The sequence below is a fragment of the Leptopilina heterotoma genome, unplaced genomic scaffold (genome assembly GCF_015476425.1).
Source record: "Leptopilina heterotoma isolate Lh14 unplaced genomic scaffold, ASM1547642v1 Lhet_187, whole genome shotgun sequence".
Lineage (NCBI taxonomy): Eukaryota > Metazoa > Arthropoda > Insecta > Hymenoptera > Figitidae > Leptopilina > Leptopilina heterotoma.
Genome location: NW_025110906.1, coordinates 225,542 through 1,366,030, shown reverse-complemented (window position 1 = coordinate 1,366,030; position 1,140,489 = coordinate 225,542). Strand labels below are relative to the sequence as shown.

At 23.5% G+C, this 1,140,489-nt stretch overlaps 22 protein-coding genes, 2 long non-coding RNA genes and 5 other non-coding genes across 43 annotated transcripts; 12 read left to right on the top strand and 17 right to left on the bottom strand.

The window, feature by feature from the left end:
- Nucleotides 1-672: 672 nt before the first annotated feature.
- On the bottom strand, nucleotides 673-44,117 carry LOC122500492 (kinesin-like protein costa). Of its 2 annotated transcripts, XR_006301483.1 has the most exons (4): nucleotides 43,988-44,117; nucleotides 36,226-38,847; nucleotides 25,185-25,638; nucleotides 673-816 (listed from the first exon to the last, which is right to left on the bottom strand). XR_006301483.1 is itself a non-coding variant. In XM_043609447.1 (2 exons), the coding sequence occupies exon 2, from the start codon at nucleotides 38,814-38,816 to the stop codon at nucleotides 36,246-36,248; it is 2,571 nt and encodes an 856-aa protein (XP_043465382.1). In that variant the 5' UTR covers nucleotides 38,817-38,847; nucleotides 43,988-44,117; the 3' UTR covers nucleotides 36,103-36,245. The 2 variants fall into 2 exon arrangements, 1 of the variants encoding a protein (XP_043465382.1); XM_043609447.1 differs by lacking the exons at nucleotides 673-816; nucleotides 25,185-25,638 and having other exon boundaries at nucleotides 36,103-38,847.
- Trnae-cuc lies at nucleotides 28,103-28,174 on the bottom strand. Its single transcript has one exon. It is a non-coding gene; the product is annotated as a tRNA-Glu (tRNA).
- On the bottom strand, nucleotides 29,343-29,469 carry Trnal-caa. The gene is made up of 2 exons: nucleotides 29,432-29,469; nucleotides 29,343-29,387 (listed from the first exon to the last, which is right to left on the bottom strand). It is a non-coding gene; the product is annotated as a tRNA-Leu (tRNA).
- Trnav-cac lies at nucleotides 29,705-29,777 on the bottom strand. The gene has a single exon. It is a non-coding gene; the product is annotated as a tRNA-Val (tRNA).
- On the bottom strand, nucleotides 31,095-31,167 carry Trnav-cac. The gene has a single exon. It is a non-coding gene; the product is annotated as a tRNA-Val (tRNA).
- A 1,034-nt stretch (nucleotides 44,118-45,151) lies between the features above and the next one.
- LOC122500473 (lipopolysaccharide-induced tumor necrosis factor-alpha factor-like) lies at nucleotides 45,152-52,999 on the top strand. Of its 2 annotated transcripts, XM_043609412.1 has the most exons (5): nucleotides 45,153-45,668; nucleotides 45,951-46,216; nucleotides 47,594-47,775; nucleotides 48,260-48,524; nucleotides 51,028-52,999. In XM_043609412.1, exons 3-5 carry the CDS (start codon nucleotides 47,604-47,606, stop codon nucleotides 51,128-51,130), a joined length of 540 nt encoding a protein of 179 aa, XP_043465347.1. In that variant the 5' UTR covers nucleotides 45,153-45,668; nucleotides 45,951-46,216; nucleotides 47,594-47,603; the 3' UTR covers nucleotides 51,131-52,999. The 2 variants fall into 2 exon arrangements, with proteins under 2 accessions (XP_043465348.1, XP_043465347.1); XM_043609413.1 differs by lacking the exon at nucleotides 45,951-46,216 and having other exon boundaries at nucleotides 45,152-45,668.
- A 1,361-nt stretch (nucleotides 53,000-54,360) lies between these two features.
- LOC122500471 (acetylcholine receptor subunit alpha-like 2) lies at nucleotides 54,361-67,174 on the bottom strand. Its single transcript, XM_043609411.1, has 8 exons — nucleotides 66,693-67,174; nucleotides 66,145-66,379; nucleotides 65,952-65,996; nucleotides 65,673-65,782; nucleotides 63,780-63,960; nucleotides 62,699-63,395; nucleotides 55,594-55,805; nucleotides 54,361-55,314 (listed from the first exon to the last, which is right to left on the bottom strand). Exons 2-8 carry the CDS (start codon nucleotides 66,325-66,327, stop codon nucleotides 55,099-55,101), a joined length of 1,644 nt encoding a protein of 547 aa, XP_043465346.1. The 5' UTR covers nucleotides 66,328-66,379; nucleotides 66,693-67,174; the 3' UTR covers nucleotides 54,361-55,098.
- Nucleotides 63,890-70,412, top strand: LOC122500472. The gene is made up of 3 exons (XR_006301481.1): nucleotides 63,890-63,975; nucleotides 68,265-68,411; nucleotides 69,986-70,412. It is a non-coding gene; the product is annotated as an uncharacterized LOC122500472 (long non-coding RNA).
- A 1,962-nt stretch (nucleotides 70,413-72,374) lies between these two features.
- Nucleotides 72,375-91,394, bottom strand: LOC122500504. The gene is made up of 15 exons (XM_043609461.1): nucleotides 91,194-91,394; nucleotides 89,318-89,468; nucleotides 89,161-89,253; nucleotides 88,837-89,073; nucleotides 88,069-88,278; nucleotides 87,722-87,831; nucleotides 87,386-87,475; nucleotides 87,212-87,313; nucleotides 75,133-75,283; nucleotides 74,914-75,006; nucleotides 74,543-74,779; nucleotides 73,651-73,836; nucleotides 73,091-73,200; nucleotides 72,879-72,968; nucleotides 72,375-72,764 (listed from the first exon to the last, which is right to left on the bottom strand). The coding sequence occupies exons 1-15, from the start codon at nucleotides 91,197-91,199 to the stop codon at nucleotides 72,660-72,662; spliced, it is 1,971 nt and encodes a 656-aa protein (XP_043465396.1). The 5' UTR covers nucleotides 91,200-91,394; the 3' UTR covers nucleotides 72,375-72,659.
- LOC122500494 (retinol dehydrogenase 13-like) lies at nucleotides 78,743-85,530 on the bottom strand. Its single transcript, XM_043609453.1, has 5 exons — nucleotides 85,488-85,530; nucleotides 79,493-79,643; nucleotides 79,336-79,428; nucleotides 79,010-79,248; nucleotides 78,743-78,884 (listed from the first exon to the last, which is right to left on the bottom strand). The coding sequence occupies exons 1-4, from the start codon at nucleotides 85,491-85,493 to the stop codon at nucleotides 79,025-79,027; spliced, it is 474 nt and encodes a 157-aa protein (XP_043465388.1). The 5' UTR covers nucleotides 85,494-85,530; the 3' UTR covers nucleotides 78,743-78,884; nucleotides 79,010-79,024.
- On the bottom strand, nucleotides 80,047-80,821 carry LOC122500495. The gene is made up of 3 exons (XR_006301485.1): nucleotides 80,800-80,821; nucleotides 80,173-80,265; nucleotides 80,047-80,085 (listed from the first exon to the last, which is right to left on the bottom strand). It is a non-coding gene; the product is annotated as an uncharacterized LOC122500495 (long non-coding RNA).
- Nucleotides 91,395-91,719: 325 nt separating the features above from the next.
- Nucleotides 91,720-96,206, top strand: LOC122500499. Its single transcript, XM_043609457.1, has 3 exons — nucleotides 91,720-91,865; nucleotides 91,991-92,274; nucleotides 95,453-96,206. The coding sequence occupies exons 2-3, from the start codon at nucleotides 91,992-91,994 to the stop codon at nucleotides 95,821-95,823; spliced, it is 654 nt and encodes a 217-aa protein (XP_043465392.1). The 5' UTR covers nucleotides 91,720-91,865; nucleotide 91,991; the 3' UTR covers nucleotides 95,824-96,206.
- A 95-nt stretch (nucleotides 96,207-96,301) lies between these two features.
- LOC122500498 (retinol dehydrogenase 11-like) lies at nucleotides 96,302-100,733 on the bottom strand. The gene is made up of 8 exons (XM_043609456.1): nucleotides 100,432-100,733; nucleotides 99,810-99,960; nucleotides 99,502-99,594; nucleotides 99,162-99,398; nucleotides 98,545-98,730; nucleotides 96,945-97,054; nucleotides 96,751-96,840; nucleotides 96,302-96,666 (listed from the first exon to the last, which is right to left on the bottom strand). The coding sequence occupies exons 1-8, from the start codon at nucleotides 100,435-100,437 to the stop codon at nucleotides 96,562-96,564; spliced, it is 978 nt and encodes a 325-aa protein (XP_043465391.1). The 5' UTR covers nucleotides 100,438-100,733; the 3' UTR covers nucleotides 96,302-96,561.
- Nucleotides 100,734-103,180: 2,447 nt separating this feature from the next.
- LOC122500505 lies at nucleotides 103,181-232,357 on the bottom strand. 3 transcript variants are annotated; one of them, XM_043609464.1, is made up of 14 exons: nucleotides 232,220-232,357; nucleotides 224,490-224,891; nucleotides 168,052-168,119; nucleotides 129,012-129,217; nucleotides 121,940-122,270; nucleotides 119,882-121,789; nucleotides 119,504-119,707; nucleotides 115,844-116,016; nucleotides 111,507-111,755; nucleotides 110,871-111,032; nucleotides 107,960-108,245; nucleotides 107,380-107,617; nucleotides 106,858-107,008; nucleotides 103,181-104,115 (listed from the first exon to the last, which is right to left on the bottom strand). In XM_043609464.1, exons 4-14 carry the CDS (start codon nucleotides 129,168-129,170, stop codon nucleotides 103,855-103,857), a joined length of 4,122 nt encoding a protein of 1,373 aa, XP_043465399.1. In that variant the 5' UTR covers nucleotides 129,171-129,217; nucleotides 168,052-168,119; nucleotides 224,490-224,891; nucleotides 232,220-232,357; the 3' UTR covers nucleotides 103,181-103,854. The 3 variants fall into 3 exon arrangements, with proteins under 3 accessions (XP_043465399.1, XP_043465398.1, XP_043465400.1); XM_043609463.1 differs by lacking the exon at nucleotides 168,052-168,119; XM_043609465.1 differs by lacking the exon at nucleotides 168,052-168,119 and having other exon boundaries at nucleotides 115,844-115,998.
- Nucleotides 138,603-138,673, top strand: Trnag-gcc. Its single transcript has one exon. It is a non-coding gene; the product is annotated as a tRNA-Gly (tRNA).
- Nucleotides 232,358-232,471: 114 nt separating the features above from the next.
- LOC122500506 (UNC93-like protein MFSD11) lies at nucleotides 232,472-244,242 on the top strand. Its single transcript, XM_043609466.1, has 3 exons — nucleotides 232,472-232,603; nucleotides 239,431-240,348; nucleotides 243,466-244,242. Exons 1-3 carry the CDS (start codon nucleotides 232,511-232,513, stop codon nucleotides 243,877-243,879), a joined length of 1,425 nt encoding a protein of 474 aa, XP_043465401.1. The 5' UTR covers nucleotides 232,472-232,510; the 3' UTR covers nucleotides 243,880-244,242.
- Nucleotides 244,243-244,822: 580 nt separating this feature from the next.
- On the bottom strand, nucleotides 244,823-249,055 carry LOC122500500 (selenocysteine insertion sequence-binding protein 2-like). The gene is made up of 5 exons (XM_043609458.1): nucleotides 248,090-249,055; nucleotides 246,731-247,329; nucleotides 245,872-246,092; nucleotides 245,602-245,756; nucleotides 244,823-245,199 (listed from the first exon to the last, which is right to left on the bottom strand). The coding sequence occupies exons 1-5, from the start codon at nucleotides 248,537-248,539 to the stop codon at nucleotides 245,032-245,034; spliced, it is 1,593 nt and encodes a 530-aa protein (XP_043465393.1). The 5' UTR covers nucleotides 248,540-249,055; the 3' UTR covers nucleotides 244,823-245,031.
- An 11,203-nt stretch (nucleotides 249,056-260,258) lies between these two features.
- LOC122500503 lies at nucleotides 260,259-265,973 on the top strand. Its single transcript, XM_043609460.1, has 4 exons — nucleotides 260,259-260,324; nucleotides 261,913-262,677; nucleotides 262,764-262,943; nucleotides 264,752-265,973. Exons 1-4 carry the CDS (start codon nucleotides 260,259-260,261, stop codon nucleotides 265,748-265,750), a joined length of 2,010 nt encoding a protein of 669 aa, XP_043465395.1. The 3' UTR covers nucleotides 265,751-265,973.
- A 45,537-nt stretch (nucleotides 265,974-311,510) lies between these two features.
- On the top strand, nucleotides 311,511-447,745 carry LOC122500493 (serine proteinase stubble-like). 5 transcript variants are annotated; one of them, XR_006301484.1, is made up of 10 exons: nucleotides 311,511-314,296; nucleotides 425,499-425,588; nucleotides 432,218-433,188; nucleotides 433,792-434,060; nucleotides 434,912-435,182; nucleotides 437,287-437,735; nucleotides 443,853-444,150; nucleotides 445,165-445,290; nucleotides 445,816-446,044; nucleotides 446,712-447,745. XR_006301484.1 is itself a non-coding variant. In XM_043609450.1 (9 exons), exons 2-9 carry the CDS (start codon nucleotides 425,507-425,509, stop codon nucleotides 445,972-445,974), a joined length of 2,619 nt encoding a protein of 872 aa, XP_043465385.1. In that variant the 5' UTR covers nucleotides 311,511-314,296; nucleotides 425,499-425,506; the 3' UTR covers nucleotides 445,975-446,111. The 5 variants fall into 5 exon arrangements, 4 of the variants coding, with proteins under 4 accessions (XP_043465385.1, XP_043465383.1, XP_043465387.1 ...); XM_043609450.1 differs by lacking the exon at nucleotides 446,712-447,745 and having other exon boundaries at nucleotides 425,499-425,582; nucleotides 445,816-446,111; XM_043609448.1 differs by lacking the exon at nucleotides 446,712-447,745 and having other exon boundaries at nucleotides 445,816-446,110.
- Nucleotides 447,746-450,406: 2,661 nt separating this feature from the next.
- On the bottom strand, nucleotides 450,407-479,409 carry LOC122500480 (A-agglutinin anchorage subunit-like). Of its 2 annotated transcripts, none has more exons than XM_043609422.1 (9): nucleotides 479,339-479,409; nucleotides 476,110-476,625; nucleotides 472,480-472,784; nucleotides 470,985-472,119; nucleotides 467,127-467,423; nucleotides 463,721-463,923; nucleotides 462,141-462,326; nucleotides 457,936-458,149; nucleotides 450,407-450,579 (listed from the first exon to the last, which is right to left on the bottom strand). In XM_043609422.1, exons 2-9 carry the CDS (start codon nucleotides 476,141-476,143, stop codon nucleotides 450,440-450,442), a joined length of 2,514 nt encoding a protein of 837 aa, XP_043465357.1. In that variant the 5' UTR covers nucleotides 476,144-476,625; nucleotides 479,339-479,409; the 3' UTR covers nucleotides 450,407-450,439. The 2 variants fall into 2 exon arrangements, with proteins under 2 accessions (XP_043465357.1, XP_043465358.1); XM_043609423.1 differs by having other exon boundaries at nucleotides 458,008-458,149.
- Nucleotides 479,410-480,080: 671 nt separating this feature from the next.
- LOC122500479 (ionotropic receptor 93a) lies at nucleotides 480,081-500,767 on the bottom strand. Its single transcript, XM_043609421.1, has 14 exons — nucleotides 500,677-500,767; nucleotides 498,329-498,487; nucleotides 497,563-497,658; nucleotides 494,062-494,211; nucleotides 493,575-493,798; nucleotides 490,835-490,996; nucleotides 490,271-490,438; nucleotides 489,521-489,757; nucleotides 488,853-489,038; nucleotides 488,435-488,680; nucleotides 486,076-486,235; nucleotides 482,515-482,998; nucleotides 481,285-481,445; nucleotides 480,081-480,218 (listed from the first exon to the last, which is right to left on the bottom strand). Exons 1-14 carry the CDS (start codon nucleotides 500,765-500,767, stop codon nucleotides 480,121-480,123), a joined length of 2,622 nt encoding a protein of 873 aa, XP_043465356.1. The 3' UTR covers nucleotides 480,081-480,120.
- A 660-nt stretch (nucleotides 500,768-501,427) lies between these two features.
- Nucleotides 501,428-507,272, top strand: LOC122500497. Its single transcript, XM_043609455.1, has 3 exons — nucleotides 501,428-501,958; nucleotides 503,307-503,477; nucleotides 505,428-507,272. The coding sequence occupies exons 1-3, from the start codon at nucleotides 501,887-501,889 to the stop codon at nucleotides 506,844-506,846; spliced, it is 1,662 nt and encodes a 553-aa protein (XP_043465390.1). The 5' UTR covers nucleotides 501,428-501,886; the 3' UTR covers nucleotides 506,847-507,272.
- A 2,791-nt stretch (nucleotides 507,273-510,063) lies between these two features.
- LOC122500496 (mitochondrial protein import protein ZIM17-like) lies at nucleotides 510,064-511,437 on the bottom strand. Its single transcript, XM_043609454.1, has one exon. It carries the CDS (start codon nucleotides 511,301-511,303, stop codon nucleotides 510,683-510,685), a length of 621 nt encoding a protein of 206 aa, XP_043465389.1. The 5' UTR covers nucleotides 511,304-511,437; the 3' UTR covers nucleotides 510,064-510,682.
- Nucleotides 511,438-511,746: 309 nt separating this feature from the next.
- Nucleotides 511,747-515,514, top strand: LOC122500476 (transmembrane emp24 domain-containing protein 5). Its single transcript, XM_043609417.1, has 4 exons — nucleotides 511,747-512,038; nucleotides 512,587-512,783; nucleotides 512,907-512,973; nucleotides 515,180-515,514. The coding sequence occupies exons 1-4, from the start codon at nucleotides 511,847-511,849 to the stop codon at nucleotides 515,408-515,410; spliced, it is 687 nt and encodes a 228-aa protein (XP_043465352.1). The 5' UTR covers nucleotides 511,747-511,846; the 3' UTR covers nucleotides 515,411-515,514.
- A 429-nt stretch (nucleotides 515,515-515,943) lies between these two features.
- Nucleotides 515,944-548,681, bottom strand: LOC122500475 (putative E3 ubiquitin-protein ligase protein PFF1365c). Of its 3 annotated transcripts, none has more exons than XM_043609416.1 (15): nucleotides 548,559-548,681; nucleotides 543,241-543,475; nucleotides 539,543-539,870; nucleotides 536,589-537,546; nucleotides 535,446-535,798; nucleotides 531,778-532,238; nucleotides 531,090-531,235; nucleotides 520,403-520,945; nucleotides 519,444-519,644; nucleotides 518,426-518,777; nucleotides 518,014-518,127; nucleotides 517,577-517,738; nucleotides 517,148-517,342; nucleotides 516,671-516,987; nucleotides 515,944-516,408 (listed from the first exon to the last, which is right to left on the bottom strand). In XM_043609416.1, exons 3-15 carry the CDS (start codon nucleotides 539,804-539,806, stop codon nucleotides 516,194-516,196), a joined length of 4,281 nt encoding a protein of 1,426 aa, XP_043465351.1. In that variant the 5' UTR covers nucleotides 539,807-539,870; nucleotides 543,241-543,475; nucleotides 548,559-548,681; the 3' UTR covers nucleotides 515,944-516,193. The 3 variants fall into 3 exon arrangements, with proteins under 3 accessions (XP_043465351.1, XP_043465349.1, XP_043465350.1); XM_043609414.1 differs by lacking the exon at nucleotides 548,559-548,681 and adding an exon at nucleotides 543,730-543,947; XM_043609415.1 differs by lacking the exon at nucleotides 548,559-548,681 and having other exon boundaries at nucleotides 543,241-543,947.
- LOC122500478 (acyl-CoA-binding protein homolog) lies at nucleotides 546,518-548,242 on the top strand. The gene is made up of 3 exons (XM_043609420.1): nucleotides 546,518-546,671; nucleotides 547,367-547,481; nucleotides 547,902-548,242. The coding sequence occupies exons 1-3, from the start codon at nucleotides 546,657-546,659 to the stop codon at nucleotides 548,033-548,035; spliced, it is 264 nt and encodes an 87-aa protein (XP_043465355.1). The 5' UTR covers nucleotides 546,518-546,656; the 3' UTR covers nucleotides 548,036-548,242.
- On the top strand, nucleotides 548,549-549,890 carry LOC122500477 (acyl-CoA-binding protein). Its single transcript, XM_043609419.1, has 4 exons — nucleotides 548,549-548,690; nucleotides 548,808-548,900; nucleotides 549,309-549,423; nucleotides 549,564-549,890. Exons 2-4 carry the CDS (start codon nucleotides 548,886-548,888, stop codon nucleotides 549,701-549,703), a joined length of 270 nt encoding a protein of 89 aa, XP_043465354.1. The 5' UTR covers nucleotides 548,549-548,690; nucleotides 548,808-548,885; the 3' UTR covers nucleotides 549,704-549,890.
- Nucleotides 549,891-551,669: 1,779 nt separating this feature from the next.
- Nucleotides 551,670-1,095,575, top strand: LOC122500507 (connectin). 3 transcript variants are annotated; one of them, XM_043609469.1, is made up of 7 exons: nucleotides 551,670-551,998; nucleotides 669,463-669,531; nucleotides 952,722-953,291; nucleotides 953,844-954,337; nucleotides 1,088,435-1,088,617; nucleotides 1,091,133-1,091,257; nucleotides 1,094,708-1,095,575. In XM_043609469.1, the coding sequence occupies exons 3-7, from the start codon at nucleotides 952,729-952,731 to the stop codon at nucleotides 1,094,948-1,094,950; spliced, it is 1,608 nt and encodes a 535-aa protein (XP_043465404.1). In that variant the 5' UTR covers nucleotides 551,670-551,998; nucleotides 669,463-669,531; nucleotides 952,722-952,728; the 3' UTR covers nucleotides 1,094,951-1,095,575. The 3 variants fall into 3 exon arrangements, with proteins under 3 accessions (XP_043465404.1, XP_043465402.1, XP_043465403.1); XM_043609467.1 differs by lacking the exon at nucleotides 551,670-551,998 and adding an exon at nucleotides 552,429-552,698; XM_043609468.1 differs by lacking the exons at nucleotides 551,670-551,998; nucleotides 669,463-669,531 and adding an exon at nucleotides 822,580-823,050.
- A 6,528-nt stretch (nucleotides 1,095,576-1,102,103) lies between these two features.
- Nucleotides 1,102,104-1,128,917, bottom strand: LOC122500491 (acyl-CoA Delta(11) desaturase-like). Of its 2 annotated transcripts, none has more exons than XM_043609446.1 (7): nucleotides 1,128,777-1,128,917; nucleotides 1,109,571-1,109,846; nucleotides 1,108,739-1,108,869; nucleotides 1,106,972-1,107,177; nucleotides 1,106,158-1,106,346; nucleotides 1,102,906-1,102,999; nucleotides 1,102,104-1,102,739 (listed from the first exon to the last, which is right to left on the bottom strand). In XM_043609446.1, the coding sequence occupies exons 2-7, from the start codon at nucleotides 1,109,839-1,109,841 to the stop codon at nucleotides 1,102,554-1,102,556; spliced, it is 1,077 nt and encodes a 358-aa protein (XP_043465381.1). In that variant the 5' UTR covers nucleotides 1,109,842-1,109,846; nucleotides 1,128,777-1,128,917; the 3' UTR covers nucleotides 1,102,104-1,102,553. The 2 variants fall into 2 exon arrangements, with proteins under 2 accessions (XP_043465381.1, XP_043465380.1); XM_043609445.1 differs by lacking the exon at nucleotides 1,128,777-1,128,917 and adding an exon at nucleotides 1,112,948-1,113,092.
- Nucleotides 1,128,918-1,140,489: the final 11,572 nt, after the last annotated feature.

Genomic DNA, 1,140,489 nt, shown 5'->3' with positions numbered 1-1,140,489 from the left:
AACAAAGTTGTTAAATACTTAATTAAAACGGGCACAGTTCGTTTGCAGCGTATACAGTTGTCTTTTAAAACCAAACTTAAATTTCCTTTAAGAAAACATATCCCTATTAATAAAAAATTGTTTTTCTATGATAATTTAAAAAATATATCGATAAAGTTGAATTCTAGTCAATAGCAATAAAGTACAATTATAAATCAATGTACCTGCGATTAGCAACAAATTTTATCTCCTACGATAATAAATTTGCTGAAAATAAACACAAACGAAAAAAAATATTCTCCTGGAACAACTCATTGAACATCGTAACATTTATATTTCTCTAGAATAGTTGAAAGTATTACTAAAACTTCCCAAATATAGTGAAATATATAGATGTTCCAGGCATAGTTTTTATTCCGTGCACAAACACAGAAATATTTGAACCTAAGTACAGATTTCTTTGATAAAATATGTAGGTACTAACGTTTGTTGAATAAGATATTTTTCATTAAAAAATATGTAAAAAGGTGCGGAAAAAATGATACGAAAAAACATAGAGACACTGAACTCTTAAAGGTAGTAGTGTAAATTAATATATTAGCGCTATAATTAAAACTTATGTTTTCGCTTTAAGCCTCATCATAGGCTCTGAGACGCAGGATTTTCTTAGTGTCGCTATAATATATTAAAATATTTATTTTAATAATTTAATAATTTTTTAAGACTTGCCGACGATGATTCTCTCAGTGGAGCAATAACACTGTTACCTTCTTGAAGTATTTTCACCGATTATACGTTAGTACCAGGTACACTGACTCCTTCTTCTTGACCATCAGCCTGCAATTTTAAGACAAAAATGTTAATATTTAAAATTCCCGTTAGTATTCAGAGACTATTTAATAATATATTCAATTTAACATAATATTATTTAATATCCATGATAATATTAAAGAAATATTAGAACTACTACTTAAAAGTCCCGTGTGGAAAAGTGAGGTGGGCCCACGGTGGGTCCCAGGTGGGCTTCCCAGGTTCTAGGTGGGTCCCAGCAGGGATGGCCCAGGTGGGCGATTCCTTGGCTTGTAACGGTGAATCCAGCCACAGCCCACCTAGGAAAAATCCAGCTGGGGCCCATAGATTTAGTTTTCATTCAAATTAATGAATAAATTGTTTATTAATAACAAATAAGTCGAATTATAAATAAATAACGTTATTATTTAACGATTTTTACTTTTTTTAATGAAATTGTGACCAAAAGCAAATTCATAAATAATGTTAGCATATATATGGGAATTAATATATATCCTTTCATTCATAAATTAAAAATTTATAAAAAATTAGAAATTTGTTAATTAAATTATTAAACGGTATATATAATCACTAAATTGCATACTTATACGAATACAATGCAGAAAAAATCGGAATAAACGCAAACCTAAGAAACAAATAAAATTTAACGCACGCGGGGATTGAACCTACGACCTACGGACTACTAGACTAACGCCCTAACCACTATACTACGGAGACTAACTACTGAACACCGACGTTTTATTGTCAGTGACTTGTTGATCTGCTGTAATGATTCAATAAAGCACTTACTGACACGAATACACCGTAACAAATAAATAATTTAATAATAATTATAACAATATTATTAATGTAATAAGAACGATAAATATTCTTAAAATAATATTTATATTATTATGAAAAAAATATATCAATACATTTTTATTAAAAATGTGTTTTTTATTGTTTACAATCATTATAAACATTAATTTGTTGGTCTAAAAAAAAAAATTTTTTTTAGTTTGGACTTAGAAATTTTTACTAATTAATTATGTGGACATTACATAAAAAAAATATTGTGAATACATTTTGTTAAAAACACGTTTTTTCTTAATCTAAGTCATTATAAACATTAATTTTTTGTTGAAAAAAAAATTTTTAGGTTTGGACTTAGAAATTTTTACTTATATAATTATTGATGTGGGTCCTCAAAAACTGGGAAGCCCAGGTAGGGCCCAGCTCACGCCCACTTATAATATTATTTCGCCTGACCGGAACCCACCGTGAGTGGGTCAATAGACAAACTCTAAAATGCTTCCGTAAAATGTTAACATGTTTGTCAATTGTCAATTCATGTACGAAGATGACCATAATTACATCAAAGTTTTATTATTAAATGTTAAAGAAAAACTAAACTATTTAATAATTTTCACTGTAAACGATTTTTGTTATTATATAATAAATTTTACTAATGTTATATTGCAGTCGTTATTGTTTAAATAAATAATTGTTGTTAATTAGTAACTCCTGACACTAGCTTCCAGAAAGATGCAGTTTTTTTCTAATTTTGCAATTAACTAATTCGAACCACATGAAATAAAAATAATTTAAGGTTTTAACAATTCAAAAATTGTTTAAACAAATGATTGTTGTTATTTACTAATTTTTGACACAAAGCACCTAAAAAAATGCAGTTTCTTTTTAATTTTATATTTAACTAATCTGAAAAGTATGAAATAACAGTATTTTATGATTTAAACAGTTCAGAAATTGTTTAAACAAATAATTGTTATTGTTTATTAACTTTTAATACAAACAATCCAGAAACTTGCAGTTTCTTTCTAATTTTACAATTACTACTACTCTGATTAACTAATTGCAAAATAAGAAAAAACTTCATTCTTCTAGATGCTATGTGTCAAGAGTTAGTAAATAACAACAATTATTTGTTTAAACATTTGATAAATTGTTAAAATTAAAATCATAAAACATCCGAATGATTTACTATTTACATTAGTTAATTGCAAAATTAGGAAAAAACTGCAAGTTTCTAAGTTATGTGTATCAAAAGTTAATAAATAACAACAATAATTTGTTTAAACAATTTCTTAATTGTTAAAACCATAAATTATCTTTATTTTATGTTGTTCGTATTACTTAATTGCAAAATTAGGAAAAAAATTGCAAGTTTCTAAGTTATGTGTATCAAAAGTTAATAAATAACAACAATCATTTGTTTAAACAATTTCTGAATTGTTAAAACCATAAATTTTCTTTATTTTATGTCGTTCCTATTAGTTAATTGCAAAATTAGGAAAAAAAATTGCAAGTTTCTAAGTTATGTGTATCAAAAGTTATTAAATAACAACAATTATTTGTTTAAACAATTATTAAAATGTATTAAAAACCGTTATACCTTGATGAGTTAATTATTAAATAAATAAATTCAGCTGGAACAACTTTAAAATTTCAATAAAACTAAATGTCTGTTAGTGTAGTACAATAAAAGTTTATAATTATTGACAATAATAAATTGTTTAAAATAATAATGATTATTATTATTATGAATTAATTGTAGAATGATTTATTGTGAATAGTTATATTTAATTTTCAGACTTTTTCTATTATAATGTTAATATTTTTATGAAAATGGGAAGCCCAGGTGGGGCCCAGCTGGCTCCCAGTTTTTAACTGGGCTAACTTGGGCAGATTTCCACACGGGGTTGAAATAAAATATTCTATAATTCAGAACTGATTAAGGCTGAATCCCTACTGAAACTCAGGTAATTTTCAGATGATTAGAATTATTAAATTTAAAAAAAATAAATTTTTAATCGTTTTTATCCAAAAGTTTCGATTGTCTGATAGCGTACGGGTGGACCTGCTACTACTAAAAAATTCAAATAAAAAGGTGCCGTAAAGCTAGCGACCCGCCATCCGCCAGACGCTTGACAAATTCATAGGCGTCGCAACTGAATAATACGAAATGATAAACTTCATTCTTTCCTTTTCGCAATAATTTCTATCACTATAGAGTTAAATACAAACATAATTTAACATAAAAATCAATTGATTATTATATTAACAATTGAATATTTAAAAGCTCTTAGCTTCGCAAAACTCGAAAATTCGATTGTCTGCTAATTGGCGGATGGAGAATTTTGGCTGGGTGAAACTAGCGACCCGCCGGCCGCCAGCCATCAGAAGAATCCATAGGCGCCGACACACATAGTAGCTCGGTGGCCCAATATGGTTCAATCAACGCAAAAAACAACGTACGCTAGCTAATACAGTTTATAGAAAAAAATTGCAATAGTCACATTTTATTAAAGAGCAATAATCCTCCTTTAATGTGTGACCAAGAAATAAAAATTTGGTCTAAAATTGTTCGAGATATGAATTTTTTTTCGATTTTTTTCTCCAATTTTCGTTTTTCTGATACGGGCGGGTGGGAACGTTGTCTATCATACATTTATTTAAAAAATTTTCAATTGTCACATTTTGAGGAGCAATAATCACCCTTTACTAAAAAAAACGAAAATTAGAAAAAAAAATTCATAACTCGAACAATTTTAGACCAAATGTTTATTTCTTGGAAAAAAAGTTCAAAAAAATTCATAACTCGAACAATTTTAGACCAAATGTTTATTTCTTGGTCGCAAATTAAAGAGGGATTAATGCTTCCTTTCATTGGACCAATAGGAATTATCTAAAACAATTTTTGATAGCCAGCGTCCCCACCCGCCCGTATCAGAAAAACGAAAATTTGGAAAAAAAGTTCAAAAAAATTCATAACTCGAAAATTTTAGACCAACTGTTTATTTCTTGGTCGCAAATTAAAGAGGGATTAATGCTTCTTTTCATTGGACCAATAGGAATTATCTAAAACAATTTTTGATAGCCAGCGTCCCCACCCGCCCATATCAGAAAAACGAAAATTTGGAAAAAAAGTTCAAAAAAATTCATAACTCGAAAAATTTTAGACCAAATGTTTATTTCTTGGTCGGAAATTAAAGAGGGATTAATTCTTCTTTTTTTTGGACCAATTGGAATTTTTAAAACAATTTTTGATAGCCAGCATCCCCACCCGCCCGTATCAGAAAAACGAAAATTTGGAAAAAAAGTTCAATAAATTCATAACTCGAAAAATTTTAAACCAAATGTTTATTTATTGGTCGGAAATTAAAGAGGGATTAATTCTTCTTTTCATTGGACCAATAGGAATTATCTAAAACAATTTTTGATAGCCAGCGTCCCCACCCGCCCGCATCAGAAAAACGAAAATTTGGAAAAAAAGTTCAAAAAAATTCATAACTCGAACAATTTTAGACCAAATGTTTATTTCTTGGTCGGAAATTAAAGAGGGATTAATTCTTCTTTTCATTGGACCAATAGGAATTATCTAAAACAATTTTTGATAGCCAGCGTCCCCACCCGCCCGCATCAGAAAAACGAAAATTTGGAAAAAAAGTTCAAAAAAATTCATAACTCGAACAATTTTAAACCAAATGTTTATTTCTTGGTCGGAAATTAAAGAGGGATTAATTCTTCTTTTCATTGGACCAATAGGAATTATCTAAAACAATTTTTGATAGCCAGCGTCCCCACCCGCCCGCATCAGAAAAACGAAAATTTGGAAAAAAAGTTCAAAAAAATTCATAACTCGAACAATTTTAAACCAAATGTTTATTTCTTGGTCGGAAATTAAAGAGGGATTAATTCTTCTTTTTAATGGACCAATAGGAATTTTTTAAAACAATTTTTGATAGCCAGCGTCCCCACCCGCCCGTATCAGAAAAACGAAAATTTGGAAAAAAAGTTCAAAAAAATTCATAACTCGAAAAATTTTAGACCAAATGTTTATTTCTTGGTCGGAAATTAAAGAGGGATTAATTCTTCTTTTTTTTGGACCAATTGGAGTTTTTAAAACAATTTTTGATAGCCAGCGTCCCCACCCGCCCGTATCAGAAAAACGAAAATTTGGAAAAAAAGTTCAAAAAAATTCATAACTCGAACAATTTTAGACCAAATGTTTATTTCTTGGTCGCAAATTAAAGAGGGATTAATGCTTCCTTTCATTGGACCAATAGGAATTATCTAAAACAATTTTTGATAGCCAGCGTCCCCACCCGCCGGTATCAGAAAAACGAAAATTTGGAAAAAAAGTTCAAAAAAATTCATAACTCGAACAATTTTAGACCAAATGTTTATTTCTTGGTCGCAAATTAAAGAGGGATTAATTCTTCTTTTTTTTGGACCAATAGAAATTATCTAAAACAATTTTTGATAGCCAGCGTCCCCACCCGCCCGTATCAGAAAAACGAAAATTTGGAAAAAAAGTTCAAAAAAATTCATAACTCGAACAATTTTAAACCAAATGTTTATTTCTTGGTCGGAAATTAAAGAGGGATTAATTCTTCTTTTTAATGGACCAATAGGAATTTTTTAAAACAATTTTTGATAGCCAGCGTCCCCACCCGCCCGTATCAGAAAAACGAAAATTTGGAAAAAAAGTTCAAAAAAATTCATAACTCGAACAATTTTAGACCAAATGTTTATTTCTTGGTCGCAAATTAAAGAGGGATTAATTCTTCTTTTTTTTGGACCAATAGGAATTATCTAAAACAATTTTTGATAGCCAGCGTCCCCACCCGCCCGTATCAGAAAAACGAAAATTTGGAAAAAAAGTTCAAAAAAATTCATAACTCGAACAATTTTAAACCAAATGTTTATTTCTTGGTCGGAAATTAAAAAGAGATTAATTCTTCTTTTTAATGGACCAATAGGAATTTTTTAAAACAATTTTTGATAGCCAGCGTCCCCACCCGCCCGTATCAGAAAAACGAAAATTTGGAAAAAAAGTTCAAAAAAAATTCATAACTCGAACAATTTTAAACCAAATGTTTATTTCTTGGTCGGAAATTAAAGAGGGATTAATTCTTCTTTTTTTTGGACCAATTGGAATTTTTAAAACAATTTTTGATAGCCAGCGTCCCCACCCGCCCGTATCAGAAAAACGAAAATTTGGAAAAAAAGTTCAAAAAAATTCATAACTCGAAAAATTTTAGACCAAATGTTTATTTCTTGGTCGGAAATTAAAGAGGGATTAATTCTTCTTTTTTTTGGACCAATTGGAATTTTTAAAACAATTTTTGATAGCCAGCGTCCCCACCCGCCCGTATCAGAAAAACGAAAATTTGGAAAAAAAGTTCAAAAAAATTCATAACTCGAAAAATTTTAGACCAAATGTTTATTTCTTGGTCGCAAATTAAAGAGGGATTAATTCTTCTTTTTTTTTGGACCAGTTGGAATTTTTAAAACAATTTTTGATAGCCAGCGTCCCCACCCGCCCGTATCAGAAAAACGAAAATTTGGAAAAAAAGTTCAAAAAAATTCATAACTCGAAAAATTTTAGACCAAATGTTTATTTCTTGGTCGGAAATTAAAGAGGGATTAATTCTTCTTTTTTTTGGACCAATTGGAATTATCTAAAACAATTTTTGATAGCCAGCGTCCCCACCCGCCCGTATCAGAAAAACGAAAATTTGGAAAAAAAGTTCAAAAAAAATTCATAACTCGAACAATTTTAAAACAAATGTTTATTTCTTGGGCGCAAGTTAAAGAAGGATTAATGCTTCTTTTCATTGGACCAATAGGAATTTTTTAAAACAATTTTTGATAGCCAGCGTCCCCACCCGCCCGTATCAGAAAAACGAAAATTTGGAAAAAAAGTTCAAAAAAATTCATAACTCGAAAAATTTTAGACCAAATGTTTATTTCTTGGTCGGAAATTAAAGAGGGATTAATTCTTCTTTTTTTTGGACCAATTGGAATTTTTAAAACAATTTTTGATAGCCAGCGTCCCCACCCGCCCGTATCAGAAAAACGAAAATTTGGAAAAAAAGTTCAAAAAAATTCATAACTCGAAAAATTTTAGACCAAATGTTTATTTCTTGGTCGGAAATTAAAGAGGGATTAATTCTTCTTTTCATTGGACCAATAGGAATTATCTAAAACAATTTTTGATAGCCAGCGTCCCCACCCGCCCGTATCAGAAAAACGAAATTTTGGAAAAAAAGTTCAAAAAAATTCGTAACTCTAACAATTTTAGACCAAATGTTTATTTCTTGGTCGCAAATTAAAGAGGGATTAATTCTTCTTTTTTTTGGACCAATAGGAATTATTTAAAACAATTTTTGATAGCCAGCGTCCCCACCCGCCCGTATCAGAAAAACGAAAATTTGGAAAAAAAGTTCAACAAAATTCATAACTCGAACAATTTTAAACCAAATGTTTATTTCTTGGTCGGAAATTAAAGAGGGATTAATTCTTCTTTTTTTTGGACCAATTGGAATTTTTAAAACAATTTTTGATAGCCAGCATCCCCACCCGCCCGTATCAGACAAACGAAAATTTGGAAAAAAAGTTCAATAAATTCATAACTCGAAAAATTTTAGACCAAATGTTTATTTCTTGGTCGCAAATTAAAGAGGGATTAATTCTTCTTTTTTTTGGACCAGTTGGAATTTTTAAAACAATTTTTGATAGCCAGCGTCCCCACCCGCCCGTATCAGAAAAACGAAATTTTGGAAAAAAAGTTCAAAAAAATTCATAACTCGAACAATTTTAGACCAAATGTTTATTTCTTGGTCGCAAATTAAAGAGGGATTAATTCTTCTTTTTTTTGGACCAGTTGGAATTTTTAAAACAATTTTTGATAGCCAGCGTCCCCACCCGCCCGTATCAGAAAAACGAAATTTTGGAAAAAAAGTTCAAAAAAATTCATAACTCGAAAAATTTTAAACCAAATGTTTATTTCTTGGTCGGAAATTAAAGAGGGATTAATTCTTCTTTTTTTTGGACCAATAGGAATTATCTAAAACAATTTTTGATAGCCAGCGTCCCCACCCGCCCGTATCAGAAAAACGAAAATTTGGAAAAAAAGTTCAAAAAAATTCATAACTCGAACAATTTTAAACCAAATGTTTATTTCTTGGGCGCAAGTTAAAGAGGGATTAATGCTTCTTTTCATTGGACCAATAGGAATTTTTTAAAACAATTTTTGATAGCCAGCGTCCCCACCCGCCCGTATCAGAAAAACGAAAATTTGGAAAAAAAGTTCAAAAAAATTCATAACTCGAAAAATTTTAGACCAAATGTTTATTTCTTGATCGGAAATTAAAGAGGGATTAATTCTTCTTTTTTTTGGACCAATTGGAATTTTTAAAACAATTTTTGATAGCCAGCGTCCCCACCCGCCCGTATCAGAAAAACGAAAATTTGGAAAAAAAGTTCAAAAAAATTCATAACTCGAAAAATTTTAAACCAAATGTTTATTTCTTGGTCGGAAATTAAAGAGGGATTAATTCTTCTTTTTTTTGGACCAATAGGAATTATCTAAAACAATTTTTGATAGCCAGCGTCCCCACCCGCCCGTATCAGAAAAACGAAAATTTGGAAAAAAAGTTCAAAAAAATTCATAACTCGAACAATTTTAGACCAAATGTTTATTTCTTGGTCGCAAATTAAAGAGGGATTAATGCTTCTTTTCATTGGACCAATAGGAATTTTTTAAAACAATTTTTGATAGTTAGCGTCCCCACCCGCCCGTATCAGAAAAACGAAAATTTGGAAAAAAAGTTCAAAAAAATTCATAACTCGAACAATTTTAGACCAAATGTTTATTTCTTGGTCGCAAATTAAAGAGGGATTAATTCTTCTTTTTTTTGGACCAATAGGAATTATCTAAAACAATTTTTGATAGCCAGCGTCCCCACCCGCCCGTATCAGAAAAACGAAAATTTGGAAAAAAAGTTCAAAAAAATTCATAACTCGAACAATTTTAAACCAAATGTTTATTTCTTGGTCGGAAATTAAAGAGGGATTAATTCTTCTTTTCATTGGACCAATAGGAATTATCTAAAACAATTTTTGATAGCCAGCGTCCCCACCCGCCCGTATCAGAAAAACGAAAATTTGGAAAAAAAGTTCAAAAAAATTCATAACTCGAACAATTTTAAACCAAATGTTTATTTCTTGGTCGGAAATTAAAGAGGGATTAATTCTTCTTTTCATTGGACCAATAGGAATTATCTAAAACAATTTTTGATAGCCAGCGTCCCCACCCGCCCGCATCAGAAAAACGAAAATTTGGAAAAAAAGTTCAAAAAAATTCATAACTCGAACAATTTTAAACCAAATGTTTATTTCTTGGTCGGAAATTAAAGAGGGATTAATTCTTCTTTTTAATGGACCAATAGGAATTTTTTAAAACAATTTTTGATAGCCAGCGTCCCCACCCGCCCGTATCAGAAAAACGAAAATTTGGAAAAAAAGTTCAAAAAAATTCATAACTCGAAAAATTTTAGACCAAATGTTTATTTCTTGGTCGGAAATTAAAGAGGGATTAATTCTTCTTTTTTTTGGACCAATTGGAGTTTTTAAAACAATTTTTGATAGCCAGCGTCCCCACCCGCCCGTATCAGAAAAACGAAAATTTGGAAAAAAAGTTCAAAAAAATTCATAACTCGAACAATTTTAGACCAAATGTTTATTTCTTGGTCGCAAATTAAAGAGGGATTAATGCTTCCTTTCATTGGACCAATAGGAATTATCTAAAACAATTTTTGATAGCCAGCGTCCCCACCCGCCGGTATCAGAAAAACGAAAATTTGGAAAAAAAGTTCAAAAAAATTCATAACTCGAACAATTTTAGACCAAATGTTTATTTCTTGGTCGCAAATTAAAGAGGGATTAATTCTTCTTTTTTTTGGACCAATAGAAATTATCTAAAACAATTTTTGATAGCCAGCGTCCCCACCCGCCCGTATCAGAAAAACGAAAATTTGGAAAAAAAGTTCAAAAAAATTCATAACTCGAACAATTTTAAACCAAATGTTTATTTCTTGGTCGGAAATTAAAGAGGGATTAATTCTTCTTTTTAATGGACCAATAGGAATTTTTTAAAACAATTTTTGATAGCCAGCGTCCCCACCCGCCCGTATCAGAAAAACGAAAATTTGGAAAAAAAGTTCAAAAAAATTCATAACTCGAACAATTTTAGACCAAATGTTTATTTCTTGGTCGCAAATTAAAGAGGGATTAATTCTTCTTTTTTTTGGACCAATAGGAATTATCTAAAACAATTTTTGATAGCCAGCGTCCCCACCCGCCCGTATCAGAAAAACGAAAATTTGGAAAAAAAGTTCAAAAAAATTCATAACTCGAACAATTTTAAACCAAATGTTTATTTCTTGGTCGGAAATTAAAAGAGATTAATTCTTCTTTTTAATGGACCAATAGGAATTTTTTAAAACAATTTTTGATAGCCAGCGTCCCCACCCGCCCGTATCAGAAAAACGAAAATTTGGAAAAAAAGTTCAAAAAAAATTCATAACTCGAACAATTTTAAACCAAATGTTTATTTCTTGGTCGGAAATTAAAGAGGGATTAATTCTTCTTTTTTTTGGACCAATTGGAATTTTTAAAACAATTTTTGATAGCCAGCGTCCCCACCCGCCCGTATCAGAAAAACGAAAATTTGGAAAAAAAGTTCAAAAAAATTCATAACTCGAAAAATTTTAGACCAAATGTTTATTTCTTGGTCGGAAATTAAAGAGGGATTAATTCTTCTTTTTTTTGGACCAATTGGAATTTTTAAAACAATTTTTGATAGCCAGCGTCCCCACCCGCCCGTATCAGAAAAACGAAAATTTGGAAAAAAAGTTCAATAAATTCATAACTCGAAAAATTTTAGACCAAATGTTTATTTCTTGGTCGCAAATTAAAGAGGGATTAATTCTTCTTTTTTTTGGACCAGTTGGAATTTTTAAAACAATTTTTGATAGCCAGCGTCCCCACCCGCCCGTATCAGAAAAACGAAATTTTGGAAAAAAAGTTCAAAAAAATTCATAACTCGAACAATTTTAGACCAAATGTTTATTTCTTGGTCGCAAATTAAAGAGGGATTAATTCTTCTTTTTTTTGGACCAGTTGGAATTTTTAAAACAATTTTTGATAGCCAGCGTCCCCACCCGCCCGTATCAGAAAAACGAAAATTTGGAAAAAAAGTTCAAAAAAATTCATAACTCGAACAATTTTAAACCAAATGTTTATTTCTTGGTCGGAAATTAAAGAGGGATTAATTCTTCTTTTCATTGGACCAATAGGAATTATCTAAAACAATTTTTGATAGCCAGCGTCCCCACCCGCCCGTATCAGAAAAACGAAATTTTGGAAAAAAAGTTCAAAAAAATTCATAACTCGAACAATTTTAAACCAAATGTTTATTTCTTGGTCGGAAATTAAAGAGGGATTAATTCTTCTTTTCATTGGACCAATAGGAATTATCTAAAACAATTTTTGATAGCCAGCGTCCCCACCCGCCCGTATCAGAAAAACGAAATTTTGGAAAAAAAGTTCAAAAAAATTCATAACTCGAAAAATTTTAAACCAAATGTTTATTTCTTGGTCGGAAATTAAAGAGGGATTAATTCTTCTTTTTTTTGGACCAATAGGAATTATCTAAAACAATTTTTGATAGCCAGCGTCCCCACCCGCCCGTATCAGAAAAACGAAAATTTGGAAAAAAAGTTCAAAAAAATTCATAACTCGAACAATTTTAAACCAAATGTTTATTTCTTGGGCGCAAGTTAAAGAGGGATTAATGCTTCTTTTCATTGGACCAATAGGAATTTTTTAAAACAATTTTTGATAGCCAGCGTCCCCACCCGCCCGTATCAGAAAAACGAAAATTTGGAAAAAAAGTTCAAAAAAATTCATAACTCGAAAAATTTTAGACCAAATGTTTATTTCTTGATCGGAAATTAAAGAGGGATTAATTCTTCTTTTTTTTGGACCAATTGGAATTTTTAAAACAATTTTTGATAGCCAGCGTCCCCACCCGCCCGTATCAGAAAAACGAAAATTTGGAAAAAAAGTTCAAAAAAATTCATAACTCGAAAAATTTTAAACCAAATGTTTATTTCTTGGTCGGAAATTAAAGAGGGATTAATTCTTCTTTTTTTTGGACCAATAGGAATTATCTAAAACAATTTTTGATAGCCAGCGTCCCCACCCGCCCGTATCAGAAAAACGAAAATTTGGAAAAAAAGTTCAAAAAAATTCATAACTCGAACAATTTTAGACCAAATGTTTATTTCTTGGTCGCAAATTAAAGAGGGATTAATGCTTCTTTTCATTGGACCAATAGGAATTTTTTAAAACAATTTTTGATAGTTAGCGTCCCCACCCGCCCGTATCAGAAAAACGAAAATTTGGAAAAAAAGTTCAAAAAAATTCATAACTCGAACAATTTTAGACCAAATGTTTATTTCTTGGTCGCAAATTAAAGAGGGATTAATTCTTCTTTTTTTTGGACCAATAGGAATTATCTAAAACAATTTTTGATAGCCAGCGTCCCCACCCGCCCGTATCAGAAAAACGAAAATTTGGAAAAAAAGTTCAAAAAAATTCATAACTCGAACAATTTTAAACCAAATGTTTATTTCTTGGTCGGAAATTAAAGAGGGATTAATTCTTCTTTTCATTGGACCAATAGGAATTATCTAAAACAATTTTTGATAGCCAGCGTCCCCACCCGCCCGTATCAGAAAAACGAAAATTTGGAAAAAAAGTTCAAAAAAATTCATAACTCGAAGAATTTTAAAACAAATGTTTATTTCTTGGGCGCAAGTTAAAGAAGGATTAATGCTTTTTTTCATTGGACCAATAGGAATTTTTTAAAACAATTTTTGATAGCCAGCGTCCCCACCCGCCCGTATCAGAAAAACGAAAATTTGGAAAAAAAGTTCAAAAAAATTCATAACTCGAAAAATTTTAGACCAAATGTTTATTTCTTGGTCGGAAATTAAAGAGGGATTAATTCTTCTTTTTTTTGGACCAATTGGAATTTTTAAAACAATTTTTGATAGCCAGCGTCCCCACCCGCCCGTATCAGAAAAACGAAAATTTGGAAAAAAAGTTCAAAAAAATTCATAACTCGAAAAATTTTAGACCAAATGTTTATTTCTTGGTCGGAAATTAAAGAGGGATTAATTCTTCTTTTTTTTGGACCAATTGGAATTTTTAAAACAATTTTTGATAGCCAGCATCCCCACCCGCCCGTATCAGACAAACGAAAATTTGGAAAAAAAGTTCAATAAATTCATAACTCGAAAAATTTTAGACCAAATGTTTATTTCTTGGTCGCAAATTAAAGAGGGATTAATTCTTCTTTTTTTTGGACCAGTTGGAATTTTTAAAACAATTTTTGATAGCCAGCGTCCCCACCCGCCCGTATCAGAAAAACGAAAATTTGGAAAAAAAGTTCAAAAAAATTCATAACTCGAACAATTTTAAACCAAATGTTTATTTCTTGGTCGGAAATTAAAGAGGGATTAATTCTTCTTTTCATTGGACCAATAGGAATTATCTAAAACAATTTTTGATAGCCAGCGTCCCCACCCGCCCGTATCAGAAAAACGAAATTTTGGAAAAAAAGTTCAAAAAAATTCGTAACTCGAACAATTTTAGACCAAATGTTTATTTCTTGGTCGCAAATTAAAGAGGGATTAATTCTTCTTTTTTTTGGACCAATAGGAATTATTTAAAACAATTTTTGATAGCCAGCGTCCCCACCCGCCCGTATCAGAAAAACGAAAATTTGGAAAAAAAGTTCAACAAAATTCATAACTCGAACAATTTTAAACCAAATGTTTATTTCTTGGTCGGAAATTAAAGAGGGATTAATTCTTCTTTTTTTTGGACCAATTGGAATTTTTAAAACAATTTTTGATAGCCAGCGTCCCCACCCGCCCGTATCAGAAAAACGAAAATTTGGAAAAAAAGTTCAAAAAAAATTCATAACTCGAAGAATTTTAAAACAAATGTTTATTTCTTGGGCGCAAATTAAAGAGGGATTAATGCTTCTTTTCATTGGACCAATAGGAATTTTTTAAAACAATTTTTGATAGCCAGCGTCCCCACCCGCCCGTATCAGAAAAACGAAATTTTGGAAAAAAAGTTCAAAAAAATTCATAACTCGAAAAATTTTAGACCAAATGTTTATTTCTTGGTCGGAAATTAAAGAGAGATTAATTCTTCTTTTTTTTGGACCAATTGGAATTTTTAAAACAATTTTTGATAGCCAGCATCCCCACCCGCCCGTATCAGACAAACGAAAATTTGGAAAAAAAGTTCAATAAATTCATAACTCGAAAAATTTTAGACCAAATGTTTATTTCTTGGTCGCAAATTAAAGAGGGATTAATTCTTCTTTCTTTTGGACCAGTTGGAATTTTTAAAACAATTTTTGATAGCCAGCGTCCCCACCCGCCCGTATCAGAAAAACGAAAATTTGGAAAAAAAGTTCAAAAAAATTCATAACTCGAACAATTTTAAACCAAATGTTTATTTCTTGGTCGGAAATTAAAGAGGGATTAATTCTTCTTTTCATTGGACCAATAGGAATTATCTAAAACAATTTTTGATAGCCAGCGTCCCCACCCGCCCGTATCAGAAAAACGAAAATTTGGAAAAAAAGTTCAAAAAAATTCATAACTCGAACAATTTTAAACCAAATGTTTATTTCTTGGGCGCAAGTTAAAGAGGGATTAATGCTTCTTTTCATTGGACCAATAGGAATTTTTTAAAACAATTTTTGATAGCCAGCGTCCCCACCCGCCCGTATCAGAAAAACGAAAATTTGGAAAAAAAGTTCAAAAAAATTCATAACTCGAAAAATTTTAGACCAAATGTTTATTTCTTGGTCGGAAATTAAAGAGGGATTAATTCTTCTTTTTTTTGGACCAATTGGAATTTTTAAAACAATTTTTGATAGCCAGCGTCCCCACCCGCCCGTATCAGAAAAACGAAAATTTGGAAAAAAAGTTCAAAAAAATTCATAACTCGAAAAATTTTAGACCAAATGTTTATTTCTTGGTCGGAAATTAAAGAGGGATTAATTCTTCTTTTCATTGGACCAATAGGAATTATCTAAAACAATTTTTGATAGCCAGCGTCCCCACCCGCCCGTATCAGAAAAACGAAATTTTGGAAAAAAAGTTCAAAAAAATTCGTAACTCTAACAATTTTAGACCAAATGTTTATTTCTTGGTCGCAAATTAAAGAGGGATTAATTCTTCTTTTTTTTGGACCAATAGGAATTATTTAAAACAATTTTTGATAGCCAGCGTCCCCACCCGCCCGTATCAGAAAAACGAAAATTTGGAAAAAAAGTTCAACAAAATTCATAACTCGAACAATTTTAAACCAAATGTTTATTTCTTGGTCGGAAATTAAAGAGGGATTAATTCTTCTTTTTTTTGGACCAATTGGAATTTTTAAAACAATTTTTGATAGCCAGCATCCCCACCCGCCCGTATCAGACAAACGAAAATTTGGAAAAAAAGTTCAATAAATTCATAACTCGAAAAATTTTAGACCAAATGTTTATTTCTTGGTCGCAAATTAAAGAGGGATTAATTCTTCTTTTTTTGGACCAGTTGGAATTTTTAAAACAATTTTTGATAGCCAGCGTCCCCACCCGCCCGTATCAGAAAAACGAAATTTTGGAAAAAAAGTTCAAAAAAATTCATAACTCGAACAATTTTAGACCAAATGTTTATTTCTTGGTCGCAAATTAAAGAGGGATTAATTCTTCTTTTTTTTGGACCAGTTGGAATTTTTAAAACAATTTTTGATAGCCAGCGTCCCCACCCGCCCGTATCAGAAAAACGAAAATTTGGAAAAAAAGTTCAAAAAAATTCATAACTCGAACAATTTTAAACCAAATGTTTATTTCTTGGTCGGAAATTAAAGAGGGATTAATTCTTCTTTTCATTGGACCAATAGGAATTATCTAAAACAATTTTTGATAGCCAGCGTCCCCACCCGCCCGTATCAGAAAAACGAAATTTTGGAAAAAAAGTTCAAAAAAATTCATAACTCGAACAATTTTAAACCAAATGTTTATTTCTTGGTCGGAAATTAAAGAGGGATTAATTCTTCTTTTCATTGGACCAATAGGAATTATCTAAAACAATTTTTGATAGCCAGCGTCCCCACCCGCCCGTATCAGAAAAACGAAATTTTGGAAAAAAAGTTCAAAAAAATTCATAACTCGAAAAATTTTAAACCAAATGTTTATTTCTTGGTCGGAAATTAAAGAGGGATTAATTCTTCTTTTTTTTGGACCAATAGGAATTATCTAAAACAATTTTTGATAGCCAGCGTCCCCACCCGCCCGTATCAGAAAAACGAAAATTTGGAAAAAAAGTTCAAAAAAATTCATAACTCGAACAATTTTAAACCAAATGTTTATTTCTTGGGCGCAAGTTAAAGAGGGATTAATGCTTCTTTTCATTGGACCAATAGGAATTTTTTAAAACAATTTTTGATAGCCAGCGTCCCCACCCGCCCGTATCAGAAAAACGAAAATTTGGAAAAAAAGTTCAAAAAAATTCATAACTCGAAAAATTTTAGACCAAATGTTTATTTCTTGGTCGGAAATTAAAGAGGGATTAATTCTTCTTTTTTTTGGACCAATTGGAATTTTTAAAACAATTTTTGATAGCCAGCGTCCCCACCCGCCCGTATCAGAAAAACGAAATTTTGGAAAAAAAGTTCAAAAAAATTCATAACTCGAACAATTTTAGACCAAATGTTTATTTCTTGGTCGCAAATTAAAGAGGGATTAATTCTTCTTTTTTTTGGACCAGTTGGAATTTTTAAAACAATTTTTGATAGCCAGCGTCCCCACCCGCCCGTATCAGAAAAACGAAAATTTGGAAAAAAAGTTTAAAAAAATTCATAACTCGAACAATTTTAAACCAAATGTTTATTTCTTGGTCGGAAATTAAAGAGGGATTATTTCTTCTTTTTTTTGGACCAATTGGAATTTTTAAAACAATTTTTGATAGCCAGCATCCCCACCCGCCCGTATCAGACAAACGAAAATTTGGAAAAAAAGTTCAATAAATTCATAACTCGAAAAATTTTAGACCAAATGTTTATTTCTTGGTCGCAAATTAAAGAGGGATTAATTCTTCTTTTTTTTGGACCAGTTGGAATTTTTAAAACAATTTTTGATAGCCAGCGTCCCCACCCGCCCGTATCAGAAAAACGAAAATTTGGAAAAAAAGTTCAAAAAAATTCATAACTCGAACAATTTTAAACCAAATGTTTATTTCTTGGTCGGAAATTAAAGAGGGATTAATTCTTCTTTTTTTTGGACCAATAGGAATTATCTAAAACAATTTTTGATAGCCAGCGTCCCCACCCGCCCGTATCAGAAAAACGAAAATTTGGAAAAAAAGTTCAAAAAAATTCATAACTCGAACAATTTTAGACCAAATGTTTATTTCTTGGTCGCAAATTAAAGAGGGATTAATGCTTCTTTTCATTGGACCAATAGGAATTTTTTAAAACAATTTTTGATAGCCAGCGTCCCCACCCGCCCGTATCAGAAAAACGAAAATTTGGAAAAAAAGTTCAAAAAAATTCATAACTCGAACAATTTTAGACCAAATGTTTATTTCTTGGTCGTAAATTAAAGAGGGATTAATTCTTCTTTTTTTTGGACCAATAGGAATTATCTAAAACAATTTTTGATAGCCAGCGTCCCCACCCGCCCGTATCAGAAAAACGAAAATTTGGAAAAAAAGTTCAAAAAAATTCATAACTCGAACAATTTTAAACCAAATGTTTATTTCTTGGTCGGAAATTAAAGAGGGATTAATTCTTCTTTTTTTTGGACCAATTGGAATTTTTAAAACAATTTTTGATAGCCAGCATCCCCACCCGCCCGTATCAGACAAACGAAAATTTGGAAAAAAAGTTCAATAAATTCATAACTCGAAAAATTTTAGACCAAATGTTTATTTCTTGGTCGCAAATTAAAGAGGGATTAATTCTTCTTTTTTTTGGACCAGTTGGAATTTTTAAAACAATTTTTGATAGCCAGCGTCCCCACCCGCCCGTATCAGAAAAACGAAAATTTGGAAAAAAAGTTCAAAAAAATTCATAACTCGAACAATTTTAAACCAAATGTTTATTTCTTGGTCGGAAATTAAAGAGGGATTAATTCTTCTTTTCATTGGACCAATAGGAATTATCTAAAACAATTTTTGATAGCCAGCGTCCCCACCCGCCCGTATCAGAAAAACGAAAATTTGGAAAAAAAGTTCAAAAAAATTCATAACTCGAACAATTTTAAACCAAATGTTTATTTCTTGGTCGGAAATTAAAGAGGGATTAATTCTTCTTTTCATTGGACCAATAGGAATTATCTAAAACAATTTTTGATAGCCAGCGTCCCCACCCGCCCGTATCAGAAAAACGAAATTTTGGAAAAAAAGTTCAAAAAAATTCATAACTCGAACAATTTTAAACCAAATGTTTATTTCTTGGTCGGAAATTAAAGAGGGATTAATTCTTCTTTTCATTGGACCAATAGGAATTATCTAAAACAATTTTTGATAGCCAGCGTCCCCACCCGCCCGTATCAGAAAAACGAAATTTTGGAAAAAAAGTTCAAAAAAATTCATAACTCGAAAAATTTTAAACCAAATGTTTATTTCTTGGTCGGAAATTAAAGAGGGATTAATTCTTCTTTTTTTTGGACCAATAGGAATTATCTAAAACAATTTTTGATAGCCAGCGTCCCCACCCGCCCGTATCAGAAAAACGAAAATTTGGAAAAAAAGTTCAAAAAAATTCATAACTCGAACAATTTTAAACCAAATGTTTATTTCTTGGGCGCAAGTTAAAGAGGGATTAATGCTTCTTTTCATTGGACCAATAGGAATTTTTTAAAACAATTTTTGATAGCCAGCGTCCCCACCCGCCCGTATCAGAAAAACGAAAATTTGGAAAAAAAGTTCAAAAAAATTCATAACTCGAAAAATTTTAGACCAAATGTTTATTTCTTGGTCGGAAATTAAAGAGGGATTAATTCTTCTTTTTTTTGGACCAATTGGAATTTTTAAAACAATTTTTGATAGCCAGCGTCCCCACCCGCCCGTATCAGAAAAACGAAATTTTGGAAAAAAAGTTCAAAAAAATTCATAACTCGAACAATTTTAGACCAAATGTTTATTTCTTGGTCGCAAATTAAAGAGGGATTAATTCTTCTTTTTTTTGGACCAGTTGGAATTTTTAAAACAATTTTTGATAGCCAGCGTCCCCACCCGCCCGTATCAGAAAAACGAAAATTTGGAAAAAAAGTTTAAAAAAATTCATAACTCGAACAATTTTAAACCAAATGTTTATTTCTTGGTCGGAAATTAAAGAGGGATTATTTCTTCTTTTTTTTGGACCAATTGGAATTTTTAAAACAATTTTTGATAGCCAGCATCCCCACCCGCCCGTATCAGACAAACGAAAATTTGGAAAAAAAGTTCAATAAATTCATAACTCGAAAAATTTTAGACCAAATGTTTATTTCTTGGTCGCAAATTAAAGAGGGATTAATTCTTCTTTTTTTTGGACCAGTTGGAATTTTTAAAACAATTTTTGATAGCCAGCGTCCCCACCCGCCCGTATCAGAAAAACGAAAATTTGGAAAAAAAGTTCAAAAAAATTCATAACTCGAACAATTTTAAACCAAATGTTTATTTCTTGGTCGGAAATTAAAGAGGGATTAATTCTTCTTTTTTTTGGACCAATAGGAATTATCTAAAACAATTTTTGATAGCCAGCGTCCCCACCCGCCCGTATCAGAAAAACGAAAATTTGGAAAAAAAGTTCAAAAAAATTCATAACTCGAACAATTTTAGACCAAATGTTTATTTCTTGGTCGCAAATTAAAGAGGGATTAATGCTTCTTTTCATTGGACCAATAGGAATTTTTTAAAACAATTTTTGATAGCCAGCGTCCCCACCCGCCCGTATCAGAAAAACGAAAATTTGGAAAAAAAGTTCAAAAAAATTCATAACTCGAACAATTTTAGACCAAATGTTTATTTCTTGGTCGTAAATTAAAGAGGGATTAATTCTTCTTTTTTTTGGACCAATAGGAATTATCTAAAACAATTTTTGATAGCCAGCGTCCCCACCCGCCCGTATCAGAAAAACGAAAATTTGGAAAAAAAGTTCAAAAAAATTCATAACTCGAACAATTTTAAACCAAATGTTTATTTCTTGGTCGGAAATTAAAGAGGGATTAATTCTTCTTTTTTTTGGACCAATTGGAATTTTTAAAACAATTTTTGATAGCCAGCATCCCCACCCGCCCGTATCAGACAAACGAAAATTTGGAAAAAAAGTTCAATAAATTCATAACTCGAAAAATTTTAGACCAAATGTTTATTTCTTGGTCGCAAATTAAAGAGGGATTAATTCTTCTTTTTTTTGGACCAGTTGGAATTTTTAAAACAATTTTTGATAGCCAGCGTCCCCACCCGCCCGTATCAGAAAAACGAAAATTTGGAAAAAAAGTTCAAAAAAATTCATAACTCGAACAATTTTAAACCAAATGTTTATTTCTTGGTCGGAAATTAAAGAGGGATTAATTCTTCTTTTCATTGGACCAATAGGAATTATCTAAAACAATTTTTGATAGCCAGCGTCCCCACCCGCCCGTATCAGAAAAACGAAAATTTGGAAAAAAAGTTCAAAAAAATTCATAACTCGAACAATTTTAAACCAAATGTTTATTTCTTGGTCGGAAATTAAAGAGGGATTAATTCTTCTTTTCATTGGACCAATAGGAATTATCTAAAACAATTTTTGATAGCCAGCGTCCCCACCCGCCCGTATCAGAAAAACGAAATTTTGGAAAAAAAGTTCAAAAAAATTCATAACTCGAAAAATTTTAGACCAAATGTTTATTTCTTGGTCGGAAATTAAAGAGGGATTAATTCTTCTTTTTTTTGGACCAATTGGAATTTTTAAAACAATTTTTGATAGCCAGCATCCCCACCCGCCCGTATCAGACAAACGAAAATTTGGAAAAAAAGTTCAATAAATTCATAACTCGAAAAATTTTAGACCAAATGTTTAATTCTTGGTCGGAAATTAAAGAGGGATTAATTCTTCTTTTCATTGGACCAATAGGAATTATCTAAAACAATTTTTGATAGCCAGCGTCCCCACCCGCCCGTATCAGAAAAACGAAAATTTGGAAAAAAAGTTCAAAAAAATTCATAACTCGAACAATTTTAAACCAAATGTTTATTTCTTGGGCGCAAGTTAAAGAGGGATTAATGCTTCTTTTCATTGGACCAATAGGAATTTTTTAAAACAATTTTTGATAGCCAGCGTCCCCACCCGCCCGTATCAGAAAAACGAAAATTTGGAAAAAAAGTTCAAAAAAATTCATAACTCGAAAAATTTTAGACCAAATGTTTATTTCTTGGTCGGAAATTAAAGAGGGATTAATTCTTCTTTTCATTGGACCAATAGGAATTATCTAAAACAATTTTTGATAGCCAGCGTCCCCACCCGCCCGTATCAGAAAAACGAAATTTTGGAAAAAAAGTTCAAAAAAATTCATAACTCGAACAATTTTAAACCAAATGTTTATTTCTTGGTCGGAAATTAAAGAGGGATTAATTCTTCTTTTTATTGGACCAATAGGAATTTTTTAAAACAATTTTTGATAGCCAGCGTCCCCACCCGCCCGTATCAGAAAAACGAAAATTTGGAAAAAAAGTTCAAAAAAATTCATAACTCGAACAATTTTAGACCAAATGTTTATTTCTTGGTCGCAAATTAAAGAGGGATTAATTCTTCTTTTTTTTGGACCAATAGGAATTATCTAAAACAATTTTTGATAGCCAGCGTCCCCACCCGCCCGTATCAGAAAAACGAAAATTTGGAAAAAAAGTTCAAAAAAATTCATAACTCGAACAATTTTAGACCAAATGTTTATTTCTTGGTCGCAAATTAAAGAGGGATTAATTCTTCTTTTTTTTGGACCAATTGGAATTTTTAAAACAATTTTTGATAGCCAGCGTCCCCACCCGCCCGTATCAGAAAAACGAAAATTTGGAAAAAAAGTTCAAAAAAATTCATAACTCGAAAAATTTTAGACCAAATGTTTATTTCTTGGTCGGAAATTAAAGAGGGATTAATTCTTCTTTTTTTTGGACCAATTGGAATTTTTAAAACAATTTTTGATAGCCAGCGTCCCCACCCGCCCGTATCAGAAAAACGAAAATTTGGAAAAAAAGTTCAAAAAAATTCATAACTCGAAGAATTTTAAAACAAATGTTTATTTCTTGGTCGCAAATTAAAGAGGGATTAATGCTTCTTTTCATTGACCAATAGGAATTTTTTGAAAAAATTTTTTATAGCCAGCGTCCCCACCCGCCTGTATCAGAAAAACGAAAATGTGGAAAAAAAGTTCAAAAAAATTCATAACTCGAACAATTTTAGACCAAATGTTTATTTCTTGGTCGCGAATTAAAGAGGGATTAATTCTTCTTTTTATTGGACCAATAGGAATTTTTTAAAACAATTTTTGATAGCCAGCGTGCCCACCCGCCCGTATCAGAAAAACGAAAATTTGGAAAAAAAGTTAAAAAAAATTCATAACTCGAACAATTTTAGACCACATGTTTATTTCTTGGTCGCAAATTAAAGAGGGATTAATTCTTCTTTTTATTGGACCAATAGGAATTTTTTAAAACAATTTTTGATAGCCAGCGTCCCCACCCGCCCGTATCAGAAAAACGAAAATTTGGAAAAAAAGTTCAAAAAAATTCATAACTCGAAAAATTTTAGACTAAATGTTTATTTCTTGGTCGGAAATTAAAGAGGGATTAATTCTTTTTTTTATTGGACCAATAGGAATTTTTTAAAACAATTTTTGATAGCCAGCGTCCCCACCCGCCCGTATCAGAAAAACGAAAATTTGGAAAAAAAGTTCAAAAAAATTCATAACTCGAAAAATTTTAGACCAAATGTTTATTTCTTGGTCGGAAATTAAAGAGGGATTAATTCTTTTTTTTATTGGACCAATAGGAATTTTTTAAAACAATTTTTGATAGCCAGCGTCCCCACCCGCCCGTATCAGAAAAACGAAAATTTGGAAAAAAAGTTCAAAAAAATTCATAACTCGAAAAATTTTAGACCAACTGTTTATTTCTTGGGCGCAAATTAAAGAGGGATTAATGCTTCTTTTCATTGGACCAATAGGAATTTTTTAAAACAATTTTTGATAGCCAGCGTCCCCACCCGCCCGTATCAGAAAAACGAAAATTTGGAAAAAAAGTTCAAAAAAATTCATAACTCGAACAATTTTAGACCAAATGTTTATTTCTTGGTCGCAAATTAAAGAGGGATTAATTCTTCTTTTTTTTGGACCAATAGGAATTTTTAAAACAATTTTTGATAGCCAGCGTCCCCAAAAGCCCGTATCAGAAAAACGAAAATTTGGAAAAAAAGGTAAAAAAAAATTTATAACTTGAATAATTATTAATCAATTTTTTGTTTCTTGGTAGCAAATTAAAGAGGGATTAATTCGATTGTCTACTAATTGGCGGATGGATAATTTTGACTAGGAAATTTGCCAAAATTATTTTACTGAAGGATATTCTTGTAGATTATCATCTAATGAACAATAGGAATCAACAAAATCAATTGTTTATTAACAATTGAATTTTTTAAAGCTCTTAGCTTCGCAAAACTCGAAAATTCGATTGTCTGCTAATTGGCGGATGGAGAATTTTGACTAGGAAATTTGCCAAAATTATTTTACTGAAGGAAATTCTTGTAAATATAAACATCTAATGAACAATAGACAAAATGAAATTTAATTGTTTATTAACAATCGAATTTTCGAGTTTTGCGAAGCTAAGAGCTGTTAAAAACTTTATTTGTTAATAAATAATTGATTTGTATGTTTAATTATGTTTGTAAAATATTTGTATTCAACTCTATAGTGAAAGAAATTATCGCGAAAAGGAAAGAATGAAGAATTTATCATTTCGTATTATTCAGTTGGCTGATAGCGTTCGGGTGAGGGTGCTACTACTAAAAAATTGATTAAAATTCTCTATTCTTTAGAATTGTGTAGGGCTCAGTCGCTATATACTATATATACTATATACTAGAACTCAGGTGATTTTCAGATTATGAGAATTATTAAATTTGGAAGAAATAAATTTTAAATTCGTTTTTACCTAAAATTTCGATTGTCTGATAGCGTACGGGTGGGGGTGCTACTATACTAAAAAGTTAAAATAAAATTTTCTATCCTTCAGGATTGTGTAAGGGTCAATCCTTACTACTAAAAAGTTAAAATAGAAATTTTCATTCTTCAGAATCTTTTTGGCACACCAGGCGTATTTGTCATGGCATGTAGAGAATTTGAAGAACTTTTTGAAAATTATCACGGATAACTAATTTCAGGGAGCTAAATTATCAGAATAGTTTTCTATAAGAATTATATGTTACAAAAAGGCAAAAAATCTTACCATTGACTGTTTTCGCCTATGCCCGAGCTTCATCCTGAAGTACTGTACTTGTATGATGTCCTCCAAATGAAACAAAAACACTCACTCGCGATTTTAAGAATTTCATATACTCACAATACTACGCAAAGTTAAATATTAATCACTTCTTTAAAAGTCTTGAGAAAATTACAATCAATTACAATTTATAAACACCCTACAATCGTTCGCGGTTTTAAAAAAAGTTCGAACACTCCCGAAACTAAAACTTTCCTAAATTTGAAGAAGAATATTTAATTTTTAATAGTTTGCAAATTTTTTAAACACGTCACTTTACTGAAAATATGTACGTTTCTGATGAGAAAATCTTTCTATCATTTACAGTACGATTCACAAATTTCGATTTATTGCTGTTGTGTTTGGGCAGAAGAAGATGCTTCCTGCTTCGTGGGAATCCTTCTCAACTTTTTTTTGAAACCTGAAACAGAAAATGTTTGGATTATTTATAATTAGTTAGAAATATTATACGCACTCACATAACACCGTGAAAAATTCCGAAAAGTTTAATTTGACTCGAATTTGAATTTGAAGTAAAGTTTAAAATGTTTTCCGTTTTTTAAAGTTTGACGCAAAAGTAAACTGAACATTGTATAAAAGATTAAGAACTTTTAAACTTTCATGCAATTTTTTAGTCAAACATTAAGATACAGTGTAGATTTATAGAATTACTTCTAGTGTTTCTTAGCTTCGCAAATGAATATTCCAAAGATTGCCTGCATCCAAGTTAATTTTAACTTTTAAGAAAGTTTTATTTCTGTTTCGGCACGAAAAGTTATCATGAATAGCTTTAGTAATACAATATACAAAATTTATAATATAAATATATTCAAGTCTAGAACTTAGATTTTTTTTATTCTAGTAATAATTGCAAAGCAGAAATCCGCTGAAGTTCCAGACAGTTTAGATTTTACTAATACATAAAAAGTAGTAAAATTAACATTATTCCTTTTTCCCCTCTAATGATTGAATTAGAACATACAAGAAATTGTCCAGTGTATAAAAATACGAAAAGAGTATTATACATTCTACCGCATTATAATTGCAATCTTAATGCGGAAACCGCAGTAGTTAATAACTCGATCTGGTCTCCAAGATCTTGATATAATAACGAAATCACACCGTTTTATCTCTCGCGTCATGTTATATTATACATCTTTCAACAAATGGGATTTTTACTAATATAAATAAATGACGTTAATTTTACTAAATATAACCTTTGTATTATATATATTTACACTCTGTATACTGTAACTTAAAATGTTTAGTTGAAAACTTTTTTTCCACTTATTTATTCTGACAAACTAATTTGCAGACTTGACTGGCAAGGAGGTCAGCTGCGAGTTCAAATGATTCCGATCGCTCATTCTTATGAATGATTTGACTTCGCTTCGTCTGTTACTTCGCTTCTTCGCTTTGACAGACAAATGGTCAAGTGTTCTTCTATATTTTTCAAAGAATTTTTGCGGCAAGAAATGCATAATTTTTCTCAATTTTTCTTAAGATTGCGGTGCAGTAAATGTCCTGGTAAAACAACAACATGTTTTTTTCTAACAATATGAAGTTATACAAAAAGCGGATGTATTCTATACCAGAAACGACATGTTATGTTTCTTAGAAGCATTTTTTGTATATTTATAATAATGATGTTTAAAACGATGTTCAAAAGAAATATATTTATAATATGTTTTCTACGCCGAAAGAAATTGTTTACTTGCCCTTATTTACTTTTAAAAAGATATAATTTTTCTGATGGTATGTATTTATGCCAATAATTGATATACGTATTCAATATATTTAAAATATAATTAATGCTTTCTTGGTTTTACTTTTGCTCGGACATTTTTGCGTGCTCCAATTTTCATCAACATAAAAGTTGATCAGCCATTTGTCTGAGTTTGCGCTCTAATTATCGATACGTGCGCATTTTTCATAAATGCCGAAGAAATTAATACGTTACATATACAAAAACCCCAATTAGGAATATATTATATAGAAATCAATTACAGAAAATTTTCTTGTTATTAATAATCGAACCTTTAAAACGCTCATTTTTTCCTACGTCAGAAAAATTATTTTTGATAAATATTATTATATTATAATTAAGTAATATAAATATTATTAATTATAATTATAATTATATTTAAATATTTATAAATAATTTTAATATTACAATGAAAAAATATTTATTTGTTTTAAATAACCGATTATACTTGTTTAGTATCAAACAAATATTTACTTGAATTAAATAATTTTTAATTAAATCAATTAAATTGTATTTGAATCAATAATTTCAATATTTGAAGAAAATTAATTAATTGACCCCAATAAATATTATTTGATTCAATTAAATATTTAATTGATATAATAGTCAAGTAATCGGTTATTTGAATCAAATAAATTTTTTTCAGTTTATCAAATAAATATTTACTTGAATCAAATAATTATTAAGTCAATTAAAATATATTTGAATTAATAGTTTCAGTAATTGAAGCAAATACCATTTGATTGCTTTATAAAAATTATTTGATTCAAAGTAAATATTTATTTGATTATATACTATCAAATTTTTAATCAAATATGTTTATTTTTTCAGTGTAACAATTATAATTAATAGGCATTATTAATTATAATTATGAAATAATTATATAATATTTACAAATTATAATCAAACAAATATATTATACAAATTATATTATACAATTCTACAAATTTTAATTATTAAATAGTTCAGAAATTTTTTTAAATCATGTTTGGGAATAAATTAAAAGATTTATCACGCATAAATAGCATAAAATTAAACAGTTAATTTTTAAATTTAAATTATTTATTAGCTTATTAGTCGTAAAAATAAAAAAAAAATTATATTAAAAAATAAAAAAAATTTCCGGTACCGGGAATCGAACCCGAGCCTCCTGGGTGAGAGCCAGGTATCCTAACCACTAGACTATACCGGACTATGGGAAATTGGAATCAAAGGTCGGTGACAAACACGTGATTCTTAAGGTGAGTTCACACAAGAGAAAAAGTAAAGAGAAAGGACAGAATTTCTTTTAGAACCGACCAATCAAGTTGGTCATTCATGATTTCTGGAAAACTAACCTAAACTAAGCGTTTACTTTTTCGTGACACGTCAGCATAATTCGACTACATCTGTTTAAAATTCTACCAATTCTATAAAAGAAACTTTGTTTAAAAAAATTATTGTAATGTAATAAATTAATCGTGTGTTATTTAAAATTCCTGTTACTTTCAAGAAAAAAAATTTTATTTCCTTATGTGTAATTGGAAGTTGACGATAATGTTTAAGTTTTGATACTGATTTTTCACATTATAGTTTAACAGGTATATAGTGACTCACAATTTTAGAAAACATTCTACTTTTAATTGTTAAATAAATTATAAAAATTTATCAATCTCTTCAAGTCAAATAAAATTACATTGATTCGTTAATATTTTGACAGAAAGTGCTAATTAATTATTGACATCAGTGTTTGAAGTCAATAGACAGACTGATTTAATTATTATTTTAATTCTTTCTTTATCAATTTTATCAGAAACCACAATATTATTAATATCATAACATTACAAAATAAATGTTCCTAAAGTTTAATTTTTAATTTTAACTGCTCATTTGTAAGAAAACTTATCAATTAAAAAGCAATATTTTTTAAGCCATTTTTCATTAAAGTTAAATTTTTTCGGAAAAAAATATAAACTAATTAAATAGAACAAAAATGTTCGCAGTAGCTTCTAATATTTAATTTACTTTTTAATTTCGTTACTTAAATATTTCTTTTCTTCTTAAAAGGAGGTGTTGTTCGCTGATACGTTGTAAGTCACTATACCCTTCAATAATAAATCAAAATATATTTTTTATGAACAAGAAAAGAATTTGTTTTAAGAATCATTATGAAAATAGAGCGCAGAACTTTAATTTCAATTCTGAATCTCAGCCTATATACGAAAATCTTTATAAGTTTATGAACACATGATAAAATTAATGCACTTGCTTCCAATTGTACTCTGCAATTAAAAATTAATTTTAATTAACTAATTAATTAATTACACGTAAAAGTTAACAATATTTTCCCCCCAAAACAATGTCGAAAAAAATAAAAAATTTGTCAGAAGTGGGATTCGAACCCACGCCCTCATAGAGGACCAGAATGCCCAACACACAATACTCAGTCTTTGACTGAGAAGGCAGAAGCCTTGAGTCTGGCGCCTTAGACCGCTCGGCCATCCTGACATACAGGAATTTTCTTAAAATTCGATTACCATCAACCGATTAATTTAAACGGAGACGCAAGGGGATTTCACTTCAGTAGCGTATCAATGAAATGTACCGATGAAAAAAAAAATTAATATCAAGTTCTTTAAACTACAAAGAGTAGGTCCCTGGGGTAAAAGTAAACTGTCATATTTTCTACAAAACAATAAAACTAATATTTAAAAGAAAATTATGGACCGAAATTGAAAAAAAATGTTTCCGCCCGGGATCGAACCGGGGACCTTGTGCGTGTGAGGCACACGTGATAACCACTACACTACGGAAACCGCTGAGGGCACGAACTTTAAAGAAATACCCCCTTTACGGGAGGTAAAGAAGTATTTGATTTTACCCACTGATATTTTTTAACTAAAATTGTATTTAATTTAAACTTATATTTATTTGAATCTAATAAATTACTTTTCAGCTTTTGAGAAATATTTTTAAAATAATTCAATACTTTTTTATGAGAATGTAATTAGGATTTTTTTCACTGATTTTCTAAACAATTTTTGAAACTTAAAATAATTATCATTATTATGAACAAAATTTAATTAAAAAATTTTTAGAAAAATGTTTTAACATTATCTCTCTCTTAAATTTTTCTAAAAAGGAGAAAAATGCCAGTAATTTCAAATTATTACTAAAAATTTGCAAACATTTAGGAAAATATTGCCATTTTTTTGGAAAAAATTTGTTCTAATTAAATTTTAGAAAAACTTGTTTACAAAAGTAAACAAAAAAAAAATAAATTTAAAAAGTAAAGTTTATTTACATTGAAAAAAAAATTTATTTGATTCAAATAACCGATTAATTGACTATTATTATCAATTAAATATTTAATTGAATCAAATAATATTTATTGGAGTCAATTAAATGATATTTGCTTCAAATACTGAAATTATTGGTTCAAATACCGTTTAATTGACTCCAATAAACATTATTTGATTCAAGTACTAAATATTTAATTGATAATAGTCAATTAATCGGTTATTTGAATCAATTAAATTTTTTTCCAGTGTAGAACAAATTTTTTCCAAAAAAAGGTAATATTTTCCTAAACATTATAAAGTATATGACTTGATCGATTTAATCAGAAATTAATATAGACCTAATGGTAAATAAAATTATTTTATTAATTGATCAAAATAAATTTTTCCTTTCAACAATAATTAACAATTTTTTTTTTAAATTCGATCCATGAATTTAAATGTCATTGAAAAAATTCATTTGACTCAAATATTATTACTATAGTCTATTATCAAAAAAAATATTTACTTGAATTAAATAATTTTTATTTGAATCAATAATTAATCCTACTTGCTTTAAATACAAAAATTATTGGTTCAAATATACAATTTAATTTGAATAAATAAAAATTATTTGTTTCAAGTAAATATTTATTTGACACTATATGCAAGTAATCAATTCAAATCAAATAATATTTTTTAATGGAATTTGACTTCAGGAACGTATCAATAAAAAAAATAAATTTGTCGATACGATTTTTCAATTAAGGCTCTACGTAAAAATTGTATCTCTCTTGACAACCCCTTAAGCAATAAAATAAATCATAGAATTTAGAATAAAAAAGTAAAAAAAAATGTTTCCGCCCGGGATCGAACCGGGGACCTTGTGCGTGTGAGGCACACGTGATAACCACTACACTACGGAAACCGATGACAGAACCGACTTTAAAGAAATACCCTATTTACACGAGATAAAAAAGAATTTGACTTTACCCCTCGATATTTTTCATCTTATTTCAAACTTAGTTTATCTTTGCTATACAGTCAAACATATTTAAATTTAATTCCGTTTCTTTCATAAACCAATAAAGATTTTTGTTCAGTCTGAGAACCAGAAGTTGGAATACTGTAAATTAATCATAATTAGAGCAAACAAAAAATTTTCAATCAATTTCAAAAAAACCAAGAAACATATATGCGAAAAATTAATTTTAAATAAAGAAATTTCTATTAAAAATTATAATTTATAATAAATTTTCTAAAACTTATATAAATATATTTATATATATATATATATATATATATTTATACACGTTTTTCCATGTGTGTGGCCGTGAGAACGTCTATAAGATATAATACTTTCTGGCCACAGGTGTGGTCAGATACACTCGCGATAGTTTACTTTTTTGCAAAGAAAGACAAGAAAGATTTATCGTTCAGTATAAGGTCATTATGTTGTTCATTAATGTCTCGACTCGTTCATCTCTCATTCTCACTTTGCGACACACACATATATATATTATAGAAAATAAATATATAGAGTTTCAGTAATGACATTTGTAAATTGAAAATTGAAAATTAATATATCTTTACACTCATTTTGTTGAAAGTTTATGTACAAACTTTCATTTCTGACAAATTAGTGAAAGAAATATTTAATTTTCAATAATAATTCAATGTTCAAAGATTATTGTTTAAAAAAAATGAAAATAGAAAAATGGCTTTTTGAAAACAATACAAAACTGTTTCCTATTGTGAACATAAATAATATTAAAATATTTATAAAAATAAAATATCAATAATTGTTAAAATAATAATAATAATAATAATAATAAATAATAAATAATAGTAAATAGTGATAATAGTAATAATAATAATATTATTAATAGTAAATAATAATAATAAGAATCTCGTTCATAAAGGCGAAAGGCATGAACTATGTATAATAAATAAAATAATATTAATAAATATCAATGTAATAGTTATAACAAATAATAAAATAACAATGAAAATAATAAATTATAACTTAATAGTTTCCTTTGTAAAATAATCATCAGTTGATGTCATCATATAATACACATTTATTTACAAAAGATTACAATAAATATAGTAAAAAAATCACTGCACAAACTTTAAACTAAAATGCAAGACATCTTATAGTAATAAGATTTCTAGTAGGAAATTATTAAAGTACAATATATTCACACATTAAAGCACAGTTAAAGGAAGGTCTTATTTTAAGATGAGTCCAAAATTCAGCATCGCCTATCAGCTTATCAATAAAATTCATTACCTAACTTTAACAAAATCTGCCATAAAAAAATTAATGTATATTCTAAATCAAAATTTCCTTTTTGTCTTAAAATAAGTCGTTCCTCTTACTGTGAAGAAACATACAGTAAAAACCTCCGAATTGTCTTATACTAAAATTTCAAGCAGTTATTATTAATTTTAAATTGTATTTTTAATAGAAATTGATAAATTTTATTTCGAAACATTAAAAATAAAATTAATTCTGATGGAACACTTCTAATCTGAGTTAGTGGAAATTTCACTGATTTCAATTTGGTGGTGGAGGTTTTTTTTGTAAATCAGTATAATTTTACTGAGAATCAGAATTTTTATGACAATCAGTGGATTTTTACCGATTCATCAAAGATAACTCGTCCACTGAATTTAAAAGCAGTATAAAATTTTTACTGATGCAGATTAAGAGTGAAAAATTCAATTAAATTTTCAATTTCTGGTATTAAAAATAAATTACCTACTTTTAAGTTTGATTGTTACAAAAATAAATTACTTTTAATTTATGATTTTGCGAAAAATAAATTACTTTCAATTTTAATTGTTACAAAAATAAATTACTTTTAATTTATGTTGTTATAAAAATAAATTACTTTTAATTTTTGTTGTTCCAAAAATAAATTACTTTTAATTTTTGTTGTTGCAAAAATAAATTACTTTTAATTTTCATTGTTGAAAAAGTAAATTACTTTTAAGTTTTGTCGATACAAAGATAATATACTTTTAATTTTTGTTATTACCAAAATAAACAGACAATTTAAATGTTTTACTGCCCATTTGAAAAACTAAACTTAATTTTAAAAAATCATTGTAAAACTAAAATATGCAACGTACATATATTTAAATAGTTACAGATAAAAATTTACATAATGCAATTTCAATTTTTCATCAATTAAAAATTAGTCTTTGCATAATAAATTTTATTTAAAAAAATAAATTTGCTATTCTATTAACGTTGCATAATTTAGCTTGTTCATTCAGTTGAAATAATTTTAATTTGAACATTCATATTTTCAGTCGTTAAAAAATAAATTTTCTACAATTTCTCTCGTTAATTGATAAAACCACTATATATATATATAGATTACACATTAATTATGTGTATTTTTTTTAAGTTTATACAAGAAGATTTTTTCTAATTATTCTACTGAAGAAATTTCACTCATATTCAAAAGAAACTGTGCTTCTTATTGTGAATAACAATTGAAAAAAGACAGTTAAATTCATGCCGATTTCAAAATTTATGTAAATAATTTTACTATTAATAGATAATTTGCCAAAGACTTTAAATTTACTTTAATTAATTAATTAATAAGTCAAAAAAAATTTTTTACAGTGTTAATAAAATAGAATTAATAAAAAGAAAATACTTTCTATTTATTTATTTAAAATCTTTTGAAATAGAAAATACTGCCAAACTGTAATTTGAACAGGAAATATATTGTTTAGTTATTTTTAAAAATCATTAGTTAATTTTTAGTAATATGTATTGTAAATATTTTATATAAATCTGTTTCTAATTAATTTTTTAAAGAATGAACTACGATTAAATATTCAACATTTGTCATCAATTGGGAACTTTATCATTGAATAGATTTAAATTCGTTACATAGAAAATACTTTTCCTTTTAAATTTTAAATAGAGCACAAGGCCTGAGAGCTATTATTTATCTATATACGGCTATTAATAAAAATATTTAAACACTTTTATATGGCTAATAAATATTTTTCCGAAAATATGCAATATTGTTTAAAAAACAATATTAAATGTTTATTGTTAACAAATTATGCGAATTTATTCACATCGACAAATCTATTATACCTTTGAGCATAATTAAAATATTTAATTTCATCAATTTTTTAAATTAAACGCTTATTTTGTTCGCAAAAATTTTATCAATTAATTTTCATATTATTTTTGTTTTAATAATTGCGATAAAACTAATGCTCAAAAAATTCTGAACGTTCAAATGACAAAAATAGTTTTTTTTAATATAAATATAACAAAAAATTTACTGCCTTTGCAATGAATCAAAAATGTAATTTAAATTTTAAACCTTATAAATTGTTTTAATACGTAATGCAATATTATGTTAATATTTTTCGATTTTAAAAAATATGTCGTTCATTTAAACTTTCAAAAATTCGGTAACATTTCGGAAAAAATTTCTGAATATTAAAGAATTAAAAACTTGTGTTTACACACCCATAGAAAAAAGTTTTCATTGAATTAAAGAAATCATTTTATTTCACTTGTTTTTTCGATTGAAAATTAATTTTTCTTTGATTCAAGTAAAATTTTTTTGATTAAAAAAATTTCTTTAAAAAAATTTCTTTAATTCAAAGACAATTTATTTGTTTCAAAGAAATACTTTTATTTATTTGATTTAAAAATATTTTTCTTTAAATTAAAGAATTATTTCTTTGTCTCTATTTTAATGACAAAATTTCTTTGATTTAAAGGACATTTCTTAGATTTAAAGAAAATTTGTTTAAATCAAAGAAAAATTAATTTTTAATCGAAGGAACAAGTCAAAGAAAAATTCATTTTCAATGAACGAAAAAGAATCTTGGAAAATGATTTCTTTGAATTAACAAAATCTTTTTTCTGGGTGAATGTCTCTAAAGTTGATCAAATGAACGAAATTTAATTATTTATTTTTCATATGCAAATTATATCATAATAATATTGCGTTACGTATGAAGAAATAATTTATAAAGTTATAAAATGTTTAATTTGCGTTTTTGATTTTTAATACAGTCAGTAATTTTTGCAAATATTTTTGTCGAAAAAAATATTTCGTTCCTTTGAACGATAAAAATTTCCGGAACTTTTGCTTATTATGCAGATTTTTCGTATGAAACTAAAGTTACCAACGTTTTTGTCGCAGCAAAAAGAGAAATTTTGTTTTTTAATATCAAGAAATGAATAATTTTTTATAAAAATAAAAAAGAAAATATTATTTTCTTTCACAAAAGAGAAAAATTATTTATTTTTATATCCTGAAAAGATTTTCAATCCTATCAACGCGAGGAAGACAATAGTTACTGGAAAATTATTGCTTCTTTTAATTCAATTTCGTCGACGTAAACGTTGATAATTTTAATTTAATATTAAAAATACACTGATTCATTATTAATTTGAAAAATTACTTTAGAATTTTTTTGCCATGTTACAATTGTAACATTATGAATGTCAAAAATTTGAAGATCCAGAGTATATTATAAAATAACTGAGTTTAAAAATTGCAACATTTATTCTATCATCAGTGAATGTGCAAAATTATTTTTACCTCAGATAAAAAACAGAAATTTTTTAATTTATATGCAAAAATAAAAAAGAATTTGCATATTTTTAAATTTTTCTAATAATTATAAATTATTTTTATAAATTATAATTAATTTTCATACAAATTTTAATATTTACGCGGTAAAATAAATATTGCAATATTTAAATTCATGGAAACTAATTCTTAACAAATATGTACAACATTAAAGTACAATAAATTGTAAAAACAATTCTGTACTTGAGAAAAATATAAAGAAATCTCGAAAAATGATTTCACTCTTTATCACAGATATCTCCAACCGTAAAATATACTTTTCTTTGAAAAGAAAGTAATGAATTAAAATATTTTCTTTTTCCCCTCTAAATAAAGAAAAAATTTAAAAAGAAAATTACCTATCTAATTAATGTTGAACTCACTTCTTCTTTTTGTCCGAGTCGGTAGTCTTTTGAATAATTAATTTATTCTTCTCTCTTGTTACTTTGGTAGGTGGAGATTTATTATGAGCCTCAGCGTCCTGTAATCGTTTCTTTAATATTCGATTTTCCTTTCTATACCTCGCAATCTCCGAATCATTATCAATTTTCTCATGTTGTCCCGAACTACTTGAATTCTCCGCAAAATGTTTAAGCATTAAATGCGATTGTCGTTGATATTTTTCCTGCCGCAAAACATCTCTTTTCTCAGCTTCAAGTTTCACTTGTTTCAATACATTAAACATTGTTCGATATTCATGCTTTAGACAAACATTTTCCTTCTCCAATTTTTCATTATGAATTTCCAATTGTTGATTATGACTCTCGAGCGATTGAAGATTTTGCTTCAAATCAACGACCTTGCTGAAATAGGTGTGAAAGAGATTTTTCATTTCGCCGTCCGTCAATTTATCCAGTTGCTCCAGGCACATTCCATTATTTCTCTTCTTTAAATCCTCGTCGAAATCTTTCCTACCGCAAATCATTTCATTTTTATGTTCAATCACTGCGTCGATAACATCGATGGTCTCTCTACATTCGAATAAATCACGTTCATCATCAACTGTCGTGAAGGTTTTTTCTTTATGTAATTTCTCATCAATTAGCCGATCACGTGTACAACGAAAATTTTGTATTTCGTGTCGTAAGGCTTTCTTTTCATCTGTATCGTCAATTTTCTCGAGATCCATTGATTTTTCTTTCAGGACCTGATCGAGATAGGATATTCTCTCACTTCTTGATTTTGCCCGTTCGTCCTCGCTTTCCGATTGAATTTCCTTTAATTTTGAAGCTGTTAGATTATATTTCTCTTCTAGATCGCGAATTTTCTTTTGATCCTCGGCAACTTCGTCTTCTAGTTGCTTTTTTAGGCGTTCCTCCTTTTTCAGTTGACGTGTAAGTTCCTCCATTTGCTTCTTTGATAGACTGAGGGAATTTTCGAGTTCGCGTACTTTTCTCGCCGAATCGCCAGCAATTCGCCTTATCATTTCAATGTCCATTAATTTTTTTTCGTAGTGAAATGCCATATTTCGATAGAGTTCAATTTCTTTTTTGTACGTTGATCTCTCGCCGGTTTCATTAGTCGTGAATGCACTCTCGGCGTGAGCTAATTGCGTTCTTGTGTTGTAATATTCCTCTTTTAGTTTTGTCTGCTTATGGTGAAATCTCTGCTTTGCGCACGATTTTGTATCGGAATTTTGTATCATTTCGGCTATAAAGCGCTCTTTTATTTTTATCGTTGATTGCAGTTCTTCGATTCTCTTGTGCGCTCCTTCGAGATCTGATTGGATTTTTAATACCTCCTTTTGTTTAGCTTTGTTGTTTTTTGTTAGGGCTTTGAGTTCTTTTATTGGTCCAGGACTTTCGGAATTTCTCAGAACGTCTAGGAATGAATTTGGTGAATTCTCCGATTGGGACATTATGGCGATTTCGTTATTGTTATTTTGTGGTTCTAATTCGCTGCTTTGGGCAGTTTCGGAAATTTTCGAGAGACTAATACTGTTTGACGAGTCGGTTTGAATATTCTGAGCTTGAGTGAGTTTGAAATTGTCATTGAAGGCGAGTAGACCGTTACACATTTCCGAACCAGGAAGCATTGAATTTCGTCTCATGTTTGGATTTCTTCTGGGCATTGGTTTCATTATTGGACTCGTGTCGTTATTGTTTCTTGATATTTGTGGAATAATTGGTGTTGTTGGCTCTCGAAATTCTTTATTTGAATCAATAAATCCATCGGTTTCGAATATGAATTTAGTCATGCATTCGTCGAGTCTCTCGGCGAAATCGGGATTTTCGGAATTTGTGTCGCTTTGATCTTCGTCGTCGTCGTCTTCCTCTTCCTCTTCATCGTCGTCGACGTCGTCCTCCTCGTCATCTTCCTCGTCGTCTTCGTCGTCCTCCTCGGAAATTTCACTCTCCGTTTCCGAACATGTGTCCGATCTGTCTCGATAGTCCATTCGATTTTCGGATTCGTCGGTTTTCTCATCAGTTTCCGTGACCTCTTCAATTATTTCTAGTGATCTTCTTGCATTGTCGGCGAATCCTTGAAAACTCGCTGTATCATCGCTCGTGATACATTCCTCGTATTCTTGTTTCATGCATAGCCATTGTTCTATTTGATCTTGTTCGGTATGAGGCAAAATATTACTTACGATAAGCTTATTGAAGAGACCTTCCGCATTGGAAACGAGTTTAGACCATTGAGTTGCGGCGAATTCAAGTCTGAAGAGATCGGCACTTGAACTACGATCACAGGAAGTGGCAGACGTCATTGTATCGTGCATTTCATCTCCGATTTGCTCACTATCCTCTTCTACTAGATCAGATCGTTGATGATGGTGATGATGATTGTGATGATTGTGATGATAGTGAGATAATTCCTCCATATACTGAGCATAATAACGTTGATTGTCCATTATTAATTGCTGTTGAGCCCAAGACGAGTATTCCATCATATTAAAGCTTGGGATCTTTTCTCGATTCAATCGCCAAATTGATTCGCCCAGCCGCATCTAAAAACTCCCTTTACAGGTGGTTGATTCACTGAAAATTAAAAAAAAATTTAGTTATTTGTAAATTTAATAAACAGAGTTGCTACAAATATTTAATTTCATTTTTCCCTGATTTCCAGACGAAATTTTGACTTTTTCCCTGATTCTAAAGAATATTCTGATTCACTCTAAAAATTATTAGATACTCAAAAATATTTTTATTACATTTATTTACAAATTTCTTGAATTGTAAATTATTCGAAAACATCAATAACTTTTAATAAATAATGTTGAACAAAAGAAATATTAAATATACATTCATACAAAATTACTCTAATGTAAAAACTAACATGCAAAATCGGAAAAAAATCAATAACTTCTTGTTTAAATAAATATTTAATCATTAATATTTTTCCATAGAAATGAAGATTTTAAAACTTTTTAATTCAAATCTTTTTGAAATTAAACAACTTATAAAAAATTGTTATAAAACATGAAGAAATCGATCACTCCGAGTCAAAGACTCGGAATGATCGATTTTTTCATGTTTTATAATAATTTAGATTATCAAATTTTTCAAAATAAAGAATTTTATTTTATTTTATCAACAAATTTTTAAATAATTAAATTCTTTTGACGAATTTTAATAAAATTTTTAAAAAATAATCACATTTTTCAAGGAATTCTATTAAAATTGTATCAAAAATAATAATTAAAATCCTGCAATGAGTTTTATTATTTATGAAAATAATTTAATTATTGAGAAGATATTTATAAAAAATTGTAAATATAATTGAATTACTGTGAAATTTTAATTATTTATGGAAATAATTAAATGTTTGCTTAGAATTTTATTAAGATTTTTTTTAATAACATTTTTAATAAAATTATTGAATTCTTTTGGAAAATTTGATTAAAATAGTAGATATATTTAAAATCATTGAATTGAGGAAAATTTTTGAAAATAATTTAATTTCGGAGAAGAATTTTATTATTTATAAAGATACTTGAAATTTTGACGAGAAATTTTAATAATTTTTTAACACAATTGAATTTCTGTGAAGAATTTTATTAATTTTAAAAATAATTGAAAACTAAAATTCTTCTTTAAATACATAATTTTTAATAATTTAATGAAATATATATATTAAAAAATGCAACTAATTTCAGAAGAATTCGAATTATTAAAACTTTTTAAAAACTTAATTCTTTAAAATTTCTAATTAAATTCCTTCAAAATTCAGAGTTTTTTTTATGAATTTTAACAAATTCAATTTTGTCCAGTACTTTTACTAAAAAGAATCTAATTACTGCTCTCTGAATCAAAACAAGTGGAAATTCATTTAAAATGCGTCAAAAGTATTTCAACTAAAAAAACAAGTGCCTAACTTTTAAAAACAATTGAGTTATTTTTAACTAGGGTGATGGAACCATTTGTCGAGGAAATAGTGAGGTTCAACATTTACACATTTTTTAATCACAATCAAAACCATCCATGTAAATTAAAAAATATAATTTAAGTAAGAGGAGTATCTAAGCTAGTATACTTGATAAAATTTCGTTAAAAAAATAAATTATATATTAAATAATTAATATTAAAGAAATTGTTTGTAAAATACCATTTGTCGAGGCTCAGATACCAATTGCTCGATTTCTTGACCCAGTTGTCGTTTTTTTTGTCACATAATAGAAATTTAAAAAAAAACTGTATATATAACAAATTTAATTACTCTAAATATAATTTTACAAAATTTCCATGAATTTAATTCTTCAATACAAATTTTTTTATCCAAATTCAAGTATTTAGAAAATTAAATTAATTAATAGATGTTTACAAAAACCTAACCATATATTAACCTACGAAAATGACAGATAATATTTATGCTTACGTTTTTAATTGACAATCGAAAAATGGTGTCAAATAATAAAATAGGGTAACTGCACCAATTGCCGAGGGTGCTCCAATTGTCGAGGATAATAATTTTCTTTTTTAGATAAATAGTATAATATATAATATTTAAGAACAAAAAAAATTTCTAAATAATCTTTGTATTTTCAACTGTATATTTATATATACAAATTTCGTAGCGATTCTACTAAAATAATTATTTAATTAATATTATAATTCACTGCTGTGAAATTTACACGAATCTCCGTTTTCTTAATACTTCAGGTTGATTGGAACAGATTTTTAGAAATGCAAATTAAACGTATTTATAATGACTTTTTGTGTACAAAATTATTATTATAATTTTGTACAAGAACCAAATTAATTTTGTATGCATGTTTTTTTGTTAAAAAAAATATTTAATATTTTTTAAAAGCAAATCATCGGTATTTGGTTCCTTTTTTTTGACAGTTCCATTTTTCGAGGTAATGACTCGAAAATTGGTGTAGTCACTTTTTTCGCTGATGTACCATTTATCGATGGTTAAGTGTTTATTTACTAAACGTCAAACATAAATACCAAACATTTATAGGTACAGAGAAAAAGAAAAAAAATGCTCCAAAAATTTACAACCAACAGAAAATAATCACCAAAAAAAAACAAGGAAGACGGAAAAAAAATTAATAAAAAAATACATTATTTAAAACTAAAAAATTTTGTACTATAGTTTAATTATAATTAACCATTATATTTACAGTTCGTAATAAAAGTTTATTTTATTCGTTTACAAATTTAATGTGACTTAAATTAATTTATTTTTTCAATTAATGTCTGATTAACAAAATTGATTAAATTTAATTAACTTATTTATAAAAGTTTAAAAAACAGTTAAATAATTTTCTGTCCTGTATCATCTACTATAAAAATGTTTTATATCGATATTATAAATTATTTAATTATAGTTAAATAAATATATTTGTTTTCTGGTAATGTTCTATAATATTTTTATCGAAAAAATAAATATCTACTCGATTTTCTAATATCTGTACAGGTTAATTGTTAGGTTATATTGGGTTATATGTTTAAAAATGTCATACCCTCGACAATTGGAACAGACCCTCGAGAAATTAGCACAAGACCATCGACAAATGGTGCTTTTGCTCGATTGACTTTTAAATATATTTTTTGCTTAACAATTTAGTTTATATTAAAAAAATAAAAATGAATATTAAACATTATTAGATCCTTCGTCCAAATATACAAAAATCAAATTTTAAAGTGCATTTACTTCCGAGAAAAAAAATGTCAAAGTCACATGTTGCCTAAAACCCTCGACAATTGGTACAGTTACCCTATGCCAAACCCATTTCTCGAGTCAACAAATCGACAATTGGAGAGCAATCAAAATTCAGTACCAGTTACCGAGTATTAATTTTATTTAAACTAATAAATAGTCATATAAAGTAATTATCAACAGTTAGATACTCTTTGTTTTCTTCAGAATTTAATGGTATTAAAAAAGTTTTTTAAATATTAAAAAATAAACTGTACTTAGAAGTTAAATAACACAAGTCACATTACGAATGAAAATAGCAAATGGTGTCATTCCTCTGATTTCGTGAGTAATGCATATAAAATTATTTTTTTTAAGAAAAACAATTTAACATTACAAAATAAAACATTTTTTTATGAATAACTATATTAATTGGGAATATTGTTATATTATTTTATTTTACGTATTTAATATAATTTACTATTTATAGACATAAATAGTCACCAAGACTCGAAAACTGGTGTCGACTCGACAACTGGTTCCTTCACCCTATATCAAGAAAATAATTTAAATATTTTACAAAATTATTTTTAAAGTAATTTTTTGTAAAAAATTCAATGGGCATAAAATAAAAACCGGTCAAAAAATATTTCTACCCTTTTTGAATTTTCATTTTAATTAAAAATTGGTGCACGGAGAGAAATATCTGGGCTTTTTAGCATGAAGTTCTTCATACTACGATTGCAAGAAACCTATGCGATTTCGGTAAAAGTTTTCTGCAATGTGATTGGTCGGCCCAGGCTCTGGGCGTGGCCTAATAGCCAGTTGCAAGGGTCTAATACCGAAAAAGCATAGGATTCTTGCAATCGCAGTATACTTTCTTGCAGTCATAGTATACTAACATTTCATACTTTTAAAATACAAAGCATTCATGCTATAAACGATTGATTTTTCTCTCCGTGTGGATTTTAAAATCCATGGGTAATTTTGTAGAAAATATGTTTTTGAATCCACAACAAAATTGGCAAATAAAAAAATTGATTTTCATGATTTATGAAGCATTTTTTTAAAAAAATTCTTTGATTTTTAACTGAAAATGCTAAAAAATACTATTATTATTATTTTTTTTATATGAAAATTCGTTAGTTTATTTTTCTAACTAATTTTAGATCACAATTTTTATACTCATATAAAAAAATACAAAAAAATTAGTCTAAAATTATGATATATGAAATTAGTTAGAAAAATAAACAAATGCATTTTCGTATACAAAAATTTGATAACAATGGTATTTTTTAGCACTTTCAGCATGAAAACAAAGATTTTTTTTCCAAAAAATGCTTCAAAAATTCAAAAAGGGTCAAATTATTTTCTGATTGATTTTATTTTTAGACCATTGAATTCCTCATAAAAAATTAATTTAAAAAAATTATTTCGTGGAATATTTAAATTATTTTCTTGATATAGTTAAAAATGTCGATGTACCCTCCCCTTAATTATTAATTATACATGAAAACAAAACAAATCAACATTTTTGCCAAAATTTTGACTGAGTTTAAAAGTCGAAGATTAAATACCACAATTACAATTCCGTGTTTTTTTTACTTCTAAATTTTTTAGTTTCAGGTAAAAAGTTAGCAATAATAATTTTAATAAATACAAATTATCTTTAGTTATCTATTTCGACAGATAATTTACTGTAAATATTACAATATTTGTCAAAAAAGATTGTACATTGTTGTCATGCTGAGTTTGTGTATATTGATTTTTAGGTTATGTTTCAAATGTTTCATCGCTTCGATCGCGGCTTACATATGCAAAATTTTATCAAATTTATACAAAAAATGTGAAACAATAATGAATTGCAACAGTTTTGATTTACTTTTTGATATGTTAAAGTATAATTAAAGTCAAGATTACCAAAAATTAGGAATGTTGTGAAAAATGTTCGACCCTCTTTGTATACAGAATGCAACTTTCTAATATTTTTCGTACGACATGCAAAATCATGTAAATTATATAGTGACTCACCTTTATATTAATAATAAATTCATTTCATTTGCAAATTGCTCAAACATTTCAGAAAATTATCCTTATATTTAACATAATAAAGAGAGAACACAACAAACTTGTACATTGCAAGGTAGCCATTTTGTGAAATTATGATGCACTACTACCAACAGAGGGCAGTGAAAAAAGGGCGGAGAAATTAAAAATTGTAAAATGGGAACTAAAGCTCTTTTTCTTAATTGAAAAACAATATATATAGTTTACTTTCAATAATTTATGGTGTATTGTTACTTTTTGGAACAATGTCAAGCTAGTTGAAGATAATTAACATTTTTATCGGAACGGAAATTATTTGAAAGAGAAGGTTGGTGACACTGTGTCCTGCACATGCGCAATATTCTCAATTTGGGTGCTTTTGTAACGAGCGACGTTTATCTCGCTCTACTGATAATCGATAAATCGAATCTCGATATATCGATGAGATTTCTTTTAATTAATTTAAATATAAATTAATAATTTTAAGTAAAATGTTAATTCTAAATCGTGAGAGATGGCACAGCTTTTTAGATTTCGAATTATAAAACGAATCGTCTTTCAATTTATTAAATAGAATAAATATTGGAAAATATATACACAATAACCTTTTTATCTGCTCCGAGAATTAACTCGTAAAATAAGCTATTATATTTCCCTAAAGTCTTCTTGGTATTTCCACTTAGGAATACTTCATATAAACAAAATCTAAATAAGTATCGAATATCTTTTCCTTTGACAAAGAAGTTTTGAAATACGCATTAATTCGGCAAAATGCGTTTCATTCCTTTATTCATAACTAATGTTAATAATTTGTTAATAATATGTGTAATCATATTCATAAATATTAATTAATGTTTAAACTATTAAGTCTAAATAAACTATAAAACTTATTAGTGTATAAAATACAATAATTGTTATTAATTAATGAAATAGAATAAGACAGTATGTAATATATTTGATTTGTAATGTCTGATAAATGTATGACTTTTAGAAACAATGAGTATGACTGTATGAGTGTAAAATGTACAGTTGATGAGAAGAGAAGTGTATAGAAATGTACAGTGAATTGGTGATGAACGTACGTCACTCAGGACTTGCGCAGTGAACAATATTATGTACTTAGAGCGGAGTCGCAGATCTCCTCTCGTCGTTCTTTAGTATTAAGACTAATCTCGAACCGAAAGGTTGCATTTTGTAAAGTTGACTTTTATAATAAACTAAAAGGGTTTCCTCACGAAGCAAGTAGAACTAATAATTGATTAATATAAATATTAATCATTAATTGGTTCCTCCTATTCGTAAGAGTTTTTCCCTCCGTTTTAACGGAATTACTTCTGTATTTATTTGAAATTTCCCGGTCCCTTTTCAGGGATATTACTAAGAATGAATCCGCGAATCAAATACGAGTGAATTTGCACAGTACCCATAGTACCGCTCGTAACACTTTATTAATAAGCGCGGCTGGCGCGGCTTTGCATTTAATTAGTGATTTGTGTTTATTAATCCCATTAGTTTTAGACATTAAATTATACGACGATGGAATTTTAGAGCTTAATAAGGCCTATTCATTCGCATTTAATAATTTTATTATCATTCGCTTCACAAGTGCGGGTGTGTTTTCAACGAATCAACGATTGTCGCACAAATATTTTGGTACGAGAAAAAGGTAAACACAAAACATATTTTTTCCACTTTTTGCAATTTTTTTTTCTCGAAATTTACATTATTTTGTATAAATCTTATCAAAGAATCTGAAGGATCAAAGTAGCATTTGTCAATTGGCAATCATTTAGTTAGGTTAGGATTCCCGAGGTCAAGATTCTTCCCGCAGTCAAACGTCCATGTTTTTTTTTCGGCTCTGACATGCAGTAGCAGGCAGAAGCATTATAACTTTCACGGATAAAAGTAAATGTAGTTTGTATTTATTCGAGTGCGTCATATTTTATAGAGTTTCCGATGACGATATGAGTGGTTTACTACCAATTTTTGCATCAGTGGATCAGTATTTCTATCAGCTGAAACATTATATGAGACAACAAGAGATATACAGATTTCATCTTAACTTAGTGAAGGAATTTATCTAGTGTGACGATAAACAAATGACTAGAAGATTGTGATTAGAATTTTAATCAACAACTATTTCTTCGTATTGAGAAAATCCTGCAATATTGTTAAAATCTTTCAACCTGAAAGGTTAAGTTCAATAGTTAAAGGGTATGTAAAAATCATAGAGTTTTGTAATATTGCATGCTTTATAAGTTGTTTATTCTTTAATTAATACAGTTCGAATAATTGTTTCTGATAATGTTCTGTTTTTCTTATCTTGCAATATAAAATCAAATAATCAAGTAACTTGAAATTTTTATAACTTTAATCTATTTTACAATTTTATAATTGAAATTGATATCAATAACTAGAATACAATTTCTTGCTTTATGAAAAGTACATTCATTTTTATTGAGGAAATTTTCGGAATAATAAATATATTTGAAATTAAGCTTCTTTTTTACAATTGTTTACAATTGAATGTTGATTAGAAAAAATCTTATGCAAGTGCAATAAAATAATTACGATTCTTTTAATATTGTTGCTTACTTTGCAAATACTGTTTAAATTATTCACGTAAATAGATTTTTTTTTATCTCGGTGTGAATAATTGGTATTTTAAAATTTATTATTTACTCATATGGCAGATGTCAAATAGAGTATTTCAATTTGAAAAAGAACGCAAAAGCGTAATAATAAATTACTATTGCGAATAATAATTGCAATCCCTGACCGAAATGCTGACAAAGAGTGAAAACATTCTGACTTAACTTCCGTTAAAACTTTCTATTCGTTCTATAATACTTTATTATTCATTTTTACTGTTGCGATGAAGCGTTCATAGAAGAATTTATTGTTTTTATAATTTGTTCCATTCTTTTCGTGTTAATATTTTACAAATCTTCGTAATATTGAATCTATGGAATGTTTCATATCAAGTTATGTAATTTTTTTCCACTCTTTTTCTTTTCCTTGTTTATAAAAACTTTTTCTTTCCATTTGTTTTCTCTCTTGACAAATTAATATTTTAATTTATTTAGCATTCTCGTTGAAATTATTTTTTGCTATTTATAGGCATCGATTCTTTGGAAAAGAAATACGAAGATTGCTCCCCCACGATGGAATTTTGAATTTAAAATAGTGTTACTAAAAATAGAAATTAAAATGAAATCGAAGTTCATGAACGCGAGGGGGGATTTTTTTCAGAAACAAATCTTTTTTGAAAATACTATTGAAATTAATTTATTAATTTAATTAATTAAAAAACTATTTAGTGTTAATTGAATTGTTTACTAATTGATTTTATTACTAAATTATTTTCTCTTCGATGAAATTTACTTTTTCATCTTATTATTTATTTTTTCTTCGCAAAAAAAATATTGATTGAAATTTTCCGTTCGTAATTATTTATATTTACTTTCAAGTATTGTGAAATTAAGTTTCTGGAATTTTCAAGATCGTAAAAGTTGAAATAATTAGAGATATTGGATTGAATTTAATTATCTAAATGAATATTGAAATATTTATGAATCGTTATTTTCGCAGGTGAAAAGAAATGGAAAAAATTCAAGAAATGCCTCAACCAGGTCCTACAGCTCCTACAGCACCTTTGCCAACAGCTCCACCTTCTTACGAAGAAGCTGTTGCTCAATCTGGATATGTTGCAAATTTACCCAATAATCCTCCATATCCAGCGGCTGGATCTCAAATGCCCATGCCAACTCCATGTATGTTCATTTCATTTAATTTACTGCTACTATACTATACTAATTATGTAAACTTTCCTTATTTTTTTCAGTTCAATTTTATTCATTCATTCCATTTTTTTAGGGTTTGTTTTTTTTATTTAAGATGCTTATAATGAAATAATTAATTATCTAACTTTTAGCGAAAACAAATTATTATTCAATATGATAATAAATTCGCATTGAAAATAATTAATATTTTTGGTAAACATTTTTTTTTATGTTTAATATTTTGAATCTATTTAATTATCTATTTATTTTTTTATTTTATTTATTATTTAATAACAATTTTTAATAAAATAAAAACTAATTTATCTTTTCAGAGGCCGAATATTAAATTAATTTATTTTTTGTTGCTTGGTTTGGTATTTATTGATATTGGAAATAACTTTTTTCTGTTTAAATTTTCCTTTGTTTTTTTTTTTTTTTGAAAAATTATATGTAACATTTTTGTTTTTATTTGTAGTTGTACCGCAAGGAACATCAGCACCAATAACAGTTCCACCATCTCAAAGTAATGCACCATATTCCCAGCAATTTGGAGCACAGCAAACATTTTCACCACCTCCACCTCAAGAAGTGCGAATAGTTCATCAGCATGTTGCGGTCTCATTAGGACCAAATGCCGTTAAAATGAGATGTCCAACTTGTCATGTTGATATTAAGACAACGACAGTTTCAGATCATCAACCCAGTGCACATATCTGTTGCTTTATTCTCTGTCTTCTTGGGTGAGTTCTCTATGTATTAGTCACACTTTGTATCTAATTTATTGAACGTCACATTATCATTTCAACATTCATATCTTTGCATGCTTTTTTCTACTAGTTAAATGCAAAACTAAAACTTGATTGTATTCCTGATGTTTTGCACGTACATACAAGTATTTTAGTTCTGCTTTTGTTATTTAAAACAGAATTTTATTTTCAAATGTTCTGAAATTTGAAATTTTTTTTCAAATTTTATGAAAAACTGATTGAAATGAAAAATTGCAGGGATCACAGTTCGTCTCCTTTTTTTATTCCCTTAAATTAATATAATTCTCTAAAATACCTAAGATCAAACATTTTCTCCCCTTTTCCGATTGTTTTTAAGAAAAACTTTAAAAAATGATCATTTTTTTGTAAGTTAAAAAAAATTTACTTATGCTAGAAGAAACATTTTTATTCTCCTAAAGTTTTAAACGTTCAAATGAAAGAAATATTTTTGAAAATTATTGTACATAAAGAAAAATAATTAAAATTAAACAGTTACGTAGTTAAAAATCAATTTGTAGAATACTAAATAATTTTTTTTTATAAAAAAAATACAAATTAAAAAAAGTACAAAATATCGTCTTTTATTTGAGCGTTTGAAAAACCTTGGGAAAATACAATTTTTCGTTTTTGCAAACTTTTTTTTTTTTTGAATTTAAAGATCTTTTTATATTATTTCTCAGAGTTTCTTAAATTAGACATTTTTTCATACAAGGCAACAAATATATAGTAACTTTTAATATTTATGAACTAAAACCCAAACTGTTTGGAATTTCTGCCAATTGGACTATTATCAAAATAAATTTTAATAAATTCGAAGTATATTTTTCTAATTTTCAATAAAATTTACTACCGTTATTATAAAATTGACTCTGAATATTAAGATTTTTAATATAGCAAAACTAAATAAATTTAATAAATAAATAAAAAAATTTACTATTTTCAATATTAATTTTTGTATAAAAATTTTTCAAAGTTTGCTCGAACATAGTGAAATTAGCCTTTGAAAAATCTATTTTTAGAATAAATGTTACTATTTCAAATTAGTACATTTTTCTAATTTTTATAAAAAATTGTCTTCGTCAATAGTAAAAGTTATTCTGGAAATAACAATTTTTAACACAGTAAATTTTACTATTTTTAAAGAAAATTTTGTCAAGTTCGAAGTAAATTTAATTCATTTTTTGTTTATTTTTTACTAATATTTATTTAAATCTTACTTCAGATATTATAAAATTTATGTACTTTGAAAATAACGATTTTTAATAGCAAACTTTTCGCACTGTTAATTTTTGAATAAAAATTTTGTACATTTTTTTTCAACGCAGTACGATTTGTTATTAAAAATTAGAATTCCCAAAATAAATTTCACTACATCGGAAGTAAATTTTTCTGATTTTTATAAAGAAATTTTCTTTAGAAATAGTAAAAGTTATTCTGAAAATAAAAATTTATAATAAATTTTACAATCTCCAAAATAAATTGTATACGCTGTAATACAATAATTTTTTTCCTAAATTGCAAATTTTTCTTTTTTTGAACTGAATCTCTTTTTTGAAAATAAAAATCCTCTTTTTTCCCTAATTTTAAATAAAAAAATCACTGTGATCCCTGAAATTGTAATCAAAGGCTGATTGAAAGTTTACTTATTGCAACTTTCAAACTTTGAGAAATATAATTTTAATTCATTTGCTTTGCTTTTCCTGCAAATCATAAATCTTCCTTGTATTTTTCTTTTTTGGGAAAAAATTAATTTTATCCCTTTTGTTGGAAATTCAACTAATGAAAATTATTACTGTCTTTATTTGAGACAATGTTATTTGATTTTATAATACATGAAAGTGTATTAATACGAAAACTAACAGCTTAATCATAATCAAAGATATTTATTGCTAATTTATTCTAAATCGATTCATAATATTTTTTTCAAGTTTGTTTTTGTTATCCTCCGAGGTTAATTATTCTTTGTTTTCGAACCTCCAAGAAAAAGAAGAAACCAGGTCAGATAATTTAAAATTTCATTGCGAATTTTTTCGATTTTTTCTCTCTCCTCATATTGTGTTCTATTTTTTGTTCCAATTGTCCATTTAATTTCTCAGTGTGGTTTTCGTTTAATTTTCTTATTCTCACTTTTAACTGCTGTAAAAAATGCAATATTCTCGAATGTGCAGGAATTTATTTTCTCTTCTCTAGATGCTTTACTTTTTCTTTTTTTTTTAAATTAATTTTACCTATTTCCTTTTTTAATTTGTATTTTTGCTTCCTCATAGGTAAAGTATTTTTATTTTAAATCCTTTTTATATTTTAATTGCTTCTTTGTGTTTAAATTCATTCGCTTGTCTTTTGATGGTTTATTAATTGTTTTTTTGCTTCGTATTCGTTTTGTACTATTTCTTCGTTACTTTGTGTGTGGACACGACGACGGCTTAGATTAAGAATTAATTAGATATGGATTTTATCGATTAATTTCTACTTTCAGATGTTGCCTCTGTTCTTGTCTGCCATACTGCATGAGCGCCTTTCTGAGCGTACATCACTTTTGTCCCAACTGTAAAACCTACATTGGAACATGGAAGGGTTGATTTTCTTAGGAATCTTATTTATGCTGAAATAATAATTATATATCTATAATACTAAATATGGATAGAGAATCTATAAGATGGTCAAACTTTAAATGTATTTGTTATCTATTGACTCACGATCTTTATAGATTTTATATAAAGCTACCGACGAGTAAATAGGCAAAATTATAGAAATTATAAGTAGGAATGTTTATATACATATTATGTAGTTATAGTTTGAATGAGAATATTTGAGATTCGAGAGGTGTCGATCATTTTTGGTTTCGAAGTTGTTTTCTCTCCATATTCATATTTGGTTGTGAAAGGCATTTTAATTTTTATTCGTTTTTTCTACTAGAGTAGAAATTTTTTATAGTTTTTTTATAGTTAACAGTTACCAGTGATTTTTTAAATATTTTTAAAATTAGTTTTTAAATCAACTTCCAATGATATTGACGCCAGTACTTTTTTTATATTTTCTTGTGAATTTCACGAGACTTCGATTTTTCTTCCTATCGAATATTTTATATTTTTATCAAATATTATTTTTAATTAATTAAATTGATTTTATTCTTATTGGATTCTTATTGAAAATAAGTTTTTAATATCAAAACAAAAATCGACACGAGTGCATGTCATTTGTGAGTGAAAATTTGATGAGATTACTGAACAGTACTCTTGACAGTGAGATTTTTAAAATTGCGTGTAAATAAAGAATTCACATTTAGAAATGGATTTGTGTTCCATTTCGTGATACGAATTCTTTATGCGAATCCTTTTGTATTAAAAGAAATTTACTGTTTCATTTAAAGCGAAAATCAATGCATTTTTTAATCAAAACACAAAAAAAAGGAATATTGTGACAATTATAATTTCTTTTTTTGCAATTTTCTTTCCATTTATCTTTTATATAAGGATTCAGTTTTAGAATTATACAATTTTGAAGAAAACCGTTTTTTTAAAAGTATTTACAATTAGAATAAAAATGCTATAATTATAGACCTGCCAAGTAATCGTAGATTGTAACAGAGAAAAAGACAATGATGTATTTAGTCATGCTTGAAAAACTTTTTTCGAATCTCAAAAAAGAAAAGTTGAGTACATTTTCTGAATATCGCATTGTGATGTCTTAGCTGCTTTCAATATAATAATAATATGCATTTTTGAAGAGTAAAAAAAATGTCTCTAGAAGAAGAGATTTGTCAAGTAATAAATATTGTGTAGTCAGATACAAGTACCTTTTTAAAAATTTGGATAAATTAGATTATAAAAGAGAAATATTATTCGATTCGAATGGAGTTTAAAAAGCTATAATTTTAATAAGCAAGAAAATTGATTGAACAATTTCATTATGTCAAATTGCGAGAATTTTCGTACAAGCAGAAACAAGCATTGACAGCAAACAAACTTTTTCTTTATGTTATTTTGTCAAAAATTTATTGACAATTACTACTGCGTATTGAACAAATGTTTGCAAAGAACTTGTTTGCACAAAAAATAAGGTTCATGATGAGCAATATTTTTAAACATGCACAATCAAGTTACCTCATATTTCGTGTTGAGAAACTTAAAGGAATTAATGACTTTCATTTAATATTAATTTTTACATTTTTATTTTTTATATCTTTTTTAAAAGTTTGCCAAGGATGTTCCTAAAGTTCAGAACGTTCAAACGAATGAAATTTATTTCTTTCTTCTTCAAATTAAAATTTTGTGTCAAGTATAAAAAAAAATCTGTTCGTCAAGTTCACAACTTTCATTATCAACGATTTAGAAGAAAAAAAATATTTTTCTAAATTAAATTTATATAATTACAATTTTTATAAAAAGTTTTGTTTTTTAATTATTAATTTACATAAGAAAAAATTTGTGAACAAAAAAATTTACTGCTTTTAACAGGAAAAATATTTCTTTTTCTTTTAATTGTTGATTATAAACGTTGTGAACTTTATCTACTTAAACAAATTTGTTTATTTGAAATTTTAAAGCCTAACAGTTATAACATTTTAAAATAGTAAATTTAAATTTTTGATTGTAACCAGTAATTTACGAAAATATTTTTATGAAAAAATATTTCGTTCCTTTGAACGTTCAAAAACTGTGGATCATTGCCAGGGAAAAAAACTTCTGTTTGATTAAAAATCACCTGCAACAGTTTGGGGCGAAAGATTATGTTAGAAATTAGAAGCATTGAAAAGACATTAAAAAAATATTTTTTTAAATTGATTTTTCCAATTGAAAAATAATTTTTTACTAGAAAATTATTTGAATATTATTTACTCAGTAAGTTTCCTTTTCGTTTTTCTAAGTTTAAAATTTACCGAATTGTCTAGATAATTTTACCATTATAATAATAGTTAAAAAAATAATTTATTAAAAGAGTTATAATTAAAAAATATTATCAATAGGTAGGAGCTTTATTTAAAAAAAATATGAAATCAAAACATGAGAGAAATATTAATTATTAAAATTGAATAAAATAGTTTATAAAAATTAGAACCTTCTTGAGTAAATAATATCCGTTTATTTTTTTTTACGAAAAGAAAATTAAATAGTAAAAATATGACTATATTGTATAAGAAAAATATAACGAATAGAAAATAAAATAAATGAAAAAGTTATAAAATTAAAGAGGAAATTAAAGTAAAAGAGTAATTAAATAATATATGATTACAAAGGAATATTATAATAGATAATAGAGAAAAATAAAAGAGAGAAAAATGAAAGGGAGAAAAATAATCTTCATCACTGAAAAATCAAATTGTAAATTTTCGTTACATTTTTTTTTAAATTTTCATAATTAATTTTAAACGCTGACAGGTGACGAGCAAACAGAAAATATGTAACATATTCCTAGAAGAATAAGTTGTTTATAGAATTGTTTTTACTTTTCTTAAAGAGGAGAAATAATTTTAAACATTTTATTGAAAGAACCATTATATATATTTTTTTTCATAAGAAAATTTACGTTTTATACACAATAATTTAAAATGACCTATATATTTGTTTTTTGGTTTTCTGTCGACTGTGCCTGAAGATATGCGATTACTGTAAAGAAAATCATTCCAAGGTACAGATTATACAGATATATATTATATTGTATAGATATAAAGAAATGTTAGGTTTTTAGCCAGTCAGCCATAAATATGCTTCCCATAGAATTGTTAATGTTAACAATATCTATAAGTGATAAAAATATGTGAAATGCAGTCAAGAGTTGAGAGAACTGTGAGAGAGAATTATCTCCGATATTTTTTTTTTTTTTTTTTATTTTATTTTTGGAGTGCAATCGCCTAAAATGTCATGAATTTTAAGGAAGTGTATAATATATAATTTACCATAATATTATGGTACATTACTTATTTTAATATATCTCTGTATGTATTTCTATCATTATATATATAGATTAATTCATCAGTCTCAAAAGTACCGAATGTTGTGCGGTATCTTTTTGATTAAAACGTTTATTTACTTTGTGATGTAACTTTTATCAACGTCATATTCAATAAACGTATATTTCCATTTTTATTAAAAGGAGAAAGCTTTTTGGAATATTATTTCTGAAAACCTTTCAACTCTTTAAAAACTAGTTTTTTTTCTTCCATTTAGCTAATTAACTGTTGAGTGTTTTTTTTTTATTTTGGAAAAAGAATTTTACTACTTGACTATTATTATTATTACCTCGTTATTGTCACTCAGAGCAGCTTGTAAAAAATTGACTGCCTATTTATTTTCAATATAAATCGCTAAAATTCGATCAGATTTGATATATGTCTCGATTAACGCTGAAAAGTTGATTCTTGTATAATTTGATAGTGGATTCTAGAAAGCGACTTTAGACAAGACTTTTAGAATTTCGGATTTTTTGTTTCATAGAAAGAAAAGAAGAAATTTTGTGATGAATTCGCTAATTTTGACTTTTGGTATGAAAGTTTTCTTTAAAAAAAAAGAAAAAAGATTTAAAAATGAGGAAAAAATGAAATTGAGAATTAACGAGGTAATTGTGCCAGTTTTTCTAACATTTTCCCTGGAAATAGCTGTTGTTGAGCAATAGATGAATATTCCATATCAATAGGTTCAGTGTTGTCGTAAAGAGCTGGTGCTTCGGCGAGAATTGCAACTGTTCCCAAGAGAGAACAAATTGTGAAAATGTAGAGAAATAGTCGATCCATTACCATTGCCACAAATCCCCAATCCTGATCTTCCTGTAAAAATATAAATAAGCAAGAAATTAAAATTTAATTTCAAGTTATTATATTTATTATAATAATATTAATAATTATTAATATTAATATTATATTAATATTAATTTAATGAAAATTAATCATAACAATTCCTTAACATTTTCGAATATTTAAATTCCAATTAATATTAAATACTATTCATTAGTTTTAGCTAAGGAAAAGCAGATTTTTTTTTATGATTGAACTAAAAATAATTAAATATTTAAAATTTGTTAATTTTACTGTTTTATTTGAACTTACAGCATTGAATTCGTCTTGTCTTTGAATATGATGCTGGATAAACATGACATTATGAAGAGCCTTCTCCAATTCAAAGGGATATTTTTTTCGTGGTGTCACGTCGCTCATCGATTCATCTAAACCTGACATCACTGTTGGAAGACCATTGTAACCAGCTAAGGTACCAACTAGAAATCTGTTGTGCACCGTTGTTGTGTGCAATCCATTACAACCTGGCGTAAAAATATTTTTCGTTTAGTTAGAAAAATTATTTTTGGATTTATATTAACTAATCGAAAATTTATCAATGAGGTAAGGGAATCCAAATTTTTTTTACTTATATTTTAAGTATCAATTTTAATTCTAGTAATTGGTTTTCATAAAACAAAATTTGGTTTTTTTATAAAACAAAACAATTTTTTAAGTTTTCAGTAAATTTTTTAATTTTCTAAAAGGATTTTTTGAAAAATTAAATTAAAAGAACGATATTTTAAAAATTCAGGGTTTTGAGAATTAATATTCTTTTATTCAATTTTTTTCATTTAAAAAATTATCCTCAACGAAGAATTGACTTAATTTATTCTTAATAAAAACAAAAATTCTTTAATTTTTTAAAATGAATGTTTAAGAAATAAATTTTTTAGCTTTTAAAGAATACTTAAATTTTAAATTTCAAAAATAATTTTTATTACATTAAATTAAAAAATGTTATTTTAAAAATTGAGGGCTTAATTTTCGAAAAACAATTTTATATTCAATTTTAAAAATTTTAAAAAGTATTCTTGACGAAAGAATTTATTTAATTTATTCTTGACAACAGTAAAAAAATCAATTCTTTGAACTAAATATTTTACACGAAACAATAAATTTTTGAGCTTTTAATGAGAAATTTCATTTTAATTTTGGAAATGTTCTTTTTAATTTAATTTTAATATCTTTTTAAAAATAATTTAATTTTTAAGCTTCTAATAAATAATTTAATTTTGATTGATTTAAAAAATTCTAATATTTAATTATTTTAATTTGTAAAAAATTATCATTAACGAAGAATTTATTTAATTTTTCTTGACAATAGCAAAAAATACAATAATTTTTTGAATTAAATATTTAAGACAAAACAATTTTTAAGTTTTAAAGGAATGAATATCAATTTTCGAAAATGTTTATTTGATTAAATTAAATTAGAATTGAAAATTAATATTTTATTAATTATTTAGAAACTTGAGGGCCTAATTTAGAAAAAATTCTGATATTTAATTATTTAATTTAAAAAATTGTCCTTAAGGAAGAATTTATATAATTTATTTTCGACAAAAATAAAAAAAATTATTCTTCATTATTAAAATTAATTATTTAAAATTAATTTCTAGGAATTTTTCTATTTTTTAAATCTACTTTTTTATTTGTTTATATATTTTTAAAATTATTTTTAATTTTTAATCATTTATTTTTTAACACTAGCTTTGCGTTTTATTTATTTCATTATTTTTTCTCTCTGAAATTCTTTTTCCTTCTTTTTTTTGTCCATAAGAATAAATTTAATTTTCTAAATTTTGCTTATTTCAACTTATTAAATTTCAAATTCTTTTGAATTTCGCGGCAAACTTTGACTAATGTTGGACACTGTTGCGCGCATGCGCAAGATTGTAGTTATTGATTTGACTAGTTTATCGATGGCATCGAGTGATGATTGTGTGCTGTTGAATTTCAAGTTTTAATCCATCATAATCTGATGTAAAAGTAGTTTAACTTGTTTCAAAAGTTAGATAATCGTATGCAGCACATGGTTTTTTAGTAAGCCATGACAATATTTTGTGCGAAAATTGTAAGATGACCACGTAAGCATAAAATTTGTCGCCATTTCATTTTGTTAGGTTAGGTTAATCATTTTACTACTTTTTCTAAATTTTCAGCTATTTTATGAATAATTATCAAAGTACTCGATTATTTCGTTGTTTTTTAATCAATATTTCATTGTTTGGCACATTTTTTGTTATAAGAACAAAAAATTTTTGGTAAAAAATATTTGCGTCGCAATGTCTGCGCTGCCGCGCATGCGCAGTATTAAATTGGCTCCAAAGAAGCAGATAATTGTCGCGCTTTTTAGTCTGGGTGTTTTCGACGTTGACACTCTGAGCGCTCTGAAAGTACGAAACGTGGTTGGTTGGGCTAGGGGAATTCTGAATGTTGATTGGCTGAACTTCAAAATTCATAGTTTTATGCTCTGGTTTCCACACTCTGTATCGCTCGGACCTTTGATACCGAGCGATACAGAGTGTGGAAACCAGAGCATAAAACTATGAATTTTGAAGTTCAGCCAATCAACATTCAGAATTCCCCTAGCCCAACCAACCACGTTTCGTACTTTCAGAGCGCTCAGAGTGTCAACGTCGAAAACACCCTCTGTTTTAGTCATTTCCGATTTTCCTTGTCATAAACAATACATTGCATAATGTTGTTCAATTCTTTAAGTTAATATCGACAATCGTGTTTCAAAAGACCAACAATCATAATTACTACAAAGTTCTTATTTATTTTATGAAAAAAATGTAAGTGGACCAATGTCGTAAATATCTTGGCAAAACTTTACTTGTACCAATATAGGTTAGGTTTGCCAATTCGACAAAATTTTGTTTTATTTTCATGAAATATTTCTCACTGATGTATTTTTAAACTTCTTTTTATAAAAGTTCCTTATTTTTAATGTGAATTCAAAACAAAATTTCTACATTTTACAAAATATTTGGAAATTTCCAAAATGCAGCTTTAAATTTCTGTCATGTTTAAAATTCGCATGATTAATATAAAAGTTGTAATGTAAAAAATTAAAAAAATATAATCGAATAAGCAAGGTTGATACAGATCAGGGAAGAAATTCAATTGTGTTTAAAATTTTTTTGAAATTCTCGTCAAAATTTCAATTATTTTTAAAAATAATAAAATTCTTCTCCAAAAAATTCAATTATTTTCATAAATAATATTTTTTACTGAGATTTAATTATTTTCTTAAATAATAAAACTTATCATAGAATGGCAATTATTTTTAATACAATTTTAATCGAACTCCTCGAAAAATGTAATTATTCTTGGAAATTTTATTAAAATTCGTCGAGAAAATTCAATTATTTATAAATTTGTTGATAAAATTGTTCTTTTCTAAATATTTAATTGAAGACTTTCCAAATAATCGAAATTTCGCAAAATGGATTAGAAAATTCTTAAGGAATTATTATATATAATAATCGTCGTGATTCCAGATTTCCGGATCTCTGTCCACACTTGAAGTTAGTTATAGTTATTCTTTTGTTTTTTATACGTTTTGATAGAAAATAGAAATATACATAAACATATACATATATTATAATAATCGTAAGTTTCCTTTCCGTTAGCAAATTATCTGCATTCATTTGTTTGTTTTGAAAATTTAATTTTGTGGGTTAAGTATTGGCATTTTTTATATATTTTTTAATGTCAAACTTTTTAATGTGGAAAATACTTTACTTATTAAATTGTCTCGACTCTTTGGTAAAAAATCTAAAATTATCAAAAATTCGAAAAAATTCAAAAATCCGATTTTCTTAAAATTCAACATTTTTTCTTCTCTTTTATGGGATTTAGCTTCATTATTTTTGTGCTTTTGGAAAATACTTTACTTATTTAATAGTCTCGACTCTTTGGTAAAAAATCTAAAATTATCAAAAATTCGAAAAAATTCAAAAATCCGATTTTCTTAAAATTCAACATTTTTTCTTTTTTTTTATGGAATTTAGCTTCATTATTTTTGTGCTTTTGGAAAATACTTTACTTATTAAATTGTCTCGACTCTTTGGTAAAAAATCTAAAATTATCGAAAATTATCAAAAATTCAAAAATCCGAATTTCTTAAAATTCAACATTTTTTCTTCTCTTTTATGGGATTTAACTTCATTATTTTTGTGCTTTTAGAAAATACTTTACTTATTTAATAGTCTCGACTCTTTGGTAAAAAATCTAAAATTATCAAAAATTCGAAAAAATTCAAAAATCCGATTTTCTTAAAATTCAACATTTTTTCTTCTCTTTTATGGGATTTAGCTTCATTATTTTTGTGCTTTTGAAAAATACTTTACTTATTTAATAGTCTCGACTCTTTGGTAAAAAATCTAAAATTATCAAAAATTCGAAAAAATTCAAAAATCCGATTTTCTTAAAATTCAACATTTTTTCTTCTCTTTTATGGGATTTAGCTTCATTATTTTTGTGCTTTTGAAAAATACTTTACTTATTAAATTGTCTCGACTCTTTGGTAAAAAATCTAAAATTATCGAAAATTATCAAAAATTCAAAAATCCGAATTTCTTAAAATTCAACATTTTTTCTTCTCTTTTATGGGATTTAGCTTCATTATTTTTGTGCTTTTAGAAAATACTTTACTTATTTAATAGTCTCGAATCTTTGGTAAAAAATCTAAAATTATCAAAAATTCGAAAAAATTCAAAAATCCGATTTTCTTAAAATTCAACATTTTTTCCTCTCTTTTATGGTATTTAGCTTCATTATTTTTGTGCTCTTGGAAAATACTTTACTTATTTAATAGTCTCGACTCTTTGGTAAAAAATCTAAAATTATCAAAAATTCGAAAAAATTCAAAAATCCGATTTTCTTAAAATTCAACATTTTTTCTTTTTTTTTTATGGGATTTAGCTTTATTATTTTTGTGCTTTTGGAAAATACTTTACTTATTAAATTGTCTCGACTCTTTGGAAAAAAATAAAAAATTATTAAAAATTATCAAAAATTTGAAAAATTGAATTTCTTAAAATTCAACATTTTTTTTTTTTTTTTATACCATTTAGCTTTATTATTATTTGAATTTTTATTCAAGAGAAAAAATGGAAAACTGAAAAAATTTAGAAACTTTTAAAAATTCCAGGCTTTTTCCATGATTTCCCTGATTTCCAGAAGCCTTTTAAAAATTCCATACTATTTCCATGATTTCCAGATTCTGTAGGAACCCTGCTTTTGTCTGACTTTCTTCTAAATTATCGAATTCAGTGATTTTTGGGGTGAATTTGGTTAAGTTGTAAAATGATTAATTTCTATTTGAATTCGTTTTTTTTTAATGTAGAAAATCTGATGTTAATTTAATTCTTTTTTCGTTATGCACGGCAAAAAATATTTAGCTGGATGAACTACAGATTTCACTTTAGTAGCGAAATTATTTAGTACTTCAATTAATACTTTCGTTATTCTAGAGAAACTTATCGCTATTTCAAGAAAAACTTTTGTCAGTGTGTAATAATTATTATTTCTTTAAAAAGTATTTAATTTAAAATGGCTTTATAAAATAAGCCATGCAAAAGATGACCCAGATACTAATTGTAATTGTTCTAGCCATAGTTTAAGTCTAGTAATGTAAATTCTATTTAAATTGAGACCATTGAGTGAAATTATTTGAATTTTAGTTAGTTAAATCTCTTTGTTAGGTTATAATAATTATTTCTTTGAAATTTTTTAAATTGTTTAAAATAAGCAGCCCCATACAACATTCCCGCGCGCTTGCGCGCGGATAGTTTGGCTAGTTTTTGCAAAAATTATTAAAAATAATTGATAATTAATATTAAATTCATTTGAAGAATTTTAATAAAATTTTTGAAAATAATTACATTTTTTGAAGAATTTACTTAAAATTATATGTATTACAAAAAATTAAAATCCTGTGAAGAATTTTATTGTTTATGAAAATAATTGAATTCTTGCAACGATTTTTATTAAATTCTTTTTAAATAATTAAAATCCTGTAAAGAATTTTATTATTTATGAAAGTAATTGAATTCTTGCAACGAATTTTATTATCTTTTTTTAAAAAAATAATTGAATTCTCGCAAACATTTTTTGTAAATAATTACATTTTTCGAGGAATTTATTTAAAATTATATTAGAAATAATTTAAATCCTGTATGAAAAATGTTATTTTTCATGAAAATAATTGAATTCTTGCAAAATTTTTTTGAAAATAATTACATTTTTCTAGGAATTTATTTAAAATTGTATTAAAAATAATTGAAATCCTATATGAAAAATGTTTTTCTCCAACACTTGCTCTGAAAGGAGTACTTTTCTTGGCAGAAAAGTGTGGCGAAAGTAGAACTTTTCTCAACTGCTCTGAAGAGCGTGGCGAAAGTAAAATTTGGCGTGGCGAAAGTAATGTAATTGAATTTTTGCAAAAAATGTTTGAAAATAATTACATTTTACAAGGAATTTATTTAAAATTATATTAAAAATAATTTAAATCCTATGAAAAATGTTATTATTTATGAAAATAATTAAATTCTTGCAACAAATTTTAGTACATTTTTTTAAATAATTGAATTCCTGCGACAAATTTTATTACTTGTAAAAATGATTGAATTCATGCGACGAATTTCAATAAATTTTTTTAAATAATTTAATATTTTTTTTAATTTATGGAAATTTAAATTATTATAAAACATGAAGATATCAATCACTCCGTGTCGAACACCCGGAGTGATCGTTATCTTCGTTTCATAATAATATTCATATAAGTTGTTGAATTTCATAAAGGTTTGAATTTGAATTTTTTTGGAAATATTAATTTCTATAGAAAAATAATGAATTAATAATTATTTTAAAAAACTATTGATTTTGAATAATTTTATGATTAATGAAATTCGTAAATAAGTGCAATAGCACATTTTTTTAGAATCTAATTATTTTTAAAGTGAATTAGAATAATTCTTTAGGGTCAGGGAAAAAGACAAAATTTTGTCTGGAAATCACACTGAAAAAAAAATTCGACAGAATGTGATTTTTACTCAGGCAATTTTTGCCCAAGAACAAAAGCAATACACTCAAAGCAATTGTTTTTTTTTAAAAAAAGCAATTTTTGCCTTTTTTAAAGGCAAACATTTTAACAAAGGCAATTTTTACCGTTTTTAAAGGCAAAAATTGCTTTTTTCTAAAGAAATAATTGCTTTGCGTATATTGCTTTTGTTCTTAGGCAAAAGTTGCCTGAGTAAAAAGCACATTCTGTCAAATTAAATATTTTTTTCAGTGCAGGGAAAAACAAAATCAATTTTTTGTGGGAACCTTGATAAGGTAACAGTAATTATGTATTTATAGTTACCTCCAATTCCTGCATGTCGAGCAGAATCCGGTGAGGATATAATAGATGACGATTGAACAGCAGCCGAGACTGCATCCTTAAATTTATCTTTTTTACTTCCAGAACGACGTCCGTAAATTTTGTGCGCTGCGAGGTCGTTGAGAAGATCATCGGGTACTCTCATTAGCAGTAACTTGGGCAATCGACGTATAAAAATTCTCCTCACCCAAGGAGCCATTTTATGAGTACTTGGTTTACGATAGTGTACATTCAAAATAATAATAGTGATGACCACGGAAAATCCCACAAGAATCATAGTGAAGAGAAGATATTTTCCGAGTAAAGGCAGTGCGAGAGATGTGGAGGGAATGATTTCGGAAATCAATAAGAAAAACATTGTTTGCGAAAGAAGAATGTTGATGCAGAGTGCGATTTTTTCTCCCGAATCCGCTGGAAGATAGAAGGCAAGCACCGAAAGGTAAGAGATGCTGACACAGGGAATAATTAGATTCACTGTGTAAAATAGAGTTTTTCTTCGGAGAGTAATGTTGAAAAAGATATCAGGATAGGGCTCAAGACAGCAGGAATAATATTTTTCATGTCGTTCTGCTGGCACATTGAGAATATCCCATTCAACACTTGGATAATATTCGCGCAAGTCAATTCCAACATCCACTTTGTCATCGCCCTCTTGTGAATCTTTGTGCTTCAAGTCTATCTGTTTTTGACAAATTAAATTACTTCAATATTCCTGTTTATGAAGGATAAATTTTTTTCATTTATTTATATTCTTTGTCATAAATCTATGTTTTTTATTCATTATCTCTATTTTTTCGAAGTAAACTAGAAATTTTCTATTTTACTCAAAAGTTATGATAACATTTTTAAAATGGAATTTAATTCTTCTATTTTTGAATTAATAATTTCTATTATTACTGCAATAATTGTATAATAATATTCAAACTATTATTAATATTATTTTATCAATAAATAATTAATAATCCTTCTAGAAATTAATTATTAATAAAGAATTAATAATCAATAAATGGAGGAATTATTACTTAAGTTACATTTTATAATTGCAGTTAAAGGATTTGCTTACTTGAAAGCCGTCATAAGTCCAGGATCCAAATTTCATGAAGCAAATTTGCTGGTCGAAGGGAAAATATCTGACGTCGATTTCACAAGAGGATTTGAAAATAGCTGGCGGCGTCCAAACTACTTTTCCGGTATGATGAAGGACAGCTTTTGTCATTGTCGTAATTCCGTATTCACCATCCGCACTAAAAAAAAATTCGGTATGTAAATTTTCATATATTTTTTAAAATTAGAATTTTACTGAACAATATTTAACAATTTTATTAACAATACTTTCAATGAATTTCAAAAAGTTTATAATCAACGATTCATAAGAAAAAACTTTTTTTTTCCATCAACATTTTTAGATATTTTCTCTTGGAAAATTTTTAATAAAGTTTTTTGATCAACTATTTTAAATGAAAAAATTTGTTAGTAGAAAAATTTTATTGTTTTCTAGGTAAAAGATTTTTTTTTCAATATTGTTGATTATAAACGTTGTAAACTTCACTGATGTTGAAACAGTTATGTACTCGTTATTTTAATATAATCAGAGTTGTCACAGGTAAAAAAAAAAATTAGTGAATTTTGGGAAATCAGGGAAAAATTAGGAATATTAAAAAGATTTTTAATTCTTCTTTTTCTTTTTGTTTGCCTCATAAACACTAAAATCATGACGAATTTTAATAAGAAAAGCTAAATTTTTTCTATTTCTAACAATAATTGAACTTTACATAAAATGAAATTGAATTTATTTAAAATAATTTAATTCTTAAAGAACTATCATAAAATGTTACTTATAAAATATTTAGGGAATAAATTTCCTTAAAAATTCCCAAAAATAATTCAATTTCAAAAGAGTTGATTTTACAATTTTGATAAATTATTGAATTTTAAATTGAAATCTTAGAAAATTTTGAATTTTAAATAATTTTAATTAAAATTTTTCAAATACTTGATTATTTTTTAAATGTTTTCCAAACATTTTTTTAAAAAATTCAATTATTTTGAAAATATTTTACTAAAATTCAAATATTTGAGAAGTTTTAAATTGAATATAATTAAAAAGTCTATTATTTTTCAGAACTTATTTTAACTTTTGAATAAATGGGACATTTTAGTGCCGGTTTGTAGAGTAAATAAATATTTAAACAAAATATTTTTAAAAAAAGATTTTAAGAATTTTTTGTTGTAATTAAAAGAAAGAAAAGTTATAGTTGCATTTTTTATTAAAATTAAAATTTTTGTATTTAAATAATTGAATTCTAGAAGAATTTTCAAAATTAATAAAAATAATTGGTAATTGATTCAGAAAAGAGTTTTTTAAAAATTCTAGAATATTATTAAATATTAAAAGAGTTGTAGAAGAAATTTTTATAATTAATTCAATTTCGAAAGATTTAGATTAAAATGTTTTTAAAATTTGAATTTTGAATATTTTTATTAAAAAATTCAAAAAAGATTTTAGATTTTTAATAAATTTTAATTCAAAGTTTTTTTTTGAAATATAAATTGAATTTTATAATTAACATTTAATTCGAAAATTTTTGAATAATAGAAAATATTTTAAAATTGAACTGAATCTGACTGGTTTACAGTTGTAATTTTAAGCAATAATTAAATTTTAAAAGATTTAGTACTGAAGTTATTTAACATTTTAATTCCTGAGGAAAAATCAATAACAATAAGTATTTAAATAATAATTTTACAAAACTTATTGAAATTTTGAATAATTTAGTTTAGAAAGTCTGAGAAGGTGAAAATTTTGAAAATAATTGAGTTTTAGTAAAAAATTCTAGAAGAAATTCTAGAAAATAATTATAGTCAAAATTCGTTCTGAAAACCAGGTAAAATTCTGGAAAAACAAAATCAAATTTTTGTTGTAACCTTGTAAATACTGTAAATAAGACATACGTACTTATTGTAAAGAACAATATCTGGTAACCATATATGTTCGCTAGGAACGTATAATTCTGTCATCCCCCCATATTCTGAGGGATCCCATTGAAATTTATGGTCCTGCCATTCCTAGAATAATTCAATAAATTTTCTTCATTTTAATTTAATTCAATTTGACAAAATTAACATTTTTTAATGAATTATATTGAAATTAATCTTATTAATTTATTAAAATTTGTCAATATTTGATTCATTAGTGAATGAAATTTTTTAATTTTGCAAATGATTAAAAACTTACGTGTTCTAACCAAACGTTGGTAGTCAATATCTGATCCTTAAGATTCTGAAATTTATATATTATTTTATTTAGTTATTTCTTGATTGGAATATTTGGGAATATTTCTTGCTCTTTGAAATATATTCAGTAATTTACTATTTTTATGAACTTTTTTATTTGTTGTTTTATTTTATTGTAGGTAAAATTTACTCACCAGATCTATAAGTTGGGATAGTCGTAAACCAAGTTTGACGACAATGGTGTCTGTATTATTTAAAACGGGTCTAATTAGTCGATTATAGTTTGACAGTAAATCATCGTACAACCTCTTCGCATCGGGATTTGCTAGGGAGAAACCTATCGCGAGAATTAGGATAAATTGTTTCAACATCTTCATTTTCCTTTGTCTCTCGAATTTTGCGAACTAAATCGCTACTTTCATCAGCATCCTGCGAAAAGTAAATATTTAATAATTCATTCAATTTTGATGATGTTAGTTTACTTGTTAATTCGTCATCAGATTATAAATTCTTTATTTCAACTCAAAAGTCTGTAATTTTTAGTTTAGGTACAAATTCTTCATGAAAAAATCGAATTCAATCTCTTGTAAATAAGAAATAGAATTCGTAATTTTTTATCTTATTTTACGTATAAAGAACTTGTATTTATTACAAGAAAAATTTTGAGATTTATTTTTTTTTGAGAATTTTCTATACTTAATATCTAAAATTTCGGAAAAGAAACGTATTTAAAAGAAATTACCTTTAAAAGAATTCATCGGAATGGATAAGATAAACAATCCTGTGTGGTTCTGTTTTTCCTCGCATGGATCATCAGTCCTGTATTTTCCTCAACGTAGAAAATTTCATTCTGAATGAGCAAGGATTTTCCTTTGACTTTATTATTTTTTGACTTTATTCGAATGTTAGGTTAATGAAACTTGAAAAACATTCGCACATTTCTTTCGCGATTTGAAAGAAACACTTTAAATAATTGATCTTGTTTTTATATCGTTGATTGGTTGATCTCCAGACTACATTTCACTTTCTTTTTATTTGATTTTTCTTTCGAAAACAATTGCAAAAAGTTTATTTTTTGCATCTAGTTGGAATCTGTTCCATTGAGTGCAATAATATACACACAGTTTATCAAAAATTCCTGGGAAAAATCAGTGGAAAAGAAAAGAGATTGCTTGCGGCCGGTGGACCACTACCCATCGGATGAGACTTCATGTGTGGGGTAGTTTTTCGAGATCAATAAGCGAATACGCGTGCGTGAACCTTATTCGTATAAATTTCAAGGGAGGAATCACCTCAAGGCGCGCAGAATCCAATTTTGGATGAATTTGACAAAAAAAAGAGAAAGGAAAAAAATGGGCATTTTTTGTTTTTATTTTATTTCTCTTGGATGAAATTATTCTCTCTTTCTTTTCAACTATTTTAGCTCCTGGCGTTGCTTTGCGAATATTTTTCGAAAATTTTATTTCTTTTTTTATACTAAGGGTTCAAGAATCACGATCTCGTAAAGTTTGAGAGCTTTAGATAAAGAAGTAAATTTTAGATTTCATTTAGATTTAATTTGTTTCAGTTTTATCTTGTATCCAAGTTTATTTAACTTTAATTATTCTGTTTTACTCGTTTAGTTTGGTCTTTTATTTTAATGTCTCTTCTTCTTCCTCTTTTTATTCTGTTTTAATGAAGGAAAAATAAAATTCAATTTTCCTTCTGTCAGTTTTGGTAGATCAAATCTTAAAATGATCTAATGATTCTTTAAATTTAGTCTACTTGTAAATGCGACCTTAATATTGCTATTTATGTAATGTTTCTATTTATTCCTTATTGCTCATTATCGATAAATTGTATTCTGCGGTTGAATTAAAAGAGGTAGAGGTATTTTTGAATTACTTTGTGACTGTTGGATATACTTTACTGAACTTTACCCTTTACTATTTTGTACTGCAATTAAAGCGTTTGAAAATATAAACATTTTTTCAGTTGTGAAATTTAATTATAAATTAAAATCTTTCAATTATAAATAAATAAATGTTTAAAATAAAAAAGCTACTAGAATTATATACAACAAGGACTGTATTATTAAAAATAATCTTTAATATTTAATTTAAAAATCATGTTTTCATTTTTAAATTATAATTAGAAATTAGAATAAATTTGTTATCGTTTTGTTTAATCTTTAATTAAACACCTTTTAATATCTAATTCCTGATATTTAATAGAATATGTATCAATAATAACAAAAATAGGAAAGGAAATAAATAATTGTTACTGTATGTAATTAATTACACAATTAAATTTAAAAATATATTTTTTATTTCAGGATTTCAAGCCCGATGTTAGTTATGAGAATTGAATCAAAATCCTCTTCATAACATCTTCAAAGAAATTACTCACATTCATCTTGATTTATAATGTGTAACGAATGGCATTTGAGACGTAATTGAAGTTTTAGAAAAAATGAGTTCAGGTAAAATTATTTAATAGTAATATTAATTTTTGATATTCTCAGGTTTCGCACTCATCTACTGAAACCTACTATTTACTGCTTTTTTATGTTATGCTACTATTTAGGTACTTTTTTAGATTTCATCCACTAAAAGCGACTATTTCTGTTTTTTTTTAGAACTTCCACTACTTTAAATTTGCTAATACTAGAAATCAAAAACCTATTCTCAAAAATTATAATCAAATTCTTTAAAACGATTCAATTATTTCCAAAGAATTTTCAAAATTCAATTATTTTCAATATCTAGTATTTTCATAAAATTTCGCAAAAGAATTCAATTATTTAAAAAGCAATTGATAAAATTCATCTAAAATTCAATTATTTTCATAAATAATAAAATTTTTACAGGAATTCAATTAATTTAGAATAGCATTTTCAAAAAAATTTTTATACAATTCTTCACCATAATTCAATTACTTTCACTAATAATAACATATTTCATGGAAATTAAATTTTTTTAAAAAATTTTTGATATAATTCTCAGCAAGAATTCGATTATTTTCATAAATAATGAAACTCATTGAAGAATTTCAATTATTTTTATAAACTATTTTAAATTAATTAATCGGAAAATTTAATTATTTTCACAAATAAAGTTTTCCCCAAGAATTCAATTATTTAAACTAAAATTTCCATAATATTTATTATATTTCGAAAGAATTCAATTGTTCACATAAATAACAAAATTATTCCCAAAAATTTAATTACTTTGAGGCATTTTAATAAAATTTTTTGTAAAATTCAATTATGTTAATAAATAAAGTTTTCCGCAAGAATTCAATGATTTAAAATAAAATTTTCATAATATTTATTGCATTTCGAAAAAATTAATTATTTAAAACAATGTTTATAAAATTCTTGTGAAGAATTCAATTATTTTCCAAAATAACAAAATTTTTCACAAAAATTGAATCGAATTTTTTCTTTTTAAACATGTTAATAAATTTCTCAATAATTCAATTATTTTCATAAATAATAAAATTATTTTCAGGAATTCAATTATTTTTGAAAATTTTAATAAAATTCTTCCCAAGAATTAAATCATTTATATAAATAATTCTTGGAAAGAATTCAATTATGTCGATAAATAACAAAATTATTGCCGAAAATTCAATTATTTTGAGGTATTTTAGTACAATTCTTTGCAAAATTCAATTATTTTCTGAAATAACAATATTCATCACAATTCAATTATTTTTAAAAGTAATAAATATCTTCTTGTAAATTCAAATATTTTTAAAAATTCTAATAAAGTCGTTCGCAAGAATTCAATTATTTTCATCATAAATAATAAAATGCTTTTTCAGAATTCAATTATTTTCAATAAAATCTAACATATTACAAGATTATAATTTTTTTTAGAGTAAAAGAAACATTTATTTCATAATGACAATTTTTTAAACGATATTCCAAGTTTTCTTTAAAAATATAGAAAAAAAATTTGCTGATAACTTCAATTTATTTATAATTAATAAGCGTTTTGTTAATAAACATTTTTTGTAGTTTCATTGATTTTTTGATTTTTTTTTAAACAGAGCTCCAATTTTAACAGAAGACCTGGATAAAGAGCAATCAAAAGAAGTGGTGCAATATTGTCGACTACGAAAATGTTAAGTGCAAGTTTAAGACATTTTAAATACTCTTCTATTTTTATTTACTTCTCTAAATTTTTAAAATTTCCTGATTAAATGTTTCTATCATCACCAATACTATCGAAGATTATATTTTATTTTCCTTTTTAATTTCATTTTTCGCCCTTTAGTTTAGGAGCTTCTTTCTTTAAATTTTTTCGTTTAACCCTTTTCAAGTTAAACTTTTATTTTGAATTTTCTAATTTTTTTTTTATTTTATGTGTAGGTTATATGGCAGTCCGGACATCATTTGCACAAACATCTGAAGGAGGAACATAGTTTAATCTGGTACTGGTGATGGATTCATCGCAGATCGTTGTATAGTAACAAAGTGGAACTGAAGTAAACGATGAGTCTATCTATATATTTATATTTTATTTGAATTTTATTATTTTTCTTTCCTTGTATAAAAGAATTTTTGCCGGAATTTAATACGAAGTCAATTTATTATTAATTTAATATAAAAATTGACATTTGAATCTTTCTGATATTTTTTAAACTTATTTTATTATTTTCGATTGTCTTTAATATACAATTTTAATAATTTTTAATATAAAAATTAACAAATTAAATTTTTCGAACATTCTTTAAACTTATTTTGTTATTATTTTCGGTAGTATTGTATTATAAATTGATACATAATATTTATTGATAAACACTGGTAACAAATGAAAAAATTCTAAATACAGGGAAGGAATCCTAACAACATAGTGACAGCATTGACAAAATTTATTATTTTCTAGTATTGTTGATTACTACGAAAATTAATATTTTTGTCAATGTTTTATTTATTTATACATGTGCATGATATTTAAACTTTGTTCAATATTTTGTCATTTTTCTTATTACCTAAATTTGTTTTCTTTTTTAAACTATTTTTGTTGTTGAAATGCTTAAATATAGACATGATAGAATTTATCGAGTTTAAAAATATGAATTTTATAAATTCCTTTAGTTATTGTATATTGAAATTGAATATTTATTTATTAAACGTAAAAGTATAAAATAATTACTGAAATTCTCTTAGTTATTGGATATTAAATTTAATATTTGTTTATTAAAGGTAAAATTGAATGCATGTCGAATTTCAAATTTAAATTTTTTGTCAATTTCACTTAATTAGGGAGTTAATTAGATGTTTCACTTTCAGGAATTTTTTTTCCCTTTTTTTGAGTGATTTTAAGCTCAGGTGACGGATGCGTCCCGGGACGTATGGGTGAGCCTAACGTGCCCCTTTATCCCTAGAGTAGGCTTTTTGCACCTGGGCGGTATGTGAGAGAATCGTGGAGTGCTTGTATGCGTGTTCCTGTGATTTAAAAGTAGGTTAGCATTAAATAGCTACGGGGAAGGTAGGAGAAGCTCTTTTTTTGGTATGAATGGGGTAAATTTTACTTTCGTTTAAAATGCGACTGTAGGTAGGGAATTCGGTAATTTTTTTTCCAAAGTGTGAATGTGTATCTCAACAACTGGAGTTCCAGTGAAACCAGTGCCGGTTTTAGCCAGCGTCAGCCACATCGATGTCTCGTGTGAAAATTTTAGGTTCGAGTCTCCCCCAAGTAGGAAAATATTTTCGCACAGGCATGGTCGCGGCGCACTACCACGGAGCCGGCACTTGGTGGAAAATTTATTTAAATTTAAATCTATATTTATTTTTATGTCACTATGTTGTTTCAAATTTTACATTGATTTATAAACTTGTGATTTGTTTAAATATTAAAATTAATTTAATTTAATTTTAATTGTTTAAATATTGTTTTGTACTTGTTTAAATAGGAAAGCAAAGTAATTAAAAATATAAAAGTCATTATTTTTATATTTTCAATTAATTTTTAAAATTAATCAGGAATTTAATTTAATTTAAATTTAATAAAAAAATTTTTTTAATTACTTAAAAATTAATTTTTAAGTAATTTTTTCTTCAGAAATTACACTGTAAATAGAAAGGTATTAATTTAGTTCCGATTTTGGTATACTATAAATTGTCTTGAGATTCTATCTTAATACTCAAATCAGCTCTAATTTAGCACTTTTCTTTTACAGCAAAAATAAAAATATTAAATAAATAAAAAATTATATAACAATTATTATTTTAAATAATATTTCAAAGGGAAAGTAAAATGAGTGGATTGCAAAAACTTTCATGAAAAAAACGTTACGTCCAGTATTGTATAAAATGTTTAGGAAGTTACGTAAAACTTTATACAAATAGAGAAGAGTTTTAATATTTATTTTTTTAACATTTTTTTTTTCTTGAAAGAAAGAGGATTTTTATTTAACCAAATTAACAAAAGTATTGAAATTTTATTACTTATATGGAAGAAAAGCTTCACTTGGAACAGAGATGAGTTTCTCTAGACTAGAGAAAGTCTTAACTGAAATAACTAAAAATTTCGCTAATATATTGAAATTTGTAGTTTTTGAAATTTGTGTTCCAGGTGAAGAATTTTTTCCGTTGTACTTTTTATTGAAAAACAGAAGTTTTTTTTCGTGAAATAATGAGTTTAGAAGACACTTATAAGTAATTGAGTATTAAAGTCAAAATATTAAAAATATAATTTGAATTTTTTCATATCCATTTTTAAATTAATCTTTCTTCTGGTTTGAGTCCCACTAGATCACAGCATTTATTCCAAAACGTTTGTCTATCTTCATTACTGTATGGACGATTGAAAAAGTTCATGTTCTAAAAAATATGAAAATAAATTAATAATTGTTAAATTAAATTAACGATTACTGAATTCAATTAAAAATTATAAAATTAGATTCAATGGAGAAGTTAGTAATTATATGAAATTACCTTGCAGTCTACGAAATACTTTCCCGACACTCTTGATCCTTCATCGCTAACTGTCAAATGAATAGATGTCTGAGCGCCTTCTTCTGGTGTCTAAAAAATAATTTTTTCTGTTTAATTATCATTCATTATATATTTTTTTTAAATTTAATTAGTGAAGTATAAATTTTTTTTATAAACATGAAAATATATATAATTTTTTTTGTAATTTTTACCTTGAAGAGTAATGTTGCTAAACTAACAATTATAATTCTGGCTGGTTGGAAAACATGTTCGAAAATATTAGTTCTAACCCAACCAGGATAGACACAATTTGATGTGACACCTTTTAAAATAATTGGATAAAAAATTAGATTAAAAAAAGCTGAGTAACTAGGCACTGAAAAAAATTTTTACTTGATTCAAATAAACGATTATTTGTCTAGTATGAAATAAATAGTTATTTGTATCAAATAATTTTTATTTCAGTCAATTAAATAGTATTTAGTATCATCAAATATATATCTATTTGTATCAAATAATTTTTATTTCGCTCCATTAAATGGTATTTGCTATTATCAAATAAATGTAATATTTTTTTATATATCCAACTAAAAGGTATCTGCTTCAAATTCTGAAATTATTGGTTCAAATAAAATTTACTTGATTTAAATAAAAATTATCTGATACAAGCAAAATATTTATTTAATAATAGACAAGTAATAATTGATTATTTGAATAAAATAAAATTTTTTCAGTGTATTTTTTGAAATGTGTTTCAAAACTTATTGCTTACCAGTGCCTTTCAAACGTTTCGCAAATTGATTACTACCTAACACATTATACAACTTACTATCACTATAAAGTGTAAGTAAGTTATGGCCTTTCTCAGAATTCATATTATGAAAGTCCAATCTTCCCAGTAAATGTAATAAGGATGATACGTGAATTATTCGACTAGGTGATGATTTCTTTAATAAGTCTGCGAATTAAAAAATTTCTATTACAATTCACATTACGTAAAAATAAATCTGATCTTGTAGAAAAATTTACTTTTAAATTTTGTTTAATTTTTAGTTAAATTTAAGCAAATAATTTAATTATTAAAAATTAAGCACTAAGTCTATTAAAAAACCTTGCAGGATTTATATTATTTTTGGCTCCAGTTAATTTTTTTGTAACCTTATAGTTGCTCTTCACATTTTAGACAAGAACTTTAAGATATCAAAGTTACACTGAAAAAAATTTATTTAATTTAAATAACCAATTACTTGTCTATTATTATCAAGTAAATATTTACTTGAATCAATGAATTTTCCTTTAAATCAAATTATTTGAACCAATAATTTCAGTATTTAAAGCAAATACTGTCACGGTAAATCGTTAGGTATTAAAATAACACCAAAAAGGATTAAAATAATCCAATTTAGTGTTATTTTAATCCATTTTGGTGTTATTTTAACACCTAACGATTTACCGTGGTATAATTGACACAAATAAAAATTATTTGATTCAAGTAATTATTTAATTGATAAATAGTCGAGTAATCGGTTATTTGAATCAAATAAATTTTTTTTCAGTGAAAAAAATTCCCCTGGGAGCCAAAATTTAATGTAAATCCGACGGCGTTCTTTGAGAAAAAGTTACCTAATTAAAAGCTTAGTATTGTGAAATTAAAATACACCTACCGATTAACAAATTAGTCAACAAAAAATGCCCATAGTGATTCACTTGCAGTCCTAATTCCAAACCATCTTTCGTTTTTTTATTTGAATTAACAGCAATACCCGCATTGTTGATTAGAACATCTAGTCGCTTTTCATTTGCAACAATAGTTTTTACAAATTTCCTTACACTTTCAAATGAACTTAGGTCCAAAAAGTGTGCTTCAACATTTTTATTGCCAGATATTTTTATTATTTCGTCTATGGAAAAATTTTAGAATTGAATATAGTTAAGTGTAAGAGATTAGAAAATATAATTTAATTATATACATTTGCTTTTTTTTGGTAATTAAATTAAAATTAAAAATAAAGTCTAATGTATATTTTTAACATACCTTTAGCTTCATTAGCTTCAATTATATCATTACATGCAATGATGACTTTTGCACCTCTTTTTGCCAGATCTAAAGCTGTGCATTTTCCAATTCCTGCAAAAAAATGAGTAAAATGCAAATCAGATTTATTTCATTTTTTAAAAAATATTTATTAATATAATTGATTAATATTTTTTAGATAATAATGTTATTAACTTTTTTTAAAATAGATGTAGTTACCTCTGCTTGACCCAGTAATAATTATGACTTGACCATCTAGTCTTTTAGAATTTTTACATTTTCCTTTTGTTACAATATTTAATATTTTTATTATTATCACAATTAAAGAAGCATAAAAAATATACGTAAATATTTGGTAATATGTGTTGTACTGAAACATACGATATAGAGCTTAAAATTATTAATTGAACTCTTAATATTTTTTTCAATTACTATTAATTTGCTTCAGATAAATAAAAAAAATTTATTTTAATAATTTACGAATATTTTCCTGTTTATTTTTGTAATTAAAAATACAAATAAAATAAATTTTTAATAAATTTTGAATTTGAATGACTTAAAAATAAAAATAAAAATAGTACCTATTCACATATCAGTTAATTAAAATAGTTTTCGTCCAAACTTTGTTTATACAATCATTAATTGACCATAAAGGGTTCATAAAGTTATCAGTCGATGCGACTTTCAAACTTCTTAATTCGGCATTTATTTTTTTGGAACTACATAACATTTTTAATATCCGGCATTAATTCTTTTTTATTTCTTATGAATTTCTAATTCTTTGATGTAAATAAAAAAAAGAAGTAAACTCAAAAAACTTGTTTGCCTTACATTGAAAAAAAAATTTATTAGATTCAAGTAACCGTAAACTTGTCTATTATCTAATAAATATTTACTTGAAGATAAATAATTTTTATTTGAGTTAATTAAATTGTATTTGAACCAATAATTTCAGTATTTGAAGCAAATACCATTTAATTGACTGAAATAATAGTTTATTTGATACAAATAAATATTTATTCGCATGTGAAATATTTATCTAAACCAAATAAAAGTATTAGGATAACGATACACTGAAAAATAAATTTATTTTATTCAAATAACCGATTATTATCAAATAAATTTTTACTTGACTCAAATAACTTTTTTTTGAGTCAATTAATTAGTATTTAAACCAATAATTTCAGTACTTTAAGCAAATACCATTTAATTGACTCCAATAATTATTATTTGATTCAATTTAATATTTATTTGACAATAGACAAGTAATCGATTATTTGAGTCAAATAAATTTTTGTTCCAGTGTAATGTGTATTGACTTCTAAATTTTCAAAAATTAAAAACTATTAAAAAAAACAATATTCAAAATTACAAAGTGTCTTCTAAAAATAAAATTAGTATTTTTTTAAAACTATTTTTGTTCAAATAGTTTAATAATGAAAAATGTTTTAAAACTATTTTGGTTCTTAAGTAAAGACTCACCTCCATGACGATGATTAAATTTACGAAGGTTGGTATAGTTCTCTAAACGTAATTTTTACTAGATCACTCACTTTTTGAAAAATTAAATTTTTCTCTATAAAATTTTTAAAGAAACGTCAAAAACTGTAGAAGCTATTGAAACATGTTACTATTACGGAAATATATTAAACTATGAAAGAGCAACATAACTCATTTTACTTTCGCTGCGAAAGTTTCTCTATGCATCAGAAAAATATTTGAATCTTCCGCTTCAACTCGACAAATTGTATAAGACGCGATTTCGGATTATGCTGATACATATATACTCTGAGAAGAAAAAAAGTTGAATTTTAACAAGATGGCTTTGTAAATACATCTGGATAAGTAAATTTTCATTATTATCTGTCGAGTTAAACCAACTTTATTATTATATGACTTGTCGATTTAATAAAATAGTGGGTCGTGTATAAATTACGTAAGACTTTAAGGAGCGAGGGGGTCCAGCTATTTCTTACGATCAGCAAAAAAAATGAAACTAATGTATATGTAATAATCTTTTTCATTGGGGGGAGGCGTTAAAATTTTAGAAAAACAAATCCTTACGTAATTTTTACACTGTCCCTAGTTATTAAAATTTCTTTTATTTTCTAAACTGGAAATTTGTTCCTTTATGAATTTATTAATCAGTCTTGTGAATTTAACATTTTTATTTTGTCTAAAAACTTTTTTCAAAAAAATAATAACTTTAGACATCCTTACAAGTTAACAAATTTTACACCCACAGAAAAGATATATTTGACTCAAAGCCAACTAGACATTTCATATGTTTTAAATAGAAGTTATTTTATTTCATATAAAATTTTTACTAGAAACAAATAAATAACCTTGTTGGATCTGGGATAACTACTTTTATTTTACTCAAATAAATTATATTTGTTTTAAATAAAATTTTTTTCTCTGGGTGTAAAAAATACAAAATTAAATTAATATTGTCGTAGAATTAGATACTTTGCAAATGCAATTATTTTGTATGGAAGTTATTAATAATTAATAATTAATTAAAAAATTAATATTAATAGATAATAATCAATTACAATTTACTTTATTTTCTAAAGTAGGAAAAGTTTTGTTTATGTATTTATTAAACATTGTAATCTATTATTTATTTGTTAATAACTAATCAAAGAAAACGACTGCTTTACAATTTTTGTGATTTTTAAATTATAATTATAATCTTAAATTAATAAGATTCTTAACTTAAAATGAAAAAGTAAAACTTAGATATATTAAATATTATAATGTGAAGATTTAAATGAATCTTTCTTCTGGTTTAAGATTCACAAGATCACAGCATTTTTCCCAAAAATTTTTTCCAACTTCTACATCTCTTGTTATAGATGATGAGTAACCTTTCTGCAATAAATAAAATTAAGGAACTTTTTTAATAATTTGAATTAAAAATAAAAAACCTATACCTGACAATCCGCGAAATGTTTTCCTGAGATACTTTTTACTTCGTCATGAATTGACAAATATATTGTGGTTTGAGCACCTTCGACTGCTGTCTGAAACAATCAGTTAATATTTGCAGCAAATACCATTTTATTGATTTAAATAAAAATTATTTGATTCAAGTAAATATTTATTTGATATTAGACAAGTAATTGATTACTTGAATCAAATAAATTTAAATTTTAGTGTGTCACTTATTTCTACAATTTATTCGACTGTGAAACTTATCACAAAAGAAATACCTATATTTATTTGAATTACAATGTTCCAAAAAGTTTTGACTTTCAAAATGACTGAAATTTATTTTTCTTTTGTTCAAATTTAAAATTTATTATAAAATAATTTATAATTTTTTAATTATTTCAATTATATTATTATATTCAATTTAATTGATTCAAATGTAATTGCAATTTAATTTGTGATTGTTTCAAAATTTATACTGTAAATTTTGATTTTCATTGCAGTTAATTATTTTTGAAAATACTTGTGTAACTCCAGGAGAAATTTCTATTATTTTGAAAATTATTTTAAAAGTTTCGAATTTTTAGAATCTGAATTACCTTGAAAAATAATTCCAAAAATTTATTTAAAAAATATCTTATTATTAAAAAAAACTCTCTCATTATTTCTGTGCGCACCATACCAGGGTGTAACGAATTTGAGGTTACTTCTGAAATAAGAAGTTTCATAACATGAAGTCATTTTTATATATTTTACTTCATTATGATAATCATAATATAACAAAGAAAAGTTTCAAGAATGAATACTAATCTTGGAAATTAGTAATTACCACTGCCTACTAATCTTCTTGAAAATTCATTACTCCCTATTATGATGTATAATTTACTGGTACCATATACAAAAAGAATTCTAAAATATCTAACAATAAAATAAAAAGGTGTATTATCAAAATTCATATTATTAAAATCTAAGGATCCAAATATGTGCAATATTGAGGATACGTGGACAATTCGACTAGGCTGACTTTTTTAGTAAACCTGTAAAAGAAAAATGTCTATTATCGATAAAAAATATTTCAAGTTTCGTCGAAATTTAAAAACTTTTATTTGCAAATAATTTTCGTAATTTTCCTTTTAAACATATGAGTAATATTGAAATTTACCAATTAATAAATTTGTCAGTAAAAAGTGTCCATAGTGATTGACTTGTAAACACAAATCGAGACCATCCTCGGTTTTCTCGTCAAGCATTTTGTCCCCACGCCTGCATTATTAACCAAAACATCTAATCTGCTTTCTGTGTCAATTATTTCGCTTGCAAATTTTCTGACACTCTTCAAAGAGGCTAAATCCAAGTGTCGAACCACCACATTTCTATTTTTCGTAATTTCCACTATTTCTTCTATCAATTGGAGATGAAAATTGATATTTTCAGTTAATAATTTGTTATTGGTAACATTTTACTTGATAACAAAATAATTGTTATTACCTTTCGCCTTGTGAGCTTTTACTAGATCCCTACACGCTAAAATAACTTTTGCTCCTCTTCTCGCAAAATCTAAAGCTGTCTCCTTACCAATGCCTTAGAGAATTAGAAATAAGAATGAATTTTTTTTGTAAAAAAAGACTATTAAGATGGAAGGTACCTGTATTAGCGCCGGTGACAATTATGACTTGTTCATCCAATCTCTTATCACTTTTACATACTCCTACGGTTAATTTATTGTATATTTTGAATAGGGTTAACAATACTGCAATGCAACAAATGCATGCCACTATTATCCACAAAATTTCATTCTGAAATAATTTTTTAATTTATTCTTTAAATTTATTACTTTTTTATACCAACGCGTTAGAGTGAACATGTTTTTAAACTTGGTCCGTAAATCCCGTAAAAGTCCGTAAATTTACTTGAAGATATAATTTGGAGAATTTTAGAGAAACAAATGATTGGAGAAATTTAATTATTTTCAAAAATAGTAAAATTCTTCGCAGAAATTCAATTATATGTTCAAAAATTTTAAAAACTTCTCATCAAAATTTCAATTATCTTTAGAAATAATTAAATTTTTCTCCCAATTTTTTTAAATTTTGTCAAAATTAATGAACTTTTGTTTTCAAATAATATTCGTAATTTTTATTTTAGAAATTCGAGTAATATTGTAATTTAGCAATTAATAAATTTGTCAGTAAAAAGTGTCCACCACATTTCTATTTTTCGTAATTTCCACTATTTCTTCTATTAATTGGAGATGAAAATTAATATTTTCAGTTAATAATTTGTTATTGGTAATATTTTACTTGATAACAAAATAATTGTTATTACCTTTCGCCTTGTGAGCTTTTACTAGATCCCTACACGCTAAAATAACTTTTGCTCCTCTTCTCGCAAAATCTAAAGCTGTCTCCTTACCAATGCCTTAGAGAATTAAAAATTCAATTTAATTTGCATTGGAGAAATTTAATAATTTATTTGCAAGGAATAGAAAAAATTGGTTTGTCAGAATTTTTATTTTTACGAATTGCTATTTAATGGAAACTTTAAAATGACAATTTTTTTTAAACAGAATAATGATTTTTAGAAAAAATTAGACAGTTTGGGTTGTCCCTACAAAACTCTTAGTAATTTCATTGAAAGTAAAAAAAACTTTTATTTGAACCAAATAAAAGTTTATTTTAACCAAATATTCTAAAAGAATTACTTTGAATATTCTATCACTAAAAGGACACGTTAGAAAATACAATAGATTTGGCTCTCTCAGCCGATTCTTCAATGGCCCAATTACTTTATTGTTTTTGCCATTTTTCAAAATTTTACAATATCAAAAAAATTTGCTCAGAAAATTCGACTGAGACCAAAAAAGAATATAATATATCCGATGTGATTTTTGAGGAGAATAATTTGATAAAAACCGAGATATTTTTTAATAGCACTTTTTTGTATTGTAGATACCTGTATTAGCGCCGGTGACAATATTATGACTTGTTCATCCAATCTCTTATCACTTTTACATAGGGGAGACTGGGGTAAACCCGAGCACAGGGTAAACCCGCTCACTAGCGATTTAACGCGTTGATCTCAACTTAAGATGGAGATATTGATACTGTGAATAGTACTTAACATTCAACTTATATTAACGAACTTTCGTTTAGTTTCATGAATTCAACATAGAATCAGAGTCAATCAAATGTTTTTAGAGGTATCAGAAAAAAAAACGTTTTTTGGATTTTTAAGTTTTTCGATCATTATTTTTGAGTCTTAATTTATTTGGCAAATTTTTTTTGTTGCTATTGGATGTCCTTCTTCGAAGTACATGTATAGTTTTATCTTATTTCAAAAAGATTTAATTAAATTTATTCTGAAATATGAGGAATACACTCGGGGTAAAGTCGCTCACGTGAAGTCGGGGTAAACCCGCTCACTTAGTTTTTAATTTAAAATTTAGAGTAAAATAATTTCACGTATTATATTTTAACAATAACACTATTTATGACTTGTTAAAACCAAAATTGTAACTACATTTCATTTTCTCTTAATAAAATATAACATTATTTAAATCCATATTTGTAATTCATGAAACCTATATTCATTATTTATTAAACCAATTTGTTGTTTGTAGAATTGTTTATATAAGTCATAAATTATCAATAATAAATCATACTTAAGACGGGAATAAGACGAACTTTAATATTTAAAAAATAAAACTTTTCCGTCTTGAAAAGATAAAGTGAGCGGGTTTACCCTGGAAAATTGTAATTTCAAAATTTAATACATGTGTATTAAAAAGTTTTTCTAAGTAAAACTAAAAAAGGTAAATCAAAAACTCTTTTTTATTTTTTTAGTAGAAATCATAAGCTTTCAAATGATATAAATTAACTTGGATTTAGAGAATAATTTCCTAGATTTTTACCGATCTGAAAAAAAGTGAGCGGGTTTACCCCAGTCTCCCCTACTCCTACGGTTAATTTATTGTATATTTTAAATATGGATAATAATACTGCAATGCAACAAATGCAAGTCACTATTATCCACAATGTTTTATTCTGAAATAATTTTTAATTTGTTCTTTGAATTTATTACGTTTTTTTATATACCAATGAACATGTTTTTACAACACTATGAGCTTTATTATTTGTCGAAAAAAAATCTTAAAGATTGATAAATTACAATGCAGAAATACTACAAAGTTATGTTAATCTTAAATTATGCATATAAATTGAATATTTGAATTCATTTGTTAGTACTTTTTAAAGAATACTAATTTAAAATTTAAATTTGTACGAGATTGATTTTTTAATTAGTATACAAAGAGAAAAATTTCATTTGAATCAAATATCAGACTTCGCACTCGATAATTAATTTCAAAAAAGTAGCTTTTGAACTAAGAAAAGTAGTAAAAAAGTAGCTATCGATAAATTAAACTTGACGACCAAAAAAACTGGTTTTAGCCACTTTACAAAACTGACAAAACTTTCATTCTATATTTTATTTTCCTGACTTTTTCCTAATTTTCATCAAAAATATTTACATCTTTCTTATCCTGTTAAAAAATTGAATTCCTGCATCGAATGTTTTATTATTCATGAAAGAATTTCAATATTTATAAAAATAATTTAACGCTTGCGAAGAATTTTATAAAAATTTTTAAATAATTGATTTCTTACGACTAATTTTACGCAAATTCTAATTTTAATAATTGAATTCCTGAGAAATTTTTATTATTCATGAAAAGAATTGAATTCTTACGAAGATTTTAACAAAATTTTTTTAAATAATTGAATTCTGTTTGGAAATTTTGAAAATAGTAGATATTAAAAATCGCATTGAATTGTGAAAAGTTTTTAAAAATAATTAAATTTAACAAAGAATTTTATTAAAATTTTCTACAATAATTGAATGTCTGTGTGGTATTATGTTAAATTTTTTTGAAAATAATTAAATTCTAAAAAAACATTTTCTTATTTATGAAAATAATTGAATTCTTGCGAAGGATTTTATTAGAATTTTTAAAAATAATTGAATTTCCAAGAACAAATTTATTACTTTTAAAAATAATTGAGTTGTTGTGATGAATATTATTATTTTAGAAAGTAATTGAATTTTGCTAAGAATTGTACTAAATTGCCTCAAAATAATTGAATTTTTGGGAATAATTTTGTTATTTATCGACATAATTGAATTCATTCGAAGAATTATTTATGTAAATAAATCAATTCTTGGGAAGAATTTTATTAAAGTTTTCAAAAATAATTGAATTCGTGGAATTAATTAAATTATTGAGAAGCATTTTTTTAAAATGTTTAAAAAGAATCGAATTTTTGTGAAAAATTTTGTTATTTTTGAAAATAATTGAATTCTTCATAAGAATTTTATAAACATTGTTTTAAATAATTAATTTTTTCGAAGTACAATAAATGTTATGAAAATTTTATTTTATATAATTGAGTTCTTGCGGAAAACTTTATTCATAAAAATAATTGTATTTTACAAAGAAGTTTGTTAAAATGCCTCAAAATAATTGAATTTTTCGATTAATTGATTTAAAATAGTTTATAAAAATAATTGAAATTCGTCGATGAGTTTTATTATTTATGAAAATAATTAAATTCTTGCTGAGAATTTTATCAAAAAAATTTTTTTTTTAAATTAAATTTCCATGAAAAATGTTATTATTAGTGAAAGTAATTGAATTATTGTGAAGACTTGTATAAAAATTTTGTTAAATAATTGATTTTTTCGAAAATTCTATTCTAAATTAATTGAATTCCTGTAGAAATTTTATTATTTATGAAAGTAACTGAATTTTAGATGAATTCTATCAATTGTTTTGTAAGTAATTGAATTCTTTTGCGAAATTTTCTGAAAATACTAGATATTGAAAATAATTGAATCTCGAATATTTTTTGAAAATAATTGAATCGTTTTAAAGAATTTGATTATAATTTTTGAGAATAGATTTTTGATTTCTAGTATTAGCGAATTTAAAGTAGTGGAAATTCTCAAAAAAAAACCAGAAAGAGTAGCTTTTAGTGGCTGAAATCTAAAAAAGTACCTAAATAGTAACATAACGTAAGAAAAGTAGTAAATAGTAGGTTTAAGTAGATGAGTACGAAGCCTGAAATATATTTTATTTGAAAAATACATTTCTTCTAGGGTGATTGTGCGTATTACTACGAGTGCCCCATTTACTACAAATTTCATTAAAAATATTAAAATAAAACTTTATTTGATAGATAATAGTCTATAAAATATCTATAATAAAACTTTAATTTATATTAATTGTTATTTTTAATGAAAAATTCTAAAAAAATGCATTTTATTACGTTTTATTTAACTTTGAAAATTGCTAGTTTAGATGAGAGCACAAAAAGTTGCATTTTTATAAATTTAAAGAAAATTTTATGTTTTTAACATTTTTATTATTTAATTTTAAACGTAGAATTGGACACAGGATTTTTCGCGCTTGCGTTTATTTCTACGCCGTGTCACACAACCTGAAATATAGTTGTTGACAGTTCGTGTTTGTTTATAATGTTTGTAGTAAACGCAATAAAAAGAGCTTTTAGCTAATATATAAAAGTATTTTATAGTTTTTATTATTGTGAAGACTACACAAAAGCACAATGCCAAAGATTAGGATGCAGTATACGAAGGAAAACTAACTAAAGTTTTTGTTGAATAAATAAAAAACATGATTAGAACATGTAACCTCTATTAATTATTCAATTTAATTTTGTTATTTAAATAAAAATAAATATTTGTTTTCATATTATGAATAACGTTTTAGATAATAATAAAATAATTAAATGTATTATTTTGTCCCTTTGAAATAAATTAAAAGCTAAAAATCTAGGTTATTAAAATAATAATAATAATTTCAATTATAGTAATAATACTTAGCATTTGGAACGTTCGTAATAATTCACGCGTATTAATAGATACAGCGTAGTATTGCACGCGTAGTATTTCAAGCAAATTCGTAGTAATTTACACTTATGCACCTTTTTATAAATATTTCTTTTTTTAATACAAATTAAATTATTTTTATGACCCAAAGACTTTTTTTAGTTTTTAGAAAGATTAACTACTCAGTAAAAAAAAAATTCAAAAAAAAAATTAAAGATTAACAGCTTCAAATGATTCTTTAAACGTGGCTGATTTTGAAACACGTAATAATACGCACAATCACCCTATTCTATTTATTTGATTCAAATAACAGATTTTTTTACTATTAAGCAATAAATATTTACTTGAATCAAATAATGATTATTTAAATCAATTAAATGGCAATTGATTCAAATAATTAAGTTATTGTTTCAAATGCCATTGAATTGAGTCCAATAAATATTATTTGATTCAAGTAAATATTTATTTGTTAGTAGACAAATAATCGGTTATTTGAATTAAATAGATATTTTTTTCAGTGGCAATTTTTATTTTTCACAGCAGCCAATAACTTTAATTTAATAAACATTTTTATTACAAAAATATTTCGTTCATTAAAAAGGTTCCGAATTTTTAAAGCATTAACTGCATTAATTACAAAGTTTCAATTTGGAAAACAAATTTTTTTATTTATTTTTAATTATTTCAATATTAATTAATGAATTATTTCAATGAATAAATTTATTCAAACTCACCTTCATAATGATATGGAGAATGGAGCCTTATAAATATATGTAATATTTCTGTTTTAAATATTATTGATAGGGGAGAGTGGGGCAAAGGCGCTAGGTTTACATTTATCGATGTATATTTTTTAAATTAAGCAATTAATTTATGCGGTCTTTGTTTTTCATTATTCTAAAACTAATCAACAAGAAATTTTAATAGTTGTTATTAAGTATATTATAATTATAAATACATTATTTAATGAAATTTAAAAACAATGCATTTATAAGCATTATATATGCCTTAAAAAAATTAACAAGTGATATTTATTAGTATAATATTTACGAAACATAAGGTTAACAACATATTATTAAAAGAATTAAACTATTTAAATAAAAAATAAAAACTTTTAGTGATTTTAACCTTATATTGTGAATTAATACATAGAAAATTCGAATATTCAATTGTTTTTAACCAAATTATGTTCAATATTGCCTTTGCCCCACATAACAAACTTTTTTTTTACTTTAAATTTAAAATATTTAGAAACAAAATTAAACTAAAACACCACGCCAGTTGTGTAGAGAAATATTTAATTTATTTACATGTTACGTTTTTAAAAATTAAATACTTAAACTCATGTTTTAAAAAATAAAAGTTTCCTCAGTAAAATTATCATTTTATTTTTACAAAACAATTTTTTTGTTATATTTCTTAAAATATTTGATATTTTTAGGTTTTTCTTTTTTTAATCAATTCGTCTGATTGCATTGCAACTTAATTTTTAATACCAATTGGAAAAGACAGAAAATAAAGGAGATATTTTAAAAAAACGTCTTTGCCTTGCATAGCGCCTTTGCCCCACTCTCCCCTAAGTGTTATTTAATATTTTTGAAAGCAACTTCGGGTATAAAGCGGATAAGTTAAAACAAAATATCAGTGCTACGAAAATTGATTGAATTGTTTCAAAAATAAATCTACCTAATGTCAATTAAATTCACTGTTCAGATGTAAAGTGTATTTGAAACTTAATACTTAAATTCTCTGCATTTTATATGATGCACAAATTTGCATGTATGAATATTAATTTGGCAACTTGTGACAAAGTTGAATTTTTTTATTTGTTTTTTATTAAAAGAAATATATAATTCAGCAACAATGGAGAATGTATACTCAGAGAAAATTTTATTGAAACAAAATAAAATTTATTTGAAACAAATAAAAAGTCTAGTTTGGCTCTGAGTCAAATACAGTACATTGTCGTAGAATATTTGACACTTCTAATTGCAATTATTTTTCAGTAATTAATCTACACCCAGAGAATAGATAATTATTATATTCGACTCAGAACTAACTAGACTTTTTATTTGTTACAAATAAATTTTATTTGGTTTAAATAAAATTTTATTTGACTGAAATATATGTTTTATTTGACTGACATATATGTTTATTTATGTCGAATAAAATTTTTATTTAAAATAAAGAAAAAGTCCAATTGGTTCTAAGACAAATATACGTTTATTTAATTCAAATAAAATATGTTTGGTTTAAATAAAATTTTTCTCTGTGTGTATGAAACTATTTCAAATTTATTATAATTTTTATTTTTATACACTAAAAAATAATTTTATAATTTATAATCTATTTATTAATAACTATTGATTTATAATTATAATCTTAAGTTGAAAAGATTCTTAACTGAATATATAAAAAAAGTATAATTTATATTTTTTTATTATAATGTAAAGATTTAAAGGAATCTTTCTTCTGGTTTAAGATTCACAAGATCACAGCATTTTTCCCAAAACTTCTTGCCAACTTCTACATCTCTTGTTATAGATGATGAGTGGGCTTCCTGCAATAAATCAAAAAATTAAACAACTTTTTTAGCAAGTAGACATTTTGAAGTAAAATTAAAAATTTATACTTCACAGTCCATGAAATATTTTCCTGAGATATTTTTTACTTCATCATGAATTGATAAATATATTGTTGTTTGAGCTCCTTCCACTGGTGACTGAAATATTTGCTTACTGTTAGCTAGCAGAACATTTGGATGGTTTTTTACATTAATTATTGTTACTGTAATTGTATAATTAATTAATTTATTTTTCCTTATATCTTTTAAGGAAAAACGCAAAATACTTCAATTAAAATTAAAAATTATTACTAAATTCTTAACTTGAATTTTCTTGTGCAAACACTTGTTAAAATGAATTTGATTAAATAATTAACTAATAAAATGTTTCAAAATTTGTTTTACCTTGAAAAATAATTGGGAAATTTTATTTGCAAAATATCTGAATATTAATGGAAGATTTCTCATTATTTCTGTGCGTACTACGCCAGGATGTAAAGAATTAGAAGTTACTCCTGAAATAATAAGAAATTTATTATGATAATAATATATAATAATCAAGCATTTTAACTATTAATCTTAGAAACTGTACAAAAGGGAAAGAATCTTTATCTAGAACACGTACAAATTTCACTATAATATTAGTGAACTTTTTTTATTTGTTTTAGTTAAGATTTTTACTATTTTAGGGAAATATGTAGCTGTTCCAGGAAAAGATTTTTTTAGAGTATTAATTCTATAATATAGATTACCACTGCCTGCTAATCGCCTTGAAAATTCATTACTTCCTATTATGATGTATAATTTACTGGTAGAATAAATGAAAAAAATTTTAATCAATTTACAGTTATGATAAAATGAACTATTTTCACAATTCATATTTTCTAAGTTTAAGCGTACTAGTCTGTACATTATTGACGATAAATGAACAATTCGACTGGGTGCTGACTTTTTCAGTAAGTCTGTAAAAGAAAAATGTTTGTGCAACTCCAGGAGATATTTAAATGATTTTGGAGCACACTCACAGAAATACTTCAAACTTGATAATATTACATTTACTCGTATGAAGTTTTAAAAAATAAACTTTATGAGCAAAAACAATTGTTTATTTATAAGATACAACAATTGCTCAAAATTGTTTACTACATCTTTTAAAGGATTATAGATAAATAAATTTTGTTTTTTGTATTCAACTCAGGAAATAAAACATTTCAAATTTACTGAGTTCAGTGCAAAAAAACAAAAATTGTTTATCTTTAATTGTTTTAATGAACAATTTAACAATTTTGAGCAATTGTTGTACATATGTTTTATAAATATATTGTTGTGGCTCAAAAAGTTGACCAAGTTTTAAGTAATTCGGTGAGGCTGCTTCAAAATCATTAAAGTTTTTCCTGAAGTTACAAGTTTACTAATTGTCGCTTAAAATTTTTCTAAATTTTGTCAAAATTCATAAACTTTTGTTTTCAAATAATATTCGTAATTTTTATTTTAGAAATTCGAGTAATATTGTAATTTACCAATTAATAAATTTGTCAGTAAAAAGTGTCCATAGTGATTAACTTGTAAACACAAATCGAGACCATCCTCGGTTTTCTCATCAACAATACTCCCCACGCCTGCATTATTAACCAAAACATCTAATCTGCTTTCTGTGTCAATTATTTCGCTTGCAAATTTTCTGACACTTTTCAAAGAGGCTAAATCCAAGTGTCGAACCACCACATTTCTATTTTTCGTAATTTCCACTATTTCTTCTATCAATTGGAGATGAAAATTGATATTTTTAGTTAATAATTTGTTATTGGTAATATTTTACTTGATAACAAAATAATTGTTATTACCTTTCGCCTTGTGAGCTTTTACTAGATCCCTACACGCTAAAATAACTTTTGCTCCTCGTCTCGCAAAATCTAAAGCTGTCTCCTTACCAATGCCTTAAAAAATTAGAAATACGAATTAATTTTTTTTGTAAAAAAAGACTATTAAGATGGAAGGTACCTGTATTAGCGCCGGTGACAATTATGACTTGTTCATCCAATCTCTTATCACTTTTACATACTCCTACGGTTAATTTATTGTATATTTTGAATAGGGTTAATAATACTGCAATGCAACAAATGCAAGCCACTATTATCCACAAAATTTCATTCTGAAATAATTTTTTAATCTATTCTTTAAATTTATTACTTTTTTATAACAACGCGTTAGAGTGAACATGTTTTTAAACTAGGTCCGTAAATTCCGTAAAAGTCCGTAAATTTACTTGAAGATATTTCAATTATGTTCAAAAATTTAAAAAACTTCTCATCAAAATTTCAATTATCTTTAGAAATATGTAATTAAATTTTTCTCCCAAATTCAATTATTTTCAAAAATTTAAATAAAATACTTAGCAAAATTTCCATTACTTTCAAAAATTTTCCTTAATTCAATGATTTTTAATATCTACTATTTGGATAAAATTTTCCAAAAGAATTCAATTATTTACAAATTTTTTCGTAATTATTCAATTATTTTTATAAATAATAAAATCTTTACAGTGCGATTCAATTATTTTCGTAAATAATAAATTTTTTTTAGGAATTAGTAATTAATTTTAATACAATTTTAAGTAATCAAATTTTCGAAAAATGTAATTATTTTTAAGTTTTTTTTTAATAAAATTCGTCAAAAGGATTCAATTATTTAAAAATTTATTCATAAAATTCTTTATGAGAATTCAATTTTAAGAAACATGCAATTATTCAATAAATTGTTTTTTTTTGTATTTAAATAATTGAATTCCAGATAATAGACTTTTGCAAATCTAAATTTTTCATTTTTTTACTAACAATTCTGTGGAATTAATTTTTTTAAGAAATTTTAATTCGCGGATATTTTTTTTTTTTTTTTGAAATTTTAAACAAATGAATTTGAAAATTCTCAAAGAACTTTTTTAAATATTATTAAAAATAATGCATTTATAGAAGAATTTTAGTTAGAAACTCGAAAAAAAAATTAATTTTGGAAAAGTTACAAATTATTGTAGAAATTCAATTATTTTCGTAAATAATAAAATTCTTTGCAAAAATTAAATATTGTTCAAAAATAATAAAAATTTTCTTCGGGATTCAATTATTTTTATAAATAATGAAACTCACCGCAGAATTTTAATTATCTTTAATACAATTTTAATCAAATTTCTCAAAAAAATGCAATTATTCTTAAAAATTTTATTAAAATTCGTCGCAAAAATTCAATTATTTAAAAATTTTTTGATAAAATTCTTTATGGGAATTGAATTTTAAGAAACATTCAATTATTCAATAAATTATTTATTTTTGTATTTAAATAATTGAATTCTAGTAGAATTTTCTAATAAAAATTTATTTAAAGGTGAATTTCAGTTCAAATTTTAGATAATAATTGAATATTTAAAGCAATATAGAGTGAATTTTTAGAAATAATTGAATTTTGAAATTAATTTTTTTGAAAAACTTTAATTAAATTCGTTTTATATTAATTTATGTTTTTATTTTCTAATATATATTTATAATTGAAGAATTTATGAATAATTGAAATTTCGTAAAATTGAATATTGTAAACATCAAATGGATTTAAAAATTGTCAAAGGACTTTTTCGAAAATTATTAAAATTAATCGATTTAATTTTCATCTGAATAAAAATTTATTTGTTTAAAAAATATTTATATGTAAAAAACAAAATTATTTGTTAACAAAAATTATTTGATTCAAGTAAATGTTTACTTGATAATAATTGTTATACACAATAAGTAATCGTTTATTTAAGTTAGATAAATTTTTTCCAGTGTGAGAAGATATGAATAAAGTTACCAAATTTTAATTTGAAAAACAATTTTTTAAATTAACTTACCTCCATATCGATAGGGAATATGTAATATTTCTATCTTAACTATTATCAACAACTGTTATTTTGTATTTTCAATTTTTTTAACAAAATAACTTTGTGGCATAACAACCATAATTAATGAAATTATATTATATTTATTAAATTGTTTTTCAACAATTAACATGTTTAATTTCAATTAAATTCACTATTCACTGTTCACATGTAAACTGTATTTTCTCCATTTTATATTTTGCAATAATCCGCGTAAGTGAATAGTAATTGCAAAACTTGTGACAAGGCTACATTTTTTCTATTTTATTGCTTTAAAAGAAATATGTAAATTAAGTAACGTAGAAGGTAGTTCTTCTGATATTAAAAATTGGTAATTTTTATTTTTTCGAATTTGTTACTTAGAAATTAAAATATATAGAGTATAATTATACAGAATAGATGTGTGGATGGCTTTTTCAAATTTTTCAAATTAGATAAATTGTGTGTTTCTCTATCGTTGCCTAACTTACCTACTGCCAGCAGTTTTTGAAAGGATTTGTCGCGCAGCTGTTGTGAGTTGTTGATTGTTGTTGATTTTGTGCATGGAAAAGACATACAAATATTTGTGCTTGTAGTAAATATTTATTGCAATTCTATATACAGTGTTGTTAAGTTAATCTAAGTTTATCGATTTTTATTTGTCATGTAAGTACAAATATCCATCAACATCTATCATAATTAATAGAAATATAAATTTATTGGGTGAATATTGAATATTAAGAGTAAAAATATAAGTGCTACTTGTACTAAAATTGGTTATGTCATTATAGAATGCCAAGAATTTACAAGCGAAAAGAAGGTGTGACACCGAGAATCCCAACGTGGACAGAGGAGTCAATAAGAAAAGCAGCAAAAGCTGTTGAATCAAACACAATGCGATTAAAAGCAGCAGCTAAAGCCTTCGGTATTCCTCCACGTACACTAGGTCGACGTATAAAGAAGGCTGACTTCACAATAAATGGTCTAGGCAAAGGACCAGTTCTCGGATTCGAAAACGAAAAGAAATTAGCGAATCTCGTAGAAACTCTTGAGAAAATTGGATTCCCTTGTTCTCGTAAGGATATTATTAAATTAAAAAAATTAAAATGGCATTTTTGATCCTACTAATTTTGATTTTTTGTTGTTGGAATTTATCGAGATTTTTTAGGGACTAAAAATTATTAATGAAAATGCTATTTTAACAGGGTTGCTACAAGTCAGGAAAGTCAGGGAATTTATGGAAAAGTCAGAGAAATTAGAATTAGTCAGGGAAGTCAGGAAAAAGTCAGGGATTTTTATTAAAAGTACTGGAAAAAATTAAATTTTTAGAATTTATAAGAAAATTCTGAATTTTTGTGTCTTTTTTGTTTACCTCATAAACTATGAAATTGACAAGAATTCCAATACAAACCGTTCAATTTTTTCTATTTCTGACAATAATTTCTTTTTAAATAACTTCATTCTTGAAGAACTATCATAAAATTATTACTTTTAAATTATTTAATGAATAATTTTACTTAAAAATTTCAAAATTAATTGGAGTTCAAAAAAATTGCGTTTACAATCTTCATAAATAGATAAACTTCAAAGGTTTCAATTTGAAATTTTAGAAAATATCAATTTTTAATGAATTTAAATAGAAATTTTAAGAACAACCGATAACAGAAATTTAATTATTTTCAAATGTGATGAACTTCTTCGCATAAATTCAATTATGTTCTAAAATGTTTTAAAATCCTCGTCAAAATTTCAATTACCTTTATAAATAATATAAAATTTTTCTCTGAAATTCAATTATTTTGAAAAATTTTAATAAAATTCTTGGCCAAATTTCAATTTTTTTCAAAAATTTTCCAAATTTCAATTATATTTAATATCTACTCTTTTAATAAAATTTTTCAAAAGAATTCAATTATTTAAAACAAATTAATAAAATTCTGCACAAACATTTAATTATTATCACAAAATAATCAAAATTTCACAAGGTATTCAATTATTTACAATTTTTTTTATAAATTTCTTTGCAATAATTTCATTATTTTCAAAAATAATTAAATTTTTTACAAAGATTCAATTATTTTCAGAAATAATAAAATTTTTACAAAGATTCAATTATTTTTATAAACAATAAAATTCTTTTTAGGAATTCAATTATTTTTATAAATAATAAAACTCATTGCAGAATTTCAATTATTTTTAATACAGTTTTAATCGAATTCCTTGAAAAAATTTAATTATTCTTAAAAATTTGTTGATAAAATTCTTTATGAGAATTGAATTTAAAGCAAAACTCAATTATTCAATAGGTTATTAATTTTTGTATTTAAATAATTGAATTCTCGTTGAATTTTCTATAAAAATTTGTTTAAAAATAAATTTCAGTTAAAATTTTATAGACAATAATTGAATATTAAAAGCATTACTAGTATAAAATTTTTAAAAATAATTGAATTCCAAAAAGGTTTCAAATTAAAATCTTGGAAAATTAAAATTTTAACTAACAATTATGTGAAATTAATTTTTTTAATGGTTTAATTGATTCAATTATTTTTAATTTTTTTAATAAAGTTTCTCCAAAGTATTCAAATATATTCAGAGAATTTTCAATTTTAATAAAATTTTCCTATACGATTCAATTATTTTTAATACACTTCTTCTTAAGAATTCAATTATTTTCCCAGATAATACATTTTTTATGGGAATTCAATTATTTAAAAAAATTTGATTAAATGCTTTATAAATTTAAACAATTCTAATAAAATTAGTCATAGAATACAATTATTTTTATAAAATACAACATTCTTCCTAGGAATACAATTATTGTCAAAAATGTTTGTAAAAATTTTCTAAAAAATTCAATTATTTTCATAAAAAATAAAAATTCTTTGAAGCAATTCAATTATTTAAGAAATTTTAATAAAATTCTTTCCAAGAATTCAATTCTTTTCAAAAATAAACATTTTCACAGGAATTCAATTATATTTAAAAAAAAATTTTTTTAATTCTTTATTAGATTTCAATTATTTTTATTTTTTAAATGAAATTTCTTGATGAAATTTAATTATTTTGAAAACTTTTTAAAAATTCTGAAAAATTCAATTATTTAAAAAAATTTGAATAAAATTCTTTATAAGAAATTAATTATTTTCATAAATAATACCTAATATTTTTCTCCGGAATTCAATTATTTTTACAAATAAAATTCTTCACAGGAATTCAGTTCCTTAAAAAATTTTTTATTAAAATTCGTTGCAAGAATTCAATTATTTTCATAAATGAAGGGCTACATAAAATAAGGGGACGAACGCGAGGCTTGGAAGGGATACTACCAGTCGGGTAGCAGTGACAAGCCTTGAGCCGCTCGCTGCTAACTGACTGATATTATCCCTTTCAACCACGCGTTCGTCCCCTTATTTTATGTAGCCCTTCAAATAACAAAACTTAACGCAGAATTTCAATTATTTTTTATACAATTTTTAATAAAATGATAGAAAATTGCATTTATTTTTACAATCTTTAATTTAAATGCGCCGAAAGAATTCAATTATTATTAAAAATTTTTATAAAATTCGTCATGAAAATTAAATTTTAAGAAATATGTAATTATTGAATAAAATATTTATTTTTGTATTTAAATAATTGAATTCTAGGAGAATTTCTAATAAAAATTTATTTAAAAATTAATTTTAGTTAAAATTTTAAATTATAATTGAATAATAAAAGCATTATAGCGTGAATTTTTAGAAATAATTGAATTTTGAAAAGGGTTAAAATTAAAATCTTTGAAAGTTTGAATTTATAGTTACAATATTCTGATGATAAAATAATGATTTTATCACTTTGTCATCTTTATTATATTTTGTTGAATTTAAGAATCTTAATTCCTATATAGAAAAATAATAATGATTAAATATTTATTTAAAAAAGATATTATTGATGTTCTTCAGGGTCAAGGAAAAAGAGAATATTTTTTCTGGAAATCAGAGAAAAGTCAGGGAAAAACAAAATTAAAATTTTGTGGCAACCCTGTTTAATTTTAATCACCCTATTAATTTTAGTAAAATTATGATTAGTATTATTAATTAAATAATAGTAGGTAATTAAATATTAAATAGATTTACTATTATTTGGTAAATTTAAATTATTATTTATTAAATTATCATTATTATTATTATTATTAAATTAGCAATATTATTATTGAGTAGTGGAAGTTATAAAAAAGCCTACTTCTAATATTTTTATTTCATAAATAGGCAAGGATATACGGAGAATGGCTTATCAGTTGGCAACAAAATTAAATATAAAACACAATTTCGACGATAATTCAAAAATGGCTGGAAAACAGTGGATTCAATCATTTTTAGAAAGAAACAAACATTTAAGCATTAAAAAAAATGAAAGAATATCTCTTGATCGAGTATTAGAAATCAATAATCCGGAAATAAATGAATTTTCTGATTTATTGGCAATAATTTTTGAGGAAAGTGATCTGTACGATAGACGTGATCGTTTATTTACGATGAATGATAGTGAAACACAAAAAAATGATGAAATTGAAGAAATTGTTTGTGAAGTTGATAATCTTATTGAAGAAGGGACATCGAGTTCGAAGGAAGAAACTTAATAAACTATTTTTGTTTGCAATAGTGCAGAAGATTTTTTTTTGCTCTAATTGTATCAGTGAAAAGAGTTAACGGATTGTTGGTGGATCATCTGCTGCTGTTGAAAATAGAAAATTTATTGGCAGATTTTTGAAACGAATGGAATATTCTGATGAACTTCACTGCCTGACGTGAATATCACCAATTAATTAACCAACTAAAAGAAGGTTTTTCTATCAAGTAGCAGCCATTTGTCAAGCAAGGGCGATCGAGTTGCAATACAAATAAAAATAAACTTCGAGAAAAACATTGCACAAAGTCGATTTTCTAGAAGACAATTTTTTTTATCATTGTCAATATGGACGAATGTTTTTTATATCTCGAATAAAGTTAATATTCAATTTTATATTAGGTAATATATTTTTGTAGTTTTTGCCATTAGTTTTTTTTTGCAAAAAATAAGTAAATATTATAAATTGATGTAAAGAAAAAACATCCCAAATAATTTATTTTCTTAGTATACCAAAAAGGATAGCAGGGTCGTCGTATGTCAGGGAATTTTAATCGATAGAGTCCACAAATATTTTTGTTAGGGGAAAAAAAGATTAGTCAGCGAAAAATCAGGGAATTTGGAGAATGAGTTTTGTGGCCATAGATTATGACTTAACATTAATAATAACGATTACATTACAGAATTTGTTAAATTTTTTTGTACTTTAAATTTATTATAAAAAAGATAAAACTGTTATGAAACATAAGTGTTAAATAAATCTTTCTTCTGGTTTAAGATGCACAAAATCACAGCATTTGTCCCAAAATTTCTTGCCTGCTTCTTTATCTTTTGTGATTGATGATGAGTATGCTTCCTGAAAATGTTGAGCAGTGGAAATGATTTAGTACAGGTAGAAATTTTTTATACATAAGATAAAGGAAAATAAATATTTATATACCTGACAATCGGAGTAATATTTTCCTGATACATTTGTTACTTCGTCATTAACTGCTAGATAAATAGTGGTTTGGGCTCCTTCCTCCGGTGACTGTGGTAAATAGGATTAAAGAGTTGTCAATATTTATACTTTAGAAGAGTTTCAATTTATGATAAATAGAGATTTTATTTTGTGCTGTGAAAAATTTAATTTACCTTGAAAAATAGTTGTAACATTTTATTTACAAACTGTCTTATTAGGAAAGGAACCTCTCTCATTATTTCTGTATGTACAATGCCTGGATGTAAACTGTTTGACGTTACACCTGAATTGAGAATAATTCTCATTAATCATATTTCATAATATTAAATAATTAATTAATTATTAATTAATAGACACTGACAAAAATTCATTTCATTCAAATAAATAATTACTTTGTATATAGTATCAAAAAAATATTTATTTGACAGTAGAAAAGTAATCATTTATTTGAATCAAATAAATTGTCAATCAAATGAATTTTCACTGTAATTAAAATCAATTACAATTTCAGGGTGTCCAGCTACCTTGAAAACCTTAAAAACCTTGAAAACACCTTGAATTTTAAGACATATCTTGAAAAATTAAAATTCTTAAAAATGAGATTTATTTTCTTGATGTTCTCCAATATTTCAATTATCTTTATAAATATAAAAATTCTTCGCCGAAATTACAATTATTTTCATAAATAAACAATATTCACCACAAGAATTCAATTACTTTAAAAATAAATTCAATTATTTTCAAAAAATTTTAAAAATTGTGGTGAACAATTCAATTATCTTTAGAAATAAATAACAATAATCTTCGACAAAGTTAAATTATTTTGAGGAATTTTAATAAAATTCATTGCAAAATTCAATTATTTTCGTAAATAATAGTATTCATCACAAGAATTAAAATATTTTCAAAAATTTTAATAAAAATCATGGCAAAATTTCAATTATTTTCAAAAAATTTTCTTACTTTGATGGTTTTCAATATTCTACTATTTCAATAAAATTTTATTAATAACATTTATTCAATTATTTAAAATAGAATTTTCATAATTTTTTTCGCAAAAATCAATTATTTTAAAATTTGCTATTAAATTCTTTGCAGTAATTCAATTATTTTCAAAAGTAATAAAATTCAATTATTTTCAAAAATTTTAATAAAATTCATTGCAAAATTTCAATTATTTTCAAAAATTATTTTAATCAATCAATTATTTTAAAAGTCATTAAATTCTTCGCAGTAATTCAATTATTTTCAAAAATTTTAATAAAATTCATTGCAAAATTTCAATTATTTTCCAAAATTTCTGTTAATTCAATAATTTGTACATCAATTATTTTAATAGAAATTCTCAAAAGAATTCAATTATTTAAAAACAATTTTGATTGATGTTTCTGAAATCGATGTTCTTTATATTTCTAATATTTTATTAATAAATTGTATTTAAAGTTATTTATAAATAACTGTTGTATGTGGAAATTATAAAATTGTTTATAAGTACTCTATAATCTTGAATTAGTAGAAATGATTATTTATTAGTAAAATTTACTAATTCAAAAGCAAAAAGTCAGTCACTAAATAAAATTAGTAATCATTTTTACTAATTCAAATTTAGACAGTAAGTAAAAAATTTACTTGATATTTTAAAAATTAGTATCCTAAAAATGGACCTTGAAAAAAATTATTTTGGACCTTGAAAACCTTGAAAAGTCTTTGAATTTTTTTTTAAAGAATCGCTGGACACCCTGAATTTTGAACAATATTTTGATACTGTCTTACCAGTTCCTTCTAATCGTCTTGCAAATTCGTTACTTCCTATTATGTTATATAATTTACTGACGTTATATATCATAAAACCATTTATTCCTTTTTCAAAATTCATATTATCAAAATCTAAGCGTCCCAGCCAGTGCATCATTGATGACACGTGAACAATTCGACTAGGTGCTGACTTTTTAAGCAAATCTGTGAAAAAAATTTAATTATCTCTTAAATATTCTTTAAATTAAATTTAATTTGTTTAATTAAATTCAATTGTCGCTTAAATATTTCTTTAAATTTAATTTAAATTGATAATAACAACGAGGATAACAATTAGAATGATGATGATAGTAATAATGACAATAATAAACTGAAAAATAAATTTATTTGATTCAAGTAATCGCTTACTTGTTTATTATTAAATAAATATTTACTTGAGTCAAATAATTTTTATTTAAATTAATTAAATTATATTTGCTGCAAATGATGGAATTAATGGTTCAAGTAAAAAATTTAATTGACTTAAGTAAAAATTATTTGTTTCTTGTAAATATTTGTTACTTTGAATCAGATAAATTTTTTTTCAGTTTATTGTGCATAAGTGATAATTGTAATTTACAATTATTGTAATTTACCAATTAATAAATTTGTCAGTAAAAAGTGACCGTAGTGATTGACTTGTAAGGCCCATTCGAGGCCGTCCTCGGTTTTCTTGTCAACAATGCCTCCCAGGCCTGCATTGTTAACTAGGACATCCAATCTATTTTCTGTGGCAATTATTTCACTTGCAAATTGTCTTACACTTTTTAGCGATGATAAATCCAAATGTCGAACCACGACATTTTTATTGTTCGTAATTTCCACAATTTCGTCTGTGAATTGAAAAAAGAAGAAGATAATTATGTTTTTGGTTTAAAAAATATTGGCACTATTATTTATTACTTTTTTTTATTATTTTGTTGAAGGTTACATTACCTTTGGTCTTGTGAGCTTTTACCAGATCTCTGCACGCTAAAATAACTTTAGCTCCTCGTTTTGCAAAATCGAAGGCTGCCGTCTTACCAATTCCTTAAATGATTAAATTATTATTAGTATCACGATTATAATTTATAATTGTAATTCGTAATTATACTTTCTAAATTTGAATTATTTTAACTGTTACCTATTTTTTAGTGGAAAAATAATATCAATGCTTTATGACAAATTAATCAAATTAAATTTCGTAAGAAATGAATTTACAATAGGGAAACCTTTTTAATTTATTATGAAGTAATTGTGTATACCTGTGTTGGAGCCTGTTACGATTATAACTTGTCCATCCAATCGTTTATCAGTTTTACATACTCCTGCCGTTACAGTATTGTATACTTTGAGTATTAACAATAATCCTCCAATGTAATAAATATAAGTCACGAATTTCCACAGTAATTCGTACTGAAAAATACTTTTTCATTAGTGACGAAAAAGAAAAATTGCTAATTTTTTACTCAAACACTTTGTTTATGAAATAGTTTTCTGAAGTATAGACTCATTTGCAAATATAACAGCACTCTCTAAATTTGAATTAGTTTAAATGTTTACTAATTGGAATCAGTGACTGACTTTTTGCTTTCGAATTAGTAAATTTTACTAAATTAAAAAATAAATTTAGTAATTTAAAATTTACTAATTTAATTTAAAAGCAAAAAATCAGTCACTCATTCACGTTAGTAAACATTGTTGCTAATTAAAATTTAAAAAGTAGAATTAGGTGATTGTTAATTTAATTTTTAGTGTTAAATTAACATAGTTTAATTATTATTAATATAATGATTAAAAATTAAATGAAAAAAATCTTGCCAATTTTCGGTTAGTTAAAAAATAAAATCATTATTAAAATAATATTATTTGTGAATAATAACTCACCTCCATTGTTTAATTTTTTTTCTCAACTAATAGAATTATAATTATTAAATTGACACAGAAAATACATTTAGTAAAATAATACTGCTCTTTCTTTTACGAAACACTATACCTAAATGAGTGAAGTTTAATCATTTTGTTTTAACTAATCTAGATTTGATAAGTTGTGCGACTTTGATAAAAAAATTCAGTAATTTGGACATTGCCTTATTTGATCGAGTGTTTTTTTATTGACATGCATATTTATTCTGCATTAAAGTATAGCATGTGCTGTGAAACCATATGATTCGCGAGGAAACAGATTCTTCTCAATGCGCAGACGTTAATTTTTTTGCATACGTACCAACCTTTTCTGTCTCCCTTATTCATGTAGACCTTAAAAAAACAATTCTTAAATTCAAATTTAATTTCCTAATAATAACTATCAATTATTTTTCGAAAAGTACTCAAAACTTTTTTTTTAGTTTTTACTAATGAGCTATACAATTACAGGCTTCGCACTCATCTACTAAAACCTTCTATTTACTACTTTTTTTACGTTATGCTACTATTTGGGAACTTTTTTAGATTCCACCCACTAAAGGCTACTATTTCTGTTTTTTAAGAATTTCCACTAGTTTCAATTCGCTAATACTAGAAATCAAAAATCTATTCTTAAAAATTATAATCAAATTCTTTAAAACGATTCAATTATTTTCAAAAAATATTCGAAATTCAATTATTTTCAATATCTAGTATTTTCATAAAATTTTGCAAAAGAATTCAATTATTTAAAAAACAATTGATAAAATTCATCCAAAATTCAATTATTTTCATAAATAATAAAATTTCCACGGGAAATCAATTAATTTAGAATAGAATTTTAAAAAAAATTCGAAAAAAACAATTATTTAATAAAATTTTTATACAATTCTTCACAATAATTCAATTACTTTCACCAATAATAACATTTTTCATGGAAATTCAATTTAAAAAAAAAAAAATTTTGATAAAATTCTCAGCAAGAATTTAATTATTTTTATAAACTATTTTGAATTAATTAATTGAAAAATTCAATTATTTTCACAACTAAAGTTTTCCACAAAAATTCAATCATTTAAACTAAAATTTCCATAATGTTTATTATATTTCGAAAAAATGAATTATTTGAAACAATGTTTATTAATTTCTTCGGAATAATTCAATTATTCTTTTAGATTTTAATAACATTCTTCCCAAGAATTTAATTATTTACATAAATAATTCTTCGAAAGAATTCAATATTTTACATAAATAACAAAATTATTCCCGAAAATTCAATTATTTTGAGGCATTTTAATAAAATTCTTTGTAAAATACAATTATTTTCATAAATAAAGTTTTCTGCAAGAATTCAATTATTTAAAATAAAATTTTTATAATATTTGTTGTATTTCGAAAAAATTAGTTATTTAAAACAATGTTTACAAAATTCTTATAAAGAATTCAATTATTTTCCAAAATAACAAAATTTTTCACAAAAATTCGATTCTTTTTAAACATTTTAATAAAATTTTTTTCAATAATTCAATTATTTTCAGGAATTTAATTATTTTTGAAAATTTTAATAAAATTCTTCCCTAGAATTCAATTATTTACATAAATAATTCTTCGAAAGAATTCAATTATGTCGATAAATAACAAAATTATTGCCGAAAATTCAATTATTTTGAGGCATTTTAGTACAATTCTTTGCAAAATTCAATTATTTTTAAAAGTAATATATTTCTTCTTGGAAATTCAATTATTTTCAACAATTCTAATAAAATCGTTCGCAAGAAATTCAATTATTTTCATAAATAATAAAATGCTTTTTCAGAATTAAAATATTTTTAAAAAAAATTTAACATAATACCACACAAACATTCAATTATTGGCAAAAATTTTAATAAAATTCTTTGTAAAATTTAATTATTTTTAAAAGCTTTTCGCAATTCAATAATTTTTAGTATCTACTATTTTCATAAAATTTCCAAACAGAATTTTTCAGGAATTCAATTATTTAAATTAGAATTAGTATAAAATTAGTCGAAAGAAATCAATTATTTGAAAATTTTTTATAAAATTCTTCGCAAGAGTTAAATTATTTTTATAAATATTTAAATTCTTTCATGAATAATAAAATATCCGTTGCAGGAATTTTAATTTATTAACGGGATAAGAAAGAAGTAAATATTTTTGATGAAAATTAGAAAAAAGTCAGGAAAATAAAATATAGAATGAAAGTTTCGTCAGTTTTGTAAAGTGGCTAAAACCAGTTTTTTTGGTCGTCAAGTTTAATTTTGGATAGCTACTTAGAGAGTATCAATTAGCGAAATTCTGCAAGAAAATTAGTAAATATTGAAAAGTTGTCAACCCAATGATTTAGTAATCATTTTATTATTAATTAGTGTCTCATTATATTGTATTTTAATTTATTATATATATTTATTTCATACTCTCTAAATTTGAATTAGTAAAATTGTTTACTATTTTGAATATTAGTGACTTTCTTTTTGGTGTTTAATTAATAAATTTTGCAAATAAATTAGTAGAAATTACTATTTATTAGTAAAATTTACTAATTCTGAAGCAAAAAGTCAGTCATTAATTCAAATTGGTAAACATTTTTATTAATTTAAAATTAGAGAGTTTGTTTATATTTATTATAATTCAATCAATATTCATTAGCTATTTACTAAAGAAAAGTAAAATATTCAAAGTGTATTCAAATAAGATACAAATTTCCATCGGGTAATTTTCATTAATAACAATTTTATTATGTACAAAACATTAATTATGGTATTCTCATTAATAACAACATTAATATCGTTAATATCATATTAATGACAATTTTATAAACAATTCATTGAGTATTTTATAATGTATAAATGACACAATGTATTTAAATAATATCCGATAAACTTGTCATGCTGGAAATATTCAAATGTACAAAAGTAAATTAGCATTATTGTAATTGTTTAAAAAAAACATTTTACGAACAAGACAAAGTGATTTTCAACTAAACACGCATATTCTTTTGTTACATTACAAACGAAATTTAAACGAATCGCGAAATAATTTTTAAATTAAAGACAAAACAATGTGAGTTCATAATTTTTTTTTGTTCGACGTTTGAGCATTTTTTTTTAACAAATTATCACCTAACAACATAATGGGACATTTTTCTTTTACTCTACACGACACCAGGGGCAATGAATTCGAGTGTCTCTAAAGAAAATATAATTATAAACACTATAATATACTCCCTCTCTAATATTACATTTGTTTTTAAATATTTTTTTTACAGTAGTAATACATTAATGAATGTGATAAAAATCTCTTTATAAATGAAAAAAAATTTTGTTTTGAGCAGTATTTTTTGACAATGATATGAATGCTTCTTTTTTGAATTTTGCATAAATATTATTAATTTGTTCGCATTAAGCCATTTCGTTGCTTATCTAGATGAATGGAAGCCTCGCACATAGTTTTTGAAGTTGTATGAACTAGGAAGAAGAGATGGTATTCGTCCGTTACTGTTAGAGGAGCTCTTGTCCTCACCAAAGCATGAAGAACTGTTGCTCTTTCTAGATCCAACCATCTTTGGAGAGCAGTTTCTCTTTCTCGTGGTCCGCCTAGTGTTACGTCAGCCGGTCCCCAAAGCGAAAATTCCAGTAGTGATTTTACCTGAAAAAAAAATCAATTTGTTTTCAAAATATTTTTTGCGATATTAATTCAACGGTTGCGTTTTATTTACTCTATTAATTAGTTTCTTTTGACTAATAAAATAGGACCATTTTGTTAATTAAATGAATTATTAAACTTTTTGACTAATTTTTAGTCAATAACTACTCCCTAAATTTGAATTAAGTATAAAAATAACTGATTTTGAAGAACGAAATTAGTTACTGATTCAAATAGTAATATTTGTACTAATCATTTAGTTAGACATTTCTGTAGGGTTGCCACAGGTCAGGGAAATCAGAGAATTCAGGGAAAAGTCAGAGATTTTTATTAAAAGTACTGGAAAAAATTGAATTTTTAGAATTCATAAGAAAATTACGACTTTTGGTGTCTTTTTTGTTGGACTCGTAAACTATGAAATTACCGCACGAATTTTAATTAAAAACCTCCAATTATTATATTTTTGACAGTAATTTCTTTTTAAATAACTTAATTCTTCAAGAACTATTACAAAATTATTTTGGTAAATTATTTAACGAATAATTTTATTTAAATATTTAAAAATTAATTCAAATTTTGAAAGAGTTGCGTTTACAATTTTAATAAATAAATGAACTTCAAAAAGTTTTAATTTCAATTTTTAATGAATTTAATTAAAAAATTTGAAGCACTTAGATTTTTGAAATATTTTAATAATCAAAATTTTTCTTAAATTAGTTTTATTCAATTTTTTAATATATATTTAATTAATTATTAAAAATTATGGATTTATAGAAGAATTATAGTTAAAACACAAAAAAAATTGAATTTTAGAGAAATTACCAATGTTTGAAAAATTCAATTATGTTCACTTTAAAAAAATTAGCGTCTAAATTTTAATTATCTTTAAAAATAATACAATGCTTCTTCAAAATTAAATTATTTGCGAAAAATATTTTTATAAAATTCTACGCAAATATGAAATTATTTTTATAAACAATAAAAATTTCACAGGAATTCAACTATTTACCAATTTTTTTTGTAAATTTCTTCGCAATAATTCAATTACCTTTATAAATAATAAAGATTTTTACAAAGATTCAATTATTTTCATGAGTTAAAGAACTAATAATAGAATTTCAATTATTTTTAATACAGTTTTCCTCGAATTCTTTATGAGAATTCAGTTTTGAAAAACATTCATTTATTTAATAAATTATTATTTATTTTTGTATTTAAATAATTGAATTCTCGTAGAATATTCTCTAGTGAAAATTGGTTTAAAATTGAATTTCAGTTAGAATTTTAAAGAATTTTGAGAAATAATTGAATTTTGAGAAAGTTTAATTAAAATTTTTTTTTGAAATTATTTCAAGTTTTTATTTTCTAAACATTTAATTGAAGAATATTCGAATAATCAAAATTTCGTAAAATTGAATTGTGAACAAATGTATTTGAAAATTTTCCAGGAACTTTTGCAAAAATTATTATAAATAATTGATAATTGTAAATTTATTTCTATCGAAGAATTTTAATAAAATTTTGAAAATTAATTAAATTTTTCGAGGAGTTTACTTAAAATTGCATAAAAAATAATTTTATGACAACAGTAGATTTTGAAAATAATTGAATTTCAACGATAAATTTCATTGTTTATGAATTGTATTTGAATTGTTGCAAAAAATTTTTGAAAATAATTACATTTTTCGAGAATTTCATTTAAAGTTTTATTAAAAATAATTGAAATCCTATGAAAAATTTTATTATTTATGAAAATAATTGCATTCTTACAAAGAATTTTATTATATTTTTTAATTAATTGAATTGATGTGAAATTTGTGTTAATTGTAAAAATATTTGAATTTTATGGAAGTTTAAATTATTATAAAACATGAAGATATTGATCACTCCGAGTCGAAGTAAAAGTTATTTTATATTATGAAAACATTTTATGAAAAAAGTTTCTAAATATTTAAAGATATGAAAAATAATAGGTATAAAAAGATTTTTAAGTTTCAGAATACTAAAATTTTTCCAAAGTTTGCGAAAATTAAAAATTTTTTTCTACAAGCATAATTAAAAAATTTTCTAACTTACAAAAAAAGACAATTTTTACAAGTTTTTCTCAAAAATAAGGGGAAAAGGGGAGGAAAAATTTATGATTTTAGGTGTTTTAGGAAAATAGAAAAAATAGAAGTCTATCCCTGATTTTACTATTTTTAAAGTAAATTTTTCATATTTTTATAAAGAAATTTTCTTCGATAATAGTGAAAACTATTCAGAGAATAAAAATTTGCAATAATAAAATTTACAATCTTTAAAAGAATTTTATAAAGTGCGATGTAAATTTTTCTAAAGAAATTTTCTTTGCAAATAGTGGAAGTTATTCTAAAAATCTTTAATTAAAAATTTTACCAAGTCCGAAGTAAATTTCCTTAGTTTTTACTGTAATTTTTTTCGGAAATAGAAAAAATTATTCTGTAAATAAAAATTTTACTATTAATAATAATTATTATAAATTTTTTAATTCCAAATTCGTTTATTAATTGAGTTAGTTAATTTTTATTAATTTGGTGTCTAGAGAGTAAAGATTTAATTTTGCGATAATTAAATTTGATTAAATATTGATTCTATGCTTTATAAAATTCTGGTAAATGGAAAATATTGTTTTTATAAAAGTTGGAATTAATGAGTTTCAGGGAAATTCGGCTCAATATATGGAATGCTTTTAGTTTCTTAATACAAAAGCTGAATAATTTATTTTACCTGTGACAGAGTTTCTGCCTTCTCCTTCGTGAGCAACTCCCTAACGAGAGGCAGTTTATTAGTGAGATGCAATTCCTGTAGTGCAAGAAGGGCGCATTGGCACAACGAAGCCATTTTCTCTTCACATTCTTCACCGCTATCAACGTTTAATCTGCAAATTGAGAAAATAAAATCACATTTCTACGGTCCAGCGGATGTGGAATTTATTTTACGTGTTATCTGTAAATGATCGCTTCTTCTCACTTTAGAGAAATTCCAAAGGAATTATTTAATTAATCATTGGCATTATTTCCCATTTTTTATATTCCTCTATCTTTTCGTCCCTTTCAAAAATTTGAGAAAAAAAAATTGATTTTTACATTTCGTTATTTACGTTGCTATTTACATGATATGTAAATATTTGCAGCTTTATTTTTTCTTGTATTTCTCAAAATTCACTAATAGGGACAGAAATAAATATCGTAGGATCGCAAATAAGGGGTTTTTTTGTAGTGTACATAGAGAAATAGAAATTTTTCTTACCCTTGAAGCAGATAAATCCTGTAACAAGCGTCCTTATCTTCTCGGCAAAGCACGACATTGCTCAAATTCTTAGGCGATTCTTCGATACCACGAGCCTGGAGATTTTTCAAAGCGTTTACGAATTGCAACAGAACAAAGAAGGAGTCTTTCGTTGTTCCTTCGTCAATTGTGTCTTTTGTCATTGCACCAAAAGTGTGAATAGTGTTCACTTGCAGGCGAGGCAATACTGATATTGTTGCTGATAAAAGTAAAAAGAAAATGTAAATTTTTATTTTAATGTCTACACAGCTTTTGGAGATATCAAATTGAGGGCGAAAAACGTATCAAAATTGTTGCAAAATTGCAATTCTGCAACAATTTTGATACGTTTTTTGTCTTCAATTTGATATCTCCAAAACTGTGTATAAACATGTTACAATTAAAACATGTTAAAACATGTTAAAATTTTATTCCATTGTCTACAAAGTCAAAAAACGTTATAATGTTTCATTATAATTTCCATAAAGAAAAAATGTTATCAATTTTGATATGAATCTCCATATAGTGCATATATAATCTATAATGTGAAAAAGGAGCAAACCTTCGATTGTTTTCCGTCCAGTGTAACCCATCTTTTCAGAAATTTCCTTTGGCACAGCATCTATAAATTCGACTATAGGCGCTAGATAGAAATCCTTTCTCGAAACGTGCATAGTTGGATTGAAAGCTATGCAAATAGTGACATTTTGATCGTTCCACGTTGCGGAATAAAATATCCTTTTCCCAACAGTAATAGACGAGGCGGAGTCTAAAGTAAAATCGCTGAATCGCAGATTTGCATTCTTCAGTCCTCGTAGGCCTAGCGATAGGGGTGATGCTAAATTTAACTGGAATATAATATTAATTGTGTTAAAAAATTTATTAATTTTACTAAAATAAATTATAGAAAATAAATATAATTATTTATTTATTTATTTGCATAAGAAATAATAAAATAAATCCACTGAGAGAAATTAGGATTACTATTCGGTTGATAAAAATGCCGTTGATAATTTTTATTTGTTCAGGGTGTCTACTAATCGGGAAATAGCCGGGAGTTTAATTTAACCGGGAAAACCCGGGAATAAGCCATAAATTTTATGCCAAACCGGGAATTTTTTCACCAAATTAGAAAAAATTTTATTATTTTAATTTGTTTTTAAAAAATCACTTTTTATTTAAATTTTAGTAGATACTTATACTGTTTTCTAAATTTGAATTAGTTAAAAATAATTAATTTGACAGTAAAGAAATCAGTCACTGATTCAAATATAGTATGTAAATAAATTTTTTAAAAAATTCATAGAATTCATAGAAATTTTGTGAAATTCAACTGAAAATAATAAAATTTATTGAAAAGTTTCGTTAAAAACTTTTTAACAAATCGAATTTTCAGAGTATTTTAATTTAATAATTGATAAATAATTGAATTTTATAAAGAGTCACATTCTAATGTATATTCATGTTTCTTTGTGCGAAGATTAATAGTTAAAATTTTTATCACTCAATTTAAAAAAAGATACACACTCAAATTTTTTTAATAAAGTTGAATTTTCGCAAAGTTTTTTTAAAAATTCTGAAAAATAAGATTTTTGAAATTTTTCAATTCTATTAATTCAAGATAATTGAATTTTTATAAACAAATAATTGAAATTTTTTGAAATAATTGAAATTTCTTTACATTCTATTAAAAATAATTAACTTCTATTAAAGAATTTTATTTAAATTTTTCGAAAATAATCAAGGGAAGTTAGTCACCGTAATTATAATTTTATTTTTAAAAATTTCTCCGCAATATATTCAATTATTTTTATAAATAATAAAACTCATTGCAGAATTTCAATTATTTTTAATACAATTTTAATCAAATTCCTTGAAAAATGTAATTATTCTAAAAAATTTTATTAAAATTCGTCGAAAGGATTCAATTATTTCTAGAAACTGAAAAAAAATCTTCTCAAGAATTCAATTATTTCCATAAATAGCAAAATTCTTCAGATTTACTAAATTCTTTTGAATATTAATTTTAAAAAATATTCTTCACAAGAATTCAATTATTTTCATTTTCCATAAAATTCTAAAAAACAATTCAATTATTTTCAAAAGTAATAAAATTCTTCGCAGAAATTCAATTATGTTTAAAAATTTTTTTAAATTCTCCTCAAAATTTCAAAAAAAAAAAAATAATTAAATTGTTCTCTACGAATCAATTATTTTCAAAAAATTTAAAGAAACTGTTCAAAAGAATTTAATTATTCATAAAAACTCTAATAAAAAATTTGGAAGCCATTTGTAGATTTATTTATGTTTGAAATCAAATAAATTTAAATCTGATAAGAAAAAAAAACGTGAAAAATTAGGACAAAGCCGGGAATTTTGTTGAACGAAAATAGTAGACACCCCAAAAATTGTTGCTAATATTTAGTTAGTTACTTTTTCCCCTTTTTTATCCCCTTAAATTGAATTAGTGAATTTTACTAATAAATAGTAATTTCTGCTAATTTATTATTAAAATTTACTAAAGCAAAAATCTGTCACTAATTCAAATTAGTTAATATTTTTACTGATTCAAATTTAGAAAGTAAATAAACGATTACTTGTTTATTATCAAATTAATTTTTTTTGTAGCAAATAATTTTTATCTAAGTCATTTAAATGATAGTTTTGATCAATTATATTTGCTTTAAATATCACCAAAATAACTTCAATTAAATTATTGGTTCAAAATTCAAATAAAATTTATCTTGATTGAAATCAAATAAATTGTATTTTTTTTTTTGCTACAGTAAAAATTATTTGGTTTCAAAAAAATTATTCGATTTAAGTGAAAATTATTTGATTTAAGTTAAATATTTATTTGATAAATGATTTTAGTAATCAGATATTTGAATCAAATTTTTGTTCAGTGTAATGTTTGTAAATGAAGTTTTATGATGTATTTTACATTGCACAGTGACACCTGTTGATGATAACATGTGATATAAAATTTTGCTAACGCAATATCAAACGAAAGAAATTTTTTATCGTATTGCAAGGTTTACGTTGGCAATGTCCAATCACTATAATCATAAGTTACAGCAGTTTTGCGTGTACTTGTGTATTCAAGTCGCCAACAACTTAGTTCACTTTTGTAAACCTCTTTATTTTATCCACGCAACTTTAATAACTCGACATTATTGCAAAACTATCGCTTTTCAAATTTTTTAAATTCCTTTCAATTTTATTTTGAATAAAAATTTATATATATAGTCGAAAGGGCAAATTTTAGTTTAGAAATTTAATTTAACTTAATTTAATTTAATTTGTCAATAAAGTTTGATAAACTAATAATTATTGTCAATAATTTGCCTTAAAATTAATTATCAGAAATTAATTAATAAAGAAAAGTAGAAATAATAGAGAATAAAAAAAGTAGAAATAAGAAAAGAAGAAAAATTTAGAAATAGATTTAGTAGATAATAGTGGAAACTTACGTGTTCCAAAAATTGCGCTAATGCTTCATGATTGGCTACAACGACTGCTCCGTAATTGTCCTCCAAACTTCGGTGAACAATACTTCGACCTCTTCTTTGTCTCAAACGACTAACTCTAGATTCATCATCCTTGTTTTTCCAATCTTGATCATCTTCAGGACCCTGATAATGAAATGGATTAGTAGTAATATTAATAACTCTCAAAATTTAAATTAGTAAAAATGTTTACTAATTTGGATTAGTGACTGATTTTTTGCTTTTGAATTAGTAAATTTTACTAATAAATAGTAATTTCTACTAATTAGTAAAATTTACATACTAATTTATAATAAATATATTCATTACTTATTCATAGTAAATTTTACTAATAAATAGTCATTTCTATTAATTAATTAGTAAAATTTACTAATCCAAAAGCAAAAACTCCAAATTATGCTGAGTAATTTATACACTGAAAAAATTTATTTGAGTCAGGTAATCGTTTATTTGAATCAAATAAATTCTTTTTTTCAGTCTATAATAATACATTTTTAATTATTTTTCATTATTGTTTATAAAATTTATGTATAACAGTGAATGATGATAAAATTTAGGAATTCATTCACATTTATGATGATATAATTAAAGGAATCTTACTTCGTCATTGGTATAGAAGCTGTAGGGAGCGTAGAGTTCACTTTCGGTTTCGCTACCACAATATGGCAGGGAAGTTGACCTGGTGAACGTTGGTTGATGGTACTTGAACTCCACATTTGACTCCAAAGCACTGCTGTCGGATTTTCTTTTAGCAGTTGCATGATTTCCGTTCCCATGGCGTAATTCAAGACTCGAATCACATTCCGGAGAACTTGATAAGCATTCATAAACCTGACTCTCGCTCGAAGCCTGCAAAATATTTCCATTAATTTCAATATTCGCCTAGATATAAAATTCATATTTTCATCAATTTATTTCAACTATATATTCTTGCTGCGCTAAATGTATTTACATATATACTATTTTATGCGAATACGTTGCAGAATAGTTGAGATAATTTATTCTGTCTTTTCTGCTTGTTAATTCGAATCAACATTTTTTGGGGGGCATTTTAGAAATTATTTCATTAAGTTTTAGATTGTAATAATATTCTTATAAGTTATTGAATTTCAAAAGGTTTGACTTTGAATTTGAAATTTTTGAGAATTCGTAAATTGTACTTTACAATTTGGAGAATTTGAGAGAAATTACAAATGATTGCAGAAATTCAATTATTTTCAAATGTAATAAAATTCTTCGCAAAAATTCAATAATTATTTTTTTTAAATTCTCACAAAAATTTCAATTAGGGGCCGTACACATAATACGTCACGCGGCTAGGGGGAGGGAGGGGGTCTGAGAATTGTGACTAAGTGTGACATGGGGGAGGGGGGGGGGTGAACTCATGTGTTACGTCACAATCTTTTAAATTCAAAGATTATAAGAAATTATATGTGACAATGTCACTTTTTCTAAATAAAACAAGTTAAAAATGCTTTAAACTATTTAATATCTATTATGTACCTATTTAACATCTATTGATTTATTATTTATAATATAATATGATAAATAATATATTCTCTTAATTTGAATCAGTTAAAAATCTTGGTTTTAACTGACAATCAGCAGTGACTGACTTTTTGCTTCTGAATCAGTTAAAAAAATAACTGAAAAATTATCCACAAAACACCGAAACTTTTCTAAATATGTATATTAAAGATTTGCTTGCATATACTTCAAAAAATTTACTTGCAAAGTTTAGTTAAAATTGTGTAAAGATTTAAATTTTTTACTACAATAAATGTTTATCGTCAAATTTTCTTAAAAATATAGCTTGAAACATTCCTGAACATTTTAATTACATTTTCGACTATAATTTCGTGAATATTTTCAGGAAAGTTTCGCGTTAAACATTTATTGAAGTGGGATATTTAAATCTTTACACAATTTTCACTAAACTTTGCATTTAAATATTTCGAAGCTTGCGAGTAAATCTTTAATAAATTTTTAGGAAAGTTTCGGTGATATGTAGGTAGTTAAACGTGACTAAATGAATCAATAAAAAAAAATTGTATTGAAACATCAGTTATTTTTAACTAATTGTCAGAAAAAAATATTTTTAACTGATTCAATAATTTTGAGTGTAGGATATAATATATAATGTCAAATGTATAAAATTCACATTAAAATTTACGTGTGTGACGTGACGTTATAGGGGGAGGGGGGGGGGTTCAAGGTTTGTGACGAAGTGTGACATAGGGGGAGGGAGGGGTTAAAAATGGTCAAAAATCGCGTGACGTATTATGTGTACGGCCCCTTATCTTTAGAAATAATTAAATTCTTCTCTGAAATTCATTTATTTACAAAAATTTTCCTCAATTTAATGATTTTCAATATCTACTATTTTCATAAAATTTTCTAAAAGAATTCAATTTATTTAAAAAAAATTTAATGAAATTCTACATAAACTTTTAATTATTTTAAAAAAATAATTAAAATTTTACAGGAATTTCATTATTTACAAATTTTTTTTTATAAATTTCTTAGCAATTATTCAATTATTTTCATAAATAATAAAATTTTTACGGGGATTTAATTATTTTCGTAAATAATAAAATTCTTAGAGACTCAATTATTTTTACAAATAATAAAACTCATTATTTAAGAATTTCAATTATTTTTAAAGTTTTAATACAATTTTAATCGAATTCCTCGGAAAAATTCATAAAAATTTTATTAAAATTCGTCAAAAGAATTCAGTTATTTAAAAATTTATTGACAAAATTCTTATGAGAATTTAATTTTAAGAAACATGCAATTATTCAATAAATTATTGTTTTTGTATGTAAATAATTGAATTCTAGTAGAATTTTCCAATAAACATTGATTTAAAAATGGATCGCAGTTAAAATGTTAGATTATCATTGAATTTGAAAAGCATTAGAGCGTAAATTCAATTCAATTGTTTTCAAGAGTAATAATATTCTTCGCAAAAATAAAATATTGTTCAAAAGTAATAAAATTCTTCTTAGGGATTCAATTATTTTCACAAATAGTAAAACTCTTTGCAGAATTTTAATTAATTTTAATACAATTTTAATCATATTTCTCGAAAAATGTAATTATTCTTAAAAATTTTATCAAAACTCGTCGAAAGAATTCAATTATTTGTAAAATTGTTGATAAAATTCCTAATGGGAATTGAATTTTAAGAAAAATTCAATTACTCAATAAACTATTTATTTGCATTTTATTTATATTTAAATAATTGAATTCTAGTAGAATTTTCTAATAAAAATTGATTTAAAGATGAATTTCAGTTAAAATTTTAGATAATAATTAAATATTAAAAGCAATATAGCGTGAAGTTTTAGAAATACCTAATTGAATTTTGAAATTAATTCTTTTAAAAAACTTAAATTAAATTTGTTCAAAAATTTTAAAGACTTCTCATCAAAATTTCCATTATCTTTAGAAATAATTAAATTTTTCTCCTAAATTCAATTATTTTCAAAAATTTTCCTCAAGATACAATGATTTTTAATATCTACTATTTTAATAAAATTTTCCAAAAGAATTCAATTATTTACAAATTTTTTATAAATTTTTTTGCAATAATTAAATTATTTTGATAAATAATAAACTTTCTACAGTGATTCAATTATTTTCGTAAATAATAAAATTTTTTTTAGGAATTTAATTATTTTCATAAATAATAAATCTCATTGCAGAATTTCAATTAATTTTAATACAATTTTAAGTAATCGAATATTTCTCGAAAAAGGAATTATTCTTAAAAATTTTATTAAAATTCGTCAAAATAATTCAATTATTTAAAAATTTATTGATAACATCCTTTTTATGAGAATTCAATTTTAAGAAACATGTAATTATTCAATAAATTGTTTTTTTTGTATTTACATAATTGAATTCCAGTAGAATTTTCGAATATAAATTGTTTAAAAAATGGATTTCAGTTAAAATTTTGGATTATAATTGAATATTAAAAGTATTAGAGCGTGAATTTTTAGAAATAATTTAATTTGAAACTTTTGATAATCTGATTTTTAATTTTTGTAACTAACAATTCTGTGAAATTAATTTTTTTAAGAAATTTAATTGCGGATTTTTTTTGAAATTGTAAACAAATGAATTTTTAAATTCTCAAAGAAGTTTTTCAAATATTATTAAAAATAATGCATTTACAGAAGAATTTTAGTTAAAAACACGAAAAAAAATTTAATTTTGGAAAAGTTAGAAATTATTGTAGAAATTCAAGTATTTTCAAGAGTATTAATAATCCTTGCAAAAATGAAATATTGTTCAAAAATAATAAAATTTTTCTTAGGGATTTAATTATTTTCTAATAAAAATTGATTTAAAAATGAATTTCAGTTAATATTTTAGATAATAATTGAATATTAAAAGCAATACAACGTGAATTTTTAAAAATAATTGAATTTTTTTAATATTATTTTAAATTTTTTATTTTCTAATATTTATTTAATTGAAGAATTTACGAATAATCGAAATTTCGTAAAATTGAATATTGTAAACAAATGAATTTGAAAATTGTCAAAGAACTTTTTCTAAAATTATTAAAAATAATCGATTTAAAGAAGAATTTTAGTTAAAAATTCTTGTAAATAATAATTGAGTTGTAAGTTATTTTATCACTCGGTCATCTTTAATTATTATAAAACATGAATAAAACGATCACTCCGAGTTATCGATATCTTCATGTTTTATATTTATGAAAAATTTAATGAATTATACATATTTTTTGGATAGTTTTAGATATTTTTTTTTGTTAGTTTTATGTTGTTATTTTTTGTGGTGTTAAATATTTTTTCGGTGGTTTTAGATTTTCTTTTCTCGTAGTTTCGGATACTTTTCTTTGGAACTAATAGAGAAACTTTAGTAATAATATTTAAAAAAAATTGAGAAGAGAAACAAACCGGTGAATTTGAAGCTGGCGAATTGGATTCGAGATTCTCGTAGTCCTGATTTTGATTTTGAACGGCTTTTTTCACGGGAGGCTGAGAATTGGTCTGCTCCCTCATGCTGGCCGTTCGTTGTGGCTTGGATGGTACCAGAGAACTTCGAATTTCACCTGTAACATCCTCCGCTGCTGCAGGCCCGTACGCCATGGTCAAGCGCCAGTGTTAGTACCACAAGACACAAGGCATATCACAGGCTAGCTAGTTATAGTTAAACGACTAAACACTAAAGCTAGTACACAACTATACTCATTATGCTCCGGGAATTTTAGTGAAAAATGAAACCGAATTTTTTTGAATTTACTCTCTATAATCGAAGGGTCACGATTTTAGAATTTATTTTCCGAATATATTTCAGGAATTTATTTCTCGATTATTGCTAATTCGCCGATTACTTTTTTAATATTCCCTTCCGGTTTTTATAATATTGATTTCTTTCGAAAGATTTAATATTCTTGATGAGGAATAAAAAAAAATACCCCGACTTTATATATTTATTTGAAAACAGCAAAAGTTTCGAGAATAAATCGTTTTCATCGTCAGGGATAAAATGTTTCATGAAATAATTAAAGGGACTTGGTTTCGTTTTTGATCTACTCTTTAAATCTGAGGTAGTTCAAATTTTTCGACTGATTTGATTAAATGAAATTAGTGACTGACAAAAGCAGAATTGTCAGCCTACTAAATTATTTATTTGTTTTATAAATAATAATTTTTTAGATACAAGTAAAATTTATTTGAACCAAGCAAAACTAATTTGAATCAAATAAAAATTTGAGTTAAATAAAAGTATATAATTAGAGCCTTTTAAATTATTTATTTGTTGTAAATAAAAATTTTATTCGACACAAATACAACTTTTATTTGAACCAAATAAAATTTATCTGAAACAAATTAATATAATTTATCTGACTCAGACAATAAATCTTTTTTCTAGGAGTATATATAAATAGAAAATAATGATAAATTTTCATAGCTTCAGTGCTTATATCGTTGGCAAAAATAAAATATAATTACTTCTTGAATTGGGTACAAATAATTCAAGATTTAGTTAGTGTTATAAAACGAAAGATTGGCAGACATTGCTATCTAAAATCTATAGACATAAATCCAAAGGAACACGGTGCAAATATGCATTGAATGCATGCGGCGTTAGTTGCATATTCAGCATGAGCTCTTTGTAATTGAACTGCCAATTCTAACACCAGAAAGTTATTTTTTTCATGCCGTTTTATTGAATAAGATTTTAAAAAAATCTTCCTCCGCGAGAAAAAAAAATAGAAAACAAATAAGTCGTCTTAAAAAAATAACAATGTCAACCATATCATGCAAACGAATTTCATTTTTTCTTCTTTCTTTTAACAAAAAAATAGAGTTCATTCTTTGTTAATAAAAGCAAAAAACAAAAAAAAATAAATTTTAATTTTTGGATAGAGTTTATTGTAATTGAAATTTTTAATTTCATTTTAATTTTTCTATTAACTTAAAAAATTTTTAAAGAAACTTTTCTGAAGATTAATTTCAAAAAATGTTTAACGACAACGAGAGTACTTGTTGGACGCATAATTATAAAGTCACGTGACTAAGAAAAACAAGAATTGCTTTCAAATTCAGACGAAGAAAACTTTTATTTCAAAACATAGCACTTTAAGAATATAGATACAAATAATTTTTTTTTTTAATGATATTTACAAATTTTCGCTGGTTATATCACGCTGTCCCTTTATTATTAATCATGTTTTTATTTTTATTCTTATTTTTCTCTTCTAAAAGCTAAATTATCGCCGTTTATTATGAGCTTTGTTCGGAAAACTATCCATCAGCCATTCTCAAACTTTACTGCGAAATCTTGCGATTCTATTGCGAAATCCTCAATATCACATAAACACATATATAAAGAACGATTTTCTACATCATTTTACTAAATTTTGAAATATATAGATATAATGTCTAAATGATTGTATAAAAAAAATATCACAGGATGCACGAAAATCTTAGTTTCAAGATTCGTTAATCATGAACTAAACATTTTGAGACTGAAAGTTTATAACACATAATATAATATGTCAGTGTATAAAATGGCTGCTATATTAACTATATTTATAATATCTAATTCCTATATGCAAAAGATTGTAATTGGTAGTAATCAGCGAGAAAATTATAGAGTAAATAATTATATTTGCAAACAGACATAGCCATAACAAGAAGCTTGAATTTTTGCAGGAAAAGGGTATTTTCTTTTGTTTCCTTTAATTCTAAAATTTTCTTAAGTCTTATTATTTTATTTTTAAGTCAATCTTTCTTCTCATTTTTTACCTCAATTTTTTCCCTTTAAATTCATTTTTTTAGTTTTATTTCGTTTTCCAATATTTTTATTCTCTCTCTAAATTTTAAATTAGTGAAAACGTTTACTTATTTGAATTAGTGGTCTTTTTGCTTTTGAAAGCTTTATTAGTAAATTTTACTAATAAATAATAATTTCTACTAATTCATTAGTAAACATTTACTAATAAATAGTAATTTTTACTAATCAGTCACTAATTCTTAGTAAACATTTTTACTAATTCAAATTTAGAGAGCACGAAGAAAAGTCAATAATATAAAGGTAGAAATCTTTATATTGATTTGACATTTATTTATTTTTGTCTTCAATATTTTTTTCCTCTTATTTTTAATTGTCATCACCTTAAACGTTAATTTTTATCTTAAATAAATCTTAAATAAATAATTTATACTTTAAATAACATTTTTTATGTATAGTTTTTATCATTTAGTTAATATTTTTTTTAAATTTTTTATTTGAAACAAAATTTTTACTAAAAGTTTTATTTTTCGTTTTTTTTAATTGAAATTTTTATTTTTATTTTCATTATAACTTTTATACTAATATTCGAGTAAGTATTTAAATGTCTATAATATCATGATTTTAATTGCAAGTTGTATTTTCATTTTCTTGTTTTATTTCTTAATTAAAGATTTTTATTTTATAAAAAAAGTAAGGAATTGTTTTTTATATAAATGCACCGAGAGAAATTATTAATTGTGGTTGCAATTTTTGGCAGGATAATTTTTAGTTGTGGTAAAATATGCAGCTGCTAATTTATTGGTTGGGGTTAAAATTTTTATTAGTAAACCTAAAGATCTTTTTTAATGTTTGTTTAATAAATTCTTGTTTTGTAGCAGAATAATAATGTTCATTTAATATTTACTGATTGTTAATATTTATTTTTTATATTTTTATTGATTTCATTTGCTTGTTATTTAATTTTTTGTTAACTATTTAATTAGTTACGTTACTAACTAATTGGCTAGAGTAACTAACTAAATAGCAATTTCAACTATTGATAAAAATTAGCAGCGAACTTTTTACCAACTAAATAGTAACGACAAACAATAATTTCCCTAAGTGTGTCTTATTTTTGAGGTGGAAAAAAATATTTCTGTTCCTGCAGAAATTCGAAATTAACTTAAAAATCATTATTGACAATTTCTTAAGTTTCGGTTTTCGATTTCGACCTGGTTTGCAAGCTATAAAAAGCAGGTGCGAGTATCGTGTGAGTATGGCTGTTACATACGTGAAATCTAGTCATTAGTTACACTGGATGGGCCTGAACTTACCCAAATTCGCGTAAATTGAGTCAGACGTCGAAGGTGAATTGGATGTCGATTGCCATGTTTTAGGTGATGGTTTCTCGCCTCTCGGTGGTAATTTTGCGTCAGTTCGAGGGGGAGGTGGTCTCGCTGGCTTATTTGCCGGATCCAGTCTAGACCAATCGTCTAGTGACTGATTCCTTGGCGGGGGTGGAGGTTTACCTGGTCTCACTGAAATTTGGTCAATTTTTATTCATTTTTATGTACCTAGGTTTTAGAGATAATTATAGTTTTGCTATTCAGTCACAGTACGTATGAATAAATAAATCTGTAATATGATAATAATAGTAATAAGTATAGTCAGCTATTTGGATAAATGTTAGAAAATTAATGCTAGAGTGTTACCTGTTCCGTGCAGATTTCCATTAGTCATCGATGAATTCGTCAAAGATAAGCTACTGCGGAAATCGGTAACGTCTTCACTGACCCTGGAATTTCCCTCATTTCCAAGAACCTGAACAGCAGCACCATCAAGCTCCAATGGATGAATGATCTCCAATCGTGGTTTTGGTTGAGGAGTGGATGGAATCTCATCCATTCTCGAACCATATCCACAGGTCATGTCGACATCCTTTCTCGAACCCATACGAAGAAATTTCTTCAACGAAAATCGAGATCGACTCTTTTTCTTCTCCTCTATCCTCTCTGGATTTGCTAAACTGTCCTGAGACAGCGAAATGTTTTTCCTTGGCGCCGGTTCTGGTGCCCGATCCGAAGGATCCGGAGACTCTGACACGGATACTGCTTTTCGGAATTTAGGACTACACGACGAGGCTCTCTCCCTTTTTTCCATTTCCCGAACAACTGGTGAATCTGATTTTGTTGTAGTTGTCGGATTTCGGGCAAATAGGGAACTTGGGGTGTCGTCAATTGGAGATGATGGGGGTTTGGGTGCCATTCGTCTCTTGTTCGATGCTCGAGTCGCTTCGAAAGGGGAATCGGAATTCGAATTGTTGTCATCGTCGTCAGGATCCTCTTCTGGTTGGAGTGGTTTGCAGAGAGCTATGGAGGGTGGTTTGGGTCTCGGTGGGGAAGTTAGATTTTTCAAATTCTTTTTGGGTTTAGGACTCTCCTCGGAGGACGTTTGGACTGGAGATTGGCACGGTTGAACTTCTGGGAGTCTATTGATTTGTTGATTGTTGATTAGTTGGGACTGATTATTGTTGGTCTCACCGTTCGGAAATGATGTCGAATTTGAGTAATTGCAAATTGGACTTTGTTCCTTGACCTCTGTAACCCGTGGGGTGTTATTCGAAACTGCGAAAGTACTGAGTGTTTTTTTACTCGGAGTCGAAAAAGAAGAAGTCGGCGAATTGGAAATTTTCTGAGGCAAAGCAACCGGTTTTTGAGGAACTGCTGGTTTTATTTTCGATTCGCCATGTAGGAACGAAGATCTAGGTTCAGCTATCGACAACATACATTTAGGTTCCGTTGGGAAGGTGCAACTCTTAAGTTTCGTTTCAAGTGGCGGGGGATTTTTCGGCAAAGCCGGAGGTTCCGATATGTCCTCATCAGCTTTTCCGTCTGGTTCGCCGGCAGATTCACGACTCTCTTTGAAGGTGAATTTTTTCGTCACTGCCTCGCCTTCGACTTTGCGCTCTTCCAAAAGTTCCTGCTTCTTTTCAACGGCTGCGGTTACGGAAATTTTATTCACTTCTTTTCCTTTTGGGAGTATCGATCTTTCGTCTATTGTTTCCTTTTTCAGGGGGGATAGAGTTAATTCTATTCCTGAATTGCTTCGGAATTCGGATCCAGAGTTGTAGACACCGTTGAGTCGATTCTCAGTGTTCATGATATCGGTGCGTTTGGTTATTTTCGTTATTGCGTACTCTCCTTTGTTGTTGGTCGAATTTTGCAGTGAGATTCTTGGCTTTTCGTTTTCGGATTTTTTGATAGCTGGGGTTCTTGCGATGGTTATTTTCTTATCTGTTTTCTGTATTGTTGGGGGGGTTTCTAGATTTTCGTTTTGAATTACTGACACTAGGTTTGCGGAGGTTATTAGAGGCATGTCGACGATTTTTTCGAGACTCGGAGATTCGGTGGGACGTTTTTCGAGAATTGGGTTATCGTTTTCGACTAATTTCTTGATACTTTTGACAGTGACTTCAGTCTTTTCGTTTTTTGGGATAATATCGAGAGTTTTCGGTCTTGAGTATTCGTTATTGATCTTCTTGTCGCTGGGCCTTTTTGCTGTCGGTAGAGTGTCATCTCCTCCGAATGGCGTCACTGACACTAAGAGTGTTTTCTTTTTACCTTTGAACAGAAAGAATATTTGATTAAGATCTCTTGACAGTTGGTTTCTTAATTAGTTGTAATTTTTAATTCTGTTTATTTCGTTCCATAATTTAAAAATTAGCTAACAACAAATGCAAAAATAAGAAAATGGAAATGGAAAAAAATTACCATCAGCATCTTTTTGAACTTTTCCGAGCATCAAGGATGCAAATGTCTTGGGAGTGTTGACGGCGGGTGCCGCAGATTCCGTTAGATTTGCAGTGACAGTATTGAAATTGGTATTGGCACGCGTCAAGTTACCGAGGGCTCGTTCCTCCTCGCTATCGGGAATGTTATCTTCAGGACTGGATGAGTCATTACTGTCGAGATCCTGACTATCATCATCGGCATCGGAAAAATCATCACCTCCAAAGCCAATGACTTCGACAAGTGATTCTTGAAATCCAACGTTCCGCTTCTTCAGCCTCACCTGGCAGTGTTCTCTAATCCTGAGAATACCCTGGAATCAAAGGGGTTACCGAACTTAATGTCGTGACGTACTTAGGCAAAGAAATAGCATTAAAAGTAAGTGAGTCGTGCTAGGAAAATAGACACGTTAGTCACTCTCACGATGATAACGGTGAAATTGTTTCAAGAATAGAAGTATAGTTTACTGACGTCTGTCGATCTCTCGAGGTTACGATGACTTTTGGAAAAATATAGATATCTCGGAATTCCTTCTTACAACACCTCTTGGCTTTCATTAAAAATTCTTTCACACAAAAAAAACCTCTGCTTCGATGATAAGAAAAAGTAAACGTATTGGATTTTGTTCCTCCTTCTTTTTTTTGCAATAAAAATTCTTTTTACGAGCGTATAATTTTATTATTATAAGGAAGTTGGGAATTGAATTGTAAATAATATCTTGTTATAAGTATAAAGGATCATACGATATTGAGTTTCTGGATGTTAAACATTGTGTCGTAAACTGTAAAGGATTGTGTCGTAAAGTTCAAGGCAGTATTTAGTAATGAGTTTATCAAAATAAAATTGGTCTAACGGTTCTTGTAACCAACAACAGTAGGGGGAAATCTAATCACTGGTTGATTCATGGAATGAGTTGTTTTTAATTGAAGGAGCGTAAATAATGCTCGAGTTAACAGCAGGTGAGGAAAAAAGATTTAGATATAGTAGCCGTTCAGAATGTTAAAAGTGAAATTGATATAAAAACAAATCTTTAAGATAAAAATCTCATTTCGACTAATTTATTCAAATACTCGGCTTTTTTCTATACTCTGTATAAACTTTTATTCCTCTTCCTTTGTCTAATTAGAGATGGTAAATTATATAATTAGTATTAATTATATTAACTTGACAGGATCTTTGATTTGTTGTTGTCTGATAATTTCTTTCTTTTGCTGAAATCTAATTAGAAATGTTTCGAGGACAGATCATAACAGAATATTGCATATTTAGGGAAATTGGCGTAAAATTATCATGATCTAGGACAAGATGTATCGGATAATGCAGAAAGATAATTGTTTATGAGTAAAACGGGTATTTTTTTGCATTTATGAAGAAACAAATTTTTTTTTGTATAATTACGAAATTGTTGAAGATTTTTTTTTTGGTTATAAAGTTGAACAAAGGAAAAATGTTGAAAAATTTCATAATAGTTCTCGGTGGGATTTAATTTTATTTCGATATATTTTATGCAAATTTATTTCAAACTTGACAGAAAGGAGTACATGTGACTTGGAATTCAAAGACTGATCTACTTTAAGGCAAATGTATTTTATACGTTTCTATTCTATTGAAACACTGTTTGTATAAAGTTATTCTAGAAAGTTTAATTGACAGATAGAAATTAGGAAAATGATTTTAGTAAGATTTTATTTTTAAATTTTTTAAAATTTGTTTTTAATCTAATTAGATATTTAGATTATTTATTGTTATTTGATTTAGATTATTTATAGTGATTTGGTGTTTGTTATTTGACTACTTTCTAGTAATTATATTGATATAACTTGCTTATAATTATTTCCTCTATTTTTCTTGATAAAATATATTAATTTAAATTATAAAAACTGATTATTAAGTAATTGATAATTGTAGATAAAGTTTAGGAGATTCAGGAAAGAAATGGTTAATTAATAATTTAAAAAATCATTCAAAGTTTATAATTTAAAAGTAAAGGATATTTACGAGATTCGAAAAAAATTAATAAGTTTATAAATTCGTTAACATATAACTTTCAATTAAACAAACTTTACGAGATTCAGGGAAAATTGGTATAATTAAAACAATTTGATTTCCCGGATTCAGTGTGAAATAAGATGAAGAAAATATTTCCAAACACCTGCGCTTGCACGACTCTATCTTAGATGTTGTCAGATATTAGATGGTTTATATTCTTTTGTAATAAAGTTTGCGATTAAAAATATGATATAAAATATAATTAAATCCCATATATCTATGAGAGGAAATAAATATTTCTTCTTTTTTGTTTTGTGAAATAGATTCTCTCAATGGTTTGTTTCAGTAGGTGTGGTAAAACTGAACGAATATAATAATTAAACCCTTATCATTTTTTCATCTTCTCACGTTATTTTTTCTTTTTGTTAATAAATTTTTGCTTCTAGATATCTTCAGATGGGAATTAATTTTAAATACTCGCGTTTATTAAAAAAAATATTCCTTTCTTTTACACTCGAGGGGCTTTTGCGAGTAAAAGGAAACGGTGCGCGCGATTTTATTATCCCGCCAAGATCTCGAATCGTGATCGTGACCATTTATATAATAATATATTAATATTGGCATAAATTTTACGAGTTTTGTTGACTATTGTGTTTGTCTATCGCAGGTGTATCGATATACTTGAGGCTGAGGCTCCAAGGGAAATGAGAGAATCGAAAAGATTTGTTAATTTTAAAATTAATTATTAATTCAGTTATTAAAATATGATTTTAGTAAATAAGTTAGTAAAATATTAAATTGATGTTAATTTTATTGTTGGGAGAATTTTTGCTATTGTTAGTTTTGTTTTCCTTGGGGTGCCGATTTTTTCCATTGAATGGTGAAAAATTAATGCATATACACGTATTATGACAAATATTTCTTCCTTTCCTTTTGAAAAAAAAATCTGTAACTTAAAATTGAAATTCTAAATTTATCGCTTTGTTCTAATAACTTAGAAGCACGTCTTAATCTCCTTCTTTAAATTGCGTAGGAGGAAAATTGCGGAATATTATCAGCAAAATGCATGTCTCAGGATGTAAAGATTAAGGAAATATGATTTAAATACTTTATCTCTAGGTATGATTTAGAAATATTTATATGGAAACTGAATATCTACTGGTATGATTTAGAATTTAGAAATATTTATAGAAAATGAAAAAAAAAAATTTCCGTTAAAATTTTCTAAATCAAATTCCAATCGTTAACTGTTCATCATTCGATTTACTGGATTTTATATCAGGGTAATGAAATTTATACGCACAGTGCAGTAAATATAAGAATCATCAGTGATTGCACTATAACTTTATATATTTTATTACATCATTATAGTTTTGATAGTAAGAGCCAAGATCATTACTTTTGAATTATTTTCTTCCGTACTTGCAACAATATTATTCTTTGCTTCTGAAATTTACGCATTTTTTTAGTATTTAATTTTATCGCTATGATTTTTTCATTTCTCGAAAAAAAGAAGAATAACCTTTTTTCTATGAAAACAAGACTCGAAGTGCAGTAATTTGTGGATTACTCAATGAATTGTCTTTAACTCAATCATCCTGTTTTAAAGTGCCTATTTCAAAACGATTATGTCAATTTCAGTTGTAACTTGTAATTGACAGGATGTAATGATTTTGTATCCTCCCAAAAAAAGGAAGGGATTTCCGTTATCGATAAAATTGATGTTTCCGTGGAAGTTTTAGATTTCTAATTGCACGGGAAAAAATAAAATCGATCAATTATTGAGTTTTCATTTATATAATTGATTATAAACTCTCAAACTATGATCCTGATGGTGAAAAAATAGTATAGAGGAGAATCAAAGTGCGCTTCTAAAACTCGCTCGCTACTGAACTTTCTTCTCGCTTCCATAGCAATCTCGCGTCTTCAACTGAACCGATTGCAATGGTGGCATGCAACTCTTTAATCTTCGACTTTGTCAGTAGAGCTCTTCCGCATTTATGAGCACGGATAACCCAGTTTCCCCACCATTGGAAACGTTTTACGGTCGTTAACCTTAACGAGCGTTTGTCTGAGTCTGCGTTGCACATTTATTATAATAAATATATATATTATTTCAATTCACTTCCCTGTTTATACGTATATATTGAAGAGTGAACAGAGAAAAAAGCGTTGTGATTTTTTTTTAATATTGGTTAAGTGATGACTCATGTGTAGGTGTATTTTCAAAAGCGGTGAAATGATTTTTTGAAAAAAAGAATGTAGTAGGTGTAAAAAAAATGTAGACTATGTTTATTTTTTCGCTCATTGCTAGTTGAGCGTGTAATTAATGAATTTATTACGTCTAACTGTAATATTTAAAGATAGAAATTGTTTTTTGATGAAATTGATATCTGATGTTAATTAGGAGAAAACTGTTTATCTATTGCGATTAAATAAAAAATGTACAGTGGAAAAAAATTTATTTGATTCAAGATTATTTGACTATTATCAATTAAATATTTACTTGAATCAAATAATTTTTATTTCAATCAATTAAATACAATTTGCTTCAAAAAATGAAATTATTGGTTCAAATACCATTTAATGGACTTAAATAAAAATTATTTGAATCAAATCAATTTTTTCAAGTCTAGTTTAGAAGTTGAATTTTAATTCGATTTTTCGATTGTTATTATATATTATAAATTGTGTTTATTTAATTAAAATAAATATTGAATAGTAGTAAATAGAAAAATTCAGGGAAAGAAAAAATCGAATTTTTGTGACAACCTTGAAAAAGAATAATTAAGAAAAAAATAACAAGCACAGATAAATGATATAAGAAAATTATAGATAATACAAATTCAAAAATAAAAATCTAAGACAATTTATAATCATTATCTAAAAATGTAGAAATAAGTTAACTAAAATATATTATAATCAAAATGTGAACAAAAATAGAAGAACGCATTTTTTTGAATGTTTTTAATTGTATAAGGATTTTAATACTATGACTCTAATGATCTTTTAACGATCTTCTAATGATCATTTGCCTTAAAATCAATTCATTAATCTTGATGTAATGAAAATTTTAATCTTCAAAGTTTTACTCGCAATATATCAAACGTTTGAAAATTCCAATGTAAACATATATTCACTACCTGTTTCAATAATCATCGTATTTATAAATAACTAATTTTGCAAGCCTCTTGTATAACGTTTAATGTCAATCACTCTCTTTGAAACAGATGATAATCGATGATCAAGCTATAAACTCGTAATAATGTAAACTTCATAATACGCGAGGAATTGTTTATGAAATTAGGTGATGCATGTGAACAATACTTGTTTATTGAGTACAATTTTTAACCAACTGTTCTGAAATTTTATTTAAAGTTGTTTTTGAATTTTATTTAAAGTTTTTTTTTTTAATTTTAGTTAAAGTTTTTTTTTAAATTTTAGTTAAAGTATTTTTTAAAATTTTAGTTAAAATATTTTTTAAAGATTTTTTAAAAATTTTATTAAAGTTTTTTTTTCAAAGTTAGTTATTAAAGTAATTTTTTAATGGCACTTAAAACGATATAGAGTTCATGCTCCAATTTGGGTATAGAAAATTAGTATTTAAACGATCGTAATTCATAATCGTTTAGTTGGACTTTTTTGGAAGATTCGAGAAGGTTTCTTATTTTATTGGTCAAGATAGATAATAATAGTTATTATCTAATTACATTCTCACTTTTAATTTAATTTTTTTTTGTACGTGTCGATTGTAGGAAGGAATTTTTTTCCGTTAGACACTTAAGGGGGTAATGGTTTTCCTTTGAGAGGATTATTATTTTTGAATTAAAACTAAAGAAGGCGCATTAATAAGCGACAGAGATGATTTTTTTGGAATTTTTATGAGGAGAGAATTTTATTTGACACAATTTTTTTTGCAGATTTTTCATTTGACTGAATTTTTGATTAGTCAAATTTCAATTAACATGAATTTTTAGTTAATTATCCTTTAATTTAAAAGAGTTTTTTTAAAAAGTTTTTAAAAGATGTATTTTTATTTAAACCTATTTTAATTTTAACTTTTATTTAAACTGTTATTTAAACCTGTTATTTAAACTGTTATTTAAATTTTTATATACCTAAACTTTTATTTAAACGGATTTTTATTTAAAAAGTATTTTTATTTAAACGTATTTTTTATTAAGTGGAATTTTTATGTAACGGAATATTAAATGAGCCGAATTTTCAAATTCCAGAATTCATATTTCAAATAATATTTAATTTCAAGAATTATCATTGTTAAAGATTCTTATATCGACGATATGTTGATTTTAAAATTCAACTGATTTAAAATTCTGTTAATTAAGAATTCGGCTAAATAAAAATTCTTTTCTTCGTTTACAAGGAAATTATTTTGAATAACAATTAGTTTAAATAATTCTTTTAAATAAAAAGAGGATTAAATAAAAATTCATTGAATTGAAAGTTCAGTCAAGTAAAAATTCCTTTAATTCAAACTTCAGTCAAATAAAAGTTCTTTTAAATAAAAATCCCTTTAATTACAGTTTCTTTTAAATAAAAAGAAATTCAACTGAAAATTCCCTTAATTTAAAGTTCAGTCAAATAAAAATTTTTTTAATTAAAAATTTCTTTAATTGAATGTTTAGTCAACTAAAAATTCGTTTTAATAAAAATTCTTTTAAATAACATTTCTTTTGAATAAAAAGAATGTCAAATAAAAATTCCTTTAGTTCATAGTTCAGTGAAATAAAAATTGGATAACATACTAATTCTGTTAAATAGAAATTCAAGTTAATTAAAATTCGATTAGAAAAAAATTCTGTCAAATGAAAATTCTGCGTCAAAAAAATTATATCGAATAAAATTCTAAAAAAATTTACCTTTATTTCCTTATCAATTTCTAGTCAATTAGAGAGAGAGAACAAAGTGTAGGATCATTAAATAAAAATATTAGAAAGAAATAATTTTCATTCTATAATAAAAAATAAAAAATTAGATTTTTTTTGTCGTTTGGAAAATAGTGTTGAACTCTTGGAAATAAATGAATTTGAAATAAAGGAAATACCTGCACTTTGTGGTTGCTGTTGAAGGCACTGTGAGGGGTTTTAATGAGTGGCTTTGAAGTATCAGATGACTCGAGATGTTCTTCTCGCGGTTTAAAGCAATTTGAACAAAGCTCCTTTTTCCAGGCGTTTTGCACAAAGTGTCTGCATTGCGCCGACATTGTTGTTATCCTGGAGCACAAGAGGACGTTCCCGTTATATCTTCATTCTGTAAAGGAAAGAGAAGGTTCGATATATAATTGGTCGACCTTAGAAGGTAACACGATTTCAAACCGTTCGTGCGCCATTACATTGCACGTAATCCACCAGCTTGTGATAGCAAAAGAGGGTTTGCGTCGTGTCGTTTATTATGGGTCTGTGTGCATACATTTATACTCTCTATAGTCACTAGTCACTTGTCTAATATCCGATTTATTCACTCAACTCATCGCTGATCCACGATTATTCAACGAAATTATACCATTTGTTATCCTCGACCAAGGTCGTCGAGGTTTCTAATTAATCTGTTGTTGGCATTTTTTTTTAGTATGTACGAAAAAAAGATTTGATTTTAATTCATGTTTTTAATTTTGTATTTAGAGGAAATCCTTATTGAGTTTCGGTTATTAAGTTTTTTTTAGAAGCGTAGAATTTAATTGTAATTAGATTTTATTCATTTGACTAGCAAAAAAAATACCAGTTTTTTTTAAGGATTTCCACGCAACCTGGAAATCTGGAAAACCTTGAAATGTCAGGGAATTTTATAAACCTTGAAAAAACCTGGAAAAGTCAGGGAATTTTGATCGAAATTCTGGAAAATTATTGTTTTCTAAAGTTATTGTGCTTATTCTTGAAATCTAATTTTTCTTAAATATTTCAAAATTAATTTAATTTTAAAAGAGTTGCGTTTACAATTTTCATAAATAGATAAACTTCAAAAGGTTGTAATTTGAAATTTTGTAAAATTTCAATTTTGAATGAATTAATTAAATAATAAAAATTTCACAGAAATTCTATTATTTACAAATTCTTAAGGGCATTTGAAACTTGATGACGTCACACATGCTTTGCATAAACTAAAACGTCATCAAGGTTCAAATGCCCTTAATAAATTTCTTCGCAATAATTCAATTATTTTCATAGATAATCAAATTTTTTACAGAGATTCAATTATTTTCATAAATAATAAAAAACTTTATAGGTTAATTATTTTCATAAATAATAAAATTCATTGCAGAATTTCAATTATTTTTAATCCAAATTTTAATGGAATTTCTCGAAAAATGTAATTATTTTTAAAATTTTTAATAAAATTCATCAAAGAAATTCAATTATTTTAAAAAACCGACTATAATTTATTTATTAGAATTTAAAATTATTATTGTCAATACATTTTTAATTAAATTTCTTAAAAGAATTAAATTATTTTCAAAAATTTTAATGAAATTCTTTTTAACAATTCAATTTTTTTTCAAAATAATTTTAATAAAATTCTTCGTAGAAATTTAATTAATTTAAATAATTTATCAAAATTTAATTATTTTTAATATCTACAATTTCAATCAAATTTCACAAAATAATTAAATTATTTTAAAAAGAAATATATTATTAAACTTCGTCTCAAGAATTTAATTATTTTCAAAAGTAATCAAATTCTTCGTAGAAATTCAATTATTGGTCAAAAGTTTAAAAGAATTCACGTCAAAATTTCAATTAAAATTCTTCTTCAAAATTCAATTATTTTCAAAACTTTTAATAAAATTCTTCCCAAATTTTAATTATTTTCAAAAACTTTTCTCCATTCAATCAAATTTTTTATAGAGAATCAATTATTTTTAATACAATTTTAATAAATATTCAAATATTTTTAAAAATTTTGATAAATTTCTTTGCAGGATTTCAATTATTTTTAATACAATTTTAATTAAATTCCTCGAGGAATGCAATAATTCTTAAAAATTTTATTAAAATTGGTCAAAAGAATTCAATTATTTAAAAATTTGGTAATAAAATTCTTTATGAGAATTTCAATTTTGAGAAACATTCAATTATTCAATAAATTATTTATTTTTGTCTTTAAATAATTGAATTCTCGTAGGATTTTCTGATAAAAATTGATTTAAAAATGAATTTCAGTTACAATTTCAAATAATAATTGAATTTTGAAAAGGTTTTAAATTAAATTTTTAGAAAATCCCCTAATAACTTTTTCTAAAATTATTAAAAATAATTTATTTAAAAAAGAACTTTAGTTAAAAACACTAAAAGAAATTGAATCTTGAACAAGTGACAAATAATTGGAGAAATTCAATTATTTTCATATCTAAATATTACAATTTTTACGGGAATTTAATTCTTCGCAGAAATTCAATTATGGTCAAAAGATTAAAAAAATTCTCGTCAAAATTTCAATTGCCTTCATAAATAATAAAACTCTTCTTCAAAATTCAATTATTTTCGAAAATTTTAATAAAATTCTTGACAAAATTTTAATTATTTTCAAAAACTTTTCTTAATTCAATCAAATTTTTTAGAGATTCAATTATTTTTAATAGAATTTTAATCTAATTTCTTGAAAAATGAAATTATTCTTAAAAATTTTCTTAAAATTCGTCAAAAAAATTTTAATTATTTAAAAATCTCTGTTGATAAAATTCTTTATGAGAGTTCAATTCTAAGAAACATTCAATTTATTCAATAAATTATTTATTTTTCTATTAAAATAATTGAATTCTCGTAAAATTTTCTAATAAAAATGGATTTAAATATGCGTTTTAGTTACAATTTTAGATAATAATTGAATATTAAACTCTCTAAATTTGAATTAGTAAAAATGGTTTCTAATTTGAATTAGTGACTGACTTTTTGCTTTTGAATTAGCTAATTTTGTCAATAAATAGTCGTTTCTACTAATTTAATAGTAAAATTTACTAATTCAATAGCATTTTTGAGTCAGTCACTAATTTCAATTAGTAAACATTTTTATTAATTCAAATTTATAGAAAATATATTATAGTGCGAATTTTTAGAATTAATAAAATTTTGGAAAGGTTTCAAATTATAATCTTTGAAAGTTTAAATTTTTCATACTTTTAACTGAAAATTGTGTAGATTTAATTTTAAAAAAAAAGTTTAATGTAACTTTTTTGAAATTATTCGAATTTTTTATTTTCTAATATATATTTGAGTGAAGAATTCCCGAATAATCGATGAAATTTCGTAAAATTGAATTGTAAACAAAAGGATTTGGAAATTTTCAAAGAAATTTTTCAAAAATTATTAAAAATAATTTATTTAAAGAAGAATTTTAGTTAAAAGTGTTAGAAAATAATTGAGAAATGAGAATAATTTTTATGAAGTTACAGTAACAATATTTTTATTATATAAAATAAAATAATGATTTTATCAGTCGGTCATCTTTAATTATTATAAAACATGAAGATATCGATTGCTCCGAGTCGAAGACTCGGAGTGTGATCGATTTCTTCATGTTTTATAACAATTTTTTTGAAAATTGTTTAATTTCGAAAAAGTCTGAATATGAATGTTTTGAAGAATTTCAATTCTTATGGAAAAATAATAATTAAATATTTATTTTAAAAAGAATGTAATACAACATTTTTCTGAGTAATAATTTTTAAACTGAATGAGAATATTTTTTAAGTCAAGGAGAAGTAAGAATTTTGTCTGCAGTTCAAAAGAAAGTCAGGAAAAACAAAATTACATTTTTGTTAATGTCAACAAATGTAGTTTTAAAAACCTGGAAAAATTCTGGTTTTTAACTTGGAAAGCCTGGAAAAGTCAGGAAATTTGAAATGAGAAAAAGTGTGGTAACCCTGAAGAATATCAAATTGAGACAAAAAACGTATGAAAACGTAGTTTCGCAAATCGTGTCACTTTTCATGCGTTTCTTTTTTTTTTTTTTTGACTGAATTTATTAAATTGAGTAAAAAAAACGTATGAAAAGTGACACGAAAAAACGCACAAGTTGTTTTTTATTTTTTGATCCGAAGCAAACAACTGAATTCAAAGACCTCTTGTTTCTAATTAAAAATTTTTTTTTTTGCACTGTTTCAAGAAATTACGAATTTCTCTTTCTGGAAAAATCTAAACTTATTACACAAGCAAAACGATTGTCTCCCTAGTCATCACTATTGTTAAAGTATTTTTTCGCCATGACCACTTCATCAGACAATAGTGGAAAGACATCGCCAGATGGTCACTAATTGCTGGAACGCTTCAGAAATTCGTCCACCATAACGGGTCATCACTGCAAGATTGGAAAACGGTACCTCCAACGGAAGCAAAATTCTACTCAGGTCACTTCAATGCGTAATTTGCCCGCGTTTTTCTCGGTCCTCAAACATGACTGAAATCAAGACGGTGGAACAAGTTGCGTATATTTTGCTCTCTTTCCACATTTGAACTTTATTTTGCAAAAATAAAAAAAAAACACATGCACCGTGAAAATTCGAATGTCTCGCGGTCGACTTTAGTTTCATGAGATAAAATGACAAGTTGACCATGGCAAAAGAGTTAACCTTGGATTTCTCACTGCCACACTCATTTCTCTTTTACTCGATCGCCATCACATTATTTTGTCGTATTGCTCGTGACGTGTTTTGCAATTGATGGTTGCATTCAAGTCGAGAAACAAAGAAATAGTCGAATAAGAGCAAGACCGGAAGCATAGCAATTACTCAGGCTTGCAGTCGCCACTCAATTGATGTGATTACGTTCACGACAATAATGCTCATGTCGTCGACAGGAAAGTGTACTTTGCCTTCAACGCCCATGATACAGCTCCTTTCGTTAAAACATTTTTTACTATAATGAAATATGAAAAACGAATTTTTTATCCATATGCTTTTCATAAGTATTCTTCCTTTTTTTTCTTTTCCAAGAAGTGCGAATCTAAACGGTATTTTTCGCTTCACTCTCTTATAGTCTCTTGAGACACACGTCTTTTCCTTTTATATACACAAGCAACTTATATTTGCAACTATAATAAATGACTTTACAATTTACGTTACAAACATGCAATTTTCATTTAGCATCTCCTTTAGACTCGCACGTCAATGCCTCCAGAAGCTCTCATATAAGAGAAAATACAAAGTTTATAATCCTTCTTGGAGACGAAAAAAATTCCCTGACCTGAAGGTGAAAAATTTTTGTATAAAATCAAAAGTTTATGATGCAACGAGAAAATAGAGAGTTTACATTAAAATAGAATTAATGTCATTAAGTTTAATTTTATTCGATTCTTGTAAATTTCCAATGTCCACAGTCAAGTGTCCTTTACGGAAATTATCTCTAATTAATTTCATCTTAACAACCAGCAATAAATTTAAATGTTTCCCATTCAATTTCAAATTGCTAGTCTAAAAAGAAACACTCTCAGGGAAATTTTTTTTATTTCAATCAATTTATTTGTAATTTTTGAATCAACAACAATCAAATAATTGCAATTTTTAGAAATAATTGAATTTTGGAATGGTTTCAAATTAAAATTTTTTGAAAATCTGAAATTTTCAGACTTTTACTTATAATAATTCTGTAAAATTACAAATTTTTTTGAGAAATTTAAATTTCAATTCTGTTTAAAGAAATTCAATTATTTTGATAAATAACAAAATTTTTTCCAGAAATTCAATTATTTTCAGGAATTTTTATTAAAATTCTTTGCAAAATTCGATTATTTTCATAAATAACAATATTCATCACAAGAATTCAATTATTTTCAGAAGTATTCAAATTTATCGCAGAAATTCAATTATTTTCAAAAAATTTATTAAATTTCTTAGCAAAATTTCAATTATTTTCAAAAATTTTCCGCAATTCACTGATTTTTAATTCTACTATTTAAAATTTATCAAAATATTTCAATTATGTTTGAAAGATTTGGATACAATTCTAATCAAACTATCAATAATTTACATAAATAATAAAAATTTCATAGGTGTTCAATTATTTAAAAGAGAATTTGCTTAAAATTTTTCGAGAAAATCAAATGTGTAAAAAATTTGTATACCTATAATTTTTCACTAGAATTCGATTATTTAAAAAATTGTAATAAAATTTATCGCAAAAATTCAATTATTTTCAAAAACTTTAATAAATTTCTTGACAAAATTTCAATTATTTTCAAATATTTTCCGCAATTAAGTGATTTTCAATTTTACTATTTAAAGTTTATCAAAAGATTTCAATTATTTTTAAAAGATTTGGATAAAATTCTACGCAAACAATCAATAATTTACATAAATAATAAAAATTTCATAGAAATTTAATTATTTAAAAAATTGTAATAAAATTCTTCGCAAGAGATCAATAATTTTCAAAAATAATAATTTTTTTTTTTAGTAATTGAATTATTTTTATCAATAAAACTCATCGCAGTTTTTTTTCGAAAAAATCAATTATGTAAAAACTTTTATATAATTTGCCACTAGAATTCAATTATTTAAAAAATTTTAATAAAATTCTTTGCAAAGGTTCAATTTATTGTTATAAATAATAAAATTCTTCTCAGTAATTCAATTATTTTCAAAAATAATCAAATTTTGTTAAGAATTCAATTATTTTTATCAATAAAACTCATCGCATTTTTTCAATTATTTATAATGCAATTTTAAATAAATTCTTCGAAAAATGCAATTATTCTTAAAAATTTTATTAAAATTGGTCAAAAGAATTTAATTTTTAGAAAAATTCAATAAATTATTTATTTTTGTATTTAAAATTATAGAATTCTCGTACAATTTTCTAATAAAAATTCATTTAAAAATGAATTTCAGTTCAAGTATTAGATAATATTTGAATATTTTTAGAAATAATTGAATTTTGGAAAGGTTTCAAATTCATAACTTTGGAAAATCTAAGTTTTCCAAACTTTTTAGTAATAATACTTAGTAGAAATAATACTTTTAAAAATTTTTGATTTCAATTCTGTTGAAATTAGATTGAATTTTTTAATATTATGTATATATTTTATATTATCTGAAAAATTTTATCGCAATTCTTGGAAAGAATTCAATTATTTTGGTAAATATAAAAATTATTCCCAGTTATTCAATTATTTTCAGGAATTTCAATAAAATTCTTAGTTATTCAATTATTTTCATAAATAATAATATTTATCACAAGAATTCAATTATTTTCAATTTTTTTGTGTATCTTGTCATTTTAGGAGTGAAGGGAAATATTTTTTAGTGTCAGGGAAAAAGTCAAAATTCTGTCTGGAAATCGAAGAAAAGTCATGAAAAAACAAAATAAAATTTTTGTGGTAACCTTGTTTACCTAAAATTGATTAAATAAATTCTTAATTGTTTTAATTGGACAATTACTTTTTGCAGTGAATTTAGTGTAACAGTTTTTCTAAGGATATCAAAATGAGATATCAAATTGAAATATCAAAATGAGATAACAAAATTGATGCAATGCAACAATTTTGATACATTTTTTGTCTCATTTTGATATCCTTAGAAAAAATGTGTTAATTTAGTGCACAAACAGTTTAAAAATTTAAGTCAAGTGATTGAAGGAATCCGCGAGACATTTATCCGGACAATGAATCTGAGTGATGTATATACAATTCATTTGAAGCGAGATTATAGATTGAAGCGAGCAAAATAGATTCGAATCAAAGCAATTCTTTAATTGGATCAATTGTATTTTATCTTGGTTTCAACTCTTATTCATTGATGTCAGAGTCATGAAAGAAGCGCAGCATCCCATCTCTTTCTTAAGGGAGGGGGGAGGTGGTGGTTATATCTTAGTTCAAAGAGAAATGCGCATCATGTGTGCACTGAATGATCAGTCATTAATAATCATTACATTGATGATCCATCTTTATACTAAAAAGTAGAGGGATGCTGCTTGGCAGTAAATTGCCGAGCGAAGAAAACAACTCTTTGTGTATAATTGCATTTTTATCCCGCGTAAATGTCGGCAAAGTAGCGTGATTCATATTCTAAAGTACCTTTTTAGAGAAGTTTAGATCCCGAATTTCGATAAATTGTTACATGCTCTCCTCTTTTTGCAATTGCTACACTTTACTGAATTTAAGTATATGTACCTTAATCTAAAAGTGTATCAAGTTGGGTATACTCTATATGGACCGCAGAGATGAAATGCTTAGGAATTCTGAACTGAATATTATCTCAACGTGACATACTTGTGCGTTGGTGATTTATTACTAAATATCGTAATCTTTATCTCAAAAATGATTCATCACTATATGTCTCAGTAAAATATAAATCATTACCGTGAAATAGTATTGTTGTATTGTTGAGTCATTGGAAAAAATATGTTGCTTCTGTTATGTACCTGTCGCTCTCAAGCTAAACTTCTAACTGAACATTTAAATTATAAGTATCCATTCCAAATTATAAATTCCACTCTAAATTGGATTTTTTCCGTCTATTTATTTCTTTGATTCTTTTTGTTCGGTTTTTTCGTTCCTTTTCGGTATTTTAGAAGATTATTTTTTTAGGGGACGTTTAAAAATTTATCATATGAAATGAACTTAGAAGAATCATGTATATTAATTAGAATAGAATCATGTATTAATTTAATTAAATTTACATTTGTTGTTCATTTCGAAGGTTTGATATATCTAAACATGTTATTTGCTTGTTTCTGATTAACATTCGTTAAAAGGGCAATTGACTACTTTAGGATTGATTGAGATATAATGGAATCGAAGCCACTTTCAATCTTTACCAATTCTTATCGTTTATGTAACTGTGAACAATGTTCCATAATTTTTCTTTTGGTTAACAGAAATAAAATTACATTTAATTAGTAATTTATAATGTCAATGATGTTTAGTGATTGATAATGTTTTTTATATTACAATTTTAAGCAATTAATATCGTGATATCAAATTATTAGTATAAAATTAATTAATTATTAAAATATTAAATTATTACTATAATAACTATAACATTAAATAATTATTAGACTCTTATCTAAATTCACAATTTTTCTGCAGATATCAAATTGAGACAATTTGATATCTGCAGAAAAACTCTTCGAAGTAGTAAAAATATTTACTAATTTGAATTAGTGCCCGACTTTTTGCTTTTGAATTAGTAAATGCTACTAATAAAAGTAATTTCTGCTAATTTATTAGTCAAATTTACTAATTCAAAAGCAAAAACTCGGTCATTAATTCAAATTAGTAATTTGCAATTGTTAATTAGTACATTAATTAATTAATGTATTAATTGTTTGTTTAATTAATTGTTTGCAATTGTTAACAAATAGTTATTGTAATATAATAATTTGTTACTACAATCTTAAATGATTACTATAATCTTAAATAATTATTATAATATTAACAAATTGTTATAATTAGTATAGTACTTATTATAATATTCATTTATAAACAAATAAATTATTCTATAAATTCAGTTATTATTTTCTTATGTAATATTGACACCGGTTATAAATTCGCAAGAGTGTGGATGAGATAGGATACAAGAAAGATTATTAAAGTATATGAGTCGTATTCTGAAATACTTTCATAGTAAATGTGAATAATTGTTTGCTGAATGAATGAAGTCGATCCGAGAATTTCGCTACCACTTGTAACGAGACTGATTCCAACAGCATCGGTGGTTCAGTGGTAGAATGCTCGCCTGCCACGCGGGCGGCCCGGGTTCGATTCCCGGCCGATGCAATTTTTTTTGTTTTTTTAACATCCTGAATAATCATATTGTTTAGTACAATATTAACTATCACTGTTTGTTAATTTTTTTTTTTATTAAGTATAACAATATATGTTATACATAATAAAAAATTCTATGTGTAAATAAAAATTTATTTGACATAAATAAATTTTTCGAGTTGAAATAAAAATTTGTTTGGTACCAAAAAAAATGTGTTTATGCTGAGTAAAGGTTTTACTTGCGCCTAATAAAAATTTATTTGACATAAACAAATTTTGTTGGGCGGAAAGAAAAATTTATTTCGCATAAAAAATTTTTTTTTGGGCGTAAATAAAAATTTATTTGTCATAGAATAAATATAATAAAATTTGTTTATTCGCGACAAAAATACCCGTTACTATAAATTAGAACAGTCTATTTTTGAAATGAATAAATTTAATATTCAAATTAAATTCAAATATTAATTTCGAATTACAGTTTCAGTAATTAAAATAATGAAATAGTTCAGGTTTTATGGGATGTCATTAGCCTTGACATTAGATCGTCATTTAGTACGTGTGGAATATTTTTAGCTCATACAGGTATATGTGTGTATGATTTTTCGTAATAAATGGGATTAATTAACCTTGACAATTCTAGGCAGGGACCGTTATTGTGCTCGAGATTATATTATGAATAGGTCCATTCCAGTCTCTCTCTTTTTCCCCCTGCTCTCTAATCTCGGCATATGTTTAATTTTAGTCTTTTAATTTTTATTCGTTCATTGACCTTGTAACATCGAATTGAAATATTTTTTTTATCTATCTAGACACACATTCTTGCATTTCATTCCCTATTAATTAATAATGCTTATTATATTGAAAATACATTTTGAGAAAAGTTTTATAGCAAAAGTTATGTAAGGAAATGGTTATTACATAAGAAGAGTGTGTTATAGGTCATGTAATTTTGTAATAATGTTTCAATAGAAAGGAGTTTTTTTAAGCTTCATTGAAAAAAAAAATATTTGATATAAATAATCAATTAATTGTCTATTATTATTTGAATCAAATAAAATTTACTTGAAACAATAATAGAAGTTGGTTCTGAATATCAAAAATATATCTTTTTTCTCAGTGTATAAATTATTGAGTTTTATATATATAAATTATTAAATTATATAAACGAGTATGGGAAATATAAATAATAACAAATAACGTAATTGTTAGAAAAATGATTTAGAAATTACGGAGGAATTTAAAAAAATAATTTCTCGTGTGATTTAAAATAATTAGATACTCTACGTATCGGGCATGTCAATAATTTAAAAAACTTACAACGTAGTTGCATACTCATTGGCATGTTACGTTTAACTTTTCATGCCGTATTCTTGACATGAATCGTTATGCAGGGTGAAATAATTTAATAAGCCTGCAAATAATGTGTAGATAATAATTCGATACAATACATAAATTATTTTTATATCCATTATGAATAAAATAATTATAAAAAATAGTATTAATCGAAATTTGAAACTATCACTCGGCAGTATTTTAATAATATAGTTGGTAATAAAGAAAAAGTAATAATAATAATGATAAAAATTAAAATCGAGATAAAAATAGAAATGGAAATAATAATGATTATAATTACAAAAATAATAATAATAATTATTATTATTATTATAGTTTCAAAAAATAATTATAATTGTTATAATTAAAAAAATAATAATATCACTGCTAACAGTTCATACGTTAACTTGTAAACTTTCTAGAAATATTAATGTACACGTGAGATAATTTACTTGGTAAAAAATTGCTCATTTACGGAAAAAGTAATGCAATATATTACTTCAGGAATGGGTGAAAATTATGGAATTTTATCGCGGAAGGAAACGGAAAAATATGTAATTAATTCAAATATTTCTTTATATGTAAAATTACATATATATGAATAAGAGAAAAAAAAGGACGGTAATATTTTAGTCGTAACTTCCCACGAAGGCCTTGAACTGCTCCTCGAGGAATCTACAAGAGCAAAAAGGGCATAAAGACGCAAGAACAGAACAAAATAAAGTGTGTAAAGTCGTAAGATTTACCATTTACCATATGAAAATACAGGTTCTTTACACCAAGTAACAAGTACTCATTTTAAAGCGTTACAATGTGTGGCAGAAATGACTAACCTACATTTTTACCGGTTGAAATTTTTTATGTTTTAAAAAAATAGTATATGGAATGAGAAAAGAAAGGAAGAAATTTAAAAAGAAAAACAGTAGAAGAAATGATTAAAAAGAGGAAAAGAAGAAGAAATGCTAAAAGAAAGAAGAAAGGTAAAGGGGAAAATAGTGGAAGAAATTAAAGAAAAGAAGAAAAAAATAAAAATAGAAATACTAGAAAAAGAAAAAAAAAAAGAAAAACAAAAAAGTATAAAAAGAATATAGAAAAATAGGAGAAGTATTTTTTCTATCTACTTTATACATATCTTCTTTTTCCTTTTTTTGAAATCAAAAATCTATTCTCAAAAATTATAATCAAATTCTTTAAAACGATTCAATTATTTTCAATTTCTAATAATTTCATAAAATTTTGCAAAAGAATTCAATTATTTAAAAAAAATGATAAAATTCAATTATTTTCATAAGTAATAAAATTTACACAGGAATTAAATCAATTTAGAATAGCATTTTCGAAAAACTCAATTATTTAACATAATTTTTATAAAACTCTTCACAATAATTCAATTACTTTCACTAATAATAACATTTTTCATGGAAATTAAATTTTTTAAAAAAATTTTTGATAAAATTCTTAGCAAGAATTCAATTATTTTTATAAATAATAAAACTCACCGCCGAATTTCAATTATTTTTGTTAACTATGTTAAATTAATTAATCGAAAAATACAATTATTTTCACAAATAAAGTTTTCCACAAGAATTCAATTATTTAAACTAAAATTTTCATAATATTTATTATATTTCGAAAACATTATTTATTTAAAACAATGTTTATAAATTTCTTCGGAATAATTCAATTATTTTCAAAAATATTAGAATTTTTCACAGGAAAATAAGAAACGTAAATAATAATTCTTCGAAAGAATTCAATTGTTTACATAAACAACAAAATTATTCCCGAAAATTCAATTACATTGAGGAATTTTAATAAAATTCTTTGTAAAATACAATTATTTTCATAAATAAAGTTTTCCGCAAGAATTTAATTATTTAAAATAAAATTTTCATAATATTTATTGTATTTCGAAAAAATTAATTATTTAAAACAATGTTTATAAAATTGAAAAATTCTTATGAAGAATTCAATTATTTTCCAAAATAACAAAATTTTTCACAAATATTCGATTCTTTTTAAACATTTTAATAAAATTTTCCTCAATAATTCAATTATTTTCATAAATAATAAAATTATTTTCATGAATTCAATTATGTCGATAAATAACAAAATTATTGCCGAAAATTCAATTATTTGCATAAAATTTCCAAACAGAATTCAATTATTTAAAAAAAATTTTGTAAAAATCTTCGTAAGAATTCAATTATTGTCATGAATAATAAAAATTTCTCAGGAATTCAATTATTTAAATTAGAATTTGTATAAAATTAGTGCGAAGCCTGAGAAAATGTAAAATTAAAAATAGGAGAGATTTAAAAAAGAATTAAGATAAAAGAAGAAAAGAAAAATAGTAGAAGAAATGTAAAGCGAGGAAGAAAAACAAAAAAAGTAAAATAGTAGAAGAAATATACTAAAAAAAGAAGAAAAGTAAAAAAGGAAAATAGTAGAAGATATACAATAAAGAAGAAAAGTAAATACTAAAGAATAATAGAAGAGATTTAAAAAAGAAGAAAAGTAGAAAAGAAAAATACATATGTAGTAGGTAAAAGAAATAGAAAAAAGAAGAAAAGTTAAATAGTAGAAGAAATACTAAAATAAAAAAGAAGAAAATTGAAAAAGTAATTTTACTCATAGGTATTTAATTATTGCAGAAAATAAATTTTATTTAAATGTAAATGAACATATTATCAAAATGGGATATCCACCTGATATTCTCCTGCTTCCTGTTGAGACAGGAAGACGGGGCTCGGCTGCGCATTCCAATTTGATGACGCGCGCTCTCTCTCTCTATCTCATAGCTCACTTAAAAGGAAACGCAAGAGAGCACGATTGACATTCTGCAGTAACCTGACTTTTGCTGCTGTCAATAAGACATTGTAACGCGAGAATTAGAAACAATAGTTGCGTTAACTTGATAATAAACGTGTGTTGCTCATTCTTTCTAAGAAAAACGTTTAACTATTTTTGGTCATTAAGACGCAATATTAGGAAAGACTCGGTGCAATTATGCAATAATTCTCTTTAACTCCCACAAATGTTAATTTTCTGCCTTAATTTGTTTCTCATTAAAAGAACAATAACAAAATTAATCAACATTTTCAAATTGTTCAATTATTTCGAAAATTTTTGTTTATGAAAAATTTTTCATCGTTTTGGTTCATTACATTTTTAACGTGAAAATATTTTTCTGACCTGGTGACTAATAATTAGTTATTTTACTAATTATTTGATTATCAGAAATATTACTATTTAAATCAATGACTGATTTTTTACTGTCAATTGAGTTAATTGTATCTAATTTAAATTTATTTTTTTTTATTACTATCTGTAATTTTATTTTAATTTTAATAATTTTATTATTTTTTCCAATTTTTGAAACTATTTTGTATTATTTTATTATTTATATATCATTATTATAGAATATTTTTTATAAAGAACTTTTACTATAAATTTATTTTATCTTCAAGTTGAAATTATTGATTACTTTTGTTTCGAGAAAAAAAATGAAGAACATAAACGATAATGAATATAATAAATTATTCGTTTATAAAATTATTGATTGCTTTTGTGTGGAAAAAGGTATAGAGAGAGAGAGAAAAAAAAATGAAAAGTGAAGAATATCTATATGATAATTAATAATTATTAATGACGATAGTAACAATTAAATGAATTCTCACGTAAATAATTTTCGATTTAATGATTTCAAACGAAGAATGGAAAAAAAATAAATACATGTATAATAACTACACCTCTTGCGGGGAGAAATCGCAAGGCTAATATAGCAGATAATTTACTGTGAACTTGACTGATTGGAATAAAAATCCATACAAGGATCATTAATGACTTGTGCGAGTGGAGAAGAATAACTCAACTTGGTTTCTTTCTCTTCTGCTGGCAGGCTAGTCAATTGCCATTATTAACACTCCTTGAGTTTAATTCAGCAGGGAACCAACTAGCAGATTACTACGAGACTACTTTCCATGCGTTTGATTTTATCATGCAAATTAAGTGAATAATATAAATAAAGAGATCATCGCGGGAAAAGTTTCAATTTTTCAACTCAAGCGGGGCAAATGTTTGTCAATTAAAGAAAAATTCTAATCGTATATTTTTTATCTTTTAAGTAAATTTTTATTTAAATTTAAGTTATAAATTCTATTTAAAAAATTTGTTTTGTTATTAATGTTTCAAAATATTCTAATTACGTTTTTTTGTTTCATTTTCATTTCAGTGCGTAGTGAATAATTTTTGAAAATATTTATAGTGAAAGAAGATTACGTTCAAATCAGGCTTCGCACTCATCTACTAAAACCTACTATTTATTACTTTTTTACGTTATGCTACTATTTGGGTACTTTTTTTAGATTTCAGCCACCAAAAGCTACTATTTCTAGTTTTTTTTTTGAGAGAGAATTTACTTTACAATCGCTGATACAAGAAATAAATAATCTATCCTCAAAAATTATAATTAAATTCTTTAAAACGATACAATTATTTTCAAAAAATATTCGAAATTCAATTATTTTCAATATCTAGTATTTTCATAAAATTTTGCAAAATAATTCAATTATTTGAAAAAAATTGATGAAATTCATCCAAAATTCAATTATTTTCATAAATAATAAAATTTCCACAGGAATTCAATTAATTTAGAATAGAATTTTCAAAAAAATTTCGAAAAAATCAATTAATTAACAAAATTTTTATACAGTTTTTCACAATAATTCAATTACTTTCACTAATATTTTTCATGGAAATTCAATTCTTTAAAAAAATTTTTGATAAAATTCTCAACAAGAATTCAATTATTTTCATAAATAATAAAACTCCTCGAAGAATTTCAATTATTTTTATAAACTATATTAAATTAATTAATCGAAAAATTCAATTATTTTCACAAATAAAGCTTTTCACAAGAATTCAATTATTTAAACTAAAATTTCTATAATATTTATTATATTTCGTAAAAAATTAATTATTTAAAACATTGTTTATAAATTTCTTCGAAATAATTCAATTATTTTCAAAAATATTAGAATTTTTCACAGGAATCCAATTATTTTTAAATATTTTAATAAAATTTTTCTCAATAATTCAATTATTTTCATAAATAATAAAATTATTTTCAGGAATTCAATTATTTTTGAAAATTTTAATAAAATTCTTCTCAAGAATTCAATTATTTACATAAATAATTCTTCGAAAGAATTCAATTATGTCAAAAAATAACAAAATTATTGCCGAAAATTCAATTATTTTGAGGTATTGTAGTACAATTCTTTGCAAAATTCAATTATTTTCTAAAATAACAATATTGATCACAACAATTCAATTATTTTTAAAAGTAATAAATAAATAAATCTTCTCGGATATTCAATTATTTTTAAAAATTCTAATAAAATCGTTAACAAGAATTCAATTATTTTCAAAAAAATTTAACATAATACCACATAGACATTTAATTTCTGTTAAAAATTTTAATAAAATTCTTTGTCAAATTTAATTATTTTTTAAAATTTTTTGCAATTGAATGATTTTTAATTTCTACTATTTTCATAAAATTTCCAAAGAGAATTCAATTATTTGAAAAAAATTTTGTAAAAATCTTCGTAAGAATTCTATTATTTTCATGAATAACAAAAATTTCTCAGGAATTCAATGATTTAAATTAGATTTTGTATAAAATTAGTCGAATGGAATCAAGTATATAAAAATTTTTTAAAATTTTTTGCAAGAGTTAAATTATTTTTATAAATATTTAAATTCTTTTAAGAATAATAAAATATTCGTTGCAGAAATTCAATTTATTAGCAGGACATAAGAAAGAACTAAATATTTTTGATGAAAATTAGGAAAAAGTCAGAAAAATAAAATATAGAATGAAAGTTTCGTCAGTTTTGTAAATTGGCTAAAACAAGTTTTTTTGGTCGTCAAGTTTAATTTTTCGATAGCTACTTTTTTACTACTTTTTTTATTTTGAAAGTTACTTTTTGCGATTTTTTTTAAAATTAATTATCGAGTGCGAAGTCTGTCAGATGAATGTTCCGAATATATAAATTCACAGTTTTCCTAAGGATATCAAATTGAGTCAAGAAGCGAATGAAAAATGTTGCGAAGCAACATTTTGATTCGTTTTTTGTCTCAATTTGAACTCCTTAGAAAAATTATGAAAGCAAATGATAAATTCTACTTTCATGAAAATTTATTTCCTTGAGAAGAAATTCGACCCTTTGGTTATTTAAACTCAGAGAAATGATGACTGTCACGAAGAAGAATCTAAAAATTCCTTCCGCTAGTTTCATCTGCTAAGAAAGTTATGCTGCTACTTTAGCAATTTGATGCAACCTACAACATAAGCATCTCCCTACGCAAAATGCGAAAACATGTGTGTCCACTATTTCTGAGAAGCAAGGGTGTTGTAATTCCTATATCTATGGAGAAATTTGAGACGAAATTTTTTTCTTTTTATAGGAAAAAGGAGCGCAGTATTTTTGTTAACGAAGTAGTTGCAGCATCTCGTTATAAAGTAATTCAAGATGAAGTCCGGTTGGCGGTAAAAGCATATACATATAGTGCATGTATATATGTACGTTAAAAGGCGTCTCCTTGAAACGTTACTGAGGAATTTAATCTCTTCTGTGTCCGAACGAAGGTTAAGTCTCCTTGAACCGGGGTAGTCGACGTCGCAAACCATCTGAACATGCGTGGGATAATGGACACAATCTAAAGAAACATAACTTCGATTTTCAAATAACATTAGTGAAAAATTATCAGCAAAGGATTTAATGTGTCGTCCTTTCAGTCTGTTTTGTCGCCTATTTATTATGAAATTGTTTAGAGTTAACGTCTTTTGTCTGATATTAATTCTGAAATTGTTTAGAGTGGACATCTTTTGTCAGCTATTAATTCTCAAACTGTATGTAGTGTAACATCTTTTGTAGACTATTACTTCTTAAACTGCATGTAGTGAACATCTTTTGTCGCCTATTAATTTTTAAACTGCATATAGTGCAACATATTGTGACATCTATTAATTCTCAAACTGTACAGAGTAAAAAGAAAATCTTGAGTTAAGATTAGTCTTAAATTCAGAATTGTCTGCTTCAATGAAAAATCTTCCAAAATCCATTGCATAAATTCAGAAAAAGGCATAAAAGTTCTTCCTTCCTTTTGGAATTGCATTTAAAAAAGAATTTTTCTTTTGCTCTTTTTTTACGGTTATGGTTTCTGTTTCTTAGAAATAAAACGTGTCTTGTGCATAAAGATGGATTTTTCGCCAGGATCAAGTTACAGAGAACCCCCGTTGAGAGTTAATTGATCTTATTATTCAATTTACGATGTAGACAGTATCTGCCTCAACCCCGCTCGAACTTTTGTTTTGACTATTCATCTTGCAGTTGCAAAAAAAAAAATAGTTTTTTAATTTTACTTTCAATATTACCTGTCGTTATTCAATAATTTTACTTCCTGCCTTCCTTCCTTCACTAAAGAAAAAGTTACTTTGATTCAAATAAATGATTACTTGTCTATTATTAAATAAATATTTATTTGTATTAAATAATTTTTATATTTCAGTCAATTAAATGACCTTTTTTTGTTTTTTTTATAGAGAAGAAGACATTTTTTTTATAGAATCAAAATTTTGGCCAAAGAATTTTGTGTGACTCATTTCTATCAACTTTTACTATATTCAAAGTAAATTTTGTTACGCACGAAGTACATTTTACTAATTTTTACAAAAATTTACTTCAATTGTAGAAAATTTACTCAAAAAATAGTAAAAATTGCCAAAAATGCGCTGAAGTTTCTAACAGTGTAAGTTTTATTTTGAAAATAGTAAAAGTTACGTTAATCGTTTTCTCTGTGTAAGGTAAAATATTGCTAGACATTTTGATTGTAATTGCTAATTACTTATTATTGTATACACTGCTTATATATATATATATATATATATATATATATATATATATTATTTTTTCTTTTTTCAAAAAATAGCCTTTATATTCCTTCATTATTTTCTACTTATTTCGCAACATTTTGCCATCGCAGTAGTGTTCGCAAATCTGCACAGCATTAGCTTGACAACAGTCTTCAGAGGATAAATGATATCTATAAAACTGAATGCCTGAAGGCTCTTTGCATTATTTTCGCACTGTGGATTATTACAGTAAAGTGAACTGTAATTTCATACAAGAAATCTTTCTCCTCGACTTTTTACCGAGAATTATTTAAAAACTGCAGAATAATAAAATTCAATTGACAACTGGAAATTCAATAAATTCCGAACAAAAAAAAAGATGATGTTGATGCGATTTTATCGCATTACAAATGAATTTCTTTTTAAGTTTTATCTTCATTAAAACTGTTTCTCCTTTCTTGAAAACGTTCATTGACGTCATTACTTTCATTAATGTGGAGGAATTTTATTTTAGTGAACTTTAATTTAATTTTATCTCTTGTTGTCTCTTTCTTTTTGTACTTGAACTAAGTCTTCATTTTTGTAAACAAAATTTAATTTCATCTTTTGTTGACCTACAGGAAAAAAATATTTTATTTGAAACTAATTTTATTTTAATAGCGAAAATTTTAATTGTTTCAGTTAAGACTTTCGCTATTGTAAGGAAAAAATATCGCTGTTCCAGGTAAAATATTTTTTCCGTGTATTGTAAGTCTTAATTTTTAAAAACAAAAAATTTTATTTTCTTTTGTTGTCTCTTTCCTTTTGGACACGTTAATTATTGTAAGTCTTAATTTTTTTTTCACTGAGTGATATTGGCAAATATTCGAAAGAGTTTTGGTACTCTTTTACGAGATGCTGTTAAAATGCGAACGCGCAGTTTCATAACTGCAACCACAAATTTGAAACAAGACCTACATCTCCTTTCGAGGCGTTCTACAGACCCTTTCGGTTGCTGGAAAGTGTACATATATAAATATTGAGAACCATAATCATCGTGATCCACAAATCATAGTAATCTAGTAAATTTATGCAAGAATCCACGTGATTTTGTAAGCTTCTCTCGTCGCTCTACTAAATTATTAGTTTCTCTCATTTTGAAGACGCAACACTGCTCTTCCAGTGCTCTCCAAAGCTTCGAACAAGAATTTCATCCAGCACAATCAAATTGAAAATTATTCCTTCGGGATATTTTTTCCACTCAGAAATATTTTTACATTTCAATTTTTTCACTAAATGCAAACTAGCAACAACTACCTTTTTTTTAAAATAAAATTAGCAATTTTAAAAATAATAGAATTTTGAAAATTTTCTAATTTAAATTTTTTTGAAAACACTAAAAAAATTCAATTTTGGATAAATTATAAATAATTGCAGAAATTTAATTATTTTCAAAATAAAAATAAAATTCTTCTTATAAAATTCAACTATGTTCAAAATTTGAAAAAATTTTCTTAAAAATCCCAATTATCTTTATAAATAACAAAATTCTTCTCCAAAGTTCAATTATTTTCATAAATGTCAAAAAAATTCTTGGCCTAATTTCAATTATTTCCAAAAATTTTTCTAATTTCAATTATTTTCAATATCATTTATTTTAATAAAATTTCCCAAAAAGAATTCAATTATTTAAACAAAATTTAATAAAATTGTATACATACAAACATTTAATTATTTTCATGAATAATAAAATTTTTTTAAGGAATTCAATTATTATTTTCATAAAAAATAATTTAAAATTCTAGAAAATAATAACTGAATTAAAATGATGAAAATAATTTTGATGAAGTTACAGTAACAATATTCTTATAATATAATTAATGATTTTATTACTTGGTCATCTTTAATTATTATAAAACATGAAGAAATCGATCACTCCGAGTCTTCGACTCGGAGCAATCAATGTCTTCATGTTTTATAACAAATACTTTTATAAGTTGTTTAATTTAAAAAAGGTTTGAATTTGAAAATTTTGAATGTCTTAATTTCTGTGGAAAATTATGTTTCAAAAATAAGATTAAAAATAGGAATTGTGCAAATATTTTTCTTTTTTTTCTAAAACAAAATAATAATTTTGTTAAAAAAATTGTGATTCATAAACAAAAATAATGCAAAATAAATAAATTTTCTATTTCTTAATCACAGTTGTTTAGCAATTTTCTAATTTTGTTTAGAAGTAAAGAACAAAAATCTGCATAATTTCAATTTGACAAAACATAATATTTAACAAAATTTTCGGTAATCTGTTCGCAGTTTGAAGTTAGTTGTTTGCTTTTTTTTATTCTTAACTTTTTAATAATTTTTCTTTTCAAATATTTTCAATTTTAAAATTAATGTATTGAAAATCACCGAATTGTTTTAAAAAATTTGATAATAATAGAGTTCCTTCAAAGAATTTTATTATTTAAGAAAATAACTGAATTCTCGCAAACAATTTTATTAAAATTTTTAAAATTCCTAATTAAATTCTTTTGAAGAATTTCTTTAATTTTTTTTAAATTAATGGAGTTAGTTTAATAATTTTAATTAGAAATTTTTAAAGCAATTTAATTTTATGAAGAAGAATTTTTATTAAAAGTGAATTGAAAATAATTGAAATCTTGCGAAGAATTTTACTATTTATAAAAATAGTTGAATTGTTTCGAAGAATTTATTATAATTTTAGGACATACATAATTGAAATTTATGGAAATATTTAAAAATATTTTAATTCATTCGAGGAATTCAATTAAAATTGTTTTGAAAATGATTGAATTCCTCCAAAGAATTTTACTATTTATAAAAATAATTGAATTATTGAGAAGAATTTTACTATTTATAAAAATAATTGAAATGTTTCGAAGAATTTATTAAAATTTTAAGAAATAATTAAATTGTTATGAAGAATTTTATAGAAATATTTGCAAATAATGAAATTTTTTCGAGAAATTCAATTAAAGTTGTTTCGAAAATATAATTGAATTTCTTTAAAGAATTTTATTAAAATTAAATATATTCAAAATAATTGAATTCATCACAAGAATTTTATTATTTTTTGAAAATAAATGAATTTTTTCAATTTTTTTTACGAGTATATTTAAAAATGGCATTGGAAGTAATTCAATTTTAATATAGAATTTTTAAAAAATATTTTGAGACTATTTGAATTATTTTTAGAGAATTTTAAATTCTTGTTGAAATTGAATTTTATGGAAATTTTTGAAAATTATTTAATTCTTTCATGTAATTTTATTTAAATTTGATTAAAAATAATTTAATTTCTGCAAAGAATTTTAGTATTTATAAAAATGGTTGAATTGTTTCGAAGAATTTATTAAAATTTTAGGAAATAATTGAAATTTATGGAAAATATTTGAATTCATCCGAGGAATTCAATTAAGATTGTTTTGAAATAAATAGAATTTTTGTAAAGATTTTACTATTTAAAAAAATAATTGAATTGCTTAGGAGGATTTATTAAAATTTCAGAAAATAATTGAATTCCTTCGTGAAATTTTATTAAAATTTTTGAAAATATGAACAGTAATAATTTATTTTGTACTTAATAAGTGAATTTTTTAAATTTTGATTATGAAATTATTTAAAAAATTAAATGTATGCTGATAAATAGGTACAAGTTGTACATAGCTTCATAAAAAATATTTAACTTTAAAATTTAATCTCCTAAAATAAGTAGTTGCTAGTTTCAGCTTCATTTTTTTTCTTCGTTTTTGTAAAAGAAGAAAATTGAAAAAAAAGTAACCGAAATGAAAGTAACGATTTTCAAATGAAAAATATAATTCACAATTTATTAATTGCTTTCAATATATATATGTAACGGAAATTAAAAAACAACAATAATTCATAACTTTGTAAATTATTTTAATTTAACAGTCGGTCATTAGTTTTCACGCTAAGTGATCGAACTTTCTCCAGAGAAGTCTTTCCTGGAATTCGAAGATTTTGGATCTTGAAAACTGGTTTATTTCAATGTATACAAGAATGCATTGATGTAAAAATAAAAATCTCCGGAAATTAAGCCAGCAGTGAAAACGTGTTAGTTATTCAAAAAGAATTTAATTCTTTAATCAAAAACACATTCTTGGCGCAATGAAATCATGGAATTTTTAGTTCATATATGGTCCGTAAATTTTCCTATCGAGATTTGTTTTTAACAATTTTTTCTTCTTTTTCAATTATTTCAGTAAAATTTATTTTCTCAAATGCCCCAAAGATTCTAAAAGTGTAGGAATAAACGAATTTTATTTCTTTATCAAATTTAAATTTTATTGTTATTTCTCTAAAAATTTGGGTTAGTGTAAAAATTCAGTTGATTATTTGAAAAAAATTATGGTTTTTGAGAAATTTTGATTGAATTTTTAAAATAAAGAATTTTGAGAAAGTTACAGTATAGCAATTCTTATAAATTAAATTTCAGAATGTTTGAAATTTAATATTTTTGAACATTCTAATTTTCATGGAAAAGTAATAATAATTAATTAAAATTTGGCTAGAAAATCTAAATTGATTAACGAGTAATTTTATAGGGAAAGGTATTCGGGATTAAATGGGTTAGAAATATTTTTTCTGTATCCAATAATTTTTAGGGTCAATCAGAATATTCTTTAGGGACAGGGAAATAGTTAAAATTCTGTCTGTAAATCAAGGAAAAATCAGAAAATACGAAATTAATTTTTTGTCACAACTCTGCAGTGATAAAATTAATTCAACAGTCAATGAAATTGTAATTTTCGAACTGTTGCCTATATTGTGGAAAAAAGATATTTTTTAAAAAAAGATCACTAAAATACATTTCAATGGGAAACATTTGCGCTTCAGAAGAATTGTTTCTGATAAATTACAAAATACCAGAAATTGCAGAAATTGAGTAGCTCGGAGAGGTCCATTGACATAGTTGTCGCGTTTACACAAATGACTTCCTGTTGCGTATTTAACGAGCTCTCTTGCAATCCCGAATAAAGAAATGTAACGGTGCACACTTTTTCTCAAAAGCCGCTTCAAATAAAGTTTTACAGATTTTTATCCATAAGAAAAAGACGAAAACCGAAAAATTTTACTCCTGATAATTATTACGAGTCATCAAAGAAAAAAAAGGAAAATATTTCTCATCCAGATTTTTGAATCAGGAACTCTTCTAAACTATTATTATTATATAATTGATCAGACAATCAGAAAAAATGTGAGTAGAATAAAAGAGATAAAAATCTCTATACAGATGAATGAATTTGAATTCTCAACACTCTACGTGAGAGTGATGGTCTTCACGCCATAAGATCATGGACCAACAAGAGTGCTCGGTTTATGATTTTACCGGTCCTAAACGAGGTCGACCGGCTCTCAGACTACAACCACACCTCCTTCTTCTTTACAGTATAAACCTCGAGTTTACTTACACGTGTGTAAGCGTCTATATAACAATATTCAAGATGTAACATTTGAATTTAACAAAGGGACCTGGAATCAAGAAATTTTTATATGTACAATATGTATGTATGGATTTTAAAAATGGGTGGTCCACAATGTGGTCGTGGAGAAGACAAAGATTTATCAAAAGGATTGTCACCTTGATTCTTATTAAAACCGGTTTCAACAATAGAAGACTATTGTGCTTTAAATAAACATTTAAATCATGCAGAATATTTAATCTGCTTTTGAAGAAAAATGCGCAAAATCTGGTCGCGAATGGAAATTTGAGACTAGATTTTTGCTCATTTTTCTTCATTAGTATTGAAACTTTCCCATTTGGTGAAAATTTCTACTAATTTTTAGTCTCTTAAACTTTATATTTGGCAAAGACTTTAAACTATATTCTTTTTAACAATAAGCAAAGAAAGAAACTGTTGACGTGATAAAACAGAAATTATTTGAAAAATAACTTTTTTTCAGCTTAATGCTAGATTGGGACAATTTTTTTTTCTGAATTTTTAGCTAAAAGTAAGTTGGTAATAAAATGATAGGTACTAATTGCTAATCAAATAGTTAATTCTCTAAAACTGAATTTGTAAAAAAATTAAGTAGACGCTAAGAATCGAAAATAATTTTTTTTTCCTAAATCGAAATAAATGGAACAATTTCAACTTCATTGGTGAATAAAAGAAGTGAAATTAGTGACATTTTTATTTCTAAAAACTATGTAAAATAATTTTACTAACAATTAGTGCAATATTACTAATAATTTGTAGAATTTTACTATCAGTTAGTAAAACTTTTATTAAAAGCCAATAAGACAAATTTCATTAATTCATTTAGTGAATTAGATAAACATCAATAATTATTAGTGAAATTCTAGTACAAAATTTAAAAAAATTTTACTAACAATTTGTAAAATTTTATTAACAATTAGTCATGTTTTACTAATTTAAACGGAGAAAAATCGTCCATGAAAATTACTAACAATTTAGTAAATTTTATTTTTTTGTATTTTTTTTACTAATAATAAGATATTTTTAAATTTCAATTTTATAATAATCTATGAACTTAAATTTGTAAAAATTGAACAATTAATTTATATTAGTAAGAATATCCACTAATTTTTAGTCAAATATTTTGTTTAGTAGTTTTAATTTCATTAAAAAAATTTTAACAAATCGAATTTTCAAAGTATTTTAATTTAATAATTGATAAATAAATTGAATTTTATAAAGAGTCACATTCTAATGTATTCATGTTTCTTAGTGCAAAGATTGATAATTAAAATTTTTATTAGTTAATTTAAAAAAAGATAGATACTTAAAATTTTTTAATGAAATTGAATTTTCGCATAGTTTTTCTTGAAAATTCTAAAAAATAAGATTTTTGAAATTTTTCAATTCTATTGTATTAAGATAATTGAATTTTCATAAACAAATAATTGAAATTTTTTTTAAATCATTGAAATTTCTTTACATTCTATTAAAAATAATTAAATTCTTTTAAAGAATTTTATTTAAATTTTTCGAAAATGATCAAGTTAGTCACCGTAATTAGAATTTTATTTTTAAAAATTTCTTCGTATATTCAATTATTATTTTTATAAATACATAAATAGTAAAACATATTGCTAAATTTCAATTATTTTTAATATAATTTTAATCAAATTCCTCGAAAAAGGAAATTATTTCTAAAATTTTAAATTAAAATTCGTCGAAAGAATTCAATTATTTCTAGAAACTGTAAAAAAAATTCTTCTCAAGAATTCAATTATTTCCATAAATAGCAAAATTCTTTAGATTTACTAAATTCTTTTAAATATTATTTTGAAAAAAAATTCTTCACAAGAATTCAATTATTTTCATAAATTTCCGTAAAATTCTAAAAAAAACAATTCAATTATGTTAAAAATTTTTTTTAAATTCTCTTTAAAATTTCAATTTTTTTTATAAATAATTAAATTGTTCTCCACAGTTTAATTATTTTCAAAAATTTTAATAAAATTGAATTAATCAAATTTTCAATTATTTTTATAAATAATTAAATTGTTCTCCACAGTTCAATTATTTTCAAAAATTTTAATAGAATTGAATTAATCAGATTTTTAATTATAAATATGTACAGACAAGTTTATTTTAAAAAATTGAAAAAATTCTTTGTTTAATTCAATTATTTTCCAAATTTTTTATTAAAATTATTTTTAAAAAAACATTATTTTCAAAAATTTTAAAGAAACTGGTCAAAAGAATTTAATTATTCATAAAGACTCTAAAAAATTTTGATGCCATTTGTAGATTTATTTATGTTCGAAATTAAATAAATTTAAATTTGATAAGGAAAAATAACCGGGAAAAATTAGGACAAAGCCGGGAATTTTGTTGAACGAAAATAGTAGACACCCTGTAATCCTTATTTAGAGAGAATATTCACACTAATTTTTAGTAAATTTCTATTTTATTTTAGTAAAATATGTTCTTTAATAGTCCTAATTCTTTGTACTAAAGATTTAGTGAAAAAAGACTAGAAGAATGAAAAAAGGTTAAAAAATAATAAAATAAACGATTAAATTAAAGAAATAAAATAAATAATTAAATCAAAAGAATAAAATAAATAATTTCTTTTTACAGTAATGTTAAAGAGATAATGATTCTATCGAGTACTTTATTAAAGAAAAATTTCTTTTTCTCGATATAAATATCGATAATATAAAAAAAGGAATTTGTAAAATAAAAAAAGGAAGTATGCATTTAGTTATAAGTGCATTAAAAGACCGATAAGAAATTATTGAGAACGTTGATAGCTCCGTTTTAACAATGATATAAATCATAATAAATAATATACTATTATAAGAATAATGTCGATCGGATCCGGATCGAATTGAAAGTAGATATATATAAGAATACTTTTATCGAGAGTATTATTTCGTGACACGGTTGACTGGCCGGCCACGAATCATTGAATTATATAATTTTTTTATGACAGATATTTACGATTCTATTCGCATCTTAACGTAATCGTTGGTTGGAAAATATATACAATAGTAATCGACTGGTAGCAATGGCGTATATATTATTCTTTAAATTAGAATCAGTGAAATTCTCTTGTAATACATTTGGAAAATATATAAATTTTCTATTTTGAATTTTATGTTTTTCGAAGGATAACGTGAGAAACTGTTTTTTCCTTTCTTCCTTTCTTGTTTCATTATTTTTCATTTTCTTTTTTTATTTTCGTTTTCTCTACACAGGGAAAAATTTTACTCTCCTTTTACTAACAATTAGTAAAAATGGTTATTTTCAAGTTTTAATTAAAAGAAGTTTTACAAAAAAGAAATTTTATAAATGAATAAAATGAAAGAATTTAAATGGAAGAAAACGTGAATCTTCGAAAAAGAAAAAAACCTTCAAGTAGTATATTTTTTAGTATCGTTTGTCTACAAAAGTAAATAGTCGACAATAAAATAATTTAATTCCCATTATGAAAATTGTAGATAAAAATAATTTAGAACAAGGAAGTCATTATACGAAAAAACCTTGATTTCAAATCGAAAGGAGATAACCTTCACTATGTATCTCGATCGAAAGTAGTCCTAATCCTTGTCAAAGTCTAGAACAAAAATTTTTTTTTTCTGCTTTTTTTTATTTCCGCAATAAAATGTAGCTGTGTGATTCGAGGATTTATTAAATTCTTAAAAGACGTTCGAATATTCAAATCTCAAATATGGAAAAGGGAGAAAGTTCCTCGTAATGTTGCAATGCATTTATCGCACATTCCCGACTATTAGAGTTATGTTATAAACGATAAGGTCTTATAGAGAATATTGTCCGTTACGTGACCTACCATATGAAGGTATAGGTTAAATATATATCGGAAGAAAAACCATCGCCATTCAAGGACGGAAATTTCTTGCACTCCCTACTTTTCTCGCACTTTGAAACTCTTATCCAACATATGATTTTTTTTCTTTCAAGAATAAATTAATTTCATTTCAGTTTAGAATTATATCATTTATACCATTCACTATTGTTTTTTTTAAATGATTAAAAATTCTACCAACTAATAAAAGAAGTATATGTATTGATTTAATAATTTTATTATATTAACTATTATTTAATTAAAAATAAATAATAAAATAAAACTAAAAACTTTTATTTCAGTTCCATGACTGACTTTTAGCTTTTAAATTTTTCTAAATTTTTTTCATTTAAATTTTATTTTATTAATTTTAATTTTACTAACACAGTTTTTCTGAGGATATCAAATTGAGACAAAAAAAGAATCAAAATGTTGCTTCGCAACACTTTTGATTCGTTTTTTGTCATTTGATATCTGCAGAACAACTGTGAATTAATTAGTGTGAATTTTTATTCTTACGATATTTTATTAATTACTCTCTAAATTTGAATTTGTAAAAATGTTTACTAATTTGAATTAGTGACTGAGTTTTTGTTTTCAAATTAGTAAATTTGACTAATAAATAGTAATTTCTACTAATTTATTAGTAAAATTTACTAATTAATTATTAAAAATTATTAATTTAATTATTAATTATTATTATTATTAATTTAATTATTAATTATTATTATTATTATTATTATTATTAATTAATTTACTAATTAATTATTATTTTTTTAAATTATTAAAAATGTTTACTAATTTCAACTACTGACTGACAAAAGCCCAAAGACTTTTGAATTAGTAAATTTTACTAATAAAACAGTTGAAATGACTATTTATTAGTAAAAATTTACTAATTCAATAACAAAAAATAATGATTTTTTGTTAAAAAAAACACTAACATTCACTAACATTTAAAATTAGTAAAAATTTTTAATAATTAATTAGTCAATTTTACTAATAAATAGTAGTTTCTACTAATTTATTAGTAATATTTACTAATTCGAAAGCAAAACCTAAATAATTCCAATCAGTAAACATTTTCACTAATTTAAATTTAGAGAGTGGTAAAATTTTACCAATTCTCAAAAAAAATTAATCTTTAAATCAAAGTAAAAAATTTTTTTTTACTTGAATTTATGTTTTGTTCTTGAATTTCTTTTAATATTTCAAATTCTTTTTCTTACACAGATGGAATACAAACAATCTTTAAAAATCGTTTGAATTTTGAAAAGTTACGAAAACAGTGAAACGTAAAAATTAAAAATGTTTGTAATAAAAAATTTTTGAAGAAAAAATTCTATATACCTGGTATGAATAAATTTTTTATGTTCCCATTCTGAACTGTATACAATCGAATTTTATTGAACTTTCGAAAAATTCTCTCCGTCCACAAAATTTTCCTTTAATTTTTATCTTTAGTGTTCTAACATTAAAAGTAAATAAAAATTATTCAAATTATCGTTCAAAAAAAAAAAAAAAAAATACCTTTATTTTAAAACAATTTATGGATAAATGAAACACTTTTGTAATTAATTCATGAACTGATTTTTATGTGTACACAAAAAATTTAGATTCATTGAAGAAGCTTTTTCTTTATTTCAGTAATAAAAAAAATAGTTTGTTAATTTAGAAAGTGGTCGTGAGAATTTAATTTTATGTCTAAATATTTTTTTAGAGCTTAAAGAAGCAGCATTGACTTAAAATTATAGCCGTTGCGTCTAATACGAAATTTACGGACATTTTAATGTTTAGATTTTTAGAACGTCAATTCAAGTCTTTTAGGAGAAAATAAAAAAATTGAAATTAGTTTTTTTTTCCTCGAGAGTGGTTTAAAGCGGTTTTTATTGTTTTATAAATAGGAAATAAATCGAGAGAGAGAGAGAGAAATTATATTGTTGCAATTAAAACGTTTATCGTTTCAAAGCAGAGCGTGGATATGTCAATGGCATTTTTAGACGCAATCGAGAAAACATAATTCTTAATGATTGCTGACATTAGCATTGACATTGCGATGATGGAAAATTTTTATCTTTCTGGAATTTGTTTGTTGAAATCGGAAAAGAAAATAATTTTAAAAATTCTGATGAAAAACAATTATTATCGAACGTATTTTTAAACAATTTAGTTTAGTTTAGTTGATTAAACAATCAACTATTAGTATAGTTAATTAAGCAATCAACCAATATATTATCATAATTAATTGTTTAAAAAATATTATTCGTTTAGAGCATTTCAATTAGATTTTAATTAAATTATATAGTATTTTAATTTAAATTAATTATCTACATCTTATTATAATTATTATAATCACGTATTATCATAATGATGATTATAACTCGGAAATAATTTTCGCTTCTTCTTTTGGATTCCGGAATTTCTGTGGGTGTAAGAAATTAATGAAATTATCGACTTCTTATTGACAGGTGATTGTTGTTATTTTGTAATAATTCACACGCTTGCAAAGATATTATCAATATTTTACTCGTAATAATTATTAAACGACAATCGCTCATGTTTATTAATCGCAGTTGCATTATATGTACTTTAGAAATTTATAAATGTCATTCCTCTCTTTCCACACAATTATATATTGAAAGTTTATTTTGTATTTTCATAAATAAGTATAGTATATATCTATATAGATAAACAGCGGAGGTTGTTGGGAAAAACTAAAATATTCAATATAAAGGAAAATTATAATTTCTAAAAGTTTCTCAATTGAGACAGGAAAATTTTCATTTCCTGCAATTAAGAATTTTTTTTTAATTAAGCAATTTTTTATGTACATTTTCGTTTTAGATTTCTTTCGCATTTGGTTTTTTGAAATATATTTTTAATTTGGTATTTTTAATTAAATTGTTGATTTTTAGTTAAGTGCATATCTAATAATAATTTATTTGAAGCAAATCAATTTTTTTACAGTGTAAATTCAAAAATTGCTTTACTTTTAAAAAATGTATGTTTACATTTAAAAAAAACGTTAAATGAGGAAAAAAATTAATTAATCAATCATTTTCGTTCTATTAATAATGAAACGAAAAATTGATGAGTTATTTTTGAAATTTCGTGAAGGTCTAAAAATTGCATTCGCGTGATATTCTGTATTGTATACATACGGATGCGTCCGGGCGGATAGGAGCATATAATGTACATGTGTGTTAATATAATGCTTAATCCATTACGTATATACATATATATATAACAGAATATTTGTGTCCATGTATACACGAAGGTTGTTAATGGAAGTGTCTTTCACTTTGAGCGTCAGAATGCGCGAAGCGACGCGACGCGTAGGTGAGATGCTCGCTCTGGACTTTCCCTTCTAACCTTTCGATGATCTTACACCCAGAACAGGAGGAGACTCGTAATTACATATTACCGATAACGATATAATACACAACTTCTCCATAAACACTTTTCCTGAAAATAATGTCAATATAAATTTGTTTTGACATTAGAAATTATTTCCCGCAGTTATCTTTATTTATAGATATTCAGGCTTCGCACTCATCTACTAAAATCTACTATTTACTACTTTTTTACGTTATGCTACTATTTGGGTACTTTTTTTTAGATTTTAGCCACTAACAGCTACTATTTCTGTTTTTTTTTTGAGAATTTTCACTTCTTTAAATTCGCTAATACAGGAAATCAAAAACCTATTCTCAAAAATTATAATCAAATTCTATAAAACGATTCAATTATTTTCAAAAAATATTCGAAATTCAATTATTTTCAATATCTAGTATTTTCATAAAATTTCGCAAAAGAATTCAATTATTTAAAAGACAATTGATAAAATTCATCCAAAATTCAATTATTTTCATAAATAATAAAATTTCTACAGGAATTCAATTAATTTAGAATAGAATTTTCGAAAAAACCAATTATTTAACAAAATTTTTATACAATTCTTCACAATAATTCAATTACTTTCACTAATAATAACATTTTTCATGGAAATTCAATTTTTAAAAAAATTTTTGATAAAATTCTCAGCAAGAATTCAATTATTTCCATAAATAATAAAACTTATCGACGAATTTCAATTATTTTTATAAACTATTTTAAATCAATTAAATCGAAAAATTCAATTATTTTCACAAATAAAGTTTTCCACAAGAATTCAATTATTTAAACTAAAATTTCCATAATATTTATTATATATTTCGAAAAAATTAATTATTTAAAACAATGTTTATAAATTTCTTCGGAATAATTAAATTATTTTCAAAAATATTAAAATTTTTCCCAGGAATCTAATTATTTTCAAATATTTGAATAAAATTTTACGAAGGAATCAATTATTTTAAATACAATTTTAATTAAATTTTTTTTTTGAAATAATTCAATTATTCTTTTAGATTTTAATAAAAATTGTTTCCACAAATTTAATTATTTACATAAATAATTCTTCGAAAAAATTCAATTGTTTACATAAATAACAAAATTATTCACGAAAATTCAATTATTTTGAGGCATTGTAATAAAATTCTTTGTAAAATACAATTATTTTCATAAATAAAGTTTTCCGCAAGAATTTAATTATTTAAAATAAAATTTTCATAATTTTTATTGTATTTCGAAAAAATTAATTATTTAAAACAATGTTCATAAAATTCTTATGAAGAATTCAATTATTTTCCAAAATAACAAAATTTTTCACAAAAATTCGATTCTTTTTTAAACATTTTAATAAAATTTTTCTTAATTCAATTATTTTCGTAAATAATAAAATTATTTTCAGGAATTCAATTATTTTTGAAAATTTTAATAAAATTCTTTCCAAGAATTCAATTATTTACATAAATAATTCTTCGAAAGAATTCAATTATTAAAGATAAATAACAAAATTATTGCCGAAAATTCAATTATTTTGAGACATTTTAGTTCAGTTCTTTGCAAAATTCAGTTATTTTCTAAAATAACAATATTCATCACAACCATTCAATTATTTTTAAAAGTAATAAATTTCTTCTTGGTAATTCAATTATTTTTAAAAATTCTAATAAAATCGTTCGCAAGAATTCAATTATTTTCATAATTAATAAAATGCTTTTTTAGAATTCAATTATTTTTAAAAAAATTTAACATAATACCACATAGACATTCAATTATTGTCAAAAATTTTAATAAAATTCTTTGTAAAATTTAATTATTTTTGAAACTCTTTTCAATTCAATGATTTTTAATATTTACTATAATTTCATAAACTTTCCAAACAGAATTCAATTATTTAAAAAAATGTTTGTACACGGAGAGAGAATATATATTAAATTTTGTGAAAATATTTTCAAATTGGGGAAAAAGTGCGACAAAGCGAAATTTTGATATCAAAAAATACTAAACTTTAAAAAAACTTATATGAAATTTAGTAAAGTTATATTAAAATTTAATTAATATTCTTGATATTTGATATAATTATACTAAATTTCACATAAGTTTTTTTAAAGTTTAGTATTTTTTGATATCAAAATTTCGCTTTGTCGCACTTTTTCCCCAATTTGAAAATATTTTTACAAAATTTAATATATATTCTCTCTCCGTGTAAAACTCATCGTAAGAATTTTATTATTTTCATGAATAATAAAAATTCCTCAGGAATTCAATTATTTAAATTAGAATTTGTATAAAATTAGTCGAAAGAAATCAATTATTTAAAAATTTTTATAAAATTCTTCTTAAGAGATCAATTATTTTTATAAATATTTAAATTCTTTCATGATTAATAAAATATTCGTTGCAGGAGTTCAATTTATTAGCAGAATAAGAAAAAATGAAATATTTTTGATGAAAATTAGGAAAAAGTACTACTTTTTTTAGTTTGTAAGCTACTTTTTGCTACTTTTTTTAAAATTAATTAGCCAGTGCGAAGTCTGTCTATGATATATCTAAATTTAGAAAAATTATTTTTTTCAAAAATTGAACTTTATTTTAATTAATTTTATATTATATTTTAATTATATTTTAATAAAATTAATATAATTAATATAATTTTAATTATGTTGAATTAATTAATCTTGATTTTCAATATAAATTTAATAATAAATCATTCATTAATTTATTAAATATTAAATTTATATTGAAAATTAATTTTCAATATAAATTGTTAGTCAAATAATCGGTAGATTATAGTTAAAAGAAGAAATATTTCAAAAAACTGTTTTCTTCTGCTGAAAAAAGAAATCTGGGTCCTTAAGAAACAAAAAACGGTTGTTTTAATATACTTGGTACTAGTTTTCAAGTAATGTGGTTGATGTAAAAGATAAATTGACGCAAAAAAAAAGAATGTAGGAGAGGCATCTGCTTCCACTCAACGAAAGAGGGCAATGTGGATTAAGGGAGAGAAAACAAGTCGCAAGACTAGGGCAGAAAAAGTAAAAAAATCCAATCAACATAAAAATAAATTCTAAAGAAATCATTCCTTTCGATTTCGACAATTTGTTTGAAATCAGGATTATGACACAAAAATTTGATTTTCTTTTTCCCCAACTTTTCCCCAATGTCCTGACAAAATTTTTACTTTTTCTCTGACCCTAAAGAATATTCTGATTCACTCTAAAAATTATTAGATACTCGAAAAAATTTTCTTACTACAATTATTTGCGAATATCTTTAATTGTAAAATTATTTAAAAACATCATTAGTTTTATTTAAAATAAATATCAAGATTGCCACACAATCTGAAAACCTGGAAAACCCGGAAATGTCAGGGGATTTTATAAACCTTGAAAAAACCTGGAAATGTCAGGGAATTTTGATCGAAATCCTGAAAAATTGTTGTTTTCTAAAGTTATTGTATTCATTCTTGAAATCTAATTTTACTTAAATATTTCAAAATTAATTCAAAAATTGTTTTCGAATCCAATACATTTTTTTAATATTCTTGATCAAATCAATTTTCTTCGACAATCAAAGGAAAATTAATTTTCAGTCGAAGAAGCAAGTCAAAGCAAATGATTTCTTTATTTGAACAAAAAATATTTTCTAAGCTTTTGGTTAATTTTTTTCTGTTATTCTATTTTTCTTATTCGGAATATTATGTAAATTTCTATTTACTCTTTTGCATAACACTTTTTTTGAAAGTCGTATAAAATTCATCCTCAATTTGTCTTTCTCTTTACAGTGTGGTAGTTACTTTTTTCTACTACAAAAAAAGAAAATGAGAAAGACAAATAGATTTGTGTTTTCTCCTATATTAATATATTTGCGGGAGAAAAATATTAATAACTATCTTGTTGGCAATATTGTCAAAGTCGATGCGCTGCCAGAGCATGATATAATAAGAAATATCATTTATGGCAAATTGGCTCTGTATTAGGAGTGATTTTTTTTCCTTGAGAGATTCATATCGTTACAGTGTTCAGTGATTGAAACATTTTAACACGTTGGGCAAACAGTGTATGTGTGGTGCTAATGAGCAGGCTTACAAAGTGAAATTCCTTTCACTAGTCTTTTTTTCTCTCCCCCTCCCCTCTCTCTTTCTCTCTCTTTCACTCTATCTCTTTTTAGAATCGAATTGTCATTTATAAAATGAACGAGATTCGCAGACCATCTTCCGAATGTCTTTAACATTGCACATCCGGTTTTTTCAAGCACTTTTATTTCGCATGGCGCGTGTTCCTTCATGCTCGATGGACTTGCTTCGAGAGCCAAGAATGTCCGAGTCTCTTCTTTAGAAAGCGGTTGGTTCTCTTGGCAACTCAGAATTGACTTAGAAGTACATCAGCCTCTTGTTCTGTTTATTCGTCTTTATATAGAAATCCCTTTTCTTCTTCTTTTTTTCATTTTTTTTTTTTTTTTTTGTTTTTGAACAGAAAAAAAGTTGCTCTTTACTCGTCTTTCACGTGATATCCTTTTAATTATCCCGGTCCATTATAGACGGGTAATAATTATTGTTTACATGAGCGAGCATCTTCCCTTATTCGATTAAAAGATGGAGAAAAAAAACGGGAAATGAGAGAAAAAGAAAGGAAGAAATTCCTTCGAGTTTATTCGATTCATTTATGGTATAGGAATTATGTTTACTGCATTCTTTTTATGCGAGAGAAATCATAAATAAGGAGCAAATTGTTGTATTTATTGAATGAATTATTAATTGAGAGGTCATTTACGGATGAATGAAAGAAGAAGGAAAAAAATAAGAAATCTTATTGTTTGCTTGTCTCATAAAATTACCAGGAATTCTAATACAAAACCTTCAATTCTTTTTTGGATTCAAAAAACATTTTTTTTCCCAGAAAAATTTATTTTGATTCAAAAAGAATTTATTTGTTTCAGAGAAATTTTTCTATTTTAATTAAAGAGGTCTGTTTCTTTTATCCTAAATGAATGATACAATTTTTTGGATTTAAAAAAAATTCTTGGGTTCAATGAAAATTTCTTGGATTAAAAAAAAATTATTTGATTCAAAAACAATTTTTTTTTAAAGAATTTGTTTCAAAGAAGTTTTCAATTTTAAATTAAAGAATTGTTTGATATACTGATAACAAAATTTCTTTGATTAATAAAACAATTTTCTTGGATTCAAAGAAAATTTATTAGATTCAAAAAATGTTATTTGATTAAAAAATATGTATTTGAATTCACAACAATTTATTTGCTTTAAAAAAATTGTCCTTTTCGAATTAAAGATTTTTTTGACTCTATAATATATCAATGATAAATTTTTCTTCGATTCAGGAAAAGTTTATTTGATTCAAAGACAATATATTTGTTTCAAAGAAAGTTTCCTTTTTTTAAATTAAAGAATTATTTCTTTGACCCTATATTAATGATAAAATTTCTTTGTTTTAAAAAAATTCTTGAAAACAATTTTTTTGGAGGAAAATTTATTCGATTTAAAAACAATTTATTTGTTTCAAATAAATTTGACTATTTCAATTAAAAGTCTATTTCTTTTGCCCTAAATGAATGATATAATTTTTTCGATTTAAAAAAAATTCTTGCGTTCAATGAAAATTTCTTGGATTCATAAAAAATTATTTGGTTCAAAAACAATTTACTTGTTTCAAAGAAGTTTTCCATTTTAAATTAAAGAATTGTTTGATATACTAATGATAAAATTTCTTTGATTAATAAAACAAATTTCTTGGGTTCAAAGAAAATTTATTGAATTAAAAAAAATGTATTTGATTCAAAAAAATATATATATATATTTGAATTAAGAACAATTTATTTGCTTTAAAAAAATTGTCCTTTTTGAATTAAAGAATTTTTTGACTCTATAATATATCAATGATAAATTTCTTGGATTTAAAGAAAATTTGTTAAAGATTTATCAAATAAAAGAAAAGTTGGTTAAATCAAAGAAATTTTTTTTTTTATATATATTTTAATAACTAATTTTGAAATAAATTTTCAAAAATTAAGAGTATAAAAAAAAATTAGCGATTATTTTAAAGGAAAAAAAGTTATCGCAGAGAATGTTAGGGATCATTAAGTAAGTTGCTTACAAAGAGGAGTTTTGATTACAGTGAAGAAGAGAGATTTGCAAATTAAACTTGAACGCGAGTTTACTTTGTAGATTAATTTTAACATGCTTGGCAGACATAATAGGTAAATATGCAAATAGATCAATGAATTTTCTATTTTGATTTATAATGGCTCGATCGAGATCGTAAAGCATATCGCGAATCGAGAAACGAGGCAAACAAGAATGGAAAGTCAAAGTTAATGGTCCTTAAGGAAGTTATACAGAAGGAGATGTAGGTTAAATTCCATCTAGAGGATTAAAAAAAAATTGTTTCAATGTGTCCTCGATCATTTTAATTACTGGAAAACTATTCTTATTTCATTGGATATTAATTCTTACTCTTGTATTTTTGCTTGTCTTGCTCTTGTATTTGGCTATTTTTCGGGAGAATTTTTATTTTTCTCATTATTTTATTTTTTCTTATTCTTTTATTTTCTCCATTTTTTCTATTTTTTAAAGTTTTAATTTATAGTTTGAAATTTTAAATACTTTTTTTCTTACTTTAATTTTTATTCAATTATGAAATAAATGGGTAAATTAAATTAATTTTTAAAGTAAATTTTAATTAATTTCTAAAGTCAATTGACACTGAAAATACCTAATTAATTAATAGCAAATTAATGTTTTTTCTTAATAATTAATTAATAATAATTAAATTAATTTTTAAATAAGTAAATTTAATTAATTTCTAAAGTCAATTGACACTAAAAAATACCCAATTAATTAATAGCTTCAATTAAATTAAACTTAGAGAAGTAAAAAAATTATACAGAAGTCGCAGAAAAGATGTAAGTGAAATAAAATTAAAATGGAAAGAATAATAATTCATAAGGACTGGAAGTATAAGAGAGCAGTTATTTAAAAGTGACTAATTATGAAAACATGCTTCTTGAGAACTGGTTTTTGCTCCAGTCATAAATGTATGTACTTTATTATTACACCTGCACACAGAAAACAAATCTTTTTTTTCGTCTTTGCCCCCCTTTAAGACAGAGCAATATAGAAAGTTCGATTTTTCCATATATATTATACAAATTAACCTTTCATTTTGGAATTTTACCTAATTTATTGTATATTATTGTTGTTAGGAAAAACGTATAAGTATAATTGTACATGCACTAATATATTGTATAATGCATAATACGTTGAATTATTTTAATAACGGATAATTACAGCGAAACATTTTCATGTGTATATAGATAATATGGCATTATTTCATTCGTTACTCAAATTCATATTCTTGTCGTTTCCTTTCATAGAAACGTTTATTTCATTCACTTATTAAACTTTCATTTAGTAAAATGACTTTCTTACCGAAAAAGAATGATATTTATCGTATAGAGTCAAACAAGTCGGTTTTGCGAGAGATTATATAATCATACCTGGAACAGAAGAAATAAAATAGGATTAAAATAAATTTCATACGTGTGTTTAAATGTTAAAAATTTTTAAATAATTATTATTTATTAGAATTTATTTATTTTTATTAGAATTCATTGTTGGAATATTGCACATAAAAAATTATTTGACTTAAATAAACTATATTTGATTATTTTCAAAAATTTTAATAAAATTAATGGTAAAAATTTAAATTATTTTCAAAAATTTTTCATGATTTTTATTGTTTTCTATTTAAATAAAATTTTCCAAACGAATTCAATTATTTAAAAAATGTTTGATAAAAGTCTACCCAAACAATCAATTGTTTTTATAAATAATAAAAATTTCCCAGGAATTCAATTATTAAAAATATAATACCTAATTTGCATAAAATTTTTCTAATAAAATCAATTATTTAAAAAATATTTTATATAATTTTTCGTTAGAATTACATTATTTTCCCAAATAATTAAATTTTCCATTCGAATTCAATAATTTTAGAAATTTTAATAAAATTCTTCGCAATAGTTCTATTATTTCCATGAATAATGAAATTCTTCTCAGGGATTCAATTATTTTCACAAATAAAATTCTTTTTAAGAATTTATTATTTTTATAAATATAATAAAACTTGTCGCAGTATTTCAATTATTTTTATAATACAATTTTTAATAAATTCCTTTAAAGATTCAATTTTTCTTAAAAACTTTATTAAAATTCGTCGAAGTAATACAGTTTTTAAAAAAAATCCAATAATTCAATAAATTATTTACTTTTGTATTAAATATTTCATTATAAGGATAATAATTTTGATTCAATACATAATAAAGTTTCATTCAATAAAAATTGCGTTTAATTCAATTATAAAATATGTTTAATTCAGAAATATTTTCTTGGTTGGCTACTTATTTTTGAATTAAAAAGAAATTTTGCTCAGTATAGAAATATTATAGGATGTATTTTAAAAAATAATTCAGTTATTTACATTATTATTTACATAAATAACTCTTCGAAAGAATTCAATTGTTTACATAAATAGCAAAATTATTCCCGAAAATTTAATTATTTTGAGGCATTTTAATAAAATTCGTTGTAAAATACAATTATTTTCATAAATAAAGTTTTCCGCAAGAATTCATTAATTTAAAATAAAATTTTCATAATTATTTATTGTATTTCGAAAAAATTAATTATTTAAAACAATGTTTATAAAATTCTTATAAAGAATTCAATTATTTTCCAAAATAACTAAATTTTTCGCAAAAATTCGATTCTTTTAAACATTTTAATAAAATTTTTCTCAATAATTCAATTATTTTCATAAATAATAAAATTATTTTTAGGAATTCAATTATTTTTTAAAGTTTTAATAAAATTCTTTCCAAGAATTCAATTATTTACATAAATAATTCTTCAAGAGAATTTAATGATGTCGATAAATAACAAAATTATTGCCGAAAATTCAATTATTTTGAGGCATTTTAGTACAATTCTTTGCAAAATTTAATTATTTTCTAAAATAACAATATTTATCACAACAATTCAATTATTTTTAAAAGTATTAAATTTCTTCTTGTAAATTCAATTATTTTTAAAAATTCTAATAAAATCGTTCTCAAAAATTCAATTATTTTCATAAATAATAAAATGCTTTTTCAGAATTCAATTATTTTCAAAAAAATTGAACATAATACCACACAGACATTCAATTATTGTCAAAAATTTTAATAAAATTTTTTGTAAAATTTAACTATTTTTAAAAACTTTTTGCAATTCAGTGATTTTTAATATCTACTATTTTAATAAAATTTTTTAAAAAGAATTCATTTATTTAAAAAAATTTTTATTAAATTGTATGCAAACATTTAATTATCTTCATAAATAATAAAATTTCTTTAAGGAATTCAATTATTATTTTCATAAAAAATAATTTAAAATTCTAGAAAATAATAATTGAATTAAAATGATGAAAATAATTTTGATAAAGTTGCAGTAACAATATTTTTATATAATATAAAATAAAGATTTTATTACTTTTATAAGTTGTTTAATTTAAAAAAGGTTTGAATTTTAAATTTTTGAATGTCTTAATTCCTGTGGAAAATCCTGTTTCAAAAATAAGATTAAAAATAGAAATTGTGCAAATATTTTTCTTCTTTTTCTAAAACAAAATAATAATTTTGTTAAAAAAATTGTGATTCATAAAGAAAAATAATGCAAAATAAATAAATTTTCTATTTCTTAATCACAGTTGTTTAACAATTTTCTAATTTTGTTTAGAAGTAAAGAACAAAAATTTGCATAATTTTATTTTGACAAAACATAATGTTTAACAAAATTTTAGTCTTTTAATGAAAAGAAGTGAAAAAAAAATAAAAATAATTATAACATTTCGCAAGAATTTTGATACATTTATTTGTCTCAATTTGACATTCTTAGAAAAACTAAGTATGTAATTATTTTCTGTCTTCTTATTTATTTTTAGAAAATAATTCACCTTTTACCTATATTTCAAAGAGTACAAAATTTAAATTTGCTAAAAGAAAAATATTTTTGTTCAAAGTAAAAAATTATTTTTAGGTTTGAAAATAAACACTACTTTCTTTTTCTCTGCGATGAGATGAATTTACACACAAAAAAGAAGAGTGGGAGGAGTATTTAGAATAGAAATTTTCTCGATTGAAGATGCCATCGAGGGGTGGGGGAGGAGAAAAACGAGTTGATAACATTCCGTAGTGATCACAGCCCATCTATAGAAGTAGAACTGCATTAATTTTGCAATTGTGACTCGTTAGGTTGTCCCAGAACAAGACAAGGTGTCCCAGGTCAAGGAGAAAAAAGGAAACCAGGTCCAGTAAAACTTGCAAAGAGTAAATCTCACGAGAATATCCCTATGCGATCAAAAGAAAACGACTATCCCTAGTAGAAATTTGTCATAGTATCTTTAAGGGCACTGGACAGTTCCACTGGAAAATTTCGAGGCACTTTACAGTTAAACTGGCTAAAAACTATAAAGTGATGTCACGCTAATTTCTTCAAGTTATTGTCCAGTCAAATTTTACAGTTTCTGATCATCAGTCCTGTAGAAAAACTATACAAAATAATTCACTTGGAAATGTCAAAACTTTCTTTATATTGACGTTACGTATTAAACACGTACAAATTTGAAAATATAACGTTAAATTTTTTTGTCAACAAATTAAATAAATTAAAATTTTACGAAACTATATTTTTACTGTTGGTGTATCTATTGTTCCGTATAATAAATGATTTATAATAAATTATCTGTAAAATTATTTTTAAATAACTACATAATTAAAAAAAAATATAAAAATTACTGATTCTTGAACACATGTCATTTTTTTACATTAAACAACATTCACTTTTTCCTTTAATTAAGCACAACACTGAAATAAATATTATTATTTTATCACACTACAAACTTATAAGTAAACCCTAATATGAAGAATTAATTCAGTTCAAACGAAAAATATCTAGCGGTTTCGGGGAGCGAACTCGGGTCACACTGGGACGAAATACCTAAACGCACGCTTTACGCATCACGGCCGTTCTAGTCGATGGACGATTCCGGAAAAATAAGAACCATATTCTACCGGCAGGTAAAGCAGTTCCCTTTTTCATCTTTTCTAGCTCAACTGGCGAATTACTGGACAGCTACTGCATAACACTCTAAAGTTGAACTTATTGATTATTACTGTATAGAAGTTCTGTCTGTCCAGTTATTCTCATGGTACTGTCTAGGCGTTCCGTGAAATTATGTTTCAAAGTTTGTCGTGGCGTTAGCGCTACCGTCAGTCCAGCAACTGAACAGTGTTGTGTAGACATTTTCCATAAATACATCAGAGTATACACTGAAAGAAATAATTCGCGGGTGTAACTAGAATTATGTCTATTTTTTCCGTAAGGAATTAGTAATAAATTGTTACTGTCTACTGTCATTAATTATAGACAGTTCTGTTATTCAGATCGGAGAGCTATACATATGTCAACGTCAATTCATCAATGTAAAACATAACCTCACTTTATTGGACCAATTCTAACTTTTTGTATGTAACAGGTTTGTTAAATTAATATTTATACATATAATAAGAGTATATAATCTTGAAAAGAAATTGTCTTCTGAATTTAAAAAATTAGTTATTTTAATTAACTCAATTAATTGAAGCGAATTTTAAAAAAATTTTTTTTTTCTAAAGGAATTGTCATTAAAAATAAATTTTGATTGAAAAGAAATTTTTATTATTAAATCAAAATTTTAATATTAAATAATTTAAAAAATTTGTTATTTAGTTGTCAACAGTAAAATAAAAGAACAAAATTAAAATTATAAAAACTATAAACTGTAAAACCAAAAGATTTATTTTATAGAAAATATTTCGAAAATGTCAATACACAACTGTTTAGTTACTGAAACTGGCGGTAGCGCTAACGCCACGACAAACTTTGGAACATCATTTCTCGGAACGCCTCGACAGTGCCATGAAAATAACTGTACAGGACTTCTATGCAGTAATAATCAAGTTCAACTTTATATTTTCTTTAACAGTGTTATGCAGTAGCTGTCTAGTAATTCGCCAGTTAAGCTAGATTAAACTTCCATGACTAAAACTGTACAGTAACTTGAATAAATCTAGTCATGCCACGACAAATTTCTACTAGGGATATCCATCAGGGGAGAGTTTACTCTGGGCCTAGAAACCCTGATTTCCGCGAGGGAACCCCGGGAAGTCAGGAAACTATTACTTTGTGAATACTCTTTATATATAGTATATATATATAAAGTATGGAATGAGTAACAATTTCTTTTTACATTGCGAACACGTGGAAAATCGGGGACATTCTGCCTTCCAAGACTAATTAGAAATCAGCCGTGTTCCGTAAAGGCGAAATCCTAATTCTCGTGCAACAAAAAAATCAGAGTGTTACTCCACACCACAAGACTACTATTACGAGTTTACTTATAGACATTTCTGTAAATGCTCTTACACAAGAAATTGTTTCACTTGAGAGACGTGTTATTGCGGTCTCTATTATACGAATTTATATTCTTCGCTTCATTTATTATATTTTAACATTTCTTTTTTACATTTGTTTTTTTTTCATATTTGATATTTGGTATGCGAGTAATTTATTTTTTATTTACTACTATACAAATTATTCTTTTACTGTTCGAAGGTTTTTCTTTTATATACCTATATTTCTTTCTTTCTTATTTTTCAATTATTCGAGTCTCATAAAGAAATGTTAGAAAAATTACTTTTCTTTGGAAATTGTTATAAATATATTTATTGTGGAAACGTTTACCATAATACCTTATAAATACACTGATAAGACAGTATTATTTCAATTTCCAAATATATAAATTTAATATAAATGGTTAACCAATTACAAATAATTGCTAAAATTCAATTATTTAAAAAAAAAATAAAATTCTTCTTATAAAATTCAACTATGTTCCAAATTTGAAAAAAATTCTCGTAAAAATCCTAATTATCTTTATAAATAAAAAAATTCTTCTCCAAAGTTCAATTATTTTTATAAATGTCAAAAAAAATTCTTGTCCTAATTTCAATTATTTTCAAAAATTTTTTCTAATTTCAATGATTTTCAATATTTACTATTTTAATAAAATTTCCCAAAAAGAATTCAATTATTATTTTTATAAAGATTAATTTAAAATTCTTAAAAATAATAATTGAATTAAAATGATGAAAATAATTTTGATGAAGTTACAGAAACAATATTCTTATAATAAGAAATAATTATTTTATCTCTTGGTCATCTTTAATTATTAGAAAACATGAAGAAATCGATCAGTACGAGTCTTTGACTCGGAGCAATCGATATCTTCATGTTTTATAACAATACTTTTATAAATTGTTTAATTTAAAAAAGGTTTGAATTTGAATTTTTTAATGTCTTAATTCCTGTGGAAAATCCTGTTCCAAAAATAAGATTAAAAATAGGAATTGTGCAAATATTTTTCTTCTTTTTCTAAAACAAAATAATAATTTTGTTAAAAAAATTGTGATTCATAAACAATAATAATGCAAAATAAATAAATTTTCTATTTCTTAATCACAGTTGTTTAACAATTTTCTAATTTTGTTTAGAAGTGAAGAATAAAAATCTGCATAATTTCAATTTGACAAAACATAATATTTAACAAAATTTTAGTCTTTTAATGACAAGAAGTGAAAAAAATTCTAATGATTTCTATTTGTCATTACAATTTTAAATTAATTATAAAATAAAAATAATTATAACATAATGATAATATAATGTGCAATCTATCTAAAGATAACAAAAAACAAAAGTATAAACAAAAGACAACTTCAGAGATTGAGGGACAGAAAAAGTGAATGAATGAAAAATGCAAATTAATTTCTATTAGAAAATTGTAAGAGAATTCAATAATTTTTTAAATACAAAAAAAAATATTAATTGAATTATTGAATGTTTCTTACAATTGAATTAATTAGACAAATTTTAATAAAATTTTTAAAAATAATTGCATTTTTCGAGGAATTTATTTAAAATTGTATTAGAAATTAATTGAAATTTTGTGATGAGTTTTATTATATTTGTAAAAATAATTGAATTCTAAGAAAAATTACATTAAAATTTTTTAAATAAATACTTTTTTTGAAAAATTTTCTGCAAAATTCTATCAAAAATAATTGAAAATAATTGAATTTCTGCGATGAATTTGAACACTTTTGAAAATAATTAAATTCTTGTGATAAATAATTTCATTTATGAAAAAAAAATTGAATTTTGCAGAAGAATTTTATTAAAATTTCTGAAAATAATTGAATTCTTGTGATAAATAATGTTATTTATGATTAAATTTTGTCGAAATTAAAATTTTCTAAAATTTCAGATGAAACATTTTAAAATTAATTTATTTATGAAAACTGTAGGTATTTAATTATTTTCATCATTTTAACTCAATTATTATTTTCTAGAATTTTAAATTATTTTTTATGAAAACAATAATTGAATTCCTTAAAGAAATTTTATTATTTATGAAAATTCAATTAATTTTGAAATATTTAAGTAAAATTATTTATTGAATAATTTATAAGTAATAATTTTATGATATTGCCTCAAGAATTAAATTATTTAAAATGTATTTAAAATAAAATTATATAAAAACCTTTCTTAATAATTGATTTTTTTCGAAAAATTATATTTAAAATTCTATTTTAAATAATTAAATTTCTGTGTAATTTTTATTATTTATAAAAATAATTGATTGTTTGTGTAGAATTTTATCAAAATTTTTTTGAATTATTTAATTCTTTTTGTAAATTTTATGAAAATAGTAAATATTTTGTCAAGTATTTTATTAATTTTTTTTTTAAATAAATGAATTTCAGCGAAGAATTTTATCACTTTTGAAAATAATTGAATTCTTGTGATGAATATTGTTATTTATGAAAATAATTGAATTTTGCAAAGAGAATAAAATTCCTGAAAATAATTGAATTTCCAGAAAAAATTTTCATATTTATCAAGATAATTGAATTTTTTCCAAGAATTTACGTTTAAGCTTTTGAAATAATATAAAATATATTGTACATATAAAAAAAATTCAACTAATTTCAACAGAATTGAAATTAAAATGTTTTAAAAATTTTAGTTCTGGGACAGAGTTATTATTTGTAACATTTGTAACATTTTTATTTGTAACTCCATAAAATCAATCTTTTTTTAGATTTTGTAACCAAAAAAAAAAAAAAAATTTTTTAAACTTGTAAACGTAACTTTCATAAAATTCAATTATTTATCAATTATTAAATTACTTTAAAAATTCGATTTGTTAAAAAGTTTCTAATGAAATTCTTTAAGGGCATTTGAACCATTATGACGTCACAATTTGTGCAAAGCATGTGTTCTAAAATTATGATGTCATAATGGTTCAAATGCCCTTAACAAATTTAATTATTTTCAGTTGAATTTCACAAAATTTCTATTAATTCAATAATTTTTTTTTAATTAATTTACTAACTATATTTAAATCAGTGACTGATTTTTTACTATCAAATTAATTATATTTAACTAATTCAAATTTAGAGAACAGTATAAATATCTATAAAAATTGAAATAAAAAGCGATTTTTTAAAAACAAATTAAAATAATAAAACTTTTTTTAATTTAGTGATGAATTCCCGGTTTGGAATAAAATTCCCGCGACTATTTTCCGGTTGGTAGACACCCTGAATTTTCTTTACTCAAAATAAAATTGATATTGTATGAATTTACAGTATAAATTTCGATTTACTTTCGAATTGTTTCGAAAATATATACGAAAAATCGACTCGCGAAAGTTTTGCTTTTTAAAAAAGAATGCAGACGAGAAAGCGTTGACGAGTGTTGATTTTCGAATACCAATATGAACTTTCCACATTGTCGATTTGTTAGCAATGGGTGAAAAAAAAAGAAAAAACCCACGTGACTGAGGAAAAGACGACACTACACTTGATCAATGTATGTCAAATTGTTTAAGAAAGTATCATTTTTATGTGTCATCAACCTAAATTTTTTATTTCAGTTTTGCTCTTTCTTTTCTGCTGTCAAATAACTCAGTATTTTTTTAAACTATAAATTGACCAATTTCAGTTAAGATTATAATTCCCCCCCCCCTTAATTAATCACTTTTTTGTTTCTTTAATTGTCACTTCATCAAGAAATTTACTTCAACCAAAATTTCTTTAATCATTTTACAATTTTCAGAAAAAATCCAATTTTAAATCGAAGCAAACTTTCTCCATTGAAATAGATCTAAAACATTTTGTTTCTTTTCCCCCCATCGAAACAGAGAAAAAAAATGGAATGTTTCACAAAACATCTGCAGGTCTTTCTCGAGACAATAAATTTATAAACGTTCAATCGACCTCCACCTGAGAAGTCGATAACTTTCTGCTCGTGAACTTTCAAGATAGTTATGCACAATATCGTAAAGAGCATTACAACGAGAAAGGCGTCTGATTGTCGATAATTTACATTTTATTCATGAAAGAAAAGAAAATCGTGGATCTGGATCGGAAACCGTGCGGATTTTAATAAACAAGAGAGCCATGAAGTGCATTACAAATTATTGTGATTGTATAAAATGTTTTAAAAAAATAAAAGAGAGAGAGAGAGATTTCGTCATGTGATCTCGAAGGGAGAAAAATATTGAATTACGTTTAACACGACCGTGACAACTGTAATATCTGGTAACGCGTTTTACTTGCACATTGTACGTATGATTTTGCCAGAAAACCTGTTTAGAGAATTAATTATGAACTGCCTATTACATTCTTATATGGAAGTGATACATATTTTAGTGCACGTGGATCATGCTCCGACCATGACAAGTTGCTTTGCGTTATTTTCGAGCTGGAAATTTGTATTTTTTCACCTAGGTCAGTATTCAGGTGATTAGATTAGATACGAAATCAAACTACTTTCAATATATTCAACTAAAAAAAGGAACTTTGAGAATTTTGCTTTTTATCTCTCTCATTTGAAAATTTTGTGTTTGCATTTCTTTTTTCCAACTTTCTGTGAATGATAAACTGAAATGTGTTAATGAAAATTTTTCTCGTTTACTTCTTCAACTCTCTACATCTGAATCATTTAAAGTTTACAATTATTACTTATAAATTATTCAATGAATTGAAATAAATTATTTAAAAATTTCAAAAATAATTGAATTTTATGAAAGTTACGTTTAAAAGTTTTATAAATAAATATAAACCCTGAAAATTCAATAAAATAATTGAAAAAGCGAATTAAAAAACGTAATTCAATTCAAAACTTTAGTTTCACACTTTTTTTAAGGATAACAAATTGAGACAAGAAAGGTATCAAAATTGTTGCATTGATGCAACAATTTTGATACCTTTTTTGTCTCAATTTGTTATCCTTAAAAAAACTGCGACAATTTTCAACAAGAATATATTTTCGTTTTAAAACGTTTTCCATTTTTGCAAAAAAATTGGTAATAATTTATAAAAAAAATGAAAAATAGTTTACGTGGTATTTAAAAAAAAAAAATTTGCTTTTTAATGTTCAATGTAAAAAAGTGCACATTCATGTGGGAAAAGAATGCGATGAGAACAGTGTAAATTAAATATCACGCACTTGATTAAAAGTAAAAAGGAAAAAATGACGAAATATTCAAAGAGTTAATTATTTGTAAAAATAAAATTTTATGCTATTCTTGCAGGAATAAAAAAAAAAGAACGTAAACTGGACTCTTGAACGCTTATTGAATTTTGGCGTGTGCATGAACACGAGCTGCCAAAGAGGTCAATGCCTCTTTCTTTCTCGTTTTACTTATTTGCACACAAACGCACCATCGGCCATACAAATCCTTCCCCTTCTTCTTCTTTTTTTTGTATATGGTGCAATGAAAAAAAATTCTAAAAAGTCGCAAATCATTGCTACTACTACTATACTGGTTGCAAATTTTTTCCATCATTTCAATTAAATTGGTAGACAAATATTTTTAATTTGACAGGAATGTTTCGCTTTTTTGCAAACATTAAGAAAATTTTTTTGAATTTAGCGTAAAATGACTAAAACAATATATTTCTCAATACATATCTTTAAGTCGAAGCCTTGAAAACGACACGCGGATTTATATATATTCACGCACAAGAATAATCATTGAATCTCGCAGCATTTTAAGCTCAACCAACATAAATATGGTTTAAAGTCTGTGGTTTTATGTATGCGGAAACTTCGTATAATACCTTAAAGTTCCGCTATATAATATGTAACTAAGAATCTCTTATATTGCCAATCTCCTCAAAAAAAAAAAAAGAAAAAAAGAAACCGCAATTTGAACTCTTTTGAATAAAAATGCAAAATAGATAACAGTCAGGAGATCATTAGTCTTTGATTAGAGGCAAAATCGTCTGGTCCATTTGTGACCATTGATATATCGAGTAGATGAGGAAGAGATGAGCACATCGACTATTTCCAGGTGAATTCCAAACGTTCCGTTCAGGATCATTGATCAGTTCTCGCTTTTTATTTCTTTTAACTATGAGAGTCGAAAGAAGAGAGTTTATGGAATCTGAGAATATTCCAGCGTGGAAAAATGATTGCAGGAATAAATTATTTCGAAAAATGTTAAATTAGTTGAAGTTATAATGGGATTGGTATAGTTAACCTTCGGGGATTTTTTTACGTTGACAATTTTAAGCCTCTGTTTACATAATAGTATCAAATTGCAAAGAAATGATACCAAAAATGTGGATCAAAAATTGATGAAAATTTTTGGCATAATTTGATCCACTTTAGTAAGTGGAGGCACAAAGAGGCTAACTTCTTACACCCTCTTTTAAATAAAATTAACAATTTTAAAAATAATAGAACGTAAAAATTTTTAATTCAAATTTATTTTCATAAAAATAATGGGAATTCAGGGAAAAGTCAGGGATTTTTATTAAAAGTATTTAAAAAAAATTAAATTTTTAGAATTCATAAGAAAATTCTGAATTTTTGTCTCTTTTTTGTTTGAATCATAAAGTAAATTACCACGAATTCTAATATAAAACCTTCAATTTTTTTAATTTCTGACAAAAAATTTTTTTTTAATAACTTAAATCTTGAACAACTATTATAAAATAAATAAATTATTTCAGGAATAATTTTACTTAAATATTTCAAAATTAATTCAATTTTAAAAGAGTTGAATTTATAATTTTCATAAATAAGTGAATTTCAAACGGATTCAATTTAAAATTTTATAAAATTTCATTTTTAAATGAATTTAATTTGTCATTTTAAGGAACTTAAATTTTTGAAAAATTTTAATAATTCAAAATCTTCTAAAATTAGTTAAATTTCTCAATATATATTTAATTAATTATAAAAAATAATGGCTTAATTGAAGAATTTTAGTTTAAAAACACTAAAAAAATTGAATTTTGAAGAAGTTAGAAATGATTGCAGAAATTAAATTACTTTCAAAAGTTATAAAATTCTTATGACAAAATTCAATTATGTTTAAAATTGAAAAAAAAATCTCGTAAAAATTCCATTTGTCTTTATAAATAATAAAATTCTGCTTCAAAATACAATTATTTTCAAAAATTTTAATAAAATTCTTGTGGAAATTTCAATTATTTTCAAAAATTTTCCTCATTTCAATGATTTTCAATATTTACTATTTTAATAAAAATACCCGAAATAATTCGATTATTTAAAAACGATTTTAATAAAACTGTACGCAAACATTTAATTTTTTTCATAAATAATAATAAAATTTAACAGGAATTCAAACATTTACAAATTTTTAATAAGTTTTTCTCAATAATCTAATTATTTTCATAAATAATTGAATTCATCGGAGAATTTCAATTATGTTTAATACAATTTTAATCAAATTCCTTGAAAAATGTAACTATTCTTAAAAATTTTATTAAAATTTATTAAAACAATTCAATTATTTAAAAATTTTGGTAATAAAATTCTTTATAAGAATTAAATTTTAAGAAACATTAAAGTATTCAATAAATAATTTACTTTTGTATTTAAATAATTGAATTCTCGTAGAATTTTCTAATAAAAATTGATTTAAAAATGAATTTTAGTTTAAATTTTAGATAATAGAATATGAAAATAATTCAAAAATTTTCAGTTTCATTTTTAATTAAATTTTCTAATTGACAAATATAATTTATAAAGATCTTTTTCCTTTATTTTTAAAAAACTTTGAATTTTATTAAAACAATTGAAATTAAGAAAATCCCTATGAAAATTGACAATTTTCTACAAAAATATTAAGAAACGGGAATATCTAATGTTTTTCTTATACTAAAAGAAAAAAATGAGTTTGTAAACAATATTGTTATTGAGATATAAAAATTATGCATAATTATCGATTTCCTAATATTTTTTATAAATAAAAAGGAGAATTTAAAAATTTTTAATTTAAATTTTTGTTGAAAACACTAGAAACATTCAATTTTAAAGAAATTACAAATAATTGCAGAAATTCAATTATTTAAAAAAAAAATTCAATAATGTTCAAAATTTAAAAAAAAATATCGTCAAAATCCCAATTAACTCAAACTCACTATCTTTAGAAATAATTAAATTCTTCTGAGAAATTCAATTATTTTCAAAAATTTTAATAAAATTCTTGTCAAAATTTCAATTATTTTCAAAAAATTTTCTCATTTCCATGATTTTCAGTATCTACTGTTTAAATAAAATTTTCCAAAAAGAATTCAATTACTTAAAAAATTTTCTAATAAAATTGTACCTACACAAACATTTAATTATCTTCATAAGCAATAAAAATTTCACATGCATTCAATTATTTACAACATTTTTTTACAAATTGCTTCGCAATAATTCAATTATTTTCATAAACACATATCAACATTTTTTTATGGAATTCAATTATTTTTATAAGAACTAATTAAAAATTCCCGAAAATAATAATTGAATTGAAATGATGAAAATAATTTTGAAGAATTTACAGTAACAACATTATTATAATATAAAATAATGATTAAAGAAATTCGTAAATAAATGTAACAGAACATTTTTTTAAATAAAAATTTTTCCTTTATTTTCTAAAAGTTTAAAATAATTTTTTAACAATTAACAATTTTATTTAATATTTTTTTGTAAATAAAAAGGAGGAAAAGAAAAAAACAAAAGCATACACAAAAACTAACTTCAAACTGCGAACAGAATGAATGAAAGAATACGGAGATTAATATAGTTAATTAATTGACTGGATTTCTGGTTTTCGAAAAATTTAGTCATTTCATTTTAGATCTTACTTAATACTGTAAATAATTTATAGTCCTGGTAGTTAATTATATAGTTCCATAATAGTCTTGCGAATCTATAATTAAGATATGATTTTTTGTTGTAAAATTTTTGCGTAAACTGAGCTCCGATTTTAAATGTCAAGACACCCACAGGACTTGCTATTATATGTATATTCCCCCCTTGACGTCATCTTGAAGAGCGAACTAACTGTTTGCCGAGAAACTGCATTCTCGAAGAATAAATATTAATACAACGCTATTTGCAGTTAGGTCCGCCAATGAGAGGATAGTTCTAAGTTCTAACATATAGGCGATGAAGTACCGTTGGCGAGTGGCTCAAACTATGAATTTCCATAGCCTACCATGCGCGAGTTCGACATCGATCAAAATCTCTTTTTCTTCTTCTTTTTTCTCTTTCAATTCTGTTTCTTTTAATGAACTTTTCAAACAGCGGAAAATTAGAACAGAAAAGGGTTTTAGCATCCTATGTGCTAATTAACTAGATACAAAAAGTCAATATATGAAGCTTTTCTTCAATTTTTTTTTTAAATTTAAATCTTGTAATAAGTTATAAAAGAAAAAAGAATGCAAAAAAAGAAAGAAGAAGAAAAAATAGAAACATAATTAAAAATGCAATTTTGCCATTAAATTAAAATTGACAATAAAAAGACAGTTGGAAAAAATCGAATTTATACTTTGATATTATTTACTGCGACGACAAGGAAGTGAATATCTGGTGAATCTTGAATAGGAGTCTAATCGTTCCCTCGTTGATCGATGCACTTGAATGCACTTTCCAACCTACACATATCTCGAGTTTGATATAAAATCCAATCGGAAGTAGGCGTTTCCATAAGTACGAGTTTATAGCAGGGGTGCGAATCATCGTCAGTATATAATAAAAGTGAGAAAGAAATCACGTGGGAAAGTGATGGGGAGAAAGCAGCCTTTTTTCCCATCATTATAACTTTTATTATTATATAGAGTCTCTATCATATTATGAGAGTAATATATGAAGTTGATCTTTGACGACGATAATGAAGAAAATTCTCTAATCTTTTATACACACACTCATATATTTATATGAGAATTGAAATAGGCTCTACATGCGAACAGTGGAAAGTGAACAATTATGCCTCGACGACATTTGTCATTGCATTGCTACTGTCACTGCCAATGTCACGAATGTAAATGTGACTTCTATTCATAGCTCACTGCATGAATCTTACGCATGGATGCTGTCGGAAGTGTAAATGTAGTCGAACGAGTGTGAGAGAGAGAGAGAGAAATAGCGACTATTAGTGTCTCGAAAGAAGTAAACGAAAAAATCTGTAAACAAAAGTATGATACAGAACACAATTTTTCTAAGGATAGCAAATTGAGACAAAAAATGAATCAAAAGTGTTGCGAGGCAACACTTTTGATTCGCTTTTTGTCTCAATTTATAAATAATAGTTATTATTAATAGTTATTCTATGAAAAAATAGAAAACACTTTTTGAAAAACAAGGAAAACCTTAAAAATATAGGAAAAAACCTTAAAAAGTAGAGAGAAATAAAAAAACTTTTAAAAAGTAAAAAAAAACCTTTAAAATATTCTTAAAACGCCTTAGAAAATAAAATGAAACCTTTAAAAATTAGAAAAAGCGTAAGAAAATAAATAAAACCTTTAAAACCTTCAGAAAATACAAAAAATTTTTTTTTAAAAATGGAAAAAACCTTTAAAAAAGGAAAAAATCTTAAAAGAAAGAAAAATCTTTAATAAATAGAAAAGCACAAATAAAAAAAAACCTTAAAAAATAACAAAAATCTGTATAATAAAGAAAGCTTCAAAAAAATAAGAAAATCCTAAAAATATAGGAAAAAACCTTAAAATGAAGAGAAAAATAAAAAAAACTTTAAAAATGTAAAAAAAACCTTTAAAATATTTTTAAAACGCCTTAGAAAATAAAATAAAATCTTTAAGAATTTGAAAAGCGTTAGAAAATGAAAAAGAACCTTTAAAACCTTCAGAAAATACAAAAAATATTAAAAAAGTAAAAATAGAAAAAAAACCTTTAAAAAAGGAAAAAATAAGAAAAATCTTTAATAAATAGAAATGTACAAAAAAATAAAAAAAACTTTAAAAAATTGAAAAAACCTGAAAAAAATAGAAAAGGCTTAAAAAAATAAAAAGAAACTTTGAAAAAATAAGAAAAATCTTTTGAAAAATAGGAAACCCTTAAAAATAAATAAAGCTTTTAATAAATAGAAAAAGCTTAAAAAATTAAAAACCATATAAAAAATAAGAAAAACCTATACAATTAAAAAAGCTTAAAAAAATAAGAAAAACCTTAAAAAAAAGAAAAAACCTTTAAAAAATTTTAAAAACCATAAAAAAAGAAGAAATCTTTAAAAAATTAAAAAATGACTTAAAAATAAAAAAACCTTAAATGAATAGAAAAGATTAACAAATAGTGAAAGCTTAAAGAAATTGAAAAATTAAAAAAAAAATTGAAAAATTAAAAAAGCTTTTAAAAAATAGAAAAGGTTTAAAAATTTAAAAAAAAATATTTTTAAAAATATAAAACACCTTTAAAAAATTTTAAATAAAGAAAAAAACAAGAAAAACCTTAAAAATAACACAAACTTTAAAAAAAAAATTTTTAATTCTTTCAAGATAGAAAAGCTTAAAATAAATAAAATAAACCTTAAAAATAGAAAAAGATTAACAAAAATTGAAAACCTCAAAAGAAAAAAAGAACCTTTATAATAAAACACCTTTAAAAAATAGAAAAAACCATTAAGGGGTTACGCCACCCTGAACGCATGAAAATCGGATGGTTTTTTAGGAATTTTTTTGATAAAACTGTTTCAGGTAGGACTTCTTTACATTTATTGATGCTTTAGTACATATATTGAGCTTTATAAATATTTAAAAAAAAAATTTTTTTAATTAAAAATGGCGGAGATATAACTATTGGCGTGGATCAATTTTTCCGGAGCACTCCTTGATGGTGTACATGATTGGCAGTTCAATTTTTGTCAGAAACAAGTAAAATAATATTTTTCTTAAAAAGTGATAAATTTTGAACAGAGTGACGAAGCCATTTAAAAAAAAAAAATTTTTTACGCAAATGGAAGCACTTCAAAAATTGACATTTTTTTTTGGCTAAAATTACCGTATAAAAAATTGGATAAAAAATTTTCAAATTATTCAATCAAAAAAATCCCACGTCACTCTGTGGAAAATCTATTTAGGAAGATGTATATTAATTTTCAAGTCAATCGATTGAATAGTTTTTGAGTTATCGTGTACACCGTCTCGAAAATTGTGGTTTCGAGAAAAACGCAAAAGAAGAAAAAAATGAACTTTAGTGTATTATAACTTGAAAATTTTTCAATTTACTATTTAATCAGCAATTCCTGGGCCATAATTTTTTTTATTTAAGAATGGAAGGGATACAATGAAAAGGACCCTTCCTAAATCATGAAAGGGCCCCCTAGACCATTCGAAAATAGAAAGTCGCTGCTTCCAGCAGCTCTCGGCGCGTCCCCACCACGCTGACTTCTAATGACCATAACTTTTGTAATTAGTGAGACATTGTCTTCGGCGACATCTCAAAATATTCGTTAGAATATAAACTTTGAAATTAAGCAAAAAAAAAAAATAAATTTTTTTGAAAATTTCAGGGTGGCGTAACCCCTTAATAAGGAAGAAATCTTTAAGAAATTAAATAATATTTTAAAAATAAAAAACCTTTAATGAATAAAAATGCTTAACAAATAAAGAAAGCTTTAAAAAATTGAAAAAACCTTATAAAATAGAAAAGGCTTAAAAATTAAAAAAAAATTTGAAAAAATAGTAAACATCTTTTTTAAAAAACAAGAAAAATCTTAAAAATTAAAAAAAGCCTTTCAAAATTAGAAAAAGCTCAAAAATAAAAAATCCTTTAAAAGAATAGAAAACATTAAAAAAATTAAAAAAAAGACTAAAAAATACACCGAAAAAAATTTGTTTTCAATTTTAGACGATTCCTCTTCTTTTGCCGCATTTTTTCCTATTATATGTGGGTACTAAGTTTTTCTTTTCTAATTGAGATGATTTTCCTCTTTTATATTTTCTATTAAACGTCTTTTTAATAGAAAAAGTCACTTTTTAAACAGTTGGAAGCTGCGTTCGGAAAAACAGAAAACAACTTAAAAATCTTCTTTCTAGTATAAATTTGTTTCAATTTGAGAGAAATAATTTTTAATCAAAGAAGAAAAATTAAAATTCATCTGTTAGTTAGAAAACTTCCAAATATAAAAAAAAAATTCCTCTTTTTTTCTAGATGAATTGAAAATAAAATGTAAAAATAATTGTTAAGCGGAATTTTCTTCTCACTTTGAGATTTTATTTTTTTCGATGTAGAACAAACCCTAAAAAAATAAAATTTTTTTAAATTATTTAATTATACAATCACTTAAATTATCAATTATTTTACTTCAATTTTTATCATCATGCGAAAATAGTTAATAATTAAAAAAAACAAAAAAAAATTGAGTACAAAAAGTCCATCACCTAAAATGAATATTTTTACAAATAACAAATGATAAATTAGCAAGAAAGATTTGTGGGAGTTTGAAAAAAAGAAGAGAAAAACATGAGTCAGAGATCTAAAACATCTTGTTTCCATTTTCAAATGTAGTCCCATCAACTGGAATCACAAATCTCTGCAAAATACTAAGTAGCTCGCTCAACGAAGTGTGTAGCCGAGAGTCGCAGTCATTCAACACTGTAGGTGTATAAAAGTAACTCCAAAAATACATGAAGCGAAAAACCATCATCGAGTAATTCTTCACAAAGTAAACACTACTTTATATTTAGGAAAACACCATTTTTCACTGTCAGAAATATAAATTCGGAACAGGAAGTTGGTTCGATGCACTTTTTCGATAAAAATAACTACTCCCACCTATAATAATGCATATATACGACACTCAACCCTCCAACAGTCGGAAGTGAATTTTTTTCTAACCCCTTCTCAATTTTTTAAAAGGGCGAATGAATATTAGATCTTTAACTTTCGAGTATAGTTCAAAAATAGAGAAAAAAAGGTTTCTATTTTTCTTCCATGCAGAGGAAGCTTTGTAGTTTTCTTTTGTTACGGAACGAACATCTAATAATTTATAAGTTAGATTATATAAAAAAAATAACTTAATTTCCAAACTTTCGAGCGGTAAAAAGAATGGAATTGTGGAACTTGTTTTATTTAAAGAGTTAAAACTCACCTTAATTTATTGATTTAGTAAAAGATGAAAGAAAAGTAAAACAAAGGGATTTTAGGAAGATTTTTAATTTATTATGAATAGATGTAGTTATTTACTGTGTAATTTTTAGTTACTTACAATATCAATAATCTGCATAATACGTAGTTTCGAATTTAACCAAACTAGCAAAATGATTTTATTATTTAGTGAATAAATAATTATATAAAACAGACATTAATACTCTGAAGTGAAAATTTTGAAAACAATAAGTTTGACGAGTTGTACAATTATTACGCGGATTAAAAATTATAATGTTGTAGAGGTTTAGTTAAGTAATTCGTTCTTTTATTCAATGAAAATTTAGTTTTTTTAAATGTTTGAACCTTCACCTTCACTGACAACTAACCGAGGAATTTAATCGTTTATTCGGAATCGCGGTTTCAACTAATTTTTGTTTGCGAGACTCGGAACTTTGAACCTCAAGGCGCGATATCAGTTAGAGCTAAAGCTCAAAAAAAAAAAAAATTGAAAGTAATTAGAACAAGTCTAAGAGAGAACTGCTCATTGAGATTTTTGACAACACCCTCGCAACCAGGGAATATTCTCCCACTTTCGAGAAAATTTGCAAATAGGTTTGGTAGGGGTAATTTTGGTAGGGGTAAGGATTGAGTAGGGGTGATGCCCAAGGAAAAGAGGAGAATTTGCAATTTTGGAAAAACCCAAAATGTGTGACGTCACTGCCAATGGCCAGTGAGTTTGTTTTGATAGGATCTAGCCAAATCTTAATGTCGATTGCCCTAATAATGTTTTACAACTTGCGTTGTTCGAGACCCTTTTTAGAAGATTTTGGGACTTCACTCTTTTTATTGCAGTGAGCCTTATTCCATAAGTGCTTACAGAATGTTTATTTAACGAGAAAAAGAAGGTCTTGGCAATTGTCGACGATTTGTAGATTCCTTATGGTTATTTATTTATTTTTGCTTGCTCTCTCTTAATTCCGAGGGATAATAATAAAATAATATATAGAAATTTCAAGGAAATGTTATTGCATTTTATTCCTTCAAGCAAAAGAGTACCCAGGTTAAGAGGATAGTTGTTTCTATTAAAATATCAATGATAGTGTAATAAATATTAATAAATAATACGAATTCATAATCGTTAAAATAGGTATTAGTTTTGGTGAAGGCCCAAAGTAATAAATAAAATTACTAAATTTTATGTTTAGAAGAATAGTGTAAAACGTTAAAAGGTTTAGTCAATAACTAACAATAAAAAACGGCAGCAGAAAGTACAGAACATATACATGCACACAATTAAACATTCAAATTAATTATCAAATTATGTTTCATTCTGCATCCCCCTTCCTGAGACTTATCAAAAGAAAAACGTGTGAGTCTTGACATTTCGGGACGTCACACCTCCCTCTTAGAGAAATGTCGTTCTAAAAACAAAACGATACTTTCGGGTATCGAGTAGGATTGGATAGCATACGAGGTACATAAAAGAAGAGTCCTGGATGATGGCAAGTGTTTACAAGTTTTTAATTTGAGTATGCATAACCATGTCCTATTAATACGATTATTCTGATCTATGTATCTTATGAGTATCAAATTACATTTTGAATTAATGGGAACAGAAAATATAATATTAAAAGTGATGTTAGTACATTAATTGTGCAAAAGTTAATTCGTTAAAACAAAAGCAAGAACAAGAAGCTATTAGATACGTTATTGGTGTTTTTAATTAGTATTAGAGACAACACACACGTTGCAAAATATACAAGTATACACAACACAAAATTATTTCATTAGTACTGCAGACATACATACAACACAATTATGCTTAATATTTAATAGTAACCTATAGAGGGTGGTTGCAGAATGTGTAATGTGTTTGCATTGTCAACTTCCGATAGATTTGCGAAAATGTATCTTTATCGTTGATTATACTCGCGTAACCCAACTGAGACATCATTCGCGCGCGTATAGTTGAGATCTTAATGACGAAATATTTATTTAAAATTTCACAAAATATAGTGAAAATTTAAATTTATTAAAAATTATTTAAATAAAATTTTTTTTTATTTATTTATATATTTTTTTTGTTTATAAGTAAAAATTACAACTAAAAGAACTATATTATCGTCTTATTTAATAAAGTTTAATAAAAAAAAAAAAAAAAAAAAATTAAATTGTAATTAAATTGTAATAATTGTAATTGTAATTAAATTGTAAATTTGTTATCTATTTATAGTATTGATTATTATTATTCTTATATTTATATGTATTTATTTATTTATTTTATTATTGTTTAATAAAATTTGTTTTATTTAAATTTTTTTTTTTTTTTTTTTTTTTTTTTTTTTTTTTTTTTTAATGATAAAAGAATTACCTCCCTCTTAAGAGTAAAATTCATGATGAAGTTTAATCTTAAGAGGCAATAGATTTGCTAATGCATCCTCTGTAAATGGTTAGGATGGTTAATTTAAATTCTCGTACAATATCTGTGAACAGAAACTTGATAAGGGGTTAAGAGTGTTCTTTAATCTGATTCTTCAGAAGTGTTTGGATAATAGTGTTTTATTTTATCCATGTGTTTCAGTGTTCTTTTCCCTGAGGAAGGATTTTTCAAAATGACGTTATTCCGATCTAAAACTTCAATTACTTCCAGTGGTCCGTCGTAATAACGTTCGAATTTGTGCGTTCGCGGTTCACGCAGGTACAGGATTAAATCACCTGGCTGAAATACCTTTTCATTAAGACGTCGATCATAATAGTGTTTGGAGCGAGTTTTCGCATCGGTTAAATTTTTACTTGCAATCGATCGCAAACTATCGAGTCGTGTGACTAATTCGCATAGGTAAGTTCCGTATGTCTCGAGTACTTCGTTAGATGGGAAAGCTGTAGGCAAACGCGCTTCTTTACCAAATATCAGATGATACGGGGTAAATTTAGTGCCTTCGTGAACTGTAGTATTATATGAGAGCATGGCGAAAGGAAGAAATGAGTCCCAATCGTCATATTCGTTCAAATAATGTTTCAAGTAGTCTGCCAGGACTTGATGGCTTCGTTCGAGACTACCATTTGTTTGCGGATGGTAACCAGATGTTGTTAACTGTTTGATTTTGAATAATTTTGTTAATTTCCGAATTAATTTATTAACAAAACTGGTTCCTCGATCGGATAATATTGCTCGAGGGCAACCGAATATCGCGATAAATTCTCGGGCGAATGCTTCAGCTATTGTCGTAGCGCGAATATCTGGTACGGGCACGGCGAGACAATATTTTGTCAAATTGCATTGCATGGTTAGTATATGGCGATTTCCGTTAACCGTAACAGGAAGTGGACCTACTGTGTCTAAACAAACCTTATCGAAGGCGTCTGCTGGCGTATCTGTTAACACCATAGGTTGTTTGGTCTTAATGCGAACAAGTTTATTAAACTGACAACTTTCGCACGTTTTTAGAATTTCCTGAATTTCTCTTACCATATCGGGCCAATAAAATCTTTCGCGGACGCGACGATAAGTTTTCCTATAACCTTTGTGACCCCCAGCAAGACTTTCATGAAATTCTTTAACAATTTCTTTTCTTTTCTCGGGTGGTGGTATTTCTACTCTTCCAAGACAAAGGGTTATTTTTATATCACTTTCACGAAATATTCTATGCAGAATATTTTGAAGTGAGTACTTCGGGAGTTTCTCGAGAGGCTTTTCGTAAGCAGAAATTTTTACTGTTTTGGTGTTTGACCGCGTCATCGCTTCTTTTAGTTCCCTCAAAACTACGTACAAATCATCTTCACTGATTTGGTCGAAGAAACGATCACGGCAAAATAAACTAAAAATTTTTATTTTTCCGTACTGTGAAACGATTACAGATCCTTTGTAAGGTTTTTGCTCACGAAGATGAATTTCGTTAATGTATCCTAGATCCGATAAAAGCCGTCCGGTGGATGTAGATAAATCGCAATCTACAGAGACTAAGTGGGCAATATTATCTCGACCTATCAATAATGAATCATTTGTTATAGAAATTTCTATGCCTTTAGATTTTAACAAAGTTTCAGTCGCAGGAACATTGTCTTTTGTTGCAATAATTGGATCAGGTGGAATTGATTCGTACAAACCAAGCGTTTTTGGATCATTTTCCTTTTGCGGGTGTGGCTGTGGTGTTATTTCCTTTTGCGGTACAATATTATCTGTACTTTGTCGCGAGATAGGGGTAGACAGAGATGTGCTAGGCAAATTCGAAAAGTCAGGAGTTTCAGGAACTACCGAATTGGTTGAAGAGTTTCGAATAGGCGTTTCCATTATTGTTGGCATAATGGTTTGTTCACACTCAATTTCAGAATATTCCGACTCAGAATCTGATGGGTTTGGTTCAGGAGGAAGAAACTTGATAGACGGTGTATTCTCGGCTTGATGATCGGGTGCGAGAATTGTTTTTTCGATAACTGTCGATTGATTTTCATCTTCCGAAGTGGAAACATAATCAGAATTTGATCGAAAAGAATTTGATTCATCGTTATTATCATTCCCTTTTTCCGACGAAGGTGATAATTCTAACATTGGAGTAGGATCGACATTAACGGTTATGTCGATAGGAGTTGATTCGTTAAATAAATTTTTTAACGATAATGGTTGTAAATTCAACTGCGCGGGCGGAACGTAATCGTCGTCAATTTCGTACCGCTGATTTGTTTGGTTTTTTTGAAGTGTGTTTTGAGATTTCGAACTCGAGTCGGACTCAGAAGTCGAAGTGTCTCTGCGAAAACGTTGCCTCGCAGATTCCTTGTAAAATGGTCTTGGTCTCCACAAGTTTTTAGCGCGCACTCGTGAAGCTATACCTAAATCTTCTGATTCAGGACTAGACTCATCATTTTCGGGCAAATTTTCAGTTAAAATTTTTCTAGGTCTACCGCGTTTCTTTTTTTCCTTTTCGACCGTTAGTGGTAAAATTCGAATCTCGTGAACGGCGCATGCGGTTTCATCGGGTGGATTTCGCGACAAGGCGTCTGCATTTTTATTGGTCTTGCCCGTTTTGTAAACAATTTCATATTCATAATCACGGAGCTTTAAACGCCAACGCATTAAACGAGAAGAAGGATCTTTGACCGAGTGTAGCCATACTAAAGCTTGATGGTCAGTGACTACTAGAAAATTTTTGCCATACAAATAGTGCTTAAAATGCTTGACAAATTCAACAACGGCCAGGCATTCTCTTTCGGTAGTCGAATAATTTTTCTCGGCTTTAGTCAATAATCGCGACGCATATGCGACCGGTAGATCGTTACCGACTTTTCCCTGACTCAAAACCGCGCCTATTGCAAAATCGGAAGCATCAGTTGTCAAAACAAAAGGTTGCTCGAAATCAGGAAACTGTAGAATTGGGGAATGCGTCAAAACATCTTTCATATCCGCGAAGCTAGTTTGTTGTTCTTCACCCCATACGAATGCTTTTCCTTGTTTTAATAAATCGGAAAGCGGTTTTGTCCTTCGTGCAAAATCAGCAATGAATTTTCTGTAGTAACCGACAAGTCCGAGGAATTCTCTTATGTTCCTCTGATTTTTCGGCCTAGGAAAATTCTCTACTGCTTCAATTTTTGCAGGATCGGGAGAAACGCCATTTTCCGAAATAATGTGACCTAAGTACTTTACTTTGGTCGAAAGGAAAGCGCATTTTTCTGGTTGTAACCGGAGACCGGATGCTGATAAGCGGTTAAAAAGGCGTCTTGCTTTACCCGTGTGATCTTCTATGCTCGATGCAAAAATCACGATGTCATCGAGGTAAACGAATAATTCGGTTCCTTGAAGTCCGGTTAGCACACGATTCATTAACCGTTGAAAAGTCGCGGGTGCTCCTTTCAATCCGAAAGGCATGCGCAAATATTCGTAGTGTCCATTATCTGTGGAAAATGCTGTTTTCGCGGTATCACTTGGATTCATCGGAATCTGGTGGAATCCGCTCGCTAAATCAAACACAGAGAAATATTTGGATTTTCCCAAATTATCTAGAATTTCCGTGATACTCGGCAAGGGAAACGCATCGCCAATCGTTTTACTATTTAACGCGCGAAAATCAATTACCATTCGCCATTTACGTTCGCCATGGGCGTCCGGTTTCTTTGGAACAATCCAAAGAGGCGAATTGTACGGAGAACTTGATTCTTTTATAACACCAAGTTTGAGCAATTTCGTAATTTGTTTCCTCACTTCTTCCTTATGAACTGGCGGATAACGATACTGTTTGGTGGATAAGGGAACGTCATCAGTTGTTGGAATAAAATGTTGATCCAGTGACGTACATGGAAATTTATCTCCCGGAAGATAGAAAAGATAAGGAAATTCTTTAATGAGCTCTAATACGCTATCACGTTCTTCGAGAGGAAGTTGTTTTACTCCTACTAATTCGCATATTCTGCGAATTCTTTGTCGTTTAGAGAGACGGGGCCGCAAGCTATAACTATCTTCTACAATTTTCTCGAAAATTTCGTCTGAATCGGATTCAGATTCTTTATCGTAGACATCGTAGGGTATTATTTCTTGAGGGGCTACTTGGAGAGCGACATCTTCATCGCTGACATTATAGGCTAATATATGACAGTGACCATTTTCGGTGGTCACTGCAGCATTGCCAATAATAATGCCTGCTCCGGCGTCGACTAATGGTAGATATCCCTCTTTACAATCGCTATTCGTAATTTCGATAGGAATGACTTGACGCGTGCGGGCTTTGAGAAAAAGAACCGGTGTTTTTATTGGTTGTAGAAAGTTTAAATTTTGATTTTCGTCTGAAAAATTTTGTGGATTGAGAAATGGTATCGGGCTAATAGGTCGACTAACAGTAACAATCGATTTATGATGATAAGAGATTGTTACTTCTTCTTGATAGAAATAGTCACCTCCCAAAATACCATCATCTGGAACTTTAAGTTCGTCCGGCATTACATAAAATTTCACGGGAGTATCGAACACGTTTAAAATCGCAGAACCGTAAGATGCGATAGTACCTTCGGTGATTCCTGTTATTGTTATTCTTTCAAGGTTATTAACCTGAGCTTCGGAATCTAAACAACCCTTTTTAATTAAATTTACGGCGCAACCTGTGTCTACGAGAAAAATACCTTTTTTTGTTTTTAACTGTCTAACCTCAACTTGGACAACCGGACATCGGGAATAACAGTCTTCGCATCTGACTGCATAACGGCCACCGCAACCCGGGCATGCATCGCTGGGGCGCTCGCCGGCAGGTTCTGGCGACGAGCGCTTCGCGAGTTTAAATGCTCGGATTGAGTTTCGCTCGGACCCGCTGCCTGATTGTTTGAATTAGAATTTTTAGGGTTAAAAAGTGCAGGAGATTTTGCGCGTCTAGGGTTGGAAGGGTTTCTACACCTGAATGTTTCGTGTCCTACGTCGTTGCAAAAGGAGCAAAAAGGGGCCCGATTAGGGTCGGAATTCATACGATCTTGCCACGTAACAGTTTTCTGTCTATCAAAATTTTCACGTGTAGGCGATTTTGACGCAGGGTGGAAGACATGATCGCGTTCAAGAATATGCACAGGGTGTTCTTGTGCTTTATTTTCATTATAAGAATAACGCTGATAACCAGGAGAAGGTGATCGTCGGTGTGGGTTATACATTTCTGTACGATTTTCGTTACGATAACGATCGTGTTGTGAAGGATATTGCGCGACAGGTCTTTGTTGATATTCTCGTTGAACATCTCTGTCAAGATAATTGTTTGAATAGCGCTCTTCCCCGTAAGAAGGAGAAAAATCACGGCGAGAGTATCTAACAGCTGTTTCGCGCGTTCGTAAGCGATAACGAGCACGACGTTCCTCTTCACGAGCTAAATCGATTGCTTCTTCAAGGGACGCAGGTTTTTGTGGAGAAACTCGAACTTCGATGTCTGGGGGCAAACCGTCTAGAAAACAACCTACAGGGTCGATTGCCTTGAGAAGAGAATCTAAATTTGCTTCCTCTGCCGTTCCGGCAAGAGCAGCCTTAGCACCGCGCACTATGTTCTGTACACGCGTTCCATATTGTGTGACATTTTCTTCGGGTAACATTGCCACGCGCGCTAGTTCTTGATGGTAAGATTTAAAATTTCGACCGTTCGTAAACCGTTTTTTCAAATGTTTAATTAAACTTTTTATATCAACGAAATCTTGTCCATCTACGGCTTCTTTCGCGGGTCCTTTTAATTTGGCAATCACGTTTTGAAGAAATAGCTCTTTACTACATTCCGGTAATAAAAGTTTCTGTGCATTTTCAACATCAAAAACGAAAGATCTCAATGTTGGTCTATAACCGTCAAATTCTGGTACACACGCAAGAGCATTATTAAGGTAATGGAAAATAGTATTCGAGTCGGGGGCACTCATTTTTGTTTAAATTGTTTACTTAGAAAAAATGTTTAACTAATGCAATTAAATAAAAATAAGTGAATTCGAAACCCGTTTACGAGCACACAGAATATTGAAAAAGGTATTTATTATTTATTTGAATAATTTACGAACTTTTCGGCAGAAATACAAGTAACACAATTTAATTCGCGAATACTAACAAGGAGAAAATCACAAAAACACATAGACAATAAAATCACAACAATATATGGAAAATCACAAATAATATAAACAGATAAATGTCAATTAATAATTTCATGCAAATACATATAAATGGAAAAGTATTATTTATGGAAATTTGGAAAGTAACAAATGACAGAAAAGTTTAGAAAGTGTAGGGAATCAGTAAGAAATAGAGATTGAAATTGGTTTAAAAGGAAGGAAATGTAATAGATTAAATCAACAAATTAAGTTATTAAAACGTATCCCACCACTGTCACCAAAATTTCTTATGTTACGGAACGAACATCTAATAATTTATAAGTTAGATTATATAAAAAAAATAACTTAATTTCCAAACTTTCGAGCGGTAAAAAGAATGGAATTGTGGAACTTGTTTTATTTAAAGAGTTAAAACTCACCTTAATTTATTGATTTAGTAAAAGATGAAAGAAAAGTAAAACAAAGGGATTTTAGGAAGATTTTTAATTTATTATGAATAGATGTAGTTATTTACTGTGTAATTTTTAGTTACTTACAATATCAATAATCTGCATAATACGTAGTTTCGAATTTAACCAAACTAGCAAAATGATTTTATTATTTAGTGAATAAATAATTATATAAAACAGACATTAATACTCTGAAGTGAAAATTTTGAAAACAATAAGTTTGACGAGTTGTACAATTATTACGCGGATTAAAAATTATAATGTTGTAGAGGTTTAGTTAAGTAATTCGTTCTTTTATTCAATGAAAATTTAGTTTTTTTAAATGTTTGAACCTTCACCTTCACTGACAACTAACCGAGGAATTTAATCGTTTATTCGGAATCGCGGTTTCAACTAATTTTTGTTTGCGAGACTCGGAACTTTGAACCTCAAGGCGCGATATCAGTTAGAGCTAAAGCTCAAAAAAAAAAAAAATTGAAAGTAATTAGAACAAGTCTAAGAGAGAACTGCTCATTGAGATTTTTGACAACACCCTCGCAACCAGGGAATATTCTCCCACTTTCGAGAAAATTTGCAAATAGGTTTGGTAGGGGTAATTTTGGTAGGGGTAAGGATTGAGTAGGGGTGATGCCCAAGGAAAAGAGGAGAATTTGCAATTTTGGAAAAACCCAAAATGTGTGACGTCACTGCCAATGGCCAGTGAGTTTGTTTTGATAGGATCTAGCCAAATCTTAATGTCGATTGCCCTAATAATGTTTTACAACTTGCGTTGTTCGAGACCCTTTTTAGAAGATTTTGGGACTTCACTCTTTTTATTGCAGTGAGCCTTATTCCATAAGTGCTTACAGAATGTTTATTTAACGAGAAAAAGAAGGTCTTGGCAATTGTCGACGATTTGTAGATTCCTTATGGTTATTTATTTATTTTTGCTTGCTCTCTCTTAATTCCGAGGGATAATAATAAAATAATATATAGAAATTTCAAGGAAATGTTATTGCATTTTATTCCTTCAAGCAAAAGAGTACCCAGGTTAAGAGGATAGTTGTTTCTATTAAAATATCAATGATAGTGTAATAAATATTAATAAATAATACGAATTCATAATCGTTAAAATAGGTATTAGTTTTGGTGAAGGCCCAAAGTAATAAATAAAATTACTAAATTTTATGTTTAGAAGAATAGTGTAAAACGTTAAAAGGTTTAGTCAATAACTAACAATAAAAAACGGCAGCAGAAAGTACAGAACATATACATGCACACAATTAAACATTCAAATTAATTATCAAATTATGTTTCATTCTGCATCCCCCTTCCTGAGACTTATCAAAAGAAAAACGTGTGAGTCTTGACATTTCGGGACGTCACACTTTTATTTTAGTTTTTCTTTTATTGAAAAAGGAAAAGTTTAAAAACTAATTTTGAATCTACTTAATACTTTTGTATTTAATAATTTCGAAATTTGGAATTTTTAATTGAAAAATGTTAAATAAAAATTGAAAATACTAAAAACAGTAAAAGTAGTTAAAATACTTAAAACACTAAAAGTTGTAAAAATATTTAAAATACTAAAAATACCAAAAATACTAAAAGCACTAAAAATAGTAAAAATACCAAAAATGCTAAAAATAGTAAAAAATACTAATTACAGAAAAAAATTAGTAAATCATAACAATAAAGATCCGTTGGTCAATCATTAAGAGGCCAAGGATGAATGAAATCCACTGAACTTAAATCTCTTTTCTTTCAACATAATTTTCATATCGATAAAAGTGAAGAATCGCGAATAAAATGTTTGTACTATATATATAATTTTAATCACTTAGTGTGCGCCTTGGATGCAAAGGCAAACTATTGCGAAAGAAAGTTATTCGATGAATCATTGGACTGAGGTCATTTTTCTCCAGAGTCTAGACTCAATTAAAACTTAAAAAAAGAGAAGAAAAAAACCCTCAAGTGTGGCGCCTCTCGTACATTATTTCTTCCAGGACCACAAGTTTAAGTAATTAAAAAAACTCTGTATCAAACGGAAATAAACAACTCACGAAGAGAAAGAAATTAATTAAAAACACTTTTGCAGGAAATACGAAAAGAATTATAAAATTAAGCTCAATAGCAACCTAAAGGATAGTCAACAAAGGAGAAAAAGAAATAAAATATATAAAAGAAAAATAAATAGAGATTAAACAATGAAAAAATAATAGAATATAAAAAAAAGTGTTTTGAGTAAAAATAAATTCTAGTAAAAAATAAATTCAAGTAAAAATGAATTCAAGTAAAAATGAATTCAAGTAAAAAATGAATTCAAGAAATAAATAAATTTAAATAAAAAATTAATTCATGTAAAAATTAATTCAGGGGAAAAATAAATCCAAGAAATAAATAAATTCAAGTAAGAATTTAATATTTTTAAACTTATTCTTACTTGAATTTATTTTTACTTGAATTTTTTTTTAATTCTTGAATTCAAGTAAATTCTTCAATACAAATAAAAATAAATTCAAGTAAAAAACTAATTAAAGTAAAAATAAATTCAAGTAAAAAAAATACATGCAAAAGTAAATTCAAGCATAAATAAATTCAAGTAAGAATGAATTCAAATAAAAAAAATATATTATGGAAAAAATCAAGTGAAAGTGAAAATAAAATTACAGAAATTCGGTTTAAAAATAGTATTTATCGATCTAGGGAGAAAAAAGCGTGAGTGCCTATTTGTTAAATTGCGATATCAGTTTCAGGTCAATAATCGGATCTTGCAACTGATATTTCATTCCAGTCTTGTCATTTGTCAGGAAAAAAAATTCTGAGTCACTCTTTAGATACTCGTCATTCAGAAACTTCATTAAATTTCATAAACATTCATTTAATCGCATATCAAATTTATCCCCAAGGAATTTAATTATTGATTTTTGCATTTTTCTCAAAAATAATCAAATAAATAAATAAATTCTCGTAGAATTTTCAAATAAAAATTGATTTAAAAATGAATTTCAGTTAAAATTTTAGATTTGAATATTTATTATGTAAATTATTCAAATATTTAAATATTAAAAACATTATAGCATGAATTTTAAGAAATAATTGAATTTAGAAAAGGTTTCAAATTAAATTCTTTAAAAATCTTCATTTTTCATACTTATAACTCAAACAATTCTGTATATAGAATTAATTATTTTGAAAAAGTTTAATTGAATTTTTTTCTCAAATTATTTGAACAAATGGATTTGAAAATTCTCAAAGCTTTTTCTATTTTTATCGCGGCTTTTTTAATTTTTAAAAAGTGTTTTCTATTTTTTCAAATTTTTTTTTTAATTTTAAGGCTCATTTATTTTATAAGGTTTTTTCAATTTTTTTAAGCTTTATCTATTTGTTAAGCTTTTCTATTCATTAAAAGTTTTTTTATTTTTAAGGCATTCTTTAAATTTTTAAAGATTTCTTCCTTTTTAATGGTTTTTTAAAATTTTTTTAAAGTTTTTTCTATTTTTTTAAAGATTTTTGAAGTTTTTTAACATTTTTTAAAATATTTTTTTTGTGCTTTTCTATTTATTAAAGATTTTTCTTATTTTTAGAATTTTTTAAAGATTTTTTTCTTTTTTAATGGTTCTTTTCTATTTTTTAAAAGATTTTTCTATTTTGATAGTTTTAATTTTTTTAAAAAATTTTAACGCTTTTTCTAATTAAAAAAAGTTTTTTTTAGGCGTTTTAAAATATTTTAAAGGTTTTTTCTATTTCTTAAAGTTTATTTTTATTTTTTTCTAGTTTTTAAAGTTTTTTTTCTATATTTTTAAGGTTTTCTTATTTAAAATTTTTTTTATCTATATACACAGTTTTTCTAAGGATATCAAATTCAGACAAAAAACGTATCAAAAGTGATGCGAAGCAGCACCTTAAATCGTTTTTTCTCTCAATTTGATATCTTTGGAAAAACTGTCACTTTGTTTATGTTTTTTTAATTTTGTAAATATTTTTCCTATTATAAACTTTGTTTTATTTTTTTACAATAATTTTTTTTATTTCGAAAAAACTTTTTTACTTTTTTTAGGCATTTGTATTTTTTAAAATCTCTCTATTTCATATACACATAATGTCATCGACAAAATAATATTCAAAATTCTTTCAATATGACACTAAATCTTGAGATTACCTACTTTTTTTTGCACATAAAAAAAACCCAAATTTATTTGTTTTCGCTGGAGATAAATGGGTTTTGTTTTTATAATTTTTAAACAGTCATGGTGGAATTAATTTTCACTCGGTCACTTTTAAAGTCTCGAGTCATACGCGCAGAGTTTCGCCTAATTGCACATTAGAAACCGGAATAATGCTATTACAACACCTTGCAGACGTAACTTGTATAAATATAAAGGAACAAACGCGCGAATCGGAGCGGAAAAAAAATTCTAATCTATAACTATAACCGGTCCAGATTAAAAGATGCTGATAATAATTCTATCGTTTGCAAATGACATTATAATAAATATATATTGAATGTAGGTACAATTCGAAAAGTGTTTCGTAATATATTTCTTATCTTTTCCGCGACATGTGTTCATGTATTTGCTGTACCGGAAGTTTTCATCAATCTTCCGCGAAGTGATAAACGTTAATTATTGTTACAATCGTTTTAATTAAAATTGCAATACAAAACAATAAACTTTAGTTAAATATTGAATTTTTGAATAAAATTTAAAACTATAATTTTAATTTTTAAGCTGATTAAATATTGAATTCTCTTTAAATAATATTTAATATTTAATTAATGTTTGGTTTTTTACATTAATTTTTACTATAAGTTTATTATGATTACTTTTAAGTGTATTTGACGCAAATAATTATTTACTCATAATTGAGTAGATTTTCGAAACGTTAGTTCAATTTGGACCTTTTTGCAGTTTTAATTTTTTATTTACATAATATTTATTTTAATATTGATGGAGAAAATTTAGAAACTGAATTTAGAATTTTGATACTTAATTGGGAACAATTTACAATAGTTATGGTTTCAATTACATACTTACAATTAGTAGTTTCAATTAATTTTATTTCCAATTAACACTTTAGTAATTAATAGTGATTTTAATTAATTGTTTGTACTTGATTTCTTACTTCTTACTTATTTCTTACTTGAGTTTAGAAAAATTTTAATAGTGCGCTGTAAGCAAATTAATAGTTTAATTTCTCAAATTACTAATCAATTTAGCAATAATTAAATTAATAATTTTTAACAAGTTTAATATTTCTCTCTCAATACACTACTTTAATGTTCTCCTGGCAATATTTTCAACTTCCTCGTGACATTAATTGTAAAATTTAATGCAATGCAAATTGTCTGTCAACCACGTGACATTTTTTCCAGATTTATTGCCATAATATTGTAACTGGGAAGTAGTTCTGTTGTCTCGAAAGAAAAAAAAAGGAATTTAATTTTTTTCAACTTGTTCTTTTTGTTTTAATGTTGGGCTTGTTTTGACCCTGAAAGAGTCGCGCAAACATGAAAAGTAACACATTGGGTGGTACACTGAGCTGAACTGGTACCACTCCCATTGCCTTCCTCGTTCATTCTTCGAAGCGGATGTTGAGTTGTACAGCAACCCATTCATTTTTACAATATACAATATATACCTACGAACCGTTTGCAATTGACATGACAGAGTTCTGCACATGAGTGCGTTATATACATTTGGTACAACCTTTATACGATTTTATATTAGACATATATCAAAAGTAGAAATTGTATATTCACGATATATATATATTGCGGACAAAACTTCTCGAGGGGAATCGTTCATGCGTGTCTGTAACGAAAACCAAGGTAGTTACCTTCATAATGAAAACTCTTGCATCACTGACTTCAGTTTCGGTTTCAATTTTAAATAAATAATCAAAAGGAATAGCTTGACATTAAGTTGTATGTTATTATATAAAGTTTGGGATGCTTCTCGTGGAGCTGAGATGCTGGAGATTATCATTAGTATAGAAGTGAGAGAATTTGACCAATTAATAGGGAATTAAATATTTATCGATAGTGTGTATCCATAAGTTTCAAATTTTATACGGAGACAAATTTCTTTTTCAAATTAGTTTCATTATCGTAAAGTGAAAAGCTATATTTACAAAATACAACTTTTACTTCGTTAAATAAAACTTTGTTAAAGTAAAACTTCGTTAACCATGGGAAAATTTATTATCTGCAAAATGTTACGATGGCAATATTCTTTTACGATTCTATACTCCATTTATGCTCATTAGAAATTTAATTTTACAATGTTTAGCAATGTCAAGGGAAATATATTATTTTTTATTGGTAATTTATTTCCGCTAATTTCACATGAATTCAATTATTAAAAACTCATCGAAGAATTTCAATTATTTTTAATATAATTTTAATCAAATTCCTTGAAAAATGTACTTCAAAATTTTGTTAAAATTCGTCAAAGGAATTCAATTTATTTCAAAGGAGTATGTAATCGAAATTTCGTAAAATTGAATTATAATAAAGAAATGAATTTGAAAATTTTCAAGTTATAATTCCTAACCGAAATGATTTTTTTCTAATTTCACTGAAAATTTTATTGAAAATTTAAAAATAAAATCAAATGTTTTGAATTTTGTATAATTAAAATATATTTTATTTTTTCTATTCTTTACAGTCAGGTCTTTTTTTATTTTAGCTCATGAGTTGGCAAATCACGTGCACGAATGAGCAATCACGAGTAGAATCCAATGAACCTAGTGTGATAAATGAAAAATTACTTCCCAAATGGCAAACACAGTCATAGATTCTTAAGTACACTTCCGGTATATAGAAGCACTTTAAGAGTTTGGATTTCGATTCTCTCTTTGAAATGAACGTTTCACTTCTTAATTGGTAGATCGTTCAGATTGAATTCAATATCATACGGAGAAGATGTTTTAGCTTTACGAAATTAATATATGAATGAAAAATGACTTTTAGCTTTCTTTCCTAATTAAGTTGTTCTCGTGATTAACTCATGTAATAAATCATTTTTTACTTTCTTGGAATTCCTTTATCTTTTGCTATTATATACATTTTTTTAAACTCAGCTCTATTCTCCACTATATTTATAGTAGAGTACAGTATACAGACTTCGCACTGAATAATTAATTTTAAAAAAGTATCAAAAGCTTTCAAACTAAAAAAAATGATATCGAAAAATTAAACTTGACGACTTTTTTCAAAACTGACGAAACTTTCATTCTATATTTTATTTTCCGGACATTTTCCTAATTTTCATTCAAAAATATTTACTTCTTTCTTATCCTGAAAATAAATTGAATTCCTGCAACGAATATTTTATTATTCATGACAGAATTTAAATATTTATAAAAATAATTTAACTTTTGCGAAGAATTTTATAAAATTTTTTAAATAATTGATTTCTTTCGACTAATTTTATACAAATTCTAATTTCAATAATTGAATTCCTGAGAAATTTTTATTATTCATAAAAATTGAATTCTTACGAAGATTTTTACAAAATTTGTTTAAATAATTGAATTCTGTTTGGAAAGTTTATAAAAATAGTAAATATTAAAAATCAATGAATTGAGAAAAGTTCTTAAAAAAATAATTAAATTTTACAAAGATTTTTTAAAAAATTTTTGACAATAATTGAATGTCTGTGTGGTATTATTTTAAATTTTTTTGAAAATAATTGAATTCTGAAAAAGCATTTTATTATTTATGAAAATAATTGAATTCTTGCGAACGATTTTATTACAATTTTTAAAAATAATTGAATTTCCAAGTTAAGAAATTTATTACTTTTAAAAATAATTGAATTGTTGTTATGAATATTGTAATTTTAAAAAATAATTGAATTTTGCAAAGAACTTATTGTACTAAAATGCCTCAAAATAATTGAATTTTCGGCAATAATTTTATTATTTATGTAAACAATTGAATTCTATCGAATAATTATTTATGTAAATAATTAAATTCTTAGGAAGAATTTTATTAAAACCTAAAAGAATAATTGAATTATTTAAAAAAAAATTTAATTAAAATTGTATTTAAAATAATTGATTCCTTCGAAAAATTCTAATATTTTTGAAAATAATTGAATTATTCCAAAGAAATTTATAAACATTGTTTTAAGTAATTAATTTTCTCGAAATATTATAAATATTATGGAAATTTTAGTTTAAATAACTGAATTCTTGTGAAAAACTTTATTTGTGAAAATAATTGAATTTTTCGATTAATTAATTTATAAATAAATTAAAAATAATTGAAATTCTTCGATGAGTTTTATTATTTATGAAAATAATTAAATTCTTGCTGAGAATTTTATCAAAAAAATTTTTTTTTTAAATTAAATTTCCATGAAAAATGTTATTATTAGTGAAAGTAATTGAATTATTGTGAAGAAATGTATAAAAATTTTGTTAAATAATTGATTTTTTCGCAATTTTTTTGAAAATGCTATTCTAAATTAATTGAATTCCTGTGGAAATTTTATTATTTATGAAAATAATTGAATTTTGGATGAATTTTATCAATTGTTTTTTAAATAATAGAATTCTCTAGCGAAATTTTATGAAAACACTAGATATTGAAAATAATTGAATTTAGAATATTTTTTAAAAATAATTGAATCGTTTTAAAGAATTTGATTATAATTTTTGAGAATAGATTTTTGATTCATAATATTAGCGAATGTAAAGTAGTGGAAATTCTAAAAATAAACAGAAATAGTAGCTTTTAGTGGGTGAAATCTAAAAAAAAGTATCCAAATTGTAGCATAACGTAAAAAAAGTAGCAAATAGCAGGTTTTAGTAGATGAGTGCGGAGCCTGAGTATAGTATAGTTTACAGTACAGTATAGTACAGTTTACTGTACAGCATAGCATAGTTTATATTACAGTTCCTCTAAAGAGAATGTAAATTAAAATATACAAATTTTTTTCCAAACAGAGATAAAATTATAACGTGAATATTAATTTGAACCGAGTATCATGACTCGAATATCGAGATACAAAACTGAAGACATTAAAGGTTAAAAAAAGACACATTTTTCTCCTTTACTCGCATATACAGTGAATAGTTAATTTTATGGGATAACTAATTTTTATGCTCGTTTGTCGATGTAATTTTCCAAGTTTGCAAGGGAAAAAAAAGCGCCCGCATACCGTAACTCTTTGTGTATAAATATCGGCTATCGAAGAAACAAGTTTCACCTCCTTGCTATGCTTTTTATTTCTGCATGAGAGTGAAACTGAGTCTGCCAACGAAGTCAGTTAACTTTACCGATAACGCTCTTCTGTAACCTACATTCCACAGTTTTTACCTCATTTTTATAGCTTGTCAAGTTTGTGTAATGAAATTTTTGTCTTTTTTTTCACATGTATATGGGTCGTTTCCGTTAATTATGGATCATTTAATATTCGTGCACGCGAGTCGCGAGAGACGCGCGACAACTTTGTTGTGAGGTCTTTAACCCCTCATCGTGTCTGGACATTCTTTTTGTCAGTGGGAAAACCATTTTTATTACCATTTATCATTTGGAAGCATTTTGAAATTATTGCCATACTGACACAATTTTTCTAAGGTTATCAAATTGAGACGAAAAGAGTGTCAAAAATTTTTTTTTTCTTGTCGGTTTGGTTAAAAATATTAATTAAGTAGAATATAGTAATTTTGTGGTCAATTATTGCCGTTTGAAAAATATGTCCTCAACTTCGGTTAAATTTGAAAATAACATTTTTTTAACAAATAAAAAACTAGAAAACGTAGAGAAAACGAATACAAACAATTAATTAAAATCACTATCAATTAAACTAAATTCATACCTAATTGAAAATAAAATTGATAGAAACGAATTCATTGTAAATTAATTGCAACTACAATTTATTGAAACTAAACTTAATTGAAACGAAAATTAAATGAAACTACAATTAATCAAAACTATAACGATGGTAAATTGTTTTCTCAATTATATCTAAATTCTAGATTCAGTTTCTAAATTCTCTCGCAGAAATATCAATTACAAAAGAGAAGGAAAAAAAAAGTAAATGAAAAATGTTTCCATTTGATGCTTTGAAAATCTACTTAATTGCGAGTGAAAAAACGCGAACTATCTATTTACCCTCCTAATTGGGGGTTAATTGAAAAAAATACGCATTCTTTAAATTTCCATTTTGCTTCATTTTAAAAATAAAGAGGGAAAAACATAATAATAATAGAAATAATAAACACGGGATAATGCAGCTTCCAACTAATTATTCGTTCCATAGTTTATTGTCTCATTGAATTGGCTTTTTTCTTGCAGGTGGTTCCGCTTGCGGGCATTTAATTTGAAAGCAATCGCGAGCTGATCGTCAGTAGTTTGAACTTCCTCGAAGAAAGTCCTTTTCAGTAGATCGCACGCGAGGTATCGCTTAGCTTTATACATATATATGCTATTTCGTCCGTTATATCATGGGTTTAAAACTGTAAATTTGCAGAGAGAGAGAGAGAGAGAAAGAGACAAATGTATACATACAACACACGAACAGTGTGCATGGCAATTAATTTACTACACTATTCGCGCACTTATTTACAAAAAAATCGGAGTAAAGTGGACTTTTGCAATTGCTTTCACGTTCCCATAATAGATGAGAGGATCACGCGTTTGGTGTTTTTTTCTTTCTATTCCCTTTAATTCCATTTATAAGACATATATATATTGCCTTTTCTATAGGGGGTCCTGTAGACTCCTATGTCCTATCTTGCCCCCTTCCCCCTCTTCTTCAATTTTTTTATTTATCGTCAAGATTGAACTGAAAAAAAGTATTCTTAAATTTAAATGAAAATTCCTCTAATGTAGGCCTCGGATTAAATAAAAATGAGAGTATATTTAATCAAAATATAATTTATCTCAGTTTCCATTTTAGATAATCCTCAATTTTATCCCAATTTCATATTTAGCTAATTTTCAATTTTATCCGAATTTTGAATTTAGCTAAATTTCAATTTTATTCAAATTTCAACTTTAATCAAATTTATAATTTAGCTAAATCTCAATTTTATACCAATTTTAAATTTAGCTAAATCTCAATTTTATACCAATTCTAAATTCAGCTAAATCTCAATTTTATTGCAATTTTAAAATTTATCAAAATTTCAAATTTAGCTAAATTTCATATAATAATAATAGAGAAGAGATTTTTTTTATTCTTGTGGCCTATTGGCCAAAAAATCTCTTCGCTAAATTATAAAAATGGCTTAAAATAAAGGAGTAATTAAACGTCATACATTGTTATATAATAATTGTAGTAAAATCAATAAAATTCTCAGGGTGTACGATTTTTATATTCTCAAATGTATAGCAAAAGATTTCGATTATGATAATCTTCTTGTAGATTTTAGAAAGTATCCATTGAAAAATGATTTTTTCTACCTTCTCATATCACATACTAACGAGAGGGTATTATTTTTTTTATTATAATATCGTGTAATAAATTATGTTTTATTGGCCTCACCTCTATTTTCCCTCATGAGAAAATATTTAGAAGCATTCGATTGTTTTCTAATCGGTGCGCGCGGGGTTTGACAAAAGTGAGAAAGTTACGTTATTAAAGAGGCTGTTTAATAGCCCCTCGATACCTGTTATAAAGCTTTGGAACGCTATTTTATAATGATCGCTTCTATAACAAATTGAATGGTTTCTGCTGTATCATCTTCTACCTGAATAGAAATTTTTCAATGCTGCGTTCCTTTGGATTCGTTGACCTTCACAGAATTATAGAAGCATGAAAGTGGTTTGCATAAAAACGAAATTTAGAATAGTTTTACTTTAGATATTTGCAACAATAAAAAAAAAGAAAAAAAAACAATGACCTTTTTAGAATAGTATTCTCGCAAGAGGAGCAGAACAATAAATGAATTTTTCTTCGCTTCGTTAGAAACACGGAAATCTTTCTTTCCAAGCGTGTTCTTTTTTTCTTTTCAATAAATGCGAGTAGCCTTTTTATTATAATAATTGAAATATTAATTAATATTAGCTATGTTTTTTTTAAGAATTTCCACTACTTTAAATTCGCTAATACTAGAAATCAAAAATCTATTTTCAAAAAATATTCAAAATTCAATTATTTTCAATATCCAGTATTTTCATAAAATTTTGCAAAAGAATTCAATTATATTAAAAAACAATTGATAAAATTCATACAAAATTCAATTATTTTCATAAATAATAAAATTTCCACGGGAATTCAATTAATTTAGAATAGAATTTTCAAAAAAGTTTCAAAAAAATTAATTATTTAACAAAATTTTTATACAATTCTTCACAACAATTCAATTACTTTCACTAAAAAGAACATTTTTCATTGAAATTCAATTTTTTAAAAAAATTTTTGATAAAATTCTCAGCAAGAATTCAATTATTTTCATAAATAATAAAACTCATCGAAGAATTTCTATTAGTTTTATAAACTATTTTCAATTGATTAATCGAAAAATTCAATTATTTTCACAAATAAAGTTTTCTACAAGAATTCAATTATTTAAACTAAAATTTCTACAAGATTTATTGTATTTCGAAAAAATTAATTATTTAAAACAATGTTTATAAATTTCTTCGGAATAATTTAATTATTTTCAAAAATATTAGAATTTTTCACAGGAATTCAATAATTTTCAAATATTTTAATAAAATTTTTCGAAGGAATCAATTATTTTAAATATAATTTTAATTAAATTTTGTTTTAAATAATTAAATTATTCTATTAGATTTTAATAAAATTCTTCCGAAGAATTTAATTATTTACATAAATAATTCTTCAAAAAAATTCAATTGTATACATAAATAACAAAATTATTCCCGAAAATTCAATTATTTTGAGGCATTTTAATAAAATTCTTTGTAAAATACAATTATTTTCATAAATAAAGTTTTCCGCAAGAATTCAATTATTTAAAATAAAATTTTCACAATATTTATTGTATTTCGAAAAAATTCATTATTTAAAACAATGCTTATAAAATTCTTATGAAGAATTCAATTATTTTCCAAAATAACAAAATTTTTCACAAAAATTCGATTCCTGTTAAACATTTTAATAAAATTTTTCTCAATAATTTAATTATTTTCATAAATAATAAAATTATTATCAGGAATTCAATTATTTTTGAAAATTTTAATAAAATTCTTCCTAAGAATTCAATTATGTCGATAAATAACAAAATGATTCCCAAAAATTTAATTATTTTGAGGCATTTTAGTACAATTCTTTGCAAAATTCAATTATCTCCTAAAATAACAATATTCATTACAACAATTCAATTATTTTCAAAAAAATTTAACATAATACCACACAGACATTCAATTATTGTCAAAAATTTTAATAAAATTCTTTGTAAAATTTAATTATTTTTAAGAACTTTTCTCAATTCATTGATTTTTAATATTTAATATTTTTATAAACTTTCCAAACAGAATTCAATTATTTAAAGAAATTTTGTAAAAATCTTCGCAAGAATTCAATTTTTATGAATAATAAAAATTTCTCAGGAATTCAATTATTGAAATTAGAATTTGTATAAAATTAGTCGAAAGAAATCAATTATTTAAAAAATTTTATAAAATTCTTCGCAAAAGTTAAATTATTTTTATAAATATTTAAATTCTGTCATGAATAATAAAATATTCGTTGCAGGAATTCAATTTATTGGCAGGATAAGAAAGAAGTAAATATTTTTGATGAAAATTAGGAAAAAGTCAATAAAATATAGAATGGAAGTTTCGTCAGTTTTGTTAATTGGCTAAAACGAGTTTTTTTGGTCGTCAAGTTTAATTTTTTGAATTAGTGACTGACTTTTGAATCTTTTGCATTTGAATTAGTAAATTTTACTTATAAATAAAAAATAAAAGTCAAAATTTACTAATTCAAAAGCAAAAAGTGAGACACTAATTTAAATTAGCAGACGCAATAATTAAAATTTGGAGGGTATCATGTAGGAGATTCGATTTTTCTGGAAATTACAAACTCTTTATTCATTTACAAGAGACTTATGATTTCTAGGATTCTTTTTAACCTTGAAAACTTTTCGTAATGCGTCATTATTTTTAAATGGAAATGAGAAAAAGAGTCTTTAAAAATTGAAGAACAAGTGATTCCTTTATATGCTTAAAAATTTATGCGACATTACGTTCAATTCATCAAAGGGGAGGTGTTGTTCTTTGCTATCATATTTCGTGAACTATAGTATCTATTTACATAGCTTTGGAATGTAACTTGAGCTATTACATCCTGCATGCCTGATATATGTAAAAAAAGCAAATATTATTCGCGCTTTTTCGCCAAAAAAGGCAAAAAATGGCAAATTTTTTACCGATGAGGATTCAGAAGAGAGTAAAAAATAAGAATAGAAAAAAGAGAATTTACCTTAGTAAATTCTCTTTTTTCTATTCTTATTTTTTGCTTTCCTTGCTTTTCCCTTCTGTTTATTTTATTGTTCTTCTAATTAAAATTAAAAAAAAAACTATTATTAATTGTTATTAATTAATAATATTAAATAATGAAGATAGTAATGAAAATTATAATAATAATGAAAAGAAAAATAACAAAATTGAAATTAAGAAAATAAATACAATTATTATTGTAAATAGTAAGGAAAGTAAAATTCCATATAACAATTTAAAGATATTGAGTTTTAAGTGACTTTAAAAGTGAGTAAATTGATCAAGAAATATGAGAAATATGAGAAAGTGACAAAAGTTATTAACTATCGCATTTTTGAGGAAAAGAATTTACTTTCTAAATAGATTTATGTGTACAGAAATTTTGTGGAATTCTCATTATAAATATTGTAAAGATGAAGTTTCTTGACCTAAAATCAAAGCATGTTTACTTTCTTATCATATTTAGCACACAACACTCAACATGTTATCTTCTGTGTTGTCTGTCATGAATTTGTAATTTGTAGTTACAGTATTATTTCTTGTAAAAAAATAATGGCAAATTCTGTTATGTAATTATAAATAATGGTTGTGTCATTTTATAAATCGCATAGGTAATGCAAGTTACATCTGAAATTATGATTTGTGAACACATGATTTGTAATATTTGAAATTATATTCAATTTATTATCGCGTGTATAGTCTTAAATTATATTTATTGTCATTAGATGTACTTTGGGGAAAAATGTTCTATTTCAATATATTCTTGATTCAATTTTTCAATATTTTTGCTTCGATAAACTAATATTAACTAATTCTTTAGTTGATTTTGATTTATTAACTAATTTTTTATTTAAAATAATATCAACTATTATATTTCATTCAAATAAAAATTTTTCTCTGGATATATTAAAATATAAGAAAAAGTCTAGATTTAGAAAAAAATGTAGTAAAATACAATTTTGTTTTTGACTTTTTGAAAAAAAACTGTTGAATAGTTTCGATATTGATGATTGATAATAAATCAATCGAGTCATTAGAATTCTTTGAAAGATGCTCGGAAGGCGATAATGAACTCATTAGAGATCTTCGTTAAGCTAATTAAGAAGGCGATAAGTCGATTTATTATACTTTTATAATCTCGAGTCTATTTATCGTTTTACATATATAGAGCACATAAAAGCATTCTACTTAAGTAACGGAAAATATTGTTTAATTAATAGAAAATAATAGAAAAATTAAATACAAATTCATTATAAATTAATAATACAAAATTATAATATAAAATCATAATATAAAATTTTTCCATTAAAATAAAATATAATTGAAAATTATCAACAAATTTCAAAAACAATTCTTTGTGTTCTGGTTTTGAACCAGTTTGAGCAAAAAAAGTTAAAATAAATAATAAATAATAATAGAAATAAAAAGAGAAAAAAAGAAATAAAAAAATGTTTTATTTAAAAATAAAATAAAAGGTCGTTAACTTCTCTTAATTGAAGAAATAAAAAGAGTTGAAATAGGTAAAAATAAATAATAATAAAAATAAACAAATGAAATAAAAATAAATAAAATAGAACACCGAATATGGAAAAAATAGAAATGTAAATTTTTGCCTCTTTTTTCAGTTAGGAAAGTAATTTTTTATTTCAAAATTTTTGATCGATGAAATATGAGGATATTTCGATCAATGTTTATCGCATCTCCTATTATCTCATCGTATATTAGGATTATTATTTTTTTTCCTTCCTTTTAAATCCACTGACCTCCTTTCTTCTTTCCGTTAATAATCCCATATGTATTGACGGGAGTATTATCGAAGAAATATATGATTGCTCGATGCCAATTGTATATGCCAAAGCAAAGAAATAAAATAAAAAAAAAATGTTCAAATGCCGCTCTCTGAAAACCTTTGAAGCATAAATCACTTGGAAATAAGTAATCGTGCTCGTACACAGCTGACAATGAGAGGCTATGTGTATATATGTCGCCACTCGCAGGAACAATGGTTACACTTGTAACGTTACTTTATATGGAAAAATATTATTAGAGAAAAAAAATCTAGATTTCGAAAAAAAATACAGAAGCAGGGGCGTTTCTAAGAGTGATTGTTGCTTGAAGCAATCATTACCTTTCAGTCAATGTCACCTTCAATTGATTATATGGTATTAGAAATAAGTTTCTTCAATTCCTTTTTTTTCTTTGATATTTTTTAACTCGAATAATTATACTTTTATTTTATTTATTTTTTAATTTGAATAATTTTTAAATAAAATAATATTTATAAAATAATATAATATTTATAAAATAATTTTGAACTTGAATAATTTTTTACTTGAGCAATTTTTAACTTGAGTGATTTTTCAATCGAGTAATTTCTAACTTGACTAATTTTTAATTTGAGTAATTTTTTAACTTGGGTAATTTTTAATTTTAGTAAATTTTAACTTGAGTGATTATTCAATCGAGTAATTTTTAACATGACTAATTTTTACTTTGAGTAATTTTTAACTTGGATAATTTTAAATTTGAGTTAATTTTTGACTGGAATAATTTTGAGTTAGAATAATTTTCAAATGGGCTAATTTTCATTTTGAGTAATTTTTAAATTAAGTAATTTCAGGATTGCCACAAAAATTTAATTTTGTTTTGTCCTGACTTTTCCCTGATTTCCAGAACAAATTTTGACTTTTTCCCTCACTCTGAAGATTATTCTGATTCACTCCAAAAATTATTAGATTTCAAAATTTCAAAAATTTTAATGTGAACCCTTTTCAAAATTCAAATTATTTCTAAAAATTCACGCTATAATGCTTTTAATATTCTATAATTTAAAATTTTAAGTGAAATTTATTTTTAAACAATTTTTACTAGTAAATTATTCGAGAATTCAATTATTTAAATAGAAAAATAAATAATTTATTAAATAATTGAATATTTCTTAAAATTGAATTTTTATGAAGAGTTTTATCAAAATTTTTTTAAAATAATTGAATTCTTTCGTCGAATTTAAAAAAAATTTTAAGAATAAATGTTATTTTCTATCATTTTATTTTAATTTGTACAAAAAATAATTGAAATTCTGCGATAAGTTTTGTTATTTACGAAAATAATTAAATTCTTGTAACGAATTTTATTAATAATTTTTTTAAAGAATTGAATTCCTGTGAAAAATTTTATTTGTGAAAATGATTGAATTCCGGAGAAAAATATTATTATTTATGAAACTAATTAATTTCTTGTGAAGAATTTTATTCAAACTTTTTTAAATAATTAAATTCTCAAGAAAAATTTTATTATTTATAAAAAAATTGATTTCTTGTGAAGAATTTTATTCAAATTCTTTTTAATAATTGAATTCCCATAAAAAATGTATTATTTGTGAAAATAATTGAATTCTTAAGAAGAATTTTATTGAAAATAACTAAATTATATAGGAAAATTTTATTAAAATTGCAATTTCATTAACTAAATATTGTAAAGAATTTTGTCAACATTTTTTTAAATAGAAGAATTTTTAAAACAAGTTTATTTAAATTTTTCGAAATAATTGAATTTCTCAGAACTATTTTTTTTTAATTTTCTTTATATATATATTTGAATTCCTTCGAGAAACTTCATTCAAAAATTAAAAATAATTGAATTGGTGCGAAGAAATTTATAAAAAATTAATAAGTAATTGAATTCCTGTGAAATTTAAAATTTTTCGTAATATTTTGTTCAAATAATTGAATTCTTTTGGAAAATTTTATTAAAATAGTACCTAGATATTATAAATAATTGAAATGAGGAAAATTTTTGAAAATAATTTAATTTCGGAGAAGAATTTTATTATTTATAAAGATAATTGAAATTTTAATGAGAATTTTTTTAAATTTTTGAACCTAATTGAATTTATGCGAAGAAGTTTATCACTTTTGAAAATAATTGAATTTCTATAATCAGTTGTTCTTAAAATTTCTATTAAAATTTATTAAAAATTGAAGTTAAAATTAAGTTTAAAATTAAAATTAAAATTAACCTTTGAAGTTCATCTTTTTATAAAGATTGTAAACGCGACTCTTTTGAAATCCAATTAATTTTGAAATTTTTAAGTAAAATTATTCATTAAATAATTTATAAGTAATAATTTTTTATGATAGTTATTCAAGAATTAAGTTATTTAAAAAGAAATTATTATTAGAAATAGAAAAAATTGAAGGGTTTGTATTTGAATTCTTTGCAATTATGAGGCAAACAAAAAAGACTCAAAAGTTCAGAATTTTTTTATAAATTCAAAAAATTTAATTTTTTTTAGTACTTTTAATGAAAATCCCTGATTTCCCTGACTTTTCCCTGAATTCCCTGACCTGTGGTCAACCCTGAATTTTTAACATGAATAATTTTGAAATACAAAATTGAAAACTACTCAAGTTAAAAATTCCTGAAGTTAACATCTACTCAAGTTAAAAATTACTTAAGTTAAAAAATATTCAAACTGAAAATTAGTCAAGTTAAAAAATACTCGATTAAAAAATTACTGTAATTAAAAATTACCCAAGTTAAAGAATTAATCAAATTAAAAATACTCCAGTTAACTATAATAATTGTTAACTTGAACAAAAATGATAATAAAATGATAAAAAATGAAAATCATAATAGTTATAAATATTAAATAATAATAATAGAAAAATGCTAATAGAGTGAAATGAATTATTATGTTAATTAACATTAAACAGTAGATTCAGTTTCATGCTAATTTATTGTATCAACTCTATTCCCCAAGATGAAAGCAAGAATGAACAAACAAAAATTACTAATTTATTCTGACCCAAAAAATGTTTCAATTAAAGTTTGCATCTCGCTAAAAAATAGACATCTGCGGCATTGTGGAGTAAAAACTTTCACGAAATACACAATAGTAGAAAATGAATTCTAATTGACCTCAAATGCAATAATTTTCTCCGCAGACTCTATACGCTACTTTTAGTTCATTTCTGTATGTATACGTACATAAATACATAAAAGAAATGTGTTCGACAATCGTCTCTAGAATAACCGCACGTGTGTTTATAATATACTTTCTTCAAGGAAGACGAGAGAATTTTTCACATGCGAATTAGCAGTTATCAAAAGAATGAAATTACCACCTGTGTGCATTTTTTCAAATATATATCATATATTATAAAGGAGTCACGATATTGTGTATCAATTTTTTTCAAGGCTAAAGAGAGAACAGATCATGAACGTGTAATGCACATATGTACAGTATTATCCACTCTCGTGAATTTATACGCAGCAACCAACATTTTTCGCATCAAGAAGCCTATCACGTAATTATGAAATTAACGACAGTAGTTGACTGTCAGTTATTATTTCGAAATTGCATTCGCAAGGTCATCGCATTTCCAACCATTAACTGCTATTTGGAAAGGGAAAAAATTTATCGATTCGTTGATTGTTCTCTGATCGTTTGTCAATTTTGTTATTCTTCTTGTAATTTTATGGAATCAAAATTAGTTTGATTATTATTGTACTGTATAAGTATTGCTAATAATTGTATAATAATAAATGATAAATTGCAAATGATAAATTGTAGTATAACAAATGATAAATTGTACAATAACAATTCAAATTGAACCATAACAAATCAAATGGTACTGTTACAAATCAAATGTAACAATTATGCTACAAAATATCAAATTATGCTATAACATATCAAATTGGGTTAAAAATAATTGAAATTCTGCGATGAATTTTATTTAAATTGTATAACAATATATTAATAATATACAGGATTGCCACGCTTTTGCTCTTTTCAAATTCCCTGATTTTTCCAGGATTTCCAGGTTAAAAAACGAAATTTTTCCAGTTAAAACGAAAATTATTCGAAAACATAAATAACTTCATTTTTAAATAAATTTTTAATTCTTATTTTCTTTATACAAATTAAGATATTCAAAAATTTGAAATTTAACAACATATAAGAATATTCATTATAAAACATGAAGATATCGATCACTCCAAGTCTTCGACTCGGAGCAATCGATATCTTCATGTTTTATAATAATTAAAACTTGCCACTTTGTTACTGTAACTTCTTCAAAAATTATTTTCATCATTATGATTATTCATTTCTAGAATTTTCAACTAAAATTCTTCTTTAAGTCAATTTTTTAAAAATAATTTTTGAAAAAGTTCTTTGTGAATGTTCAAATTCTTTTGTTTACAATTTAATTTTACGAAATTTCGATTATTCTGACATTCTTTAATTAAATATATTGAAAATTAAAAACTTGAAATAATTAAAGAAAAATTCCATTAAACTTATTGAGAAAAATTAATTTTATAGAATTTTTAATTAAAAGTATGAAAAGTTAAAATTTTCAAAGATTTTAGTTTGAAATTCATTTTTAAATTAATATTTATTAGAAAATTCCACGAGAATTCAATTATTTTACTGTAAAAATAAATATTTTATTAAAGAATTAAATGTTTCTTAAAATTGAATTTTCATAAAGAATTTTAACAACAAATTTTTAAATAATTGAATTTTCTTGACAAATTTTAATAAAATTTTTAAGAATAATTGCATTTTTCGAGAAATTTGATGAAAATTGTATTGACAAGAATTTTATTAAAAGTTATGAAAATAATTGAAATTCGGAGAAGAATTTTATTATTTATAAAGATAATTGAAATTTTGACGAGAATTTTTGTAAATTTTAAGTGAAATTCATTTTTTAATCAATTTTTATTAGTAAATTATTCGAGAATTCAATTATTTAAATACAAACATAAATAATTTATTAAATTATTGAATATTTCTTAAAATTGAATTTTTATGAAGAATATTATCAAAAATGTTTAAAAATAATTGAATTCTTTCGGCGAATTTAAAAAAAAAATATTTTATGAATAAATTCAATTTTCTATCATTTTATTTAAAATTGTACAGAAAATAATTGAAATTCTGCGATAAGTTTTATTATTTATGAAAATAATTAAATTCTTGCAACGAATTTTATTAAAAAAAATTTTAAAGAATTGAATTCCTGTGAAGAATTTTATTTGTGAAAATAATTTAAATTCCGGAGAAATGTATTTTTACTGTAACTTTTTCAAAATTATTTTCATCAGTTCAATTCAATGATTATTTTCTAGAATTTTTAACTAAAATTCTTCTTTAAATCAATTATTTACATTAATTTTTTTAAAAAATTCTGAGAATTTTCAAATGTATTTGTTTACAATTCAATTTTAAGAAATTTCATCAATTATTCGGAAATTGTTTAATTAATATGACTTTGAAAATAAAAACTTCGAATAATTTCAATTAACCCTCGGAGAATACATGGGGTCATTTTGACCCCACGATTTTTTGCGAAAAGCTTTTTATCTATTGTTTAATATTTTTTATAAGGATTTTAAAGTACACAAACAATTATTGAAATTAAATACAAAAATATATAATTTATATTGAATAATTGAATGTTTCTCAATATTAAATTCTCATAAAGAATTTTATCAACAAATTTTTAAATTACTAAATTTTTTGACGAATTTAAATTAAAATTTTTAAAATTAATTAATAATTACATTTTTCGAGGTATTTGATTAAAATTGTATCAAAAATAATTGAAATTCTGCAATGAGTTTGATTATTTATGAAAATAATGGAATTATTGCGAAGAAATTTATAAAAAAAATTGTAAATAATAGAATTCCTGTGAAATTTTTATTATTTTTTGAAAATAATTAAAAGTTTGTGTAGAATTTTATTAAATGGGTTGTGTTGATGAAAAATTGTCTCCTAACGATATAAATATATTAATTCCTCCTCATACACGCGGTGAAAGTAATTATAATTGCAATAAATGAAAGGTCACTGAGTAGATCATAGATTAATTCATTAATTCATATTTTCTTGATGATGGAAACTAGAACAATGTTTCATTGTTGAGAATATAATGGAGGGATTACATTCGAGAGTAAAAAGTTGTACCAGTATTCATTCAGGTGAAGAGCTCATCAGGTAGCTCACAACACAGCTTTATGCGAATGTGCGAGCAAAATAATATGCATTAGAATTGCCAGAGGCGTGAAAATTGAGATTAGCGAGGAAACCACCTGTTGCATTCCTTTGGAGGCAAACAGTTATTGATCCTGCGCAACAGATTTCTTATTCTTTTTAAATTTATATTCTGAGTCATTTTTTTTTTTTTTTTTGAAGAAATAGTTTATTATTTATTGAAATAAAAATAAACAAACCAGAATTGTTTTTTTAGTCACTATTTGCAACTATTACGAACACTTTATGACACTTTGACCCTATTTCTCATTTTTAAATTCAGTCCGTGGCCTGATATGGTATATTAATGAAATAATAGTATAATAATTATAATGATAATAAAAATAATAATAATAATAAAATAATGAGTATGTTTCGTGTTTTAATAAACTTCTGTTCCACCTTTAAAAGTTCAAAGAAGGATTTTAATAAATGTGACATCCGGAAGTAGAATTAATTAATTTTATTCAGTATATTTAGAAAACGTTCTCATGGCATGTCTTTACATTTTAAAATGAACTCTTTGGGAGAGAAAATAGCGACATTATCTTCCGCTTCCTATATATTCAGAAAGAGGAAATGAAATGTCTTCATAATTCAAAAATGCGAAAAAAAATGTATTAAGAATTTCTATATAGTGTACAGTGTTGACAAAAAATTATCTACTTTCTTGAAGTCTCGATTTCGAAATTAGTTTTTTAAATTTTGACGCAGCATTTGAAATAACGTACATTTTTTTCTTATACTATATTAAAGATAAGATTTAGTTTCTTTTTAAATTGCTTTACGTGACTTTTTATGAAAAAATACACATTTTTACACATTGGATAAGGGCCGTAAAATGTCCTTCGAAATTATTTTCGCATATTTCTATACATCACTTTTTATTGAAAGAAATTATAAAATTCTGAAGTGTGATAAATAAAATTTTTTACCTTTACTTTTAATTTGTATTAAACATTTTTTTTTATTATCATTAACTTTTAAGTTGTGTTTAGTATTTTTTCAGCAATTTTATTAAATCCTCAAAGTTGGCATCGACACTAAGCGTCAAAAAGCGTTTTTTTGTTCTTGCAAAACTGAAAAAAGTCAAATCATCTTTTCGAAGATTTTAGGTTTAAAAAAATGCCCTGAAAAATTATTTAGCTCTGTAGGTGAATTGTAAAAATTAGTTTTATTTTCATCTCTAAAAACTGCGAATAATAGTTTTAGAAACTTTTCTTATTTACAAATTTAATTTACTTCTTTTTATTCATTCTTTTTTAATTTCCATTTTTCCATTACCTTCTTTTTATAAATTTTAAACCCTTTTCTCTTACAGTTTTAATTTGATGGCTATAAGTTTGCAAGTTAAAAAAATTATAATCGAATCTATAACATAATGTAAATATCAAACTGAAACTTGTATAGAAAATGATGATTGGAAGTTATAATAGCAGTTTGCGTGAATAAATTATATTGAATTACTGCGCCAATGAATTTTTATTTGACTTTTAACATAGTAGTGCAAAATTCATTAGAAACACGAATCATTTCTTACGAATAACTGGTTTTTCTCAATGATTCACACAACTTATTACAGAAATATGTGTTGGTTTATATATCTCTCATATTTACCCGAGGATTCTTGTCATTGTTCAATTTATCAGAAAATTATTTGTCAAACTGTACAAATAGAAATTTATATATATTATTTTGAAAGTATTATTCATAGTGTGTGTAATAAAGATATTCCCAAATATAAATACATTGACATATTTATTAAGGTAGCTGTATATATGTATACCTGTCACGTATAAAAATTTATACTATATATACCTTGAATACCTAAAAAAAATATTTATAATTGTATACGTATAAGTATAGAATAATATACATATATTTATCGTATACAAGTGGGTCTTAATATCGATATAATAAATTTTATTCAAAATAGGAATAATTCGAGAATATAATGTATGTAAATTATCACTTTCACATAATAATAACCCTTGCCTTGATAATTTAATATTAAAGGAGAAGAAAAATTAGAAATTTGCGCGATTAATAATGTGAATAATATCGTGAAAAAATATCTAAATCATTATTAGCTTCGTGGCTTACACTCATCTTTATCAAAACTTTCTCCTTGTCGCATATACACCATTATTAGGACAATTAGCTCGTACACACTATAATTTCTAGAGCGTTCTCTTAATTTCATTAAAAGTTTCATCGAGGTGATTTTTTTCTATATATAAAATAAATTGAAACTATTTTCTTAATTTAGAAAAAAATATTGTATCTTATTGTAGGAAAAAAGTATCTTGAATTTCTTTTCATGATATAATGTTTACAAATAAATGTAGAAAACTTAATTTCGTTGTTTCAGTTTCAGTTTTTTTTACCTTTTTTTTTTACTTTTTTTTTAATTGAAATTTTTACTTCCAGCAGTTGTATTACATAAAAGACCAAAATTATTTGCTTTTCCTATCTGAATTAAAATTATAATCATTTCTAAGACCACAATTATAAAATAATATAACTAAGTAAACAAATGATATTGTTTAAAAGATGATATTGTTCTTCTGAATTTGCATTGTAATTCACTTCCCGTTATTCTTCGATGCTTTTGCTTTTTTATAGTCATTTCGAGAAAATTTCTTTCAGGGAAAATAAAATAGGTGATATTGGGAAATTAATTTTTCGTTAAATTATTAAAAAAGAAATTTTTCAATAGTACTTTATTTGAATTTATTGATTAAATTGATTAAATTTATTAAATTTATTAAATTTATTATATTTTATTATTTAATTAATAATTATTAGTCAAATAATTATTTAATTATTAAATTAACTACTAGGTAGTTAAAATTCTTTAATAGTTTCTACTGTTATTTTTTGATGAAAGTACAAAAGTGTGGTTACAGTAATTTTTAGCTTACGAAAGTTGATAGAGAAATAAAGCGCAATAATCATATTTATATATTGTTAGCAATTATGAAAATTTTTAAAGAATTTTAATTTTGTTATTAAAAAAAATTCTTTTTTTGTTAGTGTAATTTTCACAAAGAATGTGTTTATAGCTCTCAATAAACTTGTGGGAACGAATCAACCTTTAGGTATTATTGTACATTTCCTGTGATCATTGAAGCGCGCTCCTCCAATCAAAGTTCCAGCTTTTATCAAAACTATTGTCGCAATAGAATTTTTGGGTCAATTTTTTGTGCAAATACTTTCAATTCGACGTGTAGAAACAATAGAGAAAATTAATAGCAACTGGTAATATTGTTATTAACTAAATAAATATGTAAATTAATATAGCGAGTAACTAAAGAGCTTATAGTGAATTTTAATTCAAGCTGCTTCTTTTCTTTCGATTATTTTTATTAATTTTACATAATTATATTTTATATCTATTTTGAATTTAGAAAGAAAAGTTAAACAATTTGTTTTCTTTTTTTAATTTTAATATTAATGCAAAATAACGAAAATATAAAAATATTAAATTAAAAAATAAAAATATTAAAAATGCTACAAATTATTGGAAAATTGGGAAAAATATTTTATTTTAGTATTTAATGTTAAAAAATATTTTTGGCTTTGAACTGTATACGAAAAAAAGATTATTTTCTCATTTTGTCCCTGGAATAGAAAAAAAAAATGAAGAACATATCTGTCTTCAGTCAAGTTTGTCACTCCTCAAAAAAAAAAAAAAAAACGAAGAGAGGAACATTTTTTATTTTAAAAATTTGCAATTACGTTACGGTTGTTAAATTTTCTTGAACAAGGGCTGGGCACGATAATAATAAAAAACACGTGGGATGGGCTCGAAAAGACACACAATACGAGTGCAGATTGCAAAGTTCGATTATAGACTTGCAGTGAATCGAAATCGTATCACAGCTTCATTGAGTGCATAAAATTGAACGACCTGATCGATATCTGAAGGGTTTACTTTTCTGTCTATATAGGTACACACACACACATATATATGCAATCTAGTCAAGTAATCTTGATATTACCTTTAATCGATCTTAAATCAGCGAATCCTCAACATCGCATGATTCGATCTTTAAAATGATATATACACAACAAAATAAACTTGTTCTTGTTATTTTTATCAGATGATAATAATCGCATTCATTTTGTAAATACTTCCTTCCGACTCACTGATAACGCGCACCGAACAAAAGTTAATTTCCGATATCATTATAGGGTAATAGTCATCAAATTAACAAAATGGGGAAAATTAATGAAATTCTTTCGTTCAAAGTCATTTTCTTACGAAATATTTTAATAAAAATGGTAATAATTTAAAAATTTATTCATGTTTCTGATAATATTTGTATCAATACATTCTTTTGAATTTAGTAAAATTTTTTAGAGTAGTTAAAAAGTAATTTTCGGTTTTGTCGAAATATTGTAAATAAAAAAATAAATAATTGCCTGATAAGAAATAAATAAACAATAGATAAGAAGAAACAATAAATAAGTTGACAGTAAATAAATTAACAATAAAGTAATTAACTATAAAGTAATTAACAATAAATGAATAAAGTAAATTAATTAATAATAAATAAATAAATAAATCAATAAGTTAACAGTAAATAAATTAACTGTAATCCTATTAACCATAAATAAATGAAAAGTAAATAAACCAACAATATAAAAGTTAAAATTAAATAAGTAAACAGTACAAAATAAATGAAAAGTAAATAAATTAATTATAAATAATAAACTAACAATAAGTAATACAAGTGAAAAATAAATAATAAACAAACACTGTATAAATTAGCACTTACTAAATTAACAGTAAATGAATAAACTATAAATAATAAATTAACAATAAATATATGAATAGTAAATTAATTAACAGTAAATAAATTAGTAGTAAACAAATTGATAATAAATAAATGAGCAGTAAATAAATTAACAAAATAAAAGTTAATACTAAATAAATAAGTAGTACTGAATAAGTAAACAGTACTAAGTAAATAAAACAATAAATAAATTAATTATAAACAATAAACTAACAATGCCCGTGTATGTAACGAAATAAATAAATAAATAATAAATAAATAAATAATAAATTAATTAATAGTAAGTAAACTAACAATATAAAAGTAAAAATTAAATTAATAAACAGTTCTGAATAAGTAGACTATAAATAAATTAACAGTAATGAAATTAGTAGTAAGTAACTAAATGACAAATTAATGAACAGTAAATAAACTAACAATATAAAAGATAAAAGTAAATAAATAAAAAGTACTAAATAAATGAAAAGTAAAAAATTAACTATTAAATATTAATAATAAACCAACAAAAAATAAGTGAATAATAAATTAACAGATGAACAGTAAATAAACTAACAATACAAAATTTGAAATTAAATAAATTTACAGTAATAAATAAATAAACAACAAATAAATAGTAAATAAATTAACACCAAATAAACTAAGAACATATAAATTTAAATTAAATAAATGAATAGTAAATAAATAAACAATAAATAACTGAATAATAAATAAATTACAAGTAAACAAATTAACAGTAAATAAATTAATTAATGAAAAATTAATTTTGTGAACATTTGTTGTGAACAGTAAATTTTTTGTGAACAATAAATTACAAGTAAACAAATTAACAGTAATAGAATTAATTAATGAAAAATTTTGTTAACATTTTGCATTGTTTACAATTTGAGGAAATTGTCAAAGTTGGTATTGATAATTTTGTATTTATTACAAAAAGTAAAAGGAAAGAGAATTATTATTTTGAACTAAATTATTATTACAATTTATTTACGTTGCTCGATTTTTTAATTAATAATTAATTAATAAATTAATTTAAAATTTTGTTATTACAATTATAAACGTACCTATTTAATGATCTGTTGAAAAGATTAATTTATTGATGTTATAATCCTAAACACTGCCACAAAATAAAATGCACAAAATTTTCTATACGCAAAAGGCAAAAATAATATAACAATAATAATTTGAAAGAAACTGAATACTGATTTTAAAGTTTGGGTGAAAAAATTCCGAATCGTTTATACATAAATGAATTGGGAAACTGAACGGTAAATTTTATAAATCACGATACAGCATTGAGGCCGGTGCTGAGCCGACTGACTGACTTGAGTTGTATAGTACTCAGCACATTCAACATAAAACCACTTCCACACAGCCTCTCTCCAGCTCCAGCAGTTCCATTCTAAGCATATTCCACCACTCCATATAATCTCCTCCGTTGACCAGGTGGTATATACACATTCGGCCTAAAAAACATTTTCAAGTATCAACTTTTGCCGCAGAGGCCGCTTCAAACTGGGACTAATTTGGGAAAATAAATAATCAAGAAATAAACAATTTTTTTTATTTTTATTTTTTCAATTGACTTTAACAATTTTCTTGAATGAAAACTTTTTGTGTAAATAGAAAATTGTTTTTGATAAAAAAAAATTATTTCAGTGGAAATCTTTCATAGAAACGAATTTTTTGTATAAACTTTTTTTATTTATACAATACAATAGATTAAAAAATAAGTGAAAATTAATTGTTGAAATAAATAATAATTAACTAATTAATTAACTAATTGATATTTAATTATTACCTAAATATTAATTAATACATTCCTTTAAATTTATTTGTTTATTTATTTATTTTAATATTTATTTATTGTAAATAAACATTAAAAAATACACTAAAATAGAAATTTATTTGTTTCAAATAACTTAAATATTCAACAAAATTATTTTTAAAGTAGTTTTTTGTGAGGAATTCAATGGTCATAAAATAAAATCGGTCAGAAAATATTTTGAGCTTTTCTTAATTTTTAGTTTTCTTCAAAATTAGTGGATTTTGAAATCCATACGTAATTTTGTAGAAAATGTTTTTGAATCCACAATAAAATTTCCAAATAAAAAAATTGATTTTCATAACCTTTATAGCATATTTTGAAAAAAACTCTGTTTTTAGGCTAAAAATGCTAAAAAATTCAATTATTCTTCATTTTTTTAAAATAAAAATTAATTTGTTTATTTTTCTAACTAATTTCAGATCATAATTTTTATATATAAAAAATACAAAAAATTAGGATAAAATTGTGATCTGAAATTAGTGAGAAAAATAAACAAATGAATTTTCTTAAAAAATAATGAGAAATAATTGTATTTTTTAGCATTTTCAGCCTAAAAACAGAGATTTTTTTCAAAAAATGCTATAATAATTATGAAAATCAATTTTTTTTATTTGAAAATACTTTTGTGGATTCAAAAACATATTTTCTACAAAATTACGTATGGAACTTTAAAATCCACTAATTTTTAAGAAAAATAAAAATTCAAAAAGGGTCAAAATATTTTCTGAACGATTTTATTTTATGATCATTGAATTCTTCACAAAAAAATACTTTAAGGGCATTTGAACCTTGATGACGTTTCAGTTTGTGCAAAGCATGTGTGACGTCATCAAGTTTCAAATGCCCTTAAAAATAATTTTGCTGAATATTTAAATTATTTCTTTAATATAGTTAAAAATATAGGTGTACCCTCCCCTTAATTATTGATTTAAATAAAAATGATTTAATTGAAGTAAATATTTATTTTATAATAGACAAATAATCACGATTAGTTGAATCAAATAAATTTTTTTCCAGTGTAATAATTAATAACCGAAATGAAAATGATTTTATTTAGTAAAAAAAAATTGTTTAACTATTTTTTTTACTTTATATTAATTGTTAGATAATTAAAAAATATAATTATAATTTGTTCAATTATTTTTATGTTTAATTCTCTTATTTTATTTAGTACTGAAAAGTTTATATAAATTTTATTTTTATTAAAAATTTCATCAATAGAAACGTTTTTTTGTAATAAAATCTATTTTCCTTGGAAAAAATTAATTTTCGATAAAAAATCTTTCTTGATAACAAACTTAATTTATAAATAATTATATTTCTAAGTATATTAGAATAAAATAAATTATTGAAAAAATACAATTGACTCAACGAGAAGAAAATGATTTTTATTTTATAAAAGAGAAAATTCTTTAAGGTTTTTTTGATTTTATTTTTGTTTATTATTTCTTACTTATTATTATTTATTTTTTATTACTTATTATTTGTTATTTATTATTTATTAAATAATTTATTGTTTAAATTTTTTATTATTCGGTCAAGAATTGCTTTAATTATTTGTTCAAATTATTTGAACATAATTAGGTTTATAATAATTATTTACTTATTCAGTAGAACGTCTCGGCTTTAATTGAAAGGAAAATATCAGTTCATATTTTTTATTCTGATTATTCATTAATAATTAGCAGTTTATAATGCAAAATTGCTATCGCATAACAAATGAAGAATAAAAAAATGAATCCACACGCCATTCATATTTCAAAGATAAATTATTATTCGCTCGTAATTCAGATATTGACTTAAAATTAGTTGTCGATTTTCATAACTCGTTAATTGTACATCATCTTTGTAAATAATGAAATTTCCGTCTATATTTAGTATAAAACGGGAATTAATTTTTTTTTTAATTCAGATAAATATTTACTTGAAAACTCAAATATTTTAAGAGGATATGAATCGAGCGCCTGTTCACTAGCAATCATACATACTCGAAAGATAGGATTTTAAACTGATTAAAAATCTATAAAAAGAAAATTTAAAGAGAGAGAAATTTTTTTTAAATATAGTAATTGTAATAATTGCTAAAAGTAGAAAAACTAAAATTAATTAAAAACTAATTTTAGTTTTTATTTATTCCTAATTTTTTATTTACAAGTAGTATGCGAAAGAAAATTTTATTTGAAGCAGCGAGAAGTTTCTCTAGAATAGCGAAAGTTTCAACTGAAATAACTAAAAATTTCGCTAATATAATGAAAATTGTAGTTATACCAGATAAAATCTTTCCTACTATTCACTATATTTACAGTATAATAATTTAGAATTACTGTAAATAAATATATTACTTAATAAAAAAATACTAAATACTAATTATAAAAAATGGAACTGGTTTAAAAAAAAAATATTTTATAACTGATTAAAAATATTCATAATATAAATAATAATTATTAATTAATCATTTCTCTATTGAAAAATATTGGCAGTTAAAAGAATAAGTTGTCAATTTTCGCCACTCGAAGCTTTTGTATAATAAAAGCTCGAAGAATGAAAATGTTAATTGAAAAGTCAAACAATTAATAACGGTAATAAGTCAACTATTTTATGTCCAGCTGATAAGTCACGTTTAATTTGGCAGGAATGCTTCTCACAATTATTCTTATGCAACAATATGCACTTAGGAACAATTAATTAAAAAGAGAATTTTACAAACAGAATACGCCACAATTCCCTTTTATTTGTAATATAAAATTTTTTCTCACAAGATAATGCAAAAATTTGCTGAGATGCAAAAAATTCTTTTTTTTTGCAAGGGGAAAGAGAAATATTTATTTTTTATAATTGCTGCTCAAATTAATAATTATTATAGTTGACTGTAATTAAAAATAATAAAGATAATAAAAATAATAAAAATAATAAAAATAATAAAATCTCATAATAATAATAAAAATAATAAAAGAAAATAATAATAATAAAAATAACAAAAAAATAATAAAAATAACAGAAATAATAAAAATAAAAAAAATAAAAAACAATAGTAATTGATAATTAATTATTATTAATATTATTATTTATTATTTTTTCTCTTTCCTTGAGCAAAAACGAACGAAACTAGTCGAAAATATTGCAATAGATTGTTTGAGTTCATTGGCTTTTGCGGGTTATCGCAGAGGTACAACAGAAAATCATCAGTTATAATCACCTAATGCCACTGAAACTGATTAGTCATACAGAATTATTAATTTTATATAATCGTGAAAGAAATTTTTGACTTAACCATAATAGACCGAAAATATCTCTCGAGGAATTTATATTATATTCATTTATTCATTTTAAAATTACACAAAAAAAAAAAAATTTATTCGATTCAAATAACCGTCTACTTGTTTATTATCAAATAAATATTTCATTGAATAAATAATTTTTATCGAATCAAATAATTTTTATTTGAACCAATAGTTTCAGTATTTAAAGCAAATTATTTGCTTTATTTATTTAATTGACCTAAAAGTATAAAAATTATTTGTTACAATTATGTTACAATTAAATATTTATTTGATAATAGTCAAGAAATCGTTTATTTGAGTTAGTAAATTTTACTAATAGATAGTCATTTTTCTACTAATTTATTATTAGTAAAATTTGCTAATTCAACTATTCAAATAAATATACAACGAAAAAAATTATTTCCTCTCTAAAGAGAGCAAATAATTTTTTTTTTATTGTATATTTATTTTTATACTATCTTTAGAAATTTATATTACTATTTTTTTCTTGTATATAAATAATATATATTATAATTAATAATCTCTATTAATAATAATCGTTGTAATCTGGTAGTCTGTTCGCAATTTGAAGTTAGTTATTAAGTGTTTTTTTGTTTCCTAACTTTTTTAAAGATTTTTTCTTTCTAAATATTTTTAATTAAAAATTAATGTATTGAAAATTATTGAATTCTTGCAAAGAATCTTATCAAAAAAATTGAAGAGAAAAATTATTGAATTCCTTTGAAGAATTTTTTTATTTATAAAAATAATTGAATTCTCTCGATGAATTTTACTATTTATAAAAATAATTGAATTATTGCGAAGAAATTTACTATTTATAAAAAGAATTGAAATCTTTCGCAAAATTTATTACAATTTTAGGAAATAATTGAATTGTTTTGAAGAATATAATAGAAATATTTGAAAATAATTAAATTCTTTCGAGAAATTCCATTGAAGTTTTTTCGAAAATAATTGAATTCATCAGAAGAATTTTATTACTTTTTTGAAAATAATTGGATTCCTTCAATTTTTTTACGAATATAATTAAAAACTGCATTCAAAGTAATTTAATTCTCATATAGAATTTTTTAAAAATATTTTGAGAGTAATTGAATTATTTTTAGAGAATTTTAAATTCTTGTTAAAATTGAATATAATGGAAATTTTTGAAAATAATTTATTAAAGAAATTATTAAAAAATTTAAATTTTAGGAAATAACTGAATTTTATGGAGATATTTGAAAATTGAATTCTTCCGAGGAATTCAATTAAAATTGTTTTAAAAATAGTTGATTTCCTGCAAAGAATTTTATTATTTATAAAAATAATTAAATTCTTCCGAAGAATTTTACTATTTAAAAATAATTGAAGTGTTTCGAAGGATTTATTAAAGATTTTAGAAAATAATGAACTTTATTCGAAATGTATTAAAAAAACTTTTTTTTAATTTTATTCTTCTGAGAAATTCAATTAAAATTGTTTTGAAAATAATTGAATTCTTTAAAAGAGTTTAATTATTGAAGTTGTTTCGAAAATAATTGAATTTTTGTAAAGAATTCTATTAAAATTAAGTATATTCAAAATAATTGAATTCATCAGAAGAATTTTATTATTTTTTGAAAATAATTAAATTCTTTCAATTTTTTTTTACGAATATATTTAAAAACTGCATTGAAAGTAATTTAATTTTCATATAGAATTTTTGAAAAATATTTTGAGAATAATTGAATTATTTTCAGAGAATTCTAAATTTTTGTTGAAATTGAATATAATGGAAGTTTTTAAAAATAATTTTTTAAAGAATTTATTAAAAATTAAAATTTTAGGAAATAACTGAATTTTATGGAAGTATTTAAAAATTGAATTCTTCCTAAGAATTCAATTAAAATTGTTTTGAAAATAATTGAATTCCTGCAAAGAATTTAACTATTTATAAAAATAATTCAATTCTTGCGAAGAATTTTACTTTTAAAAAGTAATTGAAGTGTTAGAAGGATTTATTAAAGATTTTAGAAAATAATGGAAGTTATTCGAAATATATTAAAAATTGTATTCTTCTGAGGAATTCAATTAAAATTGTTTTGAAAATAATTGAATTCCTGCAAAGAATTTAACTATTTATAAAAATAATTGAATTTCTTTGAAAAATTTTATAACGAATTAACAAGAAAAATTCAATTCTTTCGCGAAATTTTATTGAAAATAATTAAATTTTTACAAAGATATTAATATTTAAAAAAATAATTGAATTGTTTAGAAGGATTTATTAAAATTTTAGAAAATATTTGAATTCTTTTGTGAAATTTTATTTAAATGTTGTTAAAAATAATTGAATTTTTGCAAAAAATTTTACTAGGTATTTAATAAAAATAAATAAATAATGGAATTCTTCCGAGGAATTCAATTAAAATTGTTTTGGAAATTGTTGATTTCCTGCAAAGAATTTAACTATTTATAAAAATAATTGAATTTCTTTTAAAAATTTTATAACGAATTAACAAGAAAAATTCAATTCTTTCGCGAAATTTTATTGAAAATAATTGAATTTTTGCAATGATATTACTATTTAAAAAAATAATTGAATTGTTTAGAAGGATTTATTAAAATTTTAGAAAATATTTGAATTCTTTTGTAAAATTTTATGTAAATGTTGTTAAAAATAATTGAATTTTTGCAAAAAATTTTACTATATTTAATAAAAATAATGGAATTCTTTCGAGGAATTTAATTAAAATTGTTTTGAAAATAATTGAATTCCTGCAAAGTGTTTAACTATTTATAAAAATAATTGAATTCCTTTGAAAAATTTTATAACGAATTAACAAAAAAAATTAAATTCTTTCGCGAAATTTTATTTAAATGTTGTTAAAAATAATTGAATTTTTGCAAAAAATTTTACTATTTAATAAAAATAATTACGAGAAGGAGGAGAAAGAAAATTGAATAAATATAAAATAAAAAGAAAATAGATAAATACACTGAAAAAAAATTTATTTGATTCAAATAACCGATTAATTGACTATTATCAATTAAATATTTACTTGAATCAAATAATATTTAGTCAATTAAATTGAGTCAATTAAAGTCAATTAAATGGTATTTGAACCAATAATTTCAGTATTTGAAGCAAATATGAAGTGAACCATTTAATTGACTCCAATAAATATTATTTGATTCAATTAAATATTTAATTAATAATAATCAATTAATCGGTTATTTAAATCAAATAAACTTTTTTTTCAGTGTATGAAAATAAAGTAAATCTAAAAATAAATAATTATGAGAATGTAAATTTAATGAAATACCCCATACTAATTATAAAAACAAGACTAGTGTTGAATTGCCATATACACTGTATCGCCTTTTACTATATACAATATTATACTATAATTTATTATCGAAATAGAAAATGGAGAGATACACAAGAATACTGTGACTTATGATTGCTTAGTGGGCTCAAAGCCAATAGTATAATATACAAACTTGAAGAGAAAAAAAGAAGAAAAAAAAATATATTGTTTTATATGCTCCTCTTCTCTGCGATAATTAATCTTCACGATAAACTCACAACATCACACACATTCCATTCAAAGTTTAACTCAAGATTGTCGGGATGAGGTTTTTATACAGTAGTTCCTCGCACACGATTCTATGCTACGGCGCACGTCTTTAAAATAATTTCACACACTTGAAGTTAACATACCTGTCAAATGTAAATTTTCATCCGTCTAAAACATACGTCAGTGGCTGCAGCAATGTCTTGTATATCGCACACTCCTCTCGTCAACCATTATTATCATTTCTTGTACGAAACATCAACAATAAATTTATAATAATACAATAACACAAGAAGGAGAGAAAAAAAAGGAGACGACAGAGAAAAAGAAGAAGAAGAAAAGAGAAAATATACAAATTTTTAATTATTTCTGTGACATATGGTGTTTTTCAAAGAGAAACTTTAAAAAGAGAAAAAAAAAGAAGGAAACAATTAACAATGATTCTTGACAGGGAATTTGTTAATGTGTTAATATTGAGTTGGGGGTTTATGTTCACGTTTTCTGCGTTTCTTACAACAAGTAATATACAGGTGAGTATATTTATAGTTCATGTTTTTGATTCTGTAGTATACGTTATGTTATAAAGAGAAGATGCGCTAAAACTCTTGCCAAGAAATCAAGTGTCTGTGAATTATTTTATAATTCCAATTTCAAATCACGAGGGAGCCTTCCGTGTTTACAAGAAAAAAAAAATTGTTATTGACTTTTATTTTGATTGAGATTTGAGAATTGAGAGAGTTTGAAATTTGATTTTAGTTTCAGTTATTTTTTTATATTTTTTTTTATTTTATTGTAGGTTTAAACAATTAAAATTCAATCTTTTATGAATTTATTAATTTTTTTGAGGGTAGAAAAATTATTTTCTATTTTATTATTATTTTTCTATTTTCTACTTTATTATAGATAAACAATTTTTTTACCTATTTTTTTTTTCAAGATAGAAAAATTATTTTCAAACATTTATTTATTTTTTTAAGGGTAGACAAATTATTTTTTATTTATTTTATTCTAAGATTAGATGAAGAAAATTCTAATATAAACAATTTTTTATACATTTATTTTTTTAACGTAGAAAATCTATTTTTTAAATATTTATTTTTTTTTGGGGGTAGAAAAATTATTTTTTATTTATTCATTTACATAAATAAAATTGTATGGTAAACAATTTTTTATATACCTATTTATATTTTTTAAGCTAGGGAAACTATTTTTTAAATATTTATATTTCTTTTTTTTTAGGGTGAAAATTTGAGGGGAAAATTATTTTTTATTTTTTTGTTGAGTGTAAACAATTAATTTTGACGCTTTTTTTCTAATTTATTATCTTTGCATTAATTGAGTTGAAAGTGGGTGAAGAAATTTCATAATGTGTCACTTTAATGAGCTTAATTTTTGAATTTAATTGAACTGAATTAGTTTATTTTTTTCGCACACATAATGGAAAAATAGATTTCGCAGTCTGTGCATTAAGATCTCTATCTATTCTGTTATGTTTCTTTCTTGTGGAATGATAATAAGTTGCGATTCTTGTTTTATAAATTGTTCTTCTCTCATTTTACTTCCTTTGTTAGAAAATTATTGTCATTTGTTTTTCTCATTTTTGTAATTTTATTGTTTGTCTCATTTTATTTAATTTTCTTTCTTGTTTTGTGTATTTTAAACATTTTCTTTGTAATTATCCTTAAGAATTATTTTCTTACAAAAAAAGGCATATTTGTTTTTTAAGTATAAATATACATTTATTTTCTTTGATACTTCATCTATTTTATTTCTTTGTTAAGAATTTATTCTCATTTTTAGAGTTTGAAATTTAAGTTTCCAAATAGTCATAGTTATTTATTTGAAAATTTCAACAAACATTCTTTGTTACTTATTTTTGGATTCTGGTTTATAAATTTTTGTAGTTATTTATTAAAAAATGTTCAAAAAGTTAAAACTTTTTAAAAACTAACAAAAACTCTTTTTTTGTTAATTGTATATTTTTGGTTTTAGTTTTACAAATTTTTCTAAGATATTTATTTATAAATGAAAAATTAGTTCTTATTTTTGTTTTGTTGGTAAATTTGTTTACGTTTTAGTTTTTCAAATTTTCAAAATTATTTATTTATTAAATTAAAAGAATGTTTTTTATTTATTTTTTGTTTTGGTCATTCAAATTTTTTAAGTTATTTATTTAGAAATTAAAAATAATTCTTACTTCTTTTTTGTTACTAAATTATTTTTCATTTTATTTTTTTGAATTTTCAAAATGATTTATTTAGCAATTCAAAAAAATGGATTTTTATTTATTTTTTGTTTTGGTCTTACAAATTAATCTAAGTAATAATTTATTTAAAAATAAAAAATTAATACTTATTTTTTCTTTGTTACTAAATTATTTTTCGTTTTATTTTAATTTTTTGAATTTTCTAAGTTATTTATTTAAAAATTCAAAAAATGGATTTTATTTATTTTTAATTTTGGTTTTAGAAATTTTTGAAGTTATTTATTCAGAAATTAGGAAAATATTCTAAATTTTTCTTTGTTGCTAAATTATTTTTCGTTTTGGTTTTTAAAATTTTCATAGTCGTTTATTTAAAAATTAAAAAAAGCTTTTTTTTATTTATATTTGGTTTTATACATTTTTGTAATCATTTATTTGTAAATTAAAAAAAAATTGTTTGTAAGTTTAATATTTTTGGTTTTAGCTTTTCAAAATTTATTTAAATTTATTAAAATTAAAATTTGAAAAATATTTTATGTTTATCTTTTTTACTATTTTGTAATTATTAATAATTACTAAGAAAATAAAAACCTAACTGAAAATAATTATTGTTTAATTAAAAAAAATTATAAAATTTCCATTTTTTTATTATTACAGAAATAAAATAAAATCAATTATATTATATAGACTGAGTTTCAAATAAAATTCTAGTATTTTGATAATTAAAATAATATTTTATCAACGGTGGACGTCGAATTTGTAATTTGTAATTTGTATTTTCCATTTCATGATAAATTTTATTTTTTTTCTTGCGAATATTATTTTCGACTTATGTTTATTTAAATTGCCAATTATCTCAATTGAATAATAGAAATGGAATTAAGTGTTATTACATAATTATATTTCCCTCACAATATTCCATTATTTATTGATATAATAAAATTTTTCCACCAGCGAAGCTTTTATTAGAAAAAAATTGATTAATTGCAAAATTGTAAAATTCTATAAAATTGTAAAATTCTAAATTTTAAAAATTGTAAAATTGTAAAATTGTAAAATTAAAAAATTGTAAAAAAAAGTTTCTAAATCTAAATCAATAATTCGTTGACTTACATTACTTATCAATTGCAAAAATAAAAATTACATTTGATAACGACATAAATTTTATTCAGAACTCAAAAGTCATGTTTTCATTGACGAAAAATGATAAAAATAGCAATTCTTATCGTTCCCTTGCAGACATTTTATACACGGTTTACTGTCAATAAATTATCAACTCACTCGTGAGATAAATTGTAACGTTTTCTTTTTTTTTCTCTCTCTCTTTTCATTGAAAAATATTCTCATGCTTAATAACGGTCAATGAAAATCTATTACTAGCAGTGACATACAGACATTTTACTTGTGCGTAGAAAATTTAATTCTATTGTTTCTTATATATAGTATACCAATGATAAAATCCCTCGAACAAATATAATTTGCAAACAAAGTTTATATTTTTGCATTATTCTCATAAATTTGTTCTCAATTTAAGTAAACAAAACGATTCTTAACGATACAGAATATGCAATATTAGTAAAGTGTCAGAGGAAGTAGAGAGAAAAGGCGAAGAAAAAAATGAAGAAGTGACTTATATTACTACGGACGAACGATTTATATTATTCTTATACTAATAAATTTATTTAATCACACGATTGTTGGCTTTTAGCCAATTTTCCAATTTATCCAACAAAGTTTATAAAGTACCGTGAAATTGTATTCGAGTCGCGCATATACACACGTTATGCGTTTATTAAACATTTATTTCTGTCTCTTCCGGAAAGGAAATTGATTTCCAATAATGTGAAGAAAAATCTGTATTTCAAAAGGAAATATTCTTTCAAAATTTAGATTTTTTTATATTTTGCCTCCTATTTTATTTATTTTTTTATAAATTTTTCAAATATTTTTGAAATGCAAGGCTCGAACCAGTGAAAGTAATTAAAAATACGGACTTTACGGACTAAAAATGAAAAATTCCGCACAAATTACTGACAAAAATATAACTAGTCCGAGTCAAATAAAAGAACATTTTAATTAAAACTATAAATTAAATTTTTCATAACTATAAAACATGAAGATATCGATAACTCCGAGTCTTCTACTCGGAATGATCGATTTCTTCATGTTTTATAATATTTAAAGATGACCGAATGATAAAATCATTTACAATTAAATTATTATTTACAAGAATTTTTAACTAAAATTCTTTTTTAAATAGAATATTTTTAATAATAGATATTCGAAAAAGTTCTTTGACAATTTTCAAATCCATTTGTTTACAATATTCAATTTTACGAAATTTCAGTTATTCGTAAATTCTTCAATTAAATAAATATTAGAAAATAAAAACTTCAAACAATATTAAAGAAATTCAATTATTAAACTTTTCCAAAAAATCTAATTTCAAAATTCAATTATTTTTAAGAATTGAATGCTTCTTAAAAATTCAATTCCTATAAAGAATCGTTACGAACAAATTTGCAAATAATTGAATTCTATAAATGAATTTTAATAAAATGTTTAAGAATGATTACATTTTTCGAGAAATTCGATTAAAATTGTATTAAAAATCATTGAAATTCTGCAATGAGTTTTATTATTTGTGAAAATAATTGAATTCCTAAGAAGAATTTTATTACTTTTGAATAATATTTAATTTTTGCGAAGAATATTATTACTCTTGAAAATAATTGAATTTTTGCAATAATTTGTAACTTATACAAAATTTAATTTTTTACAATTTTTTACAATTCAATTCCATAACATTTCAATTATTCGTAAATTCTGTAATTAAAAATATTATAGAAAATATAAGTTTAAATAATTTTTAAAAAAATCCACAATTAAAGTTTCTTAAAAATTTAATTCCACAGAATTATTAGTTAAAAATATGAAAAATTGAAATTTTCAAAGATTGAATCTGAACCCTTTTCAAAATTAAATTATTTCTAAAAATTCTTGCTATAATGCTTTTAATATTAAATTATTATGTAAAATTTTAACTAAATTATTATTAAATACTAAAATAGATAATTTATATTGAATAATTGAATGTTTCTCAATATTAAATTTTCATAAACAATTTTATCAAGAAATAAAATTTTTAAAAATAATTACATTTTTCGAGGTATTTGATTAAAATTGTACTAAAAATAATTGAAATTCTGCGACGAGTTTGATTATTTATGAAAATAATGGAATTATTGCGAAAAAATTTAAAAAAAATTTGTAAATAATAGAATTCCTGTGAAATTATTTTATTATTTATTTTTTTTTTTAATAATTGAATACTTTTGGAAAATTTTATTAAAATAGTAGATATTAAATATCATTGAATTTAGAAAAATATTTGAAAATAATTGAAATTATGCCAAGAATTTTATTAAAATTTTTGAAAATAATTGAATTTCAAAGAAGAATTTTACTATTTATAAAAAGTATTGAAATTTCGACGAGAATTTCTTTAAATTTTTTAATATAATTGAATTTCTGCGAAGAATAATTTAATTTAATTCTAATTATTGGTTAAAAATATGAAAAATTCAAATTTTCAAAGATTTTAATCTGAAACCTTTTCAAAATTCAAAAAATATCTTAAAATTTACGCTCTTATGCTTTTAAAATCCAATTGTAATATAAAATTTTAACAGAAATCTTTTTTTAAATTAATGTTTATAAGAAAATTCTATTAGAATTTAATTATTTAAATACAAAAAATAACAATTTATTGAATAATTGCATGTTTCTTAAAATTCAATTCTTATAAAGAATGTTATCTATAAATTTTTAAATAACTGTTATTATTATTAAAAATTTATTAAAATTTATCAAAAAAAATTTAATTATTTTAATAATCTTTAAGGGGATTTGAACCTTGATGACGTCACAGTTTGTGCAAAGCATTAGTTTTAAATCTGTGACGTCATCATGGTTCAAATGCCCTTAATACAATTTATTTATTAGAATTAAAGTATTATTTTGAATATATTTTTAATGAAATTTCTTTAAAGAATAAAATTATTTTCAAAAATTTTAATGAAATTCTTTGCGTAACAATTCAATTTTTTTCAAAATAATTTTAATAAAATTCTTCCCAGAAATTCAATTATGTTAAAAAAATTACTAAAATTCTTGTCAAAATTTTAATTATCTTTATGAATAATAATATTTTTTTTTGAAATTCAATTATTTTCAAAACTTTTAATAAAATTCTTGGCAGAATTTCAATTACTTTTAATACAATTTTCATCATATTTTTCGAAAAATGCAATTATTCTTAAACATTTTATTAAAATTGGTCAAGAGAATTCAATTATTTAAAAATTTGTTGATAAAACTCTTTATGAAAATTCAATTTTAAGAAATATTCAATTGCTTAATAAAATATTTATTTTCATAGTTAAATAATTGAATTCTCGTAGAAGTTTCTAATAAATATTGATTTAAAAATGAATTTCAATTTAAAATCTTTGAAAATTTGAACTTTTCATACTTTTAATTAAGAATTCTATAGAATTAATTTTTCTCAATATGTTTAATGGAATTTTTTTTAATTATTTCAAGTTTTTAATTTCCAATATATTTAATTGAAGATTATCAGAATAATCGAAATTTAGGAAAATTAAATTGTAAACAAAAGAATTTGAAAATTCACAAAGCACTTTTCTAAAAATTATTTTTAAAAAATTGAAGAATTTTAGTTAAAAATTCTAGAAATAAATAATCGTAATGATGAAAATAATTTTTGAAGAAGTTACATTAACAAAGTATCATGTTTTATAATAATATTCTTAGTTATTAAATTTCAAATTTTTGAATATCTTAATTTTTATAAAAAAAATAATGAATAAATATTTATTTAAAAATGAAGTTATTGATGTTTTAGAATAATTTTCGTTGTAAAAACCTGTAAAAATTCCATTTCTTAACCTGGAAAAGTCAGGGAATTTGAAAAGAGCAAAAGCGTGGCAACCTAGCAATATTATTATAATAAAATTTAATTTTAAAAAGAAATGAATAAATTTCTAATAGAAATTAATAAAATAATTTTAATAAAATACTAATAATTAGAAAGTAATAATAATAATAAATAATAATTGTTTTGTTTTTTAGAAAACAGTTCTCGACAGCGTATCGAATGAGGATCCAAATTTCACTGGGGATGGCTACATTAGTTTGGCCATTGTTTACGCAGTTCTCAGTGTATGCACATTTTTTGCGCCGTCCTACGCTCAGGAAATAAGTCCACGCTTATCAATATTCACAGGATCATTGTGTTATGCATTTTTTGTCGCCACATTTCTTTGGCCACAAACATTTTTACTTTATTTCGCCTCGGCAATACAGGGACTTGGCTCATCGTTAATGTGGGTCGGTCATGGACGTTATATTACGGAGAATAGTAATTCAGAGACAATTGCTCGTAATTCGGGTATATTCTGGGCAATCTATCAACTCTCACTTGTCATTGGTAATCTCTCGGTTTACTGTTTATTTAACACCAAGACATATGATAAACAAACGAGAAGATTGATGTTCATTATTCTCACGGTGCTGGCAATTATTGGTACACTGATATTGGCAACATTGAGAAAGCCACATACAAGAACATTGAGGGAGATTTGCGAGAAGAATTTAAAGGAGAAAAATGAAACAATTAGAATTAAACGACAGACATTAATTGTTGCCTGGGAGAGGATGAGACGATTTTTGTGTCTTATTGCCACAAGGCAAATGATAATGTTGATAGTGATATTTATGTATAGTGGTCTTGTACTTGCTTTTTATTCGGGTGTTTATACAGCGAGTTTTGGTTTCACAGTGAAAATGGGTGAATTGAGAAAGAAATATGCCAGTCTTGTGGGAATATGTTTGGGAATTGGAGAAGTGACAGCGGGAATTATTTGTGGACCATTAGCATCGACAATTAAAATTCGTTCACGTTGGTTGATCCTGGTTATTGGATCTATTGTTCACGCATTTTCTTATGTGACCATTTTTTTGAATCTTCCAAACACATCGCCATTCACGGTGAATATTTTTCATTTTCCTATTTAAAATACTATGCAGATAATTTGTGAATTTTATTTGCACTTAGTTTTATTGTTTCAGGGTTGCCACAAAAATTTAATTTTGTTTTTCCCTTACTTTTCCCTGATTTCTAGACTAAATTTTAACTTTTTCCTTGTACCGAAAAAACATTCTGATTCACTCTAAAAATTATTAGATAAAAAAATTTTTACTACTTATTTACAAATTTCTTTAAATTATTCGAAAACATCGATAACTTCTCTTTAACATAAATATTTAATCATTATTCTTTTTCCATATAGAAATTAAGATTTTTAAAAATTTCACATTCAAACCTTTTTCAAATTTAACAAGTTATAATAATTAAAAATGACAGAGTGATAAAATCATTATCAATTCAATTATTATTTTCAAGAATTTTTAACTAAAATTCTTCTTTAAATCGACTATTTTTAATAATTTTCGAAAAAGTTCTTTGACAATTTTCAAATTCATTTCTTTACAATATTGAATTTTACGAAATTTAAATTATTCGTAAATTCTTCAATTAAATAAATATTAGAAAATAAAAACTTAAAAACATTTTCAAAATATTCAATTAAACTTTTAAAAAAAAATTAATTTCAAAATTGGATTATTTTTAAAAATTCACGCTATATTGCTTTTAATTTTCAATTATTATCTTAAATTTTAAATGAAATTCATTTTTAAATCAATTTTTATTAGAAAATTCTACAAGAATTCAATTATTTAAATACAAAAATAAATAATTTAAGGAATAATTGAATGTTTCTTAAACATTATTTTTTATAAAGAATCGAAATGTTTTAATACATTTGAATATTGCTACGAAAAATTTTATTAAAATTTAAAAAAAATTAAATTCTTTCAAGAAATTTAATTAAATATGAATTAAAAATAATAACATTTTTAAGAATAACTGCATTTTTCGAGGAATAAATTTAAAATAAAAATAATTGAATTTTTTCAACGAATTTTATTTAAAATTTTTTAAAATAATTGAATTTCTGAGAATTCTTTTGGGAAATTTTTTATAAAAATAGTAGATATTGAAAATAATTGAATTTCGAAATAATTGAATCGTTTGAAAGAATTTTATTAAACTTTGTTGAATTGTGTCTAACAATTTTATTAAAATTTTTGATAATTTTTGTATTTAAATACTCAATATTATTATTTATTTATTATTAATAATAATTATTACTCATTAATTACTCAATATTATTCAGTAATTGAATGTTTACTTTTAGAATTGAATTCTTATAAAGAATTTTATCAAAAAATTTTTAATAATTGGATTCTTTTGACGAATTTTAATAAAAATTTTTAAGAATAATTACATTTTTCAAGAAATTTTGATTGAAATTGTATTAAAAATAATTGAAATTCTGCGATGAGTTTTATTATTTATGAAAATAATTGAATTCCTGTGAAAGTTTTATTATTTATGAAATTAATTAAATACTTTCGTATTTTTTTTAAAACAATTATTCTTTTAGAAAATTTTATTAAAATAGTAGATATTAGAAATCGTTGAATTGAGGAAATTTTTTGAAAATAATTGGAATTTGGACAAGAATTTTATTAAAATTTTTGAAAATAATTGAATTTTGGAGATGATTTTTATTATTTATATTTTATAAAGATAATTGATATTTTGAAGTATTTCTTGATTAAAATCATTGCAATCGATTGAAATTTTAATTAATTTTAGGTTTAATTAATTTTCATTTCCTTTAAACCAAAAATTCAATTTTTGAACTGACTTTTAGTTTAATCTATTCAAAAAATATCTTCTTTAAATATCAATTCTATTTAAATTACAATTAATTCAAGTTATAATTTATCCAGATTTTAATCTACTCAACACGTAATTTATGCAAATTTCAATTTTATTCAAATTACAAATTATCCGAATTTCAATCTGTTTAAAATATAGGTATTACCTAATAGGTTATTTATTAAAGTCTTCATTTAATTAAAACTTTATTCGATTCGAATTTTGGTTGATCAAAATTAATTATAATTCTATTCAAATTTTTTTTGAGGTAATTCTTGATTTTTATTGGTTAAAATAATTTTATCATTAGAAAATTTAGCAATTTTAAAAAATTATAGAATTTAAAAATTTTCTAGTTTAAATTTTTGTTGAAAACACTTAAAAAAAATTCAATTTTGGAGAAATTACAAAAAATTGCAGAAATTCAATTATTTTCAAAAAAAAAATAAAATAAAATTCTTCTTTTAAAATTCAACTATGTTCAAAATTTGAAAAAAATTCTTTTAAAAATCCCAATTATCTTTATAAATAACAAAATTCTTCTCCAAAGTTCAATTATTTTCAAAAATGTTTTTAATTTCAATGATTTTCAATATCTAATATTTTAATAAAATTTCCCAAAAAGAATTCAATTATTTAAAAAAATTTTTAATAAAATTATTGTATTCAAACATTTAATTATTTTCCTAAATAATAAAAATTTTACAGGAATTTGATTATTTTCTTAAATAATAAAATTCTTTTAAGAAATTCAATTATTATTTTCATAAAAAATTATTTAAAATTCTAGAAAATAATAATTGAATTAAAATGATAAAAATAATTTTGATGAAGTTACAGTAACAATATTCTTATAATATAAAGTAATAATTTTATCTCTCGGTCATCTTTAATTATTAGAAAACATGGAAAAAAAATATTTCATAACAAATACTTCCATAAGTTGTTAAATTTAAAAAAGGTTTGAATTTGAAATTTTTTAATGTTTTAATTCCTGTGGAAAATCCTGTTCCAAAAATAAGATTAGAAATAGAAATTGTGCAAATATTTTTCTTCTTTTTCTAAAAGAAAATAATAATTTTGTTAAAATTTTGAATTAATTATAAAATAAAAATAATTATAACATATAGTAATATAATATTCAATCTATCTAAAGATAACAAAAAACAAAAGTATATAAACAAAAGACAACTTCAGAGTGTGAGGGACTGAAAAAGTGAATAAATGAAAGAACATTTAAATTATTATAGTTAATAATTTATTTTTTTTTATTATTATATTTTTACATTTTAAACGATGACTAATTACTGTTTTAGGATACTGAAGACATTGGTTTTATATCGCCTTCAATGTCGTTAGCCATGATTGGTGCCGTTGGTCTTGGCTTTGGTGATGCCTTTTTAAATACACAGATTATTGCTCTTCTTGGCACAATTTATGTAAATGATACCGAATTTGTATTTTCGATGTATCTCTTCTTTCAATCGGTAGCAGTGACATTGAGCTTTTTTTACAGTAATTACTTTGGACTTTATTTACATTTAGGTATATTGATTGTGATGGGAATACTTGGTACTATTGCATTTGTGTTAGTTGATTTAAAACATAATACAGACAACAGTAAACATACAAACAATATCAACAACAACAACAATAATAATGTTTTGCCAGTTAATCATGAAAATATAACTGCCGAAAATCCAGTCGAATTGGAAAGTGCAAAACGATAGTGCAATAGTTTTTTTTTTCTTTTTGTTTTTTAATGTCAGATATTATTATAATATTTAACAGTCGTACGTTTAGAGAATATATGTCAGAATTTTTTTTTTTTTTATTTATTATGTGTAAATAGAAACTAAGCTAAGAGGTATGTTTGTTATTTTTAAATATTGCTTATACGCCTACTTTGAAATGTTAAATATATTTTTGCAGTACCTGAAATTCAGAGATTGATGGGTCGAATTCTAGTGGAATATTTTATCTTTATAATTAAAATTTTTATTTTTTAATTATCTTTTTTTATTTTTTTCCCTTTTTGAAAGCATGAAGTCTAAATGTTATTATGCCAAGAGAAAAATTTTATTCGAACCAAATAGAATTTATTTGAGTCAAATAAAAACATGTTTGCCTCAGAGCCTACTAAATTATTTGCCATTGACTTTAATAAAAATTTTATTCGGCGTAAATAAAATTTAAAGCGAATAAAATTTGAACTAAATATAATTTATTTGAAACAAATAGAAACTGTAGTAGGCTCTAAGTCAAAAATATATTTTTTCTCTATTTGAACTTATAAATTTTGTATTTTTTGTTGAAGTTTCTATTTTCAGTTTTTTTTATTTACTTTTTATTTATATTTTTATTTTAGTTTCCTTTTATATAGTGAAATTTGAAAAAGCGAAAAAGTGAAATTTCAATCTATTTTTATTTGCAGTTTTTTACTTACATTTAACTTGTATTTTTTAATACTTTTGTTTCTATAGAATTCGGTTCATCTTTGAATGAAACTTTTACAGAAATGTATGTATATCACTATATTTATACAAATTTATTTGAATTAAATGTTTCACAGTATGTTGTTAAAATGTGTTTTCTATACGTTATTTTCTATGCACATAAATATTTTATGTTTTTAAAGAGATGCGAAAGGGTAAAAATTAAAACAAAGTTGAATGATATAAAAATTTTTTAATGTAAAAAATTACATTTTTTAAAAAATATATAATTAAAAATTGGACGGCTTTGCTGATTGTAGTACTAAAATAGTATTCTACTAGTAATATATATTTATTATTATTTTTTATTTATTTTATTATATTTTTTTATTTTTATTTTTTTTATTATCTTAGGAAAAGACGAGTTTTAATTTAAAAGCTGTGTACTTAAGTTGTTGGTGCTATAATTTTCAACAGGTTTTTTATCCTCTCAGAAAGTAGAAGATCATCATCCATTAATTTTTTCACGTCTATCAATTTATTCAATTCGCCAATTAATGTTCGAAATTCATTTATCGCCTCCACCAAACTGTTTAATACCACTTCGAGTTTTTCCTTTATTGAAAAATAAAAAGTCAAATTAATAATTAATTACTTTCTTTTAAGAAGAACAAATTTCTTTTTAATTTTGTATTTTATATTTTTTATTACTTTTTTAATTATTAATGAATTATTAGTAAAGTAATAGTTAATAGATAGTAAAAGTATTGTTAATAGCAATAATTAAAAAAATTATTATTATTTAAATTCTGTATTTTTTTCAATTATTATTATTTTATTAATATTCTTTTTTTTTAATTTTACCTGAAACAGCAACAAATTTCACTATATTAGTGATATTTTTATAGTTGTTTTAGTTAAGACTTTCGTTATTCTGGAGAAACACTTATCACTGTTTTAGGTAAAAAATTTTTTTCATTTTTTATTATTATTATTATATATTTTTATTTTATTTACCTCGATGCTGCTAAAATTGGAAACGCCAATACAACTGACCATTCCTCTTCTATGCGTTAAATATCCTAATTTTCTTCTGGAAAGACCGAAACAAATTGGAATGTTTTGTTTTCGACAAGATGCAATTAATTTATTAACAATATCGTCTAAACCCCCTGGAATTAAAAATAGTTATTAACATTAATTTTCTGTTTAATGGAAAAAATTTTTTTTTTTAAACTAATGCGATAATTTTAGAGATTTACAATTTATCTAATTATTTTAATCTACCTTCAACTTCCACCTTTTCAAGATCAGGTACAATAATTACAAATTTTATTTTCTTCAAGGTAATGTGCTTCTCGACTTCATTGAATCCGGTGTAAAATCTTCGTTTATATTTTCCTTTGACATTACTTCTTTCGTATAATTTTTTCTGCAGTCTAAACAATTCTGATATGAAAATTTCCAATTTTTTATTGAATTCTGGCGAAATTGTGTTCGTACAGTATCTGAAAATATAAATAAAATTAAAATATTTTCAATTAATAATATACAGTTGCCAAGTGCGGACAATTTTTTTCCAACAAAAATATTCGAATCATAAATTCTTTTTAGAGAGATTAAAATAATTACAGGTGCGTCAGGATTCTCGTAAGTTAAAAAATGAAATAAGTAAAAAATTAATAAAATTGAGATGAAAGCGATTGAAAAAAAAGTAAAGATAGAAAAAAATTGAAAATTAATAAAATTGTGACAAAAATAAAGAAAATAAGAAATTAATAAAATCGTTGCCAAAATTAAAATAAATAAAAAACTAGTAAAATTGTAGCAAAAAATAAAATTAATAAAATTTTAGCCAAAATTAATAAAATTTTAGCCAAAATTAATAAAATTTTAGCCAAAATTAAAATGAATAAAAAACTAATAAAACAAATAAAAAGTTAATAAAATTCTAAAAAAAAATAAAAAAATAATTAATAAAATTGTAGATAAAAAAATAAATATAAAGTTAAAATTGTGACAAAAAAAGTAATTAATAAAATTGTTGCAAAAATAAAATGAATTCAAAAAGAAAATTTGAGAAAAAAGGAAAAAAGTAAAAAATTCATTTTTGTTAAATAAGTGATGAAAAATAACACTTACTCACTCTCTAAATTTTTTCGAATATCGAATATTATTTGTATTTGCATCCCTATAAGTGAAAAATGCAGGATTTTGAAAATTCTCCTCCTTTTTCAAAATAAGAACACTATTAACATTTTCTACAATAATATTTTGTGTATTAATTTCATCGATTTGTATATTTGCAATTTCATTCTTCAAATCATCATTTATCACATGCGTTTCATTGTTTGTATTAATTAATAAATTCTCTAATCTTTGGGAAATGTCTTTTCGATTCTCCACTATCTTGTCAACTAGATTATCACTTTTTGGATTTCTATATTCATTGCCAATGAGATTTAGTCCCGTTAGTGTTCTACCACAGTCGAGATCTAAATTTGGATCGGGAATAATTTTCAAATTTTCAATATTTAATAATTGTTCATGAACAATTTTAATTATTGGCTCATGATTTTTTCCACGTAATTCTTTTCTCTTCTCACGTTCATTGATTATTATTTGCTTCAATTTCGTGGGTTTTTTTGCTTTCGATAAATAAATTTTATTGCCCTTTGTTTCAACAATACGATCACAGCATTTTATTTTCTTCTCTGCCAGGGAATTCTTCAGGCTTCTTTGGTTCTGGAAAAATTAATTGCCAATTAATTAATTTTGCTTATTAAAAAAAAAATTTGAAAATAAAGTTAGGAAACAATTTTCTAATTTTTGAAATTAAAAGAAAAAATAAAATTGAAAAAGTAGAAATATTGAGAAATGTTTAATATTGTAATACTGATAGAAAGTTCAGTGGATTTCATAATAAATGAATATTACAACAGAGTTTGATAAAAATGAAATTTGCAGTCTTTGAGAAAAAAAATATTCTATTTGTGTTCAAAGTGACATAATCTCTATTGTGATTATTCGCGACACATATTTGATATTAAATTATAAAGTGGCAATTAATTTCTGAATGCAAATCGCTGTAATTAAAAATTAAAAAGCAATAAAAAAGGAAACAAGAAACAATTTAAAAAAACAAGAAAAGAATAATTCTATTGTAATTTTTATTTGCCTTTTGATAAACAATTATTTTGTAATAAAAACGTTTTTATTGCAAAATGATTAAAAACTGGTTTTACGAAAAGAAAATATTTAATAAAAAATGTAAATAAAAAAATATTATTATTGATAAAATATATTAATATTATCAATATAATTACTAAATATTAGTAAAATAGTTTTAATTCACATTCTTCTGAACTTGATAATAAAAAAAAATAATAATAATAAGGTAATAATTAGGTTTTGAAAAAGCATTTAATTTTCGACGAAAATTATAACTCAAGGTAATTTGAAATTAAACAATTATTTTTTAAATTATGAATAAAAAAATAGTCACCTCCAAAATTTGTTGAATATTAATCCGAAATAATTGACTTCTTTCTGATCTTTTAAGAAATTTTCTCGATTTTAATTTATCTTCAGTTATTTCTTCCTTTATGATGATAACATCATCAGCGACAATTGCATCAGGAACCTTTCTAAAATTATTTTTTCTCTTCGACGTCGACATAATTTTTCCCAATTCTGGAAAATCACAATAATTCAAATTTGTCTCAATTTTTTGTTGATGATAACAATGACGACGACAATTGTCATCAAATTCATTATCAGATGAATTCTCCTCAATTATTCCTTTAGACGATGAATGATAATGTTTGTTAACTGGCGTCTGAGAATCATATTTACGTTGTTGTCGATGATTTTTCGACTGTATTTCTGGCCAGACTTTATCTTTTTCTTTTTTTCCCTCTAATCTTGTTGAATTACGCCAACAGTGACTCTTCATTTCAAAGAAAAAAAAAAATTTTTTTTTTTTTTATTTTATTCACACACTATTATTTTTGTACGTGTTTACGTACACACGAACAAAATCTATTGACACATGTGTTGAAGTGAATTTAATATATATAAATTTTGCGAGTTGAAAAAAAATTATAGGCGCGAACACACTCGCGTGAAGTTAGCGTAGCCATTGAAGTAATATTATATACAAGTTGTGTGTATACTTGATATCCTTGATTTATAAAAAACTGATAAATCTCCTATGATATTAAATATAGACTCTTTATCTTTCATATATAAAGAGAGAAGACTATATTCTCGCGGTGATTTAATCCATCTTTTATACTTCTGGTTTTATTAGTTGGAGTAGGTTCAGTATTTATCTGCTCTATAAAATATATGAACTTTATCTATCACTGAATTTATGTTTAAATTTGTCTCGCACTTTTTTCATGATATCTTGGAGAGAGAGAGGCGATATAACAAATGCAACTAAACAGATGAGTTGAGTCATCTAATTATTGACGGTCTTTACCGGCAGATGTCACTTGAGTGGAAAAAATTTATTGTACCTATACAATATTGTTAAATAAATAAATAATTTTGTTCTGTAATTTTACATTTTTAAAACAATAAAATGAAAAAAAAAAATTTTTAATTTAAATAAATTTTTAAAATTAAAAAAAATAAATAAAAATATTAAATAAAAAAGAAAATAAATAAAATAATGAAATAAAAACAATAATTTTAATTAATTTTAATGAATTCGGGTAATTTAATAATTAATTAATTCGACGAAAATTCATTTTAGTCGAATTAAATCAATTATTTGGAATTTAGGACCAAAAATAATTTTTCACACATCAGAAGGAAATAAAAGATTTTTAAATAGGAACTTGTTGCATTTTTTACCTGAGTTTTTTGAAGTAATAAAGAATTTTTCTTTACGAAGATTTAATTATTAAAGTATATTATTTTAGGGTTTCATTTAGTAAATTCGAAAATAAGGATAAATTTTTCTACTTTGTCGTTTGGTTGAAGTGAAGAAATTTTTTAAAGTAGTTTTGTTATCCAAGGAACGTTACTGTGAAGCTTATCTTCAGCGGTAAGTGAAGATAGTTCGAAAGGAATTCACAAGATGTCTCTGTGGGTTCTAATTTTGAAAATTTTTTCAAATTTATTTCAAAAAATTTTTTTTATATTTTTTAAAACTATTATTTATTTTGGAAATGTAGAAGTTATTTTTTTAAACAGTAAAATTTCTTGTGCGCGGCTAACTTCTTACTGCCTTTTTTAAATAAAATTATCAATTTTAAAAATAATAGAATTTCCAAAATTTTCTAATTTGAATTTTTGTTGAAAACACTAAAAAAATTCAATTTTGGAAAAGTTGCAAATAATTGCAGAAATTCAATTATTTAAAAAAAAAAAAAAAATTCTTCTTATAAAATTCAACTAACTATGTTCAAAATTTGAAAAAAATTCTCGTAAAAATACGAATTATCTTTATAAATACCAAAATTCTTCACCAAAGTTCAATTATTTTCATAAATGTCAAAAAAATTGTTGTCCTAATTTCAATTATTTTCAAAAATTTTTCTAATTTTCATGATTTTCAATATCTTCTATTTTAATAAAATTTACCAAAAAGAATTCAATTATTCTTAAAAAGATTTTAATAAAATTATATGCAAACATTTAATTATTTTCATAAATAATTAAAATTTCACAGGATTTTAATTATTTTCATAAATAATAAAATTTTTTTAACGAATTCAATTATTATTTTCATAAAAAATAATTTAAAATTCTGCAAAATAATAATTGAATTAAAATAATGAAAATAATTTTGATGAAGTTACAGTAACAATATTCTTATAATTATAAAATAATGATTTTATCTGTCGGTCATTTTTAATTATTATAAAACATGAAGAAATCGATCACTCCCAGTCTTCGACTTGGAGCAATCGATATCTTCATGATTTATAACAATACTTTTATAAGTTTTTTAATTTAAAAAAGGTTTGAATTTAAAATTTTTGAATGTCTTAATTCCTGTGGAAAATCCTGTTCCAAAAATAAGATTAAAAATAGGAATTGTGCAAATATTTTTCTTCTTTTTCTAAAACAAAATAATAATTTTCTTTAAAAAAATTGTATTTCATAAACAAAAATAATGCAAAATAAATAAATTTTCTATTTTATAATCACAGTTGTTTAATAATTTTTTATTTTTTTTAAAAGTAAAGAACAAAAATCTGCATAATTTCAATTTGACAAAACATAATATTTAACAAAATTTAAGTCTTTTAATGAAAATAAGTGAAAAACATTATGATGATTTCTATTTGTCATTACAATTTTAAATTAATTATGAAATAAAAATAATTATAACATTAATTAATTAATTAATAATAATAAAATACAAGTTCCAGTAATCTATTCGCAGTTTGAAGTTAGATGTTGTTTGCTTTTTGTTTCTTAACTTTTTTATAATTTTTCTTTTCAAATTTTTTCAATTTTAAAATTAATGTACATATTGAAAATCATGGAATTATTGCAAAGAATTTTATCAAAAAATTTGATAATAGAATTCCTTCAAAAAATTTTATTTTATTTATTTAGGAAAATAACTGAATTCTCGCAAAGAATTTTATTAAAATTTTTAAAAATCCTAATTAAATTCTTTTGAAGAATTTCTTTGAATTTTTTTTAAAGTAATGTGAGTTTCTTTAATAATTTTAATTGCAAATTTTGAAAGCAATTATTGAATTTTATGAAGAAGAATTTTATTAAAAGTGAATTGAAAATAATTAAATTCCTGCGAAGAATTTTACTGTTTATAAAAATAGTTGAATTGTTTCGAAGAATTTATTAACATTTTAGGACATAATTGCAATTTATGGAAATATTTAAAAATATTTGAATTTATCCGAGTGCACTAGTTTTTTGAAATTTTTATTCAGAAAGTTGTTGAGATTTTTATATTTTTTAATTTCTGCGATTTTTTGTCAATTTTTATTATTTCAAAAATGGAAATTTTAATAAAAGTAGGGATTTAAAAAACGTAAAAAACCGAAAAAAGTATAAGAAGGAGAATAATAAAAAAATAAATTTTACCACCTTCGAAGCAAACTTTAGTAAAGATTTAAATATAAAATTTAGTTAATAAATAAATAAAAAATACAATACTTATAAATTCAGTCAGGTTAGTTTATTTTGACACATAAAAGTAAAGTAAAAGTTAAAATATAATTGTTTGTTAATAATAAATAAAAATTAATTTTTTTCTTTCGCCTCTTCCAAAAACAATATATATATCAGACAATTAACATAATATTATTGATAATAAAAGTACATGAAATTCATATAAATATATAAATTGAATGTCTGAATGAATAAATTTATTTGAATATATATGAAGTAAAAGTCTTATAGTAATAATTATTCCATATGCAAATGAAGTACAGAATACTACTGTAATTACAGTCTTGTTACAATTTCTACAAATGAGAAGTCTTGTTTGACCATAAATTTATTGAATTATCGTCTACAGTGGCAGAAGTAACCCAATTACAAGGAGGACTTTTCTCTAAATTACATCAAGATTAATAGAAATTTATATTCTGTTCACTTTTGTTTTATTTTTTTTTCATAATATGTTTATAAATTGTTTTATTAGTAATTTATTCTTTTAATTTCGAGAATTATTTTTTTTCGACATTTATTTTGACGTTTCTTTTAATTGCAAGTTTATTACTTTCTTTTTTATTTAAATCAACTCTTCCTCTTCTTTTCCGTATTCTTCTTCTTCTTCTTCTTCTTCTTCTTCTTCTTCTTCTTCTTCTTCTTCTTCTTCTTCTTCTTCTTCTTCTTCTTCTTCTTCTTCTTCTTCTTCTTCTTCTTCTTCTTCTTCTTCTTCTTCTTCTTCTTCTTGTTTTTTTCTTTGTTTTTTTCCTCCCTTTTGTTTTTCTTCTTCGTCTTTTTTTCTCCTTTTTTCTCAGATTTTTTTTGTATTTCTTCTTCGCCTTCTTTTTGATTTTCTTCTTCGTCTTTTTTCTCCTTCTTGTCTTTTTTTCTCCATTTTGTTTTTCTTCTTCGTCTTTTTTTCTCATTTTTGTTTTTCTTCTACGTCTTTTTTTCTCCTTTTTGTTTTTCTTCTTCGTCTTTTTTTCTCATTTTTGTTTTTCTTCTACGTCTTTTTTTCTCCTTTTTGTTTTTCTTCTTCGTCTTTTTTTCTCATTTTTGTTTTTCTTCTACGTCTTTTTTCTCTTTTTTGTTTTCCTTCTTCTTCGCCTTCTTTGTCTTCTTTTTGTTTCCCTTTTTGTCTTTTTTCTCCTTTTTATTTTTCTTCTTCATTTTCTTTTCTTTTTTTTCGACTTTTTATTCTCCTTTTTGTTTTTCTTCTTCGACTTCTTTTTCTCCTTTTTGTTTTTTTTTCTTCTTTTTGTTTTTTTCTTCATCTTCTTCTTCCTCTTCTTTGTCTTTGTTTTCTTCTTTTTCCCCATACAATACTCTGCCTTCAAAGTATTGCTACTTTCTACATTATATATTATCTGCATTGTGTACCTGTCATTAGTAGTTTAATTTTATTTTATTATAAAATAAATCATACATTTTGAGAAAAGTTTTATTGTCTAATACCAACGATTTCTATTAGGCATTTTTGTGGAACACGTTGTGCACTTTTTTATGGGCAATAAAACCTGATGAAGCGGAAACCTCGCTGTCATATAATTTTTTAACGATAAATCTTTTTATTTGTTGACAAACACACAATTTTTCCTTTTCCTTTTTTTGCTATTAATTCATTATAAATAGTTGCATAGTGGGGAGAAAATGAAAAAATTGAAAACGTATTTTTTTTGCACCCAGAAAAAAATTTTTATTAAAAGTTTTAATTTAAAAAAAATTAGTTAAAGCCAATTTCTTTAAATCAACAAAAACTTAATAAATAAAAATAATAATTTTTTCCTTCTTTAAAATTTTTAATTTTTTTAAAATAAAATATAAAATTAAAAGGAAAAAAGTTCCAAAGATTTAAAAATAAAAAATTTGTTTTTCAAGGAAAATAACCAAATGTTTCTAACATAAAATGTTTCAAATACATTTTTTTTGTATATTTTGCACTTTTTTTTTCTTCTTTTTGAAATTTATACAGGCGATTTTTGCATGCGCCAAAAATTTTCATCGTTTCAAAGATTCATAAAGTGGGGGCAACGCGCGCGCAAAACTCTTATGGTGAAAATCAATATTTTCTCCCATATAAAGGGAACCGATTTTCCGTGGTAACTTCACTGTAATTTCTGGACTAAAGCGCGTATATTTTCCGAGAAAACACTCCATTTGAATTTTGCCGGTAACCAAAATCTTATTGGCAAAAAAAAAAAAATTACCAATTTTCGTTGTTATAACTCTAAAGTTATAACTTTTATCATCTTATAAAAGGTACAAAAAAAAGTGATAAGTATAAAATGCTCACTTTTAAATGTCAGTCAAAAATTATTTTTCTTTTTTATTTTGTGTACAAATTTACCAAATAGAGAAAAACGGTGCATTTTCCTCATTTGAATTAGGTTCCTAAGTCATGATTATAGGAAAAATAGTTATAAATAGTAAAATAAAAATAGTTATAAATAATTCTCTATTGTAAGTGCTGTATATGAAAGATTTGAAATTTAAAAAGAAAAGAAGATTTCTTTTGCGAGAGTGAAACGTGAATTATTTTGGGGTTACCGGTAAATTCGCGGGAAGCGCGTGGCGGTTTTTATGAAACGCTACAAGTTTAAAATAAGGGAAAAATGTGAATAAGGTAAATTGTTTAAATTTATTTTTAGGGAAATTCAGTATTTTTTTTTTTTTTTTGAAATTAAGAGTAAAGATTATTTTAATTTTTAGGGAAAAAATTGTTTTTTAATTATAAAATTTCTGAAAGAATCTTTTATATGAGCACATGCTATGGGGACTGATTGGGATGCGCGAGAACTAATAGCCTTTTAACCACGCTTTTCCCTCGTGATATCTTGCACAATATCAATTATTGAACTTGTTTTACAAGAGAGAAAATTTGTAAAATAAAAATTGAAGCAGCAGACTATTTTATTTATTTTATTTTATTGTATTTCTATTTATTTTATTCACAACCAGAGGAAAATTTTAATTAAACCAAATATAATTTATTTCTATTAAATAAAAGTATTGTCTCTGGGCGAACAAGGTTACTTATTTGTTTTAAATAAAAATTTTATTGGACATAAAATAAAATTTTTATTTGAACCCAAATAAAATTTTCTAGTAGTATTCTGGTGAAAATGAATATTTTCCTCAAATTCTAAAATTAATTTACTGAAAATCATTAAATTCTTGCGAAGAATTTTATTAAAAAATTTGAAAATAATTTAATTCCTTCGAAAAATTTCTAACTAAATTCTTTCGTGTAATTTTATTAAAGTTGTACTGAAAATAATTGAATTCTAGTGAAAAATTTTATTAAAATTTATGATGAAAATTGAATTGTTTTGGAAAATTTCTTTTAATAATTTTTTTGAAAATAATGCAACTTTTTAAATAATAATTTCAATTAAAAAGTTTAAAAGTAATTAAATTTTATGGAGAATCTCTTTCAAGTTTGTAAAATATTTGTGTTTATCAATAATTGTAATGGAAAATTTGATTATTAAATGATATGAAAATTTTTGGAAAATAATTTAATTCCATCGAAAAATTTCTTTAATTATTTTTAATATAATCTATTTTGTTAATAAGTGTAATTAATAATTTTATTATTATAAATTTGATTAAAATTATTGCTAAAAAAATTAATTCTTTTTTTAGCAATTTTATTAGAATTTTCGTAAATAATAAAATTCCCCTAACGAATTTTTTTAATTCTTTTGAAAATAATGTTAATTTTTAAGTTTTTAATCTTAATTGAAAACTTGGAAAATAATAGAATTTAACAAACAAATTTATTATTTATGAAAATAATTGAATTATTTTAAAAAATGTTATTACAATTTTTAAATATAATTGAATTCTTTCGTGGAATTTTATTAAAGTTGTACTGAAAATAATTGAATTCTATGGAAGAATTTTATTAAAATTTATGAAAAAAATTAAATTGTTTTGAAAAATTTCTTTTAATACTTTTTTGAAAATAATGCAACTTTTTAAATAATAATTTTAATTAACAAATTTGAAAGTAATTAAATTTTATGGCGAATCTCTTTCAAGTTTGTAAAATATTTGTGTTTGTTAATAATTGTAATGGAAAATTTGATTATTAAATTATATGAAAATTTTTGGAAAATATTTCAATTCTTTCCAGCATTTTGTTAAAATTTTTGAAAATATTTTAATTTTTTGTAGAAATTGTATAAAAATTGAATGAAAAATAATTGAATTCTTGCGTAGAATTTTATTAAAATTTTTTTAAATAATGGAATTTGAATTTGAATTTCTATTTCTTTTGAAGAATTTTATTATTTATAAAAAACAATTCATTTCTTACGAGGAATTTTATTCAATTTTTAAAAAATTTTGAAATAAATTGTATTCTGATGAATACTTTTATAGAAAAATTCGAATAACTGATTGATTTTTTTCGACAAACTTTAATTAAAATTGTGTTGAAAATAATTGAAAATTGCTTCGAAGAATTTTATTAAAACTTTCAAATAACAAAATTTTGAATGATTATAATTAATGCAGTTTGATAGGTTGAAATAAATTTTCCGAAAGTTTGTTGTTCCGTTTATTAATAAATAAATAAATAAATAATATAAAAATTATATTATAAAATTTATATTTATATTATAAAAATTATATATTTTGTAAACACCGCAATGGGAAAAGAGGATAAAAAGCTTTAGATTCACGCTCATTAAAAACAATAACAAAATTTGTAAAAACCTTATAAAACCAATTTTATATTTTTTTTCCAAAAAAGAGGTTAAAAAATAACAAGAAAATCTTGACGGCATATATATTTATACTGGTTAGAAATGAAAATTAAAACTTTTATTTTCCACACGAAAATATAATGTGTGGCATGGTTTAGGCCTCCTGGGGAACCCGCCATGTAAAATAACGGGAACGCGTGCCGCCACAGTACCCCCTGGGTGACGTGGAAAGCTGTGAAATTTTTAGTTAATTACTCCTTTTTTCATTGCATACACTTGACACTTTTACTTCTAATCTTTGTTTTCTTCTTTTTACGCTTTTTTCCCAAAAAAAAGAGTAAAGAAAGAAAAAAAAAGATGAGTAGAGAAAAAAATCAAAAAAGTCATCGAGTATGTATAGTGTAAATTCTTTTTTTTAACGATTAATTGACGTATCTCTTTGAATATATTTTATTTAAATTGCATACACGTACACTTTCTCCCTGGAGGAGTGAAATTGAACACTTCCTATGTAAATTTTAAGTTTAAACATGAAAGACGTGTGCAAATGAAACGCGCAAGAGCCACGTTTTTTATGGCATTTAAAGGTTTTTACAATTTATAATTAGGGAGAGGAAAATATTTTGACGAGATTTAAAAAAAATATTTGAGAAAAATGCAATACTTTTTGGTATTCGAATAAATTTATTTAATTTAAATAGAAATTTCATTTACGCCAAAAAATATTTTTTAACGAGTAAACTTTTCAATTAAAACAAATAAATTTGTAAGTGGGCTCTGCCAAAATCATTTTAACAGCATGTGATTGTTACAGAATTCAATGTTAATTTTTTCGACTACTTTTCTCTTAAAATATTAAATAAATTAAGCTAGTTTTTTGTGAATAACTCTAAAATATCATAAAGAAGGGCAGTGATGTGCAAAAGTTTTAATATTTTTAAAATTATTTATTAAAAAATAACTTTAAAATTATCAGTTCTCAAAATCACTTTTAATCAATTTCTCGTCTTTTCCGATTTCAAAGTATTTTTTTATAATTTATTTTAGAATTATTAAAACTTTTGCACATCACTGCTCTTCTTTATTATATTTTAGAGTTATTCACAAAAAACTAGCTTAATTTATTTAATATTTTAAGAGAAAAGTGGTCGAAAAAATTAACATTGATTTCTGTAACAGTCACATGCTGTTAACAATTATATCATTTTATTTGTCTCAAGTAAATTTTATTTGAATCAAAAAAATTGTATTTGATCATAAATTGATCATAAATTTTCAAAAAATATAATCAAATTCTTTAAAACGATTCAATTATTTTCAAAAAATATTCGAAATTAAATTATTTTCAATATCTAGTATTTTCATAATATTTCGCAAAACAATTCAATTATTTAGAAAACAATTGATAAAATTCAAACAAAATTCAATTATTTTCATAAATATTCAAATTTCCACAGGAATTCAATTAATTTAGAATAGCATTTTCAAAAAAATTTCGAGAAAATCAATTATTTAACAAAATTTTTATACAATTCTTCACAACAATTCAATTACTTTCACTAAAAAGAACATTTTTCATTGAAATTCAATTTTTTAAAAAAATGTTTGATAAAATTCTCAGCAAGAATTCAATTATTTTCATAAATAATAAAACTCATCGAAGAATTTCAATTAGTTTCATAAACTATTTTCAATTGATTAATCGAAAAATTCAGTTATTTTCACAAATAACGTTTTCCACAAGAATTCAATTATTTAAACTAAAATTTCCATAATATTTATTATATTTCGAAAAAATTAATTATTTAAAATAATTTTTGTAAGAATTCAATTATTCTCATGAATAATAAAAATTTCTCAGGAATTCAATTATTTAAATATTTTTATAAAATTTTCGCAAGAGAGTTAAATTATTAATAAATTAATTTAAGAACCGTTTTTTAATAATATTGATGATAGTATTTAGATAATAGTATTTATTTATTTATTTAGATAATAGTATTTATTTATTTAACCGTAAAAGGCCTCTAAATACTATTATCAGAGTTAAATTATTTTTATATATTTAAATTCTTTCATGAATAATAAAATATTCGTTGCAGAAATTCAATTTATTAGCAGGATAAGAAAGAAGGAAATATTTTTGATGAAAATTAGGAAAAAGTCAGGAAAATAAAATATAGAATGAAAGTTTCGTCAGTTTTGTAAAGTGGCTAAAACGAGTTTTTTTGGTCGTCAAGTTTAATTTTTCGATAGCTACTTTTTTACTCCTTTTTTTTAGTTTGAAAGCTACTTTTTGCTACTTTTTTAAAATTAATTATCGAGTGCGAAGTCAGTATATTTGATTCAAATAAATTTTTCTTGTTTCAATTGAAATTTTATTTGATTAAAATCAATCATAAATTAAAATAAATCACACAAATAAATTTTGTCTGCTTCAAATAAAATTTAATTTTAGTTACATGAAATAAATTTTATTTAATTATTTAAATAAAATATCTGTCCTATTGTGTATTTTTATGTATCTTAATTAATTAACTATGAGAATGTATTTTAATTTCACTCTCTAAATTTAATTTGCATTAAAAATTGAGCCTTTCAGAATAAAAAAAATTTCATTCGCAGTTTTCACTGAAAATTACAAAAAAAAATTAAAACTACTAAGAAATAATAATATTAACAAACTTAGTAATATTATACTAAAAATTAGTAAATATTTTTACTAATGGAATAGCCTTGACTCTAATTTAGATTTAGAGAGTAGAATTTATTAAAAGAATATTATTGCGAAAATATAATTTTGATTTATACTGTGTTTTATTTTTCCAGAAAAAATATACAACTGCAAATTTGTAGAATTGTTTATAAATAGTTTTCTGAACGTATAATCTATTATTTTAAAGAGTACAGCAAAAGAGGGAATAAGTATATTGGAAAAAAGCCAAGTAATCATATGAGTGGAGAAAAAGAAGATGTGCTACAATAGTAATGAGGAAAAGAAAGCATACGAATTTCACCTCATAGCCGTAATCTTGACAGTCAATTGCTAGAAAAACAAACTAAACAAAAAGCGTCAAGTGCAGGAAAACGTAGATAATTAATTTTCCAAAGAAGGAATTTTAATTAATTTGATTTAAATTTTAATTTCTTTGAATTAACGCGCAAAAGTGGTAATTTCTTTTCTTTTTTTTTTGCTCTTCTCAAACAACATTGCAATTAAAACTTGGGGAATTTATTTATTTCGATTTATTTATTTAATATTCTATTAACTTATTTATTTATTTATTTATTCAATATTTTATTAACTAATTTATTTATTCAATATTTTATTATTTAATTAATTTATTTATCATATAACAAACTAATATTTGATTAATAAAAAAATAATATTTTATTCAGTAATCAAGATTGAAATCTTTTCCTTTTTGTATAAATAGAACGGAAATTATTTTCGACACTTTTTTTATTTAGACACTTTTCAAAAACATTTTGTTTTAAGAAAAAAAAGAAGGAAATATTTGACACAAATTTACAGTTCCCACAGTCATTCTAAAATGGTCAATTACAGAATGTTACGGGAGTTATTTTCTCGCTTGTTCAATTTTTTCTTTTTTTTTGTTTCCTTAATATTTGTACAAACATTAGGTTTACTGGAAGAAAAAACTGATGTGAATGTTAAAACGTGACTGTCCTTTTTGCACGCAATCATTTGCCAGTAGACTAAATTACTTTCCCCTAAATCTTGAGCACATTAACGACCCGTCCCTCATTACTAAAATTTCGCCGAGTCGATGATTACCCGTTTGCCATAATACAAGAATGCTGGCTTATTTTATGCAAAGATGGGTGCAGAAATCCACTTGCAATCCAATTTCAGGTAAAAAGGTGTTGTTTAACTTATCCCGCCCCTTTTTTCTTCTCATCGGCCTGCTTCCCAAAAAGAGAAACTTGTTAATGATTATTATTATTTGTGATAAGGAGGTCGGTTCAACTTGAGTTAAATGTTTATCCCCACGTCGAAAAATTCCATGGAAGTAACCCCTGGAAATTTCCTTGAAATTTCCTTGATTTCCGAACAAAATTTTCAATTTTTTCCTGACTATGATTTCTGATTCACTCCAAAAATTATTAGATACTCAAAAAAACTGTTTTATTACATTTAATTAGGAATTTTTTTAATTGTAAAATTATTCCAAAACACCAATAAATTCTTTTATAAATAAATATTTAATTATTATCATTATTCCAGAGGAATTAAAATTTTCAAAAAATTTAAAATTCAAACCTTTATGAAATTCAACAAAATATAAGAATATTATTATAAAACATGAAGATATTAATCACTCCGAGTCGAAGACTCGGAGTTATTGATAACTTCATGTTTTCTAATAATTTAAATTTCTATAAAATTAAAAAAAAAAAAATTAAACTATATTTACAAAATTTTTATTGAAAACCTTCTCAAAAATTCAATTATTTTTACAAGTAATAACATTTTTTACATGAATTCAATTATTTTCATAAATAATAAAATTTCTCATAGGATTTCAATTTTTAATATTTTAATTTTTAATACAATTTTAAATAAATTCCTCAAAAAATTTAATTATTTTCAAAATTTTTTTGCAAGAATTCAATTAGATTTCACAAAAAATGATGAAATTGAAATATTTTCAAAATATACCCTTTTTTTGAAATTTCTTAAATTAATTGAATTATTTTAAAAAATGTAATAAAATGCGTTGCAAAAATTCAATTACTTTCATAAATGATACAATTCTTTATAGGATTTCAATTATTTAAAAAAAAAATTAATAAAAATTAGTTGCTAGAATTGAACTATTTTCATAAATAATAAAATTCTTTACATGATTTAAATTATTTTTAATACAATTTTAGATAAATTTCTCAAAAAATTTAATTATTTTCAAAAATTTTTTGCAAGAATTCAATTAAATTTCACAAATAATGAAATTCTTCGCTAAAATTAAAATATTTTCAAAATCTATCCTTTTTTAAAAATTTCTTAAATTAATTCAATTATTTAAAAAAAATGTAATAAAATGCATTGCAAGAATTTAATTATTTATATAAATAATACAATTCTTTACAGGATTTCAATTATATTTCGTCTTCTCGTCCTCTAGGTCAAAAGATGTAGTAACGTTAGTTGCTCGGTCCATTCCACAGATTTTTAAACTTTCGCGGTTTTTTGTTCCTTACTTACAATTCAGGTGGCGTGTCGACTCCTGCTTACTTCCTGTTCCGTTTTACCTCATTACGTTTTTCTGTGCGGTCCACGCCACATTGTGAATTGTAAAGAATCAAAGAAAATCAAGTGAAAATGAATTCATCCGACGAAAGTAACTCGAGTTATTCGAGTGTTGATAAACGGAGAAAAAAGAAAAAATCAAAGCGTGAAAATAAAGTGTTGTGAAAAGAGATAGATAAGTTAAAAAGAAAATTGAAAAAGAGGCGTCGATCACGTTCTCGTGATTCATCTTATGGAGAAGAAGATAGGAAAAGGCGTCGAAAGGATCATCGTTATTTCTCAAGATCGAGTGTAACCTCTGATAGAGACAACGGTGAGCTAGCTCGTAGAAGTTCGCCACGTTGTAGTCAGAATTCTCAGAATTCTCAAAGTCGCTCGAGAAGCAGAGAAGGCAGCCATCTTGAAAATAAAAGCTTTTCAGAGAAGGACAGAGAGAGCGTTGAGTATCGTCCTAGAGAAATGCCGCGCTCTAGTCAGGTCTCTAAAAGTGATAAAGGAACCAATAATGAATTGAAAGATTCGATTCTCGCATTATTAGGAGAAGACCCTGCCAAAAATACTTGTGTAGGACCTCAGATCCATCGAGCAATAGCGGACCGATGGACAGACATTTTGCAGAACGGATTACCTAAAGACAAAAAAGAGGAAATTTTGAAAAAATATTCACCAGCAGAAAATTGCTCTATGCTTCAGGCTCCTAAACTAGGACCACATGTCCAATCTACGATGAGCACTATTTCAATTAAAAGAGATGCGTATCAAATGTTAGCTCAGAATCAACTTGGCAAGGGTATTTCGGTGTTAGGTACAGTGTTGACAGAAATGGTTAACCTGAAAGATGAAAAAGAAGACCAAGGACAAATTGCTCTGTTCAGTGATGCTGCTCGTATTCTCACAGATCTTTACCATACAATGTCGACGTCGAGAAAATATTTTATTATGTCAGGTTTTAATTCTGCTGAAAAAGCAATAGCGAATGAAAGTAAAATCGACGAATTTTTATTTGGTAAAGATTTCTCCGAGAAAGTAAAGGCTTTTCAGTCGGTTGAAAGGTCAACCAAGAAGTATCCATCGCAGTCATCAACAACAAGCCGTCCAAAAACTGTCACCGGTCATTTAAACTACCAGGGCCCCTCCAGGAGGACTCCGTTCAACAGGAATCAACGGGGGGGCATGGACAGGGGCAAATCGAATTATCGCCAATACAACAACCGGCCGATGCGACGTTAAGCGTAAGTACACCAGGTCGTTTAAAACTTTTTTATAATGATTGGAAGTGCATCACCTCTGACAAATTTATCCTGCAAACAGTGCAAGGATATAAAATTCCTTTTTTCAAAGAGGTCGAGCAAGTTAATCCACCAATCTTGCCAAAGTTTTCAACTGAAGAATTTCAGGATATTTCTCATGCAGTAAATATTTTACTAGAGAAAAAGGCAGTAGTGTTGTGTAAACCCTGTAAAAATCAATTTTTGTCGTCCTATTTTTTAGTTCCGAAACCAAATAATGAAAAAAGGTTTATTCTCAATTTAAAGAAGTTAAATGTTTTCATTGATCCGCCACATTTTAAGTTGGAGGATAGAAAAATAGTAGAGTCATTAATGTTTAAAAATTGTTTTATGGCTAGCATAGACTTAAAAGATGCTTATTTTCTTGTCCCGGTAGATAGAGATTTTAGAAAATATTTAAGATTTGAATTTGATGAAAAATTGTACGAGTTTACATGCATACCATTTGGCTTGTGCGTAGCACCATACCTTTTTACAAAGTTAACTAAACCTGTCGTGCATTATTTAAGAGAAGAAGGTATAGTTTTGGTCATTTATTTAGACGATATATTGATAATTAGCAATTCTTATGATGAATGTATTGATGACATACAAAAAACTAGAAAGTTTTTAGAATCTCTTGGTTTTATATTAAATTTAGAAAAGTGCTCATTAAAACCATCAAAAAGATGCAAGTTTTTGGGTTTTAATTTTAATTCAGAAGAACAACAGGTTGAATTAACACAAAAGAAAAGGGAAAAAATTATTAAAGAATTAGTAGAATTAAAGGCAAATAGTAAACCAAAAATTAGAAATGTAGCAAAATGTTTAGGTTTGTTAATTTCAGCTTGCCCTGCAATAAAATACGGAGTTTTATATACAAAAATATTAGAAAGGAATAAATACTTATCCTTGGAAAATTCGAAGGGTAATTTTGATAAATGTATGGTACTATCGGAAGAGGCAATGCAAGATGTAGAATGGTGGATTAGACAAGTTAAAATTGCAACAAACCCTATTAGAAAAAATAGATTTGCTCTAGAAATTTTTTCAGATGCCTCGTTATCAGGATGGGGAATTTCATGCAACGGCAAAAAATCTCATGGTTGGTGGGATAATAATGAGAAAAATGAACACATAAATTTATTAGAATTAAAAGCTTCTTTTTATGGTCTAAAATGTTTTGCGAAAAACTTAAATTCGGTGGAAATATTATTAAGAATCGACAACACCACAGCCATTGCTTATGTGAATAAAATGGGTAGTGTAAAATATCCTAAATTGAGTAAATTATGTAGAGAAATATGGCAGTGGTGTGAAAGACGAAATATATGGATCAAGGCTTCATATATTCCGTCTAGCGAGAATAAAGAAGCTGATTGTGAATCGAGAAAAATTTCTGAAGACACCGAATGGGAATTAAATGATAAAGTTTTTCGAGAAATTATTCAAGTTTTTGGAAAATTTGATATAGATTTATTCGCATCAAATATTAACTTTAAATGTAAAAAATTTATCTCGTGGTTCCCAGATCCAGAAGCAATAGGTGTTGATGCATTCACTTATTGCTGGGAAGATTGGTATTTTTATGCTTTTCCGCCCTTCGCGCTCATTCCGAAAGTATTACGAAAAATTATAGAAGATAAAGCTGAAGGTGTTCTGATTGTTCCGAATTGGCCAACCCAACCATGGTTTCCCCTATTTTATCGTTTAACGATTTCAGAACCAATTTATTTTAACAATATTAACAATTTATTAATTTCTCCCTTCAGGAAGGAATATCCCATGAACCTTTCCCTGGTGGTAGGGAGGTTATACGGAGGGCGTTTGCTGCAAAAGGAATCCCGAAGGATGCCCAAGAAATAACTTTGGCTTCTCTAGCTGACGCAACGCTTAAACAGTACGAAAAGCCGATAAGGAATTGGTGGGAATTTTGCAGAGATCACCAGCTTCATATTTTCGATGCGACGGAATCAAAGATAATCGAGTTTTTAACAAGCAATTTTCAAGAAGATGCTTCCTATGGAACCTTAAACAACTATAGAGCGGCAATTTCGTTGATTGTGAAGGCAGATATCACGAATAATCTAGAGATAAAACGATTTTTTAGAGGAGTTTCAAATTTAAAACCGCAGAAACCCAGATACGACTACATTTGGGATCCGTCTCCGGTACTGAAATTTATTTCTTCGCTAGGCTCAAACGATAAGCTAGACCAAAAACAATTAACAAAAAAGTTAGTGACCTTATTAGCTCTAGTCACTGCACAAAGGGTGCAAACTTTAAGCAAAATCGATATAAATAATATAATTGAAACAGAGAAATATATTCAAATCACAGTACCGGAAAGAATTAAGACATCGGGGATAAATAAAATGCAACCATTGTTAAACATTCCCTTTTTCGAGAAAGATGCCTTACTTTGTGTAGGTCAAACATTGAAAGATTATTTAAAACTGACGGAGACTATCAGGCCAAGAGGGGAAAAAAGGATGTTTATAAGTTTCAAGAAGCCTCATAGAGCAGCGTGCAGCCAGACCATCAGCAGATGGATAAAAGAGACGTTGGAGGAAGCGGGTATTGATACACAAGTATTCACATCGCATAGTACCCGTCATGCCTCTACATCCGCAGCGTTAAGGAGTGGAGTCAATGTAGAGGAGATCAGAAAGGCCGCTGGATGGACACCGTCCTCAGAAGTATTTGCACGTTTCTATAATTGTCCACTAAAGGACCCTACTCAGTTTGCAACAAGTATTTTAAATACTTAAGTTTATTTAGTTTGTTAACAGACTCAAAAGTGTTCTAAAATAAAAATAAAGTTTTGTTCTTTCGAAGGTAAAAAATTCTTTTTTAACTCGCAACAGATCCTCTGAAAGTCTACATCTTTTGACCTAGAGGACGAGAAGACGAAATATAATTGTAAAATCAAACGAACTTACCTAAGTGAAGTTCGATTTCAATTATATGAGTCTTCTCGTCCGAATAGGTCAAACCCACCCTCAAAAATAAATAAAATAACCCAACCCTTTATAAAAATTATCTGTCGCGAGTTCAAGACTCTAAAAGTAATGAGGTAAAACGGAACAGGAAGTAAGCAGGAGTCGACACGCCACCTGAATTGTAAGTAAGGAACAAAAAACCGCGAAACTTTAAAAATCTGTGGAATGGACCGAGCAACTAACGTTACTACATCTTTTGACCTATTCGGACGAGAAGACTCATATAATTGAAATCGAACTTCACTTAGGTAAGTTCGTTTGATTTTACAATTATTTTTAATAAAATTTTAAGTAAATTCTTCGAAAAATGTAATTATTTTCAAAAATATTCAAAATTCAATTATTTTGGAAAATTCATGCTATAATGCTTTTAATATTCAATTATTATGTAAAATTTTAACTAAAATTCATTTTTAAATCAATTTTTATTTGAAAATTCGACGAGAATTCAATTATTTAAATACAAAAAATAAATAATTCATTGAATAAATGAATGTTTTTCCAAAATTAAAGCCCCATAAAGAATTTTATCAATAAATTTTTAAATAATTCAATTTTTTCGACGAATTTTAATAAAATATTGAAGAATAATTACAATTTTCGACGAATTCAATTTAAATTGTATTAAAAATAATTAAAATTCTATAATATAATTACCTAATTTTATAATATAATATATAATATTTGATTATTCATGAAAATAATTGAACCTCGGTGAAAAAATTTATTATTTTTGAAAATATTTGAAATTTTGCCAAGAATTTTATTAACCCGTTGACTGTCGATGACGCATATATATGCGCAAAACAAAACTGGCCAAAAGTGTTTCATGACGCATATATGCGCAACTTAAAAAAAGTGATTAAAAACTTCTTAAATGTTCCTGAAACTTGTTACTCGGGGGTTTTCGAGGTCGCTGATTACGAATATGACATTCGTTTTCCAAAATTCAAAATGGCGGATCCAATATGGCGGACAACAAAATAAAAAATTGATCAGATTGGCTTGAAACTGAATACTCGGGGGTTATTAGGGTCGCTGATCACGAATTTGTCATTATTTTTCTAAGGTATTTATCGAAATTCGATTTCACCAAAAATTATCATACTGATGTCATGTTAAGCAGTTTCAAACAAATTCAATAAATTTAAAAAAATTTCCGCCAAATTGAACCAGATATTTTGAATTTTGAAAAACTGATTTTAGATTCGTAATCAGCAACCCTGAAAATCCCTAAGTATTCAGTTTCAAGCCAATATGATCAATTTTTTATTTCGCTGTCCGCCATATTGGATCCGCTATTTTGAATTTTGGAAAACTAACGTTAGATTCGTAATCAGCGACCCTTAAAACCCCCGAGAGTAACAAGTTTCAAGCAAATTCGACGAATTTTGAAAAAATTTTCGCCATCTTGGATCCGCCATTTTGAATTTCTAAAAACTGATGTCAGATTCGTAATCAGCGACCCCAGAAACCTTAGGGTACCAAGTTTCATAAAAATCCATTAAAATTTTTTTCAACACACTTTTGGCCCAAACAGTGGAAATCTCGTTGACAGCCAAGGGGTTAAAATTTTTGAAAATAATTGAATTTTGGAGAAGAATTTTATTATTTTTTAAAGATAATTGAAATTTTGACGTGGAATTTAAAAAAATTTTTAAACATAATTGAATTTCTGCGAAGAATTTTATTACTTTTGAAAGTTGAAAACTTTAGGCCACTAAATATTGAAATTAATTATTCAATGAAACAAAAATTTGTTTGAATCAAATAAAAATAAAATAATTTTATTGTGTAGAATAACTTTTATTTATGTCAAACATTAAAATGTTTAAGTGGAATAAATAAATGAGTTGCTTCAAATATGATATTTTTCTTGTTTCAATAAATTATTTTTTTGATTTAAATATTTTTCATTTGTTTTTATAAAATATATTAGAATTAAATAATCCATTATTTTTATCAAATAATTTAGCTTACTTAAATTCATAGAATAAATTAATTGTCCCAAGTAATTTTTGGTTTGAATAAAAAATTTAAATATTTAAGTGAAATAAATAAATGGCAGTTTCGAATAAGTTATAGTTATAGTTAAGAAAATAATTAATTAATAGATAATAGACAAGTAATGGGTTAGTTAAGAAAAGATAAAGAAAAAATTGTTTTTTAGTGTAATAAGTAAAAACTGCGGTATATGTAAATTTAACCATACCGTAAAACGAAATTGAATCAATTTTCTCATACTTTCACTTATTGTCTTTCTCTCTTTCTTTCTTTCTTTTTTTCTTTTTTCCTCGCTATTTTGTTCGAATATGGAAATAAAATTTTATATCTACGCTCTCTGAGATTGAAAAATAATTTCGTGGAGTGAAAATTTATTATTAGTTTAAATTTATATTTTCTGGTATAGTTCAATCATATTCGCTATAGCAACTATGGAGGTCTGTGAATTCTTCTTTGCTGAATATTCAATCTCGAAAACCTGTAATTCCGTAGGAAAATGAGACATTGTAATGACAAGTTACGAGAGATGTTGCACTCTGCACCGTATCCTTTTTCAACCCATTAATGCGAAATACCCAAGTGGGAATTATTTATTTCAAATATTTTCTTCTCCTTTTTGTAATAATTGTGGGTTTATCGAAGCAAAATATTTTTAATATTAGAAAAATTTCTATTTTTTGTCAAATTTTCATCTATTGTTTCAAAATAGTCAAAAATTTAAAAAATTTCCAGTGTGTAAAATTAGTCAAAAGTTCAAAAAATTAGTGTAAAATCGACAGATTTTACACTTATTTTTTTAATTTTTGACTAATTTTACACACTAGAAATTTTGCACTAATAATCATTCTTTAGAATTTTTTATAAATTGTAGGATTAGTTTCAAAATAAATTTTACTAAATTCAAAGTATATTTTACTATAACTTTCAACAAAATGTACTACGGATATTATAAAATTTACTCTGGAAACAACGATTTTTAATTTACTAAAATTAGCTATTAAAAATTATTTTTAAAGAGATTTTAGGTATTACTTTAAAAATAAATTTATCTACTTTTTATAAAAAAAATTGCCTTTGAAAATAGTAAAAGTAATTCTGGAAATAAAATTTTACTATCTTTGAAGAAACTTTTTACAACTTTTTTTTTTTTTTTTTACCTTTTTCCAAGGTAATTTTACTAATTTTTTTCTGAAATTTTTATTAAAGAAATGTACAAGAATTAAAAATTTAAACACAAACATTGCAATTGAATTTTCATAAAGAATTTTATTAACAAATTTTTAAACAATTGAATTCTTTCGACGAATTTTAATCGAATTTTAATAGAATTCCTAGAAAAGTGTAATTATTCTTAAAAATTTGATTAAAATTCGTCGAAAGAGTTCAATTATTTAAGAGTCTGTTAATAAAATTCATTATGAGAATTCAAGTTTGAGAAACATTCAATTATTCAATAAATAAATAATTGTAGTTGAAATTCTACGACGAGTTTTGTTATTTATGAAAATAATTCAATCTCTGTAAAAAATTCTATTATTATTTATAAAAAATAATGGAATTATTGCGAAGAAATTTATAAAAAATTTATAAATAATTTACTTCCTGTGAAATATATATTTTTAACGAAAATTAATGAAATGTTTGCGTACAATTTTATTAAAATTGTTTTAAAATAATTGAGTTCTTTTGGGTAATTTTATTAAAGTTGTATACTGAAAATAATTGAATTCTATCGAAGAATTTTTTTAAAATTTATGAAGAAAATTGAATTGTTTTGAAAAATTTCTTTTAATAATTTTTTTGAAAATAATACAACTTTTTAAATACCTAATAATTTTAATTAAAAAGTTTGAAAGTAATTAAGTTTCACGGATAACCAATTTCAAGTTTGTAAAATATTTGTGTTTGTTAATAATTGTAATGGAAAATTTGATTATTAAATGATATGAAAATTTTTGGAAAATAATTTAATTCCTTCGAAAAATTTCTTTAATTTTTTTAATATCATATATTTTGTTAATAAGTGTAATTAATAATTTTATTATTATAAATTTGATTAAAATTATTGCTAAAAAAACAAATTCTTTTTTAACAATTTTATTAGAATTTTCGTAAATAATAAAATTCCCCTAACGAATTTTTTTTAATTCTTTTGAAAATAATGTTGTTTTTGAATTTATTAATCTTAATTGAAAACTTGGAAAATAATAGAATTTAACGAACCAATTTATTATTTATGAAAATAATTGAATTATTTTAAAAAATGTTATTATAATTTTTAAATATAATTAAATTCTTTCGTGTAATTTTTTTAAAGTTGTACTAAAAATAATTGAATTCTAGTGAAGAATTTTATAAAAATTTATAATGAAAATTGAATTGTTTCGAAAAATTTCTTTTAATACTTTTTTGAAAATAATGCAACTTTTTAAATAATAATTTTAATTAAAAAATTTGAAAGTAAGTAAATTTTATGGCGAATCTCTTTCAAGTTTGTAAAATATTTGTGTTTGTTAATAATTGTAATGGAAAATTTAATTATTAACTTATATGAAAATTTTTGGAAAATAATTCAATTCTTTCCAGCATTTTGTTAATATTTTTGAAAATATTTTAATTTTTTGTAGAAATTGTATAAAAATTGAATTGAAAATAATTGAATTCTTGCGTAGAATTTTATTAGAATTTTTTTAAATAATGAAACATTTCGTGAAATTTTATTAAAATTAAATTTTTGTAAATTTTGAACATAATTGAATTTTGTGATAAGAATTTTAGTACTTTTGAAAGTAATTGAATTTCTGCAATCATTTGTTACTTCTTCAAAATTCAAAATTTTTAGTGTTTTTTTAACTAAAATTCTTCTATAAATCCATTATTTTTAATAATTAATTAAATATAGGTATTTAAACAAAAAAGACACAAAAATTCAGAATTTTCTTATGAATTGTAAAAATTAAATTTTTTCCAGTACTTTTATGAAAAATTCCTGACTTTTCCCTGAATTTCTTAAGTCAGAATATGTGATTATTATAATTATAATAATATTAAAACTGTATATATTCCAATTCATATTTTATTTTTATAAAAAAAAATTTGAATTAAAAATTTTTACATTCTATTATTTTTAAAATTAGGTACTAATTTTATTTAAAAAAGGTATAGTAAAAAGTTAGCCACGCACTGTTGCTAGTATTTATTTAAAAATGAAGTATTTGATGTTTTTCAATAATTTTCCAATTTAAGAAATTCGTAAATAAAATGTAATTGAAAATTTTCATGAGTATTTAATAATTTTGAGAGTGGCTCAGAGTATTCTTTAGGATAAGGGTAAAAGTCAGGAAAAAATGGGGAGGGGGGTGAGCAATAATTATATCCTAAGAAAGTGAAAAAAAAATTTTTTTTCCCCCTCAGGCCTATCGTCTGATTGGATATACATATATTTATAGTTTATACATATAATATTACATGACTGTAAATTCACGGATGGTGAATTTGGAGTCTCTTCGAATGGCGAATGTAGGTGAATTAAGGCTGTGCAGATCCTCCTCGACCGACATAGATCGTGATCGTTCCTTCGTCTCTCGGAATTGGGCTGGAAATGTGAGAGAGTGAGAGAGAAAAATAAAAAAGAAGAGGGTCCCATTAAGAACCACTGTGGCACCTGACTTGCGGTTGCAATTGAAGTACATTGTCGCTTTGGGCTGGTCCAAAGCGTTCAAGAAGAACAAAAAAAAAATAAATAAAAGAAAAAAATGTCGGAGAAATGTGGATTCGATCTCGCATAATTTATGAAGTCAAGTGAAAAAGAAATTTGGTCCAAGAACAAGAAATCTAGGTCTCAAGGAAATGTGTATACAATTTCATAATTTAGCGAATGAAGAACAAATAACACTGCGGAATATATTCTTTATTTGTGTGGAGGAAATTTTTTCAATTTTTCGAAAATTTTTTTTACTGTATGTAATATTATTATTTTTTAGTTAAATAAAATAAAATTTATTTCAACCGAATTGAATTTATTTGAATCAAATAAAATTTTTTGTTACCGAAAATAGAATTTATTTGAACCAAATAAAATTTTTTTGAACCGAATAGAATCTATTTGAACCAAAAAAAAAAAATTGTTGCAACCAAATAGAATTTATTTGAAACAAATAAACAATAAATTTTTTTTTTATCTGTAAATTAAAATATAAAAATATTTTTAAAAAAAATTTTCCAGTTAGGTAATAATTATTTTTTTATGCGCGAAAATTGAAAGAAAAAAAAAATACATAAACATTAATCTCGACAAAATAGTTGAGAAAAATTGATAACATTGTTGTTTCCTTTGGTCACGGATGAAGTGAGCTCATAATCAAATTAGGCTAACGCTTTCGTCACGCGAGGGTGAAGCGAGTTTATGCTTCAAAGTAGCCGCCCCTTATTAATGAACTTAATCTATACAGATGCTCAGCGTGTAATTTTCGCAGTATCATTTTAATCGCTAATAACTTATTTCCAACAATTACAAAACACTCATCCTTATTATTTTTATACTTTTTATTAAAGAGAGGAAGAGAAATTATGAAAATAATTATTATTCTTTTGTAATAAAAAGGACTAAATTTTGTTTTTATTTTCCTCGTCTATACAGATCTGCATCAAGAGCAAACAATTTTTTTTTTGGAGGAAGAAATTTAATTAAAATGTGATAATAATAAATAATGTAAATTTTAATATTTTTATGCAAATTTTTGATCGTGGGTCAATTATTTTTTTTTTTTTGCGCACTCATCGATAAATGGAGTTAGCGGTTGAAAAGGAATCTCGCGCAGGTGGTCGTATAAATTCGCGGCTAATGGGACGAAAGATAAATAAGCAAGAGGAGGAAATTATCCATCGGTCCAGAAAGAGAGGCAGCAAATGGAAATTGTGTTTTATCAAATTTGTCCCTGAATATTAAATAATAACAGGAAATGTAATTTTGTTGCAGAGAATTTGTGGGATAATAAAAAAAACGAGGATAATTGTCTGAATGGAAAAATTGAGTTATTTGTAATTTTCAACTGATAACATAATTTTTTCCATCTTCCAATAAATTTTTTTGTCCTAATGTGATCATTTTTTTTACAAGAAAATTATTTTTTCTTCTAGTGAATTTAGAACTATTGTCATTTTGTTTTTGCAAGAAAATAACTTTTTCACTAAAAAAAAAAATGTTTTCTTGAAAAAAATTGTATTTGTTTACAAATATGCTACTGTTTTTAAATTTGAATTAGTAAAAAATAAAAGAGATTTTTTAAAAGAGATTTAAAATTTTTATAACTAGTATACTAGTTTTTAACAATTAAATTTTTTCTTCAAATTAGTAAATTTTACCAATAAATTAATAGAAATTACAATTTATAAATTTATAAATTATAGAAATTATTATTTATTAGTAAAATTTACTAATTCAAAAGCTAAAAATCAGTTTTTTTCCTCAGTAACTACACGTTTTGGAAAAAGCTCTTTTTCTAAATAAAAAACTCTTCTTTAATTAAAAAAGCACAAAATTTCTAAAAATCCTAAATATCCTAAATCCTAAATATCAAGACTAGCATTATTTTTCAAGAGAAAAATTTTTTCTGAATAAGACATAAATTCTAAAAAATTTCTGAGTATTCTCACGTTTCGGAAAAAGCCCTTAAAAGGACTTACAAAATAATTTCTTTTAAAATAAAAAAACTTTTTTTCAACAAAAAAAAGCATAATCAACTGCAAAAATTGTATATGAAAAACTTCGCTTTTTCGAGTAACAAACTTTTTCTGAATAAGATATGAATTGTACAAAGTTTCTGAGTGCCCTCATGTTTCGGAAAAAAGACATTATTTAATAAAAAAAAGCTCTTCTTCAATAATAAAAGCCCGAATTTTGTAATCGACTCCAAAAATCATATAAAAAGAATGTCAAGACCAGATTTGTTTTACAAAAAACAATTTTTTTTTAATCAGAGAGTAACTCTTAAAAGTTTCTCAGTAATTACTCGTTTCGGAAAAAAGCTCTTTATAAAGAAAGCTTCATAAAAAAATCCCACAATTAACCCCTTAACAGTCCATGGCCCATATATGGCCACGAAAAGTCGTGCCACCTTTGCGTCTGTGGCCATATATGGCCATCTCAAAAAAAAAATACTAAACATGATTTGATTTTAGTAGCGAAGTACATACTACTGTTTTTGGGGTCGCTGAATCCGAATCTGAAGTCAGATTTAAAAAATTCAAAATGGCGGACCCAAAATGTTGACTTCGAAAAATAAAAAAATTTCAAATTCGCTTTAAACTCGTTACTTGGGGGGTTTTCGGGGTCTCTGATTACAAATATGATGTCAGATTTTTAAAATTCAAAATGGCGGATCCAATATGGCGGATAATTTCAAGATTGATGCGATTCGATTAAAATTCGTTTCTCGGGGGTTTTTGGGGTCGCTGAATTTGAATTTGATGTTCGTTTTACAAAATTCAAAATGTTGGATCCAATATGGCGGATAATTTCAAAATTTATGCGTTTTGATCGAAATTCCGTTCCCGGGGTTTTTTGGGGTCGCTGAATTCGAATTTGATGTTCGTTTTTCTAAATGCTAAATTTTGGATTCAATATGTCGATCAAATTTTTTGAATGTTGACAAATTTGTCTAAAATGTTTACTCAGGGGTTTTTGAGGTAACTTCATATTTTTTTCGCATCAATCTTGAAATCATCCGCCATATTGGATCCGCCATTTTGAATTTTGAAAATCTGACATCATATTTGTAATTAGAGACCCCGAAAACCCCCGAGTAACGAGTTTTAAGGGAATCTGAAAAAAAATTTTTTTTTGAAGTCGACATTTTGGGTCCGCCATTTTGAATTTTTTAAATCTGACTTCAGATTTGGATTCAGCGACCTCGAAAACCCCCGAGAAATGAATTTCCCTTAAAACGCTTTAATTTTAAAATTATCCACCATATTTGGTCGCCATATTGGATCCGCCATTTTGAATTTTCAAAAATTAACCTCAAATTCGAATTCAGCGACCCCAAAAACCTTATATATGATTAAATCATATTTTTTTGTAAACTTTTTTTTCGGACCGTTTTTGGACCACAAGCGATTTTCAACTAGACTGCGAAGGGGTTAATAATAGACACAAAAATCCTAGAAAAAAATATCAAGGCCATATTTTTTTTTTAAGAAACAAATATTTGTTGAATCAGACATAAATTCTAAAAAGTTTGTAAGTATTTTCGCGTTTCGGAAAAAAATCCCTTTTCAATAAAAAAAAGCTTTTTTTCACAAAACAAAAAAAAATGTATAAAAAAATGTAAGACCAGCTTCGTTTTTCAAGAAACAAATTTTTTCCGATTTAAAAGGGAAGCCTAAAAAATTTCTCATCCACACTTTGAAAAAAGCCTTTATTTAATAAAAAAAAGCTCTTTCTAATAAAAAGAAATCCTAAAATTAATAATGGACTCCAAAAATCACGGAAACATTTTTCAAGAACTTTATTGTTTGTAGAGAACCACATTTTTTTAAATCAGAGATGAATTATAAAAAGTTTCTAAGAATTTCCACGTTTCGGAAAAAAACCCTTTTTTATTAGAAAAAACTTTTTTTTCACCAGAAAAAAAGCTTGAATTTAATAATCGACTATAAAAATTGTATAAAAATATGTAAGACCAAATTTTTCTTTCAAAAAACAAATTTTTTCTGAATTAAAAGGGATGTCTAAAAATTTCTTGGCCACGTTTTGAAAAAAGCTCTTCTTTAATAAAAAAAGCCTAAAATTAATAATGGACGTTTTGAGAAAAGTTCTTCTTTAATAGAAAAGCTCTTTTTTAAATAAAAAAAGCTCTTCTTTAATAAAAAAGTCTAAAATTAATAATGGACGTTTTGAGAAAAGTTCTTCTTTAATAGAAAAGCTCTTTTTTAAATAAAAAAGCTCTTCTTTAATAAAAAAGCCTAAAATTAATAATGAACGTTTTGAGAAAAGTTCTTCTTTAATAGAAAAGCTCTTTTTTAAATAAAAAAGCTCTTCTTTAATAAGAAAGCTCTTTTTTGGTAAAAAAAAGCCTAAAATTAATAATGGACTTTTTGAAAAAGTTCTTCTAATAAAAAAGCTCTTCTTTAATAAAAAAAGCCTAAAATTAATAATGGACTCCATAAATCTCGGAAAAATTTTTCAAGATCATCGTTTCTCAAGAAACAAATTTTTTTTTAATCAGAGATGAATTATAAAAAGTTTCTAATAATTTCCCTGTTTTGGAAAAAAAACCCTTTTTAATAAAAAAAAAACTTTTTTACCAAAAAAAACCCGAATTTAATAATCGACTATAAAAATTGTATAAAAAAATGTGAAGCCAGCTTCGCTTTCAAAGAAACAAATTTTTTTTTAATCAGAGATGATTTTTCAAAAGTTTCTGAGTATTCCCACGTTTTAGAAAAAACCCTTATTTAATAAAAAAAAGCTCTTTTTTAAAAAATGGTCCGAATTTAATAACCGACTTCAAAAATTATATTAAAAAATGCCAAAACCAGTCTCGTTGTTCAAAAAGCAATTTTTTTCTGAATAATAATTAATAAATATATTAATAAATTATTTATTCATAAACGTATTTGTCTTGCATAAAAAGTATTTTTCTACTTAAAAGTAAATGTAGCGAGAACGAGACTACTGCCCTATTTATAATAAATAATAGTGATAATTAGAAAAATTCCTTTTGATAGTAATAATTGATAAACATTAATAAGATATTAAGAAATTAAAAAATTAAGAAATATTCATAAATATCAAGAAAATTTCTAATATTATTAAATATGGTTACAAAAATTATTGATTAATAAAATACGAATAATTATTAATGTACAATTAATAGCAATGAATACAACTATAACAATAATTAATATCTTCAGAAATTTACTCTGTAATGCAGTAATTAATAATACTATAAATCATTAATAAAAAGTAACAGATTTTACACTATATGACTTTGTAAAAATTGTAAAAGTGACAATTGTGAATGGTCTTCGTAACCCGAGGCAATAAATGCAATAAATGTGATTAGTCTCGTGCCCAATTCTCATCTACTTGATGCAATTAGTAATAATTTTACTCTTCTTTCAATTTTCTTGTTTCTTTACTTCTTCTTTTTTCTCTTTCTTTCTTTCTTTTTTTTCTCTCTTTTTCTTTTTTATTTGTTCTGTTTTTCTTTTTCATTTTCATCAAATGTAAAAGTAAATTATCTATAAGCGTGTATTTAGATATTTTTAAATAGGGATTTTTTTTTTGGCTTTACTATATAGATCTGCCGGTTTGATCAAAGATGATTCCTTTGCAGGAAAGTGCAACGATGCGAATTACAATTCGTTATGAATCATAAGAGTTACAACAAAACTTTCCCGAAAGAGAAATACTATACCTTATGATTCACTGGCTTACTTTGTATACCTACCTGTTCTGCAATTTGTTGGATAATTAATGTAATTTTGTTATTTTTTTCTTTTCTTCTCAAAATAAAAGATCATTGAAAGATTACTTATTTCTGTTGATAATTAGTACTGAAGGCCGAAAAAAATTTAATACTTGAAAAAAGGAAATAATTAGTAATGAAAATTTAATTATGGGAGAAATATGGAAATTAATTTTTCTGTAGACTATATACTTATATGAATTTTGTAACTATTAATTTTATTTTTCAAAATAGAAACAGCTATTAGAAATATTAATATTAGAAGAGGAGTTTAGCTTTTGAAATAATTTCTAAATTCATTTTTGCTTCAATTATAGAATTAATTTCTAAATTCATTTTCAAATTCATTTTTGAATACGTTTTTCAATTACTTTTCGAATTTATTTTCGCACTAATTGTTGAAATTATTTTTGAATTAAATTTAGAATTAATTGTTGAATTAAATTTGTAATTAATTGTTGAATTAATTGTTAAATTAATTTTTTAATTAAATGTAGAATTAATTGCTTAGTTAAATTTTCGATTAATTGTTGAACTAATTTTTGCATTAACTGTTGAATTTAATATTTGAATTAATTTTTGAATTAATTTTTGAATTAATTTTTGAATAAATTGTTGAATTAATTTTCGAATTAATTTTTGAATACATTTATTTGCATAACTTTTCGAATTCATTATCGACTTGCTTTAAAAATTAATTTTTCAAATAGTTTTCAGTCATAAAAATGAAATTCGAAATTGAATTTAGTTGTGGATCCATTTCACACAATAATTTTCAATAAATCCGACGAGCATAGTTTCGCTCTAAATACGAAGTGTCTGTCTTGCCATGGCAACAAGAAAGTGCTATTTCGTTGCAGAACCATACTGTTTTCAATACAATTTAATAAAATATTACACAGATATTCTCTCTCCCTTGGTGATTCACCTCATTGTGTTACGTGTGATTTACAATCTATTCTCTCCAATATCGAATACGGAAAATGTTTATTTCTTTAACTCATAAATATTCCCCAGTGCACTTGGGAAAAAATAAAAAAAAAAAATTCAAAAACCGATTCTTTTCCTCCAAACGCAGAAAACACTAAATTCCTTTTTATCTCTTACAATTTCATTCAATTTATTATTTATACAGGCATTAAAAATTTTTCCCATTAATTTATTGCTTACTTTCCGGAGTACTTTTCTCAATGAGTTATAATGAATAAATAAAAAGATGGAAAAGTAAATTGAACTGCAAATAAATAAATGAGAAAATTAATTAATAAATTATAAGTAAAGAAATTAAAGAAATTTTTTTATAAAATTCTTTGACAGAATTCAATTATTTCAAAAATTTTTCGAAAATCTTTAGCAAGAATTCAGTTATTTTCAAAAATAATGAAATTCAAATATTTTCAATATCTATTAATTAATTTATTTTTTTAGATATACAAAATATATTTTAATAAAATTTCTCGACAGAATTGAATTATTTATAAAAAATTTAATAAAATTTAAAGCGAAAATTCAACCTAATATGAATATTAAAATTTTCACAGTAATTCAATTGTATGAAATAAATTAAAGGATTTTTTTTCAAAGAAATCAATTATTTAAATATTTTAATTTCAATATAATTCTTAAAAAAAAAATTAATTATTTTCTAAAAATTTTTTTATAGAAATTAAATTATTTTCATAAATAATAAAATTCATCGCAAGAATTAAATTCTTTTTTATACAATTTTAATAAAATTTCTCGAAAGAATTCAATTATTTTCATAAATAATAAAATTTCCACAAAATTTTTCAAACTAATTTACTTATTTTCAAAAATTATAATAAAGTTCGAAGCGGTAATTAAAATAATATCATGAATATAATCAAATTTACAAATTAATTCAATTGTATGAAATACAATTTTCAAGAAATTTTTACGAAAGAAATCAATTATTCAAATATTTTAATAAAATTCTTTGTAAAAAATTAATTATATTCTAAAATTTTGACAAAGTTTGTTTATAATAGTTAAATTATTATTTTCATAAATAATAAAATTCGTCGAAAAAATTCAATTATTTTTAATAAAATTTTAATTGAGTTCTTCGAAATATTTGAATTATTCTTTTAAATTTTTATAAAATGAAAAAAAGAATTCAATTATTTAAAAACATTTAATAAAATTCGTTACAAGAATTATATTATTTTCATAAATAATAAAATTTGTTGCAGGAATTCAATTATTAAAAAAAAAAAATAAAATTCTTTACAGAATTTGAATTATTTTGCATACCTACAGTTTGAAATGAATTTCTCGAAAAATGTAATTATTTTCTAAAGTTTTATTAATATTCTTCGAAAGAAAAGAATTATTTTCAAAAATTTTGATAAAATTCTTTTTTATTATTCAATTTTAAAATACAATCAGTTATTCTATCAATTATTTATTTTTGTATTTAAATAATTGAATTCTTGTAGAATTTTTGAATAAGAATTGATTTAAAAATAAATTTACAGTTAAAATTTTAGATTATAATAATTGAATATTGAATGCGTTATAATATGAATTTTTATAGAAATTGTTATAAATTTGAAAATGGTATTACATTAAAATTGTTTTAAATTAAAAAAAAATATTTCTTTAAATTTTCAAATTGATGGAAAATTTTGTCAAATTTAATTGAAATAAGTTTTATGTTTTAAAAAAATTTATTTTCTTACTTTTAAAAATTATTTTGAAATATAATCAAATTTTTGAAGAATTCTAAAATTTTTAACTAAAAGTTCGGAAAATAATTGAAGTTTAGAAGAATTTAGAATTAAAGTTATTACCAGGAAAAAAAAACATTTTTGATAGAAATCAGTGAAAATGTCAGAGAAATACAGAATGAAATTTTTATGAATTTTGTGAATCATGTAAAATAAATTTTTTAGTCGACAAATTTAATTTTTCGATAGTAGCTACTTTTTTCAGTCTTAATGCTATTTTTTGATACTTTTTTTCAGTCTTAAAGCTACTTTTTTAAAACAAATTATTGAGTCCGAAGCCTGAAATAATTGAATTAACAAATAAAAATACAAAAAATAAAGAAATAATAAAATAAATATAAGTAAATTGATAAATAATTAAATAAGAAAATAAACTAATTAACAAATGATTAGACGAATAATTAAGTCAATAAATAAAAATGTAAATAAATTAGTAAATAAATAAAAAAATAATTATCTAAGCAAAATAAAATTTATTTTTATTTTTTTTATTTTAAATAAAAAATTTTCCGACACTTGTGACGTAAAGTATTGTCTCTTTCTCTCTCTCGTATTGTAGTTAAATTTTGTCCCTATTTCCATGACTCGATTTTCTCCCCAATTTTTCCGGAAAGAGAACGCGCTCAGTGTCGCCTTCCGCGCACGCTTGACTAATTAACTTTTTCTTTTTTACGCAATTAGTTATATATGTAACGTAAACACGATTCTTGGCCGTCGAATGAGAACGAACACATGTAGGAATTGTACCTAATTATCCGGTTAATTGTAAGTGCCCTCTTCCTTAATGACCCACTTGTGTCACGCATTACCTGCAATTTGTCCTCAACCAAGTCACTGCAATCAATCTATTTTCAATCCTTTTGTTTTAGATTTTTCTATAGCTATACTTTCATATTCTTTTCTTATTCAAAAAAATCAATGGCTGACAAATTTTTTTAATGAAAGTGTTGATTTTAGAAATTTTCTTTTATCATTGCTTTTCTTCTCAAAAAAATTGAGAAAATAGTAAATTTCTTTTTATTTAATTTACGTTCGAAATCTTCTTCATTCTCCCAGTTTTCGTCTTGTTTAAAAAAAGTAAATAAAAAATTTATTTATTAAAATTTTTTTATCTATTTAATAATATAGAATATTAATACTTTTTCGTTTTTCCTTGTTCAATTTTAATTATTACATTTTTACCAGAGCAAAAAGAGAAAATGATGTAATGAATTTTTTTTCAATTTATTTTTGAAGTCGAAAAAGAATACGAGAAACAATTTTAAAAAATTGAACAAAACGGTGTAATTTGAGGCTCATCTGATTATTATTATTATTTTTTTTTTAACAGTAAAGGAAAGAGTTTATTTTCTGTTTGCTCTCTCTTTTGCAAAGCCGGCAACCAAATGTGGGTCTGGCTCATAGGTAGCACCAGGAAGTGCAAACGGTAACACCATATCTTTGCGCTTGTGTTTACAAGAGCCTTCACGCTCGTTACGTTTATGTGCAAGAGAGCAAAAGGCACCACGTGCACCCTTCAATTTTTTTTTACTTTTCTTTAACAAGAAAGAAGTTGGAAGTGAAAAAACAACAAATCTATAATTTCAGTCTTCTTTTTTTCTTTTTTACAAATATTGAAAAATTGGAAATAAAAATACTTTGAAAACCAATACAAAATGATAAGAAAGTCAAGAAGACCCTGTAGAATTTTACTATTTAGTAAAATTGAATTTTTTTGCAGTTAAAATCAAGAATTTCTACATGAATTCTTGTAAAAATGGAGAAAATTTACGTAATTATTTGTTTATAAATATTAATTAATTATGTATTATTAACATGTTATTAATTAGTTTTCTTTTTTTTAACTAGCAACAATTCGCGCACTCACTTTTCTAATAAAATTAGCAATTTTAAAAATAATAGAACGTTTAAATTTTTTATTCAATTTTTTTTTATAAAAATAAAATATGAATCGGAATATATACCTACAGTTTTAATATTATTATGATTATAATAATCATATATTCTGACATAGGAAGTTCAGGGAAAAGTCAGGAATTTTTCATAAAAGTACTAAAAAAAAAATTAAATTTTTACAATTCATAAGAAAATTCTGAATTTTTGTGTCTTTTTTGTTTAAATATATTTAATTAATTATTAAAAATAATGGATTTATAGAAGAATTTTAGTTAAAAAAACACTAAAAAAATTGAATTTTGAAGAAGTTACAAATGATTGCAGAAATTCAATTACTTTCAAAAGTACTAAAATTCTTATCACAAAATTCAATTATGTTCAAAATGTACAAAATTCAATTTTAATAAAATTTCACGAAATGTTCCATTATTTTAAAAAATTCTAATAAAATTCTACGCAAGAATTCAAGAAATTCAAGAAGAATTCAAGAATTTTTAATTCAATTTTTATAAAATTTCTACAAAAAATTAAAATATTTTCAAAAATTTTAACAAAATGCTGTAAAGAATTGAATTATTTTCCAAAAAATGTCATATAATTTAATAATCAAATTTTCCATTACAATTATTAACAAACACAAATATCTTACAAACTTGAAAAAAATTCTCCATAAAATTTAATTACTTTCAAACTTTTTAATTAAAATTATTATTTAAAAAGTTGCATTATTTTCAAAAAATTATTAAAAGAAATTTTTCAAAATAATTCAATTTTCTTCATAAATTTTAATAAAATTCTTCGATAGAATTTAATTATTTTCAGTACAACTTTAATAAAATTACACGAAAGAATTCAATTATATTTAAAAATTGCAATAACATTTTTTAAAATAATTCAATTATTTTCATAAATAATAAATTTGTTTGTTAAATTCTATTATTTTCCAAGTTTTCAATTAAGATTAAAAAATTAAAAAACAACATTATTTTCAAAAGAATTACAAAAATTTGTTAGGGGAATTTTATTATTTACGAAAATTCTAATAAAATTGTTAAAAAAGAATTTAGTATTTTAGCAATAATTTTAATCAAGTTTATAATAATAAAATTATTAATTACACTTATTAACAAAATAGATGATATTAAAAAAATTAAAGAAATTTTTCGAAGGAATTAAATTATTTTCCAAAAATTTTCATATCATTTAATAATCAAATTTTCCATTACAATTATTAACAAACACAAATATTTTACAAACTTGAAAGAGATTCTCCATAAAATTAATTACTTTCAAACTTTTTAATTAAAATTATTATTTAAAAAGTATTGGTTTCAAAAAAATATTAAAAGAAATTTTGCAAAACAATTCAATTTTCTTCATAAATTTTAATAAAATTCTTCGATAGAATTCAATTATTTTCAGTACAACTTTAATAAAATTACCCAAAAGAATTTAATTATTTGAAAACAATTCTATTAAAATTGTACGCAAACATTTAATTATTTTCATGAATAATAAAAATTTCACAGGAATTCAAATACTTACAATTTTTTTTATAAGTTTCTTCTCAATAATTCAATTATTTTCAGAAATAATAAAACTCATTGCAGAACTTCAATTATTTTTAATTCAATTTTAATCGAATTCTTTGAAAAATGTAACTATTCTAACAAATTTTATTGAAATTCGTCAAAAGAATTTAATTATTTAAAAATTTATTGATAAAATTTTTTGTAAAAATTAAATTTCAAGAAACGTATAATTATTCAAAAAATAATTCATTTTTGTATTTAAATAATTGAATTCTCATAGAATTTTCTAATAAAAATTAATTTGAAAATGAATTTTAGTTTAAACTTTAGATAGAATATGAAAATTATTTAGAATTTAAAGTAATTTTTAAAAAGTTACAGTAACAATATTCTTATAATATAAAATAATTATTTTAACACTCGGTCCTCTTTCATTATTATAAAACATAAAGAAATCGATCACTCCGAGTCTTCGACTCGGAGTAATCGTTATCTTTATGTTTTATAATAATATTTTTAAAGTTGATTAATTTCAAAAAAGGTTTGAATTTGAATGTTTTGAAGAATTTTAATTCTTACGGGAAAATAATAATAATTAAATATTTAAAATATTTAAAAAAGAAATTATTGTTTTCGATTAATTTTACAATTATTATAAAGATATTCGTAAATAAATTGAACAGAACTTTTTTTTCAATAAAATTTTTTCCTTTATTTTCTAAAAATTCAAAAATTTTCAGTTTCATTTTCAATTAATATTTCTAATTGACAAATATAATTTATAAACATTTTTTTCCGTCATTTTCAAAAAAAAACTTTGAATTTTATTAAAACAATTGAAATTAAGAAATAGAATTGATACAAATTATTTCCTTATGAAAATTGAGAATTTTCTACAAAAATATTAAGAAACGGCAATATCTAATGTTTTTCTTCCCAAAAGAAAAGAATGAGTTTTTAAACAATATTGTTATTGAGAAATAAAAATTGTGCATAAAATGGGTATATTTCCTACTTCTTAACAAAAATTTGTTAACAATTAACAATTTTCTAGTATTTTTTATAAATAGAAAGGAGAATAATTTGCATTATAATTTAGACCAGTCAAACGAAATTTGTTATAAAAAAAGCATATAATAAACAAGCAAAATGGGTATTTATCTGTTAATCATAATTTTTTTTTAAATTTTCTAATTTATAACATTATTTTATTATAAATCATGAAAAAGTACCTGCATATTTTCGATTTGTCAAAGAATATTTTTTTTTAAAGAAAAAAAAAACAAAAACATTCACAAAAACTTTTGAATTTTGAATTTCGCGCCAAAAGTTCACTAAATTGCCGCCTAGATGGCATGAAAGTTCTCTCACAAGCGGAATGAATTCTATATACAACTTTTCCGACTGAGAATTGGAAAAGTCCACAGAAAGAACTATTTGAAATAATTTGTAGAAAATAAATTTTTCATTCATTGCAACATGTATATATGTTTTTGTTGATATACTTTTTATTATAACGCGCGAGTCAGTAAAAGTGACAAGAGAAAATAATGTGTGTGTTAAGTTTTTATTTTTTTTCTCTCCTTTTTTTCATACACACTTATTACGCTCAATTGACTGTTTTAATGTGATATTGCACCACACACATGTAACGGATTGCGGTTTCCGCGCGACTCAACACTGCGGAACCGGCGCTCTTGCTAAACCACTTTTCTGATAGAATTGATTTTACAAGGTAATTTTCAACATGGCTTTTGTAATTGGCGCTAATAATGTTTTAGAAGGATTACTTTTGAAATTATCATTGAGTGATGTTTTGAACCAGTTTCTTTGACTGTAACGTCGACTTGGAAGTTATAAGAGTAGAATAATTTTTAACGTCTCGAAGGCATTTATAATAGAATCAGAGAAAAAGGTGTATAAAATGTATGTTAGAATGGTGTTTTTATTGGCATTAAATTTCAAACTTGAAGATATTTTTCCATCTCAAAAGTTAATAAGAGAAAACAAGACAAAATTAAATTGGATTTTTATAAAAATAACACAACTTATCCAATTACACTTTTTTTTGCTCCTTTATCCCTCAAAAACTTTCTCTATATATAAATTTCTTCTGTTAATGATTTTTATTTAATGATTTAAAATAAAAGAAGAAGATTTAAAAACATTTCTAGGTGGAGAAAAAAATTTTTAGGATAGTTAGAATTTAGAAATGAAATTAAATTTAGTAAAAAATTTAGAATATTTTAATATTGCTGTTTGTAGGCGATTGAAATCTAGTTTGTAAATATTTTAACAGGATTGAAAGGTGATTTTTTTTTAAAGATTATTATTATATATTAATTTTGCTGGAAATATTAATGAAACGAAAATTTATACAAAATTGATATATTTTACTGGGTGAGGCAATATAAATTCCGATGAATAAATTTGACGGTTAATTTAGTGTATTTTTAATTAAACGTGGATAAAGTAACAGAACCGTTGGATTAAACAAGCAACTGTATAAAATTATATTTTATTTCTAATTTTTTATAAATATTTAATATTCCTGCAAAAAACGGTTGTAAATATAAAATCCAGGTTTCAGAACAATTTTATGTCGCAAAAAATTTTTTTCCAATTCAAAGTAAAAAAAAGTTGAAAACGTCGTTTATTTTATTCAAAATTGTTACTAAAATTTAATTTTCTATTTCCCTGACATTTTCCTGGTATCTAGGAAAATTTTAATTTTTTCTCTTATTCTAATAATAAATCAATTTTCAATTTTGATGAAATTTTACGAATAGTGATAATAAGCAAAAGAAGTTAATGAAAAGTAATAAAATATATAAATAATAATTTTCTATAACTACTTGATATTTTTAATATTTTTCTTCAAAAAGCAGAATTAAATTAAAAAATTGAAAAATTGTAATTAAAAATTTTTAATAAAATTTATTCCAATAATGAAAAGTTAATTACTTCTAAAAATTACAACAGCAGCAATTCTTCTAAAATCCAATTATTTTTAGAATTTTTAACTAAATTTATTTAAAAGTTTATTCATTTTTTGAAAAAAGTATTTAATTTTAATATTATTATATATAAAATGTTATCAATTGAAATTTGCAAAAATTTTTATTTGAAGTTCACTTAAACTTCGTCTAAAATTTAATTGTTTTCAATTAAAATTGTTATAAAAACGACAAGACAGATGCAAAAAAACAAAAAAAGCATCTAAAGACTCTTGTTAAAAAACTGTAGCGCCGGATCAGATGTGATTAATTAAACAATAAATTATTTTTTTCTAATTATATTGGTGGTAACTCTAAATAAATTTTTAATTAAAAGTTAAATTTGAATCTAGAATACTTAAATTATAATAATTTGTTCGTAAATTGTACGATATAATTTGGATAATTTTAGAGAAATTACAAATGAGTGCAAAATTTCAATTATGTTCAAATTTTTTTAAAAATTCTCATCAAAATTTCAATTATCTTTAGAAATAATTAAATTCTTCTCCGAAATTCAATTATTTTCAAAAATTTTCCTCAAATTCTTATAAAAATTTCAATTATCTTTAGAAATCATTAAATTCTTCTCCGAAATTCAATTATTTCCAAAAATGTTCCTCAATTCAATGATTTTTAATATCAACTATTTTCATAAAATTTTCCAAAAGAATTCTATTATTTTAAAAAAAATTTAATAAAATTCTGCACAAACTTTTAATTATTTTCAAAAATTAATAAAAATTTCACAGGAACTTCATTATTTACAAATTTTTCTAAAAATTTCTTCTCAATGATTCAATTATTTTCAAAAATAATTAAATTTTTACGGGGATTCAATTATTTTTACAAATAATAAAACTCATTGCAGAATTTCAATTATTTTTAATACAATTTTAATCAAATTCCTCGAAAAAATTCTTAAATTTTATGAATAATTGAAATTTTGTAAAATTGAATAATTGTCAACAACTGAATTTGAAAATTCTTAAAGTACTTTTTCAAAAATTATTAAAAATAATCGCGATTTAAAGAAGAATTTTAGTTCAATATTATTGAAAATAATAATTAAATTGATAATGATTTTATCACTCGGTGATAAAATTATTATAAATTATTATTTATTTATTTTTTTTAATTAATTATTTATTTTTATTTATTTATTAATTATTTAATTATTATAAAACATGAAGAAATGTGTTATAGTTATGAAAAATTGAATTTATAGTTTTAATTTTAAATAAAATGTGCTCTTATTTGAATCGGACGGGTTATTTTTTTATCAGTATTTTGTACGTAATTAGTCCGTAATTTTTTATTTTTCGTTCGTTTAAAATTCGATTTTAAACTACATAAAAATTATAATTTCGAATTATGACATTAAATTTTCAATTAAAATTCCCTGTAAATTGAAATTATACTAGAATAAATTTTTCATTTTCCCATTGGCGAATGTCCCACGAGACAGGAATTTGGATATTTGCGAAAGAAAGAGAGAGATATCAGGAATATCCTCGGGATATTCTTTTGTTATGTGGGTTCAAAAACTTCCGCTTTCATTCAAATTCTATGTTATTTTTGTCAGATTTTTTTTTTATTTTTTTATTTTTTTTTGCTTTCAAGTTAAGTGAGCACGATTTGTGGAGCATCGTTAATCGTCGGTGCCGAAGGGAGATGTGAGCTCGAGATTTTTTTCTCTATCATCACAACCAAGAGCACTTAAAGTCTTGTAATTTTGAAATTATCTTGTACACGCGATATACGCGAGGAATAAAAAATCGTTCAGCGAAAGTTTTATGAAAATAATGCGCACGTATGTAAAGTTTCATTTTTTTCTAGAATAAAATTTTCGTTCACACGTTTTGTCAACGGAAGAAACAATTTTAGTTGATATTTTTGTTAATTCCTTTTTTTCTTTGTTCAAAATTATTTTTTGTAATTAAATAATTAGTGAGCTTTTCAAATACTTTTGCTTTTTGACTGTTTGTCCGAATTTCGATATTTTTTATTTATTGTGTATAATGTACATTTTTCCAAGATTCTTTTAAAATAATATCGTTCGTATATTTTCGACGAAACAAAAAATTACAAGTGACCGTGACAAAGTAATTGTCTTATTTTTTTCGCTTGCTTTCAAGAGATACTCGTCGAATTAAGAAAAGGACAACGACACTTTTGAAAAAAAAATTATTTTCATACGATTACAAAATTGTCTTCTGAATATATAACTCTCGATTTTTTTTTCTGTCGCCATTTAGTTACGCTTTTGCGTGTACGTATATTTTGCAACATCCATCCGAATTGAACATTATACTTGGGTTTCGCGCGACTCTCAATTTATATGGACGATAGTTTTATATTCTCTTGGAGGAAAAAAAATACACGCACATAAAATAAACATAATGAAATAGAGGAATTCGCCGGCTATATAATATGTATACGCGGGGGAGAGATTTGAACAGCTCGAAACGATTTGCACGATATTACCGCGGCCAGTCATCGGATTTCCAGAACGGAACGGAAGTTTCTTATTTCCTACTTTTTAATTGGATTCAACGGTGATAAATTCTAAGGACTCCTAATTGATCCCACGCCTTCAAGTGTTTATATATATATATATATATTTATGTATTTGAAGAATTAAAATTCACTCAACCAGACGGCGAGGAAGTCTAGTTTGTCTAATTAGTCGTCCGATGACATTTTTATCGTGATTTTCGAAATTTTTAGCATTTATGGAGTAGAAACTGGAACATTTCTTTCATTCGGTTGTAATTTTTCTTTTATGATCTCAACTTTCATACGGAATTATGTATGAACAATAATAATTATAGGTACACTCAAAGGAAAATTTTTTTGTGAATCAAATATTATTTTTATTTCATTTAAGGAAAGAGGAAGTCTCTAAAATTGAAAATTTCTTCTTGGTTTTTAGTTAAGTAAAAGTATATCTGTCTCAGGACCTATTAAATTACGTATTTCTATCGAGTTAAAATTTTTATTCTACGCAAATAAAATTTTTATTTGAACCAAAGTAGATTATATTTTAAATTTACATACAAAATGATACTGACTACAATAATTTTTTTTCGAAAATTTACTTTTTTCTTCTCCCACTTTTTGTCTCCGTTCTTCCTATTCTCTACTATTAAACTAATATTTGGGTACTTTTTTAGATTTCAGCCACTAAAAGCGACTATTTCACTTTTTTTGGAGTATTTTCACTACTTTAAATTCGCTAATACTAGAAATCAAAAAACTATTCTCAAAAATTATAATCGAACTCTTTTAAACGATCCAATTATTTTCAAAAAATATTCAAAATTCAATTATTTTCATAAAATTTTGCAAAAGAATTCAATTATTTAAAAAAAATTGATAAAATTCATTCAAAATTCAATTATTTTCATGAATAATAAAATTTCCACAGGAATATTCAATAAATTTAAAATAGCATTTTTTAAAAAATTTCGAAAAAATCAATTATTTAACAAAATTTTGATACAATTCCTCACAATAATTCAATAATAATAAAATATGCTTTCATTAATAATAAAATTTTTATGGAAATTCAATTATTTAAAAAAATTTTTAATAAAATTCTGAGCAAGAATACAATTATTTTCAATTCTCATACATAATAAAATCATTGAAGAATTACAATTATTTTTAAAATACTATTTTAAATTAATTAATCGAAAAATTCAATTATTTTCACAAATCAAATTTTCCACAAGAATTCAATTATATTTATAAAAAAATTTCGAAAAAATTAATTATTTAAAACAATGCTTATAATAAAATTCTTATGAAGAATTCAATAATTTTCAAAAATAACAATATTTTTCACAGAAATTCAATAATTTTTAAACATTTAATAACATCTTTCTCATTAATTCAATTACTTTCATAAATAATAAAATTCTTCTCAAGAATTCAATTATTTTTGAAAATTTTAATAAATTTCTTAACAACTATTCAATTATTTTAATAAATAATAAAATTCATCGCAGGATTTCAATTATTTTTAATACAATTTTACATAAATTGCTTTAAAAATGTAATTATTTTTACAAATTTGATTTCAGCTCCTTGAAAAATGAATTATTTGAAAAAATGTTTTTTTTACTTCTTTGGAAAAATTCAGTTATTTACAAAAGTATTAGAATTTTTCACAGGAATTCAATTATTTTCAAATATTTTAATAAAATTGTTGGAAAGAAATCAATTATGTCGATAAATAACAAAATTATTATAGAAAATTCAATTGTTTTGAGTCATTTTAATAAAATTCTTTGCAAAATTCAATTATTTAAATAAATAACAATATTCATCACAAGAATTCAATTATTTTTAAAAGTAATAAATTTCTTTTCCGAAATTCATTTATTTAAAAAAATTCTAATAAAATCTTTCGCAAGAATTCAATTATTTTCATAAATAACAAAATTTTTCACAAAAATTCAATTATTTTTAAACATTTTAATGAAATTTTTAGCAATAATTCAATCATTTTCATAAATAATAAAATTCTACTCAGGTATCCAATTATTTTTGAAAATTTTAATAAAATTCTTAGCAACTATTAAATTATTTTAATAAATAATAAAATTCATCGCGGGATTTCAATTATTTTTAATACAATTTTACATAAATTGATGGAAAAATGTTATTATTCTTAAAAATTAATTTCAGTTGCTCGAAAAAATCAATTATTTAAAAAAATGTTTTTTTAAAATTATTTGTAAGAATTCAATTATTTACAAAAATATTAGAATTTTTCATCGGAATTCAATTATTTTCAATTATTTTAATAAAATTGCTCGAAAGAAATCAATTATTGTAAATAGAATTTTAATAAAATTTTTTTTTAAATAATTCAATTGTTCTTTTAGATTTTAATAAAATTCTTTCCAATAATTCAATTATTTACAAAAATAATTCTTCGAAAGAATCTAATTAAAATGTCGATAAATAACAAAATTTGAAAATTCAATTATTTTGATGCATATTAATAAAATTTTTTCAAAATTCAATTATTTTCAATTTTCATAAATAACAATATCCACCACAAAAATTCAATTATTTTTAAAAGTAATAAATTTCCTCTTGCAAATTCAATTATTTTTAAAAAATTCTAGTAAAATATAATTTGAAAAAATTGATTCAACGGAAGGTTAATTATTTTTAAAAACTTTTCTCAATTTAATGATTTTCAATATCTATAGTTTTTTTATAAAATTTTCAAACAGAATTCAATTATTTCAAAAAATTGTTGTAAAAATCTGCGTAAGAATTCAATTATTTTCACGAATAATAAAAATTTCTCAGGAATTCAATTATTTAAATCAGAATTTGCATAAAATTAGTCAAAAGAATTCAATTATTTAAAAGTTTTTATAAAATTCTTCACAGGAATTAAATTATTTTTATAAATATTTAAATTCTTTTCTGAAAAAGAAAATTCGTTGCAGGAATTCAATTTATTAGCAGTCTAAGAAAGAAGTCAATATTTTTGATGAAAATTAGGAAAAAGTCATGAAAATAAAATATAGAATGGAATTTTTGTCTGTTTTGTAAAGTGTCTAAAACTAGTTTTTTTTGGTTGTCAATTTTAATTTTTCGATAGCTACTTTTTTACTACTTTTTTATTTTGAAAGCTACTGTTTGCTACTTTTTAAAAATTAATTATCGAGTGCGAAATCTGTTGTCTCTGAAATTTCTCCCTTCAAATGTCATCACAATATAAATTTTATTACCTTATTTCAAAAAAGGCTGAAAGTTCTGTTTATTACTAATGATGTCAACTTTTGTTTTCCAATAAACTCATATAAATTCAAACTAAAGGAAAATTCAAAAAAAAAAATAAATTTATTCGATCTAAAGTTTTTATTCAAATTTTGTATATAAATTGAAAGTCAATTTGAAAATCATTGATTACTTAATAATCTTATACATTAATGATTGAGAACTGAATGATTATTTCTTCTTATAAAATTAGCAGAAGTGGCAGTGAAAATTACTAATTGGCGGAGAATATTTATTTTAAATAAAATATTTCACTTAGTTTCATAAGTTCAGAAACATATTTAGCTTGCGGGGAAAAAAAATTGTTTACCATCATCTAGAGTACACTCTTGAGTTAAAAATTTGAAAAAGCAGTAAAAAAATGTAAACCGTTATACAAGTTGAAACTTGAAAGTAAGTAAAATTGAGAAATAAAGTGCAAAAACACTTTTATCGTCACATTCTCAGAAAATATACACACTAAAGAGTAAAGTATCCATGCGCAATTAAATATGGCATTTACCAAGAATCTTTCGCATGCGAAAAGGGTAAATCTGAATGGCCAGCCAGCTAACGGATTTGGCTAAAATTCAAAAATTAATAACTATAACACTTTATGTGACTCAATATTATACGATTTCCTCGCACAAAACTGTGTCACAGAAACAGAAAATCAGTATGAAGAACACATTTTAAAGATTTTTTTCCCTCGATCAATTTATTGGTGTATTTCAAAATCAAATGTAGGGTTATTATATTTTTATTATACATTATTTTTCTTTCTTTGTATAAATAAAGACGAAATTTTATTTAAAAAGGAGAAAATAAAAGATATGGGATTTTTTTTTATGGGGAGGTAATTTTATGACACTCTGGGAGTATATACATTATGTATCGTTTCTTTTAGTGAAAATGATAATTGTCTGTAATCAGGATGCGTCTAGAGATAATATACATTTTATTGAGGAAATAACCAGAAAACGGAAGAAGAAGGACGCGATGATGGTTGTTGGGTGGTCGTGTTGAGGCCAGTTCTTATGGACAAGTGGGTCACTTGCACCTCGCAAAGAAGGTGTGACGTCTGTAGATGCTGGTTTTATCTTTCATTAATTATCATGTCTTCATATGTACTGACAGCGATAATCGAGATTAGATCAATAATACAAATTATCAATCTGAGGTTTATATTAAAATTTTAATTAAATTGATATTAACAGACAAGCAGATTTTTTTTTTGGTAACTTGCATTTGTGTTGGAAATTAAAGTTGCAATTTAGAACAACTGGAAAAAAGAATATTTGACTCGGAAACTACAAACTAAATTATTTACTTTAAAAAAAAAAAAATTATTTTTCATTCATTTGTACAAAAGATGAATTCATTCAATTCAGTTTATAAATTCATTAAATTAAAATTAAATTATTTAAACAAAATTTTAATAAAAATTTCACAGGAGTTCAATTATTTACCAATTTTGCATAAATTTCTTCGAACCTATTCAATTATTTTTAATTTTTTAATTAAATTTCTCGAAAGAATTCGAATATATTCAGAGAATTGAAAAAAAATAGTTCTGAGATATTCTATTATTACGAAAAATTTAAATAAACTTCTTTTAAAAATTCTGTAATTTAAAAAAGTTTTGACAAAATTCTTTACAAGATTTAGTTAATAAAATTGCAATTTTAATAAAATTCTTCTCTGCAATTCAATTATACATTTTTTTATGGGAATTCAATTATTTAAAAAAAAAATTGAATAAAATTCTTCGCTAGAAATCAATTATTTTCATAAATAATAAAATGTTTCTTGAGAATTCAATTATTTTTAAAAAGTTTGATAAAATGCTTTATAAATTTGAAAAATTATAACAAAATTGATCGTAGAATACAATTATTGTCAAAAATCTTTATAAAAATCTTTGAAACAATTCAATTATATTAGTAAAAAATAAAATCCTTCGAAGCAATTCAATTATTTAAGAAATTTTTATAAAATTATTTTAAAAATTCTATTATTTAAAAAAGTTTTGACAAAATTCTTTGCAGGATTTAGTTACTAAAATTGCAATTTTAATCCAATTCTCCTATACAATTCAATTATTTTCAATACAATTCTTCTTAAATATTCAATTATTTTCACAAATAATACATTTTTTATGGGCATTGAATTAATTAAAAAAATTTGAATAAAATTCTTCGCAAGAAAATCAATTATTTTCATAAATAATAAATTTTTTCTCGAGAATTCAATTATTCAACAAAATTTTGATAAAATGCTTTATAAATTTGAAAAATTATAATAAACTGAGTCATAGAATGCAATTATTGTCAAAAATGTTTGTAAAAATGTTTGAAACAATTCAATTATTTTCGTAAAAAATAAAATCCTTCGAAGCAATTCAATTATTTAAGAAATTTTTATAAAATTATTTTAAAAATTCTATTATTTAAAAAAGTTTTGACAAAATTCTTTGCAGGATTTAGTTACTAAAATTGCAATTTTAATCCAATTCTCCTATACAATTCAATTATTTTCAATACAATTCTTCTTAAATATTCAATTATTTTCACAAATAATACATTTTTTATGGGCATTGAATTAATTAAAAAAATTTGAATAAAATTCTTCGCAAGAAAATCAATTATTTTCATAAATAATAAATTTTTTCTCGAGAATTCAATTATTCAACAAAATTTTGATAAAATGCTTTATAAATTTGAAAAATTATAATAAACTGAGTCATAGAATGCAATTATTGTCAAAAATGTTTGTAAAAATGTTTGAAACAATTCAATTATTTTCGTAAAAAATAAAATTCTTCGAAGCAATTCAATTATTTAAGAAATTTTTATAAAATACTTCCCAAGAATTTAGTTCTTTTCAAAAATAAACATTTTCATAGGAATTCAATTATTTAAAAAGAAATTTAACAAAATTCTTCGTCAGATTTCAATTATTTTTCAATTTTTTAATGAAATTTCTCGATGGAATTTATGTTTTTTAAAAAGTTTTAAAAAATTCTCAGATTATTTTCATAAATTCACTGGAATTCAATTCTTTAAAAAGTTTTTTTTAATAAAATTCGTCGCAAGAATTCAATTATTTTCATAAATAACAAAACTTATTGCAGAATTTAAATGATTTTTTATACAATTTTAAATAAAATGATAGAAAATTTCATTTATTGTTAAATTTTTTTTTTAAATTCGCCGAAAGAATTCAATTATTTTAAAAATTTTTCATAAAATTCTTCATAAAAATAGAATTTTAAGAAATATTCAATTATTCAATAAATTATTTTGTACTTTTGTATTAAAATAATTGAATTCTCGAAAAATTTTTTAATAAAAATTGATTAAAAACTGAATTTCGCTTAAAATTTTAAATTATAATTGAATATTTAAAGTATTATTGTGTGAATTTTTAGAAATAATTGAGTTTTGAAAAGGGTTCAAATTAAAATCTTTGAAAATTTGAATTTATAGTTACAATATTCTTATGATATAAAATAATGTTTGTATCACTCTGTCATCTTTCTGAATGTTTAGATAATTTATATTTATTTATTTATTTCTTGAGCAACTTAAATTTTTATTACTTATTAAGTACATAATTAATTATTACTGCTTATTATTTTCAAAAATTTTAATAAAATTCTTCGTAAGAGTTCAATTATTTTCATAAATAATAACATTCTTTGGAAGAATTCAATTACTTTTATAAACAGTAAAATTTTTTGCAGAAATTCAATTAGTATCAATGCATTTTAATAAAATTGAATGAATCAAATTTTCAATTATAATTATGAACAGACAAGATTATTTTAAAAAATTGAAAAAAATTCTTCGTTTAATTTAATTATTTTCCAAATTTTTAATTAAAATTATTAAAAAAAACATTATTTTCAATAAAAAATTTAAAGAAACTCGTCAAGAGAATTTAATTATTCATAAAAACTCTAATACAAATTTTGAAGTTATTTGTAGATTTAGTTTTAGTTAAAAATTTATTTAGAGCTACCAAAAACATAATTTGAAAAAAATAATTTATTGTTTAATTAATTGCGTCTGATCCGAAGCTTTAATTTTTTATTTCTAATCAGTTGTTACTAAAGTTAAAAAATTAGTTACAAAATTAATTAGGATAATTCTATAATTTTCTATCATTTATTTTAGAAAAAGAATTTTTAACTTTTCAAACAAAAGTCTCTAGATGCCTTTTTGTCTTTTGCATTTGTTTTGTAATTTTTATTACAGTTTGTAATAGTTTTTTTTTGCGCATAAAATTTCTTTCACACTGTATGGCTGCATATGTCAAAGTTCAAGCTACTTTCACTGAGGTTTGAACTTTTCATATTTTTAATTATAAAATGTCTAAAGCTTCTTAAAACTCTATGTCAGTGCTTGATGCACTAGAAGAAAATAATTATGAAATTTTCTGCATAATAAAAGTATTTCTCTAATTTAATTAATTAATTTAAGTTAACATTTTTCTCAACTTTTTTTATTTTTTCTAAATTGTAAAATACTTCTATAATATTGAGATTTTAATCAAAATATTTTATTAAATTATTTTCAAAAAAATTTAAATAATTTTATATTTTAAAATTAACTTTGGCAAAATTTTCCCCTTCTGGGTAGTGAAGTAAAGTTGCCCTAAGTGTTTCTTCTTTTTTTTCGGTATAAACTTGTAGGTCTCGATTTAGTTGTTTATTAAGATCTTCTGGTTTGAATAGCAGGCGATCGCAATTCTTGGAGCAATTTAGAGGAAATATATGACGATGCCTTTGAAATAAAGTGCAAATTTAGGAGTAACTTCGCGTGTGTATTTCTCCATGAATCCTTTTTTTAATCGCGTAGCGATATTACATCGTGCAAAAACATCCACATGAAAACACGATCAGTTTTAGAACCATTTCTGCAGAGATTATTTATTGTTTTGAATTGACCCACAATTTTTAACGTGTATTAAAAATATTAAAAATTATTTAATTTTTTCGATTTTTCGCAATCACTACTTTAAATTTGCTAATACTAGAAATAAAAAATCTATTCCCAAAAATTATAATCAAATTCTTTAAAACGAATTGATTGATAAAATTAAATTATTTTCATAAATAATATAAAATTTTCACAGAAATTCAATTAATTTAGAATAGCATTTGCAAAAAAATTTCGAAAAAATCAATTATTTAGCAAAATTTTTATACAATTCTTCACAATCATTCAAATACTTTCACTAATTATAACATTTTTCATGGAAATTGAATTCTTTAAAAAAATTTTTGATAAAATTAAAAAATTCTCAGCAAGAATTCAATTATTTTCATAAATAATAAAACTCATCGAAGAATTTCAATTATTTTTAACTTATTTCTAAATTAATTAATCGAAAAATTCAATTATTTTCACAAATAAAGTTTTCCACAAGAATTTAATTATTTAAACTAAAATTTCCATAATATTTATTATATTTCGAAAAAATTAGTTATTTAAAACAATGTTTATAAATTTTTTCGGAATAATTCAATTATTTTCAAAAATATTAGAATTTTTCACAGGAATTCAATTATTTTCAAATATTTTAATAAAATTGATCGAAAGAATCAATTATTTTAAATACAATTTTAATTAAATTTTTTTGAAATAATTCAATTATTCTTTCAAATTTTAATAAAATTCTTCTCAAGAATTTAATTATTTACGTAAATAATTCTTCGAAAGAATTCAATTGTATACATAAATAACAAAATTATTCCCGAAAATTCAATTATTTTGAGGCATTTTAATAAAATTCTTTGTGAAATACAATTATTTTCATAAATAAAGTTTTCCGCAAGAATTCAATTATTTAAAATAAAATTTTCACAATATTTATTGTATTTCGAAAAAATTAATTATTTAAATCAATGTTTGCAAAATTCTTATAAAGAATTCAATTATTTTCCAAAATAACAAAATTTTTCTCAATAATTCAATTATTTTCATAAATAATAAAATTATTTTCAGGAATTCAATTATTTTTGAAAATTTTAATAAAATTCTTCCCAAGAATTCAATTATTTACATAAATAATTCTTCGAAAGAATTCAATTATGTCGATAAATAACAAAATTATTGCCGAAAATTCAATTATTTTGAGGCATTTTAGTACAATTTCTTACAAAATTCAATTATTTTCTAAAATAACAATATTCATCAGAAAAATTCAATTATTTTTAAAAGTAATAAATTTCTTTTTGTAAATTCAATTATTTTTAAAAATTGTAATAAAATCGTTCGCAAGAATTCAATTATTTTCATAAATAATAAAATGCTTTTTCAGAATTCAATTATTTTCAAAAAGAATTTAACATAATACCACACAGACATTTAATTATTGGCAAAAATTTTAATAAAATTCTTTATAAAATTTAATTATTTTTAAAAACTTTTCGCAATTCAATGATTTTTAATATCTACTATTTTCATAAAATTTCCAAACGGATATCAATTATTGAAAAAAAAATTTTTGTAAAAATCTTCGTAAGAATTCAATGATTTTCATAAATAATAAAAATTTCTTAGGAATTAAATTATTTAAATTAGAATTTGTATAAAATTAGTTGAAAGAAATATAATTATTTAAAAATTTTTATAAAATTCTTCGCAAGAGTTAAATTATTTTTATAAATATTTAAATTCTTTTATAAATAATAAAATATTCGTTGCAGGAATTCAATTTATTAGCTGGATAAAAAAGAAGTAAATATTTTTGAATGAAAATTAGGAAAAAGTCAGGAAAATAAAATATAGAATGAAAGTTTCGTCAGTTTTGAAAAAAGTGGCTAAAACGAGTTTTTGTGTCGTCAATTTTAATTTTTCGATAGTTACATTTTTACTACTTTTTTTAGTTTGAAAGTTACTTTTTGCTTCCTTTATTAAATTAATTATCGTATGCGAAGTATGTTCTTAGGAAAACATTGTATAAATATTAAATACACAAAATTTAATTTAATTAAAATTATTTAATAATACCAGCGAAGATACGAATTTTAATTTAAATATTTAATAGTATATTTAATAGTAAATGAAATTAGAGTAAATTAATGTAAATGCAAACCCTAAGGAAATTAGTGCTTGAAAGATAAAAGGGAAAAAAAATAAAAACGCAAAGTAATAGAAATGAAATAATGAAATAAATAAATTATTGTATTAAATAAAGTGGTAATATAGGAAGTAGACTTTGATTAACAGTTGGTAATTATTGCTTTTGTAGCAATCATTTGATATCGAGGTTAATTCTAATTGTAAACCTGGAGATTTGTTGACTTGGGAAAACTCTCAATATTTTTGAGGTGGATCTTTAGCTTAAAGTAGCTCAGCACGTCTAACCTTTCGCTCAAAAGTTCGTGATCTTCATTTCAAACGACATAATAGGCACCTAATCCACCCGAATGATTTTTCAAAAAATATAAATAGAAAAAAAATTCCTATTAGAGATACATAAATCAAATTCCAGTAGAAAGTATAATTGCAGCGAATCATGCACAATTGTCATGACTGCTACTCTTCTTCTACTTCTTTCGAGTTGGAAAATTTTTCTTTTATAACATTTATTCACTTTCTATCAAATGAATGATGAAATATCTGCAAATATGTATTGTTTTCAATCAATGGTAAATTTTTCATGGGTAAAACTTCTACTAATGATAAAAAATTAAAAATTAATTAATTAAACATTGTTTAAACAATTAATTGTTGTTATTCTTTTCTTAAACTGTACTTAAGACTAGAATTCTTGTGATAAATTTTGTTATTTATGAAAATAATTGAATTTTTCAAAGAATTTTATTAAAATGCCTCAAAATAACTACAATTTCGGGAATAATTTTGTTATTTATCTTTAACAATTGAATTCTTTTGGAGAATTATTTATGTAAATAATTGAATTCTTGTGAAGAATTATTTATTTAAATAATTGAATTCTAGCGAAGAATTTTATTAAAATCTTAAAGAATAATTTAATTATTTCAAAAAAATTTAATTAAAATTGTATTTAAAATAATTGATTTTTTTACTTACTATTACTATTATTTACTAAATTTCTAGTTTATTTATTGTATTTTTATTTTTTCATGTTTTATTTACTTTTGGTTTTTATTTATTTTCAGTATTTATTTTTAGTATTTATTTATTCGTGTTTTATTTACTTTTATTTTTTATTTATTCATATTTTATTATTTATTTACTTTTAGTTTTTATTTATTGCTATTTTATTTATTTTCAGTTGTTATTTATTCAAATTGTATTTATATTCAGTTTCTATTGAGTCATATTTTTTTATTTGTAATTTAGTACTTCAACGAGTGTTACAAATCACGAAAAATAGTTTATTGTATTTCCTTCTTCTCTTGGAGTTTTTAAAGATTAATTCAAAAAGAGAATTTTATTAAATATATTGTTGTGTAAAGAAAAGAATACTTTTTAAATTATTTTCCAGTTAATGAATAATAGGGGAATTATATTTTCTTTTTCTCTACGATTTTTATAGAATAACAAAATTAAATAATTTTTATTGAACTCTTTTGAATAAAAAAATATTTTTGCACTTCTTTTCTTTCGATAAAAAAAATGTCGAAATTGTATTTTCTTTTTCTCTTTGAGTTCTTATTAATAAAATTAATCTAATTTAATATATTTGCGAAATTGTGTAATTTTAATAATTTATTGCGAATATATTTTTTAGAAGATAAAAAATGAGGGAATTTTATTTTTCTCTTTTAGTTTTTAATTATGAGTAAAATAAAAAGCTAAAAATGTAAGTTCAAATTGACAAAATTTTTCCAATATAAATATTTTCCAAAAATACTGACTGAAAAAAATCATAAACGAAAATTTCAAAATTTGAAGCTTTATAGACATTATTTTTTAATTCGTAACGTAATTTTATTTTTCAGAATTTTTTTGATAAATTTTTTTTTATTTTAAATTTGAAAGAAATGAATAAATATTTATTTTGAACGTTGAAAACTTTGGAGAGGATAAAATTAAAAAAATGAGAAAATAAATTTTCAAAATTACACTAATTTGTGTAAAGAGAAATAGTTTTTTTTCCGAATATTTCTTTTTTTTCGAGATTGAGAAAAAAAAATGAGGGAATAAAATGATTTTAAATCTCAAGGGCGTTACTCGTAATTTCCGTTAGATAGTATCGAGAATGAATTCCCTTTCGTTGGTTCGTGAAGTGATCGTAGGATCCCGTGTACCTGTATTCTAATGACTTACTTCTCGCGATGAGGTAACGAGGTCAGCACGCGCCTTCAACAGGTGTTTATTTCGAATACAGTGGAAATCGGTGAGAAAAAAAGAATTCTCGCCCGACTGAATGTCTCATTCTCTCGACTTTTGTTTGTCTAAAATTTTCCTTCCTTCTTTTCCTGTTTTTCTTCTTTTTCTCTTTTTTCCTCTTTTTCCTCTTTCTCTTTTTTTCTTCTCTTCCTTCTTTCTCTTTTTGCCACGTTTATTATTTTCTTCCCAACTTATTACCTTTCCTTTTTGCTTATGATTATTCTCTCCTTTCTCTTAATATTTCTCTTCATTTCTCTTAATTTTCTTCCTTTCCTCTTTATCCATTTAGTTCTTTTTTCCTCCAATCTCTTTTTTATTTATAAAATATTTGTATTTTTAAAAATATTTTTTTATAATTTTTTATAATTTTATAAATAATTGATAAATAAAATAATAGATATCACTATTTTTTCAAAAACGTTTCTAAACTTTCTGCAAAAATTTGGTTTTTATTTTCCTTATTCCACTTGTTTTGTTTTCTACTATTTTCTCTCCATTACCTTTTAGTTTTTCATTCCTTCTCGCTAGGATTATTTCTTCTATTTCTGTTCTTTTTTCACTTTTCTCATTTCACTTACTTTTGCTCGTTACTAAAAAACGAAATAAAAAAATGAATACGAAAATCTGGACTAAATTAATAAAAGGAATTTTTTTTTGTTAATTTGGTTCTAATTTTCCCATTGTTCTTATTTTTTTATTGAGAATACTGAATTTCTATTTGATTTGATAAAATTAACTATACAGAAATATAAATTCACTATTCTCAATAAAAAACGAGAAAAATGCGAAAATTAACTAAATTAATAAAAAGAAGAAATTTTTTTGTCATTTATTTCCCTCTGAAAAAAAATACAAAAAAGGGGAAAAATTATATTTTCTATTTGACTTGATAAAATGGAATTAAATAGTGTATATGAATAATGAGTGTAAAAGAGGTGGTTTTTCGAATAGAGGAGAGACAGACGACTGAAGAAATAATAGTGACGGCGATGTGCGGTGAACCACGCGAATTGAATTTCCTTTCTTGGGCATGGTAACTGGTGCATTGCCCCGCGAAAATTGCACCTGTCGACATTCAAAAGCAGGCTAACCAAGTGGTGGACGCGACGAGACGAGCATTGGGGAAGTCGAGCTTGACTTTCGACTTTCTTCGCACAACCAAATCGATTTATCCCCAGAGATTGTTTTTTTATTTCTAATATTTATTTGTTTGCGTATATATATATCGACCGAGAAACCTGAAATTTATATGCATTTATATGTATATCATAACGGTCTGCTATGCGAAATTCCTCTAAACAATATCATTAATCAACAATTGAGTTGTATCATTAATTACGATAATTCAATTACGTAAAATCTTCATATCGAGGAACAAAATAATGAATACTTATTGTAAACAATACAGCTGACAGTAATTATTATTAATAAAATTGCAAAGAAGATGTTTAATCACTTACAAACTTTGCAGTCGATAATTAATTTTAAAAAAGTAGCAAAAAGTAACTTTGAAACTAAAAAAAATGTGATAAAAAAAAGCTATCGAAAAATGAAACTTGACGACCAAAAAAACTCGTTTTAGCCACTTTACAAAAACTGACGAAACTTTCATTCTGTATTTTATTTTCCTGACTTTTTCCCAATTTTCATCAAAAAATATTTACTTCTTTTTTTATCCTGCTAATAAATTGAATTTCTGCAATGAATATTTTATTATTCATAAAAAAATTTAAATATCTATAAAAATAATTTAACTCTTGCAAAAAATTTTAAAAAATTTTTATATACTTGATTCCATTCGACTAATTTTATACAAAATCTAATTTAAATAATTGAATTCCTGAGAAATTTTTATTATTCATGAAAATAATTGAATTCTTACGAAGATTTTTACAAAAATCATTTTAAATAATTGAATTCTGTTTGGAAATTTATGAAAATAGTAGATATTAAAAATCATTGAATTGCGAAAACTTTTTAACAATAATTAAATTTTGCAAAGAATTTTATTAAAATTTTTGCCAATAATTGAATTTCTAAGAAGAAATTAATTACTTTTAAAAATAATTGAATTCTTGTGATAAATATTGTTATTTATGAAAATAATTGAATTTTGCAAAAAATTTTATTAAAATGCCTCAAAATAATTGAATTTTCGGGAGTAATTTTGTTATTTATCGACATAATTGAATTTATTCGAAGAATTATTTATATAAATAATTGAATTTTTGGGAAAAATTTTATTAAAATCTAAAATAATAATTGAATTATTAAAAAAAAATGTTATTAAAATTGTATTTAAAATAATTGACTTCTTTCGAACAATTTTATTAAAATATTTGAAAATAATTGAATTTCTGTGAAAAATTCTAATATTTTTGTAAATAATTGAATTCTTCCAAAGAATTAAAAAAAAACGTTTTTTTAAATAATTGATTTTTTAAAGAAAATTAAATTAAATTTTTAAGAATTATTACATTTTTTGATCATTTCTTGTAAAATTGTAATAAAAATAATTGAAATCCTACGATGAATTTTATTATTAAGAAAATAATTGAATAGTGGCTAAGAATTTTATTAAAATTTTCAAAAATAATTGAATTCCTAAGAAGAATTTTATTATTTATGAAAATTGTTCAATAATTGCGGAAAATTTTATTAAAATGTTTCAAAAGAATTGAATTTCTGTGAATAATTTTGTTAATATTGAAAATAATTGAATTCTTCAAAAGATTTTTATAAACATTGTTTTAAATAATTAATTTCTTGGATATATAATAAATATTAGGTATAAAAACTATATTTTAAATAATTTATAATTATTTTTATAATAAAATAGAATTATTTTAAATTTTTAAATATTTTTAAATAGAAAAATTTGTATAATTTAAAAAAATATATCCATTTCAAGTCGAGTTAAAAGATTTTTAATCCTCTAATTCCTGCAAAAGAAAAAAGAGTAAAAAATTTCTACGAAAAAAAAACATATCTATTAAAAGATTACGCGAATTAAAAGAAAAAGTCCATAAACCATAAAAAGCATCAATTGATGTCGATATAATTAACGATAAAATATCTAAATAATCATGTTAATCGACAAAATGCTGTCTCGCATTAAATTTCTTTTTAAGGCCTGTTAAATATTCTTGGAAGTATTTTTTTTAATTACGGAAATAGACAAATTAATGAAAAAAAAGAGAAAAAAAAAAAGAATTAACTAGGTATTATAAAAGGTGAAAATTGTGCGCGTGATTCAAGTTTGTTTATTTATTTCTTTTTGTTTTTCTTTTCTTTCTTTTTTATTTTTATAAAAAAAGCGGATGTGTAGAGTAGTCGCGCAAATGAACTGCGCGATTCGACAGCACTTATGTCAATTAATTAGAAACATCTCTCGATGTACATACTATATATACATAAATGAACTGAGCGCAGACTAATTGCACATGCGTGAGGCAAAATACACGATGTTTGTACCAGATTACCTGAAGAGGGTAATACGTGTTCTCCAAGAGAGGTTCTTGGCATTATAGTCGCGTTCTATTCAGACTGGAAACTCATAAACGCCTGCGATGAAACTGAGATTTTTACAGCATTAGAAAACGGGTTATTGGATCGCACACATATGTACATTGTTCTTTAGATTTTAATTGTTTTCATCATCATCATCATCGTCTTGTAATCTCTCTCCGACTTCCGATTTATGAATGATTTCCGCGATGAAATATGAAAGTGTTTTTCATTCAAGTTCAATTACCTTTTCACAATTTACGATTTTTTTTAAAGTAAAAAAAAATGCTTTTAAGTTTTTTGGCTCTTGTCAAAAAAGAAAAGAAAATTCTAACTGCAGAGTTGCCACGCTTTTCCTCATTTCAAATTCCCTGACTTTTCCAGGTTTTCCAAGTTAAAAAACGAAATTTTTCAAGGTTTTTAAAATTACATTTATATTTTACAAAATTAAATAATTCCAATAAATTTTTACAAATACATGGAATTTTCATATAATAATTCCGCATTGTTATATTTATCTTTTTTAAATAAATATTTAGTCATTATAATTTTTCCATAAGAATTAAGATTTTCAAAAATTTTAAATTCAAACCTTTTTGAAATTAAATAAGTTATAAAAAAATTGTTATAAAACATGAAGAAATCGATCACTCCGAGTCTTCGACTTGGAGCAATCGATATCTTCATGTTTTATATAAATTAAAGATGACTAAGAGATAAAATCATTATTTTATATTATAAGAATATTGTTACTGTAACTTATTCAAAATTACATTTATTACTTCATTTCAATTATTGTTTTCCAGAATTTGTAACTAAAATTCTTCTTTAATTAATTATTTTTAATAGGCATTTTTTGAAAAATTTCTTTGAAAATTTTCAAATTCTTTTTGTTTACAATTCAATTTTACGAAATTTCATCGATTATTCGTAACTTCTTCAATCAAATATATATTAGAAAATAAAAACTTCAAATAACTTAAAAAAATTCAATTAAACTTTTTCAAAAAAATTAAATCTACACAATTTTTAGTTAAAAGTATGAAAAATTCAAACAATGAAAGATTATAATTTGAAACCTTTTTTCAAAATTCAATTATTTTAAAAAATTTACGCTAAAATACTTTCTTTCTACATTTAAATTAGTAAAAATGTTTACTAATTGGAATTAGAGACTGACTTTTTGCTTTTGAATTAGTAAATTTTACTATTAAATTAGTAGAAACAACTATTTATTAGTAAAATTTGCTAATTCAAAAGCAAAAAGTTAGTCACTATAATTCAAATTAGAAAACATTTTTACTAATTCAAATTTAGAGAATAGTTTAATATTCAATTATTATCTAAAATTTTAAGCGAAATTCATATTTAAATCAATTTTTATTAGAAAATTTTACGAGAATTCAATTATTTAAATAAAAAAATAAATCAATTTTTGAAGAATTAAATGTTTTTTAAAATTGAACTTTCCTAAAGAATTTTATCAACAAATTTTTAAATAGATAATTACAATTCTTTTGACGAATTTTAAAAAATAATTAAAAATAATTTCATTTTTTGAGAAATTAGATTAAAATTGTATTAAAATTAAAAATAATTAAATCTCTGTAAAAAATTTCATTGAATTGAGAAAAGTTTTTGAAAATAATTGAAATTTTACGAAGAATTTTATTAAAATTTTTTTAAATAATTGAATTTTGGAGAAAAATTTTATTATTTATAAAGATAATTGAAATTTTGACGATAATTTTTGTAAATTTTTAAACATAATTGACAATAATACTTAAATTCTAATAAATAAATTATAGGAAGGCTTTTTAAAATAATTGAATTTCTTTGATGAATTTTAATAAAATTTTTAAGAATAATTACATTTTTCGAGAAATTCCATTAAAATTTGTATTAAAAATAATTGAAATTCTGCGATGAATTTTATTATTTATGAAAATAATTGAAAACCTATAAAGTTTTTTATTATTTATGAAAATAATTGAATCTCTGTAAAAAATCTGACGATTTATGAAAATAATTGAATTATTGCGAAGAAATAATTTGTAAATAATAGAATTCCTGTGAAATTGTTATTATTTAAATAATTCATTCAAAATTGAAATTTTACAAAATTTCAAATTACAACCTTTTAAAGTTTATCTATTTATGAAAATTTTAAACGCAACTCTTTTAAAATTGAATTAATTTTGAAATGTTTAAGAGAAACTAGATTTCAAGAATAAGCACAATAATAACTTTAGAGAAGAATAATTTTCCAGGATTCCGATCAAAATTCCCTGACTTTTCCATGTTTTTTCAAGGTTTATAAAATTCCCTGACATTTACAGGTTCTCCAGTAACTACAAATCTAAAGAAGAAAAAGATTTAAATCATGGAAAAAGATTTGTTTACGACAATTGAGAGAATCAGAAAGATTTAATTTCGAAAGAGAAAATCCGTAAGATCGAATAAAAAATTGTGTCTTAATTACAGGGGAAATTATATTAAACATATTTATATATTAAGTCTTTTAAGTGTAGAAAGAACGGCCACGTATAACAAACTATGTTAAATTTAACCTATAATTTAGTTACGGTATGGAGCGAGCGTTATTTCTTTGCTCTGGGCGTTAATTAGAAATTGATATCAATCAATGTGAATTTTGATTATCATTCGACTAGACGTGCCTCTCTCTCTCTCTCTCTCTCTCTCTCTCTCTCTCCTACCATGGCTTCTTAATCTATCAAAGTGCCCCCGGCCAAAGCAGATGTGATGTGTGTAATTGCAACCCACATGTTTGCAATAATCAATTATTTATTTGTAGCGCTCTCGATTCTCCATAAATAAACGATGCATTGATTTAAACAAGATGATGGAAAGGAACAAGTAAGGCATGCAAAAAAGAATCGTATATTCTTTTCATTCCCCTCAACAATATATACCATCTGTTCTTAAGAGTTATAAGATATATAAAAACTCCATAAATCATAATTTGTAATTTGAAAACAGTTTTCATTGCCAACAAAATCAAAGTACTATTTGAATACTGCAAATTAAAAGTTAGCACTAATAAAACGAACCAAAAGAAAAAGTAAATATATTTAGTGTTATAAATTTATTCTAACTTTAAAAGTTAATTTTGAAATATGTGTGGTTTGTGTCCTAAAACTTTTCTTTTGAGAGCAATTTATGCTGCGGGAGATGAAGGAATACACAATTTTTTTTTTTTTTTTTTGAAGAATCAATGTCGATTTTGCACGCCGGCGGTAGACACAATGTAAATACGAGAAGTACGTGTCATACACAAGAGGAGAAATATCCATGAACCACGAAGAACCGTTTTGTTGGCAGTGGGACGCTACTCTCACCAGTTTTTGAAGCCCTCGCTCTATTTCACGGATGTAACGAGAACGATATTTTACGCCTCGCTTTGAAAATTCCTAATGAACTTCTTATATCAGGCCAAACTAATCTTCTTCCCAAGGTAAACAATTAATTAGAATTCAAAAACTCAATCGCAGAAAGCACTTTAAAAGACATCTTTCTTCACAATTTTTGTCCTTTTATTTTGCTAATGCCTCTATTACTATCATCAATGATTGAATACTTTCGGTTTTTAAATTACAAAAATTATTTTTCTCAGTGATTTTTGTTTGGTACCACTAATTAGATTCTGATTTGAATTAGAATAAATTTAGATACATTTAAATGTTACCATAATGGTTCTTTATTTTTATCATATTAGTGCTAAAAATGTTATAGTATTAGTGCCATAATGGTACCATGTTGGTACCATAATATAACCATATTAGTGATACAATGGTACCACGTTGGTTCTATAATGGAACCGTATTAATGCTGTAATTGTGCCTTGTTGGTACCATAAGAGAACCATATTAGTGCTATAATGGTACCATGTTTGTTCTATAATGGACACATATTAGTGATATAAAGGTACCATAATCATACGGTATTTGGGATATACTGTTACCATGATGCTGCTATAATGTTACCATCATGATACTATAATGGTGCCATAATTTTGCTAAATATAAATGGTACTAGCATTACCGAAAATGGAACTTTTTGTTAGGCACCATACTCAAAACTAAAAAGCAATACCATAAGAGTTATATTTGAGTTGGTATTGCTAAATGAGTAAATACAGATGCTAACAAAAGGATAAAGTGGAAGTACCACTAAAATAATGATACAGAAATTTTAATGTTACCCATTGTGGTATAATTAGTCAATAGAATTTTCAACTGATGCAAAAAGCAAACTTATTTTTCGAACCAAGTTTGAAAACAAAAGCAATTGGTACCAGAAAAATAAATAAATAATACAGCAGTACACGCAGGACCATTGGTATAGAAATGGTACCATTGATAAAAATTATTTTTAGTGTCAAATTTACAAGTGAAAGCAATTAGTAATTCTGTTACCAACAAGCAATAAGCTATATAAATGATACCAATCATACTGGTACCAAATGATCAAATTATTTTTGGTCGTAAATTCAAAACCAAAAATACAATAGAAACTTGGTTTATCGTCTAAATGGTACCAATATTATACTGAAGAAATTTTCATGATGCTAATTCTGCTACCAATAAGAAATAAGCTATATAAGTGATACCAATCATACTGGTAGCAAAGATAAAATTATTTATGATCGTAAATTCAAAACCAAAAATACAATAATCCAAAAAATTTGGATGAGAAGTGGTACCACTTTTAATGGTATCAATTGTGGTATCATTAGTCAATAGAATATAAAACTGGTGCTAAGCACTTCATTATACAAATGGTACCAATTCTCTACCACCTCTTTACGAAAGGTTCACGAAATTTACAGTACCAAGAACCACTTTTTGATGCTTAATAAAACGATACCACAAATTGATACCAATTAGTGGTATCGTTTTATAATTACTGACTGGTTCTTAAATAATTGATAACTATGGTACAAATTATGGTATCGTATGTGAATTTCTATAAATCTGTAACATAATAATGTCACCAGCAACAAAATTTTATTCCGGTTCCATTTATTTTTCAGCAATGAATCATGAAACCATAAGTGTACTTGCAGGTGGTACCAATGATCCAAGATTAAGTGATAGTAATTCTATTTAGTATAACAGTTTCAATATTTGAAGCAAATTGTTCCACATAAATAATATCGTAATTGGTGCCATTTTGTTCTGAAAATTGTAAACACAGGTGCTACCAATACGATTATAAGTGGTACCACTATTTGTTCTGAGGTACCATAATTGGTACCAATAAGAAAGTTATTGTTCGATACCGGATCAAAGAAAATGAAATACAATAATAACTGAGCGCTAAAGATATCAACTATCGAAATGCCATTTGGTGCCATAATTGTTGGACAATTTGTACCATACATTGGTACAAATTGTCCAACAATTATGGCACCAAATGGCATTTCAATAGTATCGTAGTGAACTAAATACGAATCAAATAGGGACGTATATATTATTTCAAATTTAATCCGTTTATTTTTTCTTTTCCTCTTTCCTACTTTCTGTCTTTTCTACTTTGTTTACTTCTTTCTGTCTTTTCTATTTTCTCTTCTTCTTTGTTTCATCCTTTTCTTTTTTTCTCCCTCTCTTTTTCTTCCTTTCTCTCCAACTTTCTTTTCTTCGTTCCTTTTTCTTCCTTTCCTTTCTTTGCCTGCCTCTTTTCATCTAACACCTCTTAATTAAAATTATTATTTTCCTTAAAGCTAAATCTTCAAAAAAGAAAAAAAATTGACCGCTCTTAAAAAAATGTTGACACGAAAAACATCCTGAATCTGGCAGGTGTAGAAAGAAGCAAACAACTTGTTCAGTTAAACGGAAGTTTGATCCCTATCACTTAACTGATCCGTTTTTCAAGCTTCGAAATAGATCTCCTAGCGAGGTGCTCGCTGAAAATAAATGTGTGCAACGAGACACTAAGCTCCGGTGAAACGAGTCTCTTGATGCGGATTAGCCAAGATATCGTTCTCCAGAGGATCGAACTTGATTCCCTGATTCCGAGGGATCAAGGATGGGTCCCTGGCGAGAGCGTAACTACGGAATCAAGTGACAGGACTAGAAAGAAAGAGAAACACACACATCAAGAGAGATAAGGAAAGAGAAAGAAAAAAAAAAGAAAACGAAAGAAAGAAATCCACAAGCAGCAGCAGAAGGCCGTCGGCCCCGCCAGCTCGCCAATGTTCTCCGACCCACTTCGTCGTCGAGACCGTACTGGTGTACTGGAACTACTTGGACAGGCTATCTCCCTTCTTTCTCTCTCATTTCTCTCTTCTCTCAGACTGAAGTGTACACTCCACTACTAAGAGGCCCCCTCTTCTTACCTCTATCAGATATAGGAAGCACATCGTACTCCGACGTGTGTCTTGTCCGCTCGAATGCAGCGTGGCGCGGTTTTACTCGAGGGTCCTCCGCAGTTCAAAATCCTCACCTCGTCGCACAGGACGTTCCACCCGAAACTTTTCTCGCCCACTCACATTCACCCTGAAACTTTTCGCCAATTAAAGCTCACTCCACCACTGCTCCCTTCAATCTTTAATTACTTTTGCTAATCGCCAAGAGGTCTTTGCATAGTAAGGCGACTACCATTCGGGTGACTACCGTTCTGGTGATTTACATCCAGTGAATTCTGGTGATTTACGTCAGGTGAATGCTGATGATTTCCAACCGGTGAATTCTGGTGATTTCCATCCGGGTGACTTGCATTTAGGTGATTTTCATCCAGGTGACGACCGTTCAGGTGATTACGGAAAGTTGCGACAAGTTAAGCACCAACGACGTGACTACCATCAAAGTTGGATCAAAGTTGTTACCATTGTTATCGTCAAAGTACCATCAAAGTTGATACCATCAAAGTTGGTACCATCAAAGTTGCTATCGTCAAAATCGGTACCATCAAAGTTGCTATCGTCAAAGTTGATACCATTAAAGGTGCTATCATCAAAGTTGATACCATCAAAGTTGCTATCATCAAAGTTGGTACCATCAATGTAATCTTCTCTCAAGTAAATTTCTATCAAGGAAATTTCCATCAAAGGGATTTTTATCAAAAAATTTGCTATCAAGGGAACTTTCATCAAAAAAGGACTCCGATTAAAGAGGGTAATTTTTTAACAAGGAAATTTCTATTAAAATTTCTATCAAGAGAGGACTCCGATTAAAGGGGATAATTTTCTATCAAGAAAATTTTTATCGAATTTCTATCAAGGAAGAGAGTTTACCTTGATATTAATATCAAGGGACCTGCTATCAAGAGAGGACTTCCGTCAAAGAGGGAAATTTCTAGCAAGGAAACTCCAGTCTAAAGAGGACTCCCATCAAATCATCACTTCAGCAGTGGGATAACTTTCAGGAGGACACTTCCGGCAACGAGAGGAGAACTTCTCATGTCACTGAGGGGATTTCTCATATTAAGAAGTCATCTCACGTCCTTGATTCGACTTCCAGTGTTCGGGCAAATTCTCCCATCAAGGGACCAACTCCTCCTCTAAGAGAATCTCTTTTACAAAATTGTCTCATAGGAGAAATATTTTTTCTAAAACAATAATTTTTTTTTCTAAATTTCTATAGATTCCGTAGATTTTTGTAGAAAAAGATACCATTTTTTCTTGTGTAGGAAAGGATCAAAAGTTGTCTTTTGAAAGTGATCAACTTCTTTTCGAAAGGAATCAACTTTTCTGCTAAAGGGATCAATTTCTTTTCGAAAGATATCGACTTCTTTTCGAAAGCTATTAATTTATCTACAAAAGGACTCAAGTTTTTCTGCGAAAGGTCTCAAGTTCCTCTTTCCCTTCGAAAGGAACCAACTTTTTTCCTAAAGGCTCAAATTTATTTCTAGAAAAGGAAATATTTTTTCTCTATCAAGAAATCAATTGCTTGCAATAATAGAAGTAGCGAATTTTTCAGAAAAAAATTGAAATAAGAAAAATTAAATTAAAAAATCTTTTGACAAATTCATCGAAGGATTTCGTGGGCAGGGAGGAAAACTTTTTACCAAGGAGGAGAATTCAAGAAAATTTGTTTTTACTTTATCGATTAGAAATCAAGTTCTAGTAGAAATAAAACAAATACAGATGATTTTGCAGTACCATAATTTTTCAGTAGCAGAATTCGTAATTCAAAAAAACTAATCAAAACGTTACCATAATTTAAAAAAAGTAATTCAAACCGTGCTCGTAATTAAAGAATACCTGATTCAGAAACGTGATCGTAGTTCCAAAAAAGTAATTCAAAAATCTAATTTAAAAAACGTGCTCGTATTAAAAAAAAACAAATTCAAAACGAATGGAAAACAATTCATTAAATTAACCCCAAGTGCTCGTTTTCCTAAAAAAAAAAAATAATTCTTAATTATTCAAATTTGAATTACACTCCCAACTTGTAATCTGATAAGAACATTGAGATACGAGAACTTAAGCTGGAAATTGAGATATAAAGAGACACTCGAGTCAAGAAACCACCTGTTGTGCGTGCATCAGTTCAAAATACACTGGATCATGAGTCGCCTGATTGATATCAATACCCAAACATCTTAACAGGCCACATCCTCTTTTCTCACTCTCTTTCTTTTTTTTTCTTTTCGTGTGGGCAAAAATGAAGCAACACTGGAGAGAAATTAATCTGAGAATTTGAAAAAAATAATTTTTTCTCACATAGATTCTCGAAAAAGTGCAAATTATCTTCTTTTACTTGTAATAATTAACGGACGAGTGTGATTTTCAATGTTTGGAAAAATTTACCTAAAGTGTGAACCATGCCGAGAATTAGTGTCGTCATTTGATTTGAATTTAGAACGAAAGTAGAAGTGCGAGAAGAAAAATTTTCTGGTTTTCTTTTCTAGTATTTAGTGGATTTGTTATTTTTGGATGTCATTCTTTTTTAGTGTGACTAGATTGTAAATTTTTTTCGAGTGAATTGATATTGAAGAGGAAATAAATATTATAGTGGACGATTGGAATATGACGGAAGACTGATTGAAATCTGGAAATTATCATTTTCGAACTGGTAAGTGTTTGTTTGGGAAATTTTTGATAATTTTTTTTTTTCTTGGTAGCAATTGTTAGTAATTTAGCAATTTTTGAAATTTATTTAAGAAATTTATTGAAAGAGAAAAACTATTTAATTATTTTGTTCTATTCATCTAATGGGAATTGGTAACCGATAATTTTTTGTAAATTGAAAATGTTTAATTCAATCTGGAGATTTAGAGGACCAAAGGTAATCAATGACGTAAAGCTATTCTTTTTTTTTTGTTCGAAAATTATACCCCTTACGGAAGATAATGACGATATATCATTGAGCAAGAAATCGAATAGTTAGCTATGGATAAAATTTTTTTTCCTCCGATTCGCAGAGATTAGCGCTATAAAATTTACGGTTAGACGCTGAGGATATATAATGTTTTCGATCCACCTGTCCAATTTTCATGGAAACATATTAGATCGGCTAGCGAAAGTATATTCTTTCGTAATATGAAAATCTATTAGAGTGAAAGTTTTTTTTTATTTTATTATACACTTCCGCTATATTGTGATCCAATTTAGGTATATCTCCACTTTAGAAAACAATGACCTCAAGGAATAATTCAATTTGTCTGCATAGTGCTACTCTTGTGTTTGTTAACAAATTTTTTATTTTTTCATATTTCAAAAAAAGGAATATTTTTGTACTTCAAAATTTCTCGAAAATGAATGAATGAAAAAAGAATATTTTTTATTAATTTTTTTAAATACCAAAATATTTTCAAGTAGCACCAATAATTCTTAATTACAATTAATTGACTATTTGTCAATTACTTGGAAATTTTTTAATTTTTTAAAAATAAATGAAAAAATTGTACTCAAACAAATGTTCTGTTACATTTATTTACGAATTTATTTAATTGTAAAATTATTCAAAAGTATCAATAACTTCTTTTTCAAAGAAATATTTAATTATTATTATTCTTCGATAGGAATTAAGATTTTCAAAAATTTCAAATTCAAACTTTTTGAAATTAAACAACTTTAAAAATATTGTTATAAAACATGAAGACTCGGAGTGATCGATTTCTTCATGTTTTCTAATAATTGAAGATGACCGAGAGATAAAATCATTATTTTATATTATAAAAATATTGTTAAACTGTAACTTCTTCAAAATTATTTTCTTATTCAATTATAATCTAAAATTTTAACTAAAATTAATTTTTAAATCAATTTTTATTAGAAAATTCTACGAGAATTTAATTATTTAAATACAAAAATAAATAATTTTTGAATTCTTTTGACGAGTTTTAATAAAATTTTTAAGAACAGTTACATTTTTCAAAGAATTCGATTAAAATTGTATTCAAAAATAATTTAAATTTATTTTGCAATGAGTTTCTGCGAAATTTTTATTGTTTATGAAAGAATTTAAATATTTATAAGAATAATTTAATTCTTCCGAAGAATTTTAAAGAAATTTTTAAATAATTGAATTCTGTTTAGAAATTTAAAAAAAATAGTAAATATTGAAAATCATTGAACTGCGAAAAGTTTTTTAAAATAATTAAATTTTACAAAGAATTCTATTAAAATTTTTTACAATAATTAAATATCTGTGTGATATTTTCTTAAATTTTATTAAAAATAATTGAATTTCTAAAAATAATTTTATTATTTATGAAAATAATAGAATTTTTGCGAAAGATTTTATTAGAATTTTTAAAAAGAATTGAATTTCCAAGAAGAAATTTATTTTTTTCAAAAGTAATTGAATTCTTGTGCTAAATATTGTTGTTATTTATGAAAATAATTGAATTTTTCAAAGAATTTTATTAAAATGCCTCAAAATAACTGAAATTTCGGCAATAATTTTGTTATTTATCTTTAATAATTGAATTCTTTTGAAAAATTATTTATGTAAAGAATTGAATTCTTGGGAAGGATTTTATTAAAATTTTCAAAAATAATTGAATTATTTCAAAAAAATTCAATTAAAATTGTTTTTAAAACATTTGATTTCTTTCGAACAATTTTATTAGAATATTTGAAAATAATTGAATTTTTGTGAAATTTTTATTTTTTATGAAAATAATTAAATGTTTGCGTACAATTTTTTTTAAATTTTTTTCAAATAATTGATTTTTTTTGTTTTATTAAAATAGTAGAGATATTGAAAATTATTGAAATGCGGAAAATTTTTTTTTTTAAAATTGAAATTTACACAAGAATTTTATTAAAATTTTTGAAAATAATTAAATTTTGAAGAAGAATTTTTTTATTTAGGTATAAAGATAATTGGAATTTTGACGAGATTTTTTTTTAATTTTAAACATAATTGAATTTTGTGATAAGAATTTTATTACTTTTAAAAGTAATTAAATTTCTGCAATTATTTCTAACTTTTTCAAAATTCAATTTTTTTAGTGTTTTTAAACTAAAATTCTTCAATAAATCTGTTATTTTTAATAATTAATTAAATATAATAAATTTAACTAATTTTAGAAGATTTGGAATTATTAAAATTTTTCAAAAATTTTAAGTTCTTTCAAATTTCTGATTAAATTCATTTAAAATTGAAATTTTATAAAATTTCCAATTAAGCCCATTTGAAGTTTACTTATTTATGAAAATTATAAACGCAACTCTTTTAAAATTTAATAATTTATACGTCATTTTATAATAGTTGTTCAAGATTTAAGTTATTTAAAAAGAAATTATTTTCAGAAATTAAAAAAATTGAATGTTTTGTATTATAATTTATGGTAATTTCATAGTTTATGAGGAAAACAAAAAAGACACAAAAATTCAGAATTTTCTTCTAAATTCTAAAAATTTAATTTTTTTCAGTACTTTTAATCAAAAACCCTAAATTTTTGCCCGAATTCCCTGTGTCAGAATAGATGATATTATAGTTATAATAATATTAAAAGTGTATTTCAATTCTTATTTTATTTTTATGAAAATAAATTTTAATTACAAATTTTTACGTTCTATTATTTTTAAATCATTACTAATTTTATTTTTAAAAAAGTGAGTAAAAAGGTAGCCGCTCACGTAAGCGCGCGAATTTTTGCTAGTATTAATTATTAAGCAAATGAAAAATTAAAATAAATAAAAAATTCCAATTAAAAAACATTTAATAAAGTAAAATATCAATTTTCGTGTTCGTAAAAGCGGTAAGAATTAATTTAACGAATCAGGATTGCTAATTAGTAAACAGTGTTGATTTTAGCGAAGGATCGTAAAACTTTTTTTTTCCAAACGTGTGTATAGATGTACGCAATAGAAATTGTAAATAGAAGGCTATAAAACTCCTTATAGAAGTTGAAATTGTAGGTTTTTTCCTTCTTCTCTTTCTTTCTTTCTTTTTCTTTTTTTTTTAAACTTCCCTATCTATTCTAAACACGCATGATGCGTTACACGTTACAGAGAGCTAGAATCACGCAGAGAGGTGTAGAAGTGGGTGACTAGGAGGAGACAAAAGAAACATAACCCACTTTACTCTCCTAATGGAGAATAGACTGACGGGAGCTCGCAGACCGCAATATTATAGAGATTAAGATGCTAATAACTTGAAGCAAGCTAAGCACCGTTTAGCAGCAAATATTTAAACCATTTAAGTAAAATAATTGCTTACCTCATTCCCCCATATCAATATAATTATCCACTTCAAGAACTTGTTCAATACATTCTCTTCTTCAGAATTTTATACATTTATATTTATATATAAAAGAAAACTTAACATTCTTTCTATATAATAGATGAAAAGAATTTATCGAATAACGTGGAAAAGTTTTGCGGGAAGAAAAATATCATTATTTATCAGGTATAGACCATATTTAAAAAGGTTGTAAGGAGGGAGGGGTTGCAGCAATTTGAAAAGTGAATAGAAAAAATGACACAGAATTTATTTTAACTGTATTTTCGAATATTTTGTAATTTTGTTTATTTTCTATAATTAGTTTATTGATATTTTTTATTTTTATTAGAATTTTAGTTATATACTGAAATTGAATTGGAACGAAAAAAATATTTAAAGAAATTTTAAGAAAAATTTAAAAGTAGTAGTTTTTTGTCCTGAAAATCCCTGAAAATTGCGTGACAAGTGAATAGTGAGAAGAGAGATTGAAGTGTAATTATCAAGTGCTTTTGAGAATGGGAGGTGGGGGAAATATTAATAAACTTTTGCAGCTTTCTTCGAAATTTGTTGCATCTATAGTTATAATCCACTGTCCTCAAAACGTGAGGCAACTTCCTATAATTTACACACTTTCACTGACAGTTTTATATTAATCGTATTCATAATCAAATAATAATACCTACTACATTGCAATATAATTTTTTTAATATAGAAATAAAGAGAAATATTACAAATAATAATCGTAATTATAATATGAAATATAGTCATTTCCGACAAATTTTTTTTCTGTTTTTGAAAAGGAAAGTCTTTTTTTGAATCAAAAATTAAAAAGTAGTTATTATGTAACAATGTAATAAATATTCTATAAATTTGATTTTAATAAATACTAGCAACAATTTCTTACTACCTTTTTTTAATAAAATTAGCAATTTTAAAAATAATAGAATTTAAAAATTTTCTAATTAAAATTTTTGTTGAAAACTAAAAAAAATTCAATTTTGGAGAAATTACAAATAATTGCAGAGATTCAATTATTTTCAATGAAAAAAAAAAATAAAATTCTTCTTATAAAATTCAACTATGTTCAAAATTTGAAAAAAATTCTCGTAAAAATCTCAATTATCTTTATGAATAACAAAATTCTTCTCCAAAGTTCAATTATTTTTATAAATGTCAAAAAAAATTCTTGTCCTAATTTCAATTATTTTCAAAAAATTTTCTAATTTCAATCAATTTCAAAATCTACTATTTTAATAAAATTTCTCAAAAAGAATTCCATTATTTTTAAAAAATGTTAATAAAATTGAATGCAAACATTTAATTATTTTCATAAATAATAAACATTTCACAGGAATTCAATTATTTTCATAAATTAGTAAAATTTTGTTAAGGAATTCAATTATTATTTTCATAAAAAATAATTTGAAATTCTAGAAAATAATAATTGAATTAAAATGATTAAAATAATTTTGATGAAGTTACAGTAACAATATTCTTATAATATAAAATCATAAATAAATTTTTTATTTCTTCATCACAATTGTTTAACAATTTTCTAATTTTGTTTAGAAGTAAAGAACAAAAATCTGCATAATTTCAATTTGACAAAGCATAATATTTAACAAAATTTTAGTCTTTTAATGAAATGAAGTGAAAAAAAATTCTGATGATTTCTATTTGTCATTACAATTTTGAAATAATTATAAAATAAAAATAATTATAACATTAATTAATTATTAATAATAAAGGACATGTTCCGGTAATCTGTTCGCACTTTGAAGTTAGTTGTTGTTTCCTTTTTTGTTTCTTAACTTTTTTATAATTTTTCTTTTCAAATATTTTCAATTTTAAAATTAATGTATTGAAAATCATCGAATTTCTGCAAAGAATTTTATCAAAAAATTTGATGATAATAGAATTCCTTCAAAAAATTTTATTATTTAGGAAAATAACTGAATCCTCGCGAAGAATTTTATTAAAATTTTGAAAAATCCCAATTAAATTCTTTTGAAGAATTTCTTTGAATTTTTTTTTAATTTATGGAGTTTCTTTAATATTTTTAATTGAAAATTTTGAAAGTAATTGAATATTATGTAGAAGAATTTTATTAAAAGTGAATTGAAAATAATTGAATTCTTGCGAAGAATTTAACTATTTATAAAAATAGTTGAATTGTTTCGAAGATTTTTATTAAAATTTTAGGAAATAATTGAAATTTATGAAAATATTTAAAAACATTTGAATTCATTCGAAAAATTTAATTAAAATTGTTTTGAAGATAATTTAATTCCTTCAAAGTATTTTACTATTCATAAAAATAATTGAATTGTTCTGGAAGAATTTATTAAAATTTTAGAAAATAAATGAATTTTATGTTAATATTTAAAAATTTAAATTCTTTCGAGGAATTCTATTAAAATTATTTTGAAAAAAATTGAATTTCTGCAAAGGATTTTACTATTTATACAAATAATTAAATTATTGCGAAGAATTTTACTATTTATAAAAATAATTAAAATGTTTCGAAGAATTTATTAAAATTTTAAGAAATAATTAAATTGTTTTGAAAAATTTTATAGAAATATTTGAAAATAATGAAATTTTTTCGAGAAATTCAATTAAAGTTGTTTCGAAAATAATGGAATTTCTTTAAAGAGTTTTATTAAAATTAATTATAATTCAAAATAATTGAATTCATCACAAGAATTTTATTATTTTTTGAAAATTATTGAATTCTTTCAATTTTTTTGACGAATATATTTCAAAATTGCATTGAAAGTAATTTGACTTTGATATAGAATTTTTAAAAAATATTTTGAGAATAATTAAAAAATTATTATTAGAGAATTTTAAATTCTTGTTGAAATTGTATTTTATGGAAATTTTTGAAAATAATTAAATTCTTTCATGTAATTTTATTTAAATTTTATTAAAAATAATTTAATTCCTGCACATAATTTTTGTATTTATAAAAATAGTTGAATTGTTTTGAAGAATTATTAAAATTTTAGAACATAACTGAAATTTATGGAAATATTTAAAAATATTTGAATACATCCGAGAAATTCAATTAAAATTGTTTTGAAAATCATTGAATTTTGTAAAGATTTTACTATTTAAAAAAATAATTGAATTGTTTAGAAGGATTTATTAAAATTTTAGAAAATAATTGAATTCTTTCGTGAAAAAAAAAAAAAATTTGATAATATGAACAGTAATAATAATTAATTTTATACTTAAAAAGTGAATTTTTAAAATTTTGATTATTAAATTAAAAATTAATTTATTGAATTATTTATTTATTATTCTTATTTTATTTATTTATTTATTTCAAATCAATATAATTTATGTTATTTGAATAAAATATACTTTTTTAGATCCAAATAAAAATTAGCTGAACAAAAGTAAATATTTTTCAAAAACAATTTGAATTAATTGAATGAAATAAATTTTTTTCCCAGTACATAATATTCTCCTCGAATATTGTTCTATTTGGCTGATTCTCACTGATCTACCTTCGTATTATTATTTATTATTAATATAAATTTATAAGTTAGAGATTATATTAATCCTGACGCTAAAACTCTGATCCGAGCATATATGAGTCACTCTATTCGATATGAAAATGAAATGAACTGTGAACGGCTAATTTCCGGGAAATATTAAATTAGCCAATCCAAAGGGGAAATTAATCAAGTATCGCGTACATATATCGTTAACTTGGAAAGATCAATGGACAGGGTTACATTTGATATCACCATGAGAGAGGACCCATCGCAAAACTTTCTAGGTTTCGCCTCCTTTTTAATAAAAACAAATTTAATTCGCTAGGTAACTCCATCCTCTAAAGAGAAAGTTTTGAAATACATCCCTGCCTCTGAAATGATGAAATTATAACTCTGCATAGGTAGTATAACCTACACGCACACACTCATACTCGATGAATTGATTAAATCTGAATTTCGATCTATAGATAGATCCATTGTTTTCTAATAAGATGTTTTCTCTGTAACCTACGCAATTATTCACGATGAGAGCAATAGCAAAATAAATATTTTCCGTCAGATAAAGATCGTTTTAGAAGAAAATTGATCTCTCGTGCGTTATTATTATTCATCAAGGGGGATATCATTTTTATCACGCTTATTGTAGAAAGTTTAATTTTGACTTGTAATTTTTATTTTTATTTTTCATTTTCTTTTTCTTTTATTTACTCATTTTTAATATTTTTTTTACTTTTATTCTACTCATTTTTTATGCTAAATTTGGTGATAATTTATTATCAATTATTTTTGTTATTGGTTGTAAATTGTTATTTAAACAATTTTTTAAATTTGTAATAACTTTTCATCGCAATTTTCATTTTAATTTTTAAATTTTATTTATTTTTAAAATGCACGATTTTGTGTCAATTATAATTAATTTTTTCTCTCTCTTAGGGCTAGAACTAGGTCCGTAAATTTGCTTGAAGTCCGTAAAAGTCGGTTTTAAAAAAAAAGTTCCATAAAGTCCGTAATTTGATTGAGAAAAGACAAAAAGTTCGTAAATTGTATACGATATAATTTGGAGAATTTTTAGAGAAATTACAAATCATTGCAAAAATTGAATTATTTTCAAAAGTAATAAAATTCTGGGCGAAAAATTATTTATTTTCATATAAAATAATAAAAATTTTACAGGAATTCAATTATTTACTAATTTTTTTTATAAATTTCTTCGCAATCATTCAATTATTTTCATAAATAATAAAATTTTTACAGAGATTCAATTATATTTTTGTAAATAATAAAATTCTTTTTAGGAATTCAATTATTTTTATGATGAATAATAAAACTCATTGCAAAATAAATTTCAATTATTTTTTAATACAATTTTAATTAAATTCCTCAAAAAAAATAATTATTCTTAAAAAATTTATTAAAATTCGTCAAAAGAATTCAATTAATGATTTATTTTTGTATTTAAATAATTGAATTCTAGTAGAATTTTCTAATATAAATTGATTTAAAAATGTATTTCAGATAAATTCAGTTAAATTTTAGATTAAAATTGAATATTAAAAGCAAAGCGTAAATTTCTGAAAATAATTGAATTTTGTAAGGGTTTCAAATTAAAATCTTTGAAAATATGAATTTTGAAAAGGTTTCAAATTAAAATCTTTGAAAATTTGAATTTTTCATATTTTTAACTAACAATTCTGTGGAATTAATTTTTTTTTTAATTATTTGAATAGTTTTTATTTTCTAATATATATTTAATTGAAGAATTTACGAGTAATTGAAATTTTGTAAAATTGAATTGCAAACAAATGAATTTGAAAATTCTCAAAGAACTTTTTCGAAAATTATTAAAAATAATGCATCTACAGCAGAATTTTAGTTAAAAACACAAAAAAGAATTTAATTCTAGGAAAAGTTAAGTAAAAATTAATTATTTATAGAATTTAAATTATTTTTAAAAGTAACGATATTCTTTGCAAAAATTAAATATTGTTCAAAAATAATAAAATTCTTCTTAGGGATTCAATTATTTTCACAAATAATAAAAGTGTAAATTTCATCGCAGAATTTCAATTATTTTACAATTTCAATCAAATTTCTCGAAAAATGACGTAATTATTCTTAAAAATTTTATTAAAATTCGTCGAAAAATTGTTGATAAACTTCTTTGTGAAAATTGAATTTTATATAAAGAAACATTCAATTATTAGATAAATTATTTATTTTTTTATTTAAATAATTGAATTCTCGTAGAATTTTCCAGGAAAAATTGATTTAAAAATAAATTTCAGTTAAAATTTTACATAATAATTGAATATTAAAAGCATTATAACATAAATTTTAAAAAATAATTAAATTTTAAATATTTTCGAAAATAATTATATTTTTTGAAGAATTTACTTAAAACTCCTATTATTAAAAATAATAATTGAAATCCTGTGAAGAATTTTATCATTTAGGAAAATATTTGAATTCTTGTAAAGAATTTTTATCACAATTTTTTAAAAGTAAAATTGAAGTCCTGTGAAGAATTTGATTATTTATGAAAATAGTTCAATTCTTGCAACGAATTTTTATTAATTTTTTTTTTAAATAATTGAAATCCTTTAAAGAATTTATTGTATTATTGATGAGAATAATTGAATATTGTAAACAAATGCATTTGAAAATTGTCAAAGAACTTTTTCGAAAATTATTAAAAATAATCGATTTAAAGAAGAATTTTTTTTTATCAGCAATTGGTCCGAAAATGGTTTATAAATTTATTTACTTATTTTTTTATGCTCGATTTTTTATCATTAATCATTTTCTTCTCTATTTTTAGAAAAGATTTTTTTTAAGTTGGTATTTTTTAAATTTAAAAAATTTGCAATTATTATTTAATAATTTTTAATTTTTTTATTTTCTTTTATTTATTTTTTCACGCTGAATTTTTTTTGTCAATTATTAATCATTTTTTTTCATTTTTTTATGTTGGTATTTTTTAAATTTGAGAAATTCTTTTTTGTTTGTATATTTTTAATTGTTTTAATTTCTTTAATTTTATCAAATTTGGAAAATTTGTAATTATCCTTGTTTTTTATTTATATAAAAAAATCGCCAGTAATTGCGATAGAAAAAAAAAATTGCTCTCGTTTATGTCAATGCACGACAAGATGCAATTCTGATTTTTAAATTGAAAAATCACGAATCAAAGTGATTAGTTTCTCGTAATTAATCGATTCTTTGTCAATTACCATTATATGCGCGATATATCGCAACCCGTCGCAAATCTAATTACGTGATTGAAGAGACAAGCCTCTCCTTTATATACAAAGATGTGTGTATATTTATTCTAATCATGATTTTCTCTGATAAGAGAAAGTCAGTCATAATTATCGATCGCACAATGACTTGACGCTTCTTTTAATCTATTCATAATTTTCTTGCACATTCGACCTCTCGCTTTCTTTTGATTTTATTGATTAAAATATATCAGATCGTCAATTTCTTAATTTATCATTATTGATTTATTAGCAGAAATGAATACTTTGAACTATTTATTTTTGGATTTATTGATTTTATTAGTTTGGTATTTTAATCTTTTTTTTTATTAATAATTCTGCATTGTGTTGATTTTATCAATAAGGAATTTTTATTTTTCTTTAATTTTTGTCTTTTAATTATTAAATTTCTAAAATTAATTTCTTAATTTCAGTGAAATTGTTTAATTAAATAATTGCTTTTAGCATTTCTCTATCAATTCACTTCTTTATTTAACAATATTTGCAAATAATTCAAATTAAGTAACAAATAATTAATTTAAATTCAATAATAAATAATTCACATAATTTTTTTTAATGCTTTTAAAAACTATCTCAATACTCTTTATAAATCTTTTTTTTCTTTTTTATCAATTTTCTCGATTATCAAACAGATTAGCCATTCTTTTCTTTTTCATCCGTTTAAAAGACCGTTTCTTAAAGGTTTTTATGTAGGAAATTTCGTAACAATTGTATAGTGTCAGGAGATAAAAAAAGGATGAATTGAAATTTACAGTCAATTTAGTGCCGTTGTATGCTTCACATTAAGAGGACTTTTTAATGGTTTTTAGCGAAAATCTCACAGAATCTATTACTCGGTTCCGCATTTCGATCCGATCACGTTTTTTCTTCAACAAAAAAAGAAAAAAAAAAGGAATGGAAGCAAGAAAAAACAGAAGGAAGACAAAAATGTTTAAAACCGTTAAGTAGATCAGTTCTCGATTTGTTCACACGCCTCCAAACCCGAATAAATCTGATAAGTGTAAACTGCAATCTTCAAATGCTAATTCTTATCCTTTAAGTTTCTTACGAGTTTGTTAGAAAAGTTCATTATCTTCATTAATGATTCTCTTTAGGTTGTTTTTAAAAAAAATTAATTATACGACACTTTAATTTACATAATTTTATGTAATTATTATATAATTGTATGTAATTTTATATTTTATTATTGTACATACATAAATCTTTATTTATTTATTTACTTATATAAATATATGTATATAGTATCTGTGTATATAAAACTTTAAAAATATTTAGTATAATAGTGGTTTTATTAATTAGGTAATGTGCGCTAAAAATATGAAATTATCATTCGTGCCTCTATGAACTCGAATATTATTAACTATTTATAAATGAGGACAAAATTCATAAACCGGTCTTTTAACTTGCGTGAAATTTCTACCTAGAGCTATATTTCCAGTGGTTATCACTTTGACCGATTGAATGCTTTGAAATAGGGAGTTAAGTGATTTCTGATATGCTTATTAAGCAACATAATAACGATCCTATTTAAAGGACTTGCTGCGGCAATTTTGTATAATTTATTACATGGTCAAATTCATTACTTTTTTTAATTAACAAATTTTCTTTTATACTACAGTGTGAAATAGATTTTTTTTTCCATTCTATGACAATAACTGTAATAATATAATAATAAATAATATAAATAATAATAATAAATAATTAACTATAATAATCTTCGTATTTCATTCTTACATTCTGTCTGTCTACACTTTGAAGTTAGTTTTTGTGTATGCTTTTGTTTTTTTTTCCTTTAAAAAATATTGTTTGACAGATCGAAAAAATGCAGCTATTTTTTCATGATTTATAATAAAACAATATTTGAAATTAGAAAATAAAAAAAAAATTATAATTAACAAATAAAAAATATACCTACCCATTTTGTTTGTTATATGCTTCTTTCTATAACAAATTTTGTTTGACTGATCTAAATTATTATGAAAACTATTCTCCTTTTTATTTATAAAAAATAGAAAATTGTTAATTGTTAAAAAATTATAATTAAGAAATAGGAAATATTTTGTGCCAAATTATATTTCTCAATAACAATATTGTTCAGAAATTCATTCTTTTTCTTTTGGCAAAGAAACATCACTTATTCTATTCTATTTATCAATTACAAATTTTAATTGAAAATGAAATTGAAACTTTTTAAATTTTTAGAAAATAAAGGAAACAATTTTACTCAAAAAAATTTTCTGTTATTTACGAATTTCTTTAATTGTAAAATTATTCGAAAACATCAATAAATTTTTTTTAAATAAATAATTAAATATTATTTTTCCGTAGGAATTAAAATTTTTCAAAACATTCAAATGCAAATCTTTTTAAATTCAATAAATTATAAGAATGTTTTATAAAAAATTAAAAATGACCGAGTGATAAGATCATTGTTTTATATTATAAGAATATTATTACAGTAACTTTTTCAAAATTATATTTATCATTTCAAATCAATTATTGTTTTCTACAATTTTTAATTATTTTTTATAAAAATAATTGAAAAAATTTTATTATTTATAAAAATAATTGAATTATTGCGAGGGAATTTATAAAAAATTTGTAAATAATTGAATTCCTGAGAAATTTTTATTATTTATGAAAATAATTAAATGTTTGCATACTATTTTTGGGAATTTTAAATTAATTTGAAAATAATTGAACTTTGGAGAAGAATTTTGTTATTTATAAAGATAATTGGGATTTTGACGAGAATTTTTTTTAAATTTGAAAGATAATTGAATTTTATGAGAAGAATTTTATCATTCTTGAAAATAATTGAATTTCTGCAATTATTTGTAAATTTTCCAAAATTTGATTTTGTTTAGTGTTTTCAATAAAAATTTGAATTACAAATTTTTAAATTTCATAGGAATAAAATTAAATGACAATTTCTATTCGTTTCATTTTGTTTATGAGAGAATTTTCATGCCATCTAGGCGTCAATTTGGTGAACTTTAGGCGAGAAATTTAAAGTTTTAAATTTCGTTGTCATTTTAAGTTTCAAGTCTGCGGATCTTGATTTATAAATAAATAAATAAATGAGGTACAAATAATAAACACTCGTAAAATAGAAATTCAAAAATTTAAAGAAAGCTTGGAATATTGTTAAGAAGTTGTCATTGAGAAAGAGAAATTATGCAAAGTTTTTTCCTTTTTTTTCAAAAAAGAAAAATTGTAGTTGACAAATGGAAATCATGCAAATTTTTTTCATTTTTTTTTTCTTTAAAAAACTTATTTGTTTCACAAATCGAAATTATGAAGGTTTATTTAATTTTCTTCTAAAAAGAAAGTATGAGTTTCTTTAAAAAAAAAAAAAAGAAAAAATTTTGCAGAATTCATATTTCTAATTACAATTTTTCAACAAAATTCTGTTTCTTTTCGGAAAAAGTGGAATAATTTGCACCATTCATATTTCTCAATTACAATTTGCAACTAAATTCGAAAATTATTTTTTAATAAAAAAAAAATTTCACGAATTATATTATTTTTACCAAATTTTAAGTTTCTTTTGAAAAAAAGGAGAAAAAAAAATTTCCTGATTTCTATTTGCTAATCACGATTTTTAATGAAATTATAATTTTTTGTAGAAATAATTAAAAGAAAATACACGATTTCTATATTTTCATCAGAAATTCTGAACGAAATCTTAAGTATTTTTTTAAAAGAGTTAAACAATTTATAAAATTTCTATTTTTTAATCACGATTTTTAACAAAATTCTATTTTCTTTAAATAACTGAAAGAATTGGCATAATTTGTATTTTATAATCAGAATTTTTGTAAAAAATTTTCTTCTTTTGGAAAAATATTTAAAATATTTCTCGTGATTATACATGCACCCGTTTTTATTAAGTTTTTGTACAAATAGTCACTTTGAATATATGCAAACTGAATGCGCAACTTTCTGTTTTTAAATTTATCTTAAAGAAATACTTGAAAAGAAATTAAATTTAATTTTGTTTTAAAAAAGATTAGAAAAGTTAATAGACATTACTGTTAAATATTTATTGACAGCATAAGTAGAAACTTCACGCGAGCTTTAGTGCACATTATTTAAGGCAGTATTAATTAATGTAAATGAATAATTATTAAATTAATATTAATTATATATTATTAAAATTAATATATTAATAATAAAAAGTTTCCTTTTTTGAATTTCGCGCCAATAAATTTCATGAAATCGCCGCCTAGATGTCATGAAAGTTCTCTCACAAGCGGAATAAAGCGAAGGGGAACATGAATTATGGTAGTGCTGGAAAAATGTTTTGTTTCAGTTGTGAAAAGAATAATTCTATAAATTACAATAATAAATAAATTATAATTATAATAAAAGGAAAATAGAAAATAGAAAATATAAAATAGAATGTAATAAAATAATTATAAATATAAATAAAATACAATAAATGGATAAATAAATATACCTACTATCAAACAACAATAGTAATAAAAATGATAATAATAATAATAATAATATTAATTGTAATAATTGTAATAATATTAATTGTAATATTAAAAATAACAAAAACAAAAAAAATTGTACCATCAGTATAATTCTTTTCACAAATTTTATGAAAAATAATAAACTCGAGATATAAATGAATCAATTAATTAATTGATAAGCCATACTGGTTTAGTTATTGTGTCACATGAAACAAATTCTGACAACTAAATTTGTAAAACATGCTTTTTGACATCTCGTTAATTGCCTCGTAAATCACTCTGAAGGAATGGGATGGAAATTTTACGATTAAACTATAAAATAAAGAAGTTAATAGTCTTGCTAATTAAAATCATTGATGATGACTACTATAATATGAATGAAAAATTTTCTAGTTATCTGTTTGAATAATTTGTTTTGAATCTGTAATTATTAAATAAAATGAAGATTGTCCTCTCTTCAATTAGATGAAAAATTAAATTTGATGAAAATTGATAAGAAATCTTTTCTTTATTTTTATTTTATTTTTTTTTTTTTTTAATGAGAGAAATGAGCTTGAGATTGATTGTCACGATGAAAGGAGTATTTAATATAATATAAACAAGATGTAGAGATTTATAGTGTGCTCTATAAAAGAAGACAAAATAAATTATTCACTATAAAGTGAATAATTAACAGGAACGTCTTTAAAAACACTTTGCGAGTGACTCGAATGTCTTTGCCAAGTGAAAAGGGAGATGTGATGTTGTGTATACCTACATGCGGGCTAGACGCTTGTATTTTCTCCTGCTCTCTAGAGACTCTAGGTGAATCGAGAATCGATGAATTACTTTTAATGACCACGCGATCACGTCTGTATATCAAGAGTGATTGACTTCTATCGAAAGTTCCCTTGGAATTATAAATTAATTCACTTTTTAGAAATTTTCCTTTCCTCCTTTTTTTCTTGTTGCTGTTGAATTTGTTTTATTTAGCTGCGTGAATTTTTGTTTAATTTCTTGAAATTAGTTAATTGATGCGAATATTTTTGTACAATTTCCATTAAGTTAAAATTAGTTAATTAATTGAATACAATTCACTTTTGATCAATTAACTTCAAGTCATTTCGAATTGTGATTCTATAGATATCAAATTGAGACAAAAAACGAATCAAAAGTGTTGCTTCGCAACATTTTTGATTCGTTTTTTGTCTCAATTTGATATCTGCAGAAAAAGTAAATAAATTTCTATTCAATAAGTTGTTAATTTTAAAATTAGTTTCTCGAGTGAATTATTTAAGAAAAATAATAATTTTTTTGGTGTAAAACAAGTAAGTTGCTTTGATATTGTTGAAAGAGACGTGATGTGCGTAAGTGGGTCACTTTTACCCCCGTAGTGAACGATTGCGATCGTGATCAAGTTCAACGCCACATGACAATTCTGATGCTGCTGTGAAAAATTTCATTAAAAAAAAAAGAAAATTAACACTGTCTTATCTTATCTTTTTGTACACATCAATCCCACTTGATCAAAATACGAGATACAGGGATTTTAATTTCTCTAAATGCTCTAAATAAAAATGCAATTAAAATAAATAATTTCATGGAAAATTGTTAATTAGATAAGAAAATAAAAACAATAATAATACAAAATAATAAGAAATATTAAAAAATAATGAATAATAATAAAAAGTTGTAAAAAATATTAATAAACAATAATAAAGAAGAATAAGAAAATTTAACAATAATAAAAAATAATTAACAATAATGAACAAAAATAAAAGAAAATAAAAAGAGTAAAAATAATAAACAATAACAAAAAGTAATGAATGTAATAAACAAAAATGAACCAAAACAAAAAAATAAAAAGTGTAAAAAATAATAAGGGAGCGTTCACAAATGACGTCACGCAATTTTTGGAGATTTTCGACCCCCCCCCCCCTCCCCCTGTCACGAAATAATAAACAATAAGAAAAAATAATAAATGAAATAAACAATAATACACAAGAATAAAAAAGAATAAGTAGATAAAACAATAATAGAAAAAAATAAACAAGAATAAAATATATATATATATATATATATATATATATATATATATATAGATTAAAAATCGTTGTATTCCGGTTTTATTATTTAGAAAAATACTTTATTAAAATAATTATTAAAATTTTTAAAAATTTTAATTAAATGTGAAAGTATTTCTTTTAATTTTTTTAAATGATGGAGTTTTTTTAATAATTTTAATTGAAAATTTTAAAAGCTATTGAATTTTATAAAAAACGATTTTATTTAAATTGTATTAAAAATAATGGAATTCCTGAGAAGAATTTTATTATTTATAAAAATAATTTAATTTTTGCAAAGAATTTTACTATTTATAAAAATAATTGAATTGTTTTGAAGAATTTTATAAACTATTTAAAAAAAAATTATTATATTCTTTCCAGAAATTCAATTAAAGTTGTTTCGAAAATAATTGAATTTCTCGAAAGAATTTTATTATTTTTTGGAAATAATTAACTTTCTGTAAAGAATTTTATTATTTTTTTAAAAATAATTGAATTTCTGTAGAGAATTTTATTATTTTTCGAAACTAATTGAATTTCTCGAAAGAATTTTATTATTTTTTGGAAATAATTGAATTTCTGTAAAGAATTTTATTATTTTTTTAAAAGTAATTGAATTTTTGTAAAGCATTTTATTATTTTTTGAAAATAATTGAATTTCTGTAAAGAATTCTATTATTTTTTAAAAATAATTGAATTCCTGTAAAGAATTTTATTATTTTTTAAAAATTAAATTAAATTTTATAAAAAATTTTGAGTACCTATAATGTAATTCTTTCGTGTCATTTTATTTAAATTGGATTAAAAATAATTTAATTCCCTCACAGAATTTAAGTATTTATAAAAAAAGTTGAATTTATTTTCAAAAATTTTTTTAAATTTTAGGAAATAATTGAATTTTATGTAAATATTTAAAAATATTTGAATTTGTCCGAGGAATTCAATTAAAATTGTTTTGAAAATAATTGAATTCCTGCAAAAAGTTTGACTATTTATAAAAATAATTTAATTGTTTTGAAGGATTTATTAAAATTTGATAAAATAATTGAATTCTTTTGTGCAATTTTAATAAAATTTTGTTAAAAATAATTGAATTTTTACGAAAAAATTTTACTATTCATAAAAATAATTGAATTCTTCCGAAGAATATTATTTATATAAAAATAATTTAATTCTTGCGAAGAATTATATTAAAATTTTTGAAAATATAAACACTAATAATTAATTTTGTATTTAATAAGTGAATGTTTAAAATTTTGATTCTGTAATTATTTAAAAATTTATATTTGAAAATAAAGAATTTTGTAATTTGCATAACAATAAGAAATTGAATATCACGTATCGGCGCGCGTAACTTTTGCTAGTAATATTAATAATAAGCAACTATAAATAAGAATGAATAACATTAAAAAGAATAATTAATAATAAAAAATACAAAAAATAAACAATAATAAACAAGAAAATAAAAATATAAAAATAGTAAATAAATAATATTAAAAAAAGCAATAATGAGCAATAGCATACAAGAATAAAAGAGAATAAAAAAACATAAAATAATAGTCATAATGAACAATAATAAATAAATATAAAAAAATTTTTAAAAATACTATTAAATAATAATAAAAAATACAAATAATAAGTTTCCCCTAAATTTTCAAGTTAATTCTGCAATGTAACAGCAATTAATTTCTAAGCGGCGATCAGTGTGTAATCGATAGGAATAAACATTAACCCCCCCGGAAGAGAATGATTTCTTTGATATACAATCGATAAAGATATATCTCACGATAAGTATAATAAAGAGACGCTCAAGGCGTAACTTACTGTATTAATGCCCATCGTATTTATGCAAAATAGCTAAAACAAGTCTACAAAACGATTTATCAATGGTTTCGCTACCGGCAAAATTGTTTCCAGTTTTTCGAGTCACCTGATAGTTTCTTTATAGGAGTCTGACAAATGTATGGAAATTATTGATTATTAAATAATGAGTAATATATTAAAAAATTTAATCGTCGTCTCATGAATACCTGTTAGAAATTCAATTTATTGATATTTTTTATAAAATTCGTGTATTTTCGAACTCTTTATGTTGTATTGTTTTCATTGAATTTGAATTTCGCGACAATATTTTTTGTAACTATCCAACAGATGGCGGGGAAATTTTTTCTCATAATCAAGAAGAGAATGGACTGAATTTTTGTACCAGTGAGTAAATTAATTAATTAAATAAACAAAATTTATATAATTAAATAATTATAATAACTACAATAATAAAAAACCTGATTTTTACTACTTATAAAGTAAAACCTGCGTGAAATCATTGAACATTTTTAAAAGTAATTTTTACTATTTCCGTGGTTAATTTTACTATATTTGAAATAATAAATTTTTTCCTTATTTTTCCATCGATAGAAGTAAAATTTATTTTGTAAATAACAAAAATAAGCAAATTAATATGAACGAATTAAAAATTTAATTTGTTTCTTCAAAAATGAAATAATGAAATTGAAGTGACCTTTCCTCTGATTGTTTGTCGAACTTTCCTAGTAAAAATCATAGTAATAAATAACTATATCACTTCGAATAATTTTCACTGATTTATTGCTTTCAAGATTTCAATTTGTGAAATAGCTTTGAATGTCAATATTAGAAACATCTGAATATTTTTAAATTCCTTTTTTACTTTTACCATTTCGAAGATTAAAAAATAAACTAAAATTTTCACCTCATTTTCAATCGGACAATTAATTTCAACTACTTGAAATCGTGAGACTAAATTTACTGAAAATCAGTCAGATTTTACTGACGCTCAGAGTTTAATTTCAGTAATTCACTAATTCAATTTTTGAAAAAAATTCCTTGCTTTTAATTTATTTATTTTATACATTTAATACATTTAAAGTTTTTATGGCCAAAAAATTTTAATTTCAAAGAATAAATATTAAAAAAAGAAGATTTTAAGGAGTAAAAGAAATTATCAACTCTTCGAAGGTCGTATAAATTCCTTATTTTTTTTATTACACACCAGTATGCAGACTTTTATTGAAAGTAAATTAAAAGCAATTTTGGACCATCAAAATTATGCTAATTACCTAACGGAATATTATTTTCTAATTACTGTATAATTTAGACTTAAAACTGTAATTCGTTGTAGATTATATTTTTTCTTTCAAATGACGTACTAAAGTTATTTATTGAACGTCTTAAAAGGGAATATATAATATTCACGACACTTTTTTTACAACTTTAAGTAAATTTAATTGAGTTTATCAATTTCATTTAGTCAAGCATTTTTTATAATTTTATTTTTCTTTATTTATTTTATTTTTTATACATTTTATTTATTTAACTTCTTTAAATTTCTCATATCTCTTGCAATCTATTTTTCCCAATCAACTTTGTTTAAAAATTCTATCTTTACTTATATTTTATCTATTTTGTTTATTTTTTAAAAATTTTTAATAAATTTTTCCGATTCAAGTTTATTTCTAATTTTATTTTTATTTATATATTTAGAAATAATTTATTTTGTTTATATTTTATTTATTTAGATTTTTTTTAATTTTTCAATCAATTCCTTCAAGTCAAGTTTTTGATAATTTTATTTCAATTTATAATAATAATAAAATAATTGTCTAATTAGCAATTTTACAAATAATAGAATTTATAAATTTGTAATTCAAATTTTTGTTCAAAATACTAAAAAAATCGAATTTTGGAAAAATTACAAATAATTGCAATAATTCAATTATTTTCAAAACTGGTAAAATTCTTCTCATAAAATTCAATTATCTTTCAAATTTAAAAAAAATTCTCGTCAAAATCCCAATTATCTTTATAAATAACAAAATTCTTCTCCAAAGTTCAATTATTTTCAAATCAATTTAAAATTCCCAAAAATAGTACGTAAAACATTTAATTATTTCCATAAATTAAAAACATTTCTCAGGAATTCAATTATTTACAAATTTTTTATAAATTCCTTCGCAATAATTCAATTATTTTTATAAATAATAAAACTTTTTCAATTATTTTCATAAAAAATAATTAAAAATTGTAGAAAATAATAATTGATTTGAAAAAATAATTTTGAAAAAGTTACTGTAATAATATTCTTATAATAAAAAAAATGGTATTATCACTCGGTCATCTTTAATTTATTATAAAACATGAAGAAATCGATCACTCCGAGTCTTCGACTCGGAGCAATCGCTATCTTCATGTTTTATAAAAATATTCTTACAAATTATTGAATTTAAAAAGATTTGAATTTGAAATTTTTGAAATTCTTAATTTCTATGAAAAAATAATATTGATTAAATATTTATTTAAAAAAAATTTATCGATTTTTTCGAATAATTTTACAATTAATGAAATTCGTAAATAACAGAACATTTTTTTGAGTAAAATTGTTTCCTTTATTTTCTAAAAATTTAAAAAGTTTCAATTTCATTTTCAATTAAAATTTGTAACTGACAAATAGAATAGAATAAGTGATGTTTCTTTGCCAAAAGAAAAGAATGAGTTTCTGAACAATATTGTTATTGAGAAATATAATTTATTTATAAAATGGATATATTTCCTATTTCTTAATTATATAACTTTTTAACAATTAACAATTTTCTCATGTTTTTTATAAATATAAAGGAGACAAGTTTGCATAATTTAGATTAGTTAAACGAAATTTTTTTATAGAAAAAGGGGTAGGGGGTCACTTTTTCTAATAAAATATATTCTAATCCTTTTTGTCTAAAAAATTGAATTTCTAATGAAATCTGTTTTCTAAAAAAAATTTTCTAACAAGTTTTGATTTCTAAAAAAAGTTTTTCTAAAAAGTTACGATTTCTAATGTTTATTTTCCTAAAATTTGTAAAATTCCATAATTTTGATAAAAGTTAGGAAATTTAAAAAAAATTAAGACTATTTTGCATATTTTCTGTCTTCAATCACAATTCTTTTTACATAATTATAAGTTTCTTTTTGAAAAAAAAGAAAAATTCTTATAAAATTACTATTTTTATCACAATTTGTTAACAAAATTCTGTTCTTCTTTGAAAAAAAAAAATAATAATTTACATAATTTTTATACCAAAATTTCAAAAATTAATATATTCATAAAATATTTTTTTTTAGAAAATTTTAAATATCTTTAGGAAATAAATCCCTATAATTTATATTTGTTAATTATACGATTTTTTACTAGATTATCTTTAAATTTTTGTTAAAAAATCTGCATAATTTCTATTTTTTATTATAAATTTTTGAACGAAATCTCAAGTATTTTTATTTCAAGAATGAAAAAATTTTCGTAAATTTTATATTTTAATCATATACCTATTAATCGTCATTACAGAAATTGAATATTGTTAGAAAAAGAAAATTTTAAAAATTACCTTCATTAGAAAAAGAAATTTTTAGAAAATTACCCTTATTAGAAGAAAGCAAAATTAGAGAATCACTTTTATTAGAAAAAAGATTTTTAGAAATTCACCTTTATTAGAAAAAAAATTTTTAGAAAATAAGTTCTAGAAAAACTGTATCCCAGCCAGAAAAAGGCATATAGTAAACAAAATTGATTTGTTAATAGTAATTTTTTTATATTTTCTAATTTCAAATATTCTTTTATTATTAGAAATCATGAAAAAATACCTGCATTTTTTCGATCTGTCAAACAATATTTTTTAAAGAAAAAAAAACAAAAGCATACACAAAAACTAACTTCAAAGTGTGAACAGACAGAATGAAATACGAATAAGATTATTATAGTTAATAATTAGGTCTTCAAATTTTTACGTAATTTAATTTAAAAAAAAATTTTTTTTGTACCTTTTATCGAAAAGAATGTCAAGAAAAAAGAAAAGTAGTTAATTTCCTTGTTTTCTATTATTACAATAGTGAGATTAAGAGAGTAAAATACGCCTCGGGAAAGAACTTAACGTCTCAATTTGAGCAAGTGACACAAGTAACCGGAAATCGTAATTTCATTTAATAGCAAAAGCAAGATAATAGCTCATGACCTGCGGGAGTGGTACCAATCTGTTGAAGTCGTAACGTCATGCGACACGCTTGAAATGTACATGTACACTATATATATATATATATAGTTTATCGTGAGGGCAACCCCTTTCTATCTGTCATAGTCAGCGCCATAAATTTCAAGCCAAGTGACTAGAAACTGAGATGTAGGCTGCTCTAAATGGTCGAGTTGGAAAAGATTTCTAACTGGGCAAAACTGCCGGTGCGCTTAAGAATCTAATCATGACCAATCACTCATTCAAATATATCCTCTCATTTCATTTCAAGCGACTACGGATCTTGAATATAGGTAGTTGTTGTATATATATAAATGTTTTTCCCAACTTTTCCAATAAATGTGTCCCTTCTTCTCGTTTCTTGTCACTATGACATTCACCTGTCGACCTTCTTACATTGAGGATCTCTCGATGCACACGAGAGATGGATCGCTCTCAATCTTTAAAGCGGGAAGAGTGAGATCAGAAGTTTCTAACTTTTTTTTTTTGCATCAACTTCTAGAAACTTTTTCCACTTTTTCTCCTTCTCCTTCTTCTTCTCTTTCTTCTTCTTCCTCTCTTTTTTGTTTCCTTTCTTCTTAGCACTCCATTCGGGAGTTTTTCTTTTCTATTATATTCGGTAGTTCTTTTTCTTTTTCAATGTCTGATTACAATTTAATAATTATAATAAGTAGTAGGGGAACATAGTCTAGGTCGGCCACCTTTTTGACTTTTGTTTATAACTTTTTTTTAAAAATGAATTTGGACAATTGAAGTATATGGTTGGAAAGTCCTGTTTAATAGGAACATTTTTTCTGTACAAAGTAAATTGACAGGTTTAAAAATGAAAAAGTTATAAAGATTTAAAAAAAAAAAAATTTGTAGTCCAGGTTGGCCATTACAGTCAAGGTCGGCCATGTTTAAAATTCAAAGGGCATTAATCGTTAAAAAATAAAATAACATGTTTGGAGTTACGGAAAATTGATTCTTTATTGTTTACAGTTTGTAACTTAATGAAATAACAAAATAATAACAATAAACAATATAAAAAAATAAATATAAATAAAAAAAAGTTTTGCACTAAAATATTAATAAAATTAAATAAAAATATTAATAAGATGATCAATTATATTATGAGTTATACAGAATTGCAGTTTTTGCAAATGAAGTAGCTCGTCCTCAACTTTGCGCATTTTAAACACATAGTGGCCGACCTTGACAGTAAGTAACATTACCGAATTGTTGTAACCATAAAGAAATACGTTTCGGGATTCGATTTTTTACTTTGTTTTCCTTTCAACCATGAGTCCCACAAATTTTCTGCATACTTGCCTTGACGATTCAATTTGTTTTTTATCTTTTATTAATGGTTTTTCACATTATGCACAAAACTTTTTTTGAGCTTTTTTTGTACCGACGTCACAGAAAACACAATTTTCGATTTTCCGAAAATGTAATTGAACAAAAAGTTAGGTTTCACTAAGACAAGCTTCGACAAAAATGCGCGTAGGTGGCGCTAGTGAACTTGACAAAAAAACGCGAGTGGCCTACCTAGACAGTAGGCCAACCTTGACTACATTCCCCTATTAAATACAAATAGCGTAAATAAAATGATAAAATAATTATTGAATTAGGAATATTAACGAAAAACTTAAAATTCAAAATGGAGATGCTACTCCCCACCTGCGAACGCCAAGGTCACCGTCAGATGGCAGTTTGGTCCCTTCTTGGAATTTTTCCCGTCACCTGGTGGTGACCTTGGCGTTCTCAAGTGGAGAAATTAAACCACCATTTTATTTTACTCTCAAAAACTTTTTTATCATTAATAAAATGCAAAAAAAAATGTTTTTGTGAGTACTCGATATGAAATCCGGACGGAACTTTTACAGGTTTGCCAAAAAAAAAATTTAATTTTGTTTCTCCCTGATTTCCAGACAAGATTTTGACTTTTTTCCCTGATACTAAAGAATATTCTGATTTACTCCAAAAATTATTAGATACTCAAAAAAAATTTCTATTACATTTATTTTCAAATTTCTTCTAAAGTAAAATTATTCGAAACCATTAATAACTTATTTTTTAAATAAATATTTAATCATTATTAGTTTCCTATAGGAATTAGGATTTTCAAATTCAAAGCTTGTGAAATTCCATAACTTATGAGAATATTATTAAAAAAACATGAACTCCGAGTCATCGATTTCTTCATATTTTATAATAAATAAATTGAAGATGAAAGAGTGATAAAATCATTATTTTATATCATAAGAATATTGTAACTATAAATTCAAATTTTCAAAGATTTTAATTCGAACACTTTTCAAAATCAAATTATTTCTAAAAATTTACCCAATAAACACCTATACTTTCAATATTCAATTATAATTTAAAATTTCAAGTGAAATTAATTTTTTAATCAATTTTCATTTTGAAAATTTGTCGAGAATTCAATTATTTAAATAGAAAAATAAATAATTTATTAAATAATTGAATATTTCTTAAAATTAAATTTTTATGAAGAATTTTATCAAAATTTTTTAAAATAATTGAATTTCTGTGAAAAATTTTATTTATAAATATTATTGAATTCCGGAGAATAATATTATTATTTATAATAATAATAAATTTCTTGTGAAGAATTTTATTCAAAATTTTTCAAGCAATTGATTTTTTTAGAATTTTTCAAAACTTTTTGAAAATAATTAAATTTCTGTGATATTTTTATTAAAATTTTGTTTAAATAATTGAATTCTTGGGAAGAATTTTATTAAAATATCTTAAATAATTGAATTGCTTTGAAGAATTTGATTTTTTACGAAGATAATTGAATTATTTCGAAGATTTTTATAAACATTTTTGCCAATAATTATATTCCTAGGAAGAATGTTATATTTTACGAAAATAATTGTATTCTATGATCAATTTATTTATTATAATTTTTTTAAATAATTGAATTCTCGAGAAAATTTTTATTATTTATGAAAATAATAGATAGAATTTTATTCAAATTTTTTTAAATAATTGAATTCCCATACAAAAATTTATTATTTGTTTAAATAATTGAATTGTTTTGGAAAATTTTATCAAAGTAGTAGATATTAAAAGTAATTGAAATTTTGCCAAGAATTTTATTAAATTTTTTGAAGATAATTGAATTTCGGAGAAGATTTTCTATTATTTATAAAGATAATAAATTGAAATTCAAATATTTGTATTACTTCGGAAATAATAAGAAATTATTATAATTAATGGACTTTAATGTAAAGTTAATTAATTGATTAATTACCTTTATGACCAACGTATAAATAAACATTTATAGGATTTTATAATTATTTTTTAAAAAAGTTTGTGACTGTTTAAATTTTAAAATAAAAAGGTTAAATTCCGCTTGTGAGAGAACTCCCATGCCATCTGGGCGACAATTTCAAGAATTTGTTGGCGCGAAATTCAAAAGAGGAAAAAGTTGATTAGTAATATTAGTAATATTGATTAGTAATAATTATTACATAGTTAATATATAATTAAACTAGAAGAAAAATCTACAAATTTTCATTATTTATAAGCCTTTTTTTTAATCTACTTAAAAAATATAAAATACTCAACAATATATTCCAAAAAAAAATTTTTTCCATTTGGTAATTTTTCTTTTCTTTTAGAATTTTATTCAGCCACAGAAAAAAGGTGGTAGAAATTTTGTTGCAGGTATTTTTAAACAATAAAAAACAGTGGCGCCCTCGTCTACAAAAAAAAATTTGTTGCAGGGAATTTTTACCCAAAAATCAGATAAGTTTTATTCCTTGTAACTATTTTATTTCGTCTTAGTATTACTTTCAGTAATTCATAATTTTTTGAATAAAAAAACATTCGCAAGAATAGCTGTGAAAATTCCCTTCTTTGCGATTATGTAAATCGAGGTAAAAAAATAGTTATTTATCATCTAGGTATAAATCAGTGTAAATTGAAAAAGATATCGTGGGAAACGATTCTTTCCCTTCCGAAATTGATAAATCAAGGCGAGAAAGAATGGAAGATTATGGGAAAGATTCAGTAGGGAAATGGAAGCAGAAAAGAAAACTTATATATTGACGGATGTTTCTTATCAAAGGAATTATTTTGTTTTATTTGAATCGAAAATTTTCTCCTAGAATACCAAAAAGAGAATCATATTTCTTTGTTAAAGAAATTAAACATTTCTTCTTATACTAAGTAGAAAAAATGAAAAGAAATAAAATTAAAAAATATAAAAATTAAAATACAGGGGAGAGTTCTATCTAGAGATTCCTGCACCGACATTTACCGACACTTGTTAGCCGAGACTCGAACCATATGGTGTGGGACAAGTTTTACTCTGAAGTGTCGGTAAATGTCGGTGCAGAAATCTACAGAGACAAAAAATGAATTAAAAGTGTTGCTTAGCAACACTTTTAATTCGTTTTTTGTCTCAATTTATTATCCTTATTAAATTGATTCAAAAAAAAGTGTATTTATAAAAAAAAATCAATTTTTCGACGCCAAGTTATGGAAAAGTAAAATTTTCCATAAAAATGACAAATTGAATGAAGTGAAATAGTGTGAAATGATCGGTTTGATGATCTTATCAATGAATGTTGCGCGAAAACCTGCTGAGCGTGAAAGGCACGATATTCTTCCCTGTGGCTTTCGTCGTGTTTAAAAGGTCTTATCTCACTGGTAGCTCGGTGCCCTTGACACGATTGCGAATGATCTTCGTGCAGTCGGTGTGACCTCTCGAGGTCACATCATCACAGGAACTTGAGAGCTAATCGCTTAAGACATCATCACCGCAAAGAGGAATCCATTCTTGTAAAATGCGGTGCTTTTTCTCTAGTAAAAAAGAAAAAAAATACATTTTTTCTTTAATAAAAATAAAAATTTTTTTTTTTTTCGTGTGCCCATTCAATTGTGGAATGTTAGTATAGTAACGAACACCGTTGTTACCATAAAAAGCCGTGTACATCGATACGAGGGTTTTATCTTCGAATAACTGACCAGATAGTGATGGTGAAGAAGACTGAGAAGAGGAAAAAGAAAAAATATAAGAAAAAAAATAAAAATAGAAAGCGAAAAGAAAAAAAGAAGACGTGAAGAAGAGAAAATGGAAAAAAAGGAAAGAAAAAAGAAAGGGAAAAAGAAAAATGAAAAAAAGACGAAAGAGAAGAAAAAAATGAAAAAAGGGAAAAAGAAAAGAAAAAAAGAAGGCGAAGGAGAGGAAAAAAGAGTAAAATGAAAAAAAACGAAGAGAAGAAAAAAGGGACAAAAAAAGAAGGAGAAGAAAATAAGGGAGAAAGAAGTCGAAGCAAAAGAAAAAAAAGGAGAAAAGAGAAAAAAACGAAAAAAGTATGTACTTGCAATCAAAAAAACCTTCCAGGAATAAATTCACGTGATTCACACACGCAACAAACTTGCAAATATTTTTTATTCTCACTCTTATTTTTTTCCCAATCTCCTTAATAATATAACGGGAATAAAAAAAAGAACGAAAACTTTTGGACAACTAAATTTAATTAGCTTCCTCCAGAGTTTCGAAATCAAAATGATTTCCTCTGTTAGGGAGTCTTTCGAAATATCGCAGCAAACAAAAAATTCTTAACAAGGAGAAGAGAAAAAAAATTACATCAGTAAATAAAAATCTAACAACGGAAAAATAAAAAATTACATCAGTAAATAAAAGTAAAAAATTGAAATATAAAGTAAAACAATACGAATCAAAAATAATAATAGCTTCAGAAATAATAGTAAAGAGTACAATGAAAAAAAGGAGAAAAAAAATTATATGAGAATAATTACAAGAGAAAAAATAGATATATAAAAGTAGAAAAAATGGGACATTGTCCAATTACTACGAAAACACGGCTAAAATTAACAAATAAAATATAAATACAGGAAATTAAATATTATAGTTTAATATGAAAACAAAGCATATACAAAAATGCAATTGAAATTAAAAAATTTAAAGAAATATTAAAAGAAATAAAATATAAATACAGGAAATTAAATAATATAAATATAAAAATAATAAATTAATATAAAAATAAAATTAAGAAAGAAAATATAATACAGAAAAGTTAAAAATTTATTAATGGTTAAGTTTTAAAAAAAGTAAAAATATAAATTAAAAAAAGGAAAAAATTTATTTATCCATATAAACAGAATACAAAAATTGCCCTTATGTACAAATTACCCAACTTATAAACTAATTATTGATAAACTAAGATTAATTAGAAAAGTTAGGTTGTATTTCTATTCGGATCAAATAATAGAGCACGTAATTCGGTCGTTAAGTTAGACACAGAACGAGGGGAAAAAATCATTATTATCGAAAATTGAATTCGACACCTTAAAGATTTTGTTTTTTTGCTGAATCTCAATTAGTGAAAAAGTCATTAATTATTAATTTACATTAATTAAAATACTCACTAATTTTAAATTAGTAAAAATTATATTATAATAATCGACATAATCTGTCCTCATGTGAAATTAGTGTTATTTTATTCCAATTTTTTGTTTTATAAATTATAATTCAAATTGTTATGTCAAAAGTTTGATAGTTAATTTGTAAATAATAAAATAAGTGAAGTAAAAAAATTTAACCCCAATTTCAAAAGTTCAATAAAACGGTTACAGTTGCAATTTTTTTAAATATTTAATTATTCCATGAATTATTTATAAAAATAAAATTTAAAAAGACTTGTAGTTCAAATTTTCATAAAAAATCTTTCCAATGGTTTCACATTTTGAAAGTTTTTTGAAATTTAAAGCAAATAAAGAACAATAAGTATTCAAATATTTATTTTATAAAAATGCTTGAAATTTGAAAGATTTAATTTTTGAATTCTAGAAAAATTAGGTTTTTGAAAAATAGTAATTAAATTTTTTTTGTAGATATACTTGAGTTCCCGAAAATAATTTTAAATAATTGAAACAAATTGGAAATTTTGTAAAATTTTATACTTTTTAAAGAATTATTTCATATTCATATCTTCATATATTCATTCATTCATATCTTTAAAATTTTTCTAAAAAAAATAATTTTACTTTTGAAAACCTAAATTATTTTATGAATTTATAAAAATAATTATATTTAAATAATTCAATTCTCGTCATTGAATTCTGATAGGAATTGATTTAAAAAAAATTTCATTTAAATTCAGTTAAATTTTTACTGAATCAAACTCATTATGTATTGAATCAAAATTATTATTGTTTAATTCAAAAATAATAAGTTCAAGAATTTGTTATATAAATTGCTTCCACCAAAATAACTTTAGAGGTCAGTAGAACTGGAAACTGAGTCCAAATATTTATAGGTTGTACTATCTTCAGACTAGACTAAAACTAGATTAGAATTTCCTGCAAACTAGATTGGGACTAGATTGTAACTAGACTGGAACTTAATTGTAACTTCCTGCAAATAAACTAGAACTTGGCGTTGATAATATTATCAGGGAAAATTCCCTTGTAGATTTTAACCACAACCTATTGTTTACAAAGGTACATTGCTTTTGATAATATAATTAATTGATAAAAATTATTAATTTTAAACATAAAGGAGTTAATAGGTCACGAGGACATGACAGTATATTTAATTATTGTTATTGCATGTCACGAGTCTGACAATTATTTTTTTGTCAAACAAGTGTCATTGTCATTTCAACCCTGAAATTTCCAAACAATTTTTCGTTTTTAATTTTGCACACATTGCAATATCCGTTTGCTTTTACGTCAAAAGATATCTTAAAGCATCTTTTATTTTTTTTCGCTTCTTTTATATATAACAATAAATAATAAGAGCCGGGACAGTTTAATTTCTATTGTGAAAAGGGTTGAAGGTGAAAAGAAATGTTTCTCAAGAATCGTATTCGAGTATATAGTGTTATTAGACAAGGTCTCTGGTTCACATACACGCAAAAATTTATTTATATGTATAAATATGAAATCTTTGACCTTGTACAAGGTGTGATCGCCTCGTCTGCCGAGAGTGGTGCCATTATGTTGTGTCGTGAATCATTAGGAAGGCAGTGAATCATTTCTGTTCAGCAGAAAAGGATTGTCGTCTTTCAAATAGACTTTCACTGTCAGTGTTTGTGCATATGCTTCTCAACTTGTATTTATATTGAAACAGAATGTGGGCGTAAGTTATAACCCAGTGTTACGTATGTTGGGGATTTTCATGTCTAGAATACATCTGCAGAATTGTTATATAGATGTAAATTTTTGAAATAGAAAAATTATAGTATGGCATTTTTGATTCTACTAACTTTGATTTTTCAATGTTGGAAGTCTAGTTCCAATCTAGTTCCAAACTAGTCCCAATCTAGTCTGCAGGAAATTCTAATCTAGTTTTAGTCTAGTCTGAAGGAAGTTCTACCTATAAATATTTGGACCCTGTTTCCAGTATCGATATGGGATTTTTGATTCTACTAGCTTTGATTTTTCAATGTTGGAATTCTCTGAAAAAATTTGACAGAAAAATTAGAGACAAAATGTCAATTGGTGTCAAGGGACACCAATTGACATTTTGTCTCTAATTTTTCTGTTAAATTTTTTCAGACAATTTCTAGCAACTAAAGATTATGAATTAAAGCAGAATGAGTGATTAGAAAAATCAATTGACTAAAAAAACTGTTTTCCTATTAAAAGAGAAGTTAAGGAGGAGAGAAAGCAGAAGCAACACTAGAAGAATTTCGAAAAATGCAAATGTTCCCCTTCTGTATAGTATTTATCAGTATACGATTGCATATATAAATAATCTGTGGGAGGAAGATAATTTTTCTTGTGTTGCTGAATGAAAACAGGTGCATGAGAAATTTCACTTGCATTGTCATTCGACTCGCTATCAGAATGTTGGCTTTCGATGGTTGCGAGCAGGTTTACCCACGTCTCATGCAAATTGGAATTCAAAGTCTTCTCGCGACTTCGAACCTAGTTAAGAATGGTGCTCAAGTGAAGCACGTACTCAGCAAAATGAGACTGCTTTATGTAGTGTACACAACGCATATGATCAACAAATATAAACATGTGAATCTCACACGATTTATTCAAAAAACGAGAGTGAGGTCGTCGAAAACGAGACGACACAATATGAACAGATAAACTGCTCGCTCTTATTCTCCGCATTATCATATAATCATTGCGATTGTAGTCGACAATAAATTAAATAAGAAGCACAGACTTCGCACTTAATAATTAGTTTTGAAAAAGTAGGAAATAGTAGCTTTCAAACTAAAAAAAAGTAGTAATAAAGTAGCTATCGAAAAAAATAAACTTGACGACCAAAAAAAAATCGTTTTAAAAACTTCATAAAACTGAACAAAATTTCATTCTATATTTTGACTGACTTTTTCCTAATTTTCATCAAAAATATTTACTTCTTTCTTATCCTGCTAATAAATTGAATTCCTGCAACGAATTTTATTATTCACGATAAAGAATTTAAATATTTATTAAAATAATTTAATTCTTGCGAAGAATATTCTGAAAAATTTTAAATAAATCATTTCTTACGACTAATTTTAGGCAAATTCTAATTTAAAAAATTGAATTCATGAGAAATTTTTATTATTCATGAAAAGAATTGAATTTTTACGAAGATTTTTTTTTAAAACTTGTTAAGTAACTGAATTTTGCTTGAAAATAGTAGATATTAGAAATCATTGAATTCTATTAAACATTTTTGACAATAATTGAATGTCTGTGGGGCATTTTATTAATTTTTTTTTTGAAAATAATTGAATTCCTAAAAAGCATTTTACTAATTATGAAAATAATCGAATTCTTGCGAACGGTTTTATTAGAATTTTTTAAAATAATTGAATTTCTGAGACGAATTTTATTATTTATGAAAATAATTGAATTTTGCAAAGAATTTTATGAAAATACTTTAAAATAATTGAATTTTCGAGAATAATTTTGTTATTTATTGACTTGATTGAATTCTTTTGAAGAATTATTTATGTAAATAATTGAATTATTTAAAAGAATTTTATTAAAATTTAAAAGAATAATTGAATTATTTCAAAAAAATTTAATTGAAATTTTATTTTAAATAATTTATTTATTTCGAACAATTTTAGAAAAATATTTGAAAATAATTGAATTTTCGAGAAATTGAAATCAATTTTTTAAGAATAATTACATTTTTTTGCAATTCCTGTAAAATTGTATTCAAAATAATTGACATTTTATTTATTTTTTCGAAATTTTTTTGTATATAGGGGAACATAGTCTAGGTCGGCCACCTTTTTGACTTTTGTTTATAACTTTTTTTTAAAAATGAATTTGGACAATTGAAGTATATGGTTGGAAAGTCCTGTTTAATAGGAACATTTTTTCTGTACAAAGTAAATTGACAGGTTTAAAAATGAAAAAGTTATAAAGATTTAAAAAAAAAAAAATTTGTAGTCCAGGTTGGCCATTACAGTCAAGGTCGGCCATGTTTAAAATTCAAAGGGCATTAATCGTTAAAAAATAAAATAACATGTTTGGAGTTACGGAAAATTGATTCTTTATTGTTTACAGTTTGTAACTTAATGAAATAACAAAATAATAACAATAAACAATATAAAAAAATAAATATAAATAAAAAAAAGTTTTGCACTAAAATATTAATAAAATTAAATAAAAATATTAATAAGATGATCAATTATATTATGAGTTATACAGAATTGCAGTTTTTGCAAATGAAGTAGCTCGTCCTCAACTTTGCGCATTTTAAACACATAGTGGCCGACCTTGACAGTAAGTAACATTACCGAATTGTTGTAACCATAAAGAAATACGTTTCGGGATTCGATTTTTTACTTTGTTTTCCTTTCAACCATGAGTCCCACAAATTTTCTGCATACTTGCCTTGACGATTCAATTTGTTTTTTATCTTTTATTAATGGTTTTTCACATTATGCACAAAACTTTTTTTGAGCTTTTTTTGTACCGACGTCACAGAAAACACAATTTTCGATTTTCCGAAAATGTAATTGAACAAAAAGTTAGGTTTCACTAAGACAAGCTTCGACAAAAATGCGCGTAGGTGGCGCTAGTGAACTTGACAAAAAAACGCGAGTGGCCTACCTAGACAGTAGGCCAACCTTGACTACATTCCCCTACTATTCTAAATTAATTGAATTTCTGTGGAAATTTTATTACTTATGAAAGTAATTGAATGTTGGATGAATTTTATCAATTTTTTTGTAAATAATTGAATTTTTTTGCGAAATTTGATTTAAATACTAGATATGAAAAATAATTGAATTTCGAATATTTTTTGAAAATAATTGTATCGGTTTAAAGAATTTGATTATAATTTTTTAGAATATTTTTTTGATTTCTAATATAAGCGAATTTAATTTTAAAGTAGTGTAAATTCCCAAAAAAAAATGAAATAGTAGCTTTTAGTGGCTAAAATCTAAAAAAGTACCCAAATAATAGCTTTTAGTGTCTAAAATCTAAAAAAAGGTATCCAAATAGTAGCATAACGTAAAAAAAGTAATGAATAGTAGGTTTTAGTAAAGGAGTGCAAAACCTGAAAGCATTTAGTTTTTTTGGGTCAAACTAAATAAATTTAAACAAAAAACTTTTTGTGATATAATACAAAAAGTTTCATTTCCTGTTTTATTATTGAAGGAAACAACATTGAAATCGAAAAAGAAAAATGAAGTCATATCTTAATCCTCTAAATTCAATAAATAAAATAATTTCTCCATAGGGAAAAATTACCTTTTCGATTTTCATCCACGATAAAATGTTATATACGCAATATATCATCTCACGAGTTACAAAAACCAAGCATTCGATATAAAAAATAATTTTCTCACTTTCTTTAAAATATAATTTACTGTAGAAAATAATTGTTTTTGTAATTTATAGCAAATGTGTTTTCAATAGGATCTCTATCTCAAATCCTTTGCAACTGTATGAGTTTATAAATATAGTATCTGTATTAGTATATAAATAAAACGTCTGCATTAGTATCGGTACAGAAATGTAGTAACTGTATTGGTATCGCGGTATATAAATATACTATCCGTATTAGCAATGGTAAATAAATATACTATTTGTATTAGTATCGGTAAATAAATATACTATCTGTATAAGTACAAGTACAGCATATGTGTAGTATCTGTATTAGTATAAGTATACTATCTGTATTAGCACAAGTGTAGTGTGCATAAAGTCAGAATTACACGAACTTATCGATTATATCATTAGATAATTAACGCCGAGACGTCCTAGGTAATTAAGGTAATTACTTTAAGTATTGCTAATGAGTGAACTTCCTATCCGTGAAACGCGGATCTAAACAGATCAGAGCTAACTCGGACTATAATTTTTATATGACATCTATCATTCTAATTACCGTTTATGATAGCCATTACTTGGCTGTAAGCAATGATGCCTATTAATGATGACCAACTGATGTCTGTTATGCTTACTAAGGAGGAGAAGGAGAGAAAAGGAGATGACGATGATTGTAACGCACTTTTTGATGGTGCAGATAGAGAGAGAAGATATTTTTCACTGTCATGTTCAAATACCTGCCGAGTTATATTAATACTTTCGCAAAGTTCTTCTGAGAATTAAAACACATTTTCAGATAAACTTGATCTTTTTCTACATTTGTTTCTTTAGAATCTCTTTAGTATGTTTTTTTAAAAATTTTTTTTTGTATAAGGTTTTATTCATCAATGAGATTATTTATTCCGAACGATAAATATTTTGAGCCAACAATATTTATTTGGATCGGGGGCATAAATAATCATTTTTATATAACAATGCAAATCGTGAATGATGAGAACTAATATGCTTTGAGAATATATTTTTCATATTTTTATACAGCATGTTTATCTCAACAGTTTTCGATAATCTTTTTAAAGAGCTTTGTAGTTTCACGATTCTGCTTTTATTTATTCCTCTGCTTCTTTACCTTGCTTTTCATTTCTTTTTTCGAACGACTCGAATCGCGCCCAAAAAAGAAAGAAAGAAAGAAAAAATACAAGAGAGAAAGAGAACACACTGCATAAATCGGGGATTGCTCCCTCCGTTGCTATCATTATAACATTCCATGAATAAAGAGTCAACGATCTGAAGAATCTCCGGATGCACAAGATGAATCATGGGTTCAGAATCATTTTTTTTTCTCTCTTTCTCTTTCTCTCTTATAACTCTGGAACTGATATTAGTTATAAATTATGGTAGTTGTATGCTGTAGTATTTGTAATCGCTGATAATTATAATTAATGATTGATAGAAATTTCTGAAAATAGCGACATTACTGGTTATTTCATTCAGTGAAATATTTTATTCATTTAAATCCAATGGCTTTATTCAATAGTAGTAAAATTAGTATTTCAGTTGTAATTCTTATTATTTTTAGTTAGTGATGGTAATAATCAAACTACGACAATTTGTAGTATTAATAAGTAGTAGTTGTTAGTTGAAATAATTTTGAAAAAATGTTGTCAACGGATGTGGTACCAGTTCGTAATGACATAAGATAACTGTTGTTTCAATGGTGGTTATTCTGCTAACGATAGTTTTATTCAATGACAGATGGTATCAATATATTAAAGATTAAATTTATAGTTAATTCATTTAGTTCTGATATCAATTAACACTTGTTTTTATTAATTGTAATACCAATTGTCAATTGCTTTAATTGTGGTACCGATTAATAGTCGTTTTACCTAATTGTCGAACCAAATAATTATTGCCCCAATTAATTGTGGTATCAAATGATAATGGCTCTAATTAATTGTGGTACCAAATAGAAATTGCTTGAATTAATTATGGTACCAAGTAATGATTGATCCAATAAATTTTTGTACCAATAATTGCTTCAAATAATTTGAAAACCAATTAATATTGATACAATTAATTATTTTTTTTTAATTTGAAAGCTACTTTTTGCTACTTTTTTAAAATTAATTTTTGAGTGCGAAGTCTGTCACAATTAATTACAGCTACCATTAATTGTGATATCAATTATTAGCAGATTTAATTATTTGTAGTTTAAATTATGAATTGTACCAATTGACATTAATTTCAATTAAGGCCAGGACCAATTGTTAACATCTTCAATTAATTTTAGTTTCAACTATGGATGGTACCATTTAATGTTAGTTTCAAATAAATTTTATTTTCAATTACATCTGGTATTGATAGTAACTATAATTAATCATAGTCTTTTGTTTTAACCATCGATGAATGGTACCCATTAAAATTTACTTCGCAGTTAATAATAGTGGAAAACATTACAATTTTCTTTTTATCACCATTTCCATCACAAATGAGGAAGTATTGAATGTTTTTTCAATCATATTTTCACCAGCAGATTACAAACTCTTTTCAATCTTAAATTTTCATACAAATACAATCTCTTGTTATTCTCTATTTATAATTGGTCTCTTCTACTTGAAAGAAGAAAAAAAAATGGAAGTTATCTTGCAATCTAAAAAGTGTCTCGTGTATCACCAAGTAGAAATGAAGCAATTTACGTCACTCAACAACAGAACGAATTTAACACATGTTTCCATAGTGTACAAAATTCAACACAATATAATAGAAACAGTGAGAGACAATTGTCTTTGGGGATTCTTTTTTTTTTTCGAAAAATTCTCACGTGATTTCTAAGCAAAAGAATTATAAGAGAGTTGTTAAGAATTCACACGGACAAAGTCATCATTTGCGACGATGTTGTGACAACATTTTCTCGAGTGGAAAACAGCCTTGAGGGATTTAAGTTCATCTAAACGGAACTAACGAGTGCGTTGCTCCTTTTTTTTCGTGTATTTATGTGCGTGAATTTTACTAGTGACACGCTACTATATACATAGAGTCTCATATGGTATTCTCAATGGTAAATTATGTCGTGTGTCTCTATTTCATACTTTCTCCAAATTAATGACAAATTTCATATTTATATGTATAAATGTATAGTATACTATCAAGGTAAATTAAAATTAGATAGGGTTGCCTGTGGTGATGCTTTCCTTGCCGCGTGTCCTCTTACTTTCAAAACTGTTGCACGAACAAACGTCAGACGTCCTCAAGCTGAAAATTACCTCAGCCTTCCGGCTCTCCGAAATGTCTCTTTTCTTCAAGTCAATTATCTTCTTATGATTTGTGTGCATTATAAACTCAAGAAAAAGTTGTTAAATGTAAAAAATACTCCTATAAATGTTTCAACTAATTAACAACAAAAGCAAACAATTTTAATTTACGAGGCACAAATTATTTTTAATAATATTCTCCTTTTGCTTTCGTAAATTTACTTAAATTTACAATTTATTCTTAATTTATTTTCACATTCAAGTTTTCAACTTAAAATTTTGCATTCTGTAACTGTGAACGTATACCACTGAATTAAACCTGAATCTTTTGTGGCATAAACTTCATTAAAAGAACAGTTATATATCTTTCCACCCACAAAAAAGAAACTGAAATATAAAAAAGAAATTTCCTTAAAATCGAAAAAGAAAAAAAAATTTTTTGTTGTTTACACTACATCTACCGTAAAATTTAATTATTTAATTAATAAATAGTTGATTAAATACATCTAATTAGGAATTTTTACGATTTTTCGAAAATCGAGCACATATACATCGTTTACGATCTGTCGTTAAAATTTATCGGAAATGTGCCGTTCCTTGTGATAAAAGCAAGTATTATATGGTTCTTTAAGGCAAAGTACTTGCTTAAGAAGAAAAGACAGCTTCTTTAGTGAAATGACTATATGGCAGAAAATCGTAATACGCGTAAAAGGAAAATAATAAAGTCTAAAAACCTCCATGCACTCAACGATCCTATCTGGGCTCGTTAAAATGTGAAGCGTTTCGTAGATAACATGATCCCCGATTAGGTTGATGTAAAAGGCACTCTTAAATCTTCTAGAACGTTCTAGTTGTCTGAAATCCGCAACAGAAATAATAATAATTTCTGCCCGATGAAAGACCCCTAACACAATATGTACATTTGGGTCATGTACAATTAATACAACTCAAGTTCTTGTTTTTCAGTTTTTTTTTCAATTTTTTTTTCTTTTTTTTTTTTTTTGTTGTTGAGAAGAAAAAAAAACTGCACTATTTAACCCCACGAAACCATATAGTTTCTTTACTTGTTTTTAAACTTTCTAGTTGGTACTTTCTATGTCTCTTCGTGCAGAAACGTTTCATGCATTTGTGCACGTCTTGAATTTCCTGGATCCAAGCTTTCCTATATATAGAATATGAAGAATAATATTTTCATTTAGATTACGAAAAAAAAATTAAGTGATGTACATTTATTAATAGAGTTAAATAGAAATTGGAGCATGAGTTCATAGATGATAGAAATAACAATTCAAGAATGAGGAAAAAAATTGTCTTGCTTTTTAAATTAAAATTTTTATTTGGGTGGTAAGCAATTGATACCATATGTGATAACAGCTAATATCAGTTGGCACCGTCGATAATTATAACTGCAATTAAAGTTGCTAACAATTGGTACCATGCGTTGGTTCTTCTATCCGACCTCTCAATTGTCACCATTTGTAATTGAAACTATAGTCAATTAAAGTTGATATCAATTGGTACATACCATAGTTGAAAGAAGCTACTACTAAATGGTACCATGCATAAATCGAATAACAATTAATTAAGGCTGGTATCAATTGGTACCACTTGTTAAAACTACAATTTAATGAATATATTTATTTACCATCAATTGGTACCAGCCAGAATTGAAACTATAATATAATCGAAGCCATTAGCAATTAGTAAAATTAGGGATTTAAACGAAAATTTAACTACTTTCAATTGGTACCACCCTAAATTGAAATCACAATTACTTGAAGTTAATGATATTAATTGTTACCATTTGTAATCGATAGTACAATTAATTAAAACTGCTTACAAATGGTACCACAATTTATAGTAGATGCTATCAACTGGTACATTCCATTAGTAAAACTATAATTAGTTAAAGCTGTTAACAATTGTCAGCAATCTTAATTAAAACTAATATCAAAATCATCCATATTAAAAACTAAAATTCATTGAAGCTGCTAACAAATTGGCACCAACATTAATTGTAATCAATATCAATTGGTACCATTCATAATTGAAACTAAAATTCATTGAAGCTGCTAACAGTTGTAACCAACCTGAATTGTAAGTGTAACTAATATCGATTGGTACCATTCATAACTGAAACTACGAATAACTAATTCTGCTAATAATTGGGATCACAATTAACAGAAGCTGTTATCAACCAGTACAATAAAAAATTGTCATTACAATTATGTCAACACAATTATGATATTATAATTTGCTAACAATTGTTAGCAGCCTTGCTTAAAATTAATATCATTGATACCATAATTGAAACTACAATTAATTAAAGTTGCTAATATTTGGGATCACAATTACTTGAAGCTGCTAACAATTGGTACCATCCGTAATTGCAACTACAATTAATTAAAATGGCTAATAATTGGTACCACCAAGCACTAAAACTGCAATTAATTGAAGTTACGAGTTATCAACTGGTACCACATCCGTCGGCAACTTTTTTTCAAAATTGTTTCAAATTACAACTACTACTAATTGATACCACAAATTGTCGTAGTTTGATTATTACCATCACCAACTAAACATACTAAAAATACTAAAAATGATAACCATTGATACCAACTAATATCAAAGCTGGAATCAATTAGGAACCTAAGCAGTAATATAATTTATCATGATTAGGATGCCAATTGTCAGTACTAATAAGGATTTAAACCGCAATTATTTGAAACTACTATCAGTCAGTACCACCCTAAATTAAAATTATACAATTAGTTGAAGTTAATATTAATGGTTGCCATTTATGATTCTTATTATAATTAATTAAAACTGCTAACAAGTGACACTGCAATTGATAGAAGCTGCTATCAACTGGTATCATTTTTAGTTAAATTTGCAATTAATTAAAGTTGGTAACAATTGGTACTTACAAGTATTTAAAAAACTTTTAAACGAAATTTAATTGAAACTATAATTTGCAATAAACACTATTTTTATTTATAAATTTATTTATTTTCATTTTCTACAGCTCATTGAAGTTAATGTCAATAGATACCAACCACTATTGAAATTAATTTAAGCTACTATCAGTACCACCCATAATTCGAAGTGAATAATTAATTAACAGTTTCTGTAAAATTAATGCTAATTTCTGCCACCGATGTTCAAAATTTTTGCCATTGACAATAGCGTCAGGTAAAGCAAAACATCAATCTTTTAATTAGTTATTATAATTAAAACCTTTTTCAATGATTTTATTGTCAAAACGAAAATTTTTTTCACTGCTTTGACAGTTATGCCTGTAAGCAAAATACTCAACTAATGATTATGAAGTTGAATTAAAATTTACAAGGCACGATTCTCGAAATAGAAACTTTCAGGTACGGAATCTATTTTTAATTATTCAGCTTGCAATCTCAATTAAGCAAGTATTGCAAAGTTGTTTTAATCTCGAAACATTCCGTTACGAGGACGCCTTTCAGTATTAAATGTGTTTCTTCTTTTTTTGCAATTTTATTTTTCGCTTCTCTCTCTCTCTCTAAATATTGAAAAATTATTCATAAACGGCAATGCTTCTTGAATCGTATACATACGAAAGTATATTTGTAATGTGGGTGAAAAATAAAGCAAAAAAAAACAAGAAGAGATGGATAATATAGAGGAGTGAAAATTGGGTGGCAATAGTTGCACGTGTTGTAGTACATTAATAATTTACTCTCGTCGCATCGTAATAGTCGTTGGTTAACTGTAAATGCTGTGCAGCTTCTTATTTCATATATATATTCTATGCCACACTATATAGGATGAGAGATCTTTCCTCCTCCACGTGTCACGCACGGTAGTTACATCTGTTTAACTCTCAGGCAATAGATGTTACATTGACTTTCAATGGAAATTAGTAAGAGTTAAAATTATTATGTACAATATATGCGGTGACATTTATTAACGATTATTGCATCACATGACTTACTTTGTATCGAACGAATTCTATCGAAATATTATTGGAATATTTGTGATAATATAGATCCTAATCGAAGTTTTCTGAGAATATCAAATTGAAACAAAAAAAGTATGAAAATTGTTGCATAATTTTCATACTTTTTTTGTTTCAATTTGATATTCTCAGAAAAAATTTGATTATTAGAGTTTGTTTTTTTATTGTTAATAATTAAATTAATTAATTAAAATTATGAATTGAAAATATAAATGAATCTTAAGTGTTAAATATTACAAAAATTTACCTGCACAAAAATTTTTAATTATTTTATGTAGAAAAATTTTATAATTGGGAATTAAAATTAAAAAGCAAGTTTATAAATTGATGATAAACTTAGTAAGAGGTAATTTTCATACTTAGTAATTTGGAATTAAGTAAAAATTAGCTAATTATCAGTTGTGGTGAATATTATGCGAATTGATTAAATTTGCATATATTTATGAATTAATTACTTCTTTTTATTAATTAACACTTGGGGAGGGAAAACTTGTTTAAATAAATTAACACGTGTTTAATTTAATTAATAATTATTCGCGCATAATTTCGTTAGAATTAATTGAAACGAAAAACTTTCTAACTCTCAATTTTCAACTGGTTTTCTCACCGGAATATTAAATTCTAACCATTTGTTATCACTACAGGTATAGAAAAAGGGAAATATTAAAAACAGTATTTTAAAAATCAAAACTCAAAATCTAAAAATTAAAAATTAAAAATCAAAAATCAAAAATCAAAAATCAAAAATCAAAAATCAAAAATCAAAAATCAAAAAAGAAAAAAGCAAAAAAAAAAAAGAAAAAGAGAAAAGAGAAAAGAAAAAAAGAAAAAGAATCAATTTGCAAAATACTTTTAATTGAACCAGATATGCCCCTCGAAAAAAAGAAAAAATTCGCATTTCGTGACTTCTTCGGGATGAACAACCTGGCCGGAAGGGAAATAACCAACTTTTTTCACTTTCATGTCGAAGACCCTCTACTCATACTTTCGATGATTGTAGAACGGCAACGACCGCTGGAAATTCTGGTTCTGTAATTAAGCTGCATAAACGCGGGGGGCTTTAGGGCACGATACATCACTTGTCCTACGTGTATATATATATATATGATTATGGTGCTGGTAGCGCAAAAGCCCAACCCTTATCATGAATTAAATTAATATTCTCCACTTCGTTGCACTTGTGAAAGTACTCTCTGTCTCTCTCTCTCTCTCTCCTACTCACTCCTTAACAAACTAAAAAAAAAAAAATTAAAAATAAAACACTAACTATTTTTACAATACCCTCTTTCATTTCTTTTTTTTCCAATGGGAGACTTATTCTCTTAATTAAAAACTTTGAATCAATTAAAATGATAATGTCCCGAAAATTTCTACCTAATTGATAAGATACTGAGAATAGGTACTATTAATAATAAAACGGACGTTTTTGATTTCTCTTTTCTTTGAATTTAATTTCACGTAGATTTAATTTATAGTTCTATATGTTATATGACATAATAGAATTTTAATTTTATTGGTTTATTTTTTTAAAAAATTTCAATTTTAATTAACTTCTTGAAATAATCATTAACTGAATTGTTCGACTCACTTTTTTATCACTGGCATAATTTTAATTATTTTTAAACAAATAAATAAATAACAAAATTTTGTGTCTGATTCGATGAATTATTATTTTTTTGATTAATTTTAATTTAATTTAATTTTAATTTAATTTAATTTAATTTAATTAATTAAACAATTTTATTGAATTTTTTATTTGTTAAAAATATATTAACCATCAGACGTGAATGAATAATTTTGTATATAAAAGTTTCGAACTTTTCAAATTAAAAATTTTTATTGTAAAGTTTCTATCAAATTGAATATTAATTTAAGAAAATTTTCATTCAACAGAATTTCTATGTAACCCATGTTTTATTGAAAATAATTGCTATATTTAAATGAAAATTTCATTAAGAAGAATAAACAATAAATAGGATTTACTTGAACCACATTTTTATTTTTTTTTTTTTAATAGAATTTTCATTTATTTTTCCAAATATTTATTTTTTTAAAAATTTGTCATTTTAAAGAATTCTTAAAATTTCGAATATTCGTTTGATTAAACTTGCAAAAGGTTTGAATAAAAAGTGGATTACATACATAGAAATTATGCCGAATGAAAATTTCCTTAAATTTTAAAATGATATAAATAAAACGAATAAATTAAAAATAAAATAAATTTAAAAAAAAATTCAGTCAGTGAAAACCGTAAAAAGTATAAACGTAAATAATAAATATCGGATTAAAAGTAAGTTAGAATTAATTTTAAATTTTAAACTTTTAATTAGTTATAATTTTTTTTAAATTGATGGAAAAATTAAAATCTGTTCAAAAAATTTAAAGTGAATTAAAAAATCAAGGAAATTAATTTGGAAAAAAATAAAATTGTAATTAATGATATACTAAAAAATGAAAGAATTGAAATTAGTAAAAGGGAATTGAAATTAAGTTAAAAAATGAAATTAATTCTAAAAATTTAAAAAAAACTAATTAAGAACAATTAAAATGTATAAAAAAAATTGAAATGGAGTAAGAAAATATAGAATTATTTGAGAAAAATTGAAATTAATTAAAAAAATTGAGAAAATTTATTTTAAAAAATTGAAAAATTGTATAAATTAAATTTCATAAAATGGAATCGAAATTAAGTCTAAAACATTCAAGTAAATTTGAAAATCAAGAAAATTGGTTAAAAACCAGTAAAATTCATACAAAAAATTGAAATTAAATAAGAAAATCTAGAATCATTTGGGAAAAATTGAAATTAATTTTAAAAATCTAGAAAATTAATTCAATAAAAATTAAAGAATTGAAATTAATGAAAAAAACTTGAAATTGAGTCAAAAAATTGAAATTCATTCGAAAAATCAAAAAAATTATTTTAAAATAATTCAAATTCATATAAAAATTAAAATTAAATAAAAAAATCTAGAATTATTTGAAAAAAATTAAAATTAATTTTCAAAGTCTAGAAAATTAATTGAATAAAAATTGAAAAATTGAAAAAATTGAATTTAATGGAAAGAAATTGAAATTAAGTCAAAAAATTGAAATTAATTCGAAAAATCAAGAAAATTATTCTAAAATAATTCAAATTCATATAAAAATTAAAATTAAGTAAGAAAATCTAGAATTATTTGAGAAAAATTAAAATTAATTTTAAAAGTCTAGAAAATTAATTGAATAAAAATTGAAAAATTGAAAAAATTGAATTTAATGGAAAGAAATTGAAATTAAGTCAAAAAATTGAAATTAATTCGAAAAATCAAGAAAATTATTCTAAAATAATTCAAATTCATATAAAAATTAAAATTAAGTAAGAAAATCTAGAATTATTTGAGAAAAATTAAAATTAATTTTAAAAGTCTAGAAAATTAATTGAATAAAAATTGAAAAATTGAAAAATTGAAAAAATTGAATTTAATGGAAAGGAATTGAAATTAAGTCAAAAAATTGAAATTAAGTAAGAAAATCTAGAATTATTTGAGAAAAATTAAAATTAATTAAAAAAATTTAGAAAATTAATTTTAAAAAATTGAAAAATTGCATAAATTTAATTTCATAAAATGGAACTAAAATTAAGTCAAAAACATTGAAGTCAATTTGAAAATCAAGAAAATTGATTCAAAAAAATTTAACTTTATACAGAAAATTGGAATTAAGTAAGAAAATCTAGAATTATTTGGGTAAAATGGAAATTAATTTAAAAAATCTAGAAAATTAATTAAATAAAAATTAAACAAATTAAATTTAATAAAAAGCAATTGAAATTAAGTCAAAAAATTGAAATTAATTCGATACTATAATAAAAAGAGTTAATTAAAAAAAAATTAAAATTCATTTAAAAAATTGATAATATTAAATTTAATTGAAAGGAATTGAAAGTAAGTCAAAGAAATGAAATTATTTCCAAAAATTTTTTAAAAATTAATTAAAAACAATTAAAGTTTATACAAAAAATTTATATTAAAGAAAAGAAAATCTAGTAAATTATTTCAGAAGAATTGAAATGAAATTAATTTAAAAAATCTAGAAAGTTAATTGAAAAAAATTTAAATTGAATTTAAACAAAAAGTTGAAAAAATTAAAAGAGTACAGAATTTTTTAACGTAGTTTTAAAAGTTTCCAGCGTGTTTTGTGATGTTTTAAAAGTTATTAAAAAAAACTGATAAATTAATAAAAATATTCATCGTTAATTAATATATAAGGCGATGAATGAATTAATTTATTTATTAATCCATTAAATGAAAAAAAATTGTTCCAATTTCAAAACAGTCCTGTCGCATAGAATTTGAAAATCAACACTTTCGTAATTAATTCAAAGCTAATTTATAAAATAATTTTCTCGACATATTTGTATTTTGCATGTTTTCTCTTTTTGATTGGGAGAGAAAATCTCGACTAATTTAATACGATTCTTATAATGTACAAGTATATTCATATAAATATATATACAAGTGTATAGAAAAATGGCTATAATATCAATTTTAATATATTCAAGTGAATTAAACTGCATTTTCCGTAACATGATCACATATATTCGTCGACCTGTTGGCACACCTATTCTATATACTCTCCAACTCTTCGCATTTGATATTTCGCTCCTCGTCTGCTTGGCATAATTTACATCGGAGCTTAATCACATAATGAGTATAACCGCGTACGGTACAGGAGTGTTGTAATAGTAAATATATGTACGAACATGTAAAAGTAGAGTCGGCCAATGGAGAATACAGCATAACCTGGAGTATATCTCCGAAAGGTGGAGACTTGAACTGTAACTAATTATTTCTCAAGATTGACTATACAAATGAACATTAACATTTACCTTTTAGAAATCAAAAAAAGAAAAAAAGAAAAAATGACAAATTTTCCTTTTTGCCTTTTACAAGGTGCAAAGGAATATGTATTTCAAGCGTGAGAAACTGTAATTGAGAGACTTTAAAACGATAATGAGTCGTTAAATCATAATAAAGTGTTGCTGTAAAATTATCCCGGAAAATGACTCTCCAGCGATGACTCTTTAGTGATGATTAGAAAGTCTATTATTATAAATTCATATGCTGATGAATATATTAAAATTCCTCCCTAAAACTCAGTTCCCTGATTTTCTAATAATTGGATTTTAATCAAATCTTTGTTAAATTAAATCGGTTATGAAAATTGTTTTCATCAATTTTTATTTAACAGAATTTTTGTTCTGTAAAAATTGAAATAAAAAAAAAAATTAAATGACCATTAAAATGATTTTAAAAATTTGAAAAATTAATTATTATTATTATTATTATTATTATTATTATTATTATTATTATTATTATTATTATTATTATTATTATTATTATTATTATTATTATTATTATTATTATTATTAATTATTATTAATTATTATTATTAATTATTAATTATCATTATTATTTTTTTAAATCATTGTTTTTTCAAGGAATTGAAATTAAATTTTTAAGAATAATTACATTTTTTGAGCAATTCCTGTAAAAATGTATTAATAATAATTAAAAATTGAAATTTTGCGATGAATTTTATTATTGATGAAAATAATTAAATACTTGCTAAGAATTTTATTAAAATTTTCAAAAATAATTGAAATCCTGCTATGAATTTAGTTATTGTTTATTTTATTTTCGAAGGATATCAAATTGAGACAAAAAACGAATCAAAATGTTGCTTCGCAACACTTTTGATTTGTTTTTTGTCTCAATTTGATATCCTCACAGTTTTCCTAAGGATATCAAATTGAGACGAAAAACGAATCAAAATGTTGCTTCGCATCAATTTTGCTACGTTTTTTGTCTCAATTTGATAACCTTAGAAAAACTGTGTATAGTCAAAACCGATAATGAGGTTCGAATAATAATTGAAATAATCAATTATTCTCAAAAAATATTCGAAATTCAATTATTTTCATAAATAATAAAATTTCCACAAATATTCCATTAATTTAGAATAGCATTTTCAAAAAAATTTCGAAAAAATTAATTATTTAACAAAATTTTTATACAATTTTATTATTCACAATAATTCAAATACTTTCACTAATAATAACATTTTTCATAAAAATTCAATTTTTAAAAAAAGCCTTTGATAAAATTCAAAGCAAGAATTCAATTATTTTCGTAAATAATACAATTCATCGAAGAATTTCAATTATTTTTAAATACTATTTTAAATTAATTAATCGAAAAATTCAATTATGTTCACAAATAATGTTATCCACAAGAATTCAATTATTTAAAATAAAATTTTCATTATTTATTATAAAAAATTCTTTGCAACTTTTCAATTATTTTTATAAATAATAAAATTCATCGCAGGGTTTCAATTGTTTTTAATACAATTTTACAGGCATTGATAAAAAAATGAAATTATTCTTAAAAATTTAATTCCAATTCCTCGACAAAATCAACTATTCAAAACAATGTTTTTTTTAAATTCTTTCGAAGAATTCAATTATTTAGAAAAATATTAATATTTTTTACAGGAATTCAATTATTTTCAAATATTTTTATAAAACTGTTTGAAAGAAATCAATTATTTTAAATACAATTTCAATTAAATTTTTTCTAATTTATTCAATTATTCTTTTAGATTTTAATAAAATTCTTTCGAAGAATTCAATTCTGTCAGACATTTTAATAAAATTCTTTGCAAAATTCAATTATTTTCATTAGTAATAAAATTCTTCTTAGAAATTCAATTATTTAAAAAAATTCTAATAAAATCGTTTGCAGGAATTCAATTATTTTTATAAATAATAAAATTCATCACAGGAAGTGCTAAAAAAATTTAATTATTCTTAAAAATTTAAAACAATGTTTTTCTTAAATTCTTTCGAATTATTCAATTATTTACAATTTTAATTAAATTTTTTTGAAGTAATTCAATTATTCTTTAAGATTTTAAGAAAATTCTTTTGAAGAATTCAATTATTTACATAAATAATTCTTCGAAAGAATTCAATGATGTCAATAAATAACAAAATTATTCTCGAAAAATCAATTATTTTGTGGCATTTAAACAATATTCTTCGCAAAATTCAATTGTTTTCATAAATAATAAAATTCTTTTTAGGAATTCAATTATTTAAAGAAAAATTCTAATAAAATCGTTCGCAAGAATTTAATTATTTTCATAAATAATAAAATGCTTTTTAGGAATTCAATTATTTTCAAAACCATTTAATAAAATGCCCCACAGACATTCAATTATTGTTAAAAATTTTAATAGAATTCTTTGTAAAATTTAGTTAGTTTTTTGAAAACTTTTCTCAATTCAAAGATTTTTAATATCTACTATTTTCATAAAATTTACAAGCAGAATTCAGTTACTTAACAAATTTTTTTCAAAAATCTTCGTAAAAATTCAATTCTTTTCATGAATAGTAAAAATTTCTCAGGAATTCAATTATTAAAATTAGAATTTGCTTAAAATTAGTCGTAAGAAATGAATTATTTAAAAATTTTTTATAAAATTCTTCGCAAGAATTAAATTATTTTTATAAATATTTAAATTCTTTCATGAATAATATAATTCGTTGCAGGAATACAATTTATTAGCAGGAAAAAAAAGTGAATATTTTTTATGAAAATTAGGAAAAAGTCAGAAAAATAAAATATAGAATGAAATTTTTGTCAGTTTTGTGAAGTTTCTAAAACGAGTTTTTTTGGTCGTCAAGTTTAATTTTTTGATAGCTACTTTTTTAAAATTAATTATTGAGTGCGAAGTCTGAAGATGCTACCAATTTATATTAGCTTTAATTTCAGTTGGTACCAATTGTCAGTAACTTCAATTAATTGTAGTTTCAATTATGGATTAATTGTTGTCAGGATCAGTTAATTTTAGCTCCAATTGTGGATGCTACCATTAATAACAGATTCAATTAATTGTGATATTAATCATTAGAAGGTTTAATAAGTTGTTGTATCAATTATGGTACCAATTCATATAAATTTTATTAAATTAGTAAATTAGTTAGTAGCTCCAATTAATTGTGATCCCAATTGTTAGCAGCTTTAATTAATTACTTTAATTAATTGCAGTTTCAAAAGGGCACTTTTACCTAATTGTAGTTTCAATTTAGTATGGTGCAAATTGACAGTAAGTTAAAGCAATTGTAGTGTTAATCCATAGTGGTACTGATTGATAATAGAGTGTAGTTTTTTAGTTGTACCTTTGTACCAATTGAAAATAGATTGTATTTTTTTAGTTTTTATTTGTCCCAATTGTTTTATCGGAATGGATAGTGTTACCAATTGGCTAATTGGTACGCATATTGTTTCCAATTGGTAGCAATTAACAGTAGTCTTAATAGCACCTAAATTATTCTATCAGAATAGTGCCAAAGGGCAACAGTTGATATTAACATCAATATTAACTGGTATCAAGTCATTTTTGCCTAAATTATTTCTACTTCTATTTGTAGATGTTACCAATTGATATTAGGTGCAATTAAAGCTAATACCTCATTGATAATACCTTAAATATCCAAATGAAAATTTTTCCTGAAACTCGATAAAAATTAATTTCGTTAATTGACTAATAATTAACGAGGATTGAATAATAATTAAAATAATCGCTGATTTTCTCCCATGTGCATTGAATTTTGTATTTCATGAGAAGTGTAATTTATTGGGAGGAAGAAAAAAAAGAGTTGAAGTAATGGCTGCAGGAAATTATTGACCATTTGTGGTTTCACACTATTTGATATAACGATCTCTGATTAGAGTTCTTCTGAATATTCCAATGAAATAAAGATTGAAGTAACGAACACTTAGTATATAGGAACTGATTCAAAGAGGCAGGACGTTGATTGCATGCCACGTGCATTTAAATACTATGATCACTAATCGATCAAGTGACTCGTGATAATAAAATACGGTTTTACTTTTCACTTTCTTAAGTCGTTTCCACATAAAATATTTATATATTTTATTATATTATATTATATATATCTTAATCTAAATTGAATTTAATTGAAAATTTTTATTAACAATGAAAATTGAATCTGCTTTAAGAGAAAATTTATTTCCTAAATTTGAATTATGGTGACAAATTTTATGCTAATTTAAATTTGAAAATGGGAAAATTAGTGAAGAAGATGTTATTCATTAAATTGTCTAATTAACAAATCAACAAATATTTCTGACTTGCAGAAGAGTTAATTTAAGTAAATAAATTTTTTCATATTTCTTTACCTCCCATCTGATATTTCTTCAAATTTTTCGAAAATATTTCTTCCATGAAAGATGATTTCGAATTTTTTTTTCCCATCACACTTTGAACTCTAATTGTGATTAATTTGAATTTTTTTTCCAAGAGTCAAATTTTTATTTCTCGAAAAAGAAGCGAGAAATGAAAAGGGAAATGCTTAAAGAATGAAGCGGTAATGCAGAGTCACGAAAGTGGATAAAATAGGGCAGTAGGCTTTTGGGAAATAATATGTACAGTTATGACAGTGATTTCAGTGAAAAGAGAAGGAAACTGAAAATTGTCATTTTTGTTTCTTTTTTTTTTCTTTTTTAAAGTAGGTCAAATGAAAATGACATGATTTAAGTGACAGATTTTGTGTTTGATAGAGTTTTTAGTTTACACGCTCTTAATTCATCGCATCATTTAATGAAACCGCAACTGTTTCACAATAGAGGAAATGAACTTTTTTCTTTGTTCACCTGATGGCTATATTAAGATTATAAATTACCTGCCCGGAAAGTTTATGTTGTCGAATAATAATAATAATAATAATTAACTGTACAGTATATTAGAATTTCCTCACTTCTCCCGTTTTAATTTGTCGGTAAAAAATAAATTTTATTAGATGGTGACACAAAAAAATTTTCACAAACCTGCGACCATTAATTTTAAAACTGCTACCAAGTTTAAAAATATGTACTAGACTTAGATTAGAGCAGCTTCAATTAATTTTATTTTTACTATGGATGGTACCACTTAATAACAGCTTCTATTAATTGTGATACCAATTATTAACACCTTTAATTATTTGTAATTTTAATTATGAGTGGTACCAATTGATTTTAGTTTCAATTAAGGCTGAGACCAATTGTTAGCAGCTTCAATTTATATGAGTTTCAACTATGGATGGTACCAATTAATAGCAGCATTAATTAATTTTAGTTTCAACTATGGATGGTACCACTTAATAGCAGTTTCTATTAATTGTGATACCAATTATTAACACCTTTAATTATTTGTAGTTTTAATTATGAGTGGTACCAATTTATAATAGTTTCAATTAAGGCCCAGATCAAATGTTAGCAGGTTCAATTACACTGGGTTACAAAAAAATGGTCGTATCGTGTTTATTCAAAGTTTTCTGTGTTTATTAAAAGTTTAGGTGTCACTGAATAAGAATATACCAGAAAAACATTTTTTCATTCGGTCATTCCCTTAAAAAACGAGTTTAAAGTGTCAAAAAACCGTATTTTTAGCACTTTTTGAGGCAGCGTAACAAGAAAACGCAACATGATAAAAATCTCTACAAGAGCTTAAATAAAAGCTTAAACCTTCAATTTTAAGGCTCAGAACTGAAAAGTACTTAAATAATCAATGAAAACCTCCTTAATCAAGCAGTCGCTACCTGAAATTGTCAAAAAAGCTAGAACAGGAAGCAATTGGTAAAAATCGATTTCCCTAACCGGATTCGGTTGCAACTTGTTACTTAAGGTTTTCTGAGGTTTCTAATGACGAACTGGAACTTAGATTTAAAAATTTAAAAATAGCGGAATGAAAATAATTAATTCACTCAATTTTTCAAAATTTGCGTTGATAATTTTAAAAAATTGAGTCCGCCATTTTGAAATTTTTAAATCTAAGTTCCAATTCGTCATTAGAAACCTCAAAAATCTGAAGTAACAATTTGCAACCGAATCCGGTTAGGGAAATCGATTTTTACCAAGTGCTACCTAACCCAGCTTTTTTAATAATTTCAGATAGCGACTGCAGGTTTTCAGTGCTTATTTAAGTACTTTTCAGTTCTGAGCCTTAAAGTTGAAGGTTTAAGCTTTTATTTAAGCTTTTGTAGAGATTTTTATCATGTTGCGTTTTCTTGTTACGCTGCCTCAAAAAGTGCTAAAAATACGGTTTTTTGAGACTTTAAACTCGTTTTTTAAGGGAATGACCGAATGAAAAAAAGTTTTTCTGGTATATTCTTATTCAGTGACACCTAAACTTTCAATAAACACAGTAAATTTTAAATAAACACGACATGACCATTTTTTTGTAACCCAGTGTTATTTTTACTTTCAACAATGGATGGTACCAATTAATAGCAACTTTAATTAATTTTAGTTTTAACTATGGATGGTACCAATTAATAGCAGCTTCAATTAATTTTAGTTTTAACTATGGATGGTACCAATTAATAGTAGCTTCTATTAATTGTGATACCAATTATTAACACCTTTAATTATTTGTAGTTTTAATTATGAATGCTAGCAACTGATATTAGTTTCAATTAAGGTTGGTACTAATTCTTAGCAGCTTCAATGAATTTTAGTTTCTATTATGAATGGTACCAAATAATAGCAGCTTCTATTAAGTAATTCCGCTCCAACTGAACAAAATTTTTTGAAAATATTTGTTGAAAATCTTGTTTTAGGACCGAATGGAAGTCTTGCGACTTCCATTCGGTCCTAAAACAAGATTTTCTTCTTAGTCTACTGCGGTGGTCATATGTACGATAAAAGAGAGAAGTTGCTTTCGATAAGCGCAAAGAGATAAGATAGATGGATAGATAGATAGATAGATAGAAAGAGAGAGAGATGATGAATGGCAAAATTGATACAGATTAGTAGCGGAGAGGATGCGGCGTGGCGGTGATTCTGATAAGATGAAAAGTACGCTATATTCCTGAAAATCGAGGAAAATATAGGTCGAGGTTAAGATGTCGTGGTTGTTGAATCATGGTAAGACCGACTTTAGTTCCCACGTACTCACCTTTCCGGGACGTCAGCTTAAAGCCGCCATTAATGTGCCATACCCGTAACAAGGTGTGTACGTGTACGCTGCAACATTCCTATTCCTGTCGATAGATCAATCATCGCATCCCAGATCGACCTTCCCTGGCGAATAGAAGCTACTTACTTCAAAGTATCTCTTTGCGCACTTTATGTGGTTTATACAAGTACATAGAGTATGCAGGTATTCGGGCACATACGCACATGCGTTTCTCTCTCTCTCTCTCTCTCTCTCTCTCTTCTTCTCTATATACACATGCATGCAGTAAAACAGTATTACGGTACTTTTTCTTCTGTACATCGCATAAAAGGTATTTATTTTCTTATATATATTTTTACGCCAATCTTCGAAAGTCTGGTGTGTTTTGTATTTATTAGGGTGTCCTGGAAATGAAACAAGATCGGCATTTTGATTTTTTGAATGACTTTTCAGTGAAGTTTTGTGAATAGTTTTGGCAATGCTAACGCTATTGGTAGGTGACAATAATGGTACTAGTTGGTTTTTTTGTTCTGGTACCAAGACTTCGAAGTAACATTCATTCAGAATCTGGTAGCAGAAATTGTTTTGTTCATGGTACCAAACATTGGTACCTGGTAAACTACAAATAAAAGTTTTTCTTTTCAAAGTTGTCAAAGTCTTTAAGATCTTTGGTACCATTTGTACTTCTCTCTTAATTATCAGATCATGGTATTTTTGATAAACATCTGATGTCATAATTTATGTTTTGCTACCAATGCGATATTCTTAGTCTGAATAATGGTACCACTACCTCTTTTAGCTTTGGTACCAAGTGCTTAAAGAAACATTAGGTCAGAATCTGGTACCAGAACTTATTTTATTCTTGGTACATTCATAGCAATTTTAATGTGGAATCTGATAGACCAGAGATTCTTTTTCCTTTGGTACCAGACAACAGCTTTGGCATCAAGTCTTAGTAGTTTATTAGATTTAGAATTTGTTACCAAAACTAATTCTTCTCTTAGTACCAGATATAATTTTCTATTGGTGATTATTAACTGGTACCACTGAGTTAAGCAAAACATGTCATATTAATGATAATGGTACCACCTTAATGATAATTAATGATAATGGTAAAAAAATGGTACCACCTGCTTTTACAACTTTGATATCACTTATATTACTACTTGTACCACTGAATTAGCAAAGAAAAATTGTAACTTTGGTACCAAAATTGTACTAATTGTACTTTGGTACCAAAACTTATTTTATTTATGGTACCCAACAAAATTTTTCTATTGGTACCAAAATTATTTTCTGCTTGTACCAAGTATAATTAAATAAGAGAAATTTTATTGAACCCAAAAATATGTTTCATAGACAATGATAAAAAAATTCTAAAAAAGAAGTTTGGTACCAAGTCTTTGCAATAACTTTGATTTTAGAATCTGGTACCAAAATTTATTTTATTGCTGGTACCAACCACAATTTTGCTATTCATACTATGAATATACTATTTTGACAAAATAAATTCTACTGGTGACTACCAGCGAAAATTTTTTTTTGACATTTTTTTGCCTCTTTTCATAAAAGAAGTCCTATAAAATCTAATTGTTTTTTTTAATTGTCAAAAAAAGAAAAGTTAAAAAAATAAAAAATCTTACTTTAAAGGAATTTTAAAATCTAGACCGTGGATTTTAATAAGTTTTTCATTGAAATTAAAAAAATTTGAACTTTTGTAAAAATTGTGTCAACATACACGTAATTTCTGTTAGTTTTTCGAGTTTCTTAGCTTTAGCAACCGCTCACTAATTAACGGAATGCAAATTTTCGAAAAGCAAAGTTTACCAAGGATGTGGAATTTCGCGATGAATTTTTTTTTCTCTTCTGTTTGTCATATACAATTATAATAAATTGAAAATGTTAATGTTTCTTTTTGGGGGCCTTTAAATGTGTTTATGGTACCGTTTATCTTTACGACGTATTTCTGTCAAATTTTTTGGTAAAGTTTACGACTCTTTTTTTTATTTTCAAGGACTTTCAGTAATTGTAGTTCAAAAGCGAAACAAATTAAACGTAAGATAAGTATAATGTGAATAAAATTTCCAACAAGCGATTTTTTTATTATTATTATGACATATTTTTTTTCGTTGGCGAATTAAAAAAGAATTGTAATTTCTCGAAAATTTTAATTTTCGATTTTTTTTCTATTTTTTTTCTATTTTTTTTTTATTAATTTTAATTAATTTACTGACAATTTAATTCTTGATTATCGATATTTATATTATTATTATTTTAATAAAAAATTAAATTGTCTGTTAATTAATTAATATTAATCAAATTTTTGCTATTACGATTTTTCTGATTTTCTTTGCCCTTCTTTTTTTGTTTGATTAATTCTTTCCGGTAGTTAAAATATTCATAATTTTGTTCTTGAATTTTTTTTTTTTTTTTTTTTTTTTTGAGGAAAAAAAGAAGATAATTTCCTCTCTTTCTTGGGAAGAATAGGCGTGGACCTATAATATATAATGATTCGAAACTAGTCTTTATAGTTGAATGAAACCGCTTTTCACCAAGTGAATTACCGCTAATCTGTGCTCGCACTCTGTTAGTTCTTTCAAGTGCATGTCGAGATGAAATCCAAACTGTATTATGTATATAAACATCTTTTCCATCTTACATGTGAAATTCATTAAAGTTATCTGAAAAATTTGCCAATTCAAAAGAATAATAATACAACTGACAAGACATGAGTGTATGGAAGGGAAATTGTTTCCTTTCTCGAATAAAAAAATAATTTCTTTCCTTTGAAGATAAATTCTTTTTTTAAAACAGGATTTTGTTTATAAAAAAGAATTTATTTCAGAAAGAATTTCTTTTCCTTCAACAGAATTTTTTTATTTTAAAGAAAAATTCCTTTTCTTTGAGAAGAAATTCTTTTTCATTGAAAAGAATTTTTCTTCTTCAAAAAAATTTCTTTTTCCATGAAAAGAATTTATTTTTCTTCAAAACAATTTCTTTTAAAAAAGAATTTCTTTTTTTCCCCAGAATTTCTTCTTATAAAAAAGAATTTTCCTTCCTTTTCTTCAAAAGAATTTCTTTTTTAAAACCGATTTTTTTTTTTTGGGAAAAATATAATTTCTTTTCAAAACAAATTCACTTTTCCATTCATGAAAACATTGTTAGAAACGATTTTTCACTATGGGCAATACGAATTTATACGTGTAGACCAAAGTGGGTCATTTGCCCAAGGCACTGACAAAGAAGAATTTTTATTTTCAAGAAGAGAAAATTGATTAAAATTTATTTTCGGTTCAGTTTATAATATGAATATATTTTTGATTTATTCTGGTGGACATTTGAATATACTTGAATGGAAACCAGTCTCAGAGAATTATTCAATTGTAATATTGTACCCAATCATACAAATTATTATCCTACAATAAATAAATAATTTTTTTCGCTACTTCGAATTACAATATCATCAAAATCGAATACATTTCAAAGGACAATATAATAAAAGTAGTAAAATAAATTGTGTAAATTATTATTTATATATAAATTATTATTAAAATCATATTGTCCGTAATATTTATTTCCGAGCCTACACTAAATTTTTTTTTTAAATAAAAATTTTATTTGACACAAATGAAATTTTTATTTGAATTAAATAAAATTTATTTGGAACAAATAAGAAGCTTAGTTGATTCTGAGAGAAATATAAGTTTTAAGTTTGTAATAATAATAAAAATAATAATAGCAAAAATAATAATAAAAAAAAATAAAAATATACTAATAAAAATAATAATAATAAAATAATAATAATAATAATCTATATTAATATTATATTAATAATCGTTGAATTCCGGTAATCTGTTCGCAGTTTGAAGTAGAAAAATTTCAAATTTTTAATTTAATGTATTCAAAACAGGAAATAAATAAATACTTATGAATAAATTTATCAATATTTTTTAAAATAATTCAATTCTTTCGAGAACTTTTTTAAAAATTGTATTGTAAATAATTTTATTCCTGCTAAGAATTTTATTATTTATTACAGTTTTCGAAAATTATTAAATTCTTTTGAACAATTTCTTTAAAAATTTTAAAATAATCGTGTTTGTTAATAATTGTAATTAAAAATTTTATTGTTAAATTTTATTAAAACTTTTTGAAAATAATTAAATTCTTCTCAGCATTTCATTAAAAATTTTGAAAATAATTTAATTCTTTGGAGAAAATTATATAAAAATTGTACTAAAAATAATTGAATTCTTACGTGAAATTTTATTAAAACATTAAAAGTTTTAATAATAATAATAATTGAATTCTTTCGAGAAAACTTTATTAAAATACTTAAAAATAATTGAAGTGCTACGAAGAATTTAATTATTTATAAAAAAATAACTGAATTTCAGCGAAAATTTTAGAATAATATAGAAAAATATAATAAAATTCTTGTGAAGAATTTTACTAAAAGTTTTAATAATAATAATAATAATAATAATAATAATAATAATAATAATAATAATAATAATAATAATTGAATTCCTTCAAAAAACTTTATTAAAATTCTTAAAAATAATTAAATCTTTTCTAGAAATTTTATTAAAATTATTTTGAAAATAAATGAATTCTCCTAAAAAATTTTATCAAAATCTTTGAATTATTAACTCAATTTTTTGGACAAATTTTATTAAAAATTGCTTTGAAAAAATTGAATTGCTGCAAAGAATTTTATTATTTATTAATTTTGAAAATTGTCTTTAAAGATTGTAAAGTAATCGTGTTTATTAATAATTGTAATTAAAAATTGTATTGTTAAATTTTATTAAAACTTTTTGAAAATAATTAAATTCTTCCCAGAATTTCATTAAAATTTTTGAAAATAATTGAATTCTTTGGAGAAATTGTATAAAAATTGTATTAAAAATAATTGAATTCTTATGTGGAATTTTATTTAAAGTTTTAATAATAATAATAATAATAATAATAATTGAATTCTTTCCAGAAAACTTTATTATAATTCATAAAAATAATTGAATCTTTTCGAGAAATTTTATTAAAATAATTTTGCAAATAATTGAATTCTTCTAAAAAATTTTATCCAAATTTTTGAATCAATAACTAAATTTTTTGGACAAATTTTATTAAAAATTGATTTGAAAAAAATTGAATTGCTGCGAAGAATGTTATTATTTATAAAAAAATAATTGAATTTCTGGGAAGAATTTAGAGTGTAGAAAAAAATAATTGAATTCTTGCGAAGAATTTTATTAAAATTCGCAAAAATAATAATGAATTATTGATTAATTAATAAGTGAATTTTTGAAAATTTGAAATTACCCAAAAATTAAAGTTGATGTTTGAAAATAAAAAATTTTTTAATTTAATAAAATACCGCGTTAATATTATTAATAATATACAAATAATAATCATACTCATAATAATAAAAATAATAATTCTTCATTTTCCATAAGATTAACATTAATTCCCAATTATTGTCTCATGTAGAGAAATATAGTATTAGAGAAGAAAATTTATAGTATTGCTCAATAATAAAAAAAAGAGGAAAGTTAAAACAAAAATTAAAAAAACAAAAACAGAAATGAAGAAATAGAAAAAAAATTGAATGTTAATTTGCAAGTTTATCTAAAGCAATGTGCAATGGTATGCCATGTTCCTTCAAAAGAGAGTGTAAACGAAGTAGATGTTGAACGGTGCACATTGAGTGAACAGCTATAGAAAATCGACCAAGATTCTCGCATTTGAATGTAAGAAATGTGATTGTCAGATAGGGTGCCGAAGTCATGTTACTTGAATGATGATTCTATCGATATATCGCTATTTTCAAAAATAATAAACTTTTTTTTCTTTCCAGATATATAAATAAAATATATGTCATGACAAAACTAATATACAATCGAAGAAATAGTTCAATTGCAAATTTATTCCAATTAAAATATATTTCACTTTTTATTATTTGCTGTAAATATTTTTGCGTTATTAATAATACGGCAATAGTTGTACTATTTGGGTCAGTTTAGAAAAAAATATTTTTCATTAAAACTCTAACTTTTTATTATAAATGAAAATTATTAAATTGAAATTGCTGTTAATAAATAGTAATTTTTTAATTAATCTATTCTATATAAATCTATTTATTATTATCATTATTATTTATTATTATTTTTCACTTCAAATTATTCTGGTCAACAACAAAAATACATCTTTTAATATATTATTTATTATTATTAATTATTTTTTTAATTTTTGTTATTACTTATTTTTTTTATTAATTTTTATTAATTTTTATTAATTTTTTAAAATTGATTTATTATCTATTTTTTTATTCATTTCTATTAATTTTTAACATTTATTTATTATTTTAATTTTGCTTTTTTTAATGGGACGAACAGCGAAATTGCCCGCACGAGATCCCTCTTCTTGTTTATGTGGCTTCGCGAACTAATGGAATCAAAATCAATTTGTCAAAGTTTTGTTTTGTTTTTCTTCATTATTATTTACTTTCCTTGTGCGTGACGATGAGTTTCGTTTGAAAAACTAAACGATTTGTCAGAAATTTGTTGTTTTTTTCCACCCAAGTGTCTTATGAGTGGCGAGTCGGCAAAAAAATAATGTTTCATCGGCTTCTTGGAGCTCATGGAATAAATAATGCATTCTGTCCCTTCTTATGTTTGTGTTGTTGAACGATAAAAATTTGTGAATTCGTACAAGTTGTGCATCTTGAGAAGCCTGCAAGTTATACGGGCCTTCTAAAAATGGTTAAAGACTATTAAAAGAAAAAAAACTAGTGGAAAATAAAATTATACAATAAATTTCAGAGATATTTACAAAAAAATGAAAATTTAGAGAAGAAAATAATTAAAATTAAAAAAATTTTAAAACTGCTGGAGAATTTTAGATTGTTTTTTATAAACAATTTTCGGGCATTGTGGTATTTTTTAAAAAAATGGAAAATAATGAGAATGACATAGCACTGAATATAAGGGAATTTATTACTATCAATTTTTTTTTATTTTTAATTCTTCCTCTTTTTTGATTTTTAAAAAAATTATTAAATTTCATCAATTTTTTTTTCTATTTTTAATTTTTTAATTCTTTTTTTTTTGAGTCAATATAATTTTAATTAATTTTCCTCTATTTGTAGTTTTTTCCTTCTTTTGAAGCAATTTAATTATTATCAATTTTTTTCTACACTTTTTATTTATAATTTTTATCCAATCTTTTCCAATCGTAATTTTTTTTTTTTTTTTTTTGAAAGCAATATTGTTTTGAATCAATTCTTTACTTTTTGAATATTACGAATATTAAGATAAATAAAAAATATATTTTATAATGCGAAAACTATTTTTATTCAAGAAGAAGAAAATTAAAAGTAAAAAATAGTTGATAAAAATTGCAGTCGTTCAAAAATTACAAATAGAAGAATAATTAATATAAATTATATTAATTCAAAAAAAACAATAATTAAAAATAAAAAAAATTTATTAAAATTATATTGATTCAAGGAAGAAAGATTTAAAAATAAAAAATACTTAGGTAATTAAAATTATATTCGTTAAAAAAAATTAAAAACAGAAAGAAAAGATAAAAATTACATTCTCTCAAAAAAATTTACAATTTGAAAAAGAGGTTGATAGAAAATATACTGGTTCAAAAAAGAATTACAAATAGAAAAAAATTAATAAAAATTATATTTTTTTAAAATAGAAAATACTTAATAAAAATTATATTCGTTTAAAGAAGAAAGAATTAAAAATATGGAAAAATTGATAAAAATTACCCTGAAAGAAGAAAGAATTAAAAATATAGAAAAATTGATAAAAATGACATTGTTTCAAAAAAATTTACAAATATTAAAAAATAATGGTTGATAAAAATTATATTAGTTCAAAAAAGAATTACAATTATAGAAGAAGAAATACAGTGAAATTATATTGATTCAAGAAAGAAAAAATTAAAAATAGAAAATCGTTGATAAAAATTATATTCGTTCAAAAAAGAAAGAATCAAAAACAGAAAAAAAATTGATGAAATTTACTTTCTTTAAAAAAAAGTTACAAATTGAAATAAGGGTTGATAAAAATTATATATTGTTTCGAAAAAGAAAAAATTTCTGAATAAAAATAAAAGTATGTAAATTTTTAAAGTTTGCGAAAATTTAAATTTCTGTTTAATGATTATTTTTAAAGAAGCCATAGTAGTGGGACAGCAATTAGAGAAAATAATTCTCTACCTAATTGCGTCACGACGTGTATCATGTACTTTTCTGCAAAATATTCACCATTTTCCGCATTCCTCAACTTCTTCTTCTTCTTCTTCTGCTCTTCATTTTACTCTTCTTTTTTTTCGAGGATAATCTTCATTTCTTGTTTACAAAGTACTTTGCAGGTGAGGAATAACCTTCTCTCGCAATGTAAAACTAAACATTTATTTTTCTTCAAATAAAAGGAAAAATAGAATATTTCGACAATTTCGTATGCAAAACGTGTGGGAATAAATTCCAAGAATACTAAATAAATAATTTAAATTATGTAACAAGAATAATAGAATAATTGAAGAACTTGAAGAATAATAAAAAATAATCAAAAAAAATCAAAATAATATAAAAATAATAATAAAATAATCAAAATAATGTAAAAATAGTAATAAAATAATTTAACAATAATAAACTAAGTACAAATACTGTTCAAACACCATTTTTCACAGTAAATCATTTTTCCAGATTCACTAAAATTTTTCTCCTACCGACTGTATTTTTATTTTCTCTCTTTTTCTAAACCTGAAACCATATATGTATGTTCAGACATGTTTCAAACCAAAGATCGAAAGATTAATGTAAATTATTTATTGATGTTGTTTTAAGAAGAAGAAAGATTATTAGAACAGTTATTTTGAGAAGGAATCGATGAATGTTAGGATTTGCTTCTTTGAAGGTAGATACCTTCAATATAGATATACATATATATATACAATATTATTTCTTCGATGGAAGTCAGTGGTTTATTATCCAGAACGAGTTTCGCCGTTTCCGTACTCTTCTTCGTGCGTCGATGAAACTGAAAATACTGATTGTGAAAGTTAAAGTAACAAAGACTCGCAAAAATGATTAGAAAGAAGGTATTGCAAAAAAAAGTCTGTGGATTCTTTTTTTTTTGCAATATCTTAATTTTGTCATTACGGATTTTTTTTTGTAATATCTCCTTTCTGTTAGTTTAAGTTAATTTCAAAATGAATACACAAAAGGGCATTAAAAGCAGTTTGTTCATTGTTTTTGTTTAGAAATTTTTCTGTCAGAAAAAAATCAAGAATTGAATAAACGCTGTTGATAAATTATTAATTAATTGTTCTCAGATATTATTATTTTTCTTTGTTATTATTTTTTTTTCTTTATTTATTTATTTATTTTTCTTTATTATTTTATATTATTATTTATATTATTTTATTATTATTTTTATTTCAATTTTTGGTTCTAGTTTCAATTATTTGTGACTTTGATTAATTTCAAAATCAATTGTTTTCAATCAATTGTTTTGTATTTTGAAATAGTGAAAATATTGAAAAGATCTATTGTTTGTAGATTCAATTTTTTATATTTTCGATTATATTTCAATTATATTTATAGTTTCAATTATTTGTAATTTAAAATATTTGTTATTTCAACTATGTTAGTAATTTTAATTGTTTGTAATTTGAATTTTTTTGTAATTTCAAAAGAATATAATTTCAATTTTCTCTAAGTAAAATTGTAAGTAGTTTCAATTATTTGTAATTTCAATTGTATTTAATTAAAAATATTTGACATATTAATTGCTTGTAGTTTCAATTGCTTTAAATTTAATTTATATGCAATTTCAACTCTTGTAGTTCAAATTGTTTTCAATTTAAATTGCTTTCAATATTTACTGTTACAAGTTTGAATTATTTGTAATTTCAATTTTCTGTAGTTTCAATTGATTTTGATTTAAATTGCTTTTAATTTTTACTGTTACAAGCTTAAATTGTTTGTAATTTCAATTTTCTGTAGTTTCAATTATTTATAATTTTAATTATTTGCATTATCAATTCAATGTAGTTTTAATTGTTTAATAATTCAATTATTTATAGATTTAATTTTATTTCAATCATAAATATTTATAATTTCAACTGTCAGTAGATTTAATTACTTTTGTAGTTTTAATAATTTGTAAATTAAATTATCTGTAGTTTCTAATATTTTTAATTTAAATTATTTTTAATGTTAATTGTCTATATTGTTAATCGTTTCTATTTTTAATTGTTCGTAATTTTACTTGATTGTAGTTACGCATTTTGATTATTGATTTTTATGCATTTTTTTTGTGAATAATTATTAAACAATAAAAAATAATTATTTTGTATTGTTTAAACAATAAAAAATAATTATTTTGTATTGTTTAAACAATACAAAATAATTATTTTTTATTGTTTAATAATTATTCACAAAAAAATGCACCAGTAGCAAAAGTGTCAAATCAAGACACTCGGTTTTGAATAACTAATGAAGAACGAACAGCACAAATCCCTTTTCGCCGCACGTGGAACGAAGAAAAATCGACTAAAAAAAAAAGAGAAAAGAAAAGACGAAAGAGACCTTTGAGTATTACCGTTAATCGACGTTTAATCATTGAATCATAACGTGCGCCTTTGATTTTGACACATTTATTTTTCCCAGTGACCTTGAATAACTGAATGCAGAGCGACGATATTGAATCAAAGAAGAACGAATGAGTGCAATTGGTGATAGTGGTTGGAGATGGCAATGGTCGACTATGAGAGTTGGGCCTTTCAGTGCCAACCCGGCTCTCGTGCTGTCTAAACCTTTTGTGTTATATACTCTTTTCCAACTCGAATTGAAATTTTTTTTTTTCTATTCAACACAATCTCTCCTACAACTTTTAGTGACCGAAAAGGAAAAGTTTCAAAAATCGGTATTAAAATAAAAAATGGATTTTGTTTTTTGGGAAAAATTAATTTAAAAGTGAAATAAGTTTTGTGTTTTTGGTTATTGTGGGGGCAAAGAAATGATGAAAATGCAAAATTTTGATCTGGAAGGAAATTTGTCGATTATAGTTGAAAGAAGATATTTTTCTTTCTGGAGAATTCTGGAGGAATTGTGAATGAAGAAGTGATTCTGAGACCTGATCCTAGATCAAGGAAGCAGGTATAGATTATAGAATAATAATTTTTTTATAATTACTATTATTTTTTACTATTTACTACCTTTTGTTCTTTACTATTTTTGACTATTTATTCTTTCTTGTTTTTCGCTTTTTTTTTTACTATTTATTGTTTTTTATTATTTACAATTTTTTTTTTACTATTTGTTGTTTTTTATTCTTTACTATTTTTTACCATTTATTATTTACTATTTTTTATTATTTGTTGTTGATTATTTACTATTTTTTACTATTTGTTGTTTTCTATTATTTACTATTTTTCATTATTTTTTATTTTTTTATTTAGTCTATTAAATGTCTTCAAACTCTTCACTAAATTCTTCTTAGCTTCAACAATAATTCTTAACAGAGAAGACTTTAGTTGAAAAAATTTGCTTATAAAATCTTAATTTATTAAAAATTTATAGTTAAATAATTTTCAATTGCAAAATCAGTTGTTAATTTTTTTCTAATTTAAAATAAATGTAAAAATTAGTTTCTGATTAGGAATAATATAAAAATTTAAATAAAAGCAAATAGAATAAGTAAAAAATATTAAGAAATAAAATACGATAAATAATCTAATAAAAATTAAAAAATAATACGAAGAAATGAATAAAAAAAAGTAAAAATAAAAAAAATAAAAAAAAAAAAAGTAAAAAAATAGCTCTAACGAATACAATGAATAATTTGAAGAAACAAAGAAGAGAATAAATAATATAAGGAAATAATGAATGTAAAAAATAATACAGGAAAATAAGTAAAAATAACCTAATAATAATAATATTAATAACAATAAATATTTATTAAAATTTATTAAAATATTTACTAAAATATTGTAAAAAATAAACGACGATACATAATTTGAAAAAAAGAAAAAATATAGAAAATATATACAAAAAAAAATATAATAGATAAAAAAAATGAAGAAAAACGCAGAAAAATTGAAAATAAAGTAAAAGGAGAAATTTAAAAAAATAATTGATGTACGAAAAAAATGTAATAAATGACAAAATGTGAAATCGAACTGTAGCTTATTTGACATTTGAAATAAAAGACAATTTCACATTGGGACAGTATCAAGTCATCAATGTAACTAGACTAGAAGGAACATGACGAGCAAGTTTTTGTTTATGGTGCTCCACATCGATGATGAGAAACTACCCAACCATTTTGTACCTCGTTTCAATCTTACAATGCACGATCATGACTGGTACAAGATTTAATTAATTAACTAATTGATTACTCGCCACAATAAGTACATTGACAAGAAAGACACACGTCATTTTTTTTTCTTTTCATTTCGTATCATTGCTGTCAATACATACAAGTCATCATCATCAATATTCAGTATGTGCGGACATTATATTTTATGAAACTACAATAGGTCAATTATTTTTGCAGTTAATTTCTTTTTCTATTTATTTATTATAATTTCTCTCTTTTTTCATTCACTTTCCCCCTCTCTTTCTTTTTCTCTCTCTCTCTCTCCTTCTCTCTCTTTTTCTTTCTCTATTGTTAATTGACGACATGAATAATTGATAAATACATAAAGATAATTATAGGAAACAAGTCAATCAATTATAGAGAATAAAAATGTATATTGTTTCAAATACATATAAATTCAATTATCTGTAGTTTCAATTATTTTTTGTCACTATTTACCATTTCATTGTCCGTACTTTCAATTTTTAATGTTTCAAGTTTCAACTATTTGTAATTAAAACTTATTGCGAATATAAATTTTTTTCCAGTTTTAATTGCTAATAGTTCCAATTTTTTTCTAGTTTCAATTATTTAAAATGTTATTATCAATTTTTTTTTTTTTTTAGTTTTTTCGTTTCTAATAACTGTAATTTAAATTTTTTTGTAGTCTTAATTGTTTATAATTTTAATTATCTGTAGTTTTAAATGTTTCTCATTTCAATTTATATCCTTAGTTTCAACTTTTTTGTAGTTTCAATTGTTTCTCATACCAATTTATATCAGTAGTTTTAACTTTTTGTAGTTTAAATTATTTTTACTTTCAATTTTAAGTAGTTTTAAATCTATTTAGTTTCAATTTTTTGCGACATTAATTTTTTCTAATTTCAATTGTTTAAATTCAATTGTTTGGAAGCTATAACTAAGTGTGACTTCAACTGTTTTTTGTATTAATATTTGTAGTTTCAAATGCATCTAATTTCAATTAACTGTAGTTGCAATCTCTTAGTAGTTTTAATTTTTTATTGTTATTTCAGAAATTTATATATTTAATTATCTGTATTTTCAACTATTTTTAGTGTCAATTTTGTTTGCAATTTAATCGTCACACTTTCAATTATAAAAGTTTCTATTATTTCAATTATTTTAATTTGAAATTTTTAATTAACTGCTAATTAATTGCAATTTTGATTTTTTTGCAGTTTCAATTCTTTGAAATTTCAATTCAATATAGTTTTAGGTATTTTTAATTGCAGTCGTTTTGTAATTTTAATTTTCTGTAGTTTTCAATTATTAGTAGTTTTAAATATTTGTTATTTCAATTGTTTTCAATATCAAGTTTTGTGATCTCAATTATTTTCCATGTTAATTTTTGTATTTTCAATTGTTTGTAATTTCATTTATATTGAATTTTATCTCTTTGTAGATTTAATTGTTTAAAATTTCCATTATCTGCAATTTTAACCAATTGTAGTTGTAATTGTTGTTTTTAATTTCTATAATCCGTAGTTTCAAATCTGTGCAATTGTAACTTTTTGTGGTTTCAATTATTGTTCTAAAATTTAAATTAGTTTTAATTAGTTTAATTAGTTTTAATTTTTAATGGTTTCCATTTTCAATTGTTCGTATTTTCGATTGTCTATAGTTTAAATAAATATTTATTTTAAACTTTTTGAAATTTTAATTGTGTAAGTATATTATTAATTTTTTGGAGTTTTAATTGTTTAAAATGTTAATTTAATGTAGTTTTAATCGATTCCAATTTCAATTGTTTTTAATTTTAATTCTTTGTAGTTTCAATTATTTTTATTTTCAATAGTTTCTGTTTTCTATTTTCAATTTTTAATAACTTTCAATTTTGTTTATTTATTTTTTTAGTTTAAATTGTTTCTATTTTTCACTTGTTTGTAACTTCAATTTAATGGTTCTTTTAATTGTTTGTAGTTTCATTTTTTGTTTATTTGACCATTATTATTGGTCGTAGTTAAAATTTTTTGTAGTTGAAACCAATTGTAATTACAATTAATCGAATATAACTACAATTATTGATAAGACGAATAATTCACAAGAATTTAATTAAAAATTCGAATCATAATTGATTTAATTATTTCGAATTACAGTTTTCAATTTTTTTTCGATTTTCAAGTGCAGTCTCAAATTTATGGTTTTTAAATAAATCGTTTTTCTTGAAAATTAAACATTCAATTATTATTTCACAGTTTTTCTGCAAATATCAAATTGAGACAAAAAACGAATCAAAAGTGTTGCGAAGCAATATTTTTATTCATTTTTTGTCTCAATTTGATATTTGCAAAAAAATTGTGATTAAAAAAAATTCTACCAACAGTTGTTGATAGAATTAATTATAAATTGAATTAATTAATTAATGAAGAATTAACGTACAAATTCAATTCTTTTTTTTGAAAAACAAAAAATTGAATAAATTATTTGGAGTGAAAATCTCTTCGTCTTCTTTTCGCTACAGAAAAAATTAGTCCATACCGTTTGTTTCTTATAAAGTTATCCGCACACGATTCACACGCTACATTAATACACCGATTCCGTATGATATTTTTAAATATCGGTAAACCATACCGGAGTATATATTGGTACCGGTATAATATAAACGTGAATCGAAACTACGACATGGCCTCTCGTCTAAAGTGTCGATCGAGGTTTCCACCGGTTATTTATTACCGTTGTCACACTTCCGTAATACTTCTTGTTCTTCTTCTTCTTTCTTCTCCTCCTTCATCGTCGATGGATCGTCCGCCCGCTCGAGATATCCTCACCACCTCTCCATTCATGTTCATGACCAGCACAATCTATACGCACTATTATTTCTTCAACTTTCTGTTTTTTTTCCTCTCTTCTTTTTTTCTTTTATTCCACTTTTTTCCGGAAATAAACGGAATGGCAAAATTCACACAATTCCGCAAGTGTAAATACTTGTTTTTTCAACAAATCAACATCATTTCAAGCGATAGGACAATTAATTGATGGAAACATTAACTGATTGTTCATTTCTTCTATAGTATTTCTTCTCTTTAAAATTCTTTACTTTCGACAAATTTACGATGGAAACGTTTAATTTGTTTTAATTTCGCAATTTTGTTAATTATAGTTCCAATTTTTTTGTAATTTAAAATTTAAATCTTTTGTAATTTAAATTTTTTGTAGTTTCAATTTTTGGTTATTTCAATTCTATTCAGTTTCAATTGTTTGTTGTTTCAATTATTTATAATTTCAATTGTTTGCAGTTTCAATTGTTTATAATTTTAATAATTTATGGTTTCAGGTATTTATATTTTTAATTGTCTGTAATTTCAATTGTTTATAATTTCAATTATCTGTTTTTTATATTTTAGCATAAAAAAAATTGTTCTTAAAATTTAAAATCACTAAAGAGAAAAATGGATCTACTTTGTAAACAATGATAATATCAAAATGATGATGAGACAAGTTGTGACAGAAATTATACACGTTGGCGAGACCGGTTTTGATGAACCCTGTGAGATTAGAATAATAATTAAAATTCTTCTCGCTACTGGGATTATTTCACTCTTTAATCATTTCTTTTGCGACGATTAAATGCAAAATAATCGATTATACATTCTATAAATAACTGACAAGTTTCTTACATCTCAATATATGTTCTTAAAATAATCTTATTTTTATTTGCACTTTAGTAAAAGAAAAATTAATTTGCATAATATTCCGGTTGAATAATAGTTGTAACCCAATTTTATTCTATATTAACCTTTCGTTATTGGAAAAATTGAAAAATTAAAAATAAGAATAAAAGAAACTTGAATAAATATGTTTGCTGGTACTATAAGTTGGATAAAATATATCTAGTAGCAACAGAAAACATTTTTGGTACCAGATCAAAAAATATAATTTACAACTAAGATTGGTACCACAGATATTAATACAGATGATACTGAAGTTATTATAACAATTGGTACCACTTCCTTACTGGTACCAGATCTAAAATTAAATCTACTAAAGTTTGTAATACGACTGGAACTATTAATATTTAGTACAAAAAATATGTTTTCTTAATTGGTACCATTTATTTATTGGTACCAAATTTAAAATTAAAGCTTCCAATAAGATTAGGTTCGAAAGGTATTACTACAGATGGTACCAAAGATTTTTACATAACTGGTACCACTTATTTATTGGTGACAGATGTCAAATTAAATCGACCAAATTTTTAATATGACTGGTACCACTTAAATTCTGATACTAGATTTGAAATTGAATCTATCAAAGTTCTTAACATGACTGGTACCACTTAATTTCTGGTACCAGAATTAAAATTTAAACTACTATTATTACTATTATTACTATTTACTGGTACCAGATTCAAATTCAAATCTAGAAGTAAGATTTGGTACCAAAAATATTATTACAGATGGTACCAAAGATATTTACATAACTAGTACCACATATTTACTGGTACCAGATGTAAAATTAAATCTACTAAAGTTTTTAATACAACTGGTACCATTAATATTTAGTACCAAAAATATTTACTCAATTGATACCACTTTTTTATTGGTACCAAATTTAAAATTAAATCTTCCAGTAAGAGTAGGTTAAAAGGTATTAATACAGATGGTACCAAAGATTTTTACAGAACTGGTACCACTTATTTATTGGTGACAGATGTCAAATTAAATCGTTCAAAGTTTTTAACATGACTGGTACCATTTAATTGCTGGTACTAGACTTAAAATTAAATCTATCAGAGTTCCTAACATGACTGGTACCACTTAATTTCTGGTACCAGAATTAAAATTTAAACTACTATTATTACTATTATTACTATTTACTGGTACCAGATTCAAATTCAAATCTACAAGTAAGATTTGGTACCAAAAATATTAATACAGATGGTACCAAAGATATTTACATAACTAGTACCACTTATTTACTGGTACCAGATGTAAAATTAAATATACTAAAGTTTTTAATACAACTAGTACCATTAATATTTAGTACCAAAAATATTTACTCAATTGGTACCACTTATTTATTGGTCCCAAATTTAAAATTAAATCTTCCAGTAAGATTAGATTCAAAAGGTATTAATACAGATGGAACCAAAGATTTTTACATAACTGGTACCACTTATTTATTGGTGACAGATGTCAAATTAAATCTACAGATGTTTTTAACACGATTAGTACCATTTAATTACTGGTACCAGATTTAAAATTAATTCTACCAACCTTTTTTAACACGACTGGTACCATTAATATTTAGTACCAAAAATATTCACTTAATTGGTACCATTTATTTATTGGTACCAAATTTAAAATTAAATCTAGATTAGGTTAAAAGGTATTAATACAGATGGTACCAAAGATTTTTACAGAACTGGTACCACTTATTTATTGGTGACAGATGTCAAATTAAATCGTTCAAAGTTTTTAACACGACTGGTACCATTTAATTGCTGGTACTAGACTTAAAATTAAATCTATCAGAGTTCTTAACATGACTGGTACCACTTAATTTCTGGTACCAGATTTAAAATTTAATCTACTATTATTAGATGGTACCAAAGATATTAATACAGATGGTACCAAAAATATTTACATAATTGGTACCACTTATTTATTGGTACCAGATGTAAAATTAAATCTACCGATGTTTTTAACACGATTGGTATTTAATTACGATTACCATTTAATTACTGGTACCACATTTAAAATAAATTCTACCAACGTTTTTAATACTACTGGTACCATTTAATTATTGGTACCATATTTAAAATTAATATTACCAAAGTTCTTGCTTAACATAACTGGTAACACTTAATCACTGGTGCCAGATTTTAAATTAAATATAACAGTAACATTTGGTATCAAAGATATTAATTCAGATAATACCAAAGTTTTTCACTTAAATGGTACCAGTTATTGAAAGTACCAGTTTTAAATCCGTTATCTTCTACAGTTTCTTAATAAATAACATATTAATAAAAACAATAATAATATAATCTAATTAAACATGAATATAGATAGATAAAAATTATTTTATTTTTATTATTTCATAGCATTTTTTTTCTTAATTGCAAAAAAATATTCTACCAACGTAAATATTGTGTCTTTATCGTGTTTTGTAGAGAAAAAAAACTACTCTTTTACATCTTTAAGATTGCAGTTCTTGTGTGTGTTAAACATAATATTTAGAGTAATCTTATGAGAGGCATCTAATAAAGTTATAGTTGATAGTACTTTTAAGCGTGAACGATGAGAAAAAGTTTATAACTTTAATTTCCCCTGTGGAAAAAAAAGAAATTCCAAAATACTATTACATTTTAGTGGTAGTTTGTAAACCAGTTCGGTCAATTTTAATAAAATACTGGTAGTTATCACATGATTTTATAAATGAATGCCTTGTAATAACAGACTTTACGCTAAAATGTATGTACTTGTCGGCCAAGTCTATGATTAAATATACATAGTTGCATATATATATAAAGAGAGAGAGAGAGAGAGAGGGTTCGAAATATTCACTGTCTATTCTTACCGGAAGCACATATGCTGTGTGAAACTTGACAACTAAAGAAAAAGTTTACAATTTATTATTTGAAGAAAAAGGCTGTTAATTGGTGTAATTAAAAGAGACGGACACTCTTTCTACTTTTTTTTAAAGTTGTTAATAATTTTAATTAATTTTAGTTTGTTGAAAATAGAGCTGATAAATAATTAAACGAAATACTGACCAGTCTAAAATAATCAACAAGTGTTTTTTTCTTTTATAATTAAATTTTGGAAATTATTCAGAGAATTGAATATTTTGAAAAAAAAACCATTGAAGTTTAAAAAAAAATTAAATAATTGAAAATAATTAAATATTTTTGAAAAATTAAATATTTGCAAAGAGTGAAATAATTGAAAACAAGAGACAATGGAATATTTTAAAGAAAATTGAATAATTGAAAACAATTGAATGTTTTGAAAAAATTTAATAGTGAACAATTAAAAATTTGGACACAAAAGCAATTAAATATTTTTAAAAAATGGAATATTTGGAAACAAGAAACAATTGAATATTTAGAAAAAAATTGACTGGAACTTTTTTTTTCTTAAATTCTATTAAAAGAACAACTTTAAATTGTTTTAAAAAAATTTTAAATTGCCTTAAAATAAACACGATTCTCTCATAGCCAAAAGGTTAATACTCCAAAGAATGTAGACATCCGGATGGACAAAAAATTTCAGTCAAAGAAAACAAGACTTCCTCCTGGAGATGTCCGTCACGTTCTTGGATTTCTTTGGAAATCGTGATCAAAAGTCACGCGAGTTTATATATTAGTTTAAAAAAAGCAGGACAAAATAAATAAATTCCGTGAGAATACAATAACGTTATACAACGATTGTCATGTAACAATCACGAAACATGAGAGTTTCATTCCTCAATTTATAAACTCTCACTCAATTTTCCAATTTTTACTTTCAATAAACATCCAACCAATTTTAAGAAGACAACATTCTTCCATTAATTTTTTTCTTCTTTTTTCCCCTTAAATCCAATGATGAAAAAATAAAATTCTGTTTATAATTTAAATTGACTATTTCTTCAATTGTTTATGCTTTATAGTTACAATTATTTATAATTTCAATAGTTTGTAATTTTTATTTTCTGTAATTTCAATTATTCAAAATGTCAATTGTCAGTAACTTCAATTATTTATAATTACAATTGTTTGTAATTTCAATTATTTATAATTTCAATTGTCTGTAGTTTTTATTCTCGGTAATTTCAATTATTTACAATTTCAATTGTCTGTAATTTCAATTATTTGTAATTTCAATTGTCTGTAATTTCAATTGTCTGTAGTTTCAATTGTCTGTAGTTTCAATTCTCTGTAATTTCAATTATTTGCAATTTCAATTGTCAGTAATTTCAATTATTTATAATTACAATTGTTTGTAAATTGATTGTCTGTTTTTTGAATTATTTGTAATTTCAGTTATTTGTAATTTTAAATATTAGTAGTTTCAATGGTTTATAATTTCAATTGTTTGTAGTTTTAATTATTTATAATTATTTGCAGTTTCAAATGTTAAAATTTTCAGTGTTTTAATTGTTTTAATTTTTATTATCTGTAGTTTAAACTGTTAGTAGTTTGAATTATTTATAATTTCAATTATCTGTATTTTCAATTGTTTGAAATTTCAATTGTTTATAATTTGAAATATTTATAAGTTGGATATTTGTGATATAATTTTTTTTAGTTTCAATTGGTTGCAATTTCAATTCTATGTAGTTTCAATCGTTTATAGGTTTATTATTAAAGGAGAAGAAGTTTATAGTTTTAGTTGTTTGTAGTTTCAATTATTTAAAATTTGAATTATTTACCATATCAATTATAAATTGTCGAATTAAATAGTTGAATGTGTAGAGAATCTGGTGATAAAAATAATAAGATTTGTTTTCAATTGAACATTTTTTGAACTTTCATTTTTCGGTAGCTGGGTAATTTTTCCTTTTAAAGAAAAGTTATTTTTTTCTACTCAAATGCTTTCATCTTGATAAAATAAAAGGGAAAAATAGAATGAAGAAGAAGAAGAAGAAGAAGAAGGAATCGTGTTTAGTGTTGCAATGATAGTTTAGAATCAATGAGCTAGATCAAAAATTTTGTGATCAGTGATCTAATCCTTTCAAGCGCGGATCTTGATTCGATCTAGGTTAATTGAATACAAGTTGTCCAATATAAAATCTGATCGCTTCCAGAGATAGTTTTAGTAGTCTTCATTTTCTCCAATGTCTGATTGACAGTTTTTGCCGAAGCAAAGTTATTAACTTCCGGGATTAGGTACTTCTTTTTATATGTATATTACACGAAGTTGAAGTCCACAACGTTTATCAACAAAAAAAATTTATTTAATACATTCAAGTATTATTTTTAATTTAAAATTTAATTGTAAAATAATTATTATCAAAATATAAATATCAATCTTTTTTTCTAAATATTTTTGTGTCAATATTGTTGCGTATTTTTAATTAATTTACTAAGTAAACAATTTTTTTTCGTTGATCAACGTTGTGGACTTCAACTTGATTATATTACTTTAAATAAGATTACAAAATTATTAAATAACGTCGAAACTTGTTTATCGAAAACAAGTCAATCAAATTAATAATCATTTTATTTAAGAAAATTGTGGACTGCAAAATTATTCGAGAAATTTTCCGTGCGGAACATTTAATTCAGATTTGTCACATTTATTGTGGTATCAAACATTGACACCAGTAATATTTTTAGTTGTAGTCAAAATAATCGTAGCACTTATTTTTACAACTCTTCTACTATGTCAATTTTGGTACCAAACTATTTAATCGGTAATTCTTTTTACTCTTAGTTAACATAATGGTACTACTATGTTTTAATTTATGATTCTAAATTTTTATTCTGGTACCAAGCAACGGTGCCAGAAATATTTGAATTATTAGTCAAAATAATTGCACCACTTGTGTTTCAAACTTCGGTATCATAACATTTATACAACCAACTAGTGGTACCAGTAATATTTTTTAATATAAATTTAATTAATTATTAAAAATAATGTATTTATAGCAGAATTAAATTCAATTAAAATTTTTGAAAATAATTGAAATTTAAAAATAAAAAATTTAAAAATAATTAAATAACAAATAATAATAAATAAATAATAAATAATAAATAATTAAATTTTTAAATTTTTAAATAAATTTATTGAAATTTAAAAAAATAATTGAATTTTAGAGAAAAATCTTCGCAGAAATTCAATTATGTTAAAAAATTTCATACAATTCTCGTCAAAATTTCAATTATCTTTATAAATAATTATTATTATTAATTATAATTAATTTTTAATTTTTTTAATTAAAAACACTAAAAAAATTGAATTTTGAAGAAATTACAAATAAATGCAAAAATTCAATTATTTTCAAAAATTTTAATAAAATTTTTGGCAAAATTTCAATTACTGTCAAAATTTTTTTCTCAATTTAATGATTTTCAATATCTACTATTTCAATAAAATTTTCCAAAACAATTCAAGTATTTAAAAAAAATTTTTAATGAAATTCTATGCAATAATTCAATTATTTTCAAAAGTAATAGAATTCTTCGCAGCAATTCAATTATGTTCAAAATTTTTGTAAAATTCTTGTCAAAATTTCAATTATCTTTATAAATAATAAAATGTTTCTCTAAAATTCAATTATTTTTTAAAATGTTAATAAAGATCTTGTCAAAATTTCAATTATTTTCAAAAATTCTCCTCAATTTAATGATTTTCAATTTCTACCTACTATTTTAATAATATTTTCTAAAAGAGTTCAATTATTAAAAAAAAATTTTGATAAAATTCTACGCAAAGAATTATTTTTCTAAATAATAAAAATTCCCCTGGAATTCAATTATTATTTACAATTTTTTAAATAAATTTCTTCGCAATAATTCAATTATTTTCATAAATAATAAAATTTTTTATTACTTTTAATCGTATTCCTCGGAAAATGTTATTATTCTCAAAAATTGTATTGAAGTTCATCAAAAGAATTCAATTATTTAAAAATTTGCTGATAAAATTCTTTATGAGAATTCAATTTTAAGAATCTTGAACTATTCAATAAATTATTTATTTTTGTATTTATATATTTGAATTCTCATTAAAAATTTTCTAATAAAAATTGATTTAAAGATGAATATTAGTTATACAACAATTTTCTCAATAATATAAAATAATGATTTCATCACTCGGTCATCTTTGATTATTACAAAACATGAAGAAATCGATCACTCCGAGTGGAAGACTCGGAGCAATCGCTATCTTCATGTTTTATTCTTATAAGTTGTTATTTTATTCTTATAGGTTGTTGAATTTTAAAAAAGTTTGAATTTTAAATTTCATTTATTTATTTATTTATTTATTTATTTATTTATTTAACAAGTATATGGAACAATAAATAAAACTATTCATGCTTTCGAATAATTTTACATTTGAAGAAATTTCTTTAATAAATGTAATAGAAAATTTTTATTATGTATCTTATCATTTTTAGACTGAATCAGAATATTCTTCATTACTCGCAGGAAAAAAAAATTTTGTCTGTAAATCAGGGAAAAGTCAGGGAAAAAGAAAATTAAATTTTTGTATCAAACCTGAAATATAGATGATATTTGTGATTAAATAATTTTAATGTGTCTTTTAGATATTAAAAACGTTTCATATATCAAGTCCATGAATTTTAAATAAATAACTTTAATTAACAAATTTTCCATATCGAAGAATTGTTACATAAACATAAATAATCTCCTTGTTGCATAAATTTTCTATTTTAATTTAAGACATTTTTGATATCATATAGAGAAGTAAAAGAGCAGTAAATAAAAGTACTAGAGCATTGCAATTAGTGCATTAAAAGACAAATAATGTGCAATCGGATTTTAAAACATAAATGTACACTTTAAAAGTGTTTACTGTTTTAGTAAGTTTCCTTTGCAAATTAATTACTCAGAATCGGTATTTACTAAAGGAGAGAGAGAGAGAGAGAGAGAAAATAATACTTGGAATATTGTTTTTCTTGACGATATATATGTGGTATATCGTATCATTGCAGAAATGTCGCCTTTAATGACATTTATGGGAGGCGTAACGAAAGTAATTTATCGTTCTTATACGGTACATTTTCCATGCTTCGGTTTACATCAGGAATGCACAGGACAGGTGTGATTATTAAAAGAAAAAAAATTTTTTTTTCCTTCATAATTATTGATACTTTATCGCCACATGCATTATAAATTTAAGTAGATTCCTTTATACGTCAGAAATGAATTTTCATTCGTTGAAATTGCTACCGGTTAAATAATTTACTGACATCTAGTCTCGCTTATATGGTGCCTATCTCTATATACTTGAGTGGAGAACAATTTCTCGGTGAAATAGTTTCAATGAAAATTTCTCTAAATCAAAGGAATTGATTTCATTCCTTTTCAGGTGAATGTAGTTTCAATCATTTGCCATTATAATCAGTGTTATACACACGATAATAATGAGAGATTAAAGAAATCATTGCAATTTGTAGTATGTAGTTTGCAATGAAATTTTAGAAACGAAGACTCATTTTCAACAAAGTTGATTTTCGAGTAATTATCTTTTTGTTTTGAATAATAAAACTTATTATCGTAATTTGATTAAAAAGAACGAAAATTTCGTACGACAAAATTTGGAGAATTTTAGAGAAATTACAAATGATTCCAGAAATTCAATTATTTTCAAAGGTAATAAACTTCTTCGCAAAAATTAAATTATGTTCAAAATTTTTTTTAAATTCTCGTCAAAATTTCAATTATCTAATTATAAATAATAAAATTCATTTCAGAAATTCAATTATTTCTTTTAAATAATAAAATTTTTACAAGGATTCAATTATTTGTCTAAATAATAAAATGCTTTTTAGGAATTTAATTATTTTCATAAATAGTAAAACTCATCGCAGAATGCGATGCAAATGCATTTAAAAATGCATTTCAGTTAAAAACATATATGAATTTAAAAATTCTCAAAATTTTTTTTTTTAAATTATTAAAAATAATGAATTTATAAAAAAATTTTAATCAACACTAAAAAAATTAATTTAATTTTAGAGAAGTTACAAATTATTGCAGAAATTCAATTATTTTCAAGAGTAATAAAATCCTTCGCAGAAATTTAATTATGTTCAAAAATAATAAAATTCTTCTTAGGAATTCAATTATTTTCATAAACAAACTCAATGCAGAATTTTAATTATTTTTAATACAATATTTTAATTAAATTTCTCGGAATATGTAATTATTCTTAAAAATTTTATTAAAAATCGTCGAAAGAATTCAATTATTAAAAAATATGTGGAGTGTGTTTTTTTCAAGGGGAAAATGAACAAATTCAAAAATGAAATTTAATTGTGAATTTCCAAGTAATCCTAGTTTCTGTATTATTTTTTTTTCTTAACTACCAAGAATTCGCGAATGGCTAACTTCTTGCTTATTTTATTCAATAAAATTAGCAATTTTTAAAAAATTATGGAATTTAAAAATTTTTAATTCGAATTTTTTTTCATAAAAATAAAATATGAATTAGAATATATAGTTCATTTAATACTATTATAACTATAATAATCATATATTCTGAGACAGGGAATTCAGGGAAAAGTTAAGGATTTTTATTAAAAGTACTGAAAAAAATTTAATTTTTAGAATTCGTGAGAAAATTCTGAATTTTGATGTATTTTTTGTTTGCTTCATAAATTATGCATTTTATAAATGAATTTTAGTTAAAAACATCTAAAAAAATTTAATTTTTGAGAAGCTACAAATAATTGTCAAAATTTCAATTATTTTCAACAATTTTTCTCAATTCAATGATTTTTAATATTTACATTTTAATACAATTTAAAATTCTTCTTTTAAAATTCAATTATTCTCAAAAATGTTAATGAAATTCTTGGCAAAATTTCAATTATTTTCAAAAATTTTCCTCAATTTAATGATTTTCAATATCTACTATTTTAATAAAATTTTCCAAAAGAATTCAATTATTTAAACAAAAATTTTGATAAAATTCAATGCCTACATTTAATTATTATCAAAAAATGATAAAAATTCAACAGAAATTTAATTAACAAATGTTTTATAAATTTCTTTGCATTAATTCAATTATTTTCATAAACAATAAAATTTTTTACAGGCACTCCATTATTTTCATAAATAATAAAATCCATCGCAGAATTTCAATTTATTTATTTTAATATACAATTTCTAATCGAATTTCTTATAAAATCTTTGAAAATTCAAATTTTTCATATTTTTAATTAAAAATTCGGGGGAATTAATTTTTTGAGAAAGTTTAATCGCGATTTTTTTTTCAAATTATGTAAAGTTTTTTATTTTATAATGTATATATAATAGAAGATTTCAAGATTAATTGAAATTTTGTAAAATTGAATCGTAAACAAATAAATTTGAAAATTTTCAAAGAACTTTTTCAAAAATTTTTAAAAACAATGCATTTATAGAAAAATTTTAGTTAAAAAAAAATTTAATTTTGAAAAGTTACAAATTATTGCAGAAATTCAATTATTTTCAAGAGAATAATATTGTATATAAAAAAAATTATATAAGAATAATATTCTTTGGAAATATTAAATATTGTTCAAAAATATTAAAATTCTTCTTGAGAATTCAATTATTTTCACAAATAATAAAATTCATCATAGAATTTCAATTATTTTTAATACAATTTTAATAGAATTCCTCGAAAAATGAAATTATTATTAAAAATTTTATTAAAATTCTGATAGATTGGATTTCTTTTCGCACTCAATCGAAAGATTCTCTGCTGAACTGCGTACTTTGCTCTATAATAGTAATTATACATTTGATTGAGTTCTCTTTTTCGTATAAAAACTTATTATTATTTTTTCTCTTATTATCTGTTTTGTATATTATAAATTATAAATTTTAAAATGAGTACATTGTACTAAAGGGCGTTTTTCTTTGTAGCCCGTTTACATGACAAATAAATAAATAAAATTCGTCAAAAGAATTCAATTATTAAAAAATTTATTCATAAAATTCTTTATGAGAATTCAAGTTTAAAAAAACATGCAATTATTCAATAAATTGTTTTTTTTTAAATTTAAATAATTGAATTCTAGTAGAATTTTCTAATAAAAATGGTTTTAAAAATAGATTTGAGTTAAAATTTTATATTATAATTGAATATTTATGTTTATATAAATTATTATTTTTTTTTTAATGAGTTATAAGCAAAAAAAGCTTAGGCGTGTCAACCTGAAAGCTTTTCACCTAGAATTCATGAAGAAATTTTATAGAATCAATATCTAGTGAAATTCTATAGAACTTTTTTAGCTGGGTATTTCGTTTTTTCTTGATAAAATTTTTCAAAATCACTATTAAAAATTTTCGTAGTAAAAGAAAAGAGAAAATTTTTGAATATTTTGGTATTTTTTGAATTTCTCACAAAGAAGAAGAAGAGGAAGAAGGAAAAAAAGAAGAAGAGGACGTCGAGGATGATGATGATGAAAAATTCAAGGAAGAAAACTGTACAAGTTCGATTATATGATTCGTGGAGAAATATCGGGAAGATTTTCAAGGAAGAAGAACCAGTGGTATATAACTAAATAATATTCTCGTGCGGCAATGCGAATTGACTTTGGATTTAAAAGGAACGAGAAGAGAGCAATATATATATAGAAATCAAAATATACGATTGACTCTAGATACATATATACGTATATATACATACGCGTATGTATATTGGTATAAGAAAACGTTTTGTTGGTCGACTTTATATTGAAGCCGTGTACATACGGCGAATACAGGTATTACGATCGTCCTAATGGGTTACGATCAGGCAATCGATGAGGGATCTAGTAGCCCCTTCGATCGTAATAGCCACCTCAACATTACGATCTATTCGATGCTTCTCGCACCACTGCTATCTTTACTGTGTCAATTAGCATTGCACTATAATCATTCTCAGCGCAACGGTAAAGAATTACGCTCCCTATGATCATGATCCTTACGAATTCAAATAAAATCCTTTTTTTTCTTCTTTTTCTTCTTCTTCTTCTTTCCGCACAAAAAATTCAGCTTCTTCATCATCCTCTTCTTCTTATAGTTTCTTTCTTTTTGTCGTTTAGCTCTTTAGCGAGATCGACAACTAGTTTCCGTTTTCAATTCGCGGTATTTGTTTTTCGAAAAAGGTAAAAAAGAGGAATAAACCTTGTATAGAAAAAAAGTAAACAGTATTTTTGTAATTAGCAATTATTATCGAAACTATAATCAATTGAAGATGCCAGTGATTACAATTGCTGGTAATTGAAACTAAGAGTAGATTTTTCAAGAATGGTAAATTGCTACAAATTATTATTGATAAATGTACAATTGTCTGGTACTAGCGATTGATGTTCTTGTAATTAGTAAAATAGTCTCGAAATTATAATTAGGTATTTTAATTGTACTAATTAGAAAAAGTTCTATTTAATAATTTCTCTAATTGGTACCAGAAGAGTTGAACTTCTAGTAATTCATATATTCCAATTCATATTTTAAATTTATGAATAAAAATTTGATTCAAAAATTTTTAAATTCTATTATTTTTAAAATTGCTTATTTTATTTAAAAAGGAAAGAAAAAAGTTAGCCGTGCACGAATTGTTGCTAGTTTTGCTAATTTAGGACTCGAATTTACAGTTCTAGTATTTAATTGTAATTTCTCTATTTAGTACAAATGGCATCAGTTTTAGTAATTAATTTTATTAATCGCAACCATAAGTACCAGAGACCAATATCTTTACTAAGAATCTAACTGGTACCAACTGAAAAATAATATCTGGGGTTTTCAAATAAAAAAAAAATTGGTACAAAACGTATAAAGCAACTGGTACCATAGTCGTAAAATTTAATTCTCATAAAGAATTTTATCAACAAATTCTTAAATACTTGTATTAAAAATAATTAAAATTCTGCGATGAGTTTTATTATTTATAAAAATAATTAAATTCCTTACAAAAACTTTTATTATTTATAAAAATAATTGAATCCATGTAAAAAATTTTATTATTTATGAAAATAATTGAATTCTTGTGAAGAAATTAATAAAAAAATTTCTAAATATGTAATTAAATTCCTGTCAAATTTTTATTATTTATAAAAATAATTGTTTGCGTAGAATTTATCAAAAATTTTTTTTTAAATAATTGAATTCTTTTGAAAAATTTTATTAGAATAGTAAATATTAAAAATCATTGAATTGAGAAAAAAATTTTTGAAAATAATTGAAATTTTGGCAAGAAATTTATTAAAATTTTTATAAATAATTGAATTTCAGAGAAGAATTTTATTATTTATAACAATAATTTAAATTTTGACTACAATTTTTAAAAAATTTTGAAAATAATTGAATTTTTAATTATTTGAATTTCTTTGAAAAATTTTATTGGAATAGTAGATATTGAAAATCATTGAGTTGAGGAGAATTTTTTAAAATAAATGAAATTATGCCAAGAATTTTATGACAATCTTTTAAAATAATTGAACTTCAGAGAAGAATTTCATTATTTTTAAAAATAATTGAAATTTTGACGAGAATTTTATAAAAATTTTGAACATAATTGAATTTCTGCGAAGAATTTTATTACTTTTGAAAATAATTGAATGATTGCATAGATTTTTATTAAAATTTTGTTTAAATATTTGAATTCTTTTGGAAAATTTTATTGAAATAGTAGATATTGAAAATCATTAAATTGAGGATAATTTTTGAAAATAATGGAATTTTAGAGAAGAATTTTATTATTTATAAAGATAATTTAAATTTTGCAAAGAATTTTATTAAAATTTTTTTAAATAATTGAATTTTAGAGAAGAATTTTATTATTTATAAAGATAATTGAAATTTTGACGAGAATTTTATAAAAATTTTAAACATAATTGAATTTCTGCGAAGAATTTTATTGCTTTTGAAAATAATTGAATGATTGCATAGAATTTCATTAAAATTTTTTTGAAATATTTGAATTTTTTTCTGGTAAATTTTGTTGAAATAGTAGATATTGAAAATTATTAATTTGAGAAAAAATTTTTGAAAATAATTGAAATTTTGACAAGAATTTTATTAAAATTTTTAAAAATAATTGAATTTCAGAGAAGAATTTTATTATTTATAAAGATAATTAATTGAAATTTTAACGAGAATTTTTAAATAATTTTGAAAATAATTGGTTTTTTGCGAAGAATTTTGTTACTTTTGAAAATAATTGAATGTATGTATAGAATTTTATTTAATTTTTTTTAAATATATTAATATATTAATATTTTCAATTTAATTTTTAATTAAACTTTGTAATTTACAAATAGAATTTATAAACATTTTTTCCTCTATTTTTGAAAATGTTTGAATTTTATTAAATTAATTGTAATTAGGAAATTTGTTATGATACAAATTATTATTTCTTATGAAAATTGAGAATTTTCTTCAAAAATATGAAAAAACGGGAATATGTAATGTTTTTTTTCCCAAAAGAAAAGAATGAATTTGTGAACAATATTGTTATTGAGAAATAAAAATTTTGCAAAAATTGGTTATATTTACTATTTCTTAATCATAATTTTTTAACAATTAACAATTTTCTATTTTGTAAAAATTAAAAGGAAAAAAATTTGCATAATTTAGATCAATCAAAGGAAATTTGTTAGAGAAAAAAACATATAATAAACAAAGTGGATATATCTTTTATTTGCTAATTATTGTTAACCATAATTTTTTTTAAATTTTCTATTTTTCTAATTTCAAATATTATTTTATTATAATAAAATAATTCCTTGTCCATTTGCAACCAGTTTTCTCTGACCTTCTTTTTTCAACTTCCCTTTACTCTAATCTAACTATTTTCTATTTACCCCTTTTCTTCTTCGTACACCATAATTTTTACTCTTCAAATTCTACTTTTTTTTCACCTCCATCACGCATTTCTCCTTTCTCTGCGAACATCCCCTTTTTCTCATCTTTTTCCTATGGGAAAATATGGGTCACTTTTTACTCAACATATACGAGATATATGTGGGAGATGTTGCACACGTCGACCTATGGAGTAACACGAGACACGTCCCAGTTATTCTTTACTAGGAAGAAAGAAAGAGAAAGAAGAGTCACTTGTTTGCGCTTATTCTATCTTGATTCACTTATTTTAGCTCTCCTCTATAGATGCAAGTTTGTTCTTTACTGTATTTAGAGAAACACATGTACAATCTCACAAAACAAAAGGCAAAAATAAATAAAATAAATAAAAACTAAATTAAGACATTTAGCGAATAAATAACACAAAAGTCGTATTGTAAAATATACTTTAATCGTAAATTTTGTATATATATAGTGTGGTCTTGCGGAAAAGATATAATGGAATATCAGAAAACCTTTTATGGCAATGACAGAAAACGAGGAGAAAAATCGTAAAGGAGAACAGAAACAGAATATAATATGAAAAGATATAAATAAGAAATGGCGGAAAAAAGGGAGACAAAATAGCTTATTAATGATCGTTGCATGTACATGTGCGTTTAACGATCGAAACAAGGACATAAATTTTCACTAAGAGATCATATTTCCAATTTTTATACATGTATCTATAGTTACCTATAGTAGAAATTTTTTTCCAGTTTCAATTTCTCGTGTGTATATATATAAATTCAATTGAGAAGTTCAAGACTATGATCGATTTCCACTACTTGTGATTTACAACCACATTTTCAATAAAAAAAAAATTTTCCATTTCTCTCGAACATAATACATTTAAATTTGAATCTGTATTTATTATTTACGACCAAAACCAGAAGTTCAAATAAATGGAAAACAAAATTTTTTTCAAAAAAGAAAAAAGTCTGTATTTTTTATTAATTTGGTACCAAATAATTGGTACCACAATTGTATCGTATGTTACTATATTTTTAGTAGGCATTATATTTTTGTACAGGGTTGCCACAGGTCAGGGAAGTCAGGGAGTTCAGGGAAAAGTCAGGGAAAGTAAAATTGATCAAGGAAGTGTCAGGGATTTTTAGTAAAAGTACTGGAAAAAATTAAATTTTAAAAATTCATGAAAAACTCTGAATTTTAATGTTTTTTTTTTGTTCGCCTCCGTAAACTATGAAATTACCACGAATTTTAATACAAAACCTTGAATTTTTTCTATTTCAGACAATAATTTCTTTTTAAATAATTCTTAATTTTACAAGAACTATCATAAAATTATGACTTATAAATTATTTAATGAATCATTTTTACAATTTTCATAAATACTAGATTGATAAAAAGAATTTTAGTTAAAAATACTTAAAAAAATACTAAAAAAATTGAATTTTGGAAAAGTTACAAATAATTCCAGAAATTCAATTATTTTCGAAAGTAATAAACTTTTTCGCAGAAATTCAATTATATTCAAAAATTTAAAAAAATTCTGCTCATTTCAATGATATCTTTAAAAATAATAAAATTCTTCTCCAAAATTCAATTATGTTCAAAAATTTTTTAAAAATTCTCGTCAAAATTTCAACTATCTTTATAAATAATACAATTCTTCTTCAAAATTCAATTCTTTTTAAAATTATTATTGTTATTATTATTATTATTATTTATTTATTATTATTATTTTTAAATTATTTTTGAAACTTTAATAAAATTCTTGACAAAATTTCACAGGAATTCAATAATTTACAAGAATTTTAATAAATTTCTTTGAAATAAATCAATTATTTTCATAAATAATGAATTTTTTACAGGAATTCAATTATTTAATATAAAAAATTTCAAAAAATTTTTCGAAAAATATAAATTATTTAAAAAAAATTTAACAAAGCTCTTTTCAAGAATTCAATTATTTTTAAAAATAGTCAAATTCTTCACCGAAATTCAATTATCTTTATAAACTTGAATAAAATTCGTTGAAAGAATTAAATTACTTTCAAAAGTAAAAAAATTCTTTGCAAAAATTCAGTTATGTTCAAAAATTTAAAAAAAATTCTTGTCAAAATTTCAATTATCTTTATAAATAATAAAATTCTTTAATATCCAATTATTAAAAAATTTTTTTTTAAAAATTCTTTTCAAGAATTCAATTATTATTATAAATAATAAAATTCTTCTTCAAAATTCAATTATTTTTAAAAACTTGAATATAATTCTTCTTAAAATTTCAGAGGAATTCAATAATTTATAAAAATTTTAATAAATTTCTTTGAAATAATTCAATTATTTTCATAAATAATAAAATTTTCACATGAGTTGAATTATTTAATATAAAAAATTTCATACAATTTTTCGAAAAATATCAATTATTAAAATCAATTAATTAAGAAGATTTTTATAAAATTCGTCGCATGAATTCAATTATTTAAGAAAAAATAAACAAAGTTCTTTTCAAAAATTCAATTATATTTATAAATAATAAAATTCTTCACCGAAATTCAATTATTTTAGAAAAATTTTAATAACATTTTTGGGAAAATTTTTAATTATTTTCATAAATAATAAAACTCATTGCAGATTTTTAATTAATTTTTGATACAATATTTTAATCAAATTCCTCGATAAATGTAATTATTCTTAAAAATTTCATTAAAATTAGTCAAAATAATTGAATTATTTAAAAATTTGTTGATAAAATTCTTTATGAGAGTTGAATTTTAACAAACATTCAATTATTTAATAAATTTTTTTTTTTCAATTTAAATAATTAAATTCTTCTAAAATTTTCTAATAAAATTTGATTAAAAAATGAATTACCGAATAATCGATTTATTATTTTTGAAAATAATTGAATTATTGCAACGAATTTTATTACAATTTTTTCAAATAATTGAATTTTTTTGTGAAAATTTACTACTTTTTAAAAATAATTGAATTCTTGCGAAGGATTTTTGTAAATATTAAATTTTTTTTTGAAAAATTTCATGGTAACTTAAATTATAACAAAACGAGTCTTCGACTCGGAGTGATCGCCTTCTTTATGTTTTGTAATAATATTCTTATAAATTGTTGAATTTCAAAAAGGTTTGAATTTGAAGGTATTGAAGAATTTTAATTTCTACGGAAAAATAATAATGATTAAATATTAATTTAAAAAAGAAATTATTGATGTTTTTGAATAATTTTACAATTAATAAAATTTGTAAATAAATGTAAATGAACATTTTTTTGAGTTTCTAATAATTTTTTAGAGTGAATTATAATATTTTTTAGGGTCAGGGAAAAAGTGAGAATTTTGTCTGGAAATCAGGGAAAAGTCAGAGAAAAATAAAATTAAATATTTGTGGCAACCCTGTTATAAAAAATAATGGTACCAGCTGAGTTTAAAACTTTGGTACCAGATAATCTGTGGTTCCAAACATTGATTACCGGTAATGTTGTAAAATAATAAAATATATATTTAAAATTTTCGTACTATATTTAATGTGTAATAAATTAAATTGTGTGTTACTACTTACTAGTATTAATTTAATTCTCAGTCAGAAAATATAAACAACTTTAAAAAAAAATAGTGAAATAAATCAATATATATCCGAAAGGAAAAATAATGAGTTAAAAAAACAAACAACGGAATTCCTAACTGTATTGCCGATTCACTGTCTACATATTATGCACACTTTCGGTACCGATTGTGACAGTAAAGGCTCGCGAACATTAAAATTCATGGTTACGGTCGAGTTTCATAACGACTGACTTGAGACCGGCTTCCTTGCGACTTCCTAAACATGCTGCGCGCGTGACATGCTTCTCGATCAAAGGCAACTCATGATTATCACGCCATGTATAATCTTCAAGTTTGATCGGTTTCATATGAAAAAAAGGCTAAACAGTTTCACGATTTCTTCTTCTTCTTCTCCTTCTCCCACTTCTTTTTCTTCTTCTTTTCAACGTTCCTCGTGTTTATCCATCGGTTTAATTTCAAATTATTCAAATTCGCAGAAATGGAGAACTAATGAATGTGGGTTAGTTTCAAATTTCAATTTTTGGGAATTTTGGTTCTATTAAAAACATATCATCTACTAGGGGAGTGTGTCTAGGTATGTCAACAAAAAAAAAATGTGTCCACTTGTGAGACACTTATTAAAAATTGCTAAAATTTAAAAAGTTTGACATAAAACGTTATGTTTAGTAGAAATAATTAAATTCCATTATTTCTTAAAATTTGCTAAATTTATTTTAAAAAGTAAGGAAGAAGTTAGCCATGCACGAATTGTTGATAGTTAATAAAAAAAAATAACACAGAAACTCGGATTACTTGAAAATTCACAATTAAATTTCATTTTTGAACCTGTTCATTCCCCCCTCGAAAGAAACACACTCCTCTTCTTGTTAAAATTGAAAAATGCTAATCAAGAAGAGCCGAAAAGAAGAAAAAACGAAACCAAAAAAAGAAGAAGAAGAAGAATAACGAAACACAAAAAAGAAAGCAGAGGAACTAATGAAGAGAATGTGGTCTAAAAAAACAAAGAAGAAAGGATGATGATGGGTCTTGGATGACAATTTTTCGTCGTTGGACCCGATTATTCGCGAGAAACGAGGTCCAGCTGATTTCTTAATGACATTGGGATTCAGTGTACCGTGAATCAATGGGAATTGGCCTACAACGAATCGCGTCCATCTTCCTTTGACATTCCGCGTCGCCAAAGTCACTCGATCAACGACCACCGCAGGAGCAGTCATCTGGGTCTTCACTATATATATATATACTTGTAAAATAAACTGACCCATTAACCCCTTAGTCCAATAGTTTTAAACCAAGATTTCTATACGTCAACCTTCAATGAATTCGCATTTTTAGAATAATGTCAACAGTTTCCATTCACGGATTATTACTATACTATTATCATCATCATCATCATCATTATTGTTATTATAATTAAAGGCCTTATTCGTTTCCATTACAAATAGTGCGCACAAACGGAAGAAAAAATTATAATAACAAACTTGGAGAAAAATTGGATTATATTTTATGGCCCATTAATTAATGAAGGCGTTTATTTAAAAAGTGTTTAATGTTTATAATTATACCTTGTTGTTTTTTCTTTTTTCTTACTTTCGAAATCCTTAATGTAAAGTAGCTTTATTTCTTTTTTCTTTGTAGTTTTAAATTTTAAATAAACGTGCCAACGTTTATTTAAAATTTAAAACTACAAAGAAAAAATTTGCAATGAGAATGAAGAGATGATTTTTCAATTAAAAACAATTTCTGATTTATAGTGTAAGGGAAAGTTTTTTTAGTGAGGGAAATATTATTATTGGGGTAGAACAATATTCGCTACTGAAATGTCAAGTAGATATGGAGTTATGGATACACATGTGGGGAAATGGTTTACACTCGAGGGACAAAAACAAATCTTGTATTATTTTACCATTTCCAAATGAAATGTAATTTCAATTATATAAATTCACATTGTAGCGACAGGGTGTCTACTGGTCCTTGAAGTCCTGGAAATGTCCTGGAATTTGAAAAAATGTCCTTAAATGTCCTGGATTTTGAACTTTTGTCCTTGAATTTTTCAAATTTTGCTTTTCAATATTCAATAAGCAAAAAATTTTACTCAAATTTAAAAAAATAATTTTTTTGATCTATCAAAAAATAATTTCAATTTGTCATTTGATTAAAGAAACTGGTATCTACAATATTGATTTTAAACTCTTTTTATAATAAAATAAATATTTTTGTTCAAGTAGGTTAATTTAAATTTAAATTATGTTAATCGTAATATGAAATAATATTACACAGGGTTGCCAAAAATTTCAATTTTGTTTTTCCCTGACTTTACCCCAATTTCCAGACAAAATTTTCACTTCTTCCCTGACTCAGAAGAACATTAATATAACTTCTTTTTTAAATAAATATTTAATCATTATTATTTTTCTATAGAAATTAAGATTCTCAAATACAATAACTTATGAGAATATTTATAATAAAACATGAAGAAATCGATCACTCCGAGTCTTCGACTCGGAGTATTCGATTTCCTCATGTTTTATAATAAATTTAAGATGTCAAAGTAATAAAATCATTATTTTATTTCATAAGAATATTGTAACTAAAAATTCAAATTTTCAAAGAATTTAATTTTAACCCTTTTCAAAATTCAATTATTTCTAAAAATTCACGCTATATGTTTTTAATATTCAATTATAATTTAAAACTTTAAGTGAAATTCATTTTTTAATCAATTTTTATTAGAAAATTTCCCGAGAATTCAATTATTTAAATACAAAAATAAATAATTTATTAAATAATTGCATGTTTTTTAAAATTGAATTTTTATGAAGAATTTTATCAAAATTTTTAATAACAATTGAATTCTTTTGGCGAATTTAAAAAAAATTGTAAGAATAAATGCAATTTTCTATCATTTTATTATTTATTTAAAATTTTATAAAAATAATTGAAATTCTGCGATAAGTTTTGTTACTTATGAAAATAATTGAATTCTTGCAACAAATTTTATTAAAATTTTTTTTTAAAGAATTGAATTCCAGTGAATAATTTTATTTGTAAAAATAATTGAATTCCAGAGAAAAATATTATTATTTATGAAACTAATTAATTTCTTGTGAAGAATTTTATTCAAATTTTTTTAAATATAATTGAATTTTTCAGAATTTTTAAAAACTTTTTAAAAATAATTAAATTCCATCTAGAATTTTTAATAAAAAATTAAAAATAATTGAAATCTGACAAAGAATTAAAAAAAAATTTTTTTTAAATAATTGAATTCCTGTCAAAATGTTTATTTTTGAAAGAATTTTATTAAATTTTTTTAAATAATTGAATTGCTTAGAAGAATTTGATTATTTACGAAAATAATTGAATTGTTTAGAAGAGTTTTACAAACATTTTTGACAATAATTGTATTTCTAGAAAAAATGTTGTATTTTAAGAAAGTAATTGTATTCTATGACCGATTTTATTATAATTTTTCAAGTTTATAAAGCATTTTATTAAAATTTTTTAAAATAATTGAATTCTCAAGAAAAAAAATTGCTTTCTAGCGAATAATTTTATTCAAATTCTTTTAAATAATTCAATTCCTATAAAAAAATGTATTATTTGTGAAAATAATTGAATTCTTAAGAAGAATTTATTATTTATAAAAATAATTGAAATTTTGACGAGACTTTTAAAAATTTTTTATCATAATTGAATTTATGCGAAGTTATTTAAAAGTTATTTAAAAAAAAAATTATTGTAAGAAATAGAAAAAATTGATGGGTTTGTATTAGAATTCTTGTCAATTTCATAGTTTATAAGGCAAACAAAAAAGATATCAAAATTCAGAATTTTCTTATAAATTCTAAAAATTTAATGTTTTCCAGTACTTTTAGTAAAAATCTCTGACTTTTCCCTGAATTCCTTGACTTCCGTGACTTCCCTGTGGCAACCCTGTTACACATATAAATGTCTCAAAGTAGACAATTAAAACTTGATTAAATGAAATTTATATTAATAGAAGCAAATAATAAATATTGAATATTATTGTCATTATAATTATATTAACAATAAAACGTTTTCTTTAATTTTTTAACATCATATAACTAATAAGTATTAATTTCGCTTTATTTAAAAATAAAATGTTCAACATTAAATTTTTACAAATACATATATTTATCACTATTATGGAGTAATTGTATAGTATGTCGGTTGAAGAGCATTGTCAGATTTTGAAAACATACATTTTGACAACGCCTATTCTCTCCAACACAATGTGAGAGTTTAGGTCATGAGTTCAAGCGCATTACATCGGAAATCTTGTACAACGATGTCCCTGTTTGTTTGAGAAAATGTACATGACTGCCACTTAAAAAGCACTTGTTGCACGAACGTGCCAGCTTCCACAGAGTCAGTAAATGCGCGGCGCGACTCTCTCGAAATACCAACATTGCGACAAGTGTTGTGCAAACATCAATTTTTTCCATCCTTCCTTCAATCCCCTCACACACTCATTCACACTGCAAATATACTTTATAATGTATTCCAAATACTTTGTGTTTTAAATGCCGCGAGAAATTTTTGGAATACTCAATATTTTTACCTGTTTTTTTCTTTTGTGAGAGAGAAAAAAATAAAGATTTTTGTTTCTTTAAACAGAGGTAAAAATATTCCAGAATATTAAATAACGATATTAAATGTAGGGGAATGTGTCCAGTTGTGAGACAGTCGATTTTTTTTGTATTCAAATAATTGAATTCTCGTAGAATTTTCTAATAAAAATTAAATTAAAATAAAACTCCACTTAAAATTTTAGATAATTGATTTTTGATTATAAAAACATGTAATCGATATTTGGTACCAATGCTTGGTGCCACTTTAAATATGATTCTGAAGATATAGTAAGAAATACCATCTTTTTGTCTGAGAATAAGAATAATACTGGTACCACTGGTTGCAGTACTTGTACCACTGATTCCGCAGTACTTGTACCACATAAATAAGAAAATTAAGATTTTATGCTATTGTAAAACAATTTATTTTTATAGCTTATTTAACATTTATTTTTTAAATTTTCTTCACTGAGAATTGAAGTAATATTGTCCACGACGAAAAATTCCATGGAATTTCCGTGGAGATTCTATAGAAATTCTGCAAGTTTTTTATTTTAATATTATCTTAACATTTAAACATTTCTTTAACAAAAAAAAGCTCCAATTTGATTTTAAAAAAAGCCCAAATTTAATATTCGACTCTAAAAATCGTGAAAATAAATTTACGTCGTTTTTCAAGATACAAATTTTTTTTAAATCGGAAATAAATTCAAAAAAATTCTGAGTACCTTTGTCTTTCGGAAGAAGCTCTTTTTTAATTAAATAAAGCTCCGATTTGATAAAAAAAAAGGAGAAATTTAATATTCGACTCCAAAAATTATAAAAACAAATTAGAAGACCAGCGTCGTTTTTCATAATACAAATTTTTTCTGTTTTGAAAATAAATTCTAAAAAAAAGTTCTAATTATCCCCGTGTTTCGAAATAAGCTCTTATTTTATAAAAAAAAAAGTAGAATTTGATGAAAAAAAGACCAAATTTGATAATCGCCCCCAAAAATTGTTAAAAAAAAAAAAAATTGTCAAGACCAGCGTCGTTTTTCGTGATACAAATTTTTTTCTGACTTGGAAATAAATTCTAAAAAAGTTTTAAGAACATCCGTGTTTTGAAAGAAGCTCTTTGTTTATAAAAAAGCTCCAATTTGAGAAAAAAAAAATTTGATATTCGATTCTAAAAATTGTCAAGGCCAGCGTCGTTTTTTTTGTGATACACAGTAAAAAGTAAATCTTAATTTAAGAGCTGCCTTAAATTCAACACTGTCTGCTATAATGTTAAAGGATACGAAAAACGTGCGTAAATTCAACATTGACTGTCTTAAAAATGTTGCATCTTAATTTAAGGCAGCTTTCGTGCCTTAAAATAAGATTTTCTTTTTACTGTGTACAAGTTTTTTCTGATTCTGAAATAAATTCAAAAAAAAAGTTCTGAGTTTTTCTGTGTTTCGGAAAAAGCTCTAATTTGATAAAAAAAGACCAAATTTTTGAAAATCGCCTCCAAAAATTGTTTAAAAAATTACCAAGACCAGAGTTGTTTTTCAAGATATTTTCTGATTTGGAAATAAATTCTAAAAAAGTTCTGATTATACCCTTGTTTCGGAATAAGCTCTTATTTAATAAAAAAAAATCTTGAATTTGACGAAAAAAAAACTAAATTTGATATTCGACTCCAAAAGCTGTAAAAATTAATTAGAAGACTAGCGAAGTTTTTTAAGGTACAAATTTTTTATGAATCGGAAATAAATTGTAAAATTGTTCTGAGCACCAATGTTTGGAACCATAAATAATTTGGTATTATAATCTCAAGGGGAACCATTATTTTGAGTAAGAATATAAATATCTCTCGTACCGTTGTTTGGTACCACAATAAAAAATAAATATAGTTTCAAGGTTGAAAAAATAGTGATACCATTATTTTTAGGTAAAAAAACTAAAAAATTTTCAAATATGTATAACAAACTATTTTTGGTACCAATAATTAATAACACTTTAAAATATTGTACTAAAGATTTAGTAAAAAGTGGTACCATTTTTAGATTGAGAATACAATTACTACAAGAATCAGTAGTTGCTACTTCATTAAATATGGTACCAAAGTTGTAACTATGAATAGTATTAATATTTTAACTAAGAATAGAAACATTACTGGTATCAATGTTTGGAAGCAATAAATAATTTGGTACCAAAATTATAAACTCAAGTCTACTATTTAATATAAAAATATAAATATTTCTGATACCACAGTAGCGAAGTTTTAAAAATTAGTCCTTTATTTCGACTAAGAATATTTTGGTTAAAAAGTTTAGGGAAGTATTTTATGCATCAAAAAGATAATAATCTTTTTGATGCATAAAATAGTTTCCCAAACTTTTTAACCAAAATATTCTTTAGTTTTAAACAAAAATTTTATTCGGTGTAAATAAAACATTTATTATTTGAAATAAAAAAAAAGTCAAGTTGGCTCTGAGTCAATTATTTCTTTTCTCTGGGCGTACAATATAGACTTACGAGAAAATAATGTTTCTTTATTATATTCAAATTGTGTGTAAATTATCTCTATAAATATCCTTCTACTGTTCGCGAATGCCACCTGTATAAATATGGTCATCCAACCCACGCGCTCAAATTTCATATGCATAATACTGCGTCTTCTTAGCCCTTTACCACCATTAAGAGATATCCCGCTGTGAAATATTAGGCGATAACGTATAGTAAAATTAATTCTCTGATACCATCAGTTCTCAGAAATAAAACACGAGGGTGAATTAGCAGAAATGGTTACAATGAATCAGTGCATGTTAAGGAGTTGAGCAAAAATAAAAAAAAGGAACCAACCAACATTTCTTTTGCGTGGTATTATTTTTTGTCGGCATAATTTTTTATCCTTATGTACCACACAAACAGCAGTCACTCACTATTTTCCATTTAAATTATTCAATTATTTTGTTTTAATTTTTCTTTTAATTTATTTATAATTTTCATAACTAGTTTTTTAGTTTCAGGATAATTTAGTAATTAAAAAAAATTATAGAAAAAATAATAATGGTATTTTTTACGACTTTGGTGAAAATAATGGTACCACTAATTTTTTTAACTTTACTGCTATATTAATTATTGTACCACACCATTTTCTGGTACCTAACAGTGGTCCAGAAATATTTATAGTTTTACTGAAAATAATAGTTTCTTTTGAGTTTATAACTTTGGTACCACATCATTAATTATGGAACCTAGCAGTGGTAACAGTAATGTTTATATTTATATTCTTAGTGAATTTAGTGGTACCACTTGAGTTTAAAACTTTGGTATCAAACTTATTGTGGTACCAAACAGTGGTACCAGGAATTTTTATATTTTTACTGAAAATAATGGTACCACTTGAGTTTATAACTTTGGTACCACATCATTAATTATGGAACCTAGCAGTGGTAACAGTAATTTTTATATTTATATTCTTAGTGAATTTAGTGGTGCCACTTGAGTTTAAAACTTTGGTATCAAACTTATTGTGGTACCAAACAGTGGTACCAGGAATTTTTATATTTTTACTGAAAATAATGGTACCACTTGAGTTTATAACTTTGGTACCACATCATTAATTATGGAACCTAGCAGTGGTAACAGTAATTTTTATATTTATATTCTTTGTGAATTTAGTAGTACCACTTGAGTTTTAAACTTTGGTATCACACTTATTGTGGTACCAAACAGTGCTACCAGGAATTTTTATATTTATACTGAAAATAATGGTACCACTTGAATTTGTAATTTCGGCACCAAAGTATTTCTGGTTCCAAATATTGGTACCAGTAATATTTGTATTCATTCTTTAAATAAAAAATTCTATTTATATTTTACTTTGGTATTGTATTTATTGCGGTACCAAGCGCTGGTACCAGTATAATTTGTATTCTTAGTGAAAAAATGGTACCATTTGAGTCTATATCTTTGGTACTGTTTGTGATGTGCTGCAAACTTTTGGTGCCACAAAAAATAAAAAAAAATTTGGATTGATGATTGGTACCAGTATTATTTGTATTCTTAGACAGAGTAATGGTACCATTTGGATCTATATCTTTGGTACCAAAGATATAGATCCAAATGGTACCAATATTTAAAGTTATACCAACGAGTTAAACCAGTATACATACCAGTCAAAAAAATGGTACCATTTTTTACTATACGTTCGTTACTGTATTTAAAGTGGTACCAACGATTTGTTCCATATTTACATCACCATCAATCATTGGTACCAATATTGTTTCAATTCCTAACAAAAAATGACGTACCATTTGCTTCTTTTTCTTCGGTCCTATTTTTATTGCTTATCTTTGGTACGGTACTGAATATTGTTCTTCAGATGGTACCACAATGGTACCAGTTGCTTTTAATTTCTCAGTAAAATTAGTGGTACCATTTAATTTCACAAGTTTGGTACCATCCACATTTATATTATCAGTAACACTTTCGTACTAAACTAAACCACTTTGATATTATAAACACAAATATTTTATTGCTTTTACTGTTTTCTAATTTTATCATTTCAAAAAAATATTCTCTCCTTATACATTCGCCATATACTTCCTTGAGAAGAAAATTATGTTAATTTTCATGAATATTGAATTTTATATACAGATCATTTAAAATCATACTTTTTTTCAACTCAATCTATTCAAAAATGCTTTTAGCACATTTCTACATAAAATTCATTTTTCCACCATAATTATATATTAATTAAGCGTCTATTTAAATTTGTTAGAAAATTTCTTATCTATATTAAGGATTCGAGTATATTAAGATACGATTTTTGATCCTAATTTTCTCTGGAATAATTTTATTATTTATTGAAAGAATTTTAAATATGAATATTTTTTTAATTATAACGCTTATTAGAAAACCATCTAAAAGCCATACTTGATAGCTTGAAAGTTACCGTAAATACAGGCATGTCAATTTTAAATGATTCTTATCTGAAATCCAAGCGGGTTTACATGTTACCATGTATAAATTTCAAAGTTTATCGATATCGGCATTTTTCGAACCACTGAACTTTATATCATGGATTCATTCACGCGATTCGGTTTCAATTTTCAAATATTGATACTGACATGTCGTGTCAGTTGCGTTACTTTCAAGTCAAATTATACCAAGGCAAAAACATGATGTCTTTCAAAAATTGACACATGTTTCAAATTTTTACATTATCGGTTTTCTTTTTTTTTTTAAGGAAAACTGTTTTCTTTAATTAGAAACTAATTAAATTTTTTAGTTGCATATTTTTTCTTATTATTATTTCTAAACCAGTAAAATGTAATAAATAAACTGGATTTTATTTATTTTCATATCTTGTTCTGTGCAAAATTAAAAAATTTATTTTTAGAAATTTTACATCACTTTTTTTCTAATAAGTTCAAATTTTTAATCCACACTTATTTATTTTTTCAGAGAATAAATTTTGTGGAAATATTTTCGAAGGAATAAAATTTATATTATTTTTCATAATTTTTTGTTAATAAGTGAATTTTTTTAATTTAAATCATAACATTTTTGTTAAAAAAAATTCTTTCCTAATTGATTTAAATTTCATAATTTCGAATATAATTTAATTTAATTCATACAAAGAATTTTATTAAAAAGTTTTAAAAATTATTAAATTCTTTCAAAGGCACTTAATAAAAATTTTACTGAAATTAATTGAATTCTTCTAAAGACTTTTATCAATATTTTTTAATATACTTGAATTTTTTTGAAAAATTTCATAAAAATTTTTCAGGGCATTTGAAACATTATGACGTTACAGTTTGTGTAAAGCATGTGTTCTGAAATTATTTTGTATTGTAATGTCATAATGGTTAAAATGCCCTTAAATACAATAAATTCTGCAAAAAGATTTTTATTTTAAATTGCTTCTGAAAATAATAGAATTCCTTTGAAGAAATTTATAACATAAAAATAATAATTGAATTCTTTCGAGCAATTTTATTAAAATTTGAAAATAATTGAATTTTTTCTCGAGCAATTTTTTTAAAATTTTATTGAAAATAATTGAATTTCTACAAATTCTTGCAAAAAAAATTTGATAACTTATGAAAGTAATTGAATGTTTTCTATGAATTTTACTAAAATTTTCTAAACTAATTAATGTTTTTGAGAAATTTTACTAAAATTGTAATAAAAATAATTGACTTCATTATTCATAAAAAAAAAATAAATTTTTTTTTTAAAATACAATAAAATTTATAAAATAAAAATTTAATTGTTACAAGAAATATTTTAATTCTCTCGAGAAATTTAATTAAAATTGTTCTGAAAATAAATGAATTCTTATGAAGGATTGTATTAAATTTTTTTTAAATATTTAAATTCTTTTGGAAAATTTTATTAAAATAGTAGAAATTTTTCGAGAAATTTTATTAAAGTTGTAGTAAAAATAATTAAATTCTTATGAATTATTTTATTATTTGCAAAATAATTGAATTCCATTGAAGAATTTTATTATTTAATGAAAAAAATTGAATTCTTGTCAAGAATTTAATTAAATTTTTTGAAAATAATTGAATTTTTTTAAAACTAAATTTGAATTCTTTCGGGGAATTTAATTAAAATTGTATTTAAAATAAATTAATTCTTCAAAAAGAGTTATATAAAAATTTTTTTTAAAGAATTGAATTCTTTCGACATATTTTGTAAGAAAATTGTAAAAATAATTGAATTGTTTCCAGAAATTTTATTAAGATTGTAAGTATAGAAAATAATTGAATTCTTGCAAAAAATTTGATAGCTTATGAAAGTAATATTGAATGTTTTCTATGAATGTTACTAAAATTTTCTAAAGTAATTAATATTTTTCGAGACATTTTACTAAAATTGTAATAAAAATAATTGACTTCATTCGTTGCACTTCATTATTCATAAAAATAAGAAAATAAAAATGTTTTTTTTTTAAATACAATAAAATTTGTAAAATAAAAATTTAATTGTTACAAGAAAAATTTTAATTCTCTCGAGGAATTTAATTAAAATTGTTCTGAAAATTATTGAACTTTTAAAAGAAATTTCATGAAAATTTTAGAAACTAATTTAATTTTTTCGAGAAATTTTATTAAAGTTGTATTAAAAATAATTTAATTCCTATGAATAATTTTATTATTTATGAAATAATTGAATTCCTTTGAAGAATTTTATTATTTAATGAAAAAAACTGAATTCTTGACAAGAATTTTATTAAATTTTTTGAAAATAATTAAATTTTTTTAGAAGTTAATTTAAATTCTTCCGAGGAATTTAATTAAAATTGTATTTAAAATAAATGAATTCTTTAAAAAGGATTGGGTAAAATTGTTTTTTAAATAATTGAATTCTTTCGACATATTTTGTAAGAAAGTTTGTAAAAAATAAAAATAATTGAATTTTTTCAAGAAATTTTATTAAAATTGTAAATATATAGAAAATAATTGAATTCGTGTGAAGAATTTTATTGTGTGCAAAAATAATTTAACTCTTGCGAACTATTTCCTTATTTATGAAAATAATTAAATTTTTGCGAAGAACTTTATTAAAATTTTGGAAAATATGTAAATTTTTTTCAAAGAAATTTTATTATTACATTAGAAAACAATAACAATATTTGAAACTAAAAAATTTTGAAATTTGCATAATAATAATAATAATAAATAAAATACTTTTCTTTAATGACTGTAACTACAACAAGAAAATTTTTTATCAAACTAAAAAAAAGTAGGTAAGTAACATTGATAATTTTTGTAATTGCCATCAATTGACGATTTAATTAACAATTTTTTGTTCGTGCAATAAATTTCTCTAAGTGCTTTTTAAAGTATATAATTATATACACTATACACTAAATAACACAAGAAATTACGAATTCTTCTTTTTTTTCTATCATCCCATTTATTTTTGTAATTATATATTAATCACGAGCTATTAGTTAGAATGAATAGAACAATAATCAAGAGAATATATAGAGATGTTAACTTTTGACTAAGCAATTTTTTTTTTTATTTTGTCTAGTCTTTCATGTCACGTTCATTAACGCTACCGTCTGTACGTGATACGATCATTAACCACAAGCGAATATCTTGAGTTTGCAATTAAGCGCACTTCAGATTTGGATAATGACGAGACTTACCTCTTAACGTTGACCCACATCAGTTGACCAAAGCCGCATTCGGTGACCAAACCTCAATTTTCTTCATCTTCTTGTATTTTTTTCTCTCTCTCTATCTCATTTCTTTTCTTTCGCGCATTTAATTATATATATACCTACATTTTGTGCATTTGTATTATTCTTATCTTGATTTTGTTTTACATTAAAATTATAAATCTAAATTTTTTTTCTTTATAATATAATGTATTTAATTTTTCACATGGATCAATTAAGATTAATTATATTAGAATTTCACTTGTATTATTTTGAGAAAGTTATTATAAAGACCTTTCGTGAGAATTTGTCTGGGAGTGTAAATTTATTTTATTTTTATTTCATTTTTTTTTTCAATTTGTGACAAATAGAGAAGGGGACATTTTTTCAATAATGTTCATTGTTCATTGCGGAATAAATAGGCTAATGTCGTGTATTGTTTAAATTCTAAAATTAAATTATAATTTTCATGGAGCTTTTCACTTTATTTGAAAGAAAAGAGAAATTGTTTTTGTTATAATTAAATGCGTCTATTTCAATTGGCAATTAGATTTCTTTTTAATTACTATCTTTTGTATATTGTTCTTTGAAAAATATTGCTCAACAATTCTCATAGAAAAGGAGGATGTTAGAAAAAATGTGAAAATGATTGAAACAAAGTTTATTCGAAATTTTATATTTATAAGACAAATTAGAATTAATACTTTCCTTTATTTATAAATATTTTAGTTGATGCAGATTTTTTGTTAGTAAATATTTATTTTAAATATTTATTTTATTTGGAAAAAAGTGTGTTTACAAATATTTCAATCGAGAATGAATTTTATTAAAAAATATTTTAATTTGAAAACAGTTCATTTATAAATATTTTAGTTGATGAACAATTTTATTGATAAATATTTTAGTTGAAAGAAAATTTAATTAGTTAATATTTTAGAAGTGAAACAATTTTATTAGCAAATATTTGAGTTAAAAAATATTCTGTTAGTAAACATTTTAATCAAAAAATAATTTATTTATAAATCTTTTAGTCGAGAAACAATTTTATAAATAATTTTCTTTTTCTTTTTTTGAAAAAAACAATTTTAGTAAATTTTCTTTTTTTTCAATGCATGACTGACATCTAATTATAGATTTCGAAAAAAAAATATCAAAAAGAAAAAAAAATCGATAAAAATCAAATTTTTCCTCGTGGGGAAAGGGTGAAGATTGAAAATTTCCCCTTTGAAATGAAGGTCAGAGTTATAAATCATTGGGTCAATGATACCACGGAAGAAGTGAAGCGACGAGGACGAGAAATGAAAGGGATTCCGTTGAATTGGAATTTCACTTGTCCACGTGTGTGTTATGTGTATACATACCTTATCGAACACAATCGACGAAAAGGACCATACGAGAAATTGTGTCGTCGTTTGACTGCAAATTATCTTGAAATTTCCAAATAAATTGTATATATGTGGATAACGAATCGTTGACCCGATATGCAAAACATGAATTCATTAAGAGATAAAAAAAATATTTAAAAAAAGACAAGAGAAAAAAAATTGCAACTTGTCAAAATAAAATTTTATTTTCTCTCGTCATATTACTTCTTTTCCTGAGGTTTTTTTCGGAAATGTGAATAAAATAAATAATAAAAGGAGATAACAAATAAATATTAAAAAATAAATATCAAAAAAAAAATAAAAATGAATTATAAAAATAAATAATAAAAAATAAACTATAAAAAAAATAATAAAATACAAATAATAGAAAATAAATAATGGAAACTAAATTATAAAAAAAAATAATAAAATAAAAATAATAGAAAATAAATAATAAAAGAATATTAAAAATAAATAAAAATAAAAATACATTATAAAAAAGTAATAAAAAAATAATAAATAATAAAATGTACGAAATATTTATACGAATATTTTGTATTCGGTTCAAATTTGCTTTCATGTATTTAAAACGAGATTGCGCATGCATTCGTCTTTAAGATATATATAAAAAAAATGCATTTCTGAATCCTCCCCGATTATCAGAAGAGTGGTCTCATATATTTTCAATCCGCTCTTTTATATCGAACTTGAATCAGGCCGAACTTGATTTATTATTGAGACCCGTGAAAATTATCGTTACAATTTATACAGAGAGAGAGTTATGGTACCATTTTTTTTCATTCCTCTTTAACTTCACTCTTTTGAATATGGTAATTGAAATTTTTAACTCTTATTGATAGTAATAATTTTTATATTTTACATAAATATATTCGTATTACGAAATATTACCTTCTTCGTATTGCGAAAGTGTTACTTTTAAAGTGAAAAAATAATAAACAATAATATTGATTATTCTACTCATTAATTTTATTTCGAATTATTGTCCATTTCTTTGAAAGGTAATTGAAATTTTTAACACTTTTATTAATAGCAATTATTATTAATAGCATCTATTAATAAATATAGCGTATAAAATTTGCTTATAAACAAAGAATCTCCAAATAAATATTTTTTCAATAAATAAATTACTATTTTTTAAATCTAATATGTTAATTTACAATAAAATTGATTTTGCGTATAAATTGTCAAGTGATGAAAAATGTAAAATTAGAAACAAAAAGAATTAAAGAAATTGAAAGCAGTGGGGAAAATTAATAATAAATTTTTCAGAAAGATAAAAAATGAATATTTCATTTAATTATCATTATAATCATATGTGATGAGAATAGTAAAATTATCTTTATATGTGAAAATGGAAATTTCTCGAAATGAAGAAATGACAAAGTTGAGATAACACTTATGGCATGACCGAGGACATAAATACTGAATTATAATGTACGACTACATTAGTGGGTAATTTGTTTCTCTGAAGCTTAAGCACATCTTAAATTGAAGACTCTTCGCGGTCTCGCTTCAGGCTCAAATGGACAACCGTCTTTTAATGCACAATAATCATATAGTTCTCGTTGATGTAAACACTTGTAAACATTATCCTCCGCAACAGTGAAATACAACAGAAAAAAAAACACATTGTAACTGGTCACTTGCAAATCAGAATCATAACTTGTAATTTACTAACTCCTAAATAATAAAGTTATTTTCTTCTTTCAATATCTTTGAATTTTTCGATTTAAAAAATTAAAGATTTAAATTAAAGATTTAAATTAAAGATTTAATTTTTTATTTTTTTAATTTGAAACTAAAAATTAAACACTATTTGGAATATTTAAATGTACAGATTTAAATTATTTTTGATGACAAATAATGGTACCAGTCATTTTTTATTTATATTCTAATTTCTAAGTGAAATTATAGTGGTAACACTTTAGTTTAAAACATTGGTATCAGATTTATTGTGGTACCAAACAGTGGTAAAATATTTATATTTTTACTGAAAGTAATGGTAGCACTTGAATTTATAACTTTGGTACCACACTTTGGTACTACTTTGCGAAACCAAGCAGTGGTACCAGTATTATTTAGTATTCTTTGTTAAAATAAAAAGTACCACTTATGATTACAATATTGATATTATAATAATTATTTTGGTACCGCTGGTACCAGTATTATTTGTATTCACAGCTTTAAAAAATATGTACCATTTTTGTCACTATCAATAGTACCATATTTAAAACGGTACCAATTTTCTCAAACAGTATAATTTGTATCCTTAGTCAGCAAATTGGTACCATTTGTTACATATTTGGTACCATTTGTTATATATTTGGTACCATTTTTAATTTAATATCAATGATTGGTTGATATTATTTAAGAGAAAAAATGCGAAATTTTTTTAACCTTCGCGCTACCGGATAGCCACCCATGGTGGCCAAGCAATAAATAATTTTGTAAATCTGCTCGATTTTTGCATCAATCGAATCGCGATTTTAAGTCACTGAACAAAATTTTATCTACTTTCGAAAAATAAAAAAAATAAAATTTTTTTTACATTTCTTCTTGTTTATTTATAACAATTAAAAAACTATGTTCAACACTACTGAAAAACGTTCGATTGCAAAAAAATAAAAATGAAATCAATTTATTAATCTTATATGATCACAAATAAAGAGTAAAAATTGAATTATTATTTAAACAATTTTTAAACAAATTATTGTTGCTATTTAACAACTTTTTACAGAATACACCTAGAAAGTTGCAGTTTTTTCCTAATTTTGCAATTTACTAAACCTTATATGATTATAAATAAAAAAATCAAAATTGAATTGTTATTTAAACCATTTTTAAACAAATTAATAATTCGTTTATAAATTGTAATATGTAATAATATAAGGTTTAGTAAATTGCAAAATTAGGAAAAAACTGCAACTTTCTAGGTGTATTCTGTAAAAAGTTGGTAAATAACAACAATAATTTGTTTAAATAATTTTTTACTAATATTTATGATTCATTTCAATAAATATTTTCTTTAATTTATTGATTTAATACTAAGTAACGTTAAAAAAAGAAAAGTTTTCAAAAATTTTCTAATCTCTTTGTTTATTTGAAAATTATATGTTTTTGCAATAACAAATTTTTTAAACTTTAAACTTTATTAAAATACAGCAATTGTATTAACACATAGTTATTTACAAAAAGTTTGATGAATTTTAATCGTTTTTGGAATATAAAAGTAAAAAAGCGTTTGGCCACCCCGGGTGGCCATCCGGTAGCCCGCGTATACAAAAATCTTTGGTAGCGCGAAGGTTAATTGGAAAATATATAGACATAAATAGTACCATTATTCTGTCCAAGAATAATTTTTTAATTTTTATTTATTTATTGATTTTTAATTTATGTCTGTATATTTTCCAATTAAATAAATTTCACCCATTTTTTTCATTTTTTGCAATTCAGAAATTTATTTAAAATTAAAAAATGCTAATATCGTGTCAAAAGATGGAAAATCAGGTTAATATAAATTATAAAATAAACCTAAAAAGAAGAAACAAAACGAAAGAAGAAACAGGATAAAAGTGATTGCAACTATAAATATGTATATCGGCCAAGTGCAATCTCCTTTTGTCTTGGGGCGATTAAATTTCGGGCGAGAGAATTTATTTCGTTTCTTTCTTTCTTTTTTTTTTTTTTTTTTTGCTTCTTGACCGAGAATAAGAGACGAATAAAGGGAGGTTATAAAAAAGGGGAAGGAGAGGAGAATCGAAAGAGAAAATTTATTCAGAAGTAATCATGACGATAACATTCAAGTTTATGAACATTATCTTGTCATGATCATTTATTCAATGATGTACTCATAATGTTTTCTCGTGAATAGAACATTTGCCAGAGGGTATTTTATACGTAGTATAAGTATATATTTACTCAAAGCACGTTCTTTACCTCATTTGAAGAAATAATCATGCAAATATTTTCAATTTATACCCGAAATAAATGACAGAAATTTTTCATTTTATTTCATTATTTTTAAGACAACTTCTCGTGGACAATTTAAACGATAGGGGGGAATTGTTTTTTATTTTATTTGCAATTTAGTCATTTATTGATAAATGACATTTTATTATTTTATCTTTATTCTTATTTTATTAATTTTTTTATTTCTATTTTATTTTTATTACGTCTTCATTTTCTTCTATTTAATAATTTTATTTTATTTATTTTATTATTTATATTATTAATTTATTGTTATAACTAATTCTCCATTTATTTAATTTTAATTTTTTTTAAATAGTTGTAGAATTTATCACTCGGTAAAAGATAATATAAAATGTCAAGAAAATTATCAATCCTCCAAGTCAAAGACTTGGAGGATTGATAATTTTCTTGACATTTTATTTTTCTTTGGTTTTATTTTGTTTTTTTATTTTTACTTTATTAGGTTTCATATTTATTTATGTCAAAAATGTGCAGAATCGTGAGACAAGAATCAATTTCGTAGCTTCGTTAAAAAACATTTTATTTTTTTAATAATTTGTTTTTTTGCTAAGACATTTTTTGAGTTTTAAGTAGAAAAAGTGCAGTTCTGTCAGACAGTGTTTCGTTTTTAGTAGAAAATGTTATTTTTATGAAGAATTCTTGGATTTTAAGTAAAAAACATACTATTTTGTCAGACAAAGATTTTCCTAGGAAGTAATTTTGGGTTTGAAGTAGAAAAAGTGTAGTTTTGTCAGACAATATTTTTTTACTAAATAAAGTTTTTTCTATGAAGAATTTTTGTATTTTAAGTAGAAATAGTACAGTTTTGTCAGACAATAATTTATTTTGACTAAATAAAGTATTTCACAGGAAGTATTTTTGGATTGTAAGTGGAAAAAGTGTAGTTTTGCCGGACAATATTTTTTTTTACTAAAGAAAGTTCTTTTTAAGAAGTATTTTTGGATTTTAAGTAGAAACAGTGCAGTTTTGTCAGACAGTATTTTTTTCTAGTTAAAATTTTTTCTATGAACTATTTATTAATTTTAAGTAGAAAATGTGTAGTTTTGCCGGCCAATATTTTTTTTTACTAAAGAAAGTTTTTTCTATGAAGTATTTTTGAATTTTAAGTAGAAAAAGTGCAGTTCTGTCAGACAATATATTTTTAACTATATAAAGTTGTTTCTAAGAAGTATTTTTGTATTTTAAGTAGAAAGAGTGCAATTTTGTCAGACAATTTTAATTTTGTAACAGTGAAAAATTTTATTTTTTAATAGTTTTTATTTTTTAAGTAGAAATAGTATATTTTTGTCAGACAATGAATTTTATTTTAGAAAAAGATTTTCTAAGAAAGTATTTTTGCATTTTAAGTAGAAAAAGTTCAGTTTTGTCAGACAATATTTTTTAAGTGGAAATAGTGATATTTTGTCAGACAATATTTTATTTTTAATATGAAAAATTATTTTTATAAAGTATTTTTGGATTTTAAGTAGAAAAAATAGTTTGGTCATGCAATATTTAATTTTCAGTATAGGTCAACTTTTTCTTTATAAAAAGTTTTTTAGCTTTAAGTAGAAAAAGTTCAGTTCTGTTAGATAGTATTTTATTTTTAGTATAAAATATTATTTTTATGAAGAATTCTTGGATTTTAAATTTTAAGTAGAAAACATACTATTTTGTCAGACAAAGATTTTTCTAATAAGTATTTTTGGGTTTTGTGTTTTAAGTAGAAAAAGTGTAGTTTTGTCTAACAAAATTTTTTTTTTACGAAAGAATGTTTTTTCTATGCAGTATTTTTGTATTTTAAGTAGAATCAGTGCAGTTATGTCAGACATTTTTATTTTGTAATAGGAAGAATTTGATTTTTAATTATTTTTTATTTTTTAAGTAGAAATAGTGAATTTTCGTCAGACAGTGTATTTTTTACTAGATAAAGTTTTTCGTAGGAAGTATTTTTGTGATTTAAGTAGAAAAAGTAAAAGACAATATTTTATTACTAAAGAAAGTTTTTTCTATGAAGTATTTTTGGATTTTAAGTAGAAGCAGTACAGTTTGGTCAGACAATATTTTATTTTTACTAGGTAAAGTTTTCTGTAAGGAATATTTTTCTATTTAAAGTAGAAAGAGTACAGTTTTTTATTTTTGTACAGACAATTTTTATTTTGCAACAGGAGAAATGTTTTCTTTTGCATTAGTTTTTATTTTTTATTTAAGTAGAAAACTATTAGTTTAGTCTTTAAGAAGAAAAAATTTTTTTCTTGGTCAATTTTTAATTTTAAATAAGTAAAAATCTTCCCTCAAGACAATGATTAAATTCTAAGTTGTAAAAATTATTTTTTCTCATAAAATTAAATTGCGAAAAAAAAATATTTTCTTTTTAATAAAAAAATTATTTTAAAAAGATTTACTAACTCATTTTTTTTTTATTTTAGAAATTACTAACTCTAAAGATAAGCAGATTTTAAGTAGAAAAAGTCCACTATAGTCAGACAAAATTCTAAAATAATTCAAATTTTGCACTACTTCAAACTCTTCCGTAATTTCTACAACAGAATTTTAAAAAATACAAAATTTTCTCGTTGAATTTTTTGCCCTCCTAAACAGAGTGTCTACTAAAGTAAAAAAAAAACTAAAAAGGAAATTTATGCATATAGAAAGTATATATAAATCTTAAACTCATTTTTGCACATAATTGAGAGAGACACGAAGATGTAATCAATACATATTCGCATATTAAATTTAACATTTTAACAAAGCAGAGAAAGAGGGATATTTTGTGAATTTATGATCAAAAGATTAGTTTGTCCGCGGAATTAAAAAGATCCTTATAACATTTATATAGAATTTTAATCTTTTGGAATTCTATTAATATACCATGAAAAACACGTTTATCTAATAATCTTAGAAAGTTAAAAGCATGCGCAACTACAATTTTGATAACTAATAATGCATAAAACGTAAAACTTATTGCATATGAACGATTTGTATAATCAATGTTTTATATCGTTTTTGTAAGTTCTCTGCGACTTACTTAATATAGTCACGATGAGAGTTGACTTAGACTGTGTGTAGGTATATATATATATATTTAAAGTTCGATAAACTTAACGGCTCCATGTTATAATATTGAAAGATTATAAGCAGCTAATTTGTATATATGTATTTAATTTTAATATTCAATAACAGAAACGTTATTTGTGATTGATTGCCTCTTGCGCATAATCTGTCAGATGGCTTCACACTTTGTAGAATGCTGATATCCGCTACTAAAGTGAAAATTGACGTTAAAAATGAAATATTGTCAATTGAGTGCGAAAGCATTTTTTTCAAAATCTGACAAGACGTCAGTTTCATTATAAAGTGTCAATGGAATTTGATGTATGGAATTTAATTGCCATAATCATTTTATTTTATCATTTTATCATCTCTTATTTTCTCATTTTTAGAATTTACAATCTATTACTTTTATATTTTTCATTTTTAGTTTTATTATTTTATTTTTTATGCGAATCTGTATAAGCGTCGTAAATTTTCAGGTTACATAAAATTATCATAATGTTATTTTACTTTGAATAATTTTCTTTTTCTAAATACTAGAAAAAATTTGCGCGCTAAAGCGCGCGGCTAACTTCCTACTACCTTTTTTAAATAAAATTAACAATCTTAAAAATAATAGAATTTAAAAATTTTCTAATTTAAATTTTTGTTCAAAACACAAAAAAAATTAAATTTTGGAGAAATTATAAATAATTGCAGAATTCAATTATTTAAAAAAAAAATAAAATTCTTTTTATAAAATTTAACTATGCTCGAAATTTGAAAAAAAATTCCTGTAATATTCCCAATTATCTTTATAAATAACAAAATTCTTCTCCAAAATTCAATTAATTTCATAAATTTCAAAAAAATTCTTGTCCTAATTTCAATTATTTTCAAACATTTTTCTAATTTCAATGATTCTCAATATCTAGTATTTTAATAAAATTTCCCAAAAAGAATTTAATTGTGTAAAAAAAATTTTAATAAAATTTAATGTAAATATTTAATTATTTTCATAAATAATAAAATTTCTTTAAGGAAATCAATTATTATTTTCATAAGAAATAATTTAAAATTCTAGAAAATAATAATTGAATTAAAATGATGAAAATAATTTTGATGAAGTTACAGTAACAATATTCTTATAATATAAAATAATGATTTTATCTCTCGGTCATCTTTAATTATTATAGAAATTAAATTTGAAATTTTTAAATGTCTTAATTCCTGTGGAAAATACAGTTCCAAACATGAAGATGAAAAATAGGAATTGTGCAAATATTTTTCTTCTTTTTCTAAAACAAAATAATAAATTTGTTAAAAAAATTGTGTTTCATAAACAAAAATAATGCAAAATAAATAAATCTTCTATTTCTTAATCACAGTTCCAAATGTTTTTACAAAATATTAAATATTTTTTTAAAAGGAATTTAACATTAATATTAATTTTTAAAAAAATGTCAAATATTCTTTTTTTATAAGAGTTGATCCTTAATAATAATGAGCAATTGAAGTGACACCTTCAGTTTCGTTTAGTTTGTAAACGAATGTTATTTAATTTGTTTTTCGAATATAAATTAGAATCTAATTAATTAATTCAATTAACTAATAAAAAATTTGTCTCCTTTACAGGGATCAGGATGCGGTGGATCGGTTACGTGGCCACAATTCTCTGGTGGTTGGGCATCGCCAGGTCCCTCAGCTCACTTAATCGAGGTCACAGTCAGTAGTTATTTACAATTTTTATTCAAACTTCGTCCTCATAATCACATTTTTTTTCCTTAAATCATTGAAAATCTTTTATAATTATTTACACTTTTTGTTTTTAGAAAGAGTGACATTATTTACATTTTTATATTATTGCTTATAAAATTTTTTTCTAAATTTAAAAAAAAAAAACTTTTTTTGTGTTGACATAAACATTTTTTGCTTCTAAGGAGAAAAAGTGGAGTTTTCTCTGACGGTATTTTATTTTTAATAGGAAATGTCATTTTTATAAAGAATTTATGGATTTTAAGTAGAGATAGTGAAGTTTCGTCAGACAGTATTTTTTTAATAGTAAAATTTTTTTCTATAAAGTATTTTTGGATTTTAAGTAGAAATAGTGAAGTTTTGTCAGACAAAATTTTATTTTTATTAGGAAAAGTTATTTTTATGAAGAATTTTTCTATTTTAAGTAGAAAACATACTATTTTGTCAGAAAAGACTTAATTTGAAGTATTTAAAATTTTTCTCTCAGTATATTTTATTTTTAAGTAGAAAATGTACAGTGTAGTCAGACAAGATTCAATTTTAGGTGGGGAATATTTTTTATTGAAACTTTACTAACCATTTTAAAGTATTTCTTTATAAAATGTTTTTCGACTGTGAGTAGAAATAGTACAGTTTTGTCAGACAGTATTATATTTTTACTAGGTAAAATTTTTGCTCGGACGCATTTTTGGGTTTTAAGTAGAAATAGTGAAGTTTCGTCAAACAGTATTTTATAAATTTGATAATATTTTTTCTATATGTAATATTAGTGTGTTTTAAGTAGAAATAGTGCAGCTTTGTCAGACAGTACTTTAATTTATTAGAAAAAGTTATTTTTATAAAGAATTTTGTATTTTAAGTAGAAAATACACTTCTTTATCAGACAAGGCTGAATTTGAGGTCCTTAAAATTTTTCTCTCAATATATTTAATTTTTCAGTAGAAAAAGTGCAGTTTAGTCAGCCAAGATGCAATTTTAAATAGACAAAATTTTCTTTTAATAGGCAACATTTAATATTTAGTATAAAGTTTTTCTGTATAAATCGTTTTTGAGTATTAGGTAGAAATAGTACAGTTTTGTCAGACGATAATTTATTTTTACTAAATAAAGTGTTTCCTATGTAGTATTTTTGGGTTTTAAGTAGAAAAAGTGTAGTTTTGACAGACAATATTTTTTTACTAAAGAATGTTTTTTCTAGTAAGTATTTTTGAATTTTAAGTAGAAACAGTGCAGTTTTGTCAGACAGTATTTTTTTTCTAGTTAAAATTTTTTCTGTGAACTATTTATTGATTATAAGTAGAAACAGTAAAGTTTTGTCAGACAGTACATTTTTTTCTAGTTAAAATTTTTTCTATCAACTATGTCTTGATTTTAAGTAGAAAAAGTGAGGTTTTTTCAGACAATATTTTATTTTTGTTAGACAGCATTTTATTTTTAATAGTTTAATTTTTTTCTATAAAGTTTTTTTTTTATTTTAAGTAGTAATAGTAAAGTTGTGTCAGATACTATTTCTTTCCTAATTAAAAATTTTTCTACGAACTATTTGTTGATTTTAAGTAGAAAAAGTGAGGTTTTTTCGTAAATATATTTTAACTTTTACTAGATAAAGTTTTTCTAAGAAGTATTTTAAGTTTTTAAGTAGAAACAGTGCAGTTTTGTCAGACATTTTTTTTTTTAGTAGATAATGTTTTTCTTAGAAAGTATTTTTGGGTTTTAAGTAGAAAAAGTGTAGTTTTGACAGCCAATATTTTTTTACTAAAGAAAGTTTTTTCTAGAAAGTATTTTTGAATTTTAAGTAGAAACAGCGCAGTTTTGTTAGACAGCATTGTATTTTTAATAGTTTAATTGCTTTCTATAAAGTATTTTTGGATTTTAAGTAGAAATACTGAAGTTTTGTCAGACAATATTTTTTTTACTAAAGAAAGTTTTTTTTCCTTCGAGGTATTTTTGTATTAAGTAGAAATAGTGAAGTTTTGTCAGACAATATTTAATTTTTACTAGGTAAAGTTTTCTGTATGAAATATTTTTGTATTTTAAATAGAAAGAGTGCAATTTTGTCAGACAATTTTTTATTTTACAACAGGTGAAATTTTATTTTAAATAAGTTTTTATTTTTTAAGTAGAAAACTCGCAGTTTTGTCAGACAACGCTTCAATAGTTTCCTTTTTTAAAATTTTCTATTAAAACGATATTTAACTTTTAAGTAGAAAAAATATTTTTGTTAGTCAATTTTTAATGTTAAAATAAAATAAAAATCTTTCTTCAAGACGATAATTAAATTAAACGCTGTAAGAAAGTACCTACCTAAATTTTCTCAAATAATTAAAAATTAAAATTAAAAATTCTTCAAAAGCAAAGAAAAATTCAGAAAAATCTCTCGAAAGAAAAAATAACGAAAAATTCCGAGATTCAGAGAGGAAAAAATTCAAAGAAACATTCAATCGAAAAACAAAGATTATAAATAATAATGCAGTGTAAAATTATAAAAATTTTCCTAATTATTAAAAGATTTTCCAGTTCGTTTAATCTTTGCGTATACATTTATAGGTATATATATACGTATTCTAAAGCTGCGAGTGCATTCGCGTATATAATTGATTGCGCAATTTGATTCGCAGTCATATTTTATAATTGAAACCGATCAACATTGTACCTATCTTTTGTGTAATTACAAGTTGTTCCGCAATTTCCTCCTCTTTATTATATCCACAATACATTATGTTTTCTATAAAAATTCAATTTAGAGAAAAAGATGAATGTGATTTTCTTTCTATTTTCAAGTGAAGTTTTAATTAACCCATATTACTCTGTTAATGACCGAATCGACAATGCATCTCTACCTTGACCGATAATTAGAATTTCTTTTTTCTGCCTCGAACCAAGGTATGCTTGCACACTGCAAAAGTGGTACACTTTCACCAAACCTCGAGGGAATCTTCTTTAATGCATCTCCGTATCTGCAGAAATTCTCCAAAGATTCCAAATTCCTTATTGCAACTATATACGGACTGATGCTATGTCGCATGTCATTTTTTTTTATTTCGAGAAGAAATTCCTCAAACTTGGCAATTATATTCCATTTCTCTCTCTTTCTTTCTTTTTTCCTTCTCTTTCATTCTCTGTCTATATTTTAGTACTACTTTTTTTAGTACTTTTAGTATTTTTAAATTAATTTTTAGAATATTTAGTACTTTTAGTAGTTTTTAATTAATTTTTAGTATATTTAGTACTATTTTAACACTTTTAGTACTATTTTAATACTTTTAGTACTATTCTAGTACTTTTAGTACTATTTTAATACTTTTAATACTTTTTCTTTATTCTTTCTTTTTTTCTTCATAGTTTTCCTAAGGATATCAAATTGAGACAAAATTGATAATTTTTTTAATAACAAAATTAATAATTGAGACAAAAACGCATCAAAATGTTGCTTCGCAACACTTTTGCTGCTTTTTTGTCTCAATTTTTGATACCCTTAGAAAAAATTGTGTTCTTTCTATATAAAAAAAAAATGTGGAAGTGATGTGATATCTTGACTGGTTTCACGATCATTAGAAAACTCTCTAAATCACCTTTGTGAATTATGAAGAGAATACGTGGCAAAATGATACCCGATTTCCTTCTACGAAAACGTATTAAAATATGAAATTCACAATGAACCTTTCTAGTCATTATATGCTGCGCTAATCACGTTTTCCAGTATACATTTCTTGATAAATGCTCGCAAACAATAAACACAGTTCCGTCAGTGAATAATTGAAAGTTGCATGAAATGACGTTTATTGGCCTTTTTATTTTTAACTTTTACATATATATATGTACATAGGATTGTCATAAAAATTCAAATTTCTTTTACTCTGATTTTGAATTTTTTCCCTGATCTGTAATTCAAAAAAAAATTCAAGAGAAGTTCAATTTTCTTCACAGATATCTTGACAGTATTAGATTAATATTAAAGTGGATTAAATTGATAACAAAAATTTGGATAAATTTTTCATTTGATTCACATTTTTAGTATCAATTCATTGAAATTTAATACTTTTAAGTTACCAGTGTTAAAAAAAATAGAACTGAAATATTAAAAAAAAAACTACAAACAGTTTTTTCCTAATTTCAAATGGAATTTATCGAAACTAATTTTAAGACAAAATTTTAAATAGAAATCTTCAAGCTTCTTGACATTAAACTAATTTAAATTAAACGTTAACTTAACTTTTTACTATTAAACTTTAATTTTAAAACAAAATATCAAATTGAAATTAACTAATCTAATTAAAATTATTTTTAATTTTAATGAGTTGTATATTTATAAAAGTTCAATTAGCTTTAAAAAATTCCATTTGTTTATAAAGATTAAATTCTCTTTAAAAAATTCAATTATTTATTGATAAAAATTAAATTATCTTTAGAAAAACTGACATATTTAAACAACTTTTTAAGAATTTGAAAATAAAATTACTAACAGTAGCGAATTTTCCTAGATTATTTTCGAATATTTTTAAATCTCAATAAAAAATAAAATTATTTTTCGTAAAAATTCATTTATTCTTTAAAATACCTATAAAACTGAGATATTTTAAAAACTTAATTTTTTACAGTTCTGAAGGGAAACTTTTCGAAAATTCAATTTTAAAAATAAATCTTTAAATTTAAATCATTTTCAAATTAACAATTTAATGAAAATTTTAATACTAATTCTCTTGATATTATTATTAAATTATTTTCGATCCAATTTTGACAATTTAATATTTTTCCCAAAGATCTAAATTTTTCAAATAAAAAGAAAATTTTGTTTCTTTTTGAACAGTTTTAAAAATTACCTTAAAAAAAAAATTTGTATTTTTGAACATTTACTTAATTTCTTTAATTTGCAAAATAATTTTTGTTTTAAAAAATTAAAATATTTGTACTCACTAGTTAATTAATTAAAATTCCTTGAAAATAATATTTAAAATATTGTTTAAAATATTTAATAAAATTTTGTTAAAAAAATCAAGTAGGTATCTTTAAAAAAATTCAATTAAGATTGCTCAAAAATCTATTTTTGCTTAAAAATAAATATAATAATTATAAAAATTAAAAAATGTTTTAAAATATAAATAATAGTTGAAATAAATTTGTTTTTCAATGTTTGAATTTGAATGTTCTCACAAAAATTGAAATTCTTCAAGATTTTTATTTAAAAACATTTAAAATTCAATTATTTCTGAAAATTCACACCTATTACTTTTTACTAAAATCTTTTCTGCATTAGTGATTAAAAATTAATACCATTGAAAAAGTTATTTTAGAATTCAATTATTTAACATAAATTTAATTATTCACAGAAATAAAAAATTGAAGATATTGTGTCTTAAAGTTCATTGTGATTATAAAGATTATGAAGTATAAAAAATGATTTTAATTCAATTATTATTTTCTAGAATTATAAATAATTTTTTATGAAAATAATTGAATTCCTTAAAAAATTTTTATTATTTATAAAAATAATTGAATTCCTGTGAAATTTTAATTATTTATGAAAATAATTAAATGTTTGCATACAGTTTTAATAAATTTTTTTTTAATTTTATTATATTTCAGACAATCTTTAATTTTTACTAGATAAAGTATTTTTGGGGTTTAAGTAGAAAATGTGTAGTTTTGCCAGCCAATATATTTTTTTACTAAAGAAAGTTTTTTCTAGGAAGTATTTTTGGATTTTAAGTAGAAAAAGTGAGTTTTTTTTCGGACAATATTTTATTTAAAAAAGAAAGTTTTTTCTAGAAAGTATTTTTGTATTTTAAGTAGAAACAGTGCAGTTTTGTCAGACACTATTTTTTTCCTAGTTAAAATTTTTATATGAACTATTTGTCGATTTTAAGTAGAAAAAGTGAGGTTTATTCAGACAATATTTTATTTACTAAAGAAAGTTTTTTCTAGAAAGTATTTTTGGATTTTAAGTAGAAACAGTGTAGTTTAGTTAGACAGTATTTTATTTTTAATAGTTAAAATCTTTATATGAACTATTTGTCGATTTTAAGTAGAAAAAGTGAGGTTTATTCAGACAATATTTTATTTACTAAAGAAAGTTTTTTCTAGAAAGTATTTTTGGATTTTAAGTAGAAACAGTGTAGTTTAGTTAGACAGTATTTTATTTTTAATAGTTAAATTTTTTTCTATAAATATTTTTGGATTTTAACTTAGAAATAGTGAAGTTTCATCAGACAATATTGTTTTCTACCATAGAAAGTTTTTTCTATGAAGTATTTTTGGATTTTAAGTGGAAACAGTGCAATTTTGTCAGACAATATTTTATTTTTACTAAGTAAAATTTTCTGTATGAAATATTTTCTCAACGGATTTTGATTCCTTATAGTTTTAATTGTATGTTGAGATTTTTTCGAATTTTTAAAAGGCGCAGAACATTAAAAAAAATAAATTGTTTACAAAAAATCTATTAAATAATAAATAAAAAATGAACTTTTTAAAAATTTTCTAATTCTAAACTTTTATAAAAAAAAAATTTTTTTCATCTGAAATACACTTTGATTTATGGCAAATTGTAATTATTTACCTGTCACACTTTATACTGATGTTTAAAAATATTTTGTTTCCAGGTTATAAAATCAGCCCGAAACCATGTCGAGTGGCAAACATGTTGGGCACAGAGGGCACATGTATGTTCGTGTGGGAGTGCATCAAGTCAGAGGGCACACACGTTGGAGTGTGTGTTGACACATTTATGTTCGGTAGTTGTTGCGTTCATAATGCAACGAGTAATAGCATAAGTTCTCACAATCCATCCACCTCATCCAACACATTGAGGCCGACCTTGGCCGAGGCCCTGTCGAGTGAATCGACAAGGCTAACGTTGACGTCTCTCTCCGTAACGTCACATCCATCATCATCATCATCATCATCTTTATCATCCAGCACAACACTGCGACCCCAGAGTCAATTTCAAGGCTCGCAGAAGCAAGCTGTTAGTACCACTAGTCAGTTATTAGGTTCAAAGAATCAAGGCGTAAGCTCGACAAGTCATTACCATCCTCCTCATCATCATCATCAACAACAACAACAACATCATCATCAAACCTTGGGAACATCCAAACCAAGTGTCAATTCAACAAGACCTTATAAACCACTACAAGTGAATTCAAGTCGACCTCTACAAAAGAGGCCGCACGCAAAACCCTCTTCTGGTCAGGAAGACAGACATCATCAGACGTCCATTAATCCCGGCCAAGTGGCGGGATTCTGGGAGAAAAATTCAAGACCACAAGTAGTTGGTGGTCATCATCATCAGATGATGAAGACAAGGCCCGAGTCTGCGGAACATCGACCAGGCCATGGTCAACAATCGTCGAATGACCATCATCAAGTGCTGCAGGATAAAATCGACAATAAACACAGCACTTTATTGATAAGACTACCAAACAAGAATCAGGGTTCGATCAAGGGCCAAGAGCTCAGGCCACTTAGTCAGAGACCTTCGGAATCGCGGCCCGACGACAGTAAAAATGAGGAGAGTGATCTCGTTGTCCAGGAGACGATCCACAGGCCGAGCATCAATTCCCTAGATGATAAAGTAAGCCGTTGATATAATAAATTAGCTATTTTCTGAAATACATTTTCAGTTCCTCGAGAAAAAAAAATGTTCTGAATATTTTTGGGTAATTATAAAGTCACTCTTTATTAACTATATCTTGAAGCAGAAAAAAACGATTTTTGTACATAGTTTCCAAAATAATTGGTATCAGTATTTAACTAAAATTTTTCCTTATAAGTATTGGGCTTTAAATTTAAGTTATGTTAATACTTTTTTGGTACCATCTGCAGAATTTTGACTGGTACCAAAAGAAGAATGGCCTCTGGTACCGAAGAATCCAAATTAAAATTGTTATAAAGCTACCAACAATGTAAAGACAGGTGTGGTACCAAAGTTACAAAGATACCAAAGTGCTTTTTGTCACTTTTTTTTGCAGAGAATAAAATTTTACTGGTCCTCTATTGGTACCAAGACTAAAATTCAGTGTAGCATTCAGTAAAATTTTTGGCATAGATAAAAGTTACCTCCAAAGCCTTGGTACCAGACATAAAATTAATTAAGAGGTCTTTTAATAAACCCAAAAATATTTATATGATAAAAAGAATAGGCCGATATGATTTTAAAAAACAATTCTCTTTTCAGGATAATGTGAATAGTTCGCACCTTAGTTTAAATTTTATCCACACTGAACCGCCGCAATGGGCGACAAAACCGGTAACCTCCAATCATAAGCCTTCGATAGATTATTCAAAGCCATATTTTACACTAAAAACATCAACACATCGACCGCAATTAATGAATGGAGGAATGGATGATAGACCCATGTTTCATTTGAAACCTGACAGTCATAATAAACCCAGTAAATCGTCAACGACATCAAAGCCCACGTATTATAGCAGTCAATCAACCAGGTATGTCACCCAGAAATTTAATTTTTATTTACTTCAATAAAAGAAAAATTATTATTTAAGAAAAAAAAAGTATTTGGAAAAATAAAGTAAAAGATACCAAAAAAAGATCTTAGAGAGAAAAATATACGAAATCAATTTCAATTTTCAAAAATTGCAGTTTTTGTTAAATAAAATACTAAAGCTTTAACAATTCACTAGAAAGTTTGTAATTTATAAAATTTTACTTGTTTGAGAAGTTTATTAGGAAGACATTTTCCAATGTAAGTACTATTATTAAAATGTTTCTTTCGTAATTTCATCTAAGAATGTTGGCAATTTTCTTTCAATATTTCGTAAATTATTATTGATACTTTCTAACGTTTTATTCATAATAATAAATATTTTATTCTGTGAAATAATAATCCATCTAAATCCATCCAAATGCGCAAATTTTTCATTCAAATAACCGAATACTTTATCAAATAAATATTTACTTGAATCAAATGATTTTTACGTAATTCAAATAAATTGTATTTGTAATAATAATTTTAGTATATTTGAATCAAATATCGTTTAATTGACTTAAATAAAAATTATTTGACACAAATAAAAATTATTCGATACAAATAAAAATAATTTGATACAAATAAAAAATTATTCGATTGGGTACCATTAATATTTGTGTTTTCTGTAAAAAAAAATGCTGCCAATTTTTTTTTTGACTATATCTTTGATACAATATTTCTAAAGTGGTACCAATCATTGATACCAATTAATATTTGTCATTGTTAGTAAAAAATTTTGTCGAACCACTTTTTGTATATTCTCATAGAATTGAAAAAAGCAACACTTAAAACGTCTTTTCATTGTAGCGCAGCCGGATCTGTACCACAAACACCACACTGGCAAGTGACGACGGAACCAGCGTTCGTCACAAAAAATCAGAAACCATCGTCAATTAAGCCCATTACAACATTATTTGAAACAACACGACCTGGTGGTTCTTATTTTTGGTCCGAAAGCAGTTGGACGCCACCGAGACCATCAATGAAGCCACACTGGACGGATCATCCGAATCTAATGCAAAATGGTCCCGAGAGTTTTCCCCAGAAACCAAGTTTTAAACCAACGGAAATACAAGAAGTAAGTCGAGCAATTAATTACGAATCTTTTCGCCGAATATTATTATTCTTTTTATTAATTTTACTATTATTACTACTTTTGTGTAGTAGAGTGACTTTTCACTGATTTCCCTGACCTGTGGTATCGCATTGGTACCAAGAATTAAATTATGACTTGTACCAGATAACACTAAAGAATTCCACGAAGATTTGATACGAAAAAAGAAATACAAATGAGGTACCAATGCTATAAACGAAAGTGTAACTCACTATTTGGCTAAGAATATTATTTCTACTTTCCTTTTAGTGGTACCAATTGGAAAATTAAATCTGGTACCAGTAGAAAAGAGTACCAATGTCAACTTTATGTCCGGTACCAAAGAATTAGTTTTGGTACCAAGTTCTAAATACAAATTTTTGAAAATACTTGCTACCAAAACTATTTTGACAATAATAATAATAGCTCCGCTACCAAGATTTTGCAATATTTTTGGTTTATAATTTGTCGCCAGAATTGCTGTCAAAAGTAAAATACAGAAGAATGCAGTGACAAAAAAGAGTAGAAAAGAAAATTGCAAATAACAATAAAGTGAAATCGACAATTTAAAAAAAGAAGCTGAATAGAAAAGAGAAAAGTAAAATAAGAAAATTTCTAAATAAAAATTGAAAAAAGCAACACAAGAAAAATGTGAAAGTAAAATTAAAGAAATAAAGAAGAAACCAGAAGATAATACCTAACGGATGTTGAGACCTTCTCATTAAGATCTCTGCGAGAAAAAGCCTAAAAGAATAATTTCTCACAGTCTCGTTGAAAAGATAAAATAATGAAGCACACTTTTCCTTATTGAACCTATTCTTTACGAGCAGAATGATATAGAAAGTTATGGAATTACTTGAAATATTCGCGAAAAGTCCAATAGAGGAGTGCAAAAAGAAAGAAGAAAAAAACTCATAATATCCTCGAGAGGTTGAAGACATTAATGCCTTTTGCTGATTCGATGTGTTTTTCTCATCGACATTTGCACATAGAGAGAAAGGCATGTAATATCTCTTGCATTTCATAAGAAACAACAAAGATCCGTTTTTTTATCTCATTCTTCTTCGACTATTTGCTATTTGTCATTATAAATATGATTTGTAGAAAGTTAATTTGACAGTATTAGTGTATTCCTGGAATATATTGCTTTTGTTGAGAGACGTTAATGAAACTATAGAAAAAAAAACGAACGACCTTGAGAAAAAGGCAAACGAACCAAAGTGCATTTTCACGCGGAAGTTTAGAGATTTTCTCGATGCACGTCCCTCAACCTGTAAATGGACAGAACGAGAAAAAGAAGTCATCGCGACGACTTCAGTTATTCACTGATTAAAATTGGAAAGTATTGCTATATCAAGTTTTTCCGGGAGGCGAATAGTACTGTGAGAAGAAAAAAAATTCAGGTCATCTAATGGAGGAACTAAGGAACGTGTACTGTGAGAATATAAAAAAAAATCATATTACTACTGGGAGAACAAATATATGTTAGTGCAGGTGGTACCAAACAGATGATATTATTCAAACTTTACCAAATCAAAAAGACGATATTTATGTTACTTCTCTGGTACCAACTGGAAAATTTCGTTTAGCACCAAAAAAAATGATCCCTACTGCAATAGATTCCAAATTAAAATTTCTAGGAAGGTACCAAGAAATAAATTATGTCCGGTACCAGAAAACTATCAAAAATACTACAAAGATTTGATACCAATATAGAATTACAAGTGGTACCAATGCTATAGACAAAAGTGTAACCATTATTTAGCTAAGAATATAAATTGTACTTTCCTTTTAGTGGTACCAATTGGAAAATTAAATCTGGTGTAGGAAAAAGCTCTGGTACCAGAGTTGAAATTATAGCTACCACTAAGATTTGGTAAAATAATACCTTTCTATAAATTTTAATTTGGAATCCTTGGTACCAGACACTTTTCCTTTGCTACCAGTATTCTACAGATGGTACCAAAGAAGAATGTAAATAATTCTCATTAAAAATGAGAAAACCTTGAATTTTTTAATTTTTTAATTTTTAGAGGTAAAATAATGTGTAAATACTATTGAATAATGAGCACGTGTCTCCTCTTTGCAGAATGATTATCATAAGCCCTTTGGTGCAGCACATTTTATAACAACATCCTATAATGAAACACCGACGAAACCGCGACCAACGAAAAAAACAACCACGACTACCACCACGACCACAACAACGACGACAACCACAACTCAAAGGCCATCTTCAACGACGACATTGTCAACATCGACCACATCGGAAAGTCTTCCTGAAAAACCTCAGAGAACCGGATCTGTTTTGACAATACCGGCAGCAGCCGAGAGTCGAAATATGCCATGCGGTGTGCCGCCACTTTTTCCCCGACCGGAAACGCGAATCGTCGGCGGTAAGGACGCTGCTTTTGGAAGATGGCCCTGGCAAGTCTCAGTTAGGAGGACCTCATTTTTTGGATTCTCCAGTACACATCGCTGTGGAGGCGCTATTCTCAATGAAAATTGGATTGCCACTGCTGGACATTGTGTCGATGAGTGAGTCAATTCTTAATTCTAATATTCGTAACATAATTAATTGATTAATTTGATTCATTTTTATTTTATTTTCATTATTTTCATTTATTAATCGAATCGTGAATTACGAAAAAAATTTTCGACATCTCTTTCTGAAAACAGTAAAAGTAATTTTCAAATAACAATTGATAGAGAAAATGACTCTTATGGTTTTTAGAGTTGAGTCCTTTTTGTAATATACCATTTAATTTAATTTATTGATTAGTGAAATTAACTTAATTAACTAAAATAATTTGAATGTTCTTTCATTCATTCACTTTTTCTGTCCCACACACTCTGAAGTTGTCTTTTGTTTATACTTTTACTTTTTGTTATCCTTAGATAGATTTTATATTATATTATTATGTTATAATTATTTTTATTTTACAATTAATTCAAAATTGGAATGACAAATAGAAATCATCAGAATTTTTTTCACTTCTTTTCATTGAAAGACTAAAATTTTGTTAAATATTATGTTTTGTCAAATTGAAATTATGCAGATTTTTGTTCTTTATTTCTAAACAAAATTAGAAAATTGTTAAACAACTGTGATTGAGAAATAGAAAATTTATTTATTTTGCATTATTTTTGTTTATGAATCACAATTTTTTAAACAAAATTATTATTTTGTTTTAGAAAAAGAAGAAAAATATTTGCACAATTTCTATTTTTAATCTTATTTTTGGAACAGGATTCTCAATAGGAATTAAGACATTCAAAAATTTCAAATTCAAACCTTTTTGATATTAAACAAATTATAAAAAATTGTTATAAAATATAAAGATATCGATTGCTCCGAGTCGAAGACTCGGAGTGATCGATTTCCTCATGTTTTCTAATAATTAAAAATGACCGAGAGATAAAATCATTATTTTATATTATAAGAATATTGTTACTGTAACTTCATCAAAATTATAATATTTTCATCATTTTAGTTCAATTATTATTTTCTAGAATTTTAAATTATTTTTTATGAAAATAAAAAATTAATTAATTAATTAATTAATTAATTATTAATTTCGAAATTCTATTAATTTTTTCTATTTAATTCAGAGAAAAGTCAGGGATTTTTATTAAAGGTACTGAAAAAAATTGAATTTTTATAATTAAATTATAAAAGAATTTTAGTTAAAAACACACTAAAAAAATTGATAACAGAAAATTGATAACAGAAATTCAATTATTATTATCAAAAACAATAAAATTCTTCGCAGAAATTTAATTGTGTTCAGAAATTTTTTAAAATTCTCTCCAAAATTTCAATTATTTTTATAAATAAATAATAAAATTCTTCTCCGAAATTTAATTATTGTCGCAAAAGTAATAAAATTCTTCGTTGAAATTCAATTATGTTTTTATTTTTAATAATTTAAAAAAATTCTATTCAAAATTTCAATTATATTTATAAATAATAAAATTCTTCTGTGAAATTCAATTATTTTCAAAAATTTTAATATAATTCTTCGTAAAATTTCAATTATTTTCAACAATTTTAATAAAATTCTTCGCAAAATTTCAATTATTTTAAAAAAATTTCCCCACTAAAATGATTTTCAATATTCTACTATTATAATAAAATTTTCGAAAAGAATTTAATTATTAAATAAAAATTTAGATAAAATTCTACACTAAAATTCAATTATTTTTCAAAAAAAAAATAAAAATTCCACAAGAATTCAATTATTTGCATAAATTTTTTCGAAAAAATCAAACGTTTTAGAATTTGTCAATAAATTTTTCACATTAATTCAATTATTATTTTAGAAAATAATTAAATATTCGTGTAGAATAAAAGAACAATTTTTGAAAATAATTGAAGTCCTACAATGAATTTTATTAAAAGTTCTAAAAATAATTGAATTCTTGTTATGAATATTGTTATAAAAATATTCAATTATTTTTAAAACTTCTAATAATATTCATTACAGGATTTCAATTAATTTCAAAAATTTTTCTTTCATTCTACATGAATATTTAATTATTTTCTAAAATAATGAAAATTTCACATGAATTCAATTATTAAGAATAAAATTTGCATAATTTTTTTGAAAAAAGTCATTTGTTTGAAACTTTTTTCATAAAAGTTTTCAAAATAATTAAATTATTTAAAAAATAATTTTATAAAATTCTACGCAAACATTTAATTATTTTCATAAAGAATAAAATTTTTTTTGTAAATTGAATTATTTTTATAAATAATGAAACTCATCACAGAATTTCAATTATTTTTTATACAATTTTAATCAAATTCCTTAAAAAATGTTTTTAAAAAAAGAAATTCAAAATTATTCTTAAAAATTGTCTTAAAATCCGTCACAAGAATTCAATTACTGTTTAAACATTTGTTTAAAATTAAATTTAAATTTCAATTTCAATTAAATTTTAAGAAACATTCAATTATTCAATAAATTATTTATTTTTGTATTTAAATAATTTTGTATTTAAAATTATAGATAATAATTGAATATTAAAAGCATTAGGTATATTATGAATTTTTAGAAATAATTGAATTTTGAAAAAGGTTTTAAATTAAAATCTTTGAAAATTTGAATCTTTCATACTTTTTAATCAAAAAAATAAAGATATTTTTATATTCTTATTTAAAAAATTTTTTTAAATTTTAAAAAACTTAATTCTTATGGAAAAAGGAAAAATAATAATCATTAAATACTTATTTTATATAAAACTGTTGATGTTTTGGAATAATTTTGCAATTAAAGAATTAATATTATTAATAATAATTAATTAATATTTTATATTAATTAATTAATATTAATAATTAATTATTATTATTTAAAATTGATTAATAATGAAAATTGTTGATCTGAAGTTACAAATTTAGTTCAAGTTAAATAATTCAATTAACTTAATTTAATTAACTTAATAATTAAATATTGATTAAATATTAATTAAATATTGCTACAAAAGATTAAAAATATTCCCTCTTGATAACAAATTTTAAAATCATTTCCTTCACTGGAATTTTAATTACGAGAATAATTTCAATAATCGTAGGAAGTTTAGAATTTAAAAAATAACTGATGGAAATTGACAATAATTTTTTTTCTCAATTAGATTTGTCTAATTATATAATTGTAGGAAAATTTACGATCTATTATAATTGCATTTTGGAATTTTGTTTTAAATAATTACAGGAGAAAAAAATACTGTTAAATTTAAATGATAATAACATCAATCATCTATTATTATTATTATTATATAATATAATTATTATTTATTAAAATTAACATTTCCCTCTTTAAACTGACACTAAAATTAGTGTTTAAAATTTATTTTCCTCTTTACTCGAAACTCTTAATTAAATATATAGTGATCAGTGTTGAGATAATTAATAAATAGTTGTAAATAATATCCACTGTAATTTCTCGTGCATCGTTATTAAACCTGAAGAGGCCATATTTCTGTATAGTCAATCAAATGATCCTGAGAAGCGATGGATTGAAAAAGGGGGAAAAAAGGGAAGAAAAGGAGATATAAGAGGATAAAGGAGGATAAAAGAAGATAAAAGGAGATAAAATGAGATAAAAGGAGAGAAAAGTGAGCAAAAAGGAGAAAAAAGAAAAAATAATGTAAAAAAAGGAAATTAAAAAAAAAATTCTAGATTGCTACTTTCTGGTGTACTATATAGATATATTTTCCTCCTTTTATATTTATTTTCCACCTCCTCCTTTTTTTTCCTTCTTTTATTTCTATACATACAGTCTTCCTTGAGAGTGGATTTATTTAATGACATTTTTAATATCTTCGTTATTTCTCATCGTTTACTTGTTTCTGTCCTATTTTTTTTTTTCCCGCCGTCATTTTTTCTCAATTTTCTTTTCGCAGAGTATTTACTTCCTTCATTACATTATCGTCCGTTAATGCTTCTTAAAAGACGCATCCTTCATTTTCTGCTTCTCTCAACTGTAACTTTTTCTCGCCAAGGTGGACTTGAAGATCTTCCTAATAATTCCATTATCCTTGTATTTTTCACTCGTAATGACATTTTTTTTCTGCTAGTTTGCTTAATCTCTTTGCGATCTTTTAGGGGGGAAAATTATTGTTTTTTTTCAAATACATGTCAATGGAGTTAGTTTAAAATGTTTACAGTTATTCAAATCTGTTTTTTTTTCTTTTTTTCATGGTAGGATAATTATTTTATCAAATTAAATTTTTTTTAAGTCTTTTCACACTTTTTTGAATATTTGTGGAATATTTATAATAATAAAAATAATAAAAACAAAAATTATTGAAGTAAATTAGTATTTAATTTATATATAATAATATTATAATAAATATTAAATAAAAAATTTTTAATTAATCATAAAATTAAAAAAAATTAACTATCATAATCTTAATAATCAGTACTTTTTTCTTCCTTGTACAGTTTTTTATTTCTCTTATCTTGTAATTTATTTTTTGTTCGATAGCTTTTTTCCTGACTCTTTTTTTCTTCTTTCTCAATTTTTTTCTTCATAATATTTTTTATTCTTCTTCAACATCTTTATTTTCTGGTACCAATGTCTTTATATGTTTCCAGTCTCTTCTCTTTTTATCTTCATTTTTCTCACTTTGTGCAAAATAAATAATTAAATTTTTTACCAAACCCATTTTTTTAGTAAAAAAATTTGCATAATTTCTATTTTATAATCACAATTTTTATACAAAATTTTATTTTTTTTAAATATTTAAACAATTTCACGTGATTCCGTAAATGCACCCATTTTTATTAAGTTTTTCTAGAAATAGATACTTTGAAAATATTTAATAAAGAATATTGAGCATTTTTCTGTTTTTTAATTTATTTTAAGAAAATACTTCATAAGAAATTTTATTTTATTTTATTTTAGCAAATGTTACGAGCGCTAGCGCGCAGAACGTGATATTCAATTTATTATTGTTATGCAAATACCAAAATTTTTTATTTTCAAATATAAATTTTTTAAATAATTTCATAACCAAAATTTAAAAAATTCACTTATTAAGTACAAAATTAATTATTACTGTTCATATTTTCAAAAATTTTAATAAAATTTCACGAAAGAATTCAATTACTTATACTAAAATTGTAATAAATTCTTCTAAATAATTCAATTATTTTTTAAATATAGTAAAATTCTTTGCAGGAATTAAATAATTTTTATTCCTATTGAAATAAAATTACACGAGAGAATTTAATTATATTTTCAAAAATTTCCATAAAATTCAATTTCAACAAGAATTTAAAATTCTCTAAAAATAATTCAATTACTCTCAAAATATTTTTAAAAAATTTTATATAAAAATTAATGTTAGTAAACATTATTGTTAATTATCTATTGACATGAAAATTAGAAAAAAGTTTCTATTAATTTAAGAAATCAATTTAATTCTTAGACTCGTTTTCTTGTATTCAAAATTATTTTTTTTTTCAAAACAAAAAAACGGTTTTTGTTTCATAGGAAATTTCTATAATTCAAACAAATTTCCTTTAAAACCAAAAAAATTTCTCTTTAAATCAAAGAAGTTTTATTATTATTGATATAGGGTCAAAAAAATAATTAATTTTAATTTAAACAGGAAAATTTCTTTGCAATAAATAAATTGTTTTTGAGTAAAAGGAATTTATTTGATAATATATTTAATATTAATATTAATATTAATATTAATATTAATATTAATATTAATTTGATAATATATTTAATTTCTTTGCAATAAATAAATTGTTTTTGAGTAAAAGAAATTTATTTGAATTAAAGAAATTTCCTTAGAATACAAAAAATGTTCTCTCTAAATCAAAGAAGTTTTATCACTGATATAGGATCGAAGAAATAATTCTTTAATTAAAAAAAAATTGGTTTGAAAAGAAATAACATGTTTTGGAATCAAAGAAAGTTTTGAGTCAAACTTTTTTGAGGCAAGGAAATTTTTTTTTTACGGTCAAAGAAAATTTCTTTCAATCAAAGAAAAATTAATTTTTAACGGAAAAAACGTAAAAGCAAACATTTTTTTCTAATTGCAGTTAACTAATAATAAATTAATTTAATAGCAAATTAATTATTAAAATTAATAATAAACTTAAATATTTATAAAACATTGTTTAAAATTTTTTTTCAGTTTGCTGATATCTCAAATTCGAATTCGAGTGGGAGAATATGATTTTTCATCAGTCCAGGAGCGACTTCCTTATGTTGAACGAAGTATAAGTAAAAAAGTCGTTCATCCGAAATATAATTTCTTCACATTTGAATATGATCTTGCATTGGTGAGACTCGAGACTCCATTAACGTTTGTCGCACATATTTCTCCAATTTGTTTACCTGCTGCCGATGAATTACTTATTGGAGAAAATGCCACTGTCACTGGATGGGGAAGACTCAGTGAAGGTGGAACTTTGCCCTCAGTGTTACAAGAGGTAAATCATATTTAGGAGACAATTTTAAATGCTAATTGTTATTTTCCACATTTAATGTTATTTTATACACAAAGACGGAAATTTGTTGCTTTTTCACTTAATAGCTGAATATTGCATGGAATTAGTAATTTATAATGAGAATTTAATTAATTGTTCAATTTTTAATTTAATTGAATGTTTAATTTTAAATTTAATTAATTGCAAAATTTATTATAATATCAATTAATTAATTATAGCAAATAATAAATTGATTAGTTTAATTAATTGTTAAATTTTCAATTTAATTGACTGTTGAATTTTGAATTTAGTTGACTGTTGAATTTAATTAATCGCTACATTATTAATTTTATCAAAAATGGTAAATTAATTAGTTTAATTAATTGTTAAATTTTAAATTCAATTGACTGTTGAATTTTGAATTTAGTTGACTGTTGAATTTAATTAATCGCTACATTATTAATTTTATCAAATGGTAAAATAATTAGTTTAATTAATTGTTAAATTTTGAATTTAATTAATCGATAAATTATTAATTTTATCAAATAGTAAATTGATTAATTTAACTAACTGCTAAATTTTGAATTTAATTGACTGTTGAATTTTGAATTTTAATTAAATGCAAAGTCATTAATTTTATCAAATGGTAAATTGATTGTTTCAATTAATTGTTAAATTTCTAATTTAAATAATAATTCCTAGATTTTGAATTTAATTATTTGGTGAATTTTAAAATTAATACTTAATGAATTGTCGAGTTTCGAATTAAATTAATATTGTCAAATGTTTAATATAATTTTTTGTTGATAAACTAAATTTTAATTGATTGTTAAACTACTAATTGAATTGATTGTTAAATTACAAATTTTTCTTATTCACGGAATAAAGAATTCGTGAAATAATTTAATTAGTTACCTATAGAATTAAATACTTTCATTAGCTATGGAATTAACTATAATTAAAATTAAAATCAATTAACTGTAATTAAATGTTTTCATTTATTTTTTCATTTTTCAGGTGTCCGTTCCAATTGTGAGTAACGACAGATGTAAATCAATGTTCCTTAAAGCGGGAAGACACGAATTCATACCGGAAATTTTTCTCTGTGCCGGATACGAATCAGGAGGTCAAGATTCGTGTCAAGTAAGTTATAAAATTACATTTTTTTCAAAGAAAAGAAATTTAAAAACGATAAAAGTTTATTTAATTTTTGACATAATTCTATTATTAAATGTTAATTTTTTTTAATTCTTTCATAGTTAAGTATTTGTAAATTTCGAAAAAATTTCACCTCTGAATATTTGAAGAACATTATAGAAATTGAAAGAAAATATTTTTTTATAAATCAGAAAAATATTTTTCTGCAATTTCTATTTAGAAATTTTTAAATTTCTCCCTGTTAAATATTCATGTTGAAAAATATTAAAGTAAATTTATGATCACACAATTCTGTTAATTTTTTTCCCGAAAGCAATAATTTTTTTAATAAGTATTATTAATTATTGTACTCTTTCCACTGCAATAATAGAAAAATAGTTTGCTCGGGGAATTATATTAAAGTTCTTAACTTTCTTAATTCTTAATTTTTTTTTTTAATTTTGAAAGAAATTTTATTAGAAATTAAAATTTTTTCTAAAATTTTAATAGAAATTAATTACAATTTTTCAGGGTGATTCTGGAGGTCCTCTGCAAGTTCGCGGAAAAGATGGTCGCTACTTCCTCGCTGGCATTATTTCCTGGGGAATTGGATGCGCAGAAGCCAATTTACCTGGTGTTTGTACAAGAATCTCGAAATTCGTTCCTTGGATCATTGCCAATGTTGGCTGATCACTTTCGTGGAGATCTTCAAATCATCATTTTTCTTTTTGTTCTGAAGTCTTTCACTTCTCAACATCATGTAAATAATATTTTCCTTAGTAATTAATTTTTCAAATTTTCACTATTAATTTCCTTTGATTAAAAATAAAATTAATTTCAATTTTTTATGGAAAACAATTTTTTTAATTTGCAATAGAATAATTAATTTTTTAACCAAGATAATAAATTAATTTTTTATCCTGAGGTAGATTAATTAATGTTTCAACCGAGACAAATTAATTAATTTTTCTATCGAATTTATGTTATTTAATTTTTATTACGAATTAATATTAAATTAATTAATTTTTGAGAGAAATTAATTTTTATTTTGATTAATTAAATAATTAATTTTTTGTTTGTGACAAATTAATTAATTTATCAACCGAATTAAATTAATTAATAATTAATTCTTAATCCGAAAGAAATTAATTTTTCAACCGAGAAAAATTATTTTTCGTTCGTGTGATAAATTAATTAATATTTCATTCAAGAGAAAGTAATTAATTTTTATCCAACAATTTTAATGAATAATAAAAAAAATTATTGAATAAATTTGTTGGATTTAAAAAGAATTTTTCATTTTTGAAAAAGAAAATTCTCGTTTGTAATTATTTTTTCGAGAAATTTAATTAAAAACGATTGAAATTTTACAAGGAATGATAATTGATAGTTTATCGAACTTGATTGAGAAGATTTTTTTTTTGCAGGAACCAATGACACGACTGATGAAAAAATATATTGTCGATTATTTTTCATTATCCATAAACGATATTAGAATAATACCGATATTTTTTTTTTTTTTGATTCGCTTTAGTTTTGAGATCAATATCGCATTGCTCAATAATAATATTGATGCGAAAAATGATCGAATATTTGAATGAACGTTTGAGATCATTAACGAGACGTCTTTTTTTCGCATGACGCTGATAAATCATTGTAATATAGTAGCTTTACTTTTTTTTTAAAAATAATTATAAAAACACTTCAAGTGTTTCGATCATTTATGAATAAAATTGTGCACCAAGACTGTGTACTATTTTCGTGACTGCGCATTTTTGCAAATTTTCATATTTCTTTTTTTGTCATATTAAATTATTAACTTTATTATTATATTATTATTAATAATAATAATAAAAATAATAACTAAATTTGAATTTATGAACATTTTTACTAATTCAAATTTAAGGAGAATAATAATGAAAGTAAATGAATAATTAAAAAAATTAAAACCAAATAAATGAAAATTGTCAGTGGCAAAAGCTACCGTGAGGTTAATTTATTATTTGTTATTATTATTTATTATTTTCAATTTATTATTACGAAAATGAAGAAAAAAAATCAATAAAGAAAAATTGGCGTAAATCGTTTGGAAAAAATATATCAAAAATAATTTTGACCGTTATAAAAGGCGACAAGAAAAGAAGAAAATTTGCAATAAAAGTCACGAAACTAATTGATCTGTGCCAAGACGTATTTAATTCGAGGCGCAGAAAATGTATTTATATATAAATACGCATATACGATAAATAAATAATATATTCGCATAGCGTTTACTATTTATAGGTGAAATGAAATAAGAAAGTCCCCTCTTGTGACTTACATATTAAAAAAAAATCTCCTTCAAATGTACAGAATTAGAATTTTAAATTTCTGATTACATCTTTCATGGGAAAGAAAAGACAAATTTTTTATTCTTACATTCGAAGAAAACTTGCATTTTTTTACAACAAATCTCTCTATATTTCTTGTCATATTTATTTATTTATTATTTGTTTTCTCTTCATTTCTTTTCTTGCTTTTTTGTTTTGTTATTTAATTTTTATCATTTTGCATTAAAATACTTTTTATTTTGTGATATTTTTAAATATTTTTAGTTATTTAAATTTTTTCTTTACTTTTTACGATTTTCTTCTGTTTTTTTTATATTTTTTTCTTCCTTTCTTCATTAATTTCTTTCGGCAAGTTCTAAACTATGTAATTAATTTTAATCAATTGCAATTAATTAGAATTAATTATAATTAATTGGAATTAATTGCAATTAATTAGAATCAATTATAATTAATTGGAATTAATTGCAATTAATTATAATCAATTGAAAGTATTAAAAATTAATTATTATTACACAATTACAAAATTACATAATAATAAATGGTTATTAATTATAATTAATTGAAATTAAATGTTTTAATTATTTTAGCAGGGAATTTAAAATTCTTGATACTGTTCAGTAAAGTTTCCTTATCTTTTTGTAAATGCTAAACTCTTGCCCTGAGACATGTTGTGGATAATTTTTTCAATTTCTCACATCTCATCGAATCTCCGAAGCCAGAATTGTTTCGTAATTTTTTTTTGCGATTTTATGATTAATCTTTTTTGACGCTATTTTTTTTTTATTTACACGAATTTTGTACAGAGCACGATTTAATGTATGTGTGCAGTTAAAATATAGAAACTCTTAATTTTATATGAATATACTTATAAATATTATAAATATTATAAATATAATTATAAAGATAATTATAAATACCTATATATATTACTGTTTATAGATAATAGCCCTATTATTTATAACTATTGTGAAATAAATATACAAATTTATTACTTTTCATTTTCTTTTATCGACTTTTTTGACAAAAAAAATATTTTTCTACGAGGTAAGAAAAATATGTAAAAATTTAATTATTTTTATGATAATTTTTCCTATTACTAAAGGATTTTTTTTAAATTACCCTTTTGTAATTGTAAATTTTTTCAACGAAGATGTATTTTGTCAAATTTGAATCCTTTCAGATTTAACAGAATTTTTTTAAAGTAAATAATTTTTAAATAAAATAAAAAACTTTTTCTATAAAATCTTACAACTTGGTATAAACATTTCTTCTCTATCTTAAATATTATTAAATTCTTTTAAAAAGAATTTTTAATCATTAGTTCATAAAAGTTTTTAAAGTAGCAGAAAATGGACACTTTTAAATTTTAATTTCAAATATATTATTCTATAAAAATTATACTAAAAAGATCATTTTTAAAAATATTTTTATGAAATATAATTTCTGATTAAATTTGAAAATTATAATTTTCAAGTATATTTGAAATGTTCGTTTAATTATTTATTTGTTTATTTAATAAAGTATAAAAAATAAATATGCTTTTTCTAAAAAATTACATTTTTGAGGGTAATTTGTTTATATCAAAAAATAAAACAGTAAATAATAAATAAATTATTATTTACTGTTTTATTTAAAGAAACTTGTTCGTTTGTTTGTTTGTTTTTTTAGTATAATTTGTTTATATTTATTTATTATTTATTGTTTTATTTAAAGAAACTTGTTCGTTTGTTTGTTTCTTTTTTTGTTGTTGTAAATGTTCCTTTTATGAAATTTCTTTTTTGTAAACAAACTCGTAAACTACATTTTCATTATCAGAAAAAGAAAAACAATCAATTATTGATAGTTTTACTAAAAATATATTTTTAATTATATTTGAAACGTTCGTTGTTTATATGTAATAAAGTATAAATGATAAATATACTTTTTCTATATAAAATTACATTTTTTAGTTTACCTAATTTGTTTATATTTATTTATTATTTATTATTTTGTTTAAACAAACTTCTTCGTTCATTTGTTTTTTTATTGCAAATATCCTTTTGTTAAAATTTCTTTTTATATAAAAAAAAGTCGTAAAGTAGATTTAACATTCGAAACGTTCGTTTAATTATTTATTTATTTATTTATTTAGTGACCTATTTTAAGGATAAATATACTTCTTCTATAAAATTACATTTTTCAGAGTAATTTATATTTATCGTTTTGTTTAAACAAGCTTGTTCGTTTTTTTTTAATTGTAAATATCCTTTTTGTGATATTTCTCTTTATACAAAAAAACTTCTAAATAAGATTTTCAATATTAAAAAATGAAATAAAATAAGAAAAAAAAATTAAATAATTATACTAAGAATATAATTTTTGATTGTATTTTAAAAATAATTTTTATTTATATTCGAAATGTTCATCTAATTATCAATTTGTTTGTTTGGTGAAGTACAAGAGATAGAAATATTCTTTTTCTATGAAGTGGCATTTTTTCCAAAACACTTTTCTTTTAAAATTGTTTTTTGATGTACATAACAACAATTTTAAATGAAAAGTGTTTTGAAAAATTATTTTCAAAATGTTTCGTCTAAAAAAACTTGTTTGTTTTCTTTTGTTGTAAATACCCTTTTTTAAAATTTCCTTTTGATTTTTTAATACAAATTTCTAAACTAAATTTTTAAAATAAAAAAAATAAATTGAAACAAAAAGAAAAGAAAACAGAAAACAATCATATTAGAATAATAATATCAATCAATCAATCAAAGACATAAAATAAATATTTGCAGAAAAATTTTTTCTTTCCATAATTTTTGAATAAAATATATTGACATCAGTTTAAACTATAATATCCTTGAGTTGAGAGGATCATCAATGCGACCAGCAATTAGTGTAGCTGTAGTTTCAGTATCGATGATAAAGTAAAGAAACGGATGTTCAGCAACAAAGGATACAGGACCAGCCCTTTCCAGGAGGCCATTTCCTATGACAAGTCGAAAGTATCAATTATTATAGATCCGTTATTATGAAATACTGCAAAAAACAAAAAAAAAAAAAAAAAAAAAAAAAAAAATGAAGAAGAAGAATAAGAAAAAATGCACAAAAAAAGAAAACATTAATGATTGCATTGGAAGCTCACTTTAGCAAACAGTAAATACATTTTAAAGTATACTCTTATGCTATCATTAGCGTAGTTACTGTGGAAGAATAACATGATTACTGTTATTACATGATTTCTTATTACTGATATACTTGTATCTAAATCTACATTAAGTGTGCAATTGAACTTGGGACGGAGAGAAGAGAGAGAGAGAGAGAAGGAATAAGGCTATACGACTTTACAGTTTTTCGTCTTGAGAAAACTTGTCTGATTATTGATTTAGTTTAAAACGAACTATTTCAGCTTGTTAGAGTTGTTAATAAGTATAACTGTTTCGAAATCATTGTCTAAAGAGCTTTCTCTGCTTTCTAGAGATTTTCAGTTTTTTTTCTTCTTCCTGTTTTCGACCTATGAATGCAAATGATAAATAGAGTGTATTAAATTTCGAAGTTTTCATAAGAATTTCAAAGTTATTAATTATTTCGTAAATTATTAATCATTTTTATTATTTCAATATTTCAATATTTTATATTTCAATACTTCAATATTTTATATTTAAATTTTTCAATAATATTGTTAATTAATTAATTATAAAGTCTGTTATATATTTCTGCACATTTTCATTTTCGATTTTTTAAAATTATTTTCTTATTTTTATTACTAAATTATTGAATCAATATTGATAAATTTCAACACGGAGAAAAATAGTTAGCTATTTCAGCTAATTTTTAGCTACCTTAGCTAACCTTAATTGCTATTATATGGATAGCAATTATTGTTAGCTAATGCAGCTAATAATTAGCTAAAATAGCTAAAAATTTTTGCTAAAACAGCTAATTATTAGCTGTAATAGCTAAAAATTCGCTATCCATATAATAGCAAACTCATTTTTCTCCGTGAAATTATTGAATTAAATTTATAAGAAAAAAATAATAAATAAACAAATTACTAAATGGGTAATAATGAAATAATTAATTAATTGAATAATAGACACTAAATATATTAGGTAAAAAATAAAATAAATAATTTTTATTTAGTTATATTCGTTTAATTAATAATCGCAATTATTATATAATATTATTAGTAATTATCAAATGACTATATTAACCGGTTATTAACCAAATACTTTTATCAAAATTAATAATTTTAACACTTTCATTAAAAATAGTTATTTATTATTTTAATACTTTTATTAAAAATATTTATTTAAAAAAATATTTTCATTAACAATAATTATTAAAAATATACTATAATTATGAAAAAGATTTATTTAATGAATATTTTTGTTAAGAACAATTATTTCGAAAATTAAAATTCAAAAATTAAATTGCAGTATAATTTTAAAATGTCTTGATTTTCTTAAAATTTTCGTTCATTTGAAACGAATAGAGTATTGGATAAATATTAAAGTCTATATAAATCGTTTTCTTTTTGTATTAGAAAATTTTGATGAAATTGAGTAGAGAGGATTTTATGGGAATATAATAAAGGACTTCTTCCCAATGGGAAATGCCAGTGTAGTGCCGATGTTCACCACTGGCTTAGTACTCAGACGATTGTTCGGCGTAGTCTAGCCGAGCCTCGACAATTAGTGCTGGCGCAGTACAGAATTTTTGTTTCGCCAAAGCTTGGACAAGCCACGGCGGCAAGTACTGGCTGAGTATAGAAAAATTGTTCACAACGCTCTTTGCCAACATTGCTTTTTTGACATAAACTTGAACAAAATTATAAAAAAAGTTTATGAATGTTTATAAATATAAATTTATTCAAAAAATTAATATTTTACTTTTTGGTTGTTTATTTTTTATTCTTATTAAATTTAATAATAACAATTTAACACAATTGTCTAATTTTGTAAATAATAAATTATTTAAACAAATTAAAATTATAAACAAAATTTAAACTTTAATCTCAATAATAATTTGGTTCCTATTAAAATACTATTATACTTCTTACTATGAATAAAAAATTATTAAAAAATTACCACGTAATTTAAGAATTACGTAAAATGTTAAATGCTATAAGTAAAGTAATTTAATTTAATTATTAAAAATTTAGTTTAATTTATTTTATTTCAATTTATTATTTCTAACGTATCCCTATTTTTTTCTCATCTTTGACTCAATAATTGTATGTTTGAATGATACTGAGATGTTAATACTTTACTGTACACATGTGTCGTTAGCATAGTGGTTAGAGCGTTAGTCTGTTAGTCCGTAGGTCGTAGGTTCGATTCCCCTCGTCAGCAATTTTGTTTATTTTCATAGGTTTGCGATATTTCTAGATTCCAATCGTTAGGTACTAAAATATGAAAATCTAATGCACACTTACTGTAATTGTTTATTATTTAATTTTTAAATGTTATAAACAATTTTTTTCTACTTCATTTACTATATCCATTGTTAGTCTCCATCTTTAATACAATTTCTTTAAGAAGAGATATATTTTATGAATAATAACTATTTATTAATATTATTTACCATTTTGTTGTTAAATTATTTATAATTATTAATTTACTACTAATTAATAACAATACGGCATTTATTGCGGCAATATTCTCAGCCAGCACTGGTCCAGTGCTGCGCCAGCGCTGTCTGGCAGCACTGACAGACAGTACTTCGGCAGCGCCAGACGGCGTTATCATCCCAGTGCCATGCCAGTGCTGGCTCTCAGCCTTGCCGCCAGTGCTGCCAGTGCTGGCGCAGTACTACGCCAGTTGTAAATTTCCCATTGGGTTAGTTGCTCTACGTTTTTGCGATCACCGTATAATATCACTTAAATTTTTATCATTTTTTTGTTGCCTGTTTTTTTTTTATTATTATTTGAAGAGTTCATTAAACTTGATCCTTTGAGCTTTCAATATTCACACGCAAACACACACGTACAGAAAAATTTTATTAAAACGATGAGATAAGCATTATTTACATCCATAAAATAGTTATAACACAGATACAGTGGAAATTGCTTCGTTTAATTCAATAAAAATAGGGAATAAAGTCAGATTAAATGGAGCATATTATTACAGTAATAACCATTGCTTTTATTTTCCGAATAGAATTATTATTATTATCATTAAAAATAATTATTAAAAATAAATACACCTACTTTGATTAAATAATAAATATTTATGACAGAGTTTACTAAATTACTTTTTTGTGCCAAATAAAATTTTTTGAACAAAATAAATTTTTTTTTGAACTAAATACAATTTTTTTGTACCAGAAAAAATTTATTTGAACCAATCAAAATATTTATGAACCAAATAAAATTCTTTTGAAACTAAAAAATGTTTATTAAAAAACGGCTGTTAATAGAAATAGTTATTGGAAGAATACTTCTAATAAGAATAATTATTGAATGAAGACTACTATTAACAATAATTGTTAAATAAATATGTATTTTTATTTGAAGATAATAACAAAAAAAATGAAATGAGAAAAACTAAAACAAATTGATACTAAATTTATAAGTTTTAATAAAAGACTTTAATAGAAAAAAGTAAAAAATCTTTTATTTTCTTCGATGATCTAATTTCATTGAATGCCAATTAAAATTAAAAAGAATAAAAATAGAAAAAGAACAAAAAAATTTGGTACCAAAGATGTTTACATAACTGGTACCACTTATTTATTGGTACCAGATGTAAAATTAAATCTAGCAAAGTTTTTAACTCGACTGGTACCAGATTTTAAATTAAATCTACCAGAGTACTTAACGTTAGTGGTACCACTTAATCTCTGCTACGTGATTAATAAATCTATTATTTGGTACCAAAGATAAATGTCCTTGGTACCAAATATTTATTTGACTGGTATCACTTAATTGCTGGTTCCAGATATAAAATGAAATCTACCAGTAATTTTTTTGGTACCAAATATATTAATACAGATGGTACCAAAAATAGTTACTTAACTGGTACCACGTAATTGCTGGTACCAGAGTTAAAATTAAATCTACCATAGTTTTTAACATGATTGTTACCAATTAATAACTGGTACCAAATTTAAAATTAAATTTACCAAAGTTCTTAACATGACTGGTACCACTTAATTGCTGGTACCAGATTTTTAATTTAATCTACTAGTAAAATTTGATACCAATGATGTAACTACATATGGTACCAAAGTTTGTAACATAAATAGTACCACTTATTTATTGGTACCAGATTTAAAATTAAATCTAGCAAAGTTTTTAACACGACTGGTACCGTTTAATAACTGGTACCAGATATAAAATTAAATCTACCAGTAATTTTTTGGTTCCAAATATATTAATACAGATGGTACCAAAGATATTTACACAACTGGTACCACCTAATTGCTGGTACCAGAGTTAAAATTAAATCTACTATAGTTTTTAACATGACTGGTACCAAATTTAAAATTAAATTTACCAAAGTTCTTAACATGACTGGTACCACTCAACTGCTGGTACCAGATATATAATGAAACCTACCAGTAATATTTGGTACCAATTATATTAATACAGGTGGTACCAAAGATATTTACATGACTGGTACCATGTAATTGCTGGTACCAGAGTTAAAATTAAATCTACCATAGTTTTTAACATGACTGGTACCAATTAATAACTGATACCAAATTGAAAATTAAATTTACCAAAGTTCTTAACATGACTGGTATCACTTAATTGCTGGTACCAGATTTTTAATTAAATCTACTAGTAAATTTTGGTACCAAAGACGTAACTACATATGGTACCAAAGTTTCACAAAAACTATTAAAAACTCTTTCGGTAATATTGTAAACATTTTTTTTATATTTTAAAAATATTGTTTTATATTTCTTCAATATTTTTTTCATATTTTCAAATTTTTACTGAACTAAATTTCGAAACATTTTCACAAATCTCCAACTCGAGTATATTACTGAAAGTCTATAGAAAAATAATGTAACTATATACAATTAGTAAGATATGCTCTAGAGAGGAAAATTACATTTTCTTCTTTCTTTTTTCTTTTTTTTTTAGTTATTGAAACAATGCGCAAAGAAGTTGTTGAAATGAAGGCAGATGGATTTGAAAAGAAGACACATACAGAGAAAAAGAGACAGAGAGACAAAAGTATTTAGAAACAATAAAAAAAGATGGAATTGATAGTTTCAGCTTAATGAGTGAAAAATTCCTATTTTACTTTGAAAACGGTCTTTAGCGCAAGGTCTCCATCTCTTTATTTCTTCAGTTGACTCATACAGGATATCAGCTATTAAATTCAACAAAGTTTATCACAATACTGAGAAATTTCCCCGATTGTAAATAATACCTTCGACTACTTTGTCGTCAATTATACCATTTCGAATTTACGTGAAGGAAATCTAAATATCTAAATTGTATAATTAAACTTTAATTAATTATTGGACATTTTTTTTCGAAATTTTTGTTAATTATTTACTGCTTCTTTTTTATTATTTTTTTATTTTTTGAATATATTATAACTCTTAATGAATCTTAATCACATTGCATTTATTATTTATTTTATTTCTATTCATTCTATTTCTATATTTAATTCGTTTATTTTTAGTACCTTTATTTTTATTTTATTTTTATTTATTTTTCTTTCATTTATTTTCATTTATTTTCTTTTAATTTCCTTTTATTACTTTTTTTTAATTAACCCTTTTTTATTTATTCTATTTTTATTTATTTTCCTTTAATTTATTTTATTTTTAGTTATTTTATTTATTTTCCTATTTTTTATTCTCTTTTTTTCCATTTATCTTATTTTTATTTGTTCTATTGTTATTTTACTTTCTGTTTAGTTGACTATTTGTAAGTATCAATTTTAAATTCTGGTGAGACTAAAAAATTGTTTTATAAATGTTTCAAAACAATAAAGAAATAATTTTTATTTTTGTTGTCAATTTTTAATATTTATTTTTAAAAAATATATTAAAAAATAAAATTAAAAAAAATTAATAAAAAATAAAATTTTCTTTTCTTTTATTTTTTTTTAATCTTAATTTCTATTGTAATTTAACGAAGAAAATAAAATTAATTAAATTAAAGAAAGTCGGAGTTTATTGAGAAGGAAATCTTTTAGGAGAAAAAAAACAGTAATTTTTCTAGGCCGTGTCTTTTAACGGAGCAAATCAATGTTTCTAGAGTAGTGGGTCTTGGATTCATTATCCGGAAAAAGTCAAAGAAGAAGAGACTTTTACATATATTTGACAGTAAATTTAAAAAGTGATGCTCCTTAACACTTTGAAATATTTTCTATAATAACAATAAGTACGATGGGGGGAAAAAAATGAGAGACGGTACGTGAGCTTTATTTTGGTGACCCAACTCAACAATAGCAACGTGGTCAGTAGTTAAAGTCAGTAATGGTCAGCCGTGCATTCAGACCACGTGCCTAAACTGATTCATTTTTAACTTTATTTTCAAAAAATCAAGAAAATTATTAAAATCTTTCATAAAATTATTTTTATAATAATTAATAATTTTTTGAGAGAAAAAAAATTTCTGACCTTTTCAATGGTCAGAAAATAAAATCTTTCAGAAAATATTCCGACTCTCTTTGGATTTTTATTTTTCTTAAAAATTAACAGATCTTAAAACCCATTTGAAATTTTGTAGAAACTATGCTTTTGTATCTACAAAAAAATTGACGAATGAAAAAATTATTTTTTATTTTTGAATATCATTCTTTTTTTTAAAACATTGTTTTTAGGTTGAAAATGCTGAAAAATACCATTGTTATACAATATTTTTATATGGAAATTCACTTGTTTATTTTTCTAAATAATTTCAAATCATAATTTTACTTATATTTTTTTATTTTTAAAAATTATGATTTGAAATTAATTAGAAAAATAAACAAGTGCATTCCCATATAAAAAAAATTGAATAATTTTTGGTATTTTTTAGCATTTTCTCTGGGTGAAAAAAAGTTTTTTGCTTTTAATAGAGAAATTATTTATTTTTAAATTATTTGATTGAAATAAAAATTATTTGATTCAAGTAAATATTTATTTGGTAATTGACAAATAATCAGTTATTTGAATCAAATAAATTTTTTTAAATGAATATTATTATATACAAAATTCAATTTATTTATATTTTATTTTTATTGATTAATAATTAATCAACAAATAGTGAAAATTTTGAGAGGAAAGGATATTAAAAAAAAGAATAAGAGAATTATTATTATTATTATTTTATAGAGATTATTTATATTATGGACAGTGCGAAAGTGTGCGTAGAAAGCATAGAAAAAAGAACCTGGATAGAGAAATCGATAAGAGTCCCGACGTGGTGGAACAATTAGAGGAAATTCTTGTTGTGACGACTCACTAGAGCTGGTTCTATCGGGCTCCATATAATTTCTTATATTAACTCCAATACTTTGTTGCACGTCACGAGCATAAACCCCAATGTCCGGTGTCATTGGCGATAAATCTGCTGCCCTTGGCTCAAAAACATCCCTTATTCCTAACTAAAAAATAATGTTAAATAAAAATCACAGTTTTTCTAAGAATATCAATTTGAGACAAAAAACGTATCGTTTTTTTGTCTCAATTTGATATTCTTAGAAAAACTGTGATTTGGAAAAAAATAATAATTAAACAAATATTATTTCCTCACAATTCGAAAATTTTTCTGCACTTTTTTTTAATTAAAGAAAAAATATCTTTTTCTTTGAAAAAAATTTAATAGCAGAGTAAAGGAAAAAAACATAAAATCGGAATTTTAATTTTTTTTTTTGAATTTTCAATTGGTACTGGTACTGAAAGTTTAGTAAAAAACAATAATAATATTAAAAATTATTATTCAAAATAATAAAGATTATTATTCAAAATAATGAAAATTATTATTCAAAATAATAAAAAAAAATTCTTGTTGGTCATTTTTTGTATCCTACGAATAAGGACCAAGTTATAAGATAATTTTACGAAACCACTGCAAACTGTTTAATAAATTTTTGTATTTTTTTATATTTTTTCTTAACCCCTTAACAGTCCATGGCCCATATATGGCCACGAAAAGTCGTGCCACCTTTGCGTCTGTGGCCATATATGGCCATCTCAAAAAAAAAATACTAAACATGATTTGATTTTAGTAGCGAAGTACATACTACTGTTTTTGGGGTCGCTGAATCCGAATCTGAAGTCAGATTTAAAAAATTCAAAATGGCGGACCCAAAATGTTGACTTCGAAAAATAAAAAAATTTCAAATTCGCTTTAAACTCGTTACTTGGGGGGTTTTCGGGGTCTCTGATTACAAATATGATGTCAGATTTTTAAAATTCAAAATGGCGGATCCAATATGGCGGATAATTTCAAGATTGATGCGATTCGATTAAAATTCGTTTCTCGGGGGTTTTTGGGGTCGCTGAATTTGAATTTGATGTTCGTTTTACAAAATTCAAAATGTTGGATCCAATATGGCGGATAATTTCAAAATTTATGCGTTTTGATCGAAATTCCGTTCCCGGGGTTTTTTGGGGTCGCTGAATTCGAATTTGATGTTCGTTTTTCTAAATGCTAAATTTTGGATTCAATATGTCGATCAAATTTTTTGAATGTTGACAAATTTGTCTAAAATGTTTACTCAGGGGTTTTTGAGGTAACTTCATATTTTTTTCGCATCAATCTTGAAATCATCCGCCATATTGGATCCGCCATTTTGAATTTTGAAAATCTGACATCATATTTGTAATTAGAGACCCCGAAAACCCCCGAGTAACGAGTTTTAAGGGAATCTGAAAAAAAATTTTTTTTTGAAGTCGACATTTTGGGTCCGCCATTTTGAATTTTTTAAATCTGACTTCAGATTTGGATTCAGCGACCTCGAAAACCCCCGAGAAATGAATTTCCCTTAAAACGCTTTAATTTTAAAATTATCCACCATATTTGGTCGCCATATTGGATCCGCCATTTTGAATTTTCAAAAATTAACCTCAAATTCGAATTCAGCGACCCCAAAAACCTTATATATGATTAAATCATATTTTTTTGTAAACTTTTTTTTCGGACCGTTTTTGGACCACAAGCGATTTTCAACTAGACTGCGAAGGGGTTAATTTATATGACAATAAATAATTTTATTTTAAAAATATTTTGTGTGAAGCAACTCGAAAATAAAAATTCCAATAAAAACTAATATTACAGCTACTACTAACTAGTTCTAAAAACTGGAATCAAAAATAATTATTTGGATAGGTTTATTTTTTAAGTAAATTAAATTAAATAATTAACCGAATTCGTTAATATTAGAATTAGAATATTCTTTATCTAAATGAAAAAAAGAATTTCTCTAACACTATTATTTAAAATTATAACACTTTTCATAATATGGAGATAAAATACTGTTTTGTAATACTCCTGAGAAGTGATATTTAATTATATAATAATTTTTCAATTTAAAAGTATGACGTCGAAAAGTGCATATAGTTTGTAATAATTATTCGAAAAATGTATTGAATAATATTTCATTACAAAGGTATTAATAGAGAAAAAAAATATTAACGAGTGTTAAATAATTTACTACAACTGTAAATGAAAAAAAAAATAATAATCGAATTAATTTCTTGTTTTTAAATGGTTGTTAAAATATTCATTATAAGTTAGATAATTTTTTTGGTTTGGTTATTCTTCACTATAAAAAAATAGTAACAGGTAATTAAATTTTAACTAATTTGAAAGAACGAGAAAAAAATGTTGTTATTTTGAACTTTAAATAAATAATTAATTATTCAATAGTTGTTAATCAACTATTCAATAATTATTAATCAGTTATCTATTAAATAATTATTGATTAATTATTAAATAATTATTAGTCGATTATTAAATAATTATTACACTAAAATAAAAAAATTTACTTGATTCAAATAACCGATTACTTGTCAAATTATAAATATTTACTTGAATCGAATAATTTTTTATTGAAATCAAATAAATTTTATTTGAGCCAATAATTTTAGTATTTGAAACAAATGATGTTTACTTGACTCTCAAAATATGAATAAGTAAAAATGTTTACTAATTTGAATCAGTGACTGACTTTTTGCTTTTGAATTAGTAAATTTTATTAATAAATAAGTAGAAATTATTCATTTATTAGTAAAGTTTAAAAAATAAAAAAAAGTAAAAGTGACTGACTTTTTGCTTTTGAATCAGTAAATTTTACTAATAAATTAGTAGAAATTATTATTTATTAGTAAAATTTACTAATTCAGAAGCAAAAAGTCAGTCAATAGTTCAAATTAGGAAACTTTTTTTTACTTATTCAAGTTTAGAGAGGACTTAAACCAAAATTCTTTGATTCAAGTAAATATTTATTTAAGTAATAATTATTAAATAATAATTAAATAATATTGAATAAATACAAAATTTTATTACTAATAAAAATTGTAATAATGTATTCTTAATGTGAACGTTTATATTCTCTAAATTTGAATTGGTAAAAATGTTTCTTAATTGGAATTAATGGCTGACTTTTTGCTTTTGAATTAATAAATTTCACTAATAAATAGTAATCTTTACTAATTTATTAGTAAAAATTTACTAGTGACTAACTTTTTGCTTTTGAATTAGTAAATTTTACTAATGAATCGTAATTTCTACTGATTGTAAAATTTTGCTAACAAATTAGCAATTAATTACTAATCAATAGTAATTTCTACTAATTTATTAGTAAAATTTACTAGTGGCTGACTTTTTGCTTCTGAATTAGTAAATTTTACTAATAAATAGTAATTTTTACTAATAAATAGTAATTTTTACTAATAAATAGTAATTTTTACTAATTTAATAGTAAAATTTCCCTAATAAATTAGCAATTAATTACTAATAAATAGTAATATTTACTAGTTTATTAGTAAAATTTACTAGTGACTAAGTTTTTGCTTCTGAATTAGTAAATTTTACTAATAAATAGTAATTTCTAATAATTTAATAGTAAAATTTACTAATAGTATATTTTATTATTTTTTTTATGTATTTGTAGTAAATTAGTAGAAATTACTATTTATTACTAAAATTTACAAAATTCAAATGCAAAAAGTCAGTCACTAGTAAATTTTACTAATAAATTAGTAGATAAATAGTAAATAGTAATTTCTATTTATCAGTCAAATTTACTAATTCAAAAGCAAAAAAATTCATCACTTATTCAGATTAGTACAAATTTTTACCAATTCAAATATAGAGAGTATTAATAAAAAATTGATTGCAAATTTTATAAATATTGCATTAATTTTAATTTATTTATTTATTTAAATTCACGTGAGTGATAATGTTGCAAATATTTTTTTTTAATAAAACAAATAAATTGCAGATATATTTGTATATATATACTTAAAGATAGCCAGTATCTTTAATGCAAATATAGATTTGTCTCATAAAAAAAATTTGCATTTTAATTGAAGAATAATTTAATTATCCTGCAAAGTGTGTAATTTAAAGAAAAATATTTAAAAACTTACCCTCTGCAAATACGAAGTAAGAGTAACGAATCCTTTCAACATAAAAGAGGGAATAGTTGCTCTTATCCAAGTTGGCTGCAAATGTTTTCGTAACAGTCGTAAACTTTTCGATCCCAAGTCTATTGCCAGTCGTAAAGTATCGGGTCTCTCCGTTGGAAGAAATAGTATAACATTGTATCGTGGATTCTAGAAGCAAAAAAAAAAAAAGAATTCTAAAAATTTTAAATTTCCATTTTGACAATTTTTTCCAAATTTAAAGAAAATTAATTTTTTTATTTTTATTTACTAAAAGAACGATTTTATTTATATTTTCTCATTTATTGTATATTATTTATATTTGTTATTATATTTCCTTATTTATTATTTTGTTAATTTAATAAAATATGTACAATTAATTATTTTTTATGTCTTTAATTTATTTAAGTATTCATAAATTAGAAAATATATCACAAGGCATAATCGAAAAATATTTTTTCTTTACGTAAAAGAAATTTTACTTAAAAAAGCTACAATTTTAATTTTTATTAAATTTTAATTTGCGAAAAATTTTTATTTTAATATTTGTATTTATTTATTTATATTATAATATTTATATTTGTAATTATTAATTATTTAAAGAACAAAAAAAAGAATAGATTTTTGTTTTGGTCTTTTATAGCAAAAAATTTTGTTTAGAAGGACATTTGAGAAGAATTGATGCTTCTCAGAAGCGACCCTTGACAACATTATAATTTTGTCTCGAAATAATGCGTCTCGCTCGTTGAACTCTCTTCGTATAAATTTTCACGCTTGGTGAACTTCGTCTTTTTGCGGAAAATTATCATTTTTGTTTGTTTCATGTTATCCAATTCGCGTAACTGATTACTGTATTTCCTTCCGGTTATAATTATTTCATCAAGATCAATATTTTTCTCTTTTAAAATTGCTCTCATTACAATCCCCATTTATAAAGGTGACAAACAAAAAATAACAATTTTTTGTTTCCTTAACACGAAATTGTTTCATTATTCTCTCCAATAGAAAATTTTGTAAAAATATTTTGTATTTAAATAAAATCATTTGAAAATTTATTTATTATAATTATATTAATTCTAAAATAATTAATACATATATATATATATATATATATATATATATATATATATAAAAATTAATAATTATATTAATAATTATTATTTTTTTCAATTAGAATTTTATTTACAAAATATTGTTCTTTATAATAAAAATCAAATTTTAACTAAATAAATGTTTAGTTATAATACTAATTAATAAATGAACTAATTACTATTTTTTTTACCAATTATATTAATAAATAAATTTTTTTTTTCTGATTGTTTCAACTTTTTTCAGAAAAATTTGCGATTTACTGATTGAAAAGCAAAATAGGAGATTTATTTGCAAAAAAAAAGAATAATTTCACTGAGAGGAGAGTGAAAAAATAAAGATAATTTTTGCGCAAAAGTATCGGGAGACATTGGAGTGATCATAAAGTGGTATATTAAAGCTTGGAGTATTGAGAAACGTTCTTTGTGAAATGAGTGTGGTTTTATGAGGTGATAAAAATACGTTTAGAAACTGACATCCAGAGGAAATTCCACTGCGACAGCTTTTAACGAAGGGAAATATGCGAAGGGAAGAACTGCAGTGTAAGTTGCAGCTGTCACTGTAGCAACATCACAGCCATTAACTAGAAATGCAACTTGCTTCGAATCCCGCACAGTTGCCTCCTCAACTTCTTGCGGTGGTCGCCAAATATTCAAATGCTGCATCCAAAGACCGTCGTCTTAAATCAAACACAAAAAAATTAATATTATTTATTGTCTCTCTCTCTCTCTCTCTCTCTTTAACTTTTGTTAATTAATTTCTTTATTTTCTAAATTATTTCTTATCTCTTTTTCTATAATTTTTTTTTACTTTTTTTAAATATTTCTTTTTTTTTAATTAACATTTTTATTTTTTAATAGTTTATTTTTTATAATAATTCTTTTTCTATTTTATTAACTAACTTCTTTATTTTAGAAATTATTTATTGTCTCTCTTTTCTTAACTTTGTTTTTTTTTTTTAATTAACTTTAATTAACTTCTTTATTTTGATAACTACCAACAATTCGCGCGCTAAAGCGCACCGGTAACATTTTAGGATAAAATTATCAATTTAAAAAAAAATAAAATTTAAAAATTTGTAATTCAAATTTTTGTTGAAATCTCTAAAAAAATCCAATTTTAGAAAAATTACAAATAATTGCAGAAATTCAATTATTTTTAAGAGTGATAAAATTTTTCTCATAAAATTCAATTATCTTTCAAATTTAAAAAAAAATCTCGTCAAAATAACAATTATCTTTAAATAAATAACAAAATTCTTCCCCAAAGTTTAATATTATTTTCAAATCAATTTCAAATTCCCAAAAATAGTACTCGGTAACATTTAATTATTTTCATAAATAATAAAAATTTTCCAAGAATTCAATTATTTACAAATTTTTCTATAAATTCCTTCGCAATAATTCAATTATTTTTATAAATAATAAAATTTTTTCAATTATTTTCATAAAAAATAATTAAAAATTCTAGAAAATAATAATTGATTTGGAAAAATAATTTAGAAAAATAAGTTAGGTACTGTAATAATATTCTTATAATATAAAAAAATGATTTTATCACTCGGTCATCTTTAATTATTATAAAACATGAAGATATCGATTACTTCGAGTCTTCGACTCGGAGCAATCGCTGTCTTCATGTTTTATAAAAATATTCTTATAAATTAGTGAATTTAAAAAGATTTAAATTTGAAATTTTTGAAATTCTTAATTCCTATGGAAAAATAATATTCATTAAATATTTATTTAAAAAAAAAGTTATTGATGTTTTCGAATAATTTTACAATTGAGGCCTTGGATCCAATAACTCGCCCGACGCTCGAAGGCACGCGCTAATACCAGTCGGGTAGCAGTGAGTGGCCCAGAGGCGCTCACTGCTCACTGACTGGCAGTTGCGCGTTCCTCCGAGCGTCGGGCGAGTTATTGGATCCAAGGCCTCAATTAAAGAAATTCGTAAATAAGAGAATATTTTTTTGAGTAAATTTTTTTCCTTTATTTTCTAAAAATTTTAAAAGTTTCAATTTCATTTTCAATTAAAATTTATAATTGACAAATAGAATAGAATAAGTGATGTTTATTTTCCAAAAATTTAAAAAGTTCCAATTTAATTTTCAATTAAAATTTATAATTGACAAATAGAATATAGAATAAGTGATGTTTCTTTTCCAAAAGAAAAGAATGAGTTTCTGAACAATATTGTTAGGGAGAAATATAAATTATGCATAAAATGGGTATATTTCCTATTTTTTAATTTTAATTTTTTAACAATTAACAATTTTCTATTTTTTATAAATAAACAAGAGAAAAATTTGCATAATTTAGATAAGTCAAACGAAATTTGTTACCAAAAAAGCACAATGATTAAAAAATTATTATACAAATTTAAAATATTTTCAGAATATTTTGAAACTGTGAGAGATTGAAAAATTAATTAATACAAATATAAATATTTATAACATGAAATATACATTTTCACATCTTTTTATTATCATTTTTTTATCTGGTGAAAAACAACAAATTATTAATTTTATTACAATAAACAAAATTAAAAAAATATTAAATAATTCTCAATATTTCTACAGTATTCTGAAACTGAGTGATTATAATTCTCATTAAAACAATGCTGAATGTATGGAAAATTTTATTTTTAAACCAAATTGCTTCCAACATTTGCATTCATTATAAATGAACTAAATTCTGATTGAATTAATGAGAAGAATATTAAATGAAATTATTGATAATTGAAAATAATAAAATAATAAAATAATAAAAAAGGAATAACAAAAAGAATATATAATATTTTTATTATTTATTATTATTTACTTTTTATTTTAATTATTTATTTTTATTTTATTATTATTTATTATTTATTAACAGAAATTGATAATTTTGTCGATTTTAGTAGAAAAAAAATTACTAATTGTGTGGTTTTGTCTTAACGGAATTTAACAGTCCTGTTTTTCTCTCCTTTTTTTTACTCATTATTTCGTGGCACTTTCGATCAGGATATTGGAAGTTTCGTAAGATTTAAAAACTTACTGTTAACCAGCCTTTCAGAAAATTTTAATATGAATCTAGCTAAAGAATGTGTACTGGAATAATTCTATCGGCAAATGTCACTAAAAATAATTTTAGCAAAAAATATTTTTCCTTGGAATTCTATTTCTTAAGTGGCATTTTTTTATTGTTCATCTAGAAAAAATCGGCGAATAATTTATTTTAACTTATTATACTACTTTTAGTTTCAATTATTTTCTATGTAAACTAAATAATAATAATAGAGAGGAAAAAGAAAACTCTCTCAATGAGACTAATTTCTATATTGAAATTTTCTTCTAAATTATAATAATCTCTAAAATTCTTTCTTACGTAAGAAATCTCTTCGCGTAAAAAATCATTAGCTGCTGATTTTTTTGCAGTTTCATAATAAAAAATTTTTGACTCTCTATTATGTATGTTTATTCTATTTTATTCTTTTTTTATTCTTCTTATTTTATACTCTTTAATTCTTTTTGAATTCTTCTTATTTTACTCTTTATTCTTTTCATATTTTATTTCTTTTATTTTATTCTTTTCACTTTTTTATTTGTTACTTTCCTCTGGGCAAAAAACCATGTTTGTTCCAAAAAAATGTTCTTAAAACATTTTTAGAACGGATTATGTCCGACAAATAATGTTCTAGAATATTATTTGAAAATCCAAATTCTTAAAATGTATTGGAACATTATTTGGTGGACATAAAACATTCTAAAAACGTTTTTTGAACGTTTTTGGAAAGTATATGGTTCTTTGCCCAGAAGTTTTTTACTTATAAAAATAAAAACTTACTAAAAATTAAAAATATAATTAATTTACCAAATTAGAAAAATTTTTACTACTTTACCAGGATAAGTTGAAAAATAATGTTCAACACTTCTTCGTTTACGAACATTATTGGACGATGGACTTTCAATTGTTGGTACAGCTTCAGTTTGAGTTGTGGAATCATCAATAATTGTCGATGGAACATCCGTTGTTGGAGCATTAGTGCTGATGCTAGTCGGAGCATCTGTCTGAGTGATGGTAGTTGGAAAATCTTTCACTGTAGTCCCACTGGTTGGAATAATATTGGTACTACTATTACTACTACTACTAACTGTTGTAGATGCCCTTAGTCCTGGAGTCACTGGCAACAGACGGGCTGAAAATTATTTTATAACATTTAATACTTCTTTCATTTTGATAAAATTTCAACTCTCCAAATATCAAAAAAAATTTTAAATTAAAATTATAGTAAAAATTTTGGTTTTAATTAAAAAAACATTTTTAACCAGAATTAACCCTGTATAAGTAAATAATGAACTACGCAATTTTCTTGAAAGTATCAAATTGATACTAAAGTGGATCAAATTTATTGCCAAAAATTTGGATCAATTTTTTATTTGATCCAGAGTTTTGGTATCAATTCATTGCAATTTGGTACTTTTAAGTTAACAGTGATAAGAAAATAATAAAATTTGACTAATCCTCTGGAAATTCCATGGTTCTTTCTCCACGGAGTTTCCGTTAAAACTCCATGGAAAAAAACGCCAAATTTGATATTCAACTCAAAAAATTGTTATAAAAGAATTTCAAGGCGTCGATTTTCAAGATACAAATTTTTCTGAATCGAAAATAAATTCTAAAAAAGATCTCAGTACCTAGGTGTTTCAGAAGAAGCTCTTCTTTAATAAAAAAAAGCTCCAATTTGAAAGAAAAAAACACTAAATTTTATATTCAACTCCGAAAATTGTTAAAAAAAATTTGTCAAGACCAGCGTCGTTATTCAAGATACAAAATTTTTTCTGGACCGACAGGAAGAAAAATCCAAAAAAGTTATATGTACCTCAGTGTTTAGAAAACGCTCTTTAATAAAAAAGCTCCGATTTGATATTCAACTCCAAAAATTGTTTTAAAAAATTGTCATGACCATTATAGTTTATCAAGATACAAATTTTTTTGATCCGAAGTAAATTCCAAAAAAGTAAGTACCTAGTTGTTTCGGAAAAAGTTCTTCTTTATTAATAACAAAGATCCAATTTGATGAAAAAAATCAATTTTAATAATCGACTCCAAAAATTGTTACAAAAAATTGTTAAGACCAGCGTCTTTTTTTAAGATACAAAATTTTTTCTGGACCGTAATTCCAAAAAAGTAATGTATACTTCCGTGTTTGCAAAAAGCTCTTCTTTAATAAAAAAGCTCCAATTGGTAGAAAAAATCTCAAACTTGAAATTCAACTCCAAAAATTTTTTTAAAAAATTGTCAAGACCAGCGTCGTTTTTCCGAATACAAATTTATTCTAAATCGGAAATAAATTTTTAAAAACTTCTGAGTACCTACGTAATTTGGAAAAAGCTCTTTTTTAATAAAAAAAGCTGTAGTTTGTTAAAAAAAAAGCTCAAATTTGAAATTCAACTCCAAAAATTGTTTAAAAAATTGTCAAGTCCAGCGTCGTTTTTCAAGATACAAATTTTTTCTGAATCGGAAATAAATTCTAAAAAAGTTCTGAATACCTACGTAATTCGGAAAAGCTCTTTTTTAATCAAAAAAAGCTCCGACTTGATATTCAACACCAAAAATTGTTTAAATAAATTTTCAAAACCAGAGTTGTTTTTCAAGATACAAATTTTTTTCTGAATCGGAAATAAATTCTAAAAAAGTTCTGAGTACCTACATAATTCAGAAAAAGCTCTTGATTAATAAAAAAAGGCTCCAATTTGTTGAAAAAACCCCAAATTTGAAATTCAACACCAAAAATTGTTTTAAAAAATTGTCAATTTCAGCGTCGTTTTTTCAAGATACAAATTCTTTCTGAATAAAAAAATTTTTTTTTAAAGATTTGACTACCTACGTGTTTCGGAAATAGCTTTTTTTTAATAAAAAATCTCCAATTTCTTGAAAAAAGCCCAAATTTGAAATTCAACTCCAAAATTGTTTTAAAAAATTGTCAAGGCCAGCGTCGTTTTTCAAGATACAAATGCTAAAAAAGTTCTTAGTACCTACGTAATTCGGAAAAAGCTCTTTTTTAATAAAAAAAAGCTGCAGTGTGTTAAAAAAAAGCTCAAATTTGAAGTTCAACTCCAAAAATTGTTTAAAAAATTGTCAATTCCAGCATCGTTTTTTCAAGATACAAATTCTTTCTGAATAAAAAAAAATTTTTTTAAAGATTTGACTACCTACGTATATCGGAAAAAGCTCTTCTTTAATAAAAAAAGCTCCGATTTGATATTCAGCTCCAAAAATTGTTTTAAAAAAAATTTTAAGACCAGAGTTGTTTTTCAAGATACAAATTTTTTCTGAATCGAAAATAAATTCTAAAAATGTTCTGAGTACCTACGTAATTCGGAAAAAGCTCTTGTTTAATAAAAAAAAGCTGCAGTTTGTTTGAAAAAGCTCAAATTTGAAATTCAACTCCAAAAATTATTTTAAAAATTGTCAATTCCAGCGTCGTTTTTCAAGATACAAATTCTATCTGAATAAAAAAAAATTTTTTTAAAGATTTCACTACCTACGTATTTCGGAAAAAGCTTTTTTTTAAAAAAAAAGCTCCAATTTTATGAAAAAAGCCCAAATTTGAAATTCAACTCCAAAATTGTTTTAAAAAATTGGCAAGGCCAGCGTTGTTTTTCAAGATACAAATTCTAAAATTGTTCTAAGTACCTACGATATTCGGAAAAAGCTCTTTTTTAATAAAAAAAAGCTCAAATTTGAAATTCAACTCCAAAAATTATTTTAAAAATTGTCAATTCCAGCGTCGTTTTTCAAGATACAAATTCTTTCTGAATAAAAAAAAAAATTTTTAAAGATTTCACTACCTACGAATTTCGGAAATAGCTTTTTTTAATAAAAAAGCTCCAATTTTATGAAAAAAGCCCAAATTTGAAATTCAACTCCAAAATTGTTTTAAAAAATTGTCAAGGCCAGCGTTGTTTTTTCAAGATACAAATTCTAAAAATGTTCTGAGTACCTACGTAATTCAGAAAAAGCTCTTTTTTAATAAAAAAAAGCTGCAGTTTGTTTTAAAAAAGCTCAAATTTGAAATTCAACTCTAAAAATTGTTTAAAAATTTGTCAATTCCAGCGTCGTTTTTCAAGATACAAATTTTTTCTGAATAAAAAAAAGTGTTTAAAAGATTTGAGTACCTAGGTATTTCGGGAAAAGCTCTTCTTTAATAAAAAAGCTCCGATTTAATATTTAACTCCAAAAATTGTTTTAAAAAAATTTCAAGACCAGAGTTGTTTTTCAAGATACAAATTTTTTCTGAATCGAAAATAAATTCTAAAAATATTCTGAGTATCTACGTAAATCGGAAAAAGCTCTTTTTTAATAAAAAAAAGCTCCAATTTGATGAAAAAAGCACAAATTTTAAATTCAACTTGAAAAATTGTTTTAAAAAAATTCTAAGAAATTTCTTTAGAAATTGCATGGAGAAGTTCTATGGAATTTTCAGGGGGTACTTCCATAAAATTTTTTGACATTGGTAAATTTAATTAATAATTAGTACCTAATTATTAATTAATTCCACTATTTGATTATATAGTAGAAGTACCTAATATTTGAATCAGAGACTGACTTTTTAATTAAATTTAAAAAAAAACTAATTGTATAGTAACCCAATGAGTTATTTTTAATTTAATTAAAAAGTCAAATTTAATTAAACCAAATGTTACAATTTTATTCTGAATGAAAATAATAATTGTTATTTTTATTATTATCATACTTGTTGTACTCATCCTCGGCTTCCGCATCGTGGACGTAATCGAGTCGAGGATGCGCGACGAAGTTTGAAATTTGTCCGAAGTGGTTGATCTAAGTGTCGATAAACTCGGCCTCGAATTCAATGTCACTGTCATTGGACCGAATGATGCTGATCTCGTCGGTACCAAGCGTGAGGCGAACGTTGTGCTCTCCATTCTCGTCGAGGTCAATGATTCCGTGGGTGTTTCAAGTTCGTTACTCGATCCCAAATTACTCGCGGAATTTGCCACCGAGAACGGTGCCATTGAATCAGCAAAATTTGTCATCGAACTCATTGTACTCGATGATACCGAACTCGAAATTCTCCCCGACGAATCACTGTCACTTGTGGGTGTGTCGAAAACTGATGACGATGAGGACAATGACGACGAGGATAATGATGACGTTGATGATGATGAGGAAGAACTTGGAGAAAAAGAAGAGGAAGAAGGAGATGGAGAAAAAGATGAGGAAGAAGAAGATGGAGAAAAAGATGATGACGAAGAAGGAGAAAAAGATGATGATGAAGAAGGAGAAGAAGATGATGATGAAGAAGATGGAGAAGAAGAAGAAGATGGAGAAGTAGAAGAAGAAGATGATGATGAAGATGGCGAAGAAGAAGATGAAGACGAAGAAGTGGAAGAAGCAGAAACAGTAGAGCTTGTCGATTGTCTAATAGCGGAATTATTAGGCGTTACGGAAATAATATCAACAGAAGTATCAATGGTTGTTGTTGGGGGATTTATTGTAGTTGCTGCGGATGTTCCGCCCGTCATTTGAGGATTCGCTCCATCGGGAGGAAGCGTCGTTGCGGCTGCAGGAGTTCCCGTTGTTGACATTCCATCCATTCCTGATGTACCATTTGCTCCCTGATTAGCAGCTCCATCAGCAACCATAGTCCCCATTGTATTATTCACCGTTGTATTCATCATATCACCAGCCATGGTTGTATTATCATTAATATTAACAGTCGTCGCATCAGTCGCATTCATCTGTGAATTATCTATCGTGAAATCAAAACCGTAAAATCTCAAAATGTCCTCAAATTCAGGACGCAAGCGCGTGTTGTCCTTGTTCAAATTCAGTCCCCCAAGAAAGCCGTCCGCATTCAGGTAGCTCTTAAAAATCAATTTAATTATTTACTTCTCTCCAATTTTTAGTACAACTAAAAATTAGCATTTTCTAATTTAAATTCAAAATTTTTTAATTATAAATTTCAAAAAATTGAGGATTAAGAGAAAGAGTGTACAGAAAATAATGCAAGAATTTTTGTCAAGATTATTATCTTGACAAAAATTGCTGTGCAATTTTTGTCAAAATAATAATCTTGACAAAAATTCTTGCACCATTTTCTGTGTGCTAAAAAAATAACTATAAAAATTAGCATTTTCGAATTAAAATTCAAAATTTTCTAATTATAAATTTTCTTAAAATTGATAATAAAGAGAAAATGTGGAAAGAAAATGGTTGCGATTTACCCGGAGTCTACGATGAATGTCTCTGAGTCCAATTCGAGTGATTTGCCGATCGTGCGGCAATTGAAGACAATCGGCAATTTGTTTACTGCCACGTCCAGCTGAACCCTCGTAAAGGGCAATTAGTACAAAGCCCAGGCCCGTGGGAGAAAATGCAACATTTCCTGGCACATGATACTGTTGAAGTATATTAATTCCTAAACTATTGATGACATCCGTCATTACGTCCACCGGACGTCGTGGAACTTGACGCATCCAATGTTCATTGTTGGCATTTTGATAGTGACCGTTCACCAGGAGAAAGGAAACTTGAAAATTATTTATTCAATTGGAAAAATATATTGAAATTGAAATATATATTGAAAATTTGAAATACAAGGTGTCTACTATTTTCGTTCAACAAAATTCCCAGCTTTGTACTAATTTTTTTTCAGAAAATTTATTTTTGTTTTTGATAACATAAATAAATCTACAAATGGCTTGCAAATTTTTTTTTTTATTAGAGTTTTTATAAATAATTAAATTCTTTTGACAAGTTTCTTTAAATTTTTTGAAGATTTTTTTTAAAACAATTTTAATTGAAAATTTGGAAAATAATTGAATTGAACAAAGAATTTTTTCAATTTAAGCAATCTTGTCTGTTCATAAGAATAATTCAAAAATTTGATTAATTCAATTTTAATAAAATTTATTGATACTAATTGAATTTCTGCAAAGAATTTTACTATTTATAAAAATAATTGAATCCTTCCAAAGAATGTTATTACATATTTATAAAAATAATTGAATGTTTGCGTAGAATTTTATTAAAATTTTTGCAAATAATTGAATTGTGAAGAACAATTTAAGTATTTATAAAGATAATTAAAATTTTGAGGAGAATTTAAAAAAAATTGTAAACATAATTGATTTTCTACGAAGAAATTTATTACTTTTGAAAATAATGGAATTACTTTTTTAGAATTTTATGGAAATTTATGAAAATAATTGAATTCGTGTGAAGAATTTTTTTTTAAAAATAATATTTAAAAGAATTTAGTAAATCTGAAGAATTTTGCTATTTATAGAAATAATTGAAAATTATAAAAATAATTGAGAAGCATTTTTCTCAGTTTCTAGAAATAATTGAATTCTTTCGACAAATTTTAATAAAATTTTTAAGAATAATTACATTTTTCGAGGAGTTTAATTAAAATTACATTAAAAATAATTGAAATTATGCAATGAATTTTACTATTTATGAAAATAATTAAATGTTTGCGTAAAATTTTATTAAAAATTTTGCAAATAATTGAAATGTGGAGAACAATTTAAGTATTTATAAAGATAATTAAAATTTTGAGAATTTAAAAAAATTTTAAACATAATTGAATTTCTGCGAAGAAGAAGAATTTTATTACTTTTGAAGATAACTGAATTCTTGTTAAGAATTTTTTTGAAAAATAATATTCAAAAGAATTTAGTAAATGTGAAGAATTTTGCTATTTATGGAAATAATTGAATTCTTGAGAAGAAATTTTTAAGAATAATTACATTTTTCGAGGAATTTGATTAAAATTGTATTAATAATAATTGAAATTATGGAATAAGTTTTACTGTTTATAAAAATAATTCAATGTTTGCGTAGAATTTTATTAAAATTTTTGCAAATAATTGAATTGTGGAGAACAATTTAAGTGTATTTATAAAAATAATTAAAATTTTGAGGAGAATTTAAAAAAAGTTTCAAACATAATTGAATTTCTGCGAAGAATTTTAATACTTTTGAAAATAATTGAATTGCTTTTTAGAATTTTATGGAAATTTATAAAAATAATTGAATTCTTGTGAAGAATTTTTTTAAAAAATAATATTCAAAAGAATTCAGTAAATATGAAGAATTTTGCTATTTATGGAAATAATTGAATTCTTGAGAAGATTTTTTTTCAGTTTCTAGTTTCTAGAAATAATTGAATTCTTTCGACGAATTTTAATAAAATTTTTAAGAATAATTACACTTTTCGAGGAGTTTAATTAAAATTACATTAAAAATAATTGAAATTCTGCAATGAGTTTTACTATTTATGAAAATAATTGATATTGCGAAGAAATTTTTAAGAATAATATTATAATAATTACGGTGACTAACTTTCCTTGATTATTTTCTAAAAATTTAAATAAAATTCTTTAAAAGTAAATTAAAAATTTCAATTATTTATTTATAAAATTTCAATCATCTTGAAACAACAGAATTGAAAAATTTCAAAAATCTTATTTTTCAGAATTTTCAAAAAAAAAACTTTGCGAAAATTCAATTTTATTAAAAAATTTTAAGTGTGTATCTTTCTTTAAATTAAGTAATAAAAATTTTAATTATTAATCTTCGCACAAAGAAACATGAATACATTAGAATGTGACTCTTTATATAAAATTCAATTATTTATCAATTATTAATTTAAAATACTTTGAAAAGTCGATTTGTTAAAAAATTTTTAATGAAATTCTTTAAAAAATTTAATTATTTTCAGTTGAATTTCTCAAAATTTCTATTAATTTGATAATTTTTTTTTAGTTTATTTAATTTTTTACTATCAAATTAATTATTGTTAATTAATTCAAATTTAGAGAACAGTATAAATATCTATAAAAATTAAAATAAAAAGCGATTTTTCAAAATCAAATTAAAATAATAAAACTTTTTTTAATTTGGTGAGAAAAAATTCCCGGTTTGACATAAAATTCCTGGCTTTCTTCCCGGTCAAATTAAATTTAAGGCTATTCCCCAGTTTTCCCGGGTTTCCCGGTTAGTAGACACCCTGTGAGAAAAATATTTTTTAGTGAAAATTTCCACTAAATTTTTAATTATTTTTACTATAAATTACCACAAATTTAAGGATTTATTTATTATTTAGCATACAAACGAGACAATATTCATTGTTAATTAATTAAGTTTGAATAAATAAATAAAACAATAATTAAGTTAATAATCTTTAATTATAATTTGAGTGAATAATGTTAATTAAATAATAATATAGAACAAATTCTTTCTGGAAATTTTTTTTGAGAATTTTTTTTTATGACATCGACAGGTATTTTTAACAAACAATTTTGACGTGATTATAAATAATTATAGTTGCTAACTAAAAATTATTATATAGATATTAATTATGTTTTTTAATGCTCTAAAATTGCTGCTCTTTTCTAGCCGAATGTTACGTAATTTTAAAACAAACTCGAAGAATAATATTCAAAATATGTATTTTTTTTATTTCAAATGAAAAGTATGTATGATAACTATAATAATACACATCTAGAATTAATACCGTTTATAAAAAATTATTATATGCTAAAACTACGAGACTCTATAATTAAATTTCAGTTAATTGTGCGAATAGAATTAGAAATTCAGAAAGAAATGAGAAATAAAATAAAATTTGTCAGTATTATTAAATATTACGATAAATAAATAATAAAATAGTAAATAAATAAATAAATAAATAATAAAATAGTAAACGAATAAATAATAGGTTCAATAAGTAAATAATAACAATAATACATTAATTAAAAATTTTTAATTAATTAACAAAAAACTAATAAAATTAAAATATCAAAAAACCAAATAAATTTTAAAATACCAAAAAAATTTTTACATACGATTCATGAAAATAATCCAACTGGTTTTTTCCATTGTCCTCCCCGTTCACTGATGAAATAATTTTCTCAAATTATCTCCAGAGAGTGTTTTTTTAGAGAGAGAGAGAGAGAGACACAAAGAATCCAAAAGAGAGATTACGTAAAAAAACCCGCGAAATTTGCACTGTTAAATATCACTTAAAATTTTGTCACATAATTTTATATTGAAGCAAACACACGAAAAAACAACAATACTTTTTTATGGAATAAAATTTAAGGAGAAAAAAAAATGACTTACTGAATGAATAAAATAAATAAATAAATAGTGAATGATTAGAAGATTAGAAAATATAGTCTTTGCCGGACGCGTTCTTCAGCGGAACTGCCGCGGTTCTTGCCGCGGGGCCCGCCACGACTCTCAGGGTTTTTTAACACGCAAGGTCGTCAGGTAGATAACCCCGTACCATCATTTCACACGATAGTTTCCTCCCTCAACTCCACGAAATCCACAAATCATTCATTGACTTCTTCCTCATTCTGCGGAAAAAAAAAACTAGTGGAAAATTCTTTTCCACCACATGAAAATATAATTTCACAAACACTTCCACTTTTTTTAAAAATATAATTTATTTATAGATTTAATTAAAAAAAAAATATAATAGTAAAACTAATAACAATACTTTAATGACAATAATTAATAATGCAATAATAAATAATTAATAAATTATAATAATAATAATAAGTAACCTAATAATAATTATTGTCTTTTATATTTATTAATGTTATTGTTACAATAATAAATATAAAAGACAACAATTATAAATAGTACCAAATAATAATTATTTATTTTCATTTACTTACGTAAACTAAATAAATATAATTTATCTAAAATAAATAAATAGATAATATAAATAAATTATAATTATTTTTTCAATTTCATTGTACTTTTAATAAATAATAATTTATTCGTATTTTATTATTATAATCAAGGGTTTGAAAGAATCTGCTTTGAACCCGTGTATGAATTAAATAAATAAAATAATTTATATTGTTTCTTATTTTTTTGATGACAAATGAATAAAAAAATTGAAAAAAATGTTTACAGAAATTTTTGAAAATAAATAGAAAATAGTGTTTTAGATTTTAAATCTAAAACACTATTTTCTATTTATTTTCAAAAATTAACTGAAAAAAAATATTTATTCGATATAAATGAATATTAATTTGATAATATTCAATTAACAAAATAATTTAATAAAATATTTAAAAAAGAAATTATAATGAAAAACTTGAGAAAAATAAAATATTAAAAAAAGAAATATTGGAAAAAAGCGAAAAAAATTTAGGAAAAATAATATTGTTTTAAAATTAAAAAATCTGTGTGAATTAAAAATTTATTCTACAGAAATAAATATTAATTTATTAATTTTCAATCCATTATCTGAATGAAATAAATTTTTTTCCACTGGAAGAAGGAAGGGAAAATTTTCAATTTCCCCAAAAATAAAAATTTGCAAATAGAAATTTTTTTTGAAATAGTGATTTAAAATTGAAATCTTTATCAATTTACTGAAAAACATAAGTAATATAAATTAATTCAATTCAATATAAATAAACATTAAGGGGATTTGAACCTTGATGACGTCACAGTTTGTGCAAAGCATTAGTTTTAAATCTGTGACGTCATCATGGTTCAAATGCCCTTAATTGATAATTAATAATTAATTAATAATAATTAATAATAAATAATAATAAATAATAATTAATAATTAATTTAATTAATTAATTAATTAATTAATTAATTAATTTAATTAATTAATAATTAATAATTGTCATATATAATTATTTGAACCAAATAAATTCTTGTTCCACCGTAAAAAATTATAAGAAAATTTTCAATTTCCCAAAAAAAGAAAAGAGAAAAATAATAAAACACTTTTATTTATAAACATATATTGAAAGTTTTCCAATAATAAAAAAAAAAATTTTTTCTCATTTGAAAATGAACGGAAACGAATATCATTAATCATGTCCATATTCATTTTCATAAAATTCACGCGTATATATGTTTATTAAATGAGTTATAATTGCGCTCTGTTTCATTGTCCTAGACTCTTTTCTTCTTTATTATATATGATTATATATATACATCGTTAGTGCGCGATCACCGATCAAGATCGACGAGAAAATTTTACAATAGAAGCTTCAAGTTCACACAGAATTATTCCTATAGATCACACACACGTTATGTAAGATTAAATAGCGTGCAAGAAAGAGAGAATAAAAAGCAAGAAAAAAAATTTTCAAAGCCGTTAAATAGAAAAAGATGCAAATGTATTTTGTGACAGCAGCTTCCATATGGGTATAAATAATATAACCGGTATCACAATTTTTATCTTTAAGATTCGTTAATATATTTTTTTTTCGCCTGTCAGATTGAAATCAGTCGAAAAATTTATATCCCTTTATTATACACACCAGACTCGAGAAACTTTGATTGCAAATTTTATTCCTTTTGTTTTGCATTTTTTTTTTTTTTTTGTTACAAAAGATCAAAAAAAGATTCGAAAAATTACGAAAAATCTGTTTTGAAAAGAAGAATTTTTTTCGAACAATTTTTTAATGTTAAAAATTCTAATTACTGTTATAATTTGTAAATAATAAATTAATAATTTAATTGTTGAGGAATCAATTAGCATTTCATGAACTCAAGGAATTATAAAAATAATTATAATAAATTTATTATATTCCTACAGTTTCATTGCAAGTATCAAATTAATTCCAAATTGGATGAAATTGATCAAATAATTAATAATTATTTGGTAATTAACAATTACTTGGTAATTAACAATTATTCAGTATTATGAATTAATAATTATTTAACAATTAACAATTTATCAGTTTATACCGATAAATAATGGAATCATTATTAATTCATTATTGAATTAATAATTATTTAGTAGGTAGTTATTTATTAGTAATTAATAAATATTCAGTAATTAAAAATTATTCGGTAATTACTGGAGTTATTAAATTCATTTTTTGATAACAAGAAAAATAAAGAAAAATTCTTCCTATTATCGATGAAAAAATTTATTAAATATTCATAAAGGGATAAAAATATTCAACCAATTACTACTTATTCAGTAATTATAACAATTATTCAGTAGTTTATAATCAATAAAAAAATTATTTTATTCGGTAATTAGGCAATAAAAAAAAAATTACGTAATTAAATTTGTTATCTAACCTTTTTACATTTTTGAGGAAATTTTCTCTATTCACACATTAATTGACTTTAGCTTGCACTCAAGTTGGAAAGATTGCGACTGAAGAATTGAAATCTGATCTAGTTATGATTTTCATTCATTAGGAAAGTGAAATAGCGTAAAATAACAAGCGATTGGAGAAGGGGAATCATTACCGATTATGTAATTTCATGACTTTTACCCACGGTGCAATGGAACAATGAAACCTTTAAGGATAATTGCTTCGCACCACCGATTCATTCAATTTCTTTTATTTTAAATCGAATAGAAAACGCAAAACAAAATAATTTGCATTTTAAATTTTTTTCAACAATGTTTTTTTTTTTTTGTAAAATCGTGTGAAAATGTTATTTATGTATTGAAATTCAATTATTATGATAAATGTTATTTATTTATTCAAATTCAATTATATTATGAAACAAGTAAATAAATATAGTAATCTAATAATAAATAAATAATTTTTAATCACAAAATAAATATTTATTAAGCAAATAGTTAATTTATTAATTTGAAATCTCACGTTGAACAAACATTCATTAAAACGTTCATTTAAAATTTTAATACTTATTTAATGTAATAATAATAATTATTTAATTAATTTAACATTTATATGAAACAAATAGTTAATTTTTATTAAATTGTTTTCTTAATTAATTAATTAATTAATTTTTAACGTTAAATAGTAGTTATCTTATTAATTTAATATTAAGGAAATTATTATTACTCCAATAAATTGTTAATTGTAATAATTAGTTACAAAGCATTAAGTAACGAAAGGACGAATCAGTTTACGTTCATGTGCCTCTTCTTTTTTATGCCAACCAAATTCACAGCTAATTAATATTGCTGCCATTATAAATCCTAAAAGAAATTCAATTAAAAATATAATTATTGAAAATTTGCATCTATTTAATACTTCATTATTAATTAATTTATTTATTCAATAAACAAACGGGGATAAAACCGTACAGAGATTTATTTATTAACATTACTAATAACAATAAAAATAGTAATAATAATAATAATAATAATAATAATAATAATAATAATAATAATAATAATAATCATAAAATGTTTTTAGGATTTATCATTTATTATATTAATTAATTTATTTTAATTTTTTATAATTTATTTATCATATAAATTAATAAAAATTATTAGGATGATAATTTACAAAGTAGAGGCAAAGTAGAAAAAGTAATTGTAAATGTAGAAAAAATTTTTTTTTCTAAAATTATATAGTTAATTTTGCGTAATACAATTCTTTTACAACAGTGACTTGAAATTAAAAAATCAGTTTCAGGGATTTTTTTTAAAGAATGTAGGTAAACAGTATGTGCAGTGCGTTAAATGAACAAGGTGTAATTATATCGAAATAATTCACTGACATTTGAAATAATACACTTCTTAGAATATTAAAGAAAAAAGAAACTAATTATTGCACTTTAAGACAAAAGATTTATGGACAAGATTGAAATATTTACTGTTCATTTCCTTTCAGTCAGTTTTATCGTAAAAAAAATATGTATAATATCAACTGAAATATGATTTTTCTTCAAATTGCATAATTTCCAAATATTTTGAATATAAATTTAAGACTAAATTTTTGAACTAAAAATCTAAATTCGGTAAATTCTAAGAGAGATTTAAAAATTTATTTAATACCGATTTCACTCAATTAATTATTCATCTTATTTAATTATTTAATTGTTTAATTATTTAATTATTTAATTATTTATCTTATTTATTTCCTTAATTAATTTAATTTTCATTAAATTTACTATTAATTTCAAATTGAAATTATTAAGTTCATTTTATTTACCTAATTTTTAGTTTATTTTCAATTTAATTTATTTAATCTTTAATTTAATTTTAAGAATTAATTAGATTAATTATTATTTATTATTCGAGTAATTAATTTTCTTACCAATGGCAAGGACGAAAAATATTCCCTGCATATCGCCCATATTAACTTTATGATTATCAGCTTCTTGATTATTTGCACCGCTCTCCCAGCACTCATCTTTTAATGGCATCCTTTCGAGAATCCATTTGTCGATTAATCCCGTTTCATGCATTCGTTTCAATCTGAAAGCAATAAAAAATTATATTTAAAAAAAAGTGATAAATAAATATATAAATTATAAAGTAAAGAAGGTAAAAAAAAACATTAGGTAAAAAAAAATATGATTGATAACTACCCTGGAACCCCGATTTAGTGGACAATCGGAACTTTAGTGTAAAATTAGCAATTTAACATTTATAAAAAAAAATTGAAGGTTAAAAAAGTAAATCTAAAAATAAACTAAAAATACAAAAAAAACTAGAAACAAAAGATGGAAAAAATTATGAAGCATAATAATAAAATCTTAATATTTTTTTTTGTTCATTTTACACTAGAATTCCGATTTATTGGAATTTTTTAGGAATATCCACTAAATCGAGATTCCAGTGTACTTTTTAATATTTTTTACATTTCTTACTTTATATATTTTCATATAAAACATATTTAAAAGTGCTAAATTGCTTATTTAATTAAACTACACTGGAATCCCGATTTTGTGTATATTCCTAAAAAAATTTCAATAAATCGGAATTGTAGTGTAAAATGAACCATTTAATAAAAGAAATTAAAAGTTACCATTTAATAAAAGAAATTAAAAGTTAAAAAACTAAATCGAAAAATAAAATAAAAATTCGAAAAAAAACTCAAAAAACAAAGGATGAAAGAAATTACGAAGCATGAAAATAATTAAATTCTAATTTAAAAAAAAATTCCGTAGACATTACGAAAAAAAATTTCTATTCACTCGGAATTATAGTGTAAAATAAGCAATTTAACACTTTTAAATATATTTTATATAAAAATATAAATACATAGAGTAAAAAATGTTTTTAAAAAATATTATTGAAGCTACACTCGAATCCCGATTTAGTGGATATTCCTTAAAAATTCCAATAAATTGGAATTCTAGTGTAAAATGAACAAGTTAATAATTTTTAAAAAAAGAACATTAAAAAAGTAAAAATGAAAACTCGAAAAAAACTCAAAAAAGAATAGAGCAATAAATTACAAATCAGAAAAATAATTATATAACTGAAAAAATTTACAAAAAAAAAAAGAAAATTTTCAACAAAAAAAAAATTCAATCCTTACTCTCTGTTAATCATTGTCAAATAAGGACTGTCCTTGCTAATCATCATGGCAATTGGTTCACTGATAAAATCCTCACTACTAAGGGAAAAATGACAACGTCCCGTTTCAGTGAGATCTTTTCTCATGAGATATTTCAATGATGATTTCCAATCAATTAAAACATGAGTTCCATCTTGAACACGACTGACAATATTCATATCACTCGTTGAAATGTGTCGCTCAGCTTTTGAAAGTAGTTCCAGATATTTTGATTCCTCAGTATTTTCAAGGTAATCCTCGAGAAAGCTACCATTCGGAAAGCCCCAGGTGAATTCTGCGTTTCTCTCGAGAAGATCGTCAATTGTCGTAACAGTGTTGTCCATTCTTGGAAATGTGAGAAATGCCACTAAACTTCCGGAATAAGTGGCCACAAGAACCATTACACCCAACCACCAAGTTCCAACAATTAGACGAGAGCTGTCCTCTTGTGGCAAATGCATTCCACCTGTTTTTTGTTTTCTTTTCATTTTTAATTCATCTTCAATAAAATTTCAATTACATTCCTCAAAAAATTTTAAATTATTTTCAAAAATTTCAATAAAAATCTTAACAATAATTCAAATAATTGTATAATAAAATAAAAAAAAATGTTAATTTAATTTAAAATTTAAAATTTATTTTTTAAAGTAAAAAATAAAAATTTAGAAATTTAATTATTATTTTTAGTAATCTCTGTAAAATTCTAGCCAAATTCAATTATAATGTTTAAAAATTTTATTAAAATTCGTTTAAAAAATTCAATTATTTAAAAAAATGTTGATATAATTTTTTTTAAGGAAAGTTAATATTTTAATTAATAATAAAAACAACTACTACTTATAACTACTCGAAAATTCGATTATTTTCTAAATTTTTTTACTAAAATTATTTACTAAATCATTTATTTTTCATTATTTTTGCGAATTTAATTATTAAAAAGATTATTTTCAATTGAATATCTTATTCAGAAATTTTAAAAAATTACTAAAGATATTATTATTCAAAATTGAAGTCTTCAAAAATTTCAAATTAAAATCTTTTGCAATTTTATTATTTAAGAAAGTTTCTACAACAATTACTCTCTCAGTATTCAATTATTTCTAAAATCTTTAATAAATTTCATTAACTTCTGTAAGAATTGAATTATTCAAAAATTTAAAAAAATTCACTTAAAATGCAATTTAAAATTAAATTATTTTCAATTTAATTTGACAAAATTTCTATTACTTAAAACTTTTTCAATTTATTGTATATTATCAAATATGCAACTAATTTCATTAGATATTCAATTAAATTGAAATATTTTGAAAATTATTTTTATTTAAATTTCAACAAAATTATCTGATGCTAATAAAACTAAAAAACAGAAACTAAAAATTAAACAGAATAACTGAAAAAACACTAGGAACAAAAATTAAAAACAACTAAAAATTAAAAATTAAAAACTACAATAAAAAAACTAAAACTTAACAACTAAAATAAAATAAGTAAAAAGCTCTAAAAAGTAAAAACAAAAAATAACTAAAAGAATAGAAAATAATAACTACACAAAAAAAATTCACACTTTTTCTAAGGATATCGAATTGAGAATAAAAATGAATCAAAAATGTTGCGAAGCAACGTTTTGATTCGTTTTTAGTCTCAATTTGATATCCTTAGAAAATCTGTGTAACCAAAAAGCAAAAACTAAAAAAAAAACTAAAAAAATATATTAATAAAAAATTAAAAATAAAAAATACATAGAAAGCAAATATTAGAAAAATAAATTGAAATATTTCGAAATAAGAAAAAATTTTTTCTTATTTTGACGAAATTCAATTAATCAATAAATTTATTAATTCCTCCCTCACCCCACCCCTTCTATTATACTTTAAATTTTCCTATTTATTTCTTAATCGACTAATTTTTTTATACAAAAAATATTCTAGGGTCAGTTGGGGTAAATAGAAACAAGGGGTAAATCGGAACAGTAGTTATTTCAGTTAAATAAAAAATTTTTAAAATAAATACGGCCTTACATCTTGAAGCTTATATTACCCCCAACAAGTTCTAAGTATTTTCCTATTTTCCGTTTGTCAATTAGCAGCAGTATATATACAAAAATATTTCCTATTGCACAAAAAATTGAAAATCAAAGAAGACACCCTTTCACTTTCTTGACTCGCTTTTGGAAAAAAATTAACTAAAAATTCATATTAAAATTTATATTTATTTCTTATTAATACTACAACAAAAATCAGCTTTGATTTTTTAATTTTGCAAACTTTAATTAAAAATATGAGACTGTTTCTATTTACCCCTAAAAACTGGAAATTCGGGGTAAATAGGAACAGCAGAAATTTCAATAATATTTCTTATAATGGAAAGAGAGAAAATTGTTTCTTTCAAACTACAACACTATTTTCAGCATTATATATGAGAATAAGAGAGAAAAGAAGAAAAAAATAAAGAAAAAAACCTTTATTTGTGAAATGTGTTTCATCTTTTGGCTTTAAAACTCGACTTTTTTAAAAAAAAGCGCAATTTTCTTCTTTTTTTGACGGCCATTTTTATTTTGAAAAACTGACATCGGATTCGTAATCAGCGACCTCAAAAACCCTCAAGTAGTCATTTTCATTAGCTAAGCCTTATTTAATTTTCGATTTTGTAATTTTGTTGTAAATCTTGCCATAAACATTCTTTTTTATTATTGTTTGAATTAAAAAATTGTGAATTCTTTATTGTACTATAAATTTTTTTCACAAAGTAGAATAAATTTGTGGGTGTTGGGTGTTTAGAAATCAAAAATATTTTTATTTTTGTCAAAGTTGTGAAGGTTTAAAGTCAAAAGTGGTTTTGATCGAAAACGCTGGGCGTTAAAGGGTTAAACTTACGTAATGCATTATTATTTATTAGTCTGAATTATTTTATGACTAACATCATTTTTATGTAATTCTTTGTATCTTTTAACATTTCCATACTTGAAATTGATTTTTTCTTAAATTTTGTAAGAAATAATCAACTGTTCCTATTTACCCCTAAATTTTAGCAAAGTTGAAAAATTTAGGGGTAAATACAAACAGTTGATTATTACGATTTAATGATTCCCATATTTTTTACTACTCCATAAAATTGTTCCACGGAAGTGAAATAATAACTCAACACACAAAAAAAACCAAAAGTATTCGGATTTAAAAGAAAAACTTATGTTATTGGTAAAACTTAGCAAATCTGTTCCTATTTACCTCAACTGACCCTATATAAAATTCTAAATAAAAAATATTTTTAATCAAATTTTTTTTTTTAAACAATATCAATGTACCATTGATAATTGTATATGATTATACAATGCTAATGGAAGAAATGTTGCTTAAAGTGAATGTAAAAATAGATGATAATTTACTTAGGTACATCCTTCTTTGACATGCCTCAGGTATTAACTATAATATTTAGTGTACAGAATATGAAGAGAGACAAGGCTGATGAGTTGCGTTGAATATATATATTATTTATTATCATTATATTATTAAACGTTACGCTTCCAAGAACGAGATGATAACACACCTTGTTGAAGAAGAGCTCCATAGACGTACCACACACATTGATATGGAGTGTTAAGACCAACAACCTTTTGTGCGCTAATCGCCGGTTTTGGACTCAATTTATTCATCAGGTATAAAATTAGTCCCATTATTATTATTGTTGAACTCAAAACGGCCCAGGTCTTTAATGAAAAAGAAATTGAATAATTAATATAAATGTAAAATAGATAATAAAAGAAAACAAAAATTGTGATGAAAATAATAAATCAGTAGTAACAGACATTTAAAGTCAGACAAAGGGATTTTCTACTTGTTTTCATAACCAGCGGCAAACGCTAATAATATTTGGACAAGTTTTCTATATTAATTCTGTAATTTTTTCCAATTAGTTGTGTCAGTAGTAACAGTCATTTAGAGTCAGACAAGATTTAACGTAAATTTTTCTTAGTATAGTAAAGGTAATTTTGGGTCAGACAAAAAAAAATACGTAAATTTTTTTCTCTCTGTATAATAAAAGTCATTTAGAATCAGACAAAAATTTTTTACGTATATGTTTTTTTTTAGTAGTAAAGGTAATTTAGAGTCAGACAAAAAATTATTGATATTTTTTCTCAGTAGTAAAAGTCATCTAGAATCCAAAAAAAATAAACGTGATTTTTTCTCAGTAGTAAAAGCTATTGGTTTGAAAAAAACATTTAAAGTCAGACACATGTCTTTCTCCTTTTTTTATAATCATCAGCAAACGATAATAATATTCGGACAACTTTTCTACTAATTCGATAGTTTTTTTTTTCAATTAGAAGTAGTAAAAAGTCAATTAGAATCAGACAATTTTTATAACGTATTTCTTTTAAGTAGTCAAGGAAATTTAGAGTCAGACAAAAAACTGTAAATGACAGAGAATTGACAAAAAATGTAAATTATATTTCTCAGTAGCAAAAGTCATTTAGATCCAGACAAAAAATGTGCATAATTTTTTCTCAGTAGTAAAAGACATTTAGAGTCAGTCAATATTTTTTACGTAAATTGTTTCTCAGTAGTAAAGGTAATTCAAAGTCAAACCAAAAATTGAACTTATTTGTTTTCAGTAGTAAAACTAATTTAGAATCAGACATAAAATGTACGTAATTTTTTCTCAGTAGTAAAAGTCATTTAAAGTCGGACAAAAAATTTTTTAAGCAAATTATTTCTCAATAGTAAAAGCCATTAGTTGAAAAAACATTTAAAGCCAGACAAAGATCTTTTTACTTTTTTTTATGATCAACAGCAAACGATACTAATATTCGGACAACTTTTCTACCAATTCTATAATTTTTTTTTCAATTAGTAGTAGTAAAAGTCATTTAGAGTCAAAAAATTTTTTTTTACGTATTTTTAAGTAGTTAAGGAAATTTAGAGTCAGACAAAAAATTGTTTATATTTTTCTCAGTAGTAAAAGTCATTTAGAGACAGACAAAGATATGTACGTAATTTTTTCTCAGTAGTAAAAGACATTTAAAGTCTGACAATATTTTTTACGTAAATTGTTTCTCAGTAGTAAAGGTAATTAAGAGTCAGACCAAAAATTGGACTTATTTTCTTCAGTAGTAAAAATAATTTAGAATCAGACATAAAATGTACGTAATTTTTTCTCAGTGATAAAAGTCATTTAGAGTCAGACATGACTTTTCGTAGATTTGCAAAAAAAAACTACTTCAATTTACGATATAGTAAAGAAATTTTAACAGAAAGTTACTACTAAAAAGTGAATTTACTTCCACTAATAGTTCATTTCTAATTTTAAAATTAATGTATTAATTTGTCTGACTAATACTGTCGTTTACTACTTATATACGAATAAGAGACAAGTTGATAAATTTGTGCCTGACTTTAAATGACTTTTACTACTGATAATAAATTTCAAAAATTATGAGTCTGACTAACATTTATCTATACTACTAATAGAAATTTGACAGACAATCTTATTGTTAGTTAACGATTGTTTATTATTAATACTGATAACACATTCAAGAAAATAATTTGAAAAACTTTTGTCTGACTTTAAATGGCTTTTGCTACTGATCCGAAGGTGAAGAAAAATTCCTGAAGACTGGAATTATATTAATTAATATTTAATTGGTGTAAAAAATTTACTTAACAATTAATTAACTAATAATATTATTATTATTATTATAATTATTTATTATTAACATTATTTAATAAATAAATTACTATTAATTATTATTATTAACATTAATAATTTATCTATTAAATAATTTCGATAAAAAAAATTGTCGACTAATTTTTAATGAATATAGATATAATTTCTAATAAAAAATCAACTAAATTTTATGAAATGGAAATTTGTGCATGTATTTAAATTTAAAAAAACTGAAATATACTTCTCCTGTAAATGGAGCAATGAACAACAATGCTCGAGACAGTATTTTTGGCTTTGGTGCCAACAATGTATAAGTTTGTACTGAAATTGGTATTGTATAATTAATAATTTTCTTCTTATTTTCATAGACAGTGTATATGCAAGCAGCAAAGAATACTTTATTGTTTCTCGTCATTTCCAAAACACTTTCCGGTAATTTCTGACCCACTGACATTCCACTTCCCTCGTAACTTAAATTATCTGACAACTGTAATATATTTTAAAAAGAAAACAAGAAAAGAAAAAAATTTAGAAAATTAGAAAATTCATAATTAGTTTGTATGCATTTAAAAAAAAAATTTCAGGTTTTTTTAATTTTTAGATTTTTTAATTAATTGATTTCTTATATAGTATATTGTTTCAATTTAAGAAAAAGTTACCCTTTTTGAAACCAATGAGCGTGGTGCATTGTCGACTGCTTTTGAGACACCCGTATTATTTGTCGCCAATATCACTTGATATGAAAAATTTAATTTTTTACTCAATTCATCGATAATGTCGAAAGTTAAACCCTCATAATTTGGTACACCATTTTTTGAATATTGAACAATCTGCCACGGTGGATTCTAAAATAATTTTCAAATTTATTTTTTTAAATTTACCTACTTATTGAATTTATTTATTTTTTTTTTTTTAATTTATTTTTTATCATTATATATGGTCTTTGAAATAACCAAATTTTAAGATTTTTATCAATGAATTACGCAAGGTAGTTATATTAACAAAAAAAAATTGAACATAGTGATACATATCATACAGAATTATTTCTGAAAGTATGAATTTTTTTTTTTAAAAAGCTTCAACAACTTTTATTTAAAAATATAATAACAGTATGACCCAATTATTTTTAAATAAAAATCCAACATACAATGAAGAAAATTTGAATAGCAAATAATTATGTAATATATATAAAAATACGAATGTGCTAATTGGCAGGAATATTAAATAATTCAAAAAAAAAAAAAAAAAAAATTCAAGGTATACAAAATGCGGTGAAATAAATTTGAATAGAAAAATTGTATGCAATACGTATATAAAATAAACTCACATGATAGGTGATGATTGGCAGGGTTTTACCTCGAAAGCCATAATCAATATGTGGGAATACAGAATCTGATAAATTAGATCCCGGACCTGGAGACCACGACCCGGAGGGAATTAATTGTCCCCTTCCTGCCAGAGTGGAATCAAACGAATTTCCCCAAGTTATCGCGGATCCAATACTCCAAGTCAAGCATTTACCGCAATTACCATCGGATGTCGATCTCTCTGCATTCAGGGCTTTCTGTCGCAAGCAATCAAAAAAAAATATTAAATTACTGACAATTGTAAACAAGAAAAAAAAGAAAGATAATTTTATTTACAGTCGAAACTCAATAATTAGAGGTTTCCCACTTATATCCAGGTTCGACTGTATCAAATTTAAATTAATATTTAATTCCAATCAATTTCTATTAAAATTATAATTTATTTAATTATTTTTTCATATTAATTCTAACAACTTTTTATTTCTATTTCTATTTTCCTAATTTATGTCCATTATTTAAAATTTTTTAATAGTATAAATAAAGATACAAAAAAGAAATAAAAAAAATATTTATTTTTAATTTTTATTGCAATATTTTAACTTTTTATTTCTATTTCTATTTTCCTAATTTATGTCCATTATTTAAAATTTTTTAATAGTATAAATAATGATACAAAAAAGAAATAAAAAAAATATTTATTTTTAATTTTTATTGCAATATTTTACAAATTTAATTATTGTATTTATATTGATTAGATATTAATTACCAACATTTATGTTTTCAATAATTTCCTGTACTCTTTCTTCCTTCGTTAATCTGAGAACTTCAAATTCCTCGTCAGTTACTCTTGAGAATAAATCTAATTCACTTTTATAGGAGATTTCCAGCGCAAACGATAAGGCTTTTGTCAATTCTTTCAGGTGACAAAATAAACCTGACTGAAATATTATAAGTTAATTTTTTTCTGAATTTTTAAATAAACAAAAAGTTAAAATTCAAAACAGTCAAAATAATTTTAAAAAATATTTTAAAAGAAATAATTTAATTAAACATGTCAATTAAAATTTAATTAAAAATTAATAAATTATTAAAAAAGTAATATGAATAATGTACAAATATAATATCTATGAATACAATATTTATGAATAAGAAATTTATGAATAAAAAATGTATGAATAAAAAATGTATGAATAAAAAATTTATAAATACAATATTAATGATTATAATTCATAATACAAATATAGTATTTACAAACAAAAATATATTTTAACAAACAAAAATAATAATATATAAATCTAGAATAATAAAATATTGAAATTATCGAAGTAAATTACTTCACAAGAAGGATCAAACTTCGTATGATTATAAATAAAGGCGACATTTTCGCCCTCAATTAATCTTTGCGCTAAAGCTGTTATATTTGTTTTACGTCTCGATACATCGCTCAATATGAAGAGCCACTGATTACCAGGATGAACCATTTTCATTGACCTTGCCTGTGAAGAAAATATTATTTTTATCTATTTTCATATAACACACATAACTTTCAAAAGTACAAAAAACAATATGGAAAAATTATCCTATAATTATTTTTATTTGGAAAAGTAATGAAAAAATTATCGTAAAATTATTTTCATTAGGAGAAAAAAAGTAAAAAAATTACCATAAATATAGAATTTCACTAGAATCATTATCTATGAATTCTAGTAAATATTATACAGAATTTCACTAGAATGATTCTATAGAATTTCTACATGAATTTTATTAAATTTTAGTTAATTAAATTTAAAAAAATTTAAATTCGTGAAATAACATTTTTCAAAACTTTATATTATTGTGTAATTAAATTTAACATTTGATTGCTATGACAAATTTTAATGAATTTTAGTGAAATTATTTAAAAATACAGACAAAAATGAAAAATTACGGACCAATTACCGACAAAAATATAACCAGTCTAAATCAAATTAGAGAACATTTTACTTAAAAATATAAATTAAATTTTTTCATAACTTCATATTTTATATTAATTAAAGATGACCGAGTAATAAAATCATTATTTTATATTATAAAAATATTGAACTTCTTCAAAATTATTTTCATCATTTCAATTCAATTATTATTTTTAGGAATTTTTCACTAAAATTTTTCAATCAAAATTTTGATTTTTCAATTTTTCAATTTCTTCAATGAATTAATTTTTGAAAAAATTCTTCAACAATTTTTAAAGTCCATTCATTATCATTTACGATATTCAATATTACAAATTTCAATTATTTGTAAATTCTTCAATTAAATATATATATTAGAAAATAAAAACTTCAAATAATATAACAAAAATTAAATTACACTTTTTCAAAAACATTAATTTCAAAATTCAATTATTTTCTAAAATTCATTCTATAATGCTTTTAATATTCAATTATTATCTAAAATTTTAACTGAAATTCATTTTTAAATCAATTTCTATTAGAAAATTCTAATAGAATTCAATTATTTAAATACAAAAATTAATAATTTATTAAAAAATTGAATGTTTCTTAAAATTGAATTCTCGTAAAGAATTTCATCAACATATATTTAAATAATTAAATTCTTTCGATGATTTTTAAAAAAATTTAAAAGAATAATTACATTTTCCGAGAAATTTGATTAAAATTGTATTAAAATTGAAAATTAAAAATAATTAAAATTCTGCATTGAGTTTTATTATTTATGAAAATAATTGAATTCCTAAGAATTTTATTTTTTTGTTAACATAATTAAATTTCTGCGAAGGATTTTATTACTCTTGAAAACAATTGAATTTCTGCAATAATTTGTAACTTCTCCAAAATTCAATTTTTTTTGTGTTAGCTAAAATTTTTCTATAAATCCATTATTTTTAATAATTTTTGAAAAAGTTTCTTGAGAATTTTCAAATTCATTTGTTTTTAACTGAAATTCATTTTCAAATCAATTTTTATTAAAAAATTTTACTAGAATTCAATTATAAAAATACAAAAAAATAATTTATTGAATATTTGACTTAAAATTCAATTCTCATAAAGAAATTTTATGAACAAATTTTTAAGTAATTGAATTCGTTTGACGAATTTTAATAAAATTGTTATTGTTTAATACCTAATAATTACATTTATCGAGGAATTCGATTAAAATTTTATTAAAAATAATTGAAATTCTGCGATGAGTTTTACTATTTATGAAAATAATTGAATTCCTAAAAAGAATTTTATTATTTAGAAAAATAATGGAATCCCTGTAAAAATTTTATTATTTAGAAATATAATTGAATTATATTGCGAAGAAATTTGTAACTAATTGAATGTCTGTGAAATTTTTATTATTTTATGAAAATAGTTAAATATTTGCGTAGAATTTAATAAATTTTTTCTTTCAATAATTGAATTCTTTTAGAAAATTTTCTTGAAAATAATAGATATTGAAAATCAATGAATTAGGGAGAATTTTTGAAAATAATTGAAATTTTGACAAGAATTTTTATTATAATTTGTGAAAATAATTGAATTTCGGGTAAGAATTATATTATTTTTAAAAATAATTGAAATTTTGACAAGAATTTAAAAGAATTTTTGAACAGAATTGAATTTTTGCGAAGAATTTTATTACTTTTGAAAATAATTGAATTTCTAAAATCATTTGTAATTTCTCTAAAATTCTCCAAATTATATCGTACAATTTACGAACTCTTTTCGTCCTTTTTTAATCAAATTACGGATTACGAAATTCTATAGAAACTATATTTCTATTTAAATTCTATAGAAGTTTTCTAGCTCGGTATAATTATTAGTACTAGGAAAAATAATAATACGAAACTAATAATAAATTGTAACTAAAATAATAATCAAAGAAATAATAAATTGTAACTAAAAAAATAATCAAAGAAAACATTGTAAAAGAATGTTAATAAAAAAAGTATCATATAATTATTTTTATTAGGAAAAGTAATGAGAAAGAATTATCATATAAAAATAATTGTTTCTAGTAGGAAAAATAATGAAAAAATTACTACAATATTATTTTTATTACTATGTGGATAAAAAATGATCTCACCACTTCAATTAATGGTATCACCATATCAACTTTAACAATAGCCATAAAACAATATCCCAATTTTTCAAATTCAAAATCACTTAATGTTTCAGTAATTTGTTTCCTCAGGGCAATCTCATCTTTATCATATTTTATTGCAAATAAAGATCTCGATGCTTGCTTTATTTTCTTGTTGGGCAATTGTATCGACAAAGATTTTAATACTTTACTGATTGTGTCCCTTTCTTAAAAACAAATATCAATCATTTTATAATAATAATAATATAATTAATAATTTAATTTTTAATATCTCATTGATTTTTTTAAAATTCAAAAGATGAAAATTTGAAATTGATTAATTTTCTATTTATTTTCATTAATCGATGAATTTCTTACTGTTTTTAGTAATTAATCAATTTTGCAATTATTTAACTATAATACTTAACTTAATATTTATACATTTTTGTTCGAATAAGTTTGAAAAATCTTTTTTTTTCCTCATACTTACGAAAAGAAGTGTCATAAAGAATGTTAATTTTGTTCCACGATAGGGCACCGGAAACTCTTAAGTCCAAGAATAATTGAGGTAACTCCTGTCCAGGATTTATGAGAGGTATGCTAATACCTTCCTGATCTGGCAATCGTGGACAATCGGAACCTGTTGAAGGAATTTTTTAAACATAGCTGAGAATTGAAAATACATGTTCTCGATTCTTAGAAAAACTATTAAATTATAAAATTTATAAATATTTCATATTTAAAGATAAATAAATTGAATTTAAAATTTTTTTTAATCAAAAAATTTTCACAATTTTTCGAAGAGTGTAACTTTTTTCAGAAATTCATTGTATGCTTTTTTCTATAACAAATTTCGTTTTTTTTGAGGAATTCGATTAAAATTGCATTAAAAATAATTGAAATTATGCAATGAGTTTTATTATTTATGAAAATAAATAAGTATAATAATAAATAATTATAATAATAATATAATAATAATAATAATAATAATAAATAATAATAATTAATAAGGATAAGTTTTTTTCGAATTTTTTTTTCGTTTTTTTTTTTATGCAAATTTTTCTCTTGTTTATTTATAAAAAATAGAAAATTGTTAATTGTTAAAAAGTTACACAGTAAAACGTGAAGTGTTAAAATAACACCAGAATGGATTAAAATAATCTGCAACAGTTTAATCCCTCTAGGATTAAATTAACACCAGAAAGGATTAAAATAATCTATTTTGCTGTTATTTTTAACTATGAATGAAATTTTACTTTAAATAAAACACCAAAGTCAACGATTTGTCAAAAATCAACGAATTAAGCTTCTCCAGGGAGAATAGTAAATTAGTAAGTTAGTTACTAACTTAGTTACTAACTTACTAACAAACTTAGTAACATATTTACTAAATTCAATTGTGTTCAAATATTTTAAAAAAATCTCATCTAAATTTCAATTCTCTTTATAAATAATAAAATTCTTCTCTGATATTCAATTATTTTACAAAATTTTAATCAAATTCTTTTCAAAATTTCAATTATTTTCAAAAGCTTTCTAAAACTCAATGATTTTCAATATCTACTACTTCAATAGAATTTTACAAAAAATTTCCATTATTAAAAAAAAATTTGAATAAAATTCTACGCAAACATTCAATTATTTTTATAAATAATAAAATTTTTTACAGGAATTCAATTATTTACAAAATTTTTTTATAAATTTCTTCGCAATAATTAAATTATTTTCATAAATAAAAACTTTTTTACAGGGATTCAATTATTTTTTTATAAATAATAAAATTCTTCTTAGGCATTCAATTATTTTCATAAATAATAAAACTCATTGCATAATTTCAATTATTTTTAATGCAATTTTAATCGAATTCCTCAAAAAATGTAATTATTGTTAAAAATTTTATTAAAATTCGTCGTCCAAAGAATTTAATGATTTAAAAACTTTGTTGCTAACATTTTTATTAAAATTTAATTTCAAAAAACATGAAATTAATAAATTATTTATTTTTGTATTTAAATAATTGAATTCTCGTAGAACTTACTAATAAAAATGGTTTTAAAATTGAATTTCAGTTTAAATTTTAGATTATAATTAAATATTAAAAGCATTATAACGTAGATTTTTTAGAAATAATTAAATTTTGAAAAAGTTTTAAATTAAAATTATTGAAATTCTTAATTTTTAATATTTTTGACCAACAATTCTGTAGAATATTAATTCTTTTTAAAAGTTTAATAGGATTTTTATTGAAATTATTTCAAGTTTTTATTTTCAAATATATATTTAATTGCAGAATTGCCGAATAATTGAAATTTTGTAAAATTGAATTGTAAACGAATGAATTTGAAAATTCTCAAAGAAATTTTTTAAAAATTATTAAAAATAATGGATTTATTGAAGAATTTTAGTTAAAAACACTAGAAAAAAATTTAATTTTAGAGAAGTTACAAATTATTGCAGAAATTCAATTATTTTCAAAAGTAATAAAATTCTTCTTAAGAATTCAATTATTTTTACTAATAATAAAACTCATCGCAGCGTTTCAATTATTTTTCATACAATTATAATAGAATTTTCTTGCAAAAAGTAAGTATGTTCAATGCAAGTTGTAATAAAATTCGACAAAAGAATTCAATTATTTAAAAATTTGTTATTAAAATTCTTTATGAGAATTGAATTTTGAGAAACATTCAATTATTCAATAAATTATTTACGTTTGCATTTGAATAATTAAATTCTTGTAGAATTTTCTAAAAAAATTGATTTTCATTTCATAAAAATGAATTTCAGTTAGAATTTTAGATTATAATTGAATATTAAAAGCAAGATAGCGTGAATTTTTAGAAATAATTGAATTTTGAAATTAATTTTTTTGAAAAAGTTTAATTGAATTTTCTTTTATATTATTTGAAGTTTTTATTTTCTAATATGCATTTAATTAAAGAATTTAGGAATAATTGAAATTTCGTGAAATTGAATATTGTAAACAAATGGATTTGAAAATTGCCAAAGAACTTTTTCGAAAATTATTAAAAATAATCGCGATTTAAAGAAGAATTTTAGTTCAATATTATTGAAAATAATAATTGAATTGAAATAATGAAAATAATTTTGAAGAAGAATAATATTCTTATAATATAAAATAATGATTTTATTACTTGGTCATGTTTTATAATAATTAAAGATTATTTTCTACATAATTTTTAATTATTTTTTATGAAAATAAATAAATAATTGAAAAAATTTTATTATTTTTAAAAATAATTGAATTATTTTGCGAAGGAATTTACAAAGAAAATTTGTAAACTATTATTTCCCTCTGAGTTTAAAATTTCAATTTTTTGTAAAAGTAAATTTACTTTATTTATTACTTAATCGAAACGAAACAGTTTATCCAGTGGAATGGCTAATTTTGAATTTTCCCAAGATTAAGATCATATTTCAGCTAAGAGTATTTAGTTTTCTCTAGAGGGAAATAAAGATATACTAGCAAACACTATTTGCGTTTTCTGCCAACGTATTTGAGGAAACAAGGGAAACTCGAGAATCACCTCAGTATTTCGCAAATACTTTAGGGACACAAGAAACGTGACACTTATACAACATTGCTCATTAATTTTAATGTCAAATGAAGTCCAGCAAAATTTATATTTGCAATGCCTTGTGCGCATTTTACGCCCTCACCATTTCTATATAACCAATCGCGAAGACAATAATATTATATCTTTTATACACCTGCTTGGAAAAATAATTATAAGACAAAGAAAAAAATTAATAATAAAAAAAAATTATATTTCTCTGTATTATTTATTTCTTGTCTCTCTCTTCTTTGAATTATTTATTTTGTGTGTTGACTTTTAAAAATATTTTTAAAAAATAAAATAAATTAAATTAAAAAAAAAATAAAAAAATATTTTTTAAATAAAATTAATTTACTTAAATTTAAATTAATGAATTAAATTTTTCAAAATTAATATTAAAAATAATATTTCACCTGTAATGGCAATATGTACAAGTCCATCTTTTTTTGCTTGCTTAAATAATACCCACGTCCATTGACAAGAGGCGATTGACAATAATATCGTGAAATCTAAAAAACAAGAAATATAAGAATTTACTAAATTTAAAAAAAATTGGCAATATTATCAAGAAAAATAATTTTGTTGACATATCTTATTTACTAAACAAAAAAATTCGTAGTAAACCTCAAAAAAAAAAAACCAACAAATTTTTATTATTAAAATAGAAAATAATTTTAAAAAAAGAAAATTTTTTGCAAAAAAAAAACAGTAAATTGTTATTATTAAAAATATAAATAATCCAAAAATAAAAAGAAAATTTAAAAAAAACAGCAAATTGTTATTATTAAAAAGGAAAAGAATTCCAAAATAAAACTTATTTTAAAAAAACAGAAAATTGTTATTATATTAAAATAGGAAATAATTCAAAAATAAAGCAAAATTTTTTCAGAAAAACAACAAAATTGTTTATTACAAGAAAGAAAAATAATTCAGAAATAAAATAATGTAAAAATTTAAATAATTTAATTTAATTTGACAATTGTTTCGAGAAAAATTCTGGGAAAATTTAAATAATTTTATTTAATTTTATTTAAAATATAAAATGATTCAAAAATAAATCCACATCAGAATAAAATAATAATTATTAAAATAAAATACTTTCATATAGGTAGTAAATTAAATTAACATAAAAATAAATAAAAAAAAAGAAATTACTCCTTTCAATAATTAATAGATTACCTCGTCCAAGAGTAAATCTTGATAATGAATAAACTTTTACATCAATTCCACCAACTTTCATCCATTTATTTATAACACCATTTATTGTATCGGCAATTTTTGTCGAAACGTTTTGATGATGACCGTCATCTTTTAGAAAACTTTTTTCTATAACAACAGCTTAAAATAAAAGAAAAAATTAATGAGGACTGAAAAAAAATATTTTAAACAAATGGAAAATTCTATTTAAGAAATTAAAAAGCAAAATTTTTAAGAGCAACTGTTTAATAATTAAAAAGCGAGTTCAAAAATTAAAATATTGCAGGCAAAAAATTATAAAATCGTTTTCAAAAATTATAGAATCAGTTCAAAAAATTCCAAATGACGTTCTGGAACTAATTCACATATTACAAAAAAAAAGAAAAATGATTTTTGTATTTTAAAAATTGATAAATGTCCTACAATTAAAAAGCTTGTTTAAACATTCAAAAATCGGTGAGAAAAATTATAAAATCGTATTCAGAAATTCAAAATGACTTTGGTAATTAAAAATATTGAAAATAAATTAAAACTATGAAAAAATGGGGAAACATTCTTGGAAAATTCAAAATTTTTTAAAAAATTTATATTCTGGAATTACTAACTACGCATATTACAAAAAAAAAATTAATTTTGGAACCTTTGAAAATTATAATCTACTATATTATTTTATAGATTTTTTTTTGTTAAAATTTTTTAAAATCCTAATTAAATTCTTTTGAAGAATTTCTTTTAATTTTGTCAAATTTTTAGGTTTTTTTTTTAATAATTTTAATTGAAAATTTTGAAAGCATTTGAATTTTATAAAGAAGAATTTTATTAAAATTATTTTGAAAATAATTGAATTTCTGAGAAGAATTATATTATTCGTAAAAATAATTTAATTCTTGCGAAGAATTTTACTATATTTTTTAAAAATAATTTAATTGTTCCAAAGAATTTATTAAAATTTTAGGAAATAAATGAATGTTATGTAAATATTTGAAAATAATTAAATTCTTTCAAGAAATTCAATTAAAAGTTGTTTCAAAAATAATTGAATTTCTGTAAAGAATTTTATTAAAACTAAGTATATTCAAAATAATTGAATTCATTAGAAGAATTTTATTATTTTTTGAAAATATAATTGATTTCTTTCAATGTTTTTGACAAATACATTTAAAAATTGGCATTGAAAGTAATTTAATTTTCATATGGAATTTTTAAAAATATTTTAAGAATAATTAGATTATTTTTAGAGAATTTTAAATTCTTGTTGAAATAATAATTGTATTTCATGGAAATTTTTGAAAAGATTTAAATTCTTTCGTGTAATTTTATTTAAATTGCATTAAAAATAATTTAATTCCTAAAAGAATATTAGTATTTATAAAAATGTAGTTGAATTGTTTCGAAGAATTTATTAATTTTAGGAAATAATTGAATTTTATGGAAATATTTAAAAATATTTGAATTCCTGCAAAAAATTTTACTATTTATGAAAATAATTGAATTATTGCAAAGAATTTTACTATAATTATAAAAATAATTGAATTGTTTCGAAGGATTTATTAAGATTTTAGAAAATAATTGAATTTATTCGAAATATATTGAAAATTTTTTTAAAATTGATTTCTTCCAAGTAATTTAATCAAAATTGTTTTGAAGATAATTGAATAATTGAATAATAATTAAAAATAATTGAATTTCCAAGGATTTATTAAATTTTTAGAAAATAATTTATTAATTATTTCGTGAAATTTTATATCGAATGAAGAGAAAAATTAAATTTTTTCGAGAAATTTTATTGAAAATCAATGTATTTTTGCAAAGATTTTACTATTTTAAAGAATAATTGAAATGTTTCGAAGGATTTATTAAAATTTTAGAAAATAATTGAATTTTTACAAAAAATTTTACTATTTTTTAAAAGTAATTGAATTCTTATGAAGAATATTGTATTAAAATTTTTGTAAATATAAACAATAATAATTAATTTGGTATAGGTGCTTAATTAAGTCAATTTTTTAAATTATATATAATATCTATAATAATAATTAAAAAATCAAGTTTAAAAATTAAAAAATCAGGAGCTAAAATTATAAAATTGTTTTCAAAAATTCCATAATGACTTTAAAAAATATAAATTGGTATAATTATTCATTAATTAAAAATCGAGTTTTAATTAATTAATTTAGCTTTAAAATTCTATTTAGGCTATAAAAATAGATTTTATTTCAAATCTAATATGTAGTATCTATAATAATTATTAAAATAAATTCATAACAATAAATATTAAACTATAATATTTTTTTAAGATAATAAATTTAATATAATATTTAAAAACTAACCCATTGTTGCATTTGAAGTTATAAGCGATGGATAATCATTGTAACTATAAACAATTTTAACAACAAACAATAAAAATAATAGAGTTATCATTTTCAGTGAGTTATGCGAACGAAAGAATTTGATTTACTGCGAAAAAAATTCTATCATACAATACTAAATGAAAACCTTGACATCAATTAATGATTTCATTATATTTTACGATAAAAGTAATTTTTTTTCTCTTACTTGAATCTAAATCTATTTCAAATAAACTAGCAATCCAGTAAAATACCTGGAATTGAAAAGGTCATTAAATAAATTTATTATAAGCGGATCGAAACTCCATCACATTTCTCACATCTCTTGAAATTAAAAATAAATTATTTCTTCTTTTATTTTGCAAATAATAAAAAAAAATTAACCTATTTATTTGAGATCATAAATTCTAAATCACTTTTTTAAAGAAAATCGATTTTTTTAAATATAATTATATATTATACTAAAACAAAGATATTTAAACAGTATTTATTTAAAATACAATAATTGAAAAAAAATGTTTACATTTCATTTAACTTTAATTTTAAATTACCTAGTCTCTTATTACCAATTCTTTATTTCGAATTTTGTACCATTTTTTCAAAATTTGAATTAATCGCTATTTCCATTTACGTAGTACTTGAATTTAAATTTCCCTCCAAAAAAAAATTGCAACACTTACGACGCCACTCGGGAGTTTTCGGCAAATCATCGTGAATGTTCGCTCGGTAAAGATTGTGTGCAGACAGAGGTTAATAGTCGTGGTTGTGAGGTTGGAATCCGCAGAAATATGTGGTATATATACGCCTATATAGTTTATTTTTTTTTAAACTAAAAATCCACGTAATTAATAGACGCGTCAGTGGCAACAATCTGATTTTCTTTCAATTTGATTATTCCGGTGATTCATAGAAAAGTTGTCATGCTAATGGAAATTGCAATGGGTTGAAATTTTGTCAATAGTTTATATTGCTTTTGTTGAAAACTGTCAACAGATATTCACACATTATATTGTATATATGAGAGGCGAACGAACGAAAAAGAAAAGAAAATGTGTTAGAAGAAGAAAGAAAAATAGTGACAGAATAAGGTATAGAGTGAAAGTAAAAAAATAGTCAATTTTTTATCAAAAGTGACAATTGAATTTCAACTTTGATCGCACGTTTGCATTTTTTTTTTCTATAAATTTTAAAAATGATTGTTGAAGAACCTGTGCAACAAGGGATGTTGCTTTTTCCACCTCAAGGAATGTTAGGCCAGCTCAAGGTTAGTTAGTGATATCTTTGAATAGGTGTATGCATAACATTATGGGATTTTATGCTATACACAAAAGCAGTGCTTACCTTTTATCTATTAAATATTTAGAAATAATTTTACGATTAGCTCGACTTTTGTTTTTTTTTGTTCTGAATTGCAAATTTAGATTATTTGCAAGAGTGTTTATTTTTGTTTACAATCTTATGTATTTTTTCTATTCTATTCTATTTTTCCTACTTCAGGGTGGCCACATGTCAGTAAAGTCAGGGAAATGTCAGGAAAAACAACTTTTGTCAGAGAAATTTAGAAAATTGAGATTTCTTTCGACTTATTTTCAAAAATTGCAACTTTCTCGATTTTTCTTACAAATATTGCAACAAAATACATTTTTTAGTATTAAATGTAACTCATTTCGACTTTTATAGTACGAAAAATAACTATAAAAAAATTTTTCATAAATTATTTTTGAATCATTTTTCTATTTAAATTTTCGAAATGTACAATTAAAAAGATTTTCAATAATTGAATAATAAAAAATATTTTATTAAAATTCATCAAAAAATTAGTTTTTTTTTAAGTAAAAACTCTTTTAAGAAATTCACTTCTTTTCGAAAAATTATTAAAATATTTTGAAAAACAACTTAATTCTTAGAATTTTTTTATCATAATTTTTTAAGATTTAATTATCTTCGAATGAAGCAAATAAAAATTAATTTTTTTGGACTTATTAAAAACTTATTAAATTATTATATTTTTAAAAACAACTTAATTCTTAGAATTTTGTTATCATAATTTTTTAAGATTTAATTATCTTCGAATAAAGCAAATAAAAATTAATTTTTTTGGACATATTAAAATTTTGGAGAAATCATGGTCAGATTTATAATTAAAATTCTTCAAAAATTTGATTATTTTTATTTTTTGAAAATATTATACCCTAATAAATTTAAGAAAAAAACATGGACAGTTACAATTATTATAAGAAATTGAATTTTCGTATTTAAATAATTTAATTCACGAACAACTTTTGGAAAATTATTTAAAATAAATTATATAATTGATTTAGAGATGAAGTTTAATTGAAAATTATAGAAAAAAATTAAATTTAGGAAGGGTTATAATTGTAATTTTTAGAAATTATTAAATTTTATAAATTTTACTCATTTTCCGTAAACTTTCATATTTTCCTGTGAAAAGAATTTTGTCAGGGAAAATAATTTTAATGTCAGTAAATTGTCAGGGAAATTGATAAACTGAAACTTGTGACCACCCTGTACTTGTTATAATTTCTAATGCTAATATTATAACTATTAACTAATATTATAATTATAATAATAATATTTCTATATTTTTGCAGAAAAGTTGGCATAAAAAGTTTTGTCAATTATTCAGAGCTAGTAATTATGGAATTGATAGATTGGAGATATACGATAATCAGGATGAGGCTTTGACACAACTTACCCAACGGATTATAACACTCGAAGCATGTGTTAAAATTGCACCTATTAATCAGCCGAATGTGTTCACTGTAAGTCTGATACACTGACAATTTATTTATTTTGTAAATATCCAGGCTTCGCACTCATCTACTGAAAATCTACTATTTTTCTACTTTTTTTTACCATTTGCTACAATTTGGATACTTTTTTTACATTTAAGACAATATCTACTATTTTAGTGAAATTTCACAAGAGAATTCAATTACTTAAACAAAATGTTTGTAAAATTCTTCGCAAAAATTCCATTTTTTTCATAAATAAGAAAATTCTTATCAAAAATTCAATTATTTTCATGACTAAGAAAATTTTGACAGAAATTCAATTATTTGAGATAATATTTAAAATTTTTTGAAGAAAATGAATTATTTAAAAGAATTTTTATAAAATTCTCCGAAAAAAATCAACTATTTTTAATAATTTTGATAAAATTTGTTTCTAAGAATTCATCCATTTATAATACAATTGTAATTATTTTCCCGAAAAAGAAATTCATTATTTTAAAACATTTTAATAAAAAATTCTGCAAAAAATTCATTATTTAAAAAAATGTAATAACATTTTTTGCATAAATTCAATTATTTTTACAAATAATAAAATTTTTTCTATGAATTCAATTATTTAAAAAAATGTTAATAAAATTCGTTGCAAGAATTCAATTATTGTTATATGTATGTAGTAAAATTCTTCGCAGAAATTCTATTATGTTCAAAAATTTTAAGAAATTCTAGTAAAAATTTCAATTTTCTTTAAAAATAATAAAACTTTTCTCTAAAATTCAATTATTGTTAAAAATTTTCCAAAAGAATTCAATTTTTCAATAAAATTCTACGCAAACATTTAATTAATTTCATAAATACTAAAATTTTTTACAGAAATTATTTTGATAAATAATAAAATTCATTTTAGGAATTCAATTATTTTCAGGAATAATAATACTCATCGCAGAATTTCAATTATTTTTAATACAATTTTAATCGAATTCCTTGAAAAATGTAATTATTCTTAAAAATTTTATAAAAAATCGTCGAAATAATTCAATTATTTAAAACTTTGTGGTTTGATAAAATTCCTTTAAAGAATTCAATTTTGAGAAACATTCAATTATTGAATAAATTATTTAGTTTTTTATTTAAATAATTGAATTCTCATAGAATTTTTGAGATGAATTGATTTAAAAATGAATTTCAGTTAAACTTTTAGATAAAATTGAATATTAAAACTATTATATCGTAAATTTGTAGAAATAATTGTATTTTTAAAAGGTTAAAACCGTTTAAAAATTAAAATCTTTGAAAATTTGAATTTTTCATACTTTTAATTAACAATTCTGTAGGATTAATTTTTTAAAAAAGTTTAATTGAATTTTTTTCGAAATTATTTCAAGTTTTTATTTTCTAATATGTATTTATACGGATTGAATTATAAATGGATTTGAAAATTCTCAAAGAACTTTTTCATAAATTATTGAAAATAATTTGTTTAAAGAAGAATTTTAGTTAAAAATTCTGGAAAATAATAATTGAATTGAATTGATGAAAATAATTTTGAAGAAGTTACAGTAAAAATATGTATTCTTATAATATAAAATAATGATTTTATCACTCTGTCATCTTTAATTATTATAAGTTATTGAATTTTAGTTTTTAATTTGAAATTTTTGACAATCTTAATTCCTATTGGAAAATAATAATGAAAAAAGTGAATATTTTTTATAAAAAATCAAAAACAAGGGAATTACCTACTTATTCAAATTATGAATTGACTAAATAACGAATTTTTTTAGTCGTAAAATTTTCGATAGCTACATTTTACTCCTTTTTTCAGTCTGAAAGCTACTTTTTTAAAATTAATTCTTGAGTGCGAAGCCTGAAATATTTCTTAATTACAAAGTATATTTGAATGTGGAAGAATATTTTCTATTAGACAAGGATTTTTTATATAAATTTACATTTTATATAATTGAATTTTCAAATATACAGGTTGTCACAAAATCGGGTATCCATCATTTTGGTTGCTTCTCGGAAACCGAAATGACCAGTTGGATGAGCGCCTTTCAATCCGTGGCATTTAAAGACACAGCCTCGAGTCAAACAATAGAGGAGGACAATGATTTATATTGCACAAGTGGCGAGGGAATTTTCTCCGTGAAACTTGTCGAGACCGAGGCCTCCAAACTCTGCGGTCTTGAGCCGAAGAATTACACTCTAATTGTCGCCGCGGCAGAAATCAAATTACTAAACGGCGAAACACCCCTCTTCACCTGGCCCTACAGATTCATAAGAAAATACGGCTACCGTGATGGAACATTCACCTTCGAGGCCGGTAGAAAATGTGAATCAGGCGCCGGTTCATTTCGTCTCGAGCACAAAAATCAACAAGAAATATTCCGCTGTATCGAGTCGAAAATGAAGTACATGAAAAAATTGCTCAGCGGTGAAACTAGTCCAAGTATAGAGTGCAACGATGCACAATTTCACGCCGCCCTATCAATGGAGGCAAGATCACGCTCACCATTGCCACCATCGCCAAACAGTTCCAGTCATCTAATCGACATCGATTTCTCCACCTCATCACAAAAACTCCTCAACTCCTCCTCCTCCATCGAATCCACCCAACTATTCAAACCCCCGCCGCCAATTCCAAAACAAAAACCAATGAAACCCCCCCGCAAAGCAATATTCACCACCGTCCTCGACAAAAAGCACCTCGAACTCGAATTCCCCGAGACATCGACACGAGGAAAATATCGCCGCCTACATCCAATTGGAAACCACGATCACGACAGTTCCAGTAATTCAAGTTCACAAAACGACAAGCACTCCTACGATCTCGTCGAAGTGAGAAATGACGCCTGGCGAACACACGGCATCGACAGGGTACCACACATGGAGAGATTGAACGCATCGTCGAGTGATTCGAATAAAGATGACGATTCACCGTACGAAACTGTCACGCCACTGCCACTCAGTTCACAGGGTTCAGTGAGAAGTAAGTTAAACAGTAATGATGCAACCACTGCCAATTCACCAATTTCACCAATCATTCACAATACATTTCCAATCAAGTCCGATGACTCTGATTATGATAAACTTCAATATTTCGGCACTATTCATAAGTCCGATCCAAATCCCGCTTATAGAACTCCAAATATTACAATACCAAGATCACTGCCACTTGTTCAAACAATATCAGACGCAAATGATCACAGTCAAAATAATTATGATTTAGTTGAGAATTATACGCAAATGGTCAATGAAATGAGCGCTGTGAGACTCGCTGATGATAGTCATTTAGGTTACGGTGTAATTAGAAAAAAAACCGCTAACAACACAGACCCTGAATATAAGCTTTATAACGATACTGAATACGCAATTGTCTCAAAACCCAAGAGAGTTTAAAATAATGTTTTTCTTTTTTGAAAAACTGATTTTTTAGTCGACAATTTCTTTTAATTGTGCGATATTTCAACTTTAAAGTTCCCCTTTTTTGATCAACAAAATGAAAGAATATTTAATGGAAAAAAATTAATTTTCTATTAAGAAAAGATTGTATCTTGAAAATTGTTTACTCGTTTTCGCTAATAATTTGAAAAATATGGCTATTTGTTTATACAAGAGGCTAAAAAAAGAAAAAGAACAACTTAAAAAATTCAAAATAATCAAATAATTGCCTTCTGCAGGGCTCGAACTACGACCGCAAATTCTGTAAAAGTCCATAACTTTGCTTGAAGTCCGTAAAAGTCCGTTTTTTTAAAAAAAAGGTCCGTAAAGTCCGTAAATTGTACGATATAATTTAGATAATTTTAGAGAAATTACAAATGATTGCAGAAATACAATTATTTTCAAAAGTAATTAAATTCTTCGCAAAAATTCAATTATTTTTATAAATAGTAAAATCCTTTGAAGAAATTCAATTCTTTTTAAAGCAATTTTAAATAGAATTTCTCGAAAGAATTTAAATTTTCAAATATTAACATAAAATTCATTTATTTCCTAAAATTTTAATAAATTCTTCGGAACAATTCAATTATTTTTAAAAATAGTAAAATTCTTCGAAAGAATTAAATTATTTTTACAAATAATAAAATTCTTCTCAGAAATTCAATTATTTTCAATATATATCTAATTTTAATAATAATTCTTCTTTATAAAATTCAATTGCTTTCAAAATTTTCAATCAAAATTATTAAGAAGACCCTATTAATTTGAAAAAATTAAAATAAATTTTTCAAAAGAATTTAATTAGGATTTAAAAAATTTTTAACAAAATTCTTTGCGAAGGAATTCTTGGCAAAATTTCAATTATTTTCAAAAATTTTCCTCAATTTAATGATTTTTAATAGGTATCTACTATTCTAGTAAAATTTTCCAAAAGAATTCAATTATTTAAAAAAAAATTTAATAAAATTCTATACAAACCTTTCATTATTATAAATAATACAATTTTTACAGGGATTCAATTATTTTGGTAAATAATAAAATTCTTATTAGGAATTCAATTATTTTGATAAATAATAAAACTCATTGCAAAATTTCAATTATTTTTAATACAATTTTAATTGAATTCCTGGAAAAAATGTAATTATTCTTAAAAATTTTATTAAAATTAGTCAAAAGAATTCAATTATTTAAAAATTTTGTTGATATAGTTCTTTATAAGAATTCAATTTTAAGAAACATTATTTTGTTTCAACAATAAAAATTATTCAATAAATTGTTTTTTTGTATTTAAATAATAATTGAATTCTAGTAGAATTTTGTCATAAAAATTTTGAGATCGTAAAAAATTGCTTCAGTAAAACAATTCGTACAAATAATTCGAAATTCCAAATGAAATATTCAATCAACGATTGAATAAAAATATATTTTCTACTCAAAAAGCAATAAAATTCTTCCATTTAAAAATTCTTCTGTCTAAAATAGTAGATCAGAAATTTTTGTTTACAAATTTTCCATTTTTTCATGTGGAAATTTCTAAAAATGTGCTTAGACAAATTCTTTTTCTTCTAAATCGTTGAATATAAACATTGTGAACTTCGCCAACGTAGAAAATTTCTATTAGATGTTCGCAAAAATAATTGAAAATTCAAATTAAAAAAAATCGAATTCAATCAACGATTCAAGAAAAATATTTTCTATACTCAAATAGTAATAAAATTCTTTCATTTATAATTATATTTATATTTCTGCTTAAAATAGTTGATCAGAATAAATTTTCTAAGCGAAAATATCGATAAAAATTTGCTTAGAAAAATATTTTCTCTTCTAAATCGTTGATTATTTAAGTGGTGAACTTCACTGCAGTAAATAAAAAAATATTGACTAAATAAGTAAAAATCTTGTCGCACAATTAAATAGAAATTGCACTCTCTTATTTTTAAATACATTAACAAAAATGATATGATAATTGATCAACATGACCAAGTATGATTCGATTTGATTTCCTCGCGAGAGCGAGAGAATTAAAGTCGAATTTTCGGATATATTAGCTTTATCTTTTTTTTATATTCTTTAAATTTATCAAGACTATAATTTTTAAGATTTTTTTTTTACTTACGAAGAGTTAAGCTCAGGAAATGAAGTTTTGAAGAATCATTTTTCGTTGTGTTTTCAATACAAACGTGAATAATGACTGATCAAAAATCAATTCTAGTGCCTTATTAATACGTGCTGTAATTTTAAAAGAACTCGAAGTTTTGTGCAAAATAATTTATGCAAAATAGAAAATTCAGAAGGAATTCAAAACTAAATGAAATTTTCAAAATTGTTTTTTTCAAAGAAGTAGAAAAAAGTAAATATTTATGTGAATTATTTTTATTTCGTTAATATTTCAAGTTCTATTTGTAACAAAACTTCAGCTCTCTCAATTACTTTAAGTGATGATATAAACCAAATTTTATGAAATTCTATTTGATTCTGTGACTTTAAAAAAGTCACTTTGCGTACTTAGTAAAATTCTTACGAATATTATTAAATATTATTGTTGTTAATTGTTATAGAATTTCGCAACTTATATATTATATTAAGAAAGAGGGAAAAAAAAGAAATGCGTTGTAGATATGAAGTTGACGAAAACTATTCCATTTAAAAAAAGAAAATAATAATATGCCACACAAGTTGAAATACCAGTTACTATTTTAAGTATAAAAAATTGTTGCATCACATTCTACAAGTTTAAATGTATTTTATTAAGATAAAAATACTGGAATAGGTTTCAGGAATGACCAAAGAATGATTTCTAGGAATATCGCGTCTTTGTAGTAAAAGCAACAAATTTTATGACCGCCGATAAATTGTGGTCACCCTATAAGAAATTATTTTCAATTAATATAAATTCCATGCAATGCTGAATAATCAAAAATTAGATTTTTTAAATAAAATTTTTAAAAATTTCTTTAACCAAATTTAGATTAAAAATTAAAAATTAGATTAAAATCTTTTGAAGTTTAAGTTTCCAAAGTGATTTAAAATTCTTTTATATAAAAATTTGTTATTCTATAAAAACGTTTAAAAATTTTATCCATTTTTTTTGTTTGTTGCTGTTTATACTACATGGAAAATTGTCGAAAGGAATAAAGCCAAACAATATTAAAAAAAACTTCAAAACAATTGTCAATTAGTGACGTTTAACTTTGTTTATAAAAAAATATTTGCGAAAGTTAAACACAACTACGATAGAATATAAGAAAAAAAAATACAACGCTCAAGATTTTTATTGCATTTCTAGAATTCTGTCATTTGCCAATGATGTCGCCATATATTTGATTTAATGAAAACTAGTTAACATTGTCGGAATTCAATATTATAGATTTAGAAATTATTTATTTGATATATGAATTACTGATCGTAATAATTATCATTTTAATATTTCAATCTTTATTTCAGTTTTTTAATTAAAATAACCAGTGATTTTGTTTTAATCATATGGGCAAAGTAAATCAAAAATGAAAAACAGTGAATTATAAAAATAGTTATTTAAGTTTTCCGCTCTATGTATTAATTTAATAATTTAATTTTAATTTACATCAAATAATTTCAAAATTAAAAACAAATTGAAAGTGAAGTTTTTTCTGTTAATTGGTTTCGGTTTGAAATTCATCGCGTAGACAATAAAAAAAAATATTTTCCAAATATTTTACTTACGTATCTATATACAAGAAAATTTACACTGCGATTATTTTGTATGTTATTTAAACAATTTTATAATAAATTTTTATACTATTCTCAAAAAAATTTTATTTTAAATCTTCTTTTTTGTCAGAGTCTTTTTTTTGTTCAGTTGACTCTGATTCCTGTTGTTTTCTATTATTTTCCGACACTAATTGTTCGTTTTCCAATAAGGATTCATCTGATTTTTGTTGTTTTTGAAATTCCTTGAGAATCTCCTTGGTGACAAATTCCATATAACCGTCAGAATCGTGTGGTATTCTTCGAACAGTTTCACCCTTTTTCCTGAGAATATATTCGATGTTTGTTTTTTCATCTCTATCGGCGAACCATCCCAAATTGTCAGCAATTAAATGATTGTTACTACAACCATCACAACGTACAATAACAACACCTTTTTCGTAGCCCAACTTTGAAATTATTTTATTATTTCTCGTCGAACACTTTTTACACGTGAATATCAATTTCATTTTTGTTACGTTTGTTGTGCCCAGAGGATGTTTCTTAACCTCTTTATCTTCTGGAATTGATTGTTGTTTAAGTTCTGAAGAGCAAAATCTTTGTTGTTGACAAAATCTCACACCACCAGTGAATGAAGTTGCATCAAAATTTTTGGAGTTTATTTGATCTTGAATTAACTTTAAAGTCAAGTTTTGTCTCGATAAAATTGCTCTTCGGATCAGGAACATATTAAACTAGTTAACAATCAGTAATTTTTAGAAGAAAATATATTTTTATGCGAGTAAATCGTCTAAATGATTGGCAATATCAATGTTTTTCTGGAGCACGTTGACTACGAACATAACCTTTCGATGACAACATAACCTATAAAACAAACTAATAATTCGAATCGATACAATTTTTATTGTCTATATAAAATTAATTGTTAAGTTCCCTAATAGTATTTAAGTATCAAAATTACTTTTTTCCAATTCTAATATTGATTTGTAAAATTGTTTTTTTTAATTTAAATGATTGAAATCTAAATTATTTGAAATAACCGCGCTTTTTGTACCAATGGGAGATTTAGTGGCGCATGCGCAGTTGCTTTTAATGACGCTCGTCGGCTTCTCCACCAATTGAAAGATAGCTTTAGATGAATGTGAATAAATAAAAAGGAAATGCAGATGAAACTGTACAAAAATTAATATTTCGAAAGGTTTGAAAGCCATTGAAACGGGAAGTGCTTATGGAAATGGTTAAGAGTTCGTGATGGTAAAATAATTCGTGCAATGCTTCTAATCGCACGTATTTTTGTTTTCACTGGGTTAATTGTTACCCTGGCGAAAACTGAGACAAGTAGACCATGGTATGAATCCTTGCCGGCTGTAGCTATGGACTACAAGGTCCATATTGACCCTGGAAAGGAGGATTGTTATTTTCAATTTGTGAATCCTGGAGCCACTTTCTACGTCAGCTTCCAGGTAATTATTTATTAATATTTTATAATTCTTTCATTTTTTTCCTTTGACACAATGAGACTATTTTTAGTAAAAAGCAAAGCAAATGGTAGTATTATATTTATTTTTTGGGAAGAAATTATTTAATTTACTCCGAAAGTTAACTGTTTGCCAGCTGTGTTGTTCCATATGGGTACAAATCGAAATTTCTCATCACAATTTATAAATGAGTATACAATTCTTTTTAACTGAAAATTAATATTTTATTATCATTCTTTAAATTATCAATTTTGTTTAGATTCATTTCTCTTTTGTCTACAAGATAAAATTGTTTGTCGAATTTTCTCTTGGGAAAAAAACTTGGGGAATTTTTTGAAAATTCTGAATGTAACACGAAGAATATAAAATCAATATTTAGTAACGATAAATAATTAAATATAAAACTTCTCAGTGTTGTTTATCATTTATTACTTTGACAAATATTAATCATTTATTCTGAAATTAATTTTAAAGTCTAGAAAATAAATTAAAGGAATTGTAAAATTATTAATCCGTTTAAATGTTTCTAATAGGTTCTTCGGGGAGGTGATGGAAAAGCCGGTTTCGCTGTCAGAAATCCATCAGGGGAAATAGTTCATCCTTATCAATGGAAAGCGAACGCTGATTATCAGGATCAATCGACAAATGGTGGTTACTACAGTGTTTGTATCGATAACCAGTTTTCAAGATTTGCTGGAAAATTAGTAAATTTATACATCACTGTTATCAGGTAATTTTAATCCTTCTTGAAATCCATTAAAAAATTTATAGTGTTTTCTTAATTTTCTATTTTAATTAAATATTAACTTGAATTCTAAAAATAGAATCTAATAATACAATTTTAAAATTACAGATACGATCAATGGGAAAAGTTCACGAAAGAGTTGGAAGAAATGAATCTCTCAGTGGAGAATTTCACGGTAATTTTCTCATTACACACAAGATAACTTTTTTTCAAAATAAAACAAAATTTTAAAAACTAGAAATCAATGCTTTAAAAAAAAGAATAGATTCTTTTATTTTTATTTCTATTTTTTAAAATTGTATTAATTTTAAAAAATAGAAATTCATTTATTTTTAAACGAAATTCAAATACATTGTAAAAGTAATATTCGCACTCAAGAATTAATTTAAAAAAAAGTAGCTTTCAGGCTAAAAAAAGTAGCTACCGAAAAATCAAATTTGACGACTAAAAAATTCGTTATTTAGTCAATTCATAATTTGAATCAGTAATTCCCTTGTTTTTTATTTTCATAAAAAATATTTACTTTTTTCATTATTATTTTCCCATAGGAATTAAGATTGTCAAAAATTTTTAATTGAAAACTTTTGAAATTCAATAACTTATAAAAATATTATTATAAAACATGAAAATATCTATTACTCCGAGTCGAAGACTCGGAGTGATCGAAGAAGAAAAAAATGGTGAAGAAGAAGACCGAGTGATAAAATCATTTTATATTATAAGAATATTGTTATTCTAAATTCTTCAAAACTATTTTCTTCAATTCAATTATTATTTTTCAGAATTTTTAACTAAAATTCTTCTTTAAACAAATTATTTTCAATAATTTTTGAAAAAGTTCTTTCAGAATTTTAAAATCCATTTATAATTTAATCCGAATAAATACATATTAGAAAATAAAAACTTGATGTAATTTAAAAAAAAAATCAATTAAACTTTTTTAAAAAATTAATTCTACAGAATTGTTAATTTAAAGCATGAAAAATTCAGATTTTCAAAGATTTTACTTTTTAAACGGTTTTAACCTTTTAAAAATTCAATTATTTCTAAAAATTTACGATATAATGCTTTTAATATTCAATTTTATCTAAAAGTTTAACTGAAATTCAATTTTAAATCAATTCATCTCAAAAAATTCTACAAGAATTCAATTATTTAAATAGAAAACTAAATAATTTTTTGAATAACTGAATGTTTCTCAAAATTGAATTCTCATAAGGAATTTTATCAAAACTTTATCAAAAATTATTTTAAGAATAATAACATTTTTTCGAGGAATTAGATTAAAATTGTATTAAAAATAATTGAAGTTCTGCAATGAGTTTTATTATTCATGAAAATAATTGAATTCCTAAAAAGAATTTTATTATTTATGACAATAATTGCTGCCAAAAAATTTTATTATTTATGAAAACAATTAATTGTTTGCGTAAAATTTTATTAGAATTTTTTTTAAATAATTGAATTCTTTTGAAAATTTTTATTAAAGTAGTAGATATTAAAAATCATTGAATTGAGGAAAATTTTTGAAAATAATTGAAATTTTGCCAAGAATTTTATTAAAATATTTGAATTTCGGAGAAGAATTTCATTATTTATAAAGATAATTGAAATTTTGACGAGAATTTAAAAAAAAATTTGAAAATAATTGACTTTTTGCGAATTATTCTATTATATATAACAATAATTCAATTCTTTCGACGAATTTTAATAAAATTTTTAAGAATAATTATATTTTTCAAGGAATTCGATTAAAATTGTATAAAAAATAATTGAAATTCAGCGATGAGCTTTATTATTCCTGAAAATAATTTAATTCTTGCGATGAAATTTATTAAAAATTTTTTTTAAAGAATTGAATTCCTGTGAAGAATATTATTTGTGAAAATAATTGAAGTCCGGAGAAAAATATTATTCATGAAAATAATTAATTTCTTGTGAAGAATTTTATTTAAATTTTTTTAAATAATAATTGAATTTCTCATAATTTTTTAAAACTTTTTCAAAAAAATTAAATTCTATCGCCCGACGCTCGGAGGAACGCGCAACTGCCAGTCAGTGAGCAGTGAGCGCCTCTGGGCCACTCACTACCACCCGACTGGTATTAGCGCGTGCCTTCGAGCGTCGGGCGAGTTATTGGATCCAAGGCCTCAATTGAAATCTGACGAAGAATTTTATTAATTTTATCAAATTTATCAAATTTTTTTAAAATAAGTAATAGAAGTTTTAAAAAAATTTTATTTAAATTTTTGGAAATAATTGAATTTCTCAGAACTATTTTTTTCAATTCTCTGAATATATTTGAATTTTTTTGGTGGCAACCTTGTCTTTTCTAATTTAATTTTTCTTTTTACTAATAATTATTAATTTATTAATTTCAGTCGGCGATAACGCACGTGGAGAAAAATATCAATGAAATGCTACAAATTCAATACCAGAGTCGAGGACGCGAGGCACGAGATTTAAATTTATTGTTAGACAATAATTCGTACGTTCAAAATTGGTCAATTGCACAATTGATTGTAATAATTGCCACAACAGTGTTGCAGGTTTATTTCGTGAGAAAGCTCTTCGAGGTAAAACCATCTGGTTATTCGAAAGTGAGAATTTAATATTATAAATAAGAATTATTTTAACTGAAAAAGAATTCTCGTTTAACATATTTTTTGTATGATCTTTATTCTCTAAACATGTGATAAGTTTTCTATATTCAAAAGAAAAACGCGAAAAAAGAAAATATCAATTTGAAAAACTAATTTTGAAACTTAATTTTCAAACGTATATTTAGTACTTAAAAATGATGAAACAAATATGAAACAAGACTTTTTGAACAAAGATGAATTTTTCTTCTTTTTGTAAATGTTAATTAACTTATCAAGAAATTATTTGACTGTTACAATAGAATTTGTATATTTCATTCCATTTTTTTAAAGGCTGATTACCATATAAACACATCACAATTTTTCTTTCTTGTGAATTCTATTTTTGCGTGAATGGAAGTATGAAATTTCCCTTTCATACATTGAGTATATTTATATATTAAAAAAAAGAGACGTTTATATATGTATAAATATTTGCGAAACAGCTTGAATATATTTATAAATACAATGTATTTATATAAAGTAAATAAAAAAATGACATTTACTTTTGTTACAAAAATTGTCTTTTTACACTGCTTTTTATACAATAAAGTTTTATAGAATTTTTCAATTCTATAATTTATGTTTAATTACAATATATAATTATTATTACCTACAATACAATATTTTATACCAACATGACACCAAGTGTCTAATTGATAATTATATATAAAAAAAGCTGTACAATGGAATAATTTACAAAAATTAACAATTAATTACAATAATTTGTTTTAATTAGTATACCCTGCTTGGAATTTAGTGTATGGCCATGGATTGTTTTGCTCGTCGCTGCAAAACACTTCCATTCAAAGCCAAAAGTCGATGCCTTTGTTTTAGATTTCTAGCGCGCACATGTTCACTGGCCACTTCTTTTGTATAATTTCCAGGAAACCAGCCTTGTTCGCCGTCTAATAATTTTTCCCCATGGTACCAGCCATCTGCCATTTTTCTCGAGACGTTAATCACATCTCCTGGAAAAACATTTTTTTTTTTAATGTAAACTAGTCAATTTACATTGAAAATTAACTTTCTAATTTAGATCATAAACATACAAAGAAGAATGTTAAGAAGGTTTACTTGGCGACAATTTCTCTCAAAAGTAAAGATAAAAAGATTCTTAAGAACAAAAATTTATTGCACTTTTTTAATTTATTTTTGTACTTAAAAATCTTTTTTTTTTACTTTTGAGTAAAAGAAAAAAGAAAAAAAATTAAGAAATAGATTTTTTCTCACCGGGTTGCATTGCCAGTTCGTCGGGTTGTCCTGGGGAATAAGAATAAAGTGCCATGACTTGAGGACAATCCCACGACTCGTATAAAGTTTCACCAACAAGATTTGATTTTGGAGGTGACACAGCGTCCAACCATCTCTCTTTCTCCGTATCACTTTCACAAGTGATGACATATTCCATTTGTCGCTCCAAATGATTCTCGAGAAGCGTTAAAACCATTGCGTGTCGTCCCGAAAATGGTGAATTCTCCGGAACCGACTCCAGAGCAACAAGACTTCGTTTACACAAATCTATCACTGCATACGTGTCTTCATGATTACTGAAATAATTGTTTCCTTTAATTTCTCTCCTCTAGTTTTTTAATTTTTACTTTTAAAAATTATTTTTAACTTTAATCATTAAATTCATCGAATCCCTGGCTAAGTTAGTCTCGGTTTTCAGTTTTTAATTTTCATAATAAGTTCAATATAAATACACACCTGGCTTTGAGTTTTGTGACTAGAAGATAATCTGTGAGCAAAAGAAGAAAAAGAGGAGTCTTTTGGAATTTTTTTCCAAAAGTCAGTTTATATTCCGTGTCTGATTTCATAGACAATTGTGTTACTGTTCCACTGCGAATGAGTTTTCGTTCCCTTAAATCGATGGGCGGCACTTTTGGAGAGTATTCTAATTTTCTGAAAAACGGAAAAAGTGTTTTAATTAACTCGATTTTTATATTTTTCTGGTTATTATTCATAAAAATAATTAAATTACATATTTCGAAAATTTTTTTGAGAAATTTTTGAAAATAATTAAATTCTTTCAAAAAATTTAATTGAAATTGTACTGTATTCAAATAGAATACTTTTAGAGAATTGTAGCAATGATTGAATGTATTTATATAGAAATAAATCGATTTATTTATTTACCTTGCTAAAGTTTCCATTTCAATTAATTGACTCGCGGCTCTTGCTCCTTCGTTGCATTCGGCAACAACAAAACTTAGATGTGATAAAACTCTTTCCCAGGAAGCTCTTTCTTGATGATTCATTGGTATCTTCGATAAAACAGCATCAGCCAATAAAGGTAATCTAAAATTTGTATATTTTTTTTATACATTCTCATTTTTCATACGATAATTTATTACAAATTTATAAATTAAGGAACCGAATATTATAATATTCCTTAATAAAAGAACATTTTTCCCACACTTTTTGAAATAAAAAGATATTTTTTGTTTTTAAATTTGATATAATAATTATTCAAAAAAAATAAAAATGTTCTTAATTTAATGAAGTATCTTTCTTACGCATTTTTAATTTTTTGGTTAAATAGTTGAATTTTAATAATACAAAACTAAAATTACCTTGTTACTCGCTGCATTGGAAGCATCAAAAACGAATGTAATGAGAGACTTTGACAAGATGGTCGCATTTCAATTCGTGAAACGACTTCTAAAAATTTTAACCCTTTCCTAGCTCTGAAAGAATTTCCATACAAATTATTTAAACTGAAATTAATTCAATATTTCAAAAATAATTTTTATTATTGAATATTAATAAGAATGAGAATTCTTGTTAACGAATATAAATAAGAATAAGAATTATTGTTAACGAATATTAACAAGAATAAGAATTCTTATTAACGAATATTAATAAGAATGAGAATAAGAATTTTCATTAAAAAATTTAAAATTTTATTTAAAAAATTGTTTTAATCTTCACAAAAATTGTTTTGAAAATAAAGTGTTTTCTAGATAAGTATTTCTTTTTATTTACCGCAATTCCTTTAATGTACTGTCTATGCTAACTTGGCTTGAACAATAAGTGACGTATATGGCAAGACTTCTTTCTGCATGTTTAAGTAAAACATCTGGCAAGCCTAGTAGCATTGGATCTTCTTTCCACACATTTTCCATTTCCGCAAGAAATCTCTCTGATGACATTAGAACACACGAAACTCCACCAAAGAGTTTATCTCGTTCCACTTGAGTAAGTGTCTCATTAACTAGTTCATTATTAGTGACAAATTCGTTATTCAGAACTCTCAAGGAATTCAAGTACGAGGCTTCTGATGTTACTATTTCGAATTTTGCCTCCTGCATTTTTTTCTCCTCCACGGTTAAACTCTCTGTAAATTAAAAGTTGAATTTTAGAAACTATCTTTTAACATGAATTTAATATTCTTTTAATACTTTCTTTTATAATTATACATCGTTATTTAATATACATCTTGTAATTTAATAAATTCATTAAATAATAACAATAAAATTTTTTAAAATATAAAATTTATTATTTAACAAAATTTCCAATCAATTGAAAATTTAATTAAATCTTAATAAATTATTAAGATAGCAATGTGAATTTAACTATCTTCAAAAAATTTTAATTAAAATTTCTCGCAAGATTAATATTGTTTAATTGAATAATTTTTGTTAACAAAATTATTTAAATACTAATTTATTTTTCCACAGGAATTAGAATATCTTAAATAATTTCAATTTAAAAAGCTTTTGAAATTTAGTTATTTTTAAAAATAACAAATGTAGTTCTTCTGAAATTAAATTAATTTTTAGAATTTTTAAATAAAATTATTCAGAAATTTAATAAATTTTAGGAAAATAATAACTTAATAATTTTTTAGAATAACTATTCAAATATAATTACAGTGCTACAACTACAATCAAAATTTCGAAATACTTTAATTTAATTAAAAACATTTTGAAATTGAATTATTTAAAAAAAAAACTATAGCGCTTCTAATAATCAATTATTATCTATGAAAAAAATAACTCACGTAGAAGACCACTGTGAATAACTTGAGGAGTTTGACACCATAATGTTCGATGTCCAGGTTTAGCAAGTTCCATAGCAGCCGAGGATGGTGTGATATCTTCAACTTCTTCATAACCATCAGAATCGGATTCAAAGGCAACTCTCGCGGCGGCCGCGGCATAAAATTGATACAATGGTTCTTCCATCAAAACGCTGTAGTGATCTGAAAAATTCGATTAAACAGATTAGATTAGATTAAATTAGTTCTCAAAAATTTTTATCCATTTCGTACAAAATGGATAAAACAATAATAAATGATTGCTTTAATGATTAATTAAAATAATTACTCATTATCTTTTAAATTTTTTATTACAAAAGTCATTTTTACGTTTAGAGGAGAAAATAAAAGTTATTATCATAAGAGAATGAATGAATGACTAGTGAAAAAAAATTATCAACTATCCAAGATGATGAGAAGAAAAAAAAACTAGTTCTACCATAACGAGGTCAAAAAATGTGAGCTAAAAACTATTCGCAATTTATATGAATTAAAACCCAGAAGCGAACAATAAGCCTCAGTTTCTCACCGAAAGACAGAAAACAATAATCGTCAGATCTTCAGCGCTGATTGACAAACAGAAGGAAGCCTAATTAACAATGTGAAAGCACTGACAGTTAACTTTCTACTTTGACAACAATTTAATTCTCAAACTAACTGAAATTTATTACCACGCCTCATTTGTCAATTTAATCAAATGTCAATTACATTTACCGACTCGAGTCCAGAAAAAATTTCTAAACTATTATTACAATTGTCATTTAAACAGTTCTTGATTGTTTTCGAATTACATTAACAATTTGAAATTCAAACAGAAAAAGAAATTTTCAATTATTAAAAGTTTCTTTTTATAGTTCTTGATTGTTTCAAGAAATCTTGCTATGAAATAAAACTGAGGAAAATAAAGAAAACGAAATCATTACCAGCGCTATTAACTTCAGATTGCAAGGAACTGCTGTCATCTCTCCAAATATCAGTGTCCGTGTACCAATTACTGTTACTATAAATTCCCTCCTTGATACTACTGTTGCTCTGATTGTCCTTCACGTTTCCATTTTCCTGATTATTCTCGAGATAGAATGTCGAGAGGCCGGAGATACTTTTTCTAAAGTGCTTCTTAAAACTGAAATATTTACTGTTGTCGTTATTCGTGACTGAATGATTATTAACACTCTTGTAAGTTGAATCGTCCCCGGAGGTTCGTCGACGCATTCGTCCCAAACTTCCCTTGGTGATGGTCCACGTTCGTCGGAGTATTTTCATCCTCCTTCCCAAGGACTGCGTGAGACTTGCTTCTCTAGGCGGTGGTGGCGTTGGCCTCGTTGGTGGTTCCAAATTTTCATTGAAAATCGTTCTCGAAATTTGCGTACTATCACAATTTTCCTCCTCAGCCTCTGAATCTGTACTAAAGTCATCGATCTGATAGGAGTAGAGTGTCTCATAGTTGCTGTCATCTGACGTTGTTTCTGAAAAGAAAGAAAATAGATTAGTTTATGAAAATTATTATTGTTTGCAATTAAAATTAGAATAGAAGAAAAACAAACTATTAAAAATTGATAAAAATTTTGAAAAACGTATTAAATTTTACTTTAATATTATTACATGTTATAATAGTTATTTTATTTATTAATTATTGTGATATTTATTAATTATAATATTAGTACAATTACTAGCAAATTTTACCCGCGCGAAAAGCGATTTTTTGATTTATTGTTATTTTGCAAATTTCAAACTTTTTTCTATTTTTTGATTTCAGTATCAAATTTTTAAAAAATTCATTTTTTAACTATTATTATTTATTATTTTCAAAAATATTATTAAATTATTTAAAACAATGCAATCACTTTCATAAATAATGGAATTCTTCGCAGGAATTTAATTATTTTTAATACAATTTAAATGGAATTTCTCAAAAGAATTCTATTGTTTAAAAAAAATTTATGATCTTAAATAAAAATCTTCGAAACTATTCAATTTTTTTTTACAAAATTTTAATACAATTCTTTATAAGAATTTAATTATTTTCAATAGAATTTTAACTGAATTTCTCGAAAGAATTGTAATTTTCTTCAAAACAATTAAATTATTATCAAATATTTTAATAAAACTCTTGCCAGGAATTCAATTATTTTCATGAATAATTAAATTCCTTTGAAAGAATTGAGATTTTTAAAAGAATTTTAAAAACAATTTTTAGAAGAATTTAATTATTTTCAGTGCAGGTTGAATTAAATTACTCGAAAGTGTCTAAATTTTCATCCAAACAATTGAATTTGTATTTTTGCAATTATATTATTTTCCTTATTGTTTTTAATCTTATTTTCTTATTTTTACAATTAATAAAGTACTTTGCAAGCATTCAATTATTTTGTATAGAATTTTAATAAAATTTCTCAAAAGAATTAATTGTTTTCAATAATTTTGTTAAAATTTGTTTTATTTTAAAATAATTATTTTGAATTTATTTTTAATTAAATTTCTTGAAATTTTAATTAAATTGTTTGAAAAAATTGGATTATTTTCAAAAATATTCATAAAGTTTTTTATTAGAATTAAATTATTTTAAATTAAATTTCTTGAAAGAATTAAATTAATTTAAAAAATTTCAGTGAAATTAATCGAAAAAAGCCAATCATTTTCAGAAATTTTTCTTAAAATTCGTGACAAAAATTGAATTACTTTCATAAATAATAATATTATTTGATTCAATTCAATTAATTTCAGTACAAAATTACTTCAATTCTTCGAAAGAATTTAATTTTTTTTAAAAAGTTTTTAATTAAATTCTTTGCAAGAATTCAATTATTTTTGTAAGTAAAAAAATTCTTCACACAAATTAAATTATTTTCAAAAATTCATCGCAAAAATTGAATTATTTTCTTAAATAATAAAATTCTTTGGAGGAATTAAATTATTTTCTTAATTATTTTCAAAAATATTCATAAAGTTTTTTTATTCGAATTAAATTATTTTTGATTAAATTTCTTGAAAGAATTAAATTAATTAAAAAAATTTTAGTAAAATTCATCGAAAAAAACCCAATCATTTTCAGAAATTTGGTTAAAATTCGTGACAAAAATTGAATTACTTTCATAAATAATAAAATTATTTGGTTTTAAATTAAATTAAATTATTTTTAAAAGTTTTTAATAAAATTCTTTGCAAGAATACAATTATTTTCTTAATTATTTTCAATTTATTTTTAATTAAATTTCTAGAGAAAATTTTATGAAAATTCTTTGAAAAAAATCAATTATTTTCAAACACTTTAATAAAATTCGTCGCCAAAATTCAATTTTTTCATTAGTTATAAAATTCTTTGAAGGAATTCAGTTACTTTTAATATAAAATTTAATAAAATTTCTTGATAGAATTCAATTACCTATTTAAAAAAATTTTAATAAAATTGTATGAAAAAATTCAATTGTTCTCAAAAATTTTGATAAAAATCTTTATAAGAATTCAATTAATTTCAGTACAATTTTAATTGAATTTCTCGAAAGAATTGAATTATTTTCAAAAGTTTTAAATTAAATTCTTCGAAACAATTCCAATATTTTTAAAAATTTAAATAAAATTCTTTACGAGAATTCAATTTTCAAGAGGAATTCAATCATTTTCAATACAATTTGAATCAAAATTCTTGATAGAAATAAATTATTATTTTCAAAAAATTCGATAAAATTATGCAGAAGAATTTAATTAATTCCAATACAATTCTAATTAAATTCTTTGAAAGAATATAATTATTTTTAAAAGTTTTCAATAAAATTCTTCTAAATAATTTAATTCTTCTCGAAAATTTCAATAAAATTCTATGCAAGAATCAAATTACTTTAGATTATAATATTATACTATTCAACATTATAATATTAAAATAGTAAAAATTTCACTAAAATACAAATTCGAAAGTTGAAAAAGAATTTTAATAAATCGCTCATATATTTCTTTCGAGAAAAAAACAACAAAATGAAGTTAATTTCTATGATTTTATTTTGCACTCGTTTGTGATTTCGTTTCATTGCCAGGTGATACGTGCGCTTGAGAGAAAATTCATTAAGTCAGATTTATATACAATCGTGTAGTCATCAAGATCAGGGTTGATAAATCTAGACCAAGGATTATTAAACGAAATAAGTGTATAGATGTCTGTAATAATTAATTATATGGTTTATACGCATTTTTTTTTCTTCTTTCGTTTTTTGCGATTTGTAATGTTTAAAACTTGGAGAAAAATATGAGAATAATAATCAACACGCGAGATGCAATGCCGGATGTCAAGAGTCAAAGAAACTTCAGTAATTATTCATTGTTACCCAGGGAAAAATATTTCTAGTTATACGCACTGTTTTCAAGTGCCAAGAGCTTCAGTGACTTCCATTTCTGGATATAATAACTGTTCTTTTTTTGTTGTAGGACTTTCCAACAATTTTTTTTCCTTCTCTCTCTTTTATTTCTCCTTCTCACAATTTCATCTTTTTAATTTTCAATCACTTTCTGAATTTTCAAATTATAACTTTTGTGTTATTATTTTTATTATTATTATTATTATTATTAATATTATTATTATTCTTGTTATTTATTAGAATATTAATCTAATTTCTAATTTGAACTATTATTAAATCGAAAATTTGTTTTAATTGATAAAATTAAATTGAAACGAAATCGCCAATCTACTTTCATTTTTAGTAACGAAAAATTTCTTTTTTTTGTTAAAATTAGATTCTAATTTTTACTCTAAAATCTGTCTCTCGTTGAACCTTCTGAAACAAAACAGGACGCCTCCTGGGTGTCGGTGTTTTCGTCCAGGTCGACCAGTCGCAATTGAACGAGTCCAAGGGCCTGAATCGGTGACCTTTGCGTAATTTGATGACATGTCGATTCCTCTGTGGGTCCAAATAAAAGGATTGTGCCTCCTCCAAGGCTGACGGATACTTGAAATCATTCACAAGGTCAGCATGATCTCATACGAAATCGGTGTATTTCCATTCTCGGTCAAAAAAAAAAAAAATCTTGTCGAATCGAATCTTTTCGTAACAAACTCTACTAAAAAAAAAATAAATTACAGGTCTTCTATTTATAATTCTCTATTTCTTATTTTTCGTTTACACCTTTTTATGATAATATTCTATAAATATTCTATAAATTATTATCATAAATTCAAGTTTTAAACAGAAAAAAACTTTCAAATTAATTCTGAATGATTTCTGAATAAATGGCAAGGAGTGAATTTATTTATCTTGATTTTTTTTCTATTTGAACTATTTTGATTAGAATTTTTTTCTCTTTATTTTATTATCACGAAAAATATTCTGAATGAAATTTGAATAAATGGCAAAGAGTGAATTTATTTATTTTGATTGTTTTTCTATTTGAACTATTTTGATTAGAATTTTTTCCTCTTTTTACTTTATTATCACAAATAATATTAGAAGATCTGTTAGAAATAAAAACGACATTAAAAAAAATAATTAAAAAACGAAATATTTTATTATTTACTAATTTTTGTTGTTTTTATTTTATTATAATTGTAATTTTTATTTTTAATTTTTAAATAGTTATGAAACAAAATATTTTAATAATTACTAATTTTTTTGTTTTTATTTTATTATAATTATTATTTTTAATTTTAATTTTTAAATTTTATTACTTCAAGAATTATATTTAAGAAGTAAATTTCTGAGAAAAACAATCATAATTATTAGTGTATCGAATTGGAATAATTAAACCATAATTAGAAAATTATACCAAACATGAAACTTCATTTTTATACTAAACACAACTTTCCGATAAGAATTAGAAAGTTTTTTTTATTGTTGACTGATCAGGTATATATTTGAAAAGAATTCTAATAAAATTTACAAATTTATTTTTACCTACCGAATAAATAAAAAATGAAAATAAAATTCTTTTTTTTAAATAAAATTTAATTTTCCATTTTTAAAAAATTTTATTTGGAATTATTATTTTCTATTTATAAAGAAAAATTATTTCTACTCTTTTTATAACGGAGAATGTATAAAAATTACTATTTTTGAATAAAATGCGAAAATGCAAAAAAAACTAACTGTAAGAAAATTTGTATACATTTAATTTTTATTTGCAAATAAGAGAATGTAAAACACTTTTTTATTAAATCCTCGTTTACTTATTACATAACTTGGTGAGATTTATGGTACTTCTAATTAGCTTAGTAAATTGCTTTGAGATATTCGAACCGTATCTCAAGGAAACAAATTAAAATTCACTATCATTTCACTTTTTCTACTTATCAAAAACAATGTTTTGATTTTTACTTTTTTTTAATTATTACTTTATATTTTGATACTAGTTCAATAAAATTTAAAAAATTAGTTTAAAAGTCGTGCATAAAATAAATTTTTACTGAAATTTATCCACAAAATAATATTGCTCCAAAAGTTCTCAAATTTCAAATGAACGAAATTTATTATTTTCCTAAAGTTTTGAACGTTCAAATGAACGAAATATTTTTCTATTTAAGTATTTTTGAAAATTATTGTACAAAAAAGAAAAACAATTAAAATTAAACAGTCACGTAGTTAAAAATCAATTTTTAGTTTGGAAAATAATTTTTTTTTTTTCATAAAAAAAAATACAAAATTAAAAGAAGTAAAAAAAATATCGTCGTTCAATTGAACGTTTGAAACTTTGATTTTATATTTATTTGTTTTCTTTTCAAATTAAAATTTAAGTCAATAATTTTGAGTTACACATCAGCAAAAAAAAATAATAATGAAGTTTCTAAATGTTAAATTTTAGTTTTAAATTTATATTTATTTAATTTAAATTTAATTTTAATAAAATTAAATCAATAAATTTATGGAACATCTTTTCATGAAAAATATTTCTTTCATTTTCATTTGAACGTTAAAAAATTGTGGACTAATTAATTTTAATTAATTACTTAAATAATAATAATATAATTAATTAATAAAATGCCCAATTCCTAAACTGAAATCATACAAATTTATTTATATTATTAAGTATTTTATTTAATTCTATTTAATTTTATATTTATAATTTTATATTATTTTACATAATGGTAAATTAAAGAAAGAGAATTTAATCCAATTTGTTTCGAATTCGACAAGATTTTTAATTTCCATTTTTGGAAACGACCTCGAACTGGGATCAGTTCTTTTTTGTTTTACGAACCTTGGGTGTTGGGTCGACGCGAAGGTGTCTTTGGGCCCTGTTTCATTTCTTCGTCATGGTTTCTTCGTCTAATAATCCTGGATTATGCACCTCAGGACAATGTCCCTGTTTATCGAGTGTTGCAAATAATAATAAACTTTTTAAAGCTTCAAAAGTCGCGTCTCAATAACATCTCTTGAATAACAAATTTTCCACACTTTTTCTTTCTTTCTTTTTATTTTTTTTTCTTTTGTACGCTTAAAATGTATTATAAATGAAACGAAAACAAGTTGTGAACACCGTCGCGGCTCGGCCGTGACTGAAAACTCGTAATATGTATGCGCTTTCACCTTGCGCGAACTAAACGCGAAGGCACTCAAACGATTCTATAGAGTTTATATTCCGATACATAATTCCTATAACCGGTATTTTCGATCATATATGATCGACTCAATTTAATGCCAATGTGACAAACCAAAATTCATTTTAATAAAAATTTATTTATCACAAGATACTGTTGCAACCGGTTTTTATAATTTTCAGTGGAATGCAATTTGCACACTTTTCTTGCTTGAGGGACTCGCGAGTTTCATATCTGAGAGAGAGAGAGAGTTTTTTTTTTTAATAATTATTCATACACAAGATCCGTCGAATTTTAATTTTAATTCAAGGCTCGAGATTTTAACCATAGATTTATATATACTCTTGAAAAAAGAATTTCGCAAAGGGATTTTTTGTCAATTTAATAAAAAATTATTTTAACTTTTGGAAATTGAAAACAAATTATTTTAAGTCAAAAGAAAATCAAAAACATACACTTTATTAATTGAAAATATTTTAGTCAAAAGAAAATAAAAAATAGACGCTTTTCTATTAAAAAATTAGTAGAAATTAATTAAATTTTCAAAGAAAAAGTTGAGAGAGAAAGAAGAAATAATATTTGGAAAATTTTGAAGAAGAATTAATAATGATCGACAGAAGAGCGAAAGGAAAATGTTGGTAATTTAAAAATATAATGATCTGTAATTTAAAAAGATCGTGAAGTGAAATAGCTCATAACGTGACTAATGAAGACTTCCTCTATTAATTATTTCCTTGGAAGGTGTTATTTTTCCATTTGGTCGATAATAAATAATAATTTGCAAGGAACGCGTGCGAGCATCTGATTAAAAAACACAGCAGGGGAAAATGACCTAAGACAACAACATTAGAGCAACACGAACTTTTCAATCAGTGTCGTAACTGTACATTAGTTTGTAACAAAAGAACTTCTATTGTTTCCTCAAAGTAAAACTATATACATAGCCGAAATAATTGCATTTTATTTACGAAAAAAAAAAGAATTTTTTTTTACATAACAAAACATACAAAACATTTCCATGTCAATTTCTCCTACACCTCGAACACATCGGAAATTAAATAAATAAATTTCTTTATTTAAAAATAAAAGAAATAAATAAATAATTTAGAAATAAATTTTAAATAACAAAAGTGAAGTAGATTACTACTTCACTTTTGTTATTTAAAATTTATTTCTACATTATTTATTTACTTCTTTACTTTTATTGATTTATAGATACTTACAATTAATTTCAATAAGTAATTAATTCATTATTTGAAATTAAATAGTCAAATAGAAGAAGTAAAATAAAAAACAATTAAAATAAAAAAAAATTAAAAATTAAAAAAAAAAAAAATAGAAGGAAATTTGAAATTTAATTTTATGCAATTTGTTGAGTATCGAATTTTTTTTCAATCGTAATAATTCATGGACAAAAATGTCGAATGTCTATTAATGAATGATTTATATTGTGCAAAGCGTAGAAAATTAGAGAAATACAGTTTTTAAAGGAAAAATATAATTCGCAAATATTTCACAAACATGAGAAGTTATAGTTGTAGATATGCATCGAAAGAGACAGACCGTTTTTTATGACAAGTATAATTATTGCAAAGACAAGTTGCGATACAAGGAAATATCGAGAGGCATTTGCCAATAATAGATCATTTTATGGTTTAATAAAAGATCTAAAAACAAATTTTTTTAAATTATACATCTCTGTTATTATTATTGTCACTCCTATTATTATATTTTTATTTTATTTTCAAATATCAACTTTAATTTTTGAATAAATTCAGATTTGAAATTTTAAAAAAGTTTATTTATTAACTACATGATCAATTACTATTATTATTATTGATTATTTTCATAAATTTTAATAAATTTTTCGTAACAAATCAATTATTCTCAAAAAATTTTAATAATATTCTTAAAAATAATTCAATTATTCTTATGAATAATAAAATTCTTTGCAGGAATTCAAATATTTCCAATTACAATTTTAATAAAATTTATCGACAGAATTCAATTATTTTCAATAATTGTAATAAAATTCTGGAAAGCACTAAATTTTTTTCAAGAAATTTTTTCAAAAATTTAATAATGAAATGTTTAATTATTATTTTAAAAAGTTGAAAAAAATTCTTCGCAAAATTCAATTACATACTTTTCAAAATTATCAATTAAAATTACTACTTTTTAAAAAAACACCATTATATTAAAAAATATCAAAGAAATTCTTCAAATAATTCAATTCATTTCAAAAATTCCAAAGAAATTCTTCAAATAATTAAATTATTTTCAAAAACTTTAATAAAATTCTTTGGAAGAATTCAATTTTTTTTAGAAATTTTCATGAAATTCTTCGTAAAAATTCAATTATTTTTAATGTAATTTTAATTAAATTCTACAAAAAACATAAGTATTTTCAAAAATTTTAATAAAATTCTTCATAAAATTCAATTATTTTCAAAAAATTTGATAAAATTCATTATAAGAATTCAATTATTTTTATAAATAATAAAATTCTTCTCATAGAAATTAAATAAATTTTTCATACAATTTTAATAAAATTTCACGAAAATGCAAGATTCAATTATTTTTAAAAATTGTCATCAAATTTTTAGAAAAATTTCAATTATTCTCAAGTTTTGATAAAATGTTCGATAAGATTTCAAATATTTTCATAAATAATTTCCATGAATTTAATTATTTTCAGTACAATTTTAATAAAATTTCTCTAAAACTTTCAATTATTTTTAATAAATATAATAAAATTCTATAAAAATTCAATTATTTTAAAACAAAGTTTAATTCAATAATCAAATATTTAATTATTAATTATTAATAAACACGATTATTTAAAAAATTTGAAATAAATTCTTCATAAAATTCAATTACTTTCATTTCTTTTAATTAAAATTATTTAAGAAAAACTCCATTTAAAAAAATCCAAAGAAATTATTCTAAAGAATTGAATTAGGATTTTCAAAAATTTTCACAAAATCCTTCAAAGGAATTCAATTAGTTTGAAACTTTATTTATAAATACTTAGCAAGAATTTAATGATTTTCAACACATTAATAAAATTCAAAAACATTTAAAAAGAAAAATAATTATTAAAAAATAAATATTATATAATAGCCAGAAATAGTTTTGTTTAAATAAATAAATAGTTCTTACTAATTATCAAATATATTTCTCATTTTGATAAATTAATTTGTGCTAAAATCTAAATTTGATAAAAAGACGAAACGCTAATTTAATTTCTGGCACAAGATACTTTGCATGCTTCATTAATTTGATAATTCTGGTATTTTTTCTCCATAAACGTAAGACGACGATTTCATTTTTATATGGAGCAAACGAATATTTTTTCCAGTTTATAATTAATAATAATTACGGCAAACGGTATTAAGAAAAATATTTTTAAGATCATTTTTTAATAAAATAAAATTATAATCTGTTTTATTTATGAAAATAATAAAATTATTCTCATTTTTAGAATGAATTCGAAGTATTAAGGAACTCGACATTTCTAGACGCGAATAATGAAATGACTATATTAATATGGAAATTATACAATATTCATGAATCTAACTGGCAGACGACTTCCTACACTTTTTAGTCGTTCAACTCTCATCGTGAAGAAGCGTGTTTAGCGACATGTATGAAATTGCGAATAATCGAAAGTCAAGGACTATTTCTCATATCTCTCTCTCTCTCTTTCTTCTCACTCGTTCATTTATAATCAGAAGTGAAACTTGGGCAGAACGTGAACGTTTTATCGATCATTCAGAGTAAAAATTGGCAAAATTTTCTATAAAGATCCAAGAGAGACGATTTCAAATTGAATTATTCATTTTTTTTCCAGAATTATCAAAGGAGAAAATTTGCGACATTTTCGAATGTTAAACTTTGAAGAGAAGGAAAAATGTAAATTTGTCTTTTTTTCCAAATATAGAAGAAATTTATTTAGAAATAGAAAAGTTACTTTAAATTCAGAAAGTGATTTCAAAGACGTCAATGTGGCCTTTCTCATTGTATTATATAAGTCACTTGGGTATTTGTAATAAAATGTTGTTTGCAAACTTTCTCATTAGTTTCATACTTACCAAAGAGGACCACACGATCGCATATTGTCTGACTTGTTGATCTACCGGAACTTTTTCGCGTTACTTTTGTCCGTTGTCCTCGAATTTTCCGCGACCAACGTTGTCCCAATTTCTTTTTACTCGGAGTCCCGTGAGCCTCTCGTATGCTAAAAAGAAATAACAGACGAAAAATTTAAAATTTTAAATACTAAACATATGTAAAATTTTCCTTCTTCCATTATTTTAAATAGAATATTAATTTAAACATCGTGTATATTAAATTTTCACTTTAAATATATATCTCAGATTGAAATAATGAAGAAGAGCCTATTAATTTCGAATGTTTGCCAAGTACTATTGTTTTCGTTGAAACAATAAAGATGGACCGTCACGCCATTAAGTCTCTGGTCGGATAATGAAGTAACTGATGCTATCATTGCCTTCATATTAAAACGAAATCACAGCTTTCTAAACTTTTCTAAAACGAATAATTTTTCCAGTGTGGAATAAATAAAATAAATTTTCCCCCCGTTTTTTTTTTGTTAATTATTCGGAATTTTTTTCAGAAAAGAAAAAAAATCTCAAACAACTTTTCCTTTTTGTTGAGAAAATGAATTATTATTATTGTTGCATAAATGAAGAATGTGAAATAGAGACTATATTTGAGCCTTGGATAATATACTGTGAAAAGAATTCAAATGCCACTCACCACGTGACGTTTCTCTTTGGCACGAGCAGAGAGGGTTTCGCGTCTTCGAGATCCTCCCACTCGGATTCCTTGCCATTCAACGATGACCCCGGTTGAGATCCTGTACTGGAACCTGCGTAAAGGCTATTGACACGTTCCTGACATGGAAGATCAACGTCATCATACACTCCTTGTTCATTCTCTTCTTTTATCTCATCGTCGTCGTCGTCTTCGTCTACACTCGAGTAATCATTGTTCACAGCGTAATTTTCATAATTCGAACTTCTTTCCGAATCGTCCTTTTTTTCGAATTCGTTACTCTCAATTTCCACTTTCGTTTTCATTATTAAATAGTCATTTATCTCCAGTGTACTCGTCGATGAGAAATGCTGCTCCATTTGACATGACCGCGGCATAACGTCGTCATAAACATTGTCGAATTTTTCATTCTTGGAAAATCCCACATCATCATAGTCATCGTTCTGTGAAAAGAAATTTTATTTTCAATTTTCTTTTGTTCATCATCAATGATTCAAAAAAAAGTCGAACTTTCGTTTCTTTTTATGATTTTAAAAAATTTTAAATACACTGGTATTTATAAAATTAAAAACAATTTTTCTTTCATTCGAAAATCAGGGTTGCCACGCTTTTGCTCATTTCAAATTCCCTGACTTTTACAGGTTTTCCAGGATAAAAAAACGGAATTTTTCCAGGTTTTTAAAACTACATTTATATTTTACAAAATTTTTTATTCAAACCTTTTTGAAATTAAACAACTTATAAAAAAAATTGTTATAAAACATAAAGAATTCTTTGTTTTATAATTATAAAAATAACTTTCATCACTTCAATTCAATTATTGTATTCCAGAATTTTTAACTAAAATTCTTCTTTATTATTATTAATAATTTTTGAAAAATTTCTTTCAAAATTTTCAAACTTTCAAATTTTCTTTCAATATTTTACGAAATTTCATCGATTATTTGGAAATTCTTCAATCAAATATATATTAGAAAATAAAAATTTCAAATAACTTAAAAAAAATTCAATTGAACTTTTACAAAAAAATTAAATGTACACAATTTTAAAAGTATGAAAAATTCAAACATTCAAAGATTATAATTTGAAACCTTTTCAAAACTTAATTATTATCTAAAGTTTTAACTGAAATTTATATGATCCCCAAGTTTTGAACGTTCAAATGAACGAAATATTTTTTATTGAAGATATTTTAATAAATTACTTATCACAAACAAATTTCAAAACTGAAATATTTAAGTTTAGAAACTCAGTAATTAATTTTTTGAATAGTAACGCAAAATAATTGCAATAAAAATTTAATTTGGAGAAGAAATAAATAAATTTCGTTCATTTGAACGTTCAGAACTTTAGGTTCTTAAATTTATATTTGAATCAATTATTATTAGAAAATTCTACGACAATTCAATTATTTAAATACAAAAAAAATAATTTATTGAAAAATTGAATGTTTTTTAAAATTGAACTTTCATTTAAAGAATTTTATCAACAAATTTTTAAATAGGTAATTAAAATTCTTTTGAAGAATTTCAATAAAATTTTTAAGAATAATTTCATTTTTCGAGAAATTAGATTAAAATTGTATTAAAAATAATTGAATCTCTGTAAAAAATTTGATTGAATTGAGAAAAGTTTTTGAAAATAATTGAAATTTTACCAAGAATTTTATTAAAATTTTTGAAAGTAATTGAAATATTGTCAAGATTACTATTAAAATTTTTTGAAAATAATTGAATTTTGTAGAAAAATTTTAATATTTATAAAAATAATTGAAATTTTGACACTATTTTTTAAACTTTTGATCATAATTGAATTTCTGCGAAGAATTTTATTACTTTTGAAAATAATTGAATTGATTCTCTGTAAAAATAAATTGAATATTTTTGAAAATAATGGAATTATTACAAAGAAATTTATAAAAAAAATTTGTAAATAATTGCATTGCTTAGAATTAAAAAAAAAATTTTTTTAAATAATTCATTTCTTGTGGAAAATTTTATTAATATAGTAGATATTGAAAATCATTGAATGGAGGAGAATTTTTGAAAAAAAAAATTGAATTTGTTAAAAAGAATTTCATTAAAATTTTTGAAAATAATTGAATTTTGGAGAAAAATTTTAGTATTTATAAAGATAACTGAAATTTTGACAATAATTTTTTAAAACTTTTGACCATAATTGAATTTCTGAAAAAATTTGTATTACTTTTGAAAATAATTGAATTCTTGTGATGAATTTTTTAATAATATTTCTTTTTAAATACCTAATTGAATTCTTTTCTGAAATTTTATTGAAATAGTAGATATTGAAAATAATTGAATTTTGATAAATTATAAAAATTAATGAAATTTCTACAAAGAATTTTATTAAAATTATTTTGAAAAAAATTGAAGTGTTAAAAAAAATTTCATTAATATTTTTGAAAATAATTTAATTCTTTCAAGAAATTTAATAAAAAATGAATTGACAATAATAATTAAATTCTAATAATTAAATTATAGGAAGGCTTCTTAAAATAATTGAGTTTCTTTGATGAATTTTAATAAAATTTTTAAGAATAATGACATTTCTCGAGAAATTCCATTAAAATTGTATTAAAAATAATTGAAATTCTGCGATGAGTTTTATTATTCATGAAAATAATTGTAAATCTATAAAGTTTTTTATTATTTATGAAAATAATTGAATTATTGCGAAGAAAAATTGTAAAGGCAACTCTTTTAAACATGAATTAAGAAATTTGAATTAAGAAAATTGAAGTAAAGAAAAATTAGATTTCAAGAATAAGCACAATAACTTTAGAAAACAATCATTTTTTTAGGATTCCAATCAAAATTCTCTGACATTTCCAGGTTTTCCAGGTTTCCAGGTTGCGCGGCAACCCTGGAAAACTATTTAATCTTTTTAAAATATAAAACGCATTCGAAAAAGCCTAACTTTCCCCCCATTTCTTTTTATAATTTAAAAAACTTTAAATACAATATTTATAACTTTGAAAACAATTTTTCTTTAATTTCAAAACTATTTAAATATTGAAAAATATTGAAAAATATAATAATTAGATTTTTAAAAGCAAAGGTTATATAATTTTCAGTTATTGATTAGAATTTTGTAAAAAGAAATTTTTAATTTCCATCACGTAATGTGTGTGTGTATAAAAAACAATAAATGTGTTACAACGTTTCAGGAATTTTATCAGCCAATCGATACAATATGTAATTAGTGATGAAACTGTAAATTTTGCTGATTGTCATTTTTTAATTACAATTATTGCACGCAAATTAAAATTTATTATTCAACTTTTAAAAATAATACGTGTATTTATGTAAAAAAAAAATTGAAATTTTTAACCGACTGTAAAAAGTGAGATGTTTATTTAAGGCATAACTGACAAGATAATCTTTAAAATTTTTACTCAAATAAAAGTTACGAAAAAGATGAATATTTACAAATATTCTTTTATATTTCATTATTTCGTAATTGAGATATTGTTTCGAGAGAAATAATACAAATTACACATTTTTTTTCTTTAATTATTTTACGTTACTGAATTCAATTCACCACATTAAAATGACATTGAAATTAATTTTTTAATAAAAAATGTTTTTAATTGATTGGTTAAATAATAATTTAAAAAATTTTTAAACTACCTCAAAAGATGTTCCAATGTCATCAAATTCTTCATAAGTATTTTCATCTTTACTGTGATCACTTGACGATGAATTTTCATGATTTTCCGAATTTTTCCTTCGTTCACTCCAAAGAAAACTCGAATTTGCCTTTAAGCCATTATAAGGAGAAAATTCGGACACCGGCTCGTAAATCTTCTCATCGACCTCATTCTCATCGTTCTTCGTTTGGCAATTTTCCAAATTTTCGACTTTCACCGATTGATTTTCACTCACTGAATCATAAGATGGATCGTTGTCGGTTGTAAATGGTAATTTTTTAATTTCCACATAGCCCCTTCCGTCAGTTTCACTCAGTAAGAAGCTAGGACGACCTGAAGCAAAATTCCATGATAATTAATTCACCAGTTATTATTTCACACAACGAATATAAATTAAACGTTTTTAATTTGTAAAATAAACTAATTTTTTACCTTCATTTTGAGAATGATTAAAAATTTTAAGTTTAGTTATTAATTAAAATGCTAATTAGATAAAATTATTATTAATTAAAACTGTAATTAGTTATAAAAACGAAAATATTATGGTAAATTTGAATAAATTTTTTAATAATAGGAATTTAGAGGCAAAATTCTACAAGGATGTGAAAAATAACTAAATTTTCTCTCATGTTTTCTGACAAAACAATTGAATCGTAAAATTGTATTACGCTACGTGATCCTGGTACAGTTTGCGGTTACTTTAACCATAACTATTATCGTTGCTTTAGCTATAAAAACTATTTTTTTATGAAGTGGCAAATCCGGGAACAGAGTAGCGTAATATTTTTGTACCATAAATTACAAAAGTTTCAAGTGTTAATTATCAATTAAATTAAGATATAGAAAAATTCTAAATTACCCGAAAAAATAATTCTTTTACGACAATTTTATCAATTTCATTAATATAAATTATTAATTAATTCTCGTAGTAATTAAACATTATTGCAAATAATTATAACTTTCTAATTGAATAATTCTAATTTCTCTATTAAATTTTAATCAAAATTATTTCCTCTATTAAATTTTAACCAAAATTATTTCAGTTATTAACCATCAAAATTTTATCAACATTATCATTAAGAATAAATAGAAATAATTAGAATGTTTTAGAAACAAAACTCACCGTTAATTTTATCCATTTTTTCGTAATTATGCAACTGATCCATCTTGAATATTCTTAGATCGACAAATTTTTGTTCATGCGTAATTACATTTTGTTTCGTACACGAATTACTGTCGGAATTCACTAATAATTTTGGATTTGTTGCCGAAGCGACGTGGACAAAATTTGTTGGCGACGATATTGTCACGTACTTTAATTCAGTTCTCGAGAGACTTCTACATTTTGCCGAATCATCTAAATCAAATTTACTATCAATCTGATTATTTTTCAATGATCCAAGCGATAGACTTAATCGATTTTTTCTCAATTTCTTGTAACGTTTCACGTGATTCGATATAGGAACATAGTGAAGGACATTCTTGGTAAAATATTTATACTTCTTCTTCGATTTTTCATCATTAATAAATTGTTTTTCATTATCGTTTTTCCTTATTTCGATATTTTCGATAATATTATTGTTAATATTACACATACTATTGTCATTAAGTTGTATACTACTGGAATTATTCGTGTTATTATTGCTACCGTAACCGCTAGTATCAGATTGATTGCTGAGATTGTAACTATTAATACTAATGGAAGAAATGTCCAGATCTAGATTTTGTTCGTCCTCAGATTTTTCTATACTTAAATTATTGACAGAAGTAGTAAATACGTCGTCATACAATTCACTATCAATAATGAGTGATGGATTAAAATTATCATCTTTTTCTTTAGTTTCTTCACACGTTCTCGTCACGTTTTCGTTTAATTTCGAGTCCCTTGGCAATGTGTTACTCTTCATATGACAAGAATCGTGTTTTGTAATTATTGGTACTTTGGAATCTTTCAACAATTTTTTGTTACTTCTCCTATTGAGGGAAACTGACTTCTTCATAACTTCCCTCTGATTTTCTGCCTTTGAGTTTTGATTCAATCGTGAACGAATTTTCCATTGGATATTCGAAGCTGTTCGTGTCTGCAATTTAAAAGAAATTATATTCGTATTTTTAATATTAAATTAATTTAAAAATTAATAAATAAATAAAATATAGAAAAAAATATTAAAATATTAATAAATAATAACTAATAAATGAATAAAGTATTAAGAAATAATACAAATGTTTAAAATAATTTACTTTAATTTGAACTAAATATTTAGTTCCATCGGAATTTTTTATTTAAACATATTTTTCTGTTTGTAAATATTTATAAGTTAGTGACACGCAAAAGTTGAAAGATCTTTTTATCGTTCGTTTAAAAATTATGAGAGGAACGTGACATTATTTCTTCTTTGTAAGGAAACAAAAAGAAACTTTTAAAGGGAAACAATAAATTGTAAATATTTCTTTCAAAATTTAATCAAGAAAAACTTTATTTTTCCGATGGATAATTTTCTAAATGCCTAACATAAGGAATTAAAACTTGACTCGCAAACCGGCTAAAAATGGAAACTAATCAATTTGCATAAAAATTTCTAAATCCAATAAATAAAACCTTCGACTAAAAATAGAATAAAAAATGCAAATAAATTAATTTAAAAAAACCTTTAAAAAATCTCTAAAAATTTCTAAACAAATATCTAATAATTCATAAACAAATTACATTTTTTTTTTGTTTTTCAATGCATAAAAATTTTTTTTTTCGGGAAAAATTGAAGAAAGAAGAAATTTCTGCGAAAGAATCGGTGGGGAGAAAATTTTTTTCATTATTGAAACTCGCCAGAAAAGAATCTGGACCAAGCGGTACAATGAACTTTACTTAAGCCGAATGAGAATGTGGCTTGCGCTTTTGTGAATAAAATTATTTCCCCATTGTTTAAAATGAAGACAGTAGAGAAAAGGTGGTGAGGGGGGAAATTTTTTATTTTTATTTAATAAAAGCATCTTGAAGGAAATTCGCGATCAAGATCGAGGTACCGTTAAAGCTTAGAAGTCATACTTATTGTTAGAAGCGGAATGGTGAATGTTTACTCTTGTAACGGGGCTCTTGATATATCTACATCGCAGATGTTGTGTTGAAGGTTGACACAATCGCGAACATAAAAGATATTTCAAGAATATAAAAAAGGAAAAAAGAATTATAAAATTATGAAAAAAATCAAAACATTCTTTTGTCATACAATTATTTTTAAATCCATTCGGAAAAATCTCAAATAAAAAATTGGATAAAACAAAATTAATAGGTAATTAAAAAAAGTAAATTCTTTAGTTTGACATTAATTTATATGATCCGATAGTAATTCAAAAAAATGATTGCGAAAAATGAAATTTAAGCAAAAAAAAAAAAATTTAAATCATGATGTGTTAAAAATTTTTTTCACTAACGACTTCCAAAGTGTAAAAACAATTTAAAACTTATCTCCTAAAACTAATTGTTTAAACGTGTATAATTAAATTTATATGCGGTAAGAAAGTTAAAAAAAAATTAACGTAATACACCCCGATGTGAAAATTACATCATTATCAGAAATTGTATTCTTGTCTTGAGATTAAAAGCCTGTAATTCAATTGTTCTCGAGCGTAGCAAAACAAGTATCCTAAGTAGCCTTTCAACATTTATCACCAACTTTTTTTTTCTGCTAAATTTACAATATAAACGATGAAGAGAGAATTAAAAATAGAAAAACTAAATCGTATCATTAACAATTTTCCGATTATCTTGAAAAAAAAATTTTCTTTTATCTAACTGATAAAGAGAAAATCGTTTTCTTTGAACCTTTGATTTGTACCTAGAATTGTAAAAAATCCCCAGAAGAATTTATGATTTTGATTAAAAAATAAAATCCCTTATATTCCAATATTTTGAAAATTAATTCTTTTTTTTATTTTGAATTTAAAAATTTTTCTGATAAAAAGTGAAAAAAATAGAAATTTTTTTTATAGAATTAGAATTATAATTCTCGTATGGAAAAAAAATGCTGCAATCAAGTATATATTGGAGATGAAAGTATAAAATCTCTTGGGATTGCTCACCTTGAAACTGGGCTTTCTAGAAGACATTTTTCTTGAAATGATTTTTTCTTTATTATCAATTTTCGCTGAATTATCAACGACGTGATCATTATCGATTGGAAGTAATTTCAGTGGTAGAGTAACTCTCTTCAGGGCCAAACTGTCTAGTGTGGCGTAAACAATTTTATCGGAATTCAAACACGATGATTGTCGATCACCGTGTAGGAAACTCCGATTTGCCGTTGGCGAGGGAGTCATCCCAGTTTCTTCCGGTTTCACGTGCATTTGTCAGTGTTCACCAACACCCGGGGAATCCTTAATTTTTTTCCTTCATCCTCTCTCCCATCTCCTGCAACAGATTTTTTTTCTCTCTTTTAATTCATAAAACCGGTTAGAGTGCGTGTGATTCATCAGAGAACTTTGTGAAAATGTTATCTCTTAAGAGAGTATAGAGGCTGTGAATAAGGAAGGCTTATATTGATTGGATAAAAAGTAGAGTAACAAAATCATTCTATTGACTTTCGTAAATTTTATTTTATATTCTCAAAAAAGAAACTAGAATTTTTTAATAATTTAATTTAACAAAAAGAATTCGATTTTATGAATTTCATCATTTTTTCAAGAAAAAAAATTACTAAATTCAGAAAAGAAAAATTAAAATTAGTAGCATCAATTTTTTATTTTAGAAAATATTTTTTCTTTATCACAGAAATACTTACAAATTAAAGAAATTTAAAAAATGTCGTTCGACACTTTAAGAATGATGAAATTTTCCAAATCGAAAGAATAATTCAATAAAAGCAATTGAAAAGACTTTTCAATAAAAGAAATTCCGAACGCAGGATTTTAATTGTATAAAATTATTTCCAATTGTGAATACAATAATTAAATATTTGCAATCTTTCCTTTTATAGGTTTCATGAAAAAATTTTATGACTGTATTTTTTTTATTTATTTGTACAATTAATGCAACAATCTAATTAAAGAAAAAGATGTGAATTCTCACAAATTATAAATAGGAGAAAAATTCTTATAATAAATCTTCCGTGAGACAGAAAAGAATTTAAACAACTTCTTCATTAGTGAAAAATCTCATAAAAACCAACAAATCTATATTGTATTTTCTCTTTCTAAATTATTATTATCATTGAAATTATTTTACGTAAGCTTTTTAATTCTCGTATTATTGACTTGAGAATTATTTCCCACTATTTACAGTAAAAATTTTTATTCGTTAATTTCTTTAAATAAAATTTTATTTGAAAAAAAGAGAATAAACTTCTTTATTTATATTAATAGTTAATAATCTCAAATTCATTTCTTTAATTTTTATTTATTATTTTTCACAACTTAAAAATCGAATTGAGATTAAAATCTATAAATAAATCAAAAGAAGTCAGAAAGACTTTGTAAAGTGTAGAAACAGGTCGATTTTTTCGAGATTAGATAAAAAGTAGCAAATTTATGAAAATTTTGAAAAAATGTCCAAATAAAGTAAAATAAAAATTTCATGTCCATTTTAATGAAGAGAAATTTTCTGCACAAGGATTTAAATAAAAATATAAATGTGCTCACATATTATTTACTTCACGTGAATATATATATGCTTATAAATAATTCAGAATTAAAAAACAAATTTTTGAATAGAAAAATCTGTTTATTTTACCAGTTTAGAATTTTGTAAAGAATTAAATTAAAATTTTGAATACAAAAACAAAATTTTTTAATAGAAAAGTCTACTCGATCAGTTTTTAAATTTCAGGGACATAAAATATTCCAAAATTCATATGAGACTATAGGAGAATTTCCTTATTCCGGAAACCGGATATAAAGTTGATATTAAAGGCATTCTTGAAAAGATAAGAAGAATGTCCCATTACCGTTATCACATTTAACAATAAAATTCGCATTTCTTACAAACTCATCGACCGTATGTGCCGCACATGCTGCAGCTGTTTTTTGTAAAAATATTTTTGTAACTGTACTTTCAATTTTAATATAGAAATTTACATTTTGACGATTCACTGTCTTTTACAACTTGTTCCATTAATTAATACTTTAATTAATAATTAAATTAATTAATTTATATTAATAAATACATAAATAAATTAATTTAGATTAATAAATTAATTTGAATCAATTGAAATACTATAATTAAAAATGAATTAATAATAATTTAATTATCATTTTCAATTAAATTTCTTCCCGATCGAAATGTACAAGAATATAAACATTTAGAGCGAATAAAAGTAATTAATTAATTAATAAATACTAATTACGATATAGAGATAAGTTTAATTGTTTAAATCACCATTGGAAATAAAGATCGATACGTATCGAAAGATACAAAAATGATGAAATTCTATACTGATCAGATCAGATAAAAATAATTTTTTTCGATAGAAAGGTAGAAAAAATAAATTTATATATGGAATGCAAATGTTTTTAATGCCAATACTGGTTCGCTAAATGATTACAAAACATTTGACTTTCGTGAGGTAATATCGTTAATATATAGTTAATTAATTCATCGATTGAGAATAAATGGAGATAAACTAAATATATGTATAAGAAATTCCAGAAATATCTTATCTCTATAAAAAAAACTATAGACATATTATTAACAGTTTTCAAGAACACTGTGAAAAACATTTCTATATTTATTCAACAATTAACCGTGTTTTCTTTATGTAAAAATAAATTCTTCAACTTTCGCAAATGTCTTCATTATAATAATTATTGAAATAAGACCGAAAATTATGTTTAACTTGGCCTAGATATTTTTGTTTGTATTTCAATACAATAGAAAATTATTTTTTAATTCTAACGGCTGATTGAAAGTCACAAAATATGTGAAATTCAAATTTAAAAAAATGTCACAGAGTTAATATTGAAATTAATTAATAATTAAAATTAACAAATTATCATTTTTGATAATGAACTAAAAGAAAATATTCTAGTTTCAGTCAATTAATATTAAGATTGAAGACAAATTAGAAATCATTTTCGGAAAAAAAACACGACGAATTATATATAATTATATGAAAATGATGAATCGCGAAAGTTATGGTCATATTTCAATGCACATTTTTCTATGGGAATTATTGCATAATACAATTTAGCAATTAAAACGGCATCCACTGTTTATGGATTGTAATGGAATAAAGTTTATTTTTACACACATAGAAGTGCGTCTAAAACCGAGAAATAAGATTGTAAAATGCATGAAAAGAAATCTCACGCTCTCCTTTTATTCCAGTAACGTTATACTTGTGAAGTATATGTATTTTCCAGTATACTTTCTTTTTGCAATATAAGGAGAAAAATTACTTTTACAACCTTATAAACGTATGCAGGAACTTTGTCTCAAGTAAAAACAAACAAAAAAAAATTGAACATTGATCTTGACGTAAATTCTGCACAACAATTCTAATTTATCTTTCACATTTTTTCTCCCCATGAAAAAAATAGTACAAAAAGTACTATTCAAATTATTAATATTGTTTACACTTATAATTTCAGGAAATCACATTGAAATACTAACACATTAAGTAAAATATTCGACAATTAGATTCAAATATTTTAAACGATTGATTAAATAAAACACAATTGAATAAATAGGAATAAATTATGTTAATTTAAGTGTAAAGAATTCCCATCAATTTTCAGAGGAGGTTTATATAAATACAAATAAATGAATGAAAAAAAACAAAACTTACAAATTCCTTCTGCTTAATAGCTTCTTCTCCAAAAAAACGTCAACCAATTTTGTCCGAGTGTAAAAATTTGTAAAGCAAATTGCAAATTTTATCAACTTTCCCGCAAGAAATTGAAATTCAATTCAGTCAATTTGTACGTGATGGTTCATTTTAAAAAATGACAATTTCCTTGCATCATCACACTGAGCATCTCACAGTGTCCCGTTAGAAAAATCGAAATTCACGAATTTTCTTTCTGAAAAAACCAAAATTATGTTACAATCGATGAATTTCGAAAACAATAAGCATTGTACTGTCAACTGTTTTCTAATTTCAAAAAATAGAGTCCGTTAAAAATTGTTTATTTTTTCACTCAAAACATTAACAATTTCCAAGAAAAACTACTTTCAAAATCGATTTCCTTTAAAATTGTTATCGAACATTGACCGGATAGAAAAGATTGAATGACCGGATTTTATCAGATGATTGTATAAAGATGACTATAATAACCTTTTCTTTCATGCATACTGAGAAAGAAGTATTACTTGTGTATAATAAAAAAAAATGTTTCAACAAGTAAATGTCACAGAGTAAACAAATGTTTTCCTATTGTTTTTGTCACAAACAAACACACGCGCGCGCTCGGAGACACAACTGCAATGATTCGCGAATTCCACCGATATGTAGTGTGTATAAACGTTGAAGGCAAAACCAATGGAGCGATGAGGGAATAATATAACGACGAAATGAACCGAAACCATACGAATTTACCCGCTTATTCACTTCGTACTGTTTCGGTTGCCGGCGTCGACAAATCGTACACATTCGGTTATTTCCGATATTAATCGTTTTCAGGAGCGTAACTAGCGCGGGAAATTTAAAAATAAATTGAGTAGAAACTTTTTCTTTTTAGAGTTATTTTTACGAATAATTAAATGTAAAATTTATTTCAACTAATTTGACATAAAAACGTAATGTAAGTATACAAAAATTGAATAATAATTATATTTTCTTTTTGTTAAAATCGGTTTTGAATTAAAGAAAAATTAATAAAAAAAATTAATTAAAAAATTAATAAAAATAATTGAAAAACAATAATATAGGTAATTAACAATTTTCTAATAATTATAATAATATTAATAATGATAAAAATAAAAATACAAATAATAATAATAATAATAATAATAATAATAATAATAATAATAATAATAATAATAATAATAATAATAATAATAATAATATCTAATAATAATAATATAAATAATAATTACAAAATAATATAATTGATAATTTTGTAATAATTATAATTATATAATATTAATAATGATAAAAAAATAGTAGTAATAATAAATAAATAAAAAAAATGCTTTGGAAAAAAAATTTCTAATACAAAATTTAAATGAAAATAGTTGAAAGTATTTGATTTTTTTTTTTTTTTTTTTTTTGAACATACAAAAGGTCCTCAAATGTGAGACATTGATATTGAGCCGTGAAAAGGGGGAAAACGGTGTTTTTATAGAAAGGTAGAAACTTGAAATAAGGAATTCCCGCATTCCTGGGCAGGTGAGTCGTGAGTCAAATGATGTGGCACGATGGCCTCATTTATTTTGCACCCTGGACCGGATAAACTACTGCAAATTAAGGGAACTTTCGCGATGAAACCAACAACGTTTCGAGATAATTAATATTAAAAATCCTTCTCGGAAAACAATAAATTACTTTTGCAAGATATTTTATAATGATCCAATACAAATTTCTCTTAAATAAAAAAAAAATGAGAGAGAAAGTTTATTATATATTTTTTAAATCTATATTTTTTGTATAAAATATAGAAATAAATAAATATTAGTGGTATTATTAATTATATATTAATTAATAATCGTAATTATTATTAATTACATTAATTAATATTCATAATTATTATTAATTACATTAATTAATATTCGTAAGTATTATGAATAATGTATAATATTAAATAGGCAAATAATAATTAAATTATCATAATTATATAATTGAATAAGAACTTAATTATTTATTTATTAACTTATTCATTTAAATTTTGACAGACAAAAAATATTCTTAAATTATTATTATTAAATTATAATAAATTATTAAAACCAAATACTAAAATAATAATCAGGTTATTATTATTATTATTGTTATTATTAAATAATCAAATAATTAATAATGAGAAATAGGTATTTTAAATTTTTTCAACTCATATTATTTATAAAATTTAATCTTTATGATTAATGCAAAAAAAAAAATAACAAAAAGTGAGAAAAATAATAATTTTAGTTTTTATGTAATAAACGAAATTTAATGGTGCTGGAGAAATTGATTAAATTGTGACAAAGAGGAAAATATAACGTAGGTACAAAAACGTTTTTCGAGATTACAATTATGAACAATAAAATTCTGCGATTAAGATTTCTTTCTCGCGCTAAATCGAAGAAGAAAAACTATAAAGGAACAATAAAAATTATCTTTCTTTGTTGCAGTGTTTAAACTTTCATGAATTTAAAAATTAAATTTTAATTCTTAATATCATTATTATAAATTATTAATTTAAAAAATTGTATAGTATTTTATTAATTGTTCATCATAGAATAATGAATAATAAAATAAGAGTAATTTTGAACCAAAATAGTAAAATTTTTTAATTAAATAAAATTATTGATTATAAACCATATAAATTAATACAGCTATTGTTTAATATAGAAAAAGGAAGAAATTTATTTTCATTTCATTCATTTTTTTTTTATTTGTATAAGAAATGCTCAATGTCAGCGAGGCATTAATTTAAACATATTATCACAATTTAAAGAATGTAAATGACAAAAAGAAATTTTTATATTGTCAAAGAGAAATGAACGTGATTAAAATTTTTGCAATATTTCCTTTGCGTTCATAATGGATAGCCTTCAGTCTTTTTTTATTGTATATTGTATAGAAAATAAACATGAAATAATAAAGTTAATTTTTCTTTATATAAATTTTTAAAAAAATTATTCATCTTGAATACAAAATAAGTCTCATAATTATATACTTGACATTCTTTTCAAATTCTGAACATTCACTGCGAATATGTATTTTTCAAAAAAAATTGCAATTAATTATAATTTTTTATTTTTTCTTTTGTTTTTTGAAAGAGAAAATATTGTGGAAGAACGGAAAAAAATGTTAGAATTTAAAAATATGTTTCTTTTTTCTCCTGTCAATATTTTAAAACTAATGAAAATTGCTTTTTAAATTAACCGGTTTTTCAAGTTTCTTTTTGTCGGCCTCATGTACTTCATTAGATCATTTCCATATGACTTTAAATCCCCACTGTTAGAAGTTTGGACTCTTGTGATTAAAATTTATACAAAGAGAGGGACGTAAAATAACACCAGAGTGAACTTTTCGTTATCATCGAACGAACGCACTTCTCTACAATGTCTCTCGATCAGGTGATTTTCTGTAACTTTTTAATTATTAATCATAATTTTTTGTTTAAAAATTTAATAGATAATATAATTAACACAATCAATAATAATAATAATAATAATAATAATAATAATAATAATAATAATAATAATAATAATAATAATAATAAATAATTTTAATAGATTTCTAAAAGACAATAAATACTGAATAAATCTCTGAATTTTCGAAAATTAACTTTTTTGTAATTCCAAAAAAAGAATTATAATAAAGCTGTTTCTATTTTCAAATCATTTTCAGTTTTTAATTTTTAATTAATTTTTTATACTTTTAATCAGATTGAATTAAAATCATAAATGCTTTTATAAAATTTGTTGTAATACTGTTTCTGTGAACAAGAGTTTTGTTATTATATTTTCGTTTTTACGATAGATTTCCAATAATAAGAATAAATAAATTTATTATAAAAAAAAGGTGATAATATTAGTATAAGGGTCAGATTACAGTTCACGAGAGTTGCAAATTCATGTTTAAATTATGCAAAATATTGTTGGTTTCCACATAGTATTAAATGAAAGGAAGTTACGTAAAAAAATGTTCTTTACACTCAATCAAGAGATCTAAAAATATTTAATATTATCAACAATCAGATAATAAACATTAAATATTTATCTACTGTTAAAGCAAAATTTTTTTATCGATAAAATTGCTTTTCTTTCAGGATTTTGAAGCAGCTGCTGAGGCTATAAAACATATTTCTCAAAGACCAAGTGACGAAGAACTTTTGGAACTTTATGCCCTTTTTAAACAGGCAACAGTCGGCGATGTCAATACAAGTAAGTTTTATTAAATTTTTATTAAAGTTTTATTAAATTAAATTCAAAATATTAAAATTTTAAACTAATCGAAAAATATTAAAAAATTATAGGAAAAGAATTTTTTATTAAATTAAATTCAAAATATTTTAATTTTCAATTAATCGAAAAATATTAAAAACTATAGGAAAAGAATTTTTTAAATTAAATTCAAAATATTTTAATTTTCAATTAATCGAAAAATATAGAAAATTATAAGAAAAGAATTGTTTTATTTTATACAGTTTGAAACTACTCTGCGATTGAAAGAAAATAAATTTTTTTTCTTAAGGAAACAAGAATTAGAAATTGCTTCTACTCTAAAAGTTCAGAATTACTATTCAAATTATTATTTCTGCGATTATTTTATTTTTTTTTTATCAAATTGTTTTATTTTCTCAGCCCGACCAGGAATGTTGGATTTAAAAGGCAAAGCAAAATGGGATTTTTGGAATAAAAAAAAGGGTACGTCAAAAGAAACAGCAAAACAACAATACGTTGCCTATGTTGATAAACTTATTGAAAAATACAAGTAAACAATTAGAAATTATACGCTTGTTAAATTAATTAAAAAACATAAAAATATACCTACTATTAAAAACAATTTTATAAAGTATTTTCTAATTGTTAAAAGCGACTATACTGAAAAAATTGTATTACAATTCGACTGTCATCGTTATCCAGAAATTTATTGTAATATTTATATGATTAATAATTAGAAAATATAAAAATATTTATAATTATATTATTTTTCATTAACTGTTTGCTACCAAAAGTGTCGTGAGGGATTATGTTTTTTTTAACGAAAAAACCACTTCGTTTTCTAAATTGAAAATTAAGTTTGTCATTAAAAAATTAAATCTAGAGGATAATTTAATTATTTCTAAAGTATATCAATAAAAAAGTGATATGTATTTGAAAATAATACTTTCAATTAAAAACAAATGAAACAAATTAAGTAAATCAATTTTGAAAATTCAGCAAATTCAGAAATTTTGAAAAATTCTATAGATTTTACAATATATAGATAAAACTAACCTAAAAATGTGATCAACTGACCTGCAATTTATACGCCCCTGGAATACACGTAGCTGCAGTCGGTAGTTTACGTTTATCATTAGACTAACGAACATTGTAGTCGATTACTCCTTATTATTCTTCCAATAAACACCGCTCTGTCAAAAATCGAAGGTAATTAATTATTTTAATATCAAAGTTCATTCGAACGTATCTATTTTAGTGAGACAACTGTATCAAAATTGTACATTGTTTTCATGTATTTATGTCGTTTTTCCTTTTTTCCTACAGCACAAACTTTTACGAGAGGAGTACAAAGATCGTTTTACTAATTAGTAATCAACCTCAAATAAATAAAAACAAGAAAAAATGTCCCTGGACGAGGTGAGTAAATAAACGTGGAAAATTTTTTATCATTGTTCGGCCATTTTTATTTAATTGTTGAGGAGCATAAATTATTATTGGCTTCTTCCTGTTCCGGTGTAATAAGCCAATGGAAAACGATTACTTCCGGTTAATCAAGAGGGGGGGAATATTTAAATTTTTATACTGAATAGTTTATTGATAATAAAAATTTGTGATTATAAAAGCGACAAAGTTCATTTATAAATAAATTGATAAGAACATAAAGTTAAAAATTAAATACTATGATGAAATACTTTACTTTATAATTTTACCGATTTTAACTTTACTTTATAATTATATTAGTTTAGTAATTATTTTTTTAAATTATAAAAAATGAAAATATTTAATTTTTGGAATTTTTTAATTGAATATTTTTCTTTTTTTCAGCAATTCAATAAAGCCGCAGATGATGTGAAAGAATTGGCTTCAACACCTGCAGACTCTGATCTTTTGGAGATTTATGCCTTATTTAAACAAGCAACTGTTGGTGATTGTAATACAGGTAAAAAATAAAAAAAAATAATAAAAAAAATTTAATTTTTAAGAAAACAAATTTTAAATTAAAAATTTTATTTATGTAATTAAATTAATTTGATTTTTTAAATTATTAAAATTCTGAATTTTGTGTATTTTTTTTTTTAGAAAGACCAGGTATGTTTGATTTTAAAGGAAAAGCAAAATGGGACGCCTGGAATGGAAAAAAGGGTTTAAGCCAAGAGGACGCTAAGAAGCAATATATAGAAAAAGCTGATGCACTACTTCAATCGCTGGGCAAGAAATAAATATGAAAATGAATTGAAATTTGCACAGAGTGTTTTGAAAATTTGATACAATATTTTTATCAAATTTAGGGTGATCTTTACAAATTTTCGCACAATTGTTTACCAGTTTTTTTTTATAATTTTTTTAAAAATGCATATAATTATCTTTATACGTTTTAAATAAATTTTAAAATGACTTTGTTCTGAATTTAAAGGATTTTTTTTTAATAATAACCCAAATAACAAATATTTTGTTTTATTATTTAAGAATAACTTTTTTAAAAATTAATTAAGGTATAGGTAAAATAAAATTAATTAATTAAAATTTTAAATAAAATTAAATATGTTAACAGTAAATTGAATTCTTCATTTGTAAAATTATAAAAGTCTTAAATCGACAAAGATATTTCTAACATTAAATTAAATTTACAATTAATTTTATTAAATTTATTAATTTTATTTATTTTTTTTTTATTAAATTTTTCTTTTTTTACATTATTTTTAATTTTATATATTTTGTATTTTTAAAATTTTTTGATAAATTAATATTTAGAATAGTTTTTGTTTGCACTTGAAATTTTTTTCATATAGTAAATTTCAAATTTCGCGCCGCAGATGTGGCGCCCTCATGTAGAAAACTTTCTTATCAACCGAAGAGGACGCCATATTGATGTGTCAGTTTGCTTTTGGCGCTGAAAGAACGTGAATCTCTCTTTAAAAGTTGTTAGTAAAATTCTTATTTGTGTTTGTTTTTTGACATAAATTATTACAAGTAAAAGTAATATTATAAATCAGTGTTTAGGAACAAGTGTACAAAAAGTGTTTCAAGTTTTACAGTCAATAAAAAAGGTTAGGATAAAATTAGTTAGCGATCGATTAAAAAATCAATTTTCATTGCTGATTATCAGAATTTATTCTTTTGACAATGAGAGAATTTTACATTTGGAACATATTATTCCTTCGGTAAAAAGTTTTATTATCTAGAAACTATATATCTATATATGTATTTTTTACTCTAAAATTGTTGATTTTACATATATTTTTTTTGTGCCATAATATTGCGCTACAATATTTTAATTCGTAACAATAGAGCTAGCAATGATATTAATATTCCTTGCAATATTGTTATATTATTTGACAAGTTGATAAGTTTATTTCAAATATCGTATGTCGGTAAATTGTTTTTCAATTTCGCGCCGCGTATGTGGCGCCCTCATGAAGGAATCTTCCGTATCAACCGGAGAGGACGCCATATTGATGTGTCTCGCGTCTGTTCAGTTTGCGTTTGGCGCTAAAGAAGTTAATCCCTCTCTGAAAATTCAATCGTAGTATAATTTGGGTTCATTTTAATGTATTTTGATTACCGTTTTTATATAAATGATAGTAAGTAAAAGTAATTTTGGAAATCAGTGTTTCGGAAAAAGTGTGCATAAAGTGTTTCAAGTGTTTTGATTTTCACGTGTCAGTGTTGAAAAAAGCTAAGGATAAAAGCTTTCTCAGGATCGGCGATCGACTTTTTAGTCAATAATCAATTTGCAGTTCGACAGAATTCATTGTTTCATCAAAAAGGCAAGTTTCCTAATTATCATTATTTTGGTAAGAATATACATTGCTTAAGTATATCTATATATTATTTTGTTTCTCTAAAGTTGATAATTTTATACATTCATTGTACGAATATTGCGATATTGCCAAAGTATTAGTCTGATAATTTACAAATTTGCGTAATTATACCAAAAAAACATCAATATATTCCTCATGCCACAGCGTTGCCCTAAGATATCTAAAATTGCAACAATATTTGTTAACAAAAGATTGACACTGCAATATTGTTGTAATATTAAAATTAAGCGGCAAATTTTTGGGGAAATATCTTAATTATCCTGTGTCGGTAAATTGCAACAACTTTCTTTAAAGTCCTGAAGGCGGCGCCATGTTCATTCGTCTTCTGCTGCAAGCTTCACACGTTTCGCTACTTTCGGAATTTATCTTTTGGCGGCTAAATTATCAGTTTTTTTTCAATATCATCGCAAAGTGTATATAGCGTGGACTATGTTTAAGTAATATTCACTTATTTTTATACTTTTCGGTGCATTTTTCGTGTTTATTATTGTGAAAATAAGTCGAGAATAAGTACATCAAATCGCAAGTCCGCCGCAGTCGTTGTTTTTGAGGTTATGTTTACAAAGTGATAGTTTTTTTCGTGAATTCTGTGAGTTTTATTCACATTACAAAACAAATTTCGGTGTTGAATTGTTGTTAAAATAATCATGGAGAATGTTGAGGTTATGTTTCTACATCATTACCATTTTTTTGGTGAGTTTCTGTATTCATTTTTAACATTTACTCATTGTTGTTTTTAATTCTCAACGACAATGGGCGAAATTTTTGTTAATTTTTGACAATTCTTGGGTCAGGTATTTATTTTTTTTTTTATTATACTAACGTAATTAGTAAAATATGATTACAATTTTGGATAAATATTAGGTTAATGTGTATTTTGTTTTTCTATAAGAAATGTATTTTGTCAGGAAAATATTTGGTTGGTTCGCGAATTCAAAAATATTAACAATTATCGGCTATACAGTATTTTCACATGCCGATAATTTTTCAAAGGTAAAATCATTTTCCTTGTTCTGAATCTTCTGAATGCTTGTACCATCTGGTGAGAATTTCCTGTATTATACGCGTTATTCGCAAACTTGAAATCCCCTCTCTTTAACCTTCGTTAGTCTGTAAAGCGCGGGTTTACTGTTCAAGTTGCATTTTGGATGCGATCCAATGCACATCGTTTTCGGTTTCCGGGTATAAAAACAACGATTTGTGAATTAAATTGTTCTTGCAATAATTAAAAAAAAAAGAAAACAGGAAAATTAATTTTTTTCAAGTTTCTTAAAAAGTGTTTGTGATTTGTGTTTATAATCAGCGCGTTTGTATCAATCGGTAAGGTCTACATTTTTCGTTGGGAAAAAAATAACACTTTGCTCCAGAATCACGTGCGTTTCTAAAAAAGCCGGTGAGTGTTAAATTCGTTAAAATCTATGAAATTGTTAATGTTGTGAAGTTACTTTTATTTATAACAATGTTCTCGTCAGTTTTGTGAGTTTTAAAAAGAGGATTAATTAGGATATAATCAGTATTCAACGATTAATTAATTAATTTTTTTCTTTGAAAAAGAAAATTGAGAAAATCAAGATATAATGGAATTACCGGTGTACTTGAGTATTTCTCAAAAAAAAAGAAAATTATTATTAAATATTTACGTGCAATTTTAAATTTTGTATACTTTTTATTTTATTTATGTTATTTACATTTATTTTACTATATTTTTAATAGTCAATTTTTTCTGTATAAAGATTTTGATAATGTTTAATTAATTAGAATTAAAAATTTATTTAGTATTTGTTACCTATATTTTTCAATTTTTTTAATTTCAATTTAAAATATTTCTCAACTTTTTTGTAGATAAATTGAATATTTAATGTTTTTGGTATTAATTAAAATTTTTTAATAATTGTTAGTTTTTTATTTATATTTTCAAATTTTTTTTTATTTCAATTTAAAATTTCTTTTTGTATAGAGAAATTGTAATAATAAATGGTTCTTTTTTTGGTATTGTTATTAGAAATTAAATTAGAATAAAATTTGTAACATTTTTTTTATTATATTTATTTTTTCAAATTAAAAACTGAAGAGACCGTAAAAGAACATCACAACGAATTTTTCAAAAATCGAAAAAAATTTACTAACGAACTGTTTGTATTTAAAAATAACGTGCGTGGGACATTTATTTTGTTTTCTTGCAATAATTATATATGAAAAATAAATTAATATTTTGAAATCCTGTTTTTCAACTTAAAAAAAAAAAATGTTCGAGGAATGTTGACCTTGCCGACATAAAAAGTTAGTTTTATACAAAGCCTCTTATATATGTTGCATAGAACTTCAAGGTTCAAAATTTCTATACCTGCCTGAGAATGAAATTCCTCTAAAGGTCGACTTCATACAAATTCGCGTAATCTGAACGGCGGATACGGGGAAAAAATATAAAAATTATTTTCTCTATAATTTCCTAAAAAAAAATTTTTTCAATTTATTTCTGTAAAGAACGGAATATTTCAATATTTTTACCCCAAAAAATGATTCTAATTTTTTTTATTCAAATGTTTAGTAATCACTTTACATTGAAAAAAAATTATTTGATTAAAAAATAACCGATTAATTGACTATTATCAATTAAATATTTTCTTGAATCAAATAATTTGTATTTGAGTCAATCAAATTGTATTTGCTTCAAATACTGAAATTAATTGGTTCAAATACCATTTAATTGATTTAAATGAAAATTATTTGATTCAAGTAAATATTTAATTGATAATAATCAAATAATCGGTTATTTGAATAAAATGAATTTTTTTTTAATTTCAAAGAAAATTCAGCTGTAAAAGTAATATTTGTGAACATCTGCGATTTTCTAATTTATCATAAAGAAGTGAAACGAAAAAAAATAACAGTAATAATTATATAAATGACAATTATAGGTAATAAACTATAACAACAATAACAGGAATAAAAGTATTAACAATAGTAGTGCAAATAATAATTATCAAAAAGAAAAATAACATTAATAAGAATTAAATAAAAATAATAAAAAAGATAATCATAAAGATGAGTAATAAATAATAAAGACAGAAATAGCTTAAAATATAATAATATATTATAACAATTTACCAGATGTATAAATAATTATATATTATTTCAGACAAATGAAATAATAGTCTATAAGATATATTCCTATTATTTCCGTTCAGCTTTCATTCGGATATATATAATTAACATTAAATATTCACTGAGAATTGAATAGAAGTTTATACCATGGTTTTAAATGCAATAAATAATAATTAGTGAGATTATTGTAAAGAAGGTCGTGAACCCAGAGGTTTTACAATGTTTACATTTTGAAAAGCGCATTAAAAATATATGAGAAAAAATTATAAATTTATGTGAATTAATTTTATTTTTTTTTAATTTGACATAAAAAATAATTTGATAGCTGATGATAAAAATTTTATTCAATATCAAAAAATTCGATATATTTTATTTCGCAGATATTGCATTAAAGTAATTACAAAATCGTATTACAAATAAACAATATAAACAATTGACAATTGCTATTTTAATTAGGAATGCAATTTAATTTAATGTAATTATAGTAATTCATTTATTATTCTATACTTTTGTGAACAATAATTTACGTGATTAATTAAAATTGTTGTTTTATTAACTTTTGAAGCAAATTAAATAAAAATTATATAGGACACTGTTATTGTGCTATATATAGTCAATATTTAATTTCAATATTCATTAAAATTAACAATTGAACTAAACAAATTTTATTATTGGCATTTAAAGTGGATTTATTGTAAATATTTATTGAATAATTTCCATTGTAAATTCAATGATGAATTGTATTTATCGGAATGATTATATAAAATATAAGAATTAGTTAAAAATTACTTTATTAACTGATAATCAGTGACTGATATTTTTCTTCTGGAATCAGTAAAGAACAACTGATTGTCATTTGAAAAACTGACTGATTGTCAGTAAAATATAACTGCCTTTTTTCCAAATTATTTATTATTAACTGATTGAAATTTATAGAGAGACAACATTAAAAATAATAATTCATACAACCCCTTTATTATTTATTTTTATTATTTATTTTTATTATTATTATTATTATTATTATTATTATTATTTTAATATTTTATTATTTATTTTTTATTATTATTATATTAATAAATTTTTTAAATTTGCGCAGATATATTAAATATTCTATTATAATCAACATTATAATTTGAACAATGAAATCTTTTAAAGCTCGATATAAAGCGCATGAGCTTTATATATTATATGTAAGCTCGTATATTATTTAGACGTATGATCTCAACGAAATATAACTTTGATTGCTGAATCAAAATTTACCAAAAATTAACATAGCTGCAATGCAATATATGTAAATTCAGTTGTCATTTTGAATGTAGTGCGGTCATGTAGCTGTCAGCGATGCAACGTCCTGCACTTTGATTTTGATTGCGCTTTGAATCGTAAAATAATATTTTAGAGTTTACTGCATCCAATATGTAAACTTGTATTTTGTAAATTTCAAATCAAAACTAGAAAGATAGGTAATAAAAAAATAATTTTTTTTTTTGCTTTTTAGAATTATAATTGCTTTTTTTATTATTATAATAAAATTTTTCATTTATTTTCTATTTTTATGATAAATTTATCCTATTAGGTCAATCTTTTTTTTAATTATTATTTTATTAATTCTTTTAATTAATTTAATTAATTAGTATAAAGAAATTTAATAAATTAACTTTAAAAAAATAATTAATATAGGTAAATATTATAATCGCATTGTGCCTTATTAAATTTTTACTAACATTTCTACAATATTGATGCTGTTCTCTGGAAAAAAATTTATTTAATTCAAATAATGAATTAGTTGATTATTTGTCTCAAATACTGAATTTATTATTGGTTCAAATATAAAATTTAATTGATTTAAATAAAAATTATTTGATTCAAGTTTCACATTCAGTTTCACAGTTAAAATACTTAGAAATTTATTTCTCACAAATAAATTTTATTTAGTCAAAATAAAAATTGAATTTCTTAAAATAAATTTATTATTTATAAAAACAATTGAATTTCTGTAAAATTTTTATTATTTATGAAAATAGTTCAATGTTTGGATACGATTTTATTAAATTTTTTTTTAAATAATTGAATTTTTTATGGGAAATTTTATTAAAATAGTAGATATTGAAAATCATTGAAATTATAGAAATTTTTTTGAAAATAATTGAAATTAGGACAAGAATTTTTTTGACATTTATGAAAATAATTGAACTTTGGAGAAGAATTTTGTTATTTATAAAGATAATTGGGATTTTTACGAGGATTTTTTCAAATTTTGAACATAGTTTAATTTTATAAGAATTTTATTTTTTTTTTTTTTTAAATAATTGAATTTCTGCAATTATTTTTAATTTCTCCGAAATTGAATTTTTTAGTGTTTTCAACAAAATAGTTGAAAATAGTAGTGTTCGCGCAAAATTAAATTTTTCTCTTCGTGTCTAATTTATGATGAATATTAATATTATTTATAAATATTTAATTATCGTTTTATTAATGAAAGGAAGAATAATACTAATTTCAAGAAAATAATTTAAATTTAAAGCATAAAAACTCTTTCTCTCTTTTCAATAAATAAAAATAATACTGAGAATCCGCTGAATGACGTTCTATATGGCAATCTTGAAGAGAAATTTTTTTTTATCAGATTATACGGTGTATATGCACGTAAAATCGTAATAACCAACATCATTTTAAAACTATGCATATATGATCCTTTATTATGACCTCATTCCTATGTAAAGCTGATTAAATTCTTCTCCACAGGATTGTGTGTATATATAGCGAAAGAAAAATTATAATGAATGTGAGATTCGCGAGAAAATATTTCATTAACAAATTGGCAGAGTTAAAATGCGTATGGAGTGTTGGGATAATTCTTGGCCAATATACTTGCGTACATATCCCGTGCAGAAATCGCCACTTTTGTTCCCGATTACCGCCCTGGCCCCGGTCGGGATTTCATGATCTGGCCCCGACTTCGTGGCCCCGACCAGGACCAGACCGGGTTTGCCCAAGGATCTACAAACAGCGCACAATGGGATTTTTTTTACAATTTACTGTTCAAAACTGTCTACAGCCTACAATTCTTAACCGGTTTCAGTATTCTTTATTTTAAATTAAAGGCGAATAAATTCTTAAGACATCCCTTAAGGTCAATTTTTTAGTTCTTAATTGTTTATAATTTTTATTTTCAATCAAAGTTAACAAATTAATACAATTTTTCAAAAAAGGAGGCTTATTTTCTTATTCCGTTGCTGCATATGATCTGAATCAGTTCAAATTAATACAATATGACCACCATATAATTAATAAAACAGAAAGTAATTTATATCAATTGTTATAAACAATATTAATTAACAAATAGTTAACTTTGATTTCTTTCCACTAAAAAATGTTTTTTTTACCTTTTCTTTTTAATTTAAGTTCATTTAAAGAATATTTGCCCTTTTTGATTATAAAATAACTTATTTAAATTGTTATAAACAATATTAATTAACAAATAGTTAACATTGATTCCTATTCCACTAAAAATTTTTTTTTCACATTTTCTTTTTAATTTAAGTCTATTTAAAGAATATTTGTCCTTTTTGATTAAAAAATAACTTATTTAAATTGTTATAAACAATATATTAAATAACAAATAGTTATGTAACTTATGCTCCTGTCCACCAAAAAAATTTTTTTTCACGTCTACTTTTTAATTTAAGTTCATTTTAAAAATATGTGTCCTTTTTGTTTAAAAAATAACTTATTTAAATGGTTACAAATAATATTAATTAACAAATAGTTAATTTTTGTTCCTTTCCACCAAAAATTTTTTTTTCACGTTTACTTTTTTATTTAGATAATGTTAAAAGACCACGGATATATAATATTAAATATTTAAATAAGTTATATTATAAGCAAAAAAGACATATATTCTTTAAAAGAACCTAAGTAAAAAAGAAAATTTGCAACAAAAATTTTCTGTTGGACAGGATCATAAGTTAACTATTTGTTAATTAATGTTGTTTATGACAATTGAAATATATTACTTTATGGGTTTTTAATTGTCTGCTGGTAATATTGGATTAATTTGAACTGATTTAGAGCATGTGCAGTAACGGAATAAGAAAATAAACGTCCGTTTTTAAAAAATTGTGTTAATTTGTTAACTTTGATTGAAATTTGAAAATAAAAATTATAAACAATTAAAAACTCAAAAATTGTCCTCGAGGGATGTCTTAAGAATTTATTCTCCTTTAATTTAAAACAATAGGACAAACGCACCAATTGTCGAAGGTGAACCATTTGTCGATGTTATCATGGTGATAACCAAAAATATTGCCTAAAATGTTAAATTTTTTTGTGGTTATAATATTAACATATTATTTTTGACATTTATAACTCTTAAAAACTCTTAATTGTTTTTCACACTTAAATTGAAATTCCATGTTTAAGGCAAAAAAATAAATTATTATTAATTAATAATTTTTAGTATTATTGTGAATTATTAATAATGAAAAAATTTTTATTATTTTAAAAAATAGTTAAATTATAAATAATATAGAATAAATAATTAAATTAACAATTTTTACCATATTATTATGATAAACATATTAATTTATATATATATATATATATATATATATATATATATATATATATATATATATAACATACATTTTTAATAATTTTTCTATAAATAAATATGATACAGTCAATTTATTATGATAACACTGTATATAACGGTCCCATGATTCAAAAGGAAGTTTAAGCGAGGTCGCTTCCAAGCTTGCGTGGCTATGCGGTATGTGTATTCGACTTGCGTCCTCGAGGTCTAGGGTTCGGTCCCCCGTGCGTGCGATATTTTTCCGTCTTAGTTTTAAGTGTTTTGTGTATAATTCTTAATAATGTTACATAAAGTATAGGTTTAAATAATTATTAACAATAATAATAATTATAAATAATTATTAATTTAAATAAGATAGTCTGTCTAAATTAATGAAAGAAAATAAGAAAAATATTTTTTTTAAAAACTTAGTCCAATAAAAGCAATTCTAATAACTATTTACATTTTTAATGACACTCATAAAAGTTTATTTACTACAAAAATATTAATAATAATCATTAATATTGAAGTAAATACTCCCCATTCTTTAATAATCAAATAACAAGCTTTAATATAATAAAATGCAGTCAGTATTGGAATTCTACCTGGGTAGCGAAAAGATCGGGGGAAATCCCATGGCCCCGACCGGGTCCCGACAGGGCGGCCAGATCGGGCAAAGTGCCATGGCCCCGGTCGGTTTTAGTGTTTCAACCAGGCCGGGGCCAGGTCGGGTTGCCAGATCGGGGCCCGGTTTGTCCCGATCTGGCCCCGACCTGGCCCCGGTCAAAATTTCTGCACGGGTATATTTGTATATATCTATATATATATTTATTTGTACATATATATATGTATATATTCGTTTATATGCTCGGATATAGAGTAAAAGGGAGAATTTCTGTTATAACGAACATCGAAGGTGCGCAAAACGTTGCCATTGCTGACGGTAAACGCGATTTATTCCGAAATTGCAACAATACCATTCTCGTTAAGCCATAGTACATCCGATACAATTATAATGGAACGCGTTTGCATTTCCCAAATGCAAGCTTTGAAAGGATCCACGATAGCGGTTTGTGCGCTCATATAGCTCCGCAGCGTTAATAGGTATCATTGATTAATATTCGCCAGCTCACTTTAACTCCGTGATTGAAAATTGACCAAAGCAAACTTATTAAGAGCTAAAAATCAGCACCCCAAATTAATATTTGTTTTCTCTGCTTGTTTGTTTGTTTTTTTTTGTAAATAATTATTTACGAAGAAAAACAGAAAACATCGATATGTAAATTTTTGAAACAAATAACGAATTTTTATATTGGTTTCAAACAAGAAGTTTTTATATAAATTAACCTAATTACAATATTTGTCAGGAGTATTTCTTTTCTTTAAAGTGACCCACAAGTTTTGAACGTTCAAATGAATATTTTTTTAAGAAATATTTCCATAAATTATAGATTGCAATAAAAATTAAAAACTTAATTTTTTGCATTTAGAAACTTTATAATTAATTTTTTTGACAGTCAAGCAAAATTAATTATAATATTAATTTAATTTCAGGAAAAAGTAAATAAATTTCGTTCATATAAACATTTAGAACTCTAGGATCAGTCTTTAAATTAAAACCGTATTTATATAGTTGGAAATTTTATTTTGAAGTTGCACTGAAAAACAAATTTATTTGATTCAAATATTTACTTTAATCAAATATTTTTTCTAAGGATATCAAATTGAGACAAAAAATGAATCAAAATGTTGCTTCGCAATACTCTTGATTCGTTTTTCGTCTTAATTTGATATCCTTAGAAAAATTGTGTTAAAGTAAATACCATTTAATTGACTAAAAAATTATTTGATTCAAGTAAATATGTAATTAAAAATAGTCAATTAATTGGTTATTTGAAACAAATCAATTTTTTGTCTCAGTTTCATATCTTTAGAAAAATGTGAAATTAAACATAAAAATATAAATTGAATTTAATTTTGAAAAAAGTTTTTGATAGCTCTTTTAATTTAAATATGATGATAAAATATTAAATTGAAAGTTCAGAACTTTTAGATCTGAAATTAACAAAAAATTAATAATAATATATTATTTTGTTAAGTGGAATTCTGTTCAATTTTATTGTTATTATAAAGTTTTAATTAATTTCTTACGTTTGCATATTGCATACACATTTTATTTTTATACAGAATTTTTTATTTTTCGTTGTAATATAAAGAACATATATTTGAAATTTAATTAAAAGTTGTAAATGTTTGTTTTAATTAGTATTTCGTTCGTTTGTTTAGTAAATATTATTATTTTGAGTTATTTTTTATTTATGTATGATGAAAATAATTTCTGAAAATTACATTATTTTTGCAAATAAAATTTTTTTGTGTATTCAGTCTTTAGAAGAAAAGAATTTATTCTTATACGTTTGTGCAATAACAATATAATGTTTTGTGAAAACTGTGTGGCTTTTATAAAATTATTCGCTGATTCCTGATTGACTAATAAAAATTTATTTATAATTTATTTATAATTTTTTATTACATCTAGATCATATTATCATTGAGAATAACTTTGGCAAAAAATTCTTCTATGAATAATTTAAAATTATATTTGTTTTATTGGCTTTTATATTTGCAGATTGAAGGCTGTAGTTCAGAGTTTGAATAAATAAAAGAATATAATTTAGTAAATTAATGAGATAAAATGAAAAAATTCTTTTTTTTCAAACGGAAGCGGAAGTTATTTAATTTCTGTAGTATTTTAAAATCCCATTATGTGCCAAATTATTTATAATTATTTATCTTTTTTAAAATATCGGACGTTGAAATTGAAAGATTTTTTTATATTTTATTCATAAATATGTTAATATAAACATATAGATTATTTTTATATTGAAAAACACCTATTTTTCATTGCAGTAAAATTAATTTAAATCTTTGTATTTTAAAATAACTGTATTGCATATTGTGTAGTTATTTTTGAATTATTGATTTTACAAGAAATAGAAATGCACATTTGCATATATCAACACGATAAGAAAACTGCGGTACCAGTCGCAAAAATTGTGTTGTGCCATACCAAATATATTCATATCTTTAATTTATAAATTAGAGTAAATTAATATATTCATCTTTAGGTGCCTGTCAAATTGTATAATTAGGTTAATTTAAATAATAAATTCAAATAAAATATTTTTTTCACTCACGTCAACTATTAATAATAACAATAATAATAATTTTAATGATATAATAATCAAAATATTCTTTTATATATTTAGAAATATACTAAAGTAAATAATTTCAGTATAGTAGTGCTTAATAACGTTTCCCTTATTAATTTTCGGTTTGAATTTGTGCAATATTATATATTGGTTCAAAATTATTGGGTTTAATGCAATTATTATAGTGTTTGAATTGTACAGTTCTGTGTTGCTTTTATCAAATCAAAAATTAATTATAATCTGCTTTTAAATAAAATATTGTATGTTAATTTTGCGTTGGCTGTAGCAAATAAATATATAAATAAATAATAGCGAGCGTTGAAAATTAAAAACTTTTACCGTTTTATGCGAATTATTATATACGATGAGGAGGGGTGAAAGGGATGCTTTAAAAGTTCGTCACACAGGATGCAAATTGACTGCGGGATGCGAGGATTTCTGACGATTCAATTATGCGTATTCGCGCAATCCACTCTGTACTCTCTCCCCCTCTCTATTTAATCTATATATATCTCTCTCACAACATATTCCATATTGTCATTTTAAAATAAAAATATTTTAAGGTAATATTCATTTATTGGCCAAATATTTGCTGACGAGTGTAAACAAAACAGTAGCGATGGGATAAATAATAAATTTATAAAAAAAGAAATAAATGATCGTTTGCTAACAATTTTTTTCATGCAAATTTATGAAATTTAAAGTACTTATATTTTTTCTTCTATTTTCGAAGTTGTGAAATAATGTATTAGGGGGGAAAATTAATAACCATAACCCTCTTAATAATGGATTCTATGCTTTTAAGAATGCTTGCTATTTTAATTTGAGAAAAAATTGGAATATTTTTCCAGTCGAGACTTGGATATTAATAATTAAAGTCCTTATCTACTTGAAATAATAAAAGATTGATAAAAATTATAGAAAATAATTTATTAAGACGAAAAAATATCAAATTCCCGGAGTGAAATTTTGATACATACAGTTATACTGTATTATAATATATAATAGGGGTATTAAATTCCTTATAAATATTATTATACAGTATATAGGGTATATCAGTTTCTTCGATAACATTGACGCGCTCGATTATATTGTTCAGGAGAGTAAGCGTCAAACTTTCAAGGAGAGAATGAAACATTTCTCTTACACTTCATAACACGTATATTCGTTCTACATTTTCTTCCGTTCGCTATCAAATGTTCTTCTCATTTTCACATCTCCTTTAATTTGAAAATTATATATATCATATCATTAAATTCTACAATTAATGATACATAACTGAAAATTTTAATAATTTTATAAACGGCCGAGCATTTTCATCCAAAAACCGTTCAAAATCGACTAATTCAATGCATTTGTCAAAAAACATGCTTGGACGTTTATAATGATATCTCACGAACCGATTAAGATTTTTGAACTCTTTTGGTCTTAAATTAAAGATGAGACTTGAATGATCACACTTATATAAGTTTCAAATTTTTTCTACAATTTTTAAAAAATGTGCAGGGGTTGAAAAAATTTCCAAAAAAATTTTATTTTTTAAATTGTTTTGTCAAATTTGTCGATCGCTGCAATCTTTGTATAAATTATTAAAATTTTCAGTTATGTATCATATTAATCGTAGAATTTAATGATCTTTCGAATGGTATATTTGTTAATTTTCTGACATTTGTATTTACAAAAAAATCGAGGTTTAAAGACTGGTACGTTTTTGAGCCGTGCGCGTGCAGCCGTACCGATAATTCCCGACGGTAGTGTATGTATGTGTGAATTCGATCGAATATAGTTAAATATTCACTATATAGTGGAACCTCGATTATCTGAACTAATTTAGACAGAAACTGGTTCTGATAGTAATTAGAATTTTTTAATAATTAATATAATATTTTTTTCGGATAATCGAAAATTCGGATAAAGGAGACTGCAAATATTTTCTTCTATAATTGCATTCTATTCTTCTATAAAATCAAATGATTTTTCGAAAGTTGTTTTACGCTATTAAACGGAATTTATGTTTCTTTGGGTAATTACAATCCCAACAAAAACATCTTTGATGCAATATACCATATAGAAGAGGATGAAGCTGAAACTAGCATCCATTTACTTTTGGAAGTTAAATTTTAAAATCAAATATTTTTTGCTTAAAACCAACATCGAAATTTGGAAAAATTATTGGGTGCTGATAACTTGGTACATGGTTCAGCATCATAAAAAATATTTATCGTTAGAATTTATTTTTCAGGGTTGCCACAAATATTTAATTTTATTTCTCCCTGACTTTTCCCTGATTTCCAGAAAAAAATTTCACTTTTTCCCTGACCCTAAAGAATATTTTGATTCACTCTAAAAATTATTAGATACTCAAAAAAAATGTTCTATTACATTTATTTACAATCTTCTTTAATTGTAAAATTATTTAAAAACATATCAATAACTTCTTTCTTAAATAAACATTTAATCATTATTATTTTTCTGTAGGAATTAAAATATTCAAATTTAAACCTTTTCGAAATTCAACAACTTATAAGAATAAAAATGACTCGGGGTGATCGTCTTCTTCATGTTTTGTAATAATTTAAATTGCCATACAAATTTTTAAAATAAGTTAATTATTTACAAAAATCCTAAAAAAAAATCCTTCGCAAGAATTCAATTATTTTTACAAGAAGTACAATTTCACAAAAAAATTAAATTATTTTAAAAAATGTAATAAAATTAGTTGCAATAATTCAATTATTTTTATAAATAATAATAAATTGATTATTCGTTTATTCATTTTTAAATCAAGATTTATTAGAAAATTCTAAAAAAATTCAATTATTTAAATTAAAAAATAAATAATTTATTGAATAATTGAATGTTTATTAAAATAGAATTTTCATAAAGAATTTTATCAATAAAATTTTAAATAATTGAATTCGTTTGACAAATTTTAATAAAATTTTTAAGAATAATTACATTTATCGAGGAATTTGATTAAAATATTGTATAAAAAATAATTCATAAAAATAATAATTAAATAAATAATTCAAATTTTCATAAAATAATTGAATTTCGGTGAAGAATTTTATTATTTATAAAAATAATTGAATTCTTAAAAAGAACTATGTTACATTTTTTTAAATAATTAAATTCTTGCGACGAATTTTATAAAAATATTTTTAAATAATTGATAATTTTCGAAAAATTTTATGAAATTTCGTATTTTAACTAATTGAATTCCTGTGAAAATTTTATTACTTATGAAAATAATGGAATTATTTTGAATTGATTTATTAAAAATTGAATAATTGAATTCCTACGAAATTTTGACAAGAATTTTATTAAAATTCTTAAATATAATTGAATTTCGATGAAGAATTTTATTATTTATAAAGATAATTGAAATTTTGACAATATTTCTTTTTTAATTTTTGAACATAATTGAATTTCTGCGAAGAATTTTATTATTTTGAAAATAATGTAATTCTTCCAACGAATTTTATTCAAGTTTATATAAATAATTGACTTCTTACAACGAATTTTATTCAAGTTTATAAGAGCAATTGAATTTCGGTAAAGAATTTTATTATTTATAAAAATAATTGAATTCATGAAAATATTTTATAAAAATCTTTTTATATAAATGATATTTTTTGAAAAATTTTATGAAATTTTGTATTTTAAATAATTGAATTCCTGTGAAAATTTTATTACTTATGAAAAATAATTGAATTATTACAAAGAAATTTATTAAATATTGAATAATTGAATTCCTGTGGAATTTTGACAAGAATTTTATTAAAATTTTTAAAAATAATTGAATTTCGATGAAGAATTTTATTATTTATAAAGATAATTGAAATTTTGACGAGAATTTTTTTTTAATTTTTGAACAATTAAAATTTTGCGAAGAATTTTTGTAACTTTTGAAAAAAATTGAATTTCTGTAATCATTTGTAACTTTTCCAAAATCCAAATTTTTTTAGTATTTTTAACTGAAATTCTTCTATCAATCTAGTATTTATGAAAATTGTAAAAATTATTTATAAAATAATTTGTAAGTCATAATTTTATGATGATAGATTTTGAAAAATTAAGTTATTTAAAAAGAAATTATTGTTTGTCAGAAATTGAAAAAATTGAAGATTTTGTATTAAAATTCGAGGTAATTTCATAATTTACGAGGCAAAAAGGAAAAAAATTTAGAGTTTTCTCATGAATTTTAAAAATTCAATTTTTTCCAGTACTTTTAGTAAAAATCCCTGACTTTTCCCTGACTTCCGTGACCTGTGGCAACCCTGTTTTTCCAAAGTTAAATGGTTGCTGATATAACTGGGTACAACTAGTTTCAGCTTCATTACAATAAGAGGGAAATATGTATTAAAATAAGAGGAAACCTCTAGAGTTAAGATTACTTTTTTTGGGGTTAACATAGGGTTCGGATAATCGAGGTTATTTATTCGGAATGTATAAATATATCGCGAGAACCTCTGAAAAGGCCAAACATAATATAATAACGTGTGAAAGAGAGGGCACACGCTCGAAGGGATTGTATCTTTTCATGGAATGCATTTTTCAAAAACCTCGGAACATTTTTCTAACGAGTCAGAGAAGTGGTGTTGTGTGTATACATCAAGAGAGCAGAGAGAGAGAGAGATGGTATGTGAAAACGAGAGAGAAAATAGGGAAGAGCGATGAATAAAGTGAATCTGAACTGAATGGGCATTCTTATAAATGCTGGCATGCTTTTGCTTCGATTTCAGGGTTGTTATCGATGCTTGCTCCCAGCAGCGGGTATGCACTGAATAAGGGTGACATGTAGAAAATCGCACCAGAAATTGACATTGAGTGACACGTGCTGCACATAATATCTGCGTATGTGCACACAATTTGTATATACCAGCATATTATATTTCAGTTAAATAATAGCATATATAGCTTACAATTGTTATTGTAACCTCCGTCGGTATAGTATTCTATTTGTACGGAAGGGATAATATAATGGTATATTGAGTATTATATTAATTTATTTCACTTAGCCTTTGATATTAATCAATTAGATATTAATTAATTTATTAATATGATGAATTAATTATTAAATGATTAATTACTTATTTAATTGGATTAATTATTTAATTCATACTTTTAGGTTGGCCTTTCTTCATTATTTTTGTAAATGACGGAACTTTAGAGATCATTTTTAACTACTATATATCACATTTTTTCTAAGGATTGACATTGATATTCTTAGAGAAATTGTTATAGTAATACATAAGAGCAGGGACAGTTACCAAACGTTTGTGTTGAGTTCGTGTTGTGTTCAGAACACAACACAATTCGAATATTAAAATTGTGTTGTGTTCAGAATACAACACAAATCAAAAAATTGAAATGTGTTTGTGTTCGAAAAAACACATTTGCTCAAACACATGTGGCGAGTTCAATTTACTATTGAAATCTGTTTGTGTTCAGAACACAACACATTTCAATTTCTTGAATTGTGTTGTGTTCTGAACACAACACAAACACACACTTGATATTTGTGTTCATTTGTGTTGGAAAGAGTCCCTGCATAAGAGATTTTTTTGTGTTATCCTATAAAATTTTAATCATTCAAAAGAACGAAATTTCCTTTCCCATTAAATATTTTTTCAAAAAATATTATTCAAATTATCATTATGAAGATCCCTGGAGTCAGTGTCGAAAAGCATTGATTTTTTATGGGATTTTCCAACTGCGCTAACTTTAGGGACATTTTAATTAAATGAAAAATAAATTCAATATTTACTGTGTGAAGAATTTATTTTTTAAACAAACAAGACAATATTTTAAACGAAAATTCAGAATTGAAAGTTTATATAATGCAATCCATTGGTACAATATTTTCTAAAATTTTCTGACATTCACTGTTAACTTACAAGTATCAAATTGTAACGAATTGATACCAGAAGTGTGGATCAAATCAGTAATTGATCCAAATTTTTTAATTCAATCCATTTCAATATCAATTTGATATTTTCAAGAAAACTGTGTTGTTGCTAATAATGTAATAATAATAATAATAATAATAATAATAATAATAATAATAATAATAATAATAATAATAATAATAATAAAAAAAAATTATAATTGTAGATATTGTGTTACTCTGGTTTCAAGTCAATTTAGCTATTAAAAGTACATCCAGAGAAAAATTTAAAATTATTATTTTAAATAAGACATTTTATTCAATTATTTATTGAAATAATATTCAGTAAGGTAAAATGCCTTTTATCGTGTATTATAGGAAAGTACTTAAATTAAAATCAATATGTTTAGTAAATTTTGGTAAAATTTAAAAATTATGTCACTATAGTCTATAGATAACAATACATAAATATTTATTTAAATAAATTTTTTTTAAAAATTTATAATATATAATATGTATTCTTGCTTTTCTGTGTTGAGGATTTATTCAACTGCCGAGGGGTTTCTGGAAATTGGAATGTGTCAGTAACAAAATTCAATAGTTTGTAAATTTTTGTCCGCGTGTAGAATATGTAGCACTTATACATACATACATATTTTTATATATATATAAAATTTGATAAAAGCCAGAAAAATAGTTTTATTATGCATACATAAAAAATAAATGTAATATTCTTTAATATTGATCTTTTCGACATAAAGATTTTTGAAATTGACACATGTCAATAATAAATAAATCGCGCACATAAAAATAGTAACAAATCATCACTTTATTTTTATTCGAATCAAAATAGTAAAATATTAATTGAAATTTATTAAATTATATATTTTTTCGTTTTTATTATATTATTATTATTATTATTTTGTTATTTATTACACTGAAAAAATTTTATCTGATTCAAATAACCGATTACTTGAATATTATAAATTAAATATTTACTTGAATCAAATAATTTTTTTAAGTCAATTAAACAGCAGTTGCTTCCAATACTAAAATTATTGGTTCAGATGATATGCAAATTTTGAATAACATTCAAGTAAAGGAAATATTTTTTATTAAAAATATTTTCATAAATAAAAATAAACAAAAATTTTTTTTAAAAAATAGAAAAATTAAAATTGACGTTTAGACTCTTTGTTTATTTATTACTATACAGATATAACGTAAGAATATTTTTTTCAAATAGTGACGCAAAATTATTGACTATAAAAATTTAATTTAAAGAAGAAATGAATAAATTTCGTTTGCATTTAAATAGTTGGAACTTTAGGATCATATTATTTCGTATGTTATTCTCCATTGAAATTTATTCTCTTAAAAAGAGAAAATAAAAATAAAAAGGAAGGAGAAGAGGATAATAATATTTATGTGAAATGAATCACAGAATTTAGCGAGCGCAATGATTAAATTTTGATTACACGCATCATTTTTATCTGCGGGAAATTTTTCCTTTGCCCTTTTTTGAAATGAACCTTAAAAGTAGCATCTCGATGTCATTTTCAATTGTTCGTCTGCGTTTGTGCGAACTATATAGGATTTGTATGGGAGAAAATAAAAGCGAACGGATCCAATTGATCTTTTCAGGGCTCTTTCTCTCTCACTCACTCTTTTTTTACTCCCCTCGAAATAGCATCCAAAAGATGGCTATTCTATTCCATTGAAAAGTAGAATCCATTCATAAAAAATTGGTACACACACGTTGAAATCAAATTAAACTCTTGTTATATTCATTATACGTTCATTAAATTTCATCAAAAAATATCTCTCCTTAGAACTTTTTTTTTTATAGAAAAAAATTTGTTTACGTAATTTACAATATTTGATATTTCACCGCACAATTTATTGTTTTCCTGGGTTAACAAAATTAAATTAATATTTAATTAAATTTCATTTCAAATTTTATCCTGTCAACTGAATTTAAATGTAATTAGTAAAATTAATTAATTAATACAATAATACGAATAGAATAATAAATAATAATGTAATTAAAATAACGAAACAAGGAAGAAACAATTGTAATTTGTAATTTTGTTACAATGTATTTTTTTCGTTATTATAATATTATGTTGATTATCATTATTATTTACATTATTTGGAAGGATGCATAATTCTAAATTCAGTTTATGATAATAATTCATAATATTGGTTTGAGGATAATCGGAAATGTTCCATTTACAAGATGAGAATAATGCATCGTAAAATAGAATCATTGCGATATTGCGTAGAGATTTAATCCAGACAGAACATTTGATTGGTGACAAGTAAATAATTATTAATGCTCATTGAAGGGAACGTCAATGAATTGTTATTTGTAAAGGTGGTTTGCATCGTTATCGTAACATTTCTGCAATTAATGTTTCACAATTACAGAACGAAATTTGTGAAAATAGAGATCTATATAGAAATTTTTTATAATATGTTTCACCCAATTTTACATTTTTCGTCGATAGTTATTTTTTTCGAGTTCCAAAAACAACGATAAATTCGTTTCCTAATATTTATTTTATTTTTAGTTTACTTTTAGTTTCTTTCATTTTTATTTGATTTTTTAGGGTTGCTATATACAAAAATTTAATTTTGTATTTCCCTGACTTTTCCCTGATTTTCAGACAAAATTTTGTTTTTTTCCCTGACTCTAAAGAATATTCTGATTCACTCTAAAAATTATTAGATACTCAAAAAAATATTCTATTACATTTATTTACGAATTTCTCCAATTGTAAAATTATTCGAAACCAACAATAACTTCTTTTTTAAATAAATATTTTATAATAATAAAATAATAAAAAAATAAAATAATTTTCTGTTCAATTATTATTTTTTAGAATGTTTAACTAAAATTTTTCTTTAAATCAATTATCAATTATTTTTAATAATTTTTAAAAAAGTTTTTTCATAACTTTCAAATCCATTTGTTTACAATTCAATTTTAGACAAAATTACGTTTATTCGAAAATTTTTCAGTTAATTACATATTAAAAAATAAAAGCATGAAATAATTTTTAAAAAAATTCAGTTAAACTTTTGAAAAAAATTAATTCTGCAGAATTGTTAGTTAAAAGTATGAAAAATTCAGATTTTCAAAGATTTTAATGTAAAACCTTTTCAAAATTAAATTATTTCTAATAATTTACGTTGTAAAGCTTTTAATTTTCAATTGTTATCTAAAATTTTAACTGAAATTAATTTTTTAATCAATATTTATATTAGAAAATTCTACGAGAATTCAATTATTTATCTATTTTTTTTATTTTACAATCAATGAATTAGGAAAATAAATAATTTATTGAATAATTGAATGTTTCTCAAAATTGAATTTTTATAAAGAATTTTATTAATAAATTTTTAAATCATTTAATTCTTTCGATGAATTTTAATAAAATTTTTTAGAATAACTACATTTTTTCGAGGAATTCGATTAAAATTTAAAATTGAATTAAAAATAATTGAAATTTTGTGATGAGTTTTATCATTTATGAAAATAATTTGAATTCATAAAAAGAATTTTTATTATTTACGAAAATAATTGAATCTCTGTAAAATATTGTATAGTTTATGAAAATAATGGAATTATTACGAAAAAATTTCTAACAAGTTTGAAAAAAATTGAATTCTTTGTAAATAATTGAATTCCTGTGATACTTTTATTATTTATAAAAATAATTGAATGTTTTCTTAGAATTTTATCCAAATTTGTTTTAAATAATTGAATTTTTTTGGAAAATTTTATTAAAATAATAGATATTGAAAATCATTGAATTGAGGAAAATTTTTGAAAATAATTGAAATTTTGCCATAAAATTTATTAAATTTTTTGAAAATAATAATTTCGGAGAAGAATTTTTATTATTTATAAAGATAATTTAAATTTTGACGAGAATTTTTTTTAAACTTTTGAACATAATTGAATTTTTACAATCATTTGTAACTTCTCCAATATGCAAATTTTTTAGTTGTTTTATTTTCATTTTATTTTTATTTCATTTTTATTTTGTTTTATTTATTTATTTTTATTATATTAATTTAATTTTTACTTATTTTACTTCTTAAAATCTGATAAAGCTTTACTTGAAACAAACAAAACTTTGGTTGATTTATCCCAGTTATGTTTAACTGAACAATATATTTTTAATTAATTGAAATTTAATTAAAATACTATTGAAAAGTGTTTAAAATAATCAAATTTTAGTTTGATTTTTTCAAATGAAAAATTTTTTTAAACAACCAAAAATTTATTTAAATCAATAAAATATTTATTGATTTTATTAAGTTTGTTTAGAATAACATGAAAATTTGGTCTAAATAATTTTCTCCTGAGTACAGAGGTTATTGACTATTTAATTTATTTATTTCAACTAAATTTTATTTGTTTCAACTAAATTTTATTTGTTTCAAATATATTTGATTAAATTTAAATAAAAATGTTGTTTTGCGCTTAAAAAAACATTTTATTTGGGTCAACAAAATTTTTATTTGGTTCAAATAAATTATAGTAGGCTCTGCGAAAAGTATTATGTTTTTTAATTAAAATAAATTTTATTTATTGAAAAAATTTTATTCTATTTAAAATTTAAATTTCAAATAAATTTTATTAAATACTTAAATAATAACATTTCTCTGGATAAAATATAAATTAATTAAATTCAAGAATTAATTAAAATAAAAAAATACTAAATTTGAGATATTCAAGAAAAACTGAATTCTGCCCCTTAGATTTTTTTTTTGATTGCAAACAAATTGTATAGAGAAAATTGATAGCAACTTGTGTACGAAAAATATTCTCTTGTCATATAGAAAGAAATTTTTTTTTTCGTTGTAAGCAGAAATATTATTTAGTCGATTTCGCACGTCTCAGGCATGAATTCGATTTATCAAACTATGTATTGAAAGTATTCGCATATACAGTTCTGTTACTACATCTTAAAAAGCACAGATTTAGAAATAGTTGATGGAATCGATCATAAATGTAAAATCGGGTCATGTTAAATTTTCTCCACTATACGTAGAATATAAGATATGAATTTTTTTCTTTCCAATATATAAACTGAAAGTCCTCTCCGTAAAATTTTCATCATTTTGTCTATAAATCATTTTTGTATTTTTTTTTTTTTTTTTTTTTGAAATTTTGACATTCTCGTTTTTAATAAATTTTTCTGTTTTTCTATAAAAAAAATATAGAAAATATTGTTAAAAATGAAATTGATATAAAAAATGAAATACAAGTTATTTGTATTTTTAATATACACAGTTTTTTTAAAGTATGAAATTGATATTTTTTAAAATTAACAGTGTATACGGGAATCGGTTAATTAAATACAAAATAATGAAAAAATGTTGTTTTTTTATTATGCTTGAAAACAATACTATTGTGAATATATTTATAAAAAATTGTCTTGTTAGACACACACACATACATATCTGTATATTATATTGTATCAGATTTTAATTTCGCGCTCCATGCATTTCAATTGTTTGGGAAATATAAATTTATTATTATTCTATGGCTTTCATCACCAATAGCTATTATGTAATTTAATACTTTTTATAGTTTTTTTTTAATTTCAATGAATTGCAAAGAAGAATAATTATTTTTTTTAATTGATATACCGTGGTTATATGAGGTTTCGAAAGCCAACGAATACATTTTGTCCTTTTTTTCGGGAAATTAACCAATTATTTTTTTATTAGGTATTAATTTCTATTTATTTTATACTATTATTCATATTTTCTTAAAGTATTAAAATACTTTTTAAAAAAAAAAAATAATTTTTAGAGTATAACTAACAAGAGTCGATACAAAAACTGTTTGTTTCTACTAAATTCGAAAAAAGTATCTATAGTCGAGATTTTTATTTTGTCTTGAATTTTCGCAATTTTCGAAAAGTAAAAATAACTTTGCTGTTGAAATTTGTTTGTTGAAAAAAATAATTACAATTGTTTGATTAAAGAAAAACAATCAAATCAAATAGAATAAATATTGAGATGTATAAATTGACGTTTTACCAATTCAATAAAAAACGTATAAAGATACGGAAAAAAAAATTTGTTGGTGCAACCGAATCTTTTTTCGAGTGGAAACACAAGAGGGTTTTTTTTCCCATTCTTTTATTGGAAACGAGAAATAGAAAAAAAAGTGTATAGTGTAGAGTGAATTGCCGAATGGTGTAAGATTTTTTTTTTACCACCTTTTTTTTGGGCGTGTTTCACACGACGGGTGATCGCATTTGTATCAATCAGCTGGTGATGTGAAAAATGAATTGACGCCTGTACACGCAAAGGTTAAGCGGTGATTCATAGGAAAAAGTAGAGTGCAGGGCAATGTTAAAAGAAAAAAGAAAAGGGACGACAAAAGCGAGAAGGAGAAATGTGAACGAGCCGGAAAAAGGTGGAGGCGAATCTCGACTTCGATCTATATTAATTAGACCAGTATATACATATATATATATATATAGCATGGAAACGCTCTTGTGTAATTCCCTCTTTATCTCTTATTAACCAAATTGCGCGCAAAGGGAACGCAAAGCAAAGAAGATTGATTTCATATTATAGATATGTGACGTATCACAAAACCTAATTGCATGCTCTCCTCTCAACCCCTTATCGTATATGTGTATATACGTATATAGTGTATGTGATATATATCTCATTCGGGTGCAAAAAGTTCTTTGATGCGTGAAATGAGAAATATAAATAGCTAAAAAAAACCGCAAAATTTACGAGCCTCATTAAATTTATGCAATTTAAATCGTGTGCTATATTATAAAAATTTGCTTTTTATCGAAAGAAGAGAGAAATTGAAAGCGATTTTATGTGATAAATTGATTTTTTTCACTCTTATTTTTTAATCAAGAGATATTGGTCAAAAACACACGTTTTATGTAATTTAATTATAAAGTCATTTTAATTCTGTAAAAAGAAATGTGTCAAATTTAATATACAGAACTGCGGGGAAAAATTATCTTAAAGTTTTTTTTTCCTTTTTTAAATTAAACTTTTATTGCAATAAATTTGCGTCACTAGGGAAAAAAAATAATTGTAAAGTTATTGTGAATGAAAATTTTAAGTATTTAATTTTTATTGTTATTAGTAATCTATGAAAATATTAAAAATATATTTCGATTGTTTGAATTTCGCGCTTTTATAGTTCTGTAAATTTCCGTCTAGATAGCATAAAACTCTCTCATAAACGAGATTGGAGTGAATGCAGTAAAAGTGACTCTACCATATATTTAATTTTAATTTTATGCTAAGTCATATTGACGATATTTCTTTTACTTATAAAATAAATAAATTATTAAATTATCAAAAATAAAAAAAATATTGATAAAAAATAATTTTTTACCAAATGAGATTTTTTTATTTTGAAAATAACAAGCATAGGATAAAATAATAGTCTTGTACCAATACTGGCGCTAAAAATTAGTCCAATATATCGTCACCCTATTTGTGAATTTTCTTTAGTTGGAGGCATAGTCTAATTTTCTTTTCTAAAAATAAGTACACTTGAATTTAATTGCAAAGCAGGTATTTAATTTTGTTTAACAAAAAAATTTATTATGTATTTCAAATATTTTATTTTCAGAAAAAAAAGATTAAATTTAATCCAAACCTTATTTTACCGGCTGTATTTTCTGTATTCTATTTTTAAGTATACAGTTTAAAGAATTGATGGAAAACAAGATTCCATACATAGAGTTGTTAATTAATTAAAAATTTAATTAAAATCTGTCTTCATTGTTCAGGGAATTTAAAGAAGTTTGTATTTAAAAACCGTTAAATTATCGGGTAAAGAAAAGTTAGTGTATTTTTAGTATATAAGAGATTTTTTTTTAAATTGCAAAATTTATTCAACATCATTTTATAAGAAAATAATATAAATTTGATTTGGATTAAAATTAAGACAAACTCTATTTCTGTCAAATAAAAATTTTATTTGCCCCTAAAAATTCTATTTGTACTAAATTAAAATTTCATTTGCTCCAAAAGAAATTATTTCTGCCAAATGCAAATTTTGGTTAAAAAATTTGCTATTTAAAAAAAGAAATTTAAAACAGATTTAAAAAAGCTATTTGTGCCTAATTGATATTTTATTTACCCGAAAAGGCATTATTTATGCCTAATACAAATTTTATTTATTTACCTCAAAAAGAATTATTTGTGACAAATAAAAATTTTATTTAGATCTAAAAATTATTTTTGACAAATAAAAATTTTATTTGACCCCAAAAATTCTATTTGTGGCACATAAAATTTGTATTTGTCACAAATAATTTTGTTTTTCTAAAATAAAGTTTTTATTTGGCTCAAATAAATTTTTTTTGGAAACTTAAATTTTTACTTATTGGCACAAATAATTTATTTTGGGGCGATTGGAATTTTTGTTTGGCACAAATAATTTTTTTTGTGTAAATAAAATTTTTCTTTGACATAAATAATTCTTTTTGACGTAAATAAAATATTTTTTTGGCACAAATAATTTAATTTTTGTGCAATTGGATTTTTTGTTTGGCACAAATAATTTTTTGGGTGTAAATAAAATTTTTCTTTGACTTAAATAATTTTTTTTGAGGCAAATGAAATATTTTTTTGGACACAAATAGAATATTTGGGGTAAATAAAATTTTTATTAGGCACAAATAATTTTTTTTAATTCTACTTTGACATAAATAATTCTTTATGAGGTAATTAACATTTTTATTAGGCACAAATAATTGTTTATGAGGTATATAAAATTTTTATTAGACACAAATAATAAATTCTTTTTGAGGTAAATAAAAGTCTATACTTGTTCCAAAAAAAATTATTTGCGCCAAATGAAACTAATTCAATAAAATTTCATTTGCCCCAAAAAATTTCTATTTACGCCAAATAAAAATTTTATTTCAGCCTAAAGAAATGCTATGTGTGACAAATTTAAATTTTATTTACTGATAAAAAATTTTAATTTGTACGAAATAAAATTTTATTACTGACAACAAATTTTAATTTGTACGAAATAAAATTTTATTCGCGTCAAAAAATTATATTTGAGCCAAATAAAAATTTTTATTCAAAACGTCAATAGTCCCTGAAACAGATATGTTTATTTTTAACCAAAATAAAAATTTCTTCTTTATAATGTAAAATTATTTACAAATTATTTTCAATGAAATTTTTTTCAAAATAATTTTCATAAAATTCTTCGTAGAAATTTAATTAATTTTAAAAATTTGTCAAAATTCAATTATTTTCAATCTCTATTTCAATAAAATTTCACAAAAAAATTCAATTATTTAAAAAGAAATTTTAATAAAATTCGTCTCAAAAATTCAATTATTTTCAAAAGTATAATTCTTCGAAAAAATCCAATTATGTTCAAAAATTTACAAAAATTCTCATCAAAATTTCAATTATTTTTATAAAAAATAAAATTCCTCTCTGAAATTCAATTATTTTCAAAAATTATAATAAAATTCTTGGCAGAGTTTCAATTATTTTTAATACAATTTTCATCAAATTTCACGAAAAAATTCTTAAAAATTTTATTAAAATTTGTTAATATATTTAATTGAGGAATGTCAGAATAATCGAAATTTTATAAAATTAAATTGTAAACAAAAGAATTTAAAAATTCTCAAACAACTTTTTCAAAAATTATTTAAAAAAATAAATAACAAATAAATAAATAACAAAATTCTTCTCCAAAGTTCAATTATTTTATTATTTTTATAAATGTCAAAAAAATTCCTGTCCTAACGTCAATTATTATTTTCAAAAAATTTTCTAATTTCAATGATTTTCAATATCTACCTACTATTTTAATTAATAAAATTTCCCAAAAAGAATTCAATTATTTAAAAAAAATTTTAATAAAATTGTATGCAAACTTTTAATTATTTTCATAAATAATAAATTTTTTTTAAGGAATTCAATTATTATTTTCATAAAAAATAATTTAAAATTCTAGAAAATAATAATTGAATTAAAATGATGAAAATAATTTTTGAAGAAGTTACAGTAACACAGTAGCAAGTTTTATTATAGTATTTTTATAATTTATTGACTTTCAAAGTTTTGAAAATTTAAATTTCTTTATGAAAAATAATAATGATGAAATATTTATTTAAAAATAAAGTCATTAATAATTTCGAATAATTTTCGTATTTAAGAACTTGGAAAAAATCCATTTTTTAACCTGGAAAACCTGGAAAAGTCAGGGAATTTGAAAAGAGCAAAAGTGTGGCAACCCTGGTAAATAAATTTTACTCGATTGAAGTAAAAAATTCTCCTCGCGATGGCATAATATCATAATCTAGATATTATAAAGTAAAATTAAAAATTTATTCAAATGATTACAAAAGAAAGAGAGAAAAAAGCAAAAATGTAAAATTACGTCAAAAAATATTTTTCCCAGAGAGAAAATGTAACGCAAGAGTAAAATGAGGCAAATTGCCCTTGTGTTTTTGTTTTCTCAACTGTAAATTACTTGAAAAGCTTACTAATAAGATTTTTAAGTAAATATGAATGTAAAATAATTTGAAACACAGTATCGCGTGGATGTTAACGGTAATGGTCGCAACGAGCGAGACAAATGCATGAATTCTAATGGAAGCATTCACACAGCTTCCGTATAATCATTGTGCGAACGGTCTCATTAGAAGCGGCAGTATGTATATATTTAAGTTCACTTAGAGCTGGGTATTATTCGAATCGCGCGCATTAAGGGCGTTGTAATTTCCAAGGCAACAGTATCAAAATTATTTTAATATCACACATCCAGATTTATATATTGGTACGATCATGTTTTCTTCTCTTTTGGTATCATTTATTTTATAAATCCTCCTCTCCCTCGTCACAATTATTATCATCATCATTTCACCGTGCGTGATTTGCGCGAATATAAAAATTTCTATACAGCAATGCCACACAGCTTTTACACAGACAATTTGCTAGAAGGAAAATTCTTCTTCAATTTCATCAGATAGCCAAACTCACACTTTTCAAAAGGATTTCAAAGTTTCCTGAAGCGATTAAAGTTTGTCGGGCAAAATTTTCATGTAAGGTGTTCACCGCACCACTTGCGGATATCGTGCGGATATATTCACGTTTTCTTTTTTATTTTTCCTTTTAATGTGAAAAGTATTTTTTGCAAAGAATTTTTTCCTTTTCTTTTATTTTTGGAATTGTTGAAAATTTAATTGAATTTTTTTAATATAGAGAAAACTTGTGGAGATTTTTTTTTCTTTGCTGAAAACTGACTGGGAAAATTCGGGACTTTGAAGTTGTTTGAGAAACTATGTTGTAGATTGTATAGAAACAAACACGAAGAGGGTTCAACAGTCTCTTGTCTTATACCATAGTTTGTTGACAACTTGAGAATACCGGTACTCATCAAGTTTGGTTTAATCATGACTTAGTATAACTTTCTGATTATGAAACGATATTATATTTCGAAAATTGAATTATTAATTTTTTATTGTACTCGGCTTTCTTTGAAGGTATTAGAAAGAGATTTTTGTTATTAAAAACCTTTTTTTTTTCTTTTACTCGTGGTAAATTTTAATTTTTTGCTTCTTTCTATAGAAAAGAAATGAAGGAATATTTTTTCTCGAAAAATAAATTAGTGTAGGACTTCATTAAATTTAAATCTTGATTTAATAGAAGAAGATTTTTTTAAATTCAAATTTTTTTCAATGAAAAAAAAATCAAAGACCTCATTTTTGATGATAATATAAAAATTTAGTTTAGATAGAAATTTTTGGAAAATAATTTTGAAATTTTAAGTACAGTTCATTTTATTTAATCTATTAGTACTATTTCCAAATTTTTAATAGCAAATTTTACAATTTTCTCAGTTAATTAATTAGAAACTTTAATATTTAATTTTTTTTTATTCATGGCGAAAAATTATTGTAATAAAATTTTGATTTGGAGAAATTTTAATATGTATAGTAAACTTGACTATTTTTAGAGGAAAGTTTACAAAGTTCGAAGTAAATCTTTACAAATTTTTACTGAAATTTAATTCGGATATAATAAAATTCATGGAATTTTAAAACAAGAATAATTTAATAAAATTATAATTAATAGAAATTATTCTTTGTTTTTATCTTTTATTTCTTTGATATAATATTCTAATATAAAGTATTTTTTTGTGTTTCAGGTGAGTTCAGCAAAACATATTTCCTGTCGAATTTATTTCGTAAGTAAATTGCCAAAAACATTATATATTATAAGTAAAATATAATTATCAAAGGAATAATTTAAAAATTCTGATTTGTTTATTTAAAAAAAATATCAGTTCCGCAGTATTTTCATGAAACTGATAATTAACTAAATTTAAAGAAAATAACGGAAAATAATATTAAATTAATTCATGGAATTAATTTTACAATTAAATTTTTCAATCTAAAATTATATTTCAAAAGATTTCAACAAATTTTTCATTAGATTTAATCAATTTTCTTAAATTTTATTCTTTTATTTATACAAAAAATTGTATATAAATGTTTATAAAATAAATTTATTTATTGTGGGCTGCGATTTAAATAAATAAAAAAAAGTAACTAAAAAAATATAAAATAATAACAGTAAATTAGAAAATTGTTAATAACAATTTATAAATAACAAAATTTTCCATAAGATGAAATGATTGCAGAAATTAAATTATTTTCAAAAGTAATAAAATTCTTCCTAGAAATTCAATTATTTTCAAAGATTTAAAAAAATTTCTCTTCAGCATTTCAATTATCTTTATAAATATCAAAATTCTTCGACAAACTTCAATTTTATTCAGGAATTTTAATAAAATTCATTATAAAATTCAATTATTTTCATAAATAACAATATTCATCACGAGAATTCAATTATTTTCAAAGTTAATAAAAGTCTTCGTAGAAATTCAATTATTTTCGAAAAATCATAAAAAATTGTCGTCAACATTTCAATTATCTTTATAAATGAATAGCAAAATTTTACGACAAAATTCAATTATTTTTAAAAATTTTAATAAAATTTATTGCAACAATTATTTTCAAAAATTTTTCTTAATTCAATAATTTGTATATCTATTATTTTAATAAAATTCCCCAAAGGAATTCAGTTATTTAAAAGCAGTTTTGATAGAATTTCAATTAATTTTTAATACAATTTTAATCGAATTCCTCGAAAAATGTAATTATTCTTAAAAAGTTATTAAAATTCGTCAAAAGAATTCAATTTTTTAAAAATTTGTTGATAAAATTATGTTTAAGATTTCAATTTTAAGAAATATTCAATTATTCAATTAATTATCTGATGTTATTTAAATAATTGAATTCTTGTATAATTTTCTAATAAAAAATTGATTTAAAAATTAATTTCAGTAAAAGTTTCAGATAATAATTGAATTTTGGAGAAATTACTAATAATTGCAATTTTTAAAAATAATTGAATTTTGTAAAAGTTTCAAATTAAAATCTTTGGAAATTTGAATTTTTCATACATTTAATTAAAAATTCTATGGAATTAATTTTTTTCAAAAAGCTTAGTCGAAATTTTAAAAAACTATTTCAAATTTTTATTTTCAAACGTATATTTAATTGAAGAATTTCCGATCAATTGAAATTTCGTAAAATTGAATTGTAAACAAATGAATTTAAAAATTGTCAACAGAACTTTATTAAAAATTTATAAAAATAATTGATTTAAAAAAGAATTTTATTTAAAAATTGTAGAAAATAATAATTGAATGGAAATGATGAAAATAATTTTGAAGGAGTTACATTAACAATATTCTTATATTATAATATAAAGTAATGATTTTATCACTCGGTCATGTTTAATTATTATAAAATATGAAGAAATCGAATTTAAAATTTTTGAAAATCATAATTTTACAATTAAGGGAATTCGTAAATAAATGTAATAGAACATTTTTTTGAGTTTCTAATAATTTGTAGAGTGAATCAGAATCAGGGAAAAACAAAATTAAATTTTTGTAGTAACCCTGATTAATTATTGGAAACTTCACCCTAATGTCGAAAAATATTATTTTCTCTAAACAAAAATTCCTTTTCTATAAAAGTAAAATAAAAATTCTTTTACAGGGTGGCCACATGTCAGTAAAGTCAGGGAAACGTCAGGGAAAAAAATATTTTGTTAGTAAAGTCAGGGAAATGTCAGGAAAATTTTTTTTGTTAGGGCAATTAAAGAAATTAAGACGGTCATGCAATACATTTTTTGCTCTAAACAAAAAAATTTTTGTCAGGGAAATTCATTGTTATGTCAGTAAAATGTCAGGGAAATGTCAGGGAAATTGATAAAGTCAATCTTGCGGCCACCCTGTTTTAATAAAATATATATAAATTTCCTTTTGGGTATTAATGGTTTGTTGAATTACTACTCACCTAGTTACCGAAAGTTTATATCTGTGATGTGTATTTAAAATTTTTTTATATGGAAAACTTGTGGGGTAAAAAAAAGTGGAGAAAAAAAATATATATCTATATATATTTGCTTACTTGAAAAAAGTGTCGGCAGCCTTTGAATTTCTACTAAAGTTTTTGGGTTCTTTACTTTGCGGAACTCGTGGACTAGAAAAAAACTCGAGGTATCTTTAAGCTGACCTTTAGTACCTGGGACATAATCTTCTCTCCGCTTTCATGAAACCAAAAAGATTCCTCTTTTTTCTTCTTCTTCTTTGTTATATATACATTTTTTTGGGGGGAAAACAAATTCTACCGTTAAATATAGGAAAAAAATATCGACAACAAGATAAAATTCTAGGTTACTTTTCTATGCATGTAAATTAATATTTTTAAATATAATTTATATTTATTTTAAATATTTATTTAAATTAAAATAATCACAGTCTTTTAAGGACAAAAAACGATTCGTTAATTTTTTTATTTACCATTTTCTAATTATTTTTATTGACTATTTTATTCATAGGTTTTTTTTTAACTTTATTAATTTTATTAATTTTGTTTAAATTGACAATTATTTGTTTTGTTGGAATAATTCAGTGTGTGCAGTTTTTTTCTCTCTCTTTTTTTTCGTAGAAATTGAAAAGAATTCTTGCGGGGGAATAAGTGTATTTTTGAGAGTCTTTGGAATACCTTAATCAACTTAAGATCCAAGTGACTTAATTTATTGACCCCTTTTCATCCCTTTGTTGAAGGGAGGCGAAAAGGTATATATTCGAAAACTTGCGCGTCTTTTGTTGGGAGCCATCGCCATTCGGCATAATTAATGTATGTAAGGGTTCACAGTTCACATACTCTCTAAATCAAACTGAAGGGGCTAAATAATCTAATTTCTTGCTCCTCGTGTATATATTTGTTACTCTTCTTTTCAGTTTAATGCTCTGATTTCATTACATTTATAATATGTATTAATTTTAAAAATGCTGAATGCATTTTATATATTGAATTTTTAAAAATTCGTTTCTATCATTTCTGCCATTTATTACATTTATTATTAACGTTTAATCACAGTATTAGATGTTATCAAAAATTTTTGCCCTCCGCTTTTTACATTAAAAGATTAATTAATAATACACATTGCATTAATATTTCCTTTTATTGAAGAAATATATAATTTTATATATTTTTATTATATTACTTTATATTATTTATTTTATTATTTCATGCTTAAAGGTTATAATATTAATATTATTATAATAATACTATAATAATAGTACAACATAACAGTCATAATAAATTTATTATTATGACTATTGTATTATTTATTACATATTATAATAATGATAATAATTTATTATTACTATTACTGTTTTTATTTCTTACGTTATTATTTTTCTCACTATTATAATTATTAATTTAAGGCATCATAGTTGGTCCCCTTTTCCCCTTTTGTCCCTTTATTTCAATTTTATCAACTTTTTCCCCTTTTTTTGCTGATTTGGCGCCTTTTTCACCTTTTTCTAATCAAAAATAAGGAAAAATAATTAATTATCATTCAAATAATTAAAATATTATTATTAATAGTTTTTTCTAGAAAAACAAAAATTCTAATAAAAAACCTTCAATTATTTCAATTTCTGACAATAATTTCTTTTTAGATAACCTAATTATTGAAGAACTATCATAAAATTATAACTTAAAAATGATTTAATTAATAATTTTATATATACATTTCAAAATTAATTGAATTTTAAAATCAGTTTCGTTTAAAATTTTCATAAATAGATGAACTTGAAAAGATTTTAATTTTAAATTTAATAAAATTTCAATTTTGAATGAATTTTATTAGAAATTCTAAAAAACTTAAATTTTTGCAAAAATTTCAAAACTTAAATTATTCTGAAATTAGTTAACATTTGTAATAGATATATTTAATAAATTATTAAAAATGAAGAAATTAACGAAAAATTTTAGTTAAAAACACTAAAAAAAAAATTTGAATTTTAGAGAAGTTTCAAATAATTGCAAAAATTCAATTATATTAAAAAATTTAAAGAAATTCTGGTCAAAAATTTCAATTTTCTTTATAAATAATAAAATTCTTGACAAAATTTCAATTATTTGCAAAAATTTTCCTAAATTCAATGATATTCAATATCTATTTTAATAAAATTTTCCAAAAGAATTCAATTATTTAAAAAATTTTTTATTAAAACTCTACGCAAACGTTTAATTATTTTCATAAATAATAAAATAATTTCACAGGAATTCTCTTATTTACAATTTTTTTATAGATTTCTTCGCAATAATTTCATTATTTTCATAAATAATCAAATTCATCGTAGAATTTTAATTATTTTTAGTACAATTTTAATCAAATACCTCGAAAATTGTAATATTATTTTTAAAAATTTTATTTAAATTTAAATTCGTCGAAAGAATTTAATTATTTAAAAATTTGTTGATAAAATTTTTTATGACAATTCAATATTGAGAAACATTCAATTATTCAATATTAATTATTTATTTTTGTATTTAAATAATTGAATTCTCGTAGAATTTTCTAATAGAAATTGATTTAAAAGTGAATTTTAGTTCAAATTTTACATAATAATTGAAGTATTTCCGAATAATCGATGAAATTTCGTAAAATTTAATTGTAAACAAATACATTTGAAAATTCTTAGAATTTAAAAAAAAATTTTTTTGTCACAGAACCTATAGTTAATTATTTATTTGTTATTAAAAATTATTTATTATTTATTTGTTAAATAAAAATTTTTTTCATAACAAACTATTTGTTTTTTTTAATCAAATAAAATTAATTTTAAACGAATGAATAATTTAGTACGCTCTGAGTTAAATATAAGATGAATTTCAAATTTTTTTCTAGAGGTAAAATAAATAATATTTCGTATTATATGTATCAATAACGTATATAAGTAATTTGTTAACATTTTTAATTGAATCTTGATGAGCATGAAATTCCCTATTATAGAAATGATTAAGAACATTATTCATCACTAAACCAGGAACTACACGTAAATTTGGTGAAATTTGTTCTGGTCCAGGATTTGTTGTATACACGTTAGACTGGCATTTGTGTCAGGTAAACTGTGTGTTCAGATTTCAAATAGAGTTTTTCTAAAACTTAAGCATTGTTAAATTTTAAACCTAAATCCTCTCCTGTGAGTAAAATTTTCCTAGCTGTGTGTTGTGTACATGTATACAGCACACACACATTTTTACCTGGACTAACTTGAGAGCGCACCTGCTTTTCTGCAAATTTTGTTTTCTGAGTGAAATGCGTGACCCCCTTTTTTTTTCTCTCTCTCTTAGTGTACTGAAAATGAAAACAGGTAGTTGGTTGTTGTCCAGGTGAAGCTAAAAGGAGATAGAAATCTTTCATTTGAACTTGGGAAAATTGGGGAAAAAATCCCATTGAACAATTTTTTATGTATTTTTTTCCACTTATTTTTACCGTTATTTAATTTTACGATCGTTAACTTTGAGAATTTGTTTTTCTCTAAGGTTTCTTTTATTTACTTTTTTTTGAGGTTTTTTATTTATTTAGAGAATTTTTTTTTTTGTTTTTTATTTATTACTCGTATTTTTGATGCATCGTTGTTGATTGTTATATTTTAAATTAATTTTTTATAAGCAAAAATTAGATTGTTTTTTTTAATCTTCATCATTTTTAATAAGATTGATTACAATGTTTATTGGCATTTTTTAAAATTTCTGTTTTTTTATTATTATTATTACTATTATTATTATTTATAATTTTATATTTATTTTTATTTCTTATGCTACAATTTTTTTTATACCTTTCACAACCTAAAATCTCTAATTAAAAAAAATGAAATATATTTAATATAAATAAAAAATTTTAAAATTGATTATATTATTTTAAAATAACATACTACTGTCTAGTCAAGATTCCGTTAATTATTTATAAAAAAAATTACGAAATAATTAAAATTTCTATAAATTTAATTTAATTTACATATTTTACAAACATTTAGCAGTCGTTCTTTGGTTCATTATTATTATTTTTTATTATTCATTTAAGTTTAAAATAAAGGTTTAATTAATTATTTATAAAAAGAAGAGAATTAATTAAAATTGCTGTAAATCTTTTTCTTTTATTTATTTTGCTTTTGTAATTTTAAACAAAGACATAAATTTAATTCTTATTTCTATATATTATAGAGAAATTCTGTAAATCGAAATTAATCAGATTTCAACTACTTTTTATCAATGAATGACTTTTTACTTGTGATTAAATAAAATTATTATGCGAATCACCAATTCGTAAGACAAATTAGTTCATTTAATAATTGCTCATAAGAAATTAAAATTGTACAGGATACTTAAATATTAATTTTATATTAATATTAAATAATTTTTATAAAGTTTTGACCTTATAAATGAATGAAAATTTCCTTCCATTTAATTTCTCTTTAAACATTTAATAAATTGAAAAGGAGAATAATGTAAATTTGATAATTATATTTAGTTAATTATTAAAGTTTCCATTAAGGTATGTAGAATAAATTTAATAAAATACAGTCACCTTTGGATAACTAAAATTTCCATAAATTCAATTTCTTGATAAATTATTTTTAATTTTGTGTCCCTTGGAAAAATTTTCAAACTTAAAACTCTTGATAAATAAACGTCAATAGTTTAAATTCTTTTAATGCCCCTTGAAAAATAATTTTAAATTTGAATTAACCCGTTGCCTGTTTGCGACCCAACGTTGGGTCGTGAAAAAAGATGGCCCAGACTGTTTGCGACCCAACGTTGGGTCGTGAAAGTTTTAGCAAAAAATAGAAATTTGTTATTTAAATTATAAAATAAATTTTTTTATATCATTATTCACATACTATAGGTATCAATGATACTAGAAAAAGTAATAAATAAATAATTGTTTATTATTTTTAAGTAATATAACAATTTAAAAGATTTTGATGGACATTTTGGGGCACTAAAATGAATATTTTTCCAAACAGTGAAGGGGTTAATAAAATTGATAGGAAAAAATTCTGTGAGAAGTGGCAACATTGCATATTTTTAAATTCAACGTTCTTTCATGCGGAGTTTAAAAATTAATAAATAAAAATTTTACATAAATTGATTTTAATATAATATATAATATATAATATAATATATATAATAATATAATATAAATCATTATTTTATAATATAAGACTTTATAAAAAAACAATTTTTTATTATTTTTTATAAAAATAATTGAATTATTGTGAAGAAATTTATAAAACATTAGTAAGTAATTGAATTTTGCAGAAGAATTTTGATATTTACAAAGATATTTGAAATTCTGAGGAGAATTAAAAAAAAATTTTTGAAAATAATTGAATTTTTGCGAAGAATTTTATTATTTATGAAGATAATTAAAATTTTGACGAGAAATTTAAAACAAAATTGAAAATAATTGAATTTCTAGGATGAATTTTATTATTTATAAAGATAATTGAAATTTTGAACAGATTTTTTTAAAAATGTTTAAAAGTAATTGAATTCTTGCAGAAGAATTTTGATATTTACAAAGATAATTGAAATTGTGAGGAGAATTTAAAAAAAATTTTTGAAAATAATTGAATTTTTGCGAAGAATTTTATTATTTATGAAGATAATTAAAATTTTGACGAGAAATTTAAAACAAAATTGAAAATAATTGAATTTCTAGGATGAATTTTATTATTTATAAAGATAATTGAGATTTTGAACAGATTTTTTTAAAAATGTTTAAAAGTAATTATTGAATTCTTGCAGAAGAATTTTGATATTTACAAAGATAATTGAAATTGTGAGGGAAATTAAAAAAAATTTTTGAAAATAATTGAACTTCTGCCAAAAATTTTCTTACTTTTGAAGATAATTGAATTTTGCAATGAATTTTATCAGAACTTTTAAAAATAATTAAATGTCCATTATGAATTTTATTATTTAAAAAATGTTGACAAGAAATGTAAAAAAAAATTTTGAATTGTAATTGAATTTCTGCGAAGAATTTTATTACTTTTGAAAATAAATGAATTTCAGAGAAGAATTTTTATTACTTTATAACGATAAATGAAATTTTGACAAGAATTTTATTACAATTTTTAGAAATAATTAAATTTCAGAGAAGAATTTTATTATTTATAAAAGTAATTAACATTTTAAAGAGAATTTTGAAAAAAATGTGAAAAATACCTAATTAAAATTTTGCTATGAATTTTATTAAATATTATTAAATATTATTCCGGATTGTTTGATATTGTAGAATGTGATGTCGAGATATGTGATTTTTTTTTACAATTTTGACAATTTCGTGTTTCTTTTTTGTCGTTTTTTCTAAAATTTCATGCGACTTTTCGTGACTTTTGTTGTGAATTTATGCGACTAACGCGACTTTTTTTTTGAGTCTCAAATACGATCCGAGCCCTGAATGTTCCCTAAGTTCAGATTTAGAGAAAATAATAAAATGTTAATTACTGATTAAAATTATAGTTAAAAATATTTGTCAATTCAAATTTCCAGGGAAAATTAGGTGAAATGTTTGAGAATTTGAAATTTGTGCTTCAGTAATTCTAGACATTACTGCATACTAGAACTTGAGGATTCTTCTGTCATCATCATCATCATTATCATCATCATTTTGAAAAGCCGCACGTAATGTAATAAAATTTTCCTCGCCCAAAGACCAAACTATTATACATAGTAGATATATGGACACACACAGTGGTGGTGTCTGTGACAAAATTTTCTTGTAAACGTCTCGTGTTCTTGAGTCGTAAAATTTGCCTGCGGCAGGTGAACTTCTCATTTTACATATATACCCCTTTCAGTTGGTTAGAGTGGCAGGTCTATTATTTGAGGGAAAGGAGTAATGCCCTGTCAAAGTATGCAAGATGAGTGTTTCCTTGCTACTGCTGAGATGCTAGAGTGAGGACCAGGGAGACTTTCAAAATTCTTCTCCTTTTCTTAAGATTTTATTATTATAATAGTATTATTGGCGCAGTGAGAGGGACAAATTTAGCAAAAAAAAAAAAATTTTCATCTTATTCTAACACCTTAAAATTTGAGGACAAAAAACTTGCCCTTAAATTTTTTTTTTCTCCCCATAAATAATCTTTCAAGTCGGAGATTATCGACGTATTGGCTTACCGCGTGTGCGGCGCGTTGGAAAAAAGAAACACTTTTTTTTATGACATTTTTATAACATGGTATTTGCATGCAAAATTAAAAGAATTTACAGTTCTCTGTTTGCTTCTCATTTTTTTATGATCTTTTAAGTAAAGCGATAAATTACAAATGACGATTTATTTTTATGAGATTTCTCTTGTCTGTTGTTTTCTTAATTAAATTTTTTTTCATAATCTTCAAAAACGTTTTTATTATTGCGTATTGTTAAAAATTGAGAAAATTAATTTTTAATGTGGGTGTATTTTTGAAGAGATGATGATGAAAAATTGTGAATTTTTATTTGAAAAAGAAACAATGATGAATTTTTTTTTTTTGGAGGGGGCAAATTTTTCTTACTTTTAAGGATATTTAACTTGGTTCTCTCTCTCTCTTTTTCTCGATTCCCTTTAATGTGCTTCCTGCTTTTATATAAGGGCCTAAAGCGTCCGTTTAACCGATATTCTGGGGTTTATTTCTTCTTTGCTTTGCTCCTGTTCTGCTCTTTTTTTTCCTCTTTTTTTTCGAAGGAAAAGAAAAGGGCTTTATCGCTTTCGACTGAAGAATAGGTATACGGTATAATCCGTAGCCACCAATCTTTTCTACACTTTCCACCATTATTGGATACAATGAGCGTACCGTTAATTAAGACTCTCTTTGTTTAATCGATTTCTTTCTTATAATTCAACTCTTAATTATACTGAAATTCACATTCATAAAATTTAAGGCAAGATAAATTTTTTGTTTTACTGAGAGAGTTCTTTTTTTTATTTTTTTCATTATATTTTAAATTATTATTCTTGGAGAAAAAGTTCGTTTCACTTAATCAAACTGTGCTAAATTAACATTTTATTTTATTTAATATCAGGGTTGCCACAAAAAATTAATATTATTTTTCCTTGACTTTTCCCCTGATTTTCAGACTTTTTCCTGAATGATTTTGACTTTTTCCCTGACCCTAAAGAATATTTTGATTTACTCTAAAAATTATTAAAAAACATTCTATTACATTTACTTACGAATTTCTTGAATTTGTAAAATTATTTGCAAACATCAATAACTAAATTTTTAAATAAGTATTTAATTATTATTTTTCCATAGGAATTAAAATTCTTCAAAACATTTTTAAAATTCCACAACTTATAAGAATATTATTATATTATAAAACATGAAGATATCAATCACTCAGAGTCAAAGACTCGGAGTAATTGATATCTTCATGTTTTATAAAAATTTTAATTTCCATAACATTTTTCAAAAAAAAAAAAAAATTAAATTATTTACAAAAATTATAATAAAATTCGTTGCAAGAATACAATTATTTTCATAAATTATAAAATTCTTCGCAGGATTTTAATTATTTTTAATACAATTTTAAATAAATTTCACGAAAAATAAAATTATCTTCAAAAATTTAATTATTTAAATAAAATATAATAAAATTCGTCGCAGGAATTCAATTATTTTTACAAGTAATAAATTTTTCACATGAATTCAATTATTTAACCAAAAATTGATAAAATTCGTTGTAAAAATTCCATTAATTTCATAAATTATAAAATTTTTCTAAGGATTTCAATTATTTATAATACAATTTAAAGTAATTTCCTAGAAAACTGCAATTATTTTCTTAAATTTTTTGCAAGAATTTTATTCCATTTCACGAATATAATGACATTCTTACTGCCATTCTTCGTTGAAATTCAAATATTTTCAAAATCTACTATTTTAATAAAAGTTCTCAAAAGAATTCAATTATTTAAAAAAAATGTAATAAAATTCGTTGCAGAAATTATTTTCATAAATAATCAGATTCTTTACATTATTCCAATTATTTAGAAAAAAAATTTGAAAAAACTCATTGCAAGAATTCAATTACTTTTATAAATTAATAAAATTCTTAACAGGAGTTCAATTATTTTTAATACAATTTTGAGTAAATTCTTCGAAAAATGTAATTATTTTCAAAAATTTTATTAAAATTGCTTTTAATATTCAATTATTATCTAAAATTTTAACTGATAATCATTTTTAAATCAATTATTATTGGAAAAATTCTACGAGAATTCAATTATTTAAATACAAAAATAAAATAATCTATTGAATAAATGAATGTTTCTCGAAATAGAATTATCATAAAAAATTTTATCAACAAAATTGAATTTTTTCGAGGAATTATAATAAAATTTTCAAGAATAATGAAATTTTTCGATGAATTCAATTAAAATTATATTAAAAATAATTGAAATTCTTTGAATGTTATTATTTATGAAAATAACTATATCATGTGAAATTTTTATTATTTATGAAAATAATTTATTGTTTGCTTAGAATTTTATCAAAATTTTTTTTTAAATAATTAAATTCTTTTGAAAAATGTTATTGAAATAGCAGATATTGAATATCATTGACAATTTTTTGAAAATAATTAAAATTTTGCAAAGAATTTTATTAAAATTTTCAAAAATAATTGAAATTCAGAGAAGAATTTTATTATTTTTAAGGGTAATTAAATTTTAACGAGAATTTTTTTTAACTATTACTTTTGAAAATAATTGAATTTCTGCAATTATTTGTAACTTCTTAAAAATTCAATTTTTTCCAGTAATTTAATCAAAATCCCTGACTTTTCCCTAATTTTCCTGACCAATTTTACTTTCCCTGACTTTTCCCCGACCTGTGGCAACAAAAATCATAAACAATTTCCATTCAATTTTTTTTTGTTGAAAAAAGTTAAATATTTATAACAATTTTTAAAAATTCTCTGAAAAAGTTAATTATTTTTGAGGATTTTAATAAAATTTTGTTTATAGGATTATTTATATATTATTTTTAATACAATTGTAATTAAATTCCTTGAAAAAATTGTAATAAAATTCTTTGCAAGAATTTAATTATTTTCATAAATAGTAAAATTCATCATAGACATTCAATTATTTAAAAATATATTTTAATAATATTCAATTATTTTCATCAATAATAAAATTTTTCACAAGACTTCAATTTTATTATTTTTAATACAATTTGAAGTAAATTCCTCGAAAAATGTATTTATTCTTAAAAAATTTATTAAAATTCTTCGAAAGAATTCAATTATTTTTGTATTAAAATAATTGAATATTAGAAGCGTTATAGTACATGTTTTTAGAAATATTTAAATTTTGATAGAATTTAAAATTGAATTCTTTAAAAATTTTAATTGTTATAAAACTAATATTGAAATATTTATCTTAAAAAATTATTAAATTTTTAAATTAAATATTTTTTTAATAAAAATTATTTAATTTTTGAACAGTTTAGGAATTTAGAAAGTTAATTTAGAAATTATGAAAAATTGTAACTAAAATTTTTTGTAAATAGTTAAATAATTTAAAAAGATTAAATTAAAGTACCTCGTAGGAAATATATTAGTTTTGGTTCCTAGTCAATTTTTTTCTAAGTTTTGAAATTTAAGTTTTTATTAAGTCTGAAGAAAACTAAAACAAACTTATAGGAAAATCGACTGGGACCCAAAACTATAATTATATTTCCTGTGGGGTCCTTGCCAATTGATTGGATATTTTGAAAAATTTTATTGAAATAAATATTGTATTTTAAAGAATTTTTTGGGAAATCAGGGAAAAGTGATCAAAATTTTTGAGAATAAAAAATTCAGCAGCTGAAAAAAAAATTATTATTCAGAAAACGTAAAAATTTTGGTGGTTCTCCTTGAGGAAAAAATCTGGAAATTGAATGACAAATTTGTGTAAAGTAAATTATGCTGATTGGGACCACCTTATGTGTCTTGAAGAACTCTCATGATATAATGAGATTTTGATTTGAGGGTCGCCATATCGCCAGATGGGCATGCTCTTTTTAACATCTGTGTTGGCGCAACAATGGTTTTGTTCTGTTGAGTAGTGAGAATACGAAAGGACTTACAATGAGTACTTGACTTTTTGACGTTTTTAACGCACACTTACTTGTCGTGCATATCATTCGGATTATGAGGTCCGGTTCTCGAGGAACTTGAGGCCCTGTCGCACATATGGATCCCATTTCAGACGAGTGAATGTTTAATTAGAGTACCATTGAATTCTTCTCTCCTTCTCTCTTTCTCTCTAAGTTTCTTTCTCTCTCTCTCTCTCTTTTCCTCTCTCTCTCTCTTTTTTTTCTCTTCCTGTCTCTCTCTTTCATGTAGTGCGACTTAAACATTAATTCAATTCAAAGCTAATTAAGAGGACTGAACTTTCTCCCCCTTCTCTCCCTCTACTCTTAATTTAATTCAAATTGAATTAGTATAGCTCGAAACTAAAGCCGTTTTTAAAGCTCCTTCTTTTACTTTGATGGATTAACTGCGATTTATTCCTTTGGGATTTGAAGAAATTATGGTTTCACTGATCGTATGATCGCTATCTTCATTTCCATGACGATTGAATTAATTGATTTTCCTTTAAAGTGCGGAAATGTAGGATTTGAACAATGGAGGAGAATTTTTGTCAAATGTAAAAAGGTTAAGGAATTTTCTTTTAATTTCTAATATGTATGGTATAAATGTTCATTTAGCATAAATTTAATTGTCCCATTTTGTCACAATTCAATTTTATTAATTTCATTAATGAATAAATAATTTATTTATTTATTCTTATTTAACCTAAATATTTATTTGAGATTGTTTAATGTTTATTTAACCTAAATTTTATTTATATTTATTTCAGTTAATGTTAATTTAACTTAACTTTTATTCGACTTATTGAGTATTTAACCTAATTTCTATTTAACCTTACTTCCTTTTGACATAATAATTTATTTTGAGCTAAAATGAATATTTAACTTAACTTCCATTTGACATAATATTTACTTAAGATAACATTTATTTAACTTATCTTTTAAATATTTGACATTATATGTATTTAATTTAATGATTATTTAACCTAAAGTTTATTTATTTAGTAAATTTATTTTACCTAATTATTATTTGGTAAATTTATTTGACCTGATTCTCATTCAAATTTCTTGTCATTTGACCTTGTTTTTATTTAACTTAATATTTATTTGGCTAAATGCTTATTTAACCTAATAATTGTTGAACCAAGTGGTTATTTGACCTTTTGTTTATTTGACTAATTGCTTATTTAACCTATTTTTTCTTTAACCGAATTCATATATAGGCAAAGCAGATGAACTTTAAAAGATTTTGATTTAAAATTTTGTAAAATTTCAATTTTAAATAATTTTTTTTAATCAATAATTTTAATTTTCCAGTAAGTAGGTAATTTTAATTTTTGAATTGATGATGTTATTTGAACTTTCGATCAGTATTTGTAATTTTTTAATTGGTTATTTAAATTTTCAATCAGCAATTGAAATTTTTCGAACAGTAATTTTTATTTTGATAACTAATTTTAATTTTAATGATTAATTTTTATTATGAATCAGTATTTATAAATTTCCAGTCAGTAGGTAATTTTTATTTTAAAAAAAATTTTAAAAACAAAAATTTTTCTGAAATTAATTAGATTTTTTAATATAGATTTAACTAGTTTTATTAAAAATAATGGATTTATAGAAGAATTTTAGTTAAAAACACTAAAACTAAAACAGAAATTCAATTATTTTCAAAAATTTTAATAAAATTCTTGGCACAATTTTAATTATTTTCAAAAACTTTTCTCTATTCAATGATTTTTAATATCTACTATTTTAATAAAAATTCCTAAAAGAATTGAATTAGTTAAAAAAATTTTTAATAAAATTCTACGCAAACATTTTTAATTATTTTTATAAATAATAAAAATTTCACAGCAATTCAATTATTTACAAATTTTTTATTTTCTTCGCAGTAATTCAATTATTTTGAATAAATAATCAAATTCTTTATAGGTTTCCCATTATTTTTATAAATCATAAAACTCAATGCTTAATTCCAATTATTTTTAATACAATTTTAATGGAATTCCTCAAAAAAAAGTTATTATTATTTTTAAAAATTTTATTAAAATTTATCAAAGAAATTTAATTATTTTAATAACCATTGCTACAATTTATTTAAGTATTATTTTCAATACATTTTTAATTAGATTTCTTTAAAGAATTAAATTATTTTCAAAAAATTTTAATTGAATTCTTTGCGTAACAATTCAATTTTTATAAAAATAATTTTAATAAAAATCTTTGCCCAGAAATCCAATTATGTTTAAAAATTTACAAAAATTCTTGTCAAAATTTCAATTATCTTTATAAATAATAACATTTTTCTCCGAAATATTATTATTTAAAAACTTTTAATAAAATTCTTGTCAGAAATTCAAATATTTTTAATACAATTTTCATCCAATTTCTCGAAGAATGCAATTATTCTTAAAAATTCTATTAAAATTTGTCAAGAGAATTCAATTATTTAAAAATTTGTTGATAAAATTCTTTATGAAAATTCAATTTGAAGAAACATGCAATTGTTTAATAAAATATTTATTTTTATAGTTAAATAATTGAACTCTCGTAGAATTTTCTAATAAATATTGATTTAAAAATGAATTTCAAATTAAAATCTTTGAAAATTTGAACTTTTCATACTTTTAATGAAGAATTCTATAGAAATAATTTTTTTTAATAAGTTTAATGGAATTTTTTTTAATTATTTGAAGTCTTTAATTTCTAATATATATTTAATTGAAGAATGTCAAAAAATCGAAATTTCATAAAATTAAATTGTAAACGAAAAAAAAATGAAAATTTAGAAAGAACTGTTTTAAAAATTATTTTAAAAATTTGAATTGAAGAAGAATTTTAGGTGAAAATTTTAGAAATGAATAATCGTAATGATGAAAATAATTTTTGAAGAAGTTACAGTAACAAAGTAGCAAGTTTTAATTATTACAAAACGATATCTTCTTGTTTTATAATAATATTCTTATATGTTATTGAATTTCAAATTTTTTAATATCTTAATTTCTATAATGAATAGTTTTTGACAAATATCATATACTATATATGATAATTCAACGAAATGGAAATTAGAAGTTAAATTATTAAGTCTATAAGGGAAATTAGACCGCAATTATTAGAGATCCAGTCAAATCTAAATTGTGAAAAATGACAATTGTAAAATAATTTCAACTTAGAATAAATTAATGTTACATTTAATTTGGATATATATTTTTGCAGAAAATTCATATAAGCGCATGTTTCAAAATTTTCACTCTCTCCGGAACTAAAATTTACGAATTTAACGAAACCTAACCGATAAAAAGCAATTTCGCTTATTTGAAAGTTCAGAATATTTGGAAACTTTACAAGTTTCATATTACTTTTTCAGATGTACGTCAATTTTACAGAATCTAAAGTTTGGAATATCGCGAAACACAAAACGAATTTACAAAATGAGAACATGAGGTTTCGTTTTATATATATATATATATGTATAGTTGAAAATTGATTGTCGTTTTGCAAATTGACTTTTACAAAGATATTAAGTTTTCGCCTTTCTTTCACACCTATTCGTGTATTTTTATTTTAATTTATTAATTCTGTTGAAGAATGTAAATTCTTTCTGTAGTAAATTGATTTATTTAATTCTATAATATTCACTGAACAAATTACTGATTTTCAATCGAAATTAATAATTAACTGAAAAATGAGATACATTTGAATAATTAGTTTCAAAAAGTGTAGTGTGTCAGATATTTTTAACATCGGACAATTAGTAATGCGTTACTGGTAATTAATCATTTTTAACTAATTTCCATCGAAATTTCGCACTAATTGAATCAGTGAGAATAGAATCACTGAAAAGCAGTAAAATTTCACTTCTATTCAGTTTTAGAGAACATAGAGTGAATAATAAACAATATTATAGAATCCGATGCGAAATAATTCATCTAATTATAATATTAACTATAATTCGAACCAATTGCTCAACTAGTGGTTGTAATTCAGATATGAAGAGAAGGGAGTGTGGGAGAGTAATGTCATTATATGCTAAACCATGAAATTTTTGTTGATGACAATCGAGGTTAACATATATATATATATGCTAGTAGTTAATCGACCTTATATCGTACATTATATATAAATTTATGCATTATATGTGTACATATTATGTAAATGAATTTGGACAATTGAAAGCAACATATCCATATCTAATGAATCATATATTTGTCTATATATATATTCTCTAATCTGTACTATGTGCAATTAAGGACAGAGCATTATGTTTCCAACTGCTAACAATTCACAACTCGTGATTTGGAAACTTGTCAGTTGTCTGGGATTGGAACGTGAACGGATCGTTAAAATGACTCGGCACGCTCCTCCAATGTACATATACATATATAAATGTATATACATTTAGTAACTTGGGGTGGCGGCATTAAAATAAGCCGAATCGGATTCTCTCAGGGATTTTGGGATTATCATTCGAGTATTCTCCCTTGGTGATAAAAGGGTTATCAATCGCGACTATATATATACAGGATTGCCACAGATCAGGGAAGTTAGGAAATTCAGGAGAAAGTCGAGGAAAGTAGAATTGGTCCGGACAATCAGAGAAAAGTCAGGGACTTTTATTAAAAGTAATGGAAAAAATTAAATTTTTAGAATTCATAAGAAGATTCTGCATTTTTGTGTCTTTTTTGTTTGCCTCATAAACTATGAAATAAACTACGAATTTTCTAATATAAAACCTTCAAAGTTTTCTATTTTTGACGCAACAATTTCTTTTTAAATAACTTGATTCTTGAAGAACTACCATAAAATTATTATTATTATTATTGTACAATGAAAAAAAAATTTATTTGATTCAAATAACCGATTAATTGACTATTATCAATTAAATATTCACTTGAATCAAATAATATTTATTAGATAGTCAATTAAATGGTATTTGAGAAACAATAATTTCAGTATTTAAAGAAAATACCACTTAATTGACTCGAATAAATATTATTTGATTCAATTAAATATTTAATTGATAATAGTCAATTAATCGATTTTATTTGAATCAAATAAATTTTTTTTCCAGTGTAATTTATAAATATTTCAAAATTAATTGAATTTTAAAAGAATTGCGTTTACAATTTTCATAAATACATGAACTTTAAAAGTTTTTAATTTGAAATTTTATATAAAATTTCAATTTTTAATGATCTTAATTAGAAATTTTAAAGAACTTAGATTTTAAAAAAATTTTAATAATTCAAATTCTTCTGAAATTAGTTAAATTTTTTAATGTGTATGTAATTAATTATTAAAAATAATGGATTTATAGAACAATTTTAGTTAAAAATACTAAAAAAAATTGAATTTTGGAGAAGATACAAATGATTGCAGAAATTAAATTATTTTCAAAAGAAATAAAATTCTTTAGAGAAATTCAATTATGTGCAAAAATTTAAAAAAGTTCTTGTCAAAATTTCAATTATCTTTATAAATAATAAAATTCTTGTCAAATTTCAATTGTTTTCAAAAATTTTCCAAAAGAAGAATTCAATTATTTATACAAAGATTTTAATAAAATTCTTGCCAAATTTCAATTATTTTCAAAAATTTTCCTCATTTCAATGATTCTCAATACTATTTTCTTAAAAATTTTATTAAAATTCGTCAAAAGAATTTAATTATTTAAAAATATTTTTTGATAAAATTCTTTATGAGAATTCCATTTTAAGAAATATTCAATTATTCAATAAACTTTCAATTTTAAGAAATATTTAATTATTCAATAAATTTTTTTTTGTATTTAAATAATTGAATTCTAGTAGAAATTTTTAATAAAAATTTATTTAAAAATGAATTTCAGTTATAATTTTATATTATAATTGAATATTAAAAGCATTAGAGCGTGAATTTTTAGAAAAAATTGAATTTTAAAAAGGTTTCAAATTAAAATCTTTGAAAATCTGAATTCTTTATATTTTTTATTGGAGGAGTTACAAATTTTTTACAGTCTAAATAATAAAAATTTCACAGGAATCCAATTGCATACAAATTTTATATTTTCTTCGCAATAATTTAATTATTTTTATAAACAATAAAATTTTTTATGGGAATTCAATTATTTTCCTAAATAATAAAATTCTTCATATGAATTAAATTATTTTTACAAATAATAAAACTTATCCCAGAATTTGAATTATTTTTCAAAAAAATTCAATTATTTAAAAATTTGTTAGTTTAATTCTTTTATATGAATTCAATTTTAGGAAACATTCAATTATTCGTTAAATTATTTATTTTTGTACTTAAATAATTGAATTCTTGTAGAATATTTTAATAAGAATTGATTTCAAAATGAATTTCAGTTAAAATTTTAAATAATAATTGAATATGAAAAGAATTTTGATAAATAATTAAATTTTGAAAAGGTTTCAAATTAAAATCTTTGAAAATTTGAATTTTTCATATTTTTAACTAACAATTGTGTAGAGTTATTTTTATTTTAAAAAAGATTAATTGTTAACAAATAGATTTGACATTTCTCAAAGAACTTTTTCAAAAATTATTAAAAATAATCGAGTTAGAGAAGAATTTTAGTTAAAAATTGTAGAATAATTAGAATATTAGAAATAATTAGAATAATTAGTTGTTGAATTTCAAAAAGGTTTGAATTTGAAATTTTTTTGAAAATGTTAATTCTTATGGAAAAATAATAATGATTAAATATTTATTTAAAAAAGAAATTTCTGATGCTTTCGAATAATTTTACTTTTGAAGAAATTTGAAAATAAATGTAATAGAATATTTTTTTGAGTATCTAATAATTTTTAGAGTAAATCAGAATATTCTTAAGGATCAGGGAAAAAGACAAAATTTTGTCTGGAAATCAGTGAAAAGGAAGGGAAAAAAAATTAAAATTTTGTAGCAACCCTGATATATATATAAGACGCGACTAACTTCGATTCTACCCTCGTTGAGGTGTTCGCGCAAGTTTTCGATTTTGATTCCATATATATATCCCTGAGGTATAATAAACGTGAGATCTATGTTTTCTTGAATTTCTCCAAGCACAATCTTCTTTTTCTCTCTCTTTTACTTTTTGCTCTCTTTTTAAATATTTTTTACACACTTTCATATATATATATATATATATTCCTAAGTGTGCATATGCGGAATGTGCACGCGGGTTTAAAGTAGAAATGCGAATGTATGACTTCACATTTCAAATAGTTTGATAAAAAAAAGAAGAAAAAAAATGCACATTTTATATGTATTCGTTTCTTGTGACACGATAACTTTCCATTTTACTCTAGAAATTTGCGTTTAATATTGTCGCTTTTATATTATATATATGTGAGAATATAAGAATATTTTCCATATTTATTGTATACTTTTTTCGACAAATGCACAAGTTTTTCTTTTCTTTAAAGTTTTGTATATAATTTTTTTCTCTTCTTTGTTCGCAACTGCGCTCTTTTTTTACTGTATTGTATCATGAATCGTATTATTGTATTTTACGTGTGAGTTGTTTTTACATCAATAAAATAGAATGAATATTTTTATTACGAAGTGTCGGATATATATTCATAAATAAACGAAAAAAAAGTACAATTTGGTTGTCGAACGTTCAATATATTTTTATCTGTTTTTTTGTGAGTTTATTATACATTGGTAATATATACAATTTGTTTATATTTGTTATACATGTGAAATTTGTTTATAAAAAATATGTTTTATGTGCGTATATATGAATGGTGTTTATATAAATTAATTTTCTCTTTTCTTTTTTACAGGTGAGTATACGCATTCCATTGTGTAGTACATTTATTCTGTTTCGTAAATTCTCCCACGGCAGTAAATAAATACTGGTGAGTAACGATACTTGTTGAAAATGCATTAAAACTAATTTGTTTTGAGGAGTTTTTCTTTAAAGTGTTTACCAGGAAGACTGATAAAGTGTATAAAAGATGTATAATTTGAAAGTTGGCAAAGAACAATTTGGAAATAATTAAAATTGTTTTACTGATGCAATTTTTAATTTTTAATTGAAATTGAAATTTTCTTGGTTTTTAATTTCTCTTTTTGATTTTTATTTAAGTCGCAGGCTTCGCACTCATCTACTAAAACCTATAACATTTACTACTTTTTTACGTTATGCTACTATTTGGGTACTTTTTTAGATTTCAACCACTAATTCGCTAGTTCTAGAAATCAAATAACTATTCTCAAAAATTATAATCAAATTCTTTAAAACAATTCAATTATTTTCAAAAAATATTCAAATTTCAATTATTTTCAATATCTAGTACTTTCATAAAATTTCTCAAAAGAATACAATTATTTAAAAAAAAGTCATAAAATTTATCCAAAATTAAATTATTTTTATAAATAATAAAGTGTCCACAGGAATTCAATTACACACAATAATTCAATTACTTTCACAATAATAATAACATTTTTCATAAAAATTGAATTTTTTAAAAAAATCTTTGATAAAATGCTAAGCAAGAATTCAATTATTTCCATAAGTAATATCGTAAAATCGAAGAATTTCTATTGCTTTTAATACTATTATTTTAAAACAATTAATCGAAAAATTCAACTATTGTCACAAATAAAGTTTTCCACAAGAAATCATTAATTTAAAATAAAATTTTCATAATATTTATTATATTTCGAAAAAATTAATTATTAAAAAAAATGTTTATAAAATTCTTATAAAGAATTCAATTATTTTCAAAAATAACAAAATTTTTCACAAAAATTCAATTATCCTTTTAGATTTTAATAAAATTTATTCCCAAGAATTCAATTATTTACAAAAGTAATTCTTCAAATGAATTCAATTATGTCGATAAATAGCAAAATAATTCTCGAAAATTCTATTATTTTGAACTTTGATGAAGTTCACAACGTTTATAATCAACGATTTAGAAGAAACAATATTTTCTATTCAAATTTTCACATATTTTTGCACAAAAGCACTTTTGTAAATATTTTTATCAATAATTTGAAATAGAAAAATTTGTAAACAAACAATTTTAGTGCTTTCGACTAGAAAAATATTTTTATTCCTAGCAATCGTGGATAATAAACGTTGTGAACTTCACCGACGATATTTTGAGGCATTATTTAATAAAATTCTTTGAAAAATTCAATTATTTTTATAAATAACAATATTTATTACAAGAATTCAATTAATTTTAAAATTAATATATTTCTTATTGAAAATTCAATTATTTAAAAAAATTCTAAAAAAAATCGTTCTCAAGAATTCTATTATTTTCATAAAGTAATAAAATGCTTTTTAGAAATTCAATTATTTTCAAAAAATTTTTAATAAAACACCATACACATACATTAAATTATTGTCGAAAATTGTAATAGAATTCTTTGTAAAATTTAATTATTTTTAAAAACTTTGCGCAATTTAATGATTTTCAATATATTTTCATAAAATATCCAAACAGAATTCAATTATTTAAAAATATTTTTGTAAAAATCTTCGAAGAATTCAATTCTTTTCATGAATAATAAAAATTTCTCTGGAATTAAATTATTTAAATTAGAATTTACATAAAATTAGTTGAGAGAAATCAATTATTTAAAAATTTTTATAAAATTCTTTGCAGGAATTAAATTATTTTTATAAATATATTTAAATTCTTTCATGAATAATAAAATTCGTTGCAGGAATGTAATTTATTAGCAGGCTAAGAAAGAAGTAAATATTTTTGATGAAAATTAGGAAAAAGTCAGGAAAATAAAATATAGAATGAAAGTTTTGTCAGTTTTGTAAAGTGGCTAAAACGTGTTTTTTTGGTCGTCAAGTTTAATTTTTCGATAGCTACATTTTTACTACTCTTTTTTTTTAGTTTGAAAGCTATTTTTTGCTACTTTTTTAAAATTAATTATCGAGTGCGAAGTCTGAATTAGTTATTATTCCAATTGTACGGAATTCCAAAAAGTAGTAATTTTCGACGTTCTGATTTAATAATAATTTTTTTGGGTTCTATCAACATAAATACACTTTCTTTAAAAGAGTCAATTAGGTCATTTAATTATTTAATAAATTCGCATTTGATGTTACCGCAGCACTCGTAGTCACTTAATAATTTTCCAACTCGAGTTGGACCTTAAACGCACCGTGGAAGGGTGCATAATCATATTTACTATTGGGGCACCAAGAGTACTTGGCTGAAAAGCTTTTATATGTGTACTTTACTATAAGTGTTGTACTATACATGTTTTATTATATCTTTCAACACGTATTTACAATATACGTATATATATATAGAACATAATAATTAGTGGACTTTTTAATGAATGTTAATTATGTTGTATGTGTTTTGGATTTACATTTATTGCGCTCCGGAAAAAAAATTTAATAGATGAAGCATTTAATAATTTAATTTTCTCAATGTTATTTTTGAATTGAAGCAAATAAAATTAAAATCCTTTTTATAATTTCAACTACTTTTTTCATAAAAATATTACTACAATAACAAAATAATAATTATTTTTTTCTATCCGGATGTGAAAAATAATAATTTTTTTTTGTATTCGAAACTGGAAAACAATAATAATAGAAACTTAAAATTAAAAACAATAAAAATATAATGATACATATTGTACAGATAATAAAGACAGCAGATAATAAGATAACAATAATAATAATAATAATAATAATAAAACATATGTAAATGCAACACTTTACAACATAAATTTTGCTAAATTATAAATACAGAATGGTAAATTTGTTTTTTATCAGCATATTGACAATATACAAAGGAAGAATATTTTATGTGAATATTTTGTGAATGTGTGTGTATGACGGTTTCATTTTGAAATATACATGGTTCGGAACGGTAATCCCGTAGTGCAAGCCAGCAATTCTGTAAAGTGGTCGAAAAGCACCCGAAGTGTACGCTTGAGTTACCAAATTTATTGATCGACCAAGAGCAATCGGCCACATGAGCGAAAATACAAGTAGTAACCACAACTTTCGACTTCATATTATCTGCATTAAGTATTCCCCACGTGAGTTCTTGAGATACCTCATCTATAATCTCCTTCCACTGTATTGCACCCGATTGCACAAACTCTCTGCCGCCTAACCCTTAAATATGAAAATTTATCATGTGAAAATTTATCGTCTCAAATCATATGGAAAAGTGAGTCTTCTTTGTTTTTTTTTATTTAATTGAGAGGGCATTATAACACTCCACATTTGAATTATTAGTTGGTGATTAAAATTGAAAAGGGATTTTTGAACCTAATAACTTTGATTTTTCGATGTTGGAATTTAAACTTATTGATACTCTTTTTTTGGTTGATTAGAATATACACGCTTGCTATACAGGTCAGGGAATTTTATTCAAAGTACTGGAAAAAATTAAATTTTAACAAATTTTTTTTTGTTTGAATTGAATTGAATTTCTTTGCAGAATTTTTAAAAATTCTTGACAAAATTTCAATTATCTTTAAAAATTATAAAATTCTCCGAAATTCAATTATTTTCAAAAATTTTCCTCATTATAGTCATTTTCAATAACTACTATTTTAATAAAGTTTTATGAAAGATTTTAATTATTTAAAAAAAATGTTCATACAATTCTACATGCGTGTGGAAGTTTATGAACATTTTTTTGCTCGCGAACATTTAAATTATTTTTATAAATAACAAGATTTTTTACAGGGATTCAATTATTTTCATAAATAAAAATTAAACTCATCGCAGAGTTTAAATTATTTTTAATAAAATAATTTTAATTAAATTCCTTGAAAAATGTAATTATTCTTAAAATTTTTATTCAAATTCGACGAAAGAATTTAATTATTTAAAAATTTGTTGATAAAATTCTTTGTGAGAATTCAATTCTGAGAAACACTAAATTCAATTTTTGAGAAGTTACAAATGATTGCAAAAATTCAATTATCTTTATAAAAATAATAAAATTCTTTAGAGAAATTCAATTATTTTCAAAACTTTTAATACAATTCTTGGCAAAATTTCAATTATTTTCAAAAATTTTCCTCAATTAAATGATTTTCAATATATACTATTACAATAGAATTTTCCAAAAGAATTCAATTATTTAAAAAAAATTTTGATAACATTCTACGCAAATATTTAATTATTTTCATAAAAAAATAATCATTTCACAGGAATTCAATTATTATTTACAAATTTTTTGTATATTTCTTCCTATTAATTCAGTTATTTTCATAAATAATAAAGTTTGTACAGGAATTCAATTATTTTTGAAAATAATGAAATTCTTTTTTAGGAATTCAATTATTTTCATGAATGAAAATGAAAAAAAACTCATTTGCAGACTTTCATCTATTTTTAAAACAAATTTAATCGAATTCCTCGAAAAATGTTATTATTCTTAAAAATGTTATTAAAATTCGTCAAAAGAATTCAATTATTTCAAAATTTGTTGATAAAATTCTTTATGAGAATTCAATTTTGAGAAACACTAAATTCAATTTTGGAGAAGTTACAAATGATTGCAAAAATTCAATTTATCTTTAAAAATAATTTAAATTCTTTAGAGAAATTCAATTAATTTCAAAAATTTTATTTTATTTCTTGGAAAAATTTCAATGACTTTCAAACATTTTCCTCAATTTAATTTTTAATCATTTTCAATATCTACTATTTTAATAAAGTTTTCCAAAAAAGTTAAATATTTTAAAAAATTGTAATAAAATCCCACGCAAACATTTAATTATTTTCAAAAATAATAATAATTTTGCTAGAATTCAATTATATACAAATTTTTTTTTAAATTTCTTTGAAATAACTTAATTATTTTCATAAATAATAACATTTTTACAGGGATGCAACTACTTCCATAAATAATAAAAATTTCACATGAATTCAATTATTTACAAAGTTTTTATAAATTTCTTTCCAATAATTTAGTTATTTTCATAAATAATAATACTCATCTCAGAATTTAAATTATTTTTATTACAAGTTTTATCGAATTCCTCGAAAAATATAATCATTCTAAAAATTTGTATTAAAGTTCGTCGAAAAAATTCAATTATTTAAAAATTTGTGTTGATAAAATTTTTTATGAGAATTTAATTTTAAAAAACATTCAATTATTCAATAATTTATTTATTTTTGTTTTTAAATAATTGGATTCCCATAGAATTTTCTGAGAAGAATTGATTTTACAAATTAATTTCAGCTAAACTAAAGCATCATAGCGTGAATTTTTAGAAATAATTGAATTTTGAAAAGATTTTGAATTAAAATCTTTGAAAATCTGAATTTTCCAAACTTCTAACTCAAATTTCCGCAGAATTAAATTTTTTGAAAAAGTTTAATTGAATGTTTTTTTGAAGTTTTTATTTTCTAATATATATTTAATTGAAGAATTTCCGAATAATCGAAATTTTGTAAAATTGAATACTGTAAACAAGTGGATTGGAAAATTTTCAAAGAACTTTTTCAAAAATTATTAAAAATAATTGATTTAAAGAAGAATTGTAGTTTAAAATTCAAGAAAATAATAATTGAATTGAAATGATGAAAATAATTTTGAAGAATTTAGAGTAATTTATTTTTATTTTATTTATTTTTAATTTATTTTCTTTTTTTTAGTAATTTATTTTTTTATAATATAAAATAATTATTTTATCACCCGGTTGTCTTTAATTATTACAATTATTACATGAAGAAATCGATCACTCTGAGTCGAAGACTCGGAGAGCTCGATTTCTTCTTGTTTTATAATAAATAATCTTCTTACAAGTTGAATTCAAAAATCTTTTAATTTGAAATTTTTGAAAATTTAGAGTAGCAAAAGCAAAGATTTATTATTGCCTTCTTAATTCTATTTTTTATATCATCTGTTGTAGATCAGAAGTAAAAGATTTTTTATATCATGTAAATTTTCTTCTCGTCAAAAACTAGAATTCTAAATTTTTTGTATAAGATGATTTTAAGTTCGGATGGTTTTCTACCTAGAAACATTTTCTTCTCCTCCTCTGTTTATAAAATGATTGTAAAATCAATAGTATTATTCGTTGAAAGGCAACAGCTTTCAGTATTTTTAAGACCTCCAATGTGTTTGACAATTTACACTGAAGAATATCCTCAAATATCCCCTGTTTCGTTCATCTGTTTTGGTGCGGGTCTTTCAATCTTGTTCTCGCATCTTTTGTCCTCTGCTTTTTGCTCCACCACGTTTTCCGCTTTCTCTCTATCTATATGTGTCAGCAATGTCAGCATACAAATCATCTCTTAACAATCGTACATTGCTGTAAAGGAGATGATGCGTCACATGGGGTAAAAAACGAGACTCTTGATTTTTTCTTCTTGCTATACACATATATATATATTGAATACCCGGCAGGAATCGGAAAACATTTTTGATTTTACCATTTTTTCTTATCCACTAAAAGGGTTTTTAAAGACTTTTGCAATTCTTTGTTCCAATAGAAATTTTTGAAGCTTTAAATAATTTTTTTGGTTTACGAATTTGGATAAATTGTTAATTTAATTCTTCTTGTTAATTGTTAATATAATAATATGATTACTGTTATTTGTGGTATCGTGGTATTTAAACGTCGTCGTAGAATTAATTTCTTAAGAACAGAAAACAATATTTCGTTTATTGAATTAAAAATAAAAGTCGGTCAAAAGTTTAGAAGTACAACGTAGAAATAATAATTTCTTTTTTTTTTTTGCTGTAAAGAAAAGATTTTCATATCTTGGCTGGCCAGTTTGTAGCTTTTAAGATAACCCGTTCGTGCTGATTATGTAAACTAAAGAAGGGATAGGAACTCGCGCATAAGTCGTGGTTTTCAGCAAGCTAGTGTTTAAGTTTTGCGCCGCGAAATTAGGTAGATATACAGTAAAAGGCGCGCACGCTCTCTTCTCTCTCTCACACACAGTTTATACCTGTTTAACATTGTATGCATATTTCAAAGTTTACTGAAATAGGGAGGGGGCAAGGGGGCTTGTCTAAAACTTTGTCTCGTGATACAAATTGGGGTCGTCAACTTTGAGTGAGAATTGTAATCAAATTAACTCCTGATTCTGTTTCATCTAATTAGAGCAATCCTGATCGACAGTTTCAATATACGAGGACTGATCCTAGTTGTATTTTAGTCTATGGAATACATCAAAGCTCGCTAGACACTCTAATCATTCGGAGTCTCCCTGACATTGGGAGTCTAATGTCACATTCGTATAATGCGACATGATCGCATCGACGATGCCAGATGCATATATATATATATATATATATATATATACATTTTCCATTAATGTATGTAGTGTTTCGAGTAAACAAAGTTTTCGTCAAAGAGAACCGTGTTTCCAATATCCGAAACAGAATGATTATCCATAATGTTTCAATTATCAGAAATTAATAATGAAAGAGAGATGATCCGTAATGGTTTTGAAAACGAAAAATTTTTAAAAGATTTTACTACGTTGTTAACTTAAAAGCATTTGATATATGTCAAAGGATCAAATCATAATTTTGGCTACAATTTTTTTTATCAATTTGATACTTTCAGGGAGTTTTATAAATCTTGAAAAAACCTGGAAAACAGGAAAAGTCAGGGAATTTTTATCGAAATCCTGGAAAATTGTTGTTTTCTAAAGTTATTGTGTTTATTCTTAAAATCTAATTTCACTTAAATATTTCAAAATTACTGCAATTTTAAAAGAATTGCGTTTACAATTTTCAAACGTAGATGAACTTTAAGTTAATTTTAGTTTAAAACACTAAGACAAAATTGAATTTTGAAGCAATTACAAATGATTGCAAAAATTCAATTATTTTCATAAATTTTAATAAAATGCTTCTCCAAAATTAAATTATTTTCAAAAATTTTCCGAAAGTAAATAATTCAGTTATTTAAAAAAAAAATAATTAAATTCTACGCAAACATTTAATTATTTACATTTTAATAAAATTCTTCTCGGAAATTCAATTGAGCTCTCGCGGGCAATAACTCGATCTGCGCTCAGACGCACTCTCTAATACCAGTCGGGTGGCGGGAGCTCAATTATTTTCAAAAATTTTCCTCAATTAAATGATTTTCAATATTTACTATTTTAATCAAATTTTCCGAAAGTAAATAATTCAGTTATTTAAACAAAAATCAATAAAATTCTACACAAACATTTAATTATTAAATTAAATTAAACATTCAATTAAATGATTTTCAATAATTACTATTTTAATCAAATTATCCGAAAGTATAAATAATTCAGTTATTTAAACAAAAATTAATAAAATTCTACGCAAACATTTAATTACTTTCATAAATAATAAAAATTTCACAGTAATTCAATTATTTACAAATTCTCTATAAATTTCTTCGCAAATATTTTAATTATTTTTAATAAATAAAAAAAAGTTAATATTCTTAAAAATTTTATTAAAATTTATCAAAGAAATTTAATTATTTTAATAACATTTGCTACAATTTATTTATTAGAATTTAAGTATTATATTTTTCAATACATTTTTAATTAAATTTCTTTGAAGAATAAAATTATTTTCAAAAATTTTAATGAAATTCTTTGCGTAACAATTCAATTTTTTTCAAAATAATTTTAATAAAATTCTTCGCAGATATCCAATTATGTTTAAAAATTTACAAAAATTCTGGTCAAAATTTCAATTATTTTTATAAATAATAACATTTTTCTTCGAAATTGAATTATTTTCAAAACTTTTAATAAAATTCTTTGCAGAATTTCAATTATTTTTAATACAATAAATTTTCATCAAATTTCTCGAAAAATAAAATTATTCTTAAAAATTTTATTAAAATTTGTCAAGAGAATTCAATTATTCAAAAATTTGTTGATAAAATTCTTTATGAAAATTCAATTTTAAGAAATATTCAATTGTTTAATAAAATATTTATTTTTATAGTTAAATAATTGAATTCTCGTTGAATTTTCTAATAAATATTCATTTAAAAATGAATTTTAAATTAAAATCTTTGAAAATTTGAACATTTCATACTTTTAATTAAGAATTCTATAGAATTATTAATTTTTCTCAATAAGTTTAATGAAATTGTTTTTAATTATTTGAAGTTTTAAATTTCTAATATATTTAATTCAAGAATGTCAGAATAATCGAAATTTCGTAAAATTAAATTGTAAACTAAAGAATTTAAAAATTCTCAAAGAACTTTTTCAAAAATTATTTTAAAAAAATTGATTTAAAGAAGAATTTTAGTTGAAAATTCTAGAAATGAATAATCGTAATGATGAAAATAATTTTTGAAGAAGTTACAGTAACAAAGTAGCAATTTTTAATTATTATAAAACATAATAATTAATAATAACATAATAATATTCTTATATGTTATTGAATTTCAAATTTTTGAATATCTTAATTTTTATAAAAAAATAGTACCTAATTAAATTTTTATTTAAAAATGAAGTTATTGATGTTTTCGAATAATTTTCGTTTTAAAAACCTGGAAAAATTCCATTTTTTAACCTGGAAAACCTGGAAAAGTTAGGGAATTTGAAAAGAGCAATAGCATGGCAACCTTGTAAAAAATAATTTTTTAATTATAAAAGACAATAATTTGTAATAAAATTCGAAGAGAGAAGTAATAAAAATGTCCTCGTTCATTTGAACGTTCGAGTAGACTTTAAGGACATAAAAAAAGTTTATTATTTTTTTTGTGAATTAAATTTTTTTTTAATCTTCAACTTGCGTAGGCAGAAGGTTAATGATAGTTAATTTAAAAAAAATAAATAAATCCGGGAATGTCGATAACTTCTCTTAATTTGATGAATTTAGTTGAACGTCCGTGAATTTGTGAACCATAATTCGCCAGACCCTCTATTTTAATTTTTAACCAGACTTTAATTAAATAAATATTCTTCGCATTTCAGAATTTAGGGCATTTGATATATTTTAGAGCACTGCAAAAAGAAGTATCTTTCTTCATCACTGCTAAAACGTATAAAGCATCTTAAATATCAGTAAGATGCTTTAGAAAACATCTTATTTTAAGATATCAAAAAAGACACCTATTTTTGCAGTGAGATTATAAAATTTAGAGTTTAAACATAGCTCTATTATTCGTCTAGTCGTCTTGAGAAATTATTTATTTTTCTGAAAAATTAGATATATAATTAATTCATTTGGATAATTTCTTAAGCTGTAAATGCAGTTTCGTTTTTAAGGATCAATATTTATTGTATCTTTCACACTGCTATGTTAATATTCCTATATAAAAGTTTAATATTGAATAATAAATTAAATTAAATTTGGATCCGAAGTAATATGTGGCATCGTCTTATTATTTTTAATTTTTGTTTCTAAAAATATTGAGGACTTGAGAATTATATTAATAACTGTTTGAAGGAAATCTATGTTTATTAATATTTAGAAATGTAAATTATATTTAATAGTACAAGATGAATCTCTTTGTGCTAATTGACACATTAAATATTCACCTTCAATGATCTCTGACTTTAATTATTTATTAAGTCTAAATTGCAGTGTGCTAAAATAGAAAATTGTGTATTAAATATTCATCTCATCTTTACCATCTTATAAACTTTAATATTTTGAGGGATTAATAGGTATCTATGTGATAAATTTAAATTCCAATATTTTGAAAATTTACTATTCTAAATAAACCTATTAAAGTTTTGTACGTTCCTAATTTTTGACACTTTTTCTAAAAACAGGATTTGGACTAATTTAGAAGTAAAAAATATTGTTAAAAGTGGCATAAAATGTTCGAGTCTTCTCGAACATTACCGTAACTTCTTAAAAATAATGTTCATCATTTCAATTCAATTATTATTTTCCAGAATTTTCAACTAAAATTCTTTTTTAAATCAGTTATTTTTAATAATTTTCGAGAAAGTTCTTTGAGAATTTTCAAATCCATTTGTTTAGTAAATAGTTTTAGGAAATTTCGATTATTCGGAAATTTTTCAATAAAATAGAAATTAACAAAAACGTCAAATAATTTCAAATTAAATTCAATTAAATTTTTTCAAAAAAATTATTTCTGCAGAAATTTTAATTAAAAGTATGAAAAATTAAGATTTTCAAAGATTTTAATTTGAAACCTTTTCATAGTTTTGAGGCAAACAAAAAAGACACAAAAATTTAGAATTTTGCTTTTAAATGCTATAAAAATTTAATATTTTTCCAGTACTTTTCCAGTAAAAAAATATCATCAGAAGTCGCATAATGAGTCCGAAGCCTGCGCTAAAAAAAATAGCAGTGATTCTTAATTATTGAGGAGAGATTTTCCTTTTTACGGTTACTTCAAATTTAACACGCTTCTACAGCAGCTATAATCAAGTTTTCTCCCCTTATTGTAAATTAGATTTCGTAATGGATTAGAATTTGTGGTCACGTCTGTTTCCACGTTAAACGGACTGTCACACATTGTATTCAACATTTTATGTTTCTCGTCAACATAAAAAGATAGAGCGAGAAAGAGGGTGTGAGAGCGAGAGAAATGTTTGTAGAAATTTCTCCACTATCCCTCTCCCCATAAAACATAGTAACGCTCTTCATTGTAAAGCAAACACGTGTAATTTACAACGGCAGGTTCAATGGGAAGGTTAAACTGCTCTACGATTGTGTGTTACGTTCTAATTCAAAACTTGAGAGCTAACTGCGCTGAGATTCGCATTCACATTGTGATATATCTGCATCCACTGTGTTTGTATGTATATACAAACATTTATGTGTTCCATGGACAAGATACGACATTCTGCCTTACATTTTAGATTTTACAGGCCCTCTGTTGTATAATCTGCAAGGAATTCCGACCATTCGCATTAAATTAAAATTCTACCGTTTCAAATAAGTGTTGTTGTGAGGCACACGCACGAATAGAGAATATGCGTTAGAGTTAGAAAAATAAATTTCTCGTCGGTTGTAAAATGTGGTTGGAAATTGTGTTTTCTACATTGCAATTAAATTGGTGAATTTTGCTGTTTGTTTGTATTGCCATTTGTTTGTATTGCAATTTTGTTTATATGCAATTTGTTTATATTGCACTTTTTTCATTACGATGAAGTTGTTTTAATTTTCATTGTGATGGATTCAGTAAACAGGAAGTTTGCTTTATATTAATCAACTTTTTACATTTCTCGAATTTTTTTTTAGTTTTCCTCTTTTTTATAACGAAATTGTAGAACGGAAATCGCTACTCGACTTTTTTTTATCTGCATCATCAATAAGAAATTTTTATTTTTGTCAACATTTTCATATATTTTTCCTAATTCTTTTTTCATTGGATTGTTCAAGTATTCTTTTTGGCTCAACTATAATATAAACAGGGTTCCATAGGTCAGGGAAGTCAAGGATTTTTATTAAAAGTACTGGAAAAAATTAAATTTTCAAAATTCATAAGAAAATTCTGAATTTTTCTGTTTTTTTTTGCATCATAAACTATGAAATTACACCACGAAATACTCAAGTTTTTCTATTTTATTATTTTCATAAATAATAAAAATATCACAGGAATTCAATTATTAAAAAATTTTCAATTATTTAGAAATTTTTTGATAAAATTCTTTATGAGAATTTAATTTTAAGAAACATTCAATTATTCAATAAGTTATTTATTTTTGTATTTAAATAATTGAATTTTTGTAGAATTTTATTATAAAAATTGATTTAAAAATAGAATTTCAGTTAAAATTTTAAAATAATAATTGAAATACTCAATTATTAAGACAAATTTTGATAAAATTCTACGAAAGCATTTAATTATTTTCATAAATAATAAAAATATCACAGGAATTCAATTATTAAAAAATTTTCAATTATTTAGAAATTTTTTGATAAAATTCTTTATGAGAATTTAATTTTAAGAAACATTCAATTATTTAATAAGTTATTTATTTTTTTATTTAAATAATTGAATTTTTGTAGAATTTTCTAATGAAAATAATTGATTTAAAAATATAATTTCAGTTAAAATTTTAAAATAATAATTGAATATTAGAAGCATTTTAGAATGAATTGTTATTTTTTGCAAGGATTCAATTATTTTTATAAAAAGTAAAATTATTTTTTTAAGGAATTCAATTATTTTCATAAATGATAAAGCTCATCGCAGAATTTTAATTATTTTTATTACAATTTTTATCGAATTCCTCGCAAAATGTAATTATTCTTATACTTTTTATTAAAATTCGTCAAAATAATTCAATAAATTCAATTATTTAAAAATTTTTGTAGTTAAAATTCTTTTTAAGAATTCAAATTTAAGAAACATTCAATTAGGTATTCAATAAATTATTTATTTTTGTATTTAAATAATTGAATTTTTGTAGAATTTTCTAATAAAAATTGATTTAAAAATGTATTTCAGTTAAATTTTTTAATAATAATTGGATATTAGAAGCATTTTAGAATGAATTATTATTTTTTGCAAGGATTCAATTATTTTCAGAAATGATAAAATTCTTTTTTAGGAATTCATTTATATTTATAAATAATAAAATTCATCTCAGAATTGAATTCTCATGGAATTTTCCAATAAAAAATTAATTTAAAATGGAATTTCAGTTAATATTTTTCATAATAATTGAATATTAAAAGCATTATAGCAAGAATTCTTTAGAAACAATTAAATTTTGAAAAGTTTTCAAATTAAAATATTTTAAAATCTGAATTTTTCATACTTTTAACTAACAATTCTGTGGAATTAATTTTTTTGAAAAAGTTAATTTGAATTTTTTAAAAAAATTATTTGTTATTTTTATTTTCTAAAATATATGTAATTGAAGAATTTCCGAATAATCGAAATTTTATAAAATTGAATTGTAAACAAATGGATTTGAAAATTATTATTAAAATTAATTGATTTAAAGAAAAATTTTTGTTAAAAATTCTAAAAAATAATAATTGAATTGAATTGATGAAAATAATTTTGAAGAACATTCGATAACAAATTCTCTTGGTCCCAGCACATAAAGAAATTAAAAACGGATTGTAAACTTAGACTCAATATTATTAAATGTCTAGGATCAACCAAATGGGGATCCAGAAAAGTATGCCTACTTAACACATACGCTGCATTAATTCTAGCAAAATTTGATTATGGTTCCATCTTATATGACTCCGCTAAAGAAAAGATTCTAAAAATGCTAGAACCAATCCAGAACTCAGCACTGAGAATTAGTATTGGTGCATTTAAAACCAGTCCTATATCAAGTATACTTGCTGAATCAGGATTTACTCCATTAAAATACAGAAGAATGCTGCTATGTTTAAATTACAAATACTCCAGTACAATAGATTGAAACATTTCTGACAATGAAATAGAAATGTACGAAAATGTACCACACCTACCCAAACCTCTCAAACTCCGAATTTCAATCTACTCAAATAATATGAATTCTACTCTCATTACTTGTAATCCTCGAACGTATTATCCTATAGCTCCTTGGGAAGAATCTCCAATCTCCATTGACAACGGTATGTTAGAAAAAGTAAATAATTCATCGTCTCCCGATTACACTATTCAAGTATTTATGGATCATATTCAACCATTCGTCGACTACTGCCATATTTACACTGATGGATCTATCATAGAGGATCAAGCTGCATGTGCGATCTCAACCAATAATGACATTATCTTCTCCTGTCGTCTTCCAAACCAATTTAATATATATTCCTGTGAAGCCTACGCAATTCTAAAATCACTATCTCTGATTAAAACATCATCGTCAACTTACTTCAAAAAATTTGTCATCTTCTCCGACTCATTGTCTTGTTTAATATCAATGCAAAATAAATACACTACTACACCCCTTATCCAAAATATACAGCGTCTTGTTAAGGATCTAAGTAGTAATAATGTCATTATAAAATTCTGCTGCACTCCTGCCCATAAAGGTATAAAAGGAAATTAAATTGCTGATCATTACGCAAAAGAAGCTACTAAATTTCCTGACATAGAAAATCTTTCGATTTCCCTGACCGAAATAAAAAAATGGAACTCTAATTTAATAAAAAACAAATGGAATGAAGAATGGAAATCGATACATTCTAAACTTCATGAAATTCGAGACAGTATTTTTGAAAACATACCGACCAACCCCGCATCCAGATCAGAAGAATGCCACATAATCAGACTCAGAATCGGTCACACCAACTTCAGTCACATTCATCTAATCACCAAATCTACTCCAACCAAATGCCCCAAATGCGACGATGTAATGACAGTCAAACATCTTTTTGATTGCCAGGAATATCAAGTGGAAAGAGAAACAGTGTCCATCACAAACAACTACAAACAATCCCTTAATACTTCTAAAGGTTTAAACCAAGTGCTCAAATTTCTCAAAAACATAAATTTAACCAACAACATTTAAGAATTGTAACATCTACATTGTTTTCTTTATTACTATTTTTCTAATCCAAGATTGTTTTATTTATCATTATCTTTCTAATGTAATAACACAGAGGTCGCTTATGACCCTGGCTGTTCTATAGCGACTTTAAATTAATGAAAAAAAAAAAAAAAAGAATATCTTTAGGGTCAGGGAAAAAAATAGAATTTTGTCTGGAAATCAGGGAAAAGTCAGGGAACAACAGAATTAAATTTTTGTATCCCTGATAAACAAACATAACGGATTTTACCTCTTTTTCGAACAATGAAGGGTTTCAGAAAAATTTATTATTTTTGTCAATAACTTCCATACAGTGTGTCATGACAGTTGTCAGAAGTTCTGAAGTTATTTAAGTACGAAACTATTCTTCTTTTTTTGTATCATTATAATGTTAATGTTATTGTTATTATTAGAGGAGAAAGACTTCAATATGCTTTAGAAGAAATATTGTCGATTCATTGGCTATTGAAACCTAAAGCATTTATACTTTATACATGAATATCGTGAATAAAGTGATTCAAAAACATGGTACTAAATTTGTGGTATATAAAATGTGCCAAAAGCACAATGAGTAGCAATTCAGAACAGATTTAGGGTAGATACTATATAGTTGTTATTTGTTTCAATATCTGAAAACTGTTTTAAATTGATAATCCTCTATGGTCCTAAAGTTCTGTACGTTCAAATGAACGATATTTATGTATTTTTTCTTTAAATTAGATTTTTATTACAATAATTTTGCGTCAATATAAAAAAAAATTAATTATAAAGTTTCTACATTTAAAATTAATATTTTATAATTTTTATTCGAATAAGTAATTTTTGAAAATACGATTATTGAAAAATATTTCGCTCATTTGAACGTTCAAAACTTGTGGATCATAATTAATCCTCTTAAGTAATTGGTAGAAAAACAAGCTTTGCATAAGCAAATCATCTTCCTTTTGATGAAGATTTGCAATAATTAATTAATTTTACAAAAATGTTCGTCTTCCTTTTGATGAAGATTTGCATTAATTAATTAATTTTACAAAAATGTTCATCTTCTTTTTGATGAAGATTTGAATTAGTCTTCATTAAAAGGCAGCTGAACATTTATTTACAATCATCAAAAGATATCGCGGGAATAAAAAATTAGTTTTCTAAAACTAAGCCCCTAAGGGTGTTGTTTAAGTATTTTCTTCTATTATTATCCACATGTTGTTTTTCATGAAATGTTTTCGTTCTATCAAAACTGACATATGTGTAAATGTGTACGATGGTAATTCTCTTGAGTTGATAGGAAATCGTATTCTCAAAATAACAGTACATAAAGAGAAGGGAGGAGTCTTGATTTTGACTGGTCACGCGCATTGTCCGAAATCCAAAGTCACATGTCAGTTGTACCGTCTGTTACCATACTTCATAGTTTACTCGTCGCATGCAAGTTTAATCTTGTGGAAGTAACGCAAATGCAGTACCAAACGGACACTAGCGGTGCTGAATAATGCATTTGTATGTCCGCGGATATTCACCGGGCCGAATCCCTCGCGAGGATGCGACCACCTATTCGACCGTATTAGTTCTCCAGAGTAGCCTCACATGCACAAACACTCGCACACATTTATGGAAATTATTCTGCGTGCTTTACATACACACACACACGTGTATGCGTCATATTTGTATATGTGTACAAATACCATCGTCGACATTTTGAATCAGTGACATTTCACTGTGAAAATAAATTGAATTTCAATATATGTTTTTCTCCTGAAGTTTTAAACTCCACTTTTTTTTATTTAGTATTAAAAAATTTAATTTTTTCACATTCTCATCACAATGGATAAAAAAAATTTATTTTTTTTTTGCAGGAATAAACTTGAGTTCAAAATGATTCCAAAAGGGGATTAGTTTGAAATTAAAATGAGTATCAAAGGATTCTGTTTTTGATAATAAACAGTTTTTCTAAGGATGTCAAATTGAGACAAAAAACGGATTATATATGTTGCGAACACATGTTGATATCCTTAGAACAGGATTGTTACAAGTCAGAAAATTCAGGGATAAGTCAGGGATTTTTATTAAAAGTACTGAAAAAAATTAAATTTTTAGAATTTATAAAAAAAATTCTAAAATTTTGTGTTTTTTTTTGTTTGTCTCATAAACTATCAAATTACCACGACTTCTAATACAAAACCTTCAAATTTTTGGATTTCTGACAATAATTTCTTTTTAAATAACTTCATTCTTAAAGAACTATCATAAAATTATTACCTAGAAATTATTTAATGAATAATTTTACTAAAATATTTCAAAATTAATTCAATTTTAAAAGAGTTGCGTTTACAATTTTCATAAATAGATGAACTTCCAAAGGTTTTAATTTAAAATTTTATAAAATTTCAATTTTGAATGAATTTATAATTAGAAATTTTAAAGAACTTAAATTTTTGAAAAATTTTAATAATTTAAAATTGTCTAAAATTAGTTAAATTTGTCAATAATATATTTAATTAATTATTAAAAATAATGGAATTATAGAAGAATTTTAGTTAAAAACTCTACAACGAATTGAATTTTGAAGAAGTTAGAACAAATGATTGCAGAAATTCAATTATTTTCAAAAGTAATAAAGTACTTCGCAAAAATTGAATTTTGTTTAAAAATTAAAAAAAAATTCTCATCCAAATTTCAATTATCTTTATGAAGAATAACATTTTTCTCCAAAAATCAATTATTTAAAAAAACGTTTTTTTAATAAAATTCTTGGCAAAATTTCAATTACTTTCAAAAAATTTCCTCAATTTATTAATTATGATTTTCAATATCTACTATATTAATAAAATTTCTCAAAAGAATTTAAATATTTAAAATTTTTTTCTATAAAATTCTACACAAACATTTAATTATTTTCATAAATAATAAAAATTTGTCTTATTTTCATTATATTAATCCATTTTTTTACAAAGATTCAATTATTTTCATAAATAATAAAACTTAACGTAGAATTTAAATTATTTTTAATACAATTTTTATTGAATTCCTCGCAAAATGTAATTATTATTAAATTTTTTATTAAAATTCGTCGAAATAATTGAATTATTTAAAAATTAATTGATAAAATTTTCTTTTTAATTTCAATTTTAAGAACTATTCAAATTATTTAGTAAATTATTTATTTTTGTAATTAAATAATTGAATTTTCGTTGAATTTTCTAATAAAAATTGTTTTAAAAATAAATTTTAGTTAAAATCTTTGATAATCTAAATTTTTTATACATTTAACTAACAATTCTGTAGAATTCATTTTTTTTTGAAAAAGTTAATATGAATTATTTTAAAAAATTATTTGTTGTTTTTATTTTCCGTAAAATATACGTAATTGAAGAATTTACGAATAATCGAAACTTTATAAAATTGAATTATAAGCAAATAATGGATTTGAAAATTGTCAAAGAACTGTTTTCAAAATTACTTGGCTATTTGCCACTTAACTTTTCTCAGTACTCTTGTATGAAAGGGATCGTTTGATGCCCGTGTATATAACTAAATAAATTAAATAAATAAAATTATAAAAAGTAATTGATTTAAAGAGAAATTTTAGATAAAAATTCTAAAAAATAATAATTGAATTGAATTGATGAAAATAATTTTGAAGAAGTTACAGTAACAATATGTTTTTAATATAAAATAATGATTTTATCACTCGGTTATCTTTAATTATTATAAAACATGCTCGATATCTTCATGTTCTATAATAATAATATATTCTTAAAAGTTGTTGAATTTTGAAAAGGTTTAAATTTGATATTTTTGAAAATCTTAATTCCTATGGAAAAATAGTAATTATTATGAAATATTTATTTTAAATAAAACTAGCGATGTTTTTGAATAAAGGGATTCATAAATGAATATAATAGAAGAAAATTTTTGTCTCGAAATCAGGGAAATGTCAGGGAAAAATAAAATAAAATTTTTTTGGCAACCCTGTTTTTTCACATTCTCATCACATTTTGCAGAAAAAAACTTGAGTTCAAAATGATCCGAAAGGGGGTTTATTTTGAACTCAAAATGAGCATCAAAGACTACTCTTTTTGATAATATACAGTTTTTCTAAGGATAGCAAATTGAGACAAAAACGAATGTTGCGAAGTAACGTTTTTGTTACGTTTTTGGTCTCAATTTGATACCCTTAGAAAAATTGTGCAGCAAAAATAAGTCCAAGTTTGTTTTATGATGAGAAGCTATTATAATTTTAGAAAGATTCAAAGTGGATTGAATCGAAATTAAATTGTTGTTTAAAATATAAGATTGTGCGGGAATTAATCAGTAGAGTAATGTTTTATGTGTGGCATTCAGTAAATAGTTTATTGTTTCGGTATAAAAAGGGTCGTACACTCGACTATTGCAGTTAATTTTTTTTTTACCCTGATACTTTCTCGATGGCGGGATAAAAATTTTATTTATAGTCAAATTGTCTCTCTTTGATGGAAATAGAAAAAACGGATAAATAATAAATAGTTGATGGTATAAAGAAAATAGAAGAAAAAAAGAACAGGATGCTATGGTAAATTAATGCGTTTTGTAGTTTCATTTCTCTTAACGTAACGACAGTTCAATTTCGATAGTTATGATCCTGATGGTATCATATCCGCACTTCGATGCTCTCGTGTCTTGCATACAATTCGGTTATCTCGTATTTACGACCACTACGCGCATTTACGAGCCTCTTAGTCTTTCAACATTGCCGCCATTTTATTTTTATTTATTGAAAGTAACTTCCTTTTAGTCACTTGCCTCCTCTCATTGTTTATTATAAAAATGAGCAGAGGCTTTAACCGGATATTGATTGTCGAAAGGGGTGTTAGTGAGTATGTGTGTGTATGTGGGAGTGATGTAGATTTTTTATCTCTCAAGTATGCATTTTAGTTTTTCAAGTTTTCTTTATATGGAAAATAGGAAAATATATTCTTGAGTTTGCTTTTAAAAAGCTACTTTTCGAAAGTATTACTTTGTTTTTTATAACTCGGTGTCTTTAGGCGTTTATGCTAACGATGAAAGTAAAGTGTATGAGGAAAATGATTGGTTAATAGTGCGATACATATTGCAGACGAAAATGTTTAGAAAATTTTATTTTAAGTATTATTAATATTTATAACTAGCCAAACAATAAAAACGCGCAAATTGTTTCTTCTTTCATATACTTGATAATAATATTTTCAATTTTTTTATTATTATAAATAATAATTAACTATATTAATCTTAATATTCTTTCATATTAATTCTGTCCGCAGTTTGAAGTTAGTTTTTATACACAAAAACTAACTTCAAACTGTGGACAGAATGAATGAAAGAATATCAAGATTAATAAAGTTAATTATTATTTATAATAATAAAATTCCGTTTTTTCTTCTTTAAAAAATATTGTTAATTAGAAATTAGAAAATTAAAAAAAAAATGATGATTAACAAATGAAAAATATACCCATTTTGTTTATTATATGCTTCTTTCTATAACAAATTTTTATTTCTCAATAACAATTTGTTTACAAACTCATTCTTTTATTTTGGGGAAAAAAACATTACATATTCCTGTTTCTTAATATTTTTGAAGAAAATTTTCAATTTTCATAAGGAAATAATTTACATCATTTTTATTTCTTAATTCCAATTGTTTTAATAAAATTCAAAGTTTTTTAAAAGTAAAGGAAAAAAATGTTTATAAATTCTATTTGCCAATATATTACAAATTTTAATTGAAAATGAAAATTTTTGAATTTTTAAAAAATAAAGAAAAAACTTTTACTTAAAAAAATGTTCTGTTACATTTATTTACAAATTTCTTTAATTGCAAAATTCTTATAAAACATCAATAACTTCTTTTTTAAATAAATTGTTTTTTTTAAAATGAAGATGTTCGAAAGATAAAATGTTATGTGAATTGCTGTAACTTCTTCAAAATTATTTTCATCATTTCAGTTCAATCATTATTTTCTGGAATTATTTTTAAAAATTTTCGAAAAAGTTCTTTAAGAATTTTCAAATTTCTTCAATTAAAATAATTAAATATATATATTAGAAAATAAAAACTTTAAATAATTTCAAAAAAACATTCAATATTAAACTTAAAAAAAAAAATTAATTCTACAGAATTGTTGGTTAAAAATATGAAAAAGTCAGATTTTCAAGGATTTTAATTTTATTTTAATTTAAAATTTTAATTTTTTTTTAAATGATATTTAAATGAATTCAATTATTTAAATACAAAAATAAATAATTTATTTAATACCTTATTGAATGTTTCTTAAAATTGAATTTTCACAAAGAATTTTATCTACAAAAATGTTTAAATAATTGAAATAATTGAATTATTTTGACGAATTTTAATAAAAAGTTTTAGTATAATTACATTTTGCGAGAAATTTGATAAAAATTGTAATAAAAAATATTTGAAATCGTTAAATTTCACTATTTATTAAAAATAATTGAAATTCTGCGATGAGTTTTATTATTTATGAAAATAATTGAATTGTTAAAAAAATAATTTTACTTTTTATAAAAATAATTGAAATCTTGTAAAAAAATTTAATTCAATTCCCATAAATAATTTTATCAACTATTTTTTAAATAATAAATTCTCTCGAAGAATTTTAATAAAATTGTTACTATATAGTTACATTTTTCGAGGAATTCGATTGAGATAATATTAAAAATAATTTAAATTCTGGTATGATTTTAATTATTTATGAAAATAACTTGAACACTTAAAAACAATTTTATTATTTATGAAAGCAATTGAATTCTTTTGCGACAAATTTTATTAAAATTTCTTTTTAAATAATTGAATTCTTTTGGGAATATCTATTGATAATGATTGAATTTCGCCATATTTTTGAAATCAATTATATTTCAATAAAGAATTTTATTAAAATTAAAATTTTTGCAAATATTTAAATTCTTTAAGAAATTTAATTAAAATTGTATTGTTTTGGGTGATTTTAATAGTACACGGAGAAACTTTTAATACCACTAATTCTTAAAACTGGTGAGACATTTTAGTATGTTAGGTTAGATTCAAGGGAAAAACGACATAGGTTATAGAAATTGCTATTGAGACTATCAAAAACACTCATTCAGTATATATTTTACAGTTCTTCATAAGGAAACTAACGAAAATTAGTATGTTGTTTTAGAAAGAAAATAATAATTTTTGCAAAGTTGGGAAAGCCATGAATTAAAAAGAAACACAACAAATTAATTGTCTATAGATACTCATAGAGACGATAGTGATACTTGGATCTGATGGTAGATGGCATTAGTGTATGTCACTGTAACTGTAGGTAAATATATTTAACACGACGTAAGAACGTAACCTATATTAATAACGCACACACGCACACGCAAGTAAAGACACGACGATTGGTCACGGAAACCGAAAGATCGCACGATTCGTTAGAAGTACACAGCTGAATCGTCCTTATATATTAAACGAGTGGAAAAATATGTGCCTTCGAGAGAGAGCATTTTTTAAAATAACTTACTAATCAAATTATGTAAATAAGTAAAAGTCGTGAAAAAAATTATGTTATATTGAGGAACAGTTCTTGAATTTAATTTGGCATGAGGAGACATTCACGTTTATTAATAAAAGGTTTTTTTCTTTCATACACGTGTGAATTTCAACTTCGAAAACATTAGGGTTAGTTCGCGACGTCAGGTGATGGACTCGGTGATGCTCGGGCGAAATCGGTTAAGTCCGCCCGCAGTCCTTCCAAAATTGGTATGTTACGTTAGAATGTCTGTTATATATTCTATCTATATGTGGAAAAAAGGTTAGAATTACCGTATTATTTCACAAACAAAAACTAGCATTTTATTCTTTTCTAAAGAAAAATAAGACTATTTCTAATGCAGATAGTAATTTTTGTACACCGAAGGTTGCTTAATATATAACGAACTTATCATATTTTCGTATTAATGTTGAAATTATTAGCACAACGCACGAAAAATCCTCACATTCTAACGTACTTTTAGAATAAAGATAACCAAATATATTTAATATTAGAAGAAAAAGTTTCTCCGTGTAGATATTAAAAATCATTGAAATGAAAAAAATTTTGTTAAATTTTTGAAATTTTGACAAGAATTTTAAAAAAATGTTTGAAAATAATTGAATTTTGAAGAAGAATTTTATGATTTATAATTGAAATTTTGACAAGAAAATTTTAATATTTTTTAACAGAGTTGAATTTTGTGCCAAAACTTTTATTACTTTTGAAAATAATATTGAATTTCTGCAATCATTTTTTGTACTTTTTTCAAAATTCAATTTTTTTTTATTGTTTTTAACTAAAAAATATTAAAGTAAAATTATTCATTGAATGATTTATAAATAATATTTTTATTATAGTTCTTCAAGAATTAAATTATTTGAAAAGAAATTATTGTCAGAAGTAGAAAGAATTGAAGGTTTTGAATAAGAATTTGTGGTATTTTCATAGTTTAGGAGGCAAACAAAAAAGACAGCAAAATTCAAAATTTTCATATGAATTCTAAAAATTTTATTCTTTCTAATACTTTTAATAATAATCTCTGATTTTTCTCTGATTTCCCTGACTAATTCTACTTTTCCTGACTTTTCCCTGAATTCTTGACAACCCTGCTGTCATTATTAATTATTTGATTAGTAGAAATATTATTTTCCGAATCAGCAACTGATTTGAGATCAATTCGTTGCAATTTGATGCTTTTTAGTTAACAGTGATTAAATTACTTTATTATTCAACACAATTTATATTTAAAAAGAACAATATTTAAATAAAACAAAAAGTTTCCAAGTATTTATTCGAAATCTGTTTTTATCATCATAACACATTTTCTTTACAAATTCAATACGATTTTTCATCACTATTTTAACTTTTAAAACAGAAAAATGTAGACGTATGTAAGTACGCATGTATATAGTACATACGCAAAAAAAATGGAGAGGGAGAAAATACATTATAGTTTTAAAAATCTGAATAACGAGGGACATTTTGTTTTTATACCACGTTGCAAAAACGGGTTTTATATATCATCCGACAATATGAAAGGTCCTTTGCCGTAATTTATATTTAAATGTGATTCTTTTCTACACAAAGGGTAAAAGTTTCATCGTGCGTTCAGTTAATGAAGCATATAAAGAGGAACAGAATGTGCAACCTAATAATTTAATAAATTTTCTAATTTACATAAATTTCAATTCACGTATAATTCCAAAATTATGTATTAAACTATCATCATAATAATAATCAGTAAATTGGATTAAAAAATTGATTAAATAATCTCATTTTTAATTATGTATATATGAATAGGTACATTTTTCATTAATCTGCTTTTGACTTGTTCAATAACTTCTCTAATATCCATTTACAAACCCGTCAGTCCACTCGCACCCTTCGTATATTATACACATATATATAAAATTATAAATTGATTCTCAGCATGGAAACTTTGTTATCAAGTAAATTCTCTTATTTTCTTTTCACAAAATCTATTTTTCATTGTTTTTGTTTGTTTCGCGAAAACTTTTATTGTTATAGTTAAAAAATATTTTCAATTCTCTTTCGACTCCTAATTTTTCTTGTGTGACGACAATTTTTTTGTCTCATAATTTATCAAATTTATTTTCATAAAAATAAAATATGAAGTGGAATAGATAGTTTTAATATTATTATAACTATATAATAATCATATATTCTGATATACAGGGAATTCAGGGAAAAGTCAGGGATTTTTATTAAAAGTACTGAAAAAAATTGAATTTTTAGAATTCATAAGAAAATTCTGAATTTTGGTGTCTTTTTTGTTTGTCTCATAAACTATGAAATTACCACAAATTATTATACAAAACCTTCAATTTTTTGAATTTCTAACAATGATTTCTTTTTAAATAACTTAATTTTTGAACAACTATCATAAAATAATGACTTATAAATTATTAAATGAATGATTTCACTAAAATATTTCAAAATTAATTAAATTTTAAAAGTGTTGCGTATCTTTATAAATCATAAAATTCTTCTTCAAAATTCAATTATTTTCAAAAATTTTAATAAAATTCTTGTCAAAATTTCAAAAATTTTAAAAAATTTTCCTCATTTCAAAGATTTTTAATACCTACTATTTTAATAAAATTACCCGAAACAATTCAATTATTTAAAGAAATTTTAACAAAATTCTACGCAAACATTTAATTATTTTCATATTCATATTTCAATTACTTAAAAAATTTTTGATATAATCTGTTTGTTTGTATTTAATAATTATTTTCAATGCATTTTTAATTAAATTTCTTAAAAGAATTTAAATATTTTCAAAAATTTTAATTTTAATAAAATTCTTCGTTGAAATATAATTAATTTCAAAAATTTGTCGCAAGAATTCAATTGGTTTCATAAATAATAAAATTGTTTTTAAGAGTTCAAGTTATTTTCATAAATAATAAAACTCATACTAGAATTTAAATTATTTTTAATATTATTTCAATCGAATTCCTCGAAAAATGTGACTAGTTTAAACAATTTCATTAAAATTCTTCGAAAGAATTTATTATTTAAAAATTAGTTGATAAAATTATTTATGGGAATTCAATTTTAAGAAAAAATTCAATTCTTTACTAATAAATTATTTATTTTTGTATTTAAATAATTGAATTCTCGTAGAATTTAATTATTTTCATAAAAAACAAAAATTTTACAGGAATTTATTTATTTACAAATTTTTTTATAAATTTCTTCGCAATAATTCAATTCCTTTCATAAATAATACAATTTTTTGCGCAGAAATTCAATTATTTTTATGAAATAATAAAACTCATTGCAGAATTTAAATTATTTTTAATACAATTTTTAATCGAATTTCTCGAAAAATGTAATTATTATTTAAAATTTTCTTAAATTCCATCGAAAGAATTCAATTATTAAAAAATTTGTTTACAAAATTCTGAATGAGAAATCAATTTTAAGAAACAGTCAATTATTCAAGAAATTATTTATTATTGTATTTAATTTAATAATTGAATTCTCATAGAATTTTCTAATAGAAATTGATTAAAAAATGAATTTCAGTTAAAATTTTAGATAATAATTGAATATTTTAAGCATTATAGCAGAGATTTTTAGAAATAATTGAATTTTCAAAAGGTTTAAAATTAAAATCCTTGAAAATCTGACTTTTTCATATTTTTAACCAACAATTCTGTAGAATTAATTTTTTTTAAAAGTTTAATTGAATTTTTTTGAAATTATTTGAAGTTTTTATTTTCTAATATATGTTTAATTGAAGAAATTTGAAAATTCTTAAAAAACTTTTTCAAAAATTATTAAAAATAATTAATTTAAAAAAAAATTGAGTTAAGAATTCCAGAAAATAATGATATTGAACTGAAATGATGAAAACAATTTTGAAGAAGTAACAGCAACAATATTCTTATAATATAAAATAAATATTTTATATTTTTCGAACATCTTTAATTATTATAAAAAATGAAGAAATTATGATTACTCCGATTTGAAGACTCGGAATGATCGATTTCTTCACTTAAAAAAAATATATATATATTTAAAAAAGAAGTTATTGATGATGTTTTCGAATAATTTTTCAAATAAAGAAATTCGTAAATAAATATATAATAGAACATTTTTTTTGAGTATCTAATTATTTTAAAAGTGAATCAAAATATTCTTTAGGGTCAGGGAAGAAGTTAAAATTTATTGTCTGTTGTTATAGAATAAAATTTGAATTTGAGGAAGTAATAAATAAATTTTCGTTCATTTGTATACGTTCATAATTTTGGGTACATAAAAAAGACGCAGTTTATTTAAAGACCTTTTCTTTTTGGTTTATTGAATTTTTGAAGTAGATTTTGTGAAAGTCAATTTGCAAGTGTGGGACTTTCATTGATGGGAAATATCAACATTTGAAGAGCGGAAACGCTTCGTCTAACATTCACTAACTGTATGGAACTCTCTTTCTCTCGCACTCTCTCGACATTGAGAATGGATGTGTGAAACTGAAACATATACTCTCGTCGCCCGAAAGGCTAAAGAGCTGTCAATTAAGCACGTGTGAAGGCAACTTATCTACAGCTGACAAATTGAAAGCAACGTATGCAGGGTATTTCATCGACCCTGACAATTTAAGAATGAGGCACACACCCTTTTCTATTTTCAATATATACATGTATCTATATAATGTATAGAAAGACTAGAATTCTATATTCATACCGGACGTATTCATGAATATAGACCGCATGATATTCTCTTCTCTCACTACCTGCGCAAGTAGTACGGCTCCTGCTTAGTCAGACCCTCTAGGCTCGATCGACTTGTTTTATTCATTGGAAAATTAATTCTATTTTTGAAAATTCTATTTACATTTCTGTCGATATTTGTGCAATTATTGGACTTTTTTCTAAGTGATCGGTTTTGCTTTCTTATAGATAAGGAAGATTTGTGTTTAATAATTAATTTTTATTGAATTAATTATTAGAAACTTCAATTAACTATTAATTATTAATTATTAACTATAATTAACTATGTATAATAATTTGAATGTTCATTCATTCTTTCATTCATTCACTTTTATTGTCCCTCACAGTCTGAAGTTTTCTTTTGTTTATACTTTTGTTTTTCGTTATATTTAGATAGATTGAATATTATATTATTACTAGCATATGTTATGCGCGGAACGTGATATTCAATTATTATTATTGTTATGCAAATTACAAAATTTTTTATTTTCAAATATAAATTTTTTAAATAATTTTATAATCAAAATTTTTAAAATTTACTCATTAAGTACAAAATGAATTACTACTGTTCATATTTTCAAATTTTTTTTTTAAATTTCACGAAAGAATTCAATTATTTTCTAAAATTTTAATAAATCCTTCTAAACAATTCAAATTATTTTTTTAAATAGTAAAATATTTACAAAAATTCAATGATTTTCAAAACAATTTTAATTGAATTACTCGGATGAATTCAAATATTTTAAAATATTTTCCATAAATTTCAATTATTTCCTAAAATTTTAATAAATTCTTCGAAACAATTCAACTATTTTTATAATTACAAAAATTCTTTTCAGGAATTCAATTATTTTTAATGAAATTTAAATAAAATTACATGAATGAATTTAATTGTTTCAAAAATTTCCATAAAATGCATTTTCAAGAAAAATTTAAAATTCTCTAAAAATAATTCAATTATTCGCAAAATATTTTTGAAAAACTCTATATAAAAATAAAATTACTTTCAATGCAATTTTTAAATATATTCGTCAAAAAAATTAAAAGAATTCAATTATTTTCAAAAAATAATAAAATTCTTGTGATGAATTCAATTATTTTGAATATACTTAATTTTAATTAAATTCTTTAATGAAATTCTATTATTTACGAAACAACTTTAATTGAATTTCTCGAAAAAATTTTTATTATTTTCAAATATTTCTATAAAATTCTTCATAAAAATTTAATTATTTCTTAAAATTTTAATAAATTCTTCGAAACAGTTTAATTATTTTTATAAATAGTGAAATTCTTCGCAATAATTCAATTATTTTTATAATAGTAAAATCCTTATTGCAGGAATTCAATTATTTTCAAAACAATTTTAATCGAATTCCTCGGATGAATTCAAATATTTTCAAATATTAACATAAAATTCATTTATTTTCTAAAATTTTAATAAATTCTTCGGAACAGTTCAATTATGTATTTTCAATACAATTTTAATAAAATTCTTCGTCATAAAATTCAATTGCTTTCAAAATTTTCAACTAAAATTATTAAAGAAACTCCATTAGTTTAAAAAAAATTCAAAGAAATTCTTCAAAAGAATTAAATTGGGATTTTTAAAAATGTTAATAAAATTCTTTGCGAGAATTTAGTTATTTTCCTAAATAATAAAATTCTTTGAAGTAATTCTATTATCATCAAATTTTTTGATAAAATTCTTTGCAACAATTCTATGATTTTCAATACATTAATTTTAAAATTGAAAATATTTAAAAAAAAAAAATTATAAAAAAGTTAAGAAACAAAAAGCAAACAACAACTAACTTCAAACTATGGACAGATTACCGGAACATGTACTTTAGATAAAATCATTATTTTTTATTATAATAATATTGTTACTGTAACTTCATTAAAATTATTTTCATCATTTTAATTTAATTATTATTTTCTAGAATTTTAAATTATTTTTTATGAAAATAATAATTGAATTCCTTAAAAAAATTTTATTATTTATGAAAATAATTGAATTCCTGCGAAATTTTTATTATTTATGAAAATAATTAAATGTTCGCATACAATTTTATTAAAATTTTTTTTAAATAATTGAATTCTTTTTAGGAAATTTTATTAAAATACTAGATATTGAAAATCATTGAAATTAGAAAATTTTTTGAAAATAATTGAAATTAGGACAATAATTTTTTTGACATTTATGAAAATAATTGAACTTTGGAGAAGAATTTTGTTATTTATAAAGATAATTGGGATTTTTACGAGAATTTTTTTCAAATTTGGAACATAGTTGAATTTTATAAGAAGAATTTTTTTTTAAATAATTGAATTTCTGCAATTATTTGTAATTTCTCAAAAATTCAATTTTTTTAGAGTTTTCAACAAAAATTTTTATTAGAAAATTTTTTTCATTTTACTATTTTAAAAATTTAAAATTATTTTAAATTTAAAATTTAGGGTTATCCAAAATTTATTATTATACGCACTCTTTTTTTGTGCGTTTTATATTTTCTTTATTTTGTAAATTGTAATTTTCTGAGTGCGCACGAAAAAAGTCGGTCCATTTTCATTATATAATAAAGTTTCAGTATTCTTTGTGCGCACATAAGCCTACATTGTTTATGTCCGTTTCATGCAGTAATACTCTTACTGAAAAGGCAAAATGGCTTGAATTGAAAATTTTTAAATTCAAAGCAATTTAAACATGAAAATGTAAAAATTTTTTTTTATGTAAGCTTTATATATTATTGCTCACACCACTTAGGAATTAGCTTAGTATTTTTACTCTTTAGATTTTCTTTGAAAAAATGGAGAATAATATTAAATTTTTATGGAAATAAGAATAATTTCTTTCTCTCATATTTTTTTATTCTAAATAAAAACTTTTATTTTATTTCAAATATTTAATTTATTTTTGGACAAAAATTTTTCTATCATTTTGAGAATATTATTTGTTTTATGATTTTATATTGTATTTTATTTTTATTCTTTTTGAGAAAAATTTTTTTTTTGTTAGCTTTTCGATAATAAAAAAGAATTTCCGTCATGATGATTATTTAAAAAATATTTTATAAAAATGTTTGTTTTGTAAATTTCCACTCTAGTTAACATTTATATTGTAATGTGGATTTTCAATCGAATTAATTATGAATTTTTCTGCGGTTTTATAATTCTGATGTTTTATCACGATATAAAAATCAGAATTTATTAATGAATTTTCAATGTTTTATTTTTTAAAATTTATATATAATTACTGTGAGATTTAATTTTTTCATACATTCTGCATTTTAGATTATATTTATGTATTTTTGTTAATATTCTCATCAAATGAAAATTTATATTATTTTTTATTATTTTCACTTTTGTTGTAAAATATAAAAATTTTTTTTGCATTTTTTTATATTAATTTAAAATGAAATTTACCTTTCTTTGTTTTGAGGGATGAATAATTTATCTATGCTATTGGTGCGATGTATTTTCAAATAACAATGAACTGTCAATATTCTGTATCGAAAATTTAAATATTTTATTAATCTTTATGATAATCACGAGTTAGGAAAAATTCAATTATTTTTACAAATAAAGTTTTCAACAAGAATTCAATTATTTAAAATAAAATTTTCATAATATTTATTGTATTTTGAAAAAATTAATTATTTAAAACAATGTTTATAAAATTCTTATTATGAAGAATTCAATTATTTTCATAAATAACAAAATTTTTCACAGAAATTCAATTCTTTTTAAACATTTTAATAAAAATATTCACAATAATTCAATTATTTTCATAAATAATAATCGCAGGATTTCAATTATTTTTAATACAATTTTATTGGAACGGCTCAAAAAATCTAATTATTTTAAAAAATTTCTTTTCAATTCCTCGAAAAAATCAATTATTTAAAAAAATGTTTTTTTAAAATTCTTTGGAAGAATTCAATTATTTACAAAAATATTAGAATTTTTCACTGGAATTCAATTATTTGCAAATATTTAAATAAAATGGTTCGAAAGAAATAAATTATTTTAAATACAATTTAAATTAAATTTTTTTGAAATAATTCAATTATTCTTTTAGATTTTAATAAAATTCATCCCAAGAATTCAATTATTTACATAAATAATTCTTTAAAAGAATTCAATTATGTCGATAAATAACAAAATTATTCCCGAAATTTTAATTATTTTGAGACATTTTAATAAAATTCTTTGCAATATTAAATTATTTTCATAAATAACAATATTCATCACAAGAATTCAAATATTTTTAAAAATAATAAATGTTTTCTTGAAAATTCAATTATTTTTAAAAATTCTAATAAATTCGTTAGAAAGAATTCAATTATTTTCATAAATAATAAAATACTTTTTAGGAATTCAATTATTTTCCAAAAAAATTGAATAAAATGCCAAACAGACATTCAATTATTGTCAAAAACTTTAATAGAATTCTTTGTAAAATTTATTTAGTTTTAATAACTTTTCGCAATTCAATGATTTTAAATATCTACTATTTTCATAAAATTTGGAAACAGAGTTCAATTTTTTAAACAATTTTTTGAAAAAATCTTCATAAGAAGTTAATTCTTTTCATGAATAATAAAAATTTCTCGGGAATTAAATTATTTAAATTAGAATTTGCATAAAATTAGTCGAAAGAAATCAATTTAAAATTTTTTATAAAATTCTTCGCAAGAGTTAAATTATTTTTATCAATATTTAAATTCTTTCATGAATAATAAAATATTCGTTGCAGGAATTCAATTTATTAGCAGGATAAGAAAGAAGTGAATATTTTTGAATGAAAATTAGGAAAAAGTCAGGAAAATAAAAAATATGGAATGAAATTTTTGTTAGTCTTGTGAAGTTTCTAAAACGAGTTTTTTTTTGTCAATAAGTTTAATTTTTCTATAGCTACTTTTTTTTTTAGTTTGAAAGCTACTTTTTGGTACTTTTTTAAAATTAATTATCGAGTGCGAAGTCTGTAATAGGATAAAAGATGTTTTCAGCTGTAGTTTTATTTTGTTTCCCCTTTCGATTAGTTCTCAAGTTTCCTGCGAACTATTCAGCTAAATAAAGTTACAACAAAACAGAGAATATTCTTGGGAAAGTTATCAGAGAATAGTAAAATAGAGTAAGTGGAAAAATATTTAATTCCTGAGGGACGCACGTCCTCTTTTGCCTCCATTAAGGATCAGAGTCCTGCTTCTGTTGGACTTTCCACTCTCGTGAGTAGCTGTTCTCCTTCTCACATTGTTCGCAAGGAAAACTGGATAAGAGAACGGGAAAATCATCTCCTCTTCTTGGAAACTTGCTCTCTCTCTCTCTCTCTCTCTCTCTCTCTCTCTCTCTCTCTCTCTCTCTCTCTCTCTCTCTCTCTCTCTCTCTCTCTCTCTTTGTCTTATAAGCGGTCCTTTTCAGACAAGTATTCGATGTTATACCCTCGCCTTAACTCGATAACTCGATAACTCGTTCTTATCCACGAGGTGTCGAGTAAATTTAAGAGCTCATTTAAAATTCCAGAGCCACCGCTGAGTTGAAACTTAAAGGTCGTTCCGATAGATCGTTGATGGCTATTAATCATGAAATAAAGATCCCTTTGAATTATTTTCCAAAGGCTATCATCACTAAATTTTTTGTCTCCTCTATTCTTGAAATCTTGTTTGATTCACTTCACTAGACATTTTTTTTTCTTTCTTTTTTTTTGACAAAATGAGATGTGATAAATGGTTCAATTTAATTTTATATGAAATGTATTTTCTTTCCTTTTTATTGTTGAATAATTTTTTTTTTTTCACTTTATGAACTGGAAGAATATACACGAATAATGGAATTGTCTAGTATAATTATTATTTCTTTTTTTGTCGTTGAAAAAAAAAATAAAGCTCTTTTTCTGGAAAATTATTCACTGAATAAACGTTTTTAAATTGGTTCAATAAAAATAGTTTGCTTTTATTAAATCTTTTATGCTGAAAATTTCTGCGAGCATTTTAAAATTGAAATGGAATTTTGTGCTCGATCATTCAAATTATTTCTAGCTGTTTAATATTATTCCAAGTATGCAAACTTCAATTAATGTATTTCGCTTTTTTTTGTTTAATTGATTGATAATATTGCATGTATAAAGTTTAAATAATTGGATGGAAAAATTGTTATGGATCATTTAATTTTCTTTTGATATTTTGATATTTGAAGATATAACAATAAGGGAAATTTGTTAACAAAAAAGTTTTGTTGTTCTTCTTCCAAAACATTTTTTTTTCTGCTTTAAATATATTTTTTACATATAGTTTGTTGATCAATAATTGGTATTCATTTAAAACCATTTTTTTATACTAAATCTTTATTTTTTTATATTTTAATAACGTAAAAAGGCTTTAATTCGAAATTCTTTTGCTCTAATTTAGCTTTTTTACGGTGCTAAAAAGTGGAATTATTATTAAAAAATACTAAAAAAATACTCATTTTTAATATACTTTGAAAATAATGTTCCTTAAGTCTTAAACTTTCAAATGAAGGAAAATTTTTTCCCTTTTGATATTTCTGTACTTTAATGAGAAATAAAAAAAAATTTAACATTTATTATGTAAATAATAAATTTTTTAATGTGTAAATTGACATTTTGTTCCAAAATTCAAACTTCAAAAAAAGTAACGAAAAAATTCGTTTATCTGAACGTTCAGAAGTTTGGAGACATATTTTCTTGAAGTTTTTAAACTTAGAAATTTTTTTTATACAAGATAGCAAATAACAATTTTGGTATATATTTTACGAATTTTCACTGAAATTTAATTAGTAGAGTTCAGGGAATTTGAAAACAAAAGTAATTTAATAGAATTATTTAATAGAAATTAATATTGGTTTTCATTATTAATTTTTTTGATAATAATATTCTAATATAAACTAATTTCTGTTTGTTTCAGGTGAGTTAAACCACATATTACTCCTGTCGAGTTTATTTCGTAAGTAATTATATACCTTTATTGAAATATATTACAAATCTGTATTATAACTAAAATATAATTATCAAAGGAAGAATTTGAAAATTCTGATTAATTTATTCAACGAAGAATGTCAGCTCCACAGTATTTTTATGGAATTGACAATTAATATAAATTAAAAGAAAATATTGGAAAATTTATATTTGTTTTGAAAAATTTCCTTTTAAATATTTATGAGCGCAATATGTAGTCTAATTAATATTGTTAATTTAATTTATATTTCGTTCAAACGAAAATTTTAATTATGTCGAATAAAATTTTCAGCAAAAAAAAAAAAAATAATAATTACTTATGCTCTCAGATGAACATAATTTTACTTGACTCAAATAAGTTATATTTGGTTGAAATAAAATTTTTCTGTGTGTATAATATTGTCCTCTCAGTAATTTATAATTTATCCAGACAATTAATAAATTTTACATAAAAAATTCAGTTTTGTTCAAAAATAATCTGCATTTTTTGTGATAAAATTAGAAAAAAATGTACTGCCAGAATGTTTAATCCAGATTTATTCAAATGAAATATTTATTTCGCTCATTTATTTCAAGTACATAAAATATATTTAAAGGAAATATAGAATCCATTCCAGTCAAGTGAAAATAAATGTTTAAAATAAATTTAATAAAGGAATTTCTTTGAGGCAAATAAATGTCTGTTTGCCTCTGAGATAATTTTCTTCTTTTATTTGATAAAAGTGAATTTTAATTAAAATAAATTTGGACTGCATTCCAAAATTTTATTGTGTTCCTAAAGTTTCGAACGTTCACAGGGACGAAAATATTTATTTCTACTTAAAATTCAAATTTTATTGCAGTAATATTGCGTTAAATATTAAAAAACATTAAATATAAAGATTCTGATTGTTTGTTTTTGTTTTTGCTTCTTATAGAAGTCAATAATTTTTTAAAATATTTATAATCGCAAAAAAAATTAATTTATTTGAACGTTCAAAACTTGTGGATCGTTTGGATTAAAATAAATTTCGACTGCAAAATTTGATTCGATAAAAATAAATTTTAATTGAAAATTTGTATTCGATTAAAATAATAATTTTAACTGCAAAATTTGATGCGATAAAAATAAATTTTGATTGAAAATTTGATGCGATAAAAATAAATTTTGATTGAAAATGTTTATTCGATTAAAATAAATTTTAATTGCAAAATTTGATTCGATAAAAATAAATTTTCATTGCAAATTTTTATTCGATTAAAATAAATTTTGACTGCAAAATTTTATTCGATTAAAATAAATGTTGTTTCCAATAAATTATATTTCATTGAAATTAAACTCTACTCACCTTTGGACAATAATTATAATAATCGTCAAAAGTTAATTAATAATTATTAATTAAAATTAACAATTTAATAAATAATAATTACTTTCTTAAAGTGAATAGAACCAAATTAATTAATTATGCTTTCTATAATTAGAAATTTTTTTCGTATACCATTTAAAAATTCAAAACGAGTCAAGAGGGGAAAATTGATGAAAATACAAAAAATACAGTTAACAGACAGATGAATTTTCAAGTTTCCATTAATTATTCCACCAATATCGCGTGTCTTTATTTTAGTCTCATTGCTTTTCATCAGAAAAAGGATTAAGAACAATTATCGTTATCAGTTTTCCAACCCCTGCAAAACTGTATTTTCCTTTCCCTTCTATACTCATCTATATAGCGGCCATTAAATCCATTATTTTTCAAGCATATTATATTCTATTGAGAATAATTGCGGCAAAACTGCACGAGTACAGAGAACAGTTTTTGAAATATAAACTCCTGTGATTCATAAATACATGGAAATATGAATATTGCCGTGTTAGCAAGTTTTTGTGTAATTGCATTTTCATAAAAAAAAAAAGAAAAAAGAATGCCGAGGTAGCATTTGATTTGTACAGAGAGATGAGAGGATGAAAATACAATGCGGGGGAAAATATATGCATCGATCTCTTTAATGGAAAACAAACTGAATTCGCAAAATTTATTCGTTCCTCCATCAATCTGTGTGCTTCTGCGCTCTATAGTGGTATATTAAAAATTATTTCCAATTTGAATTATCGTTGCGGGAAATATAATTTTCTTTTTTAACTTTTGATGCAAAAATTGAATTTTTTTTGCCCATTTCTTCATAGGAGGATAAAAACTATTCTTTTTGATGCTATCGTTGAATTCATGCATAATTTACTAATGAGAAAAATATATTCACCTTTTTTATCCATGCCCGTGCAGAAATCGCCACTTTTGTTCCCGATTACCGCCCTGGCCCCGGTCGGGTTTTCATGATCTGGCCCCGACTTCGTGGCCCCGACCAGGACCAGGCCGGGTTTGCCCAAGGATCTACAAACAGCGCACAATGGGATTTTTTTTACAATTTACTGTTCAAAACTGTCTACAGCCTACAATTCTTAACCGGTTTCAGTATTCTTTATTTTAAATTAAAGGCAAATAAATTCTTAAGACATCCCTTAAGGTCAATTTTTTAGTTCTTAATTGTTTATAATTTTTATTTTCAATCAAAGTTAACAAATTAATACAATTTTTCAAAAAAGGAGGCTTATTTTCTTATTCCGTTGCTGCATATGATCTGAATCAGTTCAAATTAATACAATATGACCACCACACAATTAATAAAACAGAAAGTAATTTATATCAATTGTTATAAACAGTATTAATTAACAAATAGTTAACTTTGATTTCTTTCCACTAAAAAATGTTTTTTTCACCTTTTCTTTTTAATTTAAGTTCATTTAAAGAATATTTGTCCTTTTTGATTATAAAATAACTTATTTAAATTGTTATAAACAATATTAATTAACAAATAGTTAACATTGATTCCTATTCCACTAAAAATTTTTTTTCACATTTTCTTTTTAATTTAAGTCTATTTAAAGAATATTTGTCCTTTTTGATTAAAAAATAACTTATTTAAATTGTTATAAACAATATATTAAATAATAAATAGTTATGTAACTTACGTTCCTGTCCACCAAAAAAATTTTTTTCACATCTACTTTTTAATTTAAGTTCATTTTAAAAATATGTGTCCTTTTTGTTTAAAAAATAACTTATTTAAATGGTTACAAATAATATTAATTAACAAATAGTTAATTTTTGTTCCTTTCCACCAAAAATTTTTTTTTCACGTTTACTTTTTTATTTGGATAATGTTAAAAGACCACGGATATATAATATTAAATATTTAAATAAGTTATATTATAAGAAAAAAGACATATTAATATTTTTTATTGGAGAGGAATCAAAGTTAACTATTTGTTAATTAATGTTGTTTATGACAATTGAAATATATTACTTTATAGGTTTTTAATTGTCTGCTGGTAATATTGGATTAATTTGAACTGATTTAGAGCATGTGCAGTAACGGAATAAGAAAATAAACGTCCGTTTTTAAAAAATTGTGTTAATTTGTTAACTTTGATTGAAATTTGAAAATAAAAATTATAAACAATTAAAAACTCAAAAATTGGCCTCGAGGGATGTCTTAGGAATTTATTCTCCTTTAATTTAAAACAATAGGACAAACGCACCAATTATTTTTCACACTTAAATTGAAATTCCATGTTTAAGGCAAAAAAATAAATTATTATTAATTAATAATTTTTAGTATTATTGTGAATTATTAATAATAAAAATTTTTTTATTATTTTAAAAAATAGTTAAATTATAAATAATAGAGAATAAATAATTAAATTAATAATTTTTACCATATTATTATGATAAACATATTAATTTATATATATATATATAACATACATTTTTAATAATTTTTCTATAAATAAATATGATACAGTCAATTTATTATGATAATACTGTATATAACGGTCCCATGATTCAAAAGGAAGTTTAAGCGAGGTCGCTTCCAAGCTTGCGTGGCTTTGCGGTATGTGTATTTGACTTGCGTCCTCGAGGTCTAGGGTTCGATCCCCCGTGCGTGCGATATTTTTCCGTCTTAGTTTTAAGTGTTTTGTGTATAATTCTTAATAATGTTACATAAAGTATAGGTTTAAATAATTATTAACAATAATAATAATAAATTAGGCATTAATTTAAATAAGATAGTCTGTCTAAATTAATGAAAGAAAATAAGAAAAATATTTTTTTTAAAAACTTAGTTCAATAAAAGCAATTCTAATAATTATTTACATTTTTAATGACATTCATAAAAGTTTATTTACTACAAAAATAATAATAATTATTAATATTGAAGTAAATACTCCCCATGCTTTAATAATCAAATAACGAGCTTTAATATAATAAAATGCAGTCAGTATTGGATTTCTACCTGGGTAGCGAAAAGATCGGGGGAAATCCCATGGCCCCGACCGGGTCCCGACAGGGCGGACAGATCGGGCAAAGTGCCATGGCCCCGGTCGGTTTTAGTGTTTCAACCAGACCGGGGCCAGGTCGGGTTGCCAGATCGGGGCCCGGTTTGTCCCGATCTGGCCCCGATCTGGCCCCGGTCAAAATTTCTGCACGGGTGGTGCCACCTTTTTTGTTTTTACGTTATCAAAAAAAAAAAAAAAAAATTCTTCTTTCTCCAGAATAATCCCGGGTCTAATTAAGTCTTATCTCGCGGAAAAGTATTGTGTCACTTTTTTTTCCATAGTTCCAGAAATATAAAAAAGAGATTTTTCTGGTATATTTTTTTTTATTATATATTTTGAGAAATTTTTACTATTCCCTTTTTCTGTACTATATTTACATTTGCAGAGAGTTTTCTCTGGTTTCTTGTTTTTTTTTCTTTTATTGGAAAAGTAGAGTAAAAAAGGGACCAGTCTGCCTCTTCAATAGTCGTATTTTCATTTTTATGCTCCTTTCCACTTCTTTTTCTTCGTCTTTTTCTTCTCTTTCTTCTTCTCGCGCGTCTTTAATACGATAATGAATTCTCGCTTTTTAAACTACTTCTTTGCGAAAATTCACGTGAGTAATAATTAAAATTACTTAAAAAGTCATCTGCACTGTACTTTTCTTTTTTGCTTCGCCTTTTTTTTTTTTTTTTTTTTTTTAAGAACGGGGAAAATAACTGGTTGTAATTAAGGAAAAACCGTGGAGAAAGTGTGACCACAAAAAAGTGGATGTAAAGTTTATTCTGATTCTAGGCCAAAATAATATAATCTCGTGAAAATGGAATTATACTGTGTGGAAATGGTAATAGTTTCTAATGTTTTGTGTTAGAAAAAAAAAGGAATTTTCGCTAGAAAGGGAGAAAAGTATTTTGTGTAAATTGAGTTTTAATTAGTGAAATAATTAAGAATTAAAAATATTACTATTGTTTTTGAGAGGCTTTTTTAAATGACTTTAGGTAAACATTTTGAATTAATTTATCAACAAAAATAAATAAATATAATTTTTAAATGTTATTAATTTTTATTATATTTCTTAATTTATTTTTTTCTCTATATTTTTTTAAAACTTTCATTGATTAAAAATAAAAGCTTCTAGTTGACTTTCAAATTAATTCGTCAAAATTTTTAATTTTTGGAATTTTAATTCATCTTACTTCGAATTTTGTTCAAATTCAAATAATATAAATTGTAAATAATAGAAATTATAAAATTAAATTCAAATCTTATTGACTTCAATATAAATAATATAATAGAAATAAAATTGCTTTTTTCAAACGTGACAACAAAAATTTAATTTTGTTTTTCCCTGACTTTCCCTTGAATTTCAAACAAAATTCTTTTCATACCGCGGTGCAAAAAAGAGCACTTTTTGCAAAGCTTCGCTTCGCCTACAGTTTGTTCCAAAAAAAGTGCTCATTCAAAAATTGACAACTGCTCGCACTCGTTACGAAATATACTACCTATACTTTTCCTTCACTCTAAAGAATATTCTGATTCAGTTTAAAAATTATTACTCAGAAAAATATTCTATTACTTTTTTTATATAAATATTTGATGATTATTATTTTTCCATAAGAATTAAGATTTTCAAAATTTTCAATTTAAAATTAATTAAATTAATTAATTAAGCAATCGATATCTTCATGTTTTATAATAATTAATTAATTATTAAAGATGATCGACTGATTAAATAATTATTTTATATTACAAGAATATTGTTACTGTAACTTCATAAAAATTATTTTTATCATTTCAATTCAATTATTTCTAAAAATCCACGCTATAAATACTTTCTCTCTTAATTTGAATTAGTAAAATTGTTTTTAATTGGAATTAGTGATTGAATTTTTCCTTCTGAATTAGTAAATTTTGCTATTAAATTAGTAGAAACGAATATTTATTAGTAAAATCTGACTTTTGTCCGTCACTAATTCAAATTTAGAGAGTTTAATAATTCAATTATTATCTAAAATTTAAACTAAAATTCATATTTAAATAAATTTTCATTAGAAAATTTAAGGAGAATTCAATTATTTAAATACAAAAATAAATAATTTATTGATTAATTGAATGTTTCTTAAAATTGAATTCTCATAAAGAATTTTACTAACAAATTTTTAAATAATTAAAATTCGAATTTTTATAAAATTTTTAAGAATAATTACATTTTTCGAGAAATTCCATTAAAATTGTATTTAAAATAATTGAAATTCTGCGATGAGTTTATTAATTTATGAAAATAATTGAAAACCTATAAAGAATTTTATTATTCATGAAAATAATTAAATCGTTGTAAAAATTATATCATTTATTAAAATAATTGAATTATTGGAAAGAAATTTAGAAAAAATTTGTAAATAATAGGATTGCAGTGAAATTTTTATTATTTAATTAATTCATTCCAAATTGAAATTTTCTGAAATTTCAAATTAAAATTTTTTGAAATTAAATTATTTTTAAAAGTAATAAAATTCTTCTTACAAAGTTCAATGATGTTCAAAAATTTTTTTTAAATTCTCGTCAAAATCACAATTATCGTTATAAATAATAAAAATTCTTCTCCAAAATTTAATTATTTCCAAAAATTAAGATATTTGAAAATTTGAATTTTCTATATTTTTAACTGGCAATTCTGAAAAATTAATTTTTTTGAAAAAGTTTAATTTCATTTTTTTTAAATAATTTGAATTATTATTTTCTAATATATAAATATTTAATTGAAGAATTTCCGAATAATCGAAATTTTGTAAAATTGAATTTTAAACAAATGTATTTGAAAATTCTCAAAGAACTTTTTCAAAATTTATTAAAAATAGTTGATTTAGAGAAGAATTTTAGTTAAAAATTCTAGACAATAATTTTGAAGAAGTTACAGTAATAATATTTTTAACATAAAATAACGATAATACTTTTATAAAAGTTGTTTTATTTAAAAAAGATTAAAAATTTTTAATTTTTGAAAATCTTAATTCCCGTAGGAAAAATAGTAATAATTAAATATTTATTTAAAAAAGAATTTATTGCTGTTTTCGAATAATTTTACAATTAACATTTTTTCCTTTATTTTCTAAAAAATTTAAAAATTTTCAATTTCATTTTCAATTGAAATTTGTAAATGACAAATAGAATTTATAAACTTTTTTTTTCCTTTATGTTTAAAAAACATTAAATTTTATTAAATAAATTGTAATTAAGAAATAGAAATAATGCCAATTATTTCTTTATGAAAATTTGAGAATTTTATACAAAAATATTAAGAAACGGAAATATGTAATTTTTCTTTTCCCAAAAGAAAAGAATTAGTTTGTGAACAATATTTTTTATTGAGAAATAAAAATTATGCATAAAATGGATATATTTCCTATTTCTTAATCATAATTTTTTAAAAATTAGCAATTTTCTAATATTTTTTATAAATAAAATGGTAAAAAATTAAAAATTGTTTAATATTTATTAATTTTATTACGATTTTCAATTTTTGAACGTTTAATACACTGAAAAAAAATTTATTTGATTCAAATAACCGATTAATTGGTTATTTGAATGAAATAAATTTTTTTTCAGTGTAATAAATGAAATATTTCTTATAATTAAGGTCATTTGAAACATTATGACGTCACAGTTTTAGAACACATGCCTTGCACAAACCGTGACGTCATAATGGTTCAAATGTCCTTAAACATAAACGTACAATTTTTTGCTTCTTAGATCCCTTTCTTTGGAACAAGTCGTACATTTATTAAAAAAAAAAAAAATAATTACTAATGTTTCGAATAATCTTCGAATTAAAAATATTCACAAATAATTGTATTAGAAAACATTTTCTCGTGTATCTAATGAAAATTTTACTGATAAAAGTCTGTTAGTCCTGTGAAGAAATTTTATACTTTTTATTCTCGTTAATTATATTATCTTCGCATATAGTGTTAGAAAAAGAATTATTTTAATATAGAAAATACGAAAATAGCAAATATAGCTTTATTTCCAATAAAATTAGAACCTACTTAGGTAACGTAATTATGTTACACTTGCTGCAGTAAATACGATATAAGTTCAATATAATTGCTGACTAGAAAAACGTGATATTTCTCATCATCAATTTTCCGCTCCTCTCGTATTGGCTTCTTCAATAAACTAAAAACCAAAATTACTTCCTCTTGACCGATCCTCAGCTGTGCAAGATGTTTGCTGTAAAATCGTATTTTTGTGCGTAAATAAGAAATAGCAGGTGTGAGAAAAGGAGAAAAAAAAGAGAGAGAGAGATTTTTCTCTACCAGTAAACACTTCTTATTGTTGGATAAAGTGTGATAGCTGAGCAGCACTTTTATCCGGAGGTTTTTGATCGATAGTGATCTAGTCTTCTCTCACCCTCGCCCATTTGCTCTCATCACTTTTCAACACAAACAGACACTCTCACAAACCTCGTTCCTTTAGCATAGCAGTTTTGATCGCCTTCACAAGATAGAAGGAACACACGACGAGAAAAGCGTGAAACCGGAGAGGTTTCTCTCCGACACGCAGTAAGTACTTCTTGGCGATGATTTATAAAGCGACGACAACTCCGACACACAGTGTGTGCATGTCTCTTAATCTTGCCTCGGGCCTCCAGTTCGGATGTTTCATCCCTTTTGGTGATCTGGCACCCGTCGCAAGATAGGGATTATATCCACGAGAGATATATAGCTGCTTTTGATTCACTTGAGAGAAAATCAGTCAACCGTGAATTCGTTCCTTCTTGGTTGCTTCAAGAAGCGCGTGCAATCGTTTCACGCACCAAATAATACTTATATGTATGTATGCCTATACTCAATCAATATGATCGGAGGACAAAAGCCCCTGACGTATTCTTGCATAGCGAAGTCTCTTCCAATATATGTAATATCAAGCTGTTTGTATAGAACATGAAAGAAAAAATGCAACCGAATGTGAATCAGTGAAAAACATATTAATATCTTCTACATATGCGGGTAATTCTTCTAAAGGTGACGTTTTGGATGTTTTGATTAATTTTATAACATCATAGTAAATTTTCTATGATTTTATATATTTTTCATTTATTAAAAAAAATTTATTTTTTTTTTTAAAGTAACGATTTTACGGAGAATTATCCAGATGTATTCAACGTTACCACACGTCAGGGAATTCAGGAAAAAGTCAAGAATTTTTATCAAAAGTACTGGAAAAAATTAAATGTTTACACCCAGAGAAAAATATTATTTAAACCAAATATATTTTATTTGAGTTAAATAAACGTATATTTGTCTCAGAACCAACTAGACTTTTTATTTGTTTTAAATAAAAATTTTATTCGACATAAATAAAACATATATTTGAGCCAAATAAAATTTTATTTAAACCAAATAAAATTTATTTGAAACAAATAAAAAGTCTAGTTGGTTCTGAGACAAATATACCATTTCTCTGGGTGTAGAATTTCAGGCTTCAATTATTTTCACAAATAAAGTTTTTCACAAGAATTCAATTATTTAAAATAAAATTTTCATAATATTTACATATTGTATTTCGAAAAAATAAAACAATTGAAATATTACGAAGAAATTTATAAAAAATTTGTAAATAATTGAATTCCTGTGAAATTTGCATTATTTATAAAAATAATAATTGAATGTTAGCGTAAATTTTTTTTTAAATAATTGAATTATTTTTTTTACGTAGAATTTTATTAAAATTCTTAAAAGTAATTGAATTTTGGAGAAGAATTTTATTATTTAGAAAGGTAATTGAAATTTAGACTAGAATTTTTTTTAATTTTTGAACATAATCATTGAATTTTGAAATCATTGAATTGAGGGAAATTTTTGAAAATAATTGATTTTCTGAGAAGAATTTTATTACTTTTGAAAATAATTGAGGAAATAATTGAGGATAATTTTTGAAAATAATTGAATTTCTGAGAAGAATTTTATTACTTTTGAAAATAATTGAGATTTTATCAAGAAAATAATTAAATGTTTGAGTAAAATTTTATCAGAATTTTTTTAAATAATTAATCTTTTTGAAAATTTTATTAAAATAGTTGATGTTGAAAATTATTAAATAGAGGACATTTTTTTGAAAATAATAGAATTTTGGAGAAGAATTTTGTTATTTATAAAGATAATTGAAATTTTGACAAAATTTTTTGAACATAATTGAATATCTGAGTATAATTTTATTATTTTTGAATATAATTGAATTTCTGAGGAGAATTGAAATTGAAATTTTAAACAGAATTTAAAAAAAAATTTGAACATAATTGAATTTTTGAGAAGAATTTTATTACTTTTGAAAATAATTAAAATTTTTCCAGAATTTTATTAAAATTTTTGAAAATAATTGAATTTTATTTGTATTTCGAAAAAATTAATTATTTAAAACAATGTTTATGAAATTCTTACTATGAAGAATTCAATTAATTTCATAAATAACAAAATTTTTCACAGAAATTCAATTCTTTTTTTTAAACATTTTGATAACATTTTTCGCAATAATTCAATTATTTTCATAAATAAAAAAATTCTTCTCAGGAATTCAATTATTTTTGAAAATTTTAATAAAATTCTTTGCAACTATTCAATTATTTTCATAAATAATAAAATTCATCGCAGGATTTCAAATATTTTTAATACAATTTTATAGGAATTGCTCAAAAAATCTAATTATTTTTAAAAATTTCATTTCAATTTCTCGAAAAAATCAATTATTTAAAAAAATGTATTTTTAAAATTCTTTGGAAGAATTCAATTATTTACAAAAATATTAGAATTTTTCACTGGAATTCAATTATTTGAAAATATTTAAATAAAATTGTTCGAAAGAAATCAATTATTTTAAATAGAATTTAAATTAAATTATTAAATAAATAAATTTAATTTTTTGTCAATAATTCAATTATTCTTTTAGATTTTAATAAAATTTATCCGGAGAATTCAATTATTTACATAAATAATTCTTTGAAAGAATTCAATTGTTTACAGAAATAACAAAATTATTCCCGAAATTTCAATTATTTTGAGTCATTTTAATAGAATTCTTTGCAATATTAAATTACTTTCATATAAATAACAATATTCATCACAAGAATTCAATTATTTTTAAGAGTAATAAATTTCTTCTTCTTGAAAATTCAATTATTTTTTAAAATTCTAATAAAATCGTTGGAAGGAATTTAATTATTTTTAAAAGTAATAAAATTCATGTCAAAGTTTCAATTATTTTCAAAATTTTTCCTCAAATCAATGATTTTCAATATTCTACTATTTTAATAAAATTTGCCAAAAGAATTCAATTATTAAACAAAGATTTTGATGAATTTCTACACGAGGATGAAATTATTTTCCAAAAAATTAAAAATGTCACATGAATTCAATTATTTAAAATAGAATTATGCATAAATTTTTTCGAAAATTTCAAATGTTTTAGAATTTGGTATTAAATTCTTCGCAGTAATTCAATTATTTTCAAAAACTTTAAAATTCCTTTCAGGGATTTAATTATTTTCATAAATAATAAAATCATTCGGAGAAAGTCACTTATTTTCATAAATAACAATATTCATCTCAAGAATTCAATTATTATCAAAAGTTATAAAATTTAATTATTTTTAAATATTTGAATAAGATTTATGGCAACAATTTTAATTATTTTCAAAAATTTTTCTTAATTCAATAATTTGTATATTTATTTATATTATTTTAATAAAATTTCCCAGAAGAATTCAATTATTTAAAAACAATTTTAATAAAATTTTACACAAATATTCAATTATTTTCTAAAGTAATGAAAATTTTACAGGAATTCCAATTATTAAAAAATAGAATTTACATCTTTTTTTAAAACAAAAAGTCAATTCTTTGAAACTTTTTTATAAAATTCTTTGCAATAATTCAATTATTTTCATAAATAATAAAATTAATTGCAGAATTTCAATTATTTTTAATGCAATTTTAATCAAATTCCTCGCAAAATGTAATTATTCTTAAAAATTTTCTTAAATTCCATCGAAATAATTCAGTTATTAAAAAATTTGTTTATTAAATTCTTTATAAGAATTCAATTTTAAGAAACATTCAATTATTCCATAAATTAACTTTTTGTATTTAAATAATTCAATTCTCGTAGAATTTTCTAATAAGAATTGATTTAAAAATAAATTTCAGTTAATACTTTAAATAATAATTGAATTTTGTAGAAGTTTTTAATAATTGCAATTTTAAGAAACAATTGCATTTTGAAAAGGTTTCAAATTTAAATCTTTAAATTTGAATTTTTCATACTTTTAAGTTTAACTGACAATTCTGCAGAATTAATTTTTTAAAAAAGTTTAATTGAATTTTTTTTAAATTATTTGAAGTTTTTATTTTCTAATATATATTTAATTGAAGAATCTAATAATTTTTAGAGTGAATCAGAATATTCTTTAGGGTCAGGGAAAAAGTCGAAACTTTGTCTGAAAATCAGGGAGAAGTCAGGGAAAGTCAAAATTAAATTTTTGTGGCAACTTTGATATTATTATCATAACAAATCTTAAATTATTAGGAGAAGAAATTTGTTCGTGAACATAAACAATCGATTGTATTCTATTTAAATTTTTTTTTTATTCCTTTCCCGTGCTTGCAAATATGACTAATACAATATCCTTTAAACTAACATTTACCCTCTTTAGCACCGGTAAATTTATCAAAATAAGCAAAATTGATTCTCCTTTCAAGAAAGCATATTGTTGAGTAATCTTTTCAGGGTATAAAAAAAGAAAGAAAACAAAAAAGAAAATTTACACAAACTTCCGTGCGCAAACATCCTGAAAAATATTGTGCTATCAATCTAAAGCATATCAATAAAGCATGAATATTTCCCTATAAATATTTTTCATCTTTTCAGGTGAACTTTTATAGTGGAATTTATGAAAATAAAAATTCACACCATAAATTTTCACGCGATATATATATGTATATATATATGTATATATATAATATATACATAAACATAAGGGACAACCTAGTATATGTTGATGAAGCGACCCAACCGAGGAAAGCTGTATCTCCAAATTTAATGCACGCTTTGAGGCGGATACACGTTAGGATGGTGTAAATTCTACTGCTCTCCCTCTCTCTCCAATTATATCTGCAAGTCCAAGTATGTTGTCAATCCTCAATAATGCCTCGGTAATTCCCAGGGTGCCTTAGACACAATGCATTACAAATGGGACTGTAGTTTCGCCCCTCTCTTATTTTATATTATTAGATTGTATATTAGGGTGGTTTGAAAATTTACAGAAATTTTTTTCTTTTTGAGAAATCCTCTTCTCTAAGCCCTTGAATTTGTTCCACATTAATAAAAACTACCCTTATTTTCTTTTCAATCGGTTAATATTTCTAGAGGTTGCTCAATCACAATAAATGGTCGAGTTTTCAATATTTATAAACTCGGGGTTGACACAAAAATTTAATTTTGTTTTCCCTAACTTTTCTATGATTTCTAGAGGGAATCTTGACTTTTTCTGTGACACTAAAAAATATTTTGATTCACTATAAAAATGATTAGATATTCATAAAAAAAATTTTCTATTACATTTATTTACGAATTTCTTTAACCTTCGCGCTCCGGAGCGGTCACCCGGAGTGACCAAACAATAAAAAAAGTTGTAATTTTTTTTAAGTCAATAAATACAATATATTTTGATGTTAAAATTAATTTTTTATTTGTTTAAACAAATTATTGTTGTTATTTACAAACTTTTTTACTGAATGCACCTTGAAAGTTGCAGTTTTTTTCTTATTTTGCAATTTACTAAATTCTATATGATTACAGATTACAATTGATAAACAAATTATTAATTTGTTTAAAAATTGTTTAAATAATAATTCAATTTTTATTCTTTATCTGTAATCATATAGAATTTAAGTAAATTGCAAAATAAGAAAAAAATTGCAACTTTCTCGGTGCATTCAGTAAAAAAATTGGTAAATAACAACAATAATTTGTTTAAAAATTGTTTAAATAATAATTCAATCTTTATCTGCAATATGCATAAAAACATTATTGAAATACAGTAGATAATTCTACAAGAATTCAATTAGTTAGATACAAAAATAATTAATTGAATTCCTAAAAAGAATTTTATTACTTATGAAAACAATTGAAATATTACGAAAAAATTTATAAACATTTGCAAATAATTGAATTTCTATAATAGCAGATATTGAAAACAATAAAATAGATGAAAATTTTTGAAAATAATTGAATTTTGGAGAAGAATTTTATTCTTTATAAAGATACTTGAAATTTTGACGGAAATTTTTGAACATAATTGATGAGTTTTATTATTTATGAAAATAATTTATTTATGGTGAAGAAATTTATGAAGAATGTGTAAATAATTGAATTCCTGTGAAATTTTCAATTATTTATAAAAATAATAATTGAATGTTGGCGTAGAATTTTTTTAAATAATTGAATTTTTTTGGAAAATTTTATTGAAATAGTAGATATTGAAAATCATTATATTCATGAAATTTTTTGAAAATAATTGAAATAATTGAAATTTTACCAAGAATTTTATTACAATTCTTAAAAATAATTGAATTTTGGAGAAGAATTTTATTATTTAGAGAAAGGTAATTGAAATTTTGACTAGAATTTTTATGAAATATTTGAACATAATTGAATATTTGCGAAAAATTGTATTACTTTTGAAAAAAATTAAATTTCTGTAATAATAATTTGTAACTTCTTAAAAAATACAATTTTTTTAAAATTGTTTTTAACTAAAATTCCTCTATAAATTTATTAGTTTTAATAATTAATTAAACAGGTATATATTCAAAAATTTATATCATTTTATTTATCATTACTTATGACAAAAATTAAATGTTTGCGTAGAATTTTATTAAAATTTTTGAAAATAATTGAATTTCGAAAAAGAATTTTATTATTTATAAATATAATTGTAATTTTGAGGAGAATTCAAAAAAATTTTTTTAAATAATTGAATTTCTGAGAAGAATATTTTATTACTTTTGAAAATAATTGAAATTTTGCCAAGAAAATAATTAAATGTTTTAGTACAATTTTATTTGATTTTTTTAAATAATTGGAATCTTTTGGAAAATTTTATTCAAATAGTTTAATATTGAAAATTATTAGAGGACATTTTTTTAAAATAATTGAATTTTTGAGAAGAATTTTATTAATTATATAATTGAAATTTTGGCAAAAATTTTTGAACATAATTGAATATCTGAGAATAATTTTATTATTTTTGAATATAATTGAATTTCTGAGAAGAATTGAAATTGAAATTTTGACGAGAATTCAAAAAAAATTTTGAACATAATTGAATTTCTGGGAAGAATTTTATTACTTCTAAAAATAATTGAAATTTTTCCCAGAATTTTATTAAAATTTTTAAAAGTAATTAAATTTTAAAGAAGTATTTTATTATTTTTAAAAGATAATTGTAATTTTGACGAGAATTTAAAAACAATTTTGAACATAATTGAATTTTTGGGATGAATTTTATTATTTTTGAAAATAATTGAAATTTTTCTCAGAATTTTATTAAAATTTTTGAAAATAATTAAATTTTAAAGAAGTATTTTATTATTTTTAAAAGATAATTGAAATTTTGACGAGAATTTAAAAAATTTTGAACATAATTGAATTTCTGGAAAGAATTTTATTACTTTTAAAAATAATTGAAATTTTTCCCAGAATTTTATTAAAATTTTTAAAAATTATTGAATTTTAAAGAAGTATTTTATTATTTTTAAAAGATAATTGAAATTTTGACAAGAATTTAAAAAAAATTTTGAACATAATTGAATTTTTGGGAAGAATTTTATTATTTTTGAAAATAATTGAAATTTTTCTCAGAATTTTATTAAAATTTTTAAAAATAATTGAATTTTAAAGAAGTATTTTATTATTTTTAAAAGATAATTGAAATTTTGACAAGAATTTAAAAAAAATTTTGAACATAATTGAATTTTTGGGAAGAATTTTATTATTTTTGAAAATAATTGAAATTTTTCTCAGAATTTTATTAAAATTTTTAAAAATAATTGAATTTTAAAGAAGTATTTTATTATTTTTAAAAGATAATTGAAATTTTGACGAGAATTTAAAAAAGTTTTTGATCATAATTGAATTTCTGGGAAAAATTTTATTTCTTTTGAAAATAATTGAATTTCTTCAATCATTTCTATCTTCTCGAAAATTCAATTTTTAAAAAAAAATATTTTTAACTAAAATTCTTCTAAAATCCATTATTTCTAATAAGTAATTGGATATTTATTAAAAAATTTAACTAATTTGAGAAGATTTTGAATTATTAAAATTTTCCAAAAATTCAATTAAAATTTCTAATAGGTAATTAGTTTATAATTTCTAATTTCTAATTCAGTGCTTGAAGCAAATACCATATTTACATGCCTAAATTAAAAATTGTTTTATGCAAATAAATATTTATTTGATAATGAACAAGTAATCGTTTATTTGAGTCAAATAAAATTTTTAAAATTTTTCCTGTCTATAGATAGATTAAAACAAATAAAAATAGGTTGTGAAAAAAATATTGTGAAGCTTTTTAAATGTTTTATGTGTAATTGGTCGATTTAACAGAGGAAGGAAAAAGTGAAATACAATTTATTTTTGTCGATTTCAACAATGTTATCCCAGAATCCCAAATGAATGGTATTAACTATACATGTATATATATATATATGTATATAGAAAGAGGGAGAGCTGATGTACTTAATAAAATTTGTATAGGATTTTAAAGTTTCCCAAGTTTGCAACCAGTGTTAACACCATTCACTTGGGAATCCCGAGAGATAATACTGCTAAAACTGACACAAACGAATAGCCTCTTTTTCACATTTAGTAATTTTCTATTCATTCGCATATATACTCTGATTATATTACATTTACAATTAAATTTCCGTTCTTAATAAATTTTCTTTAACATTATTTTCTACTAGGGCAGTAATAAAATTTATTTTTAACCATTTCTGATTTTATCCACTTTCTAAATTTGAATTAGTAAAAAATTAAAAATGTTTACTAATTTGAATTAGTGACTGACTTTTTCAGCGGTAATTTTTTATTCGCGTAATATATTAGAAATGAAAGCAAAAAATAAAAAAGTTACAATGAAAATAAAAACTAAATTTTCAACAAATTTATTGCTGCAAAAATTATTGGATTATTGACATTAAATTTAAACTTTCAGAAAATTTAATTTACTCTCATTTGAGTCGAACTTTTTAATAAGTTTGTACGTTTTTTTTTTGTTTTCTCTCGCAGTTCTTTATAAACTCATCACAGAAAGCATAAACCGAAAATTTTTTATCTTGAGAGTGTAGATAAAATTTTTTCTTTCTTTCAACTTCTTGGCAAAACTCATTTAAATCTCTTGACTTTTAAAAGGTGAAAATAAACACTCTGAAGAAGATGGAAAAAAATTCAAAAATATTATCAAGTATAAAGTCCGTTAATTTTTGCAATTAATAAATAAAGTTGTATTACAGGATTGCCACAGGTCAGGAAAAATATTAAAGAAATCCAATGTGGAATATTCTTATTTTGAGTAAAAAATATTGAGCGCATATTAGAAGAGGAATTTTCAAATATCTGATTACTTTTTTTTTGACCCACGTCGAAAAATTCCATGGAAGTACCCCCTGGAAATACCGTGGAAATTCTGTAAGTTTTTTACTTTAATATTATTTTAACATTTCTATTATGATTGGAGTCTAATGATAAGCTTTGTTGCAATTTTTTTTGCAAAACTTGAATGAAATACGCATTTTGAAAAAAATTGCAACAAAGCTTATTATTAGATTCTAATCATAATATAAATGTTAAAATATTGTTAAAATAAAAAACATACAGAATTTCTTTGATTTTTCCCTGACCCTAAGAAAATATTCTTATTCACTCTAAAAATGATTAAATACTCAAAAAACTGTTCTATTAGATTTAATTACGAATTTTTTTAATTACAAAATTATTCCAAAACATCAATAAATTCTTTTTTAAAAAAATATTTAATCATTATTATTATTCCATAGGAATTAAGACTTTCAAAAAATTTCAAATTCAAACCTTTATGAAATTCAACAAATTATAAGATTATTATTATAAAATATGAAGATATCGATCACTCCGTGTCGAAGACTCGGAGTCATTGATAACTTCATGTTTTGTAATAATTTAAATTTTCATCAAATTTTCAAAAAAAAAAAAAATTAAACTATTTACAAAAATTTTAATAAAATCCTTCCCAAGAATTCAATTATTTTCATAAATAATAAAATTCTTCACAGGATTTGAATTATTTTTAATACAATTTTAAATAAATCCCTCAAAAAATTTAATTAATTTCAAAAAATTTTTGCAAGAGTTCAATTACATTTCACAAGTAATTAAATTCCACGCTGAAATTAAAATATTTTCAAAATCTACTATTTTAATAAAATTTCTTAAATGAATTCAATTATTTAAAAAATGTAATAAAATGCGTTGCAAGAATTCAATTATTTTCAAAAATAATACAATTCTTTACAGGATATCAATTATTTAAAAAAAAATTTTATAAAAATTCGTTGCAAGAATTGAACTACTTTCATAAATAATAAAATTCTGCACAGGACTTCAATTATTTTTAAAAAATGTAATAAAAATTCATCACAAGAATTCAATTATTTTACTAAATAATCAAATTCTCGACAGGATTTAAATTATTTTTCATTCAATTTGAAGTAAATTCTTCAAAAAATGTAATTATTTTCAAAAATATTAAAAATTCAATTATTTTTTAAAATTTATGCTATAATGCTTTTAATATTTAATTATTATGTAAAATTTTAACTGAAACTCATTTTTAAATCAAGTTTTATTAGAAAATTCTACGAGAATTCAATTATTTAATTATAAAAAAAAATATTTTATTAAACAATTGAATGTTTCTTAAAATTGGATTTTCGTAAAGAATTTTATCAACAACTTTTTTAAATAATTGAATTTTCTTGACAAATTTTAATAAAATTTTTAAGATTAATTTCTATTTTTGAGAAATTGAATGAAAATTGTATTAAAAATAATTGAATTTCTGCCAAGAATTTTATTAAAATTTTTGAAAATAATTGAATTTCTTAGAAGAATGTTATTATTTAGGTATAAAAATAATTTAATTCTTGCGAATAATTTTATAAAAAAACTTTTTAAATAATTCATTTTTTTTGGAAAAATCTTATGAAAATTGTTTTTTAAATAATTGAATTCTTTTGGGAAATTTTTTATTAAAATAGTAGATATTGAAAATAATTGAATTTTGAAAAATTTTTGAAAATTATTGAATCGTTTGAAAAAATTTTATTAAAATTTGTTGAATTGTGTCTAAAAATTTTATTAAAATTTTTTATAATAACTTTTTTATTCAAATACAAAAATAAATAATTAACGGCAAAAATTTATTAGCTGCTTGATAATTTTGTTCCGTATTGAAAACTAATATTTTAAAAATAGACAGATTTAAATATTATGGAAAGTGGCAAATTGGAATTCTTGAATAGATTTTATATACTATATTATGGTATGGGGTGGAAATTCAGTGGATCTTTTTACAGTTTTATACATCATCGAACGATAATAATGTTCGAAAAATGCTGGAGGCCATGTAATAAATCGAATATCCGCATATATACTCATTCTATCGAATAGAACTTAAAAAGCGTTAAGTTACGTGTGTGATATACACACAATCCTGTATGCAATGAACACAGAGAGAGAGAAAGATTTTTGTCCTCAGAAATATATACTGCAAATGGCAGAACGCTTAACTGCATTTCGATAAATAACTTTTATGCCGATTCGCGACACCGGCGACTACTATATGTATATACACACAAGATTTAAGGCCACTGCACACTGAAAAGAGAGAATGATCTTCAAATGGTTTTTCTCTTTGGAAGGCTTAAATTAATAGCGAAAATGAATAAACAGATTAAATTGAAGTCGCTTTCTAAATATTCTCTTTTTTGACGTCAACTTTGCGTTGCGCTTGAGTTTGCTTCTTTCGTTATTTAAGATACAGAAATTACAGTGAATTTATTATTAAATAATAAAATACATTTCTCATCTTGGAGAAGTGATTATACGCGTTTTCAAAGGCGACATGCTTTTTAGTTCATTCTATTATGCAACAAAGCTCAATGTATTAAACAATGACATTTCAACGTACAATTTTAATTCAATTAATTATTATAAATGCAATTTCATTATAGTTTACATTTTCTTAATAAGTTGTTCGTTCATTTAAATGAAAATTAAAGTAAAATTGATTAAATTAATATTATTGTAAAACTATTCTAATAAATAAAATTAAAAATAATTATATTAATCAGGGTTGCCGCGCAACCTGGAAACCTGGAAAACCTGGAAATGTCAGGGAATTTTATAAACCTTAAAAAAGAAATTTTTATCAAAATCCTGGAAAATTGTTCTTTTCTATAAAGTTATTGTGTTTATTCTTGAAATCTAATTTCACTTAAATATTTCAAAATTACTGCAATTTTGAAAGAATTGAGTTTTCAATTTTCAAAGGTTGATGAACTTTAAGTTAATTTTAGTTTAAAACACTAAAACAAATTGAATTTTAAAGCAATTACAAATGATTGCAAAAATTCAATTATTTTCATTAATTTTAATAAAATGCTTCTCCAAAATTAAATTATTTTCAAAAAATTTCAACAATTCAATAATATTCAATATTTACTATTTTAATCAAATTTTCCGAAAATAAGTCAGTTATTTAAACAACAATTAATAAAATTCTACGCAAACATTTAATTATTGAATTTAATAATGAAATTAAATTGTTAATGATTAAATTAAACATTCAATTAAATGATTTTCAATAATTACTATTTTAATCGAATTTTCCGAAAGTAAATATTTCAGTTATTTAAAAAAAAATTAATAAAATTCTACGCAAACATTTAACTATTTTCATAAATAATAAAGATTTCACAGGAATTCAGTTATTTACAAATTATTTATAAATTTCTTCTCAATAATTCAATTATTTTGAAAAAATAAAAAGAAAAGAAAAAAAAGAATTGATTAAAAATAATGGATTTATAGAAGAATTTTAGTTAAACAGACTAAAACAAATTGAATTTTGAAGCAATTACAAAGAATTGCAGAAATTCAATTATTTTCAAAAGTAGTAAAATTCTTCTCAAAAATTCAATTATTTTCAAAAATTTTAATAAAATTCTTGTCAAAATTTAAATTATTTTCCAAAAATTTTCTCAATTCAATGATTTTTAATATCTAGTACTTTAATAAAAATTCTTCAAAAAATTCAATTAGTTAAAAATTTTTTTAAAAAATTGTACGCAAACATTTAATTATTTTCATAAATAATAAAAATTTCACAGGAATTCAATTATTTACAAATTATTTTCATATATTATTCAATTATTTTCATAAAAAATAACATTTCTTACAGGGATTTAATTATTTTCATAAATAATAAAACTCAATATTATGCTGAATTTCAATTATTTTTAATACAATTTAAATGAAATTCCTCGAAAAAGTTATTATTCTTAAAAATGTTATTAAAATTTATCAAAGAAATTTAATTATTTTAATAACCTTTACTACAATTTATTTATTAGAATTTAAGTATTATTTTCAATACATTTTTAATTAAATTTCTTTAAACAATAAAATTATTTTCAAAAATTTTAATGAATTTCTTTGCGTAACAATTCAATTTTTTTCAAAATAATTTTAATAAAATTCTTCGCTGAAATCCAATTATGTTTAAAAATTTACAAAAATTCTCGTTAAAATTTCAATTATCTTTATAAATAATAATAAAATTTTTCACCGAAATTCAATTATTCTCAAAACTTTTAATAAAATTCTTTGAAAAATTTCAATTATTTTCAAAAGTTTTTCACAATTCAATGATTTTCAATATTTACTATTTCCATAAAATATATCAAATAATTTAATTATTGAAAAAAATTTTTGATACAATTCTACGTAAAAATTCGTTGCAATAATTCAATTATTTTCATAAATAACTTTTCATTCGTCACAGGAAATTAATTATTTTCGAGATTTTTTAAGTAATTCTGCTATTCAATTATCTTGATAAACAACAAAGTTTTCCACAGAAAATCAATTATTTTAAGGAATTTTCAAAAAATTCTTTTCAAAAATTGAATTAAATTACCTTTTTTATAAATAGAGATAGCGAAAATCTTCTCAAGAATTAAATTATTGTCAAAAATTTTAATAATATTCTTGGCAAAATTTCAATTATTTAATCGAAATTTAATCAAAATTCTTCGCATTAATTCAATTATTTTAATAAATTATTATTTAAATTCTTCTCAAGAATTCAATTATTTAAAAAAATTTTAATAAAATTCTTCAAAAAGTTTTCAATTATTTTCAAAAATTGTTATAAAATTCTTTAATATGATAAATTTCAGTGAAATTTTAATTAAATTCTTTAAAAAAAATGAATTATTTTCGAAAGTTGTTACTAAAATTCTTTGTAAAAATTAAATTCTAAGAAACATTCAATTATTGAATAAATTATTTATTTTTTAATTATTATAATATATTATTGAATTTCAAATTTTTTAATATCTTAATTTCTAAAAAAAAAATAATGGTTAAATATTTATTTAAAAATTCCGTTTTTCATCCTGGAAAACCTGGAAAAGTCAGGGAATTTGAAAAGAGCAAAAGTGTGGCCAACCTTGTTAATTCACATTTTTTCTAAAAGCTATGAAATTTTAGATTTTTTGATCTTTTTAGATTTTAGATTTTATATTTAGATTTTTTGTCTCAATATGATATTCTTAGAAAAGATGTGAATTATCAATCATATATATTTGAAATGAATAAAAGTAACTTTAGTTATTTTGTGAAGAGAATTAAATTAACAGAATTGTATAGATGTTTAAAACTGAGAATTGATACAGTAAATCCTGGACAAGTGGGCGATCAAAGGAAACACTCTCAAAATTATCACTATAACTTTTTAATTCCAATAAATAATCGCTTTTCAAAGTTAAAGCTGATTTTCTATAAAGCGCTCGCGGTTATTAAACACACATATTAAATGGGATATTAAATTTATATTACTGTTTATTAATACCTTTATAGATTGAAATTTAATTAAACTAATTGTATATACATATGTATACTGCAATTCGCAATTTTATGCATTTTATAGTGATGCAATTAATTCAGTTTGTTTTCGTGTTATTTTTATTTTATTTATTTTATTTTTTTATTCATGGTAAAATTAATAAATATTAAATTTATATTCTGGGTAGTATTATTAATTACTTATTATAGTAATATTTTGGTGTTTGAATACGAGACTAAATAATAATATTATTTAATTTTTAATTTATTTTATTTTTGCTTTTCATACACAGTAGAATTTATTATTCCTTTTGTAATTTTTTGTGTTTTCTTTTTTTTTATTACTGTGGCATTATTCTCTGAGAAAGAAGGAAATTTTCGAAAAAGTCAAAGAGATTAAAGTCGTAGAGCAGAATTTTTTTTTCGGAGTGATCAACTACTTCTTCATGTTTTATAATAATATTCTTATAAGTTATTGAATTTCAAAAGATTTGAATTTGAAATTTTTGAAAATCTTAATTCCTATGGAAAAATAATAATGATTAAATATTTATTTAAAAAGAAGTTATTGATGTTCTGAAATAATTTTTCAATTAGAGAAATTCGTAAATAAATGTAATAGAACATTTTTTTGAGTCAAAATTTTGTCTGGGAAATAATAAAAGTTGTTCGAATAACGAAAATACATTTAAAAAATAAATAATTGAGATAATTTCCAAATTTTAATAAATGTATAATTGCAATAATTATTTTTACATAACGATAACATAAATATTATAAATGTACGCATATACCTAATTTTGATTTTATTCTGTTGATTTTTCTCCTCATGTCGTTTTATTACAATATATATTTTTCCAATAACAAGGTTTTTCTTGGTAAAAATCCTTTCTTTCCATATATATCTATTTTTCCATATATCTTTTCTTCATACTTATTTTTCGGTGTAGCCTCTTAACTCGACGACATTTTTGGGTCGCTGAAAATTTTATCACAGCATACATTATTCAAAACTTTCTCTAGAGCGAACAATGTAAGCAACTGTAGAAATGTGTGGACTCATTTTATACTGCAATAAGCGCGTGCAGAAAAGTTACTTTGAAGGCGCGAGTAGGTAGTGTATATATACAACAAAATATACAATTCCTACTTTTTCCCCTGTAGCGTTTGCAAAAATAAAAAAATTATTAACGATTCGCCAGAAAATTATGTTTGTATTATATAAAATTTTAAATATCGAAAATTGAATTAAAATTTTGTAATATAAAAAATTTATGAAATTATAAAAAAATCATGAAGTGGAGAAAAAGAAATTATTTTCAGATTTGAGGATTTTTTTTTCGTTTTTTAATAGAAGGAAAGAGAAAATGATAGGCAGATGTGAATAGTTTTTAATCAGAGTCAAGTTTGAGGAGAGTGCAAAACATGCAACCCTCGGGGCGTCAAGGAAAACAAGAGGCTTTGCAAGGGTCGTCGACTACGCGCGTTCATATTCCTTTTTTTTTCTCTCTCTCTCTCTCTATTTTTTTTCTTTTTTTGAAAAATAAAAAAAAAGAGGGAAAGAGAAGGCAAGGAAACAATGCAGATAAATAAAGCGTACTTTTTCTCCTGCAAGAGGATTTCTAGAGATATAAATTGAATTTAAATTTTCAACACTGGCGATGAAAAGGAGGAAACAAAATGTACATTTCTTTTAATTATGCACTGTACAGAAAGACAGCTATGCCCCACTGATTTTTAAAGTAGCAATCAACAAGAAAAATATTATTATAGCATAACACTTGACGCAAAAAGGAAAAAGAAAATAATGTAAAGATTCTTTTTCGTAATTTTTTTTAGTTAATTTTTTTTTCTTAATTACTTTTTGTTTACTTCCCTAAAGTTAGCGTCGGCGCTTAGAATTGAAAATTACTTTTTTTACGGGCATTTTTAGAAATGAAAATATCAGTAATTTCAATTCTTTTATTCACCTCATAAGTTCGGAAGTTAAAAATAAGTTTAAAATAAAATTAACGATAAGTTCAATGCACTTTTTTAATTTCAAACTTTTAGCAAAATAATTTTATTCTTTTCATTTTTGTGAAAAAAAATGTTTTTTGATTTTGAGCGTCGGACCTTTTTCTTACTATAAAATTAATTTTGTCAGTAACGAAAAATTCTATTTTAAATATTTTTTTATGTGTACTAAAATACCCAAATTGTTTTCCTTTGCCGTGAAAGTATATTCGATAAATTATTAAATTGTGGAATGGAAATAGGGGGAAAAAATTGTCGAAGAATTATGTGAAATGTTTTATTTTTTTTCTTTTTTAATACGTGAGATAGAAAAAAAAGTTACCATAAAATACAAAAAGTGTGTGTGTGTGTGTGTGTGAGGGTGGTGCGACTATACTTGGAGATTACAATAAGAATTGCATGAGATTTCATAAAAAATGTACATCAGATTACCATGAAATTAACCCCCTCGACCTAACAAGACCCGATATCTTAAGTCGTTCCTGCCCGAAATCATTTGCACCTCACTAATGAGAATATTATACACTTATCACGAAATAATATAAAAATTGGCCGTTAGCAATTTTTTTTCGCCTTAATTACATTTCAAGGTACATAAAAACTTTTCTCCACTTAGGAAATAACTGTTTTTATATACCAGTGACAATAATAATTTTTAAAGAGAAATTTTATTTACGAGAAAGAAAGAAAAAAAAATTGTTCACAGCTCAATCACAAAATTTGATAAATAGGATTTTATTTTAATTTTGATAAATAGGATGAATTTTTATTATTTTTACACTTCAAGTTGATTTTTACTGAAAATTATAATTAAGATATTTTACTAAAATATTTCATTATTTATTATTTCTATCAATTAAAGTAAACTCTTTAAGTAGTATCACGTAAAATATTCGGTCTTTCTTAGCATTTCCAAAAGATTTTTTACTACTTTAAAAATAAATTTTGTATTACATTTTTTTTTGTATTAAATTTCGAAGTAAATTTTAGTAAAAATTAGTTAGAAGTTATTTAAAATTTTTGAATTCAATTTATTATTTATTTATTTTTTTATTTCATTAAATTTATTCAACTTCTATTTATTATTTTTCGTTTTTAAACAAAAATTTTCAAAGTTCAAATAAATGAAATCAAAATATAATTTTAGAAAATTTCAATTATTTCGAAAAATTTCAATTATACTTGATTATAAATATTCAATTATATTTAAAAAATTGTAAAGAGTTGTTTGAGAAAATTCAATTATCTTTAATAAATTTCAATTATTTCATAATTAAAATTCAATTCTGTTTAAAAAATTTCAATAAGTTATTTTATTTAAAAAATTTCAATAAGTTATTCATAAAATTAATTGAATTATGTTTAATAGATTTCAATTATTTGTTTACAAAACATTACATTTCCCAAAATGTCAAGGAGTTGTTTATAAAAATTCAATTCTCATAAAAAAACAAATTTTAAAAACCTAATTTTTTAGAACTTGAGAAAAATTAGTTACCTTAACGAAATACCCTTGATTATTTTCGAAAATTTTAATAAAATTCCTAAAAATTCAATTATTTTTTAAAAGAATTTTAGAAAATGTCAATTATTTCTTTATATTCCAATATTCTAGAAAAATAAGACTGAATTATTGTAAAAACTAAATTTTTTTTAGATCTTTAAATAAAATTCTTCGTTATTTCAATTTTTTATAAAAATTTAATTTTCAACTTTTTCGAGTTGAACTAATTATAGTAAAAATTTTAATTTTAACTATCTCGAAATTATTGTAAAAGTCTTTTGGATCTACTTATAACAAAATTCTTAACAAAAATTCAATTATTTTTAGGAATTTAAAAAAATTTTTTACAAAATTCGATTATTTTTATAAATAACAATATTCATCACAAGAATTCAATTATTTTCAAAAGTAATAAACTTCTTCGAAGAAATTAAATTATTTTTAAAAATTTGAACGAATATCTCGTCAAGAATTCAATTATCTTTATAAATAGCAAAATTTTTCGCCAAAAATTCAATTATTTTCAAGAATTTAAATAAAATTCTTTGCAAAATTTCAATTATTTTCAAAAGTTTTTCACAATTCAATGATTTTCAATATTTAGTATTTTCATAAAATTAATAAAATTCTTTTCCAAAATTCAATTATTTCGATAAATTTCAAAATTCATCATAAATATTCAATTCTTTTGAAAACTAATAAAATACTTTCCGAAAATTAAATTATTTTCAAAAGTTTTTAAAGATTGTTAAGAATTAAATTACTAATTTTTTAAATAGATAGAGAAAATCTTCTCAAGAATTAAATTATTGTCAGAAATTTTAATAATATTCTTGGCAAAATTTCAATTACTTAAACGAAATTTAATCAAAATTTTTCGCATGAATTCAATTATTTTAATAAATTATTATTTAAATTCTTCTCTAGAATTGAATTAGTTAAAAAAATTTATAAAAATTCTTCAAAAAGTTTTCAATTATTTTCAAAAATTGTTATAAAATTCTTTAATATGATAAATTTCAGTGAAATTTTAATTAAATTCCTTAAAAGAAATGAATTATCTTCGAAAGTTGTTACTTCTTTGTAAAAATTAAATTCTAAGAAACATTCAATTATTGAATAAATTATTTATTTTTGCATTTAAATAATTGAAGTCTCGTAGAATTTTCTAATAAAAATTAATTAAAAAATCAATAATTTCAGTTAAAATTTTAGATAATAATTAAATATTAAAAGCATTAGGGGGGGGGGAATATTTAGAAATAATTTAATTTTGAAAAGGTTTCGAATTTAAATCTTTGAAAATAAGAATTTTTCGTACTTTTAACTAACAATTCTGCGTAGAATTCATTTTATTATTTATTTTATTATTAATTCACTAGGTTATCTTTAAAAAAAAAAAATAAAAAAAAGCGATTAAAAAGCGATTACTTCGAGTCGAAGACTCGGAGTGATCGACTTCTTCATGTTTTATAATAATATTCTTATAATTTATTGAATTTCAAAAGATTTGAATTTGAAATTTTTGAAAATCTTAACTCCTATGGTAAAATAACAACGATTAAATATTTATTTAAAAAAGAAATTGTTAATGTTTTGGAAAAATTTTACAATGAAAGAAATTCGTAAATAAATGTATTAGAACATTTTTCTCAACATCTAATCATTTTTAGAGTGAATCAGAATATTCTTTTCTGGTCAGGGAAAAAGTTAAAATTTTTTCTGGAAATCGGAAAAGTCGGGGAAAAACGAAATTAAATTTTTGTTGCAACCCTACTCTAACTTTTGTCCGAATTATTGTCCCTCTGTAATATCTATTTCAAATATATACAGTCTCCAGGGGACAATTTTAAAGTGAAATCATTTTGTCGAAATAACTGAATAATAAATAAGCGAGTGGAAAAACGCCTTTTATATGGATGGCGATTCATTGTGGTGAAAAAGTTTGAATTTTCCTTGCGGGATCAAAAGGATGAGAATCAAGAGAAAAAGAGAGAGAGGGAGAGAGAAGGAGAGAAAGAGAGAGGATAAATTGTGTCACACTTTACCTGAGAACGTGCTGCTGGCAGAGTGCTTTACCATCGTTTCTTTCTTGGTAATCGTGCTCTCCCATTCGATTCGCCGATGACTGTCACTATCGCTTTTCCAAACGGACGCACGACAACCCGAAGATTCTGAGTTTGCCGTTTTCTTTACTGCCTCGATTTAACCTTTCTTCCAGAAGCAAAGCGAGTCTCATGATCCTTGAAGATTATGTCGAAGGGAAAACGAATTTTTCGGAAGAGACGAAATGGCGTCTCTCTCTCTCTCTCTCTCTCTCTCTCTCTCTCTCTCTCTTTTTCCTTTGATATCGTTTTCCTACAAATATGATATTCAATTTATGGAATACGAATATTCTGTTAGCGTTTTCTTTTTATGCAAATTTACATCTTTTGCGTACGCGGATATAAACGCGAGCAAAAAAAAGAAAAAATTGAATTTTTATTAATTTACTCAATTTTTTTTTGTCTCATATTTTTTTCTTGGTGAATTTTTTTCCCATTTTGTTTAAGGGAAAATTGAAAAAAAATCGTATGAACTGATACTTTTTCTTCTACATTTAATGATGAACTGTAAAATTTTTTTTCCATTTTGTTCAAGAAAAGTTGGAAAAAAATGATATAAAACTGATACTTTTTTTGAACAGTGAGAATTTTTTTCCCATTTTTGTTCAAAAGAGAAGATTGAAAAAGAAAATCATATAAACTGATACTTTTTTTATTTAATGAAAAGAAAGAAAGAGAGAAAAAGAAAAAAAAATTGGCGTCTCGTATATAAAAGAAAATGGTATTTTTATTTCGGTTTACATTTGGGTTATTGCAGTGCAGCTCATCTCTTTCTCTTAAAACGGAAAGGGTTTTTCGGTGTGAGATGTATGAAACTAAAGAAAATTAGGATCCCCTTGTCCCTTACGTAAATTTTCTGAAATCCTATTATCATTTGCGTCACGTATCCTTCGATCGCACAAGTGCAGAATAATAACAAAAGAGGAAAATTATATATATATGCGAAAATAAAAGAGGGATTTTGATACCTTAACGTATACTTATTTCTTTTCGAATATGTATACATTACGCAAATATAATTTTTTCTTACCACGAATCTAATACAAAAATTTAAATTCTTTTTTATTTCTGACAATAATATCTTTTTAAATTACTTAATTCTTTGAGAACTATGTATCATAAAATTATTGTTTAGAAACACTAAAAAAAATTAATTGACAAAATTCAATTATTTTCAAAACTAATAAAATTCTTCACTCAAATTCAATTAAATATATAGGTTTAAAACTTTTTTCAAAATTCTCGTCAAAATTTCAATTATTTTTATAAAATATAAATAATAAAATAAATTCTTCTCCGAAATTCAATTATTTTCCAAAATTTTGATAAAATATTCTTTGCAAAATTTCAATTATTTTCAAAAATTTTCCTGAATTCTATGATTTTAAATATCTACTTAATAAAATTTTCCAATAGAATTCAATTCTTTAAAGAAAATTTTTGAGGAAGTTCTACGCAAACCATTATTTTTAGGTATAAATAATAAAAATTTCACAGAAATTCAATTATTTACAAATTTTTATAAATTTCTTCGTAATAATTCAATTATTTTCATATAAAAAATAAATTTTTTTTACAGGGTTTCAATTATTATCATAAACAATAAAATTCTTCTTAGGAATTCAATTAATTTTATGAATAATAAAACTCATCACAGAATTTCAATTATTTTTAATAAAATTTTAATCGAATTTCTCGAAAAATGAAATTATTCTTGAAAATTTTATTTAAATTCGTCAAAAGAATTCAATTATTTAAAAATTTGTTGAAAAAATTTAGTTTTTCTAATTCAGTTTTAAGAAACATTCAATTATTTAATAAATTATTTATTTTTGTATTAAAATAATTGAGCTCCCGCGGGCAATAACTCGATCTGCGCTCGGACGCAAGCGCTAGTACCAGTCGGGGAGCAGTGAGCGCCTCTGCGCGACTCACTGCCACCCGACTGGTATTAGAGAGTGCGTCCGAGCGCAGATCGAGTTATTGCCCGCGGGAGCTCAATTGAATTCTCGTTGAATTTTCTAATAAAAATTAAATTAAAAATAAATTTTAGTTAAAATTTTTGACAATAATTGAATATTAAAAGCATTATATCGTGAATTTTTAAAAATAATTGAATTTTGAAAAGGTTTCAAATTAAAATCTTGGAAAATTTAAATTTTTCATACTCTTAACTAACAATTGTGTAAAATTAATTCTTTTATTTAGTAAATTTCAATGAGTCGTTTATAAAAATTTAATTACGATTAATAAATTTCAATTATTTGCTTATGAGGATTCAATTATCATAAAAAAGTAAAACTGAGAAATTTTGAAAATCTAATTTTTCAGATTTAAAAAAAATTAGTTTCTTTGTCGAAATTTCCTTGATTTTTTACAAAAATTTTAATAAAATTCCCAGAAAATTCAATTATTTTCTATTAAATTTTAAGAAATGTCAATTATTTCTTTATAAAAATTCCAATATTCTTGAAAAATCAAACTAATATTATTTTAAAAACTTAATTTTTTCGATTTTTAATTATAATACTTCGTTACTTATTTCAATTTTTTACAAACATTTTTTTTTTAAATCTTTTCGAAATGAACTAATTATTGAAAATTTTAATTGTAACTCTCACGGAATTATTGTAATTTTTTTTTTATTTAATTTAGACCTTTTAATGATTTTCCAAAATTTTTTGAATATTCAAATGAAACAAATACAGTTTTTTCTTTTTTTAATAAAATTCTTTGAATTCACAATTATCTTTATAAATATCAAAATTCTTCTCCAAAGTTCAATTATTTTCATAAATGTTATAAAAATTCTTGTCCTAATTTCAATTATTTTCAGAAATTTTTCTAATTTCAATGATTTTCAATAATATTATAATAAAAGTTTCCAAAAAGAATTCAATTATTTAAAAAATTTTTTAATAAACTTGTATGCAAACATTGAATTATTATCATAAGTAATAAAAATTTCACTGGAATTCAATTATTTTTACAAATAATAAAATTTTTTCAAGGAATTCAATTAATTTCATAAAAAATAATTTAAAATTCTAGAAAATAATAATTAAATTAAAATGATGAAAATAATTTCGATGAAGTTACAGTAACAATATTTTTATAATATAAAATAATGATTTTATCTCTCAATCATTTTTAATTATTAGAAAACATGAAGAAACCGATCACTCCGAGTCTTCGACTCGGAGCAATCGATATCTTCATGTTTTATAACAATACTTTTATAAGTTGTTTAATTTAAAAAAGGTTTGAATTTAAAATTTTTCAATGTCTTAATTCCTGTGGAAAATCTTGTTCCAAAAATAAGATTAAAAATAGAAATTGTGTAAATATTTTTCTTCTTTTTCTAAAACAAAATAATAATTTTGTTAAAAAAATTGTGATTCATAAAGAAAAATAATGCAAAATAAATAAATTTTCTATTTCTTAATTACAGTTGTTTAACAATTTTTTAATTTTGCTTAGAAGTAAAGAACAAAAATCTGCATAATTTCAATTTGACAAAACATAATATTTAAAAAAATTTTAGTCTTTTAATGAAAAGAAGTGAAAAAAATTCTTATGATTTCTATTTGTCATTACAATTTTGAATTAATTGTAAAATAAAAATAATTATAACTTAATAATATAATATATAATAAATTCTATCTAAAGTTAACAAAATACAAAAGTTAAACAAAAGACAACTTCAGAGTGTGAAGGACAGAAAAAGTGAATGAATGAAGGTATGAAAGAACATTCAAATTATTATAGTTAATTATTATGAGTTATATTGAAATTGAAAATGTTTGAGTAAAATAAGTTAAAAATTACGAAAATTGAAGTTAGAAGAATATAAATTAGTGTAAAAATATGTAAAGGGAGCAAAGTATAAAAATTAAATTATACATCTAAAAAAACCAAATAAATATAAATTAGTTAAATAAAATGAAAAATAAAAAATAAAAATTGTTTCCCATTTTTGTTTGCAGGTAAAATTGGAGTCATTTCTTTCATCAGAAATCTACTTATCCGAAGAGCATCTAGGAAATCAAGCAAAGGTAACTTTATTTTGTATGCCTGTTCAGAGACCGAGTAAAGTTTCCGAGCCAGATTTTTCGCGCCGTAAATCACACTCGTTTCGTTCTACTATTTTATTTTACTTTCTTTTGGCTCTAGCGTGCGAGACATGTATATATGCACTGTTTCGCGAATTCGTCCCAAAAGTGTAGAGCGAGCTGGTTTATATACATATACAGTCGCAAGGGTTTTACTGCCAATGGAATCGCTGTCGCTGATGTTTTCCTCGTGCCATCGAAAATGAAGCAAACTCTTTCTCTCTCTCTCTCTCTCTCTCTCTCTCTCTCTCTCTCTCTCTCCCTCTCTATTCTCTCCTTCCAAGTTCCAACAGAGAGTAGAGTAGTGTAGAGTATAGAGTAGAGCAAAGGCAGAAAACGCAATCAGAAAATAAGGAAACATCTGGCGGTCAGAGGAAATCTAATTTCTAAACGCTCTCATTCTGCCAGCGCTAATTCCTTGCTTTTGTAACTCGATAAAAATCGACTGACGAAAAATCGACTGCGGTACCAAACCCTCTTTTTTGTATAATATATATATATATATATATATATATATATATATATATATATACACTGTACTCTATAATATATATTCTGTACTCGATATAAATACACACAGTAAATACACACATATACAGACGCAGTCCAGATACTTGACAGAATATCTACTTTACTTGGGGAATCGTTATACTGGAAAGCGTCGCGCACTCTTCATTGTTCTCGGGGAAAATCGACAGAGAAGTGTAACTTTCTAGTACAGTAAATGGACTTGAGCAAAAAATAAAGAAAAAAAAAAGAATTGCAGAAAAAAAAGCTGTAGAGAAAAATCCAATAAGAATCAGGATGAGACTTTAAAGATTTTTACTTATTGTCAGCTTTATCGAAAGGAATGGTATAGCTCGTTTACCTGACGAAGTACACCTTTAACGATATCTAAATGGTTATGGTTGAGTAGCTTCCCTGTGAATGAAGAAACCCGGGATTTAAATTGATTTTCAACTTTTATTGATATCCGATAATTCAGTCTTTGTCGTTTAAAAAATTATACACAGTTTCGCATTTCTTCTTATTCTGCTTCTACTTCATTGACCTGTGTTGGTAATTTTGTTTCTTTTTTATGCTTGATAGTAAGATTAGGATGAAATGTGCGCTTGGAATTTTGTAATTAACATTTTTTTTCTACATTCGTAGGATTAAATACTGAAAGATGGTGATTTGTACCAAAACGTAACAAATTGATAATAAAAGTACCAAATTTTGTATCAAATTGGTACCAGTAAGTTTTCATGTGGCACCAAAAGTTTTAAATTAAAACAAAAAATATCAAATTGAAACCAAAAGTATCAAATTTGTACATCAAAATGTATCAAATTTGTACCAAAATGTATAAAATTGGCGCCAAAAGTTTCAAATTGGTACCAAAAATATCAAAGCTATTCCAAATTATCATAAAGTATTAAATTGACACCAAATGTACCAAAATTGATAATAAAAGTACCAAATTTTGTATCAAATTGGTACCAGTAAGTTTCCAAGTGGTACCAAAAGTTTCAATTAAAATCAAATTGAAACCAACAAGTTTTAAATTGAAACCAAAAAATATCAAATTGATACCAAAAGTATCAAATTTGTACATCAAAATGTATCAAATTGGTACCAAAAAGTTTAAATTGGTACAAAAAAATATCAAAGTTGCAATAAATTGGTACCAGTCGATATCAAAGTGGTACCAAAAGTATAAAATTGGTATCTTTAAAAATCTTTTTCTTGATCAAAATAAAAAAAATTCCTTATCACAGTTGTGTTGATAAATTTATTAACTTAATTTAATTTATTAACTTACTCGTAAACACTGGAAAAGTTTTATAAAATTTTAAATAAGAAAAATTTATAATAAGCAAAATAATAAAGAAATAAAATCATAAAATATCTAATTCGAAAAAATGAAAATCCAGTTTCAGGGGAATAATCGTAATCTGTCTATAAAATCAAAATTTTCTATGATTTCCAGCATTAATATTTTACATTTATTAAAATTAGAAAAAAAAAATGGAAAATTGAAAAAAGGGAAAATGAATATTTAAAAAAAGGTTAATTTCTAAAAACGTTTCTTTCTTTTTTTAATTGTATAATATTACTATTTGCACATTTTTCTGTTAAATTCTTGAAATATACAAAATTTTTCGTTTACACAAAATAAAGAGGAAAAGTATCTTCTCTTTATAATCTTTTTTGTAATTAATGTACTGGTTGGAAGAAAAATTCTTTCTCAAACATTCATAATATTACAAACGGCAAATATTGAAACGCATAGCCAATTAACGAGAAACTGACATTTATTTTCAACTGTAGTTTTATAGTCTCTTTTCATTTCCATCTTTTTTCATATTTTTCGAAAATCTGCTCTAAAATCCTTTTCTCTTCTATCGAAACTTTTAACTTTCATTTCGTATTACAGTTAAATCGTGTGTGATTTTAAATCTAATTTCTTTTTTTTCTATTTCTAATGATTATAAAATTTTTTTTAATCATTTATAACTTTTTTTTTGACCATTGAAATAATCTCTTTTTTGCCAGCAAAGAGGGAATATAGTGAATTTCAAAGTAAGTTTGAAATAATTGAATGCTGACAAAATTGAAAAAGTCGATTGGAATCTATAATATAATAAACGGAGGAGATTGCACATTTAGAGGAAAGTTGATAAGATTCATTTTGATATTAAAAGGAAAATTTAATTCATTTGCCGTTGAGTTTAATGCATCTAAGTGAAATTTAAATAAATTGAAGAAAATGAATATACTCTTTATAAAATTGTATATTTAAATTTAATAATTTGTTCGATATAATGTTTTTACATTCTCATCATCTATTCACTTAATAAGAAAGTATGGAATTTTCTTCATTTAAATTCTAATAATCTTTCTTTGGTTAATTATTCACATTTCGTGATTAACCGATTTACATTATTCTGCTCTTAAAATTTGTCCTTTAAGAATTTATTACTGAAATTCAAATTTTTTTATCTATTATTTAGAATTCGACTATTTTTAAATAGAATGAATATACTTTTAAAATTTAATCCATTATGTCGAGTTTAATATTTTAAATATTAATATTTAAAATTAATATTTACTATATTATTATTTAAATTACTATTATTTAGTCTTAAAGCTAATTTTTTAAAATTTTTAATTCTAGTGAATATTCTATAGAATTTCACTAGAACAATTCTATAGAATTTCTATAGATTTTTAATTAGAAAGAATATAAATTTCGTGAAATTTCCGTAAAAGTTAGTTTTTTTTTTGAAAAAAGTTCAGTAAAGTCCATAATTTGATTAAAAAAGGACGAAAAGTTCGTAAATTGTGCGATATAATTTGGAGAATTTTAGAGAAATTATAAATGACTGCAGACATTCAATTATTTTCAAAAGTAATAAAATTCTTCGCAAAACATCAATTATGTTAAAAGATTTTTAATAATTCTCTTCAAAATTTCAATAATCTTTATAAATAATAAAATTCTTGTCAAAATTTCAATTATTTTTAATAATTTTTAATATCCATTATTTTAATAAAATTTTTCAAAAGAATTAAATTCTTTAAAAAAAAATTTTGAGGAAATCCTACGCAAACATTTATTTTTAGGTATATAAATAATAAAAATTTCACAGAAATTCAATTATTTACAAATTTTTATTAATTTCTTCGCATTATAATATTCAATTATTTTTATAAAAAAATAAAACTATTACAGGGATTCAATTATTTTTCTAAATAATAAAATTCTTGTCAGGAATTCAATTATTTTAATAAAAAGTAAAACTCATCGCAGAATTTCAATTGTTTATATTTTTAATAAAATTTTAATCGAATTCCTCGATAAATGTAATTGTTATTAAAAATTTTATTAAAATTCGTCAAACGAATTCAATTATTTAAACATTTGTTGATAAAATTCTTTATGAGTATTCAAGAAACAGTCAAATATTCAATAAATTATTTTTTTTTTGTATTTAAATAATTGAATTCTAGTAGAATTTTCCATTAAAAATTGATTTAAAAATAAATTTCAGTTAAAAACAAATGAATTTGATAATTCTCAAAAAACTTTTTCAAAAATTAAAAAAAATAATGGATTTATAGAAAAATTTCAGTTAACACTAAAAAAAATTTAATTTTGGGGAAGGTACAAATTATTGTAGAAATTCAATTGTTTTCAAATTATGTTAAAAAATTGTAAAATTCTTCTTACTAGGAATTCAATTATTTTCAGAAATAATAAAACTCAATGCAGAATTTTAATTATTTTGAAAACAATTTTAATTGAATTTCTCGGAAAATGTAATTATTTTTAAAAATTTTATTAAATTTTGTTAAAAGAATTCAATTATTTAAAATATATTGATAAAAATCTTTATGAGAATACAAATTTTAAGAAACATTCAAATATTCAATAAATTATTTTTTGAATAATTGAATTCTAGTAGAAATTGTACAATATAATTTGAAGAATTTTAGAGAAATTACGAATGATTGCAGAAATTCAATTATTTTCAAAAGTAATAAAATTCTTTGCAGATATTCAATTATGTTCAAAATATTTTTTTAAATTCTTGTCAAAATTTCAATTATTATTTTTGGAAATAATGAAATTTTTCTCCGAAATTCAATTATTGACAAAATTTTTTATAAATTTCTTTGCAATTATTCAAAATTATTTTCATAAATAATAAAATTTTTACAAGGATTCAATTATTTTCGTGAATAATAAAATTCTTTTTAGGAATTCAATTATTTTCATAAATAATAAAAGAAATCGCAGAATTTCTATTGTTTTTAATACAATTTTAATCGAATTTCTCGGAAAATGTAATTATTCATCTGATTGAAAAAATGAATTTCAGTTAAAATTTTAGATAATAATTGAACATTAAAAGCAATATAGCGTGAATTTTTATAAAGAATTGAATTTTAAAAATTGTCGAAGAACTTTTTCGAAAATTAATTAATTTAAAGAAAAATTTTAGTGGAAAATTCTTAAAAATAATAATTGAATTGAAATGATGAAAATAATTTTGAAGAAATACAATATTCTTATAATATAAAATAATGATTTTATCAATTTTCCATCTTTAATTATTATAAAACATGAAGAAATTTAATTTATTCTTTTAACTAAAATGTTTTTTTTTCTTTTTTTTTGAACGTATTTTTAAATACTTTCACTGGTTCAAGTTACTAATTTAAAAGAGTGATATATTATATTTAAATGATATAAACAATTTTTGCCTAAAATTTGTTATAGAAATCAAATGTAAAATATAATTACACAATAATATAAAGCTGAAAAATATTATTTCACGAATTTAAATTCTTTCTACACTGTAAAAAATTCAGGGAGTTGACGGTCACTGGAGTTGGGAGTGAAATTTTTCCGAGTCAAAAATCAACACCAAAAGGGAGTTAATTATTAAATTAACTCCTTTTTGGAGTTAATTCTTATTTTTACTGTGTAAAATTTAACTCCCTTCGCTTTAACTCCCAAATGGGTGCGACTCTTATAGAATCCCCTAGAGTTAAAATTTAACTCCCGTTTTTTACAGTGTAATTAAAAATCACTAAAATTTTTTAGAAGTCATGTACATAGAAATTCTATAGAATCATTCTAGTGAAATTCTGTAGAATATTCACTAGAATTCATGAAGAATGATTCTAGTAAAATTCTATACAACTTTTTCAGCTGGGTGGACATAAAAGACATGTGTCACTGTAATTTGTAAAATTGTAAGAGGCAATTAACGTCACCAGCATAATTATATAAATAATCGTCACTATAATAAATAAATGGATAATAATTAAGAGTGTTACATTAATTCAAAGAGAAGTGTCAATCGTCATCATTAATGACAATTTCAGTTTGAAATTGTTTACATGAAACGACATTATATGCGGGATGTGTGAATTGTATATATGGTATGCGCGAGAAAAGCAAATAACCTGAGAAGAGAAACGATCCATTGTCAGTATATTCTATATGTATATATATCGGTCGTGAGCTTGACCAATGATTAAATATATAAGTGTACAATATATATATATATATATATATATATATATATTCCCACTTCACATATAGTATTAATTCCGTTTTAAACCATCAGATCAAACTAACAACGGAGCAGAAGTGATTTAAAATACAAAATTATTTTGCAACGATACTCTGCGGCTTTGATCGGCTCACCGCATTTCAGTCGGTATACCGGAATGCTTTATAATAAAGCGGAAGTAATCCATTTAAACCAATACTGTGACTCTCTTTTATATTCATATATATATATATATATATATATATATATATATATATATATATATAAGAGAGAAAGAGAGGACTGCAACATCGTTTATATCTTTCATTCACTATACGCATATTTTCTTCGGCTTTGTCTTTCAAAATCCTCTCATTTCGGTATAGTTGTCTCTCCCTGAGGACGCGATTTTCCTCTTCTCTCTTATTTGTATCCTATTCTCTTATAATTACAAATTAATTTTAATGCCTCTTCATTCTTGTACTTTAATATTTTGCTTTGGATACAAAAAACAGTAGAGATTTTTATGTTAATATTTTATTTAAATTTTACAGAGTAAAAAAAATTTCACTAGGGATTTAAAAAGAAATCGAATTTTCAGAGAATTATTCATATCTTGCATATCATGGAAATTAATTCTTATAAACTAAGTAAATGTTTAAAATTTAATTCCAAGGATTTTTCTTTTTTGAAAAGTTAATATTTAAAAAAGAAAAAAAATGTATTTATTTCATTTGAATATTGAAAAAATTTTGGAAAATCATTAAAAGGTCTAAATTAAATCTAAAAGAAAATTTACAATAATTTCGAGAGAGTTGCAATTAAAATTTTCAATAATTAGTTAATTTCGAAAAGATTTAAAATAAAAATGTTTGTAAAAAATTGAAATAGGTAACGAAGTATTTTAATTAAAAATCGAAAAAATTAAGTTTTTAAAACAATATTAGTTTGATTTTTCAAGAATGTTGGAATTTTTATAAAGAAATAATTGACATTTCTTAAAATTCAATAAAAAATAATTGAATTTTTTGGGAATTTTATTTGAATTTTTGTAAATAATCAAGGGAATTTCGACAAAGTAACTATAATTTTTTTTAATCTAAAAAATTAGATTTTCAAAATTTTTCAGTTTTTTTTATATAATAATTGAATTCTTATAAGCAAATAATTGAAATTTATTAAACGTAATTGAATTTTTATAAACGACTTATTGAAATTTTCTAAATAAAAAAATTAATTCCACACAATTGTTAGTTAAAAGTATGAAAAATTTAAATTTTCCGAGATTTTAATTTGAAACCTTTTCAAAATTCAATTATTTATAAAAAATCACGATAAGATCATGCTTTTAAAATTCAATTATTGTAAAAAGTTTTAACTAAAGTTCATTTTTAAATCAATTTTTATTAGAAAATTCAACAAGAATTCAATTATTTTAATACAAAAATAAATAATTTATTAAATAATTGAATGTTTCTTAAAATTAAATTAAAAAAACATAAAATTTTATCAACAAATTTTTAGGTAATTGCGAATTCTTTTGACGAATTCGGACGAATTTAAATAAAATTTTTAAGAATAATTACATTTATCGAGAAATTCGATTAAAATTGTATTAAAAATAATTGAAATTCTGTGATGAGTTTTATTATTTATAAAAATAATTGAATTCCTAAAAAGAATTTTATTGTTTATAAAAATAATTGAATCCCTGTAAAAAAAATTCATTATTTATATGAAAATAATTGAATTATTATGAAGAGATTTCTAAAAATTTGTAAATAATTGAATTTCTGTGAAATTTTTATTATTTATACCTAAAAATAATTGTTTGCGTAGAATTTCCTAAAAATTTTGCTTTAAAGAATTGAATTCTTTTGGAAAATTTTATTAAGTAGATATTGAAAATCATTTAATTGAGGGAAATTTTTGAAAATAATTGAATTTCGGAGATGAATTTTATTATTTATTGAAGATAATTAAATTTTTGTGGAGAATTTTTAAAAATTTTTGCGAAGAACTTTATTACTTTGAAATTAATTGAGATTTTTTCAAAAATTTGTGATGATAGAGTGGAAATTGTGCCAATTTTTTTTACTTATTTCTAACAAAAATGGAAGTTTTGTTAAAATATTGAGACAGAAAAATGTAAAAGATACTTTATTTCCTTTTTTCAAAAAAAGAAACAATTGAGAATTTCATACAAAAATTGTAATTATGAAATAGAAATGTATGTAATTTATTTCAATTATTTCTAAAAAAAATTATAATTTCGTTAAAAATCATGATTAACAAATAGAAATTATAGAAATTTTTTTCTTTTTTTCCTAAAAGAAACTTAAAATTTGCTAAAAAAAATATGATTTTATCAATATTTTGTTCCTTTTATTTCTCTAAAAGAAGAACTTGGAATATTATTACAAAATTGTAATTGAAAAATAGAAATGGTGCAAAGAAAAAAGAATAAATCTGCCGCATAATTTCGATTTATCAAATAAATAAGTTTTTTTAATATAGAAGAAAAAAATGAAAAAAGTTTGTATGATTTCAAGTTTTCTTCAATTTTCTGAATTTCTGTTTTATGAGTGTTTATAATTTGTATCTCATTTCAAAACTTAGAGCGTCAACGCGAGAGAAATTTAAAATAATAAATATAATCATTTAATACCTACATTTTTTAGATTAACAAACATTTTTTTTTTTTTTTTAATTAATTAAAAAAGAAAAATAATATAAATTCTTTATGTAAATCTTCCGAAAAGCTTTTCAAATGAGTTTGTTGTGAATAGAGATTTATTTTTACCAAAAAATATTTTATAAAGTTAATAAAAAATATTTTCAATGAAAATATTTTATAGAATTTATAGAAATGATTTATTTATTCAAACTCTGAAAGGGTTTATAAAATATAAAATTCTTTTTTTCGTTTTTAAGCACCATAATATAGTATATAAAAATATGAGGTAAAAAGCTGTAATAAATATTATTTTATAAAATGTATAAAATATTTTTTAGCAAAAAATAAATGTTTATGGGCAACAAATCAGTTTGGAAAGATTTTCGTAATATTTTTAGAAATTTTTATGAATAATTCAGGAATATATTTTAAAAATTACTTCCAGAAACTTTCTTTTCATATATGGAAATGGAAATTTATTTGAAACAAATAAATATTTATTCGACTCCAAGATAAATTTTTTATTCTTGAAACAAATAAGTATTCATTATTTGAATCTGAGATAAATTCTTTAGTTTTTCCTTAATCTCAGAACAATGTCATTTAAAAATTAAATCAAAATTAGAAATATATATATTTAAAATGTATAATTAACGAAATTTAGGTACTTATTATGCATCAAGTAAAAAAATACCCAGAGAAAAATGTTTTTAAACCAAATATAGTTAAGTTGAGTTAAATATGAACTTATTAATCTTAGAGCTTTCTGAATTATTTATTTCTTTTAAATACAAATTTTATTCGTCACAAATGGAATATTTATTGGAACTAAATAAAATTTCATTTGAGCAGGATAAAATGTCATTTAAACAAAATAAATTCTATTTGATAAATTTCATTGAAATCAAATAAAATTTGTTTGACACAAATAAAAAGTCTAGTTTGCTCTCAGTTTAATAAATCTTTTTAATTTATAAAAAGAGATTTTAAAATTAATTGAAACAGCCAGAGAAATATTTTATTTAAATTAAACACAATTTACTTGAGTCAAATAAAAGTATATTTTTGCCACAAAGCCTACTAAATTATTTATTTCCATTAAATTTAAATTAAATCTCGTTTCTAGCTTTTGTCAATTTTGTCCAAAAATTTTTGTTTGGTTTAAATATTTTATTTGCGATAAATAAAATTTTTATTTCAACAAAATAGAATTTTGTTGACAAAAGCTAGAAACGATAGATTTTTGAGTTAGAATTTGAACCAAAATTATAGAATTTTTTTTCAAAAAAAATTTTTTTGCTAGAAATTTTTAATCATATAGAGTTAATTGATGCATAATGAAATTATTCCCTTATGAAAATTTGCGAGGAAAATAGGAAAAATTAATTTATAATTTGTATTAATTTTAAATCCAAGTATAACAAACGACGAATGAGCTTTAGAAAATTAAGTACATTCGGGATCGCCTTAGTGGCGTAGTTTATACAATAGGAATCCACCATAGTGACTGATCGTCTCATTTCCAGAGGCTTTGAATATTCTCCTCTCTTTCCGGCAAAGAATTTAGTTATACCTAAGATTGTCTTTTCATGCGCCGAATGAAAAAAATAAAAAAATATTCCCTTTCTTGATAACTTATTATGACTTATGATATGATAATCTTTTGATATGCTATTTTATCAAAGTTCTCTCATCTCTTATACACTCTCGAAAGTTTAAGTGTTGTTTCGATGGAATATCTTTGTTAATTTATTATTTACAAAGATCACAGAGTGAATGTATATAGTGAGAGAGAGAGAGGGGGAGGGGGAGAGAGAGTAAGTGTACTCAATACTTGAAGTACTTCCTTAATAAGAAGATGCTTCTTGCACAAGGAACCATCCACCTTCATCGTCTTCTTCTCCTCCACCTATACACTCACATTCACCAAAACTTTCCTCTCTCAAATTGCTTCGAACAGTCGCGTTCGAACCGTTCGCCAAGTCTCACTGAGGTTATTGGGAATTTTCTCTGAAAGGATAAAATAGCAAGGGAACGAGATCAGATTCAAACCTATATAATAGAGGAGAGAGAAGTAAAACTAGATAGATGGAGGAGAGGCGTTAAAAGCCATTGCGAAGATTACGAATGCTTGATGGTGTATATACACTATATATATATATATATATATATATATATATATATATATATATATATATTGTTTCAAGAGTTTTGCAATAATATTTATCACTCGCGATGCAGAAATATATTTCGTTATTTTACTATATATATGTGTCAAATTTTACTCGTTTTCTTTCAGCGAAAATTGTATTGTAGTTGGTACTGAATGTGGAAATTAATTAAAACTTGAAGAGTTTGTTGTGTTGGTAGCGCTGGTACCACACACCTGAAAAAGTTCTATAGAATTTCACTAGATTCTATAGATTCTATATAAATTCTAGTGAACATTCTACAAAATTTCACTAGAATGATTCTATATAGAATTTCTACATGAATTCTACTAAATTTTAATGATTTTTAATTACAAAGAATTTAAATTCGTGAAATAATATTTTTCAACTTTATATTATTGTATGGTTGCTACAGGGCTCGAACTAGGTCCGTAAATTTGCTTCAAATCCGTAAAAGTCAGTTTTTTTTTTAAAAAAAAGGTCAGTAAAGTCAGTAATTTGATTAAAAAAGGACGAAAAGTTCGAAAATTGTACGATATAATATTAGAATTTTAGAGAAATTACAAATGATTCCAGAAATTAAATTATTTTCAAAAGTAGGGGAGAGTGGGGCAAAATGGGGTACCTTTTTGAAATTGGCTGTTTACAGAGAACCAAACGAATAAATCGATTAAGCTAAACTTCAGAATTCTTCTTTGTACACTTAGCTTTGAGGAAATTATGATAATAGCGGAGAAAAAAATTTTTGAAAGAACTTATATCGTATTTTCTGAGAAAGTGCTAACATCCCATTTTGCCCCACCCGTGGGGCAAAATGGGGTGGCATCAAATAACTATACAAAACATTGAGTATTTTTTCAAAATTCATTAAATTCTTGTTGTATGAGATTATAAATACAAACAAAAAGTAGGATTCTTTATTATTATGAAAAAACAAGTAATATTTATTAGAATTTAACAAAAAAACATGGATATTGCAAAATATCGATATACCGATAATGAAACATCGATAGTATAAATGCCTCGAAGCAATAATATCGATTCTTCTGCTGGAAACCTTTAAATATGCATAATATAATGTTTTTAAATAGTTTTAATGAAACGGCGTAGCTTCCGGCATGCCCCACACTTAGGTACCCCATTCTGCCCCACACTGCATATTAAAACAAAATGCAATGTTTACAAGTTATTGTAAACAATTAAACAATCTATTCTATTGGAAATTACTCTAGAATAAGTACTGAAAAAGATCCCACACTTGCCAAATTAAATGCATTATCCCAAAAAGTTTGGAGAGCACTTTAATTTTGAAAAAAATTCATATTTTTTTTGCTTAAAACTTAAAAGTTGTATAACTTTCAAAAAAAAATTTTCTTTGGAGTGTCTTCATAATTAATAACAGTTTCTTATCAACATGAATGATATATGTCGAGGAAAAAAAAATTAAAAGTACCTATCATGGAAAAACAGAGGTACCCCATTTGACCCGCCTACCCCATTTTGCCCCACTCTCCCCTAATAAAATTCTTCACAAAAATTCAATTATGTTCAAAAATTTTTAAAAATACTCTTCAAAATTTCAATTATCTTTATAAATAATAAAATTCTTATTCGAAATTCAATTATTTTCAAAAATTATAATAAAATTCTTGGCAAAATTTTAATGATTTTCAAAAATTTTCCTCAATTCAATGATTTTCAACATCTATTACACGGAGAGAAGAGTTGCAGTAAATGTGACAGAACGCGTTTAGTAAATCATTTAGTGCACCGGTTAGTGGCGCCAACTGTATGTTTAGTATAATACACTACGACACCTCTCTGTTTACTAGAATATACTGTTTGCTCAGTGTATCTTACTATCTTACTAAACAGTGCAGTAGATGGCACTGTCTGTACCGTCAGTCCAAACCTAACGATTTTGTTTAGTAGATTTAACTGCCATGTCAGTAGAATCTACTACGCCCTTCTCTCCGTGTATTTTAATAAAATTTTCTAAAAGAATTCAAGTATTTAAAAAAAAATTTATTAATATTCTACGCAAACATTTAATTATTTTGATAAAATAATAAAAATTTCACAGAAATTCAATTATTTACAATTTACAAATTTTCTATAAATTTCTTCGGAATACAATTCAATTATTTTTGTATAAATAAATTAAATTTTTTCATAACTAGGTATAAAACATGAAGAAATCGATAACTCCGAGTCTTTGACTCGGAGTGATTGATTTCTTCATGTTTTATAATAATTAAAGATGGAAAATTGATAAAATCATTATTTTAAATTATAAGAATATTGTACTCCTTCAAAATTATTTTCATCATTTCAATTCAGTTATTATTTTTAAGAATTTTCCACTAAAATTTTTCTTTAAATCAATTAATTTTTGAAAAAGATCTTCTACAATTTTCAAAATCCATTTATTTACAATATTCAATTTTACAAATTTCAATTATTCGTAGGGGAATGTAGTCAAGGTTGGTCTACTGTCTAGGTAGGCCACTCGCATTTTTTTGTCAAGTTCACTAGCGCCACCTACGCGCATATTTGTCGAAGCTTGTCTTAGTGAAACCTAACTTTTTGTTCAATTACATTTTCGGAAAATCAAAAATTGTGTTTTCTGTGACGTCGGTACAAAAAAAGCTCAAAAAAAGTTTTGTGCATAATGTGAAAAACCATTAATAAGAGATAAAAAACAAATTGAATCGTCAAGGCAAGTATGCAGAAAATTTGTGGGACTCATGGTTGAAAGGAAAACAAAGTAAAAAATCGAATCCCGAAACGTATTTCTTTATGGTTACAACAATTCGGTAATGTTACTTACTGTCAAGGTCGGCCACTATGTGTTTAAAATGCGCAAAGATGAGGACGAGCTACTTCATTTGCAAAAACTGCAATTCTGTATAACTCATAATATAATTGATCATCTTATTAATATTTTTATTTAATTTTATTAATATTTTAGTGCAAAATTTTTTTTTTATTTATATTTATTTTTTTATATTGTTTATTTTTATTATTTTGTTATTTCATTAAGTTACAAACTGTAAACAATAAAGAATCAATTTTCCGTTACTCCAAACATGTTATTTTATTTTTTAAAGATTAATGCCCTTTGAATTTTAAACATGGCCGACCTTGACTGTAATGGCCAACCTGGACTACAAATTTTTTTTTTTTTAAATTTTTATAACTTTTTCATTTTTAAACCTGTCAATTTACTTTGTACAGAAAAAATGTTCCTATTAAACAGGACTTTCCAACCATATACTTCAATTGTCCAAATTCATTTTTAAAAAAAAGTTATAAACAAAAGTCAAAAAGGTGGCCGACCTAGACTATGTTCCCCTAAATTTTTCAATTAAATATATATTAAAAAATAAAAACTTCAAATAAATAAATTCAATTAAACTTTTTTTAAAAACTAATTTCAAAATTCAATTATTTATAAAAATTTACGCTATATTTTAATGTTCAATTATTATCTAAAATTTTAACTGAAATTCATTTTTTCAATCAGATGAATAATTACATTTTCCGAGAAATTCGATTAAAATTGTATTAAAGACAATAGAAATTCTGCGATTTCTTTTATTATTTATGAAAATAATTGAATTCCTAAAAAGAATTTTATTATTCACGAAAATAATTGAATCCTTGTAAAAATTTTATTATTTATGAAAATAATTTTGAATGATTGCAAAGAAATTTATAAAGAATTTTGTCAATAATTGAATTTCGGAGAAGAATTTCATTATTTTCAAAGATAATAATTGAAATTTTGACGAGAATTTAAAAAAAATTTTTTAACATAATTGAATATCTGCAAAGAATTTTATTACTTTTGAAAATAATTGAATTTCTGCAATCATTCGTAATTTCTCTAAAATTCTTCAAATTATATTGTACAATTTCTACTAGAATTCAATTATTCAAAAAATAATTTATTGAATATTTAAATGTTTCTTAAAATTTGTATTCTCATAAAGATTTTTATCAATATATTTTAAATAATTGAATTCTTTTAACAAAATTTAATAAAATTTTTAAAAATAATTACATTTTCCGAGAAATTCAATTAAAATTGTTTTCAAAATAATTGAAATTCTGCATTGAGTTTTATTATTTCTGAAAATAATTAAATTCCTAGTAAGAAGAATTTTACAATTTTTTAACATAATTTGAAAACAATTGAATTTCTACAATAATTTGTACCTTCCCCAAAATTAAATTTTTTTTAGTGTTAACCGAAATTTTTCTATAAATTCATTATTTTTTTTAATTTTTGAAAAAGTTTTTTGAGAATTATCAAATTCATTTGTTTTTAACTGAAATTTATTTTTAAATCAATTTTTATTGGAAAATTCTACTAGAATTCAATTATTTAAATACAAAAAAAATAATTTATTGAATATTTGACTGTTTCTTGAATTCTCATAAAGAATTTTATTAACAAATTTTTAAATAATTGAATTCGTTTGACGAATTTTAATAAATTTTTTAATAACAATTACATTTATCGAGGAATTCGATTAAAATTTTATTAAAAATATAAACAATTGAAATTCTGCGACGAGTTTTACTTTTTATTAAAATAATAGAATTCCTAATAAGAATTTTATTATTTACGAAAATAATTGAATCCTCGTTGAAATTTTATTATTTATGAAAATAATTGAATGATTGCAAAGAATTATTTTCAAAGATAATAATTGAAATTTTAACAAGAATTTTTAAAAATTTTTGTAGATAATTAAATATATGCAAAGAATGTTATTACTTTTAAAAATAATTGAATTTCTGCAATCATTTGTAATTTCTCTATAATTCTCCAAATTATATTGTACAATTTCTACTAGAATTCAATTATTTAAAAACAAAAAAATAATTTATTGAATATTTGGCTGTTTCTTGAATTCTCCTAAAGAATTTTATCAACAAATTTTTAAATAATTGAATTTGTATGACGAATTTTAATAAAATATTTAATAATAATTACATTTATATAGGAATTCAATTAAAATTGTATTAAAAATAACTAAAATTCTGCATTCAGTTTTATTATTTCTGAAATTAATTGAATTCTTAATGAGAATTTTATTATTCACAAAAATAATTGAATCCGTGTAAAAATTTTATTATTTATGAAAATAATTTAATGATTGCAAAGAAATTTATAAAAAATTTTGTCAATAATTGAATTCCTATGAAATTTTTATTATTTTATGCGAAAATAATTCAAGGTTTGCACAAAAATTTTATTAAATTTTGTTTAAATAATTGAATTTTTTGGAAAATTTTAGTATTAAGAATCATTGAATTGAGAAAAATTTTGAAAATAATTGAATTTCGGAGAAGAATTTCATTATTTCCAAAGATAATAATTGAAATTTGGATGAGAATTTTTAAAAATCTCTAAACATAATTGAATATTTGCAAAGAATTTTATTACTTTTGAAAATAATTGAATTTCTGCAATCATTTGTAATTTCTCTGAAATTCTCCAAATTACATTGTACAATTTCTACTCTTAAAAACAATTGAATTTCTGCAATAATAATTTGTAACTTCCCCAAAATTAAATTTTTTTTATTGTTAACTAAAATATGTCTATAAATCCAATATTTTTAATAATTTTTGAAAAATTTTTTTTGAGAATTTTCAAATTCATTTGTTTTTAACTGAAATTCATTTTTAAATCAATTTTTATTAGAAAATTCTACTAGAATTCAATTATTAAAATGTAAAAAAATAATTTATTGAATATTTTAATGTTTCTTAAAATTCAATTCTCATAAAGAATATTATCAACAAATTTTTAAGTAATTAAATTCTGTGGACGAATTTTAATAAAATTTTTAAGACTAATTACATTTATCGAGGAATTCGATGAAAATTTGATAAAAAATAATTGAAATTTTTTGATGAGTTGTATTATTTATGAAAATAATTAAATCCCAAAAAAGAATTTTATATTTTTTATATTTTTTTGTTTCAAATATAAAAATTTTATTTATTCCAAATATGAAAATTTTATTTGCGGCACAAATAATACTTTATTTGGTAGGGGAATGTAGTCAAGGTTGGCCTACTGTCTAGGTAGGCCACTCGCGTTTTTTTGTCAAGTTCACTAGCGCCACCTACGCGCATTTTTGTCGAAGCTTGTCTTAGTGAAACCTAACTTTTTGTTCAATTACATTTTCAGAAAATCGAAAATTGTGTTTTCTGTGACGTCGGTACAAAAAAAGCTCAAAAAAAGTTTTGTGCATAATGTGAAAAACCATTAATAAAAGATAAAAAACAAATTGAATCGTCAAGGCAAGTATGCAGAAAATTTGTGGGACTCATGGTTGAAAGGAAAACAAAGTAAAAAATCGAATCCCGAAACGTATTTCTTTTTGTTTACAACAATTCGGTAATGTTACTTACTGTCAAGGTCGGCCACTATGTGTTTAAAATGCACAAAGTTGAGGACGAGCTACTTCATTTGCAAAAACTGCAATTCTGTATAACTCATAATATAATTGATCATCTTATTAATATTTTTATTTAATTTTATTAATATTTTAGTGCAAAACTTTTTTTTATTTATATTTATTTTTTTATATTGTTTATTGTTATTATTTTGTTATTTCATTAAGTTACAAACTGTAAACAATAAAGAATCAATTTTCCGTAACTCCAAACATGTTATTTTATTTTTTAACGATTAATGCCCTTTGAATTTTAAACATGGCCGACCTTGACTGTAATGGCCAACCTGGACTACAAATTTTTTTTTTTTTAAATCTTTATAACTTTTTCATTTTTAAACCTGTCAATTTACTTTGTACAGAAAAAATGTTCCTATTAAACAGGACTTTCCAACCATATACTTTAATTGTCCAAATTCATTTTTAAAAAAAAGTTATAAACAAAAGTCAAAAAGGTGGCCGACCTAGACTATGTTCCCCTATAAATAATACTTTTTTTGTCATAAAGATTACCCACTTTTTTGGTGCAAATGCAAGTTTTTAACAAATAATTTTTTTTTAAATTAAAATTTATTTGAATCAAATAAATTTTGTTTAAATTAAAATTTATTCGAAACAAATAAACATTTTTAAAACAGTCTGAGACAGATATAAATTTATTTTGTATTTTTTTGTATTATTTTTTATTTATATTATTAATGTTAGGTACCATATTATTTTTATTATTATTTTGTATTTATATTTTTATTAATTATTTAGAAAATATTTCGTTTTTCATATATATTGAGTAAAAAGGAAAAAAAATTAAAGTCAATAAATTTTTTTTAAGATAATATAATATGTAGTGTACTTTTTAGTTGAAAAAAGGCGAATTATTCTCTTAATTTCGTGCGAAAGTTTTGAGGATCTTTTATCAAGATAAAGTTTCACAAGAAGGGAGGATACGACCACGTGTACAGTGTCATATATATATACATGCAACCTTGAAATTGAAAGGGTAACGGACCTTTTGCTCTCACTTCATTCAGAGATATAAATACTCACATTTTTAGAGCGATGTCAAGTGTAATTCGTGGCAAACATTTTTAAAATCATTCAGAAACTGTTGAAATTTATTTAATTTTTCAAGTTTCTTTCTTCATACTCTATATATAAAGAACTATATGTATTTAATAGACAGAAAGGAAAGTCTTGTAAAAAGGTACATATTCTTTTTGATAAAATATTCAGAGATGCAAATTTTATTTTTAATGGCCCTTCAAATTTTCTGTTTGAGATAAAATCGCCAACTTTTATTTCTTCTTATTCAATTTTCTTTTGGATGTTCATCATATAAGAAGCAGAAAGAATTTTATTTTATTTAATATTTTAATGCAGATCCATTTTGTTAGTTTTATTATTCAACAGTTCTTCGGTCTTTTGATTTTATTATTATTTCATATTAAAGTCTTTTTGGTTAAAATTAAATATTAAAATTAATTCCGAATTTTTTCTTAAATTTACTTTTTTCTTGAAATGAACTTTTTTATTATTAAATTGAATGATTAATTATTATTGCGATACATTGAAGAATATTATAGCGAAATATAATAAAAAGAAATTATTCTCTTATTAAGTTATGAAATTTCATAAAGAAACGGAATTTTTTCTGTTCAACAATATTTTCCAGTATGATAATTATTTATTATTAACTAATAATAATAAAAATAATTTATTATTTAACTTACGAGGCAAATGAAAGAATTGAAATTCTTAAAATATTTTCATTCGAATCAGTAATTTATAAAAATATTTATAATGAAACATTTTTTTTAAAATTATTTTTCATTTGAACGCTCAAAACTTGTTGATCATAACTTTTAATAGAAAAATTTTGAAAGTTAATTTTCCTCTTTAGTTTATTTATTATTATTTTCTTTATATAGTTTTTTATTATTATTGTATCGTTTATCTGGATTCTTTCTTAATTTCGTGTATATTGTTTACTGAGTTAATTTTACAAAGAAGAAATAAACGAGATAAATGAAAAGCTTACTCTGTAAACAGTATCACTTTGTAAGAGGATGCAATTTAGGGTTGTTACTTTAAATTAAGGAATTTCTGGAATTACTTTTATAACTCACGGTTTTATTTTACTTCTACTTCTCCTTAGGTTTTTTTTTCTAAAAGTATTTTCTAAAAAATCCTATAATTGAGATTATTAATTTCTTTTTTATACTGTTTGGTAATAAATAATTTGTAATTAAATAATTAAATTAATAATTAATATATTAATAATTTAATAATAACAGTATATTAATTAATATAATAATATAGATATTATTAATTAACAGGGTATTAATTAACAGTTTCAATTTAAAAATTTTAGAAAATATCAATTTTTAATTAATTTAAAATTTTAAATAGAAATTTTAAGAACAATTGATTAAAAAAATTCAATAAATTATTTTCAAAAGTGATAAACTTCTTTGCATAAATTCAATTATTTTCAAAAATTTTAATCATTTCAATTATTTTTAATATCTACTATTTTAATAAAATTTTCCAAAAGAATTCAATTATTTAAACAAAATTTTAATAGAAATTTCACAGGAATTCAATTACTTATTAATTTTCTATAAACTTAGAAACAATTCAATTATTTTGAATATTTTAATGAAGTTTCTCAAAAGAATTGAAATATATTCAGAGAATTGAGAATTCAATTATTTTAAATATTTTTAAATGTTTGTGAAAATCTTCGAAACAATTCAATTATTTTCGTAAAAAAAAAAAAAAATTCTTTGAAGCAATTTAATTATTTAAGAAATTTTAATAAAATTCTTCGTCAGATTTCCATTATTTTCAATTATTTTTTTAATGAAATTTCTCGATAGAATTCAATTTTTTTCAAAAAGTTGTCAAAAATTCTGAGAAATTAAATTATTTAAAAAGATTGAAATAAAATTCTTCACATGAAATTAATTATTTTCATAAAGAATAATATTTTTCTCCGGAATTCAATTATATTCACAAATATAATTATTCTTCCCAGAAATTCAATTCTTTATTGATATTTTCGAATAAATTTACAATTAAAAAAATTCGTAAAAGTAATAGAATTTTTTTTGAGTATCTAATAATTTTTAGAGTGAATCAGAATATTCGTCAGGGTCAGGGAAACAAAGAAAATTTTGTCTGGAAATCAGGGAAAAGTCAGGGAAAAACAAAATTAAATTTTTTTGGCAACCCTGATTAATTATTAATTAACATAAATAATAAAATAAGTAGGTAAATAAAATATTTAATAAATAATTTAATTAAATTAAATGTATATTTTTTGTAATGTAAATATTTTAGTGCGATAAAAAAGTGAAATAACTTCACTCTAATATTTATCGCGAGTTATCAATTAATTTTATGGACAATAATAAATAACGTGCCTAGTTGTTATGTGGTGGACTTTTTTTTTTTTCTTTTTTTGGTACAAATCCGCAGATAATTTACAACTTGATTGGAATGGTTTTGTTTTTTAGTGGGTGAAAAAAAAAGGAAAAAATAAATGCCAGATGTGGTTTTGTAGAATGTATAACAGATTTAGGAAAACAAGGTAGCATTGTTGGTCGTGTACTTCCGGTACTGTTTTGTACAAAACTATATATATACGTATATAGATCTAGAAACTGGTTGAGGTATGTAAGCACGTGCAACATGTATAACGCAATGCGGACTGACGCGATGCATCCCCAGAATTAATTAGTGCGAGTCGAGAAATAATTCATTAAAACCAGAATCTAGAAGTTTTTTTCTTCTTTTCATACTTTTTCACTTTTAGTGGGAGGAAAATATTTCTCGATTTTTTGTGCTCTTTTCTTTTTTTTTTTACTCTCTATATATATGTGTACAGTGGAAAAAAATTTATTTGATTCAAATAGAAATGAATTACTTGACTATTGTCTAAAGAATATTTATTTGAAACACCAAGAATTTTTTTATTGAACTAAAGAATATTTATTTGAGGAAAAGAATTTTTTGTTTGAAGTAGGAAGAAAAAAATTTGCTTATAGTAAAGAATTTTTATTTGAAATAAAGAATTTTTCATTAAAGTAAAGAATATTTATTTGAATTATTTATATTATTTATTTATTATTTACCAACTAATTTATTTGTTTCAATTTTCAAATAAAAAATTTGCTCGTCATAAATGAAATCTTTTTTTGGAAAAAAATCTGTGATCTGAATCCAATAAGATTTACTTTAATTTTTAAATAAGATTATTGAGAAAATTCTTAAATCAAACAAATGTTCAAAAATTCATACAGAGTCAAAAATAAATGTCTGTATTACAGACATTTATTTTTGAGGTAAAATATTTTAAGAAAATATTGAAATTCATTTCTTGTAAGAAATGGAGCAAGAATATTATAAAATATTTATTATTTTATTATTTATAATTATTTTTCTTCGAGGGAAAAATCTTGAGACTTTTTCAATATTTTATAAACGAAAAATCATAAATTGTAACTTTTTTGAACAAAGTAATAAAAATAATGAACAAACAATTTTTTCAATATTAATCAAATCCAAATATTTATTTAAATATTTATATTTGATTTACGTAAATATTTGGTTTAGTTTAACAACTTTTGCGTTTCAATTTAAATAAATATTTACATAAACTTGATTCAAATTTAATTTAAAAATTTATTGTAGTCGGTAATAATTTACGTAAATATTTCGTTTGGTTTAATAAATTTTTTATTTGAAGTATTTTATTATTTATTTAATTTTTTTTTATATTTTTAGCGAAAATAAACGATTTTTCGTACAGCAATGATAAAAAATAGTATTCACACAATCCACCTCAATACTGTAGAAATATATATTTATTCTTCACTTTTTGTGCTTGTATGTGGCAAGAGCAATTGTCCATTTCGTGGTTTTGCAAAAGAGTATACGTATGAAATAGGTTCGAAATTCGAGTGAGAAATGGGGGCTTTGTCAGATTTATTTCTCGTATACTCATCGTTTCTCGGTAATTTGAGGATTTTATCAGATGGTTCCATTGATCATTAAATGGAATACATATATTCATAAACAGACTGGTATTTTCGTGCCCTTTTCCTCTTTTAGGACATTGCCATCTGTGCCAACTGTAACCTTTTGTCAAAGACATATTCTGTAAAACTGAACGATGAGAGAGAGAGAGAGAGAGAGAGAGAGAGAGAGAGAGAGAGAGAGAGAGAGAAAAGGATAGAAGGTTTACGACCAATTTTGCACTCATTCAGGAAATAGAAAAAAGAGAATTTCTTTTAATGACACGCCGAATAATAATCCATTTTTACATTCTTTTATGTAGGCGACACTTTTTATTTTTTTTTATGGTTAAAGTAAATAAATTTTAAGAACGACAATCTGACATACAAAAAAAATAAAAATAACTTAACTTCTAGAAAAATTCAAAAACTTTTTTATATTTCAAGTCCATTATCTAAAAAATGAAAAGAAAAATTGTTGTGGTATTTTCGCTTTTGAATTTATTTTGTATATAATTAATTAATTAATAATAATAAAGTACATGTTCCGATAATCTGTTCGCAGTTTGAAGTTAGTTGTTGTTTGCTTTTTTGTTTATTAACTTTTTTTTTATAATTTTTCTTTTCAAATATGAATTCTCGCAAAGAATTTTATTAAAATTTTTAAAAATCCTTATTAAATCCTTTTGAAGAACTTCTTTGAATTTTTTTTTTAACTAATGGAGTTTCTTTAATAATTTTAATTGAAAATTTTGAAAGCAATTGAATTTTATGAAGAAGAATTTTATAAAAATTGTATTGAAAATAATTGAATTCTTGCGAAGAATTTATTATAATTTTAGAAAATAAATGAATTTTATAAATTAAGGCAAATGAATTTTATGTTAATAATTGAAAATTTAAATTCTTTCGAGGAATTCTATTAAAATTGTTTTAAAAATAATTGAATTCCTGCAAAGAATTTTACTATTTATAAAATTAATTGAATTCTTGCGAAGAATTTTACTATTTATAGAAGTAATTGAAGTTGTTCGAAGGATTTATTAAAATTTTAGAAAAAAATTGAATTTTTTCTAAATGTGTTAAAATTTTTTTTAAAAATTGAAATCTTTCGAGGAATTCAATTAAGATTGTTTTGAAAATAATTGAAGTTGTTCGACAGATTTATTAAAATTTTAGAAAGAAATTGAATTTTTTCGAAATGCGTTAAAATTTTTTTTAAAAATTTAATTCTTCCGAGGAATTTAATTATGATTGTTTTGAAAATAATTGAATTTTTGTAAAGATTTTACTATGTAAAAGAATAATTGAATTTTGGAAAAGATTTTACTATTTAAAAAAAATAGTTGAATTGTTTCGAAGAATTTATTGAAATTTTAGAAAATAAATAAATTTTATGTTAATATTTGAATTCATCCGAGAAATTCAATTAAAATTGTTTTGAAAATAATTGAATTCCTGCTAAGAATTTTACTATTTATAAAAGTAATTGAATTATTGCGAAGAATTTGACTATTTATAAAAATAATTGAAATGTTTCAAAGAATTTATTAAAATTTTAAGAAATAATTAAATTGTTGTGAAGAATTTTATGAAAATATTTTAAAATAATGGAATTTTTTCGAGAAATTCAATTAAAGTTGTTTAGAAAATATTTGAATTTCTTTAAAGAATTTTATTAAAATTAAGTATATTCAAAATAATTGAATTCATCACAAGAATTTAATTATTTTTTGAAAATAATTGAATTCTTTCAATTTTTTTGACAAATATATTTAAAAATTGCATTAAAAGTAATTTAATTTTTATAGGTACAATTTTTTGAAAAATATTTTGAGAATAATTGAATTATTTTTAGAGAATTTTAAATTCTTGTTGAAATTGAATTTTATGAAAATTTTTTGAAAATAATTCAATTCTTTTCTGTAATTTTATTTAAATTCGATCAAAAATTGTTTAATTCCTGCAAAGAATTTTTGTATTTATAAAAATTTTTGAATTGTTTCGAAGAGTTTATTACAATTTTAGAAAATAAATAAATTTCATGTTAATATTTGAAAATATTTGAATTCATCCGAGGAATTCAATTAAAATTGTTTTGAAAATAATTGAATTTCTGCAAAGAATTTTACTATTTATAAAATTAATTAAATTTCTACAAAGAATTGTATACTATTTATAACAATAATTGAAATTTTTCGAAGGATTTATTAAAATTTTAGAAAAAATTGAATTTTTTCGAAATGTGTTAAAAATTTTTTTTTAAAATTGAATTCATCCGAGGAATTCAATTAAGATTGTTTTGAAATAAATAGAATTTTTGTAAAGATTTTACTATTTTAAAAAATAATTGAATTGTTTAGAAGGAATTATTAAAATTTTAGAAAATAATTGAATTCTTTCGTGAAATTTAAAAAAAAATTTTTGAAAATATGAACAGTAATAATTAATTTTGTACTTAATAAGTGAATTTTTAAAAATTTGATTATGAAATTATTTAAAAAATTTATATTTGAAAATAAAAAATTTTGTAATTTGCATAACAATAATAAATTGAATATCTCGTCCTGCGCGTTATCGCGCGTAACATTTGCTAGTTTTATATAAACCAAAAAAATTTATAGTCCTTAGTGAAAAATCCATCCCGTGTGGAAAAATTTTAGGGCGCTGACCAAGCGCTTAATAGACTGTCTAACGTCTTTCTAGACCCAGGGCAGACGGTCTTGTCGAGCGGCTGTTCAGAATTGAAACGAAACTTCCACGCTATCGTCTAGAATAGACCAGCGTTTCTGGTCTGATCAGCAGTGCTAGTAAATTCTAATCTACGTCTATTCAAAATTTCTCATTATATGTTATGACAACTATTCTTAGAATAATAAAACTTAATTATATTTGAAATAATTTTAATGACTTTTTTTTATATAAAAAGTATTAAAAAATATTTTAACTTTCTGTATTTTTCACTTCAACTTTCTTTAAGCGTAAGGCTTTGTGTCCCTCCCAATCTTTGGCATTGGAGATAGTAGTCTTTTTGTAAAATAAAATTTACTGCAAATCAAAACAGCCGGATGAAACTATCAGTCGTACTCAGCACCAATCTTTAGGCGTCAACCACTAATTAATGAAATTAATAAATAAAAACTTACTAAATTTGCTATTTAGTGAATATTGATTCTCAAATAACAATACTCGATGGTTTTTTAAATCATTAAGTATTACAAAATTTGAAGGAGAGGCATATTTGTAGATGACGCCTAAACATTGATACTGAGTACGACTGCTAGCTTCAGCCGACTAGTCAAAACACATAGAAACACATCAAAATCTATTTTTTTCAGTGCACATTTAAAATTAAATTATACAGAAAACAACAACAACAACATAGCACATTATTATTCACGTAAAACAGAAACCACAACAAATACTATAATTCACAAACAAAATGCATCACACACTGACTGATCTAACGACGCCAAACGACGCGACGCCATTAGGCGCCATGTTACTTAACAGCTGGGCATTCATCGACGCATGCGCATATAACATCCTAGACCAAATCTAGACGGTCTTAATAACACCGTACTAGACGGACATATTTGACTTAGATTTTTTCTAATAAGCCAATCTGTTAAGTCACTGATTCGGGACTTGATGGACCGTCTAGAATTAGACGGACTTGATGATTGCTAATCGGGAAATCATTGGACTCTAGACTGCCACAATATTTTTCCACACGGGATTTACAAGATTCATTTTTTCTAAATAAAATGAAAATTAAAAATAAATTTATTTAAATTGAAATACTAAAAAATAGAATACAGAAAAAATAACAAAAGTATAATTATGCTTCGAGAGTTTTTGATGCTGGGCAATATTTTTTTGGTTTTCCTAATTTTTATTTTTTTTACAAAAAAGTTATTTGGAATTAAGAAAAATTAATTCTCAACATAAAAATAAAAATAAAAAAAATAGTAATAAGGTAAGTAATTACATAATTGAAAATAGAAACATAGGTAAATTTCAAAATTATATTTGGTAAAGGCTTTTTCAACTAACATATCATTCGCCAAAAAGAGAGCTGAATTCATTATTAAATCATTTTTGCCGGAAGCGAATTGTATGTTTACGTCAATCAGACGATTAATTGAAAACTAATTTTAAATCGGGATTTAATAAAAGTCTACAGTTTGCATTAATGATGATTAATTATCAAAGTAGAAAGGTGAATTTAGAAATATATTTCTAATTTAAATTCTCGTTTTTACTCTCAATATTACTTGAAAAAAGAAAAAATATAATATATAGAGATATAAATTTGATTTTATATTAAAGTATTAAATTAATCCCTACAGAAGTGTTCTTCTTTTAAAGGTATTTCCAACAATTATATTTTATTATAAAATATATACTTAACTAATATTAGATTATTAAATATTATTTTTAAATATGAAATATTATTAATTATTAAATATTTATTATCCTTTAGTGCAGGTAATAATAATATATTATTAATTATATTAAAGCGAATCAATTTTTTGTTATAAAAATGAAAAAAAAATGCTGCAGAAGTAAACAATGCATTTCATTTTTATAACATACATGTTGCTTAGTATAACAAGTATTATAAAATAGTAATTTTTTAATAGTATTAAAAAAATTGTTTATTTTGTAAAAATGTACCTATCCATAAACAATAAGCGTTAGTTTACGGAAAATTCCAGTAATTACAAAAGCATTTATAGGGAGTTATTTATAGTGGATCGATTTTTATATACATCTTCTTTTTTTTACGTGGTCGCGCATATAATGACGAATATGTAATTTAATCTAATGAATGTTGGTAAATACTCATTTTCGCAGAGATAATTTCTCATTTTCTATGGGCGTTCGCTTATTCGCTTATTAAATTTCCTGATTCTTACATTATTAATGTTCTAAAACGTATAATTAGGCATTATATTCCACTATATAAAGAAAGAAAATATAATATAAGTTTCATTATGAAATGGCTTTATGTTGTAAATTAGTAATAGATTGGCATAAAGATAAATGTTATATACTTCTATAAAAATGATATATTTTCACCATAAATAACGAAAAATGATCTTTTAAACACAAACACGACATATGTTCTATATTGTGTTATTAAAAAAGAAATTCATTCAATCAAGGGATATTATATTTCTCGCTTCTTTTTTTCTATTTCTGAGATTAAATTTCTATTTTCAGGAAATTAAATTTCAGAAATTTTTCTATTAAATTACGTTTAGTATGTTTGGGGGAAAGAAATAATAATAAATAACAATTTGTTTATTTATAATTTTTAAGGGTAAATTAATTTATTTAAGTCGTTAATATATATTTAAAAACTTTAAGTAAAAATAAACTAATTAAAAATTAAAAAAATTATCTTTTTTAAAATTAAACAAAAATTTTTTATTCCTAAATTTAATTTTGTTAGTGAATAATCAATGCAATATAGAGTGAACTATTATCGTTATTCCGACAACTTCCATCTCTATATTAAACTTCATTATTAATTTTAGCTAAAGTTTCATGAACATTTTCTTAATTAATTTATATAAACCTCGTGTGGATAAAATTTCTATATAAACTGCGGAATTATTTCGATCAAAAACTTTATTTTCACATTTTTAATTATAGCGAAAAAGAAAAGAAAATTCTCCCTTCAAGTATATATAAATACATTACATTTCGTTTTTAGTCACATTCTTTAAAATTCTTTATATTTTTTCCATAAATTCTTTAAAATTTTTGAAGTTTTGCTGTTTTAATCTGAAAACATAAGTTAATAACTATATTAATAATCATTCAATAAATAAAATATTTTACAGAATTTCACTAAAATGATTCTATCGAGTTTCTATATGAATTCTACTAAATTTTAGTGATTTTTAATTAGAAAGTCAAAGAATTTAAATTCGTGAAATAATATTTTTTAACTTTATGTTATTGTTTAATTAAATTTTACATTTGATTTCTGACAAATTTTAGGCAAAAATTGTTTATATCATTTAAATGTATAATACGGACCAATTACTGTCAAAAATATAACCAGTTCGAGTCAAATAAAAGAACATTTTACTTAAAAGTATAAATTAAATTTTTTCATAACTATAAAACATGAAGAAATCGATAACTCCGAGTCTTCGACTCTGAGTGATTGATTTCTTCATGTTTTATAATAATTTCAATTCAATTATTATTTTTAAGAATTTTTCACTAAAATTTTTCTTTAAATCAATTAATTTTTGAAAAAGTTCTTCGACAATTTTCAAAATCCATTTATTTACAATATTCAATTTTACGAATTTCAATTATTCGTAAATTCTTCAATTAAATATATATTAAAAACTAAAACTTTCAAATAATATTAAAAAAAAAATTTAATTACTTTATTATATAACATTTTAACAGAAATTAATTTTTAAATAAATTTTTATTAGAAAATTCTACTAGAATTCAATTATTTAAATACAAAAATAAATAATTTATTGAACAATTGAATGTTTCTTAAAATTCAATTCTTATAAAGAATTTTATCATTATATTTTTAAATAATTGCATTATTTCGACGATTTTTAATAAAATTTTAAAGAATAATTACATTCTCCGAGAAATTCGATTAAAATTGTATTAAAAATAATTGAAATTCTGCATTGAGTTTTATTATTTCTGAAAATAAATGAATTCCTTCCTAAGAAGAATTTTATTATTTACGAAAATAATTGAATCCGTGTAGAAATTTTATTATTTATGAAAATAATTGAATGATTGCAAAGAAATTTATAAAAAATTTTGTCAATAATTGAATTCCTATGAAATTTTTATTATTTTATGAAAATAATTAAAGGTTTGCATACAATTTTATTAAATTTTGTTTAAATAATTGAATTTTTTGGAAAATTTTATTTAAATAGTAGGTATTAAAAATCATTGAATTGAGAAAATTTTTTTAAAATAATTGAAATTTTGACAAGAATTTTATTAAAATTTTTGAAAATAATTGAATTTCAGAGAAGATTTTCATTATTTTCAAAAATAATAATTGAAATTTTGATGAGAATTTTTAAAAATTTTTTAAAATAATTAAATTTCTACGAAGGATATTTTTACTCTTGAAAACAATTGAATTTCTGCAATAATTTGTAACTTCTTCAAAGTAAAATTTTTTTTAGTATTAACTAAAATTTTTTTTATAAATCTATTATTTTTAATAATTTTTGAAAAGTTTTTTGAGAATTTTCAAATTCATTTGTTTTTAACTGAAATTCATTTTTAATTTTAAAATTAAAAATTTAATTGAAATTCTGCAATGAATAGGTACTATTTTATGAAAATGATGAAATTCCTAAGAAGAATTTTATCATTTAGAAAAACAATTGAATTTCTGTAAAAATGTTATTTATATAAAAATAATTGAATTATATTGCGAATAAATTTATAGAAAAATTTGTAAATAATTGAATTTCTGTGAAATTTTTATTTTTGTATGAAAATAATTAAATGTTTGCGTAGAATTTTATTAAATTTTTTTTTTAATACTTGAATTCTTTTGGAAAATTTTATTAAAATAATAAATATTGAAAATCATTGAATTGAGAAAAATTTTTGAAAATAATTGAAAGTTTGCCAAGAATTTTTATTAAAATTTTTGAAAATAATTGAAATTTTGACAGGAATTTTAGTAAAATTTTTGAAAATAATTGAATTTTGGATAAGAATTTTATTCTTTATAAAAATAATGGAAATTTTGAAGAGTATTTTTAAAAATTTTTGAACATAATTGAATTTATGCGAACAATTTTATTAATTTTGAAAATAATTGAATTTCTGCAATCATTTGTAATTTCTCTAAAATTAAATTATTTTTTAGTGTTAACTAAAATTTTTCTATAAATCTATATTATTTTTAATAATTTTTGAAAAAGTATTTTTAATTTTAAAATTAAAAATAATTGAAATTCTGTGATAAGTATAGGTACTATTTTTATGAAAATAATTAAACTCCTAAAAAGAATTTTATTATTTAGAAAAATAATTGAATTTACGGACCAAGCTGTAGTAACCATACAATAATATAATGTTAAAAAAATATTTCACGAAATTTATATTCTTTCTAATTAAAAATCACTAAAATTTAATAGAATTCATGTAGAAATTCTATAGAATATTCACTAGAATTCATAGAGAATGATTATAAGTGAAATTCTATAGAACTTTTTCAGCTGGAGTTGTAGGTCAAAAAAAGGTCAATTTTTACCTTAACTTTGATGAGTTGTATACATAAAATTAAATCAGCTTTAATATATTGCAAAAGGATAAAAAAAACTCTTTAAAGTTAGATATGACATATGGCACACTTGACTCTTTAATAATAAATAAAATTAAATAGAAAAGAGGAACAAAAAAATAGTAATAGTAAAAATTGTTCACATGAATAACATTCGAATCTCTATAGGCACACGAGGCTGAAATGAATCGTAATGGAATATAAAGACATTTTCATTGAATAAACCACAGTAGGGTTCGTTGGGTTTTCCATTTCTTAAATAATAGGGTGTGTGTGTGCATTGGCCTCGATCTTCCAACTTCCGAATGTGTGTGATATGGTTTCTCATTTTCTTTTGTATAAATTTATATGAGAATGGATTTTACCGAAATGAAAAACTGTTGAGCCGCGGTATATGCGGTGAGGGGGTTGAGAAACTATAAATGTGAGGCATTTCTTCAGTGTCTCCTCCAACCCTTCAATTATCCAAGCACCCTCGACGATTACGCTACTTTATACCAGAAACTAAAACCCATAATTCTTCGGTGCTGTTTTCTGGTTCGTTTACCAAAGTGACTCTCTCGGTTCGGGTTGGGTGCGAACGCCTAGCTATGCAAGCGATTATTCTTTGTTTTTCTGTTTTCCTTTTTTTTCCCCTTCTTATTTTGCGCCCTGAAAACCTGATCACTTCTATTCATCTCGTTTAGATTGAATTATGAGCAGTCTTATTCTTCTCTAAATTATATGGTATGACGTCATCTTCTCGTATATTAAATTACAAGCATAGACAAAGTAACTAACCGTAAGGAGAAAGCATGTGATGTTTAGAGATGAAAGCTGTGTGCAAATAGAGGAAGAAAGGCAGAGAGAGAGAGAGAGAAGGAGAGAGAAATTTACCCTTCTGAGGATCTTAGTGACCTCTTGAAAGGGCGATTTGTCGACAGTCAACACGACAAAGACATTAGATGCGACTTGTACTGTATGAACTTCGCGGAGAGTCAGTTTCGCCCTTCTTTTGCTTGTGTGTATATAGCCCATTAAGAAAGAAAAAAAGAAGTGGAGAAAAAAATGTATAGGGGAATCTCTCCTCTCTTCTGCCTCGCGGAATCTTCTCTAAGTGATCTCAAAAGGATGTCACGTTATAGGACAAATTGATTTTTCAGTCACCCTTTGCAGAGATTTCTTCTTTTTTCTCCTTCCACTTTTAGAGCAACGATTACGCGACCCCAAAAAGATCGGCACCCCGTGCGCCTCGTTCGAGAAATGATGCATTTTTCGCCCCGAGCTGACGTAAGTCTCTCCTTCTCTCTCTCTCGCTGTATCTTTCCCTGTATTTTTTTCTCTTTTTTTCTCTTGCTCTCCCTCTCTCTCTCTCTCTCTCTTTCAGCCTCGGGCTGAAATCGAAAAACTCTTCCTAGAGAACAAGCTCTTTGCTTTTATCTAAACAGGATGCTACTGGCGCATGTACATTTCACGTCAAAATTGTCAGGGATCCTAAACTTTTTCTTTAAAACACTCTTTTTCAACTAAAAGAACTCTGCGCCTAATATTTGTATTTGACGCTGTATTTGTTTTTTTGGACGGAAGTTTTTATACTTATTGACTGTTTTTTGGAAAAGGGAGTGAGAGAGGTTTTTCAATTTAAGTTATTTTTTTTGGGCAATTATTCACTGTTTTTTTGGTCGAATTTATTTTTTCGTTCTTTTCTATTTTAGGATTTTTTTTATTTTGTTTTACATTTCTTTGAATCTTATTGTAGGGGAATGTAGTCAAGGTTGGCCTACTGTCTAGGTAGGCCACTCGCGTTTTTTTGTCAAGTTCACTAGCGCCACCTACGCGCATTTTTGTCGAAGCTTGTCTTAGTGAAACCTAACTTTTTGTTCAATTACATTTTCGGAAAATCGAAAATTGTGTTTTCTGTGACGTCGGTACAAAAAAAGCTCAAAAAAAGTTTTGTGCATAATGTGAAAAACCATTAATAAAAGATAAAAAACAAATTGAATCGTCAAGGCAAGTATGCAGAAAATTTGTGGGACTCATGGTTGAAAGAAAAACAAAGTAAAAAATCGAATCCCGAAACGTATTTCTTTATGGTTACAACAATTCGGTAATGTTACTTACTGTCAAGGTCGGCCACTATGTGTTTAAAATGCGCAAAGTTGAGGACGAGCTACTTCATTTGCAAAAACTGCAATTCTGTATAACTCATAATATAATTGATCATCTTATTAATATTTTTATTTAATTTTATTAATATTTTAGTGCAAAACTTTTTTTTATTTATATTTATTTTTTTATATTGTTTATTGTTATTATTTTGTTATTTCATTAAGTTACAAACTGTAAACAATAATGAATCAATTTTCCGTAACTCCAAACATGTTATTTTATTTTTTAACGATTAATGCCCTTTGAATTTTAAACATGGCCGACCTTGACTGTAATAGCCAACCTGGACTACAAATTTTTTTTTTTTTAAATCTTTATAACTTTTTCATTTTTAAACCTGTCAATTTACTTTGTACAGAAAAAATGTTCCTATTAAACAGGACTTTCCAACCATATACTTCAATTGTCCAAATTCATTTTTAAAAAAAAGTTATAAACAAAAGTCAAAAAGGTGGCCGACCTAGACTATGTTCCCCTATATTTTTAATACTTTATTTTATACTTTATCAGACTTTGAACTCGATAATTAATTTTAAAAAAGTAGCAAAAAGTAGCTTTCAAACTAAAAAAAGTATTAAAAAGTAGCTATCGATAAATTAAACTTGACGACCAAAAAAACTCATTTTTGAAACTTCACAAAACTGACAAAAATTCCATTCTATATTTTATTTTCCTGACTTTTTCCTAATTTTCATTAAAAAAATATTTACTTCTTTCTTATCCTGCTAATAAATTGAATTCTTGCCAAGAATTTTATAATTCATGAAAGAATTTAAATATAGTTATAAAAATAATTTAATTCTTGCGAAGAATTTTATAAAAAATTTTTATGTAATTGATTTATTTCGCATATGCAAATTCTATTTAAAATAATTTTATTCCTGAGAAATTTTTATTATTCATGAAAAGAATTGAATTCTTACGAAGATTTTTACAAAAAATTTTTTAAGTAATTAAAAATAAATAATTGAAATCTGTTTAAAAATCTTATGACAATATCAGATATTAAAAATCATTTAATTGCCAAAAGTTTTTAAAAATAATAAAATTTTACAAAGAATTCTATTAACATTTTTGAGAATAATTGAATGTCTGTAAGGAATTTTATTAAATTTTTTTGAAAATAATATTGAATTCTTAAAAAGCATTTTATTATTATTTATAAAAATAATTGAATATTCTTTTGAAAGATTTATTAGAATTTTTTCCCTACAGCACCGAAACTTTACTAAAAATTTATTAAATATTTACTTGCAATATTCGGAATATTTAATTGCAATGTTTATTGAAAGCTGTGTACAGATTTAAATGTCCCGATTAAATAAATGTTTAGCGCGAAGCTTTCCTGAACATTTCAAAAAAATCTTCGCATAATTATAATTATGCGAAGATGTAATTTCATGTTCAGGAAATGTTCTGGAAAGCTTCGCGCTAAACATTTATTTAATCGGGACATTTAAATCTTTACACAATTTTTCCTAAACTTTTCAGTTACATATGACGAATATTGCAAATAAATATTTAATAAATTTTTAGGAAAGTTTCGGTGCTGTGGGGGTTTTAAATAAATGAGTTTCCAAGAAAAAATTTATTACTTTTAAAAACAATGGAATTCTTGTAATGAATATTGTTATTTATGAAAATAATTGGATTTTGCAAAGAATTTTATTGAAATGCCTCAAAACAATTGAATTTTCGGGAATAATTTTGTTATTTATCGACATAATTGAATTCTTTCGAAGAATTTATTTATGTAAATAATTGAATTCTTAGGAGGAATTTTATTAAAATCTAAAAGAATAATTGAATTATTCCAAAAAAAATTTAATTAAAATTGTATTTAAAATAATTGCTTTCCTTCGAATTGCCTTCCTTTAAAAAAAAACCATTTTTTTAAATAATTGATTTTTCGAGTAATTGAAATTAAATTTTTAAGAATAATTACATCTTTTGAGCAAATTCCTGTAAAATTGTATTAAAAATAATTGAAATCCTGCGGTGAATTTTATTATTTATGAAAATAATTGAATAGTTGCAAAGAATTTTATTAAAATTTTCAAAAATAATTGAATTCCTACTGAGAAGAATTTTTTTATTTATGAAAATAATTGAATTATTGCGAAAAATATTATTAAAATGTTTAAAAAGAATGGAATTTCTATGGAAATTTTATTATTTATGAAAATAATTGAATTTTGGTGGAATTGTATCAATTCTTTTTTGAAATAATTGAATTTTTTTTGGAGACAATTTTATAAAAATACTAGATATTGAAAATAATTGAATTTCGAATATTTTTTGAAAATAATTAAATCGTTTTAAAGAATTTGATTATTATTTTTGAGAATAGTTTTTTGATTTCTATTATTAGCGAATTTAAAGTGGAAATTCTAAAAGAAAACAGAAATAGTAGCTTTTAGTGGGTGAAATCTAAAAAAGTAGTGAATGGTAGGTTTTAGTAGATGAGTGCGAAGCCTGCTTTATTTAATACTTTATTTTATACTTTTAATACTTTTAATTTTATACTTTTTAATTAATATTATAGCTTTTAGCTTAGGTATCCTATATTTTTAATTTTATTTCACATTTTTTAGTTTATACTTTTACAGTTTCTTTTTATATTTTATTTTGTTTGTTTGTATGTATGTATATTTCATTTTTTTCTATATTTATATTTTAATATTTTATTTCATCGTTTTATATTCTATTTTATGTTCCTTATATTCTATTTCATATTTTTTGTACTCTATTTTATTTTTTTTATACTCTATTTTATATTTTGTTATATTCTATTTTATATTTTTCATATTCTATTTTATACCTCTCTTACATTTTTATATGTTTTATTTTAGATTTTATCTATTTATTTTCAATTAGTATTTCACTTTTTTATTTTATTTTCCATTTCATGTACACGATGCTTCGTCAATGACGATTCTATTCGATTAGTATACAAGTTTGAATTTTAGACATTTAAAATTTCCCGCTTTTGAAAGTGGCGCCACTGACTGTTCAACGTGCGCATGTGTCAGAACGAGTGACGCCATTTTTCTTCAACTTTCGTAAAGTGATACTTTTCTTCAGTATTGCCATGTGTCGTCAATTGTTTCTTCATATCCGAGTTCAAAATTTCGATTTCCAAAGTAATTCGTTCGACTCGTATTAAAATCACTTATTAAAGAGAATTTAAAGTCAGTTTATTATTAACATACAGTGCTACAAGAAGGAGGTTTATGCTCCCAAGTGATTGTTATTTTTGGGGTAAGATTATTTTACTTTGATGCATTATAAATTTGTTGCGCTATTCTTTCTTCAATATCAATAAAATATTAAATTTTGTTCAGTAATTTCATTTATTATTTATCTTGTTATATTTGTATTTAAATTCATTATTTATTTATAAATTTGCTTGACTTGAAGCGATCGTTAAATTTTAAATTATTCTATTTATATGTTTATTATTAAATTTTTGTATAGAAATATGTAAATAAATGTTTAATACGTTCCTAAAGTTAGTGTTGATGCTAAACATCGAAAATTATATTTTTTCGGGTTTTGTTAGAGATAAAAATGGCACTAATTTCTATTTTCTATTCACCTAGTTATAGTTAAAGCGTCGACACTAACTTCAGCTCCCTAAATTTGAATTTAGATCAGTTAAAATTTGGCTTCTTAAAATAATTAAATAATATTATTTATACAATAATTTTTATAAACTTTTCCTTTTTATAAGAAACAAAATAAAAGTAAAAAAAAATTAACATTTATGGCATTCGCATTAGAAACAAAAAGGAAATAGAAACATATACAATGAAATATAAGTAGAGAAAATTTAGAGAAATAATGCGTGAAATTGACTAAAGACAAAAGGAACATATTTGACGGAAGGGTGAAAAATAACTCGTAGGAATTAGAATCTATTTTTCGTCAACGAATCAGTTGTTTCGCAGAAAGTCCATATGCTTCGCAGCAGCTGCGCGGATATGTGGCCTGGGTATAATAAAAACAATTTCGCCGAACAAAATTCCACTGTATAGTTTGAGTATATATATATACATATATATGAAAATATTTCTCCGGCGAATGCAATGTGTTAGTTTTTGTTAAAATTTTCCCTTGAAAATATTTCATATATACAAAGTCATCATGATAATTATTATTATAATTCAAACAAAAAAATTTTTTTATCATCATTTGTTTGTCTAAAACTGTTAAAACGTACATAAATATACTGTTTGCGGGAGCTGTGACTATATAACCCCTCCCAACACGAATACACACCCACACACGCCTTTTATACTCACTGGGAATTTGGTCGGAGCGAAAAAACGACAAATGGATAATTAAGCCAAGTGATTTACTTAGACCATAAACGAGCGCACCTAACCATGTTATCGTAAAAACTACTCGATATATATATATATACATATATATAACTTTGTTCGTAACTATCGCGCGCATTTTCACAACTCGTCGACGACGTTTTTGTGCTTCCTTTCTTTTTTTTGAAAATTTAGGGCGTCGCGTCTCCGCCTTAATTTCTTGTCACTTTCAAGTTTTAAGTAAAAATCGAAAAATCATTTTAGAATTTTTCCAAAAAATTTGGTTCTTTTTTAGTAAAGAGAGTTGACTTTTGTCTGCCGTTTGCTTCCTGTTTTTTCATCCCATCACGCCTCTTGTTATATAAATTAGAATCCGACGTGGCTTTTCAAAAAAAGTTTTCAAAAAGTTTGAAATATCTTTCTTTTGTCTACATACTGTACGATCCAAATTTTTCCCTCAAGCAATGTCTATTAAAAGCTTGCTATAAGTTTATGACGGGAATTTATGCGTTTAAAGCTTTAGTAAATTAGTTGGAAAATGTATGGAAGTGAAAATTGCTTTGAACTTCTCTGAAACGTTCGATAAATGCAATTTTTTTTCCTTCTTATTTTTCAACTGATTCGCAAATATCAAAGTTTTTGTTAGAATTCTTTTTTATTTTAATTATATTATAAATTATGCGAGGATGTGAGGTTATTAACATTTTCATGTTTAATTTATCTTTGGTTATTTTATAAACATGAAGAGAATTTGAGTCCGTCTTTTTTATTTGAAATAAAAAATTTCGATTTATCCGAGAGAAATATATGAAAAACCGCAGATACTATTTGTACTATATCTCGATTGAAGGGGGAGATTTTGATGAACATGTGATAGGACTTTGAACGAATTGGAAATTGTTTTCAATATTTACAAAACTTTTTTGCATTTTTAAAAAAGAAATTCCTGTATAGTTAGTATTTAATAATTTTTTTAGAAAGAATTTATTGGGTAAAAAAATATGGTATTTATGTAAATTTTTTCTTTCGGTTCTTTTTTTTTTGCGGGGGGGTGGGTGGGTTTCTTTCATGATCGTTTCTCTTTTCATTGTCATGTTGATCCTTCTCTCACAATTCTCTTCTCTTTTGGATTCGTTTCGGGTGCTTTTACGCGACTCACACCGATTACCACTGGGACAACGATTTGTGGTTTTGGTTTGGCGCTCGCCATATCGTTTCTCTGCGCAATGTAAAGGGATTAAAAAATAATTTCCGTATCTCTATTTATTTTACAACTTTCGAGAAAAATTCATAACCCACCCGATCATATATTTAAATCGCCTAAGGATAAAATGCTATCCTTCAATAAATGAAATCCTTTCTGTTTTTTGTTTTCATTCTTGTTATTTTATACTATAGTTGCGCTGGTGGATGCATTGAAAAAGAATTATTCTATTCGGTGAAAAATTGACGGATTTTTTAAAATTGATCTAAATTTAAAGTGCTTAGATTGTTTAGTTCTTTTTAATATATATCATGTCTCTTGGGTGATGTATTATCTGCATTAGTTTCGTCGTTTATCATTCGATATTCGCGTATTTTTAAAGGTGTCAAATATTATTGAACATTGGTGCAAAATTCATAAGGTTTATGATCAATGAAGTAGAAGAAATATTAAAAAAGGACATTTATAATTTATACAATCGAAAAAAAATTATAATTAAAAATAAATTAGAAATTTGCTTTGGAAATAATAAAATTTCTCTGAAAATAGTAGGAATTATAAACATCACCCCAATTAAAAATGTCTTATCTTTTTGAAAAATCAAATAAATAATTATTTAAAAAAAAAATTCAGTTTTCACAGGCCGAATATTTTTGAGTAGTCATTTATTTCATTAATCATCATTTCATCGTTTTCTCTAATAACATATTTGATAAAATGGAATTGTGATAAATGAGAAAATGATACTATTTTTCGTTCGATTTTCGAGCTATTCATCATTTTTCCAATTTTATTCTTCTCCCTTTTTTAAATCTATTGTTTAACTTGATTACTTATTTCATTGTTCTCAACGAGCGTTAAATTTTTAATGTTAGTGGAAAAGTAACATATTTATTAATACATTAGTTTTTTATTTCAATTTTTAATAAACATAATAGTAATATAAATATAACATATATATTTATATCAATATGATAAAGCCCTAATGGGCAAATGGAACTGGAATCGGAGACTCGATGCTCTGGCGAATAAATAATTGGTTAATTTATTAATGAAGTTAATTAATATAACATTGGAGTAGATTTACATGTTTTGATAGATAATATTTATCTAATAAAATTAAAATTAGAAAAGTAGAAAATAATTTGCACATTTTCTGCTTCTTCATAAGCAAAGTACAAGTTTTAAGTAAAAAAAAAATGTTATAAATCAAATTTTGTTTAAGAAATTTTAAATTTATTTTGGAAAAAATATTTACAAAATTTCTATTTGCTAAAAACGATTGTAAAATTATTTGAAAACATCAATAACTTATTTTTAATAATGTATATAAGTAAACATAAGTAAATAAGTAATAATTATAATAATTATAAGTAAACAATTACCGAATTTTTAAATAAAATTTTTCTTAAATCAATTATTTTTAATAATTTTTGAAAAAGTTCTTTGAGAATTTTCAAATCCATTTGTTTACAATTTAGTTTTACGAAATTTCAATTATTCAGAAATTCTTAAATTGAATACGTATTAAAAAATAAACACTTTAAATAATTTCAGAAAAGAATTAAAATTAAACTTTTTCAAAATAATTAATTCTACAGAATTGTTGGTTATAAGTATGAAAAATTAAGATTCTCAAAGTATTTAATTTGAGACCTTTTCAAAATTCAATTATTTCTTAAAATTCATGCTATAATGCTTTTAATATTCAAATATTATTTGAATATTTGAATAATAAATATTAAAATCTAAAATTTTAACTGAAATTCATTTTTAAATCAATTTTTATTAGAAAATTCTTCGAGAATTCAATTATTTAAATGCAAAAATAAATAATTTATTGAATAATTAAATATTTCTTAAAATTGAATTCTCATAGAGAATTTTATCAAAATATTTTTAAATAATTGATTTCTTGTGACGATTTTTAATAAGATTGTTAAGAACAATTATATTTTTCGAGAAATTCGATTAAAATTTTATTAAAAATAATTGAAATTCTGCGATGAATTTTATTTATGAAAATAATTGAATTCCTAAAAAGAATTTTATTATTTATAAAAATAATTTAATCCCTGTAAATAATAAAATTCATATGAAATTGAGGAAAATTTTTAAAAATATTTGAAATTTCGCCAAAAATTTTATTAAAAATTTTTAAAAAATTGAATTTTGCCAAGAATTTGATTAAAAAATTTTAAAATAATTGAATTTTGGAAAAGAATTTGATTACTTTTGAAAATAATTGAATTTACCTATGCAATAATTTGTAACTTTCACAAAATTAAATTTTTTTCGCGTTTTTAACTGAACATCTTCTATAAATCCATTATTTTTAATAATTTTTAAAACAATTCTTTAAGAATTTTCAAATTCATTTGTTTACAATTCAATTTTACAAAATTTCAATTATTCGTAAATTCTTCAATTAAATATACATTAGAAAATAAAAACGTTAAATAATTTTAAAAAAAATATGCAATTAAAGTTTTTCAAGAAAAATTAATTCCACAGAATTGTTAGTTAAAAATATAAAAAGTTCAAATTTTCAAAGAATTTAATCAAAAGCCATTTCAAAATTTAATTATTTCTAAAAATTTACCCTCTAATGCTTTGAAAATTCAATTATAATTTAAAATTTTAACTGAAATCCATTTTTAAATCAATGTTTGTGAGAAAATTCTACTAGAATTCAATTATTTAGATACAAAAATAACAATTTATTGAATAATTGCATGTTTATTAAAATGGAATTCTCATAAAGAATTTTATCTATGTATAAATTTTTAAATAACTAAATTCTTTTGACGAATTTTAATAATATTTTTAAGAATTTTTTCGAGGAATTCGATTAAAATTGTACTAAAAATAATTGAAATTCTGCAATGAGTTTTATTATTTCTGAAAATAATTGAATTCCTAAAAAGAATTTTATTATTTATGAAAATAATTAAATCCTTTTAAAAATATTATTTATGAAAATAATTGAATGATTGCGAAGAAATTTATAAAAAAAATTTGTAAATAATGAAATTCCTGTGAAATTTTTATTATTTTTTGAAAATAATTAAAAGTTTGGTGTAAAATTTTATTACATTTTTTTTTAAATAATTGAATTGTTTTGGTAAATTTTATGAAAATAGTATAGATATAGAAAATCATTGAATTGACGAAAATTTTTGAAAATAATTGAAATTTTGCCAAAATTTTTAAGAAACTGAATTTTGCCAAGAATTTTATTAAAAATTTCAAAAATAATTGAATTTTGGAAAATAATTTGATTACTTTTGAAAATAATTAAATTTATGCAATCATTTATAATTTTTCCAAAATTCAATTTTTTTTAATGTTTTTGAGTAAAATTCATCTATAAATCTACTTTTTTTAATAATTAATCAAATATGTATTATATTAAAAAATTTAACAAATTTTAGAAGAATTTGAATGATTAAAATTGTTAAAAACCAAAGTAATCTTTAAAATTTCTAATGAAATTAATTGAAAACTGGAATTTTATAAAATTTCAATTTTCATCTATTTATGAAAATTGTAAACGCAACTCTTCGAAAATTGAATTAATTTTAAACTAAATAAGTAAAGTTATTATTATACCAGAACTTAGACTTTATTTGTGTATGTTTTTGTTTTTTTCAATATTTCTCATATGAATGCATTTAACCTTTCTTTGCTTATAATAATTTTTACTTTTATTTTCAAAATATAATTTAATATGAAAATGAAAAATGTTTTTAAGTATATGTTTATGTACCATACAAAAAGAAACCACAAGCGCGTTATTTTAACTTTAGTTAGATAATAACCCTTGTCAATACTGTGATTTTTTTTTATGTCGATAAAGTATTTCAATTTTTTTTCCCCTCGCGCCGATATCATCGTTATAGATAAACAGAGATATGGAACAGATTGAAAAAGGTTCTTGGGGAAATAAACCTAGATCGGGAAAAGTTGAGAAGATTGTCATTGTCATTGCTGCTTTTAAAAGTAGTTAATTTAGCTGTCGGAGGCAGTAGAAAATACCATTTTTCTTGTCAGGCATGTAGGTTTTCATCGCGGGAACATATACAAAAAAAAAGCAGAAAAAATAATAATGAAAGAAGGAGTTATTGAACTAAAATAGCGAGAGGCGCGGGGGAGGAGGTGGAGGAGGGCGTGGAGTCGACTGACGGGGCATCGAAAATAACGAAGACGGAAGAGTATCGGTTTGCTATACGGGGGTAGCCAATTTCGTTAGTGTCGGTTGGTTCGCCGGAAAATGGATGTAATTAACGTTTAATTAACTCCACTCGTCGACATCGTGTTCAGATCGCGGCTTATCGATGGATCTGCTAGAAACCCTCTGCAACCTCCAGTCATTTATCGTTATATCTATGCTTCGCTATATTAATTAAAGTACTCGTCCCAACCCTTTATCGCTCATTATAATAACTAAATCTTTACATACCCATCAATCGTGTTCATTATTATTACATAATCCGCTTATTATCTTATATAAATTTATCAATAATATATTATTTATGATTAATGTAACTCTGGAAATATACTACTCTCTAAAATATGTGGTAGTTTTCTATACTAACTTCTACTAATTCTTTTACAAAAGTACACGGAGAAAAATTTGTTCATAATCATTACAATAGTCTATATTACTGTTCGGATATGTGACCACTTTTTGTGATGATTACTATAGCTGTTGTAAGGAGTACAAACATGAAGGTATCCCTTACAACAGCTATAGTAATCGTTCCTACTCAATTCTTAAAACATTACATAGTCTTCGTAATCATTCCAAAAAGTGGTCACATATCCGAGCTGTAATGTAGACTATTGTAATCATTAAAAAAGAATTTTTCTCCGTGTAGGAAAGACATGACTAATTTTAAGAAAACTGTTAATTCTGATTTAGGTATATAAACAAAAATAAGTATATACTAAATGATAGAATAAAAATCCAACCGCAAAAGGAACATGCCAGACTGTTTTACGATTAATAGAATATTCCCCTCAGTGAATGGAGGAATTTAGCATATTTTTTATAGTATAAATATTTTAGGAACAAAAGTAGAAAAACGTAGAGGTTTGATATAGTTTCCTAAAGGATCGCGTGATGTAGATAAAAAATACGACTACGCGGAAAAGGCTTATCACGTCCGACATTAAGGATAGTATACAAAGAAGGAGAGGAAGAAGAATAGTGTACTGCAATAAAAGACGGACATTAAAGTCGGGAGTTAGTGAGGCAAAGAAGACGAACCAGTATATAGAAAAGATCCAAAAGGTTTTCACCAAGAGGTCTTGCATTAGGTTTTAAATTATGCAAAAACATTGATTCGTCGACATGAAACATGCAGCCCACCTCTCTCTCGCTCTTTCTCCTTCCCTCGATGCAAGTGGAACGATGTCTCGTAATATAGACTCGGAGGATGAGGAAGGGCAAGTATCAACGTTGGATTAATTCTGATGAATTGCCGAACGAAATTGTTCGAGATTGCCTCGAACCGGGTGTCCCAAGTATCGTACATCCGAACTTCATCAATGATGCATTTTCACGAGACGATGTCTCCTACGAATTCCTCTGGCGCTCGTATAGAAAAAGGAAAGTTTGACGCACGTCCCTCCCGATTCGACCCCAAAAACAATTTCGCGAGACGATCCTCTCTACTTCAAATGAAATAATAATAGAGATTGTGATCAAACCACCAAAGGAGTCATTTCAGCTAACTAAATTAATTATGAGAGAAGTCGGTTGAACGAGATTAGAGAAAAAAAATAGCTACGATTCTTATATTGCCTTTATTGTTTCGAGGGTGTAGCAGTGCTATGCAATTCTATTAATATTCAACTTGAATCTGCTAATTGAAATTTATCGCTAATTTTGCCAGGGGATATTATTTAATCATTTTATTTAGAATATTTTTACAGTAACTTTTGGACTATGCTGAGGTTTGAAATAATTATACTCCACACTGTAAAAAAAGGGAGTTAAATTTTAACTCCCCCGGGGGGTCTATAAAAGTCGGACCCATTGGGGAGTTAATGCCAGGGGAGTTAAATAAAAAGAGTTAAAATTTCACACCCAAATGCTAACTCCCCATGGAAAAAATAACTCGCGCGGGTGTTGAATGAAGGGAGTTAGAAATTAACTCTCTTTTGGAGTTGATTTTTAACTCGAAAAATTTCACTCCCAACTCCCGAGTCCGTTAACTCCCTAAATTTTTTACAGTGCAAGACAATAATATTGAACTAATTTTAAACATTATCAATTAAAATAATTATAAAAGAAATCATAAAAAATGAACGAAAACTGGAACATCCACTGCATCGGATCTATAAATTTTCGAAAAAATTGTTCCTCATTGTTTTTTTTAATCTTATCAGAATTCGTATTTTATTCATTTCTAAATACATTAATTTTTTCTGTTTCAGGTGAGTTTTGAATTTCTATTGAAGAAGACAAATTCCGTGAGTACAATAATAATTTAGAACAATATAGTTAATGCAGACTTCGCACTCGATAATTAATTTTAAAAAAAGTAGCAAAAAAAAGATTTCAAACTACAAAAAAAGTAGTAAAAAAAGTAGCTATCAAAAAATAAAACTTGACGATCAAAAAAACTCGTTTTAGAAACATCGCAAAACTGACAAAAATTGAATTCCTGCAACGAATTTAATTATTTATGAAAGAATTTAAATATTTTTAAAAATAATTAAAATTCTTGCAAAGAATTTTATAAAAATTTTTAAATAATTGATTTCTTTCGACTAATTTTATGCAAATTCTAATTTAAATACATAATTGAATTTTGCAAAGAATTTTATTGAAATGCCTCAAAATAATTGAATTTTCGGGAATAATTTTGTTATTTATCGACATAATATTGAATTTCTTGGAAAGTATTTAATTAAAATCTAAAAGAATTCCGTGAGTACAATAATAATTTAGAACAATATAGTTAATGCAGACTTCGCACTCGATAATTAATTTTAAAAAAAGTAGCAAAAAAAAGATTTCAAACTACAAAAAAAGTAGTAAAAAAAGTAGCTATCAAAAAATAAAACTTGACGATCAAAAAAACTCGTTTTAGAAACATCGCAAAACTGACAAAAATTGAATTCCTGCAACGAATTTAATTATTTATGAAAGAATTTAAATATTTTTAAAAATAATTAAAATTCTTGCAAAGAATTTTATAAAAATTTTTAAATAATTGATTTCTTTCGACTAATTTTATGCAAATTCTAATTTAAATACATAATTGAATTTTGCAAAGAATTTTATTGAAATGCCTCAAAATAATTGAATTTTCGGGAATAATTTTGTTATTTATCGACATAATATTGAATTTCTTGGAAAGTATTTAATTAAAATCTAAAAGAATAATTGAATTATTTCAAAAAAATTTAATTAAAATTGTATTTAAAATAATTGATTTTTTTCGAACAATTTTATTAAAATATTTGAAAATAATTGAATTCCTGTGAAAAATTCTAATATTTTTGTGGATAATTGAATTTTTCCAAAAAAATTTTTAAAAAAACATTTTTTTAAACAATTGAATTCTTTTGACGAATTTTAATTAAATTTTTAAGAATGATGAAATTTTTTGAGCAATTCCTGTAAAATTGTATTAAAAATAATTGAAATCCTGCGATAAATTTTACTATTCATAAAAATAATTGAATAATTGCAAAGAATTTTATTAAAGTTTTCAAAAATAATTAAATTCCTGAGAAGATTTTTATTATTTATGAAAATAATCATTGTGAAAAATTTTATTAAAATGTTTAAAAAGAATTGAATTTCTGTGAAAAATGTTGTTATTTGTGAAAATAATTGAATTTTTCGCACAATTAATTAAAAATAGTATTAAAAGTAATTAAAATTCTTCGATGAATTTTACTATTTATAAAAATAATTGAATAGTTGCCAAGAATTTGATTAAAATTCTCAAAAATAATTGAATTGTTTAGAAGAATTTTATTATTTATGAAAATAATTGAATTATTGCGAAAAATTTTATTAAAATGTTTAAAAAGAATTGAATTGCAGTGAAAAATTTTGTTATTCTTGAAAATAATTGAATTCTTGTGGAATACTTTATTTGTAAAAATAACTGAATTTTTCGATTATTAATTTAAAATAGTAATAAAAATAATTGAAATTCTTCGATGAGTTTTCTTATTTATGAAAATAATTAAATGCATGCTTAGAATTTGATCAAAATTTTTTTTAAAAATCGAATTTTCATGGAAAATGTTATTTTTAGTGAAAGTAATTGAATTATTGTGAAGAATTATATAAAAATTTTGTTAAATAATTGATTTTTTCGAACTTTTTTGAAAATGCTATTCTAAATTAATCGAATTCTTGTGGAAATTTCATTATTTATGAAAATAACTGTATTTTTGGATTAATTTTATCAATTTTTTTTTAAATAGTTGATTTCTTTTGCGTAATTTTATGAATATACTAGTTATTGAATTTCGAATAGTTTTTTGGAAGTAATTGAATCGTTTTACAAAATTTCATTAAATTTTTTGAAAACAGTTTTTTGATTTCTAGTATTAGCAAATTTAAAGTATAGTGTAAATTATCTAAAAAAAAAAAAACAGAAATATTAGTTTTTGGTGGCTAAAATCTAAAAAAGTGACTAAATAGTAGCATAAAGTAAATAAAGTAGTAAATAGTAGGTTTTAGTAGATGAGTGCAAAGCCTTTTAATAAAACTATACATTTTTGTTTTAGAATTTAAAAAGTAGTAGAAGATTAAAAAAATTAAGCTTGAAAAATTGTTTGCAACTAAAAATTTATTTTGCAACAAAGTTTTTCTAGTGACAGTGTTTACTTTCGTTTCAAAATGTGTTTATCATCTTGTCTCTCTATGTATAAATTTTTTTCTCCTCGCTCTGGTATGATTTTTTTTTTTTAAATTAATTAAAGCCAAGTCCTAATTTTTCACCCGTTTTTTCTTTTTCCTATATAAAAAGTCATTCCGCAAAAAAAAAAAAAAATGAATTGCAACGATACACATTTCCTTGCAAGAAACCTAACAAGTATTTTTTTTTTTTTTTATCAAAGGAGTACTTTTTTATTCGCGGTAATTGTGCTAGTCATTAAAAGAAATTTTCCAACTCCCAGGATTCCACTTTGAAAGAGCGTGTCTTTTGAGCTGTTGAGAGATGCGCATTATAACGACGCAATGCGCGCCCTGAAAATCATGTAAATTCTAAAAGTCTCCATGATAATATCCCCAACGAAAGATTTTCCACCTGGAGAGTTTGTAATTGGGTGATTAACTTTAGTGTAGTTAGGATATGACAGCCCTCGCTGGTGTCGCCTGCGATTTATTGCTTCTCGCTTCACTGCTTTATTTCGCCACTGGACTCTGAGGAAAGTAATAATATTGCAACAGCCAGGTGTTGCGAATTTATAAATAATAATAATAATAGTGCATTACCGCTGGAAAAAGTAAATGATAGAAAAAAATAAAGGACTTTTTTCAGTGACATGATCGTACAAAATACAGATAGTTGTATGCTTGGTTTCATTAGACACCACTTAAACATTTTCACGTCGTAATTAACCCTTTTACGTCTCCGTGAACCATATCTGTTCTTCCGCTGTTCCTAACTGGATTTCACAAAATACCTATATAGAATAAGCTACTTACTAAATTACTGGTGTGTTATTAGGGACGCTATCAACAAGAAATAAGGAAGCAGAGAGAAAGATTACGGGCATCAAAATGAACGATTATTAGTTTAAGGGGTTGAAGTTTCTTTTGTTCTTTATTCTTCTTTCCTGGCTAGTGTAGATTTATTCCTTGGGAAGAGCCATTGTGTTTTATTATTTGCCGAGAAACAATGGAAGGGAACAGAATTTTTTTCAAATTAGAATAAATACTTATCAGCACTAAAAAAATTGTATAGATAAAACAATCCAAGAGAAAGTGAATCAAAAAAAAAAAAAAGAATTTGTAACCAACACAATCGAAAAAATAAAAATTGTTTATTATTTATACACATAGAGTTATTGTTACTCTTTTTTTCAGTTTCATAAAAATTGGTTAAAATTATCCCAAAGTATAACTAAAATATTTTCACAAAGAATATACCGAGAATTATTTTTTTTTTTTATAAAGAAATTTAAGTACCATTTCCAAGACTCTCTTTTACTTTCAAAAACTATTTACATTAATTTGTTATCGTTATTTGAAAGGAACACAATTAAAAAAATTCGGGTCAACTAACTTGACGTTAAACTTCTTTGAGGAAAAATAAAAATTTCTAGTTCATAAAATTATTGTACATAAAAGGTAATATATTTAATGGTATTCCCTCGTTTTCGTGACTGAAAATATTTGAGAATCTTTTCTTGAATGACTTGTAGCATCACTTAAGAAAGACCCGGTAGTCAGCGATCAGAATATTTCTGCCATTCAATTTTGCCATTAAGTTTTGGAGGTATGGGTACACCTTTATACTATATATGTATATAGACACACGTATATAACGCTTCGTCGCGTCGTCTCTTCGGCTAAAGTAAATTACGAGCTCCAGAACGTACGGTGTAATTTTCTCTGAACGATTATACTACAGTGAGAAGGCTTTTCGAATCTTTTGTGAAAAAATAAAAGAATTACGACTTCTCATGATGAATAACAATTAATATTTAGTATTATTTGATAAAATTAGAATGAATTTTTTTAATATTACTTAATTATTTCAAAAGTTTTAATGCAATTATCCTGATAAATAACAAAATTCTTTACAAAAATTCAATTATTTTTTTAGTAATTTTAAAAAAATTCTTTACAAAATTTAATTATTTTCATAAATAACAATATTCATCACAAGAATTCAATTATTTTCAAAAAGTAATAAAATTCTTCGAAGAAATTCAATTATTTTTAAATACTTAAACGAATATCTCGTCAAGAATTCAATTATCTTCATAAATAGCAAGATTTTTCGCCAAAAATTCAATTATTTTCAAAAATTTAAATAAAATTCTCTGCAAAAATTTCAATTATTATTTATTTTCAAAAGTTTTTCACAATTCAATGATTTTCAATATTTACTATTTTCATAAAATTTTTCAAATAATTTAATTATTGAAAAAAATGTTTGATACAATTGTTTAGAAAACATTCAATTATTTTCATAAATGATAAAATTTCATTTAGGAATTCAAAATCAATCCAAATTTAAGAAAAATTCCATAAAATAAAATAAAATATTCCAATAAAATAATAAAATTCGTTGGAATAATTCAATTATTTTCATAAATAACTTTTTATTCGTCAAAGAAAAATTAATTATTTTCAAAAATTTTTAAGTAATTCTGCAAAAGAATTTAATTATCTTGATAAACAACAACGTTTTCCACGTGAAATCAATTATTTTAAGGAATTTTAAAAAAGTTCTATACAAAATTCGATTATTTTCATAAATAACAATATTAATCACAAGAATTCAATTTTTTTCCCAAAAGTAATAAAATTCTTCGATGAAATTCAATTATTTTTAAAAATTTGAACGAATATCTCGTCAAGAATAATTCAAATATCTTTATAAATAGCAAAATTTTTCGCCAAAAATTAAATTATTTTCAAAAATTTAAATAATATTCTTTGCAAAATTTCAATGATTTTTAAAAGTTTTTCCCAATTCAATGATTTTCAATATTTAATATTTTCATAAAATTTATTAAATAATTTAATTATTGATAAAAATAAATTTTCGATACAATTCTACGAAAACATTCAATTATTTTCATAAATGATAAAATTTCATTTAGGAATTCAAAATCAATTTAAACTTAAGAAATTTTCCATTATTCAATAAAATAATAAAATTCGATGCAATAATTCAATTATTTTCATAAATAACTTTTCATTTGTCACAGGAAATTAATTATTTTGAAAATTTTTTTAATAATTCTGCAAAATAATTCAATTATCTTGAAAAACAAAAAAGTTTTCTACATAAAATCAATTATTTTAAGGAATTTTAATAAAATTCTTTTTCAAAATTCAATTATTTCGATAAATATCAAAATTCATCATGAGAATTAAATTCTTTTGAAAACTAATAAAATACTTTCGGAAAATTAAATTATTTTTTAAATTTTTTAAAAATTCCCGTTAAGAATTAAATTACCTATTTTTATAAATAGATAGCGAAAATCTTCTCAAGAATTAAATTATTATCAGAAATTTTAATAATGTTCTTGAATTCAATTATTTAAAAAAAAAATTTAATAAAATTCTTCAAAAAGTTTTCAGTTATTTTCAGCAACTGTTATAAAATTCTTTAATATGATAAATTTCAGTAAAATTTTAATTAAATTCCTTAAAAGAAATGAATTATTTTTAAAAGTTGTCACTAAAAAGTCTTTATAAAAATTAAATTCTAAGAAACATTCAATTATTGAATAAATTATTTATTTTTGTATTTAAATAATTGAATTCTCGTAGATTTTTCTAATAAAAATTAATTTAAAAATGAATAATTTCAGTTAAAATTTTAGATAATAATTAAATAATTAAAGCATTAGGGGGGAATATTTAGAAATAATTAAATTTTGAAATGGTTTCGAATTCAAGTCTTTGAAAATCGGAATTTTTCATACTTTTAAGGAACAATTTTGTGTAGAATTTATTTCATTTTATTATTAATTAACTGGGTTATCTTTAATTATTATGAAAACATGAAGAAATCGATTACTCCGAGTCTCGGAGTGATCGACTTCTTCATGTTTTATAATAATATTCTTATAAGTTATTGAATTTCAAAAGATTTGAATTTGAAATTTTTGAAAATCTTAACTCCTATGGAAAAAAAACAATGATTAAATATTTATTTAAAAAAGAAGTTGTTGATGTTTTCGAATAATTTCACAATTAAAGAAATTCGTAAAGAAATGTATTAGAACATTTTTCTCAGCATCTACTCATTTTTAGAGTGAATCAGAATATTCTTTTCTGATCAGAGAAAAAGTTAAAATTTTGTCTGGAATTCAGGGAAAAATTAAATTAAATTTTTGTGTCAACCAAAAAATTGAAATTTGGTTCTGGCCAAAATATTCAAAATTAAATTTTTTAATCTTAATCCTAAAAAATTTAAACGATTAAACGATTGCTAATTTTGATTGTATTAAATGAGCTTTGGTGTAATTAATTGACATTTCGATTCTGACAGTAATTGAAATGCAAAATTACTTTTTGAATAATTGAATAATGCGATTGAAATATTGTCTCTCTGGTGGCAGCATCAAAATCGTTGTAATTTATTAGTAACCGCGACTACTATGTCTATTTTTAATTCAATACAGAAGCACATGAAATGTTTCCTAAATCGATTTTGCTTTGTATCATTTAAAACAATAAACATTTACATGACATTTGATAATTGTTTTATCATATTTGAAAAATTTAGTTCAAGAAATTATTTTAAAAAATATTTTTTCTTCTTGAATTTTGCAATTTTTTTTTCATTACCCATATTTTTCTATTAAAGTAAATAAAACGCGTTATTAACTATTCTTAATTCTTAATTTACAATATTAATTAATAAAATTAAGAATAGTTAATAAATTCTTTCAGATGAAATAAATTTTTTTTAAACTGAATATAAAGAACAACAGTTGAGAGATAAATGGACAACAGTTTTCCTAATTGTTTGTAGTTTCTCTTTCAAAAGGTTTGAAAAGACACAAGTAAAGCAGAGAACAGGAAACGAAAAGAAGTTTACTAAAAACTTTTAGTTGAGTATTTCTTAGTTTTCAAAGCCGTTTCATCTAAAGGGTGCGAGAGTTTTTCATTTTGTTTTTTAAAAAGACGTTTTTGTCTTAAAGTTACAAACAATGAAAATTTAATATTACATGAATATTATTTTTAAAATTAAATATAAATATTTTGAAAAATAATATTTTTCTAAATTGTAACACAGGGGAATTTCTTTTCTATTTTGTGCTTGTTGGATAATAAAGTATTTTTTAAATTTATCAATGTACATTTTGAAATTTTTAGTAGAAATTGAAAAATTATAGTTTCATTACTAAGTAACTTTTTTTTTTTTTTTTTTTTTTTTGATGGTGTAAAATAAAATTTTATCCTTTTCATGAGAAAATTAATGTAAAATATGACAAGAGTCGTTTAAAAGTAATGAAATTGGTTTGGTTCATGACAAATTGTTGTAAATGTAGTATAAAATAATGCGGTATATTGTATGAATATATATTTTATGCGTGACTTTCTAAAACGTAAAAAAGCGTCGTTTTTTTAAGCGCGTTCAGCAACCTCATAAAATTACTTTTGTATCGAAACACGAAAATTCGAGGTAACTTTTATGAAAACATTTTATCAATTTATGAGGGCAAGCTTTTGATATACATAGCTTTTTTGATTGGATAATATTCAAATTTAAAAATACAACATTTTTGTTGAGTAAGGAAATTTGAAAAAGATTTTCAAAAACACTTTTTGATCATCGAGATCGTCTTGAATATTAAAATAATTTTGAAAAAGAACAAGAACCAAGAAAAGATCAAGAAATTTTTGTCAAAGAAAATATTTTTTTTTTGTTTTTTTGCTAATTATGTTAAATTTAATTTCTTGAAGTGGTAATTGTCAATAGTATTTCAGTTGAGTGGCGCAAATGTAAATTCCTTTAATCTATATAAATTCGCAGCACGATCAAGTAAATTTTCAAATTACAGAAGTTGTTAATTCGAATAGCTTTAGCCGAAAATTCGAATCTCGTTCTGACCATCTATATCGTCCCCTGTATTCGTCATGGCGATTTAATTAAATAAACGTACCATCGGTCTGCAAAGCTTTCACAGCAGAGAGAGCAAAGTTCTAATCGTCAGAATCACTTGCACTTGCTACTTCGGAGAATGACAATAGACAAGCTACTCACCGAGAGTGCGCGACATTATGCAGAATATTCTCGTATTTCTCTCTCACTAACGCTGGATAGGAATGAATTTATAAGATAAAGGAATACGCGCGAAGCTCTTGCACAATGAGAAACCAGGACACGAAATCGAAAATTGTTCTAAGAGACATGGCACATGAATAATATTCGAAAAGTTACATTATACATATATACTATATAGAAGCAGTAAAATCTGCTTTTTCATTTTCAAGACTCGAACCAGTGAAAGTATTTAAAAATACGGACTTTATGGACTAGAAATGAAAAATTACGAACCGATTAGTAATTACTGACAAAAAATTTAACCAATTCGAGTCAAATAAGAGAAGATTTCATTTAAAACTACAAAATTTTTTTCATAACTATAAAACATGAAGATATCGATAACTCCAAGTCTTCGACTCGGAGTTATTGATTTCTTCATGTTTTATAATAATTAAAGATGACCGAGAGATAAAATCATTATTTTATATTATAAGAATATTTGTAACTTCTTTAAAATTATTTTCATCATTTCAAGTCAACTTGTCTCTAGAATTTTTAACTAAAATTCTCTTTTAAATCAACTACTTTCTAATAATTTTCGTAAAAGTTCCTTTAACAATTTCCAAATCCATTTGTTTACAATATTCAATTTTACGAAATTTCAATTATTCGTAAATTCTTCAATTAAATATATATTAGAAAAAAAACTTCAAATAATATTAAAAAAAATTCAATTGTACTTTTACAAAAAAATTAATTTCAAAATTCAATTATTTCTAAAAATTCAAATTATATTGCTATTAATATTCAATAATATTATCTAAAATTTTAACTGAAATTAATTTTTAAATCAATTTTTATTAGAAAATTCTGCTGGAATTCAATTATTTAAATAAAAAAAAAATTTATTGAACAATTGAATGTTTCTTAAAATTCAATTTTCATAAAGAATTTTATCATCATATTTTTAAATAATTGATTTCTTTCTATATTTTTTAGTGAACTTTTTAAGAATAATTACATTTTCCTTGAAATTCGATTAAAATTGTATTAAAAATAATTGAAATTCTGCATTAAGTTTTATTCTTTCTGAAAATAATTAAATCCGTGTTAAAAATTTTATTATTTATGAAAATAATTGAATGATTGCAAAGAAATTTATTAAAAAAATTTTGTCAATAATATTGAATTCCTATGAAATTTTTATTATTTTATAAAAATATAATTAAAGGTTTGCATAAAATTTTTTAAAATTTTGTTTAAATAATTGAATTTTTTGGAAAATTTTATTAAAATAGTAGGTATTAAAAATCATTGAATTGAGAAAATTTTTTTAAAATAATTGAAATTTTACCAAGAATTTTATTAAAATTTTTGAAAATAATTGAATTTCAGAGAAGATTTTCATTATTTTCATAAATAATAATTGAAATTTTGACAACACTTTTTAAAAAATTTTGAACATAATTGAATATTTGCAAAGAATTTTATTACTTTTGAAAATAATTGAATTTCTGCAATCATTTGTAATTTCTCCAAAATTCTTCAAATTATATTGTACAATTTCAACTAGAATTCAATTATTTAAATACAAAAAAATAATTTATTGAATATTTGAATGTTTCTTAAAATTTGTATTCTCATAAGGAATTTTTATCATCATCTTTTTAAATAATTGAATTCTTTCGACAATTTTTAATGCAATTTTTAAGAATAATTTCATTTTCCGAGAAATTCGATTAAAATTGTATTAAAAATAATTTAATTTTTAAGAATAATTTTGTTATTTATGAAAAATAATTGAATTCTTGGGAAGAATTTTATTAAAATTTTTTAAATTATTTTATTATTTTTATTACGTAAGTTCTTCAATTAAATAAATATTAGAAAATAAAAACTTCAAATAATTTTTAAAAAATTCAATAAAACTTTTTGAAAAAAATTAATTTCAAAATTCAATTACTTTTAAAAATTCACTTTATATTGCGTTATTAATTTTTATTAGAAAATTCTACTAGAATTCAACTATATTTAAATAAAAAAAAATAATTTATTGAACGATTGAATGTTTCTTAAAATTCAATTCTCATATAAAGAATCGTTATCAACAAATTTTCAAAAAATTGAATTCTATCAACGAATTTTAATAAAATTTTTAAGAGAATAATTACATTTTTCGAGATATTCGATGAAAATTTTATTAAAAATAGTTGAAATTCTGCAATGAGTTTTATTATTTATGAAAATAATTGAATGATTGCGAAGAAATTTATTAAAATTCGAAATTCGATTAAAATTGTATTAAAAATAATTGGAATTCTGCAATGAGTTTTATTATTTATGAAAATAATTGAATTCCTAAAAAGAATATTATTGTTTACGAAAATAATTGAATCCCCGTAAAAATGTTATTATTTATGGAAATAATTGAATGATTGCGAAAGAAATTTATAAAAAAATTTGTAAATAATAAAATTCCTGTGAAATTTTTATTATTTTTTAAAAATAATTAAAAGTTTGTGTAGAATTTTATTACATTTTTTTTTTAAATGATTGAATTCTTTTGGAAAATTTTATGAAAATAGTATAAATATTGAAAATCGAATTGGGGAAAATTTTTGAAAATAATTGAATTTCGGAGAAGAATTTAATTATTTCTAAAGATAATTGAAATTTTAATGAGAATTTAAAAAAATTTTTGAATCGTATAATTTACGAACTTTTCATCCTTTTTGAATCAAATTACGGACTTTACGGACCTTTTTTCAAATAAACGGACTTTTTTACGGACTTCAAGCAAAGTTACGGACTTTCACGGGATTTACGGACCTAGTTCGAGCCCTTCATTTCACAAAAAAAAGTATTTGTTATTTATACAATCGAAAAAATATTATAATTCAAAATTGAATCTCATATTCATGCTGATGATAAAAATTAATTAAGATGCTTTAATTTAAAAAATAATTTTAGTCCAGAATTCTTTTTCAATATTTCTTTATTAGGTTTAGTGAAATTTTTCCTATTCTACTAATTGGAACACTCAGCTTATATAAAATATTCTATAATGTTAAAATTTTTATGAAAATTCTGCTCTAATTTAGTTTCCTTTGGTCATATACTTTTTAAAAAACATTTATAAGTTTTTCGCTGGATAAAATTTCTCTCGATTGTTATTAAAACTTTAACCTCGTACTTTCAACAGTGTAGATTCTTCTAAAATCACTTTCTGGTATCGTTGACAAGCGGAATTTTCCAAACGACTCTGGAATTCCTATATAGAGTATATAGAATATCGAAGCATGGGGATTTCGCTCAGATTTTCTGCTTGACTTCGTGTCTTCACTGGTTTAATATAAAACTATTCCACCGAACAAATTTTACTCTTTTCAATTTATCCATATCTTCTCTTGTTACTATTTTTTTTATCCATCAGTTTAATTGCACATGATCCCAATTTAGAGTCAGTGTGTGTGTGTGTGTGTGTGTGTGTGTGTGCAAATACCGAATAGACTCTGTTAAAAGTCAAAACATCAGCGTACGATGCAAAAGGGAAATTTTGTTGAAAATTGGTTCTATTTTACAGAGTATTTTTTTCCGCTTAAAAAATAAATTCACTTCATGCAAAATGTAAAATGTAATTTGCAAATTATTTGTCCGTAGAGTGAGAATATATTCAAGCTTTCATTTGTAGACGCTGTATATTTTCCATTTTGAAAGTTTTCATCATTTATCAACTCTGTAATGTTTTTAAAATTAGTGTTTAAAAAAGTAAATTCTACAATTTTGTAAATCAAAATTTTGTTCGTTTTCGAATATATACGTCATGTTAGAATCAAAAGAGGAAATATTGAATAAAAGAAAATTCTGAACGATTTAATTGAAATTGAATATCATTTTTGTTTTGTTTAAGTCAATTTTAGCGTTCCGCATATAAAATGGAAAATGTATTTAATTGTGAAATTTTGAGAAACAGTAATTGATTGGTTGTTTATGTTGTAAAATGCGGACAAACAAAAAAAAATTGATAAATGAATGAAGATAGATGATGGAGAAAATAAAAATTGTACCACATGTGCTTTGAATGTAAATTGCAGTTCTTTAAATGAACGTGTCGAATGAGTCAGCGAACGGCCCCTCCAACGAGATGGATTGCCTATCACGGTGTGCCATCAACGATGAACTTTCGTATCCGTGCAAAAAAGCAGCGTGTTGCCTGGAAAAGGTGTCAGACTCGTAAAAAAAAAGTCCAAACTAGAAAAGGAACAACCATTTCGAGATTGAAAAGAGGCACGTTTGCCATTAACTTGAAATTGACATTCACTGCCTCGTATCAACACTTCGAATGTTTATTTCTATTTTCCTCTTTTTTTTGGTACTACTGCTTCCTATATAAATTAGTTTCACTACACTAAATGTTTTCAATTTATCAGAAATTGCGGCTTTTGGATAACGAAATTCTACTTTGTAACCGCAAAAAAATTTAGATGTAACTGAATCCAAAAAAAAGAAATGAACTAACAAGAATTAAAAATCCGAATAACAAGAAGCCAGAATTTAATTTGCGACAAAACTAATTTTGGAAATTAAAATCTGATTTTTTACCAAATCCTTTTCGTTACCCAAAAATCTAAAAAACAGATTTTATACATATTATTACCTGATTTGATTATTTATTAGAATAAATAAAATTCGAGTGAAAATGTTAATCCTTAAAAATTTAAACACATGATTGACATTTTGCAATTAATTAGCTAAAATATTAATCCAAAATGAATCTGATAAATGCGTCAATCAAATTTTGACATTGAATCTATACTAGTTCATTTAATGGCTGTACAATTTCTGATAAGCTCATAATTTATTGAACATGATGCTTCAAAATACACAACCCTTCAAATAATATCTCTCCTGCAAATTTTGATCGCAACTTTCCACGATATTGTGAATATTTTTATTTAAATTGTGACGAATAATGTTTTTTTTGTTATTAATTAAAAAAGAAAAATCTCTTTTTAGAATGTAAATTTCACTTTCTCGAAATATTAACACTCCTTGATGAGCCACCATTTTGGAAGGGAAGCCATTTTGAAATATAGCCGGGAGTTAAACTGTCGAGTTTACGCACCGATTGACTTAATTCTATTTTCGTCTCCCTTCCTTCTTACCCTTAGCTACTACCTTAATTAGATAAATATTAAATTATTAAAATTCATATAAAGTAATTTCTTTTTCGTCTCTCATTTCTTTTCTCTCTCTCTCTCTCTCTCTCTCTCTCTCTCTCTCTTTCTTATCCAGCAAATAAATTGAATTCCTGCAACAAATTTTGTTATTCATGAAAGAATTTAAATATTTGTAAAAATAATTTAATTCTTGCGAAGAAATTTATAAAAAATTTTAAATATTTGATTTCTTTCGACTAATTTTATGAAAATTCTAATTTAAATAATCGAATTCCTGAGAAATTTGTATTATTCATGAAAAAAATTGAATTTTTTTTTATTAATCATATGAAAAGAATTGAATTCTTACGAAGATTTAAAAAAAAATGTTTAATAATTGAATTCTGTTTAGAAATTTTGTGAAAATAGTATATATATTGAAAATCATTGAATTGCGAAAATTTATTTAAAATAATTAATTTTTACAAATAATTCTTTTAAAATTTTTGAGAATAATTGAATGTCTATGTGTCATTTTATTAAATTCTTGTGAAAATGATTGAATTCTTGCTAACGATTTTATTAGAATTTTTTAAAATAATTGAATTTCCAAAAAAAATGTATTACTTTTAAAAATAATTGAATTCTTGTGATGAATATTGTTATTTATGAAAATAATTAAATTTTGCAAAGAATTTTATTAAAATGCCTCAAAAAGTCAAAAGAAATGAATTTTCAGGAATAAGTTTGTTATTTATCAACATACTTGAATTCTTTCGAAGAATTATTTATGTAAATAATTGAATTTTTGAGAAGAATTTTATAAAAATCTAAAACAATAATTGAATTATTTCAGAAAATTTAATTAAAATTTATTGTATTTAAAATAATTGAAATCCTGCGATGATTTTTATTATTTATGAGAATAATTGAATAGTTGCCAAGAATTTTATTATAATTCCCAAAAATAATTGAATTGCTGAGAAGAATTTTATTATTTATAAAAATAATTGAATTATTCCGAAAAATTTTTCTAAATTGTTTACAAAAAATTGAATTTTTGTGAAAAAAATTTTTGTATTCTGGAAAATAATTGAATTCTTCATAAGAATTTTATAAAAATTGTTTTAAATAATTAATTTTTCGAAATATATTAAATACTAGCAACAATTCGAGCTTACTACCTTTTTTAAAAAAATTAGCAATTTTAAGAATAATAGAATTTAAAAATTTTCTAATTTAAATTTTTGTTGAAAACACTAAAAAAATTCAATTTTAGAGAAATTACAAATAATTGCAGAAATTCAATTATTTTCATATAAACTTGTATGCAAACATTTAATTATTTTTATAAATAATCAAATATTCACAAGTATTCAATTATTTTCATAAATAATAAAATTTTTTGGAAGAATTCAATTATTTTCATAAAAAATAATTTAAAATTCTAGAAAATAATAATTGAATTAAAAAGATGAAAATAATTTTGATGAAGTTACAGAAACAATATTCTTATAATATAAAATAATGATTTTATTATTTGGTCATCTTTAATTATTATAACAAAAGTTTTAAAAGTTGTTTAACAGCATGTGACTGTTACAGAAATCAATGTTAATTTTTTCGACCACTTTTCTCTTAAAATATTAAATAAATTAAGCTAGTTTTTTGTGAATAACTCTAAAATATAATAAAGAAGAGCAGTGATGTGCAAAAGTTTTAATAATTCTAAAATAAATTATAAAAAAATACTTTGAAATCGGAAAAGACGAGAAATTGATTAAAAGTGATTTTGAGAACTGATAATTTTAAAGTTATTTTTTAATAAATAATTTTAAAAATATTAAAACTTTTTTACATCACTGCCCTTCTTTATAATATTTTAAAATTATTCACAAAAAACTAGCTTAATTTATTTAATATTTTAAGAGAAAAGTGGTCGAAAAAATTAACATTGAATTCTGTAACAATCACATGCTGTTAATTTAAAAAAGGTTTAAATTTAAAATTTTTGAATTTCTTCATTCCTGTGGAAAATCCTGTTCCAAAAATAGGATTAAAAATAGGAATATTGTGCAAATATTTTTCTTCTTTTTCTAAAAGAAAATAATAATTTTGTTAAAAAAATGGTGATTCATAGAGAAAAATAATGCAAAATAAATAAATTTTCTATTTCTTAATGACAGTTGTTTAACAATTTTCTAATTTTGTTTAGAAGTAAAGAAGAAAAATCTTCATAATTTCAATTTGACAAAACGTAATATTTAACATAATTTTAGTCTTTTAATGAAAAGAAGCAGGGTGAAAAAAATTCTGATGATTTCTATTTGTCATTACAATTTTGAATTAATTATAAAATAATTATAACAATAATATAATGTACAATCTATCTAAAGATAACAAAAAACAAAAGTATAAACTATAAACAAAAGACAACTTTAGAGTGTGAGAGACAGAAAAAGTGAATTAATGAAAAAACATTCAAATTATTATAGTTAATTATGAAAATTTTATTTTAAAAAATTGAATTCTGGTGGAAAACTTTATTTGTGAAAATAATTGAATTTTTCGATCAATTAATTAAAAATATAGTATTAAAAGTAATTAAAATTCTTCGATGAGTTTTATTAATTATAAAAATAATTGAATGTTTGCTTTGAATTTTATGAAAAGATTTTTTAAAAAATTGATTCTTCATGCAAAATGTTATTATTAGTGAAAGTAAATGAATTTGTAACGAAGCATTTCGTTACATAAATCTTGTGTGGTTCCTATCATTGGGATTATCTGAATTTCATTTGGTCAAGGGATATTTTCTCTGTGGAAATCTCTGTGAAAATGAATTGCGCATGCGAGGTTGCGAAAAGTCCCGAATCTCCGCGGTCCCTCCCGAGTTTTCTTTACAGGTTGTCGCTGTCCATTCGAGTGAGTGAGAGGGTCATATGTGGGCCCTTATCAAAATTAGAAAAGGACGGAAAAATGAAGGAAGAAGCCGGTCAACGTGAAATTCATTCTTCAGTAGCTCGTGGGCCATTTAATTATTAGGTTGAGTTTTACTCGGGGTTTCCACTTTTGGAAACCTCAGGGTTTTTTAGAGTCGTTTTGTATTCAAGTTTTGGGTTTCAATAAATTGTCAATTGTTTAAGTGAATATTTTGTGTTTTATGAGTTTATTTAATTATTGTTTGTGTCGTCGGATTTGTGTTTGTAAGAGTCGCCGTTGGTAAATTGTTGTGTCCAAGTTTCATCGTTTCTGGTTTCGCCGTCGTTTGTATCCGTCGATTTATAAGTCCGAAGCGGAATCTCCTCTCAGGTATTTTAAGGTTTTTTGTGTATCATTAAACGGTCGATACAAGTTAGTTGTATTACTAATAAAAGATCTGTTATAATTTTGGCGCCCAACGTGGGGCAGGCTAAGCGTTGGACTTTGGGACAGAGGCGATGAGGATTTTCTTTGGGCACATCACCATGTGATTTTGAATTTGTGAAATTGGTGATAGTTTGGCCTAAATATTTGGCTGTGGTTGGACGCAGGAATTTTGGGCTCATAGGAAAAATATTGAGGTTTGGCTGTGTGTAATTTTTTCAGTGTTAAATTCAAAATTAAAATTTTTGGGTTAAACATGTGCTTGTTCACGTAATACCGGCATTTTTGAATTGGCGCGAAAGTGAAGGCGTGCGGAGAAATGTCGCGTCTATAATAATTTCAATTTTCGAATTGAATTTTGGGTTTATTTGTTGTGAACATTCTGGAAGAAATTTACAGCCAGTATTATTTTTCTTGGGAAATTCGTGTTTGATCGGTTAAAAGGAAACATTGAAATTTTAAATATTAAAACGGCTTTATTACAATTTTTTGGGAATTGCGTTTTGGGCAATGAGTGTACTCATCACAGGACATGGCCAGTGACGCGGGGAAGTATTGATAGGTCAATACTTTTGCGTCTAGTGGAAACTATAATTTTATTTATTGTTTCTGGCCATATTTAATTTTGATTTTGTGGTTTGTTTTTTGTGAGTGATTTGGAATATTTTAGTGTTGTTTGTCCTTTTTGATAACGTCTTTTAAATTTTCTGTTGGAATAATTTTGGAATTTTAATAAAAGGACGCGGTTGTACAGAGAGACGCGATAATTTTTAGAGCGCGGGAAAAGTTAGCCGCCAGAAAATTTTGGATAGCGTCTGTCACGACCATTTTGAATTTTACGGTTTACAAAAATTTTTTAGTTTTGGTAAAAGATTTTTTGTGGTAAAATTCATTTATAATTTGTGGATTTTAGTGGAAATTTTAGCGGATAAATTTGTTGGGAATTTACGTTTTTCATTTCTTTGGGTGGAAAACAGTTTCTATTTTTGGTTCGCTAAATGTGACATTTTTCATAATTCTCAGTGGTCAATGAACCTTTTCTCCTTCTTGGGAAAATTGATGGATATTTTTCAAAGAGAAATTTGACGCGGCATTTTGGGCCGAAGGGTCAAATTAAGGTTGAAAAGTATTGGTTAATTTTTAAATCGGTTAAAAATTGACAGCTGGAAAATTTTCTTGAATATTATTTTGTGGAAAATTTATTTATGAAAAATATTTGAGTTTTTATTTGTGAGATTTTGATTTTGTTTGAGTGTACAAAATTGTGAAGTTGTTTGTATTTTGTCTATTTTATTTATTTGGACAAAGCGCGTTATTAATATATCCGTAACATAAACATTTTGTTGAATTTTTGGTTTATTTTGGGCTGATTGGTTTTGGGTCTTGGCTTGAAATGTGTGAGGCGGGTGATTCTCAAGGTGTATCGTTGTGTGAGACAATAAAAGGCCTACCTAAGAAAATCCGAGGGTCATTTGATTGCAAAACAAATCAGGAAGGGGTCACAGAATTTAGTTCTTGTGTCGGTAACCTGACAGGGAAGAAAAGTTCCCAAGTTTTGACAGGAAATGATTTGGATTTTATAGGACCTTCACAGCGGTTTCAAAATGACAAATTATTGTCAGTCCCCACTTGCATTAGAGCAGTATCGGCTTGTGAAACTTGTGTGTCTAATTCGGTGTTAACCACCTCGGCAAATTCGTGTGGAATGGCCACAACGAACGTAGTGTGGAGTTCGGCATCAGAAGGTGTTATTTCTCCGATGATTTCATCGGGTAGTCGGAGATTTTACCCAAGTTGATGCCAGAACGCATTATCCGGATTTAGTTGTTTTTTTTGCCCTAAATATAGATAAGAAATTTGATTAATAAATTTCCTAGTAAGTTTGGTTGCCCAACAGTGCGTGAGTCTGTGGTGGAAAGAAAGGCTTTCCTAGTTTGGAGAAATTTCGGGTAAATTATAGGGCCCGCAATTTTCTAAACAAGTGGACGGTTAACCGGCCAATAGTGGGCCAGGTTTAAAACTTTTTTGCATCTAAAGCGGAAATGGTTGGATTAATTCGCAACAGAATATTTTCGTTGAAGGTTCGAGTAAACGCATGGGTAACGAGGCTGGAACTAGTTTCTGACTAGTGCCATTCTAGGCAATGGTGTTTGGGATTTTTGGAAGCGCGCAAAAGAGGGTTGAGACATTCTCTTTTCCCAGTCCAAATTGTAGAGATGTTGGAAATTGTCTTTTTGTATAAATTATTATTGTGTTGTCAATTGTGGTAATTTGTGTTTCTACGAGTGAGGAGTACTCACTCTCTAAGTAGAAAAAAAATAGTGTTTGAGTGAGGAGTACTCACTCCCTATTGAGAGAGATTTGGGTTTTGAGTGAGGAGAACTCACTCTTTAATTTGAGAGGTATTTGTGTGGCGAGTGAGGAGAACTCACTCTCTTTAATTTGAGAGGTATTTTGAGTGGCGAGTGAGGAGAACTCACTTTCCTAATTTGAGGAGTTGTTTGTGTTGTGAGTGAGGAGAACTTACTCTTTAATTCTTGAGTTTTTGTGTTTTGACCCTGGTTTTTAAAAATTATTCTTGTAAGTCTGAGAAAATGGTCCGTTCTCTGCGAAGATAATTTGGACTAATGGTGTTGATTTTGGGATCAACATGTATAGTCCTGGAGAGGGGGAAAGTGCATGAGATGCAGTTGGTACCCCATAAGCAGTTGGTATTGGTGGACAGAGTTTCTTTTTGGTATTGAAATTTTTAGGATATGTGGTCCTTTGAAATTTAAATTTTAATATCATGGGAATCTCACGTACCTTGTGTTTGGCTCTTGTGAGAAATTTTATTTGTTGACGATTCTAAATCAGGAGATATGTGAAGAGTGGCATTTCAATTTCCAGTTCTTTGCTATGTGAAAATGTGATTTTCAATTAGCGGTTCTGAAAGAATTTATAAGGAAAGGAAAATTGATACCTCCCCCCTGAAAGTTTAGCTTATCAAGGAATGTTGTTTTGGTTGAAAGTGGGTGTCCACTATTGGTTGTGTTTGGATAATGGTTTCGAGTAAGGGTTTTTAAAATTTTGGCTTGATTTTTTATGGAGTGTTCCAGTCACCAATGAGGAGAACTCAGCGAGGGTGATAATCAAGTCATATTTATTTGATTTGTGGAGGTAATTTCGAGTTGTGGGAACTCACTCTATTATCATCGTGGATGAGAGGAAATTTGAGTGAAGTTACCAACTCAATAAGTGTGTGATTTCCCCTTGGTCAGTTGTCAAATTGACTTTTGAGTCATATAAGGACACAAGACAGGTGGAATAATTTGTAGAGTCAAATTACAATCTGCCTCCAGTAATCAAGGGTCAGAGAGGAAAAATAATTTTGTTTTGGGAAAATTATTTTGAGTGTTAGAGGTTGTTTGTTATTGTGTAATATTGTTTGTTATTGTGTTGATATGTGTAAATAAGATGTGTTTCAAGATTTAGTTGTCACGTTCATAAGTGGGAAACGCGAAAATAATTATTTATTATTATAATCGAAGTAAACGAGTTAAGTAGACATTCTTTTTTATGTAGGAGACTAAGTGTTTGGGCTCATTCATGAGATGTCGAAGGCATTGGGTATTTGTCTTTATTGGTTTACGAATTGGGTTCGGTAAATAATTGTTGTGTGAAAAAACTTTATGGATCCGATCTCAAACGGTTTATGATTTCTTGCGTTAGGCCATCTTAAATGTCTGGTTTCTTACTTATTTATTGTTTGCTAAATTGGTCTTTGCAACAAAGAATTGGTTGTTGTTGTTGGTTATTTGTGGGTTAGGGAACAAAGTTGGAACATGATTGTGAGTAACCTTTCTGGTTTGGGTCCAGTCATGAACTCCAATGCAAATTTGGTCCTAAGGTTTACAAAAAGGAATCAATGACAAACAGCTGTTGCGACCATTGAGGATTTTTGGTTTTCGATTGTTGTTATTGGATCGGCAACAACATCAGGGATATTGTTGGCCTAGGAGAGGGGATTGTAACGAAGCATTTCGTTACATAAATCTTGTGTGGTTCCTATCATTGGGATTATCTGAATTTCATTTGGTCAAGGGATATTTTCTCTGTGGAAATCTCTGTGAAAATGAATTGCGCATGCGAGGTTGCGAAAAGTCCCGAATCTCCGCGGTCCCTCCCGAGTTTTCTTTACAGGTTGTCGCTGTCCATTCGAGTGAGTGAGAGGGTCATATGTGGGCCCTTATCAAAATTAGAAAAGGACGGAAAAATGAAGGAAGAAGCCGGTCAACGTGAAATTCATTCTTCAGTAGCTCGTGGGCCATTTAATTATTAGGTTGAGTTTTACTCGGGGTTTCCACTTTTGGAAACCTCAGGGTTTTTTAGAGTCGTTTTGTATTCAAGTTTTGGGTTTCAATAAATTGTCAATTGTTTAAGTGAATATTTTGTGTTTTATGAGTTTATTTAATTATTGTTTGTGTCGTCGGATTTGTGTTTGTAAGAGTCGCCGTTGGTAAATTGTTGTGTCCAAGTTTCATCGTTTCTGGTTTCGCCGTCGTTTGTATCCGTCGATTTATAAGTCCGAAGCGGAATCTCCTCTCAGGTATTTTAAGGTTTTTTGTGTATCATTAAACGGTCGATACAAGTTAGTTGTATTACTAATAAAAGATCTGTTATAAATTATTGTAAAAAATTGTATAACAAATTTTGTTAAATAATTGATGTTTTCGAAAGCTTTTTGAAAATACTGTTCTAAATTAATTGAATTCCTGTGGAACTTTAATTATTTATGAAAATAATTGAATTTTGGATTAATTTTATGAATTTTTTTTTTAAATAATTGAATTCTTTTGCAAAATTTTATGAAATTATTAGATATTGAAAATAATTGAATTTCGAATAGATTTTTTTGAAAATAATTGCATCGTTTTAAAGAATTTGATTATATTTTTTGAGAATAGTTTTTTAATTTCTATTATTAGTGAATTTAAAGTAGTGGAAATTCTGAAGAAAAACAGAAACAGTAGCTTTTAGTGGCTGAAATCTAAAAAAAAAAGTAGTAAATAGTAGGTTTTAGTAGATAAGTGCGAAGCTTGTTTTAAACACTACGAAAAAGTATGAAACCTTTTTCTATTATTTTACTGCTATTAAAGAATTTTTCAAGTCATTAAAAAAAGACTGTAACTAGGATATTTTTCCTATTCGTCATAGATCAGACGTTTAACAAAATATTTTCTAGATGAACTATAGGAAAATTCAGTGTCGTTTAGCGTGAGGTGAATTTCATGTGAATCTTCACTAAAACTAGTGTATAAGCTAAGCGAGAAATAGTTAAGATAACAAAGCGCATTCATCCCATAATTTCAGGAATATTGCTGAGTGTTTCACCTGCAGTTACATGCTTGTAGTTGGACAAAGTTCTCAAACTGTAGAAGCATTGTGTTTATAACCTATTACCAGTTTATCACACAAAACTCAGAACGTATATTTAGCGATTTGAAATTTCCAAAAGTGAGATTTGAAACTGCATATAATCATTTTAACTAATGCGCAACGAATGTATCATTTTACTTTTACTGCTTTGATATTTGCGAAGATAAATCCTGTTGGTTTGTGAGTATAAATTGTGATAGTAGTGTATATATAATAGTTTTATCAGGTACGCTCACCTTGCACTATACATATATATGTATATGTTTCAACTGCAATATGCTCTATTTTTCTTTCATTTTCTCGCGGAATGAATGGGATAGAATTCTCTAACAATTATTGTAGGTTTAATTGCTTTTCGCCTAGCTTCCCTTGTAATAACACGATCTCAGAAGTAGTTGTGAAACTCGAAATCCCCGGAGCTAGAATTTCAAGTGTCTATGTAAGTACTTAACTTATTATGCAATTTAATTGTGTATAGATACACTTGTATAATGGTTGTAGACAGGTTTGAATGGGAGTCATGTAAATGAGTCAAGTATGAAAAATTTTGAAAATATTTTTGAAATTGTCACTCTCAAAATTGCAGTAACTTAATATTTGACATTAATTTTTTTATTAACTTGTTTTAAATTATGTGTTTGATTTTTTCTTTTGTTGGGTGATTTGATTGGGTGAATTTAAGAGATGACGATTATTAATGAGGTGGCGAGTAATTAAAATTCAGGTCATCGAAACTTTTATCATTGACATTTTTATGAAAGAAATTCTCTCGAGCTCTTTTTCCCTGATATGTCACTAGTTTGGAAAAGTTTGAAAATTGATGACACAAGGAGATGAATAAGTCAAAGAATGTTTACATCCTTTCACATGAAAGGGAATCGCAAATGATTTCCTTGAAAAAGTTGGATAAATTGTAATCCTGCTGGGTTTTGCTTTCATGTGCTCGAGAAATCTTGAGTGATCGATCAAGTGGTTGTCAATTCACAATGGCTCGAAAAGCGAATTTTTTTCTTCTCAAAAACTTTATCGTTTAAGGTACAACAAGTGTCCTACTTATCTGTAATGAATTTGTTATATTTTTATCAATATGTTATCGATTATTTTTATGTCGAGGGGAAATTCATTATTATTATTATTATTATTATTACTAGCATAAATTCACGAGCTTACGCGCGCGGCTTACTTTTTGCTCACTTTAATAAAATTAGCAATTTTAAAAATAATACAATGTAAAAATTTTTAAATCCAATTTATTTTCATAAAAATAAAATATGAATTGGAATAGGCAGTTTTAATATTATTATAACTATAATAAAAATATATTCTGATACAGGGAATTCAGAGAAAAGTCAGTGATTTTTATTAAAAGTACTGAAAAAAATTAAATTTTTAGAATTCATACAAAAATTCTGAATTTTGGTGTCTTTTTTGTTTGCCTCATAAACTATGAAATTATCACAAATTATAATAAAAAACCTTCAATTTCTTCTATTTCTGACAATAATTTCTTTTTAAATCACTTAATTTATGAACAGCTATAATAAAATAATGACTTATTATTAAATGAATGATTTTACTCAAACATTTCAAAATTAATTCAATTTTAAAAGAGTTGCGTTTACAATTTTCATAAATAGATAAACTGCAAAAGGTTTTAATTTGAAATTTTAGAAAATTTCAATTTTGAATGAATTTATAATTAGAAATTTTAAAAAACTTGATTAATTAATTATTAAAAATAATGGATTTATAAAAAAATTTTAGTTAAAAACACTAAAAAAATTAAATTTTGAAGAAGTTACAAATGATTGCAGAAATTCAATTATTTTCAAAAGTAATCAAATTCTTATCACAAAATTCAATTATGTTAAAAATTAACAAAAAAATCTAGACAAATTATTATCTTTATAAATAAAAAAATTCTTCTTAAAAATCAATTATATTTTCAAATATTTAATAAAAATTCTTGTCAACATTTCAATATTTTAAAAAATTTTCCTCATTTTAATGATTTTCAATATCTACTACTTTAATAAAATTACCCAAAAGAATTCAATTATTTAAAAACAATTTTAATAAAATTCTACAAAACATTTAATTATTTGCATAAAGAATAAAAATTTCACAGGAATTCAATTATTTACAAATTTTTTATAACTTTTCTTCTCAATAATTCAATTATTTTCATAAATAATAAAACTCATCGCAGAATTTCAATTATTTTTAATACAATTTTAATCTAAATTATCGCAAAATGTAATTATTCATAAAAATTTTATTGAAATTCGTCAAAAGAATTTTAATTACCTATTTAAAAATTTGTTTATACAATTCTTTAAATGAGAGTTCAATTTTAAAAAACATCCAATTCTTTAATAAATTATTTACTTTTGTATTTAAATAATTGAACTCTCGTAGAATTTTCTAATAAAAATTGATTTAAAAATGTATTTTAGTTAAAATTTTAGATAATAATTGAATATAAAAATAAATTTGAAGAAGTTACAATAACAATATTCTTTAATATAAAATAATTATTTTATCTTTCGAGCATCTTTAATTATTATAAAACATGAACAAATAGATTGCTTCTCAAAAATTAAATTATTTTCAATAATTTAAAAAAATTCTCTTCAAAATTTCAATTATATTTATAAGTAATAAAATTCTTCTTAAAAATTCAATTACATTCAAAAAATTTGAATTTCTTTTCAAAATTGCAATTATCTTTATAAGTAACAAAATTCTTCTTAGAAAATCAATTATATTTAAAAATTTCTAATTTCTTGTCAAAATTTCAATAATTATCGTTATAAATAATAAAATGCTTCTCCGAAATTCAATATTTTTTAAACATTTTAATAAATTTATAGGATAAATTTCAATTATTTTAAAAAGTAATAAAATTCTCCTCAAAATTTCAATTATTTTTTTATAAGTAATAAAATTCTTGTCAAAATTTCAATTATTTAAAAAAATTTTCGTCATTTCAATAATTTATTAATTTTTAATATCTCTACTTTTTTATTAAAACTATCCAATAGAAATCAATTATTTAAAAAAAAGTTTTAATAAAATTCTACGCAAACATTTAATTATTTTCATAATTATTAAAACTCATCGGAGAGTTTCAATTATTTTTAATAAAATTCTAATCGAATTCCTTGAAAAATGTAACTATTCTTAAAAATTTTATTAAAATTCTTTACGAGAATTCAATTTTATGAAACATTCAATTATTCAATAAATAAATAATCTTTGTGTTTAAATAATTGAATTCTCGTAGAATTTTCTATTAAAAATTGATTTAAAAATGTATTTTAGTTAAAATTTCAGATAATAATTGAATATGAAAATAAATTTGAAGAAGTTACAATAACAATATTCTTATAATATAAAATAATTATTTTATCTTTATTCGAACATCTTTAATTATTATAAAAAATGAAGAAATAGATTGCTCGGAGTCGAAGACTCGGAGTGATCGATTTCTTCATTTTTTTTAAAAACTATTTATTTAAAGAAGAAGTTATTGATGTTTTTGAATAATTTTGCAATTAAAGAAATTTGTAACTAAATGTAACAGAACATTTTTCGTAGTAAAATTTTTTTCCTTATTTTCAAAAATACAAAAATTTTTATTTTCAATTAAAATTTGTAATTGACAAATAAAATTTATAAACATTTTTTTCCTTTACTTTAAAAAAAACTTTGAATTTTATTAAAACAATTATATTTAAGAAATAGAAATGACGTAAATTATTTCCTTAAGAAAATTGAAAATTTTCTACAAACAATATTAAAATACGGGGAATATGTAATGTTTTACCCAAAATAAAAGAATGAGTTTGTGAACAATATTGTTACTGAGAAATAAAAATTATGCATAACATGGGTATTTATTTACTATTTCTTAATTGTAATTTTTTGACAATTTTCTATTTTTTATAAATAAACAAGAGAAAAATTTGCATAGCTGAGATTAGTCAAACGAAATTTGTCATAGAAAAAAAGCATATAATAAACAAAATGGACAAATTTTTCCTTTTGTTAATCATCATTTTTTTTAAATTTTCTAATTTCTAATATTAATTTATTATGAATCATGAAAAAATACCTGCATGTTTTCCATTTGTCAAACAATATTTTTTAAAGAAAAAAACAGAAGCATACACACAAAAAGTAACTTCAATCTCCGGACAGAATGAATGAAAGAATATGAAGATTAATATAGTTAATTATCATTATTATTATTCATTATGTACTTTGATGCATTCGGTGTTAATTATATTAAAGGAATAGAATTAATATAATTTTGTTAATAGTTTAGAACAAAATTTTCTAATTTCTAATTAATTATGTTTTTCTGTTTCAGGTGAGTTTTGAATTTCTATTCAAGAGTATACAGTTTCGTGAGTACAATACCAACAATAGTAGTTTGCTGGTCTATACTATATTTATCAACGCTTCAAATTTCTTAAAAAAGTATTAGTAATTTATAAAATCGAAAAACTTTTCCCCAAGGGAATATAGATACGTATTTTTTTCATCAATAATTTCCAATTTCAATTTAAAATTTACCGATGATAGACATAACAATTTCTTCACCTTCATCAACAATTACACTTTCAGTGTTATATATTTATACTATACTGAAAGGAAAAGATAAAAATAGAAAAGCAAAAATCCCTCCCCTGTCGAAAGTGGATCAGTGTGAAAATCCTTTTTCTTTAAACGTCTTGTCGATTGCAGAATTAATTTCTGATTGGGAAAATGCGATTTACGTGAAGAGTTGAAAATCACGATTGGTTCTCTCCTATTTCAGTGTCGTCAGTGCCATTCAATGAAGTTTATAAGTGGCAAGAATCGACAGGTCGGAACGTCAACGACATTGCGAGCTTTTTTCATTGACGTAGACGCAGACGTGGAGAATCGAATTTCGTCTGAAACTAATTTTGTGCCTTTGTAGACTGGCATTACCGCGCGGGTCGACTACGAGATGCTTTAAAGGGTGGGGAGAGGAGAGGAAGAGACCTAGATTTCCGATACTATTGAAATCCATCGAAGCGAAAAGCAAATTATATGAACCCGCTCGAGCAGTGAAGGTCCTTTGATGTTTTTTGAGACCCCACCTTCGATTTTAAACCCCTAACCCCCCCCCCCTTCTTCTCTCACTCTTCATATATATACTAATCTTACGAGGACCACGTAAGGGAAATTCCCGAATTTTCAAACAGGGGATTATTTAAGTTTCACTGAAATAGCCTGAAATCATGATCTTCTGATGTTTCTTGACTATATTTATATATGTATGTATACTATATATATAGGTCCTGTGAAAATACAAAAGTTTAGTTAGGAACTTTAGAGAGTCTAGGAATTGTAAGCCACTCGACCGAGTAAAATGCTACGCAGGAGTAGTAAGGATTACTCCCAAATGGGACAAACGGTGAATATTCTTGAATTATTTGGTAAAATCTTGAGATTTATTTTCACAATGTTCTAGTGAATGAACAACTCGGGGCCCAATTTACATAAAGTTCCCTCGACTGTGGCAAACAGGAAATTATCCTCCATCCTGTCATCTTTTGTTTATGATTAATTTCTTCACTCATAATTTTAATGCACAGTTTATTTGTGCATAACAAAAATATACATGTTATTCACACAATATTTTCAGGGCTCGAACTCTAGGTCCTTAATAAATCCCGTAAAGGTCCGTAAATTTGCATGAAGTCCGTAAAAGTCAGTTTTTTTCACAAAAAGGTCCGTAAAGTCCGTAATTTGATTAAAAAAGGACGAAAACTTCGTAAATTGTACGATATAATTTGGAGAATTTTAGAGAAATTACAAATGATTGTAGAAATTTAATTATTTTCAAAAGTAATAAAACTCTTCACGCAGAAATTCAATTACATTCAAATAATTTTAATTTCTTGTCAAAATTTCAATTATCTTTAGAAATATTAAAATTCTTTTCCGAAATTCAAAATTATATTCAAAAATTTTTAATAGAATTCTTGTCAAAATTTCAATTATTTTCAAACGTAATAAAATTCTTCTGAGAAATTCAATTATGTTCAATAATACTTAAAAAAAATTGTCCTCAAAATTTCAATTATCTTTATAAAAAATAATAAAATTTGACCCCGAAATTCAATTATTTAAAAAGTTTTTTAATAAAATTCTTGACAAAATTTCAATTATTTTCAATCGTAATAAAATTCTTCTCAAAAATGCAGTTATTTCAACAATTAAAAAAAATTGTTACCAAAATTTCAATTATCTTTATAAATAATGAAATTCGACTCCGAAATTCAATTATTTAAAAAATTTTTTAATAAAATTCTTGGAATAATTTCAATTATTTTCAAAAGTATTAAATTCCTAAGAATTAATTCAATTATTTTCCAAAATTTGAAAAAATTTTCGTCAAAGTTTGAATTGTGGTTATAAATAATAAAATTCTTCTCCGAAATTCAGTTATATTTAAAAATTTTAATAAAATTCTTGGTAAAATTTTAATTATTTTCAAACGCAATAAAATTCTTCTGAGAAATTCAATAATTTCAATAATTAGAAAAAAAAATGGAACCAAAATTTCCATTATCTTTAATGAATAATAAAATTCGACTCTGAAATTAATTTATTTAAAAAATTTTTTAATAAAATTCTTGGCAATATTTCAATTATTTTCAAGCGCAATAAAATTCTTCTGAGAAATTCAATTATTTCAATAATAATTAAAAATAAATGGAACAAAAATTTCAATTAACTTTATGAATAATAAAAATCGACACTGAAATTAAATTATTTAAAAAATTTTTGGCAAAATTTCAATTATTTTCAAACGAAATAAAATTCATCTGAGAAATTCAATTATGTTCAATATTTAAAATAATTGTCACCAAAATTTCAATTATATTTATAAATAATAAATTTCGACTCCGAAATTCAATTATTTAAGAAAATTTTTAATATTTTTGGATTAATTTAAATTATTTTCAAAAGTATTAAATTTTTCTTAAAAAATTCAATTGTTTTCCAAAATTTAAAAATATTCTCGTCACAGTTTGAATTGCTGTTATAAAAAATAAAATTCTTCTCCGAAATTCTATTATTTTCAAAAATTTTAATATAATTCTTAGCAAAATTTCAATTTTGATCAAAAGAATTCAATTATTTTAATATTTCTCGATAAAATTGTTTAATAGAATTGAATTTTAAGTTACATTTAATTACTAAATAAATTATTTATTTTTGCATTTAAATAATTGAAAAAGTTTAATATTATCGAAATTCAATTATTTAAAAAAAATTTGATAAAATCCTTCGAAAACATTAAATTATTTGTATAAATATTTAAATTTTTACAGGAATACAATTATTTAAAATACTACTTTTATAAAATTTTTGAAAAATAATCAATTTTTAACATATTTAATAAATTGTTTATTTTTGTATTTAAATAATTGAATTCTAGAATGTTCTAATGAAAATTGATGTAAAAATGAATTTAAGTTAAAATTTTATATAATAATTGAATATTTAAAGAAATACAGCCTGAATTTTTAGAAATAATTGAAATTTGAAATTAATTTTTTCGAAAAAGTTTAATAGAATTATTTTTAGATTATTTGAAGTTTTTATTTTCTAATATATATTTAATTGGAGAATTTACGAATAATTGAAGTTTCGTAAAATTGAATATTGTAAACAAAACGGAGTTGAAAATTGTTAAAGAACTTTTTCGAAAATTATAAAAAAGTAGTTGATTTAAGAAAGAAATTTAGTTAAAAATTCTAGAAAATAATAGTTGAATTGAAATGATGAAAATAATTTTGAACAAGTTACAATATTCTTATAATATAAAATAATTATTTTATCACTCGCTTATCTTTAATTATTATAAAACATGAAGAAAATTCGATCATCAATATCTTTATGTTTTATAGTTTATGAAAAAATTTAATTTGTAGTTTTAAGTAAAATGGTCTCTTATTTGACTCGGACTATAGTTATTTTTTTTTCAGTGATAATTCGTCCGTAAATGATCCGTAAGTTTTCATTTTTGGTCCGTAAACTTTCCGTAAACTTTCACTGGTTCGAGTCCTGTATTTTAATAGAGGGAAGAAAAAAAGTCGAAGAATTCAAAATATTAATAAAATCCACTATAAATTTTTACAATTCTCATCTAAAAATACAGAAATAATGAATAAATTTTCAAATGTTAAGAATTCTTCTTTCTTTTTCAAAAACAGACAAGGAATTGAGAACATAATCGACACGAATCTTCATAAAGGCGTATATAGGTTATAATGTTCTCATTTTCTTTTTTTCTTTCGAGAAAGATGAGAAAAAGTAGAGAGAAAAAAAAAATGAAACATTTATATTCGTATGAAAATGTTGGCATAAAATTTTCACTGATGTTCCTAGGGGGAGACATTGTAAAATATTATGGATCTTTTATGCATTCACAGAATGCTATTTCGATAGTCTCGTTTCCCCATCTTTCACATCTTTCGATTGCATCCGAGTTGAATTTTCATGGTAAAAGCGCGCGGGTCAAGAAAGGGAAAAATGAGTTTTTGATATAGTCATGTCACTTCTTATATAACCTTGTGCGCCAAACCGTACTTCTCTCTATCATTTTATACTCCCGAAAGAATAAAATAAAAGGAAAAAAAAAATTCCGGATCACACATCATACATTGTGACATTCAAGAAGCATTCTCAGTAAAAATTTTATTCCTCAAACTACCAATTTTTTTTCCTTGCCAAAAGAAAAGATTTTATAACTTTCAAAGAATTTTTTATCTTCGTGATTCATTTTGAAGCAGGATTATTTTGGAATTAATTTTTCATTCTGCTTAAATATTTTTTTACGTTCCTTTTTAATGTTGAAGTGAACGATAATATTTCTATTTTTTTACTATAGCGCAATTGTTATTACTCAACAATAGCGATTGTTAATAACTATCGGTAATAATAGTAACAGTCACAATAGTTGTTAACAAATAAACTATTTTCGAATTCATAAAAGGTCAATCAATAAACATCTAAACAAAAAATTGTTTTTTCCTCTTTGACATTTATATAGAAACAAAAATAACGAAATGTAACGCTATGCTCTTCATGCTGTAAAATGAAAACAATAGAATAATGGATGATTTCTTTTTTGAAATTTCAAAGAAAATAAAAAACGAATTTAAAACATTTTGATTGAACAAAATGTATTTGACATAACGCCAAAACCTGCTTTAAAAGGGATGAACTGAAAATTTCTGAATATTTGAAAATATAAATTATGCATTTAATTCCGACGTTGATAATATAATATAATATTTTTCAAATAAGAATAATGTTCAGGCATTTATCACTCGGTGTATCATTCACAAGAGTAATGTTTCTAAAGATAAGAATAATCCTTCGAATTCTTTTTTTCTTGAAGATTACTCTCTAAATTTGAATCAGTGAGATTTTACTGTTGAAGCAGTTGGAATTTAGCAACTGAAGCACTTTAGTAAAGAGAATTAAATAGAATAAAATGAAATTCAGTCATATTTTACTGAAGAGCTATACATATAGTATTATTTCCTAATTGAAAACTAATAGTAGTTTTAATTATTTAATAATTAATATTTAAAAATATTAATACATTCCTTCATACATTTTCAGCAAATGTTCCTTTATATGCAATTCTTCAGTTTGGTAAAAGTTTTAGAAATTAAACAATTTCAGGGTTGCCACAAATATTTAATTTTGCTTTTCCCTGATTTTTTTTAGCAAAATTTTATAAATTTCTACGCAATAATTCTATTTTTTCATAAATAATCAATTTTTTAACAGAAATTCAATTATTTTCATAAATAATAAAACTAATCGTAGAATTTCAATTATTTTTAATAAATATTAAACGCAAGCATTAAATTCTTTTTATAAATAATAAAAATTTCGTTGGAATTGAATTATTTACAAAAATTTTTTAAAAAATTCTTCGCAATAATTATTCATTATTTTTAATACAATTTTCATCGAATTCCTTGAAAAATGTAATTATTCTTAAAAATTTTATTAAAATTTATTGAAAGTATTCAATTATTTAAAAATTTGTTGATAAAATTTTATATAACTATTTAATTTTGGGAAACTTTCAATTATTTCAATAAATTATATATTTTTTTAGTTAAATATTTCAATTCTCGTAGAATTTTCTAATAAAAATTGATTTAAAAATGAATTTCAATTAAAATAATACCTAATGATTAAATATTTATTTTATACTCAAAATAAGTTCTATTACATTTATTTACAAATTTCTTTAATTGTAAAATTATTCGCAAACATCATTAGTTTTATTTAAAATAAATATTTATTAAAATTCTGGGAAAAAAGCAATTATTTTTAAAAGTTTGATAAAATTCTTTATAAGTATTCAATTTTAAGAAATAATCAATTATTTTTAAATTGAAATCTTTGAAACTTTTAATTTGTTATGTGAAACAGTAAAAATATTTGAATACTTATTTTAAAAAATTATTATTAATTTATTATTTTTCAATATAAAGTTATTGAAGTTTTGAATAATTTTATTTAAAAATTGAAAAAAATGTATAATAGAGTTTTGAAAGAATTACAGTTGTAATTTTTGGAAACACTTACATTTATTTACAAATTTCTTTAATTGCAAATTTATTCAAAAACATCAATAACTTCTTTTTTAAATAAATTCTTTAAAAAAAAAATGAAAAAATCGATCACTCCGAGTCTTCGACTCGGAGCAATCTATTTCTTCATTTTTTTATAATAATTAAAGATGTTCGAAAGATAAAAATAATTATTTTATATTATAAAAATATTGTTGCTGTAACTTCTTCACAATTATTTTGATATTCAATTATTTTCTAAAATTTTAACTAAAATACATTTTTAAATCAATTTTTATTTAAAAATTCTACGAGAGTTCAATTATTTAAATACAAAAGTAAATAATTTATTAAAGAATTAAATGTTTTTTAAAATTGAACTCTCATTTAAAGAATTTTATTACAATTTTTAGAAACAGTTACATTTTTCAAGGAATTCAATTAAAATTTTATTAAAAAATAAAAATAATTGAAATTCTCTGATGAGTTTTATTATTTATGAAAATAATTAAATGTTTCCGTAGAATGTTATTAAATTTTTTTTTAAATAATTGATTTCTTTTGGGTAGTTTTATTAAAATAGGAGAGATATTGAAAATTAATAAATTATTGAAATGAGGAAAATTTTTGAAAGTAATTGAAATTTTGACAAGGATTTTATTACTTATAAAAAGATAATTAAAATTTTTAGGAGAATTTGATTACATTTCAAAATAAATGAATTTCTGAGAAGAATTTTATTAATATTTTTGAAAATAATTGAATTTCGGAGAAAAATTTTATTATTTATAAAGAGAATTGAAATTTTGGTGACAATTTTTTTAAATTATTGAACATAATTGAAATTTTTCCTATAAATTTATTAAGATGTTTAAAAATTATTGAATTTCAGAGAAGAATTTTATTATTTAGAAAGATAATTGAAATTTTGAAGAGAGTTTTTTTGCTTTTAAAAATAATTGAAATTTTCCCAAGAATTTTATTAATATTTTTTGAACGTAATTGAATTTCTCAGAAGAATTTTATAACGTTTGAAAATAATTGAAATTTTGCCAAGAATTTTATTAAAATAATCTAAAAATAATTCTATTAAACTTTTTCGAAAAAATTAATTTCAAATTTCAATTATTTCTAAAAATTCAGGCTGTATTTCTTTTAATATTCAATTATTATATAAAATTTTAACTTAAATTCATTTTTACATCAATTTTCATTAGAACATTCTATAATTCAATTATTTAAATACAAAAATAAACAATTTATTAAATATGTTAAAAATTGATTATTTTTTAAAAATTTTATAAAAGTAGTATTTTAAATAATTGTATTCCTGTAAAAATTTAAATATTTATACAAATAATTTAATGTTTTCGAAGGATTTTATCAAATTTTTTTTAAATAATTAAATTTCGGTAATATTAAACTTTTTCAATTATTTAAATGCAAAAATAAATAATTTATTTAGTAATTAAATGTAACTTAAAATTCAATTCTATTAAACAATTTTATCGAGAAATATTAAAATAATTGAATTCTTTTGATCAAAATTGAAATTTTGCTAAGAATTATATTAAAATTTTTGAAAATAATAGAATTTCGGAGAAGAATTTTATTTTTTATAACAGCAATTCAAACTGTGACGAGAATATTTTTAAATTTTGGAAAACAATCGAATTTTTTAAGAGGAATCTAATACTTTTGAAAATAATTTAAATTAATCCAAAAATATTAAAAATTTTCTTAAATAATTGAATTTCGGAGTCGAAATTTATTATTTATAAAGATAATTGAAATTTTGGTGACAATTATTTTAAATATTGAACATAATTGAATTTCTCAGAAGAATTTTATTTCGTTTGAAAATAATTGAAATTTTGCCAAAAATTTTTTAAATAATTTAATTTCAGTGTCGATTTTTATTATTCATAAAGATAATTGAAATTTTTGTTCCATTTCTTTTTAATTATTATTGAAATAATTGAATTTCTCAGAAGAATTTTATTGAAAAATTTTTTAAATAAATTAATTTCAGAGTCGAATTTTATTATTTATAAAGATAATTGAAATTTTGGCGACAATTTTATTTCAAATTTTGAAAATAATTGAATTTGGAAGAAGAATTTTATTATTTATAAAGATAATTGAAATTTTGGTGCCAATTTTTTTTAATTATTGAACATAATTGAATTTCTCAGAAGAATTTTATTACCTTTGAAAATAATTGAAATTTTGCCAAGAATTTTATTAAAAATTTTTTTATATAATTGAATTTCGAAGTCGAATTTTATTATTTATAAAAATAATTGAAATTTTGGTGACAATTTTATTAAAAATTTTCAAAATAATTGAATTTCGGAGGAGAATTTTATTATTTTTGAAGATAATTGAAATTTTGATGAGAATTTTATTAATATTGAAAATAATTGAAATTTTTCCTAGAAATTTATTAAAATGTTTAAAAATTATTGAATTTTGGAGAAGCAAATTGTTGCTAGTAGATAATTAAAACCGCTGCCAAGTTGTATACTTTTTTTTTTATAATTTTGGTGCTCATTTCATGAACACTTTGCTTCCTCATGGAGATAAAAATAATAGAAATATATGAATAACTTTTTATAAATATATGATAAAAGTGATTGAATTTTGAGTCAATCAATGTATTTTTAAATACTCTACAAGATAGTTACAATAATTTAATAGTTAAATAAAAATTTTCAAATAAAAAGATGAGAAAATGTCATTTTTCACAATTTTTGGTTTTTAAAATACCAATAATTTCGAAATTTATTATTGAATTAGGTTCAAAAATAGGTCAATCGAAGCGTTTTTTAATGCTCTACAAGTTGATAACGAGTTACTTCTACGTTTTTTAACAAAATTTCAAAAAAGTCTTATTTTCCAAAATTTTTGATTTTTAAAAGTTTAATAACTCCGGTTAATATGGACGAAAAATGTTCAATTAGGGCTCAAAAGATGCGTCTAAAAAAACTCTACAAAATTATGGAAAAACATTTACAGGTGTCCTAACATTTTTTTAAAGTTATGGGCAAAAAACGTTTTTTTGCAAAATTAAAAATAAAAAAAAAATTTAGTTAAACTTTATTAATATATCAGAAATTACTCTCACTTTATGTCCGCAGGTGAGATCTACAATTTAAAAAAAAATTCAACCCAAAAGCTCTTTATGATTTCGAGATATTTATGAAAATGTGATGTTTACACACAGACACACACACACACATACGGAATGACATTTTTAAAAATGTCATTTTTGAACTCCTGTGGTCAAATAACATAAAGATATGTCAAAAAATCGAAGTCGAAAAATTTTGGTATTACAAGTAAAATCAATGAATAAAGACCAAATGTATACATTTTTTGTAAATTTATCAAATTTTCTTTAAGATTTTGAATTGATTTTTAGGATATTTTTCTCTAGATGATTGTTTTAATGGTTAAAATTTGTAAAAACTAATTTTTTTTTATATTGTAAGAAAAAATACACTTTCAGTACGATTAAGACGAGCTTTGAGAGGAATTTTAATGAAATCTGATCATGAAGTCACGCGTCTTTGTATCGTGAGATGATCTAATTGTGACGTCAGCAGAAATGAGTGCGTATGTATATTCACGAGATATGACGGGTTGAAAGACCGCAAAGGAACGAGAGGCATTCATTGACACCAACGAGAGTCATATAAATTTTTATTTCCCCTAATGACATTAATATATTCCTTGAGTCTTGGAAATGAAAAGAAAAGAAAAGAAAAAAGTTGCGTGAGTCATTATTTGTGATTCTTATATTTTGAGTGTTTGCATGCACGACAGAGAGGAGAATCTAGACAACTCATATTCTCTTATTCTCTCATTCAGTGGAAAAAGATTTTTGTCGTTTTGTGGGGAGTGATCAATCGCTCATGGCAGAGTGGGCGTCGCGACGCTCGGCCCTTTTCTTACGACCTCTCCTCTATATATATAATACACTATGTGTGCGCGTCCTTTCAAACTACTCAATATAACATAGTCTGCAGAGTTTGCAATTCTCAGACGGATAAAGGATTTAAAATTAATCGATTCGGTTTGGTCTTCACGGAACTCTTAAAACTTTTCAAACTCTTTTCCATGTCACAAACATTCACTTTGTGTATTTTTTTTATCTTTATTTTTTTCCATATGTATATATATATGTATGTACATTATTCCGCTTTACTTTTGTATATTCACTCAAATCTTGTTAATAAAAAAGAACTTTGCCTTTAGTGGGATTATCTCTCTCGTTCTCTCTTTGCGAGATGAGTAAAAGACGACTTTTATTTGATGTTTATAGAATTTTTATATTATGGGGCGATTGACGTCGAATGGAAAAAAGAAATGTTGAAATTAAAAATATACCGTACATTATTGTGTATATTATAGGGGAAAATTGGGTCAATATTTTAAATATCGGTTTATTGTAATATTGGATAAAGACTAGTGGAATTCGTTAAATTAATTAAATTAATTAAATTTCGTTAAATTAATGAAGAGTAATTTTAAAAGACTAAGTATTGTTTTAAGATTTTTTTAAAAATGTTTTTACCTATTTTATCGATATTAATATTTGTAAGAATTAAAAAAAAAAATTTAATTTATACAATCAAAAGTCATTTTACAAAAAGTCAATTTTACCTATTTTATCGATGTTAATATTTGTAAAAACTAAAAAGATATTTTTAATTTATACAATCAAAAAGTCATTTTACAAAGGAGAGTGTACTGCCTCCATTTTAGGAAGGTGTACTATTTTTTTTTCCAAAAAAGTAATTTCAAAAGAAATTCAAAAAAAAGGAGAAAAGAATTTCGAAAAGAAAAAACCTATAATTACAAAAAAAGAATTAATTTTCAAGGTTGCCACAGGTCAGAGGATTCAGGAAAAAGTCTCTAATATAAAAGGTACTGAAAAAAATTCAATTTTCAAACTTCATAAGAAAATTTTGAATTTTAGTGTCTTTTTTTGTTTGCCTCAGCCTCACAAACAACTAAATAACCACGAATTCTAATACAAAACCTTTCATTTTTTCCATTTTTGACAATAATTTCTTTTTGAATAACTTTATTATTTAAGAATTATCATAAAATAATTACTTATATACATTTTTTAATGCATAATTTTACTTAAATATATTTCAAAATTAATTGATTTTTAAAAGAGGTTACGTTTACAATTTATTAATTAAAAATTTTAAAGAACTTATTGGAGAAAAGAAAATTTGAAAAAATTAAATAAAATTCTTTGAAAAATTAAAATTTTTTTCAGTAGTAATAAACTTTTTCATAAAAATTCAATTATATATTCCAAAATTATTTAAAATTCTCGTAAAAATTTCAATTATCTTTATAAATAATAAAATACGACTGCGAAATTCAATTATTCTCAAATTTTTAATATAAAATTCTTGGCAAAATTTCAATTATTTTCAAATGTATTAAAATTCTTCTCAGAAATTCAATTATGTTCAATAATTAAAAAAAATTGTCGCCAAAATTTCAATTATCTTTATAAATAATAAAATTCAATTCCAAAATTCAATTATTAAATAAAATTTTTAATAAAATTCTTGGAAAAATTTCACTTATTTTCAAATGTAATAAAATTCTTTTCATAAATTCAATTATTTTCCAAAATTAAAAAAAAATTCTGGTCTAAGTTTAATTTTGTCGTTATAAATAATAAGATTCTTCTTCGAAATTTAATTATTTTCAAAAATTTAAATAAAATTCTTATCAAAATTTAAATTATTTTCAAAAATTTTACTCCGTTCATAGATTCAAAACAATTTTGATAAAATTAAATGCAAACATTAAATTATTCTTATAAATAACAAAAATTCAAATATTTGAATTCTCGTAGAATTTTTTAATAAAAATTGATTTAAAAATGAATTTAACTTAGAATTTCAGATAATAATTGAATATTAAAAGCATTATAATCTGATTTTTTTTTTAGAAATAATTGAATTTTGAAAATTTTTCAAATTAAAATCTTTAAAAATTCTGAATCTTTCATACTTCTAGTTAACAATTATGTAGAATTTTTTTTGAAGTTATTTGACGTTTTTATTTTCTAATATATATTTAATTCAAGAATTTTCAAATAATCGAAATTTCGTAAATTGAATTTATAAACAAATGGATTCGAAAATAAATTTTTCAAAAGTTATTAAAAATAATTGATTTAAAGAAGATTTTTAGTTAGAAATTGTAGTAAATATTAATTGAATTGAAATGATAAAAATAATTTTGATGAAGTTAGAGTAACAATAATTCTTATAATATTAAAATAATTGATTTTTTCACTGAAACTTTTGAAAATCTTACTTCCAATGGAAAAATAATGAAGATTAAATATTTATTTATAAAAGAAGTTATAAATATTGTCGAATAATTTTACAATTAAATAAATTCGTAAATAAATGTAATAGAAAATTTTTTTGTACTATCTAATCATTTTAGGAGTGAATCAGAATATTCTTTAGGGTCAGGAAAAATGACAAAATTTTATCTGTAAATCAGGGGAAAAAATTAAATTTTTGTGGCAACCCTGATTTAATAATACAAAAATACAAAATAATTGCAAAATCGAAGGAGAATAGTAGCACTTTGAGGAATCACCCAAATCTATTTATCTGCATATAAGAATATACTTTCTCACGTGATGAGAATGTAAAAAATAGAAAGAAAATTGAAACCACTATTTTTCTTGATAATTTGAAACCATCACCGATGTAAGAATTGTAATTGAAGTAGACGAATGAAAGAATTGTGGGGATAATAGTAATAATAATCATCTTAGCAAAAGGGAAAGAATGTTATCGCGGTTAGTGACATTACAGAAACAATTTCAACTTTTTCAATATCAATGCTCCTCTCTTTCTTCTTCTCCTTCTTCTCTGTTCTTCTTTTCCTTCTTCTTCTTCTGCTCTCGCACCCTTGTGCGGCTTTGCAAAATGCCTCTACTTTATTATGCTGAAAAGAATATGATGGGATCTCAACTCGTTTAGACATCACGAAAGATTATACACAATGGACCAGGGAGGATTATGCATCCTTTTTCTCCCGGTGAGTTTTTATATGACAGCTCGTCGCTTCATATTATTCTCCTTGTAACGTTGTTTTTATCTGTTTATCTCGCACAATAGCTCAAATATATTCGCACCTCTTTTTAAGTTTTTTAACAAAAAAAAAAAAAAATTATATGTTTTTATATAATAATGTACAACTAATTTTGATTAATTAACTAAATTTGATTTAAATTCTTCTTCAAATTTCAATTATTTTCCAAAAATTTTCCTCAATTCAATAATTTTCATTATCTACTATTTTCATAAAATTTTCCAAAATAATTAAATTATTTAAAAAAAAATTTAATAAAATTCTACACAAACTTTTAATTATTTTCAAAAAAATAATAAACATTCCACAGAAATTTTTTTATTTACAAATTTTTTCATAAATTCCTTCGCAATCATTCAATTCATTCAATTATTTTGAAGAGTTTTAATAAAATTCTTCGCAAAAATTTAATTATATCGAAAAATTTTAATAATATTCTTACCAAGATTTCAATTATTTTTATAATTATTAACATTTCTCGATAGAATTCAATTGTTTATGAAATTTCTTAAAAGAATTCAATTATATTTTCAAAAAATTTGATAAAATTCTTTGAAATAATTAAAATTATTTTGATAAATAATAATACAATTCTTGACTAGAATTCAATTATTTTGATAAATAATAAAATTCTTGACAGGAATTCAAATATTTTTAAAAATTTTAATAAAATTCTTTAAAAGAATTTAATTACCTATTTTCAATAATTCTAATAAAATTTTTTATTTGGAATTTAATTATTTTAAAGAATTTTAATAAAATTCTTCGCAAATATTTAATTATTTTCGTAAATAATAAAATTCTTTTTAGAAATTCAATTATTTTTATAAGTCATAAAACTCATCATAATTTAATAAAATTCTACGCAAATATTTAATTATTTTCGTAAATAATAAAATTCTTTTTAGAAATTCAATTATTTTTATAAGTCATAAAACTCATCTCGGAATTTCTATTATTTTTTAAACAATTTGAATCGAATTCCACCAAAAAATAGAAAAAAAAAAAAAAATTTTATTACAATTCGTCTAAAGAATAAATTATTTATAAATTTGTTGATAAAATTTTTTATAAGAATTCAATTGTAAGAAACATTCAATTATTTATTTTTATATTTAAATAATTTAATTCTAGTCGAATTTTCTCATAAACATTGATTTAAAAATAGTTTTCAATTAAAACTTTAGTTTACAATTGAATTTTAAAAGAATATGAGCGTAAATTTTTAGAAATAATTGAATTTCGAAAAGGTTTCAGATTAAAATCTTTGAAAATTTGAATTTTTCATATTTTTTTTATGAATTTGAAAATTCTTAAATAAAGAACTTTTTCAAAAATTATTAAAAATAATGGATTTATAGAAGATGTTTAGTTAAAAACACGAAAAACAATTTAATTTTGTAAAAGTTACAAATAATTGCAAAAATTCAATTATTTTCAAGAGTAAAAATATTCTTTGCAAAAATTAAATATTGTTCATAAAATTCTTCTTAGGAATACAATTATTTTCACAAATAATAAAACTCACTGGATAATTTCAATTATTTTTAATACAATTTTAATCGAATTTCTAGAAAAATGTAATTTTATTCTTAAAAATTTAATTAAAATTCTTTGATAGAATTCAATTATTTGATAATTTGTTGATAACGATTCTTTATGGGAATTGAATTTTAAGAAACATTCAATTATTCAATAAATTATTTATTTGCATTTTATTTGTATTTAAATAATTGAATTCTAGTAGAATTTTCCAATAAAAATTGATTTAAAAATTAATTTCAGTTAAAATTTTAGATAATAATTGAATATTAAAAGCAATATAGCGTGAATTTTTAAAAATAATTGAATTTTGAAATTAATTGTTTTGAAAGAGTTTAATTGAATTTTTTTAATATTATTTTTCAATATTTATTTAATTAGAAGAATTTACGAATAATTGAAATTTCGTAAAATTGAATATTGTAAAGAAATGGATTTGAAAATTGTCAAAGAACTTTTTTAAAAATTATTAAAAATAAACGATAATTAAAGAAGAATTTTAGTTAAAAATTCTTGAAAATAATAGTTGAATTGATAATGAGTGTGCACTCTTTCTTTCTTATTAATATTATGAATCATTTAAAGTGATCCGGGATTATCATTTTTTTTTGTGAGATGGAGTTCATTTTAATGAATCAAGATTTATTTTAATCTTATTGAATTATTTAACTAAAAGCTTCTTAAAGCAGAATTATTGAGTAATTTTCTTTGTCACATAATTGCAAGAAGTTGAAATTTTTCCTCCTCTTTTTTATTATTTTAAAATTGTATTAATTGTAAATTTAATTTTTCTTACATACAGAGAAATAATGCAATTATATTAAATATACTGCAGTTGTGTCAATTATATTTGTCTCACAAACTTCTAGTATTTTTGTCTGTTCAAATTAAAATATGAGTTGGTACCAATAAATTTTTTGAGGCCAGAATTATTAGCAACATTCAAATTTCTTTATTTTACAGAAAATGAAAATTATTAAAAAATAAAAATAATAAATAGATGCAAATGAATTTGATAGCAGTCAAAGTAATCCTTTCTTTAAGGTTGAGCTAAATAAATTTTTTTCTTTCTAAAGTAGTATTTGATAAAAATTTAAAAATCTTTTTTTTTTTTTTGAAAAATATGATCTTTTAAAGAATGCATTATCGCTGGAGAACGTTTCTCAAATTATTTTCGTATATCGTGTTGTAGATCAAAGTAAGAGGATTTTTTTTATTGAAGTACAAAGATATCGAAAAATTTGATTTTCCCTTTTGAACTTTAAACTAATTTTCCAAAATAAAAAAAAAAATGACACTTGACTTCTCTTTTTTTTTTTTGGGAAAATTTTTTTTTGGAATCTTTCTTTTCATTCGATTTTTCTAAGAGAAAAAATTCTTTTATTCTCTTTATATCGAAAGATTTCAGTTTGAGTTTGACTTTTAAAATTGACGAAGAGCGTTGAAAGTATCTTTGTATAAAAAAAGGGAAAAAAGAAGAAAAGAACGCGTGCAAAATGAGTGTTTCTCGTGTGAAGGTCAATCTTTAGTAGAAACAACGACTTACAGATGTTTTCGCAAATGCTTGTGCGGTGACTGATTTATAGGAACTTAAAGAAGAAAAAAAAATTCTTCTTTTTTTTTTGCTTTCATTACATTTTTACACGTTTCTATTTTTTGAACGATAAAGCTCGTACGTTTTTAAGGTCTGACATCATCATTTTTATACGCGACGCTTTTGAGACGTTAAATACCACGTGCTCGCGGTTAGATGGATATAGTAGAGTAAGGACATGATTTTATACAGCGGAGACGCGGTCTTCATGAATATTCATCAGCACTATATATATATATACACACATTTACTCCTCAAACCCAAGCGTTTGAGGCGAATGCAAGTCTAATGTGAAATGTCAATCAAGCCTTGTTGCTATATTAAGCTCAATGACTTTTCAACGCGCGAGACATTATGCATTTTTTTTCTTGCGTTTCAAATTTCAATATACTTCTTTTTTCACCCTTTTTCCATGTCATTAGAAATGCCACTCAGGGGAAAAGTTTACTTTACTTGACTAAACTTTTTAATTATTTTAAAATTATGATGATGATAATTTTATTGGCGCACTAGTGATGAATAAATTTGTGTATTTAATTAATTTATTTTTAGTTTTGTGGAAAAATTACATTATTTTGAAATTTGCGAATTAATAAAAAAAATGGTAGATTATGAATATTATAATCAGGGTTGATACAGGTCAGGAAATTCAGGAAAAAGTAGGGAAATAATTATAGAATTGCTCAGGAAAATCAGGGAAAAGTCAGGGATTTTTATTAAAAGTACTAAAACAAAAATTTAAATTTTTAGAATTTGAAAAACATTCTTAATTTTTTTGTATTTTTTGTTTGCCTCATAAACTATGAAATTAGCATGAATTCTAATACAAAACCTTCATTTGTTTCTATTTCTGACAATAATTTCTTTTTAATAACTTAATTTTTGAAGAACTATCATAAAATTAGTGCTTATAAATTACTTTAATGATTAAATCTGCATAAACATTTCTAAATTAATTCAATTTGAAAATTCAATTAATTTTGAAATATTAATTATATTATATTATATAATCATTATTATATAATTATATTATAAGAATAATAAAATTAATTAAATTTTCAAAGAATAATAAAATTCTACTTCGAAATTCCATTATTTTCAAAAAATTTTAATAAAATTCGTTGAAAAATTTCAATTATTTTCAAAAGTATCAAATTCTTTTCAAAAATCCAATTATGATGCAAAATTTAAAAAAATTCTATTCAATTATTTATTTATTATTTTCAATTAATTTCAAATATTAAATAATTCAAAAATAAATAAATTATTTATTATTAAATTATTTAAAACTTTTCAATTGGTCAGGAAAACAGGGGAAAGTCAGGGATTTTTATTAAAAGTACTAAAACAGAAAATTAAATTTTAGTAATTATTATTTTTTAGTTTCAATTATATTTATAAATAATAAAATTCTTCTCAATTCAATTATTTTCAAAAGTATTTATAAAATTCTTAGAAAAATTTCAATTATTTTCAAACGTAATGAAATTCTTCTCAAAAATTTTTTTAAGCTCAATAATTAAAAAAATTCTCGTTAAAATTTTAATTATCTTTATAAATATTAAAATTCGATTTAGAAATTCAATTTTTTTGAAAATTTTTAATATAATTCTTGGCAAAATTTCAATTATTTTCAACCCTAATAAAATTCTTCTCAGAAATTTTATTATGTTCAATAATTAAAAAAATTCCCGTCAAAATTTCAATTATCTTTATAAATAATAAAATTCTTCTTACAAATTCAATTATTTTCAAAATTTTAAATAAAATTGTCGCCAAAATTTCAATTATCTTTATAAATAACAAAATTCTTCTTCCAAATTCAATTATTTTCAAAATTTTAAATAAAATTGTCGCCAAAGTTACAATTATTTTTGTAAATAATAAAATTCTTCTCTAAAATTCAATTACTTTAAAAAATATTAGGTAATAAAATTCTTTAAAAAATTTCAATTATTTTCAAAAGTATTAAATTCTTCTATAAAATTCAATTATTTTTATAAATTTTAAATTTCAGCTTAAATATCAATTACTATCTTTATAAATAATAAAATTCTTGACCGAAATTTAATTATTTTGAAAAATTTGAATAAAATTCTCACCAAAGTTACAATTTTCTTTGTAAAGAATAAAATTCTTCCTTGAAATTCAATTACTTTCAAAAATATTATTGAAATTTTTTGAAAATTTTCTATTATTTTCAAAAGTAATAAAATTCTTCGGAGAAATTCAATTATATTCAAAAATTTTTTTATTTCTCGTCTACATTTTAATTATTTTTATAAATAATAAAATTCTTGTTCGAAATTTAGATATTGTTAAATATTTTAATAAAATTCTTTTCAAAATTTAAATTATTTACAAAAGTAATAAAATTCTTCTTAGAAATTAAATTATGTTCAAAAATTTAAGAAAAGGGTCGTCAAAATTTTAATTTCTTTTGTAAATAATAAAATTCTTCTCTAAACTTCAATTATTTTGAAAATTTTTAAAAAAGTTCTTGGGATAATTTCAATTATTTACAAAAGTAATAAAATTCTTCTTAGAAATCCAATTATGTTCAAAAATTTTTAAAAAATCTTGAAAAAGTTTCAATTATCTTTATAAATAATAAAATTCTTCTCAGAAAATCAATAATTTTCAAAAAAATTTCCCTCAATTAAATGATTTTCTATATCTACTATTTTATTGGAATTTTGAATTTTCCAAAAGAATTCTATTATTTTAGAAGATTTTTGATAAAATTCTACTCAAAAATTTAATTATTTTTATAAATAATAAAAATTACATAGGAATTCAATTATTTACAAATTTTTTAAAAATTTTATTAAATTATTATTCTATTTCATAAATATTAAAACTCAACGGAGAATTACAATTATTTTTCATACAATTTTAATCAAATTCCTCGAAAAATGTAATTATTATTAAAAATTTTATTAAAATTCTTTGAAAAAGTTATTCACTTACCTAATTCAAAATTTGTTGATAAAATTCTTTATGAGAATTCAATTTTGAAGCCATAAAAAAATCTTTAATATTATTTATATAAAATAAAGGATTTAAAATTATTTTTTATTAATAACGGTTTTAATACTAATTTCTAGAATATTATCGGTGCAATTAATTTTCAAAATATACACTCCCATTATGATTATAACATTTCTGAAGATTCTTATTTGAGTTAAAAGTGGTCATAATTTTTATTGAGAATAAACAGTCTGTCTTTTATGGGGCAATGAAAGTTGAAGCATAAAACTAGTCTAGATGCAGGCAATCGTCTGCCATTTATAATACACTAGCTGGTGAAAAATTAATCCAAACGATTAAGTGAAATTGCTTTGGTATTGAATCCATAACAAGCGGCGCCACAACGACGACAATGCAATGAGACGTCCTGTTCAATCAAGCACTCACAATTTCAATTTTCAAGATATTTCCACGTATATGTCATTCAAATTATTCAACGCACTGAAAAAAAATTACTGGATTCAAGTTAACAATTACTTTTGTCTATTGGATCCAAATAAAATAATAAATATTTATTTGAATTGAATAAATATTTATTTATGTCAAATAAATATTTAATATCAAATAATTTTTATTCAAGTCTAATAATAAAGTCCAATAATTTATTCAAAGTTTAATAATAAATAGAAAATAACTTAAAGAAAAATTATTTGATTTAAGTAACCGATTACTTGTATATTATCAAATTATTATCAAATAAATATTTACTTGAATGAAATTTTATTTGAAGGAAAGATTTTTAATTATGTGGCAAAATTAAAAGAAAATCAGAAATAGATAAAAATATGACAAACAGAAGAGAAATAAATGTGACGTTGAAGCTAATGAAGAAAATAATTAATGACCATTAGATGAATTGAGGCAAAAAACTTGATCATCAGCAATCAATCGAAAGAGACAGAAACCCATGAAATTGATAAATTAATCTAACGAAAGATAAACCGAAAGAAACGAAACTACTTTCTTTTGGAAATTTCTTTTCCTGGTCAACAATAATCTAATCCCAGTGGGAAACTTTCAAGGTCATTGAATTGGGGAATTTTACTCTATTTAAATGCAATAACGTATTTGATTAATTTAATAAAAAAATTTAAAAAAAGTTTTGAATGTAAACAAATTTTTTGAATTTGAATTTTTTCTTTGACTCATAAACTATCAAATTACTACAAATTATAAAACAAAACTTTCAATTTTTTCCATTTCTGAAAATAATTTTTTTTAAAATAACTTAAATCTTGAATAACTTTCATAACATAATGACTTATAAATTATTAAAAGTATATACCTAATAATTTTACTAAAATATTTCAAAATTAATTCAATTTTAAAAAAGTTGTGTTTATAATTTTCATAAATAAGTGAATTTCAAACGGTTTTAATTTAAAATTTTATAAAATTTCAATGTTGAATGAATTTAATTAGAAATTTTAATAAACTTAAATTTTTGACAAATTTTAATAATTCAAAATCTTCTGAAATTAGCTAAATTTGTCAATATATATATTTCATTAATTATTAAAAATAATGGATTCATAGTAGAATTTTAGTTAAAAACACTAAAAGAAATTGAATTTTGAAGAAGTTACAAATGATTGCAGAAATTCAATTATTTTTAAAAGTAATAAAATTCTTATCACAAAATTCAATTATGTTCAAAATTCACAAATAAAATCTCGACAAAATCCCAATTATTATCTTTATAAATAAAAAAATTCTCCTTCAAAATTCAATTATTTTCAAAAATTAAATTTTTATATAATTCTTGTCAAAATTTCAATTATTTTCAAAAATTTTCTTCATTTCAATGATTTTCAGTATCTGCTACTTTAATAAAATTACCCAAAAGAATTCAATCAATTAAAAAACAATTTTTCTTATTTAAAAACAATTTTAATAAAATTGTACGAAAACATTTAATTATTTTCATAAATAATAAAAATTTCACAGGAATTCAATTATTTACAATTTTTTTTTTAAATTTCTTGCCAATGATTCAATTATTTTCATAAATAATAAAACTCATCGCAGAATTTGAATTATTTTTAATACAATTTAAATCTAACTTCTTGAAATAAAAATTATTTTAAAAAATTTAATTGAAATTTGTCAAAAGAATTTTAATTACCTATTTAAAAATTTGTTGATATAATTCATTAAATGGGAGTTCTATTTTAAAAAACATTCAATTCTTCAATAAATTATTTACATTTGTATTTAAATAATTGAACTCTCGTAGAATTTTCTAATAAAAATTGATTTAAAAATGTATTTTCGTTAAAATTTTAGATAATAATTGAATATGAAAATAAATTTAAAGAAGTTAGAATAACAATATTCTTATAATATAAAATAATGATTTTATCTTTCGAACATTTTTAATTATTATAAAAAATGAAGAAATAGATTGCTCGTAGTCGAAGACTCGGAGTGATCGATTTCTTCATTTTTTTTTTTTTTAAACTATTTATTTAAAAAAGAAGTTATTGATGTTTTTGAATAATTTTGCAATTAAAGAAATTTGTAAATAAATGTAACAGAACATTTTTCGTAGTAAAATTTTTTTCCTTATTTTCAAAAATACAAAAATTTTTATTTTCAGTTAAAATTTGTAATTGAGAAATAAAATTTATTTAAACATTTTTTTCCTTTTATCTTTATTTTTAAAAAACTTTGAATTTTATTAAAACAATTATTGTAATTAAGAAATAGAAATGATGTATAAATTATTTCCTTATGAAAATTGAAAATTTTCTACAAAAATATTAAGAAACGGGAATAATGTACCTAATAGAATTCTTTGTAAAATTCAATTATTTTGAAAAATTTTCCTCAATTCAATGATTTTCAATATCTATACTATTTTCATAAAATTTTCCAAAAGAATTTAATTATTTAAAAAAAAAATGTTATAAAATTCTACACAAACTTTTAGTTATTTAAAAAAAAAAAATAAAATAAAAATTTCACTGGAATTTCATTATTTACAAATTTTTTTCATAAATTTCTTCGCAATAATTCAACTACTTTTATAAATAACAAAACTTATCGCAGAATTTCAATTATTTTTAATACAATTTTAATCGAATTGCTTGAAAAATGTAACTATTATAAAAATATTAAAATTCGTCAAAAGAATTTAATTATTTAATAATTTGGTAATAAAATTCTTTATAAGAAAATTAAAATTACAATTTTAAGAAACATTCAATTATATAATTTACTTTTATATTTTATATTTTACATTTAATTTATTGAGAAATAAACTTTATTCAAATAAATAAAATGAATAAAAATCTAGATTAAAATGCAAAAAATAAACAATTTATTCAAATTACAAGGCCTTTTTTCCTTGACAAGAATTTTATTTTTTTTTCTCTGCGAAGCAATCAAAAATAAAGTAGATATTATACAAAATATTTTACTATCCACAAAAAAGAGAAATATTGTAAAAATGTAGATAAGTTTTATTAAGGAAACTCCTTAAGAGAAAGGTGTAATAAAGAAAAGAAAACGGAAGGAAAAAAAAGGAAGTTCCACGAAGAGAGAAGGAGAGATTCCTCTCTGATATTACAAACCGTTAGCTGCAACTTGGCCATAGAAAGTTTATAGGGGTATAAAACAGTTTTGGTTTTAGTGTAAATAGAACGAAGAGAAGAAGAAGCAGAAGAAGAAGAAGAAGAAGAAGAAGAAGAAGAAGGTAAAACGGTTGGGTGATGGCAAGCAAGCACGTACTTGTACGGAATACATTACAAGTATCAACTCTGTGACAAGTACGAGGTCCACCTCAAAGTGGAGAGGCCCGTATCTATCCGTTGAATCTTGTGCACGCGCCTAACTTGTGACACCGTCAAATGGATGGTATAAAAGACTTGAAAGGGAGAGAGAGAGAGAGAGAGACTCCTGCTCGAAATGTTATCGAAACAAGGGGTTGTAAAATGGACACTTACACAAACCCCTTGCACTAGCCATACGTACAGTTTCAACCTTAATTAACTGGACATAATGATGTTAATCTTAATGGGGATGTAATACCTGTCATCATCAATTTAATCGGTCAAATCCCTTTTTACTGTTATTCATTCATTCATCCCTCTGCTCTTTTTTTTTAATTGTACCCTCTAAATTTGAATTAATTACTTTTCATTAATCAAATTCGACCTGAATTAGTAAACGTTTTAACTATAATTTTTCCCCAACATTTCCAAATCTAAGTGATTTTCTCAAAATTACAATAAACAATTGTAGGAGAATTCTATTTAATTAAGTCTGACTAAAACTGACTTTTACTACTTACAAGAAAATAATTGGAAGATTTCAATAATAATTCATTGAAAAAGTTTCTTGTCTGACTAAAACTGACTTTTACTACTAAAAATAAAACAGTTACAAAATATTGGAAATAATTCATAAAAAATTTCTAGTCTGACTATAACTTACTTTTACTACTAATAAAAAGCAATAAAAAAATCAGAAATAATCCATTAAAAACTTCCCCAGTCTAAAATTGACTTTTACTACTAATAACAAAATAATTAAAAGATGTAGGTAATAATCAATTAAAAAAATCGCCAGTCTGACTAAAACTGACTTTTACTATACTAAAAATAAAACAATTACAAGGTATTGGAAATAATTCATAAAAAAATTTATATAGTCTAACTAAAACTGACTTTTACCACTAATAATAAAACAATTAGAAGAGATCAGAAATAATCCATTAGAAAAATCGCCAGTCTGACTAAAACTGACTTTTACTATACTAAAAATAAAACAATTACAAGATATTGGAAATAATTCATAAAAAAATTTATATAGTCTGACCAAAACTGACTTTTACCACTGATAATAAAACAATTAGAAGAGATCAGAAATAATCCATTAGAAAATTCTCAAGTCTGACTAAAATTGGCTCTTACTACTAATAACAAAACAGTTTAAATCGATTAGAATTTATTCTGACACTATTTCTATTTTTATTTTTCTTAAAAATATTGATAGATTTCAAAATCCATCCGTAATTTTGTAGAAAATGTGGTTTTGTATCTGCAAAAAAATTCCCGAATAAAAAAATTGATTTTAACAATTTTTGAAGCATTTTTTAAAAAAGAAAACATTGTTAGGTTAAAAATGCTAAAAATTGCAATTTTAAAATTAAGAAAAAATTTTTATTACGAATTTATTAGGAAACATAATTATAAGATAACATTTGAAAATTAAATACAACAAATTAAAATTGATTAAATGTAGTTAAAAATTACAAAGAACAATTAAAACTAGCAACAATTCGAGCGCTAAAGCGCGCGACTGACTTTTTACTTCCTTTTTTCAATAAAATTAGCAATTTTAAAAATAAGAGAATTTAAAAATTTTCTACCTTAATTTTTTGTTGAAAACACTAAAAAAAAAATTCAATTTTGGAGAAATTATAAATAATTGCAGAAATTTAATTACTTTCAAAAGTAATAAAAATTCTTATCAAAAAATTCAATTATGTTCAAAATTAAAAAAATCTCATCATAATCCCAATTATCTATATAAGTAACAAAATTCTTCTCCAAAGTTCAATTATTTTTATAAATGTCAAAAAAATTCTTGTCCTAATTTCAATTATTTTCAAAAATTTTCTAATTTAAATGATTTTCAATATCTATTTTAATAAAATTTCTCAAAAAGAATTCAATTATTTTTAAAAAATTTGTAATAAAATTGTATGTGCAAACATTTAATTATTTTCATAATTAATAACATTTTTTTAAGGAATTCAATTATTATTTTCATAAAAAATAAAAATTTTTTTTAAGGATTTCAATTATTATTTTCATAAAAAATAATTTAAAATTCTAGAAAATAATTGAATTAAAATGATGAAAATAATTTTGATGATGCTGCAGTAACAATATTCTTATAATATAAAATAATGATTTTATCTCTCGGTCATCTTTAATTATTATAAAACATGAAGAAATCGATCACTCCGAGTCTTCGACTCGGAGCAATCGTTATCTTCATGTTTTATAAAAATATTCTTATAAATAATTGAATTTAAAAAGATTTGAATTTGAAATTTTTTAAATTCTTAATTCCTGTGTAAAATCCTGTTCCAAAAATAAGATTAAAAATAGGAATTGTGCAAATCTGCATAATTTCAATTTAACAAAATTTTAAAATTTTAATGAAAAGAAGTGAAAAAAATTGTGATTATTTCTATTTGTCATTACAATTTTGAATTAATTATAAAATAAAATATAATATACAATCTATCTAAAGGTAACAAAAAACAAAAGTATAAACAAAATACAACTTCAGAGTGTGAGGGACAGAAAAAGTGAATAAATGAAAGAATACTTAAATTATTATAGTTAATTAATTAAAATACTAAACAAATTTAAATTAAGTTTCATAATCAACTATAACATAAATTGGAAATAAATTGAACTAATTAACATTATATTAAATTAATTAAAATTAAATTAAACTATATGAAATTATATTAAACAAATTTCATATTAAGTAAACTAATTAAAATTCAATTAAACTTATTAAGATGAAAATGAATTAACTAAAATTAAAGTGAACAAATTAAAATTAAATGAAATTTTATAGATTAAAAATTAAACGAATTAAATCAAATAAAACCAGTAAAAATAAAATTAAACTTAAGAAATCAAAATTAAATGTAACAAATTAAAATCGAATGAATCTTACTAAAATTGCAATTGGCAATTAAAATTCCGTTAATATAATTAAAATTTCAAAACAATTTTAAATTAATTTAAGCAAAAAAAAATTATAATTGAATTTCTCAAATTAAATTATAATTGAATTTCCTAAATTAAATGATAATTGAATTTCTCAAATTAAAATTGTATAAACTCTAAAACAAATAAAAATTAAAAACTAAACTGAGAGTGAATTTTTATGAACAGATGTTTACGTTACAAAAACAGGAGAATAATAAGGATGCAAAATAAGGGAGTTTATTGCTCCTTGTAATCGATATTTGCATAAGACTTGAGCAACATTTTCGTTCGACTCGGAGAAAGAACATCAAACGTGGTTTACTTTATGAGATATACAATATTATGATACACGACAAAATATATGTAAAATATTGTTGTTTACTTTAATCAAGTTTCTGTAAGGTTAACAATTTTGCTAATTCAAACATGCATAATGTACTTTTACTATATATATATATGGATATATCTAATTTAAGGATAAATTATATCTCCGCAATAGTCAAAGGGAATGTGTTATCATTCTCATATTGCCAACATTTATATAATTCCCCCAACTCACAATTAAATTTAATTAATTTGCATCAAATTAGTGAAACCAATGTTTTATATATTAAATAACCATAATATTAGAATAACGATAAAAATAATATTTGAATTTTTTGTTTTAGTTTTAAGTTTATAGTAACATTTGCTATTTGTTTATTTATTTAATTTTCAATTATGAAAGTTAATTTTAAATTTAATTGCAAATTGTAATTTTTAAATTTAATTTTACTTTATTAAAAAAATTTTTTATTTTAATACAAAGATAATTAAATTTTAATTATAAAATTATAACATTGCTTTGATAATTTGGTCATGTTTTATAATTTGTTATTTTCCCTATTATTTGTACCTACAGTAAAAATTTTCTGTTTCAGGTGAGTGAACATTGGTTATATTTTTCCCTCTCGACTCAAAAAAGCAAGTGAGTAAACCATTTATTAAACAAATAATAATATCCTTTTTTATCACCTATAAATTTTGTCATCTTACATAAATAAAGTAAAGAAAAAATCTTAAAAGTGATTTTTAAAATTTTCCCGACCAATTGAAAGAAAACTTAACCTTTTCTCTAAATATATTTAAGAAGTGAAAATAAAAATCTCTGAATAAATTCAACAGCAAAAAAATGTTATTATTACACAAAGAGGAAAAAAATAAGGAATTCATTAATTTCTCGGCATCCATTAGAAGAAAAAATTTTTTTTTATTTTTAATAATTTTATATACACCGTTGCGCAATGGAAATGTAAAGATCGTCTGCTTTAACTGTGAGTTCTCCTCTTTTACAAGTTCATATTGTTCGAGATGGCGTTTCCTCTATTCGTTTTGTGGATGACCTGAATAGATTTTTTTTTTGTTTCTTTTTTTTTTTCGCTAGAGAGACTAACCAATGTGCACAAAAAACCCCTCGCAGCATGCTCTTATGTATTAAGTAGATACTTTTTTGAATTTTGTTTTTTTTATTTTTTTTTTTTGTTGCCCAACTTCTGATTATGGCTTTTCATCTCACGCCAGTAGTATTTTCGCGTATAGATACGAAAAACCTTTTCAGCTTTCAAGTTTTTCAACGAATAATTTGTACTGCATTTCAATCCGTGCATTGTTATTAAATACATGCTTTCCAACATCTTCCTTTATCAGACATAATAATTACTGATGGTATTTGCTTTTTGAATTTGTTCATTGTTTCTGATTTTCATGAAATTTTGTTGGAGAAGTTTTTTCGGTATTTTTTAATTTATAATAATTACAAAAATTTTAATACAATATAAATAAAATATTCATGCTAAAAATATTAATTATAATAATAATTTGAATGGTTCTTTCATTCATTCAATTTTTCTGTCCCTCACACTCTAAAGTTGTCTTTTGTTTATACTTTTGTTTCTTGTTAACTTTAGACAGATTTTATCTGTTTTATTATTATGTTATAATTATTTTTATTTTATAATTAATTCAAAATTGAAATGACAAATAGAAATTATCAGAATTTTTTTCACTTCTTTTTATTAAAAAACTAAAATTTTGTTAAATATTATGTTTTGTCAAATTGAAATTATGCAGATTTTTGTTCTTTACTTCTAAACAAAATTAGAAAATTGTTAAACAACTGTGATTAATAAATAGAAAATTTATTTATTTTGCATTATTTTTCTTCATGAATCACAATTTTTTTAACAAAATTATTATTTTGTTTTAAAAAAAGAAGAAAAATATTTGGACAATTCTTATTTTTAATCTTATTTTTGGAACAGGATTTTCCACAGGAATTAAGACATTCAAAAGATTCAAATTCAAACCTTTTTTAAATTAAACAACTTATAAAAGTATTGTTATAAAACATGAAGATATCGATTGCTCCGAGTCGAAGACTCGGAGTGATCGATTTCTTCATGTTTTATAATAATTAAAGATAACCGAGTGATAAAATCATTATTTTATATTATAAAAATATTGTAACTGTAACTTCATCAAAATTATTTTCATCATTTTAATTCAATTATTATTTTCTATAATTTTAAATTATTTTTTATAAAAATAATAATTGAATTCCTTGAAAAACTTTTTATTATTTATAAAAATATTTAAATTCCTGTGAAATTTTTAATATTTATGAAAATAATTAAATGTTTGCATACAATTTTATAAAAAATTTTTTTAAATAATTGAATTCTTGTTGGGAAATTTTATTAAAATAGTAGATATTGAAAATCATGGAAATTAGAAAAATGCATTTTATTTTTGAAAATAATTGAAATTAGGACAAGAATTTTTTTGACATTTATGAAAATAATTGAACTTTGGAGAAGAATTTTGTTATTTATAAAGATAATTGGTATTTTTACGAAATTTTTTATCAAATTTTGAACAAAGTTGAATTTTATAAGAAGAATTTTATTTTTTTTTCTGAAAATAATTGAATTTCTGTAATTAATTGTAATTTCTCTGAAATTGAATTTTTTTAGTCTTTTTAACAAAAATTTTAATTAGAAAATTTTTAATTCTATTATTTTTAAAATTGTAAATTTTATTTAAAAAAGGTAGCAAGAAGTTAGTCGCGCGCGAATTGTTGCTAGTTAATTTTATAAAATATTATTCATACAATATGTTATTATAATATTCTTATAAATTTATAATTATTTGTTGTTTTTTTATTAATTTTGTTTTAAATTTAATCTGGGGTGCGATTTTGTAATTTGATTTTACCTTTTGATTCGATTTTGACTTTGACGTTGACATAAAAAAAATTTGACTTTGATTTTGACATTGAGTTTGCTGTTAATTGTTTAAAGCAAATTTTTGGTTCTTTTGTTTTGTTTTCTCTTTAAATTGTTTCAGCTTTCAACATTTTAAATTTCTGACATAAAAAATATAAGAACAGAATTAAAAATTGAAAAGTTTTTGCAAATTTAATCTAATTAGTTAAAATTTTTGGCTTCAATGGAAATTATAATTATGTGGAATTAATTTTTAGTTTTTATTTTTATTTTGGATTTTTATTTTAATTGTTTCAATGCTTAGAATTTGTGAAATAAAATAAAAAAAATAGAGTTAAAAATTTGAAAAGTCTTTGACAATTTAAAATTTAATTGTTTTTAAATTGTATTATTTATATAAATTGCAACTATTTCTTGTTATTTTCTTATTTAAAAAAGTTTTTTGATTTGATTGGAATATAGGTATAATTGTAACAAAAGTAATTTTTAGTTTTTGTTTGTTTTATTTCATTGTTATTTCGGATTTTTGGTTTAATTGTGACAATGCTTAAAAATTCTGAAATAAAATAAAACCTATTTATTGTTATTTTTCCATTTGAAAAAAAATATTGTTGAAAAATATAATTGTCTGAAAATAATTTTTAGTTTTTGTTACATTTTTGTTTTTCTTTTTAGCTTCAATTGTTTAAATATCGAAAATTTCTGTTAATAAAATCTAAAAATTGCGCTAGAAATTAAAAATTTTTTAAATAAATTCTTTTAATTTTATTATTTAAAGAAACTGCAATTATTTTTTGTTCTATTTAAAAAAAAAAAATATTCATTTGAATGGAAAATATAATTGGAACTAATTTTTTATTTTTGTTTCATTGTTTCAATACTTAAAATTTCTAAAATAAAATATAAAAATAGAGCTCAAAACGTTTCAAAAATTTTCAGAAACATTCTATTTAGGAGTTTAATTTTAAAAGTCATTTTTTTACACTTTAAAAATAAATGAAAAATTAGAGTTAAAAATAAAATTTTTTTTTCTAAAAAAAAATATTGTTCCTCTTTTTTTTTGTAATGTGAAGCGAAAATGAATTCGCATAGCGTGCACAACTCTTCACACCTTTCCTACCACTTTTTTCTTTCTTTCTCTTTAACACTATAGGAATTTCAAATCGTGAATCTGAATTTAACATGTAAAATTACATTGAGAAGAATGTTTTAGTCGTATAACAAAAAAAGCTTTGTAAGAAAGTTACTTTTTAACGTCGAAACATAACTAATTCATGAGAGAATTATATATACATGTTTCTGCTTGTAGTCTTTTACTTCTTCATTCGCAAGCGGAAAAGAGGTTATTCGCATGGGTTTTGAAAATGCAGGAAAAGAGAGAAAGGGGGGGGGGAGAGGACGAGGAGGTGAAGAGAAAATAGGAGCTTTCTCCAATTGCTTTTACCCGTCAAGCTTTATTTCCATTCTTTTTCGCGCTCACATTCTTCATCGTCTCAACTCATAATTCGCAATTTCCTTTTGAGAATCTTGACTGGGTTTTTTTTTTTTTTCTGTCATCCGTTACATTTGGTTCTATTTGTTTTGACAGCAGTGCTAAATACTAAGGGGAGAGCATTTTTCATTTATTCTTGTTTGTATTTCTATTTTTTATAATTTGTATTTCGCCTTGTCTTTGTCTATTATATTTATTCGAAGGAATATCTAATTTAATTTGTGTTATTAAATTTTCTTTTCAAGTTTTTTTTTTTTTTTTTTTTTAATGGAAAAAAAGAGCGGATATTGTTTGGTTTAAATTGAAATTTTTTTTGTAATTTTACTTTTCAACACACAGTGTTTTTTTACTACTGTTTAATATAAAATTTTAGGAATTTAAACTAATTTTGTCTGACTAAACTCTCCTCTTACTACTGACGGTAATAAGTTTAAAATTATGTCTGACTAAAATCTTCTGTCACTACTGACAGTTAAATGATAAAAAGTTTTAAATTCCGTCTGACTAAAATCTTCTGTTACTACTGACAGTAAAATTATTAAAAGATCAAAATTCTGTCTGACTAAAATCGACTGTTACTACTGACAGTAAACTTTTAAAGGTTTAAAATTCCGTCTGACTAAAATTTGCTTCTACTACTAGGAAAAATTGCTCCCTGTTTATAAAATATAGAAACTAGTGATACTAGTGAATTCTCACTAAACTAAAAAGACAAAACAATAACTAAAAAAATTAAAAACCAAACAAGTGGTAAAAATAATTAGATAACAGAATTTTAAACTCTAGGACAATTTTATAAACTAAGTAGTAGAAAATAATTTCCGTCAGACGGACAATCAATTAAGCGTATAACTTCAAAAAATTTAATAATTCCTTAAGATTAATTATAAATTCTAAATTAGCATCCCTCCTTGCAATTGAAATTAAACTACTGTGATAGTTTGCTTACTGAACATTTAAGCATGCTATCGATTCAACATTATATTCAACAAAGTTTTAGACCTTGATACACACACACACCCACACATGTGTATAAATACATTTCAACAAATGGAGAAACATAATTTATTGTTTTAGAAACTGCATGTGCATTATTATGTCTGTACATATAATGTGCACCATGAAACTATATTACAATTCATATAAACGATAATTGGAAAAAAATAATATTTTTTTTTTGAAAAGTTTACTCTAATTGTAAAGTGGAAACGGTCGTAAGTGCATGCATGTGTGTGTGTGTGTATATTAGTTTAGTGTACAGTGGAGGTCTTTGTAGAGTGTAGTGGTGTGGCTCTTTATTACAGCGGCTTTAATACAACCATGCAAGTCGGGTGCTTGCATTACATTAGAAGTGCGATAACGCACTCGCCATTTAGTGTAATTTAACTTCGACGAACTGGATGAACTTTATTGTATGGAAGTTACACAAACTGACCGTCCAATCGCCAGTTTGCGAATGAACGATCAAAGGTTGAATGATAATATAATGTTTTACACACTTAAAATGTATATTCATATACAAAATTCTTCATAGGTGTGTTGATAATTTATCAATACCTACCTTTATTATACACTGTAAAAAATTTAGGGAGTTAACGGACTCGGGAGTTGGGAGTGAAATTTTTCGAGTTAAAAATCAACTCCAAAAGAGAGTTAATTTCTAACTCCCTTCATTCAACACCCGTGCGAGTTATTTTTTCCATGGGGAGTTAGCATTTGGGTGTGAAATTTTAACTCTCTTTATTTAACTCCCCTGGCATTAACTCTCCAATGGGTGCGACTTTTATAGACTCCCCTGGGGAGTTAAAATTTAACTCGCCCTTTTTTTACAGTGTAGGCAATAACAAAATTTTAGTCGCTTTTTTTTGGCAAAAAATGAAAAATGTGGGCGTTTCCTAAAATTTTTACTATTTTCTTCCTATTCTGCACTATTAAATAAAATACTTCCTCTATGAGGAAGTAAAATTGAATATAATACATTTTTTTTAAATTTAACATGATTTTCGTAAGGATTTTCGGCTTTGAAGTTTGACAAAAATGGCCTATTTCACAGTCTTGGTGTTTTTTTTTTAAAATAAAAATTGTGAAATTTAGCGTGTTCTTAATGAAGATTTTTGGCTTTGATTTTTGACGCAAATGTCGAAATTCACAATTTTGGTTGATTATTTCAGAAAAAGGTACAAAAATTTTGCTCATTTACGAAAAATAATAGCAATTTTTTCCTTTTCTGTGCCACTAAATAAACAGTAAATTAATAAATTCTTTTGGAATTCATCGTGGTCTTCGAGAAATTTTTTGGATTTGAAATTTGACAAAAATGTCTTTTTTCACAATCTTGGTCGCCTTTGGAAAAAGATTAAAATTATTTGATTGCCTAAAATAGATTTCTGTTAATTATTGGTTTTATTATTATTATTGTTCTCAATATAAAAGTGTAAGGATATTATTTTTTCATGAATTACTTTCTATATATTGTATTTGTTTTTACTAGTAGTAAAAGTCATTTTTAGTTAGACTCCATAATTCTTTCATTGATTATTTCGAACATATTGTAATTGTTTTGTTATTAGTAGTAAAAGTCAGTTTCAGTCGGACTGGAGAATATTTTAATTGTTTATTTTTGGTTTCTTGTAATTGTTTTTCCATTAGTAGTAGAAGTACGTTTTAGTCAGACGGGAGATTTCTTGTAATTGCTTTCTTATTAGTAGTAAAAGTCAATTTTAGTCAGAGTAGATAAATTTTTAATTGTTTGTTTCTGAATTCTTAAAATTGTTTTGAGAATAGTAGAAAAAATCAGTTTTAGTCAGACTGGAGAGTTTTTTATAGATTTATTTCTGATTTCTTGTAATTGTTATGTTATTAGTAGTAAAAGTCAATTTTAGTCAATCTTGAGGATTTTCAATTAGATTATTTCTGATATATTGTAATTTGGTTTGTTCTTGGTAGAAAAAGTCAGTTTTGGTCAGACTGGATATTTTTTAAATGTTTATCTCTGATTTCTTGTAATTGTTATGTTATTAGTAGAAAAAGTCAATTATACTCAGACTGGAGAATTGTTTAATAGATTATTTCTAAATTCTTTTAATATGTTATTAGTGGAAAAAATCACTTTTACTCAGACTGGCGAATTTTTTAATTAATTATTTATGATATTTTGTAATTGTTTTGATATTAATCAGTTTTAGTCAGACTGGCATAATTTTTCATGACCTATTTCCTATATCTTGCAATTGTTTTCTTATTAGTAGTAAAAGTCAATTTTAGTCAGACTGGAGAATTTTTTTAAGGATTATTTCTGATATTTTGCAATTGTTTTATTGATAGTAGAAAAAGTCCATTTTAGTCAGACTAGAGAATTTGTTAATTGTTTATTTCTGATTTCTTGTAATTGTTATGTTATCAATAGTAAAAGTCAGTTTTAGTCAGACTGTAGAATTTTTGAATGGGTTATCTCTGTTTTTTGTAATTTTTTTTTCGTTTTTGTCTCAATTTGACATCCTTAGAAAAACTGTGATTTGTCTTGGAATAGAATATTACTTCACCTTTAACATTTAAGAATTTTTTTTTATTATTGTTGATAATATAAAAGTGTAAGGAAGTAAAATATAAAGAGTAATATTGACCGTAATTGAAAAAATTAAATTTGCAAAAATAGACAAAAATTCTTTTAGGAAAAAATTAATATTTTAAAAAAATTCTTTTAAATTGCACTATTTAATATCATTGTTTAGTAATAAAAAATAATTTCCTTTTCCACCTTCCTCCCCCACCCCTAAATATAATGCATAAAATAAAATAAATCTTCACACACACACACACACACACACATGCATACACTTGCAAAATACATTTCCTCGACTCCTAATAACGTGTCGTATCGTTTCCAGCTAATCTTGTATATACTACAACAGTGGTCACAAGAAAAAGACCACAGCACAGATTGTAGAACGAAGTCAATTAATCTTAAGTTGAAAAAGGTTACCCCACATATTGTATTCAGCAAGTATAAAGGACAGAAAATGAATATGTAATTAGAGTATAAAGGTTAGTACGTGCTTTCGAATTTTCGGACCTCTTCTCTATATAATATGTATACATAGCATAACATCCAGAGAAGAATATGCGCTGGTGGTGGTAGGGGGGGGGGGGGGAGTTTAAGGAAGTAAATTGTGGTAACCAAAAGGGAAGAGAGGGCAAGAGGGGTTTAAAAGACACCTGTCGCGCATACTTATGCGGTCGCCGCAGGTTCAACTTCGATTACTCATGCGGTACCCGAAGCAGAGAATAGTAGTGTGTGCAACCATAAACACGCTTCTTCTAGCTCGCGAGGTTGCGCGGAATATCTTTATGAAAAACGTGACGGCACCGGCGCGAACATTTGCAATTCCGTCTAGCAATTAAAAATGTCTGCACGCAATGCAGACATGTTCCGTGCCTCGAGCTCATGACATTTTTTTTTTCTGACCCTCTTTTCGTCATTTGCTTATATATACTTTACAGTGGGATATATATCTGTATAGGTCTTATATCCTCTTTCATCGTTCGTTTTGCGCTCTCTTTTATTTGTTTTCTTTTTCTCTTGTATATGAGTGTGTGTGTTTGTGTGTAATTTCTCTCTCATCCACTCTCTTTTCTTTTTTCTCTCTCCTGTGTTTTTTTTCTCTTTCTATATTTTTTCTTCTTTTCTATTTTTCTCTTTCCTCCTGCGTCTATATTTCTCTTCTGTCTCTTTCTCTATCTTTTCTCTCTTTCTTTCCTCTATTATTCTATTTCTCTGTTTCTCTCGGTTTCTTTTTTATCCTTCTCTATTTTTCTCTTCTCCTTTATTTTTCTCTTTCTCTCTTTTCCTCTCTTTCTCTATATTCTTCTCTGTCTCTCTTCTTCTTTTTTTCTCCTCTATTTTTCGCCCTCTTTCTCTTCTCTATTTTTCTCTTTCCCTCCTTTATATTTCTCTCTTTTTCTTTTTCTCTCCTTCGATATTTGCCTCTTTTGTTCTTTGAATATTTCTTTCCTTTTCTTTTTCCTCTCTTTCTCTATTTTCCTTTTCTTTTTCTCTTTTTCTCCTTCTTTTGCAAGGAGAGAGAGAGAGAGAGAGAGAGAGAGAGAGAGAAAGAGAGAGATATTATTTCTGTTCCCCTCTCCTTCCTTGTTCCCGCCCTCTCTTTCTCTCTCTCTCTCTCTCTGTTTATATAATCCCTCTTTATCTATAGGTACTGCTCACCGCTCCTCTCTACTCTCTCCACTCTACTCTCGTTAAGATATCATCTCCATTTGCCGTTGTCACGCCAGTAAAGCTTCACGAAATGCTTCGAAACGTTTCAACCAACTCGATAGTATTTGATTTGAAAGCTTGCGAAGATTTTGTTCAATGATAAAAACAAAACAGCTTTCGTCACATTTTCTTTTATTAGTAGTGGCTCAGTAAACAGGGCAGTTAACGGTCGTGCTATTGTTTTGGTGAATGTGTCATTTCTACACTATATGTTCGGGGAATAATTGGCAGATTTTTTTTTCAACGACTCCTCTTCAATTGAGTGCTTACATTTTACATTCGATATTGTCAGTTATTATATTATTTTCTATTTATATTGTTATGTATTATTAATTATTATTATTCTTATTTACTATTATTTATTATTTTTTATTTATTCTTATTTAAATTATTATACATTACACTAAAAAAAATTATTTAATTTAATTCATTCAAATTATTTTTAAAATATTTATTTGCTTCAAATAACTTAAAATTATTTGAATGACATTTATTTAAATCAAATAAATCTTAATTGGGTCAATTAAATAATTAATTGACTCTAATAAATGAATTTATTTAATACAAATAATGAGTTATTTGAAACAATTAATTTATTTATTTCACTTAATTAACTGGATATTTGATATAAATAAACATTTTATTTGACACAATGAATTTATTTTATCTCTTCAAGTAAACTAAATTATGTAATTCAAATAATGCATTATTCAATGCAAATATATTATTTAATAGAAACAAATAAAAAAAATATTTAGATCAAATAAATAACTTATTTTGATTATTTTTATAATTATAAAAATTATAAAAAGTTTCATTTATTTAATACAATTTGAGATTTATTTGAATCTAAAACTGCTTTGTTTTGATGCAAATAAATATTGTATTTGGACTAAATAATTAATTATTTGACGCAATTAAAGGGACATTGGTCTCAATTAAAAGAATTAATTATGATCAATAATTGAATAAATTGATAGAAATAAATATTTAGTTACTTCAAAAAAAATGATTTTATTGATGCAAATAAATATTTATTTGAATTAAAAACCATGCATTATTGAATCAAATAATTTTCATAATTGATTGAAAGCAATATTTATTAGATCCAATTATTACATTTATTTGACTATAAAGTATAAAGTAATTAGTATTTGGTACAAATAAATATTTATTTGATGCAATAAAATAAAGTACTCAGATCTAATAAACATTTACTTGGTTCAAATAAATATTTATTTGATAATAGACATTTAAACCATTTAATTGAGTCAATTAATTTTTATTTGATTCAATTAATTTTTTTTCAGTGTGTTTTATTATTTATTATTATTATTTTTTTTTTATTTATTCTTACTTAAATTATTATACATTATCATTTATAATGATTACCTATTATTGCGCAAAAGTAAATATTTTTGATTCAAATAAGTCATGACTTGTGTATTATCACAAAAAGAACAAAAGTCTGAAACCGCGAAATAATGAAAATTCTTTGAGAGGTTTGAAAAAAAATCCCCCATAAAAGTAGAAGATTTCCTCGAAAATAAATTTTAGAAAAATGTTTTAGTTATGGACGAGAAAGAATAGTTAGATAGTGACTGATCAAATATTTAAATATTCGATAGATCTGATTTTAGAAATAATTTAGTAGTATTAGACAGTTTCACTCAGACGAAACTTTTGAAATGATGCAATTTTAATAACGTGGTGGAAAAAATGAATTTTATTTACATGAATTATTTCTGATATTTGGTAATTGTTTTATTATTAGTGGTAAAAGTCAGTTTTAATCAGACTGGGAATTTTTTAATTGAATTATTTCTGTTTTCCTGTAATTGTTCTGCTATTAGTAGTAAAAATCAATTTTAGTCAGACTAAAAAGAGAATTTTTTGATGGATTATTTATGTTACTTTGTAATTGTTTGTTCATTAGTAGTAGAAGTCAATTTCAGTCAGACTGGAATATTTTTTCTTGAATTATTTCCTGTATCTTGTTATTGTTTTAATATTAGTAGTAAAAGTCAGTTTTAGTCAGACTGTAATATTTTTTTAAAATTATTTCCTATATCTTTTAATTATTTTAATATTATAGTAATAAAAGTCAGTTTTAGTCAGACTGGATATTTTTTTGATGGATTATATCTGATATTTTGCAATTGTTTTTTTATTAGTAGTAAAAGTCAATTTTAGTCAGACTGGAGTGTTAACTGTTGTTAATTATTGTCAATCCTTGTGTTAATTTTGGCTATTTCGAGTTAATTTTGTAATAATTTCACTGTCAGTAGTATAAACAGATTTTAGTCAGACAATACAATTAAATTTTTCCGAATGTTTGATATCAGAAGTAGTAAAATTGATTTCCAAAAAAAATTTCCCACATTTTGCATTAATTGATAGTAGATTTTTTGACAGAACAATTTAATTTCTTGATATTTTAATACGAGTAGTAACAACAGTAGTAAAAGTTGGTTATATAGACACGCGAAACTTTCTCGAAAGTTGTAATGTTGATAACAGTATATAGTAAAAGTCTACTGCGGTTAAAACAAAAGTGTCCTAAACTATTGTAATTAGTTTTACTGAATTGACCTTCATTAGCAAAAAAAAAACTACTCTATTTAAAAGTTTTTAACTATTCGCCTGTTAAATTATTTTTTAGCTTCAGAAGAAGAAGTCAATTTAAGTCAGACAAAACATTTTAATTGTATTTAGGCTTACAATTAGGATCTATTAGTTATTAGTGAGTTTTTCATAATTAGCCTCGTTTTTTTTAACTCTTATAAATTTACTACAAGTAGTAAAAGTCGACTATAGTCTGACATTCGAACTGCGTTTTTCACCCCTGAGAAATAGTTTCTGTCTCCTTTTTTCTACCTCTTGGAAATTTTGTTTTAGTCCTACAATTTTTTGATACTAATAGTCCCAAATAATTTTTTACTCCTTGCGGTTGTTTTTACTAGCAAATAATTTGTTTACTCGGAAGCTTTGAATTTTTTTTCGACTTTGGCGAAAATTAGAAAAAATCTTATTTAGAAAAAAAAACAGAAGGGTCTCTTGTTTTTTAAGTAAGAGACCCCTTCTGTTCTTTTTCTAAATTTACCTATAGCAGGTAAATAGACAACCAATAGGTTCCAGTACACAAATGGAAGTTTCGACTTTTAGATTCAGGAATACAAAAGACAAAAAAAGGGATGGAAAGTTGTTTTTCAAAAACAGAGAATGCTCTCCTGGTTAGTTGAAATTCTAAATAAATGAAAGTTTTTCCAGTTCAACCGAGCAAATGAGGTTAAAGGTTATACACAAGGATCTTTTAGTTTTTTCTCCGCTTCGTAAACTCAGTGTGTGTATATATATATAGAGTGGAATTATATAGGTACACGAACAAGTTTCGAGGAGTATTTCTACTGTCTTACTCCGGTGTGGTATCAGAATTCCCTGGCTGTCCGGTCAGTTTCGGATAAGGCTCTCTCGCCAAAGCTTCCACATAGCCATAAGGAAAGTTTTGAGCTTCATCAGAGAGTCAGTGAGAGAGAGAGAGAGAGAGAGAGAGAGAGAGAGAGAGAGAGAGAGAGAGAGAGAGAGAGAGAGAGAAAGTTGCTGTCGGCGCAGTTTGCAAAAGTAAAGTAACGCGCACATGTAGAGTTTGAAGTATATTGACACCTGACGTGTGATCAAGCAGCATGCTTCACCGCAGAGGAAACCAAATCGGTTATCGGATCCTGGCTTTCAAAATTTCCATTTCAAAGTAGCTTTGAAAACTCTCCATACACTGGCATTTATTACTTATTTCTCTTTCTACTATTTTCACTCAATTGCTCGCAGAATATACACGATCATTAATATACACTGAAAAAAAATTAAATTTAATCAAATAAAAATTAATTGACTCAATTAAATGGTTTAATTTAATTGTCTATTATCCAATAAATATTTATTTGAACCAAGTAAATGTTTATTAGCTCTGAGAACTTTAATTTATCGTATCAAATAAATATTTATTTGTACCAAATACGAATTACTTTATAGTCAAATAAATGGAATAATTGGATCTAATAAATATTGCTTTCAATCAATTATGAAAATTATTTGATTCAATAATGCATGGTTTTTAAATTTTAATTCAAATAAATATTTATTTCCATCAATAAAATCATTTTTTTTGAAGTAACTAAATATTTATTTGTATCAAATATTCAATTATTCATCATAATTAATTCTTTTAATTGAGACTAATATCCCTTTAATTGCGTCAAATAATTAATTATTTTGTCCAAATACAAAATTTATTTGCATCAAAACAAAGCAGTTTTAGATTCAAATAAATCTCAATTTGTATTAAATAAATGAAACTTTTTATAATTTTTATAATTATAAAAAAAATAAAAATTCAAATTTTGTACTATCGGTTCTACCTTCTAAGGGACTCAAGCTTGAAAGTATTAGGCACTAAATTTTTACAATTAAATTAAAAATCGAAACCTACAGGAATCGAAATTTCAAGATTTCTTAATATTTTTATAAAATTATTTTAAATTAATATGAATCTTACTAAACTTATTATATTTAATATATTTGACACATATTTATTATTTATATAATAGATTTTTATATTGTTAAAAATAAAATTACCTAAAATTAATTGAGACAAATAATTTATATTTATATCTAACATCCATTTACTTGAGTGAAATAAATAAATTAATAGTTTCAAATAACTCATTTATTAGTGTTACAATAATTGATTTATTTGATCAAATTATTTTTTTATTTTTTCTTATTAAATACTATATTAGCATTAAATAATTTAGTTTACTTGAAGAGATAAAATAAATTCATTGTGTCAAATAATGTTTATTTATATTAAATATCCAATTAGTTGAGTGAAATAAATAAGTTAATTGTTTCAAATTACTCATTATTTGTATTAAATAAATTAATTTATTAGAGTCCATTAATTATTTAATTGACCCCATTAAGATTTATTTGATTTAAATAAATGTGATTCAAATAATTCAAGTTATTTGAAGCAAATAAATATTTATTTGATCCAAATAAAAATTATTTGAATCAAATAAATATTTTTCAAATAGTTTTAATTAATTGAATTAAATAATTTTTTTTCAGTGATAATAAATAGTTATTTTTAACTATTTATCGAGAAAATAATTTAAATATTCCAAAAAATTATTTCTAAGGTAATTTTTGGTGAGGATTTCAATGGTCAGTCGGAAAATTTTTTTTATCCTTTTTGAATTTTTATTTTTTCATAAAAATTGGTAGATTTTGAAATCTATGCGCGTAATTTTGTAGAAAATATATTTTTGTATTTCCCAAAGAAATAACAAATAAAAAAATTAATTTTCGTAATTTTTGAAGCATTTTTTTTTAAATATTTGTTTTTATTCTAAAATTAGTTAGAAAAATAAATTTTCCAAATAAAAAAATTGAATAAAAATGGTATTTTTTAGTATTTTCAATTGAAGAAAAAATGTTTTTTCAAAAAAATACTTTTAAAAGTATATGAATTATGAAAATCAATTCTTATATTTGATAATTTCTTTGTAGATTATAAAACATATTTTCTACAAAATAACACTTGCATTTCAAAATTTATCAATTTTTAAGAAAAATAAAAATTCAAAATGTGTGAAAATATTTTCTAATCGATTTTAACTGTTTTCTTATTAGTAGTAAAAGTCAATTTTAGTCAGACTTGAGAATTTTCTAATAGATTATTTCTGATATCTTGTAATTTGTTTTGTTCTTAGTAGTAAAAGTCAGTTTTAGTCAGACTGGAGAATATTTCAATTGATTATTTCTGATTTCCTGTAATTGTTTCGTTATTAGTAGTAGAAATCAGTTTTAATCAGACTGAAGATTTTCTTGATAGATTATATTCTACATCTTGTACATAATTATTTTATTATTAGTAGTAAAAGTCCATTTTAGTCAGACTGGTGATTTTTTTAAGGGATTATTTTTATATTTTCTAATTGTTTTTTATTAGTAGTAAAAGTTTGTTTTTGTCAGACTGGAATACTTTTTCATGAATTATTTTCTACATCTTGCAATTGTTTTATTATTAGTAGTAAAAGATAATTTTAGTCAGACTTGAGAATTTTCTCATAGATTATTTCTTATATTTCGTAATTGTTGTTCCATTAGTAGTAAAAGTCAATTTTAATCAGACTGGGAAAGTTTTTAAGGGATTATTTTTGATATTTTGTAATTGTTTTTTATTAGTAGTAAAAGTTAGTTTTAGTCAGACTGGAATACTTTTTCATAAATTATTTCCTACAACTTGCAAATTGTTTTATTTATATTATAGTAAAAGTCAATTTTAATCACACTGAGGAATTTTTAATGGATTATTTCTGATGAATGCAAAATTTTGTAATTAATTATTTATTATATTTCGTAATTGGTTTTTCATTAGTAGGAAAAATCAGTTTTAGTCGGACTGAATTGATTTGAATTTTCGTACAATTGTTCATTGTAATTTTGAGAAAATCATTTAGATTTGAAAAAGTTGGAGCAAAATTCCACTAAAAATTGTTAATTCAAGTTGTATTTGTTTTATTATTTTCCTGTAATTTGAAAAATAAGAATAATAATGAAATTGGAATGTACACAATGGAAAATCCTTATAAATAATAAAAACAGATAAAAATTGCAGAAAAATGGAAAATAATTTCTAAATTTTGAATAAATAAATAAATTACTTTTGCTGGTGTTGATTGTTTTGTAATAATTGTAATTTGAAGCAATTTATTTTTATTATAATTGGTGATAATAAAAAATTAATTTCTAATAATTGCGTTATAAAAATTTAATTAAAATTATTAAAGAAGACAATTTTAATCACTCGTTTAATGGATAAATTATAATTATTATATCTACATTTTTACTGTTCTTTTATTATTCATTATTCATAATAGTATCCATTTATTATTCATATATCAGAACGAAAAATATAATAATTGTTGAATATTTCTATCAGAACATAATTAACAACTGACAAGATTTTTAAACACATTCCATCAGCATTATGTCGAAAATAATTAGTTACGTTTTTGTAATAGAGAATAAATTTCTGCAATATTTTATGAATCCTCATTAATTAATTTTACAGTATTAAATACTTTGTATCTAGGCCGTCTCATTACTCAACAAATTAATTAATACGGTCAAACAAAAACAAAAATTACAGAGTATTAAATACTGTTAATAATATACCTAACAATAATAATAAAAATAATTGTAATAATAATAATAATAATAAATAATAATAATAATATTAATACTAATAATAATTATTATTATAAAAATAAAAAGAGTAATAATAATGATGACAAGAATAATAATTAGTACATGAATATATTAATACTTTGGCTTTGATCATTTCATCAAATTACGTTTTAATATAATAAATAATAATCTTGGTATATAATATAATCCATTTTTCATATCTCGTGCTTTTTTGTATGTTTTTTCTTCATCTTATTTTTTTTTCGTTTAAATAAATCCTCTTTTTTCTTGTAGCAAAATCTTGTTTCAAAGACTTTGACGTTGGGATGGAAAATCATATTGAAACTTCAATCTGACTCGACAATGTGGACATGATCTTGTTTATAGTCATTAATTATCTATTAATCTTCAGAGTATCTCCTTTAAGCAAGTCCTCCAACTTCCTTTATAGAATATAATTTACCAACTTCCGGAATGGGTATCTGTTGTAAGTTGCTTGCTTTTCAAAGTTGCTTAATAGTTTAAATCCCCTTTAGCCACTAGCGGATCAACGGTTATTTACAACATTATTTACCTCAATTGCAGTGTTAAAAAAAAGTTACTCTCTCTTCACCGCACAGAGTAAAAATTGTTGTTTATTGAATTTTGCTTCATAATTTCAAAAGTAACACAATTTTCCCAATAATTGCTCACTTTTATTAATTATAAAATTTTTTTTTTTTAAATAAATTTTCTATTTTTTATTTGACAAAATAAATTTTTATCAACTCTAAGGGAATTTATTTCTGTAAAAAAAATTTTTTTTTCATAAAAAAAATCGAACGAAAATTTCTTTTCAGTGAAAGAAATTCCTATAGAAGAGAGGACATTGTTTCTTTCAATTAAAACAAGAATTTTTTTGTTGTTTGAAAGGAATTTTTTGTGCGATTCAAAGAAATAGAAGAAAATTTTTTTAAAAGAAAAACAAGAGGGTAATTATTTAATTTATGGTTTGAACTTTTTTTTTCTTATTAGATAATAAATATAATTGAAATATTTTTTTTTGGGACACAAAAATAGGAGAGAAATGTTCGCCAGTTCATCATTAAAACAAATGAAGAGAAAACTGTTATTTACGAAGGACGCAAAAATTAAAAAATAAAATGTTAGTAACAATTAATGTGATAACAAACAATGTGAGAGGACTGTGAGTGTGTATATATGTTATACCTCTGCATTAATTAAAAGTTTGGCTCGAGCAAAAATTGTATACACACTACATTCGTCATACATACGTGAATCTAACTTTTATGTGGGGGATAATAAAAAATGTCAAATTTCCACCAACTAATATACATAGGATGGAGAAAAAAGAATTACTTGAATACAAGAAATAAATCTTTCCTGTACATGAAAAAGGGGAATATTTTTTTTTTTTTTGCCTTTTTTTACAGAAATATTTATGAATTAGTATTTGTAATTTTGTACCTATAAAATATATTTTTTTTTATTTGTCAAATTATATTCAGTCTTTAATTCCCTTTTTTTACTCTTTTCTCCATTTTTATACCCTTAAATTAATAAAATCCCTTAATTTTATTATATTTTTATTTTTTATCTATTTTTTTTAATAATAATTCTAATATAACTTCTTTTCTTTCTGTTTCAGGTGAGTTAAACACGTTTCATGTCCATTTTATTTCGTAAGTAAATAAATATTAAAAAATATAATTATATAATAAAAGAAAAATATAATTATCCAAGGAATTATTTTAAAACTCTAATTTGTTTATTAAAGGAAAATATAATTTTGATAAATTCTTGCAATTAAGAATATTAATAAATAATAATAGTGAAAATAATACAAACAGTGAAAATGGTATTTTAAAAATAAAAATAATATTACTAACAATAAAAATAATTCACTAATAATTAGGTTGGGGTAGTCCAGTTTTTCTAAAACGCATTTTTCAATTTTTAATTTTTTTAAACTTTTTTTTCTAATAAAGGTGAATTTCTAAAAAAGTTTTTTTCTAATGAAGGTGATTTTCTAATTTTCTTTTTTCTAATAAAGGTCATTTTCAAATAACAATTTCTTTTCTAACAATATTCAATTTTTGTCGAGTTTATAAAAAATAAAATTTATGAAAATTTTTTAATTTTTTAAAAAAAATACTTGAGATTTCATTTAAAAAAAACTAATAAAAATTAAAGTTATTCAAATTTTTTAACAAAATTTGAAAATCGAAATTAACAAATAGAAATTATAAAGATTTTTTTCCTAAAGATATTTAAAATTTTCTAAAAAAAAATGTTTGTAAAAAATAAAATTTATGAAAATTTTTTTATGGTAATGATGCAAAATTATTATTTCTTATTTTCAAGAAGGATCAAAATTTTGTTAAAAAAATTGGGTTTTAAAATAGAAATTTTGCAAAATTTTTTCTTCTTTTTCAAAAAAATTTCATGAAATTAAATATATATTGGAAATCATAACTTTTTAGAAAAACTTTTTTTAGAAAACAGATTTCATTAGAAATCGCTTTTTTTTAGACAGAAAGGATTAGAAAATATTTTTTAGAAAAAGTGACCACCTACCAATAAAATTATTACCAAATAAATAAATTTTACTAAATCTTCCTTAACAATTAAGAATTACTTTTTTACATCTTTTCATTTCAATTCATTCAATATATTTTAAATTCATTAATTACTCAATTTTCAATGAATTCATTATATTTCAATAATTGAAATGTTGCTGGCAAATATTCGTCCACAGTATTTAAATTCAAAAGACTTGGCATTGATTTCTGATTCAATATTTGACGATAAGAATTGGTCCATCACTGAAAATTTTCAGACTTGAAAATTTTTTTCTACCAAGTACAGGGCTCGAACCAGTGAAAGTATTTAAAAATACGAACTTTACGGACCATTTGTTTACAATATTCAATTTTACGAAATTTTAATTATTCGTAAATTCTTCAATTAAATAAATATTAGAAAATAAAAACTTAAAATAATATTCAAAAAATTCAATTAAACTTTTTTCAAAAAAATTAATTTCAAACTTCAATTATTTTTGAAAATTCACGCTATATTGCTTTTAATATTTAATTATTATCTAAAATTTTAACTGAAATTATTTTTAAATCAATTTTTATTAGAAAATTCTACTAGAATTCAATTATTTAAATACAAAAATTAATAATTTAATGAATAATTGCATGCTTCTTAAAATTCAATTCCCATAAAAAATCGTTATCAACAAATTTTGAAATAATTGAAATATATCAACGAATTTTAATAAAATTGTTAAGAATAAATACATTTTTCGAGAAATTCGATTAAAATTGCATTAAAAATAATTGAAATTCTGCAATGAATTTTATTATTTGTGAAAATAATTGAATCCCTAAGAAGAAATTTATTACTTTTGAACAATATTGAATTTTTGCGAAGAATATTATTACTCTTGAAAATAATTGAATTTTTGCAATAATTTGTAACTTTCACAAAATTGGAATTTTTTTCGTGTTTTTAACTAAAATTTTTCTCTAAATCGATTATTTTTAATAATTTTCAAAAAAGTTCTTTGACAATTTTCAAATCCATTTGTTTACAATTCAATTTTACCAAAATTTTAATTATTCGTAAATTCTTCAATTAGAAAATAAAATCTTTAAATAATTTTAAAAAATATCCGCAATTGAAGTTTCTCAAAAAGAAATTATATCCACACAATTGTTAGTTAAAAATATGAAAAATTCAATCTTTCAAAGATTTTAATCTGAAATATTTTCAAAATTCAATTATTTCTAAAAATTTACGCTCTATTGCTTTTAAAATTCAATTATAATCTATAATTCTAACTAAAATCCATTTTTATATCAATGTTTATGAAAAAATTCTACTAGAATTTAATTAAATAAAAAAATAGGTAACAATTTATTAAATAAATGCCTGTTTCTTAAAATTGAATTCTCATAAACAATTTTATCTATAAATGTTTAAATAACTTAATTCTTTTATTCTTTTGATGAATTTTAATAAAATTTTCAAGAATAATTATACATTTTTTTTCGTGGAATTCGATTGGAATTGTATTAAAATTTAAAATTAATTAAAATTCTGCAATAAGTTTTATTATTTATGAAAATAATTCAATTCCTAAAAAGAATTTTAATATTTTAATATCCCTGTGAAATTTTTATTATTTTTGAAAGTAATTAAAAGTTTGTGTAGAATTTTATTAAATTTTTTTTTAAATAATGAAAAAATTTATGAAAATAGTTGATATTGAAAATCATTGAATTGAGGAAAATTTTTGAAAATAATTGAATTTCGGAGAAGAATTTATTTATTTTTCAAGATAATTGAAATTTTTATAAGAATTTAAAAAAATTTCTGAACATAATTGAATTTCTGCGAAGAATTTTATTACTTTTGAAAGTAATTGAATTTTGCAATCATTTGTAATTTCTCTAAAATTATCCACATTATATCATTCAATTTACGAACTTTTCATCCTTTTTGAATCAAATTGCGGATCTTTTTTCAAAAAAACTTACTTACGAACTTTTACGGGATTTACGGACGTAGTTCGAGTCCTGCATGTGCTGAAAATAAAAAAAAATTCTAAAGAAGTAATTTTTTCACTTTCATTAACAGAAAAAAAAGAAATGAATTTGATGTTTCTAGACGATTATTTCGAGAGAGAGAGAGAGAGATATTTTCTCTCATTTATTTGGGTTTTACTATGCAATTGTCGCAAGCCATGTTTATAAATGAGTAAAATGGCCAATTGGGAATTGCTTTATTCTTTTATGCAAGAACACACATATGTATAGAGAGAGAATTGTTTGTGTCAGATTCGAAAAGCGCTAATTCTGACTTGTGAACTCGTATTATAAATTAACTCGAGCACGTTTTGCCGTGGGGTGGACTTATTGAAATTTGGAAGTTCAAATTCAGCACTGGGCATTTAATCGAGAGTTAGAATTAGTTCAGAGTGCAATAAAGTTAATCTCTCCAGAGGGCCAATACTAACCTCTCTGTATGCAAGGCCAGAAAACTTTATATAGATATTTACGATGAATATTTTAAAAAAGCGAAAAAATAAAATATCTACCTTCTACAATTTTACATCGCACTGAAGCGATTACGGAGCATTTTTTTTTTTCTATATAATGTCGAATAAAAATTCGAAAATAGATAGAGGAATAGCGATAAAATATTAGAAATAGAATTAAAAATTAGAAATAGAATTAAAAATAGAAATGGAATTAAAAATAAAAATTTTTTTCTTACTGATATATTTTAAAATTTAAGATTAAGATTTCTTACTAACAATAGAAGAAGCGAATTTAAAAAATTAACATATTTTAAGCACTATGTTTCAATATTGAACTTTTATTCAACGTAACATATTTTTTTTTTATTTCTCGAAAACAAAGCCAAAGTGTTGTAACAATTTTTACAAAAAAAGAATTATGACAAACTCAATAGAAGTAATAATAAAATTTTGGTACAGCAAACGTTAAAGGATAAATGTATAGAACCATCGCGAGAGATGAAAATTGCCTAATGGAATTGTTCAATCGAATTGAAATCGATACATTTTCGGTATCTTTTGTTCACAATCTGCAAAGTAATTGTTTTCAGAAGAATCAGCGAAAAGTGTTGATACACTTGGCAAACAGAAGCGTTTTATATAAATAGAGAGAAAAACTTCCTCGCACTAACTTTCTGTTTTCATGACAATATACTTTGGTTTTATGTGCTGGAGATTACAAATTGTTCTATTGACAAAATCAAATCAATACAATAAAAAGGAGTAAAGAAAGAAAAATTGACCATTATTTTGGTTCAATAAAAATAATTAGAAACATTTGTTAATTAAATGAATGTAAATATAAATAAAAACAAAAATAAGAATATAAATAAAAATATAAATAAAAATAAAAATGAATAGAAATATTACTATTTGGGAAACGTAGTCAGGGTTGGACCGCCTTTTGAACTTCGAATATAACATAAAAAAAATTGTAATTAAACTTACAAAATTATATAAATGTTTATGAATTAATAATTTTGTAGTTAGAACATTAAATAATGTTTATTATACGAAAATAGAAGCACACTGTTCATTTATCATACTTTATCATACTTGCGGTTATATTTACAATATTAATATAATGGAGATGAATTTTAAATGATGACGGATGTAAAGACACTGCAACTACAGCAAGATAATATCCATCTTCTGAAAATTTACTTCAATTATTTATTTATAATAGAACATGAAGAGAACAATATGCGTATAGAGTGGAAATTTTACTAAAAATAATAATAATATTGATAAAATTCATAATATTGAAAATTTGAAAATTTAAAAGTCTGAAAATATGAAAATATGAAAATAGTAAAACATGAAAGTATGAAAGTATGAAAGTATCAAGATTGAAGATTTGGAAAATTTTCGAAAGGTTTAAAAGAATTATAACTTATTCAAGTAAAATAGCCTCAAAACCCGTTGAATCATTAAAGTTTCGTATTCGTGTGCTCGAAGCGTTTAATGTAATATTTATAATAATCTGAAACACCCCAGCAAATCTTTATCGCACAATTATTTATCAGATCCTAACTACTTTACTGCAACTTCCGATTTTCAGCGCTAAATATTTAAAACCACGTTTCATACATTACTTAATCAAGTGGTTCTGTTATTTACTAAGATAAGAAAAATGTTATTAATATTATCTTAATTTTCTTTTTTCTAAAACGAGGTGATAATAAATGCTTTATTAATATTGCTATTTTATATGCAATATGTTATAGCATATATAAAAGTCTTTTTTCTAATTACGTCAATTTAATTTTTTCGTGACATTGGAATATAAAATATTCCACTTAAATATATATATATATATATATATATAAGAATATAATTTCTTCTCGTCAAGTTTTTTATTTAGTTTTTGTAAAATTGAACGGAATTTTTCAAGTTTTGAATTTTTTTGGACAAAAATAGGTAAAATTTTCATTCAAACCAAATAAAGTTTATTAACTATGAAGTTACCACGAATTCTAATTTCTAAGACAAAACGTTCAAGTTTGTCTATTTCTGATAATAATTTTTTTTTAAATAACTTAATTCTTTAAGAACTATATCATAGAATTATTACTAATAAATTATTTAATTAGAAATTTACTACAGAACTTAAATTTTTGAAAAATTTTAATAAATTAAATTCTTTGGAAATTATTTATATTTTTTAATATTTGATTAATTAATAATTAAAATTAATGAATTTATAGAATAATTTTAGTTAAAAGCACTGAAAGAAATTGAACTTTGGAGAAATTAAAAATTCTTGCAGAAATTCAATTATTTTCAAAAGTAATAAAATTCTTCGCAGAAATTCAAATATGTTCACAAATTTTCAATTATTTTTTATTATTATAAATACCTACCTAATAAAATTTTTCTCCGAAATTCAAATTTTTCATAGATTTTAATAAAATTCTTAGCAAAATTTCAATTATTATCAAAAATTTTCCTCAATAAAATGATTTTTAATATTTACTATTTTAATAAAATTTTCCAAAAGAATTCAATTATTTAAAAGAATTTTAATACAAATTCTACGCAAACATTTAATTATTTTCTTAAATAATAAAATTCATTGCAAAAATTCAATTATGTGCAAAAAATTTTAAAAAATGCTTGTCAAATTTTCAATTATCTTTATAAATAATAAAATTCTTCACCGAAATTCAATTTTTTTCAAAGATTTTAATGAAATTCTTGTCAAAATTTCAATTATTTTTATAAATTTTTCTAATTTCAATGATTTTGAATATCTACTATTTTAATACAATTTTCCAAAAAATTCATTTATTTAAAACAAATTTAATAAAATTCAAACAATGAATTATTTTGATAGATAATGAAATTCATAGCAAAAATTCAATTATGTGCAAAAAAATTTTAAAAAATGCTCGTCAAATTTTCAATTATCTTTATAAATAATAAAATTCTTCACCGAAATTCAATTTTTTTCAAAGATTTTAATGAAATTCTTGTCAAAATTTCAATTATTTTCAAAAATTATCCTCAATTCAATGATTTTGAATATCTACTATTTTAATACAATTTTCCAAAAAAATTCATTTATTTAAAACAAATTTAATAAAATTCAAACAATGAATTATTTTGATAGATAATGCAATTCATCGCAAAAATTCAATTATGTCTAAAATTTTTTTAAAATGTTGGTCAAATTCTCATTTATATAAGAATAATTAAATTCTTAAATTCAATTATTTTTAAATATATTAATAAAATTCATGGCGAAATTTAAATTATTTCCAAAAATTATCCTCAATTCAATAATTTCTAATATCTACTATTTTAATAAAATTTTCCAAAGAATTCAATTATTTAAATAAAATTTAATAAAATTATACGCAAACAATGAATTTTTTTTATAAATAACGAAAATTTCACAGCGATTCAATTATTTTCATAAATAACAAAATTCTTTTCAGGAATTCAATTATTTTTATAAATAATAAAATTCATCGTAGAATTTAAATTCTTTTTAATTCAATTTTAATTAAATTTTCCGAAAAATGTAATTTTTGTTAAATATTTAATTTATTTAAATAATTCAATTCTTCTGGAATTTTCTAGTAAAAAATCTTCTAAGGAATAATAATAATGATTAAATATTTATTTAAAAAAAAGTTATTGATGTTTTCAAATAATTAACTATAATTAACTATAATAATTTGAATGGTTTTTCATTCATTCAATTTTTCTGTCCCTCACACTCTGAAGTTGTCTTTTGTTTATACTTTTGTTTTTTGTTATCTTTAGATAGATTGGATATTATATTATTGTTATAATTATTTTATAATTAATTCAAAATTGTAATGGCAAATAAAAATCATCAGAATTTTTTTCACTTCTTTTCATTAAAAGACTAAAATTTTGTTAAATATTATGTTTTGTGAAATTGAAATTAGATTTTCGTTCTTTACTTCTAAACAAAATTAGAAAATTGTTAAACAACAGTGATTAAGAAATAGAAAATTTATTTATTTTGCATTATTTTTCTTTATGAATCACAATTTTTTTAACAAAATTATTATTTTGTTTTAAAAAAAGAAGAAAAATATTTGCACAATTTTTATTTTTCATCTTATTTTTTGGAACAGGATTTTCCACAGGAATTAAGACATTCAAAAATTTAAAATTCAAACCTTTTTTAAATTAAACAATTTATAAAAGTATTGTTAGAAAACATGAAGGTATCGATTGCTCCGAGTCGAAGACTCGGAGTGATCGGTTTCTTCATGTTTTCTAATACCCAGGCGCGAGCTGACAGTGAGTTCAGGCTTTACGAAGCTTGATTGAGACTTGGTCAGTATTGGTTGAAGATTGGTGGGACAGCGAAAGCAAGGCTACTTGAGTCCGGAATAGTAACATCGATGTAAACCTGACGCTCAGTCTTTGTTGAAGACTGGCGTTCAATCTTCAATCAATGCTGCGGAAACCGAAAGCAGGACTGAACAAGACTGCTTCCACTGTTCCCAAATTTACACGCTTCTCACGCGTTCATTCAATATAACGTGAATATATTAATTATTATTATTAATAATAAACAGTATTGTTATTAATATATATGTATTTACATATTTAATGACAATAAGTTATTATTATAATAATTATATTATTTTCATATAAATATTATATGACTAACAATAAATGTCATTTAACATAATAATATTGAAAAATAATTTTAGCAAAAAAAAAAACACAATTTGTGATAATTTGTACATTTTTTAACTTCATTTTTGACAGACTTTTAATATTATTTACAAACAAGTTCACAAGTTTTTATTCACAACACTTATTAATTATACAGATTAAATAGTAATTTTATTATTTTATGTAACCGCTTATAATGAAAAAATCCGCTCGCATGTGGGATCGAACTCACGTCCCCCCCGCCCCAAACGCATTCCGGAAGTCCTAGACGCAACCACTTAATCCGCACGGCCACTGAGTCTCGATGAGACCTCGGGCTAATGTAATATATTAATGCCAGTGCCGTATACTTTGTTACTTATAAGGGCAAAGTGAAAACTATGACTAAAAATTTTACACATACTAATCCTGAATTATTTTAATTATTAAAAATGAATAATAAATAATTCATAATAAAATTGTAATCATTACAAAATTTAACTTTTAAAACATTTTACAATTAAAAATATTTAATGGATAATTTAATAAACATCGATAAATAATTGATATTTTTTATTATTCAGTAACAAAATTATTAACATTTATTATTAGATATATTAATAATATATTATGTAAATAAATATAATTTGGAATAATAATGAATTATAATGTTAAATATTATAATTATTATTAATTATAATAATATTTATTAATTGAATAATAATTATTAAAATTATAATAATTAATAAATAAATAAATAATAATTAATTAAATTAATATTAAAAGTTAACATAATTAATAAAATGATTAAATATGATGCAGTGTCAGGAATATTTATTGCACATTTTAATTATTATTTATTAATTATCTATAATAATTTTGAAAACATTTATAAAAAAAAATTTTCCATTTAACTTTCTTTAAATATGAATGTTACAATTAATAATATATTTATTTATCAATTGATAACTTAATGTTAATTATTATTATTATTATTTGAAACAATTATTATAATTATAATTATTATAATATTATTTAATTAAGTGAACACGGTAATAAATAAAGATAAACTGAATATTGTGTAAAGATTGATTCAAGCTTGAATCAAGATTAGATGTTCGAGCTTCACTCATAAAGACTGACCGAGTCTTGAATCGAGCATGGGACGAGCATTGGGTCCAATGTTGAACCAATATTGAACTAATATTGATTGACAGTGATGTAAAGACTGCTTCTACTGTGAGTTACCCACACTGAGCGTTCAAGACTCAATCAACCTTTAATCTATCGTCAGCATTGGTCTTTCGCGCCTGGGTAATTAAAAATGATTGAGAGATAAAATCATTACTTTATATTATAAGAATATTGTTACTGTAACTTCATCAAAATTATTTTCATCATTTTAATTCAATTATTATTTTCTAGAATTTGAAATTATTTTTTATAAAAATAATAATTGAATTCCTTAAAGAAATTTTATTATTTATGAAAATAATTAAATTCTTGTGAAATTTTTATTATTTATGAAAATAATTAAATGTTTGCGTAGAATTTTATTAAATTTTTTTTTTTAATAATTGAATTCTTTTCGGGAAATTTTATTAAAATACCTAGTAGATATTGAAAATCATTGAAATTAGAAAAATGCATTTTATTTTTGAAAATAATTGAAATTAGGACAAGAATTTTTTTGACATTTATGAAAATAACTGAACTTTAGACAAAATTTTTGTTATTTATAAAGATAATTGAAATTTTTTTCTAATTTTGAACACAATTGAATTTTATAAGAAGAATTTTATTTTTTTTTTTGAAAATAATTGAATTTCTGCAATTATTTGTAATTTCTCAAAAATTGAATTTTTTGAATTAATAACCACATTATAAAATTTAAAAAAAAAAATTGAACAATAGATTAACAATATTGCTCATATAATATCAACATATATCCGACAATATATTGTTCAAAGAAGAAAGGAATGATTAAAATCTAAAACAACTCAATTTGTCGATTCCTGAAATATAACACATATAATGATTTATAAACGAGCTTGTTAATTTGCTCTCGAGCACAATTTTGCGATAAAGGCCTAATTAATTATGCCAAACAGAACCTTGTTATATAATCTATAAGAGATCTTGGGCAATGCGTATAGTCACTGTAACTCGTAATTAAACGTTCAGCTAGAGAATCGGAAAGGCAATTATGTGGGGGTGGGGGCGGGTTTTATACCACTGAACACACTTGTTTGGTACAAGTTCGAGAGTAAGTGCGCGAGAGAACTTTATAAACACATCTATATATATATATATACACAAAAGTTAAAACCAAAACTGCTGTTTCAAAGATGACCGCGCTCACACATTTCTCATATATACAAATATAAATTAGAAGAAAGTCCCCTCGGGCCCTTGTTTAATTTCACAAACCCTTATATCAGCACAACATGTCATGTTCATGTGTATATCACTCAAATTAAGCGCACGTTTTAAACGTGTACGTGTACCTATATATACACATAGTGCACAAGGGGTATTTTACCTCCAACTTTTGATGTACCGCAGATTGCAAGATTGCATAGAAATTACTTTAGAATTTCCGCCCCGAGATTATCGCATGGATGTTGCATATAAAATTGTCCGAGAAAAATTTATATACCAGGGATTGCATAAGTAAGTGACCCCTCTCTGCTCTCTCTCTCTCTCTCGATATTCCGATAATAGATACTCGCGCATATTTTAAAAATCCATATATAAGTGTATTTTCAACTATATCCACGTATATAATGTTGGTGTGTATGCTATATAATATCTCACTTTTCCTATAGTGGGGAAATTTTATTTTCATATTTGTTTTTCTTCCCCATTATACTCAAGTTGCATTTAATTCACTGTATTTTTCAATAATATTTATACTGTACTTGCCTGAAATGTACGAACGCTATTATTGATTAATTCAATAATTAATTTATTAATATACGCATACAAATATTTAAGGTAAATATTTCCTATGTATTAATTGGAATTTATTGAGAAATTCATGTGCTTCAAAAGTAAACAATTATTTGGTTATATAAATAAAACAATGAATGTATAACAAAATTTATTTATGATGCGTTGGGAAGAAGTAAAATCTAAGTTATGTTTGCTGTGTTTTAAGTGACAACTACTGCATAAAGTAAGTTTGCTTTCAGTTCAAACTAATTAGAAATTATAGTGATAAAAAATAAAAGTGAAAAAACTTTTATTTTTATAAAATGTACTGCTACCAGATAAAATTTACTTACTACGAATAAAATAACTTGGTACCCAAGTAATAAAATTTATTTGCAATAAATAAAATTAATTTGTAACTCATCAAATTTACTTGTTCTAAATCAAATATATTTGAAGGAAATAAAATTTACTGGAAATAAGTAAAATTTACTTGCAAAAGAAATAAAAATTACTTGGAAGAAGAAAAATTTACCTGCAAACAACAAGTAAAATTTACTTGTAAAAAATAAAATTTAATGTTACCAAGTAAAATATTTTTATGGATAATAAAATTTACTTGCCATAATTGAATTTTTTTTGTACTAAATTATATATTTTAACCAAATAAATCTTACGTGCAAAAAATAAATTTTACTGGTGCCAAATAAAATATATAGTTTAAGCAAATAAAGACTATTTTTAACATATAACATTTACTTTTACCAAACAAATTTTACTGGTACTCAATAAAAATTTACTTGGTACCAAACAAAATTTACTTGCTTTAAATAAAAATACTGCTACCAGATACAATTTACTAACTACAAATAAAATAGATTGGTACCAAAAAAAATATACTTGAAGTAAATAAAATATATTTAAAGCAAGTAAAATTTACCTGCGCAACAAGTAAAATTTACATGTATAAAATAAAATTTACTGGTACCAAGTAAAATATTTTTATGGCAAATAAAATTTACTTGCCATAATTGAATTTTTCTTGTACCAAAAAATATATTTTAACCAAAAAAATCTTACTTGCAAAAAATAAATTTTTCTGGTGCCCAATAAAATATATATATTTGATGCAAATAAAGTCTACTTTTGACAAATAAAATTTACTTTCACAAAAAAATTGGTACCAAATAAAATATACTTGTAAGTATATATATAAAATATATTTGAAGCAAAAAAAAATTTACTGACAACAAGTAAAATTTACTGACACCAAATAAAATATACAGCAAACAAAATTCACGTACAGCAAATGAAATTTACTTCTACCAAATAAAATTTACTGGTACCCGATAAAATTTACCTACAAATAAAATAGATTGGTATCATATAGAATTTACTTCCAAAACATAAAACTTACTTGCAAGAAGTAAAATTTACCTGCCACAAGTAAAATTTACTTGTTCAAAATAAAATTTACTTACTGTAAAATAACTTTATTTGTACCAACATTTATATTTTAACAAAATAATAAATAAATTTTTCTGGTATCCAATAAAATATATATTTGAATCGAATAAAAATTTACTTTCGTCAAATGAAATTTACTTTTGCCAAACAAAATTTACTGGTACCAAATAAAATTTACTTTTACCAAACAAAATTTATTGGTACCAAGTAAAATCTACTTGCAGCAAATAATATTTACTCGTAAGGAATCAAATTTAAGTGTTTGGAATAAAATATAATCAATTTTCTAGATCTAAAAACAATTTATTTAAATCAAATAAAATTTTCTTCTAACGAATGATATTTGCTTGGAACCCAAAGAATTTATTTGTACCAAAGAAAATAATTTATTTTAAACCAATTAAATTTTCTTGCAATTAATAAAATTTGCTTGTACCAAAAAAAAAGAAATTTGAACCAAATCAAATTTATTTGTACCAGAAAAAGTAAATTTAAAACAAATAAAATTTACTTGTACCAAAAAAAGGAAATTTGCACCAAATCAAATTTATTTGTACCAGAAAAAGTAAATTTAAACCAAATAAAATTTACTTGCAACAAATAAATTTTACTATCGATACAAATAAATATTAATTCAAGTGTGAAAATAATTTTTTCCCCGAAGCAAGATATTTAAATAAATATTCTCCAATTTTTCCGATAAAAAATAAAAAATTTCCTTTTTATAAAAAATAAAATCAAAAACAAACTTGAGCTTCACTTTCACTCTTTTTCTCTCCCTCTGAAAACTTTTTAACTAGAAACAGAACTTTTAAGCCTCTTATTCTTATTTATATATACAATATATTCCAAAGTGATCTTTTTTTCGTGATGATCATCTCGAGTAGATTTTCCTCTTATTTTTTTTTCCTTCTTTCGTCACAGTAACTGAAGTGATGTAACAGGAATTTTTTCAAAACTTGCCCTTTCAACAAACAAAAACAATAATAATAATACAACAAGAGACTTGGAAGCGTAGAGGGGGTAGGGGGGAAGAACTCCTGACAAAAAAGTTAACGGAGAGTTGACGTAAGCCAATAGAGAATGAGAAAATAAGAAAAAGAAATGAAGCCAAGGAAAAGGAGCAAAGAACGTGATTAACTTTTACCCCTTGCAAGAGTGAAGAGATAGGTGGGAGGGGGTAAAAAAAAGAGGAAAAGCGGTTAACTTAAAATACCGTATGAGATTAATTTCGAGAGAAAGACAATATTTGTGATGAAAGACAAATTCGATTAATTACTAAATTGTCACTTGTATTTATAATTTTTGTTTTTTTTTTTCGTTTTTTTAATACTTCTCCGTTTTATGTGAAATATTCCAAAATGAAATTATTTAACTTGCGAATTTTACAAATTAACTTCATTTCTTTTCTATGTGGGAAAGGAAAATTGCTCTCTCCGTGTTTTTTGTTCTTTGCCCGGGAGAATTAGTTACAAGAAACTTTGCAGTTAATATTTATATTATCATTTCTCTCTCTCTCTCTCTCTTTGCCTCTCATCCCTTTTCTTGTTGCACTACACTTTTATGTTAATTACTTAGAGATGCTTTTATATTTTCACCGCGAGATATATTATTTTTTTTCCTAAAGTAGGTACTTTATTTTTTTAGCTCATTTAACTTTTTTTAGTTTCTTATGTATGTGAAAGCGTTGTGTACATATATATTGTTATATTGTATAAGCATATACATATATATATATTTAGAAGTTGACCGTTACAGTGCACGTTTTGATGTTGACGTCTTTCTAAAGCTGGCAATTAGCCGGAAATTCGTCTTGTTTTGTCCCGGGAACAAACACAAGGACGGACATTTAGTTTTGTACAAAGAGAACACAAGGTAAGCTGCTCCTTTAACTACAGTTTACCGAAATTCGCGGAATTACAATTGCAAATGGGAAACAATCTAACCGACTTAGTGGCAACCTGCTAACAAACATTCCTTGGCTAGTGGACGTTCGAGCTTTACTTAAGCAACTTCATGGCACGGGGTCAAGTTTCCACTATTTTCTTTATCCCCCCCCCCTAAAACAAATGGTACTTAATGGGAAAGTAAAATAGTCTGTGAATCAGAAAATTAGCGAAGTAAATGGCAATTATTTTTTTTTGAATATTCAAAAATTTCCTACTTTTTATTTTGTTTTATTGAGTTTTGAATTTCGCGCCATTTTAAGTCGAGGAGTTCCCGTCCAGATGGCGTGAAAGTTCTCTCGTAAATGAAATGAAATAGACGAGGTATAAGTATCAGTGGAATATGATAGTTAATTTTATGTTTAATTTTAATTGTATGAAAAATAGTATTATTATTAATTATAAATATATGTAATTACGAAAATTATACTTGAAATGAATGAAATTTACTTCGACCAAGTAAAATATATTTACAGTAAATAAAATATATTAACAACAAAAATGTTGTTAAGAATAAAATTTATTACTATCAAATAAAATTACTTGAAATGAATCAAATTTACTTCGACCAAATAAAATATATTTACAGCAAATAATAAAATTTCCTTGATAAAAAAAAGTTTACATATGCCAAAAAAATATTTATTTTAAACCAAATAAAATTAATTAACACCGAATAAAATTTACTGGTAATAAATAAAAATTTACTGGTACCAAATAAAATTTGCTTGTACCAAAGAAAAAAAAATTTTAAGAAAATAAAATTTACTAGTATGAAAAAATATTTACTGGTACCAAATAAAGTTTACTTTTATTTTACTGAAAGTAAAATTTACTGCTACTGAGTAAAAAATTTATTTTATTAATATAAAATTTACCTGCAACCAATGAAATTTACTTGTATTAAAAAATATTTACATCAAATAAAATTTCCTTCATACAAAAAAAGTTTACATATGGAAAAAAATATTTATTTTAAACCAAATAAAATTGACTAACACCGAATAAAATTTACTGGTACCAAATAAAATTTATTTGTACCAAATGAAAAAAATTTAAAAAAAAATTATTTGGCAGCAAATAATAGTTACTTGTTAAGAATAAAATTTATTATAATATCAAATAAAATTTACTTGAAATGAATTAAATTTACTTGTACTAAATAAAATATATTCACTGAGAATATAATTTACTGACTGCAAAAAAAAAATTACAGCTACAAAATCATATTCATTTAAAGCCAATAAAATTTATTGGTTCCAAATAAAAATTGTCTGGTTACAAATAAAGATTTACTGGTACCAAATAAAAATTTATTTGGTACCAAAGAAAAAAAATTTAAAGAAAATGAAATGTACTTGTATGAAAAAAAAATTTACTGGTACCAAATAAAATTCACTTTATTTTACTCTATTTACTTTATTTACTTTATTTTACTGAAAGTAAATTTTACTGCTACTAAGTAAAAAATATATTTTGATAATATAAAATTTACCTCCAATCTATGAAATTTATTTTTAATAAAAAATATTTACTGAAACCAGGTAAAATTTGCATTCAACAAATAAAAAAATTTTCAGTCGTTTATAAATAAAAACAAATGTTACCTAATAAGTTAGTAAAATAGTCTGTGAATTAGAAAATTAGCGAAATAAACGTCAAATTTCTGGAATAATATTATAAAATTTCTTTCTTTCTTGCTTGCTACTGCAATTTACTTCAAATGTACTCAAATTCATTAAAAATTTTTAAACAAAAGTAATTTAATAGAATTATTAATTAAAATGCTTCCTCATGAAGTAAATTTTAATGAATTTTAATTTTCTTTTAAATAATAATTCTAATGTTATTTTTATTTTTGTTTCAGGTGAGTTAAACAACATTTTTCATTTCGAGTTTATTTCGTAAGTAAATATATTAAAGGTACTGAAATGTATATAATTATAATTATAATGTAAGTAAAAATTATCAAAGGGATAATTTCAAAATTCTAATTTGTTTTTTAAAGGAAAAATTAATCTAATTTATAATTTCATTAATTTTTTTTTTTAAAGAATTCGGGACTGTTTTTGCTATAGTACAATTATTTTTTACTTAATTTGAAAAATCTCCCTATTGTAGAGTGAATTTCCTTTCTATAAAATTAACATCTCCCTTATTTCATGGAAAAAATCACTGTGATCCTTGCATTAAATTTGAATTTCGCGCCATTATAAGTTAAGGAGTTCCCGTTCAGATGGCGTGAAAGTTCTCTCGCAAACGAAATTGAATGGACAGAGTATAAATATTAGTGGATCGACAAAATGATTTTATGTTCAATATTAATTGTGTGATTTTTACAATTATTTTTAATTTATTTTAACAATTATATTGTTAATAATTGTAAAAGGGATATTGTAATACTGAATAGTAGAATAATTAACAGTAAAAGTAACATTAACAATAAAAATATTAAAAATGAAAATAACATTAAAAATAAAAATATTGGTAGTAAAAATAAAATTAACAATAAAATAAAATAGTAATAGTAAAAATATTAATTGTAAAAATAATATTAATAATAAAAATTATAATAGTAAAAATAATATTAACAGTAAAGGAATTAATAGTGAAAATAATAATTATAATGATAATAAGAATTTTGGTTAACTTAATGCAAAACAAATGTTGCGAAGCAACATTTTGATTCGTTTTCTGTCTCAATTTGATATCCTTAGAAAAACTGTCCAAATGATAATTCAAAATAACAAATAGAAATTCCAGTCCATCAAGTGCTTGACAATTATTTTGTAAAAAAAAGAGAAAATTCTGCAGAAAAACTTTTTTAATCCAAAAAGGCATTTCATCTCGAGACTAATATTGGAAAGAGACTGTAAATTTGTTTCTGTTTGGAAAGGAAAGTTTTGTTACCTATTTGAAGCAACTTTATTCAAATGAACGAGAGTAGAAAAAAAAAACGAGGACAGATGGGAATTGGAATTTTTTTTTCTTTTTTTTCTATTCTTTGGGAATTAATGAAGGTAAAAATGCTCTACAATTTTCTGATATCATCTAAGTTCTGTAAACATAACAGAGAGAGAGAGAGAGAGAGAGAGAGAGAGAGAGAGAGAGAGAGAGAGAGAGAGAGAGAGAGAGAGAGAGAGAGAGAGAAAAGAAAAAAAGATTGCAAACCCCCGTGGTACGTTCCGTTAGAAAGTAGAGGGAGAGGAGTGGTTATAAAACTCCCTATGGTATTAGTGTAATTTTATCGATCAGAAGGAGTCATTGTATAAGTCCTCATAAAGCGATTTAACTTCTTCTGCTTCTTCTTCTTCTTCTTCTTCTTCTTCTTCTTTTACTATTTATTCGCTTGCTCGTGGATTATAGATATACCTATTCATATATATCTCGATTGCAATTTAAGACTTAAGTCATTCATAAGTAATGTACATATTCATCGATCGCATTTGTCTTTGTGCCAAGCGCGTATATTATAGCGGACACTGACCCGCTGCTTTTCAAACTTTTAAACTATTATTATCCGGAGAATTATATTTTAAGATCATTCAATGTTAATATATAAGTTGACATTTTAAAAATAGGAAATAGGACTCTTGTTGGAAAGAACAATGCTTTTCTATTTAAATTGAAACACACGTCGGGGAAATATATATAATTTTTTTAAATTTTACAATATTTTGGAAAGAAATATTTTTAATGTAAAATATACTTTAGAAAATATTTATTTGCAATAAATGAAAATTACTGGTACCAAATGGAATAGATTTGAAGAAAATAAAATTTACTTGTACCAAGTAAAAGTTTTTATACTTGGTACCAGTAAATATTATTGGTACCAACTAAAATATATTTAATGCAAAAAAAATTTACTGGTATTAAATAAAAATTTACTTGGTACCAAATAAAATTTACTGGGTACCAAATAAAATTTACTCGGTACCAAATAAAATTGACTTGTAATAGCAAATATTATTTTTCTTGATGGAAATACAATTTATTAGTGTCAAATACAATTGACTTGAAAGGAATCAAATTTACTTCAACCAAATAAAATATATTTACAGTAAATACAAATTATTAACTAAAAAAAGTTTATTATACCAAAAAATATTTATTTAAATTTAGACCAAATATTATTTACTAGAACCAAACAAAAATGTACATGGAACCAAATACTATTTACTGGTTAGAGACAAAATTTATTAGTAATAAATAAAATTGACTTGAAATTAATCAAATTTACCTCGAACAAATAAAATATATTTACAGTAAATAAAATTTACTAACTACTAAAAAGTTTACATATACCAGAAATATTTATTTAAACCAATAAAAATTTAATTACACCGAATAAAATTTACTGGTGCCAAATAGAAATTTGGGTATCCAAAAATTTACTGGTACCAAATAAAAATTAACGTTCGCACCAAATAAAATTTACTTCGTACCAAAAAAAAATTTACTTGTACGAAATGAAAAAAAAATTAAAGAACATAAAATGTAATCGTACCGAAAAATATTTACTTGCAACAAATAAAATTTACTGGTACCAAATCAAATTTCTTCACCAAATCAAATTTACTTGCTGAAAGTAAAATTTACTGGTATCAAGTAAAATATATTTTGATAATATAAAATTTACCTCCAACGAATGAAATTTAGTTCTATTAAAAAGTATTTACTTAAACCAAGTAAAATTTACATTTAACAAATAAAAAAAAAATTTCAGTTGAAAAGTAATAAAAATTTGTAGGGAAAAATACATTTTTCCTAAATTCTTAATAACGAAATGTTAGTGAACTCAACAATAAAAAATTTGCAAACATTGCGCTTGAAGAATGAAAAATTAAAAAATTTTATTTAACACTTTTGCACTGAGAGAAAATAATTATGAAATTTAATATAATTATTTCGCAATTTAGAAACAATGCACTAGAGAGCGCAAACATAAAAGAATTTTTATTTTTAAAAACCAACTTATTCTATATGGAATTTTGAAAAGTCTTATTACATATTAAAATTGAAAATTAAAATGAAAATTTTACTGAAAGTAAAACAATGTTTTTAAAAATAGTATTTTAAAAATTCTATTAAAATTCTTTCAACATTAAAAATTAATCCTTTTATTTTTACAGCTATTTTCAATCAGTGATGTAAATTTTTATACATATATTAAATACAAATAATACGAGGAAATAATTTTATTTAATTTGACTTTCGAAAATAAATATAATTGTTATTAAATAAGTATTTAATCATTTATTCAATATTTAATATACACGGAGAAACTTTTAATACCACTAATTCTTAAAACTGGTGAGACATTTTAGTATGTTAGGTTAGATTCAAGGGAAAAACGACATAGGTTATAGAAATTGCTATTGAGACTATCAAAAACACTCATTCAGTATATATTTTACAGTTCTTCATAAGGAAACTAACGAAAATTAGTATGTTGTTTTAGAAAGAAAATAATAATATTTGCAAAGTTGGGAAAGCCATGAATTAAAAAGAAACACAACAAATTAATTGTCTATAGATACTCATAGAGACGATAGTGATACTTGGATCTGATGGTAGATGGCATTAGTGAATGTCACTGTAACTGTAGGTAAATATATTTAACACGACGTAAGAACCTAACCTATATTAATAACGCACACACGCACACGCAAGTAAAGACACGACGATTGGTCACGGAAACCGAAAGATCGCACGATTCGTTAGAAGTACACAGCTGAATCGTCCTTATATATTAAACGAGTGGAAAAATATGTACCTTCGAGAGAGAGCATTTTTTTAAATAACTTTCTAATCAAATTATGTAAATAAGTAAAAGTCGTGAAAAAAATTATGTTATATTGAGGAACAGTTCTTGAATTTAATTTGGCATGAGGAGACATTCACGTTTATTAATAAAAGGTTTTTTTCTTTCATACACGTGTGAATTTCAACTTCGAAAACATTAGGGTTAGTTCGCGACGTCAGGTGATGGACTCGGTGATGCTCGGGTGAAATCGGTTAAGTCCGCCCGCAGTCCTTCCAAAATTGGTATGTTACGTTAGAATGTCTCTTATATATTCTATCTATATGTGTAAAAAAGGTTAGAATTACCGTATTATTTCACAAACAAAAAATGGCATCTTATTCTTTTCTAAAGAAAAATAAGACTATTTCTAATGCAGATAGTAATTTTTGTACACCGAAGGTTGCTTAATATATAACGAACTTATCATATTTTCGTATTAATGTTGAAATTATTAGCACAACGCACGAAAAATCCTCACATTCTAACGTACTTTTAGAATAAACATAACCAAATATATTTAATATTATAAGAAAAAGTTTCTCCGTGTATATAATACGATTTTCGTTCGCAAAATAAAAAAAAATATCTAAATTATGTTAATAATATATAGGTATTAAAAAATTCACGATCATTAATTGTTACGCGTGAATGAATATGCATTATACATAAATATTCCATTAAGCATTGATTGAGAACAAATTGAAATAAATTTTTGACTCGATAAATTTTCATAAAATGGGATAAAAAGTACAAAGGTCTTTCCGGCTTTTTGAAACTGTATTTTATTGAAATAAATACAATCAATCTCTGCCACTGGGCTTTTTCAGGTATATATATATGAAATTTCCGCCTCATCAGAATTATAAACTGTTATAAAATATAAAAGGTTCATAAAATTTCGATATAAAATGAGTAAAAAAAAAGGAATCATTTTTTTTCTCCAATCAAAAAATTTAAAGATATTCAATTAATATTATAATTTAAAAAAAATTAATACGGGATTGTTCTTGTATTCTTATAATTGTTTAATAATTGATTAATCTTGGGATTAATTTTTCCAGGCGAAACAATATTTTTTATTTAAAGTGGTAGATATTTTGTACACATCCAAAAAAAAGTAATCTCGGAAATGTATTCTTCTAATCGGAATCATTTTTATATTTGGATGTAACTTTTTCTATAAATTTCTCTGTACATCATCAATTTATAAAACAAAATTTTCTTTAAAATTTAATTAAATATTTTCAAAACTTAATAATTATTCTAATAAATCAATACTATATTTAAAATTATACAGTTATTCATTTTTAATAAAAAAAATCGACTGAAGTGTCGATGAGAATGTTATTGAATGACATCAGGAAGGTTAAAATTAGTTATATTTCAATATTTTCAATATTAATTTTTAATAATTTCAATACTCAATATTTTAAAATAATTGCGTCTTTATATAAAATATATATATGTATGGAAATTTTATATAAAAAAAATTTGTTCCATTTTTAAGAAATATTTTACAAATTTGTGGAGACAGAAAGAGTGAGAGAGAGAGAGGGACAGAAAAATAAAAGAAGGAAAAGAGAGAAAAAGAGAGTGATAGAGAGGAATGCAAAAATCTGAGGTAGACTTTTTGTCGCTTCAATTCTGACATGAATATTTATCAAGTGTGAAGTTTTCGAAGAAAAATATTTTCATCGCAAATATCTTGAGAATAACAACACACATAACATATCTTTCGATACTAATAAAAATATCCATATCGCATTTCTCGGAAGTATAAATATTTATATTGGTAATATGTATACCGGAAATGCCAGATAATTCATTTATTCGAGTAATTACAAATATATTATGTTTTCTATGTCAGAGGTGCATATTCGGAGTATATCTTAATATATATCTAGTAATACATTTGCATTTCAATTAAAATGACTACTCAATAAATTTGACATAAAGTAATAATTAATAATTATATAGTATTATGTAGATAGCGAAGGAGAAGATGTGTATTATTAGAAGATATGTAATATTCTCTTTAGGATATCTACTAAATTTTATTGACTTTAAAATACACTTTTCTCCATATATGCATATTCATAAAGAGTTATTAATTCCAAATTAACATCAACTTCAAGATTCTCTAAATAGTTTATCAATACTTCATTATTGCATTACATTACAAGTATTTGCTTTTAATAATATAAATGTTACGGAACGGCATGGAAATAAGATAAAATTGGAAGCTAGTCACCAAAAATATCTTATGTTACATAACATAATAAGAAAAATAACAATTTAATAAAATCAACATAAAATGTCACCAAAAATAATTAATATTTAGTTAAAAGAAAACAAATTTATTAATAATAAAAATGGTGAATCTCGTTCATCTAATTATTTAATTGTTAAAAAAATTACTATTTCTTCGAGCGGCAAAAGAAATAGTCGTGAGATCTTGTTAGGTTTTAAGGAGTTAAAACTACACCTTATTGTTGTTTTAGGGAATTTTTAAGGAAAGTAAGAATTTTAGTTTAAACACTTATTTATTAATAAACACTTGAGAAATTTGTTTTGTTACAATAGTTGCGAATTTAAATATTTTAAATGTTTGAACGGTATGTTCAAGAGAAATGGTCCTTGGCTCTTAACTTAAACAAAATTATTCCGAGGATTTATACTTGTTAAAAGAAAATGCGTTTTCAGCCAAATTTGGACTGCTAGAATCTTTAGGTCGAACCTCAAGGAAAAAAATTATGTTCAAGAAAAGAACCAATTTCCAAATCCCTGAACAGTGACCGAAAAGAACTAACTTAAAGATGCTGGACGACGCTCCGGGTACCCGCGTCGTTCGTTCCCACTCTCCGAGAAATTTGCGAAAATTTTAGGAAGTGGAAAAATTTTGGAAAAAAGGGGAATTAAGGATTTTTATTTGCTAAGAAATAAATAGAGTAACGCCCAAAAACTCAAAAAAAATCTGGTCGTAGTCCACGTGGACCAGGTATAATTTTTATACCAGGAAGGTGCAATAATTAGCAAACATATGCTTGCAGGGGGGGGGGTCTGCGACCCTAGGACCAGCCGAATTGCATTTTATTGCAGGGCTCAACTCTTGTCCTTTTTAATAATTTTATTGCACTCTTCCTTTAAAATTCTATCTATTGCTAGATGTTATTTTAAGGATTAAGATCCAAAATAAAAAAAATTGGTTTGACACTATTTCCAGTTCGAGGGCTCACTCCTTTATTGTAACTTAGATTTATACTTTTTGGAAAGTTAGTACATTAAGGAAAAAGAGGAATTCCCGCAAATGATCTCAAACAATGAGAGGAAAAACCCGAGGAACCAGATTGTCGCTTGTGCATCCTTTTTGTGTAAAAATTGTAAGGTTATAATGTTGAGAACGATGTGAAATTTGAACTAACAAAAATATAAAATAGTTTAAATTAATTAAATGGTTAATAATTAAGTTAAAATTAAAATACATTCACAACATACATTCATACAAGACAATACAAATACATTTAAAAGCGCATGATTAAATTAAAATTAAAAGTTAAAACGGGACATTCTGCATCCTACTGTTCCTATGATATTAATCAAAAAGAAAATTTGACACCTTGACATCTTGGGGCGTCACATAAATATATCATAAAGATGAATAAAAAATTTTCCTTTCATGTGTATATTTACACTGTAAAAAATTTTTGAGGAAAATTCCACAAAATCTTGGTGACGCAATTTTAACCAAAAAATGTAAATTTTCACTAAGAAAACTTGGGAAATTTTCCCCAGGAAGACAAGAGGAAATTTCCCTTTAAAATCGTGTAGAATTTTCCCTTTAAAACCTTGGGGAATTTTCCCTTTGAAATTTTGGTGAACTTTCCCCAAAAAACTCGAGGAAATTTTCCTTTAAAATCTTGTGGAATTTTTCCTTTAAAACCTTGGGAAACTTTCCTCCAAAAAAAAACTTGAGGAAATTTCTCTTTAATATCTTGTAGAATTTTCCTTTTGCAACCTTGGGAAATTTGGTAAATTCTTAGGAAATTTTCCCTTTAAAATCTTGTGGAATTTTTCTTTCAAAATTTTGAGAAATTTTTCCTTTCAAACATTAAGATATTTTTACTGTAAAATCTTAGAGAATTGCGTCCTTGCAATGTAATGTCACGGGGAATTTTTCCCTTAAAACCAATGTTAATTTTCCCTTTGAAAGTTTGGTGAATTTTATCCGCAATTGGGGATTTTAAGAAATAATTTTCACTATAAATGGAAGAAAAAATTTATGTATAGTTCATAATAAAAGTATAGTTTTAAATATATAATTATTATAATAATTGTAAAATTGAATTAATGTAATTTCTTCTAAGTGCGTCTTCCAGTAAAAACTGTTTTTTAATGTTCTAAATTAGGCAATGTTCATTTCTTCGAAACATTATTAAAATTAAATAACAAATCATTTAACTGTAATATCAAAATTAACTCATTTTGGAATCATTTCACAAAATCTTAGTGAAATTTATTTTTCCTTTTTATTTTGTGTAAAATTTCATGAAATTGAAAAAAGTTTCTTCAACTTTGTGGAAATTTTCATTAATTTTGGGAAAATTTCACAAAACTTTCAAAAAATAAAAGTTTTTACTATTATGAGAAAAATTCCCTAAAATTTTATACAAATGTCCCTATTAGATTGTTGAAATTTTCACTATTTTGTGGAAAATTGCAGAAAATTGTTGTGAAAAATTTTCTTCCCTCCACTTTGTGGAAAATTTCCTAATATTTTATCGCTTTTCCCCAAGTTTGTAGAAAATTTCATTAATTTGTGGAAAATTTCACAAAATCGTGGTTAAAATACTTTTCTTCGTAAAGTGGAATATTCCATAAGAAACATCAGGGAAAATTCCTTATATTTTTTTACAGTGTACATCAACAAAATATCGAATATAACTTCGATTGAAAGAATACCATTACACTTGATCGTGAACAAAATTATAAAAAACGATCTATTTTAGAAATGATTCATTTATTTTGAGTAATAACGATTCTACAATTAATAAGAATGAAGATATTTGTTTTCTCAATAAAACGATTCCCTATTATTAGAAGAACTGAATTCATTAAACAAAATCGTCTTTCTTCATATATTTTTTACACTATCAGTTTATTGACTTCTCATTTTAATACAAATGGTATTCCTTGTAAATAAATTTTAATCGCAGTTTTGACTTGATGCTCGCCTATAGAAATGACGAAAATTGTTGCGTGCTTGTTTTGTGTAATAATTTTAAATTTTATTTGATTCGAAAAAAAATTTATTCAATTAATTCTATTTACGGCAAAGAAAAGTATGTTTATTTAAAGAAAATAAATACGTTCGCAAAATAAAAACACATTTCGCCGGTTGTATGAATTTAAAGTAGCCTCTCTAGATTCAGTTTAATATTTAAAGAGTTTTAAATTTACCAAGTAATTTTTCACAATTTTAAAATACCAGACATTTCTAATATTATATTTTCTGTGTTTTTTAAGACATTTTCTGATTCTTTCTATCTTTCTTTATCTCTCTATGGTATATGTATATATATTTGGCATTTTCAGCTTTAATATATAATTTCCCAGCTTCTCGTCGTGTCATAGAATTTTAAACAAGTTTAACAATTCGGTCTTTTACAGCTGGAAAACACCTTGGATGCATAAAGTTATTGATGCAGATCATAAACTGGGAGTTAATTAAGGAGCGTGTCTCATAAAGATAACACCATAACAACATAGTCTAGTATAATATTGTTATTTGCTAATAACTAAGTTTAATATTATATACATATATGTACATACATATAAATAAATTTATATATATTATATATATATTTATATTACATATATAGAGACATAATAATTTAAAATATATATATGTTTCTAATTTCTATATATATGTATATGAATATTGAATTGGCTCGACAGCATGACGAGAGAAGGCAACTTCCACTTTAGTAGCGTATCTTTTGTCAACAATCTCCTAAGTTTCCGTCATATGGGAATCTTCAAGTCGACTTATAGTTTACGTGAAGCTTTGTACGTACCTCTGACAACTTCTGTCTTAACTTGATGAGAGAAGCACCTCAATTGTCTCACAGTAGGAAATCTGAAATTCACGCTACTACTGCCCCTGGAAAACACTTTTGATGGGTGTATGTATACTTATATATATTTACATCTATCAGGCATAACAAGCTCTCTAAAATCTTGCTCTTGTACTTTGAAACACGATTGTTATTATATTACATGTACATATAAGTCTCAGTCAGAAAATTTTTTACTTACTTCTAAAAAAATAAGACTAGAGGGAGTAGTCACTCCCGAAATCTTATTTGATATAATAGTCACTTGATATGAAACCATTTAACATAAATTTCGTTTGACATAAAATCTATTTGGTATAAAAAACATTTAATTTGAAATTCATTTGACATAAATTTCATTTGACATAAAAGTCATTCAACAAAATTCTCACATTTGACATAAAATTCATTTCCCATATATTACATTTGACATAAAAATATCGGCGCGAATTTTAAAAGTGTAACCAATTAGATATTATCAACAACAACATAGTGATTAGCTGATTTTGAAATTCGCGCCTATATTTTCATGTCAAATTACCTTTATGTTAAATGGAATGTATGTCACCTGAATTTTATGTCAAATGAGAATTATGTTAAACGGCATTTATGAAAAAAAAAAATTTATCTCAAGTGAATTTTATGTTAAATGAGAATTATTTTTAAATGACATTTATGTCAAATGAGAATAATGTTATAGAATATTATATCAAATGGGGATTATGTTAAATGACTTTTATGTCAAATAAAATTGATGTCAAATTAATTTTATGTCAAATGAAATTTATGTCAAATTAATTTTATGTCAAATGAAATTTATGACTAATAAATTTATGTCAAATGAATTTTATATCAAATAAAATTACGTTAAATGAATTTTATGTCAAAAGAAATTTATATTAAATGATTTTTATGCCAAATGGGAATTATGTTATATGAGTTTCTTGTAGCATAAAATTACAAATTAATGCAGAAATTCAATTATTCTTTTCAACAATTTTAATAAAATTTTTGTCAAAATTTCAATTATTTTCAAAAATTTTCCTCAATTCATTGATTTTTTAAAATTTACTATTTTAAAAAAATTGTCCAAAAGAATTCAATTATTTAAAAAAAAAATTTAATAACATTCTACACAAACTTTTAATTATTTTCAAGAAATAATAAAAATTTCACAGAAATTTCATTATTTACAAATTTCTTTTAAAAAAATCTTCCCAATCATTTAATTATTTTTATAAATAATAAAATTTTTACGGCAATTCAATTATTTTCAAAAAAAATAAAATTCTTTTTAGGAATTCCATTATATACATAAATAATAAAATTCAATGGCAGAATTTCAATTATTTTTAATACAATTTTAATCGAATTCCTCGAAAAAATTCTTAAAAATTGTATTGAAATTCGTCAAGAGAATTCAGTTATTTAACAATTTATAGATAAAATTCTTTATGGAAATTAAATTTTAAAAAACATTCAATTATTCAATAAATTATCTATATTTAAATAATTGAATTCTTGTTAGAATTCTTTCATAAAAATTGATTAAAAAATGGATTTCAGTTAAAACTTTAGATTATAATTGAATTTTAAAAGCATTAGAGCGTAAATTTTTTAAAATAATTGAATTTTGAAAAGGTTTCAGATTGAAATCATTGAAAATTTGAATTTTCCATATTTTTAACTAACAATTTTGTGGAATTAATTGTTTTTAAGAAACTTTAATTGCGGATTTTTTTAAAAAATTATTTAAAGTTTTTATTTTCTAATATATATATATATTTAATTTGAGAATTTACGAATAATTGAAATTTTTTAAAATTGAACTGTAAACAAATGAATTTGAAAATTGTTAAAGAACTTTTTCAAAACTATTTAAAATAATGGATTTATAGAAGATGTTTAGTTAAAAACACGAAAAACAATTCAATTTTGTAAAAATTACAAATTATTGCAAAAATTATTTTCAAGATTAATAATATTCTTAGCAAAAATTCAATATTGTTCAAAAGTAATAAAATTCTTCTTAGGGATTCAATTATTTTCACAAACAATAAAACTCATAGCAAAATTTCCAATATTTTTAATACAATTTTAATCGAATTTCTCGAAAAATGTAATTATTCTTAAAAATTTTATTAAAGTTTGTTGATAGAATTCAATTATTTAAAAATTTGTTGATAACGACTCTTTATCGGAATTGAATTTTAAGAAACATTCAATTATTCAATAAATTATTTATTTTTGTATTTAAATAATAGAATTCAATTAGGTACGTTCAAAAATTGTTTTAAATTCTTGTCAAAATTTTAATTATTTTTAGAAATAAAAAAAAAAAAAAATAATAATAATAATAATAATAATAATAATAATAATAATATTCTTCTCTGAAATTCAATTATTTTCAACAATTTTAATAAAATTTTTGTCAACATTTCAATTACTTTGAAAAAATTTCCTCAAGTTCAATGATTTTCAATATTTACTATTTTAAAAAAATTGTCCAAAAGAATTCAATTATTTAAAACAAAATTTAATAAAATTCTACACAAACTTTTAATTATTTTCAAGAAATAACAAAAATTTTACAGAAATTTCATTATTTACAAATTTTTGTATTTAAATAATTGAATTCTAGTAGAATTTTCTAAGAAAAATTGATTTAAAAATTAATTTCAGTTAAAATTTTAGATAATAATTAAATATATTAAAAGCAATAAAGTATGAATTTTTAAAAATAATTGAATTTTGAAATTAATTGTTTTGAAAATGTTTAATTGAATTTTTTTAATATTATTTTTTAATATTTATTTAATTAGAAGAATTTACGAATAATTGAAATTGCGTAAAATTGAATATTGTTAACAAATGAATTTGAAAATTGTCAAAGAACTTTTTCGAAAATTATTAAAAATAATCGATTTAATGAAGAATTTTAGTTAAAAATTCTTGAAAATAATAATTGATTTGATAATGATTTTATCACTCGATCATCTTTAATTATTATAAAACATGAAGAAATCGATCACTTTGAGTCGAAGAAGACTCGGAGTTATTGACTTCTTCATGGTTTATAGTTAGAAAAATTTAATTTATAGTTTTATGTAAAATGTTCTCTTATTTGACTTGGACTGGTTATATTTTTGTCATTAATTCTTCAGTAAATGGTCCGTAATTTTTCATTTTTGGTCCATAAATTCTGTATTTAAAAAATTTTAAATATAACTTTAACTGGTTCAATCCCTGATACTGTATTTGCCTGCATTTACCCAGTTTCTAAACCAAGGTTTACATTTCGATTGGGTCAAGATTTTCTGGCTATAATACTCGACAAATTTCCACCCTGATTAACATAAAGACAGCTTTTTAAAAAAACTTTCTTTTATGCCAGAAATAAAACATAAAATTTCCTTTCGAGAATATTAGGATTAGTGAAGTAATTTGGAGTTTCTTTTTTATTATTATTTTATTTATATAAAATATGAGGAAGAGCTTGCTGCTGCTGCTGCTGCTGAAAGGGAATGTTGGAGGGTGATTACATAGCGTTTGATGGTGGACCTATGGTGGAATTGGTATCGTTTACCCTCCACTTAAATCCCTTGATCCTGCTAATAGAGACGAAAGCATGAATCAAATACCGAGAGGGTTTTACGGTCATGAACAATCTTTCTCAACTGCTGCTGCCGCTGCTATACTCCCGCCACTATTGCCGACGTCGTTTTCAACCAGCCAGAGCGAAAGGAAAAGCAAACTAACATGATTTGGGAACATTGACACGACCACATGTACATTAGTACATGACACATAAAATGAATTATACATACAACTCTAATGCATAGATATATGTATTTGAGGTGTGTATATAGATATATATTTCTATATATTGCTATATATAGATATATATTCCTATGTATAGAAATATATTGATATATATAGGTATATATATAGCGTCTCTCTATATAGAGAGATGGGACATTATGTCATGTCGACATGTAGATTCTAGACATAGTGAATACTCCTGTTTGCGTGATACATTACACACTGTTGAATATCGGACGGATGTCTGTCGCTTATAGAAGCGGCGTCGATGACTATGCCTCCAACTTTTCGACCAACCACATTCACTACTGTACAAACTCATCATCCCCGCAAAATTCCTCTTTCTTTATTTATATAGATATATGTATATGGGTGATTAAAATTAAAATGTCATTTTCATGCCCTGCCCAAAAATTTGGAATACTAGTTCATATATAAAAGTTTTGTAAGTCAATTAATTTTCTTAATCACTCCTTCTATACTTAAATTAATAATTCTTAGTCGCTAGAAATTCTCTGAAAAAATTTGGCAGAAGAATTAGAAGCAAAATGTCAGTGGTGTCCCTTGTCCGCACTTAAGAAATCAGAACTTTACCTAATAATGAAAATTGTTGATTCTCACATTTTTAGTACCGGAAAAATTATGTTGTACCGATAAGAGTCTATATTTTTACATAGTAATTATGCTAATAGAATAATTTTGATCCAGTGCTAGAAAAAAAATCAAAATCGCCTGTCCGTAAGTTTCATGTTTTTAAGTAATTATCGCAAATTTTGAATATCATGCCTGATATTTAAATAACCTAGTGCAGATAATTGCCTTATTAAGCGTTAATAGTATTGGTGATATGTATAGCTTCTTAAAGAAAAAACATTACATCATTCTATCACATCTATAACTTGTACGGTTGGTGGCAGAAAGTAAAGTATCAGTTTGTCGAGCACACCATGTCAGTGGTGTCCATCAAATATTCTAGTCAACCAAAATAGAGTATCGCTAAGTTCAAAATCCAACATCGAAAAATCAAAGTTAGTAGGATCAAAAATGACATTTTAATTTTAATCACCCATATATATATATATATATCCACATAGCTTGGAGTCGACAAATAATTAGTCGAATTATATCCGCGACGAGGAGAGTCAACGCGGGTGGAATGGGGTCTGTAGAACGTACGCGCACGATATTCTCGTCATGTCGGCGCTTTTGTTTGGGGTTTTATTTTCTTCTTTTTTTGCTCTCTTATTTTCTCTCTCTATCTCTCTCTCTCTCTTTCACTGTCTCTTTCTATCTCTCTCTACCGCAACTCGTAAAATTTTCCTAGTTAATCCTTGGTGCGAAATTATTTATTTTCACGTCTACTGAACTCTGCTTGACCGTATAACCTCTTCAAATGAACGCTTCACGGCTGTTAGTAAATATCTGCTACAATTTTTTTTTTGTTTCCGTTTTTTGTGTGTGTGTGTTTTTTTTTAATAACATAAACCATTGAGCGCTACTACTGCTTTATACATCTATTGTACTTGAAATTTTCAAACAATTCGAGCATTTTATATTACCACTCATATTTTCCTGGGGGAAAAAATGTACATTTAATAATGCTCTTCGCATTATAATTTATATTTTTTATTTCGTAAAGTATATACACTAAAAAAAAAATTATTTGATTCAATTAATTCAAATTATTTGAAAAATATTTATTTGATTCAAATAAATTTTATTTGGACCTAATAAATATTTATTTGCTTCAAATAACTTGAATTGAATATTAATTGAATATTAATCTTAATTGGGTCAATTAAATAATTAATTGACTCTAATAAATCAATTTACTTAATAAAAATAATGAGTTATTTTAAGCAATTAACTTATTTATTTCACTCAATTAATTGTATTTCACTCAATTTATTTGATATAAATAAACATTATTTGACACAATTAATTTATTTTAACGCTTCAAGTAAACTAAATTATTGAATGCAAATAATGCATTTTTTAATGCTAATAAAGTATTTAATAAGAACAAATAAAAAAATAATTGGATCAAATTAATCAATTATTGAAACGATAATAAATGAGTTATTTGAAACTATTAATTTATTTATTTCACTCAAGTAAATGGATGTTAGATATAAATACAAATTATTTGTCTTAATTAATTTTAGGGTAATTTTATTTTAAAAATATAAAAATTTTATTATATAAATAATAAATATGTGTTTAATATATTAAATATAATAATTTCAGTAAGATTCATATTAATTTAAAATAATTTTATAAAAACAATAAGAAATCTTGAAATTTTTACACTCTTGCAATTTATATAGACTTATCGAATATAATTTAAATTTAAAAATAAAAATCTGTGAAAGTGAAAGTAGAAATGAAATTATAGGTAATCGTTTTTCTAAAGATTAATTAATTTGAATAAAAAAAAAAAAATTTTTTTTTAATAATACGAAATTGATTACTATAAAGGCAACCGGGAGTTGGAAATAGAAAAAATAGCTTTCAAGTTAAAAATAATAAAAATGAACTCAAAAATTTGTGATTTAAATATTTAACTCCCCCTTTTTATAGTACAGTGAAATATTCTTTATTGATACAGATTAAGAGTGATTTGCTATTTATTTTTTCACCCAATTTAAAAAATCCTGTATTTGGAAATAAAAGAGAGAATTTTTTTTACTCACTGCAAATAAAAAAAATCAACTCTAGTTATTTATACTCTACATATGTATTTGTTTGAGAACTTTTTTAAAAACTATATTTTTATATTTATGTTCAGCTGTTGAAATATAAACGACATTTTAGTAATTGAAATTTGCCTTTTTTTAATAAAAAAAAAAATTTTATATATATACACTGTATAAAATATTAAATCAATCAAGTGATTCTAAATTTATATTGATATCTAGAAAAATTTGTTCCATATTAAAAAAAGTCTTCTCAAATACACGAACCAATATTTATAATTACTAAAGTCAAAAATAAAAAATATTAAATCAGAATACGAAATAAACTAATAAATAATAACTAATAAATAACTAGTAAATAATTTATAATTACTAAATATAAAATAAATTGTTAATATTGTTAATAATTGTTAATGGTTTATAAAATAAATTTTTTCTCTAGAAAAAATTTTCAATTTTGTGTACGCGTAATAAATTACAGGATTGACAAAAATGTTTATTTGACAATTTTTTTATTAATATGTTTTTTTTTATAGCTATGATGTGTGGATTTTTCCAATGCATTTCAATAATAAATTTGGTAATTACTCGAAATGTAATCCCATATTTTCACTTTTAATTCTTTTAATATAATGGGAAATATTTCATATATTTTTTTAATGTTATACCATAAACATGATGGTTCTAAAAAGATAACGAAAAAATTGTATATCATGTCTCTGATATTATATCATTCATATTGAGGACTGGAATATTATTTCCAAAATCCTTTTAATTTACATTAACTGTTTATATTTTTAACTCCAATATTCTACTATGATAAATTTGTTATAGAAGCAAAATATTATAAAAATTTTCAAAAATAGAAATTTCAAAGAAATTACATTATTATATTGGGGAAAATTGATTTATTTCAATAAAACCACTGTTACTTTAAAAAATATGCTTTTTGAAATTTAATGAAAAATCTTTGTGTTTTAAAAAATATAATTTTTCTAATAGTTTTTCTTTACATTTAATTATTTGAACAACTCGTATAGAAATCGACAAGATTTTCAATTAGAATTCTTCAAAAATATGATTATATTTCAAAATAGTTTTTTAAAAGTAATCAAATAAAATTTATTAAACTATAATTTTGATAAAATTTGACAAAATTTTCCATTGTTTCAATTTTTTTAAAATATTGTCGGAAATACAAATATTTTTAAAAAATTTTAACTACATTTTTTCAAGAAACAATTTTTTGGAATTTCTGAATTAAATTATTCAAAACTTCATTACTTTTAGTTAAACAAAAATTTATTCTCATTTATTTCTCTGAAGAAATTAAAATTTCAAATAATGTCAATGAAAAACCTCTTAAAATTTAATTATTTCTAAAAATTGTAATTCTTCAGAATTCCAATTATTTTTTTAGAATTTTTGAATGAAATTATTGAAAAATTTTGAAGAATTATTAAAGAAAAGAAAAAGAATTTTTAACTGAAATTCTTCTTTAATTCAATTATTTTTAATAATTTTCGAAAAAAATCTTTGAGAATTTTCAAATCCATATGTTTACAATTCAATTTTACGAAATTTCAATTATTCAGAAATTCTTCAATTGAATACGTAATAAAAAATAAACACTTCAAATAATTTCAGGAAAAAAAATTCAATTAAACTTTTTCAAAATAATTAATTCTACAGAATTGTTGCGGTTAAAAGTATAAAATTAAGATTTTAAAAGAATTTAATTTGAAACCTTTTCAAAATTCAATTATTTCTTAAAATTCATGCTATAATGCTTTTAATATTCAAATATTATTTGAATAATTTTAATAATATATTTTCAAATTTAAAATTTTAACTGAAATTCATTTTTAAATCAATTTTTATTAGAAATTTAATTATTTAAATGCAAAAATAAATAATTTATTGAACAATTGAATATTTCTTAAAATTGAATTCTCCTAAAGAATTTTAACAAAACATTTTTAAATAATTGATTTCTTTTGACGATTTTTAATAAAATTTTTAAGAACAATTACATTTTTTGAGAAATTCGATTTAAATTGTATGAAAAATAATTGAAATTCTGCAATGAGTTTTATTAATTATGGAAATAATTAAATTCCTGAAAAGAATTTTATTATTTATGATAAAATAATTCAATCCCTGTAAAAAAATTTGATTATTTATTGAAAATAATTAAATTATTGCGAAGAAATTTATAAAAACATTTGTAAATAATAGAATTCATAAGAAATTGAGGAAAATTTTTGAAAATAATTGAAATTTTGCTAAAAATTTTATTAAAAATTTCTAAAAATTGAATTTTGTCAAGAATTTTAGTAAAAATTTTTTAAATAATTGGATTTTGGAAAAGAATTTTATTACTTTTGAAAATAATTAAATTTATGCAATCATTTATAATTTTTCCAAAATTCAATTTTTTTTAGTGTTTTTGAGTAAAATTTGTTTATTAGTCCATTATTTTTAATAATTAATCAAATATATACCTATATATTAAAAAATTTAATAAAGTTCTCATATATTTAACATTTTTTTTCTTATAATAATTTTTACTTTTATTTTCAAAATATAATTTAATATGAAAATATAAAATATACAAAAAGAAACCACACGCGAGTTTTAGCGCGCGTTATTTTAGCTATTTATAATAATTTAAAATACCTTATCAAAAATTAAAAATTTATTCACTGTTTCAAACAATAATTTTTACTCTAATTTCAGAATTGAGTGATTTTTATATTTTCAAAGTGTGTTTTTTTTGTTTCAAATTTTGTGATTTTTGAAACTTATTCACGTTTAGTTCAAGAAAAACCTGTTGCTTTTATATCTTGCGAACACTATAGTATAAACTTTGGTGAAAAAAAAGTGTATTGATCGAAAAAATTTACGATCAACATTTGTGCGTACGCATATCTTTCATTGTAACTCTCTTTTTAAGGAAAAGTTCCCCTTCAAAAAGATTCATGGCGCCTGGAGCAATAAAATTCGGAGACAAACGTCTCAATGCACATGGGTTTAAAAAAAAAAGTTTTTTTTTTTTTTTCTTATAAAAGTTTGCTTCAAGTTAAAGGACATTAGGGCAGGACAATAGATATTTTTTTGATATACGTAAGGAGCAGAGTGGAGGGGGAAAGTCTTGGTCTCAAATTTTACACTGTTGCCGCTCTCTGCCCCCACTATTGTTCAGTCTCAATTTTGACACCATAGCGTTCGGATTTACTACCCTCAGTCCCTGCCTGCCTTCCCTCAGTCTAAATCTCTCATCGTTCCGTTTAAGTCGTATCCGCAGCGTGTGTTTATTTTCCGTTGTATATTCGAATTGGATTTCTTTAAGTGTTTCATCAGTAATTTATCTGCTGTTTCAATTTTATTTGAATTTATTTGAATTTATAAACTGTTTTTTAAATTTATTTAAATTTTAAAAACTGTTTAAATTTTTTTGAAATTTGACATAAAATTTTTGTTTTTAAAAATCGCTATTTGTGGAATTGTGTTTTTTTTTTGAGTTTTTTGTGATTGTGATTACTATTTGGATTATACTTTAGATTTTAACGGAGTACAATTTCACCGCAAGATTGGAACTTTGGACTAGTTGCAGTTTTGTACACTGTATATATATAGATATAGTATTCTAACTTCCTGTTGCGGTTCGTCAACGATCATAAATCAAGGTATTTACTGCATCTATTCCTTGACTCGTTGAGGAAATTTCCTTCTGGACAGAGTTCAATTGTCCTTTGTTGTTAGATCTCTTAACTGCGTTACCTGTCGATTCTCAAAAATTACCTGCCACAATTCCCGTGGTGTGGAAAAATTATTTTCGCAAAGTCATTGCGCGCCTTTGAAAAAGGTAGAAAGTTTCGGATCTCCTGAATATTTTCCAAAAATGATTCATTTTTGGAAAATATTTCTATTGAAAACTATTGTTTACTCTTTTTAAAAAAAAATTTATTTTTCTCTTTATTAATTATTCATATAAAAATGATTCATTTTTGGAAAATATATTGAAAACTATTGTTTACTCTTTTGAAAATAAATTTATTTTTCTCTTTATTAATATTGTCAGGGCTCAGATATTATTGCTTTTTACACTATTGTCCAAAAATGCAACTTTATTTATTGCAACAAAATACCACATTTTTATTTAGTATAAAGTCCAACTTTACTTATTTCGATTTTTAAAAACAGTATGAAATATATATATATATATATATATATATGTTAGGCTCAAAAGCCGAAAACGGCCAATGGCCGAAAAAAACAGCCAAACCTAGTTTTGGCAAGTGCAGTTTTGCCAAAACTGGGTTTGGACGTTTCACTTCGGCCATTGGCCGTTTTAAATTGCCAAAACTAGTTTTGTCAAATCGACATTTGCCAAAACTAGTTTTGGCAATTTAAATTCGGCCATTGGACGTTTCTAATTGCCAAAACTAGTTTTGGCAATTTGACTTTTGCCAAAACTGGTTTTGTCAATTTGACTTTTGCCAAAACTAGTTTTGTCAATTTGACTTTTGCCAAAACTGTTTTTGTCAATTTGACATTTGACAAAACTAGGTGAGGCATTTCAAATTGTGAGAAAGACCGCTTCGTTATACAATAGGAATATATTTATTTAAAAATGTGTCATTGATTAATATTATTTACAATAAAATAAAATTTCTCTAACAAAAATCCATTAATATTTTGCACATAAAAGTTAATTAAAAAAACTTTTTTAACACTTATTTATTTTTACACGCGATGTTGGAGTGACATTTAGAGTTGCACTGGCTATTACAAGTTGAGAGCAAAGACTAATTTACCTTGTTGACGATTTCTTATTTCATACACACAATCATTCAATACAGAAACAATACAGAATACAGAAACAATATGCTAATTCTAAACAAATTTCCTATTAATACGGCGGTCTTTCTTTTTCTTTTCTTTCTTTCTTTCAATTTCTCACAATTTGAAATGCCTCACCTAGTTTTGTTAAATGTCAAATTGACAAAACTAGTTTTGGCAAAAGTAAAATTGACAAAACTAGTTTTGACAAAAGTCAAATTGACAAAACTAGTTTTGGCCGAATTTAAATTGCCAAAACTAGTTTTGGCAAATGTCGATTTGACAAAACTAGTTTTGGCAATTTAAAACGGCCAATGGCCGAAGTGAAACGTCCAAACCCAGTTTTGGCAAAACTGCACTTGCCAAAACTAGGTTTGGCTGTTTTTTTCGGCCATTGGCCGTTTTCGGCTTTTGAGCCTAACATATATATATATAAACAAATACAATTTTAAAAAACTTTTCAAGAATTTTAATTGCAAATGTTGAAAATAATTGAATTCCTAAAAAGTCTGTAGGAATTTGATTGAAAAAGGTCCGTAAAGTCTCTAATTTGATTAAAAAAATATGAAAAGTTATTATTTAAAAAATTAGAGATAAAATTCTTTATGGGAATTGAATTCTAAGAAACATTCAATTATTCAATAAATTATCTATGTTTCTATTTAAATAATTGAATTCTTATAGAATTTTCTCATAAAAATTGATTCAAAAATGGATTTCAGTTAAAATTTTAGATTATAATTGAGTTTTAAAGCATTAGAGCGTAAAGTTTTAGAAATAATTGAATTTTGTAAATGTTTCAAATTAAAATCTTTAAAAATTTTAATTTTTCATATTTTTAACTAACAATTCTGTGGAATTATTTTTTTCAGAAAATTTATTTGCGGATTTTATTTTAAATTATTGAAAGTTTTTATTTTCCAATATATATTTAATTGAAGAATTTACGAATAATTGAAATTTTGTAAAATTGAATTATAAACAAATGAATTTAAAAATTCTCAAAAAACTTTTTCAAAAATTATTAAAAATAATGGATTTATAGAAAATGTTTAGTTAAGAACACGAAAAAAAATTCAATTTTGTAAAAGTTACAAATTATTGCAAAAATTATTTTCAAGAGTAATAATATTCTTAGCAAAAATTCAATATTGTTCAAAAGTAATAAAATTCTTCTTAGGGATTCAATTATTTTCACAAACAATAAAACTCATAGCAAAATTTCCATTATTTTTAATACAATTTTAATCGAATTTCTCGAAAAATGTAATTATTCTTAAAAATTTTATTAAAATTCTTTGATAGAATTCAATTATTTGAAAATTTGTTGATAATGATTCTTTATGGGATTTGTATTTTAAGAAACATTTAATTATTCAATAAATTATTTATTTGCATTTTATTTGTATTTAAATAATTGAATTCTAGTAGAATTTTCTAATAAAAATTGTAACTGTGCTTGAAATCCGTAAAAGTCCGTTTTTTTGAAAAAAGGTCCGTAAAGTTCGTAGTTTGATTCAAAAAGGTTGAGACGTTCGCAAATTGTACTATATAATTTGGATAATTTTAGAAAAATTACAAATGATTGCAGAAATTCAATAATTATTATTTTTAAAAGTAATAAAATTCTTCGCAGAAATTTAATTTTCATAAATTTTATTTTTTTATTTTTATAAATTTTTTAAAATTCTTTTCAAAATTTCAATTATTTTGAAAGATAATTAAATTATTCTTCTCTGAAATTCAATTATTTTCAACAATTTTAATAAAATTTTTGTCAACATTTCAATTACTTTGAAAAAATTTCCTCAAGTTCAATGATTTTCAATATTTACTATTTTAAAAAAAATTGTCCAAAAGAATTCAATTATTTAAAACAAAATTTAATAAAATTCTACACAAACTTTTAATTATTTTCAAGAAATAATAAAAATTTCACAGAAATTTCATTATTTACAAATTTTGTATTTCAATAATTAAATTCTAGTAGAATTTTCTAATAAAAAATTGATTTAAAAATGAATTTCAGTTAAAATTTTAGATAAAAAATTGAATATTAAAAGCAATATAGCGTGAATTTTTAAAAATAATTGAATTTTTGAAATTAATTGTTTTGAATAAGTTTAATTGAATTATTTTAATATATTATTTTTTAATATTTATTTAATTGGAAGAATTTAGGAATAATTGAAAATGCGAAAAATTTAATATTGTTAACAAATGTATTTGAAAATTGTCAAAGAACTTTTTCGAAAATTATTAAAAATAATCGATAATCGATTTAATGAAGAATTTGAATTAAAAATTCTTGAAAATTTTTTCACTCCGTCATCTTTAATTATTATAAAACATGAAGAAATCGATCACTCCGAGTCGAAGACTCGGAGTTATCGACTTCTTCATGTATTGTAGTTAGAAATATTTAATTTATAGTTTTATGTAAAATGTTCTCTTATTTGACTCGGTCTGTTTATATTTTTGTTAGTAATTGGTCCGTAATTTTTCATTTGAATTTTAAGAAACATTCAATTATTCGATAAATTATCTATGTTTCTATTTAAATAATTGAATTCTCATAGAATTCTCTCATAAAAATTGATTTAAAAATGGATTTCAGTTCAAATTAATTTTTTTTGAAAAAGTTTAATTGGATTTTTTTGAAATTCTTTTAATATATTATTTTTTAATATTTATTTAATGGGAAGAATTTACGAGTAATTGAAATTTCGTAAAATTGAATATTGTAAAGAAATGGATTTGAAAATTGTCAAAGAACTTTTTCGAAAATTATTAAAAATAATCGATTTAAAGAAGAATTTTAGTTCAAAATTCTTGTTAATAGTAATTGAATTGTAAATGATTGTTTTACTGGGTCATATTTAATTATATTTATTATAAATCATGAAGTGTTCTCTTTTATTTGACTCGGGTTGGTTATATTTTTGTCAATAATTGGTCCGTAAATGGTCCGTAATTTTTCATTTTTGGTCCGTAAAGTCCGTATTTTTAAATACTTTCACTGGTTCGAGCCCTGCTCTCTGAAAGTTTGTCACACTTTTATTTTAACAATACTATTTAACCAATGAACTTGAATTTTGGATAGAATGTTCCTTGAATGTGTAGTTTTCGTGTCAACCAGGATTTTTAAAATCCATTAATATTTAAAAATGTTGTAAAATAAATAATTTAAGTTGCAAAATTATGGTCAAAAATTTCAAAAGTTCTTTGAAAATAGGAAACTTGACGAATTTCACTTTTCAGGAAACGTTCGAACGGTTATACAAATGAAAAAGTATAAAACATAATTTACATTATGAAACTGGTGATTTAAAATAGAAAAGTAAGAGAGAGAGAGAGCACATAAGGTGCAGTTTGCAAGTACATATTTCTTTTTATGTATAACATCTTGGTAGCAGTAACAGAAACTTATGAAATATGTATAGTTGAGAAAAGGAGTATAAGGAGGTGCATTCAGCTATGTGTACACGTACGAGTACGCAAATGTGAGGCATTTCTAGCAGAAAACTTTGAAAATTTATGCCTGTTTCCCTTGAACTTGGGTCAAGGACCTACTCTGACTCTTTAAGTGCAGCAAAACAGAAGGGATACGATGAGAATTGCGAGAGAGGGAGCAAAAAAAAGACGCATGATTCATGTTTTTCTTTATGCCCTTGATGTATTGGAAATAAAAACACACCCAATTCAAAGCTCTCGCAAGTTACTCGCAAATCGTCACAAATGGATTCACATTTCTCATGTGCAACTCTCTCAAAGAATATGTCAAAAACAAAAAGAATTTATGATAAACGCTCGCATTTATTCTTAATCAAATATTACTTGTTATATAAATATATTGCAAATTTTTCAAATTCTACACATTTTATAGTTTAAAAGAAAATTCATAATCAGGATATTCACAAATTGAAAAAAAAATTATCACAACTCTCAAAATAAAAAAAAATAAATAAAAAAGATGAATGAACACTTGAAATCTGTATCAGTTAAAAATTTCGCTGATTTCAATTCAGTTAACGAGTTTTCTTTAATTCATCTGTAGAATTTCACACTAAAAACCACTAATTCTCAGTGAAATTCTACGTTCAAAAAATTTTTTTAAATGCTCCTTAAAATTTAAATTATCTTTATAAATAATAAAAATCTTCTCCGAAAGTCAACTATTTGAAAAAAAATGTTAATAAAATTCTTGGGAAAATTTCAATTATTTTAAAAAAATTTCCTTAATTCAATGATTTTTAACATCTACTATTTTAATAAAATTTTCAAAAGAATTCAATTCTTTAAAAAAAAATTTTTTTTAATTCTACGCAAACATTTAATTATTTTTATAAATAATAAAAATTTCACAGGAAGTCAATTATTTAAAATAGAGATATTCATACAATTTTTCGAAAATTTCAAATGTTTTAAAATTTGGCATTCAATTCTTCGCAGTAATTCAATTATTTTCAAAAACTTTAAAATTCCTTTCGGGGACTTAATTAGTTTCATAAATAATAAAATCAATCGGAATAAGTCACTTATTTTCATAAATAACAATATTCATCACGAGAATTGAATTATTATCAAAAGTAATAAAATTCAAATATTTTAATAAGATTTATGGCAAAATTCCAATTATTTTCAAAAATTTTTCTTAATTCAGTAATTTGTATATTTATTTATATTATTTTAATAAAATTTCCCAGAAGAATTCAATTATTTAAAAACAATTTTGACAAAATTCTACACGAATATTCAATTATTTTCTAAAGTAATGAAAATTTCACAGGAATTATATAATTATTAAAAATAGAATTCGCATTATTTTTTTTTTTAAAATCAATTATTTGAAACTTTTAAAAAAAATTCTTCGCAATAATTCAATTATTTTCATAAATAACAAAATTCATTGCAGAATTTCAATTATTTTTAATGCAATTTTTATCGAAATTCAACAAAAATGTAATTCTTCTTAAAAATTTTCTTAAATTCCGTCGAAAGAATTCAATTATTAAAAAATTTGTTTATAAAATTCTTTATGAGAATTCAATTTTTAGAATATCATTCAATTATTCCATAAATTATCTTTTTGTATTTAAATTAATAATTCAATTCTCATTTACAATTTTTTTTATAAATTTCTTTCAATAATTCAATTATTTTCATAAATAATAAAATTGTTTACAGGGATTCAATTATTTTCATAAATAATAAAATTGTTTACAAGGATTCAATTATTTTCATTTATAATAAAATTCTTTTTATAAATTCAATTACATTCAAAAATGTTAAAAAACTTTTTGACAAATTTTAATTATATTTAAAAAATTTCCTCAATTCAATGATTCTCAACCCATCTACAATATTTTAATAAAATTTTCCACAGAATTCAATTACATATTTAGAAATAATTGAATTTTGAAAAGGTTTCAAATTAAAATCGTTGGGAATTTGAATTTTTCATACTTTTGACTAACAATTCAGTAGAATAAATTTTTTTTATATTAAAGTTTTTATTTTCTAATATATATTTAATTGAAGAATTTCCGAAAAATCGAAATTTCCTCAAATTGAATTTTAAACCGATGGATTTGGAAATTCTCAAATATCTTTTTCAAAAATTATTAAAAATAATTTATTTGAAGATGAATTTTAGTATAAAATTCTAGAAAATAGTAATTGAATTGAAATGATGAAAATAATTTTGAAGAAGTTAATAATAATTTTGAAGAGTAACAATACTTTTATAATATAAAATAATATTATCACTCGATCATCTTTAATTATTATAAAACATAAAGATATCGATCACTTTGAGTCGAAGACTCGGATTAATCGATATCTTCATGTTTTTTAAAAATATTTTTATAATTTGTTTAATTTAAAAAAGGTTTGAATTTGAAATTTTTGAATGTCTTAATTCCTATGGAAATATATAATAATAATTAAATATTAATTCTTAAATTATTAATAATTATTAATAATTAACTTATTTTTTCGAATAATTTTACAATTAAAGATATTCGTAAATAAATTTAACAGAAAATTATTTTGAGTATCTAATTATTTTGAGAGTGCATCAGAATTTTTAGGGTCAGGGAAGAAGACAAAATTTTGTCTGGAAATTAGGGAGAAACAAAATTAAATTTTTCTGGTAACCCTATATTATTTTTCATTATATATATATATATATATAATTTTATTTAGTTCTTTGAATTTAAATTTCAAAAAATTTATTAAAAAATATATTTTTCTGTTTCAGGTGAGTCTTTTTTTCCCAAACTTGCGAATATGAGAATTCTATAAGTGAGTATCGAGAATAAATTTTTACGTTTAAAGTATAACTAAAATATTCTATATGTATGTGTGTGTGTGTGTGTGTGTGTGAAAAGGTAACGGATATATAAAAGTGGAAAATTATTTATTGCGAATAAAACTGACGAGTTTATCGATGATTTGGTACATGTATGTAAAAATTTGTCCCTCTTTTTTAAGTGCTTGTGGACTTGGCATAATTTTCCGATTACAACGTATCCTCGAGTTCTTTTGGCACAATTTCAAATGGGACTTTAAATTCAATCCCTAACAAGATCAAGCTGATTTATTACCACATGGCTTGCTTCAGTGATTTTCTGTCGTGCAGTATCTATATACACGTTTATATATATATAAAACCCTTCCTCAACCCCATTGCAATCGTGAAAGAATTTTTCTAATCATTTTAAAAGCATGTCCATTTAGTAAATTTCATAAATACATTATAAGCGAAAAACAATTACATTCATTAGTATATTTTTTTAAAATTGTCTCTCGACCGTGGACTCGATATAATTTCTTGCAAATAAAGAAAAAAAGTAATAAAAATACATTATATTGGAAAAAGAAAATTTATTTGATTCAAGTAACCGATTACTTGACTATTATCAATTAAATATTTACTTTAATTAAATAATTTTTAATTCAGTCAATCAAATGGTATTCGAAACAATAATTTCAATATTTAAAGCATATTTGATTCGCTCAAAAAATATTTGATTCAAGTAAAGATCTAAATTCAAAATGAAAATTAATCGAAGCAGAGTAAATATTTTTCAAAGAATTTGAAAGAAATAATTTTTTTTTTACTGTTAAAATAATGTTTCCCTTTTGCAATTTAGAAGCTATTTAGCAAAGGAAGTACAGCAAATATAATAATATTTTCCTTAGTATATATATTAAGGGGAATGAGAACTATGGAATAATTAATTATTATTATCGTGTAGAAAAGAAAAATAATTAATATTGCATGGAGGTGAAATTTTTTTTTTTCGTCAAGGGAAAAATTTAATTGGTGTTATATATTTTTTTTCCTCCCGAAAATAAGAGAGAAGGAAAAATAAAACATGGCCGAAAAGATTATTTTACTTTTGACGTTAAAGTGTCCATGAGGTGCACTTAATTATGGAACAAATTCCAGATGCAAGCATACCTTTCAGTTAAAATTTGCAAAGCTCCTCTCTGCTGGGTTTAATCTAGAGAATATGTACTTTATTCTCCTCTCTAGGAGATTTAAATTCAGCATCTCTGCTCACTCTTGTTACAGAAAATTAAGACTATTATCAAAAAATATTATTGATTTGGAATTTACAATTTTTTTTCGCCCTCTACCAATTTTCTCCAAAAGATAATGTTTCCAGTTTCAGAAAAATTAACAAGTTTGTTTGTATCGATTTTTTTTTGGTTCAAATAAAAAAGATAATAAAATAACAGGGTGTATATTAACCGGGAAATAGACGGGTATAAGCCATGAATTTTATGCCAAACCGGAAATTTTTTCACCAAATTAAAAAAGGTTTTATTATTTTAATTTGTTTTTAAAAAATCGCTTTTTATTTCAATTTTTATAGATATTTATACTGTTCTCTAAATTTAAATTAGTTAAAAATAATTAATTTGATAGTAAAAAATCAGTCACTGATTCTAACATAGTATGTAGAAAATTTTTTAAAAAATTATCGAATTAATAGAAATTTTGTGAAATTTAACTGAAAATAATTCAATTTGTTAAAAAATTTCATTAAAAACTTTTTAATAAATCGAATTTTCAAAGTATTTTAATTTAATAATTGATAAATAATTGAATTTTATAAAGAGTCACATTTTAATGTGTTCATGTATCTTTGTGCGAAGATTATTAATTAAAATTTTTATTAGTTAATTTAAAAAAAAATACACTTAAAATTTTTCAATAAAATTGAATTTTCGCAAAGTTTTTTTTTGAAAATTCTGAAAAATATGGTTTTTGAAATTTTTCAATTCTATTGTTTCATGATAATTGAATTTTTCTAAACAAATAATTGAAAATTTTTGAAATAATTGAATTTTCTTTACATTCTATTAAAAATAATTAAATTCTTTTAAAGAATTTTATTTAAATTTTTTGAAAATAATCAAGGGAAGTTAGTCACCGTAATTATAATATTATTTTAAAAAATTTCTTCTCAATATATTCAATTATTTTCGATAAATAGTAAAACTCATTGCAACATTTCAATTATTTTTAATACAATTTTAATCGGATTCCTCGAAAAATGTAATTATTCTTAAAAATTTTATTAAAATTCGTTGATAGAATTCAATTATTTAAAAATTTGTTAATAAAGATTCTTTATGGGAATTGAATTTTAAAAAACATTCAATTATTCAATAAATTATCTATGTTTGTATTTAAATAATTGAATTCTGGTAGAATTTTCTCATAAAAATTGATTTAAAAATGGATTTCAGTTAAAATTTTAGATTATAATTAAAGTTTAAAAGCATTAGAGCGTAAATTTTTAGAAATAATTGAATTTTGAAAAGGTTTCAGATTAAAATTATTGAAAATTTGAATTTTTCATATTTTTAGCTAACAATTCTATGGAATTAATTGTTTTTGAGAAACTTTAATTGCGGATTTTTTTAAAAATTATTTAAAGTTTTTATTTTCTAATATATATTTAATTGCAGAATTCACGAATAATTGAAATTTTGTAAAATTGAATTGTAAGCAAATAAATTTGAAAATTCTCATAAAACTTTTTAAAAAATTATTAAAAATAATGGATTTATAGAAGATGTTTAGTTAAAAACACGAAAAAAAATTCAATTTTTTAAAAGTTACAAATTATTGTAAAAATTCAATTATTTTCAAGAGTAATAATATTCTTCGCAAAAATTCAATATTGTTTAAAAGTAATAAAATTCTTCTTTGGGATTCAATTATTTTCACAAATAATAAAACTCTTTGCAGAATTTTAATTAATTTTAATACAATTTTATTCGAATTTTTCAAAAAATGTAGTTATTCTTAAAAATTTTATTAAAATGTGTCGAAATAATTCAATTTTTTCTAGAAACTGTAAAAAAATTCTTCTCAAGAATCAATTATTTCCATAAACAGCAAAATTCTTCAGATTTACTAAATTATTTTAAATATTATTTTTAAAAAAATTCTTTACAGGAATTCAATTATTTTCATAAATTTTCATCAAATTCTTCACAAGAATTCAATTATTTTCAAAAGTAATGAAATTCTTTGCAGAAATTCAATTCTGTTTAAAAATTTTTAAAAATTCTCAAAATTTAAATTATCTTTATAAATAAATAAATTGTTTTCCACAAGTCAATTATTTTCAAAAATTTTAATCAAATTCTACGCAAACATTTAATTATTTTCATAAATAATAACATTCTTTGGAAGGATTTAATTACTTTTATAAATAGTAAAATTCTTTGCAGAAATTCAATTAATCAATACAATTTAATAAAATTGAATTATTCAAATTTTTAATTATTATTATAAACAGACAAGATTATTTCAAAAAATTGAAAAAATTCTTTGTTTAATTCAATTATTTTCCAAATTTTTAATTAAAATTATTAAAAAAACATTATTTTCAAAAAATTAAAAAAAATTCGTCAAAAGAATTTAATTATTCATAAAAATTATTTCCTAAAAATCAAGTATTTGGTTAAATAAATAGGTTAATTTATTCCCCCCCCCCCTCAATAAATAGAGGGGGGGAGCTAAATAGCAAAAGGCTGAATGAAAAATAAGAAATTATCCATAGAGAATGAAAAAGAGGGGAAAAATAAAATAAAAAGTGTTAAAAAATTAAAGTTTTGAAACCTAATTTTTGTCCCAGGGCAAGAGAGACTACCGTTCATTAAATTTAAAGTTCCTTGGGGAAAATAAATTGAGCCACTAGACATGCCAATTTGAAGGAAAAGAAGTTGAAAATTATGCTTTCAACAGACGAGTATGTATATAAGGCTTTTTATGAAAATCCATACAAGATTGTCGACTAATTTTCAAAGTAAACTTTTTCCTGCTCATGAAAACTCTATTTATACGTATATACAGTGCAGGTCAGTACAAACATCTTTTAGCATTGTGTTTATAGTTGAGACATTCGTGTCCATAAAACGTCCCTTTTGACGTGTTAAGTATATTTTAACATAATAATCTACATGCGAGAAATTCAACGATATTCTTTGAAAAATAATATTAGGTACACACTTGGAGAGAGAGAGAAAAAATTATTTCATTCAAGTGATCGATTCTATTTGACTGTATATGTGACGCGTTCCTATGAAAAGTTTACCTAAGAAGAAAAAAAAAATTATAGGTTATGTTTGTTTTAGATTTATCTTAATTAGGCGTTAATTTTAAATTACGTAAACTTGAAACCAGTTTTTATTGAATATTTTTAGTGTAATAAAGACTTGAATATCTATAATTTGTAATAGTAATTGTTTCCCTTTCTGTATTTTTACTCAAAAGATTGTAAACATAACCTAAAATTTTTTGCTTTTTAGATACCTTATTCTTCGGAGCGCATCACAAATAAATAATTATTTTATTCAAATGAATTATTTGTTTGAAACAATTATTCTTCTCAATTTGATATCCTCAGAAAAACTGTTAATCTTTAATTTAATTATTATTAATTCACATTTTATGAATACACAATTTCTTTACTTTTATTATTATTAGTATTATATTATTATACTAATTTTATCTACGAAAGTGCAGTCTGCTAAAAGTAATCCAAAAAGTATTAAAATATTCATATGAATATTTCTTGAAGTAACATATTTTTTAAAATTTACAAATTCTATGTATATTTATAGTAATTGGTACAAGGATATTGTAAGATATTAAGTTCTTTGAATTATTAAAATCGTTTTTCATAAAATAATAATACAGATTTATAAATAACAAATCTATAAATTTTACATAAATTTTTTATTTTTTAAGTCCTGGTTTAAATTTATTTTTAATTTAAATTTAATTTTAATTTCTTTGTCTTTTATTTTAGTTCTTTTGAAATTAATTAGAAGTTATTAATATATTTCATTCTATGTATTTTATTATGTATTTATCTTTATTTATTTAATTTACTTCTTTTAATTATTTTATATTAACATACTTTAATTTAAAACCAATTTTTATAAGTTATTTTTTTAATGAATTTATAATTATTTTCGTAAAATTCAAAATTTTCATCCTTTAAATTCTTTTGGAAAATCATACTTTTCATTTGAATTTCTTGTTAATCTAATTGAAATTCATTTATAAATATGTACCTATGGACGTTTTATAAATAAATATTTATAAAAATTAATTAACAAATGAATATCATTTATAAAAATAAAGATAAAGTGTTAGTTTTTTTTACACAAATGTTTATACAATTCTACTTTAAAAAAATGTATTCCAGTTATTTGCAACCATTGTTTAAATAAAATATTCAATACCTTATGCGTGTGTTCCGCTGTTTAACTATCTTCCCGGCTTAATATTATTTGACATTTTCTAAAGAATATTTTTTTATTTTTTACATTTTTGATGTAAGAAAAGATGGTTTCTTTTTTACATTAATAATTTTTTATTATTTTAATATCAACAAGAAGTTTTTACGTAATTCCTAATAAATTAATTACAAAATAATTTAATAATAATAAATAATATTAAAATAATAAAAAATTATTGATGTAAAAAAAATCATCTTTTCTTACATCAAAAATGTAAAAAATAAAAAAATATTCTATAAAAAATGTGAAATAATATTAAGCCGGGAAGATAGTTAAACAGCGGAACACACGCATAAGGTATTGAATATTTTATTTAAACAATTGTTGCAAATAACTGGAATACATTTTTTTAAAAGTAAAATTGTATAAACATTTGTGTAAAAAAACCAACACTTTATCTTTATTTTTATAAATGATATTCATTTGTTAATTAATTTTTATAAATATTTATTTATAAAACGTCAATTTATCCAAAATATTTCATATTGGACTCGTTGGATGCGGATTTTGTAGTGCTTTACAGTAGTAACTTCAGAATTGCGTTAACTTTATTTTGTTGTAAAATATTTCAATGTTTATTAATTTTTACTAATTAATTAATTAATTAATAATTCGAAAACAAAAAAAAACGTCATTTTTTTCGTTTTAGTTATTGAAAGTACACATCTTAAGCTTTCTTTTGGTACAAAAAAAAGAGAAAAAAAGGGTCCTTCTTGAAAAAAAATTCAAAAAAATTTTTAATTTTCAAAAAAAGGGTTAAATTTTGAATTTTTTTAAAAAAAATTTTCATTATTTGAAAGAGCGTGAAAAAACCGACCAAAAACATATAGGTCAAAAATTTGTTTGCTTTATTATATAGAAGCTACGATTTTTTAGAAAACTTACTGTTCATACTTATCCAAAATCTTCAACCCCCTCCCCCCTCTACAATTTGTTATAAAATTTTATAATACTTAGTGGTTGAAGTACTCATACATAGTACTAAATACTGTGAAAATATTAGCCCAATCCAACAACTTGCAATTTTGACATTGGTACACTTGAGAAATTTTGCCCCATATATATAATCATTTTCGAAATTAAATTGGATGTTGACATAATAAATATAATATTAATAAATAATTCAATTTTAATGAAACTGAATTAAATGAATAATTAGCAGCGGTCTAAAATATTGCATTTTCAAATAATTCTGTATTTAATTTTAGAAAATATAATTCAATAATTATTATAGAATTTTTATTTTATCAACTAATAATAAATTTCCATCAAGGAAAGGAAAATTGAAGTTTTTTCATTAATTTATTTTATTCTGTTTAAAAGGAACCGTCCATAAATTACGTAAGTCACTTTTTTGGAAAATTTGACCACCCACTCCCCTTCGTAAGAATTTTTACATACATTAGCGCCATTTTTTCTACGATTCGTAAGATTTAGCAGATCCATCCCTCCCTCCAAAATGTCTTACGTAATTTATGGACAACCCCAAAGAAATAAAATGTATTGAAAATTAAATTTTTATTTTGTTAAAAATTAATGATAGAATATCTAGAATTAATTTCTCTATCGAATTATAGAGAATCTAATTATTATAGACTATTTTGAAAACTCTTAAAAAACCCTTGATGTTTTTGGTTATGAAAATTCGTTTTCCTTCCTTCAAAATACGAAAGAATTTTATTTTCTGAAAGCAAAAATAAAAACATAAAATAGAGAGTAAAACCATTTTCTTTAATAAAGAAAAATTGTCATTCCGGTTGTAATTTCTTGTTTCTGGATCTCCACATCCGCAGAAAATCTCGCCGACTCTCTTAAACCCCATAAAGCAGAGGTACGCGAAATCCGATCCTTAATTAGTGTAGTTTGTTTCCCCCCATGAAATTCAGCCAACTAGCCGAATCGAGCTCTCTCTCTCTCTCTTTCTCTCCCTCTCTTTCTAGTATTCGAATACGAGCGGAAGCGCGCGTTCTTCTTTGCAAAACTTTTCGTTGTGAATGCTAATTAATTTAAAGTTATCACGCGATGTCCGTTTCGGCGCTTCTTTGCCTTCTCTCTTTCTCCACTTTTCAAGCTTCTTTTCTTTTTATTTACGTCCTTTTTTTCGCCTCTTTTTCTTCTTTTGTTTAAATTTTATTTGCAAAATTGCGAATTCTGTCCACGTTTTTCTTTTCGATTATACGCAAGAGTTCGTTGCAATCTTCAATTCGTGAATTCGTTCTGTTTTCCTGTTAAATATAAATGCGGTGAACCCAAACTAATATATACATTGGACACAAATTTAATTCGAGGAGAAATAAAAAATGCATTTCTCATTCACACCTTATTTTTTATATGTCAAACACATGCCGTGAAAAAAGTATATTTTTTTTGCAATTAATCTGAATTCGAGTCGATTTTAAATATAAAAAAAGAATTATAAATTTGGTTTATAGAAAATGATTTGGAAATAAAAAAAATTATATTTGTTCAATTTGTTTAATTATGGTAAATTTTTTATAATATTCTAATTTGCCTTCACCTTGAAATAGAACGTGTTGTCACGTGTAGAAATAAAATATATTTTTTTTATCAAAAATAACGCAAATACAGCGAGGAAAAAATTAAAGTAAACTTCTACAAAATTGTCAATAAAAATTTACTTTTAAAATTGAAAAAAAATTGTTTAGTAATAATTATTATTCTATTTACTATATTGTTACATTATTAAAAATTTGTTACTATTTTATTAGATATTTACTTAATAAAGATAAAATTATAATTTTGTCAATTGTATCAATAAAATTACAACCAGGTACGTAAAATAATTAATTTTACAGACAAACAAATATGTTAACTGTTAATATTTCCACATCGCGTTTTTATAAATTCATAAAATGTGAAAAATTTTTAATTTTATTTGACAGTAGTAAGTTATTTGTAAAAAATTAATTACACAATTATTACTTAAGAATTGGTAGTTACAATCCTTCATGTTAGGAAAAAGGTAACAAAACATGTCTTATAATAAATTACAAAAGAAAGGAAAATCATATTCATTTAATAATGTTTCTAAATTTTTATTACTTTGCAGAAATTTATTTATTAAGTAACTTAATAAATCAAAAATCAACAAATCAAAAAATTTAACTGCCAAGAAAATGTATGAATTTAAAAATCCACTGGAAGCAGTGCAACTCATACCAATCTTTAATTACATAAACTTACTCAGTGATTTTTTATTCGTTGAAAATTACCTGCAAGAGAAGGATCAAACTAAGCAAATACCAATCGTTAATGGACTTTATGAAACCCCGTGAACTTAGCACCTTTATTTAAACAAAATCAATTTTTTTTTAGAGTTCTCTGTAGATGAACCATAGTTCTACAGTTCTATAACGATACTTTCAATAGTTCTGTCAATTAAATAAGAAAAAATTAAAAAAACAAAAATAAGGTGCTAAGTTCACGCAGCACCTTTTTTACAGCTAAAAAGAGTTCTGACATGATAAATAGCTTTTAAATCAATAGTTCTACAGTTCTATAAGAAAGAAATTAATAGTTCTGCAGTTCAGAAAAAAAAATAAAAAATTTTTTTTTTCAATTTTCAAAAAAAAAATTTTTTTTCAATTTTCAAAAAAAAAATTTCTAAATTAAAAATTGCTGAATCAAGCAACTAAAAATGCATTTTTCTATAAAACAACAAAAGAAATACTTTTTTTTTCCAGTTGCCCCTTAACGAAGGGCGGGCGAAGCCCGTCGCACCTACATGCAATTTACTGTTTAATATAGAAAAGATAGTCAAAGTCAACTTTCTAGTTTGTACTAGAAGCTACTTTGAACACAGAATCAATGCCCCTTACAAAAAAATAAGAGTATGAAGCTGGCACTACAACTTCAATGGATTGACTTGACTTTTATGACATAATTTAGTGCTTATTTAGTGCTAATTTATGCTGCAAGAAAAAAATTTTGTGCTGCCTAAAAAGAACTTTTTAAGGTGCCTCTAGAAGAAAGCACAATGGAGGCAGAGGCGAAGCCCGCCGCATGTTAATTCTCCTTTTTTAATACAGAAAGAGAGTCAAATTGACTGCCTAGTTGGTACTAAAAGGTACCAAACCCAGACCAAAGCCCCCTCCAACGTTTAAAAAAAGGCCTTTTTTAATGTGCCTCGAGCAGAGAGAACCACGAAGGCGGGCGAAGCCCGCCGCTTCTTGTTTCCTTCTTTTCTTTTAATACAGAAAGAGAGTCAAATTGACTGCCTAGTTGGTACTAAAAGGTACCAAACCCAGACCAAAGCCCCCTCCAACGTTTTAAAAAAGGCCTTTTTTAATGTGCCTCGAGCAGAGAGAACCACGAAGGCGGGCGAAGCCCGCCGCTTCTTGTTTCCTTCTTTTCTTTTAATACAGAAAGAGAGTCAAATTGACTGCCTAGTTGGTACTAAAAGGTACCAAACCCAGACCAAAGCCCCCTCCAACGTTTTAAAAAAGGCCTTTTTTAATGTGCCTCGAGCAGAGAGAACCACGAAGGCGGGCGAAGCCCGCCGCTTCTTGTTTCCTTCTTTTCTTTTAATACAGAAAGAGAGTCAAATTGACTGCCTAGTTGGTACTAAAAGGTACCAAACCCAGACCAAAGCCCCCTCCAACGTTTTAAAAAAGGCCTTTTTTAATGTGCCTCGAGCAGACAGAACCACGAAGGCGGGCGAAGCCCGCCGCTTCTTGTTTCCTTCTTTTCTTTTAATACAGAAAGAGAGTCAAATTGACTGCCTAGTTGGTACTAAAAGGTACCAAACCCAGACCAAAGCCCCCTCCAACGTTTTAAAAAAGGCCTTTTTTAATGTGCCTCGAGCAGAGAGAACCACGAAGGCGGGCGAAGCCCGCCGCATCTTGTTTCCTTCTTTTCTTTTAATACAGAAAGAGAGTCAAATTGACTGCCTAGTTGGTACTAAGAGGTACCAAACCCAGACCAAAACCCCCTCCAACGTTTTAAAAAAGGCCTTTTTTAAGGTTTCCTCTTGTTTTTAAAAACTCATTTTTCTCTACAGCATTATTTTTTGAAAATTTTTTTGCAGTCACAAGAGGAAAAAAAAAACTTTTTAATAGGTTTGATGTCTGCTAAGAAGTTTGGGGAGTTACAATAATTTTTTTCGAAAATAACAGTATGATTTATTATTGATAAACTATAACTTCTATAATGTTTAATAATTAGAGAGTTCTAGAGTTCTCTACAAAAAAAACAAGAGTTTTGGAAAATTTAATTTCATTAGAATTACTTTTAGAACTCTTCGCAATGATGTCAGAACTCTTTACAGAACTCTCAGAACTCTGAATTTTAAACTTTTGAAATTTCTTGAAAACTTCAAAGTCCTGTAACTTTTTTGATTTTGAATTTAAAACAAAATGTCATTAGAATTACTTTTAGAACTCTTCGCAATGATGCCAGAACTCTAATCAGAACTCTAAGAACTCTGAATTTTAAAATTTTGAAATTTCTTGAAAACTTCAAAATCCTGTAACTTATTTAATTTTGGATTTAAAACAAAATATCATTAGAAATATATATAGAACTCTTTATGACGATGTCAGAACTCTTTACAGAACTCTCAGAACTCTGAATTTTAAAATTTTGAAATTTCTTGAAAACTTCAAAGTCCTGTAACTTTTTTGATTTTGGATTTAAAACAAAATGTCATTAGAATTACTTTTAGAACTCTTCGCAATGATGCTAGAACTCTAATCAGAACTCTAAGAACTCTGAATTTTAAATTTTTGAAATTTCTTGAAAACTTCAAAGTATCCTGTAACTTATTTAATTTTGGATTTAAAACAAAATATCATTAGAAATATATATGGAACTCTTTATGACGATGTCAGAACTCTTTACAGAACTCTCAGAACTCTGAATTTTAAAATTTTGAAATATCTTGAAAACTTCAAAGTCCTGTAACTTTTTTGATTTTGGATTTAAAACAAAATATCATTAGACATATACATAGAACTCTTTACGACGATGTCAGAACTCTTTACGGAACTCTCAGAACTCTGAATTTTAAAATTTTGAAATTTCTTGAAAACTTTATAGTCCTGTAACTTTTTTGATTTTGGATTTAAAACAAAATGTCATTAGAAATACTTATAGAACTCTTTACGACGATGTCAGAACTCTTTACAGAACTCTCAGAACTCTGAATTTTAAAATTTTAATAATTTTAGAAAATTTAAATGTCTCGTAACTTTTTTGATTTTGGGTTTAGAACAAAATGTCATTAGACCAGAACTCTATTCAGAGCTCGCCAAATATTAGTTTCATAACTTTTTTTAATTTGTTAATAACTTTTGAAATTTTGCAGAACTCTTGTTTTTTTTTGATTGGGAACTCTAGAACTCTTTATTCTCTTTCAGAATATTAGGTCAGAATTCTTTTTTGCAAAAATCATAGTGCTATGTAAAGTTAGCACTATGATTTTTCATTGTCGCTTTTTTTATTGTTAATCATCAGAACTATTTAAATAATCGTTAGAGAACTCTAGAACTATTATTAAAATGCCCAGAACTCTTGTAAAATTTTTGATTTTTCAAAAAAGTAGTGCCAACTTTACATGACTTGAATATAGGTTTCATGAATTGCATTTATGGATTTAAATAATGTTATATTTTATTAAGAGAGTGAAACGTAGTTACAATTTTGGTTTGAACAAGTTATAAATATTATTATTGTTAAAATATAATACGTGAAACTATTTTATTCTAAATTTAAAATTAAGTGACCTGCATTACCCCAGATGTATTCCTTACATTTAAGAATAAATTTAATTAAATCTTTTTGAAATCAGACAAAACTGTATATGATTAAAAGGAATATTCTTGATTCAAGATGATTTTTACAAGATTATTTTTCTCTCAAAACTAAATTTTTTTCTTTTAGTGTGAATATAATACTCTCTAGTACACGTCTTTCTGACATTTTTCAGAATTTTTAAATTGTCTAACTTTTTGGATTTTTGGCATTTTTAGTTGCTTAATTCAGAAATTTTTTTTAAGATTAAAAATTTTTTTTTAAAATTGAAAAAAAAAATTTTTTATTTTTTTCTCAAAACTGCAGAACTATTAATTTCTTTATTATAGAACTGTAGAACTATTGATTTAAAAGCTATTTATCATGTCAGAACTCTTTTTAGCTGTAAAAAAGGTGCTGCGTGAACTTAGCACCTTATTTTTGTTTTTTAAATTTTTTCTTATTTAATTGACAGAACTATTGAAAATATCGTTATAGAACTGTAGAACTATGGTTCATCTACAGAGAACTCTAAAGAAAAATTTGAAAAATTTGGACCAAGAACAATTTGATCTGACATTTGTTAATGCAATGTTCGAACACATTATTACATCTCTAGTATTTGATAAATATGGCAACATTTATGGTTTCTTGGCAAAAATGTTTCTCACAGTGGAAAAATTAGAAATTAACGAAGTACTCAATGTGATAATAACAAGTCTTGAAAATGAAAGATTTGATAATGAATACGGAGAATCATCAATTCTTAGTCTTTATGCAGCAGATAGAATATTTAATGACATAATATCACCTTTATTTCCACGGGCAAAAAATGACATTAGTTTATTGTCACTTGATTATATTTATGCACAAGCTGGTCTAATGTTTCTTCGAACTGGTCAAGAGAATAATGTCTATTTTTATTATAAAAGTTATGCCAAAAATCTAAACGATGAGAATTTATTCGAAGAATATTTGGTAACAGGTCAAGTAATTGAGAAATTAATACAAACTGATGAGAGTAATCAACAAATGTTAAAAGCCTTCGCACTTCCAGCACTTACGCACTATATTTTAAGGTCAAAATTTGTATTCAGTTTTGAAAATATTGGAAAATTAATTTCACGACACATCTTTTGGCAGATGGCGTACAAGGATTTATTTCAGTATACTATTAAAATGTTTGATGACATCGAAAATAAATTCAGAAATGATTTTAAATATAACATGCATATTGCAATATCCACTTTTCAAAGTTGCTCTACCTTGGCCGAAAAAACACTGGAAGAATATTGTCCAAATACAAAAGTAACTGGAAGAAATTCTAATCTTACTTTTTATATAAATTATCCAACGTCATTTGCTTGTAAAGTCAATGAGTTGCTACCAGATCCAAGAGAGAATTTCAGGGGACAAATTTACAATATCACTGAATTATTTGAAACATATTTCTTTAAATTAGTAAAAAATTCCCTTTCCAATTATTTATCAAGCAAATTTGACTATGAAACAGTTATTATAAAAATATTAATTCCTAACAATCATTTGGGAAATTATTTTGACACGAAATATTTATTCTATGATCTCTTGGAAGTTTATACACCAAGAAATATCAGTTTTCAATATTATGTTTTGAATTACGAAAAATCGGATATAACAATAAAAGAAGAATTTGATGTCACAGAGAATTGTACAGAAGAAATCGATTTCTATTTTCAGAAATTAAAGAGTTTATCAAAGCCAGTGGTTTTAAAAACAACGGATCAGAATACAACCGTTTTTCTTCAAAATTTAGTGAAATACAAAAAATCACGTTTAGAGGATCAATTGGAAATTTTAGAAGATTGTCAGGGAGAAAATAGGGAAATGAAAAATAATTGGTGGAAAGAATTTGGTTTATGGTTATCGCCATATGAAGAATGTTTCTTAGCAAAAAAGGATAATTACACCCAAAAGTTTTGTGGAATAAATAGTTTTAAATTACTGAACACATATCGAACTAATCAAATATCTTCAATAATAGTAGAAAAAAATACACACGCTCTTCTTACTTCGATAGGAACGAATATAAAATCAGTGTTATTAAGAAACGAAAGTAGCAAAGCAGTTGATGAAATTGTTCCAAAAAAATATGTCCCTTCTGTAATGAATGCGCTAAATGAAACAATATTTGAAGATATTACTCTAAATATAAAGAAACCAGAATTTCACTTGTCTGCAAACGTCGAAACGATCAGGGTACTAGAAAGAATAATTAATAGTCTGAAAGAAAAGACACATTTTAATTTCACGTCCGTTTTGAGTAGTCTTTCGAAAATATTAATTTTAAAATCCAACTACTTCCGAAGAATTGGTACGATTGGTAAAAACAATAGTAGATTAGCTTTCGTCAACACTTTAAATAATCGCACTGACACTGGTTATGGTTATAAATTTATTTTCCTATCCGGTAATAAAATGGAACTTGCACATTTAAGAACTGATTATGAATTTAAAGAAGAGAGATTCTATTTGCTTATTCCAAACTCAGAAAAAGGGGAGAAAAGGTATTTGGCAATTAATAACGTGACATTTGAAAGCGAACCTTATTATAGTATGTATGAAATTAACAATCAACTACGTAAGAGATCGTCAAAAATTGTATTCAGTGGAATATCGATTCAAGAAGATGATCTTGATGAGAATTGCAGTAAGGATGAATATTTTGAGAAGAAGAAAGAAGATAATTGTTGTCGTAGACGGTATCGTTTTGCTCAAAATTCCGCCAATAGAGAAGAAGCGATACAACATATTATGGAAGAAACAAGAAAGCCTAAAGAAGAGATACGTATGGTTTTGGAAAAATATCCATTTTTTGACAGTAAAACGCTATCATTCTTTATTAACGAATGGTTGAATAGTAATTTCTCTAAAGAACCGTCTTGGGGTCAAAGCTATACAATTGAGAATTCTGATCTTCTAAGAACATTATTGTACGATTTATATTTTGAAACACACAATATTACTAATTTTGACGGTGACTTTAGAATCGGTTCATTTTACTCAAAGGAAGAAAGAAGTGAAATTGAAGAGGATGCAAAGATTGAAAGTATAATTGAGAGTTACAATAATCAGAAAGCGAGGTTTGCTCTTACTTTTCATGATTACTATGCGATTAGAAATTATGCAACGAAAGGATTTACAAGAATAACCAGAGATACCAATGAGGCAAAATTAATGAAACTTGCATTATATAAACTGGCGATTAGACAATTTGATGATCCGGGTGAGGCGTTCAATGTGAAATTATTTAGAGTCGAAACGAAACCAATATCATTTCTCAAAACCACATTAGCAAACATTACTCTGCAAAAATTTACGCATGCTTATTCAAGTGCTGCATCTGCTGTGAGATTTGGAGCATATCCTTTTAAAGGGTATATTAACATTATTTATGAAATGACATTCAGTGGACAGTATGCTAGAGTTAAAATAGAGCAATTTTATAGTCAAAAAGAGGAGAATGTGATTCTTTTACCTGGGAGTATGTTTAGTGTTGAAGGATCTTCCACAGTGAAGATTGGAGGTTTAGGAAATGTATTAAAATTAAAGCTTAAGTTCCAAAATACTTTTAATGATAAGTTACTATGTATAAGAAATATTATGAATGAAATTACACTTATCAACTTCTAAGCATTGTCGAATTTTTGTTAAATTTATGTTACTACTTTCCTAACTACAGTTTCATAAATATCAAGTTTCTAAATGTTTCTGTAAAAATATTAAGGATTCGTACCACATTGTAAACTTCAAAACAACGGTTTTAATAACTGATTTTGAAAACAAAACATCTCAAAAATTTTAGAAAGATTCGAGCACTCTAAATATGTTTTTAATGTTATACTTAAGTAAGCACATGAGTGTTGTAAGTGCATAACCAACACTAATATTTGAATAAATTTCTAGTTTAATGAAACATATTTCTTATTAAATTAAGATAATTATTACCTGACATAAAATAGTATTTTTTTGAAATTTTAATGATCATCTGGATATTAAGGCATTTGTAATATTTTAACAAGACTTTTAGTTAACTTAGATACACGTCAAAAAACTCTTTGCCTGGAAAATCCTCTCAACTGAAGAATATTTCTTTTCATTCCATGTACAAGAATGTAGTTATCTCGAAACTGATCCATAATTTCGTTATCATTACTAATACTATTATATTATTATAAATAATTCCAAAAAATGAAACATGTAACTATAATAATAAGAATTAATGTTGATTAAAATATGAGGCTAATAATGTAGTCAATTTATTTGCATTCAAAATTGCCTTAACGTGTCAAGAAATTTTATTACATTAAACTAATTTATGTTAACTTTAACATTGACAATCTATGTGTATCTAATTTAAATAAAGTTTATATATTTGCAATTGTATCAATAAAAATATATTTAAATTAAATTTTGTTTGCTTATAAATTCGAAAATTGTATTTAAACACTTTTAACACGAGTTCACACAAAAGACAAAACCCATAGTTTTTTAATCGTCATATTTAGATGACAATAGTAACTCTTGTAAGGAATAACATTTATTTCAATTTTACCTCTAAAATAAATTGCAATGATGTTTTAATTATTAGTCGCCTGCATTTCACGAACACCAGGTATCTAAAATAATATTCTACTAAAACTATTTCACTATTTTTGTTATTCCTTTTAATTATTATAAAATTTATAATGGAATTATTTCAAATTTAAACCACAAATAAAATTTTTTTCTTGTTATATTTGTAACTTATTTTATTGACATCGTTATTAAAGACAAGAGTAAACAGAACTGTTTTTCGATTTTACTTAATTTTAGTTTATTTATTTATTTAAATTAAAGAGTTAAATTTCCATATGTTTCAAATAAAATGAAAGGAAAGAAATAAAAATTTATTAACAAGTGTATTATTTTGCAGATAATATTTCAATTCTACTTCAAGTACCTGTTTTGTATTATAATATATAGAATTGGACAATTGATAAGGAAAATATCCTAGGATTTTAAGATTACAAAATATAAATTTTATATCAATAAGATTTAACTTTTAAGAATGGATATACTTTCAAATCCACTTGAAGCAGTGCAACTTATACCAATTTTTAATTACATGAACATCATAAGTGATTTTTTATTTATTGACCGTTGCCTTGCTGAAGAAGATCAAAATAAGCAAATACCAATTGTCAATGGACTTTACACTTATTTACAAAATAGTAGAAATAATGAAGACGAAATGATTAAATTAATTCGAAATATATTAAAAGGAAGCGATCTGTATGGAGCAAAAGAGAATGAGTACGTAGATGTTGAATTTGTTAATGCAATGTTAGAGTACATTATTAGTTCCCTAGTATTTGATAAATTCGGCGGTATTTATGGTTTCCTGGCAAAAATTATTCTTAATGCAAAAAATTTACAAATAGAAGAAGTATTAAATGCGATAAAGAAATATCTCGAAGTAGAAAAATTTGAAAATGAAAATGGTGAAGAATCAAGACTTAGTTTTTTAGCAGCGGGTAGAATATACAATGATATAATTTTACCATTGTTTCCTATAACAGAAAGAAATCTCACTTTATTGTCTCTTGATTATATTTATGCACAAGCTGGTTTAATGTTTCTTCAAGCTGGTCGAACGAATACTGCATATTTTAATGATTTTCGAAGTCACAATCTGAATGTAAGTGAAGAAAATTTATTTTATCAATATTTAGTAACTGGACAAGTAATTAGAAGACTGGTTTCACATAACAATAGTAATTCTCAAATGTTGAAAGCATTTGCACTTTCAGCACTTACGTATTATATTTACAATTTCAAATATATGTTTTTCTACGAAAATATAGCAAATGAGATTTCAGAAAAAGAGTTTTGGCAGAAGGCTTATACGAATTTGTTTAAGTATATAAATAATAATCTAATTAATGTTCAACTTGAATTACAAAATGATATACCTTTCAAAATGCATAAGGCACTCTCTAATTTCAAAAATTGTACCATCTTGGCTGAAAATATCATAAAGGAATATTGTCCTCATTTAAACGCTAAGGAGAGACGTTCCAAACTTCATTTATATTTACATTCTCCTAATTCCTGTAGTTGCATAGAGGACCAACAACTACCCGATCCTAAAGAATATTTTAAAAGCCAAATTAAAAATATTTCGGAATTATTTGAAACATATTATTTTCAGTTACTTGAAAACAATTTTTCAAATCAGTTACAAAAAAGTTTTAAAAATGCCAATGTTATTATAAAATTACTGGTTCCATACAAGACGGAAGAATATGACAATTTTTCCCAAAAGGATAAATACGATATTTTGGAATTTTATTTTCCCAATAGCAATAACTACGATTATTATATTTTAAAACAAATAGATTATAATTTAGTACTAACCAGTGAAGCCGATAATCCAAAGTATTCTACAAAAGATATTAAAATATTTTTTGAACTATCACACAGTGCGGTGGAATCGGTAATTTTAAAAACAGCTAATGAAAATATTACCACATTTTTTGAAAATTTAACAAAATTCAAGAAATTTCGTTTCGAAGCACATTTGGCATCTACGGACGATTGTCAAGGTAAAGATAAGCAATTGAGAGATTATTGGTGGAATGAATTTGCTTTATTTATGATAACAAATTCTCAATGTTCAACAGTATCATGTGGAGAAGTGGAGGGAAGAATTGATTTATCATACTTTAAAAATGGAATTTACAAATATCCAAATGATTTATCCGCGAAAGTAATGAAAAATGATACAAAAAATTTCCTCACCTCTTTAGGTACAAGTATAAAATCGGTATTTTTAAGAAATACAAGTAGTGTAATAGTAAATGGAATTTTAGGAAAGAGAACTGAAGTACAAAATGCTGTAAATGGAAGTAAAATATATGAAGATATTGCCTTAAATCACAACGCTCCTGCATTTCAATTGTCATTTGTAACAAAAGATATGGTCGGTTTAATTAATAGAATAATTTCTATTTTGAACAAAAAAATAAATTTAAGCTTTAACGCTATTCAAAGTAGTCTTTCAAAAATATCATTACTGAAATCAAAACTCTACAAAAGAATTGAAACGATTGGTAAAAATAGCAGTCGATTCTTTTTCGTGAACACTTTAAACAATGTCAGTAACACTGGTTATGGTTATAAATTTCTTTTTCTGTCAAATAGTACACTTGCTCTGTTTCGAACTGATTATGAATTTAAAGATGAGAAACTCGTTTTACTATTGGAAAACACAGAAGAAAATGGGAAAGTGTACGCAACTCTTAATAACACAACATTTAAACCTGAACCTTATCATAATATGTATGAAGTCAATAATCAACTCCGTAAGAGATCGTTAAAAGTTGTATTTTATGGAATACCAATTCAAAATGATGATTTGGATGAGAATTGCAATAATAAAGAGTATTTTGAGAATTGGAAAAATGATAAACGTTGTCGTAGACGGCAGCGATATACCCAAAAAAATGAGTTTGAAGATGAAACGATGGAGTATGTTATGTGTAACACAAATCGAACTCGAGAAGAAATACAGAATATGTTAAAAAAATACACTTTTCCAAATAAGGCAACTATAATTCAACATGTTATTGATTGGATAAAAAGAAATGGTACAAGCTATCCTATTTGGAGTGAACAATACCAAATCGACTTTCCGAATGTTTTGAATAGAATAAGATTTGATTTACGTTTTGAAACACGTGTAATATCAAATCATGAAGGTGAATTTAGAATCTGTTCTTTATACTCACCAGAAGAACAAAAGAAAATTCAAGAAAATACAACGATTAGAAGTATAATTGAAAGTTACAATAAACAAGAAGGAATGTACTCTCTCAGTTTTCATGATTACTATGCTATCAGAAACTTCGCAACCAAAGGATACACAAGAATATCCAGCGATACCAACGAAGCAAAATTGATGAAACTTGCTCTATATAAATTAGCAATACGACAGTCTGAAGATCCAGTCGAGACGTTTGAACTAAAATTATTTAGAGTCGAGTCAAAACCAATATCACTTGTTGAAATCATATCTGCTAAAAACTTAATTACTTTTCAAAAATTTACAGAAACTTTTACAAATATTCAATCAGCAATAAGATTTGCTGGATATCCAGAATTGGGTTGTACAAATATTGTTTATGAAATGATATTTAATGGCCCATATATAAGAGCGAAAATTGAAAAATTTTATAAAACGAAAGAAACGAGTGTTATTCTTTTACCAGGAAGTGAGTTTAAAATTGTAGACACTACAATAGTGGGTATTGGAGGATTAGGCAATGTTTCAAAAATAAAATTATTTTTCCAACATTCACACATTTCTAACTTTGATTGGTATAAAAATATCATGAGTAAAATTGTAAAATTAAATTTTTAAATTTGTACATAAATTTTTAAAAAATATAAAGAATATTAATATGAATAATAATAAATTAATTAATGTTTATTTTAACAATAATAATAATAATCATATTACAAATTAATTTAATAACCAAATAATCGATGTGAATTACGCAATAGGTATGAAAATTTAGATTTACTAAATTATTGAAATCGAAAAATACCCATTGGAATGTTCACTGAGAGAAATGGATAGTCAGATTTTTATGTTAAGAAGATGATGTTACACGATAGTATCATTATGCTACTGGCTACCATCACAGATGTTACAAAAATATAGTTATGCTACCCCGTACTATCAAGACGTTACTCCGCATAATCTTGATGGTAATTGCTACTATCTAGATAGCTGTCCGTATTTGTAGCATTAAAGATGGTCACTCTCCCTGTTCTAACATTTTTTTAAACATATTTTAAATTGCGCACTTTATGAGGAAAAAATATTACAATTATAATAATCTATTATCTTGATTGTACGTAGAATATATTATATTGTGAAATAAATTTAATTATTAATAGAATTAATTACGAAACATCAAGTATTTGTTGCATTATAATAAACATTACTATCTATTTAAATAGGGGGATAATAATGAAATTATTATTTCAAGGTTTGAATATTGACTCCATGTGTAAAGCAATGTTAAATATTAAAATAATTTAGGTTAATTTTAAACTTACTTATCAAAAAGCCTATATGTATTTAATAGTGATAAATTTTCGATTTTTTCTTTTGTATCAATCTATTGAGAAATCTTATTTGACCTTGATAAAAAATGTACTTGAACCAATTTAACTCATGTTCCTATAAATGCATTGTGTTGTATTCCTCATGTTTAAATAGCAAAAAAGAATCTAGTAGTAAATTTCCACTTTTTTCTGTAAAATAATTTCACAAAGATGATACTTTAATATTAGTGGTTTGAATTTTGCCAACAATATCAGGTATTCATAAACATATTTTAGTAAATCCTCAAGTAATTATTTTTGTTGTTATATTTTTAAATTGAGATTTTATTGTAATTATTTTAATTCTAGAAAACTAAAAAATTATTTATTAAAATTAACTAGACAGTAAAATTTTTTAAATGATAAAATGAAAAAAATTATTTATTAATAAAGCTTTATTATTTTGCAGATAAAATTTAAATTACACCTTAAGTACATTTTTCATGTTGAAAAGGAAAAAAATTATTGATAAGAAATATTTAAATATTTGAAACCCATAAAAAATAAATTTTACACTAATAAGATTCAACCTTTAAGAATGGAGACATTCGCAAATCCTCTGGAAACAGTACAACTTATACCAATTTTTAGTTACTTAAATCTACTCAGTGATTTCTTATTCGTTGAACAGTACCTGGATGAGGAAGATCAAACTAAACAAATACCAATTGTTAATGCACTTTATCAATACTTGGAAAACAATGAATATAATATGAAAAAGAAAACAAAATTAATTCGATGTTTACTAAAAAAAAGTGATATTTATGGAGAAAAAGAGGGCGAAAATTTTGATTTGACATTTGTTAATGCAATGTTTGACTACATTATTAGTTCCCTAGTATTTGACAAATATGGCGGTATTTATGGCTTTATGGCAAATATTTTTCTCAATGTGGAAAATTTACAAGTTGATGAAGTACTGCAAATGACAATGAGATTTCTTTTAACTGAAGAATTTGAAAATGAATATGGTGAAAAATCAAAACTAAGTTTTTTATCAATTCATAGAATATGTAATAACATAATATCGCCTCTATTTCCTCGGACAAAAAATAATTTAAGTATATTATCAGTTGATTATATGTATGCACAAGCTGGTTTAATATTTCTTCAAGCTGGACGACTGAATAGTGCATATTTGAGTGATTTTGGTTATGATGATGAAAATTTAATTGACGAGAATTTATTCGACGAATATTTAATAACAGGCGTAATAATTGAAAAATTAATTCTAACTGAAGAAAGAAATTCTCAAATATTAAAAGCATTTGCACTTCCAGTTCTTGCACACTATATTTCGACTAAAAAATTTTTATTCACCAATGATAATATGGCAAAAGTAATTTCAGATCCATTTTTTTGGAATACAGCCTACAATGATTTCTTTCGATATACTACGAATACATTTAATAAAATCGAATTTGAATTAAAAAGTGACGATATTTTTCAATTGAATATGGCAATTTTAAATTTTCAAACCTGTACATCATTGGCCGACACTTTCATGGAGAAACATTGTCCTCTTTTGAAAAATAGTCAAAACAATTCTTCACTTCATTTTCATAAAAATTATCCACAATCGTTTGATTGCAAAGATGGAGATTATTTTTTTGATCCTAAGGGGTACTTTAGGAGACAAGTTAACAAAGTTGCTGATTTATTTGAAATAAATATGTTTCAAACAATAAAAAATTCATTTTCTAATTATTTACTAAATGAATTTGAATTTAAAGTTATTAATATAAATTTACTAGTTTCTATTAATGAGGATGAAAAACCTACTGAGTCAAAATATTTATCTTATGATTTTTTGGAAGTTTTTACTCCAAAAGCTAATCGTTTTGACTATTATATTATAAATTACGAGAATTACGATATAACAATAACTAAAGAAAATAATAATGCACAGAATGATGACATTACTTTATATTTTCAAAAATTAAAAAACAATTCAATTCCTATAGTTTTAAAAACAACAAATGAAAATATAGACGTATTTCACAAAAATTTAGTGGCATATAAAAGAAAACGTTTACAAAGTTATTTAAACATTTTAGACAATTGTGGTGGAGAAAATAGAACTGTGAAAAATGATTGGTGGAGAGAATTTGGTATTTCATTGATGGCATATGCACGATGTTTATTATCATCAGCGGACATTAATTACAGTAAGGTTTGTGCAACAGGTAGCATTAGATTCTTATACAAATATCCTAATCAAACATCTTCAAAAATAATACACGAACAAACACAAAATCTTTTTTATATGCTAAAAATAAGTCTCAAGTCCGTATTGTTAAGAAACGAAAGTAGCAAAGCAGTTGATGAAATTGTTACAAAAAAATATATCCCTTCTGTGATGAACGCGCTAAATAAAAAAATATTTGAAGATATTGCTCTAAACATAAGTAAACCGGAATTTAATATGTTTGCAACCAACCTGGAGATCGATGTACTTGAAAAAATAATTAATAGTCTAAAGAAAAAGATGAGTTTAAGTTTTTCTAACGTTATAAGTAGTCTTTCTAGAATATCACTTTTAAAATCCAAATACTACTGAAACATTGATACGATTGATGAAAACAATAGGCAGTTGATATTCGTAAACACTTTGAATAATAGAAGTGATACTGGATATGGTTATAAATTTATTTTCTTATCCTGTAATAAATCGGACATTGCGCAACTAAGAACTGGTTATGAATTTAAAGATAAGAGATTCTTTTCGCTAATTGTAGACTCAAAAAGAAGGGAGAAAATGTATTTGGCCTTTAATAACATAACACTTAAACCCGAACCCGATCATATTATGTACGAAATTAATCATCAACTTCGTAAGAAAGTTTCAAATTTACTATTTGTCGGTATATCTATTCAAAATGATGATTTGGATGAGAATTGTGATGACAAAGAATATTTTGAGGAGTGGATGAAGAAACGTTGCCGTAGACAGCAGCGTTTTGATGAAAGCAGATCTAATAAAGAAAAGGTTATAAAATATATTAAGGGAAAGGCAAATTTGACTGAAAATGAGATACGTGATGTTCTGGAAAAATACACTTTTCTTTATGGAGAAACTATGTCATTGTTTGCTAAAGACTGGTCAAATAATAGTTATTCTAAAGAATATATATGGAATAAAGACTACATCATAGAAAATTCTTATCTCTTAAGTCAACTAATGTACGATTCATATTTCGAAGCACATAGTATTTCTGATTTTGATGGTGAATTTAGAATTGGTACATTATACTCGAAGAAAGAAAGAAGTGAAATTGAAGAAGATGCAAATATTTGCAATATAATTAACATGTTTAATCATCAGAAAGCAAGATTTGCTCTCACTTTTCATGATTACTATGCAATTAGAAATTACGCAACAACAGGATACAGAAGAATAACCAGAGGTACCAAGGAGGCAAAATTGATGAAACTTGCTCTATATAAATTAGCGATAAGACAATTTGATGACCCGGATGAGACATTCGATAGGATGTTATTTAGATACGAAATGAAACCAATTTCTTTTCTTAACAATAAATCTACAAAAATTACTTTGAACAAATTTACGCATACTTATCCGAATTTTCTATCTGCTATAAGATCTGCTGCTTATCGTGTTGAAGGGTATACGAATGTTATTTATGAAATGATGTTCAGTGGACCATATGCAAGAGTTAAAATAGAGCAATTTTATAATGAAAAAGAAGAGAATGTGATACTTCTACCTGGAAGTAGGTTCACCATTGAAGATCGCTCTGTGGTGATGATAGAAGGCTTAGGCAATGTTTTAAAGTTAAGACTTAAATTTCAAAATACTTTTGAAAACAAATTTCTATGGTTGAAAAATATATTGAATGAAATTGCATATATTACATTATAAACTTTGTTGAATTTTTTAAAATTTGTATTATTTACTACTTTTCGAACATCAATTTTTGCAATTATAAATAAATGTGTATTAAGTTGAACACTTGTAATAATCAAAATAATCTTCGTTAATGTAATACAAGGTTTACATAAATAGTCGATTCAATTAAAACAATATTAATATTGTAGTTTTAATATCGTTTGCTCTTGAATTAAAGCTATCAAAAATTCGCTTGGTAAATACTATTATTATCTTGAAACTAATTGGGATATATATTATGTATTTGATGCTCTAATAATAAGCATCATATCAATTTCTATAGAAGATTAATAATGCGTTCAAAGTTTTTGATTTTGAAATTTCCTCCATGTGTCAAGAAATTTTACTACGTTACATTAATTTATGTTAATTTTAACATTATTAACCACATTATCTATGTATATTTGATAGAGATAAAGTCTTAATTTCTTCAATTGTATCAATAAAAAGAATATACATATAACGCAATTTTATTTATGGATAAACAAATAAGGGGCGCATGATTATTCCCCAAATGTCATTTTACCGAACTGCACTTTTGCGAATAGTCTATTTTGCGAAAAGCCAATTTTGCGAAAAGTCATTTTTGCGAATTGTCATTTTTACGAAAAGACATTTTTGTGAAATGTCATTTTTGCGAAAAGAGATTTTTCTAAAATGTCATTTTTGCGAAAAGAGATTTTTCTAAAATGTCATTTTTACGATTAGTCATTTTTGCGAAAAGTCATTTTTGCGAATTGACATTTTTGCGAATTGTCATTTTTGAGAAATGTCATTTTTGCGAATTGTCACTTTTGCGATTTGTCAATTTTTCGAAAACTCATTTTTGCGAATTGTCATTTTTACGAAAAGACATTTTTGTGAAATGTCATTTTTGCGAAAAGCCATTTTTGCGAATAGTCATTTTTACGAATTGCCATTTTTGCGAATCGCCATTTTTACGAATTGTCAAATTTCCGAAAAGTAATTTTTGCGAATTGTCATTTTTGCGAAAAATACAATAGAAACTTGTAGGTATCTATAAATTCACTATGGTCTTTTTCGCAAAAATGACAATTCGCAAAAATGACTTTTTGGAAAATTGACAATTCGTAAAAATGGCGATTCGCAAAAGTGACAATTCGCAAAAATAGCTTTTCGCAAAAATAACAATTCGTATAAATAACAATTCGCAAAAGTAACAATTCGCAAAAGAGACATTTCTTAAAAATGACAATTCGCAAAAATGGCAATTCGTAAAAATGACTTTTCGCAAAAATGTCTTTTCGTAAAAATGACAATTCGCAAAAATGGCGATTCGCAAAAAATGACAATTCGCAAAAATGAGTTTTCGAAAAATTGACAAATCGTAAAAATAGCGATTCGCAAAAATGACTTTTCGGAAAATTGACAATTCGTAAAAATTGCGATTCGGAAAAATGACAATTCGCAAAAATAGATTTTCGTAAAAATGACAATTCGCAAAAGTGACATTTCGCAAAATTGGCTATTCGCAAAAATGACTATTCGCAAAAGTGCAGTTCGGTAAAATGACATTTCGGAAAAATGACATTTGGGGAATAATCATGCGTCCCATCAAAGAATTGTATTTAAACATTTTTAACTCGTGTTCGTATTATTAAAACATCGTCTGTTTTTTGGCTACCTGCTATGCAGCAAGCCATGTAACAAAAAAAATTAATACATCGTCTTGTAATCCTCAGGTATAGTTAAAAAACATTAATTTAATAGTCAATTATGTAACATTCACTTTTTTTCTTTAATATATATTAGGTAGATGATAATTTAATTAATATTCTCTGCTTTTTATGAACATTATCAGGAATCTAAAATCATATTCAAGTAAAATCTTACTTATAATTGTTATTTATATCATTTTATAATATAATGTATAATATTATTATTTTGCACTTATAATAAAGGAATATTTTCTTATTGTTTTCTTGTTAAATTACATTAATATTATTAAATTAGTCATTTAAGAAACAAAAAATATTTGTATTTAATGAAATATTTATTTAAATTAACAAGTGACTAACATTTTTCTTCTGTTTAAAATTTTTAATTTGGAAGAGAAAAAAGAAGTATTTTTAATGACAAAGTTTATATTATTTTGCAGATTTCAATTGCACTTAAAATACTGTTCAGTATAAAAATAAGAAAAAGAAATTGGTTTATTGATTTACTGAAATATTTCATAATCACATATAGACCAAAAATGATTTATGTTGAACTGTTTAGTTTAAATTTTTAAAAATGGATACATTTATAAATCCATTAGATGCAGTAAAACTTATCCCAATTTTTAGTTATTTAAATATGCTTAGTGATTTTTTATTAATTGAAAATTACTTGCATGAGAATGATCAAATTAAACAGATACCAGTTGTTAATGGACTTAATGAATATTTACAAGACAATAAAAACAATAAACCTAACAAAATTAAATTAATTTGACATTTACTAAAGGGAAGTGATTTTTATGGAGCAAAAGAAAATGAATATTTTGATGTGACATTTGTTAATGCAATGTTCGAGTACATTATTAGTTCCCTAGTATTTGACAAATATCGTGGTGTTTATGGCTTCTTGGCAAAAATTTTTCTTAATGCAAAAAATTTACAAATAGACGACATAATGAATGTAATTATAAATTATCTTGAAAATGAAACATATGAAAATGAATATGGAGAAGAATCAAAACTTATCTTTATAGCAGCGGGTAGAATATACAATGATATAATTTTACCATTGTTTCCTATGACAGAAAGAAATCTCACTTTATTGTCTCTTGATTATATATACGCACAAGCTGGTTTAATGTTTCTTCAAGCTGGTCGAATGAATACTGCATATTTCACTGATTTTGAGAGTAATAATCAAAATAAGATAGAAAAGGATTTGTTTGATCAATATTTAGTAACAGGTCAATTAATTGAAAAATTGGTTTTAGCTGACGAGAAAAAATATCAAAAGCTAAAAACTAGAGCTGTGCAAAATTCGAACCGAATCGAGTTCAGTTCGGTTTTGGGGCGCCAAAATGTCGAATGTCGAATATTCGACATTCGACATCGCCTAGTTCGAATGTCGAATTTTCGACATGCCAATTAGGCTGCATCATGCTTTATATTTCGTGGTTTTTTACTGAAAATACTTCGCAGAATTATTATTTCTAAAGTGAACTTTAAAGTATTGTTTGAATAATAAATAATAATGTTCCTTTCATATTTTGATAGTTCATGGTAAGAATATTAGAGCTGTGCAAAATAATTCGAACCGAACTGTTCGAATATTTTCTCGTAGTTCGAGTGTCGAATGATTAACATTTAATCCCTGTACTTAGAGTAATTTAAGATAAAAATATATACACTGGGAAAGAAAAGGAAATAATTTGCAGCGTAATTTAATTGGGGGTTAATAATGACTGGAATATTTTTGAATTTAAAACTATTACCACGTGTCACGAAATTTTACTACATTACACTAATTTATGATTCCTTCAACTTTGGACGATCACAATATCTACATGTATTTATTAGTTATAAAGTTTAAATGTTTTTAATTGTATCAATAAAACAATATCAGGTAATTTTGCTTAAAATATTTAAATTTAATAAAGTATTTGTTTTAAAAACAGTGGGCGAAAATATCACCCAATTTCTGCAAAATTTAGTGAAATACAAAAAATTATGTTTAAATTATTTAGAATCGAAACGAAACCAATATCATTTCTTAATATTAGACCTATTCATATTACTCTGCAAAAATTTACGCTTACTTATACGAGTGCTGCATCTGCTGTGAGATTTGCTGCATATCTTTTTAAAAGGTATGTTAACATTATTTATGAAATGATGTTCAGTGGACCGTATGCAAGAGTTAAAATAGAGCAATTTTATAATCAAAAAGAGTAGAATGTGATACTTTTACCTGGAAGTAAGTTTAGTGTTGAAGAATCTGCCATGGTTAAGATTGGAGGTTTGGGAAATGTTTTAAAATTAAAACTTAAATTTCAAAATACTTTTAATAGCAAGTTGCTGTGGTTTAGTAACATTATGAAAGAAATTTCATATATCAAATTCTGATAATTATTAATACTAATATTAATATTAATAATAAGTCATTTAAGGAATTTTTGGTGCAGAATTGAAAAAACGCAGTTTTAAACTCTTATTGTTACAAAAGTATTCTAGTTATTGTAAAACTTTTGTTTGGATCAGAAATTTTGCCATAATTCTAAGGCATTCATTACTGAACTTGAAAAAATGTGTATTAAGTTGAAAATCTGTAATAACTGAAATAATGGTCTTTATACAACATTGGGTTTAAATAAATAATCGATGACTTAATTGTGAAAATTACTTGAATACTGTTGTTATAATATCGTTTTTTCTTGAATTAAAGCAATTAGTGTTCGTATGGCAAGACTCTTGTGGAAGCTTATACTAAAATTTGTGAATTTTCGTATACTAAAGAGAGTGATATCAAAAAGCGCTTAATTTTTTTCGCTTGAGAAATTAAAGGAGAAAAATCTAAGGGGGTGAAAACAAGGATAAAATTAAAAATGTTTGCTATAGCAATATTAAATTGAGATTTTAGAAAATAGAAATGAATATTTTGTATAATATTCTTATATCATTTCTTATCAAAATAGAAATACACTCTTTCATGATTTAATTAGAATTATTAATTAGAAAACGATTAGTAATATTATCATTTTTCCACCTTGAGGCTGAATAATAAGTGTAATTTTCCAAACACTGTTAATCACAATGTCTATGAATATCTAATAGAGACAGATATAATGTTTTCTATTGAATCAATAAAACTGTATTTAAACAGTTTTAACTTTTGTGTTCGTTATATGTAAAGTGTATTCCTTATACTCACATAAAAATTTTGAAACATGTAACAAATATTATAACTTTTACATTTTTCTATAAAACTAATTAACTAAATAATAATCTAATTATTAGTAATCTGTGATTAAAGGAAAATATCAGGTATTTAAATAAAAATTCTAATATTACATTATTGTATTATTTCATGTTAACTTTGACATTTCAATTTTATTTAACTCGACATTTAAGAACACAGTAAAAATATTTTTCAATTGCACTTGAAATATTGAAATTGAATAAAATGTTTATTTAAATTTACGAGTCAGTTTTTTTGATTTCTTTGAATTAAAGAAATAAGAAACAATCATTTGTTAACACTGGTATATTATTTTGTAGACATTTGATTAAGATATAAATATTAATCTCAGAAGATTCAATTTTTAATAATGGATACTTTTACAAATCCACTAAGAACAGTGCAACTTGTACCAATCTATACATACTTAAACCTACACGGAGAGAAAAATCAATCGTTTATAGCATGAATGCTTTGTATTTTAAAAGTATGAAATGTTAGTATACTATGTCTGCAAGAAAGTATACTGCGATTGCAAGAATCCTATGCTTTTTCGGTATTAGACCCTTGCAACTGGCTATTAGGCCACGCCCAGAGCCTGGGCCGACCAATCACATTGCAGAAAACTTTTACCGAAATCGCATAGGTTTCTTGCAATCGTAGTATGAAGAACTTCATGCTAAAAAGCCCAGATATTTCTCTCCGTGTACTCAGTGATTTTTTATTCATTGAACATTACCTGAATGAGGAAGATCTAACTAAACGAATACCAAATGTTAATGGACTTTATGAATATTTAAAAAACAATCGAAATAATAATGACAAGAAAATGAAATTAAATCGAAATTTTCTAAAAGGGAGTGACCTTTATGGAGCAAAGCAAAACGAATATCCTGATGCGATATTTGTTAACGCAATGTACCACTACATTATTAGTTCTCTAGTATTTGACAAGTATGGCGGAATTTATGGATTTTTGGCAAAAGTGTTTCTTGATACAGGAAATTTTGAAGTGAATGAAGTACTGAATGTGACGATAAGATGCCTTGAAAACGAAACATTTGAAAATGAATATGGAGGAACATCAGTACTTAGTCCTTTAGCAGTTGAGAGAATTTTTATTGACATAATAGCACCCTTATTTCCACAGACAAAAAATAATTTTAGTTTATTGTCACTTGATTATATTTATGCACAAGCTGGTTTAATATTCCTTCAAACTGGACAAATGAATAGGATTAGTTTTATTGACTTTGAAAGAAGTGATGAAAAAACAGTTGATATAAAATTCGACGAATATTTAATAACTGGTCAGGTAATTGAGAAATTAATTCTTATTGACGAAAGAAATTATCAAATGTTAAAAGCATTTGCACTTCCAGCAATAGCGCACTATACTTCATGTTCGAAATTTTTATTCGCCAACGACAATATGGCAAGAATTATTTCACGTCCATTATTTTGGCATTCAGCTTACAAGGATTTATTTCAGTATGCAATTGAGACTTTTAATGAGATCGATGTTAAGTTAAAGAATGACCACACTTTTCAAATGCATATGGCACTTTTGAATTTTCAAACTTGTATCTCATTGGCCGAAACAATTTTGTGGAAACATTGTCCACATTTAGACATTAGTCAAGAATTTAAATTGTCTTTTTATATTAATCGTCCAAAATCGTTAGATTGCATGAATGGAGAGTATTCATTTGACCCAAAGGAGAATTTTAGCAGACAGATTAAAGATATTTCTGAATTATTTGAAAAAAGCATGTATCAAACAGTGATAAATTTACTTTCGAATTATTTATCAAAAGAATTTAAATATGAAACTGTTATAAAATTACTAGTTCCTAAAAATGAAGAAAATTTTTTTATTGATTCTAAATATTTATTTTATGATCTTTTAGAAGTTTTTACTCCAAAAATGTTTAGTTTTGACTACTATATTATAGACTACGACAATTATAATATAACTATAAGAAGTGAAATGGATAATTCAGAGAATTATACAGAAGACATTAGCATATATTTTCAGAATTTAAAACGTCTTCCAATACCTATTGTTTTAAAAACAGAAGAAAATAATTTAACCGTTTTTCTAGAAAATTTAGTAAAATACAAAAAGTCGCGTTTAGAGAGTCATTTACAAATTCTTAACAATTGTAATGGTGACAATAGGGAAATGAAAGTGAATTGGTGGAAAGAATTTAGTTTTTCATTGATGCCCTATGCAAGATGTTTAGTAACTACAACGGACACTAATTAAAGAAAGATTTGTGCAACAGAAAGCATTAGATTATTATACAGACATTCAAATAAGATATCTTCAAATATGATCAACAAAAATACACAATCCTACTTTTCATTTATAGGAACTGGTATCAAATCGATATTATTAAAAAATGAAAGTAGCAAAACAGTTGACGAACTTGTAACAATTAAAAAATATATACCTTCAATTATGACAGCGCTAGATGAAAAAATATTTCAAGATATTGCTCTAAACATAAAAAAACCAGAATTTCAATTGTATGCAACCAACCAAGTTATCAGTGAACTAGAAAAAATAATTAATAGTCTAAAGAAAAAGACGCGTTTTAGTTTTTCTTACGTTATAAGTAGTCTTTCTAGAATATCAATTTTAAAATCGAAATATTACCAATGCATTGGTGAGATGAATGACAACAAAAGACATTTCATTTTCGTGAACACTTTGAATAATCAAAGTGATACTGGCTATGGTTATAAATTTATTTTCGTATCCAGTAATCTATCTAAAATCGCGCTTTCAAGAAGTGGTTATGAATTTAATGACGAGAGGTTCTTTTCCTTAGTTTTAGACTCAGAAACAGGTGAGAAGAAGTAAATAGCTATTGATAATAAATCACTTAAACCAGAACCTAATCATGATATGTATGAAATTAATAATCATCTCCACAGTAGACAGATAAAAGTTGTATTTGCGGGAATATCGATTCAAAATGACGATTTTGATGAGAATTGCAGTGACAAAGAATATTTTGAGAAGCGGAAATATTATAATCGTTGTCGTAGACGGCAACGTTTTTCTGAAAAAAACGCCAATGAAGAAGAAGCGATAGAATATATTAAGAAAAAAGAAATTCTAAGTGATAAAGAGATACGGGAAAGTCTAGAAAAATATACTTTTCCTGATAAATTAACTTTAAGGTCATTTGTTAGCTATTGGGTAGAAAATTATTTCTCTAAAGTACCTACATGGAGTAAAGACTACATAATAGATAATTCTAATCTTTTAAGTCAACTAATGTACGATTCACATTTTGAAACACATAATATTTCAGACTTTGATGGTAAATTTAGAATTAATGCATTTTACACGATGAGTGAAAGAAGTAAAATTGAAGAAGATGTAGCAATTGAAAGTTACAATGAACAAAAAGCAAGATTTTCTCTCACATTTCATGATTACTATGCGATTAGAAATTTTGCAACAACAGGATACACGAGAATAGCCAGTGCACCAATGAGGCAAAATTAATGAAACTTGCTCTATATAAATTAGCGATAAGACAATCTCAAGATCCAGTCGAGACATTTGAATTAAAATTATTTAGAGTCGAGTCAAAACCAATATCAATTGTTAACATAATGTCATCTGAAGAAAATATTACTCTTCATAAATTTACACAAACTTATCCAAAATTAAATTCATCCACAAGGTTTTCAGGATATCCATCAAATGGGTATACAAACATTTTATATGAAATGGTATTCAGTGGACCATATCCAGGAGTTAAATTAGAGCAATTTTATAACAAAAAGGAGGAGACTGTAATTCTTTTACCTGGTACTAAATTTAGTGTTGAAGAAGTTACCATAGTAAAGATTGAAGGTTTAGGCAAAGTCTTAAAATTTAGACTCATGTTTCAAAATACTTCTCATAACAAGTTTGTTTCGTGGAGAAAAATTATGGAAGAAATTTCATGTATCAATTTCTAAGCATTGTACAATTTTCTTTTTTATACTAGTTACTAATTTGTTAATAATATCTGCAATAATTAAAATAATACCTGTTTTTGCAACATTAGGTTTAAGTAAATAGTTGCCAATCCTAAGAATGGTTGTAACATTATCATTTATTTTATTACAAGAGAAAAACTAAAGTGTTGTAACATCGCATGATTATGAAATTTGAGTCAAGGTAAATTTGTCAAGGGCATTGTAAAAATAAGTGTCAACAGATGGTTAAATAAAGGGTTTATAATGTGGTTAATATTTTAATTTAAACATGACTGATCTCAATGTCTACCTGTATTTATTAGAGATAAACTTTGAATTCTTTTAATTCTATCAATAACATGAAATATATAAATTTAGATATTTACTATCGATAAAAATTACTATTTAACTACTTTTAACTTGCATTTGTATAAATGCGGAGCGTTGTAGTCCATAGGTTTAAGTATAAATACTGAACTTGGTAGTAATAATATATTTCTCATTTTCATTCTTTAAAATAAATTGACTAAATGATTATTCAATTATTAGTGGCTTGTGTTTTACGAATAATATCAGGTATAAATAAAAATTTTTTAGTAAAACATAATTTAATTCTTTACACTGCTATTTATTTTGTTTTATAATACAATTTATAAAATATTTTTTTTACCTAATTACAATATAAAAAGGAGAAAAAATATACAATATCAATTATATATTATTTTTCAGACTACAGTTTTAGTTCACATACCTTTTAGTATTAAACAAATAAAAAAGGAAAACGATAATTGGTGCACTGATATATCACAAAATTATTAAACAATTATTTTTAAGAATGGGGACATTTGAAAATCCACTAGCAGCAGTGCAACTTGTACCAATTTTTAGTTACTTAAATTTGCTCAGTGATTTTCTGTTCGTTAAACATTACTTGCATGAGGAAGATCAAACTAAACAAATACCTATTATTAATGGACTTTATAAATATTTAGAAGACAATAAATATGATAAAGAAAAGAAAATTAAATTATTCAGAAGTTTACTGAAAGACAGTGGCCTTTATGGAGAAAAGGAATACGAACATTTTGAGGTAACATTTGTTAATGCAATGCTTGACTATATTATTAGTTCCCTACTATTTGACAAATATGGTGGTATTTATCCCTTTTTGGCAAACATTTTTCTCAAAGCGGAAAATTTACAAGTTGATGAAGTACTCAATATGATAAAAAGATATCTTGCAAATGAAAAATTTGAAAATGAATATGGCGATAAATCGAAACTTAGTGTTCTAGCAGTTGCTAGGATACACAAAAATATAATTGTACCACTGTTTCCTATGACAGAAAGAAATCTCACTTTATTGTCTCTTGATTATATTTATGCCCAAGCTGGTTTAATGTTTCTTCACGCTGGTAGAATAAATAATGCGTATTTTACTGATTTTGGTAGTAATGTTCAAAATAACATTGAAAGTGATTTATTTGATCAATATTTAGTAACAGGTCAATTAATTGAAAAATTGGTTTTAACTGACGAGAAAAATTATCAAATGCTAAAAGCATTTGCACTTCCAGCTCTTACGTATTATATTTTTAATTCAAAATATTTGTTCGCTCACGAAAATATGGAAATTGTATTGTCATTCTCTCATTTCTGGCGAGCTGCTTATAGAAATTTGTTTCAATACACAAACGATGTTTTCAATGACATAAAACTTAAATTAAGAAAGGAATTTTCATTACAAATGCATATGTCACTTTCTAGTTTTGAAAATTGCGACACCTTAGCTGAAAATGTCCTAAAGGAATATTGCCCTCACTTAAGCGCTGAGGAAAGATTTTCTGAACATTATTTATATGTATATCATCCTGAAAAGTATCATTGTAAAATTGACGATAAGCTACCTGATCCTAAAGATAATTTTAGACGTCAAGTTAAAAATATTACGGAATTATTTGAAAAATATTATTATCAATTAGTTCAGAAAGATCTTTCGAATTATTTATTCAGGAATTTCAAAAACGCCAATGTCTTTGTAAAATTACTAGTTCCAAACCATATAGAAGAATATACAAATTTTTCACAAAAAGAGGAATTCGATATTTTGGAATTTTATTACCCTAACAGCCATAATTCGGATTATTATATTTTAAAGCTTGATGATCAAGTTTTAGTACTAACTAATGAAGCCGATGATCCAGAGCTTTCTACAAAGGATATTAAAAAATAATTAGAAGAATCACACTCTGCATTGAAACCTGTTGTTTTAAAAACAGAAAATGAAAATATGACTAGACTTTTGATAAATTTGACAAAATTCAAAAAATATCGTTTCGAAGAACATTTAACATTTTTTGATAATTGTCAAGGTGACAATAAACATTTAAGAGATGATTGGTGGAAAAAATTTGGTTTATCTTTGATACCATATTCTCAATGTTCAACAGCAACATGTGGAACAAAGTATGGACGAAAACGTTTACCAGACAATAAAACTGAAATTTATACATATCCAAGTGATTTATCGACGAAAATAGTAAATGATGATGCAGAAAATTATCTCTCTTCCCTAGGTACAAGTATAAAATCAGTATTTTTAAGAAATGCAAGTTGTGCTACAGTATATGCAATTACAAAAACAAAAAGAATTGATATACAAAATGCTCTAAATAGTAATATAATATTTAAAGAAATTGCCTTGAATCACAACAATCCTGCATTTCAATTGTCATTTGTAACCAAAGATGTTATGGAATTACTTCAAAAAATGATTTTTATATCAAATCAAAAGACCAGTTTCAGTTTTAAAACCGTTCAAAGTCGTCTTTCAAAAATATCACTACTAACATCACACAATTATAGAAGCATTGGTGTGATTGGTGAGAATGGTAATCGATTAGTTTTTGTGAACACTTTAAATAATCTCAGTTGCACTGGTTATGGTTATAAATTTATTTTTCTATCAAGTAATACACTAGATATTGCACAGTTTCGAATTGGCTTTGAATTTAAAGATGAGAAACTCTTAGAACTAATGAATGCCACAGAGAAAGAACAAAAAATGTACATTGCTCTTAATAACGTAACATTTACACCCGAACCAGATCATGTTATGTATGAAATTAATAATCAACTCCATAGGAAATCATTAAAAGTTGTATTTTCTGGAATACCAGTACAAGATGATGATTTTAATGAGAATTGTAATAATGACGAGTATTTTGAGACCTGGAGAAGTCATAATCGTTGTCGTAGACGGCAGCGTTTAACTCAAAAAACTGCCTTTGAAGAAGAAGCATTTATTTATATCAAGAAGAGAACAAATTTAACTGAAGAAGAAATACAGAAAATGTTTAAAAAATACATTTTCCCAAATGACAGATCTCTAATTGTACCTATCGATGATTATATAAAAAGAGAATCCCCCAACGAATTTTATTGGACTAATCAATACAAAATCGAGTTTGCTGATATTTTAAATAAAATAAGATTCGACCTTCGTTTTGAAACTCATGAAATATCAAATTATGAAGGTCAATTTAGGATTCGTACCATTTACACAACAGCAGAACGAAATAGAATTCAAGAAAATACAACAATTAGGAATATAATTGAAAGTTACAATAAACAGAAAGGGATGTATTCTCTCAGTTTTCATGATTACTATGCTATAAGAAATTTTGCAACCAATGGATACACAAGAATAACCAGAAATACCAAGGAGGCAAAATTGATGAAACTTGCTCTATATAAGTTGGCAATAAGACAGTCTGAAGATCCAGTTGAAACATTCGACTTGAAATTATTTAGAGTCGAATCAAAACCAATATCACTTGCTGAAATGATATCCAAAAATTTCACTACTTTGCGAAAATTTACAGAAACTTTTCCTAATATTGAATCAGCAATAAGATTCGCTGGTTATCCAGGAAAGGATTGTATAAATGTTGTTTATGAAATGATATTTCATGGGTCATATATGAGAGCGAAAATAGAAAAATTTTATAAAACAAAAGAGACGAGTGTCATTCTTTTACCAGGAAGTGAGTTTAAAATTGTAAACACTACAATAGTTGGCATTGGAGGATTGGGTAATGTTTTAAAATTAAAATTAGTTTTTCAACATTCATACATTTGGAACTTTGATTGGTATAAAAATATAATGCATGAAATTAAGAAAATCAATTTTTAAAATTATTAATAAATTTTTAAATATTGTAAATATTAGCCGAAAGTTACGAATATGTAAATTTTATTACGAAAGTCTCAGTTGGTTATTAATATTGTTGTTGATTACATAAATAATATTGTTGACATAAATAATCGTTTGAATAAATGTGGATTGATTTTTTAAAAAACAAATAACATCTTTTACTATATTAGAACAATCCAAAAAAAGTTAAACATCTTTAAAAATTGTTGTTGATTATTATCAGTTGGTTTTTAATATTGATATTATTCTTGTTAGTTTTATTAAAATATGTATAAGATGCACTGAAACGTCAAGGGTATAAAATTTGTAATTCTAATTTTATTATAAACGATAATAATTTTATTAATTATTAACGCGATTTTTATGTTTTAACGAATCTGGTAGGATATTCTAAAACATATTTTCAGTATAGTGTATAATATTGTTTTTAAACCTTTATAAATATTGAAGTGTTTTTCTGTTTAAATAAATTTAGCCTGATGAGGTTGGCAAACCTTAGCCAACGAAACGTCACAATTTTGACGATACATTGAATTTTTGAATTCTTCACCTTCCCATGATCATTTATTTTACTACTAACAATTAAACTATGAAAGGATTTAACGCTTATCACTCGATAATAATTTTAATTTATCTTTTAATCCTGTAATCTGTATTTAAAATTTGTTTCGTAATTAAAATGAATTGTTTATTTAAAATAAAACTTTTATTCTTACAATATATTACGTTAAAGCGTTATTGTTATTTAAATAAAACGAAAATTTTTAAAATTATTTAATTATTTTTTTTTTATTATTCTGAATTAAAGCAAGGACATATTTTGAAGAAACTAGCGCATAACATATATCCGTCCGCATGGAAAGACTCTTGTGGGTGCGGCACATAAAATATGTGAATTTGAGGGAATGAGAATTTTCGTACAAAAGAGAATGATTTCATCAGCACTTGATTATTATTTTTTTTTTTTACTTTTTTTTTCTCAAGCGAGGAAAATAAAAGGAGAGAATACCAAAGAGAGTCGAAAAATGGCTCATTCTGCTTTCACCCTAAAAAGAGAGAAAAAAAAGGAATAGAAAAAACTCATATACTCCCACATATTATATATCTTGGTACGTGAGTCTGCGCACATTTAATATAAATTTGCAAGTATGAAATCTCGTTTTACTTTGGATGATTTTCATATTAAATCCCGTCTCGAAATTTGCACAAACTTTTGTATACTTAAGCGTCAACTTATTACGACAATATTGAACTTTTTCTTTTAAAAAATTTATTTTGAATTTCTTCTATTTCTTTTCTGTTTCAATTTCTTTAACTTTAGAAAACGAGAAAAAATATATTAATTTTATAAAAACGATAAAAATGAATGGAAACTAATGAAAATATTTTAATAGATAAGATTATTATTGAGAAGAATTTTGAATGAATAAAGACAAATTTTTTTGAAGTAATTAAAATTTCTTATTTTTTTTCCTTTTTTCAGTATAAATTAAACAATTTTTTTTCCTTAAAAAATGCGAGATAATTTATTAAATGAAATAATAGAGGGTTGTACTCTCTTTTAATATTTGCTGGAAGAAGAAAAAAAATTCTTTTGTTACTTTATTTTATGCCTAATTACCCCCGTGTAATTAGACGAAATACACTGTTTCACTAATCTTGTAAAGGTTTCATAAAATATTTTTTGCTACTTTCTACTTAGTAAGAACTATTTTAAATCTCATAACACAGGTTTTGCTGGTCATAAATTTTAATTTTATTATTTGAAAAAGCATATAAAGGAAGAGAAAAAGAAGACGTAGTATTTACTGCCTATTTTTGTTCTTCATATTTTTATAGTTCTAAAATTAAAACAAAAATATCTTTGGTGGAGATATTTCATAAATTTGATGAAGAATTTTTCTTTTTTTACGCTTCTAGATGTGAATGAATCAAAGTTATTGATATTTTATAAATTTCTGCTATTTTTACTTTACTAATTTTTATTTCTTCTTGTATTGATTCTATTTCTGCCGCTCTTTTTTTACTTTTCAGCTAATATTCACTTCGAGTGTAATATTTTTTTTTGTACATTTTTTTATCTATAAAAATGTTTTCTCTTAAAAGAAGCTTTCAACTTTCAACTAGCTTTTTTATTTCAGTTCTCTTTCTTTTTATTATATTTCCATTTCTTCTATTTTACATTTCGTGTCTTATTTTTAAGAACAAGGTCCATGTTTGAGCACGTGCTGAGACTATTTGAACTTCTCGATCTTCTTCTTCTTTTTTCTTCTTGCAAAAATGCATATATAGAGAGAAATTGAAAAAGTTGCGGAAAAATGTTCTAATCCCTCCCCTGATTGTTTAAATTATTAAATTGTTTCTTTTATGGAAATTTATTAGAAAACTTTTTTCCTTTTTTTTTTGCAAAAACATTTAGAAAAGAAAAAGAGATTTTTTCTCTTTTTAAGAGAGTGAGAGAGATTATTTTTGAGTTCAAAGAAAATTACTTGATATATTTATTTAGAGAGAATCAAATTTCAATTTGCAGAGCTCTTTTATAAATTATATGAAAAAGAGTAAGCGTCAAGTCGTGTAATGTTTCACAAGCAACTTTGCTAATACCGTTTATAAAAGAGCTCGTAAACGGATCTCAAAGATTCTTTTTATCACGAGCCTTTTTGCAGCAGTGATAAAAAGAGTAATATTTTTCAAAAAATGAAATTCACGCCTTTGATGATTTTTTTTTCTTTCACTTCAGAATTAAATTAATCCTGAGTCGAAATATTATTTATTTTTAAAATATTCTATAAAGGAGAAAAAAAAATTTGCAATGCATGTTTTTTTCTACATAAAGAGAAAAATATTTGTTGATATTTGATTCAATATGAAACGTCGTTGTTTTTTAAGTCGATAAAAAAAAATTTGTTTTGGCTAAAGGTTATTTCATAACAAAAATTTTTTGTAGAATAAAATAAAAAAAAAAAAAGTCAAAAGCGGAAATATTTAAAAAGACAGAAAATCGGGTAAAATTATAAATAAATATTCTCATGTCGTCGAGAGTCGTTCTGGGATATAGTTTTGTAACATGCATTCACAGTAAATTTTACATTATAACTGCTATGTTACTGTACATTACCAAGATCTTCCTTCCGGTAGAGTTCCTTGATGACAACATCCTGGAGAGTCCTGGGAGAATTAAATGGGCAAAATTAAATCCAGTAACGTCCGACTTACTTCTCTCTTAAGGCAGAAATGAGAATGAAAACAAGCTCGAGGCCAAGTAAACTCTCGCACCGTAACTCTCTCTCTCTCACTCTCTTTCTCTCTTTCTCTCTTGAAACAATAGCGGTTCACTCATGAGGGATGCAACTTTTGCCCCTCACAGAAAATACGTACTATAAAAATTTATTTCCCTCTTGTTTTTATTTTCTTTTAATTTCCCACAATATAGTCGCGAGTAGAGAATTTTATTATTTCAAACTTGGAATATTTTTTTTTCATATTTTATTTTTCCTCGCAGCAATAAAAATTTTTGCAACACGATAAGAAAATTAAAACAATAAAATATTAACAGAAAAATTTCGTTCTAATTTTTCTTATTCGTTTATTTTTAAAATCTGTCTGTTAATTAAAATTAATATTATTAAAATGAAAACCTAGGACAAAATTGAGTTTAATTATTTAATTTTTAATTCCAAATGAAAAAACTAATAAAATTAATTTTGATTATTTTATTTTTTTAGTTCAAAATGTGAAAACTAATTTAAAAAATTCTTCTTCTTAAATAACTTTAAACGATGCAAACTGTTAGAAAAATAAAAAAAATACTTATGATTATTTAATTCTTAATTAAAAATATAAAAAAAATTCTAGTTCTTCTTTATATAAATAACTTCAAACGATGTCATTTGTCAGAATAAATAAGAAAAATTGACTTTGATTAATTATTCCTTAATTAGAAATGAAAAAAACTAATTAACAAAATTCTTCTTTTATTTTTTTCTTAAACGACTTAAGGCGATAAAAACTGTTAGGACGATAAATAAAAAAATAAAATTATTTAATTTTTAATTAAAAATATAAAAAATCGTCTTCTAAAATAATTTTATATGCCAACTGTTTAGAAAAAAAAAGTTAATTTTTATTTTAAATTCAAAAGTATAAAATGTTCGGGGAAAATTTTTTTTTCCCTTTCTAAAGAATGAATCAACGACCTGAGTAATCAAAAGCGTGACGAACTCGGTGGTTTTTTTTTTCTTTTGTGTAACAAGTCGTCAAGCTTCGAGGCGAATGACGCGTCGCGACGCTTAGAAAAAAAAATTGTCCGTTTTACGATCGAGGTACATATCATTTTACGCTCCTTCTCATGTCGTAAATACCTAACGCCACATACACCATGTAACTTTGTAACCACCTTTTTCCTTTTATTTTCTCATTTCCACCCTTACACTATATAATTTATTTTCTATCGCAGATTGATGAAGCTTCAGAAAATGATCGGTAATAGCTATTCTTGACAAATTACTTCCCTCTTTTTTCAATAAAAAAAAAAAAAAAAAAAAAAAAAAATTCCCAAGAAAGTTGAAAATTTAAAAAATATGTAAAATTTTTATTTTATAACTTTTTTCTTTCTTTCATTATCAATAATGATTTATAATAATAAATAAATAATATTTTATAAATTAAAATATCTCTTTTTAATTTCTTTTTATTAAAAAATCAAAATCGCATCGTTGAATTGAAAGTATATGAGATTTAAAAATTCTAATTCGAGAAAGAGGACATTTAAAATATGAGTGACAAGTGTTTTATGCGGTATTTAAATTTCTTGAAAAAAAAAAATTATTAAATCTCAGCTGAGTGAAGGTTGACGAGAAAAAAATATTAAATTTTAAAATAGAAAGAAGTAAATCTAAATTCAACCATGAAAGTGGAACAATAGAGGAAAAAAATAAAAGCAAAAATTTAAAGAGTAATAGGTACCAACATAAATATATATATATAAAAGAAATTGGAAATTTTTCTTCCATTCGCGCATTCTAGAAAGAATTTCCAACTTATTCGAACCGACAAATTGAGAAAAACTCTTATTAACATTTGAGAAAATACGATACCTGTTTAAAAAAAACATCATTGCAGTAAAACTTCCTTTAAGTCTAAATTTCGAACGGAAAAATGTGCCAAGGATACAGAGTCGATAGTCAATATAAAGTATGTAGTTATTTCAAAAGTTAATTCAGAAAAATAATTTAATTCTAAAATTAAAAATCTCTCAGAAACAAAATACGATTTTTTGATAAGAAATTTTATACAATTCTCAATTTTTTAAAAATAATTTTTGAAAAAGTTCTTTGTAAAATATCAAATTCTTTGGTTTACAATTTAGTTTTACAAAATTTCGATTACTCTGACATTCTTCAATTAAGTATATTAGAGATTAAAAACTTCCAATAATTAAAAAAATTTCCAATCAACTTATTGAAAAAAATTAATTCTATAGAATTTTTAATTAAAACTATGAAAAGTTCAAATTTTCAAAGATTTTAATTTGAAATTCATTTTTTTAAATCAATACTTATTAGAAAAATCTAGATACAAGAATTCAATTATAACTATAAAAATAAATATTTTATTGAAAAATTGAATGTTTTTTATAATTTAATTTTCATAAAGAATTTTATCAACAAATTTTTAAATAATTGAATTCTCTTGACAAATTTTAATAAAATTTTTAAGAATAATTGCATTTTTCTAGAAATTTGATAAAAATTGTATTGAAAATAATTTTAAATTCTGCCAAGAATTTTATTAAAAGTTTTGAAAATAATTGAATTTCGAAGAAAAATTTTATTATTTATAAAGATAATTGAAAATTTAACGAGAATTTTTGTAAATTTTGAAACATAATTGGATTTTTGCGAAGAATTTTATTAAAATTATTTTGAAAAATATTGAATTGTTACGCAAAGAATTGCATTAAAATTTTTGAAAATAATTTTACACTTTAAAGAAATTTAATTAAAAATGTATTGAATATAATACTTAAATAAATTGTAGCAATGGTTATTAAAATAATTAAATTTCTTTGATAAATTTTAATAAAATTTTTAAGAAAAATAACTTTTTTCGAGGAATTTTATTAAAATTGCATTAACAATAATATTGATATTCAGCATTGAGTTTTACTATTTATAAAAATAATTGAATAATATATGAAAATAATTTGTAAATAATTGAATTCCTGTGAAGTTTTCAATATTTATGAAAAAAATTAAATGTTAGCGTAGAATTTTACTAAAATGTTTTTTTTAAAATAATTGAATTCTTTTGGAAAATTTTATTAAAGTAGTATATATTAAAAAACATTGAATTGAGGGAAATTTATGAAAATAATTGTACTTTTGCATAGAATTTTATTAAAATTTTTGAAAATAACTAAATTTCGGAGAAGAATTTTATTAATTTTAAAGATAATTGAAATTTTGAGAAGAATTCTAAAAAATTTTTGAAAATAATTGAATTTCAGCGATGAGTTTTATTATTCATGAAAATAATTGAATTTCTGTGAAATTTTTATTATTTTTATGAAAATAATTAAATGTTTGCGTAGAATTTTATGAAAATATTTTTTTTAAATAATTGAATTTTTTTGGAAAATTTTGTTAAAACAGTAGATATTGCAAATCATTGACTTGAAGGAAATTTATGAAAATAATTGTAATTATGCCTAGAATTTTATTAAATTTTTTGAAAATAATTGAATTTCGGAGAAGAATTTTATTATAAATTTTAAGATAATTGAAATTTTGAAGAGAATTTTTTAAAATTTTCGGATATAATTGTATTTCTGCAATGAGTTTTATTATTCATAAAAATAATTGAATTCCTTTAAAAAAATTTTATTATTTTTATGAAAATAATTAAATGTTTTCGTAGAATTTTATTAAAATGTTTTTTTAAATAATTGAATTTTTTCGGAAAATTTTATTAACATAGTAGATAATGAAAATCATTGACTTGAAGGAAATTTATGAAACTAATTGTAATTTTGCCTAGAATTTTATTAAATTTTTTTTAAATAATTGAAATTCGGAGAAGAATTTTATTAATTTTTTAAAAATAATTTGAAATTTGAAATTTTGAAGAGAATTTAAAAAAATTTTTGAAAATAATTGAATTTCTGCGATGAGTTTTATTATTCATGAAAATAATTGAATTCTTGTGAAATTTTTTATTATTTTTAAGAAAATCGTTAAAAGTTTGGCAAGAATTTTATTAAAACTTTTGAAAATAATTGAATTTTTACAAAATTTTAAATCAAAATCTTTTAAAGTTCATCTACTTATGAAAATTGTAAACGCTATACTTTTAAAATTGAATTAATTATTGATATATTTAAGTGAAATTAGATTTCAAGAATAAACACAATAACTTCCAAAAACAACAATTTTCCAGGATTTCGATCAAAATTTCCTGACTTTTCCAAGTTTTTTTCAAGGTTTATAAAATTCCCTGACATTTTCAGGTTTTCCAGATTGCGTAGCAACCCTGTAATTGTTTTTTACTCTTGTTCTTTTTTATTAATTTTAAAAAAATTTTTTTTATTTTATATTTAATTTTTCTTTAATTTAAAAAATGCAAACGATTCTTTTTATTGTTTTACGAGGAAAAAAATATTTGTTTCGCAAAAAATGCATAAAATTTACTGTAAAAACAATGTTAGAGTAATTTTTGCTATATTAAATAAAGTAGTCGATATCGTTTTTCATTTTTATTCGCGAGTTCAATGGAATACCAAACCACGAAGCTCATTGATCCTTTCCATTTCTGAGAGGGAGAGCGAGAGAGAGAGAGAAAGGGTGAAGGGTTTTCTGTGTGAGCTGAGAGAAAAGTTTGTGCCACACTCTAAGTTTTCTCTTTCCATGGAGCGGTGCGGGTAATCTGTGAAAGTATTTTAAAAGTTTTTGCACTTTGCAGACCTCTCGATCGATTTCTATTACCCCATCTTCATCTTGGTTTTACCGCTCTTAATTAGAATTTTGCATACATTAACATGAAGGAAATTATACAAAAATGCTTTTTAATATTTTATTCATTTCTCGGAAAGTTCATTTCTTATTTTTTTTTCCTTTTCTTTTTCATTCTTTAAATAGTCATTGATATTTTACTTATAAAACTGCATCGAATTATAAAATTTGTCAATTTTTTATTTCAATTATTTTGACTTTTTTTTAGAATGAAAAAAAAAAAGTTTCATGTTTTTAAATTTATCATTCGTTGCTTGTTATTTTTATCGAACAGGTTAATTTCGTCTGACTATATACGGAGTCTTCTACTTGTGAAAGTAAAGTTCGTGTTTAATAAGATTTTATTCGGTAAAACAATTTTTATATTTGTTTTGAACTAAATTTCGTTTAGTTTTGTGAATAAAAATTGAATTTTTGTTTTTAATTTTAATTTGTGCAAAATTAAGTTTTCTAATTATACAACTAATTCTAATTCTACTTTTAACTCTAATTGCACTTATACCTACTTAGTTCAAAAAAAATTTATATTTTTAAATCCTTTATATAAAAAAATAAAAAAAAAACCCAATGATCTAACAGTAAAGTATCAGTAAACTAAAATTTGAAAACAAATTTTTTAAATTTTTATTCAAAAGAATAAAAAGTTATTGTAAAATAATAATACTGACACTCGTTTGCGGTAAGGTTTCAATAAAAGAAATAATATACAACACTATTTTGTTTATTTATTTTTCAACCTATATTTGACAAATTTTTAATTGAAAGCACTGCTACAAAGCCAACACATAATATTTGATAAAAATGAGAACGTAAAAAGTATAAAATTTCAGATGAATTTCAAACAACAAAATATTAAATAAAGTGAACAATAAAGTATCTGTTTATATTGTATATTCAACAATATCCGTTACACTTGTAAATTAATGAAACATTGTTTTACATGAGAATATAATGTATATAATGTTACTGAATTTTTTTTAATTAGCGTTATATTTTTGAAGGGAAAATAATGAAATAAATAAAAAATTTCCCCGTGAGCAAATTGATGTAATTTGTAAACTGGCATTATATACGTTTCCATTTCAAATGTGTATATGTGTATTCGTATAAACAGTATTGCATGCGTAAATAGCAAATATACGTGAGATTATATAGAGGAGAATTATGCCAAGATCTGCAACCCTTTGCCGAGTTGGAGGGCTGTTGTGACTACACAAGTTGCTTGCCTCTATGAAAGTTTGCGAATTTACATACAACACAGATTTTGTGCAAGTGCAGTGTGCATGTGGACCTATATATACAACACACGAAAGTATCACTAACAGTGAATATGAAAACAATTTTTCCATTGTTTACAAATTTTTTCAACATTAAAAATTTTTTGTTATACTTCTAAAGTTAATATTTTGCTATAGTAATCTAAAGCTTCTATATAATTATATTCAAAAGTTATTATTCTATTATTATATTCTAAAGATAGTATCCTATAATTGAATTCTAAAGTTAGTATTCTATAATTATATTCTAAAGTTAATAAAACTAGAATAAAAATCTGTTAACAAAAGCGTAGAATTGCAAATCTATAGAAACCAAATACGAATTTTTATTTTAGTTTGGTAAACAATAATAATAAAATCAATCATTTTTATTTATAGCTAACTTCTTTTACATTTAATTAATTATTATTTATATTGTTTGTAATTGTTTACAACCGCTTTTTTATGATCAATAATTTTTAAACGAGACCTCTAAATAAACAAAATCCGCATTTCATCAAAGATGGTTGAACTTTGAAAAATAAAAGAAATTGTTAAAAATTAATTCCTGTCAATTTTTGCATTTTTTTCATTAGATATATAGTCTCAATGAATGCAAATATTTCTTGTCAATCAATAATTTCTACCAGTAAACTATTATTTACAAAAATATTAGAATAAATGGCATACTATAAAAAACCATAATAACTTTTCACAAGATGATTTTATTAAAATTCTAGATTTTTGTTTAAGTTCCTCATATTGTTATTGTATTCAATTGTTTTCAATAAATAATAAAATTCATCGCAGGATTTAAATTATTTTTAATGCAATTTTACAGGAATTGCTAAAAAAAATGTAGTTATTCTTAAGTTTTTTTCCTCGAAAAAATCATCAATTATTGAAGAAAATGTTTTTTTTAAATTCCTTAGAAGAATTCAATTATTTACAAAAATATTAGAATTTTTCACAGGAATTCAATTATTTTCAACTGTTTTAATAAAATTTTCTGAAAGAAATCAATTATTTGAAATACAATTTTAATTCAATTTTTTTTTAAATAATTCAATTATTCTTTTAGATTATTCCCGAAAATTCAATTATTTTGAGGCATTTTAATTAAATTCTCTGCTAAATTTAATTATTTTTATAAAAAACAATATTTATCACGAGAATTCAATTCTTTTTAAAAGTAATAAGTTTCTTCTCGAAAATTTAATTATTTTGAGGCATTTTAATAAAATTCTTTGCAAAATTCAATTAAATTCATAAATAACAATATACATCACAAGAATTCAATTATTTTTAAAAGTAATAAGTTCCTTCTTGGAAATTCAATTATTTAAAAAAAATTCTAATAAAATCGTTCGCAAAAATTCAATTTTATTATTTTGATAAATAATAAAATGCTTGTGAGGAATTTAATTATTTTTATAAATAATTAAATTCTTCTCAAGAATTCAATTATTTTTGAAAATTTTAATAAAATTTTTAGCATCTATTCAATTATTTTTACAAATAAAAAAATTTATCGCAGGATTTTTTAATTATTATTAATACAATTTTACAGGAATTGCTAAAAAATAGGAAAATTATTCTTAAAAATTTAATTTCAATTCCTCGAAACATTTTTTTAAATTCTTTGGAAGAATTCAATTATTTACAAAAATATTAGAATTATTCACAGGAATTCAATTATTTTTTAACTATGTATTTTAATTTTTTAATAAAATTGTTCAAAATAAATTAATTATTTTAAATATAATTTTAATTCAATTTTTTTGAAATAATTCAATTATTCTTTCAGATTTTTAAAATTGTTCAAAACAATGGAATTATTTTAAATATAATTTTAATTCAATTTTTTTGAAATAATTCAATTATTCTTTCAGATTTTATTAAAATTCTTCAAAAGAATTCAATTATGTCGATAAATATCAAAATTATTCCCGAGAATTCAATTATTTTGAGGAATTTCAATAAAATTCTTTGCAAAATTCAATTATTTTTGAAAGTAATACATTTTTTCTTGGAAATTCAATTATTTTAAAAAAATTTAATAAAATTCCACATAGACATTTAATTTTTCTGAAAAATTTGAATATAGAATTCTTTGTAAAATTTAATTATTTTTAAAAACTTTTCGCAATTTAAAGATTTTCAATATCTACTATATTTTTCATAAAATTTCAAACTGAAGTCAATTATTTAAAACAAATTTTTGTTAAAGTCTTCGTAAAAATTCAATTTTTTCCATGAATAATAAAAATTTCGCAGGAATTTCATTATCTAAATTAAAATTTGCATAAAATTAGTCGAAAGAAATCAATTATATAAAAATTTTTATAAAATTCTTTGCAAGAATTGAATTTTTTTGCTAAATATTTCAATTCTTTCATGAATAATAAAATTCGTTGCAGGAATTCAATTTATTAGCAGGATAATAAAAAAGTAAATATTTTTTATGAAAATTAGGAAAGTAAAATATAGAATGGAATTTTTGCCAGTTTTGTGAAGTGTCTAAAACGATTTTTTTTTGTCGTCAAGTTTAATTTTTTGATAGATACTTTTTTACTACTTTTTTTTTTTAGTTTGAAAGCTACTTTTTAATAATTTTTTGAAACTAGTTACCGAGTGTGAACTCTGCAATAATCTAAATTTTATTCTTGGCTAAGAATAATTTTTAATAAATTTAAACATTCGTACAAACAGTGATATATATATTGAATAATAATTTTCAGGAATTACTGGATATTCAGGAATAACTTTCAGTAATTCCTGAAAATTATTATTCAATTATTTTTAAATTAAAATATTGGTCAATAAAAATTTGCCAACTGAAAAGAATTTTTTTCAAAATCTAATTTTAATTTTACTTTAGTAAAAGTTAATCTAATATTTAATCATCAACATAAGAAAAAACGAGAAATTTATGTTTCGTCAAAAAAATTTTTTTCTATACCTACATTATTAAAAAAAAAAAAGCCATTTAGAATAAAATTTGCTGACAAATAAGCAATAAATTTTAAAACAAAATCTAAAAATAAATAAACAGGTGAAGAGAATAAATGTTTTTTTTTCCTTAAATCATATCACACGCAAGGTTTCGTCGAAATTTTGAGATTACTAATTGCCAGAAGAAATACAGGGTTAATATATATGTACGGCATGTAAATACACATATACATAAGTATACACACATATATAATAAGAAACGGGGGCGAGTATATATTGTGTGTATATATATATGTATACATAAAGAGGAGGCATTTACGTGTATAATAGTCTAATTGCATATGCGCAGACAGTCACGAAAGTATATAGGAAGGGAGACCTAAAGACAATTACGGGCATCGTTTCAAACGCTACACGTTATAGCCAAGCATTAAATAGGTTTATGATTCTCCACGCTTTACCACCCACTTGTCACAAGTATAAATAGCGAAGTGCACTGCTCGAGAATATGGGAAGTGATGTCACTTCACGCGGGTGTAATTTGTACATGCACACACACATACACACAGAGGAGTTTCGCGCTGTCCGGAACTATCAAGCGTTAAGATTCCCCTGTGCCTAATTTCTTGCTCCTAAGCGTTCCTTCCTTTCTTTTCAGCGGAAAAGAGAAAAAAAAGACGCACGTTAAGAAATAGAATAGATAAAACAAAGGTGTGATGAAGAAATAGGTGCAAGAGGGAAGGAAAAAAAGTGTTAAATACGTGAGGAGAAAATAGTGTAAATAGAGTTTTAGTAATAAATTTTATTTTTTTCTTACTTTATTGCTAAATAGGGGCCATGGGGAAAAAGTACGTTTGGTGTGAGATTGTATTAATCTTAAGAGACGTGTTTCCAAGACTGGGTCAGTTTTGATTCCAGTATTGGTCTACATTTTTTTTTTTATTTATTTATTTTTATTTATTCTTTTATTAAAATTGTAATTTCGCGCTATTTTTTAAACTAATTTTCACTTCTATTTTTAATTCCAAAATTTTAATTCTAATTCTAAAGTTCCACTTAGAATATAATATAATTAGTTTTTATAAATTAAAGTAAGAGGGTATTACAATAAACTAATGGAAAATTCTTTTTTCTTTTGTTACAGGTGAGTCAATTTTTGCAACTATAAGAAATTCATTGAAGAATCTCGTGAGTATTGTATTTTTTACTAAAAACTTCTTACTGCCTTTTTTTAAATAAAATTAGCAATTTTAAAAATAATAGAATTTAAAAATTTTCTAATTTAAATTTTTGTTAACAACACTAAAAAAAAATTCAATTTTAGAGAAATTACAAATAATTGCAGAAATTCAATTATTTAAAAAAAAAAAAATTAAATTCTTCTTGTAAAATTCAACTATGTTCAAAATTTGAAAAAAAATTTCTTAAAAATCCCAATTATCTTTATAAATAACAAAATTCTTCTTCAAAATTCAATTATTTTCATAAATATCGAAAAAAATTCTTGTTCTAATTTCAATTATTTTCAAACAATTTTCTAATTTCAATTATTTTCAATATCTACTATTTTAATAAAATTTCCCAAAAAGAACATCTTCATGTTTTATAACAAACTTTTATACGTTGTTTAATTTAAAAAAGGTTTGAATTTGAATGTTTTGAATGTCTTAATTCCTGAGGAAAATCCTATTCCAAAAAAAAAGATTAAAAATCGAAATTATGCAAATATTTTTCTTCTTTTTCTAAAACAAAATAATAATTTTGTTAAAAAAATTGTGATTCCTAAACAAAAATAATGCAAAATAAATAAATTTTCTATTTCTTAATCACAGTTGTTTAGAAATTTTTGAATTTTGCTTAGAGGTAAAGAACAAGTTCTGAGTACCTCCCTGTTTCGGAAAAAGCTCTTCCTTAAAAAAAAGCTTTAATTTGATGAAAAAAAGCCCAAATTTGTTAATCGCCTCCAAAAAATTGTCAAGACCGGCGTTATTTTTCAAATTTTTTTCTGAATCGGAAATTAAATCTAAAAAAAAGTTCTAAGTAGCTCTTTGTTTCGGAAAAAGCTCTAAAAAAAGCTTTTTAGAATTTATTTTTTTGTTGGTTAATTTTATTTTCATTTTTTTTTAGAATTTATTTTCGAATAAATTTTTAAAAAGTTTCGAATACCTCTGTGTTTTGGAAAAAGCTCTTCTTTAATACAAAAAGCTCAAATTTCATGAAAAAGGACCAAATTTGATAATCGCCTCTAAAAATATGTTTAAAAAATTGTCTAGATCAGCGTCGTTTTGCAAGACACAAATTTTTTCTTAATCGGAAATAAATTCTAAAAAAAAGTTCCGAATACCTCTGTTTTTCGAAAAAAAGCTTTTCTTTATTAAAAAAAAAGCTTCAACTTGAAGAAGAAAAGCTCAAATTTGATATTCGAGTCCAAAAATTGTGGAAATAAATGTACAAGATCAGCGTTGTTTTTCAAAATACAAATTTTTTCTGAATCATAATAGAAATGTTTAAATATTTTTAAAATAAAATACTTGTAAAATAAATTTTTTTTCCAAAATATTATAACCATAATTTTCTTTTAATGATCAAGAAGTAAGAAAAAACATTATGATTTTTTCAATTTGAAAGATGTTATAAATAAATGAATACAAAAAAGAATAAATAATTATAATTAATTCTTAAATTAAAGTTAATCAATAATTTTGACCAAGTTTAAAGATTTTTTAATGTACAGATTCAAAAATTTTAGTCGAATAAATGGATTTAGTTTTACAAATTTCAATATTTTTTGACGCCTATTGTTTTCTATGCTTCTTTTACAATTTCAAACAAATTCTCTCATTTCTGTAAATAGAAAAAATTTTTTGACCATTTTAGAGATTTTTTAATGTAAAAGTTTAAAAATTTTAGTCGAAAAAATGGATTTAGTTTTACAAATTTCAATATTTTTTGCCACCAATTTTTTCTATACTTCTTTTGCAATTTCAAACAAATTCTCTCATTTCTGTAAAAAGAAAAAAATTTTTGATCATTTTAGAGATTTTTTTAATCCTAAGAAATCAAAAATTTTAGTCGAATAAATGGATTTAGTTTTACAAAATTTAAATATTTTTTGATGACAATTTTTTGCTACGCTTCTTTTACAATTTCAAACAACATCTCGTGGGGATTTGAAAAAATATTGAAATTTCGAAAAAATAAAATTTCTAGACTGCTCAAAAATAAATTTTTTTTTTGTTGACTATCCTATTTGTTTTTAGGTGAAAAATGATGCAAAAAAAAATGTAAACTTTTTTGATGATTTAAATTTAAGGCGGTCAAAATAAAGCTGCTGCCTCCCCTTAAAATTCAAAGCAAAGAATTAACTGCAATAATGTTACTTTTTCAAAAAGAAGTTAAATTTTTAGATGTAAGTTTACAATTTTGAAGTCACATTTTGTATACTATACAGGATTATTAAGTGGTTTTTTTTTTATTTAATAATTCATTATTAATAATAATTATGATTAACCACTGTCGCCTTTAAATTTTTTTTGCAATAATGGAAAAGAATTTTGCGCATTTTTTTTAAATAATATTTTTTTCACTGAAATTTTTTTATTTAATGACTCTTAAGCGAGGATAAAATTCTCTTTCTGGTTTTTAATTATCAAAGGGAGAAGAAAAAGCCGATATCGAAGGAGTTGAGTATATATATAGTATACGCGATGCTTTTTTTCACTTTCAGAAAATACGGAAATTATTCACTGTTAATATATATATATATATATATATATATATATATATAAAATGTGAGTGTGTTATAGCGTCTGGGAAAGTAGCCCTCTCGTTGCTCATCGTTTTCCTTCTCTCCAAAGTCTAAAAGAAGGAAACTTTCGAGAACTATTATACTCTACTCCATGATCCAAGTAACAAGGTCTCGCCACGCGCAGGCAAAAAAAACGTGGAACCAAGCACCAATCAGAATGCGGACGAAGTGACGACCATATTGAAAGTCTAGCCGCGTATTTTTAAATGTGTTTCAAATCCAGAAAATAAGATTGTTATTGTTATTAATATATTTTTATTTTTAATAATAAATATTATTAATTGTTATTATTAATATTAATACGTATAAAATTATTGATAATAATAATAATAAATATTACAATAAATGGTAATTAATATTAATAAATTATTATGAATGTTATTTTATTTTTAATAATAATTATTATTTTTAATTAGTATTAATATTAATAAATATAAAGTTATTAATAATAATAATAAATATTGCAATAAATAGTAATTTGATTTTCAAGATTCCAAGCAACATTCACTGGATAAATTAGATATAAAGGTATTATTGTGTCTGGTACGTACACGAACGCACATAAGATTGCGAATTTTGAATAGGAAAGTATATGAGAAAAATTCTAAAAGGAAAGCTAAAAAACGTGTAAAAAAATTCGCTAATACTAAATAGCGTGAATTTTTTTTGAAACTGATGTAGTGAAATTATACAGAAAAAATAAAAAAGAAACATGCAATTTATTTATAGGGCATTTAATACATAATGATAAATGAATGTGGAAACTTTAAACCGAATAATTGAAGCTTTCTACTAATAAGAATAGAAAAAATAATAATAATAAATATTATGACATTATTATTAAATTATAATTGTCAATAATGAATTATTAATAATAATAATAATTATTATTTTTATGTTTATTATTATTATTATTATTATTATTATTATTATTATTATAACTAATAATTCGCTTTTTGGAAAATGTTTATTTAGTATCTAATTTATCTACTAATTTACCACTAATGCCTTATTTTGCAAAAGGTCAATTCCCTGTAATGTTCGCAATCCCAATAATAGTTAATAATTAATATTAAAATTGAATGTTGTTATTAACAATTCCTAAAAAAATTCAAAATAAAAAAAGGTTGTCTTAGTTAATCTGGCTCAAAATTTATCTCATCATTTATCCACTGAAAATTGAAAAGAAATTGTCCCTTCAGTTCTTGCAGCATTAGAGATAAATGTAATGTTTTTAAATATATAAATAAATATATGTGAATGTTATGTATCAAGTTAATAATAAGTATTTAATAAAAAATATTAATATTTAATAAAGAATTATTTTACTTTTAATTTATTATTCTTTATGTTCTTTAAATTTGTTTCTGTATTTGATTCAAAATTTAGCGCTTCAATATGGTCGTCGCTTCAGGTAATCGCTATGATTGGTCGGCTTTTTTATGGTGCGCGAACCGAGTTAAAATTGAGCCCGACTTTGGCGAGACCTTGTTACTTGGATCATGCTCTACTCTACTCTATGTGCAGAAGTGGGTACTACACTGATATTTGAAACTTGTTGCTTCAAGTCCAAGTATAACGTTGAGGAGCCCAGAGAATTGCAAACGACGATGACGAGAGGGCTGTCTTGAAACTTGACGTCGAATGTCGGAAATACTGTCCCTTTAATCAAGAGAGCCCCCTTTATATATACAGTCCGATCAATTATTTTCATTAATTTAATTAGCAAGCACACATATACCTATAGATATATATATATATATATATATATATATATATATATATATATATATATATACCGAATATTCATCGTATAGTCTTTAAGAAAAATTTTCACTATCCACTCTCTAATTTTTTTTTTTCTCAAATTAACCAAATTATATAGAATTGAAAATTTTACGAACAAAAAAGGTTTCTACAAAATGATGAAATTTCTCCTACGTGCTTGTTTTTCTAAAGCCGAGAATTTTTTTTAGTATTCTTTCGGTTAGTTAAAATTTTTATTTTTATTTATTTTAAAAAACAAAAACGAAATTATTTCTAACAAAAATATAAATTACTACCTTTTTATTTTCTAATATTTTATTTTCTACGACAAAAATTGTTAGACATATTTTTGTTTTTTTCTATTTCATGAAGCAATTTACAAGGAACGTGAAACAATTTTTTAAAGTAAACGAATTTTTTTTTTGTCCCCACACAATGTTTCAAAGTTTTGAATTATTTATTTCTTCGGCAAAAAACAAGAAACAAAAGAAATTGTCAAATATTTATAAAAAATCTTTTACTTTTCCAAACTTTAGTTTTTAAATAAAAAAAAAAAATTTTTTTTTTTAGAAACTTTTAAAGCACGTGTAAAAAATTTTTTCAATTTCATCTCTGTTTGTCTGTGTGACAATTCTTCGTTTCCTTTATAGATTTATGACAGAGACGCGCGTTGGCAATGAAAAAAAGAAAAAAAAAATTCTCGAAACTGAGTCATTTGGCCAATATCTTTTTTATAGGAGGCAATATGAAAGTTTTTAGTTAAAGAGATGAGGCACTAAAATATTTTATACTCTCTGATATATATGATCGTTTTTCCAACTCTTTCGAATGAAATTTAATATCTCTAAAAATGTTTCACTGATTAATATTATTCGCGAATGAAAATTTCATATTGGAAATTTTAATCAAGATTTATCATTTAAAAACGAAATGGAAAAATTTATATAGAAATAAGGGAAGCTAAATGAAAAATAATAAAGATTAAATTTTTTGCGAGAAAAAAAAGAGTTATTTCTGTATGATAGTGTTTTACATTTAAAAAATGATTTTTTTCAATAGATTTTTATTTTTTTTAAATATAAAAAAGGCTGCGTGAGATTAATGCCAGAAGGACATGAAGTTTTTTTTGTTCGCGTCTTCTCTGATGAAAATTGAAGTCGAAGAATCTTGGGGAGAAAAATAGTTATATATATATATATATACTATATACATAAGGGGCAGGTACAAATGAGAGAAACACAAAAGTAATGCCAACCAACGCTTGGCGCACTGGGCTTAGAGCCAAAAAATGATAAGAAGGAAAAAGAATGGAAATTCCCCGAGTCCCTGAAACTGCGCCCGGAGGCTTTAATTTGCAACAGTGCGGCTTTTATATAAAAATGGTGTATTATTTTTTTTCCAGGAAGATAAGATAATAGAATAAAATTGGTCTTGACTTTAAATGAGAAAAGGTTTCTTTTTCATTTTGTTAAAATTCGAGACCTCTTCGTTATAAGATATTTTCACCTTCTTAGAAATTAAAACGTCGAATTCAAGTCCATTTCTTTTTTTCGTGAAAAATTATTCAATTTTTAATCATTTACTAAAATATTTATTAATAGTAACAATTGAAACAATATAATATAAACATATTGAAATGATTCTAAGACAATTTTGCCCCTGTGCCTTTAACAAATAAAGCAACAACAAAAAACTGTTTATTGTGTTAATTTACTTATGCTAAATTATCGATAAAATATTGACATTAGGTTCACCTTGAAACACAATACCTTCACACGTGTCAAACAAAAAATATTAAAATATGACGAAAATTAAACTTGGAGAGAAGGAAATATTTTTCTTCCGCTGTAATTTTCTTCCCCTACTGTAAGAATAGAATTTTTTTTCTATCTATTAATTCGCAATGCAAATTTATATTCGAAATTTAGTTTCGATATTTAATTTACTTTATTTATATTTTTTTATTTATTTAATTCTTTAAAAGATACTTTAATTTTTTTTAAATTTATCCAGAGCAATATAAATAAACTGTTAAAAACATTTTCAATTGTATCAATATAACAATTTAAATAGATAAACAAAAATTTTATTCAAGTTACTCAAGTTTATATCAATAAGGAGAATGTGTCAAAAATCAAAAAGTTTCGGTCTTATGTGGTATTAAGTATTTAGCTTCCCTCTAATGGAATAATTAATAATTATTATAGTTGCTGTGTACGACAAATAATTACAGCAGGTATTACAATTTGTTCAATAAACTAATAAAAGAATATAAATATTAATAGAATTAGAGAATTTAGAATTTATTTTCTAGAATTTATTTAATGAAATCAAAAATAAATTTTAAGCACTGCAAAATTTACAATCTGTTTTGTGACAGAAATAGTTATTTTCGTAACAAGGGCGCAAAATAGGTGATTGCGACGATGGCGAAATGAAGGGACCGAGGGGACACAATTTCGCGCCCGAGGCGAAGCCGAGGGAGCGAAAGTGTCCCCGAGGTCCCGAAATTTCGCCAAAGTCGTAATCACCTTTGCGCCCATGATGCGAACATAATTTTTTGTCCTAACTGCATGGAAAGTATGGCATTGAGGGCACGCACGATTAAACGCTCATATTAGTTAAAAATTAAGCTCTATATAAACATTATATCGAATGAAGTCTTATAATGATAGAAGTTTTAAAATAGAAATAAAAAAATAATGTATTCTGGAAACATAGTATTTATTTAGAACGTAGTAATTAATAATTAAACAAAACTGAAACAAGAACTTTTAAAATTGACAATTTTGATAAACGAAATGGGAACAAAACCAAATGTCTCATAAGTTTTTTTAGAGAAAATAAAAAAAACTTGCAAATTTTTAAAGGTAAAATAAAACAAGTTCAAAATATTTGCAGTTCTATAGTCAACTTAAAAAGAAAGTCGAAAATGTCGCATTTTAATGAAGAAAATCGAATAATTAACAAGCGGGCGCAAAATACTTTTCCGCCCGCTCGGTGGTAGGGGAAGCGGGCGGAAAATACTTTACCGCCCGCTGATGTCATACAAGCGGGCGCAAAATACTTTTCCGCCCGCTTCCCCCACTCCCGGGCGTAATGTGTTACTTTGCGCCCGCCTTAAGTGCCCGAAATGACATACTTTCCGTGCAGGTAGGACAAAAAATAATTTTCGGTTAATTTACGAAATTTTTTAGTTTGCAACATAAAGATATAAGAAACGCGAGAGGACTGAAAAAGCGTCAGGTCGATAAAAAGAGATAGCTAGAGAACCTAACGTCCCCTCTTTTATCTTTGTTTCTTAACGCATGCGCGATGCTGTCGTTGATGCGCATGCGTCTCTAGAGAAAGAAAGAAGAGAGGACGTTACTCTTTCTATCAACCTGACGCTTCCATTATTTTTGTATAGTATCACTTCTTCCATTTTTATACCTTTGCAACAGAGACTAATAATTTAATAACTATTATTTTGCAGATAATTAAACATCGTCTTCTTTATTGAAAAAGAAATCAAAAGAAAAACCAAAATCTTTTTATTCTTTAAAAACGAGTGAAAATATTTGTCAAAAATTGTCTAAAAAATGGAAACATTTAGGAATCCACTCGAAACGGTGCAACTTGTACCAATTTTTAATTACTTAAACTTGCTTAGTAATTTTTTATACTCAGAACGTTATCTATCTGAAGCAAATCAAACCAAACCTATACCGATTGTTAATGGACTCTATGAATATCTGAAAGCAAATGAAAATAATAATGTGAAGAAAAGTATATTAATTCGAAATTTACTAAAAGGAAGTGATCTGTACGGAGCAAAGGAGAACGAATATTTTGATCTGACATTTGTTAATGCAATGTTCGACCACATTGTTACTTCCCTAGTATTCGAAAAATATGGCAACATTTATGGTTTCTTGGCAACTGTTTTTCTCACAGAAAATAATTTACAAATTGAAAAAATATTACAAACAATATTTATAAATCTTGAAATGGAAAGATTTGAAAATGAATATGGTGAAAAATCGAAACTTAATTTATTAGCATTGGGTAGAATATACAATGATATCATTTTACCAATGTTTCCAATGACAACAAGTAATCTTACTCTATTATCACTTGATTATATTTACGCACAAGCTGGTTCAATGTTCCTTCAAGCTGGATTCACAAATCCTGCCTACTATTCCGATAGAGACATTACTTTCTACATTTTTAATGACGATTTATTCGATGAGTACTTACAAATTGGTCATATTATCGAAAAACTAATTCTAAATGATGAGAAGAATTTACAAATGTTAAAAGCTTTTGCACTACCAGCTCTTACTTATTATATTCTAACATCAAAATATTTATTCGAAAACGAAAATATGGCAACAGTTGTTTCTAATTCCCGCTTTTGGCAAGCAGCATACGCGAATTTGTTTCAACAAACAACTAAAAATTTTAACGAAATTGAAACTAAATTAAAAAACGACTACCGATATCAAATGCACATTGAAATCTCAAGTTTTCAAAGTTGTGTCACATTCGCAGAAACTGTTCTCAAAAATAATTGTCCCAAGGTAGGCAAATTTGAACAAAACACTAGACTTGATTTTTATCTAAATTATCCAAAATCGTTCTATTGTGGAGATCATATACGTCTACCTGATCCAGAAGAAAATTTTATGAGACAAATTAACAAGATCGGTGAATCATTTGAAAATTATTATTCCCAATCAATTGAGGGAGTAATTAATGAATTCCATTGTGCTGATGCTATTGTATCATTACCACTTCCTGACAATAGAGACGATCATAATAATTCTTCCAATAAACATTCATATTATAATCTTCTCGAAGTTTACTGTCCTAGTACTAAAAGTTCTTTATACTATGTTCTAAATCACGAAAATGATAAAATAACCCTAAACCGTATAGACGATGAATCAAGTAGATTTACAGAAGAAACTTGGTCTAATTTTCGTCAATTGACAAATAATTCAATGCCTGAAATTTTGAAAACAAGTGACGAAACAATAACCAATTTTCTGGAAAATTTGATAAAATTCAAAAAAACACAATTAAAGAATCAATTGAAATTATTAGATAATTGTCGAAAGAATGGTAGTGAACTGAATAGTGACTGGTGGAAAGAATTTGGTCTCTCTTTGATGCCATACTCACCATGTTTAACCACGAATTGCAGAGCGGATTGTAGTAAACTTTGCACTTCAGATGTCCGTAAATTATTCTACAAATATTCCAATAGCATATCGTCGAAAATAATCAGCAATAATATATTGATTTTTCTCCGTTCTTTAGAAACAAGTATCAAGTCAGTATTTTTAAGAGACGCGAGTATTGAAGCAGTCAACGATATTGTTACAAAAAAGAAGTACATCTCTTCGCTAAAAGAAGCATTGAATAATGAAAAAATATTTGAGGATATTGCCACAAACATTAAGTATTCTGCATTTCGGTTAACATTTACAGATAATGAAATGATTGGTATACTTGAAGAGGTAATTGGAGAACTAAAACAGAAGACATCTTTTAGTTTTTCTTCCGTATTGAGTAGCCTTTCTAGGATATTTCTATTAAAATCGAATTATTACCGAAGCGTTGGTGCGATTGGTGAAAAGAATAATCGATTACTTTTCGTGAACACTTTGAATAAGAACAGTGACACTGGTTATGGTTATAAATTTGTTTTTCTATCTAGTAATATTTCGGAAATTGCCATATTTCGAACGGGCTATGAATTAAAGGATGAGAGACTGTTTTTACAAATCGGGAATACGGAGAGAGAAGGAAAAAAGTACATAGCTCTTGATAACGTAACTTTTGTATCCGATTCAAATAATTGTATGTATGAAATTAATAATGAGCTTCGTAGGAAAACGATAAATGTTGTTTTCACCGGAATATCGATAAATATTGACGACTGCGATGAGAAATGTAGTGATTATAGTTATTTTTATCAGTTGGAAAATAGTAATAAATGTCAAAGACGACACCGTTTAAGGATCAAATTGAACTATGAATACGAAGCGGCAAAAGGGTTTATTAATAAAACGAATGTCGAGAGTAGAGAACAATGGATACGTTCTGTTTTGGAGGCATACATTTTTCCCGATAAAGCAGCTTTAATATCGTTTATTGACAAATGCCATGACTCTGAACTCACCGATGTACCTAATATGAGTCAAGATTATTTAATATCCGAACCGCAACTCTTGAGTAATTTAAGGTACAACGCATATTTTGAAAAGCACAACATTTCGAAATTCGATGGAAAATTTAGGATCAGTTCATTTTACTCGAAAGTAGAGAGAAGTAGAATTGAAGAGAGTACAACGATTGAAGATATAATTGATAGTTTTAATGAACAGAAGGCGAGATTTTCTCTTTCTTTTCATGATTACTATGCCATAAGAAATTACGCAACCAATGGATACACAAGAATAATCAGTGATACCAACGAGGCAAAATTGATGAAACTTGCTCTTTATAAATTAGCCATAAGACAGTCTGATGATCCAGATGAGACATTTGATTTGAAATTATTTTATGTTGAAACAAAACCAACAACAGTTATTGATTTGTTGTCACCTGAAAACTATATTACTTTGCAAAAATTTACACAAACTTATCCATTATTGGATTCGGCTACAAGATTTTTTGGATATCCGTTAGATGGCTATACGAACATTGTGTATGAAATTTTATTCAATGGACCGTATTTAAGTGCGAAAATAGAGCAATTGTATAAGATAAAAGAGAAGAAGGTGATTCTTTTGCCTGGAAGTGTGTTTCATATTGAGGACAGAACAAAAGTCAACATTGGAGGTTTAGGTAGTGTTTATAGAATAAAATTAAGGTATCAACATAATTCTTATGAGAAGTGCAACTGGTATAAAAGAATAATGGCAAAAATTGTAGACCTCGGCATCTAAAAATTGCAGCACCTAAAATTTTAGCATCTTAACAAAGTTGTAGTAAAATTGCTTATTTGCAACTAAATCTCCATTTATGATCCACTAATAAGATGAAATTTTTTTTAATGTAGTATCCCAAGTAAAAGTCTAAAGAATGTCTGCAAACTTACCGCGGACTTTTGCTTGCAGAAAGTCTGGTGGTTCAAAAAATATAAAACTGTTATTCCATATTTTTTGAATCTTTTAAACCATCAGACTTTTTGTGGACTTTCCGGAGAGACAGGAATCTGCTCAGGGTCCTTGGAAGCATTGCAGACATTCCGTACACCTTTCTATTTAGGATTACTTTTTGTTAGGTGCATAATTAATTTTTTAAGTTTGGATCAAAGATTTTTTGAACCTATTTTGTAGTTTAAACTAAAACAAAATAGATTTTTTGAATTAAATGTAATTATTCAAGCAAATGATATATAAGAATAGGTTGCGAGAGGTTATTATTTACAATTATCAGAAATTAGATTAAAAAACATTGTACTTAATTTTATCGAATAAAAAATATACCAACATTTATGATTGAACAAAATTAGTATGAAATTTACCCACGTATTTAGTTTTGGAATAACTTAAAGGTGAGCACAAATTGTAAAAAAAAACATCTAAAAGTCTACATTCCGAATTTTGAGAAGAAAATTTTGTCGTTGGTAAATTTTTCCCAGTGTGAGTAAAATTCCATTTCCAAAATTTCCATCACAATTTATTGTAATCAAAAAAGTATTTCTTTAAAAAAATAAAAATCCTGTTAACTGATGAAAATTTGAAAATACTTTCCGAAATTCTTCTATATATTTGAAAAGAAATTTTTGTTTAACTTAGACTGGTTATAGTAAAAAGCCGCAGAGACTATTATTTTCTATTCTATTCTTTGCATAGTGGGAGAAAATTCCACAAAGATGTCGAAAACGGATTTAGGTGTATCGAATAGAAAATAATGGTTGGGATTTTTTTTTCACAGCAGATGCACAATTTTCAAAGTGAGGTGGATAAGGAAAGAAGTGTGTGTGTGTGTGTGTGTGTGTGTGTGTGAGTGAAGCTAAAGAAGAGGACATAGTATAGGACAGAGCTTGGATACTCTCATGGTATTCGACGTACTCTGAAAAGTATGTACATGGGGGCGCCTTTCTCGGGGATTATGCCTAGACACGATCCACGATTCTATGTAGATCGCCGTGGAAAAATATATGCAAATCCTCATGGCAAACTGCTTGACATTTGCATAAGCTTATAGATAAGAGACGCACGTTAACGGTACGCGTTTTCCTTTGGATTTCGTTTCTTCATTCGCCATCATGTCATCTATTTGCGAATAGGATGGTCGAAATTTACGCGCGTAGATACAGATATATATATTCTTTTGAACAAAAAGAAATAAAGCAATGGGGTTAAATAAATCGATCTCCATTTTCTATATAAACGAAAAAGACATCTTTGTAGAGCCAGATTTAGGTACTTTCACGTGAAAAATTAGATCGGCAAAAATTCCCGCCCTGATCGTTTCCAAATGTGCCGTATTTGTGATAAGAAGAGACCGTCTCTCTCTCTTTCTCTCTCATTCAGACACTAGATTCAGAAACCCTTTTTCCAATGGATTTGTTTCTTCGCATGAAAAACTGATAAAGGCAACCCTTCGCTTGCCCGTTCGCGCGCTTTTTATCTTCAATCAGAAAAGAGAAATTGCCCCAATGATCGAATCGCCAAACCACCAAGGACACCTTGAAAATTGCTCTTCACTTTTCTATAAGATGAGATTATATTCTTGATTCGGGAAAATTCTCTTTTCAAAAGAAACAACAATAATTTTCTTTTCAGTCGATGGTCCCTGAAGCATCGTCTGTTATTTTTTTTGTTACATTTATTCATAACTATGTCACTAATAATTTATTATTAAATCAAATTTGCCACAAGTCAAGGAAATGTCAGGGAAAAAATCACAGGTTTACAAGGTTGAATTTAATAAAAAAATGATTTTGATTAAAAAATAAAAAATTTAATTTAAAAAAATATTTAAAAAATCAACTTAAAAGAATTTTATAAAATAAAATTTATAATGAACAGGAGCTTTTATACCGGTGAATTTTTATTTAACCGAATTTTTATTCAACAGAATTTTTATTTATTCGATGTTTTATGTTGCAAATTTTCTGGTTTACCGAATTATCATTTAACAAAATTTCCATTTAACTGAATTCATATTTAACAAAATTTCCGTTTAATAGGACTTTTAGTAAATTGAATTTTCATTAACCATCATTTTTATTTCAATACATGTTTCATTTAGCGAAATTCTCATTCCAATGAAATTCTACTCAGCCAAATTTTTAATAACAGAATTTCAATTGCACCAAATTTTGATTTGTTCGAAACTTTATTTTAACGAGTTGTCAGTTAATTAAATTCTTCAAAAAAAAAATTCAATTAAATTTTTTCCAAAACTGAAATTTATTGAATCTAAGAATTTTATCTCAATTTTTGAAAATAATTGAAAACTTTTAAAGAAATTTATTAAAATTTTTAAAAATAATTGAATTCATGAGAAGAATTTAAAAAATAATTTATTAATACATTAAATAATCTTGGCATTCATGCCAAGAATTTTCTTAAATTTTGATTTAAATAATTGAAATTTTGCCAAGAATTTTATTAAAATTTTTGAAAATAATTGACTTCTTGAGAAAAATTTTGCTATCTATTTACAAAAATAATTTAATTCTTGAGGAGAATTTTTTAAAACTTTTGAAAATTATTTAATTTCTGCAAAGTATTTTATTACTTTTCAAAAGAATTTAATTCTTGTGATAAATTTTGATATTTATCAAGATAATTGAATTTTGGAAAAGAATTTTATTTAAATTCCTTAAAATAATTTATTTTATGGGAAGATTTATGTTGTTTACCAAGACAATTGAATTATTTTGCAGAATTACTGAAAAATTTTTGTAAATAATTAAAAAAGTTATTTATAAAAATAATAAATTTGAATTATTGCGACGAATTTTATTATTTTATCAAATAAATGAATGTTTAATTCAATTCTTTCGTTGAGTTTTAATAAAATTTTCTAAATAGTTGCATTTTTTGAAGAATTTATTTAAAATTGTATTTAAAAAAATATTTAAAATTCTGCTATGAAAATAATTAAATGTTTTCGTAGAAATGTATCAAAAAAAAATTTTTTAATAATTAAATTTTGTGATAAATTATTATATGAAAATAGTAAATATTGAAAATCATTGAATTGCGAAAAACTTTTGAAAATAATTGAAATTTTGCAAAGAATTTTATTTAAATTTTTGAAAATAATTGAACTTTTGGTGAAAAATTTTGCTATTTATAAAGATAATTGAATTCTTGACACGAGATATTCGTTAAAATTTTTGAAAATAATTGAATTTCTACGAAGAATTTTATTACTTTTGAAATTAATTGATTTCTTGTTATTTATTGAAAATAATTGAATTATTGAGACGAAACTTATAAAAAAATTTGTAAATATTTGAAAACCTGTGAAATTTTAATTATATAAGGAAATAATTGAATGTTTGCGTAGGTACAATTTTATTAAAATTGTTTTTAAATAATTTTTTAAACTTTAAAAATATTATTATGAAACATAAAGATAACGATTACTCCGAGTCTTCGACTCGGAGTGATCGTTTCCTTCATGTTTTATAATAATTAAAGAGGATAGAGTGTTAAGATGATTATTTTATATTATATAAGAATGTTGTTACTGTAACTTCTTAAAAATTATTTTCATATTCTATTATTATCTCAAATTTGAACTAAAATTTATTTTCAAATCAATTTTTTATTAGAAAATTCTACGAGAATTCAATTATTTAAATACAAAAGTAAATTATTTTTATACATTGGGATTAAGCTTACAAACTAATTTTAATTAACCCCTTAACTGTTTGAGGAAAATACAACATGATTGTCCCAAAATTCCCAGCGGAATCTGATATTGTTTCAAATAGTATAATATATTTAAATTATAACTAATTATTCAATTATTGTAAAAAATATCATTAATGACCCTTATAATGTCTTGTAATATTGATATAAAGAAAAATATCTATCAATTTATTTACAAATTATATCCCTCCGTCACACACCTAGGGAGGGATTCCCTCTACGGTTTCAGTATTTTTTAAATAACTTGTTTTCCTCATTGCAAAATAAAATCAGTTTCTATACCTTTCGACAATTTATTCCTCAACACATTTCTAAAAAAACATTTAGTTTAAACATAATTAATATTTAATTATGAAGCTTCAAAGCCAGAAGAAACTCGAAAAAGTGAGGTTATGTTAAATAAAAAAATCAAGTTTTAAAAACATTTTTTGTTCCACTGTTGGTTGATGACAAAATTATATTATAAATATAATTAAAATTAATTGTTTAATGATTTTTTTTGCTTATTTGTTAATGTTACATTATTTTTACATGTCAAGTGGAATTTCTTCGAAGATGTGCATTCGTGTAATTAATTTTTATTTTTGAGACCGAAAATTAATTTTATTAATTTTATAATTTAGAATAATTTACTACATATTTGTAAGTTTGTGTTAAAACTAAATTTTTGTTGATTCCTTTGTTTATGTTGTAGTGTTGCTTATTTTACAATGTGGTGAGGGATTTCCTCTAAACGTGTGTAAAGTCGTAATTTTTTCCCATGTGTGTGACGGAGGGATATTTATTGTGAGTGATAGTAAACACGACCCACGGGTTAAACAAAATCACTTAAAATTATTTTTCTATTTAAAGTAAGTATAATGTTTTCTCACACTGTGCTCTTCAAGAATTAAGTTATGTAAAAATAAATTATTATCAGAAATTAAAAAATTTGAAGGTTTTGTGTTAGAATTCATGGTAATTTTCTAGTTTATGAATCAAACAAAAAAAACTAGAAATTCAGAATTTTCTTATGAATTCTAAAAATTTAATTTTTTTTTAGTAATTTTAATAAAAATTCCTGACTTTTTCCTGAATTCCCTATATCTGTAATAGTAATAAGACTGAATTGCTAAAACATTTTGCGACTCATATGAAGTAATAAAGATGATGATAAATTGCCAGCACCTTTTTTTTTACTATACGCAAAAATTAGAAAAAAGAAAACAACCCAAAAGGAGAAATATATTACAAATTGCGATGTAAAAAGTTGTGTGTGCGTTTGTATATAAGATTAAGGGTGTCTCATTCATATCTCCTGCAGATGTTTATAGCCCTGCATATTTTTACTGGCAATATGTTGCAGGCGCTCCACAAAAATTGACTTATGCAGAATTTTACGATGCCGGTAGCGTTTCGCTGATTCTGTACACGAGCTTTTTCATCGCTGCTGAAAAGAGAGAGAAATGGAAAGTATCTCTCACTCGCATTTGCAACCTATATATAGATATATTCAAACTGCATTTATACCTCAGACCATCTCTTTACTCAATACATATATAGAGAGAGAGAGAGAGAGAGACTATACCGATATTCCATTGAGGGTTATGGAGATATTTTGGATATAGTGAGGATCGTGTGTGGTTGATTTCGCAATGTATGTATATAACGATATAACTTGAGAGTCTATGGACGCATTACACTGATCGCGTTTACGTTCAGTTTCTGTCGAACAGTGCGGGTGATTTATCTGTCATGTTCACGTATCTTCAGGCCATGTCACTCGTGCTGTCCAGTTCGAATTGCGTAAACGCGGATCAAACGCATCGGTCGCATCAATATGTGCGTGCGTGCACATTTGCGGCAGATTGCTAGGTATATGGTGTCTGTATATACATAATATACGTGTATTTAAACATATGTATATATGTATTCATTATAGTGAGTCAGGCAGTATGATGCGTTTCTGGCACGCGCCCACCTCATCTTCGATCTGGTAATTGTTATAGTTCCATTGACTATATAATTGCATCATTGATTTCATCCGTTTGACCACTGACACTTAATTACCCATGAGGATTATTCGACACTTTCGTTCCTACTCTCCAGTGCTAATGGATTAGGGCTGATTAATAACCATTCACACCTTGTTTTCATCAACATCTATGCGCACAATATGTTCGAAATTGGGTTTTAGATATATAAAGTTCTCTCCACTCAAGGAAATTGTTTAAAGATGTAAAAAAATGTCTGTTTTAAAAATTATCATAGATTTAGTATACATATATACGTGACGCATTCCATGGTTGCCACAGGTCAGAGAAGTTAAGGAATTCAGGAAAAAGTTAGAGATTTTTATTAAAAGTATACTGGAAAGAATTAAATTTTTAGAATTCATAAAGAAAATTCTGAATTTTTGTGTCTTTTAAACTATGAAACTACCACTAATTCTAATACAAAACCTTCAATTTTTTTCAATTTCTGACAAATTTTCTTTTTAAATAACTTATTAAATCTTGAACAACTATCATAAAATAAATAAATTATTTAATGAATAATTTTACTTAAATATATCAAAATTAATTCAATTTTAAAAGAGCGTTGCGTTTACAATCTTCATAAATAAATTAACTTTAAAGGGTTTCAATTAAAAATTTTATAAAATTTCAATGTTAAATGAATTTAATTAAAAATTTTAATAAACTTACAGTTTTGAAACATTATAATAATTCAAAATCTTCTAAAATTAGTTAAATTTGTCAATATATATTTAATTAATTATTAAAAATAATTGATTTATAGAAGAATTTTAGTTAAAAACACTAAAAAAATTGAATTTTAAAGAAGTTACAAATGATTGGAGAAATTCAACTATTTTCAAAATTAATAAACGTTTTATCACAAAATTCAATTATATTCGAAATTTACAAAAAAAATTTCGAAAAATACAAATTATTATCTTTATAAATAAAAAAAATTCTTCTTTAAAATTCAATTATTTTCAAAAATTTAAATAAAATTCTTGTCAAAATTTCAATTATTTCCAAAAATTTCCCCCATTTCAATGATTTTTAATATCTACTATTTTTAAAAAATTACCCAAACGAATTCAATTATTTAAAAACAATTTTAATAAAATTATAAACAAACATTTAATTATTTTCATAAATAATTAAAGTTTCACAGGATTTCAAGTATTTACAAATTTTTTATAAGTTTCTTGTCAATAATTCAATATTAGATATTACTTTCAAAAAAAATAAAACTCTTCGTGGAAATTCAATTTTTTAATACAATTTTAATCGAATTTCTTGAAAAGTGGAACTATTCTAAAAAATTTTATTAAAATTCGTCAAAAGAATTCAATTATTTAAAAATTTGTTAATAAAATTCTTTTTTAAGACTAAAATTATAAGAATAATTATCCAATGAATAATTTACTTTTGTATTTAAATAATTGAATTCTCGTAGAATATTCTAAAAAAAATTTGATTTGAAAATGAATTTTAGTTTAAATTTTAGATAATAATAGAATATGAAAATAATTTTTAAGAAGTTACAGTAACAAAATTCTTATAATATAAAATAATGATTTTAACATTCTATCCTCTTTAATTATTATAAAACATGAAGAAAACGATCACTCCGAGTCGAAGACTCGGAGTAATCGTTATCTTCATGTTTTATAACAATATTTTTAAAGTTTAAAAAATTATTTAATATAATTGTACGCAAACATTTAATTATTTCCTTATATAATTAAAATTTCACAGGATTTTAAATATTTACAAATTTTTTAAAAGTTTTTTCTCAATAATTCAATTATTTTCATAAATAACAAGAAATCAATTATTTTCAAAAGTAATAAAATTCTTCGTAGAAATTCAATTATTTTCAAAAATTTTAACGAATATCTCGTGTCAAGAATTCAATTATCTTTATAAATAGCAAAATTTTTCACCAAAAGTTCAATTATTTTCAAAAATTTAAATAAAATTCTTTGCAAAATTTCAATTATTTTCAAAAGTTTTTCGCAATTCAATGATTTTCAATATTTACTATTTTCATAAAATTTATCACAAAATTTAATTATTCAAAAAAATTTTTTGATACAATTCTACAAAAACATTCAATTATTTTCATAAATAATAAAATTTCTTTTAGGAATTCAATTATTTTCATAGCAGAATTTTAAATATTTTTTTAATACAATTTTAATAAATTCTTCGAAAAATGCAATTACTCTTAAAAAATGTTATTAAAACTCGACGAAAGAATTGAATTAAACATTCATTTATTGAATAAAATAATAAAATTCGTCGCAATAATTCAATTTATTATTTTTATAAATAACTTTTTTAATTATTTACAAAAATTTTTCAGTAATTCTGCAAAATAATTCAATTGTCTTGGTAAACAACATAAAATCTTCCCATAAAATTAATTATTTAAAGGAATTTAAATAAAATTCTTTTCCAAAATTCAATTATTTTGATAAATATCGAAATTTATCGCAAGAATTAAATTCTTTTGAAAAGTAATAAAATACTTTGCAGAAATTAAATAATTTTCAAAAGTTCTGAAAAATTCTCTTCAAGAATTAAGTTATTTTTATAAATAGATAGCAACATTTTTCTCAAGAAGTCAATTATTTTCAAAAATTTGAATAAAATTCTTGGCAAAATTTCAATTATTTAATTAAAAATTTCATTAAATTCTTTGCATGAATGCATTTATTTTCATAAATAAATTATTACCTATTTAATACCTATGGAAAAATAGTAATTATTAAATATTTATTTAAAAATAAGGTTATTGATGTTTTCGAATAATTTTACAATTAGAGTAATTCGTAAATAAATGAAATAGATTTTTTTTTGAGTATCTTATCATTTTTAGAGTGAATCAGAATATTTTTTAGGGGGACAAAAAAAGTCTGAAAATCAGGGGAAAGTTAAGAAAAAAGTGAAGTTTTTGTGTCAATCCTGTATATTCTTTCCCAAGTGGGCTTTGTTTCCATTTCAAATTTGGTCCAAAAATATTTTCTAATTTTTGTCACTAATAAGGAAGACACATCGAAAAATTCAAGAAGTTATTGCTGGGCAAAGTAAAGAAGTTAATTTATTAATTTTTCTCACTAGTAATAATAAGAAATATCCCATATATGGCAAAATTCATCTTGAATATCAATTTAATTCCGTACTCAAAATAACTATCAATATTCGTATTGCAACTGAGATGTCATATATTTCAGAATTCAAATATAAAAATATAAATCAGAAAAAAATTGATTCAAATAACAATCGAATTGCACTACTTGCTTGCTTTTTTAATAGAAAGCGACAGTAATTTATTATATGATTGATTGACTCATACGCACGTGAATATTGTTGCGGAATAATTAGTATTGTTTATGCCCACGTTTCAGTCATGTTATCGGACGCACAGTATATATACACATACACACAATGTATGTGTGTTTAATTACAAAATGTTTTTGACAAATGGCAAACAGTCACTCTGTGTATATTTGTCAATTTTGGATTTGTCCATAGTTATTTCACTGAGACAAAAGACCAAAAATACTGAGCAATCATCTGTGACTGTCAATTGAAAATTAAACGCGCGACGCTTTTGGATTTAACCGGGAAAATTCTCTCACAGCGAGAGAGAGAGAGAGAGGGAGAGTTGATTATTTCCCTGGCGTTGACGCTTCGCTTAAAGCATTGGACCCGGGTGTCAGACCAGGTCGTTAGATGGAAGACCATATCGACAGGAGGGCTTATATAGGAGAGAGAAACCTTTGTCTCGCGACGGGTTCGCGTGCGAGGCAAGCATACTCATACATACATGCTTATCGCTCAATTAAACAGCACGTCCAATTAAATCACACGAGAGACCCACCCAGGGAGAAAGGGAGCGTTGTACGTTGTCCGCAAACTACTATGTATCCAAATGTCTGAATTTCGTATCGTAAAAACTGCCAATCCTGTTTTTATGACTTTTAGAGAGAGAAAAAAAGGAAGAGAAATGGGAAAAAAGAGAGAGAGAGAAAATGCAAGAGAGAAATTCGAGGGCGAAAGAGATAGAGAGAGAGAGAGAGAGAGAGAGAGAGAGAGAGAGAGAGAGAGAGAGAGAGAGAGAGAGAGAGAGAGAGAGGGAGGAAAAAATATAGGAAGAAAGTACCTAGGAATTATCTATCCTCTATTTTCCTCTCTCTATATCTTTTCCCTCTACCGCTTCTAACTTATCGACATGCATATGTATGTTTAATACCCAGATATTGAGGATCGATCCGTGGCATGCCAGCCCCTGCTCTCTCTCTCTCTCTCTCTCACTCTCTCCAGAGCTTTGATCGGCCTTGCGAAGGATGAATATTATTATCTTCTATGCAGCAAAAGAAGAGACTTTTCTCAGACAAAAATAATGGCTCTATAAATATTCAAGATGTTCGTTTCTTAAAAAAACCCTTTTATTTCATTTTTAATTGTCTTTAATTTACTTCGGTCTAGTTAAATTGTTAATTTATTGCTGGATTTTTTTTTGTCTATTTCTTTAGAAAACATATAAAAATTTCTATCATAGTAAAATTTCAAATTCATGCTAATAAATATGTTAATTGTTATTAAAGACACAAAAAAATTTCTCCTTTGGTATTTTAATGAAATTTACACTTTCAAAAGATTGTAAATTTTTCTTTTTATAAAACTCTTCTTTTTATTTTAAATATTTGAATTATTTATTAATAAATTTTTATTATATTAGAAATAACTGTAGAATTAGGAAAATCTTGAGATTCAATATGATGGAGATGATACTCTCCACCTGCGAACGCCAAGGTCACCGCTAGATGGCAGTTCAGTTCCTTCTTGGAATTCCTCCTCTCACCTGGTGGTGACCTTGGCGTTCTCAAGTGGAGAAATTAAACTAGCATTTTAACCTTAAAAATCTGTTTTCAAATTAAAAACATTTTTTTCGAAATAAATAATATGCGACTATTTGCTACTTTTACGAAAATATGAAGCGAATTTGTTTTCCTATAATTAGAAAATTAAACTCATGCGGTGCGTTCACGTAACTTTCACTTTCACTCTCAATTTCACGAAAAACGTAAAATATTTTCACTTTCACCCAAAAATGTTCACTTTAATGCAAACAATATTCGCTTTAATCCACAAAATTTTCACCTCCACTAAAAAAAAATTCTCATTTTCAATCAAAAAATTTTTAAATACACCCGAAACATTTTTACTTTTTTTAATGTCAATTTTAAAAATTTTCACTTTCAATTTCACTTTTTATGAAAAAATTTTCACTTATAATTTCAGTCTAACAAATTTTCTGTTTTTTCTAAAAGATTCTTTATTTCAATTATTTCGGCAACAAATTTTCACTAATAATATTTTGATTTTCCATTTGACAAAAATTATTTTCATTTTCAATCAAAAATTTTTCACCAAAAATACTTTCACTTTCACTTAAAAAAATTTTCAATTTCACCCAAAATACTTTTAACTTCCTATAAAAAAATTTCCACATACAATTTCACAAAAAAATTTTTGATTGAAAGTTATAAATGTTTTTTTTGACGAAATTAAAAATGAAAATTTGAAAAAAATACGTAAAAATCCCAATTATCTTTATAAATAACAAAATTCTTCTCCAAAGTTCAATTATTTTCAAAAATGTCAAAAAAATTCTTGTCCTAATTTCAATTATTTCACCAATTTTTCTAATTTCAATGATTTTCATCTACTATTTTAATAAAATTTCCCAAAAAGAATTCAATTATTTAAATAAATTTTTTATAAAATTGTATGCAAACATTTAATTATTTTCATAAATAATAAAAATTCCACAGAAATTCAATTATTTTCATAAATTATAAATTTTTTTTTAAGAAATCCAATAATTATTTTCATAAAACATAATTTAAAATTCTAGAAAATAAAATTGAATTAAAATGATGAAAATAATTTTAATGAAGTAACAATATTCTTATAATATAAAATAATGATTTTATCTCTCGGTCATCTTTAATTATTAGAAATTTATAAAACATGAAGAAATCGATCACTCCGAGTCTTCGACTCGGAGCAATTGATATCTTCATGTTTTATAACAATACTTTTATAAGTTGTTTAATTTAAAAAAGGTTTGAATTTGAAATTTTTAATTGTTTTCATTCCTGTGGAAAATCCTGTTCCAAAAATAAGATTAAAAATTAATTAATAATAATAAAGTACATGTTCCGGTAATCTGTTCGCAGTTTGAAGTTAGTTGTTTGCTTTTTGTTTCTTAACTTTTTCATAATTTTTCTTTTCAAATATTTTCAATTTTAAAATTAATGTATTGAAAGTCATCGAATTATTGCAAAGAATTTTATCAAAAATTTTGATAGTAATAGAATTCCTTCAAAGAATTTTATTATTTAGGAAAATAACTGAATTCTGGCAAAGAATTTGAATTTTTTTTAAACTAATGGAGTTTCTTTAATAATTTTAATTGAAAATCTTTAAAGCAATAAATTGATGTTTATGAAGAAGAATTTTATCAGAAGTAAATTGAAAATAATTGAATTTTTGGGAAGAATTTTACTATTTATAAAAATAGTTGAATTGTTTCGAAGAATTTATTAAAATTTTAGGACATAATTGAATTTTATGGAAATATTTAAAAATATTTGAATTCATCCGAGGAATTCAATTAAAATTGTTTTGAAAATTCTTTGAATTTTTGTAAAGATTTTACTATTTAGAAAAATAATTGAATTGTTTAGAAGGATTTTTTAAAATTTTAGAAAATAATTGAATTCTTTCGTGAAATTTAAAAAAAAATTTTGAAAATATGAACAGTAATAATTAATTTTGAACTTAATAAGTAAATTTTTTAAATTTTGATTATAAAATTATTTAAAAAATTTATATTTAAAAATAAAAAATTTTGTAATTTGCATAACAATAATAAATTGATTATCACGTTCCGCGTGTAATATTTGCTATAGTAATAATTCTGCTTATTCTGTAAAATAGAAAAAAATAAGCTAAATTCAATTATTTTTTCAAACAATTAAAACAAGATGGAAACTAGGAAAATTTCCATAATAAACAAAAAACTAAAAGACAATTAAAAAATTGTAATTGCAATTAATTAATGATACTCTTCTAATATAATAAAGTTAGCGGAATTTTCCAACTCGACTCTCTCTCTCTCTCTCTCTCGGCGTCGTTCTTTTTGCCGAGAAAAGTAAATTAAATTCGATGTCATAATTAATAGTTGAGTAAATTCACTTTTTTTTGTGTCTCTTAATTGAATGACAAAAGTTTTTGAACTTTTTTTCTATTTTTTTCCTTAAACGTGATTTACTTTTTTTTGCGTCAGGACATTACCTACCTCAGAATGTCTCTATGCTAACAAACGTCAGTATTAGTTTGAACTTGGCAAGGCACGAACTTTATAGGTGAGTTAAAGCAAGGTTCGAGTTTTAAAAAAAACATTAAAAAAGAAAAGGGAAAAAAGAAGAAAAAAAAGGTGGAAAAGAAAGGGAAGGAGCGTGCCTCAAGAATTAATAAGAGAACCAAGAGAAAAGAGGTCGTCGCCAGGAAGTAGAAGAAATGGAAGTAGACGAAGGAATCGACAAATCAAAACGGTTCTAAAGCTACGTTCTTCACACGTATATATATATAGAGATACATATATATATTCTCGAGTTTTTCTCTTTTCTTTTCGGTCAGGTCCTTTCCAACACTCGCCAACTTATTCTTTTTACGAAAAGGAGAACAATTTTATGGTAAAGTGTTTCTTAGCTCTAGAGATGATTTAGAGAATTGAATGTACGATCGGTAGGAAAAAATTTGGACCAACTTTCTCATTCTGAGTTTTTTTTTTTTTTTTTTTTTCTTTTTCTTTTAAATAAACATTTTCCTAAACTTTTTCATTTCCCATTTGTCCATTTTTTTTCTCAACAAGAAAAATTTTCCCTTTATTTTTCATATATTTAATTGATATCCTCTTTTTATGACAGAGATACGCTACTAGAGATAAATATTATTTTTTTTTTGTTTCAAACTAGATCTATTTTTATTTTATTACCAGTTTTATTATTTATTTTCCATTTTTGAATAATGTGTACATAATATTCTATTTTAATAACTGAAATTGGAGAGAAATAAATATATCATAATGATTCTGTATGTAAATTTTTTTCTAAAGAACTTTTTCTCGTACTTTTATATAGTATATAAGATAAAATAGGACAAAATATTGATAAATCTTTATTTATAAATAAAATAATATGCAAATCTTCTTGCTCGAGTTTATTCATCTCGTCAAGAAGTAAATCACGGAAAAAGGATTTTATAAAGAACAAAAAAAAAGGAAGTGTAGGAAAAAAGTTTCTTAAAAGAAGAACGTGAGGAAGATTTTTCTTCAAACGGAATTTAAAAAAGATTTTCTTCGGTCATAAAATTTTCTTTTAAGAAATATATAAGATTTTGTTTAAAACACATGGGAAATTTTATTTTGTATTTGAATTGAAGTGAAAAATTTGTTTCTAAACTAATGAAAAATTCTTTTTCTTTTTGTTACAGGTGAGTGAAATTTGCAGAAATTTTCTGAAACATTTATTATTATAAAGGATCTCGTGAGTATTGTTTTTGATTTCAGGATTATTAATTTGTTTATCTCAACTTTTTATACATTAATTAATAATATATTATTATTATAATTATTATTACACTATAAATATAATTATTAAACTATAAATTTCTTTCTTTCTTTAAATTTTGACGAAAAAAAACCTTAAATAAAAATTATTTAATAATAATAATAAAGAAAATTATTAAGAATTGAAATTATTGAAAAATATATTTTTATATTTTTGTTTTAAATTAAATTAATTAATTACCAAGCTAAAAAAGTTCTACAGAATTTCACTAGAATCATTCTATATGAATTTTAGTGAATATTCTATATAATTTCACTAGAATGATTCTATAGAATTTCTACATGAATTCTACTAAATTTTAGTGATTTTTTATTAAAAAGAATATAAATTTCGTGAATAAAATTCTTCGCAGAAATTCAATTATGTTCAACAATTTTTTTAAATTCTCTTCAAAATTTCAATTATTTTTATAAATAATAAAATTCTTATCCAAAATTAAATTATTTTCTAAAATTTAATAAAATTCTAGGCAAAATTACAATTATTTTCATAAATTTCCCTCCAAACCAATGATTATCACTATCTACTATTTTAATAAAATGTTTCAAAAGAATTTAAGTATTTAAAAAATTTTTTATAAAATTCTATGCAAACATTTAATTATTTTCATAAAATAACAAAAATTTCACAGAAATTCAATTATTTTTCTAAATAATAAAATACGTTTTAGGGATTTAATTATTTTCATAAATAGAACTTATCACAAAATTTCAATTATTTTTAATTTTAAAATAAAAAATTAATTGCAGTTAAAAACAAATGAATTTGAAAATTCTCAAAAGACGATATCGAAAATTAATAAAAATTCTTCTCCGAAATTCAATTATTTTTAAAAATTTTAATACCATTCTTAACAAAATTTCAATTATTTTCGAAAATAAATTTTTTATTGTCCTCAATTTAATGATTTTCAATATCAATTGTTTTCATAAAATAATAAAAATTTCGCAGAAATTCAATTATTTACAAATTTTTTATCAATTTCTACGCAATATAATTCAGTTATTTTTTGTATTTAAATAATTGAATTCAAGTAGAATTTTATAATAAAAATTGATTTAAAAATGAATTTCAGTTAAAAACAAATGAATTTGAAAATTCTCAAAAAACTATTTCAAAAATTATTAAAAATAATGGATTTATAGAAAAATTTTAGTTACAAACTAAAAAAAAAAATTCAACTTTGGCGACGTTACAAATTATTGCAGAAATCCAATTGTTTCCAAGAGTAATAAAATCCTTCGCAGAAATTTAATTACATAAAAAATAGTAAAATTCATTTAAGGAATTCAATTATTTTCATAAATAATAAAACTCAATGCAGAATTTCAATTATTTTTAATAAAATTTTAATTGAATTTCTCGGAAAGTGTAATTATTTTTAAAAATTTTATTAAAATTCATTAAAAGAATTCAATTATTTAAAAATTTATTGATAAAATTCTTTATGAGAATTTGAATTTTAAGAAAAATTCAACTGTTTAAAAAATTATTTATTTTTGTATTTAAATAATTGAATTCTAGTAGAATTTTCTAATAAAAATTGATTTATAAATAAATTTTAGTTAAAATTTTAGACAATAATTGAATATTTAAAGCAATATAGCGTGAATTTTTGGAAATTTAATTGAATTTTCAAATTAATTTTTTGAAAAAAATGTAATTGAATTTTTTTAATATTATTTGAAGTTTTTATTTTCTAAAGTACATTTAATTGAAGAATTTCCAAATAATTGAAATTTGTAAAATTGAATATTGTTAATAAATGGATTTTGAAAATTGTAGTAAGAACTTTTTTGAAAACTAATTTTGTAAAGGTTTTATATTAAAATCTTTGAAAATTTTAATTTTTCATACTTTTAATTAACAATTATGTAGAAGAATTAATTTTTTTGAAAAAATTTATTTCAGTTATATATATTAAAAAATAAAAACTTTAAAAAAATAATTTCAAGCAAAATTGAAATAAATTTTTTCAAAAAAATTATATATATATATATATATATATATTTGCGAATAATTGAAATTTTTGAAAATTGAATTTTGAACAAATGAATTTGAAAAGTTAAAAAGTTAATTTTTCTGCATTAGCAAATTTTTCTTTAAAAATTATAAAGAATTAACTTTATAGAAATTGTAATTTTCTTTGTCGCGATAAATATCCACAATTTTTATTTTTTAAAACCAAAAAAAAAACGAGGGGAAAAAGAATTGAATAAAGACATTTTTGGAACAATTGAATAGTTCATTGTCTGTAGATAACTCGAGTAAAATGACAATGGCCGACAGAAATGATCGTGATATGACCGGAAGAATCGATTCGATTGTTTGTAATTCAAGAAAAGTGGAAGCATTAGTGTTATAAATCGATGGAATCTGCCGAGAATGAGTCGAGACGAACTTTTATATATATATAATATGTATAGGCGCCGTTTCCATTATCCAGTTGTTTCCATCAACTGTAAAAATGTAGGATTTTTCACTTTTGTCAACATTTATATCCTCCTTGTTATATATATGAACACATACACAGTTAATGACAATATCACCGCACTTTTCACAACAATGGATAAAAGTAGAAAGATTTATTTCTCTCATATGGCAAAAAACCTATTGGAAAATTCTTTGTCATTTTTTCATCTCATTTTTCGCATTTTTTTTTTTCTTCTTTTTTATTACTTTTCTTTCTAGAAGGGAATTTTTTTCTTATTTCCTTTTTATTTAAGTATTTATTTAGTTTTATTTTTTTATTTTTTTTATTTTTTTTATTCTTTTATTATTTCTTATCGCGAAAAAAAATTTCTTTACTTAATTTTTGACTTTTTTTTATTTCTTTTTGACATTATTTTGCTTTCTGAAAAGGGATTTTGTTTCATATTTCTTTCAACTTTCGTATGTCTTTTATTTTTTTTTTCTTTTGCATTTATTTTCTGTCCCTAAAAAAAAATCGTTTGCTTCTTTTCTTGTCACTCTTGTCATTCCTCGTATTGATTCTTCTTTTCTTTCTTTAAATTATTTACTCTGGTTCATTTGTTTGCATTTTTATTTTCTCTATTCTCTCTTCTCATTCTATTTTTTATATTTTTTCCAGTGTTGTCATTTTTCTTCTTTGATTTTTGTGTCGAGAACGAACGTCTGGAGAGAAATTGGGAAACAGAAAATGGAAAAAAGTTTTTCGTAGAATTATTAAAAAGCTTTGTATTGAGGTGAGAGAAGCACACCGAATAATTAACAATTTCTTCCATTGTGAATAGATAGGTGTGTGAAATTTTTATTCATTGTTGTTTGAAAACAACTCAATTTCCACCAATAGCCACAATTAATTATAAAGTCTCTACAATTTTTTCAACTTAAAATATACTTTAAAATAAAACTGAAATTTGAATTTTGAAAAATAAAAAACCAGTAATTAATTGTCGGGTATTTTAAATTTTAAACATATTTATAATTGAATAATAAAAAGTTAGTTCGGTAGTCGCAGTCCTTAAAACGCAAGATTAGATCAGGCGGGTCTGGGGTTCGATTCCCATGGGCTTTAAATTTTAATTTATAGTTTCTCACTTGTGAGTGTATTGCGTCTTAGAAGTTAAAATTAATTATAATTCATTGAGTAGTGAATAATTATTAGTAAAATTAATTATTAGTTAGAGTCTAATAATGATTAATAATTAATAATAAAATTAATTATTAATTAAAACTTAGTAATAAGTAATTAAGTAATTTAGTTAAACATATGTGAATTAAAATCAAATCATTTATCCAGTAATTTTTTAAAACATTTTTCGATAAAAAAAAATAAAAAATTGTCTAATAGGCGATTTTGAGGAAGTCAATTTAAAATAATAAGGAATCGATAGCGAGAGTTAATTAATTAGTTTATTAGTTAATGAACTTTAGTCATTGAAGCATCTTTATCGAAAGGGAAGAAAGTGTGAGGAGTAATTATCTTGAGTGCAATTAACTGCTCGTTTCTAGTAAGACAGAGATTTCCTTTCATTGGCTTGCTGACTGTCAAGGTAGAGGCGAATATCAAATTATTATCGTCTGGCGTGTTACACCCGTTTAATTCGCTGTCGCAATTTCAAGAGTTTTTTTCTCACGATAAAAAACATGAATTCATTTTTTTTTTTTTCTTTTTTTGCTTTCTCTACTCTATTTCTGACACTTATTTCATTTTTATTTATTTATTTATTTTTATTTTAGAAAAAGCTCTTTAAAATATGTTGACTAAAATATATAGTTGCGAGGCGCTCTCACGAGAAATCTTTGTGAAGAATAGTACGATGGGGGCTTTAAAACGTGTAGGATGAACGAGTTCAAAAATAATGCGCTATGAAAATGTTTTAAGCCAGATATTGCAAAAAAAAAAGAAAAAAAAATAGAACAGAATAAAAATGAAGATCATATTTCATATTTGCGAGAGGAATTTCGCGTGGTTCGCGAACATCGGTCAATTATTAGAAGTGCACAATAGCTTCCGGCTGGAATTGTCTTTATATATTAAAAAAAATTGTGTGAAAATTTCATGAATATTTAATTTAATTTTTTTTTTGTCAAGAGTAATCGAAAAATATTTGAAATCAAAATAATGAAAACTAGGCTAGTTTTCTTTTAATTTTTCTTTTGTAATCTTCTTTGGAAATTAATTTTACTTTAGTTTTACTTTAGTTTTACTTTAATTTTTATATAATTTTACTTTAATTTTCTACTTTAATTTTATTTTACTTTAATTTTGTCTAAATTTTGTGTCAATTTAATTTTAATTCATTTTTGATTGAATTTAAATTTACTCTTAATTTTATCATAATTTTCTTTCAATTTTATTTCAATTTATTCTAATTGCGCAGACAAAAAAAAATTGATGATCTTAATTTATTAAAATTCGCGTCTGATATGTGGTGATTAAAATTTAAAAATTGGAAAATGAAGAAGATAAAATAGGTTACTTAAATTGTGTAATATAAATTATTTTTGAGGGAAAGAATTGTGCAATGAGAGAATTATATGATAATTAACTAATATATTTCCTCAAAAACGTTTAAAACAAGAAATTTAAATATTTTATAGAAATTTCAACATCGACTGTAATTAAAGTTTTAATCATTTTTTCTCACTCGAGACTAATTGATGCTGATTTTTAGAAATAAAAAAAAATTTCTTTTCCAATATTCCATGTTTAAAATTTAAAGCTCTTTTACTTTAAATTGATTTTATATTAGAAATTTGTGAAAATTACAATAAAAAAATAATGCAGAAGAATTTAAATAAATTAGAATAAAATTCTAATAATATGTAACAAATTCATAATGTTAGCACTTTATTAATTTATAATATGTATGTTACAAATTGTTTACTCCAAAATATATTAATTTACTGCATTATTTGAATTTATTAATTTATTGATAAATGCAAGAATTCAATGCAGAATTTCAATTATTGTTAATACAATTTTAATTGGATTTCTCGGAAAATGTAATTATTTTTAAAAATTTTATTAAAATTCATTTAAAGAATTTAATTATTTAATAATTTATTGATAAATTTCTTTATGAGAATTTGAATTTTAAGAAATATTAAGGAATAATTAAAAAATTGAAATTCTTTTTTATGTAATGATGGAAATTTTATTAAAAAATTGTTCAAAATTCCAAACTGGAGTTTAAAAATGCACTTCCCATTATATTTATAATTATCCATAGAAAATATTAATTATACAAACTACTTCTAATTTTTCAGTCAAAAAATAATTGTAGTAATTAATTATCAACGACTAATTACCATTTATACCTAACAATTAACTATTTAATAAATAATTAAAAATTTGTTATTATAATTAATTTCAATTCTAATATTCATTAGTTCTGAATATTTAAATAAACGAAATTTTTTGTGTATTAAAATATTTTCAACAATTTTAAAGCTCAACAAAGAGCAAAAATGTAATTTTAAGCATTCAAAGATTTTGTATTTTTTTTATTGATACATTACAAAATGTTATAAAAAAATTTGAATTTAAAATAGAAACCAATAAATTCGTTTACAGTTGGACTTTACGGATATTCAAATTTGAATTGATTTTTCAAATTCAATGCTAATTGAGTATCAAATTTCCATTAGGTAATTCAAATAATTAATTTAAAAAATATACATTTCTATAAACCAATAGATTTTCGATCAAAAAAAAAAAATAGTGAATCTATTACGTTATACACATTTAGATGAAATATTAAAGTTCACAGGATGAACATATCATGATTCGGAATAATAACATAAAATTTGATTTAAAAACTGCAAAAAAATTGAGATATACTTAATAAATATAGAAAGTTGATCAGATTTACACTATTATGTTATGATGAATTATTAAAGGAGAAATTAAATATCCTCTTTATATTATTTAATTGAAAAAGCGGAAACAGTTTTTCCAATAATAAAATTTGCACAAGTTTATCAAAATGAAATTCACGTTATAAGATATCATTCGGGAGGTGGTTCTTGTGCGGAGTATAGAAAGTTGCCAGTGGTTTTCGTTCATTTTGGCAAGCGACTTCCAATATTGGATTCGAATTCGAAGCAAGTTTTCTATTTTGTTTTTTTTTCTGTTTCCTTTTTTCTAGGTCAAGCAATAAGTAAAGCAGCCAGTAGACGACAAGAGCTTTCACTCTAAGGGCATAAGTAAAGTGTAGCATTTTTTTTTTTTCTTCATCTTTTTCTTATTTCTTTCGAGTTGCATATATATAGGTGTGTACACAGGGTTTGTCGAAATCAACTTGTCGAGTTTATTCTTTGGTGCAGGTCACGCTGCTGAAAAATATGGACGTGACTGGCCGCGAAAAAATGAAAGCCATTTAGGCGACAGTTTTTCTTTTTTCTTCTCTTCTCTTTGCGTTTTATCGCTTTTTCCTTTTGCCCGCAACGTGCCATGAAGACAGTGTCGACAATTGCTGTCAAGTCGCGCACACACAGTGACGGCATCTAGAGCTTAAAGCGTCTTAGCTTGTTAAACCAATGGAAAGGGAAGGAAGAAGGCAAGTCTAGAACAGTGTTAGAAACGACCTTAATTAAGGTTCCTCGTCGTCTATAACTTGGTTCCTTCGTTTTGCGACTTGAAGCTTATACTGGCCTTACTGGCTTACTTTTGCGTTAAGTGCTATACCACGGCAACGAACCTCTTAACATCTCTCCCCCCCCCTATTCTCCTATTATATACTTTTTACTTCTCACTTTATTGCTTTTTATTAGGTTTACTAAAAAAAAAATAAATAAAAATAAATTTTTATGCACAACAGTTTACATCCTTCTTGTTTCATTTTTGTCGCTGATAAGCTTTATAACTTTTACATTAACGAAGAACATTATGCGCGAAGTACATCTCTTCCTGAGTTTCCTGATATAAGCACTTGTTTCTTCGCAGTGCTTCTTCATTTCTTAGTTTTGAAATTATTCACGAGTAGAGTAATTTTATTCGAATAATAAAATTGCCAGGAAAAGACTTTGTGTACCTACTAAAGAACTAATTTCTATAGAGTGAAAAAAAAATTGTTCTCTTTTTCAGAGGTTTTCTCTTCTTTTCATATAAAAACAAAAATTAGTTGAATTGCAATCACTGTAAAAAAATCAAAATTTTTACTTTTATTGCAACTTGAAAAATCATTTTTGTAAAACTTTATAAAATTTTCTTCTAAATTTTTCTTGAAAACAAACAATTTTTTTTATTGACAACCTAAACTAAAAAAACAAACATCAATTCGTAGTTGGCATGTTTTCCAAATTTCAGCTCGAATGTCAGGTTTCTCAAATGTTTTTTTGAAACGGCACGTTTTATATGACTATTTTCAGGGTTGCTACAGATCAGGGAAAAGTCAGGAATTTTTATTAAAAATACTGTAAAGAATTAAATTTTTATAATACATAAAAAAATCAGATTTTTTTTTTTTTTTGCCTCATAAAGTATGAAATTACCACGAATTTTATAGAAAACCTTCAATTCTTTCTATTTTTTACAATAATTTCTTTTTAAATAACTTAATTCTTCAAGAACTATCATAAACTTATTTACTTATAGAAATTATTTATTATTTAATGAATAATTTTACTTAAACATTTCAACATTAATTGAATTCTATAAGAGTTGAGTTTCCAATTTTCATAAATAGATGAACTTCAAAAGGTTTCAATTTGAACTTTTATAAAATTTCAATTTTCAATTAATTTAGTTAGAAATTTTCAAAAACTTAAAATTTTGAAAAATTTTAATAATTCAAATTCTTTTGAATATATATTTAAATAATTATTAAAAATAACATATTTACTGAAGAATTGTAGTTATAAAAACACTAAAAAAAATTGAATTTTTGCGAAATTACAAATGATACAGAAATTCAATTATTTTCATGAATAATTAAACTCATCGCAGAAATTCAATTATTTTCACAAATTTTTAAAAATTCTCTTTAAAATTTCAATTATTTTTAAAATTAATAAAATTCTTCCCCGAAATTCAATTATTTTCAAAAAATTTAATACAATTCTTGTCAAAATTATAATTATTTTTATAAATTTCCCTCAAGTCAATGATTTTCAATATCTTCTATTTTAATAAAATTTCCCAAAAGAATTCAATTTTTTTAAAAAAACATTTTATTTATTTATTTTTATTTATTTATTTATTTATTTACACGGGAAAATCTCTTTCGTACAAAAGTATACTTATAACCTAAAGGTATTAATTTCATTCAAATTCAAATTTTAAGGTAATTCTACGCAAACATTTAATTATTTTCATAAAAATAATAAAAATTTCTTCGGAATTTAATTATTTTCATGAATAATTAAACTCATTGCAAAAATTCAATTATTTTCAAAAATTTTTTAAAATTCTCTTCGAAATTTCAATTATCTTTAAAATTAATAAAATTCTTCTACGAAATTCAATTATTTCCAAAAAATTTAATACAATTCTAGGCAAAATTACAATTATTTTCATAAATTTTCCTCAAGTCAATTATTTTTAATATCTATTAAATTAATAAAATTTTCCAAAACAATTCAATTATTTAAAAATACATTTTAACGAAATTCTTCTCCAAAATTCAATTTTTTTTCAAAAATTTTAATAGAATTCTATGCAAAATTTTAGTTAAAAATTTAAAAAATAATTATTAAATTGAAATGATGAAAATAATTTTGAAGAAGTTGCAGTAAAAAAATAATTAATTATTATTATTAATATTCAATTAGCAATTAATTGAATATTGAATATTATATATTAAGGATCAATAGAAACATCAAAATTGTATGTCAATTATTATTAATTATTAAAAATAATTAAAATTATTATAATTATTATAATTATTATAATTTTATAATCATTATATTAATTAATTATAATATTCTTACAAATTATTGAATTTCAAAAAGGTTTGAATTTGAAATTTTTGAAAATCTTCATTTCTACGAAAAAGACATTGTATACCAGAGAACTAATTTCTTATAGAGTGAAAAAAATAAAATTGTTCTCAATTTTAGGAGTTTACTCTTCTTTTATTTATTTATTTATTTATTTAGGAATATACAGGCTGATGCCCTTACATTAAAATTATAATCAGAACAATTGTCTAATACATTTAATCAATTAGGTTTATATCATTGTAACGACCTGGCTAACAATAATTTGAGAAGAGAATTCTCCGCAACTGTAACTTAAAGCTAAATTTGGAAGTATTAAAAAAGTCAATATCATAATTCTTTACAACATCATTTCCCTCTTTACACAGCCTGTAAAAAACAGCATTTAGACCATAATTGGTTCTATGAAATTTTAAGTTAAAAAAAGAGCAATTTCTTGTAGACCTAATTGGAACTGCGAATTTAATGCTTGATAAAATCGAAGGACAATCAATCTTCACATTAAGAATATTATATAAAAACAATAAATCAATGTATAAGAATCTGGATTTAATTGTTGGTATATTCAAAATCTCACGCAAATTGGTATAGTCATGACCAAAGTAATCATATGGGAGTCTCAGTCTCCGTGCTGCAAGTCTCAAAAACCTGTTCTGTACCCTTTCAATTCTGACCCAATCCACATTGTAATATGGAGACCATGTCAGAGAAGCAAATTCTACCAATGACCGAACTAGTGAAAAATATAAAAGTTTAATTGTCGAAGCATTTCTGAAATCGGATGCGTTTCTTATGATGAAACCAAGTGTTTTGACAGCTGTGTTTACTGTACAATCAATATGATAAGCAAAAGAAAAAGATTCAAACATAATTACACCCAGATCACGCACCCGACCCACTCTATTAAGTTCAGTTGAATCAATATTATATCGATGTCTCAAAATTATAGATTTCTTCGAGAAAGAGATAACAGAACATTTTTTTTTGATTGAGCAAAAGATTATTTTTCGTACACCATTCTTGTAGACGATTTAAATCAGATTGCACGTCAATAAAGTCAAGATGATTTTTAATAATTTTATAAAATTTCAAATCATCAGCAAATAATAAAAACAGACAATGTTGAAATACATCTCCAATATCATTCATAAAAAGTGTAAATAATAATGGTCCAAACACAGAACCCTGCGGTACACCAGATGTGGCCAAAAAATGTTTTGAAAGAGTTTGAGCAACACGAACTGTAAGAGATCTATTAGATAAATAAGATTTAATTAAGGAAAGTATGTTACCATAGAATCCCATATGAGCTAATTTGGTCACAAGAATAGAATGGTCTACCTTATCAAACGCTTTAGAAAAATCTGTATACACTGCGTCAATTTGCAATCTATTTTCTAAGTTATTAATAATGAAATCAGAAAAAATAGCTAAATTAGTATTAACAGACTTTGCCCTGACAAAACCGTGCTGCTCAGGAATAATAATATTATAAGTTGACGCAGAAATGACTTCAGATAGTAAACTTTCAAATATTTTAGCAAAAACATTTAAAATAGTGATTGGCCGATAATTTTTTACCTCAGAGCTGTCTCCATCCTTAAAAACCAGTACTATTATTCCCTGCTTCCAAAGCGAAGGAAAAACTCCAGATGATAAGGATTTATTAAATAATAAAAATAAAGGTTCAACAAGTGAGCAGCAGCACGATTTTACGAGGGCAGGAGGAACTTTTGCAATAAAAACAAAAATCATTTGGATTGTAATCACTGCACAATATCAAAATTTTTGTTTTTTTATTGCAACTTGAAAAATAATTTTTTGTAAAAGTTTATAAATAAAGATTCAGAAATGGGAATTTTTCAAGTCAAGAAGATAAATTTTTAATAATTCCTTAAATATATGAGAGCAAAGAAGAAGAAAAAAGAGAATGAGAGCTATATCTTTGATAAAGGTGTAAAGAGTCGAGTGGCTTTGTTTGAATTTAAACAAGTAATTTTAAAAGAGTTTTGCAGTGAAACTCACGGTATTTGAAGTTCGTGCTTGGAAGCTGCGCGGCTGGCTCTCATTCTGATAAGATTCTAATTAAGGAGACTTATTGAAGATGGTCTATGACACGAAGATCGCATACCTCGAATTACTTTAAGGCTTTCCCTTTAGGGTAACTATGGCTACATATACTATGTACTTACTTACACTCTTGCTATCGCTCCTTTATTCTATCTTAGTGCACGATGATATCAAATAGTTTCCCAGTGCAAAGTGAATTTACGATATAATTTCTTAAGTGCTTTAAAAGGATGACAAGTAAAGTAGATGACTCAGTAATCCCACGTAATCTAGGTGAAGGCAAATTTAATAAAAACTTGCCCTAAATTGTATATCAACATCGTCGAAACTATGTTTTAATATTTCATATATATTATAATTATTATTATTAGATACGAAAAGTATTCATTATCGTCAAAATTAAAACGATATTAAGCACTGGATTTTAACCGGGAAATTATTTTTATAGATCATTTTAAATATTCTTTATTTCTCGACTCCCTAGAAGATTATTATTTTCCCAGCTGAAAAAGTTCTATAGATTTTCACTAGAATCATTCTATATGAATTCTAGTGAATATTCTACAGAATTTCACTAGAATGATTCTTTAGAATTTCTACATTAATTCTACTAAATTTTAAATTTTAGGGATTTTTAATTAGAAAAAATATAAATTTCGTGAAAAAATTTTTTTAACATTATATTAGTGTATGGTTATTACAGGGCTTGAACTAAATCCGTAAATATCGTAAAGGTCCGTAAAGTCCGTAATTTGATTAAAAAAGGACAAAAAGTTCGTAAATTGTACGATATAATTTGGAAAATTTTAGAGAAATTACAAATGATTGCAGAAATTCTATTATTTTCAAAAGGAATGAAATTCTTCGCAGAATTTCAATTATGTTTAAAAATTTTTTAAATTCTTGTCCAAATTTCAATAATCTTTATAAATAATAAACCTTTTAATAAAATTCTTTGCAAAATTTCAATTATTTTCAAAAATTTAACGATTTTCAATAAATCTATTATTTTAATAAAATTTTCCAAAAGAATTCAATGTTCTAAAAAAATTTTAATAGAATTCTACGCAAATAATTAATTATTTTTATAAAATAATAAAAATTTCACAAAAATTCAATTTTATTTAACAATTTTCTATAAGTTTCTTCGCAATATAATTTAACTATTTTTATAAAAAATAAAATTATTACAGTAATTCAATTATTTTTCTAAATAATACAATTCTTTTTAGGAATTCAATTATTTTCATAAATAATAAAACTCATCGCAGAATTTCAATTATTTTTTTATAAAATTTTAATCGAATTCCTCGATAAATGTAATTATTATTAACAATTTTATTAAAATTCGTCAACGAAATTCAATAATTTAAAAATTTGATGATAAAATTCTTTATGAGAATACAAATTTTAAGAAACATTCAAATATTCAATAAATTATTTTTTTGTATTTAAATAATTAAATTCTAGTAGAATTTTCTAATAAAAATTTATTTAAAAATAAACTTCAGTTAAAAACAAATGAATTTGAAAATTCTCAAAAAACTTTTTCAAAAATTATTAAAAATAGTGGATTTATATAGAAAAATTTTAGTTTACAGTAAAAAAAATTTTTATTTTGGAGAAGTTACAAATTATTGCAGAAATTCAATTGTTTTCAAGAGAAATATAATAATCCTTCGCAGAAATTTAATTATATTAAAAAATAGTAAAATTCTTCTTAGAAATTCAATTATTTTCAGAAATAATAAAACACGATGCAGAATTTCAATTATTTTTAATACAATTTTAATCAAATTTCTTGGAAAATGTAATTATTCTTTAAAAGTTTATTAAAAATCGTCGAGAGAATTCAATTATTTAAAAATATGATGATAAAAATCTTTAAGAAAATTGCATTTTAAGAAAAATTCAATGAATTATTTATTTTTGTATTTAAATAATTAAATTCTAGTAGAATTTTCTAATAAAAATTGATTTGAAAATGAATTTCAGTTAAAATTTTTGATAATAATTGAATATTAAAACCAATATAGCGGGAATTTTTAGAAATAATTGGATTAATTAATTAATTATTAATGAAATTAATTTTTTTGAAAAAGTTTAATTGAATTTGATTATATTTGAAGTTTTTATTTTTTAATATATATTTAATTGAAGAATTTACGAATAATTGAAATTTGTAAAATAGAATGTTGTAAATAAATTGATTTTAACAATTTTCGAAGAACTTTTTCAAAAATTAATTAATTTAAAGAAATTTTATAAATTTTTTAAAAAAATTTAGTGAAAAATTATTAAATTATTAAATTATTTGTCATAGAAATCAAATGTAAAATTTAATTACACAATAATATAAAGTTGAAAAAAATTTTCACGAAATTTATATTCTAATTAAAAATCCTTAAAATTTAGTAGAATTTATGTAGAAATTCTATAGAATCGTTCTAGTGTAATTCTATTTAATATTCATTAGAATTCATATAGAATGATTCTATAGAATAATTCTAATGAAATTCTATAGAACTTTTTCAGCTGGGAATTTTGTTAACTTATTGTTAACCATGAATAAAGTACTTTTTAATCCATTTTGCATCATTTGACTCGAATGTAAAAAAAAATACGACGATCCAAAGATACTTACAGATAAGATTTAAAGATTAAAAAAAGAATTGAAAGGAGAAAAAAAAATTCAGAACAAGATAAAATTTATCATATATTTCTTTCACCATTATGGAAATATTTTACGTGATAAAAATACTCTAAATTTTACTTCTGCTATCCATCTATCTCTATATATACAATATAGCAATACAGAGGATGAATTTTACGATTGTATAAGAAAATGGTGTATTACATTTTACACGGAAATGAAAAAAAAGGAATGATATATATATATATATATATATATATATATATATATATATATATATATATATATATAGGAGAATTCAGCAAATATTTAAATAAAGTAGAGAAAAAAAAAGTTGACATCAATTCTCTTAACTTCTCATCTCGAGAAAATCGACTTTGTATCCGCTATTTCCTTCACATTTCAAGAATGAAAAAGTTCCTTGGATTGCGGATGACATTTAATTCCGTAGCTTCACTTTGAATGCGTACAATGCATTCAGTGTAATGCGACAAATGAAGGGGATGTTTTTATACCTTTTCTTTTTCTTTTTTCCTCCTTAACAAATTCTATTGAATTCTAATTATCACACAATAAGAAATTTTCAATGTTTCATTAATAAAAATTGTTTTTAGCCAAATAATTAGCAAGAAAAGTAGCAGGAAAATATTCTTGGCAATAGTTGCTAAACATCTTCAATAGCAACTGTTTGAAATTTAGTTTCAATTATTTTATTTGCAATTAATTATAAATATATTATTTGCCATCTATTTTCAATTATTTTCATTTAATTTAGTTTTAATTATAATTATTTTAGAATTTTATTTTCGAATTATTTTATTTGCAATTAATTACAAATATATTATTTGCAATCTATTTTCAATTATTTTCATTTAATTTAGTTTTAATTCTTTTCATTTAAATTTAATTTCAATTATTTCCATTTAAATTTAATTTAAATTATTTTCATTTAAATTTAATTTAAATTATTTTCATTTAAATTTAATTTAAATTATTTCCATTTAAATTTAATTTAAATATAATTTGAATAATTTAAGAGTCGAGTAAAAATTTTTGACAAAGACTATACGCGTGTGGTCAGCAGAGGGCAATCAAGGATCAGTTATATCCTTTGATATGCAAAAGAACATGCGGCATAACTTCCTATTGTCGGACTCGCACTGCTTACAAAAATCGATGAGAAAATGAAACAGCAACGTTAACTTTAAACTTGCGCATCACTAAAAATATTATCAAAAAATTGTAATTTATTTACTTCCCAAATGAAAAAAAAAATCTGTAAAATAATTCTGCTATGTGTATGAAATTCTATGAATTTTAAGACCAAAAATAAAGAAGAAATAGGTCGAGCGCTTTTTGAGAAAAATCAAAATAACGAAATAGTTTCGATTTATACGAAATATGTATATATGCAATTAATTTTCCATAGAAATTAAGATTTTCAAAAATTTCAAAATTTAAACCTATATTTGAAATTTTATTAAATATTTTTTAAAAATAATTGAATTGTTTTGGAAAATTTTATTAAAATAGTAGATATTGAAAATTATTGACATGAAGGAAATTTATGAAAATACAATTGTAATTTTCTCTAGAATCGTATTCCATTTTTTGGAAATAATTGAATTTTGGAGAAGAATTTTATTAATTTTAAAGATAATTGAAATTTTGAAGAGAATTGTTTTTAATTTTTGAAAATAATTGAATTTCTGCGATGAGTTTTATTATTCATGAAAATAATTGAATTCATGTGAAATTTTTATTATTATTATTTATTATTATTTTATTTTATTATTTTTATGAAAATAGTTAAATGTTTGCGTAGAATTTTATTAAAATGTTTTTCTGAATAATTGAATTCTTTTGGAAAATTTCATTAAAATAGTAGATATTGAAAATTATTAACTTGAAGAAAATTTAAGAAAATAATTGTAATTTTGCCTAGAATTTAATTAAATTTTTTGAAAATAATCAAAATTTGGAGAAGAATTTTATTAATTTTAAAAATAATTGAAATTTTGAAGAGAATTTCAAAAATTTTTTGAAAATAATTGAATTTTTGCAATAAGTTTAATTATTCATGAAAATAATTGAATTTCTGTGAAATTTTTATTATTTTTATGAACATAATTAAATGTTTGCGTACAATTTTATTAAAATGTTTTTCTAAATAATTTGAATTCTTTTGGAAAATTTTATTAAAATAGTAGATATTCAAAATCATTGATTTGAAGGAAATTTATGAAAATAATTGTAATTTTGCCTAAAATTTTATTAAATTTTCGAAAATAATTGAAATTCGGAGAAGAATTTTATTAATTTTAAAGATAATTGACATTTTGAAGAGAATTTTTTTTTAATTTTTGAAAATAATTGCATTTCTATAATGAGTTTTATTATTCATGAAAATAATTGAATTTATGTGAAATTTTTATTATTTTTATGAAAATAGTTAAATGTTTGCGTAGAATTTTATTGAAAATTTTTTTTTTTAAATAATTGAATTCTTTTGGAAAATTTTATTTATTATAGTAGATATTAAAAATAATTGAATAGAAAAAATTAAACAAAATAATTGTAATTTTGCCTAGAATTTTATTAAAATTTTTTGAAAATAATTGAATTTCGGAGAAGAATTTTATTAATTTTGAATATAATTGAATTTCTAAGAAGAATTGAAATTGAAATTTTAAAGAGAATTTAAAAAAATTTTTGAACATAATTGATTTTCTGAGAAGAATTTTATTACTTTCAAAATTAATTGAAATTTTTCCCAGAATTTTTTTAAAATTTTTGAAAATAATTGAATTTTGAAGAAGTATTTTATTATTTTTAAAAAATAATTGAAATTTTGACGAAAATTTAAAAAAATTTTTGATCAAAATTGAATTTCTGTGAAAAATTTTATTGCTTTTGAAAATAATTGAATTACTGCAATCATTTGTATCTTCTCCAATTTTAATTATTAGGATTTTTCAAAAATCTAAGTTCTTTAAAATTTCTAATTAAATTAACTTAAAATTTCAATTTTTTAGTGTTGTTTTTTATCCTCTTTTGTTTCTTTTTTAATTTTTTGTTCCTTTTTTGCTTCTTTTTACTTCTTTTCACTTCTATTTGCTTTTTTATACAAAAATAAAATTTGATTGTGACCTAAAATTTAATTATCAAATTCAACAATCACTATAGTTGTGAAATTAAAAAAATGTATCATTTTTTCTATTGAAAATGAATGTAGTTTGACGGTATATGAATATGTATACAGGGACAAAAAAGTTGAATCACTAAATCGTTTAAATAAAATTATTTCTCTTGGATTCGTTAAACACTGCTTGTTTGCATTCAAGCAATATTACCGTTCATTCAGCCTGGAGCTAAATAATTTTAAACTTACCAATTTATATCGTAATATTTTATTTACCTCATAGTTAATTAAAGTTTACCGTCACTGATAACGAATATTGTCGAAATAAATGAGAACCGTGAATATTTTCCATGTAAATTTCATGAACAATAAATTAATTACTGTACACATATATAGTTCTCACGCAAAATATATATATATTTTATGTAAAATTATTTTTTATACATAGTTTTTAATTAAATATTAATAAATTAAATAAAATCAATATTTTCTTAAATTAAATATTGTTACTTATTTTTATAAAAAATTATTTACCATTTTATTTCTCTACTTTTATTAATAATTTTTTTCTCACTAATAAATGCAAAAATATAAAATATTCTTGTTGTACTAAAAAGGTTATTAAAAAATTATAAATTTACTTAAATTTTAATTTTTATTAAAATAAACTTAACAGTTTATTTATTTATTATATTTATTAAAAAAGACTTTTCTGTTTATTTTAATAAAAAAAATATTTGAAAAATAATGAATAGAAATATGTGGCAATTTATTTTATTTTAAAGATATGTCGAGTGTGTTTTTTCTTCCCTTTTATTAGTATAGATCCAAGTGAAAAATAATGGTTTCAGCGCAAATAATCGAAGCGTGGTTTTGCAGACCATTTCGCAGCAAAGGTACCGAATATATGGTTTCCCTTTATATGTATATACACACATATAAATATATGTACGTTTGTGTAACTATATTGGAAAAATTCTCCTCCCTTTGAAGTAGTCGATCTTTTCTATCCTTTCATGCATTTTCTCCGACATTTGAAAATATTTGAATACACACATCTATATCCACGAAAGGATCTGCATAGCGTGTGAATGGCATCAAGTATTTTTCGGAAACTCTTATTATATATACATATACGTGCCAGTTAGACTTTTGTTGCTCTCCAGTTATATGTTTGTGTATATATACAATAAAAACCACCCCCCATTTTTTTTATTCATATTTAAATTTTATTGAACCACATCAAAAGTTTATTTTTCCTAAAAATAAATATTATTGCACGAATTTATTTTTGAGGGGGAAATATTTATCTGATTTGATTTATGTTTGACCTGATTTTTCTTTTTCTTATTTGATTTTTGTTCTTTACAACAGTCTAATTAGTGTTTGACCTAATTTTTATAGTCTTCTTCTTTTTTTTTTGACCTAATCTGTATTGGATCTAATTATCATTTTTAATTCTTTACTAGCAACGATTCGCGCGCGGCTCACTTTTCACTCACTTTTTTTTTAATAAAATTAGCAATTGTAAAAATAATAGAACGAAAAACTTTTTATTCAAATTTTTATTTATAAAAATAAAATATGAATTAGAATATATGGTTTTAATATCTTTTTTGTTTGACTCATAAAATATAAAATTACCACGAATTCTAATACAAAATCTTCAATTTTTTCAATTTCTGACAAAAATTTCTTTTTAAATAACTTAAATCTTGAACAATTATCATAAAATAAAAAAATTATTTAAAGACAAATTTTCCTTTTTTTTTTTTAATTAATTCCATTTTAAAAGAGTTGTGTTTACAATTTTCATAAATAAATAAACTTCAAACAGTTTCAATTTGAAATTTTATAAAATTTCAATTTTAAATGAATTTAATTAAAAATTTTAAAAAACCTAGATTTTAAACAAATTTTAATAACTAAAATTCTTCTGAAATTAATTAAATTTTTTAATATATATTTAATTGATTATTAAAAATAATGGATTTATAGAAGAATTTTAGTTAAAAACACTAAAAAAAATTGAATTTTGAAGAAGTTACAAATAATTGCAAAAATTCAATTTACAAAAGTAATAAAATAATATTCTTATCACAAAATTCAATTATGTTCAAAAATTACAAAAAAAATCTCAACAAAATCACAATTATTATCATTTTAAATAAAAAAATTCTTCTTGAAAATTAAATTATTTTCAAAAATCCTCTATATTATATTAAGTTAATGTACGACCGACCGACCGACCGACCGACCGACCGACTCACACCTCTTTCTATTCTGTCTAAGTATCTTTGAAAATACTTCACTCACACATGTCCAAAAAACACATACCCATGAATGTTACACATATACACAAAACACATACATGTCATGTCACGCATGCGCAGTAGTATTCAATGAATGTCACGCATGCGCAGTAGTGTTCTATCAATGTTACGCATGCGCAGTAGTGTTTTATCAATGTTACACATGCGCAGTAGTGTTATATCAATGTCACGCATGCGCAGTAGTGTTATATCAATGTCACGTATGCGCAGTAGTTTTCTATCAATGTCACGTATGCGCAGTAGTTTTCTATCAATGTCACGCATGCGCAGTAGTGTTCTATCAATGTTACGCATGCGTAGTAGTTTTCTATGAATATCAAGCATGCGCAGTAGTGTTCTATCAATGTTACGCATGCGCAGTAGTTTCCTATCAATGTCACGCATGCGCAGTAGTGTTCTATCAATGTAACGCATGCGCAGTAGTGTTCTATGAATATCAGGGATGCGCAGTAGTATTTTATCAATGTAACGCATGCGCAGTAGTGTTCTATGAATATCAGGCATGCGCAGTAGTTTTCTATCAATGTCACGCATGCGCAGTAGTTTTCTATCAATGTCACGCATGCGCAGTAGTGTTCTATCAATGTCAGACATGCGCAGTAGTGTTCTATGAATATCAGGCATGCGCAGTAGTGTTCTATCAATGTCAGGAATGCGCAGTAGTTTTCTATCAATGTCACGCATGCGCAGTAGTGTTCTATCAATGTCAGACATGCGCAGTAGTGTTCTATGAATATCAGGCATGCGCAGTAGTGTTCTATCAATGTCAGGAATGCGCAGCAGTGTTCTATGAATATCAGGCATGCGCATTAGTGTTCTATGAATATCAAGCATGCGCGCAAAACACCCATACATGTATACTCACACATGTACATAAATTATATACACATGTATACTGACTCATGTACAGATATAAACTGCTACATATACACAAATCACATATATAGATTTAATAAACGATTGATAATATAAATTGTTGAATTTTTTAAGGTTCGTTGATGCACGTAGTGTCTGTTGAAATTTTTTTAAATATACGTAAGTACCTCACTCGCTAATGCTGCGCTGTGTGTGTTGTAAGGGAAATTATTTATTTACTTGTGTATTTACTTATTCCCAAGTGCGAAATTAAAAACGGCCTAAAACTGGCCCAGTGACGGCATAGTCAGTGCCTACTCTTGGCAGACAATAGTGGCCCGACTGTCGGAAGGTTAACCGCGGTAGGCCGTCGGCAGCCAATCATCGGCCGATTCTCGGTAAACATTAATGGCCCATTATTGGCTGCCATTACTCCCCAGTGTTGAAAAAATTAAAAAAAAATATATTTTTTATTTAATTAACTAATTAATTCATAATATTTATACAGTTTATTTCCCTGAATTAATCGCAAACTTACAAATATTTGAAAAATTCTTACTGCTCGCGGGGATCGATACCTGAACCTGACGCACCACAGCCTAACACTCTGACCACTCTGCTACTCTGACGTGAAGTCGAGGAAGCAAAAGGGTTCTTATAAGCTACACTACACTGGCCGATACTGTGCCATTATTGGGCCGAGCTACGTCCCAATATTGGCAATTATAATTTACCATCATAGATACAAAATGATAGACATTAATATGGCATTCCTGAGCCAAGGTTCGTCCCAATTCTGGCAATTATAATTTGCCACAAAATGTTTTCCATTAAAGTGCCACTAATGTGCCATTAATAGGCCGATCTTCGTCACATCACTGGCAATTGAATATTGCCATTAAAGATTGATCAACTTTGCCATGAATGTGCCATTATTGAGCCAAGCTACGCCCCAATACTGGTAATCATAATTTGCCTTCAAAGATACAAAATTTTTGCCATTAAAGTGCCACTAATGTGCCTTTAATGGGCCGATCTTTGTCACATCATTGGCAATTGTCTTTTGCCATTAAAGATTGATCAACTTTGCCAATATTGTGCCATTATTGAGCCAAGCTACGCCCGAATTCTGGCAATTACAATTTGTCATCAAAGATACAAAATGTTTGCCATTAAAGTGCCACTAATGTATCATTAATGGGCTGATCTTCGTCACATCACTGGCAATTGAATTTTTCCTTTAAAGATTTATCTACTTTGCCAATAATGTGCCGTTATTGGGCCAAGCTACGCCCCAATTCTGCCAATTATAATTTGCCATCAAAGATACAAAATTTTTGCCATTAAAGTGCCATTAATGGGCCGATGGTCGGCACATCACTGGCAATTGCTTTTTGCCATTAAAGATTGATCAACTTTGCCATGAATGTGCCACTATTGGGCCGAGAGCACAATGATTTTAAATAAAATAATTTATATTTTTATAAATATTAATAATTTTTTACATTTTCTAACCACTATAAGGTTTTAATTTTGTAAATGTTCAAGCTCTAGTTTAGAAAGAAAAATTTATATTATTATATAACAATATTGTCTAGACTTGCAAAAACCCAAAGTCTAGACAAATTTGTCGTAACAATATTGTTACAATATATATTGTAACAATATTGGTGACGGTGACGTGCGTAAGAATAGTGCAGTAAAAATTTCAAAAAAACATTTCTCAAAAAAATTAATAAAATAGCATTTTTATATAGTTTACGAGATAAAAATTCCTGAAAAAAAGTGTTGAAATTATTTGATTGAAGAGCGTTCACAAATGATGTCACGCAATTTTTCGGGATTTTATAACCCCCCCCCTCCCCCTGTCAAGCAAATTTCATGCAATTTCACATGTAAAAATAAATTGTGCCACGTTTAGTAGAGACCCTCCACCCTCCCCCAAAAAACGTGACATCATTTATGAACGCACCCTTGCAAATATCTTGCAAAATATTAAAAATTTTGTAAAACTTTTTGGCACACTTATTTAGGACCCTAAACACTATCAAATTACAAAGTACCCAAGTATCACGGAATATAACCTTAAATTTAAGGGAATATTGCATTTCATATTCGGAATATTCCAGTGGAACGTTCCAGAGATCTTAAACCCCAGTAGCACGTAATATTGGGAACATTCCAGCAATATGCCACGACATTGAAGCAATATTGGTAATGTTAAGGCAATGTTCTGAATGCGCTGTAATATTACGTGCTACTGGGGAAGTAATATTAAAATGTCCGCTGCACAGGAATATTCCAAGATAACATTTAGGGAATGTTCCACGATTATATCGAAGTAATATTCCAGGATGATGTTGAAGGAATGTTCCACCGTAATATTAATGGAATATTCCAGGGTGATGTTGAGGGAATGTTCCTAGATAATATTAAATATGTTGAAAATACCATTGAAAATCGTTTTTACTAAAGAAAGAAGATAAAGAGAAAGAAAGTCAAATTTTTTCAAAGTATGAAATTTTGGAATATTTTCAGGGAATATTCCCTTAATATTCATTCAACATTACCTTGGAATATTCCATTAATATGACGGTGGAACATTGCCTCAACATCATCCTGGAATATTACTTCGAAATTACCGTGGAACATTCCCTCAATGTTATTTTTGGAATATTTCTGTGGGGCGGACATTTTAATATAACTTTAAGATCCCTAGAATATTCCGAATATGAAATGTAATATTTCCTTCATTTTAAGGTTATATTCCGTGCTGCTTGAGTATAAGCAAAACCAAAATTTCGTCGGTTCATAGAGCCATGGAACGCCCCATATAGCATTTTAAGATGATTCACATTGTGAACAAGTTAAAACCTACGATATTGGCTGGTTTTAATAAAAAATTTAGGGGAAAATGGGTCAAAAGTACTAAAAGATGGGAAAATATTATTTTTGAAATATCTTTTTTATTTTTTGTGCAGGGGAGCGTGGGGTAATGTGAGCTTTTAAATTTCACGTACTTAAAAGCCTTAAAATTCGCTGCAATGTCTAGAAAATCTTCTACAACCTTTGTTTATATCATTCCAAAACAAACGATTACATTCTTGACAAATTTTTAGTAAAGACAAGGGAAAATATATTTTTTTAGATTTCGTTGTAAAATGCAAAATATTTCTAAACATCACCATAAGTAGTTAAAATCGTATTATTTAGTTATGCTTTTTCATTATATTATAGGTGAATATGTGTAGATATGTATACTTGTATAAAAATCGAGATAATAATAAAATTTGTTAATATTTTTATTTTTTTATTCAAATTTTGGCCTGTAACAATTCTGTGGAGTAATGGGAGAATTAGTGTCAGCCCAAAGAATCTTCGTTACTATGTTAGGGCTTTCGTTATTTCTTTCAAAATTGTAAAAGATATGAATATTTCCAGGGAATATTCTGGGAATATTCCCTTAATATTCATTCAACATTACCTTGGAATATTCCATTAATATTACGGTGGAATATTGCCTCAACATCATCCTGGAATATTACTTCGAAATTACCGTGGAACATTCCCTCAATGTTATTTTGGAATATTCCTGTGGGGCGGACATTTTAATATTACTTTAAGATCCTGGAACATTCCACTAGAATATTCCGAATATGAAATGTAATATTCCCTTCATTCCGATGGGTTAGTCGAAAAAAAGGACACCTCGAATTTTGGTTGAAAAAGAGGACACCTCGCATTTTAGTTGAAAAAAAGGACACGTCGAAAATATTCATTTTACATCAACTTTCGTTTGGCGATACTAGTAGTGATGCATTACGAGCGAATATCGAGAATCTCGCGAAAAATACAATGAAAACAATTAAATGTTACAGTTTCATCTCTTTCCTTTTATGAAAGGACAAAGTCTCGTTATGCATCACTAGGCGATACTATGTGTAATGTAATTGTTTTTTGTAATAGAAGATTTAAGAACATATTATCTTCATAGTTTTTTGAGCACAAAATATCATAAGTCAATTACTTTACACATATCGTTCACTCCAAGTGGAATGTACGTATGTTTAAAGAACATTTTAGAAGTTACGTATCTTCCACGTTCAGTGAAGAAACCACGTATCCTTCTGTTCCGTGCAAAAACTACGTATCTCTGTCAGTCACTTTAGAAGATCTACATTTTATTATTATTATTTTTATTATTATTATTATTTTGAAGTTAATATTTTGTTATGAAGTAATAATTTTTTCAAAAGTTGATGCAATAAAATATATATTTTTTAAAATAATTTAATTTTTTTTCTTAAAAATATTAGAATATTATTAGAAGTTTTTAAAGCGACTGACAGAGATACGTAGTTTTTGCACGGAACAGAAAGATACGTGGTTTCTTCACTGAACCTGGAAGATACGTAACTTCTAAAATGTTCTTTAAACATACGTACATTCCACTTGGAGAAAACGATATTTTCGTCAAACAAAAATGCATTTAAAATTAACATTTTCAAGGTGTCCTTTTCTTCAACTAAAAAGCGAGGTGTCCTCTTTTTGAACCAAAATTCGAGGTGTCCTTTTTGTCCACTAACCCAGCGATAAAATTATTCCATTTAATTGACTTAAGTAATTTGTATTTGGTTCAAATAATTATTTATTTGATACCATAAATTAAAATATTTGCGTCCAGTAAATATTTACTTAGTTCAAATAAATAAAAATAAATAAGTAAAAACAAATAAGTTTAAATACAACCGAACGAGCGTTAGCGAGTGAGGTATATGTCGCTAGTTCTAATAAAATTCTTGGCAAAATTTCAATTATTTTCAAAAATTTTCCTCATGTCAATGATTTTTAATATCTACTATTTTAATAAAAATTACCTGAATGTATCTAATTATTTAAAACCTTTTTTAATAAAGTTCTACGCAAACATTTAATTATTTTCAAAATTAATAAAAATTCCACAGAAATTCAATTATTTTTCAATTTTTTATAAATTTCTTCGCAATAATTCCATTATTTTTAATACAATTTTAATCGAATTCCTTGAAAAATAAGAATTAAATTTTAAGAAACATTCAATTATTTAATAAATAATTTACTTTTGCATTTAAATAATTGAATTCTTGTAGAATTTTATAGTAATAATTGAATTAAAAATGAATTTCAGTTTAAATTTTAGATAATAGAATATGAAAATAATTTTTAAGAAGTTACAGTAACAATATTCTTATAATATAAAATAATGATTTTAACGCTCGATCCTCTTTAATTATTATAAAACATGAAGGAAACGATCACTCCGAGTCATAAATAACTTTTTTAATTATTTTGAAAAATTTTTCAGAAATTTGTGCAAAATAATTCAACTGTCTTGGTACACAACAAAAATCTTCCCATAAAATCAATTATTTTATGAAATTTAAATAAAAATTCTTTTTCAAGATTCCATTATTTTGATAAATATTAAAATTTATCACAAGAATTAAATTCTTTTGAAAAGTAATAAAATACTTTGCAGAAATTAAATAATTTTTAAAAGTTTTGAAAAATTCTCTTCAAGAATTAAATTATTTTTATAAATAGATAGCAAAATTTTTCTCAACAAGTCAATTATTGTCAAAAATTTTAATAAAATTCTTCGCAAAATTTCAATTATTTAAACTTCAATTATTTTTCTTCCTAAAAGAAAAAATGAATTTGTAAACAATATTATGTTATTGAGAAATAAAAATTATGCATAAAATGGTTATTTATTTCCTATTTCTTACTCATAATTTTTTAACAATTAACAATTTTCTATTTTGCTATTTATTTATAAATAAAAAGGAAAAAAATTGCATAATTTAGATCAGTCAAACGAAATTTGTTATAAAAAAATTGCATTTAACAAACAAAATAGGTATATATTTTATTTGTTAATCATAATTTTTTTTAAATTTTCTAATTTGTAATATTATTTGATTATAAATCATGAAAAATACCTGCATATTTTCGATTTGTCGAATAATATTTTTTAAAGAAAAAAAAAAATCATAGAAACTAACTTCAAACTGCGGATAGAATTAATGAAAGAATACGGAGATTAATATAGTTAATTTCGTACAATTAATGAATAAATAATATTCATTTTGGAAAATTTTACAAAAATTTTCCTTTTTTTCTATAGAAATTAAAAAAATTTCACTAAACAAGGTTTGTGTTGAACTTTTCTGTAGTTTTTAAGGTCACTTAAAAAAGTTTACTACATATATATCTAAGTTTGAAGTCACTTTGAATGAATGAACATAAATATACCTGATAAAATTAAAATGCGAATTAAAAATGAAAGGTGTTGGAGTGGAAAGAGATTTGGGAAGTTTGAGAGAGAGAGAGAGAGAAAATGGAAAATTGTATAAAAGCTCTAGAGTAATTAGAACAGACACTAATCATTAATTATGTTCTTAAAGAGAGAAATTCAAATACATATCAGAAGGAATTGAATAGAATGTACTCGAAAAGCATAAGCTTCATTTATATTGGGTGTACATTCTGTCTGTCAAATGTATATTCACAAATTTATGTGAATTACGCTAAAATAAGCATTAGTCTCTCTGATTTATTCATGCACTTGACAACCGGATTCTACAGATTGTTTAGTAATTCTATCTTGGAGACATTTAACATAGAATTTTCATGGTGAATTTTAATACGCTCTCTTGGTACCGCCCCTAAATTATAATTATAAACTTGTCATATACATTTTCCTGTATATATGTATATAATCCATCTCCATAATACACACATATCCGCGAAACTGCTTTTCAAATTTCATTTTCAAATCCAAATGCATATTTATTCGTATATAAAAGTTAATAACATTTGGCTATGTGCAGGTATATAATACCTGTGTGCAATTGTGTGTGCGCTATAATTTTAACTATAATTTTCACTTCATTTTATTTCCCTTTTTCATTTAATTTTTTTAATTATAATTCTTTTTTTATTTTTGTAATTTATTTTTGTAATTTATTTTATTTTTTCAATTTATGTTTTATGTTATTTTTTATTTTATTTTCTTGTGATAAAACAATTTTATATTTTTTTTACTATATAGGATCTCAATTGATGATTTTTTTTATTGTGCATAAATTTAATTTTAAAAATTGGAAAAAAAAAGAATAAGAATCTTATGGAAAAGAACTTGTTATCCGAGTATTATTTTTTAAATCACGAAGTCGATCATTTAAATCCCGCTCGAGGAAAGGTTTTTCCGGTATAATATTGAAAAATTGCCACAAAAAAGGTAAACGATCTTTGTTCGAAATAAATTGAGTATTAAAGGTAACAATGAATCTTTTCGATTATCGAGCTACATGAACGGAAAATATTTTACCACGCTAAATTACATGTATGTTAATTAAGAAATAACAAAAAGTACAAAATATAAATAGTACGAAATAAAGCTGTAGAAAAATACTACAAAATATAAATATTATGAAATATTAAAGGCAGAAAAATATAGAAAGTACAAAATATAAAAGGTACGAAGTATAAAAACAAACGAAATTAATATTCTCTTCATGAAACAAAACATCCTGCGGAAAAAATAATAAATGTAACCATATTATTCAATCTTTTCCTTTCGAATGGTAAATTTTCAAAGACTTTTGAAAAAATCCTTTCAAATCTTTTACAATTGTTTCAAATCTTTTACAATTGTTTCAAATCCTTTACAATCGTGTCAAATCCTTTACAATCGCTTCAAATCCTTTACAATCCTTTTAAAATCATTTCATGAACCAGTAAAAAAAACAAATGAAATATTTGAATAGTAGGGAAGAGTGGGGCAAAATGGGGTAGGCGGGTCAAATGGGGTACCTCTGTTTTTCCATGATAGGTACTTTTAATTTTTTTATCCTCGACATATATTATTCATGTTGATAAGAAACTGTTATTAATTATGAAGACACTCGAAAGAAATTTTTTTTTTAAAGTTATACAACTTTTAAGTTTTAAGCAAAAAAAAATATGAATTTTTTTCAAAATTAAAGTGCTCACCAAACTTTTTGGGATAATGCATTTAATTTGGCAAGTGTGGTATCTTTTTCAGTACTTATTCTAGAGTAATTTCCAATAGAATAGATTGTTTAATTGTTTACAATAACTTGTAAACATTGCATTTTGTTTTAATATGCAGTGTGGGGCAGAATGGGGTACCTAAGTGTGGGGCATGCCGGAAGCTACGCCGCTTCATTAAAACTATTTAAAAACATTATATTATGCATATTTAAAGGTTTCCTGCAGAAGAATCAATATTATTGCTTCGAGGCATTTATACTATCGATGTTTCATTATCGATATTTTGCAATATCCATGTTCTTTTTGTTAAATTCTAATAAATATTACTTGTTTTTTCATAATAATAAAGAATCCTACTTTTTGTTTGTATTTATAATCTCATACAACAAGAATTTAATGAATTTTGAAAAAATATTCAATGTTTTGTATAGTTATTTGATGCCACCCCATTTTGCCCCACGGGTGGGTCAAAATGGGATTTTAGCACTTTCTCAGAAAATACGATATAAGTTCTTTCAAAAATTTTTTTCTCCGCTACTATCATAATTTCCTCAAACCTAAGTGTACAAAGAAGAATTCTGAAGTTTAGCTAAATCGATTTATTCGTTTGGTTCTCTGTAAACAGCCAATTTCAAAAAGGTACCCCATTTTGCCCCACTCTCCCCTAATTAATATAATAATCTTCTTTATAAAATATACAGAATAACAATGAATCATATAATCAAGAATATTTTATAAAGAAATGTTTTTTCGCATATTATAGAGAACTAATAAATACAGCGAATTAATTTTCTGATATAATAAATGGAAGGAAAATATGTTCCACTACAAAATATATTATAAAATCATAAAATAATTAATGTGTCATGATTATCAATTTGTGTGCTTTAGTTGAAAGAACATAAAAACAAATAGAATTATGATGATAAAGGAAAAATGAGAAGAATTATTGTGCTAATAACGAGATAAAAAAGGAAAAGGAAAATAAAAAAAATTTCTACCTTTTTTCTGTGCTGCGCCATGTTTCGTGACGAATAAATTATTGCACTTATTCATTGCAGCAAAGTCACATTATTCGTCGTTAATGTTTATGTTTTTCTTATGTTAATCAAAAAAAAGGGTACTTTGAATTTTTTTTGCACTTTTCATACATGTATTTATTTCTACACGCGTATATTGCCTGTATTAAGTAAAATATATTCTTTAGATTGACGAATATTTTTCAGTTACCTTAGAATATTTTTGTTTATTTATTTTTCTTTTCTTCACTTTATTATTACTTTTTTTTTACTATTTTTTTTACTTGGAAAATATTTTTATTAATTACTATTTCCCACGTCGAAAACTTTCATGGAACTTCTCCATGGAAAAATTCAATTATTTTCAGAAGTAATAAAATTATGTTCAAAAATTTTTAAAAATGCCACTTCAAAATTTCAATTATCTTTAAAAATAATAAAATTTTTTCCAAAATTCAATTATTTTCAAAAATTTTAATAAAACTCTTGTCAAAATTTCAATTATTTTCAAAAATTTTCCTCAATTCAATGATTTTTAATATCCACTATTTCAATGAAACTTTCCGAAAGAATTCAATTATTTAAAAAAAACTTTTTGATAAAATTGTTCGCAAAAATTTAATTATTTTCAAAAATAAGAAAACTTTTTATCGAGATTCAATTATTTTTATAAATAATAAAACTCATCACAGAATTTCAATTATTTTTTAATACACTTTTAATCGAATTCCTCGTAAAATGTAATTATTCTTAAAAATTTTATAAAAATTCGTCGAAAAAATTCAATTATTTTAAAATTTATTGATAACATTCTTTATGAGGATTCAATTTTGAAAAAAATCCATTTATTTAATAAATTATTTATTCTTATATTTAAATAATTGAATTCTCGTAAAATTTTCTAATAAAAATTGATTTAACAATGAATTTCATTTTAAATTTTACATAATAATTGAATATTAAAAGCATTATAGCATAAATTTTCAAAAATAATTGAATTTTGAATATTTTTAAAAATAATTACATTTTTTGAATAATTTAGTTAAAATTTTATTAAAAATAATTGAAATCCAGTGAAGAATTTTATTATTTATGAAAATAGTTGAACTCTTGCAACGAATTTTTATTAAATTTGTCTTTAAATAATTGAATTCTTGCAAAGCATTTAATTAAAGTTTTTTTTAAATAATTGAATTAATTTAAGAAATTTTATTAAAGAACTAAATTTTGAAAATATATGAATTTCAGTGAAGAATTTCATTATTTGTGAAATGTAATTGAATTCTTGCAAAAAATTTTTGAAAATAATTGAATTTTTTGAAAAAATTTATATAAAATTGTATTAAAAATAATTGAAATCCTATGGAAAATTTTATTATTTATGAAAATAATTGAATTCTTCGAACGAATTTTATTACATTTTTAAGAATAATTGAATTCATGAGAAAAATTTTATTACTTGTAAAAATTATTGAATTCTTGGGAAGGATTGTATTAAAATTTTTGTAAATAGTTTAATTTCTTTTTTTTTTTTTTGAAAAATTTTATGGAAATTTAAATTATTACAAAACATGAAGATATCAATAACTCCGAGTCTTCGACTCGGAGTGATCAATATCTTTATGTTTTATAATAATATTCTTATAATTTGTTGAATTTCATGAAATTTGATGAAATTTGATTTGAATTTGAAATTTTTTGAAAAGCTTAATTCCTATGAAATAATAATAATGGTCAAATATTTATTTAAAAAAGAATTTATTGATGGTTGGGAATAATTTTACAATTAAAAAATTCGTAATTAAAGGTAATAGAACATTTTTTTGAGTATTTAATTATTTTTAGAGTGAATCAGAATATTCTTTAGGGTCAGGGAAAAATTCAACATTTTTTCCGGAAATCGGGGAAAAATCAAGGAAATTCTGTAAGTTTTTTATTTTAATATTATTTAAACATTTGTATTATGATTATAATCTAATAATAAGCTTTGTTGCAATTTTTTTGTAAAATGCGTATTTCATTCAAGGTTCGCAAAAAAATTGCAACATAAGCTTATTATTAGACGCTATATTCATAATAAAAATATAAAAAATAATATTAAATTATAAAACTTGCAGAAATTCCACGGAAATTCCATGGAATTTTTCGACTTACTTTTCCAATGTAAAAAACATAATAAAATAAATATATGTAAAATAATTAAAAAAAACAACAAAAGAAAATTTCCCACGATTTTCAATAGCGTTTAAATTTAATTTTAATAGATTTTTTTTTTGCTTAAATTTTTGATTACGAAACTTCGTTTAGAGATTAAACCGTGTAGAAATGATATTTGAAAATTTGAATGAATTTAAAAAAGTTTTTTTTAATATTATCTCTTGCATGGTGGATATATGTATATATACATATATAGTATAATGCGGTGTCGCATAAAAACTCTTAAAAAGAATTTCATTTAAAAGTTTTTTGCCGGGCATCAAAAGAGACGCAAAGTCACGCTGTCTATATGTACTGTCCACCAACTCTCGAAACTTCACATAGTCGTCCCTCCTCTCCCTTGTTTTCTTCGATAAAAATCTAAAACAATACGAAACTACTTTAAACACAGAGGAAACGATCTACCCGCTGAGATGGTTTGAAAGAAATTTCATCAGAAAGCAACTATTCGAGTAAAGAGAGAAAATTCTCTAATATATATGTATATACGTTCCATTCTGTAAATGTAAGTTTTAGCCTTTAAAAAATTGTTAGACATTTTTTTCTTTGCCTTTTGAAATTAAAATTTTTCTGCAGATTATTTTTTTATGCTTTAAAAAAAAGGATTTTTCTACTATACCTACTCGTTTTTTTTTTTTTTTTTGTTTTATTATTATAGTAATGGAAATTTATTTTGAATTTTTTTAATTTGAAAACTTTCTTTTGTGTCGCGTTGATGTGGTTAATAGAAAAAAAAAATTTATTTCCCAGTGGAAAATTGGCATGGTTAACAATAGGACAATATTGGTTCAAGTTTTTATTTGACAAGCTTTGGAGTTTAAATATTGGATTCATATTTGCCAATAATTATAATTATAAAAAAACTAATTTTCGATAAAGAAAAAAAGGTACTTTATGAGTAAATTAATTCAAATTCATAATTGGCTATAAGTAATTACTATATATATTATTAATATATTTTGAATATATTATTAACAATTTAATTATTTGCCTCACGACTAAAAATATCTCGACGATTCACTAATATTCTCATACTCTCTACAGTTTTATTTATTTCTTTTTTATTTTGTATTTTCCAAGCTAAATAAAAGCAGATATTCTAATTATAAGAATACAATTTCGACGTTTCTAATTACGAACTACAGATCATGCATATTGTATGCCTAGTGAAGAAAATATATTCTTAGATTATTGCATAGGTATTCTAACTGCAGTCGCTTGAATTAAATCTGTTAAAATATAATTAAAATTAATTGACAGTTAAATCTTGGCTGACAACTTGTTTTTAAATTCCTAATAAAGTTAAAGTACAAAAAAAAAATTGAAAGGAATTAAAACAGAACAAAATCCTTTACCTTTTGCGAATTGTTGATTATAAAAGTTGTAAATTTAATCAACGTTGTAATTAACTCTCTAAATTTGAATTAGTGTAGGTACTGAAAAAAAATTATTTGATTTAAATCAACGATTACTTGCCCATAATTACATAAATATTTATTTCAGACTTCGCACTCATCTACTAAAACCTACTATTTACTACTTTTTTAGTTTTTTAGATTTTAGCCACTAAAAGCTACTATTTCTGTTTTTTTTTGAGAATTTACACTACTTTAAATTCGCTAATACTAGAAATAAAAAAACTATTCTCAAAAATTATAATCAAATTCTTTAAAACGATTCAATTACTTTCAAAAAATATTCGAAATTCAATTATTTTTAATATCTATAGTATTTTCGTAAAATTTCGCAAAATAATTCAATTATTTAAAAGAAATTGATAAAATTCATCCAAAATTCAATTATTTTCGTCAATAATAAAATTTCCAGAGGAATTCAATTAATTTAGAATAGCATTTTCGAAAAAATCAATTATTTAACAAAATTTTTATACAATTCTTCACAATAATTCAATTACTTTCACTTATTGTAACATTTTTCATGGAAATTCAATTTATTAAAAAAAAAAATTTTGATAAAATTTTAAGCAAGAATTCAATTATTTTCACTAATAAATAATAATAATACTCATCGACGAATTTCAATTATTTTTAATACTATTTTAAATTAATTAATCGAAGAATTCCATTATTTTCACAAATAAAGTTTTCCACAAGAATTCAATTATTTTTCTAATTATTAAAATTCTTCTCAGAAATTCAATTATTTTTGAAAATTTTAATAAAATCTTTAGCGACTATTCAATTATTTTCATAAATAATAAAATTCATCCCAGGATTTTAATTATTTTTAATACAATTTGACAGGAATTGCTCAAAAAAATGTAATTATTCTTAGAAATTTAATTTCAATTCCTTGAAAAAATCAATTATTTAAAACAATGTTTATAAAATTCTTATATAGAGAATTCAATTATTTACAAAAATCTTAGAATTTTTTAATAGGAATTCAATTATTTTCAAATAGTTTAATAAAATTGTTGGAAAGAAATCAATTATTTTAAATACAATTTTAATAAAATTATTTTGAAATAATTCAATTATTCTTTTAGACTTTAATATAATTCTTCCCAAGAATTTAATTATTAAACATAAACAATTCTTTGAAAAAATTCAATTATGTCGATAAATAATAAAATTATTTCCGAAAATGCAATTACTTTGAGGCATTTTAATAAAATTCTTTGCATATTTCAATTATTTTCATAAATAACAATATTCATCACAAGAATTCAATTATTTTTAAAAGTAATAAATTTTTTTTTGAAATTCAATTATTTTATAAAAATTCTAATAAAATCGTTCACAAAAATTCAATTTGTTTCATAAAATAGTAAAAAGCTTTTTAGGAATTGAATTATTTTCAAAAAAATTAAATAAAATGCCACACAGACATTCAATTATTCTCAAAAATTTTAATAGAATTCTTTGTAAAATTTAATTGTTTTTAAAAACTTTTCACAATTCAATGATTTTTAATATCTACTAGATTCATGAAATTTTCAAATAGAATTCAATTATTTAAAAAATTTGTTGTAAAAGTCTTCGCAAGAGTCTTCTTCTTCTTCTTCAAGTCTTCTTCTCTATCAATTCTTTTCATGAATAATAAAAATTTTTCAGCAATTCAATTATTTAAATTAGAATTTGCATAAAATTAGTCGAAAGAAATGAATTATTCAACAAAATTTTCATTTTGTTCATTTAAATTAAATTATTGGTTAAAATACATATATACTTTTTAACCTTTTTCCTATATTATCTATTTTGCTATTATCAACTCGTTGCAATTGATGCTTCACGGTGAAAAGAACCTATCTCCGAAATAACAGATTCAATTTTAAGAAACACTAAATTAAAAAATTGATAACCTTTCAATGTCCAAGTGTAATAAAATCGTTTAATTATAAAATAATAGTAAAATTGTAGCGCATGAATATAATAAACCTAAAATGAGAAGCATTATTTGAACCACAGTATTCCAAAATCAACCACATTTATAGTCAGAAATATCCATTTCTTTATGAAGGTTTTCGGTATATAGCCCAGTAAAAATGTAGTATTTAGTCTCCCAGGTGACCACAGAAGGTTATAAATTGAAGATCTTTGAGGTTGGTGGGTAAAGGGAAGTATGTAACGACAGACCATGAACCCAGGGTGAAATTCCGACACCATCATGAAACCGCTGGATCTCCTGGATTCCTCTTTTTTACCGTTTTTTTCTATTTTTTATTTTTTTATTTATTTTTTTTTTGCTTTTTTAGAAGCCCTTTCCCTCACACAGCCCCCACTGCCTCACCTCTATTACCCCACAGTTGCCGTAAAGTTTTAATGGCTCACAAATACATAAGACCGGAAGGACACGACAAACAAACGCAAACCACACACGTTCGTTTTGGTCAACATCCAACCTATATAATATGAAAGAAAAAAAAAAGAAAAGAAAAAAGAAAGCGCAGACATAGGTAAACGCTAGGTATCTAAACCGGACAAACAAATGAGTTTGCCTAGGTATTTCAGTGTATCCAGTTTTCTCACTTCTATACACATGCCTCAGATATCTCTTCTCTTCTTAGTGTGTACGTATGTGTCCTTTCCTTTTTGTGTATGTATATACATTTTCCATATATATAGTTATACCTTTTCCGTGTATACAGATATACCTTCGAAGGGGTGTATATACACTCCCGCACTTTTTGCATGAATGTACACGATTTGTATGTGTATCTGTGTTTGGCGATACGCCTTTGTGTGTATATTGTATATATGCAAAATGTGTACTCAGTCAGTTAACACTCACGGCCTGGCCAAGTACATAAGAATGGATATATATTTTCACAAACTGAAGCTTGACTGGAGATAATGTGAGAGTGCTTTATAGAGTGTACCTCTAGATTTTGGGAAACTGCCCATTTTCCCTTGTCTCGGATTGAATTTATTTTGGCAAAATGGTTTCACGTTGAGGTGAAAGATTTATTTTCTACATTTTTCGAATGAATTTTCTTTGATAATATACATATATGCATATATGTATATATACTGCGAAGCAATTTGAATGGATAATATTATGTTTGCAATACAAAAACATCTCGTTTAATTGATAATTAATCAAATGGTATTTTCGTAGTCAAAATATAATTCTTACAAAATAAATGTAAAATAATAAATTAAATAAATAAACAAATAAATAATAATCAAATAAACTTGAACTTGTTATGTTAGACGTCCTACAAATTTTTTTATAAATAATAAACTATGTGATAAAAAAAAGATTCTAGAGGACATATTTGGTGGCTCTCCATAGTTTTGTAAAAATTAATATGTCTATCCGTTTTGGAGCAAATGTTGTGAAGGTTTTTTGTTAAAAAAAAAAACCTTCACAACATTTGCTCCAAAACGGATCGACATATTAATTTTTACAAAAGATTCTAGAGTAAAAACAATTTAAATTAATAATTAGTTAAATTTTAATTTATTTATTATTTAATTCTAGATTATTTTACGAATGCTAGTTAACTTATTTTTTTAAATTATCTGGTCTAGTAGAAGATAATAAAAAAGAAAAAAACTGAATTACCGAACAATTAAATTTGAGCAAATGCCTTTAATTTTATTATAAAAGTAACAAGTTTCTGAATAAAATTAACATTTAAATTATTTTTATTTAATCAATGCCACAAGTCAGGGAAATTAGGGAAGACACAGGAATTTTTATTAAAAAAACTGGAAAAAAAATTAAATGTTTAGAATTTATAAGAAAATTTGGAATTGTTGTGTCTTTTTGTTTAGCCTCATAAACTATGAAATTACCACGAATTCTAAAAAAAACCTTGAATTTTTTTTCTATTTCTGACAATAATTTATTTTAAATAACTTAAATTAATTAATTTAATTTTAATTTCAATTCTGTTAAAATTAGTTTTAATTTTTATAATTCTAACGCAATTCTTTGAAAGAATTCAACTATCTTATAATAAATATTAAAATTCTTTACAGAGATTCAATTACTTTTAAAAATTAAAATTCTTTTCAGAGCTTCAATTATTTTCAAAAATTAAAAAAAAATTCTCGTCAACATTTCAATTATCCTTATAAATAGCAAAATTCTGCGAAAAAATTTAATTATATTTAGGAATTTTTATAAAATTCAATTATTTTCATAAATAGCAATATTCATCACAAGATTCAATTATTTTTAAAATTAATAAAATTCTTTCCAGAGATGCAATTATTTTCAAAAATTAAAAAAAAAAAATTGTCCACATTTCAATTATCTTTATAAATAACAAAATTCTTCGTCAAAATTCAATTACATTCAGGAATTTTTATAAAATTCATTTTAAAAATCAATTATTTTCATAATTATCAATATTCATCACAAGAATTCAATTATTTTCAAAATTAATAAAATTCTTCGCAAAAAATCAATTATTTTTAAAAAATTCTAAAAAAAATTGTCAACATTTCAATTATCTTTATAAATGAATTTAGCAAAATTTTTCGACAAAATTAAATTATTTTCAGGAATTTTAATAAAATTTATTGCAAAATTCAATTGTTTTCAACAATCTTTCATAATTCAATGATTTTCAATATTCTACTATTTTAATCAAATTTCCCAAAAGAATTCAATTATTAAACAATAATTTTGATAACATTCTATAGGAACATTTAATTATTTTCCAAAAGAATAAAAATTTAACATGAATTCAATTATTTAAAATAGAATTTGCATCAATTTTTTTCACAAAAAAAATTAAATTTTTTAAAATTTGGCATTAAATTCTTCGCAGTAATTCAATTATTTTTATAAATAATAACATCATTCGGTGGATGTCAATTATTTCCATAAAAAATAATTGTATTTATCACAATAATTCAATTATTTTTAAAAATAATAAAATTCAAATTATTTTCAAAAATTGTAATAAAATTCATGGCAAAATTTCAATTATTTTCAAACATTTTTCTTAATTCAATAATTTGTATATCTATTATTTTAATAAAATTTCCCAAAGAATTCAATTATTTAAAAACAATTTTGACAAAATTCTATCACAAATGTTCAATTATTTTCTGAAATAATAAAAATTTGCCAGGAATTCAATTATTAAAAATAGAATTTGCATACATTTTTATTAAAAAAATCAATTGTTTGAAAATTTTTTTATCAAATTCTTCTCAATAATTCAATTATTTTCATAAACAATAGAATTCATTGCAGAATTTTAATTATTTTTAATACAATTTTTAATCGATTTTCTCGATAAATGTAATTATTCTTAAAAGTATTAATAATTGGTATGTTTCTAGGATCTTAATTTTTGGCAAATACTGTTTTTTGATAAAAGTATTATTAAAATTCGTCGAAAGAATTCAATTATTTAAGTATTTGTTGATAAAATTCTTAATGAGAATTTAATTTTAACAAACATGCAATTATTAAATAAATTATTTATTTTTGTATTGAAATATAATTGAATTTTTGTAGAATTTTCTAAAAAAAATTGATTTGAAAATTAATTTCAGTTAAAGTTTTTATTTTTAATTTTAGTTTTTTTATTCAATAATTGAATTTTGGAGAAGTTACTAATAATTGCAATTTTTAGAAATAATTGAATTTTGTAAAGGTTTCAAATTGAAATCTTTGAAAATTTTAATATTTCATAATTTTAATTAAAAATTCTATGGAACCAATTTTTTTCTAATGTATATTTATAATTGAAGAATTGAAATTTCAGGTAAAATTGAATTGTAAATTCAAAAAATTTAATTAATTTTAAAAAAAATTGATTTAAAAATTCTTAAAAAAGAACTTTTTCAATAATTATTAAAAATTGATTTGAAGAAGAATTTTATTTAAAAATTGTAGAAAATAATAATTGAATTGAAATGATGAAAATATTTTCGAAGAAGTTACAGTAACAATATTCTTATATTAAGAAATAATTTTTTTATCATTCGGTAATCTTTAATTTATATTAGAAAATATGAAGACATCGAGCACTCCAAGTTCAAAAATCATCGGATATCTTTATGTTTTATAATAATATTCTTATACACTGAAAAAAAAAGAATTCGACAGAATGTACTTTTTATTCAGGCAATTTTTGCCTAAGAACAAAAGCAATACACATAAAGAAATTGTTTCTTTAAAAAAAAGCAATTTTTGCCTTTAAAAAAGCTAAAAATTGCCTTAGTTAAAATTTTTGCCTTTAAAAAAAGCAAAAATTGCTTTCTTTTTAAAGAAACAATTGTTTTACGTGTATTGCTTTTGTTCTTAGGCAAAAGTTGCCTGTGTAAAAAGCACATTCTGTCAAATTTTTTTTTTCAGTGTAAGTTGTTAAATTTCAAAAAGGTTTGAATTAGAAATTTTGAAAATCTCAGTTCCCATGGACCATCAATTCTGACCATTTTAGTTTAGAGTATGATTGTGAGTGAATCACAAAACAACCATTGTTGATGTTAATATTGAATCAAACACATGGCACAGATTTTTTGGTGAATTTTAAGGAAATGAAATTATTTTTGCAAGTGATGATAATTTTTCATTGTCCCGAAAAAGTATGTTCAGGATGTGACATTCCGCAGGATATAGCGAACCGTGAATCTAACTAATTGTACCTTCATTATCAAAAATTGTCTAATGAAAATGAACGTCATTTTGGGTTCATTAAATATCTAACCCTCATACTTTTAAAAAACAAATGAACTAATCAGAAAATTTTCCACGCACGAAATCTGTCCCGCCTTTTTCTTGTTCAAAAAGCAATTTATATTTATATTTCATGTCGCCTTTTGCGAATATGAAATCTCTTTTTCGGTAGAACAAAGCTCTTTGTGTGTGGTCCATGTTATGTGTGTATGTGTACATTAGGAGGGAAGATGCACTATACATATAAGCGTGCTCTCTCTCCCTCTCTCTCTCTTGGTATATATGCAGATATTCTAGAGAGAAGGCAAGTGAAGGTGCGGAAAGTTCATTCAAAAATAGAAGTAGACACGACACACAGGAGGCATTATGCAACTTTCCACTTGGGAGGATAATTTTTCAAAGGGTCACCTTCCTCTTGCAAAGGTACGTTGTGTCGTCGCGGTGTCCCTTTTCGGTTCGCGAACGGTTCTCGTCTTCGTTTTTTTGTCACAGAAAAAGAGTTCGCGTCACCTCCTCATCCCTCCTTCCCATCTTCCTATTTCTTCTTTGCCAACGCTTGTTTATTCTCCTTTTTTTTTCTCCTCGGTTTTTCTTTTTTTCTTTTTTTTTTTTGCGCGCATACTTTTCTTTCTTTCTACTATATTCACTCTCTCTCTTTTTCTCTCCTCTGTGTAAAGCCATTTCTCCGAGCTCGATGAGACAACGTTTTCTCTGCAATAACGCTTTTTCTAGACCAATGAAGCATGCGCCCACCAACGCAGTCAACCTGAGGACTTGTACAGAGAGAAGTTGACTAGACAGGAAGAAGCCTCGACATTGAATTTATCCGACACCGCGACTTTACTCGAGTCTCCCCCTCGTAAAATTTCTTCTCCTTTGCTTTTGTTGTCAATCAAATTATTAATTGACTGGAAACATATTTCTGACGTTTCCTCTCATTCTCGGTCAAAATACTGTATTTCAGGCATATTTAAATGATAATGAATTCAAAATGAAAGAAAATAATTATTATTAATATTAACTATGTGAATCTCCGTATTCTTTCATTCATTCTGTCCGAAGTTTGAAGTTAGTTTCTGTGTATGCTTTTTTTCGATTAAAAAATATTGTTTAAAAAATCGAAAATATGCATATAGGTATTTTTTCATCTGTTTATAATAAAATAGAATTACAAATTAGAAAATTAAAAAAAATTATTATTAACAAATAAAATATATAGCTATTTTGCTTGTTAAATGATTTTTTTTTATAACAAATTTCGTTTGACTGATCTAAATTATACAATTTTTTTTCCTTTTTATTTATAAATAAATAGCAAAATAGAAAATTGTTAATTGTTAAAAAATTATGATTAAGAAATAGGAAATAAATGCCCATTTTATGCATAATTTTTATTTCTCAATAACAATATTGTTAACAATCACATTTTTTTCATTTGGAAAGAAAAACATTAAATATTCCCGTTTCTCAATATTTTTGTAAAAAATTATCAATTTTCATAAGAAAATAATTTGCATCAATTATTCTATATTTCTTAATTTTAATTGTTTTTATAAAATTCAAAGTTTCTTAAAAAATAAAGGGAAAAAAAATGTTCTGTTAAATTTATTAACAAATATCTTTAATTGTAAAATTATTCGAAAACAATAATTTATTTTTTAAATATTTTAAATATTTCATTATTATTATTTTTCCATAGGAATTAAGATTTTCCAAAATTTCAAATTCAAACCTTTTTTAAATTATACAACTTATACAAGTATTTGTTATAAAACATGAAGATATTGATTGCTTCGAGTCGAAGACTCGGAGTGATCGATTTCTTTATGTTTTAAAATAATTAAAGAGGATCGAGTGTTAAAATCATTATTTTATATTATAAAGAATATTGTTAATGTAACTTCTTAAAAATTATTTTCATATTCTATTATTATCTAAAATTTAAACTAAAATTCATTTTCAAATCAATTTTTATTAGAAAATTCTACAAGAATTCATAATTATTTGAATGCAAAAGTAAATTATTTATTGAATAATAAATTAATGTTTCTTAAAATTTAATTCTTATTAAAAATTTTATTAACAAATTTTTAAATAATTGAATTCTTTTAACGAATTTTAATAAAATTTTACAGAATACTTACAGTTTTCATGGAATTCGATTAAAATTGTATTTAAAATAATTGAAATTCTGCAATGAGTTTTATTATTTCTGAAAATAATTGAATTATTGAGAAGAAACATAATAAAAAATTTGTAAATATTTGAATTCCTGTAAAATTTTTATTATTTATGAATTTTTGAAAATAATTGAAATTTTGCCAAGAATTTTATTAAAATTTTTGAAAATAATTAAATTTTGAAGAATTTTTTTATTTAAAATGATAAGAATTTTGATTTTGTTGAGATTTTTCTGTAAATTTTGAACATAATTGAATTTTGTGATAAGTATTTTATTACTTTTGTAAATAATTGAATTTCTGCAATTATTTGTAACTTCTTCAAAATTCAATTTTTTTTTAACTAAAATTCTTCTATAAATCCATTATTTTTAGTAATTAATTAAATACATATTGACAAATTTAACTGATTTTAGAAGATTTTTTGTTTAAAAATTTTTCAAAAATCGAAGTTCATTAAAATTTTTAATTAAATTCACTTAAAATAGAAATTTTATAAAATTTCAAATTGAAACCGTTTGAAGTTTATTTATTTATAAAAATTGTAAACGCAACTCTTTTAAAATTGAATTAATTTTGAAATATTTCAGTAAAATTATTCATTAAATAATTTATTTATTTTATGATAGTTGTTCAAGATTCAGGTTATTTAAAAAGAAATTTTTGTCAGAAATTGAAAAAATTATAGGTTTTTTTTATGAAAATTCGTCGAAAGAATTTAATTATTTAAAAATTCTACACGAACGTTAAAATGATTATTTCTATAAATAACAAGATTTTTTTAAAGGGATTCAATTATTTTCATAAATAATAAAATTCTTTTTAGAAATTAAATTTTAAGAAATATTCAGTTACTTAATTATTAATTTTTGTATTTAAATAATTGAATAATTCTTGTAGAATTTTTTGAATAAAAATTTATTTAAGAATGAATTTTAGTTAAAAATTTAGATAATAATTGAATATTAAAATCATTACAGCATGAATTTTTAGATATAATTTAATTTTGAAAAAGTTTCAAATCGAAATCTTTGAAAATTTGAATTTTTTATATTTTTAACTGACAATTCTGTAGAAATTATTTTTTTTTGAAAAAGTTTAATTGAATTTTTATTTAATTATTTAGCTTTTATCTTCTAAATATTTAATTGAAGAATAATCGAAATTTTGTAAACTTAAAATGCAATCAAATGGATTTGAAAATTCTCAAGGAACTTTTGCAAAAGTTATTAAAAATAATTGATAATTGAATGACTTTTCGAAGATTTTTATTATTTAGGAGAATAATTGAATTCTTGCAACGATTTTTTATTACATTTTTTTTAATTATAATTGAAAACCTATGAAGAATATTATTTATGAAAATAATTGAATTCTCGCAACGTATTTTATTAAATTTTTTTAAATAATTGAAATCCTGTAAAGAATTTCATTATTTATGAACATAATTGAAATCTTGCAACGAATTTTATTACTTTTTTGAAAATAATTGATTTGCTTAAGAATAATTATTTGTGAAATGTGAATTCTTGTAAACGATTTTTGGAAAATAATTACATTTTTTGAAGAATTTATTTAAAATTGTGTAAAAAATAATTGAAATTCTATGAAAAATTTTATTATTTTTGAAAATAATTTAATTTTATTCTTACAAAGAATGTTATTACACTTTTTTTTTAATAATTGAATTCATGTGAAAAATTGTATTACTTGTAAAAATTATTGAATTCTTGCGAAGGATTTTATTAAAATTTCTGTAAATAATTTAATTATGATATATCAATCGCTTAGAATCGAAGACTCGAACTAATCGATGTCTTTATGTTTTATAATAATAAATTCTTATAAGTTGTTGAATTACACAAAAGTTTGAATTTGAAATTTTTTTGAAAATCCTTATTCCTATTTATTGATGTTTTCGAATAATTTTACAATGAAACAAATTCGTGAATAAATGTAACAGAACAGTTTTTTTGAGTATCTGATAATTTTTAGAGCGAATCAAAATAATATTCTTTAGGGTCAGGGAGAAAAATCAAAATTTTGTCTTCCGTTATTATTAAACTATATTATTTATAAAATTAGATTTCGTCAAGATAAATATTAGTATTAAAGAAACATAATTCAACAAATACTCAATTTCATTTTGTAGACGACGAAACAATATTAATAGTGTTACGACTAAAAAAAAATTTTTATCCCACCCATCTAAAAATAACAAAGTAAAAATTATTTTAACAAAGAATTTTTGATTTTTGTGTTTCAGAAGAATCATGCGGGACGTCGTACGGATAGCTATTGTCCTTGAACTCTGTTTGCTAATTTTAGCAATACCAACGAGTGAGGGAGCGACGACAAAATTAAAAAGCAAAAAGAAACTCATGAAAGAGCCAAGGGAGAATAAAGAAGTGAATATTTGTGATTTACAGGATCTCCAAGCGCCATTCTTTTGTTATTGTAATAGTAATGGTTTTAATAATGCAACCGATACGAATTGTTTGATATTCGAAAAATTCGAAGAAGTCAATCCACTGTGGAATCATTTTAAGTCGCAAATGTTTACACAAAAATTATCATTTAAAGTTAGACCGCCTACTGGAAATTTAACATACGTACCAACACAAGTACTGAAGCAACTTAAACATGTTAATATTTTAAATATTGAGTACGCAAAAATTCACAAACTCCCCGCCAATGTTTTCTCTAATTTATCATCAATGACGGAAATTCATCTCATGAGAAATTCCATCACTGGTCTTTCTGAAAATGCTTTTAATAATATGAAGAATTTGATGTTTATCAATTTGGACGAGAATCATATTACTGAAATTACGAGGTGAGTTTTTCTTTCTGATTATTAATTAGTATGTTTTTTGAAAATTTTTGTATCGTAATTATTTTTAGAAAAAATAGAAAGGCCTAATAGTAGGGATAGGATTTATTTCTTTTTTTTTTAAATTTTATTTATATTTTTCAAGATGTATAAATTCTTACGAGGAAATGTATTTTTCACTCGAATAAACCTTCTTTCTTCATTCCCTTCCGTATAACATTCTTTATGCCATAAAGAAGGAGGATGTAAATTAAGGAAGTGGTTTTGTAGTCTTCTTCCTTTTTGCTTCTTTATAGTTTTAAATATTAGAATTATAAATTACTTCATATTATACATGAATATAACGAATAAAAACCAGTGTTTCTACTTTTTTTCTTCGGAATATCTTTTCCTTGCAAGAATTAATGCGATTTCAAATGATAAAATACTTGTACGTACGAAATTCGTCAACTAAAGTCGTCTATTTTTTTCTACTTTATCTAGAAAGAACATTTTTCAAATTAATAAAAAATTTTATTAATTTATTAATTTAGATATTTGTTTTATTTTTTTCAGAACACCATTCGTGAATTTGCCAATGCTGAAGAAATTGATAATAAATAAAAATAACATAACAACAATTTATGCTCAAGCATTCGCCTATTTGAGTTCACTTCAAGAGCTTGAAATTAATGGCAATCAAATTAATGTAATAACTCGCGATATGTTTAATGGCTTGAGAAATTTACAGAAGCTCGATCTGAGTAATAATTTAGTGCATATGATTGGCGAGGAGAGCTTTATGGAAATGTCAGAATTACAGGAGCTTCATCTCGATCAAAATATGATTGTATATATTTCGCAGAAAGCATTGGCTGGAATGAGAAACTTGAAGGTACTAAAACTTAGTGAAAATAAACTCGCATCACTTGATCCAGACTTTCTCAGTCAAGCACCAGGCGTCAACTTTCTTGATCTCAGGGATAATCAACTCAAGACAATGACCTTCGATAATGTCAAACCAATTGTCACCAATCTCTACAATAATGTCAGTTACTTCTATCTAAATGGTGAGTTATTACAAATTCTATTTTTTAATAATAATTATTAACTATAATAATTTGAATGTTCTTTCATTCATTCACTTTTCCTGTCCCTCACACTCTGAAGTTGTCCTTTGTTTTTTCTTATTTTTAAATAGATTGTATATTATTTTATTACTAGCAAATGTTACGCGCGAAACGTGATATTCAATTTATTATTGTTATGCAAATTACAAAATTTTTTATTTTCAAATATGAATTTTTTAAATAATTTTATAATCAAAATTTTTAAAATTTACTCATTAAGTACAAAATTAATTATTACTGTTCATATTTTCAAAATTTTTTTTAAATTTCACGAAAGAATTCAATTATTTTCTAAAATTTTAATAAATCCTTTTAAACAATTCAATTATTTTTTTTAAATAGTCAAATCTTTACAAAAATTCAATGATTTTCAAAACAATTTTAATTGAATTCCTCGAATGATTTCAAATATTTTTAAATATTTCCATTAATTTCAATTATTTCCTAAAATTTTAATAAATTCTTCGAAACAATTCAACTATTTTTATAAATACAAAAATTCTTTGCAGGAATTAAATTATTTTTAATTAAATTGACATAAAATTACATGAAAGAATTTAATTATTTTCAAAAATTTCCATAAAATGCATTTTCAAGAAGAATTTAAAATTCTCTAAAAATAATTCAATTATTCTCAAAATATTAAAAAAAAAATTCCATATAAAAATTAAATTACTTTCAATGCAATTTTTAAATATTTTCGTCAAAAAAAAAAAAAAAATTGAAAGAATTCAATTATTTTCAAAAAATAATAAAATTCTTGTGATAAATTAAATTATTTTGAATATATTTAATTTTAATAAAATTCTTTAAAGAAATTCCATTATTTTCGAAAAAACTAATTGAATTTTTCGAAAAAATTTTATTATTTTCAAATATTTCATTTATTTTTATAAATAGTAAAATCCTTCTAAAGAATTCAATTATTTTTCTAAATAGAGAAATCTTTACAAAAATTCAATGATTTTTAAAACAATTTTATTTGAATTCCTCGAATGAATTCAAATATTTTAAAATATTTCCATAAATTTCAATTATGTCTTAAAATTTTAATAAATTCTTCAAAACATTCCGATTTTTAAAAATTTTAATAAAATTCTTTGCGAGAATTCAGTTATTTTTCTAAACAATAAGATTCTTTGAAGGAATTCTATTACTATCAAAATTTTTTGATAAAATTCTTTGCAATAATTCGATGATTTTCAATACATTAATTTTAAAATTAAAAATATTTGAATAGAAAAATTATAAAAAAGTTAAGAAACAAAAAAGCAAACAACAACTAATTTCAAACTGCGAACAGATTAGCGGAACATGTAGTTTATTATTATTAAAATTAATTAATTAATGTTATAATTATTTTTATTTTCTAATAAATTCAAAATTGTACTGACAAATAAAAATTATCAGAATTTTTTTTTATTATTTATGAAAATAATTAAAGTCCTTGAATACAATTTTATTAGAAATTTTTTTAAAAAATTGACATCTATTAGAAAGTTACATTGAAATAGTAGATATTGAAAATCATTGAATTGAAGAAAATTTTTGGAAATAATTGAATTAGGGTGAAGAATTTTATTATTTATAAAGATAATTGGAACTTTGACAAGAATTAAAAAATTTTTTTGAACATAATTGAATTTCTGTAAAGAATTATAATACTTTGGAAAATAATTGAATTATTGCGAACAAATTTATAAAATATTTGTAAATAATTGAATTTCTGTGAAGAATTTTATTACTTTGGAAAATAATTGAATTATTGCGAACAAATTTATAAAATATTTGTAAATAATTGATTTTCGGTGAAGAATTTTATTACTTTGGAAAAGAATTGAATTATTATGTCTTATTGCTAAGACATTTATGAAAAATTTGTAAATAATTGAATTCTTTCGAAATTTTTATTATTTTTGAAAGTAATTGAATTTTTGAGAGAAGAATGTTATCAAAATTTTTTTTAAATAGTAGAATTTTTTTGGAAAGTTTCATTAAAAATAGTAGATATTGAAAATCATTGAATGAAGAAAATTTTTGAAAATAATTGAATTAAGGAGAAGAATTTTATTATTTATAAAGATAATTGGAACTTTGACAAGAATTTAAAAATTTTTTTGAACATAATTGAATTTTTGCGAAGAATTTTAATAGTACTTTGGAAAATAATGGAATTATTTAAAGATGACCGAGAGATAAAATCTATATTTTATATTATAAGAATATTGTTACTGTAACTTCATTAAAATTATTTTCATCATTTTCCAATTCAATTATTATTTTCTAGAATTTTAAATTATTTTTTATAAAAATAATTAAATTCCTTTGAAAAATTTTATTATTTATAAAAGTAATTAAATTCCTGTAAAATGTTTATTATTTATGAAAATAATTAAATGCTTGTATACAATTTTATTAAATTTTTTTTTAAATAATTGAATTCTTTTTGGGTAATTTTATTAAAATAGTAGACATTGAAAATAATTGAAATTAGAAAAATGCATTTTATTTTTGAAAATAATTGATATTAGGACAAGAATTTTTTTGACATTTAGGAAATAACCCGTGTAGAAATTGCCCTACTAGGGCCATAGTAAGGAATGAAACGCCGCGCCCGATCAGGGCCAGATCGGGGCGACAAGAAAATGTGGATTTCCTGATCAGGGCCACATCGGGCGCGGCGTTTCATTCCCTAATAGGTCGGCCCTATCCGGCCCTGATCAGGGCCCCAGCGAAATTTCTACACGGGAATTGAACTTTGGAGAAGAATTTTGTTATTTATAAAAGTAATTGGGATATTTTCGAAAATTTTATTCAAATTTTGAACAAAGTTTAATTTTATAAGAAGAATTTTATTTTTTTATTTAAATAATTGAATTTCTGCAATTATTTGTAATTTCTCCAAAATTTAATTTTTTTAGTGTTTTTAACAAAAATTCAAATTAGAAAATTTTTAAATTCTATTATTTTTAAAATTGCTAATTTTATTTAACAAATGTATAGTAAGAAGTTAGCCGCGTGCTTTAGCGCGTGAATTATTGCTAGTTAATAATTTAATAATTAATATATTTTAATGGTTAATATTTAAATAAATTTTTTGGACATTAATCATTAATATTTGAATGGAAGCAAAAATTTTTCAATTTTATGGAAGAATTTCGTCAACTTTGCCCCCAAAAAAGTATTGTCAACAAAAATAGTGCTCCTCGCATAATAATGAAAAGTTGAAAATCAATATAATGTGATTTTATGGTAGCTCGTAAAATTTTTTTCCCTTTTTTTTCAACGATTAACGATTCAAAACTAAATCGCCTTACGCTCACGGACATAAAGAAAGTTTTGCTATATTTCATAGTCTAGGGTTTGATTTCACTTTAGTTTGGCTAACTCATTTTGTCGATGAATTCTGTCAGTAGAAAATACCACCAAACATAAATCTCTTCGTTGTAAGTTAATCACGTGGTTTGTAGCCATACAAGTCAACATAGAAAGTTATGCAATTGTTTCCTCTACATATATATATTTGCTTAGCGAGCTTTATTGAAAGCACTACTCTCATTCCTTTTAATTTCACTGTCTTACATTTCCATTTTGATTGCGTAAATTGCCGCTATGACGTTTTCAATTTCCGCTCTTAATGAAACTTCTTGAGAAGTGATTATTTTTTTCCAACTTTTTTTTTCTGTTTTGTTATTTTTTCTGTCAATTATTTATTGTACGTTGCAATTTTTATTTAATTTTTAATTAGGTTCTATTTCTATTTTAAATAAAATCAATCAAGATTATATATTTTTTTTTTTCATAAAAAAGGAAAAATTGCATAATTGAGGCTCCGGATCTTAAAAGGGCACTTTCACCATGTAAAGTCAGTCTATGCGGAAAGTGCCCTTTTAAGATCCGGAGCCTCAATTTTCCTTTTTTTTTAATGAAATAGAAATTCTACAGATAAATAAATAATAATTAATAAATTTAATTCATTTCTAAAAAAAAAATTACGATTTCGTTAAAATTATAAGATTGATACTATCACTCGGTCGTATTAATAATTAAAGAATTGTTGAAAAGAGCGATTTCGTTAAAAGTTGTGATTAAAAAAAAATTACACAAATCTTTTTACAAAAAGAAAGTAAAAATTTTCTAAAGAAGAGAAAATATAATAATAAAAAAAAATAAAAATATAAAATAAAATAAAATTGTTATCATAAAATCGTACTCAATGTAGTTTGAGATTGTATACCAAATTTCAACCCTCTAGGTCAAAATGTCTAAAATATTCCTCAGTGAAAAGAAAAGTAGGGAAGGTCACGTGTCGCTTTCTAAAGAACGAATACTCGACAAATTTTTTTGCATTTTTCAAGAAATTCCTCAACGAAAGAAATAAGATTTCTGAATAAATAAAATGTTAAATATTTTTTTTCTCCTATTGTTAACAAAAACAATATGATTAATATAGAGAAATTTCTCACAAAATTCTCCTATAGAACAATAAATTACAATCATGTACCAGAGAACAAACGTCGTTTTTGCCTGTATGCAAATGAACTTCCATCTCACGCATATATATAGCATACAATATCTATATGTATATGCACACAAACAAAAGTTTGTTCGACGAAACTGATTGCATTGTGTCCCTTCTGCACGAGAACAAGAATGCAAAGGTTTCAAACAGTATTCTATATTCTGTTGTAGTAACAGTATTTTCAAAGAGGATTTGCACCCGATTCAGATCAACGGCTTTCAAAAACTTTAAAAATTTTTGGTGTTCGAAACGAAAACAATTTTTGGTGAGAAATGAAAACAGTTCATTTTGCAATGAATATATATATATGTAGGTATAAATGCATATATATGTTATATAAAGTTGTAGAAAACTATGTATATAGACAAACAGTGATTGTACTTCACGTACATATTCGAATTGGGCGTTCCTCTATCGTTGACATAAATACTATAAACTAGAAACTCGACATTCGCTCTGATTCTCCAATGGCAAACAACAACAGAATGATTGTTTCGTGACGCTTGACCTAGACGTGTACCTCACATCTGTATGGTTTATGAATTTTATTTCAAAAATCAATTTTTACTGACGGTGATTTTAAATTTTTCGAAAATAGAATTTTTTTGCTAAAATCAATTAAAATTTCTGAAAGAAAAGTATATTTTTTTTCCACGTCGAAAAATTCCATGGAAGTACCCCCTGGAAATTCCGTGGAAATTCTGCAAGTTTTATATTTAAATATTATTTTAAAAACTTTTATTATGATTAGCGTCTAATAATAAGCTTTGTTGCAATTTTTTTTTTGCAAAACTTGAATGAAATACTCATTTTGCAAAAAAATTGCAACAAAGCTTATAATTAGATTATAATCATAATACAAATGTTTAAATATTATTAAAATAAAAAACTTACAGAATTTCCTTGATTTTTCCCTGATTTCCGGAAAAAATTTTTGAGTTTTTCCCTAACCCTAAAGAATATTCTGATTCACTCTAAAAATGATTAGACACTCAAAAAAAATGTTCTATTACCTTTAATTACGAATTTTTTAATTGGAAAATTATTCCCAACCTTCAATAAATTCTTTTTTAAATAAATATTTAATAATTATTATTATTCCATAGGAATTAAGATTTTCAAAAAATTTCAAATTCAAATCTTTATAAAATTCAACAAATTATAAGAATATTATAAAATATTTAATAAATTTATATATAATTAAATAAATTATAAAAATTAAAAAAAAATTTTAAAAAATAAAATAAAATATAATAAAAATAAATAAAAAAATAAGTGTTTTGTAATAATTTAAATTTCCATAAAATTTTTCAAAAAAATTAAAATATTTACAAAAATTTTAATACAATACTTTCCAAGAATTATATAAATTTAATTTTTATTTTTTTTAATAAAAATAATTTAATATAATTTATATAATGTTTATTTAATAAATTCATTAAATTCATTTATATATTATTATAAAACATTAAGATATCGATCACTCCGAGTCGAAGACTCGGAGTTATTGATATCTTCATGTTTTGTAATAATTTAAATTTCCATAAAATTTTTCAAAAAAATTAAAATATTTACAAAAATTTTAATACAATACTTTCCAAGAATTCAATTATTTTCACAAGTAATAAAATTTTTCCCATGAATTCAATTATTTCTAAAAATGTAATAAAATTCGTTCTAAGAATTCAATTATTTTCATAAATAATAAAATTTTTCATAGGATTTCAAATATTTTCAATACAATTTTACATAAATTTCTTAAAAAATTCAATTATTTTCAAAAATTTTTTGCAAGAATTCATACATTTTAACAAATAATGAAATTCTTCGCTGAAATTAATATATTTTGAAAATTTAGTACTTTAATAAAATTTCTTAAATTAATTCAATTATTTAAAAAAAATTTAATAAAATGCTTTGCAAGAATTCAATTATTTTCATAAAATAATACAATTCTTTACAGGATTTCAATTATTTAAAAAAAAATTTAATAAAAATTCGTTTCAAGAATTCAACTATTTTCATAAGTAATAAAATTCTTCACAGAATTTCAATTATTTTTAATAAAATTTTAACTAAATTCTTCAAAAAATGTACCTAATTATTTTAAAAAATATTCAAAATTCAATTATTTTTGAAAATATATTCTATAATGCTTTTAATATTCAATTATTATGTAAAGTTTAAAATGAAATTCATTGTTAAATCAATTTTTATTAGAAAATTTTACGAGAATTCAATTATTTAAATACAAAAGTAAATAATTTTTTAATTATTGAATGTTTTTTAAAATTTAATCCTCAGAAAGAATTTTATCAACAAATTTTAAAATAATTGCATTTTATCGACGAATTTTTATAAAATTTTCAAGAATAATTACATTTTTCAAGAAATTCGATTAAAATTGTATTAAAAATAATTGAAATTCTGTGATGAGTTTTATTATTCATGAAAATAATTGAATCTCGGTAAAAATTTTTCTTATTTTTGAAAATAATTGAATTTTTGCGAACAATTTTATCAAAAAGTTTTTTTAAATAATTGAATTCTTTTGGAAAGTTTCATTCAAATAGTAAATATTAGAAATCATTGAATTGAGAAAGCTTTTAGAAAATAATTGAAATTTTGCCAAGAATTTTATTGAAAATTTTGAAAATAATTGAATTTTGGAGAAAAATTTTATTATTTTTAAACATAATTGAAATTTTAAAGTGTCATTTTTAAAAATTTTTGAACATAATTTTATTACTTTTGAAAATAATGGAATTTTTGCAATCATTTGTAACTTCTTATAAATTCAATTTTTTACAGTACTTTAATAAAAATCTCTGACTTATTCCTGATTTCCCTGACCTATGACAACCCTGGAAATGTTAAAGTATTTTTAAAGAATATTTTTTTAATAAATTAAAAATTAAATTCCGGATGTATTTTTTAATTCAAATAATCAGATAAAAAAAATTAAATTTGTTTTAAAAATTTAAGTTTATAGTAAAAAATCTTTTTCTTTTTGAAAAATTTAAATTCATTAGTCAAAATCGATTTTTTTTTAGAAAATATAAATTCATTAGGTACTAGAAATTGATTTCCTTTTCTTAGAAATTAAAATTTATTAGCAAAAATTGAATTTTATAGAATAAAAATGTTCGAAATTGAAATCTGTCAAAAAATTTATAGAAATTGAATTTTATTATTCAAAAATTATTCCAGAAATTAAACTCGCTGAGATAAAAAATATTTAGAATTTAAAAAATTATATTCATAGGAAAACTCTTTCCAAATCGGATTTTTAAAATAAATTTTTATCATAAGACGATTAAAAAAAATTATTTATCTTTTTTTATTTTCTTCTATTTTTATGGGAAGAATATTAAGTTTTAACAGCATTTTGACGCATTTTGTTTCTTTTTTGTTTTTACAAAAAAAAATTATATAATAAATTTTATATAAAAATATCACCTGATCACCGAAATATTACTTTGTCAGCCAGTTTCCTCATCGTAAAATTGTGAATGGGGTAGAGCTAAAATTTTGTTGAGAAAGTTTAGAATTTTGACGAGCAACTACTGTAGTGTGCATAAAATTGTTGATATTTCAAATTAATTGTTACATAAAGGAAAAATTGAAAATTTTTATTACAGAAAATTAGAACACTGGAGGGAAAAAAAAATTTCAATATAAGAGAAATTTTCCTTTATTCTTTTCTTTATTAATTTTTTAATATCTCTATTTAAATTTTAAATTGAAATTCTTCTTTTAGATTTAAGATTTTTTCAGCTCTAAATTTGAGAATATTCTTCATAAATTCTTTATAACAAGACTGGTTTAAATTCCCAGTACAATTTTTACTAAATTTAGATTAAAAACAAGCACCTCTTTTATTGAAGGGATTTTTTATCAAATATTTTTTTATTAATATTTTTAAATTAAATTTTACATTTAAATGAAGCAAGAAAAATAAATTTCTCAACATTAATTGAAAAATTGATTAATAAAATACATAGATAAGTTATTATTTTCTTTTTTGTTTAAAATAGGAATGAAAAAAAAATAAAAAGAAATTTATTGGTAAACTCGGTATCGGAATTAAATCACAGTTGGCTAAATTCACACTTCTTGCATTTAATTCCCTGATGCTTTTGCCATATAGTCATCTTCCCGTTTTGTTTTCCCTTTCTTTCTCATTCAAACGCTATTTGCAGTCAAGCACGTTTCTTCTTTTAAAAACACCTGGCAATTTTTAAATCCGGTCTCTTTTGTTTATTCGTTCATTTCTCCATTGCCTTTATGCAATGGAATTAATTTCCTCCCGGTTTTTTTTTTATTTTTGAATTTTCATTTTACTCCCTTAAGAAAATATTAATTAATACCGTCAACCACTATCCTTATACGGACCAAAAAAGAACCACTTAATAACCTACCTTCTAAATACAAAAACAAAAAAAAATAAAACAAAAAAAAATAAAATAAAAAAATAATAAATCCATAAGCAGTATCAGATATTTAAATATAGAATATAATTTCTTATAATTAGAAAATTTTTAATTCTCATTAAAAATGTTTAAAATTATAACAAAAATTTAAAGGAGGACTTGTCAATTATTATTTCAAATGAAATTTATTCTCGGAAATATGTAATTACAGAAATAATTCACAGGCATAAATATAGAATTGGAGAATAACTGTGGGTATAAATAAAAGGATAAGGGTAAGATTATTATTGGCACAAGAGGATCAAAGTGTGAGGGAAAACTAATGGGTGTAGAAGGGGGTGAGAAAGGGGAAAAGTCTCGAGAAACAGAAAAATCGGTCACTCTTAGAAACGCCAGGATAAATGTGTGTGCAATTTGTGAAGTGAGTGACCATCAAAAGGAGAAAGAGATGGATGGCACTGAGAAGTGGAGCGAGAGAAAAGAAATATATAGTCAGGTAATAAAAGAATGTTTCTCTAATAAAAAACAAACTCTAAAAAGAGAAGGGAAATTAATTAATTGTAAACTGTAAACACAAGAGAAAAGTTTTTAAATCATTAGTACACCAGAAAAAAAACAGTAATCTTGTATTTAGAGGAAAATTCCTCTTCCAATATCCTCTGAATATTTTCTTTTAAAATATAAGAATATATTCTCCCTGAATGTTTAATATTTCTATTCTTTCTTCTTTTCAACTTTTTTTCTTTTTTTTTTTCTTAATTCAATCGCAAAAATTGATAAAGAAATTAATTAAATAGAAAATTGATCTCTAAATTTAATAAAATTAATTTCTTTTACGTAATTTTTCTAATTCACCCTTTTTTTATATCTATTTTTGGGAAATAATTCACTTTTTAGCTATTTTAAAGAAAAAAGGTTAAAATAAAATTATAATTTCCAGAATTCATTGAATATCAGAAAGTTTTGAACTAAACTTTTTTAAGGAACTTTAATTCTTTTAAAGAAATTAATAATTATTATATATTTACTAAAAAAATGATTTAAATTTTAAATAATTTTATTTTAAATTTTAACATTGGCTTTCTGGAAAATTTAAATTTAATTTTTTTTAAGCTGTTTGAATTTTAAAAATATTTTATTAAAAAATTATCAATTTTACAAAGAATCAGGAAAATCAGAGAAATGTCTGGGTACTTTTTTAAAATTTCTAAAACTACAACAAAAAATTCTGATTATTGGAGACCAAAAACATTTTTGACGAACTTAAAAACGGTAGATGATCACTTTTTCTAAAAAATATTTCCTAATCCTTTTTAAGTCTCAAAAAAGCAATTTCTAATAAAATCAGTTTTCTAAAAAAAAATTTTCTAACAAGTTTTGATTTCAAAAAAAAGTTTTTCTAAAAAGTTATGATTTCTAATATTTAATTTCCTGAAATCTGTGAAATTCTACAATTTGGATAAAAGTTAGAAAATTGTTTAAAAAGTTAAGATTTGGAAATAGAAACTATTTTGCATATTTTCAGTTTCTCAATCACAATTCTGTTCACAAAATTATGAATTTCTTTTTGAAAAAGAAGAAAAAATTTTGCAAAATTTCTATTTCCAATAACAATTTTTTAACAAAAATTTTGTTCCTTTTTTATAATAAAAAATAATAATTTGCATCATTTTTATACTAAAATTATCAAAATTAATAGATATATTTAATATTTATAAAACATTTTTTTAGGAAATGTTAAATATCTCTAGAAAAAAAATCCTTATAATTTCTATTTCTTAATTACGACTTTTAACGAGATTATTTTAAAATTTTGTTAAAAAATTTGCATAATTTCTAATTTTTATTACACATTTTTTTAATGAAATCTCAAATATTTTTTTTAAAGAATTACAAAATTGTCATAAATTTTATTTTTTATTTACATATACAACTATTTGATCGTCATTACAAAAATTGAATATTATTAGAAAACAATTTTTTTTTTTGCAAAATTACTTTTATTAGAAAATGACGTTTATTAGAAAAAAGAAAATTAGAAAATCATCTTTATTAGAAAAAAGTTTTTTAAAAATTCATCTTTATTAGAAAAAAAAGTTTTACAAAATTAAAAATTAGAAAATACATTTTAGAAAAACTGTACCCAACCCTTAAAAACCTTAAAACTCCTTGAATTCTTTTCCACCTGAAGAATTTTTGAATCACAAAAAATATTAAGCCGATATGATATACCTTCCTTTAAAATTGGAAAACAATTAAATTTTCAAATAATTTGCTTCAAAATAATTATAATTAACTTAGAAAAGATTTTTCTTAAAAAAATTTGCAATTTTCGGAATAAATTGAATTTTTAAAGGATTTTAAAGTAAAATTTTGGAAAATTTCAATTGTTTCAAAGAAATTATTATAATAATTAATTATTTAAAAAATTACGAAAGTTTCTAATATTTTTTTTTGCAATTCAGAAAATTTTCCAAAAAAATTTTATTAAAACATTATCAAATTACTTGAATTTTGTGAAATTAAATTGAAAAAAATTTAATTTGTCAAAGAATTTAATTAAAAAAAAATATATTTCAAAACATTTCATTTCATTTTAATAATTCTCAAATAATTGAAAGAATTACTCTTCAAATTTTTATGAATTAGTTTGTATTAGTTTGTAATTAGTTTGTATTAATAAAAATTTAAATTTCTTAAAAAAATTGAATTTTCAAAAAGTTTTGGTTAAAAATCTGAAAAATTAGTTTTCTAAAATATTTCAATTCCACTGTTTAAAGATAATTGAATTTTTATAAACAAGTAATTAAAAAATTTTAAAATAATTAAAATTCTCTGAAACTGTATTGAAAATAATTGAATTTTGTAGAAGAATTTTTTTTGAAATAATTATTAAAATTATTGTTTTTGTAGAGTGTGAAAAAGAGAAAAGTTTGAAAGTAATTAGTAAAATTAAAAATAGTTTTAAAAATACTTGCAAAAAAATAGTATATTTTTTTAGGAGAAAATGTTTTGAAAATAGGTTTTAAAAAAATAGTTTCTAGGAGAAAATGTTTTCAAAATAAGTTTAAAAAAATAGTCAGTATTTTTTTTTTGAAGAGGAAATGTTTCAAAAATAGACTTAAAAAAAGTAAATTATTTTTTTTTTTTGAGGAGAAAATGTTTCGAAAATAGGCTTAAAAAAATAGTACATTTTTTTTTTGAGAAAATGTAATTTTTTTTCCCTGCGACCAATTAAGCTGTTTTTTCGGAACAATGAGAGAGTAAAAGCGCATTATCCGATTTGTGAATTAAAGACATTTTCGTCATAGATTCTCGAATTTCCCATGCTTCGTGAAAAATTCACGAAGCTTGAGTGCTTCTATGCAATTCGTTACAATGTTGAATCTGCGTGAACTATTGATCTATGCACAGCTCGATCTAAATATCTATATACACATTGTACTTGGATTTGTACTTGCCTTAGAATTCGTGTGCTCATTATAATTCTCCGCTATTAAAATATTTATTTTTCAATATATTATTCTCTGTGGATTCTATATAATATATGTATATACACTTGAAGGATTATTATCATCCCATACATAATTTTTTACACATTTAAATGAATAAAAATAAAATCCATAGAAAAATTGAAATAAAAAAAAAATTCAAAGTACGAGAGAGAATGCTTTATTCAAAAGCATCTTTTTTTTTTGGGTATATAGAATATTCGATATTTCTCTCATTTGAGAGAATTTAATTCTCAAATCTGAAGAGATTTGAAATATTAATACACAGATTAAATAAAAGGGCCGGAGAATTATTTTATTTAGGTTTAAAAGGAATTTTATTTTTCATAATAGAGAAAAATTTATTAACTCGAGTTGAAATTTTATATAAAGGAAATTCATCAAATTTTCAGAGTATTAAATACTTGAAAATATAAAATTCTTTCGCTTATAAAAGTGAATTCTTTATTTATTTTTTATTTTTATGTACCTAATAATAAATTTTGTAAATAATTTTCATTTTTATGATTATTTTTATAATTTCCAATTTTTACAAGTTTTATGTAATTTATAATTAATAATTAATAATTAATAATTAATAATTTGAATTAAAGGGAATATTTTTGAAAAATAAATATAGAAATGAGTTTAAAAAAATTTCGGAGATTATAATTTTTTTTGTCGACTAAGAATATTACAATTCGATTCATAAATGTAATATTATGTGAACATTGTCTCATTTTGAGCCGCGTCTTTGAACATCATATATGCGCGGGTAGAAAACAGAGGACTCCTAACGAGTTTTATTATCCATGGAAATTGAGATGTGCACAATGTGTACTCAACCACAATGGTCACAAAAGAAATTTTAGCTACCACTTTTAAAAACCCCTTTTAAATGTCACCAGTGTGGCGTACTAAAAAAAGCCACAAATTTTACAAAAGACACATTTTAATATGCTTTTACAGTCAAAAATTGAAGGCTTAAAATTAACCATCTTTTAATAAAAATAAAATTTATTTTTTCGTATTATGTTAACAGGACCAATTTTTACACTCATTTTTATTTTTAATTCTAACTTTTCATTTTTGTTTCTATTTTAAGTTTTATTTTTAATTTTATATTTATTTCTATTTTTGGTTTTATTTTTAATTTAATTTTTATTTCTATTTTTGATTTTATTTTTAATTTAATTTTATATTATTTTATACATTCTTTTATTATAATTTAATTTTTTTTTTTATTTGCTCTTTTGTATTTTTTTAAAGATTTTTTTTTCTTTTTACTAATTTAAGGTTTTTTTCAAGAACAGACTATAAAATTTTTAATGAAAGTTGTAAGAATCAGAAATCGCAGGAATAGCTGTGGAAATTTCTTAGTTTCCTTGGAATTTTTATAGAATGGTACCTTCTTTGAATTTTTTCTTCCGATGAGGAAGGGCAAAGTTTCTATATGCAAAATTTTTAATTTTAGACGAAATTATTAATTTCTTTAACAACAATTATATTAAGAATAATAATATTTGTATATTATTAACAACTGTTATAGTATTACAACAATTTTAGTCTGATTAGAGGATTTTTTAATGGATTATATCTGGATTCTTGTAATTACTTTATTATTAGTAATAAAAGTCAATTTTAGTCAGACTGGATATTTTTTTATGGATTATTTCCACATTATTGAAATTGTTTTGTCATTAGTAGTAAAAGTCAGTTTTAGTCAGACGGGAGAATTTTTTAAATTAATTATTGCCACATTCTTGTAATTGATTTGTTATTAGTAGTAAAATTCAGTTTTAGTCAGACTGATAATTTTTTTATATACATTATTTCTGATTTGCTGTAATTGTTTTGTTATTAGTAATAAAATTCAGTTTAAGTCAGACTTTATATTATTTTTAGAATTATTTTCTATATTTTGTAATAATTTCTCTATTATTAGTAAAAGTCATTTTTAAGCAGACTGCAAAACTGTTTTAATGATTATTTCTGATTTCTTGTAATTGTTTTGGTATTAGTAGTAAAAGTAACTTTCAGTCAGACTGGAGAATTCTTTAATTTATTATTTCTGATTTGTTGTAATTGTTTTGTTATTAGTAGTAAAAGTCAGTCTTAGTCAGACTGCAGAATTTTTAAATTGATTATTTCAGATTTCTTTTAATTGTTTTGTTATTAATCAGTTTTAGTCAGACTGGAGGTTTTCTTGATGTATTATTATTTTTTCCACATTTTTGTTATTAGTAGTAAAATTCAGTTTTAGTCAGACTTTATATTATTTCTAGAATTATTTTCTATATTTTGTAATAATTTCTCTATTATTAGTAAAAGTCATTTTTAAGCAGACTGCAAAACTGTTTTAATGATTATTTCTGATTTCTTGTAATTGTTTTGTTATTAGTAGTAAAAATCAGTTTTAGTTAGACTCTAGAATTTTTTAATTAATTATTTCTGATTTCTTGGAATTGTTTTGTCATTAGTAGTAAAAGTCAATTTAAGTCAGACTAGATAATTTTTTTGATGGATTATTTCTATATTCTTGTAATTGTTTCGGTATTTGTAATAAAAGTTAACTTTAGCCAGACTAGAATAATAAATTATTTCTGATTTGCTGTAATTGTTTTGTTATTAGTAGTAAAATTCAATTTTAGTCAGACTAGATAATTTTATTTGTGTATTATTTCCTATATTTTATAATTGTTCCGATATTAGTAATAAAGGTCAATTTTACCCAGACTAGAAAATATTTTAAATGTTTATTTCTGATATTTTGTAAAATTGTTTTAATATTAATCAGTTTTAGTCAGACTGGATATTTTTTTAATGGAATATTTCTATATTCTTGTAATTAATTTGTTATTAATAGTAAAAGTCGGTTTTAGTCAGACTAGAAGATTTTTTTCATTGATTATTTCTGATTTCTTGGATTTGTTTGGTCCTTAGTAGTAAAAGTCAGTTTTAGTCAGACTGCAGAATTTTTTAATTGATTATTTCTGATATTTTGTAATTTTTTCGATATAAGTAGTAAAAGTAATTATTAGTCAAACTGGAGAATTCTTTAATTTATTATTTCTGGTTTGTTGTAATTGTTTTGTGATTAGTAGTAGTAAAATTTAATTTAAGTCAGACTGGAAAATTTTTTATTTATTGTTTCTGGTATTTTGTTATTGTTTTGTTTTTAGTAGTAAAAGTCAATTTGTGTCAGACTAGATAATTTTTTAATTTATTACCTCTAATATTTTGTAATGATTGGGGTATTAGTAGTAAAAGTTAGTTATCGTCAGACTGTAGAATGTTTTAATGGATTATGTCCGATGTATTGTATATTTTTTTGGAATTAGTAGTAAGAGTCAGTTTTAATCAGACTGGTTAGAATTTTCGTTTATTTTTATGAAAATGCGAGTCAAAATAAAAAAAAAACTGTGAATCTTTTATATATACGATATTTATATAGTATTATATTATAAAAAAGACATGGAGTGGAAAGGTCGAATGTATCGAAAAGTATCGAAGTAAAGAATGGGCAATGAGAATGTAAAATCTTAATAGAAGGGTGTTTTTAAAATTTTTTGTACATGTGAAGGTGGCGCTGCAGTCGTATGTTATTTAAAAAGAGCGCGAATATATAAATTTTTTTTTTGTTAAGAGAAAGTACACATAACAAATCTTATTTTGCATTGTCAAAAAAAACGTCAATATTTCAAATATAAATAAGCAAATTATTAACTGAAAAAATTTGAATATTATTATTAATGAAATAATAGACTTGGACAATGGACATATAAAAACCAGCACCGTAGACGGCCGCTTGCGGCCGTCGGAGGAGCTAGTTATATTATAAATATAAAAATATTGCAGAATGAATACTTGAATTGTACTTAAATATGTTTGTGTTTGGGTTTGTATATGTATATATATTGTGATATATAATATAGGGGAAAATGGGGATATACATAGAATGGGTATACACTGGGGCACAGTATAACGTGTTTCTGTGCATCCATCCCACGGCATGCAATGTCCTCATAAGGGTCTGTCGTGTTCGGGATTACCTATGTGCTTGCATGTATATGCAGTCAACGATGGTGATACTCTCCATATTTCGATATATGACCAAGTATAAGTGTATGGTAAACGTCATGAAATCCAGCCACTTCAGTCATATGAGATTTCGTGTATACCTATAACAAGTAATTTATGTCTACTTTTCTCGACATTTTACTAGAAATAGTTTCCTCATAAAAATGCAATCTTATAAGTCGTAATGTTTCAAAAAAGAAAGAAAAAATAAGAAACGAGACGCGATCCCGAGGATTTTTTTTCTTCTTCTCCGACAAAATTAAAATTGTAAATTTTCCTACTTTCTTCAAAGTTTTGTGTATATGTATATGTATATATGTATAATAAACAATAAAGAGGATATAGTTCCAGGTCAAAATAATTTTCTATTACTTTATTCTACAGAGAATTTACAGAATTTTTTTTATAGATATTTAGTAATTATATATCTATTATGTAATTAAATTTTTTTTTTTGAATTTCGCGCCAATATAGTTCTTGAATTCGCCACCTAGGCATAAAAGTTCTCTCACAAGCGGAATAAAACGAATTCTCGACATGTAAGCGGCAACTCAATGAATTGGTGCGAAATTAAAAAAAAATGTAATTAATATATGAATAATATAAAGTAGTTAATATTTATCAAATAAGTAATTGTGTAAATTTCTAGCTGAATATTTAGTAGAATTGTTTCTCGTCACTGGCGCAGGAAACTAAGCCGGTAGCTTTGAATCGACGGTGTAACCTCGCTCATTGTGTTCGAAGTTCAGAACGAACACACCTTGACCAATTCTAGTCTATTGTGTGACATTAATTTCTATTCCTTTCCTGGCATCGAGCACTTTCGATGTCAAAACACAAGTCTAAAGTTCACAAGTCTAAAGTTCGGAGGTTTCAGAGTACAGGTTAAACTAAGTGAAGTAAAGTATAACCACAACTTCTGTAAATTAGTGATTAAACAACTTTGGAGACTAGTGATAAACCTAGACGCATCGAGTGAAGTCAATATAATCATTTCGATTAAACGTTATTCTCACTTCTCGATAATCTCACACGAAAAAAAAACATTTTTCACAAAGAAAAAAAATAATCTACAAACAAAAAGACATGATAAAATTTTCATTTAAATTTAATATATACCTTTATCTTCAGTGCTTGAATTAGGTTCGTAAATCCCGTAAAAATCCGTTAATTTCCTTCAAATCCGTAAAAGTCTGATTTTTTTAAAAAAGGTCCGCAAAGTCCGTAATTTGATATAGAAAAAGAACAAAAGTTCATAAATTGTACGATATAATTTGGAGTATTTTAGAAAAATTAGAAATGATTGCAGAAATTTTCAATTTTTACTATTTTAATGAAACTTTACAAAAGAATTTAATTTTAAAAAAAAGGTTAATAAAATTCTTTGCAAAAATTCAATTCTTTGCAAAAATTCAATTATTTTCAAAAATAACAAAAATTTCACAAGAATTCAATTATTTACAAATTTTTCATAAATGTCTTCACAATAATTCAATTATTTTCAAAAGTAATAAAATTCTTTACAGAAATTCCATTATGTTAAAAAATTTTTTTAAATTCTCGTTAAAATTGTAAAAATTGTAATTATAGTAAAAAATATTTTTTAAATTCTCGTCAAAATTTCAATTATCTTAAGAAATATAATGAAATTCTTCTCTAAAATTCAATTATTTTCAAAAATTTTAATAAAATTCTTCGCAAAATTTTAATTATTTAAAATAAAAATTTTCTCAATTCAATGATTTTTAATATCTACTATTTAAATAAAATTTTCCAAAAGAATTTAATTATTTTAAAAAATATTCATAAAATTCTACGCAAACATTTAATTATTTTCATAAAATAATAAAAATAATAGGTAATAAAACTCACCGCAGAAATTCAAATATTTTTAATACAATTTTAATCAAATTTCTCAAAAAAATGCAATTATTCTTAAAACTTTTATTAAAATTCGTCAAAATATTTCAATTATTTAAAAATTTGTTGATAAAATTCTTGAGAATTCAATTATTCAATAAATTATTTTTTTTATTTAAATAATTAAATTCTAGTAGAACTTTTTTAATAAGAATTGATTTAAAAATGAATTTTACTTATAATTTTAGATTATAATTGAATATTAAAAGCGCATTATAGCGTGAGTTTTTTGAAATAATTGAATTTTGTAAAGGTTTCATATTAAAATCTTTGAAAATTTTAATTTTTTATACTTTTAACTAACAATTCTGTAGAAGAATTAATTTTTTTTTAAAATGTTTATTTCAATTTTACTTGAAATTATTTTTTTGAAATTTTTAATTTCCAATATATATATTTACTTGAATAATTTGCGAATAATTAAAATTTTTGAAAATATGAAAATTTAATTGTAAACAAATGAATTTGAAAATTCTCAAAAAACTTTTTTAAAAAAATTATTGAAAATAATGGATTTATAGAAGAATTTTAGTTAAAAAACGAGAAAAAATCTAACTTTGGAGAAATTACTAATTATTATTGCATAAATTAAATTTTATTCAAAAGTAATAAAATTCTTCACAGAAATTTAATTATGTTCTAAAAATAATAAAATTCTTTTTAGGAATTCAATTATTTTCATAAATAATAAAATTCATCTTAAAATTTCAATTATTTTTAAATTTTAATACAATTTTTTATCAAATTCCTCAAAGAATGTAATTATTTTTAAAAATTTTATTAAATTTCATCGAAAGAATTTAATTATTCAAAAATCTGTTGATAAAATTCTTTATGAGAATTCAATTTTAAGAAACATTCAATTATTCAATAAATTATATTTATTTTTGTATTTAAATAATTGAATTCTAGTAGAATTTTCTAATAAAAATTGATTTAAAGATGAATTTCAGTTAAAATTTTAGATAATTAAATATTAAAAGCAATACCTATAGCGGGAATTTTTAGAAATAATTGAATTTTGAAATTAATTTTTTTAGAAAAGTTTAATTGAATTTTTTTATATTGTTTGAAATTTTTATCTTCTAATATTGTATGGTATTTAATTGCAGAATTTTCGAATAATTGAAATTTCGTAAAATTGAATATTGTAAACAAATGAATTTAAAAATTATCAGAGAACTTTTTTGAAAATTAATTTATTTAAAGAAGAATTTTAATTAAAAATTCTTGAAAATAATAATTGAATTAAAATGATGAAAATAATTTTGAAGAAGTACTTATTTAGTTCTTATAATATAAAATAATGATTTTATCTTTCAGACATTTTTTCGAATTGGTTACATTTTTTTTTTGTAATTACTAATTGATCCGTAATTTTTTATTTTTGGTCCTTAAAGTCCATATTTTTAAATACTTTCACTGATTCAAGCCCTGTATCTTAAATCCATAAAACATAAATTTAAATTCTAAACTAAAATATAGAAAAAGTTGCACACTGAACAAATTTTTCGAGCAAGAAAAGAAAAGAACGTTTCATCAAATTTGCAAAGGAAAGAAAAATAAAACGGCATTTTATTTTTTTTAAGAAGACAAATAATAAAAACGAGCAACTTGCCAATTAGTATACACATGCCTTTTATTTTCTTCTTCTTCTTCTTTTGAAAAGAAGAAAAGACGAATAATAAAAATGAGGCAATTAAGGAACGTGGAAAAAGAAAGAAAAAAAAAATGAAAGAAATAGTGAAAAGAAAAGACGCGGAATAAAATATACGTAATAAGTGTAGAAAATAAAAATTCTACAACTGTGCACCGTGTATCCGGAGGGCAAAGGGGCACACATTAGAATCTCTATAATCTAAAAAATCTCTTGATGTTAGAATAGGCACGCGTATTTTTTTTTCTCAATGTACAATGAAACATAAGGTCACGTGCAAGCAAAGAGGTCGTCTTGTTAAAGACCCCCCGTTGAATTTACCACTCATACCAGTAAATTTCTAATGTGTATATATATATAGAAGAGAGAGAGAGAGAGAGGAAAATATACGACGATGGGGTGGAGGATGTACAAATGGTGTAGTCGTGCATCGTTGTTAAGGACTGTATGGTCTGGCATACTGCACACACACACACACAGACACATATATATGAAAGCTTCTGAAGTATACAGAGGAAAGCATGAAGGAGAGGAAAAGAGAGGTCCGAGATTCGCTTGGATCATCTTAACGAGCTACCCTCGTCCACCTATTCGTTCTATATGCTAGCTTTTATTACACAAGAAATCCATGCTGAGTATCGTTATCCCCTCTAGGTTTACGCGCGTGTAACTTCGCTTACAGAATGATCTACGAGCAATCTCCAGCATCTCTTTCTCTCTTTTCATATACTATATATATATATAGTTGGCCACAAACACGAATTTCTCTCCGCATCTATGTGTACTTTTGCAAATACAAATATTTAACTTATTTTACTATGCTACTTATTTGTCTGGAAATTTTAGTGTTTTATTTATTGACACTTCGTAATGGATAATGTTCTTGGTAGCACAGTTTTATTTCTTTTCTTCTCACAGTCATTCGACACTTTTAATTTATTTGATTCAAAAAAATTTTGTTTAAATCAAACATAAAATATCTTAGTTACTTTTTAATTTAACAATTACAGATATTTAATGTTAAAAAGCAAATAATGTTTTGCTAGCAGATTTACTATATTTCAACAGTCAATTAGTCATTTCTGACTGATAATTAGTTATTTTTTTACTGATAATTAGTTGTTTTTTACTGAAAATTAGTTATTTTTCTAACTGAAAATTAGTTATTTTTCACTAATAATTAGTTTTTGATTATAATCAGAATATTATTTACTGGAAATCAATTATTTTTCAAAAAAAAATTTTATATTCATAATAATTTACATTTTGGTAACAATTAGCTATGTAATGCTAAAATTTAGGTACTTTTTGCAGTTAATTTATTATTTTTTAGTCATTTTTTACTGGCAAATAGTTTTTGACATAATTCATTAAAAAATTCTGCAGTCTGACTAAAACTAACTTTTACTACTAATACCGAAACATTTGCAAAATATCAGAGGTAATAAATTGAAAAAATATCTATTCTGACACAAATTGACTTTTACTACTAAAAAACAAAACAATTACAACATACAAGAAACAATAAATAAAAAATTTTCCAGTCTGACCAAAATTAAATTTTACTAAACTAATCACAAAACAATTTCAATAAACCAGAAATAATAAATAAAAGCATTCTACCGTCTGACTAATACATACTTTTACTACTAATATCGAAGCAATTACAAAATATCAGAAATAAATAATTAAAAAATTCTGCAGTCTGACTAAAACTAAATTTTTCTACTAATAACAAATCACTTTCGAGAATGTAGAAATAATTCATCAAAACAATTATCCAGTCTGACTGAAATTGACTTTTACTACTAATCACAAAACAATTACAACAAATCAAAAATAATAAGCTAAAGAATTTTCCAGTCTACCAACAAATTACTACCTTTACTACTAAAAAAATAATAAATAAAAAAATCATCTCGTCTGACTAAAATTTACTTTTACTACGAATACAGTAACAATTACAAAATATAGAAACTAATCAAATTATCTAGTCTGACTAAAATTGACTTTTATTACTTATAACGAAACAGTTACAACAATGTGGAAATAATGCATCAAAATAATGAACAGTCGGACTAAAATTGATTTTTACTACTAATACAGATACTGAAACAATTACAAAATATCAGAAATAAAAAATTAAAAAATTTTGCAGTCTATCTAAAACTGAATTTTACTACTAATAACAAACCAATTACACGAATGTAGAAATAATTCATCAAAACAATTATCTAGTCTGTCTGAAATTGACTTTTATTACTAATAACAAAACAATTACAACAAATCAGAAATAATAAATTACAGAATTTTCCAGTCTGACTAAAATTTACTTATACTACTAATAACGAAACAATTACAAAATATAGGAAATAATCAAATTAAGACATTCTTTAGTCTGACTAAAATTGACTGTTACTACTAATAACAATACAATTACAAGAAATCAGAAATAATCATTAAAACAATTCTGCAGTCTGACTAAAAATTGACTTTTACTACTTATAACAATACAATTACAACAAATCAGAAATAATAAATTAAATAATTTTACAGTCTGACTAAAATTTAGGTACTTTTACTACTCATCACAAAACAATTACAACAAACCACAAATAATAAATTAAAAATTATCTGGTCTGAATAAAATTTACTTTTACTACTAATACAGAAGCAATTACAAAATATAGAAAATATTCAAATAAAAAAATTATCTAGTCTGTCTAAAACTGAATTTTACTACTAATAATAAATCAATTACAAAATATCAGAAATAATCAATTAGAAAATTCTGCAGTCTGACTAAAATTGACTTTTACTACTAATAACAAAACAATTACAACAAATCAGAAATAATAAATTTAAGAATTTTCCAGTCTGACTAAAATTTACTTATTATACTACTAATAACGAAACAATTACAAAATGTAGAAAATATTCAAATTAAAAAATTCTTTAGTCTGACTAAAATCGAGTGTTACTACTAATAACAAAACAATTACAAGAAATCAGAAATAATCATTAAAACAGTTCTGCAGTCTGATTAAACCTGACTTTTACTACTAATAACAAAACAATTACAAGCAAACAGAAAATAATCCATCAAATAAATCTACAGTCTGACTAAAACCGACTTTTACTAATAGTACCGAAACAATTACAAAATATAGAAAATAATTCATGAAATAATATTACAGTCTGACTAAAACTGACTTTTACTACTACACTGAGAAAACAATATGTTTGAATCAAACATATAATTATCTTCGTTTTACAGTGAACCAAAAATTATTATTTTTGAATGAAGCATAATAATTTTGTTTCAACAACACATAATAATAAGTATCGTAATAATTTAGTCCTTTCAAGAATTATATAAAATTTCCGACAAGAATTTTGAAAAAAAAATTTCAAATTCCGATTTTATAGTGTAAAAACTAATAAAGTGGCTGTTTTACCCCACTCTACTCTAATATAGAGTAAATATAATATATATAAGCTATAAATATATTTTTTATGAATATATATGCTGTATCTATATATATACAGAAAGAGAGAGAAAAAAAGAAGATAAATAGTAAGAGAGAAAGAGACAAAGAGAGGATATAGAGAAAGAGAGAGAGAGAGAGAGAGAGGAATTTCAAGCTGCCCTGAAAACAGAGCGACATAAATCGAAAAAGAATCTCGAATCAAAACGAAACTCGGGTAAATATACCTATACGTTATAAGGGGTTTTACTACGCGACTTTATTTTCGCATAAACTCACCCGCGCCTCTTTTCAACAAAGTTGCTTTAACCTCAGTTTGAAAAACATAATATATATTTTTGCGCGCCCCATATAAACGCGCACAAGAAGTTTCATAATAATAACGTTGGAAAAATGTGACGAGCGTAAGCGAAAACAACATTTTCAAGAAAAATGTTTTTTTGTATTGAAAATGAAACAGAAGTTTTTTTTGTTTTGCTATCGTTGTTGACTTTTTTCCCCCTTTGCTGCTAATATATTGTTTTTCCATAAGAAAATAACATATTTTATATATAAAATATAAAGAAAATATATTTTTATCGAAATATTGGTTTTGTTCATAAGAAATTGTTGGCATTTGGTTGGCATTTGGCATTCACTGGGAGGATGAGTTAATTAATTTTGAAAATTAATTAAATAACCAGTTGTCTTAATGAAACCAAATTTCTTAAATTCAATAACCGTTCTACATGGAATTTTTCCAAAAAATCGTAATATTAGCAAAAAAAACTTTTCTCATAAAACAGAAAGTAAAGATGTAACAATGTTCGCACTTTTTTTTAATTTGAAAGGTAAAAAAGCGTGTCATTTGATGTAGTTCGTAAATAGCCTTTTAAACAAAAGTGTTCTTTTATTTTAAAATAATTTGCCTTTTTTTCCGAGTGACAGAGAGAGAGAGAGAGAGAGAGAGAAAGGGAACTGACTGGGTATATACTCTCTTAAAATGAAACTTTTTTCGCAATTTTTTTTTTCGTGAGATTAAAAAATTTAATCTGCAAATAGAAGCAGACTATCTCGAGAGTAGATTTTTTTTATAGAGTAAACGTGTCGTTGAATGTTGGTTTTAAAACTGCGGAGCTCAACTTAACGCATTAAGACGTTCAGCAAACAAGTACTGGAGCGGTCGCGAATCCCTTGAGCATCGAGAGATTTATATCCATTGACTTCACTGAACGTTAATTAAGCTCTGAAAGCTAAGCTAATATAAAAGCTGCCTGTTTATTTTGCGCGAGTCTCGGGCGAAAGTAGGAAACAAATTTTTCAAAATTTTTCAAGTGCTATTACTAATTTTTAATAATAATTATATTAATATAAATAAACAGAAAAAATTCTTATATATATATGCAGGTATAGTCGTGTTTTTAGTTGCAAATAAATAATACAAATTTGATTTTGTTCCCCTTATTTTCAGACAGAATATTGACTTTTTTCCTGATCTTTGTAAAAAGAAATTCAACGAAAATTCATTTATTTTCAAAATATTTTCAAAAAAATTCTATATTTAAAAATTAAATTACTTTCAATGCAACTTATTTTAAATATATTCGTGAAAAAAATTGAAAGAATTCAATTATTTTCCAAAAATAATAAAATTCTTGTGATGAGTTCAATTATTTTGAATATACTTAATTTTAATAAAATTCTTTAAAGAAATTCCATTATTTTCGAAACAACTTTAATTGAATTTCTCAAAAAAATTTCATTATTTTCAAATATTTCTAGATAAAATTCTTCATAACAATTTAATTATTTCTTAAAATTTTAATAAATTTTTCGAAACATTTTAATTATTTTTATAAATAGTAAAATCCTTCTAAACAATTCAATTATTTCTTTAAATAATAAAATCTTTACAAAAATTCAATGATTTTCAAAACAATTTTAATTGAATTCCTCGAATGAATTCAAATATTTTTAAATATATTCATAAATTTTAATTATGTCCTAAAATTTTAATAAATTCTTCGAAACAATTCAACTACTTTTATAAATAATAAAATTTTTCGCAAAAATTCAATTATTTTCAATTTACTTTTGATAAAATTCTTTTTCTTAAAATTCAATTTTAAAATTAAAAATATTTGTAAAGAAAAATTATAAAAAAATTAAGAAACTAAAAAGTAAACAACTAACTTTAAACTGCGAACAAATTACCGGAACATGTACTTTATTATTATTAATTAATTAATGTTATAATTATTTTTAATTTATAATTAATTCAAAATTATAATGACAAATAGAAATCAGAATTTTTTTCACTTTTTTTCTTAAAAGACTAAAATTTTGTTAAATATTAGGTATGTTTTGTCAAATTCAAATTATGCAGATTTTTGTTCTTTACTTCTGAACAAAATTAGAAAATTGTTAAACAAATGTGATTAAGAAATAGAAAATTTATTTATTTTGCATTATTTTTCTTTATGAATCACAATTTTTTTAACAAAGTTATTATTTTGTTTTATAGAAAAAAAAAGAAAAATATTTGCACAATTTCTATTTTTAATTATTTTATATTATAAGAATATTGTTACTGTAATTTTATCAAAATTATTTTTATCATTTTAATTCAATTATTATTTTCTAGAATTTTAAATTATTTTTTATAAAAATAATAATTGAATTTCTGTGTAATTTTTATTATTTATGAAACTAATTAAATTAATTTTTTAATTTAAAATTTTTAAATTTTTAAATTTTTTTTTAATTTTATTAAAAATTTTTTTAAATAATTGAATTCTCTTTGAGAAATTTTATTAAAATTGCATATATTGAAAATCATTGAAATTAACAAAATTTTTGAAAATATTTGAAATTAGGACAAGAATTTTTTTTATATTTATTAAAATAATTGAACTTTGGAGTATAGGTTAATTGGGATTTTTACAAGAATTTTTTTTAAATTTGGAATTTAGTTGAATTCTATAAGAAAAATTTTATTTTTTTTGAAAATAATTTAATTTCTGCAATTATTTGTAATTTGTCCAAAATACATTATTTAAAATGGATTATTTTTCAGAATTAAAGAAAATAAAATTCTTTACTTAAATAATTTTTTATATAATATTAATTATTATTAATTTCTCAAAAAAGGATTGAAGTTTTCTAAAAATTGAAGAATAAATTTAAACATACAAAAATTTGTGAAACAAATAGTAAAAAATAAATAATTATTAAAATTCACGAAATTAAGAAGAGAAAAAAAGATTTTCTAATTAAAGAAAAAGTAATATATCTTTATAATGAGTTAATTTTAATAATTCCGTGAGATAATTTTTAAAAAACTAAATGTAAATGAAGGATAATAAAAAGTTTTTGTGGGATTAAATCATTTGATCATGAAAGTAAATTTTTTTCTTTTATATCCTAGGGCCTCATTTAAAGGGAAAAAGTTTCATGGTGAAATGTTACATGAAATAAATCGGAGAAAATGCGCAGCGAAACATGTAAAAACGTAAGCGTTATTTTAAAAATAAGGACGGTTTTTATGTATATAAATTCTCTCTTTCTATCTTTCTCTCTCTCTCTCTCTCTGAAATTCTTTTGTTCCTCTTCCACATGAAAATATAATATTTTCAACGATAAAAATTCACGAAGGCAGAAGAATTTTTTAAATTTAATTTTGCGCTTTTATTTAAATATTTTATTGTGTTATTTAAATATTTTATTGCACCAAATATTGAAATATTCTATAATAATTAATAATATTTAAATATTTCAAAATTTAAAAAATTCACTTATTAAGTACAAAATTAATTATTACTGTTCATATTTATCATAAATTTTTTTTTTAATTTCACGAAAGAATTCAATTATTTTCTAAAATTTTAATAAAAATCCTTTTCTTAACAATTCAATTCTTTTTTTAAATAGTAAAATCTTTACAAAAATTCAATGATTTTCAAAACAATTTTATTTGAATTCCTCGGATGAATTGAAATAATTTTAAATATTTCCATAAATTTCAATTATTTCCTATTAATAAATTCTTCGAAACAATTCAACTATTTTTATGAATAGTAAAATTCTTCGCAAGAATTTAATTATTTTTAATCAAATTTCAATAAAATTACATGAAAGAAAATTTTCAAATTCTATATTATTTTTAAAATTGCTAATTTTATTTTTAAAAAAAGGTAGTAAGAAGTTAATTGTTGCTAATTTAATTGAAAACAAAATCAATTTTGAACTTTTTTCTTATACATTAGTTATAGACAAACAATCGAAGCAAATTTTTTGTATGTATTTTCTGTCGTTTTTTTTCGTTTCGAAAAGTCCTTGCGTTTAACCCGTAACACGTAAATCATTCGTCGAAATGTCATGTTGGTTCTTATTGAGAAAAAGGCGAAGGAGTGAAAGGGAGAAAGGAAGGAAGGAAGGAAGGAAGGATGAGTGAAAGAAAAAGAAAGAAAATACGTGTGGAGACGTAGAGACGGAAAAGTCACCTTTTTTCCATGTCCCCCCGTTTACTCAGGGAAAAAGCAAAATAAAAGAAAAAAATTGCAAGAAAGAAAGAAAGAAAGAGAAAAATAGTGGCTACTGAATATCCTACTTTTTGAGTGTGAAAATTCTAAGCACATATGCACTTAAGAATTGTGTGAAAACTCCCAAAAGAGGTGAAACAATTTCAGGCCACTTGGCCAATTAAGTACCTGCTGCTTTTGCTTTGTATGTGCGCACACTAGATGAGGGTGAATTGAAATGGAGTGAGGAACGTTAAAAAAAAAGAAGAAGAAAGAGAATGAGAGAGAGAGAGAGATTTCTTCACCTCAGAAACTGATTTCCGGGTAAAACCCTATTTTACTAGCGAGAGTTTAAGCCCCGAGGTTTATCAACGGATCGAATTTTAATCAAATGTGAAAAAGTCAAATGGGAAAGTTGAAACGAAATTACGATTTAATGTACTTTTATATATCTAGGATTTCGATTTCGATTCTCATTCACGAGATATTTTCTGTTTCATACACATTCTTTAATATACTCGTTTTGTAGTGCAATATGTAGAATAACAAATATTTGTAATTACTTGTTAATTTCTCCAAACAATCAATCGAAAACAGATTTCCATTCTTTTTTTCAATTTCCAGAGCGAATTTCTGAAAATTGGATGAAGTAAAAGCGAAAAAAAAATTGCTTTCTTGTCTTTTTAATATTTAGAATAGAATAACTGAAAATGTTTTACCTCGTGTTTTACTAATATTTTAGATTTTTTTCCAAAAGAAAAAGACAACAAATTCTGATTATAAAATAGAAATTATGAATTAAAAATTCTATCTGAATTAGAAAAAAGTTAGGGAAATAAAAAATTTATTATCAAATTTCTTTAACAAATCTGTCGATTGTCGAGAAATAATTTTAACAATAGACACAAACTATGAATGAACAACCGAGAAAAAATTCACTTAATATTTTTTTTTTGTTTTAAATTTGTATAATGTAAGGCGATATAATGAAAAAAAAATTATCTTTAAACACGCGAAAGCGTGCTTCAAATAAATATTATCATATCTTTTACAACTTTCCACTTATAATAGTTAATTTCATTAGGTTAACTTCCGCTCGTCTTAATAATCCAATAAAAACTCAATTAAGACCGGGGTTATTAAAATGCATAGTGTATTTAAATTTTTCTAATAAATGCGGGGGAGGGGTTTATACTTTCTTTTCCCTTTTTTGCGATACTATCTCACCTGATTAAAGTTTTGAAGCCGAAAAAGCACGCTCCTTCACGTTGGAAATAATCAGTTTTTTCCCTTTTACAAATATTGCGTTTATTCTCTCTCTCTTTCTCTATAATATATATATATATATATATATCTACTTTCAACGTTTCCCTCGCTATATTCTAGAAGTAGAATATACAGAAAGCCAGATAGACATCTGGATTTTAACACACAAAACAAAACTGTAAACTTTTCAGCAATAGTGCCTAAATTGAAATTTACTATTACTACTATGTACGCTCTAAATCTAAATTATAGTTAGAATTTTTACTAATTATATCAGTACATTTCGTTCTAAAACTAATGAATCAGTTAATTCTTCGCAGACATTTAATTATGTTCATAAATTTTAATAAAATTCTTGGCAAAATTTCAATTATCTTTTTTATAAATAATAAAAATATTTTCTGAAATTCAATTATTTTCCAAAAAATTTTAATAAAATTCTTGGCAAAATTTCAAATATTTTCATAAATTTTCCTTATAATTTAATTGTTTTTAAATATTTACTATTTTCATAAAACTTTCGAAAAGAATTCAATTATTCAAAAAAAAAAAGTTTTGATAAATTTCTTCGCAGAAATTTAATTATTTACAAATTTTTTTATAAATTTCTTCGCAATAATTCAATTATTTTACCAAAATAATGAAAATTCTTCGCAAAAATAATTCAATTGTGTTCAAAGAATTAAAAAATTCTTGTCAAAATTTCAATTAACTTTATAAATAATAAAATTCTTCTCTAAAAATTTAATTAATTGTCAATAATTTTAATGAAATTTATATGTCAAAATTTCAATTATTTTCAAAAATTCTCTTCAATTCAATGATTTTCAATTTCTACTATTTTAATGAAACTTTACAAAAGATTGAAATTTAAAAAAAAAATGTTTATAAAATTCTTCGCAAAAATTCAATTATTTTCAAAAATAAGAAAAATTTCACAGGAATCCAATTATTTACAAATTTTTTTATAAATTTTTTTGCAATAATTCAGTTATTTTCAAAAATAAGGAACATTTTACACGATTTCAATTATTTACAAATTTTTTTATAAATTTCTTCGCAATAATTCTATTATTTTCTAAAGTAATAAAATTCTTCGCAGAAATTTATTTATGTTTGAAAATTTTTTTTTATTTTTGTCAAAGTTTTAATTATTTTTATAAATGATAAAATTCTTCTCCGAAATTCAATTATTTTCAAAAATTTTCTTCAATTCAATGATTTTCAATATCTACTATTTTAATGAAACTTTCCAAAATAATTCTATTATTTAATAGAAATTTTGATAAGATTCTTTGCAAAAATTCAATTATTTTTATAAATAATAAAATTTTCTTTAGGAATTTAATTTGTTTTTTATGAATAATAAAAATAATTGCGAAATTTTACATATTTTTAATACAATTTTAATCGAATTCATGGAAAAATGTAATTTATCAAGAATTTTTATTAAAATTTGTAAAAAGAATTCAATTATTTAAAAATTTGTTGATAAAATTCTTTGTAAGAATTAAATTATAAGAAATATTCAGTTATTCAATAAATTATTTATTTTTTTATTCAAATTTAATTATTAATGATTATTCTAATTCATGTTTTCTTTTTGTTCTAGGTAAGTGAAGATGAATAAATTTTTCTGTCAGTTTTCACTAAAGAGCATCTGTGACGTAAGTTTTAAATAAATTTAGCAATTTTCAAAATAATAGAATTTAGAAATTTTCTAATTTAAATTTTTATTGAAAACACTAAGAAAATTCAATTTTAGAGAAATGACAAATATAATTGTAGAAATTCAATTATTTAAAAAAAATAAAATAAAATTCAACTATCTTTAAAATTTGAAAAAAAAATTCTCGTAAAATCCCAATTATCTTTACAAATAACAAAATTCTACTTTAAAGTTCAATTATTTTCAAAGATTTTTTTAATTTCAATAATTTTCCATATCTACTATTTTAATAAAATTTCGAAAAACGAAATCAATTATTTAAAAAATTTTTTAATAAAATTGTATGCAAACATTTAATTATTTTCATAAATAATAAAATTTTTTTAAGGAATTCAATTTTTTTTATAAAAAATAATTTAGAATTCTAGAAAATAATAATTGAATTGAAAAATGATAAAAATAATTTTAATGAAGAGACAGTAACAATATTCTTATAATATAAAATAATGATTTTATCTCTCGGTCATCTTTAATTATTAGAAAACATGAAGAAATCGATCACTCCGAGTCTGTCACTCGGAGCAATCGATATCTTCATGTTTTATAGGAATTGTGCAAATATTTTTCTTCTTTTTCTAAAACAAAATAATAATTTTGTTAACAAAATTGTGATTTAAAAAAAAATAATGCAAAATAAATAAATTTTCTATTTCTTAATCACGGTTATTTAACAATTTTCTAATTTTGTTTAGAAGTGAAGAACAAAAATCTGCATAATTTCAATTTGACAAAACATAATATTTAACAAAATTTTAGACTTTTAATGAAAAAAAGTGAAAAAAATTTTGATGATTTCTATTTGTCATTACAATTTTGAATTAATTATCTTTGAATTTTTTTTAAACTAATGGAGTTTCTTTAATAATTATAATTGAAAATTTTAAAAGCAATTGACTTTTATGAAGAAGAATTTTATTAAAAGAGAATTAAAAATGGTTTTGAAAATCATTGAATTTTTGTAAAGATTTTACTATTTTAAAAAATGATTCAATTGTTTAGAAGGATTTTACGATTTATAAAAATAATTGAAATGTTTCGAAGAATTTATTAAAACTCTAAGAAATAATTTAATTGTTATGAAGAATTTTATAGAAATATTTAAAAATAATGAAATTTTTTTGAGTAATTCAATTAAAGTTGTTTCGAAAATAATAATATTTCTTTAAAGAATTTTATTAAAATTAAGTATATTCAAAATAATTTAATTCATCACAAAAATTTTATTATTTTTTTGAAAAATTCTTTCATGTAATTTTATTTAAATTTGATTAAAAATAATTTAATTCCTGCAAAGAATTTTTGTATTCATAAAAATAGTTGAATTGTTTCGAAGGATTTATTTAAATTTTAGAAAATAATTGAATTCTTTCGTGAAATTTAAAAAAAAATTTGAAAATATGAACAGTAATAATAAAATACAATCTTTTTGAAGATAACAAAAAACAAAAGTATAAACAAAAGTATTATTAACTTCAGAGTGTGAGGGACAGAAAAAGTGAATGAATGATGATCCCCAAGTTTTGAACGTTCAAATGAACGAAATATTTTTTATTGAAGATATTTTAATAAATTACTAATCACAAACAAATTTAAAAACTGAAATATTTACGTTTAGAAACTCAGTAATTAATTTTTTGGATAGTAACGCAAAATAATTGCAATAAAAATTTAATTTGGAGAAGAAATAAATAAATTTCGTTCATTTGAACGTTCAGAACTTTAGGATCTTAATGAATGAAAGAATGAAAGAACATTCAAATTATTATAGTTAATAGTTAATTTTATATATTGAAATTTTATATTTTATAAAAATAAAATAAAATTTTATTTTATATATTTTTCCTAAATTGTATAAAATAATTTTACAAAGTAACAATTTTTCTGGTTCTATTTGCTAAATTTTTACGATGAAAATTTAGCATTTAATTTAACAATAAATTTAGAATTAAAATCATTTAATGAAATTAATCGAGACATCTAAAGTGGTGGCCTTTTTAGAAAAATCTCACCAAGAGTGAAAAAAGGTGAGATAAATAGAAAAAGAAAAAAGAGAGAAAGAGAGAGTACGTCTGAGGAAGAAAGATAAGAATAGCCTCTGAGAGGAAAAGAGAGAGAGAGAGAGAGCAAGAGAAAGACAGAGGGCAATAGAGGGAGAGAGTCAAAAATAGAGGGAGGATACAAAGCTTTGAGATAAAAAGGTTGAAGGTAAATTCTCCGTTTCCCATCAAGAGTGAAAAGCAGAAAGCAAAGTTGGGGGCAATTAACTCACCCCATATCACTTTTGGGTTTTCATGGCACGATTTGCTATTTACACAAGAATAACGTGCTTTATGGGATTATGTCAAAACATTATCGTGGGCAACGATATGCGGGAACGTTAAAGAGTAAACGAGAGACAGAGAGAGAGAAAACGAGGGGTGGAAAGAAAATGAGAAAGAAGAGATAAAGGGCGATATATATATGTATATTGTTTTGGTCCAGACCAAAAATCTGCATCATTGCCCATGGCTTTACCGAATGCAAAATCAACGGACCATTGTTGTCAGGATTGTGTGAGAGAAAAAGGGGGCGCTGGAATATTCACGACTGCACACATTTTTGTTGCGTGTTGTGCTGGACGAATGTTGTTGTTGTTTTTTATACGTATACACATATAGACTGATGAGAAGCAGAGGGGTAGTACACTAAAGACTTGTTTTCGAGTCATCAGTATGAATGTGTTTTGGACGATTACTCGCTCGATTAACTCACTGAATTAAATACTAGTTCTCGATGATTCGTTATTTTATAGTTTATTTCGTTTGGTTTGGGTAGATTTTATTGCTTTGGTGATGGCAAACATTTTTCTTCCGCTAGTCAATAAAAATTATACGCAGATCAATGTGGAAATTCTCCACCATAAATAGTATGAAAATTATCGAACTAGTTAATAGGAATATAATTGACTGAGTAATGAAAATTAAAGATTAATTAATCGGGATTGCGACAGGTCAAGGAAAAATCAGGGAAAGTATAGAATTGGTTAAGGATTTTTATTAAAAGTACTGGAAAATATTAAATTTTTAGAATTTTTGTATCTTTTTTGTTTGACTCATAAACTGTGAAATTGACACGAATTCTAAAACGAAACCTTCCATTTTTTCTATTTCTGACAATAATTTCTTTTTAAAATTTAAATAACGTTAAAAAATGAACATTTTGGCAAGAATTTTATTAATATTTTTGAAAATAATTGAATTTAATTAGAAATTTTGAAAAACAGATTTTGAAAAATTTTAATAATTCAAATTCTTCTGAAACTATAGTTAAATTTTTTAATACATATATTTAATTAATAATAATATTATTAAAAATAATTGAATTATAGGAGAACTTTAGTTAAAAACACTAAAAAATTGAATTTTGGAGAAGTTACAAATTATTATGCAGAAATTTAATTATTCTCGTAAGTTATAAAATTCTTCTTCAAAATTCAATTATTTTCACAAAATTTTATTAAAATTCTCGTCAAAGTTTCAATTATTAACTTTATAAATAATAAAATTATTTTTTGAAATTCAATTATTTTCCAAAAATTTTAATAAAATTCTTGACAAAATTTCAATTTTATTCAAAAATTTTCCTTAATTTATTGATTTTCAATATCTACTATTTTAATAAAACTTTTCAAAAGAATTCAATTAATTAAAAAAAAAATTTGATAAAATTCTTCGCAAAAATTTAATTATTTTCAAAAATAAGAAAAATTTTACAGATACTCAATTATTTACAAAAATTTTATAAATTTCTTCGCAATAATTTCATTATTTTCATAAAATCATAAATAATAAATTTTTTTGCAGGTATTTAATTATTTTTACCTATAAATAACAAAATTCTCTTTAAGAATTCAATTATTTTTATAAATAATGAACTCATCGTAGAATTTTAATTATTTTTAATACAATTTCAATCAAATTCCCTAAAAAATGAAATTATTTTTAAAAATTATATTTAAATATTTGAATTCTCGTAGAATTTTCTAATAAAAATTGAATTAAAAACTGAATTTCAATTAAACTTTTAGATAATATAATAATTGAATATTAAAAACATTGGAGCATGAGTTTTTAGAAATAATTAAATTTGGAAAAAGTTTCAAATATTAAATTTTTGAAAATTTAAATTTTTCATGCTTTTAACTAAAAATTTTGTAGAATTAAAATTATTGAAAGGTTTTTTTTTACTTTTTTGAGAAATTTTACTTTCAATTCTATTGAAATTGGTTTCAATTTAAAAGTTTAACGCAATTCTTTGAAAAAATTCAACTATCTTCGAAAAAATTTAATTATTTTCAAAAAATCTATAAAAAAAATTGTCGTCAACATTTCAATTATCTTTATAAATAAATAGCAAAATTCTTCGCTGAAATTAAATTATTTTTAGGAATTTTAATAAAATTCATTGAAAGAATCAATTTTTTTTTCATAAATAATAGTATTCATCACAAGAATTCAATTATTTTCAGAAGTAATAAAATTCAATTATTTCCAAAAGTAATAAAATTCATAGCAAAGTTTCAATTATTTTCAAAAATTTTTCTCAATTCAATGATTTTTCAATATTTTTCTATTTTAATAAAATTTTCCAAAAGAATTCAATTATTAAAGAAAAATTTTGATAAAATTCAACACGAAGATGAAATTATTAAAAAAAAATTTTTTTTTTAATTCAATAATTTGTATATTTATTTATACTATTTTAATAAAATTTTCCAGAAGAATTCAATTATTTAAGAACAATTTTGACAAAATTCTACACGAATATTCAATTATTTTCTAAAGTAATGAAAATTTCACAGGAATTCAAATTTTTAAAAATAGAATTTGCATTATTTTTTTTTTTAAGTCAATTGTTTGAAATTTTTTTATAAAATTCTTCGCAATAATTCAATTATTTTCATAAATTTAAATATTCTTTTCAGAGATTCAATTATTTTCATAAATAATACAATTCTTTTTAGGAATTCAATTACTTTCATAAATAATAAAATTAATTGCAGAATTTCAATCATTTTTAATGCAATTATAATCAAATTCCTCGAAAAATGGAATTATTCTTAAAAATTGATTTAAAAGTAAATTTTAGTTAAAGTTTTAGATAATAATTGAATTTTGGAGTTTTTAATAATTGCAATTTTAAGAAATAATTGCATTTTGAAAAGGTTTGAAATTTAAATCTTTTAAATTTGAATTTTTCATACTTTTAACTAACAATTCTGTAAAATTAATTTTTTTTAAAAAGTTGAATTGAATTTTTTTTTTTTAAATCATTTGAAGTTTTTATTTTCTAATATATATTTAACTGAAGAATTTCCGAATAATCGAAATTTCATAAAATTCAATTGTAAACAAATGAATTTGAAAATTCTCAAAAGAACTTTTTATCAAAAATTATTAAAAATAATAATTTAATGAAGAATTTAATTTAATTTTAATGAAGAATTTTAGTTAAAAATTCTAGAAAATAATCATTGAATTGAAATGATATTTAATTATTATAAAACATGAAGAAATCGATCACTCCGAGTCTTCGACTCGGACTGATCGATATCTTCATGTTTTATCATAAATAATATTCTTATAAGTTGTTGAATTTTGGAAAGGTTATGGAATTCGAAATTTTTGAAAATCCTAATTCCTATGAAGAAATAACAATAATGATTAAATATTTATTTAAAAATGAAGTTATTGATGTTTTTGAATATTTTTACAATTATAAAAATTTGTAAATAAATTAATAGAATTTTTTTTTTTTTGAGTATCTAATAATTTTTAGAGTGAATGAGAATATTTTTTAAGGGTCAGGGAAAAAGTCGAAATTTTGTCTGGAAATCAGGGAGAAGTCAGGGAAAATTAAAATTAAATTTTTCTGACAATTCTGATTAATGGAAATTATTTACTAATTAATAAAGATTTTTTTTCATTTTTTCAAAAATTAACTTTTGTTAGATTTCTTACTGTTCTGTTAACTTGCATCATATTTGTCAATTTCTTCCATTTAAAATTTGGGGATTTTCTTTCTGCTGCTTTCTCGAATTTGTAAATTACATGATATTTTAAATTATCTAATTAGCAGAGCAAGAGATAATTTTAAATAATAGATTTTGATCGCAGAGATTATGCCGCATCACATGATTGTAAATTATTCCTGAAAGAAATATTTTTTTTATTAATTTTTAAACTCATCTGTTGAATTAGAAAAAAAAAATGGGAAACATATGCCAGGTGGTATTTGACCGTTTTTTCTGGATTAGAATCTGACCTACGTAATCTCTTTAAACGCGCACTAGCCTAATTTATTCCCGGCACGTTTTTACCTCCAGTTTGACGCTCGCTCTCTCTCTCTCTTTCCCTTCGCTTCGAATTCACGAGTGCAGAAAAATTGGGCGGCAACCCCATCCCCCCCTACCCCTCTCGCATCGCGCTAGGATTATCCCGAGAATATCGATGCCACTAGTATCAAATCGATATGCCTGGAGTGACTTGAATTTTGATTAGATCTCTGATCTTCTTTTACTCGATTTTCTCTCTCTCTCTCACTCTTTCCCCATTTGGGTGAGGTGTGCGTTTTGTCTCCATCGTTCTTTGCTATTTCATACCGGTTTCGCCAATCGTTTCTGCGATATGTGACCGGAGAATTTGAATGAGGCCGCCAAAGTCTTCCTTCTCTCTCTCTCTCTTTCTCTCTCTTTTGGTCGTTAAAAGAAAAAGAAGAAAAAAAATTCCGACTTGCAGCCGGAAGACACTGATAAAAAAAAAATCGAGGATTGCCAATCCAGACTTGCTTCAAAAAGTTCACAACTCTAACTTTCAAACAACTCTGATTGATCAGTTTTAAAGTTAAACAGACCTCGTCTTTCAAAGATAGAACATCGGATTCAAGAAGAACGAAAACACTCGTTCAAGTTTTGCGTTCCTCGATTTTGCTCCGGCTAATCTGAACAAAGTTTTTGAGTTACATTTTCTCTCACTTTGGGAAATTAATTAATTTAGGGCATTGAGTGTCAGTTGTTGCGTTTTTTTTTTCGTTTCTTTTGTATAGTTTGTGTTTCTAAATCGATGAGGGATGTATAATCGGATGTTATAGATGGGAGAGAAAATTTATTTTCTTTGCAGGGTTCTGTTTATGATTTTTTGGGTCGATACTTTTTGGTCTTTTTCGTATAATCTTTAGATTTTTTTGATACTCTTTGGTCTTTTTGGTATAATCTTTAGGTTCTTTTGATACTTTTAACCCTTTTGATACTTTTAACCCTTTTGATACTCTTTGGTCTTTTTGGTATAATCTTTAGGTTCTTTTGATACTTTTAACCGTTTTGATGGCAGTTTTTTTTAAGGATGTCAAATTGAGACAAAAAAAGAATCAAAAACGTTGCTTCGCAACTTTTTTGATTCTTCTTTTGTCTCAATTTGACATCCTTAAAAAAGTGATATTATTGTGGTCTTCTTGATACTCTTCTGGTTCTCTTGTTACTCTTTTGATCCTTTTGATTCTTATTTCGTTTCTTTTCAAATTCTTTTGGTCCATTTCATACTATTTTAGTTGGTTTGATAGTTGATACTGAGCATTAGTTCTAAACAAGAAAATACAAAAATCAGTTGTTATTTCCAAAATGGATATTTTGGATTACTGATATTTAGGATTACTGTAGGCAAAAAAAAAAAAACATTAACACTTTGACGAATTACTTGAACAGATATAAAAGTTATACTGTTTGTGTTCCCAGCACTAACATGCTTTACTTTTTTGCTTTTACTTTATATAAAATACAGAGATATTCATCTATATATGTTTTGTGTACACATAGAGGGCACTCTCACTCTATATGACGTAATCCGTTCCATTTATTAAAAGGCGATCCCTATTGTTTTACGGGGTCGGAGGATAACACAATGCGTCTCGACGCGAGCCACATGGCGCGGCGTCGATTGCTCTCGTCCCTTTATACATATATATAAAATCTATACGTATATATATACTAAACTCGTGGGAAGTATTTCCCTTTCAATATAATTCTGCGTCGATGAGCGAGAGAGAGAACAGTCTGGTCTCGTAAAATGCATCCGTAAAATTTAATATTATTAAAAAAAAATCAAAAATACAACATGTTAACTTGAATTGATTCAAATTAATTTTTATGCAACACTTTTAGCTTTACACTTTGCCTGCTTTAAAGGCATTCTAATTTCTTTTGAACTCGACGATTTTTAAATACTTTATCAATTTTTTAAATAAAACAAATCTCATAACAATATTTGATAAAATTTCAATTTTCAATGAATTTTATTAAAAATTTTAAAGATTACTTAGGTTTTAAAAACATTTAATAATTCAAATTCGTCTGAAATTTGTTGAATTTTTTAATATATACCTAATTAATTATTAAAAATAGTGGATTTATAGACGAATTTTACTCAAAAACACTTAAAAAAAATTGAATTTTGAAAACATTATAAATGATCGCATAAATTTAATTATTTTCAAAAGTAATCAAATTCTTTTCTAAAATTCAATTTTTTAAAAATTTTTAATAAAACTTTTGGCAACATTTCCATTATTTTCTAAAATTTTCCTCAACTTCTTATGAATTCTATTATTTACAAATTTTTTATAAATTTCTTTGCAATAATTTAATTATTTTCAATAAATAATAAAATTTTTTACAAAGATTGAATTATTTTCATAAATAATAAAATTCTTTTTAGGAATTCAATTATTTTCATAAATAAAACTCGATAGGTGGTCAATTTTTCTAAAAAATAGTTTCTAATCCTTTTTGTCTAAAAAAAAGCAATTTCTAATTAAATCTGTTTTCTAAAAAATGTTTTTCTAACAAGTTTCGATTTCTAAAAAAAAATGTTTTCTAAAAAGTTATGATTTCTAATATTTATTTTCCGAAAATTTGTAAAATTCCATAATTTTTTATGAAAGTTAGAAAATTATTAAAAAAATTAAGATTAAGAAAATAGAAACTATTTTGCATATTTCCTGTTTCTCAAACACAATTTTGTTTACAAAATTTTAAGTTTCTTTTTGAAAAAATAGAAAAATTTTTTTAAAAAATTACTGTTGCTTAACACAATTTATCAACAAAATTCTATTCTTCTTTTTAAAAAAATAATAATTTGCACCATTTTTATACAAAAATTTCCAAAATTAATTCATTTATAAAACATTTTTTTAGAAAATTTTAAATATCTTTAAGAAAAAAATTCCTATAATTTCTATTAGTTAATTATGATTTGTAACTAGATTATTTTAAAATTTTGTTAAGAATTTTGCATAATTTCTATTTTTTATAATATAATTTTTTAACAAAATCTCCAGTATTTAAAAAATTTGCATAATTTCTTTTTTTTAATATAATTTTTTAATGAACTCTCAAGAATTTTTTTAAAAAATTAAAAACTTTCCATAATTTTAATTTTAATCATATATCTATTGATCGTTATTACAAAAATTGAATATTGTTAGAAAACAATTTTTAGAATATGACCTTCATTAAAAGAAAGAAAATTAGACAATCACCTTCATTAGAAAAAAGTTCTTTAGAAATTCACTTTTATTAGAAAAAAAAATTTTTAGAAAATAAAAACTTAGGAAATACGTTTTAGAAAAACTGTGCAGCAACTTTTTCAAAAATTATTAAAGATAATTTGATTTAAAGAAGAATTTCATTTAAAAATTCTAGAAAATAATAATTGAATTAAAATGATGAAAATAATTTTGGAAAAATTACAGTAAAAATATGCCTATTATATAAAATAATGATCTTATCACTTTTAAAACTTGTGAAAAAATAAAGTTTTTCATATTAAAAAAAGAATAATATTTTGCAGGATTTACATTTTTCTTAATTACCTAAAACGTTTGTTACAAAATGCTAATTTTTTTAGAAACAAAGAAATAATGAATAATAACATTAATAATTTTTTTAGATTAATAAAAATATTTTTAAATTATTAAAAAAATAAAGATAATATTATTAAATTAAAAAATAGTAAAAAAATAAAGAAGTAGGTATAATTATATTATCTATCACATATAAAAAAAAGCATACACAAAAGTCTAACTTCAAGTGTGGGCAGAATGGACAGAATATACGACGATTATTATACTTAATTATTATAGTTAATAATTAATTATATTATAAAAAGTACGTGAAATATTAATTTTATTATATAAAATTGTAATATATTTAATATAATTTAAATAAAAAGCGTAACTTTTAATAAAAAAATATTTTTTTCCATATTTATAATTTTTACAATTATAACGATATTTTTATATTTAAAAAAAAAACGTTTCTCTCAAAGTAATTAAAAATCTCATTAAAAAAAAAGTTGAAAGCTCTCAGACATAGAGACATAACTAATAAATCAAAAAAGAAGTAAATTTTAATAAACGAATTTTAAAGAATCTGTTAAATAATCATGCAATTAAAATTCCATAAAGAACTGCATATTTCATATGATCAACGAAATGAATATCCATTTTTTAGCATTACACTAAATAAATGAAAAAAATGTTTTTTTAATTTACATTTAGACGAAAATTTTAGTTAGCCGCCAGAGAACTTTATAATAAAAAGCAAAGACCTTTTCTCTCTCTCTTTCTCTCTCTTTCAATATAACAAGAGAGACCGCAGAAAAAGAGAAGAAAAAAAATTATCAGTGGCGCGCGGTATTATTGAAAAATGTTTCAAATTTCCTTCGCGAGAGTAACAAGCATCAAGTAGAGAAATCTATAGATAATTTAAAAAAGTCTTCATCTATATGGAACCTTATTCTCAATTATCTGGCCGCATCTGCTTTTTTCCCATCTCAATAAATGTCAGTGGCGTTAAAATATACGATCAAAATATAATTCTTTCCCATTTTCTGAGGCGTGGGGGAAAACGAAGAGAACGGCAAATATTAAAGTTAGAGGCGGTTTCAATTTTTTTTCTATTGTTCAAAGAAAGAATAAAAAAAAAAAATATCGGTAGAATATAAAATATATTTTATATACAAAAAATAGAATATTTAATAAATAAAAACATTTACAAAATTAAAAAATTAATAAACATTATATTTATAAAACAAATAATTACTAAAAGTATTAAACTTATTATTTTATATTCTATTCGGTATAAATTTCTCTCTATTTTAACAGATTTTCATTGTTGATAATTTTTATCGTCAATTAAAGTAACTTTGGATAGTCGCAAGTTACATAATTTCGGAATACTCAAAATTTTCCTGCCATCCTCGAAACTTTGTTCTCAAATTAAAACAGTAGAATATTTAATAATTAGAATATGTTAACAGGACAAAAACTTTATTAAAATCATTTTTCTCACCGAATGAATAAACTTTTAATTTAATAAAGATAAAATTTAAAGAATTCAAATCGAAATTTTTTTTATTAAATTTCCTGTTTAAAATGAAAATTGTATAAAGAGAGAACTTTAAATTTTATTTATATAGGTTAACATATTTTTTAATTATATATTTCAACTAAAAGTAAAATTAATAAAATAACTTTTTATCTAAAGTGTAAATTTGAACGTTTTTTTCTTAACCCCTTCACTGTCAGTGGGCTCTATAGAGCCATAAAAATGTCGTGCCCTGTATGTCCATGGGCTCTATAGGGCCATCGGAAAAAAAGACATTTAAATGTTAACGAATCTGGCTAAAAATCCTTACTCGGGGGTTTTCGGGGTCGCTGAATCCAAATCCGTTGTCGAAAATTCAAAATTCAAAATGGCGGCTTCAAAATGGCGCCCAAAAAAATTTTTAAGTTTACGAATTTTTTTTAAAATGCCTTAAAATGCCTACTCGGGGGTTTTCGAGGTCGCTGATTTCAAATCCGTGGTCAAAAATTCAAAATTTAAAATTGCAACTTTAAAAAGGCGACAAAAAAAAATTTTTAAATTAACGAATTCGTTAACTTTTCAATTTTTTTGCTCGATATTTTGAAGCCGCCATTTTGAATTTTGACTTTTCGACCACGGATTTTGAATCAGTGACCTCAAAAACATAAAATATGACAATATCATGATTTTAAAAAAAAAATTTTTTTTGAACACTTATGGCACAAAAACTTTATTTTCACTCGACTGTGAAGGGGTTAAATACGTTTTTCATGTATTTGAAGATATTATTTTAAAAGCGTATAATTCTCGTATATGTCAATCGTAAATTTAATAAATCCAGAAAATTTCACTTTAGTTAATAAATCAATAGAGTACAGCAAATTTTTTAAATTTCCCATGCAAGCATATTTCGTTACACAAGAGAGAGAGAGAGAAACAGAGTAGATATAAAAATTTACTCAATTTTTTAATATTTTACAATTTCAATTTAATTTGACTATAAAAATATATATTTGTGGCTATATATATTCGAAGAAATTTCGCAATGAGTCAAAGGGAAAATTCAATTTAATAAAAACTGTGTTATTTTATCGCTTTTTTTAAATATAGAATCAATGTATAGAATTTTCTGTTTTTTTTTTTTTATAAAAAAGGGGGAATTTTTTTATTTTTACAAATTTTGTTAAAAATATTTTTTCAATATTTTTAAATCAAAGGAAAAATTGTATCAAAACGATAGGGGAATTTTTTTACAAGTGGTGAATTTAATTTATTTAATAGATTTGCAAAAATTATCGAAAAGGAAAATGTTTATTTTTAAATTAATTTGTAAAAATGAAATATTTAAAGTAATATTAAAATCTAAAATTTGAATTTACTCTTGAAATAATAAAGTAGAAATAAGTTTTCAAATTTTTATATTTAACTGCGTAATTTTGTTGAAATATTAACATTTTTCACCTGTGTGTAAATAAATTATTTATCTACTTAGAAAATAAAAAAGAAATATTTTTTACATAAAAATTAATATTGTAAATTTTATTCACTATACTACTTTTTTGAAAATTTTTACTCAATTAATTAAAAAAAAAATTATAATATTCTCTTAAAGAATTAAATTATTTTTAATAATTTTGATAAAATGAGATTATTTTTAATATACAAATGAAATAAAATTCCTCGAAAGAATCTAATTATTTTCAACATTTGTAATAAAAAATTCTTTAACAATTTCAACTATTTTCAGAAATTTTGATAGACTTCTTTGCAGGAATTCAATTATTCAAAAAAAAAAAATTCTTATAAAATTCGTTGCGAGAATTCCAATTATTTCTATAAATGATAAAATTCGTTTCAAGAATTTAATTATTTTCAAAGAATTCTAATTTCTAACTAAAAATTTAGAAAATAATTGAATTTTAGAAAAATTTAGAATTGATGTTATTCTCAGGACAAGAAAAGTAAAGCTTCCTTTACTTTTAAAGTATGAGGAAGCAAAAGTAAATATTTTTGATGAAATGAAAAAAAAATTCAAATAATATAACATAATTTTCAAATATAAAAGAAGAAACCAAACATTTTTTTTCAATTCAAATAGAAAGAAATATTATCCCCAAAAAATTTGTTTCAAACAATTCCACTTTTATTTAATTTAAATCAATTGTCAAGAATATTGTTTCACGTTAAAATAAAAATTAACTCACACAAGCCGAGAAAAAATCTAAAAATTGTTGATGCATGTCGAAAAATTTCTACTTTTATGTAAAATAAAAAGATTTTAAAAACACTATACAACCATTCTCATTGCATTTATCGAGATATTTTTCGCTCCACGTGCATCACTACTAAACAAAATATTTTATTGCATTCTTTCTGTCAACATTAAAGAAAATTACAAACAATGCAAAAGCTTCAAAAACTAAAAATCCAACTAATTAAAACATTGTTTCTTTGAAAAACCTTCAAAAATGCTGCAAAAGGGAAAAAAAATCTTTAATAAAAATACAATAAACAAAACAAAAAAAAAGAGGGTTCACTGTAGTCAAACACGAGTTACGACAACAAAAATCAGACAGCAGGAGGCTGAAAATTTAGTCCCACGAATATAGGTACACAATGAATAATATGAGAAAGAAAAAGGTAAAAAGTCAAAATCGAGAAGGGATGAATAAAGTTAATGGGACGAGCAAATGGCAAATGGCAAAAGATAGACACGAACGTGTTTGTAGAAGCAACCCTCAGTTTCCGTTTGACCCCCCTCTCAACCCGAAAACAGCGGGAGGTCATTACATCAAGTACCAATGTGATTTATGTGCATTAATAAACGTTTACACGTACGAGCACAGTTTGCGTGCTTGGGACTTGGTTGTGTTTGCTTTAACAAAAGGCCCCAAGCTATAACCCGCAAAGACGGATGGGAACGGTCAAAATTGGATTCCATATATGGCAAAACGTACATATATATGTATATAACCATTGCAAGTTTCAAATGGTCCTCTAAATTCCAAAATTCAAGATTTACCCTACACACACTCTCTCTCTCTTTCTCTCTCTCTCTCACGTGCACGAAACTGACATCAAAACCAACCTCCCATAGTGTGTGCCTGCCTCTGCCTTTTCATTGAATAAGATGATCGGCTTTTTCCGCATCGAATATCATCGCCCAGCCACAATGTATACGGATGAGAAAATACACGAAATTTCGATGTTGACGTGCTTGAATTTTCAAATCGTCGCGTCGCTTTTCTAAAAGGGTTACAACATCCTTAGATATAGGTATGTGAATATAGAAACGTTTTAACTCTTTGAACTATTAGACATTTTTTTTTTTTTTGATAAGAAAAAAAAAGGAATTTATACATTTACATAAAACTATTTTTTCCTCACTAGTGTTGTAATTTTTTTCTTTTTTCACTACTTTTCCTACAATAATTCAAAAACAAAGCAGAAAAGAAAGTAGTGACAAAAAAAAAATGTTTTTTGTTTAAATTTTTTTTAATACGCACTGAAAAAAAAATTTAATTGAATCAAATAAAAATTAATTGACTCAATTAAATGGTTCAATTGTCTATTATCCAATAAATATTTATTTGAACCAAGTAAATATTTATTAGATCTGAGTACTTTATTTTATCGTAATCAAATAAATATTTATTTGTACCAAATACGAATTACTTAAGTCAAATAAATTTATTTGCATCAGTAAAATAATTTTTTTGAAGTAACTAAATATTTATTTGTATCAAGTATTCAATTATTCATCATAATTATAGTTCTTTAAATTGAGACTAACATCCCTTTAATTGCGTCAAATAATTAATTATTTAGTCCAAATACGAAATTTACTTGCATCTAAACAAAGCAGTTTTGGATTCAAATAAATCTCAATTTGTATTAAATAAACGAAACTTTTTATAATTATAAAAATAATAAAAATTATATTCGATATGTCTATATAAATTGCAAGTGCGTAGAAATTTCAAGATTTCTTATTATTATTTTTATAAAATTATTTTAAATTAATATGAATCTTACTAAAATTATTATATTTAATATATTTAACACATAATTATTATTCATAATAGATTTTTATATTTTTAAAATAAAATAACCTAAAATTAATTGAGACAGATAATTTGTATTAATATCTAACATCCATTAACTTGAATAAAATATATAAATTAATAGTTTCAAATAGAAATAACTTATTTATTATCGTTTCAATAAGTGATTTATTTAATCTAATTATTTTTTTGTTTGTTCTTATTAAATATTTTATTAGCATTAAATAATAATGCATTATTTGCATTAAATAATTTAGTTTACTTGAAGCGATAAAATAAATTAATTGTGTCAAATAGTGTTTATTTATATCAAATATCCAATTAATTGAGTGAAATAAATAAGATAATTGTTTCAAATAACTCATTATTTGTATTAAATAAATTCATTTATTAGAGTCAATTAATTATTTAATTGACCCAATTAATATTTATTTTATTTAAATAAATGTGATTCAAATAATTCAAGTTTTTTGCAGCAATAAATATTTATTAGATCCAAATAAAAATTATTTGAATCAGATAATTCTTTTTTCAGTGTAGAACAGTAATATTAGAAAAATAGTAAAAAAAAAACATAAATTTATACTAGTGAGTCAAACTATTAAACTATTATTTTAAAATCAGGCTGGAAAAATACTAGAGACCAAAATTACTGTTTCTCCGTTACAAATTTTCATTATAAAAAATTATATTTTCTTAGCATAAACATTTTTTTTTAGAAAAAAACATCTTTTTTCTCACTAGTATTGTAATTTTTTGTTCTTATTTTACAGTAATTAAAAAATAAGACAAAAAAGTTGGTTTTTTTTAATATTTTATGATAGAAATAAAATAAAAAATAAAATAAATAATAAATAAATAAAAATAGAAAATTAATATTGGAAAAATAGTAAAAAAAAACATAAATTTACATCACTAGTGAGTAAAGAAATTATTTTAAAACGAGGCAGGAAAAACACTAAAAACCAAATTATTGTTTCTCTTTTTAAAAATAATAATTTATTATTAAAATAATAATTTAGAAAAATAATATTTTCTTAGCATAAACATTTTTATAAGAAAAAACATTTTTTTTTCACTAGTTTTCTGATTTTTTATTCTTTTACAATATTTCAATAGAAATAAAAAAGTAGTGACAAAATAGTATATTGTGCAAACAAGTACAGAAAGAAGCTGTTTTCCGACAAGTGCAAAGTTTGCTGCTCCGACTTTGTGCAACACCTGTTTACCGAGAAAAATTGTTTTTCTGCTTAAAATTTTTATGATGGAAAATTAAAATCAGAAAAATAGTAGGTTAAAAAAATATAAATTTACAACACTAGAAAGTAAAAATATTATTTGAAAACCAGACAGGAAAAATACTAGAGACCAAAATTATTGTTTCTCTGTTTAAAGTTTTCATTATAAAAAAATAATATTTTCTTAGCATAAATATTTTTATTAGAAAAGACATTTTTTTCTCACTAGTGTTGTAATGTTTTTGTTTTTCCACTACTTTTTGGATATTATTTTTTTTTTCATAAACACTTTAAACAGACACCATTTTTTTTTTGTCTCTAGTGTCTTTTATTCCTGGTTGTAACATAAACATTATATATTTTTTTAGTTTTTTTAGTTTAATTAATATAGTTTTTTATTTGAAAATACAAAAATATATAATTAGAGTATCTTAAAAAATATTTCACTAATCATTAAATAATATAATGAAATAATAAAAATAATAAACTAATAAATGATATTTTACTTAAAAAATTTTAACCCAAATTACATTCGCTCTTTATATAATCAAATCAGAAATTCATCCACTCATTAACAATTCGTGCGTCAAAAACAAAATAATATTTTGTTTCACCAAAGATAAAAGTAATCATTTGAGAGAGCAAAAAATACTTATTCAACTATATATATATTTCTCTCAATAAGAATAAATTTCGAAACAAGTCTTTTCACCTCAGATGGAAATTCATTTGAAACCAATCATTCAGAAGAATTCAAATATCATTTCGCAATTTCTTTTCTTTTAAATATAATAGCAGATATAAAATTCGGAAATCCAGTGTCTTCTATATCCTTAGGCAAAAATAGATGAACGGAAAAACTTTTGGCCATGTGCCCACTCTCTCTCTCTCTATATATATATATATATACATATATATATACAATAATCTCGGAAAATGAAAGCAGTGATACGTTAAAATAATATTTATCCTTTCGCTTCAATCTACACATATTTAACTTGCGAAAAGCATCGAAGGAAAAGTGTTTCATTTCTCCCCTCTTTCTCGGCAATGTTTTCGTATATGTATACAGGATATATAAAGAGAGAGAAAACGAGAGAGAAAGAGAGAAATGGAAAAGCCACAAAATATTGAAGGAATTATCCGAAAAAACCACACGTTTCAAACGAAAGATTTTATCGTTGAAACGTGTGATGGATAGTTCCGATGGGAATCAAAGCCAGATTCATTGAGAAGAAATTGGTGAGTTGAGTTTACTTAACTTTCATCGAGAGAAAGAGAGCGAGAATTGTACTCGCTTTTCTATTTTTTCTCGTAAATCCCCCCCCTCTTTCCCTCTTCTAACTCTTTTTCTTTCTTTTTTCGAAACTTTATTCAAAACTCATTCTGTCTTTCTGTTTTTTCATTTTTATTTTCTTTCGTTTCTGTTTATTGCTCATTAATTAATAATTAATAACGTAATCTTTATGAATATTTGTCAACAATCAATTCCTTACAATAATTAATTAATTTTTTCATAAAATAATAGCATTTCCAAAGTTTTATTTTTCTAAATATATTTTTAAACTTTAAAGTATATAAAAAAAATTTAACAAATTTTGATACTAATTTTAAATTTGACATCAGATTTTGAAAATTAAAAATAATTAAACTTTCATGTACGAGGAAAATTGAATTTCGCAAAAATTATTATTTGATATATAACGACTTCTCGTTACCCATTTATGATCCACATTGGATCGCGGGATCTTATGTTGTAAATAAATAAATATAAATTAAAAAAAAAAAAAAAAAAAACGAAAAAAAAAAAAAAATTATATTATTCTGAAGAATAGAAAAGGTAAAAAAATTATTATGTATTCAACTTTCACAAAGAAGATAAATAATATTTTTTTAGAGAATTTCCACTATTTTTAATTCGCTAATTTTCAAAAAAAAATTTTGAAGAAATCAATTATTTAACAAAATTTTATGCAATTTATTTTTCACAATAATTCAATTACTTTCACTAATAATAAAATTTGTCATGAAAATTCAATTTTTTGAAAAAATTTTTGATTAAATTCTAAGCATGAATTTTATTATTTTCATAAATAATAACACTCATCGAAGAATTTCAATTATTTGTATTACTATATTTTAAATTAAAAATCGAAATCTAATAAAATTGTTCGAAAGAAATTAATTGTTTTAAATACAATTTTAATTAAATTTCTTTGAAATAATTCAATTATTTTTTTTCAATTTTAATGAAAGAAAGAAATAATTAGGAAAATGGAAATTAAAAAAAAAATTTATTAGCAAAATAATTGATGAAGGAAAAAATTAATTATGAAAAATTGAAAAGGGAAAAATTGTATTAGGAAAAATTATTTATGAAATTGTAGTAGTAAAAATTAATTATGAAATTTGAATTAGAAGAAAATAATGAGGAAAATTTAATTCTGAAAAACTAATTTAAAAAATATGAATTAGGGAAAATTCAATAAAAAAATTAAAGTAGAAAAAAAATACGTACGAAAATTAAATTAGGGAAAATTAATAAAAAAATATATTTAATTATGAAAAATGAAAAAGTGAAATTGTAGATATTAAGAAAAATTTATTATGAAAATTTAATTAGGGAAAAGTAATAAAGAAAATTTAATTAAATTTGGAAAATTGAATCAGGAAAAATTAAAAGAAAAATTGTAAAAGCAAAATAAATTATAAAAATTGAATTAGGGAAAAGTTATGAAGGAAATTTGATTGGGGAGTATTAATTAGGAAAATTTAAGTAGAAAGAAATAATTATAGAATAATATGAATTGTGACAAAATAATTAGGAAAATTTAATTAGGATAAATTAATAAGGGAAATTGTATTGGGAAAAATTATTTATGGAAAGTGAATTAGGGAAAAGTAATAAAGAAAATTTATATTAGGGAATATTAATTATGAAAATTGAAGTAGAAAGAAATAATTATAGAAAAATTGAATTATAAAAAAATAATTAGAGAAAATTAATTTAAAAAATTCAGTTAGGAAAAATTAAAAGAAAATTTTTATTTTAAGAAAAATTAATTATGAAAATTGAATTAGGGAAAAGTAATAAAGAAAATTTATATTAGGGAATATTAATTATGAAAATTGAAGTAGAAAGAAATAATTATAGAAAAATTGAATTATAAAAAAATAATTAGAGAAAATTAATTTAAAAAATTCAGTTAGGTAAAATTAAAAGAAAATTTGTATTTTAAGAAAAATTAATTATGAAAATTGAATTAGGGAAAGTAATAAAGAAAATTTGATTGGGGAATATCAATATTAGGAAAATTGAAGTAGAAAGAAGTAATTAGAAAAATTTAATTAGGAAAAATTAATATAGGAGAATTGTATTAGAAAAAATTAATTATGGAAATTGAATTAGGGAAAATAAATTATTGTGAAACTTCAGTTTGAAAAAATTAATTACGAAAATTGAATATTAGAAAATTTAATTAGAAAAAATTGAGTATTAGGAAACTTACATAGGAATATTGAATTTTGAAAAAAATCAATTAGGAAAATTCTTCTAGGGAAAAATTAATATTTGTAATAACAATTATTAGGAATATACAATTCGAAAAGAAGAATGAAAAAAAACGTTCCGAAATGATTATTTTCCATATAGATTCTTTAATGAGAAAATTATTTATAAATTTCTTAAAATTGGAGCAAATTTCTATGTGAAACTACTTTTCGATATTTATTCCTTTTTTTATTTTCCCCTTTTAATTTTTTTTTTCTCCTTTTGAAAATATCCTCTTCTGAAGATCGAGTTCTCAAAGCGTATATATACACCCTATAGCCAATGAATAGAGGGGTAAATCCAGTTTTTCGCTAAAACTATATATGTATATGAAGAAAAGATGCAAAAATCTCCGGCAGTACCGCGAGAGAGCGAGTTGTTGGCACGTGCCTTCGTGTGAAACGGTATTTCATATTTTCCAAAGCTCTACAACGTAACTTAACTCTCACCTTTCTCCCTTTTCTTTTTTTTGCCTCCATTCGCCTATATATATATAGCCCTTCACAATTTATCTCGCGAAAGAGAACCAGGTGTGGATGTAAAATACAATAAGAAGAGGAGAGTGTGTATATTGTCTGGAAATTGATGCCTGGAAAGTGGGTCTTTTCCAGAGTGTCGTTTCCAATACTGATTTTTTTTCCTTTTCTCTTTCTCGTTTTTCTTTCAATTTTTTTTTCTCTCCTCTTTTTTTCTTCTTTTGTTAGACACGAGAAAAGCTGTATTTACATTAATATATGTAAAATTAAACATTGGTTAGACGTGTACATGAACAAGGAATGCAAAACAAACTGTATATACATTTTCGACAAGAATTTATTAATAGTTCTACATGATAAGATTGATTTGACACTTTTGATTAGCATGTAAAGAGTTTCATTATACGCGTATCTCTCCGAGGCACAATATTTATTTATAACGTATTAATTTTATTATTAATTCAATAAATATTTATTTTATACACAAATTGCAATTTATTACATGTATATACAAGAATTATTTTATATTACAATATTCTGTTGGGTACAAATTTCTATTATTACTTTATTTATTTATTTATTATTATAATATTATTCTTATTATTATTATTTTATTATTACAAATTTTTATTCGATTCACAATTAAATATTTTATTCTTTTGATCCAAAAAAATTCAATTGAATTTAAATTTATTGATTGAGGAATTTTTTTTTCAAATTTTATACTCTCAGCTCCCCCTTAAAAAAAAAGAAAAATATTTCGTTCAAATTGCAAAAAACTATTATTATTATTATTATTATTATTATTATTATTATTATTATTATTATTATTATTATTATTATTATTATTGATAAAATAATACTAAATCACAGTAAAATAATTTGAAAAAATAAATATAATTAAGGAAAACAAATAAATAAACAAAAGAATGAATAAAGTATAAATTAAAAAAATTAATAAGTAAAAAAAATAAATAAAATTCGTTGAAAAATAATTTTTTAATAAAATTTTTCTCTTCATTGCAGGTGAGTTACATTTATTGCTTTTTCTCCAACGTCAGTGAGAATGAAATAACGTGAGTACTGAATGAAATTTAAAATTTATTGCTGACGAATTTATTTAAATGTCAAATTAGTTAAAGCGATTAAAAGTACAGGTTTTCTTTTAATATGAGAGCAGAAAAAAAGGAATCTATGTATAATATAAAATTTCTAAAATAATAATATTAAAAATAATAAATTGTCTCCATTCTTGAATTTATATCGTGAACAATTTATTGTTTTAATTTTAGAATTTTCATAATTCTCTATTCAAAAGATTATTAAATATTTATTGTATTTTAATTAATTCATCTTTTTGCTGACTCAATTTTAGAGAGATCATATAGGCTACAATGAATGATTAACAAATTAACAAATTGTTTATTATAAGCGCAGACGTTGGTTCATTAAAAATTAATAATCACTTTCGATAAATAGTTCTCTGCATTTATATTTTATTTATTTTTGACGAGAATTTTTAAAATTTAATTTTACTCTACTGTGGTTTTAATTTAATTTGCGTATTTATCCGTTTCTTATTAGATAATTTATAGTTTCGATTCTTGATATTCTATAACCAATACATAAATTTTTTCGACTAATTAAATTTAGTTTTTGTATTTTTTATTTTATTTCTGTTGTATTTTTATTGTATTTTCTTTTATTTATTTATTTTTTTTTTTGTATTTTTTTGTACTTCAAATATTTTTCACAAAAAAAAGTGAAAAATGATCCACTACGCCCCGATCTCTCCTATAATAAAACAAGGTGTTTAGATTGTTCCTCAATTTATGATTATTTTGAAGAAAATAAATATTAATTTTTTACTTTCAACTATCAGTGGGTTTAAAATAATGAAAATACTCAAAAATACTCAAAAATACAGGGTTATCAAAGAAATTTAATTTTGCTTTTCCCTGACTTTTACCTAATTTCCAGACAAAAATTTCAATTAAACTGTTTCACAAAAATTAATTCTACAGAATATTGTTCATTGAAAGTATGAAAAATTCAGATTTTCAAAAGTTTTAATTTGAAACATTTTCAAATTTCAATTATTTCTAAAAATTTACGCTATAATGCTTTTAATATTCATTTATTAATTAAAATTTTAACTGAAATTCATTTCAAAATCGATTTTTAATAGAAAATTCTGCAAGAATTCAATTATTTAAATACAAAACTAAATAATTTATTCAATAATTGAATGTTTCTTGAAATTGAATTCTCATTTAATGGATTTTATCAAGAAAGTTTTAAATAATTGAATTCTTTCGACAAATTTCAATAAAAACTTTAAGAATAATTACAATTTTCGTGGAATTTGATTAAAATTTTATTAAAAATAATTGAAATTTAGCGATGAGTTTTATTATTTATGAAAATAAATGAATTCCTAAAAAAAATTCTATTTTTTATGAAAATAATTAAATCCCTGAAAAAAATTTATTATTTATGAAAATAATGAAATTATTGCGAAAAATTTATAACAAAAATTGTTAACAATTGAATTTCTGTAAAATTTTTATTATTTATGCCAATAATTAATTTAATTGCGTAGAATTTTATTAAAAAATTTTTTTAAATAATTGAATTCTTTCGGAAAATTTTATTAAAATAGTAGATATTGAAAATCATTGAATTGAGGAAAATTTTTGAAAATAATTGAAATTTTTGACAAGAATTTTTGAAAATTTGTTAACATAATTGAATTTCTGCAATCATTTGAAACTTCTTTTAAATTCAAATTTATTGTGTTTTGAACAAAATTCTTCTATAAATCCATTATTTTTAGTAATTTATTAGATATAATAAAAAAATGAACTAATTTTAGAAGATTTTGAATTATTAAAATTTTTTTTAAAATCTAAGTTATTGAAATTCATTTTTAAAACAATTTTTATTGGAAATTTCAATGAGAATTTAATTATATAAATATAAGAATAAATAATTTATTGAATAATTTAATGTTTATATCAAAAATTTAATTCTTATAAAGAATTTTATCAATAAATTTTTAAATAATTGAATTCTTTCGACGAATTTTAGTAAAATTTTTTTTAATTACATTTTTTGAGGAATTTGTTTTATTATTTATGAAAATAATTGTACTCCTGAAAAGAATTTTATTACTTTTGAAAATAAATGAATTTTTGAAATTATTCGTAACTTATCTTCAAAATTTAATTTTTTTTTAGTGTTTTAAACTTAAATTCTTCTATAAATCCATTATTTTTAATAATAATTTAAATAATCATTTTTAAAAAAATTCACGAATTTCAGAAGAATTTGATTTATATTAAAATTTTCTTAAAAATCTAAGTTCTTTTTTCTATAATTAAATTCATTGAAAATTGAATATTTTGTAAAATTTCCAATTAAAACCTTTTGAATTTCATCTATTTATGAAAATTGATAAAATTGTAAATATGCAGCTCTATTACAATGCAAATTAATTTTGAAATATTTAAGTAAAATTATTCGCTAAATAATTTTTAATTAATATAATTTTATGATAGTTCTTGAAGAATCAAACGTGTTTCTTTTTTTTTTAAATTCAACACATTTTTGGTCTTAAAATAAAAATAAGGCAATGTTAGATTATTAGGACTTAAAATTAGTTTTCTATTCAGAAATTTAGTCAACATTTATAATTTTCTTCTGAATTCTAAAAAGTAAATTTTTTCCAGTACTTTTAATAAAAATCTCCGATTTTTCCCTGAATTCCCTGACTTCTCTGACCTGTGGCAACCCTGAAATAGTATCAAAGCGTAAAAAAAAAGTGGTACCATTTGAATTCAGTTTCCATAGTTATACCGTTGCCATTGAAATTCACCTTAGTAACCATTATCATACACGACCGTTATTATAGCAACCATTACCACACAATAAAAAAAAGGTTCTAAATTAGAACTGATTTCGGTATTAAAATAGAAAAAAATTACGATTTAGTATACTAAAATTGGTACTAAATTAGTACCTTTCTTTTTACAGTGCATAGGTACCGTTTCCATAGCAATAAATACTAATTACCAATAGTCATTTTTCGTTGAATTAAATATTTATTCGTTGATTTAAATTTGTTTTTGGAAACAGTATTTCATGCAATACTATATACCTAATTTAAGAAAACTAATCTTATTTAAAAAAAAAAATAGAATACTTTCATTAGCACAAAACAAAGAAAATCGTGTCACGCGAGCACAATGTTTTCTGTTTAATTCTGTAAAGAGATTAAATACGTTCACCTATTTAACAGCCTCAATAGAGTAACAGTAATCCCTTGAGCACTTGGCGAGTACATCATCACTGTTAATGGATTGGTAATTTAACTGAAATATATATACATAGTGAGAGAGCAAGTTAGTATACACATTATACGTTAGATAGGATAGTTTTGCGGATCGAAATGGTGTCCAGTGTGTAACAACTCGTGTGTGTGTGAGTGTGTGCTCAAAGCACAAGAAGAGAGTTACGATTGCTTCATCAGCATTACTAGAGTTTACAATCTGGCCGGAAATTCTCTTCGATAAGATCTCATAAACGTTCCTCCGAAAGGGAATCGTAGTCCATTTCCTGAAGGCGGACAATATATATATATAAAGTATATAGGTATAGAATGCTGCAGTTGTTGCCTTTTAGTATTGTTATTATTATTTTTTTTTTATTTCTTTTTTGGTTGCAGCTGCGTTTGGGAAGAATCTCTAGAAAAATTTGTAGCGTTCGTTGATTTTTTTTTTTGTTAGATACGATTGACCTCGGTTGTTTCCATCAGGGGGGGGTCGTGAAATATATAATTAAAGGTTGCGCGCCCAGCTCGTGCTCGTCGACCCAAGGGCTGTTTTGGTTTCATTATATGCTCCGTTGTGCCGCCCTTATTGCTGTGTCGGGATGCCACACACGGTTCAGGTCCTTGAAAACGCCAAGTTCTACACAGAGTTCACTCACTCACTCACTCACTCTTTTACTCTCTATTTCTCTCTTGCTCACTGTCTCTCATTCTACACTTTGCACTCTACAATTACGCTTCCCTCACCGGCTATAAATTCCCACCTATATACATATTCAAAGCCCTCCTTATGAAATAATCATGGAATTATTACCTAGAGGCTTTCGTATTCCGCACGCCTCGCGAATCTTTCGCGAGAGCTTCTTTACCTTTTTCTCTCCTATTTCCCCCGGAAGTCTACAATACTGCCGTGGCTTCGTTTCGTTTTGTGCACAGATCACAAATTTTATGGTAACTTATACGAGATGAATATATTATCGTGAAATTGTAATTTATACGCGTCAATTTTTCTTTAAAAAAAAAAAAAATTAAAAATTAAACAGCAACAATAAGAAAACTATTTTTAGTTTAGTTTCAGTTTGTTGCAAATATATTTTAATTAACTATGTTAATCTTCATATTCTTTCATTCATTCTGTCCGCAGTTTGAAGTTAGTTTCTGTATATATATGCTTCTGTTTTTTTTTCTTTAAAAAATATTGTTTGACAAGTCGAAAATATGCAGGTGTTTTCTTCATCTGTTTATAATAAAATAATAAATTAAAAATTAGAAAATTAAAAAAAAAAATTATGATTAACAAATAAAAAATATACTCAATTTTGTTTTTTGTTAAATGCTTTTTTTTGTAACAAATTTCGTTTGACTGATCTAAATTATGCAATTTTTTTTTCTTTTTATTTATAAATGAATAGCAAAATAGAAAATTGTTAATTGTTAAAAAATTATGATTAAGAAATAGGAAATAAATACCCATTTTATGCATAATTTTTATTTCTCAATAACAATATTGTTCACAAACTGATTCTTTTCTTGGTGCGAGAAAAACAGTACATTTTCCCGTTTCTTAATATTTTTGTAGAAAATTCTCAATTTTCAGAAGGAAATAATTTGCATCAATTCTATTTCTTAATTTCAATTATTTTAATAAAATTCAAAGTTTTTAAAAAAAGAAAAAAATGTTTATAAATTATATTTGTCAATTAGAAAATTTAATTGAAAATAAAACTGAAAATTTTTGAATTTTTAGAAAATAAAGGAAAAAATGTTATTGGAAAAAAATGTTCTGTTTTTAAATAATTAAAATATTTCATTATTGTTATTTTTCCACAGGAATTAAGACATTCAAAAATTTCAAATTTAAACATTTTTGAAATTAATCAACTTTAAAAATATTATTATAAAACATGTAGAAGTCGATCACTCCGAGTTGAAGACTCGGAGTTATCGATTTCTTTATGTTTTATAATAATTATAGAGGATCGAGTGTTACAATCACTATTTTATATTATAAGAATATTTTTACTGTAACTTCTTAAAAATTATTTTCATATTCTATTATTATCTAAAATTTGAACTAAAATTCATTTTCAAATCAATTTTTAATATAGAAAATTCTACGAGAATAGAATTTATTATTTAAATACAAAAGTAAATTATTTATTAAATAATTGAATGTTTCTTAAAATTTAATTCTTATAAAGAATTTTATTAACAAATTTTTAAATAAATGAATTCTTTTAAGAAACTTTAATAAAATTTTTAAGAATAATTAAATGTTTCGAGAAATTTTTATTTGTATTAATAATAATTGAAATTCGGCAATGAGTTTCTTTATTTCTGAAAATAATTAAATTCCTAAAAGGAATTTTATTATTTATGAAAATAATTGAATCTCTGAAAAGAATTTTAATATTTATGAAAATAATTGAATTATTGCGAAGAATTTTATAAAAAATTTTTAAACAATTACATTGATTCGACGAATTTTAATTACATTTTTCAAGAAATTCAATTGCATTAAAAATAATTCAAATTCTGTGATAAGTTTTATTATTTCTGAAAAGAATTCTAATGTTTATAAAAATAATTTAATTACTGCTAAGAATTTTTAAAAAAAAATTTTAATTAATTTAATTGTTTCGACAAATTTTAATAAACTTTAAGAATAATTGCATTTTTCGAAAAATTCAAATAAAATTGTATAGAATTAAAAAAAATTATTGAAGAACATTGAATTCCTAAAAAGAATTTTTTTATTGTTAAAAATAATTGAATTCCTATAAAAGATTTTGTTATTTATGAAAATAATTGAATTATCGCTTTGTAAATATTTAAATTCCTGTGAAATTTTTATTATTTATGAAAATAATTAAATGCTTGCGTACAATTTTATATTAAAATTGTTTTATATGCCATGAGTTTTATTATTTCTGAAAATCATTGAATTCCAAAAAAGAATTTTATTTTTTTTTTTGAAAATAATTGAATCTCTAAAAAGAATTTTAATATTTATGAAAATAATTGAATTATTGCGAAGAATTTTATAAAAAAATTTTTAAATAATTAAATTGTTTCGACGAATTTTAATTAAATTTTTAAGAATAATCACTGCAAAGAATTTTATAAAAAAATTTTTAAATAATTGAATTATTTCGACAAATTTTAATTAAGAATAATTGCATTTTTCGAAAAATTAAAATAAAATTGTATTGAATTGAAAAAAATTTTTGAAATTCATTGAATTCCTAAAAAAGAATTTTATTATTGTTAAAAAATTAAAAATAATTGCATCCCTGTAAAAGATTTTATTATTTATGAAAATAATTAAATTATCGCGAAGGAATTTATAAAAAATTTGTAAGCATTTAAATTCCTGTGAAATTTTTATTGTTTATGAAAATAATTAAATGTTTGCGTATGTTCGACTATTTTCTAAATTTCAATAAGAATTTTATTTTTCCCAAAAACCCGATTTTTAAATAAGAATTAAATCTATTTTTTTTTTTTTTTTGATAATTATTATTAATTATTTTCGATCCATGTAATGAAAACAATAGAGAGAAAATTGGTTAGATTTTATATTTAAAAATTTTAGTCTGCGGAAGAAATTTTTTCGAGTCAATCCATCCCGCAGTGACTCGGGAGAATAGAAAATAAGGACATCTGTCGATTAGGGGAAGACAAAATTTAGGATAAAATTTAATAATGAAATTGAAAAATTAATGAGAAAAAAATTGGACTAACTAACTCATTGTCAGCGGGATGAATTATTGAGAAAATTAATTAGTTTTACTAATTTCATTATTAACATAATTATTAAATATAATTAAATAATTATTAGTATCTATATCTATAATTTTGTTTCCCTTAAAATCGACAAATGTCCTATTTTAATTAATTATTAATTTAATAAATTTAATTAAATATTTTAATTAATTAAAATTTCTTTATTTCAATATTGAAATTTAAATATTATTAAAATTCAAATACACTTGACACTAAAACAGAAATTTATTTGGTTCAAGTAACTGATTATTTGTCTATTATCAAATAAATATTTATTAGTATCAAATAATTTTTATTTAAGTTAATTAAATTTTTTTTTTACTCATTATTTATCAATTATGAAGTAATATTTCCTATTTAATTAATAATAATTAGAAATTAAGTATTTCTCAAAAAAACTATTTATGCAAAACCACATGGAAACTGAAGTTTCCGAAGCTAAAATAAAATTCGAACTAAATTTCCAAAGAATGAAAAAATGAGAACAAAATAATATATTCCTTCCTCGTTTCGTTCCTGTCCACGGATCAGAATTTTAAGGTAGCTTATGTTTCAGGAGGTTGAGGAGGCGTTAAAAAAAAGAAAGAAAAAAAAACTAGAACGAAATAGTGTGAGATTTCCGAGTATATCTATATATATAGAGATAGAATACAGTCCATAGAAATAGAAATAATGGGAGGAAATATGCTTCTCGAAAACTGACAGTCACGATTCGTGATAAATCGTTTCTCGAATCACTTCCTATTTCATGCCGTTTTATATTATGAGATCCATTTGGTCTTCTGTAAGTAAATAAGTTAACAAATTCAATATTTGCGCCATTACCGAGATTCGTATAGATATATAGAACTAAGGGCTTTGGTATCATCGGGGAAAAATATATATATATATATTGAAAGAGGGTTGAAGACATATATATACTTTCCACTGTTTTCGCCACTATATCGAGTTTCCTTTAGGTCCTTTGTTAACACTAAATCATTACTTTGATATTATCATACATTACTCTTATTAATACATAAAGGGTTGGTTCTTGATAAATATATATGTACTTTGTGTAATGAACACGCTTATTTCACTTCGAAAATTAAGTGATATTTTTAAGTCGATCGTTTCAATTTGGTTATTGAAATCTCTATTGAAATTTATGTGCAACACTTTATGAATTTATTGAATTATTATTCATTATTATTGTATTATTTTTATTATTATTATTATTATGATTATTATTATAATTTTATTATTACAAGGATTATTAATATTATTATTTATTTATTTATTTAAAATTTTAATCAATCCTTCAAAACAATTCAATTGTATTTATAAATAGTAAAATTCATTGCAAAAATTCAATTTATTTAAAAAAAAAATTTTACGAAAGAATTCAATTATTTTTAAAAATATTAATTAAAATTGATTATTTTAAAGAATTTTAATATAAATTATCTTAATAAATTACAAAATTCTTTAAAAAAATTCAATTATTTTGAAGAATTTAAAAAAAATTCTTTATAAAATTCGATTATTTTTATAAATAACAATATTTATCACAAGAATTCAATTATTTTTAAAAGTAATGAAATTCTTCGAATAAATTCAATTATTTTTAATAATTTGAACAAATGTTTCGTCAAGAATTCAATTATCTTTATAAATAGCAAAATTTTTCGACAAAAATTCAATTATTCTCAAAAGTTTTAATAGAATTCTTTGTAAAATTTAATTATTCTGAAAAACTTTTTGCAATTCAATGATTTTCAATATTTACTATTTTCATAAAATTTATCAAATAATTTAATTATTGAAAAAGAATTTTGATACAATTCTTCGTAAACATTCAATTATTTTCATCACAGAATTTCCAATATTTTTAATACAATTTTAAATAAATTTCAGATTTAAATAAATTCAAATTTAAGAAACATTCCATTATTCAATAAAATAATAAAATTCGTTGCAAGAATTCAATAATTTCATTCATCACGCAGAAAATTTATTATTTTCAAAAATTTTTAAGTAATTCTGCAAAAGAATTCAATTATCTTGATAAACAACAAAGTTTTCCACATAAAATAAATTATTTTAAGGAATTTTAATAAAATTTCTTTCCAAAAATCAATTATTTCGATAAATATTAAAATTCATCATAAGAATTTAATTCTTTTAAAAACTCATAAAATACTTTCTAAAAATTAAATTATTTTTAAATGTTTTTAAAAATTCCCGTTAAGAATAAAATTACTTTGTTTTTAAATAGATAGCAAAAAATCTTCTCAAGAATTAAATTATTGTCAGAAATTTTAATAATATTCTTGGGAAAATTTCAATTATTTAAACGAAATTTAATTAAAATTCTTCGCATGAATTCAATTATTTTCATAAATGATTATTTAAATTCTTTTAAGGAAATCAATTAGGTATTTAAAAAAAATTTAATAAAATTCTTCAAAAAGTTTTCAAATTATTTTCAAAGTTTTTAATAAAATTCTTTGTAAATTTTAATTATTTTTAAAATTTTCAATTAAAATTATTTAATAAAATATACTATTTTTACGAAATTTAATGCAATTCTTAAAAAAATGTAATTTTTTACAAAAACTCTAATAAAGTTGTTTAAAAGAATTCAATTGTTTGAAGAAATGTTGATAAAATTCTTGAAATGAATTCAATTATATTCAATTTTTTTAGATACTTTACAAGAATTCAATGATATTAGGTAAGTACATCAAAAATTTAATTATTTCTGATGAAAATAATTGAATTCTTGAATAGAATTTTATTAAAATAATTAAATCCCTGCGAAAAAATGTATTATTTCTGCATATAATTGAATTTTAGCAAAAAAATTTAAAAAATAATTGAATTTTTGAGAAGAATTTTATGAAAGTTGTATTTAAAATAATTGAATACCTGAGAAAAATTTACTATTTATTGATATAATTAAATTTTTACGAAGACTTTAAAAATAATATAATTTTCCCTGGAATTCAATAAAATTTTATTTAAAATAATTGAATTCCAGCGGAAATTTTATTATTTATGAAAATAATTGAATTCTTAAATTGAATTTTATTAAAAGTTTTTTTAAAATAATTTAAACTCTTGTGAAAAATTCAATTATTTAAAAAAATAATTGCATTTTGTTGGAGAAATTTTACAAGATGTTTAAAAATAATTGAAATTTTCGAAGAAATCAATTAAAATTGTATTGAAAATAAGTGAAATCCTGATAAGAATTTCATTATTTATATAATTCAATTTTTTACGAAGATTTTTATTATTTATAAATTTACTTTTTACAAAGAATGTTATTAGAATTAATTGAAAATAATTGAATTCTGGATAAAATTCAATTACTTTCAAAACTTTCAGTAAAAATTATTTTAAAAAATATTGAAATAAATTTTTTAAAACAATTCAATTATGTATTTAAAAGAATTTTGAGAAAAAATTTTGCCAAGAATTAAATTATATTCTTTACAATTTTAATTACATTTTGTAGAAAGAATTCAATTATTGAAAAAAATGTTGATAAAATTTTCAAAGTGAATTCAATTATTTTCAAATTTTTGATAAATACTTTGCAAGAATTCAATGATTTCCAGTACATCAAAAATTTAATTATTTCTGAAAATAATTGAATTCTTGAATAGAATTTTATTGACTATTATACTATTAAAAAACTAGTAACAATTTGAGCGCTAAAGCGCGCGGCTAACTTCTTGCTGACTTTTTAAAATAAAATTAGCAATTTTAAAAATAATAGAATTTAAAAATTTTCTAATTAAAATTTTTGTTGAAAACACTAAAACAATTCAATTTTGGAAAAATTACAAATAATTGCAAAAATTTAATTATTTTCAAAGAAAAATAATATATATCTTTATAAATAACAAAATTCTTCTCCAAAGTTCAATTATTTTCATAATTGTCAAAAAAATTCTTGTCCTAATTTCAATTATATTCAAAAATTTTTCAAATTTCAATGATTTTCAATATCTATACTACTTTAGTAAAATTTCCCAAAAAGAATTCAATTATTTTTAAAAAATTTTAATAAAATTGTATGCAAACATTTAATTATTTTCATAAATAATAACATTTTTTTAAGGAATTAAATTATTTTCATAAAAAAAATTTTTAATTCTAGAAAATAAGAATTGAATTAAAATGATGAGAATAATTTTGATAAAGTTATAGTAACAATATTCTTATAATATAAAATAATTATTTTATCTCTCGGTTATCTTTAATTATTAGAAAACATGAAGAAATCGATAACTCCGAGTCTTCGACTCGGAGCAATCGATATCTTCATGTTTTATAACAAACTTTTATAAGTTGTTTAATTTAAAAAAGGTTTGAATTTGAATCTTTTAAATGTCTTAATTCCTGTGGAAAATCATGTTCCAAAAATAAGATTAAAAATATAAATTCTGCAAATATTTTTCTTCTTTTTCTAAAACAATATGTAATAATTTTGTTAAAAAGATTGTGATTCATGAACAAAAATAATGCAAAAAAAATAAATTTTCTATTTCTTTATCACAGTTGTTTAATAATTTTCTAATTTTGTTTAGAAGTAAAGAACAAAAATTTGCATAATTTCAATTTGACAAAACATAATATTTAACAAAATTTTAGTCTTTTAATGAAAAGAATCGAAAAAAAATTCTGATGATTTCTATTTGTCATTATAATTTTAAATTAATTATAAAATAAAAATAATTATAACATAATAATATAATATACATTCCATCTAAAGTTAACAAAAAACAAAAGTATAAACAAAAGACAACTTCAGAGTATGAGGGACAGAAAAAGTGAATGAATGAAAGAACATTTAAATTATTATAGTTAATTAATAATTAATAATTAATAATTTTAAAGTAATTAATAATTTTAAAATTTGTTTTCGCAATTATTTTCGATGTACGGATTAAAAATTACCATCACTATTACTAGTAAAAAATAATATTAATATTAAAAATTTCTTTTTAAAAAAATTACGAAAAATTAATTTTTGAATGAAAATATCATACGTGTAATGTCCCTTATATACTGTACATACTATAGAGAGAGAGATAATAGAATTTACTATTTTAAATATTGTAATAAAGATAATTGGGAAATGTACTACTCATCTCCTTCTTTTTTGAACGTGATATTCTCAAAAGTTTAAAATAATACGTTTTAAAACGGCGATAAACCAGAAAGATCATAAAGACTTCTCGTTACGATGAATATTCATTCTACAGATTTGAAGCGGTTGACATTCTCTCATTAAGATTATTATCCTACTCTGAAGATATTAAAATGAAATTCATCGCAAGAGACATAAAATTTCTCGGCTGTTATAAATCTGCCAATCTTTTTAATTGCGTTCTTCTTTCATGCCAACTTTTTTAAAGTGGCTTTTTTCTAGACGAAGAAGAAAAAGAAGAAAAAAGAGTAAAAACCGAAAAATTTCCCCCTTTCTCTTCAAACGACTATATAAATTAATATTATTAATTAATTAAAATTAAGTGAATGATATGCGGGAAACATAAATAATTACCAGGCAAATATTACTTTAGATTAAATTAAATCTATTTTATTCTTGAAAATGAAAATTGCATTACATTTTTAAAAGACAATTAACATGTGGAATGTAAAATTGTAATGTACTATCTTTTTTGTAATTGACGTTATTTTAATTAAAATCCGATTGAATATTTAATTTAAAGCACTTTGTGCGATTCACTTTTAAATGTTTTAAATGTATGAAAACATTTTTCCTGTCATTTGCAATAAGTTTGTTGAAATTTTAGTTAATTTTATATATTTTATTTAAATGGAATTAATTGCATGCTACACTGAATGCTAATATTTTATTCGTATTAAAATTTAAATAAACACATTATCTCTTTACATTTGTTTTGCTTCGTATTTTAATTTTTTATATGCATTTACATAGTCCAGTGAAAATAAACAATTAATATTATATTACAAATTAACTTTCTGTATAACTGTTTTTTCACACTGGGGGAAAATTAATTAATGTATAAATTTATAAAATGAACTTTTAAACACTTTTTTCGGAGAAAATTGTAGAATTAATTTTTACTTAGAATGAAAATGTATTCGTATTATTTGCAATGAATTTTTTTTTATTGTAGGAAAAATTATTACTTTTTCTCTATTATTGTATTATTTTATTATTTGTATTTTTTAAAAATATTTTATTGTTTTTTTGTTATTAGAAAAAATTATATTGAATTAAAATTTTTATAACTGTATTTAGGGTAAATGAAAAAAAATTGCCTTATTATGTTATTCAAACTTTTTCTTATTTTTAACTGATTTTTTCATTTTTATTCTTAATTAAAATATTTTCTACTTATAATTCAGACTTTTATTTATTTTCACAAAACATTTTTTAATTTTCTTGTTATTTTTGCTTTAAAGAACACAAACCAATGCAATTTTTTTTTAATTTGTTTGCCTGGCACTTTTTTTAAACAACTTTTTTTTATCGATTGAAGAAAATTTGATTTAATTTCAGAATTCCATTAATTATGGTAATTTTTAAAAGTAGTTTTTGATTGATTACAATATTGTAAAATTTACGTGAAATATTTCACGCATTTGCTGTTTCAATCAAATAACTATTCGCAAAAATAAAAAATCTCGTGATATGTAAATTATAGAATTTGAAATATCGGCTCATTTAACATTCCATTAATTAAAAGTTGTGCTCTAAATCAAAATTCTGGTTAAAATAAAAATTCTTTGAAGTAAAAAGAATGTTAAATATAAATTCTCTTAACTGTAAATTTTTTCAAACAAAAATTTAATAATAGAAACGAATGAAAAAAAATACAGAAAAAATAGTGTTAAATTTAAATAAATAATAATTATAATGTATAACAATAATTGTAATATATAATAATAATTATACACTGAAAAACATTTATTTCATAATTGACAAGTATTATTTTATTTATTTATTATTTGAATCAAATACATTTTTATTCAGTGTAATAATATAAATTATTATAAATAAAAAAAATGTTAATTTAAAATTCAAAATAATTAAAATTTTGTTAATTACAAATCAGAGAAAAAATAAATTACATTAGAAATTAAATTAGAAAAAAAATAAATTTATAAAATAAATCACTTTAAAGTTAGATATGGCACTTTCCTTCTTAAATTTTTATTCTCTTGGACTTAAAAAAAAATTCTACACTAATCGTCGACGCTAATTTCAAGAACGTTTGATAAGAAAAAAATCCCAACCGATTCAAATTTAGAGACTAATGTCTATAATATTTCTGGGCAATATTTATTGCGTCGAACAATACAAGGTGAAAATATGAATTATTTCATAAGCGTGTGCGAAAACCATATTTTCAATATAACGTGTGAGAGACGATGCCAATTAATTTTTAGCTATATATACTTATACAATAACCGCACCGGTCGCTATTATAAAATAAAGGGAGAGGATCAGCTGTACGTATGTATCATAATTTTCGTAAGTTAGACTGAAACATTTGCTTTTGTTCATTGCTTGTACTCACGCGTTAGGAAATAATTAAATAAACGTCTGATATTTCATATATTTGTCAATTTAATAAAGTGCTGCTAATGGATCATTCTGGCAAGCTCGACTGAGCGTGTAACGATGCAATGAATCATCTCAACAAACTTTCCACAAGCAAAGAGAGTGGAAGTCGATCGATTCAAGAAGGGGTTACAAAATTTCTCCTCTATTTACGTTGTAACAATGTAAAATGTTGATATTCACTTTAAACTATTAATGAAAACATTTATAGAAAATGAAAAGCTGAGAAAGAAATCAATTTTTTCCTTTTAAATATTAACTATAGGTATAATAATTTGAATGTTCTTTCATTCATTCACTTTTTCTGTCCCTCACACTCTGAAGTTGTCTTTTGTTTATACTTTTGTTTTTTGTTATCTTTAGATAGATTGTATATTATATTATTACTAGCAAATGTTATGCGCGGAACGTGATATTCAATTTATCATTGTTATGCAAATTCCAAAATTTTTTATTTTTAAATATAAATTTTTTAAATAATTTCATAATCAAAATTTAAAAAATTCACTTATTAAGTATAAAATTAATGATTGCTGTTCATATTTTCAAAAATTGTAATAAATTTTCGCGAAAGAATTCAATTATTTTCTAAGATTTTAATAAATCATTCTGAACAATTCAATTATATTTTTAAATAGTAAAATCTTTACAAAAATTCAATGATTTTCAAAACAATTTTAATTAAATTCCTCGGAAGAATTCAATTTTTTAAAAAAATTTTAATAAATTCTTCAAAAAAATTCAATTATTTTTATAAATAGTAAAATTTTTCATAAGAATTCAATTAATTTTATAAATAGTAAAATTCTTTGCAGGAATTCAATTATTTTCAAAACAATTTTAATTGAATTCCTCGGATGAATTCAAATACTTTAAAATATTTCCATAAATTTCAATTATTTCCTAAAATTTTAATAAATCTTTCGAAACAATTCAACTATTTTTATAAATAATAAAATTCTTTGCAGGAATTAAATTTATTTTTAATCAAATTCCAATAAAATTACACGAAAGAATTTAATTATAATATTCGTGAAAAAATTGAAAGAATTCAATTATTTTCAAAAAATAATAAAACTCTTGTGATGAATTCAATTATTTTGAATATACTTAATTTAAATATAATTCTTTAAAGAAATTCAATTATTTTCGAAATAACTTTAATTGAATTTCTCGAAAAAATTTCATTATTATCCAGGCAAATATTTCTATAAAATTTTTCACAACAATTTAATTATTTCTTAAAATTTTAATAAATTCTTTCGAAACATTTCAATTATTTTTATAAATAGTAAAATTCTTCGCAAGAATTCAATTGTTTTTAATTCAATTTTAATAAAATTCTTCTTCATAAAATTTAATTGCTTTCAAAATTTTCAATTAAAATTGTTAAAGTAACTCCATTAGTTTAAAAAAAATTCAAAGAAATTCTTCAAAAGAATTTACTTAGGATTTTTAGAAATTTTAATAAAATCCTTTGCGAGAATTCAGTTATTTTCCTAAATAATAGAATTCTTTGAAGGAATTCTATTATCATCAAATTTTTTTATAAAATTCTTTGCAACAATTCGATGATTTTCAATATATTAATTTTAAAATTGAAAATATTTGAAAAGAAAAATTATAAAAAAATTAAGAAACAAAAAAGCAAACAACAACAACAACTTTAAACTGCGCACAGATTACCGGAACGTGTACTTTATTATTATTAATTAATTATTTAATGTTATAGTTATTTTTATTTTATAATTAATTCAAAATTGTAATGACAAATAGAAATGATCAGAATTTTTTTCACTTTTTTTCATTAAAAGACTAAAATTTTGTTAAATATTATGTTTTGTCAAATTGAAATTATGCAGATTTTTGTTCTTTACTTCTAAACAAAATTAGAAAATTGTTAAACAACTGCGATTAAGAAATAGAAAATTTATTTATTTTGCATTATTTTTCTTTATGAATCACAATCTTTTAACAAAATTATTATTTTGTTTTAGAAAAAGAAGAAAAATATTTGCACAATTCTTATTTTTAATCTTTTTTTTGGAACAGGATTTTCCACAGGAATTAAGACATTTAAAAATTTCAAATTCAAACCTTTTTTAAATTAAACAACTTATAAAAGTATTTTTTATAAAACATGAAGATATCGATTGCTCCGAGTCGAAGACTCGGATTGATTGATTTCTTCATGTTTTCTAATAATTAAAGATGACCGAGAGATAAAATCATTATTTTATATTATAAGAATATTGTTACTGTAACTTCATAGAAATTATTTTTATCATTTTAATTCAATTCTTGTTTTCTAGAATTAAACATTTTTTTTTCTTTAAATAATAGTTTAATTCCTTGAATAAAATTTATTATTTATGAAAATAATTGAATTCCTGTGAAATTTGTATATTATTTATGAAAATAATTAAATGTTTGCATACAATTTTATTAAAATTTTTTTAAATAATTGAATTCCTTTTGGGAAATTTGATTAATATAGTAGATATAGAAAAAAAAAAAAAATTTTTGAAAATAGTTGAAATTAGGACAAGAATTTTTTAAATATTTATTAAAATAATTTAACTTTGGAGAAGAATTTTATTATTTATAAAGATAATTGGGATTTTTACTGGAAATTTTTTTCAAATTTTGAACATAGTTGAATTTTATAAGAAGAATTTTATTTTTTTTGAAAATAATTGAATTTCTGCATTTTAGATACGCAACAAGCCAAGTAATTGTAATAGTAAATCTTGTTGCGTATAGTTCAGTTTAAAAATTCTCATTAAAATACTAAATTAATTGTCAATAAGCTTTATTTAAAAAATAGAATATTTTTGTAAAAGTAGAAAATTTCTGTTCTAACATTTTCTTCTCTTAATATATATTAAATCAGAAAAAAATTTATTATTTTTTTGCAATTTTCATCTGTATAATAAAAGAAAACAAATTTTTCCTGTTTTTAAACATCAATTACAAAGTTTATACTTTACATTCACGTACACATATAGATATACAAATGTTTTTGAATAAAGTTTACACTATATAACATCTTCCACACGATTTAACATTTTCAGTTTAAATTTCAAAATTATTTCCTTTGGCCATATACATATATATATATATATATATATATATATATATATTGGTAACGTGAAATTCATAAACAGAATTTAAATCATGGAAGCTTTATAATTCGAGAATATTATAATATATATTATGTGAAATTAACTTGAAAAATCGTGCTCACATATGTTGTTTCAAAATTGAGAAAATTTCTATATAACTAATTACTGTACGCATACACAACAAAACGATTGAAATGAAATCGCTATAATTTTATTTACAAAGTATAGAATTTGAATTGTTTGTTAATTATATAAATAACTTTTGCATCGTATGTTTCGCAATAAAATAGATACACTTGTATTTCTAATTTACATTCCTTAATTATTTATAATTAATTATTATTTTCTTTAATTATTATTACAATATTATTATTATGCTATAAACTTTCTGCTTCGTATATAGCGTTGAAAACATTTGATTCTATAATAAAACCGCAATATTATATATAAATAATTGTTTGTAGTAAAAAATCCGTCACTATTTCAAATTTAGAACCTCGATTAAACTCCAATTAAAAAAATTACTACATTTATTTTTTTAATTTTCTTTAAATTCAATTAAAAATTTTTTAAATTAATTTATTTAAATTATATAGGTATATATATATTTTTTTTAAATAAATTTTTGTTTTTCATTTATATAAGATATTTAAAAGAATCATTTGCCTATAAATTGAAGAAAGAATAAAAAAATAAAGAAAAGAGAGAAAAGAGAGGGAAGGAAAATGAAAAAATAGTATGATTGTAAAATCTCATTTTGTGGGAGGGCGGGGGGAGGAAAGAGGGGCAAATATAAAGAATAAGGCAATAAGAAAATCTAAAGCCCCATTTTGCTGAAAGAGGGTTTCGCCCCTTTTTGTTCTTGATTCTAATATGATTGGGATTACAAAACATACTGCGGTCAAAATATGTAAATTTTTTTACATTACGAGCAACTGTCTGTGTATCAATATCGATACGTTTTATGAACTATTTTACATAAATACTTAGTTACTTTTTTTAAATTATACGAATTTGTATATATATGTATGTACAGTTTTTCATTATTTGAAATGCATGTTTCTTCCTTTTTTTTTGTCTTCTAAAGTGGCACGTCACAATTGATTGAAAGAAATTTAATTTTACCGTTAGAATCCTTTCGCAATTTAATTAATTCAATTTTACTGCTCAATTGTTCAGTAATTAAAGTGAATTTTACTACATTCCATTGTTCGTTAAACTGGATTTTATACAAATTAAATTGATTCACAATAATTCAATTTAGTTTATTGCATTTAAATTTTTAAATTTGTAATTCTTTTTCAAAATAGGAACATTGTATATTATAATTTTGTTTCTGTTAAAATCGTTATTTAGTCGTTAATACTACAAAAAAGGGAGAAAAAAAATCAGTGTTGAAATTTTTTTTAGTGGTGCGAGTAAATATAGAGATTATTGCATTTTTTTCTGTTTTTGCGTATAAATTGAAATTTTTTCAAATTAAAAACTTCAAAGTGTTGTTTATATAGAATTTATATCATATATTTTTTTTTCACCACGTAAATAAATTCTTTTCGAAATTTTCAATCTACGATTTAATAATCCGTAAATTTGCTCTCCTTCAATTAATGTCTAGGAAGATTTACTAGATGGTAAAATTTTATTCTCTTTTTTATTTTAATTATACTGAGAGCTGTAATTTTCACCTCCTTGTCCAAACTGTCTTAATGAAAAAATTTTTACAAAATTAAAGGAATGAGAAATGACTGAATGTCGTGCATAAAAGAAAATATTTTTATTTTTACTATTTTTTTCTATTATTATATAAATGTAACTTTTATAATGCTTTAATTTTATTATTAAAATAATTATTATTATAATTCATCAAAAATATTGCGTGTTTAAACTGTTACATTTAAATTAAAATCTTCAGGAGGTAAAGAATTTTTTTTTTTTAATTATGTTAACAGAAGGTCAGGGAAATTTTATAAATAAAACAGTTTTTGATAGAATTATATAATTTTTAAAAAACTGACAATTTCGATAAAATTATAGAAAAGAAAAATTAAACTACTCATAGTGTTGAATATTAAATAAGAGAAATAATTTCCATTCTCAAATTTTAATTAAAATTGACATATTTACTCTCTAGATTTTAATTTAAATTTAATTATTATTCATTATTCATTATTTAATAATTATTTTATAAATAGAATGTATTTGACTCAAATGTTTTGACAAAAATGATATATTTCTTCTCGATTAAGAAAAATTATGAAAATAACATAATACGTCAAAAGTTAAACTATATTTTCACAATAATAATAGTGTATAGCTCATTATAAATCGAAAAGAGGGGGAAAAAATTCGTCATTTCTCCGACAATTTCATGTTTCCGGGACACAATGAAAAGAAATAACATAATATGCTATATATACACGTAGAGAAATAAGCCACATTTCGCCTCGAAAACGAGGAGAAAACAGGAAAATATTTCAAGGGAAAGAAAGGAGTGTGGAAGTCGATAAAGTTCGGACGTCAGACGAAAGCTTTTGGATTAGAAAGCTCGTTTTGAAAAGGGACGTATATAGTCGAGTGATTGCTCTAGAGCAATAACTATGGAAAAAGAAGGCAAAAATAAGAAGTCAGACAACCCTTTTCCGGAAGTGTGACATACACACACACGCAGATATATATGTCTTACAACTTCTCATCGGATTCTTATATATAACGTTTTTATATATATAAACCTTACATACAAGAATCCGAAACGTTAACATACTAAAAAAATTTTTTTAATTCAAAAATAGTCAATCAAAAAAACATTCAAAAATATATTCAATTATTGAATCAAAATTATTATTTTTAATTTAAAGATAATTTTTTCTTGACTGTATAACAAGGATAAAAAAGTAGAATTGGTCAGGGAAATCAGGGAAAAGTCAGGGATTTTTATTAAAAGTACTGGAAAAAATTAATAATTTGCAGAATTCATAAGAATACTCTGAATTTTTTGTGTCTTTTTTCTTTTTTGTTTGCCTCATAAACTATGAAACTGCCACGAATTCTAATTAATACAAAACCTTCAAAATTTTTTTCTAATTCTGACTAGAATGAATTTTTTAAGATTATTTAATTATTTTAAAAGTTTTAATGCTATTATCTTAATAAATAACAAAATTCTTTAAAAAAAATTCAATTATTTTTAAGAATTTAAAAAAAAAATTCTTTACAAAATTCGATTATTTTCATAAATAACAATATTCATCACAAGAATTCAATTACTTTCAAAAGTATAATAAAATTCTTTGAAGAAATTCAATTATTTTTACAAATTTGAACGAATATCTCGTCAAGAATTCAATTATATCTTTATAAATAAAAAAATTTTTGCAAAAATTCGAAATTAACTTTTGAAACAAAATTTTAATGAAATTTCACGAAACGAATACAATTATTTTCTAAAATTTCAATAAATCGTTCGAAACAATTCAATTATTTTTTTTAATAGCAAAATCTTTGCGAAAATTTAAATTATTTTGAAAAAAAAAATTTCACGGAAGAATTCGATTTTTTCTTAATTCGTTATAAAATTTTTCAAAAGAATTCATTTGATTTCTAAAATTTTAATAAATTGTTGGAAAATATTCAATTATTTTCTAAAATTTTAATAAATCCTGCAAAACAATTCAATTATATTTATAAATAGTAAAATTCATTGCAAAAATTCAACTATTTTTAAAAAAAAAATTTTACGAAAGATTTCAATTATTTTTAAAAATATTAATTAACATTGATTATTTTAGAGAATTTTAATATAAATTATCTTAATAAATAACCGAATTCTTTAAAAAAATTCAATTATTTTGAAGAATTTAAAAAAAATTCTTTATAAAATTCGATTATTTTCATAAATAACAATATTCATCACAAGAATTCAATTATTTTTAAAAGTAATAAAATTCTTCAAAAAGAATTCAATTATTTTCATAAATTATTATTTAAATTCTTTTCAGGAATTCAATTATTTAAAAAAAACTTTAACAAAATTCTTCAAAAAGTTTTCAATTATTTTCAAAAATTTAAATAAAATTCTTTGCAAAATTTCAATTATTTTCAACAGTTTTTCACAATTCAATGATTTTCAATATTTACTATTTGCATAAAATTTATCAAATAATTTAATTATTGAAAAAAATTTTTGATACAATTCTACGTAAACTTTCAATTATTTTCAAAAATGATAAAATTTCATTTAGGAATTCAAAATCAATTCAAATTTAATAAACATTCCATTATTCAATAAAATAATAAAATTCGTTGCAATAATTCAATTATTTTCAAAAATAACTTTTCATTCATCACAGGAAATTAATTATTTTAAAAAATTTTTAAGTAATTCCTTCTGTAAAAGAATTCAATTATCTTGATAAACAACAAAGTTTTCCACATAAAATCAATTATTTTAAGGAATTTCAATAAAATTCTTTTCCAAAATTCAATTATTTCGATAAATATCAAAATTCATCATCAGAATTCAATTCTTTTGAAAACTAATAAAATACTTTCCAAAAATTAAATTATTGTCAAATTTTTTTAAAAATTCCCGTTAAGAATTAAATTACCTTTCTTATAAATAGATAGCGAAAATCTCCCCAAGAATTCAATTATTAATAAAAATAATTCTTCGAAAGAATTCAATTATGTCGATAAATAACAAAATTATTACCGAAAATTCAATTATTTTGAGGCATTTTTATAAAATTATTTGCAAAATTCAATTATTTTCAGAAAATAACAATATTCATCACAACAATTCAATTATTTTTAAAAGTAATAAATTTTTTCTTGTAAATTCAATTATTTTCATAAATTATTATTTAAATTCATCTTAGGAATTCAATTATTTAAAAAAAATTTAATAAAATTCTTCAAAGAGTTTTCAATTATTTTCAAAAATTATTAAAAAATTCTTTAATCTGATAAATTTTTCAGTAAAATTTTAATTAAATTCTTTAAAAGAAATGAATTATTTTCAAAAGTCGTTAATAAAATTCTTTGTAAAAATTAAATTCTAAGAAACATTCAATTATTGAATAAATTATTTATTTTTGTATTTAAATAATTTAATTCTCGTAAAACTTTATAATAAAAATTGATTTAAAAATGAATAATTTTAGTTAAAATTTTAGATAATAATTAAATATTAAAAGCATTAGGGGGGAATATTCAGAAATAATTAACTTTTGAAATAATTTCGAATTCAAGTCTTTGAAAATCGGAATTTTTCGTACTTTTAACTAACAATTCTGCGTAGAATTCATTTTATTATTATTTTTGAAAATCTTAACTCTTATGGAAAAATAACAATGATTTTATATTTATTTAAAAATTTAGTTATTGATGTTTGCGAATAATTTTACAATTTTAGAAATTCGTAAGTTAAATGTAGTACTCTCTAAATTTGAATTAGTAAAAATGTTTACTAATTCGAATTAGTGACTGACTTTTTGCTTTTGAATTAGTAAACTTTACTATTAAATAGTATTACTTCTACTAATTTATTAGTAAAATTTACTAATTCAAAAGCAAAAAGTCAGTAACTAATTCAAATTAGTAAACATTTTTACTAATTCAGATTTAGAGAGTAGAATATTTTTTTGAGTATATCTAATAATTTTTAGAGTGAATCAGAATATTCTTTTTTGGTCAGGGAAAAAGTGAAAATTTCATCTGAAAAAATCAGGGAAGAGTCAGGGAAAAATAAAATAAAATTTTTGTTTTAACCCTGCGATAAAGCTTCTTCAGCAATTTTTCCTATCTGTGCGCTCGCGCGACCCTTTCTTTTCTATATTCGTGAGGAAATGTTCCGTAATTCACGCGGTCGAATGCCGTGGCAATGGTAATTTGCTGTTTTGCAAATGGATTCCGGGAAATCTCTTGTCGACGCGAAGTAGCTGGCGTTGCGTTACTTTCTCAGCCGCAGAGCATATTGCCTTAGACGCGATGAAGTTGAAGTGAACACATTTTCGATCGATATTTTTTACATTCTTAGTACCCCCGCGTGTTTCTGTGCATAGCATCGAGAAAGAGAGTGGCATGCCATTCGTCGCACACTGCTTATATGCAAATTACGCTAAAATATAGTGTTTCAAGCTACGGCTAACCACAAGTGCGTATATGTATAACAAGGCTCCAATGTATACACGAAAAAAAGAAGTATGAGAGAAAATGCTATACAACCAGCACACAAAGTGTCGCGCACTAATACCTTTTAGTAATGCAACAAATTACAATTAGTTGCGCGATGTGCATATATGGGTCGTTCTTTGTCACCCCTAAGGATTGAATTTCTTTGGGTTTTTATATTCTTGAATAATTGTTAAATTGCTTAATTGCAAGAATTAGAAATTACTATAGAAAATTTTTTATTATTTATTACCTCAGTTTTTCAAAGGATATCAAAATTGAGACGAAAAACATATCAAAATTGTTGCTTCGCAACAATTTTCATACGTTTTTCGTCTCAATTTTGATATTATTAGATAAACTGTGTAGAAGCAATTTTCATCAAAAATATTTACTTCTTTTATTTCCTGCTAATAAATTAAATTCCTGCAACAAATTTTATTATTCATGAAAAAATTTAAATATTTATAATAAATAATTTAATATTCTTGCTAAGAATTTTTTTTTAAATTTTTAAATAATTGATTTCTTTCGACTAATTTTATTCAAATTCTAATTTAAATAATTGAATTCCTGAGAAATTTTTATTTGTCATGAAAAGAATTGAATTCTTGCGAAGATATTTACAACAAATTTTTTGAATAATTGAATTGAAAAAACATTTGGACAAATAGTTTTTAAAAATCAGTTTACTCCAACGTTTCGAAATCTAACCGATTGCCTCTTCAGAGAGTCTATAAAAATATAAAATAATATACAAAAAAAAAATATTTTTAACGTCAATCATTATAAATAAAAAAATATAAATTATAAAATATGAAAAATAGAAATTTCAAATCAATCAGTGTCTAACATTCATTCAAAAAATAATAAATAAATAAAGGTATAATAATATCTTACAAAAAACAATTAATAAACATTCGTCAGCAAATGAAATTTTATGAAAATAGATATTAAAAATCATTGAATTGCGAAAAGTTTTTAAGAACAATTAAATTTTACAAAGAATTCTATTAAAATTTTTGAGAATAATTGAATTTCTAAAAAGCATTTTATTATTTTAGAAAATAATTGAATTCTTGCGAACAATTTTATTAGAATTTTTTTAAATAATTCAATTTCCAAGAAAAAATTTATTACTTTTAAAAATAATTGTTTAAAAAAAATTGAATTCTTGTGATGAATATTGTTATTTATGAAAATAATTGAATTTTGCAAATAATTTTATAAAAATGCCTCAAAATAATAGAATTTTCGGGAATAATATTGTTATTTATCGACGTAATTGAATTTTTTCGACGAATTATTTTCTTAAATAATTGAATTATTAATAAGAATTTTATTATAAAATTTTTATTATATTAATTATTATTTATTAAAAGAATAATTGAATTATTTCAAAAAATTAAATTTGAATTTAAAATAATTGATTTCTTTTGAACTGTTTTATTAAAATATTTGAAAATAAGTGAATTCCTGTGAAAAATTCTAATATTTTTGTAAATAATTGAATTCTTCCAAAGAAATTTAAGTTAACATTTTTTTAAATTATTGATTTTTTCGAGAAACTAAAATTAAATTTTTAAGAATAATTACATTTTTCGAGTAATTCCTAATTCCTGTAAAATTATATTAAAAATAAATGAAATCCTGCTATGAATTTTGTTATTTATGAAAATAATTGAATAGTTGCAATGAATTTTATTAAAATTTTAAAAAATAATTGAATTCCGGAGAGGAATTTTATTATTTATGAGAATAATTTAATTTTGCAAAGAATTTTATAAAAATTCCTCAAAATAATTGAATTTTCGGGAATATTTTTGTTATTTATCGACATAATTGAATTCTTTCAAAGAATTATTTTCTTAAATAATTGAATTCTTAGGGATAATTTTATTATAAAATCTAAAAGAATAGGTAATTCAATTAATTGCAAAAAAATTTAATTAAAATTGAATTTAAAATAATTGATTTCTTTCGAACTGTTTTATTAAAATATTTGAAAATAATTGAATTCCTATTAAAAATTCTAATGTTTTTGTAAATAATTGAATTCTTCCAAAGAAATTTTCGAGTAATTCCTGTAAAATTTTATATTAAAAATAATTTAAATCCTGCAATGAATTTCGTTATTTATGAAAATAATTGAATTATTGCGAAAAATTTTATTAAAATGTTTAAAAAGAATTGAATTTCTTTGAACAATTTTTCTATTCTTGAAAATAATTGAATTATTCATTAGAATTTTATAAACATTATTTTAAATAATTAACTTTTTTGAAATATAATAAATATTATAAAAATTTTATTTTAAATAATTGAATTCTTGCCAAAAATTTTATCAAAAATTTGTTTAAAAAATTGAATTTTCATTAAAAGTGTTGTTATTATTATATACATAATACAGTGAATATATATTATATAGTGAAAATAATTAAATTATTGTGAATAATTGATTTTTTCGAAATTTTTTTGAAAATACTGTTTCTAAATTAATTTAATTCTTGTGTAAATTTTATTATTTATGAAACTAATTGACTTTTGGATTAATTTTATCAATTTTTTTCCCCAAAGAATTGAATTCTTTTGCCAAAGTTTTGAAAATACTAGACATTGAATAATAATTGAATTTCGAATATTTTTTGAAAATAATTTAATCGTTTTAAAGAATTTGATTTTAATTTTTGAGAATAGTTTTTTTGATTTCTAGTATTAGCGAATTTAAAGTAGTGGAAATTCTCAATAAAAAACAGAAATAGTAGGTTTTAGTGGGTGACATCTAAAAAAAAAGTACCTAAATAGTAGCATAACGTAAAAAAGTAGTAAATAGTATGTTTTAGTAGATGAAAGGCAAAGACTGAAATAAAAATAATATTTTTAAAAAGTTTTTAATTTTCTTTTTTTTTCAAAAAAATTGTAAATAATTCTTTATTCCTCTTTTTTTCTTACAAAAAATGAATTTTTCACTTTGCAGTTCGGAATGTACAATATATAAATAAACCAAATAATTCGAGATTTGTTCGAGTCTCTCACTATAATCGAAAGAATTAAATCTGCGTCTTCTTTTGTTTATATATATATATATATATATATATATATATGTACAGAGAGAGAAAGCAACGCGCCATACCGAACTCCACCAATTTCCAACCACAAAGGGATTCCCTCAACGAGTTTGACTTGAATATATATATATATATATATATATATATATATATATATGTATATATTGGAAGTCATCCTCGTCTCGTAGCCATTCGACGATCTTCTATGTTCTCTCGTTGTGTCTCTGATCTGCATTCTAGGGTTTATCTTTCAGTATAGAGAGAGAGAGAGAGAAACGTGTATTGGCAGACGAGAGAACGCTATTGGTTGGAGCAGGTCGAGCAATTTGAGATGTACTGTGCGGATATAACGTAAGAACGCGCGCGGATAGTTCTAAGGGTGAACAACTGGTATAAGCCACTTTCTCAACGTCCTCCCACGATCCCAGGGTTCTCTTTGGGGGGTTCATGACGAGATCCTACTCAGAAGTCAAAATGTCCCTCGTTTTCTCTCTCTCTCTCTCTCTCTATGTATATATATCAGACAAGAGGAACTTCAAAAAACCGACGACATTGGGCCAATTGATACCGACAGAAAAATGCTTTTCTCGAGCTTTTTACTTTCGTTCGTTATAAATTTTATTAGGACCTTCCTTTTTCCTGTCAAATATAATGGGATCAAAAAGTCCTATCAAAAAAGCATTTTTCCAAAGGGCAATTTTTATAGTCTCTCTGTCTCTTTTATACTCTTTTCTCTTGACGATTATAATTCTAGCATGAAAATAAAAACCAAACCCGCACTTGTCAATTTTTTTTCTCTTTTCACATTTAGAGCGAGCTTTAGAGCCATTCAATATAATCTTTTTTTTTTATTTCATAATTTAAAAGTGGATTTTATTTATTTCATTTATTTTATTGTCTTGTTCTATATATACAGAATTATTATATAAATTATGCATCAAGTAATAATAATAATAATGAGTTCTTTACATGGACCAGTAAGCAAGTTCAATATTGTGCCCATTGTTGCCCTAGTGTAACAAAGTGCCTATTATTGTCCTAGGGTAATAAAGTGTCCATTATTGCCCTATGATAATAAGGTTATCCTAGGTGTACGTGTCAAAGAAAAGTATTGTATTTCCGATAAACACGAAAGCAATAAAAATTAGAATTACTTCTCTGACAACAAGTCAAAAATTTTAATTACACCGGCCAAGTGTAAAATAACAATTCTCTCTTTGAAATCGGTGGATTTTTCATTTTTTTTTTTTTTTTTTGCTTTTTTTAAGAAAAGTGTTCTAACGGCAATAAGAAACTATATATACACATCATATACTTTTAGTCCATCAAAACACAAAAGGTTTGCGTCGATCTTTATTTACACTGCACCACACAAAAGGTGTGTGTGTACTTTACTGTTATTGATCTTCGAGTATACTAAAATTCAACAGACATTTCTTGAAGATGGCCGTTGCACTTGGGACTTTAATGCAACTATAACGTCTTATATATCCGCACAAATATATATATATACGACTGTTGTATGTTGAACATTTAAACCATATGCTTATATAAAAATGACCCTCTCATTCTTTATTCCCCCAATCGTATAAATCACACACGAAAAAGATTATTGTGACTCACAGTTTTGTTTAAATGTGAATTTTAGCTTAGACCTTTTATTTACTTTCTTTTTATTATACGCTCACTTCCCTATTTTTTACAATTTTTTTTTTAAAGAGACACTTTTTTAAAATAACTTCTTATTAAAAAAAATTTTATACGATACTTTATAATATTGCGATTGAAGAAATATTTAACTTTTCGTTTTCTTTTTCCTTATTATTGAGGAAGTATATATTAACTATATATTAATCTGCGTATTCTTTCATTCATTCTGTCCGCAGTTTGAAATTAGTTTCTATGCTTTTTTTTCTTTAAAAAATATTGTTTGACAAATCGAAAATATGCATGTATGTTTTCATGATTTATAATAAAATAATATTACAAATTTGAAATTTTTTTAAAAATTACGATTAAGAAATAAAAAATATACTCAATTTTGATTGTTAAATGCTTTTTTTTATAACAAATTTCGTTTGACTGATCTAAATTATGCAATTTTTTTTCCTTTTTATTTATAAAAAATAGAAAATTGTTAATTGTAAAAAAATTATGATTAAGAAATAGGAAATAAATACCCATTTTATGCATAATTTTTATTTCTCAAAACAATATTGTTTGCAAACTCATATTTTTTCTTTGGGAAGAAAAACATTACCTAGATATTCCCGTTTCTTAATGTTTTTGTAGAAAATTCTCAATTTTCATAAGAAAATACTTAGCATCAATTCTATTTCTTAATTTCAATTGTTTTAATAAAATTCAAAGTTTTTTAAAAATAAAAGAATAAAAATGTTTTTAAATTATATTTGTCAATTAGAAAATTTATTTGAAAATGAAATTGAAAATTTTTGAATTTTTAGAAAATAAAGGAAAAAATTTTATTGAAAAAAATGTTCTGTTAACTTTATTTACGAATATCTTTAATTGTAAAATTATTCGAAAACAAGAATTTCTTTTTTAAATATTATAAATATTTCATTATTATTATTTTTTCATAGGAATTAGGATTTTCAAAAATTTCAAATTCAAACCTTTTTGAAATTAAACAACTTATAAAAAATTGTTATAAAACATGAAGATATCGATTGCTCCGAGTCGAAGACTTGGAGTGATTGATTTCTTCATGTTTTATAATAATTAAAGAGGATCGAGTCTTAAAATCATTATTTTATATTATAAGAATATTGTTACTGTAACTTCTTAAAAATTATTTTCAAATTCTATTATTATCTATAATTTAAACTAAAATTCATTTCCAAATCAATTTTTATTACAGAAAATTCTACGAGAATACAATTTAGTTAAATAGAAAAGTAAATTATTTATTTAATAATTGAATGTTTCTTAAAATTTAATTCTTATAAAGAATTTTATTAACAAATTTTTAAGTGAATGAAATTTTTTAACGAATTTTAATAAAATTTAAAAAAAAATTAAATGTTTCGAGAAATTAGTTTAAATTTGTATTAAAAATAATTTAAATTCTTCAATGAGTTTTATTATTTATGAAAATAATTGGATTCCTAGAAAGAATTTTATTATTTATGAAAATAATTGAATATCTGAAAAGAATTTTAATATTTATGAAAATAATTGAATTATTGCGAAGAATTTTATAAAAAAAAATTTAAATAACATGAATTGATTCGACGAATTTTAATTAAATTTTTAAGAATAATTGCATTTTTCAAGAAATTCAATTGTATTAAAAATAATTGAAATTCTGTGATAAGTTTTATTATTTCTGAAAAGAATTTTAATGTTTATAAAAATAATTTAATTACTGCGAAGAATTTTATAAGAAAAATTTTAAATAATTGAATTGTTTCGACAGATTTTAATACAATTTTAAGAATAATTGCATTTTTCGAAACATTTAAATAAAATTGTATTGAATTAAGAGAAATTTTTAAAAATAATTGAATTCCTAAAAAGAATTTTATTATTGTTAAAAATAATGGAATGCCTGTAAAAAATTTTATTATTTACGAAAATAATTGAATTATCGCGAAGAAATTTATAAAAAATTTGTAAATATTTGAAATCCTGTGAAATTTTTATTATTTTGTGAAAATGATTAAATGTTTGCGTACAATTTTATTAAAATTGTTTCTGAATAATTGGATTCTTTTGAGTAATTTTTTTAAAATAGTAGATATTGAAAATCATTGAAATAAGGAAAATTTTTGAAAATAATTTAAATTTTGACAAGAATTTTATTAAAATTTTTGAAAATCACATTATTTTGATGAAGAATTTTTTTATTTATAAAGATAATAATTGGGATTTTGTCGACATTTTTTTATAAATTTTGAACATAATTGAATTTTGTGATACGAATTTTATTACTTTTGAAAATATGTAAATTTCTCCAATTATTTGTAACTTCTTCAAAATTCAATTTTTTTTAGTGTTTTTAACTAAAATTCTTCTATAAATCCATTAATAATCATGATTTTTAATAATCAATTAAATATATATTAAAAAATTTAACTAATTGAGGGGCCGGATGTATCAACTGCCTCTACGCTCGAACGTGTTGTCTGTCTCTTTTTTCGCAAGATAAGATGTCGGAAAAAGTATCTGAAATTCCGAAGTCAATGAAAAGCAAAAATAAAAATTGTTCTCAATAGAGCTTATATAAATACACATTTTTTATTAAGAAAATTTTGTTCTGTGACTTTTATTTTTCTTGATAAAAAATAAAAACTAAATTTTTCCACCGGGTTAAAATAATTAAATTTTAATACTCAACTCGTGATATTTTGTTAACCAATGAAGCAAAATAGTTGTAACTTCACATACCTTCGTAGAAAACCTCGCTGATTCCAGCGAAATGATTAAAATAATAAAAAAGTATAATTTGTTAATAGTTTTTAGCTGCAAAGTAAGTATTGTCGTGACACGTGTTTTAGAAACTTTAAACGAAAAAACATTGCGATGAAGTTTCGAATTTAAAAAATTTTTTTATTCTAACTTGTTAAGTAGTATTTGATAAAGTTTTTCTGAAAATATTGCTTTCTTTAACCGATAACTATACTTTCTACAACAGTTTGTTTAAAAAGACGTCAGCACGCTACGAGATGTTTCGCAGCGCAGCACTCGCAAGTAAACGAATACATTGATTCCCAAGTTGTTTGTTTGGAACAGATTGAGACTATTTTAGTTTATTCATTTCATTACTGAAAAGAAATACAATTTTTAGTAAAGTCACTGATAAATTTTTACAATAGCAATTTAGTTAAAAACTATTAATTATTGTTAAAAAGTAACCAATAATAATTAGCCAAAACCAAACGAGAATATAATTTTATTAAAATTAAAAGAAAAACGTCGTATTATCTTAAAGAACATTATTTTCTTATTAAAAATGTTTTATTTAAAAACTTGAAAAGGGTAAAAAACAAACCAAAGTTATGCATAATAATTCATTAGTTAGCGTCGTAAATGTTACAAAAATAAATGTAAATTAAATTACTCATTGTTTAGTTGTTACGTAACGTAAAAGTATTAAAATTGCCATAGACTAATATACGGTATAAGTAATCCAGTTACATTCTACGTATTACAATATTTTTATAACTCGAAATGTAAAATGTGTATTAAAAAATTTTTAGATTTATTTCAAATGTTTTGAAAATAATTATTATTTATATTATAAACCCTTTTTTCTCCTGTCAAAAACAATTATATAGACTTATATCAAAGAAGTTGTCGTTTACTTGCGAGTGCTGCGCTGCGAAACATCTCGTAGCGTGCTGACGTCTTTTTAAACAAACTGTTGTAGAAAGTATAGTTATCGGTTAAAGAAAGCAATATTTTCAGAAAAACTTTATCAAATACTACTTAACAAGTTAGAATAAAAAAATTTTTTAAATTCGAAACTTCATCGCAATGTTTTTTCGTTTAAAGTTTCTAAAACACGTGTCACGACAATACTTACTTTGCAGCTAAAAACTATTAACAAATTATACTTTTTTATTATTTTAATCATTTCGCTGGAATCAGCGAGGTTTTCTACGAAGGTATGTGAAGTTACAACTATTTTGCTTCATTGGTTAACAAAATATCACGAGTTGAGTATTAAAATTTAATTATTTTAACCCGGTGGAAAAATTTAGTTTTTATTTTTTATCAAGAAAAATAAAAGTCACAGAACAAAATTTTCTTAATAAAAAATGTGTATTTATATAAGCTCTATTGAGAACAATTTTTATTTTTGCTTTTCATTGACTTCGGAATTTCAGATACTTTTTCCGACATCTTATCTTGCGAAAAAAGAGACAGACAACACGTTCGAGCGTAGAGGCAGTTGATACATCCGGCCCCTCAATTTCAGAAGAATTTTAGTTATTAAAATTTTTTAAAATCTAGGTTTTTTAAAATTTCTAATGAAATTCATTTAAAATTGAAATTTTATAAAATTTAAAATTGAAACCGTTTGAAGTTTATTTATTTATGAAAATTGTAAACGCAACTCTTTTTAAATTGGATTAATTTTAAGATATTTAATTTTATAGTTTATATGAGTCAAACAAAAAAGACACAAAAATTCAGAATTTTCTTATATGAATTCTAAAAATTTAATTTTTGTCAATACAATTGAAAATTCTTTTCATTTTTATCATTTCAACACGAATACAATTTGATTTATATCCAAAAATGTTATTTCAAGAATAGAGAAATTAATTTTTAAATTTCAGATTTATAAACTTCTGAATTTGTCCTCTTTATAAATTAAAATATATTTTCATAAAATTTTCAGTTTTTTTTTTACTAAAATCCTATTTTTGAGACTCATTTAATTTTCCGAAGGATTTAAAATACAATTTTCTTTATATATCGCGTTATATACACTGCTTTGCAAACTATCAACAATTTAAATATACAGGATTCGCTTTCTAAATCTCAAACATCTACCGATTTCAATCTATACTCGTAGAAAAAGATTCTTTTCATTCGGAGAAAATATATATATATAGCGCTTTTAATTAAACTCTCTCGTCGTAAGTGAAAATTTCTTTAATTACAAAAAAAAAAGAAAAGAAAAAGAAATAAATCTTTATCCCTTTCTGATATGCCTGCGAATTTCCAAAGACATTTGATTAATACTTAAATTATGTTAATGTCATTTTAAAAAAGGGACATTCTACATTCTAATTTTGCCTCCGTTTGTAATAATCAATTCAATTATCGACATTTGTTAAATGTCTAATGAATCTTTCATTTCATTAACATCCTAGATATAAGAAGATTGGATTCAATTTAAAACATTAGATGAGAATTTCCGTTCTATTTCTAAAATTTATATATATATAAATGTATTCTTCGGAAGTTAATTTTGAGATTAGATTATTTAGAAATAATAAACATATAATATGAAAACTGCTAAAGCATTCAAGTAGTATTTAAAGTTCAGTTAGTGATACTTATTATGATGAAATTAAAAAGAGAGAAAATTGAATAAAATTAGAGTAGAAAATAGAAACAAAATTTCTGAATGAGTTTGTTAAAATTAGATTAAGAAGTAATAAATATTTGAAAAATGGAAGTATTCAAATATTTATTAATGTTGTCTTGGTAATAGTTATAATTAAATGAAAAAAGAGCAATAAAAAGCTATTTTTGTTGTTGAATTAATTGTTAAATTTTTAATGTACTCTTCCAATAATTACTGTGAATAAATGTTTATATATTATCTGTGAACTGATTTTATGTAATCAATGCTTTTTTTTAATTCAATTTGTTTCTCTTCGATTTATACTGAAGATTCTATTTTAAAAGTATGATATATCTTTCACGGATGTTTTTTTAAATAAAATAAAATTAATTAATTAATTAATTAATTTTCAAATTAACATTTATTAGCATTTTTCTGTTACATCAATTCGGCAACATGTCAATGAAAATAGGAAAAAAAGTATATTAACTTAAGGAGAAATTGTACGAAGCGATGAAAAAAATGTTTTTAATTATTAAAAAAAGATTTGTTTAATAAAAAAGCTTTTTAATTAAGAAAAGAATTTTTTAATAAAAAAGCTTTTTAATTAAGAAAAGAATTTTTAATAAAAAAGCTGTTTTAAATAAAACAAGGGTTTTTAAATAAAAAAAATGTTTTTAAATTAAAAAAAGGTTTTTTGAATAAAGCAAATTTTTTTTTTAAAACAATTTTTTTAGTAAAAGAAAAGTTTTTTAAATAAAATAAGGTTTTTTTTTTAACAAAAGAGTTTTTAAACAAAAAAAGGTTTTTTTAAATATTAGAAAATAAACACACATTTCACTAAACGCACTCGCTATGTGTCTGACTAAACTGTTACCTCTTTCACTTATCTTTTTCCACATCGGAATTGCAGGGCTGACCAAACTTTAATTCAATGTTTAACGTCATTTCACTTTATCACTACTTTTTTATTTAGAAAAAAATAAACAATTGAATAAGATGAAAAAAAAAATCATTTCACTGATTTCTTAAAAACTAAAATATTTTATTTTCTCAATAAAATTTATAAAAATGGAATTTTTTTTATCTAAATGCATTTTAGAGTGTAAAAAACTAAAAATCGGTGGGAGAATTTTTTTTTATCCTGTACTGTCAAATCGTACTGCAATTACCAGATTGATGCTTTTGTATCAAAAGTTTCAACTGACAATATATTTCACAGACCTTTTTCTGAAGTACCGTTGGGTCCTTTATATTTATAACAAAAGCTAAAAATCAATGTTCTCTCTATCACAATACAGCGAATCCTTTTATAAAATCAAGAAGCTTTATATAGAGAATAAAAATAATAAAACTTTTATATTTTTGAAAAAAATTTTACCATATTTTAATTACTGTCAAATGACCATCATCATTATATTTGACTACATTTTTTTCTCCACAAAAAATTTAAATAAAGTAAAATTTGAAATATTTATTTATTACAATATGGATAATTAAAATTAAATGATAAATTATTTATTTTCTAGCGAACAATAAATTTTTTATCTAAAAAAAATATTTTTTTTGTAAATAAATAAGTAATAATAATTCTAATTTAAATATTCTAGTAAAAATTAAGGGAAATAATTTTCTTTCTCTTTAATTTTTTAATTTCTCCCTAGAATATTTGTTTGAATAGTGATGAAGGTCTCACTCCGTTTGATTATTATCAATTTGTCAAAATTTTGCGGTATTTGATAATCTTTCATGGAAATGGGTAAAGCATATATATATGTCTATTTTTTTGAGTAACAAAAATGTATATGCGTATATGTCCGGAATATAATAGATTTTGCCATTCGATTTCCTGTGAATTCACCAATCAAGGATTGATTTCACGATCGGATTGTGGTTTTTAGGGTGGGAAGCAGTAGAATAAGCGGAAATGACGCATAATTCTAACGGTCACCACTGTTGTCATCGAATGCACATCACGTCGTGAACTCTATTTACTTGCGCACTCTGCAACTCTATAGGAATGTAAATAACCATTTCATTTTAGCCAAATGAATAAACATATATAAGATATTTTGCATTTTTCTTTTTAAACTTATATAACATTTTGTAAATGAGCTAAAAATGAAAATTATCAAACTCATTTTTTTCACCACTGAGAAAACATTGAAGTTAAATGAAATAGAAAAATAATTTTTGATGATTTTGTTTAATTGAAATTAATTTGTAAGCATAATGCAGACTTCGCACTCGATAATTAATTTTTAAAAAATAGCGAAAAGTAGTTTTCAAACTAAAAAAAAGTAGTAAAAAAGAAGCTATCGAAAAATTAAACATGACGACCAAAAAAAAAAATCGTTTTAGATACTTTACAAAACTGCCAAAAATTCATTTTATTTTCCTGACTTTTTCGTAATTTTTATAAAAAAATATTTACTTATTTCTAATCCTCCTAATAAATTAAATTCCTGCAACGAATTTTATTATTCATGAAAAAATTTAAATATTTATACAAAAAAAAATTGAATTCGTGCAAAGAATTTTATAAAAATTTTTAAATAATTGATTTTTTTTTGCTAATTTTATGCAAATTCTAATTTAAATAATTGAATTCCTGAGAAATTTTTATTATTCATGAAAAGAATTAAATTCTTACGCAGATTTTAACAAAAATAATTTTAAATAATTGAATTCTGTTTGGAAATTTTATGAAAATAGTAGATATTGAAAATAATTGAATTGCGAAAAATTTGTTTAAATAATTAAATGTTACAAAAAAATTATAATAAAATTTTTGAGAATAATTAAATGTCTGTGTGGTATTTTATTAAATTTTTTTGAAAATAATTGAATTCCTCAAAAAGCATTATTATTTATGAAAATAATAAAATTGAATTTTGTCGAACAATTTCGAACGATTTCGTACGATTTAGAATTTTTTAAAATAATTAAATTTCCAAAAAGAAACTTATTACTTTAAGAAATAATTGAATTTTTGTAATGAATATTGTTATATATGAAAATAATTGAATTTATCAAAGAATTTTATTGAAATGCCTCAAAATAATTAAATTTTCGGAAATAATTTTGATATTCATCGACATAATTGAATTCTTTTGAAGAATTTTATTAAAATCTAAAAGAATAATTGAATTATTTCAAAAAAATTGAATTAAAATTGTATTTCAAATAATTGATTTCTTTTGAAGAATTTTATTAAAACAGTTGAGAATAATTGAATTTCTGTGAAAAATTCTAATATTTTTGTAAATAATTGAATTCTTTGAAAGAATTAAAAAAACATTTTTTTAAATTAATTAATTTTTTCGAGAAATTAAAATTAAATTTTTAAGAATAATTACCTATTTTTTAGCAATTCCTGTAAAACTTTATTAATAATAATTGAAATCCTGCCACGAATTTTTATATTTTGAGAAAATAATTGAATAGTTGCAAAAAATGTTATTAAAATTTTAAAAAATAATTGAATCTCTGAGAAGAATTTTATTATTTATGAAAATAATTAAATTCCTCAAAAGCATTTTATTATTTATCAAAATAGTAAAATTGAATTCTTGCAAACGATTTTATTTGAATTTTTTTAAATTATTGAATTTCCAAGAAGAAACTTATTACTTTTAAAAATAATTGAATTCTTGTGATGTATATTGTTATTTATGAATATAATTGAATTTAGCAAAGAATTTTATTAGAATTTTTAAAAAAAATTGATTTCTTTCGAACAATTTTATTTAAATATTTTCAAATAATTGAATTCCTGTGAAAAATTCTAATATTTTAGTAAATAATTGAATTCTTCCAAAGAAATTTAAGTAAACATTTTTTTAAATTATTGATTTTTTCGAGGAACTGAAATTAAATTTTTAAGAATAATTACATTTTTTGAGTAATTCCTGTAAAATTGTATTAAAAATAATTGAAATCCTGCGATGAATTTTATTATTTATGAAAACAATTGAATTATGGCGAAAAATATTATTAAAATCTTTAAAAATAATTGAATTTCTGTGGAAAATTTTGTTATTTTTGAAAATATTTGAACTCTTTATATGAATTTTGTAAATATTGTTTTTTAAATAATTAATTTTTTCGAAATATAATAAATATGAATATATATTTATTTTTTTTATTTTTAATTAGCATTTTAGAAAAATACATAAATGATTATTCTAATTCATATTTTCTTTTTGTTCTAGGTAAGTGAAAATAAATACATTTTGCTGATAGTTCACACTAAAGAGTGTCTGTGACGTAAGTACTTGTCGATTTTTGTTGAATAATGTACAGAGAAAACTAGGAAATAATAATTTTACTTTTTATTAATTTTTAAAGAATTTTAAAGAATATTTTAAATTTTTTATACTTTATTTTGACGTTTAAACAAAAATAAGACATTTAAAAAAATTTTAAAGAATATTTAAAATTTTTGCTGCTTTATTTTGACGTTTAAATATAAATTCGCCATTTTTTTACTTCTTTTAATTTCTACTTTATTAAAAAATATTTTGTGCTTAAAAAAATTATCTAAAAAATTTACTCTACTTTATAATTTTAGTATTTTCTTAATAAAGAAAACTGTAGTAGAAATTTTTTTAATCATTCCATGAAATAGTAAAATAAAAAAAATTAATTAATTAAGAAATTAAAAAATTACAACAACTGCACTGTAAAAAATGTAGGGAGTTAACGGACTCGGGAGTTGGGAGTGAAATTTTTCGAGTTAAAAATCAACTCCAAAAGAGAGTTAATTTCTAACTCCCTTCATTCAACACCCGCGCGAGTTATTTTTTCCTTGGGGAGTTAGCATTTGGGTGTGAAATTTTAACTCTCTTTATTTAACTCCCCAATGGGTGCGACTTTTATAGACCCCCCCCGGGGAGTTAAAATTTAACTCCCTTTTTTTACAGTGTGGTATTAATTTAGATGAAATTTTAGTTAAACATTTGTAAAATATAGCAAAATGCAATTTTTAGAAGAGCATAATATGTAAAATAAGTAGGATAAAAAAAAATGAAAGTAGTATATTTTACTTTCGTATTTCGAAGGCGTATGATCATAAAAATAAAAAGAATTCTTTCATTTCGAAAAAAGCAAGTGGCGCACCGACTCGGACTCGCCCCTTAAAAATGCATAAAATCGGGGAATAAGAGAGCTTGCTTGTTTTGATAAAGTTGGTTCGTGTCTGTCGCTAGGCTCAAAATGCTGAACGCATCTTTCCCCTTTGGAAAAGAAATAAAACAAGCAGATTCAGCGGGTTAGTGAGTTTGGCTTTTAGAGGCAAGGAGAGAATGAGAGAGAAAGAGAGAGAGAGAAAGTTTTTGGGGATGTGAATAACGTATTAGAGACGACGGAGTTGACGTGCGCAATGTAACTACGTGCGGGTTAGGTACTTGGGTTTTTGGTAAGACCTCGCCCCGGAAAGCTGTAAGACTCCCCTTTCTTCTTCTCCTCCTCCTCTTTCTTCACCTTCTTCTCCTCCTTTTTCTACTTGTCTTTTTTCTTCTTTTCCTTCTTCTTATTTTCTTTTTTTTCTCTTCCTCTTTATACTTCTCTTTCCTCTTCTTCTTCTTCTTCTACTTTTCCTTCTTCTTCTTCTTCTTCTCTTTCTTCTTTTTCTTCTTTTCCTTTTTCTTCTTCTTCTCCTTCTTCTTCTACTTTTCCTTCTTCTTCTTCTCTTTCTTCTTCTCCTTCTTCTTCTCTTTTCCCCTCATCTCTTTTTTCATCACCCCTTTTTTTTCTTCTCATCCCCTCTTTCTATTTCTTCCCCTCCTCCATTTTCTATTTCGAAAGAAGTCTATATCTCGACACACTTTCTTCTCCTTCCTTACCCCCTCTTTTTTTCCCACAAACCCTTTTCATCTCACCCGTTTCACGAATCTGACGCGGAAATGCAATTTCGGCTCGAAACCTAATCCCCCCCCCCTCTCTCTCACTCTCTCTCTCTCTCTTTTCGACAAACATTTATCAGACCGCGTGTGCGATGCGCATCCGCGAATTGCCAATGGAAATAAATTTTATTCGGAATGCACACCTTTAAATTCCCCCACGATCGCTAATAATTTCTCGATCTCGTTTTGCCCAACGAACTGACACTAAATTTAAACGTGTTCATACCGTTCACGTTATGCAAATCCATTTTTTTTCATGTATATATATATATAGTATAATGTTTAATCAATGTGACACTATTGGCTAATAGGATGTGTCTCTCTAGAAGTCAATTATATTTTATTTTGTCTTAAATTTTAACATTGTTCATTTTATTTAATTTTGTTTTTTGTTATTATGAATTGTTTCATTTTTTAGTTCATTTTTTTGTAGTGGAAATAATTATTATTATTAACTATAATAATCGTATTCTGTCCAGTCTGTCCACACTTGAAATTAGACTTTTGTGCATGCTTTTGTTTTTTTTGATAAGTTTTGATAGATAATATTATATCTACTTCTTTATTTTTTTACTATTTTTTAATTTTGTTTAAGAAATTTTAAAATTTTGGAAAAAATATTAAAAACATTTCTATTTGTTAAAAATGATTGTAAAATAATTTAAAAACATCAATAACTTCTTTTATAAATAAATATTTAATCATTATTATTTTTCCACAGGAATCAAGATTTTCAAAAATTTTAAATTTAAAGCTTTTTGAAATTTAAAATCTTATATAAGAATATTTCTTCATGTTTTAAAATAAATTAAAGATAACCGAGTGATAAGATCATTATTTTATACAATAGGAATATTTTCACTGTAATTTTTTCAAAATTATTTTCATCATTTTTAATTCAATTATTATTTTCTTGAATTTTTAAATAAAATTCTTCTTTAAATCAATTATGTATCTTTAATAATTTTTGAATAAGTTTTTTGAGAATTTTCAAATCTATTTGTTTACAATTCAATTTTACGAAATTTCAATTATTCAGAAATTCTTCAATTGAATACGTTTTAAAAATAAACACTTCAAATAATTTCAAAAAAAAATTCAATGAAACTTTTTCAAAATAATTAATTCTACAGAATTATTGGTTATAAATATAAATATGAAAAATTAAGATTTCTAAAGAATTGTTAATGTTTTGAAGATATTTTTAAATTCACGAAAATAATTTTAAAAAAATTGAAATAATTGTAAATTTTGTAAAATTTTATATTTTAAAGAATTTTATTTTCTCATTTTTAAAAATTTTATATATAAATACTATTGTATTTTTGAAAATACATTATTTTATGAATTTACAAAAATTATTCTATTTAAGATAAATAATTCAATTCTCGTCATTGATTTCGAATTGGAATTGATTTAAAAAAAGTGCTAGTTAATGAAATTTTAAAAGGTTTTTAAAATAAATTCCTTGAAAATTTAAGGAAAGCAAAAGTTTAAAAATATTTAAACTTTTACTTTAAAAAATTAGTAATTTCATTATTTTTTTTTTTAAATTCTTAAAGTTTTTCAACAATTTGATTTTAAAATTCTAAAAAAAATAATTGAATTTTGGAAGACTTGTAGTTGCAATTTTTAGAAATAATTAAATTGCACGAGGTTTTTCATTGAAATTATATAAAATTTTAATCCCCGTGGAAAAATAAATAAGAATAAGTTTTTAATTTTTTGTTTAACAAAAAGTATTAAAGTTTTGAATAATTTAATTTAGAAATTCCGAGAAAAATTGTTTCTTCAAAAAATGTAATTAAAATTTTTGAAAAATAATTGTATTTCCGAAAATAATTTTAAGAAATTGAAACAATTGAAAATTTTGTCAAATTTCATCGAAATTATATTTAAATAAATTTTATTTGTTTACTATTAAAAACTATTTTGAAATATCAAATTGAGACAAAAAACGAATCAAAAGTGTTGCAAAGCAATGTTTTGATTCGTTTTTTGTCTCAATTTGATATTTGCAGAAAAACTGTATGAAATTTAACAAAAAGACAAGAATAAAAAATAACACATAATTTAAAAAAAAATATTTTTTTTCCCTAAAAACTGAAGAAAAAATTAAATTTTCAATCATTTTTTAATTAAAAAAAAAAGAAAACTAGTTAAAGAACAAGTGACATCCATCTGGAAAACATTCCCTAATAGAAATTCTTGTTAAAGTTAGAATTGAACAAAAAGAAAAGAAAAAACTTAGTGTCAACAGACTTACTGCAAATGGAAAATCTTAACACGAGAATGCATTTATCTGAGAAAAATAGATTCCATGTATTTCATAGTAGTGAGAATGAAACAAATGCTATTTATATTTTTCCTGGAAAAATTTCTTCTTTTCATACTTTTTTCATGAGGAAATACTTAAAAATTCATGCATCACAAAATTTCAGACGCGACTTCTTTTATTAAAAAAATTTTTCCTATTAATTATTTTATATTTTTGAAACATGAAAACGAATTTTTTTTATAACAGAAATTAGGAAAAAAAATTAATACTACTAAAAAACGAAAGCTACGAAAAAAATCATTATTTATAAAAAAAAATACAAAAAAAAATTTTTTATTACCCCTTTTTAAAAACTAAGCAGTGAACATAAAGACCTGAAAAATGACCCACATGTTTCTTTGTTTGAAAAATTTTCTGGAATTTTAATAGAAGAATTTTAATAATAACATTTATGATTATAACAATAATAATCATAAAAAAAATATTCTGAGACCGTCTTTTAATAATTTTTTAATATTGATAATTACATTTATTATTATTTATAAGAGAATAATATACAAGTAGAGACCAAAAAATATATTAAAAAATATAAAGAAAATAAATAATAATAAAAAAAATATATATTTCTAAATAAACATTAGGCGTCTACATTTAGTTTATTATTCTGTATAAAATAATTTAAATATTAATCAACTTAAATCAAAAACTTCAAGAAGTAAAGTATGTCAAAAATTTACTTCCATCCAATAATTAATAATTTAAATTAAATTCAAGAGCGGAAAGGTTATTCAAGAACAGTACATAATTTTAAATTCTAAATGAAAAAGTAGACAATGAAAATGTGTTCTATATCACATTATACAAATTAATTAATTGATTGACTTATTATTGTGCTATTTGTATAGTTTATTTTAGTATGAACTTTTCATTGTCTATAATAAAAACATTACATTTAAATTTACATTAGAAAGCAAGAGATTAAATAATTCTAGAAATATATACATTTATAAAGGACCTATAAATAGCGTGATAAAAAAATTGCTTTAAATATGAAATCCAATCATCATTTTTCGAATAAAGTACCTATATTTAAATAAAACGTTTTGATATTTAAGTTCATTTAATATTTATAATCAATTTCGAGTTGTGAAATAAATCGTCACGGATTTTTTTTCACAACTCGATTTCCAATAATTTCTGTGTATATACACTGAATTAAATGCGGGGGAAATTTTTCACGTCAATATTTATAATTGGAATTTTACCTTTTACAATGCCAATATTTTGTATTTCGTTAAATTCATTTTACGTAATTAATATAATTAACACGTGTGAAATTGTTTAATGGTGAATGTATTTTTTATTTTAGTCAATATAACATTTAACTTTGAAAATTGTTCCATTTTAAACAGTTTTATTTTTTAAGACTATTATATATAAACATAGGAGAAATTTATAAACATAAAATTTTGCTCTTGAGAATAGTAAAAAATATTTTAAAATTAAGTAAAACTTCAAATGAACAAGCAATATTTTTTTATTTCTTTTATAATATAAATTTTGGAACAAAACAATTATTTTGTATATATTAAAAAAATCAATTCTTAACTAATTAAATGTTTAATTTTATTATTTTTCTCTTTTTGTTGGTTATTTTTAAAAATATTTGTAAATAATATTAAATTAAAAACAAATTCACTTTAACAACTTTAAAACTTAAAATTTTATACACTGAGTAAAAATTTTTTTAATTTTAAAAATAAGTAGCCAACCAAAAAAATATGTTTGATTTGATTTAATTTAATAATTAAAGATAAAAAAAGAAATTATTAAAATTTTACGAAAAATAAAATTGTTCTTTTTTTTATACGTACAATAAGTGAACTAGTTTGAATTTAAAAGTTTGAATTATATTTGCGAGAATTGGTCGATCATTGTCAGAATCGTGAATGCAAATTATAAGTGTTGGCTCTCTGCTCGGCCACTTACCACTGAATTTATCTGAATGGAGAATTTGTGATTTTTGGCTACTGGAATCACATGAGGCTGTTGCTTTGCAATAGGCACCCGGTCGATCGGTAATCGACGTCATTAAGCTAATGAGCTAGTCGCTCCCTCGGATAAAGTGGGAGGAGTTGTATGCATGTTTCAAGGCATAAAAAACACAAATTAACTCCATTTGTACGTTCTCCATCGCGAGTATTTACATTGAGGGTTATATAGTGGCTGATTACTTATAAAATTTACACACTGAAAAAAAGGAATTTAAATCCAATGGAATTCTATGCACTGAAAAAAATTTATTCTAAAATTAAGAATTTCTATTTAACTCACTTTTTTAAAAAATAAAATTATCAATTTTAAAAATAATAGAACATAAAAATTTTTAATTGAAATTTTTTTTTATAAAAATAAAATATATGAATTGGAATATACAGTTTTAATATTATTATAATTATAATAATCATATATTTTGACATGGTGAATTTAGGGAAAAGTTAGGAATTTTTATTAAAAGTTCTGAAAAAAATTAAATTTTTAGAATTCATAAGAAAATTCAGACATTTTGTGTCTTTTTTGAAAACTAAACTTTAAAATTACCAAGAATTCTAATACAAAACCTTCAATTTTTTCAATTTCTGACAAAAATTTCTTTTTAAATAACTTAAATATCGAACAACTATCATAAAATAAATAAATTATTTAAAGAAAAATTTTACTTTTTATTTCAAAATTAATTACATTTTAAAAGAGTTGTGTTTACAATTTTCATAAATAAATAAACTTCAAACGGTTTCAATTTGAAATTTTATAAAATTTCAAATTTAAATGAATTTAATTAGAAATTTTAAAAAACCTACATTTTAAAAAAATTTTAATAACTAAAATTCTTCTGAAATTAGTTAAATTTTTCAAAAATACTTAATTGATTATTAAAAATAATGGATTTATAGAAGAATTTTAGTTAAAAACACTAAAAAAATTGAATTTTGAAGAAGTTACAAATAATTGGAGAAATTCAAATATTTTCAAAAGTAATTAAATTCTTACCACAAAATTCAATTATGTTCAAAATTTATAAAAAAAAATGTCGACAAAATCCCAATTATTATCTTTATAAATAAAAAAATTCTTCATCAAAATAATGTGATTTTCAAAAATTTTAATAAAATTCTTGACAAAATTTAAATTATTTTCAAAAATTTTCCTTATTTCAATGATTTTCAATATCTACTATTTTAATAAAATTACCCAAAAGAATTCAATTATTTAGAAACAATTTTAATAAAATTGTACTCAAACATTTAATATTATTTTCATAAAATAATAAAAATTTCACAGGAATTCAAATATTTACAAATTTTTTATAAATTTCTTCGCGATAATTCAATTATTTTCGTAAATAATAAAATCTTTTACAGGGGTTCAATTATTTTTAACAATAATAAAATTCTTTTTAGGAATTCAATTATTTTTAAAAATTTCTCTCAATTCAATACAATTTTATTTGAATTTTTCGAAAAAGGCAATTGTTCTTAAAATTTTATTAAAATTTGTCGAAACAATTCAATTATTTAAAATTTTTTTTATAAATTTCTTCGCAGTAATTAAATTATTTTTATAAACATTAAAATTCTTTTTAGAAATAATAAAACTTATCTCAGAATTTCAATTATTTTTAATACAATTGAATTTCTTGAAAAATGCAATTATTCTTAAAAATTTAATTAAAATTCGTCGAATCAATTCAGTTATTTAAATTTTTTTTTATAAAATTCTTCGCAATAATTCAATTATTTTCATAAATATTAAAATTCTTTTCAAATAATCAAATATTTTCATAAATAATAAAATTCTTTCTAGGAATTTAATTATTTTCATACATAATAAAACTCATTGAAGAATTTAAATTATTTTTAATACAAATTTAAACTAATTTCTCGAAACATTTAATTTTTTCAAAAATTTTATTAAAATTCGTTAAAAAATTTCATTTACTTAAAAATTTGTTAATAAAATTCTTTATAAGAATTAAATTTTAAGAAACATTCAATTATTCAATAAATAATTTACTTTTCTATTTAACTAAATTGTATTCTCGTAGAATTTTCTGTAATAAAAATTGATTTGAAAATGAATTTTAGTTTAAATTATAGATAATAATAGAATTTGAAAATAATTTTTAAGAAGTTACAGTAACAATATTCTTATAATATAAAATAATGATTTTAAGACTCGATCCTCTTTAATTATTATAAAACATGAAGAAATCAATCACTCCGAGTCTTCGACACGGAGCAATCGACATCTTCATGTTTTATAACAATTTTTTATAAGTTGTTTATTTTCAAAAAGGTTTGAATTTGAAATTTTTGAAAATCTTAATTCCTATGGAAAAATAATAATAATGAAATATTTAAAAAATTTAAAAAAGAAATTCTTGTTTTCGAATAATTTTACAATTAAAGATATTCGTAAATATAGTTAACAGAACATTTTTTTCAATAAAATTTTTTCCTTTATTTTAAAAAAATTCAAAAATTTTAAATTTCATTTTCAATTAAATTTTCTAATTGACAAATATAATTTAAAAACATTTTTATTCTTTTATTTTTAAAAAACTTTGAATTTTATTAAAACAATTGAAATTAAGAAATAGAATTGATGCTAATTATTTTCTTATGAAAATTGAGAATTTCATAATTCATATTTTTTCATAATTTTTTATTAATTAACAATTTTCTATTTTTCTGTTTATTTATAAATAAAGAGGAAAAAAAATTGCATAATTTAGCTCATTTTTTAAAGGAAAAAAAACAAAAGCGTACATAAAAACTAACTTCAAAGTGTGACAGACAGACAGAATGAAAGAATGAAATACGAAGATTATTATAGTTAATATTTCCATTCACAGTTTTCTTGAAAGTATGAAATTGATATCAAAAATTCACATCAATTTTTTTTTATTCTCATTTTTGATATTCGCGGTTGAAATTTGAAACTTTTAAGTTAACAGTTAACTATTGTAAGTATTCTTAGTATTTTTATTGAAGCTTAAAATGGTGGTTTAGTTTCTCCACTTGAGAACGCCAAGGTCACCAACAGGTGGCAAGAGAATTTCCAAGAAGGAACTAAACTGCCATCTTCCGGTGACCTTGGCGTTCGCAGGTGGAAAGCAGCATTTCCATATTGAATCTCAATGATTTTCGTCAATATTCGTAATTCTATAATTATTTACAATCAAATTTAGAGAGTTTGATAATTAATATAAACGGATTTCAATTATTAATTTGCTTTTCTTTTCGTTTTTTTTATCGTCACTAATTTTTTTTAAAGTTATTTTTAACTGGGAAATAATAAATTTTGAATCAAGTATATTATTTACTCGCCAAAAAATATATTTTTTTTTCTTCTAAATTTGCTTCTTGTATATAAATTTTTTTTTCTCGCATTGACATCCATTGGTGAGTAGATTCACAATCCCAACTCTAGTGGCATTTAACTCCACCACAAGAATTATTTTTCTTTCGTTGCCCCAGAAGTATACAAGACTCTCGAATGCAATATATATGTACCTCATTGTACAATGAGGGTTACTTTGACGCACTTTTAAAAGTCATTCCTCTTATCGGAGTAACGAGTTGACAGGGAAAAAAGAGTCTGTCATGTGAAAATTATAGGCTACAACGAAACTTGCATAAACTCGCGAGACGAATGGGGCAATGAAATATTGGTGTTATATATATATATATATATATATGTACATTCAACGAAGCTGATTTGTTGATCTTGATTGATAAATGCCTCACGATTTTGTATGCAAATTTATGAAGTGTTAAAGCGCAGAATTTTCAATTGTTTGTTGTAGCTGTGTAAATTAATATAATGTGCATGTGTGCGAGTGCCGAAACGGTATTGCGTACATGTGAAGAGATGAATATAAAATATAAACGTGAAGAGAAATAATTAATGCGATAAAAAAAGAATTGATCAATAATGAAAAAAAAAGTTAAATAATCATGAAAAAAGATACGTTGGTGAAACAAGGAGAACAATAATAATAATAATAAAGGAAATAATATTCTATTTATATTTTTTGTACTTTACTTGTTTTCTATTGTATTTGATATTTTTTATTGCACTTTATTAAATTTGAACTTTTTATGTGTAATATCTGACAGAAACTTTTTTTTTATTTCCGATATTTAAGCATAACAAAGTATTTAAAATGTCTGACTAAAATTGGCTCATACTACTGAAAATAAATTGATTTAAAATTAAAGTTCTTGTGACTAAAATTATCTCTACTATAAGATAAAAAAAGTTACTAAAAATAAAAATTGTTTAATTAAAACTACCTCTAACTACTGCAAACAAATTAACTGAAATTAAAATTCGTCCGACTAAAACTGGCTCTTACTACTGAAAACAAAAGAACTAGATTTTATATGTCTGATTAAAAAGTGTTTGTACTACTTAAACGAACAATACTTGCAATTTAAGTATTTTTATGTCTGGCAGAAGCTGACTCTTACTACTGATAGAAAGTGTCTTCAAAATAGTTTTTAATAGTAAACAAATAAAATTTATTTAAATATAATTTCGATGAAATTTGACAAAAATGATTACTTCTGAATTTTTTTCTACTTTTACTACAAAGACGAATTAATAATAAAAACAAGTTCTGTTCGACTAAAATTTCTTACTTCCGAAACGATAATAACAAATAATTATAACGTCTGACTAAAGCAAGTATTTTCTACTTTAAACAATATTTTTAAAAACATTGTGTCTAAATTAAAACTATTTTTTATTTCTGATGTAAATATATAACAAGTATCTGAAATGTCTGACTAAAATTGTCTGTTACTACTGAAAACAAATTAACTTAAATAAAAAATTCCCCAACTATAACAGTTTTTACTAAGGAAGACAAATTAAATAAAATTAAAACTCGTCTGACTAAAATGATGTCTTACTACTGAAAATAAATTAATTTAAATAAAAATTCGTCTTTATAAATAATAAAATTCTTCTCTGATATTCAATTATTTTACAAAATTTTAATCAAATTCTTTTCAAAATTACAATTATTTTCAAAACTTTAGTAAAATTCAATGATTTTTAATATCTACTATATTTCAATAAAATTTTCCAAAAGAATTCCATTATTAAAAAAAATTTTGAATAAAATTCTACGCAAACATTAAATTATTTTCATAAATAATAAAATTTTTTACAGAAATTCAATTATTAACAAATTTTTTTATAAATTTCTTCACGATAATTCAATTATTTTCATAAATAATAACATTTTTGCAGTGATTCAATTATTTTCATAAATAATAAAATTTTTTACAGAAATTCAATTATTAACAAATTTTTTTAAAAATTTCTTCACGATAATTCAATTATTTTCATAAATAATAACATTTTGCAGTGATTCAATTATTTTTATAAATAATAAAATTTTTTTAGGAATTCAATTATTTTCATAAATAATTAAATAATAAAAGTCATCGCAGAATTTCAATTATTTTTAATGCAATTTTAATGGAATTTCTTGAAAAATGTAATTATTCTTAAAAATTTAATTAAAATTCGTCCAAAGAATTTATTGATTTAAAAAATTTGTTGATAACATTTTTTATGAGAATTTAATTTCAAGAAACATGAAATTAATAAATTATTTATCTTTGTATTTAAATAATTGAATTCTCGTAGAATTTACTAAATAAAAATGGTTTTAAAAATGAATTTCAGTTAAAATTTTAGATTTAAATTAAATATTAAAAGCATTATAACGTAGATTTTTTAGGAATAATTAAATTTTGAAAAAGTTTTAAATTAAAATTATTGAAATTCTTAATTTTTGATATTTTTGACCAACAATTCTGTAGAATATTAATTCTTTTTAAAAGTTTAATAGGATTTTTATTGAAATTATTTCAAGTTTTTATTTTTAAATATATATTTAATTGCAGAATTTCCGAATAATTGAAATTTTGTAAAATTGAATTGTAAACGAATGAATTTGAAAATTTTCAAAGAAATTTTTTTTAAAATTATTAAAAATAATGGATTTATTGAAGAATTTTAGTTAAAAACACTGGAAAAAAATTTAATTTTAAAGAAGTTACAAATTATTGCAGAAATTCAATTATTTTTAAGAGTAATAAAATTCTTCTATAAGGATTCAATTATTTTTTACTAATAATAAAACTCATCGCAGCGTTTCAATTATTTTTCATACAATAATAATCGAATTCCTTGAAAAAAGTAATTATGTTCATGCAAGTTTTAATAAAATTCGACAAAAGAATTGAATTATTTAAAAATTTGTTAATAAAATTCTTTACCAGAATTGAATTTCGAGAAACATTCAATTATTCAATAAATTATTTACTTTTGCATTTAAATAATTAAATTCTTGTAGAATTTTCTAATAAAAATTGATTTTCATTTCATAAAAATGAATTTCATAAAAATGAATAAAATTTTAGATTATAATTATTAATTGAATATTAAAAGAAATATAAAGTGAATTTTTATAAATAATTGAATTTTGAAATTAATTTTTTTTGAAAAAGTTGAATTGAATTTTCTTTTATATTATTTGAAGTTTTTATTTTCTAATATGCATTTAATTAAAGGATTTAGGAATAATTGAAATTTCGTGAAATTGAATATTGTAAACAAATGGATTTGAAAATTGCCAAAGAACTTTTTCGAAAATTGAAGTATAATATTCTTATAATATCTCGAGCCCGATTATTTAATTTTTGTTTTTAAACATTTTATTAATAACAAATAAGTATTAAGAAAATCGTAAAAAATATAATTTTTTAGCTTCACTAATTGACAAAATTATTAAAAAACCTATTAAAATAATGTTTCAGTGTTTCTGATATATGAAAAAAATATAACAATTTATTAAATTATTTAAATAATTAATTGTTGTTATTTCTTTTTTATAAACTGCAATTCGGGCTAAAAATTTCTAGTTTTTTCTCAACTATGCAATTTGTCACGAGTAAAATATCTACTGATGATAAAAAATTATTTATTTAAAAATTATTTAAACAATTAATTGTTATTATTTTTCTCATACACTGTACTTAGGGCTAGAAATTTTTTTTCTGTATTGTACATTTTCTTGTAACGACAACATTCAAATATCGAATTAAAGATTAATTATTTAAACTATGTTTAAACAATTTATATTTTTTAATTTTTCAATTGATGTATTTAGAAAAAAGAAAAAACTAGAGATTTTTAGTCCTAAGTGCATTTTATGAAACAAAAAAAAATGATTGCAGTTTTAAAATAAATTATTTTTTAACATCAGTAGATATTTTACTCATGAAAAATTGCAAAATTGAGAAAAAACTGTAAATTTCTTACAGTTACATAAAACTAAGTACAGTTACATAAAAGTACATTTTTCGCCACTGTGAGACACCTTTAATGTAACCAGAAATGTGCCATCGTGATGCCATCACTGATTTCGCACGCATTAAGTCCTGCGAATTGGCGTCAGTATTGTATAACAGTGGTTAATTTCCCATTTGGGGAAAATATAGTCGAAATTGAGAGAGGGAACGAAGAGTCGTCTGGAGGGGGGTGAGTTGAGTGAAAAAGGGTAGAAGGAGAGTGAGAGAGGGGGAGGGGGTGGAGTGACGGCAATGATAGCAAATGGTATGAGTGACGAGACCGCTGCAAAACGAAATTGAAGCCAGTGACTGTGAAAATTCAGGGTTGATTTTCGGCGCTCTCCCCCATTCCTCAAACTATATATGGAGAGAGAGAGAGAGCTTTGCAACTCGGTTTTCAACACAGGAGCCCTCAGTGAACGCAGGGTTGCCTACCCTAGGGGTAGGCGTGTCCCTATATTAGGTTTTAATCATTCAGGGGGATGAAATTTTAGGGACAGGGGCGTGGTAGTCTGCTTCTCTGCCGGCAACACCCCTTCCTGCTTTCACCTTCATCCTGTTGCTCTTCTCTGCCACTTTCCTCATTTTGGCCCTTTAATACTTGCGTATTGCTTTTGCGTTGACGTCAAAAGCCGCACATCAAATCCGTCTCTGGTTTCTCTCTCTCTCTCTCACTCTTACTTTCTCTTTCTTGAAAATTGTCTCACCAATTCGTCTTCTTATCAGCTAAGGAAGCAATCTACTTGCGAACGGCGACTTTTCTTTTTTTTTTTTTTTTTTTTTTTTGAACCTTGTCAAATTGGACTCGTTGTTGTCGTGTTGACATTTTGCGGCGATACACGAGCGAGAACAGTATCGGGGATTTTCTTCCATCAATTGGGATTTTCTTTGGTGAACTGATGAACATAGGATTTTATTGAAAATTTTTTGAGAATTTTCTCTAAATAGTGACGTAGCGGGAAGAAGACTAAAAAGCACTTTTTTACTTACGCTTGGTTTGATAAAGAAATTAATAACGCGAGATTTATAATTTTAGGTCGAACAGATGAGATTCTTGGAAGATAGGAAACTCTTTCTAGAGAAGACGTAATTTAAAGATTTAACGAGTTGAGAAAATACAGGGTGTCTAATAAGGATTGAGAAAAAATTCCCTGACTATTAAAGTTGTTTACAATTAATTTTATTAATTATTATTATTATTAACTATAATAATCGTCTTATTCTTTCTTTCATTCTGTCCGCAATTTGAACTTAGTTTCTTTGTATGCTTTTGTTTTTTTTTCTTAAAAAAAAATATTGTTTGACAAATCGAAAATATGCATACACGGAGAGAAGGGCGTAGTAGATTCTACTGACATGGCAGTTAAATCTACTAAACAGAATCGTTAGGTTTGGACTGACGGTACAGACAGTGCCATCTACTGCACTGTTTAGTAAGATAGTAAGATACACTGAGCAAACAGTATATTCTACTAAACAGAGAGGTGTCGTAGTGTATTATACTAAACATACAGTTGGTGCCACTAACCGGTGCACTAAATGATTTACTAAACGCGTTCTGTCACATTTACTGCAACTCTTCTCTCCGTGTAGGTATTTTTTCATGATTTATAATAAAATAATATTAGAATTTAGAAATTAAACAATTTGAAAAATATTATGACAAACAAATTAAAAGTATACCCATTTTGTTTATTGTATGCTTTTTCTATAACAAATTTTGTTTAACTGATCTAAATTATACAATTTGTTTTCCTATTTTTATTTATAAAAAATAGAAAATTGTTAATTGTTAAAAAATTATGATTAAGAAATAGCAAATAATTACCCATTTTTAAGAATAATTTTTATTAATCATAAACAATATTGTTTATAAAAAATCATTCTTTTCTATTGAGAAAAAAACATTACATATTCCCCTTAATATTTTTGTATAGAAAATTTCCAATTTTCATAAGGAAATAATTTGCATCATTTCTATTTCTTAATATTATACAATAATTGCTTTAATAAAATTCCAAGTTTTTGAAAAATAAAGGAAAAAAATGTTTACAAATTATTCTATTTGTCAATTGCACATTTTGATTGAAAATAAAATTAAAAATTTTGTAATTTTTAGAAAATGAAGGAAAAAATTTTACTCAAAAAAATCTTCTGTTACATTTATTTACGAATTTTCTTTAATTGTATAAACTTAATTGAAAAAAACAATAGCTTCTTTTTGAAATAAATATTTAATTATTATTATTTTTCAACAGAAATTAATAAATTAAAAAATTTCATATTTAAACCTTTTTGAAATTAAACAACTTTTAAAAGTATTTTATAATAATTAAAAATTTATGAAAATAATTGAATTATTGTGGAATTTTAATTTTTTTTTTTTTGAAAATAATTAATTTTGACGAGAATTTTTTTTTAATTTTGAACAATAATTGAATTTTGTGGGAAGAATTTTATTGCTTTTAAAAGTAATTGAATTTTTGCAATTATTTGTAATTTCTCCAAAATTGAATTTTTTTTAGTGCTTTCAACAAAAATTTGAATTAAAAATTTTTAAAATTGCTATTTTTTCTCAAAAAAATGAAGTAAAAAGTTAGCCACGCGCTTTAGCCCGCGAATTGTTGCTAGTTATATTATAATAATCGAAATAATCTGTCCTCATCTGAAGTTAGTGTTGTTTTTTTCGAATTTTTGTTTTATAGTTCGAATTTTTATGTCAAAAGTTTGACAGTTAATTTGTAAATAATAAAATTAAGTGGAGCAAAAAAATTTAACAGCAATTTCACAAAATCAATAAAAAGGTACAGTTGCAATTTTTTAAAATAATTAATTATTCTATAAATTATTTATTTTTTTTATTTAAATAACTGAATTCTGATAACAATTGATTTAAAAAAGAATTTTAGTTAAAACTTTAGAAAATAATTAGAAGTGTTTAGGATTCTTTAGAAATAATTAATTTCAAAAAGTTTTTAAATTTCAATCTTTGAAATTCTAATTGCTGTAAAAGTATCATAATATTAAAATATATACAAAATTATTAATTTGTTAACTTCCTTAAAAATTAAAAGTTTTGAATAAAATTATTTTTAAATTTTTTAAAAATAATTGAATTTTGGAAAGACTTGCAGTTCAAATTTACATAAAAATTTTTCCAATGGTTTTACATTGAAAGTATTTCGAAATTTTGAGCGAATAAAGAACATAATAAGTATTCGAATATTTATTTTATAAAAATGATTGAAATTTGAAAGATTTAATTTGGAAATTCTGAAAAAATTAGAATTTTGAAAACTAGTTATTAAAATTTTTTTAAAATATACTTGAATTCCCGAAAATAATTTTAAAAAATTGAAACAATTGTAAATATTGTAAAATTTTATCCTTATTAATAAAATCAGACTTTTGTCTGTACATTGCATAGAATTCAAAATTTCTATTATATTCCTTCTTTTTACACTCTAAGGAATGCGAAAATACTATTAAGAAAATTATGTGTGTATGTGTATATGTGTGTATGTGTGTATGTGTGTATGTGTGTATGTATGTCCGCAAATTTTCGACCGCGTATCACGGAAAAACGGTTCGATCGTTTGAAGTGAAACTTGGCAGTCTTTTAGGCATTAGCCTAACTTAAAATCCTAGCGATAGTAGATTAAAAAATATTAATATGGACGAAAGTTATGCCATTTTTTCAAAAATTCGAAAATTCGAAATTTTTAGTTTTTTCATATACTTTAGTGAATTGTACTTAAACTTGGTACAGGGTTAATTTTAGTGTTTCTTATGAAGATTTAATCGTCAGAATAATAAAATTTTGAATAACAAATAAAAAGTGTTAGATTTAAATATTGAAAAATTAAAAAGTTTAAAAATTGAAATTTTTTTGTAATTAATTTTTATACGGTTGTATTTCTTAGGTCAACAATAAAAATTTGTTGTTGAAATCATAAGTTTACTTTCTTAAAAGAATTCTATTAGGTCAGAATATTAACAATATCCATATAATTAATATGAGACTTTTGTCAGTATGTTGCACAGAATTCAAAATTGTTATTATATTTTATTAATTAATGATCAAAAAATGAAAAACTCAAATTTCATTCTGATGACTAAATTGTAATAAAAAATACTAAAATTAACCCTGTATAAAATTTAAGTAAAATTAATGACAATAATTATTTCAAAAGATAAATTTTGAATTTTAAAAATTTTGAAAATATATAGCACTAGCTGTCATGTCGTACCCGTCTTCGACGGGTTTTAGTTTCTACCAATACATTTAACAATGTTTCTACCAATCTGGAAAATCAAAAATACCCGGGATAAATTAATTATTAATTAATAATTAATAATTAATAATTAATAATTAATAATTAATAATTAATAATTAATAATTAATAATTAATAATTAATAATTAATAATTAATAATTAATAATTAATAATTAATAATTAATAATTAATAATTAATAATTAATAATTAGTTAATTATTAATTAGTTAATAATTAATTAATTAATAATTAGTTACCATTAGCTATTTCGGTAGTATAATTATACTATTTGAATAGTCTCCACCCTTTAGCAAAAAATCAAAAATTATCAAAAATTCGAGAAACCGAATTTCTTAAAATTTAACATTTTTTTCTTCTCTTTTATATCATTAAGCTTCATTATTTTTGTACTCTTAAAAAATACTTTACTTATATTTAATAGTCTCCACCCTTTGGTAAAAAATCTAAAATTATGGAAAATTATCAAAAATTCGAGAAACCGAATTTCTTAAAATTTAACATTTTTTTCTTCTCTTTTATATCATTAAGCTTCATTATTTTTGTACTCTTAAAAAATACTTTACTTATATTTAATAGTCTCCACCCTTTGGTAAAAAATCTAAAATTATGGAAAATTATCAAAAATTCGAGAAACCGAATTTCTTAAAATTTAACATTTTTTTCTTCTCTTTTATATCATTAAGCTTCATTATTTTTGTACTCTTAAAAAATACTTTACTTATATTTAATAGTCTCCACCCTTTGGTAAAAAATCTAAAATTATGGAAAATTATCAAAAATTCGAGAAACCGAATTTCTTAAAATTAAACATTTTTCCTTCTTTTTATGGCATTTAGCTTTATTATTTTTGTGCTCTTAAAAAATACTTTACTTATTCAATAGTCTCCACCCTTCGGTAAAAAATCTAAAATTATGGAAAATTATCAAAAATTCAAAAAACCGAATTTCTTAAAATTCAACATTTTTCCTTCTTTTTTATGGCATTTAGCTAATTATTTTTGTTTAATGTAGCAAATTTTTTACTTTACATACTGATCTTTAAATAAAAAACTTTAATAACTTTTCCTGAAAAGCTTGCTTAAAGATTAAAAATCACTATTTTCTTCGAAAAAAGTTGATCTAAAAAAACGAAAAAAAATTTCAAAATACATCTTTTTTAAAAATTTTATCGTAGAAATGGGTTGTATTTATCTGAAAAAGTTAGCTAAGGATAGTTTTTTCATTCATTTTACAAAAGATAAAAAATTTGCATTTTTTTGTTTTTTTGAATTTTTTGGAAAAATGTCATAACTTTTGTTCAAGTTAATATTTTTTAATCGGATAAGGCTATGATTGTAAGTTACTTTAATACCTAATAGACTGCCAAATTTCACTTTAATTGGTTGAACCGTTTTCAATTGATGCGCGAACAAAGTTTTGCATACAGACAGAGACAGACAGACAGAAATTTTTTTTACATTTTTAGAATTCTAATGTCTCAAAACGAAAAAATATATAAAAATTTTCAAGTTTGGAGCAATGTACAGATAGTAATCTGATTTTATTAATATAGATAATGTTCGTTCACATTAATAACTTTTAGTTTACTATAGCTACACTAAAAAAAGTTATATGATTCAAGTAATTATAATTATTTGAAAAATAATATCTTATTTAAAAAGTTTTTATTTCGATCTAATAAGAATTTATTTCGTTTAAATAATTTTATTTAGTTGAATCAAATAAATCTTAATTGGATTAATTAAATAAATACTTGACTCTAATAAATGAATTTATTTAACACAAATAATTTCTAAATTTTATATTTTTTCATGGATTGCTTCTAAACTTTCTATAGTTGAGTATTACATGTTGTTTAGTCACATTTTAGCATAATTTTTCAAAAATACTTTCTTATAACGAAGATGTAAGTATAAAAATGTTTTGAATATCAAAAAATTGAAAAAATTATAATTGATACCAATTACTATGAAGCTTAATTCAGTAGTATTTGTGGGCTCTCTGATTTAACTTTTAGAGATATCTTGATCAATGTAAAGACAAAAGTTAAACACGGTGTTTATTTTGGTTTAAAACAATTTCCGGCTTTGTCCAAATTTTTCCTGGTTTACTCGACGGGTTTTTTTTAATAATACATTTAACAGGGTGCTTACCAACCAGAAAAGACGTAAAATATCAGGGAATTTAATGTAACCGAGAAAAACTGGATCTACTTGCTATACAATTAGTTCGAATTAGACTGTACTATAACTCAAAAAACTGGAGGAAATTTTAGATTGATTTTAATACATTATATTGATTGAAGTACTACAAATTGAGAAATATTGTTTTCTGCATTTGAATTAGTTAAAAATAACTAATTTGATAATAAAAAGTCGGTCACTGTTTCAAATGGTATTATTTTCCTAATGAAATAGACAATAGTAACTAATTATTATTTTTTCCCTGTCAAATCAAATTCCCGGCTATTTTCCGGTTTTCTAGGTTGGTAGATACACTGTTAAGTGCATTATCAGAAACTACAACCCGTCGAAGACGGGTACGACAGCTATTTTCTATAATTTTAACAAATCGAAATAATTCAATCAAAATTTTTTTAAATAATTTTTTTTAAATACATAGTAAAATTCTTTCCAAAAATTCAATTATTTTCAAAAAAATTCAACTAAAGAATTAACTTTTTTTTCTTAATTCGTTATAAAATTTTTCAAAAGAATTCAATTATATTCTAAAAATTTAATAAATTCTTCGAAAAAATTACAATATAATTTTAATAAAATTTCATGAAAGAATTCAATTTTTTTTAACCATATATTTCGAAAAAATTCAATTATTTCTAAACAAATTTCACGAAAGAATTAAATTTTGTTCTTAATCCTTATTAATAAAATCAGACTTTTGTCTGTACATTGCATAGAATTCAAAATTTCTATTATATTCCTTCTTTTTACACTCTAAGGAATGCGAAAATACTATTAAGAAAATTATGTGTGTATGTGTATATGTGTGTATGTGTGTATGTGTGTATGTATGTCCGCAAATTTTCGACCGCGTATCACGGAAAAACGGTTCGATCGTTTGAAGTGAAACTTGGCAGTCTTTTAGGCATTAGCCTAACTTAAAATCCTAGCGATAGTAGATTAAAAAATATTAATATGGACGAAAGTTATGCCATTTTTTCAAAAATTCGAAAATTCGAAATTTTTAGTTTTTTCATATACTTTAGTGAATTGTACTTAAACTTGGTACAGGGTTAATTTTAGTGTTTCTTATTAAGATTTAATCGTCAGAATAATAAAATTTTGAATAACAAATAAAAAGTGTTAGATTTAAATATTGAAAAATTAAAAAGTTTAAAAATTGAAATTTTTTTGTAATTAATTTTTATACGGTTGTATTTCTTAGGTCAACAATAAAAATTTGTTGTTGAAATCATAAGTTTACTTTCTTAAAAGAATTCTATTAGGTCAGAATATTAACAATATCCATATAATTAATATGAGACTTTTGTCAGTATGTTGCACATAATTCAAAATTGCTATTATATTTTATTAATTAATGATCAAAAAATGAAAAACTCAAATTTCATTCTGATGACTAAATTGTAATAAAAAATACTAAAATTAACCCTGTATAAAATTTAAGTAAAATTAATGACAATAATTATTTCAAAAGATAAATTTTGAATTTTAAAAATTTTGAAAATATATAGCACTAGCTGTCATGTCGTACCCGTCTTCGACGGGTTTTAGTTTCTACCAATACATTTAACAATGTTTCTACCAATCTGCGGAAAATCAAAAATACCCGGGATAAATTAATTAATAATTAATAATTAATAATTAATAATTAGTTAATTAATAATAATTAATAATTAGTTAATAATTAATTAATTAATAATTAGTTACCATTAGCTATTTCGGTAGTATAATTATACTATTTGAATAGTCTCCACCCTTTAGCAAAAAATCAAAAATTATCAAAAATTCGAGAAACCGAATTTCTTAAAATTTAACATTTTTTTCTTCTCTTTTATATCATTAAGCTTCATTATTTTTGTACTCTTCAAAAATACTTTACTTATATTTAATAGTCTCCACCCTTTGGTAAAAAATCTAAAATTATGGAAAATTAGCAAAAATTCATAAAACCGAATTTATTAAAATTCAACATTTTTTCTTCTCTTTTATGGCTTTTGGCTTCATTATTTTTGGGCTCTTCAAAAATACTTTACCTAATTTGTTATCTCCACCCTTTGGTAAAAAATCTAAAATTATGGAAAAATAGCAAAAATGCAAAAAAATGAATTTCTTAAAATTAAACATTTTTCCTTCTTTTTATGGCATTTAGCTTTATTATTTTTGTGCTCTTAAAAAATACTTTACTTATTCAATAGTCTCCACCCTTCGGTAAAAAATCTAAAATTATGGAAAATTAGCAAAAATTCAAAAAACCGAATTTCTTAAAATTCAACATTTTTCCTTCTTTTTTATAGCATTTAGCTTTATTATTTTTGTGCTCTTAAAAAATACTTTACCTAATTTGTTATCTCCACCCTTCGGTAAAAAATCTAAAATTATGGAAAATTAGCAAAAATTCAAAAAACCGAATTTCTTAAAATTCAACATTTTTCCTTCTTTTTTATGGCATTTAGCTAATTATTTTTGTTTAATGTAGCAAATTTTTTACTTTACATACTGATCTTTAAATAAAAAACTTTAATAACTTTTCCTGAAAAGCTTGCTTAAAGATTAAAAATCACTATTTTCTTAGAAAAAAGTTGATCTAAAAAAACGAAAAAAAATTTCAAAATACATCTTTTTTAAAAATTTTATCGTAGAAATGGGTTGTATTTATCTGAAAAAGTTAGCTAAGGATAGTTTTTTCATTCATTTTACAAAAGATAAAAAATTTGCATTTTTTTGTTTTTTTGAATTTTTTGGAAAAATGTCATAACTTTTGTTCAAGTTAATATTTTTTAATCGGATAAGGCTATGATTGTAAGTTACTTTAATACCTAATAGACTGCCAAATTTCACTTTAATTGGTTGAACCGTTTTCAATTGATGCGCGAACAAAGTTTTGCATACAGACAGAGACAGACAGACAGAAATTTTTTTTACATTTTTAGAATTCTAATGTCTCAAAACGAAAAAATATATAAAAATTTTCAAGTTTGGAGCAATGTACAGATAGTAATCTGATTTTATTAATATAGATAATGTTCGTTCACATTAATAACTTTTAGTTTACTATAGCTACACTAAAAAAAGTTATATGATTCAAGTAATTATAATTATTTGAAAAATAATATCTTATTTAAAAAGTTTTTATTTCGATCTAATAAGAATTTATTTCGTTTAAATAATTTTATTTAGTTGAATCAAATAAATCTTAATTGGATTAATTAAATAAATACTTGACTCTAATAAATAAATTTATTTAACACAAATTATTTCTAAATTTTATATTTTTTCATGGATTGCTTCTAAACTTTCTATAGTTGAGTATTACATGTTATTTAGTCACATTTTAGCATAATTTTTCAAAAATACTTTCTTATAACGAAGATGTAAGTATAAAAATGTTTTGAATATCAAAAAATTGAAAAAATTATAATTGATACCAATTGCTATGAAGCTTAATTCAGTAGTATTTGTGGGCTCTCTGATTTAACTTTTAGAGATATCTTGATCAATGTAAAGACAAAAGTTAAACACGGTGTTTATTTTGGTTTAAAACAATTTCCGGCTTTGTCCAAATTTTTCCTGGTTTACTGGACGGGTTTTTTTTAATAATACATTTAACAGGGTGTTTACCAACCAGAAAAGACGTAAAATATCAGGGAATTTAATGTAACCGAGAAAAACTGGATCTACTTGCTATACAATTAGTTCGAATTAGACTGTACTATAACTCAAAAAACTGGAGGAAATTTTAGATTTATTTTAATACATTATATTGATTGAAGTACTACAAATTGAGAAATATTGTTTTCTGCATTTGAATTAGTTAAAAATAACTAATTTGATAATAAAAAGTCGGTCACTGTTTCAAATGGTATTATTTTCCTAATGAAATAGACAATAGTAACTAATTATTATTTTTTCCCTGTCAAATCAAATTCCCGGATATTTTCCGGTTTTCTAGGTTGGTAGATACACTGTTAAGTGCATTATCAGAAACTACAACCCGTCGAAGACGGGTACGACAGCTAGTATTTTATAGAATTTTATTTTTTCATTTTTAAAAATGTTCTATCCTTATTAATAAAATCAGACTTTTGTCTGTACATTGCATAGAATTCAAAATTTCTATTATATTCCTTCTTTTTACACTCTAAGGAATGCGAAAATACTATTAAGAAAATTATGTGTGTATGTGTATATGTGTGTATGTGTGTATGTGTGTATGTGTGTATGTATGTCCGCAAATTTTCGACCGCGTATCACGGAAAAACGGTTCGATCGTTTGAAGTGAAACTTGGCAGTCTTTTAGGCATTAGCCTAACTTAAAATCCTAGCGATAGTAGATTAAAAAATATTAATATGGACGAAAGTTATGCCATTTTTTCAAAAATTCGAAAATTCGAAATTTTTAGTTTTTTCATATACTTTAGTGAATTGTACTTAAACTTGGTACAGGGTTAATTTTAGTGTTTTTTATGAAGATTTAATCGTCAGAATAATAAAATTTTGAATAACAAATAAAAAGTGTTAGATTTAAATATTGAAAAATTAAAAAGTTTAAAAATTGAAATTTTTTTGTAATTAATTTTTATACGGTTGTATTTCTTAGGTCAACAATAAAAATTTGTTGTTGAGATCATAAGTTTACTTTCTTAAAAGAATTCTATTAGGTCAGAATATTAACAATATCCATATAATTAATATGAGACTTTTGTCAGTATGTTGCACAGAATTCAAAATTGCTATTATATTTTATTAATTAATGATCAAAAAATGAAAAACTCAAATTTCATTCTGATGACTAAATTGTAATAAAAAATACTAAAATTAACCCTGTATAAAATTTAAGTAAAATTAATGACAATAATTATTTCAAAAGATAAATTTTGAATTTTAAAAATTTTGAAAATATATAGCACTAGCTGTCATGTCGTACCCGTCTTCGACGGGTTTTAGTTTCTACCAATACATTTAACAATGTTTCTACCAATCTGCGGAAAATCAAAAATACCCGGGATAAATTAATTAATAATTAATAATTAATAATTAATAATTAGTTAATTAATAATAATTAATAATTAGTTAATAATTAATTAATTAATAATTAGTTACCATTAGCTATTTCGGTAGTATAATTATACTATTTGAATAGTCTCCACCCTTTAGCAAAAAATCAAAAATTATCAAAAATTCGAGAAACCGAATTTCTTAAAATTTAACATTTTTTTCTTCTCTTTTATATCATTAAGCTTCATTATTTTTGTACTCTTCAAAAATACTTTACTTATATTTAATAGTCTCCACCCTTTGGTAAAAAATCTAAAATTATGGAAAATTAGCAAAAATTCATAAAACCGAATTTATTAAAATTCAACATTTTTTCTTCTCTTTTATGGCTTTTGGCTTCATTATTTTTGGGCTCTTCAAAAATACTTTATCTAATTTGTTATCTCCACCCTTTGGTAAAAAATCTAAAATTATGGAAAAATAGCAAAAATGCAAAAAAATGAATTTCTTAAAATTAAACATTTTTCCTTCTTTTTATGGCATTTAGCTTTATTATTTTTGTGCTCTTAAAAAATACTTTACTTATTCAATAGTCTCCACCCTTTGGTAAAAAATCTAAAATTATGGAAAAATAGCAAAAATGCAAAAAAATGAATTTCTTAAAATTCAACATTTTTCCTTCTTTTTTATAGCATTTAGCTTTATTATTTTTGTGCTCTTAAAAAATACTTTACTTATTCAATAGTCTCCACCCTTCGGTAAAAAATCTAAAATTATGGAAAATTAGCAAAAATTCAAAAAACCGAATTTCTTAAAATTCAACATTTTTCCTTCTTTTTTATGGCATTTAGCTAATTATTTTTGTTTAATGTAGCAAATTTCTTACTTTACATACTGATCTTTAAATAAAAAACTTTAATAACTTTTCCTGAAAAGCTTGCTTAAAGATTAAAAATCACTATTTTCTTAGAAAAAAGTTGATCTAAAAAAACGAAAAAAAATTTCAAAATACATCTTTTTTAAAAATTTTATCGTAGAAATGGGTTGTATTTATCTGAAAAAGTTAGCTAAGGATAGTTTTTTCATTCATTTTACAAAAGATAAAAAATTTGCATTTTTTTGTTTTTTTGAATTTTTTGGAAAAATGTCATAACTTTTGTTCAAGTTAATATTTTTTAATCGGATAAGGCTATGATTGTAAGTTACTTTAATACCTAATAGACTGCCAAATTTCACTTTAATTGGTTGAACCGTTTTCAATTGATGCGCGAACAAAGTTTTGCATACAGACAGAGACAGACAGACAGAAATTTTTTTTACATTTTTAGAATTCTAATGTCTCAAAACGAAAAAATATATAAAAATTTTAAAGTTTGGAGCAATGTACAGATAGTAATCTGATTTTATTAATATAGATAATGTTCGTTCACATTAATAACTTTTAGTTTACTATAGCTACACTAAAAAAAGTTATATGATTCAAGTAATTATAATTATTTGAAAAATAATATCTTATTTAAAAAGTTTTTATTTCGATCTAATAAGAATTTATTTCGTTTAAATAATTTTATTTAGTTGAATCAAATAAATCTTAATTGGATTAATTAAATAAATACTTGACTCTAATAAATAAATTTATTTAACACAAATCATTTCTAAATTTTATATTTTTTCATGGATTGCTTCTAAACTTTCTATAGTTGAGTATTACATGTTATTTAGTCACATTTTAGCATAATTTTTCAAAAATACTTTCTTATAACGAAGATGTAAGTATAAAAATGTTTTGAATATCAAAAAATTGAAAAAATTATAATTGATACCAATTGCTATGAAGCTTCATTCAGTAGTATTTGTGGGCTCTCTGATTTAACTTTTAGAGATATCTTGATCAATGTAAAGACAAAAGTTAAACACGGTGTTTATTTTGGTTTAAAACAATTTCCGGCTTTGTCCAAATTTTTCCTGGTTTACTGGACGGGTTTTTTTTAATAATACATTTAACAGGGTGTTTACCAACCAGAAAAGACGTAAAATATCAGGGAATTTAATGTAACCGAGAAAAACTGGATCTACTTGCTATACAATTAGTTCGAATTAGACTGTACTATAACTCAAAAAACTGGAGGAAATTTTAGATTTATTTTAATACATTATATTGATTGAAGTACTACAAATTGAGAAATATTGTTTTCTGCATTTGAATTAGTTAAAAATAACTAATTTGATAATAAAAAGTCGGTCACTGTTTCAAATGGTATTATTTTCCTAATGAAATAGACAATAGTAACTAATTATTATTTTTTCCCTGTCAAATCAAATTCCCGGCTATTTTCCGGTTTCCTAGGTTGGTAGATACACTGTTAAGTGCATTATCAGAAACTACAACCCGTCGAAGACGGGTACGACAGCTAGTAATAAATATTATTGTATTTTTGAAAATACATTATTTTATGAATTTACAAAAAAATTATTCTATTTAAATAATACAATTTTCGTCATTGATTTCTGATAGGAATTGATTTTTAAAAAAATTACAGTTAAAAATTTTAGAAAATAATTGTATATTTAAACATAGGAATTTTAGGAATTAATGAAATTTTAAAAGGTTTTTAAATTAAATTCCTTGACAATTTAAGGAAAGAAAAAGTATAAAAATATTTAAATTTTTATTTTAAAAAATTATTAATTTTATTATTTTTCTTTAAAAATTCTTAAAGTTTTTCAATAATTTTATTTAAAAATTTAAAAAAAATCGAATTTTGGAAGACTTGCGTTGCAATTTTTATAGAAATAATTAAATTTCACGAGGTTCTCCATTGAAATTATATGAAATTTTAATCCTTGTGGAAAAATAAATAAGAATAAGTTTTTAATTTTTTATTTAACAAAAGGTATTGAAGTTTTGAATGTACTTCCGAAAAAAATCTTAAGAAATTAGAACAATTGGAAATTTTATCAATCGTCAATTTTAGCCAGACCGGATTTTATTAATTTTTGAGTAGGTAATTGATTCTATTATCGTTATTTCACATTCACGAATAATTGTAAATTCTTTTATTAGTTGTAAATGTGAGACAAATTTCTGAATGACTTGTAAATTATAAATCAGTAGTAAAAGTGTATTTAGGTCAGACAATGTGTTAAAATGTAGACATTAATTAATTATTAATTTTAATTAAAGTTATTATAATAATTTTGTTTTTCGACAAAAAAAAAGTGAGCCGAAATCTGAAAAGTGTTTAAACACTATTTCTATATGAATTTACTTTTTAGGTAAAGAAAAAAAAATTTTTCATTTATAACCGGATGAAATCTTTCAGTACGTATTATATAAAAATAATTTATACGTATTGAAAAATTCTATGCATTCTAGAACATTCTTGCTGCTAAAAGTTTTCCCGTATGAATGAAGTGGAAACCCCTCCTCCCCCACTCCAGACGATCTCTAGGGTTTTATCCTCTCTCTCTCACTGTTGAGAGGAGCAACCATACGTTAAACAATCTTTTTGTAAAATATTTGACACGTTCTGTAAGTGACGTTTTTCCAATTGCATTTATTTATCTACTATTTATGTTTATAAAATTTCTTTGTCTCATGTGCAAATAATATAATTCAAACAAAAAGCAAGTAAATCCTATAAATTTATTAATTTTTTAAATTATTTTCTGTTTTCCATTATCAACTCTCATTAAATATTATTATTCTTAAATATATAGATATAAAGGTGAATATTTTATAATCTAATAATTTTTTTTTTTTATAATTTTAATAACCGATAATATTTTAAAATCTCAGAAACTTAAAATTTATGTCTTTGTTTCTTTTAAAATTTTGATTTTATAAATTTATAAATTTTGAATTTATAAATTTAATTTTATAAACTGTATATTTTTAATTAAATTCAATTTTCAATATTAAATCCAACTAAATTTAATTAATTTTAATTCAATTAAATATAATTCAACTAAATTTTAATAAATTGATCTAAATTAAATTCAATTCAACGAAAATTTAATTCAATTAATTTAAATTCGTACAAATTCAATAAAATTGTCAACATTCCCTTTCCTAAATAAAAAAAAAATTCTAGTTTATTATTTGTGTGTTCGAAATAATATTTAGATTTTAGAAGCGTGAGATACAACAACATGTATAAAAATTGAAAGAGAAGGGACGAATAAAGGAAAGGGTTTGAGAGCGGATAATTTTTGACGTTCAATGTCGATATTGGTATATTTTTTTTCCAATATTCGTTGTCAGGCGAGCACATTGGCTTGAAATGACTGGTAAACCTATATATCGACAGAATCAGCACGTGATGAAAAAGTTGAGATAGTTAAAGAACCTTACGTTCAATCACCGATAATCTACTTTTAATTGGTTTCAATTGGATATCCCGTGAATTGGAGATAAAAGTGAACGCAGGCTTACGATCGAGAATCTATTAATCATCACACACACAAAAATCATGTTTACCAAAACTCATCAACCACACGAGACGATGAATATATATATATATATATATATATATTTTTATTTCCCCTCTTATTTGATTCCCACAAACCCCTTCAATTTATCGCGCTTGGATATTCTAACTAATTAACAGCTAATTAATTATTATTTTAATTAGCCGTTCTAATTCACTTGCTTATTTATATGTTAATCGAAATGCAAAAGCAGTCAATAATGTTAACGGAATATATTAATGCAAACAGGCAAACGTAGTGAAATTCATTTAAATATAGAATCAACAAATATTTTTTATAGATATTCAGTAAATTTGTACTTCCTAAATAAATTATATTTTCAACTCGAATCGATGAAATTAATATTCGAGTTTTTCACTTCTTTAAATTTATATTAATATTAGACATGTATATGGGAAATGAAACAAAAATTGTTGCTTACTTATAAATATTATCCCACTTTGAAAAATTTCAAGCATTTTTTTTAATTGTAAAATTATTCGAAAACATCAATAAATTCTTTTTTAAATAAATATCTAATCATTATTATTATTCCATAGGAATTAAGCTTTTCCAAAAATTTCTAATTCAAATCTTAATGAAATTTAAAAAATAAGAATATTATAAAACATGAAGATATCGATCACTTCGAGTCTTTGACTCGGAATAATTGATATCATCATGTTTTATAATAATTTAAATTTACAAAAAATTTTTCAAAAAAAAATTAAATTATTTACAAAAATGTTAATAAAATCCTTTTAAAAGATTCCAATTATTTTTACAAGTAATAAAATTCAATTACATTTCACAAATAATGAAATTCTTCCCTGAAATTATCAATTAATTTCAAAATCTGCTATTTTTATAAAATTTCTTAAAAGAATTTCAATTATTTAAATTTTAAAAAAAAAGTAATAAAATTCGTAGTGTAAGAATTCAATTATTTTCATAAATAATAAAATTTTTCATAGGATTTCAATTATTTTTAATACAATTTAAAATAAATTCCTCGCAAAATATAATTATTTTCAAGAAATTTTTTTAACAATTCAATTACAATTTAAAAATAATAAAATTCTTCGCTAAAATTCAATTATTTTCAAAATCTGCTATTTTAATAAAATTTCTTTAAATAATTTAATTATTAAAAAAAGAATGTAATAAAACGCGTTCTAAGAATTAAATTATTTTAATAAATAATACAATTCTTTACTGGATTTTAATTATTTAAAAAAAGAATTTAATAAAAATTTGTTGCAAGAATTCAACTATTTTTCATAAATAATAAAATTCTTCACAGGACTTCAATTATTTTAAAAAAATATAATGAACATTTTTTACAAGAATTCAATTATTCTCCTAAATAATAAAATTCTTCACAGGATTTAAATTATTTTTAATACAATTTTAAGTAAATTCTTCAACAAATGTAATTATTTTCAAAAATATTCAAAATTTAATTATTTTTCAAAAATTCATGCTATAATATGCTTTTAATATTCAATTATTATGTAACATTTTAACTGAAATTCATTTTTAAATAAATTTTTATTTGAAAATTCTACGAGAATTTAATTATTTAAATACAAAAATAAATAATTTATTGAAAAAATGAATTTTTTTCAAAATTTTATTACTTTTGAAAATAATTGAATTTCTGCACTCATTCGTAACTGCGTCTAAATTCAATTTTTTCCAGTACTTTAATAAAAATTCCTGACTATTTCCTCACCTGTGGCAACCATGGAAATGTTAATATTAAAAAAAAAAAAAAAAAATTGCAGAATTTCCATGAGAACTCCACGGAAATTCCATGGAATTTTTCGACGTGGGTATCGGTAATAGAAAATAATAAATAAATAATGAAAAATTAATACAGAAAACTATAAAATAATAATTGAAATAATAATAAATATTCATTGACTATTTATTTATATTATTTATATTTTATATATACAACGCAGTTATTTATTTACATTTATATTTTACCTTTTTTAATTATTTTTATTAATTAATATTTTTTTTTGTTATTATATTTATTCTAAACTGAAATCGATATTATTGTAAGTAACAGAAATTTTTTTGGTGTTATGTTATTTTATTGAAACTTGTTTCTCTTTTTATTTCGACTTGGTAATAACATGAACTTTAGAAGTAATTTTTGTATTAGACGAGAAGGCAGTAGACAGGAACTTTTTCGAATCTCGCACAAAATACTCTGCAGTTTTCTTTAAAGCTATTTCTGTAAATGGTGGATTCCACGTCAGTTCAACACACTTATTTTCATGACTTGTTGGGATTTGGCTGTAATTTTGTAAATTCATTACTTTTATAGTGATAAACAACTCCACCAAATATTTTTTCAAAATTTTGAAAATTACCAAAAATATGGCATTTTCAAAATTTTTGTCTTCTTTTTTTGAAAGTGCTATAACTTTGGTCCTAATTAACCGATTTTGGATTTTAAAAAAAGGATTTTTTTGGTTTTAAGTATATTTTAAGTTAAAATTAAAATAAAAAAAAATTCAAAAAAATATTTTTTTGAAATTTTGAAAAATTAAAAATCCGTTTTTGAAAAAACATCATCTTCGATTTTTTTCAAAATTTTACTAAATGTTAGGGCAAATGTGCTTTACATGTCCTGTAAGTTTTATCTTGGGATCTCAAAGGGATTCGGAGTAAAAAAATAAAATGTAACCACAAATTACGAACAAATGGGGCAAAATTCCTCACCTGCCCAGGTAAAAAAATGAATTTTCTCTAAACTTTGCTAAAATGTTACTATTATTAGTAGAAGTGTAAATATTAATTTTTTTTGAATTTGATAAAATATTTTTTTAAGTTATGGAATTTCAAAATTTTGATTTTTTTGAAAAAATATTTTTTTTTGATTTAATATATTTATTAGTAAAATTAATCAAATTTAAAGTATGAATAGTGGTTTTTAAAGGGGTTTTCACGGGCTATAAGCTGGTGACCTTTTTTCTATGAGCCATGTAAGAATCAGAGTGGGACCATGAGAATTTTTGAGGAGAATAATAATTTATCATTATTTTACATAGAAAATGATGATTTATAATTAGTTTCTTCAAAAAGATCCATGGTCCCACTCTGAGTTTTACATGGCTCATATGAAAAAAGGTAAGCTTTCGATTGGGATAGGTTAGAAAAAAATAAAAAATACCGATTTTGAGATACAGTAGAACTTGGTTAATACGATTCTGTAGGGACCGCACTAAGAATGCGTCTTATGCGGGAAAAAGTATTAGGTGGGATATAAAAAGTATGTCTTTAATTGCAGGGACCACCATACATGAGCGTCTCAAGCGGGAAATCGTATTAAACGGGATCGTATTAACCGGGTTCTACTGTATATTGAAATTAAGAATTTGACCTTGAATTTCAAGGTCAAATTGACAGAAAACAACTTTTTTTTCATCACCAGCTTATAGCCCGTGAAAACCCCTTTAAAACCCACTATTCATACTTTAAATTTGATTAATTTTACTTATAAATATATTAAATCGAAAAAAATATATTTTCAAAAAAATCAAAATTTTGAAACTCCATAATTCAAAAAATATTTTATCAAATTAAAAAAAAATTAATATTTACACTTCTACTAATAATAGTAACATTTTAGCAAAGTTTAGAGAAAATTCATTTTTTTACCTGGGCAGGTGAGGAATTTTGCCCCATTTGTTCGTAATTTGTGGTTACGTTTTATTTTTTTACTCCGAATCCCTTTGAGATCCCAAGATAAAACTTACAGGACATGTAAAGCACATTTGCCCTAACATTTAGTAAAATTTTGAAAAAAATCGAAGATGATGTTTTTTCAAAAACGGATTTTTAATTTTTCAAAATTTCAAAAAAAAAATTTTTTTGAATTTTTTTTTCTTATTTTAATTTTAACTTAAAATATACTTAAAACCAAAAAAATCCTTTTTTTAAAATCCAAAATCGGTTAATTAGGACCAAAGTTATAGCACTTTCAAAAAAAGAAGACAAAAATTTTGAAAATGCCATATTTTTGGTAATTTTCAAAATTTTGAAAAAATATTTGGTGGAGTTGTTTATCACTATAAAAGTAATGAATTTACAAAATTACAGCCAAATCCCAACAAGTCATGAAAATAAGTGTGTTGAACTGACGTGGAATCCACCAAATGGATAAAATTTTTTTTATTCAGCTCTTCATAAAATCTGATCTTTTCACACTGAATAGATGAATGGAATACAAGAACTAATTACCGACACGAGAATTATTTGAAGACAGTTAACATTTGAAATTATGTTTATTTTAATTAAAATCTAATTTATAAATAAAATTTATAATTTAAAATATTTCCTATAAATAGTTTCTTTTTTTTATTATTTTTTTTAATAATTTTTTTTATTATATCTTACATTAACAATGCATAATATGACAGTTTTATTCAGACGAATGTTAATTTTAGTTAATTTGACTTCAGTAGTAGTCACACATTTCAAATACCTTTTGTTATACTTCTATTAGAAGTTAAAATAGTTTTTGTCAGGCAGAAATATTATTTTTAATCTAAAAATCAGTACTATAGACGAACTCTAGTCAGACAATATAATAAGTCCTTGTAATTTGTAAATCAGTAGTATAGTATGGTTACAGTCAGACATATTTTCTTAGACTATTAGATTTTTTTCCACCAAATAGTAAATGACGTTTTTTAATTTATTAGTATGTCCTTTTCAGTAGTAAAAACACGTTTTTGTCGGCTAATTGATTAAAATATTGTTATTTTCTTTTCAGTAGTAAATGACTCTTTTAGTCAGACGAATTTTTATTTATTTTCCCTTTTCAGTGGTACGAGACATTTTTAGTCAGACGTAGAAAATACTGGTTATATTTATAGCAGGAGTAAAAAATATTTATATAGCCAGACGCAAACTTTTCTAAATCACTAGTGTGTTTATTTAAGTAGTACAACCAGGTTTTGGTCAGACAGTATGTGAAAATCTGTTTTGTTTTATTAATAAAAATACAAAATATTTTGCTTTCACGAGTAGAAGACAGTTTAAGTCAGACGAGTGTTAGTTTTAGTCTGTTTGAGTCCAGTAGTAAGAAACTATTTTAGTCAGACGAGTTCTACTTTCATTTAATTTTTTCCAGTAGTAAGAGACCATTTTAGTCAGACATTTCAAATACTTGTTATAATTGTATCAGAAATAAAGAATAGTTTTAGTCAGACAAATATTGTTTTTTTCAAATATCCGTTGAAGTAGAAAATACTTGTTTTAGTCAGACGTTATAATTTTTTTTTATTATCGTTTTTGAAGTAAGAAATTTTAGTCAAATAGAACTTTTTTTATTATTAATTCGTCTACGTAATAAAAAAAGGGTTATACGCAAAAAACCAATTCTTGTAAAAAAAGTTTTTAGTAGTAATCGTCAACTTTAGTCAGACCGGATTTTATTAATTTTTCAGTAATTAATTCAATATTATAGTTATCTTGATATTTACGAAAATTTGTAAATTTTATTTTAGTGGCAAATGTCAGGAAAATTTCTTAATGTCATGTAAATGATAAATCAGTAGTACAAGCGTATTTAGGTCAGACAATATGTTAAAATTTAGACATTAATTTTAAGTTATTAAAACTTATTACTAATTCTGCTTTTTGAGAAAAAAAATTGTTTTTTTATTTACAGCTGTAGTAAGAAATATTTATGCAGTCAGACATAAACTTTTATAAATTCTAGTATATTTATTTAATTAGTAAAAACAGGTTTCGTTCCGGCAGTGTATTAAAATCTGTTGTTTTGTTAATAAAAATAAAAATATAATTTAGTTTTCAGTAGTAAAAGACAGTTTTAGTCAGACGAATATTAATTTTCATTAATTTGACATTCTGTGGTAAAAAAAAAATGGTAATTTATAAATCAGTAGTACAAGCTTATTTAGGTCAGACAATTTTAGTTTATAGACATTAATGTTAATTCTTATAAAAATTATTACTAATTTTGCTTTTCAAAAAAAGATAATTAAAAAAGAAAATTTTTATTTGATTTAAGATTCGAGTTCATTCTTTTGTACATGAAAAAGATTTAGAGCTATTTATACGGTATTATTTAAGTGATGACTAAATACATTTTGTGTGTATCGAGTAGAAAATAAATGATAACAAGCTTCGCGGAAAAAATAAATACATATATAAGAAAAGCGATCGGATGTTATCTCTTTTGCAAAAAATAAAAGAAGTATCAACTGCACTTTCTTTACACACTGAGCAGATGAACTATGTTTTCTTTTCATTCGCCTCTTTTACCTCTTCGATATGTATATTTCCGCGTATTTTCAACTCTCTCTCTCTCTCTCAAAAATTTTTCCCATTATGCTTATCTTTACGGAAATATATAATATGAATTTATAGATTTCGTCTGCACTTGTGGCGGGCGCCTCTAGGCTGTACTTCTTCTTTCCTATTTTTTTTTTATTTTTCACAAAACTATTTGCCCGCAAAGCTGACAGATAGAGAAACGCGAGAGAGATTTCAATGGCGACGTGATTGAAAAGAAACGAAAAATTCATTCAACGATAAAACGTCAAAATGGAAAATTATGAGAGAATAGTGGAAAAATCAAGTCGTAAATTTTACATGCATTCCTTATATATGTATATATATATCTATACAAGAGAGTATAGATATAACTATGAAAAATAGAAAAATCAAATCTAATATCTTTGGCAAAAAGGAATTGTCAATTTTTATTGCTCGAGTCAGCTGAAAAGTGGCCATAGTGAATTCGTCATTCATTTACATGTAAACAGCAATGTTGATATTTTTTTGTCCGTGATATTTTACATAAAAAGGAATTTTTTCTAGAAAAACTAGTTTAAGGTGGTAAAGAAATTTCCAAACATTATAATAATTTATACATAATTTACAACTGTGAAAAAAGAAAAAACTGTCTGTTTCTATCTCTTACTACTGAGGATAAATTTTCAAGTGCATTTAGAAAATTGTCTGACTGAAATTGACACATACTACTAGAACACGAATTTACTAAATTTGATGAGTCTATACGACTGAAATATGATAAGTTTATCAAACAAGTCGAATATAATTCCCAAAAAAAGAATTTATTATATCTAAATTACTTTTCAAACTTACCGAGACTGGAAATTTTTTGTCTGACTATAAAAGTGACATTTACTACTGCCAAATGAAACTTTGGGAAATTTCAAAAAAAGTTTGACCGCATATGACGTTTACTGTCGATATGAAATTAACATATAAGGTTTTGAAGGTCTGACTAAAACTTTCTTTTACTACTGACAATAAAATTGCAATAATTGAAGAAATTCACGTCTGACTGGAAATAACCTTTGCTACTGAAACCAAATTTATGGTAAAGTAAAAGACTGTTTGAATAAAAATTGTTTCATACTTTTGAAAAATATTTAAATTTTGTTTTTTAAGTAATAAAATAATGGAAATGAAAATTTTATAACATAAAAAGCAGAAATATCTATTTAATCAAACTTAACATTAAATTAATAATAATAAAAAGAAATTCCAAATTTTAAGCATTGTCTGACTTAAATACGCTTGTACTACTAATTTATAATTTACAAGACATTAAAAAATTTTCCTGACGTTTACCACTAAGATAAAATTTACAAATTTTCGTAAATATAAGATAACCTTAATATTGAATTAATTACTCAAAAATTAACAAAATCCGGTCTGAATAAATTTGACGATTACTACTGAAACTTTTTTCACAAGAATTGATTTTTTGGGTATAACCCTTTTTTACTACGTAGACGAATTAATAATAAAAAAGTTCTATTTGAATAAAATTTCTTACTTCAAAAACGATAATAAAAAAAAATTATAACGTCTGACTAAAACAAGTATTTTCTACTCCAACGGATATTTGAAAAAAACAATATTTGTCTGACTAAAACTATTATTTATTTCTGATACAATTATAACAAGTATTTGAAATGTCTGACTAAAATGGTCTCTTACTACTGGAAAAAATTAAATGAAATAAGAACTCGTCTGACTAAAATAGTTTCTTACTACTGGAGTCAAACAGACTAAAACTAACACTCGTCTGACTTAAACTGTCTTCTACTCGTGAAAGCAAAATATTTTGTATTTTTATTAATAAAACAAAACAGATTTTCACACACTGTCTGACCGAAACCTGGTTGTACTACTTAAATAAACACACTAGTGATTTAGAAAAGTTTGCGTCTGGCTATATAAATATTTTTTACTCCTGCTATAAATATAACCAGTATTTGCAACGTCTGACTAAAAATGTCTCTTACCACTGAAAACAAGTAAAATAAATGAAAATTCGTCTGACGCTAAGAGTCACTTACTACTAAAAAGAAAATAACAATATTTTAATTAATTGGCTGACGGAAACGTGTTTTTACTACTGAAAAGAACAAACTAATAATTTAAAAAACGTGATTTACCACTTGATGTAAAAAATTTAATCTGTCTGGCTAAAATTCACGATTACTACTAAAAATTCTGTTCCAAGAATTGGTTGTTTAAGTACATCGCTCTTTTACTACTTATTATAGACTTTATTAATAAAAAAATTCTGTTCCATTAAAATTTCTTACTCCAGAAAAGATAAAAAAAAATATTGAGTCTGACTTAAGTAAGAATTTTCTACTGCAACGGATATTTGAAAAAAACAATATTTATGTCTAATTGAAACTATTTTTTATTTCAGCCATAAATATAACAAGTATTTGAAATGTCTGGCTAAAATTGTCCTTTACTACTGAAAAAAATGAACTACAATTAAAACTCGTCTGACTAAAACAGTTTCTTACTACTGAAGTCAAATTAACTAAAATTAACATTCGTCTGACTAAAATTGTCTTCTACTACTGAAAGCAAAATATTTTGTATTTTTATTAATAAAACAAAACAGATTTTAACATATTGTCCGACCGAACCCTGGTTGTTCTACTTAAATAAACATACTAGTGATTTAGAAAAGTTTACATCTGCATGGCTATATAAATATTTTTTACTCCTGCTATAAATATAACCAGTATTTTCGACGTTTGACTAAAAATGTCTCGTACCACTGAAAAGGGAAAATAAATGAAAATTCGTCTGACTAAAAGAGTCATTTACTACTGAAAAGAAAATAACAATATTTTAATCAATTGGCTGACAAAAACGTGTTTTTACCACTGAAAAGGACATACTACTAAATAAAAAAACGTCATTTACTATTTGGTGGAAAAAAATCTAATAGTCTAAGAAAATATGTCTGACTGTAAACATACTATACTACTGATTTACAAATTACAAGGACTTATTATATTGTCTGACTAGTGTTCGTCTATACTACTGATTTTTAGATTAAAAATAATATTTCTGACTGACAAAAACTATTTTAACTTCTGATAGAAGTATAACAAAAGGTTTTTGAAATGTGTGACTAATATTGACTCTTACCAAACTGACAATAAGTTAATTAAAATTTAAAATTAAAATTCGTGTGATTAAAATTATCTCTTGATACAAAAAAATGGACTAAAATAAAAATTTGTCTGACTAAAACTATACCTCTTACTACTGCAAACAAATTAACTATAGAATTGAAATTTGTCGTTTTTGATAAAGTTTTTTGTCTCAAAAAAAAAAAAAAAAAGAAAATGCTTAGAAAAACTGTTTTGTGTTAATAATATTTTAAATTTTACTTTTTGTTTTCCAAAAAATATTTCCATGTATAGATAAGAGTAAAATCTAAAAAATTTATATCATAAACAAGAACCAAAGAGAATTTGTAATAAAAGTAGAAAAAAATAGTTATATAAAATTGAATTCTTCTTTAAAAAAAATTTCTATTATTTTTAACCATTTCAAAACGAATAAAGAAAATTTTATGTTTACGTACATCAATCGAAATGAAATTCGCTTTAACATTATAAAGATATATATCAACTAAATCGCGGTAAATTAATTTCTCAATATCCGATTTCATAACAATGATACAAAAAAAGTTTTAATAATAACATTTTGAAGAAGGAATTCGAATCCAAAAGAAAATAAAAGTAGCACTTATTTCAAATCAATTTTCTCTCCTTGCGATATGAAGCATAACAAAGTCTTAAGAAACTCTCTCTCTCTCCTCCTCTCTCTCTCATCTTACGGATGATTTGTCGAACTTGTAGGAAACAAGCTTGCAATATTTTCTGTTCTATCTTTCGTTAAATTGCTTCTTTCTTTCCTCCTCGAATCACAGATATCGTTCAATCGCATATATATAAGAAAAGTATATATATATATGAGAAAAGCCTATATATATATATATATATATATATATATATAAGAAAAGTGAAACACATTCTTTTCTTTTGTTTCCGTTTCTTTCTATCCTCTTCTTATTCTCTTTTCTTCTTCGCAAACAAGAAGGCATTTCTTCCATCTGCGAGCGAGGGAAAAAAAATTCGAGAATGGAGAGGTAAGCGTTTCAAAAAAAAAAAAATCTAAAAAGCAAAAAAATCTCATATAAAGCAACGAATAATGTAAACGTAAAGTGAAGTTTCGTTGACGCCCTATAAAAGCTCAAGGTAATAAATTTCCTTTTATTTTACGCTTAGAAGAGAACCATTGTAATCCATTTGTTTTGCCGAGTATTTATTCACCTGAGCGAAAAAGACCTTCCTTGTGTCCGCTTTACACTATGATCCATTTCATGTTGACAAGGTGTCGGTTCATCTATATATTTATTTGCACCAAAAAAAATTACATTTTGTATCTATATATATTTATATGTATTTACAGATGGAGAAAGCTATTTTAGGCAACGACATAAAATCTATGGATATTGAATCGTATGAGTATATATAGTTTTTATTAAGCAAAAAATAGAAAAGGGAGGAGCGAATAAAAAAAATATGTTACTTTTTGGCTTTAAAACTAAGTGCTCACAGTGCATGTCTTTATTGAAAGACTATTGATTTTCAAAAAATCTGTATATGTCGAGGCTTTTATTCTTTTTTTTTTTTTTTTTGGGTTTCTGTCACCGGAAAAATGTTTTCGATTGTTGTAATCTTTTACATTTTCGTCTATAGAAAGCAGACTTTTTGTGAATATTTACTTGTAAAAGTAAATAATAATCTTTGTTGCGCAATATTTTTTTTTGTGATATTTTATTTTTCTTTGACAAATATTTTTGTTTATTGAGTCAAAAAAATTTCAATTTTTAAAATAATATTTTCCATTTTTTTAAAAAAATGTTTCGTGATTAACATTCTAATTTTCTTTGCCAAATATATTCTTGTTTTTTGAGTAAAAAAAAATTACATTTCGAATTTTTTATTTTATTTAAATTAAAATTGAAATATTACACAAAATTTTTATATTATTAATTATTATCAATTATTTACAATCTATTATTAATTATTATCAATTATTTACAATCTATTATTAATTATTATCAATTATTTACAATCTATTATTAATTATTATCAATTATTTACAATCTATTATTAATTATTATCAATTATTATTTACTGTCAATTATTAATAATTATGAATAATTATTTACGAACAATAATGAATTATTATCAGTTGGCAATTTTCAATTATTAATTATTATTATTCATTCTTATTAAATTATAAGAAGTAATTTTAATTTTTACAAAATTTGTTATTCCACTTATTAAATATTTCCAAGAATCAAAATTCATTTGAACCAATTATGAAATTTTAAGGTACTTTTTAAAATATTTTCAAAAGTATTTCCTTATTTTATTGAAGTCTATATTCCGGAATTAAGAATTCTGATGGAATTAATTTATATTTCATTTTTCTAAAGTAGGTATAAAATAATTCTGGAGATATCAATATTTAAAGTTGAGAATTTTTCTTCTTAAAGAGATTATATATTATATATATATAGGTTTCAAGAACAGTAGTGCGCATATAATCTATAATAGAAGAAAGTTCTGCTCGACATTTTTCAATGAATAATTGAACTTTTCTTAAAAGTGGAACAAAACCTGAAGGCAATTTTAATTAATTGTTTAATAATATAGTTGGCCTAACAATCCTTCTTGAAAGTGTGCGTGTGCATATATACATTCTTATATATTTCGTGAAACGTGAGAGAAAGGGTTTTCATTATTTAATGAATCGCGGGTCTTGATAGGTTCCTTATTTCCATAGGTATAACCACACGGGAGTCATGCAAACTGCCAAATTGCTTTTGATACACTTTTTTTAAGCGTTTTTTTATGCATCAAAGTTATAAAAAAAATGTATATACAGAGAGAGAGAAGGGGTCAGAAAATTTAAAACGAGGGAATTTTCCTTCACGACGCACATTTATAAATTATTCCCAAAAATTATTTCCCCTCTTGAATATAAAAGCGATTTTTCCTATGACTTGATATTTTATTTTTATAGCAACAAAAATTCTAGAAAATGTGTGGAAAAAAATGTATGAAACGAAAATATTTTATTAAAAATTAATATAAAATAAATAAAATGAAAAATAACAGATAAAATGAAAAATAACAAATAAAATAAAAATAACAAATAAAATAAAGTAAATGAAAGATTTCGTCGCTTATATTTGGATAATAAAAATTTCTTTTGATTCATATTCCAAAAGTTTTTAACGTTCAAATGAACGAATTTTTTCCCCCTTCTTAATTAGAACTTGGAAAAGAAATTAACGAAAAAATTTAGAGACATTTTGATTCGACTGACGAAAAAAAAATTGATTTATTAAATTTTTTTTGTATACAGTTTACGTAAAAATTAATTTGAACAATATGGATGGAAATTTATTCACATTTTTTATTACTATTCTATACTGTGGGTTTATTGTAATTCCATAAATCCAATATTGAAAATGAAGATGACTACTCTCTACCCTTTAATGCATTCAATATTTAAAAAACAATTCACCTTCACTCCTAAATTGAAATTTTTTTGACAATTTTTCTTCAAACTCTATATATGTATATATATGTGTTCGCGAATTTTGAATTCCAAATGGATTTTTTCGATTCAAAAAAACAAAGAAAACAAAAATCAACAGGGAGAATATTAATCACAAAAAAGTAACGAAAGAAAAAATATTTGATAGAGAAGTAAATATTCAAAAAAAAAATTATGAAAATTAAAACAAATAATTTAAAAGATTCTGTTCTCTAAAATTCGAAGATATTTATTTATTTATAAATGAGACAAGATAATTATATTTTCTTTCGTGACATAATTTTATGAAATTTTAAATTTATCTCCTCCAGCGATAATTAACGAAAGAAAAATATGAAATTTTCTTTTTGAAATGGAAACGGAAACGATAATAATGATAATAAATAATAATGAACATGGAAAATAACTGTGTGTATATATGAAAAGTCAAAGGACGTTGGAGAGTAAATGTGAGGACAAAAGGATTATATGAGATAAATTAACACAAGTTGGTAATTAGTATATCCTCTAACGAAGTTTTTCTGTCTCAGGAAACAAACTGATTTGCGACTGTAAGCTCCAGTGGATTTGGGGTCTAAGGAACGAGACGAAAAACACCAAGCTGAGGGAAAACTTGGAAGAACTCACTTGTTTCCTTGAGAGCAAGAACGCGTCTGATAAGTCTGTTAAGGATGCTGAGAGGAATAGTGCTTTGGCAATTGCACGCAATCCAGGTAAGAATAGTAAACTGCACAAGTTTTGATATATATATAAATATTCCACTCTCTCTCTACTTCAAGCAACTTGCTTCATCTTAGATTTATATTACTTTTTATAGCAACATAAACCATATTTCCCTCTCATATCAAAACTATAATATAATTATTATAATAATTTTCTACTTTTTTAAAATATATTTTTTATTATAATTTAAATTCAATTTTTGTATTAAATTTTTCTAATTTATAAATCTTGATTTTTTAAAAAATAATTCACAGAATATTATTTTTCCTTATTCTAAATATAATTTTTTTTATAATTCAAATTTGCTTTTTGTATAAAATTTTACAAATTTATAAATCTCGATTTTTTAAAAATAATTCACAGAAAATTATTTTTCTTATTGTAAATATATTTTTTTTATAATTCAAATTTGATTTTTGTGTATGAAATTTTTCTAATTTTTAAATCTTGATTTTTTAAAAATTAATTCAGAGAAAATTATTTTTTCTTACTGTAAACATATATTCTTTCTCATAATTCAAATTTGATTTTTAAATTAACTTTTTCTAATATACAAATCTCGATTTTTTAAAATTAATTCAGAGAAAATTATTTTTTCTTATATTGTAAATATATTTTATTTAATTATAATTATAATTCAAATTTGATTTTTATATTAAATTTTTCTAATTTTTAAATCTTGATTTTTTAAAAATTAATTACACAGAAAATTGTGATGTATTATTTTAAGTTCAAAATAGATTAAAATAATCTGCTTTCACTTCGAGAGGAGAGGGTACACCGATATTTTTAATTATAATCAAGAAAATAATTTGATTATTCCTCAAAAATTATTTTTAAGGTAATTTTTTTAGAGGAATTCAATGGTCAGAAAATATTTTGATAAAAAATATTTTTAATTATAATCAAGAAAATAATTTGAATATTCCTCAAAAATTATTTTTAAGGTAATTTTTTTAGAGGAATTCAATGGTCAGAAAATATTTTGACTCTTTTTGAATTTTTATTTTACTTAAAAATTGGTAGATTTTGAAATCTGTTCGTAATTTTGTATAATATTTAAATATGTTTTTGAATCCACAAAAAAATTGACAAATGGAAAAATTGATTTTCATAATTTTTGAAACATTTTTGTTTTTAAATAAAAATCTTTGTTTTTATGCTAAAAATGATGAAAATACAATTATTATTCGATTTTTTTTATATGAAAATTCATTTGTTTATTTTTTTAACTAATTTCAAATGATAATTTTTATATATGAAAAATAAAAAATATATGATAAAATGATGGTCTGAAATTAGTTAGGAAAATGAATTTTCAAATAAAAAAATTAAATAATAAGTAATAGTATTTTGTAGCAGTTTCAGCCTAAAAACAAGGTTTTAAGAGAAATGCTTCAAAAAATTGCAAATATCAAATTCTTCATTCGTCAATTCTTTTTGTGGATTCAAAAACATATTTTCTACAAAATTTCGCATCGATTTCCCAAATATATCAATTTTTAAGTAAATTAAAAATTCAAAAAGAGTCAAAATATTTTTTGAACGATGTGATGTTTTGACCATTGGATTCCTCATAAAAAATTATCTTAAAAATAATTTTCTGGAATATTAAAATTATTTTCTTGATATATAATTAAAAATGATTTGGTTCTTGGTGAAAGCGTAAAATATTTATTGTTTAACATTTTAATCAATCTAAGATTGCATTTAAATAAAAATTATAATTTTCTGTCAATAGGAAACGAATCAGGGAGTCATTATAATGTATATAATTTCATTTCTACTTTGACTTTCAGTTTCGCTTTTTATTTATTTTTCATTTTTTTCATTTTTTATCAAATCGAAAGTGAAAGTGAAAATAGAAGTGAAAGTAACAATAAAAATCTATTGAATTAATAGTAGACTGTAATTTTTTAATGAAATGTTTTTAATATTTATAAATTTCGTTATTAAAAATTTTTTTTTTTCTTTTTAAAAAGAAATTTTATTTTTTAATTAAATTTTTTAATTTATAAATCTCGATTATTGAAAAATAAATTTGTCCTCCTTTTTTAAATAAAATGTAATTTTTTAATTACATTTTACTTCCTCATAGAGGAAGTATTTTAATTCATAAATCTGTTTCTTTAAATAATATTAAATTTCGCTTCTTTTTTTAAACAAATTTTAAATTTAAATAAATTACCTAGATTCTTTTATTAAATTTCTATATATTGTAAATCTCGATTTTTTAAAAATTAATTTTTTTTCCTTTTTAAAATAAAAAATACACTTTTAATTACATTTTTTAATTCATAAATCTCAATCTCTGAATATGAAATGAACTTTTTCTATTTTTAATAAAATTTAATTTTTTTTAATTATAATATTATTAATTTATAAATCGATGTGTGAAAAATGAAATCTTCTTTTCTTTATTAACATTCTAAATTGTATTTAAAAATGCAAAAAATTATTAGTTTTTAAAATAAAAAAAAAAAAAAATTAATCACCTTTTTCCAGACGAATATAGGTTTGATAATTTGAAAGAAGGAAATAGAGGTAACAACGATTATTTGGACGATGCCACCAACTATGACGACTCCTACGAAGATGAAGAGAGAGAAATTCAAAAATCACCCTCGAAGGTAAGAAGAAAACTTTTTTTTCCATTTTTTTTTTAATTAATATCTATTATCTACTTTAAAAACATTATTTTAAGTATTAATTTTCAATATAAATAATATTTAATTTTATAATTTTACTGGCACGAATTGTAAATTTGTTTTAAAAATTAAAACAAAAATATTTTAATTACAATTTTAATTATTTATTTAATAATAGTTATTTTTCCAATTTTTATAAAATCTAATTTCTTCAGAATTTCAAAATTAAATTATTCAAAACTTCAACATTTTTGTTAAATAAATATTTGTGCTTATTGTTATTTATTTACTCATTAAAATTTCAAAATACGTTTTGAAATTTTATTATTTCTAAAAATTATTATTGCAATTCATCCAAAATTCAATTAGTGTTTAGAATTTTTAATTATAATAATAATTAATCAAAATGAAATAAAACTCAAAACTTCAATAATTTTTTACGAAAATTACAATTAAATAATTTTGTTTGACAGTTTTAATTATAGTAATGCTAATAAATATAAATCATATAAATAAATAAAATAATATTTTCTAATAATACACGTAAATAAATATTATACATTAAAACAAGTAATTCACGTAATGAAGATAATATTCCATTGTTATATAATTTAAACTAGTATTCCTTTTACTCATACCCCGCAGTAGTTCATATTATATTATTTCATCGATTTTGAAATGAATTGTACTCGTATATATAGTTAATTTTATATTACATGAACGTTATTCGTAATGTAATAATAAATGTTAAGATTGAATGAATAATAATGTGCTTTAAACAATAGTTAAAATAATACGCGAACGCAGTGAGAAAACAGTTGTATGTACACAAAGGAATGAAGATACTTCGTTTGAGAGAAGATATCTTAATTACAATCATGAATTCTCTGTTTCCTTGCCTGATAATCGCTTTGATAAGTGTTTATCGGTGCAGAATTATTAACTCCGCCTTTATTGTCCAGGAGTCCTATAAACAATTCATAATGCATGTCTTTGCGAAATTCAACATCTTTATATTTGTATCGAGTTCCAAGGCAAATTAAATTTTCTAATTAAAAATTTGAATTAACAAACAAGAGATAAATGTTAATTAATAATTTACTTGTTCTTATGTCATTGTAATTTTGCTTTTCGTTTTACATTTTTTTATTATTGAACAATTAATTATTTATTATTACTTTTTATATTATTATTATTACTATTATTTTTATTAGGTATTATTGTTATTAATTATTAGATAAGAAATGTGTATATAATTATTATATTTATATTATTAATTATTATCAATTATTATTTACGGACAATAATTCATTATTATCAATTGCTAATTATCAATTATTAATTACTATTCCTCACTATTCATTCTTATTATTACAAAAAGTAATTATTATATTTTCACAAAATTTCTTATTCCACTTATTAAATATTTCCACAATATTAAATATAGAAAATTATTAAAAATGATTAATTATTTTCAATTCAATATGGATAAATAGTTAAAAAATTATATATATAAAATATAAATTGATAACAATCTTTCACTTGCAGAGTAAAAATGTCGAGCAATTCTCTATAAATAAAAATTTTTAAGTAGAATAATTAAAATTGATTTGAAAATTAATGAAAAAACAATAATATTGGAAAAAGAATGAAAAAATTAATAATAGAAAAGAAATTTGTTCCATTTTTGGATTAAAAATATATCCAGCAATTCTCTATAAATAAAAATTTTTAAGTAGAATATTAGATGAAATTAAAGAATATTAATTGAAATTGAATTGAAAAAATAATAAAAAAAAACAATAAGAGAGCGTTCACAAATGATGTCACGCAATTTTTGGAGATTTTAAACCCCCCCCCTCCCCCCTGTCACGCAATTTTTGCAATTTCACATGAGAAAAATACATTGTGTCACGTTTAGTAGAGACCCCCCCCCCTATCCCCAAAAGCGTGACATCATTTGTGAACGCTCCCTAATTGATGAATTAATGAAAAAATCAAAAAATTAAAAATAAATTTATTCAAATGTCAGAGTAAATATTTCGAGTAATTCTCAATAAGTGGAAATTTTAAATTAGAATAATTGAAATTGAATTGAATAATTAAGAAAAAAAATAATTGAAAAATAAATAAAAAATTAAGGAAAATTGAAAACATTTAAAAAATTGATGTAAATGGTAAAAATAAAATATGTCACAGTAATAATATGGAGCAATTCTCTATTTTTATCAAAATTTTGAATTAGAATAATTGAAATGGAATTAAGAAATTAATGACAAAACAAATTTGAAAAAATAATAATTGAAAAAAAATTGGTTTAGAATAATTGACATTGAATTGCAAATTTAATCAAAATAAATATTGAATTAGAATAATTGAGATTGAATTAAAAAATTAATGCAAATAATAGTAATTGAAAAAATAATTAAGAAATAATAATTGAAAAAAAATTTGTTCGATTTTCAGAGTAAAAATTTCGAGCAATTCTCCATAAGTGGAAATTTTGAAGTCGAATAATTGAAATTGAATTGGAAATTTAATACAAATAATAGTAATTTGAAAAAATAATTAAAAAATAATAATTGAAAAAAATAATTTGTTCGATTTTCGGAATAAAAAATTCAGAGCAATTCTCTATAAGTGAAAATTTTGATTTAGGATAATTGACATTGAATTGAAAATTTAATTGAAATAAATTTTGAATTAGAATAATTGAAATTGAATTGAATAATTAAGGAAAAAAATAATAATAATTGATAAATTAATTGAAAAATTAAGATTTGAAAAAAAAGTTTGTTCGATTTTCAGAGTAAAAATATCGAGCAATTCTCCATAAGTCAAAATTTTCAAATCGAATAATTGAAATTGAATTGAAAATTTAATACAAATAATAGTAATTGAAAAAATAATTAAGAAATAATAATTGAAAAAAAAATTTGTTCGATTTTCAGACTCAAAATTTCGAGCAATTCTCCATAAGTGAAAATTTTGAAGTCGAATAATTGAAATTGAATTGAAAATTTAATGAAAAAAATAATAATTGAAAAAAAATTGGTTCGATTTTCAGAGTAAAAATTTCGAGCAATTCTCTATAAGTAAAATTTTGATTTAGGATAATTGACAATGAATTGCAAATTTAATCAAAATAAATTTTGAATTAGAATAATTGAAATTGAATTAAAAAATTAATTCAACAAATAATAATTGAAAAATTAATGAAAAAATTATAAAACTAAAAAAAAAATTAATTGTCTTTGAAAAATTTGTAACAATTCTCTATAAGTGGAACAATGAATTTTGTAAAAATAATTACATTCAAAGAGGAGAAAAAGAAAAAAAAACTGGGAAACTGTTTTTCTCACTTAAAAAAAAACTTTCAGTCAAGAAAAAGAGGAAATAGTAAACTATATCGTAACATAATTTTCTTTGCAGATGGAGATCATAGACGGAAAAGTGGGTTACATGAAGCAACTTTTTGAACTGAAACCTGAGGATCTTCCATGTCCCGAGCCCTCCAGGGAGGATCTAATGGCATCCGAGCAACCATCAAGTCGCCACGCGAACGCCGCCGTCGGCTCAGCAGGTATATTTTTCTTCTCCTCGGGGAAGATACACTACGTCAGTCAATCCGTTCTCGCGTTATCCTTCCTCGTCGCTACTCGATTTTTCACGTAGAAAATAGAATCTTCAAAACAATCATCAGGTTAAAAAAAACAAAAAAAAAACAAGGAGTGTGTTCAACGATCATTGAAAAGCAGCTTTTAACTTCAAAAAAAAAAAAAAAAAGAGAGAGAAAAAAATCTTTCCAAGTTTCTCTCTAAAGAAAAGCTGTCTATCAATTTCCAAGTTTTTTCCAAATAATTGTTCTAAATTTTCGACACGAGAGGTTTTAAGAAACAAATAATGACTCCAATTTCGTCGAAAAAGTTGAATACAAGAATTTTTTTTTCCTTTTTTAATTTCTTTTTCTAAGACTTTTAAAAAAGTTTCTCACAAGATCTCTCCAAAATGAAAAGACTAGCGCGAAACTAAAAGGACTTTTCTCGTAAAGAAGAAGAAGAAAAACAAAAAACCAATTTTTTAGACATTTTTCTCAAGAATTTTTCCACTCTGTTAGTTAGGCATTTGTATAATTATTATTGTGTAATTTATATAATTGAAAATTGTAATAAGGGTACCTGCGTCGTCAAAAAATCGCTTCATTTATTTAAAAAAAGAAAATACTCATTTTGTAATTTTTTAAAAATACTTTTTCGACGTACGACATAAAAAAAAAAAATTGTTAAGGGATAGTTTACTAGAGACGAATGCACAAAAGAATGGAAGAAGAAGAAGAAAAAAAAACAATGTTACACGAAATGAAAAACGATGAGAGAAAATGTAGAAAATAGAAATTGAGGAAAAGAAAAAGAAGAACGGAAATTGGACTGAAAATTGACGGGAATTTTCAAGTACACTTTTTTTCTCATGATACAAAAAAATAATTTTTTTTGTTGTTTCACCGATCAAAAATAAGCTGAAAAAAATGCTCTATATTGCAAAAAAATTGAAAAACTATCGAAGGATTTTTTATTAATAAATATTATTCGAAAATTATTATATTCGATAATAATTAGTAATAATTGTTCAGGTAAATAATTTTTAAATGAAACTCGAGGAAAAAATAAGTTTGGGTGAAATCAAATTTCACTTAAATGAATATTTACTAATTTATATTTGAACGTATTTGTTTAGAAATTATTCACTTGGATTCCAAATTATTTACTGAATTATTATTTGCTAAATTATTTACTCAAGTATTATTCTTTAAATTATTATTTGCTAAATTATTTGCTAAAGTATTTTCCAAATTATTTGCTGAATTATTTGCTAAATTATTCGCTAAATTATTTACTAAAGTATTTACTAAATTATTTCAATGAGCTGCTAAATTATTTCAGTTAGTCCCTGAATTATTTCAAATAATTATTATTATTTGCTAAATTAGTTCAATTATTCGAATTTATGCTAATTTTTTTGCCAGTTATAATTTGCTATAGAAATTTTTTCCAGTGAGAGAGAATAAACAATAATTTAGTAGATAAGAAAATTGTTCAACACTTCAGCTCTGTTTCGATATAATTTCCGAATTCCAGAAGCAATAATCACGAAAAAAAATTGACTGAAATCGATTGAGGAAATTATTAGTATTAAAAATTTATATTATTAATTAATAATTAAAATTAAAATTATAATTCGAAATTTGAAATTTTAGGCAAAAATTCTTTAGAAATCGACTAAAATTGATTGCGATTTAATTATATTCTAAACATTTTACTAAATTAAAGTAAAATAAAAATAAATTTAACTCAATAGGATTAATAATTTACTGTTTAGAAATACAATTTTTAAATAACAAAAAAAAATTTTTTCTAATCGATTGCACCTGAGAAGTAATTAAATTTCGAAAATCTATAAAATTTTTTCTTTCGTCATCATCAAAAAAGAAAAAAAATTGTATAATTATTCCATTAGTTTTTCATTTTGTGTACAATCAAGTTAAAAATAGAAAAAAATATTAAAAGACAAGAAAATAAAGGAATTTAAACGTCTTGAAAAGCAGGAACTTAGTCAATTTTTCACTATTGAAATGGAGTGTAGTATCTATTCGCTCGATAAACAGCGGGATCGTTCCTGGATGAAGGTTTTCCCACTTTGTTCCACGTAATGTATTTAATGAACTATTGTAAATGTTATGGCTCATTACGACGCGACGTCACGTCAGACAATCCAGGGAATTAAAAAATAAACAAAAAAAACAAAAAAAAACAAAAGTCGAAGATGAATTTAGCGTACGTTAACGATGTTAAACTATTAAATATTAAATTAAAAAAAATATAGTAATAATTACAGAATATCTGCTATAGCGATGAGAGGAAGCAAATGTCATTCCGATTTTAGGAATCGTGTCATTGTATTATAATTACAGAATATCATATACGATATTTCGTGGAAACACGCACCGTTACCTTTTCGCTTTCGTAGTGCCATTTACAAGAAAAAAAAAAAAAGTTATCTATCATTTCACGTCTCGAATCTCAATGAAAATTTTCATAATTAATATACTATACTCGAAGCGCACAAAAAATTCTATAATTAAATTTCAATTGACATGCGTATTTGCCCGGAATTCGTAGCGAATTTAATCCAAATTAAATTAATCGATAAAATCAATTAATAAAAAAATTTAAATAAAAGAGAAAAAATAAGAGAAAAAAATAAAAGCAAAAAAAATAAAAAAAAGTAAAGCAAAAAAAGAAATAATAGCAAAAAAAATTAAAAGATAAAAAAAAATGAAAATATATTGAAAGAAAAAGATTAAAAAAGAAATTATAAGAAAAACAATTAATAAAAAAAAATAAATTACTTAAACAATTTACATTTTGGACGAAAATAAAATAAAATTTCAACAAAATAAAAATCGTAATATCAACAAAAATTCAACATTTCAATTCGAATTCAAATTATCAACCAATTCAGATGAATTTCGAACAAATAAAATGCCAATTGAAATTCGTGCATTTCGATTGTTTACAAACTAAAAAAAAAAAAGTATTTGCCATTTTTAAGGCTCTTTCAAAATTACACTTGGGAATTTTGAACTGCAGACTGATTTCTTAATTAAGCGAAAAAAAATAGGAATTGACAACAATAACAAAAAAAAAACAGAATTATTAAATAACTATTAAAAATAAAATACAGAAATGATGAAAACAAAAAACCAAAGATACTGGAAAATAATTTTATACTGCCGAGACTTTATTACTCGTGCATTATAATTTTATCTCACACACTCTTTTCTTTTCCATTTCATCACGAAATGAAAGCTCATTTACAAAAAAAAAAAATAATTCTAAAACTTGTATTCACACAACGCAATTTTATATCCAATTTTATCATTCATATTTGAGAAAACCAAAAAAAGAAAATTATTTCCGCGCCTTTTCTCATTTTTCACAAAAAAATTTGTAGCAAATAGAAAAATTTTCCAAACTTAGAGATGCAATAAAAAAAAAATGAAAATTTTTCACATTTTTGAATCTTTAACAAATACAAAATAAAAAAAAAAAAATTTCCTTGAAAATAATTGACTGTTCAATATTGAACTTTGATGTTTTTTTGAAAAAAAAACAAAAACTAATGTGTATAGTTCGACAAGATAAATGTGAATTATAATATAGTTGATATAGATAATCGATTTTAAAAAAAATATTGTTTTTTCTTTTAAAAAAATCGTGTTGCTTTTATTGTAATAAGAAAATGGCGATTGTAATTGTACACTACATAATTATAATTAAGAATTTATATAATTAACTCCCGTCCCTCGACGTCCGAACGAGTATTTATTTTTACAAAAAAAAAATGAACAAAAAAATAACGGTTCGCTTTTCTTTTCTCTATTTTGCGTAAATATATTTTAAGAATATACAAGTAAATTTAATTATTATATCTAATTTAAGTCGATTAACTATTTACGAAATTATCGCCTGCCTGTAATATGTATTATATGTTTTTTTGTAAGATTAGCATTAATGATAAATAAATTGACGGAAAAACATCATAATTGTCGTTTTCAAATTCTTTATCACAAATTAAATCCAACAATTTTTAATTAAAGAAAAATAAAAAAAATTTTTTAAGAACCTTTCAGATGAAGATCCCAAAAAAGTATTCTTTTAAAAATTCATTTAAATTAAATTCTCCGTCGTGTTTATTTTTAAAATGGTTAATTAATTAAATTACTGTCTTGTATCGATTATATTCAACAATCAATTAATTATTCAGAGGCCAATGAATACTTTGGACTCATTTCAGTTAATTATTATTCAATAGGAAACAAGACAAATTGAAATGAAATAATTAATTTAAATTTATTAATGAGTCACATAATATGAAATGAAAAATTTCTCTTAATTGTAAAATTATTAATACAGAAATGATTTACTTCGAGAGAAAATAAAAAAATAAATTTAAAACAAGATTTATTTAAAAATTTAAATTATTTTTAAATATTAAATTATTATTATTATTACAGGATTGCCACGCTTTTGCTCTTTTCAAATTGACTTTTCCAGGATTTCCAGGTTTCCAGAATTCCAGGAATTTTCCCAGGTTTTTAAAACGAAAATTATTCAAAAACATCAATAATTTCATTTTTAAATAAATATTTAATCATTATTATTTTATAGAAATTAAGATATTGAAAAATTTGAAATTCAATAACATATAAGAATATTATTATAAAACTTGCTACTTTGTTACAGTAACTTCTTCAAAAATTATTTTCATCACTACGATTATTCATTTCTTTAATTTTCAACTAAAATTCTTTTTTAAGTTAATTTTTTTAAAATAATTTTTGAAAAAGTTCTTTATGAATTTTCAAATTATTTTGTTTACAACTTAATTTTACAAAATTTGGATTATTCTGACATTCCTCAATTAAATATATTAGAAATTAAAAACTTCAGATAATTAAAAAAAATTCCATTAAACTTATTGAGAAAAATTAATTCTATAGAATTCTTAATTAAAAGTATGAAAAGTTCAAATTTTCAAAGATTTTTAATTGAAATTCATTTTTAAATCAAAATTTATTAGAAAATTCTATGAGAATTCAATTATTTAATTATAAAAATAAATATTTTATTAAACAACTAGCAAATGTTACGCGCGCGGAAAGAGATATTCAATTTATTGTTGTTATGCAAATTACAAAATTTTTTACTTTTAAATATAAATTTTTAAAATAATTTCATAATCAAAATTTTAAAAATTCACTTATTAAGTACAAAATTAATTATTACTGTTCATATTTTCAAAAATTTTAATAAAATTTCACGAAAGAATTCAATTATTTTCTAACATTTTAATAAATCCTTCTAAACGATTCAATTATTTTTTTAAATAGTAAAATCTTTACAAAAATTCAATTATTTTCAAAACAATTTTAATTGAATTCCTCGGAAGAATTCAATTTTTAAAAAAAATTTAATGCATTTCAAAAAAATTCAATTTTTTTCTAAAATTTTAATAAATCCTTTGAAAAAATTCAATTATTTTTATAAATAGTAAAATTCTTTGCAAAAATTCAATTCATTTTATAAATAGTAAAATTCTTTGCAGGAATTAAATAATTTTTAATCCAATTTAAATAAAATTACACAAAAGAATTCAATTATTTTCAATAAATTTCCATAAAATTCAATTTCAACAAGAATTTAAAATTCTCTAAAAATAATTCAATTATTCTTAAAATATTTTTAAAGAATTCGATATAAAAATTAAATTGCTTTCAATGCAATTTTTAAATATATTTGTAAAAAAAATTGTAAGAATTCATTTATTTTCAAAAAATAATAAAATTCTTGTGATAAATTCAATTATTTGAATATATAATTTAATTTTAATAATTTAAAGAAATTTAATTATTTTCGAAACAATTTTAATAGAATTCCTCGAAAGAATTTAAATTTTCAAATATTAACATAAAATTAATTTATTTTCTAAAATTTTAATAAAGTCTTCGGAACAATTCAATTATTTTTATAAATAGTAAAATTCTTCGCAAAAATTCAATTATTTTCAATTCAAATTTTATATAATTCTTCTTCATAAAATTCAACTGCGAACAGATTACCGGAACATGTACTTTATTATTATTAATTGAATGTTTCTTAAAATTAAATTTTCATAAAGAATTTTATTAACAAATTTTTAAATAATTGAATTCACTTAACAAATTTTCATAAAATTTTTAAGAATAATTGCATTTTTCAAGAAATTTGATGAAAATTGTATTGAAAATAATTGAAATTATGTAGCAAAGTTTTTCAAAATAATTAAATTTCTTTGATAAATTTTAAAAAATTTTTATTAATAACTTTTTTCGAGGAATTCTATTAAAATTGTATTAAAAATAATTGAAATTCAGCATTGAGTTTTATTATTTACGAAAATAATTGAATCCCTGTAAACGAGTGTTATTATTTATAAAAATAATTGAATAATATATGAAAATAATTTGTAAATAATTGAATTCCTGTGAAATTTTTATTATTTTATGAAAATAATTAAATGTTTGCGTAGAATTTTATCATAATTTTTTTTAACTAATGGAATTCTTTTAGGAATTTTTTTTAAAGTAGTAGATATTAAAAATCATTGAATTGAGGAAAGTTTTTAAAAATAATTAAATTTCTGCTAAGAATTTTATAAAAGTTTTTGAAAAAAATTGAATTTCTGCGAAGAATTTTATTAAAATGTTTAAAAGTAATTGAATGCTTTGGTGAAATGTCATTCAAATTGTGTTGAAAATAATTTAATTTTGAATCTGAAGTTATTCAAATATCAAAATTAATGTTGATATTTGAAAATGCAGAATTTTGTAATTAACATAATAAGTTATGTAAACTGTGTTTCGCTCGCTAGCTAGTTATTAATAATAATTTAATTTTGAATTTTAAACATCATAATATTTAATAATTATCATAATATTAAAATAAATAACAGGAGAATAAGAAAAAAAATATTGCATACAATCCATTAACATTGCATTTTTATTTTTTATATTAAGAATCGAAATAAAAATTACAATAAGGAATTTTTGGACAATCTCCATTTAAAAATTAAATATTACAAATATTGCAATATGGATTTTTTTTTAATTGTTAAACCATAAAATATTTATATACTTGAAAGTGTAATAGATGTACTTCCACTATTACTGTTACTATTATTATACTAGAAAAAAAAGATAATCACATTTTTTCACAGATATTTTCTTTAATTTTAACGATTTACAAAATTGCCTATTTAGTAATTAATAAAATAAATTTCTTATTTTGAAATTGTATCAATTTTTTTTTTGTTTCGCTTGTATTTTTTTTTCTCGACAAAATTTCCAGTCTTTTCTCGCATATCAATCTTTGGCAGACCGAAAAAAGATTTCGTAAATTCTCATTGAGAATAGAATACACGTGTTCTATCACTTCAAATCGAATCGAATTTGATATTTTAATCACTTGACAGATTAGCATTTAAATGATAAGGAAATAAATTGATTGATAGGGAAAAGAAAAAAAAGAAATAAATAAAATTCTAAACATGCTCTCTAAGGGGAGTGTAAAACTTCAAACTGTAATTGATATTCTCGAATTGAATTTTCGTAAAACAAATAATGAATTCTTGAGGGGGGAAAAAATGAAGATTTTATTTTATTTGTATTATGAAAAGTTTTTTAGTGAGCTGCAATTGGTTCTGAAACCTCTTTCCACACAGGATGAGTGCCGTCTCCTTTGTTCTTGCAAACTGATTTGATTAAATCCTTGGAGGGTTGCTTTAAATCGTATGCCAAACCGAGTTTAGCACATAGGTCGATAAAGCCAGTCGTTACATTCATTGAATAGTCACCAAGTTCTGCCGCCTAAAAGTGAAATTTTGAATTCAATTGAAATTCTCCACAAATAGAAGTACATTGTGTATTTGGATTAATTTCCTTGAAATTTTCAATTTTATAATTGAATTTTCATAAAGAAATAAAATTCGAGGAAAAAAATTCCTGAAAAAATAATTTAAATTCTGTGATTTACCTTATAATCCCAAGGGAATGTGTGATGATAATTATGCCACCCCTCGCCCATGGTTACAATGGAGACGGCTTTGTGTTCCGTTGGAAAGATGTTCCTATAATTAAAATTTGATTTATTCAAATTAAATTTTCTCTTTGAAAACGAAAGCGAAAATATGATAATTTTCATTTTTCTAAAGTTTTCAAATGTTCAAATAAGCAAAATTTGTTTACTGTAATTTAAGTAAATTATTGACAAAATATTTTTTAATAATTTACTAAATTATATCGAAAATAGTGTAAACTGAATATTTTTACGTAATTAAAAATTAATTTTGAATTTTTATTATTAATGTATAATGTATAATGTAATAACTAATAAGTGAAAAATAAAAATTCGAAGTAGAGATTTATTAAAAAATACTGAACAATAAATTAAATTAAATAAAAGTTTCGAATTTTTTATTATTCAAACTTGGAAGAATTTAATTTATTTTTAAACATGGAAACATAATAAAAATTGATAGGCAAAAATAAAAATTTGATGTAAAAATTTATGAAAAAAATACTCAGCAATAATTAATTGAAAAATAATCAAATTAAATCCAATTTTCGAATTTATTATTATTCGAAGACATGGAATTTAATTTCTACCCAAACGTCGAAACATAATAAAAATTGAGAGTCTAAAATTAAAATTCGAAATTAATATTTATTAAAAAAGCAATGAGCAAAAATAAGTTGAAAAATAATAAAATTAAATCCAATTTTAAAATTCTTTTTTTTATTATTAGAAGACTTATAATTTAATTTGTATTTAAATATAAAAAGAAGACAGATAAAAAGAAAAGGAAAGTTTGAAGTAAAGACTTATTAAAAAATAATGAGCATTAATTAACAAAAAAAGAAAAAAGGAAAACTAAATGGAAAATGAAACATCGAAAAAATTTATGAACACGCGAGAATCTATTTTCAGTGTACAATTTCAATTCAATTCATTTCCGTGTAAATTTAAATTTTTCATTCAATTTGAATCTCAATATAGTGCAAATCCAGATTGGATTTCGACATAATACCTAAGGACCAATATTAATAGTCTTTTTTTCAATTTACCCCTTTCAACGATTTACGTGAAAAAATAAAACATTTTTATCCTTTTAGTCTATTTATTATTAAAACAAATAAAAATGTATCTTTATCTCCACTTGTTTTCAATCATGAAGATAAAAATCGAACCAAAAAGAAAAGGAAATTTTATTTTAAAGAAGGAAAAAGATAAAGAAAAATTGAAAAATGGTAAAAATAAAAGGTAATAAAGATAAAAAAAAGGTAAAAAGATATAAAAGGGAAAAAAATTTAAAAAGTAAAAAAGCAAAAAAAGTATTTAAAATTCAACTATTTCCCGCTCATTTAATAGAAAGATTAAATAATTAACTAATTATTATTATTAGTTAGTTGTTGTTTGCTTTATAGTTTCTTAACTTTCTTATAATTTTTCTTTTCAAATATTTTCAATTTTAAAATTAATGTATTGAAAGTCATCGAATTCTTGCAAAGAATTTTATCAAAAAATTTGATAATGATATCAGAATTCCTTCAAATAATTTTATTATTTAGAAAAATAACTGAATTCTCGCGATGAATTTTATTAAAATTTTTAAAAATCCTAATTTAATTCTTTTGAAGAATTTCTTTGAATTATTTTTAAACTAATGGAATTTCATAATAATAATTTTAATTAAAAATTTTGAAAGCAATTGAATTTTATGAAGAAGAATTTTATTGAAATTGTATTGAAAATAATTGAATTCTTGCTAAGAATTTTACTATTTATAAAAATAATTGAATTGTTCCGAAGAATTTATTAAAATTTCAGGACATAATTGAAATTTATGAAAATATTTAAAAATATTTGAATTCATCCGAGGAATTCAATTAAAATTATTTTGAAAAGAATTGAATTTCTGCAAAGGATTTTACTATTTATAAAAATAATTGAATTATTGCGAAGAATTTTACTATTTATAAAAAAATTGAAAAGTTTCGAAGAATTTATTAAAATTTTAAGAAATAATTAAATTGTTGTAAAGAATTTTGCAGAAATATTTAAAAATAATGAAATTTTTTTGAGTAATTCAATTAAAGTTGTTTCGAAAATAATTGGATTTCTTTAAAAAATTTTATTAAAATTAAGTATATTCAAAATAATATATTGAATTCATCTCAAGAATGTTATTATTTTTTTAAAATAATTGAAAGTAATTTAATTTTTATATAGAATTTTTTAAACATATTTTGTGAATAATTGAATTATTTTTAGAAAATTTTAAATTCTTGTTGAAATTGAATTTTATGGAAATTTTTGAAAATAATTAAATTCTTTTGTGTAATTTTATTTAAATTCGATTAAAAATTATTTAATTACTGCAAAGAATTTTTGAATTTTTAAAAATAGTTGAATTGTTTCGAAGAATTTATTAAAATTTTAGGAAATAATTGAAATTTATGAAAATATTTAAAAATATTTGAATTTATCTGAGGAATTGAATTAAAATTGAATAATTGAATTTTCTCGAAGGATTTATTAAAACTTTAGAAAAAAATTGAATTTTTTCGAAATGTGTTAAAATTTTTTTAAAAATTGAATTCTTCTGAGGAATTTAATTAAAATTGTTTTGAAAATAATTGAAGTTTTGTAAATATTTTACTATTTAAAAAAAATAATTGAATTGTTTAGAAGGATTTATTAAAATTTTAGAAAATAATTGAATTCTTTCGTGAAATTGTACCTATTAAAATTTTTAAAAATATGAACAGTAATAATTAATTTTGTACTTTATAAGTGAATTTTTTTAAATTTTGATTATGAAATTATTTAAAATATTAATATTTGAAAATAAAAAATTTTGTAATTTGCATAACGATAATAAATTGAATATCTCGTTCCGCGGGCGTAACGTTTGCTAGTTACTAATTAATCGACATTTTTCAATAAAAAAAGAAGTTTACAATTTCAATATATAAAAAAAAAGTGTTTAAAACTTTTAATATTTTCTGCACTTAATTGGAGGATGAAGCTGTTCGATTTTGATAGTTAAGGACTCCAAAGGTGCATTGAACGGTTAGCGGCATAAACTTTAGGGTCAATTACTTTGGCTGTTATTAAATTTTAAAGGGAACTTGAGACCCTTTAAGAGCGCCATCATTTTAGCTGATTATGACTTTAACGTAAAATTACTAGTTCAATTATGGAATGCAAATTCATGTTACTTACTTGTCGTAGGGCTTTTTATGGCCCCATAAGTGGGCAAAGCTGTTGGCACTGAATGTCACGTTTAGTTGAAAAACGTAACGAATAAAGCATTGCGACATAATTGCATAGTACCAACTTTCATTCCAACAGTAGACTGGCACAATAGTGGGCAAAATGAAGCACAGCAAGTATTTCCAAATTTTGAAATATCTATTTGCAAAAAAAAAAAAGAGAAAATTTCTAATTAATATGCAAATTCAGAAAATCAAATGTGAGAAATTAATTCTATTACATTTTCAATATTACAAATGCAAATAAATACAAATTCAAATATTATATATTTGTATTAATTGTATTATCTAATTAAATACAAATTACATATTGATTTCGACTTTGAGGATTGTTAATTTTCTTGATATTTTATAAATATTGTTTAATTTAATAATTATTATTATCAATTTATATTCAATTAGATAATACAATTACTGCAAATAATATTTGTATTTGTAATTGTTAATTATAATTTTATTATTTTAATAGTTTTGTAGTAAATAAATAAATAAGGTAAATAAATCAATAAAAATATTAATTAAATATTGATTTAATTAATATTATATTATAATTAATTTATATTTATCTTAATTAGATAATACAATAATTAATGCAAATAATATTTGTATTTGTATTTATTTGAACAAATTTGTAATTATTTATTATATTTAATTGTATGTAATATTCAGAAATGTAAATTAATTTTTAAAAAAGTAAATTCGTAAATATTTAGTAAATGAATAATAATTTAGTTCGAGTGAATACGAGAAATAATGAGACTTACTTATCTCCGAATCGTACTAGTGGGTCTGCTTTAATATCACTAATGTCGACTTGTCGCTTGCGTCTAATCATTTCCGGATGTTTCTTCATCATCAACCAACCAATGTGAGCAAAGAAGAAACCACGAGTCGAATTTGTTGGATCAGCCTCAGTCTCTGCATATTTATGATGAATCCGATGAAGTTTTACCCAATTTCTAATTGTGAACTGTAAACAAATTTTAGGTAAGATATTTTTTTATTCTTTACTCTATATATGTAAAATTTATAAATATTTAAAATTACGATTATTTAGAAACTATTATATTAATTAATTATTTCATTCTTAAATAAACAATTAAATCCTATTTTAATCAAATTTCAAAGTTTTTTACTCTCAAATATCAACTTAAATTTTTTGCATAATTACAGATTCAAAATTTTTAAAAATTAAATTAATTATTTATTACTTTATTATTTTCTAAAATATTGATAAAATTCTTTGGAAATAATTCAATTATTCTCATATATAAATAATATAATCATTCGAAGAAATTTAATTAATTTCCATAAAATTTAAATAAAAATCCTAGAAAGAAATTCAATTATTTTCAAAACAGTTTGATAAAATTCTTCAGAATTAAATTATTTTCCGTACAATTTTTATTAAATTATTGAAATGAATTTAAATTTTCTTCAAAACAATTTAATTTGTATTTTTCTAAATCTTATTATTCTTTTATTATTTTACTATTTTCACAAATAATAAAGTGTTTCGCAGGAATTGAATTATTTTCAAAAATTCTAATAAAATTTGTGTGCTAGAATTTAATTATTATTATAAATAAATTTTAAACTTAATTTCTTGAACAAATTTTAATTTTTTTTTAATTTTGATAAAAATTTTTGCAAGAATTTGAATTTAATTAAAGTTCTTGAGAGAATTGAATTATTTTCAGAAATTTTTAATAAATTTATTTGAAAGAATTCAATTATTTTCATAAATAATGAAATTCATCGCAGAGATTCAACTATTTTCACAAATAATTTTGTCTTCATGAATTCAATTATTTTTAATATAATTTTAAATTTGAATACAATTCTTTAAAGAATTCAATTATTTTCAAAGCAATTGTAATTGAATTCATCCAAAGAATTCAATTATTTTTCAAAATTCCCATTAAATGATTTTAAAGAATTCTTTAAAATCATTTAATCATACTTAAAAAATTATTTTTAATGTAATAAAATGTTTTGAGAGAAGTTAATTGTTTTCATAAAGAAAGAAATTCTTCGCAGGGATTCAATTATTTTCACAAATCATTTAGTTTTCATGAATTCAATTATTTTTAATATAATATTTTAATAAAATTCTTTAAAAGAACTCAATTATTTTCAAAGCAATTGTAATTGAATTCATTGAAAGAATTCAATTTCCATACAATTCTTTAAAATCATTCAATTATTTAAAAAAAAATGTTAAATTAATAAAATTATTTGGAACAATTCAATTATTTTCATAAATAAAGAAATTCTTCGCAGGGATTAATTTAATTATTTTCACAAATCATTTTGTTTTCCTGAATTCAATTATTTTGAATATATAACTTCAATAGAATTCTTTGCAGGAATTCAATTACTTTTATAAATAATAAAATTTCTCATAGAAATTCAATTATTTGGCAAAAATTTTGATAACATTTTTTAGAAAAATTCAATTAATTTCAGTACAATTCTGAAAAGTAAAAATTAACAAAATTTAAAAAACAAATAAATAATTTCTAACTTACGGTGCCATTGGAATAGTACATTAACAGCAACAATGCTCTCAGTGGTGTTTTTGCTTTGTATGCCTTATGAGCATATAAACGATGAGCACCAGCAGTTTCTCCAATTTTCGTGTAAGAGTAAACTCCCAACACTTAAACAAATAAAAGTTAATTAATTAATTTTTGAAAAATACGATTATTAGTATCAATTAACTGCTAAAATTCCCTTATTTCAAATACTATATAAAAAAATTGTAATAAAGTTATTTATATTAAAAATAATTATAATTATATAAATATACCTAATTTATATTAAATTTATTTATATTTTTACTTTTATTTGCCCTTAATATTGTAATTTTTTATATAAATAAATCAGTAAAAAATTTGTAAACAAATAACAAAAAAATTATGAATAAAAAATTAAAACAAATATAAAAAAAAGTAAAAAAGTGTAAAATAGATAAATAGTCATTTTTCTTAGTAGAATAAATAAATTTAAAAAATATTAGGTAATAAAATAGGTAAATAGAAAATTTGTAAATATGACAAATAGAAAATATATTAATGAAAAAAATAGAAAATGTATTAATGGAACAAATAAAAAAAAATAAAATAAATATAAGTAAGAAATATATTAATAAAAAATTTGCAAGTGAAATAAATAAAAAAAAAATCCTGGGTTTCAATTCCCATCAGAGTTAGTCCCTCATTTTCTCATAATTTTAAATTTATTTTTCAATTAAGAAAAAAATTATGAATACAGTGAATAAATAAAAAATATAAATGTCTAGAAAAAAAATTTTGTTTTTTGAGAAAAATAATTTAGTTTTTTCATATATGAAATACTTACTCCATAGCGCTGTTAATGGATGAGTGATGTAAGGAAATGTGAGGGCTCCATAAATTGCTATACTGTGCCAAACGGTGAAGAAAATAATATAATTCCACAGCAATTCATTCTCAAATTCAAAAGGTCCCAATTTTGTGGGTTTTTGAAGTTCGATGCCATCGTACATTCCCGATTTAGCATCACTTTTTTCTTTAAGATCGGTGTCATCTGATGGATTGGCCACCGACTTTATCGTCTCCCCGATAGTCGAGCTTGCCGTCGTCGGGGGCATTTTGTCTGAAAAAAGACAATATTCTCATTAATAAAATTTATTAAAAAAAGAAAATAATTTAAATAATAATAATAATTATTTTTATTACTATTAATTAGCAATTAATTACCATAAATTAATGATCTATTAGAAAAATTGAAATTATTTCAGGTTAAAAAAAAGTAAATTAGTTTACAACAATTAACTGTAATCTAAATTGAAAAAATGTCAATAAATTATTAATCAACTTTAATAATTTAATTTAATTAATTTAATTAATTTAATTAATTCAATTAATTCTATTAATTCAATTAATTATCAGAAAACATTTTCATTTTCCCCCCAAAGATTTTTATTTAATAAAAAATACAATCTCCTTATTTCTATTGAGAATACTAGAAATAATAATTCTATTTTTATTCTTAATTATCCAAATAAGATAATTATTATATATTAGGGGAATTTAATTTATTAAAACTTTTTGCTCTGATTTTATTATCGATAAAAGTAATTATAATAATATAACAAATATATATCGGCGATATAAGTTTGTAATAATATTAATTTTAATGCATCTCTGATTAAAGTTAAATGTAGCATTAAACATAAATAATTACACGTATTTATTATATATTTTTGAATAAACTGCAATTTATGGTATTAATATTTAATGCTAATTAACATTAATATAGTATTTTAATTATAAATCACTGTATTAAATTTGTATTTAAATATAATTGAATGGAAAATGTATTTAAATTTTAACTATATTGTAATTTTCAACAAATAAATTTATATTTAACAATAAAATTTCTGACATATTTGTCATAAAATGGAAGACGATATTTTCGAGACATAAAAAAGTGCAGTTTTTTTTTTATTAAAATTCGCATACATCTAGTTTAAATACCAAAATAATCCAAAATCAAAAATATATTTTAATACCTATTAAAGGAAAATTGATTAATATTTGAAAATAAAATTTTAAAAATATTCATAACAATAAAAATAAATATTAACAATTTTAAAAATTATTATTTGTAGTATTAGTACATTCTTATTTAATTGCAAACTTAATTAATATTGAGAAATAGAATTTTCCATTTACAAACTTTTAATAAATAAAAAACGACGTTTTTCTTGAAATTTCAAAAAATATTTTTCTTTTAATAACAATTTTTTAATATTTATAACAAAAGTTAAATAAAATTTTTTAAAGACGAAATATAAAGAGACACGCATAAAGGTCCTGACTGAAGAGAATTTGATTTGTATCATTTAACTGATTAAGACTGTTAGACATAACTACATTACAAAAAACATCCGATGCAATGTGTATAATATCTTTTCCTCTGTGAATTTTTATTGGATTATCAAAGAAGAACAAAAAAAAAAAACGTACACTTACACGAATAAAAATTTAAATCATACTAAAAATAAAGAAAATCCATGCGTACGAATTACAAATTTAAATCATACTAAAGAAAAAAGCAAATTCACGTGTACGAATATAAATTTAAATATTATTAAAAAAGAAGTTAAATTACGTATACGAATATAAATTTGACTAAAAGTTAAAAATAAATTAGATTGTAAAAATAATTTGCAATTCTAATTAAAATTACATTATTAAAATGCAGAACAATAATTTGCTGATACTCGAAAAAAGAATTCAGTTTTCTTATGTCAATAAAATTTTCGCCTACTCAATAAAACATGACACGTGTATTTTCAATGGCCACATTTCATAAAGAAATCTAAGAATAGAGATAAAATAATTTTTTTATCAGAAAAACGAATTAATTGAAATTTCCCAACAAAAATATTCACTTTCGCTTTATTTTTTTTCAAATTTAATTTCAATTTATTGATACATTTTATTATTCGCAAAAATAAATAAATAGAGAAAAGAAAAATTATTATTATTATTAAAATTATTATTACTATAAATATTATTCACTAATTTTCATAATTTAAAAAATTTCTTCCCTCGTGGGAAAAGATGAATTTGAAAGAAAAATTGTACAATCTTATAAACCAGAATGAAAATTATCGAACAATGAAAACACTTAACGCTTTTAATTAATAAATAAATTTGAAAGTCAATTCAAAATGAAATTAATTCAAAATTAAATTGACTTTAAAATTGAAATTAAAATGTCAAGTGTATATGATAATTAAAAATTGGAAAATTAACGAAGAAAATTTTTGATGTAAATAAATTACATTCTGATAATGAATACAGTTCCATCTCACAAGTAAACATGACAATGCTATTCAAAATAGATTCTCTAAACTCTAATAACAAAGATCCATCTAAAAGAATATTTCCTGATATAATAATGAAATATTATTTTAATTATTATTTTGTTAAATATAAATTCACGAACACCTTATGCAGATGTAATTTAATATAAACATTGAAAAATATTTTTAGTTTTTATTAGTACATTATTTATGTGCATAATAAAATGTTAATTATCCTAATTAAGTGTGTATAGTAATGAGTAATAAATTATTTAACAAATTGAATAAAAATGATTAAAATTATTATTTTCTGTAGAAATTTTGATATGACTAAATGAATAAAAAAATTTTATTAAATAAGATATTTGTTAATAATAAAATATTTTTTAAGAAAATATTTGATTGTTAAATATTTGTTAACAAAATATTTCCTCGTTAATAATATATTTGTTTGTAAAATATTTGTTAATAAAATATTTATTTGTAAAACATTTGTTAATAAAGTATTTATTACTAAAATATTTATTAACAAACTTTTTTTTTATTAAAATAATATTTTTTAACAGATATTATATAAATATTTATCAATTGAATATTTTATTGTTTGAACTAAAATTTATAGTTTAACTCAGAAACAAATTTAACTTATTATTCTTCTATTTACAACTTTCAGCTCTCCAGTAAAAATTAAATACTCAAAAATTTATTAAAATCCACCAAAAATAATGAATTTTAAAAAAACAACGTTTCTTCAACTTTGAGAAATAAATTATTTTTCGGCAAAAAATTAGTAGAAACAGTGCGATAAATTAAAATCATTGAATATTTTTTGATAAAAAAAAGAAAAGAAAAGAAAACAAGTTTTGAAAACAAAATTCACCTGATATCACTCGATAAACTCAACTACCGATGAACACAGAAAATAGAAACAAAAACAAACTATTCACAAATGGCAACTGAAGAGAAAATTCGAAAAGCTTGAGCATTTATAAATTCATTGACACCATCTGGTGGGGAACAAGAAAGTCTGAGAAATTATGAGGAGTGGGGGGAAGAAGAGTCAAATAAAATGCATTGTATATATTTGCTTCATTATCTTTCTTCTTTATATTAAATTCTTTTCCTTTACCCTTAATATTCGCAATTTTCTTTTATTTCTCCCTATTTTGTTTCCTTTATTTTCTTTTTCTTTTCCTTTTGAAAAAAGTATAGAGTTAAGTTTAGAAATTTTTCCTTCTCAAGTTTTGCAAAACGAATTTTGCTTGTTATAAAGCATCGGAAAAGCCAAATAAACTATTATAAAGTGAATTTCTTCTTTAGATCAAAGGTCTCGATGCAAATCTTATAAGGTCAGATCATATATAAAAAGGTCCATGTATATATGCTTCATTAGATTTTATTTAATAATTTAATGATATCGCTTACAGGAGGTGAATGTGCAGTAGTATATAAATTGGATAAAGTGCTATTTATTCGTAAGCACTTTCTATTTTGAGAATATTTTTTTTTTTTTTTTGTCATTGTATTTTTATTACCTACATAGAGAGATAAGAAAATAAAAATTTTTTTTCGAAGGAAAATTTTAAAACATTAAATATTATATTATTTACATCTAGTAATTTTCCGACTACTGAAGCTTTTCTGATTTTTCATTAAAATTCTTATATTTTATTAGATAGTCAAATATTTATGTAACAAATTTATATGATTTTTAATTCAGAAACCTACTTTAATTGATAGAGTGCTTAAAAAAATGACTAATTTTTTATTTCAAAAAAATAAGGATAATAAAAAACGTATCATTAAGTGTCCTTCAAATCAATTATAAAACTTTTTAAAAAAAATTAATTCTACAGAATTGTTATAGTTAAAAGTATGAAAAACTCAAATTTTCATAAAGATTTTAATTCGAAACCTTTTCAAAATTCAATTACTTCTAAAAATTCATCCTATAATTTTTAAATTAATTTTCATTATAAAATGCTAAAAAATAAAATAATAAAATGCTAAAATGTATTTCTTACGTAATTTATTAACGACCCTTAACTTCTTCAAAATTATATTCATCATTTCCAAATCAATTATTGATTTCTGGCATTTTTATCCAAATTTTTTTTTAATCAATTATTTTTAATAATTTTTGAAAATGTTCTTTGAGAATTTTCAAATCCATTTTTGTTTAAAATTTAATTTTAAGAAATTTCGATTATTCGAAATTTCTTCAATTAAATATATATTAGAAAATAAAAGCTTCAAATAATTTCAAAAAAAAATTCCATTAAACTTTTTAAAAAAAAAATAATTCTACAAAATTGTCAGATAAAAGTTTGAAAAATTCAGATTTTCAAAGATTTTAATCTGAAACCATTTCAAAATTCAATTATTATTTCTAAAAATTTACGCTCTAATGCTTTTAAAATTCAATTATAATCTAAAATTTTAACTGAAATTTTTAAATCAATGTTTATTAGAAAATTCTACTAGAATTCAATTATTTAAATACAATAATAACAATTTATTAAATAATTGCATGTTTCTTAAATTTGAATTTTCATAAAGAATTTTATCAAAAAATTTTTAAATAATTGAATTCTCTTGACAAATTTTAATAAAAATTTTAAGAATAATTTTATTTTTCGAAAAATTTTATGAAAATTCTATTAAAAATAATTGAAATTCTGCCAAGAATTTTATTAAAATTTTTGAAAATAATTGAATTTCAGAGAAAAATTTTATTATTTATAAATATAATTGAAATTTTGACGAGAATTTTTGTAAATTTTTTAACATAATTGGATTTCTACGATGAAAATAATTGAATTCTTAAGAAGAATTTTATTAAAATTTCTGTTTAAATAATTGAATTCTTCTGTGAAATGTTATTGAAATAGTAGACATTGAAAATAATTGAATTTTGACAAATTTTTGAAATTAATTAAATTTCTACGAAGAATTTTATTAAAATTATTTTGAAAAAAATTGAATTGTTACAAAGAATTTCATTAAAATTTTTGAAAATAATTTAATTCTTCGAAGAGATTTGATTAAAAATGTATTGAAAATAATACTTAAATTTTAATAAATAAATTGTAGCAAAGATTTTTAAAATAATTGAATTTCTTTACTAAATTTTAATAAAATGTTTAAGAATAATTACATTTTTAGAGAAATTCGATTAAAATTGTATTAAAAATAATTGAAATTCTGCGACGAGTTTTATTTATTTATGAAAATAATTGAATTCTTGAAAAAATTTATTATTTAGCAAAATAATTGAATCTTTTGTAAAGAATATTATTTATAAAAATAATAGAATTATTGTGAAGAAATTTATAAAAAAAAATTGTAAATACTTGGATTTCTGTGAAATGTTTATTATTTATGAAAATAATTAAATGTTTGCGTAGAATTTCACTATTTACAAAGATAATTAAAATTTAGACCAGAATTTTTTAATAATTTTGAAAATAATTGAATTTTGAATTATATGAAAGTATTTAAATTATAAAAATTTTTCAAAAATCTAAGTTCTTTAAAATTTCTAATGAAATTAATTTAAAATTGAATTTTTATATAATTTCAAATTGAAACCTTTGAAGTTCATCTATTTATAAAAATTGTAAACGCAACTCTTTTAGAATTCAATTGATTTTGAAATTTTTGAGTAAAATTATTCATTAAATAATTTCTATTTAATAATTTTATGATAGTTCTTCAAGAATGAAATTATTTAAAAAGAAACTATTGTTATAGACAAACAAAAAAGACACAAAAAATCAAAATTTAATTTTTTCCAATACTTTTAATAAAAATCTCTAACATTTTCCTAATATCACTGATCAATTTTACTTTATTACTTGACTTTTTTATTTGGTTCAAATATATTTCATTTGTTTGAAATAAAAGTTATATTTTTGTTTAATTAAATTTTTATTTAATATTTCTTATACTCTACCTAGTTATTTTTATTCGAAAGCTTCGATATATTTTTAAATAAAAGAATAAAGTTTCTTCCACTGTACAGTGAAAATTTACCGCTTATCAAAAATCAATCTATTTGCTTTTTATTTTTATCGAAAATCTATCACGTGTTTAAACTATATTTATAGATATTTGCTTTTTTTTTCTTTTCTTTTCTTTTCAATTTTATCAGAATTGCACTAACGACAAAAAACTTAAATATATATACAAATTAATAGAAAATTAATAAAGTTCACGCTAACTAATAATTATTTTTTTCTCACGCATCATATGATCTGAAAGGTCTAGGACACAAGTTCAATTGAAGAAATCTGTGCAACTATATTGATTGATTTTTATTAATTGATAATTTTATCTTATCGCAATTTCTTTCCTCATAAACTAAATATTTAAATCAGAAATTTTGATTCTTATAATTTTCCATCTTATGGAATATTATTTCATGTATATTATTATTTTCGTTTTCCGTACAATGCACATAAATTGCATTCTTCCTTATACACGAGATGACAATATTGAATTTATCAAATTAAATAAATCTACTATATTGAATATAAGAAAATAAATTTTTTTTTAATTTTTTAATTTTTATAAATTTTGTTTATTTTTTAATTTTTAAAAAAAAAGTTTTGTGACTGTCACAGGTCAGATGATAAAATGTATCTTCTTGACCCTTTACAAGAACAAAGAACAGAAATGATTGACTTCATTATTCCATAAGATATCGTATTTAATGAAAATAAATGCTGTAAAGTTATAGTGTTAAAAAACATTTTTTGCCTTACATTGGCACAATTAGAAATTTTATAATGAAAAAATATTTAAAGAAAAAAAAATCTACTGAGAGAATTTTTCTTTTTTTTCTGATGAACACTTCGTCCATCTCATCCTACATCAAGCACTACTGCTTTATCTCTCAATTGCTTTAGATCATTGTACGTAGGAAATTAGCTCCACTTGGCATTTGTTCACATTATGCTTCCTTTCAATAACTTAATATACGGTATACATCGAATATACTTTACATATATTTATAAATTACAATTTCTTTCAATAATTTATGCAATTAATTGTTATTCCTTTCGATAAGAAAATTAGAAGAGAATTTTTCTTCTCTTAAATCTTAAAGAAGCTAATTAAATAGTAGTTTATTAAGTAGTAGCAAATTAAAAAGTACTTAATTAAATTCCAGGTTAAAAAACGGAATTTTTCCCGATTTTTAAAACCAAAACATCAATAACTTCATTTTCAAATAAATATATTTAGCTTCATTTTTAAATAAATATTTAATCATTATTCTTTTTTATAAAAATTAAGATATTCAAAAATTTGAAATTCAATTAAAAATATTATTTTGTTACTGTAACTTCTTTAAAAATTATTTTCAACATTACGATTATTTATTTCTAGAATTTTCAACTAAAATTCTTCTTTAAGACAATTTTTTAAAAATAATTTTTGAAAAAGTTCTTTGTGAATTTTCAAATTCTTTTGTTTACAACTTATCTATTGAAAAAAAAATATTTTTGAGAAATTCAATTACCTCAAAAAATTTAAATAAAATTCTATTAAAAATTCTATTATTTAAAAAAATGTTGACAAACTTCTTTACAAGATTTAGTTAATAAAATTGCAAAATTGCAAGTTTAATAAAATTTTCTTAAATACAATTCAATTATTTTTAAGACAATTCTTCTTAACAATTCAATTATTAAAAAAAATTGAAATAAAGTTCTTCGCAAGAAATAAATTATTTTCATAAATAATACAATTTTTCTCGACAGTTCAATTATTTTATAAAATTTTGATAAAATGCTTTATATAAATTTGAAAAATTATAATAAAATTGATCATAGAATACAATTATTTTCGTAAAATATAACATTCTTCCTAGAAATACAATTATTGTCAAAAATGTTTGTGAAAATCTTCGAAACAATTCAATTATTTACGTAAAAAATAAAATTCTTTGAAGCAAATCAATTATTTAAGAAATTTTAATAAAATTCTTCCAGAGAATTCAATTCTTTTCAAAAATAAACATTTTCAAATATGAATTCAATTATTTAAAAATTTCTTTTTTAATTCTTCATCAGATTTCAATTATTTAATTCTGAGAAATTAAATAATTAAAAAAAATTTTGAATAAAATTCTTTATAAGAAATTAATTATTTTCATATATATGTAATAATATATTTTCTGCAGAATTTAATTATTTGAACAAATAAAGTTTTTCAAAAAAATTTAATTCTTTAACAAAATTTTTAATAAAATTTATTGCAAGAATTATTTTCTCATAGAATTCTTAATTAAAAGTATGAAAAGTTCAAATTTTCAAAGATTTTAAATTAAAATTCATTTTTAAATCAATATTTATTACAAAATTCTACGAGAATACAATTATTTAACTATAAAAATAAATATTTTATTAAACAATTGAATGTTTCTTAAAATTGAATTTTCATAAAGAATTTTATCTACAAATTTTTAAATAATTGAATTGTCTTAACAAATTTTAATAAAATTTTTAACAATAATTGCATTTTTCAAGAAATTTGATGAAAATTTTATTAAAAATAATTGAAATTTTGCTAAGATTATTAAAAGTTTTGAAAATAATTGAATTTTGGAAAAAATTTTATTATTTATAAAGATAATTAAAATTTTGATAAGAATTTTTGTAAATTTTTAAATATAATTGGATTTCTGCGAAGAATTTAATTAAAATTATTTTGAAAAAAAAGAATTGTTACGCAAAGAATTTTATTAAAATTTTTGAAAATAATTTTATAATAACAGGCTCATAATTTTGAGAAGTAAAATTGATACCTTCTTTCTCCTTATTATTTTTAAAAAACTATCAATAACTTTTTATCAGCCATCTAATTTTTAAAAATGAAACGTAAACATTTTTTAGTAATTTACTAATAACAACTATCGAAATGGAAAAAATGGATTGTTTTTAGTCATATAAATTTTTAAAATTTTAGAATTCACATAGCCATAATTTTGTACAATAATAAATTATGAGTAATTAAATTCAAATAAAAAAATTATAATTTTTTTTCTAGATATATCTTAAATCTTTATAAATGTTTTTATTATTAAACAACCGACTTAAAACACTGTATTATTGAAAATACAATTAATATTTTTAAATTTGACAAAAAGTTTCTAAACATACAATAAATAGTCACGTTAAATAAATATTATTTTGGATTTTTAATCAAACAATTTATATAACAAAAAGAATTAAGTTTTTATTCTTAATTAATTAATTCTTTCTATACTTGTTGAAACTTTTATAAAGTCAAAAAAGGTATTACTATTAAATTATATGGTGAAAAATGAAAAATTTAGTTTTTAATTTTTTTAAGAGGTTTAAAGAATAATAAAATTAGATACTAAAAATTCGAAACTTTAAAAAGATGTAATTTAATAAACATCCACTATTAGTCAATTTTTTTTACCTTTTTTTGGAAAAAAGTAGCATTTAGTAGCTTTTTGACAAAATAAGTAGCAAAAAGTATAGGCTTGACCAAAAAAGTGTCAAAAAAGTGGAAAAGTGTGTCACTTCGAAGCCTGAAATTTAATTAAAAATGTATTGAAAATAATACTTCAATTCTAATAAAATTAATTGTAGCAAAGTTTATTAAAATAATTAAATTTCTTTGATAAATTTTAATAAAATTTTTAAGAATAATAACTTTTTTTGAGGAATTCCATTAAAATTGTATTAAAAATAATTTAAATTCAGCATTGAGTTTTATTATTTATGAAAATAATTGAATATTATATAAAAATAATTTGTAAATAATTAAATTCCTGTGAAATTAAAAAGAAATAAAAGGAGCAAAAATTATCAATTTCTGAATCATTTTAATTCACTTATCGCGCTTTATTTACCATGGAAATTTGTGATAATCAAGGAATTGATTGAGGATCATAATATATATAAAATCGCTCTCTGTCATTCCAATTTGTACTTTAACCTTATAAACACGCTTTGTGAAACTATTTTCTTATTATTATATTCTTTATTAAAAAAAAAAAAAAAAAAATACTTTAAACTAAACCTACTTATCAAATTTTATTCAATTATTATATCTATTTTTATCTTCTCGCACTTACTGTACGCCTATCAAATTGTTATTATTCTTCTTCTGTTTGAAAATATTTAGGTTTTATGTTTATTAGTTAACGAAATTACAAAATTAACTCAAACAATTTTTAGTATAATTAAAATATAAATAGAAAAATTGTAAATAAATAAAAATAATGAATAAGTAATAAATAAATACATTATAAATAAATAGTAATAGTGATTAAATGAAAATGTAAAATTATAACAAACTTTGTTTTTTACTCTCTAAATTTGAATTAGTATAAAAATGTTAACTAATTTGAATTAGTGACTGACTTTTTGCTTCTGAATTAGTAAATTTTACTAATAAATAGTAATTTCCACTAATTTATTAGTAGATTTTACTAATAAATAAATCTAAGTTAAATTTAAACTTGGAGTAAAAATTAAATTCAGTTGAAGTTGAAATTATTAAGTTAAGTCAATTAGCTTTAAATTCTAATTGAAAATTTAAGTAAAATATTTAATCGTCCAGAAATTACCAAATTTCTAAAATTTTCAAAAATGCAAAAATCGTATTGGAAATAATTATAATTCAACGAAAAAAATTCAACAACAAAAAAATCACTTTCATCTGTAGGCTTTTTTTCAAGTTACATAAGTTGATTTAATTTTGGTTCTTTTAACGTTATATGTATATATCAGTATTCTTTTGGCACTGACGAAAGTGGGAATAGATGAATAAAGCTCAAAGTTTAATTTTAAGCACGTGGGCGGATTTGGTCCATCAGCTGATATTATAAGGGTCAATCTCCATTCACATAATCATAAGTCAAAGTTTGCCTCTCAATAAATTAACCAATAAGAATTCTGATATTCTTATATTATTCTAATTAAAATAATAATAATAATAATAATAATAATAATAACTGAAGAAATAGCTTATATACATTGTAAAGATATATTATGTGCGGTTGCTTACTTTAAGCCTATAATACTTGTCGCAAGAGAAGACAATGGGAAGAAGAATAATTTTCTTCCCCCATATACAAACAAAACAAAAATTAGAGAAGAAAAAGTACAGACGACGAAAGACGCGTTTCACTTTTTTTCTCAAGTCTACGTTGAACATATAATAAAAACTCAACTAATGAACTGTCTTGAAACTTTAACATTTTTCCAAGTTTGAATGAAAATTGGACTACGAGGAACTTTGTCTCGTTCCATATTGTAAATTTTAAGGAAAAGAAAAGAATTTCGTTAGAAAAAAAAACGCAGAAAAAAATAAAACAAATATGTTGGGAAAGGTTTTTTCTGGGAATTTTTCGAAAAATTGAAAATATTACAAAAAAAAAAAAAACGAATTTCTTATTAGTAAAAAAATTCTTCATCAGCTAAATTTCTTTTTATTGTTTTTTAGCAAAAATTGCACAATTTTTGCAACTAAAGAGATTCTTCGAGTGTTAATATTTGCTAACTGCATAATTTTTTATAATTGTTGTTTTTTACAATAATTGTTATTGTTTTTAACTGTAATTTTTTTATAATTTTCATTTAATTATAATAAACTATATTTTATGTTGTTGTTGTAGTTGATAGTTTAATATTTAATATTACTCCACTCTTTATATTATATTTTCTTGATTAATATTAGTTTACACTAAATAAATATTATAAATTTGTATATATACTATAATTTTTAATAATAATAATAATAAAAATATATAAATAAATAATAAATACATATATAAATTTTATAATTATAATTCCTTGCTATTACAAAGAAATTTTCATTTCTATTAAATAAATTGCACTTGACGTATATTACTGAATATTGAAAATAAATCATTGTGCTTTTCCATTAAAAATAAAATTTTAAAAAGAATTATAATTAAAAAATAAATTAAGAAAAATAAATTAAAAAACAAATTAAGAAAAAGAATTAATTAAAATATAAAGTAAATAAAAGGAGAATAATTAAAGCAAAAAAGAACTAATTTTCGAAAGAAAGTTCAGTCATTTATAAAATAATTATTTCTCCAACGAAATGAATTTTTCAAATTGTTCACCAAACTTTATAATTAATCTCAAAAGTTTTTTTTATCATTGTCTGCATTTGAAACCTGTGTTAATGACAATACAAAAAAAAAGAAGATACAATTCGTTAAATGAAATTTAACTCTGCTGAAAATATATATAACACAGGTACGATTACAAATTGCGTACTTTGCTTTGGTTTTGTTAATAATAGTTTAGCTTTAATTTATATTTATAATAATTAATACATGGTCGATCGTTAATTATAAACGATGAAAAGAAAATAAAAAAAAATCCCCATCAAATGAAACTTAAAATGTCTTCCCAAAATGTTTTTTTTTATAAATAAATACCAAAGATAACAATTTTATAAACATCGAAATACTGACCTATTTTTAAAATAGTTTTTATGATACAAACCTCGGATCGACTTTAAGACACAGAAAAAGTCGCTTTAGTCGATTAAAAATGCAACAAAAGTCGAAAAAGTCGTTTATTTAATTCAGTGTTGCAACAAAAAATTTAATCTTCTTCTTTATTAATTTCAAAAATGTTAATAAAACTCTTCGCAAGAATTCAATTATTATTTTTATAAATAATAACATTCTTCGTAGGAATTCAATTATTTATATAAATTGTAAAATTTTTTGCAAAAATTCAATTATTTTCTTGAATTTTAATAAATCCTTCAAAACAAAATTCAATTATTTTCTTAAATAGTAAAATCTTTGCAAAAATTCTATTATTTTAAAAAAAGAAATTTCACGAATGAATTCAATTTTTTTTCTTAATTCGTTATAAAATATTTCAAAAGTATTCAATTTTTTGAAATCCTTCAAAACACTTCAATTTATATTTATAAATAGTAAAATTCTTTCACAAAAATTTTATCTTGTAACTGTAATTTATTATTGTCCATGTTTTTTTAAAGTTATTACTATTATGTATAATATTTTTAAAAAATAATAATAATAAAGAAACTCTTAAAATTAACTTTTTTTAAATTTTGGTAAAATCGTTTAAAAATAATTGAATTTTTGAAAAATATAAAATAAATAAAATTAAAAAAAAAATTAATTTACTTTGTTCGAAGATAAGTAAATCTTAAAAAATTATGACAAAACATTTCTAAGAAATAGTTTTTTAAAAATATTCTAATGTAATTTTTCAAAAATAATTGAAGAATTTTTATATAATTTAAAAAAAAAACTAAGTACATACCTAATTTTTTGAAGAATTTTAATTAAAATTTTTCATAATGATTGTTTATTCTCCAAAATGTTAAAAATAATTCTGAAAAATTTTAATGTTTGCATTGTTTTTTGTACCTATGTATTTTGAATTTTCGGAATTATATTTTTGAAAATATTGAAAATAATTGAATTTAAAAAATTTATAATAAAAAAAATTTTAAGAATTACTTTTTTAAAAAAAATTTAATATTATTTTTTAGAAGCTTGTTTTTATTAATTTTTATTTTCATAAATTTACACACTTGAAGATTTTCCATTAAATTTTTTTGAGAATTCAATTATTTTCACAAAATTTGCAATTAAATTTCTTCAAAAGTTGATTTTCAAAAAATTCTAATAATAATACTTGAAAAAAATCAATAATTTTTAATTAAATTTTAAAAAATTTCAATTATTCCTAATCTTTTTAATTGTATATTTTGAAAATTTAATTAGAAAAAATTATACAAATGTAATTTTTGAAAGATTTGCTTATAGTTATTTTTCACACTAGAAAAATCGAAATAATTTGCAATTTATACTAAAAATGTGATATTTTGTTGTAATATTTTGGAAGGAAAATCGAAAAAGTCGCAATTTTTGAAAATAAATCGAAAAAAGTTGAAAAACTCATAATATCCGAGGCCTGATGATATAAAAATAATTAAATAATAATTTTAAAAAATTTTACAGGATGATACTCCTGTAACATTTTTTTTAATTTTTAAAACTTTTTTTATAGCATTTTATATCAATTTTTTTTTCTTTTTGCTGTATTTGCTTTAAAAACAAGTGCTTTTTTAATTTATTTGTATTTTTATATTATGCGGTGAAAGGCAGTTCTTTCAATTATATTGAAAACATTTAACAGTGAAATAACATTCGACACAATAGTTTTATTCTGATAAATGAAGCAATTTATAATTGTAAAAAAAAGTGTGTGTAACATCAATCGCTTCCCATTCAGAAAATTGTCAATATTTTCACCAATGTACACTCGAATAGGTAAACATTTGCGTGAACAGATTCAATATTTGTTGCGCCCGCTCTATATAAAATATATTTAATTAGCAACAAAATAAAAAAAATTTCCTGTTGATATCTAAATAAAAAATTGTCAATTTTCTAAATAATATAAATTTTACGTATGTACTTTGTATCAAAAAATGTAAATTATTATAAAAACATGAAATGAATTAACTTTTCCTTTTTAATAAGAAATGAAATATTAATTTTCATTTATCAAATAATAATGAAGAATTAATTCAATAACAGATTAAAAAAAAAGATGCAATTTTAATACAAATTTTCGTCAGACTATTCACTCGAAGAAGGAGAATTTTTTCTTTCTCTTCTTTTTACATTCTCATTTTTTTTAAGTATCGAATCAAAAAAATGGTGAAGATAGTTTTTTTAAAAATGGTGAAGATAGTTTTTTTTTTTTTTTTTAATTTTTTATTAAGAAATATTTTAATTAATTACCGAACTTCATACAAAATATCTAAACTAAGTTGAGTCCATATAGTACTTGGACTTTAACTTGAAAACTTTTCTACGTTCAAAACTGATAAGTATGTGAAAGTAGATGCTTCTGTTGAAAACTTTTTTTTCGACTTTTTTTTCTGCAACATTATACTCTTTTTTTACTCAAAGAACTTTAACGCAAATTGGTACATGAAGAAAATTTATTCCGGAAGTTTTAACACCAACATCGTTTTATAAGAAATCCTGAAAATGTGCGAATTTACTTTTATTCAATTGAGAATTTAATATTTATAATATGTGCCGGGAAAAAATATATATGATTGTAAATTTAAAAATATATTTTGTTTTTTTAAAATATAATATATACAATCAGTTTATTCTCTTTTTAGAAATAATGATAAAATTATATAATAATTATACTCTCTAAATTTGAATTAGTAAAAATAATTACTTATTTGAAGTAGTGACTAACTTTTTGCTTTTGAATTAGTGAATTTTAGTAATTTTAGTAAATTACTATTTTTTAGTAAAATTTGCTAATTAAATTAGTATTGCATAATTTGATTAGTTCAATTAATTTAATTAAGTAAATTTAATTCCTAATTAAATTAGTAGAAATTAGTATTTATTAGTAAAATTTACTAATTCTAAGGCCAAAAGTCAGTTGCTAATTCAAATTAATAAACATTTTTGCTAATTAAAATTTTAAGAGTATAAATAATGAATTATAATAAAAATATAGTTAATTAAATTAGTATTAATTTAAATCAGTAAAAATTTTTACTAATTTGAATTAGTGACTGACTTTTCGCTTTTGAATCAGTAAATTTGACTAATAAATTAGTTGAAATTATTATATTTATCAGCAAAATTTACTAATTCAAAAGCAAAATAAGCAGTGAATATTTTTACTCATTCAAATTTAGAGGGTAAAATATTATTATTTTTATAAATTTAAAAAATTTTAATTCAGAACATGAAAAATTTGTTTTAAAAAAATAATCGCTCTCATTAAAAAATTACAAGTACATTCTTTTCAAAAAAGGGATTAAAATTTTATTCTACAATTTCAAATACATTTATATTTTGTGAATGAAGGATTTTTATCGTCTGTACAAATGAAATTTCATAGTGCACTACTTGCATGTGGTGACATTATTGTAATTTCATCGGCAATTAGATAATTCTGATAGAACCTGGAGATAATTGCCAGTTCTTGGAGTCCAATTCTATTATTATTCAAGTAATTATACTATGAAAATGAAAGAACACTGAACTCGTAACTTTTAATTAGAATCTTCATATAGCTTAATATATATGCAATATAGCTACAAATTTGCAGCATTTTTTTATTTTTTAACCACAAATTTGTTTTTTAATGTTTTTAATTTTCAATTTTTTATATTTTTCAACATTTCTATGTATTTCTTTCAGTATTTTTTTCTTTTTAAATTTTATAAATTTGAATTAGTGAAAAGTCGCCGAGGAATTTAAATTAGCAAAAATTTCTACTAAATCTTACTAACTTTTTACTATTTCATTTAGAAGTTTTTATTTTTCTTTTGTTAATTTTAGTTTTCTTAGTTATTTGTAGTTTTTAAAATTATTTTTAGTTATTTTGTATTATTTCTAGTATTTTGCAGTTATTTTTAGTTACTTTTAGTTATTTCTAGTTTTTTAAAATTAATTTTAGTTATTTTGTGTTATTTCTAGTATTTTGCAGTTATTGTTAGTCACTTTTGGTTATTTATAGTTTTTTGTAGTTATTTTTAGTTACTTTTAGTTATTTCTAGTTTTTTGTAGTTATTTTTAGTCACTTTTGGTTATTTCTAGTTTTTTGTACTTATTTTTAGTTACTTTTAGTTATTTTTATCTACTTTTATATTTGTCTAGTTAATATTAGTTACTGTAAATTAAATTATTGCTTTCATGAATTAAAATTAAAAAATCATTTTATAATAAACTATATAATAGGCTTTTAACTAATAAAAATTCTACAGTTGGTCCAAAAGAAATTCTATTTTATTTCAACCAAACCTTATATGCTACTCTTCGTAGTCTACTCCTCAAACACGTGACTCGGCTGACAATATAACTTGACCTTGAAATTTATATAGAAAGCCGAAGAGGCTTTTGAACTATAGCAAAATTTTGCTTGATAAAGTTTCGCAATTAAAAAAAAAATGAAGAAAAAAACTATTTCTAAATTTATATATTTTAGCAAATATTAAAAATATATTCAAACATCAAAAATTTTTTTACTCAAAAAAAATTATTAGATTCTATCTTTTTTTTTTCTTATTTAACTAGGAAAAAAAATTATTTCTAAATTTTTATCTTACAAAGTATTAAAAAAACATTCAAAGAAACAAGTTTCTTTTATCTCCAAAACAATTATTAGATTTCTCGAAAATATTTGTAAGTTTTTTTTTATCATCTACTAACAAATGGACAAAAAAAATGTCATTTCTAAGTTTATAGTTTACAAATTATTAAAAATTTTCAAGTACAAAATTTCTTAATTTAACAAAAATAAATTAGATTTCAAGAGAATATTTGTGAATTCTTTCATTTTTTTTTTCTTATTTTATCTACAAAATAGAAAAAGCTATATACAAAAACTGGAAGAGTCACGAAGGAATAACAGATATGGCCAAAGAAGTGCGAGTGACAATAGAAACCAGAGATAATATTCTGTATAATATTTTATTGTCTGAGTCAAATGTAAATATTTCTCAACATAAAAACTGTTTTCTAATCAATTTTTTTCCGAGTGAAAATTTTTAATTTGAAATAAAAATTCTGCTAAAACTGAAAAATCGTTTAATTTGTTTAAGTTTAAAAAGAAATTTTTTTATTTAATTAAAATTTTTTTAATTCAATTTTCCAATAAATAATAATTATCAATTGAAGTTTATTTTCTTACATTAATATATAGTTCGAAAATTTTTAATTTAATTCAATTTAAATTTTTTTAATTTAATTTTTCAATAAATAATAATTATCATTGAAGTTTTTTTTAAGTTAATATAGTTCGAAATTTTTTAATTTAATTCAATTTAAAATGTTTTAATTCAATTTAAAGTGTTTTAATTCAATTAAAATTTTTTTCTAATTCAATTCAATTTAGATTTTTTAAATAACATTTTTCAATAAATAATAATTATCAATTGGCACTTATTATTATTTTTTTAAAAGTTAATGTAGTTCGAAGTTTTGATACAATTAATTTTTGCCATGTGGACCAAACGTTATTGCGCCCCTAAAAATAATTCCCTATCTACGCTCCTGAATAATCTTCAACTTATAATAATTATTATAAAGTTGAAAAAAGCTTCTCAATTATTACACATTTTACAATTTCACTAATTTTCAAATAAAAATCTTTAGAGAGAAAAAGAAAATTCAAAACTAATAAAACTATTATCCCACTCCGATTACTTTTTTTTTAAATAAAAATGTAAAAATAAAAAAATATATTCTATATTGAGAAATTATACAAAAATGCAAATTTAATACAGTCATTAATATTCACAAAAAATTCCTAAATTTAAAAGATTTCCTACCAAAATTGTATAATATTTCAAATACGAATTGAAATAAATTCACACAAAAGAAAATCACAAAATATTTTTGAATAAATTGAAATAAAAAAAACTTGCAAAAAATGTTTGCAAGAAACACTTGAATAATTTAAAAATTTTGAATTATTTTTATTTATCAAAATTTGAAATAAGGAGAAAATTGAAAAATTCACCGGCTCTTGAAAATTACATAAGAAACTATATCCCTACCATGATCATTGAAAATCAAGTTTTTTTAAAAAGTTTTAATTAGTTTTTTTTCAGTAATTATAGAAATAATTGAAAAATGAAGAAATACGACTTACTTGCTTGATATTCAGATAATCTTTTTCTGTGAATATGGATTAAAAAATTAAAAAAATCAAAGTGACGATCAAGAGTTATATGACCCTAACGGCCCCGATGATGTTAAACTGGCGACTACACATGGGTTACAGTTTGAAAAAGTGTTCGGGGGGTAAGTATCTTGGTGAATATACAGCTGCCACCAAGTCACGCCACTCGGCTGTACAAAATATTCGCCAATCAGAAGACACGACCAGGGCCGGCATTTTAAACACACAATTCTCCATAAGTCCTCTAAGAATTGTTGGGGTATTTATGGGCATTTAAGAAAGAGAGACAGAAAAAGACCTGTTGCCATGGTAACAATACATTTTCATCTGCATCCCAATATCATCCTAGACCACATGTTATAGTCTATACCTGAACTATACCTGAGAAAAAAAGTGAAAATACCCAAAAAAAAAAAAATATATATGCGTTAAAACAATGTCAAGAAAATGTATTTAAATTTTACAATATAAATTATGAGTTTTGAAAATGAAAGAAAAAATGAAAATCCTTCTCTGTTAAACTTTACGAGATCGTAAATTTCTATAATTTATTACTATACAGCAATACAGTTATGCTTGCAAACAAAATGTCCCGTTAAATAAGTTATTTAGGCGGTGGCGAATTTTTTTTTTTTTTTTTTTTTTTTTTTTTTTTTTTTTTTAATGTCTGATATAGAAATTATTATTTTAGCTCCAAAAGAAAAAAAAGAATTTAGGTATTGAACTTTGTCCTTATTCGATTGCAAAAAATACGACGAAAAATTTTGTTCGAATGTGATCATTTCGATCAAAATTATTTTAAAATTAAGAAACTAAATTATTTTTCATTGAGAATTTTTATAATATTCTAATAATATAATTTCAGGGTTGACATAGGTCAGGGAATTCAGGGAAAAATTTCAATTATCTTTATGTAAATAATAAAATTTTTCTCCGAAATTCATTTATTTTTCAAAAATTTTAATAAAATTCTCAAATATTAATAATAATAAAGTACATGTTTCGGTAATCTGTTTGCAGTTTGAAGTTAGTTGTTGTTGTTATAATATTTTCAATTTTAAAATTAATGTATTGAAAATCATCGAATTGTTGTAAGGAATTTTATCAAAAAATTTGATAATAATAGAATTCCTTCAAAGAATTTTATTATTTAGGAAAACAACTGAATTCTCGCAAAGACTTATATTAAATTTTTTTTTAAATTCTAATTAAATTCTTTTGAAGAATTTCTTTGAATTTTTTTTTAAACAAATGGAGTTTCTTTAATAATTTTAATTGAAAATTTTGAAATCAATTAAATTTTATGAAGAAGATTTTTATTAAAATTGTATGGAAAATAATTGAATTCTTGCGAAGAATTTTATTAAAATTGTATTGAAAATAATTGAATTCTTGCGAAGAATTTTACTATTTATAAAAATAATTGAATTGTTCCGAAAAATTTATTAAAATTTTAGAAAATATATGAATTTTATGTTAATATTTGATAATATAAATTCTTTCGAGGAATTCTATTAAAATTATTTTGAAAATAATTGAATTTCTGCAAAGGATTTTACTATTTATAAAAATAATTGAATTACTGCGAAGAATATTGTACTATTTATAAAAATAATTGAAATGTTTCGAAGAATTTATTAAAATTTTAAGAAATAATTAAATTGTTATGAAGAATTTTATAGAAATATTTAAAAATAATGAAATTTTTTCGAGAAATTCAATTAAAGTTATTTCGAATATAATTGAATTTCTTTAAAGAATTTTATTAAAATTAAGTATATTCAAAATAATTGAATTCATCACAAGAATTTTATTATTTTTTGAAAATAATTGAATTCTTTAAATTTTTTTACGAATATATTTAAAAATTGCATTGAAAGTAATTTAATTTTTATATTGAATTTTTTAAAAATATTTTGATAATAAATTGAATTATTTTTATAGAATTTTAAATTTTTGTTGAAATTGAATTTTATGGAAATGTTTGAAAATAATTAAATTATTTCGTGTAATTTTATTTAAATTGAATTAAAAAATATTTATTAACAAAAAAATACAAAAATTTATTAAAATTTTAGGAAATAATTGAAATTTATGAAAATATTTTAAACGATTTGAATTCATCCGAGGAATTCAATTAAAATTGTTTTGAAACTAATTGAATTCCTGCAAAGAATTTTACTATTTATAAAAATAATTGAATTTTTTCGAAGGATTTATTGAAATCTTAGAAAAAAATTGAATTTTTTCGAAATATGTTCCTCCTCCGAGGAATTCAATTAAAATTGTTTTGAAAATAATTGAATTTTTGTAAAGATTTTACTATTTAAAAAAATAATGGACTTATTTTGAGATTTTTATTTTTTATGAGAAAATAATTGAATATCTCATTCCGAAGAATCGAATTTTCGTAAAATTGAATTGTAAACAGACGGAAATGCAAATTCTCGAAGAACTTTTTCAAATATTATTATTAATAATTGATTTAAAGGAGAATTTTATTTAAAAATTGTAAAAAATAATAATTGAATTGAAATGATGAAAATAATTTGGTAAAAATTACAATAACAATATACAAAAACAATAATAATACTTAATGAAACATGAAACGTTTATAACTCTTATCTTTCTATACATATTGTATAGATTTTCTTTGAAAAAAAATGTATTTACTTAAAATATCTCTTTGAAATATGTATATAAAAATAATTAACATACATGCATCATTCTTTTCAAGACAAAAAGTTGAGTAGAAAAAGTAATATTTTTTGTTTAAATTTACAAACGTTCTAGAAACAAAGTACCTATCCATTTATTCATCAATAGCATGAAATTAAACTAAGAAACAAAAGGTTTATTCATTTGGAAAATATTAAATATGATTTATGCAAACATGATATTATGTTGGAATAAAAGAAAAATTTATTTTTATTATTATATATTATTTATTAATAAATAAAAAAGTAATAAGCTACTGATAGAAAATAAACTACAACAGTTTTTTTATTTTAAAGCCTGGATACAATGTTGCAAATTAATTAAATTGTTAACTACATTTACAAGAAAAGAAAATTTCCATTCTTTAATTTTGAGTCGTCAAAAGAAAAGTTTCTTTAGTTTTTTTGTTATCAGTTCTCCAATACGTGTGGCTTTATAAATTATTTATGACAATGTCACGACAACTTGTTTTTTGTTACATAATTTTTTTTATATACATTCTTGCAGAAATTATATTTGTAAACTTCTAAATCAGAAATAAAAATTTTAAGCTAATTGAATAAAAAGAAAAATTTAATTTCATTAATGAATTAACACTAAGAGTGAAAAATTTTCAGATTTATACATTTTGTGATTAAAATTTCCTTTAATGTTTTATACAATGTTTCATAGATTAATTCTTCTTATTAATTTTCAGTTATGCAAATAAATTTACAAAACTTATTCATTTTTTATTTATATATTTACAAAAAGCAAACTAATTAATTTAAATTGCAAAATTCTAATTGTAATTTCTAATTTGAGTTCAATTAGTAATTTTTAAATTAATTATTTTTAATTTTTAATTTAATTAGTTTAATTATTAACCAGCGCTAAAGCGCGCGTCTAACTTCTTACTTTACTTTTTTCAATAAATTTACCAACTTTAAAAATAAAAGAATTTAAAATTTTTTAATTCAAATTTCTGTTGAAAACACTAAAAAAATTAAATATTGCAGAAATTACAAATAATTGCAGTAATTCAATATTATTTTCAAAAGTAACAAAATTCAATTGTGTTCAAAATTTTAAAAACATTCTCGTCAAAATCCCAATTATCTTTATAAATAACAAAAATTTTTCCCCAAAGTTCAATAATTATTTTCAAAAATGTCAATAAAATTCTTGTCCTAAATTCAATTATTTTCAAAAATAAAATGCATTTTTCTAATTTCAATGATTTTTAATATCTACTATTTTAATAAAATTTCCCAAAAAGAATTCAATTATTTAAAAAAAAAAAATTAATAAAATTGTACGCAAACATTTAATTATTTTCATAAATAATAAAAAATTGACTGGAATTCAATTATTTACAAATTTTTTATAAATTTCTTTTTGCAATAATTCAATTATTTTCATAAATAATAAAATTTTTCTTAAGGAATTCAATTATTTTCATAAAATATAATTAAAAATTCTAGAAAATAATAATTGAATTGAAATGATGAAAATAATTTTGAAGAAGTTACAGTTAACAATATTCTTATAATATAAATATAAAATAATGATTTTATTACTTTGTAATCTTTAATTATTATAAAACATGAAGAAATAGATCACTCCGAGTCTTCGACTCGGAGCAATCAATTTCTTCATGTTTTATAACAATACTTTTATAAGTTGTTTAATTTAAAAAAGGTTTGAATTTAAAAATTTATTATTTTAATTTCTGTGGAAAAATAATAATTAAATATTTATTTAAAAAAAAAGAAGTTTTTAATGTTTTCAAATAATTTTACGACGAAATTAATGTAACAGGACACTTTTTTGAGTAAAAATTTTTTCTTTTATTTTCTACAAAATAAGAAAATTTTCAATTTCATTTTCAATGAAAATTTGTAATTGTCAAATAGAATTTATAAACATTTTTTTTTCTTTTATTTTTAAAAAACTTTGAATTTTATTAAAACAATAAAATTGCAATTTAAAAACAAAGAAATGATGCTTGAGAAATAAAAATTAGGCATAAAATGGATATATTTCCTTTTTCTTAATCATCTTTTTTTAACAATTAACAATATTATTTTCTATTTTTTATAAATAAAAATATTCAGGTCCAGTAAATATTAGTTTAAATAAATATTTATTGGATAATAGTCGCAACTAAATCATTTAATTAAATCAAATAATTTTTAATTGATTAAAATAATTTTTTTTTCAGTGTACTATTATTTATTGTTACTAATTTATCACTATTATTTATAATTAATTATTATTATTATTAATATTACTATTAATATAATATTTCTTACAACTACTATTAATATTGAGTGATAAGCGTTATTTATTATTCTATTATTTATTATTATTTATTTCTATTATTATTAATTTTATTTCTACTATTATTAATATTATTTATTAATAGTACTACTATTACTATTATTTATTTACTACTAATAATGACCATTTATTACAATATTTTATTTTTTTAAATAAAATAAATAAATAAACAAAGTTTTTATTTCATTCAAAAAATTTCTGATGTAAAATAAAAAAAAATTCTCCACTACAATGACAAAAATTGATTTATGTTTTACTATTATTTTTTTTTTTTAATTTAATGGCCCCTATTAAGGACCAGAACTATGAAGATAAACGGTTCAGCACTGAATTTCTGGATCTACGTCACAAAAGTAGAAGGAGAACATATACAATATATATGTACGAGAATACGACCGCTACTCAAAGTTTCTGAACCTTGTTGGAATTGGTGAAGGAAAATTGCAACATATAATGTGAATTCCTTTTTTCTCGGTGGCAGGTAGGTAGTAAGGTTACAATCCTTATGCTGAAGGGAGGTGAAATTAAAGAGATAAAAACTGAAGAAGAAAGAGAAAATGAAAAAAAATAAAAGAAAAAAAAACCGAATAACTACAGATGAGGAATATGTCTTTTAACCCAAGGTTTTCTTAAATCAAGACGTGGACCTTAAAATTTAATGTTCAAATATTTAACATTGCCTGCAGTTGACGACTTCGTATAATTCTTGAAGATATTGTTTCAAATATTTCTCGAATATTATTATATCTTTTCCTATATTCAGACGTAGAATTTCAAAATATTGATTTAATATTTCTGTGATAATTTTCCGTTCTCTCGATTTAATCATAAAATTAACTATAAATTGCTGATTTCCATTGTATTTCAATTTCTATTTTACTTTTTTTTATTCTTAACTTAGATCTAAGAATTTTTATAATTAAATCAAATAAATGTTTATTTTCTTTTAATTGCATCTTTTTTAAATCTTACTTTTATATATGTTCAATTTTTTATGCTCTCGAAAATTATTGACTGCAATGAAAAACCAAAAAGGTAAATTCAGAAATTTAAAACTTAAAAAATTATTTTTTTAATAAGTGGCGCAATTTCATATTTCAGAATTTGATAAGAAGAAAAATAAATTTAATTCAAATTTATTTATTTATTTAAATAAATTTATTTTATTTGAAGGATCAATTTTTAGATTTATAGAATCGAAATTTTTAAAACTCTACATTTGGTTTAAAATTCCACATAAATTTCACTAATATCCAAATTGCAGTGAAAATTATAGTAAAATTTACTATTTACTATTTTGAATTACTTTTTAAATTATAAATTACTTTTGAACAAAATAAAAAGAGAATGTAACTATAAAATGAATGCATGAATCAAAAATATGCAAAGTATAGAATTTCTTGAAGAGGAAAAGAACTTTTCAGTGGCAATAATTAAATTTTCTCAGTTAGCTGTGCATAAAAGGAAAAAAGATAAAAAAAAAATTTGAAAATTTTCTGACAGTGATATATGAGTGAAAATGCAGGTATACAAGAAGGAATAGCACTCAAGAGGAGAGAAGGTATCCAGCAGTCTTTGCGAGAGAGTGAACAATGTAAAATTGTATATACATATATATACGTACACAATAAGCGATAAGATGAAAATGAGATAAGAGGGTGACCAATTTCAAATCCTATATACACACAAGAAGAGGAGATTTTCTTCTAAAAAGTGCGACAAATAATTAAATATTAACAAAAATTACGTCATTAAATAAACGATTACAATAGACTATTAACAAATAAATATTCATTTGTATGAAATAATTTTGTTTAAAATTTATTTATTTTTATGGCTAAAAAAGATGGTTAAAGAAAAATTCCTAAACAAAAATTGATATAAAAAAAAATAATTGAAAAAAAATTGCTAAAGAAAAAATGCTGAATAATATTGCTGTAAAGGAAAAAAGCTGCAAAATTGTTGAAAAAGATTGCTAAAAAGATAGTTAAATAAAAATTGCTAAAGATAAAATGATAAATAATATTGCTGTTAAGGGAAATAGCTGGAAGAATTGCTGAAAAGATTAATGCTAAAGAAATAATGTTGAATATTATTGCTGTAAGGAAAATTAACTGAAAAAATTGCTAAAAAAAGAAAGTAAAATAAAAATTGCTAAAGAAAAAATTCTGAATAATTTTGCTGTAAAGGAAAAAAGCTAAAAAATTGCTGAAAAGATTGCTAAAGACGAAGTGTTGAATATTATTGCTGCAAAGGAAAATAACTGAAAACATTGCTAAAAACATATTGTTAGTTAAAATTAATAAAGGAAAAATGCTGCATAATATTGCTGTTAAGGAAAATAGTTGGAAAAATAACTGAAAAAATTGCTGTAGAAAAGCTGTTGAATAATAATAAGAAGCTGTAAAGAAAAATAATTGGAAAAAATGCTAAAAAACATTATTAAAGAAAAATTCATGAATAATATTGCTGTGAAGAAAAATAATGAAAAAAATGGTTAAAAATTATTGTTTATGAAAAATTGCTTAAAAAAATGCTGAAAAATATTGCTGTAAAGAAAAATAATTGATAAAATTACCGACAGATTGGCTCAGTCGGATAGATGCCTGGCGTTGGTGGTCGTTTAAGGACCAAGGGTATAAGTACCCTTGGTTCGCGCCCACTTGGCTTGGTATTTTTCCGGCACGTGAGATAATCTGAGCGGGAGGTTTGACGTCGAGGTATAATGATGTGCACCGTCGATTATTGTCCGGTACACACCATTAGAACTCGACTGTCGATAAACCGGTTGTACTCAGAGAGGTTTTTCTACAGTTTCCCTCTTCTCTGGCGAGAAAACCCATTGACGGGTGGTCCAGGCGTAATGCGAGTACTCCTAATAAAGTCGGCTGTAGACGCAAAATTAGGTTAATATATAGAAAATTTCTAAAGTAGAATGGTTATGCTTAATCCAAAAAAGTATTTCTCGGGGACTCTTGTCGAAGTGCGTAAGGCCAATAGGGCAGGAGTATAAACAATTAATTGATAAAATTTCTATAATGATTGTTAATGAAAAATTGCTGTAGATAAATATTATGCTGAATAATATTAATGGTAAATAAAATAACTGAAAAAAATGCTTAAGAAATATTATTAAAAAAATATTGTTAATAAAAATTTTGTGAAAATATTGTTGTAAAGAAAAATAAATGAAAAAATTGCTAAAAGTGATTGTTAAGGAAAAATTGCATAAGAAAAGTTGATGAATAATGTTGCTGTAAAGGAAAATAGCTGAAAAGTTTCCTATAGAAATAATGTTAATTAATAATACTATAAAAAAATAATTGAAAAAATTGCTGAAAAAGAAAGTAAAATAAAAATTTGCTCAAGAAAAAATGCTGAATAATACTGATGTAAAGGAAAAAAGCTGAAAAATTGTTGATAAGATTGCTAAAAACGATATGTTGAATATTATTGCTGCAGAAAAAAATTGCTAAAAAAGCGAATTAAATAAAAATTGCTAAAGAAAAAATGCTGAATAATATTGCTGCGAAGAAAAAAAGCTGAAAAATTGATGAAAAGATTGCTAAAGACGAAATGTTGAATATTATTGCTGCAATGAAAATTAACTGAAACAATTCATAAACAAAATTATTAATGAAAAATTCATGAATAATATTGCTGTGAAGAAAAATAATGAAAAAAATTGTTAAAAATTATTGTTAAAGAATAATTTCTTTTAAAAAATGCTAAAGAAAATTGCTGTAATCGAAAAAAACTGAAAAAATTGCTAAAAAAATTTATTTAAGAAGAATTTATAAATAATATTGCTATGAAGAAAAATTATGAAAAAAATGTTAAAAATTATTGTTAAAAAAATAGTTAAAAAAATGCTGAAGAATATTATTATAAAGAAAAAATAATTAAAAAAATTGCTATAAAGATTATTGAAGAAAAATTGATAAAGAAGAAATGTTGAATAATATTGCAGTAAAGGAAAATAACTGAAAAAATGCTAAAAAAGATTATTAAAAAAATATTGTTAATGAAAAGTTTTTGAATAATATTACTATAAAGAAAATTAACTAAAAAAATTGATAAAAAAATGGTTAAAGAAAAATTCATGAATAATACTGCTATGAAGGAAAATAATGAAAAAAATGGTTAAAAATTATATTGTTAAAGAAAAATTGCTAAAAAATGCTGAATAATATTGCTGTAAAGGAAATTAACTGAAAAAATTGATAAAAAAATTACTGAAGAAAATCCATGAATAATACTGCTATGAAGGAAAATAATGAAAAAATGGTTAAAAATTGTTATTCAAGAGAAATTGCTAAAAAAAAAATGCTGAAGAATATTGCTATAGAGAAAAATAATTAAAAAAATTGCTATATAAAGATTGTTAAAGAAAAATTGATAAGAAAATGCTGAATAATATTGCTGTTAAGGAAAATATCTGAAAAGATTAATGCTAAAGAAAGAATATTGATTATTATTGCTGTAAAGAAAAGTAACTGAAAAAATTGCTAAAAAAGAGAGAAAAATAAAAATTGCCAAAGAAAAAATGCTGAATAATATTGCTGCAAAGGAAAAAAGCTGCAAAATTGCTGAAAAGATTGCTAAAAAGATAGTTATATAAAAATTGTTAAAGATAAAATGCTGAATAATATTGCTGTAAATGGAAATAGCTGGAAGAATTGCTGAAAAGATTGCTAAAGAAAGAATGTTAAATATTATTGCTGTAACGAAAAATAACTGAAAAAATAGCTAAAAAAGATTGTTCAATAAAAATTGTTAAAGAAGAAATGTTGAGTAATATTGCTGTAAAGAAAAATAACTGAAAAAATTGCTAAAAAAATTATTAAAGAAAAAGTCCTAAAGAAAAGATGATGAATAATATTTCTGTAAAGAAAAATAACTGAAAAAATTGCTAAACAGATTATTAAAGAAAAATTGCTGAATATCATTGCTTTAAAAAAAAAGTAACTCAAAAAAAATTTGCTAAAAAATATTGTTAAAGAAAAATTGCTAAAAAACATTGCCAAAAGGAAAATTCACCAAAATTTAACATGATAATGTCAGAAAATGTTAAACAGTTAAGGGATAAACACATTGGAAATTATCTCGTATAGCGATCGCGAAATCAAGTTAATTTCGAATGATATGATCAAACGCATCGACATCAGGTGAATTACGTCTAACCCTTGGGGGGTGATATGTATACAGATATATACATAATACCGAGGTCAGTGAGTGCCGAAAGGATTGTTCGGTCACTCGTAATTGGGTTCGACAATGGAGCCAGCAGGATCGATATAATTTCGAGTGAAAGAGAGCGATTGCCCTTTGTTGTTCATTTGCTGATAGATAGATGGAAAAGAAATAAAAAAAAAGAAAACCTCAAATATTTGAGTAAAAGTTCTCCGAAAATCCTATTATGTATATAAGCTCTTCATTCAATCAAAATCCGCGCAAAGAAATTCAAATATCAAAATCCGAATGGAGAAATTAAAATCAAGAGTAAAAGAGTTTAATAAATAAAAAATATATCGAAAGATATATAATATGAAAAATTCGCGAGAAAGTAAAGAAAAAATAATTGCGTCGTCTATTTGTCTACAATTAGCGAGGAAATGTTTATTTTATTCAATACAAATATCTATCGCTATAGTGGATACAATTAATTGAATAAATATATTGATTCACGGTTCGTATATTCCATCTATCGGATATTCAAAAAAACTATTATATTACCGGAAAATTCAAATTGAATTATTTTTTGCATTTATTTTATTCAATTTGAATTTCGCGACAATATAATTTTGCAACTGTTCAATAGAGGGCTTTGGAAAAAATCTTCGTTCGTAATCGAGAGATGAAATAGCCAGAAATTTAAAATTGATTTCGAAAATTAGAAAATCGTGTTCTAGTATATATTATAGAATTACGCTTTTGGTCCTAATTACAATAATTAAAAATGACCGAGTGATAAAATCATTATTTTATGTTATAAGAATTTTATTACTGTAACTCCTTCAAAATTATTTTCATCATTTCAATTCAATTATCATTTACTAGAATTTTTAACTAAAATTCTTCTTTAAATCAATTATTTTTAATAATTTTTGAAAAAGTTCTTTGACAATTTTCAACGGCATTTGTTTATAATTCAATATTTTACGAAATTTCGATTATTTGGAAATTCTTCAATTAAATATTTATCAGAAAAATGAAAAACTTAAATAATTTTTAAAAAAATTCAATATAAATTAAACTTTTTCAAAAAAATTAATTCCACCAAATTATTATAGTTAAAACTAAAGGTATGAAAAATTCAAAATTTTTAAAGATTTCATTTTGAAACCTTTTCAAAGTTCAATTATTTCTAAATAATTTTAATTACTATCTAAAATTTTAACTGAAATACGTTTTTAAATCAATTTTTATTAGAACATTCTGTGAGAATTCAATTATTTAAAATTTTAAATACAAAAATAAATAATTTATTGGTTAATTGAATGTGTCCCAAAATTCAATTTTCATAAAGAATTTTAACAAAAAATTTTTAAATCCTAATTGAATTCTTTTGACTAATTTTAATAACATTTTTAAGAATAATTACATTTTTTGAGGAATTCGAATACAATTCTACTTGAGTTTT

Coding starts and splice junctions, on each gene's coding strand:
- LOC122500492 (XM_043609447.1), bottom strand. CDS start 38,816: ATGCGGCTGGGCGAATCAATTTGGCGATTGAATCGAGAAAAGATCCCA.
- LOC122500473 (XM_043609413.1), top strand. CDS start 47,604: ATGGAAAAAATTCAAGAAATGCCTCAACCAGGTCCTACAGCTCCTACA. Junction 47,776..48,259: donor AATGCCCATGCCAACTCCAT/GTATGTTCATTT, acceptor TTTTATTTGTAG/TTGTACCGCAAGGAACATCA. Junction 48,525..51,027: donor TTTATTCTCTGTCTTCTTGG/GTGAGTTCTCTA, acceptor TTCTACTTTCAG/ATGTTGCCTCTGTTCTTGTC.
- LOC122500471 (XM_043609411.1), bottom strand. CDS start 66,327: ATGAAGATGTTGAAACAATTTATCCTAATTCTCGCGATAGGTTTCTCC. Junction 63,396..63,779: donor GGACTTATGACGGCTTTCAA/GTAAGCAAATCC, acceptor TGTCAAAAACAG/ATAGACTTGAAGCACAAAGA. Junction 55,315..55,593: donor GACAAGACGAATTCAATGCT/GTAAGTTCAAAT, acceptor ATATTTTTACAG/GAAGATCAGGATTGGGGATT.
- LOC122500494 (XM_043609453.1), bottom strand. Junction 79,429..79,492: donor TGTCACCGGCGCTAATACAG/GTACCTTCCATC, acceptor TAATTCTCTAAG/GCATTGGTAAGGAGACAGCT. Junction 79,249..79,335: donor AAAAGCTCACAAGGCGAAAG/GTAATAACAATT, acceptor TCCAATTGATAG/AAGAAATAGTGGAAATTACG.
- LOC122500504 (XM_043609461.1), bottom strand. Junction 87,314..87,385: donor AATATTTCATGGACTGTGAA/GTATAAATTTTT, acceptor GATTTATTGCAG/GAAGCCCACTCATCATCTAT. Junction 74,780..74,913: donor TGAAGCTAATGAAGCTAAAG/GTATGTTAAAAA, acceptor ATTTTTCCATAG/ACGAAATAATAAAAATATCT.
- LOC122500499 (XM_043609457.1), top strand. CDS start 91,992: ATGCCAAGAATTTACAAGCGAAAAGAAGGTGTGACACCGAGAATCCCA. Junction 92,275..95,452: donor AATTGGATTCCCTTGTTCTC/GTAAGGATATTA, acceptor TTTCATAAATAG/GCAAGGATATACGGAGAATG.
- LOC122500498 (XM_043609456.1), bottom strand. Junction 99,595..99,809: donor CGTAACAGGCTCCAACACAG/GTATACACAATT, acceptor TAATCATTTAAG/GAATTGGTAAGACGGCAGCC. Junction 97,055..98,544: donor AAGACGATTAGAAGGAACTG/GTAAGACAGTAT, acceptor TTCTCAATTCAG/GTGTAACGTCAAACAGTTTA.
- LOC122500505 (XM_043609464.1), bottom strand. CDS start 129,170: ATGTCGGCGCAATGCAGACACTTTGTGCAAAACGCCTGGAAAAAGGAG. Junction 111,033..111,506: donor GCTTCTATACCAATGACGAA/GTAAGATTCCTT, acceptor TTTCATTATCAG/GGTCCTGAAGATGATCAAGA. Junction 107,009..107,379: donor AGGATTTATCTGCTTCAAGG/GTAAGAAAAATT, acceptor CTCAATTTGCAG/ATTAAACGTTGATAGCGGTG.
- LOC122500506 (XM_043609466.1), top strand. CDS start 232,511: ATGATTCTTGACAGGGAATTTGTTAATGTGTTAATATTGAGTTGGGGG. Junction 232,604..239,430: donor TTACAACAAGTAATATACAG/GTGAGTATATTT, acceptor TTTGTTTTTTAG/AAAACAGTTCTCGACAGCGT. Junction 240,349..243,465: donor CAAACACATCGCCATTCACG/GTGAATATTTTT, acceptor TTACTGTTTTAG/GATACTGAAGACATTGGTTT.
- LOC122500500 (XM_043609458.1), bottom strand. CDS start 248,539: ATGAAGAGTCACTGTTGGCGTAATTCAACAAGATTAGAGGGAAAAAAA. Junction 246,093..246,730: donor TATTCGAAAAAATTTAGAGA/GTGAGTAAGTGT, acceptor TTATATTTTCAG/ATACTGTACGAACACAATTT. Junction 245,757..245,871: donor TGAAAAGGTGGAAGTTGAAG/GTAGATTAAAAT, acceptor TTTTAATTCCAG/GGGGTTTAGACGATATTGTT.
- LOC122500503 (XM_043609460.1), top strand. CDS start 260,259: ATGCTGGCTTATTTTATGCAAAGATGGGTGCAGAAATCCACTTGCAAT. Junction 260,325..261,912: donor ATCCAATTTCAGGTAAAAAG/GTGTTGTTTAAC, acceptor AAATTGAAAAAG/AGGCGTCGATCACGTTCTCG. Junction 262,944..264,751: donor CGGCCGATGCGACGTTAAGC/GTAAGTACACCA, acceptor TTCTCCCTTCAG/GAAGGAATATCCCATGAACC.
- LOC122500493 (XM_043609448.1), top strand. CDS start 425,507: ATGCGGTGGATCGGTTACGTGGCCACAATTCTCTGGTGGTTGGGCATC. Junction 444,151..445,164: donor TGCCCTCAGTGTTACAAGAG/GTAAATCATATT, acceptor TTCATTTTTCAG/GTGTCCGTTCCAATTGTGAG. Junction 445,291..445,815: donor GAGGTCAAGATTCGTGTCAA/GTAAGTTATAAA, acceptor ACAATTTTTCAG/GGTGATTCTGGAGGTCCTCT.
- LOC122500480 (XM_043609422.1), bottom strand. CDS start 476,143: ATGGAAAAAACCAGTTGGATTATTTTCATGAATC. Junction 467,424..470,984: donor GCCGAGGATGAGTACAACAA/GTATGATAATAA, acceptor AATAATTTTCAG/CCCGTCTGTTGCCAGTGACT. Junction 462,327..463,720: donor CAGTGGAATTTCCTCTGGAT/GTCAGTTTCTAA, acceptor TTTTGCTTCTAG/AATCCACGATACAATGTTAT.
- LOC122500479 (XM_043609421.1), bottom strand. CDS start 500,767: ATGATAACTCTATTATTTTTATTGTTTGTTGTTAAAATTGTTTATAGT. Junction 494,212..497,562: donor TGTACATATTGCCATTACAG/GTGAAATATTAT, acceptor TTCCTTCAACAG/GTTCCGATTGTCCACGATTG. Junction 481,446..482,514: donor TTGACAATGATTAACAGAGA/GTAAGGATTGAA, acceptor TATTGCTTTCAG/ATTGAAACGAATGCATGAAA.
- LOC122500497 (XM_043609455.1), top strand. CDS start 501,887: ATGATTGTTGAAGAACCTGTGCAACAAGGGATGTTGCTTTTTCCACCT. Junction 501,959..503,306: donor GAATGTTAGGCCAGCTCAAG/GTTAGTTAGTGA, acceptor ATATTTTTGCAG/AAAAGTTGGCATAAAAAGTT. Junction 503,478..505,427: donor ATCAGCCGAATGTGTTCACT/GTAAGTCTGATA, acceptor TCAAATATACAG/GTTGTCACAAAATCGGGTAT.
- LOC122500496 (XM_043609454.1), bottom strand. CDS start 511,303: ATGTTCCTGATCCGAAGAGCAATTTTATCGAGACAAAACTTGACTTTA.
- LOC122500476 (XM_043609417.1), top strand. CDS start 511,847: ATGCTTCTAATCGCACGTATTTTTGTTTTCACTGGGTTAATTGTTACC. Junction 512,784..512,906: donor TTATACATCACTGTTATCAG/GTAATTTTAATC, acceptor TTAAAATTACAG/ATACGATCAATGGGAAAAGT. Junction 512,974..515,179: donor TCTCAGTGGAGAATTTCACG/GTAATTTTCTCA, acceptor TATTAATTTCAG/TCGGCGATAACGCACGTGGA.
- LOC122500475 (XM_043609416.1), bottom strand. CDS start 539,806: ATGCACGTGAAACCGGAAGAAACTGGGATGACTCCCTCGCCAACGGCA. Junction 519,645..520,402: donor ATCTGAAGTTAATAGCGCTG/GTAATGATTTCG, acceptor CGAATTTTTCAG/ATCACTACAGCGTTTTGATG. Junction 518,128..518,425: donor AGTACATTAAAGGAATTGCG/GTAAATAAAAAG, acceptor AAATTCTTTCAG/AGCTAGGAAAGGGTTAAAAT.
- LOC122500478 (XM_043609420.1), top strand. Junction 547,482..547,901: donor AGTCGGCGATGTCAATACAA/GTAAGTTTTATT, acceptor TTATTTTCTCAG/CCCGACCAGGAATGTTGGAT.
- LOC122500477 (XM_043609419.1), top strand. Junction 549,424..549,563: donor TGTTGGTGATTGTAATACAG/GTAAAAAATAAA, acceptor TTTTTTTTTTAG/AAAGACCAGGTATGTTTGAT.
- LOC122500507 (XM_043609469.1), top strand. CDS start 952,729: ATGCGGGACGTCGTACGGATAGCTATTGTCCTTGAACTCTGTTTGCTA. Junction 953,292..953,843: donor CATATTACTGAAATTACGAG/GTGAGTTTTTCT, acceptor TATTTTTTTCAG/AACACCATTCGTGAATTTGC. Junction 954,338..1,088,434: donor CAGTTACTTCTATCTAAATG/GTGAGTTATTAC, acceptor TTTCTGTCTCAG/GAAACAAACTGATTTGCGAC.
- LOC122500491 (XM_043609446.1), bottom strand. CDS start 1,109,841: ATGCCCCCGACGACGGCAAGCTCGACTATCGGGGAGACGATAAAGTCG. Junction 1,108,870..1,109,570: donor TCCATTAACAGCGCTATGGA/GTAAGTATTTCA, acceptor TATTTGTTTAAG/TGTTGGGAGTTTACTCTTAC. Junction 1,106,347..1,106,971: donor CTAGTACGATTCGGAGATAA/GTAAGTCTCATT, acceptor TTTTGCAAATAG/ATATTTCAAAATTTGGAAAT.